Source organism: Salminus brasiliensis, chromosome 11 (assembly GCF_030463535.1).
Source record: "Salminus brasiliensis chromosome 11, fSalBra1.hap2, whole genome shotgun sequence".
NCBI classification, from domain to species: Eukaryota; Metazoa; Chordata; class Actinopteri; order Characiformes; family Bryconidae; genus Salminus; species Salminus brasiliensis.
The window spans coordinates 29,322,091-30,475,523 of NC_132888.1; the positions used below are offsets into that span (position 1 = coordinate 29,322,091).

General features: G+C 40.5%; 1 protein-coding gene across 1 annotated transcript; it reads right to left on the reverse strand.

The window, feature by feature from the left end:
• Window positions 1-104,381: 104,381 nt before the first annotated feature.
• LOC140565093 (uncharacterized) lies at window positions 104,382-580,343 on the reverse strand. The gene is made up of 7 exons (XM_072690905.1): window positions 579,981-580,343; window positions 573,811-573,817; window positions 160,165-160,490; window positions 158,153-158,257; window positions 157,256-157,260; window positions 132,635-132,963; window positions 104,382-104,410 (listed from the first exon to the last, which is right to left on the reverse strand). The coding sequence occupies exons 1-7, from the start codon at window positions 580,341-580,343 to the stop codon at window positions 104,382-104,384; spliced, it is 1,164 nt and encodes a 387-aa protein (XP_072547006.1).
• Between the last annotated feature and the right edge of the window lie 573,090 nt (window positions 580,344-1,153,433).

Here is a 1,153,433-nt window from a genome sequence, read left to right on the forward strand (position 1 = left end):
GGTAAAAAGTTGCATCAGGTGGGTCATGACATCCTGAAAATAAAAAAGACAAAAAATAAAGTCAATATAAGTATAGAAACTGAATGTTCACTTACCTGTAACTCAGTTGCAGATGAAAAGAAAGCCAGTCAGACACCATTCCAGATGCAGGCAACCTCTCACAGTTGGACATGGATAGCACCTTGTTGGCCGGAACCACGTTCAGGTAAAAAGGTGTGTGATGGGATCCTGTGTGACAAGAAAAAAGAAAATCAATATATGTATAAAAACCGAATTAACACGTACCTGTTACACAGTTGCAGATTAATTCCAAGATCCACTTTCAGGTAAAAAGATGCGTCAGGTGGGACATGACATCCTGAAAATGAGAAAGACAAAAAAGAAAGTCAACACAGTTGCAGATTAATTGCAAGCCAGCCAGACACTGATCCAGAAAAAAGAAATCATTATGTATAAAAAAAACGAATTAACACGTATCTTTTACACAGTTGCAGATTAATTGCAAGCCAGCCAGACACCGTTCCAGATGCAGACAACCACTCACAGCTGAAGATGGATTGCCCCTTGTTGGCCAGATCCACTTTCAGGTAAACAGTTGCGTCAGGTGGGTCATGACATACTAAAAATAAGAAAGACAAAAAAGAAAGTAAATATAAGTATAGAAACTGAATGTTCACTTACCTGTAACTCAGTTGCAGATGAAAAGAAAGCCAGTCAGACACCATTCCAGATGCAGGCAACCTCTCACAGCTGGACATGGATAGCACCTTGTTGGCCGGAACCACGTTCAGGTAAAAAGGTGCGTGATGGGATCCTGTGTGACAAGAAAAAAGAAAATCAATATATGTATAAAAACCGAATTAACACGTACCTGTTACGCAGTTGGAGATTAATTGCAAGCCAGCCAGATACCGTTCCAGATGCAGACAACCACTCGTAGGTGAAGATGGATTGCCCCTTGTTGGCCAGGTCCACTTTCAGGTAAAAAGGTGCGTCATGAGATACTGTGTGACAAGAAAAAAGAAAATCAATATATGTATAAAAACCGAATTAACACGTACCTGTTACACAGATGCAGATTAATTGCAAAATCCACTTTCAGGTAAAAAGATGCGTCAGGTGGGTCATGAGATCCTGAAAATAAGAAAGACAAAAAAGAAAGTCAACACAGTTGCAGATTAATTGCAAGCCAGCCAGACAACGTTCCAGATGCAGACAACCACTTGCAGCTGAAGATGGATTGCCCCTTGTTGGCCAAATCCACTTTCAGGCAAAAAGGTGCGTCATGAGATCCTGTGTGACAAGAAAAAAGAAAATCAATATATGTATAAAAACCGAATTAACACATACCTGTTACACAGTTGCAGATTAATTGTAAGCCAGCCAGACACCGTTCCAGATGCAGACAACCACTTGCAGCTGAAGATGGATTGCCCCTTGTTGGCCAGATCCACTTTCAGGTAAAAAGTTGCATCAGGTGGGTCATGACATCCTGAAAATAAAAAAGACAAAAAAGAAAGTCAATATAAGTATAGAAACTGAATGTTCACTTACCTGTAACTCAGTTGCAGATGAAAAGAAAGCCAGTCAGACACCATTCCAGATGCAGGCAACCTCTCACAGCTGGACATGGATAGCACCTTGTTGGCCGGAACCACGTTCAGGTAAAAAGGTGCGTGATGGGATCCTGTGTGACAAGAAAAAAGAAAATCAATATATGTATAAAAACCGAATTAACACGTACCTGTTACGCAGTTGCAGATTAATTGCAAGCCAGCCAGATACCGTTCCAGATGCAGACAACCACTCGCAGCTGAAGATGGATAGCCCTTTGTTGGCCGGATCCACTTTCAGGTAAAACGGTGCGTGATGGGATCCTGTGTGACAAGAAAAAAGAAAATCAATATATGTATAAAAACCGAATTAACACGTACCTGTTACACAGTTGCAGATTAATTGCAAGCCAGCCAGACAACGTTCCAGATGCAGACAACCACTTGCAGCTGAAGATGTATTGCCCCTTGTTGGCCAGATCCACTTTCAGGCAAAAAGGTGCGTCATGAGACCCTGTGTGACAAGAAAAAAGAAAATCAATATATGTATAAAAACCGAATTAACACGTACCTGTTACACAGTTGCAGATTAATTCCAAGATCCACTTTCAGGTAAAAAGATGCGTCAGGTGGGACATGACATCCTGAAAATGAGAAAGACAAAAAAGAAAGTCAACACAGTTGCAGATTAATTGCAAGCCAGCCAGACACTGATCCAGAAAAAAGAAATCATTATGTATAAAAAAAACGAATTAACACGTATCTTTTACACAGTTGCAGATTAATTGCAAGCCAGCCAGACACCGTTCCAGATGCAGACAACCACTCACAGCTGAAGATGGATTGCCCCTTGTTGGCCAGATCCACTTTCAGGTAAACAGTTGCGTCAGGTGGGTCATGACATACTAAAAATAAGAAAGACAAAAAAGAAAGTAAATATAAGTATAGAAACTGAATGTTCACTTACCTGTAACTCAGTTGCAGATGAAAAGAAAGCCAGTCAGACACCATTCCAGATGCAGGCAACCTCTCACAGCTGGACATGGATAGCACCTTGTTGGCCGGAACCACGTTCAGGTAAAAAGGTGCGTGATGGGATCCTGTGTGACAAGAAAAAAGAAAATCAATATATGTATAAAAACCGAATTAATACGTACCTGTTACGCAGTTGCAGATTAATTGCAAGCCAGCCAGATACCGTTCCAGATGCAGAAAACCACTCGCAGCTGAAGTTGGATTGCCCCTTGTTGGCCAGATCTACTTTCAGGTAAAAAGGTGCGTCATGAGATCCTGTGTGACAAGAAAAAAGAAAATCAATATATGTATAAAAAACCGAATTAACACGTACCTGTTACACAGTTGCAGATTAATTGCAAAATCCAATTTCAGGTAAAAAGATGCACCTGGTGGGTCATGTGATCCTGAAAATAAGAAAGACAAAAAAGAAAGTCAACACAGTTGCAGATTAATTGCAAGCCAGCCAGACACTGATCCAAAAAAAAAGAAATCAATATGTATAAAAAACGAATTAACACATATCTTTTACACAGTTGCAGATTAATTGCAAGCCAGCCAGACACTGTTCCAGATGCAGACAACCACTCACAGCTGAAGATGGATTGCCCCTTGTTGGCCAGATCCACTTTCAGGTAAAAAGGTGCGTCATGAGATCCTGTGTGATAAGAAAAAAGAAAATCAATATATGTATAAAAACCGAATTAACACATACCTGTTACACAGTTGCAGATTAATTGCAAGATCCACTTTCAGGTAAAAAGTTGCATCAGGTGGGTCATGACATCCTGAAAATAAGAAAGATAAAAAAGAAAGTCAATATAAGTATAGAAACTGAATGTTCACTTACCTGTAACTCAGTTGCAGATTAATTGCAAGCCAGCCAGACACCATTTCAGATGCAGACAACCACTCGCAGCTGAAGATGGATTGCCCCTTGTTGGCCAGATCCACTTTCAGGTAAAAAGGTGCGTGATGGGATCCTGTGTGACAAAAAAAAAAGAATGTCAACATATGTATAAAAACCGAATTAACACGTATCTTTTACACAGTTGCAGATTAATTGCAAGCCAGCCAGACACCATTCCAGTTGCAGACAACCACTCACAGCTGAAGATGGATTGCCCCTTGTTGGCCAGATCCACTTTCAGGTAAAAAGGTGCATCATGAGATCCTGTGTGACAAGAAAAAAGAAAATCAATATATGTATAAAAACCGATTTAACACGTACCTGTTACACAGTTGCAGATTAATTGCAAGCCAGCCAGACACCGATCCAGATGCAGACAACCACTGACAGCTGAAGACGGATTGCCCCTTGTTGGCCAGATCCACTTTCAGGTAAAAAGGTGCATCTGGTGGGTCATGACATCCTGAAAATAAGAAAGACAAAAAAGAAAGTCAATATAAGTATAGAAACTGAATGTTCACTTACCTGTGACTCAGTTGTAGATGAAAAGAAAGCCAGTCAGACACCATTCCAGATGCAGGCAACCTCTCACAGCTGGACATGGATAGCCCCTTGTTGGCCGGATCCACTTTCAGGTAAAAAGGTGCGTCATGAGATCCTGTGTGACAAGAAAAAAGAAAATCAAAATATGTATAAAAACCTAATTAACACGTACCTGTTATACAGTTGAAGATTAATTGCTAGATCCACTATCAGGTAAAAAGTTGCGTCAGGTGGATCATGACATCCTGAAAATAAGAAAGACAAAAAAGAAAGTCAACACAGTTGCAGATTAATTGCAAGCCAGCCAGACACTGATCCAGAAAAAAGAAATCAATATGTATAAAAAACAAAATAACACGTATCTTTTACAAAGTTGCAGATTAATTGCAAGCCAGCCACACACCGTTTCAGATGCAGACAACCACTCGCAGCTGAAGATGGATTGCCCCTTGTTGGCCAGATCCACTTTCAGGTAAAAAGATGCGTGATGAGATCATGTGTGACAAGAAAAAAGAAACTCAAAATATGTATAAAAACCGAATTAACACGTACCTGTTACACAGTTGCAGATTAATTGCAAGCCAGCCAGACACCGTTCCAGATGCAGACAACCACTCCTAGCTGAAGATGGATTGCCCCTTGTTCGCCAGATCCACTTTCAGGTAAAATGGTGCGTCATGAGATCCTGTGTGACAAGAAAAAAGAAAATCAATATATGTATAAAAACCGAATTAACACGTACCTGTTACACAGATGCAGATTAATTGCAAGATCCACTTTCAGGTAAAAAGATGCGTCAGGTGGGTCATGAGATCCTGAAAATAAGAAAGACAAAAAAGAAAGTCAACACAGTTGCAGATTAATTGCAAGCCAGCCAGACACTGATCCAAAAAAAAGAAATCAATATGTATAAAAAACGAATTAACACGTATCTTTTATACAGTTGCAGATTAATTGCCAGCCAGCCAGACACCTTTTCCAGATGCAGACAACCACTCACAGCTTAAGATGGATTGCCTCTTGTTGGCCAGATCCACTTTCAGGTAAAAAGTTGCATCAGGTGGGTCATGACATCCTGAAAATAAGAAAGACAAAAAAGAAAGTCAATATAAGTATAGAAACTGAATGTTCACTTACCTGTAACTCAGTTGCAGATGAAAAGAAAGCCAGTCAGACACCATTCCAGATGCAGGCAACCTCTCACAGCTGGACATGGATAGCTTCTTTTTGGACGGATCCACTTTCAGGTAAAAAGGTGCGTGATAGAATCCTGTGTGACAAGAAAAAAGAAACTCAATATATGTATAAAAACCGAATTAACACGTACCTGTTACACAGTTGCAGATTAATTGCATGCCAGCCAGACACCGTTCCAGATGCAGACAACCACTCACAACTGAAGATGGATTGCCCCTTGTTGGCCAGATCCACTTTCAAGTAAAATGGTGCGTCATGAGAACCTGTGTGACAAGAAAAAAGAAAATGAATATATGTATAAAAACCTAATTAACACGTACCTGTTACACAGTTGAAGATTAATTGCTAGATCCACTTTCAGGTAAAAAGGTGCGTCAGGTGGGTCATGACATCCTGAAAATAAAAAAGACTAAAAAGAAAGTCAACACAGTTGCAGATTAATTGCAAGCCAGCCAGACACTGATCCAGAAAAAAGAAATCAATATGTATAAAAAACGAATTAACACATATCTTTTACACAGTTGCAGATTTATTGCAATCCAGCCAGACACCGTCCCAGATGCAGACAACCACTCACAGCTGACGATGGATTGCCCCTTGTTGGCCAGATCCACTATCAGGTAAAAAGTTGCATCAGGTGAGTCATGACATCCTGAAAATAAGAAAGACAAAAAAGAAAGTCAATATATGTATAAAAACCGAACTAACACGTACCTGTTAAACAGTTGCAGATTAATTGCAAGATCCACTTTATGTAAAAAGATGCATCAGGTGGGTCATGACATCCTGAAAATAAGAAAGACAAAAAAGAAAGTCAACACAGTTGCAGATTAATTACAAGCCAGCCAGACACCGTTCCAGATGCAGACAACCACTCGTAGCTGAAGATGGATTGCCCCTTGTTGGCCAGGTCCACTTTTAGGTAAAAATGTGCGTCATGAGATCCTGTGTGACAAGAAAAAAGAAAATCAATATATGTATAAAAACCGAATTAACACGAACCTGTTACACAGTTGCAGATTAATTGCAAGATCCACTTTCAGGTAAAAAGATGCGCCTGGTGGGTCATGTGATCCTGAAAATAAGAAAGACAAAAAAGAAAGTCAACACAGTTGCAGATTAATTGTAAAGCCAGCCAGACACTGATCCAAAAAAAGAAATCAATATGTATAAAAAACGAATCAACACATATCTTTTACACAGTTGCAGATTAATTGCAAGCCAGCCAGACACCGTTCCAGATGCAGACAACCACTCACAGCTGAAGATGGATTGCCCCTTGTTGGCCAGATCCACTTTCAGGAAAAAAGGTGCGTCAGGTGGGTCATGACTTCTTGAAAATAAGAAAGACAAAAAAGAAAGTCAATATAAGTATAGAAACTGAATGTTCACTTACCGGTTACTCAGTTGCAGATGAAAATAAAGCCAGTCAGACACCATTCCAGATGCAGTCAACCTCTCACAGCTGGACATGGATAGCCCCTTGTTGGCCAGATCCACTTTCAGGTAAAAAGGTGCGTGATGGGATCCTGTGTGACAAAAAAAAAAGAATATCAACATATGTATAAAAACCGAATTAACACGTATCTTTTACACAGTTGCAGATTAATTGCAAGCCAGCCAGACACCGTTCTAGATGCAGACAACCGCTCGCAGCTGAAGATGGATTGCCCCTTGTTGGCCAGATCCACTTTCAGGTAAAAAAGTGCGTCATGAGATCCTATGTGACAAAAAAAAGAAAATCAATATATCTATAAAAACCCGAATTAACACGTATCTGTTACACAGTTGCAGATTAATTGCAAGCCAGCCAGACACCGATCCAGATGCAGACAACCTCTCACAGCTGGACATTGATAGCCACTTGTTGGCCGGATCCACTTTCAGGTAAAAAGGTCCGTGATGGGATCCTGTGAGACAAAAAAAAGAATCAATATATGTATAAAAACCGAGCTAACGTACCTGTTACACAGTTGCAGATTAATTGCAAGATCCACTTTATGTAAAAAGATGCATCAGGTGGGTCATGAGATCCTGAAAATAAGAAAGACAAAAAAGAAAGTCAACACAGTTGCAGATTAATTACAAGCCAGCCAGACACCATTCCAGATGCAGACAACAACTTGCAGCTGAAGATGGATTGCCCCTTGTCGGCCAGATCTACTTTCAGGTAAAAAGGTGCGTCATGAGATCCTGTGTGGCAAGAAAAAAGAAAATCAATATATGTATAAAAACCGAATTAACACGTACCTGTTACACAGATGCAGATTAATTGCAAGATCCACTTTCAGGTAAAAAGATGCGTTAGGTGGGTCATGAGATCCTGAAAATAAGAAAGACAAAAAAGAAAGTCAACACAGTTGCAGATTAATTGCAAGCCAGCCAGACACTGATCCAAAAAAAAGAATTCAATATGTATAAAAAACGAATTAACACGTATCTTTTACACAGTTGCAGATTAATTGCAAGCCAGCCAGACACCGTTCCAGATGCAGACAACCACTCACAGCTTAAGATGGATTGCCCCTTGTTGGCCAGATCCACTTTCAGGTAAAAAGTTGCATCAGGTGGGTCATGACATCCTGAAAATAAGAAAGACAAAAAAGAAAGTCAATATAAGTATAGAAACTGAATGTTCACTTACCGGTAACTCAGTTGCAGATGAAAAGAAAGCCAGTCAGACACCATTCCAGATGCAGGCAACCTCTCACAGCTGGACATGGATAGCCCCTTGTTGGCCGGATCCACTTTCAGGTAAAAAGGTGCGTCATGAGATCCTGTGTAACAAGAAAAAAGAAAATCAATATATGTATAAAAACCGAATTAACACGTACCTGTTACACAGTTGCAGATTAATTGCAAGCCAGCCACACACCGTTTCAGATGCAGACAACCACTCGTAGCTTAAGATGGATTGCCCCTTGTTTGCCAGATCCACTTTCAGGTAAAAAGATGCGTGATGAGATCCTGTGTGACAAGAAAAAAGAAAGTCAAAATATGTATAAAAACTGAATTAACACGTACCTGTTACACAGTTGCAGATTAATTGCAAGCCAGCCAGACACTGTTCCAGATGCAGACAACATATCACAGCTGAAGATGGATTGCACCTTGTTGGCCAGATCCACTTTCAGGTAAAAAGGTGTGTGATGGGATCCTGTGTGACAAGAAAAAAGAAAATCAATATATGTATTAAAACCGAATTAACACGTACCTGTTACACAGTTGCAGATTAATTTCAAGATCCACTTTCAGGTAAAAAGATGCGTCAGGTGGGTCATGAGACCCTGAAAACAAGAAAGACAAAAAACAAAGTCAATACAGTTGCAGATTAATTGCAAGCCAGCCAGACACTGTTCCAGAAAAAAGAAATCATTATGTATGAAAAACGAATTAACACGTATCTTTTACACAGTTGCAGATTAATTGCAAGCCAGCCAGACACCGTTCCAGATGCAGACAACCACTCACAGCTGAAGATGGATTGCCCCTTGTTGGCCAGATCCACTTTCAGGTAAAAAGGTGCATCAGGTGGGTCATGACATCCTGAAAATAAGAAAGACAAAAAAGAAAGTCAATATAAGTATAGAAACTGAATGTTCACTTACCTGTAACTCAGTTGCAGATGAAAAGAAAGCCAGTCAGACATCATTCCAGATGCAGGCAACCTCTCACAGCTGGACATGGATAGCCCCTTGTTGGCCGGATCCACTTTCAGGTAAAAAGGTGCGTGATGGGATCCTGTGTGACAAGAAAAAAGAAAATCAATATATGTATAAAAACCGAATTAACACGTACCTGTTACGCAGTTGCAGATTAATTGCAAGCCAGCCAGACAACATTCTAGATGCAGACAACCGCTCGCAGCTGAAGATGGATTGCCCCTTGTTGGCCAGATCCACTTTCAGGTAAAAAGGTCCGTGATGGGATCCTGTGAGACAAAAAAAAGAATCAATATATGTATAAAAACCGAACTAACACGTACCTGTTACACAGTTGCAGATTAATTGCAAGATCCACTTTATGTAAAAAGATGCATCAGGTGGGTCATGAGATCCTGAAAATAAGAAAGACAAAAAAGAAAGTCAACACAGTTGCAGATTAATTACAAGCCAGCCAGACACCGTTCCAGATGCAGACAACAACTTGCAGCTGAAGATGGATTGCCCCTTGTCGGCCAGATCCACTTTCAGGTAAAAAGGTGCATCATGAGATCCTGTGTGGCAAGAAAAAAGAAAATCAATATATGTATAAAAACCGAATTAACACGTACCTGTTACACAGTTGCAGATTAACTGCAAGATCCACTTTCAGGTAAAAAGATGCGTTAGGTGGGTCATGAGATCCTGAAAATAAGAAAGACAAAAAAGAAAGTCAACACAGTTGCAGATTAATTGCAAGCCAGCCAGACACTGATCCAAAAAAAAGAATTCAATATGTATAAAAAACGAATTAACACGTATCTTTTACACAGTTGCAGATTAATTGCAAGCCAGCCAGACACCGTTCCAGATGCAGACAACCACTCACAGCTTAAGATGGATTGCCCCTTGTTGGCCAGATCCACTTTCAGGTAAAAAGTTGCATCAGGTGGGTCATGACATCCTGAAAATAAGAAAGACAAAAAAGAAAGTCAATATAAGTATAGAAACTGAATGTTCACTTACCGGTAACTCAGTTGCAGATGAAAAGAAAGCCAGTCAGACACCATTCCAGATGCAGGCAACCTCTCACAGCTGGACATGGATAGCCCCTTGTTGGCCGGATCCACTTTCAGGTAAAAAGGTGCGTCATGAGATCCTGTGTGACAAGAAAAAAGAAAATCAATATATGTATAAAAACCGAATTAACACGTACCTGTTACACAGTTGCAGATTAATTGCAAGCCAGCCATACACCGTTTCAGATGCAGACAACCACTCGCAGCTGAAGATGGATTGCCCCTTGTCGGCCAGATCCACTTTCAGGTAAAAAGGTGCATCATGAGATCCTGTGTGGCAAGAAAAAAGAAAATCAATATATGTATAAAAACCGAATTAACACGTACCTGTTACACAGTTGCAGATTAACTGCAAGATCCACTTTCAGGTAAAAAGATGCGTTAGGTGGGTCATGAGATCCTGAAAATAAGAAAGACAAAAAAGAAAGTCAACACAGTTGCAGATTAATTGCAAGCCAGCCAGACACTGATCCAAAAAAAAGAATTCAATATGTATAAAAAACGAATTAACACGTATCTTTTACACAGTTGCAGATTAATTGCAAGCCAGCCAGACACCGTTCCAGATGCAGACAACCACTCACAGCTTAAGATGGATTGCCCCTTGTTGGCCAGATCCACTTTCAGGTAAAAAGTTGCATCAGGTGGGTCATGACATCCTGAAAATAAGAAAGACAAAAAAGAAAGTCAATATAAGTATAGAAACTGAATGTTCACTTACCGGTAACTCAGTTGCAGATGAAAAGAAAGCCAGTCAGACACCATTCCAGATGCAGGCAACCTCTCACAGCTGGACATGGATAGCCCCTTGTTGGCCGGATCCACTTTCAGGTAAAAAGGTGCGTCATGAGATCCTGTGTGACAAGAAAAAAGAAAATCAATATATGTATAAAAACCGAATTAACACGTACCTGTTACACAGTTGCAGATTAATTGCAAGCCAGCCATACACCGTTTCAGATGCAGACAACCACTCGCAGCTGAAGATGGATTGCCCCTTGTTGGCCAGATCCACATTGAGGTAAAAAGATGCGTGATGAGTTCCTGTGTGACAAGAAAAAAGAAACTCAAAATATGTATAAAAACCGAATTAACACGTACCTGTTACACAGTTGCAGATTAATTGCAAGCCAGCCAGACACCGTTCCAGATGCAGACAACCACTCGTAGCTGAAGATGGATTGCCCCTTGTTGGCCAGGTCCACTTTCAGGTAAAAAGGTGCGTCATGAGATCCTGTGTAACAAGAAAAAAGAAAATCAATATATGTATAAAAACCGAATTAACACGAACCTGTTACACAATTGCAGATTAATTGCAAGATCCACTTTCAGGTAAAAAGATGCGCCTGGTGGGTCATGTGATCCTGAAAATAAGAAAGACAAAAAAGAAAGTCAACACAGTTGCAGATTAATTGTAAGCCAGCCAGACACTGATCCAAAAAAAAGAAATCAATATGTATAAAAAACGAATTAACACATATCTTTTACACAGTTGCAGATTAATTGCAAGCCAGCCAGACACCGTTCCAGATGCAGACAACCACTCACAGCTGAAGATGGATTGCCCCTTGTTGGCCAGATCCACTTTCAGGTAAAAAGGTGCGTCAGGTGGGTCATGACGTCCTGAAAATAAGAAAGACAAAAAAGAAAGTCAATATAAGTATAGAAACTGAATGTTCACTTACCGGTAACTCAGTTGCAGATGAAAAGAAAGCCAGTCAGACACCATTCCAGATGCAGGCAACCTCTCACAGCTGGACATGGATAGCCCCTTGTTGGCCGGATCCACTTTCAGGTAAAAAGGTGCGTCATGAGATCCTGTGTAACAAGAAAAAAGAAAATCAATATATGTATAAAAACCGAATTAACACGTACCTGTTACACAGTTGCAGATTAATTGCAAGCCAGCCACACACCGTTTCAGATGCAGACAACCACTCGTAGCTTAAGATGGATTGCCCCTTGTTTGCCAGATCCACTTTCAGGTAAAAAGATGCGTGATGAGATCCTGTGTGACAAGAAAAAAGAAACTCAAAATATGTATAAAAACTGAATTAACACGTACCTGTTACACAGTTGCAGATTAATTGCAAGCCAGCCAGACACTGTTCCAGATGCAGACAACATATCACAGCTGAAGATGGATTGCACCTTGTTGGCCAGATCCACTTTCAGGTAAAAAGGTGTGTGATGGGATCCTGTGTGACAAGAAAAAAGAAAATCAATATATGTATTAAAACCGAATTAACACGTACCTGTTACACAGTTGCAGATTAATTTCAAGATCCACTTTCAGGTAAAAAGATGCGTCAGGTGGGTCATGAGACCCTGAAAACAAGAAAGACAAAAAACAAAGTCAATACAGTTGCAGATTAATTGCAAGCCAGCCAGACACTGTTCCAGAAAAAAGAAATCATTATGTATGAAAAACGAATTAACACGTATCTTTTACACAGTTGCAGATTAATTGCAAGCCAGCCAGACACCGTTCCAGATGCAGACAACCACTCACAGCTGAAGATGGATTGCCCCTTGTTGGCCAGATCCACTTTCAGGTAAAAAGGTGCATCAGGTGGGTCATGACATCCTGAAAATAAGAAAGACAAAAAAGAAAGTCAATATAAGTATAGAAACTGAATGTTCACTTACCTGTAACTCAGTTGCAGATGAAAAGAAAGCCAGTCAGACATCATTCCAGATGCAGGCAACCTCTCACAGCTGGACATGGATAGCCCCTTGTTGGCCGGATCCACTTTCAGGTAAAAAGGTGCGTGATGGGATCCTGTGTGACAAGAATAAAGAAAATCAATATATGTATAAAAACCGAATTAACACGTACCTGTTACGCAGTTGCAGATTAATTGCAAGCCAGCCACACACCGTTTCAGATGCAGACAACCACTCGTAGCTTAAGATGGATTGCCCCTTGTTTGCCAGATCCACTTTCAGGTAAAAAGATGCGTGATGAGATCCTGTGTGACAAGAAAAAAGAAACTCAAAATATGTATAAAAACTGAATTAACACGTACCTGTTACACAGTTGCAGATTAATTGCAAGCCAGCCAGACACTGTTCCAGATGCAGACAACATATCACAGCTGAAGATGGATTGCACCTTGTTGGCCAGATCCACTTTCAGGTAAAAAGGTGTGTGATGGGATCCTGTGTGACAAGAAAAAAGAAAATCAATATATGTATTAAAACCGAATTAACACGTACCTGTTACACAGTTGCAGATTAATTTCAAGATCCACTTTCAGGTAAAAAGATGCGTCAGGTGGGTCATGAGACCCTGAAAACAAGAAAGACAAAAAACAAAGTCAATACAGTTGCAGATTAATTGCAAGCCAGCCAGACACTGTTCCAGAAAAAAGAAATCATTATGTATGAAAAACGAATTAACACGTATCTTTTACACAGTTGCAGATTAATTGCAAGCCAGCCAGACACCGTTCCAGATGCAGACAACCACTCACAGCTGAAGATGGATTGCCCCTTGTTGGCCAGATCCACTTTCAGGTAAAAAGGTGCATCAGGTGGGTCATGACATCCTGAAAATAAGAAAGACAAAAAAGAAAGTCAATATAAGTATAGAAACTGAATGTTCACTTACCTGTAACTCAGTTGCAGATGAAAAGAAAGCCAGTCAGACATCATTCCAGATGCAGGCAACCTCTCACAGCTGGACATGGATAGCCCCTTGTTGGCCGGATCCACTTTCAGGTAAAAAGGTGCGTGATGGGATCCTGTGTGACAAGAAAAAAGAAAATCAATATATGTATAAAAACCGAATTAACACGTACCTGTTACGCAGTTGCAGATTAATTGCAAGCCAGCCAGACAACATTCTAGATGCAGACAACCGCTCGCAGCTGAAGATGGATTGCCCCTTGTTGGCCAGATCCACTTTCAGGTAAAAAAGTGCGTCATGAGATCCTATGTGAAAAAAAAAAAGAAAATCAATATATGTATAAAAACACGAATTAACACGTACCTGTTACACAGTTGCAGATTAATTGCAAGCCAGCCAGACACCGATCCAGATGCAGACAACCTCTCACAGCTGGACATTGATAGCCACTTGTTGGCCGGATCCACTTTCAGGTAAAAAGGTCCGTGATGGGATCCTGTGAGACAAAAAAAAGAATCAATATATGTATAAAAACCGAACTAACACGTACCTGTTACACAGTTGCAGATTAATTGCAAGATCCACTTTATGTAAAAAGATGTATCAGGTGGGTCATGAGATCCTGAAAATAAGAAAGACAAAAAAGAAAGTCAACACAGTTGCAGATTAATTACAAGCCAGCCAGACACCGTTCCAGATGCAGACAACAACTTGCAGCTGAAGATGGATTGCCCCTTGTCGGCCAGATCCACTTTCAGGTAAAAAGGTGCATCATGAGATCCTGTGTGGCAAGAAAAAAGAAAATCAATATATGTATAAAAACCGAATTAACACGTACCTGTTACACAGTTGCAGATTAACTGCAAGATCCACTTTCAGGTAAAAAGATGCGTTAGGTGGGTCATGAGATCCTGAAAATAAGAAAGACAAAAAAGAAAGTCAACACAGTTGCAGATTAATTGCAAGCCAGCCAGACACTGATCCAAAAAAAAGAATTCAATATGTATAAAAAACGAATTAACACGTATCTTTTACACAGTTGCAGATTAATTGCAAGCCAGCCAGACACCGTTCCAGATGCAGACAACCACTCACAGCTTAAGATGGATTGCCCCTTGTTGGCCAGATCCACTTTCAGGTAAAAAGTTGCATCAGGTGGGTCATGACATCCTGAAAATAAGAAAGACAAAAAAGAAAGTCAATATAAGTATAGAAACTGAATGTTCACTTACCGGTAACTCAGTTGCAGATGAAAAGAAAGCCAGTCAGACACCATTCCAGATGCAGGCAACCTCTCACATCTGGACATGGATAGCCCCTTGTTGGCCGGATCCACTTTCAGGTAAAAAGGTGCGTCATGAGATCCTGTGTGACAAGAAAAAAGAAAATCAATATATGTATAAAAACCGAATTAACACGTACCTGTTACACAGTTGCAGATTAATTGCAAGCCAGCCATACACCGTTTCAGATGCAGACAACCACTCGCAGCTGAAGATGGATTGCCCCTTGTTGGCCAGATCCACTTTGAGGTAAAAAGATGCGTGATGAGTTCCTGTGTGACAAGAAAAAAGAAACTCAAAATATGTATAAAAACCGAATTAACACGTACCTGTTACACAGTTGCAGATTAATTGCAAGCCAGCCAGACACCGTTCCAGATGCAGACAACCACTCGTAGCTGAAGATGGATTGCCCCTTGTTGGCCAGGTCCACTTTCAGGTAAAAAGGTGCGTCATGAGATCCTGTGTAACAAGAAAAAAGAAAATCAATATATGTATAAAAACCGAATTAACACGAACCTGTTACACAATTGCAGATTAATTGCAAGATCCACTTTCAGGTAAAAAGATGCGCCTGGTGGGTCATGTGATCCTGAAAATAAGAAAGACAAAAAAGAAAGTCAACACAGTTGCAGATTAATTGTAAGCCAGCCAGACACTCATCCAAAAAAAAGAAATCAATATGTATAAAAAACGAATTAACACATATCTTTTACACAGTTGCAGATTAATTGCAAGCCAGCCAGACACCGTTCCAGATGCAGACAACCACTCACAGCTGAAGATGGATTGCCCCTTGTTGGCCAGATCCACTTTCAGGTAAAAAGGTGCGTCAGCTGGGTCATGACGTCCTGAAAATAAGAAAGACAAAAAAGAAAGTCAATATAAGTACAGAAACTGAATGTTCACTTAGCGGTTACTCAGTTGCAGATGAAAAGAAAGCCAGTCAGACACCATTCCAGATGCAGTCAACCTCTCACAGCTGAACATGGATAGCCTCTTGTTGGCCGGATCCACTTTCAGGTAAAAAGGTGCGTGATGGGATCCTGTGTGACAAAAAAAAAGAATATCAACATATGTATAAAAACCGAATTAACACGTATCTTTTACACAGTTGCAGATTAATTGCAAGCCAGCCAGACACCATTTCAGAGGCAGACAACCACTCACAGCTGAAGATGGATTGGCCCTTGTTGGCCAGATCCACTTTCAGGTAAAAAGGTGCGTCAGGTGGGTCATGACATTCTGAAAATAAGAAAGACAAAAAAGAAAGTCAATATAAGTATAGAAACTGAATGTTCACTTACCGGTATCTCAGTTGCAGATGAAAAGAAAGCCAGTCAGACACCATTCCAGATGCAGGCAACCTCTCACAGCTGGACATGGATAGCCCCTTGTTGGCCGGATCCACTTTCAGGTAAAAAGGTGCGTCATGAGATCCTGTGTGACAAGAAAAAAGAAAATCAATATATGTATAAAAACCTAATTAACACGTACCTGTTATACAGTTGCAGATTAATTGCTAGATCCACTTTCAGGTAAAAAGTTGCGTCAGGTGGATCATGACATCCTGAAAATAAGAAAGACAAAAAAGAAAGTCAACATAGTTGCAGATTAATTGCAAGCCAGCCAGACACCATTCCAGATGCAGGCAACCTCTCACAGCTGGACATGGATAGCCCCTTGTTGGCCGGATCCACTTTCAGGTAAAAAGGTGCGTCATGAGATCCTGTGTGACAAGAAAAAAGAAAATCAATATATGTATAAAAACCTAATTAACACGTACCTGTTATACAGTTGCAGATTAATTGCTAGATCCACTTTCAGGTAAAAAGTTGCGTCAGGTGGATCATGACATCCTGAAAATAAGAAAGACAAAAAAGAAAGTCAACATAGTTGCAGATTAATTGCAAGCCAGCCAGACACTGATCCAGAAAAAAGAAATCAATATGTATAAAAAACAAATTAACACGTATCTTTTACACAGTTGCAGATTAATTGCAAGTCAGCCACACACCGTTTCAGATGCAGACAACCACTCGCAGCTGAAGATGGATTGCCCATTGTTGGCCAGATCCACTTTCAGGTAAAAAGATGCATGATGAGATCCTGTGTGACAAGAAAAAAGAAACTCAAAATATGTATAAAAAACGAATTAACACGTACCTGTTACACAGTTGCAGATTAATTGCAAGCCAGCCAGACACCGTTCCAGATGCAGACAACCACTCGTAGCTGAAGATGGATTGCCCCTTGTTGGCCAGGTCCACTTTCAGGTAAAAAGGTGCGTCATGAGATCCTGTGTAACAAGAAAAAAGAAAATCAATATATGTATAAAACCCGATTTAACACGTACCTGTTACACAGTTGCAGATTAATTGCAAGTCAGCCAGACAACGTTCCAGATGCAGACAACCACTCGCAGCTGAAGATGGATTGCCCCTTGTTGGCCAGGTCCACTTTCAGGTAAAAAGGTGCGTCATGAGATCCTTTGTGACAAGAAAAAAGAAACTCAAAATATGTATAAAAACCGAATTAACACGTACCTGTTACACAGTTGCAGTTTAATTGCAAGCCAGCCAGACACCGTTTCAGATGCAGACAACCACTCGTAGCTGAAGATGGATTGCCCCTTGTTGGCCAGGTCCACTTTCAGGTAAAAAGGTGCATCATGAGATCCTTTGTAACAAGAAAAAAGAAAAATTAATTAATACGTACCTGTTACACAGTTGCAGATTAATTGCAAGTTCCACTTTCAGGTAAAAACATGCACCTGGTGGGTCATGTGATCCGGAAAATAAGAAAGACAAAAAAGAAAGTCAACACAGTTGCAGATTAATTGCAAGCCAGCCAGACAATGATCCAAAAAAAAGAAATCAATATGTATAAATAACGAATTAACACATATTTTTTACACAGTTGCAGATTAATTGCAAGCCAGCCAGACACCGTTCCAGATGCAGACAACCACTCACAGCTGAAGATGGATTGCCCCTTGTTGGCCAGATCCACTTTCAGGTAAAAAGGTGCGTCAGGTGGGTCATGACATCCTGAAAATAAGAAAGACAAAAAAAGAAAGTCAATATAAGTATAGAAACTGAATGTTCACTTACCGGTTACTCAGTTGCAGATGAAAAGAAAGCCAGTCAGACACCATTCCAGATGCAGGCAACATCTCACAGCTGGACATGGATTGCCCCTTTTTGGCCGGATCCACTTTCAGGTAAAAAGGTGCGTGATGGGATCCTGTGTGAGAAAAAAAAAAGAATGTCAACATATGTATAAAAACCGAATTAACATGTATCTTTTACACAGTTACAGACTAATTGCAAGCCAGCCAGACACCATTCCAGTAGCAGACAACCACTCACAGCTTAAGATGGATTGCCCCTTGTTGGCCAGATCCACTTTCAGGTAAAAAGGTGCATCAGGTGGGTCAAGACATTCTGAAAATAAGAAAGACAAAAAAGAAAGTAAATATAAGTATAGGAACTGAATGTTCATTTACCTGTAACTCAGTTGCAGATGAAAAGAAACCAGTCAGACACCATTCCAGATGCAAGCAACCTCTCACAGCTGGACATGGAGAGCCCCTTGTTGGCCGGATCCACATTCAGGTAAAAAGGTGCGTGATGGGATCCTGTGTGACAATAAAAAAGAAAATCAATAAATGTATAAAAACCGAAATAACACGTACCTGTTACACAGTTGCAGATTAATTGCAAGCCAGCCAGACAATGTTCCAGATGCAGACAACCACTCGCAGCTGAAGATGGATTGCCCCTTGTTGGCCAGATCCACTTTCAGGTAAAAAGGTGCGTGATGGGATCCTGTGTGACAAAAAAAAAAAAGAATGTCAACATATGTATAAAAACCGAATTAACACGTATCTTTTACACAGTTGCAGATTAATGGCAAGCCAGCCAGACACCATTCCAGTTGCAGACAACCACTCACAGCTGAAGATGGATTGCCCCTTGTTGGCCAGATCCACTTTCAGGTGTAAAGTTGCATCATGAGATCCTGTGTGACAAGAAAAAAGAAAATCAATATATGTATAAAACCCGATTTAACACGTACCTGTTACACAGTTGCAGATTAATTCCAAGATCCACTTTCAGGTAAAAAGATGCATCAGGTGGGTCATGACATCCTGAAAATAAGAAAGACAAAAAAGAACGTCAACACAGTTGCAGATTAATTGCAAGCCAGACAGACACTGATCCAGAAAAAAGAAATCAATATGTATAAAAAACGAATTAACACGTATCTTTTACACAGTTGCTGATTAATTGCAAGCCAGCCAGACACCGTTCCAGATGCAGACAACCACTCACAGCTTAAGATGGATTGCCCCTTCTTGGCCAGATCCACTTTCAGGTAAAAAGTTGCATCAGGTGGGTCATGACATCCTGAAAATAAGAAAGACACAAAAGAAAGTCAATATAAGTATAGAAACTGAATGTTCACTTACCTGTAACTCAGTTGCAGATGAAAAGAAAGCCAGTCAGACACCATTTCAGATGCAGGTAACCTCTCACAGCTGGACATGGATAGCCCCTTGTTGGCCGGATCCACTTTCAGGTAAAAAGGTGCGTGATGGGATCCTGTGTGACAAGAAAAAAGAAAATCAATATATGTATAAAAACCGAATTAACACGTACCTGTTACGCAGTTGCAGATTAATTGCAAGCCAGCCAGACAACGTTCCAGATGCAGACAACCACTCGCAGCTGAAGATGGATTGCCCCTTGTTGGCCAGATCCACTTTCAGCAAAAAGGTGTGTCATGAGATCCTGTGTGACAAGAAAAAAGAAAATCAATATATGTATAAAAACCGAATTAACACGTACCTGTTACACAGTTGCAGATTAATTGCAAGATCCACTTTCAGGTAAAAAGATGCACCTGGTGGGTCATGTGATCCTGAAAATAAGAAAGACAAAAAAGAAAGTAAACACAGTTGCAGATTAATTGTAAGCCAGCCAGACACTGATCCAAAAAAAAGAAATCAATATGTATAAAAAATGAATTAACACGTACCTGTTACACAGTTGCAGAGTAATTGCAAGATCCACTTTCAGGTAAAAAGTTGCGTCAGGTGGGTCATGACATCCTGAAAATAAGAAAGACAAAAAAGAAAGTCAATATAAGTATAGAAACTGAATGTTCACTTACTGGTTACTCAGTTGCAGATGAAAAGAAAGCCAGTCAGACACCATTCCAGATGCAGGCAACTTCTCACAGCTGGACATGGATAGCCCCTTGTTGGCCGGATCCACTTTCAGGTAAAAAGGTGCGTGATGGGATCCTGTGTGACAAAAAAAAAGAAAATCAATATATGTATAAAAACCAAATTAACACGTACCTGTTACACAGTTGCAGATTAATTGCAAGCCAGCCAGACACCGTTCCAGATGCAGACAAGCACTCGTAGCTGAAGATGGATTGCCCCTTGTTTGCCAGATCCACTTTCAGGTAAAATGGTGCGTCATGAGATTCTGTGTGACAAGAAAAAAGAAAATCAATATATGTGTAAAAACCGAAATAACACGTCCCTGGTACACAGTTGCAGATTAATTGCAAGATCCACTTTCAGGTAAAAAGGTGCGTCAGGTGGGTCATGAGATCCTGAAAATAAGAAAGACAAAAAAGAAAGTCAACACAGTTGCAGATTAATTGCAAGCCAGCCAGACACTGTTCCAGAAAAAAGAAATCATTATGTATAAAAAACAAATTAACACGTATCTTTTACACAGTTGCAGATTAATTGCAAGCCAGCCAGACAACATTCTAGATGCAGACAACCGCTCGCAGCTGAAGATGGATTGCCCCTTGTTGGCCAGATCCACTTTCAGGTAAAAAAGTGCGTCATGAGATCCTATGTGACAAAAAAAAAGAAAATCAATATTTGTATAAAAAACCGAATTAACACGTACCTGTTACGCAGTTGCAGATTAATTGCAAGCCAGCCAGACAACATTCTAGATGCAGACAACCGCTCACAGCTGAAGATGGATTGACCCTTGTTGGCCAGATCCACTTTCAGGTAAAAAAGTGCGTCATGAGATCCTATGTGACAAAAAAAAAGAAAATCAATATATGTATAAAAACCAAATTAACACGTACCTGTTACACAGTTGCAGATTAATTGCAAGCCAGCCAGACACCGATCCAGATGCAGACAACCACTCGTAGCTGAAGATGGATTGCCCCTTGTTCGCCAAATCCACTTTCAGGTAAAATGGTGCGTCATGAGATCCTGTGTGACAAGTAAAAAGAAAATCAATATATGTATAAAAACCGAATTAACAAGTATCTGTTACACAGTTGCAGATTAATTGCAAGCCAGCCAGACACCGTTCCAGATGCAGACAACCACTCACAGCTTAAGATGGATTGCCCCTTGTTGGCCAGATCCACTTTCAGGTAAAAAGTTGCATCAGGTGGGTCATGACATCCTGAAAATAAGAAAGACACAAAAGAAAGTCAATATAAGTATAGAAACTGAATGTTCACTTACCTGTAACTCAGTTGCAGATGAAAAGAAAGCCAGTCAGACACCATTCCAGATGCAGGCAACCTCTCACAGCTGGACATTGATAGCCACTTGTTGGCCGGATCCACTTTCAGGTAAAAAGGTCCGTGATGGGATCCTGTGAGACAAAAAAAAGAATCAATATATGTATAAAAACCGAACTAACACGTACCTGTTACACAATTGCAGATTAATTGCAAGATCCACTTTATGTAAAAAGATGCATCAGGTGGGTCATGAGACCCTGAAAATAAGAAAGAAAAAAAAGAAAGTCAACACAGTTGCAGATTAATTACAAGCCAGCCAGACACCGTTCCAGATGCAGACAACCACTCGCAGCTGAAGATGGATTGCCACTTGTTGGCCGGATCCACTTTCAGGTAAAAAGGTGCGTGATGGGATCCTGTGTGACAAGAAAAAAGAAATTCAATATATGTATAAAAACCAAATTAACACGTACCTGTTACACAGTTGAAGATTAATTACAAGCCAGCCAGACACCGTTCCAGATGCAGACAACAACTTGCAGCTGAAGATGGATTGCCCCTTGTCGGCCAGATCCACTTTCAGGTAAAAAGGTGCGTCATGAGATCCTGTGTGACATAAAAAAGAAAATCAATATATGCATAAAAACCGAATTAACACGTACCTGTTACACAGTTGCAGATTAACTGCAAGATCCACTTTCAGGTAAAAAGATGCATCAGGTGGGTCATGAGATCCTGAAAATAAGAAAGACAAAAAAGAAAGTCAACACAGTTGCAGATTAATTGCAAGCCAGCCAGAAACTGATCCAAAAAAAAGAAATCAATATGTATAAAAAACGAATTAACACGTATCTTTTACACAGTTGCAGATTAATTGCAAGCCAGCCAGACACCGTTCCAGATGCAGACAACCACTCACAGCTTAAGATGGATATCCCCTTGTTGGCCAGATCCACTTTCAGGTAAAAAGTTGCATCATGTGGGTCATGACATCCTGAAAATAAGAAAGACAAAAAAGAAAGTCAATATAAGTATGAAAACTGAATGGTCACTTACCGGTAACTCAGTTGCAGATGAAAAGAAAGCCAGTCAGACACCATTCCAGATGCAGTCAACCTCTCACAGCTGGACATGGATAGCCCCTTGTTGGCCAGATCCACTTTCAGGTAAAAAGGTGCGTGATGGGATCCTGTGTGACAAGAAAAAAGAAAATCAATATATGTATAAAATCCGAATTAACACGTACCTGTTACACAGTTGCAGATTAATTGCAAGCCAGCCAGACACCGTTCCAGATGCAGACAACCACTCGCAGCTGAAGATGGATTGCCCTTTGTTGGCCAGATCCACTTTCAGGTAAAAAGGTGCGTCATGAGATCCTGTGTGACAAGAAAAAAGAAAATCAATATATGTATAAAAACCTAATTAACACGTACCTGTTACACAGTTGCAGATTAATTGCTAGATCCACTTTCAGGTAAAAAGTTGCGTCAGGTGGATCATGACATCCTGAAAATAAGAAAGCCAAAAAAGAAAGTCAACACAGTTGCAGATTAATTGCAAGCCAGCCACACACCGTTTCAGATGCAGACAACCATTCGCAGCTGAAGATGGATTGCCCCTTGTTGGCCGGATCCACTTTCAGGCAAAAAGGTGCGTGAAGGGATCCTGTGTGACAAGAAAAAAGAAAATCAATATATGTATAAAACCCGATTTAACACGTACCTGTTACACAGTTGCAGATTAATTGCAAGTCAGCCAGACAACGTTCCAGATGCAGACAACCACTCGCAGCTGAAGATGGATTGCCCCTTGTTGGCCAGGTCCACTTTCAGGTAAAAAGGTGCGTCATGAGATCTTGTGTAACAAGAAAAAAGAAAATCAATATATGTATAAAAACCGAATTAACACGTACCTGTTACACAGTTGCAGATTAATTGCAAGCCAGCCACACACCGTTTCAGATGCAGACAACCACTCACATCTTAAGATGGATTGCCCCTTGTTGGCCAGATCCACTTTCAGGTAAAAAGTTGCATCAGGTGGGTCATGACATCCTGAAAATAAGAAAGACAGAAAAGAAAGTCAATATAATTATAGATACTGAATGGTCACTTACCGGTAACTCAGTTGCAGATGAAAAGAAAGCCAGTCAGACACCATTCCAGATGCAGGCAACCTCTCACAGCTGGACATGGATAGCCCCTTGTTGGCCGGATCCACTTTCAGGTAAAAATGTGCATGATGGGATCCTGTGTGACAAGAAAAAAGAAAATCAATATATGTATAAAAACCGAATTAAACACGTACCTGTTACGCAGTTGCAGTTTAATTGCAAGCCAGCCAGACAACATTCTAGATGCAGACAACCACTCGCAGCTGAAGATGGTTTGCCCCTTGTTGGCCAGATCCACTTTCAGGTAAAAAAGTGCGTCATGAGATCCTATGTGACAAAAAAAAAGAAAATCAATATATGTATAAAAACCCGAATTAACACGTACCTGTTACACAGTTGCAGATTAATTGCAAGCCAGCCAGACACCGTTCCAGATGCAGACAACCACTCGTAGCTGAAGATGGATTGCCCCTTGTTCATCAGATCCACTTTCAGGTAAAATGGTGCATCATGAGATCCTGTGTGACAAGAAAAAAGAAAATCAATATATGTATAAAAACCGAATTAACAAGTACCTGTTACACAGTTGCAGATTAATTGCAAGCCAGCCAGACACCGTTCCAAATGCAGGCAACCTCTCACAGCTGGACATTGATAGCCCCTTGTTGGCCGGATCCACTTTCAGTTAAAAAGGTCCGTGATGGGATCCTGTAAGACAAAAAAAAGAATCAATATATGTATAAAAACCGAACTAAAACGTACCTGTTACACAGTTGCAGATTAATTGCAAGATCCACTTTATGTAAAAAGATGCATCAGGTGGGTCATGAGATCCTGAAAATAAGTAAGACAAAAAAGAAAGTCAACACAGTTGCAGATATATTGCAAGCCAGCCAGACACCGTTCCAGATGCAGACAACCACTCGTAGCTGAAGATGGATTGCCCCTTGTTCACCAGATCCACTTTCAGGTAAAATGGTGCGTCATGAGATCCTGTGTGACAAGAAAAAAGAAAATCAATATATGTATAAAAACCGAATTAACAAGTACCTGTTACACAGTTGCAGATTAATTGCAAGCCAGCCAGACACCGTTCCAGATGCAGACAACAACTTGCAGCTGAAGATGGATTGCCCCTTGTTGGCCAGATCCACTTTCAGGTAAAAAGGTGCATCATGAGATCCTGTGTGACAAGAAAAAAGAAAATCAATATATGTATAAAAACCTAATTAACACGTACCTGTTACACAGTTGCAGATTAATTTCTAGATCCACTTTCAGGTAAAAAGTTGCGTCAGGTGGATCATGACATCCTGAAAATAAGAAAGACAAAAAAGAAAGTCAACACAGTTGCAGATTAATTGCAAGCCAGCCAGACACTGATCCAGAAAAAAGAAATCAATATGTATAAAAAACGAATTAACACGTATCTTTCACACAGGTTCATATTAATTGCAAGCCAGCCACACACCGTTTCAGATGCAGACAACTACTCGCAGCTGAAGATGGATTGCCCCTTGTTGGCCGGATCCACTTTCAGGTAAAAAGGTGCGTGATGGGATCCTGTGTGACAAGAAAAAAGAATTTCAATATATGTTTAAAAACCAAATTAACACGTACCTGTTACACAGTTGCAGATTAATTACAAGCCAGTCAGACACCATTCCAGATGCAGTCAACCTCTCACAGCTGGACATGGATAGCCCCTTGTTGGCCAGATCCACTTTCAGGTAAAAAGGTGCGTCATGAGATCCTGTGTGACAAGAAAAAAGAAAATCAATATATGCATAAAAACCGAATTAACACGTACCTGTTACACAGTTGCAGATTAACTGCAAGATCCACTTTCAGGTAAAAAGATGCATCAGGTGGGTCATGAGATCCTGAAAATAAGAAAGACAAAAAAGAAAGTCAACACAGTTGCAGATTAATTGCAAGCCAGCTAGACACTGATCCAAAAAAAAGAAATCAATATGTAAAAAAAACGAATTAACACGTATCTTTTACACAGTTGCAGATTAATTGCAAGCCAGCCAGACACCGTTCCAGATGCAGACAACCACTCACAGCTTAAGATGGATTGCCCCTTGTTGGCCAGATCCACTTTCAGGTAAAAAGTTGCATCAGGTGGGTCATGACATCCTGAAAATAAGAAAGACAAAAAAGAAAGTCAATATAAGTATAAAAACTGAATGGTCACTTACCGGTAACTCAGTTGCAGATGAAAAGAAAGCCAGTCAGACACCATTCCAGATGCAGTCAACCTCTCACAGCTGGACATGGATAGCCCCTTGTTGGCCAGATCCACTTTCAGGTAAAAAGGTGCGTGATGGGATCCTGTGTGACAAGAAAAAAGAAAATCAATATATGTATAAAATCCGAATTAACACGTACCAGTTACACAGATGCAGATTAATTGCAAGATCCACTTTCAGGTAAAAAGATGCATCAGGTGGGTCATGAGATCCTGAAAATAAGAAAGACAAAAAAGAAAGTCAACACAGTTGCAGATTAATTGCAAGCCAGCCAGACACTGATCCAAAAAAAAGAAATCAATATGTATGAAAAACGAATTAACACGTTTCTTTTACACAGTTGCAGATTAATTGCAAGCCAGCCAGACACCGTTCCAGATGCAGACAACCACACACAGCTTAAGATGGATTGCCCCTTGTTGGCCAGATCCACTTTCAGGTCAAAAGTTGCATCAGGTGGGTCATGACATCCTGAAAATAAGAAAGACAAAAAAGAAAGTCAATATAAGTATAAAAACTGAATGGTCACTTACCGGTAACTCAGTTGCAGATGAAAAGAAAGCCAGTCAGACACCATTCCAGATGCAGTCAACCTCTCACAGCTGGACATGGATAGCCCCTTGTTGGCCAGATCCACTTTCAGGTAAAAAGGTGCATGATGGGATCCTGTGTGACAAGAAAAAAGAAAATCAATATATGTATAAAATCCGAATTAACACGTACCTGTTACACAGATGCAGATTAATTGCAAGATCCACTTTCAGGTAAAAAGATGCTTCAGGTGGGTCATGAGATCCTGAAAATAAGAAAGACAAAAAAGAAAGTCAACACAGTTGCAGATTAGTTGCAAGCCAGCCAGATACTGATCCAAAAAAAAGAAATCAATATGTATAAAAAACGAATTAACACGTATCTTTTACACAGTTGCAGATTAATTGCAAGCCAGCCAGACACCGTTCCAGATGCAGTCAACCTCTCACAGCTGGACATGGATAGCCCCTTGTTGGCCAGATCCACTTTCAGGTAAAAAGGTGCGTGATGGGATCCTGTGTGACAAGAAAAAAGAAAATCAATATATGTATAAAATCCGAATTAACACGTACCTGTTACACAGTTGCAGATTAATTACAAGCCAGCCAGACACCGTTCCAGATGCAGACAACAACTTGCAGCTGAAGATGGATTGCCCCTTGTCGGCCAGATCCACTTTCAGGTAAAAAGGTGCGTCATGAGATCCTGTGTGACAAGAAAAAAGAAAATCAATATATGCATAAAAACCGAATTAACACGTACCTGTTACACAGTTGCAGGTTAACTGCAAGATCCACTTTCAGGTAAAAAGATGCATCAGGTGGGTCATGAGATCCTGAAAATAAGAAAGACAAAAAAGAAAGTCAACACAGTTGCAGATTAATTGCAAGCCAGCTAGACACTGATCCAAAAAAAAGAAATCAATATGTATAAAAAACGAATTAACACGTATCTTTTACACAGTTGCAGATTAATTGCAAGCCAGCCAGACACCGTTCCAGATGCAGACAACCACTCACAGCTTAAGATGGATTGCCCCTTGTTGGCCAGATCCACTTTCAGGTAAAAAGTTGCATCAGGTGGGTCATGACATCCTGAAAATAAGAAAGACAAAAAAGAAAGTCAATATAAGTATAAAAACTGAATGGTCACTTACCGGTAACTCAGTTGCAGATGAAAAGAAAGCCAGTCAGACACCATTCCAGATGCAGTCAACCTCTCACAGCTGGACATGGATAGCCCCTTGTTGGCCAGATCCACTTTCAGGTAAAAAGGTGCGTGATGGGATCCTGTGTGACAAGAAAAAAGAAAATCAATATATGTATAAAATCCGAATTAACACGTACCTGTTACACAGATGCAGATTAATTGCAAGATCCACTTTCAGGTAAAAAGATGCTTCAGGTGGGTCATGAGATCCTGAAAATAAGAAAGACAAAAAAGAAAGTCAACACATTTGCAGATTAATTGCAAGCCAGCCAGACACTGATCCAAAAAAAAGAAATCAATATGTATAAAAAACGAATTAACACGTATCTTTTACACAGTTGCAGATTAATTGCAAGCCAGCCAGACACCGTTCCAGATGCAGACAACCACTCGCAGCTGAAGATGGATTGCCCCTTGTTGGCCAGATCCACTTTCAGGTAAAAAGGTGCGTCATGAGATCCTGTGTGACAAGAAAAAAGAAAATCAATATATGTATAAAAACCTAATTAACACGTACCTGTTACACAGTTGCAGATTAATTGCTAGATCCACTTTCAGGTAAAAAGTTGCGTCAGGTGGATCATGACATCCTGAAAATAAGAAAGACAAAAAAGAAAGTCAACACAGTTGCAGATTAATTGCAAGCCAGCCACACACCGTTTCAGATGCAGACAAGCATTCGCAGCTGAAGATGGATTGCCCCTTGTTGGCCGGATCCACTTTCAGGCAAAAAGGTGCGTGAAGGGATCCTGTGTGACAAGAAAAAAGAAAATCAATATATGTATAAAACCCGATTTAACACGTACCTGTTACACAGTTGCAGATTAATTGCAAGTCAGCCAGACAACGTTCCAGATGCAGACAACCACTCGCAGCTGAAGATGGATTGCCCCTTGTTGGCCAGGTCCACTTTCAGGTAAAAAGGTGCGTCATGAGATCTTGTGTAACAAGAAAAAAGAAAATCAATATATGTATAAAAACCGAATTAACACGTACCTGTTATACAGTTGCAGATTAATTGCAAGCCAGCCACACACCGTTTCAGATGCAGACAACCACTCACAGCTTAAGATGGATTGCCCCTTGTTGGCCAGATCCACTTTCAGGTAAAAAGTTGCATCAGGTGGGTCATGACATCCTGAAAATAAGAAAGACAAAAAAGAAAGTCAATATAATTATAGATACTGAATGGTCACTTACCGGTAACTCAGTTGCAGATGAAAAGAAAGCCAGTCAGACACCATTCCAGATGCAGGCAACCTCTCACAGCTGGACATGGATAGCCCCTTGTTGGCCGGATCCACTTTCAGGTAAAAATGTGCATGATGGGATCCTGTGTGACAAGAAAAAAGAAAATCAATATATGTATAAAAACCGAATTAACACGTACCTGTTACGCAGTTGCAGATTAATTGCAAGCCAGCCAGACAACATTCTAGATGCAGACAACCACTCGCAGCTGAAGAAAGAAAAAAAAGAAAGTCAACACAGTTGCAGATTAATTGCAAGCCAGCTAGACACTGATCCAAAAAAAAGAAATCAATATGTATAAAAAACGAATTAACACGTATCTTTTACACAGTTGCAGATTAATTGCAAGCCAGCCAGACACCGTTCCAGATGCAGACAACCACTCACAGCTGAAGATGGATTGCCCCTTGTTGGCCAGATCCACTTTCAGGTAAAAAGTTGCATCAGGTGGGTCATGACATCCTGAAAATAAGAAAGACAAAAAAGAAAGTCAATATAAGTATAAAAACTGAATGGTCACTTACCGGTAACTCAGTTGCAGATGAAAAGAAAGCCAGTCAGACACCATTCCAGATGCAGTCAACCTCTCACAGCTGGACATGGATAGCCCCTTGTTGGCCAGATCCACTTTCAGGTAAAAAGGTGCGTGATGGGATCCTGTGTGACAAGAAAAAAGAAAATCAATATATGTATAAAATCCGAATTAACACGTACCTGTTACACAGATGCAGATTAATTGCAAGATCCACTTTCAGGTAAAAAGATGCTTCAGGTGGGTCATGAGATCCTGAAAATAAGAAAGACAAAAAAGAAAGTCAACACATTTGCAGATTAATTGCAAGCCAGCCAGACACTGATCCAAAAAAAAGAAATCAATATGTATAAAAAACGAATTAACACGTATCTTTTACACAGTTGCAGATTAATTGCAAGCCAGCCAGACACCGTTCCAGATGCAGACAACCACTCACAGCTTAAGATTGATTGCCCCTTGTTGGCCAGATCCACTTTCAGGTAAAAAGGTGTGTCAGGTGGGTCATGACATCCTGAAAATAAAAAAGACAAAAAATAAAGTCAATATAAGTATAGAAACTGAATGTTTACTTACCTGTAACTCAGTTGCAGATGAAAAGAAAGCCAGTCAGACACCATTCCAGATGCAGGCAACCTCTCACAGCTGGACATGGATAGCACCTTGTTGGCCGGAACCACGTTCAGGTAAAAAGGTGTGTGATGGGATCCTGTGTGACAAGAAAAAAGAAAATCAATATATGTATAAAAACCGAATTAACACGTACCTGTTACGCAGTTGCAGATTAATTGCTAGATCCACTTTCAGGTAAAAAGTTGCGTCAGGTGGATCATGACATCCTGAAAATAAGAAAGACAAAAAAGAAAGTCAACACAGTTGCAGATTAATTGCAAGCCAGCCAGACACTGATCCAGAAAAAATAAATCAATATGTATAAAAAACGAATTAACACGTATCTTTTACACAGGTGCATATTAATTGCAAGCCAGCCACACACTGTTTCAGATGCAGACAACCACTCGCAGCTGAAGATGGATTGCCCCTTGTTGGCCGGATCCACTTTCAGGTAAAAAGGTGCGTGATGGGATCCTGTGTGACAAGAAAAAAGAAATTCAGTATATGTATAAAAAACAAATTAACACGTACCTGTTACACAGTTGCAGATTAATTACAAGCCAGCCAGACACCGTTCCAGATGCAGACAACAACTTGCAGCTGAAGATGGATTGCCCCTTGTCGGCCAGATCCACTTTCAGGTAAAAAGGTGCGTCATGAGATCCTGTGTGACAAGAAAAAAGAAAATCAATATATGCACAAAAACCGAATTAACACGTACCTGTTACGCAGTTGCAGATTAATTGCAAGCCAGCCAGACAACGTTCCAGATGCACACAACCACTCGCAGCTGAAGATGGATTGCCCCTTGTTGGCCAGATCCACTTTCAGCAAAAAGGTGTGTCATGAGATCCTGTGTGACAAGAAAAAAGAAAATCAATATATGTATAAAAACCGAATTAACACGTACCTGTTACACAGTTGCAGATTAATTGCAAGATCCACTTTCAGGTAAAAAGATGCGCCTGGTGGGTCATGTGATCCTGAAAATAAGAAAGACAAAAAAGAAAGTAAACACAGTTGCAGATTAATTGCAAGCCAGCCAGACACTGATCCAAAAAAAAGAAATCAATATGTATAAAAAATGAATTAACACGTACCTGTTACACAGTTGCAGAGTAATTGCAAGATCCACTTTCAGGTAAAAAGGTGCGTCAGGTGGGTCATGACATCCTGAAAATAAGAAAGACAAAAAAGAAAGTCAATATAAGTATAGAAACTGAATGTTCACTTACTGGTTACTCAGTTGCAGATGAAAAGAAAGCCAGTCAGACACCATTCCAGATGCAGGCAACTTCTCACAGCTGGACATGGATAGCCCCTTGTTGTCCGGATCCACTTTCAGGTAAAAAGGTGCGTGATGGGATCCTGTGTGACAAGAAAAAAGAAAATCAATATATGTATAAAAACCAAATTAACACGTACCTGTTACACAGTTGCAGATTAATTGCAAGCCAGCCAGACACTGTTCCAGATGCAGACAAGCACTCGTAGCTGAAGATGGATTGCCCCTTGTTCGCCAGATCCACTTTCAGGTAAAATGGTGCGTCATGAGATTCTGTGTGACAAGAAAAAAGAAAATCAATATATGTGTAAAAACCGAATTAACACGTCCCTGGAACACAGTTGCAGATTAATTGCAAGATCCACTTTCAGGTAAAAAGGTGCGTCAGGTGGGTCATGAGATCCTGAAAATAAGAAAGACAAAAAAGAAAGTCCACACAGTTGCAGATTAATTGCAAGCCAGCCAGACACTGTTCCAGATGCAGACAACATATCACAGCTGAAGATGGATTGCACCTTGTTGGCCAGATCCACTTTCAGGTAAAAAGGTGTGTGATGGGATCCTGTGTGACAAGAAAAAAGAAAATCAATATATGTATTAAAACCGAATTAACACGTACCTGTTACACAGTTGCAGATTAATTTCAAGATCCACTTTCAGGTAAAAAGATGCGTCAGGTGGGTCATGAGATTCTGAAAATAAGAAAAACAAAAAAGAAAGTCAATACAGTTGCAGATTAATTGCAAGCCAGCCAGACACTGTTCCAGAAAAAAGAAATCATTATGTATAAAAAACGAATTAACACGTATCTTTTACACAGTTGCAGATTAATTGCAAGCCAGCCAGACAACATTCTAGATGCAGACAACCGCTCGCAGCTGAAGATGGATTGCCCCTTGTTGGCCAGATCCACTTTCAGGTAAAAAAGTGCGTCATGAGTTCCTATGTGACAAAAAAAAAGAAAATCAATATTTATATAAAAAACCGAATTAACACGTACCTGTTACGCAGTTGCAGATTAATTGCAAGCCAGCCAGACAACATTCTAGATGCAGACAACCGCTCACAGCTGAAGATGGATTGCCCCTTGTTGGCCAGATCCACTTTCAGGTAAAAAGGTGCGTGATGGGATCCTGTGTGACAAGAAAAAAGAAATTCAGTATATGTATAAAAAACAAATTAACACGTACCTGTTACACAGTTGCAGATTAATTACAAGCCAGCCAGACACCGTTCCAGATGCAGACAACAACTTGCAGCTGAAGATGGATTGCCCCTTGTCGGCCAGATCCACTTTCAGGTAAAAAGGTGCGTGATGGGATCCTGTGTGACAAGAAAAAAGAAATTCAGTATATGTATAAAAAACAAATTAACACGTACCTGTTACACAGTTGCAGATTAATTACAAGCCAGCCAGACACCGTTCCAGATGCAGACAACAACTTGCAGCTGAAGATGGATTGCCCCTTGTCGGCCAGATCCACTTTCAGGTAAAAAGGTGCGTCATGAGATCCTGTGTGACAAGAAAAAAGAAAATCAATATATGCACAAAAACCGAATTAACACGTACCTGTTACGCAGTTGCAGATTAATTGCAAGCCAGCCAGACAACGTTCCAGATGCACACAACCACTCGCAGCTGAAGATGGATTGCCCCTTGTTGGCCAGATCCACTTTCAGCAAAAAGGTGTGTCATGAGATCCTGTGTGACAAGAAAAAAGAAAATCAATATATGTATAAAAACCGAATTAACACGTACCTGTTACACAGTTGCAGATTAATTGCAAGATCCACTTTCAGGTAAAAAGATGCGCCTGGTGGGTCATGTGATCCTGAAAATAAGAAAGACAAAAAAGAAAGTAAACACAGTTGCAGATTAATTGCAAGCCAGCCAGACACTGATCCAAAAAAAAGAAATCAATATGTATAAAAAATGAATTAACACGTACCTGTTACACAGTTGCAGAGTAATTGCAAGATCCACTTTCAGGTAAAAAGGTGCGTCAGGTGGGTCATGACATCCTGAAAATAAGAAAGACAAAAAAGAAAGTCAATATAAGTATAGAAACTGAATGTTCACTTACTGGTTACTCAGTTGCAGATGAAAAGAAAGCCAGTCAGACACCATTCCAGATGCAGGCAACTTCTCACAGCTGGACATGGATAGCCCCTTGTTGTCCGGATCCACGTTCAGGTAAAAAGGTGCGTGATGGGATCCTGTGTGACAAGAAAAAAGAAAATCAATATATGTATAAAAACCAAATTAACACGTACCTGTTACACAGTTGCAGATTAATTGCAAGCCAGCCAGACACTGTTCCAGATGCAGACAAGCACTCGTAGCTGAAGATGGATTGCCCCTTGTTCGCCAGATCCACTTTCAGGTAAAATGGTGCGTCATGAGATTCTGTGTGACAAGAAAAAAGAAAATCAATATATGTGTAAAAACCGAATTAACACGTCCCTGGAACACAGTTGCAGATTAATTGCAAGATCCACTTTCAGGTAAAAAGGTGCGTCAGGTGGGTCATGAGATCCTGAAAATAAGAAAGACAAAAAAGAAAGTCCACACAGTTGCAGATTAATTGCAAGCCAGCCAGACACTGTTCCAGATGCAGACAACATATCACAGCTGAAGATGGATTGCACCTTGTTGGCCAGATCCACTTTCAGGTAAAAAGGTGTGTGATGGGATCCTGTGTGACAAGAAAAAAGAAAATCAATATATGTATTAAAAACGAATTAACACGTACCTGTTACACAGTTGCAGATTAATTTCAAGATCCACTTTCAGGTAAAAAGATGCGTCAGGTGGGTCATGAGATCCTGAAAATAAGAAAAACAAAAAAGAAAGTCAATACAGTTGCAGATTAATTGCAAGCCAGCCAGACACTGTTCCAGAAAAAAGAAATCATTATGTATAAAAAACGAATTAACACGTATCTTTTACACAGTTGCAGATTAATTGCAAGCCAGCCAGACAACATTCTAGATGCAGACAACCGCTCGCAGCTGAAGATGGATTGCCCCTTGTTGGCCAGATCCACTTTCAGGTAAAAAAGTGCGTCATGAGTTCCTATGTGACAAAAAAAAAGAAAATCAATATTTATATAAAAAACCGAATTAACACGTACCTGTTACGCAGTTGCAGATTAATTGCAAGCCAGCCAGACAACATTCTAGATGCAGACAACCGCTCACAGCTGAAGATGGATTGCCCCTTGTTGGCCAGATCCACTTTCAGGTAAAAAAGTGCGTCATGAGATCCTATGTGACAAAAAAAAAGAAAATCAATATATGTATAAAAACCGGAATTAACACGTACCTGTTACACAGTTGCAGATTAATTGCAAGCCAGCCAGACACCGATCCAGATGCAGACAACCACTCGTAGCTGAAGATGGATTGCCCCTTGTTCGCCAAATCCACTTTCAGGTAAAATGGTGCGTCATGAGATCCTGTGTGACAAGTAAAAAGAAAATCAATATATGTATAAAAACCGAATTAACACGTACCTGTTACGCAGTTGGAGATTAATTGCAAGCCAGCCAGACACCGTTCCAGATGCAGACAACCACTCACAGCTTAAGATGGATTGCCCCTTGTTGGCCAGATCCACTTTCAGGTAAAAAGTTGCATCAGGTGGGTCATGACATCCTGAAAATAAGAAAGACACAAAAGAAAGTCAATATAAGTATAGAAACTGAATGTTCACTTACCTGTAACTCAGTTGCAGATGAAAAGAAAGCCAGTCAGACACCATTCCAGATGCAGGCAACCTCTCACAGCTGGACATTGATAGCCACTTGTTGGCCGGATCCACTTTCAGGTAAAAAGGTCCGTGATGGGATCCTGTGAAACAAAAAAAAGAATCAATATATGTATAAAAACCGAACTAACACGTACCTGTTACACAGTTGCAGATTAATTGCAAGATCCACTTTATGTAAAAAGATGCATCAGGTGGGTCATGAGACCCTGAAAATAAGAAAGAAAAAAAAGAAAGTCAACACAGTTGCAGATTAATTACAAGCCAGCCAGACACCGTTCCAGATGCAGACAACCACTCGCAGCTGAAGATGGATTGCCACTTGTTGGCCGGATCCACTTTCAGGTAAAAAGGTGCGTGATGGGATCCTGTGTGACAAGAAAAAAGAAATTCAATATATGTATAAAAACCAAATTAACACGTACCTGTTACACAGTTGAAGATTAATTACAAGCCAGCCAGACACCGTTCCAGATGCAGACAACAACTTGCAGCTGAAGATGGATTGCCCCTTGTCGGCCAGATCCACTTTCAGGTAAAAAGGTGCGTCATGAGATCCTGTGTGACATAAAAAAGAAAATCAATATATGCATAAAAACCGAATTAACACGTACCTGTTACACAGTTGCAGATTAACTGCAAGATCCACTTTCAGGTAAAAAGATGCATCAGGTGGGTCATGAGATCCTGAAAATAAGAAAGACAAAAAAGAAAGTCAACACAGTTGCAGATTAGTTGCAAGCCAGCCAGATACTGATCCAAAAAAAAGAAATCAATATGTATAAAAAACGAATTAACACGTATCTTTTACATAGTTGCAGATTAATTGCAAGCCAGCCAGACACCGTTCCAGATGCAGACAACCACTCACAGCTTTAGATGGATATCCCCTTGTTGGCCAGATCCACTTTCAGGTAAAAAGTTGCATCATGTGGGTCATGACATCCTGAAAATAAGAAAGACAAAAAAGAAAGTCAATATAAGTATGAAAACTGAATGGTCACTTACCGTTAACTCAGTTGCAGATGAAAAGAAAGCCAGTCAGACACCATTCCAGATGCAGTCAACCTCTCACAGCTGGACATGGATAGCCCCTTGTTGGCCAGATCCACTTTCAGGTAAAAAGGTGCGTGATGGGATCCTGTGTGACAAGAAAAAAGAAAATCAATATATGTATAAAATCCGAATTAACACGTACCTGTTACACAGTTGCAGATTAATTGCAAGCCAGCCAGAAACCGTTCCAGATGCAGACAACCACTCGCAGCTGAAGATGGATTGCCCCTTGTTGGCCAGATCCACTTTCAGGTAAAAATGTGCGTCATGAGATCCTGTGTGACAAGAAAAAAGAAAATCAATATATGTATAAAAACCTAATTAACACGTACCTGTTACACAGTTGCAGATTAATTGCTAGATCCACTTTTAGGTAAAAAGTTGCGTCAGGTGGATCATGACATCCTGAAAATAAGAAAGACAAAAAAGAAAGTCAACACAGTTGCAGATTAATTGCAAGCCAGCCACACACCGTTTCAGATGCAGACAACCATTCGCAGCTGAAGATGGATTGCCCCTTGTTGGCCGGATCCACTTTCAGGCAAAAAGGTGCGTGAAGGGATCCTGTGTGACAAGAAAAAAGAAAATCAATATATGTATAAAACCCGATTTAACACGTACCTGTTACACAGTTGCAGATTAATTGCAAGTCAGCCAGACAACGTTCCAGATGCAGACAACCACTCGCAGCTGAAGATGGATTGCCCCTTGTTGGCCAGGTCCACTTTCAGGTAAAAAGGTGCGTCATGAGATCTTGTGTAACAAGAAAAAAGAAAATCAATATATGTATAAAACCCGATTTAACACGTATCTTTTACACAGTTGCAGATTAATTGCAAGCCAGCCACACACCGTTTCAGATGCAGACAACCACTCACAGCTTAAGATGGATTGCCCCTTGTTGGCCAGATCCACTTTCAGGTAAAAAGTTGCATCAGGTGGGTCATGACATCCTGAAAATAAGAAAGACAAAAAAGAAAGTCAATATAATTATAGATACTGAATGGTCACTTACCGGTAACTCAGTTGCAGATGAAAAGAAAGCCAGTCAGACACCATTCCAGATGCAGGCAACCTCTCACAGCTGGACATGGATAGCCCCTTGTTGGCCGGATCCACTTTCAGGTAAAAATGTGCATGATGGGATCCTGTGTGACAAGAAAAAAGAAAATCAATATATGTATAAAAACCGAATTAACACGTACCTGTTACGCAGTTGCAGTTTAATTGCAAGCCAGCCAGACAACATTCTAGATGCAGACAACCACTCGCAGCTGAAGATGGTTTGCCCCTTGTTGGCCGGATCCACTTTCAGGTAAAAAGGTCCGTGATGGGATCCTGTAAGACAAAAAAAAGAATCAATATATGTATAAAAACCGAACTAAAACGTACCTGTTACACAGTTGCAGATTAATTGCAAGATCCACTTTATGTAAAAAGATGCATCAGGTGGGTCATGAGATCCTGAAAATAAGTAAGACAAAAAAGAAAGTCAACACAGTTGCAGATATATTGCAAGCCAGCCAGACACCGTTCCAGATGCAGACAACCACTCGTAGCTGAAGATGGATTGCCCCTTGTTCACCAGATCCACTTTCAGGTAAAATGGTGCGTCATGAGATCCTGTGTGACAAGAAAAAAGAAAATCAATATATGTATAAAAACCGAATTAACAAGTACCTGTTACACAGTTGCAGATTAATTGCAAGCCAGCCAGACACCGTTCCAGATGCAGACAACAACTTGCAGCTGAAGATGGATTGCCCCTTGTTGGCCAGATCCACTTTCAGGTAAAAAGGTGCATCATGAGATCCTGTGTGACAAGAAAAAAGAAAATCAATATATGTATAAAAACCTAATTAACACGTACCTGTTACACAGTTGCAGATTAATTGCTAGATCCACTTTCAGGTAAAAAGTTGTGTCAGGTGGATCATGACATCCTGAAAATAAGAAAGACAAAAAAGAAAGTCAACACAGTTGCAGATTAATTGCAAGCCAGCCAGACACTGATCCAGAAAAAAGAAATCAATATGTATAAAAAACGAATTAACACGTATCTTTCGCACAGGTGCATATTAATTGCAAGCCAGCCACACACCGTTTCAGATGCAGACAACTACTCGCAGCTGAAGATGGATTGCCCCTTGTTGGCCGGATCCACTTTCAGGTAAAAAGGTGCGTGATGGGATCCTGTGTGACAAGAAAAAAGAATTTCAATATATGTTTAAAAACCAAATTAACACGTACCTGTTACACAGTTGCAGATTAATTACAAGCCAGCCAGACACCGTTCCAGATTCAGACAACATCTTGCAGCTGAAGATGGATTGCCCCTTGTCGGCCAGATCCACTTTCAGGTAAAAAGGTGCGTCATGAGATCCTGTGTGACAAGAAAAAAGAAAATCAATATATGTATAAAAACCGAATTAACACGTACATGTTACGCAGTTGCAGATTAATTGCTAGATCCACTTTCAGGTAAAAAGTTGCGTCAGGTGGATCATGACATCCTGAAAATAAGAAAGACAAAAAAGAAAGTCAACACAGTTGCAGATTAATTGCAAGCCAGCCAGACACTGATCCAGAAAAAAGAAATCAATATGTATAAAAAACGAATTAACACGTATCTTTTACACAGGTGCATATTAATTGCAAGCCAGCCACACACTGTTTCAGATGCAGACAACCACTCGCAGCTGAAGATGGATTGCCCCTTGTTGGCCGGATCCACTTTCAGGTAAAAAGGTGCGTGATGGGATCCTGTGTGACAAGAAAAAAGAAAATCAATATATGCATAAAAACCGAATTAACACGTACCTGTTACACAGTTGCAGATTAACTGCAAGATCCACTTTCAGGTAAAAAGATGCCTCAGGTGGGTCATGAGATCCTGAAAATAAGAAAGACAAAAAAGAAAGTCAAAACAGTTGCAGATTAATTGCAAGCCAGCCAGACACTGATCCAAAAAAAAGAAATCAATATGTATAAAAAACGAATTAACACGTATCTTTTACACAGTTGCAGATTAATTGCAAGACAGCCAGACACCGTTCCAGATGCAGACAACCACACACAGCTTAAGATGGATTGCCCCTTGTTGGCCAGATCCACTTTCAGGTCAAAAGTTGCATCAGGTGGGTCATGACATCCTGAAAATAAGAAAGACAAAAAAGAAAGTCAATATAAGTATAAAAACTGAATGGTCACTTACCGGTAACTCAGTTGCAGATGAAAAGAAAGCCAGTCAGACACCATTCCAGATGCAGTCAACCTCTCACAGCTGGACATGGATAGCCCCTTGTTGGCCAGATCCACTTTCAGGTAAAAAGGTGCGTGATGGGATCCTGTGTGACAAGAAAAAAGAAAATCAATATATGTATAAAATCCGAATTAACACGTACCTGTTACACAGATGCAGATTAATTGCAAGATCCACTTTCAGGTAAAAAGATGCTTCAGGTGGGTCATGAGATCCTGAAAATAAGAAAGACAAAAAAGAAAGTCAACACATTTGCAGATTAATTGCAAGCCAGCCAGACACTGATCCAAAAAAAAGAAATCAATATGTATAAAAAACGAATTAACACGTATCTTTTACACAGTTGCAGATTAATTGCAAGCCAGCCAGACACCGTTCCAGATGCAGACAACCACTCACAGCTTAAGATTGATTGCCCCTTGTTGGCCAGATCCACTTTCAGGTAAAAAGGTGCGTCATGAGATCCTGTGTGACAAGAAAAAAGAAAATCAATATATGTATAAAAACCGAATTAACAAGTACCTGTTACACAGTTGCAGAATAATTGCAAGCCAGCCAGACACCGTTCCAAATGCAGGCAACCTCTAACAGCTGGACATTGATAGCCCCTTGTTGGCCGGATCCACTTTCAGGTAAAAAGGTCCGTGATGGGATCCTGTAAGACAAAAAAAAGAATCAATATATGTATAAAAACCGAACTAAAACGTACCTGTTACACAGTTGCAGATTAATTGCAAGATCCACTTTATGTAAAAAGATGCATCAGGTGGGTCATGAGATCCTGAAAATAAGTAAGACAAAAAAGAAAGTCAACACAGTTGCAGATATATTGCAAGCCAGCCAGACACCGTTCCAGATGCAGACAACCACTATTAGCTGAAGATGGATTGCCCTTGTTCACCAGATCCACTTACAGGTAAAATGGTGCGTCATGAGATCCTGTGTGACAAGAAAAAAGAAAATCAATATATGTATAAAAACCGAATTAACAAGTACCTGTTACACAGTTGCAGATTAATTGCAAGCCAGCCAGACACCGTTCCAGATGCAGACAACAACTTGCAGCTGAAGATGGATTGCCCCTTGTTGGCCAGTTCCACTTTCAGGTAAAAAGGTGCATCATGAGATCCTGTGTGACAAGAAAAAAGAAAGTCAATATAAGTATAAAAACTGAATGGTCACTTACCGGTAACTCAGTTGCAGATGAAAAGAAAGCCAGTCAGACACCATTCCAGATGCAGTCAACCTCTCACAGCTGGACATGGATAGCCCCTTGTTGGCCAGATCCACTTTCAGGTAAAAAGGTGCGTGATGGGATCCTGTGTGACAAGAAAAAAGAAAATCAATATATGTATAAAATCCGAATTAACACGTACCTGTTACACAGATGCAGATTAATTGCAAGATCCACTTTCAGGTAAAAAGATGCTTCAGGTGGGTCATGAGATCCTGAAAATAAGAAAGACAAAAAAGAAAGTCAACACATTTGCAGATTAATTGCAAGCCAGCCAGACACTGATCCGAAAAAAAGAAATCAATATGTATAAAAAACGAATTAACACGTATCTTTTACACAGTTGCAGATTAATTGCAAGCCAGCCAGACACCGTTCCAGATGCAGACAACCACTCACAGCTTAAGATTGATTGCCCCTTGTTGGCCAGATCCACTTTCAGGTAAAAAGGTGTGTCAGGTGGGTCATGACATCCTGAAAATAAGAAAGACAAAAAAGAAAGTCAATATAAGTATAAAAACTGAATGGTCACTTACCGGTAACTCAGTTGCAGATGAAAAGAAAGCCAGTCAAACACCATTCCAGATGCAGTCAACCTCTCACAGCTGGACATGGATAGCCCCTTGTTGGCCAGATCCACTTTCAGGTAAAAAGGTGCGTGATGGGATCCTGTGTGACAAGAAAAAAGAAAATCAATATATGTATAAAATCCGAATTAACACGTACCTGTTACACAGTTGCAGATTAATTGCAAGCCAGCCAGACACCGTTCCAGATGCAGACAACCACTCGCAGCTGAAGATGGATTGCCCCTTGTTGGCCAGATCCACTTTCAGGTCAAAAGTTGCATCAGGTGGGTCATGACATCCTGAAAATAAGAAAGACAAAAAAGAAAGTCAATATAAGTATAAAAACTGAATGGTCACTTACCGGTAACTCAGTTGCAGATGAAAAGAAAGCCAGTCAGACATCATTCCAGATGCAGTCAACCTCTCACAGCTGGACATGGATAGCCCCTTGTTGGCCAGATCCACTTTCAGGTAAAAAGGTGCGTGATGGGATCCTGTGTGACAAGAAAAAAGAAAATCAATATATGTATAAAATCCGAATTAACACGTACCTGTTACACAGATGCAGATTAATTGCAAGATCCACTTTCAGGTAAAAAGATGCTTCAGGTGGGTCATGAGATCCTGAAAATAAGAAAGACAAAAAAGAAAGTCAACACATTTGCAGATTAATTGCAAGCCAGCCAGACACTGATCCAAAAAAAAGAAATCAATATGTATAAAAAACGAATTAACACGTATCTTTTACACAGTTGCAGATTAATTGCAAGCCAGCCAGACACCGTTCCAGATGTAGACAACCACTCACAGCTTAAGATTGATTGCCCCTTGTTGGCCAGATCCACTTTCAGGTAAAAAGGTGTGTCAGGTGGGTCATGACATCCTGAAAATAAAAAAGACAAAAAATACAGTCAATATAAGTATAGAAACTGAATGTTCACTTACCTGTAACTCAGTTGCAGATGAAAAGAAAGCCAGTCAGACACCATTCCAGATGCAGGCAACCTCTCACAGCTGGACATGGATAGCACCTTGTTGGCCGGAACCACGTTCAGGTAAAAAGGTGTGTGATGGGATCCTGTGTGACAAGAAAAAAGAAAATCAATATATGTATAAAAACCGAATTAACACGTACCTGTTACGCAGTTGCAGATTAATTGCTAGATCCACTTTCAGGTAAAAAGTTGCGTCAGGTGGATCATGACATCCTGAAAATAAGAAAGACAAAAAAGAAAGTCAACACAGTTGCAGATTAATTGCAAGCCAGCCAGACACTGATCCAGAAAAAAGAAATCAATATGTATAAAAAACGAATTAACACGTATCTTTTACACAGGTGCATATTAATTGCAAGCCAGCCACACACTGTTTCAGATGCAGACAACCACTCGCAGCTGAAGATGGATTGCCCCTTGTTGGCCGGATCCACTTTCAGGTAAAAAGGTGCGTGATGGGATCCTGTGTGACAAGAAAAAAGAAATTCAGTATATGTATAAAAAACAAATTAACACGTACCTGTTACACAGTTGCAGATTAATTACAAGCCAGCCAGACACCGTTCCAGATGCAGACAACAACTTGCAGCTGAAGATGGATTGCCCCTTGTCGGCCAGATCCACTTTCAGGTAAAAAGGTGCGTCATGAGATCCTGTGTGACAAGAAAAAAGAAAATCAATATATGCACAAAAACCGAATTAACACGTACCTGTTACACAGTTGCAGATTAACTGCAAGATCCACTTTCAGGTAAAAAGATGCATCAGGTGGGTCATGACATCCTGAAAATAAGAAAGACAAAAAAGAAAGTCAACACAGTTGCAGATTAATTGCAAGCCAGCCAGACACTGATCCAAAAAAAAGAAATCAATATGTATAAAAAACGAATTAACACGTATCTTTTACACAGTTGCAGATTAATTGCAAGCCAGCCAGACACCGTTCCAGATGCAGACAACCACTCGCAGCTGAAGATGGATTGCCCCTTGTTGGCCAGATCCACTTTCAGGTAAAAAGTTGCATCAGGTGGGTCATGACATCCTGAAAATAAGAAAGACAAAAAAGAAAATCAATATAAGTATAAAAACTGAATGGTCACTTACCGGTAACTCAGTTGCAGATGAAAAGAAAGCCAGTCAGACACCATTCCAGATGCAGTCAACCTCTCACAGCTGGACATGGATAGCCCCTTGTTGGCCAGATCCACTTTCAGGTAAAAAGGTGCGTGATGGGATCCTGTGTGACAAGAAAAAAGAAAATCAATATATGTATAAAATCCGAATTAACACGTACCAGTTACACAGATGCAGATTAATTGCAAGATCCACTTTCAGGTAAAAAGATGCTTCAGGTGGGTCATGAGATCCTGAAAATAAGAAAGACAAAAAAGAAAGTCAACACATTTGCAGATTAATTGCAAGCCAGCCAGACACTGATCCAAAAAAAAGAAATCAATATGTATAAAAAACGAATTAACACGTATCTTTTACACAGTTGCAGATTAATTGCAAGCCAGCCAGACACCGTTCCAGATGCAGACAACCACTCACAGCTTAAGATTGATTGCCCCTTGTTGGCCAGATCCACTTTCAGGTAAAAAGGTGTGTCAGGTGGGTCATGACATCCTGAAAATAAAAAAGACAAAAAATAAAGTCAATATAAGTATAGAAACTGAATGTTCACTTACCTGTAACTCAGTTGCAGATGAAAAGAAAGCCAGTCAGACACCATTCCAGATGCAGGCAACCTCTCACAGCTGGACATGGATAGCACCTTGTTGGCCGGGACCACGTTCAGGTAAAAAGGTGTGTGATGGGATCCTGTGTGACAAGAAAAAAGAAAATCAATATATGTATAAAAACCGAATTAACACGTACCTGTTACGCAGTTGCAGATTAATTGCTAGATCCACTTTCAGGTAAAAAGTTGCGTCAGGTGGATCATGACATCCTGAAAATAAGAAAGACAAAAAAGAAAGTCAACACAGTTGCAGATTAATTGCAAGCCAGCCAGACACTGATCCAGAAAAAAGAAATCAATATGTATAAAAAACGAATTAACACGTATCTTTTACACAGGTGCATATTAATTGCAAGCCAGCCACACACTGTTTCAGATGCAGACAACCACTCGCAGCTGAAGATGGATTGCCCCTTGTTGGCCGGATCCACTTTCAGGTAAAAAGGTGCTTGATGGGATCCTGTGTGACAAGAAAAAAGAAAATCAATATATGCATAAAAACCGAATTAACACATACCTGTTACACAGTTGCAGATTAACTGCAAGATCCACTTTCAGGTAAAAAGATGCATCAGGTGGGTCATGAGATCCTGAAAATAAGAAAGACAAAAAAGAAAGTCAACACAGTTGCAGATTATTTGCAAGCCAGCCAGACACTGATCCAAAAAAAAGAAATCAATATGTATAAAAAACGAATTAACACGTATCTTTTACACAGTTGCAGATTAATTGCAAGCCAGCCAGACACCGTTCCAGATGCAGACAACCACACACAGCTTAAGATGGATTGCCCCTTGTTGGCCAGATCCACTTTCAGGTCAAAAGTTGCATCAGGTGGGTCATGACATCCTGAAAATAAGAAAGACAAAAAAGAAAGTCAATATAAGTATAAAAACTGAATGGTCACTTACCGGTAACTCAGTTGCAGATGAAAAGAAAGCCAGTCAGACACCATTCCAGATGCAGTCAACCTCTCACAGCTGGACATGGATAGCCCCTTGTTGGCCAGATCCACTTTCAGGTAAAAAGGTGCGTGATGGGATCCTGTGTGACAAGAAAAAAGAAAATCAATATATGTATAAAATCCGAATTAACACGTACCTGTTACGCAGTTGCAGATTAATTGCAAGCCAGCCAGACACCGTTCCAGATGCAGACAACCACTCGCAGCTGAAGATGGATTGCCCCTTGTTGGCCAGATCCACTTTCAGGTAAAAAGTTGCATCAGGTGGGTCATGACATCCTGAAAATAAGAAAGACAAAAAAGAAAGTCAATATAAGTATAAAAACTGAATGGTCACTTACCGGTAACTCAGTTGCAGATGAAAAGAAAGCCAGTCAGACACCATTCCAGATGCAGTCAACCTCTCACAGCTGGACATGGATAGCCCCTTGTTGGCCAGATCCACTTTCAGGTAAAAAGGTGCGTGATGGGATCCTGTGTGACAAGAAAAAAGAAAATCAATATATGTATAAAATCCGAATTAACACGTACCTGTTACACAGATGCAGATTAATTGCAAGATCCACTTTCAGGTAAAAAGATGCTTCAGGTGGGTCATGAGATCCTGAAAATAAGAAAGACAAAAAAGAAAGTCAACACAGTTGCAGATTAATTGCAAGCCAGCCAGACACTGATCCAGAAAAAAGAAATCAATATGTATAAAAAACGAATTAACACGTATCTTTTACACAGGTGCATATTAATTGCAAGCCAGCCACACACTGTTTCAGATGCAGACAACCACTCGCAGCTGAAGATGGATTGCCCCTTGTTGGCCGGATCCACTTTCAGGTAAAAAGGTGCGTGATGGGATCCTGTGTGACAAGAAAAAAGAAATTCAGTATATGTATAAAAAACAAATTAACACGTACCTGTTACACAGTTGCAGATTAATTACAAGCCAGCCAGACACCGTTCCAGATGCAGACAACAACTTGCAGCTGAAGATGGATTGCCCCTTGTCGGCCAGATCCACTTTCAGGTAAAAAGGTGCGTCATGAGATCCTGTGTGACAAGAAAAAAGAAAATCAATATATGCACAAAAACCGAATTAACACGTACCTGTTACACAGTTGCAGATTAACTGCAAGATCCACTTTCAGGTAAAAAGATGCATCAGGTGGGTCATGACATCCTGAAAATAAGAAAGACAAAAAAGAAAGTCAACACAGTTGCAGATTAATTGCAAGCCAGCCAGACACTGATCCAAAAAAAAGAAATCAATATGTATAAAAAACGAATTAACACGTATCTTTTACACAGTTGCAGATTAATTGCAAGAAAGCCAGACACCGTTCCAGATGCAGACAACCACTCGCAGCTTAAGATTGATTGCCCCTTGTTGGCCAGATCCACTTTCAGGTAAAAAGGTGTGTCAGGTGGGTCATGACATCCTGAAAATAAGAAAGACAAAAAAGAAAGTCAATATAAGTATAAAAACGGAATGGTCACTTACCGGTAACTCAGTTGCAGATGAAAAGAAAGCCAGTCAGACACCATTCCAGATGCAGTCAACCTCTCACAGCTGGACATGGATAGCCCCTTGTTGGCCAGATCCACTTTCAGGTAAAAAGGTGCGTGATGGGATCCTGTGTGACAAGAAAAAAGAAAATCAATATATGTATAAAATCCGAATTAACACGTACCTGTTACACAGTTGCAGATTAATTGCAAGCCAGCCAGACACCGTTCCAGATGCAGACAACCACTCGCAGCTGAAGATGGATTGCCCCTTGTTGGCCAGATCCACTTTCAGGTCAAAAGTTGCATCAGGTGGGTCATGACATCCTGAAAATAAGAAAGACAAAAAAGAAAGTCAATATAAGTATAAAAACTGAATGGTCACTTACCGGTAACTCAGTTGCAGATGAAAAGAAAGCCAGTCAGACACCATTCCAGATGCAGTCAACCTCTCACAGCTGGACATGGATAGCCCCTTGTTGGCCAGATCCACTTTCAGGTAAAAAGGTGCGTGATGGGATCCTGTGTGACAAGAAAAAAGAAAATCAATATATGTATAAAATCCGAATTAACACGTACCTGTTACACAGATGCAGATTAATTGCAAGATCCACTTTCAGGTAAAAAGATGCTTCAGGTGGGTCATGAGATCCTGAAAATAAGAAAGACAAAAAAGAAAGTCAACACAGTTGCAGATTAATTGCAAGCCAGCCAGACACTGATCCAGAAAAAAGAAATCAATATGTATAAAAAACGAATTAACACGTATCTTTTACACAGGTGCATATTAATTGCAAGCCAGCCACACACTGTTTCAGATGCAGACAACCACTCGCAGCTGAAGATGGATTGCCCCTTGTTGGCCGGATCCACTTTCAGGTAAAAAGGTGCGTGATGGGATTATGTGTGACAAGAAAAAAGAAATTCAGTATATGTATAAAAAACAAATTAACACGTACCTGTTACACAGTTGCAGATTAATTACAAGCCAGCCAGACACCGTTCCAGATGCAGACAACAACTTGCAGCTGAAGATGGATTGCCCCTTGTCGGCCAGATCCACTTTCAGGTAAAAAGGTGCGTCATGAGATCCTGTGTGACAAGAAAAAAGAAAATCAATATATGCACAAAAACCGAATTAACACGTACCTGTTACACAGTTGCAGATTAACTGCAAGATCCACTTTCAGGTAAAAAGATGCATCAGGTGGGTCATGACATCCTGAAAATAAGAAAGACAAAAAAGAAAGTCAACACAGTTGCAGATTAATTGCAAGCCAGCCAGACACTGATCCAAAAAAAAGAAATCAATATGTATAAAAAACGAATTAACACGTATCTTTTACACAGTTGCAGATTAATTGCAAGCCAGCCAGACACCGTTCCAGATGCAGACAACCACTCACAGCTTAAGATGGATTGCCCCTTGTTGGCCAGATCCACTTTCAGGTCAAAAGTTGCATCAGGTGGGTCATGACATCCTGAAAATAAGAAAGACAAAAAAGAAAGTCAATATAAGTATAAAAACTGAATGGTCACTTACCGGTAACTCAGTTGCAGATGAAAAGAAAGCCAGTCAGACACCATTCCAGATGCAGTCAACCTCTCACAGCTGGACATGGATAGCCCCTTGTTGGCCAGATCCACTTTCAGGTAAAAAGGTGCGTGATGGGATCCTGTGTGACAAGAAAAAAGAAAATCAATATATGTATAAAATCCGAATTAACACGTACCTGTTACACAGTTGCAGATTAATTGCAAGCCAGCCAGACACCGTTCCAGATGCAGACAACCACTCGCAGCTGAAGATGGATTGCCCCTTGTTGGCCAGATCCACTTTCAGGTAAAAAGTTGCATCAGGTGGGTCATGACATCCTGAAAATAAGAAAGACAAAAAAGAAAGTCAATATAAGTATAAAAACTGAATGGTCACTTACCGGTAACTCAGTTGCAGATGAAAAGAAAGCCAGTCAGACACCATTCCAGATGCAGTCAACCTCTCACAGCTGGACATGGATAGCCCCTTGTTGGCCAGATCCACTTTCAGGTAAAAAGGTGCGTGATGGGATCCTGTGTGACAAGAAAAAAGAAAATCAATATATGTATAAAATCCGAATTAACACGTACCTGTTACACAGATGCAGATTAATTGCAAGATCCACTTTCAGGTAAAAAGATGCTTCAGGTGGGTCATGAGATCCTGAAAATAAGAAAGACAAAAAAGAAAGTCAACACAGTTGCAGATTAATTGCAAGCCAGCCAGACACTGATCCAGAAAAAAGAAATCAATATGTATAAAAAACGAATTAACACGTATCTTTTACACAGGTGCATATTAATTGCAAGCCAGCCACACACTGTTTCAGATGCAGACAACCACTCGCAGCTGAAGATGGATTGCCCCTTGTTGGCCGGATCCACTTTCAGGTAAAAAGGTGCGTGATGGGATCCTGTGTGACAAGAAAAAAGAAATTCAGTATATGTATAAAAAACAAATTAACACGTACCTGTTACACAGTTGCAGATTAATTACAAGCCAGCCAGACACCGTTCCAGATGCAGACAACAACTTGCAGCTGAAGATGGATTGCCCCTTGTCGGCCAGATCCACTTTCAGGTAAAAAGGTGCGTCATGAGATCCTGTGTGACAAGAAAAAAGAAAATCAATATATGCACAAAAACCGAATTAACACGTACCTGTTACACAGTTGCAGATTAACTGCAAGATCCACTTTCAGGTAAAAAGATGCATCAGGTGGGTCATGACATCCTGAAAATAAGAAAGACAAAAAAGAAAGTCAACACAGTTGCAGATTAATTGCAAGCCAGCCAGACACTGATTCAAAAAAAAGAAATCAATATGTATAAAAAACGAATTAACACGTATCTTTTACACAGTTGCAGATTAATTGCAAGCCAGCCAGACACCGTTCCAGATGCAGACAACCACTCACAGCTTAAGATTGATTGCCCCTTGTTGGCCAGATCCACTTTCAGGTAAAAAGGTGTGTCAGGTGGGTCATGACATCCTGAAAATAAGAAAGACAAAAAAGAAAGTCAATATAAGTATAAAAACTGAATGGTCACTTACCGGTAACTCAGTTGCAGATGAAAAGAAAGCCAGTCAGACACCATTCCAGATGCAGTCAACCTCTCACAGCTGGACATGGATAGCCCCTTGTTGGCCAGATCCACTTTCAGGTAAAAAGGTGCGTGATGGGATCCTGTGTGACAAGAAAAAAGAAAATCAATATATGTATAAAATCCGAATTAACACGTACCTGTTACACAGTTGCAGATTAATTGCAAGCCAGCCAGACACCGTTCCAGATGCAGACAACCACTCGCAGCTGAAGATGGATTGCCCCTTGTTGGCCAGATCCACTTTCAGGTAAAAAGTTGCATCAGGTGGGTCATGACATCCTGAAAATAAGAAAGACAAAAAAGAAAGTCAATATAAGTATAAAAACTGAATGGTCACTTACCGGTAACTCAGTTGCAGATGAAAAGAAAGCCAGTCAGACACCATTCCAGATGCAGTCAACCTCTCACAGCTGGACATGGATAGCCCCTTGTTGGCCAGATCCACTTTCAGGTAAAAAGGTGCGTGATGGGATCCTGTGTGACAAGAAAAAAGAAAATCAATATATGTATAAAATCCGAATTAACACGTACCTGTTACACAGATGCAGATTAATTGCAAGATCCACTTTCAGGTAAAAAGATGCTTCAGGTGGGTCATGAGATCCTGAAAATAAGAAAGACAAAAAAGAAAGTCAACACAGTTGCAGATTAATTGCAAGCCAGCCAGACACTGATCCAGAAAAAAGAAATCAATATGTATAAAAAACGAATTAACACGTATCTTTTACACAGGTGCATATTAATTGCAAGCCAGCCACACACTGTTTCAGATGCAGACAACCACTCGCAGCTGAAGATGGATTGCCCCTTGTTGGCCGGATCCACTTTCAGGTAAAAAGGTGCGTGATGGGATCCTGTGTGACAAGAAAAAAGAAATTCAGTATATGTATAAAAAACAAATTAACACGTACCTGTTACACAGTTGCAGATTAATTACAAGCCAGCCAGACACCGTTCCAGATGCAGACAACAACTTGCAGCTGAAGATGGATTGCCCCTTGTCGGCCAGATCCACTTTCAGGTAAAAAGGTGCGTCATGAGATCCCGTGTGACAAGAAAAAAGAAAATCAATATATGCACAAAAACCGAATTAACACGTACCTGTTACACAGTTGCAGATTAACTGCAAGATCCACTTTCAGGTAAAAAGATGCATCAGGTGGGTCATGACATCCTGAAAATAAGAAAGACAAAAAAGAAAGTCAACACAGTTGCAGATTAATTGCAAGCCAGCCAGACACTGATCCAAAAAAAAGAAATCAATATGTATAAAAAACAAATTAACACGTATCTTTTACACAGTTGCAGATTAATTGCAAGCCAGCCAGACACCGTTCCAGATGCAGACAACCACTCACAGCTTAAGATGGATTGCCCCTTGTTGGCCAGATCCACTTTCAGGTAAAAAGTTGCATCAGGTGGGTCATGACATCCTGAAAATAAGAAAGACAAAAAAGAAAGTCAATATAAGTATAAAAACTGAATGGTCACTTACCGGTAACTCAGTTGCAGATGAAAAGAAAGCCAGTCAGACACCATTCCAGATGCAGTCAACCTCTCACAGCTGGACATGGATAGCCCCTTGTTGGCCAGATCCACTTTCAGGTAAAAAGGTGCGTGATGGGATCCTGTGTGACAAGAACAAAGAAATTCAATATATGTATAAAAACCAAATTAACACGTACCTGTTACACAGTTGCAGATTAATTGCAAGCCAGCCAGACACCGTTCTAGATGCAGACAACCACTCGCAGCTGAAGATGGATTGCCCCTTGTTGGCCAGATCCACTTTCAGGTAAAAAGGTGCATCATGAGATCCTGTGTGACAAGAAAAAAGAAAATCAATATATGTATAAAACCCGATTTAACACGTACCTGTTACACAGTTGCAGATTAATTGCAAGTCAGCCAGACAACGTTCCAGATGCAGGCAACCTCTCGCAGCTGAAGATGGATTGCCCCTTGTTGGCCAGGTCCACTTTCAGGTAAAAAGGTGCGTGATGGGATCCTGTGTGACAAGAAAAAAGAAAATCAATATATGTATAAAAACCGAATTAACACGTACCTGTTACGCAGTTGCAGATTAATTGCTAGATCCACTTTCAGGTAAAAAGTTGCGTCAGGTGGATCATGACATCCTGAAAATAAGAAAGACAAAAAAGAAAGTCAACACAGTTGCAGATTAATTGCAAGCCAGCCAGACACTGATCCAAAAAAAAGAAATCAATATGTATAAAAAACGAATTAACACGTATCTTTTACACAGGTGCATATTAATTGCAAGCCAGCCACACACTGTTTCAGATGCAGACAACCACTCGCAGCTGAAGATGGATTGCCCCTTGTTCACCAGATCCACTTTCAGGTAAAATGGTGCGTCATGAGATCCTGTGTGACAAGAAAAAAGAAAATCAATATATGTATAAAAACCGAATTAACAAGTACCTGTTACACAGTTGCAGATTAATTGCAAGCCAGCCAGACACCGTTCCAGATGCAGACAACAACTCACAGCTTAAGATTGATTGCCCCTTGTTGGCCAGATCCACTTTCAGGTAAAAAGGTGTGTCAGGTGGGTCATGACATCCTGAAAATAAAAAAGACAAAAAATAAAGTCAATATAAGTATAGAAACTGAATGTTCACTTACCTGTAACTCAGTTGCAGATGAAAAGAAAGCCAGTCAGACACCATTCCAGATGCAGGCAACCTCTCACAGCTGGACATGGATAGCCCCTTGTTGGCCAGATCCACTTTCAGGTAAAAAGGTGCGTGATGGGATCCTGTGTGACAAGAAAAAAGAAAATCAATATATGTATAAAAACCGAATTAACAAGTACCTGTTACACAGTTGCAGATTAATTGCAAGCCAGCCAGACACCGTTCCAGATGCAGACAACCACTCACAGCTTAAGATTGATTGCCCCTTGTTGGCCAGATCCACTTTCAGGTAAAAAGGTGCGTCATGAGATCCTGTGTGACAAGAAAAAAGAAAATCAATATTTGTATAAAAACCGAATTAACAAGTACCTGTTACACAGTTGCAGATTAATTGCAAGCCAGCCAGACACCGTTCCAAATGCAGGCAACCTCTCACAGCCGGACATTGATAGCCCCTTGTTGGCCGGATCCACTTTCAGGTAAAAAGGTCCGTGATGGGATCCTGTAAGACAAAAAAAAGAATCAATATATGTATAAAAACCGAACTAAAACGTACCTGTTACACAGTTGCAGATTAATTGCAAGATCCACTTTATGTAAAAAGATGCATCAGGTGGGTCATGAGATCCTGAAAATAAGAAAGACAAAAAAGAAAGTCAACACAGTTGCAGATATATTGCAAGCCAGCCACACACCGTTCCAGAAGCAGACAACCACTCGTAGCTGAAGATTGATTGCCCCTTGTTCACCAGATCCACTTTCAGGTAAAATGGTGCGTCATGAGATCCTGTGTGACAAGAAAAAAGAAAATCAATATATGTATAAAAACCTAATTAACACGTACCTGTTACACAGTTGCAGATTAATTGCTAGATCCACTTTCAGGTAAAAAGTTGCGTCAGGTGGATCATGACATCCTGAAAATAAGAAAGACAAAAAAGAAAGTCAACACAGTTGCAGATTAATTGCAAGCCAGCCAGACACTGATCCAGAAAAAAGAAATCAATATGTATAAAAAACGAATTAACACGTATCTTTCACACAGGTGCATATTATTTGCAAGCCAGCCACACACCGTTTCAGATGCAGACAACTACTCGCAGCTGAAGATGGATTGCCCCTTGTTGGCCGGATCCACTTTCAGGTAAAAAGGTGCGTGATGGGATCCTGTGTGACAAGAAAAAAGAAATTCAGTATATGTATAAAAAACAAATTAACACGTACCTGTTACACAGTTGCAGATTAATTACAAGCCAGCCAGACACCGTTCCAGATGCAGACAACCACACACAGCTTAAGATGGATTGCCCCTTGTTGGCCAGATCCACTTTCAGGTCAAAAGTTGCATCAGGTGGGTCATGACATCCTGAAAATAAGAAAGACAAAAAAGAAAGTCAATATAAGTATAAAAACTGAATGGTCACTTACCGGTAACTCAGTTGCAGATGAAAAGAAAGCCAGTCAGACACCATTCCAGATGCAGTCAACCTCTCACAGCTGGACATGGATAGCCCCTTGTTGGCCAGATCCACTTTCAGGTAAAAAGGTGCGTGATGGGATCCTGTGTGACAAGAAAAAAGAAAATCAATATATGTATAAAATCCGAATTAACACGTACCTGTTACACAGTTGCAGATTAATTACAAGCCAGCCAGACACCGTTCCAGATGCAGACAACAACTTGCAGCTGAAGATGGATTGCCCCTTGTCGGCCAGATCCACTTTCAGGTAAAAAGGTGCGTGATGGGATCCTGTGTGACAAGAAAAAAGAAAATCAATATATGTATAAAATCCGAATTAACACGTACCTGTTACACAGATGCAGATTAATTGCAAGATCCACTTTCAGGTAAAAAGATGCTTCAGGTGGGTCATGAGATCCTGAAAATAAGAAAGACAAAAAAGAAAGTCAAAACATTTGCAGATTAATTGCAAGCCAGCCAGACACTGATCCAAAAAAAAGAAATCAATATGTATAAAAAACCAATTAACACGTATCTTTTACACAGTTGCAGATTAATTGCAAGCCAGCCAGACACCGTTCCAGATGCAGACAACAACTCACAGCTTAAGATTGATTGCCCCTTGTTGGCCAGATCCACTTTCAGGTAAAAAGGTGTGTCAGGTGGGTCATGACATCCTGAAAATAAAAAAGACAAAAAATAAAGTCAATATAAGTATAGAAACTGAATGTTCACTTACCTGTAACTCAGTTGCAGATGAAAAGAAAGCCAGTCAGACACCATTCCAGATGCAGGCAACCTCTCACAGCTGGACATGGATAGCCCCTTGTTGGCCAGATCCACTTTCAGGTAAAAAGGTGCGTGATGGGATCCTGTGTGACAAGAAAAAAGAAAATCAATATATGTATAAAAACCGAATTAACAAGTACCTGTTACACAGTTGCAGATTAATTGCAAGCCAGCCAGACACCGTTCCAGATGCAGACAACCACTCACAGCTTAAGATTGATTGCCCCTTGTTGGCCAGATCCACTTTCAGGTAAAAAGGTGCGTCATGAGATCCTGTGTGACAAGAAAAAAGAAAATCAATATATGTATAAAAACCGAATTAACAAGTACCTGTTACACAGTTGCAGATTAATTGCAAGCCAGCCAGACACCGTTCCAAATGCAGGCAACCTCTCACAGCTGGACATTGATAGCCCCTTGTTGGCCGGATCCACTTTCAGGTAAAAAGGTCCGTGATGGGATCCTGTAAGACAAAAAAAAGAATCAATATATGTATAAAAACCGAACTAAAACGTACCTGTTACACAGTTGCAGATTAATTGCAAGATCCACTTTATGTAAAAAGATGCATCAGGTGGGTCATGAGATCCTGAAAATAAGAAAGACAAAAAAGAAAGTCAACACAGTTGCAGATATATTGCAAGCCAGCCACACACCGTTCCAGAAGCAGACAACCACTCGTAGCTGAAGATTGATTGCCCCTTGTTCACCAGATCCACTTTCAGGTAAAATGGTGCGTCATGAGATCCTGTGTGACAAGAAAAAAGAAAATCAATATATGTATAAAAACCTAATTAACACGTACCTGTTACACAGTTGCAGATTAATTGCTAGATCCACTTTCAGGTAAAAAGTTGCGTCAGGTGGATCATGACATCCTGAAAATAAGAAAGACAAAAAAGAAAGTCAACACAGTTGCAGATTAATTGCAAGCCAGCCAGACACTGATCCAGAAAAAAGAAATCAATATGTATAAAAAACGAATTAACACGTATCTTTCACACAGGTGCATATTAATTGCAAGCCAGCCACACACCGTTTCAGATGCAGACAACTACTCGCAGCTGAAGATGGATTGCCCCTTGTTGGCCGGATCCACTTTCAGGTAAAAAGGTGCGTGATGGGATCCTGTGTGACAAGAAAAAAGAATTTCAATATATGTTTAAAAACCAAATTAACACGTACCTGTTACACAGTTGCAGATTAATTACAAGCCAGCCAGACACCGTTCCAGATTCAGACAACATCTTGCAGCTGAAGATGGATTGCCCCTTGTCGGCCAGATCCACTTTCAGGTAAAAAGGTGCGTCATGAGATCCTGTGTGACAAGAAAAAAGAAAATCAATATATGTATAAAAACCGAATTAACACGTACCTGTTACACAGTTGCAGATTAACTGCAAGATCCACTTTCAGGTAAAAAGATTCATCAGTTGGGTCATGAGATCCTGAAAATAAGAAAGACAAAAAAGAAAGTCAACACAGTTGCAGATTAATTGCAAGCCAGCCAGACACTGATCCAAAAAAAAGAAATCAATATGTATAAAAACCGAATTAACACGTTTCTTTTACACAGTTGCAGATTAATTGCAAGCCAGCCAGACACCGTTCCAGATGCAGACAACCACACACAGCTTAAGATGGATTGCCCCTTGTTGGCCAGATCCACTTTCAGGTCAAAAGTTGCATCAGGTGGGTCATGACATCCTGAAAATAAGAAAGACAAAAAAGAAAGTCAATATAAGTATAAAAACTGAATGGTCACTTACCGGTAACTCAGTTGCAGATGAAAAGAAAGCCAGTCAGACACCATTCCAGATGCAGTCAACCTCTCACAGCTGGACATGGATAGCCCCTTGTTGGCCAGATCCACTTTCAGGTAAAAAGGTGCGTGATGGGATCCTGTGTGACAAGAAAAAAGAAAATCAATATATGTATAAAATCCGAATTAACACGTACCTGTTACACAGATGCAGATTAATTGGAAGATCCACTTTCAGGTAAAAAGATGCTTCAGGTGGGTCATGAGATCCTGAAAATAAGAAAGACAAAAAAGAAAGTCAACACAGTTGCAGATTAATTGCAAGCCAGCCAGACACTGATCCAGAAAAAAGAAATCAATATGTATAAAAAACGAATTAACACGTATCTTTTACACAGGTGCATATTAATTGCAAGCCAGCCACACACTGTTTCAGATGCAGACAACCACTCGCAGCTGAAGATGGATTGCCCCTTGTTGGCCAGATCCACTTTCAGGTAAAAAGGTGCGTGATGGGATCCTGTGTGACAAGAAAAAAGAAAATCAATATATGCTTAAAAACCGAATTAACACATACCTGTTACACAGTTGCAGATTAACTGCAAGATCCACTTTCAGGTAAAAAGATGCATCAGGTGGGTCATGACATCCTGAAAATAAGAAAGACAAAAAAGAAAGTCAACACAGTTGCAGATTAATTGCAAGCCAGCCAGACACTGATCCAAAAAAAAGAAATCAATATGTATAAAAAACGAATTAACACATATCTTTTACACAGTTGCAGATTAATTGCAAGCCAGCCAGACACCGTTCTAGATGCAGACAACCACACACAGCTTAAGATGGATTGCCCCTTGTTGGCCAGATCCACTTTCAGGTCAAAAGTTGCATCAGGTGGGTCATGACATCCTGAAAATAAGAAAGACAAAAAAGAAAGTCAATATAAGTATAAAAACTGAATGGTCACTTACCGTTAACTCAGTTGCAGATGAAAAGAAAGCCAGTCAGACACCATTCCAGATGCAGTCAACCTCTCACAGCTGGACATGGATAGCCCCTTGTTGGCCAGATCCACTTTCAGGTAAAAAGGTGCGTGATGGGATCCTGTGTGACAAGAAAAAAGAAAATCAATATATGTATAAAATCCGAATTAACACGTACCTGTTACACAGATGCAGATTAATTGCAAGATCCACTTTCAGGTAAAAAGATGCTTCAGGTGGGTCATGAGATCCTGAAAATAAGAAAGACAAAAAAGAAAGTCAACACATTTGCAGATTAATTGCAAGCCAGCCAGACACTGATCCAAAAAAAAAAAATCAATATGTATAAAAAACGAATTAACACGTATCTTTTACACAGTTGCAGATTAATTGCAAGCCAGCCAGACACCGTTCCAGGGACAGACAACCACTCACAGCTTAAGATTGATTGCCCCTTGTTGGCCAGATCCACTTTCAGGTAAAAAGGTGTGTCAGGTGGGTCATGACATCCTGAAAATAAAAAAGACAAAAAATAAAGTCAATATAAGTATAGAAACTGAATGTTCACTTACCTGTAACTCAGTTGCAGATGAAAAGAAAGCCAGTCAGACACCATTCCAGATGCAGGCAACCTCTCACAGCTGGACATGGATAGCACCTTGTTGGCCGGAACCACGTTCAGGTAAAAAGGTGTGTGATGGGATCCTGTGTGACAAGAAAAAAGAAAATCAATATATGTATAAAAACCGAATTAACACGTACCTGTTACGCAGTTGCAGATTAATTGCTAGATCCACTTTCAGGTAAAAAGTTGCGTCAGGTGGATCATGACATCCTGAAAATAAGAAAGACAAAAAAGAAAGTCAACACAGTTGCAGATTAATTGCAAGCCAGCCAGACACTGATCCAGAAAAAAGAAATCAATATGTATAAAAAACGAATTAACACGTATCTTTTACACAGGTGCATATTAATTGCAAGCCAGCCACACACTGTTTCAGATGCAGACAACCACTCGCAGCTGAAGATGGATTGCCCCTTGTTGGCCGGATCCACTTTCAGGTAAAAAGGTGCGTGATGGGATCCTGTGTGACAAGAAAAAAGAAAATCAATATATGCTTAAAAACCGAATTAACACATAACTGTTACACAGTTGCAGATTAACTGCAAGATCCACTTTCAGGTAAAAAGATGCATCAGGTGGGTTATGAGATCCTGAAAATAAGAAAGACAAAAAAGAAAGTCAACACAGTTGCAGATTAATTGCAAGCCAGCCAGACACCGTTCCAGATGCAGACAACCACACACAGCTTAAGATGGATTGCCCCTTGTTGGCCAGATCCACTTTCAGGTCAAAAGTTGCATCAGGTGGGTCATGACATCCTGAAAATAAGAAAGACAAAAAAGAAAGTCAATATAAGTATAAAAACTGAATGGTCACTTACCGGTAACTCAGTTGCAGATGAAAAGAAAGCCAGTCAGACACCATTCCAGATGCAGTCAACCTCTCACAGCTGGACATGGATAGCCCCTTGTTGGCCAGATCCACTTTCAGGTAAAAAGGTGCGTGATGGGATCCTGTGTGACAAGAAAAAAGAAAATCAATATATGTATAAAATCCGAATTAACACGTACCTGTTACACAGATGCAGATTAATTGCAAGATCCACTTTCAGGTAAAAAGATGCTTCAGGTGGGTCATGAGATCCTGAAAATAAGAAAGACAAAAAAGAAAGTCAACACATTTGCAGATTAATTGCAAGCCAGCCAGACACTGATCCAAAAAAAAGAAATCAATATGTATAAAAAACGAATTAACACGTATCTTTTACACAATTGCAGATTAATTGCAAGCCAGCCAGACACCGTTCCAGATGCAGACAACCACTCACAGCTTAAGATTGATTGCCCCTTGTTGGCCAGATCCACTTTCAGGTAAAAAGGTGTGTCAGGTGGGTCATGACATCCTGAAAATAAAAAAGACAAAAAATAAAGTCAATATAAGTATAGAAACTGAATGTTCACTTACCTGTAACTCAGTTGCAGATGAAAAGAAAGCCAGTCAGACACCATTCCAGATGCAGGCAACCTCTCACAGCTGGACATGGATAGCACCTTGTTGGCCGGAACCACGTTCAGGTAAAAAGGTGTGTGATGGGATCCTGTGTGACAAGAAAAAAGAAAATCAATATATGTATAAAAACCTAATTAACACGTTCCTGTTACACAGTTGCAGATTAACTGCATGATCCACTTTCAGGTAAAAAGATGCATCAGGTGGGTCATGAGATCCTGAAAATAAGAAAGACAAAAAAGAAAGTCAACACAGTTGCAGATTAATTGCAAGCCAGCCAGACACTGATCCAAAAAAAAGAAATCAATATGTATAAAAAACGAATTAACACGTTTCTTTTACACAGTTGCAGATTAATTGCAAGCCAGCCAGACACCGTTCCAGATGCAGACAACCACACACAGCTTAAGATGGATTGCCCCTTGTTGGCCAGATCCACTTTCAGGTCAAAAGTTGCATCAGGTGGGTCATGACATCCTGAAAATAAGAAAGACAAAAAAGAAAGTCAATATAAGTATAAAAACTGAATGGTCACTTACCGGTAACTCAGTTGCAGATGAAAAGAAAGCCAGTCAGACACCATTCCAGATGCAGTCAACCTCTCACAGCTGGACATGGATAGCCCCTTGTTGGCCAGATCCACTTTCAGGTAAAAAGGTGCGTGATGGGATCCTGTGTGACAAGAAAAAAGAAAATCAATATATGTATAAAATCCGAATTAACACGTACCTGTTACACAGATGCAGATTAATTGCAAGATCCACTTTCAGGTAAAAAGATGCTTCAGGTGGGTCATGAGATCCTGAAAATAAGAAAGACAAAAAAGAAAGTCAACACATTTGCAGATTAATTGCAAGCCAGCCAGACACTGATCCAAAAAAAAGAAATCAATATGTATAAAAAACGAATTAACACGTATCTTTTACACAGGTGCATATTAATTGCAAGCCAGCCAGACACCGTTCCAGATGCAGACAACCACTCACAGCTTAAGATGGATTGCCCCTTGTTGGCCGGATCCACTTTCAGGTAAAAAGGTGCGTGATGGGATCCTGTGTGACAAGAAAAAAAGAAATTCAGTATATGAATAAAAAACAAATTAACACGTACCTGTTACACAGTTGCAGATTAATTACAAGCCAGCCAGACACCGTTCCAGATGCAGACAACAACTTGCAGCTGAAGATGGATTGCCCCTTGTCGGCCAGATCCACTTTCAGGTAAAAAGGTGTGTCATGAGATCCTGTGTGACAAGAAAAAAGAAAATCAATATATGCACAAAAACCGAATTAACACGTACCTGTTACACAGTTGCAGATTAACTGCAAGATCCACTTTCAGGTAAAAAGATGCATCAGGTGGGTCATGACATCCTGAAAATAAGAAAGACAAAAAAGAAAGTCAACACAGTTGCAGATTAATTGCAAGCCAGCCAGACACTGATCCAAAAAAAAGAAATCAATATGTATAAAAAACGAATTAACACGTATCTTTTACACAGTTGCAGATTAATTGCAAGCCAGCCAGACACCGTTCCAGATGCAGACAACCACTCACAGCTTAAGATGGATTGCCCCTTGTTGGCCAGATCCACTTTCAGGTAAAAAGTTGCATCAGGTGGGTCATGACATCCTGAAAATAAGAAAGACAAAAAAGAAAGTCAATATAAGTATAAAAACTGAATGGTCACTTACCGGTAACTCAGTTGCAGATGAAAAGAAAGCCAGTCAGACACCATTCCAGATGCAGTCAACCTCTCACAGCTGGACATGGATAGCCCCTTGTTGGCCAGATCCACTTTCAGGTAAAAAGGTGCGTGATGGGATCCTGTGTGACAAGAAAAAAGAAAATCAATATATGTATAAAATCCGAATTAACACGTACCTGTTACACAGTTGCAGATTAATTGCAAGCCAGCCAGACACCGTTCCAGATGCAGACAACCACTCGCAGCTGAAGATGGATTGCCCCTTGTTGGCCAGATCCACTTTCAGGTAAAAAGGTGCGTCATGAGATCCTGTGTGACAAGAAAAAAGAAAATCAATATATGTATAAAAACCTAATTAACACGTACCTGTTACACAGTTGCAGATTAATTGCTAGATCCACTTTCAGGTAAAAAGTTGCATCAGGTGGATCATGACATCTTGAAAATAAGAAAGACAAAAAAGAAAGTCAACACAGTTGCAGATTAATTGCAAGCCAGCCACACATCGTTTCAGATGCAGACAACCACTCGCAGCTGAAGATGGATTGCCCCTTGTTGGCCGGATCCACTTTCAGGAAAAAAGGTGCGTGATGGAATCCTGTGTGACAAGAACAAAGAAATTCAATATATGTATAAAAACCAAATTAACACGTACCTGTTACACAGTTGCAGAATAATTGCAAGCCAGCCAGACACCGTTCTAGATGCAGACAACCACTCGCAGCTGAAGATGGATTGCCCCTTGTTGGCCAGATCCACTTTCAGGTAAAAAGGTGCATCATGAGATCCTGTGTGACAAGAAAAAAGAAAATCAATATATGTATAAAACCAGATTTAACACGTACCTGTTACACAGTTGCAGATTAATTGCAAGTCAGCCAGACAACGTTCCAGATGCAGACAACCACTCGCAGCTGAAGATGGATTGCCCCTTGTTGGCCAGGTCCACTTTCAGGTAAAAAGGTGCGTCATGAGATCCTGTGTAACAAGAAAAAAGAAAATCAATATATGTATAAAAACCGAATTAACACGTACCTGTTACACAGTTGCAGATTAATTGCAAGCCAGCCACACACCGTTTCAGATGCAGACAACCACTCACAGCTTAAGATGGATTGCCCCTTGTTGGCCAGATCCACTTTCAGGTAAAAAGTTGCATCAGGTGGGTCATGACATCCTGAAAATAAGAAAGACAAAAAAGAAAGTCAATATAAGTATAGAAACTGAATGGTCACTTACCGGTAACTCAGTTGCAGATGAAAAGAAAGCCAGTCAGACACCATTCCAGATGCAGGCAACCTCTCACAGCTGGACATGGATAGCCCCTTGTTGGCCGGATCCACTTTCAGGTAAAAAGGTGCATGATGGGATCCTGTGTGACAAGAAAAAAGAAAATCAATATATGTATAAAAACCGAATTAACACGTACCTGTTACGCAGTTGCAGATTAATTGCAAGCCAGCCAGACAACATTCTAGATGCAGACAACCACTCGCAGCTGAAGATGGATTGCCCCTTGTTGGCCAGATCCACTTTCAGGTAAAAAAGTGCGTCATGAGATCCTATGTGACAAAAAAAAAGAAAATCAATATATGTATAAAAACTCGAATTAACACGTACCTGTTACACAGTTGCAGATTAATTGCAAGCCAGCCAGACACCGTTCCAGATGCAGACAACCACTCGAAACTGAAGATGGATTGCCCCTTGTTCGCCAGATCCACTTTCAGGTAAAATGGTGCGTCATGAAATCCTGTGTGACAAGAAAAAAGAAAATCAATATATGTATAAAAACTGAATTAACAAGTACCTGTTACACAGTTGCAGATTAATTGCAAGCCGGCCAGACACCGTTCCAGATGCAGGCAACCTCTCACAGCTGGACATTGATAGCCCCTTGTTGGCCGGATCCACTTTCAGGTAAAAAGGTCCGTGATGGGATCCTGTAAGACAAAAAAAAGAATCAATATATGTATAAAAACCAAACTAAAACGTACCTGTTACACAGTTGCAGATTAATTGCAAGATCCACTTTATGTAAAAAGATGCATCAGGTGGGTCATGAGATCCTGAAAATAAGAAAGACAAAAAAGAAAGTCAACACAGTTGCAGATTAATTACAAGCCAGCCAGACACCGTTCCAGATGCAGACTACAACTTGCAGCTGAAGATGGATTGCCCCTTGTCGGCCAGATCCACTTTCAGGTAAAAAGGTGCGTCATGAGATCCTGTGTGACAAGAAAAAAGAAAATCAATATATGTATAAAAACCGAATTAACACGTACCTGTTACACAGATGCAGATTAACTGCAATGTGATATCCGTGATATCAAAAGTACAAAAAAAGACAGACCAACCACACCTTTAGGTTGTCTTTAATTAACCAAGTGCTGGAACTCACAACAACACTGTTCTCTGGGCAGCTACCAGCTTCAACTGGTTTCTTCTTCTAAGACACTCACAGTAGCTCTACTCTAGTGCCCCCTACTGGTTCTCAAAAACATAACCATTTTAAACATTCACATTACTACATGCAAGATCCACTTTCAGGTAAAAAGATGCGTCAGGTGGGTCATGAGATCCTGAAAATAAGAAAGACAAAAAAGAAAGTCAATACAGTTGCAGATTAATTGCAAGCCAGCCAGAAACTGTTCCAGAAAAAAGAAATCATTATGTATAAAAAACGAATTAACACGTATCTTTTACACAGTTGCAGATTAATTGCAAGCCAGCCAGACACTGTTCCAGATGCAGACAACATATCACAGCTGAAGATGGATTGCCCCTTGTTGGCCAGATCCACTTTCAGTTAAAAAGGTGTGTGATGGGATCCTGTGTGACAAGAAAAAAGAAAATCAATATATGTATAAAAATCGAATTAACACGTACCTGTTACACAGTTGCAGATTAATTGCAAGCCAGCCAGACTCCGTTCCAGATGCAGACAACCACTCACAGCTGAAGATGGATTGCCCCTTGTTGGCCAGATCCACTTTCAGGTAAAAAGGTGCATCAGGTGGGTCATGACATCCTGAAAATAAGAAAGATAAAAAGAAAGTCAATATAAGTATAGAAACTGAATGTTCACTTACCAGTAACTCAGTTGCAGATGAAAAGAAAGCCAGTCAGACACCGTTCCAGATGCAGGCAACCTCTCACAGCTGGACATTGACAGCCCCTTGTTGGCCGGATCCACTTTCAGGTAAAAAGGTCCGTGATGGGATCCTGTGAGACAAAAAAAAGAATCAATATATGTATAAAAACCGAACTAACACGTACCTGTTACACAGTTGCAGATTAACTGCAAGATCCACTTTCAGGTAAAAAGATGCGTCAGGTGGGTCATGACATGCTGAAAATAAGAAAGACAAAAAAGAAAGTCAATATAAGTATATAAACTGAATGTTCACTTACCTGTAACTCAGTTGCAGATGAAAAGAAAGCCAGTCAGACACCGTTCCAGATGCAGGCAACCTCTCACAGCTGGACATTGATAGCCCCTTGTTGGCCGGATCCACTTTCAGGTAAAAAGGTCCGTGATGGGATCCTGTGAGACAAAAAAAAGAATCAATATATGTATAAAAACCGAACTAACACGTACCTGTTACACAGTTGCAGATTAACTGCAAGATCCACTTTCAGGTAAAAAGATGCACCTGGTGGGTCATGAGATCCTGAAAATAAGAAAGACAAAAAAGAAAGTCAACACAGTTGCAGATTAATTGCAAGCCAGCCAGATACTGATCCAAAAAAAAGAAATCAATATGTATAAAAAACGAATTAACACCTATCTTTTACACAGTTGCAGATTAATTGCAAGCCAGCCAGACAACCACTCACAGCTTAAGATGGATTGCCCCTTGTTGGCCAGATCCACTTTCAGGTAAAAAGTTGCATCAGGTGGGTCATGACATCCTGAAAATAAGAAAGACAAAAAAGAAAGTCAATATAAGTATAGAAACTGAATGTTCACTTACCAGTAACTCAGTTGCAGATGAAAAGAAAGCCAGTCAGACACCGTTCCAGATGCAGGCAACCTCTCACAGCTGGACATTGACAGCCCCTTGTTGGCCGGATCCACTTTCAGGTAAAAAGGTCCGTGATGGGATCCTGTGAGACAAAAAAAAGAATCAATATATGTATAAAAACCGAACTAACACGTACCTGTTACACAGTTGCAGATTAACTGCAAGATCCACTTTCAGGTAAAAAGATGCGTCAGGTGGGTCATGACATCCTGAAAATAAGAAAGACAAAAAAGAAAGTCAATATAAGTATAGAAACTGAATGTTCACTTACCGGTAACTCAGTTGCAGATGAAAAGAAAGCCAGTCAGACACCATTCCAGATGCAGGCAACCTCTCACAGCTGGACATGGATAGCCCCTTGTTGGCCGGATCCACTTTCAGGTAAAAAGGTGCGTGATGGGATCCTGTGTGACAAGAAAAAAGAAAAATCAATATATGTATAAAAACCGAATTAACACGTACCTGTTACACAGTTGCAGATTAATTGCAAGCCAGCCAGACACCGTTTCAGATGCAGACAAACACTCACAGCTGAAGATGGATTGCCCCTTGTTGGCCAGATCCACTTTCAGGTAAAAAGTTGCATCATGAGATCCTGTGTGACAAGAAAAAAGAAAATCAATATATGTATAAAACCCGATTTAACACATACCTGTTACACAGTTGCAGATTAATTGCAAGCCAGCCAGACAACGTTCCAGATGCAGACAACCACTTGCAGCTGAAGATGGATTGCCCTTTGTTGGCCAGATCCACTTTCAGGCAAAAAGGTGCGTCATGAGATCCTGTGTGACAAGAAAAAAGAAAATCAATATATGTATAAAAAACGAATTAACACGTACCTGTTACACAGTTGCAGATTAATTCCAAGATCCACTTTCAGGTAAAAAGATGCGTCAGGTGGGTCATGACATCCTGAAAATGAGAAAGACAAAAAAGAAAGTCAACACAGTTGCAGATTAATTGCAAGCCAGCCAGACACTGATCCAAAAAAAAAGAAATCAATATGTACAAAAAACGAATTAACACATATCTTTTACACAGTTGCAGATTAATTGCAAGCCAGCCAGACACTGTTCCAGATGCAGACAACCACTCACAGCTGAAGATGGGTTGCCCCTTGTTGGCCAGATCCACTTTCAGGTAAAAAGGTGCATCAGGTGGGTCATGACATCCTGAAAATAAGAAAGACAAAAAAGAAAGTCAATATAAGTATAGAAACTGAATGTTCACTTACCGGTTACTCAGTTGCAGATGAAAAGAAAGCCAGTCAGACACCATTCCAGATGCAGGCAACCTCTCACAGCTGGACATGGATAGCCCCTTGTTGGCCGGATCCACTTTCAGGTAAAAAGGTGCGTGATGGGATCCTGTGTGATAAGAAAAAAGAAAATCAATATATGTATAAAAACCGAATTAACACGTACCTGTTACACAGTTGCAGATTAATTGCAAGCCAGCCAGATACCGTTCCAGATGCAGACAACCACTCGCAGCTGAAGATGGATTGCCCCTTGTCGGCCAGATCTACTTTCAGGTAAACAGTTGCGTCAGGTGGGTCATGACATCCTAAAAATAAGAAAGACAAAAAAGAAAGTAAATATAAGTATAGAAACTGAATGTTCACTTACCTGTAACTCAGTTGCAGATGAAAAGAAAGCCAGTCAGACACCATTCCAGATGCAGTCAACCTCTCACAGCTGGACATGGATAGCACCTTGTTGGCCGGAACCACGTTCAGGTAAAAAGGTGCGTGATGGGATCCTGTGTGACAAGAAAAAAGAAAATCAATATATGTATAAAAACCGAATTAACACGTACCTGTTACGCACTTGCAGATTAATTGCAAGCCAGCCAGATACCGTTCTAGATGCAGAAAACCACTCGCAGCTGAAGATGGATTGCCCCTTGTCGGCCAGAACGACTTTCAGGTAAAAAGGTGCGTCATGAGATCCTGTGTGACAAGAAAAAAGAAAATCAATATATGTATAAAAACCGAATTAACACGTACCTGTTACACAGTTGCAGATTAGTTGCAAAATCCACTTTCAGGTAAAAAGATGCACCTGGTGGGTCATGTGATCCTGAAAATACGAAAGACAAAAAAGAAAGTCAACACAGTTGCAGAATAATTGCAAGCCAGCCAGACACTGATCCAAAAAAAAAGAAATCAATATGTATAAAAAACGAATTAACACGTATCTTTTACACAGTTGCAGATTAATTGCAAGCCAGCCAGACACCATTTCAGATGCAGACAACCACTCGCAGCTGAAGATGGGTTGCCCCTTGTTGGCCAGATCCACTTTCAGGTAAAAAGGTGCATCAGGTGGGTCATGACATCCTGAAAATAAGAAAGACAAAAAAGAAAGTCAATATAAGTATAGAAACTGAATGTTCACTTACCGGTTACTCAGTTGCAGATGAAAAGAAAGCCAGTCAGACACCATTCCAGATGCAGGCAACCTCTCACAGCTGGACATGGATAGCCCCTTGTTGGCCGGATCCACTTTCAGGTAAAAAGGTGCGTGATGGGATCCTGTGTGATAAGAAAAAAGAAAATCAATATATGTATAAAAACCGAATTAACACGTACCTGTTACGCAGTTGCAGATTAATTGCAAGTCAGCCAGACAACGTTCCAGATGCAGACAACCACTCGCAGCTGAAGATGGATTGCCCCTTGTTGGCCAGATCCACTTTCAGGCAAAAAGGTGCATCATGAGATCCTGTGTGACAAGAATAAAGAAAATCAATATATGTATAAAAAACGAATTAACACGTACCTGTTACAAAGTTGCAGATTAATTCCAAGATCCACTTTCAGGTAAGAAGATGCGTCAGGTGGGTCATGACATCCTGAAAATGAGAAAGACAAAAAAGAAAGTCAACACAGTTGAAAATTAATTGCAAGCCAGCCAGACACTGATCCAGAAAAAAGAAATTAATATGTATAAAAAACAAATTAACACGTATCTTTTACACAGTTACAGATTAATTGCAAGCCAGCCAGACACCGTTCCAGATGCAGACAACCACTCGCAGCTGAAGATGGATTGCCCCTTGTCGGCCAGATCCACTTTCAGGTAAAAAGGTGCGTCATGAGATCCTGTGTGCCAAGAATAAAGAAAATCAATAAATATATAAAAACCTAATTAACACGTTCCTGTTACACAGTTGCAGATTAATTGCTAGATCCACTTTCAGGTAAAAAGGTGCATCAGGTGGATCATGACATCCTGAAAATAAGAAAGACAAAAAAGAAAGTCAACACAGTTGCAGATTAATTGCAAGCCAGCCAGACACTGATCCAGAAAAAAGAAATCAATATGAATAAAAAACGAATTAACACGTATCTTTTACACAGTTGCAGATTAATTGCAAGCCAGCCAGACACCGTTTCAGATGCAGATAACCACTCGCAGCTGGAGATGGATTGCCCCTTGTTGGCCAGATCCACATTCAGGTAAAAGATGCGTGATGACATACTGTGTGACAAGAAAAAAGAAACTCAAAATATGTATAAAAACCGAATTAACACGTACCTGTTACGCAGTTGCAGATTAATTGCAAGCCAGCCAGATACCGTTCCAGATGCAGACAACCACTCGCAGCTGAAGATGGATTGCCCCTTGTCGGCCAGATCTACTTTCAGGTAAACAGTTGCGTCAGGTGGGTCATGACATCCTAAAAATAAGAAAGACAAAAAAGAAAGTAAATATAAGTATAGAAACTGAATGTTCACTTACCTGTAACTCAGTTGCAGATGAAAAGAAAGCCAGTCAGACACCATTCCAGATGCAGTCAACCTCTCACAGCTGGACATGGATAGCACCTTGTTGGCCGGAACCACGTTCAGGTAAAAAGGTGCGTGATGGGATCCTGTGTGACAAGAAAAAAGAAAATCAATATATGTATAAAAACCGAATTAACACGTACCTGTTACGCACTTGCAGATTAATTGCAAGCCAGCCAGATACCGTTCTAGATGCAGAAAACCACTCGCAGCTGAAGATGGATTGCCCCTTGTCGGCCAGAACGACTTTCAGGTAAAAAGGTGCGTCATGAGATCCTGTGTGACAAGAAAAAAGAAAATCAATATATGTATAAAAACCGAATTAACACGTACCTGTTACACAGTTGCAGATTAGTTGCAAAATCCACTTTCAGGTAAAAAGATGCACCTGGTGGGTCATGTGATCCTGAAAATACGAAAGACAAAAAAGAAAGTCAACACAGTTGCAGAATAATTGCAAGCCAGCCAGACACTGATCCAAAAAAAAAGAAATCAATATGTATAAAAAACGAATTAACACGTATCTTTTACACAGTTGCAGATTAATTGCAAGCCAGCCAGACACCATTTCAGATGCAGACAACCACTCGCAGCTGAAGATGGGTTGCCCCTTGTTGGCCAGATCCACTTTCAGGTAAAATGGTGCATCAGGTGGGTCATGACATCCTGAAAATAAGAAAGACAAAAAAGAAAGTCAATATAAGTATAGAAACTGAATGTTCACTTACCGGTTACTCAGTTGCAGATGAAAAGAAAGCCAGTCAGACACCATTCCAGATGCAGGCAACCTCTCACAGCTGGACATGGATAGCCCCTTGTTGGCCGGATCCACTTTCAGGTAAAAAGGTGCGTGATGGGATCCTGTGTGATAAGAAAAAAGAAAATCAATATATGTATAAAAACCGAATTAACACGTACCTGTTACGCAGTTGCAGATTAATTGCAAGTCAGCCAGACAACGTTCCAGATGCAGACAACCACTCGCAGCTGAAGATGGATTGCCCCTTGTTGGCCAGATCCACTTTCAGGCAAAAAGGTGCATCATGAGATCCTGTGTGACAAGAATAAAGAAAATCAATATATGTATAAAAAACGAATTAACACGTACCTGTTACAAAGTTGCAGATTAATTCCAAGATCCACTTTCAGGTAAGAAGATGCGTCAGGTGGGTCATGACATCCTGAAAATGAGAAAGACAAAAAAGAAAGTCAACACAGTTGAAAATTAATTGCAAGCCAGCCAGACACTGATCCAGAAAAAAGAAATTAATATGTATAAAAAACAAATTAACACGTATCTTTTACACAGTTACAGATTAATTGCAAGCCAGCCAGACACCGTTTCAGATGCAGAAAACCACTCGCAGCTGGAGATGGATTGCCCCTTGTTGGCCAGATCCACTTTCAGGTAAAAGATGCGTGATGACATACTGTGTGACAAGAAAAAAGAAACTCAAAATATGTATAAAAACCGAATTAACACGTACCTGTTACACAGTTGCAGATTATTTGCAAGCCAGCCAGACACCGTTCCATATGCAGACAACCACTCGCAGCTGAAGATGGATTGCCCCTTGTCGGCCAGATCCACTTTCAGGTAAAAAGTTGCAACAGGTGGGTCATGACATCCTGAAAATAAGAAAGAAAAAAAAGAAAGTCAATATAAGTATAGAAACTGAATGTTCACTTACCGGTTACTCAGGTGCAGATGAAAAGAAAGCCAGTCAGACACCATTCCAGATGCAGGCAACCTCTCACAGCTGGACATGGATAGCCCCTTGTTGGCCGGATCCACTTTCAGGTAAAAAGGTGCGTGATGGTATCCTGTGTGACAAGAAAAAAGAAAATCAATATATGTATAAAAACCTAATTAACACGTTCCTGTTACACAGTTGCAGATTAATTGCTAGATCCACTTTCAGGTAAAAAGGTGCATCAGGTGGATCATGACATCCTGAAAATAAGAAAGACAAAAAAGAAAGTCAACACAGTTGCAGATTAATTGCAAGCCAGCCAGACACCGTTCCAGATGCAGACAACCACTCACAGCTGAAGATGGATTGCCCCTTGTTGGCCAGATCCACTTTCAGGTAAAAAGGTGCGTCAGGTGGGTCATGACATCCTGAAAAAAGGGAAAAACAAAAAAGAAAGTCAATATAAGTATAGAAACTGAATGTTCACTTACTGGTTACTCAGTTGCAGATGAAAAGAAAGCCAGTCAGACACCATTCCAGATGCAGGCAACCTCTCACAGCTGGACATGGATAGCCCCTTGTTGGACGGATCCACTTTCAGGTAAAAAGGTGCGTGATGGGATCCTGTGTGACAAAAAAAAAGAATATCAACATATGTATAAAAACCCAATTAACACGTATCTTTTACACAGTTGCAGATTAATTGCAAGCCAGCCAGACACCATTCCAGATGCAGACAACCACTCGCAGCTGAAGATGGATTGCCCCTTGTTGGCCAGATCCACTTTCAGGTAAAAAGGTGCATCATGAGATCCTGTGTGACAAGAAAAAAGAAAATCAATATATGTATAAAACCCGATTTAACACGTACCTGTTACACAGTTGCAGATTAATTGCAAGCCAGCCAGACAACGTTCCAGATGCAGACAACCACTCGCAGCTGAAGATGGATTGCCCCTTGTTGGCCATGTCCACCTTCAGGTAAAAAGGTGCGTCATGAGATCCTGTGTAACAAAAAAAAGAAAATCAATATATGTATAAAAACCGAATTAACACGTACCTGTTACACAGTTGCAGATTAATTGCAAGCCAGCCACACACCGTTTCAGATGCAGACAACCACTCGCAGCTGAAGATGGATTGCCCCTTGTTGGCCAGATCCACTTTCAGGTAAAAAGATGCGTGATGAGATCCTGTGTGACAAGAAAAAAGAAACTCAAAATATGTATAAAAACCGAATTAACACGTACCTGTTACACAGTTGCAGATTAATTGCAAGCCAGCCAGACACCGTTTCAGATGCAGACAACCACTCGTAGCTGAAGATGGATTGCCCCTTGTTGGCCAGATCCACTTTCAGGTAAAAAAGGTGCGTCATGAGATTCTGTGTAACAAGAAAAAAGAAAATCAATATATGTATAAAAACCGAATTAATACGTACCTGTTACACAGTTGCAGATTAATTGCAAGATCCACTTTCAGGTAAAAAGATGCGCCTGGTGGGTCATGTGATCCTGAAAATAAGAAAGACAAAAAAGAAAGTCAACACAGTTGCAGATTAATTGCAAGCCAGCCAGACACTGATCCAAAAAAGAAATCAATATGTATAAAAAACGAATTAACACATATCTTTTACACAGTTGCAGATTAATTGCAAGCCAGCCAGACACCGTTCCAGATGCAGACAACCACTCACAGCTTAAGATGGATTGCCCCTTGTTGGCCAGATCCACTTTCAGGTTAAAAGTTGCAACAGGTGGGTCATGACATCCTGAAAATAAGAAAGACAAAAAAGAAAGTCAATATAAGTATAGAAACTGAATGTTCACTTATCGGTAACTCAGTTGCAGATGAAAAGAAAGCCAGTCAGACACCATTCCAGATGCAGGCAACCTCTTGCAGCTGAAGATGGATTGCCCCTTGTCGGCCAGATCCACTTTTAGGTAAAAAGGTGCGTCATGAGATCCTGTGTGACAAGAAAAAAGAAAATCAATATATGTATAAAAACCTAATTAACACGTTCCTGTTACACAGTTGCAGATTAATTGCTAGATCCACTTTCAGGTAAAAAGGTGCATCAGGTGGATCATGACATCCTGAAAATAAGAAAGACAAAAAAGAAAGTCAACACAGTTGCAGATTAATTGCAAGCCAGCCAGACACTGATCCAGCAAAAAGAAATCAATATGTATAAAAAACGAATTAACACGTATCTTTTACACAGTTGCAGATTAATTGCAAGCCAGCCAGACACCGTTCCAGATGCAGACAACCACTCACAGCTTAAGATGGATTGCCCCTTGTTGGCCAGATCCACTTTCAGGTAAAAGATGCGTGATGACATTCTGTGTGACAAGAAAAAAGAAACTCAAAATATGTATAAAAACCGAATTAACACGTACCTGTTACACAGTTGCAGATTATTTGCAAGCCAGCCAGACACCGTTCCATATGCAGACAACCACTCGCAGCTGAAGATGGATTGCCCCTTGTCGGCCAGATCCACTTTCAGGTAAAAAGTTGCAACAGGTGGGTCATGACATCCTGAAAATAAGAAAGAAAAAAAAGAAAGTCAATATAAGTATAGAAACTGAATGTTCACTTACCGGTTACTCAGGTGCAGATGAAAAGAAAGCCAGTCAGACACCATTCCAGATGCAGGCAACCTCTCACAGCTGGACATGGATAGCCCCTTGTTGGCCGGATCCACTTTCAGGTAAAAAGGTGCATGATGGTATCCTGTGTGACAAGAAAAAAGAAAATCAATATATGTATAAAAACCTAATTAACACGTTCCTGTTACACAGTTGCAGATTAATTGCTAGATCCACTTTCAGGTAAAAAGGTGCATCAGGTGGATCATGACATCCTGAAAATAAGAAAGACAAAAAAGAAAGTCAACACAGTTGCAGATTAATTGCAAGCCAGCCAGACACCGTTCCAGATGCAGACAACCACTCACAGCTGAAGATGGATTGCCCCTTGTTGGCCAGATCCACTTTCAGGTAAAAAGGTGCGTCAGGTGGGTCATGACATCCTGAAAAAAGGGAAAAACAAAAAAGAAAGTCAATATAAGTATAGAAACTGAATGTTCACTTACTGGTTACTCAGTTGCAGATGAAAAGAAAGCCAGTCAGACACCATTCCAGATGCAGGCAACCTCTCACAGCTGGACATGGATAGCCCCTTGTTGGACGGATCCACTTTCAGGTAAAAAGGTGCGTGATGGGATCCTGTGTGACAAAAAAAAAGAATATCAACATATGTATAAAAACCCAATTAACACGTATCTTTTACACAGTTGCAGATTAATTGCAAGCCAGCCAGACACCATTCCAGATGCAGACAACCACTCGCAGCTGAAGATGGATTGCCCCTTGTTGGCCAGATCCACTTTCAGGTAAAAAGGTGCATCATGAGATCCTGTGTGACAAGAAAAAAGAAAATCAATATATGTATAAAACCCGATTTAACACGTACCTGTTACACAGTTGCAGATTAATTGCAAGCCAGCCAGACAACGTTCCAGATGCAGACAACCACTCGCAGCTGAAGATGGATTGCCCCTTGTTGGCCATGTCCACCTTCAGGTAAAAAGGTGCGTCATGAGATCCTGTGTAACAAAAAAAAGAAAATCAATATATGTATAAAAACCGAATTAACACGTACCTGTTACACAGTTGCAGATTAATTGCAAGCCAGCCACACACCGTTTCAGATGCAGACAACCACTCGCAGCTGAAGATGGATTGCCCCTTGTTGGCCAGATCCACTTTCAGGTAAAAAGATGCGTGATGAGATCCTGTGTGACAAGAAAAAAGAAACTCAAAATATGTATAAAAACCGAATTAACACGTACCTGTTACACAGTTGCAGATTAATTGCAAGCCAGCCAGACACCGTTTCAGATGCAGACAACCACTCGTAGCTGAAGATGGATTGCCCCTTGTTGGCCAGATCCACTTTCAGGTAAAAAAGGTGCGTCATGAGATTCTGTGTAACAAGAAAAAAGAAAATCAATATATGTATAAAAACCGAATTAATACGTACCTGTTACACAGTTGCAGATTAATTGCAAGATCCACTTTCAGGTAAAAAGATGCGCCTGGTGGGTCATGTGATCCTGAAAATAAGAAAGACAAAAAAGAAAGTCAACACAGTTGCAGATTAATTGCAAGCCAGCCAGACACTGATCCAAAAAAGAAATCAATATGTATAAAAAACGAATTAACACATATCTTTTACACAGTTGCAGATTAATTGCAAGCCAGCCAGACACCGTTCCAGATGCAGACAACCACTCACAGCTTAAGATGGATTGCCCCTTGTTGGCCAGATCCACTTTCAGGTTAAAAGTTGCAACAGGTGGGTCATGACATCCTGAAAATAAGAAAGACAAAAAAGAAAGTCAATATAAGTATAGAAACTGAATGTTCACTTATCGGTAACTCAGTTGCAGATGAAAAGAAAGCCAGTCAGACACCATTACAGATGCAGGCAACCTCTTGCAGCTGAAGATGGATTGCCCCTTGTCGGCCAGATCCACTTTTAGGTAAAAAGGTGCGTCATGAGATCCTGTGTGACAAGAAAAAAGAAAATCAATATATGTATAAAAACCTAATTAACACGTTCCTGTTACACAGTTGCAGATTAATTGCTAGATCCACTTTCAGGTAAAAAGGTGCATCAGGTGGATCATGACATCCTGAAAATAAGAAAGACAAAAAAGAAAGTCAACACAGTTGCAGATTAATTGCAAGCCAGCCAGACACTGATCCAGCAAAAAGAAATCAATATGTATAAAAAACGAATTAACACGTATCTTTTACACAGTTGCAGATTAATTGCAAGCCAGCCAGACACCGTTCCAGATGCAGACAACCACTCACAGCTTAAGATGGATTGCCCCTTGTTGGCCAGATCCACTTTCAGGTAAAAAGGTGCATCATGAGATCCTGTGTGACAAGAAAAAAGAAAATCAATATATGTATAAAACCCGATTTAACACGTACCTGTTACACAGTTGCAGATTAATTGCAAGCCAGCCAGACAATGTTCCAGATGCAGACAACCACTCGTAGCTGAAGATGGATTGCCCCTTGTTGGCCATGTCCACTTTCAGGTAAAAAGGTGCGTCATGAGATCCTGTGTAACAAAAAAAAGAAAATCAATATATGTATAAAAACCGAATTAACACGTACCTGTTACACAGTTGCAGGTTAATTGCAAGCCAGCCACACACCGTTTCAGATGCAGACAACCACTCGCAGCTGAAGATGGATTGCCCCTTGTTGGCCAGATCCACTTTCAGGTAAAAAGATGCGTGATGAGATCCTGTGTGACAAGAAAAAAGAAACTCAAAATATGTATAAAAACCGAATTAACACGTACCTGTTACACAGTTGCAGATTAATTGCAAGCCAGCCAGACACCGTTCCAGATGCAGACAACCACTCGCAGCTGAAGATGGATTGCCCCTTGTTGGCCAGATCCACTTTCAGGTAAAAAGATGCGTCATGAGATCCTGTGTGACAAGAAAAAAGAAAATCAATATATGTATAAAAACCTAATTAACACGTTCCTGTTACACAGTTGCAGATTAATTGCTAGATCCACTTTCAGGTAAAAAGGTGCATCAGGTGGATCATGACATCCTGAAAATAAGAAAGACAAAAAAGAAAGTCAACACAGTTGCAGATTAATTGCAAGCCAGCCAGACACTGATCCAGAAAAAAGAAATCAATATGTATAAAAAACGAATTAACACGTATCTTTTACACAGTTGCAGATTAATTGCAAACCAGCCAGACACCGTTTCAGATGCAGACAACCACTCGCAGATGGAGATGGACTGCCCCTTGTTGGCCAGATCCACTTTCAGGTAAAAGATGCGTGATGAGATACTGTGTGACAAGAAAAAAGAAACTCAAAATATGTATAAAAACCGAATTAACACGTACCTGTTACACAGTTGCAGATTAATTGCAAGCCAGCCAGACAACGTTCCAGATGCAGACAACCACTCGTAGCTGAAGATGGATTGCCCCTTGTTGGCCATGTTCACTTTCAGGTAAAAAGGTGCGTCATGAGATTCTGTGTAACAAAAAAAAGAAAATCAATATATGTATAAAAACCGAATTAACACGTACCTGTTACACAGTTGCAGATTAATTGCAAGCCAGCCACACACCGTTTCAGATGGAGACAACCACTCGCAGCTGAAGATGGATTGCCCCTTGTTGGCCAGATCCACTTTCAGGTAAAAAGATGCATGATGAGATCCTGTGTGACAAGAAAAAAGAAACTCAAAATATGTATAAAAACCGAATTAACACGTACCTGTTACACAGTTGCAGATTAATTGCAAGCCAGCCAGACACCGTTCCAGATGCAGACAACCACTCGCAGCTGAAGATGGATTGCCCCTTGTTGGCCATGTCCACTTTCAGGTAAAAAGGTGCGTCATGAGATCCTGTGTAACAAAAAAATGAAAATCAATATATGTATAAAAACCGAATTATCACGTACCTGTTACACAGTTGCAGATTAATTGCAAGCCAGCCACACACCGTTTCAGATGCAGACAACCACTCGCAGCTGAAGATGGATTGCCCCTTGTTGGCCAGATCCACTTTCAGGTAAAAAGATGCGTGATGAGATCCTGTGTGACAAGAAAAAAGAAACTCAAAATATGTATAAAAACCGAATTAACACGTACCTGTTACACAGTTGCAGATTAATTGCAAGCCAGCCAGACACCGTTCCAGATGCAGACAACCACTCGCAGCTGAAGATGGATTGCCCCTTGTTGGCCAGGTCCACTTTCAGGTAAAAAGGTGCGTCATGAGATCCTGTGTGAAAAGAAAAAAGAAAATCAATATATGTATAAAAACCTAATTAACACGTTCCTGTTACACAGTTGCAGATTAAATGCTAGATCCACTTTCAGGTAAAAAGGTGCATCAGGTGGATCATGACATCCTGAAAATAAGAAAGACAAAAAAGAAAGTCAACACAGTTGCAGATTAATTGCAAGCCAGCCAGACACTGATCCAGAAAAAAGAAATCAATATGTATAAAAAACGAATTAACACGTATCTTTTACACAGTTGCAGATTAATTGCAAGCCAGCCAGACACCGTTTCAGATGCAGACAACCACTCGCAGATGGAGATGGATTGCCCCTTGTTGGCCAGATCCACTTTCAGGTAAAAGATGCGTGATGAGATACTGTGTGACAAGAAAAAAGAAACTCAAAATATGTATAAAAACCGAATTAACACGTACCTGTTACACAGTTGCAGATTAATTCCAAGATCCACTTTCAGGTAAAAAGGTGCGTCAGGTGGGTCATGACATCCTGAAAAAAGGGAAAAACAAAAAAGAAAGTCAATATAAGTATAGAAACTGAATGTTCACTTACCTGTGACTCAGTTGCAGATGAAAAGAAAGCCAGTCAGACACCACTCCAGATGCAGGCAACCTCTCACATCTGGACATGGATAGCCCCTTGTTGGCCGGATCCACTTTCAGGTAAAAAGGTGCGTGATGGGATCCTGTGTGACAAAAAAACAAAAAAAACAATATATGTATAAAAACCGAATTAACACGTACCTGTTACACAGTTGCAGATTAATTGCAAGACAGCCAGACACCGTTCTAGATGCAGACAACCACTCGCAGCTGAAGATGGATTGCCTTTTGTTGGCCAGATCCACTTTCAGGTAAAAAGTTGCATCATGAGATCCTGTGTGACAAGAAAAAACAAAATCAATATATGTATAAAAAACGAATTAACACGTACCTGTTACACAGTTGCAGATTAATTCCAAGATCCACTTTCAGGTAAAAAGGTGCATCAGGTGGGTCATGACATCCTGAAAATAAGAAAGACAAAAAAGAAAGTCAATATAAGTATAGAAACTGAATGTTCACTTACCTGTAACTCAGTTGCAAATGAAAAGAAAGCCAGTAAGACACCATTCCAGATGCAGGCAACCTCTCACAGCTGGACATGGATAGCCCCTTGTTGGCCGGATCCACTTTCAGGTAAAAAGGTGCGTGATGGGATCCTGTGTGACAAGAAAAAAGAAAATCAATATATGTATAAAAACCGAATTACCACGTACCTGTTACGCAGTTGCAGATTAATTGCAAGCCAGCCAGATACCGTTCCAGATGCAGACAACCACTCGCAGCTGAAGATGGATTGCCCCTTGTCGGCCAGATCTACTTTCAGGTAAAAAGGTGCGTCATGAGATCCTTTGTGACAAGAAAAAAGAAAATCAATATATGTATAAAAACCGAATTAACACGTACCTGTTACACAGTTGCAGATTAATTGCAAGATCCACTTTCAGGTAAAAAGATGCACCTGATGGGTCATGAGATCCTGAAAATAAGAAAGACAAAAAAGAAAGTCAATGTGAGTATAGAAACTGAATGTTCACTTACCTGTTACACAGTTGTGGATTAGTTGCAAACCAGCCAGACACTGTTCCAGATGCAGACAACCACTCCCAGCTTTTTACCTGAAAGTGGATCTGGCCAACAAGGGGCAATCCATTTTAAGCTGTGTCATGAGATCCTGAAAATAAGAAAGACATAAGAAAGTCAATATATGTATAGAAACCGAATATTCACTTACCTGTTACTCAGTTGCAGATGAGAAGAAAGCCAGTCAGACACTATTCCAGATGCAGACAACCTCTCACAGCTGCAGATGGATAGCTAATTGTTGGCCGGATCCACTTTCAGGTAAAAACATGCGTCATGGGATCCTGTGTGACAAGAAAAAAGAAAATCAATATATGTATAAAAAACGAATGAACACGTACCTGTTCCAAAGTTGCATACTAATTGCAAGCCAGCCAGACCCCGTTCCAGATGCAGACAACCACTCACAGCTGAAGATGGATTGCCCCTTGTTGGCCAGATCTACTTTCAGTTAAAAAGGTGCTTCAGGTGGGTCATGACATCCTGAAAATAAGAAAGACAAAAAAGAAAGTCAATATAAGTATAGAAACTGAATGTTCACTTACCTGTTACTCAGTTGCAGATTAATTGCAAGCCAGCCAGACCCCGTTTCAGATGCAGACAACCACTCACAGCTGAAGATGGATTGCCCCTTGTTGGCCAGATCCACTTTCAGGTAAAAAGGTCCGTGAGGTGGGTCATGACATCCTGAAAAAAAGAAAGACAAAAAAGAAAGTCAACACAGTTGCAGATTAATTGCAAGCCAGCCAGACACTGTTCCAGATGCAGACAACCACTTGCAGCTGAAGATGGATTGCCCCTTGTTGGCCAGATCCACTTTCAGGTAAAAAGGTGCGTCATGAGATCCTGAAAATAAGAAAGACAAATAAGAAAGTCAACATATGTATAGAAACCGAATGTTCACTTACCCATTAAACATCTGCAGATTATTTTAAAGCCAGTCAATCATAACATGCATGTATCACATTTTTAATAATGAATAAATCACTATATTGACACTGTCATAATATATGCCTATTTTAACATTTTTTTATATAAGTCTGCAGAAAGGTCTTGTGGACAGATGAGACTAAGATTAACCTATATGAGACTGAAGGAAAGAAAAAATGTGGACTGCCTCAATAGTGCTTGAAGTGCTTGGTCTGCACTCACCCTCTAATTAACAGTACATACTTTGAGTTCTTAAGAACAATTCAAAACATAGGAGTTGAAAAGCTCTCACAATGGTCTTTGTACTTCGGACATCCTTCTTTCTGAAGACATTTTATAATCCTGATCCATGCCTCAACCATGCACGTCCTTGGTTTGAGTTGCTCAGCAACTCATAAATTGACTCTCAGCAACTAGTATATTTATTGGCTATGCAGATGTTCATAGGCCTAAAGGAATGGTATGGAGTTGAGAAATAATATAGTGAGGCCCATGGGTTACACTTGGGAAAGGAGATTGGGATCTGCTCCCAGACCAAATTTGATAAACTGAACATGAACTGAACGAACATAAAATGTTTAGATTAGACATACTTTCGGATTTACGTGACAGAGATGTTAAAAGGTCCAGCTGTGTCTGCAGCACATAGACCACATAAGTAATTGTGGGGGCTAATGAATATTCCTGGATGAAATGCAGACATCCTGCATATGGGAACAGTACAACAACATATGACGTGTAGTAGAGAATAAAACACAATGTGTTCCTTTGTCTGGGAGTGAGAGCAGAGGGGCACCCTGAATTGGCAGACTCTCTCCACACTGTACTTTTAAATGGAATAAAATGTTTCATTGTTACAACTGAAAGACTGTGGTCACGAGTCTCCTTTCCAAAAGAAGTCCTCCAAAGAAGACCACGACAGTAACCCATGTACAGGTCATTGCAACCAGCTTTAAGGGTCTCCTCAGAAATGCTAGTCATTCAAACTTTAACAGAGTGAATCATGCTGTCTTACTAAGGAGCCAAAAAAAACAACAGTTCTTCGCTTGTATATCGAAGCACATTTTCACTGGAGTTTGGGGAGCTCAGTCAAGTTAGTTTGATGTTGGATCTGCTGATATTTACTTCACCCCTCCTCTCACTCACAATGTCCTAAAATCTCAGACGTGACTTTTTTTTTTAAAACAATAGAGAACCTACAATCACTTAATTTCCTCAACATTTCCAGTTTTAATTTTAACAAGGATATTTAATCAAAATAGACTGAATTCATGCAGCAGGTGCTGTACATGGTAAAAGTGCAGAAGCCTACAACTCTCACAGAGATAAGGAGCTGCTGAGGTTAGTTATAAAGACAATCAAACCTGTATTTGAAACCTCTAACCTGAGATGTAATGAACTTCCTCACTTTAGACAATCTAAACATGCATGTAGGGCATTTTTATAACAAATAAATCACTATTTTGACACAGTTATAATATATGCCTATTTTAACATGTTTTACGTAATATTGTTCCAGTGAAGCATCCATATCAAATCCAAATCTAAATTCAGCTGTAGTATACAGAGAAACATCTGATAAATATATTACTACTCTTAGAATAGACAATTTGCAAACAAGTACTTAAGAGAGCCAGCAGAATTCTGGAGAAAGGTCTTGCAGACAGATGAGACTAAGATTAACCTATATCAGAGTGAAAGAAAGACAGAATAATGTGGACTGACTCACTAGTGCTTGAAGGGGGGTAAAATTTGGTCTGCACTCACCCTCTTATTACCAGTACACAATGCAAACAAAGAAACAAACAAACAAGAAAAAGAGAAGCTTTCTGCAAAAAAATCAGCTCAAAATCTCAAATAAAACACACAAGGCATGGCTGAATATATAAAGAATTAAACTTACAATGAGTATTAGGACCTATAGTTCCACCAATTCATTACAGTGAGGCCTCAAGTTAGCCACATGTAAACCTCTTTGCTACAGCATGGTTCCCTTCTTTTGGCTTGTAACCTGGCGTACTTCCATTATACTGCCACATAGTGGATGGAGTAGAATTAACCATGAAAAAAAAACATGCTATCTATCCCAACACTGGAGTCACATAGGTGTCAGCTATGACTTCAAGTAGGCCTAAGTTGTAGAAATTTTTTTATGCCAATATAGAAAATAGACAATAGGCAAGTGGCTTAAAGTCCAACCACAACAGGCCCAATGAGACATAAACAACCAGCAAAACAGGCCTAATGAGACAAAGAACCAGCAAAACAGGCCCAATGAAAATAGGGATGCATCTTTCAGATATTAGGGTCGGATATTGATCCCGATATTAACAATGCAATGTTTGATCTCACTGAGCATTGTGGATGGATGGAGAGAGAAGAGCTTGCCAATGGAGCTCAATATAGATTAGATAGATTGTCAGTGTTGTTTATGTTGTAATATTTCACATAATATTGACACATTGAAAAAAAAATAGCAGAATCTTAAAAAAACGGTCAATATATCATTGTCAAACACATCAAATACTGTCAATAAAGCACTTCAATATGTAGAATGTAAGGTAAAGCAAAAAATAATAAATGAATAAAAACAATCATTTATTTTTAAAATAATATAACAGCCATTAAAGCAGATAGAAAATTACTTACTGATAAGTAAAGTAAATAAATCGAGCCTAAACAAGCCAATAGCTTGTTGCCAAGGTCTGGTCTGCGTCAGAGTCGGCCAATCAGCGTTCGGGGGGTGTTACCTCAGCTCCTCTGCTAGAGATGTGCTGTGGATCTGAAAAAAAGAGAGAAACGCTGAAGTGAAACAGGATGGAGAGTTTTATTAAGACTTTGTTTGCATAAAATCGCAAGGCTTGGCTTAATATATAAATAATTAAACTTACAATGAGTAAAAGAACCTATAGTTCCACCAATAACAATCTTCATTACAGTGAGGCCTCAAGTTAGCCACATGTAAACCTCTTTGCTACAGAATGGGTTCCTTCTTTTGGCTTGTAACCTGGCGTACTTCCATTATACTGCCACATAGTGGATGGAGTAGGAATAACCATGAAAAAAAAACATGCCATCTATCCCAACACTGGAGTCACATGGGTGTCAGCTATGGCTTCAAGTAGGCCCAAGTTGTAGGAATTTATGCCAATATAGAAAAATAGACAATAGGCAAGTGGCTTAAAGGCACAACCACAACAGGCCCAATGAGACATAAAGAACCAGGCAAAACAGGCCCAATGAGACAAAGAACCAGCAAAACAGGCCCAATGAGACATAAACAACCAGCAAAACAGGCCCAATGAGACTAGGGATGCATCTTTCAGATATTACGATCAGATATTGATCCCGATATTAACAATGCAATGTTTGGTCTCACTGACTTCATATTTCAGAATAAAAGCCAAGCAACACTGATGAACACATGAGTTCCAAATAAATACACACAACCAATCATCAAAATTACTGCATTTTCAGCTAAAAAACACTGTTCTGGAGTAACAAGCAACATGAGAACTAGCAAACACCGAGTAGGCAACTGAAGACCTATCATCCAGGATAGATAAACAGACAGAAAGAGCATTGTGGACGGATGGAGAGAGAAGAGCTTTTTAAAGGAACAGAAAGGAAAGCAACCCACAGAAACTTACTAAACTCCGTTAACATGGCTATGCCTAATCTCACCCTCCATACCCAATCTCACCACTTTCACTGGTGGTACTATTTCCACATATTTTTGTGGAATTTTATAATCCTGAACCGTATCTGAACCTTGGTCCTTGGTTGGAGTTGCTGAGAGTCAATTCAGGAGTGATACCTTTATCCTACCTTTGTCCTCTGTGTGTAGGTATTCAAATATCCATATGAAGAGTAAGTTAGTTGTAGGAAGTGTAAACAAAAGAAATAAACAAATAAGAAAAAAGAGAAGCTTTCTGTCAAAGCAGAACAGGATCTTCATTACAGTGAGGCCTGAAGTTAGCCACATGTAAACCTCTTTGCTGCAGCATGTTCTCTCCTTTTGGCTTGTAACCTGGCCTACTTCCATTTTAGTGCCACATAGTGGATGGAGTAGGAATAACCATGAAAAAAAAACATGCCATCTATCCAAACACTGGAGTCACATGGGTGTCAGCTATGGCTTCAAGTAGGCCCAAGTTGTAGGATTTTTTTTTTATGCCAATATAGAAAAATAGACAATAGGCAAGTGGCTTAAATGCCCAACCACAACAGGCCCAATGAGACATAAAGAACCAGCAAAACAGGCCCAATGAGACATATAGAACCAGGCAAAACAGGCCCAATGAGACAAAGAACCAGCAAAACAGGCCCAATGAGACATAAAGAACCAGCAAAACAGGCCCAATGAGACATAAAGAACCAGCAAAAAAGGCCCAATGAGACATAAAGAACCAGCAAAGCAGGCCCAATGAGACAAAGAACCAACAAAGCAGGCCCAATGAGACATAAAGAACCAACAAAGCAGGCCCAATGAGACATAAAGAACCAGCAAAGCAGGCCCAATGAGACATAAAGAACCATGCAAAACAGGCCCAATGAGACATAAAGAACCAGCAAAGCAGGCCCAATGAGACATAAAGAACCATGCAAAATAGGCCTAATGAGACATAAACAACCAGCAAAACAGGCCCAATGTGTCTAGGGATGCATCTTTCAGATATTACGATCGGATATTGATCCCGATATTAACAATGCAATGTTTGGTCTCACTGACTTCATATTTCAGAATAAAAGCCAGGCAACACTGATGAACACATGAGTTCCAAATAAATACACACAACTAATCATCAAAATTACTGCATTTTCAGCTAAAAAAAAACACTATTCTGGAGTAACAAACAACATGAGAACTAGCAAACAGCGAGTATGCAAATGAAGACCTATCATCCAGGATAGATAAACAGACAGAAAGGGCATTGTGGATGGATGGAGAGAGAAGAGCTTTTTAAAGGAACAGAAAGGAAAGTAACCCACAGAAACTTACTAAACTCTGTTAACATGGCTATGCCTAATCTCACCCCCATACCCAATCTCACCACTTTCACTGGTGTTACTACTTCCACATATTTTTGTGGAATTTTATTATCCTGAACCGTATCTGGACCTTGGTCCTTGGTTGGAGTTGCTGAGAGTAAATTCAGGAGTGATACCTTTATCTTACCTTTGTCCTCTGTGTGTAGGTATTCAAATATCCATATGAAGAGTAAGTTAGTTGTAGGAAGTGTAAACAAAAGAAATAAACAAATAAGAAAAAAGAGAAGCTTTCTGTCAAAGCAGAACAGGATCTTCATTACAGTGAGGCCTGAACATGTAAACCTCTTTGCTGCAGCATGGTCTCTCCTTTTGGCTTGTAACCTGGCCTACATCCATTATAGTGCCACATAGTGGATGGAGTAGGAATAACCATGAAAACAAACTTGCCCTCTATCACAACACTGGAGTCACATAGGTGTCAGCTATGGCCTTAAGGAGGCCTGAGTTGTAGGACTTTTATGCCAATATAGAAAACAGACAATAGGCAAGTGGCTTAAAGCACAATGAGACAAAGAATCAGCACAACAGGCCCAATGAGACTAGGATGCACCTATCAGATATTAGGATCAGTTATTTGTCTCGATATTAACAATGCTCGCTCCCCTTTGGTCTCACTGACTTAATATTTCAGAATAAAAGCCAGAGAACACTGATAATTTCATGAGTAACAAATCAATAAACACAACTAATCATCAAAATTACTGCTTTTTCATCTAAATTCATCTGTTGAGAGTCATATCTCATATGACATATTAGAATAGCCTACTATCTTTTGAAAACAAAATCTGGCATTTGTGGCTGTCTGATAAAATAATATGTAATTGTAGTGCAAACACTGTGCCAAGGTCCTGCACAATTGTTTCTTATTTTAGTGACAAATAAATAGTAATTTAATGCATTTACATCTGTGTGTTAATTTGTTGTATTTTATTTGACAAAGTTAGTGAGGTCAAATTTACATCAATCCTGATGCTTTAAGTCTCCCCCACATGGTGAGGTATACGGTTTATTTATTTAACAATGGTTTCAGATCAGTATTGCGTATCTATCGTTAAGTGTATGCATTGGTCTAGGAACTGAAAAAGGTTGGTGCATCCCTAAATATAACATATAGGAAACAGAAGATCACAGCACTGTTGTGGTGTGTTTTTTTTACTTCACTAGTACCTGTAGTTTTACTGCTGGAAGCACTTTCTAATAAATTAATCTAGTCTATCAGATTATCTTATGTGTAGTTTTACTGCTGGAAGCACTTTCAATTAAATTAATCTAGTCCAGGAGGAGACCAATGAGATGAGGTTGTCAGTGTTGTTTATGTTGTAATATTTCACATAATATTGACACATTGACAAAAATAGCAGAATCTTAAAAAAAAACTTTGTCAATATATTACTGCCAAATACATCAAATACTGTCAATAATGCACTTCAACATGTAGAATATAAGGTAAAAAATACATTATAATATAAGGTAATATAAGGTAAAAAATACAAAAGCAAAAAATAATAAATAAACAAAAACAATCATTTCTTTTAAAAAATAATATAACAGCCATTAAAGCAGATTTAAAGAAAATTACTTACTGATAAGTAAAGTAAATAAATCGGGCCTAAAATGACAGCCAATAGCTTGTTGCCAAGGTCTGGTCTGCGTCAGAGTCGGCCAATCAGCGCTCAGGGGGGGTGTTACCTCAGCTCCTCTGCTAGAGATGTGCTGTGGATCAGAGAAAGAGAGAAACGCCGGAGTGAAACAGGATGGAGAGTTTTATTAAGACTTTTTTTTTTACATAAAATCGCTCATAAAGGTGAACTTTGAGAAGTACGGCTAAAACGACGGTTTGGATTTAGTCTGCATTTGATTTGGTGAGTGTACTGGGTGAATCTTTTGGTGCATATAAATGAAAAAGAGTAAAAAGAAAAGCCGGTAGAGTTGAAGCTGACATGCTGAGCTGCACTGCAGTTTGTTTCAGGGGGTCATGTGCGAGTGGGCAGTGCTAGCCCCCATTTCATGCTGCTGATGAGTGTTTATATTGAAAGGGGGAAGAAAAAAAAGCTTTACTTTGTACATTTATTTGTATTTTGTTAACAGGACAGTTATTTTCTGACTCTTCTGTGACTCTACTCTGCAGTTTGGCTGCACCTGCGTGAACACTTGATGGTGAACCGAGCCCTCGTCTAGAGGAACAGCTTGGAGAGTTCAGAAGCAGTGGACAGACCTTTCTTCTTCTCTGGGGGGACTACACTCAGCAGTGTGGGAGGAAAATAAAGAAAGTTAGACTTTTCAAGTGGATTGAACTCGAAGGAAAGGAAACATAGCCAAAGAAAGGAGAGACTGGTTTTATTATTTAATTTATTTACAACCTACTTACTGTTGAGCGGTTCTGTTGAGCTGCGAGAGTTTCAGCCTTTTCTGGAGTTGGTTGGTCTTCAGGTCGTTGGCTCTCACTCAGGGCTGTTTCTTTACCTCAATGGTGAGTCTCCGTTCTGCTCTTGGGGTCATTTTGACTGGGTGCCCACTTCCTGGCAGAGTAGCCATAGTCCCAGATTGTCACCATTTGTAGGTTGTTTTGTAACCCTTTCCTGATAAAACAGTTTTTGACCGTAGATCCTCTGAAAGCTCTTTTTGGTGAGGCATGGCTCACATATGCATATTCTTCTTGTGTGGAGCGAAACTCAGAAGAGTAGAGAAGACTTCAGGTATGAGAACACCTGACTCCAGTTAGCTTTCTTTGAGATTCAGAATTTTTTTGTTCTTATTTTAGGCACATTATGTCAATACGCTTGACCTGGATTAGATCTCATTTTATGACAAATTAATGCAGAAAACCATAGAATTGCAAAGGGTTCACATACTTTTTCTTTTCACTGTAGAATAGGCTAAGCATGTAAAGCATGTAAAATTGTAAGATGTATGGATTTATGGTCTCTGTGAAACAGTTACTTAGCATAGGCCTCATCCCCTTTTTGGCATATGTCCACCAAACTTGACTTTCGGACTGTGCAGTGCCACTTCCTAGTGCCAGATGCTGATTAGGAACTGAACCCCCTTTCAAAACGTGCCTCAGCTCCTTACCTACTGGATAGGCTTGACTTTGGGCCCAGGTTACTAAACTGAGAAATCCTGCTTTGTGAAATGACCCCCAGGAGTGGCTACATGTTTACATAGGATTCAACTGATTTGTTAGATGAACAGAATTACTGACACATTTGATTCATTTTGTTACTCTTGGCATGCAGGTATCCCACCAATGCAGAGTATGTTCAGGTTGCTGATGCTTTAATTGGGAAGAGCCATTTCCTGAGGGATGTTGAGGAGGACGGTTATGTAAGTTTGTTTTTTTTAGAATAAATTTATTATTGTTTATCACAGAAGAGTAGTTGGTGTAATATTGGTGGAGAGATTTGCGTAATTTCTCTTTTTTGTTTGAGACTGATAACTTTGCTGAAGGAATCATGCATTGTTGGAGAGGATGCTATGTCTGAGGCCCACATTAAGGTGTTGCATGAAAAGTACAGGACGACACAACCTGATTTAATGATCGTGAATGACCACATGAAGAAGACCTTTGCATTGGCAGCATGGAGAACTAGCTGAGGGAATGGCCATTGAAAACCTTCTGCTGGAGGTTAGCCATCAAATGTGTCAATTGTGTCTTTAATAGTCTATTATAAGATATTTATGGCTGTTCTAGGTTTTTTACTCTTTGCTACTGCCTTCATCACTGCACTTTATTACAACATCATAATGAGTGTGTATTTTCTGCTTTTATCTTACAGTTGTATGATGAGGTCGATGCCATCCATTCCCTAATGATGTATGTTTGTCACTGCTTCAGCTGAAACAATGCTGGGAGTTTTCCACTAAAGGACTCCTAGGTACTCTTTAAGAGATGCTCGCCATGTGTAAGCATGCCATTTTTGTCTCTACCAGCAGACCTACAGAATACTCTTAAATTCATTGATACTCTCAGATGTATACAGTTTCAAGAAAATGTGCTTCAGTGTGTATCTAATATTGCACACAATGATGTTTAGTATTCTCTTGTTGTTTGTGTAATGGGCCATCTGCATAGTAAAGTGATTCCATTGTTTTGGAAAATCTTACTTCCTAAACATAGAAATTCTGTGGGTTCTGTGTGGTAAAATGTTGCTTCTGGTGTCTGGTGGGTGCTTTTCTTTTTAATAAGGCTGATCAAAAGGAATAAATGTAACCTTTTGATATGGATTCTTTGAGTATGGCATACATTTGGCCATGTTAGAATAAAAGCTGGTATAATAAATAATTTTTTGCTTTATTTCATTGTTTTGTTTGCTGTTAAAGCCACATTTTAATGCTATTGAGTCAAATAGTTTTTGTTTGTTTTTTTGTTTTTTGTCTTTTATATTTTCACCTCCATAAAAAAGTTCTGTTTCTAAAGCTCTTTCAATTAATGCTAAAGTTGAGTGTATGTTTACCACTAAATAAACAGCGTAGAAAGACATTGTGAACATGTGTGGATATTTCAGGTACAAGGTACAAGAATGGCTATTAGGGCCAAGAATGGCTTGTCACTGGGATAGTGCCTCTTAAAGCACATTTTGGAAAGGGGACACAGTTGTACCATAGTTGGGTACTTATGCTGGCCAAAATCGGTCAAGGCCGGTGTGAAGGGGGTGCACTGGGGACGGAATGTGCCCGAACACTGCTAACAGGTAGCAAAAGAGTAAATGTTATACAGTGATGATTTTGCTTCTAGCTACATAAGGGAATGGACTGATAATTGTAGCATAACCAAGGTGGGGCTGAGGGTATAAAGACTCTGAGAAACTGTTCTGCACTGAGGAAGATTTTATGCATTGCATTGTCTTACTCCAATAAATTTGTTACTCACTTTGATCCTGACTCAGAGACTCAGCTTTTCATTTCTGTCACGGTTTTTCCATCACAATCTGGCATCATGAACAGGATGAGCAACGGAGTGCAGCGGAGGGGAGAGAAGTGAACACACACAGAGGATGCTCTCTGGCAGAGGCTGGACCCAAAAGCAGGGGAAAATCCCACAGAGCAAGGGAGAAGTACCGTGAGGTGAGTGTGACTGATCCCTCCGCTTGCAATCCAAGCCTCATCTACGAACATTGGTGGTGGTGAGTGACAGAATAATTACTTCCGAAAATTTAATTCCCCTCCACCTTTCCTTGAGCATTCCTCCTGAATGAAGTTTAGTTACATGACGGTGTAACAAGTGAAGACTAGCCTGGTCATAGCGAGGCCTCTATTGATAGACATATCACTAGAGCAATAGGTCCAGACCGTGGGAAAGAGTGCTAATAGTTTTGGTACAGGGTACCAAATATAGAATAAGTATGCAAAGGGAGGTGAGACGTGGTTGTTGGGGCTAAATTACTAATTGAGACACTAAATCAAGTGAGAGAACAAGATGGGATCCCAGTTAGCTAAGGAATAACGTTTTAACCCAAAGGTTAACACTGCAGCTCTCTTAAGTAAGATGAGCCAGGATTATGGTACTGATAGTGTAATGTATGTCCCATTGTGGATAAAATATTTCGGATTCCCGACTACTGGGAGCCATATTTCACAGTGTGAAATATCTGCATAAGTTTAAGGATAGAGTGGGACAAGCACCGGTGGGGTGCCCACAAGCAGTGTTTAAACATTGTGCGAAACATAAAGCAAGTATGTTATGGGCGATTGGGTTTTGGATAGAAGAAGCAGAGCGCAGGCAGACAGAGAGAGGAAAAAGGGGCGGGGGTAAAACTAAACCAGTGTCTCAGTGTGTCTCAGTTGCTGCCGATCCTGACCTCGACACTGCCCCGCCAGGAAGACCATCATAGAGGACCATGCCAAGCATCACGGGAACCTTCTCAACGCTCAGTCAAAGAAGAAAGAGAAAAAGCAGACAGACACATTGGATCAAGACATGTTGATGATGGTACAGCAAGTTGCAGCCCTCCCCTCTAACGCTCCATGCGGGGGAGGCCGAGGAAGAGGACAAGGGAGGCAGAGGGGTCGAGGACGAGGCAGGGGCATAGGAAGAGGATTTGCAGGCAATGGGCCAGCTTTCCAGCCAAACCAACCAAATGCGGATCAGGGTGAATCATGGGTGAATCGATGCTATAATTGTGGCCAGTATGGACATTTTACCAGGGTTTCGAGCAGTATGTCCAGGAGGAGGGAAAACCAGCAGCAACGCATCAGGAGCAGTGACGGGTGGTGGAGGGGCAGGACGGTGGAACGGGACTGACACAGCAACTGACACAGCAAAAAGGGAAGTGCCTTCTTCTTCTCCCTATCTTTCATTAGTGCAACAGCTTACAACATGCTCATTAACTATGCCAAAATTTACTTTGATTGTAGAAGGGAGGATAGCGGGGTGGGCCACTCAGTGATTAGGACTAATGAGCTTCATTGTGAAAACCCCAAGCATTAATAGGGGTAGAGGGAGAAGTGGTCAGAGAAAAGATGTCTGTGCCCCTCCAATGCTCCCTAGATGGGAAAACTTTTCCGCATTGTTTCCTGATGTCTTCTGTTTGTCCTGTGAATTTACTGGCCAGAGATTTGATGTGTAAACTAGGGTGTACCCTAATTAGCTCCCCGGGGGGATTAGCTGTAGATTTTTCAGAACAACCATGCATGGTACAGGTAGCGTCAGGGGTTCTGGAGTATGCTTATATGTGGTGCAGTGTTGATGAGCAGGGGGAGATTGTCAGACACTTTCTATCAGAGGCAGAGAGGGTGGTGTCTAATCCTTTGTAGTGGAAGAAGAGTGATTTACATTGCACTTCACATATTAGCCAAGGCTCTGTTAATGATTATGAAACAGAGCCTTTGTAAACCACAGCACTGATATGGAATGGTAAGATGGCAGCTGCTCTAGTCTCACTAACAAAACAGCATGATGCGTTGTTCATAGGAAATTCTTACCCCCACATCTCCCTGGCCAGATTTAAACACACCCTCCCGTGGCGAGATATTGGGCCATGGGCCTTGAGGGTGGCCAGGGCTAATGATTGGGCCAATACCGAGCACCCCAATGTGTATATTCCACAAAAATGTGGAAGTGTCCCTTTCAGTACAGGCTGAGAGCAGAGCAAACAGTGGAGCTGTTTGGCTAACCTCCACTGATTCAGGCTGCCACACTCACAGAAGGGGAGGAACTGGAGCTTGTTTCACTTCCCCCTCAGCTGTGGGATTGATTAAAGATTGTGAACCAGTATCCATTACACCAAAATCCACATATAGGCCCAGACAAGCTCAGTACCCCTTGAAACCTGAAGCAGTTGATGGTATTAGACCCGTGTTTCAAGCTTTGCTTGAGGCAGGGGTCATAGTGCCATGTCCAGATTCACCAGTTAGGACACCAAACCCGGCCTGGATGAGTGGAGGTTTGTTCAGGACCTGCAGGCAGTAAATGCTGCGGCTCAGGCTCGAGCACCTGAAGTACCAAACCCCCATACTATCTTATCTCAAATTCCTACAGACCACACTCATTACACAGTGGTAGATTTAGCGAATGCATCCTTCGGTGTACCTTCTCAGATTGCAGTTGTTAAATGTGCAGCGCACACCTCAGCAGAGTGATCCTGTCATCAAGGGAAACGCCTTTGCAGACCATGTGGCCAAATGCACAGCTCATGCAGCGCCTGTTGCCGCCGCTCAACTTCCTGTAACGGACCAAGAGAAACCCACCCTGCAAGAAATTCAATCTACTGCCACTGCAGCAGAAAAAGCTCAGTAGACCAAATCAGGGTGTGTCAAACAAAACAATGTGTGAATACACATTGCAACAAATAGACCATGTATCCCAAAGGCATACATTAAAGGGTTAATTGCTATTGCTCATGGGAGGAGTCACATGAGCAAAGGGGGGATAATGGATATGATAGCAAGACACTGGTATGCACCCGGACTCTCCACACTCACCCAAAATGTTTGTTCTAACTGTCTCACATGTGCACAAAACACACACAGACACACACAACCTCTGTCACAACAGCCTGTGGGTCACCCCCCAGCGACAGAGCCATTTCAGCACTGGCAGATCGACTTTGTGGAATTAACACCGGCAGAAGGGAAACGGTTTCTCCTGGTCTGTGTATGTATGTTCAGTAAATGGGTTGAAACTTTCCCCACAGGTACTCAGGATGGGAAAGCAGTGGCAAAAAACATTCCTCAAAGAAATAATCCCCAGATGGGGTCTGCCACAACGCATCTCAAGTGACAATGGCACACCATTTGTACACACAGGCCTAACCGGTCTAACCTAGTACTTGGGGATAGACATGAGAAAACATTGCAACTATCACCCCGCGAGCGCTGGGGCAGTCGAAAGGGTTAATGGGACCATTAAAAATGCAGGACTTTATCACCTCACTTACGTTTTCATCTTTCATGGCTTGATGTCACATTTACCATTTTTTCAGTTCATGTACAGGAGAGTCGAGATAGAACTTGTGCAGTGGCATCCCCGAGAGTGAGCTTTGTGTAATGACTCTGTCAAGTTACAAGTAAACCCAGTTTCTTTTCTGGTGTGACAGGACACCTGTGATATCCTATGGTTTTGACCATGCTGTCAAAGCATTGGTCTATTCAAACTGGTTAGTTCTGGTACTGATCTGTTTTTACTCTGGTGTGTAATAAACAGACCAGTAATATTGATCAGACATGTAATATTGATGAGATCTGTAAAAATGATCAGACCTGTAATAATGATGAAACCGGTCCGGCCAGCGCAGGAACAGAAATAGACTGTGATTATAATACAGATCTAACCAACACTTTAAACTTCCATAACACAGAGATCACAACACTGCTCAGTTCTCACTGGTTCTTAAACTGGTTTGTTCTAACACTGAACTGTCACAACAGTCGTCTGTTCTGAAAATAGATTGTTCCAACAATGATCTGGTCTGGTCTGGTCTGTTCTCCTCTGAGTTGACCTCTACAACAACCAGTGCCCAAATCAATTGCAAGCGTAAGGTCCCTGCTTTATTATGGCTGTTGCTGGGCTTTTTGAGTGTATGAAGTGTGGCATGTACAGGCTATATCCTTTGGAAAAAGTAGACCAGTTAGAGGTGTGCATCATGGGTTTACTAAAGGATAGAGAGCAAGAGTCACTGGTAGCAGCCCTGGATGCCTTAGAGGGAGAGCTAGCAAACCCAGCTTACACAGCCTGGAGGTGTGTTTGGGGTCATTGTCCTGTTGAAAAATGATGGTCCAACTAAACGCAAACCAGATGGGATGGCATGTCACTGCAGGATGCTGGGGTAGCCATGCTGGTGCAGTGTGCCTTCAATTTTGAATAAATCCCCAACAGTGTCACCAGCAAAACACCCCCACACCATGACAGCTCCTCCTCCATGCTTCACAGTGGGAACCAGGTATGTGGAATCCATCCGTTCACCTTTTCTGCGTCTCACAAAGACACGGCGGTTGGAACCAAAGATCTCAAATTTGGACTCATCAGACCAAAGCACAGATTTCCACTGGTCTAATGTCCATTCCTTGTGTTTTTTGGCCCAAACAAATCTCTTCTGCTTGTTGCCTCTCCTTAGCAGTGTTTTCCTAGCAGCTATTTGACCATGAAGGCCTGATTTGCGCAGTCTCCTAACAGTTGTTCTAGAGATGGGTCTGCTGCTAGAACTCTGTGTGGCATTCAACTGGTCTGTGATCTGAGCTGCTGTTAACTTGCGATTTCTGAGGCTGGTGACTCGGATGAACTTGTCCTGAGAAGCAGAGGTGACTCTTGGTCTTCCTTTCCTGGGTCGGTCCTCGTGTGTGCTAGTTTCGCTGTAGCGCTTGATGGTTTTTTTGACTCCACTTGGTGACACATTTAAAGTTTTTGCAATTTTCCGGACTGACTGACCTTTATTTCTTAAAGTAATGATGGCCACTCGTTTTTCTTTAGTTAGCTGATTGGTTCTTGCCATAATATGAATTCTAACAGTTGTCCAATAGGGCTGTTGACTTCTGCACAACACAACTGATGGTCCCAACCCCATTGATAAAGCAAGAAATTCCACTAATTAACCCTGATAAGGCACACCTGAAAACCATTTCAGGTGACTACCTCTTGAAGCTCATTGAGAGAATGCCAAGAGTGTGCAAAGCAGTAATCAGAGCAAAGGGTGGCTATTTTGAAGATGTAGTATATTCATTGGCTATGCAGATGTTCATAGGCCTGAAGGAATGGTATGGAGTTGAGGAGTGATATGGTACGCCACACAGGGTAGATGTAGAAAAGAAAGGGGGCCCCATTTCTTGACCAAATATACACAAATTGAACAAACATAAGATGCTGTTTAGATTTGGACATCCCTTTGGGCAGACGTGTCAGTGATTTAAACGCTGTCCAGATGTGGCCGTGGACCATGTATGTAATGGTGGGGCTAATGACGGTTCCTTATGGATGAAATGCAAACATTCCATATATGGCAACAATCCAACAGAATATGACGTGAAGTAGGGTATAAAAACTCAAGGTATTCCTAAGTAGGGGAGAGAGAGACCGAGGGGCACCCAGAATTGGCAGACTCTCTCCACACTGTTCTTTCGATTGAAATAAAATATTTTATTGTTACAACTAAAGACGGTGGTTACGGACTCTCCTTTTTGAATAACAAGTCCATCTCCAGAGGAAGACAAACCGAGACGACAAAGACACTAGAATATAAAACATGTTTTCAGTAATTTCACCTTTTTTTTTGTTAAGTACATAACTCCACATGTGTTCATTCATAGTTTTGATGCCTTCAGTGAGAATCTACAATGTAAATAGTCATGAAAATACACAAAACGCATTGAATAAGAAGGTGTGTCCAAACTTTTGGCCTGTAGTGTAGCTAGATAGCTAGGCCAGAGCAACGGACATTAGCAGCAACCTTAAGTGACTATCAAACGAGATATTCGAGGACAGTTATTCATTTAGTGAATGTAATACTTTATTTATTTACTTAACTAGGCAACTTAGTGAAGCTGTACCCTTTCGAAATATGCTTGTTGAGAGAATTTTGCATGCAAAAATGACACAACAAACAGGCCTGGGATAAGTGGGTTAAGTGCCTCCCCGTGGTTCTCTGGCAAAGCAGAACCAGGCCACAAAAAAGAACTGGTCTCCGTGCCTTTGAGTGTTTGGCAGGCCTCCCAATACGGGATTAGGTCCACCATCACTGGATAACCAGTTACTTGACCACTCTCTCATGATGTATTGCGTCTGTGTCTAAGCAGGTGAAAGCAGTGCTGCCGCAACCAGCTGACCAGCCCTTTGACAACCACAAGCCAGGTGATCGGGTGCTGATACGGGACCTCCGCAGATGAAGGTGGAACCAGCCGAGCTGGTCGTTATAGGGACACTGTATATCCTAACTGCTAAACATGATTCTGATGGCTCTGATGAAGTTTACTTCAGGCACCCAGGGAAGAATGACTTTTGGCAGTATGTTAATTTCACAGTCCATACATCAGGTGTAAATAATATTTTTAATAATACTCTTAATGCCACACGCCTCAGTTGATCCATTTGTTTTTGAAATACATCCAGACTCATATGAGACAGTGAATAGCACTTGGCTTAACCATACCTATGTGAGTGCAACTGAGACCTACCAGTTCCTTAAAGGGAAAGGGGCCACTGCGCCTTGGTGCATCTGAGTGCACATATAACCCTGTATTCCATGCATCCTTATCCTCATACTCGCCGTAATGCACTGAAGACCTTATCTGTACCCAACGAGCACAAATTAACCACTGAAGGAGAACGATTTGCTTAAGGTCTGAGTTGACAGCACTGCGACTAATGACCATCCAAAACTGCATGGCCCTTGATTTGCTCTTAGCCAAGAAAGGGGGAGTCTGTAGCATGCTTGGTAAACACTGCTGTACTTATATTCCCCCAACGATGCTCAGGAGGGTAACATCAGCATGGTTTTGCGCCAAATGCGCACTGTAGCTGCCCAACTCAGAACGAGGGGTTGATTCATGGTCTTGGGGTTGGGGATCTATTCTAGCTGGCTTATGCAGTGTATTCTTCGTGATCTTGCCCATTCTCATGTTATTGGTGCTTCTGCTTTGCTGTGGACCATTACTGTGTAATTGTATCACTGAAACTTTGTTTCACTGAGTTCAGGTGAGATATCAGCTCCTGCAGATTATGAAGGATCCTGAACTTGAAGAATTAGACAAAGAACTGGGGCTGGGACTTTTGTTTGATGAAAGTAATCTGTAAACATGATTGATTAGAATCAAAGGGGGAAGTTGTAATGGAACTTGTTTATTAAAGTGATTCATAATCAGTAAGAGGGCATTATTAATTTCTTTTAATCAGTGATGATCAGGTATGCTTGTGTAACTAGAACTGTTAGTTTTCTAACTCTCTGTACAGGCAGCAGTCTTATGTGGTGTTACTCTTTGGGACCCAAGTGGACTTTGAAGTGTTTTAGAGTAGAATATCCAACAATGAGAACACCGCGCTGAGGAGACATCCGCGGTGCCGGAGCAGGTGACGGCGAAGACGAAGAGCTGAAATATGCGAATCTGCATATTGCGTCCCACACAGAGATCCGATTTTGGAATACAGTCCAGATACAAGTCCCATGAAGTGACCAGGAGTAAAAGGGGTCTAAGTGACTACAGCTGTGGTCAGAATTAGATCCTGGTTGAAGGTGAAATGCTGGGAACATCCCTGCATTCAATAAATGAAGACATAAAAGGGTATAAATTCAGTGTATTCATGTTTAATGTACATGTGAAGATGTACACATCCCTTAAATGTTTCTAATAAAATAAAAAAGCTGTATTAGAATGCAAAATAAACACAAATATAGTAAAAAACAAATCTTTAAGAATAACTGCAAACACAAATACAGTAAAAACATGTATTTTTATTAAATGCAGAATAAACACAAATACAGTAAAAAGAAAAAAAATTGAAAGTATATTGAAAGTTGTGTGTGTGTGTTATAAATCAAACGGCAAATTAAAATGTTTTACACATACAGCAAAGGTTCTAGTAGGTCTCCTGGGCAGTCTCTGCATTGTTCATATTTGAATACAGAACAAAGGATAAATACATTACAAATGCATATACAGTGCCCTCCATAATTATTGGCACCCCTGGTTAAGATGTGTTCTTTAGCTTCTAATAAATTGAGTTTTTTTCTAAATAATATAGGACCATGATGGAAAAAAGAGTAAAATCCAACCTTTAACTCATAAAATCACCTGTTCCACAATTATTGGCACCCCTAACATTTCTTAGGAAATAAATGTAATTAAAGTATTTCTGTCAATTCTACAGTAGTTTACGAAGTTGATCAGAGTATGTAGGAACATTTATTTGTAATTCACAACTTCCTGTTTCCCTGGGGTATAAATATGACGTGACACAGAGGCCATTTCTCTTCAACATGGGAAAGACAAACGAACATACCATTCAAGTAAGGCAGATGTGTGTTGACCTCCACAAGTCAGGCAATGGCTACAAGAAAATAGCCACTCACCTACACCTGTCCATATCTACTGTCAGAGGAATTATTAAGAAGTTTAAAACAACCGGAACAGTGGTAAACAAGCCTGGACGAGGACGCAAGTTTATTTTGCCACCACGCACAGTGAGGAGGATGATAAGAGAAATAAAAAGGTCTCCAAAGCTCACTGTTACAGAATTGCAACAAATGGTAGCTTCTTGGGGTCACAAAGTCTCCAAAACAACCATCAGGCGCTATCTGCATGCCAACAAGCTGTTTGGGAGGCATGCACGGAAAAAACCTTTTCTCACTCACAATCATAAACGCAAATGTTTGGAGTTTGCTAAGCAGTACTGGAACTTCAACTGGGACCGTGTGCTTTGGTCAGATGAAACTAAGATAGAGCCTTTTGGCAACAAATGCTCTAAGTGGGTCTGGCGTAACACAAGAGCTGAGTATGCAGAAAAGCACCTCATGCCCACTGTGAAATATGGGGGAGGATCAGTGATGCTGTGGGCCTGTTTCTCTTCCAAAGGCCCTGGGAACCTTGTTAGGGTGCATGGCATCATGAATGCTTTGAAATACCAGGACATTTTAAAACAAAATCTGGTGGCTTCTGCCCAAAAGCTAAAGATGGGTCGTCACTGGGTTTTTCAGCAAGATAATGACCCAAAACATATGGCCAAATCTACACAGAAATGGTTCACCACACACAGAATCAAGCTCCTCCCATGGCCATCTCAGTCCCCAGACCTCAACCCCATTGAAAACCTGTGGGGTAAGCTGAAGAGGATAGTGCAGAGGAGAGGACCCAGGTCTCTGGATGACTTAGAGAGATTGTGCAAAAAGGAATGGTCAAAGATCCCTCTATCTGTATTCTCCCATCTTGTGAAACATTGGTTGTACAAAATGGGTTGTACAAAGTATAAACATCAGGGGTACCAATAATTGTGGCACACATGATTTGATGTTAAACAATTATTTCTTAATGTGGGATTTTTAAAGGTTGGATTTTACTCTTTTTTCCATTGTGGTCCTATATTATTTAGAAAAAAACTCAATTTATTAGAAGCTAAAGAACACATCTTAACCAGGGGTGCCAATAATTATGGAGGGCACTGTATACATAAAGGACATACCCATAAAAGATATGTCCCAAATTGGTCCTTCTTGGTTAGTAATGGCTGAAGTTACTGCCCTTTCCTAAAGACACCCATCATTTAAAAAAAAAGGTGCACGTATTTGTCACTGTACAGTGTGGACTGTACAGCGAAATGTGTCCTCCGCATTTAACCCATCTGGTAGTGAACACACACTCACACACACACACACACACACACACACACACACACACGTGTTAGGGGCAGTGAGTACACACACACACCCAGAGCGGTGGGCAGCCAACTCCAGCGCCCGGGGAGCAGAGAGGGTAAAGGGCCTTGCTCAAGGGCCCAACAGTGGCAGCTTGCCGAGCCCGGGAATCGAACCCACAACCCTGTTATCGATATCCCGGCGCTCTAACCGCTGAGCCACCACTGCCATCACTGATCCTCCTAACGCAACACAATTACAAAAGTCTCGACTCCATGTTTAAAAATGTTGCAACTCCAGCTAAACATGACGCTCATTTTTAAGGAGGCAACCAATAAAATGAGATGAGAAGGGTGAGACAGATTTACTCATGTTTATGTCTAAATCATTTAAAGCAAACATGACCCAACCTACCTCTGCACCGTCTTCCCCTCCAATTACCTGCCCACTTTGTTCCATCTCTCCCACTCAAATTAAACGAGGTCCTGATACTTTTCTTCAGTCACTGTTCAGAATCACATCTTGGCTTTGTGTTGGAAAAATTACGCATTTTAAGGAACAAATGGCTTCATTTGTTTATTCTAATAATAAATGAATGACATTTGGTAGATATATTTTAAAAAGTAATAAATCTTTTTATTATCAGTGTGATATTTAATATATTAAGGATAGTCAAAGATAGTCATTCATGTAGGGGCCAGTAATATTGGCCTGTGGATATCTAAAGTGACTAAGGATAATATTCAAGAGGAGACTACACTGGCCCAGGCGATGTCGTAATATGCTCTGCTGCTTGCCCTCAGGCTTACAGCAGACTCACAGCTCTAAACCGCTGGATGTCCAAGTGGTGTTCAGAAAATCATGTGGGCTTCATAGACAACTGGATAAAGTATGAGGACAAGCCTGGTTTTATAGGCAGGGATGGTGGAGTCCACCCCACGCGGGAGGGTGCTGCCTTACTTTCATGCAGCATAGCCCACAGTCTTTTAGTTAGTCTGCAGCGTTTGATTTGTTCTGATTGTTCTATCAGATGTATGAAGTGGAGAATTTAGCATTTCCTTTCAGCTCATTTCACCTGTGTGGGGTGAAACTTTTGGTGTTCTCGGTCAGGTACTTTAAACTGCAGGATGTGGGAAAATGAACATTTTATTTTAGGTCTTTTCAACTGTGTGAAATTCTGTTTCAGGTACTTTAACCTAGATACAGTGGGGTATGAAATGTTTGATTTCTGATATTTACAGTATTTTTAGGATTACATTTCAGGGGGGTGAATCATGTTATCTGAAAAATAGGCTACGCTAACCCTCTTATAGAATCCATAGGGGGCGCTACAAGCTCTGTGTTGAATGTGAAGCGCAACACTGTATCCCGTATTCAGAGCTATGCTACTGAATTCTGTATGAAAAGTAGCAGAACTTTCCTACAGACCACAGTAACAGAACACTGTTCTACAAGAATAGAGTAGCGTAACGAGGTGTTACAGAACACAGTAGCCTGAAACTGTTCATTCACAGAGTAGCATAATGCTTTCATACAGAAAACATTAGAATAATTATTTTAATACAGAATACAGTACCAGTACTCTTTCAACCAGAATACGGTAGCATAACACTACACAACCAGCATAGAGGAGCATAACTCATACAGAATACAGTATTCAATTCAAATACATTTTATTTATACAGCGCTTTCACAACAAATGTGGTCACACAGCAGCTTTACAGAGATCGTTTGAGCAAGCCAGTGGCAACAGTGGCAAGGAAAAAGAGGAACCCATCCTCCTCTGGTCGACACCGGATAGCACAATGAAAAGCAAAACAGGAATAAAACACGGAATTAAGGGAGTATGGCCAAGGTGCCGTCAAGCCATAAAAAGATGAACAGGAGTGAAATGTTAAAGTCCATGCAGGTACACTGTCACAAGCACAGCCATGCAGTGAGGGGAGGATGACTCCATTAGAGGCCCCAGAACCGGACAGCGGACAGGAGGGTGGTGGAGAGAGCCAGGTCTGCTGATGGAACAGTTGAAACACATGGGAAAGAGAGAGAAAACACAAAGGGTTAGGAGGGGAAGGGAGGGGGGAATCACAGCAAAAACTTTTTAGAAGGGTTACAGCAGGACAGGGTAAGCAAGAGCAGCCAAACACAAATGCACTCGCACCAGCAGGGGGCAACTCAGCACATGGGGGGGAGAGAGAAAGAAAAGGTTTATATATGAATATGAACAGCACTGTAACACCGCTCAAGCACAACAAAGCAGCAAAACAACAATTTATACAGAACACAGCAGTGTAATTTTCATGCAAAACACAAGCAGGACACAGCAGCCCAACATGGTTCAAGCAGAACACAAGCAAATGGCACAGCAGCGAAATATCGTTCAAGCACAAGACAGCAGCGAAACAATTTTGATGCAGGACACAGCAGCCCCACATGGTAAAAGCAGAACACAGTAGTGAAATGTTGTTCAAGCAAAACACAGCAGTGAAATACCAATCAAGCAGAATACAAGCAAGTGGCACAGCAGTGAAATACAAATCAAGCAGGACACAGCAGCGTAACAATTTTTAGGTAAAACACAAGCAGGACACAGCAGCCCAACACGGTTCAAGCTGAACACAAGCAAGTGGCACAGCTGCAGCCACCTTTAGCACTGTGCTTGCAAGGCAATCTCGAGAAAAATTTGATTTTTACACACAGCAGCATAATTATTATACAGAACACAATTAATTGACATCGTTCAAGCAGAACACAGCAGCGTAACAATTTTAATGAAAAACACAAGCAGGACACAGCAGCAAAATACCAATCAAGCAGAACACAAGCAAGTGGCACAGCAGTGAAATCTCGTTCAAGCAGAACACAGCAGCGTACCAACGATCATACAAAATACAAGCAGGGCATAGCAGCCCAACATGGATCAAGCAGAACACAAGCAAGTGGCACAGCTGCAGCCACATTTAGCACTGTGCTGGCAAAGCAATCTTGTAAAAAATTGGAGACTGTGGGTGCAAAAGTTTTACCTGTTTCTTACGGAGAGTGGGATTGTTGAGGAGTCGGAAAAGTACAATGCGCCACCTTTCTGCACGTCGCTGGGGAAGATGCAGTAAAGGTCTACAACATGTTACAATTCAGTGAGGAAAATAAATAAATAAATAAATAAAAATAATGAAGAAAAGGTTTAGGTTTATATATGAATATGAACAGCACTGTAACACCGTCCAAGCACAACAAAGCAGCAAAACAATTTACATGCAAAACACAAGCAAGACACAGCTGCCCAACACCGTTCAAGCAGGAAATGGTAGAGAAATATTATTCAAGCAGGACACAGCAGCAGAATAATTTTTATGCAAAACACAAGCAGGACACAGCAACGCAACATGGATCAAGCAGAACACAGCAGCAAAATTATTATACACAACACAGTTAATTGACATCGTTCAAGCAGAACACAAGCAAGTGGCACAGCAGTAAAATATCGTTCAAGCAGAACACAGCAGCGTACCAACGATCATGCAAAACACAAGCAGGACACAGCAGCCCAACATGGTTCAAGCAGAACACAAGCAAGTGGCACAGCTGCAGCCACCTTTAGCACTGTGCTGGCAAGGCAATCTCTTGGAAAATTGGAGACTGTGGGTGCAAAAGTTTTACCTGTTTGTCACAGAGTGGGATTGTTAAGGAGTTTGAAAAAGTCCAATGCCCCCACCTTTCCGCACGTCGCTGGGGAAGATGCAGTGAAGGTTTACAACATGTTAAAATTCAGTGAGGAAGAAACTGAAACAAGAAATGTGCTGAAAAACAAGTTCAGCGATTACCGAGAGTCAAGAAAGAACCTACCCCTATGTTCACCATTTGTCCTTCACGAGAGCTCAGGATCCAGGTGAAAGCACTGAGGCGTACAAACGGAATTCAGCAAAGTATTCACATATTCTGGCCACCGCATGTCACTGTTGGGAAAGCTACCACTCACCTGTGAACACAAAATGCTAAATTGAATTTCACATATTGTTGACTGTGATGTACCAGCAATACTAGGACGTGAGACATGGGAGATGTTAGGTGTGGATGAAAGAGTGCATGGAATCACAACGTAAAACGACATTCTGATAGACAGTCATCTGTTCACTATTCTTGGATTCCTACCAGGACATCACCACATTCAGTAGATCCCATGGTCCCACCAGTGATTCATCCACCAAGAAAAGTCCTGATTGCCCTGAAAGACAACAATCATTGATGAGCTACACAAAATTAAGGGGTGTAAATCACTAAACAGCATGAACTGAACGACTGGGTAAGCAGTAGGGTCACAGCGGTGAGGATTTTGGCAGATCCACCTTCAGATCACATCACAAATCCGGTACATGGCCATGTGCTCTCTGCAGAAGGTCTCAATCTAGATCGAGAGAAAGTGAGAGCTGTAACACACATGCCTACACCAAAAAACAAGCAGGCACTCATGAGATTCATGGTCATGATTCATTACCTTTCCAAGTTTATTCCCAGCCCGTCTGAAGTCAGCGCACTGATCCAGAGATGCAGCTACTACACACAAGGACCATGGAAGGATAGCCCAATGAGAAAAATCCAAACATACTGGACATTCAAAGCAGAAAAGCAAAATACAGATTCAAGACATGCTGCAGAGAAGACAACTCACACAGAAAAGTTATGACAGACAGAAAAAGAGCCCACCAAGCATATACATGTGGAACAAGGTGAGAATTCAGAGAGTGCAACCTGCTATCATGATCAGCCACGATTCCTAACAGTCCAGACACCAGATGGAAGAACCTATAGGAGAAACAGAAAACAGAACACACATTCACAGGACACAGTTCAAGTTCCTGTCCTTCTCCAGATATGGTTATGAACAGAAACAGAAACAAATGTCCTGCTTATGAACAAGTGTGTCACTTTACCAAAAATTTGTCTAACAAAACAAATCAAAGCAGAAGGAGAAAAGAAATCATGCAGTTGAACAAAATGCAGAGGTTTACTCATTGGAAAACCTGAAATCAGAAAAACATCAACACTGTCACAACAAAAGTGAACAGAATAACTGGACTGTAAATAAAACTACAAGAACTTTGCATTCAGCACCAGTGTCCAACTTGAAAACAATATCATCGCAGCACAGATCTACAAATCAAAAATGCAAGATTGAATTTTACATTGTTGACAGTGCAATACTAGGACGTGAGACATGCGAGATGTTAGGTGTGGTTTAAAGATGGAAGAACCTAAAGGAGAAACAGAAAACATCCTCAGGACGACTGAAAAAGAGTTTCCATCAGAATCACCTAATGTTGTTGCCGATTCCCGTTTCGAGCCGCAGGTCAGTGAATCCGGTCCACCTGCAGAAACTGGTATTGCAAAACAAACCAGACTTACCTGAGACACATCCGAGAATGGCATTCTTCACAAGGTCAGGAAGACAAGAAAACACAAGGACTGAATCTGGAACACACATACAGTGCACATTTAGAATATTCACAAACACATTCAGAGGACACGGTTCAAGCTCCTGTCCATCTGCTGACTGAATTTAAAGTTACTGTCATTTATTGCATCTTAGATTTGTTTAGGTTATTCTGCAATGTCAAGCTATTCTCATATATGAATAAAAACAAATAAACAAACAAAAAAAAAAAAAGTGGGGATGTCACCTATGTTATGTACCAAAGAGGCAACCAAACACAAAGTATATCACCGAGTCGTCCTTAGTCCATACTTTACACTGAGGAACCGGTAAGAAGAGAGGAAAACAAGCAGAGGGGAAAACCGGCAGTGGTGTTCGAGGAGCCCTCAGCTTTTCTCGGGCCCGTTGAAAGCACTGACGCGTACACCACAGACCTGAAGAAGGCAAAAGACCACAAATTCAGTGAGTTGCATGACTCGTTAATCAGAGACAGGACTGTTTGTGGTATTGGGGAAGACTAATTGTGGGCAAGGTTGCTGAGGAAAACAGATCGGACACGGACAAAGGCCATGAATATCTGCTGTACAAATGAAGGGACATCAAGTGAAGTGAAAAAAAGTGCTCAATGACGTACAAAACAGAACGACAGAAACAAAACAAACAGTTGGGTTTGAACACAAGAGCAAATCCTAAATAGCTAAAAATGAACAAGCAACAGAAGCAAGCTGCTCCAGATGTGGTTATGAACATAAACAGAAACAAAGCATGCAGTTGAACAAAAGGCAGAGCAGGAAGATTTCTTCATTGGAACAGTTGAAATCAGAAAAACAGAATATTAGAGAAACCTCAACACTGTCACAACAAAAGTGAAAAGAGTAACTGGACTGAAAATAAAACAAGAACTTTGCATTCAGCACCAGTGTTTAAACTTAAAGACAAGGTCATCACAGCACAGATCTACAAATCAGATTTGAAACAGAACTCAAATCAAAAATGCATGATTAAATTTCTCATTGTTTACAGTGATGTACAAGCAATACTAGGACGTGAGACATGATGAAAGAACCTGTAGGAGAAACAGAAGACACCTCCTCAGGGCGGCTAAAAGAGTCCCCATCGGCATCACCCAACGTTGTTGCAGATTCCTGTGTCGAGCCGCAGGTCAGGGAATCCGGTCCACCTGTAGAAGCCGGTATTGCAAAACAATCTGACTTACCTAAATCACATCCCAGAGAGGCATAGAGAGGCTTTCTTCCACAGACCTGAAAAAGGCAAAAGACCATGAATTCGGTGAGGTGCATAACTTGTTAATCAGAGACAGGACTGTTTGTGGTATTAGGGAAGACTAATTGTGGGCAAGGTTGCTGAAAGAAACAGATCAGACATAGACAAAGGCCATGAATATCTGCTGTGCAAATAAAGGGACATCAAATGAAGTGAAAAAAAAAAAAAAAAAAGTGTTCAATGAAAAACAAAACAGAACGACAGAAACAAAACAAACAGTTGGGTTTGAACACAAAAGCAAATCAAAACTAGCAGCTCAGCAGCTCAGCACACGGAAAAGAGAGAAGAAATGAAGAAAAAAAAATAATAATAAACAATAATAATGAAGAAGGATTATATTTATATATGAAAATGAACAGCATTGTAACACCGGTCAAGCACAAAGCAGTCAAACAATTTATACAGAACACAGCAGTGTAACCATTCTCATGCAGAACAGAAGCAGGACAGAGCAGCCCAACACAGCAGCGAAATATCGTTCAAGCTCAAGACAGCAGCGTAACATTTTTTATGCAGGACACAGCAGCCCCACATGGTAAAAGCAGAACACAGCAGTGAAATACCAATCAAGCAGGACACAGCAGCGTAACAATTTTAATGCAGAACACAAGCAGGACGGGAGGAATTTGGGGACCAGAAACTGCAGAATTCAGCAAAGTACTCACATATTCCGGCCACCGCATGTCACTGCTGGGAAAGCTACCGCTCACCTGTGAACACAAAAGCCAAAAATGCAAAAATGAATTTCACATATCGTTGATGGTGATGTACCAGCAGTACTAGGGCGTGAGACATGGGAGATGTTACAGCAGGACAGGGTAGTAAAGAGCAGCCAAACACAAATGCACTCGCACAAGCAGACAGCAGGGGCAGCTCAGCACATGGGGGAGAGAGAAGAAATGAAGGAAAAAATGAAAAAAAGGTTTAGGTTTATGCATGAATATGAACAGCACTGTAACACCACTCAAGCACAACAAAGCAACAAAACAAATTATACAGAACACAGCATCATCATTTTCATGCAAAACAAGCAGGACACAGCAGCATAACAATTTTTATGCAGAACACAAGCAGGACACAGCAGCCCAACATGGTTCAAGCAGAACACAGTAGCGAAATATCGTTCAAGCAGGGCACAGCAGCATAACATTGATGAAAAACACGCAGGACAGCAGCGGAATTATTATACAGAACAAGTGACACTGTTCAAGCATAACACAGGAGCGTAACAAATTTGATGCAAAACACAAGCAGGATACAGCAGCCCAACACGGTCGAAGCAGCACACAAGCAAGTGGCACAGCTGCAGCCACCTTTAGCACTGTGCTTGCAAGGCAATCTCATCAAAAATTGGATTTTTAGGTGCAAAAGTTTTACCTGTTTCTTACCGAGAGTGGGATTGTTGAGGAGTCTGAAAAAGTCCAATGCGCCACCTTTCCACACGTCGCAGAGAAAGATGCAGTGATTGTCTACAACGTGTTACAATTCAGAGAGAAAGAAACTGAAACAAGAAATGCGCTGAAAAACAAGTTCAGCGATTACTGTGAGTCAAGAAAGAACCTACCCTATGTTCACCATTTGTTCTTCACGAGAGCTCAGGATCCAGGTGAAAGCATACGGGAAGAATTCGGGGACCAAAAACTGCAGAATTCAGCACAGTACTCTCATATTCTAGCCACCGCATGTCACCGTTGGGAAAGCTACCACTCACCTGTGAACACAAAAGCCAAAAATGCTAAACTGAATTTCACATATTGTTGACGGTGATGTACCAGCAATACTAGGACGTGAGACATGGGAGATGTTAGGTGTGGTTGAAAGAGTGCATGGAATCACAAAGTAAAATGACATTCTGATAGACATTGATCTGTTCACTGTTCTAGGATTCCTACCAGGACATCACCACATTCAAGTAGATCCCATGGTCTCACCAGTGATTCATCCACCAAGAAAAGTCCTGATTGCCCTGAAAGACAACAATCATTGATGAGCTACACAAAATGGAGAAAAGGGGTGTAATCACCAAACAGCATGAGCTGAATAACTGGGTAAACAGCATGGTCACAGTGGTGAGGATTTTGGCAGATCAACCTTCATGATGAAAGTTCCAAGCTCTGCACACTGAACATACCCATTGAAAGATACAGATTCCTTTGACTTTCTTTTGGAGTGTCCTCAGCTTCAGAGGTATTCCAAAGGTCAATTGCAGACTATTAAAGGCCTGGAAGGTGTCGTCAATGTTCCGAACGATATCTTAGTCTGGGGTGAAACGGTTAAGGAAACATGACAGCAGACTCATCCAAGTGCTGAAAAGGGAAAGACAGTGGAACCTGAAACTCAACAAAAACAAGTGCAAGATCAGATCATCACAAATGCGGTACATGGCCATATGCTCGCTGCAGAAGGTCTCAATCCAGATCAAGTGAGAGCTGTAACACACATGCCTGCACCAGAAAACAAACAGGCACTCATGAGATTAATGGGCATGATTCAGTACCTTTCCAAGTTTATTCCCAACCTGTCTCAAGTCAGTGCACCTCTCAGAAAACTGCTTGAGCATGACACTCCGTGGCAAGTCGAGCACAAAGCTATGAAAAACTGAAATCTCTGGTACTGGTACACCATCTGTAGATGCGAGCTCAGAAGGCTTCGGAGCAGCAGTTCTGCAGGAGGGAAAGCCAGTGGCTAAATTACATTACGAAAGGCAACAGCAAATGATTCAGAGATGCAGCTACTACACACAAGGACCATGGAAGGATGGCCCAATGAGGAAAAATCCAAAACATACTGGACATTCAAAAAAGAAAAGCAAAATGCAGATTTAAGACAAGCTGTAGAGAAGACAACTCAAGCAGAACAGCTATTATGACAGACAGACAAAGAACCCACCAAGCATATACATGTGGGACAAGGTGAGAATTCAGAGAGGGCAACCTGCTATCATGATCAGCCACGATTCTTCACAGTCCAGACGCCAGATGGAGAAACCTATAGAAGAAACAGAAAACACATTCACAGAACACAGTTCAAGTTCCTGTTCTTCTCCACATGTGGTTATGAACATTAACAGAAACAATGTCCTGCTTATTGACAAGTGTGCAAATCCTGTAACAGCAAAATCACTTCACCAAAAATGTGTCTAACAAAACAAATCAGAACAGAATGAGGGGGAAAAAATCATGCAGTTGAACAAAAAGGCAGAGCAGGAAGATTTCTTCATTGGAACAGTTGAAATAAGAAACAAAAACAGGAGTATTAGATAAACATCAACACTGTAACAACAAAAGTCAATAGAATAACTGCACTGAAAATAAAACAAGAACATTGTTTTCAAGTTGGACACTGGTGCTGAATGCAAGGTCATCTCAGGAAATGTCTACAAGTCACTTAGATTTGAAACAAAACTCCAGAATTCAGCTTGAAAACCGCTCACATATTCTAGACACTGCAAGTCACCGCTGGGAAAGCTAACGCTCACCTGTGAACACAAAAGCCACAAATGCAAGATTGAATTTCACATTGTTGACAGTGATGTACCAGCAATACTAGGACGTGAGACATGATGGAAGAACCTATAGGAGAAACAGAAAACACGTCCTCAGGATGGCTGAAAGAGTTTCCATCAGCATCACCCAATGTTGTTGCAGATTCCTGTTTCGAGCTGCAGGTCAGTGAATCTGGTCCACCTGCAGAAACTGGTACTGCAAAACAATCTGACTTACCTGAGACATCAGAGAGAGACATTCTTCACAAGGTCAGGAAGACAAGTGAAAACACCAGCAAGATACAAGGACTGCATCTGGAACACACATACAGTACACATTTACAATGCTCACACACACATTCAGAGGACACGGTTCAAGCTCCTGTCCATCTGCTGACTGAATTTAAAGTTACTGTCATTTACTGCATCTTAGATTTGTTTAGGTTATTCTGCAACATCAAGCTATTCTCATAAATATGGTGTCAAATGTACAGTTCATGTAGTTCAGTTCAGAGACTTCATCTCATTTCCCTTGAGTTTTAAAGCATTACGGTTCGACAGTGTTTGTATGAACGTTGTTGAGAGTCCTGCACAGCCCAAATCATCCTCATTTATAGTTCTATTCATATTAAGAGAAACAAAAATATATAAATTCAAGTGTGGAGATTTCACATGTTCTGTAGCTAAGAGGCAGCCCTAGCTAAGAATCACGCAGCTCACCCAAAAGTACTAAAGTGTGAGTGTAGCACAGAGTCGTCCTTCCTCCATACTTTACACTGAGGAACTGAACCGGTTAGCAGAGGGAAAAACGGCCGTGGTGGTCGAGGAGCTCCTCGGCTTTTCCGGGGTCACGCAGACGCCGCCAGTCCCTCTCCGGTGCGGGAGTGGAGACGACGACTCTCGGTGTCCGTCGCGCCGGTAGTGCTGGAGCTCAGACGCCGCGTTGGAGGAGTCACGGGTCAAGCTGGACGACTTCCTTGCAGAGCGGCTGGAAAGCTGGTTTTTCCGCGGTCGCCATGTTTCTCGAGGGTAAAGAGAAAAACGCAAAGGGCGGGTAGTGAGACAGAGGACTGTACAGTAACACAGACAGCACAAGGATTCCAACAAGTGCCTCAGATGAAGAAGACAAAGCTCACATTACGGACTATAAAGTAGGATGGCCGGTCGAAGCTCTGTGTGGAATCACGGCTCGAGCTTTGAAAGCAGGGCCGCATCGAAACAGCAGCTCAGAGTCTCCTGAAAATACCTACGATCACGTGACCGCCGGAAACGAAGCTTCGTTACGTCACTGGAACGCAATCACGGTTCAATGCGCGTGAGTTTCCGGTCCCGCTGTAGACGAGCTGCATATAATCTGAAATATGTACTTAAATAAAACGGAAATACAGAACATGTGTGAATTTGCTTCACTTTCATGATCAAATTATTGACATTCCTCAGCATTCAAGGGTTTTTACTGGAGACGATGTGAAATGACCTGAATAAAAACATTTTACAGCTCTATTTCTGTGTTCAACAGATGTACAGTCTACATGCACATTCAACAGTGGTGTTTTTCCCTTAATCTAATAGTGTCAAACATGCTGTTTTGTTTAGGAGGAGAGTAAAGGAATTACACACTCAGATGAAATTCATTCAGTTAAAGGAAGAAACGCAGTCCGACATCGCTGTATGGAGCAGTTTGGACAAAGCTTATGAACACAAGTGAATCAGGCAGTGGTGGTGTAGTATTGTATTTGTACAACAGGTGGCGCAGTACAGCTTCAAATGAACCACTTCGGCTTCAAATGGTTAAAAAGCCTCGTTCTGCTCATCCCTGATACAAAGATATGACTGGGAGAAACAAGCAGCAGGAGAGCAGCGCTGGACCTGTCAGCCGGAAGTGACGTGTCTGTCCAGTAGAGACAGATTTCTTCTACAGTGTTAAAGTTTTCATTTCACTTCATTTATTTTTTAATAAATTCAATTACATCATGATTTCCAGTACTGAAGTTTACACTTTCTGTCTCTCAGTGTTTTCATCTGCAAGCTTTAAAGACGCTGAGAATTAACCTATTTAATAAAATAAAAATATAATAAAATGTTTAAATCTGTATGATTTACAGTTTTGTACTATAAATATGTATGATGTACTAAATGTGAATTGTTCATCAAATAAACAACATAGAAATACTATAGCAGCATATTCTGGACTTTCTAAATGAAATCAAATATGCTAATTAAACAGTGTGTGTACAATTGCATATGAGTGTACAGTGTTTAAAGCCTTATCTAAATGAGGAGCTTTAGCAGTTTTGAGTTTATGGAAGATTTTCCATCTGCAATCCTCATCGTCGCTCCAGCTTTGCCCAAATGAAGCTGTAGTCCAGTTCTGTTGGGACGAGGCGCAGTCACCGGTATCGCCCCTTCCAGTCTGTCAGTCTACTTCAAGGAGGCACCCAGGACAGACGTTCCCGATAGAGCCAGGTGAGTTCATGTGAACTAGCTGCTTTTAAGCTGATCTTTTACCTTATATGTGACCATAAACGTACAGCGAATATTTGAAAGCTTGGTTTTCTGGTTTCGTGTGTGTTTGTACTTTAGCTGTACGACTGTAGGAGCTAACTTGCTAGCGCTGCTGATGTTCGGCGTTAACTTAGAAACTTCGGGAGCTCTAACCTTTCTAAAAGAGGGGTCTTATTTTCCACGTTGTTGGAAAAGGTCCTGATAAAAACGGACTAACTTTTATATACTGTTTCATCCGACAACACAGGCTTTCTGCCGTTAGCTGTTTTAGCTGATCTTGTTGTTTCCTCCAGTAGGAATATTAGTTAGAGTTAATAGCTGATGCTGAGCTGCATTAGCTCTGTTTCACTCAACTTTACCTCACATATTTCATTAGTTCTTATTTAAGTGGGAATTGAAAACTTCCAGGGTCACATTTTAGCTCTGAAGCGTAATGAAAAAGTACTGATTGCTTTACAGTATCTGAAAGTAGTCCTCCTTCTAAGTAGCAGAATTAAACAGCTCCAGAAGCTGCTGCTTGTCTAGATATTGGGAGGCAGGGGCTAAATCTGCTAGTCCTGCTCATACTTTGGCAACACAAGATAAAATGAATTTGTGGGTTTTATTAGATCCTGAAATGTATTTGCAGAGACTCTGAATTGATGTAGTTAATTAGCATGTTTTCCTCTCTGACTAAAACCATTTGGTTTAACCTTAACCTTACTTCTACCTGTGCTGTAGGAGGTCTCCCACGTGAGACTTCTAAACCTGAGCCATTTCCAGTGTCGACAGCAAGTCTGTTTATTTACTATTTTTATCAGACCTCTGTTTATACCAACCAACCACTTAATGAATTCCCTCTTGTATCTACATGCTTTGTCCATATAATCAGCAGAAGCTTCCAGCCAGCAGTAATAAATCTACATGCTTTTTAGGACATTTCTGGGACTTCAGTCATTCTAAGGACAAGATTGTTGACTGCCAATCATCGCCCTCCTACTTTGAGCTCCACCTTTTCAGTGCTTCCACGCGCCTCTTCTTTGAAGTCCAGTTCCCCTCGCATCTTGGATTAGACCGTTGTCAAGCTCCAGAAGGTTCTCCAAGACCGTAGGGTCTCCTTCACTCACTCTGCTCCCAAGGCTGAATTTTGTAACTCTGTATCTCTCCTCCTTAGGAGGTAAACAACCCGCTTTCTGAGTCGGATTTCCGTCTCAGCTATGCCACTGTGGACCATGCCATCGCCTTGATTAAACTGGCTGGCCGTGGTGCTTGGCTGTCCAAGGCTGATGTCGTCTCAGCCACAACATCCCCATGGATGCCAAAACGTGGTCCAAACAGTACCCCAACCAAGTGACTCTAAAAATATTGCATATGGTGATGAACTCGGATGAGGATTCTGATTTCCTGCCCCGGGAACTTGATATTCTCTAGTAGGGATCCTCTCTCACATCATTCACATCCATGACATTTCAATATCCTCATCAACCAGCCAAAACCGGGTTCTTCCAGCTCCTCAGTGCCACGATCTATCTGCACCAGCAGGACTTTCTCACTCGTGACCACAAAAGTGAAAATGTACTGCTGACTGCTGATGACCAGGTCAAACTTCAGTTTTGGTAATAATACAGAATCAATTATTCCTATAAAACATTGTTATAACTTTAAAACAGATATACACACAGTGAGCTCAAAGTCCTCCATTACTATAATTACAGCATATTAAATATCAAAGATTTTTACTAAACTAAATATTTTTATACATTTCATGTAATGTCCACTTTGTGCTACAGTTGAAAGGGCAGCTAAGGATTATGTTGTAGAACCGAGCCTCCAGGACACTTGGAAGAAAGCTGAAGACGTTTTTCAGGACAAACTCTGTGGTGCACAACACCTTCTCTTTTTCCCAGCAGGATGCTCATCATTCTGCTTCCTCTGCAGAAGTTTCTGCTTCTGCGTGTTCCCAGCAGGCTTGTGAGGATGTGCCCTGTGGGGCAGTGGTGGAGGCAGAAGCTGTACTCACACAGTCCACCATGAAGCAAAGAACCAGGAGGCTAAAGTTTAAGGTATGTGAGCTGAGTGGTGAGTAAATAAATATATTTGTTGTTTAATCTTTTTTTCCCACAGATCCTGTCAAAGTCAACAAGGGTACACCCCTTGTAGCCCTCAAGCATGGATCTAAGTGTTGACCTACTGGCTGGGTTCAATTAGGAAAGTCCTGCTCTGTGGGTCGTTGTTGAGCTAGAACCGTTGCTCCCACAGTGATGCAGGAAACCAGGAGACCGAGGCTTCAACTCCCCTTCAGATTATTATTATTATTATTATTATTATTATTATTAACTAGCATCAAACTCGGAGGTATTTGATGTTATCCACATCACTTGACATGTTCTAGATAATCTGTCATGTTGTCTCTCAAGCAGATCCTGAAGACAAGGAAGACTATACCTCTTGTAGCCAGTTAGAGAAGATGTCCAGTACGATTCCAGGTAACTTTCAGTGTTTGTTTAAACTGTGGTGAACATCATGAACCCTTTTAACCTCTGAAACTCCACAGGAACTCATTCCTCACTCCTCTACCTTTAGAAGGATTTGGGCAGTGTGTGCTGTATTCCATGTCCTTGCTGAATAATAATCCTTAGAATGTCAAAGTCTGGGAGTTTAAGAGGTGAAGGAATAAAGGCCCTGAGAAGGTTCATGTCTTCTACGTGACACAAATGTCTTTCACAACAGGAGAGATGTCTAATACACAACTTTCCATTTTGAACTTCAGTTTCAGGGAGCATCAGGTCCTCTCAAGAACCAATCCAGCTACCAGCCCTCATCAGAGAACAGTCTTCAGAGAAATCCCCCTACTGACATTTATAAGAACTAAATGTGTTGTTGATCAGCTTCACCACCCCAGGAGGATTCATCATTTTAGAATAGAAAATCTTCAAATGTAAAAATCCACTCCCCCTCTCCTGTATCTAGACTAAGATTCATTTTTAAAGTATGTGAGATATTTCCTCTTATTGACCATCAGTGTGACCTTCAGTTTAAAATGCAGTCAGTGCAAAAGCTCTACACTCATGCTGCTCAAACACTCATGATACTTTTTAATATCAGTGCTGCAATATTTTCATTTCTGCCCCATTGTTGTTTTATAGAAACGTGTTAGTGTACAGTGTGTAGAATACACCCTAAATAAACCCTCATAGTTGGAGATGGAAGTGTATGCAGTGTTTAACGTGTGTGTGTGTGTGTGTGTGTGTTTTCCATTGTAGGAAGAGAACGGGCTGAGATCCTCCTTTTCATCACAACTCGTCCACAGAGAAGCACACGACTAATCAGTTTATCATTAATACTTACATCAGTGCTGAGCAGTGTCTTCATTTCTACACTTACTTTAGACTCCTCCTTAATGCTTCATCTTTTCCAAACAGCTGTAAAATTTATATTATTAATATCATGTTCAGGAAAAGAGCCTGAATGAAGAGCTGTTCTGCATTACTGATGTGTTCTGGATGTTTATTTGTTTCTACTCAAAGTAAAATCTAAAACTCCTCTCTTTATTTATTCCAGGTTTAAGTTTAGACCTGCTGCTCTCAGAACTGACCAGAGTCTCTTCAACAAAAGAATTCAGCATTTCTAAGAAAAAAGCTATATGACAAAAGTATTTGGACACCTGCTTATTTGTTATTTCTTTTAAACTCAAGAGTATTAAAAAGGAGTTTAGCCTGCTTTTCTTGAAGTAACTGTTTCTACTGCCATGGAAGACTTTCTGCTAGATTTTGGAGCATTGCTGTGAGGAATGCATTTAGCAAGAAGAGCATTGGTGAGGTCAGAATATTGGATGATCACCCAACCTCATCTCCAACTCAAAGTAAAAAGTTTCCCCAGCTCACCCTAGAAGTAAAGGACATCATGAGCACCATCATTCCAGAGAACACAGTTCCACCTCTCCTCAGCTCAATGCTGGAGGCTTTATACCCCTCTAGGCCACGATTGGCATTAGGCATGGAGCCGATAGGTTCATGTTTATCTGTTCCAGAGAGTCCTATTCTATTGGCAATACTGCATTACAGTGACAGTTTCAGCAATGGGTGCAACTGATTGCTGAATGCATTGATTAAAAAATGGTGTCCAAAAACATTTGGACATATAGTGTGTTACTGTCAGATAATATAAAGAAAATATCTAATAATTACTTAATAAAATAAAGCTCTGCTGAACTGAGGCTTTATAAAAGTCTAAAAACAGGGCAGATCCTTTATCACAAAAATGAGTCTGTAATCAATCAACCCTTTCATGCAGAAATGAGGGAAAAGTGGTTGGATGCTGCTCAGCTTCACAGCTCTACTGCGCCACCTGTTGTACAAATACAATACTACACCACCACTGCCTGATTCACTTGTGTTCATAAGCTTTGTCCAAACTGCTCCATACAGCGATGTCGGACTGCGTTTCTTCCTTTAACTGAATGAATTTCATCTGAGTGTGTAAGTCCTTTACTCTCCTCCTAAACAAAACAGCATGTTTGACACTATTAGATTAAGGGAAAAACACCACTGTTGAATGTGCATGTAGACTGTACATCTGTTGAACACAGAAATAGAGCTGTAAAATGTTTTTATTCAAGGTCATTTCACATCGTCTTCAGTAAAAACCCTTGAATGCTGAGGAATGTCAATAATTTGATCATGAAAGTGAAGCAAATTCACACATGTTCTGTATTTCCGTTTTATTTAAGTACATATTTCAGATTATATGCAGCTCGTCTACAGCGGGACCGGAAACTCACGCGCATTGAACCGTGATTGCGTTCCAGTGACGTAACGAAGCTTCGTTTCCGGCGGTCACGTGATCGTAGGTATTTTCAGGAGACTCGGAGCTGCTGTTTCGATGCGGCCCTGCTTTCAAAGCTCGAGCCGTGATTCCACACAGAGCTTCGACCGGCCATCCTACTTTATAGTCCGTAATGTGAGCTTTGTCTTCTTCATCTGAGGCACTTGTTGGAATCCTTGTGCTGTCTGTGTTACTGTACAGTCCTCTGTCTCACTACCCGCCCTTTGCGTTTTTCTCTTTACCCTCGAGAAACATGGCGACCGCGGAAAAACCAGCTTTCCAGCCGCTCTGCAAGGAAGTCGTCCAGCTTGACCCGTGACTCCTCCAACGCGGCGTCTGAGCTCCAGCACTACCGGCGCGACGGACACCGAGAGTCGTCGTCTCCACTCCCGCACCGGAGAGGGACTGGCGGCGTCTGCGTGACCCCGGAAAAGCCGAGGAGCTCCTCGACCACCACGGCCGTTTTTCCCTCTGCTAACCGGTTCAGTTCCTCAGTGTAAAGTATGGAGGAAGGACGACTCTGTGCTACACTTACACTTTAGTACTTCTGGGTGAGCTGCGTGATTCTTAGCTAGGGCTGCCTCTGAGCTACAGAACATGTGAAATCTCCACACTTGAATTTATATATTTTTGTTTCTCTTAATATGAATAGAACTATAAATGAAGATGATTTGGGCTGTGCAGGACTCTCAACAACGTTCATACAAACACTGTCGAACCGTAATGCTTTAAAACTCAAGGGAAATGAGATGAAGTCTCTGAACTGAACTACATGAACTGTACATTTGACACCATATTTATGAGAATAGCTTGATGTTGCAGAATAACCTAAACAAATCTAAGATGCAGTAAATGACAGTAACTTTAAATTCAGTCAGCAGATGGACAGGAGCTTGAACCGTGTCGTCTGAATGTGTGTGTGAACATTGTAAATGTGTACTGTATGTGTGTTCCAGATTCAGTCCTTGTATCTTGCTGGTGTTTTCACTCGTCTTCCTGACCTTGTGAAGAATGTCTCTCTCCGATGTGTCTCAGGTAAGTCTGATTGTTTTGCAGTACCAGTTTCTGCAGGTGGACCGGATTCACTGACCTGCTGCTCGACACAGGAATCTGCAACAACATTGGGTGATGCTGATGGGAACTGTTTCAGTCGTCCTGAGGTGTTTTCTGTTTCTATAGGTTCTTCCATCTTTAAACCACACCTAACGTCTCACATGTCTCACATCCTAGTATTGCTGGTACATCTCTGTCAACAATGTGAAATTCAGTCTTGCATTTTTGATTTGAGTTTTGTTTCAAACCTGATTTGTAGATCTGTGCTGCGATGACATTGTCTTCAAGTTGGACACTGGTGCTGAATGCAAAGTTTTATTTTCAGGGCAGTTATTCTATTGAGTTTTGTTGTTAGTGTTGATGTTTATCTAATACTCCTGTTTTTGTTTCTTATTCCAACTGTTCCAATGAAGAAATCTTCCTGCTCTGCCTTTTTGTTCAACTGCATGATTTTTTTCCCCCCCGTCATTCTGTTCTGGTTTGTTTTGTTAAACAGAAACTATGTCCTGCTTATGGACAAGTGTGCAAATCCTGTAACAGCAAAATCACTTTACCAAAAATGTGTCTATGTTCATAACCACATCTGGAGAAGGACAGGAACTTGAACCGTGTTCTGTGAATGTGTGTTCTGTTTTCTGTTTCTTCTATAGGTTCTTCCATCTGGCGTCTGGACTGTGAAGAATCGTGGCTGATCATGATAGCAGGTTGCCCTCACTGAATTCTCACCTTGTCCCACATGTATATGCTTGGTGCGCTCTTTGTCTGTCTGTCATAATAGCTGTTCTACTTGAGTTGTCTTCTCTACAGCTTGTCTTAAATCTGCATTTTGCTTTTCTTTTTTGAATGTCCAGTATGTTTGGATTTTTCCTCATTGGGCCATCCTTCCATGGTCCTTGTGTGTAGTAGCTGCATCTCTGGATCATTTGCTGTTGCCTTTCGGAATGTAATTTAGCCACTGGCTTTCCCTCCTGCAGAACTGCTGCTCCGAAGCCTTCTGAGCTCGCATCTACAGATGGTGTACCAGTACCATGGTGTTACCAGTACCAGAGATTTCAGTTTTTCATAGCTTTGTGCTCGACTTGCCACGGAGTGTCATGCTCGAGCAGTTTTCTGAGAGGTGCACTGACTTCAGACAGGTTGGGAATAAACTTGGAAAGGTACTGAATCATGCCCATTAATCTCATGAGTGCCTGTTTGTTTTCTGGTGTAGGCATATGTGTTACAGTTCTCACTTTATCTTGATCTGGATTGAGACCTTCTGCAGCGAGCATATGGCCAGTGTAACTGATTTGGGATGATCTGATCTTGCACTTGTTTTTGCTGAGTTTCAGGTTCCACGGTTTTTCCCTTTTCAGCACTTGGATGAGCCTGCCGTCATGTTTCCTTGACCGTTTCACCCCAGACTAAGATATCGTTCGTAACATTGACGACACCTTCCAGGCCTTTAATAGTCTGCAATTGACCTTTGGAATACATCTGAAGCTGAGGACACTCCAAAAGAAAGTCAAAGGAATCTGTATCTTTCAATGGGTATGTTCAGTGTGCAGAGCTTGGAACTTTCATCATGAAGTTTGATCTGCCAAAATCCTCACCACTGTGACCATGCTGCTTACCCAGTCGTTCGGTTCATGCTGTTTGGTGATTACACCCCTTTTCTCCATTTTGTGTAGCTCATCAATGATTGTTGTCTTTCAGGGCAGTCGGGACTTTTCTTGGTGGATGAATCACTGGTGAGACCATGGGATCTACTTGAATGTGGTGATGTCCTGGTAGGAATCCAAGAACAGTGAACAGATCAATGTCTTTCAGAATGTCATTTTACTTTGTGATTCCATGCACTCTTTCAACCACACCTAACATCTCCCATGTCTCACGTCCTAGTATTGCTGGTACATCACCGTCAACAATATGTGAAATTCAGTTTAGCATTTTTGGCTTTTGTGTTCACAGGTGAGTGGTAGCTTTCCCAACGGTGACATGCAGTGGCCAGAATATGTGAGTACTGTGCTGAATTCTGCAGTTTTTGGTCCCCGAATTCTTCCCGTACGCTTTCAGCTGGATCCTGAGCTCTCGTGAAGAACAAATGGTGAACATAGGGTAGGTTCTTTCTTGACTCTCAGTAATCCCTGAACTTGTTTTTCAGCACATTTCTTGTTTCAGTTTCTTTCTCTCTGAATTGTAACATGTTGTAGACCATCACTGCATCTTTCCCTGCGACGTGCGGAAAGGTGGCGCATTGTACCATTTCAGACTCCTCAACAATCCCACTCTCTGTAAGAAACAGGTAAGACTTTTGCACCTAAAAATCCAATTTTTGATTAGATTGACTTGCAAGCACAGTGCTAAAGGTGGCTGCAGCTGTGCCCCTTGCTTGTGTGCTGCTTCGACCGTGTTGGGCTGCTGTATCCTTTTTGTGTTTTGCATCAAATTTGTTACTCTGCTGTGTTCTGCTTGAACAGTGTCACTTGTTCTGTATAATAATTTCGCTGCTGTCCTGCTTGTGTTTTTCATCAACGTTATGCTGCTGTGCCCTGCTTAAACGATATTTCGCTACTATGTTCTGCTTGAACCGTGTTGGGCTGCTGTGTCCTGCTTGTGTTCTGCATCAAAATTGTTACGCTGCTGTGCCCTGCTTGAATGATATTTCGCTGCTGTGTTCTGCTTTTACCATGTGGGGCTGCTGTGTCCTGCATCAAAGTTGTTTCGCTGCTGTGCCACTTGCTTGTATTCTGCTTGATTGGTATTTCACTGCTGTGTTCTGCTTGAACAACCTTTCACTGCTGTGTTCTGCTTTTACCATGTGGGGATGCTGTGTCCTGCATCAAAATTGTTTCGCTGCTGTCTTGTGCTTGAACAATATTTCGCTGCTGTGGCACTTGCTTGTGTTCTGTTTGAACAGTGTTTTGCTGCTCTCTCCTGCTTGTGTTCTGCATGAGTGGTTACACTGCTGTGTTTTGTATAAATTGTTTGACTGCTTTGTTGTGCTTGAGCGGTGTAACAATGCTGTTCATATTCATATATAAACCTAAACCTTTTCTTCATTATTATTATTATTATTATTATTATTATTATTTTCTTAATTTCTTCTCTCTTCCCCGTGTGCTGAGCTGCCCCCTGCTGTCTGCGGGTGCGTTTGGCTGCTCTTGCCTACCCTGTCCTGCTGTAACCACTCTAAAAAGTTTTTGCTGTGATACCCCCCTCCCTCTCTCCTAACCCTTTGTGTTTTTTCTCTCTTTCCCATGTGTTGAGATGCCCAGTTTCAACTGTTCCGTCGGCAGACCTGGCTCTCTCCACCACCCTCCTGCCTGCTGTCTGGTTCTGGGGCCTCGATTGGAGTCATCCTCACCTCACAGCATGGCTGTGCAGTATGAAGGAAGGTAAACTTACACTTTATTACTTTTGGGTGACCTGCGTGATTCTTAGGTAGGGCTGCCTCTTAGCTACATAACATGTGAAATCCCCACACTTGAATTTATATATTTTTGTTTCTCTTAATATGAATAGAACTATAAATGAGGATGATTTGGGCTGTGCAGGACTCTCAACAACGTTCATACAAACACTGTCGGACCATAATGCTTTAAAACTCAAGGGAAATGAGATGAATTCTCTGAACTGAACTACATGAACTGTACATTTGACACCATATTTATGAGAATAGCTTGACATTGCAGAATAACCTAAACAAATCTAAGATGCAGTAAATGACAGTAACTTTAAATTCAGTCAGCAGATGGACAGGAGCTTGAACCGTGTCCTCTGAATGTGTGTGTGAATATTCTAAGTGTGCACTGTATGTGTGTTCCAGATTCAGTCCTTGTGTTTTCTTGTCTTCCTGACCTTGTGAAGAATGCCTCTCTCGGATGTGTCTCAGGTAAGATTGATTGTTTTGCAGTACCAGTTTCTGCAGGTGGACCAGATTCACTGACCTGCGGCTCGACACAGGAATCTCCTACAACGTTGGGTGATGCTGATGGAAACTTATTCTGCCACCCTGAGGACGTGTTTTCTGTTTCTCCTATAGGTTCTTCCATCATGTCTCACGTCCTAGTGTTGCTGGTACATCACTGTCAACAATGTGAAATTCAATCTTGCATTTTTGGCTTTTGTGTTCACAGGTGAGCGTTAGCTTTTCCAACGGTGACCTGCAGTGTCTAGAATATGTGAGAGATTTAAAACAAAACTCCAGAATTCAGCTTGAAAACCGAAGTGACTTGTAGACATTTCCTGAGATGACCTTGCATTCAGCACCAGTGTCCAACTTGAAAACAATGTTCTTGTTTATTTCAAGATTTCACTTTTCACTTTTGTTGTGACAGTGTTTGTTTGTCTAATATTCTGTTTTTCTGATTTCAACTGTTCCAATGAAGAAATCTTCCTGCTCTGTCCTTCGTTCATCTGCATGATATTTTTTTTTTTCCTCATTCTGCTCTGATTGTTTTGTTTTACACATTTTTGGTAAAGTGATTTTTCTGTTGCAGGATTTACACACTTGGCCATAGGCAGGACATTGTTTCTGTTTATGTTCATAACCACATCTGGAGCAGCTTGCTTCTGTTGCATGTTCATTTTTAGCTAGTTTGGATTTGCTATTCTGTTCAAACCCAACTGTTTCTGTTGTTCTGTTTTGTATTTCATTGAGCACTTTTTTTTTCACTTCATTTGATGTCCCTTCATTTGCACAGCAGATATTCATGGCCTTTGTCTGTCTGATCTGTTTCTTTCAGCAACCTTGCCCACAATTAGTCTTCCCTAATACCACAAACAGTGCTGTCTCTGATTAACGAGTCATGCACCTCACCGAATTCATGGTCTTTTGCCTTTTTCAGGTCTGTGGAAGAAGCCTCTCTCTATGCCTCTCTCTGATATGACTCAGGTAAGTCAGATTGTTTTGCAATACCGGCTTCTACAGGTGGACCGGATTCACTGACCTGCGGCTCGACACAGGAATCTGCAACAACGTTGGGTGATGCTGATGGAGACTCTTTTAGCCGCCCTGAGGAGGTGTCTTCTGTTTCTCCTACAGGTTCTTCCATCATGTCTCACGTCCTAGTATTGCTTGTACATCACTGTCAACAACAAACAGTCCTGTCTCTGATTAACGAGTCATGTAACTCAGTGAATTTGTGGTCTTTTGCCTTCTTCAGGTCTGTGGTCAGTGCTTTCAACGGGCCCGAGAAAAGCTAAGGGCTCCTCGAACACCACTGCCGGTGTTCCTTTTTTCTTACCGGTACCTCAGTGTAAAGTATGGACTAAGGATGACTCTGTGATATACTTTGTGTTTGGTTGCCTCTTTGGTACATAACATAGGTGACATCCCCACAGTTTTTTTTTTTATTCAGATATGAGAATAGCTTGACATTGCAGAATAACCTAAACAAATCTAAGATGCAATAAATGACAGTAACTTTAAATTCAGTCAGCAGATGGACAGGAGCTTGAACCGTATCCTCTGAATGTGTTTGTGAATATTCTAAATGTGTACGGTATGTGTGTTCCAGATTCAGTCCTTGTATCTTGCTGGTGTTTTCACTTGTCTTCCTGACCTTGTGAAGAATGTCTCTCTCTGATGTCTCAGGTAAGTCTGATTGTTTTGCAGTACCAGTTTCTGCAGGTGGACCGGATTCACTGACCTGCGACTCGAAACGGGAATCAGCAACAACATTGGGTGATGCTGATGGGAACTGTTTTTCAGTCGTCCTGAGGTGTTTTCTGTTTCTCCTATAGGTTATTCCATCTTTAAACCACACCTAACGTCTCGCATGTCTCACGTCCTAGTATTGCACTGTCAACAATGTAAAATTCAATCTTGCATTTTTGATTTGTAGATCTGCTGCGATGACATTGCATTCAGCACCAGTGTCCAACTTGAAGACAAAGTTCTTGTTTTATTTACAGTCCAGTTGTCCAGTTTTCCACTTTTGTTGTGACTGTGTCAATGTTTTTCTGATTTCAGCTTTTCCAATGAGTAAACCTCTGCATTTTGTTCAACTACATGATTTCTTTTCTCCTTCTGCTTTGGTTTGTTTTGTTAGACACATTTTTGGTAAAGTGATTTTCTGTTGCAGAATTTGCACACTTGGCCATAGGCAGGACATTTGTTTCTGTTTCTGTTCATTACCACATCTGGAGAGGGACAGGAACTTGAACTGTGTCCTGTGAATGTGTGTTCTGTTTTCTGTTTCTCCTATAGGTTCTTTCATCTGGCGTCTGGACTGTGACGAATCGTGGCTGATCATGATAGCAGGTTGCCCTTCTCTGAATTTTCACCTTGTCTCACATGTATATGCTTGGTGGGCTCTTTGTCTGTCTGTCATAATAGCTGTTCTGCTTGAGTTGTCTTCTCTACAGCTTGTCTTTAATCTGTATTTTGCTTTTCTGCTTTGAATGTCCAGTATGTTTGGATTTTTCTCATTGGGCTATCCTTCCATGGTCCTTGTGTGTAGTAGCTGCATCTCTGGATCAGCCTGTCTGAAGTCAGCGCACTGGGAATAAACTTGGAAAGGTAATGAATCATGACCATGAATCTCATGAGTGCCTGCTTGTTTTCTGGTGTAGGCATGTGTGTTACAGCTCTCACTCGCACTTGCAAGCACCGTGCTAAAGGTGGCTGCAGCTGTGCCATTTGCTTGTGTTCTACTTGAACCGTGTTGGGCTGCTGTGTCCTGCTTGTGTTTTGCATGATCGTTGGTACGCTGCTGTGTTCTGCTTGAACGATATTTTACTGCTGTGCCACTTGCTTGTGTCCTGCTTGAACGATGTCAATGAATTGTGTTGTGTATAATAATTTTGCTGCTCTGTCCTGCTTGAACTGTGTTGGGCTGCTGTGTCCTGCTTGTGTTCTGCATCAAAATTGTTCCACTGCTGTGTTCTGCTTGATTTGGTATTTCGCTGCTGTGTTCTGCTTGATCCATGTTGCGTTGCTGTGTCCTGCTTGTGTTTTGCATCAAAATTGTTCTGCTGCTGTGTCCTGCTTGAATAATATTTCGCTACTCTGTCCTGCTTGAACGGTGTTGGGCTGCTGTGTCTTGCTTGTGTTTTGCATGTAAATTGTTTTGCTGCTTTGTTGTGCTTGAGCGGTGTTACAGTGCTCTTCATATTTATATATAAACCTAAACCTTTTCTTCATTATTTTTATTTATTTATTTATTTTCTCACTGAATTGTAACATGTTGTAGACCTTTATTGCATCTTCCCCAGTGACGTGCAAAAAGGTGGCGCATTGTACTTTTCAGACTCCTCCACAATCTCCCTCTCAGTAAGAAACAGGTAAAACTTTTACACCCACAGTCTCCAATTTTCCACGAGATTGCTTTGCCAGCGCAGTGCTAAAAGTGGCTGCAGCTGTGCCACTTGCTTGTGCTCTGCTTGATCCATGTTGGGCTGCTATGCCCTGCTTGTATTTTGCATGATCGTTGGTATGCTGCTGTGTTCTGCTTGAACGAGATTTTACTGCTGTGCCACTTGCTTGTGTTCTGCTTGATTTGGTATTTCGCTGCTGTGTCCTACTTGTGTTTTTCATTAAAATTGTTACGCTGCTGTGTTCTGCTTGATCGATGTCAATTAACTGTTCTGTGTAATAATTATGCTGCTGTGTCTAAAAATCCAATTTCTCGAGATTGCCTTGCAAGCACAGTGCTAAAGGTGGCTGCAGCTGTGCCACTTGCTTGTGTTCAGTTTGATCCATGTTGGCCTGCTGTGTCCTGCTTGTGTTTTGCATGAAAATTACGCTGCTGTGTTCTGTATAAATTGTTGTGCTTGAGCGGTGTTAGTGTTGTTCATATTCATATATAAACCTAAACCTTTTCTTCATTATTACTTTTTCTTCATTTCATCTCTGGTCTCCATGTGCTAAGCTGCCCCCTGCTGTCTGCGGGTCCGAGTGCATTTGTGTTTGGCTGCTTTTGCCTACAATGTCCTGCTGCAACCATTTCTAAAACGTTTTTGCTGTGATTCCACCCCTCCCATCCTAACCCTTTTGTTTTTTTTTTCTCTCGTTTTCATGTGTTGAGATGCCCAGTTTCAACTGTTCCATCGACAGACCTCTCTCTCTCTCCACCACCCTCCTGCCCGCTGTCCGGTCCTGGGTCCTCGAATTGAGTCCTCCTCCCCTCACTGCATGGCTGTGCTTATGACCGTGTACCTGCATGGACTTCATTTCACTCCTGTTTTCATCTTTTTATGGCTTGACGGCACATTGACCATATTCCCTTATTTCCGTGTTTTATTGCTGTTTTGCTTTTCATTGTGCTATCCGGTGTCGACCAGAGGAGGATGGGTTCCCTTTTTGAGTCTTGGTTCCTCCTTTTTCCTTGCCACTGTTGCCACTGGCTTGCTCAAACGATCTCTGTAAAGCTGCTGTGTGACCACATTTGTTGTGAAAGCGCTGTATAAATAAAATTAATTTGAATTGAATCCTGTATTCTGTGTGAGTTATTCTCCTCTATGCTGGTTGTGTAGTGTTATGCTACCATATTCTGGTTGAAAGAGAACTGGTACTGTATTCTGTATTAAAATAATTATTCTAATGTCTTCTGAATGAAAGCGTTATGCTACTCTGTTGTGAATGAACAGTTTCAGGCTACTGTGTTCTGTAAGACATTACGCTACTCTATTCTGGTAGAACAGTGTTCTGTTACTGTGGTCTGTAGGAAAGTTCTGCTACTTTTTATACAGAATTCAGTAGCATAGCTCTGAATACGGGATACAACAGTGTTGCGCTTCACATTCAACACAGAGCTTGTAGCGCCCCCTATGGACTCTATAAGAGGGTTAGCGTAGCCCATTTTTCAGATAACATGATTCACCCCCCTGAAATGTAATCCTAAAAATACTGTAAATATCAGAAATCAGACATTTCATACCCCACTGTATCTAGGTTAAAGTACCTGAAGCAGAATTTCACACAGTTGAAAAGACCTAAAATAAAATTTTAATTTTCCCACATCCTGTAGTTTAAGTACCTGACCGAGAACGACAAAAGTTTCACCCCACACAGGAGAAATGACCTGAAATGAAATGCTGAATTCTCCACTTCATATGTCTGATAGAACTTGACAAATGCTTCACTCCATAGTTAGGAGCTTGAACTTCAGAGAAACACAGCTAATCAGAACAAAGCTCATTTACATATATCTTAAAGGCACTGTAATAAACAAAAACAGCCAGTTTTAATTGTAAGGGCTAAAGTGTGATTCACAAACACTAAGTAGGACTGAAGAGAAAAGAGGAAAAATGGAGTTTATGGTCCTTTAACATATTTGGACATTTAGGCCCAGCCCTAGGTGTGTCTTAATCTTCACACATCACTGCTATTACATTATCAAAAATGTTAAACAAAAAAATACATTTAAAATAATGACAGGATACAGGGTGGTAAAAGGTGCCTTGCATGCAAAGTTCAGTGGAGTCTCATCAAGTTCATGCACAGAGTGGATTCTGCTGCAGTTCTGTTTGTATATAGATCATGTAGCTGGTAGAGAACTGCTCAAGCACTGCTCCTGGATTTTCTCTTAAAGCAGTTCAAAACTATGCCTGACCATCAAGGTCTATACATGACCTTTTAAGAATAGTGGACACACTTCTTGATTCACTGAATAACTTCTTTGCTCAATACTTTTAAAATCTGCTGGAATTTGTCACTTTTTTAACATAAAGGTGCTCTTTATCAGCTGCTCAGGGTAAATGCTGTGCTAATGCTACTGTTCCTCTCCTTCTTTCCCATTAAGAATAGAGCGTCTATGGCGAGACGTTTAGCTGAGTGTAAATGAGCTGTACTATTGTACAATTTCAGAATGTTCATTTGTCCCCCGCCACTGTCTACCTTAAGACTAGATTACTGTAATGCACTTTTATCAGGTTGTTCCAGCAGGAACCTCAATAAACTTCGACTAGTTCAAAATGCTGCAGCCAGGGTCCTTACTAAAACTAGAACATTTGACCATATCAGTCCAGTTCTATCAGCACTGCACTGGCTCCCAGTTAAATTCTGTACTGATTACTAAATTCTTCTATTAACATACAAAGCCCTACATGGCCTCACTCCTGAGTACCTGCGAGATTTTAGTACATATTATGATCCATCAAGAATACTTAGATCTCAGGCTGCTGACTTCTTAGTAGTTCCCAAAATTCTGAAAACCTCAGTTGGTGGAAGAGCCTTTTCTTATAAAGCCCCCCAACTCTGGAAATAAATAAAGTATAACCTCGGTGATAGTCTTCTCTGCTCATGGCCAAATGTTGATCCTTTAGGTACTGATCTGTGGCCTCGACCAGACTCAAATATTCTCTCAGACTTCTTTGACAGTTACAAACAGGGCGGAAAGGTGTAGCGGGGTAGGAAACGCCATCCACTGCCAAATGTTAAGATTCTACGTCATAGTGATGAAAATGAAAAGGGTTGCGAGTGTAAGAACCGCTAAAGGCCTGGTTATGGACGAATCCCAACGCTATAAATTTAGGCACTTGTTTCAGAAACAAATGATCTTGACTGGATCCGCGGTGACCGGCGGGGACACTGGTCAGTGCAGCGGTCACGCGCTCCAGCGGATACTTGGTGTTTGAGCTCATCAGAGCGGAGGTGTGAGCGAGGTTCACGCCCGTTGACTTTTCTGACGTACAGCAGAGCCGACAGGATGCGTAGTTTATAGCCGGGTTTTGATCAGAAGACATCAAAACTAATTCGTATTTATCACGCAGCAGTTTAACTCTCACGTCCACGGAATTTAAAAATGTCTGTGTCTGTGTCCCAGCAGTTCAAAAACCCGGCTCCGTTCGCTGAGTTCTCTCCTCTATGACAGGCCCTGGTTCTCTCCAGTGGGGTCAGCGTCGTCCATATGTCCCGCAGTATCCCTTCTAAACATGCCGGTGGGAAATTGAGATGCAGGGTCTCCTCAGAATAATTCAGCAAACACTCCATGGCGGCTCGGTAGCCGTAGGTCGAACTGCTCTGGGAAATCAGTTTATCGCCCAGAGAAACTTCCACCTGGCTAAAAAGGCTCGCGATGGGGTAGTTGATCAAACCGACCTTGGCGTCGCGCGCTAAATCAGAACCGTCCGGATTCGTCATTTTGCAGGTCAGGTACAACAGCCAACGACTCAAATCCAGATGCTCGTCTCCCGAACCTGCTACGAAGAAATGTATGGGACCGGTGTCTGTGATGGATGTGATGGGTGGCGTTTCACATATTTGTAAGATTGGATGCTGGTTTGTGTGATAGGCAGAGTAAATAAGCCCAACTCTGATTTCAAACACTCGGTAGAAGCGGCGTGTATCAGAGACATGCTTGTTTTTGTTTTGTTGTTTTTTTCTTCTTCTTCTTCTTTTTAAAATTTATCGGGACTCAGTCAAACTCTTTTCCTCTTCTTTGCGGTTTTGGTCTTTGTTTCTTTCGCTTTTTCTTCAAAGAATGTCCAAAGGTCAGCGCCTCAGTCACTTTCTGCTTTGTAAGGAGATCCTCTGATTTTATGGGGGTCAGACACGCGTTGCCCCGGAGGGCGCATGTGCACGCGACTGAGCGCGGACAGACCTGTGCCCTCTTGACTGTCCGTAAATCTTCGACCCGCTTTCCGAAATATTCCTCTGAAAATGTTTGCCTTTGGTGAACGCCCTGCCTTCTTTGGAAATGTGAACCACGTCGTTCACTTTAAATGTAGATGCCAGATATTTTAACCACCAACCCGTTTACCTTATAAATGATGAACTTGAACTTGATTACGGCGCGACACCTCAACGGGTTTCATTCTGATAGATCTGTGAAACGTACGATTGTATGAATGCACCAGATCTTTCAACACATCTAAATACCTGTAAGTGTTTAACCTGTAAAATACCTAAACATACGACCCGTGAGAGTTGTGTTGAAACGCTCCACCACGAGGCCTTCAGTTCTCTAGCCGTAGTGAAATGTCTAATGTTATATCTTTTCAAAGGGTTTTAAAAAGATTTGTTTAAAAACTCCTTACCTTTGTCGGATTGTAGAGTGATGGGTCGTCTGCCTTCCAAAAATATTTTATAAGCCCTAGTCACGATTCCTGCCCATTTATTTTACCCAGGAGTTTTTAGAAAAAATGTCTATACACGTGAGAATATTTTTTTTCATCATTGTACTGAAAGATTGCTTAAATCCACCAAATCAATTCACCACTGAGCTTCCTTTTCCAAAACTAGAACCACGTTCCTTCTGAAATGAATTAGTCTGGGTTTATGTAAGGAATATGTGTCTAAACTCCCAAGAAAAACATCAGCCTCATTTTATTATTATATTATTGTTTATATTATTATTATTATTATTATTATTATTATTATTATTGAAGGAACCAGAGTACTTTAGACTACGGATAAAACCGCTCAAACTCCCCACCGTCCTAATAAAGTTCTTCTAAACGTTCGTTCGCTGCCATAACGTTTAGAAATAAAGCCCAAAACAAAACAAGCAAATTAACAAACCAAAAAAAACTCAAATGACAGACTGTGTGTGTATTTTTATACCTATATATATATATTTAAAGTCAAGGAAAAAACCCACCTCCAAAAGAACCCGTTCCTCCTCCACCCTTTTATCAACAACAAAAATTTGAATAAAAAGTTGTAGATTGTTTTTGTTTTTTTTTAAATTTGGATGCAATTTTTTATATTTTGTTTTTTTTTTGTTGAAAAATAAAAAAAGAAGTAAAACTGAATAAGTAAAAAAAAGTTGTTAAACATCATACGTAATACTACCTTGTATTAATAATATGAAACATGCTATATATGTTTAATCAGTGTAGTTAAATACATTTAAGGCAAAAACATGATAAATATGGATATGGAGTAATACTATGGGGATTTCTTTTGTCTACATCAGGATATATATGTATAACATGAAATACATGAAAATGAGAAGAGGAACATGTTTAATAAATGAAATGACAGCGTGCAGAAAAACAAAGCGGTAACAGTAGCAGCAGCATTTTTTTCACCAACCTCAGACTTCATTAGAATGTTATACAGGGATGCAGCAGCCTCTTTACACTGATCACTAAACTCCTCATTGTGAAAATAACGAATCAACGCCTCAAAGGGATTTTTGGAAAGATAGTCGGACGTAGATTAGTTGTGTAACACCTTATGATCCAGGTCCAGGTCGCTTCCTCGCCTCCACGGCTGCAGCTCGCTGTGTTTCCTTGCTTTTGTTTTTCCTTATCTGGCAACCCGGGGTGTGGCAGTAGGACTGGGGGTTGGGGGAGTGGGGCAATGGGCGGGATAGGAAGCTACAGCACAACCAGAGATCCGCTCCGTACCTGACCCCTCAAAGACCACCATACAGCTAGAAGCACTGCGGTCAAGAAACGCTGGAGCTGAAACCTGTGTGTTTCTTTAATATCTGGAGACAAATCCTGATCATTAGCTAGCTAACTACCATGTGTTCAGTGAAAGGTCAGCATTTTTATTAATGGGAACACAAATAACTAAAGAAAGAAATCCACAGTAAATAGAAAGTCATTTGCATGAAATCATACAGATATTTCATTATTTTTACTTAGAAAACAAAAGAAGAAGACTCTTGGAAGATTCTCAGGGGTAAGTGGAATAAAGTAATGGGAGGTGAAACAGTATAGCCATCAAATGTAATGTGATGAACCAACTTCATATGAATAATTGTGTCTTTTATAGTCGATTATAAGATATTTAAGATAAGATAAGATACTTTTATTGTCATTGCACAATGTACAACGAAATTGAGCAGCAATCCTTAAGGTGCTTAAGCATACAATAATTAACACGACTAAAAACAAAAATAGACACACAAATTTACACAGTGGATGATGAAAATATATACAATATAATTAACAGATTATTGCACAAGTCCTGAGTAGTTAAGAGATCAAAATAAATATGGAAAAGTGAAAGTGCGCATGGCTGGTGAAAGTGCGGCTATCAGTGTTGTTGTTGTTTTGTTTTTGTTTTTGTTTTAGTTTTTTTTACTTTTCAGTTTTCAGTTCCTTGGTAGTGCTCTGTGAATGTGTGTGTGTTTTGCTGTGTTCAGTTCCCGTACAGCGCTGGGGTAAAAACTGTTTTTCAGTCTGTTTGTCCTGGATGTGATGGACCTGAAGCGTTTTCCAGAAGGCAGCTGTTGGAACAGATGATGTCCAGGGTGGGAGGAGTCCTTCAGGATGTTGGCTGCCCTGCTGAGGCAGCAGGAGCTGAACAGGTCCTCCAGACTGGGCAGTGGACAGCTGGTGATCTTCTGGGCTGAGTTGATCACTCTCTCTAGTGCTCTCCTTCCTGCTGCTGAGCAGCTGACGTACCATATTGAGATGCAGTAGGTCAACACACTCTCAATGGCACAGCGGTAGTAGGACACCAGCAGCTTCTCATGGAGGTTATTTTTCCTGAGAATTCTCAGGAAATAGAGTCTCTGCTGTGCCTTCCTGACCGCAGGTGTGGTGTTGGTGTTCCAGGAGAGATCTTCAGAGATGTGCGTACCCAGAAATCTGAAGGAAGGCACTCTTTCCACACAGTCCCCATTTATGAAGAGTGGTGTGGGATCGATGCGTCTCCTCCGTAAGTCTATAACCAGTTCCTTTGTTTTAGAGGAGTTCAAGTTGTTCTCTGCACACCACTCAGCCAGTCCCTGGACTTCATCCCTGTAGGCGGTCTCGTCTCCACCAGATATGAGTCCCACCACGGTCGTGTCGTCCGCAAACTTGATGATTGTGTTGCTGGAGTGGGTGGGGGTGCAGTCGTGGGTGTAGAGTGCGTAGAGAAGAGGACTCAGCACGCAACCTTGTGGAACTCCAGTGTTGAGTGTTACCCTAGAGGAGTGACGGCGGCCCAATCTAACAGACTGGGTGCGGCCTGTTAAAAAGTCCTTAATCCAGATGCAGGTGGGTTGGGAAAGTCCAAGGTCTGTGAGTTTGGTCACCAGTCTGCTGGGGATGACCGTGTTAAAGGCAGAGCTAAAGTCTATGAACAGCATCCTCACATGACTCCCCTGGTGATCCAGGTGTGTGAGTGCTGTGTGAAGGGCAGTGGCGATGGCATCCTCAGTGGACCTTAAAGGCAACCTGATGTGTGTCAAAGCTGAGTGGGAGACTGATGTGGGGGGCTCTGATGTGCTGTAGAACCAGTCTCTCAAAGCACTTCATTTATGACTGTTCTAGGTTTTTACTCTGCACTACTGCCTTCATCACTACACTTTATTGCAACATCATAATGAAGCTTTTGTGTATTTTCTGCTTTTGTCTTACAGTGTATGATGAGGTTGATGCCGTCCATCCTGTGATGAAACAGGGCTGCAAGTTTACCTCTAAAGGACTCCCAGGTCATCTTCAAGAGATGCTCAGCAAAAGTGTAAGCACACCATTTTCATCTCCACCAGCAGACCTACAGAAGACTCTTAAATTCAGTGATGCTCTCAGAGGGAGAATTATGTATTCCCTTGATGATGTTGGTGTGACGGGCCGTCTGCATACTGAAGTGATTCCATTGTTTTGGAAAGTCACGTATATAAAAAACATAGACACTGTGTGGGTTCTGAGTGGTAAAATGTTGCTTGTGATTTCTGATGGGTGTTTTTCTTTTTAATAAGGCTGATATTCTCTTATATAAGTGAAACCTACATTACGTACATTTTGCCATGTCAGGATGAAATATGATTCTTTTAGCTGGTTTAATAAAACCTTTTTACTTAGTTTCATTGTCTTGTTTGCTGTTAATGCCATATTGTAATGGTATGGAGTGCAATTTCTTTCAATTTAATCTCCATAAACATTGTTAATTTTTTTTCTGTTTCTGTTGCTCTTTCAGTTAATGCTAAAGTTCAATATGTTTTTTTTTATATTAAAATATGAAATAATAAGATAAAGCTAGTTTATTGTTGTGAAAATTGGCAGTAGTTTAGGGTTCTGATGGACTTTAGTTTAGGACACTCTCCCTCTCTATGGAGTTCACTTTTATAAAGCAAAAACACACAACAACGACTTCTGCACTCGAGAGTCTAATACAGTGTCTTTAATATTCAGCCTCCGATCACTCACTATTAAGGACACACAAGCCGTTCACTCGAATAGAAGAGTGCACTTCTATATAGTGAGAAGGAATCCCTTTGGAATTGACCTCATGGATGGAGCTTGGATGTCACCATGTGGTCAAACTGATAAACTACAAGAGTTATAAATAGATGCACATATTGACAAAATCTGAATAAATGTAATACATTAAAAATCTGTTTTAACAGCTTTTAATCTGTTGAGGCTTTTTAACAAAACTACCTGTAAATAAAGTAATCTTTACTGACAAAAATAGCAGAATCTTCTGCAATTTAACAAAAAGACTTTAGTTATGCTGATATATCTCTGCCAAATACATCAAATACTGTCAATAATGCATCTAAAAATTAAGAACTGCTAGAAAATATGTCTTATGTTATAATATCTTATGAGACGGTATAAATGATATTTGAACAGATTTGAACTTTGACTTTATTGATGCATTTGATTCATTTAAAGACTGAATTCTTCAATAAGTGAAATTCATGTTTCTACAAACTGTGTAAAACCAAAGAGTCAAAAGTTATTACCTGTGATTTATTCTTACATTTCTAATATTTAAATCAAGCATAAATGACCCATCCCCACATTCCCCAATACACACATAAAGGTATTACAGTCCAGCTGTGCAACATGTTGGGTGCAGATTCCTACCAGAGCCCCACAGATAGGAAATGATGACCCACCAGTTACAGCAGACATATGACTCTCCCATCATAAAGCTATGAACTGCAGATGTTTGCGGTTCCGGTGGACAGGTCGTACGCTCGCGCACCTGCTGTTTGTTTGCTCTCTTATTACTTGAAAAATGACTTGTTACTCCTAGTCCTCAGTTGATATCCCTTCATCTTTGCTTTTGCTTATTTGCTTCTTATTTCTCTTAGCTGGTTGGTATTGTAATCTTTGTGCCAACTGCGACCTCTTACTTCACGTCACGTCTTACCATCTGTCGATTGTGCTTCTGTGTGTTTGTTTGCCTCAAGGAACATGGCGACCACAGAGGAATGTGCTCTTCGGACGCTCAGCAAGGAGCTTGCTCTGCTGGACCAGAAGATCCAGTGGCTTTTGGAGAAGCAGGCCGAGGAAAATAGTAATTTACCAGTATCACTCTCATATAGCTTATCAGATAAACCCTGCAGTATTGAGACTGTGTCTGTCCCTTATATGGTCCGCAATTGTAGACGTTCAAAAATCAATTTTAACAACCTGATTAGAATCAACGTTAGCGCTTCGTGATTTCCGAGTACTAGCAACTCCCACATTAAGTTTGGGCTGTTAAACATACGTTCTCTAGCATGTAAAGTAGTCATTGTCAATGAAATTATTACTGTAAACCCCCTCAGTTCACTGTGTCTTTGTGAAATGTGGGTTAAACCTAATGAATTATTGCTCTGAATGAATCGACTCCCCCAGGCTTTAACTACTGCAGTTATCCACTAAGGTCCGGTCGTGGCGGCGGCGTAGCCTCAATCTATGATTCAGTTCTAGGCCTAATCCAAAACTCAGGTTATGAAGCTAAATCGCTTGAAGTGCTTAGTCTTAAAGTGGGAGGCTTTTCTCCGGCTTCTAGAAAGCAGCACTGTGTTCTGCTTATTACAGTCTATCGTCCTCCTGGACCGTATACAGATTTTCTTAGTGAAATTGCTGACTTCTTTTCAGAAGTAGCTGTCTCTACTGATGAGGCTTTGATTGTTGGAGATTTCAATATTCACTTTAAAAAAAGACTCAGGACCCCCTTAGAACTGGGTTTAAAATGAATCTTGATGCTTTGGGATTTATTTAAAATGTTATAGGTCCAACTCATAGATATAGGTCCAACCATACACTAGACCTAGTTCTGACCCTGGGTATTGAAACAGAACATTTAGTAAGCACTTCTCAGCCTGACTCCATTTCTGACCATTACCTAATCATGTAGTCTTAAACCAGGATATCCGCCTGCCGCCTCGCTTTATGAGCAAAAACATACCATAACAATGTCTACAGCTAGTGTATTTATTAATATCCTTCCAGATTTAACCATCTCCAGCCCATCTCATCATATAGATCTTGAGCATGAAACAGATGATCTGCTGTCTGTGCTCCGCTCTAATCTTGACAATGTTGTGCCAATTAAGATCAAACTAATTATGGAGAAAAAGCTAGCGCCTTGGTATAATGACCATACACATACTCTCTATGGCTTGAATGGCATCATAGTCATGCAGAATGCAAAATAGCCTTAATTAAAGTGAATGTCTCTGAAGCTTTGGAGAAGAGGTAACTATAGTTTATTACTAAACATGACACAGAGAAAATAGTAGCTGCAGTCCACACCTATGCTGACAGTGTGTAATTCTTTATCATATTGTCTTCAGAATAGGAGAGTCCAAGACAACGAAAACCTGAACATGAATGAACATGAGATCAGTGACCTCAAGAAGTTGTGATTATTGTTTTGAGTAGTAATGTAGAAGTAAATGTACTTGTAGTATGATTCCTAGTATTTACTCATCTCACATTTGACAGTTTTGATTGTGGAACAGATTATCAGGGAGAAAATGGAAAGGTGATGACAGCCCAGATGAGGAATATCTTCCTGGTCTTTGTAAACAGTTTGTTAGAATTTGATTCTTACAGCTGCTGCTTCATGACTGGCGGGGGAAGACCCAGACTGAGGTCGCTTCGCCCTGATGACCCCAGAAGGTTTGGCCTGCTTCTACCCGTCCCGGCACCAACCATAGAGGAACTCAGGCAAACCCAGGCTTGATCGTATGCTCCACAGCTATAAACTATCCTTTCTTTTCTACATCACACTGTGCTGAAGAACTAGCCCACAAAACAATAACTACATTTTTTGTTTAATAACTTCAGTTCTTCTCCACAGTGCAGCGTTCCAGACAGACTAATGAGCAGCAGTTCCCACTGGAGGAAGAGCTGCACATCTCTCAAGTCCCTTTAAAGTCCATTTTACATATTTTTCTGTATTATATTTATTCATATCTGTTGCTATACCTTGTTTTGCATTATTTTTACAATAAGGTCGTTGCACTGATTGGAGTTTGTATACTGATCTGAGCATTTCTGGTTTTATTAATGATTATTAATGATTAATGAAATTTTCACTTTTCAATACTGTAAATCATGTTCATCATAACCATTTTAAACAATATGATTACCATTTTGTTACGTACTTACCCTTATAAACCCTTATTACTCTGTAAATAGATAATGTATAAAACTGTTTAATAAAGTTGTTCATTTTCATCTTGTCTTTTTCATCAACTCATAAGTCATACTTTGTTACAACAGCATTGTTCATTAATAATTAGACTTTATTTTAACAACAAACAACAATGTTAGAAGTGTAAATCAGGGTAAAGACAGTCTGAAATAAACTGATGTGTAACAGTAACTACATGAAATGGAGGGAGCTGGTGATGAATGAAAGCTGAAGAGCTGGAAGCCCTGATGATCTTCCTGCGTCCAGAAGGTTTGTGTGGTGAAGCTCCAGTGAGGGCCCTTCATAACTGAGGTCTACAGCAGCTACTACTCGGAGAAAAGTGTGTATATTATCTGTTAAACTGAGCAGTATGTTGTCAGGATGTGTAAATGAGTAACTCCAGCTCCAGAGTGGATTTTAGGAGCAGTGGGCTTTTGTGTTCAGGAGAAGGAGCTTGGCTCTGGATAAAGCCGGCAGCGCTGCATCCAGCTCGCTAACAGTTGACAGAGTTCTATAAAATCCTCATGAGCTGGTTTATAATGAACAGACAATAAAAACAGATCAAGCGAGTATATTTACTGATCATCTTACAGAATATGACTCCTCGTCGCTTGTCATTGTAAAAGTTATTGAACTCGTCTCGCGCTCGTTCCTGCAGGTTCAGTGTCCTCAACCTGGCAACCCGCTCCAGCTGCGGGTCTGGGGTTGAGGGGGCGGGGCAGACCCCTCTCTCCAGTGTTTGGAAACTGGACTGCGGTAGACATTTTAAACAATTGCTGTCATTTAGTCCTTATTGTTCCTTTTAATGTTTTATTAGAGGACATTTCACATCTTCTCCAGTTAAAACCCTCGAATACGGAGGTTTGTCAAGGACTTTTATCTCTTTTGTCGGTTTGGAAACAACACCTGATGTTCAAATATTTCTCTTAAAATGAAAGTCAACCAAATTCACTGATTTTATACATTTATATTTTATTTAAGTACATATTTCAGTTTATATTCAGCTCCTTGTGCTCGGGTCTACAGCGGGACCGGGGAACTGATGCGCGTTGGCACGTGATTTGTTTCAGTGACGTAACGAAGCTTCGCTTCCAGCGATCACGTGATTTCCGGTATTTTGAGCGAGACTCTGAACCGCTGTTCGAGACGTGAGTCGACTCAGAGCGTCGAGCGACCGACTCTCCTTTATAGTCTTTACTCTCAGCTCTGTCTTACTGATCTTAGGGAGCAGAGAGCTCGAGGATTACAGCAGCTGGCTGTGTTACTGTACAGTCCTCTGTCTCGCTGACCGTCTGTGTTTCTGTCTGTTTACTGTGGAGGAACATGGAGACCGCGGAGGAACGAGCTCTCCAGACGCTCACCTTGGAGCTCGTCCAGCTGGACCGGCAGTCCGAGTTCCACCGACGGAAGACGAGGCCAGAGGCAGCCCGCGACGTCTCCAACGCGGCGGTCTCAGTTCCAGCGCTACCGGAGCGGAAGACCCCGAGGATCGTCACATCCACTCCCGCACCGGAGAGGGTCTGGGGGCGTCGGCGTGGTCGAAAAAGTCGAGGGCTCCTCCACCACCACAGCTCTTCGCCTTCTCCTTCACCTGCTCCGGCTCCGAGTACAGCTCCTCAGGGCGGTGCTCTCATTGCTGGAGACTCTACTGTAAAACTCCTCAGAGTATCGGAGCCCAAAGAGCAGCGCCACGGTCTCCTGTTCTCCAGGTGTTCGTGTTCTGGACGTCGGCAGGCGGCTTCCCTCAGCGGCAGCGTCGCGGCTTCTGGCCCTTCCCAGTCCCACCAGTCAGGTTAGTTTAAGAGGATTTCCTCGATTTTATCAGCATTAATTCTGTGATTTCTCTGCTTGTATTAAAAGTAATATATCAGTGTCACTCATAGTGTTTCAGACAAACCTGCAGTATGGAGACTGTGTCTGTGTCCCCGCATGATTTATAATCGTAACGTCAGAAAATCGTCTTTATCAACTTTATTAGAATTGATCCAGATTCATTCAGCTTTCCGAGTACAAGCAGCTCCTGTATTGAATCTGGGCTGTTAAATATACGATCTCTAGCCCCTAAAGAAATCACGGTCAGTGAAGTTCTGACTGATCAGCTCCTTAGTTCACGATGTCTCTGTGAAACTTGATCAAAACCTAGTGAATACAGAGCTCTGAATCAAGGCCTAGGAGTGGTTTTCACATTGGTGGGGGACATAGAATCAGCCCCTCTGGAAGTTTGTGGAGGCTTTTAGCGTTCATGATGGACTTCTGACCTCAATGTCATGTTATATAGAGCCTTTATGTACAGATACTGTAGCAACACACTCGTAAAGGAGCCAGTCTGTTCCTGAGACAATAAATACACTCCTGTGATCATGATAACCAACAGCATCACAGCTAGCTTACTGTACTTCATGATGAACATCTAACCCTGTGTTCAGGGGTTTGTTGTAGACCCAGTGATCATCTAGCTTCTGTGTAAAGTTATTTTCATCTGGATAATCAGGTAACATGTTACAGGTTCTTCCAGACTGTTTGAGAGCATACAGTGACTTATTTCAGCATACAGCAGACCTTTTCACCTGTATTTTCCTCTGGTTGCTCCATATACATCTCACAATTAATTAAAGCATTGAAGTAGGATGTTGTAGCGTCAACCTGGTGGAGCTGAAGGTCATCTGCATCAACTCAAACTGTGATTTTGTTGAACACCTCTTTGAAGATCTGTGGTACATTACAGACCCTGTAACAGTAGTCAGTATTGGTCAGTATCTGGTCTTTAATATCTGACACACGGTCAGCTGAATACTGAGTCCTGTCTCTCTTTGAATAGTGTGTCTGTCTTTAGCATCAGTTTGAGACTCTTGAACCTCTTCAGGAATCTGATCACCACAGTTAGCTGTTTTCAAGGGGCTACACATCTCTCTCCATGAAAATAATCATCTGCTATTGACTGGTCAGTCTGGGTTTGGTGTTCAGTAACACACTCTGTAAGAAATTTCACCAGTCTGTGTTTATGGACTTTCTCTGTGTCTGGATAGTAGACTAGGTATGATGGACTGTTCTTACCCTACAAAGATTCCCTTTAACACTTTGAGTCTAGGTTAGGCTTTCTCCCTGTCAGCATGTTGTATGGAGGTGGTTTCAAACTGCTGTTTAAGCTCCTGTTGTGAAGAGTTCTTTAGGTAAATTGCTGTGTAAAATGGTTAGTGTGTAACCCATCAGTTGATTCGAGCCTCACTTGCTCTCACACTGTACATGGCATTCCACAGCACAACACTTACCTGTTTACATCCCAAACACAAAGCTCTTAACTAACTCCAGCTTCAGCTTAGTTGCAGGTATTGTCATAACATCTGCCACCATATCTGCTGTGGGACAGGGTTCAGTTATTTTACACTTATGAAGCGCTGATCTAATGAAGTGGTGTCTAATGTGGACGTGTCTTCATCTTTGTCACCATACAGGGTTCATGGAAATAGCAATTGCGTCTTGGTTGTCTTCAGGTATTATCAGAGATGTATCTTGGTGATCACTGTTCACGGCATTTAGTAGCTGTGTGAGGTACAAGCTTTCCTAAGTTGGAACAGCGAGTGCCATATATATTCTCCTTCACATGTAGACCGAGCAGAGTTAGAGGACCGTCTTTAGTGCTGGAGTCTGTTGTGCTTCGCTTGTCTTCTGTATTTGAAGCCAAATCTGCATCACTGTGTGCCTCAAGCTTCAGTTCCTCTCCTCTCTTCTGGTAACACAGTCCATGATCAGTTGAAGGCTATAAGTACCTCCTTTCATGCTTGACTGCAGTCCAGTGTTCTTGTCTGAGCCAAATGAACAGCGACAATTTACTGACGGTCCAACTTGGATCAGGTCTTGTACACGTTGTAACGGTTACGGCTTTGCAAGTCGTCTTGAAATAAAAAATTAAAAAATGCAGAGAGAACCATCCACTAAGTGTTATTTTGTTTACTGCACCACAAACCCACTGAAAACACAACAAAACATACAAACATCCACCAGTTCTTTTAATGGTTCTTTCATACTTTGTCTATTGGAATAATCCAAAAACAGGAGTTAGATAGCTCTCACTGAGGTGTTTACACTTCAGATGTTCTAATGACCTAATACCCCCCCTCCCTTTTGTCTCTTCACATAAGTCAATCTACCTGCTGCTTTGTGAGATCTTGTAGGATCAACAGAATCACTACTTGTTACACTGTGACTTTTACCAAATTGTCCTAGTACTTTTGATGTGTACTTCTTTTGACTCCTCTTTACTGCTCCTTGACTTTGATCCAAATCAGTACCTAGAAAGTGGTTCTGATTTCCTAGATCCTTCATCTTGAATGTTGTTGATCTCTTTTTCACCTCTATGAGTAAGTCATTGTCTCTGGCAGCAATGATGAAATCCTCAACCCAGATTATCAGTATCATCCTCCTGTTTTCAGGGTGTGTGTTGTAGACACGATGGTCAGCTGGGTTCTGTGTAAATGGTCATGTTGTTTCAGGTTTCTCCAGATGGTTTGAGAGCATTCAGTGACTTATTCAGTTTACAGAAAACCTTTTCACCTGTATTTGTGTTTCCTTTAAATTTGTGTTCCCTCTGTTTGCTCCATATACATCTCCATCAATCTGTGCATGCTAGTAGGCTGTTGTAACGTCCATCTGGTGGAGCTCAAGGTCATCTGCTTCAACTCAAACTGTGATTTTGTTGAACACCTCTTTGAAGATCTGTGGTACATTACAGACCCTGCAACAGTAGTCAGTATTGGTCAGTATCTGGTCTTTAATATCTGACCCACAGTAAGCTAAATACTGAGGTGCTGTCCTGTCTCTCTTTGAATAGTGTGTACCATGTCTTTAGCATCAGTTTGAGACTCTTGAACTTCTTCAGGAATCTGATCACCACGGTTAGCTGTTTGCAAGGGGGTACACATCTCTGCCCATGGAAATAATCATTCCCTTTCTCATTTTGAGTCTCGCTTCTATCTGTCATGTTTGTAAGTGTTGTATGCTGATCCAAATACTCTCATCTTTAAAAGGTTTGGCTTTCAGAGTACAAGCAGCTCCCACACTGAATGTGGGCTGTTAAATATATGATCTATAGACTCTAAAGAAGTCACTGGCAAGAGAGCATACAATGATTTATTCAGTTTACAGAAAACCTTTTCACCTCTTGATTTTCCTTCAAATTCCTCTGGTTGCTCCATATGCATTTCACAATCAGTCTGTGCAAGTGGCTGTTGTAATGTCCATCTGGTGGAGCTGAAGGTCATACTGTGCTGTCATCTGCATAAACCCAAAACAGACCTTGTAACAGAAGTCAGTATCTGTGATGATCTGGTCTTTAATATCTGACACAGTCAGCTGAATACTGAGGTGCTTTCCTCTCTCTTTTTAGATGGCGTGCACTATGTCTGTCTCCTTCTATTTAAGCGCCATCCCTGATCATGAGGTTGAAACTCTTGAACCTCTTCTGGGGTGGGTTAACATGGTTAGCTGTTGGCATTACCTCTTCTGGAGTCTGAACACGGTTAGCTGTTGGCATTGGGGTACGCGTCTCTCCCCATGGAAAAAATCAGCTGCTATTACCTGTTCAGTCTGGGTTTGGGGTTCTGTAACACACTCTGTAAAAAAATGTCACAAGCCTGTGTTTGAGGACTTTCCCTGTGTCTGGATAGTAGACTAGGTATGATGGACTGTTCTTGTCCTACCTAACAAAGATTCCCTTTAACATTTTGAGTCTAACTTCTATCTGTCACATTTGTAAGGGTTGTATACTGATCAAATACTGGTGTCTAATGTCTACATACATCTTTCCATCTTTATCAACATACAGGGTTCATGGAAAGAGCGATTGCTTCTTGGTTGTCTTCCAATATTTTCACAGGTGCATATTGGTGATCACATGTTCATGGCATTTAGTAGCTGTGAGGTACAAGCTTTCCTTAGTGGTTGCAGACAGTGCCATATATTCTCCTTCACATGTAGAGAACAGAGAGTAAGAGGACTGTCTTTAGTTGGACTAAAACCGGAGTCTGTTGTGCTTCGTCTGTCTTCTGTATTTGATGCTGAATGCATCACTGTGTGCCTCAAGTGTCAGTTTCTCCCCACCCTCCCTTATACATGCTTGACTGCAGTCCAGTGTTGTTCATTTGGCTCAGACACGTACTGCGACAATTTACTGACGGTCCAACTTGGATCAGATCTTGTACACATTGTAACTGTTGCAGCTTTAAGTCGTCTTTAAATTAAAAAGAAAAGAATCCACCAAGTGTTTGTATTTTTTTTTCTGTACCACAAACCCAGTAAAAACACAAAACACACAAACATCCACCAGTTTTTTTTAACCGTTCTTTCATACTTGGTGTCCATTGGAACAATTGAAAACAGTAGCTCTCACCGAGGTGTTTTTTTACTTCAGATGTCCTTCTCTCTGAAGACAGTTTATAAATCTTGGGTGTTTCCTTATGAAAGGAAAGTCTAAACCAGGGAAGTCCTTGGTTTGAGTTTCTGTGGTTCCATTCAGGAATGCTGCCGTTGTCCCACAGAGTCCTCTGTGTAAAGTTTATCCCAATAGCCATATGGGGAGCAAGTTAATTGTAAGGAGTAAAACCTACACACAACATGAATATATAAAAAATGGAACCATGTAAAAACTTGCAATGAGTATTAGAACCTTATGTTCCTTAAATAAGGGTCTTCAATACAGTGAGGCCTGAATTTGTCCACATTACTAAGCTTCCTTGCTACCTAATGCCCCCCCACACCTTTGGCTCTTCACATACATCAATCTACCTGCTGCTTTGTGAGATCTTGTAGGATCAACAGAATCACTTCTTGTTACACTGTGACTTTTGTCTACATGGGGTTGACCTTAGCAGACATACCAAATTGTTCTAGTACTTTTGATGTGTACTTCTTTTGACTCCTCTTTACTGCTCCTTGACTTTGATCCAAATCAGTACCTAGAAAATAGTTCAGTTTTCCTTCATCTTGAATGTTGTTTGCCTTTTTTTCACCTCCATGAGTAAGTCATTGTTTCTGGCAGCAATGATGAGATCCTCAATGCAGATTATCAGTATCATCCTGCTGTTTTCAGGGTGTTTGTTGAAGACACGATGGTCATCTAGGTTCTGTGTAAAGCCATTTTCATCTTAATAATCATGTTTCAGGTTCTTCCAGATGGTTTGAGAGCATACAGTGCCTTATTCAGTTTACAGAAAACCTTTTCACCTGTATTTGTCTTTCCTTTAAATCCCTCTGGTTGCTCCATACACATCTCACCATCAATCTGTGCATACAAGTAGGATGTTGTAACGTCCACCTGGTGGAGCTCAAGGTCATCTGCATCAACTCAAACTGTGATTTTGTTGAACACCTCTTTGAAGCTCTGTGGTACATTACAGACCCTGTAACAGTAGTCAGTATTGGTCAGTATCTGGTCTTTAATATCTGACACACAGTCAGCTTAAATACTGAGGTGCTTTCCTGTCTCTCTTTGAATAGTGTTTGTTATGTCAACCTTTGTTTAAACGCCATCTTAAGCGTCAGTTTGAAACCCTTTTACCTCTTCTGGAGTCTGAACACGGTTAGCTGTTGGCATGGGGGTACACATCTCTCCCCATGGAAGTCATATGCTATTGCCTGGTCAGTCTTGGTTTGGTGTTCAGTAACACACTCTGTAAGAAATTTCACCAGTCTGCGTTTGAGGACTTTCCCTGTGTCGGTATGATGGACTGTTCTTGTTGTACCCTACAAAGATTCCCTTTCTCATTTTGACTCTAGCTTCTATCTGTCGTGTTTGTAAGTGTTGTATACTGATCCAAATACTCTCCTCTTTAAAAGGTTTGGCTTTTTCATAACCATATCTGCTGTGGGACAGTGTTCAGTTATTTAACACTCATGGAGCACTGATTGAATGAAGTGGTGTCTAATGTGGTCGTGTCTTCATCTTTGTGAGGTACAAGCTTTCCTGAATGGTAACAGCGAGTGCCATATATTCTCCTTCACATGTAGACCGAGCAGAGAGTAAGAGGACCATCTTTAGTTGGACTAAAACCGGAGTCTGTTGTGCTTCGCCTGTCTTCTGTATTTGAAGCCAAATCTGCATCACTGTGTGCCTCAAGCTTCAGTTTCTCTCCTCTCTTCTGGTAACACAGTCCATGATTAGGTACTTTAAGTACCTACTTTAAGTACCTCCTTACATGCTTGACTGCAGTCCAGTGTTCTTGTCTGACCCAAATGAACTGTGACAATTTAGTGACTGTCCAACTTGCATCAGGTCTTGTACATGTTGTAATGGTTGCGGCTTTGTAAGTTGTCTTCAAACTAATAAGAAAAAAATGCAGAGCGAACCATCCACTAAGTGTTTTTCTGCACCACAAACCCACTGAAAACACAACAAAACATACAAACATCCACCAGTTCTTTTAATGGTTCTTTTATACTTTGTCTATTGGAACAACCCAAAAACAGTAGTTGGATAGCTCTCATCAGAGTGTATCTATAACCCTCTTTTGCACACTGGATCTATAGGACCAGCTAGTATTTTGAGCAAGACTCCAAATTGCTGTTTCGATGCGGTCCTGCTTTGAAAGCTTGTGACGTAATTGGACTCCGAGTCGAGCAACTATCCCTACTTTTATAGCCTTAATATTGGCTTTGTCTTATTTATCTTGTAATCCCTGTGCTATCTGCTACCTGTGTTACTGTACAGTACTTTTTCTCACTAACTGACTTTTGCATTTCTGTCTTTGTGTTTACACTCGAGGAACATGGCGACCGCGGAGGAACAGGAGGAACTCTGCATGGAGCTCGTCCTGCTTGAACCGCAGATCTAGTTGCTGTTGTAGAGACAGACCAAACTCCACAGATGGAAGACTAGGCCGGAGGCAGCCTGGGAGAGTCGTCGTGTTCTCTTTATTGGAGATTCCACTGTGAAACACTTACATTTTGGGCCCAAAGAGTAACGCCGCTGTCTCCTGTTTTCTAGGTGCCTGTGTCCTGAACAGGCTTCCATTGGTGCTTCGGCAGTGTGACACCTTCAGCATCATCTTTCTCCACTGTTCTCCACCTGACTCAGCGAGGCCCTGAAGGAGCACTGCCGCACACTTCTGGACACCTTTCCGAAAAAGACAGACTCAAGGATCGAAGAGGCCGCCTGGGGTCCGTCGTTCATTCTTGGTGATTTGGACAGTTGGCAGGTGTGTGTGTGTGTGTGTGTGTGTGTGCGATATTACTTTTTGATACAAGCAGAAAAAATAATATCAGTGTCACTCAATGTTTCAGACAAATCTTGCAGTATCGAGACTGTCTGTCCCTTGCATGATTTGTAATTAGAACGTCAGAAAATCGAACAACCTTATTAGAATTAATCCAGATTCTTCATCCTCAGGGTAGGAAAACTGGTAAATGATCCTTAATCCAGATTATTAGTATTATCCACCTGAGTTTAGTGTGCTTGTTTTGGACACAATGGTCATCTAGGTTCTGTGTAAAGCCATTTTCATCTAGATCATAATGCACCCCCTAGGTTCTTCCAGACTGTTTGAGAGCATACAATGACTTAATCATTTTACAGAAAACCTTTTCACCATGTTTGATTTTCGCTTAAATCTCTCTGGTTGCTTCTTACAGATCTCACAATTAATTAAAGCATTCAAGGAGGCTGTTGTAACGTCAGTCTGCTGGAGCCGAAGGTCGTACTTTGCTGTCATCTGCGTCAAAGTGTGTATTGGTGTAATGACTGTATGTTTGTTTGAATGTTAGGGTTTTTGATTGGGTTTGGGGGTTTGTGGTGTAGTAAACCAAATAACTTTTAGTGGATTGTTCTATTCTCACTCTTTCTCTTTTACCTGAGGATGAGCTACAAAGCCATGGTCTACATATAGGTCTACATGTAAATAAAGGAGTGATTGCAGACAATTTAACCCCCCTCCAAGTGCTAGTGAGCAGCACACAATTTTTCTTATATAGGTTCATCTTAATCTCCTCTGTCCACAAGACCTCTCATGTTGCTTGTTACTCCTAGGCATTTCTTTATTTTCTTTAATATTAGCATTGGCTTGTTTCTTAGCCAGTTTTAATCCTTGTGTTATCTAGTGTGTTACTTTATATCATTTTGCTTTACTAACTTACTAACCCCTGTGTTTACTCAAGGAATACGGTGGCAGTGGAGAGGCCCTGGGAGAGTCAGCGTGACCAGGGAAACCGGTAAAATGTCCTCGGCACTTTGTCTTCAGCGAAGGACAACTACTCAGGGTGGTGTTCTCGTTTTTGGAGACTTCTTCTAAAACACTAATTAATATCTGTCACAAAGGGTAACTCCAAGGTGCCAGTGTCCAGGAGGACCACTACTGCAGGCTCCCAGACAACATATGGAAGAAGACCGCTGCCAGGATCGTCATTTCTAGCCCCATGCCCATCTACTGATGAGGGAGCAAGCCGTTCAGCCAACTCTTCACGCTCCACCACTGGCTGCAGGTTTGACGTCCGGTCCCCTTCTGCAAAGAAAGGCTTCATCTGTGCTCTCTGGGGTTTGTTGATCTCTCCGGGAACATCAAGAAGGTACTATGCTAGGACTGACTTGCCTGACTGGTGTGACTGGGTAGGGCCAGTGATTTACATTTTTCCATTCATTAATTCTGCCATTGCTCTGCTTGTGTTAAAAATTGTCTCTAGCTCATATTTCTGACAAACCCTGCATTATCTAACCTGTGTTGGTCCCACACATTGTAACCAAACATTATCAATGACTTTATTAGGGATAACCACCTTAGTTCACCATGTCTAATGAATACATGGCCCTGAATGAATCCACTCCCCCAGGTTTTAACTATTACAGTTTTCTTTACAGGTCTGGTCGTGGCGGCATATTTATGATAAAAAGCTAAGTCTTTTTATCTATTCCATCTGCAACAGTGTGTGACTGTCTGTATATCTTTATCTCTTTGTCCATCTGTAACTCTGGCTGGTTGTCCATCCATCTGCAACTTTCAGTGTCTGTGTGTCAGTCCAACTTTTAATCTGAGGTAGCTCTCTTTACATATAAGGCATATAATCTCCCTACCGACTCACCGTAAAGATCTGATTCATGTAACAGATGATCTAGCCTGCACATCACTCTCTAACCACAGCTTTTTGTGTTAATAAATGGTGCACCAGCTCCAAAGCAGACCTGCTTCAGTTACTGAAAAGGACTTGTTTAGCATAGTTCCATCACAGTTTTTAAAACTGGTTTTGCCTAGGCTCTGTCTGTCTATTCCTGTGCAACTCTGTGACTGGCTGTCTTCCTGACTGTGCGTCTGTAACTATATTTGGCTGTGTGAATGTCCATCAACACTTTCTGGCTTGTCTGTCCATCAGCACTCTCTGGCTGTCTATGAATCTGCAATTTTGTTGCGTTCTGTTTAAACTCTGATGGCTGGCTGTCAGTCCATGTGCAGTTCAATGGCTTGCTGTCTAACAATGTGCAACTCTATGGCTGGCTGTCTTTCTGACTGTGTGACGGTTTCTGACTGTTTGGCAGTGTGTATTTCGATCCACAACTCTGGCTGTTTGTCCATCTACAACTCTCTGGCTGTTTATAAATCTGCAATTGGTTCTGTTTAGACTCTGGCTACAACTCTGACTGGCTGTATATCCAACTGCAACAGGTTGACTGGGTGGCTGTCCATTTTAAACTGTGTCTGTCTGCAACTGTGTGTGGCGCTGTTTGCATGTCCATGTGCAACTTTGTGGCTGGCTGGCTTTCTTTCCATATGTGATTCTGTGGCTGGACTGGCTGTCTGTGTGCAACTCTGGCTGGCTCGCTGGCTGCTTACCGTTCTGCATCTCTGTCCGTCTCCATCTAAAACTCTGCAATTCATCCTGCTAAGGCTCTGGCAGCAACTCTGGCTGTGTCTATCCATATGAAACTGTCTGACTATCTGCATCTCTGGCTGGTTGTATCCATCTGCAACTGTGTGGCAATTCAGTGGCTAACTTTCTTTCAATGTGCAGTTCTGGTTGGCTGGCTGTTTTTCCGACTATGCATCTGCAACTCTTTGACTGTATGTATGTCCCTCTTCTCAGTCTGCAACTGTCTGTCTATAAATCTGTATCTCTGTATTTGTTCTTCAGTCCATCTGCAACTTGTTCTGTTTTATCTGTCTACAAGACGATAGCTTGCTGTCTGTCCATCTGCAGCTCTGGCTGTCTGTCTCTGTGTTGTGGTAGAGTGTACTTTACCAGAAGTACACAGCTGAATACATCCAGTGATGTTTATTGAATTCGTGTAAAAAAGTCAATGGAAAGTATAGACCAAGTCTAAACGGAACATGAAAGAGACAAGTCGCACACTCTTTACATAAGGCGCTCGTTCTTTGCTTAGCCTGGAGTGAACCAAGTGCTTGCTATAGGGGTGGTCATCACATCCTAAAATGACAATACGACATTATTTACATGTCTTGTTTACATGGCCTTGTTGATGTATACTGGTAAGCTAAGCTAGATGTAAGTAACCCCCCCTTATAGGTTAACTGTGGCTCCTAGAAGACCCACTCACCAGCGCCCTCATTCCTTTAGGATCTGCAACTCTGGCAGGCTGGTTGGCTGTCACTCCATCTGCAACTGTCTATGGCTGTCTGCATGTCCATGTGCAACGCTTGCTGCCTGGCTATTCATGTGTATCTCTGGTTGGCTGCCTGTTCTTTAGCATCTCTAGCTGTCTCTCCATTTAAAACTCTGGTTGCCTTTTCATTTACACCTGTGTGGCTGTCTGCTTGGCCATTTGTTTGCAATTCAGTGTCTGTCTGTCAATGTGCAACTCTGGCAGTCTTTCTGACTATGCATTTGCAACCATGTTTGACTGTATGTTCCCTTGTCCATCTACACCTCTCTCTGGCTGTCTATAAAGCTGCAGTTCATTCTGTTTAGATTCTGGCAGCTACTCTGACTGGCTGTCTATGCATGTGAAACTCCCTGTCCGTCTGCAAATGTATGATAATCCCTCTGCAACTTTGTTTGGCTGGCTGTCAGGTGCAGTGATGGCTTTCTTTCTGACTATGTGTCTGCGTCTCTGTTGTTGTGTGCTGCTTTGACTGTTTATCCATGTGCAACTCTGTGGCTGGCTGTCTTTCTGACTGTGCGTCTGTAACTATATTTAGCTGTGTGAATGTCCATCAACACTCTCTGGCTTGTCTGTCCATCAGCACTCTTTGGCTGTCTATGAATCTGCAATTTTGTTGCGTTCTGTTTAAACTCTGATGGCTGGCTGTCTATCCATGTGCAGTTCAATGGATGGCTGTCTTTCTGACTGTGTGACTGTTTCTGACTGTTTGGCAGTGTGTATTTCGCTGTTTGTCCATCTACAACTGGTTGACTGGGTGGCTGTCCATTTTAAACTGTGTCTGTCTGCAACTGTGTGTGGCGCTGTTTGCATGTCCATGTGCAACTTTGTGGCTGGCTGGCTTTCTTTCCATGTGTGATTCTGTGGCTGGACTGGCTGTCCTTGTGCAACTCTGGCTGGCTCGCTGGCTGCTTACCGTTCTGCATCTCTGTCTGTCTCCATCTAAAACTCTGCAATTCATCCTGCTAAGGCTCTGGCAGCAACTCTGGCTGTGTTTATCCATATGAAACCCTGTATCCATGTGAAACTGTCTGACTATCTGCATCTCTGGCTGGTTGTGTCTATCTGCAACTGTGTGGCAATTTAGTGGCTAATTTTCTTTCAATGTGCAGTTCTGGCTGGCTGGCTGGCTGGCTGTTTTTCCGACTATGCATCTGCAACTCTGTTTGACTGTATGTATGTCCCTTGGCTTTCGGTCCTTCTGCATCTCTGTCTGTCTGTCAATCTATACCTCTCTGGTTATAAATCTGCAGTTCATTCTGTTTAGACTCTGGTTCCAACTCTGACTGTCTGCAACTGTGTTTGTCTTTAAATCTGCAGCTCTGTGGTTGTTTTTCTGTTCATCTGCAGCTCGTTCTATTTTACCATCTACAAATCTGTAGCTCGCTGTCTGTCCACCTGCAACTCTGGCTGGCTGGCTGTGATGTGGTAGTGTGGCTTCAAGCAGATGTGAAGGACGCTTCACCACAAGCACACAGCTGAATACTTCCAGGTAAGTTACAGTGATATTGAATTTATGAAACAAGTCAAAGGAAAATGTATATAAAAAATAAAACAGAACAGAACACAAATGAGCTCACTCAGTCGCGCACTCTATTAAATTTATATAGATTTATAACCTCAAGATTGGATTAATGTAATGCTGCTATGGTAGGAAGTTTATGTAAATCTTTAAATAAGCTCAGGGTCATTAAATAAGTTCAGAATGCAGCGGCTTGACTGCTCACTAGAGCTTGAAATTGTGACCACATGTGTCTATTCTCTCGTCCCTGCACTGGATTCCAGTTAAATTCCATGTTGATTATAAAATACTTCTTCTGAAATGAGTCTCTCGATTGTTTGTCCCCACAGCATCTTGGAGAACTTCTTAAACCCTACAACCAGTAACGTACATTTCTTTTGCAGGATTCTGGACTACTATCAGTTTCCCACTTCAGAAGAAGCAACTCTGGGGGTATTCTAATCATGCTGCTGTAGCCTGTTTTCATACTAACACTGTTCTGTCCTGATCTGATTACAGGTTCTGATTATTATTGTCTTTCTAATCTACGTTTACAGGTTGTACACCAGTCTGCTCATACTCCTAAATCCCTTTCTTAATTTTCTTCTTGAAAATGGCCCAGAACATTGTGCACCCTTGACCTCCTTTCAGGCCCCCAGGAATCTGGTTCCTATCCTTTTTCACACACAAGGACAATGCACCACCTAATGTTTAGTTAGTCAATCATACCGATGTCTCTTGTGAGTTTCTGTGTTCAAAACAAAGTGTTTCATCCAAACTGGCTGAGCTGTTCTCGCGTTTGAGACTCTTACCAACACTACTTTAGGAAATGACCGCATGTGGTTGTCCTATGTAGCTTTTACAGCCACAGTGCTTCAGGACTGAAATAAGGGGGTGAGGACACCAGTCTTACGGGATGATAGAAATCCATGTTTGGTAAATGGAAAATGTTTATGGACTCTGAGCTGATCATATGGATTGCAGTGCTTGTGCTCGAGACTGCTGTATTATCCTGTTCATTCGAGGCCTTTTTCTCGGAGTGGTAGATATGTCTGTTTCTTTGCAAATGTATTTTGGCCACAATTCTGTCTCTACTGTTATGACCTTGATCAATTCTACCCGTGTCATTTGTACAGTAAGTCCTGTGGCAAAAGAGGCCTGAGTTTAGGGAAGGACATTTTTATTGTATCCAATCCTTTGAGTATGTTTATGTAGTTAGGACTTTCCCTGTGAATCAAGGCCTTGTTTTATCTAAGATGTGTTTTAAATGTGCTTGAAACCTTTACTGTTTACTTTACTTTTTGTTTTTTTTTTGTTGTTGTTGTTGATGTTTTAAGCTTGCCGTGATCTGACTCCCACCCTACCCGTTGGATCTCCTAACCCCTTGTTTTCCCCCCTCCTTTCTGTTTTCTCTCTCTCTCTCTCTCTCTATACCATGTATTGAGATGCCCAGTTCCAGCTATTCCATCCTTGTACCACCAGACCTGGCTCTCGACTATCCTACAGCCCACTGTCCTGATCTAGAGCCTCGTGTTTCTTCATCCTCACCTCACTGCATGACCATGCATACCTGCCTGGACTTCAACATTTCACTCACGTTTTCATCTTTTATGGCTTGACGGCGCATTTCCATATTCTCTTAATTCAGTATTGATTTATTGTTTTTATTCCTGGGTTTTATTCTAGGTATTTATACCCAGATCTCTGTTAAATGCTTTGTGATGACATTCGTTGTTTTATAAATAAACTTGAATTGATTTTATAAGGCTTTTTTCCCCTTTTATCTATTTTGTTTTTTTGCCAATGTTTCAATACCATTCCCTTTTCCTATTATTTATTACATGTTGACACTTTGAACATATAGTCGAGTGATGACGCCAACTGCTCGTACTTTCCTGCTTTAGAGAAACTAGGGCTGTCAGCTTGTATATCATATATACTCTATATTCTGAAAGCAGTGTGTGCAGTCTTTAATCCCTTATTTTTCACGAATAATAATAATCATAATACATGTAACATTTGCTGTTACTTTACTTTGTGTGTTATTATAGTAGTCTAGTGGTTATAGATTTAGTCTCTATGTATACCAGGCTATGTAGAAGTCAAAACAGTAAAAGTCAATACAAAAAACAACTGAACTGTTCACTAATGCTGATTAGAGGTTTTTGATTGAATACTCACGACAGGAAGATCTTACTCTGGCCAAAGGCCAGTATATTAATTATGAATTACTTCAGGTGACCATATATATGTAAATTCAGTATGTGAGTAAAAGGGGAACACACATTTACTTTCACTGTTAGGGTAAATTTATCTTTACCCCTTATCTCGTGTACATTACGTCCTCTCTGTAATCTCATCCTGAACTGAATTTAGAGCATCTATTGACCGATACTTGGAAAATACTTGAACATGGACTCCCAGGTGGTAGGTGGGATGAGAAGAATCATATCTTAAAATAAAAAAATATGTGAAAAAACTGGATGTAGTTCAGTTCATGACCGTCATGAAAAGGGAGAGTGACGGTCTGTAAACAGAAGAATTGATAAATCTGTAGAATCCTCACTTGAACTGAATGTTTAAATGCACTGGAACTAAAGAAACAAACTGTAGCTGGTCTCTGTGGCCTAGACCTTGCAAAGGCTTGTGGGAGGGTGCGGGGAGATTGCCTCTCCAAGGCCAAGTGAGGTGAGGGTCCCGGAGAGCAGGAGATAAGAACTAATAAACTGCTGTTATATTTAATATATGCCGGAGTTAATCGTTTAGACACTACAGTCTATTAGACGTCTAAATTAAACAGCCCATAATGTTGCATATTAATGGTTTTCAAATGCTGCCATGGAGTTTCAGTTCATAGTTTCTCAAATGAATCTGGGTCTGGGTTCATGTTGGGAAATAAGGACTGTTTACACTCATTATGGAACTTAAAGGTGAAGGTCACTTTAGGTCAGTCTGAAACCACTTTAAGGTCATTTTTTCCAGGCCTCCTCATACTGTGGTTATTAGCACAACAAAACGGAAACAGTTCAGGGTAAAGAGACATAAGTAGACAATTCAGTCCAGTTTCACAGAGATTACACTGATTCAGGATGAAAAGCGACACAGTAGCGCCACCTACAGGTCAGATATCATCAGCAGCAGCAGCAGCTCCAGTCATAGACTGAGAAGAAGAAGCCAGCGATCATTTCCTCACTTATTAACGAGGCTAATCGTCTCATCTTAAGGCATTTTAGCACATTAAATATGTAAATATTACCATTGTTATTATTGTTAATAAATAATGACAACCACAATAATAATTTTCTTTATGTATTACAGATGTGATGTTTTCATGATACAGTTGTTTTCAATAATAATAATAATAATAATAATAAATAAATAATAATGATAATAAATAATTTATTAGTTACTGTCATACCTGGTCAGACGTGGCAGTGAACACAAGGAAACACTTGCAGGGATGGACGATGCAGGACTTTAATGTAACCTGGGCAAAAGTAAACAGACACAACAAAGCAAAGCACAACCGGGGGAACAGCAATCTAATGCACAGAACCAGAAACAAAATCAAAACCTCACAACTCAAACTGGACACAGTAACACAGCTGGGACTGGGAGGAAGCTGAGCAGTATTCAGGAAAACGAGAAACACATCAAACAAAAGCAGAACACTAGACGGAGCTTGGGCCAGGAGAAAGAACACAAGTGAGGTGTTGAAAAAACATTGAACAGAAACCTGGAAGCAGAAAAACCAACAAACCAAAACAATGAAGGAAAAACAGAGAAGCAAGACTTCAGTGAAACAGGGAGGCATCAGGGCTTAGATTAGCAGAGCAGACAGAGCAACAAGGATAACAGACATAAGACCAAACAGGCAACGACAGGATCGGTCCACTTCCTCTTTGAGCAGAGTGTAGAGCGCAGTGCTACAGAGGTCTGTAACAGAGCTGATTCACGACAACGAGAGAAAACAAAGCCACGGCTTAAGAAGCTCCAGTCCCAGCTGACCTTGATCCGCTTAATGAGGGAAGCCGGCTGCTGAGCGCGTGCCAAGGGCCTGACAGTTACAGGTATTACACTGTATTAATTCATTTATATCATTTATTTTACTATTAATAATAACGGTTATGTTTACAGTTTTAAATATTTGAATATATTTATATTGCCATTATTGTTAATTATAAATGAACAACAACAACAGTAATAATAATGATGTCCTTTATTCATTACTTGAAATTCCTTGCACTGGTCCTTGGCGAATAAAGAATTCTGATGGAGCTTGTTAGCAACGGTAACTAAGGGGCGGGGCAGGTTGACTGTGACATCACTATGTTCCAGTGCTTTTTTCAGCGTGGAGAGCGTGAGAGACAGACATCACCTCTTCAGTTAGACTGGAAATGGAGGAGAAGAAGGAGAAAGACGTGAGTGGAGCTCAGAGCTCATAAACACAACACTACTGATCAACATGGGTAATTAAGATCATCATTAAGCTAATTATAATATACAGTGTTTACCATCTTCATCGTTAACTAGAGAGTGATTGTGGCTCAGTAATGTTGCTGTGTTTGTTGCTAAGGTGTTGCTATGGCATATAGTTGGTACATTAGCTCATTCAAAATGTCTGGCTAATAGATCTCTGTCCACAAACTTTTGTCCACTTGATGCTTGGTCCAGAAGCTCCTCCATGCACAGACAGGACTGGAGAGCAGTGGAGATAAAGGGCACCGCTCCCGTTCTCTCAGCTGTGTGTGGGAGATCTGCCCATTGTGACATCATCTCTGAACATTCCGCCATTCATTCCTTTTTTATGCCCTTAACATTGAGGACATTCAAAGAGATGACTTACCCCATAGAACCTCCCCACAGAACCTCCCCATAGAACCTCCCCTTATAGAACCTCCCCTTATAGAACCTCCCCATAGAACTTACTCCATAGAACCTCCCCATAGAACTTACCCCATAGATCCTCCCCATAAAACCTTTTAGAATCTCACCTTAGAACCTCCCCTTAAAACCTTATAGAACTCACCCCATAGAACCTTATAGAACATCCCCATAGAACCTCCCTGTAGAACCTTTTCCTGCTCTGGTCTCTGTGAGGAGTTTGGTGTGTTCTCCCCATCTCTGTGTGGTTTTCCTCCGGTTGCTCTGGTTTCCTCCCACAATACATGGTAAGTGAATTGGCTATGCTAAATTGGCTATGGTGCCCCCTAGGTGTGAGTGTGTGTATTACAGTGGACACTCGTAATAAACAGATTACTAGTGTCCACTGCCATTCTCTCAGCATTAGTAATACGTAGTGGCCTTAAGGTTAAACTGCTGTCTGTGCCGACTTTAAAAACTCTTATTTTACCCACTTGCTGCTCCTGTTCTCACCCTTCCTTCCTACTGCTTCCTTTCTATAGTGGAGGTGAGAAGGAGAGGACAAGACTGAACAGGGATATTGGAGCTGATTCAGATCAGAACTGATTTTGACTGTTGATGAACTCAGACAATCACAGCAATCACTTGCAGACATGCCCCTAGTTCTCCAGGTAGCCAACTGGAGGGCCAGCTGATTTGTATTTGTGTGGCCTTTCCTTAATGTTTTACACCGAGCATCAACAACATAGCAGCACATGCAAAGCTCAGAAGGGAAACCACAGCCGGCCTCCTCCACACTGTCCCCCCTGTCTGAATGTGTGAGCAGTGACGCTGCCCTAGTTACTCACATCTGTCACTAGAAAGTGTTTCAGCAGGTGCTTGAAGAAGCTTTCCTCACCTCTTCTGGAATTGAGACAGTCAGAGATTTAATAAAGAAAACACATCCAGTTCAGCAGACGGAGAGGGTCAACAGAGGATGGTCAGACTGGTTGGAGCTGACAGAAAGGCTACAGTGACTCAGAGAATCACTCTGTACAGCTGTGGAGAGCAGAACAGTGTCTCAGGTGAGGTGGATGGAGGAGCTACAGCAGAAGATTACGTCAGGTTCCTCTTCTGTCAGCCAAGAACAGAAAGCTGAGGCTGCAGTGGCTCAGCACAGGCTCACCAACACTGCACCACTGGAGTAATGTAGCCTAGTCTGAGGAGTCTGGAATTCTGCTGAAGAACACTACAGATAGGAGGGTCAGAATTTAGCACAAACAGGATGAATCCATAGACCCAACCTACCTTGTGTGAACATTCTAGGCTGGTGGAGGAGGTGTAATGGTGTGGAGAAGGTTTTTTTGGTTGACTTTGGGCCGTTCATACCAATCAATATTCTCTTGAATGTGTTGTTGCATCCCCATGTTGACCATGTGCATCCCTTCATGACCACAGTTTCCCATCTTCTAAAGGCTACCTCCAGCAAGACGTCTCTCAAAGTGGTTTCATGACAATGGGTTCTGTGTTCTTCACTACTGGTTCTTCCCAGTCACAAGACCTGAATCCAGGGGAACACCTTTGGTTGAGATGGTTTTGGGACAGCCAGAAAGATAGCGTCATAAAAGCAGTCTCCAGGAGAGGAGCTGGATGGGTAGGAAGAAGCAGCAACATTCAAGGTTTCTGCACTCAGCCGGAGAGGGACAGGAAGAGGGTCTAATCAACTCTGCTGCTCCTCTGAGCTTAGTGGCTGAATGTGTATGAAGGCCTCCTGACTTTTCTGGTCAAAGTACATCATCACCACTATCTAGTTTACATTAATGTAGTCCTCATCAGAGAACTCTGAATCCTCTGAGTTCTCATAATAATCTTCATCATCCATCTCAATCTCCACATGGGCAGTCGTGTGTGTGTTTGGCATCTACAGGATGATCATATAAGAACACACAAATGAAAAACTGGTTTACGACACAATTTTAGCCACAAAATGTCAATGTTATGTGAACTACAAAGTGGGCAGGAACCTGAAAGATGGGAAAATAAGTCCATTTCCAATATTATAACCAGTACTGACAGCTTACATAAACATTCACCTGCTGCTGATTTTCCAATGCTGGTTTTCCCACATCAGCATCTACATTGATGTAGTCATCATCAGAGTCACCGAATCTTTTTTTCTCTGGAAGAATTGTTTCTCCACTTTCATTATTATCATCTTCGTCTTCACCTCCATCTTCTTCCTCAAACAGGTGATCCTGATCCTGTGTTTTTTCTCCTACAGAATAATTGAGTCACAATACAGTTAAAATATGAGAAATATGAAAAAGCTTAAAACCACCTTATGTAGCAATTCTACCTTAAAACAGCAGCTTCAGCATAATGTTGGGAGAATGGCATCTCCCTATTATTTACATGTTCATGACAGTTTCCACAACCCACTACCACCCCGTCACTTTCCTTTAACTCTGCCACATCTCTCAGTCCTAGCTTCACTTTTCAGAGGAGGGTCTGGTCTTCTCCCACAAAGCAAAAGCCACCAGAATTCCACCCTTCTCTAATTCCAGAGTTCTTTAATTCTCTTACACCTGGTTCAGTACAACCCCAACTCCTCCCAGTACAACCAGAATTCCTTCCAGTACAATCAGAACTCTTCCCAGTACAATTAAAAGTCTTGCGAGTACAAACAAAACCACCACCAGTACAAGCGTAACTCCTCTCCGTACATCCAAAGTCCCTCCCAGTAGAACCAAATCCCCTCCCTTTACTGGGAAAAGAGTGAATTAGCAGATTTCATCCCACTAAGCAATCAGATTCCAGTCTGACGAACCAGAGAGGCATTAGACTACTAAGTGTAACAGGATGCACCAGATTAGAGTCCTCTCTTTGTTTAAGAGCGATTTCTGCTTTTTCATAATCATCATCCTCCTCCCCCTTCAGTCTCCTCATTTTCTGCCGGGGTTCTGGCACCTGAAGAATTGTGTGGAGAGATAAATGAATAAATAAATAAATACATCTTTTCAGTGGTTAACCATCTTTTACAGCAGCACATTTCTCTACACTTTAAACAAGGGTTTTCTTAAAGGCCTCTTTATAAAACCATGACACCATTTTACATGGTTCCTTGCCTGGTTAAATTTATTTATTTATTTATTTATTTATTTTTATAGTTTTTCAGTATATTTTTACCAAAAGGCATTCTACACAGTACCTAGGTACACTATATGGACAAAAGTATTGGGACACCTGCTCATGCTCATTGTTTCTTCTCAATATAGAGATCCACAACAACTCAACAAAGTAGTCTGCAAGAAGAATGTTTCTTTTTGTGATTTCTTATAGATTTTGTAAAATGTCTTCAAAATATAATGGATGATGCTTCATCCATTAGTTTTGGGATGAGTTGGGGAGTTTGGGATGAGGTGGGGTGGTAATCCTCACATCCATGCTCGTTCTGCAGAGAAGAAAATAAGATACTTTTTAATAACCTTGATTTCAGAAGAAATAATGAATGAGCAGGTGTCCACAAACATTTGGACATGTGTATCTACTCTCTGTTTACCTTCTGTGAGTTTCAATGTACCTCAGTAAACTGTCCTCTGAACAGAAAGTACTCACAGTGTCTACGATACGTCTTCTCAGCTTTCTGCAGTTTTTGCTTATTTCTCCCTTTGAGGAAAACAATGATCGGCACTGATACGAGTAACAGTCCTGCTGCTGCTGCTAAAAAAAAAGATGATGGGAACCAACGATACTGAGGGAGAAATTACTGTCAGAACATTTACACTTCAGGAGAACTAGTCCAGAAAAACGATGAGCTCATCTTATTACTGTAACTTTCACAGTGACGGCCAAGAGATCCGTGTTGGAGGATCTAAAAGAGCGTGAAGACACAGTTACTTCATAAACACAGCTGTAGTTTCCCTGGTGGACATAATCAGCCTCAGGGAAGGAGAAGGTGGTTGAGTGGTTAACAGCTGACTGAGTTTTGGTGATGCTGGATTCACCACTGAACTCCAGGTGGAAGGAGCCTCCTGGATACTGCGGTTGAACGGAGCAGATGATGGAGCTGTAGCTCCTGGTCACTTCAGGCCCTTCAAGCCACCAGTGAAGCACTGGTGAAGCACTGAAGGAGATGTTGGGCTGCAGCAAATTCACTGGAAAAGAAGAGGAACTGGTATCAGTAGCTGTAAACTGGTACAACATTCACACAGGCCACATTGTGATTGCAGCAGCTCACCCACAGTGGCTGTTCACACATACAGCAGTTCTCTGTGGAAGCTACTGTTTGTGAGCTGATGACAGACAGACAGATACCAGTTAAGTTGCTCTACTAAAAATAGATAATGGCCAATGACCAAATGTTTGTTGACACACCTTCTAATGACTGAATTCAGCATCTTTAAGGTGCACCCATTTCTGACACAGATGTGCAAACAGCACGCAGCTTGTCTAGTGCTTGTAGAAAAGTACTGCCATTAGAATAGGACACTTTTTATGGAGCAGATAGTAAACATGAACCTTCTTGCGCCATGCCTGATGTCAGGCGTGGGTTAGAGGGGTATAAAACCACCCAGCATTGAGCTGAATTATGGTGGTGCTCCATCTAATAGTTGAGGTGGTGGGGTGGTGATCATCCAACATCCTGACCTCACTAACGCTCTTGTCACTGAATGCAATCAAATCCTCACAGCAATGCTCCTCCAAACTCTAGTAGAAAGCCTTCTTCCCTGAACAGTAGAGACAGTTACTCCAACAAAAGCAGGATAAATACTTTTTTATATCCTTCATTTAGAAGAAACAATGAATGAGCAGGTGTCCAAATACTTTTGTCCATATAGTGTAAATCACAGAATTCTTGATATATATATAATATTCTCTTTAATTTTCATTGGTTCTTATAACTTCATATAGTCCATACCTGTTCTCTAAACAGAGCAGCACATGCTAAGCACAAAACTGGCCGGGTGTGAATCCGGTAGTGGCACACTTTTTTTTTATGGACGTTTTTAGACAGCCAGTAGCAATCCGTGCTGCTCACATATGATTACAGAATGCTGCTACTACTACTGCAGTCAGATGAGCTTATTATAAAGCCATTCTCTGTGCTCTTACCCACAGTGATGCTGATGGAGTTGCTCCTGTGTGATTTGTATAAGATGTTACAGTGGTCACAGCTGTACTGGACTGCTTCCCCAGGTGAGACGAGTTTGAGGTGTTTAGGGTGAGGTTTGGGCTCTCCAGGGCGTCTGTTAAAGGAATGTGATTAGTCTCTGATCATTGATGGTGCCAGTTAGTTTTTGTTATTAAGAAACCTCTGACTTCTGACTTATAAAGACTACATGCACAGTAAAGTTCCCAGTGTTAAATCAGCACTTAAGTAATCAATACAGTTCAGCTCACCCTTCTAACACTATGCAGTGTAATAGTACAGTCTAATAACAGAAGTTAATGGAAGCTCTGTGCGTCTTATTGACCAGGATGCTTCTTGGTCTGCTAGCTTGCATGACATCCAGGTAATCCAAGTACATCCTGGATACATGTGGTTTTTTAATCATGCTGAATATACCAGCTACAGTGTGTGCAAACCTGGTGAAGACAGGAAACGTTTGACCTGTCATTGCCAACAAAGGTTATGTTACAAAGTTTTGAGTTGAACCTTTGTTATTGACCAAATACTTATTTTCCACCAAAATTTACAAATAAATTCTTTACACGTCCTACAATGTGATTTCCTGGATTATAGTTGAAGTGTACCTATGATGAAAATGACAGGCCTCTCTCATCTTTCTTAAATAAATTATTATAAATTAATTATTAAATACAACAAATGAAAATCTAAATAAATAAGCTAAAAAAAAAGAATGACATTCACCTGTTAATGTTATTGTCATGGTGTGTACGGCCAGACCTGAAGGGATGAACACTCGCAGAGATGGAAATCAAAGCATGATACTTTATTAACCAAATACAAAACAAAGAGATATGAACAGCAAAGTGCAGCAACATGGGCAAAACCATGAACAGAACCAAAACACCACAAATCAGATGGCGAACAAAACAAACCCGGGACTGGGAGGAGCAGGGAGCTGAACGAGAGTGAAACGAGGGGGGAACTAAAGGGGAGATAAACACAAAACCACAAGCCTCGCTTGGGCAGAGAGGGGAGAAACAAAACTAAGGACAGAGCTGTGCTCTGTGTACAAACGAAGGTAGCTGGGGAACTAGCCGCTAGACCAGCAAGCAAGGCCGACCTAACCTGAACCTGCAGAGTACTAAAACGTAGGTCGCCTTGGAACCTGAGCAGAAAGCGAATGTAACACGCTTGCCTCTCAAAACAGACTATGATATCGTAAACACACAGGGGTAGCTGGAGAGCCAGCTGCCAGACTAGAAAGCAGGGCAGACCTAACCTGAACCTGCAGAGTACTGCCTAAAATGTAGGTCGCCTTGGAACCTGAGCAGGAAGCGAACGTACCTCGCTTGCCTCCGAGTCAGATGGAGAATCTCTCCTAAACATGGACTGCAAAACTAGAGCTGAGCTGAACACGGCCATAACGCGTGATGACTCCCAGAGCGTCACAGGGATTCCAGTCGAGTCAATTCACGGCAGAGAACAAAGGGAACTACACTCCTTTAGTACACCCAGTCCCAGGTGAAACACATGAACAATGAATCAACACAAATAAACAGACACGATCAGGAAGTCCCTATTTGGGCCTGTGGGCAGCGGCTCGGGATCGCCCCGGGGGAGGGCACGATAACGAGGGCTTGACAGTTATAGCTTTATGGTAACAGTAGGGGGCATTGGCATCTTTCAGAACCAATATTCTGTAGACAATGGTAAACAATTATTTAATACTTAAATATACTTTTGTAATTTGTAATTACACTGATTATTCTTATGTATATGATTATTATTATTTTTTTATTACTATGATTATTTAATATATTTTTAATTATAATAATATTTTTGAACATCCAGTGAACAGTTTAAACTCACCCGGCATATCGAGAGTCTCTACACCCAACTGAATGATGCGTGGAAGAATCGCCATCTAGCGATCATTATATGTCAGTAACAGCTTCCTTGTATAAAGACTCGCTTCCCGGCGCTTCTCGTGACATTCAGGGTGAGATGGTAAATATTTGTTGTCGTTCCTTGTGTAACATTTCCTATATTTAATTTAACATAAAACACGACTCATATGAGGGGTTAGGTTGGGTGGTGTGAGCAGTTTAACTGAACCCTACGCCACTGTTTCCTTCAAATATTTCTTTAACTAGAAGCTGAGTGAATATTTACTGCTGGAAAGTCTAATTTACACTGTAATATCATTTTCCTTTATGCTTTAAAAATGAAATTCTTTAGAAATTTTGATTGTTTTTATTACACACTGTGCTGTAATGGCTCCCGCGAGCTTAAGACTCTCCACAGGGGGCGCCATTAGCGCAGCGATGTACTTGAAGTACTTGAGCAGCTTTGGTGTAGAGATGCTCACTGAGAAGCTTTTCAGAGTATTAACACAGTTCAGTACTGTTGAAGCATTTGACTCCTGACTCCATGCTGCCACCTAGCGTCTAGTTTAATCTCCTACAATGACCGTTTCTGTCGTTTAATACAACTACACCTTTAATACAACGGAAATGTCAATTTGATATTTTCAAAATTAAATTAATAGACCACTGATATAATTCTCATTCTTATTAACCACCGATAAAAATAATAAAATGAACTTTATTTGACCTAAAAATGTCTCTCTCTTCTTTCTGTTTTACACACTTTCACACATTCTGGAAAGTGGGCGTCAGAGGGACTGAGACAAAAGTATTAAGTTATTCAGACAAAATCTAAGATAAAAGTCTTGATTAATGGATCAGTGTATAAATGTAGCCGGTCCTCTTTACATCCGGGATACCCGTCCACGACTCTGCGTTGTGTCCAGCTGCACAGAGAAACAGGCTGGACTCCGTCTGCTGGTTCAGCCTGGTTCTTCTCCTCGACCGTGCTCCAGTCCGTCTAAATGAAATGAAGAGATGCAGTTCACTAAAGAGAAGCAGCCTCTGTCTCCTCAGTCATGCTGCAGCACAGACTAGCTGAGCTACAGGCTAAGCTTAATACACTGCATTCAACCCATATTCACTTCCTAATCAATGCTGAACGAGTCTGTGTGTGTCTGTTGTGAGTGTTGGACCCTCATCTGTTTAGAAGCATACTGTCCTAATTGCTGCTGCTCCAACATTGCATTTAAACCACTCCCATTTGTTCAAAGGTGAAATTTCCAGTAGTGAAATATCTTCAATTAAGCAAAAGGTTACTATTAAATTTCCTAATTGAATTCAAAGGTGATTTACATTTGTTCAAAGAGAGGAAGAAGGGAACTGAACAGTGATCAGTTAAAGGAGTATTGGAGACTAAGTTATTGAAAATATAATCAAAAAGATGCTGCTGCCCTCTAGAAGGAAGATGGTCAACTGAGTCGTCTGGAACTACAATAAAGTCTTCTCCTATAACCACCTGATCTGTCCAGTATTTTACCTCCCATTACTTTATCTTCCTACAAAGGTCTGCTTAAAATAGCCTAAACCTCAACTGAATCTAAAACTGACACTAAGCCTAACTTTAAATCAACTCTAAACCTCAGCTGAACCTAAAACTGACACTAAGCCTAACTTTAAATCCAGCCTAAACCTCAGCTGAACCTAAAACTGATGTCAGGCCTAACTTTTAATCAAGCCTAACCTGAGCTGAACCTAAAACTGACACTAAGCCTAACTTTAAATCCAGCCTAAACCTCAGCTGAACCTAAAACTGATGTCAAGCCTAACTTTAAATCAAGTCTAAATCTGAGCTGAACCTAAAACTGACACTAAGCCATGGTGGACATTTTTTAAATAAGCAGAAATCACTATTAATGCTCCAAAGTAATATATTTATTGAAAAGCTTTCGGCCGGGGAGAAGCTCCTGGCAAATACTCCGAGATCTCTGAAGGTTGACCAAGTTACAAAAGGTCATATATATCTTCCCAAAGGGGTGTTGTCACTTTCCATTGATTCACAGAAGACAAAGAAGTTATTGAAGCGCATTGGTTACACCTAACTGTGATATGAATAAACAAAAGGGCGTTAACATACGTACATAATTAATGAAGTGTATATATGTTTATATATGTTTTTTAGAAGCCCCTCACACCTGGAGATACCCAAACGAGTTGGTATGCAACTTCGAGGTCACTCGAACAATAACTCACTGTGGCCAGCATAGAGAAAACAGATAAGGTCTACACTTGGGATCGGAGGAGTAGCTAGTTTGTTCCACTCCGGCTGAAGGGGAGTAACTGATTTGTGGTCTCCTTCATATGGAGCAGTAAAAGTCCACCCGAAAGTTTTGATTAAGTGCGTAAGTCTAGTAGTATGTTAGCCTGGATATAATTTACTAAGAGAATGATGATGAAATGAAATACATATGGTATATGTGAGAGATAATAGATCACCTGACTATGTACTACTATGATCTCAAAACCACACTTCCTCCCTTTAAACATAAAATGTCAAACAAAGATTCTAACTGTTCAGAACTAGTTAGAACTAGTATGTCCACGATTCCAATGACCTCTACATGTCATAAAATCTAATACAATTGTTCATAAAGATAGGAGAGAGCAAAGTATAAGTAAGAACAAGTGTAACACAAAGATCAAAGTCCTGTCTGTTTCCCTAAAGAAAATTTTAACACACTAGACGGAAAACAGTGGAAACAACAGCAAACTTGTCGACAAGCATCTGCTTCTGGGCCACTACTCCGGGCCAGCGTTGGTTTCCATGGCATGGAAACAACCGTCTTCTGCCTAGTGGAGTTTTGCACTACATAGGAGACGTTGGGCATAACAGGGAGAGGTTACTAGCACGTCACCTGATCACCTGGATCTTCAGTTTTAGACACAAAGCTGTCTGGAACAGTCTCTCTCTTGCAATGTGAGCAGTGGATCCATGAGCCTTCCTTCGATAGGTTTTCACTACCACCCAGTCACCGACTTTCACAGAGTGTAGAGGACCCTCAGCACTCACTGGCAACACCTCTTTCACCTGTGAATGAATAGACTGAAGAGTTTTGCACAGTGCACTCATATAATCAATCATGTGATCATCGACCTGCTGTAGAGAGCATTCAACTGGCCTGTAAAGAGAAAGGTTAGGAAAACCACATAATACTTCCATTGGGCTCAGTCCTGTTTGGCGGTTTGAATTATTTGATGGTCTGGTTTAGACTTTCCCATGCACCAGCCGACTGCGGATGATAAGCGCAATGTGTTTTCAAATCAATTTTCAAAGCACCAGAAAGATGTTGGATCAGTTTGTTCTAAAAGTGCTTGCCATTGTCTGATGAAATTTTTACTGGAACTCCAAAGGAAGTACTAGTAATTAGTACTAGTTCTAGTAATTACTTCCCTTAGCAAGCATTTTGCTACTGCGAGTGTGTCTTGTTTTCCACATGGAAAGCACTCTGGACATTTGCTGAACAATGATTATCAGACAATACCAGTAATTGTGGCATGGTGTTAGCTCAATGAAGTCAATCATAATGTGTTCAAATGGAAAATTTGGAGTAGGATGTGCCGATTGAGCTGTCGTGTCATTTTCCCTATGTTATGTTCATACAAATGACTCAGGATTTGCAAAACTTTTCTGCAAACGTTGAAAAACCTGGCGCCAACCAGTGTTTGTTCGCTGTTGCTACCGTCGGCCCTTTTGATACATGGTCCAATCCGTGTATCAATTTCGCCAAAAAGGGAAAGCAAAAGCTTGGAAGTGCCATGCGGCCCCTTCAGAATCACACCACAATCCTGATTGTGCATCATTCTCGACACATCATATTCATTTATGTAACAATTTCTTCTGCTAATTAAAGATTATTCCTGCCTGAAAGACCAGAAAACAACATTCAAACATTTTAACCACTGAAACCACTGAAGTCCTATAATTGTTGATTAAAAGTGTGTTGAGTTGTTTTCCTCTGTTGCCCGCCAAGTGACGGCATTTCACCACTAGATTACAGTGTATCCTTTTTGATGTGATTTTTTTCAACAAGTGGAATTAAGAAATAGCTACAAATATTGATCCCAAAATGTCCAGGAAAAGAAAAATTGATGCCGATGGAAGACAGTTTCAAGAGAGATGGGAAGGTGAATACATGTTTGTGCTTCAAGGAGAAAAAAAACGGGATGTCTTTTGTGTTATGTGGCGGTGGCAGTTGTCAAGGAGTACAATTTACGTCGGCACTTTGATACCAAACACGGAGCTAAGTATGCCAAAGTTAGCCTTCAAGAAAAGCAACAAATTGTACAAGAATTAAAAGGCAAACTGCGATCGCAGCAGAATATGTTCACAAGAGCTACGGCCCAAAACAACGCAGCTGTGAAAGCTGGCTTTATTGTAGCTGAAGAAATCGCTCGCGCATCTAAGTCTTTTTCAGAGGGTGCATTTTTGAAGCAGTGTATGCTGAAGGTCTGTGAGCAGCTGTGTCCCGACCAGAGAATTAGGGAACTTGCAGGAAACCTGGCAACACAGCTGACCGCAGAGACGCGCAACTACATCACCTTTTCATTAGCGCTTGATGAAAGCACAGACAGCACGGATACAGCGCAGCTATCCATTTTCATTAGAGGCGTGAAGTCGGACCTCTCTGTCACTGAGGAGCTGTTGGATATAGCTGGCATGCATGGGACCACAACAGTACGGGACATTTTTGATGCGGTGGAGAAGTCCTTAAGTAAAAATGCATTGCCCTGAGAAAAATTGGTTGGATTAACCACAGACGCCGCACCTGTAATGTGTGGAGGAAAATCGGGCTTGGTTGGACTAATGAAAGAGAAAATGCAGAAGAGTCAAGTCAAGTCAGATTTATTTGTATTGTGCTTTTTACAACTGTTGTCGTCACAAAGCAGCTTTACATAAATAGTGATTAATAAAAGAGAGACAAAGAAGAAATAACGAATCAAAGACCCCCAATGAGCAAGCCAACGGCAACAGTGGCAAGGAAAAACTCCCTCAGAGCTGGAGGAAGAAACCTTGGGAGGACCCATCTGCTCCACCGTCAACAAACCTGAATGATCGCGTGTAAGCTGCGAGACGACAGCTACAGCATCTCAGTGTACTTCAATTCCCTGGGTCTAATAAATTCTTTATGTGATGTGATTTTCAGAATTTTCAGAATTTTTTTTCTCATTTTGTCTCTCATAGTTGAGGTCTACCTATGATGTCAATTACAGGCGCCTCTCATTTTTTTAAGTGGGAGAACTTGCACAATTGGTGACTGACTAAATACTTTTTTTCCCCACTGTAGGAGAACTTTGTAGTTCTAGAATTACAGATTGTAGTCCTCCTGTTTCTCTGCATACTTTATTATGTAAAGTATCCTGTACGATTAGTGTGAGCTGAAAACATGGAAAATGGTGCAACTAATAACATTCAGTGGCCAGTGAATGGTAAACGGTGCCCATTACTTCTGGGATGAGCTGGGGAAACTTTAATCTTTCAGTTGGGGATGAGGTTGGGTGATGATCATCCAATATTCTGACCGCACCAATGCCCTTGTTGCTAAATGCAATCAAATCTTTACAGTGATGCTCCAAAATTTAAGATTCTGAAATCTCAAATAAAATATATTATAAATATAGATCATAACACATACAGACCTGTTTACAATGTAAGTCTCTTTCAAATATCTGTCCTTATCCCTATATTTCATCTTAATGTTTCACCTCTAGATTTCAAACTGCAATTCATACTTATTTATTTCCACTTTTATTATTATTGTTATTATTAGTAGAAGGAGGAGGAGGATTAACAATGGACTTACAATAATAAACAATAATTCACACAAACTCAAGAGAAGGAGAGAGGTGAAGAGCTAAAAAGTGGAGCTAAAATGAGATGATTAAACAGTGAAGCAGAAAAAAACCCGCTTTAAAAACTACAGAGCTGTAAATCAGAACTTCTACTCCCACTGTCTCCCACTGCTCCCTTTACCTTCACTAAATAAGTCCTGTCTGCTTCAGACCGGAAATTCAGTTCCGCTTGCTGGAGCTTCATCTCCATCTGCTGGAAGCTAATCAGTTCATAGACCTCCTGGAGAAGATCGTTCCAGAAAAATGACTTTAATCTTACGTTTATCTCAGCAGTGTTAATATTACATTTATCTCAGCAGTGTTAATATTAAATATATCTCAGCAGTGTTAATATTAATTTTATCTCAGCAGTGTTAATATTAAAAATATCTCAGCAATATTAATATTAAATTTATCTCAGTAGTGTTAATATTATTTTTTTTCTCAGCAGTATTAATATTACATTTATCTCAGCAGTATTAATATTACATTTATCTCAGCAGTATTACTATTAAACATATCTCAGCAGTATCAATATTACATTTATCTCAGCAGTATTACTATTAAATATATCTCAGCAGTGCTTTGTCAGGTCCACAGGCTTCAAGGTCCAGGACTTTTATGTTGACAGTCATTTATGTAGGACTCCATGTTTTCTGTCTAGTCCAGGTGGGCTTCATTATCCTGTGTAATGTGTTGTGATTAGGGTCACCTGGGAGCTGGGGGGTTTATAGGGAGCTAAAGCGAGCTCCTCCTCTCCGAGAATTATACTCGCTACTTCAAGCTGTCTGGTTGTCTTCATCTTCATCTTCATCTTCATGTTCATGTTCATGTTCATGTTCGTGGTCGTCTATGGTGTTTTCTCTCGAGGACTTTGGATGAGAGTCTGTCCTCGTTCAGGAGTAGATCTCTTCAGGGTCTGCAGGTTGGGGGTCTTGAGGATTCGGCTAATCCGAGCGCGGTGCTCCGTCTGATCTGTCCTTCACTATCTCGCCTGACTCCCTGACTCCCAACCGGCCCTCAGGTGGCTTTCAGGTTCAGCTCATGTTAGTTTGTCTCGTTTGTTTGGTTTATTCATTCTTTCTTGTTATTGCTGCATTCTTGTTTCCCCTGTTTGGTTTAATAAAGTCTTGCATCGCACCGCGAGTGTTCACCCGTCATTGTCCTAACCAGTCCTGACCCAGCAGTGTTAATAATCTTACATTAATCTCAGCAGTTCAAGTAATAAATGTATCTCAATAGTGCTAATCCTAAATTTATGATTATGATTAGCACTATTGAGATACATTTATTATTTGAACTGCTGAGAGAAATTTAGGATTAGCACTGCTGAGAAATTTATCTCAGCAGTGTTGATGTTAAATTTCTCAATAGTGCTAAATATTAAATTATCTCAGCAGTGTTAATATTAAATTTATCCCAGCAGTGCTAATCATAAGTTGATCTCAGCAGTGTTAATATTAAATTTATCTCCGCAGTGTTAATGTTAAATTTCTCAATAGTGCTAAATATTAAATTCTCAGCAGTGCTAATCATAAGTTGATCTCAGCAGTGCTAATCTTAGATTTATCTCCGCAGTGCTAATCATAAGTTGATCTCAGCAGTGCTAATCTTAGATTTATCTCCGCAGTGTTGATCTGAAATTTCTCAGCAGTGCTAATCATACATTTACCACAGCAGTGCTAATCTGATATTTCTCAGCAGTGCTAATCTGAAATTAATCTAATCAGTGTTAATATTAAATTCATCTGAGCAGTGATCATAACTTTCTCAGCAGTGCTAATCTTATATTTACCTCAGCAGTGTTGATCAGAAATTTACCTCAGCAGTGCTAATCCTAAATTTATCTCAGCAGTGTTAATCTGAAATTTCTCAGCCATGTTAATATTAATTTAATTATTAATTTTCTCAGCAATGCTAATCATAATTTTATCTCAATAGTGTTAATAAAAATAAATTCATCTTAGCAGTGCTAATCAGAAATTTACCTCACAAGAGCTTATTTTAATTTTCTCAGCAATGTTAATTTGACATTTATTTAAGCAGTGTTAATATTAAATTTATCCCAGCAGTGCTAATCATAAGTTGATCTCAGCAGTGCTAATCATAAATTTATCTCAGCAGTGTTAATATTAAATTCATCTGAGCAGTGATCATAAATTTACCTTAGCAGTGCTAATCATAAGTTTACCTTAGCAGTGCTAATCATAAATTTATCTCAGCAGTGTTAATATTAAATTCATCTGAGCAGTGATCATAAATTTACCTTAGCAGTGCTAATCATCAGTTTACCTTAGCAGTGCTAATTGTCAGTTTACCTCAGCAGTGCTAATCATAAATTAATCTCAGCAGTGTTAATATTAAACTGATCTGAGCAGTGATCATAACTTTCTCAGCAGTGCTAATCATAAATTTATCTCAGCAATGTTAATATTAAATGCGTCTCACCATCTTAAATGTACCTTAGCGGTATTAATCTTACATTTATTTAAGCAGTGTTAATATTAAATTCACCTCAGCAGTGCTAATCAGAAATTCACTTCAGCAGAGCTAATCTTAATTTTATGTCAGCAATGTTAATATGACATTTATTTAAGCAGTGTTAATATTAAATTAATCTCAGCAGTGCTAATCTTAAATTTACCCCTTTTCCACCCTCCACTCAGCAGTGTTAATCTTAAATTTACCTCAGCAGGATTAATCTTAAATTTATCTCAGCAATGTTAATGTTAAATTTACCTCAGCAGTGTTAATCTTAAATTGATCTCAGCAGTGCTAATCTTAAATTTACCTCAGCAGGATTAATCTTAAATTTATCTCAGCAATGTTAATGTTAAATTTACCTCAGCAGTGTTAATCTTAAATTGATCTCAGCAGTGCTAATCTTAAAGTGATCTCAGCAGTGCTAATCTTAAATTGATCTCAGCAGGGCTAATCCTAAATTGATCTCAGCAGGGCTAATCTTAAATTTACCTCAGCAGTGCTAATCTGACATTTATCTCAGCAATGTTAGAAATAAATTTACCTCAGCAGTGTTAATCCTAAATCTTTCTCAGCAGTGTTAATCTTAAATTTATCTCAGCAATGTTAATATTAAATGTATCTCAGCAGTTCTTACCATAAATTTATCTCAGAAGACTTAATATTACAATTATCTCACCAGTGCTAATCTTAAAAGTACCTTAGCGGTATTAATTTTACATTTATTTAAGCAGTATTAATATGAAATTTATCTCAGCAGTGCTAATCATACATTTACCACAGCAGTGTTCATCTTAAATTTATCTCAGCAGTGCTAATCATAAATTTATCTCAGCAATGCTAATCATAATTTTATCTCAGCAATGTTAATATGACATTTATTTAAGCAGTGTTAATATTTAATCTCAACAGTGTTAATATTACATTTATCTGAGCAGTGATCATAACTTTATCGTAGCAGTGCTAATCATAGGTTTACCTCAGCAGTGTTAATATTAAATTTCTCAAGTGTTAATATTAAATTTATCTCAGCAGTGTTAATATTAAATTAATCTCAGCAGTGTTATTAAATTCATCTGAGCAGTGATCATAACTTTCTCAGCAGCGCTAATCCTAAATTTCTCTCAGCAGTGCTAATCAGAAATTCACCTCAGCAGAACTAATCTTAATTTTATCTCAGCAATGTTAATATGACATTTATTTAAGCAATGTTAATATAAAATTAATCTCAGCAATGTTAATATTAAATTCATCTGAGCAGTGATCATAACTTTCTCAGCAGCGCTAATCCTAAATTTCTCTCAGCAGTGCTAATCAAAAATTCACCTCAGCAGAACTAATCTTAATTTTTTTTTTCAGCAATGTTAATATGACATTTATTTAAGCAGTGTTAATATTAAATTAATCTCTACAGTGTTAATATGACATTTACCTCAACAGTGATCATAAATTTACCTCAGCAGTGTTAATATTAAATTTATCTCAGCAGTGCTACTCATAAATTTCTCAAGAGTGTTAATATTAAATTTCTCAGCAGTGTTAATATTAAATTCATGTCAGCAATGATAATCATACATTTACCACAGCAGTGTTAACCTTACATTTATCTCAGCAGTGTTATTAAATTCATCTCAGCAGTTCAAATAATAAATGTCTCAATAGTGCTAATCATAATCCTAAATTTATCTCAGCAGTGTTAATAATAAATTTATCTCAGCAGTGTTAATATAAAATTAATCTGAGCAGTGATCATAAATTTACCTCAGCAGTGCTAATCATAAGTTTATCTCAGCAGTGTTAATATTAAATTTATCTCAGCAGTTCAAATAATAAATGTATCTCAATAGCGCTAATCATAAATTTCTCAGCAGTGTTAATATTAAATTTATCTTAGCAGTGCTAATCATAAGTTTACCTCAGCAGTGTTAATATTACATTTTTCTCAGCAGTGCCAATCCAAAATGTCTCTCAACAGTGCTAATCTGAAATTTATCTGAGCAGTGTTAATCTTAAATGTATCTCAGCAATGTTAATATTACATTTATTTAAGCAGTGCTATTAAATTTATCTCAGAAGTGATAATCATAACTTTGTCAGCAGTGTTAATATTAAATTTCTCAGCAGTGCTAATCCTAAATTTATCTCAGCAGTGTAAATCATAAATTCTCAGTAGTGTTAATGTTAAATTTGTCAGCAGTGTTAATATTAAATTTATGTCAGCAGTGATAATCCAGAATTTCTCAGCAGTGTAAATCATAAATTCTCAGTAGTGTTAATGTTAAATTTGTCAGCAGTGTTAATATAAAATTTATGTCAGCAGTGATAATCCAGAATTTCTCAGCAGTGTTAATCATAAATTTATCTCAACGATGTTGATCAGAAATTTATCTCAGCAGTGCTAAAATTACATTTATTTAAGCGGTGTTATTAAATTTATCTCAGCAGTGCTAATCATAAATTTATCTCAGAAGAGTTAATATTGCAATTATCTCACCAGCGCTAATCTTAAATGTACCTTAGCGATATTAATCTGAAATTTATCTCAGCAGTGTTATTAAATTTATCTCAGCAGTGTTAAATATTAAATTTATTTCAAAAGTGTTAATATTACATTTATCTCACCAGTGCTAATCTTAAATGTACCTTAGCAGTATTACTCTTAAATTTACCTCAGCAGTGCTAATCATACATTTACCTCAGCAGTGCTAATCTTACATTTACTTCAGCAGTGCTAAAATTAAATGTATCTCAGCAGTGCTAATAATAAATTTATTTCAGCAGTGCCAATCATAAATTTATCTCCGCGGTGCCAATCATAAATTTCTCAGAAGTTAATCTTAAATTTATCTCTGCAATGTTAGTATTACATTTATCTCAGCAGTGATAATCCTAAATTTATCTCAGCAATGCTAATCTGGAATTTATCTCAGCAGTGTTAATCTTAAATTTATCTCAGCAATGTTAATATTACATTTATTTAAGCAGTGTTAGAAATAAATTTACCTCAGCAGTGTTAATCCTAAATCTTTCTCAGCAGTGTAAATGAGAAATGTATCTCAGCAATGTTAATATTAAATGCATCTCAGCAGTGCTAATCTTAAATGTACCTTAGTGGTATTAATCTTACATTTATTTACGCAGTGTTAATATTAAATTAATCTCAGCAGTGCTAATCAGAAATTCACTTAAGCAGAGCTAATCTTAATTTTATTTTAGCAATGTTAATATGACATTTATTTAAGCAGTGTTAATATTAAATTTGTCTCAGCAGGGTTAGTCATAAATGAATCTCAGCAGTGTTAATATTAAATTAATCTCATCAGTGTTAATATTAAATTTATCTGAGCAGTGATCATAACTTTATCTCAGCAGTGCTAATCATAAATGTATCTTAGCAGTGCTAATCCAACATTTTTCTCAGCAGTGCTAATCCTAAATTTATCTCAGCATTGTTAATCTTAAATTTATCTCAGCCATGTTAATATTACATGTATTTAAGCAGTGTTATTACATTTATTTCAGCAATCATAATCATAATTTTCTCAGCAGTGTTATTATTAAATTAATCTCAGCAGTGTTAATCAGAAAATTACATTTTAAAAATCATACATTAACCGCAGCAGTCCTAATCTTAAATTTGTCAGCAGTGTTCGTATTAATTTTCTCAGCAATGCTAATCATAATTTTCTCAATAGTGTTAATAAAAATACATTTATCTTAGCAGTGTTAATTATACATTTCTCAGTAGTGTTAATATTACATTCATCTCATCAGTGCTAATCATAAATTAATCTCAGCAGTGTTAATATTAAATTAATCTCAACAGTGTTAATATTAAATTTCTCAGCAGTGTTAATATTAAGTTCATCTGAGCAGTGCTAATCCAAAATTTTTCTCAGCAGTGTTCATCCTAAATGTATTTCAGCAATGTTATTAAATGCATTTAAGCAGTGCTAATCATAAATTTATCTTAGCAGTGCTAATCTTAAATTTATTTCAGAAGTTAATCTTAAATTTATCTCAGCAATGTTAATATTACATTTATTTAAGCAGTGTTATTATTAAATTAATCTCAGAAGTGTTAATAAATTTCTCAGAAGTGTTAATCCTAAATCTTTCTCAGCAGTACTAATCATAAATTTCTCTCAGCAATGTTAATATTAAATGTATCTCAGCAGTGCTAATCATAAATTTATCTCAGAAGAGTTAATATTACAATTATCTTACCAGTGCTAATCTTAAAAGTACCTTAGCGGTATTAATCTTACATTTATTTAAGCAGTGTTTATATTAAATTTCTTAGCAGTGCCAATCATACATTTACCACAGCAGTGTTAATCATCTTGAATTAACCTCAGCCGTGCTAATCTTAAATTTATCACAGCAGTGTTAATCTTAAATTTCTCAGCAGTGATAATCATAATTTTATCTCAATAGTGTTAATATTAAATGTCTCAGCAGTGTTAATATTAAATTCATCTGAGCAGTGATCATAAATTTACCTCAGCAATGCTAATCATAAATTTACCTCAGCAATGCTAATCATAAATTTATCTTAGCAGTGCTAATCCTAAATTTGTCTCAGCAGTGCTAATCCTAAATTTGTCTCAGTAGTATTAATCATAAATTTCTCAGAAGTTAATCCTAAATTTTTTAGCAATGTTATTAATAAATGTATCTTACCAGTGCTAATCATAAATTTCTCAGCAATGTTAATATTACGTTTATTTAAGCAGTGTTGATTTTAAATTGATCTCAGCAGTGCTTATCTAAAATTTATCTCTGTAGTGTTAATATTAAATTTCTCAGCAGTGATAAACATAGGTTTACCGCAGCAGTCTTATTCTTAAATTTATGTCAGCAGTGATAATCATATCTTTACCTCAGCAGTGTTAATACATTTATGTCAGCAGTATTAATATTACATTTCTCAGCACTGCTAATCATAAGTTTATCTCAATAGTGTTAATAAAAATAAATTTATCTCAGCAGTGCTAATCAGAAAATCACCTCAGGAGGGTTATTCTTAAATTTATCTCAGCAATGTTGTTACATTTATTTCAGCAGCGTTATTCTTAAATTTATCTCAGCAGTGTTAATCCCAAATATTTCTCAGCAGTGTAAATAATAAATTTCTCAGCAGTGTTAATAATAAATTAATCTTAGCAGTGCTAATTATACATTTCTCAGCAATGTTAATATTAAATGTATCTCAGCAGTGCTAATCATAAATTTATCTCAGAAGAGTTAATTTTACAATTATCTCACCATTGCTAATCTTAAATGTACCTTAGCGGTATTAATCTTACATATATTTAAGCAGTGTTAATATTAAATTGATCTCAGCAGTGCTAATCATACATTAACCACAGCAGTGTAAATCTTATTTATCTCAGCAGTGCTAATCATAATTTTCTCAATAGTGTTTATTAAATTTATCTCAGAAATGTTAATATTAAATTCATCTTAAATGTAATAATAACACTGCTGAGATGAATTTAAGATTAACACTGCTGAGATGAATTTATCTCAGCAGTGATAATCATACGTTTACCACAGCAGTCCTAAGCTTAAATTTGTCAGCAGTGATAATCATAACTTTCTCAGCAGTGATAATCATACATTTACCACAGCAGTGTTAATAATAAATTTATTTCAGCAGTGCTAATCCTAAATTTCTCAGCAATGCTAATCATAATTGTATCTCAATAGTGTTAATAAAAATACATTTCTCAGCAGTGTTAATATTAAATTCATCTCAGCAGTGCTAATCAGAAATTCACCTCAGCAGAGCTAATTTTAATTTTATCTCAGCAATGTTAATATGACATTTATTTAAGCAGTGTTAATCTTAAATTTATCTCAGCAGTGTTAATCTTAAATTTATCTCAGCGGTGCTAATCATAAATTTACCTCAGCAGTGCTACTATTAAATTAATCTCAGAGGTGCTAATCATAAATTAATCTCCGCAGTGTTAATCTTAAATTTACCACAGCAGTGTTCATTTTAAATTTACCACAGCAGTGTTAATATAAAATTTTTCATCACTGATAATCATAACATTATCTCAGCAGTGTTAATCCTAAAAAAAATTTCAGCAGTGTAAATAAGAAATGCATCTCAGCAGTGCTAATCATAAATTTACCTCAGCCGTGTTAATATTAAATTTCTCAGCAATGCTAATCATATTTTTATCTCAATAGTGTTAATATTAAATTTACCTCAGCAGTGTTATTATAAAATTTCTCAGCAGTGCCTCGTCCCACCTTCACTGAAACCACAGTCTACCTTTAGGAGAAACCCAGAAGATCCTTAATGCCATTCTGCCACCAAGGTATGACCTTCCTCACCTGCTCACCATGTAGCAGTTTTAGCTGCTACTGAAATTACCAGTGTTACCATCTCCATCTTTTCTTCTATGAACATGTAATACTGATAATGCTACAATGGCTTTCTTTAGTCACTGTTCTGCCAGATAACACCCTGAATACACCTCTCCTCCATGAACAGGTTAAAAAAAGCTTTTACTGATCTAGTTTAAACTGAATGTAAAGAGGCTAAAAGCATGAACCTAATGCAGGAAACATCTTTCTAATGTGAATAACTGTGATTGATCAGTCAGTCAATCAACCTTCATTAAGCTAGACTAACTGAAGTAACTTTAATATATATAAAAAAATATTAAATAATAATAATAATTAAAGTCATACATGTCACTAAAATTATAATAACAATAAAGACCAATAAATAAATGAATATTGTATAATAAAGAACTAAAATTTTTATTAATGAAAATCCCGTAAATCAGATTCAGGCAGAGTGGAGGTGGTTAGAAATGAAAAGGTTAAATGATTGAGTGACTCCAGTGAGCTGAGCTTTAGTGTTTCCTGTAGTGAAGTCCAGCTCACTGCTCACTGAAAGCAGATGTAGTTGATCAATCCACTGGAGTGCAGAAATAAAGAAATGTTGAAATAAGTGGTGAATTCTCCTGGTAAGATACAATATGAGCACACTGCTCACTTACACATTGATTGTCTTTCCCTTGGATGAGCTGATCAGGCAGGTCACTGTCAGCTGTGCTGAGAGGGGGATGCTGCTTCTACGAGTGCGAGATGAGAGTCTGACTGAAGCTGGCTGTCAAACCCTGTATGAGAGCAGTATGACCTTTGGAGTGAGGAAAACTCTGCTGGCTGAGCATCAGAAATTGTTCATGAACAAGAGGGTGAGAACTGCTGTCTGCCTTACAGTTGTCTCTCGATTCCTTTTCAGTGGTCTCTTCTACCTTCCTCTTATTCTTAGTAGCTTAACCTGAGACTCTGAGTCTTCTGTGAACAGAGCTGTAGCTGAGCTGTACTCATACTCAGCTGTACCGTCGAGATTTTGGGAAGCAGTGCAATTTTAAGGGGTCAAAGCACTACTCTTAAACAATTATGCCCAGAACCACGGTTGCAGGTGGGTTTCTCTGGTGCATCTGCCTGGTTCACGGAGCTGTATTGCTCCAGCCTCACTGCCCCGGCCCCTTCCACGGCTCTTCCCACAGTCCCGGCTTCTGTTTCGGTCCTGGCTTGGTTCCTGGCTTCGGCTTGGGTCCCTGCCTGGTTCCTAACTTCATCCTGTGTCAAGGCTTGGTTCCAGGCTTCGGTCTGGGTCCCAGCTTGGTTCCAGGCTTCGGTCTGGGTCCAGGCTTGGTTCCAGACTTCGGCCTGGGTTCCGGCCAGGCAACCACCTAGTGACTCCAGAGCAACACCATTGCAACCACCTAGCAACATCCTATCAACCATCTGGCGACACCATAGCAACCAACCAATGCCAGCGTAGCAACCACCTTGCAATCACTTAGGGACACCATTGCAACCACATGCAACACTGTAGCAACTACAAAAAAAATCCATAGCAACCACCTGGGACACCATAGCAAGCACCTAGCAACAGTATATCAACCACCTAGCAACACTATAGCAACCACCTAGCAACCACTTAGGGACACTATTGCAACCACCTAGTGACATCATAGAAACTGCTTGTGACATCCTAGCAACCGCCTAGCAACATCTTAGAAACCATCTAGCAAAAACATAGCAACCACTTCTGACACCCTAGCAATCACCTGTGACACCATAGCAACCATCTACAAAATCCATGGTAACAACCTGGAACACCATAGCAACTACCTAGCAACTGCATAGGAACAACCTTGAGGCAAAAAGGTGGGTCATGGGATCCTGTGTGACAAAAAAGAAAATCAATATATGTATAAAAACTGAATTAACACGTACCTGTTACACAGTTGCAGATTAATTGCAAGCCAGTCAGACACCATTCCAGATGGAGACAACCACTCACAGCTGAAGATGGATTGCCCCTTGTTGGCCAGAACCGCTTTCAGGTAAAAAGCTGGGTCATGAGATCCTGAAAATAAGAAAGTCAATATATGTATAAAAACCGAATGTTCACTTACCCGTTACTCAGTTGCAGATTAATTGCAAGCCAGCCAGAGACTGTTACAGATGCAGACAACAACTCACAGCTGAAGATGGATTGCCCCTTGTTGGCCAGATTCACTTTCAGGTAAAAAGGTGCGTCAGGTGGGTCATGAGATCCTGAAAATAAGAAAGACAAAAAAGAAAGTCAACACAGTTGCAGATGAAAGAAAGCCAGTCAGACACCGTTCCAGATGCAGACAAACTCACAGCTGGAGCTGGATAGCCCCTTGTTGGCCGGATCCACTTTCAGGTAAAAAGGTGCGTCATGGGATCCTGTGTGACAAGAAAAAAGAAAATCAATATATGTATAAAAACCGAATTAACACATACCTGTTACACGGTTGCAGATTAATTGCAAGCCAGCCAGACACTGTTCCAGATGCAGACAACCAGTCACAGCTGAAGATGGATTGCCCCTTGTTGGCCAGATCCACTTTCAGGTAAAAAGCTGGGTCATGAGATCCTGAAAATAAGAAAGATAAATGAAGTCAATATATGTATAGAAACCGAATGTTCACTTACCTGTTGCAAATAAGAAAGCCAGGCAGACAGACTTCCAGATGCAGACAACCTCTCTCAGTTGGAGATGGTTAGACACTTGTTGGCCAGATCCACTTTCAGGAAAAAGGGTGCATCAATTGGGTCATGACATCCTGAAAATAAGAAAGACAAAAAAGAAAGTCAACACAGTTGCAGATTAATTGCAAGCCAGCCAGACACTGTTCCAGATGCAGACAACCTATCACAGCTGAAGATGGATTGCCCCTTTTTGGCCAGATCCACTTTCAGGTAAAAAGGTGCATCATGGGATCCTGTGTGACAAGAAAAAAGAAAATCAATATATGTATAAAAACCGAATTAACACGTACCTGTTACACAGTTGCAGATTAATTGCAAGCCAGCCAGACACAGTTCCAGATGCAGACAACCAATCACAGCTGAAGATGGATTGCCCCTTGTTTGCATGATCCACTTTCAGGTAAAAAGGTGTGTCATGAGATCCTGTGTGACAAGAAAAAAGAAAATCAATATATGTATAAAAACCGAATTAACACGTACCTGTTACACAGTTGCAGATTAATTGCAAGCCAGCCAGACACCGTTCTAGATGCAGACAACCACTCGCAGCTGAAGATGGATTGCCCCTTGTTGGCCAGATCCACTTTCAGGTAAAAAGGTACGTCATGAGATCCTGTGTGACAAGAAATAAGAAAATCAATATATGTATAAAAACTGAATTAACACATACCTGTTACACAGTTGCAGATTAATTGCAAGCCAGCCAGACACAGTTCCAGATGCAGACACCCACTCGCAGCTGGACATTGATAGCCCCTTGTTGGCCGGATCCACTTTCAGGTAAAAAGGTCCGTGATGGGATCCTGTGAGACAAAAAAAGAATCAATATATGTATAAAAACCGAATTAACACGTACCTGTTACACAGTTGCAGATTAATTGCAAGATCCACTTTCAGGTAAAAAGGTGCGTCAGGTGGGTCATGAGATCCTGAAAATAAGAAAGACAAAAAAGAAAGTCAACACAGTTGCAGATTAATTGCAAGCCAACCAGACACCGTTCCAGATGCAGACAACCACTCGCAGCTGAAGATGGATTGCCCCTTGTTGGCCAGATACACTTTCAGGTAAAAAGGTGCGTCATGAGATCCTGTGTGAGAAGAAAAAAGAAAATCAATATATGTATAAAAACTGAATTAACGCGTACCTGTTACACAGTTGCAGATTAATTGCAAGATCCACTTTCAGGTAAAAAGGTGCATCAGGTGGGTCATGAGATCCTAAAAATAAGAAAGACAAAAAAGAAAGTCAACACAATTGCAGATTAATTGCAAGCCAGCCAGACACTGATCCAGAAAAAAGAAATCAATATGTATAAAAAACGAATTAACACGTATCTTTTACACAGTTGCAGATTAATTGCAAGCCAGCCAGACACCGTTCCAGATGCAGACAACCACTCACAGCCGAAGATGGATTGCCCCTTGTTGGCCAGATCCACTTTCAGGTAAAAAGGTGCGTCATGTGATCCTGTGTGACAAGAAAAAAGAAAATCAATATATCTATAAAAACCCGAATTAACACGTACCTGTTACACAGTTGCAGATTAATTGCAAGCTAGCCAGACACCGTTCCAGATACACACAACCACTCGTAGCTGAAGACAGATTGCCCCTTGTTTACAAGATCCACTTTCAGGTAAAAAGGTGCGTCATGAGATCCTGTGTGACAAGAAAAAAGAAAATCAATATATGTATAAAAACTGAATTAACACGTACCTGTTACACAGTTGCAGATTAATTGCAAGATCCACTTTCAGGTAAAAAGGTGCATCAGGTAGGTCATGAGATCCTGAAAATAAGAAAGACAAAAAAGAAAGTCAACACAGTTGCAGATTAATTGCAAGCCAGCCAGACACCGTTCTAGAAGCAGACAACCACTCGTAGCTGAAGATGGATTGCCCCTTGTTTGCAAGATCCACTTTCAGGTAAAAAGGTGCGTCATGAGATCCTGTGTGACAAGAAAAAAGAAAATCAATATATGTATAAAAACTGAATTAACACGTACCTGTTACACAGTTGCAGATTAATTGCAAGCCAGCCAGACACAGTTCCAGATGCAGACAACCAATCACAGCTGAAGATGGATTGCCCCTTGTTTGCAAGATCCACTTTCAGGTAAAAAGGTGTGTCATGAGATCCTGTGTGACAAGAAAAAAGAAAATCAATATATGTATAAAAAACGAATTAACACGTACCTGTTACACAGTTTCAGATTAATTGCAAGCCAGCCAGACACCGTTCTAGATGCAGACAACCACTCGCAGCTGAAGATGGATTGCCCCTTGTTGGCCAGATCCACTTTCAGGTAAAAAGGTTCGTCATGAGATCCTGTGTGACAAGAAATAAGAAAATCAATATATGTATAAAAACTGAATTAACACATACCTGTTACACAGTTGCAGATTAATTGCAAGCCAGCCAGACACAGTTCCAGATGCAGACACCCACTCGCAGCTGGACATTGATAGCCCCTTGTTGGCCGGATCCACTTTCAGGTAAAAAGGTCCGTGATGGGATCCTGTGAGACAAAAAAAGAATCAATATATGTATAAAAACCGAATTAACACGTACCTGTTACACAGTTGCAGATTAATTGCAAGATCCACTTTCAGGTAAAAAGGTGCGTCAGGTGGGTCATGAGATCCTGAAAATAAGAAAGACAAAAAAGAAAGTCAACACAGTTGCAGATTAATTGCAAGCCAACCAGACACCGTTCCAGATGCAGACAACCACTCGCAGCTGAAGATGGATTGCCCCTTGTTGGCCAGATACACTTTCAGGTAAAAAGGTGCGTCATGAGATCCTGTGTGAGAAGAAAAAAGAAAATCAATATATGTATAAAAACTGAATTAACGCGTACCTGTTACACAGTTGCAGATTAATTGCAAGATCCACTTTCAGGTAAAAAGGTGCATCAGGTGGGTCATGAGATCCTAAAAATAAGAAAGACAAAAAAGAAAGTCAACACAATTGCAGATTAATTGCAAGCCAGCCAGACACTGATCCAGAAAAAAGAAATCAATATGTATAAAAAACGAATTAACACGTATCTTTTACACAGTTGCAGATTAATTGCAAGCCAGCCAGACACCGTTCCAGATGCAGACAACCACTCACAGCCGAAGATGGATTGCCCCTTGTTGGCCAGATCCACTTTCAGGTAAAAAGGTGCGTCATGTGATCCTGTGTGACAAGAAAAAAGAAAATCAATATATCTATAAAAACCCGAATTAACACGTACCTGTTACACAGTTGCAGATTAATTGCAAGCTAGCCAGACACCGTTCCAGATACACACAACCACTCGTAGCTGAAGACAGATTGCCCCTTGTTTACAAGATCCACTTTCAGGTAAAAAGGTGCGTCATGAGATCCTGTGTGACAAGAAAAAAGAAAATCAATATATGTATAAAAACTGAATTAACACGTACCTGTTACACAGTTGCAGATTAATTGCAAGATCCACTTTCAGGTAAAAAGGTGCATCAGGTAGGTCATGAGATCCTGAAAATAAGAAAGACAAAAAAGAAAGTCAACACAGTTGCAGATTAATTGCAAGCCAGCCAGACACCGTTCTAGAAGCAGACAACCACTCGTAGCTGAAGATGGATTGCCCCTTGTTTGCAAGATCCACTTTCAGGTAAAAAGGTGCGTCATGAGATCCTGTGTGACAAGAAAAAAGAAAATCAATATATGTATAAAAACTGAATTAACACGTACCTGTTACACAGTTGCAGATTAGTTGCAAGCTAGCCAGACACCGTTCTAGATGCAGACAACCACTCGCAGCTGAAGATGGATTGCCCCTTGTTGGCCTGATCCACTTTCAGGTAAAAAGGTACGTCATGAGATCCTGTGTGACAAGTAAAAAGAAAATCAATATATGTATAAAAACCCGAATTAACACGTACCTGTTACACAGTTGCAGATTAATTGCAAGCCAGCCAGACACAGTTCCAGATGCAGACAACCACTCGCAGCTGAAGATGGATTGCTCCTTTTTGGCCAGATCCACTTTCAGGTTAAAAGGTGCATCATGGGATCCTGTGTGACAAGAAAAAAGAAAATCAATATATGTATAAAAACTGAATTAAGACGTACCTGTTACACAGTTGCAGATTAATTGCAAGCCAGCCAGACACAGTTCCAGATGCAGACAACCAATCACAGCTGAAGATGGATTGCCCCTTGTTTGCAAGATCCACTTTCAGGTAAAAAGGTGTGTCATGAGATCCTGTGTGACAAGAAAAAAGAAAATCAATATATGTATAAAAACTGAATTAACACGTACCTGTTACACAGTTGCAGATTAATTGCAAGCTAGCCAGACACCGTTCTAGATGCAGACAACCACTCGCAGCTGAAGATGGATTGCTCCTTTTTGGCCAGATACACTTTCAGGTAAAAAGGTGCGTCATGAGATCCTGTGTGACAAGAAAAAAGAAAATCAATATATGTATAAAAACTGAATTAACACATACCTGTTACACAGTTGCAGATTAATTGCAAGATCCACTTTCAGGTAAAAAGATGCGTCAGGTGGGTCTTGAGATCCTGAAAATAAGAAAGACAAAAAAGAAAGTCAACACAATTGCAGATTAATTGCAAGCCAGCCAGACACTGATCCAGAAAAAAGAAATCAATATGTATAAAATATATGTATAAAAACTGAATTAACACGTACCTCTTACACAGTTGCAGATTAATTGCAAGATCCACTTCCAGGTAAAAAGATGCGTCAGGTGGGTCTTGAGATCCTGAAAATAAGAAAGACAAAAAAGAAATTCAACACAATTGCAGATTAATTGCAAGCCAGCCAGACACTGATCCAGAAAAAAAAAATCAATATGTATAAAAAACAAATTAACACTTATCTTTTACACAGTTCCAGATAAATAACAAGCCAACCAGACACTCACAGCTGAAGATGGATTGCCCCTTGTTGGTCAGATCCACTTTCAGGTAAAAAGGTGCCTCAGGTGGGTCATGACATCCTGAAAATAAGAAAGATAAAAAAGAAAGTCAATATGTATAGAAACTGAATGTTCACTTACCTGAAACTCAGTTGCAGATGAAAAGAAAGCCAGTCAGACACCATTCCAGATGCAGGCAACCTCTCACAGCTGGACATTGATAGCCCCTTGTTGGCCGGATCCACTTTCAGGTAAAAAGGTCCGTGATGGGATCCTGTGAGACAAAAAAAGAATCAATATATGTATAAAAACCGAATTAACACGTACCTGTTACACAGTTGAAGATTAATTGCAAGATCCACTTTCAGGTAAAAAGGTGCGTCAGGTGGGTCATGAGATCCTGAAAATAAGAAAGACAAAAAAAGAAAGTCAACACAGTTGCAGATTAATTGCAAGCCAACCAGACACCGTTCCAGATGAAGACAACCACTCGCAGCTGAAGATGGATTGCCCCTTGTTGGCCAGATACACTTTCAGGTAAAAAGTTGCATCATGAGATCCTGTGTGACAAGAATAAAGAAAATCAATATATGTATAAAAACTGAATTAACACGTACCTGTTACACAGTTGCAGATTAATTGCAAGCCAGCCAGACACCGTTCCAGATGCAGAGAACCATTCGTAGCTGAAGATGGATTGCCCCTTGTTTGCAAGATCCACTTTCAGGTAAAAAGGTGCGTCATGAGATCCTGTGTGACAAGAAAAAAGAAAATCAATATATGTATAAAAACTGAATTAACACGTACCTGTTACACAGTTGCAGATTGATTGCAAGATCCACTTTCAGGTAAAAAGGTGAGTCAGGTGGGTCACGAGATCCTGAAAATAAGAAAGACAAAAAAAGAAAGTCAACACAGTTGCAGATTAATTGCAAGCCAGCCAGACACTGATCAAGAAAAAAGAAATCAATATGTATAAAAAACGAATTAACACGTATCTTTTACACAGTTGCAGATTAATTGCAAGCCAGCCAGACACCGTTCCAGATGCAGACAACCACTCACAGCTGAAGATGGATTGCCCCTTGTTGGCCAGATCCACTTTCAGGTAAAAAGGTGCGTCATGTGATCCTGTGTGACAAGAAAAAAGAAAATCAATATATCTATAAAAACCCGAATTAACACGTACCTGTTACACAGTTGCAGATTAATTGCAAGCTAGCCAGACACCGTTCCAGATACACACAACCACTCGTAGCTGAAGACAGATTGCCCCTTGTTTACAAGATCCACTTTCAGGTAAAAAGGTGCGTCATGAGATCCTGTGTGACAAGAAAAAAGAAAATCAATATATGTATAAAAACTGAATTAACACGTACCTGTTACACAGTTGCAGATTAATTGCAAGATCCACTTTCAGGTAAAAAGATGCATCAGGTGGGTCTTGAGATCCTGAAAATAAGAAAGACAAAAAAGAAAGTCAACACAATTGCAGATTAATTGCAAGCCAGCCAGAAACTGATCCAGAAAAAAGAAATCAATATGTATAAAAAACGAATTAACACGTATCTTTTACACAGTTCTAGATAAATAGAAAGCCAGCCATACACTCACAGCTGAAGATGGATTGCCCCTTGTTGGCCAGATCCACTTTCAGGTAAAAAGTTGAATCAGGTGGGTCATGACATCCTGAAAATAAGAAAGACAAAAAAAAAGTAAATATAAGTATAGAAACTGAATGTTCATTTACCTGTAACTCAGTTGCAGATGAAAAGAAACCAGTCAGACACCATTCCAGATGCAGGCAACCTCTCACAGCTGGACATGGAGAGCCCCTTGTTGGCCGGATCCACTTTCAGGTAAAAAGGTGCGTGATGGGATCCTGTGTGACAAGAAAAAAGAAAATCAATATATGTATAAAAACCGAATTGACACGTATCTGTTACACAGTTGCAGATTAATTGCAAGCCAGCCAGAAACCGTTCCAGATGCAGACAACCACTCGCAGCTGAAGATGGATTGCCCCTTGTTGGCCAGATCCACTTTCAGGTAAAAAGGTGCGTCATGAGATCCTGTGTGAGAAGAAAAAAGAAAATCAATATATGTATAAAAACTGAATTAACGCGTACCTGTTACACAGTTGCAGATTAATTGCAAGATCCACTTTCAGGTAAAAAGGTGCATCAGGTGGGTCATGAGATCCTAAAAATAAGAAAGACAAAAAAGAAAGTCAACACAATTGCAGATTAATTGCAAGCCAGCCAGACACTGATCCAGAAAAAAGAAATCAATATGTATAAAAAACGAATTAACACGTATCTTTTACACAGTTGCAGATTAATTGCAAGCCAGCCAGACACCGTTCCAGATGCAGACAACCACTCACAGCCGAAGATGGATTGCCCCTTGTTGGCCAGATCCACTTTCAGGTAAAAAGGTGCGTCATGTGATCCTGTGTGACAAGAAAAAAGAAAATCAATATATCTATAAAAACCCGAATTAACACGTACCTGTTACACAGTTGCAGATTAATTGCAAGCTAGCCAGACACCGTTCCAGATACACACAACCACTCGTAGCTGAAGACAGATTGCCCCTTGTTTACAAGATCCACTTTCAGGTAAAAAGGTGCGTCATGAGATCCTGTGTGACAAGAAAAAAGAAAATCAATATATGTATAAAAACTGAATTAACACGTACCTGTTACACAGTTGCAGATTAATTGCAAGATCCACTTTCAGGTAAAAAGGTGCATCAGGTAGGTCATGAGATCCTGAAAATAAGAAAGACAAAAAAGAAAGTCAACACAGTTGCAGATTAATTGCAAGCCAGCCAGACACCGTTCTAGAAGCAGACAACCACTCGTAGCTGAAGATGGATTGCCCCTTGTTTGCAAGATCCACTTTCAGGTAAAAAGGTGCGTCATGAGATCCTGTGTGACAAGAAAAAAGAAAATCAATATATGTATAAAAACTGAATTAACACGTACCTGTTACACAGTTGCAGATTAATTGCAAGCCAGCCAGACACAGTTCCAGATGCAGACAACCAATCACAGCTGAAGATGGATTGCCCCTTGTTTGCAAGATCCACTTTCAGGTAAAAAGGTGTGTCATGAGATCCTGTGTGACAAGAAAAAAGAAAATCAATATATGTATAAAAACCGAATTAACACGTACCTGTTACACAGTTTCAGATTAATTGCAAGCCAGCCAGACACCGTTCTAGATGCAGACAACCACTCGCAGCTGAAGATGGATTGCCCCTTGTTGGCCAGATCCACTTTCAGGTAAAAAGGTACGTCATGAGATCCTGTGTGACAAGAAATAAGAAAATCAATATATGTATAAAAACTGAATTAACACATACCTGTTACACAGTTGCAGATTAATTGCAAGCCAGCCAGACACAGTTCCAGATGCAGACACCCACTCGCAGCTGGACATTGATAGCCCCTTGTTGGCCGGATCCACTTTCAGGTAAAAAGGTCTGTGATGGGATCCTGTGAGACAAAAAAAGAATCAATATATGTATAAAAACCGAATTAACACGTACCTGTTACACAGTTGCAGATTAATTGCAAGATCCACTTTCAGGTAAAAAGGTGCGTCAGGTGGGTCATGAGATCCTGAAAATAAGAAAGACAAAAAAGAAAGTCAACACAGTTGCAGATTAATTGCAAGCCAACCAGACACCGTTCCAGATGCAGACAACCACTCGCAGCTGAAGATGGATTGCCCCTTGTTGGCCAGATACACTTTCAGGTAAAAAGGTGCGTCATGAGATCCTGTGTGAGAAGAAAAAAGAAAATCAATATATGTATAAAAACTGAATTAACGCGTACCTGTTACACAGTTGCAGATTAATTGCAAGATCCACTTTCAGGTAAAAAGGTGCATCAGGTGGGTCATGAGATTCTAAAAATAAGAAAGACAAAAAAGAAAGTCAACACAATTGCAGATTAATTGCAAGCCAGCCAGACACTGATCCAGAAAAAAGAAATCAATATGTATAAAAAACGAATTAACACGTATCTTTTACACAGTTGCAGATTAATTGCAAGCCAGCCAGACACCGTTCCAGATGCAGACAACCACTCACAGCCGAAGATGGATTGCCCCTTGTTGGCCAGATCCACTTTCAGGTAAAAAGGTGCGTCATGTGATCCTGTGTGACAAGAAAAAAGAAAATCAATATATCTATAAAAACCCGAATTAACACGTACCTGTTACACAGTTGCAGATTAATTGCAAGCTAGCCAGACACCGTTCCAGATACACACAACCACTCGTAGCTGAAGACAGATTGCCCCTTGTTTACAAGATCCACTTTCAGGTAAAAAGGTGCGTCATGAGATCCTGTGTGACAAGAAAAAAGAAAATCAATACATGTATAAAAACTGAATTAACACGTACCTGTTACACAGTTGCAGATTAATTGCAAGATCCACTTTCAGGTAAAAAGGTGCATCAGGTAGGTCATGAGATCCTGAAAATAAGAAAGACAAAAAAGAAAGTCAACACAGTTGCAGATTAATTGCAAGCCAGCCAGACACCGTTCTAGAAGCAGACAACCACTCGTAGCTGAAGATGGATTGCCCCTTGTTTGCAAGATCCACTTTCAGGTAAAAAGGTGCGTCATGAGATCCTGTGTGACAAGAAAAAAGAAAATCAATATATGTATAAAAACTGAATTAACACGTACCTGTTACACAGTTGCAGATTAGTTGCAAGCTAGCCAGACACCGTTCTAGATGCAGACAACCACTCGCAGCTGAAGATGGATTGCCCCTTGTTGGCCTGATCCACTTTCAGGTAAAAAGGTACGTCATGAGATCCTGTGTGACAAGTAAAAAGAAAATCAATATATGTATAAAAACCCGAATTAACACGTACCTGTTACACAGTTGCAGATTAATTGCAAGCCAGCCAGACACAGTTCCAGATGCAGACAACCAATCACAGCTGAAGATGGATTGCCCCTTGTTTGCAAGATCCACTTTCAGGTAAAAAGGTGTGTCATGAGATCCTGTGTGACAAGAAAAAAGAAAATCAATATATGTATAAAAACTGAATTAACACGTACCTGTTACACAGTTGCAGATTAATTGCAAGCCAGCCAGACACAGTTCCAGATGCAGACAACCACTCGCAGCTGAAGATGGATTGCTCCTTTTTGGCCAGATCCACTTTCAGGTTAAAAGGTGCATCATGGGATCCTGTGTGACAAGAAAAAAGAAAATCAATATATGTATAAAAACTGAATTAAGACGTACCTGTTACACAGTTGCAGATTAATTGCAAGCCAGCCAGACACAGTTCCAGATGCAGACAACCAATCACAGCTGAAGATGGATTGCCCCTTGTTTGCAAGATCCACTTTCAGGTAAAAAGGTGTGTCATGAGATCCTGTGTGACAAGAAAAAAGAAAATCAATATATGTATAAAAACTGAATTAACACGTACCTGTTACACAGTTGCAGATTAATTGCAAGCTAGCCAGACACCGTTCTAGATGCAGACAACCACTCGCAGCTGAAGATGGATTGCTCCTTTTTGGCCAGATACACTTTCAGGTAAAAAGGTGCGTCATGAGATCCTGTGTGACAAGAAAAAAGAAAATCAATATATGTATAAAAACTGAATTAACACGTACCTGTTACACAGTTGCAGATTAATTGCAAGATCCACTTTCAGGTAAAAAGATGCGTCAGGTGGGTCTTGAGATCCTGAAAATAAGAAAGACAAAAAAGAAAGTCAACACAATTGCAGATTAATTGCAAGCCAGCCAGACACTGATCCAGAAAAAAGAAATCAATATGTATAAAATATATGTATAAAAACTGAATTAACACGTACCTCTTACACAGTTGCAGATTAATTGCAAGATCCACTTCCAGGTAAAAAGATGCGTCAGGTGGGTCTTGAGATCCTGAAAATAAGAAAGACAAAAAAGAAATTCAACACAATTGCAGATTAATTGCAAGCCAGCCAGACACTGATCCAGAAAAAAAAAATCAATATGTATAAAAAACAAATTAACACTTATCTTTTACACAGTTCCAGATAAATAACAAGCCAACCAGACACTCACAGCTGAAGATGGATTGCCCCTTGTTGGTCAGATCCACTTTCAGGTAAAAAGGTGCCTCAGGTGGGTCATGACATCCTGAAAATAAGAAAGATAAAAAAGAAAGTCAATATGTATAGAAACTGAATGTTCACTTACCTGAAACTCAGTTGCAGATGAAAAGAAAGCCAGTCAGACACCATTCCAGATGCAGGCAACCTCTCACAGCTGGACATTGATAGCCCCTTGTTGGCCGGATCCACTTTCAGGTAAAAAGGTCCGTGATGGGATCCTGTGAGACAAAAAAAAGAATCAATATATGTATAAAAACCGAATTAACACGTACCTGTTACACAGTTGCAGATTAATTGCAAGATCCACTTTCAGGTAAAAAGGTGCGTCAGGTGGGTCATGAGATCCTGAAAATAAGAAAGACAAAAAAAGAAAGTCAACACAGTTGCAGATTAATTGCAAGCCAACCAGACACCGTTCCAGATGAAGACAACCACTCGCAGCTGAAGATGGATTGCCCCTTGTTGGCCAGATACACTTTCAGGTAAAAAGTTGCATCATGAGATCCTGTGTGACAAGAATAAAGAAAATCAATATATGTATAAAAACTGAATTAACACGTACCTGTTACACAGTTGCAGATTAATTGCTAGCCAGCCAGACACCGTTCCACATGCAGAGAACCATTCGTAGCTGAAGATGGATTGCCCCTTGTTTGCAAGATCCACTTTCAGGTAAAAAGGTGCGTCATGAGATCCTGTGTGACAAGAAAAAAGAAAATCAATATATGTATAAAAACTGAATTAACACGTACCTGTTACACAGTTGCAGATTGATTGCAAGATCCACTTTCAGGTAAAAAGGTGCGTCAGGTGGGTCATGAGATCCTGAAAATAAGAAAGACAAAAAAAGAAAGTCAACACAGTTGCAGATTAATTGCAAGCCAGCCAGACACTGATCAAGAAAAAAGAAATCAATATGTATAAAAAACGAATTAACACGTATCTTTTACACAGTTGCAGATTAATTGCAAGCCAGCCAGACACCGTTCCAGATGCAGACAACCACTCACAGCTGAAGATGGATTGCCCCTTGTTGGCCAGATCCACTTTCAGGTAAAAAGGTGCGTCATGTGATCCTGTGTGACAAGAAAAAAGAAAATCAATATATGTATAAAAACTGAATTAACACGTACCTGTTACACAGTTGCAGATTAATTGCAAGATCCACTTTCAGGTAAAAAGATGCATCAGGTGGGTCTTGAGATCCTGAAAATAAGAAAGACAAAAAAGAAAGTCAACACAATTGCAGATTAATTGCAAGCCAGCCAGAAACTGATCCAGAAAAAAGAAATCAATATGTATAAAAAACGAATTAACACGTATCTTTTACACAGTTCTAGATAAATAGAAAGCCAGCCATACACTCACAGCTGAAGATGGATTGCCCCTTGTTGGCCAGATCCACTTTCAGGTAAAAAGTTGAATCAGGTGGGTCATGACATCCTGAAAATAAGAAAGACAAAAAAAAAAGTAAATATAAGTATAGAAACTGAATGTTCATTTACCTGTAACTCAGTTGCAGATGAAAAGAAACCAGTCAGACACCATTCCAGATGCAGGCAACCTCTCACAGCTGGACATGGAGAGCCCCTTGTTGGCCGGATCCACTTTCAGGTAAAAAGGTGCGTGATGGGATCCTGTGTGACAAGAAAAAAGAAAATCAATATATGTATAAAAACCGAATTGACACGTATCTGTTACACAGTTGCAGATTAATTGCAAGCCAGCCAGAAACCGTTCCAGATGCAGACAACCACTCACAGCTGGACATGGATAGCCCCTTGTTGGCCAGATCCACTTTCAGGTACACAGTTGCGTCAGGTGGGTCATGACATCCTAAAAATAAGAAAGATAAAAAAAAAGTAAATATAAGTATAGAAACTGAATGTTCACTTACCTGTAACTCAGTTGCAGATGAAAAGAAACCAGTCAGACACCATTCCAGATGCAGGCAACCTCTCACAGCTGGACATGGAGAGCCCCTTGTTGGCCGGATCCACTTTCTGGTAAAAAGGTGCGTGATGGGATCCTGTGTGACAAGAAAAAAGAAAATCAATATATGTATAAAAACCGAATTAACACGTACCTGTTACACAGTTGCAGATTAATTGCAAGCCAGCCAGACACCGTTCTAGATGCAGACAACCACTCGCAGCTGAAGATGGATTGCCCCTTGTTGGCCAGATCCACTTTCAGGTAAAAAGTTGCATCATGAGATCCTGTGTGACAAGAAAAAAGAAAATCAATATATGTATAAAACCCGATTTAACACGTACCTGTTACACAGTTGCAGATTAATTGCAAGCCAGCCAGACAACGTTCCAGATGCAGACAACCACTCGCAGCTGAAGATGGATTGCCCCTTGTTGGCCAGATCCACTTTCAGGCAAAAAGGTGCGTCATGAGATCCTGTGTGACAAGAAAAAAGAAAATCAATATATGTATAAAAAACGAATTAACACGTACCTGTTACACAGTTGCAGATTAATTCCAAGATCCACTTTCAGGTAAAAAGATGCGTCAGGTGGGTCATGACATCCTGAAAATGAGAAAGACAAAAAACAAAGTCAACACAGTTGCAGATTAATTGCAAGCCAGCCAGACACTGATCCAGAAAAAAGAAATCATTATGTATAAAAAAAACGACTTAACACGTATCTTTTACACAGTTGCAGATTAATTGCAAGCCAGCCAGACACCGTTCCAGATGCAGACAACCACTCACAGCTGAAGATGGATTGCCCCTTGTTGGCCAGATCCACTTTCAGGAAAACAGTTGTGTCAGGTGGGTCGTGACATCCTAAATTAAGAAAGACAAAAAAGAAAGTAAATATAAGTATAGAAACTGAATGTTCACTTACCTGTAACTCAGTTGCAGATGAAAAGAAAGCCAGTCAGACACCATTCCAGATGCAGGCAACCTCTCACAGCTGGACATGGATAGCCCCTTGTTGGCCAGATCCACTTTCAGGTAAAAAGGTGCGTCATGAGATACTGTGTGATAAGAAAAAAGAAAATCAATATATGTATAAAAACCGAATTAACACGTACCTGTTACACAGTTGCAGATTAATTGCAAGCCAGCCAGACAATGTTCCAGATGCAGACAACCACTAGCAGCAGAAGATGGATTGCCCCTTGTTGGCCAGATACACTTTCAGGTAAAAAGGTGCATCAAGTGGGTCATGACGTCCTGAAAATAAGAAAGACAAAAAAGAAAGTCAATATAAGTATAGAAACTGAATGTTCACTTACCTGTGACTCAGTTGCAGATGAAAAGAAAGCCAGTCAGACACCATTCCAGATGCAGGCAATCTCTCACAGCTGGACATGGATAGCACCTTGTTGGCCGGAACGACGTTCAGGTAAAAAGGTGCGTGATGGGATCCTGTGTGACAAGAAAAAAGAAAATCAATATATGTATAAAAAACGAATTAACACGTACCTGTTACGCACTTGCAGATTAATTGCAAGCATGTTAGATACCGTTCCAGATGTAGACAACCACTCGCAGCTGAAGATGGATTGCCCCTTTTCGGCCAGATCTACTTTCAGGTAAAAAGGTGCGTCATGAGATCCTGTGTGACAAGAAAAAAGAAAATCAATATAAGTTTAAAAACCGAAGTAACACGTACCTGTTACACAGTTGCAGATTAATTGCAAGCCAGCCAGACACCATTCCAGTTGCAGACAACCACTCACAGCTGAAGATGGATTACCCCTTGTTGGCCAGATCCACTTTCAGGTAAAAAGGTGCATCAGGTGGGTCATGACATTCTGAAAATAAGAAAGACAAAAAAGAAAGTAAATATAAGTATAGAAACTGAATGTTCATTTACCTGTAACTCAGTTGCAGATGAAAAGAAACCAGTCAGACACCATTCCAGATGCAGGCAACCTCTCACAGCTGGACATGGAGAGCCCCTTGTTGGCCGGATCCACTTTCAGGTAAAAAGGTGCGTGATGGGATCTTGTGTGACAAGAAAAAAGAAAATCAATATATGTATAAAAACCGAATTGACACGTACCTGTTACACAGTTGCAGATTAATTGCAAGCCAGCCAGACAACGTTCCAGATGCAGACAACCACTCGCAGCTGAAGATGGATTGCCCCTTGTTGGCCAGATCCACTTTCAGGTAAAAAGTTGCATCATGAGATCCTGTGTGACAAGAAAAAAGAAAATCAATATATGTATAAAACCCGATTTAACACGTACCTGTTACACAGTTGCAGATTAATTGCAAGCCAGCCAGACAACGTTCCAGATGCAGACAACCACTCGCAGCTGAAGATGGATTGCCCCTTGTTGGCCAGATCCACTTTCAGGTAAAAAGGTGCGTCATGAGATCCTGTGTGACAAGAAAAAAGAAAATCAATATATGTATAAAAAACGAATTAACACATAACTGTTACACAGTTGCAGATTAATTCCAAGATCCACTTTCAGGTAAAAAGATGCGTCAGGTGGGTCATGACATCCTGAAAATGAGAAAGACAAAAAAGAAAGTCAACACAGTTGCAGATTAATTGCAAGCCAGCCAGACACTGATCCAGAAAAAAGAAATCAATATGTATAAAAAAAAACCGAATTAACACGTATCTTTTACACAGTTGCAGATTAATTGCAAGCCAGCCAGACACCGTTCCAGATGCAGACAACCACTCACAGCTTAAGATGGATTGCCCCTTGTTGGCCAGATCCACTTTCAGGTAAAAGGTTGCGTCAGGTGGGTCATGACATCCTAAAAATAAGAAAGACAAGAAAGAAAGTAAATATAAGTATAGAAACTGAATGTTCACTTACCTGTAACTCAGTTGAAGATGAAAAGAAAGCCAGTCAGACACCATTCCAGATGCAGGCAACCTCTCATATCTGGACATGGAAAGCCCCTTGTTGGCCGGATCCACTTTCAGGTAAAAAGGTGCGTGATGGGATCCTGTGTGACAAAAAAAAAGAAAATCAATATATGTATAAAAACCGAATTAACACATACCTGTTACACAGTTGCAGATTAATTGCAAGCCAGCCAGACACCGTTTCAGATGCAGACAACCACTCGCAGCTGAAGATGGATTGCCCCTTGTTGGCCAGATCCACTTTCAGGTAAAAAGGTGCGTGATGGGATCCTGTGTGACAAGAAAAAAGAAAATCAATATATGTATAAAAACCGAATTAACACGTACCTGTTACACAGTTGCAGATTAATTGCAAGCCAGCCAGACCTGTTACACAGTTGCAGATTAATTGCAAGCCAGCCAGACACCGTTCCAAATGCAGACAACCACTCGTAGGTGAAGATGGATTGCCCCTTGATGGCCAGGTCCACTTTCAGGTAAAAAGGTGCGTCATGAGATCCTGTGTAACAAGAAAAAAGAAAATCAATATATGTATAAAAACCGAATTAACAAGTACCTGTTACACAGATGCAGATTAATTGCAAGATCCACTTTCAGGTAAAAAGATGCGTCAGGTGGGTCATGAGATCCTGAAAATAAGAAAGACAAAAAAGAAAGTCAACACAGTTGCAGATTAATTGCAAGCCAGCCAGAAACTGATCCAAAAAAAATAAATCGATATGTATAAAAAACGAATTAACACGTATCTTTTACACAGTTGCAGATTAATTGCAAGCCAGCCAGACACCGTTCCAGATGCAGACAACCACTCACAGCTGACGATGGATTGCCCCTTGTTGGCCAGATCCACTTTCAGGTAAAAAGGTGCGTCAGGTGGGTCATGACATCCTGAAAATAAGAAAGACAAAAAAGAAAGTCAATATAAGTATAGAAACTGAATGTTCACTTACCGGTTACTCAGTTGCAGATGAAAAGAAAGCCAGTCAGACACCATTCCAGATGCAGGCAACCTCTCACAGCTGGACATGGATAGCCCCTTGTTGGCCGGATCCACTTTCAGGTAAAAAGGTGCGTGATGGGATCCTGTGTGACAAAAAAAAGAATGTCAACATTAGTATAAAAACCGAATTAACACGTATCTTTTACACAGTTGCAGATTAATTGCAAGCCAGCCAGACACCATTCCAGTTGCAGACAACCACTCACAGCTGAAGATGGATTGCCCCTTGTTGGCCAGATCCACTTTCAGGTAAAAAGTTGCATCATGAGATCCTGTGCGACAAGAAAAAAGAAAATCAATATATGTATAAAACCCAATTTAACACGTACCTGTTACACAGTTGCAGATTAATTGCAAGCCAGCCAGACAAAGTTCCAGATGCAGAGAACCACTCGTAGGTGAAGATGGATTGCCCCTTGATGGCCAGGTCCACTTTCAGGTAAAAAGGTGCGTCATGAGATCCTGTGTGACAAGAAAAAAGAAAATCAATATATGTATAAAAACCTAATTAACATGTACCTGTTACACAGTTGCAGATTAATTGCTAGATCCACTTTCAGGTAAAAAGGGGCGTCAGGTGGGTAATGACATCCTGAAAATAAGAAAGACAAAAAAGAAAGTCAACACAGTTGCAGATTAATTGCAAGCCAGCCAGACACTGATCCAGAAAAAAGAAATCAATATGTATAAAAAACGAATTAACACGTATCTTTTACACAGTTGCAGATTAATTGCAAGCCAGCCAGACACCGTTCCAGATGCAGACAACAATTGACAGCTGAAGATGGATTGCCCCTTGTTGACCAGATCCACTTACAGGTAAAAAGTTGCATCAGGTGGGTCATGACATCCTGAAAATAAGACAAAAAAGAAAGTCAATATAAGTATAGAAACTGAATGTTCGCTTACCTGTAACTCAGTTGCAGATGAAAAGAAAGCCAGTCAGACACCATTCCAGATGCAGGCAACCTCTCACATCTGGACATGGAAAGCCCCTTGTTGGCCGGATCCACTTTCAGGTAAAAAGGTGCGTGATGGGATCCTGTGTGACAAAAAAAAAAAAAATCAATATATGTATAAAAACCGAATTAACACGTACCTGTTACACAGTTGCAGATTAATTGCAAGCCAGCCAGACACCGTTTCAGATGCAGAAAACAACTCGTAGGTGAAGATGGATTGCCCCTTGTTGGCCAGGTCCACTTTCAGGTAAAAAGGTGCGTCATGAGATCCTGTGTAACAAGAAAAAAGAAAATCAATATATGTATAAAAACCGAATTAACAAGTACCTGTTACACAGATGCAGATTAATTGCAAGATCCACTTTCAGGTAAAAAGATGCGTCAGGTGGGTCATGAGATCCTGAAAATAAGAAAGTCAACACAGTTGCAGATTAATTGCAAGCCAGCCAGAAACTGATCCAAAAAAAAGAAATCGATATGTATAAAAACCAAATTAACACGTACCTGTTACACAGTTGCAGATTAATTGCAAGATCCACTTTCAGGTAAAAAGATGCACGTGGTGGGTCATGACATCCTGAAAATAAGAAAGACAAAAAAGAAAGTCAACACAGTTGCAGATTAATTGCAAGCCAGCCAGAAACTGATCCAAAAAAAAGAAATCGATATGTATAAAAAACGAATTAACACGTATCTTTTACACAGTTGCAGATTAATTGCAAGCCAGCCAGACACCGTTCCAGATGCAGACAACCACTCACAGCTGACGATGGATTGCCCCTTGTTGGCCAGATCCACTTTCAGGTAAAAAGGTGCGTCAGGTGGGTCATGACATCCTGAAAATAAGAAAGACAAAAAAGAAAGTCAATATAAGTATAGAAACTGAATGTTCACTTACCGGTTACTCAGTTGCAGATGAAAAGAAAGCCAGTCAGACACCATTCCAGATGCAGGCAACCTCTCACAGCTGGACATGGATAGCCCCTTGTTGGCCGGATCCACTTTCAGGTAAAAAGGTGCGTGATGGGATCCTGTGTGACAAAAAAAAGAATGTCAACATTAGTATAAAAATTGAATTAACACGTATCTTTTACACAGTTGCAGATTAATTGCAAGCCAGCCAGACACCATTCCAGTTGCAGACAACCACTCACAGCTGAAGATGGATTGCCCCTTGTTGGCCAGATCCACTTTCAGGTAAAAAGTTGCATCATGAGATCCTGTGCGACAAGAAAAAAGAAAATCAATATATGTATAAAACCCAATTTAACACGTACCTGTTACACAGTTGCAGATTAATTGCAAGCCAGCCAGACAAAGTTCCAGATGCAGAGAACCACTCGCAGCTGAAGATGGATTGCCCCTTGTTGGCCAGATCCACTTTCAGGCAAAAAGGTGCGTCATGAGATCCTGTGTGACAAGAAAAAAGAAAATCAATATATGTATAAAAAACGAATTAACACGTACCTGTTACACAGTTGCAGATTAATTCCAAGATCCACTTTCAGGTAAAAAGGTGTGTCAGGTGGGTCATGAGATCCTGAAAATAAGAAAGACAAAAAAGAAAGTCAACACAGTTGCAGATTAATTGCAAGCCAGACAGACACTGATCCAGAAAAAAGAAATCAATATGTATAAAAAACGAATTAACACGTATCTTTTACACAGTTACAGATTAATTGCAAGCCAGCCAGACACCGTTCCAGATGCAGACAACCACTCACAGCTGAAGATGGATTGCCCCTTGTTGGCCAGATCCACTTTCAGGTAAAAAGTTGCGTCAGGTGGGTCATGACATCCTAAAAATAAGAAATACAAAAAAAAAGTAAATATAAGTATAGAAACTGAAAGTTCACTTACCTGTAACTCAGTTGCAGATGAAAAGAAAGCCAGTCAGACACCATTCCAGATGCAGGCAACCTCTCACATCTAGACATGGATAGCCCCTTGTTGGCCGGATCCACTTTCAGGTAAAAAGGTGCGTCATGAGATCCTGTGTGATAAGAAAAAAGAAAATCAATATATGTATAAAAACCGAATTAAAACTTACCTGTTACATAGTTGCAGATTAATTGCAAGCCAGCCAGACACCGTTTCAGATGCAGACAACCACTCGCAGCTGAAGATGGATTGCCCCTTGTTGGCCAGATCTACTTTCAGGTAAAAAGATGCGTGATGAGATCCTGTGTGACAAGAAAAAAGAAATTCAAAATATGTATAAAAACTGAATTATCACGTACCTGTTACACAGTTGCAGATTAATTGCAAGCCAGCCAGACACCGTTCCAAATGCAGACAACCACTCGTAGGTGAAGATGGATTGCCCCTTGATGGCCAGGTCCACTTTCAGGTAAAAAGGTGCGTCATGAGATCCTGTGTAACAAGAAAAAAGAAAATCAATATATGTATAAAAACCGAATTAACACGTACCTGTTACACAGATGCAGATTAATTGCAAGATCCACTTTCAGGTAAAAAGATGCGTCAGGTGGGTCATAAGATCCTGAAAATAAGAAAGACAAAAAAGAAAGTCAACACAGTTGCAGATTAATTGCAAGCCAGCCAGACACTGATCCAAAAAAAAGAAATCAATATGTATAAAAAACGAATTAACACGTATCTTTTACACAGTTGCAGATTAATTGCCAGCCAGCCAGACACCGTTCCAGATGCAGACAACCACTCACAGCTTAAGATGGATTGCCCCTTGTTGGCCAGATCCACTTTCAGGTAAAAAGTTGCATCAGGTGGGTCATGACATCCTGAAAATAAGACAAAAAAGAAAGTCAATATAAGTATAGAAACTGAATGTTCGCTTACCTGTAACTCAGTTGCAGATGAAAAGAAAGCCAGTCAGACACCATTCCAGATGCAGGCAACCTCTCACAGCTGGATATTGATAGCGCCTTGTTGGCCGGTTTCCACTTTCAGGAAAAAAGGTGCGTAATGGGATCCTGTGTGACAAGAAAAAAGAAAATCAATATATGTATAAAAACCGAATTAACACGTACCTGTTACACAGTTGCAGATTAATTGCAAGCCAGCCAGACACCGTTCCAGATGCAGACAACCACTCACAGCGGAAGATGGATTGCCCCTTGTTGGCCAGATCTACTTTCAGGTAAAAAGGTGCGTCAGGTGGGTCATGACATCCTGAAAATAAGAAAGACTAAAAAGAAAGTCAATATAAGTATAGAAACTGAATGTTCACTTACCTGTGACTCAGTTGCAGATAAAAAGAAAGCCAGTCAGACACCATTCCAGATGCAGGCAACCTCTCACATCTTGACATGGATAGCCCCTTGTTGGCCGGATCCACTTTCAGGTAAAAAGGTGCGTGATGTGATCCTGTGTGACAAAAAAAAAATCAATATATGTATAAAAAACGAATTAACACGTACCTGTTACACAGTTGCAGATTAATTGCAAGCCAGCCAGACACCGTTTCAGATGCAGACAACCACTCGCAGCTGAAGATGGATTGCCCCTTGTTGGCCAGATCCACTTTCAGGTAAAAAGATGCGTGATGAGATCCTGTGTGACAAGAAAAAAGAAATTCAAAATATGTATAAAAACTGAATTATCACGTACCTGTTACACAGTTGCAGATTAATTGCAAGCCAGCCAGACACCGTTCCAAATGCAGACAACCACTCGTAGGTGAAGATGGATTGCCCCTTGATGGCCAGGTCCACTTTCAGGTAAAAAGGTGCGTCATGAGATCCTGTGTAACAAGAAAAAAGAAAATCAATATATGTATAAAAACCGAATTAACACGTACCTGTTACACAGATGCAGATTAATTGCAAGATCCACTTTCAGGTAAAAAGATGCGTCAGGTGGGTCATAAGATCCTGAAAATAAGAAAGACAAAAAAGAAAGTCAACACAGTTGCAGATTAATTGCAAGCCAGCCAGAAACTGATCCAAAAAAAAGAAATCGATATGTATAAAAAACGAATTAACACGTATCTTTTACACAGTTGCAGATTAATTGCAAGCCAGCCAGACACCGTTCCAGATGCAGACAACCACTCACAGCTGAAGATGGATTGCCCCTTGTTGGCCAGATCCACTTTCAGGTAAAAAGGTGCATCAGGTGGGTCATGACATCCTGAAAATAAGAAAGACAAAAAAGAAAGTCAATATAAGTATAGAAACTGAATGTTCACTTACCTGTGACTCAGTTGCAGGAGAAAAGAAAGCCAGTCAGACACCATTCCAGATGCAGGCAACCTCTCACATCTAGACATGGATAGCCCCTTGTTGGCCGGATCCACTTTCAGGTAAAAAGGTGCGTGATGGGATCCTGTGAAAAAAAAAAAAATCAATATATGTATAAAAACCGAATTAACACGTACCTGTTACACAGTTGCAGATTAATTGCAAGCCAGCCAGACACCGTTTCAGATGCAGACAACCACTCGCAGCTTAAGATGGATTGCCCCTTGTTGGCCAGATCCACTTTCAGGTAAAAAGGTGCGTCATGAGATCCTGTGTGACAAGAAAAAAGAAAATCAATATATGTATAAAAACCGAATTAACACATACCTGTTACACAGTTGCAGATTAATTGCTATATCCACTTTCAGGTAAAAAGGTGCGTCAAGTGGGTAATGACATCCTGAAAATAAGAAAGACAAAAAAGAAAGTCAACACAGTTGCAGATTAATTGCAAGCCAAACAGACACTGATCCAGAAAAAAGAAATCAATATGTATAAAAAACGAATTAACACGTATCTTTTACACAGTTGCAGATTAATTGCAAGCCAGCCAGACACCGTTCCAGATGCAGGCAACCTCTCACAGCTGGACATGGATAGCCTCTTGTTGGCCGGATCCACTTTCAGGTAAAAAGGTGCGTGATGGGATCCTGTGTGACAAAAAAAAGAATGTCAACATTAGTATAAAAATCGAATTAACACGTATCTTTTACACAGTTGCAGATTAATTGCAAGCCAGCCAGACACCATTCCAGTTGCAGACAACCACTCACAGCTGAAGATGGATTGCCCCTTGTTGGCCAGATCCACTTTCAGGTAAAAAGTTGCATCATGAGATCCTGTGCGACAAGAAAAAAGAAAATCAATATATGTATAAAACCCAATTTAACACGTACCTGTTACACAGTTGCAGATTAATTGCAAGCCAGCCAGACAAAGTTCCAGATGCAGAGAACCACTCGCAGCTGAAGATGGATTGCCCCTTGTTGGCCAGATCCACTTTCAGGCAAAAAGGTGCGTCATGAGATCCTGTGTGACAAGAAAAAAGAAAATCAATATATGTATAAAAAACGAATTAACACGTACCTGTTACACAGTTGCAGATTAATTCCAAGATCCACTTTCAGGTAAAAAGGTGTGTCAGGTGGGTCATGAGATCCTGAAAATAAGAAAGACAAAAAAGAAAGTCAATACAGTTGCAGATTAATTGCAAGCCAGCCAGACACTGTTCCAGAAAAAAGAAATCATTATGTATAAAAAACGAATTAACACGTATCTTTTACACAGTTGCACATTAATTGCAAGCCAGCCAGACACCGTTCCAGATGCAGACAACCACTCGCAGCTGAAGATGGATTGCCCCTTGTTGGCCAGATCCACTTTCAGGTAAAAAGATGCGTGATGAGATCCTGTGTGACAAGAAAAAAAGAAATTCAAAATATGTATAAAAACCGAATTAACACGTACCTGTTACACAGTTGCAGATTAATTGCAAGCCAGCCAGACACCGTTCCAGATGCAGACAACCACTCGTAGGTGAAGATGGATTGCCCCTTGTTGGCCAGGTCCACTTTCAGGTAAAAAGGTGCGTCATGAGATCCTGTGTAACACGAAAAAAGAAAATCAATATATGTATAAAAACTGAATTAACACGTACCTGTTACACAGATGCAGATTAATTGCAAGATCCACTTTCAGGTAAAAAGATGCATCAGGTGGGTCATGAGATCCTGAGAATAAGAAAGACAAAAAAGAAAGTCAACACAGTTGCAGATTAATTGCAAGCCAGCCAGACACTGATCCAAAAAAAAGAAATCAATATGTATAAAAAACGACTTAACACGTATCTTTAACACAGTTGCAGATTAATTGCAAGCCAGCCAGACACCGTTCCAGATGCAGACAACCACTCGCAGCTGAAGATGGATTGCCCCTTGTTGGCCAGGTCCACTTTCAGGTAAAAAGGTGCGTCATGAGATCCTGTGTAACAAGAAAAAAGAAAATCAATATATGTATAAAAACCGAAATAACACGTACCTGTTACACAGATGCAGATTAATTTCAAGATCCACTTTCAGGTAAAAAGATGCATCAGGTGGGTCATGAGATCCTGAAAATAAGAAAGACAAAAAAGAAAGTCAACACAGTTACAGATTAATTGCAAGCCAGCCAGACACTGATCCAAAAAAAACAAATCAATATGTATAAAAAACGAATTAACACATATCTTTTACACAGTTGCAGATTAATTGCAAGCCAGCCAGACACCGTTCCAGATGCAGACAACCACTCACAGCTGAAGATGGATTGCCCCTTGTTGTCTAGATCCACTTTCAGGTAAAAAGGTGCATCAGGTGGGTCATGACATCCTGAAAATAAGAAAGACAAAAAAGAAAGTCAATATAAGTATAGAAACTGAATGTTCACTTACCTGTAACTCAGTTGCAGATGAAAAGAAAGCCAGTCAGACACCATTCCAGATGCAGGCAACCTCTCACATCTGGACATGGATAGCCCCTTGTTGGCCGGATCCACTTTCAGGTAAAAAGGTGCGTGATGGGATCCTGTGTGACAAAAACAAAATCAATATATGTTTAAAAACCAAATTAACACGTACCTGTTACACAGTTGCAGATTAATTGCAAGCCAGACAGACACTGATCCAGAAAAAAGAAATCATAATGTATAAAAAACGAATTAACACATATCTTTTACACAGTTGCAGATTAATTGCAAGCCAGCCAGACACCGTTCCAGATGCAGACAACCACTCACAGCTGAAGATGGATTGCCCCTTGTTGGCCAGATCCACTTTCAGGTACAAAGTTGCATCAGGTGGGTCATGACATCTTGAAAATAAGAAAGACAAAAAAGAAAGTCAATATAAGTATAGAAACTGAATGTTCACTTACCTGTAACTCAGTTGCAGATGAAAAGAAAGCCAGTCAGACACCATTCCAGATGCAGGCAACCTCTCACATCTGGACATGGATAGCCCCTTGTTGGCCGGATCCACTTTCAGGTAAAAAGGTGCGTGATGGGATCCTGTGTAACAAAAAAAAAATCAATATATGTATAAAAACCGAATTAACACGTACCTGTTACACAGTTGCAGATTAATTGCAAGCCAGCCAGACACCGTTCCAGATGCAGACAACCACTCGTAGCTGAAGATGGCTTGCCACTTGTTGGCCAGATCCACTTTCAGGTAAAAAGGTGCGTCATGAGATCCTGTGTGATAAGAAAAAAGAAAATTAATATATGTATAAAAACTGAATTAACACGTACCTGTTACACAGTTGCAGATTAATTGCTAGATCCACTTTCAGGTAAAAAGGTGCGTCAGGTGGGTCATGACATCCTGAAAATAAGAAAGACAAAAAAGAAAGTCAACACAGTTGCAGATTAATTGCAAGCCAGACAGACACTGATCCAGAAAATAGAAATCATAATGTATAAAAAACGAATTAACACATATCTTTTACACAGTTGCAGATTAATTGCAAGCCAGCCAGACACCGTTCCAGATGCAGACAACCACTCACAGCTGAAGATGGATTGCCCCTTGTTGGCCAGATCCACTTTCAGGTAAAAAGTTACATCAGGTGGGTCATGACATCCTGAAAATAAGAAAGATAAAAAAGAAAGTCAATATAAGTATAGAAACTGAATGTTCACTTACCTGTAACTCAGTTGCAGATGAAAAGAAAGCCAGTCAGACACCATTCCAGATGCAGGCAACCTCTCACATCTGGACATGGATAGCCCCTTGTTGGCCGGATCCACTTTCAGGTAAAAAGGTGCGTGATGGGATCCTGTGTAACAAAAAAAAAAATCAATATATGTATAAAAACCGAATTAACACGTACCTGTTACACAGTTGCAGATTAATTTCAAGCCAGCCAGACACCGTTCCAGATGCAGACAACCACTCGTAGCTGAAGATGGCTTGCCACTTGTTGGCCAGATCCACTTTCAGGTAAAAAGGTGCGTCATGAGATCCTGTGTGACAAGAAAAAAGAAAATCAATATATGTATTAAAAAACGAATTAACACGTACCTGTTACACAGTTGCAGATTAATTCCAAGATCCACTTTCAGGTAAAAAGATGCGTCAGGTGGGTCATGACATCCTGAAAATGAGAAAGACAAAAAAGAAAGTCAACACAGTTGCAGATTAATTGCAAGCCAGCCAGACACTGATCCAGAAAAAAGAAATCAATATGTATAAAAAACGAATTAACACGTATCTTTTACACAGTTGCAGATTAATTGCAAGCCAGCCAGACACTGATCCAGATGGAGACAACCACTCACAGCTGAAGATGGATTGCCCCTGGTTGGCCAGATCCACTTTCAGGTAAAAAGTTGCATCAGGTGGGTCATGACATCCTGAAAATAAGAAAGACAAAAAAGAAAGTCAACACAGTTGCAGATTAATTGCAAGCCAGCCAGACACTGATCCAGAAAAAAGAAATCAATATGTATAAAAAACGAATTAACACGTATCTTTAACACAGTTGCAGATTAATTGCAAGCCAGCCAGACACCGTTCCAGATGCAGGCAACCTCTCACATCTGGACATGGATAGCCCCTTGTTGGCCGGATCCACTTTCAGGTAAAAAGGTGCGTGATGGGATCCTGTGTAACAAAAAAAAAATCAATATATGTATAAAAACCGAATTAACACGTACCTGTTACACAGTTGCAGATTAATTGCAAGCCAGCCAGACACCGTTCCAGATGCAGACAACCACTCGTAGCTGAAGATGGCTTGCCACTTGTTGGCCAGATCCACTTTCAGGTAAAAAGGTGCGTCATGAGATCCTGTGTGATAAGAAAAAAGAAAATTAATATATGTATAAAAACTGAATTAACACGTACCTGTTACACAGTTGCAGATTAATTGCTAGATCCACTTTCAGGTAAAAAGGTGCGTCAGGTGGGTCATGACATCCTGAAAATAAGAAAGACAAAAAAGAAAGTCAACACAGTTGCAGATTAATTGCAAGCCAGACAGACACTGATCCAGAAAATAGAAATCATAATGTATAAAAAACGAATTAACACATATCTTTTACACAGTTGCAGATTAATTGCAAGCCAGCCAGACACCGTTCCAGATGCAGACAACCACTCACAGCTGAAGATGGATTGCCCCTTGTTGGCCAGATCCACTTTCAGGTAAAAAGTTACATCAGGTGGGTCATGACATCCTGAAAATAAGAAAGATAAAAAAGAAAGTCAATATAAGTATAGAAACTGAATTTTCACTTACCTGTAACTCAGTTGCAGATGAAAAGAAAGCCAGTCAGACACCATTCCAGATGCAGGCAACCTCTCACATCTGGACATGGATAGCCCCTTGTTGGCCGGATCCACTTTCAGGTAAAAAGGTGCGTGATGGGATCCTGTGTAACAAAAAAAAAATCAATATATGTATAAAAACCGAATTAACACGTACCTGTTACACAGTTGCAGATTAATTTCAAGCCAGCCAGACACCGTTCCAGATGCAGACAACCACTCGTAGCTGAAGATGGCTTGCCACTTGTTGGCCAGATCCACTTTCAGGTAAAAAGGTGCGTCATGAGATCCTGTGTGACAAGAAAAAAGAAAATCAATATATGTATTAAAAAACGAATTAACACGTACCTGTTACACAGTTGCAGATTAATTCCAAGATCCACTTTCAGGTAAAAAGATGCGTCAGGTGGGTCATGACATCCTGAAAATGAGAAAGACAAAAAAGAAAGTCAACACAGTTGCAGATTAATTGCAAGCCAGCCAGACACTGATCCAGAAAAAAGAAATCAATATGTATAAAAAACGAATTAACACGTATCTTTTACACAGTTGCAGATTAATTGCAAGCCAGCCAGACACTGATCCAGATGGAGACAACCACTCACAGCTGAAGATGGATTGCCCCTGGTTGGCCAGATCCACTTTCAGGTAAAAAGTTGCATCAGGTGGGTCATGACATCCTGAAAATAAGAAAGACAAAAAAGAAAGTCAACACAGTTGCAGATTAATTGCAAGCCAGCCAGACACTGATCCAGAAAAAAGAAATCAATATGTATAAAAAACGAATTAACACGTATCTTTAACACAGTTGCAGATTAATTGCAAGCCAGCCAGACACCGTTCCAGATGCAGACAACCACTCACAGCTGAAGATGGATTGCCCCTTGTTGGCCAGATCCACTTTCAGGTAAAAAGGTGCGTCATGAGATCCTGTGTAACAAGAAAAAAGAAAATCAATATATGTATAAAAACCGAATTAACACGTACCTGTTACACAGTTGCAGATTAATTGCAAGCCAGCCAGACACCGTTCCAGATGCAGACAACCACTCACAGCTGAAGATGGATTGCCCCTTGTTGGCCAGATCCACTTTCAGGTAAAAAGGTGCATCAGGTGGGTCATGACATCCTGAAAATAAGAAAGACAAAAAAGAAAGTCAATATAAGTATAGAAACTGAATGTTCACTTACCTGTAACTCAGTTGCAGATGAAAAGAAAGCCAGTCAGACACCATTCCAGATGCAGGCAACCTCTCACATCTGGACATGGATAGCCCTTTGTTGGCCAGATCCACTTTCAGGTAAAAAGGTGCGTCAAGAGATCCTGTGTGATAAGAAAAAAGGAAATCAATATATGTATAAAAACCGAATTAACACGTACCTGTTACACAGTTGCAGATTAATTGCAAGCCAGCCAGACAACGTTCCAGATGCAAACAACCACTCGCAGCTGAAGATGGATTGCCCCTTGTTGGCCAGATCCACTTTCAGGTAAAAAGGTGCGTCATGAGATCTTGTGTGACAAGAAAAAAGAAAATCAATATATGTATTAAAACCGAATTAACACGTACCTGTTACACAATTACAGATTAATTGCAAGATCCACTTTCAGGTAAAAAGGTGTGTCAGGTGGGTCATGAAATCCTGAAAATAAGAAAGACAAAAAAGAAAGTCAACACAGTTGCAGATTTATTGCAAGCCAGCCAGACACCGTTCCAGATGCAGACAACCACTCACAGCTGAAGATGGATTGCCCCTTGTTGGCCAGATCCACTTTCAGGTAAAAAGGTGCATCAGGTGGGTCATGACATCCTGAAAATAAGAAAGACAAAAAAGAAAGTCAATATAAGTATAGAAACTGAATGTTCACTTACCTGTAACTCAGTTGCAGATGAAAAGAAAGCCAGTCAGACACCATTCCAGATGCAGGCAACCTCTCACATCTGGACATGGATAGCCCTTTGTTGGCCAGATCCACTTTCAGGTAAAAAGGTGCGTCAAGAGATCCTGTGTGATAAGAAAAAAGGAAATCAATATATGTATAAAAACCGAATTAACACGTACCTGTTACACAGTTGCAGATTAATTGCAAGCCAGCCAGACAACGTTCCAGATGCAAACAACCACTCGCAGCTGAAGATGGATTGCCCCTTGTTGGCCAGATCCACTTTCAGGTAAAAAGGTGCGTCATGAGATCTTGTGTGACAAGAAAAAAGAAAATCAATATATGTATTAAAACCGAATTAACACGTACCTGTTACACAATTACAGATTAATTGCAAGATCCACTTTCAGGTAAAAAGGTGTGTCAGGTGGGTCATGAAATCCTGAAAATAAGAAAGACAAAAAAGAAAGTCAACACAGTTGCAGATTTATTGCAAGCCAGCCAGACACCGTTCCAGATGCAGACAACCACTCACAGCTTAAGATGGATTGCCCCTTGTTGGCCAGATCCACTTTCAGGTAAAAAGGTGCATCAGGTGGGTCATGACATCCTGAAAATAAGAAAGACAAAAAAGAAAGTCAATATAAGTATAGAAACTGAATGTTCACTTACCTGTAACTCAGTTGCAGATGAAAAGAAAGCCAGTCAGACACCATTCCAGATGCAGGCAACCTCTCACATCTGGACATGGATAGCCCCTTGTTGGCCGGATCCACTTTCAGGTAAAAAGGTGCGTGATGGGATCCTGTGTGATAAAAAAAAATCAATATATGTATAAAAACCGAATTAACACGTACCTGTTACACAGTTGCAGATTAATTGCAAGCCAGCCAGACACCGTTTCAGATGCAGACAACCACTCGCAGCTGGAGATGGATTGCCCCTTGTTGGCCAGATCCACTTTCAGGTAAAAAGATGCGTGAAGGTATCCTGTGTGACAAGAAAAAAGAAATCAATATGTATAAAAAACGAATTAACACGTATCTTTTACACAGTTGCAGATTTATTGCAAGATCCACTTTCAGGTAAAAAGGTGTGTCAGGTGGGTCATGAAATCCTGAAAATAAGAAAGACAAAAAAGAAAGTCAATACAGTTGCAGATTAATTGCAAGCCAGCCCGACACTGTTCCAGAAAAAAGAAATCATTATGTATAAAAAACTAATTAACACATATCTTTTACACAGTTGCAGATTAATTGCAAGCCAGCCAGACACCGTTCCAGATGCAGAGAACCATTCACAGCTGAAGATGGATTGCCCCTTGTTGGCCAGATCCACTTTCAGGTAAAAAGGTGCATCAGGTGGGTCATGACATCCTAAAAATAAGAAAGATAAAAAAGAAAGTAAATATAAGTATAGAAACTGAATGTTCACTTACCTGTAACTCAGTTGCAGATGAAAAGAAAGCCAGTCAGACACCATTCCAGATGCAGGCAACCTCTCACATCTGGACATGGATAGCCCTTTGTTGGCCAGATCCACTTTCAGGTAAAAAGGTGCGTCAAGAGATCCTGTGTGATAAGAAAAAAGGAAATCAATATATGTATAAAAACCGAATTAACACGTACCTGTTACACAGTTGCAGATTAATTGCAAGCCAGCCAGACAACGTTCCAGATGCAAACAACCACTCGCAGCTGAAGATGGATTGCCCCTTGTTGGCCAGATCCACTTTCAGGTAAAAAGGTGCGTCATGAGATCTTGTGTGACAAGAAAAAAGAAAATCAATATATGTATTAAAACCGAATTAACACGTACCTGTTACACAATTACAGATTAATTGCAAGATCCACTTTCAGGTAAAAAGGTGTGTCAGGTGGGTCATGAAATCCTGAAAATAAGAAAGACAAAAAAGAAAGTCAACACAGTTGCAGATTAATTGAAAGCCAGCCAGACACTGATCCAAAAAAAAGAAATCAATATGTATAAAAAACGAATTAACACGTATCTTTTACACAGTTGCAGATTTATTGCAAGCCAGCCAGACACCGTTCCAGATGCAGACAACCACTCACAGCTGAAGATGGATTGCCCCTTGTTGGCCAGATCCACTTTCAGGTAAAAAGGTGCATCAGGTGGGTCATGACATCCTGAAAATAAGAAAGACAAAAAAGAAAGTCAATATAAGTATAGAAACTGAATGTTCACTTACCTGTAACTCAGTTGCAGATGAAAAGAAAGCCAGTCAGACACCATTCCAGATGCAGGCAACCTCTCACATCTGGACATGGATAGCCCCTTGTTGGCCGGATCCACTTTCAGGTAAAAAGGTGCGTGATGGGATCCTGTGTGATAAAAAAAAATCAATATATGTATAAAAACCGAATTAACACGTACCTGTTACACAGTTGCAGATTAATTGCAAGCCAGCCAGACACCGTTTCAGATGCAGACAACCACTCGCAGCTGGAGATGGATTGCCCCTTGTTGGCCAGATCCACTTTCAGGTAAAAAGATGCGTGAAGGTATCCTGTGTGACAAGAAAAAAGAAATCAATATGTATAAAAAACGAATTAACACGTATCTTTTACACAGTTGCAGATTTATTGCAAGATCCACTTTCAGGTAAAAAGGTGTGTCAGGTGGGTCATGAAATCCTGAAAATAAGAAAGACAAAAAAGAAAGTCAATACAGTTGCAGATTAATTGCAAGCCAGCCCGACACTGTTCCAGAAAAAAGAAATCATTATGTATAAAAAACTAATTAACACATATCTTTTACACAGTTGCAGATTAATTGCAAGCCAGCCAGACACCGTTCCAGATGCAGAGAACCATTCACAGCTGAAGATGGATTGCCCCTTGTTGGCCAGATCCACTTTCAGGTAAAAAGGTGCATCAGGTGGGTCATGACATCCTAAAAATAAGAAAGATAAAAAAGAAAGTAAATATAAGTATAGAAACTGAATGTTCACTTACCTGTAACTCAGTTGCAGATGAAAAGAAAGCCAGTCAGACACCATTCCAGATGCAGGCAACCTCTCACATCTGGACATGGATAGCCCCTTGTTGGCCGGATCCACTTTCAGGTAAAAAGGTGCGTGATGGGATCCTGTGTGACAAAAAAAAAATCAATATATGTATAAAAAACTAATTAACACGTACCTGTTACACAGTTGCAGATTAATTGCAAGCCAGCAAGACACCGTTTCAGATGCAGACAACCACTCGCAGCTGGAGATGGATTTCCCCTTGTTGGCCAGATCCACTTTCAGGTAAAAAGATGCGTGATGGGATCCTGTGTGACAAGAAAAAAGAAAATCAATATATGTATAAAAAACGAATTAACACGTACCTGTTACACAGTTGCAGATTAATTGCAAGCCAGCCAGACACCGTTCCAGATGCAGACAACCACTCGCAGCTGAAGATGGATTGCCCCTTGTTGGCCAGATCCACTTTCAGGCAAAAAGGTGCGTCATGAGATCCTGTGTGACAAGAAAAAAGAAAATCAATATATGTATTATAAACGAATTAACACGTACCTGTTACACAGTTGCAGATTAATTCCAAGATCCACTTTCAGGTAAAAAGATGCGTCAGGTGGGTCATGACATCCTGAAAATGAGAAAGACAAAAAAGAAAGTAAAATAAAGTATAGAAAATGAATGTTCACTTACCTGTAACTCAGTTGCAGATGAAAAGAAAGCAAGTTAGACACCATTCCAGATGCAGCCAACCTCTCACATCTGGACATGGATAGCCCCTTGTTGGCTGGATCCACTTTCAGGTAAAAAGGTGCGTCATGAGATCCTGTGTGATAAGAAAAAAGAAAATCAATATATGTATAAAAACCGAATTAACACGTACCTGTTACACAGTTGCAGATTAATTGCAAGCCAGCCAGACAACGTTCCAGATGCAGACAACCACTCGCAGCTGAAGATGGATTGCCCCTTGTTGGCCAGATCCACTTTCAGGTAAAAAGGTGCGTCATGAGATCTTGTGTGACAAGAAAAAAGAAAATCAATATATGTATAAAAACCGAATTAACACGTACCTGTTACACAATTACAGATTAATTGCAAGATCCACTTTCAGGTAAAAAGGTGTGTCAGTTGGGTCATGAAATCCTGAAAATAAGAAAGACAAAAAAGAAAGTCAATACAGTTGCAGATTAATTGCAAGCCAGCCCGACACTGTTCCAGAAAAAAGAAATCATTATGTATAAAAAACTAATTAACACGTATCTTTTACACAGTTGCAGATTAATTGCAAGCCAGCCAGACACCGTTCCAGATGCAGACAACCATTCACAGCTGAAGATGGATTGCCCCTTGTTGGCCAGATCCACTTTCAGGTAAAAAGGTGCATCAGGTGGGTCATGACATCCTGAAAATAAGAAAGACAAAAAAGAAAGTCAATATAAGTATAGAAACTGAATGTTCACTTACCTGTGACTCAGTTGCAGATGAAAAGAAAGCCAGTCAGACACCATTCCAGATTTAGCCAACCTCTCACATCTGGACATGGATAGCCCCTTGTTGGCCGGATCCACTTTCAGGTAAAAAGGTGCGTGATGGGATCCTGTGTGACAAAAAAAAAAATCAATATATGTATAAAAACCGAATTAACACATACCTGTTACACAGTTGCAGATTAATTGCAAGCCAGCCAGACACTGATCCAGAAAAAAGAAATCATTATGTATAAAAAAACGAATTAACACGTATCTTTTACACAGTTGCAGATTAATTGCAAGCCAGCCAGACACCGTTCCAGATGCAGACAACCACTCACAGCTGAAGATGGATTGCCCCTTGTTGGCCAGATCCACTTTCAGGTAAACAGTTGCATCAGGTGGGTCATGACATCCTAAAAACGTTCCAGATGCAGACAACCACTCGTAGGTGAAGATGGATTGCCCCTTGTTGGCCAGATCCACTTTCAGGTAAAAAGGTGCGTCAGGTGGGTCATGACATCCTGAAAATAAGAAAGACAAAAAAGAAAGTCAACACAGTTGCAGATTAATTGCAAGCCAGCCAGACATTGATCCAGAAAAAAGAAATCAATATGTATAAAAAACGAATTAACACGTATCTTTTACACAGTTGCAGATTAATTGCAAGCCAGCCAGACACCGTTCCAGATGCAGACAACCACTCACAGCTTAAGATGGATTGTCCCTTGTTGGCCAGATCCACTTTCAGGTAAAAAGGTGCGTGATGGGATCCTGTGTGACAAAAAAAAAAGAATGTCAACATATGTATAAAAACCGAATTAACACGTATCTTTTACACAGTTGCAGATTAATTGCAAGCCAGCCAGACACCATTCCAGTTGCAGACAACCACTCGCAGCTGAAGATGGATTGCCCCTTGTTGGCCAGATCCACTTTCAGGTAAAAAGTTGCGTCAGGTGGGTCATGACATCCTAAAAACGTTCCAGATGCAGACAACCACTCGTAGGTGAAGATGGATTGCCCCTTGTTGGCCAGGTCCACTTTCAGGTAAAAAGGTGCGTCATGAGATCCTGTGTAACAAGAAAAAAGAAAATCAATATATGTATAAAAACCGAATTAACACGTACCTGTTACACAGATGCAGATTAATTGCAAGATCCACTTTCAGGTAAAAAGATGCGTCAGGTGGGTCATGAGATCCTGAGAATAAGAAAGACAAAAAAGAAAGTCAACACAGTTGCAGATTAATTGCAAGCCAGCCAGACACTGATCCAAAAAAAAGAAATCAATATGTATAAAAAACGAATTAACACGTATCTTTTACACAGTTGCAGATTAATTGCAAGCCAGCCAGACACCGTTCCAGATGCAGACATCCACTCACTGCTTAAGATGGATTGCCCCTTGTTGGCCAGATCCACTTTCAGGTAAAAAGGTGTGTCATGAGATCCTGTGTGATAAGAAAAAAGAAAATCAATATATGTATAAAAACCGAATTAACACATACCTGTTACACAGTTGCAGATTAATTGCAAGCCAGCCAGACACCGTTCCAGATGCAGACAACCACTCACAGCTGAAGATAGATTGCCCCTTGTTGGCCAGATCCACTTTCAGGTAAACAGTTGCGTCAGGTGGGTCATGACATCCTAAAAACGTTCCAGATGCAGACAACCACTCGTAGGTGAAGATGGATTGCCCCTTGTTGGCCAGATCCACTTTCAGGTAAAAAGGTGCGTCAGGTGGGTCATGACATCCTGAAAATAAGAAAGACAAAAAAGAAAGTCAACACAGTTGCAGATTAATTGCAAGCCAGCCAGACATTGATCCAGAAAAAAGAAATCAATATGTATAACAAAACGAATTAACACATATCTTTTACACAGTTGCAGATTAATTGCAAGCCAGCCAGACACCGTTCCAGATGCAGACAACCACTCACAGCTGAAGATGGATTGCCCCTTGTTGGCCAGATCCACTTTCAGGTAAAAAGGTGCGTCAGGTGGGTCATGACATCCTGAAAATAAGAAAGACAAAAAAAGAAAGTCAATATAAGTATAGAAACTGAATGTTCACTTACCGGTTACTCAGTTGCAGATGAAAAGAAAGCCAGTCAGACACCATTCCAGATGCAGGCAACCTCTCACAGCTGGACATGGATAGCCCCTTGTTGGCCGGATCCACTTTCAGGTAAAAAGGTGCGTGATGGGATCCTGTGTGACAAAAAAAAAAATCAATATATGTATAAAAACCGAACTAACACGTACCTGTTACACAGTTGCAGATTAATTGCAAGATCCACTTTATGTAAAAAGATGCATCAGGTGGGTCATGAGATCCTGAAAATAAGAAAGACAAAAAAAAATTCAACACAGTTGCAGATTAATTACAAGCCAGCCAGACACCGTTCCAGATGCAGACAACAACTCGCAGCTCAAGATGGATTGCCCCTTGTCGGCCAGATCCACTTTCAGGTAAAAAGGTGCGTCATGAGATCCTGTGTGACAAGAAAAAAGAAAATCAATATATGTATAAAAACCGAATTAACACGTACCTGTTACACAGTTGCAGATTAACTGCAAGATCCACTTTCAGGTAAAAAGATGCGTCAGGTGGGTCATGAGATCCTGAAAATAAGAAAGACAAAAAAGAAAGTCAACACAGTTGCAGATTAATTGAAGGCCAGCCAGACACTGATCCAAAAAATAGAAATCAATATGTATAAAAAACGAATTAACACGTATCTTTTACACAGTTGCAGATTAATTGCAAGCCAGCCAGACACCGTTCCAGATGCAGACAACCACTCACAGCTTAAGATGGATTGTCCCTTGTTGGCCAGATCCACTTTCAGGTAAAAAGGTGCGTCAGGTGGGTCATGACATCCTGAAAATAAGAAAGACAAAAAAGAAAGTCAATATAAGTATAGAAACTGAATGTTCACTTACCGGTTACTCAGTTGCAGATGAAAAGAAAGCCAGTCAGACACCATTCCAGATGCAGGCAACCTCTCACAGCTGGACATGGATAGCCCCTTGTTGGCCGGATCCACTTTCAGGTAAAAAGGTGCGTGATGGGATCCTGTGTGACAAAAAAAAAATCAATATATGTATAAAAACCGAACTAACACGTACCTGTTACACAGTTGCAGATTAATTGCAAGATCCACTTTATGTAAAAAGATGCATCAGGTGGGTCATGAGATCCTGAAAATAAGAAAGACAAAAAAAAATTCAACACAGTTGCAGATTAATTACAAGCCAGCCAGACACCGTTCCAGATGCAGACAACAACTCGCAGCTCAAGATGGATTGCCCCTTGTCGGCCAGATCCACTTTCAGGTAAAAAGGTGCGTCATGAGATCCTGTGTGACAAGAAAAAAGAAAATCAATATATGTATAAAAACCGAATTAACACGTACCTGTTACACAGTTGCAGATTAACTGCAAGATCCACTTTCAGGTAAAAAGATGCGTCAGGTGGGTCATGAGATCCTGAAAATAAGAAAGACAAAAAAGAAAGTCAACACAGTTGCAGATTAATTGAAGGCCAGCCAGACACTGATCCAAAAAATAGAAATCAATATGTATAAAAAACGAATTAACACGTATCTTTTACACAGTTGCAGATTAATTGCAAGCCAGCCAGACACCGTTCCAGATGCAGACAACCACTCACAGCTTAAGATGGATTGTCCCTTGTTGGCCAGATCCACTTTCAGGTAAAAAGGTGCGTGATGGGATCCTGTGTGACAAAAAAAAAAGAATGTCAACATATGTATAAAAACCGAATTAACACGTATCTTTTACACAGTTGCAGATTAATTGCAAGCCAGCCAGACACCATTCCAGTTGCAGACAACCACTCGCAGCTGAAGATGGATTGCCCCTTGTTGGCCAGATCCACTTTCAGGTAAAAAGTTGCGTCAGGTGGGTCATGACATCCTAAAAACGTTCCAGATGCAGACAACCACTCGTAGGTGAAGATGGATTGCCCCTTGTTGGCCAGGTCCACTTTCAGGTAAAAAGTTGCGTCAGGTGGGTCATGACATCCTAAAAACGTTCCAGATGCAGACAACCACTCGTAGGTGAAGATGGATTGCCCCTTGTTGGCCAGGTCCACTTTCAGGTAAAAAGGTGCGTCATGAGATCCTGTGTAACAAGAAAAAAGAAAATCAATATATGTATAAAAACCGAATTAACACGTACCTGTTACACAGATGCAGATTAATTGCAAGATCCACTTTCAGGTAAAAAGATGCGTCAGGTGGGTCATGAGATCCTGAGAATAAGAAAGACAAAAAAGAAAGTCAACACAGTTGCAGATTAATTGCAAGCCAGCCAGACACTGATCCAAAAAAAAGAAATCAATATGTATAAAAAACGAATTAACACGTATCTTTTACACAGTTGCAGATTAATTGCAAGCCAGCCAGACACCGTTCCAGATGCAGACATCCACTCACTGCTTAAGATGGATTGCCCCTTGTTGGCCAGATCCACTTTCAGGTAAAAAGGTGTGTCATGAGATCCTGTGTGATAAGAAAAAAGAAAATCAATATATGTATAAAAACCGAATTAACACATACCTGTTACACAGTTGCAGATTAATTGCAAGCCAGCCAGACACCGTTCCAGATGCAGACAACCACTCACAGCTGAAGATAGATTGCCCCTTGTTGGCCAGATCCACTTTCAGGTAAACAGTTGCGTCAGGTGGGTCATGACATCCTAAAAACGTTCCAGATGCAGACAACCACTCGTAGGTGAAGATGGATTGCCCCTTGTTGGCCAGATCCACTTTCAGGTAAAAAGGTGCGTCAGGTGGGTCATGACATCCTGAAAATAAGAAAGACAAAAAAGAAAGTCAACACAGTTGCAGATTAATTGCAAGCCAGCCAGACATTGATCCAGAAAAAAGAAATCAATATGTATAACAAAACGAATTAACACATATCTTTTACACAGTTGCAGATTAATTGCAAGCCAGCCAGACACCGTTCCAGATGCAGACAACCACTCACAGCTGAAGATGGATTGCCCCTTGTTGGCCAGATCCACTTTCAGGTAAAAAGGTGCGTCAGGTGGGTCATGACATCCTGAAAATAAGAAAGACAAAAAAAGAAAGTCAATATAAGTATAGAAACTGAATGTTCACTTACCGGTTACTCAGTTGCAGATGAAAAGAAAGCCAGTCAGACACCATTCCAGATGCAGGCAACCTCTCACAGCTGGACATGGATAGCCCCTTGTTGGCCGGATCCACTTTCAGGTAAAAAGGTGCGTGATGGGATCCTGTGTGACAAAAAAAAAAATCAATATATGTATAAAAACCGAACTAACACGTACCTGTTACACAGTTGCAGATTAATTGCAAGATCCACTTTATGTAAAAAGATGCATCAGGTGGGTCATGAGATCCTGAAAATAAGAAAGACAAAAAAAAATTCAACACAGTTGCAGATTAATTACAAGCCAGCCAGACACCGTTCCAGATGCAGACAACAACTCGCAGCTCAAGATGGATTGCCCCTTGTCGGCCAGATCCACTTTCAGGTAAAAAGGTGCGTCATGAGATCCTGTGTGACAAGAAAAAAGAAAATCAATATATGTATAAAAACCGAATTAACACGTACCTGTTACACAGTTGCAGATTAACTGCAAGATCCACTTTCAGGTAAAAAGATGCGTCAGGTGGGTCATGAGATCCTGAAAATAAGAAAGACAAAAAAGAAAGTCAACACAGTTGCAGATTAATTGAAGGCCAGCCAGACACTGATCCAAAAAATAGAAATCAATATGTATAAAAAACGAATTAACACGTATCTTTTACACAGTTGCAGATTAATTGCAAGCCAGCCAGACACCGTTCCAGATGCAGACAACCACTCACAGCTTAAGATGGATTGTCCCTTGTTGGCCAGATCCACTTTCAGGTAAAAAGGTGCGTCAGGTGGGTCATGACATCCTGAAAATAAGAAAGACAAAAAAGAAAGTCAATATAAGTATAGAAACTGAATGTTCACTTACCGGTTACTCAGTTGCAGATGAAAAGAAAGCCAGTCAGACACCATTCCAGATGCAGGCAACCTCTCACAGCTGGACATGGATAGCCCCTTGTTGGCCGGATCCACTTTCAGGTAAAAAGGTGCGTGATGGGATCCTGTGTGACAAAAAAAAAATCAATATATGTATAAAAACCGAACTAACACGTACCTGTTACACAGTTGCAGATTAATTGCAAGATCCACTTTATGTAAAAAGATGCATCAGGTGGGTCATGAGATCCTGAAAATAAGAAAGACAAAAAAAAATTCAACACAGTTGCAGATTAATTACAAGCCAGCCAGACACCGTTCCAGATGCAGACAACAACTCGCAGCTCAAGATGGATTGCCCCTTGTCGGCCAGATCCACTTTCAGGTAAAAAGGTGCGTCATGAGATCCTGTGTGACAAGAAAAAAGAAAATCAATATATGTATAAAAACCGAATTAACACGAACCTGTTACACAGTTGCAGATTAACTGCAAGATCCACTTTCAGGTAAAAAGATGCGTCAGGTGGGTCATGAGATCCTGAAAATAAGAAAGACAAAAAAGAAAGTCAACACAGTTGCAGATTAATTGAAGGCCAGCCAGACACTGATCCAAAAAATAGAAATCAATATGTATAAAAAACGAATTAACACGTATCTTTTACACAGTTGCAGATTAATTGCAAGCCAGCCAGACACCGTTCCAGATGCAGACAACCACTCACAGCTTAAGATGGATTGTCCCTTGTTGGCCAGATCCACTTTCAGGTAAAAAGGTGCGTGATGGGATCCTGTGTGACAAAAAAAAAAGAATGTCAACATATGTATAAAAACCGAATTAACACGTATCTTTTACACAGTTGCAGATTAATTGCAAGCCAGCCAGACACCATTCCAGTTGCAGACAACCACTCGCAGCTGAAGATGGATTGCCCCTTGTTGGCCAGATCCACTTTCAGGTAAAAAGTTGCGTCAGGTGGGTCATGACATCCTAAAAACGTTCCAGATGCAGACAACCACTCGTAGGTGAAGATGGATTGCCCCTTGTTGGCCAGGTCCACTTTCAGGTAAAAAGGTGCGTCATGAGATCCTGTGTAACAAGAAAAAAGAAAATCAATATATGTATAAAAACCGAATTAACACGTACCTGTTACACAGATGCAGATTAATTGCAAGATCCACTTTCAGGTAAAAAGATGCGTCAGGTGGGTCATGAGATCCTGAGAATAAGAAAGACAAAAAAGAAAGTCAACACAGTTGCAGATTAATTGCAAGCCAGCCAGACACTGATCCAAAAAAAAGAAATCAATATGTATAAAAAACGAATTAACACGTATCTTTTACACAGTTGCAGATTAATTGCAAGCCAGCCAGACACCGTTCCAGATGCAGACATCCACTCACTGCTTAAGATGGATTGCCCCTTGTTGGCCAGATCCACTTTCAGGTAAAAAGGTGTGTCATGAGATCCTGTGTGATAAGAAAAAAGAAAATCAATATATGTATAAAAACCGAATTAACACATACCTGTTACACAGTTGCAGATTAATTGCAAGCCAGCCAGACACCGTTCCAGATGCAGACAACCACTCACAGCTGAAGATAGATTGCCCCTTGTTGGCCAGATCCACTTTCAGGTAAACAGTTGCGTCAGGTGGGTCATGACATCCTAAAAACGTTCCAGATGCAGACAACCACTCGTAGGTGAAGATGGATTGCCCCTTGTTGGCCAGATCCACTTTCAGGTAAAAAGGTGCGTCAGGTGGGTCATGACATCCTGAAAATAAGAAAGACAAAAAAGAAAGTCAACACAGTTGCAGATTAATTGCAAGCCAGCCAGACATTGATCCAGAAAAAAGAAATCAATATGTATAACAAAACGAATTAACACATATCTTTTACACAGTTGCAGATTAATTGCAAGCCAGCCAGACACCGTTCCAGATGCAGACAACCACTCACAGCTGAAGATGGATTGCCCCTTGTTGGCCAGATCCACTTTCAGGTAAAAAGGTGCGTCAGGTGGGTCATGACATCCTGAAAATAAGAAAGACAAAAAAAGAAAGTCAATATAAGTATAGAAACTGAATGTTCACTTACCGGTTACTCAGTTGCAGATGAAAAGAAAGCCAGTCAGACACCATTCCAGATGCAGGCAACCTCTCACAGCTGGACATGGATAGCCCCTTGTTGGCCGGATCCACTTTCAGGTAAAAAGGTGCGTGATGGGATCCTGTGTGACAAAAAAAAAAATCAATATATGTATAAAAACCGAACTAACACGTACCTGTTACACAGTTGCAGATTAATTGCAAGATCCACTTTATGTAAAAAGATGCATCAGGTGGGTCATGAGATCCTGAAAATAAGAAAGACAAAAAAAAATTCAACACAGTTGCAGATTAATTACAAGCCAGCCAGACACCGTTCCAGATGCAGACAACAACTCGCAGCTCAAGATGGATTGCCCCTTGTCGGCCAGATCCACTTTCAGGTAAAAAGGTGCGTCATGAGATCCTGTGTGACAAGAAAAAAGAAAATCAATATATGTATAAAAACCGAATTAACACGTACCTGTTACACAGTTGCAGATTAACTGCAAGATCCACTTTCAGGTAAAAAGATGCGTCAGGTGGGTCATGAGATCCTGAAAATAAGAAAGACAAAAAAGAAAGTCAACACAGTTGCAGATTAATTGAAGGCCAGCCAGACACTGATCCAAAAAATAGAAATCAATATGTATAAAAAACGAATTAACACGTATCTTTTACACAGTTGCAGATTAATTGCAAGCCAGCCAGACACCGTTCCAGATGCAGACAACCACTCACAGCTTAAGATGGATTGTCCCTTGTTGGCCAGATCCACTTTCAGGTAAAAAGGTGCGTCAGGTGGGTCATGACATCCTGAAAATAAGAAAGACAAAAAAGAAAGTCAATATAAGTATAGAAACTGAATGTTCACTTACCGGTTACTCAGTTGCAGATGAAAAGAAAGCCAGTCAGACACCATTCCAGATGCAGGCAACCTCTCACAGCTGGACATGGATAGCCCCTTGTTGGCCGGATCCACTTTCAGGTAAAAAGGTGCGTGATGGGATCCTGTGTGACAAAAAAAAAATCAATATATGTATAAAAACCGAACTAACACGTACCTGTTACACAGTTGCAGATTAATTGCAAGATCCACTTTATGTAAAAAGATGCATCAGGTGGGTCATGAGATCCTGAAAATAAGAAAGACAAAAAAAAATTCAACACAGTTGCAGATTAATTACAAGCCAGCCAGACACCGTTCCAGATGCAGACAACAACTCGCAGCTCAAGATGGATTGCCCCTTGTCGGCCAGATCCACTTTCAGGTAAAAAGGTGCGTCATGAGATCCTGTGTGACAAGAAAAAAGAAAATCAATATATGTATAAAAACCGAATTAACACGTACCTGTTACACAGTTGCAGATTAACTGCAAGATCCACTTTCAGGTAAAAAGATGCGTCAGGTGGGTCATGAGATCCTGAAAATAAGAAAGACAAAAAAGAAAGTCAACACAGTTGCAGATTAATTGAAGGCCAGCCAGACACTGATCCAAAAAATAGAAATCAATATGTATAAAAAACGAATTAACACGTATCTTTTACACAGTTGCAGATTAATTGCAAGCCAGCCAGACACCGTTCCAGATGCAGACAACCACTCACAGCTTAAGATGGATTGTCCCTTGTTGGCCAGATCCACTTTCAGGTAAAAAGGTGCGTCAGGTGGGTCATGACATCCTGAAAATAAGAAAGACAAAAAAGAAAGTCAATATAAGTATAGAAACTGAATGTTCACTTACCGGTTACTCAGTTGCAGATGAAAAGAAAGCCAGTCAGACACCATTCCAGATGCAGGCAACCTCTCACAGCTGGACATGGATAGCCCCTTGTTGGCCGGATCCACTTTCAGGTAAAAAGGTGCGTGATGGGATCCTGTGTGACAAAAAAAAAAGAATGTCAACATATGTATAAAAACCGAATTAACACGTATCTTTTACACAGTTGCAGATTAATTGCAAGCCAGCCAGACACCATTCCAGTTGCAGACAACCACTCGCAGCTGAAGATGGATTGCCCCTTGTTGGCCAGATCCACTTTCAGGTAAAAAGTTGCGTCAGGTGGGTCATGACATCCTAAAAACGTTCCAGATGCAGACAACCACTCGTAGGTGAAGATGGATTGCCCCTTGTTGGCCAGGTCCACTTTCAGGTAAAAAGGTGCGTCATGAGATCCTGTGTAACAAGAAAAAAGAAAATCAATATATATATATAAAAACCGAATTAACACGTACCTGTTACACAGATGCAGATTAATTGCAAGATCCACTTTCAGGTAAAAAGATGCGTCAGGTGGGTCATGAGATCCTGAGAATAAGAAAGACAAAAAAGAAAGTCAACACAGTTGCAGATTAATTGCAAGCCAGCCAAACACTGATCCAAAAAAAAGAAATCAATATGTATAAAAAACGAATTAACACGTATCTTTTACACAGTTGCAGATTAATTGCAAGCCAGCCAGACACCGTTCCAGATGCAGATATCCACTCACTGCTTAAGATGGATTGCCCCTTGTTGGCCAGATCCACTTTCAGGTAAAAAGGTGCGTCATGAGATCCTGTGTGATAAGAAAAAAGAAAATCAATATATGTATAAAAACCGAATTAACACATACCTGTTACACAGTTGCAGATTAATTGCAAGCCAGCCAGACACCGTTCCAGATGCAGACAACCACTCGTAGGTGAAGATTGATTGCCCCTTGTTGGCCAGATCCACTTTCAGGTAAACAGTTGCGTCAGGTGGGTCATGACATCCTAAAAACGTTCCAGATGCAGACAACCACTCGTAGGTGAAGATGGATTGCCCCTTGTTGGCCAGATCCACTTTCAGGTAAAAAGGTGCGTCAGGTGGGTCATGACATCCTGAAAATAAGAAAGACAAAAAAGAAAGTCAACACAGTTGCAGATTAATTGCAAGCCAGCCAGACATTGATCCAGAAAAAAGAAATCAATATGTATAAAAAAACGAATTAACACATATCTTTTACACAGTTGCAGATTAATTGCAAGCCAGCCAGACACCGTTCCAGATGCAGACAACCACTCGTAGGTGAAGATGGATTGCCCCTATTTGGCCAGGTCCACTTTCAGGTAAAAAGGTGTGTCATGAGATCCTGTGTAACAAGAAAAAAGAAAATCAATATATGTATAAAAACCGAATTAACACGTACCTGTTACACAGATGCAGATTAATTGCAAGATCCACTTTCAGGTAATAAGGTGCGTCAGGTGGGTCATGAGATCCTGAAAATAAGAAAGACAAAAAAGAAAGTCAACACAGTTGCACATTAATTGCAAGCCAGCCAGACACTGATCCAAAAAAAAGAAATCAATATGTATTAAAAACAAATTAACACATCTTTTACACAGTTGCAGATTAATTGCAAGCCAGCCAGACACCGTTCCAGATGCAGACAACCACTCACAGCTTAAGATGGATTGCCCCTTGTTGGCCAGATCCACTTTCAGGTAAAAAGTTGCATCAGGTGGGTCATGACATCCTGAAAATAAAAAAGACAAAAAAGAAAGTCAATATAAGTATAGAAACTGAATGTTCACTTACCTGTGACTCAGGTGAAGATGAAAAGAAAGCCAGTCAGATACCATTCCAGATGCAGGCAACCTCTCACATCTGGACATGGATAGCCCCTTGTTGGCCGGATCCACTTTCAGGTAAATAGGTGCGTGATGGGATCCTGAGTGACAAAAAAAAAAATCAATATATGTATAAAAACCGAATTAACACGTACCTGTTACACAGTTGCAGATTAATTGCAAGCCAGCCAGACACCGTTTCAGATGCAGGCAACCTCTCACAGCTGGACATGGATAGCCCCTTGTTGGCCGGATCCACTTTCAGGTAAAAAGGTGCGTGATGGGATCCTGTGTGACAAAAAAAAAAAAAGAATGTCAACATATGTATAAAAACCGAATTAACACATATCTTTTACACAGTTGCAGATTAATTGCTAGCCAGCCAGACACCATTCCAGTTGCAGACAACCACTCACAGCTAAAGATGGATTGCCCCTTGTTGGCCAGATCCACTTTCAGGTAAAAAGGTGCATCAGGTGGGTCATGACATTCTGAAATTAAGAAAGACAAAAAAGAAAGTAAATATAAGTATAGGAACTGAATGTTCACTTACCTGTAACTCAGTTGCAGATGAAAAGAAAGCCAGCCAGACACCGTTTCAGATGCAGGCAACCTCTCACAGCTGGACATGGATAGCCCGTTGTTGGCCGGATCCACTTTCAGGTAAAAAGATGCGTGATGAGATCCTGTGTGACAAGAAAAAAGAAAATCAAAATATGTATAAAAACCTAATTAACACGTACCTGTTACACAGTTGCAGATTAATTGCTAGATCCACTTTCAGGTAAAAAGGTGCGTCAGGTGGGTCATGACATCCTGAAAATAAGAAAGACAAAAAAGAAAGTCAACACAGTTGCAGATTAATTGCAAGCCAGACAGACACTGATCCAGAAAAAAGAAATCAATATGTATAAAAAACGAATTAACACATATCTTTTACACAGTTGCAGATTAATTGCAAGCCAGCCAGACACCGTTCCAGATGCAGACAACCACTCACAGCTGAAGATGGATTGCCCCATGTTGGCCAGATCTACTTTCAGGTAAAAGGTGCCTCAGGTGGGTCATGACAACCTGAAAATAAGAAAGACAAAAAAGAAAGTAAATATAAGTATAGAAACTGAATGTTCATTTACCTGTAACTCAGTTACAGATTAAAGGAAACCAGTCAGACACCATTCCAGATGCAGGCAACCTCTCACAGCTGGACATGGAGAGCCCCTTGTTGGCCGGATCCACTTTCAGGTAAAAAGGTGCGTGATGGGATCCTGTGTGACAAGAAAAAAGAAAATCAAAATATGTATAAAACCTGATTTAACACGTACGTGTTACACAGTTGCAGATTAATTGCAAGCCAGCCAGACACCGTTCTAGATGCAGACAACCACTCGCAGCTGAAGATGGATTGCCCCTTGTTGGCCAGATCCACTTTCAGGTAAAAAGGTGCGAAAGGTGGGTCATCAGATCCTGAAAATAAGAAAGACAAAAAAGAAAGTCAATGTGAGTATAGAAACTGAATGTTCGCTTACCTGTAACTCTGTTGCAGATGAAAAGAAAGCCAGTCAGACACCATTCCAGATGCACGCAACCTCTCACAGCTGGATATGGATAGGCCCTTGTTGGCCGGATCCACTTTCAGGTAAAAAGGTGCGAAAGGTGGGTCATCAGATCCTGAAAATAAGAAAGACAAAAAAGAAAGTCAATGTGAGTATAGAAACTGAATGTTCACTTACCTGTTACACAGTTGTGGATTAGTTGCAAACCAGCCAGACACTGTTCCAGATGCAGACAACCACTCCCAGCTTTTTACCTGAAAGTGGATCTGGCCAACAAGGGGCATTCCATTTTAAGCTGTGTCATGAGATCCTGAAAATAAGAAAGACATAAGAAAGTCAATATATGTATAGAAACCGAGTATTCACTTACCTGTTACTCAGTTGCAGATGAGAAGAAAGCCAGTCAGACACTATTCCAGATGCAGACAACCTCTCACAGCTGCAGATGGATAGCTAATTGTTGGCCGGATCCACTTTCAGGTAAAAACATGCGTCATGGGATCCTGTGTGACAAGAAAAAAGAAAATCAATATATGTATAAAAAACGAATTAACACGTACCTGTTCCAAAGTTGCATACTAATTGCAAGCCAGCCAGACCCCGTTCCAGATGCAGACAACCACTCACAGCTTAAGATGGATTGCCCCTTGTTGGCCAGATCCACTTTCAGGTAAAAAGTTGCATCAGGTGGGTCATGACATCCTGAAAATAAGAAAGACAAAAAAGAAAGTCAATATAAGTATAGAAACAGGTAAGTGAACATTCACACTTACCTGTTACTCAGTTGCAGATTAATTGCAAGCCAGCCAGACCCCGTTTCAGATGCAGACAACCACTCGCAGCTGAAGATGGATTGCCCCTTGTTGGCCAGATCCACTTTCAGGTAAAAAGGTCCGTGAGGTGGGTCATGACATCCTGAAAAAAAGAAAGACAAAAAAGAAAGTCAACACAGTTGCAGATTAATTGCAAGCCAGCCAGACACTGTTCCAGATGCAGACAACCACTTGCAGCTGAAGATGGATTGCCCCTTGTTGGCCAGATCCACTTTCAGGTAAAATGGTCCGTCAGGTGGTTCATGACATCCTGAAAATAAGAAAGACAAAAAAGAAAGTCAATATAAGTATAGAAACTGAATGTTCACTTACCTGTTACACAGTTGCAGATTAATTGCAAGCCAGCCAGACACTGTTCTAGATGCAGACAACCACTTGCAGCTGAAGATGGATTGCCCCTTGTTGGCCAGATCCACTTTCAGGTAAAATGGTCCGTCAGGTGGGTCATGAGATCCTGAAAATAAGAAAGACAAATAAGAAAGTCAACATATGTATAGAAACCGAATGTTCACTTACCCATTAAACATCTGCAGATTAACTTAAAGCCAGTCAATCATAACATGCATGTATCACATTTTTAATAATGAATAAATCACTATATTGACACAGTCATAATATATGCCTATTTTAACATTTTTTTATATAAGTCTGCAGAAAGGTCTTGTGGACAGATGAGACTAAGATTAACCTATATGAGACTGAAGGAAAGAAAAAATGTGGACTGCCTCAATAGTGCTTGAAGTGCTTGGTCTGCACTCACCCTCTAATTAACAGTACATACTTTGAGTTCTTAAGAACAATTCAAAACATAGGAGTTGAAAAGCTCTCACAATGGTCTTCGTACTTCGGACATCCTTCTTTCTGAAGACATTTTATAATCCTGATCCATGCCTCAACCATGCACGTCCTTGGTTTGAGTTGCTCAGCAACTCATAAATTGACTCTCAGCAACTAGTATATTTATTGGCTATGCAGATGTTCATAGGCCTAAAGGAATGGTATGGAGTTGAGAAATAATATAGTGAGGCCCATGGGTTACACTTGGGAAAGGAGATTGGGATCTGCTCCCAGACCAAATTTGATAAACTGAACATGAACTGAACGAACATAAAATGTTTAGATTAGACATACTTTCGGATTTACGTGACAGAGATGTTAAAAGGTCCAGCTGTGTCTGCAGCACATAGACCACATAAGTAATTGTGGGGGCTAATGAATATTCCTGGATGAAATGCAGACATCCTGCATATGGGAACAGTACAACAACATATGACGTGTAGTAGAGAATAAAACACAATGTGTTCCTTTGTCTGGGAGTGAGAGCAGAGGGGCACCCTGAATTGGCAGACTCTCTCCACACTGTACTTTTGACTGGAATAAAATGTTTCATTGTTACAACTGAAAGACTGTGGTCACGAGTCTCCTTTCCAAAAGAAGTCCTCCAAAGAAGACCACGACAGTAACCCATGTACAGGTCATTGCAACCAGCTTTAAGGGTCTCCTCAGAAACGCTAGTCATTCAAACTTTAACAGAGTGAATCATGCTGTCTTACTAAGGAGCCAAAAAAAAAAAAAAAAACAGTTCTTCGCTTGTATATCGAAGCACATTTTCACTGGAGTTTGGGGAGCTCAGTCAAGTTAGTTTGATGTTGGATCTGCTGATATTTACTTCACCCCTCCTCTCACTCACAATGTCCTAAAATCTCAGACGTGACTTTTTTTTTTAAAACAATAGAGAAACTACAATCACTTAATTTCCTCAACATTTCCATCAATTACCATATTTAATCAAAATAGACTGAATTCATGCAGCAGGTGCACAAATAAATCACTATTTTGACACAGTCATAATATATGCCTATTTTAACATGTTTTACGTAATATTGTTCCAGTGAAACATCCATATCAAATACAAATACAAATTCAGCTGTAGTATACAGAGAAACATCTGATAAATATATTACTACTCTTAGAATAGACAATTTGCAAACAAGTACTTAAGAGAGCCAGCAGAATTCTGGAGAAAGGTCTTGCAGACAGATGAGACTAAGATTAACCTATATCAGAGTGAAAGAAAGACAGAATAATGTGGACTGACTCACTAGTGCTTGAAGGGGGGTAAAATTTGGTCTGCACTCACCCTCTTATTACCAGTACACAATGCAAACAAAGAAACAAACAAACAAGAAAAAGAAGCTTTCTGCAAAAAAAATCAGCTCAAAATCTCAAATAAAACACACAAGGCATGGCTGAATATATAAAGAATTAAACTTACAATGAGTATTAGGACCTATAGTTCCACCAATTCATTACAGTGAGGCCTGAAATTAGCCACATGTAAACCTCTTTGCTACAGCATGGTTCCCTTCTTTTGGCTTGTAACCTGGCGTACTTCCATTATACTGCCACATAGTGGATGGAGTAGAATTAACCATGAAAAAAAAAACATGCTATCTATCCCAACACTGGAGTCACATAGGTGTCAGCTATGGCTTCCAGTAGGCCTAAGTTGTAGAAATTTTTTTATGCCAATATAGAAAATAGACAATAGGCAAGTGGCTTAAAGTCCAACCACAACAGGCCCAATGAGACATAAACAACCAGCAAAACAGGCCTAATGAGACAAAGAACCAGCAAAACAGGCCCAATGAGAATAGGGATGCATCTTTCAGATATTAGGGTCGGATATTGATCCCGATATTAACAATGCAATGTTTGATCTCACTGACTTCATATTTCAGAATAAAAGCCAGGCAACACTGATGGGCACATGAGTTCCAAATAAATACACACAACTAAACATCAAAATTACTGCATTTTCAGCTAAAACACACTATTCTGGAGTAATTAACAACATGAGAACTAGCAAACAGCGAGTAGGCAACTGAAGACCTATCATCCAGGATAGATAAACAGACAGAAAGAGCATTGTGGATGGATGGAGAGAGAAGAGCTTGCCAATGGAGCTCAATATAGATTAGATAGATTGTCAGTGTTGTTTATGTTGTAATATTTCACATAATATTGACACATTGAAAAAAAAATAGCAGAATCTTAAAAAAACGGTCAATATATCATTGTCAAACACATCAAATACTGTCAATAAAGCACTTCAATATGTAGAATGTAAGGTAAAGCAAAAAATAATAAATGAATAAAAACAATCATTTATTTTTAAAATAATATAACAGCCATTAAAGCAGATAGAAAATTACTTACTGATAAGTAAAGTAAATAAATCGAGCCTAAAATGACAGCCAATAGCTTGTTGCCAAGGTCTGGTCTGCGTCAGAGTCGGCCAATCAGCGTTCGGGGGGTGTTACCTCAGCTCCTCTGCTAGAGATGTGCTGTGGATCAGAAAAAAAGAGAGAAACGCTGAAGTGAAACAGGATGGAGAGTTTTATTAAGACTTTTTTTGCATAAAATCGCAAGGCTTGGCTTAATATATAAATAATTAAACTTACAATGAGTAAAAGAACCTATAGTTCCACCAATAACAATCTTCATTACAGTGAGGCCTCAAGTTAGCCACATGTAAACCTCTTTGCTACAGAATGGGTTCCTTCTTTTGGCTTGTAACCTGGCGTACTTCCATTATACTGCCACATAGTGGATGGAGTAGGAATAACCATGAAAAAAAACATGCCATCTATCCCAACACTGGAGTCACATGGGTGTCAGCTATGGCTTCAAGTAGGCCCAAGTTGTAGGAATTTATGCCAATATAGAAAAATAGACAATAGGCAAGTGGCTTAAAGGCACAACCACAACAGGCCCAATGAGACATAAAGAACCAGGCAAAACAGGCCCAATGAGACAAAGAACCAGCAAAACAGGCCCAATGAGACATAAACAACCAGCAAAACAGGCCCAATGAGACTAGGGATGCATCTTTCAGATATTACGATCGGATATTGATCCCGATATTAACAATGCAATGTTTGGTCTCACTGACTTCATATTTCAGAATAAAAGCCAGGCAACACTGATGAACACATGAGTTCCAAATAAATACACACAACCAATCATCAAAATTACTGCATTTTCAGCTAAAAAACACTGTTCTGGAGTAACAAGCAACATGAGAACTAGCAAACAGCGAGTAGGCAACTGAAGACCTATCATCCAGGATAGATAAACAGACAGAAAGAGCATTGTGGATGGATGGAGAGAGAAGAGCTTTTTAAAGGAACAGAAAGGAAAGCAACCCACAGAAACTTACTAAACTCCGTTAACATGGCTATGCCTAATCTCACCCTCCATACCCAATCTCACCACTTTCACTGGTGGTACTATTTCCACATATTTTTGAGGAATTTTATAATCCTGAACCGTATCTGAACCTTGGTCCTTGGTTGGAGTTGCTGAGAGTCAATTCAGGAGTGATACCTTTATCCTACCGTTGTCCTCTGTGTGTAGGTATTCAAATATCCATATGAAGAGTAAGTTAGTTGTAGGAAGTGTAAACAAAAGAAATAAACAAATAAGAAAAAAGAGAAGCTTTCTGTCAAAGCAGAACAGGATCTTCATTACAGTGAGGCCTGAAGTTAGCCACATGTAAACCTCTTTGCTGCAGCATGGTCTCTCCTTTTGGCTTGTAACCTGGCCTACTTCCATTTTAGTACCACATAGTGGATGGAGTAGGAATAACCATGAAAAAAAAACATGCCATCTATCCAAACACTGGAGTCACATGGGTGTCAGCTATGGCTTCAAGTAGGCCCAAGTTGTAGGATTTTTTTTTTATGCCAATATAGAAAAATAGACAATAGGCAAGTGGCTTGAATGCCCAACCACAACAGGCCCAATGAGACATAAAGAACCAGCAAAACAGGCCCAATGAGACATATAGAACCAGGCAAAACAGGCCCAATGAGACAAAGAACCAGCAAAACAGGCCCAATGAGACATAAAGAACCAGCAAAACAGGCCCAATGAGACATAAAGAACCATGCAAAACAGGCCCAATGAGACATAAAGAACCAGCAAAGCAGGCCCAATGAGACATAAAGAACCATGCAAAACAGGCCTAATGAGACATAAACAACCAGCAAAACAGGCCTAATGAGACATAAACAACCAGCAAAACAGGCCCAATGTGTCTAGGGATGCATCTTTCAGATATTACGATCAGATATTGATCCCGATATTAACAATGCAATGTTTGGTCTCACTGACTTCATATTTCAGAATAAAAGCCAGGCAACACTGATGAACACATGAGTTCCAAATAAATACACACAACTAATCATCAAAATTACTGCATTTTCAGCTAAAAAAACACTATTCTGGAGTAACAAACAACATGAGAACTAGCAAACAGTGAGTATGCAAATGAAGACCTATCATCCAGGATAGATAAACAGACAGAAAGAGCATTGTGGATGGATGGAGAGAGAAGAGCTTTTTAAAGGAACAGAAAGGAAAGCAACCCACAGAAACTTACTAAACTCTGTTAACATGGCTATGCCTAATCTCACCCCATACCCAATCTCACCACTTTCACTGGTGTTACTACTTCCACATATTTTTGTGGAATTTTATTATCCTGAACCGTATCTGGACCTTGGTCCTTGGTTGGAGTTGCTGAGAGTAAATTCAGGAGTGATACCTTTATCCTACCTTTGTCCTCTGTGTGTAGGTATTCAAATATCCATATGAAGAGTAAGTTAGTTGTAGGAAGTGTAAACAAAAGAAATAAACAAATAAGAAAAAAGAGAAGCTTTCTGTCAAAGCAGAACAGGATCTTCATTACAGTGAGGCCTGAACATGTAAACCTCTTTGCTGCAGCATGGTCTCTCCTTTTGGCTTGTAACCTGGCCTACATCCATTATAGTGCCACATAGTGGATGGAGTAGGAATAACCATGAAAACAAACTTGCCCTCTATCACAACACTGGAGTCACATAGGTGTCAGCTATGGCCTTAAGGAGGCCTGAGTTGTAGGACTTTTATGCCAATATAGAAAACAGACAATAGGCAAGTGGCTTAAAGCACAATGAGACAAAGAATCAGCACAACAGGCCCAATGAGACTAGGATGCACCTATCAGATATTAGGATCGGTTATTTGTCTCGATATTAACAATGCTCGCTCCCCTTTGGTCTCACTGACTTAATATTTCAGAATAAAAGCCAGAGAACACTGATAATTTCATGAGTAACAAATCAATAAACACAACTAATCATCAAAATTACTGCTTTTTCATCTAAATTCATCTGTTGAGAGTCATATCTCATATGACATATTAGAATAGCCTACTATCTTTTGAAAACAAAATCTGGCATTTGTGGCTGTCTGATAAAATAATATGTAATTGTAGTGCAAACACTGTGCCAAGGTCCTGCACAATTGTTTCTTATTTTAGTGACAAATAAATAGTAATTTAATGCATTTACATCTGTGTGTTAATTTGTTGTATTTTATTTGACAAAGTTAGTGAGGTCAAATTTACATCAATCCTGATGCTTTAAGTCTCCCCCACATGGTGAGGTATACGGTTTATTTATTTAACAATGGTTTCAGATCAGTATTGCGTATCTATCGTTAAGTGTATGCATTGGTCTAGGAACTGAAAAAGGTTGGTGCATCCCTAAATATAACATATAGGAAACAGAAGATCACAGCACTGTTGTGGTGTGTTTTTTTACTTCACTAGTACCTGTAGTTTTACTGCTGGAAGCACTTTCTAATAAATTAATCTAGTCTATCAGATTATCTTATGTGTAGTTTTACTGCTGGAAGCACTTTCAAATAAATTAATCTAGTCCAGGAGGAGACCAATGAGATGAGGTTGTCAGTGTTGTTTATGTTGTAATATTTCACATAATATTGACACATTGACAAAAATAGCAGAATCTTAAAAAAAAAACTTTGTCAATATATTACTGCCAAATACATCAAATACTGTCAATAATGCACTTCAACATGTAGAATATAAGGTAAAAAATACATTATAATATAAGGTAATATAAGGTAAAAAATACAAAAGCAAAAAATAATAAATAAACAAAAACAATCATTTCTTTTAAAAAATAATATAACAGCCATTAAAGCAGATTTAAAGAAAATTACTTACTGATAAGTAAAGTAAATAAATCGGGCCTAAAATGACAGCCAATAGCTTGTTGCCAAGGTCTGGTCTGCGTCAGAGTCGGCCAATCAGCGCTCAGGGGGGGTGTTACCTCAGCTCCTCTGCTAGAGATGTGCTGTGGATCAGAGAAAGAGAGAAACGCCGGAGTGAAACAGGATGGAGAGTTTTATTAAGACTTTTTTTTTACATAAAATCGCTCATAAAGGTGAACTTTGAGAAGTACGGCTAAAACGACGGTTTGGATTTAGTCTGCATTTGATTTGGTGAGTGTACTGGGTGAATCTTTTGGTGCATATAAATGAAAAAGAGTAAAAAGAAAAGCCGGTAGAGTTGAAGCTGACATGCTGAGCTGCACTGCAGTTTGTTTCAGGGGGTCATGTGCGAGTGGGCAGTGCTAGCCCCCATTTCATGCTGCTGATGAGTGTTTATATTGAAAGGGGGAAGAAAAAAAAGCTTTACTTTGTACATTTATTTGTATTTTGTTAACAGGACAGTTATTTTCTGACTCTTCTGTGACTCTACTCTGCAGTTTGGCTGCACCTGCGTGAACACTTGATGGTGAACCGAGCCCTTGTCTAGAGGAACAGCTTGGAGAGTTCAGAAGCAGTGGACGGACCTTTCTTCTTCTCCGGGGGGACTACACTCAGCAGTGTGGGAGGAAAATAAAGAAAGTTAGACTTTTCAAGTGGATTGAACTCGAAGGAAAGGAAACATAGCCAAAGAAAGGAGAGACTGGTTTTATTATTTAATTTATTTACAACCTACTTACTGTTGAGCGGTTCTGTTGAGCTGCGAGAGTTTCAGCCTTTTCTGGAGTTGGTTGGTCTTCAGGTCGTTGGCTCTCACTCAGGGCTGTTTCTTTACCTCAATGGTGAGTCTCCGTTCTGCTCTTGGGGTCATTTTGACTGGGTGCCCACTTCCTGGCAGAGTAGCCATAGTCCCAGATTGTCACCATTTGTAGGTTGTTTTGTAACCCTTTCCTGATAAAACAGTTTTTGACCGTAGATCCTCTGAAAGCTCTTTTTGGTGAGGCATGGCTCACATATGCATATTCTTCTTGTGTGGAGCGAAACTCAGAAGAGTAGAGAAGACTTCAGGTATGAGAACACCTGACTCCAGTTAGCTTTCTTTGAGATTCAGAATTTTTTTGTTCTTATTTTAGGCACATTATGTCAATACGCTTGACCTGGATTAGATCTCATTTTATGACAAATTAATGCAGAAAACCATAGAATTGCAAAGGGTTCACATACTTTTTCTTTTCACTGTAGAATAGGCTAAGCATGTAAAGCATGTAAAATTGTAAGATGTATGGATTTATGGTCTCTGTGAAACAGTTACTTAGCATAGGCCTCATCCCCTTTTTGGCATATGTCCACCAAACTTGACTTTCGGACGGTGCAGTGCCACTTCCTAGTGCCAGATGCTGATTAGGAACTGAACCCCCTTTCAAAACGTGCCTCAGCTCCTTACCTACTGGATAGGCTTGACTTTGGGCCCAGGTTACTAAACTGAGAAATCCTGCTTTGTGAAATGACCCCCAGGAGTGGCTACATGTTTACATAGGATTCAACTGATTTGTTAGATGAACAGAATTACTGACACATTTGATTCATTTTGTTACTCTTGGCATGCAGGTATCCCACCAATGCAGAGTATGTTCAGGTTGCTGATGCTTTAATTGGGAAGAGCCGTTTCCTGAGGGATGTTGAGGACGACGGTTATGTAAGTTTGTTTTTTTTAGAATAAATTTATTATTGTTGATCACAGAAGAGTAGTTGGTGTAATATTGGTGGAGAGATTTGCGTAATTTCTCTTTTTTGTTTGAGACTGATAACTTTGCTGAAGGAATCATGCATTGTTGGAGAGGATGCTACGTCTGAGGCCCACATTAAGGTGTTGCATGAAAAGTACAGGACGACACAACCTGATTTAATGATTGTGAATGACCACATGAAGAAGACCTTTGCATTGGCAGCATGGAGAACTAGCTGAGGGAATGGCCATTGAAAACCTTCTGCTGGAGGTTAGCCATCAAATGTGTCAATTGTGTCTTTAATAGTCTATTATAAGATATTTATGGCTGTTCTAGGTTTTTTACTCTTTGCTACTGCCTTTATCACTGCACTTTATTACAACATCATAATGAGTGTGTATTTTCTGCTTTTATCTTACAGTTGTATGATGAGGTCGATGCCATCCATTCCCTAATGATGTATGTTTGTCACTGCTTCAGCTGAAACAATGCTGGGAGTTTTCCACTAAAGGACTCCTAGGTACTCTTCAAGAGATGCTCGCCATGTGTAAGCATGCCATTTTTGTCTCTACCAGCAGACCTACAGAATACTCTTAAATTCATTGATACTCTCAGATGTATACAGTTTCAAGAAAAGGTGCTTCAGTGTGTATCTAATATTGCACACAATGATGTTTAGTATTCTCTTGGTGTTTGTGTAATGGGCCATCTGCATAGTAAAGTGATTCCATTGTTTTGGAAAATCTTACTTCCTAAACATAGAAACTCTGTGGGTTCTGTGTGGTAAAATGTTGCTTCTGGTGTCTGGTGGGTGCTTTTCTTTTTAATAAGGCTGATCAAAAGGAATAAATGTAACCTTTTGATATGGATTCTTTGAGTATGGCATACATTTGGCCATGTTAGAATAAAAGCTGGTATTTATTATATATATAATTTTTTGCTTTATTTCATTGTTTTGTTTGCTGTTAAAGCCACATTTTAATGCTATTGAGTCAAATAGTTTTTGTTTGTTTTTTTGTTTTTTGTCTTTTATATTTTCACCTCCATAAAAAAGTTCTGTTTCTAAAGCTCTTTCAATTAATGCTAAAGTTGAGTGTATGTTTACCACTAAATAAACAGCGTAGAAAGACATTGTGAACATGTGTGGATATTTCAGGTACAAGGTACAAGAATGGCTATTAGGGCCAAGAATGGCTTGTCACTGGGATAGTGCCTCTTAAAGCACATTTTGGAAAGGGGACACAGTTGTACCATAGTTGGGTACTTATGCTGGCCAAAATCGGTCAAGGCCGGTGTGAAGGGGGTGCACTGGGGACGGAATGTGCCCGAACACTGCTAACAGGTAGCAAAAGAGTAAATGTTATACAGTGATGATTTTGCTTCTAGCTACATAAGGGAATGGACTGATAATTGTAGCATAACCAAGGTGGGGCTGAGGGTATAAAGACTCTGAGAAACTGTTCTGCACTGAGGAAGATTTTATGCATTGCATTGTCTTACTCCAATAAATTTGTTACTCACTTTGATCCTGACTCAGAGACTCAGCTTTTCATTTCTGTCACGATTTTTCCATCACAATCTGGCATCACGAACAGGATGAGCAACGGAGTGCAGCGGAGGGGAGAGAAGTGAACACACAGAGGATGCTCTCTGGCAGAGGCTGGACCCAAAAGCAGGGGAAAATCCCACAGAGCAAGGGAGAAGTACCGTGAGGTGAGTGTGACTGATCCCTCCGCTTGCAATCCAAGCCTCATCTACGAACATTGGTGGTGGTGAGTGACAGAATAATTACTTCCGAAAATTTAATTCCCCTCCACCTTTCCTTGAGCATTCCTCCTGAATGAAGTTTAGTTACATGACGGTGTAACAAGTGAAGACTAGCCTGGTCATAGCGAGGCCTCTATTGATAGACATATCACTAGAGCAATAGGTCCAGACCGTGGGAAAGAGTGCTAATAGTTTTGGTACAGGGTACCAAATATAGAATAAGTATGCAAAGGGAGGTGAGACGTGGTTGTTGGGGCTAAATTACTAATTGAGTCACTAAATCAAGTGAGAGAACAAGATGGGATCCCAGTTAGCTAAGGAATAACGTTTTAACCCAAAGGTTAACACTGCAGCTCTCTTAAGTCAGATGAGCCAGGATTATGGTACTGATAGTGTAATGTATGTCCCATTGTGGATAAAATATTTCGGATTCCCGACTACTGGGAGCCATATTTCACAGTGTGAAATATCTGCATAAGTTTAAGGATAGAGTGGGACAAGCACCGGTGGGGTGCCCACAAGCAGTGTTTAAACATTGTGCGAAACATAAAGCAAGTATGTTATGGGCGATTGGGTTTTGGATAGAAGAAGCAGAGCGCAGGCAGACAGAGAGAGGAAAGAGGGGCGGGGGTAAAACTAAACCAGTGTCTCAGTGTGTCTCAGTTGCTGCCGATCCTGACCTCGACACTGCCCCGCCAGGAAGACCAGCAGCAGCAGGAACACCAGAACTAGGCTGGAGCAGCACCCGATCAAGCGGCAGTGGAACAACCTCCTCCACCATATGGCCTACCACCAGACCCGGCATCGCAGGTCCCTATGCCGCAGCGCAACAGGCGCTTGAGGAACTGGACGCCAGACACGGGAAGGCCAGCCCACTCTCATCGCCAGTAGCTTCCCATACCCGAAGCCATGACACAGGAAAAGGACTTAACTTCCTGACCAGGGGAAGTCTTCACTGCACTGCAGCTCTTTTCCTATGGTAGAGGTGGCTGGACCAGAGGGTCCCCTCTTAGTACATCGATATTGGATTGAAAAGGACATGATGGAAGCTGCCTCCGGCCTGTCTGACCCCCGACAAGTAGGATGAAGCAAGTTTGGAGGAGAATTCGAGGACTTTGTTATATCATGTCGTCTGACCTCGAATGAGATAAAACGCATTCTGTTCCGAAAATTGGGCTCCAGCTACTGCAAGGTTGATCGAGGCTGGCCGGATGGAGATGTACGCCTGGCTGATCCCACCTACAACCCCGGAGCTAACGTTCATCCGGACCCCAATGCCCCTTATCGAAACATGATAAGAGACTTGAGAACTCGATTGGAAGCTGCCTTTCCCCTACATGTGAACACAGGGAAAATAGCAGCATGCAAGCAAGAAGATGGAGAGACTGTTCAAGATTATCTAGTTCGCTTGACGAGAGTTCACACAGACTTTAGCAGACTGGAAGTACCTGCGGCGAGAGCAAACAATCCAAAAGATGTTACCCCATGGGAAGCACATCTGCGCAACAACTTCCTGATAGGTCTGAGATCTGACCTCTCCAACACTATCAAGCAGCATTGCATGGGGTATACCAGACAGCCCATCGCCATCATAGAGGACCATGCCAAGCATCACGGGAACCTTCTCAACGCTCAGTCAAAGAAGAAAGAGAAAAAGCAGACAGACACATTGGATCAAGCCATGTTGATGATGGTACAGCAAGTTGCAGCCCTCCCCTCTAACGCTCCATGCGGGGGAGGCCGAGGAAGAGGACAAGGGAGGCAGAGGGGTCGAGGACGAGGCAGGGGCATAGGAAGAGGATTTGCAGGCAATGGGCCAGCTTTCCAGCCAAACCAACCAAATGCGGATCAGGGTGAATCATGGGTGAATCGATGCTATAATTGTGGCCAGTATGGACATTTTACCAGGGTTTCGAGCAGTATGTCCAGGAGGAGGGAAAACCAGCAGCAACGCATCAGGAGCAGTGACGGGCGGTGGAGGGGCAGGACGGTGGAACGGGACTGACACAGCAACTGACACAGCAAAAAGGGAAGTGCCTTCTTCTTCTCCCTATCTTTCATTAGTGCAACAGCTTACAACATGCTCATTAAGTATGCCAAAATTTACTTTGATTGTAGAAGGGAGGATAGCGGGGTGGGCCACTCAGTGATTAGGACTAATGAGCTTCATTGTGAAAACCCCAAGCATTAATAGGGGTAGAGGGAGAAGTGGTCAGAGAAAAGATTTCTGTGCCCCTCCAATGCTCCCTAGATGGGAAAACTTTTCCGCATTGTTTCCTGATGTCTTCTGTTTGTCCTGTGAATTTACTGGCCAGAGATTTGATGTGTAAACTAGGGTGTACCCTAATTAGCTCCCCGGGGGGATTAGCTGTAGATTTTTCAGAACAACCATGCATGGTACAGGTAGCGTCAGGGGTTCTGGAGTATGCTTATATGTGGTGCAGTGTTGATGAGCAGGGGGAGATTGTCAGACACTTTCTATCAGAGGCAGAGAGGGTGGTGTCTAATCCTTTGTAGTGGAAGAAGAGTGATTTACATTGCACTTCACTTAGCCAAGGTTCTGATAATGATTATGAAACAGAGCCTTTGTAAACCACAGCACTGATATGGAATGGTAAGATGGCAGCTGCTCTAGTCTCACTAACAAAACAGCATGATGCGTTGTTCATAGGAAATTCTTACCCCCACATCTCCCTGGCCAGATTTAAACACACCCTCCCGTGGTGAGATATTGGGCCATGGGCCTTGAGGGTGGCCAGGGCTAATGATTGGGCCAATACCGAGCACCCCAATGTGTATATTCCACAAAAATGTGAAAGTGTCCCTTTCAGTACAGGCTGAGAGCAGAGCAAACAGTGGAGCTGTTTGGCTAACCTCCACTGATTCAGGCTGCCACACTCACAGAAGGGGAGGAACTGGAGCTTGTTTCACTTCCCCCTCAGCTGTGGGATTGATTAAAGATTGTGAACCAGTATCCATTACACCAAAATCCACATATAGGCCCAGACAAGCTCAGTACCCCTTGAAACCTGAAGCAGTTGATGGTATTAGACCCGTGTTTCAAGCTTTGCTTGAGGCAGGGGTCATAGTGCCATGTCCAGATTCACCAGTTAGGACACCAAACCCGGCCTGGATGAGTGGAGGTTTGTTCAGGACCTGCAGGCAGTAAATGCTGCGGCTCAGGCTCGAGCACCTGAAGTACCAAACCCCCATACTATCTTATCTCAAATTCCTACAGACCACACTCATTACACAGTGGTAGATTTAGCGAATGCATCCTTTGGTGTACCTTCTCAGATTGCAGTTGTTAAATGCGCAGCGCACACCTCAGCAGATGATCCTGTCATCAAGGGAAACGCCTTTGCAGACCATGTGGCCAAATGCACAGCTCATGCAGCGCCTGTTGCCGCCGCTCAACTTCCTGTAACGGACCAAGAGAAACCCACCCTGCAAGAAATTCAATCTACTGCCACTGCAGCAGAAAAAGCTCAGTGGACCAAATCAGGGTGTGTCAAACAAAACAATGTGTGAATACACATTGCAACAAATAGACCATGTATCCCAAAGGCATACATTAAAGGGTTAATTGCTACTGCTCATGGGAGGAGTCACATGAGCAAAGGGGGGATAATGGATATGATAGCAAGACACTGGTATGCACCCGGACTCTCCACACTCACCCAAAATGTTTGTTCTAACTGTCTCACATGTGCACAAAACACACACAGACACACACAACCTCTGTCACAACAGCCTGTGGGTCACCCCCCAGCGACAGAGCCATTTCAGCACTGGCAGATCGACTTTGTGGAATTAACACCGGCAGAAGGGAAACGGTTTCTCCTGGTCTGTGTATGTATGTTCAGTAAATGGGTTGAAACTTTCCCCACAGGTACTCAGGATGGGAAAGCAGTGGCAAAAAACATTCCTCAAAGAAATAATCCCCAGATGGGGTCTGCCACAACGCATCTCAAGTGACAATGGCACACCATTTGTACACACAGGCCTAACCGGTCTAACCTAGTACTTGGGGATAGACATGAGAAAACATTGCAACTATCACCCCGCGAGCGCTGGGGCAGTCGAAAGGGTTAATGGGACCATTAAAAATGCAGGACTTTATCACCTCACTTACGTTTTCATCTTTCATGGCTTGATGTCACATTTACCATTTTTTCAGTTCATGTACAGGAGAGTCGAGATAGAACTTGTGCAGTGGCATCCCCGAGAGTGAGCTTTGTGTAATGACTCTGTCAAGTTACAAGTAAACCCAGTTTCTTTTCTGGTGTGACAGGACACCTGTGATATCCTATGGTTTTGACCATGCTGTCAAAGCATTGGTCTATTCAAACTGGTTAGTTCTGGTACTGATCTGTTTTTACTCTGGTGTGTAATAAACAGACCAGTAATATTGATCAGACATGTAATATTGATGAGATCTGTAAAAATGATCAGACCTGTAATAATGATGAAACCGGTCCGGCCAGCGCAGGAACAGAAATAGACTGTGATTATAATACAGATCTAACCAACACTTTAAACTTCCATAACACAGAGATCACAACACTGCTCAGTTCTCACTGGTTCTTAAACTGGTTTGTTCTAACACTGAACTGTCATAACAGTCGTCTGTTCTGAAAATAGATTGTTCCAACAATGCTCTGGTCTGGTCTGGTCTGTTCTGCTCTGAGTTGACCTCTACAACAACCAGTGCCCAAATCAATTGCAAGCGTAAGGTCCCTGCTTTATTATGGCTGTTGCTGGGCTTTTTGAGTGTATGAAGTGTGGCATGTACAGGCTATATCCTTTGGAAAAAGTAGACCAGTTAGAGGTGTGCATCATGGGTTTACTAAAGGATAGAGAGCAAGAGTCACTGGTAGCAGCCCTGGATGCCTTAGGGAGAGCTAGCAAACCCAGCTTACACAGCCTGGAGGTGTGTTTGGGGTCATTGTCCTGTTGAAAAATGATGGTCCAACTAAACGCAAACCAGATGGGATGGCATGTCACTGCAGGATGCTGGGGTAGCCATGCTGGTGCAGTGTGCCTTCAATTTTGAATAAATCCCCAACAGTGTCACCAGCAAAACACCCCCACACCATGACAGCTCCTCCTCCATGCTTCACAGTGGGAACCAGGTATGTGGAATCCATCCGTTCACCTTTTCTGCGTCTCACAAAGACACGGCGGTTGGAACCAAAGATCTCAAATTTGGACTCATCAGACCAAAGCACAGATTTCCACTGGTCTAATGTCCATTCCTTGTGTTTTTTGGCCCAAACAAATCTCTTCTGCTTGTTGCCTCTCCTTAGCAGTGTTTTCCTAGCAGCTATTTGACCATGAAGGCCTGATTTGCGCAGTCTCCTAACAGTTGTTCTAGAGATGGGTCTGCTGCTAGAACTCTGTGTGGCATTCAACTGGTCTGTGATCTGAGCTGCTGTTAACTTGCGATTTCTGAGGCTGGTGACTCGGATGAACTTGTCCTGAGAAGCAGAGGTGACTCTTGGTCTTCCTTTCCTGGGTCGGTCCTCGTGTGTGCCAGTTTCTGTAGCGCTTGATGGTTTTTTTGACTCCACTTGGTGACACATTTAAAGTTTTTGCAATTTTCCGGACTGACTGACCTTTATTTCTTAAAGTAATGATGGCCACTCGTTTTTCTTTAGTTAGCTGATTGGTTCTTGCCATAATATGAATTCTAACAGTTGTCCAATAGGGCTGTTGACTTCTGCACAACACAACTGATGGTCCCAACCCCATTGATAAAGCAAGAAATTCCACTAATTAACCCTGATAAGGCACACCTGAAAACCATTTCAGGTGACTACCTCTTGAAGCTCATTGAGAGAATGCCAAGAGTGTGCAAAGCAGTAATCAGAGCAAAGGGTGGCTATTTTGAAGATGTAGTATATTCATTGGCTATGCAGATGTTCATAGGCCTGAAGGAATGGTATGGAGTTGAGGAGTGATATGGTACGCCACACAGGGTAGATGTAGAAAAGAAAGGGGGCCCCATTTCTTGACCAAATATACACAAATTGAACAAACATAAGATGCTGTTTAGATTTGGACATCCCTTTGGGCAGACGTGTCAGTGATTTAAACGCTGTCCAGATGTGGCCGTGGACCATGTATGTAATGGTGGGGCTAATGACGGTTCCTTATGGATGAAATGCAAACATTCCATATATGGCAACAATCCAACAGAATATGACGTGAAGTAGGGTATAAAAACTCAAGGTATTCCTAAGTAGGGGAGAGAGAGACCGAGGGGCACCCAGAATTGGCAGACTCTCTCCACACTGTTCTTTCGATTGAAATAAAATATTTTATTGTTACAACTAAAGACGGTGGTTACGGACTCTCCTTTTTGAATAACAAGTCCATCTCCAGAGGAAGACGAACCGAGACGACAAAGACACTAGAATATAAAACATGTTTTCAGTAATTTCACCTTTTTTTTTGTTAAGTACATAACTCCACATGTGTTCATTCATAGTTTTGATGCCTTCAGTGAGAATCTACAATGTAAATAGTCATGAAAATACACAAAACGCATTGAATGAGAAGGTGTGTCCAAACTTTTGGCCTGTAGTGTAGCTAGATAGCTAGGCCAGAGCAACGGACATTAGCAGCAACCTTAAGTGACTATCAAACGAGATATTCGAGGACAGTTATTCATTTAGTGAATGTAATACTTTATTTATTTACTTAACTAGGCAACTTAGTGAAGCTGTACCCTTTCGAAATATGCTTGTTGAGAGAATTTTGCATGCAAAAATGACACAACAAACAGGCCTGGGATAAGTGGGTTAAGTGCCTCCCCGTGGTTCTCTGGCAAAGCAGAACCAGGCCACAAAAAAGAACTGGTCTCCGTGCCTTTGAGATAGTGTTTGGCAGGCCTCCCAATACGGGATTAGGTCCACCATCACTGGATAACCAGTTACTTGACCACTCTCTCATGATGTATTGCGTCTGTGTCTAAGCAGGTGAAAGCAGTGCTGCCGCAACCAGCTGACCAGCCCTTTGACGACCACAAGCCAGGTGATCGGGTGCTGATACGGGACCTCCGCAGATGAAGGTGGAACCAGCCGAGCTGGTCGTTATAGGGACACTGTATATCCTAACTGCTAAACACGATTCTGATGGCTCTGATGAAGTTTACTTCAGGCACCCAGGGAAGAATGACTTTTGGCAGTATGTTAATTTCACAGTCCATACATCAGGTGTAAATAATATTTTTAATAATACTCTTAATGCCACACGCCTCAGTTGATCCATTTGTTTTTGAAATACATCCAGACTCATATGAGACAGTGAATAGCACTTGGCTTAACCATACCTATGTGAGTGCAACTGAGACCTACCAGTTCCTTAAAGGGAAAGGGGCCACTGCGCCTTGGTGCATCTGAGTGCACATATAACCCTGTATTCCATGCATCCTTATCCTCATACTCGCCGTAATGCACTGAAGACCTTATCTGTACCCAACGAGCACAAATTAACCACTGAAGGAGAACGATTTGCTTAAGGTCTGAGTTGACAGCACTGCGACTAATGACCATCCAAAACTGCATGGCCCTTGATTTGCTCTTAGCCAAGAAAGGGGGAGTCTGTAGCATGCTTGGTAAACACTGCTGTACTTATATTCCCCCAACGATGCTCAGGAGGGTAACATCAGCATGGTTTTGCGCCAAATGCGCACTGTAGCTGCCCAACTCAGAACGAGGGGTTGATTCATGGTCTTGGGGTTGGGGATCTATTCTAGCTGGCTTATGCAGTGTATTCTTCGTGATCTTGCCCATTCTCATGTTATTGGTGCTTCTGCTTTGCTGTGGACCATTACTGTGTAATTGTATCACTGAAACTTTGTTTCACTGAGTTCAGGTGAGATATCAGCTCCTGCAGATTATGAAGGATCCTGAACTTGAAGAATTAGACAAAGAACTGGGGCTGGGACTTTTGTTTGATGAAAGTAATCTGTAAACATGATTGATTAGAATCAAAGGGGGAAGTTGTAATGGAACTTGTTTATTAAAGTGATTCATAATCAGTAAGAGGGCATTATTAATTTCTTTTAATCAGTGATGATCAGGTATGCTTGTGTAACTAGAACTGTTAGTTTTCTAACTCTCTGTACAGGCAGCAGTCTTATGTGGTGTTACTCTTTGGGACCCAAGTGGACTTTGAAGTGTTTTAGAGTAGAATATCCAACAATGAGAACACCGCGCTGAGGAGACATCCGCGGTGCCGGAGCAGGTGACGGCGAAGACAAAGAGCTGAAATATGCGAATCTGCATATTGCGTCCCACACAGAGATCCGATTTTGGAATACAGTCCAGATACAAGTCCCATGAAGTGACCAGGAGTAAAAGGGGTCTAAGTGACTACAGCTGTGGTCAGAATTAGATCCTGGTTGAAGGTGAAATGCTGGGAACATCCCTGCATTCAATAAATGAAGACATAAAAGGGTATAAATTCAGTGTATTCATGTTTAATGTACATGTGAAGATGTACACATCCCTTAAATGTTTCTAATAAAATAAAAAAGCTGTATTAGAATGCAAAATAAACACAAATATAGTAAAAAACAAATCTTTAAGAATAACTGCAAACACAAATACAGTAAAAACATGTATTTTTATTAAATGCAGAATAAACACAAATACAGTAAAAAGAAAAAAAATTGAAAGTATATTGAAAGTTGTGTGTGTGTGTTATAAATCAAACGGCAAATTAAAATGTTTTACACATACAGCAAAGGTTCTAGTAGGTCTCCTGGGCAGTCTCTGCATTGTTCATATTTGAATACAGAACAAAGGATAAATACATTACAAATGCATATACAGTGCCCTCCATAATTATTGGCACCCCTGGTTAAGATGTGTTCTTTAGCTTCTAATAAATTGAGTTTTTTTCTAAATAATATAGGACCATGATGGAAAAAAGAGTAAAATCCAACCTTTAACTCATAAAATCACCTGTTCCACAATTATTGGCACCCCTAACATTTCTTAGGAAATAAATGTAATTAAAGTATTTCTGTCAATTCTACAGTAGTTACGAAGTTGATCAGAGTATGTAGGAACATTTATTTGTAATTCACAACTTCCTGTTTCCCTGGGGTATAAATATGACGTGACACAGAGGCCATTTCTCTTCAACATGGGAAAGACAAACGAACATACCATTCAAGTAAGGCAGATGTGTGTTGACCTCCACAAGTCAGGCAATGGCTACAAGAAAATAGCCACTCACCTACACCTGTCCATATCTACTGTCAGAGGAATTATTAAGAAGTTTAAAACAACCGGAACAGTGGTAAACAAGCCTGGACGAGGACGCAAGTTTATTTTGCCACCACGCACAGTGAGGAGGATGATAAGAGAAATAAAAAGGTCTCCAAAGCTCACTGTTACAGAATTGCAACAAATGGTAGCTTCTTGGGGTCACAAAGTCTCCAAAACAACCATCAGGCGCTATCTGCATGCCAACAAGCTGTTTGGGAGGCATGCACGGAAAAAACCTTTTCTCACTCACAATCATAAACGCAAATGTTTGGAGTTTGCTAAGCAGTACTGGAACTTCAACTGGGACCGTGTGCTTTGGTCAGATGAAACTAAGATAGAGCCTTTTGGCAACAAATGCTCTAAGTGGGTCTGGCGTAACACAAGAGCTGAGTATGCAGAAAAGCACCTCATGCCCACTGTGAAATATGGGGGAGGATCAGTGATGCTGTGGGCCTGTTTCTCTTCCAAAGGCCCTGGGAACCTTGTTAGGGTGCATGGCATCATGAATGCTTTGAAATACCAGGACATTTTAAAACAAAATCTGGTGGCTTCTGCCCAAAAGCTGAAGATGGGTCGTCACTGGGTTTTTCAGCAAGATAATGACCCAAAACATATGGCCAAATCTACACAGAAATGGTTCACCACACACAGAATCAAGCTCCTCCCATGGCCATCTCAGTCCCCAGACCTCAACCCCATTGAAAACCTGTGGGGTAAGCTGAAGAGGATAATGCAGAGGAGAGGACCCAGGTCTCTGGATGACTTAGAGAGATTGTGCAAAGAGGAATGGTCAAAGATCCCTCTATCTGTATTCTCCCATCTTGTGAAACATTGGTTGTACAAAATGGGTTGTACAAAGTATAAACATCAGGGGTACCAATAATTGTGGCACACATGATTTGATGTTAAACAATTATTTCTTAATGTGGGATTTTTAAAGGTTGGATTTTACTCTTTTTTCCATTGTGGTCCTATATTATTTAGAAAAAAACTCAATTTATTAGAAGCTAAAGAACACATCTTAACCAGGGGTGCCAATAATTATGGAGGGCACTGTATACATAAAGGACATACCCATAAAAGATATGTCCCAAATTGGTCCTTCTTGGTTAGTAATGGCTGAAGTTACTGCCCTTTCCTAAAGACACCCATCATTTAACGCAACACAATTACAAAAGTCTCGACTCCATGTTTAAAAATGTTGCAACTCCAGCTAAACATGACGCTCATTTTTAAGGAGGCAACCAATAAAATGAGATGAGAAGGGTGAGACAGATTTACTCATGTTTATGTCTAAATCATTTAAAGCAAACATGACCCAACCTACCTCTGCACCGTCTTCCCCTCCAATTACCTGCCCACTTTGTTCCATCTCTCCCACTCAAATTAAACGAGGTCCTGATACTTTTCTTCAGTCACTGTTCAGAATCACATCTTGGCTTTGTGTTGGAAAAATTACGCATTTTAAGGAACAAATGGCTTCATTTGTTTATTCTAATAATAAATGAATGACATTTGGTAGATATATTTTAAAAAGTAATAAATCTTTTTATTATCAGTGTGATATTTAATATATTAAGGATAGTCAAAGATAGTCATTCATGTAGGGGCCAGTAATATTGGCCTGTGGATATCTAAAGTGACTAAGGATAATATTCAAGAGGAGACTACACTGGCCCAGGCGATGTCGTAATATGCTCTGCTGCTTGCCCTCAGGCTTACAGCAGACTCACAGCTCTAAACCGCTGGATGTCCAAGTGGTGTTCAGAAAATCATGTGGGCTTCATAGACAACTGGATAAAGTATGAGGACAAGCCTGGTTTTATAGGCAGGGATGGTGGAGTCCACCCCACGCGGGAGGGTGCTGCCTTACTTTCATGCAGCATAGCCCACAGTCTTTTAGTTAGTCTGCAGCGTTTGATTTGTTCTGATTGTTCTATCAGATGTATGAAGTGGAGAATTTAGCATTTCCTTTCAGCTCATTTCACCTGTGTGGGGTGAAACTTTTGGTGTTCTCGGTCAGGTACTTTAAACTGCAGGATGTGGGAAAATGAACATTTTATTTTAGGTCTTTTCAACTGTGTGAAATTCTGTTTCAGGTACTTTAACCTAGATACAGTGGGGTATGAAATGTTTGATTTCTGATATTTACAGTATTTTTAGGATTACATTTCAGGGGGGTGAATCATGTTATCTGAAAAATAGGCTACGCTAACCCTCTTATAGAATCCATAGGGGGCGCTACAAGCTCTGTGTTGAATGTGAAGCGCAACACTGTATCCCGTATTCAGAGCTATGCTACTGAATTCTGTATGAAAAGTAGCAGAACTTTCCTACAGACCACAGTAACAGAACACTGTTCTACAAGAATAGAGTAGCGTAACGAGGTGTTACAGAACACAGTAGCCTGAAACTGTTCATTCACAGAGTAGCATAATGCTTTCATACAGAAAACATTAGAATAATTATTTTAATACAGAATACAGTACCAGTACTCTTTCAACCAGAATACGGTAGCATAACACTACACAACCAGCATAGAGGAGCATAACTCATACAGAATACAGTATTCAATTCAAATACATTTTATTTATACAGCGCTTTCACAACAAATGTGGTCACACAGCAGCTTTACAGAAATCGTTTGAGCAAGCCAGTGGCAACAGTGGCAAGGAAAAAGAGGAACCCATCCTCCTCTGGTCGACACCGGATAGCACAATGAAAAGCAAAACAGGAATAAAACACGGAATTAAGGGAGTATGGCCAAGGTGCCGTCAAGCCATAAAAAGATGAACAGGAGTGAAATGTTAAAGTCCATGCAGGTACACTGTCACAAGCACAGCCATGCAGTGAGGGGAGGATGACTCCATTAGAGGCCCCAGAACCGGACAGCGGGCAGGAGGGTGGTGGAGAGAGCCAGGTCTGCTGATGGAACAGTTGAAACACATGGGAAAGAGAGAGAAAACACAAAGGGTTAGGAGGGGAAGGGAGGGGGGTATCACAGCAAAAACTTTTTAGAAGGGTTACAGCAGGACAGGGTAAGCAAGAGCAGCCAAACACAAATGCACTCGCACCAGCAGGGGGCAACTCAGCACATGGGGGGGAGAGAGAAAGAAAAGGTTTATATATGAATATGAACAGCACTGTAACACCGCTCAAGCACAACAAAGCAGCAAAACAATTTATACAGAACACAGCAGTGTAATTTTCATGCAAAACACAAGCAGGACACAGCAGCCCAACATGGTTCAAGCAGAACACAAGCAAGTGGCACAGCAGCGAAATATCGTTCAAGCACAAGACAGCAGCGAAACAATTTTGATGCAGGACACAGCAGCCCCACATGGTAAAAGCAGAACACAGTAGTGAAATGTTGTTCAAGCAAAACACAGCAGTGAAATACCAATCAAGCAGAATACAAGCAAGTGGCACAGCAGTGAAATACAAATCAAGCAGGACACAGCAGCGTAACAATTTTTAGGTAAAACACAAGCAGGACACAGCAGCCCAACACGGTTCAAGCTGAACACAAGCAAGTGGCACAGCTGCAGCCACCTTTAGCACTGTGCTTGCAAGGCAATCTCGAGAAAAATTTGATTTTTACACACAGCAGCATAATTATTATACAGAACACAGTTAATTGACATCGTTCAAGCAGAACACAGCAGCGTAACAATTTTAATGAAAAACACAAGCAGGACACAGCAGCAAAATACCAATCAAGCAGAACACAAGCAAGTGGCACAGCAGTGAAATCTCGTTCAAGCAGAACACAGCAGCGTACCAACGATCATACAAAATACAAGCAGGGCATAGCAGCCCAACATGGATCAAGCAGAACACAAGCAAGTGGCACAGCTGCAGCCACATTTAGCACTGTGCTGGCAAAGCAATCTTGTAAAAAATTGGAGACTGTGGGTGCAAAAGTTTTACCTGTTTCTTACGGAGAGTGGGATTGTTGAGGAGTCGGAAAAGTACAATGCGCCACCTTTCTGCACGTCGCTGGGGAAGATGCAGTAAAGGTCTACAACATGTTACAATTCAGTGAGGAAAATAAATAAATAAATAAATAAAAATAATGAAGAAAAGGTTTAGGTTTATATATGAATATGAACAGCACTGTAACACCGTCCAAGCACAACAAAGCAGCAAAACAATTTACATGCAAAACACAAGCAAGACACAGCTGCCCAACACCGTTCAAGCAGGAAATGGTAGAGAAATATTATTCAAGCAGGACACAGCAGCAGAATAATTTTTATGCAAAACACAAGCAGGACACAGCAACGCAACATGGATCAAGCAGAACACAGCAGCAAAATTATTATACACAACACAGTTAATTGACATCGTTCAAGCAGAACACAAGCAAGTGGCACAGCAGTAAAATATCGTTCAAGCAGAACACAGCAGCGTACCAACGATCATGCAAAACACAAGCAGGACACAGCAGCCCAACATGGTTCAAGCAGAACACAAGCAAGTGGCACAGCTGCAGCCACCTTTAGCACTGTGCTGGCAAGGCAATCTCTTGGAAAATTGGAGACTGTGGGTGCAAAAGTTTTACCTGTTTGTCACAGAGTGGGATTGTTAAGGAGTTTGAAAAAGTCCAATGCCCCCACCTTTCCGCACGTCGCTGGGGAAGATGCAGTGAAGGTTTACAACATGTTAAAATTCAGTGAGGAAGAAACTGAAACAAGAAATGTGCTGAAAAACAAGTTCAGCGATTACCGAGAGTCAAGAAAGAACCTACCCCTATGTTCACCATTTGTTCTTCACGAGAGCTCAGGATCCAGGTGAAAGCACTGAGGCGTACGGGAGGAATTCGGGAACCGGAAACTGCAGAATTCAGCAAAGTATTCACATATTCTGGCCACCGCATGTCACTGTTGGGAAAGCTACCACTCACCTGTGAACACAAAATGCTAAATTGAATTTCACATATTGTTGACTGTGATGTACCAGCAATACTAGGACGTGAGACATGGGAGATGTTAGGTGTGGTTGAAAGAGTGCATGGAATCACAACGTAAAATGACATTCTGATAGACATTGATCTGTTCACTATTCTTGGATTCCTACCAGGACATCACCACATTCAGTAGATCCCATGGTCCCACCAGTGATTCATCCACCAAGAAAAGTCCTGATTGCCCTGAAAGACAACAATCATTGATGAGCTACACAAAATTAAGGGGTGTAAATCACTAAACAGCATGAACTGAACGACTGGGTAAGCAGTAGGGTCACAGCGGTGAGGATTTTGGCAGATCCACCTTCAGATCACATCACAAATCCGGTACATGGCCATGTGCTCTCTGCAGAAGGTCTCAATCTAGATCGAGAGAAAGTGAGAGCTGTAACACACATGCCTACACCAAAAAACAAGCAGGCACTCATGAGATTCATGGTCATGATTCATTACCTTTCCAAGTTTATTCCCAGCCCGTCTGAAGTCAGCGCACTGATCCAGAGATGCAGCTACTACACACAAGGACCATGGAAGGATAGCCCAAAGAGAAAAATCCAAACATACTGGACATTCAAAGCAGAAAAGCAAAATACAGATTCAAGACATGCTGCAGAGAAGACAACTCACGCAGAAAAGTTATGACAGACAGAAAAAGAGCCCACCAAGCATATACATGTGGAACAAGGTGAGAATTCAGAGAGTGCAACCTGCTATCATGATCAGCCACGATTCTTAACAGTCCAGACACCAGATGGAAGAACCTATAGGAGAAACAGAAAACAGAACACACATTCACAGGACATAGTTCAAGTTCCTGTCCTTCTCCAGATATGGTTATGAACAGAAACAGAAACAAATGTCCTGCTTATGAACAAGTGTGTCACTTTACCAAAAATTTGTCTAACAAAACAAATCAAAGCAGAAGGAGAAAAGAAATCATGCAGTTGAACAAAATGCAGAGGTTTACTCATTGGAAAACCTGAAATCAGAAAAACATCAACACTGTCACAACAAAAGTGAACAGAATAACTGGACTGTAAATAAAACTACAAGAACTTTGCATTCAGCACCAGTGTCCAACTTGAAAACAATGTCATCGCAGCACAGATCTACAAATCAAAAATGCAAGATTGAATTTTACATTGTTGACAGTGCAATACTAGGACGTGAGACATGCGAGATGTTAGGTGTGGTTTAAAGATGGAAGAACCTAAAGGAGAAACAGAAAACATCCTCAGGACGACTGAAAAAGAGTTTCCATCAGAATCACCTAATGTTGTTGCCGATTCCCGTTTCGAGCCGCAGGTCAGTGAATCCGGTCCACCTGCAGAAACTGGTATTGCAAAACAAACCAGACTTACCTGAGACACATCCGAGAATGGCATTCTTCACAAGGTCAGGAAGACAAGAAAACACAAGGACTGAATCTGGAACACACATACAGTGCACATTTAGAATATTCACAAACACATTCAGAGGACACGGTTCAAGCTCCTGTCCATCTGCTGACTGAATTTAAAGTTACTGTCATTTATTGCATCTTAGATTTGTTTAGGTTATTCTGCAATGTCAAGCTATTCTCATATATGAATAAAAACAAATAAACAAACAAAAAAAAAAAAAGTGGGGATGTCACCTATGTTATGTACCAAAGAGGCAACCAAACACAAAGTATATCACCGAGTCGTCCTTAGTCCATACTTTACACTGAGGAACCGGTAAGAAGAGAGGAAAACAAGCAGAGGGGAAAACCGGCAGTGGTGTTCGAGGAGCCCTCAGCTTTTCTCGGGCCCGTTGAAAGCACTGACGCGTACACCACAGACCTGAAGAAGGCAAAAGACCACAAATTCAGTGAGTTGCATGACTCGTTAATCAGAGACAGGACTGTTTGTGGTATTGGGGAAGACTAATTGTGGGCAAGGTTGCTGAGGAAAACAGATCGGACACGGACAAAGGCCATGAATATCTGCTGTACAAATGAAGGGACATCAAGTGAAGTGAAAAAAAGTGCTCAATGACATACAAAACAGAACGACAGAAACAAAACAAACAGTTGGGTTTGAACACAAGAGCAAATCCTAAATAGCTAAAAATGAACAAGCAACAGAAGCAAGCTGCTCCAGATGTGGTTATGAACATAAACAGAAACAAAGCATACAGTTGAACAAAAGGCAGAGCAGGAAGATTTCTTCATTGGAACAGTTGAAATCAGAAAAACAGAATATTAGAGAAACCTCAACACTGTCACAACAAAAGTGAAAAGAGTAACTGGACTGAAAATAAAACAAGAACTTTGCATTCAGCACCAGTGTTTAAACTTAAAGACAAGGTCATCACAGCACAGATCTACAAATCAGATTTGAAACAGAACTCAAATCAAAAATGCATGATTAAATTTCTCATTGTTTACAGTGATGTACAAGCAATACTAGGACGTGAGACATGATGAAAGAACCTGTAGGAGAAACAGAAGACACCTCCTCAGGGCGGCTAAAAGAGTCCCCATCGGCATCACCCAACGTTGTTGCAGATTCCTGTGTCGAGCCGCAGGTCAGGGAATCCGGTCCACCTGTAGAAGCCGGTATTGCAAAACAATCTGACTTACCTAAATCACATCCGAGAGAGGCATAGAGAGGCTTTCTTCCACAGACCTGAAAAAGGCAAAAGACCATGAATTCGGTGAGGTGCATAACTTGTTAATCAGAGACAGGACTGTTTGTGGTATTAGGGAAGACTAATTGTGGGCAAGGTTGCTGAAAGAAACAGATCAGACATAGACAAAGGCCATGAATATCTGCTGTGCAAATAAAGGGACATCAAATGAAGTGAAAAAAAGTGTTCAATGAAAAACAAAACAGAACGACAGAAACAAAACAAACAGTTGGGTTTGAACACAAAAGCAAATCAAAACTAGCAGCTCAGCAGCTCAGCACACGGAAAAGAGAGAAGAAATGAAGAAAAAATAATAATAATAAACAATAATAATGAAGAAGAAGGTTTATATTTATATATGAAAATGAACAGCATTGTAACACCGCTCAAGCACAAAGCAGTCAAACAATTTATACAGAACACAGCAGTGTAACCATTCTCATGCAGAACAGAAGCAGGACAGAGCAGCCCAACACAGCAGCGAAATATCGTTCAAGCTCAAGACAGCAGCGTAACATTTTTTATGCAGGACACAGCAGCCCCACATGGTAAAAGCAGAACACAGCAGTGAAATACCAATCAAGCAGGACACAGCAGCGTAACAATTTTAATGCAGAACACAAGCAGGACGGGAGGAATTTGGGGACCAGAAACTGCAGAATTCAGCAAAGTACTCACATATTCCGGCCACCGCATGTCACTGCTGGGAAAGCTACCGCTCACCTGTGAACACAAAAGCCAAAAATGCAAAAATGAATTTCACATATTGTTGATGGTGATGTACCAGCAGTACTAGGGCGTGAGACATGGGAGATGTTACAGCAGGACAGGGTAGTAAAGAGCAGCCAAACACAAATGCACTCGCACAAGCAGACAGCAGGGGCAGCTCAGCACATGGGGGAGAGAGAAGAAATGAAGGAAAAAATGAAAAAAAGGTTTAGGTTTATGCATGAATATGAACAGCACTGTAACACCACTCAAGCACAACAAAGCAACAAAACAAATTATACAGAACACAGCATCATCATTTTCATGCAAAACAAGCAGGACACAGCAGCGTAACAATTTTTATGCAGAACACAAGCAGGACACAGCAGCCCAACATGGTTCAAGCAGAACACAGTAGCGAAATATCGTTCAAGCAGGGCACAGCAGCATAACATTGATGAAAAACACGAAGGACAGCAGCGGAATTATTATACAGAACAAGTGACACTGTTCAAGCAGAACACAGGAGCGTAACAAATTTGATGCAAAACACAAGCAGGATACAGCAGCCCAACAGGGTCGAAGCAGCACACAAGCAAGTGGCACAGCTGCAGCCACCTTTAGCACTGTGCTTGCAAGGCAATCTCATCAAAAATTGGATTTTTAGGTGCAAAAGTTTTACCTGTTTCTTACCGAGAGTGGGATTGTTGAGGAGTCTGAAAAAGTCCAATGCGCCACCTTTCCACATGTCGCAGAGAAAGATGCAGTGATTGTCTACAACATGTTACAATTCAGAGAGAAAGAAACTGAAACAAGAAATGCGCTGAAAAACAAGTTCAGCGATTACTGTGAGTCAAGAAAGAACCTACCCTATGTTCACCATTTGTTCTTCACGAGAGCTCAGGATCCAGGTGAAAGCATACGGGAAGAATTCGGGGACCAAAAACTGCAGAATTCAGCACAGTACTCTCATATTCTAGCCACCGCATGTCACCGTTGGGAAAGCTACCACTCACCTGTGAACACAAAAGCCAAAAATGCTAAACTGAATTTCACATATTGTTGACGGTGATGTACCAGCAATACTAGGACGTGAGACATGGGAGATGTTAGGTGTGGTTGAAAGAGTGCATGGAATCACAAAGTAAAATGACATTCTGATAGACATTGATCTGTTCACTGTTCTAGGATTCCTACCAGGACATCACCACATTCAAGTAGATCCCATGGTCTCACCAGTGATTCATCCACCAAGAAAAGTCCTGATTGCCCTGAAAGACAACAATCATTGATGAGCTACACAAAATGGAGAAAAGGGGTGTAATCACCAAACAGCATGAGCTGAATAACTGGGTAAACAGCATGGTCACAGTGGTGAGGATTTTGGCAGATCAACCTTCATGATGAAAGTTCCAAGCTCTGCACACTGAACATACCCATTGAAAGATACAGATTCCTTTGACTTTCTTTTGGAGTGTCCTCAGCTTCAGAGGTATTCCAAAGGTCAATTGCAGACTATTAAAGACCTGGAAGGTGTCGTCAATGTTCCGAACGATATCTTAGTCTGGGGTGAAACGGTTAAGGAAACATGACAGCAGACTCATCCAAGTGCTGAAAAGGGAAAGACAGTGGAACCTGAAACTCAACAAAAACAAGTGCAAGATCAGATCATCACAAATGCGGTACATGGCCATATGCTCGCTGCAGAAGGTCTCAATCCAGATCAAGTGAGAGCTGTAACACACATGCCTGCACCAGAAAACAAACAGGCACTCATGAGATTAATGGGCATGATTCAGTACCTTTCCAAGTTTATTCCCAACCTGTCTCAAGTCAGTGCACCTCTCAGAAAACTGCTTGAGCATGACACTCCGTGGCAAGTCGAGCACAAAGCTATGAAAAACTGAAATCTCTGGTACTGGTACACCATCTGTAGATGCGAGTTCAGAAGGCTTCGGAGCAGCAGTTCTGCAGGAGGGAAAGCCAGTGGCTAAATTACATTACGAAAGGCAACAGCAAATGATTCAGAGATGCAGCTACTACACACAAGGACCATGGAAGGATGGCCCAATGAGGAAAAATCCAAAACATACTGGACATTCAAAAAAGAAAAGCAAAATGCAGATTTAAGACAAGCTGTAGAGAAGACAACTCAAGCAGAACAGCTATTATGACAGACAGACAAAGAACCCACCAAGCATATACATGTGGGACAAGGTGAGAATTCAGAGAGGGCAACCTGCTATCATGATCAGCCACGATTCTTCACAGTCCAGACGCCAGATGGAAGAACCTATAGAAGAAACAGAAAACAGAACACACATTCACAGAACACAGAACACAGTTCAAGTTCCTGTTCTTCTCCACATGTGGTTATGAACATTAACAGAAACAATGTCCTGCTTATTGACAAGTGTGCAAATCCTGTAACAGCAAAATCACTTCACCAAAAATGTGTCTAACAAAACAAATCAGAACAGAATGAGGGGGAAAAAAAATCATGCAGTTGAACAAAAAGGCAGAGCAGGAAGATTTCTTCATTGGAACAGTTGAAATAAGAAACAAAAACAGGAGTATTAGATAAACATCAACACTAACAACAAAAGTCAATAGAATAACTGCACTGAAAATAAAACAAGAACATTGTTTTCAAGTTGGACACTGGTGCTGAATGCAAGGTCATCTCAGGAAATGTCTACAAGTCACTTAGATTTGAAACAAAACTCCAGAATTCAGCTTGAAAACCGCTCACATATTCTAGACACTGCAGGTCACCGCTGGGAAAGCTAACGCTCACCTGTGAACACAAAAGCCACAAATGCAAGATTGAATTTCACATTGTTGACAGTGATGTACCAGCAACACTAGGACGTGAGACATGATGGAAGAACCTATAGGAGAAACAGAAAACACGTCCTCAGGACGACTGAAACAGTTCCCATCAGCATCACCCAATGTTGTTGCAGATTCCTGTGTCGAGCCGCAGGTCAGTGAATCTGGTCCACCTGCAGAAACTGGTACTGCAAAACAATCTGACTTACCTGAGTCACATCAGAGAGAGGCATTCTTCACAAGGTCAGGAAGACAAGTGAAAACACCAGCAAGATACAAGGACTGAATCTGGAACACACATACAGTACACATTTACAATATTCACACACACATTCAGAGGACACGGTTCAAGCTCCTGTCCATCTGCTGACTGAATTTAAAGTTACTGTCATTTACTGCATCTTAGATTTGTTTAGGTTATTCTGCAACATCAAGCTATTCTCAAAAATATGGTGTCAAATGTACAGTTCATGTAGTTCAGTTCAGAGACTTCATCTCATTTCCCTTGAGTTTTAAAGCATTACGGTTCGACAGTGTTTGTATGAACGTTGTTGAGAGTCCTGCACAGCCCAAATCATCCTCATTTATAGTTCTATTCATATTAAGAGAAACAAAAATATATAAACTCAAGTGTGGAGATTTCACATGTTCTGTAGCTAAGAGGCAGCCCTAGCTAAGAATCACGCAGCTCACCCAAAAGTAATAAAGTGTAAGTGTAGCACAGAGTCGTCCTTCCTCCATACTTTACACTGAGGAACTGAACCGGTTAGCAGAGGGAAAAACGGCCGTGGTGGTCGAGGAGCTCCTCGGCTTTTCCGGGGTCACGCAGACGCCGCCAGTCCCTCTCCGGTGCGGGAGTGGAGACGACGACTCTCGGTGTCCGTCGCGCCGGTAGTGCTGGAGCTCAGACGCCGCGTTGGAGGAGTCACGGGTCAAGCTGGACGACTTCCTTGCAGAGCGGCTGGAAAGCTCGTTTTTCCGCGGTCGCCATGTTTCTCGAGGGTAAAGAGAAAAACGCAAAGGGCGGGTAGTGAGACAGAGGACTGTACAGTAACACAGACAGCACAAGGATTCCAACAAGTGCCTCAGATGAAGAAGACAAAGCTCACATTACGGACTATAAAGTAGGATGGCCGGTCGAAGCTCTGTGTGGAATCACGGCTCGAGCTTTGAAAGCAGGGCCGCATCGAAACAGCAGCTCCGAGTCTCCTGAAAATACCTACGATCACGTGACCGCCGGAAACGAAGCTTCCTTACGTCACTGGAACGCAATCACGGTTCAATGCGCGTGAGTTTCCGGTCCCGCTGTAGACGAGCTGCATATAATCTGAAATATGTTCTTAAATAAAACGGAAATACAGAACATGTGTGAATTTGCTTCACTTTCATGATCAAATTATTGACATTCCTCAGCATTCAAGGGTTTTTACTGGAGACGATGTGAAATGACCTTGAATAAAAACATTTTACAGCTCTATTTCTGTGTTCAACAGATGTACAGTCTACATGCACATTCAACAGTGGTGTTTTTCCCTTAATCTAATAGTGTCAAACATGCTGTTTTGTTTAGGAGGAGAGTAAAGGAATTACACACTCAGATGAAATTCATTCAGTTAAAGGAAGAAACGCAGTCCGACATCGCTGTATGGAGCAGTTTGGACAAAGCTTATGAACACAAGTGAATCAGGCAGTGGTGGTGTAGTATTGTATTTATACAACAGGTGGCGCAGTAGAGCTTCAAATGAACCACTTCGGCTTCAACTGGTTAAAAAGCCTCGTTCTGCTCATCCCTGATACAAAGATATGACTGGGAGAAACAAGCAGCAGGAGAGCAGCGCTGGACCTGTCAGCCGGAAGTGACGTGTCTGTCCAGTAGAGACAGATTTCTTCTACAGTGTTAAAGTTTTCATTTCACTTCATTTATTTTTTAATAAATTCAATTACATCATGATTTCCAGTACTGAAGTTTACACTTTCTGTCTCTCAGTGTTTTCATCTGCAAGCTTTAAAGACGCTGAGAATTAACCTATTTAATAAAATAACAAAATATATCAAATGTTTAAATCTGTATGATTTACAGTTTTGTACTATAAATATGTATGATGTACTAAATGTGGATTGTTCATCAAATAAACAACATAGAAATACTATGGCAGCATATTCTGGACTTTCTAAATGAAATCAAATATGCTAATTAAACAGTGTGTGTACAATTGCATATGAGTGTACAGTGTTTAAAGCGTTATCTAAATGAGGAGCTTTAGCAGTTTTGAGTTTATGGAAGATTTTCCATCTGCAATCCTCATCGTCGCTCCAGCTTTGCCCAAATGAAGCTGTAGTCCAGTTGTGTTGGGACGAGGCGCAGTCACCGGTATCGCCCCTTCCAGTCTGTCAGTCTACTTCAAGGAGGCTCCCAGGACAGACGTTCCCGATAGAGCCAGGTGAGTTCATGTGAACTAGCTGCTTTTAAGCTGATCTTTTACCTTATATGTGACCATAAACGTACAGCGAATATTTGAAAGCTTGGTTTTCTGGTTTCGTGTGTGTTTGTACTTTAGCTGTACGACTGGAGGAGCTAACTTGCTAGCGCTGCTGATGTTCGGCGTTAACTTAGAAACTTCGGGAGCTCTAACCTTTCTAAAAGAGGCTCTTATTTTCCACGTTGTTGGAAAAGCTCCTGATAAAAACGGACTAACTTTTATATACTGTTTCATCCGACAACACAGGCTTTCTGCCGTTAGCTGTTTTAGCTGATCTTGTTGTTTCCTCCAGTAGGAATATTAGTTAGAGTTAATAGCTGATGCTGAGCTGCATCAGCTCTGTTTAACTCAACTTTACCTCACATATTTCATTAGTTCTTATTTAAGTGGGAATTGAAAACTTCCAGGGTCACATTTTTGCTCTGAAGCGTAATGAAAAAGTACTGATTGCTTTACAGTATCTGAAAGTAGTCCTCCTTCTAAGTAGCAGAATTAAACAGCTCCAGAAGCTGCTGCTTGTCTAGATATTGGGAGGCAGGGGCTAAATCTGCTAGTCCTGCTCATACTTTGGCAACACAAGGTAAAATGAATTTGTGGGTTTTATTAGATCCTGAAATGTATTTGCAGAGACTCTGAATTGATGTAGTTAATTAGCATGTTTTCCCCTCTGACTAAAACCATTTGGTTTAACCTTAACCTTACTTCTACCTGTGCTGTAGGAGGTCTCCCACGTGAGACTTCTAAACCTGAGCCATTTCCAGTGTCGACAGCAAGTCTGTTTATTTACTATTTTTATCAGACCTCTGTTTATACCAACCAACCACTTAATGAATTCCCTCTTGTATCTACATGCTTTGTCCATATAATCAGCAGAAGCTTCCAGCCAGCAGTAATAAATCTACATGCTTTTTAGGACATTTCTGGGACTTCAGTCATTCTAAGGACAAGATTGTTGACTGCCAATCATCGCCCTCCTACTTTGAGCTCCACCTTTCAGTGGCTACATTTGGTTTAGAAATTTGACGCTTAGTTTGTTCCCACCCTAATAAGTGTACGCAAGCTCCTCTTTCTCAAGTAAAGTATGGGAAGTGATTCTTTCCATGTCTCCCCTCCTTGTAGCAGACATGGATTGATCCAGTTTATGATTGTGTATCAAGTTCATATACCTAAAACCAAAAGTAAAGAAGTAGTACTGAATTCCACTTGTGACAGATGTAAACGGACACTCACAACAACTGGAATGATTCATAGGATCCTTGATGTGGGAGCCTCTCTTGATTTGTACAGTTATTCTGTTCATTTCAACATTTGAAGGACTGGTAAACATTAAGGTTCAGTTGAAGACTCTTCAGTTTTGTCCTGAGAGGTTTGGGCTTCAAGGTCGTGGCCACATCCAAAAGTTACCCCAACTAAGTGGCTGTTAAAATAATAGACAACAGCCCTTATTTCCTGCGCTGGGAAGTGGACGTTCTCAGAATAGTGAACCACCCTCACATTGTTCACGTCCATGAAATCTTGAACGAGACGGGCAGGTGTTCATCGTGATTGAGTCTGCCGCAACGGATCTAATGGGAATGTGATCTCCACAAATGGAGTTATGTAATAACTGAGGTTTGGGAGAAGGACCACGCCCAAACTTCTCCCCTCCATTTCTTCACACTATAAAATCGTTCCTCTCCCTTCTCGTTCTCGTGACGAAAACTTGCACAGACCAAGCTGTACCCGCCTATTCTGTGCGTCACTCACCTTCGCCTTTCCCGACATGGATCTCGACATTACCTCGGATGACCAGCTCTTCTCTCTCGACCGGCGTTGTCTCTCTCCTGCCCCTCCTCATTCCGCTCTGCGGCTCAGGTCGATTCGTTTCTAGCCACTCCTGCTAGTGGGTCTCATCCGGCTCTTCCTGATGCGGCCGCTCTCGTCTCCCTCATTCTGGTTCCCAGCGTTGCCTCGGATCTTCACCGTCCTCCCCAACTGCACGCGGCTGCTCTCTGCGTCCCAGACGTACTGCACCCACGCCGGCTTCTCCCGTGCCTCTGGTGCTTCCACGCGCCTCTTCTTTGAAGTCCAGTTCCCCTCGCATCTTGGATTAGACCGTTGTCAAGCTCCAGAAGGTTCTCCAAGACCGTAGGGTCTCCTTCACTCACTCTGCTCCCAAGGCTGAATTTTGTAACTCTGTATCTCTCCTCCTTAGGAGGTAAACAACCCGCTTTCTGAGTCGGATTTCCGTCTCAGCTATGCCACTGTGGACCACGCCATCGCCTTGATTAAACTGGCTGGCCGTGGTGCTTGGCTGTCCAAGGCTGATGTCGTCTCAGCCACAACATCCCCATGGATGCCAAAACGTGGTCCAAACAGTACCCCAACCAAGTGACTCTAAAAATATTGCATATGGTGATGAACTCGGATGAGGATTCTGATTTCCTGCCCCGGGAACTTGATATTCTCTAGTAGGGATCCTCTCTCACATCATTCACATCCATGACATTTCAATATCCTCATCAACCAGCCAAAACCGGGTTCTTCCAGCTCCTCAGTGCCACAATCTATCTGCACCAGCAGGACTTTCTCACTCGTGACCACAAAAGTGAAAATGTACTGCTGACTGCTGATGACCAGGTCAAACTTCAGTTTTGGTAATAATACAGAATCAATTATTCCTATAAAACATTGTTATAACTTTAAAACAGATATACACACAGTGAGCTCAAAGTCCTCCATTACTATAGTTACAGCATATTAAATATCAAAGATTTTTACTAAACTAAATATTTTTATACATTTCATGTAATGTCCACTTTGTGCTACAGTTGAAAGGGCAGCTAAGGATTATGTTGTAGAACCGAGCCTCCAGGACACTTGGAAGAAAGCTGAAGACGTTTTTCAGGACAAACTCTGTGGTGCACAACACCTTCTCTTTTTCCCAGCAGGATGCTCATCATTCTGCTTCCTCTGCAGAAGTTTCTGCTTCTTCGTGTTCCCAGCAGGCTTGTGAGGATGTGCTCTGTGGGGCAGTGGTAGAGGCAGAAGCTGTACTCACACAGTCCACCATGAAGCAAAGAACCAGGAGGCTAAAGTTTAAGGTATGTGAGCTGAGTGGTGAGTAAATAAATATATTTGTTGTTTAATCTTTTTTTTTTTATTGTGTCCCTCCCACAGATCCTGTCAAAGTCAACAAGGGTACACCCCTTGTAGCCCTCAAGCATGGATCTAAGTGTTGACCTACTGGCTGGGTTCAATTAGGAAAGTCCTGCTCCGTGGGTCGTTGTTGAGCTAGAACCGTTGCTCCCACAGTGATGCAGGAAACCAGGAGACCGAGGCTTCAACTCCCCTTCAGATTATTATTATTATTATTATTATTATTATTAACTAGCATCAAACTCTGAGGTATTTGATGTTATCCACATCACTTGACATGTTCTAGATAATCTGTCATGTTGTCTCTCAAGCAGATCCTGAAGACAAGGAAGACTATACCTCTTGTAGCCAGTTAGAGAAGATGTCCAGTACAATTCCAGGTAACTTTCAGTGTTTGTTTAAACTGTGGTGAACATCATGAACCCTTTTAACCTCTGAAACTCCACAGGAACTCATTCCTCACTCCTCTACCTTTAGAAGGATTTGGGCAGTGTGTGCTGTATTCCATGTCCTTGCTGAATAATAAACCTTAGAATGTCAAAGTCTGGGAGTTTAAGAGGTGAAGGAATAAAGGCCCTAAGAAGGTTCATGTCTTCTACGTGACACAAATGTCTTTCACAACAGGAGAGATGTCTAATACACAACTTTCCATTTTGAACTTCAGTTTCAGGGAGCATCAGGTCCTCTCAAGAACCAATCCAGCTACCAGCCCTCATCAGAGAACAGTCTTCAGAGAAATCCCCCTACTGACATTTATAAGAACTAAATGTGTTGTTGATCAGCTTCACCACCCCAGGAGGATTCATCATTTTAGAATAGAAAATCTTCAAAGGTAAAAATCTGTGCTTGGGTTCGGTACCTACACTGATTCTAACCGTCAGTTCAGTTAGAAAATACGCAGCAACACAACACTGTCTAATCGCTCATTCATTATCATTCAGGTTCTGGCCCGCAAAGATGGTCTCTGGGCCTTTACCTACAACATAGTCCCATACATCCGTTACCACAGGGCAGAGAAGGAGAGGTGGAGGGTAATGAAGGCAAAGGAGATATAAATAGAGAGAGAGAGCGAGAGACCCCCCACATTATGTGGTACAGAAGAAAGAAGACAGCGCAGAGTTAAAAAATCTGGCCACGTCATCGGACCACTCCTCAACTCTCTCCACCACATTCACACACTGTATCTTACCTCACGCAGTACGGCGAAGTCTTAATTCCCTCAGCTCATCAGACATTTCCTGCTTGCTTTTTTAAATAAAACTGATCTGGATTAGCTAGAATATCTTTGGGGAACCCTGACTGTTGAGACATACCTCATTATACTGTATATTTACAGTACAACTACAATATGCTGGAGGAACCAAGCAAAGTACTTTATTAGAAATTAGAAACAGAAAAAAAACTTAAACGAAGTACCAGTCAAAAGTTTAGAGACAGCTGGTTGATTGTGTCCTGCGGTGGGTACCCATTTGTCCCGAGTGTCCTCTTTTTTGAAAAGAAAAATACGGTCATCCTAGCATCAAACGTTTCAGTTAATGATCAGCACACATTCGACCATCCTTTCCAGTACAACCACACAACGTAAACAGCAGTCTTCCCCATAACAGAAACCCGACACCAAACCAGAACACACCACTTCCACCTAACCTAACACTGTCCACCAGAGCCTCTTCTACTTCCGGCTTCAGCCACTAGATGGAGACACTCAACAAGCCTTCTCCTCTGCTCTCCCAGAGGGAGCTGTCCAGTGCTGCTGGAGTCGAGAGATGCCATGCTGCATATTCGTCTCACGTCCTTTCAATCCCCGAGTGTTTCAGGAAGCATATTCTCTCGAGAGCGAGAAGACACAGGACATGAGGCTGTATGACGCCTCGCAGCTCCCCCTAAAGGAGTCTTTGTGCTCTACATTACACCTCTCTAGGCAAAGGAAGAACACAACACCATAGCAGGGTGTGCACAGAACAAGAAGTGGGCTAATAGCCTACTGTCATTGAGAGAGAGGGAGTTTGATCTCTGGGAGGCCACAGCGATCAGAGCCTGAGATCCAAGAAACCTTTTTCACAACAACCCACACGCTAACCTGCTGTTTGAAGTTTCTGAACATGCTGATGCAGCATTTATCCACAACTGACTAAACTCCTCAACATACAGTTTTTAAACCAGGAGACCGAGGTTTCCTCTCCTGTATTTAAACTAAGATTCATTTTTAAAGTATGTGAGATATTTCCTCTTATTGACCATCAGTGTGACCTTCAGTTTAAAATGCAGTCAGTGCAAAAGCTCTACACTCATGCTGCTCAAACACTTGTGGTACTTTTTAATATCAGTGCTGCAATATTTTCATTTCTGCCCCATTGTTGTTTTATAGAAACATATTAGTGTGCAGTGTGTAGAATACACCCTAAATAAACCCTCATAGTTGGAGATGGAAGTGTATGCAGTGTTTAACGTGTGTGTGTGTGTTTTCCATTGTAGGAAGAGAACGGGCTGAGATCCTCCTTTTCATCACAACTCGTCCACAGAGAAGCACACGACTAATCAGTTTATCATTAATACACACATCAGTGCTGAGCAGCGTCTTCATTTCTACACTTTCTTTAGACTCCTCCTTAATGCTTCATCTTTTCCAAACAGCTGTAAAGTTTATATTATTAATATCATGTTCAGGAAAAGAGCCTGAATGAAGAGCTGTTCTGCATTACTGATGTGTTCTGGATGTTTATTTGTTTCTACTCAAAGTAAAATTTAAAACTTCTCTCTGTATTTAGTCCATGTTTAAGTTTAGACCTGCTGCTCTCAGAACTGACCAGAGTCTCTTCAACAAAAGAATTCAGCATTTCTAAGAAAAACACTATATGACAAAAGTATTTGGACACCTGCTTATTTGTTATTTCTTTTAAACTCAAGAGTATTTAAAAAGGAGTTTAGCCTGCTTTTGTTGGAGTAACTGTTTCTACTGCCATGGAAGACTTTCTGCTAGATTTTGGAGCATTGCTGTGAGGAATGCATTTAGCAAGAAGAGCATTGGTGAGGTCAGAATATTGGATAATCACCCAACCTCATCTCCAACTCAAAGTAAAAAGTTTCCCCAGCTCACCCTAGAAGTAAAGGACATCATGAGCACCATCATTCCAGAGAACACAGTTCCACCTCTCCTCAGCTCAATGCTGGAGGCTTTATACCCCTCTAGCCCTTGATTGGCATTAGGCATGGAGCCGATAGGTTCATGTTTATCTGTTCCAGAGAGTCCTATTCTATTGGCAATACTGCATTACAGGGACAGTGTCAGCAATGGGTGCAACTGATTGCTGAATGCATTGATTAAAAAATGGTGTCCAAAAACATTTGGACATATAGTGTGTTACTGTCAGATAATATGAAGAAAATATCTAATAATTACTTAATAAAATAAAGCTCTGCTGAACTGAGGCTTTATAAAAGTCTAAAAACAGGGCAGATCCTTTATCACAAAAATGAGTCTGTAATCAATCAACCCTTTCATGCAGAAATGAGGGAAAAGTGGTTGGATGCTGCTCAGCTTCACAGCTCTACTGCGCCACCTGTTGTACAAATACAATACTACACCACCACTGCCTGATTCACTTGTGTTCATAAGCTTTGTCCAAACTGCTCCATACAGCGATGTCGGACTGCGTTTCTTCCTTTAACTGAATGAATTTCATCTGAGTGTGTAATTCCTTTACTCTCCTCCTAAACAAAACAGCATGTTTGACACTATTAGATTAAGGGAAAAACAGCACTGTTGAATGTGCATGTAGACTGTACATCTGTTGAACTGTAAAAAGAGCTGTAAAATGTTTTTATTCAAGGTCATTTCACATCGTCTCCAGTAAAAACCCTTGAATGCTGAGGAATGTCAATAATTTGATCATGAAAGTGAAGCAAATTCACACATGTTCTGTATTTCCGTTTTATTTAAGTACATATTTCAGATTATATGCAGCTCGTCTACAGCGGGACCGGAAACTCACGCGCATTGAACCGCGATTGCGTTCCAGTGACGTAACGAAGCTTCGTTTCCGGCGGTCACGTGATCGTAGGTATTTTCAGGAGACTCGGAGCTGCTGTTTCGATGCGGCCCTGCTTTCAAAGCTCGAGCCGTGATTCCACACAGAGCTTCGACCGGCCATCCTGCTTTATAGTCCGTAATGTGAGCTTTGTCTTCTTCATCTGAGGCACTTGTTGGAATCCTTGTGCTGTCTGTGTTACAGTACAGTCCTCTGTCTCACTACCCGCCCTTTGCGTTTTTCTCTTTACCCTCGAGAAACATGGCGACCGCGGAAAAACCAGCTTTCCAGCCGCTCTGCAAGGAAGTCGTCCAGCTTGACCCGTGACTCCTCCAACGCGGCGTCTGAGCTCCAGCACTACCGGCGCGACGGACACCGAGAGTCGTCGTCTCCACTCCCGCACCGGAGAGGGACTGGCGGCGTCTGCGTGACCCCGGAAAAGCCGAGGAGCTCCTCGACCACCACGGCCGTTTTTCCCTCTGCTAACCGGTTCAGTTCCTCAGTGTAAAGTATGGAGGAAGGACGACTCTGTGCTACACTTACACTTTATTACTTTTGGGTGAGCTGCGTGATTCTTAGGTAGGGCTGCCTCTTAGCTACAGAACATGTGAAATCTCCACACTTGAATTTATATATTTTTGTTTCTCTTAATATGAATAGAACTATAAATGAGGATGATTTGGGCTGTGCAGGACTCTCAACAACGTTCATACAAACACTGTCGAACCGTAATGCTTTAAAACTCAAGGGAAATGAGATGAAGTCTCTGAACTGAACTACATGAACTGTACATTTGACACCATATTTATGAGAATAGCTTGATGTTGCAGAATAACCTAAACAAATCTAAGATGCAGTAAATGACAGTAACTTTAAATTCAGTCAGCAGATGGACAGGAGCTTGAACCGTGTCCTCTGAATGTGTGTGAATATTGTAAATGTGTACTGTATGTGTGTTCCAGATTCAGTCCTTGTATCTTGCTGGTGTTTTCACTTGTCTTCCTGACCTTGTGAAGAATGCCTCTCTCTGATGTGTCTCAGGTAAGTCAGATTGTTTTGCAGTACCAGTTTCTGCAGGTGGACCAGATTCACTGACCTGCTGCTCGAAACAGGAATCTGCAACAACATTGGGTGATGCTGATGGAAACTCTTTCAGCCGTCCTGAGGACGTGTTTTCTGTTTCTCCTATAGGTTCTTCCATCATGTCTCACGTCCTGGTATTGCTGGTACATCACTGTCAACAATGTGAAATTTAATCTTGCATTTTTGGCTTTTGTGTTCACAGGTGAGCGTTAGCTTTCCCAACGGTGACCTGCAGCGTCTAGAATATGTGAGCGGTTTTCAAGCTGAATTCTGGAGTTTTGTTTTAAATCTGAGTGACTTGTAGACATTTCCTGAGATGACCTTGCATTTAGCACCAGTGTCCAACTTGAAAACAATGTTCTTGTTGTTTAAAGATTTTCAGTCCAGTTATTCTTTTCACTTTTGTTGTGACAGTGTTGATGTTTGTCTAATATTCTGTTTTTCTGATTTCAACTGTTCCAATGAAGAAATCTTCCTGCTCTGCCTTTTTGTTCCTCATTTTGCTTTGATTTGTTTTGTTTTACACATTTTTGGTAAAGTGATTTTTCTGTTGCAGGATTTACACACTTGGCCATAGGCAGGACATTGTTTCTGTTTATGTTCATAACCACATCTGGAGCAGCTTGCTTCTGTTGCTTGTTCAGTTTTAGTTGTTTGGATTTGCTCTTCTGTTCAAACCCAACTGTTTGTTTTGTTTCTGTCGTTCTGTTTTGTATTTCATTGAGCACTTTTTTCACTTCACTTGATGTCCCTTCATTTGCACAGCAGATATTCATGGCCTTTGTCTATGTCCGACCTGTTTCTTTCAGCAACCTTGCCCACAATTAGTCTTCCCTAATACCACAAACACTCCTGTCTCTGATTAACGAGTCATGCAACTCACCAAATTCATGGTCTTTCGCCTTTTTCAGGTCTGTGGAAGAAGCCTCTCTGTATGCCTCTCTCGGATGTGACTCAGGTAAGTCAGATTGTTTTGCAGTACCAGTTTCTGCAGGTGGACCGGAATCACTGACCTGCTGCTCGAAACAGGAATAGGCAACAACATTAGGTGATTCTGATGGAAACTCTTTCAGCCATCCTGAGGAGGTGTTTTCTGTTTCTCCTATAGGTTCTTCCATCATGTCTCACGTCCTAGTGTTGCTTGTACATCACTGTGAGCAATGTGAAATTTAATCTCGCATTTTTGGCTTTTGTGTTCACAGGTGAGCGTTAGCTTTCCCAGCGGTGACCTGCAGTGTCTAGAATATGGGAGCGGTGTTCAAGCTGAATTCTGGAGTTTTGTTTCAAAGCTGATTTGTAGATCTGTGCTGTGATGACATTGTCTTCAGATTGGACACTGGTGCTGAATGCAAAGTTGTTGTTTTTATTTTGATTTTCAGTTCTGTTATTTTCACTTTTGTTGTGACTGTCAGTGTTTTTCTGATGTATTGAGTTTTTCTGATTTCAATTGTTCCAATGAAGAAATCTTCCTGCTCTGTCTTTTGTTCAACTGCATGATTTTTTTTTTTTTCCTCATTCTGCTCTTTTTTTTTCACTTCACTTGATGTCCCTTCATTTGCACAGCAGATATTCTTTGTCTATGTCCAACCTGTTTCTCTCAGCAACCTTGCCCACAATAGGTCTTTCCTAATACCACAAACAGTCCTGTCTCTGATTAACAAGTCACTGAATTCATGGTCTTTCGCCTCTTTCAGGTCTGTGGAAGAAGCCTCTCTGTATGCCTCTCTCGGATGTGACTCAGGTAAGTCCGATTGTCTGACCGGCTTCTGCAGATGGACCGGATTCACTGACCTGCGGCTCAACACAGGAATCTGCAACAACATTGGGTGATGCTGATGGGAACTGTTTTTCAGTCGTCCTGAGGTGTTTTCTGTTTCTCCTATAGGTTCTTCCATCTTTAAACCACACCGAACGTCTCACATGTCTCACATCCTAGTATTGCTGGTACATCTCTGTCAAAAATGTGAAATTCAATCTTGCATTTTTGATTTGAGTTTTGTTTCAAACCTGATTTGTAGATCTGTGCTGCGATGACATTGTCTTCAAGTTGGACACTGGTGCTGAATGCAAAGTTCTTGTTTTATTTTCAGGGCAGTTATTCTATTGACTTTTGTTGTTACAGTGTTGATGTTTATCTAATACTCCTGTTTTTTTTCTTATTTCAACTGTTCCAATGAAGAAATCTTCCTGCTCTGCCTTTTTGTTCAACTGCATGATTTTTTTTCCCCCGTCATTCTGTTCTGATTTGTTTTGTTAAACAGAAACAATGTCCTGCTTATGGACAAGTGTGCAAATCCTGTAACAGCAAAATCACTTTACCAAAAATGTGTCTATGTTCATAACCACATCTGGAGAAGGACAGGAACTTGTGTCCTGTGAATGTATGTTCTGTTTTCTGTTTCTTCTATAGGTTCTTCCATCTGGCGTCTGGACTGTGAAGAATCGTGGCTGATCATGATAGCAGGTTGCCCTCACTGAATTCTCACCTTGTCCCACATGTATATGCTTGGTGTGAGCTCTTTGTCTGTCTGTCATAATAGCTGTTCTGCTTGTTTTCTCTACAGCTTATCTTAAATCTGCATTTTGCCTTTCTTCTTTGAATGTCCAGTATGTTTGGATTTTTCTCATTGGGCCATCCTTCCATGGTCCTTGTGTGTAGTAGCTGCATCTCTGAATCATTTGCTGTTGCCTTTCGTAATGTAATTTAGCCACTGGCTTTCCCTCCTGCAGAACTGCGGCTCCGAAGCCTTCTGAGCTCGCATCTACAGATGGTGTACCAGTACCATGGTGTTACCAGTACCAGAGATTTCAGTTTTTCATAGCTTTTTGCTCGACTTGCCACGGAGTGTCATGCTCGAGCAGTTTTCAGAGAGGTGCACCGACTTCAGACAGGTTGGGAATAAACTTGGAAAGGTACTGAATCATGCCCATTAATCTCTGAAGTGCCTGTTTGTTTTCTGGTGTAGGCATGTGTGTTACAGCTCTCACTTGATCTGGATTGAGACCTTCTGCAGCGAGCATATGGCCAATGTACCACATTTGGGATGATCTGATCTTGCACTTGTTTTTGTTGAGTTTCAGGTTCCACTGTCTTTCCCTTTTCAGCACTTGGATGAGTCTGCCGTCATGTTTCCTTGACCGAATCTGTATCTTTCAATGGGTATGTTCAGTGTGCAGAGCTTGGAACTTTCATCATGAAGGTTGATCTGCCAAAATCCTCACCACTGTGACCATGCTACTTATCCAGTCGTTCGGTTCATGCTGTTTGGTGATTACACCCCTTTTCTCCATTTTGTGTAGCTCATCAATGATTGTTGTCTTTCAGGGCAATCGGGACTTTTCTTGGTGGATGTATCACTGGTGAGACCATGTGATCTACTTGAATGTGGTGATGTCCTGGTAGGAATCCAAGAACAGTGAACAGATCAATGTTTTTCAGAATGTCATATTACCTTGTGATTCCATACACTCTTTCAACCACACCTAACATCTCCCATGTCTCACGTCCTAGTATTGCTGGTACATCACCGTCAACAATATGTGAAATTCAGTTTAGCATTTTTGGCTTTTGTGTTCACAGGTGAGTGGTAGCTTTCCCAACGGTGACATGCAGTGGCCAGAATATGTGAGTACTGTGCTGAATTCTGCAGTTTTTGGTCCCCGAATTCTTCCCGTACGCTTTCAGCTGGATCCTGAGCTCTCGTGAAGAACAAATGGTGAACATAGGGTAGGTTCTTTCTTGACTCTCAGTAATCCCTGAACTTGTTTTTCAGCACATTTCTTGTTTGTTTCTTTCTCTCTGAATTGTAACATGTTGTAGACCATCACTGCATCTTTCCCTGCGACGTGTGGAAAGGTGGCGCATTGTACCATTTCAGACTCCTCAACAATCCCACTCTCTGTAAGAAACAGGTAAAAATTTTTGATGAGATTGCCTTGCAAGCACAGTGCTAAAGGTGGCTGCAGCTGTGCCACTTGCTTGTGTGCTGCTTCGACCGTGTTGGGCTGCTGTATCCTTCTTGTGTTTTGCATCAAATTTGTTACTCTGCTGTGTTCTGCTTGAACAGTGTCACTTGTTCTGTATAATAATTTCGCTGCTGTCCTGCTTGTGTTTTTCATCAACGTTATGCTGCTGTGCCCTGATTGAATGATATTTCACTACTGTGTTCTGCTTGAACCGTGTTGGGCTGCTGTGCCCTGCTTGAATGATATTTCGCTGCTGTGCCACTTGCTTGTATTCTCCTTGATTGGTATTTCACTGCTGTGTTCTGCTTGAACAACCTTTCACTACTGTGTTCTGCTTTTACCATGTGGGGATGCTGTGTCCTGCATCAAAATTGTTTCGCTGCTGTCTTGTGCTTGAACGATATTTCGCTGCTGTGCCACTTGCTTGTGTTCTGCTTGAACGGTGTTTTGCTGCTCTCTCCTGCTTGTGTTCTGCATGAGTGGTTACACTGCTGTGTTTTGTATAAATTGTTTGACTGCTTTGTTGTGCTTGAGCGGTGTAACAATGCTGTTCATATTCATATATAAACCTAAACCTTTTCTTCATTATTATTATTATTATTATTATTTTCTTAATTTCTTCTCTTCCCTGTGTGCTGAGTTGCCCCCTGCTGTCTGCGGGTGCGAGTGCGTTTGGCTGCTCTTGCCTACCCTGTCCTGCTGTAACCCTTCTAAAAAGTTTTTGCTGTGATTTTTTTTTTCCCCCCTCCCCCCTCCTAACCCTTTGTGTTTTCTCTCTCTTTCCCATGTGTTGAGATGCCCAGTTTCAACTGTTCCATTGGCAGACCTGGCTCTCTCCACCACCCTCCTGCCTGCTGTCTGGTTCTGGGGCCTCGAATGGGGTCATCCTCCCCTCACTGCATGGCTGTGCAGTATGGAGGAAGGAGGCCTCTGTGCTACACTTACACTTTATTACTTTTGGGTGACCTGCGTGATTCTTAGCTAGGGCTGCCTCTTAGCTACATAACATGTAAAATCTCCACACTTGAATTTATATATTTTTGTTTCTCTTAATATGAATATAACTATAAATGAGGATGATTTGGGCTGTGCAGGACTCTCAACAACGTTCATACAAACTCTGTCGGACTATAATGCTTTAAAACTCAAGGGAAATGAGATGAAGTCTCTGAACTGAACTACATGAACTGTACATTTGACACCATATTTATTAGAATAGCTTGATGTTGCAGAATAAACTAAACAAATCTAAGATGCAGTAAATAACAGTAACTTTAAATTCAGTCAGCAGATGGACAGGAGCTTGAACCATGTCCTCTGAATGTGTGTGTGAATATTCTAAATGTGTACTGTATGTGTGTTCCAGATTCAGTCCTTGTATCTTGCTGGTGTTTTCACTTGTCTTCCTGACCTTGTGAAGAATGCCTCTCTCGGATGTGTCTCAGGTAAGATTGATTGTTCTGCTACACCAGTTTCTGCAGGTGGACCAGATTCACTGACCTGCGGCTCGACACAGGAATCTCCAACAACGTTGGGTGATGCTGATGGAAACTTATTCTGCCACCCTGAGGACGTGTTTTCTGTTTCTCCTATAGGTTCTTCCATCATGTCTCACGTCCTAGTATTGCTGGTACATCACTGTCAACGATGTGAAATTTAATCTTGCATTTGTGGCTTTTGTGTTCACAGGTGAGCGTTAGCTTTTCCAATGGTGACTTGCAGTGTCTAGAATATGTGAGCGGTTTTCAAGCTGAATTCTGGAGTTTTGTTTTAAATCTAAGTGACTTGTAGACATTTCCTGAGATGACCTTGCATTCAGCACCAGTGTCCAACTTGAAAACAATGTTCTTGTTTATTTCAAGATTTCACTTTTCACTTTTGTTGTGACAGTGTTTATGTTTGTCTAATATTCTGTTTTTCTGATTTCAACTGTTCCAATGAAGAAATCTTCCTGCTCTGTCCTTCGTTCATCTGCATGATGTTTTTTTTTTTTTTTCTCATTCTGCTCTGATTGTTTTGTTTTACACATTTTTGGTGAAGTGATTTTTTTTCTGTTGCAGGATTTACACACTTGGCCATAGGCAGGACATTGTTTCTGTTTATGTTCATAACCACATCTGGAGCAGCTTGCTTCTGTTGCTTGTTCATTTTTAGCTAGTTTGGATTTGCTCTTCTGTCTCAAACCCAACTGTTTTTGTTTCTGTTGGTCTGTTTTGTATTTCATTGAGCACTTTTTTTTTTTCCACTTCATTTGATGTCCCTTCATTTGCACAGCAGATATTCATGGCCTTTGTCTATGTCGGATCTGTTTCTTTCAGCAACCTTGCCCACAATTAGTTTTCCCTAATACCACAAACAGTCCTGTCTCTGATTAACAAGTCATGCACCTCACCGAATTCATGGTCTTTTGCCTTTTTCAGGTCTGTGGAAGAAGCCTCTCTGTATGCCTCTCTCTGATGTGACTCAGGTAAGTCAGATTGTTTTGCAATACCGGCTTCTACAGGTGGACCGGATTCACTGACCTGCGGCTCGACACAGGAATCTGCAACAACATTGGGTGATGCTGATGGAGACTCTTTTAGCCGCCCTGAGGAGGTGTCTTCTGTTTCTCCTACAGGTTCTTCCATCATGTCTCACGTCCTAGTATTGCTTGTACATCACTGTCAACAACAAACAGTCCTGTCTCTGATTAACGAGTCATGTAACTCAGTGAATTTGTGGTCTTTTGCCTTCTTCAGGTCTGTGGTCAGTGCTTTCAACGGGCCCGAGAAAAGCTAAGGGCTCCTCGAACACCACTGCCGGTGTTCCTTTTTTCTTACCGGTACCTCAGTGTAAAGTATGGACTAAGGATGACTCTGTGATATACTTTGTGTTTGGTTGCCTCTTTGGTACATAACATAGGTGACATCCCCACAGTTTTTTTGTTTTTTTTTTATTCATATATCAGAATAGCTTGACATTGCAGAATAACCTAAACAAATCTAAGATGCAGTAAATGACAGTAACTTTAAATTCAGTCAGCAGATGGACAGGAGCTTGAACCGTGTCCTCTGAATGTGTGTGTGAATATTGTAAATGTGTACTGTATGTGTGTTCCAGATTCAGTCCTTGTATCTTGCTGGTGTTTTCACTTGTCTTCCTGACCTTGTGAAGAATGTCTCTCTCTGATGTCTCAGGTAAGTCTGATTGTTTTGCAGTACCAGTTTCTGCAGGTGGACCGGATTCACTGACCTGCGACTCGAAACGGGAATCGGCAACAACATTGGGTGATGCTTATGGGAACTGTTTTTCAGTCGTCCTGAGGTGTTTTCTGTTTCTCCTATAGGTTCTTCCATCTTTAAACCACACCTAACGTCTCGCATGTCTCACGTCCTAGTATTGCACTGTCAACAATGTAAAATTCAATCTTGCATTTTTGATTTGTAGATCTGCTGCGATGACATTGTCTTCAAGTTGGACACTGGTGCTGAATGCAAAGTTCTTGTAGTTTTATTTACAGTCCAGTTGTCCAGTTTTCCACTTTTGTTGTGACTGTTTCAATGTTTTTCTGATTTCAGCTTTTCCAATGAGTAAACCTCTGCATTGTTGTTCAACTACATGATTTCTTTTCTCCTTCTGCTTTGGTTTGTTTTGTTAGACACATTTTTGGTAAAGTGATTTTCTGTTGCAGAATTTGCACACTTGGCCATAGGCAGGACATTTGTTTCTGTTTCTGTTCATTACCACATCTGGAGAAGGACAGGAACTTGAACTGTGTCCTGTGAATGTGTGTTCTGTTTTCTGTTTCTCCTATAGGTTCTTTCATCTGGCGTCTGGACTGTGAAGAATCGTGGCTGATCATGATAGCAGGTTGCCCTTCTCTGAATTTTCACCTTGTCTCACATGTATATGCTTGGTGGGCTCTTTGTCTGTCTGTCATAATAGCTGTTCTGCTTGAGTTGTCTTCTCTACAGCTTGTCTTTAATCTGTATTTTGCTTTTCTGCTTTGAATGTCCAGTATGTTTGGATTTTTCTCATTGGGCCATCCTTCCATGGTCCTTGTGTGTAGTAGCTGCATCTCTGGATCAGTGCGCTGACTTCAGACAGGCTGGGAATAAACTTGGAAAGGTAATGAATCATGACCATGAATCTCATGAGTGCCTGCTTGTTTTCTGGTGTAGGCATGTGTGTTACAGCTCTCACTTTCTCTCAATCTAGATTGAGTTCTGCAGAGAGCACATGGCCATGTACCGGATTTGTGATGTGATCTGAAGTTTGATCTGCCAAAATCCTCACCACTGTGACCCTGCTGCTTACCCAGTCGTTTGGTTCATGCTGTTTGGTGATTTACACCCCTTAATTTTGTGTAGCTCATCAATGATTGTTGTCTTTCAGGGCAATTAGGACTTTTCTTGGTGGATGAATCACTGGTGAGACCATGGGATCTACTTGAATGTGGTGATGCCCTGGTAGGAATCCAAGAACAGTGAACAGATGTTTAAACTCTTTAAACCACACCTAACATCTCCCATGTCTCACGTCCTAGTATTGCTGGTACATCACCGTCAACAATATGTGAAATTCAGTTTAGCATTTTTGGCTTTTGCGTTCACAGGTGAGTGGTAGCTTTCCCATCAGTGACATGCGGTGGCCAGAATATGTGAGTACTTTGCTGAATTCTACAGTTTCCGGTTCCCGAATTCTTCCCGTACGCTTTCAACTGGATCCTGAGCTCTCGTGAAGAACAAATGGCAAACATAGGGTAGGTTCTTTCTTGACTCTCAGTAATCGCTGAACTTGTTTTTCAGCACATTTCTTGTTTCAGTTTCTTCCTCACTGAATTGTAACATGTTGTAGGCCTTCACTGCATCTTCCCCAGCGATGTGCGGAAAGGTGGCGCATTGGACTTTTTCAAACTCCTTAACAATCCCACTCTCTGTAAGAAACAGGTAAAACTTTTGCACCCACAGTCTCAATTTCCGAAGAGATTGCCTTGCCAGCACAGTGCTAAAGGTGGATGCAGCTGTGCCATTTGCTTGTGTTCTACTTGAACCGTGTTGGGCTGCTGTGTCCTGCTTGTGTTTTGCATGATCGCTGGTACGCTGCTGTGTTCTGCTTGAACGATATTTTACTGCTGTGCCACTTGCTTGTGTCCTGCTTGAACAATGTCAATGAATTGTGTTGTGTATAATAATTTTGCTGCTGTGTCCTGCTTGAACTGTGTTGGGCTGCTGTGTCCTGCTTGTGTCCTGCTTGTGTTCTGCATCAAAATTGTTCCACTGCTGTGTTCTGCTTGATTTGGTATTTCGCTGCTGTGTTCTGCTTGAATAATGTTTCTCTACTAAGTTCTGCTTGATCCATGTTGCATTGCTGTGTCCTGCTTGTGTTTTGCATCAAAATTGTTCTGCTACTGTGTCCTGCTTGAATAATATTTCGCTACTCTGTCCTGCTTGAACGGTGTTGGGCTGCTGTGTCTTGCTTGTGTTTTGCATGTAAATTGTTTTGCTGCTTTGTGGTGCTTGAGCGGTGTTACAGTGCTCTTCATATTTATATATAAACCTAAACCTTTTCTTCATTATTTTTATTTATTTATTTATTTTCCTCACTGAATTGTAACATGTTGTAGACCTTTATTGCATCTTCCCCAGCGACGTGCAGAAAGGTGGCGCATTGTACTTTTCAGACTCCTCCACAATCTCCCTCTCAGTAAGAAACAGGTAAAACTTTTACACCCAGTCTCCAATTTTCCACGAGATTGCTTTGCCAGCACAGTGCTAAAAGTGGCTGCAGCTGTGCCACTTGCTTGTGCTCTGCTTGATCCATATTGGGCTGCTATGCCCTGCTTGTATTTTGCATGATCGGTGGTACGCTGCTGTGTTCTGCTTGAACGAGATTTTACTGCTGTGCCACTTGCTTGTGTTCTGCTTGATTTGGTATTTCGCTGCTGTGTCCTACTTGTGTTTTTCATTAAAATTGTTACGCTGCTGTGTTCTGCTTGATCGATGTCAATTAACTGTGTTCTGTGTAATAATTATGCTGCTGTGTCTAAAAATCCAATTTCTCGAGATTGCCTTGCAAGCACAGTGCTAAAGGTGGCTGCAGCTGTGCCACTTGCTTGTGTTCAGTTTGGTCCATGTTGGCCTGCTGTGTCCTGCTTGTGTTTTGCATGAAAATTAGGCTGCTGTTTTCTGTATAAATTGTTGTGCTTGAGCGGTGTTAGTGTTGTTCATATTCATATATAGACCTAAACCTTTTCTTCATTATTACTTTTTCTTCATTTCATCTCTGGTCTCCATGTGCTAAGCTGCCCCCTGCTGTCTGCGGGTCCGAGTGCATTTGTGTTTGGCTGTTTTTGCCTACAATGTCCTGCTGCAACCATTTCTAAAACGTTTTTGCTGTGATTCCACCCCTCCCATCCTAACCCTTTGTGTTTTTTTTTTTCTCTCGTTTCCATGTGTTGAGAAGCCCAGTTTCAACTGTTCCATCGACAGACCTCTCTCTCTCTCCACCACCCTCCTGCCCGCTGTCCGGTCCTGGGTCCTCGAATTGAGTCCTCCTCCCCTCACTGCATGGCTGTGCTTATGACCGTGTACCTGCATGGACTTCATTTCACTCCTGTTTTCATCTTTTTATAGCTTGACGGCACATTGGCCAAATTCCCTTATTTCCGTGTTTTATTGCTGTTTTGCTTTTCATTGTGCTATCCGGTGTCGACCAGAGGAGGATGGGTTCCCTTTTTGAGTCTTGGTTCCTCCTTTTTCCTTGCCACTGGCTTGCTCAAACGATCTCTGTAAAGCTGCTGTGAGACCACATTTGTTGTGAAAGCGCTGTATAAATAAAATTCATTTGAATTGAATCCTGTATTCTGTGTGAGTTATTCTCCTCTATGCTGGTTGTGTAGTGTTATGCTACCATATTCTGGTTGAAAGAGAACTGGTACTGTATTCTGTATTAAAATAATTATTCTAATGTCTTCTGAATGAAAGCGTTATGCTACTCTGTTGTGAATGAACAATTTCAGGCTACTGTGTTCTGTAAGACATCGTTACGCTACTCTATTCTGGTAGAACAGTGTTCTGTTACTGTGGTCTGTAGGAAAGGTCTGCTACTTTTTATACAGAATTCAGTAGCATAGCTCTGAATACGGGATACAGTGTTGCGCTTCACATTCAACACAGAGCTTGTAGCGCCTCCTATGGATTCTATAAGAGGGTTAGTGTAGCCCATTTTTCAGATAACATGATTCACCCCCTGAAATGTAATCCTAAAAATACTGTAAATATCAGAAATCAGACATTTCATACCCCACTGTATCTAGGTTAAAGTACCTGAAGCAGAATTTCACACAGTTGAAAAGACCTAAAATAAAATGTTTATTTTCCCACATCCTGTAGTTTAAAGTACCTGACCGAGAACGGCAAAAGTTTCACCCCACACAGGAGAAATGACCTGAAATGAAATGCTGAATGCTCCACTTCATATGTCTGATAGAACTTGACAAATGCTTCACTCCATAGTTAGGAGCTTGAACTTCAGAGAAACACAGCTAATCAGAACAAAGCTCATTTACATATATCTTAAAGGCACTGTAATAAACAAAAACAGCCAGTTTTAATTGTAAGGGCTAAAGTGTGATTCACAAACACTAAGTAGGACTGAAGAGAAAAGAGGAAAAATGGAGTTTATGGTCCTTAAACATAATATTTGGACATTTAGGCCCAGCCCTAGGTGTGTCTTAATCTTCACACATCACTGCTATTACATTATCAAAAATGTTAAAAAAATACAAAAAAATACATTTAAAATAATGACAGGATACAGGGTGGTAAAAGGTGCCTTGCATGCAAAGTTCAGTGGAGTTTCATCAAGTTCATGCACAGAGTGGATTCTGCTGCAGTTCTGTTTATATATAGATCATGTAGCTGGTAGATAACTGCTCAAGCACTGCTCCTGTATTTTCTCTTAAAGCAGTTCAAAACTATGCCTGACCATCAAGGTCTATACATGACCTTTTAAGAATAGTGGACACACTTCTTGATTCATTGAATAACTTCTTTTCTCAGTACTTTTAAAATCTGCTGGAATTTGTCACTTTTTTAACATAAAGGTTCTCTTTATCAGCTGCTCAGGGTAAATGCTGTGCTAATGCTACTGTTCCTCTCCTTCTTTCCCATTAAGAATAGAGCGTCTATGGCGAGACGTTTAGCTGAGTGTAAATGAGCTGTACTATTGTACAATTTCAGAATGTTCATTTGTCCCCCGCCACTGTCTACCTTAAGACTAGATTATTGTAATGCACTTTTATCAGGTTGTTCCAGCAGGAACCTCAATAAACTTCGACTAGTTCAAAATGCTGCAGCCAGGGTCCTTACTAAAACTAGAACATTTGACCATATCAGTCCAGTTCTATCAGCACTGCACTGGCTCCCAGTTAAATTCTGTACTGATTACTAAATTCTTCTATTAACATACAAAGCCCTACATGGCCTCACTCCTGAGTACCTGCGAGATCTTATTACATATTATGATCCATCAAGAATACTTAGATCTCAGGCTGCTGACTTCTTAGTAGTTCCCAAAATTCTGAAAACCTCAGTTGGTGGAAGAGCCTTTTCTTATAAAGCCCCCCAACTCTGGAAATAAATAAAGTACAACCTCTGTGATAGTCTTCTCTGCTCATGGCCAAATGTTGATCCATTAGGTACTGATCTGTGGCCTCGACCAGACTCAAATATTCTCTCAGACTTCTTTGACAGTTACAAACAGGGCGGAAAGGTGTAGCGGGGTAGGAAACGCCATCCACTGCCAAATGTTAAGATTCTACGTCATAGTGATGAAAATGAAAAGGGTTGCGAGTGTAAGAACCGCTAAAGGCCTGGTTATGGACGAATCCCAACGCTATAAATTTAGGCACTTGTTTCAGAAACAAATGATCTTGACTGGATCCGCGGTGACCGGCGGGGACACTGGTCAGTGCAGCGGTCACGCGCTCCAGCGGATACTTGGTGTTTGAGCTCATCAGAGCGGAGGTGTGAGCGAGGTTCACGCCCGTTGACTTTTCTGACGTACAGCAGAGCCGACAGGATGCGTAGTTTATAGCCGGGTTTTGATCAGAAGACATCAAAACTAATTCGTATTTATCACGCAGCAGTTTAACTCTCACGTCCACGGAATTTAAAAATGTCTGTGTCTGTGTCCCAGCAGTTCAAAAACCCGGCTCCGTTCGCTGAGTTCTCTCCTCTATGACAGGCCCTGGTTCTCTCCAGTGGGGTCAGCGTCGTCCATATGTCCCGCAGTATCCCTTCTAAACATGCCGGTGGGAAATTGAGATGCAGGGTCTCCTCAGAATAATTCAGCAAACACTCCATAGCGGCTCGGTAGCCGTAGGTCGAACTGCTCTGGGAAATCAGTTTATCGCCCAGAGAAACTTCCACCTGGCTAAAAAGGCTCGCGATGGGGTAGTTGATCAAACCGACCTTGGCGTCGCGCGCTAAATCAGAACCGTCCGGATTCGTCATTTTGCAGGTCAGGTACAACAGCCAACGACTCAAATCCAGATGCTCGTCTCCCGAACCTGCTACGAAGAAATGTATGGGACCGGTGTCTGTGATGGATGTGATGGGTGGCGTTTCACATATTTGTAAGATTGGATGCTGGTTTGTGTGATAGGCAGAGTAAATAAGCCCAACTCTGATTTCAAACACTCGGTAGAAGCGGCGTGTATCAGAGACATGCTTGTTTTTGTTTTGTTGTTTTTTTCTTCTTCTTCTTCTTTTTAAAATTTATCGGGACTCAGTCAAACTCTTTTCCTCTTCTTTGCGGTTTTGGTCTTTGTTTCTTTTGCTTTTTCTTCAAAGAATGTCCAAAGGTCAGCGCCTCAGTCACTTTCTGCTTTGTAAGGAGATCCTCTGATTTTATGGGGGTCAGACACGCGTTGCCCCGGAGGGCGCATGTGCACGCGACTGAGCGCGGACAGACCTGTGCCCTCTTGACTGTCCGTAAATCTTCGACCCGCTTTCCGAAATATTCGTCTGAAAATGTTTGCCTTTGGTGAACGCCCTGCCTTCTTTGGAAATGTGAACCACGTCGTTCACTTTAAATGTAGATGCCAGATATTTTAACCACCAACCCGTTTACCTTATAAATGATGAACTTGAACTTGATTACGGCGCGACACCTCAACGGGTTTCATTCTGATAGATCTGTGAAACGTACGATTGTATGAATGCACCAGATCTTTCAACACATCTAAATACCTGTAAGTGTTTAACCCCGTAAAATACCTAAACATACGACCCGTGAGAGTTGTGTTGAAACGCTCCACCACGAGGCCTTCAGTTCTCTAGCCGTAGTGAAATGTCTAATGTTATATCTTTTCAAAGGGTTTTAAAAAGATTTGTTTAAAAACTCCTTACCTTTGTCGGATTGTAGAGTGATGGGTCGTCTGCCTTCCAAAAATATTTTATAAGCCCTAGTCACGATTCCTGCCCATTTATTTTACCCAGGAGTTTTTAGAAAAAATGTCTATACACGTGAGAATATTTTTTTTCATCATTGTACTGAAAGATTGCTTAAATCCACCAAATCAATTCACCACTGAGCTTCCTTTTCCAAAACTAGAACCACGTTCCTTCTGAAATGAATTAGTCTGGGTTTATGTAAGGAATAGGTGTCTAAACTCCCAAGAAAAACATCGGCCTCATTTTATTATTATATTATTGTTTATATTATTATTATTATTATTATTATTATTATTATTATTTATTATTATTATTATTATTATTATTATTATTGAAGGAACCAGAGAACTTAAGACTATGGATAAAACTGTCTACCGCTCAAACTCCCCACCGTCCTAATAAAGTTCTTCTAAACGTTCGTTCGCTGCCATAACGTTTAGAAATAAAGCCCAAAACAAAACAAGCAAATTAACAAACCAAAAAAACCTCAAATGACAGACTGTGTGTGTATTTTTATACCTATATATATATATTTAAAGTCAAGGAAAAAAACACCAACAGAAGAATCCGTTCCTCCTCCACCCTTTTATCAACAACAAAAATTTGAATAAAAAGTTGTAGATTGTTTTTGTTTTTTTTTTATTTGGATGCAATTTTTTATATTTTGTTTTTTTTTTGTTGAAAAATAAAAAAAGAAGTAAAACTGAATAAGTAAAAAAAAGTTGTTAAACATCATACGTAATAATATGTTGTATTAATAATATGAAACATGCTATATATGTTTAATCAGTGTAGTTAAATACATTTAAGGCAAAAACATGATAAATATGGATATGGAGTAATACTATGGGGATTTCTTTTGTCTACATCAGGATTTATATGTATAACATGAAATACATGAAAATGAGAAGAGGAACATGTTTAATAAATGAAATGACAGCGTGCAGAAAAACAAAGCGGTAACAGTAGCAGCAGCATTTTTTTCACCAACCTCAGACTTCATTAGAATGTTATACAGGGATGCAGCAGCCTCTTTACACTGATCACTAAACTCCTCATTGTGAAAATAACGAATCAACGCCTCAAAGGGATTTTTGGAAAGATAGTCGGACGTAGATTAGTTGTGTAACATCTTATGATCCAGGTCCAGGTCGCTTCCTCGCCTCCACGGCTGCAGCTCGCTGTGTTTCCTTGCTGTTGTTTTTCCTTATCTGGCAACCCGGGGTGTGGCAGTAGGACTGGGGGGTGGGGGAGTGGGGCAATGGGCGGGATAGGAAGCTACAGCACAACCAGAGATCCGCTCCGTACCTGACCCCTCAAAGACCACCATACAGCTAGAAGCACTGCGGTCAAGAAACGCTGGAGCTGAAACCTGTGTGTTTCTTTAATATCTGGAGACAAATCCTGATCATTAGCTAGCTAACTACCATGTGTTCAGTGAAAGGTCAGCATTTTTATTAATGGGAACACAAATAACTAAAGAAAGAAATCCACAGTAAATAGAAAGTCATTTGCATGAAATCATACAGATATTTCATTATTTTTACTTAGAAAACAAAAGAAGAAGACTCTTGGAAGATTCTCAGGGGTAAGTGGAATAAAGTAATGGGAGGTGAAACAGTATAGCCATCAAATGTAATGTGATGAACCAACTTCATATGAATAATTGTGTCTTTTATAGTCGATTATAAGATATTTAAGATAAGATAAGATACTTTTATTGTCATTGCACAATGTACAACGAAATTGAGCAGCAATCCTTAAGGTGCTTAAGCATACAATAATTAACACGACTAAAAACAAAAATAGACACACATATTTACACAGTGGATGATGAAAATATATACAATATAATTAACAGATTATTGCACAAGTCCTGAGTAGTTAAGAGATCAAAATAAATATGGAAAAGTGAAAGTGCGCATGGCTGGTGAAAGTGCGGCTATCAGTGTTGTTGTTGTTTTGTTTTTGTTTTTGTTTTTGTTTTTTTTACTTTTCAGTTTTCAGTTCCTTGGTAGTGCTCTGTGAATGTGTGTGTGTTTTGCTGTGTTCAGTTCCCGTACAGCGCTGGGGTAAAAAATGTTGTTCAGTCTGTTTGTCCTGGATGTGATGGACCTGAAGCGTTTTCCAGAAGGCAGCTGTTGGAACAGATGATGTCCAGGGTGGGAGGAGTCCTTCAGGATGTTGGCTGCCCTGCTGAGGCAGCAGGAGCTGAACAGGTCCTCCAGACTGGGCAGTGGACAGCTGGTGATCTTCTGGGCTGAGTTGATCACTCTCTCTAGTGCTCTCCTTCCTGCTGCTGAGCAGCTGACGTACCATATTGAGATGCAGTAGGTCAACACACTCTCAATGGCACAGCGGTAGTAGGACACCAGCAGCTTCTCATGGAGGTTATTTTTCCTGAGAATTCTCAGGAAATAGAGTCTCTGCTGTGCCTTCCTGACCGCAGCTGTGGTGTTGGTGTTCCAGGAGAGATCTTCAGAGATGTGCGTACCCAGAAATCTGAAGGAAGGCACTCTTTCCACACAGTCCCCATTTATGAAGAGTGGTGTGGGATCGATGCGTCTCCTCCGTAAGTCTATAACCAGTTCCTTTGTTTTAGAGGAGTTCAAGTTGTTCTCTGCACACCACTCAGCCAGTCCCTGGACTTCATCCCTGTAGGCGGTCTCGTCTCCACCAGATATGAGTCCCACCACAGTCGTGTCGTCCGCAAACTTGATGATTGTGTTGCTGGAGTGGGTGGGGGTGCAGTCGTGGGTGTAGAGTGCGTAGAGAAGAGGACTCAGCACGCAACCTTGTGGAACTCCAGTGTTGAGTGTTACCCTAGAGGAGTGACGGCGGCCCAATCTAACAGACTGGGTGCGGCCTGTTAAAAAGTCCTTAATCCAGATGCAGGTGGGTTGGGAAAGTCCAAGGTCTGTGAGTTTGGTCACCAGTCTGCTGGGGATGACCGTGTTAAAGGCAGAGCTAAAGTCTATGAACAGCATCCTCACATGACTCCCCTGGTGATCCAGGTGTGTGAGTGCTGTGTGAAGGGCAGTGGCGATGGCATCCTCAGTGGACCTTAAAGGCAACCTGATGTGTGTCAAAGCTGAGTGGGAGACTGATGTGGGGGGCTCTGATGTGCTGTAGAACCAGTCTCTCAAAGCACTTCATTTATGACTGTTCTAGGTTTTTACTCTGCACTACTGCCTTCATCACTACACTTTATTGCAACATCATAATGAAGCTTTTGTGTATTTTCTGCTTTTGTCTTACAGTGTATGATGAGGTTGATGCCGTCCATCCTGTGATGAAACAGGGCTGCAAGTTTACCTCTAAAGGACTCCCAGGTCATCTTCAAGAGATGCTCAGCAAAAGTGTAAGCACACCATTTTCATCTCCACCAGCAGACCTACAGAAGACTCTTAAATTCAGTGATGCTCTCGGAGGGAGAATTATGTATTCCCTTGATGATGTTGGTGTGACGGGCCGTCTGCATACTGAAGTGATTCCATTGTTTTGGAAAGTCACGTATATAAAAAACATAGACACTGTGTGGGTTCTGAGTGGTAAAATGTTGCTTGTGGTTTCTGGTGGGTGTTTTTCTTTTTAATAAGGCTGATATTCTCTTATATAAGTGAAACCTACATTACGTACATTTTGCCATGTCAGGATGAAATATGATTCTTTTAGCTGGTTTAATAAAACCTTTTTACTTAGTTTCATTGTCTTGTTTGCTGTTAATGCCATATTGTAATGGTATGGAGTGCAATTTCTTTCAATTTAATCTCCATAAACATTGTTAATTTTTTTTTCTGTTTCTGTTGCTCTTTCAGTTAATGCTAAAGTTCAATATGTTTTTTTTTATATTAAAATATGAAATAATAAGATAAAGCTAGTTTATTGTTGTGAAAATTGGCAGTAGTTTAGGGTTCTGATGGACTTTAGTTTAGTTCATGAAGTAATGTGAAGGAAAGGACACTCTCCCTCTCTATGGAGTTCACTTTTATAAAGCAAAAACACACAACAACGACTTCTGCACTCGAGAGTCTAATACAGTGTCTTTAATATTCAGCCTCCGATCACTCACTATTAAGGACACAGAAGCCGTTCACTCGAATAGAAGAGTGCACTTCTATATAGTGAGAAGGAATCCCTTTGGAATTGACCTCATGGATGGAGCTTGGATGTCACCATGTGGTCAAACTGATAAACTACAAGAGTTATAAATAGATGCACATATTGACAAAATCTGAATAAATGGAAAACTTTAAAAATCTGTTTTAACAGCTTTTAATCTGTTGAGGCTTTTTAACAAAACTACCTGTAAAATAAAGTAATCTTTACTGACAAAAATAGCAGAATCTTCTGCAATTTAACAAAAAGACTTTAGTTATGCTGATATATCTCTGCCAAATACATCAAATACTGTCAATAATGCATCTAAAAATTAAGAACTGCTAGAAAATATGTCTTATGTTATAATATCTTATGAGACGGTATAAATGATATTTGAACAGATTTGAACTTTGACTTTATTGATGCATTTGATTCATTTAAAGACTGAATTCTTCAATAAGTGAAATTCATGTTTCTACAAACTGTGTAAAACCAAAGAGTCAAAAGTTATTACCTGTGATTTATTCTTACATTTCTAATATTTAAATCAAGCATAAATGACCCATCCCCACATTCCCCAATACACACATAAAGGTATTACAGTCCAGCTGTGCAACATGTTGGGTGCAGATTCCTACCAGAGCCCCACAGATAGAAAATGATGACCCACCAGTTACAGCAGACATATGACTCTCCCATCATAAAGCTATGAACTGCAGATGTTTGCGGTTCCGGTGGACAGGTCGTACGCTCGCGCACCTGCTGTTTGTTTGCTCTCTTATTACTTGAAAAATGACTTGTTACTCCTAGTCCTCAGTTGATATCCCTTCATCTTTGCTTTTGCTTATTTGCTTCTTATTTCTCTTAGCTGGTTGGTATTGTAATCTTTGTGCCAACTGCGACCTCTTACTTCACGTCACGTCTTACCATCTGTCGATTGCGCTTCTGTGTGTTTGTTTACCTCATGGAACATGGCGACCGCAGAGGAATGTGCTCTTCGGACGCTCAGCAAGGAGCTTGCTCTGCTGGACCAGAAGATCCAGTGGCTTTTGGAGAAGCAGGCCGAGGAAAATAGTAATTTACCAGTATCACTCTCATATAGCTTATCAGATAAACCCTGCAGTATTGAGACTGTGTCTGTCCCTTATATGGTCCGCAATTGTAGACGTTCAAAAATCAATTTTAACAACCTGATTAGAATCAACGTTAGCGCTTCGTGATTTCCGAGTACTAGCAACTCCCACATACGTTCTCTAGCATGTAAAGTAGTCATTGTCAATGAAATTATTACTGTAAACCCCCTCAGTTCACTGTGTCTTTGTGAAATGTGGGTTAAACCTAATGAATTATTGCTCTGAATGAATCGACTCCCCCAGGCTTTAACTACTGCAGTTATCCACTAAGGTCCGGTCGTGGCGGCGGCGTAGCCTCAATCTATGATTCAGTTCTAGGCCTAATCCAAAACTCAGGTTATGAAGCTAAATCGCTTGAAGTGCCTAGTCTTAAAGTGGGAGGCTTTTCTCCGGCTTCTAGAAAGCAGCACTGTGTTCTGCTTATTACAGTCTATCGTCCTCCTGGACCGTATACAGATTTTCTTAGTGAAATTGCTGACTTCTTTTCAGAAGTAGCTGTCTCTACTGATGAGGCTTTGATTGTTGGAGATTTCAATATTCACTTTAAAAAAAGACTCAGGACCCCCTTAGAACTGGGTTTAAAATGAATCTTGATGCTTTGGGATTTATTTAAAATGTTATAGGTCCAACTCATAGATATAGGTCCAACCATACACTAGACCTAGTTCTGACCCTGGGTATTGAAACAGAACATTTAGTAAGCACTTCTCAGCCTGACTCCATTTCTGACCATTACCTAATCATGTAGTCTTAAACCAGGATATCCGCCTGCCGCCTCGCTTTATGAGCAAAAACATACCATAACAATGTCTACAGCTAGTGTATTTATTAATATCCTTCCAAATTTAACCATCTCCAGCCCATCTCATCATATAGATCTTGAGCATGAAACAGATGATCTGCTGTCTGTGCTCCGCTCTAATCTTGACAATGTTGTGCCAATTAAGATCAAACTAATTATGGAGAAAAAGCTAGCGCCTTGGTATAATGACCATACACATACTCTCTATGGCTTGAATGGCATCATAGTCATGCAGAATGCAAAATAGCCTTAATTAAAGTGGATGTCTCTGAAGCTTTGGAGAAGAGGTAACTATAGTTTATTACTAAACATGACACAGAGAAAATAGTAGCTGCAGTCCACACCTATGCTGACAGTGTGTAATTCTTTATCATATTGTCTTCAGAATAGGAGAGTCCAAGACAACGAAAACCTGAACATGAATGAACATGAGATCAGTGACCTCAAGAAGTTGTGATTATTGTTTTGAGTAGTAATGTAGAAGTAAATGTACTTGTAGTATGATTCCTAGTATTTACTCATCTCACATTTGACAGTTTTGATTGTGGAACAGATTATCAGGGAGAAAATGGAAAGGTGATGACAGCCCAGATCAGGAATATCTTCCTGGTCTTTGTAAACAGTTTGTTAGAATTTGATTCTTACAGCTGCTGCTTCATGACTGGCAGGGGAAGACCCAGACTGAGGTCGCTTCGCCCTGATGACCCCAGAAGGTTTGGCCTGCTTCTACCCGTCCCGGCACCAACCATAGAGGAACTCAGGCAAACCCAGGCTTGATCGTATGCTCCACAGCTATAAACTATCCTTTCTTTTCTACATCACACTGTGCTGAAGAACTAGCCCACAAAACAATAACTACATTTTTTGTGTAATAACTTCAGTTCTTCTCCACAGTGCAGCGTTCCAGACAGACTAATGAGCAGCAGTTCCCACTGGAGGAAGAGCTGCACATCTCTCAAGTCCCTTTAAAGTCCATTTTACATATTTTTCTGTATTATATTTATTCATATCTGTTGCTATACCTTGTTTTGCATTATTTTTACAATAAGGTCGTTGCACTGATTGGAGTTTGTATACTGATCTGAGCATTTCTGGTTTTATTAATGATTATTAATGATTAATGAAATTTTCACTTTTCAATACTGTAAATCATGTTCATCATAACCATTTTAAACAATATGATTACCATTTTGTTACGTACTTACCCTTATAAACCCTTATTACTCTGTAAATAGATAATGTATAGAACTGTTTAATAAAGTTGTTCATTTTCATCTTGTCTTTTTCATCAACTCATAAGTCATACTTTGTTACAACAGCATTGTTCATTAATAATTAGACTTTATTTTAACAACAAACAACAATGTTAGAAGTGTAAATCAGGGTAAAGACAGTCTGAAATAAACTGATGTGTAACAGTAACTACATGAAATGGAGGGAGCTGGTGATGAATGAAAGCTGAAGAGCTGGAAGCCCTGATGATCTTCCTGCGTCCAGAAGGTTTGTGTGGTGAAGCTCCAGTGAGGGCCCTTCATAACTGAGGTCTACAGCAGCTACTACTCGGAGAAAAGTGTGTATATTATCTGTTAAACTGAGCAGTATGTTGTCAGGATGTGTAAATTAGTAACTCCAGCTCCAGAGTGTATTTTAGGAGCAGTGGGCTTTTGTGTTCAGGAGAAGGAGCTTGGCTCTGGATAAAGCCGGCAGCGCTGCATCCAGCTCGCTAACAGTTGACAGAGTTATATAAAATCCTCATGAGCTGGTTTATAATGAACAGACAATAAAAACAGATCAAGCGAGTATATTTACTGATCATCTTACAGAATATGACTCGTCGTCGCTTGTCATTGTAAAAGTTATTGAACTCGTCTCGCGCTCGTTCCTGCAGGTTCAGTGTTCTCAACCTGGCAACCCGCTCGAGCTGCGGGTCTGGGGTTGAGGGGGCGGGGCAGACCCCTCTCTCCAGTGTTTGGAAATTGGACTGCGGTAGACATTTTAAACGATTGCTGTCATTTAGTCCTTATTGTTCCTTATGATGTTTTATTAGAGGACATTTCACATCTTCTCCAGTTAAAACCCTCGAATACGGAGGTTTGTCAAGGACTTTTATCTCTTTTGTCGGTTTGGAAACAACACCTGATGTTCAAATATTTCTCTTAAAATGAAAGTCAACCAAATTCACTGATTTTATACATTTATATTTTATTTAAGTACATATTTCAGTTTATATTCAGCTCCTTGTGCTCGGGTCTACAGCGGGACCGGGGAACTGATGCGCGTTGGCACGTGATTTGTTTCAGTGACGTAACGAAGCTTCGCTTCCAGCGATCACGTGATTTCCGGTATTTTGAGCGAGACTCTGAACCGCTGTTCGAGACGTGAGTCGACTCAGAGCGTCGAGCGACCGACTCTCCTTTATAGTCTTTACTCTCAGCTCTGTCTTACTGATCTTAGGGAGCAGAGAGCTCGAGGATTACAGCAGCTGGCTGTGTTACTGTACAGTCCTCTGTCTCGCTGACCGTCTGTGTTTCTGTCTGTTTACTGTGGAGGAACATGGAGACCGCGGAGGAACGAGCTCTCCAGACGCTCAGCTTGGAGCTCGTCCAGCTGGACCGGCAGTCCGAGTTCCACCGACGGAAGACGAGGCCAGAGGCAGCCCGCGACGTCTCCAACGCGGCGGTCTCAGTTCCAGCGCTACCGGAGCGGAAGACCCCGAGGATCGTCACATCCACTCCCGCACCGGAGAGGGTCTGGGGGCGTCGGCGTGGTCGAAAAAGTCGAGGGCTCCTCCACCACCACAGCTCTTCGACTTCTCCTTCACCTGCTCCGGCTCCGAGTACAGCTCCTCAGGGCGGTGCTCTCATTGCTGGAGACTCTACTGTAAAACTCCTCAGAGTATCGGAGCCCAAAGAGCAGCGCCACGGTCTCCTGTTCTCCAGGTGTTCGTGTTCTGGACGTCGGCAGGCGGCTTCCCTCAGCGGCAGCGTCGCGGCTTCTGGCCCTTCCCAGTCCCACCAGTCAGGTTAGTTTAAGAGTTTTTCCTCCATTTTATCAGCATTAATTCTGTGATTTCTCTGCTTGTATTAAAAGTAATATATCAGTGTCACTCATAGTGTTTCAGACAAACCCTGCAGTATGGAGACTGTGTCTGTGTCCCCGCATGATTTATAATCGTAACGTCAGAAAATCGTCTTTATCAACTTTATTAGAATTGATCCAGATTCATTCAGCTTTCCGAGTACAAGCAGCTCCTGTATTGAATCTGGACTGTTAAATATACGATCTCTAGCCCCTAAAGAAATCACGGTCAGTGAAGTTCTGACTGATCAGCTCCTTAGTTCACGATGTCTCTGTGAAACTTGATCAAAACCTAGTGAATACAGAGCTCTGAATCAAGGCCTAGGAGTGGTTTTCACATTGGTGGGGGACATAGAATCAGCCCCTCTGGAAGTTTGTGGAGGCTTTTAGCGTTCATGATGGACTTCTGACCTCAATGTCATGTTATATAGAGCCTTTATGTACAGATACTGTAGCAACACACTCGTAAAGGAGCCAGTCTGTTCCTGAGACAATAAATACACTCCTGTGATCATGATAACCAACAGCATCACAGCTAGCTTACTGTACTTCATGATGAACATCTAACCCTGTTTTCAGGGGGTTTGTTGTAGACCCAGTGATCATCTAGCTTCTGTGTAAAGTTATTTTCATCTGGATAATCAGGTAACATGTTGTTACAGGTTCTTCCAGACTGTTTGAGAGCATACAGTGACTTATTCAGTGACTTATTTCAGCATACAGCAGACCTTTTCACCTGTATTTTCCTCTGGTTGCTCCATATACATCTCACAATTAATTAAAGCATTGAAGTAGGATGTTGTAGCGTCAACCTGGTGGAGCTGAAGGTCATCTGCATCAACCCAAAACTGTGATTTTGTTGAACACCTCTTTGAAGATCTGTGGTACATTACAGACCCTGTAACAGTAGTCAGTATTGGTCAGTATCTGGTCTTTAATATCTGACACACGGTCAGCTGAATACTGAGTCCTGTCTCTCTTTGAATAGTGTGTCTGTCTTTAGCATCAGTTTGAGACTCTTGAACCTCTTCAGGAATCTGATCACCACAGTTAGCTGTTTTCAAGGGGCTACACATCTCTCTCCATGAAAATAATCATCTGCTATTGACTGGTCAGTCTGGGTTTGGTGTTCAGTAACACACTCTGTAAGAAATTTCACCAGTCTGTGTTTATGGACTTTCTCTGTGTCTGGATAGTAGACTAGGTATGATGGACTGTTCTTACCCTACAAAGATTCCCTTTAACACTTTGAGTCTAGGTTAGGCTTTCTCCCTGTCAGCATGTTGTATGGAGGTGGTTTCAAACTGCTGTTTAAGCTCCTGTTGTGAAGAGTTCTTTAGGTAAATTGCTGTGTGAAATGGTTAGTGTGTAACCCATCAGTTGATTCGAGCCTCACTTGCTCTCACACTGTACATGGCATTCCACAGCACAACACTTACCTGTTTACATCCCAAACACAAAGCTCTTAACTAACTCCAGCTTCAACTTAGTTGCAGGTATTGTCATAACATCTGCCACCATATCTGCTGTGGGACAGGGTTCAGTTATTTTACACTTATGAAGCGCTGATCTAATGAAGTGGTGTCTAATGTGGACGTGTCTTCATCTTTGTCACCATACAGGGTTCATGGAAATAGCAATTGCGTCTTGGTTGTCTTCAGGTATTATCAGAGATGTATCTTGGTGATCACTGTTCACGGCATTTAGTAGCTGTGTGAGGTACAAGCTTTCCTAAGTTGGAACAGCGAGTGCCATATATTCTCCTTCACATGTAGACCGAGCAGAGAGTTAGAGGACCGTCTTTAGTGCTGGAGTCTGTTGTGCTTCGCCTGTCTTCTGTATTTGAAGCCAAATCTGCATCACTGTGTGTCTCAAGCTTCAGTTCCTCTCCTCTCTTCTGGTAACACAGTCCATGATCAGTTGAAGGCTATAAGTACCTCCTTTCATGCTTGACTGCAGTCCAGTGTTGTTGTTGTCTGAGCCAAAGGAACAGCGACAATTTACTGACGGTCTTGATCAGGTCTTGTACACGTTGTAACGGTTACGGCTTTGTAAGTCGTCTTGAAATCAAAAATAAAAAAATGCAGAGAGAACCATCCACTAAGTGTTATTTTGTTTACTGCACCACAAACCCACTGAAAACACAACAAAACATACAAACATCCACCAGTTCTTTTAATGGTTCTTTCATACTTTGTCTATTGGAATAATCCAAAAACAGGAGTTAGATAGCTCTCACTGAGGTGTTTATACTTCAGATGTCCTAATGACCTAACACCCCCCTTTTGTCTCTTCACATAAGTCAATCTACCTGCTGCTTTGTGAGATAATGTAGGATCAACAGAATCACTACTTGTTACACTGTGACTTTTGTCCACATGGGGTTGACCTTAGCAGACATACCAAATTGTTCTAGTACTTTTGATGTGTACATCTTTTGACTCCTCTTTACTGCTCCTTGACTTTGATCCAAATCAGTACCTAGAAAATGGTTCTGATTTCCTAGATCCTTCATCTTGAATGTTGTTGATCTCTTTTTCACCTCTATGAGTAAGTCATTTTCTCTGGCAGCAATGATGAAATCCTCAACCCAGATTATCAGTATCATCCTCCTGTTTTCAGGGTGTGTGTTATAGACACGATGGTCAGCTGGGTTCTGTGTAAATGGTCATGTTGTTTCAGGTTTCTCCAGATGGTTTGAGAGCATTCAGTGACTTATTCAGTTTACAGAAAACCTTTTCACCTGTATTTGTGTTTCCTTTAAATTTGTGTTCCCTCTGTTTGCTCCATATACATCTCCATCAATCTGTGCATGCTAGTAGGCTGTTGTAATGTCCATCTGGTGGAGCTCAAGGTCATCTGCTTCAACCCAATACTGTGATTTTGTTGAACACCTCTTTGAAGATCTGTGGTACATTACAGACCCTGTAACAGTAGTCAGTATTGGTCAGTATCTGGTCTTTAATATCTGACCCACAGTAAGCTGAATACTGAGGTGCTTTCCTGTCTCTCTTTGAATAGTGTGTACCATGTCTTTAGCATCAGTTTGAGACTCTTGAACTTCTTCAGGAATCTGATCACCACGGTTAGCTGTTTGCAAGGGGGTACACATCTCTCCCCATGGAAATAATCATTCCCTTTCTCATTTTGAGTCTCGCTTCTATCTGTCATGTTTGTAAGTGTTGTATGCTGATCCAAATACTCTCATCTTTAAAAGGTTTGGCTTTCAGAGTACAAGCAGCTCCCACACTGAACGTGGGCTGTTAAATATATGATCTATAGACTCTAAAGAAGTCACTGGCCAGAGAGCATACAATGATTTATTCAGTTTACAGAAAACCTTTTCACCTCTTGATTTTCCTTCAAATTCCTCTGGTTGCTCCATATGCATTTCACAATCAGTCTGTGCAAGTGGCTGTTGTAATGTCCATCTGGTGGAGCTGAAGGTCATACTGTGCTGTCATCTGCATAAACCCAAAACAGACCTTGTAACAGAAGTCAGTATCTGTGATGATCTGGTCTTTAATATCTGACACAGTCAGCTGAATACTGAGGTGCTTTCCTCTCTCTTTTTAGATGGCGTGCACTATGTCTGTCTCCTTCTATTTAAGCGCCATCCCTGAGCATGAGGTTGAAACTCTTGAACCTCTTCTGGGGTGGGTTAACTGTTAGCTGTTGGCATTACCTCTTCTGGAGTCTGAACACGGTTAGCTGTTGGCATTGGGGTACGCATCTCTCCCCATGGAAATAATCAGCTGCTATTACCTGTTCAGTCTGGGTTTGGGGTTCTGTAACACACTCTGTAAAAAAATGTCACAAGCCTGTGTTTGAGGACTTTCCCTGTGTCTGGATAGTAGACTAGGTATGATGGACTGTTCTTGTCCTACCTAACAAAGATTCCCTTTAACATTTTGAGTCTAACTTCTATCTGTCACATTTGTAAGGGTTGTATACTGATCAAATACTGGCGTCTAATGTCTACATACATCTTTCCATCTTTATCAACATACAGGGTTCATGGAAAGAGCGATTGCTTCTTGGTTGTCTTCCAATATTTTCACAGGTGCATATTGGTGATCACATGTTCATGGCATTTAGTAGCTGTGAGGTACAAGCTTTCCTTAGTGGTTGCAGACAGTGCCATATATTCTCCTTCACATGTAGAGAACAGAGAGTAAGAGGACTGTCTTTAGTTGGACTAAAACCGGAGTCTGTTGTGCTTCGTCTGTCTTCTGTATTTGATGCTGAATCTGCATCACTGTGTGCCTCAAGTGTCAGTTTCTCCCCACCCTCCCTTATACATGCTTGACTGCAGTCCAGTGTTGTTCATTTGGCTCAGACACGTACTGCGACAATTTACTGACGGTCCAACTTGGATCAGATCTTGTACACATTGTAACTGTTGCAGCTTTAAGTTGTCTTTAGATTAAAAAGAAAAGAATCCACCAAGTGTTTGTATTTTTTTTTTTTCTATACCACAAACCCAGTAAAAACACAAAACACACAAACATCCACCAGTTTTTTTTAACCGTTCTTTCATACTTGGTGTCCATTGGAACAATTGAAAACGGTAGCTCTCACCGAGGTGTTTTTTACTTCAGATGTCCTTCTCTCTGAAGACAGTTTATAAATCTTGGGTGTTTCCTTATGAAAGGAAAGTCTAAACCAGGGAAGTCCTTGGTTTGAGTTTCTGTGGTTCCATTCAGGAATGCTGCCGTTGTCCCACAGAGTCCTCTGTGTAAAGTTTATCCCAATAGCCATATGGGGAGCAAGTTAATTGTAAGGAGTAAAACCTACACACAACATGAATATATAAAAAATGGAACCATGTAAAAACCTGCAATGAGTATTAGAACCTTATGTTCCTTAAATAAGGTCTTCAATACAGTGAGGCCTGAATTTGTCCACATTACTAAGCTTCCTTGCTACCTAATGCCCCCCCACACCTTTGGCTCTTCACATACATCAATCTACCTGCTGCTTTGTGAGATCTTGTAGGATCAACAGAATCACTTCTTGTTACACTGTGACTTTTGTCTACATGGGGTTGACCTTAGCAGACATACCAAATTGTTCTAGTACTTTTGATGTGTACTTCTTTTGACTCCTCTTTACTGCTCCTTGACTTTGATCCAAATCAGTACCTAGAAAATAGTTCAGTTTTCCTTCATCTTGAATGTTGTTTGCCTTTTTTTCACCTCCATGAGTAAGTCATTGTTTCTGGCAGCAATGATGAGATCCTCAACGCAGATTATCAGTATCATCCTGCTGTTTTCAGGGTGTTTGTTGAAGACACGATGGTCATCTAGGTTCTGTGTAAAGCCATTTTCATCTTAATAATCATGTTTCAGGTTCTTCCAGATGGTTTGAGAGCATACAGTGACTTATTCAGTTTACAGAAAACCTTTTCACCTGTATTTGTCTTTCCTTTAAATCCCTCTGGTTGCTCCATACACATCTCACCATCAATCTGTGCATACAAGTAGGATGTTGTAACGTCCACCTGGTGGAGCTCAAGGTCATCTGCATCAACTCAAACTGTGATTTTGTTGAACACCTCTTTGAAGCTCTGTGGTACATTACAGACCCTGTAACAGTAGTCAGTATTGGTCAGTATCTGGTCTTTAATATCTGACACACAGTCAGCTTAAATACTGAGGTGCTTTCCTGTCTCTCTTTGAATAGTGTTTGTTATGTCAACCTTTGTTTAAACGCCATCTTAAGCGTCAGTTTGAAACCCTTTTACCTCTTCTGGAGTCTGAACACGGTTAGCTGTTGGCATGGGGGTACACATCTCTCCCCATGGAAGTCATCTGCTGTTGACTGGTCAGTCTGGGTTTGGTGTTCAGTAACACACTCTGTAAGAAATTTCACCAGTCTGTGTTTGAGGACTTTCCCTGTGTATGTAAAATAGACTAGGTCTGATGGACTGTTCTTGTTGTACCCTACAAAGATTCCCTTTCTCATTTTGACTCTAGCTTCTATCTGTCGTGTTTGTAAGTGTTGTATACTGATCCAAATACTCTCCTCTTTAAAAGGTTTGGCTTTTTCATAACCATATCTGCTGTGGGACAGTGTTCAGTTATTTAACACTCATGGAGCACTGATCGAATGAAGTGGTGTCTAATGTGGTCGTGTCTTCATCTTTGTGAGGTACAAGCTTTCCTGAATGGTAACAGCGAGTGCCATATATTCTCCTTCACATGTAGACCGAGCAGAGAGTAAGAGGACCATCTTTAGTTGGACTAAAACCGGAGTCTGTTGTGCTTCGCCTGTCTTCTGTATTTGAAGCCAAATCTGCATCACTGTGTGCCTCAAGCTTCAGTTTCTCTCCTCTTATCTGGTAACACAGTCCATGATTAGGTACTTTAAGTACCTACTTTAAGTGCCTCCTTACATGCTTGACTGCAGTCCAGTGTTCTTGTCTGACCCAAATGAACTGTGACAATTTAGTGACTGTCCAACTTGCATCAGGTCTTGTACATGTTGTAATGGTTGCGGCTTTGTAAGTTGTCTTCAAACTAATAAGAAAAAAATGCAGAGCAAACCATCCACTAAGTGTTTTTTTGCTTACTGCACCACAAACCCACTGAAAACACAACAAAACATACAAACATCCACCAGTTCTTTTAATGGTTCTTTTATACTTTGTCTATTGGAACAACCCAAAAACAGTAGTTGGATAGCTCTCATCAGAGTGTATCTATAACCCTCTTTTGCACACTGGATCTATAGGACCAGCTAGTATTTTGAGCAAGACTCCAAATTGCTGTTTCGATGCGGTCCTGCTTTGAAAGCTTGTGACGTAATTGCAACTATCCCTACTTTATAGCCTTAATATTGGCTTTGTCTTATTTATCTTGTAATCCCTGTGCTATCTGCTACCTGTGTTACTGTACAGTACTTTTTCTCACTAACTGACTTTTGCATTTCTGTCTTTGTGTTTACACTCGAGGAACATGGCGACCGCGGAGGAACAGACGCTCTGCATGGAGCTCGTCCTGCTTGAACCGCAGATCTAGTTGCTGTTGTAGAGACAGACCAAACTCCACAGATGGAAGACTAGGCCGGAGGCAGCCTGGGCAAATTGTCGTGTTCTCATTGTTGGAGATTCCACTGTGAAACACTTACATTTTGGGCCCAAAGAGTAACGCCGCTGTCTCCTGTTTTCTAGGTGCCTGTGTCCTGAACAGGCTTCCATTGGTGCTTCGGCAGTGTGACACCTTCAGCATCATCTTTCTCCACTGTTCTCCACCTGACTCAGCGAGGCCCTGAAGGAGCACTGCCGCACACTTCTGGACACCTTTCCGAAAAAGACAGACTCAAGGATCGAAGAGGCCGCCTGGGGTCCGTCGTTCATTCTTGGTGATTTGGACAGTTGGCAGGTGTGTGTGTGTGCGATATTACTTTTTGATACAAGCAGAAAAAATAATATCAGTGTCACTCAATGTTTCAGACAAATCTTGCAGTATCGAGACTGTCTGTCCCTTGCATGATTTGTAATTAGAACGTCAGAAAATCGAACAACCTTATTAGAATTAATCCAGATTCTTCATCCTCAGGGTAGAAAACTGGTAAATGATCCTTAATCCAGATTATTAGTATTATCCACCTGATTTTAGTGTGCTTGTTTTGGACACAATGGTCATCTAGGTTCTGTGTAAAGCCATTTTCATCTAGATCATAATGCACCCCCTAGGTTCTTCCAGACTGTTTGAGAGCATACAATGACTTAATCATTTTACAGAAAACCTTTTCACCATGTTTGATTTTCGCTTAAATCTCTCTGGTTGCTTCTTACAGATCTCACAATTAATTAAAGCATTCAAGGAGGCTGTTGTAACGTCCATCTGCTGGAGCCGAAGGTCGTACTTTGCTGTCATCTGCGTCAAAGTGTGTATTGGTGTAATGACTGTATGTTTGTTTGAATGTTAGGGTTTTTGATTGGGTTTGGGGGTTTGTGGTGTAGTAAACCAAATAACTTTTAGTGGATTGTTCTATTCTCACTCTTTCTCTTTTACCTGAGGATGAGCTACAAAGCCATGGTCTACATATAGGTCTACATGTAAATAAAGGAGTGATTGCAGACAATTTAACCCCCCTCCAAGTGCTAGTGAGCAGCACACAATTTTTCTAATATAGGTTCATCTTAATCTCCTCTGTCCACAAGACCTCTCATGTTGCTTGTTACTCCTAGGCATTTCTTTATTTTCTTTAATATTAGCATTGGCTTGTTTCTTAGCCAGTTTTAATCCTTGTGTTATCTAGTGTGTTACTTTATATTATTTTGCTTTACTAACTTACTAACCCCTGTGTTTACTCAAGGAATACGGTGGCAGTGGAGAGGCCCTGGGAGAGTCAGCGTGACCAGGGAAACCGGTAAAATGTCCTCGGCACTTTGTCTTCAGCGAAGGACAACTACTCAGGGTGGTGTTCTCGTTTTTGGAGACTTCTTCTAAAACACTAATTAATATCTGTCACAAAGGGTAACTCCAAGGTGCCAGTGTCCAGGAGGACCACTACTGCAGGCTCCCAGACAACATATGGAAGAAGACCGCTGCCAGGATCGTCATTTCTAGCCCCATGCCCATCTACTGATGAGGGAGCAAGCCGTTCAGCCAACTCTTCACGCTCCACCACTGGCTGCAGGTTTGACGTCCGGTCCCCTTCTGCAAAGAAAGGCTTCATCTGTGCTCCCTGGGGTTTGTTGATCTCTCCGGGAACATCAAGAAGGTACTATGCTAGGACTGACTTGCCTGACTGGTGTGACTGGGTAGGGCCAGTGATTTACATGATTTACTTTATTCCAATCATTAATTCTGCCATTGCTCTGCTTGTGTTAAAAATGGTCTCTAGCTCATATTTCTGACAAACCCTGCATTATCTAACCTGTGTTGGTCCCACACATTGTAACCAAACATTATCAATGACTTTATTAGGGATAACCACCTTAGTTCACCATGTCTAATGAATACATGGCCCTGAATGAATCCACTCCCCCAGGTTTTAACTATTACAGTTTTCTTTACAGGTCTGGTCGTGGCGGCATATTTATGATAAAAAGCTAAGTCTTTTTATCTATTCCATCTGCAACAGTGTGTGACTGTCTGTATATCTTTATCTCTTTGTCCATCTGTAACTCTGGCTGGTTGTCCATCCATCTGCAACTTTCAGTGTCTGTGTGTCAGTCCAACTTTTAATCTGAGGTAGCTCTCTTTACATATAAGGCATATAATCTCCCTACCGACTCACCGTAAAGATCTGATTCATGTAACAGATGATCTAGCCTGCACATCACTCTCTAACCACAGCTTTTTGTGTTAATAAATGGTGCACCAGCTCCAAAGCAGACCTGCTTCAGTTACTGAAAAGGACTTGTTTAGCATAGTTCCATCACAGTTTTTAAAACTGGTTTTGCCTAGGCTCTGTCTGTCTATTCCTGTGCAACTCTGTGACTGGCTGTCTTCCTGACTGTGCGTCTGTAACTATATTTGGCTGTGTGAATGTCCATCAACACTTTCTGGCTTGTCTGTCCATCAGCACTCTCTGGCTGTCTATGAATCTGCAATTTTGTTGCGTTCTGTTTAAACTCTGATGGCTGGCTGTCAGTCCATGTGCAGTTCAATGGCTTGCTGTCTAACAATGTGCAACTCTATGGCTGGCTGTCTTTCTGACTGTGTGACGGTTTCTGACTTTTTGGCAGTGTGTATTTCGGTCCACAACTCTGGCTGTTTGTCCATCTACAACTCTCTGGCTGTTTATAAATCTGCAATTGGTTCTGTTTAGACTCTGGCTACAACTCTGACTGGCTGTATATCCAACTGCAACAGGTTGACTGGGTGGCTGTCCATTTTAAACTGTGTCTGTCTGCATCTAAAACTCTGCAATTCATCCTGCTAAGGCTCTGGCAGCAACTCTGGCTGTGTCTATCCATATGAAACTGTCTGACTATCTGCATCTCTGGCTGGTTGTATCCATCTGCAACTGTGTGGCAATTCAGTGGCTAACTTTCTTTCAATGTGCAGTTCTGGTTGGCTGGCTGTTTTTCCGACTATGCATCTGCAACTCTGTTTGACTGTATGTATGTCCCTCTTCTCAGTCTGCAACTTTCTGTCTATAAATCTGTAGCTCTGTATTTGTTCTTCAGTCCATCTGCAACTTGTTCTGTTTTATCTGTCTACAAGACGATAGCTTGCTGTCTGTCCATCTGCAGCTCTGGCTGGCTGTCTCTGTGTTGTGGTAGTGTGTACTTTACCAGAAGTACACAGCTGAATACATCCAATGATGTTTATTGAATTCGTGCAAAAAAGTCAATGGAAAGTATAGACCAAGTCTAAACGGAACATGAAAGAGACAAGTCGCACACTCTTTACATAAGGCGCTCGTTCTTTGCTTAGCCTGGAGTGAACCAAGTGCTTGCTATAGGGGTGGTCATCACATCCTAAAATGACAATACGACATTATTTACATGTCTTGTTTACATGGCCTTGTTGATGTATACTGGTAAGCTAAGCTAGATGTAAGTAATTGCTTTATCCTAATGCTATTGGTGTGTTCCCCCCCCCCCTTATAGGTTAACTGTGGCTCCTAGAAGACCCACTCACCAGCGCCCTCATTCCCTTAGGATCTGCAACTCTGGCAGGCTGGTTGGCTGTCACTCCATCTGCAACTGTCTATGGCTGTCTGCATGTCCATGTGCAACGCTTGCTGTCTGGCTATTCATGTGTATCTCTGGTTGGCTGCCTGTTCTTTAGCATCTCTATCTGTCTCTCCATTTAAAACTCTGGTTGCCTTTTCATTTACACCTGTGTGGCTGTCTGCTTGGCCATTTGTTTGCAATTCAGTGTCTGTCTGTCAATGTGCAACTCTGGGAGTCTTTCTGACTATGCATTTGCAACCATGTTTGACTGTATGTTCCTTTGTCCATCTACACCTCTCTCTGGCTGTCTGTAAAGCTGCAGTTCATTCTGTTTAGATTCTGGCAGCTACTCTGACTGGCTGTCTATGCATGTAAAACTCCCTATCCGTCTGCAAATGTATGATAATCCCTCTGCAACTTTGTTTGGCTGGCTGTCAGGTGCAGTGATTGCTTTCTTTCTGACTATGTGTCTGCGTCTCTGTTGTTGTGTGCTGCTTTGACTGTTTATCCATGTGCAACTCTGTGGCTGGCTGTCTATCCATGTGCAGTTCAATGGATGGCTGTCTTTCTGACTGTGTGACTGTTTCTGACTGTTTGGCAGTGTGTATTTCGCTGTTTGTCCATCTACAACTTGTTGACTGGGTGGCTGTCCATTTTAAACTGTGTCTGTCTGCAACTGTGTGTGGCGCTGTTTGCATGTCCATGTGCAACTTTGTGGCTGGCTGGCTTTCTTTCCATGTGTGATTCTGTGGCTGGACTGGCTGTCCTTGTGCAACTCTGGCTGGCTCGCTGGCTGCTTACCGTTCTGCATCTCTGTCTGTCTCCATCTAAAACTCTGCAATTCATCCTGCTAAGGCTCTGGCAGCAACTCTGGCTGTGTTTATCCATATGAAACGCTGTATCCATGTGAAACTGTCTGACTATCTGCATCTCTGGCTGGTTGTGTCTATCTGCAACTGTGTGGCAATTTAGTGGCTAATTTTCTTTCAATGTGCAGTTCTGGCTGGCTGGCTGGCTGGCTGGCTGGCTGTTTTTCCGACTATGCATCTGCAACTCTGTTTGACTGTATGTATGTCCCTTGGCTTTCGGTCCTTCTGCATCTCTGTCTGTCTGTCTGTCAATCTATACCTCTCTGGTGATAAATCTGCAGTTCATTCTGTTTAGACTCTGGTTCCAACTCTGACTGTCTGCAACTGTGTTTGTCTTTAAATCTGCAGCTCTGTGGTTGTTTTTCTGTTCATCTGCAGCTCGTTCTATTTTACCCATCTACAAATCTGTAGCTCGCTGTCTGTCCACCTGCAACTCTGGCTGGCTGGCTGTGATGGGGTAGTGTGGCTTCAAGCAGATGTGAAGGACGCTTCACCACAAGCACACAGCTGAATACTTCCAGGTAAGTTACAGTGATATTGAATTTATGAAACAAGTCAAAGGAAAATGTATATAAAAAATAAAACAGAACAGAACACAAATGAGCTCACTCAGTCGCGCACTCTATTAAATTTATATAGATTTATAACCTCAAGATTGGATTAATGTAATGCTGCTATGGTAGGAAGTTTATGTAAATCTTTAAATAAGCTCAGGGTCATTAAATAAGTTCAGAATGCAGCGGCTTGACTGCTCACCAGAGCTTGAAATTGTGACCACATGTGTCTATTCTCTCGTCCCTGCACTGGATTCCAGTTAAATTCCATGTTGATTATAAAATACTTCTGAAATGAGTCTCTCGATTGTTTGTCCCCACAGCATCTTGGAGAACTTCTTAAACCCTACAACCAGTAACGTACATTTCTTTTGCAGGATTCTGGACTACTATCAGTTTCCCACTTCAGAAGAAGCAACTCTGGGGGTATTCTAATCATGCTGCTGTAGCCTGTTTTCATACTAACACTGTTCTGTCCTGATCTGATTACAGGTTCTGATTATTATTGTCTTTCTAATCTACGTTTACAGGTCGTACACCAGTCTACTCATACTCCTAAATCCCTTTCTTAATTTTCTTCTTGAAAATGGCCCAGAACATTGTGAACCCTTGACCTCCTTTCAGGCCCCCAGGAATCTGGTTCCTATCCTTTTTCACACACAAGGACAATGCACCACCTAATGTTTAGTTAGTCAATCATACCGATGTCTCCTGTGAGTTTCTGTGTTCAAAACAAAGTGTTTCATCCAAACTGGCTGAGCTGTTCTCGCGTTTGAGACTCTTACCAACACTACTTTAGGAAATGACCGCATGTGGTTGTCCTATGTAGCTTTTACAGCCACAGTGCTTCAGGACTGAAATAAGGGGGTGAGGACACCAGTCTTACGGGATGATAGAAATCCATGTTTGGTAAATGGAAAATGTTTATGGACTCTGAGCTGATCATATGGATTGCAGTGCTTGTGCTCGAGACTGCTGTATTATCCTGTTCATTCGAGGCCTTTTTCTCGGAGTGGTAGATATGTCTGTTTCTTTGCAAATGTATTTTGGCCACAATTCTGTCTCTACTGTTATGACCTTGATCAATTCTACCCGTGTCATTTGTACAGTAAGTCCTGTGGCAAAAGAGGCCTGAGTTTAGGGAAGGACATTTTTATTGTATCCAATCCTTTGAGTATGTTTATGTAGTTAGGACTTTCCCTGTGAATCAAGGCCTTGTTTTATCTAAGATGTGCTTGAAACCTTCCCATTGGATCTCCTAACCCCTTGTTTTCCCCCCTCCTTTCTGTTTTCTCTCTCTCTCTCTCTCTCTCTCTCTCTCTCTCTCTCTCTCTCTCTCCCATGTATTGAGATGCCCAGTTCCAGCTATTCCATCCTTGTACCACCAGACCTGGCTCTCGACTATCCTACAGCCCACTGTCCTGATCTAGAGCCTCGTGTTGATTCATCCTCACCTCACTGCATGACCATGCATACCTGCCTGGACTTCAACATTTCACTCACGTTTTCATCTTTTATGGCTTGACGGCGCATTTCCATATTCTCTTAATTCAGTATTGATTTATTGTTTTTATTCCTGGGTTTTATTCTAGGTATTTATACCCAGATCTCTGTTAAATGCTTTGTGATGACATTCATTGTTTTATAAATAAACTTGAATTGATTTTATAAGGCTTTTTTCCCCTTTTATCTATTTTGTTTTTTGCCAATGTTTCAATACCACTCCCTTCTCCTATTATTTATTACTTGTTGACACTTTGAACATATAGTCGAGTGATGACGCCAACTGCTCGTACTTTCCTGCTTTAGAGAAACTAGGGCTGTCAGCTTGTATATCATATATACTCTATATTCTGAAAGCAGTGTGTGCAGTCTTTAATCCCTTATTTTTCACTAATAATAATAATCATAATACATGTAACATTTGCTGTTACTTTACTTTGTGTGTTATTATAGTAGTCTAGTGGTTATAGATTTAGTCTCTATGTATACCAGGCTATGTGGAAGTCAAAACAGTAAAAGTCAATACAAAAAACAACTGAACTGTTCACTAATGCTGATTAGAGGTTTTTGATTGAATACTCACGACAGGAAGATCTTACTCTGGCCAAAGGCCAGTATATTAATTATGAATTACTTCAGGTGACCATATGTATGTAAATTCAGTATGTGAGTAAAAGGGGAACACACATTTACTTTCACTGTTATGGTAAATTTATCTTTACCCCTTATCTCGTGTACATTACTTCCTCTCTGTAATCTTCTCATCCTGAACTGAATATAGAGCATCTATTGACCGATACTTGGAAAATACTTGAACATGGACTCCCAGGTGGTAGGTGGGATGAGAAGAATCATATCTTAAAATAAAAAAATATGTGAAAAAACTGGATGTAGTTCAGTTCATGACCGTCATGAAAAGGGAGAGTGACGGTCTGTAAACAGAAGAATTGATAAATCTGTAGAATCCTCACTTGAACTGAATGTTTAAATGCACTGGAACTAGAGAAACAAACTGTAGCTGGTCTCTGTGGCCTAGACCTTGCAAAGGCTTGTGGAAGGGTGCGGGGAGATTGCCTCTCCAAGGCCAAGTGAGGTGAGGGTCCCGGAGAGCAGGAGATAAGAACTAATAAACTGCTGTTATATTTAATATATGCCGGAGTTAATCGTTTAGACACTACAGTCTATTAGACGTCTAAATTAAACAGCCCATAATGTTGCATATTAATGGTTTTTAAATGCTGCCATGGAGTTTCAGTTCATAGTTTCTAAAATGAATCTGGGTCTGGGTTCATGTTGGGAAATAAGGACTGTTTACACTCATTATGGAACTTAAAGGTGAAGGTCACTTTAGGTCAGTCTGAAACCACGTTAAGGTCATTTTTTCCAGGCCTCCTCATACTGTGGTTATTAGCACAACAAAACGGAGACAGTTCAGGGTAAAGAGACATAAGTAGACAATTCAGTCCAGTTTCACAGAGATTACACTGATTCAGGATGAAAAGCGACACAGTAACGCCACCTACAGGTCAGATATCATATCTGCAGCAGCAGCTCCAGTCCAAACACTGGTGAAGCACTGAAGGAGATGTTGGGCTGCAGCAAATTCACTGGAAAAGAAGAGGAACTGGTATCAGTAGCTGTAAACTGGTACAACATTCACACAGGCCACATTGTGATTGCAGCAGCTCACCCACAGTGGCTGTTCACACATACAGCAGTTCTCTGTGGAAGCTACTGTTTGTGAGCTGATGACAGCCAGACAGATACCAGTTAAGTTGCTCCACTAAAAATAGATAATGGCCAATGACCAAATGTTTGTTGACACACCTTCTAATGACTGAATTCAGCATCTTTAAGGTGCACCCATTTCTGACACAGATGTGCAAACAGCACACAGCTTGTCTAGTGCTTGTAGAAAAGTACTGCCATTAGAATAGGACACTTTTTATGGAGCAGATAGTAAACATGAACCTTCTTGCGCCATGCCTGATGTCAGGCGTGGGTTAGAGGGGTATAAAACCACCCAGCATTGAGCTGAATTATGGTGGTGCTCCATCTAATAGTTGAGGTGGTGGGGTGGTGATCATCCAACATCCTGACCTCACTAACGCTCTTGTCATTGAATGCAATCAAATCCTCACAGCAATGCTCCTCCAAACTCTAGTAGAAAGCCTTCTTCCCTGAACAGTAGAGACAGTTACTCCAACAAAAGCAGGATAAATACTTTTTTATATCCTTCATTTAGAAGAAACAATGAATGAGCAGGTGTCCAAATACTTTCATATAGTGTAAATCACAGAATTCTTGATATATATATAATATTCTCTTTAATTTTCATTGGTTCTTATAACTTCATATAGTCCATACCTGTTCTCTAAACAGAGCAGCACATGCTAAGCACAAAACTGGCCGGGTGTGAATCCGGTAGTGGCACACTTTTTTTTATGGACGTTTTTAGACAGCCAGTAGCAATCCGTGCTGCTCACATATGATTACAGAATGCTGCTACTACTACTGCAGTCAGATGAGCTTATTATAAAGCCATTCTCTGTGCTCTTACCCACAGTGATGCTGATGGAGTTGCTCCTGTGTGATTTGTATAAGATGTTACAGTGGTCACAGCTGTACTGGACTGCTTCCCCAGGTGAGACGAGTTTGAGGTGTTTAGGGTGAGGTTTGGGCTCTCCAGGGCGTCTGTTAAAGGAATGTGATTAGTCTCTGATCATTGATGGTGCCAGTTAGTTTTTGTTATTAAGAAACCTCTGACTTCTGACTTATAAAGACTACATGCACAGTAAAGTTCCCAGTGTTAAATCAGCACTTAAGTAATCAATACAGTTCAGCTCACCCTTCTAACACTATGCAGTGTAATAGTACAGTCTAATAACAGAAGTTAATGGAAGATCTGTGCGTCTTATTGACCAGGATGCTTCTTGGTCTGCTAGCTTGCATGACATCCAGGTAATCCAAGTACATCCTGGATACATGTGGTTTTTTAATCATGCTGAATATACCAGCTACAGTGTGTGCAAACCTGGTGAAGACAGGAAACGTTTGACCTGTCATTGCCAACAAAGGTTATGTTACAAAGTTTTGAGTTGAACCTTTGTTATTGACCAAATACTTATTTTCCACCAAAATTTACAAATAAATTCTTTACACATCCTACAATGTGATTTCCTGGATTATAGTTGAAGTGTACCTATGATGAAAATTACAGGCCTCTCTCATCTTTCTTAAATAAATTATTATAAATTAATTATTAAATACAACAAATGAAAATCTAAATAAATAAGCTAAAAATAAAGAATGACATTCACCTGTTAATGTTATTGTCATGGCGTGTACGGCCAGACCTGAAGGGATGAACACTCGCAGAGATGGAAATCAAAGCATGATACTTTATTAACCAAATACAAAACAAAGAGATATGAACAGCAAAGTGCAGCAACATGGGCAAAACCATGAACAGAACCAAAACACCACAAATCAGATGGCGAACAAAACAAACCCGGGACTGGGAGGAGCAGGGAGCTGAACGAGAGTGAAACGAGGGGAGAACTAAAGGGGAGATAAACACAAAACCACAAGCCTTGCTTGGGCAGAGAGGGGAGAAACAAAACTAAGGACAGAGCTGAGCTCTGTGTACAAACGAAGGTAGCTGGGGAACTAGCCGCTAGACCAGCAAGCAGGGCCGACCTAACCTGAACCTGCAGAGTACTAAAACGTAGGTCGCCTTGGAACCTGAGCAGAAAGCGAATGTAACACGCTTGCCTCTCGAAACAGACTATGATATCGTAAACACACAGGGGTAGCTGGAGAGCCAGCTGCCAGACTAGAAAGCAGGGCAGACCTAACCTGAAGAGTACTAAAACGTAGGTTGCCTTGGAACCTGAGCAGGAAGCGAACGTACCTCGCTTGCCTCCGAGTCAGATGGAGAATCTCTCCTAAACATGGACTGCAAAACTAGAGCTGAGCTGAACACGGCCGTAACGCGTGATGAATCCCAGAGCGTCACAGGGATTCCAGTCGAGTCAATTCACGGCAGAGAACAAAGGGAACTAAACTCCTTTAGTACACCCAGTCCCAGGTGAAACACATGAACAATGAATCAACACAAATTAACAGACACGATCAGGAAGTCCCTATTTGGGCCTGTGGGCAGCGGCTCGGGATCGCCCCGGGGGAGGGCACGATAACGAGGGCTTGACAGTTATAGCTTTATGGTAACAGTAGGGGGCATTGGCATCTTTCAGAACCAATATTCTGTAGACAACGGTAAACAATTATTTAATACTTAAATATACTTTTGTAATTTGTAATTACACTGATTATTCTTATGTATATGATTATTATTATTTTTTTATTACTATGATTATTTCATATATTTTTAATTATAATAATATTTTTGAACATCCAGTGAACAGTTTAAACTCACCCGGCATATCGAGAGTCTCTACACCCAACTGAATGATGCGTGGAAGAATCGCCATCTAGCGATCATTATATGTCAATAACAGCTTCCTTGTATAAAGACTCGCTTCCCGGCGCTTCTCGTGACCTTCAGGGTGAGATGGTAAATATTTGTTGTCGTTCCTTGTGTAACATTTCCTATATTTAATTTAACATAAAACACGACTCATATGAGGGGTTAGGTTGGGTGGTGTACGCCACTGTTTCCTTCAAATATTTCTTTAACTAGAAGCTGAGTGAATATTTACTGCTGGAAAGTCTAATTTACACTGGAGAGTAATATCATTTTCCTTTATGCTTTAAAAATGAAATTCTTTAGAAATTTTGATTGTTTTTATTACACACTGTGCTGTAATGGCTCCCGCGAGCTTAAGACTCTCCACAGGGGGCACCATTAGCGCAGCGATGTACTTGAAGTACTTGAGCAGCTTTGGTGTAGAGATGCTCACTGAGAAGCTTTTCAGAGTATTAACACAGTTCAGTGCTGTTGAAGCATTTGACTCCTGACTCCATGCTGCCACCTAGCGTCTAGTTTAATCTCCTACAATGACCGTTTCTGTCGTTTAATACAACTACACCTTTAATACAACGGAAATGTCAATTTGATATTTTCAAAATTAAATTAATATACCACTGATATAATTCTCCTTCTTATTAACCACCGATAAAAATAATAAAATGAACTTTATTTGACCTAAAAATGAAAAAAACTTTCACACATTCTGGAAAGTGGGCGTCAGAGGGACTGAGACAAAAGTATTAAGTTATTCAGACAAAATCTAAGATAAAAGTCTTGATTAATGGATCAGTGTATAAATGTAGCCGGTCCTCTTTACATCCGGGATACCCGTCCACGACTCTGCGTTGTGTCCAGCTGCACAGAGAAACAGGCTGGACTCCGTCTGCTGGTTCAGCCTGGTTCTTCTCCTTGACCGTGCTCCAGCCCGTCTAAATGAAATGAAGAGATGCAGTTCACTAAAGAGAAGCAGACCCTCATCTGTTTAGAAGCATACTGTCCTAATTGCTGCTGCTCCAACATTGCATTTAAACCACTTCCTTTTGTTCAAAGGTGAAATATCTTCAATTAAGCAAAAGGTTACTATTAAATTTCCTAATTGAATTCAAAGGTGATTTACATTTGTTCAAAGAGAGGAAGAAGGGAACTGAACAGTGATCAGTTAAAGGAGTATTGGAGACTAAGTTATTGAAAATATAATCAAAAAGATGCTGCTGCCCTCTAGAGGGAAGATGGTCAACTGAGTCGTCTGGAACTACAATAAAGTCTTCTCCTATAACCACCTGATCTGTCCAGTATTTTACCTCCCATTACTTTATCTTCCTACAAAGGTCTGCTTAAAATAGCCTAAACCTCAACTGAATCTAAAACTGACACTAAGCCTAACTTTAAATCAACTCTAAACCTCAGCTGAACCTAAAACTGACACTAAGCCTAACTTTAAATCCAGCCTAAAACTGATGTCAGGCCTAACTTTTAATCAAGCCTAACCTGAGCTGAACCTAAAACTGACACTAAGCCTAACTTCAAATCAAGTCTAAATCTGAGCTGAACCTAAAACTGACACTAAGCCATGGTGGACATTTTTTAAATAAGCAGAAATCACTATTAATGCTCCAAAGTAATATATTTATTGAAAAGCTTTCGGCCGGGGAGAAGCTCCTGGCAAATACTCCGAGATCTCTGAAGGTTGACCAAGTTACAAAAGGTCATATATATCTTCCCAAAGGGGTGTTGTCACTTTCCATTGATTCACAGAAGACAAAGAAGTTATTGAAGCGCATTGGTTACACCTAACTGTGATATGAATAAACAAAAGGGCGTTAACATACGTACATAATTAATGAAGAGGAAGGAAGCTCAAATATGTTTTTTAGAAGCCCCTCACACCTGGAGATACCCAAACGAGTTGGTATGCAACTTCGAGGTCACTCGAACAATAACTCACTGTGGCCAGCATAGAGAAAACAGATAAGGTCTACACTTGGGATCGGAGGAGTAGCTAGTTTGTTCCACTCCGGCTGAAGGGGAGTAACTGATTTGTGGTCTCCTTCATATGGAGCAGTAAAAGTCCACCCGAAAGTTTTGATTAAGTGCGTAAGTCTAGTAGTATGTTAGCCTGGATATAATTTACTAAGAGAATGATGATGAAATGAAATACATATGGTATATGTGAGAGATAATAGTTCACCTGACTATGTACTACTATGATCTCAAAACTACATTTCCTCCCTTTAAACATAAAATGTCAAACAAAGATTCTAACTGTTCAGAACTAGTTGATCTGAATTTAGATCTATGTCCACGATTCCAATGACCTCTACATGTCATAAAATCTAATACAATTGTTCATAAAGATAGGAGAGAGCGAAGTATAAGTAAGAACAAGTGTAACACAAAGGTCAAAGTCCTGTCTGTTTCCCTAAAGAAAATTTTAACACACTAGACGGAAAACAGTGGAAACAACAGCAAACTTGTCGACAAGCATCTGCTTCTGGGCCACTACTCCGGGCCAGCGTTGGTTTCCATGGCATGGAAACAACCGTCTTCTGCCTAGTGGAGTTTTGCACTACATAGGAGACGTTGGGCATAACAGGGAGAGGTTACTAGCACGTCACCTGATCACCTGGATCTTCAGTTTTAGACACAAAGCTGTCTGGAACAGTCTCTCTCTTGCAATGTGAGCAGTGGATCCATGAGCCTTCCTTCGATAGGTTTTCACTACCACCCAGTCACCGACTTTCACAGAGTGTAGAGGACCCTCAGCACTCACTGGCAACACCTCTTTCACCTGTGAATGAATAGACTGAAGAGTTTTGCACAGTGCACTCATATAATCAATCATGTGATCATCGACCTGCTGTAGAGAGCATTCAACTGGCCTGTAAAGAGAAAGGTTAGGAAAACCACATAATACTTCCATTGGGCTCAGTCCTGTTTGGCGGTTTGAATTATTTGATGGTCTGGTTTAGACTTTCCCACGCACCAGCCGACTGCGGATGATAAGCGCAATGTCAAAGCACCAGAAAGATGTTGGATCAGTTTGTTCTAAAAGTGCTTGCCATTGTCTGATGAAATTTTTACTGGAACTCCAAAGGAAGTACTCTAGTAATTACTTCCCTTAGCAAGCATTTTGCTACTGCGAGTGTGTCTTGTTTTCTACATGGAAAGCACTCTGGACATTTGCTGAACAATGATTATCAGACAATACCAGTAATTTTGGCATGGTGTTAGCTCAATGAAGTCAATCATAATGTGTTCAAATGGAAAATTTGGAGTAGGATGTGCCGATTGAGCTGTCGTGTCATTTTCCCTATGTTATGTTCATACAAATGACTCAGGATTTGCAAAACTTTGCTGCAAACGTTGAAAAACCTGGCGCCAACCAGTGTTTGTTCGCTGTTGCTACCATCGGCCCTTTTGATACATGGTCCAATCCGTGTATCAATTTCGCCAAAAAGGGAAAGCAAAAGCTTGGAAGTGCCATGTGGCCCCTTCAGAATCACACCACAATCCTGATTGTGCATCATTCTCGACACAATACATCATATTCATTTATGTAACAATTTCTTCTGCTAATTAAAGATTATTCCTGCCTGAAAGACCAGAAAACAACATTCAAACATTTTTAACCACTGAAACCCTATAATTGTTGATTAAAAGTGTGTTGAGTTGTTTTCCTCTGTTGCCCGCCAAGTGACGGCATTTCACCACTAGATTACAGTGTATCCTTTTTGATGTGATTTTTTTCAACAAGTGGAATTAAGAAATAGCTACAAATATTGATCCCAAAATGTCCAGGAAAAGAAAAATTGATGCCGATGAAAGACAGTTTCAAGAGAGATGGGAAGGCGAATACATGTTTGTGCTTCAAGGAGAAAAAAAACGGTATGTCTTTTGTGTTATGAGGCGGTGGCAGTTGTCAAGGAGTACAATTTACGTCGGCACTTTGATACCAAACACGGAGCTAAGTATGCCAAAGTTAGCCTTCAAGAAAAGCAACAAATTGTACAAGAATTAAAAGGCAAACTGCGATCGCAGCAGAATATGTTCACAAGAGCTACGGCCCAAAACAACGCAGCTGTGAAAGCTGGCTTTATTGTAGCTGAAGAAATCGCTCGCGCATCTAAGTCTTTTTCAGAGGGTGCATTTTTGAAGCAGTGTATGCTGAAGGTCTGTGAGCAGCTGTGTCCCGACCAGAGAATTAGGGAACTTGCAGGAAACCTGGCAACACAGCTGACCGCAGAGACGCGCAACTACATCACCTTTTCATTAGCGCTTGATGAAAGCACAGAGAGCACGGATACAGCGCAGCTATCCATTTTCATTAGAGGCGTGAAGTCGGACCTCTCTGTCACTGAGGAGCTGTTGGATATAGCTGGCATGCATGGGACCACAACAGTACGGGACATTTTTGATGCGGTGGAGAAGTCCTTAAGTAAAAATGCATTGCCCTGAGAAAAATTGGTTGGATTAACCACAGACGCCGCACCTGTAATGTGTGGAGGAAAATCGGGCTTGGTTGGACTAATGAAAGAGAAAATGCAGAAGAGTCAAGTCAAGTCAGATTTATTTGTATTGCGCTTTTTACAACTGTTGTCGTCACAAAGCAGCTTTACATAAATAGTGATTAATAAAAGAGAGACAAAGAAGAAATAACGAATCAAAGACCCCCAATGAGCAAGCCAACGGCAACAGTGGCAAGGAAAAACTCCCTCAGAGCTGGAGGAAGAAACCTTGGGAGGACGACAGCTACAGCATCTCAGTGTACTTCAATTCCCTGGGTCTAATAAATTCTTTATGTGATGTGATTTTCAGAATTTTCAGAATTTATTTTCTCATTTTGTCTCTCATAGTTGAGGTCTACCTATGATGTCAATTACAGGCGCCTCTCATTTTTTTAAGTGGGAGAACTTGCACAATTGGTGACTGACTAAATACTTTTTTTCCCCACTGTAGGAGAACTTTGTAGTTCTAGAATTACAGATTGTAGTCCTCCTGTTTCTCTGCATACTTTATTATGTAAAGTATCCTGTACGATTAGTGTGAGCTGAAAACATGGAAAATGGTGCAACTAATAACATTCAGTGGCCAGTGAATGGTAAACGGTGCCCATTACTTCTGGGATGAGCTGGGGAAACTTTAATCTTTCAGTTGGGGATGAGGTTGGGTGATGATCATCCAATATTCTGACCGCACCAATGCCCTTGTTGCTAAATGCAATCAAATCTTTACAGTGATGCTCCAAAATTTAAGATTCTGAAATCTCAAATAAAATATATTATAAATATAGATCATAACACATACAGACCTGTTTACAATGTAAGTCTCTTTCAAATATCTGTCCTTATCCCTGTAAAAATTATAGCAAAAAAGTAGTAGCAGCACTTTATTATATTAAAAATATTATATTATATTTCATCTTAATGTTTCACCTCTAGATTTCAAACTGCAATTCATACTTATTTATTTCCACTTTTATTATTATTGTTATTATTAGTAGAAGGAGGAGGAGGATTAACAATGGACTTACAATAATAAACAATAATTCACACAAACTCAAGAGAAGGAGAGAGGTGAAGAGCTAAAAAGTGGAGCTAAAATGAGATGCTTAAACAGTGAAGCAGAAAAAAACCCGCTTTAAAAACTACAGAGCTGTAAATCAGAACTTCTACTCCCACTGTCTCCCACTGCTCCCTTTACCTTCACTAAATAAGTCCTGTCTGCTTCAGACCGGAAATTCAGTTCCGCTTGCTGGAGCTTCATCTCCATCTGCTGGAAGCTAATCAGTTCATAGACCTCCTGGAGAAGATCGTTCCAGAAAAATGACTTTAATCTTACGTTTATCTCAGCAGTGTTAATATTACATTTATCTCAGCAGTGTTAATATTACATTTATCTCAGCAGTGTTAATATTAATTTTATCTCAGCAGTGTTAATATTAAAAATATCTCAGCAATATTAATATTAAATTTATCTCAGTAGTGTTAATATTATTTTTTTTCTCAGCAGTATTAATATTACATTTATCTCAGCAGTATTAATATTACATTTATCTCAGCAGTATTAATATTAAATATATCTCAGCAGTATTAATATTAAATATATCTCAGCAGTGCTTTGTCAGGTCCACAGGCTTCAAGGTCCAGGACTTTTATGTTGACAGTCATTTATGTAGGACTCCATGTTTTCTGTCTAGTCCAGGTGGGCTTCATTATCCTGTGTAATGTGTTGCGATTAGGGTCACCTGGGAGCTGGGGGGTTTATAGGGAGCTAAAGCGAGCTCCTCCTCTCCGAGAATTATACTCGATTCTTCAAGCTGTCTGGTTGTCTTCATGTTCATGTTCATGGTCGTCTATGGTGTTTTCTCTCGAGGACTTTGGATGAGAGTCTGTCCTCCTTCAGGAGTAGATCTCTTCAGGGTCTGCAGGTTGGGGGTCTTGAGGATTCGGCTAATCCGAGCGCGGTGCTCCGTCTGATCTGTCCTTCACTATCTCGCCTGACTCCCTGACTCCCAACCGGCTCTCAGGTGGCTTTCAGGTTCAGCTCATGTTAGTTTGTCTCGTTTGTTTGGTTTATTCATTCTTTCTTGTTATTGCTGCATTCTTGTTTCCCCTGTTTGGTTTAATAAAGTCTTGCATCGCACCGCGAGTGTTCACCCGTCATTGTCCTAACCAGTCCTGACCCAGCAGTGTTAATAATCTTACATTAATCTCAGCAGTTCAAGTAATAAATGTATCTCAATAGTGCTAATCCTAAATGTATGATTATGATTAGCACCATTGAGATACATTTATTATTTGAACTGCTGAGAGAAATTTAGGATTAGCACTGCTGAGAAATTTATCTCCGCAGTGTTAATGTTAAATTTCTCAATAGTGCTAAATATTAAATTCTCAGCAGTGCTAATCATAAGTTGATCTCAGCAGTGCTAATCTTAGATTTATCTCCGCAGTGTTGATCTGATATTTCTCAGCAGTGCTAATCATACATTTACCACAGCAGTGCTAATCTGAAATTAATCTAATCAGTGTTAATATTAAATTCATCTGAGCAGTGATCATAACTTTCTCAGTAGTGCTAATCCTAAATTTATCTCAGCAGTGTTAATCTGAAATTTCTCAGCCATGTTAATATTAATTTAATTATTAATTTTCTCAGCAATGCTAATCATAATTTTATCTCAATAGTGTTAATAAAAATAAATTCATCTTAGCAGTGCTAATCAGAAATTTACCTCACCAGAGCTTATTTTAATTTTCTCAGCAATGTTAATTTGACATTTATTTAAGCAGTGTTAATATTAAATTTATCCCAGCAGTGCTAATCATAAGTTGATCTCAGCAGTGCTAATCATAAATTTATCTCAGCAGTGTTAATATTAAATTCATCTGAGCAGTGATCATAAATTTACTTTAGCAGTGCTAATCATAAATTTATCTCAGCAATGTTAATATTAAATGCGTCTCACCATCTTAAATGTACCTTAGCGGTATTAATCTTACATTTATTTAAGCAGTGTTAATATTAAATTCACCTCAGCAGTGCTAATCAGAAATTCACCTCAGCAGAGCTAATCTTAATTTTATGTCAGCAATGTTAATATGACATTTATTTAAGCAGTGTTAATATTAAATTAATCTCAGCAGCTAATCTTAAATTTACCCCTTTTCCACCCTCCACTCAGCAGTGTTAATCTTAAATTTACCTCAGCAGGATTAATCTTAAATTTATCTCAGCAATGTTAATGTTAAATTTACCTCAGCAAGGCTAATCTTAAATTGATCTCAGCAGGGCTAATCTTAAATTTACCTCAGCAATGTTAGAAATAAATTTACCTCAGCAGTGTTAATCCTAAATCTTTCTCAGCAGTGTTAATCTTAAATTTATCTCAGCAATGTTAATATTAAATGTATCTCAGCAGTTCTTATCATAAATTTATCTCAGAAGACTTAATATTACAATTATCTCACCAGTGCTAATCTTAAAAGTACCTTAGCGGTATTAATTTTACATTTATTTAAGCAGTATTAATATGAAATTTATCTCAGCAGTGCTAATCATACATTTACCACAGCAGTGTTCATCTTAAATTTATCTCAGCAGTGCTAATCATAAATTTATCTCAGCAATGCTAATCATAATTTTATCTCAGCAATGTTAATATGACATTTATTTAAGCAGTGTTAATATTTGATCTCAACAGTGTTAATATTACATTTAACTGAGCAGTGATCATAACTTTATCTTAGCAGTGCTAATCATAGGTTTACCTCAGCAGTGTTAATATTAAATTTCTCAAGTGTTAATATTAAATTTATCTCAGCAGTGTTAATATTAAATTAATCTCAGCAGTGTTATTAAATTCATCTGAGCAGTGATCATAACTTTCTCAGCAGCGCTAATCCTAAATTTCTCTCAGCAGTGCTAATCAAAAATTCACCTCAGCAGAACTAATCTTAATTTTTTTTTCAGCAATGTTAATATGACATTTATTTAAGCAATGTTAATATTAAATTAATCTCAACAGTGTTAATATGACATTTACCTCAACAGTGATCATAAATTTACCTCAGCAGTGTTAATATTAAATTGATCTCAGCAGTGCTACTCATAAATTTCTCAAGAGTGTTAATATTAAATTTCTCAGCAGTGTTAATATTAAATTCATGTCAGCAGTGATAATCATACATTTACCACAGCAGTGTTAACCTTACATTTATCTCAGCAGTGTTATTAAATTCATCTCAGCAGTTCAAATAATAAATGTCTCAATAGTGCTAATCATAATCCTAAATTTATCTCAGCAGTGTTAATAATAAATTTATCTCAGCAGTGTTAATATAAAATTAATCTGAGCAGTGATCATAAATTTACCTCAGCAGTGCTAATCATAAGTTTATCTCAGCAGTGTTAATATTCAATTTATCTCAGCAGTTCAAATAATAAATGTATCTCAATAGCGCTAATCATAAATTTCTCAGCAGTGTTAATATTAAATTTATCTTAGCAGTGCTAATCATAAGTTTACCTCAGCAGTGTTAATATTACATTTTTCTCAGCGGTGCCAATCCAAAATGTCTCTCAACAGTGCCAATCTGAAATTTATCTGAGCAGTGTTAATCTTAAATGTATCTCAGCAATGTTAATATTACATTTATTTAAGCAGTGCTATTAAATTTATCTCAGAAGTGATAATCATAACTTTGTCAGCAGTGTTAATATTAAATTTCTCAGCAGTGCTAATCCTAAATTTATCTCAGCAGTGTAAATCATAAATTCTCAGTAGTGTTAATGTTAAATTTGTCAGCAGTGTTAATATTAAATTTATGTCAGCAGTGATAATCCAGAATTTCTCAGCAGTGTTAATCATAAATTTATCTCAACGATGTTGATCAGAAATTTATCTCAGCAGTGCTAAAATTACATTTATTTAAGCGGTGTTATTAAATTTATCTCAGCAGTGCTAATCATAAATTTATCTCAGAAGAGTTAATATTGCAATTATCTCACCAGCGCTAATCTTAAATGTACCTTAGCGATATTAATCTGAAATTTATCTCAGCAGTGTTATTAAATTTATCTCAGCAGTGTTAAATATTAAATTTATTTCAAAAGTGTTAATATTACATTTATCTCACCAGTGCTAATCTTAAATGTACCTTAGCAGTGCTAATCATACATTTACCTCAGCAGTGCTAATCATACATTTACCTCAGCAGTGCTAATCTTACATTTACTTCAGCAGTGCTAAAATGAAATGTATCTCAGCAGTGCTAATAATAAATTTATTTCAGCAGTGCCAATCATAAATTTATCTCCGCGGTGCCAATCATAAATTTCTCAGAAGTTAATCTTAAATTTATCTCTGCAATGTTAGTATTACATTTATCTCAGCAGTGATAATCCTAAATTTATCTCAGCAATGCTAATCTGGAATTTATCTCAGCAGTGTTAATCTTAAATTTATCTCAGCAATGTTAATATTACATTTATTTAAGCAGTGTTAGAAATAAATTTACCTCAGCAGTGTTAATCCTAAATCTTTCTCAGCAGTGTAAATGAGAAATGTATCTCAGCAATGTTAATATTAAATGCATCTCAGCAGTGCTAATCTTAAATGTACCTTAGTGGTATTAATCTTACATTTATTTAAGCAGTGTTAATATTAAATTAATCTCAGCAGTCTAATCAGAAATTCACTTAAGCAGAGCTAATCTTAATTTTATTTTAGCAATGTTAATATGACATTTATTTAAGCAGTGTTAATATTAAATTTGTCTCAGCAGGGTTAGTCATAAATGAATCTCAGCAGTGTTAATATTAAATTAATCTCATCAGTGTTAATATTAAATTTATCTGAGCAGTGATCATAACTTTATCTCAGCAGTGCTAATCATAAATGTATCTTAGCAGTGCTAATCCAACATTTTTCTCAGCAGTGCCAATCCTAAATTTATCTCAGCCATGTTAATATTACATGTATTTAAGCAGTGTTATTAAATTTATTTCAGCAATCATAATCATAATTTTCTCAGCAGTGTTATTATTAAATTAATCTCAGCAGTGTTAATCAGAAAATTACATTTTAAAAATCATACATTAACCGCAGCAGTCCTAATCTTAAATTTGTCAGCAGTGTTCATATTAATTTTCTCAGCAATGCTAATCATAATTTTATCTCAATAGTGTTAATAAAAATACATTTATCTTAGCAGTGTTAATTATGCATTTCTCAGTAGTGTTAATATTACATTCATCTCATCAGTGCCAATCATAAATGAATCTCAGCAGTGTTAATATTAAATTAATCTCAACAGTGTCAATATTAAATTTCTCAGCAGTGTTAATATTAAGTTCATCTGAGCAGTGCTAATCCAAAATTTTTCTCAGCAGTGTTCATCCTAAATGTGTTTCAGCAATGTTATTAAATGCATTTAAGCAGTGCTAATCATATATTTATCTTAGCAGTGCTAATCTTAAATTTATTTCAGAAGTTAATCTTAAATTTATCTCAGCAATGTTAATATTACATTTATTTAAGCAGTGTTATTATTAAATTCATCTCAGAAGTGTTAATAAATTTCTCAGAAGTGTTAATCCTAAATCTTGCTCACCAGTGCTAATCATAAATTTCTCTCAGAAGAGTTAATATTACAATTATCTTACCAGTGCTAATCTTAAAAGTACCTTAGCGGTATTAATCTTACATTTATTTAAGCAGTGTTTATATTAAATTTCTTAGCAGTGCCAATCATACATTTACCACAGCAGTGTTCATCTTAAATTTATCTCAGCAGTGCTAATCATAAATTTATCTCAGCAATGCTAATCATAATTTTATCTCAGCAATGTTAATATGACATTTATTTAAGCAGTGTTAATATTTGATCTCAACAGTGTTAATATTACATTTAACTGAGCAGTGATCATAACTTTATCTTAGCAGTGCTAATCATAGGTTTACCTCAGCAGTGTTAATATTAAATTTCTCAAGTGTTAATATTAAATTTATCTCAGCAGTGTTAATATTAAGTTAATCTCAGCAGTGTTATTAAATTCATCTGAGCAGTGATCATAACTTTCTCAGCAGCGCTAATCCTAAATTTCTCTCAGCAGTGCTAATCAAAAATTCACCTCAGCAGAACTAATCTTAATTTTTTTTTCAGCAATGTTAATATGACATTTATTTAAGCAATGTTAATATTAAATTAATCTCAACAGTGTTAATATGACATTTACCTCAACAGTGATCATAAATTTACCTCAGCAGTGTTAATATTAAATTGATCTCAGCAGTGCTACTCATAAATTTCTCAAGAGTGTTAATATTAAATTTCTCAGCAGTGTTAATATTAAATTCATGTCAGCAGTGATAATCATACATTTACCACAGCAGTGTTAACCTTACATTTATCTCAGCAGTGTTATTAAATTCATCTCAGCAGTTCAAATAATAAATGTCTCAATAGTGCTAATCATAATCCTAAATTTATCTCAGCAGTGTTAATAATAAATTTATCTCAGCAGTGTTAATATAAAATTAATCTGAGCAGTGATCATAAATTTACCTCAGCAGTGCTAATCATAAGTTTATCTCAGCAGTGTTAATATTCAATTTATCTCAGCAGTTCAAATAATAAATGTATCTCAATAGCGCTAATCATAAATTTCTCAGCAGTGTTAATATTAAATTTATCTTAGCAGTGCTAATCATAAGTTTACCTCAGCAGTGTTAATATTACATTTTTCTCAGCGGTGCCAATCCAAAATGTCTCTCAACAGTGCCAATCTGAAATTTATCTGAGCAGTGTTAATCTTAAATGTATCTCAGCAATGTTAATATTACATTTATTTAAGCAGTGCTATTAAATTTATCTCAGAAGTGATAATCATAACTTTGTCAGCAGTGTTAATATTAAATTTCTCAGCAGTGCTAATCCTAAATTTATCTCAGCAGTGTAAATCATAAATTCTCAGTAGTGTTAATGTTAAATTTGTCAGCAGTGTTAATATTAAATTTATGTCAGCAGTGATAATCCAGAATTTCTCAGCAGTGTTAATCATAAATTTATCTCAACGATGTTGATCAGAAATTTATCTCAGCAGTGCTAAAATTACATTTATTTAAGCGGTGTTATTAAATTTATCTCAGCAGTGCTAATCATAAATTTATCTCAGAAGAGTTAATATTGCAATTATCTCACCAGCGCTAATCTTAAATGTACCTTAGCGATATTAATCTGAAATTTATCTCAGCAGTGTTATTAAATTTATCTCAGCAGTGTTAAATATTAAATTTATTTCAAAAGTGTTAATATTACATTTATCTCACCAGTGCTAATCTTAAATGTACCTTAGCAGTGCTAATCATACATTTACCTCAGCAGTGCTAATCATACATTTACCTCAGCAGTGCTAATCTTACATTTACTTCAGCAGTGCTAAAATGAAATGTATCTCAGCAGTGCTAATAATAAATTTATTTCAGCAGTGCCAATCATAAATTTATCTCCGCGGTGCCAATCATAAATTTCTCAGAAGTTAATCTTAAATTTATCTCTGCAATGTTAGTATTACATTTATCTCAGCAGTGATAATCCTAAATTTATCTCAGCAATGCTAATCTGGAATTTATCTCAGCAGTGTTAATCTTAAATTTATCTCAGCAATGTTAATATTACATTTATTTAAGCAGTGTTAGAAATAAATTTACCTCAGCAGTGTTAATCCTAAATCTTTCTCAGCAGTGTAAATGAGAAATGTATCTCAGCAATGTTAATATTAAATGCATCTCAGCAGTGCTAATCTTAAATGTACCTTAGTGGTATTAATCTTACATTTATTTAAGCAGTGTTAATATTAAATTAATCTCAGCAGTCTAATCAGAAATTCACTTAAGCAGAGCTAATCTTAATTTTATTTTAGCAATGTTAATATGACATTTATTTAAGCAGTGTTAATATTAAATTTGTCTCAGCAGGGTTAGTCATAAATGAATCTCAGCAGTGTTAATATTAAATTAATCTCATCAGTGTTAATATTAAATTTATCTGAGCAGTGATCATAACTTTATCTCAGCAGTGCTAATCATAAATGTATCTTAGCAGTGCTAATCCAACATTTTTCTCAGCAGTGCCAATCCTAAATTTATCTCAGCCATGTTAATATTACATGTATTTAAGCAGTGTTATTAAATTTATTTCAGCAATCATAATCATAATTTTCTCAGCAGTGTTATTATTAAATTAATCTCAGCAGTGTTAATCAGAAAATTACATTTTAAAAATCATACATTAACCGCAGCAGTCCTAATCTTAAATTTGTCAGCAGTGTTCATATTAATTTTCTCAGCAATGCTAATCATAATTTTATCTCAATAGTGTTAATAAAAATACATTTATCTTAGCAGTGTTAATTATGCATTTCTCAGTAGTGTTAATATTACATTCATCTCATCAGTGCCAATCATAAATGAATCTCAGCAGTGTTAATATTAAATTAATCTCAACAGTGTCAATATTAAATTTCTCAGCAGTGTTAATATTAAGTTCATCTGAGCAGTGCTAATCCAAAATTTTTCTCAGCAGTGTTCATCCTAAATGTGTTTCAGCAATGTTATTAAATGCATTTAAGCAGTGCTAATCATATATTTATCTTAGCAGTGCTAATCTTAAATTTATTTCAGAAGTTAATCTTAAATTTATCTCAGCAATGTTAATATTACATTTATTTAAGCAGTGTTATTATTAAATTCATCTCAGAAGTGTTAATAAATTTCTCAGAAGTGTTAATCCTAAATCTTGCTCACCAGTGCTAATCATAAATTTCTCTCAGAAGAGTTAATATTACAATTATCTTACCAGTGCTAATCTTAAAAGTACCTTAGCGGTATTAATCTTACATTTATTTAAGCAGTGTTTATATTAAATTTCTTAGCAGTGCCAATCATACATTTACCACAGCAGTGTTAATCATCTTGAATTAACCTCAGCCGTGCTAATCTTAAATTTATCTCTGCAGTGTTAATATTAAATTTTTGTCACAGCAGTGTTAATCTTAAATTTCTCAGCAGTGATAATCATAATTTTATCTCAATAGTGTTAATATTAAATGTCTCAGCAGTGTTAATATTAAATTCATCTGAGCAGTGATCATAAATTTACCTCAGCAATGCTAATCATAAATTTACCTCAGCAATGCTAATCATAAATTTATCTCAGCAGTGCTAATCCTAAATTTGTCTCAGTAGTATTAATCATAAATTTCTCAGAAGTTAATCCTAAATTTTTTAGCAATGTTATTATTAAATGTATCTTACCAGTGCTAATCATACATTTCTCAGCAATGTTAATATTACGTTTATTTAAGCAGTGTTGATTTTAAATTGATCTCAGCAGTGCTTATCTAAAATTTATCTCTGTAGCGTTAATATTAAATTTCTCAGCAGTGATAAACATAGGTTTACCGCAGCAGTCTTATTCTTAAATTTATGTCAGCAGTGATAATCATATCTTAACCTCAGCAGTGTTAATACATTTATGTCAGCAGTATTAATATTACATTTCTCAGCACTGCTAATCATAAGTTTCTCAATAGTGTTAATAAAAATAAATTTATCTCAGCAGTGCTAATCAGAAATTCACCTCAGGAGGGTTATTCTTAAATTTATCTCAGCAATGTTGTTACATTTATTTCAGCAGCGTTATTCTTAAATTTATCTCAGCAGTGTTAATCCCAAATATTTCTCAGCAGTGTAAATAATAAATTTCTCAGCAGTGTTAATAATAAATTAATCTTAGCAGTGCTAATTATACATTTCTCAGCAATGTTAATATTAAATGTATCTCAGCAGTGCTAATCATAAATCTATCTCAGAAGAGTTAATTTTACAATTATCTCACCATTGCTAATCTTAAATGTACCTTAGCGGTATTAATCTTACATATATTTAAGCAGTGTTAATATTAAATTTATCTCAGCAGTGCTAATCATACATTAACCACAGCAGTGTAAATCTTATTTATCTCAGCAGTGCTAATCATAATTTTCTCAATAGTGTTTATTAAATTTATCTCAGAAATGTTAATATTAAATTCACCTCAGCAGAGCTAATCTTAAATGTAATAATAACACTGCTGAGATGAATTTAAGATTAACACTGCTGAGATAAATTCATCTCAGCAGTGTTAATCTTAAATTCATCTCAGCAGTGTTATTATTAATTATAATCATACGTTTACCACAGCAGTCCTAAGCTTAAATTTGTCAGCAGTGATAATCATAACTTTCTCAGCAGTGATAATCATACATTTACCACAGCAGTGTTAATAATAAATTTATTTCAGCAGTGCTAATCCTAAATTTCTCAGCAATGCTAATCATAATTGTATCTCAATAGTGTTAATAAAAATACATTTCTCAGCAGTGTTAATATTAAATTCATCTCAGCAGTGCTAATCAGAAATTCACCTCAGCAGAGCTAATTTTAATTTTATCTCAGCAATGTTAATATGACATTTATTTAAGCAGTGTTAATCTTAAATTTATCTCAGCAGTGTTAATCTTACATTTATCTCAGCGGTGCTAATCATAAATTTACCTCAGCAGTGCTACTATTAAATTAATCTCAGAGGTGCTAATCATAAATTAATCTCCGCAGTGTTAATCTTAAATTTACCACAGCAGTGTTCATTTTAAATTTACCACAGCAGTGTTAATATAAAATTTTTCATCACTGATAATCATAACATTATCTCAGCAGTGTTAATATTAAATTTACCTCAGCAGTGCTAATTCTAAATTTTTCTCAGAAGTGTTGGTCTCAAATTTATTTCAGCAATGTTAATATTAAATGCATCTTTGCAGTGCTAATCATAAATTCATCTCATCAATGTTAATATTACATTTATTTAAGCAGTGTTAATTTTAAATTTATCTCATCAGTGATAAATCTAAATTTATCTCCGCAGTGTTAATATTAAATTTCTCAGCAGCGTTAGTATTAAATTTCTCAGCAGTGTTAGTATTAAATTTATCTCAGCAATGTTAATATAACATTTATCTCAGCAGTGCTAATCATGAATGTTAATATTTATAAAATATTACATTTATTTAAGCAGTGTTAATATTAAATTTATCTTAGCAGTGATGTTCATACATGTACCATAGCAGTGCTAATCTTAATTTTATGTCAGCAGTGATAATAACTTTCTCAGCAGTGTTAATCATACATTAACCACAGCAGTGTTAATATCACTTTCATCTCAGCAGTGTTAATATTACATTTATCTCAGCAGTGCTAATCTTAAATGTATCTCAGCAGTGCTAATCATAAATGTATCTCAGAAGTGTTAATATTACAATTCTCACCAGTGCTAATCTTAAATGTACCTTAGCAGTGTTAATCCTAAAAAAAAATTTCAGCAGTGTAAATAAGAAATGCATCTCAGCAGTGCTAATCATAAATTTACCTCAGCCGTGTTAATATTAAATTTCTCAGCAATGCTAATCATAGTTTTATCTCAATAGTGTTAATATTAAATTTACCTCAGCAGTGTTATTATAAAATTTCTCAGCAGTGCCTCGTCCCACCTTCACTGAAACCACAGTCTACCTTTAGGAGAAACCCAGAAGATCCTTAATGCCATTCTGCCACCAAGGTATGACCTTCCTCACCTGCTCACCATGTAGCAGTTTTAGCTGCTACTGAAATTACCAGTGTTACCATCTCCATCTTTTCTTCTATGAACATGTAATACTGATAATGCTACAACAGCTTTCTTTAGTCACTGTTCTGCCAGATAACACCCTGAATACACCTCTCCTCCATGAACAGGTTAAAAAAAGCTTTTACTGATCTAGTTTAAACTGAATGTAAAGAGGCTAAAAGCATGAACCTAATGCAGGAAACATCTTTCTAATGTGAATAACTGTGATTGATCAGTCAGTCAATCAACCTTCATTAAGCTAGACTAACTGAAGTAACTTTAATATATATAAAAAAATATTAAATAATAATAATAATTAAAGTCATACATGTCACTAAAATTATAATGACAATAAAGACCAATAAATAAATGAATATTGTATAATAAAGAACTAAAATTTTTATTAATGAAAATCCTGTAAATCAGATTCAGGCAGAGTGGAGGTGGTTAGAAATGAAAAGGTTAAATGATTGAGTGACTCCAGTGAGCTGAGCTTTAGTGTTTCCTGTAGTGAAGTCCAGCTCACTGCTCACTGAAAGCAGATGTAGTTGATCAATCCACTGGAGTGCAGAAATAAAGAAATGTTGAAATAAGAGGTGAATTCTCCTGGTAAGATACAATGTGAGCACACTGCTCACTTACACATTGATTGTCTTTCCCTTAGATGAGCTGATCAGGCAGGTCACTGTCAGCTGTGCTGAGAGGGGGATGCTGCTTCTACGAGTGCGAGATGAGAGTCTGACTGAAGCTGGCTGTCAGACCCTGTATGAGAGCAGTATGACCTTTGGAGTGAGGAAAACTCTGCTGGCTGAGCATCAGAAATTGTTCATGAACAAGAGGGTGAGAACTGCTGTCTGCCTTACAGTTGTCTCTCGATTCCTTTTCAGTGGTCTCTTCTACCTTCCTCTTATTCTTAGTAGCTTAACCTGAGACTCTGAGTCTTCTGTAAACAGAGCTGTAGCTGAGCTGTACTCATACTCAGCTGTACCGTCGAGATTTTGGGAAGCAGTGCAATTTTAAGGGATCAAAGCACTACTCTTAAACAATTATGCCCAGAACCACGGTTGCAGGTGGGTTTCTCTGGTGCATCTGCCTGGTTCACGGAGCTGTATTGCTCCAGCCTCACTGCCCCGGCCCCTTCCACGGCTCTTCCCACAGTCCCGGCTTCTGTTTCGGTCCTGGCTTGGTTCCTGGCTTCGGCTTGGGTCCCTGCCTGGTTCCTAACTTCATCCTGTGTCAAGGCTTGGTTCCAGGCTTCGGTCTGGGTCCCAGCTTGGTTCCAGGCTTCGGTCTGGGTCCTGGCTTGGTTCCAGACTTCGGCCTGGGTTCCGGCCAGGCAACCACCTAGTGACTCCAGAGCAACACCATTGCAACCACCTAGCAACATCCTATCAACCATCTGGCGACACCATAGCAACCAACCAATGCCAGCGTAGCAACCACCTTACAATCACTTAGGGACACCATTGCAACCACATGCAACACCGTAGCAACTACAAACAAAATCCATAGCAACCACCTGGGACACCATAGCAAGCACCTAGCAACAGTATATCAACCACCTAGCAACCACTTAGGGACACTGTTGCAACCACCTAGTGACATAATAGAAACTGCTTGTGACATCCTAGAAACCGCCTAGCAACATCTTAGAAACCATCTAGCAAAAACATAGCAACCACTTCTGACACCCTAGCAATCACCTGTGACACCATAGCAACCACCTACAAAATCCATGGTAACAACCTGGAACACCATAGCAACTACCTAGCAACTGCATAGGAACAACCTTGAGGCAAAAAGGTGGGTCATGGGATCTTGTGTGACAAAAAAGAAAATCAATATATGTATAAAAACTGAATTAACACGTACCTGTTACACAGTTGCAGATTAATTGCAAGCCAGTCAGACACCATTCCAGATGGAGACAACCACTCACAGCTGAAGATGGATTGCCCCTTGTTGGCCAGATCCACTTTCAGGTAAAAAGCTGGGTCATGAGATCCTGAAAATAAGAAAGTCAATATATGTATAAAAACCGAAAGTTCACTTACCTGTTACTCAGTTGCAGATTAATTGCAAGCCAGCCAGAGACTGTTACAGATGCAGACAAGAACTCACAGCTGAAGATGGATTGCCCCTTGTTGGCCAGATTCACTTTCAGGTAAAAAGTTGCGTCAGGTGGGTCATGAGATCCTGAAAATAAGAAAGACAAAAAAGAAAGTCAACACAGTTGCAAATGAAAAGAAAGCCAGTCAGACACCGTTCCAGATGCAGACAAACTCACAGCTGGAGCTGGATAGCCCCTTGTTGGCCGGATCCACTTTCAGGTAAAAAGGTGCGTCATGGGATCCTGTGTGACAAGAAAAAAGAAAATCAATATATGTATAAAAACCGAATTAACACATACCTGTTACACGGTTGCAGATTAATTGCAAACCAGCCAGACACTGTTCCAGATGCAGACATCCAGTCACAGCTGAAGATGGATTGCCCATTGTTGGCCAGATCCACTTTCAGGTAAAAAGCTGGGTCATGAGATCCTGAAAATAAGAAAGATAAATGAAGTCAATATATGTATAGAAACCGAATGTTCACTTACCTGTTACTCAGTTGCAAATAAGAAAGCCAGGCAGACAGACTTCCAAATGCAGACAACCTCTCTCAGCTGGAGATGGATAGACACTTGTTGGCCAGATCCACTTTCAGGAAAAAGGGTGCGTCAATTGGGTCATGACATCCTGAAAATAAGAAAGACAAAAAAGAAAGTCAACACAGTTGCAGATTAATTGCAAGCCAGCCAGACACTGTTCCAGATGCAGACAACCTATCACAGCTGAAGATGGATTGCCCCTTGTTGGCCAGATCCAATTTCAGGTAAAAAGGTGCATCATGGGATCTTGTGTGACAAGAAAAAAGAAAATCAATATATGTATAAAAACCGAATTAACACGTACCTGTTACACAGTTGCAGATTAATTGCAAGCCAGCCAGACACTGATCCCGAAAAAAGAAATCAATATGTATTAAAAACAAATTAACACGTATCTTTTACACAGTTGCAGATTAATTGCAAGCCAGCCAGACACCGTTCCAGATGCAGACAACCACTCACAGCTGAAGATGGATTGCCCCTTGTTGGCCAGATCCACTTTCAGGTAAAAAGGTGCATCAGGTGGGTCATGACATCCTGAAAATAAGAAAGACAAAAAAGAAAGTCAATATAAGTATAGAAACTGAATGTTCACTTACCTGTAATTCAGTTGCAGATGAAAAGAAAGCCAGTCAGACACCATTCCAGATGCAGACAACCACTTGCAGCTGAAGATGGATTGCCACTTGTTGGCCAGATCCACTTTCAGGTAAAAAGGTGCGTCATGAGATCCTGTGTGACAAGAAAAAAGAAAAAACAATATATGTATAAAAACCGAATTAACACGTACCTGTTACACAGTTGCAGATTAATTGCAAGCCAGCCAGACACCGTTCCAGATGCAGACAACCACTCGTAGCTGAAGATGGATTGCACCTTGTTTGCAAGATCCACTTTCAGGTAAAAAGGTGCGTGATGAGATCCTGTGTGACAAAAAAAAGAAAATCAATATATGTATAAAAACCGAATTAACACGTACCTGTTACACAGTTGCAGATTAATTGCAAGCTAGCCAGACACCATTCTAGATGCAGACAACCACTCGCAGCTGAAGATGGATTGCCCCTTGTTGGCCAGATCCACTTTCAGGTAAAAAGGTGCGTCATGAGATCTTGTGTGACAAGAAAAAAGAAAATCAATATATGTATAAAAACCCGAATTAACACGTACCTTTTACACAGTTGCAGATTAATTGCAAGCCAGCCAGACACCGTTCCAGATGCAGACAACCACTCGTAGCTGAAGATGGATTGCCCCTTGTTTGCAAGATCCACTTTCAGGTAAAAAGGTGCGTGATGAGATCCTGTGTGACAAAAAAAAGAAAATCAATATATGTATAAAAACCGAATTAACACGTACCTGTTACACAGTTGCAGATTAATTGCAAGCTAGCCAGACACCATTCTAGATGCAGACAACCACTCGCAGCTGAAGATGGATTGCCCCTTGTTGGCCAGATCCACTTTCAGGTAAAAAGGTGCGTCATGATATCTTGTGTGACAAGAAAAAAGAAAATTAATATATGTATAAAAAACTAATTAACACGTACCTGTTACACAGTTGCAGATTAATTGCAAAATCCACTTTCAGGTAAAAAGATGCGTCAGGTGGGTCATGAGATCCTGAAAATAAGAAAGACAAAAAAGAAAGTCAATATAAGTATAGAAACTGAATGTTCACTTACCGGTAACTCAGTTGCAGATGAAAAGAAAGCCAGTCAGACACCATTCCAGATGCAGGCAAACTCTCACAGCTGGACATGGATAGCCCCTTGTTGGCCGGATCCACTTTCAGGTAAAAAGGTGCGTGATGGGATCTTGTGTGACAAGAAAAAAGAAAATCAATATATGTATAAAAACCGAATTAACACATACCTGTTGCACAGTTGCAGATTAATTGCAAGCCAGCCAAACACCGTTTCAGATGCAGACAACCACTCACAGCTGAAGATGGATTGCCCCTTGTTGGCCAGATCCACTTTCAGGTAAAAAGTTGCATCATGAGATCCTGTGTGACAAGAAAAAAGAAAATCAATATATGTATAAAACCCGATTTAACACGTACCTGTTACACAGTTGCAGATTAATTGCAAGCCAGCCAGACAACGTTCCAGATGCAGACAACCACTCGCAGCTGAAGATGGATTGCCCCTTGTTGGCCAGATCCACTTTCAGGCAAAAAGGTGCATCATGAGATCCTGTGTGACAAGAAAAAAGAAAATCAATATATGTATAAAAAACGAATTAACACGTACCTGTTACACAGTTGCAGATTAATTCCAAGATCCATTTTCAGGTAAAAAGATGCGTCAGGTGGGTCATGACATCCTGAAAATGAGAAAGACAAAAAAGAAAGTCAACACAGTTGCAGATTAATTGCAAGCCAGCCAGACACTGATCCAAAAAAAAGAAATCAATATGTATAAAAAACGAATTAACACATATCTTTTACACAGTTGCAGATTAATTGCAAGCCAGCCAGACACCGTTCCAGATGCAGACAACCACTCACAGCTGAAGATGGATTGCCCCTTGTTGGCCAGATCCACTTTCAGGTAAAAAGGTGCGTCATGTGGGTCATGACATCCTGAAAATAAGAAAGACAAAAAAGAAAGTCAATATAAGTATAGAAACTGAATGTTCACTTACCGGTTACTCAGTTGCAGATAAAAAGAAAGCCAGTCAGATACCATATCAGATGCAGGCAACCTCTCACAGCTGGACATGGATAGCCCCTTGTTGGCCGGATCCACTTTCAGGTAAAAAGGTGCCTGATGGGATCCTGTGTGACAAAAAAAAAAAGAATGTCAACATATGTATAAAAACCGAATTAACACGTATCTTTTACACAGTTGCAGATTAATTGCAAGCCAGCCAGACACCATTCCAGTTGCAGACAACCACTCACAGCTGAAGATGGATTGCCCCTTGTTGGCCAAATCCACTTTCAGGTAAAAAGGTGCGTGATGGGATCCTGTGTGACAAGAAAAAAGAAAATCAATATATGTATAAAAACCGAAATAACACGTACCTGTTACGCAGTTGCAGATTAATTGCAAGCCAGCCAGACAACGTTCCAGATGCAGACAACCACTCGCAGCTGAAGATGGATTGCCCCTTGTTGGCCAGATCCACTTTCAGGCAAAAAGGTGCGTCATGAGATCCTGTGTGACAAGAAAAATAAAAATCAATATATGTATAAAAAACGAATTAACACGTACCTGTTACACAGTTGCAGATTAATTCCAAGATCCAATTTCAGGTAAAAAGATGCGTCAGGTGGGTCATGACATCCTGAAAATGAGAAAGACAAAAAAGAAAGTCAACACAGTTGCAGATTAATTGCAAGCCAGCCAGACAACGTTCCAGATGCAGACAACCACTCGCAGCTGAAGATGGATTGCCCCTTGTTGGCCAGATCCACTTTCAGGTAAAAAGGTGCATCAGGTGGGTCATGACATCCTGAAAATAAGAAAGACAAAAAAGAAAGTCAACACAGTTGCAGATTAATTGCAAGCCAGCCAGACACTGATCCAAAAAAAAGAAATCAATATGTATAAAAAACGAATTAACACGTATCTTTTACACAGTTGCAGATTAATTGCAAGCCAGCCAGACACCATTCCAGATACAGACAACCACTCACAGCTTAAGATGGATTGCCCCTTGTTGGCCAGATCCACTTTCGGGAAAAAAGGTGCGTGATGGGATCCTGTGTGACAAAAAAAGAATGTCAACATATGTATAAAAACCGAATTAACACGTACCTGTTACACAGTTGCAGATTAATTGCAAGCCAGCCAGACACCATTCCAGTTGCAGACAACCACTCACAGCTGAAGATGGATTGCCCCTTGTTGGCCAGATCCACTTTCAGGTAAAAAGGTGCATCAGGTGGGTCATGACATTCTGAAAATAAGAAAGACAAAAAAGAAAGTAAATATAAGTATAGAAACTGAATGTTCATTTACCTGTCACTCAGTTGCAGATGAAAATAAAGCAGTCAGACACCATTCCAGATGCAGGCAACCTCTCACAGCTGGACATGGAGAGCCCCTTGTTGGCCGGATCCACTTTCAGGTAAAAAGGTGCGTGATGGGATCCTGTGTGACAAGAAAAAAGAAAATCAATATATGTATAAAAACCGAATTAACACGTACCTGTTACACAGTTGCAGATTAATTGCAAGCCAGCCAGACACCGTTCTAGATGCAGACAACCACTCGCAGCTGAAGATGGATTGCCCCTTGTTGGCCAGATCCACTTTCAGGTAAAAAGTTGCATCATGAGATCCTGTGTGACAAGAAAAAAGAAAATCAATATATGTATAAAACCCGATTTAACACTTACCTGTTACACAGTTGCAGATTAATTGCAAGCCAGCCAGACAACGTTTCAGATGCAGACAACCACTCGCAGCTGAAGATGGATTGCCCCTTGTTGGCCAGATCCACTTTCAGGTAAAAAGGTGCGTGATGGGATCCTGTGTGACAAAAAAAAAGAATGTCAACATATGTATAAAAACCGAATTAACACGTATCTTTTACACAGTTGCAGATTAATTGCAAGCCAGCCAGACACCATTCCAGTTGCAGACAACCACTCACAGCTGAAGATGGATTGCCCCTTGTTGGCCAGATCCACTTTCAGGTAAAAAGGTGCATCAGGTGGGTCATGACATTCTGAAAATAAGAAAGACAAAAAAGAAAGTAAATATAAGTATAGAAACTGAATGTTCATTTACCTGTCACTCAGTTGCAGATGAAAATAAAGCAGTCAGACACCATTCCAGATGCAGGCAACCTCTCACAGCTGGACATGGAGAGCCCCTTGTTGGCCGGATCCACTTTCAGGTAAAAAGGTGCGTGATGGGATCCTGTGTGACAAGAAAAAAGAAAATCAATATATGTATAAAAAACGAATTAACACGTACCTGTTACACAGTTGCAGATTAATTGCAAGCCAGCCAGACACCGTTCTAGATGCAGACAACCACTCGCAGCTGAAGATGGATTGCCCCTTGTTGGCCAGATCCACTTTCAGGTAAAAAGATGCGTGATGAGATCCTGTGTGACAAGAAAAAAGAAATTCAAAATATGTATAAATACCGAATTAACACGTACCTGTTACACAGTTGCAGATTACTTGCAAGCCAGCCAAACACCGTTCCAGATGCAGACAACAACTCGTAGGTGAAGATGGATTGCCCCTTGTTGGCCAGGTCCACTTTCAGGTAAAAAGGTGCATCAGGTGGGTCATGACATCCTGAAAATGAGAAAGACAAAAAAGAAAGTCAGCAAAGTTGCAGATTAATTGCAAGCCAGCCAGACACTGATCCAGAAAAAAGAAATCATTATGTATAAAAAAAACGAATTAACACGTATCTTTTACACAGTTGCAGATTAATTGCAAGCCAGCCAGACACCGTTCCAGATGCAGACAACCACTCACAGCTGAAGATGGATTGCCCCTTGTTGGCCAGATCCACTTTCAGGTAAACAGTTGCGTCAGGTAGGTCATGACATCCTAAAAATAAGAAAGACAAAAAAGATAGTAAATATAAGTATAGAAACTGAATGTTCACTTACCTGTAACTCAGTTGCAGATGAAAAGAAAGCCAGCCAGACACCATTCCAGTTGCAGACAACCTCTCACATCTGGACATGGATAGCCCCTTGTTGGCCGGATCCACTTTCAGGTAAAAAGGTGCGTGATGGGATCCTGTGTGACAAAAAAAAAGAATATCAATATATGTAGAAAAAAACGAATTAACACGTACCTGTTACACAATTGCAGATTAATTGCAAAATCCACTTTCAGGTAAAAAGGTGTGTCAGGTGGGTCATGAGATCCTGAAAATAAGAAAGACAAAAAAGAAAGTCAATACAGTTGCAGATTAATTGCAAGCCAGCCAGACACTGTTCCAGAAAAAAGAAATCATTATGTATAAAAAACGAATTAACACGTATCTTTTACACAGTTGCAGATTAATTGCAAGCCAGCCAGACACCGTTCCAGATGCAGACAACCACTCACAGCTGAAGATGGATTGCCCCTTGTTGGCCAGATCCACTTTCAGGTAAAAAGGTGCATCAGGTGGGTCATGACATCCGGAAAATAAGAAAGACAAAAAAGAAAGTCAATATAAGTATAGAAACTGAATGTTCACTTACCTGTGACTCAGTTGCAGATGAAAAGAAAGCCAGTCAGACACCATTCCAGATGCAGGCAACCTCTCACATCTGGACATGGATAGCCCCTTGTTGGCCGGATCCACTTTCAGGTAAAAAGATGCGTGATGGGATCTTGTGTGACAAAAAAAAAAATCAATATATGTATAAAAACCGAATTAACACGTACCTGTTACACAGTTGCAGATTAATTGCAAGCCAGCCAGACACCGTTTCAGATGCAGACAACCACTCGCAGCTGAAGATGGATTGCCCCTTGTTGGCCAGATCCACTTTCAGGTAAAAAGATGCGTGATGAGATCCTGTGTGACAAGAAAAAAGAAATTCAAAATATGTATAAAAACCGAATTAACACGTACCTTTCACACAGTTGCAGATTACTTGCAAGCCAGCCAAACACCGTTCCAGATGCAGACAACAACTCGTAGGTGAAGATGGATTGCCCCTTGTTGGCCAGGTCCACTTTCAGGTAAAAAGGTGCATCAGGTGGGTCATGACATCCTGAAAATAAGAAAGACAAAAAAGAAAGTCAATATAAGTATAGAAACTGAATGTTCACTTACCTGTGACTCAGTTGCAGATGAAAAGAAAGCCAGTCAGACACCATTCCAGATGCAGGCAACCTCTCACATCTGGACATGGATAGCCCCTTGTTGGCCGGATCCACTTTCAGGTAAAAAGATGCGTGATGGGATCCTGTGTGACAAAAAAAAAAATCAATATATGTATAAAAACCGAATTAACACGTACCTGTTACACAGTTGCAGATTAATTGCAAGCCAGCCAGACACCGTTTCAGATGCAGACAACCACTCGCAGCTGAAGATGGATTGCCCCTTGTTGGCCAGATCCACTTTCAGGTAAAAAGATGCGTGATGAGATCCTGTGTGACAAGAAAAAAGAAATTCAAAATATGTATAAATACCGAATTAACACGTACCTGTTACACAGTTGCAGATTACTTGCAAGCCAGCCAAACACCGTTCCAGATGCAGACAACAACTCGTAGGTGAAGATGGATTGCCCCTTGTTGGCCAGGTCCACTTTCAGGTAAAAAGGTGCATCAGGTGGGTCATGACATCCTGAAAATAAGAAAGACAAAAAAGAAAGTCAATATAAGTATAGAAACTGAATGTTCACTTACCTGTGACTCAGTTGCAGATGAAAAGAAAGCCAGTCAGACACCATTCCAGATGCAGGCAACCTCTCACATCTGGACATGGATAGCCACTTGTTGGCCGGATCCACTTTCAGGTAAAAAGGTGCGTGATGGGATCCTGTGTGACAAAAAAAAAAAAATCAATATATGTATAAAAACCGAATTAACACGTACCTGTTACACAGTTGCAGATTAATTGCAAGCCAGCCAGACACCGTTTCAGATGCAGACAACCACTCGCAGCTGAAGATGGATTGCCCCTTGTTGGCCAGATCCACTTTCAGGTAAAAAGATGCGTGATGAGATCCTGTGTGACAAGAAAAAAGAAATTCAAAATATGTATAAAAACCGAATTAACACGTACCTTTCACACAGTTGCAGATTACTTGCAAGCCAGCCAAACACCGTTCCAGATGCAGACAACAACTCGTAGGTGAAGATGGATTGCCCCTTGTTGGCCAGGTCCACTTTCAGGTAAAAAGGTGCATCAGGTGGGTCATGACATCCTGAAAATAAGAAAGACAAAAAAGAAAGTCAATATAAGTATAGAAACTGAATGTTCACTTACCTGTGACTCAGTTGCAGATGAAAAGAAAGCCAGTCAGACACCATTCCAGATGCAGGCAACCTCTCACATCTGGACATGGATAGCCCCTTGTTGGCCGGATCCACTTTCAGGTAAAAAGATGCGTGATGGGATCCTGTGTGACAAAAAAAAAAATCAATATATGTATAAAAACCGAATTAACACGTACCTGTTACACAGTTGCAGATTAATTGCAAGCCAGCCAGACACCGTTTCAGATGCAGACAACCACTCGCAGCTGAAGATGGATTGCCCCTTGTTGGCCAGATCCACTTTCAGGTAAAAAGATGCGTGATGAGATCCTGTGTGACAAGAAAAAAGAAATTCAAAATATGTATAAATACCGAATTAACACGTACCTGTTACACAGTTGCAGATTACTTGCAAGCCAGCCAAACACCGTTCCAGATGCAGACAACAACTCGTAGGTGAAGATGGATTGCCCCTTGTTGGCCAGGTCCACTTTCAGGTAAAAAGGTGCATCAGGTGGGTCATGACATCCTGAAAATAAGAAAGACAAAAAAGAAAGTCAATATAAGTATAGAAACTGAATGTTCACTTACCTGTGACTCAGTTGCAGATGAAAAGAAAGCCAGTCAGACACCATTCCAGATGCAGGCAACCTCTCACATCTGGACATGGATAGCCACTTGTTGGCCGGATCCACTTTCAGGTAAAAAGGTGCGTGATGGGATCCTGTGTGACAAAAAAAAAAAAATCAATATATGTATAAAAACCGAATTAACACGTACCTGTTACACAGTTGCAGATTAATTGCAAGCCAGCCAGACAAAGTTCCAGATGCAGACAACCACTCGCAGCTGAAGATGGATTGCCCCTTGTTGGCCAGATCCACTTTCAGGCAAAAAGGTGCGTCATGAGATCCTGTGTGACAAGAAAAAAGAAAATCAATATATGTATAAAAAACGAATTAACACGTACCTGTTACACAGTTGCAGATTAATTCCAAGATCCACTTTCAGGTAAAAAGATGCGTCAGGTGGGTCATGACATCCTGAAAATGAGAAAGACAAAAAAGAAAGTCAGCAAAGTTGCACATTAATTGCAAGCCAGCCAGACACTGATCCAGAAAAAAGAAATCATTATGTATAAAAAAAACGAATTAACACGTATCTTTTACACAGTTGCAGATTAATTGCAAGCCAGCCAGACACCGTTCCAGATGCAGACAACCACTCACAGCTGAAGATGGATTGCCCCTTGTTGGCCAGATCCACTTTCAGGTAAACAGTTGCGTCAGGTGGGTCACGACATCCTAAAAATAAGAAAGACAAAAAAGATAGTAAATATAAGTATAGAAACTGAATGTTCACTTACCTGTAACTCAGTTGCAGATGAAAAGAAAGCCAGTCAGACACCATTCCAGATGCAGGCAACCTCTCACAGCTGGACATGGATAGCCCCTTGTTGGCCAGATCCACTTTCAGGTAAAAAGGTGCGTCATGAGATCCTGTGTGATAAGAAAAAAGAAAATCAATATATGTATAAAAACCGAATTAACACGTACCTGTTACACAGTTGCAGATTAATTGCAAGCCAGCCAGACAACGTTCCAGATGCAGACAACCACTCGCAGCTGAAGATGGATTGCCCCTTGTTGGCCAGATCCACTTTCAGGTAAAAAGATGCGTGATGAGATCCTGTGTGACAAGAAAAAAGAAAATCAATATATGTATAAAAACCGAATTAACACGTACCTATTACACAGATGCAGATTAATTGCAAGATCCACTTTCAGGTAAAAAGATGCGTCAGGTGGGTCATGAAATCCTGACAATAAGAAAGACAAAAAAGAAAGTCAACACAGTTGCAGATTAATTGCAAGCCAGCCAGACACTGATCCAAAAAAAAGAAATCAATAAGTATAAAAAAAACGAATTAACACGTATCTTTTACACAGTTGCAGATTAATTGCAAGCCAGCCAGACACCGTTCCAGATGCAGACAACCACTCACAGCTGAAGATGGATTGCCCCTTGTTGGCCAGATCCACTTTCAGGTAAAAAGGTGCGTGATGGGATCCTGTGTGACAAAAAAAAAATCAATATATGTATAAAAACCGAATTAACACAAACCTGTTACACAGTTGCAGATTAATTGCAAGCCAGCCAGACACCGTTTCAGATGCAGACAACCACTCGCAGCTGAAGATGGATTGCCCCTTGTTGGCCAGATCCACTTTCAGGTAAAAAGATGCGTGATGAGATCCTGTGTGACAAGAAAAAAGAAATTCAAAATATGTATAAAAACCGAATTAACACGTACCTGTCACACAGTTGCAGATTACTTGCAAGCCAGCCAAACACCGTTCCAGATGCAGACAACAACTCGTAGGTGAAGATGGATTGCCCCTTGTTGGCCAGGTCCACTTTCAGGTAAAAAGGTGCATCAGGTGGGTCATGACATCCTGAAAATAAGAAAGACAAAAAAGAAAGTCAATATAAGTATAGAAACTGAATGTTCACTTACCTGTGACTCAGTTGCAGATGAAAAGAAAGCCAGTCAGACACCATTCCAGATGCAGGCAACCTCTCACATCTGGACATGGATAGCCCCTTGTTGGCCGGATCCACTTTCAGGTAAAAAGATGCGTGATGGGATCCTGTGTGACAAAAAAAAAAATCAATATATGTATAAAAACCGAATTAACACGTACCTGTTACACAGTTGCAGATTAATTGCAAGCCAGCCAGACACCGTTTCAGATGCAGACAACCACTCGCAGCTGAAGATGGATTGCCCCTTGTTGGCCAGATCCACTTTCAGGTAAAAAGATGCGTGATGAGATCCTGTGTGACAAGAAAAAGGAAATTCAAAATATGTATAAATACCGAATTAACACGTACCTGTTACACAGTTGCAGATTACTTGCAAGCCAGCCAAACACCGTTCCAGATGCAGACAACAACTCGTAGGTGAAGATGGATTGCCCCTTGTTGGCCAGATCCACTTTCAGGCAAAAAGGTGCGTCATGAGATCCTGTGTGACAAGAAAAAAGAAAATCAATATATGTATAAAAAACGAATTAACACGTACCTGTTACACAGTTGCAGATTAATTCCAAGATCCACTTTCAGGTAAAAAGATGCATCAGGTGGGTCATGACATCCTGAAAATGAGAAAGACAAAAAAGAAAGTCAACACAGTAGCAGATTAATTGCAAGCCAGCCAGACACTGATCCAGAAATAAGAAATCATTATGTATAAAAAAAAAACGAATTAACACGTATCTGTTACACAGTTGCAGATTAATTGCAAGCCAGCCAGAAACCGTTCCAGATGCAGGAAACCTCTCACAGCTTGACATGGATAGCCCCTTGTTGGCCAGATCCACTTTCAGGTAAAAAGGTGCGTCGTGAGATCCTGTGTGAAAAGAAAAAAGAAAATCAATATATGTATAAAAACCGAATTAACACGTACCTGTTACACAGTTGCAGATTAATTGCAAGCCAGCCAGACAACGTTCCAGATGCAGACAACCACTCGCAGCTGAAGATGGATTGCCCCTTGTTGGCCAGATCCACTTTCAGGTAAAAAGGTGCATCAGGTGGGTCATGACATCCTGAAAATAAGAAAGACAAAAAAGAAAGTCAATATAAGTATAGAAACTGAATGTTCACTTACCTGTGACTCAGTTGCAGATGAAAAGAAAGCCAGTCAGACACCATTCCAGATGCAGGCAACCTCTCACATTTGGACATGGATAGCCCCTTGTTGGCCGGATCCACTTTCAGGTAAAAAGGTGCGTGATGGGATCCTGTGTAACAAGAAAAAAGAAAATCAATATATGTATAAAAACCGAATTAACACGTACCTGTTACGCAGTTGCAGATTAATTGCAAGCCAGCCAGATACCGTTCCAGATGCAGACAACCACTCGCAGCTGAAGATGGATTGCCCCTTGTCGGCCAGATCTACTTTCAGGTAAAAAGGTGCGTCATGAGATCCTGTGTGACAAGAAAAAAGAAATTAAAAATATGTATAAAAACCGAATTAACACGTACCTGTCACACAGTTGCAGATTACTTGCAAGCCAGACAGACACCGTTCCAGATGCAGACAACAACTCGTAGGTGAGGATGGATTGCCCCTTGTTGGCCAGGTCCATTTTCAGGTAAAAAGGTGCGTCATGAGATCCTGTGTAACAAGAAAAAAGAAAATCAATATATGTATAAAAACCGAATTAACACGTACCTGTTACACAGATGCAGATTAATTGCAAGATCCACTTTCAGGTAAAAATATGCGTCAGGTGGGTCATGAGATCCTGAAAATAAGAAAGACAAAAAAGAAAGTCAACACAGTTGCAGATTAATTGCAAGCCAGCCAGAGACTGATCCAAAAAAAAGAAATCAATATGTATAAAAAACGAATTAACACGTATCTTTTACACAGTTGCAGATTAATTGCAAGCCAGCCAGACACCGTTCCAAATGCAGACAACCACTCACAGCTTAAGATGGATTGCCCCTTGTTGGCCAGATCCACTTTCAGGTAAAAAGTTGCATCAGGTGGGTCATGACATCCTGAAAATAAGAAAGACAAAAAAGAAAGTCAATATAAGTATAGAAACTGAATGTTCACTTACCTGTGACTCAGTTGCAGATGAAAAGAAAGCCAGTCAGACACCATTCCAGATGCAGGCAACCTCTCACATCTGGACATGGATAGCCCCTTGTTGGCCGGATCCACTTTCAGGTAAAAAGATGCGTGATGGGATCCTGTGTGACAAAAAAAAAAATCAATATATGTATAAAAACCGAATTAACACGTACCTGTTACACAGTTGCAGATTAATTGCAAGCCAGCCAGACACCGTTTCAGATGCAGACAACCACTCGCAGCTGAAGATGGATTGCCCCTTGTTGGCCAGATCCACTTTCAGGTAAAAAGATGCGTGATGAGATCCTGTGTGACAAGAAAAAAGAAATTCAAAATATGTATAAATACCGAATTAACACGTACCTGTTACACAGTTGCAGATTACTTGCAAGCCAGCCAAACACCGTTCCAGATGCAGACAACAACTCGTAGGTGAAGATGGATTGCCCCTTGTTGGCCAGATCCACTTTCAGGTAAAAAGATGCGTGATGAGATCCTGTGTGACAAGAAAAAAGAAATTCAAAATATGTATAAATACCGAATTAACACGTACCTGTTACACAGTTGCAGATTACTTGCAAGCCAGCCAAACACCGTTCCAGATGCAGACAACAACTCGTAGGTGAAGATGGATTGCCCCTTGTTGGCCAGATCCACTTTCAGGCAAAAAGGTGCGTCATGAGATCCTGTGTGACAAGAAAAAAGAAAATCAATATATGTATAAAAAACGAATTAACACGTACCTGTTACACAGTTGCAGATTAATTCCAAGATCCACTTTCAGGTAAAAAGATGCATCAGGTGGGTCATGACATCCTGAAAATGAGAAAGACAAAAAAGAAAGTCAACACAGTAGCAGATTAATTGCAAGCCAGCCAGACACTGATCCAGAAATAAGAAATCATTATGTAATAAAAAAAAACGAATTAACACGTATCTGTTACACAGTTGCAGATTAATTGCAAGCCAGCCAGAAACCGTTCCAGATGCAGGAAACCTCTCACAGCTTGACATGGATAGCCCCTTGTTGGCCAGATCCACTGTCAGGTAAAAAGGTGCGTCGTGAGATCCTGTGTGAAAAGAAAAAAGAAAATCAATATATGTATAAAAACCGAATTAACACGTACCTGTTACACAGTTGCAGATTAATTGCAAGCCAGCCAGACAACGTTCCAGATGCAGACAACCACTCGCAGCTGAAGATGGATTGCCCCTTGTTGGCCAGATCCACTTTCAGGTAAAAAGGTGCATCAGGTGGGTCATGACATCCTGAAAATAAGAAAGACAAAAAAGAAAGTCAATATAAGTATAGAAACTGAATGTTCACTTACCTGTGACTCAGTTGCAGATGAAAAGAAAGCCAGTCAGACACCATTCCAGATGCAGGCAACCTCTCACATTTGGACATGGATAGCCCCTTGTTGGCCGGATCCACTTTCAGGTAAAAAGGTGCGTGATGGGATCCTGTGTGACAAGAAAAAAGAAAATCAATATATGTATAAAAACCGAATTAACACGTACCTGTTACGCAGTTGCAGATTAATTGCAAGCCAGCCAGATACCGTTCCAGATGCAGACAACCACTCGCAGCTGAAGATGGATTGCCCCTTGTCGGCCAGATCTACTTTCAGGTAAAAAGGTGCGTCATGAGATCCTGTGTGACAAGAAAAAAGAAATTAAAAATATGTATAAAAACCGAATTAACACGTACCTGTCACACAGTTGCAGATTACTTGCAAGCCAGACAGACACCGTTCCAGATGCAGACAACAACTCGTAGGTGAGGATGGATTGCCCCTTGTTGGCCAGGTCCATTTTCAGGTAAAAAGGTGCGTCATGAGATCCTGTGTAACAAGAAAAAAGAAAATCAATATATGTATAAAAACCGAATTAACACGTACCTGTTACACAGATGCAGATTAATTGCAAGATCCACTTTCAGGTAAAAATATGCGTCAGGTGGGTCATGAGATCCTGAAAATAAGAAAGACAAAAAAGAAAGTCAACACAGTTGCAGATTAATTGCAAGCCAGCCAGAGACTGATCCAAAAAAAAGAAATCAATATGTATAAAAAACGAATTAACACGTATCTTTTACACAGTTGCAGATTAATTGCAAGCCAGCCAGACACCGTTTCAGATGCAGACAACCACTCGCAGCTGAAGATGGATTGCCCCTTGTTGGCCAGATCCACTTTCAGGTAAAAAGATGCGTGATGAGATCCTGTGTGACAAGAAAAAAGAAATTCAAAATATGTATAAATACCGAATTAACACGTACCTGTTACACAGTTGCAGATTACTTGCAAGCCAGCCAAACACCGTTCCAGATGCAGACAACAACTCGTAGGTGAAGATGGATTGCCCCTTGTTGGCCAGATCCACTTTCAGGTAAAAAGATGCGTGATGAGATCCTGTGTGACAAGAAAAAAGAAATTCAAAATATGTATAAATACCGAATTAACACGTACCTGTTACACAGTTGCAGATTACTTGCAAGCCAGCCAAACACCGTTCCAGATGCAGACAACAACTCGTAGGTGAAGATGGATTGCCCCTTGTTGGCCAGATCCACTTTCAGGCAAAAAGGTGCGTCATGAGATCCTGTGTGACAAGAAAAAAGAAAATCAATATATGTATAAAAAACGAATTAACACGTACCTGTTACACAGTTGCAGATTAATTCCAAGATCCACTTTCAGGTAAAAAGATGCATCAGGTGGGTCATGACATCCTGAAAATGAGAAAGACAAAAAAGAAAGTCAACACAGTAGCAGATTAATTGCAAGCCAGCCAGACACTGATCCAGAAATAAGAAATCATTATGTAATAAAAAAAAACGAATTAACACGTATCTGTTACACAGTTGCAGATTAATTGCAAGCCAGCCAGAAACCGTTCCAGATGCAGGAAACCTCTCACAGCTTGACATGGATAGCCCCTTGTTGGCCAGATCCACTGTCAGGTAAAAAGGTGCGTCGTGAGATCCTGTGTGAAAAGAAAAAAGAAAATCAATATATGTATAAAAACCGAATTAACACGTACCTGTTACACAGTTGCAGATTAATTGCAAGCCAGCCAGACAACGTTCCAGATGCAGACAACCACTCGCAGCTGAAGATGGATTGCCCCTTGTTGGCCAGATCCACTTTCAGGTAAAAAGGTGCATCAGGTGGGTCATGACATCCTGAAAATAAGAAAGACAAAAAAGAAAGTCAATATAAGTATAGAAACTGAATGTTCACTTACCTGTGACTCAGTTGCAGATGAAAAGAAAGCCAGTCAGACACCATTCCAGATGCAGGCAACCTCTCACATTTGGACATGGATAGCCCCTTGTTGGCCGGATCCACTTTCAGGTAAAAAGGTGCGTGATGGGATCCTGTGTGACAAGAAAAAAGAAAATCAATATATGTATAAAAACCGAATTAACACGTACCTGTTACGCAGTTGCAGATTAATTGCAAGCCAGCCAGATACCGTTCCAGATGCAGACAACCACTCGCAGCTGAAGATGGATTGCCCCTTGTCGGCCAGATCTACTTTCAGGTAAAAAGGTGCGTCATGAGATCCTGTGTGACAAGAAAAAAGAAATTAAAAATATGTATAAAAACCGAATTAACACGTACCTGTCACACAGTTGCAGATTACTTGCAAGCCAGACAGACACCGTTCCAGATGCAGACAACAACTCGTAGGTGAGGATGGATTGCCCCTTGTTGGCCAGGTCCATTTTCAGGTAAAAAGGTGCGTCATGAGATCCTGTGTAACAAGAAATAAGAAAATCAATATATGTATAAAAACCGAATTAACACGTACCTGTTACACAGATGCAGATTAATTGCAAGATCCACTTTCAGGTAAAAATATGCGTCAGGTGGGTCATGAGATCCTGAAAATAAGAAAGACAAAAAAGAAAGTCAACACAGTTGCAGATTAATTGCAAGCCAGCCAGAGACTGATCCAAAAAAAAGAAATCAATATGTATAAAAAACGAATTAACACGTATCTTTTACACAGTTGCAGATTAATTGCAAGCCAGCCAGACACCGTTCCAGATGCAGACAACCACTCACAGCTTAAGATGGATTGCCCCTTGTTGGCCAGATCCACTTTCAGGTAAAAAGTTGCATCAGGTGGGTCATGACATCCTGAAAATAAGAAAGACAAAAAAGAAAGTCAATATAAGTATAGAAACTGAATGTTCACTTACCTGTGACTCAGTTGCAGATGAAAAGAAAGCCAGTCAGACACCATTCCAGATGCAGGCAACCTCTCACATCTGGACATGGATAGCCCCTTGTTGGCCGGATCCACTTTCAGGTAAAAAGATGCGTGATGGGATCCTGTGTGACAAAAAAAAAAATCAATATATGTATAAAAACCGAATTAACACGTACCTGTTACACAGTTGCAGATTAATTGCAAGCCAGCCAGACACCGTTTCAGATGCAGACAACCACTCGCAGCTGAAGATGGATTGCCCCTTGTTGGCCAGATCCACTTTCAGGTAAAAAGATGCGTGATGAGATCCTGTGTGACAAGAAAAAAGAAATTCAAAATATGTATAAATACCGAATTAACACGTACCTGTTACACAGTTGCAGATTACTTGCAAGCCAGCCAAACACCGTTCCAGATGCAGACAACAACTCGTAGGTGAAGATGGATTGCCCCTTGTTGGCCAGATCCACTTTCAGGCAAAAAGGTGCGTCATGAGATCCTGTGTGACAAGAAAAAAGAAAATCAATATATGTATAAAAAACGAATTAACACGTACCTGTTACACAGTTGCAGATTAATTCCAAGATCCACTTTCAGGTAAAAAGATGCATCAGGTGGGTCATGACATCCTGAAAATGAGAAAGACAAAAAAGAAAGTCAACACAGTAGCAGATTAATTGCAAGCCAGCCAGACACTGATCCAGAAATAAGAAATCATTATGTATAAAAAAAAAACGAATTAACACGTATCTGTTACACAGTTGCAGATTAATTGCAAGCCAGCCAGAAACCGTTCCAGATGCAGGAAACCTCTCACAGCTTGACATGGATAGCCCCTTGTTGGCCAGATCCACTGTCAGGTAAAAAGGTGCGTCGTGAGATCCTGTGTGAAAAGAAAAAAGAAAATCAATATATGTATAAAAACCGAATTAACACGTACCTGTTACACAGTTGCAGATTAATTGCAAGCCAGCCAGACAACGTTCCAGATGCAGACAACCACTCGCAGCTGAAGATGGATTGCCCCTTGTTGGCCAGATCCACTTTCAGGTAAAAAGGTGCATCAGGTGGGTCATGACATCCTGAAAATAAGAAAGACAAAAAAGAAAGTCAATATAAGTATAGAAACTGAATGTTCACTTACCTGTGACTCAGTTGCAGATGAAAAGAAAGCCAGTCAGACACCATTCCAGATGCAGGCAACCTCTCACATTTGGACATGGATAGCCCCTTGTTGGCCGGATCCACTTTCAGGTAAAAAGGTGCGTGATGGGATCCTGTGTGACAAGAAAAAAGAAAATCAATATATGTATAAAAACCGAATTAACACGTACCTGTTACGCAGTTGCAGATTAATTGCAAGCCAGCCAGATACCGTTCCAGATGCAGACAACCACTCGCAGCTGAAGATGGATTGCCCCTTGTCGGCCAGATCTACTTTCAGGTAAAAAGGTGCGTCATGAGATCCTGTGTGACAAGAAAAAAGAAATTAAAAATATGTATAAAAACCGAATTAACACGTACCTGTCACACAGTTGCAGATTACTTGCAAGCCAGACAGACACCGTTCCAGATGCAGACAACAACTCGTAGGTGAGGATGGATTGCCCCTTGTTGGCCAGGTCCATTTTCAGGTAAAAAGGTGCGTCATGAGATCCTGTGTAACAAGAAAAAAGAAAATCAATATATGTATAAAAACCGAATTAACACGTACCTGTTACACAGATGCAGATTAATTGCAAGATCCACTTTCAGGTAAAAATATGCGTCAGGTGGGTCATGAGATCCTGAAAATAAGAAAGACAAAAAAGAAAGTCAACACAGTTGCAGATTAATTGCAAGCCAGCCAGAGACTGATCCAAAAAAAAGAAATCAATATGTATAAAAAACGAATTAACACGTATCTTTTACACAGTTGCAGATTAATTGCAAGCCAGCCAGACACCGTTCCAGATGCAGACAACCACTCACAGCTTAAGATGGATTGCCCCTTGTTGGCCAGATCCACTTTCAGGTAAAAAGGTGCATCAGGTGGGTCATGACATCCTGAAAATAAGAAAGACAAAAAAGAAAGTCAATATAAGTATAGAAACTGAATGTTCACTTACCTGTAACTCAGTTCCAGATGAAAAGAAAGCCAGTCAGACACCATTCCAGATGCAGGCAACCTCTCACAGCTGGACATGGATAGCCCCTTGTTGGCCAGATCCACTTTCAGGCAAAAAGGTGCGTCATAAGATCCTGTGTGACAAGAAAAAAGAAAATCAATATATGTATAAAAAACGAATTAACACGTACCTGTTACACAGTTGCAGATTAATTCCAAGATCCACTTTCAGGTAAAAAGATGCGTCAGGTGGGTCATGACATCCTGAAAATGAGAAAGACAAAAAAGAAAGTCAGCAAAGTTGCAGATTAATTGCAAGCCAGCCAGACACTGATCCAGAAAAAAGAAATCATTATGTATAAAAAAAACGAATTAACACGTATCTTTTACACAGTTGCAGATTAATTGCAAGCCAGCCAGACACCGTTTCAGATGCAGACAACCACTCGCAGCTGAAGATGGATTGCCCCTTGTTGGCCAGATCCACTTTCAGGTAAAAAGATGCGTGATGAGATCCTGTGTGACAAGAAAAAAGAAATTCAAAATATGTATAAAAACCGAATTAACACATACCTGTCACACAGTTGCAGATTACTTGCAAGCCAGCCAAACACCGTTCCAGATGCAGACAACAACTCGTAGGTGAAGATGGATTGCCCCTTGTTGGCCAGGTCCACTTTCAGGTAAAAAGGTGCATCAGGTGGGTCATGACATCCTGAAAATAAGAAAGACAAAAAAGAAAGTCAATATAAGTATAGAAACTGAATGTTCACTTACCTGTGACTCAGTTGCAGATGAAAAGAAAGCCAGTCAGACACCATTCCAGATGCAGGCAACCTCTCACATCTGGACATGGATAGCCCCTTGTTGGCCGGATCCACTTTCAGGTAAAAAGATGCGTGATGGGATCCTGTGTGACAAAAAAAAAAATCAATATATGTATAAAAACCGAATTAACACGTACCTGTTACACAGTTGCAGATTAATTGCAAGCCAGCCAGACACCGTTTCAGATGCAGACAACCACTCGCAGCTGAAGATGGATTGCCCCTTGTTGGCCAGATCCACTTTCAGGTAAAAAGATGCGTGATGAGATCCTGTGTGACAAGAAAAAAGAAATTCAAAATATGTATAAATACCGAATTAACACGTACCTGTTACACAGTTGCAGATTACTTGCAAGCCAGCCAAACACCGTTCCAGATGCAGACAACAACTCGTAGGTGAAGATGGATTGCCCCTTGTTGGCCAGATCCACTTTCAGGCAAAAAGGTGCGTCATGAGATCCTGTGTGACAAGAAAAAAGAAAATCAATATATGTATAAAAAACGAATTAACACGTACCTGTTACACAGTTGCAGATTAATTCCAAGATCCACTTTCAGGTAAAAAGATGCATCAGGTGGGTCATGACATCCTGAAAATGAGAAAGACAAAAAAGAAAGTCAACACAGTAGCAGATTAATTGCAAGCCAGCCAGACACTGATCCAGAAATAAGAAATCATTAAGTATAAAAAAAAAACGAATTAACACGTATCTGTTACACAGTTGCAGATTAATTGCAAGCCAGCCAGAAACCGTTCCAGATGCAGGAAACCTCTCACAGCTTGACATGGATAGCCCCTTGTTGGCCAGATCCACTGTCAGGTAAAAAGGTGCGTCGTGAGATCCTGTGTGAAAAGAAAAAAGAAAATCAATATATGTATAAAAACCGAATTAACACGTACCTGTTACACAGTTGCAGATTAATTGCAAGCCAGCCAGACAACGTTCCAGATGCAGACAACCACTCGCAGCTGAAGATGGATTGCCCCTTGTTGGCCAGATCCACTTTCAGGTAAAAAGGTGCATCAGGTGGGTCATGACATCCTGAAAATAAGAAAGACAAAAAAGAAAGTCAATATAAGTATAGAAACTGAATGTTCACTTACCTGTGACTCAGTTGCAGATGAAAAGAAAGCCAGTCAGACACCATTCCAGATGCAGGCAACCTCTCACAGCTGGACATGGATAGCCCCTTGTTGGCCGGATCCACTTTCAGGTAAAAAGGTGCGTGATGGGATCCTGTGTGACAAGAAAAAAGAAAATCAATATATGTATAAAAACCGAATTAACACGTACCTGTTACGCAGTTGCAGATTAATTGCAAGCCAGCCAGATACCGTTCCAGATGCAGACAACCACTCGCAGCTGAAGATGGATTGCCCCTTGTCGGCCAGATCTACTTTCAGGTAAAAAGGTGCGTCATGAGATCCTGTGTGACAAGAAAAAAGAAATTAAAAATATGTATAAAAACCGAATTAACACGTACCTGTCACACAGTTGCAGATTACTTGCAAGCCAGCCAGACACCGTTCCAGATGCAGACAACAACTCGTAGGTGAAGATGGATTGCCCCTTGTTGGCCAGGTCCATTTTCAGGTAAAAAGGTGCGTCATGAGATCCTGTGTAACAAGAAAAAAGAAAATCAATATATGTATAAAAAACGAATTAACACGTACCTGTTACACAGATGCAGATTAATTGCAAGATCCACTTTCAGGTAAAAATATGCGTCAGGTGGGTCATGAGATCCTGAAAATAAGAAAGACAAAAAAGAAAGTCAACACAGTTGCAGATTAATTGCAAGCCAGCATGAGACTGATCCAAAAAAAAGAAATCAATATGTATAAAAAACGAATTAACACGTATCTTTTACACAGTTGCAGATTAATTGCAAGCCAGCCAGACAACGTTCCAGATGCAGACAACCACTCACAGCTTAAGATGGATTGCCCCTTGTTGGCCAGATCCACTTTCAGGTAAAAAGTTGCATCAGGTGAATCATGACATCCTGAAAATAAGAAAGACAAAAAAGAAAGTCAATATAAGTATAGAAACTGAATGTTCACTTACCTGTAACTCAGTTGCAGATGAAAAGAAAGCCAGTCAGACACCATTCCAGATGCAGGCAACCTCTCACAGCTGGACATGGATAGCCCCTTGTTGGCCGGATCCACTTTCAGGTAAAAAGGTGCGTGATGGGTTCCTGTGTGACAAGAAAAAAGAAAATCAATATATGTATAAAAACCGAATTAACACGTACCTGTTACACAGTTGCAGATTAATTGCAAGCCAGCCAGACACCGTTTCAGATACAGACAACCACTCGCAGCTGAAGATGGATTGCCCCTTGTCGGCCAGATCCACTTTCAGGTAAAAAGATGCGTGATGAGATCCTGTGTGACAAGAAAAAAGAAATTCAAAATATGTATAGAAACCGAATTAACACGTACCTGTTACACAGTTGCAGATTAATTGCAAGCCAGCCAGACACCGTTCCAGATGCAGACAACCACTCGTAGGTGAAGATGGATTGCCCCTTGTTGGCCAGGTCCACTTTCAGGTAAAAAGGTGCGTCATGAGATCCTGTGTAACAAGAAAAAAGAAAATCAATATATGTATAAAAACCGAATTAACACGTACCTGTTACACAGATGCAGATTAATTGCAAGATCCACTTTCAGGTAAAAATATGCGTCAGGTGGGTCATGAGATCCTGAAAATAAGAAAGACAAAAAAGAAAGTCAACACAGTTGCAGATTAATTGCAAGCCAGCCAGACACTGATCCAAAAAAAAGAAATCAATATGTTTAAAAAACGAATTAACACGTATCTTTTACACAGTTGCAGATTAATTGCAAGCCAACCAGACACCGTTCCAGATGCAGACAACCACTCACAGCTGAAGATGGATTGCCCCTTGTTGGCCAGATCCACTTTCAGGTAAAAAGTTGCATCAGGTGGGTCATGACATCCTGAAAATAAGAAAGACAAAAAAGAAAGTCTATATAAGTATAGAAACTGAATGTTCACTTACTCAGTTGCAGATGAAAAGAAAGCCAGTCAGACACCATTCCAGATGCAGGCAACCTCTCACAGCTGGACATGGATAGTCCCTTGTTGGCCGGATCCACTTTCAGGTAAAAAGGTGCGTGATGGGATCCTGTGTGACAACAAAAAAGAAAATCAATATATGTATAAAAACTGAAATAACATGTACCTGTTACACAGTTGCAGATTAATTGCAAGCCAGCCGGACAAAGTTCCAGATGCAGACAACCACTCGCAGCTGAAGATGGATTGCCCCTTGTTGGCCAGATCCACTTTCAGGCAAAAAGGTGCGTCATGAGGTCCTGTGTGACAAGAAAAAAGAAAATCAATATATGTATAAAAACCGAATTAACACGTACCTGTTACACAGTTGCAGATTAATTCCAAGATCCACTTTCAGGTAAAAAGATGCGTCAGGTGGGTCATGACATCCTGAAAATGAGAAAGACAAAAAAGAAAGTCAACACAGTAGCAGATTAATTGCAAGCCAGCCAGACACTGATCCAGAAATAAGAAATCATTATGTATAAAAAAACCGAATTAACACGTATCTTTTACACAGTTGCAGATTAATTGCAAGCCAGCCAGACACCGTTCCAGATGCAGACAACCACTCACAGCTGAAGATGGATTGCCCCTTGTTGGCCAGATCCACTTTCAGGTAAACAGTTGCGTCAGGTGGGTCATGACATCCTAAAAATAAGAAAGACAAAAAAGAAAGTACATATAAGTATAGAAACTGAATGTTCACTTACCTGTAACTCAGTTGCAGATGAAAAGAAAGCCAGTCAGACACCATTCCAGATGCAGGCAACCTCTCACAGCTGGACATGGATAGCCCCTTGTTGGCCAGATCCACTTTCAGGTCAAAAGGTGCGTCATGAGATCCTGTGTGATAAGAAAAAAGAAAATCAATAAATGTATAAAAACCGAATTAACACGTACCTGTTACACAGTTGCAGATTAATTGCAAGCCAGCCAGACAACGTTCCAGATGCAGACAACCACTCGCAGCTGAAGATGGATTGCCCCTTGTTGGCCAGATCCACTTTCAGGTAAAAAGGTGCATCAGGTGGGTCATGACATCCTGAAAATAAGAAAGACAAAAAAGAAAGTCAATGTAAGTATAGAAACTGAATGTTCACTTACCTGTGACTCAGTTGCAGATGAAAAGAAAGCCAGTCAGACACCATTCCAGATGCAGGCAACCTCTCACATCTGGACATGTATAGCCACTTGTTGGCCGGATCCACTTTCAGGTAAAAAGGTGCGTGATGGGATCCTGTGTGACAAAAAAAAAAATCAATATATGTATAAAAACCGAATTAACACGTATCTTTTACACAGTTGCAGATTAATTTCAAGCCAGCCAGACACCGTTTCAGATACAGACAACCACTCGCAGCTGAAGATGGATTGCCCCTTGTTGGCCAGATCCACTTTCAGGTAAAAAGATGCGTGATGAGATCCTGTGTGACAAGAAAAAAGAAATTCAAAATATGTATAAAAACCGAATTAACACGTACCTGCTACACAGTTGCAGATTAATTGCAAGCCAGCCAGACACCGTTCCAGATGCAGACAACCACTCGTAGGTGAAGATGGATTGCCCCTTGTTGGCCAGGTCCACTTTCAGGTAAAAAGGTGCGTCATGAGATCCTGTGTAACAAGAAAAAAGAAAATCAATATATGTATAAAAACCGAATTAACACGTACCTGTTACACAGTTGCAGATTAATTCCAAGATCCACTTTCAGGTAAAAAGATGCGTCAGGTGGGTCATGACATCCTGAAAATGAGAAAGACAAAAAAGAAAGTCAACACAGTAGCAGATTAATTGCAAGCCAGCCAGACACTGATCCAGAAATAAGAAATCATTATGTATAAAAAAAACGAATTAACACGTATCTTTTACACAGTTGCAGATTAATTGCAAGCCAGCCAGACACTGATCCAAAAAAAAGAAATCAATATGTTTAAAAAACGAATTAACACGTATCTTTTACACAGTTGCAGATTAATTGCAAGCCAGCCAGACACCGTTCCAGATGCAGACAACCACTCACAGCTGAAGATGGATTGCCCCTTGTTGGCCAGATCCACTTTCAGGCAAAAAGGTGCGTCATGAGGTCCTGTGTGACAAGAAAAAAGAAAATCAATATATGTATAAAAACCGAATTAACACGTACCTGTTACACAGTTGCAGATTAATTCCAAGATCCACTTTCAGGTAAAAAGATGCGTCAGGTGGGTCATGACATCCTGAAAATGAGAAAGACAAAAAAGAAAGTCAACACAGTAGCAGATTAATTGCATGCCAGCCAGACACTGATCCAGAAATAAGAAATCATTATGTATAAAAAAACCGAATTAACACCTATCTTTTACACAGTTGCAGATTAATTGCAAGCCAGCCAGACACCGTTCCAGATGCAGACAACCACTCACAGCTGAAGATGGATTGCCCCTTGTTGGCCAGATCCACTTTCAGGTAAACAGTTGCGTCAGGTGGGTCATGACATCCTAAAAATAAGAAAGACAAAAAAGAAAGTACATATAAGTATAGAAACTGAATGTTCACTTACCTGTAACTCAGTTGCAGATGAAAAGAAAGCCAGTCAGACACCATTCCAGATGCAGGCAACCTCTCACAGCTGGACATGGATAGCCCCTTGTTGGCCAGATCCACTTTCAGGTCAAAAGGTGCGTCATGAGATCCTGTGTGATAAGAAAAAAGAAAATCAATAAATGTATAAAAACCGAATTAACACGTACCTGTTACACAGTTGCAGATTAATTGCAAGCCAGCCAGACAACGTTCCAGATGCAGACAACCACTCGCAGCTGAAGATGGATTGCCCCTTGTTGGCCAGATCCACTTTCAGGTAAAAAGGTGCATCAGGTGGGTCATGACATCCTGAAAATAAGAAAGACAAAAAAGAAAGTCAATGTAAGTATAGAAACTGAATGTTCACTTACCTGTGACTCAGTTGCAGATGAAAAGAAAGCCAGTCAGACACCATTCCAGATGCAGGCAACCTCTCACATCTGGACATGTATAGCCACTTGTTGGCCGGATCCACTTTCAGGTAAAAAGGTGCGTGATGGGATCCTGTGTGACAAAAAAAAAAATCAATATATGTATAAAAACCGAATTAACACGTATCTTTTACACAGTTGCAGATTAATTTCAAGCCAGCCAGACACCGTTTCAGATACAGACAACCACTCGCAGCTGAAGATGGATTGCCCCTTGTTGGCCAGATCCACTTTCAGGTAAAAAGATGCGTGATGAGATCCTGTGTGACAAGAAAAAAGAAATTCAAAATATGTATAAAAACCGAATTAACACGTACCTGTTACACAGTTGCAGATTAATTGCAAGCCAGCCAGACACCGTTCCAGATGCAGACAACCACTCGTAGGTGAAGATGGATTGCCCCTTGTTAGCCAGGTCCACTTTCAGGTAAAAAGGTGCGTCATGAGATCCTGTGTAACAAGAAAAAAGAAAATCAATATATGTATAAAAACCGAATTAACACGTACCTGTTACACAGTTGCAGATTAATTCCAAGATCCACTTTCAGGTAAAAAGATGCGTCAGGTGGGTCATGACATCCTGAAAATGAGAAAGACAAAAAAGAAAGTCAACACAGTAGCAGATTAATTGCAAGCCAGCCAGACACTGATCCAGAAATAAGAAATCATTATGTATAAAAAAAACGAATTAACACGTATCTTTTACACAGTTGCAGATTAATTGCAAGCCAGCCAGACACTGATCCAAAAAAAAGAAATCAATATGTTTAAAAAACGAATTAACACGTATCTTTTACACAGTTGCAGATTAATTGCAAGCCAGCCAGACACCGTTCCAGATGCAGACAACCACTCACAGCTGAAGATGGATTGCCCCTTGTTGGCCAGATCCACTTTCAGGTAAAAAGTTGCATCAGGTGGGTCATGACATCCTGAAAATAAGAAAGACAAAAAAGAAAGTCTATATAAATATAGAAACTGAATGTTCACTTACCTGTTACACAGTTGCAGATGAAAAGAAAGCCAGTCAGACACCATTCCAGATGCAGGGCACCTCTCACAGCTGGACATGGATAGCCCCTTGTTGGCCGGATCCACTTTCAGGTAAAAAGGTGCGTGATGGGATCCTGTGTGACAAGAAAAAAGAAAATCAATATATGTATAAAAACAGAATTAACACTTACCTGTTACGCAGTTGCAGATTAATTGCAAGCCAGCCAGATACCGTTCCAGATGCAGACAACCACTCGCAGCTGAAGATGGATTGCCCCTTGTCGGCCAGATCTACTTTCAGGTAAAAAGGTGCGTCATGAGATCCTGTGTGACAAGAAAAAAGAAATTAAAAATATGTATAAAAACCGAATTAACACGTACCTGTCACACAGTTGCAGATTACTTGCAAGCCAGACAGACACCGTTCCAGATGCAGACAACAACTCGTAGGTGAGGATGGATTGCCCCTTGTTGGCCAGGTCCATTTTCAGGTAAAAAGGTGCGTCATGAGATCCTGTGTAACAAGAAAAAAGAAAATCAATATATGTATAAAAACCGAATTAACACGTACCTGTTACACAGATGCAGATTAATTGCAAGATCCACTTTCAGGTAAAAATATGCGTCAGGTGGGTCATGAGATCCTGAAAATAAGAAAGACAAAAAAGAAAGTCAACACAGTTGCAGATTAATTGCAAGCCAGCCAGAGACTGATCCAAAAAAAAGAAATCAATATGTATAAAAAACTAATTAACACGTATCTTTTACACAGTTGCAGATTAATTGCAAGCCAGCCAGACACCGTTCCAGATGCAGACAACCACTCACAGCTTAAGATGGATTGCCCCTTGTTGGCCAGATCCACTTTCAGGTAAAAAGTTGCATCAGGTGGGTCATGACATCCTGAAAATAAGAAAGACAAAAAAGAAAGTCAATATAAGTATAGAAACTGAATGTTCACTTACCTGTAACTCAGTTCCAGATGAAAAGAAAGCCAGTCAGACACCATTCCAGATGCAGGCAACCTCTCACAGCTGGACATGGATAGCCCCTTGTTGGCCGGATCCACTTTCAGGTAAAAAGGTGCGTGATGGGATCCTGTGTGACAAGAAAAAAGAAAATCAATATATGTATAAAAACCGAATTAACACGTACCTGTTACGCAGTTGCAGATTAATTGCAAGCCAGCCAGATACCGTTCCAGATGCAGACAACCACTCGCAGCTGAAGATGGATTGCCCCTTGTCGGCCAGATCTACTTTCAGGTAAAAAGGTGCGTCATGAGATCCTGTGTGACAAGAAAAAAGAAATTAAAAATATGTATAAAAACCGAATTAACACGTACCTGTCACACAGTTGCAGATTACTTGCAAGCCAGCCAGACACCGTTCCAGATGCAGACAACAACTCGTAGGTGAAGATGGATTGCCCCTTGTTGGCCAGGTCCATTTTCAGGTAAAAAGGTGCGTCATGAGATCCTGTGTAACAAGAAAAAAGAAAATCAATATATGTATAAAAAACGAATTAACACGTACCTGTTACACAGATGCAGATTAATTGCAAGATCCACTTTCAGGTAAAAATATGCGTCAGGTGGGTCATGAGATCCTGAAAATAAGAAAGACAAAAAAGAAAGTCAACACAGTTGCAGATTAATTGCAAGCCAGCCAGAGACTGATCCAAAAAAAAGAAATCAATATGTATAAAAAACGAATTAACACGTATCTTTTACACAGTTGCAGATTAATTGCAAGCCAGCCAGACAACGTTCCAGATGCAGACAACCACTCACAGCTTAAGATGGATTGCCCCTTGTTGGCCAGATCCACTTTCAGGTAAAAAGTTGCATCAGGTGGGTCATGACATCCTGAAAATAAGAAAGACAAAAAAGAAAGTCAATATAAGTATAGAAACTGAATGTTCACTTACCTGTAACTCAGTTGCAGATGAAAAGAAAGCCAGTCAGACACCATTCCAGATGCAGGCAACCTCTCACAGCTGGACATGGATAGCCCCTTGTTGGCCGGATCCACTTTCAGGTAAAAAGGTGCGTGATGGGTTCCTGTGTGACAAGAAAAAAGAAAATCAATATATGTATAAAAACCGAATTAACACGTACCTGTTACACAGTTGCAGATTAATTGCAAGCCAGCCAGACACCGTTTCAGATACAGACAACCACTCGCAGCTGAAGATGGATTGCCCCTTGTCGGCCAGATCCACGTTCAGGTAAAAAGATGCGTGATGAGATCCTGTGTGACAAGAAAAAAGAAATTCAAAATATGTATAGAAACCGAATTAACACGTACCTGTTACACAGTTGCAGATTAATTGCAAGCCAGCCAGACACCGTTCCAGATGCAGACAACCACTCGTAGGTGAAGATGGATTGCCCCTTGTTGGCCAGGTCCACTTTCAGGTAAAAAGGTGCGTCATGAGATCCTGTGTAACAAGAAAAAAGAAAATCAATATATGTATAAAAACCGAATTAACACGTACCTGTTACACAGATGCAGATTAATTGCAAGATCCACTTTCAGGTAAAAATATGCGTCAGGTGGGTCATGAGATCCTGAAAATAAGAAAGACAAAAAAGAAAGTCAACACAGTTGCAGATTAATTGCAAGCCAGCCAGACACTGATCCAAAAAAAAGAAATCAATATGTTTAAAAAACGAATTAACACGTATCTTTTACACAGTTGCAGATTAATTGCAAGCCAACCAGACACCGTTCCAGATGCAGACAACCACTCACAGCTGAAGATGGATTGCCCCTTGTTGGCCAGATCCACTTTCAGGTAAAAAGTTGCATCAGGTGGGTCATGACATCCTGAAAATAAGAAAGACAAAAAAGAAAGTCTATATAAGTATAGAAACTGAATGTTCACTTACTCAGTTGCAGATGAAAAGAAAGCCAGTCAGACACCATTCCAGATGCAGGCAACCTCTCACAGCTGGACATGGATAGTCCCTTGTTGGCCGGATCCACTTTCAGGTAAAAAGGTGCGTGATGGGATCCTGTGTGACAACAAAAAAGAAAATCAATATATGTATAAAAACTGAAATAACATGTACCTGTTACACAGTTGCAGATTAATTGCAAGCCAGCCGGACAAAGTTCCAGATGCAGACAACCACTCGCAGCTGAAGATGGATTGCCCCTTGTTGGCCAGATCCACTTTCAGGCAAAAAGGTGCGTCATGAGGTCCTGTGTGACAAGAAAAAAGAAAATCAATATATGTATAAAAACCGAATTAACACGTACCTGTTACACAGTTGCAGATTAATTCCAAGATCCACTTTCAGGTAAAAAGATGCGTCAGGTGGGTCATGACATCCTGAAAATGAGAAAGACAAAAAAGAAAGTCAACACAGTAGCAGATTAATTGCAAGCCAGCCAGACACTGATCCAGAAATAAGAAATCATTATGTATAAAAAAACCGAATTAACACGTATCTTTTACACAGTTGCAGATTAATTGCAAGCCAGCCAGACACCGTTCCAGATGCAGACAACCACTCACAGCTGAAGATGGATTGCCCCTTGTTGGCCAGATCCACTTTCAGGTAAACAGTTGCGTCAGGTGGGTCATGACATCCTAAAAATAAGAAAGACAAAAAAGAAAGTACATATAAGTATAGAAACTGAATGTTCACTTACCTGTAACTCAGTTGCAGATGAAAAGAAAGCCAGTCAGACACCATTCCAGATGCAGGCAACCTCTCACAGCTGGACATGGATAGCCCCTTGTTGGCCAGATCCACTTTCAGGTCAAAAGGTGCGTCATGAGATCCTGTGTGATAAGAAAAAAGAAAATCAATAAATGTATAAAAACCGAATTAACACGTACCTGTTACACAGTTGCAGATTAATTGCAAGCCAGCCAGACACCGTTTCAGATACAGACAACCACTCGCAGCTGAAGATGGATTGCCCCTTGTTGGCCAGATCCACTTTCAGGTAAAAAGATGCGTGATGAGATCCTGTGTGACAAGAAAAAAGAAATTCAAAATATGTATAAAAACCGAATTAACACGTACCTGCTACACAGTTGCAGATTAATTCCAAGATCCACTTTCAGGTAAAAAGATGCGTCAGGTGGGTCATGACATCCTGAAAATGAGAAAGACAAAAAAGAAAGTCAACACAGTAGCAGATTAATTGCAAGCCAGCCAGACACTGATCCAGAAATAAGAAATCATTATGTATAAAAAAAACGAATTAACACGTATCTTTTACACAGTTGCAGATTAATTGCAAGCCAGCCAGACACTGATCCAAAAAAAAGAAATCAATATGTTTAAAAAACGAATTAACACGTATCTTTTACACAGTTGCAGATTAATTGCAAGCCAGCCAGACACCGTTCCAGATGCAGACAACCACTCACAGCTGAAGATGGATTGCCCCTTGTTGGCCAGATCCACTTTCAGGCAAAAAGGTGCGTCATGAGGTCCTGTGTGACAAGAAAAAAGAAAATCAATATATGTATAAAAACCGAATTAACACGTACCTGTTACACAGTTGCAGATTAATTCCAAGATCCACTTTCAGGTAAAAAGATGCGTCAGGTGGGTCATGACATCCTGAAAATGAGAAAGACAAAAAAGAAAGTCAACACAGTAGCAGATTAATTGCAAGCCAGCCAGACACTGATCCAGAAATAAGAAATCATTATGTATAAAAAAACCGAATTAACACGTATCTTTTACACAGTTGCAGATTAATTGCAAGCCAGCCAGACACCGTTCCAGATGCAGACAACCACTCACAGCTGAAGATGGATTGCCCCTTGTTGGCCAGATCCACTTTCAGGTAAACAGTTGCGTCAGGTGGGTCATGACATCCTAAAAATAAGAAAGACAAAAAAGAAAGTACATATAAGTATAGAAACTGAATGTTCACTTACCTGTAACTCAGTTGCAGATGAAAAGAAAGCCAGTCAGACACCATTCCAGATGCAGGCAACCTCTCACAGCTGGACATGGATAGCCCCTTGTTGGCCAGATCCACTTTCAGGTCAAAAGGTGCGTCATGAGATCCTGTGTGATAAGAAAAAAGAAAATCAATAAATGTATAAAAACCGAATTAACACGTACCTGTTACACAGTTGCAGATTAATTGCAAGCCAGCCAGACAACGTTCCAGATGCAGACAACCACTCGCAGCTGAAGATGGATTGCCCCTTGTTGGCCAGATCCACTTTCAGGTAAAAAGGTGCATCAGGTGGGTCATGACATCCTGAAAATAAGAAAGACAAAAAAGAAAGTCAATGTAAGTATAGAAACTGAATGTTCACTTACCTGTGACTCAGTTGCAGATGAAAAGAAAGCCAGTCAGACACCATTCCAGATGCAGGCAACCTCTCACATCTGGACATGTATAGCCACTTGTTGGCCGGATCCACTTTCAGGTAAAAAGGTGCGTGATGGGATCCTGTGTGACAAAAAAAAAAATCAATATATGTATAAAAACCGAATTAACACGTATCTTTTACACAGTTGCAGATTAATTTCAAGCCAGCCAGACACCGTTTCAGATACAGACAACCACTCGCAGCTGAAGATGGATTGCCCCTTGTTGGCCAGATCCACTTTCAGGTAAAAAGATGCGTGATGAGATCCTGTGTGACAAGAAAAAAGAAATTCAAAATATGTATAAAAACCGAATTAACACGTACCTGTTACACAGTTGCAGATTAATTGCAAGCCAGCCAGACACCGTTCCAGATGCAGACAACCACTCGTAGGTGAAGATGGATTGCCCCTTGTTGGCCAGGTCCACTTTCAGGTAAAAAGGTGCGTCATGAGATCCTGTGTAACAAGAAAAAAGAAAATCAATATATGTATAAAAACCGAATTAACACGTACCTGTTACACAGTTGCAGATTAATTCCAAGATCCACTTTCAGGTAAAAAGATGCGTCAGGTGGGTCATGACATCCTGAAAATGAGAAAGACAAAAAAGAAAGTCAACACAGTAGCAGATTAATTGCAAGCCAGCCAGACACTGATCCAGAAATAAGAAATCATTATGTATAAAAAAAACGAATTAACACGTATCTTTTACACAGTTGCAGATTAATTGCAAGCCAGCCAGACACTGATCCAAAAAAAAGAAATCAATATGTTTAAAAAACGAATTAACACGTATCTTTTACACAGTTGCAGATTAATTGCAAGCCAGCCAGACACCGTTCCAGATGCAGACAACCACTCACAGCTGAAGATGGATTGCCCCTTGTTGGCCAGATCCACTTTCAGGTAAAAAGTTGCATCAGGTGGGTCATGACATCCTGAAAATAAGAAAGACAAAAAAGAAAGTCTATATAAATATAGAAACTGAATGTTCACTTACCTGTTACACAGTTGCAGATGAAAAGAAAGCCAGTCAGACACCATTCCAGATGCAGGGCACCTCTCACAGCTGGACATGGATAGCCCCTTGTTGGCCGGATCCACTTTCAGGTAAAAAGGTGCGTGATGGGATCCTGTGTGACAAGAAAAAAGAAAATCAATATATGTATAAAAACCGAATTAACACGTACCTGTTACACAGTTGCAGATTAATTGCAAGCCAGCCAGACAACGTTCCAGATGCAGACAACCACTCGCAGCTGAAGATGGATTGCCCCTTGTTGGCCAGATCCACTTTCAGGCAAAAAGGTGCGTCATGAGATCCTGTGTGACAAGAAAAAAGAAAATCAATATATGTATAAAAAAAGAATTAACACGTACCTGTTACACAGTTGCAGATTAATTCCAAGATCCACTTTCAGGTAAAAAGATGCGTCAGGTGGGTCATGACATCCTGAAAATGAGAAAGACAAAAAAGAAAGTCAACACAGTAGCAGATTAATTGCAAGCCAGCCAGACACTGATCCAGAAATAAGAAATCATTATGTATAAAAAAACCGAATTAACACGTATCTTTTACACAGTTGCAGATTAATTGCAAGCCAGCCAGACACCGTTCCAGATGCAGACAACCACTCACAGCTGAAGATGGATTGCCCCTTGTTGGCCAGATCCACTTTCAGGTAAAAAGTTGCATCAGGTGGGTCATGACATCCTGAAAATAAGAAAGACAAAAAAGAAAGTCAATATAAGTATAGAAACTGAATGTTCACTTACCTGTAACTCAGTTGCAGATGAAAAGAAAGCCAGTCAGACACCATTCCAGATGCAGGCAACCTCTCACAGCTGGACATGGATAGCCCCTTGTTGGCCGGATCCACTTTCAGGTAAAAAGGTGCGTGATGGGATCCTGTGTGACAAGAAAAAAGAAAATCAATATATGTATAAAAACCGAATTAACACGTACCTGTTACGCAGTTGCAGATTAATTGCAAGCCAGCCAGATACCGTTCCAGATGCAGACAACCACTCGCAGCTGAAGATGGATTGCCCCTTGTCGGCCAGATCTACTTTCAGGTAAAAAGGTGCGTCATGAGATCCTGTGTGACAAGAAAAAAGAAAATCAATATATGTATAAAAACCGAATTAACACATACCTGTTAAACAGTTGCAGATTAATTCCAAGATCCACCTTCAGGTAAAAAGATGCGTCAGGTGGGTCACGACATCCTGAAAATGAGAAAGACAAAAAAGAAAGTCAACACAGTAGCACATTAATTGCAAGCCAGCCAGACACTGATCCAGAAATAAGAAATCATTATGTATAAAAAAACCCGAATTAACACGTATCTTTTACACAGTTGCAGATTAATTGCAAGCCAGCCAGACACCGTTCCAGATGCAGACAACCACTCACAGCTGAAGATGGATTGCCCCTTGTTGGCCAGATCCACTTTCAGGTAAACAGTTGCGTCAGGTGGGTCATGACATCCTAAAAATAAGAAAGACAAAAAAGAAAGTACATATAAGTATAGAAACTGAATGTTCACTTACCTGTAACTCAGTTGCAGATGAAAAGAAAGCCAGTCAGACACCATTCCAGATGCAGGCAACCTCTCACAGCTGGATATGGATAGCCCCTTGTTGGCCAGATCCACTTTCAGGTAAAAAGGTGCGTCATGAGATCCTGTGTGATAAGAAAAAAGAAAATCAATATATGTAAAAAAACCGAATTAACACGTACCTGTTACACAGTTGCAGATTAATTGCAAGCCAGCCAGACAACGTTCCAGATGCAGACAACCACTCGCAGCTGAAGATGGATTGCCCCTTGTTGGCCAGATCCACTTTCAGGTAAAAAGGTGCATCAGGTGGGTCATGACATCCTGAAAATAAGAAAGACAAAAAAGAAAGTCAATATAAGTATAGAAACTGAATTTTCATTTACCTGTAACTCAGTTCCAGATGAAAAGAAAGCCAGTCAGACACCATTCCAGATGCAGGCAACCTCTCACAGCTGGACATGGATAGTCCCTTGTTGGCCGGATCCACTTTCAGGTAAAAAGGTGCGTGATGGGATCCTGTGTGACAAGAAAAAAGAAAATCAATATATGTATAAAAACCGAAATAACATGTACCTGTTATACAGTTGCAGATTAATTGCAAGCCAGCCGGACAAAGTTCCAGATGCAGACAACCACTCGCAGCTGAAGATGGATTGCCCCTTGTTGGCCAGATCAACTTTCAGGCAAAAAGGTGCGTCATGAGATCCTGTGTGACAAGAAAAAAGAAAATCAATATATGTATAAAAACCGAATTAACACGTACCTGTTACACAGTTGCAGATTAATTCCAAGATCCACTTTCAGGTTTAAAGATGCGTCAGGTGGGTCATGACATCCTGAAAATGAGAAAGACAAAAAAGAAAGTCAACACAGTAGCAGATTAATTGCAAGCCAGCCAGACACTGATCCAGAAATAAAAAATCATTATGTATAAAAAAACCGAATTAACACGTATCTTTTACACAGTTGCAGATTAATTGCAAGCCAGCCAGACACCGTTCCAGATGCAGACAACCACTCACAGCTGAAGATGGATTGCCCCTTGTTGGCCAGATCCACTTTCAGGTAAAAAGTTGCATCAGGTGGGTCATGACATCCTGAAAATAAGAAAGACAAAAAAGAAAGTCTATATAAGTATAGAAACTGAATGTTCACTTACCTGTTACACAGTTGCAGATGAAAACAAACCCAGTCAGACACCATTCCAGATGCAGGGCACCTCTCACAGCTGGACATGGATAGCCCCTTGTTGGCCGGATCCACTTTCAGGTAAAAAGGTGCGTGATGGGATCCTGTGTGACAAGAAAAAAGAAAATCAATATATGTATAAAAACCGAATTAACACGTACCTGTTACACAGTTGCAGATTAATTGCAAGATCCACTTTCAGGTAAAAAGATGCACCTGGTGGGTCATGTGATCCTGAAAATAAGAAAGACAAAAGAAAGTCAACACAGTTGCAGATTAATTGCAAGCCAGCCAGACACTGATCCAAAAAAAAGAAATCAATATGTATAAAAAACGAATTAACACATATCTTTTACACAGTTGCAGATTAATTGCAAGCCAGCCAGACACCGTTCCAGATGCAGACAACCACTCACAGCTTAAGATGGATTGCCCCTTGTTGGCCAGATCCACTTTCAGGTAAAAAGTTGCATCAGGTGGGTCATGACATCCTGAAAATAAGAAAGACAAAAAAGAAAGTCAATATAAGTATAGAAACTGAATGTTCACTTACCTGTAACTCAGTTGCAGATGAAAAGAAAGCCAGTCAGACACCATTCCAGATGCAGGCAACCTCTCACATCTGGACATGGATAGCCACTTGTTGGCCGGATCCACTTTCAGGTAAAAAGGTGCGTGATGGGATCCTGTGTGACAAAAAAAATCAATATATGTATAAAAACCGAATTAACACGTACCTGTTACACAGTTGCAGATTAATTGCAAGCCAGCCAGACAACGTTCCAGATGCAGACAACCACTCGCAGCTGAAGATGGATTGCCCCTTGTTGGCCAGATCCACTTTCAGGCAAAAAGGTGCGTCATGAGATCCTGTGTGACAAGAAAATAGAAAATCAATATATGTATAAAAAACGAATTAACACGTACCTGTTACACAGTTGCAGATTAATTCCAAGATCCACTTTCAGGTAAAAAGATGCGTCAGGTCGGTCATGACATTCTGAAAATGAGAAAGACAAAAAAGAAAGTCAACACAGTTGCAGATTAATTGCAAGCCAGCCAGACACTGATCCAGAAAAAAGAAATCAATATGTATAAAAAACGAATTAACACGCATCTTTTACACAGTTGCAGATTAATTGCAAGCCAGCCAGACACCGTTCCAGATGCAGACAACCACTCACAGCTTAAGATGGATTGCCCCTTGTTGGCCAGATCCACTTTCAGGTAAAAAGTTGCATCAGGTGGGTCATGACATCCTGAAAATAAGAAAGACAAAAAAGAAAGTCAATATAAGTATAGAAACTGAATGTTCACTTACCTGTAACTCAGTTGCAGATGAAAAGAAAGCCAGTCAGACACCATTCCAGATGCAGGCAACCTCTCACAGCTGGACATGGATAGCCCCTTGTTGGCCGGATCGACTTTCAGGTAAAAAGGTGCGTGATGGGATCCTGTGTGACAAGAAAAAAGAAAATCAATATATGTATAAAAACCGAATTAACACATACCTGTTACACAGTTGCAGATTAACTGCAAGCCAGCCAGACAACGTTCCAGATGCAGACAACCACTCGCAGCTGAAGATGGATTGCCCCTTGTTGGCCAGATCCACTTTCAGGCAAAAAGGTGTGTCATGAGATCCTGTGTGACAAGAAAAAAGAAAATCAATATATGTATAAAAAACGAATTAACACGTACCTGTTACACAGTTGCAGATTAATTCCAAGATCCACTTTTAGGTAAAAAGATGCGTCAGGTGGGTCATGACATCCTGAAAATGCGAAAGACAAAAAAGAAAGTCAACACAGTTGCAGATTATTTACAAGCCAGCCAGACACTGATCCAGAAAAAAGAAATCATTATGTATAAAAAAAACGAATTAACACGTATCTTTTACACAGTTGCAGATTAATTGCAAGCCAGCCAGACACCGTTCCAGATGCAGACAACCACTCACAGCTGAAGATGGATTGCCCCTTGTTGGCCAGATCCACTTTCAGGTAAACAGTTGCGTCAGGTAGGTCATGACATCCTAAAAATAAGAAAGACAAAAAAGATAGTAAATATAAGTATAGAAACTGAATGTTCACTTACCTGTAACTCAGTTGCAGATGAAAAGAAAGCCAGTCAGACACCATTCCAGATGCAGGCAACCTCTCACAGCTGAAGATGGATTGCCCCTTGTTGGCCAGATCCACTTTCAGGTAAAAAGGTGCGTGATGGGATCCTGTGTGACCAAAAAAAAATTAATATATGTATAAAAACCGAATTAACACAAACCTGTTACACAGTTGCAGATTAATTGCAAGCCAGCCAGACACCGTTTCAGATGCAGACAACCACTCGCAGCTGAAGATGGATTGCCCCTTGTTGGCCAGATCCATTTTCAGGTAAAAAGATGCGTGATGAGATCCTGTGTGACAAGAAAAAAGAAAATCAATATATGTATAAAAACCGAATTAACACGTACCTATTACACAGATGCAGATTAATTGCAAGATCCACTTTCAGGTAAAAAGATGCGTCAGGTGGGTCATGAAATCCTGAAAACAAGAAAGACAAAAAAGAAAGTCAACACAGTTGCAGATTAATTGCAAGCCAGCCAGACACTGATCCAAAAAAAATAAATCAATAAGTATAAAAAACAAATTAACACGTATCTTTTACACAGTTGCAGATTAATTGCAAGCCAGCTAGACACCGTTCCAGATGCAGACAACCACTCACAGCTTAAGATGGATTGCCCCTCTTTGGCCAGATCCACTTTCAGGTAAAAAGTTGCATCAGGTGGGTCATGACATCTTGAAAATAAGAAAGACAAAAAAGAAAGTCAATATAAGTATAGAAACTGAATGTTCACTTACCTGTAACTCAGTTGCAGATGAAAAAAAGCCAGTCAGACACCATTCCAGATGCAGGAAACCTCTCACAGCTTGACATGGATAGCCCCTTGTTGGCCGGATCCACTTTCAGGTAAAAAGGTGCGTGATGGGATCCTGTGTGACAAAAAAAAAGAAAATCAATATATGTATAAAAACCGAATTAACACGTACCTGTTACACAGTTGCAGATTAATTGCAAGCCAGCCAGACAATGTTCCAGATGCAGACAACCACTCGCAGCTGAAGATGGATTGCCCCTTGTTGGCCAGATCCACTTTCAGGCAAAAAGGTGCATCATAAGATCCTGTGTGACAAGAAAAAAGAAAATCAATATATGTATAAAAAACGAATTAACACGTACCTGTTACACAGTTGCAGATTAATTCCAAGATCCACTTTCAGGTAAAAAGATGCGTCAGGTGGGTCATGAAATCCTGAAAAAAAGAAAGACAAAAAAGAAAGTCAACACAGTTGCAGATTAATTGCAAGCCAGCCAGACACTGATCCAAAAAAAATAAATCAATAAGTATAAAAAACAAATTAACACGTATCTTTTACACAGTTGCAGATTAATTGCAAGCCAGCTAGACACCGTTCCAGATGCAGACAACCACTCACAGCTTAAGATGGATTGCCCCTCTTTGGCCAGATCCACTTTCAGGTAAAAAGTTGCATCAGGTGGGTCATGACATCTTGAAAATAAGAAAGACAAAAAAGAAAGTCAATATAAGTATAGAAACTGAATGTTCACTTACCTGTAACTCAGTTGCAGATGAAAAAAAGCCAGTCAGACACCATTCCAGATGCAGGAAACCTCTCACAGCTTGACATGGATAGCCCCTTGTTGGCCGGATCCACTTTCAGGTAAAAAGGTGCGTGATGGGATCCTGTGTGACAAAAAAAAAGAAAATCAATATATGTATAAAAACCGAATTAACACGTACCTGTTACACAGTTGCAGATTAATTGCAAGCCAGCCAGACAATGTTCCAGATGCAGAAAACCACTCGCAGCTGAAGATGGATTGCCCCTTGTTGGCCAGATCCACTTTCAGGCAAAAAGGTGCATCATAAGATCCTGTGTGACAAGAAAAAAGAAAATCAATATATGTATAAAAAACGAATTAACACGTACCTGTTACACAGTTGCAGATTAATTCCAAGATCCACTTTCAGGTAAAAAGATGCGTCAGGTGGGTCATGACATCCTGAAAATGAGAAAGACAAAAAAGAAAGTCAGCAAAGTTGCACATTAATTGCAAGCCAGCCAGACACTGATCCAGAAATAAGAAATCATTATGTATAAAAAAAAAACGAATTAACACGTATCTGTTACACAGTTGCAGATTAATTGCAAGCCAGCCAGAAACCGTTCCAGATGCAGACAACCACTCACAGCTGAAGATGGATTGCCCCTTGTTGGCCAGATCCACTTTCAGGTAAACAGTTGCGTCAGGTGGGTCATGACATCCTAAAAATAAGAAAGACAAAAAAGAAAGTAAACATAAGTATAGAAACTGAATGTTCACTTACCTGTAACTCAGTTGCAGATGAAAAAAAGCCAGTCAGACACCATTCCAGATGCAGGAAACCTCTCACAGCTTGACATGGATAGCCCCTTGTTGGCCGGATCCACTTTCAGGTAAAAAGGTGCGTGATGGGATCCTGTGTGACAAAAAAAAAGAAAATCAATATATGTATAAAAACCGAATTAACACGTACCTGTTACACAGTTGCAGATTAATTGCAAGCCAGCCAGACAATGTTCCAGATGCAGACAACCACTCGCAGCTGAAGATGGATTGCCCCTTGTTGGCCAGATCCACTTTCAGGCAAAAAGGTGCATCATAAGATCCTGTGTGACAAGAAAAAAGAAAATCAATATATGTATAAAAAACGAATTAACACGTACCTGTTACACAGTTGCAGATTAATTCCAAGATCCACTTTCAGGTAAAAAGATGCGTCAGGTCGGTCATGACATTCTGAAAATGAGAAAGACAAAAAAGAAAGTCAACACAGTTGCAGATTAATTGCAAGCCAGCCAGACACTGATCCAGAAAAAAGAAATCAATATGTATAAAAAACGAATTAACACGCATCTTTTACACAGTTGCAGATTAATTGCAAGCCAGCCAGACACCGTTCCAGATGCAGACAACCACTCACAGCTTAAGATGGATTGCCCCTTGTTGGCCAGATCCACTTTCAGGTAAAAAGTTGCATCAGGTGGGTCATGACATCCTGAAAATAAGAAAGACAAAAAAGAAAGTCAATATAAGTATAGAAACTGAATGTTCACTTACCTGTAACTCAGTTGCAGATGAAAAGAAAGCCAGTCAGACACCATTCCAGATGCAGGCAACCTCTCACAGCTGGACATGGATAGCCCCTTGTTGGCCGGATCGACTTTCAGGTAAAAAGGTGCGTGATGGGATCCTGTGTGACAAGAAAAAAGAAAATCAATATATGTATAAAAACCGAATTAACACATACCTGTTACACAGTTGCAGATTAACTGCAAGCCAGCCAGACAACGTTCCAGATGCAGACAACCACTCGCAGCTGAAGATGGATTGCCCCTTGTTGGCCAGATCCACTTTCAGGCAAAAAGGTGTGTCATGAGATCCTGTGTGACAAGAAAAAAGAAAATCAATATATGTATAAAAAACGAATTAACACGTACCTGTTACACAGTTGCAGATTAATTCCAAGATCCACTTTTAGGTAAAAAGATGCGTCAGGTGGGTCATGACATCCTGAAAATGCGAAAGACAAAAAAGAAAGTCAACACAGTTGCAGATTATTTACAAGCCAGCCAGACACTGATCCAGAAAAAAGAAATCATTATGTATAAAAAAAACGAATTAACACGTATCTTTTACACAGTTGCAGATTAATTGCAAGCCAGCCAGACACCGTTCCAGATGCAGACAACCACTCACAGCTGAAGATGGATTGCCCCTTGTTGGCCAGATCCACTTTCAGGTAAACAGTTGCGTCAGGTAGGTCATGACATCCTAAAAATAAGAAAGACAAAAAAGATAGTAAATATAAGTATAGAAACTGAATGTTCACTTACCTGTAACTCAGTTGCAGATGAAAAGAAAGCCAGTCAGACACCATTCCAGATGCAGGCAACCTCTCACAGCTGAAGATGGATTGCCCCTTGTTGGCCAGATCCACTTTCAGGTAAAAAGGTGCGTGATGGGATCCTGTGTGACCAAAAAAAAATTAATATATGTATAAAAACCGAATTAACACAAACCTGTTACACAGTTGCAGATTAATTGCAAGCCAGCCAGACACCGTTTCAGATGCAGACAACCACTCGCAGCTGAAGATGGATTGCCCCTTGTTGGCCAGATCCATTTTCAGGTAAAAAGATGCGTGATGAGATCCTGTGTGACAAGAAAAAAGAAAATCAATATATGTATAAAAACCGAATTAACACGTACCTATTACACAGATGCAGATTAATTGCAAGATCCACTTTCAGGTAAAAAGATGCGTCAGGTGGGTCATGAAATCCTGAAAACAAGAAAGACAAAAAAGAAAGTCAACACAGTTGCAGATTAATTGCAAGCCAGCCAGACACTGATCCAAAAAAAATAAATCAATAAGTATAAAAAACAAATTAACACGTATCTTTTACACAGTTGCAGATTAATTGCAAGCCAGCTAGACACCGTTCCAGATGCAGACAACCACTCACAGCTTAAGATGGATTGCCCCTCTTTGGCCAGATCCACTTTCAGGTAAAAAGTTGCATCAGGTGGGTCATGACATCTTGAAAATAAGAAAGACAAAAAAGAAAGTCAATATAAGTATAGAAACTGAATGTTCACTTACCTGTAACTCAGTTGCAGATGAAAAAAAGCCAGTCAGACACCATTCCAGATGCAGGAAACCTCTCACAGCTTGACATGGATAGCCCCTTGTTGGCCGGATCCACTTTCAGGTAAAAAGGTGCGTGATGGGATCCTGTGTGACAAAAAAAAAGAAAATCAATATATGTATAAAAACCGAATTAACACGTACCTGTTACACAGTTGCAGATTAATTGCAAGCCAGCCAGACAATGTTCCAGATGCAGACAACCACTCGCAGCTGAAGATGGATTGCCCCTTGTTGGCCAGATCCACTTTCAGGCAAAAAGGTGCATCATAAGATCCTGTGTGACAAGAAAAAAGAAAATCAATATATGTATAAAAAACGAATTAACACGTACCTGTTACACAGTTGCAGATTAATTCCAAGATCCACTTTCAGGTAAAAAGATGCGTCAGGTGGGTCATGAAATCCTGAAAACAAGAAAGACAAAAAAGAAAGTCAACACAGTTGCAGATTAATTGCAAGCCAGCCAGACACTGATCCAAAAAAAATAAATCAATAAGTATAAAAAACAAATTAACACGTATCTTTTACACAGTTGCAGATTAATTGCAAGCCAGCTAGACACCGTTCCAGATGCAGACAACCACTCACAGCTTAAGATGGATTGCCCCTCTTTGGCCAGATCCACTTTCAGGTAAAAAGTTGCATCAGGTGGGTCATGACATCTTGAAAATAAGAAAGACAAAAAAGAAAGTCAATATAAGTATAGAAACTGAATGTTCACTTACCTGTAACTCAGTTGCAGATGAAAAAAAGCCAGTCAGACACCATTCCAGATGCAGGAAACCTCTCACAGCTTGACATGGATAGCCCCTTGTTGGCCGGATCCACTTTCAGGTAAAAAGGTGCGTGATGGGATCCTGTGTGACAAAAAAAAAGAAAATCAATATATGTATAAAAACCGAATTAACACGTACCTGTTACACAGTTGCAGATTAATTGCAAGCCAGCCAGACAATGTTCCAGATGCAGACAACCACTCGCAGCTGAAGATGGATTGCCCCTTGTTGGCCAGATCCACTTTCAGGCAAAAAGGTGCATCATAAGATCCTGTGTGACAAGAAAAAAGAAAATCAATATATGTATAAAAAACGAATTAACACGTACCTGTTACACAGTTGCAGATTAATTCCAAGATCCACTTTCAGGTAAAAAGATGCGTCAGGTGGGTCATGACATCCTGAAAATGAGAAAGACAAAAAAGAAAGTCAGCAAAGTTGCACATTAATTGCAAGCCAGCCAGACACTGATCCAGAAATAAGAAATCATTATGTATAAAAAAAAAACGAATTAACACGTATCTGTTACACAGTTGCAGATTAATTGCAAGCCAGCCAGAAACCGTTCCAGATGCAGACAACCACTCACAGCTGAAGATGGATTGCCCCTTGTTGGCCAGATCCACTTTCAGGTAAACAGTTGCGTCAGGTGGGTCATGACATCCTAAAAATAAGAAAGACAAAAAAGAAAGTAAACATAAGTATAGAAACTGAATGTTCACTTACCTGTAACTCAGTTGCAGATGAAAAAAAGCCAGTCAGACACCATTCCAGATGCAGGAAACCTCTCACAGCTTGACATGGATAGCCCCTTGTTGGCCAGATCCACTTTCAGGTAAAAAGGTGCGTCGTGAGATCCTGTGTGAAAAGAAAAAAGAAAATCAATATATGTATAAAAACCGAATTAACACGTACCTGTTACACAGTTGCAGATTAATTGCAAGCCAGCCAGACAACGTTCCAGATGCAGACAACCACTCGCAGCTGAAGATGGATTGCCCCTTGTTGGCCAGATCCACTTTCAGGTAAAAAGGTGCATCAGGTGGGTCATGACATCCTGAAAATAAGAAAGACAAAAAAGAAAGTCAATATAAGTATAGAAACTGAATGTTCACTTACCTGTGACTCAGTTGCAGATGAAAAGAAAGCCAGTCAGACACCATTCCAGATGCAGGCAACCTCTCACATTTGGACATGGATAGCCCCTTGTTGGCCGGATCCACTTTCAGGTAAAAAGGTGCGTGATGGGATCCTGTGTGACAAGAAAAAAGAAAATCAATATATGTATAAAAACCGAATTAACACGTACCTGTTACGCAGTTGCAGATTAATTGCAAGCCAGCCAGATACCGTTCCAGATGCAGACAACCACTCGCAGCTGAAGATGGATTGCCCCTTGTCGGCCAGATCTACTTTCAGGTAAAAAGGTGCGTCATGAGATCCTGTGTGACAAGAAAAAAGAAATTAAAAATATGTATAAAAACCGAATTAACACGTACCTGTCACACAGTTGCAGATTACTTGCAAGCCAGACAGACACCGTTCCAGATGCAGACAACAACTCGTAGGTGAAGATGGATTGCCCCTTGTTGGCCAGGTCCATTTTCAGGTAAAAAGGTGCGTCATGAGATCCTGTGTAACAAGAAAAAAGAAAATCAATATATGTATAAAAACCGAATTAACACGTACCTGTTACACAGATGCAGATTAATTGCAAGATCCACTTTCAGGTAAAAATATGCGTCAGGTGGGTCATGAGATCCTGAAAATAAGAAAGACAAAAAAGAAAGTCAACACAGTTGCAGATTAATTGCAAGCCAGCCAGAGACTGATCCAAAAAAAAGAAATCAATATGTATAAAAAACGAATTAACACGTATCTTTTACACAGTTGCAGATTAATTGCAAGCCAGCCAGACACCGTTCCAGATGCAGACAACCACTCACAGCTTAAGATGGATTGCCCCTTGTTGGCCAGATCCACTTTCAGGTAAAAAGTTGCATCAGGTGGGTCATGACATCCTGAAAATAAGAAAGACAAAAAAGAAAGTCAATATAAGTATAGAAACTGAATGTTCACTTACCTGTAACTCAGTTCCAGATGAAAAGAAAGCCAGTCAGACACCATTCCAGATGCAGGCAACCTCTCACAGCTGGACATGGATAGCCCCTTGTTGGCCGGATCCACTTTCAGGTAAAAAGGTGCGTGATGGGATCCTGTGTGACAAGAAAAAAGAAAATCATAATATGTATAGAAACCGAATTAACACGTACCTGTTACACAGTTGCAGATTAATTGCAAGCCAGCCAGACACCGTTCCAGATGCAGACAACCACTCCTAGGTGAAGATGGATTGCCCCTTGTTGGCCAGGTCCACTTTCAGGTAAAAAGGTGCGTCATGAGATCCTGTGTAACAAGAAAAAAGAAAATCAATATATGTATAAAAACCGAATTAACACGTACCTGTTACACAGATGCAGATTAATTGCAAGATCCACTTTCAGGTAAAAATATGCGTCAGGTGGGTCATGAGATCCTGAAAATAAGAAAGACAAAAAAGAAAGTCAACACAGTTGCAGATTAATTGCAAGCCAGCCAGAGACTGATCCAAAAAAAAGAAATCAATATGTATAAAAAACGAATTAACACGTATCTTTTACACAGTTGCAGATTAATTGCAAGCCAGCCAGACACCGTTCCAGATGCAGACAACCACTCACAGCTTAAGATGGATTGCCCCTTGTTGGCCAGATCCACTTTCAGGTAAAAAGTTGCATCAGGTGGGTCATGACATCCTGAAAATAAGAAAGACAAAAAAGAAAGTCAATATAAGTATAGAAACTGAATGTTCACTTACCTGTAACTCAGTTCCAGATGAAAAGAAAGCCAGTCAGACACCATTCCAGATGCAGGCAACCTCTCACAGCTGGACATGGATAGCCCCTTGTTGGCCGGATCCACTTTCAGGTAAAAAGGTGCGTGATGGGATCCTGTGTGACAAGAAAAAAGAAAATCATAATATGTATAGAAACCGAATTAACACGTACCTGTTACACAGTTGCAGATTAATTGCAAGCCAGCCAGACACCGTTCCAGATGCAGACAACCACTCCTAGGTGAAGATGGATTGCCCCTTGTTGGCCAGGTCCACTTTCAGGTAAAAAGGTGCGTCATGAGATCCTGTGTAACAAGAAAAAAGAAAATCAATATATGTATAAAAACCGAATTAACACGTACCTGTTACACAGATGCAGATTAATTGCAAGATCCACTTTCAGGTAAAAATATGCGTCAGGTGGGTCATGAGATCCTGAAAATAAGAAAGACAAAAAAGAAAGTCAACACAGTTGCAGATTAATTGCAAGCCAGCCAGACACTGATCCAAAAAAAAGAAATCAATATGTTTAAAAAACGAATTAACACGTATCTTTTACACAGTTGCAGATTAATTGCAAGCCAGCCAGACACCGTTCCAGATGCAGACAACCACTCACAGCTGAAGATGGATTGCCCCTTGTTGGCCAGATCCACTTTCAGGTAAAAAGTTGCATCAGGTGGGTCATGACATCCTGAAAATAAGAAAGACAAAAAAGAAAGTCTATATAAGTATAGAAACTGAATGTTCACTTACCTGTAACTCAGTTGCAGATGAAAAGAAAGCCAGTCAGACACCATTCCAGATGCAGGCAACCTCTCACAGCTGGACATGGATAGTCCCTTGTTGGCCGGATCCACTTTCAGGTAAAAAGGTGCGTGATGGGATCCTGTGTGACAACAAAAAAGAAAATCAATATATGTATAAAAACTGAAATAACATGTACCTGTTACACAGTTGCAGATTAATTGCAAGCCAGCCGGACAAAGTTCCAGATGCAGACAACCACTCGCAGCTGAAGATGGATTGCCCCTTGTTGGCCAGATCCACTTTCAGGCAAAAAGGTGCGTCATGAGGTCCTGTGTGACAAGAAAAAAGAAAATCAATATATGTATAAAAACCGAATTAACACGTACCTGTTACACAGTTGCAGATTAATTCCAAGATCCACTTTCAGGTAAAAAGATGCGTCAGGTGGGTCATGACATCCTGAAAATGAGAAAGACAAAAAAGAAAGTCAACACAGTAGCAGATTAATTGCAAGCCAGCCAGACACTGATCCAGAAATAAGAAATCATTATGTATAAAAAAACCGAATTAACACGTATCTTTTACACAGTTGCAGATTAATTGCAAGCCAGCCAGACACCGTTCCAGATGCAGACAACCACTCACAGCTGAAGATGGATTGCCCATTGTTGGCCAGATCCACTTTCAGGTAAACAGTTGCGTCAGGTGGGTCATGACATCCTAAAAATAAGAAAGACAAAAAAGAAAGTACATATAAGTATAGAAACTGAATGTTCACTTACCTGTAACTCAGTTGCAGATGAAAAGAAAGCCAGTCAGACACCATTCCAGATGCAGGCAACCTCTCACAGCTGGACATGGATAGCCCCTTGTTGGCCAGATCCACTTTCAGGTCAAAAGGTGCGTCATGAGATCCTGTGTGATAAGAAAAAAGAAAATCAATAAATGTATAAAAACCGAATTAACACGTACCTGTTACACAGTTGCAGATTAATTGCAAGCCAGCCAGACAACGTTCCAGATGCAGACAACCACTCGCAGCTGAAGATGGATTGCCCCTTGTTGGCCAGATCCACTTTCAGGTAAAAAGGTGCATCAGGTGGGTCATGACATCCTGAAAATAAGAAAGACAAAAAAGAAAGTCAATATAAGTATAGAAACTGAATGTTCACTTACCTGTGACTCAGTTGCAGATGAAAAGAAAGCCAGTCAGACACCATTCCAGATGCAGGCAACCTCTCACATCTGGACATGTATAGCCACTTGTTGGCCGGATCCACTTTCAGGTAAAAAGGTGCGTGATGGGATCCTGTGTGACAAAAAAAAAAATCAATATATGTATAAAAACCGAATTAACACGTACCTCTTACACAGTTGCAGATTAATTCCAAGATCCACTTTCAGGTAAAAAGATGCGTCAGGTGGGTCATGACATCCTGAAAATGAGAAAGACAAAAAAGAAAGTCAACACAGTAGCAGATTAATTGCAAGCCAGCCAGACACTGATCCAGAAATAAGAAATCATTATGTATAAAAAAAACGAATTAACACGTATCTTTTACACAGTTGCAGATTAATTGCAAGCCAGCCAGACACTGATCCAAAAAAAAGAAATCAATATGTTTAAAAAACGAATTAACACGTATCTTTTACACAGTTGCAGATTAATTGCAAGCCAGCCAGACACCGTTCCAGATGCAGACAACCACTCACAGCTGAAGATGGATTGCCCCTTGTTGGCCAGATCCACTTTCAGGTAAAAAGTTGCATCAGGTGGGTCATGACATCCTGAAAATAAGAAAGACAAAAAAGAAAGTCTATATAATTATAGAAACTGAATGTTCACTTACCTGTAACTCAGTTGCAGATGAAAAGAAAGCCAGTCAGACACCATTCCAGATGCAGGCAACCTCTCACAGCTGGACATGGATAGCCCCTTGTTGGCCGGATCCACTTTCAGGTAAAAAGGTGCGTGATGGGATCCTGTGTGACAAGAAAAAAGAAAATCAATATATGTATAAAAACCGAATTAACACGTACCTGTTACACAGTTGCAGATTAATTGCAAGCCAGCCAGACAACGTTCCAGATGCAGACAACCACTCGCAGCTGAAGATGGATTGCCCCTTGTTGGCCAGATCCACTTTCAGGTAAAAAGGTGCATCAGGTGGGTCATGACATCCTGAAAATAAGAAAGACAAAAAAGAAAGTCAATATAAGTATAGAAACTGAATGTTCACTTACCTGTGACTCAGTTGCAGATGAAAAGAAAGCCAGTCAGACACCATTCCAGATGCAGGCAACCTCTCACAGCTGGACATGGATAGCCCCTTGTTGGCCAGATCCACTTTCAGGTAAAAAGGTGCGTCATGAGATCCTGTGTGATAAGAAAAAAGAAAATCAATATATGTAAAAAAACCGAATTAACACAGTTGCAGATTAATTGCAAGCCAGCCAGACAACGTTCCAGATGCAGACAACCACTCGCAGCTGAAGATGGATTGCCCCTTGTTGGCCAGATCCACTTTCAGGTAAAAAGGTGCATCAGGTGGGTCATGACATCCTGAAAATAAGAAAGACAAAAAAGAAAGTCAATATAAGTATAGAAACTGAATTTTCATTTACCTGTAACTCAGTTCCAGATGAAAAGAAAGCCAGTCAGACACCATTCCAGATGCAGGCAACCTCTCACAGCTGGACATGGATAGTCCCTTGTTGGCCGGATCCACTTTCAGGTAAAAAGGTGCGTGATGGGATCCTGTGTGACAAGAAAAAAGAAAATCAATATATGTATAAAAACCGAAATAACATGTACCTGTTACACAGTTGCAGATTAATTGCAAGCCAGCCGGACAAAGTTCCAGATACAGACAACCACTCGCAGCTTAAGATGGATTGCCCCTTGTTGGCCAGATCCACTTTCAGGCAAAAAGGTGCGTCATGAGATCCTGTGTGACAAGAAAAAAGAAAATCAATATATGTATAAAAACCGAATTAACACGTACCTGTTACACAGTTGCAGATTAATTCCAAGATCCACTTTCAGGTAAAAAGATGCGTCAGGTGGGTCATGACATCCTGAAAATGAGAAAGACAAAAAAGAAAGTCAACACAGTAGCAGATTAATTGCAAGCCAGCCAGACACTGATCCAGAAATAAGAAATCATTATGTATAAAAAAACCGAATTAACACGTATCTTTTACACAGTTGCAGATTAATTGCAAGCCAGCCAGACAACGTTCCAGATGCAGACAACCACTCACAGCTGAAGATGGATTGCCCCTTGTTGGCCAGATCCACTTTCAGATAAACAGTTGCGTCAGGTGGGTCATGACATCCTAAAAATAAGAAAGACAAAAAAGAAAGTACATATAAGTATAGAAACTGAATGTTCACTTACCTGTAACTCAGTTGCAGATGAAAAGAAAGCCAGTCAGACACCATTCCAGATGCAGGCAACCTCTCACAGCTGGACATGGATAGCCCCTTGTTGGCCAGATCCACTTTCAGGTCAAAAGGTGCGTCATGAGATCCTGTGTGATAAGAAAAAAGAAAATCAATATATGTATAAAAACCGAATTAACACGTACCTGTTACACAGTTGCAGATTAATTACAAGCCAGCCAGACACCGTTCCAGATGCAGACAACCACTCGTAGGTGAAGATGGATTGCCCCTTGTTGGCCAGGTCCACTTTCAGGTAAAAAGGTGCGTCATGAGATCCTGTGTAACAAGAAAAAAGAAAATCAATATATGTATAAAAACCGAATTAACACGTACCTGTTACACAGATGCAGATTAATTGCAAGATCCACTTTCAGGTAAAAAGATGCGTCAGGTGGGTCATGAGATCCTGAAAATAAGAAAGACAAAAAAGAAAGTCAACACAGTTGCAGATTAATTGCAAGCCAGCCAGACACTGATCCAAAAAAAAGAAATCAATATGTTTAAAAAACGAATTAACACGTATCTTTTACACAGTTGCAGATTAATTGCAAGCCAGCCAGACACCGTTCCAGATGCAGACAACCACTCACAGCTGAAGATGGATTGCCCCTTGTTGGCCAGATCCACTTTCAGGTAAAAAGTTGCATCAGGTGGGTCATGACATCCTGAAAATAAGAAAGACAAAAAAGAAAGTCTATATAAGTATAGAAACTGAATGTTCACTTACCTGTTACACAGTTGCAGATGAAAACAAACCCAGTCAGACACCATTCCAGATGCAGGGCACCTCTCACAGCTGGACATGGATAGCCCCTTGTTGGCCGGATCCACTTTCAGGTAAAAAGGTGCGTGATGGGATCCTGTGTGACAAGAAAAAAGAAAATCAATATATGTATAAAAACCGAATTAACACGTACCTGTTACGCAGTTGCAGATTAATTGCAAGCCAGCCAGATACCGTTCCAGATGCAGACAACCACTCGCAGCTGAAGATGGATTGCCCCTTGTCGGCCAGATCTACTTTCAGGTAAAAAGGTGCGTCATGAGATCCTGTGTGACAAGAAAAAAGAAAATCAATATATGTATAAAAACCGAATTAACACGTACCTGTTACACAGTTGCAGATTAATTGCAAGATCCACTTTCAGGTAAAAAGATGCACCTGGTGGGTCATGTGATCCTGAAAATAAGAAAGACAAAAGAAAGTCAACACAGTTGCAGATTAATTGCAAGCCAGCCAGACACTGATCCAAAAAAAAGAAATCAATATGTATAAAAAACGAATTAACACATATCTTTTACACAGTTGCAGATTAATTGCAAGCCAGCCAGACACCGTTCCAGATGCAGACAACCACTCACAGCTTAAGATGGATTGCCCCTTGTTGGCCAGATCCACTTTCAGGTAAAAAGTTGCATCAGGTGGGTCATGACATCCTGAAAATAAGAAAGACAAAAAAGAAAGTCAATATAAGTATAGAAACTGAATGTTCACTTACCTGTAACTCAGTTGCAGATGAAAAGAAAGCCAGTCAGACACCATTTCAGACGCAGGCAACCTCTCACAGCTGGACATGGATAGCCCCTTGTTGGCCAGATCCACTTTCAGGTAAAAAGGTGCGTCATGAGATCCTGTGTGATAAGAAAAAAGATAATCAATATATGTATAAAAACCGAATTAACACGTACCTGTTACACAGTTGCAGATTAATTGCAAGCCAGCCAGACAACGTTCCAGATGCAGACAACCACTCGCAGCTGAAGATGGATTGCCCCTTGTTGGCCAGATCCACTTTCAGGCAAAAAGGTGCGTCATGAGATCCTGTGTGACAAGAAAAAAGAAAATCAATATATGTATAAAAAACGAATTAACACGTACCTGTTACACAGTTGCAGATTAATTCCAAGATCCACTTTCAGGTAAAAAGATGCGTTAGGTGGGTCATGACATCCTGAAAATGAGAAAGACAAAAAAGAAAGTCAACACAGTTGCAGATTAATTGCAAGCCAGCCAGACACTGATCCAGAAAAAAGAAATCATTATGTATAAAAAAAACGAATTAACACGTATCTTTTACACAGTTGCAGATTAATTGCAAGCCAGCCAGACACCGTTCCAGATGCAGACAACCACTCACAGCTGAAGATGGATTGCCCCTTGTTGGCCAGATCCACTTTCAGGTAAAAAGGTGCGTGATGGGATCCTGTGTGACAAAAAAAATCAATATATGTATAAAAACCGAATTAACACGTACCTGTTACACAGTTGCAGATTAATTGCAAGCCAGCCAGACACCGTTTCAGATGCAGACAACCACTCGCAGCTGAAGATGGATTGCTCCTTGTTGGCCAGATCCACTTTCAGGTAAGAAGATGCGTGATGAGATCCTGTGTGACAAGAAAAAAGAAATTCAAAATATGTATAAAAACCGAATTAACACGTACCTGTTACACAGTTGCAGATTAATTACAAGCCAGCCAGACACCGTTCCAGATGCAGACAACCACTCACAGCTGAAGATGGATTGCCCCTTGTTGGCCAGGTCCACTTTCAGGTAAAAAGTGCGTCATGAGATCCTGTGTAACAAGAAAAAAGAAAATCAATATATGTATAAAAACCGAATTAACACGTACCTGTTACACAGATGCAGATTAATTGCAAGATCCACTTTCAGGTAAAAAGATGCACCTGGTGGGTCATGTGATCCTGAAAATAAGAAAGACAAAAGAAAGTCAACACAGTTGCAGATTAATTGCAAGCCAGCCAGACACTGATCCAAAAAAAAGAAATCAATATGTATAAAAAACGAATTAACACATATCTTTTACACAGTTGCAGATTAATTGCAAGCCAGCCAGACACCGTTCCAGATGCAGACAACCACTCACAGCTTAAGATGGATTGCCCCTTGTTGGCCAGATCCACTTTCAGGTAAAAAGTTGCATCAGGTGGGTCATGACATCCTGAAAATAAGAAAGACAAAAAAGAAAGTCAATATAAGTATAGAAACTGAATGTTCACTTACCTGTAACTCAGTTGCAGATGAAAAGAAAGCCAGTCAGACACCATTCCAGATGCAGGCAACCTCTCACAGCTGGACATGGATAGCCCCTTGTTGGCCAGATCCACTTTCAGGTAAAAAGGTGCGTCATGAGATCCTGTGTGATAAGAAAAAAGAAAATCAATATATGTATAAAAACCGAATTAACACGTACCTGTTACACAGTTGCAGATTAATTGCAAGCCAGCCAGACACCGTTTCAGATGCAGACAACCACTCGCAGCTGAAGATGGATTGCCCCTTGTTGGCCAGATGCACTTTCAGGTAAAAAGATGCGTGATGAGATCCTGTGTGACAAGAAAAAAGAAATTCAAAATATGTATAAAAACCGAATTAACACGTACCTGTTACACAGTTGCAGATTAATTCCAAGATCCACTTTCAGGTAAAAAGATGCGTCAGGTGGGTCATGACATCCTGAAAATGAGAAAGACAAAAAAGAAAGTCAACACAGTAGCAGATTAATTGCAAGCCAGCCAGACACTGATCCAGAAATAAGAAATCATTATATATAAAAAAAACGAATTAACACGTATCTTTTACACAGTTGCAGATTAATTGCAAGCCAGCCAGACACCGTTTCAGATGCAGACAACCACTCGCAGCTGAAGATGGATTGCCCCTTGTTGGCCAGATCCACTTTCAGGTAAAAAGATGCGTGATGAGATCCTGTGTGACAAGAAAAAAGAAATTCAAAATATGTATAAATACCGAATTAACACTTACCTGTTACACAGTTGCAGATTACTTGCAAGCCAGCCAAACACCGTTCCAGATGCAGACAACAACTCGTAGGTGAAGATGGATTGCCCCTTGTTGGCCAGGTCCACTTTCAGGTAAAAAGGTGCGTCATGAGATCCTGTGTGACAAGAAAAAAGAAAATCAATATATGTATAAAAAACGAATTAACACGTACCTGTTACACAGTTGCAGATTAATTCCAAGATCCACTTTCAGGTAAAAAGATGCATCAGGTGGGTCATGACATCCTGAAAATGAGAAAGACAAAAAAGAAAGTCAACACAGTAGCAGATTAATTGCAAGCCAGCCAGACACTGATCCAGAAATAAGAAATCATTATGTATAAAAAAACCGAATTAACACGTATCTTTTACACAGTTGCAGATTAATTGCAAGCCAGCCAGACACCGTTCCAGATGCAGACAACCACTCACAGCTGAAGATGGATTGCCCATTGTTGGCCAGATCCACTTTCAGGTAAACAGTTGCGTCAGGTGGGTCATGACATCCTAAAAATAAGAAAGACAAAAAAGAAAGTACATATAAGTATAGAAACTGAATGTTCACTTACCTGTAACTCAGTTGCAGATGAAAAGAAAGCCAGTCAGACACCATTCCAGATGCAGGCAACCTCTCACAGCTGGACATGGATAGCCCCTTGTTGGCCAGATCCACTTTCAGGTCAAAAGGTGCGTCATGAGATCCTGTTTGATAAGAAAAAAGAAAATCAATAAATGTATAAAAACCGAATTAACACGTACCTGTTACACAGTTGCAGATTAATTGCAAGCCAGCCAGACAACGTTCCAGATGCAGACAACCACTCGCAGCTGAAGATGGATTGCCCCTTGTTGGCCAGATCCACTTTCAGGTAAAAAGGTGCATCAGGTGGGTCATGACATCCTGAAAATAAGAAAGACAAAAAAGAAAGTCAATATAAGTATAGAAACTGAATGTTCACTTACCTGTGACTCAGTTGCAGATGAAAAGAAAGCCAGTCAGACACCATTCCAGATGCAGGCAACCTCTCACATCTGGACATGTATAGCCACTTGTTGGCCGGATCCACTTTCAGGTAAAAAGGTGCGTGATGGGATCCTGTGTGACAAAAAAAAAAATCAATATATGTATAAAAACCGAATTAACACGTACCTCTTACACAGTTGCAGATTAATTCCAAGATCCACTTTCAGGTAAAAAGATGCGTCAGGTGGGTCATGACATCCTGAAAATGAGAAAGACAAAAAAGAAAGTCAACACAGTAGCAGATTAATTGCAAGCCAGCCAGACACTGATTCAGAAATAAGAAATCATTATGTATAAAAAAAACGAATTAACACGTATCTTTTACACAGTTGCAGATTAATTGCAAGCCAGCCAGACACCGTTCCAGATGCAGACAACCACTCACAGCTGAAGATGGATTGCCCCTTGTTGGCCAGATCCACTTTCAGGTAAAAAGTTGCATCAGGTGGGTCATGACATCCTGAAAATAAGAAAGACAAAAAAGAAAGTCAATATAAGTAAAGAAACTGAATGTTCACTTACCTGTAACTCAGTTCCAGATGAAAAGAAAGCCAGTCAGACACCATTCCAGATGCAGGCAACCTCTCACAGCTGGACATGGATAGCCCCTTGTTGGCCGGATCCACTTTCAGGTAAAAAGGTGCGTGATGGGATCCTGTGTGACAAGAAAAAAGAAAATCATAATATGTATAGAAACCGAATTAACACGTACCTGTTACACAGTTGCAGATTAATTGCAAGCCAGCCAGACACCGTTCCAGATGCAGACAACCACTCCTAGGTGAAGATGGATTGCCCCTTGTTGGCCAGGTCCACTTTCAGGTAAAAAGGTGCGTCATGAGATCCTGTGTAACAAGAAAAAAGAAAATCAATATATGTATAAAAACCGAATTAACACGTACCTGTTACACAGATGCAGATTAATTGCAAGATCCACTTTCAGGTAAAAAGATGCGTCAGGTGGGTCATGAGATCCTGAAAATAAGAAAGACAAAAAAGAAAGTCAACACAGTTGCAGATTAATTGCAAGCCAGCCAGACACTGATCCAAAAAAAAGAAATCAATATGTTTAAAAAACGAATTAACACGTATCTTTTACACAGTTGCAGATTAATTGCAAGCCAGCCAGACACCGTTCCAGATGCAGACAACCACTCACAGCTGAAGATGGATTGCCCCTTGTTGGCCAGATCCACTTTCAGGTAAAAAGTTGCATCAGGTGGGTCATGACATCCTGAAAATAAGAAAGACAAAAAAGAAAGTCTATATAAGTATAGAAACTGAATGTTCACTTACCTGTAACTCAGTTGCAGATGAAAAGAAAGCCAGTCAGACACCATTCCAGATGCAGGCAACCTCTCACAGCTGGACATGGATAGTCCCTTGTTGGCCGGATCCACTTTCATGTAAAAAGGTGCGTGATGGGATCCTGTGTGACAACAAAAAAGAAAATTAATATATGTATAAAAACTGAAATAACATGTACCTGTTACACAGTTGCAGATTAATTGCAAGCCAGCCGGACAAAGTTCCAGATGCAGACAACCACTCGCAGCTGAAGATGGATTGCCCCTTGTTGGCCAGATCCACTTTCAGGCAAAAAGGTGCGTCATGAGGTCCTGTGTGACAAGAAAAAAGAAAATCAATATATGTATAAAAACCGAATTAACACGTACCTGTTACACAGTTGCAGATTAATTCCAAGATCCACTTTCAGGTAAAAAGATGCGTCAGGTGGGTCATGACATCCTGAAAATGAGAAAGACAAAAAAGAAAGTCAACACAGTAGCAGATTAATTGCAAGCCAGCCAGACACTGATCCAGAAATAAGAAATCATTATGTATAAAAAAACCGAATTAACACGTATCTTTTACACAGTTGCAGATTAATTGCAAGCCAGCCAGACACCGTTCCAGATGCAGACAACCACTCACAGCTGAAGATGGATTGCCCATTGTTGGCCAGATCCACTTTCAGGTAAACAGTTGCGTCAGGTGGGTCATGACATCCTAAAAATAAGAAAGACAAAAAAGAAAGTACATATAAGTATAGAAACTGAATGTTCACTTACCTGTAACTCAGTTGCAGATGAAAAGAAAGCCAGTCAGACACCATTCCAGATGCAGGCAACCTCTCACAGCTGGACATGGATAGCCCCTTGTTGGCCAGATCCACTTTCAGGTCAAAAGGTGCGTCATGAGATCCTGTGTGATAAGAAAAAAGAAAATCAATAAATGTATAAAAACCGAATTAACACGTACCTGTTACACAGTTGCAGATTAATTGCAAGCCAGCCAGACAACGTTCCAGATGCAGACAACCACTCGCAGCTGAAGATGGATTGCCCCTTGTTGGCCAGATCCACTTTCAGGTAAAAAGGTGCATCAGGTGGGTCATGACATCCTGAAAATAAGAAAGACAAAAAAGAAAGTCAATATAAGTATAGAAACTGAATGTTCACTTACCTGTGACTCAGTTGCAGATGAAAAGAAAGCCAGTCAGACACCATTCCAGATGCAGGCAACCTCTCACATCTGGACATGTATAGCCACTTGTTGGCCGGATCCACTTTCAGGTAAAAAGGTGCGTGATGGGATCCTGTGTGACAAAAAAAAAAATCAATATATGTATAAAAACCGAATTAACACGTACCTCTTACACAGTTGCAGATTAATTCCAAGATCCACTTTCAGGTAAAAAGATGCGTCAGGTGGGTCATGACATCCTGAAAATGAGAAAGACAAAAAAGAAAGTCAACACAGTAGCAGATTAATTGCAAGCCAGCCAGACACTGATCCAGAAATAAGAAATCATTATGTATAAAAAAAACGAATTAACACGTATCTTTTACAAAGTTGCAGATTAATTGCAAGCCAGCCAGACACTGATCCAAAAAAAAGAAATCAATATGTTTAAAAAACGAATTAACACGTATCTTTTACACAGTTGCAGATTAATTGCAAGCCAGCCAGACACCGTTCCAGATGCAGACAACCACTCACAGCTGAAGATGGATTGCCCCTTGTTGGCCAGATCCACTTTCAGGTAAAAAGTTGCATCAGGTGGGTCATGACATCCTGAAAATAAGAAAGACAAAAAAGAAAGTCTATATAATTATAGAAACTGAATGTTCACTTACCTGTAACTCAGTTGCAGATGAAAAGAAAGCCAGTCAGACACCATTCCAGATGCAGGCAACCTCTCACAGCTGGACATGGATAGCCCCTTGTTGGCCGGATCCACTTTCAGGTAAAAAGGTGCGTGATGGGATCCTGTGTGACAAGAAAAAAGAAAATCAATATATGTATAAAAACCGAATTAACACGTACCTGTTACACAGTTGCAGATTAATTGCAAGCCAGCCAGACAACGTTCCAGATGCAGACAACCACTCGCAGCTGAAGATGGATTGCCCCTTGTTGGCCAGATCCACTTTCAGGTAAAAAGGTGCATCAGGTGGGTCATGACATCCTGAAAATAAGAAAGACAAAAAAGAAAGTCAATATAAGTATAGAAACTGAATGTTCACTTACCTGTGACTCAGTTGCAGATGAAAAGAAAGCCAGTCAGACACCATTCCAGATGCAGGCAACCTCTCACAGCTGGACATGGATAGCCCCTTGTTGGCCAGATCCACTTTCAGGTAAAAAGGTGCGTCATGAGATCCTGTGTGATAAGAAAAAAGAAAATCAATATATGTAAAAAAACCGAATTAACACAGTTGCAGATTAATTGCAAGCCAGCCAGACAACGTTCCAGATGCAGACAACCACTCGCAGCTGAAGATGGATTGCCCCTTGTTGGCCAGATCCACTTTCAGGTAAAAAGGTGCATCAGGTGGGTCATGACATCCTGAAAATAAGAAAGACAAAAAAGAAAGTCAATATAAGTATAGAAACTGAATTTTCATTTACCTGTAACTCAGTTCCAGATGAAAAGAAAGCCAGTCAGACACCATTCCAGATGCAGGCAACCTCTCACAGCTGGACATGGATAGTCCCTTGTTGGCCGGATCCACTTTCAGGTAAAAAGGTGCGTGATGGGATCCTGTGTGACAAGAAAAAAGAAAATCAATATATGTATAAAAACCGAAATAACATGTACCTGTTACACAGTTGCAGATTAATTGCAAGCCAGCCGGACAAAGTTCCAGATACAGACAACCACTCGCAGCTTAAGATGGATTGCCCCTTGTTGGCCAGATCCACTTTCAGGCAAAAAGGTGCGTCATGAGATCCTGTGTGACAAGAAAAAAGAAAATCAATATATGTATAAAAACCGAATTAACACGTACCTGTTACACAGTTGCAGATTAATTCCAAGATCCACTTTCAGGTAAAAAGATGCGTCAGGTGGGTCATGACATCCTGAAAATGAGAAAGACAAAAAAGAAAGTCAACACAGTAGCAGATTAATTGCAAGCCAGCCAGACACTGATCCAGAAATAAGAAATCATTATGTATAAAAAAACCGAATTAACACGTATCTTTTACACAGTTGCAGATTAATTGCAAGCCAGCCAGACAACGTTCCAGATGCAGACAACCACTCACAGCTGAAGATGGATTGCCCCTTGTTGGCCAGATCCACTTTCAGATAAACAGTTGCGTCAGGTGGGTCATGACATCCTAAAAATAAGAAAGACAAAAAAGAAAGTACATATAAGTATAGAAACTGAATGTTCACTTACCTGTAACTCAGTTGCAGATGAAAAGAAAGCCAGTCAGACACCATTCCAGATGCAGGCAACCTCTCACAGCTGGACATGGATAGCCCCTTGTTGGCCAGATCCACTTTCAGGTCAAAAGGTGCGTCATGAGATCCTGTGTGATAAGAAAAAAGAAAATCAATATATGTATAAAAACCGAATTAACACGTACCTGTTACACAGTTGCAGATTAATTACAAGCCAGCCAGACACCGTTCCAGATGCAGACAACCACTCGTAGGTGAAGATGGATTGCCCCTTGTTGGCCAGGTCCACTTTCAGGTAAAAAGGTGCGTCATGAGATCCTGTGTAACAAGAAAAAAGAAAATCAATATATGTATAAAAACCGAATTAACACGTACCTGTTACACAGATGCAGATTAATTGCAAGATCCACTTTCAGGTAAAAAGATGCGTCAGGTGGGTCATGAGATCCTGAAAATAAGAAAGACAAAAAAGAAAGTCAACACAGTTGCAGATTAATTGCAAGCCAGCCAGACACTGATCCAAAAAAAAGAAATCAATATGTTTAAAAAACGAATTAACACGTATCTTTTACACAGTTGCAGATTAATTGCAAGCCAGCCAGACACCGTTCCAGATGCAGACAACCACTCACAGCTGAAGATGGATTGCCCCTTGTTGGCCAGATCCACTTTCAGGTAAAAAGTTGCATCAGGTGGGTCATGACATCCTGAAAATAAGAAAGACAAAAAAGAAAGTCTATATAAGTATAGAAACTGAATGTTCACTTACCTGTTACACAGTTGCAGATGAAAACAAACCCAGTCAGACACCATTCCAGATGCAGGGCACCTCTCACAGCTGGACATGGATAGCCCCTTGTTGGCCGGATCCACTTTCAGGTAAAAAGGTGCGTGATGGGATCCTGTGTGACAAGAAAAAAGAAAATCAATATATGTATAAAAACCGAATTAACACGTACCTGTTACGCAGTTGCAGATTAATTGCAAGCCAGCCAGATACCGTTCCAGATGCAGACAACCACTCGCAGCTGAAGATGGATTGCCCCTTGTCGGCCAGATCTACTTTCAGGTAAAAAGGTGCGTCATGAGATCCTGTGTGACAAGAAAAAAGAAAATCAATATATGTATAAAAACCGAATTAACACGTACCTGTTACACAGTTGCAGATTAATTGCAAGATCCACTTTCAGGTAAAAAGATGCACCTGGTGGGTCATGTGATCCTGAAAATAAGAAAGACAAAAGAAAGTCAACACAGTTGCAGATTAATTGCAAGCCAGCCAGACACTGATCCAAAAAAAAGAAATCAATATGTATAAAAAACGAATTAACACATATCTTTTACACAGTTGCAGATTAATTGCAAGCCAGCCAGACACCGTTCCAGATGCAGACAACCACTCACAGCTTAAGATGGATTGCCCCTTGTTGGCCAGATCCACTTTCAGGTAAAAAGTTGCATCAGGTGGGTCATGACATCCTGAAAATAAGAAAGACAAAAAAGAAAGTCAATATAAGTATAGAAACTGAATGTTCACTTACCTGTAACTCAGTTGCAGATGAAAAGAAAGCCAGTCAGACACCATTTCAGATGCAGGCAACCTCTCACAGCTGGACATGGATAGCCCCTTGTTGGCCAGATCCACTTTCAGGTAAAAAGGTGCGTCATGAGATCCTGTGTGATAAGAAAAAAGATAATCAATATATGTATAAAAACCGAATTAACACGTACCTGTTACACAGTTGCAGATTAATTGCAAGCCAGCCAGACAACGTTCCAGATGCAGACAACCACTCGCAGCTGAAGATGGATTGCCCCTTGTTGGCCAGATCCACTTTCAGGCAAAAAGGTGCGTCATGAGATCCTGTGTGACAAGAAAAAAGAAAATCAATATATGTATAAAAAACGAATTAACACGTACCTGTTACACAGTTGCAGATTAATTCCAAGATCCACTTTCAGGTAAAAAGATGCGTTAGGTGGGTCATGACATCCTGAAAATGAGAAAGACAAAAAAGAAAGTCAACACAGTTGCAGATTAATTGCAAGCCAGCCAGACACTGATCCAGAAAAAAGAAATCATTATGTATAAAAAAAACGAATTAACACGTATCTTTTACACAGTTGCAGATTAATTGCAAGCCAGCCAGACACCGTTCCAGATGCAGACAACCACTCACAGCTGAAGATGGATTTCCCCTTGTTGGCCAGATCCACTTTCAGGTAAAAAGGTGCGTGATGGGATCCTGTGTGACAAAAAAAATCAATATATGTATAAAAACCGAATTAACACGTACCTGTTACACAGTTGCAGATTAATTGCAAGCCAGCCAGACACCGTTTCAGATGCAGACAACCACTCGCAGCTGAAGATGGATTGCTCCTTGTTGGCCAGATCCACTTTCAGGTAAAAAGATGCGTGATGAGATCCTGTGTGACAAGAAAAAAGAAATTCAAAATATGTATAAAAACCGAATTAACACGTACCTGTTACACAGTTGCAGATTAATTACAAGCCAGCCAGACACCGTTCCAGATGCAGACAACCACTCACAGCTGAAGATGGATTGCCCCTTGTTGGCCAGGTCCACTTTCAGGTAAAAAGTGCGTCATGAGATCCTGTGTAACAAGAAAAAAGAAAATCAATATATGTATAAAAACCGAATTAACACGTACCTGTTACACAGATGCAGATTAATTGCAAGATCCACTTTCAGGTAAAAAGATGCACCTGGTGGGTCATGTGATCCTGAAAATAAGAAAGACAAAAGAAAGTCAACACAGTTGCAGATTAATTGCAAGCCAGCCAGACACTGATCCAAAAAAAAGAAATCAATATGTATAAAAAACGAATTAACACATATCTTTTACACAGTTGCAGATTAATTGCAAGCCAGCCAGACACCGTTCCAGATGCAGACAACCACTCACAGCTTAAGATGGATTGCCCCTTGTTGGCCAGATCCACTTTCAGGTAAAAAGTTGCATCAGGTGGGTCATGACATCCTGAAAATAAGAAAGACAAAAAAGAAAGTCAATATAAGTATAGAAACTGAATGTTCACTTACCTGTAACTCAGTTGCAGATGAAAAGAAAGCCAGTCAGACACCATTCCAGATGCAGGCAACCTCTCACAGCTGGACATGGATAGCCCCTTGTTGGCCAGATCCACTTTCAGGTAAAAAGGTGCGTCATGAGATCCTGTGTGATAAGAAAAAAGAAAATCAATATATGTAAAAAAACCGAATTAACACAGTTGCAGATTAATTGCAAGCCAGCCAGACAACGTTCCAGATGCAGACAACCACTCGCAGCTGAAGATGGATTGCCCCTTGTTGGCCAGATCCACTTTCAGGTAAAAAGGTGCATCAGGTGGGTCATGACATCCTGAAAATAAGAAAGACAAAAAAGAAAGTCAATATAAGTATAGAAACTGAATTTTCATTTACCTGTAACTCAGTTCCAGATGAAAAGAAAGCCAGTCAGACACCATTCCAGATGCAGGCAACCTCTCACAGCTGGACATGGATAGTCCCTTGTTGGCCGGATCCACTTTCAGGTAAAAAGGTGCGTGATGGGATCCTGTGTGACAAGAAAAAAGAAAATCAATATATGTATAAAAACCGAAATAACATGTACCTGTTACACAGTTGCAGATTAATTGCAAGCCAGCCGGACAAAGTTCCAGATACAGACAACCACTCGCAGCTTAAGATGGATTGCCCCTTGTTGGCCAGATCCACTTTCAGGCAAAAAGGTGCGTCATGAGATCCTGTGTGACAAGAAAAAAGAAAATCAATATATGTATAAAAACCGAATTAACACGTACCTGTTACACAGTTGCAGATTAATTCCAAGATCCACTTTCAGGTAAAAAGATGCGTCAGGTGGGTCATGACATCCTGAAAATGAGAAAGACAAAAAAGAAAGTCAACACAGTAGCAGATTAATTGCAAGCCAGCCAGACACTGATCCAGAAATAAGAAATCATTATGTATAAAAAAACCGAATTAACACGTATCTTTTACACAGTTGCAGATTAATTGCAAGCCAGCCAGACAACGTTCCAGATGCAGACAACCACTCACAGCTGAAGATGGATTGCCCCTTGTTGGCCAGATCCACTTTCAGATAAACAGTTGCGTCAGGTGGGTCATGACATCCTAAAAATAAGAAAGACAAAAAAGAAAGTACATATAAGTATAGAAACTGAATGTTCACTTACCTGTAACTCAGTTGCAGATGAAAAGAAAGCCAGTCAGACACCATTCCAGATGCAGGCAACCTCTCACAGCTGGACATGGATAGCCCCTTGTTGGCCAGATCCACTTTCAGGTCAAAAGGTGCGTCATGAGATCCTGTGTGATAAGAAAAAAGAAAATCAATATATGTATAAAAACCGAATTAACACGTACCTGTTACACAGTTGCAGATTAATTACAAGCCAGCCAGACACCGTTCCAGATGCAGACAACCACTCGTAGGTGAAGATGGATTGCCCCTTGTTGGCCAGGTCCACTTTCAGGTAAAAAGGTGCGTCATGAGATCCTGTGTAACAAGAAAAAAGAAAATCAATATATGTATAAAAACCGAATTAACACGTACCTGTTACACAGATGCAGATTAATTGCAAGATCCACTTTCAGGTAAAAAGATGCGTCAGGTGGGTCATGAGATCCTGAAAATAAGAAAGACAAAAAAGAAAGTCAACACAGTTGCAGATTAATTGCAAGCCAGCCAGACACTGATCCAAAAAAAAGAAATCAATATGTTTAAAAAACGAATTAACACGTATCTTTTACACAGTTGCAGATTAATTGCAAGCCAGCCAGACACCGTTCCAGATGCAGACAACCACTCACAGCTGAAGATGGATTGCCCCTTGTTGGCCAGATCCACTTTCAGGTAAAAAGTTGCATCAGGTGGGTCATGACATCCTGAAAATAAGAAAGACAAAAAAGAAAGTCTATATAAGTATAGAAACTGAATGTTCACTTACCTGTTACACAGTTGCAGATGAAAACAAACCCAGTCAGACACCATTCCAGATGCAGGGCACCTCTCACAGCTGGACATGGATAGCCCCTTGTTGGCCGGATCCACTTTCAGGTAAAAAGGTGCGTGATGGGATCCTGTGTGACAAGAAAAAAGAAAATCAATATATGTATAAAAACCGAATTAACACGTACCTGTTACGCAGTTGCAGATTAATTGCAAGCCAGCCAGATACCGTTCCAGATGCAGACAACCACTCGCAGCTGAAGATGGATTGCCCCTTGTCGGCCAGATCCACTTTCAGGTAAAAAGGTGCGTGATGGGATCCTGTGTGACAAGAAAAAAGAAAATCAATATATGTATAAAAAACGAATTAACACGTACCTGTTACACAGTTGCAGATTAATTCCAAGATCCACTTTCAGGTAAAAAGATGCGTTAGGTGGGTCATGACATCCTGAAAATGAGAAAGACAAAAAAGAAAGTCAACACAGTTGCAGATTAATTGCAAGCCAGCCAGACACTGATCCAGAAAAAAGAAATCATTATGTATAAAAAAAACGAATTAACACGTATCTTTTACACAGTTGCAGATTAATTGCAAGCCAGCCAGACACCGTTCCAGATGCAGACAACCACTCACAGCTGAAGATGGATTGCCCCTTGTTGGCCAGATCCACTTTCAGGTAAAAAGGTGCGTGATGGGATCCTGTGTGACAAAAAAAATCAATATATGTATAAAAACCGAATTAACACGTACCTGTTACACTTTTGCAGATTAATTACAAGCCAGCCAGACACCGTTCCAGATGCAGACAACCACTCACAGCTGAAGATGGATTGCCCCTTGTTGGCCAGGTCCACTTTCAGGTAAAAAGTGCGTCATGAGATCCTGTGTAACAAGAAAAAAGAAATTCAAAATATGTATAAAAACCGAATTAACACGTACCTGTTACACAGTTGCAGATTAATTACAAGCCAGCCAGACACCGTTCCAGATGCAGACAACCACTCACAGCTGAAGATGGATTGCCCCTTGTTGGCCAGGTCCACTTTCAGGTAAAAAGTGCGTCATGAGATCCTGTGTAACAAGAAAAAAGAAAATCAATATATGTATAAAAACCGAATTAACACGTACCTGTTACACAGATGCAGATTAATTGCAAGATCCACTTTCAGGTAAAAAGATGCACCTGGTGGGTCATGTGATCCTGAAAATAAGAAAGACAAAAGAAAGTCAACACAGTTGCAGATTAATTGCAAGCCAGCCGGACAAAGTTCCAGATACAGACAACCACTCGCAGCTGAAGATGGATTGCCCCTTGTTGGCCAGATCCACTTTCAGGCAAAAAGGTGCGTCATGAGATCCTGTGTGACAAGAAAAAAGAAAATCAATATATGTATAAAAACCGAATTAACACGTACCTGTTACACAGTTGCAGATTAATTCCAAGATCCACTTTCAGGTAAAAAGATGCGTCAGGTGGGTCATGACATCCTGAAAATGAGAAAGACAAAAAAGAAAGTCAACACAGTAGCAGATTAATTGCAAGCCAGCCAGACACTGATCCAGAAATAAGAAATCATTATGTATAAAAAAACCGAATTAACACGTATCTTTTACACAGTTGCAGATTAATTGCAAGCCAGCCAGACAACGTTCCAGATGCAGACAACCACTCACAGCTGAAGATGGATTGCCCCTTGTTGGCCAGATCCACTTTCAGATAAACAGTTGCGTCAGGTGGGTCATGACATCCTAAAAATAAGAAAGACAAAAAAGAAAGTACATATAAGTATAGAAACTGAATGTTCACTTACCTGTAACTCAGTTGCAGATGAAAAGAAAGCCAGTCAGACACCATTCCAGATGCAGGCAACCTCTCACAGCTGGACATGGATAGCCCCTTGTTGGCCAGATCCACTTTCAGGTAAAAAGGTGCGTGATGGGATCCTGTGTGACAAGAAAAAAGAAAATCAATACATGTATAAAAACCGAATTAACACGTACCTGTTACGCAGTTGCAGATTAATTGCAAGCCAGCCAGATACCGTTCCAGATGCAGACAACCACTCGCAGCTGAAGATGGATTGCCCCTTGTCGGCCAGATCTACTTTCAGGTAAAAAGGTGCGTCATGAGATCCTGTGTGACAAGAAAAAAGAAAATCAATATATGTATAAAAACCGAATTAACACGTACCTGTTACACAGTTGCAGATTAATTGCAAGATCCACTTTCAGGTAAAAAGATGCACCTGGTGGGTCATGTGATCCTGAAAATAAGAAAGACAAAAGAAAGTCAACACAGTTGCAGATTAATTGCAAGCCAGCCAGACACTGATCCAAAAAAAAGAAATCAATATGTATAAAAAACGAATTAACACATATCTTTTACACAGTTGCAGATTAATTGCAAGCCAGCCAGACACCGTTCCAGATGCAGACAACCACTCACAGCTTAAGATGGATTGCCCCTTGTTGGCCAGATCCACTTTCAGGTAAAAAGTTGCATCAGGTGGGTCATGACATCCTGAAAATAAGAAAGACAAAAAAGAAAGTCAATATAAGTATAGAAACTGAATGTTCACTTACCTGTAACTCAGTTGCAGATGAAAAGAAAGCCAGTCAGACACCATTTCAGATGCAGGCAACCTCTCACAGCTGGACATGGATAGCCCCTTGTTGGCCAGATCCACTTTCAGGTAAAAAGGTGCGTCATGAGATCCTGTGTGATAAGAAAAAAGAAAATCAATATATGTTTAAAAACCGAATTAACACGTACCTGTTACACAGTTGCAGATTAATTGCAAGCCAGCCAGACACCGTTTCAGATGCAGACAACCACTCGCAGCTGAAGATGGATTGCCCCTTGTTGGCCAGATGCACTTTCAGGTAAAAAGATGCGTGATGAGATCCTGTGTGACAAGAAAAAAGAAATTCAAAATATGTATAAAAACCGAATTAACACGTACCTGTTACACAGTTGCAGATTAATTCCAAGATCCACTTTCAGGTAAAAAGATGCGTCAGGTGGGTCATGACATCCTGAAAATGAGAAAGACAAAAAAGAAAGTCAACACAGTAGCAGATTAATTGCAAGCCAGCCAGACACTGATCCAGAAATAAGAAATCATTATGTATAAAAAAAACGAATTAACACGTATCTTTTACACAGTTGCAGATTAATTGCAAGCCAGCCAGACACCGTTCCAGATGCAGACAACCACTCACAGCTTAAGATGGATTTCCCCTTGTTGGCCAGATCCACTTTCAGGTAAAAAGTTGCATCAGGTGGGTCATGACATCCTGAAAATAAGAAAGACAAAAAAGAAAGTCAATATAAGTATAGAAACTGAATGTTCACTTACCTGTAACTCAGTTGCAGATGAAAAGAAAGCCAGTCAGACACCATTCCAGATGCAGGCAACCTCTCACAGCTGGACATGGATAGCCCCTTGTTGGCCGGATCCACTTTCAGGTAAAAAGGTGCGTGATGGGATCCTGTGTGACAAGAAAAAAGAAAATCAATATATGTATAAAAACGGAATTAACACGTACCTGTTACGCAGTTGCAGATTAATTGCAAGCCAGCCAGATACCGTTCCAGATGCAGACAACCACTCGCAGCTGAAGATGGATTGCCCCTTGTCGGCCAGATCTACTTTCAGGTAAAAAGGTGCGTCATGAGATCCTGTGTGACAAGAAAAAAGAAAATCAATATATGTATAAAAACCGAATTAACACGTACCTGTTACACAGATGCAGATTAATTGCAAGATCCACTTTCAGGTAAAAAGATGCACCTGGTGGGTCATGTGATCCTGAAAATAAGAAAGACAAAAGAAAGTCAACACAGTTGCAGATTAATTGCAAGCCAGCCAGACACTGATCCAAAAAAAAGAAATCAATATGTATAAAAAACGAATTAACACATATCTTTTACACAGTTGCAGATTAATTGCAAGCCAGCCAGACACCGTTCCAGATGCAGACAACCACTCACAGCTTAAGATGGATTGCCCCTTGTTGGCCAGATCCACTTTCAGGTAAAAAGTTGCATCAGGTGGGTCATGACATCCTGAAAATAAGAAAGACAAAAAAGAAAGTCAATATAAGTATAGAAACTGAATGTTCACTTACCTGTAACTCAGTTGCAGATGAAAAGAAAGCCAGTCAGACACCATTCCAGATGCAGGCAACCTCTCACAGCTGGACATGGATAGCCCCTTGTTGGCCAGATCCACTTTCAGGTAAAAAGGTGCGTCATGAGATCCTGTGTGATAAGAAAAAAGAAAATCAATATATGTATAAAAACCGAATTAACACGTACCTGTTACGCAGTTGCAGATTAATTGCAAGCCAGCCAGACACCGTTTCAGATGCAGACAACCACTCGCAGCTGAAGATGGATTGCCCCTTGTTGGCCAGATCCACTTTCAGGTAAAAAGATGCGTGATGAGATCCTGTGTGACAAGAAAAAAGAAATTCAAAATATGTATAAAAACCGAATTAACACGTACCTGTTACACAGTTGCAGATTAATTCCAAGATCCACTTTCAGGTAAAAAGATGCGTCAGGTGGGTCATGACATCCTGAAAATGAGAAAGACAAAAAAGAAAGTCAACACAGTAGCAGATTAATTGCAAGCCAGCCAGACACTGATCCAGAAATAAGAAATCATTATGTATAAAAAAAACGAATTAACACGTATCTTTTACACAGTTGCAGATTAATTGCAAGCCAGCCAGACACCGTTCCAGATGCAGACAACCACTCACAGCTTAAGATGGATTGCCCCTTGTTGGCCAGATCCACTTTCAGGTAAAAAGTTGCATCAGGTGGGTCATGACATCCTGAAAATAAGAAAGACAAAAAAGAAAGTCAATATAAGTATAGAAACTGAATGTTCACTTACCTGTAACTCAGTTGCAGATGAAAAGAAAGCCAGTCAGACACCATTCCAGATGCAGGCAACCTCTCACAGCTGGACATGGATAGCCCCTTGTTGGCCGGATCCACTTTCAGGTAAAAAGGTGCGTGATGGGATCCTGTGTGACAAGAAAAAAGAAAATCAATATATGTATAAAAACGGAATTAACACGTACCTGTTACGCAGTTGCAGATTAATTGCAAGCCAGCCAGATACCGTTCCAGATGCAGACAACCACTCGCAGCTGAAGATGGATTGCCCCTTGTCGGCCAGATCTACTTTCAGGTAAAAAGGTGCGTCATGAGATCCTGTGTGACAAGAAAAAAGAAAATCAATATATGTATAAAAACCGAATTAACACATACCTGTTAAACAGTTGCAGATTAATTCCAAGATCCACTTTCATGTAAAAAGATGCGTCAGGTGGGTCATGACATCCTGAAAATGAGAAAGACAAAAAAGAAAGTCAACACAGTAGCAGATTAATTGCAAGCCAGCCAGACACTGATCCAGAAATAAGAAATCATTATGTATAAAAAAACCCGAATTAACACGTACCTTTTACACAGTTGCAGATTAATTGCAAGCCAGCCAGACACCGTTCCAGATGCAGACAACCACTCACAGCTGAAGATGGATTGCCCCTTGTTGGCCAGATCCACTTTCAGGTAAACAGTTGCGTCAGGTGGGTCATGACATCCTAAAAATAAGAAAGACAAAAAAGAAAGTACATATAAGTATAGAAACTGAATGTTCACTTACCTGTAACTCAGTTGCAGATGAAAAGAAAGCCAGTCAGACACCATTCCAGATGCAGGCAACCTCTCACAGCTGGACATGGATAGCCCCTTGTTGGCCAGATCCACTTTCAGGTAAAAAGGTGCGTCATGAGATCCTGTGTGATAAGAAAAAAGAAAATCAATATATGTAAAAAAACCGAATTAACACGTACCTGTTACACAGTTGCAGATTAATTGCAAGCCAGCCAGACAACGTTCCAGATGCAGACAACCACTCGCAGCTGAAGATGGATTGCCCCTTGTTGGCCAGATCCACTTTCAGGTAAAAAGGTGCATCAGGTGGGTCATGACATCCTGAAAATAAGAAAGACAAAAAAGAAAGTCAATATAAGTATAGAAACTGAATTTTCATTTACCTGTAACTCAGTTCCAGATGAAAAGAAAGCCAGTCAGACACCATTCCAGATGCAGGCAACCTCTCACAGCTGGACATGGATAGTCCCTTGTTGGCCGGATCCACTTTCAGGTAAAAAGGTGCGTGATGGGATCCTGTGTGACAAGAAAAAAGAAAATCAATATATGTATAAAAACCGAAATAACATGTACCTGTTACACAGTTGCAGATTAATTGCAAGCCAGCCAGACAAAGTTCCAGATGCAGACAACCACTCGCAGCTGAAGATGGATTGCCCCTTGTTGGACAGATCCACTTTCAGGCAAAAAGGTGCGTCATGAGATCCTGTGTGACAAGAAAAAAGAAAATCAATATATGTATAAAAACCGAATTAACACGTACCTGTTACACAGTTGCAGATTAATTCCAAGATCCACTTTCAGGTAAAAAGATGCGTCAGGTGGGTCATGACATCCTGAAAATGAGAAAGACAAAAAAGAAAGTCAACACAGTAGCAGATTAATTGCAAGCCAGCCAGACACTGATCCAGAAATAAGAAATCATTATGTATAAAAAAACCGAATTAACACGTATCTTTTACACAGTTGCAGATTAATTGCAAGCCAGCCAGACACCGTTCCAGATGCAGACAACCACTCACAGCTGAAGATGGATTGCCCCTTGTTGGCCAGATCCACTTTCAGGTAAAAAGGTGCGTCATGAGATCCTGTGTGATAAGAAAAAAGATAATCAATATATGTATAAAAACCGAATTAACACGTACCTGTTACACAGTTGCAGATTAATTGCAAGCCAGCCAGACAACGTTCCAGATGCAGACAACCACTCGCAGCTGAAGATGGATTGCCCCTTGTTGGCCAGATCCACTTTCAGGCAAAAAGGTGCGTCATGAGATCCTGTGTGACAAGAAAAAAGAAAATCAATATATGTATAAAAAACGAATTAACACGTATCTTTTACACAGTTGCAGATTAATTGCAAGCCAGCCAGACACCGTTCCAGATGCAGACAACCACTCACAGCTGAAGATGGATTGCCCCTTGTTGGCCAGATCCACTTTCAGGTAAAAAGGTGCGTGATGGGATCCTGTGTGACAAGAAAAAAGAAAATCAATATATGTATAAAAACCGAAATAACATGTACCTGTTACACAGTTGCAGATTAATTGCAAGCCAGCCGGACAAAGTTCCAGATACAGACAACCACTCGCAGCTTAAGATGGATTGCCCCTTGTTGGCCAGATCCACTTTCAGGCAAAAAGGTGCGTCATGAGATCCTGTGTGACAAGAAAAAAGAAAATCAATATATGTATAAAAACCGAATTAACACGTACCTGTTACACAGTTGCAGATTAATTCCAAGATCCACTTTCAGGTAAAAAGATGCGTCAGGTGGGTCATGACATCCTGAAAATGAGAAAGACAAAAAAGAAAGTCAACACAGTAGCAGATTAATTGCAAGCCAGCCAGACACTGATCCAGAAATAAGAAATCATTATGTATAAAAAAACCGAATTAACACGTATCTTTTACACAGTTGCAGATTAATTGCAAGCCAGCCAGACAACGTTCCAGATGCAGACAACCACTCACAGCTGAAGATGGATTGCCCCTTGTTGGCCAGATCCACTTTCAGATAAACAGTTGCGTCAGGTGGGTCATGACATCCTAAAAATAAGAAAGACAAAAAAGAAAGTACATATAAGTATAGAAACTGAATGTTCACTTACCTGTAACTCAGTTGCAGATGAAAAGAAAGCCAGTCAGACACCATTCCAGATGCAGGCAACCTCTCACAGCTGGACATGGATAGCCCCTTGTTGGCCAGATCCACTTTCAGGTCAAAAGGTGCGTCATGAGATCCTGTGTGATAAGAAAAAAGAAAATCAATATATGTATAAAAACCGAATTAACACGTACCTGTTACACAGTTGCAGATTAATTACAAGCCAGCCAGACACCGTTCCAGATGCAGACAACCACTCGTAGGTGAAGATGGATTGCCCCTTGTTGGCCAGGTCCACTTTCAGGTAAAAAGGTGCGTCATGAGATCCTGTGTAACAAGAAAAAAGAAAATCAATATATGTATAAAAACCGAATTAACACGTACCTGTTACACAGATGCAGATTAATTGCAAGATCCACTTTCAGGTAAAAAGATGCGTCAGGTGGGTCATGAGATCCTGAAAATAAGAAAGACAAAAAAGAAAGTCAACACAGTTGCAGATTAATTGCAAGCCAGCCAGACACTGATCCAAAAAAAAGAAATCAATATGTTTAAAAAACGAATTAACACGTATCTTTTACACAGTTGCAGATTAATTGCAAGCCAGCCAGACACCGTTCCAGATGCAGACAACCACTCACAGCTGAAGATGGATTGCCCCTTGTTGGCCAGATCCACTTTCAGGTAAAAAGTTGCATCAGGTGGGTCATGACATCCTGAAAATAAGAAAGACAAAAAAGAAAGTCTATATAAGTATAGAAACTGAATGTTCACTTACCTGTTACACAGTTGCAGATGAAAACAAACCCAGTCAGACACCATTCCAGATGCAGGGCACCTCTCACAGCTGGACATGGATAGCCCCTTGTTGGCCGGATCCACTTTCAGGTAAAAAGGTGCGTGATGGGATCCTGTGTGACAAGAAAAAAGAAAATCAATATATGTATAAAAACCGAATTAACACGTACCTGTTACGCAGTTGCAGATTAATTGCAAGCCAGCCAGATACCGTTCCAGATGCAGACAACCACTCGCAGCTGAAGATGGATTGCCCCTTGTCGGCCAGATCTACTTTCAGGTAAAAAGGTGCGTCATGAGATCCTGTGTGACAAGAAAAAAGAAAATCAATATATGTATAAAAACCGAATTAACACGTACCTGTTACACAGTTGCAGATTAATTGCAAGATCCACTTTCAGGTAAAAAGATGCACCTGGTGGGTCATGTGATCCTGAAAATAAGAAAGACAAAAGAAAGTCAACACAGTTGCAGATTAATTGCAAGCCAGCCAGACACTGATCCAAAAAAAAGAAATCAATATGTATAAAAAACGAATTAACACATATCTTTTACACAGTTGCAGATTAATTGCAAGCCAGCCAGACACCGTTCCAGATGCAGACAACCACTCACAGCTTAAGATGGATTGCCCCTTGTTGGCCAGATCCACTTTCAGGTAAAAAGTTGCATCAGGTGGGTCATGACATCCTGAAAATAAGAAAGACAAAAAAGAAAGTCAATATAAGTATAGAAACTGAATGTTCACTTACCTGTAACTCAGTTGCAGATGAAAAGAAAGCCAGTCAGACACCATTTCAGACGCAGGCAACCTCTCACAGCTGGACATGGATAGCCCCTTGTTGGCCAGATCCACTTTCAGGTAAAAAGGTGCGTCATGAGATCCTGTGTGATAAGAAAAAAGATAATCAATATATGTATAAAAACCGAATTAACACGTACCTGTTACACAGTTGCAGATTAATTGCAAGCCAGCCAGACAACGTTCCAGATGCAGACAACCACTCGCAGCTGAAGATGGATTGCCCCTTGTTGGCCAGATCCACTTTCAGGCAAAAAGGTGCGTCATGAGATCCTGTGTGACAAGAAAAAAGAAAATCAATATATGTATAAAAAACGAATTAACACGTACCTGTTACACAGTTGCAGATTAATTCCAAGATCCACTTTCAGGTAAAAAGATGCGTTAGGTGGGTCATGACATCCTGAAAATGAGAAAGACAAAAAAGAAAGTCAACACAGTTGCAGATTAATTGCAAGCCAGCCAGACACTGATCCAGAAAAAAGAAATCATTATGTATAAAAAAAACGAATTAACACGTATCTTTTACACAGTTGCAGATTAATTGCAAGCCAGCCAGACACCGTTCCAGATGCAGACAACCACTCACAGCTGAAGATGGATTGCTCCTTGTTGGCCAGATCCACTTTCAGGTAAGAAGATGCGTGATGAGATCCTGTGTGACAAGAAAAAAGAAATTCAAAATATGTATAAAAACCGAATTAACACGTACCTGTTACACAGTTGCAGATTAATTACAAGCCAGCCAGACACCGTTCCAGATGCAGACAACCACTCACAGCTGAAGATGGATTGCCCCTTGTTGGCCAGGTCCACTTTCAGGTAAAAAGTGCGTCATGAGATCCTGTGTAACAAGAAAAAAGAAAATCAATATATGTATAAAAACCGAATTAACACGTACCTGTTACACAGATGCAGATTAATTGCAAGATCCACTTTCAGGTAAAAAGATGCACCTGGTGGGTCATGTGATCCTGAAAATAAGAAAGACAAAAGAAAGTCAACACAGTTGCAGATTAATTGCAAGCCAGCCAGACACTGATCCAAAAAAAAGAAATCAATATGTATAAAAAACGAATTAACACATATCTTTTACACAGTTGCAGATTAATTGCAAGCCAGCCAGACACCGTTCCAGATGCAGACAACCACTCACAGCTTAAGATGGATTGCCCCTTGTTGGCCAGATCCACTTTCAGGTAAAAAGTTGCATCAGGTGGGTCATGACATCCTGAAAATAAGAAAGACAAAAAAGAAAGTCAATATAAGTATAGAAACTGAATGTTCACTTACCTGTAACTCAGTTGCAGATGAAAAGAAAGCCAGTCAGACACCATTCCAGATGCAGGCAACCTCTCACAGCTGGACATGGATAGCCCCTTGTTGGCCAGATCCACTTTCAGGTAAAAAGGTGCGTCATGAGATCCTGTGTGATAAGAAAAAAGAAAATCAATATATGTATAAAAACCGAATTAACACGTACCTGTTACACAGTTGCAGATTAATTGCAAGCCAGCCAGACACCGTTTCAGATGCAGACAACCACTCGCAGCTGAAGATGGATTGCCCCTTGTTGGCCAGATGCACTTTCAGGTAAAAAGATGCGTGATGAGATCCTGTGTGACAAGAAAAAAGAAATTCAAAATATGTATAAAAACCGAATTAACACGTACCTGTTACACAGTTGCAGATTAATTCCAAGATCCACTTTCAGGTAAAAAGATGCGTCAGGTGGGTCATGACATCCTGAAAATGAGAAAGACAAAAAAGAAAGTCAACACAGTAGCAGATTAATTGCAAGCCAGCCAGACACTGATCCAGAAATAAGAAATCATTATATATAAAAAAAACGAATTAACACGTATCTTTTACACAGTTGCAGATTAATTGCAAGCCAGCCAGACACCGTTTCAGATGCAGACAACCACTCGCAGCTGAAGATGGATTGCCCCTTGTTGGCCAGATCCACTTTCAGGTAAAAAGATGCGTGATGAGATCCTGTGTGACAAGAAAAAAGAAATTCAAAATATGTATAAATACCGAATTAACACTTACCTGTTACACAGTTGCAGATTACTTGCAAGCCAGCCAAACACCGTTCCAGATGCAGACAACAACTCGTAGGTGAAGATGGATTGCCCCTTGTTGGCCAGGTCCACTTTCAGGTAAAAAGGTGCGTCATGAGATCCTGTGTGACAAGAAAAAAGAAAATCAATATATGTATAAAAAACGAATTAACACGTACCTGTTACACAGTTGCAGATTAATTCCAAGATCCACTTTCAGGTAAAAAGATGCATCAGGTGGGTCATGACATCCTGAAAATGAGAAAGACAAAAAAGAAAGTCAACACAGTAGCAGATTAATTGCAAGCCAGCCAGACACTGATCCAGAAATAAGAAATCATTATGTATAAAAAAACCGAATTAACACGTATCTTTTACACAGTTGCAGATTAATTGCAAGCCAGCCAGACACCGTTCCAGATGCAGACAACCACTCACAGCTGAAGATGGATTGCCCATTGTTGGCCAGATCCACTTTCAGGTAAACAGTTGCGTCAGGTGGGTCATGACATCCTAAAAATAAGAAAGACAAAAAAGAAAGTACATATAAGTATAGAAACTGAATGTTCACTTACCTGTAACTCAGTTGCAGATGAAAAGAAAGCCAGTCAGACACCATTCCAGATGCAGGCAACCTCTCACAGCTGGACATGGATAGCCCCTTGTTGGCCAGATCCACTTTCAGGTCAAAAGGTGCGTCATGAGATCCTGTGTGATAAGAAAAAAGAAAATCAATAAATGTATAAAAACCGAATTAACACGTACCTGTTACACAGTTGCAGATTAATTGCAAGCCAGCCAGACAACGTTCCAGATGCAGACAACCACTCGCAGCTGAAGATGGATTGCCCCTTGTTGGCCAGATCCACTTTCAGGTAAAAAGGTGCATCAGGTGGGTCATGACATCCTGAAAATAAGAAAGACAAAAAAGAAAGTCAATATAAGTATAGAAACTGAATGTTCACTTACCTGTGACTCAGTTGCAGATGAAAAGAAAGCCAGTCAGACACCATTCCAGATGCAGGCAACCTCTCACATCTGGACATGTATAGCCACTTGTTGGCCGGATCCACTTTCAGGTAAAAAGGTGCGTGATGGGATCCTGTGTGACAAAAAAAAAAATCAATATATGTATAAAAACCGAATTAACACGTACCTCTTACACAGTTGCAGATTAATTCCAAGATCCACTTTCAGGTAAAAAGATGCGTCAGGTGGGTCATGACATCCTGAAAATGAGAAAGACAAAAAAGAAAGTCAACACAGTAGCAGATTAATTGCAAGCCAGCCAGACACTGATTCAGAAATAAGAAATCATTATGTATAAAAAAAACGAATTAACACGTATCTTTTACACAGTTGCAGATTAATTGCAAGCCAGCCAGACACCGTTCCAGATGCAGACAACCACTCACAGCTGAAGATGGATTGCCCCTTGTTGGCCAGATCCACTTTCAGGTAAAAAGTTGCATCAGGTGGGTCATGACATCCTGAAAATAAGAAAGACAAAAAAGAAAGTCAATATAAGTATAGAAACTGAATGTTCACTTACCTGTAACTCAGTTCCAGATGAAAAGAAAGCCAGTCAGACACCATTCCAGATGCAGGCAACCTCTCACAGCTGGACATGGATAGCCCCTTGTTGGCCGGATCCACTTTCAGGTAAAAAGGTGCGTGATGGGATCCTGTGTGACAAGAAAAAAGAAAATCATAATATGTATAGAAACCGAATTAACACGTACCTGTTACACAGTTGCAGATTAATTGCAAGCCAGCCAGACACCGTTGCAGATGCAGACAACCACTCCTAGGTGAAGATGGATTGCCCCTTGTTGGCCAGGTCCACTTTCAGGTAAAAAGGTGCGTCATGAGATCCTGTGTAACAAGAAAAAAGAAAATCAATATATGTATAAAAACCGAATTAACATGTACCTGTTACACAGATGCAGATTAATTGCAAGATCCACTTTCAGGTAAAAAGATGCGTCAGGTGGGTCATGAGATCCTGAAAATAAGAAAGACAAAAAAGAAAGTCAACACAGTTGCAGATTAATTGCAAGCCAGCCAGACACTGATCCAAAAAAAAGAAATCAATATGTTTAAAAAACGAATTAACACGTATCTTTTACACAGTTGCAGATTAATTGCAAGCCAGCCAGACACCGTTCCAGATGCAGACAACCACTCACAGCTGAAGATGGATTGCCCCTTGTTGGCCAGATCCACTTTCAGGTAAAAAGTTGCATCAGGTGGGTCATGACATCCTGAAAATAAGAAAGACAAAAAAGAAAGTCTATATAAGTATAGAAACTGAATGTTCACTTACCTGTAACTCAGTTGCAGATGAAAAGAAAGCCAGTCAGACACCATTCCAGATGCAGGCAACCTCTCACAGCTGGACATGGATAGTCCCTTGTTGGCCGGATCCACTTTCAGGTAAAAAGGTGCGTGATGGGATCCTGTGTGACAACAAAAAAGAAAATCAATATATGTATAAAAACTGAAATAACATGTACCTGTTACACAGTTGCAGATTAATTGCAAGCCAGCCGGACAAAGTTCCAGATGCAGACAACCACTCGCAGCTGAAGATGGATTGCCCCTTGTTGGCCAGATCCACTTTCAGGCAAAAAGGTGCGTCATGAGGTCCTGTGTGACAAGAAAAAAGAAAATCAATATATGTATAAAAACCGAATTAACACGTACCTGTTACACAGTTGCAGATTAATTCCAAGATCCACTTTCAGGTAAAAAGATGCGTCAGGTGGGTCATGACATCCTGAAAATGAGAAAGACAAAAAAGAAAGTCAACACAGTAGCAGATTAATTGCAAGCCAGCCAGACACTGATCCAGAAATAAGAAATCATTATGTATAAAAAAACCGAATTAACACGTATCTTTTACACAGTTGCAGATTAATTGCAAGCCAGCCAGACACCGTTCCAGATGCAGACAACCACTCACAGCTGAAGATGGATTGCCCATTGTTGGCCAGATCCACTTTCAGGTAAACAGTTGCGTCAGGTGGGTCATGACATCCTAAAAATAAGAAAGACAAAAAAGAAAGTACATATAAGTATAGAAACTGAATGTTCACTTACCTGTAACTCAGTTGCAGATGAAAAGAAAGCCAGTCAGACACCATTCCAGATGCAGGCAACCTCTCACAGCTGGACATGGATAGCCCCTTGTTGGCCAGATCCACTTTCAGGTCAAAAGGTGCGTCATGAGATCCTGTGTGATAAGAAAAAAGAAAATCAATAAATGTATAAAAACCGAATTAACACGTACCTGTTACACAGTTGCAGATTAATTGCAAGCCAGCCAGACAACGTTCCAGATGCAGACAACCACTCGCAGCTGAAGATGGATTGCCCCTTGTTGGCCAGATCCACTTTCAGGTAAAAAGGTGCATCAGGTGGGTCATGACATCCTGAAAATAAGAAAGACAAAAAAGAAAGTCAATATAAGTATAGAAACTGAATGTTCACTTACCTGTGACTCAGTTGCAGATGAAAAGAAAGCCAGTCAGACACCATTCCAGATGCAGGCAACCTCTCACATCTGGACATGTATAGCCACTTGTTGGCCGGATCCACTTTCAGGTAAAAAGGTGCGTGATGGGATCCTGTGTGACAAAAAAAAAAATCAATATATGTATAAAAACCGAATTAACACGTACCTCTTACACAGTTGCAGATTAATTCCAAGATCCACTTTCAGGTAAAAAGATGCGTCAGGTGGGTCATGACATCCTGAAAATGAGAAAGACAAAAAAGAAAGTCAACACAGTAGCAGATTAATTGCAAGCCAGCCAGACACTGATCCAGAAATAAGAAATCATTATGTATAAAAAAAACGAATTAACACGTATCTTTTACACAGTTGCAGATTAATTGCAAGCCAGCCAGACACTGATCCAAAAAAAAGAAATCAATATGTTTAAAAAACGAATTAACACGTATCTTTTACACAGTTGCAGATTAATTGCAAGCCAGCCAGACAACGTTCCAGATGCAGACAACCACTCGCAGCTGAAGATGGATTGCCCCTTGTTGGCCAGATCCACTTTCAGGTAAAAAGTTGCATCAGGTGGGTCATGACATCCTGAAAATAAGAAAGACAAAAAAGAAAGTCTATATAATTATAGAAACTGAATGTTCACTTACCTGTAACTCAGTTGCAGATGAAAAGAAAGCCAGTCAGACACCATTCCAGATGCAGGCAACCTCTCACAGCTGGACATGGATAGCCCCTTGTTGGCCGGATCCACTTTCAGGTAAAAAGGTGCGTGATGGGATCCTGTGTGACAAGAAAAAAGAAAATCAATATATGTATAAAAACCGAATTAACACGTACCTGTTACACAGTTGCAGATTAATTGCAAGCCAGCCAGACAACGTTCCAGATGCAGACAACCACTCGCAGCTGAAGATGGATTGCCCCTTGTTGGCCAGATCCACTTTCAGGTAAAAAGGTGCATCAGGTGGGTCATGACATCCTGAAAATAAGAAAGACAAAAAAGAAAGTCAATATAAGTATAGAAACTGAATGTTCACTTACCTGTGACTCAGTTGCAGATGAAAAGAAAGCCAGTCAGACACCATTCCAGATGCAGGCAACCTCTCACAGCTGGACATGGATAGCCCCTTGTTGGCCAGATCCACTTTCAGGTAAAAAGGTGCGTCATGAGATCCTGTGTGATAAGAAAAAAGAAAATCAATATATGTAAAAAAACCGAATTAACACAGTTGCAGATTAATTGCAAGCCAGCCAGACAACGTTCCAGATGCAGACAACCACTCGCAGCTGAAGATGGATTGCCCCTTGTTGGCCAGATCCACTTTCAGGTAAAAAGGTGCATCAGGTGGGTCATGACATCCTGAAAATAAGAAAGACAAAAAAGAAAGTCAATATAAGTATAGAAACTGAATTTTCATTTACCTGTAACTCAGTTCCAGATGAAAAGAAAGCCAGTCAGACACCATTCCAGATGCAGGCAACCTCTCACAGCTGGACATGGATAGTCCCTTGTTGGCCGGATCCACTTTCAGGTAAAAAGGTGCGTGATGGGATCCTGTGTGACAAGAAAAAAGAAAATCAATATATGTATAAAAACCGAAATAACATGTACCTGTTACACAGTTGCAGATTAATTGCAAGCCAGCCGGACAAAGTTCCAGATACAGACAACCACTCGCAGCTTAAGATGGATTGCCCCTTGTTGGCCAGATCCACTTTCAGGCAAAAAGGTGCGTCATGAGATCCTGTGTGACAAGAAAAAAGAAAATCAATATATGTATAAAAACCGAATTAACACGTACCTGTTACACAGTTGCAGATTAATTCCAAGATCCACTTTCAGGTAAAAAGATGCGTCAGGTGGGTCATGACATCCTGAAAATGAGAAAGACAAAAAAGAAAGTCAACACAGTAGCAGATTAATTGCAAGCCAGCCAGACACTGATCCAGAAATAAGAAATCATTATGTATAAAAAAACCGAATTAACACGTATCTTTTACACAGTTGCAGATTAATTGCAAGCCAGCCAGACAACGTTCCAGATGCAGACAACCACTCACAGCTGAAGATGGATTGCCCCTTGTTGGCCAGATCCACTTTCAGATAAACAGTTGCGTCAGGTGGGTCATGACATCCTAAAAATAAGAAAGACAAAAAAGAAAGTACATATAAGTATAGAAACTGAATGTTCACTTACCTGTAACTCAGTTGCAGATGAAAAGAAAGCCAGTCAGACACCATTCCAGATGCAGGCAACCTCTCACAGCTGGACATGGATAGCCCCTTGTTGGCCAGATCCACTTTCAGGTCAAAAGGTGCGTCATGAGATCCTGTGTGATAAGAAAAAAGAAAATCAATATATGTATAAAAACCGAATTAACACGTACCTGTTACACAGTTGCAGATTAATTACAAGCCAGCCAGACACCGTTCCAGATGCAGACAACCACTCGTAGGTGAAGATGGATTGCCCCTTGTTGGCCAGGTCCACTTTCAGGTAAAAAGGTGCGTCATGAGATCCTGTGTAACAAGAAAAAAGAAAATCAATATATGTATAAAAACCGAATTAACACGTACCTGTTACACAGATGCAGATTAATTGCAAGATCCACTTTCAGGTAAAAAGATGCGTCAGGTGGGTCATGAGATCCTGAAAATAAGAAAGACAAAAAAGAAAGTCAACACAGTTGCAGATTAATTGCAAGCCAGCCAGACACTGATCCAAAAAAAAAGAAATCAATATGTTTAAAAAACGAATTAACACGTATCTTTTACACAGTTGCAGATTAATTGCAAGCCAGCCAGACACCGTTCCAGATGCAGACAACCACTCACAGCTGAAGATGGATTGCCCCTTGTTGGCCAGATCCACTTTCAGGTAAAAAGGTGCGTGATGGGATCCTGTGTGACAAAAAAAATCAATATATGTATAAAAACCGAATTAACACGTACCTGTTACACAGTTGCAGATTAATTGCAAGCCAGCCAGACACCGTTTCAGATGCAGACAACCACTCGCAGCTGAAGATGGATTGCTCCTTGTTGGCCAGATCCACTTTCAGGTAAAAAGATGCGTGATGAGATCCTGTGTGACAAGAAAAAAGAAATTCAAAATATGTATAAAAACCGAATTAACACGTACCTGTTACACAGTTGCAGATTAATTACAAGCCAGCCAGACACCGTTCCAGATGCAGACAACCACTCACAGCTGAAGATGGATTGCCCCTTGTTGGCCAGGTCCACTTTCAGGTAAAAAGTGCGTCATGAGATCCTGTGTAACAAGAAAAAAGAAAATCAATATATGTATAAAAACCGAATTAACACGTACCTGTTACACAGATGCAGATTAATTGCAAGATCCACTTTCAGGTAAAAAGATGCACCTGGTGGGTCATGTGATCCTGAAAATAAGAAAGACAAAAGAAAGTCAACACAGTTGCAGATTAATTGCAAGCCAGCCAGACACTGATCCAAAAAAAAGAAATCAATATGTATAAAAAACGAATTAACACATATCTTTTACACAGTTGCAGATTAATTGCAAGCCAGCCAGACACCGTTCCAGATGCAGACAACCACTCACAGCTTAAGATGGATTGCCCCTTGTTGGCCAGATCCACTTTCAGGTAAAAAGTTGCATCAGGTGGGTCATGACATCCTGAAAATAAGAAAGACAAAAAAGAAAGTCAATATAAGTATAGAAACTGAATGTTCACTTACCTGTAACTCAGTTGCAGATGAAAAGAAAGCCAGTCAGACACCATTCCAGATGCAGGCAACCTCTCACAGCTGGACATGGATAGCCCCTTGTTGGCCAGATCCACTTTCAGGTAAAAAGGTGCGTCATGAGATCCTGTGTGATAAGAAAAAAGAAAATCAATATATGTAAAAAAACCGAATTAACACAGTTGCAGATTAATTGCAAGCCAGCCAGACAACGTTCCAGATGCAGACAACCACTCGCAGCTGAAGATGGATTGCCCCTTGTTGGCCAGATCCACTTTCAGGTAAAAAGGTGCATCAGGTGGGTCATGACATCCTGAAAATAAGAAAGACAAAAAAGAAAGTCAATATAAGTATAGAAACTGAATTTTCATTTACCTGTAACTCAGTTCCAGATGAAAAGAAAGCCAGTCAGACACCATTCCAGATGCAGGCAACCTCTCACAGCTGGACATGGATAGTCCCTTGTTGGCCGGATCCACTTTCAGGTAAAAAGGTGCGTGATGGGATCCTGTGTGACAAGAAAAAAGAAAATCAATATATGTATAAAAACCGAAATAACATGTACCTGTTACACAGTTGCAGATTAATTGCAAGCCAGCCGGACAAAGTTCCAGATACAGACAACCACTCGCAGCTTAAGATGGATTGCCCCTTGTTGGCCAGATCCACTTTCAGGCAAAAAGGTGCGTCATGAGATCCTGTGTGACAAGAAAAAAGAAAATCAATATATGTATAAAAACCGAATTAACACGTACCTGTTACACAGTTGCAGATTAATTCCAAGATCCACTTTCAGGTAAAAAGATGCGTCAGGTGGGTCATGACATCCTGAAAATGAGAAAGACAAAAAAGAAAGTCAACACAGTAGCAGATTAATTGCAAGCCAGCCAGACACTGATCCAGAAATAAGAAATCATTATGTATAAAAAAACCGAATTAACACGTATCTTTTACACAGTTGCAGATTAATTGCAAGCCAGCCAGACAACGTTCCAGATGCAGACAACCACTCACAGCTGAAGATGGATTGCCCCTTGTTGGCCAGATCCACTTTCAGATAAACAGTTGCGTCAGGTGGGTCATGACATCCTAAAAATAAGAAAGACAAAAAAGAAAGTACATATAAGTATAGAAACTGAATGTTCACTTACCTGTAACTCAGTTGCAGATGAAAAGAAAGCCAGTCAGACACCATTCCAGATGCAGGCAACCTCTCACAGCTGGACATGGATAGCCCCTTGTTGGCCAGATCCACTTTCAGGTCAAAAGGTGCGTCATGAGATCCTGTGTGATAAGAAAAAAGAAAATCAATATATGTATAAAAACCGAATTAACACGTACCTGTTACACAGTTGCAGATTAATTACAAGCCAGCCAGACACCGTTCCAGATGCAGACAACCACTCGTAGGTGAAGATGGATTGCCCCTTGTTGGCCAGGTCCACTTTCAGGTAAAAAGGTGCGTCATGAGATCCTGTGTAACAAGAAAAAAGAAAATCAATATATGTATAAAAACCGAATTAACACGTACCTGTTACACAGATGCAGATTAATTGCAAGATCCACTTTCAGGTAAAAAGATGCGTCAGGTGGGTCATGAGATCCTGAAAATAAGAAAGACAAAAAAGAAAGTCAACACAGTTGCAGATTAATTGCAAGCCAGCCAGACACTGATCCAAAAAAAAGAAATCAATATGTTTAAAAAACGAATTAACACGTATCTTTTACACAGTTGCAGATTAATTGCAAGCCAGCCAGACACCGTTCCAGATGCAGACAACCACTCACAGCTGAAGATGGATTGCCCCTTGTTGGCCAGATCCACTTTCAGGTAAAAAGTTGCATCAGGTGGGTCATGACATCCTGAAAATAAGAAAGACAAAAAAGAAAGTCTATATAAGTATAGAAACTGAATGTTCACTTACCTGTTACACAGTTGCAGATGAAAACAAACCCAGTCAGACACCATTCCAGATGCAGGGCACCTCTCACAGCTGGACATGGATAGCCCCTTGTTGGCCGGATCCACTTTCAGGTAAAAAGGTGCGTGATGGGATCCTGTGTGACAAGAAAAAAGAAAATCAATATATGTATAAAAACCGAATTAACACGTACCTGTTACGCAGTTGCAGATTAATTGCAAGCCAGCCAGATACCGTTCCAGATGCAGACAACCACTCGCAGCTGAAGATGGATTGCCCCTTGTCGGCCAGATCTACTTTCAGGTAAAAAGGTGCGTCATGAGATCCTGTGTGACAAGAAAAAAGAAAATCAATATATGTATAAAAACCGAATTAACACGTACCTGTTACACAGTTGCAGATTAATTGCAAGATCCACTTTCAGGTAAAAAGATGCACCTGGTGGGTCATGTGATCCTGAAAATAAGAAAGACAAAAGAAAGTCAACACAGTTGCAGATTAATTGCAAGCCAGCCAGACACTGATCCAAAAAAAAGAAATCAATATGTATAAAAAACGAATTAACACATATCTTTTACACAGTTGCAGATTAATTGCAAGCCAGCCAGACACCGTTCCAGATGCAGACAACCACTCACAGCTTAAGATGGATTGCCCCTTGTTGGCCAGATCCACTTTCAGGTAAAAAGTTGCATCAGGTGGGTCATGACATCCTGAAAATAAGAAAGACAAAAAAGAAAGTCAATATAAGTATAGAAACTGAATGTTCACTTACCTGTAACTCAGTTGCAGATGAAAAGAAAGCCAGTCAGACACCATTTCAGATGCAGGCAACCTCTCACAGCTGGACATGGATAGCCCCTTGTTGGCCAGATCCACTTTCAGGTAAAAAGGTGCGTCATGAGATCCTGTGTGATAAGAAAAAAGATAATCAATATATGTATAAAAACCGAATTAACACGTACCTGTTACACAGTTGCAGATTAATTGCAAGCCAGCCAGACAACGTTCCAGATGCAGACAACCACTCGCAGCTGAAGATGGATTGCCCCTTGTTGGCCAGATCCACTTTCAGGCAAAAAGGTGCGTCATGAGATCCTGTGTGACAAGAAAAAAGAAAATCAATATATGTATAAAAAACGAATTAACACGTACCTGTTACACAGTTGCAGATTAATTCCAAGATCCACTTTCAGGTAAAAAGATGCGTTAGGTGGGTCATGACATCCTGAAAATGAGAAAGACAAAAAAGAAAGTCAACACAGTTGCAGATTAATTGCAAGCCAGCCAGACACTGATCCAGAAAAAAGAAATCATTATGTATAAAAAAAACGAATTAACACGTATCTTTTACACAGTTGCAGATTAATTGCAAGCCAGCCAGACACCGTTCCAGATGCAGACAACCACTCACAGCTGAAGATGGATTGCCCCTTGTTGGCCAGATCCACTTTCAGGTAAAAAGGTGCGTGATGGGATCCTGTGTGACAAAAAAAATCAATATATGTATAAAAACCGAATTAACACGTACCTGTTACACAGTTGCAGATTAATTGCAAGCCAGCCAGACACCGTTTCAGATGCAGACAACCACTCGCAGCTGAAGATGGATTGCTCCTTGTTGGCCAGATCCACTTTCAGGTAAAAAGATGCGTGATGAGATCCTGTGTGACAAGAAAAAAGAAATTCAAAATATGTATAAAAACCGAATTAACACGTACCTGTTACACAGTTGCAGATTAATTACAAGCCAGCCAGACACCGTTCCAGATGCAGACAACCACTCACAGCTGAAGATGGATTGCCCCTTGTTGGCCAGGTCCACTTTCAGGTAAAAAGTGCGTCATGAGATCCTGTGTAACAAGAAAAAAGAAAATCAATATATGTATAAAAACCGAATTAACACGTACCTGTTACACAGATGCAGATTAATTGCAAGATCCACTTTCAGGTAAAAAGATGCACCTGGTGGGTCATGTGATCCTGAAAATAAGAAAGACAAAAGAAAGTCAACACAGTTGCAGATTAATTGCAAGCCAGCCAGACACTGATCCAAAAAAAAGAAATCAATATGTATAAAAAACGAATTAACACATATCTTTTACACAGTTGCAGATTAATTGCAAGCCAGCCAGACACCGTTCCAGATGCAGACAACCACTCACAGCTTAAGATGGATTGCCCCTTGTTGGCCAGATCCACTTTCAGGTAAAAAGTTGCATCAGGTGGGTCATGACATCCTGAAAATAAGAAAGACAAAAAAGAAAGTCAATATAAGTATAGAAACTGAATGTTCACTTACCTGTAACTCAGTTGCAGATGAAAAGAAAGCCAGTCAGACACCATTCCAGATGCAGGCAACCTCTCACAGCTGGACATGGATAGCCCCTTGTTGGCCAGATCCACTTTCAGGTAAAAAGGTGCGTCATGAGATACTGTGTGATAAGAAAAAAGAAAATCAATATATGTAAAAAAACCGAATTAACACGTACCTGTTACACAGTTGCAGATTAATTGCAAGCCAGCCAGACAACGTTCCAGATGCAGACAACCACTCGCAGCTGAAGATGGATTGCCCCTTGTTGGCCAGATCCACTTTCAGGTAAAAAGGTGCATCAGGTGGGTCATGACATCCTGAAAATAAGAAAGACAAAAAAGAAAGTCAATATAAGTATAGAAACTGAATGTTCATTTACCTGTAACTCAGTTCCAGATGAAAAGAAAGCCAGTCAGACACCATTCCAGATGCAGGCAACCTCTCACAGCTGGACATGGATAGTCCCTTGTTGGCCGGATCCACTTTCAGGCAAAAAGGTGCGTGATGGGATCCTGTGTGACAAGAAAAAAGAAAATCAATATATGTATAAAAACCGAAATAACATGTACCTGTTACACAGTTGCAGATTAATTGCAAGCCAGCCGGACAAAGTTCCAGATACAGACAACCACTCGCAGCTGAAGATGGATTGCCCCTTGTTGGCCAGATCCACTTTCAGGCAAAAAGGTGCGTCATGAGATCCTGTGTGACAAGAAAAAAGAAAATCAATATATGTATAAAAACCGAATTAACACGTACCTGTTACACAGTTGCAGATTAATTCCAAGATCCACTTTCAGGTAAAAAGATGCGTCAGGTGGGTCATGACATCCTGAAAATGAGAAAGACAAAAAAGAAAGTCAACACAGTAGCAGATTAATTGCAAGCCAGCCAGACACTGATCCAGAAAAAAGAAATCATTATGTATAAAAAAACCGAATTAACACGTATCTTTTACACAGTTGCAGATTAATTGCAAGCCAGCCAGACAACGTTCCAGATGCAGACAACCACTCACAGCTGAAGATGGATTGCCCCTTGTTGGCCAGATCCACTTTCAGATAAACAGTTGCGTCAGGTGGGTCATGACATCCTAAAAATAAGAAAGACAAAAAAGAAAGTACATATAAGTATAGAAACTGAATGTTCACTTACCTGTAACTCAGTTGCAGATGAAAAGAAAGCCAGTCAGACACCATTCCAGATGCAGGCAACCTCTCACAGCTGTACATGGATAGCCCCTTGTTGGCCAGATCCACTTTCAGGTAAAAAGGTGCGTGATGGGATCCTGTGTGACAAGAAAAAAGAAAATCAATATATGTATAAAAACCGAATTAACACGTACCTGTTACGCAGTTGCAGATTAATTGCAAGCCAGCCAGATACCGTTCCAGATGCAGACAACCACTCGCAGCTGAAGATGGATTGCCCCTTGTCGGCCAGATCTACTTTCAGGTAAAAAGGTGCGTCATGAGATCCTGTGTGACAAGAAAAAAGAAAATCAATATATGTATAAAAACCGAATTAACACGTACCTGTTACACAGTTGCAGATTAATTGCAAGATCCACTTTCAGGTAAAAAGATGCACCTGGTGGGTCATGTGATCCTGAAAATAAGAAAGACAAAAGAAAGTCAACACAGTTGCAGATTAATTGCAAGCCAGCCAGACACTGATCCAAAAAAAAGAAATCAATATGTATAAAAAACGAATTAACACATATCTTTTACACAGTTGCAGATTAATTGCAAGCCAGCCAGACACCGTTCCAGATGCAGACAACCACTCACAGCTTAAGATGGATTGCCCCTTGTTGGCCAGATCCACTTTCAGGTAAAAAGTTGCATCAGGTGGGTCATGACATCCTGAAAATAAGAAAGACAAAAAAGAAAGTCAATATAAGTATAGAAACTGAATGTTCACTTACCTGTAACTCAGTTGCAGATGAAAAGAAAGCCAGTCAGACACCATTTCAGATGCAGGCAACCTCTCACAGCTGGACATGGATAGCCCCTTGTTGGCCAGATCCACTTTCAGGTAAAAAGGTGCGTCATGAGATCCTGTGTGATAAGAAAAAAGATAATCAATATATGTATAAAAACCGAATTAACACGTACCTGTTACACAGTTGCAGATTAATTGCAAGCCAGCCAGACAACGTTCCAGATGCAGACAACCAGTCGCAGCTGAAGATGGATTGCCCCTTGTTGGCCAGATCCACTTTCAGGCAAAAAGGTGCGTCATGAGATCCTGTGTGACAAGAAAAAAGAAAATCAATATATGTATAAAAAACGAATTAACACGTACCTGTTACACAGTTGCAGATTAATTACAAGCCAGCCAGACACCGTTCCAGATGCAGACAACCACTCACAGCTGAAGATGGATTGCCCCTTGTTGGCCAGGTCCACTTTCAGGTAAAAAGTGCGTCATGAGATCCTGTGTAACAAGAAAAAAGAAAATCAATATATGTATAAAAACCGAATTAACACATACCTGTTACACAGATGCAGATTAATTGCAAGATCCACTTTCAGGTAAAAAGATGCACCTGGTGGGTCATGTGATCCTGAAAATAAGAAAGACAAAAGAAAGTCAACACAGTTGCAGATTAATTGCAAGCCAGCCAGACACTGATCCAAAAAAAAGAAATCAATATGTATAAAAAACGAATTAACACATATCTTTTACACAGTTGCAGATTAATTGCAAGCCAGCCAGACACCGTTCCAGATGCAGACAACCACTCACAGCTTAAGATGGATTGCCCCTTGTTGGCCAGATCCACTTTCAGGTAAAAAGTTGCATCAGGTGGGTCATGACATCCTAAAAATAAGAAAGACAAAAAAGAAAGTCAATATAAGTATAGAAACTGAATGTTCACTTACCTGTAACTCAGTTGCAGATGAAAAGAAAGCCAGTCAGACACCATTCCAGATGCAGGCAACCTCTCACAGCTGGACATGGATAGCCCCTTGTTGGCCAGATCCACTTTCAGGTAAAAAGGTGCGTCATGAGATCCTGTGTGATAAGAAAAAAGAAAATCAATATATGTTTAAAAACCGAATTAACACGTACCTGTTACACAGTTGCAGATTAATTGCAAGCCAGCCAGACACCGTTTCAGATGCAGACAACCACTCGCAGCTGAAGATGGATTGCCCCTTGTTGGCCAGATGCACTTTCAGGTAAAAAGATGCGTGATGAGATCCTGTGTGACAAGAAAAAAGAAATTCAAAATATGTATAAAAACCGAATTAACACGTACCTGTTACACAGTTGCAGATTAATTCCAAGATCCACTTTCAGGTAAAAAGATGCGTCAGGTGGGTCATGACATCCTGAAAATGAGAAAGACAAAAAAGAAAGTCAACACAGTAGCAGATTAATTGCAAGCCAGCCAGACACTGATCCAGAAATAAGAAATCATTATGTATAAAAAAAACGAATTAACACGTATCTTTTACACAGTTGCAGATTAATTGCAAGCCAGCCAGACACCGTTCCAGATGCAGACAACCACTCACAGCTTAAGATGGATTTCCCCTTGTTGGCCAGATCCACTTTCAGGTAAAAAGTTGCATCAGGTGGGTCATGACATCCTGAAAATAAGAAAGACAAAAAAGAAAGTCAATATAAGTATAGAAACTGAATGTTCACTTACCTGTAACTCAGTTGCAGATGAAAAGAAAGCCAGTCAGACACCATTCCAGATGCAGGCAACCTCTCACAGCTGGACATGGATAGCCCCTTGTTGGCCGGATCCACTTTCAGGTAAAAAGGTGCGTGATGGGATCCTGTGTGACAAGAAAAAAGAAAATCAATATATGTATAAAAACGGAATTAACACGTACCTGTTACGCAGTTGCAGATTAATTGCAAGCCAGCCAGATACCGTTCCAGATGCAGACAACCACTCGCAGCTGAAGATGGATTGCCCCTTGTCGGCCAGATCTACTTTCAGGTAAAAAGGTGCGTCATGAGATCCTGTGTGACAAGAAAAAAGAAAATCAATATATGTATAAAAACCGAATTAACACGTACCTGTTACACAGATGCAGATTAATTGCAAGATCCACTTTCAGGTAAAAAGATGCACCTGGTGGGTCATGTGATCCTGAAAATAAGAAAGACAAAAGAAAGTCAACACAGTTGCAGATTAATTGCAAGCCAGCCAGACACTGATCCAAAAAAAAGAAATCAATATGTATAAAAAACGAATTAACACATATCTTTTACACAGTTGCAGATTAATTGCAAGCCAGCCAGACACCGTTCCAGATGCAGACAACCACTCACAGCTTAAGATGGATTGCCCCTTGTTGGCCAGATCCACTTTCAGGTAAAAAGTTGCATCAGGTGGGTCATGACATCCTGAAAATAAGAAAGACAAAAAAGAAAGTCAATATAAGTATAGAAACTGAATGTTCACTTACCTGTAACTCAGTTGCAGATGAAAAGAAAGCCAGTCAGACACCATTCCAGATGCAGGCAACCTCTCACAGCTGGACATGGATAGCCCCTTGTTGGCCAGATCCACTTTCAGGTAAAAAGGTGCGTCATGAGATCCTGTGTGATAAGAAAAAAGAAAATCAATATATGTATAAAAACCGAATTAACACGTACCTGTTACGCAGTTGCAGATTAATTGCAAGCCAGCCAGACACCGTTTCAGATGCAGACAACCACTCGCAGCTGAAGATGGATTGCCCCTTGTTGGCCAGATCCACTTTCAGGTAAAAAGATGCGTGATGAGATCCTGTGTGACAAGAAAAAAGAAATTCAAAATATGTATAAAAACCGAATTAACACGTACCTGTTACACAGTTGCAGATTAATTCCAAGATCCACTTTCAGGTAAAAAGATGCGTCAGGTGGGTCATGACATCCTGAAAATGAGAAAGACAAAAAAGAAAGTCAACACAGTAGCAGATTAATTGCAAGCCAGCCAGACACTGATCCAGAAATAAGAAATCATTATGTATAAAAAAAACGAATTAACACGTATCTTTTACACAGTTGCAGATTAATTGCAAGCCAGCCAGACACCGTTCCAGATGCAGACAACCACTCACAGCTTAAGATGGATTGCCCCTTGTTGGCCAGATCCACTTTCAGGTAAAAAGTTGCATCAGGTGGGTCATGACATCCTGAAAATAAGAAAGACAAAAAAGAAAGTCAATATAAGTATAGAAACTGAATGTTCACTTACCTGTAACTCAGTTGCAGATGAAAAGAAAGCCAGTCAGACACCATTCCAGATGCAGGCAACCTCTCACAGCTGGACATGGATAGCCCCTTGTTGGCCAGATCCACTTTCAGGTAAAAAGGTGCGTCATGAGATCCTGTGTGATAAGAAAAAAGAAAATCAATATATGTAAAAAAACCGAATTAACACGTACCTGTTACACAGTTGCAGATTAATTGCAAGCCAGCCAGACAACGTTCCAGATGCAGACAACCACTCGCAGCTGAAGATGGATTGCCCCTTGTTGGCCAGATCCACTTTCAGGTAAAAAGGTGCATCAGGTGGGTCATGACATCCTGAAAATAAGAAAGACAAAAAAGAAAGTCAATATAAGTATAGAAACTGAATTTTCATTTACCTGTAACTCAGTTCCAGATGAAAAGAAAGCCAGTCAGACACCATTCCAGATGCAGGCAACCTCTCACAGCTGGACATGGATAGTCCCTTGTTGGCCGGATCCACTTTCAGGTAAAAAGGTGCGTGATGGGATCCTGTGTGACAAGAAAAAAGAAAATCAATATATGTATAAAAACCGAAATAACATGTACCTGTTACACAGTTGCAGATTAATTGCAAGCCAGCCAGACAAAGTTCCAGATGCAGACAACCACTCGCAGCTGAAGATGGATTGCCCCTTGTTGGACAGATCCACTTTCAGGCAAAAAGGTGCGTCATGAGATCCTGTGTGACAAGAAAAAAGAAAATCAATATATGTATAAAAACCGAATTAACACGTACCTGTTACACAGTTGCAGATTAATTCCAAGATCCACTTTCAGGTAAAAAGATGCGTCAGGTGGGTCATGACATCCTGAAAATGAGAAAGACAAAAAAGAAAGTCAACACAGTAGCAGATTAATTGCAAGCCAGCCAGACACTGATCCAGAAATAAGAAATCATTATGTATAAAAAAACCGAATTAACACGTATCTTTTACACAGTTGCAGATTAATTGCAAGCCAGCCAGACACCGTTCCAGATGCAGACAACCACTCACAGCTGAAGATGGATTGCCCCTTGTTGGCCAGATCCACTTTCAGGTAAAAAGGTGCGTCATGAGATCCTGTGTGATAAGAAAAAAGATAATCAATATATGTATAAAAACCGAATTAACACGTACCTGTTACACAGTTGCAGATTAATTGCAAGCCAGCCAGACAACGTTCCAGATGCAGACAACCACTCGCAGCTGAAGATGGATTGCCCCTTGTTGGCCAGATCCACTTTCAGGCAAAAAGGTGCGTCATGAGATCCTGTGTGACAAGAAAAAAGAAAATCAATATATGTATAAAAAACGAATTAACACGTACCTGTTACACAGTTGCAGATTAATTCCAAGATCCACTTTCAGGTAAAAAGATGCGTCAGGTGGGTCATGACATCCTGAAAATAAGAAAGACAAAAGAAAGTCAACACAGTTGCAGATTAATTGCAAGCCAGCCAGACACTGATCCAAAAAAAAGAAATCAATATGTATAAAAAACGAATTAACACATATCTTTTACACAGTTGCAGATTAATTGCAAGCCAGCCAGACACCGTTCCAGATGCAGACAACCACTCACAGCTTAAGATGGATTGCCCCTTGTTGGCCAGATCCACTTTCAGGTAAAAAGTTGCATCAGGTGGGTCATGACATCCTGAAAATAAGAAAGACAAAAAAGAAAGTCAATATAAGTATAGAAACTGAATGTTCACTTACCTGTAACTCAGTTGCAGATGAAAAGAAAGCCAGTCAGACACCATTCCAGATGCAGGCAACCTCTCACAGCTGGACATGGATAGCCCCTTGTTGGCCAGATCCACTTTCAGGTAAAAAGGTGCGTCATGAGATCCTGTGTGATAAGAAAAAAGAAAATCAATATATGTATAAAAACCGAATTAACACGTACCTGTTACGCAGTTGCAGATTAATTGCAAGCCAGCCAGACACCGTTTCAGATGCAGACAACCACTCGCAGCTGAAGATGGATTGCCCCTTGTTGGCCAGATCCACTTTCAGGTAAAAAGATGCGTGATGAGATCCTGTGTGACAAGAAAAAAGAAATTCAAAATATGTATAAAAACCGAATTAACACGTACCTGTTACACAGTTGCAGATTAATTCCAAGATCCACTTTCAGGTAAAAAGATGCGTCAGGTGGGTCATGACATCCTGAAAATGAGAAAGACAAAAAAGAAAGTCAACACAGTAGCAGATTAATTGCAAGCCAGCCAGACACTGATCCAGAAATAAGAAATCATTATGTATAAAAAAAACGAATTAACACGTATCTTTTACACAGTTGCAGATTAATTGCAAGCCAGCCAGACACCGTTCCAGATGCAGACAACCACTCGCAGCTGAAGATGGATTGCCCCTTGTTGGCCAGATCCACTTTCAGGCAAAAAGGTGCGTCATGAGATCCTGTGTGACAAGAAAAAAGAAAATCAATATATGTATAAAAAACGAATTAACACGTATCTTTTACACAGTTGCAGATTAATTGCAAGCCAGCCAGACACCGTTCCAGATGCAGACAACCACTCACAGCTGAAGATGGATTGCCCCTTGTTGGCCAGATCCACTTTCAGGTAAAAAGGTGCATCAGGAGGGTCATGACATCCTGAAAATAAGAAAGACAAAAAAGAAAGTCAATATAAGTATAGAAACTGAATGTTCACTTACCTGTGACACAGTCGCAGATGAAAAGAAAGCCAGTCAGACACCATTCCAGATGCAGGCAACCTCTCACATCTGGACATGGATAGCCACTTGTTGGCCGGATCCACTTTCAGGTAAAAAGGTGCGTGATGGGATCCTGTGTGACAAAAAAAATCAATATATGTATAAAAACCGAATTAACACGTACCTGTTACACAGTTGCAGATTAATTGCAAGCCAGCCAGACACCGTTTCAGATGCAGACAACCACTCGCAGCTGAAGATGGATTGCTCCTTGTTGGCCAGATCCACTTTCAGGTAAAAAGATGCGTGATGAAATCCTGTGTGACAAGAAAAAAGACATTCAAAATATGTATAAAAACCGAATTAACACGTACCTGTTACACAATTGCAGATTAATTACAAGCCAGCCAGACACCGTTCCAGATGCAGACAACCACTCACAGGGGAAGATGGATTGCCCCTTGTTGGCCAGGTCCACTTTCAGGTAAAAAGGTGCGTCATGAGATCCTGTGTAACAAGAAAAAAGAAAATCAATATATGTATAAAAAACGAATTAACACGTACCTGTTACACAGATGCAGATTAATTGCAAGATCCACTTTCAGGTAAAAAGATGCACCTGGTGGGTCATGTGATCCTGAAAATAAGAAAGACAAAAGAAAGTCAACACAGTTGCAGATTAATTGCAAGCCAGCCAGACACTGATCCAAAAAAAAGAAATCAATATGTATAAAAAACGAATTAACACATATCTTTTACACAGTTGCAGATTAATTGCAAGCCAGCCAGACACCGTTCCAGATGCAGACAACCACTCACAGCTGAAGATGGATTGCCCCTTGTTGGCCATATCCACTTTCAGGTAAAAAGGTGCATCAGGTGGGTCATGACATCCTGAAAATAAGAAAGACAAAAAAGAAAGTCAATATAAGTATAGAAACTGAATGTTCACTTACCTGTGACACAGTTGCAGATGAAAAGAAAGCCAGTCAGACACCATTCCAGATGCAGGCAACCTCTCACATCTGGACATGGATAGCCACTTGTTGGCCGGATCCACTTTCAGGTAAAAAGGTGCGTGATGGGATCCTGTGTGACAAAAAAAATCAATATATGTATAAAAACCGAATTAACACGTACCTGTTACACAGTTGCAGATTAATTGCAAGCCAGCCAGACAACGTTCCAGATGCAGACAACCACTCGCAGCTGAAGATGGATTGCCCCTTGTTGGCCAGATCCACTTTCAGGCAAAAAGGTGCGTCATGAGATCCTGTGTGACAAGAAAAAAGAAAATCAATATATGTATAAAAAACGAATTAACACGTACCTGTTACACAGTTGCAGATTAATTCCAAGATCCACTTTCAGGTAAAAAGATGCGTCAGGTGGGTCATGACATCCTGAAAATGAGAAAGACAAAAAAGAAAGTCAACACAGTTGCAGATTAATTGCAAGCCAGCCAGACACTGATCCAGAAAAAAGAAATCATTATGTATAAAAAAAACGAATTAACACGTATCTTTTACACAGTTGCAGATTAATTGCAAGCCAGCCAGACACCGTTCCAGATGCAGACAACCACTCACAGCTGAAGATGGATTGCCCCTTGTTGGCCATATCCACTTTCAGGTAAAAAGGTGCATCAGGTGGGTCATGACATCCTGAAAATAAGAAAGACAAAAAAGAAAGTCAATATAAGTATAGAAACTGAATGTTCACTTACCTGTGACACAGTTGCAGATGAAAAGAAAGCCAGTCAGACACCATTCCAGATGCAGGCAACCTCTCACATCTGGACATGGATAGCCACTTGTTGGCCGGATCCACTTTCAGGTAAAAAGGTGCGTGATGGGATCCTGTGTGACAAAAAAAATCAATATATGTATAAAAACCGAATTAACACGTACCTGTTACACAGTTGCAGATTAATTGCAAGCCAGCCAGACACCGTTTCAGATGCAGACAACCACTCGCAGCTGAAGATGGATTGCCCCTTGTTGGCCAGATCCACTTTCAGGTAAAAAGATGCGTGATGAGATCCTGTGTGACAAGAAAAAAGAAATTCAAAATATGTATAAAAACCGAATTAACACGTACCTGTTACACAGTTGCAGATTAATTGCAAGATCCACTTTCAGGTAAAAAGATGCACCTGGTGGGTCATGTGATCCTGAAAATAAGAAAGACAAAAGAAAGTCAACACAGTTGCAGATTAATTGCAAGCCAGCCAGACACTGATCCAAAAAAAAGAAATCAATATGTATAAAAAACGAATTAACACATATCTTTTACACAGTTGCAGATTAATTGCAAGCCAGCCAGACACCGTTCCAGATGCAGACAACCACTCACAGCTTAAGATGGATTGCCCCTTGTTGGCCAGATCCACTTTCAGGTAAAAAGTTGCATCAGGTGGGTCATGACATCCTGAAAATAAGAAAGACAAAAAAGAAAGTCAATATAAGTATAGAAACTGAATGTTCACTTACCTGTAACTCAGTTGCAGATGAAAAGAAAGCCAGTCAGACACCATTTCAGATGCAGGCAACCTCTCACAGCTGGACATGGATAGCCCCTTGTTGGCCAGATCCACTTTCAGGTAAAAAGGTGCGTCATGAGATCCTGTGTGATAAGAAAAAAGAAAATCAATATATGTATAAAAACCGAATTAACACGTACCTGTTACACAGTTGCAGATTAATTGCAAGCCAGCCAGACACCGTTTCAGATGCAGACAACCACTCGCAGCTGAAGATGGATTGCCCCTTGTTGGCCAGATCCACTTTCAGGTAAAAAGATGCGTGATGAGATCCTGTGTGACAAGAAAAAAGAAATTCAAAATATGTATAAAAACCGAATTAACACGTACCTGTTACACAGTTGCAGATTAATTGCAAGATCCACTTTCAGGTAAAAAGATGCACCTGGTGGGTCATGTGATCCTGAAAATAAGAAAGACAAAAGAAAGTCAACACAGTTGCAGATTAATTGCAAGCCAGCCAGACACTGATCCAAAAAAAAGAAATCAATATGTATAAAAAACGAATTAACACATATCTTTTACACAGTTGCAGATTAATTGCAAGCCAGCCAGACACCGTTCCAGATGCAGACAACCACTCACAGCTTAAGATGGATTGCCCCTTGTTGGCCAGATCCACTTTCAGGTAAAAAGTTGCATCAGGTGGGTCATGACATCCTGAAAATAAGAAAGACAAAAAAGAAAGTCAATATAAGTATAGAAACTGAATGTTCACTTACCTGTAACTCAGTTGCAGATGAAAAGAAAGCCAGTCAGACACCATTCCAGATGCAGGCAACCTCTCACAGCTGGACATGGATAGCCCCTTGTTGGCCAGATCCACTTTCAGGTAAAAAGGTGCGTCATGAGATCCTGTGTGATAAGAAAAAAGAAAATCAATATATGTATAAAAACCGAATTAACACGTACCTGTTACACAGTTGCAGATTAATTGCAAGCCAGCCAGACACCGTTTCAGATGCAGACAACCACTCGCAGCTGAAGATGGATTGCCCCTTGTTGGCCAGATCCACTTTCAGGTAAAAAGATGCGTGATGAGATCCTGTGTGACAAGAAAAAAGAAATTCAAAATATGTATAAAAACCGAATTAACACGTACCTGTTACACAGTTGCAGATTAATTGCAAGATCCACTTTCAGGTAAAAAGATGCACCTGGTGGGTCATGTGATCCTGAAAATAAGAAAGACAAAAGAAAGTCAACACAGTTGCAGATTAATTGCAAGCCAGCCAGACACTGATCCAAAAAAAAGAAATCAATATGTATAAAAAACGAATTAACACATATCTTTTACACAGTTGCAGATTAATTGCAAGCCAGCCAGACACCGTTCCAGATGCAGACAACCACTCACAGCTTAAGATGGATTGCCCCTTGTTGGCCAGATCCACTTTCAGGTAAAAAGTTGCATCAGGTGGGTCATGACATCCTGAAAATAAGAAAGACAAAAAAGAAAGTCAATATAAGTATAGAAACTGAATGTTCACTTACCTGTAACTCAGTTGCAGATGAAAAGAAAGCCAGTCAGACACCATTTCAGATGCAGGCAACCTCTCACAGCTGGACATGGATAGCCCCTTGTTGGCCAGATCCACTTTCAGGTAAAAAGGTGCGTCATGAGATCCTGTGTGATAAGAAAAAAGAAAATCAATATATGTATAAAAACCGAATTAACACGTACCTGTTACACAGTTGCAGATTAATTGCAAGCCAGCCAGACACCGTTTCAGATGCAGACAACCACTCGCAGCTGAAGATGGATTGCCCCTTGTTGGCCAGATCCACTTTCAGGTAAAAAGATGCGTGATGAGATCCTGTGTGACAAGAAAAAAGAAATTCAAAATATGTATAAAAACCGAATTAACACGTACCTGTTACACAGTTGCAGATTAATTGCAAGATCCACTTTCAGGTAAAAAGATGCACCTGGTGGGTCATGTGATCCTGAAAATAAGAAAGACAAAAGAAAGTCAACACAGTTGCAGATTAATTGCAAGCCAGCCAGACACTGATCCAAAAAAAAGAAATCAATATGTATAAAAAACGAATTAACACATATCTTTTACACAGTTGCAGATTAATTGCAAGCCAGCCAGACACCGTTCCAGATGCAGACAACCACTCACAGCTTAAGATGGATTGCCCCTTGTTGGCCAGATCCACTTTCAGGTAAAAAGTTGCATCAGGTGGGTCATGACATCCTGAAAATAAGAAAGACAAAAAAGAAAGTCAATATAAGTATAGAAACTGAATGTTCACTTACCTGTAACTCAGTTGCAGATGAAAAGAAAGCCAGTCAGACACCATTTCAGATGCAGGCAACCTCTCACAGCTGGACATGGATAGCCCCTTGTTGGCCAGATCCACTTTCAGGTAAAAAGGTGCGTCATGAGATCCTGTGTGATAAGAAAAAAGAAAATCAATATATGTATAAAAACCGAATTAACACGTACCTGTTACACAGTTGCAGATTAATTGCAAGCCAGCCAGACACCGTTTCAGATGCAGACAACCACTCGCAGCTGAAGATGGATTGCCCCTTGTTGGCCAGATCCACTTTCAGGTAAAAAGATGCGTGATGAGATCCTGTGTGACAAGAAAAAAGAAATTCAAAATATGTATAAAAAACGAATTAACACGTACCTGTTACACAGTTGCAGATTAATTGCAAGATCCACTTTCAGGTAAAAAGATGCACCTGGTGGGTCATGTGATCCTGAAAATAAGAAAGACAAAAGAAAGTCAACACAGTTGCAGATTAATTGCAAGCCAGCCAGACACTGATCCAAAAAAAAGAAATCAATATGTATAAAAAACGAATTAAACACATATCTTTTACACAGTTGCAGATTAATTGCAAGCCAGCCAGACACCGTTCCAGATGCAGACAACCACTCACAGCTTAAGATGGATTGCCCCTTGTTGGCCAGATCCACTTTCAGGTAAAAAGTTGCATCAGGTGGGTCATGACATCCTGAAAATAAGAAAGACAAAAAAGAAAGTCAATATAAGTATAGAAACTGAATGTTCACTTACCTGTAACTCAGTTGCAGATGAAAAGAAAGCCAGTCAGACACCATTTCAGATGCAGGCAACCTCTCACAGCTGGACATGGATAGCCCCTTGTTGGCCAGATCCACTTTCAGGTAAAAAGGTGCGTCATGAGATCCTGTGTGATAAGAAAAAAGAAAATCAATATATGTATAAAAACCGAATTAACACGTACCTGTTACACAGTTGCAGATTAATTGCAAGCCAGCCAGACAACGTTCCAGATGCAGACAACCACTCGCAGCTGAAGATGGATTGCCCCTTGTTGGCCAGATCCACTTTCAGGCAAAAAGGTGTGTCATGAGATCCTGTGTGACAAGAAAAAAGAAAATCAATATATGTATAAAAAACGAATTAACACGTACCTGTTACACAGTTGCAGATTAATTCCAAGATCCACTTTCAGGTAAAAAGATGCGTCAGGTGGGTCATGACATCCTGAAAATGAGAAAGACAAAAAAGAAAGTCAACACAGTTGCAGATTAATTGCAAGCCAGCCAGACACTGATCCAGAAAAAAGAAATCATTATGTATAAAAAAAACGAATTAACACGTATCTTTTACACAGTTGCAGATTAATTGCAAGCCAGCCAGACACCGTTCCAGATGCAGACAACCACTCACAGCTGAAGATGGATTGCCCCTTGTTGGCCAGATCCACTTTCAGGTAAAAAGGTGCATCAGGTGGGTCATGACATCCTGAAAATAAGAAAGACAAAAAAGAAAGTCAATATAAGTATAGAAACTGAATGTTCACTTACCTGTGACACAGTTGCAGATGAAAAGAAAGCCAGTCAGACACCATTCCAGATGCAGGCAACCTCTCACATCTGGACATGGATAGCCACTTGTTGGCCGGATCCACTTTCAGGTAAAAAGGTGCGTGATGGGATCCTGTGTGACAAAAAAAATCAATATATGTATAAAAACCGAATTAACACGTACCTGTTACACAGTTGCAGATTAATTGCAAGCCAGCCAGACACCGTTTCAGATGCAGACAACCACTCGCAGCTGAAGATGGATTGCCCCTTGTTGGCCAGATCCACTTTCAGGTAAAAAGATGCGTGATGAGATCCTGTGTGACAAGAAAAAAGAAATTCAAAATATGTATAAAAACCGAATTAACACGTACCTGTTACACAGTTGCAGATTAATTGCAAGATCCACTTTCAGGTAAAAAGATGCACCTGGTGGGTCATGTGATCCTGAAAATAAGAAAGACAAAAGAAAGTCAACACAGTTGCAGATTAATTGCAAGCCAGCCAGACACTGATCCAAAAAAAAGAAATCAATATGTATAAAAAACGAATTAACACATATCTTTTACACAGTTGCAGATTAATTGCAAGCCAGCCAGACACCGTTCCAGATGCAGACAACCACTCACAGCTTAAGATGGATTGCCCCTTGTTGGCCAGATCCACTTTCAGGTAAAAAGTTGCATCAGGTGGGTCATGACATCCTGAAAATAAGAAAGACAAAAAAGAAAGTCAATATAAGTATAGAAACTGAATGTTCACTTACCTGTAACTCAGTTGCAGATGAAAAGAAAGCCAGTCAGACACCATTTCAGATGCAGACAACCACTCGCAGCTGAAGATGGATTGCCCCTTGTTGGCCAGATCCACTTTCAGGCAAAAAGGTGCGTCATGAGATCCTGTGTGACAAGAAAAAAGAAAATCAATATATGTATAAAAAACGAATTAACACGTACCTGTTACACAGTTGCAGATTAATTCCAAGATCCACTTTCAGGTAAAAAGATGCGTCAGGTGGGTCATGACATCCTGAAAATGAGAAAGACAAAAAAGAAAGTCAACACAGTTGCAGATTAATTGCAAGCCAGCCAGACACTGATCCAGAAAAAAGAAATCATTATGTATAAAAAAAACGAATTAACACGTATCTTTTACACAGTTGCAGATTAATTGCAAGCCAGCCAGACACCGTTCCAGATGCAGACAACCACTCACAGCTGAAGATGGATTGCCCCTTGTTGGCCAGATCCACTTTCAGGTAAAAAGGTGCATCAGGTGGGTCATGACATCCTGAAAATAAGAAAGACAAAAAAGAAAGTCAATATAAGTATAGAAACTGAATGTTCACTTACCTGTGACACAGTTGCAGATGAAAAGAAAGCCAGTCAGACACCATTCCAGATGCAGGCAACCTCTCACATCTGGACATGGATAGCCACTTGTTGGCCGGATCCACTTTCAGGTAAAAAGGTGCGTGATGGGATCCTGTGTGACAAAAAAAATCAATATATGTATAAAAACCGAATTAACACGTACCTGTTACACAGTTGCAGATTAATTGCAAGCCAGCCAGACACCGTTTCAGATGCAGCCAACCACTCGCAGCTGAAGATGGATTGCCCCTTGTTGGCCAGATCCACTTTCAGGTAAAAAGATGCGTGATGAGATCCTGTGTGACAAGAAAAAAGAAATTCAAAATATGTATAAAAACCGAATTAACACGTACCTGTTACACAGTTGCAGATTAATTACAAGCCAGCCAGACACCGTTCCAGATGCAGACAACCACTCACAGCTGAAGATGGATTGCCCCTTGTTGGCCAGGTCCACGTTCAGGTAAAAAGGTGCGTCATGAGATCCTGTGTAACAAGAAAAAAGAAAATCAATATATGTATAAAAACCGAATTAACACGTACCTGTTACACAGATGCAGATTAATTGCAAGATCCACTTTCAGGTAAAAAGATGCACCTGGTGGGTCATGTGATCCTGAAAATAAGAAAGACAAAAGAAAGTCAACACAGTTGCAGATTAATTGCAAGCCAGCCAGACACTGATCGAAAAAAAAGAAATCAATATGTATAAAAAACGAATTAACACATATCTTTTACACAGTTGCAGATTAATTGCAAGCCAGCCAGACACCGTTCCAGATGCAGACAACCACTCACAGCTTAAGATGGATTGCCCCTTGTTGGCCAGATCCACTTTCAGGTAAAAAGTTGCATCAGGTGGGTCATGACATCCTGAAAATAAGAAAGACAAAAAAGAAAGTCAATATAAGTATAGAAACTGAATGTTCACTTACCTGTAACTCAGTTGCAGATGAAAAGAAAGCCAGTCAGACACCATTTCAGATGCAGGCAACCTCTCACAGCTGGACATGGATAGCCCCTTGTTGGCCAGATCCACTTTCAGGTAAAAAGGTGCGTCATGAGATCCTGTGTGATAAGAAAAAAGAAAATCAATATATGTATAAAAACCGAATTAACACGTACCTGTTACACAGTTGCAGATTAATTGCAAGCCAGCCAGACACCGTTTCAGATGCAGACAACCACTCGCAGCTGAAGATGGATTGCCCCTTGTTGGCCAGATCCACTTTCAGGTAAAAAGATGCGTGATGAGATCCTGTGTGACAAGAAAAAAGAAATTCAAAATATGTATAAAAACCGAATTAACACGTACCTGTTACACAGTTGCAGATTAATTACAAGCCAGCCAGACACCGTTCCAGATGCAGACAACCACTCACAGCTGAAGATGGATTGCCCCTTGTTGGCCAGGTCCACTTTCAGGTAAAAAGGTGCGTCATGAGATCCTGTGTAACAAGAAAAAAGAAAATCAATATATGTATAAAAACCGAATTAACACGTACCTGTTACACAGATGCAGATTAATTGCAAGATCCACTTTCAGGTAAAAAGATGCACCTGGTGGGTCATGTGATCCTGAAAATAAGAAAGACAAAAGAAAGTCAACACAGTTGCAGATTAATTGCAAGCCAGCCAGACACTGATCGAAAAAAAAGAAATCAATATGTATAAAAAACGAATTAACACATATCTTTTACACAGTTGCAGATTAATTGCAAGCCAGCCAGACACCGTTCCAGATGCAGACAACCACTCACAGCTTAAGATGGATTGCCCCTTGTTGGCCAGATCCACTTTCAGGTAAAACGTTGCATCAGGTGGGTCATGACATCTTGAAAATAAGAAAGACAAAAAAGAAAGTCAATATAAGTATAGAAACTGAATGTTCACTTACCTGTAACTCAGTTGCAGATGAAAAGAAAGCCAGTCAGACACCATTCCAGATGCAGGCAACCTCTCACAGCTGGACATGGATAGCCCCTTGTTGGCCAGATCCACTTTCAGGTAAAAAGGTGCGTCATGAGATCCTGTGTGATAAGAAAAAAGAAAATCAATATATGTATAAAAACCGAATTAACACGTACCTGTTACACAGTTGCAGATTAATTGCAAGCCAGCCAGACAACGTTCCAGATGCAGACAACCACTCGCAGCTGAAGATGGATTGCCCCTTGTTGGCCAGATCCACTTTCAGGGAAAAAGGTGCGTCATGAGATCCTGTGTGACAAGAAAAAAGAAAATCAATATATGTATAAAAAACGAATTAACACGTACCTGTTACACAGTTGCAGATTAATTCCAAGATCCACTTTCAGGTAAAAAGATGCGTCAGGTGGGTCATGACATCCTGAAAATGAGAAAGACAAAAAAGAAAGTCAACACAGTTGCAGATTAATTGCAAGCCAGCCAGACACTGATCCAGAAAAAAGAAATCATTATGTATAAAAAAAACGAATTAATACGTATCTTTTACACAGTTGCAGATTAATTGCAAGCCAGCCAGACACCGTTCCAGATGCAGACAACCACTCACAGCTGAAGATGGATTGCCCCTTGTTGGCCAGATCCACTTTCAGGTAAAAAGGTGCATCAGGTGGGTCATGACATCCTGAAAATAAGAAAGACAAAAAAGAAAGTCAATATAAGTATAGAAACTGAATGTTCACTTACCTGTGACACAGTTGCAGATGAAAAGACAGCCAGTCAGACACCATTCCAGATGCAGGCAACCTCTCACATCTGGACATGGATAGCCACTTGTTGGCCGGATCCACTTTCAGGTAAAAAGGTGCGTGATGGGATCCTGTGTGACAAAAAAAATCAATATATGTATAAAAACCGAATTAACACGTACCTGTTACACAGTTGCAGATTAATTGCAAGCCAGTCAGACACCATTCCAGATGCAGGCAACCTCTCACAGCTGGACATGGATAGCCCCTTGTTGGCCAGATCCACTTTCAGGTAAAAAGGTGCGTCATGAGATCCTGTGTGATAAGAAAAAAGAAAATCAATATATGTATAAAAACCGAATTAACACGTACCTGTTACACAGTTGCAGATTAATTGCAAGCCAGCCAGACACCGTTTCAGATGCAGACAACCACTCGTAGGTGAAGATGGATTGCCTCTTGTTGGCCAGGTCCACTTTCAGGTAAAAAGGTGCATCATGAGATCCTGTGTAACAAGAAAAAAGAAATTCAAAATATGTATAAAAACCGAATTAACGCGTACCTGTTACACAGTTGCAGATTAATTGCAAGATCCACTTTCAGGTAAAAAGATGCACCTGGTGGGTCATGTGATCCTGAAAATAAGAAAGACAAAAGAAAGTCAACACAGTTGCAGATTAATTGCAAGCCAGCCAGACACTGATCCAAAAAAAAGAAATCAATATGTATAAAAAACGAATTAACACATATCTTTTACACAGTTGCAGATTAATTGCAAGCCAGCCAGACACCGTTCCAGATGCAGACAACCACTCACAGCTTAAGATGGATTGCCCCTTGTTGGCCAGATCCACTTTCAGGTAAAAAGTTGCATCAGGTGGGTCATGACATCCTGAAAATAAGAAAGACAAAAAAGAAAGTCAATATAAGTATAGAAACTGAATGTTCACTTACCTGTAACTCAGTTGCAGATGAAAAGAAAGCCAGTCAGACACCATTCCAGATGCAGGCAACCTCTCACAGCTGGACATGGATAGCCCCTTGTTGGCCAGATCCACTTTCAGGTAAAAAGGTGCGTCATGAGATCCTGTGTGATAAGAAAAAAGAAAATCAATATATGTATAAAAACCGAATTAACACGTACCTGTTACACAGTTGCAGATTAATTGCAAGCCAGCCAGACACCGTTTCAGATGCAGACAACCACTCGTAGGTGAAGATGGATTGCCTCTTGTTGGCCAGGTCCACTTTCAGGTAAAAAGGTGCATCATGAGATCCTGTGTAACAAGAAAAAAGAAATTCAAAATATGTATAAAAACCGAATTAACGTGTACCTGTTACACAGTTGCAGATTAATTGCAAGATCCACTTTCAGGTAAAAATATGCGTCAGGTGGGTCATGAGATCCTGAAAATAAGAAAGACAAAAAAGAAAGTAAACACAGTTGCAGATTAATTGCAAGCCAGCCAGACACTGATCCAGAAAAAAGAAATCAATATGTATAAAAAACGAATTAACATGTATCTTTTACACAGTTGCAAATTAATTGCAAGCCAGCCAGACACCATTCCAGATGCAGACAACCACTCACAGCTTAAGATGGATTGCCCCTTGTTGGCCAGATCCACTTTCAGGTAAAAAGTTGCATCAGGTGGGTCATGACATCCTGAAAATAAGAAAGACAAAAAAGAAAGTCAATATAAGTATAGAAACTGAATGTTCACTTACCTGTAACTCAGTTGCAGATGAAAAGAAAGCCAGTCAGACACCATTTCAGATGCAGGCAACCTCTCACAGCTGGACATGGATAGCCACTTGTTGGCCGGATCCACTTTCAGGTAAAAAGGTGCGTGATGGGATCCTGTGTGACAAAAAAAATCAATATATGTATAAAAACCGAATTAACACGTACCTGTTACACAGTTGCAGATTAATTGCAAGCCAGCCAGACACCGTTTCAGATGCAGACAACCACTCGCAGCTGAAGATGGATTGCCCCTTGTTGGCCAGATCCACTTTCAGGTAAAAAGATGCGTGATGAGATCCTGTGTGACAAGAAAAAAGAAATTCAAAATATGTATAAAAACCGAATTAACACGTACCTGTTACACAGTTGCAGATTAATTGCAAGATCCACTTTCAGGTAAAAAGATGCACCTGGTGGGTCATGTGATCCTGAAAATAAGAAAGACAAAAGAAAGTCAACACAGTTGCAGATTAATTGCAAGCCAGCCAGACACTGATCCAAAAAAAAGAAATCAATATGTATAAAAAACGAATTAACACATATCTTTTACACAGTTGCAGATTAATTGCAAGCCAGCCAGACACCGTTCCAGATGCAGACAACCACTCACAGCTTAAGATGGATTGCCCCTTGTTGGCCAGATCCACTTTCAGGTAAAAAGTTGCATCAGGTGGGTCATGACATCCTGAAAATAAGAAAGACAAAAAAGAAAGTCAATATAAGTATAGAAACTGAATGTTCACTTACCTGTAACTCAGTTGCAGATGAAAAGAAAGCCAGTCAGACACCATTTCAGATGCAGGAACCTCTCACAGCTGGACATGGATAGCCCCTTGTTGGCCAGATCCACTTTCAGGTAAAAAGGTGCGTCATGAGATCCTGTGTGATAAGAAAAAAGAAAATCAATATATGTATAAAAACCGAATTAACACGTACCTGTTACACAGTTGCAGATTAATTGCAAGCCAGCCAGACAACGTTCCAGATGCAGACAACCACTCGCAGCTGAAGATGGATTGCCCCTTGTTGGCCAGATCCACTTTCAGGCAAAAAGGTGCGTCATGAGATCCTGTGTGACAAGAAAAAAGAAAATCAATATATGTATAAAAAACGAATTAACACGTACCTGTTACACAGTTGCAGATTAATTCCAAGATCCACTTTCAGGTAAAAAGATGCGTCAGGTGGGTCATGACATCCTGAAAATGAGAAAGACAAAAAAGAAAGTCAACACAGTTGCAGATTAATTGCAAGCCAGCCAGACACTGATCCAGAAAAAAGAAATCATTATGTATAAAAAAAACGAATTAACACGTATCTTTTACACAGTTGCAGATTAATTGCAAGCCAGCCAGACACCGTTCCAGATGCAGACAACCACTCACAGCTGAAGATGGATTGCCCCTTGTTGGCCAGATCCACTTTCAGGTAAAAAGGTGCATCAGGTGGGTCATGACATCCTGAAAATAAGAAAGACAAAAAAGAAAGTCAATATAAGTATAGAAACTGAATGTTCACTTACCTGTGACACAGTTGCAGATGAAAAGAAAGCCAGTCAGACACCATTCCAGATGCAGGCAACCTCTCACATCTGGACATGGATAGCCACTTGTTGGCCGGATCCACTTTCAGGTAAAAAGGTGCGTGATGGGATCCTGTGTGACAAAAAAAATCAATATATGTATAAAAACCGAATTAACACGTACCTGTTACGCAGTTGCAGATTAATTGCAAGCCAGCCAGACACCGTTTCAGATGCAGACAACCACTCGCAGCTGAAGATGGATTGCCCCTTGTTGGCCAGATCCACTTTCAGGTAAAAAGATGCGTGATGAGATCCTGTGTGACAAGAAAAAAGAAATTCAAAATATGTATAAAAACCGAATTAACACGTACCTGTTACACAGTTGCAGATTAATTCCAAGATCCACTTTCAGGTAAAAAGATGCGTCAGGTGGGTCATGACATCCTGAAAATGAGAAAGACAAAAAAGAAAGTCAACATAGTAGCAGATTAATTGCAAGCCAGCCAGACACTGATCCAGAAATAAGAAATCATTATGTATAAAAAAACCGAATTAACACGTATCTTTTACACAGTTGCAGATTAATTGCAAGCCAGCCAGACACCGTTCCAGATGCAGACAACCACTCACAGCTGAAGATGGATTGCCCCTTGTTGGCCAGATCCACTTTCAGGTAAACAGTTGCGTCAGGTGGGTCATGACATCCTAAAAATAAGAAAGACAAAAAAGAAAGTCAATATAAGTATAGAAACTGAATGTTCACTTACCTGTAACTCAGTTGCAGATGAAAAGAAAGCCAGTCAGACACCATTCCAGATGCAGGCAACCTCTCACAGCTGGACATGGATAGCCCCTTGTTGGCCAGATCCACTTTCAGGTAAAAAGGTGCGTCATGAGATCCTGTGTGATAAGAAAAAAGAAAATCAAAATATGTATAAAAACCGAATTAACACGTACCTGTTACGCAGTTGCAGATTAATTGCAAGCCAGCCAGACACCGTTTCAGATGCAGACAACCACTCGTAGGTGAAGATGGATTGCCTCTTGTTGGCCAGGTCCACTTTCAGGTAAAAAGGTGCATCATGAGATCCTGTGTAACAAGAAAAAAGAAATTCAAAATATGTATAAAAACCGAATTAACACGTACCTGTTACACAGTTGCAGATTAATTGCAAGATCCACTTTCAGGTAAAAAGATGCGTCAGGTGGGTCATGAGATCCTGAAAATAAGAAAGACAAAAAAGAAAGTAAACACAGTTGCAGATTAATTGCAAGCCAGCCAGACACTGATCCAAAAAAAAGAAATCAATATGTATAAAAAACGAATTAACACGTATCTTTTACACAGTTGCAAATTAATTGCAAGCCAGCCAGACACCATTCCAGATGCAGACAACCACTCACAGCTTAAGATGGATTGCCCCTTGTTGGCCAGATCCACTTTCAGGTAAAAAGTTGCATCAGGTGGGTCATGACATCCTGAAAATAAGAAAGACAAAAAAGAAAGTCAATATAAGTATAGAAACTGAATGTTCACTTACCTGTAACTCAGTTGCAGATGAAAAGAAAGCCAGTCAGACACCATTTCAGATGCAGGCAACCTCTCACAGCTGGACATGGATAGCCCCTTGTTGGCCAGATCCACTTTCAGGTAAAAAGGTGCGTCATGAGATCCTGTGTGATAAGAAAAAAGAAAATCAATATATGTATAAAAACCGAATTAACACGTACCTGTTACACAGTTGCAGATTAATTGCAAGCCAGCCAGACAACGTTCCAGATGCAGACAACCACTCGCAGCTGAAGATGGATTGCCCCTTGTTGGCCAGATCCACTTTCAGGCAAAAAGGTGCGTCATGAGATCCTGTGTGACAAGAAAAAAGAAAATCAATATATGTATAAAAAACGAATTAACACGTACATGTTACACAGTTGCAGATTAATTCCAAGATCCACTTTCAGGTAAAAAGATGCGTCAGGTGGGTCATGACATCCTGAAAATGAGAAAGACAAAAAAGAAAGTCAACACAGTTGAAGATTAATTGCAAGCCAGCAAGACACTGATCCAGAAAAAAGAAATCATTATGTATAAAAAAAACGAATTAACACGTATCTTTTACACATTTGCAGATTAATTGCAAGCCAGCCAGACACCGTTCCAGATGCAGACAACCACTCACAGCTGAAGATGGATTGCCCCTTGTTGGCCAGATCCACTTTCAGGTAAAAAGTTGCATCAGGTGGGTCATGACATCCTGAAAATAAGAAAGACAAAAAAGAAAGTCAATATAAGTATAGAAACTGAATGTTCACTTACCTGTAACTCAGTTGCAGATGAAAAGAAAGCCAGTCAGACACCATTTCAGATGCAGGCAACCTCTCACAGCTGGACATGGATTGCCCCTTGTTGGCCAGATCCACTTTCAGGTAAAAAGGTGCGTCATGAGATCCTGTGTGATAAGAAAAAAGAAAATCAATATATGTATAAAAACCGAATTAACACGTACCTGTTACACAGTTGCAGATTAATTGCAAGCCAGCCAGACACCGTTTCAGATGCAGACAACCACTCGTAGGTGAAGATGGATTGCCTCTTGTTGGCCAGGTCCACTTTCAGGTAAAAAGGTGCGTCATGAGATCCTGTGTGACAAGAAAAAAGAAAATCAATATATGTATAAAAAACGAATTAACACGTACCTGTTACACAGTTGCAGATTAATTCCAAGATCCACTTTCAGGTAAAAAGATGCGTCAGGTGGGTCATGACATCCTGAAAATGAGAAAGACAAAAAAGAAAGTCAACACAGTTGCAGATTAATTGCAAGCCAGCCAGACACTGATCCAGAAAAAAGAAATCATTATGTATAAAAAAAACGAATTAACACGTATCTTTTACACAGTTGCAGATTAATTGCAAGCCAGCCAGACACCGTTCCAGATGCAGACAACCACTCACAGCTGAAGATGGATTGCCCCTTGTTGGCCAGATCCACTTTCAGGTAAAAAGGTGCATCAGGTGGGTCATGACATCCTGAAAATAAGAAAGAAAAAAAAGAAAGTCAATATAAGTATAGAAACTGAATGTTCACTTACCTGTGACACAGTTGCAGATGAAAAGAAAGCCAGTCAGACACCATTCCAGATGCAGGCAACCTCTCACATCTGGACATGGATAGCCACTTGTTGGCCGGATCCACTTTCAGGTAAAAAGGTGCGTGATGGGATCCTGTGTGACAAAAAAAATCAATATATGTATAAAAACCGAATTAACACGTACCTGTTACACAGTTGCAGATTAATTGCAAGCCAGCCAGACACCGTTTCAGATGCAGACAACCACTCGCAGCTGAAGATGGATTGCCCCTTGTTGGCCAGATCCACTTTCAGGTAAAAAGATGCGTGATGAGATCCTGTGTGACAAGCAAAAAGAAATTCAAAATATGTATAAAAACCGAATTAACACGTACCTGTTACACAGTTGCAGATTAATTGCAAGCCAGCCAGACACCGTTCCAGATGCAGACAACCACTCGTAGGTGAAGATGGATTGCCTCTTGTTGGCCAGGTCCACTTTCAGGTAAAAAGGTGCATCAGGTGGGTCATGACATCCTGAAAATATGAAAGACAAAAAAGAAAGTCAATATAAGTATAGAAACTGAATGTTCACTTACCTGTGACACAGTTGCAGATGAAAAGAAAGCCAGTCAGACACCATTCCAGATGCAGGCAACCTCTCACATCTGGACATGGATAGCCACTTGTTGGCCGGATCCACTTTCAGGTAAAAAGGTGCGTGATGGGATCCTGTGTGACAAAAAAAATCAATATATGTATAAAAACCGAATTAACACGTACCTGTTACACAGTTGCAGATTAATTGCAAGCCAGCCAGACACCGTTTCAGATGCAGACAACCACTCGCAGCTGAAGATGGATTGCTCCTTGTTGGCCAGATCCACTTTCAGGTAAAAAGATGCGTGATGAGATCCTGTGTGACAAGAAAAAAGAAATTCAAAATATGTATAAAAACCGAATTAACACGTACCTGTTACACAGTTGCAGATTAATTACAAGCCAGCCAGACACCGTTCCAGATGCAGACAACCACTCGTAGGTGAAGATGGATTGCCCCTTGTTGGCCAGGTCCACTTTCAGGTAAAAAGGTGCGTCATGAGATCCTGTGTAACAAGAAAAAAGAAAATCAATATATGTATAAAAACCGAATTAAAACGTACCTGTTACACAGATGCAGATTAATTGCAAGATCCACTTTCAGGTAAAAAGATGCGTCAGGTGGGTCATGAGATCCTGAAAATAAGAAAGACAAAAAAGAAAGTCAATATAAGTATAGAAACTGAATGTCCACTTACCTGTAACTCAGTTGCAGATGAAAAGAAAGCCAGTCAGACACCATTTCAGATGCAGGCAACCTCTCACAGCTGGACATGGATAGCCCCTTGTTGGCCAGATCCACTTTCAGGTAAAAAGGTGCGTCATGAGATCCTGTGTGATAAGAAAAAAGAAAATCAATATATGTATAAAAACCGAATTAACACGTACCTGTTACACAGTTGCAGATTAATTACAAGCCAACCAGACAACGTTCCAGATGCAGACAACCACTCGCAGCTGAAGATGGATTGCCCTTTGTTGGCCAGATCCACTTTAATGTAAAAAGGTGCATCAGGTGGGTCATGACATCCTGAAAATAAGAAAGACAAAAAAGAAAGTCAATATAAGTATAGAAACTGAATGTTCACTTACCTGTGACTCAGTTGCATATGAAAAGAAAGCCAGTCAGACACCATTCCAGATGCAGGCAACCTCTCACATCTGGACATGGATAGCCACTTGTTGGCCGGATCCACTTTCAGGTAAAAAGGTGCGTGATGGGATCCTGTGTGACAAAAAAAAAATCAATATATGTATAAAAACCGAATTAACACGTACCTGTTACACAGTTGCAGATTAATTGCAAGCCAGCCAGACACCGTTTCAGATGCAGACAACCACTCGCAGCTGAAGATGGATTGCCCCTTGTTGGCCAGATCCACTTTCAGGTAAAAAGATGCGTGATGAGATCCTGGGTGACAAGAAAAAAGAAATTCAAAATATGTATAAAAACCGAATTAACACGTACCTGTTACACAGTTGCAGATTAATTGCAAGCCAGCCAGACACCGTTCCAAATGCAGACAACCACTCGTAGGTGAAGATGGATTGCCCCTTGTTGGCCAGGTCCACTTTCAGGTAAAAATGTGCGTCATGAGATCCTGTGTAACAAGAAAAAAGATATTCAAAATATGTATAAAAACCAAATTAACACGTACCTGTTACACAGTTGCAGATTAATTGCAAGATCCACTTTCAGGTAAAAATATGCGTCAGGTGGGTCATGAGATCCTGAAAATATGAAAGACAAAAAAGAAAGTAAACACAGTTGCAGATTAATTGCAAGCCAGCCAGACACTGATCCAAAAAAAAGAAATCAATATGTATAAAAAACGAATTAACACGTATCTTTTACACAGTTGCAGATTAATTGCAAGCCAGCCAGACACCGTTCCAGATGCAGACAACCACTCACAGCTTAAGATGGATTGCCCCTTGTTGGCCAGATCCACTTTCAGGTAAAAAGGTGCATCAGGTGGGTCATGACATCCTGAAAATAAGAAAGACAAAAAAGAAAGTCAATATAAGTATAGAAACTGAATGTTCACTTACCTGTAACTCAGTTGCAGATGAAAAGAAAGCCAGTCAGACACCATTTCACATGCAGGCAACCTCTCACAGCTGGACATGGATAGCCCCTTGTTGGCCAGATCCACTTTCAGGTAAAAAGGTGCGTCATGAGATCCTGTGTGATAAGAAAAAAGAAAATCAATATATGTATAAAAACCGAATTAACACGTACCTGTTACACAGTTGCAGATTAATTGCAAGCCAGCCAGACACCGTTCTAGATGCAGACAACCACTTGCAACTGAAGATGGATTGCCCCTTGTTGGCCAGATCCACTTTCAGTTAAAAAGTTGCATCATGAGATCCTGTGTGACAAGAAAAAAGAAAATCAATATATGTATAAAACCTGATTTAACACGTACCTGTTACACAGTTGCAGATTAATTGCAAGCCAGCCAGACAACGATCCAGATGCAGACAACCACTCGCAGCTGAAGATGGATTGCCCCTTGTTGGCCAGATCCACTTTCAGGCAAAAAGGTGCGTCATAAGATCCTGTGTGACAAGAAAAAAGAAAATCAATATATGTATAAAAAACGAATTAACACGTACCTGTTACACAGTTGCAGATTAATTCCAAGATCCACTTTCAGGTAAAAAGATGCGTCAGGTGGGTCATGACATCCTGAAAATGAGAAAGACAAAAAAGAAAGTCAACACAGTAGCAGATTAATTGCAAGCCAGCCAGACACTGATCCAGAAATAAGAAATCATTATGTATAAAAAAAACGAATTAACACGTACCTGTTACACAGTTGCAGATTAATTGCAAGCCAGCCAGACAACGTTCCAGATGCAGACAACCACTCGCAGCTGAAGATGGATTGCCCTTTGTTGGCCAGATCCACTTTCATGTAAAAAGGTCCATCAGGTGGGTCATGACATCCTGAAAATAAGAAAGACAAAAAAGAAAGTCAATATAAGTATAGAAACTGAATGTTCACTTACCTGTGACTCAGTTGCATATGAAAAGAAAGCCAGTCAGACACCATTCCAGATGCAGGCAACCTCTCACATCTGGACATGGATAGCCACTTGTTGGCCGGATCCACTTTCAGGTAAAAAGGTGCGTGATGGGATACTGTGTGACAAAAAAAAATCAATATATGTATAAAAACCGAATTAACACGTACCTGTTACACAGTTGCAGATTAATTGCAAGCCAGCCAGACACCGTTTCAGATGCAGACAACCACTCGCAGCTGAAGATGGATTGCCCCTTGTTGGCCAGATCCACTTTCAGGTAAAAAGATGCGTGATGAGATCCTGGGTGACAAGAAAAAAGAAATTCAAAATATGTATAAAAACCGAATTAACACATACCTGTTACACAGTTGCAGATTAATTGCAAGCCAGCCAGACACCGTTCCAGATGCAGACAACCACTCGTAGGTGAAGATGGATTGCCCCTTGTTGGCCAGGTCCACTTTCAGGTAAAAAGGTGCGTCATGAGATCCTGTGTAACAAGAAAAAAGAAATTCAAAATATGTATAAAAACCGAATTAACACGTACCTGTTACACAGTTGCAGATTAATTGCAAGATCCACTTTCAGGTAAAAATATGCGTCAGGTGGGTCATGAGATCCTGAAAATAAGAAAGACAAAAAAGAAAGTAAACACAGTTGTAGATTAATTGCAAGCCAGCCAGACACTGATCCAAAAAAAAGAAATCAATATGTATAAAAAACGAATTAACACGTATCTTTTACACAGTTGCAGATTAATTGCAAGCCAGCCAGACACCGTTCCAGATGTAGACAACCACTCACAGCTTAAGATGGATTGCCCCTTGTTGGCCAGATCCACTTTCAGGTAAAAAGGTGCATCAGGTGGGTCATGACATCCTGAAAATAAGAAAGACAAAAAAGAAAGTCAATATAAGTATAGAAACTGAATGTCCACTTACCTGTAACTCAGTTGCAGATGAAAAGAAAGCCAGTCAGACACCATTTCAGATGCAGGCAACCTCTCACAGCTGGACATGGATAGCCCCTTGTTGGCCAGATCCACTTTCAGGTAAAAAGGTGCGTCATGAGATCCTGTGTGATAAGAAAAAAGAAAATCAATATATGTATAAAAACCGAATTAACACGTACCTGTTACACAGTTGCAGATTAATTGCAAGCCAGCCAGACACCGTTCTAGATGCAGACAACCACTTGCAGCTGAAGATGGATTGCCCCTTGTTGGCCAGATCCACTTTCAGGTAAAAAGGTGCATCATGAGAACCTGTGTGACAAGAAAAAAGAATATCAATATATGTATAAAACCTGATTTAACACGTACCTGTTACACAGTTGCAGATTAATTGCAAGCCAGCCAGACAACGTTCCAGATGCAGACAACCACTCGCAGCTGAAGATGGATTGCCCCTTGTTGGCCAGATCCACTTTCAGGCAAAAAGGTGCGTCATGAGATCCTGTGTAACAAGAAAAAAGAAAATCAATATATGTATAAAAAGCGAATTAACACGTATCTTTTACACAGTTGCAAATTAATTGCAAGCCAGCCAGACACCGTTCCAGATGCAGACAACCACTTACAGCTGAAGATGGATTGCCCCTTGTTGGCCAGATCCACTTTCAGGTAAAAAGTTGCATCAGGTGGGTCATGACATCCTGAAAATAAGAAAGACAAAAAAGAAAGTCAATATAAGTATAGAAACTGAATGTTCACTTACCTGTAACTCAGTTGCAGATGAAAAGACAGCCAGTCAGACACCATTCCAGATGCAGGCAACATCTCATAGCTGGACATGGATAGCCCCTTGTTGGCCAGATCCACTTTCAGGTAAAAAGGTGCGTCATGAGATCCTGTGTGATAAGAAAAAAGAAAATCAATATATGTATAAAAACCGAATTAACACGTACCTGTTACACAGTTGCAGATTAATTGCAAGCCAGCCAGACAACGTTCCAGATGCAGACAACCACTCGCAGCTGAAGATGGATTGCCCCTTGTTGGCCAGATCCACTTTCAGGCAAAAAGGTGCGTCATGAGGTCCTGTGTGACAAGAAAAAAGAAAATCAATATATGTATAAAAAACGAATTAACACGTACCTGTTACACAGTTGCAGATTAATTCCAAGATCCACTTTCAGGTAAAAAGATGCGTCAGGTGGGTCATGACATCCTGAAAATGAGAAAGACAAAAAAGAAAGTCAACACAGTTGCAGATTAATTGCAAGCCAGCCACTGATCCAGAAAAAAGAAATCATTATGTATAAAAAAAACGAATTAACACGTATCTTTTACACAGTTGCAGATTAATTGCAAGCCAGCCAGACACCGTTCCAGATGCAGAAAACCACTCACAGCTGAAGATGGATTGCCCCTTGTTGGCCAGATCCACTTTCAGGTAAAAAGGTGCATCAGGTGGGTCATGACATCCTGAAAATAAGAAAGACAAAAAAGAAAGTCAATATAAGTATAGAAACTGAATGTTCACTTACCTGTGACTCAGTTGCAGATGAAAAGAAAGCCAGTCAGACACCATTCCAGATGCAGGCAACCTCTCACATCTGGACATGTATAGCCACTTGTTGGCCGGATCCACTTTCAGGTAAAAAGGTGCGTGATGGGATCCTGTGTGACAAAAAAAAATCAATATATGTATAAAAACCGAATTAACACGTACCTGTTACACAGTTGCAGATTAATTGCAAGCCAGCCAGACACCGTTTCAGATGCAGACAACCACTCGCACCTGATGATGGATTGCCCCTTGTTGGCCAGATCCACTTTCAGGTAAAAAGATGCGTGATGAGATCCTGTGTGACAAGAAAAAAGAAATTCAAAATATGTATAAAAACCGAATTAACACGTACCTGTTACACAGTTGCAGATTAATTGCAAGCCAGCCAGACACCGTTCCAGATGCAGACAACCACTCGTAGCTGAAGATGGATTGCCCCTTGTTGGCCAGGTCCACTTTCAGGTAAAAATGTGCGTCATGAGATCCTGTGTAACAAGAAAAAAGATATTCAAAATATGTATAAAAACCAAATTAACACGTACCTGTTACACAGTTGCAGATTAATTGCAAGATCCACTTTCAGGTAAAAATATGCGTCAGGTGGGTCATGAGATCCTGAAAATATGAAAGACAAAAAAGAAAGTAAACACAGTTGCAGATTAATTGCAAGCCAGCCAGACACTGATCCAAAAAAAAGAAATCAATATGTATAAAAAACGAATTAACACGTATCTTTTACACAGTTGCAGATTAATTGCAAGCCAGCCAGACACCGTTCCAGATGCAGACAACCACTCACAGCTTAAGATGGATTGCCCCTTGTTGGCCAGATCCACTTTCAGGTAAAAAGGTGCATCAGGTGGGTCATGACATCCTGAAAATAAGAAAGACAAAAAAGAAAGTCAATATAAGTATAGAAACTGAATGTTCACTTACCTGTAACTCAGTTGCAGATGAAAAGAAAGCCAGTCAGACACCATTTCACATGCAGGCAACCTCTCACAGCTGGACATGGATAGCCCCTTGTTGGCCAGATCCACTTTCAGGTAAAAAGGTGCGTCATGAGATCCTGTGTGATAAGAAAAAAGAAAATCAATATATGTATAAAAACCGAATTAACACGTACCTGTTACACAGTTGCAGATTAATTGCAAGCCAGCCAGACACCGTTCTAGATGCAGACAACCACTTGCAACTGAAGATGGATTGCCCCTTGTTGGCCAGATCCACTTTCAGTTAAAAAGTTGCATCATGAGATCCTGTGTGACAAGAAAAAAGAAAATCAATATATGTATAAAACCTGATTTAACACGTACCTGTTACACAGTTGCAGATTAATTGCAAGCCAGCCAGACAACGATCCAGATGCAGACAACCACTCGCAGCTGAAGATGGATTGCCCCTTGTTGGCCAGATCCACTTTCAGGCAAAAAGGTGCGTCATAAGATCCTGTGTGACAAGAAAAAAGAAAATCAATATATGTATAAAAAACGAATTAACACGTACCTGTTACACAGTTGCAGATTAATTCCAAGATCCACTTTCAGGTAAAAAGATGCGTCAGGTGGGTCATGACATCCTGAAAATGAGAAAGACAAAAAAGAAAGTCAACACAGTAGCAGATTAATTGCAAGCCAGCCAGACACTGATCCAGAAATAAGAAATCATTATGTATAAAAAAAACGAATTAACACGTACCTGTTACACAGTTGCAGATTAATTGCAAGCCAGCCAGACAACGTTCCAGATGCAGACAACCACTCGCAGCTGAAGATGGATTGCCCTTTGTTGGCCAGATCCACTTTCATGTAAAAAGGTCCATCAGGTGGGTCATGACATCCTGAAAATAAGAAAGACAAAAAAGAAAGTCAATATAAGTATAGAAACTGAATGTTCACTTACCTGTGACTCAGTTGCATATGAAAAGAAAGCCAGTCAGACACCATTCCAGATGCAGGCAACCTCTCACATCTGGACATGGATAGCCACTTGTTGGCCGGATCCACTTTCAGGTAAAAAGGTGCGTGATGGGATACTGTGTGACAAAAAAAAATCAATATATGTATAAAAACCGAATTAACACGTACCTGTTACACAGTTGCAGATTAATTGCAAGCCAGCCAGACACCGTTTCAGATGCAGACAACCACTCGCAGCTGAAGATGGATTGCCCCTTGTTGGCCAGATCCACTTTCAGGTAAAAAGATGCGTGATGAGATCCTGGGTGACAAGAAAAAAGAAATTCAAAATATGTATAAAAACCGAATTAACACATACCTGTTACACAGTTGCAGATTAATTGCAAGCCAGCCAGACACCGTTCCAGATGCAGACAACCACTCGTAGGTGAAGATGGATTGCCCCTTGTTGGCCAGGTCCACTTTCAGGTAAAAAGGTGCGTCATGAGATCCTGTGTAACAAGAAAAAAGAAATTCAAAATATGTATAAAAACCGAATTAACACGTACCTGTTACACAGTTGCAGATTAATTGCAAGATCCACTTTCAGGTAAAAATATGCGTCAGGTGGGTCATGAGATCCTGAAAATAAGAAAGACAAAAAAGAAAGTAAACACAGTTGTAGATTAATTGCAAGCCAGCCAGACACTGATCCAAAAAAAAGAAATCAATATGTATAAAAAACGAATTAACACGTATCTTTTACACAGTTGCAGATTAATTGCAAGCCAGCCAGACACCGTTCCAGATGTAGACAACCACTCACAGCTTAAGATGGATTGCCCCTTGTTGGCCAGATCCACTTTCAGGTAAAAAGGTGCATCAGGTGGGTCATGACATCCTGAAAATAAGAAAGACAAAAAAGAAAGTCAATATAAGTATAGAAACTGAATGTCCACTTACCTGTAACTCAGTTGCAGATGAAAAGAAAGCCAGTCAGACACCATTTCAGATGCAGGCAACCTCTCACAGCTGGACATGGATAGCCCCTTGTTGGCCAGATCCACTTTCAGGTAAAAAGGTGCGTCATGAGATCCTGTGTGATAAGAAAAAAGAAAATCAATATATGTATAAAAACCGAATTAACACGTACCTGTTACACAGTTGCAGATTAATTGCAAGCCAGCCAGACACCGTTCTAGATGCAGACAACCACTTGCAGCTGAAGATGGATTGCCCCTTGTTGGCCAGATCCACTTTCAGGTAAAAAGGTGCATCATGAGAACCTGTGTGACAAGAAAAAAGAATATCAATATATGTATAAAACCTGATTTAACACGTACCTGTTACACAGTTGCAGATTAATTGCAAGCCAGCCAGACAACGTTCCAGATGCAGACAACCACTCGCAGCTGAAGATGGATTGCCCCTTGTTGGCCAGATCCACTTTCAGGCAAAAAGGTGCGTCATGAGATCCTGTGTAACAAGAAAAAAGAAAATCAATATATGTATAAAAAGCGAATTAACACGTATCTTTTACACAGTTGCAAATTAATTGCAAGCCAGCCAGACACCGTTCCAGATGCAGACAACCACTTACAGCTGAAGATGGATTGCCCCTTGTTGGCCAGATCCACTTTCAGGTAAAAAGTTGCATCAGGTGGGTCATGACATCCTGAAAATAAGAAAGACAAAAAAGAAAGTCAATATAAGTATAGAAACTGAATGTTCACTTACCTGTAACTCAGTTGCAGATGAAAAGACAGCCAGTCAGACACCATTCCAGATGCAGGCAACATCTCATAGCTGGACATGGATAGCCCCTTGTTGGCCAGATCCACTTTCAGGTAAAAAGGTGCGTCATGAGATCCTGTGTGATAAGAAAAAAGAAAATCAATATATGTATAAAAACCGAATTAACACGTACCTGTTACACAGTTGCAGATTAATTGCAAGCCAGCCAGACAACGTTCCAGATGCAGACAACCACTCGCAGCTGAAGATGGATTGCCCCTTGTTGGCCAGATCCACTTTCAGGCAAAAAGGTGCGTCATGAGGTCCTGTGTGACAAGAAAAAAGAAAATCAATATATGTATAAAAAACGAATTAACACGTACCTGTTACACAGTTGCAGATTAATTCCAAGATCCACTTTCAGGTAAAAAGATGCGTCAGGTGGGTCATGACATCCTGAAAATGAGAAAGACAAAAAAGAAAGTCAACACAGTTGCAGATTAATTGCAAGCCAGCCACTGATCCAGAAAAAAGAAATCATTATGTATAAAAAAAACGAATTAACACGTATCTTTTACACAGTTGCAGATTAATTGCAAGCCAGCCAGACACCGTTCCAGATGCAGAAAACCACTCACAGCTGAAGATGGATTGCCCCTTGTTGGCCAGATCCACTTTCAGGTAAAAAGGTGCATCAGGTGGGTCATGACATCCTGAAAATAAGAAAGACAAAAAAGAAAGTCAATATAAGTATAGAAACTGAATGTTCACTTACCTGTGACTCAGTTGCAGATGAAAAGAAAGCCAGTCAGACACCATTCCAGATGCAGGCAACCTCTCACATCTGGACATGTATAGCCACTTGTTGGCCGGATCCACTTTCAGGTAAAAAGGTGCGTGATGGGATCCTGTGTGACAAAAAAAAATCAATATATGTATAAAAACCGAATTAACACGTACCTGTTACACAGTTGCAGATTAATTGCAAGCCAGCCAGACACCGTTTCAGATGCAGACAACCACTCGCACCTGATGATGGATTGCCCCTTGTTGGCCAGATCCACTTTCAGGTAAAAAGATGCGTGATGAGATCCTGTGTGACAAGAAAAAAGAAATTCAAAATATGTATAAAAACCGAATTAACACGTACCTGTTACACAGTTGCAGATTAATTGCAAGCCAGCCAGACACCGTTCCAGATGCAGACAACCACTCGTAGCTGAAGATGGATTGCCCCTTGTTGGCCTGGTCCACTTTCAGGTAAAAAGGTGCGTCATGAGATCCTGTGTAACAAGAAAAAAGAAATTCAAAATATGTATAAAAACCGAATTAACACGTACCTGTTACACAGTTGCAGATTAATTGCAAGATCCACTTTCAGGTAAAAATATGCGTCAGGTGGGTCATGAGATCCTGAAAATAAGAAAGACAAAAAAAGAAAGTAAACACAGTTGCAGAATAATTGCAAGCCAGCCAGCCAGACACTGATCCAAAAAAAAAAAATCAATATGTATAAAAAACAAATTAACACGTATCTCTTACACAGTTGCAGATTAATTGCAAGCCAGCCAGACACCGTTCCAGATGCAGACAACCACTCACAGCTTAAGATGGATTGCCCCTTGTTGGCCAGATCCACTTTCAGGTAAAAAGTTGCATCAGGTGGGTCATGACATCCTGAAAATAAGAAAGACAAAAAAGAAAGTCAATATAAGTATAGAAACTGAATGTTCACTTACCTGTAACTCAGTTGCAGATTAAAAGAAAGCCAGTCAGACACCATTACAGATGCAGGCAACCTCTCACAGCTGGACATGGATAGCCCCTTGTTGGCCAGATCCACTTTCAGGTAAAAAGGTGCGTCATGAGATCCTGTGTGATAAGAAAAAAGAAAATCAATATATGTATAAAAACCGAATTAACACGTACCTGTTACACAGTTGCAGATTAATTGCAAGCCAGCCAGACAACGTTCCAGATGCAGACAACCACTCGCAGCTGAAGATGGATTGCCCCTTGTTGGCCAGATCCACTTTCAGGCAAAAAGGTGCGTCATGAGATCCTGTGTGATAAGAAAAAAGAAAATCAATATATGTATAAAAACCGAATTAACACGTACCTGTTACACAGTTGCAGATTAATTCCAAGATCCACTTTCAGGTAAAAAGATGCGTCAGGTGGGTCATGACGTCCTGAAAATGAGAAAGACAAAAAAGAAAGTCAACACAGTTGCAGATTAATTGCAAGCCAGCCAGACACTGATCCAGAAAAAAGAAATCATTATGTATAAAAAACGAATTAACACGTATCTTTTACACAGTTGCAGATTAATTGCAAGACAGCCAGACACCGTTCCAGATGCAGACAACCACTCACAGCTGAAGATGGTTTGCCCCTTGTTGGCCAGATCCACTTTCAGGTAAAAAGTTGCATCAGGTGGGTCATGACATCCTGAAAATAAGAAAGACAAAAAAGAAAGTCAATATAAGTATAGAAACTGAATGTTCACTTACCTGTAACTCAGTTGCAGATGAAAAGAAAGCCAGTCAGACACCATTTCAGATGCAGGCAACCTCTCACAGCTGGACATGGATAGCCCCTTGTTGGCCAGATCCACTTTCAGGTAAAAAGGTGCGTCATGAGATCCTGTGTGATAAGAAAAAAGAAAATCAATATATGTATAAAAACCGAATTAACACGTACCTGTTACACAGTTGCAGATTAATTGCAAGCCAGCCAGACAACGTTCCAGATGCAGACAACCACTCGCAGCTGAAGATGGATTGCCCCTTGTTGGCCAGATCCACTTTCAGGCAAAAAGGTGCGTCATGAGATCCTGTGTGACAAGAAAAAAGAAAATCAATATATGTATAAAAAACGAATTAACACGTACATGTTACACAGTTGCAGATTAATTCCAAGATCCACTTTCAGGTAAAAAGATGCGTCAGGTGGGTCATGACATCCTGAAAATGAGAAAGACAAAAAAGAAAGTCAACACAGTTGAAGATTAATTGCAAGCCAGCAAGACACTGATCCAGAAAAAAGAAATCATTATGTATAAAAAAAACGAATTAACACGTATCTTTTACACATTTGCAGATTAATTGCAAGCCAGCCAGACACCGTTCCAGATGCAGACAACCACTCACAGCTGAAGATGGATTGCCCCTTGTTGGCCAGATCCACTTTCAGGTAAAAAGTTGCATCAGGTGGGTCATGACATCCTGAAAATAAGAAAGACAAAAAAGAAAGTCAATATAAGTATAGAAACTGAATGTTCACTTACCTGTAACTCAGTTGCAGATGAAAAGAAAGCCAGTCAGACACCATTTCAGATGCAGGCAACCTCTCACAGCTGGACATGGATTGCCCCTTGTTGGCCAGATCCACTTTCAGGTAAAAAGGTGCGTCATGAGATCCTGTGTGATAAGAAAAAAGAAAATCAATATATGTATAAAAACCGAATTAACACGTACCTGTTACACAGTTGCAGATTAATTGCAAGCCAGCCAGACACCGTTTCAGATGCAGACAACCACTCGTAGGTGAAGATGGATTGCCTCTTGTTGGCCAGGTCCACTTTCAGGTAAAAAGGTGCGTCATGAGATCCTGTGTGACAAGAAAAAAGAAAATCAATATATGTATAAAAAACGAATTAACACGTACCTGTTACACAGTTGCAGATTAATTCCAAGATCCACTTTCAGGTAAAAAGATGCGTCAGGTGGGTCATGACATCCTGAAAATGAGAAAGACAAAAAAGAAAGTCAACACAGTTGCAGATTAATTGCAAGCCAGCCAGACACTGATCCAGAAAAAAGAAATCATTATGTATAAAAAAAACGAATTAACACGTATCTTTTACACAGTTGCAGATTAATTGCAAGCCAGCCAGACACCGTTCCAGATGCAGACAACCACTCACAGCTGAAGATGGATTGCCCCTTGTTGGCCAGATCCACTTTCAGGTAAAAAGGTGCATCAGGTGGGTCATGACATCCTGAAAATAAGAAAGAAAAAAAAGAAAGTCAATATAAGTATAGAAACTGAATGTTCACTTACCTGCGACACAGTTGCAGATGAAAAGAAAGCCAGTCAGACACCATTCCAGATGCAGGCAACCTCTCACATCTGGACATGGATAGCCACTTGTTGGCCGGATCCACTTTCAGGTAAAAAGGTGCGTGATGGGATCCTGTGTGACAAAAAAAATCAATATATGTATAAAAACCGAATTAACACGTACCTGTTACACAGTTGCAGATTAATTGCAAGCCAGCCAGACACCGTTTCAGATGCAGACAACCACTCGCAGCTGAAGATGGATTGCCCCTTGTTGGCCAGATCCACTTTCAGGTAAAAAGATGCGTGATGAGATCCTGTGTGACAAGCAAAAAGAAATTCAAAATATGTATAAAAACCGAATTAACACGTACCTGTTACACAGTTGCAGATTAATTGCAAGCCAGCCAGACACCGTTCCAGATGCAGACAACCACTCGTAGGTGAAGATGGATTGCCTCTTGTTGGCCAGGTCCACTTTCAGGTAAAAAGGTGCATCAGGTGGGTCATGACATCCTGAAAATATGAAAGACAAAAAAGAAAGTCAATATAAGTATAGAAACTGAATGTTCACTTACCTGTGACACAGTTGCAGATGAAAAGAAAGCCAGTCAGACACCATTCCAGATGCAGGCAACCTCTCACATCTGGACATGGATAGCCACTTGTTGGCCGGATCCACTTTCAGGTAAAAAGGTGCGTGATGGGATCCTGTGTGACAAAAAAAATCAATATATGTATAAAAACCGAATTAACACGTACCTGTTACACAGTTGCAGATTAATTGCAAGCCAGCCAGACACCGTTTCAGATGCAGACAACCACTCGCAGCTGAAGATGGATTGCTCCTTGTTGGCCAGATCCACTTTCAGGTAAAAAGATGCGTGATGAGATCCTGTGTGACAAGAAAAAAGAAATTCAAAATATGTATAAAAACCGAATTAACACGTACCTGTTACACAGTTGCAGATTAATTACAAGCCAGCCAGACACCGTTCCAGATGCAGACAACCACTCGTAGGTGAAGATGGATTGCCCCTTGTTGGCCAGGTCCACTTTCAGGTAAAAAGGTGCGTCATGAGATCCTGTGTAACAAGAAAAAAGAAAATCAATATATGTATAAAAACCGAATTAAAACGTACCTGTTACACAGATGCAGATTAATTGCAAGATCCACTTTCAGGTAAAAAGATGCGTCAGGTGGGTCATGAGATCCTGAAAATAAGAAAGACAAAAAAGAAAGTCAATATAAGTATAGAAACTGAATGTCCACTTACCTGTAACTCAGTTGCAGATGAAAAGAAAGCCAGTCAGACACCATTTCAGATGCAGGCAACCTCTCACAGCTGGACATGGATAGCCCCTTGTTGGCCAGATCCACTTTCAGGTAAAAAGGTGCGTCATGAGATCCTGTGTGATAAGAAAAAAGAAAATCAATATATGTATAAAAACCGAATTAACACGTACCTGTTACACAGTTGCAGATTAATTACAAGCCAACCAGACAACGTTCCAGATGCAGACAACCACTCGCAGCTGAAGATGGATTGCCCTTTGTTGGCCAGATCCACTTTAATGTAAAAAGGTGCATCAGGTGGGTCATGACATCCTGAAAATAAGAAAGACAAAAAAGAAAGTCAATATAAGTATAGAAACTGAATGTTCACTTACCTGTGACTCAGTTGCATATGAAAAGAAAGCCAGTCAGACACCATTCCAGATGCAGGCAACCTCTCACATCTGGACATGGATAGCCACTTGTTGGCCGGATCCACTTTCAGGTAAAAAGGTGCGTGATGGGATCCTGTGTGACAAAAAAAAAATCAATATATGTATAAAAACCGAATTAACACGTACCTGTTACACAGTTGCAGATTAATTGCAAGCCAGCCAGACACCGTTTCAGATGCAGACAACCACTCGCAGCTGAAGATGGATTGCCCCTTGTTGGCCAGATCCACTTTCAGGTAAAAAGATGCGTGATGAGATCCTGGGTGACAAGAAAAAAGAAATTCAAAATATGTATAAAAACCGAATTAACACGTACCTGTTACACAGTTGCAGATTAATTGCAAGCCAGCCAGACACCGTTCCAAATGCAGACAACCACTCGTAGGTGAAGATGGATTGCCCCTTGTTGGCCAGGTCCACTTTCAGGTAAAAATGTGCGTCATGAGATCCTGTGTAACAAGAAAAAAGATATTCAAAATATGTATAAAAACCAAATTAACACGTACCTGTTACACAGTTGCAGATTAATTGCAAGATCCACTTTCAGGTAAAAATATGCGTCAGGTGGGTCATGAGATCCTGAAAATATGAAAGACAAAAAAGAAAGTAAACACAGTTGCAGATTAATTGCAAGCCAGCCAGACACTGATCCAAAAAAAAGAAATCAATATGTATAAAAAACGAATTAACACGTATCTTTTACACAGTTGCAGATTAATTGCAAGCCAGCCAGACACCGTTCCAGATGCAGACAACCACTCACAGCTTAAGATGGATTGCCCCTTGTTGGCCAGATCCACTTTCAGGTAAAAAGGTGCATCAGGTGGGTCATGACATCCTGAAAATAAGAAAGACAAAAAAGAAAGTCAATATAAGTATAGAAACTGAATGTTCACTTACCTGTAACTCAGTTGCAGATGAAAAGAAAGCCAGTCAGACACCATTTCACATGCAGGCAACCTCTCACAGCTGGACATGGATAGCCCCTTGTTGGCCAGATCCACTTTCAGGTAAAAAGGTGCGTCATGAGATCCTGTGTGATAAGAAAAAAGAAAATCAATATATGTATAAAAACCGAATTAACACGTACCTGTTACACAGTTGCAGATTAATTGCAAGCCAGCCAGACACCGTTCTAGATGCAGACAACCACTTGCAACTGAAGATGGATTGCCCCTTGTTGGCCAGATCCACTTTCAGTTAAAAAGTTGCATCATGAGATCCTGTGTGACAAGAAAAAAGAAAATCAATATATGTATAAAACCTGATTTAACACGTACCTGTTACACAGTTGCAGATTAATTGCAAGCCAGCCAGACAACGATCCAGATGCAGACAACCACTCGCAGCTGAAGATGGATTGCCCCTTGTTGGCCAGATCCACTTTCAGGCAAAAAGGTGCGTCATAAGATCCTGTGTGACAAGAAAAAAGAAAATCAATATATGTATAAAAAACGAATTAACACGTACCTGTTACACAGTTGCAGATTAATTCCAAGATCCACTTTCAGGTAAAAAGATGCGTCAGGTGGGTCATGACATCCTGAAAATGAGAAAGACAAAAAAGAAAGTCAACACAGTAGCAGATTAATTGCAAGCCAGCCAGACACTGATCCAGAAATAAGAAATCATTATGTATAAAAAAAACGAATTAACACGTACCTGTTACACAGTTGCAGATTAATTGCAAGCCAGCCAGACAACGTTCCAGATGCAGACAACCACTCGCAGCTGAAGATGGATTGCCCTTTGTTGGCCAGATCCACTTTCATGTAAAAAGGTCCATCAGGTGGGTCATGACATCCTGAAAATAAGAAAGACAAAAAAGAAAGTCAATATAAGTATAGAAACTGAATGTTCACTTACCTGTGACTCAGTTGCATATGAAAAGAAAGCCAGTCAGACACCATTCCAGATGCAGGCAACCTCTCACATCTGGACATGGATAGCCACTTGTTGGCCGGATCCACTTTCAGGTAAAAAGGTGCGTGATGGGATACTGTGTGACAAAAAAAAATCAATATATGTATAAAAACCGAATTAACACGTACCTGTTACACAGTTGCAGATTAATTGCAAGCCAGCCAGACACCGTTTCAGATGCAGACAACCACTCGCAGCTGAAGATGGATTGCCCCTTGTTGGCCAGATCCACTTTCAGGTAAAAAGATGCGTGATGAGATCCTGGGTGACAAGAAAAAAGAAATTCAAAATATGTATAAAAACCGAATTAACACATACCTGTTACACAGTTGCAGATTAATTGCAAGCCAGCCAGACACCGTTCCAGATGCAGACAACCACTCGTAGGTGAAGATGGATTGCCCCTTGTTGGCCAGGTCCACTTTCAGGTAAAAAGGTGCGTCATGAGATCCTGTGTAACAAGAAAAAAGAAATTCAAAATATGTATAAAAACCGAATTAACACGTACCTGTTACACAGTTGCAGATTAATTGCAAGATCCACTTTCAGGTAAAAATATGCGTCAGGTGGGTCATGAGATCCTGAAAATAAGAAAGACAAAAAAGAAAGTAAACACAGTTGTAGATTAATTGCAAGCCAGCCAGACACTGATCCAAAAAAAAGAAATCAATATGTATAAAAAACGAATTAACACGTATCTTTTACACAGTTGCAGATTAATTGCAAGCCAGCCAGACACCGTTCCAGATGTAGACAACCACTCACAGCTTAAGATGGATTGCCCCTTGTTGGCCAGATCCACTTTCAGGTAAAAAGGTGCATCAGGTGGGTCATGACATCCTGAAAATAAGAAAGACAAAAAAGAAAGTCAATATAAGTATAGAAACTGAATGTCCACTTACCTGTAACTCAGTTGCAGATGAAAAGAAAGCCAGTCAGACACCATTTCAGATGCAGGCAACCTCTCACAGCTGGACATGGATAGCCCCTTGTTGGCCAGATCCACTTTCAGGTAAAAAGGTGCGTCATGAGATCCTGTGTGATAAGAAAAAAGAAAATCAATATATGTATAAAAACCGAATTAACACGTACCTGTTACACAGTTGCAGATTAATTGCAAGCCAGCCAGACACCGTTCTAGATGCAGACAACCACTTGCAGCTGAAGATGGATTGCCCCTTGTTGGCCAGATCCACTTTCAGGTAAAAAGGTGCATCATGAGAACCTGTGTGACAAGAAAAAAGAATATCAATATATGTATAAAACCTGATTTAACACGTACCTGTTACACAGTTGCAGATTAATTGCAAGCCAGCCAGACAACGTTCCAGATGCAGACAACCACTCGCAGCTGAAGATGGATTGCCCCTTGTTGGCCAGATCCACTTTCAGGCAAAAAGGTGCGTCATGAGATCCTGTGTAACAAGAAAAAAGAAAATCAATATATGTATAAAAAGCGAATTAACACGTATCTTTTACACAGTTGCAAATTAATTGCAAGCCAGCCAGACACCGTTCCAGATGCAGACAACCACTTACAGCTGAAGATGGATTGCCCCTTGTTGGCCAGATCCACTTTCAGGTAAAAAGTTGCATCAGGTGGGTCATGACATCCTGAAAATAAGAAAGACAAAAAAGAAAGTCAATATAAGTATAGAAACTGAATGTTCACTTACCTGTAACTCAGTTGCAGATGAAAAGACAGCCAGTCAGACACCATTCCAGATGCAGGCAACATCTCATAGCTGGACATGGATAGCCCCTTGTTGGCCAGATCCACTTTCAGGTAAAAAGGTGCGTCATGAGATCCTGTGTGATAAGAAAAAAGAAAATCAATATATGTATAAAAACCGAATTAACACGTACCTGTTACACAGTTGCAGATTAATTGCAAGCCAGCCAGACAACGTTCCAGATGCAGACAACCACTCGCAGCTGAAGATGGATTGCCCCTTGTTGGCCAGATCCACTTTCAGGCAAAAAGGTGCGTCATGAGGTCCTGTGTGACAAGAAAAAAGAAAATCAATATATGTATAAAAAACGAATTAACACGTACCTGTTACACAGTTGCAGATTAATTCCAAGATCCACTTTCAGGTAAAAAGATGCGTCAGGTGGGTCATGACATCCTGAAAATGAGAAAGACAAAAAAGAAAGTCAACACAGTTGCAGATTAATTGCAAGCCAGCCACTGATCCAGAAAAAAGAAATCATTATGTATAAAAAAAACGAATTAACACGTATCTTTTACACAGTTGCAGATTAATTGCAAGCCAGCCAGACACCGTTCCAGATGCAGAAAACCACTCACAGCTGAAGATGGATTGCCCCTTGTTGGCCAGATCCACTTTCAGGTAAAAAGGTGCATCAGGTGGGTCATGACATCCTGAAAATAAGAAAGACAAAAAAGAAAGTCAATATAAGTATAGAAACTGAATGTTCACTTACCTGTAACTCAGTTGCAGATGAAAAGAAAGCCAGTCAGACACCATTCCAGATGCAGGCAACCTCTCACATCTGGACATGTATAGCCACTTGTTGGCCGGATCCACTTTCAGGTAAAAAGGTGCGTGATGGGATCCTGTGTGACAAAAAAAAATCAATATATGTATAAAAACCGAATTAACACGTACCTGTTACACAGTTGCAGATTAATTGCAAGCCAGCCAGACACCGTTTCAGATGCAGACAACCACTCGCACCTGATGATGGATTGCCCCTTGTTGGCCAGATCCACTTTCAGGTAAAAAGATGCGTGATGAGATCCTGTGTGACAAGAAAAAAGAAATTCAAAATATGTATAAAAACCGAATTAACACGTACCTGTTACACAGTTGCAGATTAATTGCAAGCCAGCCAGACACCGTTCCAGATGCAGACAACCACTCGTAGCTGAAGATGGATTGCCCCTTGTTGGCCTGGTCCACTTTCAGGTAAAAAGGTGCGTCATGAGATCCTGTGTAACAAGAAAAAAGAAATTCAAAATATGTATAAAAACCGAATTAACACGTACCTGTTACACAGTTGCAGATTAATTGCAAGATCCACTTTCAGGTAAAAATATGCGTCAGGTGGGTCATGAGATCCTGAAAATAAGAAAGACAAAAAAAGAAAGTAAACACAGTTGCAGAATAATTGCAAGCCAGCCAGCCAGACACTGATCCAAAAAAAAAAAATCAATATGTATAAAAAACAAATTAACACGTATCTCTTACACAGTTGCAGATTAATTGCAAGCCAGCCAGACACCGTTCCAGATGCAGACAACCACTCACAGCTTAAGATGGATTGCCCCTTGTTGGCCAGATCCACTTTCAGGTAAAAAGTTGCATCAGGTGGGTCATGACATCCTGAAAATAAGAAAGACAAAAAAGAAAGTCAATATAAGTATAGAAACTGAATGTTCACTTACCTGTAACTCAGTTGCAGATTAAAAGAAAGCCAGTCAGACACCATTACAGATGCAGGCAACCTCTCACAGCTGGACATGGATAGCCCCTTGTTGGCCAGATCCACTTTCAGGTAAAAAGGTGCGTCATGAGATCCTGTGTGATAAGAAAAAAGAAAATCAATATATGTATAAAAACCGAATTAACACGTACCTGTTACACAGTTGCAGATTAATTGCAAGCCAGCCAGACAACGTTCCAGATGCAGACAACCACTCGCAGCTGAAGATGGATTGCCCCTTGTTGGCCAGATCCACTTTCAGGCAAAAAGGTGCGTCATGAGATCCTGTGTGATAAGAAAAAAGAAAATCAATATATGTATAAAAACCGAATTAACACGTACCTGTTACACAGTTGCAGATTAATTCCAAGATCCACTTTCAGGTAAAAAGATGCGTCAGGTGGGTCATGACGTCCTGAAAATGAGAAAGACAAAAAAGAAAGTCAACACAGTTGCAGATTAATTGCAAGCCAGCCAGACACTGATCCAGAAAAAAGAAATCATTATGTATAAAAAACGAATTAACACGTATCTTTTACACAGTTGCAGATTAATTGCAAGACAGCCAGACACCGTTCCAGATGCAGACAACCACTCACAGCTGAAGATGGTTTGCCCCTTGTTGGCCAGATCCACTTTCAGGTAAAAAGTTGCATCAGGTGGGTCATGACATCCTGAAAATAAGAAAGACAAAAAAGAAAGTCAATATAAGTATAGAAACTGAATGTTCACTTACCTGTGACTCAGTTGCAGATGAAAAGAAACCAGTCAGACACCTTTCCAGATGCAGGCAACCTCTCACAGCTGGACATGGAGAGCCCCTTGTTGGCCGGATCCACTTTCAGGTAAAAAGGTGCGTGATGGGATCCTGTGTGACAAGAAAAAAGAAAATCAATATATGTATAAAAAACGAATTAACACGTACCTGTTACACAGTTGCAGATTAATTGCAAGCCAGCCAGACACCGTTCTAGATGCAGACAACCACTCGCAGCTGAAGATGGATTGCATTTTGTTGGCCAGATCCACTTTCAGGTAAACAGTTGCATCATGAGATCCTGTGCGACAAGAAAAAAGAAAATCAATATATGTATAAAACCCGATTTAACACGTACCTGTTACACAGTTGCAGATTAATTGCAAGATCCACTTTCAGGTAAAAAGATGCACCTGGTGGGTCATGTGATCCTGAAAATAAGAAAGACAAAAAAGAAAGTCAATATAAGTATAGAAACTGAATGTTCACTTACTGGTTACTCAGTTGCAGATGAAAAGAAAGCCAGTCAGACACCATTCCAGATGCAGGCAACCTCTCACAGCCGGACATGGATAGCCCCTTGTTGGCCAGATCCACTTTCAGGTAAAAAGTTGCATCATGAGATCCTGTGTGACAAGAAAAAAGAAAATCAATATATGTATAAAACCTGATTTAACACGTACCTGTTACACAGTTGCAGATTAATTGCAAGCCAGCCAGACAACGTTCCAGATGCAGACAACCACTCGCAGCTGAAGATGGATTGCCCCTTGTTGGCCAGATCCACTTTCACGCAAAAAGGTGCGTCATGAGATCCTGTGTGACAAGAAAAAAGAAAATCAATATATGTATAAAAAACGAATTAACATGTACCTGTTACACAGTTGCAGATTAATTCCAAGATCCACTTTCAGGTAAAAAGATGCGTCAGGTGGATCATGACATCCTGAAAATGAGAAAGACAAAAAAGAAAGTCAACACAGTTGCAGATTAATTGCAAGCCAGCCAGACACTGATCCAGAAAAAAGAAATCAATATGTATAAAAAACGAATTAACATGTATCTTTTACACAGTTGCAGATTAATTGCAAGCCAGCCAGACACCGTTCCAGATGCAGACAACCACTCACAGCTGAAGATGGATTGCCCCTTGTTGGCCAGATCCACTTTCAGGTAAAAAGGTGCATCAGGTGGGTCATGACATCCTGAAAATAAGAAAGACAAAAAAGAAAGTCAATATAAGTATAGAAACTGAATGTTCACTTACCTGTGACTCAGTTGCAGATGAAAAGAAATCCAGTCAGACACCATTCCAGATGCAGGCAACCTCTCACATCTGGACATGGATAGCCCCTTGTTGGCCGGATCCACTTTCAGGTAAAAAGGTGCGTGATGGGATCCTGTGTGACAAAAAAAAAAAAATCAATATATGTATAAAAACCGAATTAACACGTACCTGTTACACAGTTGCAGATTAATTGCAAGCCAGCCAGACACCGTTTCAGATGCAGACAACCACTCGCAGCTGAAGATGGATTGCCCCTTGTTGGCCAGATCCACTTTCAGGCAAAAAGATGCATCATGAGATCCTGTGTGACAAGAAAAAAGAAAATCTATATATGTATAAAAACGAATTAACACGTACCTGTTACACAGTTGCAGATTAATTCCAAGATCCACTTTCAGGTAAAAAGATGCGTCAGGTGGGTCATGACATCCTGAAAATGAGAAAGACAAAAAAGAAAGTCAACACAGTTGCAGATGAATTGCAAGCCAGCCAGACACTGATCCAGAAAAAAGAAATCATTATGTATAAAAAAATGAATTAACACGTATCTTTTACACAGTTGCAGATTAATTGCAAGCCAGCCAGACAACGTTCCAGATGCAGACAACCACTCACAACTGAAGATGGATTGCCCCTTGTTGGCCAGATCCACTTTCAGGTAAAAAGATGCGTCAGGTGGGTCATGACATCCTGAAAATGAGAAAGACAAAAAAGAAAGTCTACACAGTTGCAGATTAATTGCAAGCCAGCCAGACACTGATCCAGAAAAAACAAATTATGTATAAAAAAAACAAATTAACACGTATCTTTTACACAGTTGCAGATTAATTGCAAGCCAGTCAGACACCATTCCAGATGCAGGCAACCTCTCACAGCCGGACATGGATAGCCCCTTGTTGGCCAGATCCACTTTCAGGTAAAAAGTTGCATCATGAGATCCTGTGTGACAAGAAAAAAGAAAATCAATATATGTATAAAACCTGATTTAACACGTACCTGTTACACACTTGCAGATTAATTCCAAGATCCACTTTCAGGTAAAAAGATGCGTCAGGTGGGTCATGACATCCTGAAAATGAGAAAGACAAAAAAGAAAGTCTACACAGTTGCAGATTAATTGCAAGCCAGCCAGACACTGATCCAGAAAAAACAAATTATGTATAAAAAAAACAAATTAACACGTATCTTTTACACAGTTGCAGATTAATTGCAAGCCAGTCAGACACCATTCCAGATGCAGGCAACCTCTCACAGCCGGACATGGATAGCCCCTTGTTGGCCAGATCCACTTTCAGGTAAAAAGTTGCATCATGAGATCCTGTGTGACAAGAAAAAAGAAAATCAATATATGTATAAAACCTGATTTAACACGTACCTGTTACACAGTTGCAGATTAATTCCAAGATCCACTTTCAGGTAAAAAGATGCGTCAGGTGGGTCATGACATCCTGAAAATGAGAAAGACAAAAAAGAAAGTCAACACAGTTGCAGATTAATTGCAAGCCAGCCAGACACTGATCCAGAAAAAAGAAATCAATATGTATAAAAAACGAATTAACACGTATCTTTTACACAGTTGCAGATTAATTGCAAGCCAGCCAGACACCGTTCCAGATGCAGACAACCACTCACAGCTTAAGATGGATTGCCCCTTGTTGGCCAGATCCACTTTCAGGTAAAAAGATGCGTGATGAGATCCTGTGTGACAAGAAAAAAGAAATTCAAAATATGTATAAAAACCGAATTAACACGGACCTGTTACACAGTTGCAGATTAATTGCAAGATCCACTTTCAGGTAAAAAGATGCACCTGGTGGGTCATGTGATCCTGAAAATAAGAAAGACAAAAAAGAAAGTCAACACAGTTGCAGATTAATTGCAAGCCAGCCAGACACTGATCCAAAAAAAAGAAATCAATATGTATAAAAAACGAATTAACACATATCTTTTACACAGTTGCAGATTAATTGCAAGTCAGCCAGACACCATTCCAGATGCAGACAACCACTCACAGCTGAAGATGGATTGCCCCTCCACATGGATTGCCTGATCCACTTTCAGGTAAAAAGGTGCGTCAGGTGGGTCATGACATCCTGAAAATAAGACAAAAAAGAAAGTCAATATAAGTATATAAACTGAATGTTCACTTACCTGTAACTCAGTTGCAGATGAAAAGAAAGCCAGTCAGACACCATTCCAGATGCAGGCAACCTCTCACAGCTGGACGTTGATAGCCCCTTGTTGGCCGGATCCACTTTCAGGTAAAAAGGTCCATGATGGGATCCTGTGAGACAAAAAAAGAATCAATATATGTATAAAAACCGAATTAACACATACCTGTTACACAGTTGCAGATTAATTGCAAGATCCACTTTCAGGTAAAAAGATGCATCAGGTGGGTCATGACATCCTGAAAATAAGAAAGACAAAAAAGAAAGTCAACACAGTTGCAGATTAATTGCAAGCCAGCCAGACACCGTTCTAGATGCAGACAACCACTCGCAGCTGAAGATGGATTGCCCCTTGTTGGCCAGATACACGTTCAGGTAAAAAAGTGCGTCATAAGATCCTATGTGTCAAAAAAAAAAGAAAATCAATATATGTATAAAAACCCGAATTAACACGTACCTGTTACACAGTTGCAGATTAATTGCAAGCCAGCCAGACACCGTGCAAGATGCAGAAAACCACTCGTAGCTGAAGATGGATTGCCCCTTGTTTGCCATATACACTTTAAGGTAAAAAGGTGCGTCATGAGATCCTGTGTGACAAGAAAAAAGAAAATCAATATATGTGTAAAAACCGAATTAACATGTACGTGTTACACAGTTGCAGATTAATTGCAAAATCCACTTTCAGGTAAAAAGGTGCGTCAGGTGGGTCATGAGATCCTGGAAATAAGAAAGACAAAAAAGAAAGTCCACACAGTTGCAGATTAATTGCAAGCCAGCCAGACACTGTTCCAGATGCAGACAACCTATCACAGCTGAAGATGGATTGCACCTTGTTGGCCAGATCCACTTTCAGGTAAATAGGTGTGTGATGGGATCCTTTGTGACAAGAAAAAAGAAAATCAATATATGTATTAAAACCGAATTAACACGTACCTGTTACACAGATGCAGATTAATTGCAAGATCCACTTTCAGGTAAAAAGATGCGTCAGGTGGGTCATGACATCCTGAAAATAAGAAAGACAAAAAAGAAAGTCAATATAAGTATATAAACTGAATGTTCACTTACCTGTAACTCAGTTGCAGATGAAAAGAAAGCCAGTAAGACACCATTCCAGATGCAGGCAACCTCTCACATCTGGACATGGATAGCCCCTTGTTGGCCGGATCCACTTTCAGGTAAAAAGGTGCGTGATGGGATCCTGTGTGACAAAAAAAAAAAAATCAATATATGTATAAAAACCGAATTAACACGTACCTGTTACACAGTTGCAGATTAATTGAGAGCCAGCCAGACACCGTTTCAGATGCAGACAACCACTCGCAGCTGAAGATGGATTGCCCCTTGTTGGCCAGATCCACTTTCAGGTAAAAAGGTGCATCAGGTGGGTCATGACATCCTGAAAATAAGAAAGACAAAAAAGAAAGTCAATATAAGTATAGAAACTGAATGTTCACTTACCTGTGACTCAGTTGCAGATGAAAAGAAATCCAGTCAGACACCATTCCAGATGCAGGCAACCTCTCACATCTGGACATGGATAGCCCCTTGTTGGCCGGATCCACTTTCAGGTAAAAAGGTGCGTGATGGGATCCTGTGTGACAAAAAAAAAAAAATCAATATATGTATAAAAACCGAATTAACACGTACCTGTTACACAGTTGCAGATTAATTGCAAGCCAGCCAGACACCGTTTCAGATGCAGACAACCACTCGCAGCTGAAGATGGATTGCCCCTTGTTGGCCAGATCCACTTTCAGGCAAAAAGATGCATCATGAGATCCTGTGTGACAAGAAAAAATAAAATCTATATATGTATAAAAACGAATTAACACGTACCTGTTACACAGTTGCAGATTAATTCCAAGATCCACTTTCAGGTAAAAAGATGCGTCAGGTGGGTCATGACATCCTGAAAATGAGAAAGACAAAAAAGAAAGTCAACACAGTTGCAGATGAATTGCAAGCCAGCCAGACACTGATCCAGAAAAAAGAAATCATTATGTATAAAAAAATGAATTAACACGTATCTTTTACACAGTTGCAGATTAATTGCAAGCCAGCCAGACACCGTTCCAGATGCAGACAACCACTCACAACTGAAGATGGATTGCCCCTTGTTGGCCAGATCCACTTTCAGGTAAAAAGATGCGTCAGGTGGGTCATGACATCCTGAAAATGAGAAAGACAAAAAAGAAAGTCTACACAGTTGCAGATTAATTGCAAGCCAGCCACACACTGATCCAGAAAAAACAAATTATGTATAAAAAAAACGAATTAACACGTATCTTTTACACAGTTGCAGATTAATTGCAAGCCAGTCAGACACCATTCCAGATGCAGGCAACCTCTCACAGCCGGACATGGATAGCCCCTTGTTGGCCAGATCCACTTTCAGGTAAAACGTTGCATCATGAGATCCTGTGTGACAAGAAAAAAGAAAATCAATATATGTATAAAACCTGATTTAACACGTACCTGTTACACAGTTGCAGATTAATTCCAAGATCCACTTTCAGGTAAAAAGATGCGTCAGGTGGGTCATGACATCCTGAAAATGAGAAAGACAAAAAAGAAAGTCAACACAGTTGCAGATTAATTGCAAGCCAGCCAGACACTGATCCAGAAAAAAGAAATCAATATGTATAAAAAACGAATTAACACGTATCTTTTACACAGTTGCAGATTAATTGCAAGCCAGCCAGACACCGTTCCAGATGCAGACAACCACTCACAGCTTAAGATGGATTGCCCCTTGTTGGCCAGATCCACTTTCAGGTAAAAAGATGCGTGATGAGATCCTGTGTGACAAGAAAAAAGAAATTCAAAATATGTATAAAAACCGAATTAACACGGACCTGTTACACAGTTGCAGATTAATTGCAAGATCCACTTTCAGGTAAAAAGATGCACCTGGTGGGTCATGTGATCCTGAAAATAAGAAAGACAAAAAAGAAAGTCAACACAGTTGCAGATTAATTGCAAGCCAGCCAGACACTGATCCAAAAAAAAGAAATCAATATGTTTAAAAAACGAATTAACACGTATCTTTTACACAGTTGCAGATTAATTGCAAGACAGCCAGACACCGTTCCAGATGCAGACAACCACTCACAGCTGAAGATGGTTTGCCCCTTGTTGGCCAGATCCACTTTCAGGTAAAAAGTTGCATCAGGTGGGTCATGACATCCTGAAAATAAGAAAGACAAAAAAGAAAGTCAATATAAGTATAGAAACTGAATGTTCACTTACCTGTGACTCAGTTGCAGATGAAAAGAAACCAGTCAGACACCTTTCCAGATGCAGGCAACCTCTCACAGCTGGACATGGAGAGCCCCTTGTTGGCCGGATCCACTTTCAGGTAAAAAGGTGCGTGATGGGATCCTGTGTGACAAGAAAAAAGAAAATCAATATATGTATAAAAAACGAATTAACACGTACCTGTTACACAGTTGCAGATTAATTGCAAGCCAGCCAGACACCGTTCTAGATGCAGACAACCACTCGCAGCTGAAGATGGATTGCATTTTGTTGGCCAGATCCACTTTCAGGTAAACAGTTGCATCATGAGATCCTGTGCGACAAGAAAAAAGAAAATCAATATATGTATAAAACCCGATTTAACACGTACCTGTTACACAGTTGCAGATTAATTGCAAGATCCACTTTCAGGTAAAAAGATGCACCTGGTGGGTCATGTGATCCTGAAAATAAGAAAGACAAAAAAGAAAGTCAATATAAGTATAGAAACTGAATGTTCACTTACTGGTTACTCAGTTGCAGATGAAAAGAAAGCCAGTCAGACACCATTCCAGATGCAGGCAACCTCTCACAGCCGGACATGGATAGCCCCTTGTTGGCCAGATCCACTTTCAGGTAAAAAGTTGCATCATGAGATCCTGTGTGACAAGAAAAAAGAAAATCAATATATGTATAAAACCTGATTTAACACGTACCTGTTACACAGTTGCAGATTAATTGCAAGCCAGCCAGACAACGTTCCAGATGCAGACAACCACTCGCAGCTGAAGATGGATTGCCCCTTGTTGGCCAGATCCACTTTCACGCAAAAAGGTGCGTCATGAGATCCTGTGTGACAAGAAAAAAGAAAATCAATATATGTATAAAAAACGAATTAACATGTACCTGTTACACAGTTGCAGATTAATTCCAAGATCCACTTTCAGGTAAAAAGATGCGTCAGGTGGATCATGACATCCTGAAAATGAGAAAGACAAAAAAGAAAGTCAACACAGTTGCAGATTAATTGCAAGCCAGCCAGACACTGATCCAGAAAAAAGAAATCAATATGTATAAAAAACGAATTAACATGTATCTTTTACACAGTTGCAGATTAATTGCAAGCCAGCCAGACACCGTTCCAGATGCAGACAACCACTCACAGCTGAAGATGGATTGCCCCTTGTTGGCCAGATCCACTTTCAGGTAAAAAGGTGCATCAGGTGGGTCATGACATCCTGAAAATAAGAAAGACAAAAAAGAAAGTCAATATAAGTATAGAAACTGAATGTTCACTTACCTGTGACTCAGTTGCAGATGAAAAGAAATCCAGTCAGACACCATTCCAGATGCAGGCAACCTCTCACATCTGGACATGGATAGCCCCTTGTTGGCCGGATCCACTTTCAGGTAAAAAGGTGCGTGATGGGATCCTGTGTGACAAAAAAAAAAAAATCAATATATGTATAAAAACCGAATTAACACGTACCTGTTACACAGTTGCAGATTAATTGCAAGCCAGCCAGACACCGTTTCAGATGCAGACAACCACTCGCAGCTGAAGATGGATTGCCCCTTGTTGGCCAGATCCACTTTCAGGCAAAAAGATGCATCATGAGATCCTGTGTGACAAGAAAAAAGAAAATCTATATATGTATAAAAACGAATTAACACGTACCTGTTACACAGTTGCAGATTAATTCCAAGATCCACTTTCAGGTAAAAAGATGCGTCAGGTGGGTCATGACATCCTGAAAATGAGAAAGACAAAAAAGAAAGTCAACACAGTTGCAGATGAATTGCAAGCCAGCCAGACACTGATCCAGAAAAAAGAAATCATTATGTATAAAAAAATGAATTAACACGTATCTTTTACACAGTTGCAGATTAATTGCAAGCCAGCCAGACAACGTTCCAGATGCAGACAACCACTCACAACTGAAGATGGATTGCCCCTTGTTGGCCAGATCCACTTTCAGGTAAAAAGATGCGTCAGGTGGGTCATGACATCCTGAAAATGAGAAAGACAAAAAAGAAAGTCTACACAGTTGCAGATTAATTGCAAGCCAGCCAGACACTGATCCAGAAAAAACAAATTATGTATAAAAAAAACAAATTAACACGTATCTTTTACACAGTTGCAGATTAATTGCAAGCCAGTCAGACACCATTCCAGATGCAGGCAACCTCTCACAGCCGGACATGGATAGCCCCTTGTTGGCCAGATCCACTTTCAGGTAAAAAGTTGCATCATGAGATCCTGTGTGACAAGAAAAAAGAAAATCAATATATGTATAAAACCTGATTTAACACGTACCTGTTACACACTTGCAGATTAATTCCAAGATCCACTTTCAGGTAAAAAGATGCGTCAGGTGGGTCATGACATCCTGAAAATGAGAAAGACAAAAAAGAAAGTCTACACAGTTGCAGATTAATTGCAAGCCAGCCAGACACTGATCCAGAAAAAACAAATTATGTATAAAAAAAACAAATTAACACGTATCTTTTACACAGTTGCAGATTAATTGCAAGCCAGTCAGACACCATTCCAGATGCAGGCAACCTCTCACAGCCGGACATGGATAGCCCCTTGTTGGCCAGATCCACTTTCAGGTAAAAAGTTGCATCATGAGATCCTGTGTGACAAGAAAAAAGAAAATCAATATATGTATAAAACCTGATTTAACACGTACCTGTTACACAGTTGCAGATTAATTCCAAGATCCACTTTCAGGTAAAAAGATGCGTCAGGTGGGTCATGACATCCTGAAAATGAGAAAGACAAAAAAGAAAGTCAACACAGTTGCAGATTAATTGCAAGCCAGCCAGACACTGATCCAGAAAAAAGAAATCAATATGTATAAAAAACGAATTAACACGTATCTTTTACACAGTTGCAGATTAATTGCAAGCCAGCCAGACACCGTTCCAGATGCAGACAACCACTCACAGCTTAAGATGGATTGCCCCTTGTTGGCCAGATCCACTTTCAGGTAAAAAGATGCGTGATGAGATCCTGTGTGACAAGAAAAAAGAAATTCAAAATATGTATAAAAACCGAATTAACACAGACCTGTTACACAGTTGCAGATTAATTGCAAGATCCACTTTCAGGTAAAAAGATGCACCTGGTGGGTCATGTGATCCTGAAAATAAGAAAGACAAAAAAGAAAGTCAACACAGTTGCAGATTAATTGCAAGCCAGCCAGACACTGATCCAAAAAAAAGAAATCAATATGTATAAAAAACGAATTAACACATATCTTTTACACAGTTGCAGATTAATTGCAAGTCAGCCAGACACCATTCCAGATGCAGACAACCACTCACAGCTGAAGATGGATTGCCCCTCCACATGGATTGCCTGATCCACTTTCAGGTAAAAAGGTGCGTCAGGTGGGTCATGACATCCTGAAAATAAGACAAAAAAGAAAGTCAATATAAGTATATAAACTGAATGTTCACTTACCTGTAACTCAGTTGCAGATGAAAAGAAAGCCAGTCAGACACCATTCCAGATGCAGGCAACCTCTCACAGCTGGACGTTGATAGCCCCTTGTTGGCCGGATCCACTTTCAGGTAAAAAGGTCCATGATGGGATCCTGTGAGACAAAAAAAGAATCAATATATGTATAAAAACCGAATTAACACATACCTGTTACACAGTTGCAGATTAATTGCAAGATCCACTTTCAGGTAAAAAGATGCATCAGGTGGGTCATGACATCCTGAAAATAAGAAAGACAAAAAAGAAAGTCAACACAGTTGCAGATTAATTGCAAGCCAGCCAGACACCGTTCTAGATGCAGACAACCACTCGCAGCTGAAGATGGATTGCCCCTTGTTGGCCAGATACACGTTCAGGTAAAAAAGTGCGTCATAAGATCCTATGTGTCAAAAAAAAAAGAAAATCAATATATGTATAAAAACCCGAATTAACACGTACCTGTTACACAGTTGCAGATTAATTGCAAGCCAGCCAGACACCGTGCAAGATGCAGAAAACCACTCGTAGCTGAAGATGGATTGCCCCTTGTTTGCCATATACACTTTAAGGTAAAAAGGTGCGTCATGAGATCCTGTGTGACAAGAAAAAAGAAAATCAATATATGTGTAAAAACCGAATTAACATGTACGTGTTACACAGTTGCAGATTAATTGCAAAATCCACTTTCAGGTAAAAAGGTGCGTCAGGTGGGTCATGAGATCCTGGAAATAAGAAAGACAAAAAAGAAAGTCCACACAGTTGCAGATTAATTGCAAGCCAGCCAGACACTGTTCCAGATGCAGACAACCTATCACAGCTGAAGATGGATTGCACCTTGTTGGCCAGATCCACTTTCAGGTAAATAGGTGTGTGATGGGATCCTTTGTGACAAGAAAAAAGAAAATCAATATATGTATTAAAACCGAATTAACACGTACCTGTTACACAGATGCAGATTAATTGCAAGATCCACTTTCAGGTAAAAAGATGCGTCAGGTGGGTCATGACATCCTGAAAATAAGAAAGACAAAAAAGAAAGTCAATATAAGTATATAAACTGAATGTTCACTTACCTGTAACTCAGTTGCAGATGAAAAGAAAGCCAGTAAGACACCATTCCAGATGCAGGCAACCTCTCACATCTGGACATGGATAGCCCCTTGTTGGCCGGATCCACTTTCAGGTAAAAAGGTGCGTGATGGGATCCTGTGTGACAAAAAAAAAAAAATCAATATATGTATAAAAACCGAATTAACACGTACCTGTTACACAGTTGCAGATTAATTGAGAGCCAGCCAGACACCGTTTCAGATGCAGACAACCACTCGCAGCTGAAGATGGATTGCCCCTTGTTGGCCAGATCCACTTTCAGGTAAAAAGGTGCATCAGGTGGGTCATGACATCCTGAAAATAAGAAAGACAAAAAAGAAAGTCAATATAAGTATAGAAACTGAATGTTCACTTACCTGTGACTCAGTTGCAGATGAAAAGAAATCCAGTCAGACACCATTCCAGATGCAGGCAACCTCTCACATCTGGACATGGATAGCCCCTTGTTGGCCGGATCCACTTTCAGGTAAAAAGGTGCGTGATGGGATCCTGTGTGACAAAAAAAAAAAAATCAATATATGTATAAAAACCGAATTAACACGTACCTGTTACACAGTTGCAGATTAATTGCAAGCCAGCCAGACACCGTTTCAGATGCAGACAACCACTCGCAGCTGAAGATGGATTGCCCCTTGTTGGCCAGATCCACTTTCAGGCAAAAAGATGCATCATGAGATCCTGTGTGACAAGAAAAAATAAAATCTATATATGTATAAAAACGAATTAACACGTACCTGTTACACAGTTGCAGATTAATTCCAAGATCCACTTTCAGGTAAAAAGATGCGTCAGGTGGGTCATGACATCCTGAAAATGAGAAAGACAAAAAAGAAAGTCAACACAGTTGCAGATGAATTGCAAGCCAGCCAGACACTGATCCAGAAAAAAGAAATCATTATGTATAAAAAAATGAATTAACACGTATCTTTTACACAGTTGCAGATTAATTGCAAGCCAGCCAGACACCGTTCCAGATGCAGACAACCACTCACAACTGAAGATGGATTGCCCCTTGTTGGCCAGATCCACTTTCAGGTAAAAAGATGCGTCAGGTGGGTCATGACATCCTGAAAATGAGAAAGACAAAAAAGAAAGTCTACACAGTTGCAGATTAATTGCAAGCCAGCCACACACTGATCCAGAAAAAACAAATTATGTATAAAAAAAACGAATTAACACGTATCTTTTACACAGTTGCAGATTAATTGCAAGCCAGTCAGACACCATTCCAGATGCAGGCAACCTCTCACAGCCGGACATGGATAGCCCCTTGTTGGCCAGATCCACTTTCAGGTAAAACGTTGCATCATGAGATCCTGTGTGACAAGAAAAAAGAAAATCAATATATGTATAAAACCTGATTTAACACGTACCTGTTACACAGTTGCAGATTAATTCCAAGATCCACTTTCAGGTAAAAAGATGCGTCAGGTGGGTCATGACATCCTGAAAATGAGAAAGACAAAAAAGAAAGTCAACACAGTTGCAGATTAATTGCAAGCCAGCCAGACACTGATCCAGAAAAAAGAAATCAATATGTATAAAAAACGAATTAACACGTATCTTTTACACAGTTGCAGATTAATTGCAAGCCAGCCAGACACCGTTCCAGATGCAGACAACCACTCACAGCTTAAGATGGATTGCCCCTTGTTGGCCAGATCCACTTTCAGGTAAAAAGATGCGTGATGAGATCCTGTGTGACAAGAAAAAAGAAATTCAAAATATGTATAAAAACCGAATTAACACGGACCTGTTACACAGTTGCAGATTAATTGCAAGATCCACTTTCAGGTAAAAAGATGCACCTGGTGGGTCATGTGATCCTGAAAATAAGAAAGACAAAAAAGAAAGTCAACACAGTTGCAGATTAATTGCAAGCCAGCCAGACACTGATCCAAAAAAAAGAAATCAATATGTATAAAAAACGAATTAACACATATCTTTTACACAGTTGCAGATTAATTGCAAGTCAGCCAGACACCATTCCAGATGCAGACAACCACTCACAGCTGAAGATGGATTGCCCCTCCACATGGATTGCCTGATCCACTTTCAGGTAAAAAGGTGCGTCAGGTGGGTCATGACATCCTGAAAATAAGACAAAAAAGAAAGTCAATATAAGTATATAAACTGAATGTTCACTTACCTGTAACTCAGTTGCAGATGAAAAGAAAGCCAGTCAGACACCATTCCAGATGCAGGCAACCTCTCACAGCTGGACGTTGATAGCCCCTTGTTGGCCGGATCCACTTTCAGGTAAAAAGGTCCATGATGGGATCCTGTGAGACAAAAAAAGAATCAATATATGTATAAAAACCGAATTAACACAAACCTGTTACACAGTTGCAGATTAATTGCAAGATCCACTTTCAGGTAAAAAGATGCATCAGGTGGGTCATGACATCCTGAAAATAAGAAAGACAAAAAAGAAAGTCAACACAGTTGCAGATTAATTGCAAGCCAGCCAGACAACCACTCGCAGCTGAAGATGGATTGCCCCTTGTTGGCCAGATACACTTTCAGGTAAAAAAGTGCGTCATAAGATCCTATGTGTCAAAAAAAAAAGAAAATCAATATATGTATAAAAACCCGAATTAACACGTACCTGTTACACAGTTGCAGATTAATTGCAAGCCAGCCAGACACCGTGCAAGATGCAGAAAACCACTCGTAGCTGAAGATGGATTGCCCCTTGTTTGCCATATACACTTTAAGGTAAAAAGGTGCGTCATGAGATCCTGTGTGACAAGAAAAAAGAAAATCAATATATGTGTAAAAACCGAATTAACATGTACGTGTTACACAGTTGCAGATTAATTGCAAAATCCACTTTCAGGTAAAAAGGTGCGTCAGGTGGGTCATGAGATCCTGGAAATAAGAAAGACAAAAAAGAAAGTCCACACAGTTGCAGATTAATTGCAAGCCAGCCAGACACTGTTCCAGATGCAGACAACCTATCACAGCTGAAGATGGATTGCACCTTGTTGGCCAGATCCACTTTCAGGTAAATAGGTGTGTGATGGGATCCTTTGTGACAAGAAAAAAGAAAATCAATATATGTATTAAAACCGAATTAACACGTACCTGTTACACAGATGCAGATTAATTGCAAGATCCACTTTCAGGTAAAAAGATGCGTCAGGTGGGTCATGACATCCTGAAAATAAGAAAGACAAAAAAGAAAGTCAATATAAGTATATAAACTGAATGTTCACTTACCTGTAACTCAGTTGCAGATGAAAAGAAAGCCAGTAAGACACCATTCCAGATGCAGGCAACCTCTCACAGCTGGACATGGATAGCCCCTTGTTGGCCGGATCCACTTTCAGGTAAAAAGGTGCGTGATGGGATCCTGTGTGACAAAAAAAAAAAAATCAATATATGTATAAAAACCGAATTAACACGTACCTGTTACACAGTTGCAGATTAATTCCAAGATCCACTTTCAGGTAAAAAGATGCGTCAGGTGGGTCATGACATCCTGAAAATGAGAAAGACAAAAAAGAAAGTCAACACAGTTGCAGATGAATTGCAAGCCAGCCAGACACTGATCCAGAAAAAAGAAATCATTATGTATAAAAAAATGAATTAACACGTATCTTTTACACAGTTGCAGATTAATTGCAAGCCAGCCAGACACCGTTCCAGATGCAGACAACCACTCACAACTGAAGATGGATTGCCCCTTGTTGGCCAGATCCACTTTCAGGTAAAAAGATGCGTCAGGTGGGTCATGACATCCTGAAAATGAGAAAGACAAAAAAGAAAGTCTACACAGTTGCAGATTAATTGCAAGCCAGCCAGACACTGATCCAGAAAAAACAAATTATTTATAAAAAAAACGAATTAACACGTATCTTTTACACAGTTGCAGATTAATTGCAAGCCAGTCAGACACCATTCCAGATGCAGGCAACCTCTCACAGCCGGACATGGATAGCCCCTTGTTGGCCAGATCCACTTTCAGGTAAAAAGTTGCATCATGAGATCCTGTGTGACAAGAAAAAAGAAAATCAATATATGTATAAAACCTGATTTAACACGTACCTGTTACACAGTTGCAGATTAATTCCAAGATCCACTTTCAGGTAAAAAGATGCGTCAGGTGGGTCATGACATCCTGAAAATGAGAAAGACAAAAAAGAAAGTCAACACAGTTGCAGATTAATTGTAAGCCAGCCAGACACTGACCCAGAAAAAAGAAATCAATATGTATAAAAAACGAATTAACACGTATCTTTTACACAGTTGCAGATTAATTGCAAGCCAGCCAGACACCGTTCCAGATGCAGACAACCACTCACAGCTTAAGATGGATTGCCCCTTGTTGGCCAGATCCACTTTCAGGTAAAAAGATGCGTGATGAGATCCTGTGTGACAAGAAAAAAGAAATTCAAAATATGTATAAAAACCGAATTAACACGGACCTGTTACACAGTTGCAGATTAATTGCAAGATCCACTTTCAGGTAAAAAGATGCACCTGGTGGGTCATGTGATCCTGAAAATAAGAAAGACAAAAAAGAAAGTCAACACAGTTGCAGATTAATTGCAAGCCAGCCAGACACTGATCCAAAAAAAAGAAATCAATATGTATAAAAAACGAATTAACACATATCTTTTACACAGTTGCAGATTAATTGCAAGTCAGCCAGACACCATTCCAGATGCAGACAACCACTCACAGCTGAAGATGGATTGCCCCTCCACATGGATTGCCTGATCCACTTTCAGGTAAAAAGGTGCGTCAGGTGGGTCATGACATCCTGAAAATAAGACAAAAAAGAAAGTCAATATAAGTATATAAACTGAATGTTCACTTACCTGTAACTCAGTTGCAGATGAAAAGAAAGCCAGTCAGACACCATTCCAGATGCAGGCAACCTCTCACAGCTGGACGTTGATAGCCCCTTGTTGGCCGGATCCACTTTCAGGTAAAAAGGTCCATGATGGGATCCTGTGAGACAAAAAAAGAATCAATATATGTATAAAAACCGAATTAACACAAACCTGTTACACAGTTGCAGATTAATTGCAAGATCCACTTTCAGGTAAAAAGATGCATCAGGTGGGTCATGACATCCTGAAAATAAGAAAGACAAAAAAGAAAGTCAACACAGTTGCAGATTAATTGCAAGCCAGCCAGACAACCACTCGCAGCTGAAGATGGATTGCCCCTTGTTGGCCAGATACACTTTCAGGTAAAAAAGTGCGTCATAAGATCCTATGTGTCAAAAAAAAAAGAAAATCAATATATGTATAAAAACCCGAATTAACACGTACCTGTTACACAGTTGCAGATTAATTGCAAGCCAGCCAGACACCGTGCAAGATGCAGAAAACCACTCGTAGCTGAAGATGGATTGCCCCTTGTTTGCCATATACACTTTAAGGTAAAAAGGTGCGTCATGAGATCCTGTGTGACAAGAAAAAAGAAAATCAATATATGTGTAAAAACCGAATTAACATGTACGTGTTACACAGTTGCAGATTAATTGCAAAATCCACTTTCAGGTAAAAAGGTGCGTCAGGTGGGTCATGAGATCCTGGAAATAAGAAAGACAAAAAAGAAAGTCCACACAGTTGCAGATTAATTGCAAGCCAGCCAGACACTGTTCCAGATGCAGACAACCTATCACAGCTGAAGATGGATTGCACCTTTTTGGCCAGATCCACTTTCAGGTAAATAGGTGTGTGATGGGATCCTTTGTGACAAGAAAAAAGAAAATCAATATATGTATTAAAACCGAATTAACACGTACCTGTTACACAGATGCAGATTAATTGCAAGATCCACTTTCAGGTAAAAAGATGCGTCAGGTGGGTCATGACATCCTGAAAATAAGAAAGACAAAAAAGAAAGTCAATATAAGTATATAAACTGAATGTTCACTTACCTGTAACTCAGTTGCAGATGAAAAGAAAGCCAGTAAGACACCATTCCAGATGCAGGCAACCTCTCACATCTGGACATGGATAGCCCCTTGTTGGCCGGATCCACTTTCAGGTAAAAAGGTGCGTGATGGGATCCTGTGTGACAAAAAAAAAAAAATCAATATATGTATAAAAACCGAATTAACACGTACCTGTTACACAGTTGCAGATTAATTGAGAGCCAGCCAGACACCGTTTCAGATGCAGACAACCACTCGCAGCTGAAGATGGATTGCCCCTTGTTGGCCAGATCCACTTTCAGGTAAAAAGATGCGTGATGAGATCCTGTGTGACAAGAAAAAAGAAATTCAAAATATGTATAAAAACCGAATTAACACGGACCTGTTACACAGTTGCAGATTAATTGCAAGATCCACTTTCAGGTAAAAAGATGCACCTGGTGGGTCATGTGATCCTGAAAATAAGAAAGACAAAAAAGAAAGTCAACACAGTTGCAGATTAATTGCAAACCAGCCAGACACTGATCCAAAAAAAAGAAATCAATATGTATAAAAAACGAATTAACACGTATCTTTTACACAGTTGCAGATTAATTGCAAGTCAGCCAGACACCATTCCAGATGCAGACAACCACTCACAGCTGAAGATGGATTGCCCCTCCACATGGATTGCCTGATCCACTTTCAGGTAAAAAGGTGTGTCAGGTGGGTCATGACATCCTGAAAATAAGAAAGACAAAAAAGAAAGTCAATATAAGTATATAAACTGAATGTTCACTTACCTGTAACTCAGTTGCAGATGAAAAGAAAGCCAGTCAGACACCATTCCAGATGCAGGCAACCTCTCACAGCTGGACGTTGATAGCCCCTGGTTGGCCGGATCCACTTTCAGGTAAAAAGGTCCATGATGGGATCCTGTGTGACAAAAAAAGAATCAATATATGTATAAAAACCGAATTAACACATACCTGTTACACAGTTGCAGATTAATTGCAAGATCCACTTTCAGGTAAAAAGATGCATCAGGTGGGTCATGACATCCTGAAAATAAGAAAGACAAAAAAGAAAGTCAACACAGTTGCAGATTAATTGCAAGCCAGCCAGACACCGTTCTAGATGCAGACAACCACTCGCAGCTGAAGATGGATTGCCCCTTGTTGGCCAGATACACTTTCAGGTAAAAAAGTGCGTCATAAGATCCTATGTGTCAAAAAAAAAAGAAAATCAATATATGTATAAAAACCCGAATTAACACGTACCTGTTACACAGTTGCAGATTAATTGCAAGCCAGCCAGACACCGTGCCAGATGCAGAAAAACACTCGTAGCTGAAGATGGATTGCCCCTTGTTTGCCAGATACACTTTAAGGTAAAAAGGTGCGTCATGAGATCCTGTGTGACAAGAAAAAAGAAAATCAATATATGTGTAAAAACCGAATTAACATGTACGTGTTACACAGTTGCAGATTAATTGCAAAATCCACTTTCAGGTAAAAAGGTGCGTCAGGTGGGTCATGAGATCCTGGAAATAAGAAAGACAAAAAAGAAAGTCCACACAGTTGCAGATTAATTGCAAGCCAGCCAGACACTGTTCCAGATGCAGACAACCTATCACAGCTGAAGATGGATTGCACCTTGTTGGCCAGATCCACTTTCAGGTAAATAGGTGTGTGATGGGATCCTGTGTGACAAGAAAAAAGAAAATCAATATATGTATTAAAACCGAATTAACACGTACCTGTTACACAGTTGCAGATTAATTGCAAGATCCACTTTCAGGTAAAAAGATGCGTCAGGTGGGTCATGAGATCCTGAAAATAAGAAAGACAAAAAAGAAAGTCAATACAGTTACACATTAATTGCAAGCCAGCCAGACACTGTTCCAGAAAAAAGTAATCATTATGTATAAAAAACGAATTAACACGCATCTTTTACACAGTTGCAGATTAATTGCAAGCAAGCCAGACACAGTTCCAGATGCAGACAACCACTCACAGCTGAAGATGGATTGCCCCTTGTTGGCCAGATCCACTTTCAGGTAAAAAGGTGCATCAGGTGGGTCATGACATCCTGAAAATAAGAAAAATAAAAAAGAAAGTCAATATAAGTATATAAACTGAATGTTCACTTACCTGTAACTCAGTTGCAGATGAAAAGAAAGCCAGTCAGACACTGTTCCAGATGCAGGCAACCTCTCACAGTTGGACATTGATAGCCCCTTGTTGGCCGGATCCACTTTCAGGTAAAAAGGTGCGTGATGGGATCTTGTGTGACAAGAAAAAAGAAAATCAATATATGTATAAAAACCGAATTAACACGTACCTGTTACACAGTTGCAGATTAATTGCAAGCCAGCCAGATACCGTTCCAGATGTAGACAACCACTCGTAGGTGAAGATGGATTGCCCCTTGTTGGCCAGGTCCACTTTCAGGTAAAAAGGTGCGTCATGAGATCCTGTGTAACAAGAAAAAAGAAAATCAATATATGTATAAAAACCGAATTAACACGTACCTGTTACACAGTTGCAGATTAATTGCTAGATCCACTTTCAGGTAAAAAGGTGCGTCAGGTGGGTCATGACATCCTGAAAATAAGAAAGACAAAAAAGAAAGTCAACACAGTTGCAGATTAATTGCAAGCCAGACAGACACTGATCCAGAAAAAAGAAATCAATATGTATAAAAAACAAAATAACACGTATCTTTTACACAGTTGCAGATTAATTGCAAGCCAGCCAGACACCGTTCCAGATGCAGACAACCACTCACAGCTGAAGATGGATTGCCCCTTGTTGGCCAGATCCACTTTCAGGTAAAAAGGTGCATCAGGTGGGTCATGACATCCTGAAAATAAGAAAGACAAACAAGAAAATCAATATAAGTATAGAAACTGAATGTTCACTTACCTGTAACTCAGTTGCAGATGAAAAGAAAGCCAGTCAGACACCATTCCAGATGCAGGCAACCTCTCACATCTGGACATGGATAGCCCCTTGTTGGCCGGATCCACTTTCAGGTAAAAAGGTGCATCAGGTAGGTCATGACATCCTGAAAATAAGAAAGACAAAAAAGAAAGTAAATATAAGTATAGAAACTGAATGTTCATTTACCTGTAACTCAGTTGCAGATGAAAAGAAACCAGTCAGACACCATTCCAGATGCAGGCAACCTCTCACAGCTGAAGATGGATTGCCCCTTGTTGGCCAGATCCACTTTCAGGTAAAAAGGTGCATTAAGGGGGTCATGACATTCTGAAAATAAGAAAGACAAAAAAGAAAGTAAATATAAGTATAGAAACTGAATGTTCATTTACCTGTAACTCAGTTGCAGATGAAAAGAAACCAGTCAGACACCATTCCAGATGCAGGCAACCTCTCACAGCTGGACATGGAGAGCCCCTTGTTGGCCGGATCCACTTTCAGGTAAAAAGGTGCGTGATGGGATCCTGTGTGACAAGAAAAAAGAAAATCAATATATGTATAAAATCCGAATTAACACGTACCTGTTACACAGTTGCAGATTAATTGCAAGCCAGCCAGACACCGTTCTAGATGCAGACAACCAATCGCAGCTGAAGATAGATTGCCCCTTGTTGGCCAGATCCACTTTCAGGTAAAAAGTTGCATCATGAGATCCTGTGTGACAAGAAAAAAGAAATTCAATATATGTATAAAACCCGATTTAACACGTACCTGTTACACAGTTGCAGATTAATTGCAAGCCAGCCAGACAACGTTCCAGATGCAGACAACAACTCGCAGCTGAAGATGGATTGCCCCTTGTTGGCCAGATCCACTTTCAGGCAAAAAGGTGCGTCATGAGATCCTGTGTGACAAGAAAAAAGAAAATCAATATATGTATAAAAAACGAATTAACACGTACCTTTTACACAATTGCATATTAATTGCAAGATCCACTTTCAGGTAAAAAGATGCGTCAGGTGTGTCATGAGATCCTGAAAATAAGAAAGACAAAAAAGAAAGTCAATACAGTTGCAGATTAATTGCAAGCCAGCCAGACACCGTTTCAGATGCAGACAACCACTCGCAGCTGAAGATGGATTGCCCCTTGTTGGCCAGATCCACTTTCAGGTAAAAAGTTGCATCAGGTGGGTCATGACATCCTGAAAATAAGAAAGACAAAAAAGAAAGTCAATATAAGTATAGAAACTGAATGTTCACTTACCTGTGACTCAGTTGCAGATGAAAAGAAACCAGTCAGACACCTTTCCAGATGCAGGCAACCTCTCACAGCTGGACATGGAGAGCCCCTTGTTGGCTAGATCCACTTTCAGGTAAAAAAGTACGTCATGAGATCCAATGTGACAAAAAAAAGAAAATCAATATATGTATAAAACCCGATTTAACACGTACCTGTTACACAGTTGCAGATTAATTGCAAGCCAGCCAGACAACGTTCCAGATGCAGACAACCACTCGCAGCTGAAGATGGATTGCCCCTTGTTGGCCAGATCCACTTTCAGGCAAAAAGGTGCGTCATGAGATCCTGTGTGACAAGAAAAAAGAAAATCAATATATGTATAAAAAAACGAATTAACACGTACCTGTTACACAGTTGCAGATTAATTCCAAGATCCACTGTTAGGTAAAAAGATGCGTCAGGTGGGTCATGACATCCTCAAAAAGAGAAAGACAAAAAAGAAAGTCAACACAGTTGCAGATTAATTGCAAGCCAGCCAGACACCTTTCAAGATGCAGACAACCACTCACAGCTTAAGATGGATTGCCCCTTGTTGGCCAGATCCACTTTCAGGTAAAAAGTTGCATCAGGTGGGTCATGACATCCTGAAAATAAGAAAGACAAAAAAGAAAGTCAATATAAGTATAGAAATTGAATGTTCACTTACCTGTAACTCAGTTGCAGATGAAAAGAAAGCCAGTCAGACACCATTCCAGATGCAGGCAAACTCTCACAGCTGGACATGGATAGCCCCTTGTTGGCTGGATCCACTTTCAGGTAAAAAGGTGCGTGATGGGATCCTGTGTGACAAAAAAAAAGAAAATCAATATATGAATAAAAACCGAATTAACACGTACCTGTTACACAGTTGCAGATTAATTGCAAGCCAGCCAGACACCGTTTCAGATGCAGACAACCACTCGCAGCTGAAGATGGATTGCCCCTTGTTGGCCAGATCCACTTTCAGGTAAAAAGATGCGTGATAAGATCCTGTGTGACAAGAAAAAAGAAATTCAAAATATGTATAAAAACCGAATTAACACGTACCTGTTACACAGTTGCAGATTAACTGCAAGATCCACTTTCAGGTAAAAAGATGCGTCAGGTGGGTCAAGAGATCCTGAAAATAAGAAAGACAAAAAAGAAAGTCAACACAGTTGCAGATTAATTGCAAGCCAGCCAGACACTGATCGAGAAAAAAAATCAATATGTTTAAAAAACGAATTAACACGTATCTTTTACACAGTTGCAGATTAATTGCAAGCCAGCCAGACACTGTTCCAGATGCAGACAACCTATCACAGCTGAAGATGGATTGCACCTTGTTGGCCAGATCCACTTTCAGGTAAAAAGGTGTGTGATGGGATCCTGTGTGGCAAGAAAAAAGAAAATCAATATATGTATAAAAACAGAATTAACACGTACTTGTTACACAGTTGCAGATTAATTGCAAGCCAGCCAGACACCTTTCCAGATGCAGACAACCACTCTCACCTGAAGATGGATTGCCCCTTGTTGGCCAGATCCACTTTCAGGTAAAAAGGTGCGTCAGGTGGGTCATGACATCCTGAAAATAAGAAAGACAAAAAAGAAAGTCATCACAGTTGCAGATTAATTGCAAGCCAGCCAGACACCGTTCTAGATGCAGACAACCACTCACAGCTGAAGATGGATTGCCCCTTGTTGGCCAGATCCACTTTCAGGTAAAAAGGTGCGTCAGGTGGGTCATGACATCCTGAAAATAAGAAAGACAAAAAAGAAAGTCAATATAAGTATGGTAACTGAATGTTCACTTACCTGTTACTCAGTTGCAGATGAAAAGAAAGCCAGTCAGACACCATTCCAGATGCAGGCAACCTCTCACAGCTGGACATGGATAGCCCCTTGTTGGCCGGATCCACTTTCAGGTAAAAAGGTGCGTGATGGGATCCTGTGTGACAAGAAAAAAGAAAATCAACATATGTATAAAAACCGAATTAACACGTACCTGTTACACAGTTGCAGATTAATTGCAAGCCAGCCAGACACCGTTCCAGATGCAGACAACCACTCGTAGGTGAAGATGGATTGCCCCTTGTTGGCCAGGTCCACTTTCAGGTAAAAAGGTGCGTCATGAGATCCTGTGTAACAAGAAAAAAGAAAATCAATATATGTATAAAAACCGAATTAACACGTACCTGTTACACAGATGCAGATTAATTGCAAGACCCACTTTCAGGTAAAAAGATGCGTCAGGTGGGTTATGAGATCCTGAAAATAAAAAAGACAAAAAAGAAAGTCAATACAGTTGCAGATTAATTGCAAGCCAGCCAGACACTGATCCAAAAAAAAGAAATCAATATGTATAAAAAACGAATTAACACGTATCTTTTACACAGTTGCAGATTAATTGCAAGCCAGCCAGACACCGTTCCAGATGCAGACAACCACTCACAGCTTAAGATGGATTGCACCTTGTTGGCCGGATCCACTTTCAGGTAAAAAGGTGCGTGATGGGATCCTGTGTGACAAGAAAAAAGAAAATCAATATATGTATAAAAACCGAATTACCACGTACCTGTTACGCAGTTGCAGATTAATTGCAAGCCAGCCAGATACCGTTCCAGATGCAGACAACAACTCGCAGCTGAAGATGGATTGCCCCTTGTTGGCCAGATCCACTTTCAGGCAAAAAGGTGCGTCATGAGATCCTGTGTGACAAGAAAAAAGAAAATCAATATATGTATAAAAAACGAATTAACACGTACCTTTTACACAATTGCATATTAATTGCAAGATCCACTTTCAGGTAAAAAGATGCGTCAGGTGTGTCATGAGATCCTGAAAATAAGAAAGACAAAAAAGAAAGTCAATACAGTTGCAGATTAATTGCAAGCCAGCCAGACACCGTTTCAGATGCAGACAACCACTCGCAGCTGAAGATGGATTGCCCCTTGTTGGCCAGATCCACTTTCAGGTAAAAAGTTGCATCAGGTGGGTCATGACATCCTGAAAATAAGAAAGACAAAAAAGAAAGTCAATATAAGTATAGAAACTGAATGTTCACTTACCTGTGACTCAGTTGCAGATGAAAAGAAACCAGTCAGACACCTTTCCAGATGCAGGCAACCTCTCACAGCTGGACATGGAGAGCCCCTTGTTGGCTAGATCCACTTTCAGGTAAAAAAGTACGTCATGAGATCCAATGTGACAAAAAAAAGAAAATCAATATATGTATAAAACCCGATTTAACACGTACCTGTTACACAGTTGCAGATTAATTGCAAGCCAGCCAGACAACGTTCCAGATGCAGACAACCACTCGCAGCTGAAGATGGATTGCCCCTTGTTGGCCAGATCCACTTTCAGGCAAAAAGTTGCGTCATGAGATCCTGTGTGACAAGAAAAAAGAAAATCAATATATGTATAAAAAAACGAATTAACACGTACCTGTTACACAGTTGCAGATTAATTCCAAGATCCACTGTTAGGTAAAAAGATGCGTCAGGTGGGTCATGACATCCTCAAAAAGAGAAAGACAAAAAAGAAAGTCAACACAGTTGCAGATTAATTGCAAGCCAGCCAGACACCTTTCAAGATGCAGACAACCACTCACAGCTGAAGATGGATTGCCCCTTGTTGGCCAGATCCACTTTCAGGTAAAAAGTTGCATCAGGTGGGTCATGACATCCTGAAAATAAGAAAGACAAAAAAGAAAGTCAATATAAGTATAGAAATTGAATGTTCACTTACCTGTAACTCAGTTGCAGATGAAAAGAAAGCCAGTCAGACACCATTCCAGATGCAGGCAAACTCTCACAGCTGGACATGGATAGCCCCTTGTTGGCTGGATCCACTTTCAGGTAAAAAGGTGCGTGATGGGATCCTGTGTGACAAAAAAAAAGAAAATCAATATATGAATAAAAACCGAATTAACACGTACCTGTTACACAGTTGCAGATTAATTGCAAGCCAGCCAGACACCGTTTCAGATGCAGACAACCACTCGCAGCTGAAGATGGATTGCCCCTTGTTGGCCAGATCCACTTTCAGGTAAAAAGATGCGTGATAAGATCCTGTGTGACAAGAAAAAAGAAATTCAAAATATGTATAAAAACCGAATTAACACGTACCTGTTACACAGTTGCAGATTAACTGCAAGATCCACTTTCAGGTAAAAAGATGCGTCAGGTGGGTCAAGAGATCCTGAAAATAAGAAAGACAAAAAAGAAAGTCAACACAGTTGCAGATTAATTGCAAGCCAGCCAGACACTGATCGAGAAAAAAAATCAATATGTTTAAAAAACGAATTAACACGTATCTTTTACACAGTTGCAGATTAATTGCAAGCCAGCCAGACACTGTTCCAGATGCAGACAACCTATCACAGCTGAAGATGGATTGCACCTTGTTGGCCAGATCCACTTTCAGGTAAAAAGGTGTGTGATGGGATCCTGTGTGGCAAGAAAAAAGAAAATCAATATATGTATAAAAACAGAATTAACACGTACTTGTTACACAGTTGCAGATTAATTGCAAGCCAGCCAGACACCTTTCCAGATGCAGACAACCACTCTCAGCTGAAGATGGATTGCCCCTTGTTGGCCAGATCCACTTTCAGGTAAAAAGGTGCGTCAGGTGGGTCATGACATCCTGAAAATAAGAAAGACAAAAAAGAAAGTCATCACAGTTGCAGATTAATTGCAAGCCAGCCAGACACCGTTCTAGATGCAGACAACCACTCACAGCTGAAGATGGATTGCCCCTTGTTGGCCAGATCCACTTTCAGGTAAAAAGGTGCGTCAGGTGGGTCATGACATCCTGAAAATAAGAAAGACAAAAAAGAAAGTCAATATAAGTATGGTAACTGAATGTTCACTTACCTGTTACTCAGTTGCAGATGAAAAGAAAGCCAGTCAGACACCATTCCAGATGCAGGCAACCTCTCACAGCTGGACATGGATAGCCCCTTGTTGGCCGGATCCACTTTCAGGTAAAAAGGTGCGTGATGGGATCCTGTGTGACAAGAAAAAAGAAAATCAACATATGTATAAAAACCGAATTAACACGTACCTGTTACACAGTTGCAGATTAATTGCAAGCCAGCCAGACACCGTTCCAGATGCAGACAACCACTCGTAGGTGAAGATGGATTGCCCCTTGTTGGCCAGGTCCACTTTCAGGTAAAAAGGTGCGTCATGAGATCCTGTGTAACAAGAAAAAAGAAAATCAATATATGTATAAAAACCTGATTAACACGTACCTGTTACACAGTTGCAGATTAACTGCAAGCCAGCCAGACACCGTTCCAGATGCAGACAACCACTCGTAGGTGAAGATGGATTGCCGCTTGTTGGCCAGGTCCACTTTCAGGTAAAAAGGTGCGTCATGAGATCCTGTGTAACAAGAAAAAAGAAAATCAATATATGTATAAAAACCGAATTAACACGTACCTGTTACACAGATGCAGATTAATTGCAAGACCCACTTTCAGGTAAAAAGATGCGTCAGGTGGGTCATGACATCCTGAAAATAAGAAAGACAAAAAAGAAAGTCAACACAGTTGCAGATTAATTGCAAGCCAGACAGACACTGATCCAGAAAAAAGAAATCAATATGTATAAAAAACGAATTAACACATATCTTTTACACAGTTGCAGATTAATTGCAAGCCAGCCAGAAACCGTTCCAGATGCAGACAACAACTCACAGCTTAAGATGGATTGCCCCTTGTTGGCCAGATCCACTTTCAGGTAAAAAGTTGCATCAGGTGGGTCATGACATCCTGAAAATAAGAAAGACAAAAAAGAAAGTCAATATAAGTATAGAAACTGAATGTTCACTTACCTGTGACTCAGTTGCAGATGAAAAGAAAGCCAGTCAGACACCATTCCAGATGCAGGCAACCTCTCACAGCTGGACATGGATAGCCCCTTGTTGGCCGGATCCACTTTCAGGTAAAAAGGTGCGTGATGGGATCCTGTGTGACAAGAAAAAAGAAAATCAACATATGTATAAAAACCGAATTAACACGTACCTGTTACACAGATGCAGATTAATTGCAAGACCCACTTTCAGGTAAAAAGATGCGTCAGGTGGGTTATGAGATCCTGAAAATAAAAAAGACAAAAAAGAAAGTCAATACAGTTGCAGATTAATTGCAAGCCAGCCAGACACTGATCCAAAAAAAAGAAATCAATATGTATAAAAAACGAATTAACACGTATCTTTTACACAGTTGCAGATTAATTGCAAGATCCACTTTCAGGTAAAAAGATGCGCCTGGTGGGTCATGTGATCCTGAAAATAAGAAAGACAAAAAAGAAAGTCAACACAGTTGCAGATTAATTGCAAGCCAGCCAGACACCGTTCCAGATGCAGACAACCACTCGCAGCTGAAGATGGATTGCCCCTTGTTGGCCAGATCCACTTTCAGGTAAAAAGGTGCATCATGAGATCCTGTGTGACAAGAAAAAAGAAAATCAATATATGTATAAAAACCTAATTAACACGTACCTGTTACACAGTTGCAGATTAATTGCTAGATCCACTTTCAGGTAAAAAGGTGCGTCAGGTGGGTCATGACATCCTGAAAATAAGAAAGACAAAAAAGAAAGTCAACACAGTTGCAGATTAATTGCAAGCCAGACAGACACTGATCCAGAAAAAAGAAATCAATATGTATAAAAAACGAAATAACACATATCATTTACACAGTTGCAGATTAATTGCAAGCCAGCCTGACATCGTTCCAGATGCAGACAACCACTCACAGCTCAAGATGGATTGCCCCTTGTTGGCCAGATCCACTTTCAGGTAAAAAGGTGCATCAGGTGGGTCATGACATCCTGAAAATAAGAAAGACAAAAAAGAAAGTCAATATAAGTATAGAAACTGAATGTTCACTTACCTGTAACTCAGTTGCAGATGAAAAGAAAGCCAGTCAGACACCATTCCAGATGCAGGCAACCTCTCACATGTGGACATGGATAGCCCCTTGTTGGCCGGATCCACTTTCAGGTAAAAAGGTGCGTGATGGGATCCTGTGTGACAAAAAAAAAAATCAATATATGTATAAAAAACGAATTAACACGTACCTGTTACACAGTTGCAGATTAATTGCAAGCCAGCCAGACACCGTTCTAGATGCAGACAACCAATCGCAGCTGAAGATAGATTGCCCCTTGTTGGCCAGATCCACTTTCAGGTAAAAAGTTGCATCATGAGATCCTGTGTGACAAGAAAAATGAAATTCAATATATGTATAAAACCCGATTTAACACGTACCTGTTACACAGTTGCAGATTAATTGCAAGCCAGCCAGACAACGTTCCAGATGCAGACAACAACTCGCAGCTGAAGATGGATTGCCCCTTGTTGGCCAGATCCACTTTCAGGCAAAAAGGTGCGTCATGAGATCCTGTGTGACAAGAAAAAAGAAAATCAATATATGTATAAAAAACGAATTAACACGTACCTTTTACACAATTGCATATTAATTGCAAGATCCACTTTCAGGTAAAAAGATGCGTCAGGTGTGTCATGAGATCCTGAAAATAAGAAAGACAAAAAAGAAAGTCAATACAGTTGCAGATTAATTGCAAGCCAGCCAGACACCGTTTCAGATGCAGACAACCACTCGCAGCTGAAGATGGATTGCCCCTTGTTGGCCAGATCCACTTTCAGGTAAAAAGTTGCATCAGGTGGGTCATGACATCCTGAAAATAAGAAAGACAAAAAAGAAAGTCAATATAAGTATAGAAACTGAATGTTCACTTACCTGTGACTCAGTTGCAGATGAAAAGAAACCAGTCAGACACCTTTCCAGATGCAGGCAACCTCTCACAGCTGGACATGGAGAGCCCCTTGTTGGCTAGATCCACTTTCAGGTAAAAAAGTACGTCATGAGATCCAATGTGACAAAAAAAAGAAAATCAATATATGTATAAAACCCGATTTAACACGTACCTGTTACACAGTTGCAGATTAATTGCAAGCCAGCCAGACAACGTTCCAGATGCAGACAACCACTCGCAGCTGAAGATGGATTGCCCCTTGTCGGCCAGATCCACTTTCAGGCAAAAAGGTGCGTCATGAGATCCTGTGTGACAAGAAAAAAGAAAATCAATATATGTATAAAAAAACGAATTAACACGTACCTGTTACACAGTTGCAGATTAATTCCATGATCCACTGTTAGGTAAAAAGATGCGTCAGGTGGGTCATGACATCCTCAAAAAGAGAAAGACAAAAAAGAAAGTCAACACAGTTGCAGATTAATTGCAAGCCAGCCAGACACCTTTCAAGATGCAGACAACCACTCACAGCTTAAGATGGATTGCACCTTGTTGGCCGGATCCACTTTCAGGTAAAAAGGTGCGTGATGGGATCCTGTGTGACAAGAAAAAAGAAAATCAATATATGTATAAAAACCGAATTACCACGTACCTGTTACGCAGTTGCAGATTAATTGCAAGCCAGCCAGATACCGTTCCAGATGCAGACAACTACTCGCAGCTGAAGATGGATTGCACCTTGTCGGCCAGATCTACTTTCAGGTAAAAAGGTGCGTCATGAGATCCTTTGTGACAAGAAAAAAGAAAATCAATATATGTATTAAAACCGAATTAACACGTACCTATTACACAGATGCAGATTAATTGCAAGACCCACTTTCAGGTAAAAAGATGCGTCAGGTGGGTTATGAGATCCTGAAAATAAGAAAGACAAAAAAGAAAGTCAACACAGTTGCAGATTAATTGCAAGCCAGCCAGACACTGATCCAAAAAAAAGAAATCAATATGCATAAAAAACGAATTAACACGTATCTTTTACACAGTTGCAGATTAATTGCAAGCCAGCCAGACACCGTTCCAGATGCAGACAACCACTCACAGCTGAAGATGGATTGCCCCTTGTTGGCCAGATCCACTTTCAGGTAAAAAGGTGCATCAGCTGGGTCATGACATCCTGTAAATAAGAAAGACAAAAAAGAAAGTCAATATAAGTATAGAAACTGAATGTTCACTTACCTGTAACTCAGTTGCAGATGAAAAGAAAGCCAGTCAGACACCATTCCAGATGCAGGCAACCTCTCACATCTGGATATGGATAGCCCCTTGTTGGCCGGATCCACTTTCAGGTAAAAAGGTGCATGATGGGATCCTGTGTGACAAAAAAAAAATCAATATATGTATAAAAACCGAATTAACACGTACCTGTTACACAGATGCAGATTAATTGCAAGACCCACTTTCAGGTAAAAAGGTGCGTCAGGTGGGTCATGAGATCCTGAAAATAAAAAAGACAAAAAAGAAAGTCAACACAGTTGCAGATTAATTGCAAGCCAGCCATACACTGATCCAAAAAAAAGAAATCAATATGTATAAAAAACGAATTACCATGTATCTTTTACACAGTTGCAGATTAATTGCAAGCCAGCCAGACACCGTTCCAGATGCAGACAACCACTCACAGCTGAAGATGGATTGCCCCTTGTCGGCCAGATCTACTTTCAGGTAAAAAGGTGCGTCATGAGATCCTTTGTGACAAGAAAAAAGAAAATCAATATATGTATAAAAACGAATTAACACGTACCTATTACACAGTTGCAGATTAATTGCAAGATCCACTTACAGGTAAAAAGATGCGCCTGGTGGGTCATGTGATCCTGAAAATAAGAAAGACAAAAAAGAAAGTCAACACAGTTGCAGATTAATTGCAAGCCAGCCAGACAATGATCCAAAAAAAAGAAATCAATATGTATAAAAAACGAATTAACACATATCTTTTACACAGTTGCAGATTAATTGCAAGCCAGCCAGACACCGTTCCAGATGCAGACAACCACTCACAGCTGAAGATGGATTGCCCCTTGTTGGCCAGATCCACTTTCAGGTAAAAAGGTGCATCAGCTGGGTCATGACATCCTGAAAATAAGAAAGACAAAAAAGAAAGTCAATATAAGTATAGAAACTGAATGTTCACTTACCTGTAACTCAGTTGCAGATGAAAAGAAAGCCAGTCAGACACCATTCCAGACGCAGGCAACCTCTCACATCTGGATATGGATAGCCCCTTGTTGGCCGGATCCACTTTCAGGTAAAAAGGTGCATGATGGGATCCTGTGTGACAAGAAAAAAGAAAATCAATATATATATAAAAACCGAATTACCACGTACCTGTTACACAGTTGCAGATTAATTGCAAGCCAGCCAGACACCGTTCCAGATGCAGACAACCACTCGCAGCTGAAGATGGATTGCCCCTTGTTGGCCAGATCCACTTTCAGGTAAAAAGGTGCATCATGAGATCCTGTGTGACAAGAAAAAAGAAAATCAATATATGTATAAAAACCTGATTAACACGTACCTGTTACACAGTTGCAGATTAATTGCAAGCCAGCCAGACACCGTTCCAGATGCAGACAACCACTCGTAGGTGAAGATGGATTGCCGCTTGTTGGCCAGGTCCACTTTCAGGTAAAAAGGTGCGTCATGAGATCCTGTGTAACAAGAAAAAAGAAAATCAATATATGTATAAAAACCGAATTAACACGTACCTGTTACACAGATGCAGATTAATTGCAAGACCCACTTTCAGGTAAAAAGATGCGTCAGGTGGGTCATGACATCCTGAAAATAAGAAAGACAAAAAAGAAAGTCAACACAGTTGCAGATTAATTGCAAGCCAGACAGACACTGATCCAGAAAAAAGAAATCAATATGTATAAAAAACGAATTAACACATATCTTTTACACAGTTGCAGATTAATTGCAAGCCAGCCAGAAACCGTTCCAGATGCAGACAACAACTCACAGCTTAAGATGGATTGCCCCTTGTTGGCCAGATCCACTTTCAGGTAAAAAGGTGCATCATGAGATCCTGTGTGACAAGAAAAAAGAAAATCAATATATGTATAAAAACCTAATTAACACGTACCTGTTACACAGTTGCAGATTAATTGCTAGATCCACTTTCAGGTAAAAAGGTGCGTCAGGTGGGTCATGACATCCTGAAAATAAGAAAGACAAAAAAGAAAGTCAACACAGTTGCAGATTAATTGCAAGCCAGACAGACACTGATCCAGAAAAAAGAAATCAATATGTATAAAAAACGAAATAACACATATCATTTACACAGTTGCAGATTAATTGCAAGCCAGCCAGACATCGTTCCAGATGCAGACAACCACTCACAGCTGAAGATGGATTGCCCCTTGTTGGCCGGATCCACTTTCAGGTAAAAAGGTGCGTGATGGGATCCTGTGTGACAAAAAAAAAAATCAATATATGTATAAAAAACGAATTAACACGTACCTGTTACACAGTTGCAGATTAATTGCAAGCCAGCCAGACACCATTTCAGATGCAGACAACCACTCGCAGCTGAAGATGGATTGCCCCTTGTTGGCCAGATCCACTTTCAGGTAAAAAGATGCGTGATGAGATCCTGTGTGACAAGAAAAAAGAAATTCAAAATATGTATAAAAACCGAATTAACACGTACCTTTTACACAGTTGCAGATTAATTGCAAGCCAGCCAGACACCGTTCCAGATGCAGACAACCACTCGTAGGCGAAGATGGATTGCCCCTTGTTGGCCAGATCCACTTTCAGGTAAAAAGATGCGTGATGAGATCCTGTGTGACAAGAAAAAAGAAATTCAAAATATGTATAAAAACCGAATTAACACGTACCTGTTACACAGATGCAGATTAATTGCAAGACCCACTTTCAGGTAAAAAGATGCGTCAGGTGGGTTATGAGATCCTGAAAATAAAAAAGACAAAAAAGAAAGTCAATACAGTTGCAGATTAATTGCAAGCCAGCCAGACACTGATCCAAAAAAAAGAAATCAATATGTATAAAAAACGAATTAACACGTATCTTTTACACAGTTGCAGATTAATTGCAAGCCAGCCAGACACCGTTCCAGATGCAGACAACCACTCACAGCTTAAGATGGATTGCACCTTGTTGGCCGGATCCACTTTCAGGTAAAAAGGTGCGTGATGGGATCCTGTGTGACAAGAAAAAAGAAAATCAATATATGTATAAAAACCGAATTACCACGTACCTGTTACACAGTTGCAGATTAATTGCAAGCCAGCCAGATACTGTTCCAGATGCAGACAACCACTCGCAGCTGAAGATGGATTGCCCCTTGTCGGCCAGATCTACTTTCAGGTAAAAAGGTGCGTCATGAGATCCTTTGTGACAAGAAAAAAGAAAATCAATATATGTATTAAAACCGAATTAACACGTACCTATTACACAGATGCAGATTAATTGCAAGACCCACTTTCAGGTAAAAAGATGCGTCAGGTGGGTTATGAGATCCTGAAAATAAGAAAGACAAAAAAAGAAAGTCAACACAGTTGCAGATTAATTGCAAGCCAGCCATACACTGATCCAAAAAAAAAGAAATCAATATGTATAAAAAACGAATTACCACGTATCTTTTACACAGTTGCAGATTAATTGCAAGCCAGCCAGACACCGTTCCAGATGCAGACAACCACTCACAGCTGAAGATGGATTGCCCCTTGTCGGCCAGATCTACTTTCAGGTAAAAAGGTGCGTCATGAGATCCTTTGTGACAAGAAAAAAGAAAATCAATATATGTATAAAAACGAATTAACACGTACCTATTACACAGTTGCAGATTAATTGCAAGATCCACTTTCAGGTAAAAAGATGCGCCTGGTGGGTCATGTGATCCTGAAAATAAGAAAGACAAAAAAGAAAGTCAACACAGTTGCAGATTAATTGCAAGCCAGCCAGACACCGTTCCAGATGCAGTCTACCACTCACTGTTTATGATGGATTGCCCCTTGTTGGCCAGATCCACTTTCAGGTAAAAAGTTGCATCAGGTGGGTCATGACATCCTGAAAATAAGAAAGACAAAAAAGAAAGTCAATATAAGTATAGAAACTGAATGTTCACTTACCTGTAACTCAGTTGCAGATGAAAAGAATGCCAGTCAGACACAATTCCAGATGCAGGCAACCTCTCACAGCTAGACACGGATAGCCCCTTGTTGGCCGGATCCACTTTCAGGTAAAAAGGTGCGTAATTGGATCCTGTGTGACAAGAAAAAAGAAAATCAATATATGTATAAAAACCGAATTACCACGTAACTGTTACACAGTTGCAGATTAATTGCAAGCCAGCCAGACACCGTTCCAGATGCAGACAACCACTCGCAGCTGAAGATGGATTGCCCCTTGTTGGCCAGATCCACTTTCAGGTAAAAAGGTGCATCACGAGATCCTGTGTGACAAGAAAAAAGAAAATCAATATATGTATAAAAAACGAATTAACACGTACCTGTTACACAGTTGCAGATTAATTGCAAGCCAGCCAGACACCGTTCCAGATGCAGACAACCACTCGCAGCTGAAGATGGATTGCCCCTTGTTGGCCAGATCCACTTTCAGGTAAAAAGGTGCATCATGAGATCCTGTGTGACAAGAAAAAAGAAAATCAATATATGTATAAAAACCTAATTAACACGTACCTGTTACACAGTTGCAGATTAATTGCTAGATCCACTTTCAGGTAAAAAGGTGCGTCAGGTGGGTCATGACATCCTGAAAATAAGAAAGACAAAAAAGAAAGTCAACACAGTTGCAGATTAATTGCAAGCCAGACAGACACTGATCCAGAAAAAAGAAATCAATATGTATAAAAAACGAAATAACACATATCATTTACACAGTTGCAGATTAATTGCAAGCCAGCCAGACATCGTTCCAGATGCAGACAACCACTCACAGCTGAAGATGGATTGCCCCTTGTTGGCCAGATCCACTTTCAGGTAAAAAGGTGCATCAGGTGGGTCATGACATCCTGAAAATAAGAAAGACAAAAAAGAAAGTCAATATAAGTATAGAAACTGAATGTTCACTTACCTGTAACTCAGTTGCAGATGAAAAGAAAGCCAGTCAGACACCATTCCAGATGCAGGCAACCTCTCACATGTGGACATGGATAGCCCCTTGTTGGCCGGATCCACTTTCAGGTAAAAAGGTGCGTGATGGGATCCTGTGTGACAAAAAAAAAAATCAATATATGTATAAAAAACGAATTAACACGTACCTGTTACACAGTTGCAGATTAATTGCAAGCCAGCCAGACACCATTTCAGATGCAGACAACCACTCGCAGCTGAAGATGGATTGCCCCTTGTTGGCCAGATCCACTTTCAGGTAAAAAGATGCGTGATGAGATCCTGTGTGACAAGAAAAAAGAAATTCAAAATATGTATAAAAACCGAATTAACACGTACCTTTTACACAGTTGCAGATTAATTGCAAGCCAGCCAGACACCGTTCCAGATGCAGACAACCACTCGTAGGCGAAGATGGATTGCCCCTTGTTGGCCAGATCCACTTTCAGGTAAAAAGATGCGTGATGAGATCCTGTGTGACAAGAAAAAAGAAACTCAATATATGTAAAAAACCTAATTAACACGTACCTGTTACACAGTTGCAGATTAATTGCTAGATCCACTTTCAGGCAAAAAGGTGCGTCAGGTGGGTCATGACATCATGAAAATAAGAAAGACAAAAAAGAAAGTCAACACAGTTGCAGATTAATTGCAAGCCAGACAGACACTGATCCAGAAAAAAGAAATCAATATGTATAAAAAACGAATTAACACATATCTTTTACACAGTTGCAGATTAATTGCAAGCCAGCCAGAAACCGTTCCAGATGCAGACAACAACTCACAGTTTAAGATGGATTGCCCCTTGTTGGCCAGATCCACTTTCAGGTAAAAAGTTGCATCAGGTGGGTCATGACATCCTGAAAATAAGAAAGACAAAAAAGAAAGTCAATATAAGTATGGTAACTGAATGTTCACTTACCTGTTACTCAGTTGCAGATGAAAAGAAAGCCAGTCAGACACCATTCCAGATGCAGGCAACCTCTCACAGCTGGACATGGATAGCCCCTTGTTGGCCGGATCCACTTTCAGGTAAAAAGGTGCGTGATGGGATCCTGTGTGACAAGAAAAAAGAAAATCAACATATGTATAAAAACCGAATTAACACGTACCTGTTACACAGTTGCAGATTAATTGCAAGCCAGCCAGACACCGTTCCAGATGCAGACAACCACTCGTAGGTGAAGATGGATTGCCCCTTGTTGGCCAGGTCCACTTTCAGGTAAAAAGGTGCGTCATGAGATCCTGTGTAACAAGAAAAAAGAAAATCAATATATGTATAAAAACCGAATTAACACGTACCTGTTACACAGATGCAGATTAATTGCAAGATCCACTTTCAGGTAAAAAGATGCGTCAGCTGGGTCATGAGATCCTGAAAATAAGAAAGACAAAAAAGAAAGTCAATACAGTTGCAGATTAATTGCAAGCCAGCCAGACACTGTTCCAGAAAAAAAAAATCATTAAGTATAAAAAACGAATTAACACGTATCTTTTACACAGTTGCAGATTAATTGCAAGCCAGCCAGACACCCTTCCAGATGCAGACAACCACTCAGCTGAAGATGGATTGCCCCTTGTTGGCCAGATCCACTTTCAGGTAAAAAGGTGCATCAGGTGGGTCATGTGATCTTGAAAATAAGAAAGACAAAAAAGAAAGTCAATATAAGTATAGAAACTGAATGTTCACGTACCAGTGACTCAGTTGCAGATGAAAAGAAAGCCAGTCAGACACCATTCCAGATGCAGGCAACCTCTCACATCTGGACATGGATAGCCCCTTGTTGGCCGGATCCAGTTTCAGGTAAAAAGGTGCGTGATGGGATCCTGTGTGACAAAAAAAAAAATCAATACATGTATAAAAACCGAATTAACACGTACCTGTTACACAGTTGCAGATTAATTGCAAGCCAGCCAGACACCATTCCAGATGCAGACAACCACTCACAGCTGAAGATGGATTACCCCTTGTTGGCCAGATCCACTTTCAGGTAAAAAGGTGCGTCATGAGATCCTGTGTAACAAGAAAAAAGAAAATCAATATATGTATAAAAACCGAATTAACACGTACCTGTTACACAGATTAATTGCAAGATCCACTTTCAAGTAAAAAGATGCATCAGGTGGGTCATGAGATCCTGAAAATAAGAAAGACAAAAAAAGAAAGTCAACACAGTTACAGATTAATTGCAAGCCAGCCAGACACTGATCCAGAAAAAAGAAATCAATATGTATAAAAACCGAATTAACACATACCTGTTACACAGTTGCAGATTAATTGCAAGCCAGCCAGACACCATTCCAGATGCAGACAACCACTCACAGCTTAAGATGGATTGCCCCTTGTTGGCCAGATCAACTTTCAGGTAAAAAGTTGCATCAGGTGGGTCATGACATCCTGAAAATAAGAAAGACAAAAAAGAAAGTCAATATAAGTATAGAAACTGAATGTTCACTTACCGGTAACTCAGTTGCAGATGAAAAGAAAGCCAGTCAGACACCATTCCAGATGCAGGCAACCTCTCACAGCTGGACGCTGATAGCCCCTTGTTGGCCGGATCCACTTTCAGGTAAAAAGGTCTGTGATGGGATCCTGTGAGACAAAAAAAAGAATCAATATATGTATAAAAACCGAATTAAGACGTACCTGTTACACAGTTGCAGATTAATTGCAAGATCCACTTTTAGGTAAAAAGATGCATCAGGTGGGTCATGAGATCCTGAAAATAAGAAAGACAAAAAAAGAAAGTCGACACAGTGCAGATTAATTACAAGTTAGCCAGACACCGTTCCAGATGCAGACAACCACTCGCAGCTGAAGATGGATTGCCCCTTGTTGGCCATATCCACTTTCAGGTAAAAAGGTGTGTCATGAGATCCTGTGTGACAAGAAAAAAGAAAATCAATATATGTATAAAAACCGAATTAACACGTACCTGTTACACAGTTGCAGATTAATTGCAAGCCAGCCAGACAACGTTCCAGATGCAGACAACCACTCGCAGCTGAAGATGGATTGCCCATTGTTGGCCAGATCCACTTTCAGGCAAAAAGGTGCGTCATGAGATCCTGTGTGACAAGAAAAAAGAAATCCAAAATATGTGTAAAAACCGAATTAACACGTACCTGTTACACAGTTGCAGATTAATTGCAAGCCAGCCAGACACCGTTCCAGATGCAGACAACCACTCGCAGCTGAAGATGGATTGCCCCTTGTTGGCCAGATCCACTTTCAGGCAAAAAGGTGCGTCATGAGATCCTGTGTGACAAGAAAAAAGAAAATCAATATATGTATAAAAAACGAATTAACACGTACCTTTTACACAGTTGCAGATTAATTCCAAGATCCACTTTCAGGTAAAAAGATGCGTCAGGTGGGTCATGACATCCTGAAAATGAGAAAGACAAAAAAAGAAAGTTAACACAGTTGCAGATTAAATGTAACCCAGCCAGACACTGAACCAGAAAAAAAGAAATCAATATGTATAAAAAAAACGAATTAACACGTATCTTTTACACAGTTGCAGATTAATTGCAAGCCAGCCAGACACCGTTCCAGATGCAGACAACAACTCACAGCTGAAGATGGATTGCCCCTTCTTGGCCAGATCCACTTTCAGGTAAACAGTTGCGTCAGGTGGGTCATGACATCCTAAAAATAAGAAAGACAAAAAAGAAAGTAAATATAAGTATAGAAACTGAATGTTCACTTACCTGTAACTCAGTTGCAGATGAAACGAAAGCCAGTCAGACACCATTCCAGATGCAGGCAACCTCTCACAGCTGGACATGGATAGCCCCTTGTTGGCCAGATCCACTTTCAGGTAAAAAGGTGCGTCATGAGATCCTGTGTGATAAGAAAAAAGAAAATCAATATATGTATAAAAACCGAATTAACACGTACCTGTTACATAGTTGCAGATTAATTGCAAGCCAGCCAGACAACGTTCCAGATGCAGACAACCACTCGCAGCTGAAGATGGATTGCCCCTTGTTGGCCAGATCCACTTTCAGGCAAAAAGGTGCGTCATGAGATCCTGTGTGACAAGAAAAAAGAAAATCAATATATGTATAAAAAACGAATTAACACGTACCTTTTACACAGTTGCAGATTAATTCCAAGATCCACTTTCAGGTAAAAAGATGCGTCAGGTGGGTCATGACATCCTGAAAATGAGAAAGACAAAAAAGAAAGTTAACACAGTTGCAGATTAAATGTAACCCAGCCAGACACTGAACCAGAAAAAAAGAAATCAATACGTATAAAAAAAACGAATTAACACGTATCTTTTACACAGTTGCAGATTAATTGCAAGCCAGCCAGACACCGTTCCAGATGCAGACAACAACTCACAGCTGAAGATGGATTGCCCCTTCTTGGCCAGATCCACTTTCAGGTAAACAGTTGCGTCAGGTGGGTCATGACATCCTAAAAATAAGAAAGACAAAAAGCAAAGTAAATATAAGTATAGAAACTGAATGTTCACTTACCTGTAACTCAGTTGCAGATGAAACTAAAGCCAGTCAGACACCATTCCAGATGCAGGCAACCTCTCACAGCTGGACATGGATAGCCCCTTGTTGGCCAGATCCACTTTCAGGTAAAAAAGTGCATCAGGTGGGTCATGACATCCTGAAAATAAGAAAGACAAAAAAGAAAGTCAATATAAGTATAGAAACTGAATGTTCACTTACCTGTGACACAGTTGCAGATGAAAAGAAAGCCAGTCAGACACCATTCCAGATGCAGGCAACCTCTCACATCTGGACATGGATAGCCCCTTGTTGGCCGGATCCACTTTCAGGTAAAAAGGTGCATGATGGGATCCTGTGTGACAAAAAAAAAATCAATATATGTATAAAAATCGAATTAACACGTACCTGTTACACAGTTGCAGATTAATTGCAAGCCAGCCAGACACCGTTCCAGATGCAGACAACCACTCACTGTTTAAGATGGATTGCCCCTTGTTGGCCAGATCCACTTTCAGGTAAAAAGTTGCATCAGGTGGGTCATGACATCCTGAAAATAAGAAAGACAAAAAAGAAAGTCAATATAAGTATAGAAACTGAATGTTCTCTTACCTGTAACTCAGTTGCAGATGAAAAGAAAGCCAGTCAGACACCTTTCCAGATGCAGGCAACCTCTCACAGCTGGACACGGATAGCCCCTTGTTGGCCGGATCCACTTTCAGGTAAAAAGGTGCGTAATTGGATCCTGTGTGACAAGAAAAAAGAAATTCAATATATGTATAAAAACCGAATTAACACGTACCTGTTACACAGTTGCAGATTAATTGCAACCCAGCCAGACACCGTTCCAGATGCAGACAACCACTCGCAGCTGAAGATGGATTGCCCCTTGTTGGCTAGATCCACTTTCAGGTAAAAAGGTGCGTCATGAGATCCTGTGTGACAAGAAAAAAGAAAATCAATATATGTATAAAAACCGAATTAACACGTACCTGTTACACAGTTGCAGATTAATTGCAAGCCAGCCAGATACAGTTCCAGATGCAGACAACCACTCGCAGCTGAAGATGGATTTCCCCTTGTTGGCCTGGTCCACTTTCAGGTAAAAAGGTGCGTCATGAGATCCTGTGTAACAAGAAAAAAGAAAATCAATATATGTATAAAAACCGAATTAACACGTACCTGTTACACAGTTGCAGATTAATTGCAAGCCAGCCAGATACCGTTTCAGATGCAGACAACCACTCGTAGGTGAAGATGGATTGCCCCTTGTTGGCCAGGTTCACTTTCAGGTAAAAAGGTGCGTCATGAGATCCTGTGTAACAAGAAAAAAGAAAATCAATATATGTATAAAAACCGAATTAACACGTACCTGTTACACAGTTGCAGATTAATTGCAAGATCCACTTTCAGGTAAAAAGATGCGCCTGGTGGGTCATGTGATCCTGAAAATAAGAAAGACAAAAAAGAAAGTCAACACAGTTGCAGATTAATTGCAAGCCAGCCAGACACTTATCCAAAAAAGAAATCAATATGTATAAAAAAGAATTAACACATATCTTTTACACAGTTGTAGATTAATTGCAAGCCAGCCAGACACCATTCCAGATGCAGGCAACCTCTCACAGCTGGACATGGATAGCCCCTTGTTGGCCGGATCCACTTTCAGGGAAAAAGGTACGTGATGGGATCCTGTGTGTCAAAAAAAAATCAATATATGTATAAAAACCGAATTAACACGTACCTGTTATACAGTTGCAGATTAATTGCAAGCCAGCCAGACACCGTTTCAGATGCAGACAACCACTCGCAGCTGGAGATGGATTGCCCCTTGTTGGCCAGATCCACTTTCAGGTAAAAAGATGCGTGATGAGATCCTGTGTGACAAGTAAAAAGAAACTCAAAATATGTATAAAAACCGAATTAACACGTACCTGTTACACAGTTGCAGATTAATTGCAAGCCACCCAGACACCGTTCCAGATGCAGACAACCACTCGTAGCTGAAGATGGATTGCCCCTTGTTGGCCAGATCCACTTTCAGGTAAAAAGATGCGTGATGAGATCCTGTGTGACAAGTAAAAAGAAACTCAAAATATGTATAAAAACCGAATTAACACGTACCTGTTACACAGTTGCAGATTAATTGCAAGCCAGCCAGACAACGTTCCAGATGCAGACAACCACTCACAGCTGAAGATGGATTGCCCCTTGTTGGCCAGATCCACTTTCAGGTAAAAAGGTGCATTAGGGGGGTCATGACATTCTGAAAATAAGAAAGACAAAAAAGAAAGTAAATATAAGTATAGAAACTGAATGTTCATTTACCTGTAACTCAGTTGCAGATGAAAAGTAACCAGTCAGACACCATTCCAGATGCAGGCAACCTCTCACAGCTGGACATGGAGAGCCCCTTGTTGGCCGGATCCACTTTCAGATAAAAAGGTGCGTGATGGGATCCTGTGTGACAAGAAAAAAGAAAATCAGTATTTGTATAAAAACTGAATTAACACGTACCTGTTACACAGTTGCAGATTAATTGCAAGCCAGCCAGACAACGTTCCAGATGCAGACAACCACTCGCAGCTGAAGATGGATAGCCCCTTGTTGGCCAGATCCACTTTCAGGTAAAAAGTTGCATCATGAGATCCTGTGTGACAAGAAAAAAGAAAATCAATATATGTATAAAACCCGATTTAACACGTACCTGTTATATAGTTGCAGATTAATTGCAAGCCAGCCAGACAACGTTCCAGATGCAGACAACCACTCGCAGCTGAAGATGGATTGCCCCTTGTTGGCCAGATCCACTTTCAGGCAAAAAGGTGCGTCATGAGATCCTGTGTGACAAGAAAAAAGAAGATCAATATATGTATAAAAACCGAATTAACACGTACCTGTTACACAGTTGCAGATTAATTGCAAGATCCACTTGCAGGTAAAAAGATGCACCTGGTGGGTCATGTGATCCTGAAAATAAGAAAGACAAAAAAGAAAGTCAACACAGTTGCAGATTAATTGCAAGCCAGCCAGACACTGATCCAGATGCAGAAAATCTATCACAGCTGAAGATGGATTGCCCCTCCACATGGATTGCCTAAACCACTTTCAGGTAAAAAGGTGCGTCAGGTGGGTCATGACATCCTGAAAATAAGAAAAACAAAAAAGAAAGTCAATATAAGTATATAAACTGAATGTTCACTTACCTGTAACTCAGTTGCAGATGAAAAGAAAGCCAGTCAGACACCATTCCAGATGCAGGCAACCTCTCACAGATGGACGTTGATAGCCCCTTGTTGGCTGGATCCACTTTCAGGTAAAAAGGTCTGTAATGGGATCCTGTGAGACAAAAAAAGAATCGATATATGTATAAAAACCAAATTAACACGTACCTGTTACACAGTTGCAGATTAATTGCAAGATCCACTTTCAGGTAAAAAGATGCATCAGGTGGGTCATGAGATCCTGAAAATAAGAAAGATAAAAAAGAAAGTCGACACAGTTGCAGATTAATTACAAGTTAGCCAGACACCGTTCCAGATGCAGACAACCACTCGCAGCTGAAGATGGATTGCCCCTTGTTGGCCAGATCCATTTTTAGGTAAAAAGGTGTGTCATGAGATCCTGTGTGACAAGAAAAAAGAAAATCAATATATGTATAAAAACCGAATTAACACGTACCTGTTACACAGTTGCAGATTAACTGCAAGATCCACTTTCAGGTCAAAAGATGCGTCAGGTGGGTCATGAGATCCTGAAAATAAGAAAGACAAAAAAGAAAGTCAACACAGTTGCAGATTAATTGCAAGCCAGCCAGACACTGATCCAGATGCAGAAAATCTATCACAGCTGAAGATGGATTGCACCTTGTTGGCCAGATCCACTTTCAGGTAAAAAGGTGTGTGATGGGATCCTGTGTGACAAGAAAAAAGAAAAATCAATATATGTATAAAAACTGAATTAACACGTACCTGTTACACAGTTGCAGATTAATTGCAAGCCAGCCAGACACCGTTCCAGATGCAGACAACCACTCCCAGCTGAAGATGGATTGACCCTTGTTGGCCAGATCCACTTTCAGGTAAAAAGGTGCGTCAGGTGGGTCATGACATCCTGAAAATAAGAAAGACCAAAAAGAAAGTCAACACAGTTGCAGATTAATTGCAAGCCAGCCAGACACCGTTCTAGATGCAGACAACCACTCGCAGCTGAAGATGGATTGCCCCTTGTTGGCCAGATCCACTTTCAGGTAAAAAAGTGCTTCATGAGATCCTATGTGACAAAAAAAAGAAAATCAATATATGTATAAAAACCCGAATTAACACGTACCTGTTACACAGTTGCAGATTAATTGCAAGCCAGCCAGACACCGTTCCAGATGCAGACAACCACTCGTAGCTGAAGATGGATTGCCTCTTGTTCGCCAGATCCACTTTCAGGTAAAATGGTGCGTCATGAGATGCTGTGTGACAAGAAAAAAGAAAATCAATATATGTATAAAAACCAAATTAACACGTACCTGTTACACAGTTGCAGATTAAATGCAAGATCCACTTTCAGGTAAAAAGATGCGTCAGGTGGGTCATGAGATCCTGAAAATAAGAAAGACAAAAAAGAAAGTCAATACAATTGCAGGTTAATTGCAAGCCAGCCAGACACTGTTCCAGAAAAAAGAAATCATTATGTATAAAAAACGAATTAAAACGTATCTTTTACACAGTTGCAGATTAATTGCAAGCCAGCCAGACACCGTTCCAGATGCAGACAACCACTCACAGCTGAAGCTGGATTTCCCCTTTTTGGCCAGATCCACTTTCAGGTAAAAAGGTGCATCAGGTAGGTCATGACATCCTGAAAATAAGAAAGACAAAAAAGAAAGTCAATATAAGTATAGAAACTGAATTTTCACTTACCTGTGACTCAGTTGCAGATGAAAAGAAAGCCAGTCAGACACCATTCCAGATGCAGGCAACCTCTCACATCTGGACATGGATAGCCCCTTGTTGGCCGGATCCACTTTCAGGTAAAAAGATGCGTGATGGGATCCTGTGTGACAAAAAAAAAGAAAATCAATATATGTGTAAAAACCGAATTAACACGTACCTGTTAGACAGTTGCAGATTAATTGCAAGCCAGCCAGACACCGTTCCAGATGCAGACAACCACTCGCAGCTGAAGATGGATTGCCCCTTGTTGGCCAGATCCACTTTCAGGTAAAAAGGTGCGTCATGAGATCCTGTGTGACAAGAAAAAAGAAAATCAATATATGTATAAAAACCGAATTAACACGTACCTGTTACACAGTTGCAGATTAATTGCTAGATCCACTTTCAGGTAAAAAGGTGCATCAGGTGGATAATGACATCCTGAAAATAAGAAAGACAAAAAAGAAAGTCAACACAGTTGCAGATTAATTGCAAGCCAGCCAGACACTGATCCAGAAAAAAGAAATCAATATGTATAAAAAACGAATTAACACGTATCTTTTACACAGTTGCAGATTAATTGCAAGTCAGCCAGACACCATTCCAGATGCAGACAACCACTCACAGCTGAAGATGGATTGCCCCTCCACATGGATTGCCTGATCCACTTTCAGGTAAAAAGGTGCGTCATGAGATCCTGTGTGACAAGAAAAAAGAAAATCAATATATGTATAAAAACCGAATTAACACGTACCTGTTACACAGTTGCAGATTAATTGCAAGCCAGCCAGACACCATTTCAGATGCAGACAACCACTCGCAGCTGAAGATGGATTGCCCCTTGTTGGCCAGATCCACTTTCAGGTAAAAAGATGCGTGATGAGATCCTGTGTGACAAGAAAAAAGAAATTCAAAATATGTATAAAAACCGAATTAACACGTACCTTTTACACAGTTGCAGATTAATTGCAAGCCAGCCAAACACCGTTCCAGATGCAGACAACCACTCGTAGGCGAAGATGTATTGCCCCTTGTTGGCCAGATCCACTTTCAGGTAAAAAGGTGCGTGATGAGATCCTGTGTGACAAGAAAAAAGAAACTCAATATATGTATAAAAACCTAATTAACACGTACCTGTTACACAGTTGCAGATTAATTGCTAGATCCACTTTCAGGTAAAAAGGTGCGTCAGGTGGGTTATGACATCCTGAAAATAAGAAAGACAAAAAAGAAAGTCAGTGATACAGTGGGGTATGAAATGTTTGATTTCTGATATTTACAGTATTTTTAGGATTACATTTCAGAGGGTGAATCATGTTATCTGAAAAATGGGCTACGCTAACCCTCTTATAGAATCCATAGGGGGCGCTACAAGCTCTGTGTTGAATGTGAAGCGCAACACTGTATCCCGTATTCAGAGCTATGCTACTGAATTCTGTATGAAAAGTAGCAGGACTTTACTACAGACCACAGTAACAGAACACTGTTCTACAAGAATAGAGTAGCGTAACGAGGTGTTACAGAACACAGTAGCCTGAAACTGTTCATTCACAGAGTAGCATAATGCTTTCATACAGAAAACATTAGAATAATTATTTTAATACAGAATACAGTACCAGTACTCTTTCAACCAGAATACGGTAGCATAACACTACACAACCAGCATAGAGGAGCATAACTCATACAGAATACAGTATTCAATTCAAATACATTTTATTTATACAGCGCTTTCACAACAAATGTGGTCACACAGCAGCTTTACAGAGATTGTTTGAGCAAGCCAGTGGCAACAGTGGCAAGGAAAAAGAGGAACCCATCCTCCTCTGGTCGACACCGGATAGCACAATGAAAAGCAAAACAGGAATAAAACACGGAATTAAGGGAGTATGGCCAAGGTGCCATCAAGCCATAAAAAGATGAACAGGAGTGAAATGTTAAAGTCCATGCAGGTACACTGTCACAAGCACAGCCATGCAGTGAGGGGAGGATGACTCCATTAGAGGCCCCAGAACCAGACAGCGGGCAGGAGGGTGGTGGAGAGAGCCAGGTCTGCTGATGGAACAGTTGAAACTGGGCATCAACACATGGGAAAGAGAGAGAAAACACAAAGGGTTAGGAGGGGAAGGGAGGGGGGGTATCACAGCAAAAACTTTTTAGAAGGGTTACAGCAGGACAGGGTAAGCAAGAGCAGCAGAACACAAATGCACTCGCACCAGCAGGGGGCAACTCAGCACATGGGGGGGAGAGAGAAAGAAAAGGTTTAGGTTTATATATGAATATGAACAGCACTGTAACACCGCTCAAGCACAACAAAGCAGCAAAACAATTTATACAGAACACAGCAGTGTAATTTTTCATGCAAAACACAAGCAGGACACAGCAGCCACACATGGTTCAAGCAGAACACAAGCAAGTGGCACAGCAGCGAAATATCGTTCAAGCACAAGACAGCAGCGAAACAATTTTGATGCAGGACACAGCAGCCCCACATGGTAAAAGCAGAACACAGTAGTGAAATGTTGTTCAAGCAGAACACAGCAGTGAAATACAAATCAAGCAGGACACAGCAGCGTAACAATTTTTAGGTAAAACACATGCAGGACACAGCAGCCCAACATGGTTCAAGCAGAACACAAGCAAGTGGCACAGCAGCGAAATATCGTTCAAGCACAAGACAGCAGCGAAACAATTTTGATGCAGGACACAGCAGCCCCACATGGTAAAAGCAGAACACAGTAGTGAAATGTTGTTCAAGCAGAACACAGCAGTGAAATACAAATCAAGCAGGACACAGCAGCGTAACAATTTTTAGGTAAAACACAAGCAGGACACAGCAGCCCAACATGGTTCAAGCAGAACACAAGCAAGTGGCACAGCAGCGAAATATCGTTCAAGCACAAGACAGCAGCGAAACAATTTTGATGCAGGACACAGCAGCCCCACATGGTAAAAGCAGAACACAGTAGTGAAATGTTGTTCAAGCAGAACACAGCAGTGAAATACAAATCAAGCAGGACACAGCAGCGTAACAATTTTTAGGTAAAACACAAGCAGGACACAGCAGCCCAACACGGTTCAAGCTGAACACAAGCAAGTGGCACAGCTGCAGCCACCTTTAGCACTGTGCTTGCAAGGCAATCTCAAGAAAAATTTGATTTTTAGACACAGCAGCATAATTATTATACAGAACACAGTTAATTGACATCGTTCAAGCAGAACACAGCAGCGTAACAATTTTAATGAAAAACACAAGCAGGACACAGCAGCAAAGTACCAATCAAGCAGAACACAAGCAAGTGGCACAGCTGCAGCCACATTTAGCACTGTGCTGGCAAAGCAATCTTGTAAAAAATTGGAGACTGTGGGTGCAAAAGTTTTACCTGTTTCTTACGGAGAGTGGGATTGTTGAGGAGTCGGAAAAGTACAATGTGCCACCTTTCTGCACGTCGCTGGGGAAGATGCAGTAAAGGTCTACAACATGTTACAATTCAGTGAGGAAAATAAATAAATAAATAAATAAAAATAATGAAGAAAAGGTTTAGGTTTATATATGAATATGAACAGCACTGTAACACCGTCCAAGCACAACAAAGCAGCAAAACAATTTACATGCAAAACACAAGCAAGACACAGCTGCACAACACCGTTCAAGCAAGAAATGGTAGAGAAATATTATTCAAGCAGGACACAGCAGCAGAATAATTTTTATGCAAAACACAAGCAGGACACAGCAACGCAACATGGATCAAGCAGAACACAGCAGCAAAATTATTATACACAACACAGTTAATTGACATCGTTCAAGCAGAACACAAGCAAGTGGCACAGCTGCAGCCACCTTTAGCACTGTGCTGGCAAGGCAATCTCTTGGAAAATTGGAGACTGTGGGTGCAAAAGTTTTACCTGTTTGTCACAGAGTGGGATTGTTAAGGAGTTTGAAAAAGTCCAATGCCCCCACCTTTCCGCACGTCGCTAGGGAAGATGCAGTGAAGGTTTACAACATGTTAAAATTCAGTCAGGAAGAAACTGAAACAAGAAATGTGCTGAAAAACAAGTTCAGCGATTACCGAGAGTCAAGAAAGAACCTACCCCTATGTTCACCATTTGTTCTTCACGAGAGCTCAGGATCCAGGTGAAAGCACAGAGGCGTACGGGAGGAATTCGGGAACCGGGAACTGCAGAATTCAGCAAAGTATTCACATATTCTGGCCACCGCATGTCACTGTTGGGAAAGCTACCACTCACCTGTGAACACAAAATGCTAAATTGAATTTCACATATTGTTGACTGTGATGTACCAGCAATACTAGGACGTGAGACATGGGAGATGTTAGGTGTGGTTTAAAGAGTGCATGGAATCACAACGTAAAATGACATTCTGATAGACAGTCATCTGTTCACTATTCTTGGATTCCTACCAGGACATCACCACATTCAGTAGATCCTATGGTCCCACCAGTGATTCATCCACCAAGAAAAGTCCTGATTGCCCTGAAAGACAACAATCATTGATGAGCTACACAAAATTAAGGGGTGTAAATCACTAAACAGCATGAACTGAACGACTGGGTAAGCAGTATGGTCACAGTGGTGAGGATTTTGGCAGATCCACCTTCAGATCACATCACAAATCCGGTACATGGCCATGTGCTCTCTGCAGAAGGTCTCAATCTAGATAGAGATAAAGTGAGAGCTGTAACACACATGCCTACACCAGAAAACAAGCAGGCACTCATGAGATTCATGGTCATGATTCATTACCTTTCCAAGTTTATTCCCAGCCCGTCTGAAGTCAGCGCACTGATCCAGAGATGCAGCTACTACACACAAGGACCATGGAAGGATAGCCCAAAGAGAAAAATCCAAACATACTGGACATTCAAAGCAGAAAAGCAAAATACAGATTCAAGACAAGCTGCAGAGAAGACAACAAGCAGAAAAGTTATTATGACAGACAGAAAAAGAGCCCACCAAGCATATACATGCGGAACAAGGTGAGAATTCAGAGAGTGCAACCTGCTATCATGATCAGCCACGATTCTTAACAGTCCAGACACCAGATGGAAGAACCTATAGGAGAAACAGAAAACAGAACACACATTCACAGGACACAGTTCAAGTTCCTGTCCCTCTCCAGATATGGTTATGAACAGAAACAGAAACAAATGTCCTGCTTATGAACAAGTGTGTCACTTTACCAAAAATGTGTCTAACAAAACAAATCAAAGCAGAAGGAGAAAAGAAATCATGCAGTTGAACAAAATGCAGAGGTTTACTCATTGAAAAAGCTGAAATCAGAAAAACATCAACACTGTCACAACAAAAGTGAACAGAATAACTGGACTGTAAATAAAACTACAAGAACTTTGCATTCAGCACCAGTGTCCAACTTGAAAACAATGTCATCGCAGCACAGATCTACAAATCAAAAATGCAAGATTGAATTTTACATTGTTGACCGTGCAATACTAGGACGTGAGACATGCGAGATGTTAGGTGTGGTTTAAAGATGGAAGAACCTAAAGGAGAAACAGAAAACACATCCTCAGGACGACTGAAAAAGAGTTTCCATCAGAATCACCTAATGTTGTTGCCGATTCCCGTTTCGAGCCGCAGGTCAGTGAATCCGGTCCACCTGCAGAAACTGGTATTGCAAAACAAACCAGACTTACCTGAGACACATCTGAGAATGGCATTCTTCACAAGGTCAGGAAGACAAGAAAACACAAGGACTGAATCTGGAACACACATACAGTGCACATTTAGAATATTCACAAACACATTCAGAGGACACGGTTCAAGCTCCTGTCCATCTGCCGACTGAATTTAAAGTTACTGTCATTGATTGCATCTTAGATTTGTTTAGGTTATTCTGCAATGTCAAGCTATTCTCATATATGAATAAAAACAAATAAACAAACAAAAAAAAAAAGTGGGGATGTCACCTGTTATGTACCAAAGAGGCAACCAAACAAAGTATATCACCGAGTCGTCCTTAGTCCATACTTTACACTGAGGAACCGGTAAGAAGAGAGGAAAACAAGCAGAGGTGTTCGAGGAGCCCTCAGCTTTTCTGAAATCAGAAAAAAACAGAATATTCGAGAAACCTCAACACTGTCACAACAAAAGTGAAAAGAGTAACTGGACTGAAAATAAAACAAGAACTTTGCATTCAGCACCAGTGTTTAAACTTAAAGACAAGGTCATGACAGCACAGATCTACAAATCAGATTTGAAACAGAACTCAAATCAAAAATGCATGATTAAATTTCTCATTGTTTACAGTGATGTACAAGCAATACTAGGGCATGAGACATGATGAAAGAACCTGTAGGAGAAACAGAAGACACCTCCTCAGGGCGGCTAAAAGAGTCCCCATCGGCATCACCCAATGTTGTTGCAGATTCCTGTGTCGAGCTGCAGGTCAGGGAATCCGGTCCACCTGTAGAAGCCGGTATTGCAAAACAATCTGACTTACCTGAGTCACATCCGAGAGAGGCATAGAGAGGCTTTCTTCCACAGACCTGAAAAAGGCAAAAGACCATGAATTCGGTGAGGTGCATGACTCGTTAATCAGAGACAGGACTGTTTGTGGTATTAGGGAAGACTAATTGTGGGCAAGGTTGCCGAAAGAAACAGATCAGACATAGACAATGGCCATGAATATCTGCTGTGCAAATAAAGGGACATCAAGTGAAGTGAAAAAAAAAAAAAAAAAAGTGTTAAATGAAAAACAAAACAGAACGACAGAAACAAAACAAACAGTTGGGTTTGAACACAAAAGCAAATCCAAACAAGCGAAAAATGAACAAGCAACAGAAGCAAGCTGCTCCAAATGTGGTTATGAACACAAACAGAAACATGTCCTGCCTATGGCCAAGTGTGTAAATCCTGCAACAGAAATCACTTTACCAAAAATGTGAAAAACAAAATCAGAGCAGAAGGAGGGGAGAAAAAAAAAAAAAAAAAAAAAAAAAAAAAATCATGCAGATGAACAAGGCAAAAATCATAGCAAATACTTTTTAGAAGGGTTACAGCAGGACAGGGTAGGCAAGAGCAGCCAAGCGCATTCGCACCCGCAGACAGCAGGGGGCAGCTCAGCACACGGAAAAGAGAGAAGAAATGAAGAAAAAAAAAATAATAAACAATAATAATGAAGAAGAAGGATTATATTTATATATGAAAATGAACAGCATTGTAACACCGCTCAAGCACAAAGCAGTCAAACAATTTATACAGAACACAGCAGTGTAACCATTCTCATGCAGAACAGAAGCAGGACACAGCAGCCCAACACTGTTCAAGCAAGTGGCACAGCAGCGAAATATCGTTCAAGCACAAGACAGCAGCGTAACAATTTTGATGCAGGACACAGCAGCCCCACATGGTAAAAGCAGAACACAGAAGTGAAATACCAATCAAGCAGGACAGAGCAGCGTAACAATTTTGATGCAGAACACAAGCAGGACACAGCAGCCCAACACGGTTCAAGCAGAACACAAGCAAGTTGCACAGCTGCAGCCACCTTTAGCACTGTGCTTGCAAGGCAATCTTGTAAAAAATTCGGGACTGTGGGTGCAAAAGTTTTACCGGTTTCTTACAGAAAGTGGGATTGTTGAGGAGTCTGAAGAAGTCCAATGCGCCACCTTTCCGCACTTCGCTGGGGAAGATGCAGTGAAGGTCTACAACATGTTACAATTCAGTGAGGAAGAAACTGAAACAAGAAATGTGCTGAAAAACAAGTTCAGGGAATACTGAGAGTCAAGAAAGAACCTACCCTATGTTCACCATTTGTTCTTCACGAGAGCTCAGGGTCCAGCTGAAAGCACTGAGGCGTACGGGAGGAATTTGGGGACCAGAAACTGCAGAATTCAGCAAAGTACTCACATATTCTGGCCACCGCATGTCACTGCTGGGAAAGCTACAGCTCACCTGTGAACACAAAAGCCAAAAATGCAAAAATGAATTTCACATATTGTTGATGGTGATGTACCAGCAGTACTAGGGTGTGAGACATGGGAGATGTTACAGCAGGACAGGGTAGTAAAGAGCAGCCAAACACAAATGCACTCGCACAAGCAGACAGCAGGGGCAGCTCAGCACGTGGGGGAGAGAGAAGAAATGAAGGAAAAAATAAAATGAAAAAAAGGTTTAGGTTTATGTATGAATATGAACAGCACTGTAACACCACTCAAGCACAACAAAGCAACAAAACAAATTATACAGAGCACAGCATCATCATTTTCATGCAAAACAAGCAGGACACAGCAGCATAACAATTTTTATGCAGAACACAAGCAGGACACAGCAGCCCAACATGGTTCAAGCAGAACACAGTAGCGAAATATCGTTTAAGCAGGGCACAGCAGCATAACGTTGATGAAAAACACGCAGGACAGCAGCGAAATTATTATACAGAACAAGTGACACTGTTCAAGCAGAACACAGCAGCGTAACAAATTTGATGCAAAACACAAGCAGGATACAGCAGCCCAACACGGTCGAAGCAGCACACAAGCAAGTGGCACAGCTGCAGCCACCTTTAGCACTGTGCTTGCAAGGCAATCTCATCAAAAATTGGATTTTTAGGTGCAAAAGTTTTACCTGTTTCTTACCGAGAGTGGGACTGTTGAGGAGTCTGAAAAAGTCCAATGCGCCACCTTTCCACACGTCGCAGGGAAAGATGCAGTGATTGTCTACAACATGTTACAATTCAGAGAGAAAGAAACTGAAACAAGAAATGCGCTGAAAAACAAGTTCAGCGATTACTGTGAGTCAAGAAAGAACCTACCCTATGTTCACCATTTGTTCTTCACGAGAGCTCAGGATCCAGGTGAAAGCATACGGGAGGAATTCGGGGACCAAAAACTGCAGAATTCAGCACAGTACTCTCATATTCTAGCCACCGCATGTCACCGTTGGGAAAGCTACCACTCACCTGTGAACACAAAAGCCAAAAATGCTAAACTGAATTTCACATATTGTTGACTGTGATGTACCAGCAATACTAGGACGTGAGACATGGGAGATGTTAGGTGTGGTTGAAAGAGTGCATGGAATCACAAAGTAAAATGACATTCTGAAAGACATTGATCTGTTCACTGTTCTTGGATTCCTACCAGGGCATCACCACATTCAGTAGATCCCATGGTCTCACCAGTGATTCATCCACCAAGAAAAGTCCCGATTGCCTGAAATACAACAATCATTGATGAGCTACACAAAATGGAGAAAAGGGGTGTAATCCCCAAACAGCATGAACTGAACGACTGAGTAAGCAGTATGGTCACAGTGGTGAGGATTTTGGCAGATCAAACTTCAGATCACATCACAAATCCGGTACATGGCCATGTGCTCACTGCAGAAGGTCTCAATTTAGATTGAGAGAAAGTGAGAGCTGTAACACATATGCCTACACCAGAAAACAAGCAGGCACTCATGAGATTCATGGTCATGATTCATTACCTTTCCAAGTTTATTCCCAGCCTGTCTGAAGTCAGCGCACTGATCCAGAGATGCAGCTACTACACACAATCACCATGGAAGGATGGCCCAATGAGAAAAATCCAAACATACTGGACATTCAAAGCAGAAAAGCAAAATACAGATTCAAGACAAGCTGTAGAGAAGACAACTCAAGCAGAACAGCTATTATGACAGACAGACAAAGAGCGCACCAAGCATATACATGTGGGACAAGGTGACAATTCAGAGAAAGGCAACCTGCTATCATGATCAGCAACGATTCTTCACAGTCCAGACACCAGATGAAAGAACCTATAGGAGAAACAGAAAACAGAACACACATTCACAGGACACAGTTCAAGTTCCTGTCCCTCTCCAGATGTGGTTATGAACATAAACAGAAACAATATCCTGCTTATGGACAAGTGTGCAAATCCTGTAACAGCAAAATCACTTTACCAAAAATGTGTCTAACAAATCAAATCAAAGCAGAAAGAGAAAAGAAATCAAGTAGTTGAACAAAATGCAGAGGTTTACTCATTGGAAAAGCTGAAATCAGAAAAACATTGACACTGTCACAACAGTGGACAACTGGATTGTAAATAAAACTACAAGAACTTTGCATTCAACACCAGTGTCCAACTTGAAAACAATGTCATCGCAGCACAGATCTACAAATCACAAATGCAAGATTGAATTTTACATTGTTGACAGTGCAATACTAGGACGTGAGACATGCGAGACGTTAGGTGTGGTTTAAAGATGGAAGAACCTATAGGAGAAACAGAAAACACTTCCTCAGGACGACTGAAAAACAGTTCCCATCAGCATCACCCAATGTTGTTGCCGATTCCCATTTCGAGTCGCAGGTCAGTGAATCCGGTCCACCTGCAGAAACTGGTACTGCAAAACAATCAGTCTTACCTGAGGCACATCCGAGAGAGGCATTCTTCACAAGGTCAGGAAGACAAGTGAAAATGCCAGCAAGATAAAAGGACTGAACCTGGAACACACATACAGTACACATTTAGAATATTCACACACACATTCAGAGGACACGGTTCAAGCTCCTGTCCATCTGCTGACTGAATTTAAAGTTACTGTCATTTACTGCATCTTAGATTTGTTTAGGTTATTCTGCAATGTCAAGCTATTCTCATAAATATGGTGTCAAATGTACAATTCATGGAGTTCAGTTCAGAGACTTCATCTCATTTCCCTTGAGTTTTAAAGCATTACGGTCCGACAGTGTTTGTATGAACGTTGTTGAGAGTCCTCCACAGCCCAAATCATCCTCATTTATAGTTATATTCATATTAAGAGAAACAAAAATATATAAATTCAAGTGTGGGGATTTCACATGTTATGTAGCTAAGAGGCAGCCCTACCTAAGAATCACGCAGGTCACCCAAAAGTAATAAAGTGTAAGTGTACCACAGAGTCGTCCTTCCTCCATACTGCACAGCCTTGCAGTGAGGTGAGGATGACTCCATTCGAGGCCCCAGAACCAGACAGCAGGCAGGAGGGTGGTGGAGAGAGCCAAGTCTGCCGATGGAACAGTTGAAACTGGGCATCTCAACACATGGGAAAGAGAGAAAAAACACAAAGGGTTAGGAGGGGGGGGAAATCACAGCAAAAACTTTTTAGAGTGGTTACAGCAGGACAGGGTAGGCAAGAGCAGCCAAACGCACCCGCAGACAGCAGGGGGCAGCTCAGCACACGGGGAAGAGAGAAGAAATTAAGAAAATAATAATAATAATAATAATAATAATGAAGAAAAGGTTTAGGTTTATATATGAATATGAACAGCATTGTTACACCGCTCAAGCACAACAAAGCAGTCAAACAATTTATACAAAACACAGCAGTGTAACCACTCATGCAGAACACAAGCAGGAGAGAGCAGCAAAACACCGTTCAAGCAGAACACAAGCAAGTGCCACAGCAGCGAAATATTGTTCAAGCACAAGACAGCAGCGAAACAATTTTGATGCAGGACACAGCAGCCCCACATGGTAAAAGCAGAACACCGTAGTGAAAGGTTGTTCAAGCAGAACACAGCAGTGAAATACCAATCAAGCAGAATACAAGCAAGTGGCACAGCAGCGAAATATCATTCAAGCAGGGCACAGCAGCGTAACAATTTTGATGCAGAACACAAGCAGGACACAGCAGCCCAACACGGTTCAAGCAGAACACAGTAGTGAAATATCATTCAAGCAGGGCACAGCAGCGTAACAATTTTTATGCAGAACACAAGCAGGACACAGCAGCCCAACATGGTTCAAGCAGAACACAGTAGCGAAATATCGTTTAAGCAGGGCACAGCAGCATAACGTTGATAAACACAAGCAGGACAGTAGCGAAATTATTATACAGAACAAGTGACACTGTTCAAGCAGAACACAGCAGAGTAACAAATTTGATGCAAAACACAAGCAGGATACAGCAGCCCAACACGGTCGAAGCAGCACACAAGCAAGTGGCACAGCTGCAGCCACCTTTAGCACTGTGCTTGCAAGGCAATCTAATCAAAAATTGGATTTTTAGGTGCAAAAGTTTTACCTGTGTCTTACAGAGAGTGGGATTGTTGAGGAGTCTGAAATGGTACAATGCCCCACCTTTCCACACGTCGCAGGGAAAGATGCAGTGATGGTCTACAACATGTTACTATTCAGAGAGAAAGAAACTGAAACAAGAAATGTGCTGAAAAACAAGTTCAGGGATTACTGAGAGTCAAGAAAGAACCTACCCTATGTTCACCATTTGTTCTTCACGAGAGCTCAGGATCCAGCTGAAAGCGTACGGGAAGAATTCGGGGACCAAAAACTGCAGAATTCAGCACAGTACTCACATATCCTGGCCACTGCATGTCACCGTTGGTAAAGCTACCACTCACCTGTGAACACAAAAGCCAAAAATGCTAAACTGAATTTCACATATTGTTGACGGTGATGTACCAGCAATACTAGGAAGTGAGACATGGGAGATGTTAGGTGTGGTTGAAAGAGTGCATGGAATCACAAAGTAAAATTACATTCTGAAAGACATTGATCTGTTCACTGTTCTTGGATTCCTACCAGGACATCACCACATTCAAGTAGATCCCATGGTCTCACCAGTGATACATCCACCAAGAAAAGTCCTGATTGCCCTGAAAGACAACAATCATTGATGAGCTACACAAAATGGAGAAAAGGGGTGTAATCACCAAACAGCATGAACCGAACGACTGGATAAGTAGCATGGTCACAGTGGTGAGGATTTTGGCAGATCAACCTTCATGATGAAAGTTCCAAGCTCTGCACACTGAACATACCCATTGAAAGATACAGATTCCTTTGACTTTCTTTTGGAGTGTCCTCAGCTTCAGATGTATTCCAAAGGTCAATTGCAGACTATTAAAGGCCTGGAAGGTGTCGTCAACGTTACAAACGATATCTTAGTCTGGGGTGAAACGGTCAAGGAAACATGACGGCAGACTCATCCAAGTGCTGAAAAGGGAAAGACAGTGGAACCCGAAACTCAACAAAAACAAGTGCAAGATCAGATCATCCCAAATGTGGTACATTGGCCATATGCTCGCTGCAGAAGGTCTCAATCCAGATCAAGATAAAGTGAGAACTGTAACAAACATGCCTACACCAGAAAACAAACAGGCACTCATGAGATTAATGGGCATGATTCAGTACCTTTCCAAGTTTATTCCCAACCTGTCTGAAGTCGGTGCACCTCTCAGAAAAATGCTCAAGCATGACACTCCGTGGCAAGTCGAGCACAAAGCTATGAAAACCTGAAATCTCTGGTACTGGTACACCATCTGTAGATGCAAGCTCAGAAGGCGTCGGAGACGCAGTTCTGCAGGAGGGAAAGCCAGTGGCTAAATTACATTACGAAAGGCAAATGATTCAGAGATGCAGCTACTACACACAAGGACCATGGAAGGATGGCCCAATGAGGAAAAATCCAAACATACTGGACATTCAAAGAAAAGCAAAATGCAGATTTAAGATAAGCTGTAGAGAAAACAACAAGCAGAACAGCTATTATGACAGACAGACAAAGAGCTCACCAAGCATATACATGTGGGACAAGGTGAGAATTCAGTGAGGGCAACCTGCTATCATGATCAGCCACGATTCTTCACAGTCCAGACGCCAGATGGAAGAACCTATAGAAGAAACAGAAAACACATTCACAGGACACAGTTCAAGTTCCTGTCCTTCTCCAGATGTGGTTATGAACATAGACACATTTTTGGTAAAGTGATTTTGCTGTTACAGGATTTGCACACTTGTCCATAAGCAGGACATTGTTTCTGTTTAACAAAACAAATCAGAACAGAATGACGGGGGGAAAAAAATCATGCAGTTGAACAAAAAGGCAGAGCAGGAAGATTTCTTCATTGGAACAGTTGAAATAAGAAACAAAAACAGGAGTATTAGATAAACATCAACACTAACAACAAAACTCAATAGAATAACTGCACTGAAAATAAAACTTTGTATTCAGCACCAGTGTCCAACTTGAAGACAATGTCAAAGCAGCACAGATCTACAAATCAGGTTTGAAACAAAACTCAAATCAAAAATGCAAGATTGAATTTCACATTGTTGACAGAGATGTACCAGCAATACTAGGATGTGAGACATGTGAGACGTTAGGTGTGGTTTAAAGATGGAAGAACCTATAGGAGAAACAGAAAACACCTCAGGACGACTGAAAAACAGTTCCCATCAGCATCACCCAATGTTGTTGCAGATTCCTGTGTCGAGCCGCAGGTCAGTGAATCCGGTCCATATGCAGAAGCCGGTCAGACAATCAGACTTACCTGAGTCACATCCGAGAGAGGCATACAGAGAGGCTTCTTCCACAGACCTGAAAGAGGCGAAAGACCATGAATTCAGTGACTCTTTAATCAGAAACAGGACTGTTTGTGGTATTAGGAAAGACCTATTGTGGGCAAGGTTGCTGAGAGAAACAGATTGGACATAGACAAAGAATATCTGCTGTGCAAATGAAGGGACATCAAGTGAAGTGAAGTGAAAAAAAGAGCAGAATGAGGAAAAATAAAATCATGCAGTTAAACAAAAGACAGAGCAGGAAGATTTCTTCATTGGAACAATTGAAATCAGAAAAACTCAATACATCAAAAAAACATTGACAGTCACAACAAAAGTGAAAATAACAGAACTGAAAATCAAAATAAAAACAACAACTTTGCATTCAGCACCAGTGTCCAATCTGAAGACAATGTCATCACAGCACAGATCTACAAATCAGCGTTGAAACAAAACTCCAGAATTCAGCTTGAAAACCGCTCCCATATTCTAGACACTGCAGGTCACCGCTGGGAAAGCTAACGCTCACCTGTGAACACAAAAGCCAAAAATGCAAGATTAAATTTCACATTGCTGACAGTGATGTACAAGCAACACTAGGACGTGAGACATGATGGAAGAACCTATAGGAGAAACAGAAAACACCTCCTCAGGATGGCTGAAAGAGTTTCCATCAGAATCACCTAATGTTGTTGCCTATTCCTGTTTCGAGCAGCAGGTCAGTGATTCCGGTCCACCTGCAGAAACTTGTACTGCAAAACAATCTGACTTACCTGAGTCACATCCGAGAGAGGCATACAGAGAGGCTTCATCCACAGACCTGAAAAAGGCGAAAGACCATGAATTCGGTGAGTTACATGACTCGTTAATCAGAGACAGGAGTGTTTGTGGTATTAGGGAAGACTAATTGTGGGCAAGGTTGCTGAGAGAAACAGGTCGGACATAGACAAAGGCCATGAATATCTGCTGTGCAAATGAAGGGACATCAAGTGAAGTGAAAAAAGTGCTCAATGAAATACAAAACAGAACGACAGAAACAAAACAAACAGTTGGGTTTGAACAGAAGAGCAAATCCAAACAACTAAAACTGAACAAGCAACAGAAGCAAGCTGCTCCAGATGTGGTTATGAACATAAACAGAAACAATGTCCTGCCTATGGCCAAGTGTGTAAATCCTGCAACAGAAAAATCACTTTACCAAAAATGTGTAAAACAAAACAAAATCAAAGCAAAATGAGGAACAAAAAGGCAGAGCAGGAAGATTTCTTCATTTGAACAGTTGAAATCAGAAAAACAGAATATTAGACAAACATCAACACTGTCACAACAAAAGTGAAAAGAATAACTGGACTGAAAATCTTTAAACAACAAGAACATTGTTTTCAAGTTGGACACTGGTGCTGAATGCAAGGTCATCTCAGGAAATGTCTACAAGTCACTCAGATTTAAAACAAAAGTCCAGAATTCAGCTTGAAAACCGCTCACATATTCTAGACACTGCATGTCACCATTGGAAAAGCTAACGCTCACCTGTGAACACAAAAGCCAAAAATGCAAGATTAAATTTCACATTGTTGACAGTGATGTACCAGCAATACTAGGACGTGAGACATGCAAGACGTTAGGTGTGGTTTAAAGATGGAAGAACCTATAGAAACAGAAAACACCTCAGGATGACTGAAAGAGTTTCCATCAGAATCACCCAATGTTGTTGCCTATTCCTGTTTCGAGCAGCAGGTCAGTGAATCTGGTCCACCTGCAGAAACTGGTACTGCAAAACAATCAGACTTACCTGAGACACATCAGAGAGAGACATTCTTCACAAGGTCAGGAAGACAAGTGAAAACACCAGCAAGATAAAAGGACTGAATCTGTAACACACATACAGTACACATTTACAATGTTCACACACACATTCAGAGGACACGGTTCAAGCTCCTGTCCATCTGCTGACTGAATTTAAAGTTACTGTCATTTACTGCATCTTAGATTTGTTTAGGTTATTCTGCAACATCAAGCTATTCTCATAAATATGGAGTCAAATGTACAGTTCATGTAGTTCAGTTCAGAGACTTCATCTCATTTCCCTTGAGTTTTAAAGCATTACGGTTCGACAGTGTTTGTATGAACGTTGTTGAGAGTCCTGCACAGCCCAAATCATCCTCATTTATAGTTCTATTCATATTAAGAGAAACAAAAATATATAAATTCAAGTGTGGAGATTTTACATGTTCTGTAGCTAAGAGGCAGCCCTAGCTAAGAATCACGCAGCTCACCCAAAAGTAATAAAGTGTAAGTGTAGCACAGAGTCGTCCTTCCTCCATACTTTACACTGAGGAACTGAACCGGTTAGCAGAGGGAAAAACGGCCGTGGTGGTCGAGGAGCTCCTCGGCTTTTCCGGGGTCACGCAGACGCCGCCAGTTCCTCTCCGGTGCGGGAGTGGAGACGACGACTCTCGGTGTCCGTCGCGCCGGTAGTGCTGGAGCTCAGACGCCGCGTTGGAGGAGTCACGGGTCAAGCTGGACGACTTCCTTGCAGAGCGGCTGGAAAGCTCGTTTTTCCGCGGTCGCCATGTTTCTCGAGGGTAAAGAGAAAAACGCAAAGGGCGGGTAGTGAGACAGAGGACTGTACAGTAACACAGACAGCACAAGGATTCCAACAAGTGCCTCAGATGAAGAAGACAAAGCTCACTTTACGGACTATAAAGTAGGATGGCCGGTCGAAGCTCTGTGTGGAATCACGGCTCGAGCTTTGAAAGCAGGGCCGCATCGAAACAGCAGCTCCGAGTCTCCTGAAAATACCTACGATCACGTGACCGCCGGAAACGAAGCTTCGTTACGTCACTGGAACGCAATCGCGGTTCAATGCGCGTGAGTTTCCGGTCCCGCTGTAGACGAGCTGCATATAATCTGAAATATGTACTTAAATAAAACGGAAATACAGAACATGTGTGAATTTGCTTCACTTTCATGATCAAATTATTGACATTCCTCAGCATTCAAGGGTTTTTACTGGAGACGATGTGAAATGACCTTGAATAAAAACATTTTACAGCTCTATTTCTGTGTTCAACAGATGTACAGTCTACATGCACATTCAACAGTGGTGTTTTTCCCTTAATCTAATAGTGTCAAACATGCTGTTTTGTTTAGGAGGAGAGTAAAGGAATTACACACTCAGATGAAATTCATTCAGTTAAAGGAAGAAACGCAGTCCGACATCGCTGTATGGAGCAGTTTGGACAAAGCTTATGAACACAAGTGAATCAGGCAGTGGTGGTGTAGTATTGTATTTGTACAACAGGTGGCGCAGTACAGCTTCAAATGAACCACTTCGGCTTCAAATGGTTAAAAAGCCTCGTTCTGCTCATCCCTGATACAAAGATATGACTGGGAGAAACAAGCAGCAGGAGAGCAGCGCTGGACCTGTCAGCCGGAAGTGACGTGTCTGTCCAGTAGAGACAGATTTCTTCTACAGTGTTAAAGTTTTCATTTCACTTCATTTATTTTTTAATAAATTCAATTACATCATGATTTCCAGTACTGAAGTTTACACTTTCTGTCTCTCAGTGTTTTCATCTGCAAGCTTTAAAGACGCTGAGAATTAACCTATTTAATAAAATAACAAAATATATCAAATGTTTAAATCTGTATGATTTACAGTTTAGTACTATAAATATGTATGATGTAATAAATGTGAATTGTTCATCAAATAAACAACATAGAAATACTATGGCAGCATATTCTGGACTTTCTAAATGAAATCAAATATGCTAATTAAACAGTGTGTGTACAATTGCATATGAGTGTACAGTGTTTAAAGCGTTATCTAAATGAGGAGCTTTAGCGGTTTTGAGTTTATGGAAGATTTTCCATCTGCAATCCTCATCGTCGCTCCAGCTTTGCCCAAATGAAGCTGTAGTCCAGTTGTGTTGGGACGAGGCGCAGTCACCGGTATCGCCCCTTCCAGTCTGTCAGTCTACTTCAAGGAGGCTCCCAGGACAGACGTTCCCGATAGAGCCAGGTGAGTTCATGTGAACTAGCTGCTTTTAAGCTGATCTTTTACCTTATATGTGACCATAAACGTACAGCGAATATTTGAAAGCTTGGTTTTCTGGTTTCGTGTGTGTTTGTACTTTAGCTGTACGACTGTAGGAGCTAACTTGCTAGCGCTGCTGATGTTCGGCGTTAACTTAGAAACTTCGGGAGCTCTAACCTTTCTAAAAGAGGCTCTTATTTTCCACGTTGTTGGAAAAGGTCCTGATAAAAACGGACTAACTTTTATATACTGTTTCATCCGACAACACAGGCTTTCTGCCGTTAGCTGTTTTAGCTGATCTTGTTGTTTCCTCCAGTAGGAATATTAGTTAGAGTTAATAGCTGATGCTGAGCTGCATTAGCTCTGTTTAACTCAACTTTACCTCACATATTTCATTAGTTCTTATTTAAGTGGGAATTGAAAACTTCCAGGGTCACATTTTTGTTCTGAATCGTAATGAAAAAGTACTGATTGCTTTACAGTATCTGAAAGTAGTCCTCCTTCTAAGTAGCAGAATTAAACAGCTCCAGAAGCTGCTGCTTGTCTAGATATTGGGAGGCAGGGGCTAAATCTGCTAGTCCTGCTCATACTTTGGCAACACAAGGTAAAATGAATTTGTGGGTTTTATTAGATCCTGAAATGTATTTGCAGAGACTCTGAATTGATGTAGTTAATTAGCATGTTTTCCTCTCTGACTAAAACCATTTGGTTTAACCTTAACCTTACTTCTACCTGTGCTGTAGGAGGTCTCCCACGTGAGACTTCTAAACCTGAGCCATTTCCAGTGTCTACAGCAAGTCTGTTTATTTACTATTTTTATCAGACCTCTGTTTATACCAACCAACCACTTAATGAATTCCCTCTTGTATCTACATGCTTTGTCCATATAATCAGCAGAAGCTTCCAGCCAGCAGTAATAAATCTACATGCTTTTTAGGACATTTCTGGGACTTCAGTCATTCTAAGGACAAGATTGTTGACTGCCAATCATCGCCCTCCTACTTTGAGCTCCACCTTTCAGTGGCTACATTTGGTTTAGAAATTTGACGCTTAGTTTGTTCCCACCCTAATAAGTGTACGCAAGCTCCTCTTTCTCAAGTAAAGTATGGAAAGTGATTCTTTCCATGTCTCCCCTCCTTGTAGCAGACATGGATTGATCCAGTTTATGATTGTGTATCAAGTTCATATACCTAAAACCAAAAGTAAAGAAGTAGTACTGAATTCCACTTGTGACAGATGTAAACGGACACTCACAACAACTGGAATGATTCATAGGATCCTTGATGTGGGAGTCTCTCTTGATTTGTACAGTTATTCTGTTCATTTCAACATTTGAAGGACTGGTAAACATTAAGGTTCAGTTGAAGACTCTTCAGTTTTGTCCTGAGAGGTTTGGGCTTCAAGGTCGTGGCCACATCCAAAAGTTACCCCAACTAAGTGGCTGTTAAAATAATAGACAACAGCCCTGATTTCCTGCACCGGGAAGTGGACGTTCTCAGAATAGTGAACCACCCTCACATTGTTCACGTCCATGAAATCTTGAACGAGATGGGCAGGTGTTCATCGTGATTTCACGGATCTAATGGGAATGTGATCTCCACAAATGGAGTTATGTAATAACTGAGGTTTGGGAGAAGGACCACGCCCAAACTTCTCCCAAACTTCTTCACACTATAAAACCGTTCCTCTCTCTTCTCGTTCTCGTGACGAAAACTTGCACAGACCAAGCTGTACCCGCCTATTCTGTGCGTCACTCACCTTCACCTTTCCCGACATGGATCTCGACATTACCTCGGATGACCAGCTCTTCTCTCTCGACCGGCGTTGTCTCTCTCCTGCCCCTCCTCATTCCGCTCTGCGGCTCAGGTCGATTCGTGTCTAGCCACTCCTGCTAGTGGGTCTCATCCGGCTCTTCCTGATGCGGCCGCTCTCGTCTCCCTCATTCTGGTTCCCAGCGTTGCCTCGGATCTTCGCCGTCCTCCCCAACTGCACACGGCTGCTCTCTGCGTCCCAGACGTACTGCACCCACGGCGGCTTCTCCCGTGCCTCTGGTGCTTCCACGCGCCTCTTCTTTGAAGTCCAGTTCCCCTCGCATCTTGGATTAGACCGTTGTCAAGCTCCAGAAGGTTCTCCAAGACCGTAGGGTCTCCTTCACTCACTCTGCTCCCAAGGCTGAATTTTGTAACTCTGTATCTCTCCTCCTTAGGAGGTAAACAACCCGCTTTCTGAGTCGGATTTCCGTCTCAGCTATGCCACTGTGGACCACGCCATCGCCTTGATTAAACTGGCTGGCCGTGGTGCTTGGCTGTCCAAGGCTGATGTCGTCTCAGCCACAACATCCCCATGGATGCCAAAACGTGGTCCAAACAGTACCCCAACCAAGTGACTCTAAAAATATTGCATATGGTGATGAATTCGGATGAGGATTCTGATTTCCTGCCCCGGGAACTTGATATTCTCTAGTAGGGATCCTCTCTCACATCATTCACATCCATGACATTTCAATATCCTCATCAACCAGCCAAAACCGGGTTCTTCCAGCTCCTCAGTGCCACGATCTATCTGCACCAGCAGGACTTTCTCACTCGTGACCACAAAAGTGAAAATGTACTGCTGACTGCTGATGACCAGGTCAAACTTCAGTTTTGGTAATAATACAGAATCAATTATTCCTATAAAACATTGTTATAACTTTAAAACAGATATACACACAGTGAGCTCAAAGTCCTCCATTACTATAATTACAGCATATTAAATATCAAAGATTGTTACTAAACTAAATATTTTTATACATTTCATGTAATGTCCACTTTGTGCTACAGTTGAAAGGGCAGCAAAGGATTATGTTGTAGAACCGAGCCTCCAGGACACTTGGAAGAAAGCTGAAGACGTTTTTCAGGACAAACTCTGTGGTGCACAACACCTTCTCTTTTTCCCAGCAGGATGCTCATCATTCTGCTTCCTCTGCAGAAGTTTCTGCTTCTTCGTGTTCCCAGCAGGCTTGTGAGGATGTGCTCTGTGGGGCAGTGGTGGAGGCAGAAGCTGTACTCACACAGTCCACCATGAAGCAAAGAACCAGGAGGCTAAAGTTTAAGGTATGTGAGCTGAGTGGTGAGTAAATAAATATATTTGTTTTTTAATCTTTTTTTTTTTGTTGTGTCCCTCCCACAGATCCTGTCAAAGTCAACAAGGGTACACCCCTTGTAGCCCTCAAGCATGGATCTAAGTGTTGACCTACTGGCTGGGTTCAATTAGGAAAGTCCTGCTCCGTGGGTCGTTGTTGAGCTAGAACCGTTGCTCCCACAGTGATGCAGGAAACCAGGAGACCGAGGCTTCAACTCCCCTTCAGATTATTATTATTATTATTTTTATTATTAACTAGCATCAAACTCTGAGGTATTTGACGTTATCCACATCACTTGACATGTTCTAGATAATCTGTCATGTTGTCTCTCAAGCAGACCCTGAAGACAAGGAAGACTATACCTCTTGCAGCCAGTTAGAGAAGATGTCCAGTACGATTCCAGGTAACTTTCAGTGTTTGTTTAAACTGTGGTGAACATCATGAACCCTTTTAACCTCTGAAACTCCACAGGAACTCATTCCTCACTCCTCTACCTTTAGAAGGATTTGGGCAGTGTGTGCTGTATTCCATGTCCTTGCTGAATAATAATCCTTAGAATGTCTGGGAGTTTAAGAGGTGAAGGAATAAAGGCCCTAAGAAGGTTCATGTCTTCTACGTGACACAAATGTCTTTCACAACAGGAGAGATGTCTAATACACAACTTTCCATTTTGAACTTCAGTTTCAGGGAGCATCAGGTCCTCTCAAGAACCAATCCAGCTACCAGCCCTCATCAGAGAACAGTCTTCAGAGAAATCCCCCTACTGACATTTATAAGAACTAAATGTGTTGTTGATCAGCTTCACCACCCCAGGAGGATTCATCATTTTAGAATAGAAAATCTTCAAAGGTGAAAATCCACTCCCCCTCTCCTGTATCTAGACTAAGATTCATTTTTAAAGTATGTGAGATATTTCCTCTTATTGACCATCAGTGTGACCTTCAGTTTAAAATGCAGTCAGTGCAAAAGCTCTACACTCATGCTGCTCAAACACTTGTGGTACTTTTTAATATCAGTGCTGCAATATTTTCATTTCTGCCCCATTGTTGTTTTATAGAAACGTGTTAGTGTACAGTGTGTAGAATACACCCTAAATAAACCCTCATAGTTGGAGATGGAAGTGTATGCAGTGTTTAACGTGTGTGTGTGTGTGTGTGTGTGTGTGTGTGTGTGTGTGTTTTCCATTGTAGGAAGAGAACGGGCTGAGATCCTCCTTTTCATCACAACTCGTCCACAGAGAAGCACACGACTAATCAGTTTATCATTAATACTTACATCAGTGCTGAGCAGTGTCTTCATTTCTACACTTTCTTTAGACTCCTCCTTAATGCTTCATCTTTTCCAAACAGCTGTAAAGTTTATATTATTAATATCATGTTCAGGAAAAGAGCCTGAATGAAGAGCTGTTCTGCATTACTGATGTGTTCTGGATGTTTATTTGTTTCTACTCAAAGTAAAATCTAAAACTCCTCTCTTTATTTAGTCCATCTTTAAGTTTAGACCTGCTGCTCTCAGAACTGACCAGAGTCTCTTCAACAAAAGAATTCAGCATTTCTAAGAAATACACTATATGACAAAAGTATTTGGACACCTGCTTATTTGTTATTTCTTTTAAACTCAAGAGTATTAAAAAGGAGTTTAGCCTGCTTTTGTTGGAGTAACTGTTTCTACTACCATGGAAGACTTTCTGCTAGATTTTGGAGCATTGCTGTGAGGAATGCATTTAGCAAGAAGAGAAATATAATATAAAGAAAATATCTAATAATTACTTAATAAAATAAAGCTCTGCTGAACTGAGGCTTTATAAAAGTCTAAAAACAGGGCAGATCCTTTATCACAAAAATGAGTCTGTAATCAATCAACCCTTTCATGCAGAAATGAGGGAAAAGTGGTTGGACGCTGCTCAGCTTCACAGCTCTACTGCGCCACCTGTTGTACAAATACAGTACTACACCACCACTGCCTGATTCACTTGTGTTCATAAGCTTTGTCCAAACTGCTCCATACAGCGATGTCGGACTGCGTTTCTTCCTTTAACTGAATGAATTTCATCTGAGTGTGTAATTCCTTTACTCTCCTCCTAAACAAAACAGCATGTTTGACACTATTAGATTAAGGGAAAAACACCACTGTTGAATGTGCATGTAGACTGTACATCTGTTGAACACAGAAATAGAGCTGTAAAATGTTTTTATTCAAGGTCATTTCACATCGTCTCCAGTAAAAACCCTTGAATGCTGAGGAATGTCAATAATTTGATCATGAAAGTGAAGCAAATTCACACATGTTCTGTATTTCCGTTTTATTTAAGTACATATTTCAGATTATATGCAGCTCGTCTACAGCGGGACCGGAAACTCACGCGCATTGAACCGCGATTGCGTTCCAGTGACGTAACGAAGCTTCGTTTCCGGCGGTCACGTGATCGTAGGTATTTTCAGGAGACTCGGAGCTGCTGTTTCGATGCGGCCCTGCTTTCAAAGCTCGAGCCGTGATTCCACACAGAGCTTCGACCGGCCATCCTACTTTATAGTCCGTAATGTGAGCTTTGTCTTCTTCATCTTAGGCACTTGTTGGAATCCTTGTGCTGTCTTGTGTTACTGTACAGTCCTCTGTCTCACTACCCGCCCTTTGCGTTTTTCTCTTTACCCTCGAGAAACATGGCGACCGCGGAAAAACCAGCTTTCCAGCCGCTCTGCAAGGAAGTCGTCCAGCTTGACCCGTGACTCCTCCAACGCGGCGTCTTAGCTCCAGCACTACCGGCGCGACGGACACCGAGAGTCGTCGTCTCCACTCCCGCACCGGAGAGGGACTGGCGGCGTCTGCGTGACCCCGGAAAAGCCGAGGAGCTCCTCGACCACCACGGCCGTTTTTCCCTCTGCTAACCGGTTCAGTTCCTCAGTGTAAAGTATGGAGGAAGGACGACTCTGTGCTACACTTACACTTTAGTACTTTTGGGTGAGCTGCGTGATTCTTAGCTAGGGCTGCCTCTTAGCTACAGAACATGTGAAATCTCCACACTTGAATTTATATATTTTTGGTCTCTTAATATGAATAGAACTATAAATGAGGATGATTTGGGCTGTGCAGGACTCTCAACAACGTTCATACAAACACTGTCGGACCGTAATGCTTTAAAACTCAAGGGAAATGAGATGAAGTCTCTGAACTGAACTACATGAACTGTACATTTGACACCATATTTATGAGAATAGCTTGATGTTGCAGAATAACCTAAACAAATCTAAGATGCAGTAAATGACAGTAACTTTAAATTCAGTCAGCAGATGGACAGGAGCTTGAACCGTGTCCTCTGAATGTGTGTGTGAATATTGTAAATGTGTACTGTATGTGTGTTCCAGATTCAGTCCTTGTATCTTGCTGGTGTTTTCACTTGTCTTCCTGACCTTGTGAAGAATGTCTCTCTCTGATGTGACTCAGGTAAGTCAGATTGTTTTGCAGTACCAGTTTCTGCAGGTGGACCAGATTCACTGACCTGCTGCTCGAAACAGGAATAGGCAACATTAGGTGATTCTGATGGAAACTCTTTCAGCCATCCTGAGGACGTGTTTTCTGTTTCTCCTATAGGTTCTTCCATCATGTCTCACGTCCTAGTGTTGCTGGTACATCACTGTCAACAATGTGAAATTCAATCTTGCATTTGTGGCTTTTGTGTTCACAGGTGAGCGTTAGCTTTTCCAATGGTGACATGCAGTGTCTAGAATATGTGAGCGGTTTTCAAGCTGAATTCTGGACTTTTGTTTTAAATCTGAGTGACTTGTAGACATTTCCTGAGATGACCTTGCATTTAGCACCAGTGTCCAACTTGAAAACAATGTTCTTGTTGTTTAAAGATTTTCAGTCCAGTTATTCTTTTCACTTTTGTTGTGACAGTGTTGATGTTTGTCTAATATTCTGTTTTTCTGATTTCAACTGTTCCAATGAAGAAATCTTTCTGCTCTGCCTTTTTGTTCCTCATTTTGCTTTGATTTGTTTTGTTTTACACATTTTTGGTAAAGTGATTTTTCTGTTGCAGGATTTACACACTTGGCCATAGGCAGGACATTGTTTCTGTTTATGTTCATAACCACATCTGGAGCAGCTTGCTTCTGTTGCTTGTTCAGTTTTAGTTGTTTGGATTTGCTCTTCTGTTCAAACCCAACTGTTTGTTTTGTTTCTGTCGTTCTGTTTTGTATTTCATTGAGCACTTTTTTCACTTCACTTGATGTCCCTTCATTTGCACAGCAGATATTCATGGCCTTTGTCTATGTCCGACCTGTTTCTTTCAGCAACCTTGCCCACAATTAGTCTTCCCTAATACCACAAACACTCCTGTCTCTGATTAACGAGTCATGCAACTCACCAAATTCATGGTCTTTCGCCTTTTTCAGGTCTGTGGAAGAAGCCTCTCTGTATGCCTCTCTCGGATGTGACTCAGGTAAGTCAGATTGTTTTGCAGTACCAGTTTCTGCAGGTGGACCGGAATCACTGACCTGCTGCTCGAAACAGGAATAGGCAACAACATTAGGTGATTCTGATGGAAACTCTTTCAGCCATCCTGAGGAGGTGTTTTCTGTTTCTCCTATAGGTTCTTTCATCATGTCTCACGTCCTAGTGTTGCTTGTACATCACTGTCAGCAATGTGAAATTTAATCTTGCATTTTTGGCTTTTGTGTTCACAGGTGAGCGTTAGCTTTCCCAGCGGTGACCTGCAGTGTCTAGAATATGGGAGCGGTTTTCAAGCTGAATTCTGGAGTTTTGTTTCAAAGCTGATTTGTAGATCTGTGCTGTGATGACATTGTCTTCAGATTGGACACTGGTGCTGAATGCAAAGTTGTTGTTTTTATTTTGATTTTCAGTTCTGTTATTTTCACTTTTGTTGTGACTGTCAATGTTTTTCTGATGTATTGAGTTTTTCTGATTTCAATTGTTCCAATGAAGAAATCTTCCTGCTCTGTCTTTTGTTCAGCTGCATGATTTTTTTTTTTTTCCTCATTCTGCTCTTTTTTTTTTCACTTCACTTGATGTCCCTTCATTTGCACAGCAGATATTCTTTGTCTATGTCCAACCTGTTTCTCTCAGCAACCTTGCCCACAATAGGTCTTTCCTAATACCACAAACAGTCCTGTCTCTGATTAACAAGTCACTGAATTCATGGTCTTTCGCCTCTTTCAGGTCTGTGGAAGAAGCCTCTCTGTATGCCTCTCTCGGATGTGACTCAGGTAAGTCTGATTGTCTGACCGGCTTCTGCAGATGGACCGGATTCACTGACCTGCGGCTCAACACAGGAATCTGCAACAACATTGGGTGATGCTGATGGGAACTGTTTTTCAGTCGTCCTGAGGTGTTTTCTGTTTCTCCTATAGGTTCTTCCATCTTTAAACCACACCGAACGTCTCACATGTCTCACATCCTAGTATTGCTGGTACATCACTGTCAACAATGTGAAATTCAATCTTGCATTTTTGATTTGAGTTTTGTTTCAAACCTGATTTGTAGATCTGTGCTGCGATGACATTGTCTTCAAGTTGGACACTGGTGCTGAATGCAAAGTTCTTGTTTTTTTTTCAGGGCAGTTATTCTATTGACTTTTGTTGTTACAGTGTTGATGTTTATCTAATACTCCTGTTTTTTTTCTTATTTCAACTGTTCCAATGAAGAAATCTTCCTGCTCTGCCTTTTTGTTCAACTGCATGATTTTTTTTCCCCCGTCATTCTGTTCTGATTTGTTTTGTTAAACAGAAACAATGTCCTGCTTATGGACAAGTGTGCAAATCCTGTAACAGCAAAATCACTTTACCAAAAATGTCTATGTTCATAACCACATCTGGAGAAGGACAGGAACTTGTGTCCTGTGAATGTGTGTTCTGTTTTCTGTTTCTTCTATAGGTTCTTCCATCTGGCGTCTGGACTGTGAAGAATCGTGGCTGATCATGATAGCAGGTTGCCCTCACTGAATTCTCACCTTGTCCCACATGTATATGCTTGGTGTGAGCTCTTTGTCTGTCTGTCATAATAGCTGTTCTGCTTGTTTTCTCTACAGCTTATCTTAAATCTGCATTTTGCCTTTCTTCTTTGAATGTCCAGTATGTTTGGATTTTTCTCATTGGGCCATCCTTCCATGGTCCTTGTGTGTAGTAGCTGCGTCTCTGAATCATTTGCTGTTGCCTTTCGTAATGTAATTTAGCCACTGGCTTTCCCTCCTGCAGAACTGCGGCTCCGAAGCCTTCTGAGCTCGCATCTACAGATGGTGTACCAGTACCATGGTGTTACCAGTACCAGAGATTTCAGTTTTTCATAGCTTTTTGCTCGACTTGCCACGGAGTGTCATGCTCGAGCAGTTTTCTGAGAGGTGCACCGACTTCAGACAGGTTGGGAATAAACTTGGAAAGGTACTGAATCATGCCCATTAATCTCTGAAGTGCCTGTTTGTTTTCTGGTGTAGGCATGTGTGTTACAGCTCTCACTTGATCTGGATTGAGACCTTCTGCAGCGAGCATATGGCCAATGTACCACATTTGGGATGATCTGATCTTGCACTTGTTTTTGTTGAGTTTCAGGTTCCACTGTCTTTCCCTTTTCAGCACTTGGATGAGTCTGCCGTCATGTTTCCTTGACCGAATCTGTATCTTTCAATGGGTATGTTCAGTGTGCAGAGCTTGGAACTTTCATCATGAAGGTTGATCTGCCAAAATCCTCACCACTGTGACCATGCTACTTATCCAGTCGTTCGGTTCATGCTGTTTGGTGATTACACCCCTTTTCTCCATTTTGTGTAGCTCATCAATGATTGTTGTCTTTCAGGGCAATCAGGACTTTTCTTGGTGGATGAATCACTGGTGAGACCATGGGATCTACTTGAATGTGGTGATGTCCTGGTAGGAATCCAAGAACAGTGAACAGATCAGTGTCTATCAGAATGTCATTTTACTTTGTGATTCCATGCACTCTTTCAACCACACCTAACATCTCCCATGTCTCACGTCCTAGTATTGCTGGTACATCACCGTCAACAATATGTGAAATTCAGTTTAGCATTTTTGGCTTTTGTGTTCACAGGTGAGTGGTAGCTTTCCCAACGGTGATATGCAGTGGCCAGAATATGTGAGTACTGTGCTGAATTCTGCAGTTTTTGGTCCCCGAATTCTTCCCGTACGCTTTCAGCTGGATCCTGAGCTCTCGTGAAGAACAAATGGTGAACATAGGGTAGGTTCTTTCTTGACTCTCAGTAATCCCTGAACTTGTTTTTCAGCACATTTCTTGTTTCAGTTTCTTTCTCTCTGAATTGTAACATGTTGTAGACCATCACTGCATCTTTCCCTGCGACGTGTGGAAAGGTGGCGCATTGTACCATTTCAGACTCCTCAACAATCCCACTCTCTGTAAGAAACAGGTAAAAATTTTTGATTAGATTGCCTTGCAAGCACAGTGCTAAAGGTGGCTGCAGCTGTGCCACTTGCTTGTGTGCTGCTTCGACCGTGTTGGGCTGCTGTATCCTTCTTGTGTTTTGCATCAAATTTGTTACTCTGCTGTGTTCTGCTTGAACAGTGTCACTTGTTCTGTATAATAATTTCGCTGCTGTCCTGCTTGTGTTTTTCATCAACGTTATGCTGCTGTGCCCTGCTTGAATGATATTTCACTACTGTGTTCTGCTTGAACCGTGTTGGGCTGCTGTGCCCTGCTTGAATGATATTTCGCTGCTGTGCCACTTGCTTGTATTCTCCTTGATTGGTATTTCACTGCTGTGTTCTGCTTGAACAACCTTTCACTACTGTGTTCTGCTTTTACCATGTGGGGATGCTGTGTCCTGCATCAAAATTGTTTCGCTGCTGTCTTGTGCTTGAACGATATTTCGCTGCTGTGCCACTTGCTTGTGTTCTGCTTGAACGGTGTTTTGCTGCTCTCTCCTGCTTGTGTTCTGCATGAGTGGTTACACTGCTGTGTTTTGTATAAATTGTTTGACTGCTTTGTTGTGCTTGAGCGGTGTAACAATGCTGTTCATATTCATATATAAACCTAAACCTTTTCTTCATTATTATTATTATTATTATTATTTTCTTAATTTCTTCTCTTCCCTGTGTGCTGAGTTGCCCCCTGCTGTCTGCGGGTGCGAGTGCGTTTGGCTGCTCTTGCCTACCCTGTCCTGCTGTAACCCTTCTAAAAAGTTTTTGCTGTGATTTTTTTTTTTTTTTTTTTTCCCCTCCCCCCTCCTAACCCTTTGTGTTTTCTCTCTCTTTCCCATGTGTTGAGATGCCCAGTTTCAACTGTTCCATTGGCAGACCTGGCTCTCTCCACCACCCTCCTGCCTGCTGTCTGGTTCTGGGGCCTCGAATGGGGTCATCCTCCCCTCACTGCATGGCTGTGCAGTATGGAGGAAGGAGGCCTCTGTGCTACACTTACACTTTATTACTTTTGGGTGACCTGCGTGATTCTTAGCTAGGGCTGCCTCTTAGCTACATAACATGTAAAATCTCCACACTTGAATTTATATATTTTTGTTTCTCTTAATATGAATATAACTATAAATGAGGATGATTTGGGCTGTGCAGGACTCTCAACAACGTTCATACAAACTCTGTCGGACTATAATGCTTTAAAACTCAAGGGAAATGAGATGAAGTCTCTGAACTGAACTACATGAACTGTACATTTGACACCATATTTATTAGAATAGCTTGATGTTGCAGAATAAACTAAACAAATCTAAGATGCAGTAAATAACAGTAACTTTAAATTCAGTCAGCAGATGGACAGGAGCTTGAACCGTGTCCTCTGAATGTGTGTGTGAATATTCTAAATGTGTACTGTATGTGTGTTCCAGATTCAGTCCTTGTATCTTGCTGGTGTTTTCACTTGTCTTCCTGACCTTGTGAAGAATGCCTCTCTCGGATGTGTCTCAGGTAAGATTGATTGTTCTGCTACACCAGTTTCTGCAGGTGGACCAGATTCACTGACCTGCGGCTCGACACAGGAATCTCCAACAACGTTGGGTGATGCTGATGGAAACTTATTCTGCCACCCTGAGGACGTGTTTTCTGATTCTCCTATAGGTTCTTCCATCATGTCTCACGTCCTAGTATTGCTGGTACATCACTGTCAACAATGTGAAATTTAATCTTGCATTTGTGGCTTTTGTGTTCACAGGTGAGCGTTAGCTTTTCCAATGGTGACTTGCAGTGTCTAGAATATGTGAGCGGTTTTCAAGCTGAATTCTGGAGTTTTGTTTTAAATCTAAGTGACTTGTAGACATTTCCTGAGATGACCTTGCATTCAGCACCAGTGTCCAACTTGAAAACAATGTTCTTGTTTATTTCAAGATTTCACTTTTCACTTTTGTTGTGACAGTGTTTATGTTTGTCTAATATTCTGTTTTTCTGATTTCAACTGTTCCAATGAAGAAATCTTCCTGCTCTGTCCTTCGTTCATCTGCATGATGTTTTTTTTTTTTTCCTCATTCTGCTCTGATTGTTTTGTTTTACACATTTTTGGTAAAGTGATTTTTTTTCTGTTGCAGGATTTACACACTTGGCCATAGGCAGGACATTGTTTCTGTTTATGTTCATAACCACATCTGGAGCAGCTTGCTTCTGTTGCTTGTTCATTTTTAGCTAGTTTGGATTTGCTATTCTGTCTCAAACCCAACTGTTTTTGTTTCTGTTGTTCTGTTTTGTATTTCATTGAGCACTTTTTTTTTTTTTTTCACTTCATTTGATGTCTCTTCATTTGCACAGCAGATATTCATGGCCTTTGTCTATGTCGGATCTGTTTCTTTCAGCAACCTTGCCCACAATTAGTCTTCCCTAATACCACAAACAGTCCTGTCTCTGATTAACAAGTCATGCACCTCACCGAATTCATGGTCTTTTGCCTTTTTCAGGTCTGTGGAAGAAGCCTCTCTGTATGCCTCTCTCGGATGTGATTTAGGTAAGTCAGATTGTTTTGCAATACCGGCTTCTACAGGTGGACCGGATTCACTGACCTGCGGCTCGACACAGGAATCTGCAACAACATTGGGTGATGCTGATGGAGACTCTTTTAGCCGCCCTGAGGAGGTGTCTTCTGTTTCTCCTACAGGTTCTTCCATCATGTCTCACGTCCTAGTATTGCTCGTACATCACATTCAGGTCTGTGGTCAGTGCTTTCAACGGGCCCGAGAAAAGCTAAGGGCTCCTCGAACACCACTGCCGGTGTTCCTTTTTTCTTACCGGTACCTCAGTGTAAAGTATGGACTAAGGATGACTCTGTGATATACTTTGTGTTTGGTTGCCTCTTTGGTACATAACATAGGTGACATCCCCACAGTTTTTTTGTTTTTTTTTATTCATATATCAGAATAGCTTGACATTGCAGAATAACCTAAACAAATCTAAGATGCAGTAAATGACAGTAACTTTAAATTCAGTCAGCAGATGGACAGGAGCTTGAACCGTGTCCTCTGAATGTGTGTGTGAATATTGTAAATGTGTACTGTATGTGTGTTCCAGATTCAGTCCTTGTATCTTGCTGGTGTTTTCACTTGTCTTCCTGACCTTGTGAAGAATGTCTCTCTCTGATGTCTCAGGTAAGTCTGATTGTTTTGCAGTACCAGTTTCTGCAGGTGGACCGGATTCACTGACCTGCGACTCGAAACGGGAATCGGCAACAACATTGGGTGATGCTTATGGGAACTGTTTTTCAGTCGTCCTGAGGTGTTTTCTGTTTCTCCTATAGGTTCTTCCATCTTTAAACCACACCTAACGTCTCGCATGTCTCACGTCCTAGTATTGCACTGTCAACAATGTAAAATTCAATCTTGCATTTTTGATTTGTAGATCTGCTGCGATGACATTGTCTTCAAGTTGGACACTGGTGCTGAATGCAAAGTTCTTGTAGTTTTATTTACAGTCCAGTTGTCCAGTTTTCCACTTTTGTTGTGACTGTGTCAATGTTTTTCTGATTTCAGCTTTTCCAATGAGTAAACCTCTGCATTGTTGTTCAACTACATGATTTCTTTTCTCCTTCTGCTTTGGTTTGTTTTGTTAGACACATTTTTGGTAAAGTGATTTTCTGTTGCAGAATTTGCACACTTGGCCATAGGCAGGACATTTGTTTCTGTTTCTGTTCATTACCACATCTGGAGAAGGACAGGAACTTGAACTGTGTCCTGTGAATGTGTGTTCTGTTTTCTGTTTCTCCTATAGGTTCTTTCATCTGGCGTCTGGACTGTGAAGAATCGTGGCTGATCATGATAGCAGGTTGCCCTTCTCTGAATTTTCACCTTGTCTCACATGTATATGCTTGGTGGGCTCTTTGTCTGTCTGTCATAATAGCTGTTCTGCTTGAGTTGTCTTCTCTACAGCTTGTCTTTAATCTGTATTTTGCTTTTCTGCTTTGAATGTCCAGTATGTTTGGATTTTTCTCATTGGGCCATCCTTCCATGGTCCTTGTGTGTAGTAGCTGCATCTCTGGATCAGTGCGCTGACTTCAGACAGGCTGGGAATAAACTTGGAAAGGTAATGAATCATGACCATGAATCTCATGAGTGCCTGCTTGTTTTCTGGTGTAGGCATGTGTGTTACAGCTCTCACTTTCTCTCAATCTAGATTGAGTTCTGCAGAGAGCACATGGCCATGTACCGGATTTGTGATGTGATCTGAAGTTTGATCTGCCAAAATCCTCACCACTGTGACCCTGCTGCTTACCCAGTCGTTTGGTTCATGCTGTTTGGTGATTTACACCCCTTAATTTTGTGTAGCTCATCAATGATTGTTGTCTTTCAGGGCAATTAGGACTTTTCTTGGTGGATGAATCACTGGTGAGACCATGGGATCTATTTGAATGTGGTGATGCCCTGGTAGGAATCCAAGAACAGTGAACAGATGTTTAAACTCTTTAAACCACACCTAACATCTCCCATGTCTCACGTCCTAGTATTGCTGGTACATCACCGTCAACAATATGTGAAATTCAGTTTAGCATTTTTGGCTTTTGTGTTCACAGGTGAGTGGTAGCTTTCCCATCAGTGACATGCGGTGGCCAGAATATGTGAGTACTTTGCTGAATTCTACAGTTTCCGGTTCCCGAATTCTTCCCGTACGCTTTCAACTGGATCCTGAGCTCTCGTGAAGAACAAATGGCAAACATAGGGTAGGTTCTTTCTTGACTCTCAGTAATCGCTGAACTTGTTTTTCAGCACATTTCTTGTTTTAGTTTCTTCCTCACTGAATTGTAACATGTTGTAGGCCTTCACTGCATCTTCCCCAGCGATGTGCGGAAAGGTGGCGCATTGGACTTTTTCAAACTCCTTAACAATCCCACTCTCTGTAAGAAACAGGTAAAACTTTTGCACCCACAGTCTCAATTTCCGAAGAGATTGCCTTGCCAGCACAGTGCTAAAGGTGGATGCAGTTGTGCCATTTGCTTGTGTTCTACTTGAACCGTGTTGGGCTGCTGTGTCCTGCTTGTGTTTTGCATGATCGCTGGTACGCTGCTGTGTTCTGCTTGAACGATATTTTACTGCTGTGCCACTTGCTTGTGTCCTGCTTGAACAATGTCAATGAATTGTGTTGTGTATAATAATTTTGCTGCTGTGTCCTGCTTGAACTGTGTTGGGCTGCTGTGTCCTGCTTGTGTTCTGCATCAAAATTGTTCCACTGCTGTGTTCTGCTTGATTTGGTATTTCGCTGCTGTGTTCTGCTTGAATAATGTTTCTCTACTAAGTTCTGCTTGATCCATGTTGCGTTGCTGTGTCCTGCTTGTGTTTTGCATCAAAATTGTTCTGCTACTGTGTCCTGCTTGAATAATATTTCGCTACTCTGTCCTGCTTGAACGGTGTTGGGCTGCTGTGTCTTGCTTGTGTTTTGCATGTAAATTGTTTTGCTGCTTTGTGGTGCTTGAGCGGTGTTACAGTGCTCTTCATATTTATATATAAACCTAAACCTTTTCTTCATTATTTTTATTTATTTATTTATTTTCCTCACTGAATTGTAACATGTTGTAGACCTTTATTGCATCTTCCCCAGCGACGTGCAGAAAGGTGGCGCATTGTACTTTTCAGACTCCTCCACAATCTCCCTCTCAGTAAGAAACAGGTAAAACTTTTACACCCAGTCTCCAATTTTCCACGAGATTGCTTTGCCAGCACAGTGCTAAAAGTGGCTGCAGCTGTGCCACTTGCTTGTGCTCTGCTTGATCCATATTGGGCTGCTATGCCCTGCTTGTATTTTGCATGATCGGTGGTACGCTGCTGTGTTCTGCTTGAACGAGATTTTACTGCTGTGCCACTTGCTTGTGTTCTGCTTGATTTGGTATTTCGCTGCTGTGTCCTACTTGTGTTTTTCATTAAAATTGTTACGCTGCTGTGTTCTGCTTGATCGATGTCAATTAACTGTGTTCTGTGTAATAATTATGCTGCTGTGTCTAAAAATCCAATTTCTCGAGATTGCCTTGCAAGCACAGTGCTAAAGGTGGCTGCAGCTGTGCCACTTGCTTGTGTTCAGTTTGATCCATGTTGGCCTGCTGTGTCCTGCTTGTGTTTTGCATGAAAATTACGCTGCTGTGTTCTGTATAAATTGTTGTGCTTGAGCGGTGTTAGTGTTGTTCATATTCATATATAGACCTAAACCTTTTCTTCATTATTACTTTTTCTTTATTTCATCTCTGGTCTCCATGTGCTAAGCTGCCCCCTGCTGTCTGCGGGTCCGAGTGCATTTGTGTTTGGCTGTTTTTGCCTACAATGTCCTGCTGCAACCATTTCTAAAAAGTTTTTGCTGTGATTCCACCCCTCCCATCCTAACCCTTTGTGTTTTTTTTTTCTCTCGTTTCCATGTGTTGAGATGCCCAGTTTCAACTGTTCCATCGACAGACCTCTCTCTCTCTCCACCACCCTCCTGCCCGCTGTCCGGTCCTGGGTCCTCGAATTGAGTCCTCCTCCCCTCACTGCATGGCTGTGCTTATGACCATGTACCTGCATGGACTTCATTTCACTCCTGTTTTCATCTTTTTATGGCTTGACGGCACATTGGCCATATTCCCTTATTTCCATGTTTTATTGCTGTTTTGCTTTTCATTGTGCTATCCGGTGTCGACCAGAGGAGGATGGGTTCCCTTTTTGAGTCTTGGTTCCTCCTTTTTCCTTGCCACTGTTGCCATTGGCTTGCTCAAACGATCTCTGTAAAGCTGCTGTGTGACCATATTTGTTGTGAAAGCTGTATAAATAAAATTCATTTGAATTGAATCCTGTATTCTGTGTGAGTTATTCTCCTCTATGCTGGTTGTGTAGTGTTATGCTACCATATTCTGGTTGAAAGAGAACTGGTACTGTATTCTGTATTAAAATAATTATTCTAATGTCTTCTGAATGAAAGCGTTATGCTACTCTGTTGTGAATGAACAGTTTCAGGCTACTGTGTTCTGTAACACCTCGTTACGCTACTCTATTCTGGTAGAACGGTGTTCTGTTACTGTGGTCTGTAGGAAAGTTCTGCTACTTTTTATACAGAATTCAGTAGCATAGCTCTGAATACGGGATACAACAGTGTTGCGCTTCACATTCAACACAGAGTTTGTAGCGCCCCCTATGGATTCTATAAGAGGGTTAGCGTAGCCCATTTTTCAGATAACATGATTCACCCCCTGAAATGTAATCCTAAAAATACTGTAAATATCAGAAATGAAACATTTCATACCCCACTGTATCTAGGTCAAAGTACCTGAAGCAGAATTTCACACAGTTGAAAAGACCTAAAATAAAATGTTTATTTTCCCACATCCTGTAGTTTAAGTACCTGATCGAGAACGGCAAAAGTTTCACCCCACACAGGAGAAATGACCTGAAATGAAATGCTGAATTCTCCACTTCATATGTCTGATAGAACTTGACAAATGCTTCACTCCATAGTTAGGAGCTTGAACTTCAGAGAAACACAGCTAATCAGAACAAAGCTCATTTACATATATCTTAAAGGCACTGTAATAAACAAAAACAGCCAGTTTTAATTGTAAGGGCTAAAGTGTGATTCACAAACACTAAGTAGGACTGAAGAGAAAAGAGGAAAAATGGAGTTTATGGTCCTTTAACATATTTGGACATTTAGGCCCAGCCCTAGGTGTGTCTTGATCTTCACACATCACTGCTATTACATTATCAAAAATGTTAAAAAACAAAAAAATACATTTAAAATAATGACAGGATACAGGGTGGTAAAAGGTGCCTTGCATGCAAAGTTCAGTGGAGTCTCATCAAGTTCATGCACAGAGTGGATTCTGCTGCAGTTCTGTTTGTATATAGATCATGTAGCTGGTAGAGAACTGCTCAAGCGCTGCTCCTGCATTTTCTCTTAAAGCAGTTCAAAACTATGCCTGACCATCAAGGTCTATACATGACCTTTTAAGAATAGTGGACACACTTCTTGATTCACTGAATAACTTCTTTTCTCAGTACTTTTAAAATATGCTGGAATTTGTCACTTTTTTAACATAAAGGTGCTCTTTATCAGCTGCTCAGGGTAAATGCTGTGCTAATGCTACTGTTCCTCTCCTTCTTTCCCATTAAGAATAGAGCGTCTATGGCGAGACGTTTAGCTGAGTGTAAATGAGCTGTACTATTGTACAATTTCAGAATGTTCATTTGTCCCCTGCCACTGTCTACCTTAAGACTAGATTACTGTAATGCACTTTTATCAGGTTGTTCCAGCAGGAACCTCAATAAACTTCGACTAGTTCAAAATGCTGCAGCCAGGGTCCTTACTAAAACTAGAACATTTGACCATATCAGTCCAGTTCTATCAGCACTGCACTGGCTCCCAGTTAAATTCTGTACTGATTACTAAATTCTTCTATTAACATACAAAACCCTACATGGCCTCGCTCCTGAGTACCTGCGAGATCTTATTACATATTATGATCCATCAAGAATACTTAGATCTCAGGCTGCTGACTTCTTAGTAGTTCCCAAAATTCTGAAAACCTCAGTTGGTGGAAGAGCCTTTTCTTATAAAGCCCCCCAACTCTGGAAATAAATAAAGTATAACCTCGGTGATAGTCTTCTCTGCTCATGGCCAAATGTTGATCCTTTAGGTACTGATCTGTGGCCTCGACCAGACTCAAATATTCTCTCAGACTTCTTGGACAGTTACAAACAGGGCGGAAAGATGTAGCGGGGTAGGAAACGCCATCCACTGCCAAATGTTAAGATTCTACGTCATAGTGATGAAAATGAAAAGGGTTGCGAGTGTAAGAACCGCTAAAGGTCTGGTTATGGACGAATCCCAACGCTATAAATTTAGGCACTTGTTTCAGAAACAAATGATCTTGACTGGATCCGCGGTGACCGGCGGGGACACTGGTCAGTGCAGCGGTCACGCGCTCCAGCGGATACTTGGTGTTTGAGCTCATCAGAGCGGAGGTGTGAGCGAGGTTCACGCCCGTTGACTTTTCTGACGTACAGCAGAGCCGACAGGATGCGTAGTTTATAGCCGGGTTTTGATCAGAAGACATCAAAACTAATTCGTATTTATCACGCAGCAGTTTAACTCTCACGTCCACGGAATTTAAAAATGTCTGTGTCTGTGTCCCAGCAGTTCAAAAACCCGGCTCCGTTCGCTGAGTTCTCTCCTCTATGACAGGCCCTGGTTCTCTCCAGTGGGGTCAGCGTCGTCCATATGTCCCGCAGTATCCCTTCTAAACATGCCGGTGGGAAATTGAGATGCAGGGTCTCCTCAGAATAATTCAGCAAACACTCCATAGCGGCTCGGTAGTCGTAGGTCGAACTGCTCTGGGAAATCAGTTTATCGCCCAGAGAAACTTCCACCTGGCTAAAAAGGCTCGCGATGGGGTAGTTGATCAAACCGACCTTGGCGTCGCGCGCTAAATCAGAACCGTCCGGATTCGTCATTTTGCAGGTCAGGTACAACAGCCAACGACTCAAATCCAGATGCTCGTCTCCCGAACCTGCTACGAAGAAATGTATGGGACCGGTGTCTGTGATGGATGTGATGGGTGGCGTTTCACATATTTGTAAGATTGGATGCTGGTTTGTGTGATAGGCAGAGTAAATAAGCCCAACTCTGATTTCAAACACTCGGTAGAAGCGGCGTGTATCAGAGACATGCTTGTTTTTGTTTTGTTGTTTTTTTCTTCTTCTTCTTCTTTTTAAAATTGATCGGGACTCAGTCAAACTCTTTTCCTCTTCTTTGCGGTTTTGGTCTTTGTTTCTTTTGCTTTTTCTTCAAAGAATGTCCAAAGGTCAGCGCCTCAGTCACTTTCTGCTTTGTAAGGAGATCCTCTGATTTTATGGGGGTCAGACACGCGTTGCCCCGGAGGGCGCATGTGCACGCGACTGAGCGCGGACAGACCTGTGCCCTCTTGACTGTCCGTAAATCTTCGACCCGCTTTCCGAAATATTCGACTGAAAATGTTTGCCTTTGGTGAACGCCCTGCCTTCTTTGGAAATGTGAACCACGTCGTTCACTTTAAATGTAGATGCCAGATATTTTAACCACCAACCCGTTTACCTTATAAATGATGAACTTGAACTTGATTACGGCGCGACACCTCAACGGGTTTCATTCTGATAGATCTGTGAAACGTACGATTGTATGAATGCACCAGATCTTTCAACACATCTAAATACCTGTAAGTGTTTAACCCCGTAAAATACCTAAACATACGACCCGTGAGAGTTGTGTTGAAACGCTCCACCACGAGGCCTTCAGTTCTCTAGCCGTAGTGAAATGTCTAATGTTATATCTTTTCAAAGGGTTTTAAAAAGATTTGTTTAAAAACTCCTTACCTTTGTCGGATTGTAGAGTGATGGGTCGTCTGCCTTCAAAAAATATTTTATAAGCCCTAGTCAGGATTCGTGCTCATTTATTTTACCCAGGAGTTTTTAGAAAAAATGTCTATACACGTGAGAATATTTTTTTTCATCATTGTACTGAAAGATTGCTTAAATCCACCAAATCAATTCACCACTGAGCTTCCTTTTCCAAAACTAGAACCACGTTCCTTCTGAAATTAATTAGTCTGGGTTTATGTAAGGAATATGTGTCTAAACTCCCAAGAAAAACATCATTTATTATTTATTATTATTATTATTATTATTATTATTGAAGGAACCAGAGTACTTTAGACTACGGATAAAACCGCTCAAACTCCCCACCGTCCTAATAAAGTTCTTCTAAACGTTCGTTCGCTGCCATAACGTTTAGAAATAAAGCCCAAAACAAAACAAGCAAACTAACAAACCAAAAAAAAACTCAAATGACAGACTGTGTGTGTGTATTTTTATACCTATATATATATACATTTAAAGTCAAGGAAAAAAACCACCTCCAGAAGAATCCGTTCCTCCTCCACCCTTTTATCAACAACAAAAATTTGAATAAAAAGTTGTAGATTGTTTTTGGTTTTTTTTTTAATTTGGATGCAATTTTTTATATTTAGTTTTTTGTTGTTGAAAAATAAAAAAAGAAGTAAAACTGAATAAGTAAAAAAAAGTTGTTAAACATCATAAGTAATACTACGTTGTATTAATAATATGAAACATGCTATATATGTTTAATCAGTGTAGTTAAATACATTTAAGGCAAAAACATGATAAATATGGATATGGAGTAATACTATGGGGATTTCTTTTGTCTACATCAGGATATATATGTATAACATGAAATACATGAAAATGAGAAGAGGAACATGTTTAATAAATGAAATGACAGCGTGCAGAAAAACAAAGCGGTAACAGTAGCAGCAGCATTTTTTTCACCATCCTCAGACTTCATTAGAATGTTATACAGGGATTCAGCAGCCTCTTTACACTGATCACTAAACTCCTCATTGTGAAAATAACGAATCAACGCCTCAAAGGGATTTTTGGAAAGATAGTCGGACGTAGATTAGTTGTGTAACATCTTATGATCCAGGTCCAGGTCGCTTTCTCGCCTCCACGGCTGCAGCTCGCTGTGTTTCCTTGCTGTTGTTTTTCCTTATCTGGCAACCCGGGGTGTGGCAGTAGGACTGGGGGGTGGGGGAGTGGGGCAATGGGCGGGATAGGAAGCTACAGCACAACCAGAGATCCGCTCCGTACCTGACCCCTCAAAGACCACCATACAGCTAGAAGCACTGCGGTCAAGAAATGCTGGAGCTGAAACCTGTGTGTTTCTTTAATATCTGGAGACAAATCCTGATCATTAGCTAGCTAATTACCATGTGTTCAGTGAAAGGTCAGCATTTTTATTAATGGGAACACAAATAACTAAAGAAAGTTAGTAAATAGAAAAGTCATTTGCATGAAATCATACAGAATTTTCTCTGTGGAGGATATTTCATTATTTTTACTTAGAAAACAAAAGAAGAAGACTCTTGGAAGATTCTCAGGGGTAAGTGGAATAAAGTAATGGGAGGTGAAACAGTATAGCCATCAAATGTAATGTGATGAACCAACTTCATATGAATAATTGTGTCTTTTATAGTCGATTATAAGATATTTAAGATAAGATAAGATACTTTTATTGTCATTGCACAATGTACAACGAAATTGAGCAGCAATCCTTAAGGTGCTTAAGCATACAATAATTAACACGACTAAAAACAAAAATAGACACACAAATTTACACAGTGGATGATGAAAATATATACAATATAATTAACAGATTATTGCACAAGTCCTGAGTAGTTAAGAGATCAAAATAAATATGGAAAAGTGAAAGTGCGCATGGCTGGTGAAAGTGCGGCTATCAGTGTTGTTGTTGTTTTGTTTTAGTTTTTTTTACTTTTCAGTTTTCAGTTCCTTGGTAGTGCTCTGTGAATGTGTGTGTGTTTTGCTGTGTTCAGTTCCCGTACAGCGCTGGGGTAAAAAATGTTGTTCAGTCTGTTTGTCCTGGATGTGATGGACCTGAAGCGTTTTCCAGAAGGCAGCTGTTGGAACAGATGATGTCCAGGGTGGGAGGAGTCCTTCAGGATGTTGGCTGCCCTGCTGAGGCAGCAGGAGCTGAACAGGTCCTCCAGACTGGGCAGTGGACAGCTGGTGATCTTCTGGGCTGAGTTGATCACTCTCTCTAGTGCTCTCCTTCCTGCTGCTGAGCAGCTGACGTACCATATTGAGATGCAGTAGGTCAACACACTCTCAATGGCACAGCGGTAGTAGGACACCAGCAGCTTCTCATGGAGGTTATTTTTCCTGAGAATTCTCAGGAAATAGAGTCTCTGCTGTGCCTTCCTGACCGCAGCTGTGGTGTTGGTGTTCCAGGAGAGATCTTCAGAGATGTGCGTACCCAGAAATCTGAAGGAAGGCACTCTTTCCACACAGTCCCCATTTATGAAGAGTGGTGTGGGATCGATGCGTCTCCTCCGTAAGTCTATAACCAGTTCCTTTGTTTTAGAGGAGTTCAAGTTGTTCTCTGCACACCACTCAGCCAGTCCCTGGACTTCATCCCTGTAGGCGGTCTCGTCTGCACCAGATATGAGTCCCACCACGGTCGTGTCGTCCGCAAACTTGATGATTGTGTTGCTGGAGTGGGGGGGGGGGGGGGTGCAGTCGTGGGTGTAGAGTGCGTAGAGAAGAGGACTCAGCACGCAACCTTGTGGAACTCCAGTGTTGAGTGTTACCCTAGAGGAGTGACGACGGCCCAATCTAACAGACTGGGTGCGGCCTGTTAAAAAGTCCTTAATCCAGATGCAGGTGGGTTGGGAAAGTCCAAGGTCTGTGAGTTTGGTCACCAGTCTGCTGGGGATGACCGTGTTAAAGGCAGAGCTAAAGTCTATGAACAGCATCCTCACATGACTCCCCTGGTGATCCAGGTATGTGAGTGCTGTGTGAAGGGCAGTGGCGATGGCATCCTCAGTGGACCTTAAAGGCAACCTGATGTGTGTCAAAGCTGAGTGGGAGACTGATGTGGGGGGCTCTGATGTGCTGTAGAACCAGTCTCTCAAAGCACTTCATTTATAACTGTTCTAGGTTTTTACTCTGCACTACTGCCTTCATCACTACACTTTATTGCAACATCATAATGAAGCTTTTGTGTATTTTCTGCTTTTGTCTTACAGTGTATGATGAGGTTGATGCCGTCCATCCTGTGATGAAACAGGGCTGCAAGTTTACCTCTAAAGGACTCCCAGGTCATCTTCAAGAGATGCTCAGCAAAAGTGTAAGCACACCATTTTCATCTCCACCAGCAGACCTACAGAAGACTCTTAAATTCAGTGATGCTCTCAGAGGGAGAATTATGTATTCCCTTGATGATGTTGGTGTGACGGGCCGTCTGCATACTGAAGTGATTCCATTGTTTTGGAAAGTCACGTATATAAAAAACATAGACACTGTGTGGGTTCTGAGTGGTAAAATGTTGCTTGTGGTTTCTGGTGGGTGTTTTTCTTTTTAATAAGGCTGATATTCTCTTATATAAGTGAAACCTACATTACGTACATTTTGCCATGTCAGGATGAAATATGATTCTTTTAGCTGGTTTAATAAAACCTTTTTACTTAGTTTCATTGTCTTGTTTGCTGTTAATGCCATATTGTAATGGTATGGAGTGCAATTTCTTTCAATTTAATCTCCATAAACATTGTTAATTTTTTTTTCTGTTTCTGTTGCTCTTTCAGTTAATGCTAAAGTTCAATATGTTTTTTTTTATATTAAAATATGAAATAATAAGATAAAGCTAGTTTATTGTTGTGAAAATTGGCAGTAGTTTAGGGTTCTGATGGACTTTAGTTTAGGACACTCTCCCTCTCTACGGAGTTCACTTTTATAAAGCAAAAACACACAACAACGACTTCTGCACTCGAGAGTCTAATACAGTGTCTTTAATATTCAGCCTCCGATCACTCACTATTAAGGACACACAAGCCGTTCACTCGAATAGAAGAGTGCAATTCTATATAGTGAGAAGGAATCCCTTTGGAATTGACCTCATGGATGGAGCTTGGATGTCACCATGTGGTCAAACTGATAAACTACAAGAGTTATAAATAGATGCACATATTGACAAAATCTGAATAAATGGAATACATTAAAAATCTGTTTTAACAGCTTTTAATCTGTTGAGGCTTTTTAACAAAACTACCTGTAAAATAAAGTAATCTTTACTGACAAAAATAGCAGAATCTTCTGCAATTTAACAAACTTTAGTTATGCTGATATATCTCTGCCAAATACATCAAATACTGTCAATAATGCATCTAAAAATTAAGAACTGCTAGAAAATATGTCTTATGTTATAATATCTTATGAGACGGTATAAATGATATTTGAACAGATTTGAACTTTGACTTTATTGATGCATTTGATTCATTTAAAGACTGAATTCTTCAATAAGTGAAATTCATGTTTCTACAAACTGTGTAAAACCAAAGAGTCAAAAGTTATTACCTGTGATTTATTCTTACATTTCTAATATTTAAATCAAGCATAAATGACCCATCCCCACATTCCCCAATACACACATAAAGGTATTACAGTCCAGCTGTGCAACATGTTGCGTGCAGATTCCTACCAGAGCCCCACAGATAGAAAATGATGACCCACCAGTTACAGCAGACATATGACTCTCCCATCATAAAGCTATGAACTGCAGATGTTTGCGGTTCCGGTGGACAGGTCGTACGCTCGCGCACCTGCTGTTTGTTTGCTCTCTTATTACTTGAAAAATGACTTGTTACTCCTAGTCCTCAGTTGATATCCCTTCATCTTTGCTTTTGCTTATTTGCTTCTTATTTCTCTTAGCTGGTTGGTATTGTAATCTTTGTGCCAACTGCGACCTCTTACTTCACGTCACGTCTTACCATCTGTCGATTGCGCTTCTGTGTGTTTGTTTGCCTCAAGGAACATGGCGACCACAGAGGAATGTGCTCTTCGGACGCTCAGCAAGGAGCTTGCTCTGCTGGACCAGAAGATCCAGTGGCTTTTGGAGAAGCAGGCCGAGGAAAATAGTAATTTACCAGTATCACTCTCATATAGCTTATCAGATAAACCCTGCAGTATTGAGACTGTGTCTGTCCCTTATATGGTCCGCAATTGTAGACGTTCAAAAATCAATTTTAACAACCTGATTAGAATCAACGTTAGCGCTTCGTGATTTCCGAGTACTAGCAACTCCCACATTAAGTTTGGGCTGTTAAACATACGTTCTCTAGCATGTAAAGTAGTCATTGTCAATTAAATTATTACTGTAAACCCCCTCAGTTCACTGTGTCTTTGTGAAATGTGGGTTAAACCTAATGAATTATTGCTCTGAATGAATCGACTCCCCCAGGCTTTAACTACTGCAGTTATCCACTAAGGTCCGGTCGTGGCGGCGGCGTAGCCTCAATCTATGATTCAGTTCTAGGCATAATCCAAAACTCAGGTTATGAAGCTAAATCGCTTGAAGTGCTTAGTCTTAAAGTGGGAGGCTTTTCTCCAGCTTCTAGAAAGCAGCACTGTGTTCTGCTTATTACAGTCTATCGTCCTCCTGGACCGTATACAGATTTTCTTAGTGAAATTGCTGACTTCTTTTCAGAAGTAGCTGTCTCTACTGATGAGGCTTTGATTGTTGGAGATTTCAATATTCACTTTAAAAAAAGACTCAGGACCCCCTTAGAACTGGGTTTAAAATTAATCTTGATGCTTTGGGATTTATTTAAAATGTTATAGGTCCAACTCATAGATATAGGTCCAACCATACACTAGACCTAGTTCTGACCCTGGGTATTGAAACAGAACATTTAGTAAGCACTTCTCAGCCTGACTCCATTTCTGACCATTACCTAATCATGTAGTCTTAAACCAGGATATCCGCCTGCCGCCTCACTTTATGAGCAAAAACATACCATAACAATGTCTACAGCTAGTGTATTTATTAATATCCTTCCAAATTTAACCATCTCCAGCCCATCTCATCATATAGATCTTGAGCATGAAACAGATGATCTGCTGTCTGTGCTCCGCTCTAATCTTGACAATGTTGTGCCAATTAAGATCAAACTAATTATGGAGAAAAAGCTAGCGCCTTGGTATAATGACCATACACATACTCTCTATGGCTTGAATAGCATCATAGTCATGCAGAATGCAAAATAGCCTTAATTAAAGTGGATGTCTCTGAAGCTTTGGAGAAGAGGTAACTATAGTTTATTACTAAACATGACACAGAGAAAATAGTAGCTGCAGTCCACACCTATGCTGACAGTGTGTAATTCTTTATCATATTGTCTTCAGAATAGGAGAGTCCAAGACAACGAAAACCTGAACATGAATGAACATGAGATCAGTGACCTCAAGAAGTTGTGATTATTGTTTTGAGTAGTAATGTAGAAGTAAATGTACTTGTAGTATGATTCCTAGTATTTACTCATCTCACATTTGACAGTTTTGATTGTGGAACAGATGATCAGGGAGAAAATGGAAAGGTGATGACAGCCCAGATGAGGAATATGTTCCTGGTCTTTGTAAACAGTTTGTTAGAATTTGATTCTTACAGCTGCTGCTTCATGACTGGCAGGGGAAGACCCAGACTGAGGTCGCTTCGCCCTGATGACCCCAGAAGGTTTGGCCTGCTTCTACCCGTCCCGGCACCAACCATAGAGGAACTCAGGCAAACCCAGGCTTGATCGTATGCTCCACAGCTATAAACTATCCTTTCTTTTCTACATCACACTGTGCTGAAGAACTAGCCCACAAAACAATAACTACATTTTTTGTGTAATAACTTCAGTTCTTCTCCACAGTGCAGCGTTCCAGACAGACTAATGAGCAGCAGTTCCCACTGGAGGAAGAGCTGCACATCTCTCAAGTCCCTTTAAAGTCCATTTTACATATTTTTCTGTATTATATTTATTCATATCTGTTGCTATACCTTGTTTTGCATTATTTTTACAATAAGGTCGTTGCACTGATTGGAGTTTGTATACTGATCTGAGCATTTCTGGTTTTATTAATGATATACTATGAAATTTTCACTTTTCAATACTGTAAATCATGTTCATCATAACCATTTTAAACAATATGATTACCATTTTGTTACGTACTTACCCTTATAAACCCTTATTACTCTGTAAATAGATAATGTATAGAACTGTTTAATAAAGTTGTTCATTTTCATCTTGTCTTTTTTATCAACTCATAAGTCATACTTTGTTACAACAGCATTGTTCATTAATAATTAGACTTTATTTTAACAACAAACAACAATGTTAGAAGTGTAAATCAGGGTAAAGACTGATGTGTAACAGTAACTACATGAAATGGAGGGAGCTGGTAATGAATGAAAGCTGAAGAGCTGGAAGCCCTGATGATCTTCCTGCGTCCAGAAGGTTTGTGTGGTGAAGCTCCAGTGAGGGCCCTTCATAACTGAGGTCTACAGCAGCTACTACTCGGAGAAAAGTGTGTATATTATCTGTTAAACTGAGCAGTATGTTGTCAGGATGTGTAAATTAGTAACTCCAGCTCCAGAGTGTATTTTAGGAGCAGTGGGCTTTTGTGTTCAGGAGAAGGAGCTTGGCTCTGGATAAAGCCGGCAGCGCTGCATCCAGCTCGCTAACAGTTGACAGAGTTCTATAAAATCCTCATGAGCTGGTTTATAATGAACAGACAATAAAAACAGATCAAGCGAGTATATTTACTGATCATCTTACAGAATAGGACTCGTCGTCGCTTGTCATTGTAAAAGTTATTGAACTCGTCTCGCGCTCGTTCCTGCAGGTTCAGTGTCCTCAACCTGGCAACCCGCTCGAGCTGCGGGTCTGGGGTTGAGGGGGCGGGGCAGACCCCTCTCTCCAGTGTTTGGAAACTGGACTGCGGTAGACATTTTAAACGATTGCTGTCATTTAGTCCTTATTGTTCCTTTTAATGTTTTATTAGAGGACATTTCACATCGTCTCCAGTTAAAACCCTCGAATACGGAGGTTTGTCAAGGACTTTTATCTCTTTTGTCGGTTTGGAAACAACACCTGACGTTCAAATATTTCTCTTAAAATGAAAGTCAACCAAATTCACTGATTTTATACATTTATATTTTATTTAAGTACATATTTCAGTTTATATTTAGCTCCTTGTGCTCGGGTCTACAGCGGGACCGGGGAACTGATGCGCGTTGGCACGTGATTTGTTTCAGTGACGTAACGAAGCTTCGCTTCCAGCGATCACGTGATTTCCGGTATTTTGAGCGAGACTCTGAACCGCTGTTCGAGACGTGAGTCGACTCAGAGCGTCGAGCGACCGACTCTCCTTTATAGTCTTTACTCTCAGCTCTGTCTTACTGATCTTAGGGAGCAGAGAGCTCGAGGATTACAGCAGCTGGCTGTGTTACTGTACAGTCCTCTGTCTCGCTGACCGTCTGTGTTTCTGTCTGTTTACTGTGGAGGAACATGGAGACCGCGGAGGAACGAGCTCTCCAGACGCTCAGCTTGGAGCTCGTCCAGCTGGACCGGCAGTCCGAGTTCCACCGACGGAAGACGAGGCCAGAGGCAGCCCGCGATGTCTCCAACGCGGCGGTCTCAGTTCCAGCGCTACCGGAGCGGAAGACCCCGAGGATCGTCACATCCACTCCCGCACCGGAGAGGGTCTGGGGGCGTCGGCGTGGTCGAAAAAGTCCAGGGCTCCTCCACCACCACAGCTCTTCGACTTCTCCTTCACCTGCTCCGGCTCCGAGTACAGCTCCTCAGGGCGGTGCTCTCATTGCTGGAGACTCTACTGTAAAACTCCTCAGAGTATCGGAGCCCAAAGAGCAGCGCCACGGTCTCCTGTTCTCCAGGTGTTCGTGTTCTGGACGTCGGCAGGCGGCTTCCCTCAGCGGCAGCGTCGCGGCTTCTGGCCCTTCCCAGTCCCACCAGTCAGGTTAGTTTAAGAGGATTTCCTCGATTTTATCAGCATTAATTCTGTGATTTCTCTGCTTGTATTAAAAGTAATATATCAGTGTCACTCATAGTGTTTCAGACTAACCTGCAGTATGGAGACTGTGTCTGTGTCCCCGCATGATTTATAATCGTAACGTCAGAAAATCGTCTTTATCAACTTTATTAGAATTGATCCAGATTCATTCAGCTTTCCGAGTACAAGCAGCTCCTGTATTGAATCTGGGCTGTTAAATATACGATCTCTAGCCCCTAAAGAAATCACGGTCAGTGAAGTTCTGACTGATCAGCTCCTTAGTTCACGATGTCTCTGTGAAACTTGATCAAAACCTAGTGAATACAGAGCTCTGAATCAAGGCCTAGGAGTGGTTTTCACATTGGTGGGGGACATAGAATCAGCCCCTCTGGAAGTTTGTGGAGGCTTTTAGCGTTCATGATGGACTTCTGACCTCAATGTCATGTTATATAGAGCCTTTATGTACAGATACTGTAGCAACACACTCGTAAAGGAGCCAGTCTGTTCCTGAGACAATAAATACACTCCTGTGATCATGATAACCAACAGCATCACAGCTAGCTTACTGTACTTCATGATGAACATCTAACCCTGTGTTCAGGGGTTTGTTGTAGACCCAGTGATCATCTAGCTTCTGTGTAAAGTTATTTTCATCTGGATAATCAGGTAACATGTTGTTACAGGTTCTTCCAGACTGTTTGAGAGCATACAGTGACTTATTCAGTGACTTATTTCAGCATACAGCAGACCTTTTCACCTGTATTTTCCTCTGGTTGCTCCATATACATCTCACAATTAATTAAAGCATTGAAGTAGGATGTTGTAGCGTCAACCTGGTGGAGCTGAAGGTCATCTGCATCAACCCAAAACTGTGATTTTGTTGAACACCTCTTTAAAGCTCTGTGGTACATTACAGACCCTGTAACAGTAGTCAGTATTGGTCAGTATCTGGTCTTTAATATCTGACACACGGTCAGCTGAATACTGAGTCCTGTCTCTCTTTGAATAGTGTGTGTCTTTAGCATCAGTTTGAGACTCTTGAACCTCTTCAGGAATCTGATCACCACAGTTAGCTGTTTTCAAGGGGCTACACATCTCTCTCCATGAAAATAATCATCTGCTATTGACTGGTCAGTCTGGGTTTGGTGTTCAGTAACACACTCTGTAAGAAATTTCACCAGTCTGTGTTTATGGACTTTCTCTGTGTCTGGATAGTAGACTAGGTATGATGGACTGTTCTTACCCTACAAAGATTCCCTTTAACACTTTGAGTCTAGGTTAGGCTTTCTCCCTGTCAGCATGTTGTATGGAGGTGGTTTCAAACTGCTGTTTAAGCTCCTGTTGTGAAGAGTTCTTTAGGTAAATTGCTGTGTAAAATGGTTAGTGTGTAACCCATCAGTTGATTCGAGCCTCACTTGCTCTCACACTGTACATGGCATTCCACAGCACAACACTTACCTGTTTAACACAAAGCTCTTAACTAACTCCAGCTTCAGCTTAGTTGCAGGTATTGTCATAACATCTGCCACCATATCTGCTGTGGGACAGGGTTCAGTTATTTTACACTTATGAAGCGCTGATCTAATGAAGTGGTGTCTAATGTGGACGTGTCTTCATCTTTGTCACCATACAGGGTTCATGGAAAGAGCAATTGCGTCTTGGTTGTCTTCAGGTATTATCAGAGATGTATCTTGGTGATCACTGTTCACGGCATTTAGTAGCTGTGTGAGGTACAAGCTTTCCTAAGTTGGAACAGCGAGTGCCATATATTCTCCTTCACATGTAGACCGAGCGGAGAGTTAGAGGACCGTCTTTAGTGCTGGAGTCTGTTGTGCTTCGCCTGTCTTCTGTATTTGAAGCCAAATCTGCATCACTGTGTGCCTCAAGCTTCAGTTCCTCTCCTCTCTTCTGGTAACACAGTCCATGATCAGTTGAAGGCTATAAGTACCTCCTTTCATGCTTGACTGCAGTCCAGTGTTGTTGTTGTCTGAGCCAAATGAACAGCGACAATTTACTGACGGTCCAACTTGGATCAGGTCTTGTACACGTTGTAACGGTTACGGCTTTGTAAATCGTCTTGAAATCAAAAATAAAAAAATGCAGAGAGAACCATCCACTAAGTGTTATTTTGTTTACTGCACCACAAACCCACTGAAGACACAACAAAACATACAAACATCCACCAGTTCTTTTAATGGTTCTTTCATACTTTGTCTATTGGAATAATCCAAAAACAGGAGTTAGATAGCTCTCACTGAGGTGTTTATACTTCAGATGTCCTAATGACCTAATACCCCCCCCCCTTTTGTCTCTTCACATAAGTCAATCTACCTGCTGCTTTGTGAGATCTTGTAGGATCAACAGAATCACTACTTGTTACACTGTGACTTTTGTCCACATGGGGTTGACCTTAGCAGACATACCAAATTGTTCTAGTACTTTTGATGTGTACTTCTTTTGACTCCTCTTTACCTCTCCTTGACTTTGATCCAAATCAGTACCTAGAAAATGGTTCTGATTTCCTAGATACTTCATCTTGAATGTTGTTGATCTCTTTTTCACCTCCATGAGTAAGTCATTGTCTCTGGCAGCAATGATGAGATCCTCAACCCAGATTATCAGTATCATCCTCCTGTTTTCAGGGTGTGTGTTATAGACACGATGGTCAGCTGGGTTCTGTGTAAATGGTCATGTTGTTTCAGGTTTCTCCAGATGGTTTGAGAGCATTCAGTGACTTATTCAGTTTACAGAAAACCTTTTCACCTGTATTTGTGTTTCCTTTAAATTTGTGTTCCCTCTGTTTGCTCCATATACATCTCCATCAATCTGTGCATGCTAGTAGGCTGTTGTAACGTCCATCTGGTGGAGCTCAAGGTCATCTGCTTCAACCCAATACTGTGATTTTGTTGAACACCTCTTTGAAGATCTGTGGTACATTACAGACCCTGTAACAGTAGTCAGTATTGGTCAGTATCTGGTCTTTAATATCTGACCCACAGTAAGCTAAATACTGAGGTGCTGTCCTGTCTCTCTTTGAATAGTGTGTACCATGTCCTTAGCATCAGTTTGAGACTCTTGAACTTCTTCAGGAATCTGATCACCACGGTTAGCTGTTTGCAAGGGGGTACACATCTCTCCCCATGGAAATAATCATTCCCTTTCTCATTTTGAGTCTCGCTTCTATCTGTCATGTTTGTAAGTGTTGTATGCTGATCCAAATACTCTCATCTTTAAAAGGTTTGGCTTTCAGAGTACAAGCAGCTCCCACACTGAACGTGGGCTGTTAAATATATGATCTATAGACTCTAAAGAAGTCACTGGCCAGAGAGCATACAATGATTTATTCAGTTTACAGAAAACCTTTTCACCTCTTGATTTTCCTTCAAATTCCTCTGGTTGCTCCATATGCATTTCACAATCAGTCTGTGCAAGTGGCTGTTGTAATGTCCATCTGGTGGAGCTGAAGGTCATACTGTGCTGTCATCTGCATAAACCCAAAACAGACCCTGTAACAGAAGTCAGTATCTGTGATGATCTGGTCTTTAATATCTGACACAGTCAGCTGAATACTGAGGTGCTTTCCTCTCTCTTTTTAGATGGCGTGCACTATGTCTGTCTCCTTCTATTTAAGCGCCATCCCTGAGCATGAGGTTGAAACTCTTGAACCTCTTCTGGGGTGGGTTAACATGGTTAGCTGTTGGCATTACCTCTTCTGGAGTCTGAACACGGTTAGCTGTTGGCATTGGGGTACGCATCTCTCCCCATGGAAATAATCAGCTGCTATTACCTGGTCAGTCTGGGTTTGGGGTTCTGTAACACACTCTGTAAAAAAATGTCATAAGCCTGTGTTTGAGGACTTTCCCTGTGTCTGGATAGTAGACTAGGTATGATGGACTGTTCTTGTCCTACCTAACAAAGATTCCCTTTAACATTTTGAGTCTAACTTCTATCTGACACATTTGTAAGGGTTGTATACTGATCAAATACTGGTGTCTAATGTCTACATACATCTTTCCATCTTTATCAACATACAGGGTTCATGGAAAGAGCGATTGCTTCTTGGTTGTCTTCCAATATTTTCACAGGTGCATATTGGTGATCACATGTTCATGGCATTTAGTAGCTGTGAGGTACAAGCTTTCCTTAGTGGTTGCAGACAGTGCCATATATTCTCCTTCACATGTAGAGAACAGAGAGTAAGAGGACCATCTTTAGTTGGACTAAAACCGGAGTCTGTTGTGCTTCGTCTGTCTTCTGTATTTGATGCTGAATCTGCATCACTGTGTGCCTCAAGTGTCAGTTTCTCCTACTGCGACAATTTACTGACGGTCCAACTTGGATCAGATCTTGTACACATTGTAACTGTTGCAGCTTTAAGTCGTCTTTAGATTAAAAAGAAAAGAATCCACCAAGTGTTTGTATTTTTTTTTCTGTACCACAAACCCAGTAAAAACACACAAACATCCACCAGTTTTTTTTTAACCGTTCTTTCATACTTGGTGTCCATTGGAACAATTGAAAACAGTAGCTCTCACCGAGGTGTTTTTTACTTCAGATGTCCTTCTCTCTGAAGACAGTTTATAAATCCTGGGTGTTTCCTTATGAAAGGAAAGTCTAAACCAGGGAAGTCCTTGGTTTGAGTTTCTGTGATTCTATTCAGGAATGCTGCCGTTGTCCCACAGAGTCCTCCTGTGTAAAGTTTATCCCAATAGCCATATGGGGAGCAAGTTAATTGTAAGGCGTAAAACCTACACACAACATGAATATATAAAAAATGGAACCATGTAAAAACTTGCAATGAGTATTAGAACCTTATGTTCCTTAAATAAGGGTCTTCAATACAGTGAGGCCTGAATTTGTCCACATTACTAAGCTTCCTTGCTACCTAATGCCCCCCACACCTTTGGCTCTTCACATACATCAATCTACCTGCTGCTTTGTGAGATCTTGTAGGATCAAGAGAATCACTACTTGTTACACTGTGACTTTTGTCTACATGGGGTTGACCTTAGCAGACATACCAAATTGTTCTAGTACTTTTGATGTGTACTTCTTTTGACTCCTCTTTACTGCTCCTTGACTTTGAAATCAGTACCTAGAAAATAGTTCAGTTTTTCTTCATCTTGAATGTTGTTTGCCTTTTTTTCACCTCCATGAGTAAGTCATTGTTTCTGGCAGCAATGATGAGATCCTCAACCCAGATTATCAGTATCATCCTGCTGTTTTCAGGGTGTTTGTTGAAGACATGATGGTCATCTAGGTTCTGTGTATAGCCATTTTCATCTTAATAATCATGTTTCAGGTTCTTCCAGATGGTTTGAGAGCATACAGTGACTTATTCAGTTTACAGAAAACCTTTTCACCTGTATTTGTCTTTCCTTTAAATCCCTCTGGTTGCTCCATACACATCTCACCATCAATCTGTGCATACAAGTAGGATGTTGTAACGTCCACCTGGTGGAGCTCAAGGTCATCTGCATCAACTCAAACTGTGATTTTGTTGAACACCTCTTTGAAGCTCTGTGGTACATTACAGACCCTGTAACAGTAGTCAGTATTGGTCAGTATCTGGTCTTTAATATCTGACACACAGTCAGCTTAAATACTGAGGTGCTTTCCTGTCTCTCTTTGAATAGTGTTTGTTATGTCAACCTTTGTTTAAACGCCATCTTAAGCGTCAGTTTGAAACCCTTTTACCTCTTCTGGAGTCTGAACACGGTTAGCTGTTGGCATGGGGGTACACATCTCTCCCCATGGAAGTCATCTGCTGTTGACTGGTCAGTCTGGGTTTGGTGTTCAGTAACACACTCTGTAAGAAATTTCACCAGTCTGTGTTTGAGGACCTGTGTATGTAAAATAGACTAGGTCTGATGGACTGTTCTTGTTGTACCCTACAAAGATTCCCTTTCTCATTTTGACTCTAGCTTCTATCTGTCATGTTTGTAAGTGTTGTATACTGATCCAAATACTCTCCTCTTTAAAAGGTTTGGCTTTTTCATAACCATATCTGCTGTGGGACAGTGTTCAGTTATTTAACACTCATGGAGCACTGATCGAATTAAGTGGTGTCTAATGTGGTCGTGTCTTCATCTTTGTCACCATACAGGGTTCATGGGAAGTGATTTGCTTCTTGATTGTCTTCAGGTATTTTCACAGGTGCATATTGGTGATCACTGTTCATGGCACTTAGTAGCTGTGTGAGGTACAAGCTTTCCTGAATGGTAACAGCGAGTGCCATATATTCTCCTTCACATGTAGACCGAGCAGAGAGTAAGAGGACCATCTTTAGTTGGACTAAAACCGGAGTCTGTTGTGCTTCGCCTGTCTTCTGTATTTGAAGCCAAATCTGCATCACTGTGTGCCTCAAGCTTCAGTTTCTCTCCTCTCTTCTGGTAACACAGTCCATGATTAGTTGGAGCCTTTAAGTACCTCCTTACATGCTTGACTGCAGTCCAGTGTTCTTGTCTGACCCAAATGAACTGTGACAATTTAGTGACTGTCCAACTTGGATCAGGTCTTGTACATGTTGTAATGGTTGCGGCTTTGTAAGTTGTCTTCAAACTAATAAGAAAAAAATGCAGAGCAAACCATCCACTAAGTGTTTTTTTTCTTACTGCACCACAAACCCACTGAAAACACAACAAAACATACAAACATCCACCAGTTCTTTTAATGGTTCTTTTATACTTTGTCTATTGGAACAACCCAAAAACAGTAGTTGGATAGCTCTCATCAGAGTGTATCTATAACCCTCTTTTGCACACTGGATCTATAGGACCAGCTAGTATTTTGAGCAAGACTCCAAATTGCTGTTTCGATGCGGTCCTGCTTTGAAAGCTTGTGACGTAATTGCAACTATCCCTACTTTATAGCCTTAATATTGGCTTTGTCTTATTTATCTTGTAATCCCTGTGCTATCTGCTACCTGTGTTACTGTACAGTACTTTTTCTCACTAACTGACTTTTGCATTTCTGTCTTTGTGTTTACACTCGAGGAACATGGCGACCGCGGAGGAACAGACGCTCTGCATGGAGCTCGTCCTGCTTGAACCGCAGATCTAGTTGCTGTTGTAGAGACAGACCAAACTCCACAGATGGAAGACTAGGCCGGAGGCAGCCTGGGCGAGTTGTCGTGTTCTCATTGTTGGAGATTCCACTGTGAAACACTTACATTTTGGGCCCAAAGAGTAACGCCGCTGTCTCCTGTTTTCTAGGTGCCTGTGTCCTGAACAGGCTTCCATTGGTGCTTCGGCAGTGTGACACCTTCAGCATCATCTTTCTCCACTGTTCTCCACCTGACTCAGCGAGGCCCTGAAGGAGCACTGCCGCACACTTCTGGACACCTTTCCGAAAAAGACAGACTCAAGGATCGAAGAGGCCGCCTGGGGTCCGTCGTTCATTCTTGGTGATTTGGACAGTTGGCAGGTGTGTGTGTGTGTGTGCGATATTACTTTTTGATACAAGCAGAAAAAATAATATCAGTGTCACTCAATGTTTCAGACAAATCTTGCAGTATCGAGACTGTCTGTCCCTTGCATGATTTGTAATTAGAACGTCAGAAAATCGAACAACCTTATTAGAATTAATCCAGATTCTTCATCCTCAGGGTAGGAAAACTGGTAAATGATCCTTAATCCAGATTCTTAGTATTATCCACCTGATTTTAGTGTGCTTGTTTTGGACACAATGGTCATCTAGGTTCTGTGTAAAGCCATTTTCATCTAGATCATAATGCACCCCCTAGGTTCTTCCAGACTGTTTGAGAGCATACAATGACTTAATCATTTTACAGAAAATCTTTTCACCATGTTTTATTTTCGCTTAAATCTCTCTGGTTGCTTCTTACAGATCTCACAATTAATTAAAGCATTCAAGGAGGCTGTTGTAACGTCCATCTGCTGGAGCCGAAGGTCGTACTTTGCTGTCATCTGCGTCAAAGTGTGTATTGGTGTAATGACTGTATGTTTGTTTGAATGTTAGGGTTTTTGATTGGGTTTGGGGGTTTGTGGTGTAGTAAACCAAATAACTTTTAGTGGATTGTTCTATTCTCACTCTTTCTCTTTTACCTGAGGATGAGCTACAAAGCCATGGTTTACATATAGGTCTACATGTAAATAAAGGAGTGATTGCAGACAATTGAACCCCCCTCCAAGTGCTAGTGAGCAGCACACAATTTTTAATCTCCTCTGTCCACAAGACCTCTCATGTTGCTTGTTACTCCTAGGCATTTCTTTATTTTCTTTAATATTAGCATTGGCTTGTTTCTTAGCCAGTTTTAATCCTTGTGTTATCTAGTGTGTTACTTTATATTATTTTGCTTTACTAACTTACTAACCCCTGTGTTTACTCAAGGAATACGGTGGCAGTGGAGAGGCCCTGGGAGAGTCAGCGTGACCAGGGAAACCGGTAAAATGTCCTCGGCACTTTGTCTTCAGCGAAGGACAACTACTCAGGGTGGTGTTCTCGTTTTTGGAGACTTCTTCTAAAACACTAATTAATATCTGTCACAAAGGGTAACTCCAAGGTGCCAGTGTCCTGGAGGACCACTACTGCAGGCTCCCAGACAACATATGGAAGAAGACCGCTGCCAGGATCGTCATTTCTAGCCCCATGCCCATCTACTGATGAGGGAGCAAGCCGTTCAGCCAACTCTTCACGCTCCACCACTGGCTGCAGGTTTGACGTCCGGTCCCCTTCTGCAAAGAAAGGCTTCATCTGTGCTCCCTGGGGTTTGTTGATCTCTCCGGGAACATCAAGAAGGTACTATGCTAGGACTGACTTACCTGACTGGTGTGACTGGGTAGGGCCAGTGATTTACATGATTTACTTTATTCCAATCATTAATTCTGCCATTGCTCTGCTTGTGTTAAAAATTGTCTCTAGCTCATATTTCTGACAAACCCTGCAGTATCTAACCTGTGTTGGTCCCACACATTGTAACCAAACATTATCAATGACTTTATTAGGGATAACCACCTTAGTTCACCATGTCTAATGAATACATGGCCCTGAATGAATCCACTCCCCCAGGTTTTAACTATTACAGTTTTCTTTACAGGTCTGGTCGTGGCGGCATACTTATGATAAAAAGCTAAGTCTTTTTATCTATTCCATCTGCAACAGTGTGTGACTGTCTGTATATGTTTATCTCTTTGTCCATCTGTAACTCTGGCTGGTTGTCCATCCATCTGCAACTTTCAGTGTCTGTGTGTCAGTCCAACTTTTAATCTGAGGTAGCTCTCTTTACATATAAGGCATATAATCTCCCTACCGACTCACCGTAAAGATCTGATTCATGTAACAGATGATCTAGCCTGCACATCACTCTCTAACCACAGCTTTTTGTGTTAATAAATGGTGCACCAGCTCCAAAGCAGACCTGCTTCAGTTACTGAAAAGGACTTGTTTAGCATAGTTCCATCACAGTTTTTAAAACTGGTTTTGCCTAGGCTCTGTCTGTCTATTCCTGTGCAACTCTGTGACTGGCTGTCTTCCTGACTGTGCGTCTGTAACTATATTTGGCTGTGTGAATGTCCATCAACACTTTCTGGCTTGTCTGTCCATCAGCACTCTCTGGCTGTCTATGAATCTGCAATTTTGTTGCGTTCTGTTTAAACTCTGATGGCTGGCTGTCAGTCCATGTGCAGTTCAATGGCTTGCTGTCTAACAATGTGCAACTCTATGGCTGGCTGTCTTTCTGACTGTGTGACTGTTTCTGACTGTTTGGCAGTGTGTATTTCGATCCACAACTCTGGCTGTTTGTCCATCTACAACTCTCTGGCTGTTTATAAATCTGCAGTTGGTTCTGTTTAGACTCTGGCTACAACTCTGACTGGCTGTATATCCAACTGCAACAGATTGACTGGGTGGCTGTCCATTTTAAACTGTGTCTGTCTGCAACTGTGTGTGGCGCTGTTTGCATGTCCATGTGCAACTTTGTGGCTGGCTGGCTTTCTTTCCATATGTGATTCTGTGGCTGGACTGGCTGTCTGTGTGCAACTCTGGCTGGCTCGCTGGCTGCTTACCGTTCTGCATCTCTGTCTGTCTCCATCTAAAACTCTGCAATTCATCCTGCTAAGGCTCTGGCAGCAACTCTGGCTGTGTCTATCCATATGAAACTGTCTGACTATCTGCATCTCTGGCTGGTTGTATCCATCTGCAACTGTGTGGCAATTCAGTGGCTAACTTTCTTTCAATGTGCAGTTCTGGTTGGCTGGCTGTTTTTCCGACTATGCATCTGCAACTCTTTGACTGTATGTATGTCCCTCTTCTCAGTCTGCAACTGTCTGTCTATAAATCTGTAGCTCTGTATTTGTTCTTCAGTCCATCTGCAACTTGTTCTGTTTTATCTGTCTACAAGACGATAGCTTGCTGTCTGTCCATCTGCAGCTCTGGCTGGCTGTCTCTGTGTTGTGGTAGTGTGTACTTTACCAGAAGTACACAGCTGAATACATCCAGTGATGTTTATTGAATTCGTGCAAAAAAGTCAATGGAAAGTATAGACCAAGTCTAAACGGAACATGAAAGAGACAAGTCGCACACTCTTTACATAAGGCGCTCGTTCTTTGCTTAGCCTGGAGTGAACCAAGTGCTTGCTATAGGGGTGGTCATCACATCCTAAAATGACAATACGACATTATTTACATGTCTTGTTTACATGGCCTTGTTGATGTATACTGGTAAGCTAAGCTAGATGTAAGTAATTGCTTTATCCTAATGCTATTGGTGTCCCCCCCCCCCCCCCCCCCTTATAGGTTAACTGTGGCTCCTAGAAGACCCACTCACCAGCGCCCTCATTCCCTTAGGATCTGCAACTCTGGCAGGCTGGTTGGCTGTCACTCCATCTGCAACTGTCTATGGCTGTCTGCATGTCCATGTGCAACGCTTGCTGCCTGGCTATTCATGTGTATCTCTGGTTGGCTGCCTGTTCTTTAGCATCTCTAGCTGTCTCTCCATTTAAAACTCTGGTTGCCTTTTCATTTACACCTGTGTGGCTGTCTGCTTGGCCATTTGTTTGCAATTCAGTGTCTGTCTGTCAATGTGCAACTCTGGCAGTCTTTCTGACTATGCATTTGCAACCATGTTTGACTGTATGTTCCTTTGTCCATCTACACCTGTCTCTGGCTGTCTATAAAGCTGCAGTTCATTCTGTTTAGATTCTGGCAGCTACTCTGACTGGCTGTCTATGCATGTGAAACTCCCTATCCGTCTGCAAATGTATGATAATCCCTCTGCAACTTTGTTTGGCTGGCTGTCAGGTGCAGTGATGGCTTTCTTTCTGACTATGTGTCTGCGTCTCTGTTGTTGTGTGCTGCTTTGACCGTTTATCCATGTGCAACTCTGTGGCTGGCTGTCTTTCTGACTGTGCGTCTGTAACTATATTTGGCTGTGTGAATGTCCATCAACACTCTCTGGCTTGTCTGTCCATCAGCACTCTTTGGCTGTCTATGAATCTGCAATTTTGTTGCGTTCTGTTTAAACTCTGATGGCTGGCTGTCTATCCATGTGCAGTTCAATGGATGGCTGTCTTTCTGACTGTTTGGCAGTGTGTATTTCGCTGTTTGTCCATCTACAACTGGTTGACTGGGTGGCTGTCCATTTTAAACTGTGTCTGTCTGCAACTGTGTGTGGCGCTGTTTGCATGTCCATGTGCAACTTTGTGGCTGGCTGGCTTTCTTTCCATGTGTGATTCTGTGGCTGGACTGGCTGTCCTTGTGCAACTCTGGCTGGCTCGCTGGCTGCTTACCGTTCTGCATCTCTGTCTGTCTCCATCTAAAACTCTGCAATTCATCCTGCTAAGGCTCTGGCAGCAACTCTGGCTGTGTTTATCCATATGAAACGCTGTATCCATGTGAAACTGTCTGACTATCTGCATCTCTGGCTGGTTGTGTCTATCTGCGACTGTGTGGCAATTTAGTGGCTAATTTTCTTTCAATGTGCAGTTCTGGCTGGCTGGCTGGCTGGCTGTTTTTCCGACTATGCATCTGCAACTCTGTTTGACTGTATGTATGTCCCTTGGCTTTCGGTCCTTCTGCATCTCTGTCTGTCTGTCTGTCTGTCTGTCTGTCAATCTATACCTCTCTGGTTATAAATCTGCAGTTCATTCTGTTTAGACTCTGGTTCCAACTCTGACTGTCTGCAACTGTGTTTGTCTTTAAATCTGCAGCTCTGTGGTTGTTTTTCTGTTCATCTGCAGCTCGTTCTATTTTACCATCTACAAATCTGTAGCTCGCTGTCTGTCCACCTGCAACTCTGGCTGGCTGGCTGTGATGTGGTAGTGTGGCTTCAAGCAGATGTGAAGGACGCTTCACCACAAGCACACAGCTGAATACTTCCAGGTAAGTTACAGTGATATTGAATTTATGAAACAAGTCAAAGGAAAATGTATATAAAAAAAAAACAGAACAGAACACAAATGAGCTCACTCAGTCGCGCACTCTATTAAATTTATATAGATTTATAACCTCAAGATTGGATTAATGTAATGCTGCTATGGTAGGAAGTTTATGTAAATCTTTAAATAAGCTCAGGGTCATTAAATAAGTTCAGAATGCAGCGGCTTGACTGCTCACTAGAGCTTGAAATTGTGACCACATGTGTCTATTCTCTCGTCCCTGCACTGGATTCCAGTTAAATTCCATGTTGATTATAAAATACTTCTTCTGAAATGAGTCTCTCGATTGTTTGTCCCCACAGCATCTTGGAGAACTTCTTAAACCCTACAACCAGTAACGTACATTTCTTTTGCAGGATTCTGGACTACTATCAGTTTCCCACTTCAGAAGAAGCAACTCTGGGGGTATTCTAATCATGCTGCTGTAGCCTGTTTTCATACTAACACTGTTCTGTCCTGATCTGATTACAGGTTCTGATTATTATTGTCTTTCTAATCTACGTTTACAGGTTGTACACCAGTCTGCTCATACTCTTAAATCCCTTTCTTAATTTTCTTCTTGAAAATGGCCCAGAACATTGTGCACCCTTGACCTCCTTTCAGGCCCCCAGGAATCTGGTTCCTATCCTTTTTCACACACAAGGACAATGCACCACCTAATGTTTAGTTAGTCAATCATACCGATGTCTCTTGTGAGTTTCTGTGTTCAAAACAAAGTGTTTCATCCAAACTGGCTGAGCTGTTCTGTACGGGATGATAGAAATCCATGTTTGGTAAATGGAAAATGTTTATGGACTGATCATATGGATTGCAGTGCTTGTGCTCGAGACTGCTGTATTATCCTGTTCATTCGAGGCCTTTTTCTCAGAGTGGTAGATATGTCTGTTTCTTTGCAAATGTATTTTGGCCACAATTCTGTCTCTACTGTTATGACCTTGATCAATTCTACCCGTGTCATTTGTACAGTAAGTCCTGTGGCAAAAGAGGCCTGAATTTAGGGAAGGAACATTTTTATTGTATCTAATCCTTTTGAGTATGTTTATGTAGTTAGGACTTTCCCTGTGAATCAAGGCCTTGTTTTATCTAAGATGTGTTTTAAATGTGCTTGAAACCTTTACTGTTTTTTTTTGTTGTTGATGTTTTAAGCTTGCCGTGATCTGACTCCCACCCTACCCATTGGATCTCCTCACCCCTTGTTTTCCCCCCTCCTTTCTGTTCTCTCTCTCTCTCTCTCTCTCTCTCTCTCTCTACCATGTATTGAGATGCCCAGTTCCAGCTATTCCATCCTTGTACCACCAGACCTGGCTCTCGACTATCCTACAGCCCACTGTCCTGATCTAGAGCCTCGTGTTGATTCATCCTCACCTCACTGCATGACCATGCATACCTGCCTGGACTTCAACATTTCACTCACGTTTTCATCTTTTATGGCTTGACGGCGCATTTCCATATTCTCTTAATTCAGTATTGATTTATTGTTTTTATTCCTGGGTTTTATTCTAGGTATTTATACCCAGATCTCTGTTAAATGCTTTGTGATGACATTCGTTGTTTTATAAATAAACTTGAATTGATTTTATAAGGCTTTTTTCCCCTTTTATCTATTTTGTTTTTTGCCAATGTCTCAATACCACTCCCTTTTCCTATTATTTATTACTTGTTGACACTTTGAACATATAGTCGAGTGATGACGCCAACTGCTCGTACTTTCCTGCTTTAGAGAAACTAGGGCTGTCAGCTTGTATATCATATATACTCTTCTATATTCTGAAAGCAGTGTGTGCAGTCTTTAATCCCTTATTTTTCACTAATAATAATAATCATAATACATGTAACATTTGCTGTTACTTTACTTTGTGTGTTATTATAGTAGTCTAGTGGTTATAGATTTAGTCTCTATGTATACCAGGCTATGTAGAAGTCACAACAGTAAAAGTCAATACAAAAAACAACTGAACTGTTCACTAATGCTGATTAGAGGTTTTTGATTGAATACTCACGACAGGAAGATCTTACTCTGGCCAAAGGCCAGTATATTAATTATGAATTACTTCAGGTGACCATATGTATGTAAATTCAGTATGTGAGTAAAAGGGGAACACATTTACTTTCAGAGTTATGGTAAATTTATCTTTACCCCTTATCTCGTTTACATTACGTCCTCTCTGTAATCTTCTCATCCTGAACTGAATTTAGAGCATCTATTGACCGATACTTGGAAAATACTTGAACATGGACTCCCAGGTGGTAGGTGGGATGAGAAGAGTCATATCTTAAAATAAAAAAATATGTGAAAAAACTGGATGTAGTTCAGTTCATGACCGTCATGAAAAGGGAGAGTGACGGTCTGTAAACAGAAGAATTGATAAATCTGTAGCATCCTTACTTGAACTGAATGTTTAAATGCACTGGAACTAGAGAAACAAACTGTAGCTGGTCTCTGTGGCCTAGACCTTGCAAAGGCTTGTGGGAGGGTGCGGGGAGATTGCCTCTCCAAGGCCAAGTGAGGTGAGGGTCCCGGAGAGCAGGAGATAAGAACTAATAAACTGCTGTTATATTTAATATATGCCGGAGTTAATCGTTTAGACACTACAGTCTATTAGACGTCTAAATTAAACAGCCCATAATGTTGCATATTAATGGTTTTCAAATGCTGCCATGGAGTTTCAGTTCATAGTTTCTCAAATGAATCTGGGTCTGGGTTCATGTTGGGAAATAAGGACTGTTTACACTCATTATGGAACTTAAAGGTGAAGGTCACTTTAGGTCAGTCTGAAACCACGTTAAGGTCATTTTTTCCAGGCCTCCTCATACTGTGGTTATTAGCACAACAAAACGGAGACAGTTCAGGGTAAAGAGACATAAGTAGACAATTCAGTCCAGTTTCACACACTGATTCAGGATGAAAAGCGACTCAGCAGCGCCACCTACAGGTCAGACATATCTGCAGCAGCAGCTCCAGTCATAGACTCACTTATTAACGAGGCTAATCGTTTCATCTTAAGGCATTTTAGCACATTAAATATGTAAATATTGCCATTGTTATTATTGTTAATAAATAATGACAACCACAATAATAATTTCCTTTATGTATTACAGATGTGATGTTTTAAATGATACAGTTGTTTTCAATAATAATAATGATAATAAATAATTTATTAGTTACTGTCATACCTGGTCAGACGTGGCAGTGAACACAAGGAAACACTTGCAGGGATGGACGATGCAGGACTTTAATGTAACCTGGGCAAAAGTAAACAGACACAACAAAGCAAAGCACAACCGGGGGAACAGCAATCTAATGCACAGAACCAGAAACAAAATCAAAACCTCACAACTCAAACTGGACACAGTAACACAGCTGGGACTGGGAGGAAGCTGAGCAGTATTCAGGAAAACGAGAAACACATCATACAAAAGCAGAACACTAGACGGAGCTTGGGCCAGGAGAAAGAACACAAGTGAGGTGTTGAAAAAACATTGAACAGAAACCTGGAAGCAGGAAAAACCAACAAACCAAAACAATGAAGGAAAAACAGAGAAGCAAGACTTCAGTGAAACAGGGAGGCATCAGGGCTTAGATTAGCAGAGCAGACAGAGCAACAAGGATAACAGACATAAGACCAAACAGGCAACAACAGGATCGGTCCACTTCCTCTTTGAGCAGAGCGTAGAGCGCAGTGCTACAGAGGTCTGTAACAGAGCTGATTCACGACAACGAGAGAAAACAAAGCCACGGCTTAAGAAGCTCCAGTCCCAGCTGACCTTGATCCGCTTAATGAGGGAAGCCGGCTGCTGAGCGCGTGCCAAGGGCCTGACAGTTACAGGTATTACACTGTATTAATTCATTTATATCATTTATTTTACTATTAATAATAACGGTTATGTTTACAGTTTTAAATATTTGAATATATTTATATCGCCATTATTGTTAATTATAAATGAACAACAACAACAGTAATAATAATGATGTCCTTTATTCATTACTTGAAATTCCTTGCACTGGTCCTTGGCGAATAAAGAATTCTGATGGAGCTGGTTAGCAACGGTAACTAAGGGGCGGGGCAGGTTGACTGTGACATCACTATGTTCCAGTGCTTTTTTCAGCGTGGAGAGCGTGAGAGACAGACGTCACCTCTTCAGTTAGACTGGAAATGGAGGAGAAGAAGGAGAAAGACGTGAGTGGAGCTCAGAGCTCATAAACACAACACTACTGATCAACATGGGTAATTAAGATCATCGTTAAGCTAATTATAATATACAGTGTTTACCATCAATACATTTATTCATCGTTAACTAGAGAGTGATTGTGGCTCAGTAATGTTGCTGTGTTTGTTGCTAAGGTGTTGCTATGGCATATAGTTGGTACATTAGCTCATTCAAAATGTCTGGCTAATAGATCTCTGTCCACAAACTTTTGTCCACTTGATGCTTGGTCCAGAAGCTCCTCCATGCACAGACAGGACTGGAGAGCAGTGGAGATAAAGGGCACCGCTCCCGTTCTCTCAGCTGTGTGTGGGAGAGCTGCCCATTGTGACATCATCTCTGAACATTCCGCCATTCATTCCTTTTTTATGCCCTTAACATTGAGGACATTCAAAGAGATGACTTACCCCATAGAACCTCCCCTTATAGAACCTCCCCTTATAGAACCTCCCCATAGAACTTACCCCATAGATCCTCCCCATAAAACCTTTTAGAATCTCACCTTAGAACCTCCCCTTAAAACCTTATAGAACTCACCCCATAGAACCTTATAGAACATCCCCATAGAACCTCCCTGTAGAACCTTTTCCTGCTCTGGTCTCTGTGAGGAGTTTGGTGTGTTCTCCCCATCTCTATGTGGTTTTCCTCCGGTTGCTCTGGTTTCCTCCCACAATACATGGTAAGTGAATTGGCTATGCTAAATTGGCTATGGTGCCCCCTAGGTGTGAGTGTGTGTATTACAGTGTATTACAGTGGACACTCGTAATAAACAGATTACTAGTGTCCACTGCCATTCTCTCAGCATTAGTAATACGTAGTGGCCTTAAGGTTAAACTGCTGTCTGTGCCGACTTTAAAAACTCTTATTTTACCCACTTGCTGCTCCTGTTCTCACCCTTCCTTCCTACTGCTTCCTTTCTATAGTGGAGGTGAGAAGGAGAGGACAAGACTGAACAGGGATATTGGAGCTGATTCAGATCAGAACTGATTTTGACTGTTGATGAACTCAGACAATCACAGCAATCACTTGCAGACATGCCCCTAGTTCTCCAGGTAGCCAACTGGAGGGCCAGCTGATTTGTATTTGTGTGGCCTTTCCTTAATGTTTTACACCGAGCATCAACAACATAGCAGCACATGCAAAGCTCAGAAGGGAAACCACAGCCGGCCTCCTCCACACTGTCCCCCCTGTCTGAATGTGTGAGCAGTGACGCTGCCCTAGTTACTCACATCTGTCACTAGAAAGTGTTTCAGCAGGTGCTCGAAGAAGCTTTCCTCACCTCTTCTGGAATTGAGACAGTCAGAGATTTAATAAAGAAAACACATCCAGTTCAGCAGACGGAAACACGTTGTTACTAGGAGAGGGTCAACAGAGGATGGTCAGACTGGTTGGAGCTGACAGAAAGGCTACAGTGACTCAGAGAATCACTCTGTACAGCTGTGGAGAGCAGAACAGTGTCTCAGGTGAGGTGGATGGAGGAGCTACAGCAGAAGATCACGTCAGGTTCCTCTTCTGTCAGCCAAGAACAGAAAGCTGAGGCTGCAGTGGCTCAGCACAGGCTCACCAACACTGCACCACTGGAGTAACGTAGCCTAGTCTGAGGAGTCTGGAATTCTGCTGAGGAACACTACAGATAGGAGGGTCAGAATTTAGCACAAACAGGATGAATCCATAGACCCAACCTACCTTGTGTGAACATTCTAGGCTGGTGGAGGAGGTGTAACGGTGTGGAGAAGGTTTTTTTGGTTGACTTTGGGCCGTTCATACCAATCAATATTCTCTTGAATGTGTTGTTGCATCCCCATGTTGACCATGTGCATCCCTTCATGACCACAGTTTCCCATCTTCTAAAGGCTACCTCCAGCAAGACGTCTCTCAAACTGGTTTCATGACAATGGGTTCTGTGTTCTTCACTACTGGTTCTTCCCAGTCACAAGACCTGAATCCAGGGGAACACCTTTGGTTGAGATGGTTTTGGGACAGCCAGAAAGATAGCGTCATAAAAGCAGTCTCCAGGAGAGGAGCTGGATGGGTAGGAAGAAGCAGCAACATTCAAGGTTTCTGCACTCAGCCGGAGAGGGACAGGAAGAGGGTCTAATCAACTCTGCTGCTCCTCTGAGCTTAGTGGCTGAATGTGTATGAAGGCCTCCTGACTTTTCTGGTCAGAGTACGTCATCACCACTATCTAGTTTACATTAATGTAGTCCTCATCAGAGAACTCTGAATCCTCTGAGTTCTCATAATAATCTTCATCATCCATCTCAATCTCCACATGGGCAGTCGTGTGTGTGTTTGGCATCTACAGGATGATCATATAAGAACACACAAATGAAAAACTGGTTTACGACACAATTTTAGCCACAAAATGTCAATGTTTTCCAATATTATACTTCATTTCCAATATTAGAACCAGTACTGACTCAAATGACTATGATCTACACAGCTTACATAAACATTCACCTGCTGCTGATTTTCCAATGCTGGTTTTCCCACATCAGCATCTACATTGATGTAGTCATCATCAGAGTCACCGAATCTTTTTTTCTCTGGAAGAATTGTTTCTCCACTTTCATTATTATCATCTTCATCTTCACCTCCATCTTCTTCCTCAAACAGGTGATCCTGATCCTGTGTTTTTCTCCTACAGAATAATTGAGTCACAATACAGTTAAAATATGAGAAATATGAAAAAGCTTAAAACCACCTTATGTAGCAATTCACTTTCCTTTAACTCTGCCACATCTCTCAGTCCTAGCTTCACTTTTCAGAGGAGGGTCTGGTCTTCTCCCACAAAGCAAAAGCCACCAGAATTCCTCCATCTCTAATTCCAGAGTTCTTTAATTCTCTTACACCTGGTTCAGTACAACCCCAACTCCTCCCAGTACAACCAGAATTCCTCCCAGTACAATCAGAACTCTTCCCAGTACAATTAAAAGTCTTGCGAGTACAAACAAAACCACCACCAGTACAAGCGTAACTCCTCTCCGTACATCCAAAGTCCCTCCCAGTAGAACCAAATCCCCTCCCTTTACTGGGAAAAGAGTGAATTAGCAGATTTCATCCCACTAAGCAATCAGATTCCAGTCGGACAAACCAGAGAGGCATTAGACTATTAAGTGTAACAGGATGCACCAGATTAGAGTCCTCTCTTTGTTTAAGAGCGATTTCTGCTTTTTCATAATCATCATCCTCCTCCCCCTCAGTCTCCTCATTTTCCGCCGGGGCTCTGGCACCTGAAGAATTGTGTGGAGAGATAAATTAATAAATAAATAAATACATCTTTTCAGTGGTTAACCATCTTTTACAGCAGCACATTTCTCTACACTTTAAACAAGGGTTTTCTTAAAGGCCTCTTTATAAAACCATGACACCATTTTACATGGTTCCTTGCCTGGTTAAATTTTTTTATTTATTTATTTATTTTTATAGTTTTTCAGTATATTTTTACCAAAAGGCATTCTACACAGTACCTAGGTACACTATATGGACAAAAGTATTGGGACACCTGCTCATGCTCATTGTTTATTCTCAATATAGAGATCCACAACAACTCAACAAAGTAGTCTGCAAGAAGAATGTTTCTTTTTGTGATTTCTTATAGATTTTGTAAAATGTCTTCAAAATATAATGGATGATGCTTCATCCATTAGTTTTGAGATGAGTTGGGGAGTTTGGGATGAGGTGGGGTGGTAATCCTCACATCCATGCTCGTTCTGCAGAGAAGAAAATAAGATACTTTTTAATACCCTTGATTTCAGAAGAAATAATGAATGAGCAGGTGTCCACAAACATTTGGACACGTGTATCTACTCTCTGTTTACCTTCTGTGAGTTTCAATGTACCTCAGTAAACTGTCCTCTGAACAGAAAGTACTCACAGTGTCTACGATACGTCTTCTCAGCTTTCTGCAGTTTTTGCTTATTTCTCCCTTTGAGGAAAACAATGATCGGCACTGATACGAGTAACAGTCCTGCTGCTGCTGCTGAAAAACTGATGATGGGAACCAACGATACTGAGGGAGAAATTACTGTCAGAACATTTACACTTCAGGAGAACTAGTCCAGAAAAACGATGAGCTCATCTTATTACTGTAACTTTCACAGTGACGGCCAAGAGTTCCGTGTTGGAGGATCTAAAAGAGCGTGAAGACACAGTTACTTCATAAACACAGCTGTGGTTTCCCTGGTGGACATAATCAGCCTCAGGGAAGGAGAAGGTGGTTGAGTGGTTAACAGCTGACTGAGTTTTGGTGATGCTGGATTCACCACTGAACTCCAGGTGGAAGGAGCCTCCTGGATACTGCGGTTGAACGGAGCAGATGATGGAGCTGTAGCTCCTGGTCACTTCAGGCCCTTCAAGCCACCAGTGAAACACTGGTGAAGCACTGAAGGAGATGTTGGGCTGCAGCAAATTCACTGGAAAAGAAGAGGAACTGGTATCAGTAGCTGTAAACTGGTACAACATTCACACAGGCCACATTGTGATTGCAGCAGCTCACCCACAGTGGCTGTTCACACATACAGCAGTTCTCTGTGGAAGCTACTGTTTGTGAGCTGATGACAGCCAGACAGATACCAGTTAAGTTGCTCTACTAAAAATAGATAATGGCCAATGACCAAATGTTTGTTGACACACCTTCTAATGACTGAATTCAGCATCTTTAAGGTGCACCCATTTCTGACACAGATGTGCAAACAGCATGCAGCTTGTCTAGTGCTTGTAGAAAAGTACTGCCATTAGAATAGGACACTTTTTATGGAGCAGATAGTAAACATGAACCTTCTTGCGCCATGCCTGATGTCAGGCGTAGGTTAGAGGGGTATAAAACCACCCAGCATTGAGCTGAATTATGGTGGTGCTCCATCTAATAGTTGAGGTGGTGGGGTGGTGATCGTCCAACATCCTGACCTCACTAACGCTCTTGTCACTGAATGCAATCAAATCCTCACAGCAATGCTCCTCCAAACTCTAGTAGAAAGCCTTCTTCCCTGAACAGTAGAGACAGTTACTCCAACAAAAGCAGGATAAATACTTTTTTATATCCTTCATTTAGAAGAAACAATGAATGAGCAGGTGTCCAAATACTTTTGTCCATATAGTGTAAATCACAGAATTCTTGATATATATATATATATATAATATTCTCTTTAATTTTCATTGGTTCTTATAACTTCATATAGTCCATACCTGTTCTCTAAACAGAGCAGCACATGCTAAGCACAAAACTGGCTGGGTGTGAATCCGGTAGTGGCACACTTTTTTTTATGGACGTTTTTAGACAGCCAGTAGCAATCCGTGCTGCTCACATATGATTACAGAATGCTGCTACTACTACTGCAGTCAGATGAGCTTATTATAAAGCCATTCTCTGTGCTCTTACCCACAGTGATGCTGATGGAGTTGCTCCTGTGTGATTTGTATAAGATGTTACAGTGGTCACAGCTGTACTGGACTGCTTCCCCAGGTGAGACGAGTTTGAGGTGTTTAGGGTGAGGTTTGGGCTCTCCAGGGCGTCTGTTAAAGGAATGTGATTAGTCTCTGATCATTGATGGTGCCAGTTAGTTTTTGTTATTAAGAAACCTCTGACTTCTGACTTATAAAGACTACATGCACAGTAAAGTTCCCAGTGTTAAATCAGCACTTAAGTAATCAATACAGTTCAGCTCACCCTTCTAACACTATGCAGTGTAATAGTACAGTCTAATAACAGAAGTTAATGGAAGCTCTGTGTGTCTTATTGACCAGGATGCTTCTTGGTCTGCTAGCTTGCATGACATCCAGGTAATCCAAGTACATCCTGGATACATGTGGTTTTTTAATCATGCTGAATATACCAGCTACAGTGTGTGCAAACCTGGTGAAGACAGGAAACGTTTGACCTGTCATTGCCAACAAAGGTTATGTTACAAAGTTTTGAGTTGAACCTTTGTTATTGACCAAATACTTATTTTCCACCAAAATTTACAAATAAATTCTTTACACATCCTACAATGTGATTTCCTGGATTATAGTTGAAGTGTACCTATGATGAAAATTACAGGCCTCTCTCATCTTTCTTTAATAAATTATTATAAATTAATTATTAAATACAACAAATGAAAATCTCAATAAATAAGCTAAAAATAAAGAATGACATTCACCTGTTAATGTTATTGTCATGGCGTGTACGGCCAGACCTGAAGGGATGAACACTCGCAGAGATGGAAATCAAAGCATGATACTTTATTAACCAAATACAAAACAAAGAGATATGAACAGCAAAGTGCAGCAACATGGGCAAAACCATGAACAGAACCAAAACACCACAAATCAGATGGCGAACAAAACAAACCCGGGACTGGGAGGAGCAGGGAGCTGAACGAGAGTGAAACGAGGGGAGAACTAAAGGGGCGATAAACACAAAGCCACAAGCCTCGCTTGGGCAGAGAGGGGAGATACAAAACTAAGGACAGAGCTGAGCTCTGTGTACAAACGAAGGTAGCTGGGGAACTAGCCGCTAGACCAGCAAGCAAGGCCGACCTAACCTGAACCTGCAGAGTACTAAAACGTAGGTCGCCTTGGAACCTGAGCAGGAAGCGAATGTAACACGCTTGCCTCTCGAAACAGACTATGATATCGTAAACACACAGGGGTAGCTGGAGAGCCAGCTGCCAGACTAGAAAGCAGGGCAGACCTAACCTGAACCTGCAGAGTACTGCCTAAAATGTAGGTCGCCTTGGAACCTGAGCAGGAAGCGAACGTACCTCGCTTGCCTCCGAGTCAGATGGAGAATCTCTCCTAAACATGGACTGCAAAACTAGAGCTGAGCTGAACACGGCCGTAACGCGTGATGAATCCCAGAGCGTCACAGTCAAGTCAAGTCAAGTCAAATTTATTTGTATAGCGCTTTTTACAACTGTTGTCGTCACAAAGCAGCTTTACATAATTATTACTTAATAAAGAACAGAGACAGAGAAGAAAGAAGAAATAACATGAAGCGTCAAAGACCCCCATGAGCAAGCCAACGGCGACAGTGGCAAGGAAAAACTCCCTCAGAGCTGGAGGAAGAAACCTTGGGAGGAACCAAGACTCACAAGGGGGACCCATCCTCCTCTGGCCAGACTGATTTAAACATTAATGATAAAAATTACCAAACCAGGTACAACAGAAAGTTAATAACTAAAAACTAGAGCTGAGCTGAACACGGCCGTAACGCGTGATGAATCCCAGAGCGTTACAGGGATTCCGGTCGAGTCAATTCACGGCAGAGAACAAAGGGAACTACACTTCTTTAGTACACCCAGTCCCAGGTGAAACACATGAACAATGAATCAACACAAATAAACAGACACGATCAGGAAGTCCCTATTTGGGCCTGTGGGCAGCGGCTCGGGATCGCCCCGGGGGAGGGCACGATAATGAGGGCTTGACAGTTATAGCTTTATGGTAACAGTAGGGGGCATTGGCATCTTTCAGAACCAATATTCTGTAGACAATGGTAAACAATTATTTAATACTTAAATATACTTTTGTAATTTGTAATTACACTGATTATTCTTATGTATATGATTATTATTATTTTTTTATTACTATGATTATTTAATATATTTTTAATTATAATAATATTTTTGAACATCCAGTGAACAGTTTAAACTCACCCGGCATATCGAGAGTCTCTACACCCAACTGAATGATGCGTGGAAGAATCGCCATCTAGCGATCATTATATGTCAGTAACAGCTTCCTTGTATAAAGACTCGCTTCCCGGCGCTTCTCGTGACATTCAGGGTGAGATGGTAAATATTTGTTGTCGTTCCTTGTGTAACATTTCCTATATTTAATTTAACATAAAACACGACTCATATGAGGGGTTAGGTTGGGTGGTGTACGCCACTGTTTCCTTCAAATATTTCTTTAACTAGAAGCTGAGTGAATATTTACTGCTGGAAAGTCTAATTTACACTGGAGAGTAATATCATTTTCCTTTATGCTTTAAAAATCTCCACAGGGGGGCGCCATTAGCGCAGCGATGTACTTGAAGTACTTGAGCAGCTTTGGTGTAGAGATGCTCACTGAGAAGCTTTTCAGAGTATTAACACAGTTCAGTGCTGTTGAAGCATTTGACTCCTGACTCCATGCTGCCACCTAGCGTCTAGTTTAATCTCCTACAATGACCGTTTCTGTCGTTTAATACAACTACACCTTTAATACAACGGAAATGTCAATTTGATATTTTCAAAATTAAATTAATATACCACTGATATAATTCTCATTCTTATTAATTTACTTACTATTTGACCTAAAAATGTCTCTCTCTTCTTTCTGTTTTACACACTTTCACACATTCTGGAAAGTGGGCGTCAGAGGGACTGAGACAAAAGTATTAAGTTATTCAGACAAAATCTAAGATAAAAGTCTTGATGAATGGATCAGTGTATAAATGTAGCCGGTCCTCTTTACACCCGGGATACCCGTCCACGACTCTGCGTTGTGTCCAGCTGCACAGAGAAACAGGCTGGACTCCGTCTGCTGGTTCAGCCTGGTTCTTCTCCTCGACCGTGCTCCAGCCCGTCTAAATGAAATGAAGAGATGCAGTTCACTAAAGAGAAGCAGCCTCTGTCTCCTCAGTCATGCTGCAGCACAGACTAGCTGAGCTACAGGCTAAGCTTAATACACTGCATTCAACCCATATTCACTTCCTAATCAATGCTGAACGAGTCTGTGTGTGTCTGTTGTGAGTGTTGGACCCTCATCTGTTTAGAAGCATACTGTCCTAATTGCTGCTGCTCCAACATTGCATTTAAACCACTCCCATTTGTTCAAAGGTGAAATTTCCAGTAGTGAAATATCTTTTATCAATTAAGCAAAAGGTTACTAGTAAATTTCCTAATTGAATTCAAAGGTGATTTACATTTGTTCAAAGGGAGGAAGAAAGGAAACGGAACAGTGATCAGTTAAAGGAGATGCTGAAATTTCACAACTTTAAATACTATCCGTCATATTGTGAGAGATTAACCAGTAGTGTAGCCTTGAACACTGAGCATTATTGGAAGCATTAAACCAGGTGTACTGTCTGGCATTGGGGTTTCTTGTCCTCCAACAGTTTGTCAGATTAGTATTGGAGACTAAGTTATTGAAAATATAATCAAAAAGATGCTGCTGCCCTCTAGAGGGAAGATGGTCAACTGAGTCGTCTGGAACTACAATAAAGTCTTCTCCTATAACCACTTGATCTGTCCAGTATTTTACCTCCCATTACTTTATCTTCCTACAAAGGTCTGCTTAAAATAGCCTAAACCTCAGCTGAACCTAAAACTGACACTAAGCCTAACTTTAAATCAACTCTAAACCTCAGCTGAACCTAAAACTGACACTAAGCCTAACTTTAAATCCAGCCTAAACCTCAGCTGAACCTAAAACTGATGTCAAGCCTAACTTTAAATCCAGCCTAAACCTCAGCTGAACCTAAAACTGATGTCAGGCCTAACTTTTAATCAAGCCTAACCTGAGCTGAACCTAAAACTGACATTAAGCCATGGTGGACATTTTTTAAATAAGCAGAAATCACTATTAATGCTCCAAAGTAATATATTTATTGAAAAGCTTTCGGCCGGGGAGAAGCTCCTGGCAAATACTCCGAGATCTCTGAAGGTTGACCAAGTTACAAAAGGTCATATATATCTTCCCAAAGGGGTGTTGTCACTTTCCATTGATTCACAGAAGACAAAGAAGTTATTGAAGCGCATTGGTTACACCTAACTGTGATATGAATAAACAAAAGGGCGTTAACATACGTGCATAATTAATGAAGAGGAAGGAAGCTCAAATATGTTTTTTAGAAGCCCCTCACACCTGGAGATACCCAAACGAGTTGGTATGCAACTTCGAGGTCACTCGAACAATAACTCACTGTGGCCAGCATAGAGAAAACAAATAAGGTCTACACTTGGGATCGGAGGAGTAGCTAGTTTGTTCCACTCCGGCTGAAGGGGAGTAACTGATTTGTGGTCTCCTTCATATGGAGCAGTAAAAGTCCACCCGAAAGTTTTGATTAAGTGCGTAAGTCTAGTAGTATGTTAGCCTGGATATAATTTACTAAGAGAATGATGATGAAATGAAATACATATGGTATATGTGAGAGATAATAGATCACCTGACTATGTACTACTATGATCTCAAAACCACATTTCCTCCCTTTAAACATAAAATGTCAAACAAAGATTCTAACTGTTCAGAACTAGTTGATCTGAATTTAGATCTATGTCCACGATTCCAATGACCTCTACATGTCATAAAATCTAATACAATTGTTCATAAAGATAGGAGAGAGCAAAGTATAAGTAAGAACAAGTGTAACACAAAGGTCAAAGTCCTGTCTGTTTCCCTAAAGAAAATTTTAACACACTAGACGGAAAACAGTGGAAACAACAGCAAACTTGTCGACAAGCATCTGCTTCTGGGCCACTACTCCGGGCCAGCGTTGGTTTCCATGGCATGGAAACAACCGTCTTCTGCCTAGTGGAGTTTTGCACTACATAGGCGACGTTGGGCATAACAGGGAGAGGTTACTAGCACGTCACCTGATCACCTGGATCTTCAGTTTTAGACACAAAGCTGTCTGGAACAGTCTCTCTCTTGCAATGTGAGCAGTGGATCCATGAGCCTTCCTTCGATAGGTTTACACTACCACCCAGTCACCGACTTTCACAGAGTGTAGAGGACCCTCAGCACTCACTGGCAACACCTCTTTCACCTGTGAATGAATAGACTGAAGAGTTTTGCACAGTGCACTCATATAATCAATCATGTGATCATCGACCTGCTGTAGAGAGCATTCAACTGGCCTGTAAAGAGAAAGGTTAGGAAAACCACATAATACTTCCATTGGGCTCAGTCCTGTTTGGCGGTTTGAATTATTTGATGGTCTGGTTTAGACTTTCCCATGCACCAGCCGACTGCGGATGATAAGCGCAATGTGTTTTCAAATCAATTTTCAAAGCACCAGAAAGATGTTGGATCAGTTTGTTCTAAAAGTGCTTGCCATTGTCTGATGAAATTTTTACTGGAACTCCAAAGGAAGTACTAGTAATTAGTACTAGTAATTACTTCCCTTAGCAAGCATTTTGCTACTGCGAGTGTGTCTTGTTTTCCACATGGAAAGCACTCTGGACATTTGCTGAACAATGATTATCAGACAATACCAGTAATTGTGGCATGGTGTTAGCTCAATGAAGTCAATCATAATGTGTTCAAATGGAAAATTTGAAGTAGGATGTGCCGATTGAGCTGTCGTGTCATTTTCCCTATGTTATGTTCATACAAATGACTCAGGATTTGCAAAACTTTTCTGCAAACGTTGAAAAACCTGGCGCCAACCAGTGTTTGTTCGCTGTTGCTACCATCGGCCCTTTTGATACATGGTCCAATCCGTGTATCAATTTCGCCAAAAAGGGAAAGCAAAAGCTTGGAAGTGCCATGCGGCCCCTTCAGAATCACACCACAATCCTGATTGTGCATCATTCTCGACACATCATATTCATTTATGTAACAATTTCTTCTGCTAATTAAAGATTATTCCTGCCTGAAAGACCAGAAAACAACATTCAAACATTTTAACCACTGAAGTCCTATAATTGTTGATTAAAAGTGTGTTGAGTTGTTTTCCTCTGTTGCCCGCCAAGTGACGGCATTTCACCACTAGATTACAGTGTATCCTTTTTGATGTGATTTTTTTCAACAAGTGGAATTAAGAAATAGCTACAAATATTGATCCCAAAATGTCCAGGAAAAGAAAAATTGATGCCGATGGAAGACAGTTTCAAGAGAGATGGGAAGGCGAATACATGTTTGTGCTTCAAGGAGAAAAAAAACGGTATGTCTTTTGTGTTATGTGGCGGTGGCAGTTGTCAAGGAGTACAATTTACGTCGGCACTTTGATACCAAACACGGAGCTAAGTATGCCAAAGTTAGCCTTCAAGAAAAGCAACAAATTGTACAAGAATTAAAAGGCAAACTGCGATCGCAGCAGAATATGTTCACAAGAGCTACGGCCCAAAACAACGCAGCTGTGAAAGCTGGCTTTATTGTAGCTGAAGAAAGGCGTGAAGTCGGACCTCTCTGTCACTGAGGAGCTGTTGGATATAGCTGGCATGCATGGGACCACAACAGTACGGGACATTTTTGATGCGGTGGAGAAGTCCTTAAGTAAAAATGCATTGCCCTGAGAAAAATTGGTTGGATTAACCACAGACGCCGCACCTGTAATGTGTGGAGGAAAATCGGGCTTGGTTGGACTAATGAAAGAGAAAATGCAGAAGAGTCAAGTCAAGTCAGATTTATTTGTATTGCGCTTTTTACAACTGTTGTCGTCACAAAGCAGCTTTACATAAATAGTGATTAATAAAAGAGAGACAAAGAAGAAATAACGAATCAAAGACCCCCAATGAGCAAGCCAACGGCAACAGTGGCAAGGAAAAACTCCCTCAGAGCTGGAGGAAGAAACCTTGGGAGGAACCAAGACTCACAAGGGGGACCCATCCTCCTCTGGCCAGAACTATTTAAACATTAATGCTAAAAATTACCAAACCAGATACAACAGATAGTTAAAAATGTTTTTAACATGGTCGCTAAACAGGTAGCAGTGGTAGGTGTGTGAGCCGCTGGTCTGCTATGGGTGGTGGCGGGTCGGGGGCCTGCTGGTTGGACCGGTAGGTGGCAGCTGGTTTGACGAAGGTGGAGGGGACCTTAACGGGCAATCTTCCAGCAGGTCGGGCCGGGTGGCCATTTACTCGGAGAGGGTAAAAAGAGAGGGTTAATTCGGAGAGGAATTTTATGGAGAGCAGAGAATGTTGGTCAGTATCAGATTGTGTCTGACGACTCCGGCAGGTCTGACTATTACAGCCTAATTAAAAGGAGAGAGCCAGAAGGTAACACGGACACGGGAGCACCCATCTGCTCCACTGTCAACAAACCTGAGTGATCGCGTGTAAGCTGCGAGCTCCAGCATCTCAGTGTACTTCAATTCCCTGGGTCTAATAAATTCTTTATGTGATGTGATTTTCAGAATTTTTTTCCTACCTATGATGTCAATTACAGGCACCTCTCATTTTTTTAAGTGGGAGAACTTGCACAATTGGTGACTGACTAAATACTTTTTTTCCCCACTGTAGGAGAACTTTGTAGTTCTAGAATTACAGATTGTAGTCCTCCTGTTTCTCTGCATACTTTATTATGTAAAGTATCCTGTACATTAGTCTGAGCTGAAAACATGGAAAATGGTGCAACTAATAACATTCAGTGGCCAGTGAATGGTAAACGGTGCCCATTACTTCTGGGATGAGCTGGGGAAACTTTAATCTTTCAGTTGGGGATGAGGTTGGGTGATGATCATCCAATATTCTGACCGCACCAATGCCCTTGTTGCTAAATGCAATCAAATCTTTACAGTGATGCTCCAAAATGTAAAATTCTGAAATCTCAAATAAAATATATTATAAATATAGATCATAACACATACAGACCTGTTTACAATGTAAATCTCTTTCAAATATCTGTCCTTATCCCTGTAAAAATTATAGCAAAAAAGTAGTAGCAGCACTTTATTATATTAAAAATATTATATTATATTTCATCTTAATGTTTCACCTCTAGATTTCAAACTGCAATTCATACTTATTTATTTCCACTTTTATTATTATTGTTATTATTAGTAGAAGGAGGAGGAGGATTAACAATGGACTTACAATAATAAACAATAATTCACACAAACTCAAGAGAAGGAGAGAGGTAAAGAGCTAAAAAGTGGAGCTAAAATGAGATGATTAAACAGTGAAGCAGAAAAAAACCCGCTTTAAAAACTACAGAGCTGTAAATCAGAACTTCTACTCCCACTGTCTCCCACTGCTCCCTTTACCTTCACTAAATAAGTCCTGTCTGCTTCAGACCGGAAATTCAGTTCCGCTTGCTGGTGCTTCATCTCCATCTGCTGGAAGCTAATCAGTTCATAGACCTCCTGGAGAAGATCGTTCCAGAATAATGACTTTAATCTTACGTTTATCTCAGCAGTGTTAATATTAAATATATCTCAGCAGTATTAATATTAAATATATCTCAGCAGTGCTTTGTCAGGTCCACAGGCTTCAAGGTCCAGGACTTTTATGTTGACAATCATTTATGTAGGACTCCATGTTTTCTGTCTAGTCCAGGTGGGCTTCATTATCGTGTGTAATGTGTTGTGATTAGGGTCACCTGGGAGCTGGGGGGTTTATAGGGAGCTAAAGCGAGCTCCTCCTCTCCGAGAATTATACTCGCTACTTCAAGCTGTCTGGTTGTCTTCATCTTCATCTTCATCTTCATGTTCATGTTCATGTTCATGTTCATGGTCGTCTATGGTGTTTTCTCTCGAGGACTTTGGATGAGAGTCTGTCCTCGTTCAGGAGTAGATCTCTTCAGGGTCTGCAGGTTGGGGGGTCTTGAGGATTCGGCTAATCCGAGCGCGGTGCTCCGTCTGATCTGTCCTTCACTATCTCGCCTGACTCCCTGACTCCCAACCAGCCCTCAGGTGGCTTTCAGGTTCAGCTCATGTTAGTTTGTCTCGTTTGTTTGGTTTATTTATTCTTTCTTGTTATTGCTGCATTCTTGTTTCCCCTGTTTGGTTTAATAAAGTCTTGCATCGCACCGCGAGTGTTCACCCGTCATTGTCCTAACCAGTCCTGACCCAGCAGTGTTAATAATCTTACATTAATCTCAGCAGTTCCAGTAATAAATGTATCTCAATAGTGCTAATCCTAAATTTATGATTATGATTAGCACTATTGAGATACATTTATTATTTGAACTGCTGAGAGAAATTTAGGATTAGCACTGCTGAGAAATTTATCTCAGCATTGTTAATGTTAAATTTCTCAATAGTGCTAAATATTAAATTATCTCAGCAGTGTTAATATTAAATTTATCCCAGCAGTGCTAATCATAAGTTGATCTCAGCAGTGTTAATATTAAATTTATCTCCGCAGTGTTAATGTTAAATTTCTCAATAGTGCTAAATATTAAATTCTCAGCAGTGCTAATCTTAGATTTATCTCCGCAGTGTTGATCTGAAATTTCTCAGCAGTGCTAATCATACATTTACCACAGCAGTGCTAATCTGATATTTCTCAGCAGTGCTAATCTGAAATTAATCTAATCAGTGTTAATATTAAATTCATCTGAGCAGTGATCATAACTTTCTCAGCAGTGCTAATCTTATATTTACCTCAGCAGTGTTAATCAGAAATTTACCTCAGCAGTGCTAATCCTAAATTTATCTCAGCAGTGTTAATCTGAAATTTCTCAGCCATGTTAATATTAATTTAATTATTAATTTTCTCAGCAATGCTAATCATAATTTTATCTCAATAGTGTTAATAAAAATAAATTCATCTTAGCAGTGCTAATCAGAAATTTACCTCACCAGAGCTTATTTTAATTTTCTCAGCAATGTTAATTTGACATTTATTTAAGCATTGTTAATATTAAATTTATCCCAGCAGTGCTAATCATAAGTTGATCTCAGCAGTGCTAATCATAAATTTATCTCAGCAGTGTTAATATTAAATTCATCTGAGCAGTGATCATAAATTTACCTTAGCAGTGCTAATCATAAGTTTACCTTAGCAGTGCTAATCATCAGTTTACCTTAGCAGTGCTAATCAGAAATTTACCTCACCAGAGCTTATTTTAATTTTCTCAGCAATGTTAATTTGACATTTATTTAAGCAGTGTTAATATTAAATTTATCCCAGCAGTGCTAATCGTCAGTTTACCTCAGCAGTGCTAATCATAAATTAATCTCAGCAGTGTTAATATTAAATTGATCTGAGCAGTGATCATAACTTTCTCAGCAGTGCTAATCATAAATTTATCTCAGTAATGTTAATATTAAATGCGTCTCACCATCTTAAATGTACCTTAGCGGTATTAATCTTACATTTATTTAAGCAGTGTTAATATTAAATTCACCTCAGCAGTGCTAATCAGAAATTCACCTCAGCAGAGCTAATCTTAATTTTATGTCAGCAATGTTAATATGACATTTATTTAAGCAGTGTTAATATTAAATTAATCTCAGCAGTGCTAATCTTAAATTTACCCCTTTTCCACCCTCCACTCAGCAGTGTTAATCTTAAATTTACCTCAGCAGGATTAATCTTAAATTTATCTCAGCAATGTTAATGTTAAATTTACCTCAGCAGTGTTAATCTTAAATTGATCTCAGCAGTGCTAATCTTAAATTTACCTCAGCAGGATTAATCTTAAATTTATCTCAGCAATGTTAATGTTAAATTTACCTCAGCAGTGTTAATCTTAAATTGATCTCAGCAGGGCTAATCTTAAATTGATCTCAGCAGGGCTAATCTTAAATTGATCTCAGCAGGGCTAATCTTAAATTTACCTCAGCAATGTTAGAAATACATTTACCTCAGCAGTGTTAATCCTAAATCTTTCTCAGCAGTGTTAATCTTAAATTTATCTCAGCAATGTTAATCTTAAATGTATCTCAGCAGTTCTTATCATAAATTTATCTCAGAAGACTTAATATTACAATTATCTCACCAGTGCTAATCTTAAAAGTACCTTAGCGGTATTAATTTTACATTTATTTAAGCAGTGTTAATATGAAATTTATCTCAGCAGTGCTAATCATACATTTACCACAGCAGTGTTCATCTTAAATTTATCTCAGCAGTGCTAATCATAAATTTATCTCAGCAATGCTAATCATAATTTTATCTCAGCAATGTTAATATGACATTTATTTAAGCAGTGTTAATATTTAATCTCAACAGTGTTAATATTACATTTATCTGAGCAGTGATCATAACTTTATCGTAGCAGTGCTAATCATAGGTTTACCTCAGCAGTGTTAATATTAAATTTATCTCAGCAGTGTTAATATTAAATTAATCTCAGCAGTGTTATTAAATTCATCTGAGCAGTGATCATAACTTTCTCAGCAGCGCTAATCCTAAATTTCTCTCAGCAGTGCTAATCAAAAATTCACCTCAGCAGAACTAATCTTAATTTTTTTTTTCAGCAATGTTAATATGACATTTATTTAAGCAATGTTAATATTAAATTAATCTCAACAGTGTTAATATGACATTTACCTCAACAGTGATCATAAATTTACCTCAGCAGTGTTAATATTAAATTTATCTCAGCAGTGCTACTCATAAATTTCTCAAGAGTGTTAATATTAAATTTCTCAGCAGTGTTAATATTAAATTCATGTCAGCAGTGATAATCATACATTTACCACAGCAGTGTTAACCTTACATTTATCTCAGCAGTGTTATTAAATTCATCTCAGCAGTTCAAATAATAAATGTCTCAATAGTGCTAATCATAATCCTAAATTTATCTCAGCAGTGTTAATAATAAATTTATCTCAGCAGTGTTAATATAAAATTAATCTGAGCAGTGATCATAAATTTACCTCAGCAGTGCTAATCATAAGTTTATCTCAGCAGTGTTAATATTAAATTTATCTCAGCAGTTCAAATAATAAATGTATCTCAATAGCGCTAATCATAAATTTCTCAGCAGTGTTAATATTAAATTTATCTTAGCAGTGCTAATCATAAGTTTACCTCAGCAGTGTTAATATTACATTTTTCTCAGCAGTGCCAATCCAAAATGTCTCTCAACAGTGCTAATCTGAAATTTATCTGAGCAGTGTTAATCTTAAATGTATCTCAGCAATGTTAATATTACATTTATTTAAGCAGTGCTATTAAATTTATCTCAGAAGTCATAATCATAACTTTGTCAGCAGTGTTAATATTAAATTTCTCAGCAGTGCTAATCCTAAATTTATCTCAGCAGTGTAAATCATAAATTCTCAGTAGTGTTAATGTTAAATTTGTCAGCAGTGTTAATATTAAATTTATGTCAGCAGTGATAATCCAGAATTTCTCAGCAGTGTTAATCATAAATTTATCTCAACGATGTTGATCAGAAATTTATCTCAGCAGTGCTAAAATTACATTTATTTAAGCGGTGTTATTAAATTTATCTCAGCAGTGCTAATCATAAATTTATCTCAGAAGAGTTAATATTGCAATTATCTCACCAGCGCTAATCTTAAATGTACCTTAGTGATATTAATCTGAAATTTATCTCAGCAGTGTTATTAAATTTATCTCAGCAGTGTTAAATATTAAATTTATTTCAAAAGTGTTAATAATACATTTATCTCACCAGTGCTAATCTTAAATGTACCTTAGCAGTATTACTCTTAAATTTACCTCAGCAGTGCTAATCATACATTTACCTCAGCAGTGCTAATCTTACATTTACTTCAGCAGTGCTAAAATTAAATGTATCTCAGCAGTGCTAATAATAAATTTATTTCAGCAGTGCCAATCAAATTTATCTCCGCGGTGCCAATCATAAATTTCTCAGAAGTTAATCTTAAATTTATCTCTGCAATGTTAGTATTACATTTATCTCAGCAGTGATAATCCTAAATTTATCTCAGCAATGCTAATCTGGAATTTATCTCAGCAGTGTTAATCTTAAATTTATCTCAGCAATGTTAATATTACATTTATTTAAGCAGTGTTAGAAATAAATTTACCTCAGCAGTGTTAATCCTAAATCTTTCTCAGCAGTGTAAATGAGAAATGTATCTCAGCAATGTTAATATTAAATGCATCTCAGCAGTGCTAATCTTAAATGTACCTTAGTGGTATTAATCTTACATTTATTTAAGCAGTGTTAATATTAAATTAATCTCAGCAGTGCTAATCAGAAATTCACTTAAGCAGAGCTAATCTTAATTTTATTTTAGCAATGTTAATGACATTTATTTAAGCAGTGTTAATATTAAATTTGTCTCAGCAGGGTTAGTCATAAATGAATCTCAGCAGTGTTAATATTAAATTAATCTCATCAGTGTTAATATTAAATTTATCTGAGCAGTGATCATAACTTTATCTCAGCAGTGCTAATCATAAATATATCTTAGCAGTGCTAATCCAACATTTTTCTCAGCAGTGCTAATCCTAAATTTATCTCAACAATGTTAATCCTAAATTTATCTCAGCATTGTTAATCTGAAATTTATCTCAGCCATGTTAATATTACATGTATTTAAGCAGTGTTATTAAATTTATTTCAGCAATCATAATCATAATTTTCTCAGCAGTGTTATTATTAAATTAATCTCAGCAGTGTTAATCAGAAAATTACATTTTAAAAATCATACATTAACCGCAGCAGTCCTAATCTTAAATTTGTCAGCAGTGTTCATATTAATTTTCTCAGCAATGCTAATCATAATTTTATCTCAATAGTGTTAATAAAAATACATTTATCTTAGCAGTGTTAATTATACATTTCTCAGTAGTGTTAATATTACATTCATCTCATCAGTGCTAATCATAAATTAATCTCAGCAGTGTTAATATTAAATTAATCTCAACAGTGTTAATATTAAGTTCATCTGAGCAGTGCTAATCCAAAATTTTTCTCAGCAGTGTTCATCCTAAATGTATTTCAGCAATGTTATTAAATGCATTTAAGCAGTGCTAATCATAAATTTATCTTAGCAGTGCTAATCTTAAATTTATTTCAGAAGTTAATCTTAAATTTATCTCAGCAATGTTAATATTACATTTATTTAAGCAGTGTTATTATTAAATTCATCTCAGAAGTGTTAATAAATTTCTCAGAAGTGTTAATCCTAAATCTTTCTCAGCAGTGCTAATCATAAATTTCTCTCAGCAATGTTAATATTAAATGTATCTCAGCAGTGCTAATCATAAATTTATCTCAGAAGAGTTAATATTACAATTATCTTACCAGTGCTAATCTTAAAAGTACCTTAGCGGTATTAATCTTACATTTATTTAAGCAGTGTTTATATTAAATTTCTTAGCAGTGCCAATCATACATTTACCACAGCAGTGTTAATCATCTTGAATTAACCTCAGCCGTGCTAATCTTAAATTTATCACAGCAGTGTTAATCTTAAATTTCTCAGCAGTGATAATCATAAATTTATCTCAGCAGTGCTAATCCTAAATTTGTCTCAGTAGTATTAATCATAAATTTCTCAGAAGTTAATCCTAAATTTTTTAGCAATGTTATTAATAAATGTATCTTACCAGTGCTAATCATAAATTTCTCAGCAATGTTAATATTACGTTTATTTAAGCAGTGTTGATTTTAAATTGATCTCAGCAGTGCTTATCTAAAATTTATCTCTGTAGTGTTAATATTAAATTTCTCAGCAGTGATAAACATAGGTTTACCGCAGCAGTCTTATTCTTAAATTTATGTCAGCAGTGATAATCATATCTTTACCTCAGCAGTGTTAATACATTTATGTCAGCAGTATTAATATTACATTTCTCAGCACTGCTAATCATAAGTTTATCTCAATAGTGTTAATAAAAATAAATTTATCTCAGCAGTGCTAATCAGAAATTCACCTCAGGAGGGTTATTCTTAAATTTATCTCAGCAATGTTGTTACATTTATTTCAGCAGCGTTATTCTTAAATTTATCTCAGCAGTGTTAATCCCAAATATTTCTCAGCAGTGTAAATAATAATTTCTCAGCAGTGTTAATAATAAATTAATCTTAGCAGTGCTAATTATACATTTCTCAGCAATGTTAATATTAAATGTATCTCAGCAGTGCTAATCATAAATTTATCTCAGAAGAGTTAATTTTACAATTATCTCACCATTGCTAATCTTAAATGTACCTTAGCGGTATTAATCTTACATATATTTAAGCAGTGTTAATATTAAATTTATCTCAGCAGTGCTAATCATACATTAACCACAGCAGTGTAAATCTTATTTATCTCAGCAGTGCTAATCATAATTTTCTCAATAGTGTTTATTAAATTTATCTCAGAAATGTTAATATTAAATTCACCTCAGCAGAGCTAATCTTAAATGTAATATTAACACTGCTGAGATGAATTTATCTCAGCAGTGATAATCATACGTTTACCACAGCAGTCCTAAGCTTAAATTTGTCAGCAGTGATGATCATAACTTTCTCAGCAGTGATAATCATACATTTACCACAGCAGTGTTAATAATAAATTTATTTCAGCAGTGCTAATCCTAAATTTCTCAGCAATGCTAATCATAATTGTATCTCAATAGTGTTAATAAAAATACATTTCTCAGCAGTGTTAATATTAAATTCATCTCAGCAGTGCTAATCAGAAATTCACCTCAGCAGAGCTAATTTTAATTTTATCTCAGCAATGTTAATATGACATTTATTTAAGCAGTGTTAATCTTAAATTTATCTCAGCGGTGTTAATCATAAATTTACCTCAGCAGTGCTACTATTAAATTAATCTCAGAGGTGCTAATCATAAATTAATCTCCGCAGTGTTAATCTTAAATTTACCACAGCAGTGTTCATTTTAAATTTACCACAGCAGTGTTAATATAAAATTTTTCATCACTGATAATCATAACATTATCTCAGCAGTGTTAATATTAAATTTACCTCAGCAGTGCTAATTCTAAATTTTTCTCAGAAGTGTTGGTCTCAAATTTATTTCAGCAATGTTAATATTAAATGCATCTTTGCAGTGCTAATCATAAATTCATCTCATCAATGTTAATATTACATTTTTTTAAGCAGTGTTCATTTTAAATTTATCTCATCAGTGATAAATCTAAATTTATCTCCGCAGTGTTAATATTAAATTTCTCAGCAGCGTTAGTATTAAATTTCTCAGCAATGTTAATATAACATTTATCTCAGCAGTGCTAATCATGAATGTTAATATTTATAAAATATTACATTTATGTAAGCAGTGTTAATATTAAATTTATCTTAGCAGTGATGTTCATACATGTACCATAGCAGTGCTAATCTTAATTTTATGTCAGCAGTGATAATCATAACTTTCTCAGCAGTGTTAATCATACATTAACCACAGCAGTGTTGATATCACTTTCATCTCAGCAGTGTTAATATTACATTTATCTCAGCAGTGCTAATCTTAAATGTATCTCAGCAGTGCTAATCATAAATGTATCTCAGAAGTGTTAATATTACAATTCTCACCAGTGCTAATCTTAAATGTACCTTAGCAGTGTTAATCCTAAAAAAAATTTCAGCAGTGTAAATAAGAAATGCATCTCAGCAGTGCTAATCATAAATTTACCTCAGCCGTGTTAATATTAAATTTCTCAGCAATGCTAATCATATTTGTATCTCAATAGTGTTAATATTAAATTTACCTCAGCAGTGTTATTATAAAATTTCTCAGCAGTGCCTCGTCCCACCTTCACTGAAACCACAGTCTACCTTTAGGAGAAACCCAGAAGATCCTTAATGCCATTCTGCCACCAAGGTATGACCTTCCTCACCTGCTCACCATGTAGCAGTTTTAGCTGCTACTGAAATTACCAGTGTTACCATCTCCATCTTTTCTTCTATGAACATGTAATACTGATAATGCTACAACGGCTTTCTTTAGTCACTGTTCTGCCAGATAACACCCTGAATACACCTCTCCTCCATGAACAGGTTAAAAAAAGCTTTTACTGATCTAGTTTAAACTGAATGTAAAGAGGCTAAAAGCATGAACCTAATGCAGGAAACATCTTTCTAATGTGAATAACTGTGATTGATCAGTCAGTCAATCAACCTTCATTAAGCTAGACTAACTGAAGTAACTTTAATATATATAAAAAAATATTAAATAATAATAATAATTAAAGTCATACATGTCACTAAAATTATAATAACAATAAAGACCAATAAATAAATGAATATTGTATAATAAAGAACTAAATTTTTTATTAATGAAAATCCTGTAAATCAGATTCAGGCAGAGTGGAGGTGGTTAGAAATGAAAAGGTTAAATGATTGAGTGACTCCAGTGAGCTGAGCTTTAGTGTTTCCTGTAGTGAAGTCCAGCTCACTGTTCACTGAAAGCAGATGTAGTTGATCAATCCACTGGAGTGCAGAAATAAAGAAATGTTGAAATAAGTGGTGAATTCTCCTGGTAAGATACAATATGAGCACACTGCTCACTTACACATTGATTGTCTTTCCCTTAGATGAGCTGATCAGGCAGGTCACTGTCAGCTGTGCTGAGAGGGGGATGCTGCTTCTACGAGTGCGAGATGAGAGTCTGACTGAAGCTGGCTGTCAGACCCTGTATGAGAGCAGTATGACCTTTGGAGTGAGGAAAACTCTGCTGGCTGAGCATCAGAAATTGTTCATGAACAAGAGGGTGAGAACTGCTGTCTGCCTTACAGTTGTCTCTCGATTCCTTTTCAGTGGTCTCTTCTACCTTCCTCTTATTCTTAGTAGCTTAACCTGAGACTCTGAGTCTTCTGTAAACAGAGCTGTAGCTGAGCTGTACTCATACTCAGCTGTACCGTCGAGATTTTGGGAAGCAGTGCAATTTTAAGGGGTCAAAGCACTACTCTTAAACAATTATGCCCAGAACCACGGTTGCAGGTGGGTTTCTCTGGTGCATCTGCCTGGTTCACGGAGCTGTATTGCTCCAGCCTCACTGCCCCGGCCCCTTCCACGGCTCTTCCCACAGTCCCGGCTTCTGTTTCGGTCCTGGCTTGGTTCCTGGCTTCGGCTTGGGTCCCTGCCTGGTTCCTAACTTCATCCTGTGTCAAGGCTTGGTTCCAGGCTTCGGTCTGGGTCCCAGCTTGGTTCCAGGCTTCGGTCTGGGTCCTGGCTTGGTTCCAGACTTCGGCCTGGGTTCCGGCCAGGCAACCACCTAGTGATTCCAGAGCAACACCATTGCAACCACCTAGCAACATCCTATCAACCATCTGGCGACACCATAGCAACCAACCAATGCCAGCGTAGCAACCACCTTGCAATCACTTAGGGACACCATTGCAACCACATGCAACACCGTAGCAACTACAAACAAAATCCATAGCAACCACCTGGGACACCATAGCAAGCACCTAGCAACAGTATATCAACCACCTAGCAACACTATAGCAACCACCTAGCAACCACTTAGGGACACTATTGCAACCACCTAGTGACATCATAGAAACTACTTGTGACATCCTAGCAACCGCCTAGCAACATCTTAAAAACCATCTAGCAAAAACATAGCAACCACTTCTGACACCCTAGCAATCACCTGTGACACCATAGCAACCACCTACAAAATCCATGGTAACAACCTGGAACACCATAGCAACTACCTAGCAACTGCATAGGAACAACCTTGAGGCAAAAAGGTGGGTCATGGGATCTTGTGTGACAAAAAAGAAAATCAATATATGTATAAAAACTGAATTAAAACGTACCTGTTACACAGTTGCAGATTAATTGCAAGCCAGTCAGACACCATTCCAGATGGAGACAACCACTCACAGCTGAAGATGGATTGCCCCTTGTTGGCCAGAACCACTTTCAGGTAAAAAGCTGGGTCATGAGATCCTGAAAATAAGAAAGTCAATATATGTATAAAAACCGAATATTCACATACCCGTTACTCAGTTGCAGATTAATTGCAAGCCAGTCAGACACCATTCCAGATGCAGGCAACCTCTCACAGCTGGACATGGATAGCCCCATGTTGGCCAGATCCACTTTCAGGTAAAAAGGTGCGTCATGAGATCCTGTGTGACAAGAAAAAAGAAAATCAATATATATATAAAAACCGAATTAACACATACCTGTTACACAGTTGCAGATTAATTGCAAGCCAACCAGACACAGTTCCAGATGCAGACAACCACTCACAGCTGAAGATGGATTGCCCCTTGTTGGCCAGATCCACTTTCAGGTAAAAAGGTGCATCAGGTGGGTCATGACATCCTGAAAATAAGAAAGACAAAAAAGAAAGTCAATATAAGTATAGAAACTGAATGTTCACTTACCTGTAACTCAGTTGCAGATGAAAAGAAAGCCAGTCAGACACCATTCCAGATGCAGGCAACCTCTCACAGCTGGACATGGATAGCCCCTTGTTGGCCGGATCCACTTTCAGGTAAAAAGGTGCGTCATGAGATCCTGTGTGACAAGAAAAAAGAAAATCAATATATGTATAAAAACCGAATTAACACGTATCTTTTACACAGTTGCAGATGAATTGCAAGCCAGCCAGACACCGTTCCAGATGCAGACAACCTCTCACAGCTGGACGTTGATAGCCCCTTGTTGGCCGGATCCACTTTCAGGTAAAAAGGTCTGTGATGGGATCCTGTGTGACAAAAAAAAGAAAATCAATACATGTGTGAAAACCGAATTAACACGTACCTGTTACACAGTTGCAGATTAATTGCAAGCCAGCCAGACACTGTTCAAGATGCAGATAACCTCTCACAGCTGGACATGGATAGCACCTTGTTGGCCGGAACCACGTTCAGGTAAAAAGGTGCGTGATGGGATCCTGTGTGACAAGAAAAAAGAAAATCAATATATGTAAAAAAAAACGAATTAACACGTACCTGTTACGCAGTTGCAGATTAATTACAAGCCAGCCAGATACCGGTCCAGATGCAGACAACCACTCGTAGCTGAAGATGGATTGCCCCTTGTCGGCCAGATCTACTTTCACGTAAAAAGGTGCGTCATGAGATCCTGTGTGACAAAAAAAAAGAAAATCAATATATGTATAAAAACTGAATTAACACGTACCTGTTACACAGTTGCAGATTAATTGCAAGATCCACTTTCAGGTAAAAAGGTGCGTCAGGTGGGTCATGAGATCCTGAAAATAAGAAAGACAAAAAAGAAAGTCAACACAGTTGCAGATTAATTGCAAGCCAGCCAGACACTGTTCCAGATGCAGACAACCTATCACAGCTGAAGATGGATTGCACTTTGTTGGCCAGATCCACTTTCAGGTAAAAAGGTGCGTGATGGGATCCTGTATGACAAAAAAAAAGAAAATCAATATATGTATAAAAATCGAATTAACATGTACCTGTTACACAGTTGCAGATTAATTGCAAGCCAGCCAGACACCGTTCCAGATGCAGACAACCACTCGCAGCAGAAGATGGATTGCCCCTTGTTGGCCAGATACACTTTCAGGTAAAAAGGTGCGTCATGAGAACCTGTGTGACAAGAAAAAAGAAAATCAATATATGTATAAAAACTGAATTAACACGTACCTGTTACACAGTTGCAGATTAATTGCAAGATCCACTTTCAGGTAAAAAGATGCGTCAGGTGGGTCTTGAGATCCTGAAAATAAGAAAGACAAAAAAGAAAGTCAGCACAATTGCAGATTAATTGCAAGCCAGCCAGACACTGATCCAGAAAAAAGAAATCAATATGTATAAAAAACGAATTAACACGTATCTTTTACACAGTTCCAGATAAATAGCAAGCCAGCCAGACACTCACAGTTGAAGATGGATTGCCCCCTTGTTGGCCAGATCCACTTTCAGGTAAAAAGGTGCGTCAGGTGGGTCATGACATCCTGAAAATAAGAAAGATAAAAAAGAAAGTCAATATAAGTATAGAAACTGAATGTTCACTTACCTGTGACTCAGTTGCAGATGAAAAGAAAGCCAGTCAGACACCATTCCAGATGCAGGCAACCTCTCACAGCTGGACATGGATAGCCCCTTGTTGGCCAGATCCACTTTCAGGTAAAAAGGTGCGTCATGACATCCTGTGTGACAAGAAAAAAGAAAATCAATATATGTATAAAAACTGAATTAACACGTACCTGTTACACAGTTGCAGATTAATTGCAAGATCCACTTTCAGGTAAAAAGGTGCGTCAGGTGGGTCATGAGATCCTGAAAATAAGAAAGACAAAAAAGAAAGTCAACACAGTTGCAGATTAATTGCAAGCCAGCCAGACACTGTTCCAGATGCAGACAACCTATCACAGCTGAAGATGGATTGCACTTTGTTGGCCAGATCCACTTTCAGGTAAAAAGGTGCGTGATGGGATCCTGTATGACAAAAAAAAAGAAAATCAATATATGTATAAAAATCGAATTAACATGTACCTGTTACACAGTTGCAGATTAATTGCAAGCCAGCCAGACACCGTTCCAGATGCAGACAACCACTCGCAGCAGAAGATGGATTGCCCCTTGTTGGCCAGATACACTTTCAGGTAAAAAGGTGCGTCATGAGAACCTGTGTGACAAGAAAAAAGAAAATCAATATATGTATAAAAACTGAATTAACACGTACCTGTTACACAGTTGCAGATTAATTGCAAGATCCACTTTCAGGTAAAAAGATGCGTCAGGTGGGTCTTGAGATCCTGAAAATAAGAAAGACAAAAAAGAAAGTCAGCACAATTGCAGATTAATTGCAAGCCAGCCAGACACTGATCCAGAAAAAAGAAATCAATATGTATTAAAAACGAATTAACACGTATCTTTTACACAGTTCCAGATAAATAGCAAGCCAGCCAGACACTCACAGTTGAAGATGGATTGCCCCCTTGTTGGCCAGATCCACTTTCAGGTAAAAAGGTGCGTCAGGTGGGTCATGACATCCTGAAAATAAGAAAGATAAAAAAGAAAGTCAATATAAGTATAGAAACTGAATGTTCACTTACCTGTGACTCAGTTGCAGATGAAAAGAAAGCCAGTCAGACACCATTCCAGATGCAGGCAACCTCTCACAGCTGGACATGGATAGCCCCTTGTTGGCCAGATCCACTTTCAGGTAAAAAGGTGCGTCATGACATCCTGTGTGACAAGAAAAATGAAAATCAATATATGCATAAAAACCGAATTAAGACGTACCATTTACACAGTTGCAGATTAATTGCAAGCTAGCCAGACACCGTTCTAGATGCAGACAACCTATCACAGCAAAAGATGGATTGCACCTTGTTGGCCAGATCCACTTTCAGGTAAAAAGGTGCGTCAGTTGGGTCATGAAATCCTGAAAATAAGAAAGACAAAAAAGAAAGTCAACACAGTTGCAGATTACTTGCAAGCCAGCCAGACACCGTTCTAGATGCAGACAACCACTCGCAGCTGAAGATGGAATGCCCCTTGTTGGCCAGATCCACTTTCAGGTAAAAAAGTGCATCATGAGATCCTATGTGACAAAAAAAAAGAAAATCAATATATGTATAAAAACCCGAATTAACACGTACCTGTTACACAGTTGCAGATTAATTGCAAGCCAGCCAGACACTGTTCCAGAAAAAAGAAATCATTATGTATAAAAAACGAATTAACACGTATCTTTTACACAGTTGCAGATTAATTGCAAGCCAGCCAGACACCGTTCCAGATGCAGACAACCACTCACAGCTGAAGATGGATTGCCCCTTGTTGGCCAGATCCACTTTCAGGTAAAAAGGTAAATCAGGTGGGTCATGACATCCTGAAAATAAGAAAGACAAAAAAGAAAGTCAATATAAGTATATAAACTGAATGTTCACTTACCTGTAACTCAGTTGCAGATGAAAAGAAAGCCAGTCAGACACCGTTCCAGATGCAGGAAACCTCTCACAGCTGGACATTGACAGCCCCTTGTTGGCCGGATCCACTTTCAGGTAAAAAGGTCCGTGATGGGATCCTGTGAGACAAAAAAAAGAATCAATATATGTATAAAAACCGAACTAACACGTACCTGTTACACAGTTGCAGATTAACTGCAAGCCAGCCAGACACCGTTTCAGATGCAGACAACCACTCGCAGCTGAAGATGGATTGCCCCTTGTTGGCCAGATCCACTTTCAGGTAAAAAGTTGCATCATGAGATCCTGCTTGACAAGAAAAAAGAAAATCAATATATGTATAAAACCCGATTTAACACGTACCTGTTACACAGTTGCAGATTAATTGCAAGCCAGCCAGACAACGACAAAGATGCAGACAACCACTCGCAGCTGAAGATGGATTGCCCCTTGTTGGCCAGATCCACTTTCAGGTAAACAGTTGCGTCAGGTGGGTCATGACATCCTAAAAATAAGAAAGACAAAAAAGAAAGTCAATATAAGTATAGAAACTGAATGTTCACTTACCTGTAACTCAGTTGCAGATGAAAAGAAAGCCAGTCAGACACCATTCCAGATGCAGGCAACCTCTCACAGCTGGACATGGATAGCCCCTTGTTGGCCAGATCCACTTTCAGGTAAAAAGGTGCGTCATAAGATCCTGTGTGATAAGAAAAAAGAAAATCAATATGTGTATAAAAACCGAATTAACACGTACCTTTTATACAGTTGCAGATTAATTGCAAGCCAGCCAGACAACGTTCCAGATGCAGACAACCACTCGCAGCTGAAGATGGATTGCCCCTTGTTGGCCAGATACACTTTCAGGTAAAAAGGTGCGTTATGAGATCCTGTGTGACAAGAAAAAAGAAAATCAATATATGTATAAAAACCGAATTAACACGTACCTGTTACACAATTGCAGATTAATTGCAAGATCCACTTTCAGGTAAAAAGGTGTGTCAGGTGGGTCATGAGATCCTGAAAATAAGAAAGATAAAAAAGAAAGTCAATACAGTTGCAGATTAATTGCAAGCCAGCCAGACACTGTTCCAGAAAAAAGAAATCATTATGTATAAAAAACAAATTAACACGTATCTTTTACACAGTTGCAGATTAATTGCAAGCCAGCCAGACACCGTTCCAGATGCAGACAACCACTCACAGCTGAAGATGGATTGCCCCTTGTTGGCCAGATCCACTTTCAGGTAAAAAGGTGCATCAGGTGGGTCATGACATCCTGAAAATAAGAAAGACAAAAAAGAAAGTCAATATAAATATAGAAACTGAATGTTCACTTACCTGTGACTCAGTTGCAGATGAAAAGAAAGCCAGTCAGACACCATTCCAGATGCAGGCAACCTCTCACATCTGGACATGGAAAGCCCCTTGTTGGCCGGATCCACTTTCAGGTAAAAAGGTGCGTGATGGGATCCTGTGTGACAAAAAAAAAAAATCAATATATGTATAAAAACCGAATTAACACGTACCTGTTACACAGTTGCAGATTAATTGCAAGCCAGCCAGACACCGTTTCAGATGCAGACAACCACTCGCAGCTGAAGATGGATTGCCCCTTGTTGGCCAGATCCACTTTCAGGTAAAAAGGTGCGTGATGGGATCCTGTGTGACAAAAAAAAAAGAATGTCAACATATGTATAAAAACCGAATTAACACGTCTCTTTTACACAGTTGCAGATTAATTGCAAGCCAGCCAGACACCATTCCAGTTGCAGACAACCACTCACAGGTGAAGATGGATTGCCCCTTGTTGGCCAGATCCACTTTCAGGTAAAAAGGTGCGTCATGAGATCCTGTGTGACAAGAAAATAGAAAATCAATATATGTATAAAAAACGAATTAAGACGTACCTGTTACACAGTTGCAGATTAATTCCAAGATCCACTTTCAGGTAAAAAGATGCATCAGGTGGGTCATGACATCCTGAAAATGAGAAAGACAAAAAAGAAAGTCAACACAGTTGCAGATTAATTGCAAGCCAGCCAGACACTGTTCCAGAAAAAAGAAATCATTATGTATAAAAAACGAATTAACACGTATCTTTTACACAGTTGCAGATTAATTGCAAGCCAGCCAGACACCGTTCCAGATGCAGACAACCACTCACAGCTGAAGATGGATTGCCCCTTGTTGGCCAGATCCACTTTCAGGTAAAAAGGTAAATCAGGTGGGTCATGACATCCTGAAAATAAGAAAGACAAAAAAGAAAGTCAATATAAGTATATAAACTGAATGTTCACTTACCTGTAACTCAGTTGCAGATGAAAAGAAAGCCAGTCAGACACCGTTCCAGATGCAGGAAACCTCTCACAGCTGGACATTGACAGCCCCTTGTTGGCCGGATCCACTTTCAGGTAAAAAGGTCCGTGATGGGATCCTGTGAGACAAAAAAAAGAATCAATATATGTATAAAAACCGAACTAACACGTACCTGTTACACAGTTGCAGATTAACTGCAAGCCAGCCAGACACCGTTTCAGATGCAGACAACCACTCGCAGCTGAAGATGGATTGCCCCTTGTTGGCCAGATCCACTTTCAGGTAAAAAGTTGCATCATGAGATCCTGCGTGACAAGAAAAAAGAAAATCAATATATGTATAAAACCCGATTTAACACGTACCTGTTACACAGTTGCAGATTAATTGCAAGCCAGCCAGACAACGACAAAGATGCAGACAACCACTCGCAGCTGAAGATGGATTGCCCCTTGTTGGCCAGATCCACTTTCAGGTAAACAGTTGCGTCAGGTGGGTCATGACATCCTAAAAATAAGAAAGACAAAAAAGAAAGTCAATATAAGTATAGAAACTGAATGTTCACTTACCTGTAACTCAGTTGCAGATGAAAAGAAAGCCAGTCAGACACCATTCCAGATGCAGGCAACCTCTCACAGCTGGACATGGATAGCCCCTTGTTGGCCAGATCCACTTTCAGGTAAAAAGGTGCGTCATAAGATCCTGTGTGATAAGAAAAAAGAAAATCAATATGTGTATAAAAACCGAATTAACACGTACCTTTTATACAGTTGCAGATTAATTGCAAGCCAGCCAGACAACGTTCCAGATGCAGACAACCACTCGCAGCTGAAGATGGATTGCCCCTTGTTGGCCAGATACACTTTCAGGTAAAAAGGTGCGTTATGAGATCCTGTGTGACAAGAAAAAAGAAAATCAATATATGTATAAAAACCGAATTAACACGTACCTGTTACACAATTGCAGATTAATTGCAAGATCCACTTTCAGGTAAAAAGGTGTGTCAGGTGGGTCATGAGATCCTGAAAATAAGAAAGATAAAAAAGAAAGTCAATACAGTTGCAGATTAATTGCAAGCCAGCCAGACACTGTTCCAGAAAAAAGAAATCATTATGTATAAAAAACAAATTAACACGTATCTTTTACACAGTTGCAGATTAATTGCAAGCCAGCCAGACACCGTTCCAGATGCAGACAACCACTCACAGCTGAAGATGGATTGCCCCTTGTTGGCCAGATCCACTTTCAGGTAAAAAGGTGCATCAGGTGGGTCATGACATCCTGAAAATAAGAAAGACAAAAAAGAAAGTCAATATAAATATAGAAACTGAATGTTCACTTACCTGTGACTCAGTTGCAGATGAAAAGAAAGCCAGTCAGACACCATTCCAGATGCAGGCAACCTCTCACATCTGGACATGGAAAGCCCCTTGTTGGCCGGATCCACTTTCAGGTAAAAAGGTGCGTGATGGGATCCTGTGTGACAAAAAAAAAAAATCAATATATGTATAAAAACCGAATTAACACGTACCTGTTACACAGTTGCAGATTAATTCCAAGATCCACTTTCAGGTAAAAAGATGCGTCAGGTGGGTCATGACATCATGAAAATGAGAAAGACAAAAAAGAAAGTCAGCACAATTGCAGATTAATTGCAAGCCAGCCAGACACTGATCCAGAAAAAAGAAATCAATATGTATAAAAAACGAATTAACACGTATCTTTTACACAGTTCCAGATAAATAGCAAGCCAGCCAGACACTCACAGTTGAAGATGGATTGCCCCCTTGTTGGCCAGATCCACTTTCAGGTAAAAAGGTGCGTCAGGTGGGTCATGACATCCTGAAAATAAGAAAGATAAAAAAGAAAGTCAATATAAGTATAGAAACTGAATGTTCACTTACCTGTGACTCAGTTGCAGATGAAAAGAAAGCCAGTCAGACACCATTCCAGATGCAGGCAACCTCTCACAGCTGGACATGGATAGCCCCTTGTTGGCCAGATCCACTTTCAGGTAAAAAGGTGCGTCATGACATCCTGTGTGACAAGAAAAATGAAAATCAATATATGCATAAAAACCGAATTAAGACGTACCATTTACACAGTTGCAGATTAATTGCAAGCTAGCCAGACACCGTTCTAGATGCAGACAACCTATCACAGCAAAAGATGGATTGCACCTTGTTGGCCAGATCCACTTTCAGGTAAAAAGGTGCGTCAGTTGGGTCATGAAATCCTGAAAATAAGAAAGACAAAAAAGAAAGTCAACACAGTTGCAGATTACTTGCAAGCCAGCCAGACACCGTTCTAGATGCAGACAACCACTCGCAGCTGAAGATGGAATGCCCCTTGTTGGCCAGATCCACTTTCAGGTAAAAAAGTGCATCATGAGATCCTATGTGACAAAAAAAAAGAAAATCAATATATGTATAAAAACCCGAATTAACACGTACCTGTTACACAGTTGCAGATTAATTGCAAGCCAGCCAGACACCGTTCCAGATGCAGACAACCACTCGTAGCTGAAGATGGATTGCCCCTTGTTTGCAAGATCCACTTTCAGTTAAAAAGGTGCGTCATGAGATCCTGTGTGACAAGAAAGAAGAAAATCAATATATGTATAAAAACTGAATTAACATGTACCTGTTACACAGTTGCAGATTAATTGCAAGATCCACTTTCAGGTAAAAAGGTGCGTCAGGTGGGTCATGAGATCATGAAAATAAGAAAGACAAAAAAGAAAATCAACACAGTTGCAGATTAATTGCAAGCCAGCCAGACACTGATCCAGAAAAAAGAAATCAATATGTATAAAAAATGAATGAACACGTATCTTTTACACAGTTGCAGATTAATTGCAAGCCAGCCAGACATCGTTCCAGATGCAGACAACCACATGGATTGCCAGATCCAATTTCAGGTAAAAAGGTGCGTCAGGTGGGTCATGACATACTGAAAATAAGAAAGACAAAAAAGAAAGTCAATATAAGTATATAAACTGAATGTTCACTTACCTGTAACTCAGTTGCAGATGAAAAGAAAGCCAGTCAGACACCATTCCAGATGCAGGCAACCTCTCACAGCTGGACGTTGATAGCCCCTTGTTGGCCGGATCCACTTTCAGGTAAAAAGGTCTGTGATGGGATCCTGTGTGACAAAAAAAAGAAAATCAATACATGTGTGAAAACCGATTTAACACGTACCTGTTACACAGTTGCAGATTAATTGCAAGCCAGCCAGACACTGTTCAAGATGCAGATAACCTCTCACAGCTGGACATGGATAGCACCTTGTTGGCCGGAACCACGTTCAGGTAAAAAGGTGCGTGATGGGATCCTGTGTGACAAGAAAAAAGAAAATCAATATATGTAAAAAAAAACGATTTAACACGTACCTGTTACGCAGTTGCAGATTAATTGCAAGCCAGCCAGATACCGGTCCAGATGCAGACAACCACTCGTAGCTGAAGATGGATTGCCCCTTGTCGGCCAGATCTACTTTCACGTAAAAAGGTGCGTCATGAGATCCTGTGTGACAAGAAAAAAGAAAATCAATATATGTATAAAAACCGAATTAACACGTACCTGTTACACAGTTGCAGATTAATTGCAAAATCCACTTTCAGGTAAAAAGATGCGTCAGGTGGGTCATGAGATCCTGAAAATAAGAAAGACAAAAAAGAAAGTCAATACAGTTGCAGATTAATTGCAAGCCAGCCAGACACTGTTCCAGAAAAAAGAAATCATTATGTATAAAAAACGAATTAACACGTATCTTTTACACAGTTGCAGATTAATTGCAAGCCAGCCAGACACCGTTCCAGATGCAGACAACCACTCACAGCTGAAGATGGATTGCCCCTTGTTGGCCAGATCCACTTTCAGGTAAAAAGGTAAATCAGGTGGGTCATGACATCCTGAAAATAAGAAAGACAAAAAAGAAAGTCAATATAAGTATATAAACTGAATGTTCACTTACCTGTAACTCAGTTGCAGATGAAAAGAAAGCCAGTCAGACACCGTTCCAGATGCAGGAAACCTCTCACAGCTGGACATTGACAGCCCCTTGTTGGCCGGATCCACTTTCAGGTAAAAAGGTCCGTGATGGGATCCTGTGAGACAAAAAAAAGAATCAATATATGTATAAAAACCGAACTAACACGTACCTGTTACACAGTTGCAGATTAACTGCAAGCCAGCCAGACACCGTTTCAGATGCAGACAACCACTCGCAGCTGAAGATGGATTGCCCCTTGTTGGCCAGATCCACTTTCAGGTAAAAAGTTGCATCATGAGATCCTGCGTGACAAGAAAAAAGAAAATCAATATATGTATAAAACCCGATTTAACACGTACCTGTTACACAGTTGCAGATTAATTGCAAGCCAGCCAGACAACGACAAAGATGCAGACAACCACTCGCAGCTGAAGATGGATTGCCCCTTGTTGGCCAGATCCACTTTCAGGTAAACAGTTGCGTCAGGTGGGTCATGACATCCTAAAAATAAGAAAGACAAAAAAGAAAGTCAATATAAGTATAGAAACTGAATGTTCACTTACCTGTAACTCAGTTGCAGATGAAAAGAAAGCCAGTCAGACACCATTCCAGATGCAGGCAACCTCTCACAGCTGGACATGGATAGCCCCTTGTTGGCCAGATCCACTTTCAGGTAAAAAGGTGCGTCATAAGATCCTGTGTGATAAGAAAAAAGAAAATCAATATGTGTAAAAAAACCGAATTAACACGTACCTTTTATACAGTTGCAGATTAATTGCAAGCCAGCCAGACAACGTTCCAGATGCAGACAACCACTCGCAGCTGAAGATGGATTGCCCCTTGTTGGCCAGATACACTTTCAGGTAAAAAGGTGCGTTATGAGATCCTGTGTGACAAGAAAAAAGAAAATCAATATATGTATAAAAACCGAATTAACACGTACCTGTTACACAATTGCAGATTAATTGCAAGATCCACTTTCAGGTAAAAAGGTGTGTCAGGTGGGTCATGAGATCCTGAAAATAAGAAAGATAAAAAAGAAAGTCAATACAGTTGCAGATTAATTGCAAGCCAGCCAGACACTGTTCCAGAAAAAAGAAATCATTATGTATAAAAAACAAATTAACACATATCTTTTACACAGTTGCAGATTAATTGCAAGCCAGCCAGACACCGTTCCAGATGCAGACAACCACTCACAGCTGAAGATGGATTGCCCCTTGTTGGCCAGATCCACTTTCAGGTAAAAAGGTGCATCAGGTGGGTCATGACATCCTGAAAATAAGAAAGACAAAAAAGAAAGTCAATATAAATATAGAAACTGAATGTTCACTTACCTGTGACTCAGTTGCAGATGAAAAGAAAGCCAGTCAGACACCATTCCAGATGCAGGCAACCTCTCACATCTGGACATGGAAAGCCCCTTGTTGGCCGGATCCACTTTCAGGTAAAAAGGTGCGTGATGGGATCCTGTGTGACAAAAAAAAAAAATCAATATATGTATAAAAACCGAATTAACACGTACCTGTTACACAGTTGCAGATTAATTGCAAGCCAGCCAGACACCGTTTCAGATGCAGACAACCACTCGCAGCTGAAGATGGATTGCCCCTTGTTGGCCAGATCCACTTTCAGGTAAAAAGGTGCGTGATGGGATCCTGTGTGACAAAAAAAAAAGAATGTCAACATATGTATAAAAACCGAATTAACACGTCTCTTTTACACAGTTGCAGATTAATTGCAAGCCAGCCAGACACCATTCCAGTTGCAGACAACCACTCACAGGTGAAGATGGATTGCCCCTTGTTGGCCAGATCCACTTTCAGGTAAAAAGGTGCGTCATGAGATCCTGTGTGACAAGAAAATAGAAAATCAATATATGTATAAAAAACGAATTAAGACGTACCTGTTACACAGTTGCAGATTAATTCCAAGATCCACTTTCAGGTAAAAAGATGCATCAGGTGGGTCATGACATCCTGAAAATGAGAAAGACAAAAAAGAAAGTCAACACAGTTGCAGATTAATTGCAAGCCAGCCAGACACTGTTCCAGAAAAAAGAAATCATTATGTATAAAAAACGAATTAACACGTATCTTTTACACAGTTGCAGATTAATTGCAAGCCAGCCAGACACCGTTCCAGATGCAGACAACCACTCACAGCTGAAGATGGATTGCCCCTTGTTGGCCAGATCCACTTTCAGGTAAAAAGGTAAATCAGGTGGGTCATGACATCCTGAAAATAAGAAAGACAAAAAAGAAAGTCAATATAAGTATATAAACTGAATGTTCACTTACCTGTAACTCAGTTGCAGATGAAAAGAAAGCCAGTCAGACACCGTTCCAGATGCAGGAAACCTCTCACAGCTGGACATTGACAGCCCCTTGTTGGCCGGATCCACTTTCAGGTAAAAAGGTCCGTGATGGGATCCTGTGAGACAAAAAAAAGAATCAATATATGTATAAAAACCGAACTAACACGTACCTGTTACACAGTTGCAGATTAACTGCAAGCCAGCCAGACACCGTTTCAGATGCAGACAACCACTCGCAGCTGAAGATGGATTGCCCCTTGTTGGCCAGATCCACTTTCAGGTAAAAAGTTGCATCATGAGATCCTGCGTGACAAGAAAAAAGAAAATCAATATATGTATAAAACCCGATTTAACACGTACCTGTTACACAGTTGCAGATTAATTGCAAGCCAGCCAGACAACGACAAAGATGCAGACAACCACTCGCAGCTGAAGATGGATTGCCCCTTGTTGGCCAGATCCACTTTCAGGTAAACAGTTGCGTCAGGTGGGTCATGACATCCTAAAAATAAGAAAGACAAAAAAGAAAGTCAATATAAGTATAGAAACTGAATGTTCACTTACCTGTAACTCAGTTGCAGATGAAAAGAAAGCCAGTCAGACACCATTCCAGATGCAGGCAACCTCTCACAGCTGGACATGGATAGCCCCTTGTTGGCCAGATCCACTTTCAGGTAAAAAGGTGCGTCATAAGATCCTGTGTGATAAGAAAAAAGAAAATCAATATGTGTATAAAAACCGAATTAACACGTACCTTTTATACAGTTGCAGATTAATTGCAAGCCAGCCAGACAACGTTCCAGATGCAGACAACCACTCGCAGCTGAAGATGGATTGCCCCTTGTTGGCCAGATACACTTTCAGGTAAAAAGGTGCGTTATGAGATCCTGTGTGACAAGAAAAAAGAAAATCAATATATGTATAAAAACCGAATTAACACGTACCTGTTACACAATTGCAGATTAATTGCAAGATCCACTTTCAGGTAAAAAGGTGTGTCAGGTGGGTCATGAGATCCTGAAAATAAGAAAGATAAAAAAGAAAGTCAATACAGTTGCAGATTAATTGCAAGCCAGCCAGACACTGTTCCAGAAAAAAGAAATCATTATGTATAAAAAACAAATTAACACGTATCTTTTACACAGTTGCAGATTAATTGCAAGCCAGCCAGACACCGTTCCAGATGCAGACAACCACTCACAGCTGAAGATGGATTGCCCCTTGTTGGCCAGATCCACTTTCAGGTAAAAAGGTGCATCAGGTGGGTCATGACATCCTGAAAATAAGAAAGACAAAAAAGAAAGTCAATATAAATATAGAAACTGAATGTTCACTTACCTGTGACTCAGTTGCAGATGAAAAGAAAGCCAGTCAGACACCATTCCAGATGCAGGCAACCTCTCACATCTGGACATGGAAAGCCCCTTGTTGGCCGGATCCACTTTCAGGTAAAAAGGTGCGTGATGGGATCCTGTGTGACAAAAAAAAAAAATCAATATATGTATAAAAACCGAATTAACACGTACCTGTTACACAGTTGCAGATTAATTCCAAGATCCACTTTCAGGTAAAAAGATGCGTCAGGTGGGTCATGACATCCTGAAAATGAGAAAGACAAAAAAGAAAGTCAACACAGTTGCAGATTAATTGCAAGCCAGCCAGACACTGATCCAGAAAAAAGAAATCATTATGTATAAAAAAAACGAATTAACACATATCTTTTACACAGTTGCAGATTAATTGCAAGCCAGCCAGACACCGTTCCAGATGCAGACAACCACTCACAGCTGAAGATGGATTGCCCCTTGTTGGCCAGATCCACTTTCAGGTAAACAGTTGCGTCAGGTGGGTCATGACATCCTAAAAATAAGAAAGACAAAAAAGAAAGTAAATATAAGTATAGAAACTGAATGTTCACTTACCTGTAACTCAGTTGCAGATGAAAAGAAAGCCAGTCAGACACCATTCCAGATGCAGGCAACCTCTCCCAGCTGGACATGGATAGCCCCTTGTTGGCCGGATCCACTTTCAGGTAAAAAGGTGCGTGATGGGATCCTGTGTGACAAGAAAAAAGAAACTCAATATATGTATAAAAACCGAACTAACACGTACCTGTTACGCAGTTGCAGATTAATTGCAAGCCAGCCAGACAACATTCCAGATGCAGACAACCACTCGCAGCTCAAGATGGATTGCCCCTTGTTGGCCAGATCCACTTTCAGGCAAAAAGGTGCGTCATGAGATCCTGTGTGACAAGAAAAAAGAAAATCAATATATGTATAAAAAACGAATAAACACGTACCTGTTACACAGTTGCAGATTAATTCCAAGATCCACTTTCAGGTAAAAAGATGCGTCAGGTGGGTCATGACATCCTGAAAATGAGAAAGACAAAAAAGAAAGTCAACACAGTTGCAGATTAATTGCAAGCCAGCCAGACACTGATCCAGAAAAAAGAAATCATTATGTATAAAAAAAACGAATTAACACGTATCTTTTACACAGTTGCAGATTAATTGCAAGCCAGACATACACCAATCCAGATGCAGACAACCACTCACAGCTGAAGATGGATTGCCCCTTGTTGGCCAGATCCACTTTCAGGTAAACAGTTGCGTCAGGTGGGTCATGACATCCTAAAAATAAGAAAGACAAAAAAGAAAGTAAATATAAGTATAGAAACTGAATGTTCACTTACCTGTAACTCAGTTGCAGATGAAAAGAAAGCCAGTCAGACACCATTCCAGATGCAGGCAACCTCTCCCAGCTGGACATGGATAGCCCCTTGTTGGCCGGATCCACTTTCAGGTAAAAAGGTGCGTGATGGGATCCTGTGTGACAAGAAAAAAGAAACTCAATATATGTATAAAAACCGAATTAACACGTACCTGTTACGCAGTTGCAGATTAATTGCAAGCCAGCCAGACAACGTTCCAGATGCAGACAACCACTCGCAGCTCAAGATGGATTGCCCCTTGTTGGCCAGATCCACTTTCAGGCAAAAAGGTGCGTCATGAGATCCTGTGTGACAAGAAAAAAGAAAATCAATATATGTATAAAAAACGAATAAACACGTACCTGTTACACAGTTGCAGATTAATTCCAAGATCCACTTTCAGGTAAAAAGATGCGTCAGGTGGGTCATGACATCCTGAAAATGAGAAAGACAAAAAAGAAAGTCAACACAGTTGCAGATTAATTGCAAGCCAGCCAGACACTGATCCAGAAAAAAGAAATAATTATGTATAAAAAAAACGAATTAACACGTATCTTTTACACAGTTGCAGATTAATTGCAAGCCAGACAGACACCAATCCAGATGCAGACAACCACTCACAGGTGAAGATGGATTGCCCCTTGTTGGCCAGATCCACTTTCAGGTAAAAAGGTGCATCAGGTGGGTCATGACATCCTGAAAATAAGAAAGACAAAAAAGAAAGTCAATATAAGTATAGAAACTGAATGTTCACTTACCTGTGACTCAGTTGCAGATGCAAAGAAAGCCAGTCAGACACCATTCCAGATGCAGGCAACCTCTCACATCTGGACATGGATAGCCTCTTGTTGGCCGGATCCACTTTCAGGTAAAAAGGTGCGTGATGGGATCCTGTGTGACAAAAAAAAAAAATCAATATATGTATAAAAACCGAATTAACACGTACCTGTTACACAGTTGCAGATTAATTCCAAGATCCACTTTCAGGTAAAAAGGTGCGTCATGAGATCCTGTGTGACAAGAAAAAAGAAACTCAATATATGTATAAAAACCGAATTAACACGTACCTGTTACGCAGTTGCAGATTAATTGCAAGCCAGCCAGACAACGTTCCAGATGCAGACAACCACTCGCAGCTCAAGATGGATTGCCCCTTGTTGGCCAGATCCACTTTCAGGCAAAAAGGTGCGTCATGAGATCCTGTGTGACAAGAAAAAAGAAAATCAATATATGTATAAAAAACGAATAAACACGTACCTGTTACACAGTTGCAGATTAATTCCAAGATCCACTTTCAGGTAAAAAGATGCGTCAGGTGGGTCATGACATCCTGAAAATGAGAAAGACAAAAAAGAAAGTCAACACAGTTGCAGATTAATTGCAAGCCAGCCAGACACTGATCCAGAAAAAAGAAATCATTATGTATAAAAAAAACGAATTAACACGTATCTTTTACACAGTTGCAGATTAATTGCAAGCCAGACAGACACCAATCCAGATGCAGACAACCACTCACAGCTGAAGATGGATTGCCCCTTGTTGGCCAGATCCACTTTCAGGTAAACAGTTGCGTCAGGTGGGTCATGACATCCTAAAAATAAGAAAGACAAAAAAGAAAGTAAATATAAGTATAGAAACTGAATGTTCACTTACCTGTAACTCAGTTGCAGATGAAAAGAAAGCCAGTCAGACACCATTCCAGATGCAGGCAACCTCTCCCAGCTGGACATGGATAGCCCCTTGTTGGCCGGATCCACTTTCAGGTAAAAAGGTGCGTGATGGGATCCTGTGTGACAAGAAAAAAGAAACTCAATATATGTATAAAAACCGAATTAACACGTACCTGTTACGCAGTTGCAGATTAATTGCAAGCCAGCCAGACAACGTTCCAGATGCAGACAACCACTCGCAGCTCAAGATGGATTGCCCCTTGTTGGCCAGATCCACTTTCAGGCAAAAAGGTGCGTCATGAGATCCTGTGTGACAAGAAAAAAGAAAATCAATATATGTATAAAAAACGAATAAACACGTACCTGTTACACAGTTGCAGATTAATTCCAAGATCCACTTTCAGGTAAAAAGATGCGTCAGGTGGGTCATGACATCCTGAAAATGAGAAAGACAAAAAAGAAAGTCAACACAGTTGCAGATTAATTGCAAGCCAGCCAGACACTGATCCAGAAAAAAGAAATCATTATGTATAAAAAAAACGAATTAACACGTATCTTTTACACAGTTGCAGATTAATTGCAAGCCAGACAGACACCAATCCAGATGCAGACAACCACTCACAGCTGAAGATGGATTGCCCCTTGTTGGCCAGATCCACTTTCAGGTAAACAGTTGCGTCAGGTGGGTCATGACATCCTAAAAATAAGAAAGACAAAAAAGAAAGTAAATATAAGTATAGAAACTGAATGTTCACTTACCTGTAACTCAGTTGCAGATGAAAAGAAAGCCAGTCAGACACCATTCCAGATGCAGGCAACCTCTCCCAGCTGGACATGGATAGCCCCTTGTTGGCCGGATCCACTTTCAGGTAAAAAGGTGCGTGATGGGATCCTGTGTGACAAGAAAAAAGAAACTCAATATATGTATAAAAACCGAATTAACACGTACCTGTTACGCAGTTGCAGATTAATTGCAAGCCAGCCAGACAACGTTCCAGATGCAGACAACCACTCGCAGCTCAAGATGGATTGCCCCTTGTTGGCCAGATCCACTTTCAGGCAAAAAGGTGCGTCATGAGATCCTGTGTGACAAGAAAAAAGAAAATCAATATATGTATAAAAAACGAATAAACACGTACCTGTTACACAGTTGCAGATTAATTCCAAGATCCACTTTCAGGTAAAAAGATGCGTCAGGTGGGTCATGACATCCTGAAAATGAGAAAGACAAAAAAGAAAGTCAACACAGTTGCAGATTAATTGCAAGCCAGCCAGACACTGATCCAGAAAAAAGAAATCATTATGTATAAAAAAAACGAATTAACACGTATCTTTTACACAGTTGCAGATTAATTGCAAGCCAGACAGACACCAATCCACATGCAGACAACCACTCACAGGTGAAGATGGATTGCCCCTTGTTGGCCAGATCCACTTTCAGGTAAAAAGGTGCATCAGGTGGGTCATGACATCCTGAAAATAAGAAATACAAAAAAGAAAGTCAATATAAGTATAGAAACTGAATGTTCACTTACCTGTGACTCAGTTGCAGATGAAAAGAAAGCCAGTCAGACACCATTCCAGATGCAGGCAACCTCTCACATCTGGACATGGATAGCCTCTTGTTGGCCGGATCCACTTTCAGGTAAAAAGGTGCGTGATGGGATCCTGTGTGACAAAAAAAAAAATCAATATATGTATAAAAACCGAATTAACACGTACCTGTTACACAGTTGCAGATTAATTCCAAGATCCACTTTCAGGTAAAAAGATGCGTCAGGTGGGTCATGACATCCTGAAAATGAGAAAGACAAAAAAGAAAGTCAACACAGTTGCAGATTAATTGCAAGCCAGCCAGACACTGATCCAGAAAAAAGAAATCAATATGTATAAAAAACGAATTAACACGTATCTTTTACACAGTTGCAGATTAATTGCAAGCCAGCCAGGCACCGTTCCAGATGCAGACAACCACTCACAGCTTAAGATGGATTGCCCCTTGTTGGCCAGATCCACTTTCAGGTAAAAATTGCATCAGGTGGGTCATGACATCCTGAAAATAAGAAAGACAAAAAAGAAAGTCAATATAAGTATAGAAACTGAATGTTCACTTACCTGTAACTCAGTTGCAGATGAAAAGAAAGCCAGTCAGACACCATTCCAGATGCAGTCAACCTCTCACAGCTGGACATGGATAGCCCCTTGTTGGCCAGAACCACTTTCAGGTAAAAAGGTGCGTAATGGGATCCTGTGTGACAAGAAAAAAGAAAATCAATATATGTATAAAAACTGAATTAACACGTACCTGTTACACAGTTGCAGATTAATTCCAAGATCCACTTTCAGGTAAAAAGATGCGTCAGGTGGGTCATGACATCCTGAAAATGAGAAAGACAAAAAAGAAAGTCAACACAGTTGCAGATTAATTGCAAGCCAGCCAGACACTGATCCAGAAAAAAGAAATCATTATGTATAAAAAAAACGAATTAACACATATCTTTTACACAGTTGCAGATTAATTGCAAGCCAGCCAGACACCGTTCCAGATGCAGACAACCACTCACAGCTGAAGATGGATTGCCCCTTGTTGGCCAGATCCACTTTCAGGTAAACAGTTGCGTCAGGTGGGTCATGACATCCTAAAAATAAGAAAGACAAAAAAGAAAGTAAATATAAGTATAGAAACTGAATGTTCACTTACCTGTAACTCAGTTGCAGATGAAAAGAAAGCCAGTCAGACACCATTCCAGATGCAGGCAACCTCTCCCAGCTGGACATGGATAGCCCCTTGTTGGCCGGATCCACTTTCAGGTAAAAAGGTGCGTGATGGGATCCTGTGTGACAAGAAAAAAGAAACTCAATATATGTATAAAAACCGAACTAACACGTACCTGTTACGCAGTTGCAGATTAATTGCAAGCCAGCCAGACAACGTTCCAGATGCAGACAACCACTCGCAGCTCAAGATGGATTGCCCCTTGTTGGCCAGATCCACTTTCACGCAAAAAGGTGCGTCATGAGATCCTGTGTGACAAGAAAAAAGAAAATCAATATATGTATAAAAAACGAATAAACACGTACCTGTTACACAGTTGCAGATTAATTCCAAGATCCACTTTCAGGTAAAAAGATGCGTCAGGTGGGTCATGACATCCTGAAAATGAGAAAGACAAAAAAGAAAGTCAACACAGTTGCAGATTAATTGCAAGCCAGCCAGACACTGATCCAGAAAAAAGAAATAATTATGTATAAAAAAAACGAATTAACACGTATCTTTTACACAGTTGCAGATTAATTGCAAGCCAGACAGACACCAATCCAGATGCAGACAACCACTCACAGGTGAAGATGGATTGCCCCTTGTTGGCCAGATCCACTTTCAGGTAAAAAGGTGCATCAGGTGGGTCATGACATCCTGAAAAAAAGAAAGACAAAAAAGAAAGTCAATATAAGTATAGAAACTGAATGTTCACTTACCTGTGACTCAGTTGCAGATGAAAAGAAAGCCAGTCAGACACCATTCCAGATGCAGGCAACCTCTCACATCTGGACATGGATAGCCTCTTGTTGGCCGGATCCACTTTCAGGTAAAAAGGTGCGTGATGGGATCCTGTGTGACAAAAAAAAAAATCAATATATGTATAAAAACCGAATTAACACGTACCTGTTACACAGTTGCAGATTAATTCCAAGATCCACTTTCAGGTAAAAAGATGCGTCAGGTGGGTCATGACATCCTGAAAATGAGAAAGACAAAAAAGAAAGTCAACACAGTTGCAGATTAATTGCAAGCCAGCCAGACACTGATCCAGAAAAAAGAAATCATTATGTATAAAAAAAACGAATTAACACGTATCTTTTACACAGTTGCAGATTAATTGCAAGCCAGACAGACACCAATCCAGATGCAGACAACCACTCACAGCTGAAGATGGATTGCCCCTTGTTGGCCAGATCCACTTTCAGGTAAACAGTTGCGTCAGGTGGGTCATGACATCCTAAAAATAAGAAAGACAAAAAAGAAAGTAAATATAAGTATAGAAACTGAATGTTCACTTACCTGTAACTCAGTTGCAGATGAAAAGAAAGCCAGTCAGACACCATTCCAGATGCAGGCAACCTCTCCCAGCTGGACATGGATAGCCCCTTGTTGGCCGGATCCACTTTCAGGTAAAAAGGTGCGTGATGGGATCCTGTGTGACAAGAAAAAAGAAAATCAATATATGTATAAAAACCGAATTAACACGTACCTGTTACGCAGTTGCAGATTAATTGCAAGCCAGCCAGACAACGTTCCAGATGCAGACAACCACTCGCAGCTCAAGATGGATTGCCCCTTGTTGGCCAGATCCACTTTCAGGCAAAAAGGTGCGTCATGAGATCCTGTGTGACAAGAAAAAAGAAAATCAATATATGTATAAAAAACGAATAAACACGTACCTGTTACACAGTTGCAGATTAATTCCAAGATCCACTTTCAGGTAAAAAGATGCGTCAGGTGGGTCATGACATCCTGAAAATGAGAAAGACAAAAAAGAAAGTCAACACAGTTGCAGATTAATTGCAAGCCAGCCAGACACTGATCCAGAAAAAAGAAATCATTATGTATAAAAAAAACGAATTAACACGTATCTTTTACACAGTTGCAGATTAATTGCAAGCCAGACAGACACCAATCCAGATGCAGACAACCACTCACAGGTGAAGATGGATTGCCCCTTGTTGGCCAGATCCACTTTCAGGTAAAAAGGTGCATCAGGTGGGTCATGACATCCTGAAAATAAGAAATACAAAAAAGAAAGTCAATATAAGTATAGAAACTGAATGTTCACTTACCTGTGACTCAGTTGCAGATGAAAAGAAAGCCAGTCAGACACCATTCCAGATGCAGGCAAACTCTCACATCTGGACATGGATAGCCTCTTGTTGGCCGGATCCACTTTCAGGTAAAAAGGTGCGTGATGGGATCCTGTGTGACAAAAAAAAAAATCAATATATGTATAAAAACCGAATTAACATGTACCTGTTACACAGTTGCAGATTAATTCCAAGATCCACTTTCAGGTAAAAAGATGCGTCAGGTGGGTCATGACATCCTGAAAATGAGAAAGACAAAAAAGAAAGTCAACACAGTTGCAGATTAATTGCAAGCCAGCCAGACACTGATCCAGAAAAAAGAAATCAATATGTATAAAAAACGAATTAACACGTATCTTTTACACAGTTGCAGATTAATTGCAAGCCAGCCAGGCACCGTTCCAGATGCAGACAACCACTCACAGCTTAAGATGGATTGCCCCTTGTTGGCCAGATCCACTTTCAGGTAAAAATTGCATCAGGTGGGTCATGACATCCTGAAAATAAGAAAGACAAAAAAGAAAGTCAATATAAGTATAGAAACTGAATGTTCACTTACCTGTAACTCAGTTGCAGATGAAAAGAAAGCCAGTCAGACACCATTCCAGATGCAGTCAACCTCTCACAGCTGGACATGGATAGCCCCTTGTTGGCCAGAACCACTTTCAGGTAAAAAGGTGCGTAATGGGATCCTGTGTGACAAGAAAAAAGAAAATCAATATATGTATAAAAACTGAATTAACACGTACCTGTTACACAGTTGCAGATTAATTCCAAGATCCACTTTCAGGTAAAAAGATGCGTCAGGTGGGTCATGACATCCTGAAAATGAGAAAGACAAAAAAGAAAGTCAACACAGTTGCAGATTAATTGCAAGCCAGCCAGACACTGATCCAGAAAAAAGAAATCATTATGTATAAAAAAAACGAATTAACACATATCTTTTACACAGTTGCAGATTAATTGCAAGCCAGCCAGACACCGTTCCAGATGCAGACAACCACTCACAGCTGAAGATGGATTGCCCCTTGTTGGCCAGATCCACTTTCAGGTAAACAGTTGCGTCAGGTGGGTCATGACATCCTAAAAATAAGAAAGACAAAAAAGAAAGTAAATATAAGTATAGAAACTGAATGTTCACTTACCTGTAACTCAGTTGCAGATGAAAAGAAAGCCAGTCAGACACCATTCCAGATGCAGGCAACCTCTCCCAGCTGGACATGGATAGCCCCTTGTTGGCCGGATCCACTTTCAGGTAAAAAGGTGCGTGATGGGATCCTGTGTGACAAGAAAAAAGAAACTCAATATATGTATAAAAACCGAACTAACACGTACCTGTTACGCAGTTGCAGATTAATTGCAAGCCAGCCAGACAACGTTCCAGATGCAGACAACCACTCGCAGCTCAAGATGGATTGCCCCTTGTTGGCCAGATCCACTTTCACGCAAAAAGGTGCGTCATGAGATCCTGTGTGACAAGAAAAAAGAAAATCAATATATATATTAAAAATGAATAAACACGTACCTGTTACACAGTTGCAGATTAATTCCAAGATCCACTTTCAGGTAAAAAGATGCGTCAGGTGGGTCATGACATCCTGAAAATGAGAAAGACAAAAAAGAAAGTCAACACAGTTGCAGATTAATTGCAAGCCAGCCAGACACTGATCCAGAAAAAAGAAATCATTATGTATAAAAAAAACGAATTAACACGTATCTTTTACACAGTTGCAGATTAATTGCAAGCCAGACAGACACCAATCCAGATGCAGACAACCACTCACAGCTGAAGATGGATTGCCCCTTGTTGGCCAGATCCACTTTCAGGTAAACAGTTGCGTCAGGTGGGTCATGACATCCTAAAAATAAGAAAGACAAAAAAGAAAGTAAATATAAGTATAGAAACTGAATGTTCACTTACCTGTAACTCAGTTGCAGATGAAAAGAAAGCCAGTCAGACACCATTCCAGATGCAGGCAACCTCTCACAGCTGGACATGGATAGCCCCTTGTTGGCCGGATCCACTTTCAGGTAAAAAGGTGCGTCATGAGATCCTGTGTGACAAGAAAAAAGAAACTCAATATATGTATAAAAACCGAATTAACACGTACCTGTTACGCAGTTGCAGATTAATTGCAAGCCAGCCAGACAACGTTCCAGATGCAGACAACCACTCGCAGCTCAAGATGGATTGCCCCTTGTTGGCCAGATCCACTTTCAGGCAAAAAGGTGCGTCATGAGATCCTGTGTGACAAGAAAAAAGAAAATCAATATATGTATAAAAAACGAATAAACACGTACCTGTTACACAGTTGCAGATTAATTCCAAGATCCACTTTCAGGTAAAAAGATGCGTCAGGTGGGTCATGACATCCTGAAAATGAGAAAGACAAAAAAGAAAGTCAACACAGTTGCAGATTAATTGCAAGCCAGCCAGACACTGATCCAGAAAAAAGAAATAATTATGTATAAAAAAAACGAATTAACACGTATCTTTTACACAGTTGCAGATTAATTGCAAGCCAGACAGACACCAATCCAGATGCAGACAACCACTCACAGGTGAAGATGGATTGCCCCTTGTTGGCCAGATCCACTTTCAGGTAAAAAGGTGCATCAGGTGGGTCATGACATCCTGAAAATAAGAAAGACAAAAAAGAAAGTCAATATAAGTATAGAAACTGAATGTTCACTTACCTGTGACTCAGTTGCAGATGAAAAGAAAGCCAGTCAGACACCATTCCAGATGCAGGCAACCTCTCACATCTGGACATGGATAGCCTCTTGTTGGCCGGATCCACTTTCAGGTAAAAAGGTGCGTGATGGGATCCTGTGTGACAAAAAAAAAAATCAATATATGTATAAAAACCGAATTAACACGTACCTGTTACACAGTTGCAGATTAATTCCAAGATCCACTTTCAGGTAAAAAGATGCGTCAGGTGGGTCATGACATCCTGAAAATGAGAAAGACAAAAAAAGAAAGTCAACACAGTTGCAGATTAATTGCAAGCCAGCCAGACACTGATCCAGAAAAAAGAAATCAATATGTATAAAAAACGAATTAACACGTATCTTTTACACAGTTGCAGATTAATTGCAAGCCAGCCAGGCACCGTTCCAGATGCAGACAACCACTCACAGCTTAAGATGGATTGCCCCTTGTTGGCCAGATCCACTTTCAGGTAAAAATTGCATCAGGTGGGTCATGACATCCTGAAAATAAGAAAGACAAAAAAGAAAGTCAATATAAGTATAGAAACTGAATGTTCACTTACCTGTAACTCAGTTGCAGATGAAAAGAAAGCCAGTCAGACACCATTCCAGATGCAGCCAACCTCTCACAGCTGGACATGGATAGCCCCTTGTTGGCCGGATCCACTTTCAGGTAAAAAGGTGCGTGATGGGATCCTGTGTGACAAGAAAAAAGAAAATCAATATATGTATAAAAACCGAATTAACACGTACCTGTTACGCAGTTGCAGATTAATTGCAAGCCAGTCAGACAACGTTCCAGATGCGGACAACCACTCGCAGCTGAAGATGGATTGCCCCTTGTTGGCCAGATCCACTTTCAGGCAAAAAGGTGCGTCATGAGATCCTGTGTGACAAGAAAAAAGAAATTCAATATATGTATAAAAAACAAATTAACACGTACCTGTTACACAGTTGCAGATTAATTCCAAGATCCACTGTCAGGTAAAAAGATGCGTCAGGTGGGTCATGACATCCTGAAAATGAGAAAGACAAAAAAGAAAGTCAATATAAGTATAGAAACTGAATGTTCACTTACCTGTAACTCAGTTGCAGATGAAAAGAAAGCCAGTCAGACACCATTCCAGATGCAGGCAACCTCTCACAGCTGGACATGGATAGCCCCTTGTTGGCCGGATCCACTTTCAGGTAAAAAGGTGTGTGATGGGATCCTGTGTGACAAGAAAAAAGAAAATCAATATATGTATAAAAACCGAATTAACACGTACCTGTTACGCAGTTGCAGATTAATTGCAAGCCAGCCAGACAACGTTCCAGATGCAGACAACCACTCGCAGCTGAAGATGGATTGCCCCTTGTTGGCCAGATCCACTTTCAGGCAAAAAGGTGCGTCATGAGATCCTGTGTGACAAGAAAAAAAAAATCAATATATGTATAAAAAACGAATTAACACGTACCTGTTAGACAGTTGCAGATTAATTCCAAGATCCACTTTCAGGTAAAAAGATGCGTCAGGTGGGTCATGACATCCTGAAAATGAGAAAGACAAAAAAGAAAGTCAACACAGTTGCAGATTAATTGCAAGCCAGAAAGACACTGATCCAGATGCAGACAACCACTCGCAGCTGAAGATGGATTGCCCCTTGTTGGCCAGATCCAATTTCAGGTAAAAAGGTGCATCAGGTGGGTCATGACATCCTCAAAATAAGAAAGACAAAAAAGAAAGTCAATATAAGTATAGAAACTGAATGTTCACTTACCTGTGACTCAGTTGCAGATGAAAAGAAAGCAAGTGAGACACCATTCCAGATGCAGGCAACCTCTCACATCTGGACATGGATAGCCACTTGTTGGCCGGATCCACTTTCAGGTAAAAAGGTGCGTGATGGGATTCTGTGTGACAAAAAAAAATCAATATATGTATAAAAACCGAATTAACACGTACCTGTTACACAGTTGCAGATTACTTGCAAGCCAGCCAGACACCGTTCCAGATGCAGACAATAACTCGTAGGTGAAGATGGATTGCCCCTCTTTGGCCAGGTCCACTTTCAGGTAAAAAGGTGCGTCATGAGATCCTGTGTAACAAGAAAAAAGAAAATCAATATATGTATAAAAACCGAATTAACACGTACCTGTTACACAGATGCAGATTTATTGCAAAATCCACTTTCAGGTAAAACGTTGCATCATGAGATCCTGTGTGACAAGAAAAAAGAAAATCAATATATGTATAAAAAACGAATTAACACGTACCTGTTACACAGTTGCAGATTAATTCCAAGATCCACTTTCAGGTAAAAAGATGCGTCAGGTGGGTCATGACATCCTGAAAATGAGAAAGACAAAAAAGAAAGTCAACACAGTTGCAGATTAATTGCAAGCCAGCCAGACACTGATCCAGAAAAAAGAAATCAATATGTATAAAAAACGAATTAACACGTATCTTTTACACAGTTGCAGATTAATTGCAAGCCAGCCAGACACCGTTCCAGATGCAGACAACCACTCACAGCTTAAGATGGATTGCCCCTTGTTGGCCAGATCCACTTTCAGGTAAAAAGATGCATGATGAGATCCTGTGTGACAAGAAAAAAGAAATTCAAAATATGTCTAAAAACCAAATTAACACGTACCTGTTACACAGTTGCAGATTACTTGCAAGCCAGCCAGACACCGTTCCAGATGCAGACAACAACTCGTAGGTGAAGATGGATTGCCCCTCTTTGGCCAGGTCCACTTTCAGGTAAAAAGGTGCGTCATGAGATCCTGTGTAACAAGAAAAAAGAAAATCAATATATGTATAAAAACCGAATTAACACGTACCTGTTACACAGATGCAGATTAATTGCAAGATCCACTTTCAGGTAAAAAGATGCGTCAGGTGGGTCATGACATCCTGAAAATGAGAAAGACAAAAAAGAAAGTCAACACAGTTGCAGATTAATTGCAAGCCAGCCAGACACTGATCCAGATGCAGACAACCACTCGCAGCTGAAGATGGATTGCGCCTTGTTGGCCAGATCCAATTTCAGGTAAAAAGGTGCATCAGGTGGGTCATGACATCCTGAAAATAAGAAAGACAAAAAAGAAAGTCAATATAAGTATAGAAACTGAATGTTCACTTACCTGTGACTCAGTTGCAGATGAAAAGAAAGCCAGTCAGACACCATTCCAGATGCAGGCAACCTCTCACATCTGGACATGGATAGCCACTTGTTGGCCGGATCCACTTTCAGGTAAAAAGGTGCGTGATTGGATTCTGTGTGACATAAAAAAAATATATATGTATAAAAACCGAATTAACACGTACCTGTTACACAGTTGCAGATTAATTGCAAGCCAGCCAGACACCGTTTCAGATGCAGACAACCACTCGCAGCTGAAGATGGATTGCCCCATGTTGGCCAGATCCACTTTCAGGTAAAAAGATGCGTGATGAGATCCTGTGTGACAAGAAAAAGAAATTCAAAATATGTATAAAAACCGAATTAACACGTACCTGTTACACAGTTGCAGATTAATTGAAAGCCAGCAAGACACCGTTCCAGATGCAGACAACCACTCGTAGGTGAAGATGGATTGCCCCTTGTTGGCCAGGTCCACTTTCAGGTAAAAAGGTGCGTCATGAGATCCTGTGTAACAAGAAAAAAGAAAATCAATATATGTATAAAAAACGAATTAACACGTACCTGTTACACAGATGCAGATTAATTGCAAAATCCACTTTCAGGTAAAAAGATGCGTCAGGTGGGTCATGACATCCTGAAAATGAGAAAGACAAAAAAGAAAGTCAACACAGTTGCAGATTAATTGCAAGCCAGCCAGACACTGATCCAGAAAAAAGAAATCAATATGTATAAAAAACGAATTAACACGTATCTTTTACACAGTTGCAGATTAATTGCAAGCCAGCCAGACACCGTTCCAGATGCAGACAACCACTCACAGCTAAAGATGGATTGCCCCTTGTTGGCCAGATCCACTTTCAGGTAAAAAGATGCATGATGAGATCCTGTGTGACAAGAAAAAAGAAATTCAAAATATGTCTAAAAACCAAATTAACACGTACCTGTTACACAGTTGCAGATTACTTGCAAGCCAGCCAGACACCGTTCCAGATGCAGACAACAACTCGTAGGTGAAGATGGATTGCCCCTTTTTGGCCAGGTCCACTTTCAGGTAAAAAGGTGCGTCATGAGATCCTGTGTAACAAGAAAAAAGAAAATCAATATATGTATAAAAACCGAATTAACACGTACCTGTTACACAGATGCAGATTAATTGCAAGATCCACTTTCAGGTAAAAAAATGCGTCAGGTGGGTCATGAGATCTTGAAAATAAGAAAGACAAAAAAGAAAGTCAACACAGTTGCAGATTAATTGCAAGCCAGCCAGACACTGATCCAAAAAAAGAAATCAATATGTATAAAAAACGAATTAACACGTATGTTTTACACAGTTGCTGATTACTTGCAAGACAGCCAGACACCGTTCCAGATGCAGACAACCACTCACAGCTTAAGATGGATTGCCCCTTGTTGGCCAGATCCACTTTCAGGTACAAAGATGCGTCATGAGATCCTGTGTGACAAGAAAAAAGAAAATCAATATATGTATAAAAACCGAATTAACACGTACCTGTTACACAGTTGCAGATTAATTGCAAGCCAGCCAGACACCGTTCCAGATGCAGACAACCACTCACAGCTGAAGATGGATTGCCCCTTGTTGGCCAGATCCACTTTCAGGTAAAAAGGTGCATCAGGTGGGTCATGACATCCTGAAAATAAGAAAGACAAAAAAGAAAGTCAATATAAGTATATAAACTGAATGTTCACTTACCTGTAACTCAGTTGCAGATGAAAAGAAAGCCAGTCAGACACCGCTCCAGATGCAGGCAACCTCTCACAGCTGGACATTGACAGCCCCTTGTTGGCCGGATCCACTTTCAGGTAAAAAGGTCCGTGATGGGATCCTGTGAGACAAAAAAAAGAATCAATATATGTATAAAAACCGAATTAACACGTACCTGTTACACAGTTGCAGATTAACTGCAAGCCAGCCAGACACCGTTTCAGATGCAGACAACCACTCGCAGCTGAAGATGGATTGCCCCTTGTTGGCCAGATCCACTTTCAGGTAAAAAGTTGCATCATGAGATCCTGCGTGACAAGAAAAAAGAAAATCAATATATGTATAAAACCCGATTTAACACGTACCTGTTACACAGTTGCAGATTAATTGCAAGCCAGCCAGACAACGTTCCAGATGCAGGCAACCTCTCACAGCTGGACATGGATTGCACCTTGTTGGCCAGATCTACTTTCAGGTAAAAAGGTGCGTCATGAGATCCTGTGTGACAAGAAAAAAGAAAATCAATATATGTATAAAAACCGAATTAACACGTACCTATTACACAGTTGCAGATTAATTGCAAAATCCACTTTCAGGTAAAAAGATGCACCTGGTGGGTCATGTGATCCTGAAAATAAGAAAGACAAAAAAGAAAGTCAACACAGTTGCAGATTAATTGCAAGCCAGCCAGACACTGATCCAAAAAAAAGAAATCAATATGTATAAAAAACGAATTAACACATATCTTTTACACAGTTGCAGATTAATTGCAAGCCAGCCAGACACCGTTCCAGATGCAGACAACCACTCACAGCTGAAGATGGATTGCCCCGTGTTGGCCAGATCCATTTTCAGGTAAAAAGGCGCGTCAAGTGGGTCATGACATCCTGAAAATAAGAAAGACAAAAAAGAAAGTCAATATAAGTATAGAAACTGAATGTTCACTTACCTGTAACTCAGATGCAGATGAAAAGAAAGCAAGACAGACTCCATTCCAGATGCAGGCAACCTCTCACAGCTGGACATGGATAGTACCTTGTTGGCCGGAACCACGTTCAGGTAAAAAGGTGCGTGATGGGATCCTGTGTGATAAGAAAAAAGAAAATCAATATATGTATAAAAACCGAATTAACACGTACCTGTTACACAGTTGCAGATTAATTGCAAGCCAGCCAGACACTGTTCTAGATGCAGACAACCTCTCACATCTGGACATGGATAGCCACTTGTTGGCCGGATCCACTTTCAGGTAAAAAGGTGCGTGATGGGATCCTGTGTGACAAAAAAAAAAATCAATATATGTATAAAAACCGAATTAACACGTACCTGTTACACAGTTGCAGATTAATTGCAAGCCAGCCAAACACCGTTTCAGATACAGACAACCACTCGCAGCTGAAGATGGATTGCCCCTTGTTGGCCAGATCCACTTTCAGGCAAAAAGGTGCGTGATGAGATCCTGTGTGACAAGAAAAAAGAAATTCAAAATATATATGAAAACCGAATTAACACGTACCTGTTACACAGTTGCAGATTAATTGGAAGCCAGCCAGACACCGTTCCAGATGCAGACAACCACTCTTAGGTGAAGATGGATTGCCCCTTGTTGGCCAGGTCCACTTTCAGGTAAAAAGGTGCGTCATGAGATCCTGTGTAAGAAGAAAAAAGAAAATCAATATATGTATAAAAACCGAATTAACACGTACCTGTTACACAGTTGCAGATTAATTGCAAGATCCACTTTCAGGTAAAAAGAAGCGTCAGGTGGGTCATGAGATCCTGAAAATAAGAAAGACAAAAAAGAAAGTCAACACAGTTGCAGATTAATTGCAAGCCAGCCAGACACTGATCCAAAAAAAAGAAATCAATATGTATAAAAAACGAATTAACACGTATCTTTTACACAGTTGCAGATTAATTGCAAGCCAGCCAGAAACCGTTCCAGATGCAGACAACCACTCACAGCTTAAGATGGATTGCCCCTTGTTGGCCAGATCCACTTTCAGGTAAAAAGTTGCATCAGGTGGGTCATGACATCCTGAAAATAAGAAAGACAAAAAAGAAAGTCAATATAAGTATAGAAACTGAATGTTCACTTACCTGTAACTCAGTTGCAGATGAAAAGAAAGCCAGTCAGACACCATTCCAGATGCAGGCAACCTCTCACAGCTTGACATGGATAGCCCCTTGTTGGCCAGATCCACTTTCAGGTAAAAAGGTGCGTAATAAGATCCTGTGTGATAAGAAAAAAGAAAATCAATGTGTGTATAAAAACCGAATTAACACGTACCTTTTATACAGTTGCAGATTAATTGCAAGCCAGCCAGACAACGGTCCAGATGCAGACAACCACTCGCAGCTGAAGATGGATTGCCCCTTGTTGGCCAGATCCACTTTCAGGTAAAAAGGTGCGTTATGAGATCCTGTGTGACAAGAAAAAAGAAAATCAATATATGTATAAAAACCGAATTAACACGTACATGTTACACAATTGCAGATTAATTGCAAGATCCACTTTCAGGTATAAAGATGCATCAGGTGGGTCATGACATCCTGAAAATGAGAAAGACAAAAAAGAAAGTCAATACAGTTGCAGATTAATTGCAAGCCAGCCAGACACTGATCCAGAAAAAAGAAATCATTATGTATAAAAAACTAATTAACACGTATCTTTTACACAGTTGCAGATTAATTGCAAGCCAGCCAGACACCGTTCCAGATGCAGACAACCACTCACAGCTTAAGATGGATTGCCCCTTGTTGGCCAGATCCACTTTCAGGTAAAAAGTTGCATCAGGTGGGTCATGAGATCCTGAAAATAAGAAAGACAAAAAAGAAAGTCAATACAGTTGCAGATTAATTGCAAGCCAGCCAGACACTGTTCCAGAAAAAAGAAATCATTATGTATAAAAAACTAATTAACACGTATCTTTTACACAGTTGCAGATTAATTGCAAGCCAGCCAGACACCGTTCCAGATGCAGACAACCACTCACAGCTGAAGATGGATTGCCCCTTGTTGGCCAGATCCACTTTCAGGTAAAAAGGTGCATCAGGTGGGTCATGACATCCTGAAAATAAGAAAGACAAAAAAGAAAGTCAATATAAGTATAGAAACTGAATGTTCACTTACCTGTGACTCAGTTGCAGATGAAAAGAAAGCCAGTCAGACACCATTCCAGATGCAGGCAACCTCTCCCAGCTGGACATGGATAGCCCCTTGTTGGCCGGATCCACTTTCAGGTAAAAAGGTGCGTGATGGGATCCTGTGTGACAAGAAAAAAGAAACTCAATATATGTATAAAAACCGAACTAACACGTACCTGTTACGCAGTTGCAGATTAATTGCAAGCCAGCCAGACAACGTTCCAGATGCAGACAACCACTCGCAGCTCAAGATGGATTGCCCCTTGTTGGCCAGATCCACTTTCACGCAAAAAGGTGCGTCATGAGATCCTGTGTGACAAGAAAAAAGAAAATCAATATATATATTAAAAATGAATAAACACGTACCTGTTACACAGTTGCAGATTAATTCCAAGATCCACTTTCAGGTAAAAAGATGCGTCAGGTGGGTCATGACATCCTGAAAATGAGAAAGACAAAAAAGAAAGTCAACACAGTTGCAGATTAATTGCAAGCCAGCCAGACACTGATCCAGAAAAAAGAAATCATTATGTATAAAAAAAACGAATTAACACGTATCTTTTACACAGTTGCAGATTAATTGCAAGCCAGACAGACACCAATCCAGATGCAGACAACCACTCACAGCTGAAGATGGATTGCCCCTTGTTGGCCAGATCCACTTTCAGGTAAACAGTTGCGTCAGGTGGGTCATGACATCCTAAAAATAAGAAAGACAAAAAAGAAAGTAAATATAAGTATAGAAACTGAATGTTCACTTACCTGTAACTCAGTTGCAGATGAAAAGAAAGCCAGTCAGACACCATTCCAGATGCAGGCAACCTCTCACAGCTGGACATGGATAGCCCCTTGTTGGCCGGATCCACTTTCAGGTAAAAAGGTGCGTCATGAGATCCTGTGTGACAAGAAAAAAGAAACTCAATATATGTATAAAAACCGAATTAACACGTACCTGTTACGCAGTTGCAGATTAATTGCAAGCCAGCCAGACAACGTTCCAGATGCAGACAACCACTCGCAGCTCAAGATGGATTGCCCCTTGTTGGCCAGATCCACTTTCAGGCAAAAAGGTGCGTCATGAGATCCTGTGTGACAAGAAAAAAGAAAATCAATATATGTATAAAAAACGAATAAACACGTACCTGTTACACAGTTGCAGATTAATTCCAAGATCCACTTTCAGGTAAAAAGATGCGTCAGGTGGGTCATGACATCCTGAAAATGAGAAAGACAAAAAAGAAAGTCAACACAGTTGCAGATTAATTGCAAGCCAGCCAGACACTGATCCAGAAAAAAGAAATAATTATGTATAAAAAAAACGAATTAACACGTATCTTTTACACAGTTGCAGATTAATTGCAAGCCAGACAGACACCAATCCAGATGCAGACAACCACTCACAGGTGAAGATGGATTGCCCCTTGTTGGCCAGATCCACTTTCAGGTAAAAAGGTGCATCAGGTGGGTCATGACATCCTGAAAATAAGAAAGACAAAAAAGAAAGTCAATATAAGTATAGAAACTGAATGTTCACTTACCTGTGACTCAGTTGCAGATGAAAAGAAAGCCAGTCAGACACCATTCCAGATGCAGGCAACCTCTCACATCTGGACATGGATAGCCTCTTGTTGGCCGGATCCACTTTCAGGTAAAAAGGTGCGTGATGGGATCCTGTGTGACAAAAAAAAAAATCAATATATGTATAAAAACCGAATTAACACGTACCTGTTACACAGTTGCAGATTAATTCCAAGATCCACTTTCAGGTAAAAAGATGCGTCAGGTGGGTCATGACATCCTGAAAATGAGAAAGACAAAAAAAGAAAGTCAACACAGTTGCAGATTAATTGCAAGCCAGCCAGACACTGATCCAGAAAAAAGAAATCAATATGTATAAAAAACGAATTAACACGTATCTTTTACACAGTTGCAGATTAATTGCAAGCCAGCCAGGCACCGTTCCAGATGCAGACAACCACTCACAGCTTAAGATGGATTGCCCCTTGTTGGCCAGATCCACTTTCAGGTAAAAATTGCATCAGGTGGGTCATGACATCCTGAAAATAAGAAAGACAAAAAAGAAAGTCAATATAAGTATAGAAACTGAATGTTCACTTACCTGTAACTCAGTTGCAGATGAAAAGAAAGCCAGTCAGACACCATTCCAGATGCAGCCAACCTCTCACAGCTGGACATGGATAGCCCCTTGTTGGCCGGATCCACTTTCAGGTAAAAAGGTGCGTGATGGGATCCTGTGTGACAAGAAAAAAGAAAATCAATATATGTATAAAAACCGAATTAACACGTACCTGTTACGCAGTTGCAGATTAATTGCAAGCCAGTCAGACAACGTTCCAGATGCGGACAACCACTCGCAGCTGAAGATGGATTGCCCCTTGTTGGCCAGATCCACTTTCAGGCAAAAAGGTGCGTCATGAGATCCTGTGTGACAAGAAAAAAGAAATTCAATATATGTATAAAAAACAAATTAACACGTACCTGTTACACAGTTGCAGATTAATTCCAAGATCCACTGTCAGGTAAAAAGATGCGTCAGGTGGGTCATGACATCCTGAAAATGAGAAAGACAAAAAAGAAAGTCAATATAAGTATAGAAACTGAATGTTCACTTACCTGTAACTCAGTTGCAGATGAAAAGAAAGCCAGTCAGACACCATTCCAGATGCAGGCAACCTCTCACAGCTGGACATGGATAGCCCCTTGTTGGCCGGATCCACTTTCAGGTAAAAAGGTGTGTGATGGGATCCTGTGTGACAAGAAAAAAGAAAATCAATATATGTATAAAAACCGAATTAACACGTACCTGTTACGCAGTTGCAGATTAATTGCAAGCCAGCCAGACAACGTTCCAGATGCAGACAACCACTCGCAGCTGAAGATGGATTGCCCCTTGTTGGCCAGATCCACTTTCAGGCAAAAAGGTGCGTCATGAGATCCTGTGTGACAAGAAAAAAAAAATCAATATATGTATAAAAAACGAATTAACACGTACCTGTTAGACAGTTGCAGATTAATTCCAAGATCCACTTTCAGGTAAAAAGATGCGTCAGGTGGGTCATGACATCCTGAAAATGAGAAAGACAAAAAAGAAAGTCAACACAGTTGCAGATTAATTGCAAGCCAGCCAGACACTGATCCAGATGCAGACAACCACTCGCAGCTGAAGATGGATTGCCCCTTGTTGGCCAGATCCAATTTCAGGTAAAAAGGTGCATCAGGTGGGTCATGACATCCTCAAAATAAGAAAGACAAAAAAGAAAGTCAATATAAGTATAGAAACTGAATGTTCACTTACCTGTGACTCAGTTGCAGATGAAAAGAAAGCAAGTGAGACACCATTCCAGATGCAGGCAACCTCTCACATCTGGACATGGATAGCCACTTGTTGGCCGGATCCACTTTCAGGTAAAAAGGTGCGTGATGGGATTCTGTGTGACAAAAAAAAATCAATATATGTATAAAAACCGAATTAACACGTACCTGTTACACAGTTGCAGATTACTTGCAAGCCAGCCAGACACCGTTCCAGATGCAGACAATAACTCGTAGGTGAAGATGGATTGCCCCTCTTTGGCCAGGTCCACTTTCAGGTAAAAAGGTGCGTCATGAGATCCTGTGTAACAAGAAAAAAGAAAATCAATATATGTATAAAAACCGAATTAACACGTACCTGTTACACAGATGCAGATTTATTGCAAAATCCACTTTCAGGTAAAACGTTGCATCATGAGATCCTGTGTGACAAGAAAAAAGAAAATCAATATATGTATAAAAAACGAATTAACACGTACCTGTTACACAGTTGCAGATTAATTCCAAGATCCACTTTCAGGTAAAAAGATGCGTCAGGTGGGTCATGACATCCTGAAAATGAGAAAGACAAAAAAGAAAGTCAACACAGTTGCAGATTAATTGCAAGCCAGCCAGACACTGATCCAGAAAAAAGAAATCAATATGTATAAAAAACGAATTAACACGTATCTTTTACACAGTTGCAGATTAATTGCAAGCCAGCCAGACACCGTTCCAGATGCAGACAACCACTCACAGCTTAAGATGGATTGCCCCTTGTTGGCCAGATCCACTTTCAGGTAAAAAGATGCATGATGAGATCCTGTGTGACAAGAAAAAAGAAATTCAAAATATGTCTAAAAACCAAATTAACACGTACCTGTTACACAGTTGCAGATTACTTGCAAGCCAGCCAGACACCGTTCCAGATGCAGACAACAACTCGTAGGTGAAGATGGATTGCCCCTCTTTGGCCAGGTCCACTTTCAGGTAAAAAGGTGCGTCATGAGATCCTGTGTAACAAGAAAAAAGAAAATCAATGTATGTATAAAAACCGAATTAACACGTACCTGTTACACAGATGCAGATTAATTGCAAGATCCACTTTCAGGTAAAAAGATGCGTCAGGTGGGTCATGACATCCTGAAAATGAGAAAGACAAAAAAGAAAGTCAACACAGTTGCAGATTAATTGCAAGCCAGCCAGACACTGATCCAGATGCAGACAACCACTCGCAGCTGAAGATGGATTGCGCCTTGTTGGCCAGATCCAATTTCAGGTAAAAAGGTGCATCAGGTGGGTCATGACATCCTGAAAATAAGAAAGACAAAAAAGAAAGTCAATATAAGTATAGAAACTGAATGTTCACTTACCTGTGACTCAGTTGCAGATGAAAAGAAAGCCAGTCAGACACCATTCCAGATGCAGGCAACCTCTCACATCTGGACATGGATAGCCACTTGTTGGCCGGATCCACTTTCAGGTAAAAAGGTGCGTGATTGGATTCTGTGTGACATAAAAAAAATATATATGTATAAAAACCGAATTAACACGTACCTGTTACACAGTTGCAGATTAATTGCAAGCCAGCCAGACACCGTTTCAGATGCAGACAACCACTCGCAGCTGAAGATGGATTGCCCCATGTTGGCCAGATCCACTTTCAGGTAAAAAGATGCGTGATGAGATCCTGTGTGACAAGAAAAAGAAATTCAAAATATGTATAAAAACCGAATTAACACGTACCTGTTACACAGTTGCAGATTAATTGAAAGCCAGCAAGACACCGTTCCAGATGCAGACAACCACTCGTAGGTGAAGATGGATTGCCCCTTGTTGGCCAGGTCCACTTTCAGGTAAAAAGGTGCGTCATGAGATCCTGTGTAACAAGAAAAAAGAAAATCAATATATGTATAAAAAACGAATTAACACGTACCTGTTACACAGATGCAGATTAATTGCAAAATCCACTTTCAGGTAAAAAGATGCGTCAGGTGGGTCATGACATCCTGAAAATGAGAAAGACAAAAAAGAAAGTCAACACAGTTGCAGATTAATTGCAAGCCAGCCAGACACTGATCCAGAAAAAAGAAATCAATATGTATAAAAAACGAATTAACACGTATCTTTTACACAGTTGCAGATTAATTGCAAGCCAGCCAGACACCGTTCCAGATGCAGACAACCACTCACAGCTAAAGATGGATTGCCCCTTGTTGGCCAGATCCACTTTCAGGTAAAAAGATGCATGATGAGATCCTGTGTGACAAGAAAAAAGAAATTCAAAATATGTCTAAAAACCAAATTAACACGTACCTGTTACACAGTTGCAGATTACTTGCAAGCCAGCCAGACACCGTTCCAGATGCAGACAACAACTCGTAGGTGAAGATGGATTGCCCCTTTTTGGCCAGGTCCACTTTCAGGTAAAAAGGTGCGTCATGAGATCCTGTGTAACAAGAAAAAAGAAAATCAATATATGTATAAAAACCGAATTAACACGTACCTGTTACACAGATGCAGATTAATTGCAAGATCCACTTTCAGGTAAAAAAATGCGTCAGGTGGGTCATGAGATCTTGAAAATAAGAAAGACAAAAAAGAAAGTCAACACAGTTGCAGATTAATTGCAAGCCAGCCAGACACTGATCCAAAAAAAGAAATCAATATGTATAAAAAACGAATTAACACGTATGTTTTACACAGTTGCTGATTACTTGCAAGACAGCCAGACACCGTTCCAGATGCAGACAACCACTCACAGCTTAAGATGGATTGCCCCTTGTTGGCCAGATCCACTTTCAGGTACAAAGATGCGTCATGAGATCCTGTGTGACAAGAAAAAAGAAAATCAATATATGTATAAAAACCGAATTAACACGTACCTGTTACACAGTTGCAGATTAATTGCAAGCCAGCCAGACACCGTTCCAGATGCAGACAACCACTCACAGCTGAAGATGGATTGCCCCTTGTTGGCCAGATCCACTTTCAGGTAAAAAGGTGCATCAGGTGGGTCATGACATCCTGAAAATAAGAAAGACAAAAAAGAAAGTCAATATAAGTATATAAACTGAATGTTCACTTACCTGTAACTCAGTTGCAGATGAAAAGAAAGCCAGTCAGACACCGCTCCAGATGCAGGCAACCTCTCACAGCTGGACATTGACAGCCCCTTGTTGGCCGGATCCACTTTCAGGTAAAAAGGTCCGTGATGGGATCCTGTGAGACAAAAAAAAGAATCAATATATGTATAAAAACCGAATTAACACGTACCTGTTACACAGTTGCAGATTAACTGCAAGCCAGCCAGACACCGTTTCAGATGCAGACAACCACTCGCAGCTGAAGATGGATTGCCCCTTGTTGGCCAGATCCACTTTCAGGTAAAAAGTTGCATCATGAGATCCTGCGTGACAAGAAAAAAGAAAATCAATATATGTATAAAACCCGATTTAACACGTACCTGTTACACAGTTGCAGATTAATTGCAAGCCAGCCAGACAACGTTCCAGATGCAGGCAACCTCTCACAGCTGGACATGGATTGCACCTTGTTGGCCAGATCTACTTTCAGGTAAAAAGGTGCGTCATGAGATCCTGTGTGACAAGAAAAAAGAAAATCAATATATGTATAAAAACCGAATTAACACGTACCTATTACACAGTTGCAGATTAATTGCAAAATCCACTTTCAGGTAAAAAGATGCACCTGGTGGGTCATGTGATCCTGAAAATAAGAAAGACAAAAAAGAAAGTCAACACAGTTGCAGATTAATTGCAAGCCAGCCAGACACTGATCCAAAAAAAAGAAATCAATATGTATAAAAAACGAATTAACACATATCTTTTACACAGTTGCAGATTAATTGCAAGCCAGCCAGACACCGTTCCAGATGCAGACAACCACTCACAGCTGAAGATGGATTGCCCCGTGTTGGCCAGATCCATTTTCAGGTAAAAAGGCGCGTCAAGTGGGTCATGACATCCTGAAAATAAGAAAGACAAAAAAGAAAGTCAATATAAGTATAGAAACTGAATGTTCACTTACCTGTAACTCAGATGCAGATGAAAAGAAAGCAAGACAGACACCATTCCAGATGCAGGCAACCTCTCACAGCTGGACATGGATAGTACCTTGTTGGCCGGAACCACGTTCAGGTAAAAAGGTGCGTGATGGGATCCTGTGTGATAAGAAAAAAGAAAATCAATATATGTATAAAAACCGAATTAACACGTACCTGTTACACAGTTGCAGATTAATTGCAAGCCAGCCAGACACTGTTCTAGATGCAGACAACCTCTCACATCTGGACATGGATAGCCACTTGTTGGCCGGATCCACTTTCAGGTAAAAAGGTGCGTGATGGGATCCTGTGTGACAAAAAAAAAAATCAATATATGTATAAAAACCGAATTAACACGTACCTGTTACACAGTTGCAGATTAATTGCAAGCCAGCCAAACACCGTTTCAGATACAGACAACCACTCGCAGCTGAAGATGGATTGCCCCTTGTTGGCCAGATCCACTTTCAGGCAAAAAGGTGCGTGATGAGATCCTGTGTGACAAGAAAAAAGAAATTCAAAATATATATGAAAACCGAATTAACACGTACCTGTTACACAGTTGCAGATTAATTGGAAGCCAGCCAGACACCGTTCCAGATGCAGACAACCACTCTTAGGTGAAGATGGATTGCCCCTTGTTGGCCAGGTCCACTTTCAGGTAAAAAGGTGCGTCATGAGATCCTGTGTAAGAAGAAAAAAGAAAATCAATATATGTATAAAAACCGAATTAACACGTACCTGTTACACAGTTGCAGATTAATTGCAAGATCCACTTTCAGGTAAAAAGAAGCGTCAGGTGGGTCATGAGATCCTGAAAATAAGAAAGACAAAAAAGAAAGTCAACACAGTTGCAGATTAATTGCAAGCCAGCCAGACACTGATCCAAAAAAAAGAAATCAATATGTATAAAAAACGAATTAACACGTATCTTTTACACAGTTGCAGATTAATTGCAAGCCAGCCAGAAACCGTTCCAGATGCAGACAACCACTCACAGCTTAAGATGGATTGCCCCTTGTTGGCCAGATCCACTTTCAGGTAAAAAGTTGCATCAGGTGGGTCATGACATCCTGAAAATAAGAAAGACAAAAAAGAAAGTCAATATAAGTATAGAAACTGAATGTTCACTTACCTGTAACTCAGTTGCAGATGAAAAGAAAGCCAGTCAGACACCATTCCAGATGCAGGCAACCTCTCACAGCTTGACATGGATAGCCCCTTGTTGGCCAGATCCACTTTCAGGTAAAAAGGTGCGTAATAAGATCCTGTGTGATAAGAAAAAAGAAAATCAATGTGTGTATAAAAACCGAATTAACACGTACCTTTTATACAGTTGCAGATTAATTGCAAGCCAGCCAGACAACGGTCCAGATGCAGACAACCACTCGCAGCTGAAGATGGATTGCCCCTTGTTGGCCAGATCCACTTTCAGGTAAAAAGGTGCGTTATGAGATCCTGTGTGACAAGAAAAAAGAAAATCAATATATGTATAAAAACCGAATTAACACGTACATGTTACACAATTGCAGATTAATTGCAAGATCCACTTTCAGGTATAAAGATGCATCAGGTGGGTCATGACATCCTGAAAATGAGAAAGACAAAAAAGAAAGTCAATACAGTTGCAGATTAATTGCAAGCCAGCCAGACACTGATCCAGAAAAAAGAAATCATTATGTATAAAAAACTAATTAACACGTATCTTTTACACAGTTGCAGATTAATTGCAAGCCAGCCAGACACCGTTCCAGATGCAGACAACCACTCACAGCTTAAGATGGATTGCCCCTTGTTGGCCAGATCCACTTTCAGGTAAAAAGTTGCATCAGGTGGGTCATGAGATCCTGAAAATAAGAAAGACAAAAAAGAAAGTCAATACAGTTGCAGATTAATTGCAAGCCAGCCAGACACTGTTCCAGAAAAAAGAAATCATTATGTATAAAAAACTAATTAACACGTATCTTTTACACAGTTGCAGATTAATTGCAAGCCAGCCAGACACCGTTCCAGATGCAGACAACCACTCACAGCTGAAGATGGATTGCCCCTTGTTGGCCAGATCCACTTTCAGGTAAAAAGGTGCATCAGGTGGGTCATGACATCCTGAAAATAAGAAAGACAAAAAAGAAAGTCAATATAAGTATAGAAACTGAATGTTCACTTACCTGTGACTCAGTTGCAGATGAAAAGAAAGCCAGTCAGACACCATTCCAGATGCAGGCAACCTCTCACATCTGGACATGGATAGCCCCTTGTTGGCCGGATCCACTTTCAGGTAAAAAGGTGCGTGATGGGATCCTGTGTGACAAAAAAAAAAAATCAATATATGTATAAAAACCGAATTAACACGTACCTGTTACACAGTTGCAGATTAATTGCAAGCCAGCCAGACACCGTTTCAGATGCAGACAACCACTCGCAGCTGAAGATGGATTGCCCCTTGTTGGCCAGATCCACTTTCAGGTAAAAAGGTGCGTGATGGGATCCTGTGTGACAAAAAAAAAAAGAATGTCAACATATGTATAAAAACCGAATTAACACGTCTCTTTTACACAGTTGCAGATTAATTGCAAGCCAGCCAGACACCATTCCAGTTGCAGACAACCACTCACAGCTGAAGATGGATTGCCCCTTGTTGGCCGGATCCACTTTCAGGTAAAAAGGTGTGTCATGAGATCCTGTGTGACAAGAAAAAAGAAAATCAATATATGTATAAAAAACGAATTAACACGTACCTGTTACACAGTTGCAGATTAATTCCAAGATCCACTTTCAGGTAAAAAGATGCGTCAGGTGGGTCATGACATCCTGAAAATGAGAAAGACAAAAAAGAAAGTCAATATAAGTATAGAAACTGAATGTTCACTTACCTGTAACTCAGTTGCAGATGAAAAGAAAGCCAGTCAGACACCATTCCAGATGCAGGCAACCTCTCACAGCTGGACATGGATAGCCCCTTGTTGGCCAGATCCACTTTCAGGTAAAAAGGTGCGTGATGGGATCCTGTGTGACAAAAAAAGAAAATCAATATATGTATAAAAACTGAATTAACACGTACCTTTTACACAGTTGCAGATTAATTCCAAGATCCACTTTCAGGTAAAAAGATGCATCAGGTGGGTCATGACATCCTGAAAATGAGAAAGACAAAAAAGAAAGTCAACACAGTTGCAGATTAATTGCAAGCCAGCCAGACACTGATCCAGAAAAAAGAAATCATTATGTATAAAAAAAATGAATTAACACATATCTTTTACACAGTTGCAGATTAATTGCAAGCCAGCCAGACACTGTTCCAGATGCAGACAACCACTCACAGCTGAAGATGGTCATGAGATCCTGAAAATAAGAAAGACAAAAAAGAAAGTCAACACAGTTGCAGATTAATTGCAAGCCAGCCAGACACTGATCCAAAAAAAAGAAATCAATATGTATAAAAAACGAATTAACACGTATCTTTTACACAGTTGCAGATTAATTGCAAGCCAGCCAGACACCGTTCCAGATGCAGACAACCACTCACAGCTTAAGATGGATTGCCCCTTGTTGGCCAGATCCACTTTCAGGTAAAAAGTTGCATCAGGTGGGTCATGAGATCCTGAAAATAAGAAAGACAAAAAAGAAAGTCAATACAGTTGCAGATTAATTGCAAGCCAGCCAGACACTGTTCCAGAAAAAAGAAATCATTATGTATAAAAAACTAATTAACACGTGTCTTTTACACAGTTGCAGATTAATTGCAAGCCAGCCAGACACCGTTCCAGATGCAGACAACCACTCACAGCTGAAGATGGATTGCCCCTTGTTGGCCAGATCCACTTTCAGGTAAAAAGGTGCATCAGGTGGGTCATGACATCCTGAAAATAAGAAAGACAAAAAAGAAAGTCAATATAAGTATAGAAACTGAATGTTCACTTACCTGTAACTCAGATGCAGATGAAAAGAAAGCAAGACAGACACCATTCCAGATGCAGGCAACCTCTCACAGCTGGACATGGATAGTACCTTGTTGGCCGGAACCACGTTCAGGTAAAAAGGTGCGTGATGGGATCCTGTGTGATAAGAAAAAAGAAAATCAATATATGTATAAAAACCGAATTAACACGTACCTGTTACACAGTTGCAGATTAATTGCAAGCCAGCCAGACACTGTTCTAGATGCAGACAACCTCTCACATCTGGACATGGATAGCCACTTGTTGGCCGGATCCACTTTCAGGTAAAAAGGTGCGTGATGGGATCCTGTGTGACAAAAAAAAAATCAATATATGTATAAAAACCGAATTAACACGTACCTGTTACACAGTTGCAGATTAATTGCAAGCCAGCCAAACACCGTTTCAGATACAGACAACCACTCGCAGCTGAAGATGGATTGCCCCTTGTTGGCCAGATCCACTTTCAGGCAAAAAGGTGCGTGATGAGATCCTGTGTGACAAGAAAAAAGAAATTCAAAATATATATGAAAACCGAATTAACACGTACCTGTTACACAGTTGCAGATTAATTGGAAGCCAGCCAGACACCGTTCCAGATGCAGACAACCACTCTTAGGTGAAGATGGATTGCCCCTTGTTGGCCAGGTCCACTTTCAGGTAAAAAGGTGCGTCATGAGATCCTGTGTAAGAAGAAAAAAGAAAATCAATATATGTATAAAAACCGAATTAACACGTACCTGTTACACAGTTGCAGATTAATTGCAAGATCCACTTTCAGGTAAAAAGAAGCGTCAGGTGGGTCATGAGATCCTGAAAATAAGAAAGACAAAAAAGAAAGTCAAGACAGTTGCAGATTAATTGCAAGCCAGCCAGACACTGATCCAAAAAAAAGAAATCAATATGTATAAAAAACGAATTAACACGTATCTTTTACACAGTTGCAGATTAATTGCAAGCCAGCCAGAAACCGTTCCAGATGCAGACAACCACTCACAGCTTAAGATGGATTGCCCCTTGTTGGCCAGATCCACTTTCAGGTAAAAAGTTGCATCAGGTGGGTCATGACATCCTGAAAATAAGAAAGACAAAAAAGAAAGTCAATATAAGTATAGAAACTGAATGTTCACTTACCTGTAACTCAGTTGCAGATGAAAAGAAAGCCAGTCAGACACCATTCCAGATGCAGGCAACCTCTCACAGCTTGACATGGATAGCCCCTTGTTGGCCAGATCCACTTTCAGGTAAAAAGGTGCGTAATAAGATCCTGTGTGATAAGAAAAAAGAAAATCAATGTGTGTATAAAAACCGAATTAACACGTACCTTTTATACAGTTGCAGATTAATTGCAAGCCAGCCAGACAACGGTCCAGATGCAGACAACCACTCGCAGCTGAAGATGGATTGCCCCTTGTTGGCCAGATCCACTTTCAGGTAAAAAGGTGCGTTATGAGATCCTGTGTGACAAGAAAAAAGAAAATCAATATATGTATAAAAACCGAATTAACACGTACCTGTTACACAATTGCAGATTAATTGCAAGATCCACTTTCAGGTATAAAGATGCATCAGGTGGGTCATGACATCCTGAAAATGAGAAAGACAAAAAAGAAAGTCAATACAGTTGCAGATTAATTGCAAGCCAGCCAGACACTGATCCAGAAAAAAGAAATCATTATGTATAAAAAACTAATTAACACGTATCTTTTACACAGTTGCAGATTAATTGCAAGCCAGCCAGACACCGTTCCAGATGCAGACAACCACTCACAGCTTAAGATGGATTGCCCCTTGTTGGCCAGATCCACTTTCAGGTAAAAAGTTGCATCAGGTGGGTCATGAGATCCTGAAAATAAGAAAGACAAAAAAGAAAGTCAATACAGTTGCAGATTAATTGCAAGCCAGCCAGACACTGTTCCAGAAAAAAGAAATCATTATGTATAAAAAACTAATTAACACGTATCTTTTACACAGTTGCAGATTAATTGCAAGCCAGCCAGACACCGTTCCAGATGCAGACAACCACTCACAGCTGAAGATGGATTGCCCCTTGTTGGCCAGATCCACTTTCAGGTAAAAAGGTGCATCAGGTGGGTCATGACATCCTGAAAATAAGAAAGACAAAAAAGAAAGTCAATATAAGTATAGAAACTGAATGTTCACTTACCTGTGACTCAGTTGCAGATGAAAAGAAAGCCAGTCAGACACCATTCCAGATGCAGGCAACCTCTCACATCTGGACATGGATAGCCCCTTGTTGGCCGGATCCACTTTCAGGTAAAAAGGTGCGTGATGGGATCCTGTGTGACAAAAAAAAAAAATCAATATATGTATAAAAACCGAATTAACACGTACCTGTTACACAGTTGCAGATTAATTGCAAGCCAGCCAGACACCGTTTCAGATGCAGACAACCACTCGCAGCTGAAGATGGATTGCCCCTTGTTGGCCAGATCCACTTTCAGGTAAAAAGGTGCGTGATGGGATCCTGTGTGACAAAAAAAAAAAAGAATGTCAACATATGTATAAAAACCGAATTAACACGTCTCTTTTACACAGTTGCAGATTAATTGCAAGCCAGCCAGACACCATTCCAGTTGCAGACAACCACTCACAGCTGAAGATGGATTGCCCCTTGTTGGCCGGATCCACTTTCAGGTAAAAAGGTGTGTCATGAGATCCTGTGTGACAAGAAAAAAGAAAATCAATATATGTATAAAAAACGAATTAACACGTACCTGTTACACAGTTGCAGATTAATTCCAAGATCCACTTTCAGGTAAAAAGATGCGTCAGGTGGGTCATGACATCCTGAAAATGAGAAAGACAAAAAAGAAAGTCAATATAAGTATAGAAACTGAATGTTCACTTACCTGTAACTCAGTTGCAGATGAAAAGAAAGCCAGTCAGACACCATTCCAGATGCAGGCAACCTCTCACAGCTGGACATGGATAGCCCCTTGTTGGCCAGATCCACTTTCAGGTAAAAAGGTGCGTGATGGGATCCTGTGTGACAAAAAAAGAAAATCAATATATGTATAAAAACTGAATTAACACGTACCTTTTACACAGTTGCAGATTAATTCCAAGATCCACTTTCAGGTAAAAAGATGCATCAGGTGGGTCATGACATCCTGAAAATGAGAAAGACAAAAAAGAAAGTCAACACAGTTGCAGATTAATTGCAAGCCAGCCAGACACTGATCCAGAAAAAAGAAATCATTATGTATAAAAAAAATGAATTAACACATATCTTTTACACAGTTGCAGATTAATTGCAAGCCAGCCAGACACTGTTCCAGATGCAGACAACCACTCACAGCTGAAGATGGTCATGAGATCCTGAAAATAAGAAAGACAAAAAAGAAAGTCAACACAGTTGCAGATTAATTGCAAGCCAGCCAGACACTGATCCAAAAAAAAGAAATCAATATGTATAAAAAACGAATTAACACGTATCTTTTACACAGTTGCAGATTAATTGCAAGCCAGCCAGACACCGTTCCAGATGCAGACAACCACTCACAGCTTAAGATGGATTGCCCCTTGTTGGCCAGATCCACTTTCAGGTAAAAAGTTGCATCAGGTGGGTCATGAGATCCTGAAAATAAGAAAGACAAAAAAGAAAGTCAATACAGTTGCAGATTAATTGCAAGCCAGCCAGACACTGTTCCAGAAAAAAGAAATCATTATGTATAAAAAACTAATTAACACGTGTCTTTTACACAGTTGCAGATTAATTGCAAGCCAGCCAGACACCGTTCCAGATGCAGACAACCACTCACAGCTGAAGATGGATTGCCCCTTGTTGGCCAGATCCACTTTCAGGTAAAAAGGTGCATCAGGTGGGTCATGACATCCTGAAAATAAGAAAGACAAAAAAGAAAGTCAATATAAGTATAGAAACTGAATGTTCACTTACCTGTGACTCAGTTGCAGATGAAAAGAAAGCCAGTCAGACACCATTCCAGATGCAGGCAACCTCTCACATCTGGACATGGATAGCCCCTTGTTGGCCGGATCCACTTTCAGGTAAAAAGGTGCGTGATGGTATCCTGTGTGACAAAAAAAAAAAATCAATATATGTATAAAAACCGAATTAACACGTACCTGTTACACAGTTGCAGATTAATTGCAAGCCAGCCAGACACCGTTTCAGATGCAGACAACCACTCGCAGCTGAAGATGGATTGCCCCTTGTTGGCCAGATCCACTTTCAGGTAAAAAGGTGCGTGATGGGATCCTGTGTGACAAAAAAAAAAAAGAATGTCAACATATGTATAAAAACCGAATTAACACGTCTCTTTTACACAGTTGCAGATTAATTGCAAGCCAGCCAGACACCATTCCAGTTGCAGACAACCACTCACAGCTGAAGATGGATTGCCCCTTGTTGGCCGGATCCACTTTCAGGTAAAAAGGTGTGTCATGAGATCCTGTGTGACAAGAAAAAAGAAAATCAATATATGTATAAAAAACGAATTAACACGTACCTGTTACACAGTTGCAGATTAATTCCAAGATCCACTTTCAGGTAAAAAGATGCGTCAGGTGGGTCATGACATCCTGAAAATGAGAAAGACAAAAAAGAAAGTCAATATAAGTATAGAAACTGAATGTTCACTTACCTGTAACTCAGTTGCAGATGAAAAGAAAGCCAGTCAGACACCATTCCAGATGCAGGCAACCTCTCACAGCTGGACATGGATAGCCCCTTGTTGGCCAGATCCACTTTCAGGTAAAAAGGTGCGTGATGGGATCCTGTGTGACAAAAAAAGAAAATCAATATATGTATAAAAACTGAATTAACACGTACCTGTTACACAGTTGCAGATTAATTCCAAGATCCACTTTCAGGTAAAAAGATGCATCAGGTGGGTCATGACATCCTGAAAATGAGAAAGACAAAAAAGAAAGTCAACACAGTTGCAGATTAATTGCAAGCCAGACAGACACTGATCCAGAAAAAAGAAATCATTATGTATAAAAAAAATGAATTAACACATATCTTTTACACAGTTGCAGATTAATTGCAAGCCAGCCAGACACTGTTCCAGATGCAGACAACCACTCACAGCTGAAGATGGTCATGAGATCCTGAAAATAAGAAAGACAAAAAAGAAAGTCAACACAGTTGCAGATTAATTGCAAGCCAGCCAGACACTGATCCAAAAAAAAGAAATCAATATGTATAAAAAACGAATTAACACGTATCTTTTACACAGTTGCAGATTAATTGCAAGCCAGCCAGACACCGTTCCAGATGCAGACAACCACTCACAGCTTAAGATGGATTGCCCCTTGTTGGCCAGATCCACTTTCAGGTAAAAAGTTGCATCAGGTGGGTCATGAGATCCTGAAAATAAGAAAGACAAAAAAGAAAGTCAATACAGTTGCAGATTAATTGCAAGCCAGCCAGACACTGTTCCAGAAAAAAGAAATCATTATGTATAAAAAACTAATTAACACGTATCTTTTACACAGTTGCAGATTAATTGCAAGCCAGCCAGACACCGTTCCAGATGCAGACAACCACTCACAGCTGAAGATGGATTGCCCCTTGTTGGCCAGATCCACTTTCAGGTAAAAAGGTGCATCAGGTGGGTCATGACATCCTGAAAATAAGAAAGACAAAAAAGAAAGTCAATATAAGTATAGAAACTGAATGTTCACTTACCTGTGACTCAGTTGCAGATGAAAAGAAAGCCAGTCAGACACCATTCCAGATGCAGGCAACCTCTCACATCTGGACATGGATAGCCCCTTGTTGGCCGGATCCACTTTCAGGTAAAAAGGTGCGTGATGGGATCCTGTGTGACAAAAAAAAAAAATCAATATATGTATAAAAACCGAATTAACACATACCTGTTACACAGTTGCAGATTAATTGCAAGCCAGCCAGACACCGTTTCAGATGCAGACAACCACTCGCAGCTGAAGATGGATTGCCCCTTGTTGGCCAGATCCACTTTCAGGTAAAAAGGTGCGTGATGGGATCCTGTGTGACAAAAAAAAAAGAATGTCAACATATGTATAAAAACCGAATTAACACGTCTCTTTTACACAGTTGCAGATTAATTGCAAGCCAGCCAGACACCATTCCAGTTGCAGACAACCACTCACAGCTGAAGATGGATTGCCCCTTGTTGGCCGGATCCACTTTCAGGTAAAAAGGTGTGTCATGAGATCCTGTGTGACAAGAAAAATGAAAATCAATATATGTATAAAAAACGAATTAACACGTACCTGTTACACAGTTGCAGATTAATTCCAAGATCCACTTTCAGGTAAAAAGATGCGTCAGGTGGGTCATGACATCCTGAAAATGAGAAAGACAAAAAAGAAAGTCAATATAAGTATAGAAACTGAATGTTCACTTACCTGTAACTCAGTTGCAGATGAAAAGAAAGCCAGTCAGACACCATTCCAGATGCAGGCAACCTCTCACAGCTGGACATGGATAGCCCCTTGTTGGCCAGATCCACTTTCAGGTAAAAAGTTGCGTGATGGGATCCTGTGTGACAAAAAAAGAAAATCAATATATGTATAAAAACTGAATTAACACGTACCTGTTACACAGCTGCAGATTAATTCCAAGATCCACTTTCAGGTAAAAAGATGCGTCAGGTGGGTCATGACATCCTGAAAATGAGAAAGACAAAAAAGAAAGTCAACACAGTTGCAGATTAATTGCAAGCCAGCCAGACACTGATCCAGAAAAAAGAAATCATTATGTATAAAAAAAATGAATTAACACATATCTTTTACACAGTTGCAGATTATTTGCAAGCCAGCCAGACACTGTTCCAGATGCAGACAACCACTCACAGCTGAAGATGGATTGCCCCTTGTTGGCCAGATCCACTTTCAGGTAAACAGTTGCGTCAGGTGGGTCATGACATCCTAAAAATAAGAAAGACAAAAAAGAAAGTAAATATAAGTATAGAAACTGAATGTTCACTTACCTGTAACTCAGTTGCAGATGAAAAGAAAGCCAGTCAGACACCATTCCAGATGCAGGCAACCTCTCACAGCTGGACATGGATAGCCCCTTGTTGGCCAGATCCACTTTCAGGTAAAAAGTTGCGTCATGAGATCCTGTGTGATAAGAAAAAAGAAAATCAATATATGTATAAAAACCGAATTAACACGTACCTGTTACACAGTTGCAGATTAATTGCAAGCCAGCCAGACAACGTTCCAGATGCAGACAACCACTCGCAGCTGAAGATGGATTGCCCCTTGTTGGCCAGATCCACTTTCAGGTAAAAAGGTGCATCAGGTGGGTCATGACATCCTGAAAATAAGAAAGACAAAAAAGAAAGTCAATGTAAGTATAGAAACTGAATGTTCACTTACCTGTAACTCAGTTGCAGATGAAAAGAAAGCCAGTCAGACACCATTCCAGATGCAGGCAACCTCTCCCAGCTGGACATGGATAGCCCCTTGTTGGCCGGATCCACTTTCAGGTAAAAAGGTGCGTGATGGGATCCTGTGTGACAAGAAAAAAGAAACTCAATATATGTATAAAATCCGAATTAACACGTACCTGTTACGCAGTTGCAGATTAATTGCAAGCCAGCCAGACAACGTTCCAGATGCAGACAACCACTTGCAGCTGAAGATGGATTGCCCCTTGTTGGCCAGATCCACTTTCAGGTAAAAAGGTGCGTCATGAGATCCTGTGTGACAAGAAAAAAGAAAATCAATATATGTATAAAAAACGAATTAACATGTACCTGTTACACAGTTGCAGATTAATTCCAAGATCCACTTTCAGGTAAAAAGATGCGTCAGGTGGGTCATGACATCCTGAAAATTAGAAAGACAAAAAAGAAAGTCAACACAGTTGCAGATTAATTGCAAGCCAGCCAGACACTGATCCAGAAAAAAGAAATCATTATGTATAAAAAAAACGAATTAACACGTATCTTTTACACAGTTGCAGATTAATTGCAAGCCAGCCAGACACCGTTCCAGATGCAGACAACCACTCACAGCTGAAGATGGATTGCCCCTTGTTGGCCAGATCCACTTTCAGGTAAAAAGGTGCGTGATGGGATTCTGTGTGACAAAAAAAAAGAAAATCAATATATGTATAAAAACCGAATTAACACGTACCTGTTACACAGTTGCAGATTAATTCCAAGATCCACTTTCAGGTAAAAAGATGCGTCAGGTGGGTCATGACATCCTGAAAATGAGAAAGACAAAAAAGAAAGTCAACACAGTTGCAGATTAATTGCAAGCCAGCCAGACACTGATCCAGAAAAAAGAAATCATTATGTATAAAAAAAACGAATTAACACGTATCTTTTACACAGTTGCAGATTAATTGCAAGCCAGCCAGACACCGTTCCAGATGCAGACAACCACTCACAGCTGAAGATGGATTGCCCCTTGTTGGCCAGATCCACTTTCAGGTAAAAAGGTGCATCAGGTGGGTCATAACATCCTGAAAATAAGAAAGACAAAAAAGAAAGTCAACATAAGTATAGAAACTGAATGTTCACTTACCTGTGACTCAGTTGCAGATGAAAAGAAAGCCAGTCAGACACCATTCCAGATGCAGGCAACCTCTCACATCTGGACATGGATAGCCCCTTGTTGGCCGGATCCACTTTCAGGTAAAAAGATGCGTGATGGGATCCTGTGTGACAAAAAAAAGAAAATCAATATATGTATAAAAACCGAATTAACACGTACATGTTACACAATTGCAGATTAATTGCAAGATCCACTTTCAGGTAAAAAGGTGTCAGGTGGGTCATGAGATCCTGAAAATAAGAAAGACAAAAAAGAAAGTCAATACAGTTGCAGATTAATTGCAAGCCAGCCAGACACTGTTCCAGAAAAAAGAAATCATTATGTATAAAAACGAATTAACACATATCTTTTACACAGTTGCAGATTAATTGCAAGCCAGCCAGACACCGTTCCAGATGCAGACAACCACTCACAGCTGAAGATGGATTGCCCCTTGTTGGCCAGATCCACTTTCAGGTAAAAAGATGTGTGATGAGATCCTGTGTGACAAGAAAAAAGAAATTCAAAATATGTATAAAAACCGAATTAACACGTACCTGTTACAAAGTTGCAGATTACTTGCAAGCCAGCCAGACACAGTTCCAGATGCAGACAACTTGTAGGTGAAGATGGATTGCCTCTTGTTGGCCAGGTCCACTTTCAGGTAAAAAGGTGCGTCATGAGATCCTGTGTAACAAGAAAAAAGAAAATCAATATATGTATAAAAACCGAATTAACACGTACCTGTTACACAGATGCAGATTAATTGAAAGATCCACTTTCAGGTAAAAAGATGCACCTGGTGGGTCATGTGATCCTGAAAATAAGAAAGACAAAAAAGAAAGTCAACACAGTTGCAGATTAATTGCAAGCCAGCCAGACACTGATCCAGAAAAAAGAAATCAATATGTATAAAAAACGAATTAACACGTATCTTTTACACAGTTGCAGATTAATTGCAAGCCAGCCAGACACCGTTCCAGATGCAGACAACCACTCACAGCTTAAGATGGATTGCCCCTTGTTGGCCAGATCCACTTTCAGGTAAAAAGTTGCATCAGGTGGGTCATGACATCCTGAAAATAAGAAAGACAAAAAAGAAAGTCAATATAAGTATAGAAACTGAATGTTCACTTACCTGTTACTCAGTTGCAGATGAAAAGAAAGCCAGTCAGACACCATTCCAGATGCAGGCAACCTCTCACAGCTGGACATGGATAGCCCCTTGTTGGCCGGATCCACTTTCAGGTAAAAAGGTGCGTGATGGGATCCTGTGTGACAAGAAAAAAGAAAATCAATATATGTATAAAAACCGAATTAACACGTACCTGTTACGCAGTTGCAGATTAATTGCAAGCCAGCCAGACAACGTTCCAGATGCAGACAACCACTCACAGCTGAAGATGGATTGCCCCTTGTTGGCCAGATCCACTTTCAGGCAAAAAGGTGCGTCATGAGATCCTGTGTGACAAGAAAAAAGAAAATCAATATATGTATAAAAAACGAATTAACACGTACCTGTTACACAGTTGCAGATTAATTCCAAGATCCACTTTCAGGTAAAAAGATGCGTCAGGTGGGTCATGACATCCTGAAAATGAGAAAGACAAAAAAGAAAGTCAACACAGTTGCAGATTAATTGCAAGCCAGCCAGACACTGATCCAGAAAAAAGAAATCATTATGTATAAAAAAAACGAATTAACACGTATCTTTTACACAGTTGCAGATTAATTGCAAGCCAGCCAGACATCAATCCAGATGCAGACAACCACTCACAGCTGAAGATGGATTGCCCCTTGTTGGCCAGATCCACTTTCAGGTAAAAAGGTGCATCAGGTGGGTCATGACATCCTGAAAATAAGAAAGACAAAAAAGAAAGTCAATATAAGTATAGAAACTGAATGTTCACTTACCTGTGACTCAGTTGCAGATGAAAAGAAAGCCAGTCAGACACCATTCCAGATGCAGGCAACCTCTCACATCTGGACATGGATAGCCTCTTGTTGGCCGGATCCACTTTCAGGTAAAAAGGTGCGTGATGGGATCCTGTGTGACAAAAAAAAAAAATCAATATATGTATAAAAACCGAATTAACACGTACCTGTTACACAGTTGCAGATTAATTCCAAGATCCACTTTCAGGTAAAAAGATGCGTCAGGTGGGTCATGACATCCCGAAAATGAGAAAGACAAAAAAGAAAGTCAACACAGTTGCAGATTAATTGCAAGCCAGCCAGACACTGATCCAGAAAAAAGAAATCAATATGTATAAAAAACTAATTAACACGTATCTTTTACACAGTTACAGATCAATTGCAAGCCAGCCAGACACCGTTCCAGATGCAGACAACCACTCACAGCTTAAGATGGATTGCCCCTTGTTGGCCAGATCCACTTTCAGGTAAAAAGGTGCATCAGGTGGGTCATGACATCCTGAAAATAAGAAAGACAAAAAAGAAAGTCAATATAAGTATAGAAACTGAATGTTCACTTACCTGTAACTCAGTTGCAGATGAAAAGAAAGCCAGTCAGACACCATTCCAGATGCATGCAACCTCTCACAGCTGGACATGGATAGCCCCTTGTTGGCCGGATCCACTTTCAGGTAAAAAGGTGCGTGATGGGATCCTGTGTGACAAGAAAAAAGAAAATCAATATATGTATAAAAACCGAATTAACACGTACCTGTTACGCAGTTGCAGATTAATTGCAAGCCAGCCAGACAACGTTCCAGATGCGGACAACCACTCGCAGCTGAAGATGGATTGCCCCTTGTTGGCCAGATCCACTTTCAGGCAAAAAGGTGCGTCATGAGATCCTGTGTGACAAGAAAAAAGAAAATCAATATATGTATAAAAAACAAATTAACACGTACCTGTTACACAGTTGCAGATTAATTCCAAGATCCACTTTCAGGTAAAAAGATGCGTCAGGTGGGTCATGACATCCTGAAAATGAGAAAGACAAAAAAGAAAGTCAACACAGTTGCAGATTAATTGCAAGCCAGCCAGACACTGATCCAGAAAAAAGAAATCATTATGTATAAAAAAAAACGAATTAACACATATCTTTTACACAGTTGCAGATTAATTGCAAGCCAGCCACACAACGTTCCAGATGCAGACAACCACTCGCAGCTGAAGATGGATTGCCCCTTGTTGGCCAGATCCACTTTCAGGTAAAAAGGTGCATCAGGTGGGTCATGACATCCTGAAAATAAGAAAGACAAAAAAGAAAGTCAATATAAGTATAGAAACTGAATGTTCACTTACCTGTGACTCAGTTGCAGTTGAAAAGAAAGCCAGTCAGACACCATTCCAGATGCAGGCAACCTCTCACATCTGGACATGGATAGCCCCTTGTTGGCCGGATCCACTTTCAGGTAAAAAGGTGCGTGATGGGATTCTGTGTGACAAAAAAAAATAATCAATATATGTATAAAAAGCGAATTAACACGTACCTGTTACACAGTTGCAGATTAATTCCAAGATCCACTTTCAGGTAAAAAGATGCGTCAGGTGGGTCATGACATCCTGTAAATGATAAAGACAAAAAAGAAAGTCAACACAGTTGCAGATTAATTGCAAGCCAGCCAGACACTGATCCAGAAAAAAGAAATCATTATGTATAAAAAAAACGAATTAACACGTATCTTTTACACAGTTGCAGATTAATTGCAAGCCAGCCAGACACCGTTTCAGATGCAGACAACCACTCACAGCTGAAGATGGATTGCCACTTGTTGGCCAGATCCACTTTCAGGTAAAAAGATGCGTGATGAGATCCTGTGTGACAAGAAAAAAGAAATTCAAAATATGTATAAAAACCGAATTAACACGTACCTGTTACACAGTTGCAGATTACATGCAAGCCAGCCAGACACCGTTCCAGATGCAGACAACAACTCGTAGGTGAAGATGGATTGCCCCTTGTTGGCCAGGTCCACTTTCAGGTAAAAAGGTGCGTCATGAGATCCTGTGTAACAAGAAAAAAGAAAATCAATATATGTATAAAAACCGAATTAACACGTACCTGTTACACAGATGCAGATTAATTGCAAGATCCACTTTTAGGTAAAAAGATGCGTCAGGTGGGTGATGAGATCCTGAAAATAAGAAAGACAAAAAAGAAAGTCAACACAGTTGCAGATTAATTGCAATCCAGCCAGACACTGATCCAAAAAAAGAAATCAATATGTATAAAAAACGAATTAACACGTACCTGTTACACAGTTGCAGATTAATTGCAAGCCAGCCAGACACTGTTCCAGATACAGACAACCACTCACAGCTTAAGATGGATTGCCCCTTGTTGGCCAGATCCACTTTCAGGTAAAAAGTTGCATCAGGTGGGTCATGACATCCTGAAAATAAGAAAGACAAAAAAGAAAGTCAATATAAGTATAGAAACTGAATGTTCACTTACCTGTTACTCAGTTGCAGATGAAAAGAAAGCCAGTCAGACATCATTCCAGATGCAGGCAACCTCTCACAGCTGGACATGGATAGCCCCTTGTTGGCCGGATCCACTCTCAGGTAAAAATGAGCGTGATGGGATCCTGTGTGACAAGAAAAAAGAAAATCAATATATGTATAAAAACCGAATTAACACGTACCTGTTACGCAGTTGCAGATTAATTGCAAGCCAGCCAGACACCGTTCTAGATGCAGACAACCACTCGCACCTGAAGATGGATTGCCCCTTGTTGGCCAGATCCACTTTCAGGTAAAAAGTTGCATCATGAGATCCTGTGTGACAAGAAAAAAGAAAATCAATATATGTATAAAACCCGATTTAACACGTACCTGTTACGCAGTTGCAGATTAATTGCAAGCCAGCCAGACAACGTTCCAGATGCAGACAACCACTCACAGCTGAAGATGGATTGCCCCTTGTTGGCCAGATCTACTTTCAGGTAAAAAGGTGCGTCAGGTGGGTCATGACATCCTGAAAATAAGAAAGAAAAAAAAGAAAGTCAATATAAGTATAGAAACTGAATAGTCACTTACTGGTAACTCAGTTGCAGATGAAAAGAAAGCCAGTCAGACACCATTCTAGATTCAGTCAACCTCTCACAGCTGGACATGGATAGCCCCTTGTTGGCCAGATCCACTTTCAGGTAAAAAGGTGCGTGATGGGATCCTGTGTGACAAAAAAAAGAAAATCAATATATGTATAAAAACTGAATTAACACGTACCTGTTACACAGTTGCAGATTAATTCCAAAATCCACTTTCAAGTAAAAAGATGCGTCAGGTGGGTCATGACATCCTGAAAATGAGAAAGACAAAAAAGAAAGTCAACACAGTTGCAGATTAATTGCAAGCCAGCCAGACACTGATCCAGAAAAAAGAAATCATTATGTATAAAAAAAACGAATTAACACGTATCTTTTACACAGTTGCAGATTAATTGCAAGCCAGCCAGACACCGTTCCAGATGCAGACAACCACTCACAGCTGAAGATGGATTGCCCCTTGTTGGCCAGATCCACTTTCAGGTAAACAGTTGCGTCAGGTGGGTCATGACATCCTAAAAATAAGAAAGACAAAAAATAAAGTCAATATAAGTATAGAAACTGAATGTTCACTTACCTGTAACTCAGTTGCAGATGAAAAGAAAGCCAGTCAGACACCATTCCAGATGCAGGCAACCTCTCCCAGCTGGACATGGATAGCCCCTTCTTGGCCGGATCCACTTTCAGGTAAAAAGGTGCGTGATGGGATCCTGTGTGACAAGAAAAAAGAAACTCAATATATGTAAAAAAACCGAATTAACACGTACCTGTTACGCAGTTGCAGATTAATTGCAAGCCAGCCAGACAACGTTCCAGATGCAGACAACCACTCGCAGCTCAAGATGGATTGCCCCTTGTTGGCCAGATCCACTTTCAGGCAAAAAGGTGCGTCATGAGATCCTGTGTGACAAGAAAAAAGAAATTCAATATATGTATAAAAAACGAATAAACACGTACCTGTTACACAGTTGCAGATTAATTGCAAGATCCACTTTCAGGTAAAAAGGTGTCAGGTGGGTCATGAGATCCTGAAAATAAGAAAGACAAAAAAGAAAGTCAATACAGTTGCAGATTAATTGCAAGCCAGCCAGACACTGTTCCAGAAAAAAGAAATCATTATGTATAAAAACGAATTAACACGTATCTTTTACACAGTTGCAGATTAATTGCAAGCCAGCCAGACACCGTTCCAGATGCAGACAACCACTCACAGCTGAAGATGGATTGCCCCTTGTTGGCCAGATCCACTTTCAGGTAAAAAGGTGCATTAGGTGGGTCATGACATCCTGAAAATAAGAAAGACAAAAAAGAAAGTCAATATAAGTATAGAAACTGAATGTTCACTTACCTGTGACTCAGTTGCAGATGAAAAGAAAGCCAGTCAGACACCATTCCAGATGCAGGCAACCTCTCACATCTGGACATGGATAGCCCCTTGTTGGCCGGATCCACTTTCAGGTAAAAAGGTGCGTGATGGGATCCTGTGTGACAAAAAAAAAATCAATATATGTATAAAAACCGAATTAACACGTACCTGTTACACAGTTGCAGATTAATTGCAAGCCAGCCAGACACCGTTTCAGATGCAGACAACCACTCGCAGCTGAAGATGGATTGCCCCTTGTTGGCCAGATCCACTTTCAGGTAAAAAGATGTGTGATGAGATCCTGTGTGACAAGAAAAAAGAAATTCAAAATATGTATAAAAACCGAATTAACACGTACCTGTTACAAAGTTGCAGATTACTTGCAAGCCAGCCAGACACAGTTCCAGATGCAGACAACTTGTAGGTGAAGATGGATTGCCTCTTGTTGGCCAGGTCCACTTTCAGGTAAAAAGGTGCGTCATGAGATCCTGTGTAACAAGAAAAAAGAAAATCAATATATGTATAAAAACCGAATTAACACGTACCTGTTACACAGATGCAGATTAATTGAAAGATCCACTTTCAGGTAAAAAGATGCACCTGGTGGGTCATGTGATCCTGAAAATAAGAAAGACAAAAAAGAAAGTCAACACAGTTGCAGATTAATTGCAAGCCAGCCAGACACTGATCCAGAAAAAAGAAATCAATATGTATAAAAAACGAATTAACACGTATCTTTTACACAGTTGCAGATTAATTGCAAGCCAGCCAGACACCGTTCCAGATGCAGACAACCACTCACAGCTTAAGATGGATTGCCCCTTGTTGGCCAGATCCACTTTCAGGTAAAAAGTTGCATCAGGTGGGTCATGACATCCTGAAAATAAGAAAGACAAAAAAGAAAGTCAATATAAGTATAGAAACTGAATGTTCACTTACCTGTTACTCAGTTGCAGATGAAAAGAAAGCCAGTCAGACACCATTCCAGATGCGGGCAACCTCTCACAGCTGGACATGGATAGCCCCTTGTTGGCCGGATCCACTTTCAGGTAAAAAGGTGCGTGATGGGATCCTGTGTGACAAGAAAAAAGAAAATCAATATATGTATAAAAACCGAATTAACACGTACCTGTTACGCAGTTGCAGATTAATTGCAAGCCAGCCAGACAACGTTCCAGATGCAGACAACCACTCACAGCTGAAGATGGATTGCCCCTTGTTGGCCAGATCCACTTTCAGGCAAAAAGGTGCGTCATGAGATCCTGTGTGACAAGAAAAAAGAAAATCAATATATGTATAAAAAACGAATTAACACGTACCTGTTACACAGTTGCAGATTAATTCCAAGATCCACTTTCAGGTAAAAAGATGCGTCAGGTGGGTCATGACATCCTGAAAATGAGAAAGACAAAAAAGAAAGTCAACACAGTTGCAGATTAATTGCAAGCCAGCCAGACACTGATCCAGAAAAAAGAAATCATTATGTATAAAAAAAATGAATTAACACGTATCTTTTACACAGTTGCAGATTAATTGCAAGCCAGCCAGACACCGTTCCAGATGCAGACAACCACTCACAGCTGAAGATGGATTGCCCCTTGTTGGCCAGATCCACTTTCAGGTAAAAAGGTGCATTAGGTGGGTCATGACATCCTGAAAATAAGAAAGACAAAAAAGAAAGTCAATATAAGTATAGAAACTGAATGTTCACTTACCTGTGACTCAGTTGCAGATGAAAAGAAAGCCAGTCAGACACCATTCCAGATGCAGGCAACCTCTCACATCTGGACATGGATAGCCCCTTGTTGGCCGGATCCACTTTCAGGTAAAAAGGTGCGTGATGGGATCCTGTGTGACAAAAAAAAAATCAATATATGTATAAAAACCGAATTAACACGTACCTGTTACACAGTTGCAGATTAATTGCAAGCCAGCCAGACACCGTTTCAGATGCAGACAACCACTCGCAGCTGAAGATGGATTGCCCCTTGTTGGCCAGATCCACTTTCAGGTAAAAAGATGTGTGATGAGATCCTGTGTGACAAGAAAAAAGAAATTCAAAATATGTATAAAAACCGAATTAACACGTACCTGTTACAAAGTTGCAGATTACTTGCAAGCCAGCCAGACACAGTTCCAGATGCAGACAACTTGTAGGTGAAGATGGATTGCCTCTTGTTGGCCAGGTCCACTTTCAGGTAAAAAGGTGCGTCATGAGATCCTGTGTAACAAGAAAAAAGAAAATCAATATATGTATAAAAACCGAATTAACACGTACCTGTTACACAGATGCAGATTAATTGAAAGATCCACTTTCAGGTAAAAAGATGCACCTGGTGGGTCATGTGATCCTGAAAATAAGAAAGACAAAAAAGAAAGTCAACACAGTTGCAGATTAATTGCAAGCCAGCCAGACACTGATCCAGAAAAAAGAAATCAATATGTATAAAAAACGAATTAACACGTATCTTTTACACAGTTGCAGATTAATTGCAAGCCAGCCAGACACCGTTCCAGATGCAGACAACCACTCACAGCTTAAGATGGATTGCCCCTTGTTGGCCAGATCCACTTTCAGGTAAAAAGTTGCATCAGGTGGGTCATGACATCCTGAAAATAAGAAAGACAAAAAAGAAAGTCAATATAAGTATAGAAACTGAATGTTCACTTACCTGTTACTCAGTTGCAGATGAAAAGAAAGCCAGTCAGACACCATTCCAGATGCAGGCAACCTCTCACAGCTGGACATGGATAGCCCCTTGTTGGCCGGATCCACTTTCAGGTAAAAAGGTGCGTGATGGGATCCTGTGTGTCAAGAAAAAAGAAAATCAATATATGTATAAAAACCGAATTAACACGTACCTGTTACGCAGTTGCAGATTAATTGCAAGCCAGCCAGACAACGTTCCAGATGCAGACAACCACTCACAGCTGAAGATGGATTGCCCCTTGTTGGCCAGATCCACTTTCAGGCAAAAAGGTGCGTCATGAGATCCTGTGTGACAAGAAAAAAGAAATTCAATATATGTATAAAAAACGAATTAACACGTACCTGTTACACAGTTGCAGATTAATTCCAAGATCCACTTTCAGGTAAAAAGATGCGTCAGGTGGGTCATGACATCCAGAAAAAAAAATGAGAAAGACAAAAAAGAAAGTCAACACAGTTGCAGATTAATTGCAAGCCAGCCAGACACTGATCCAGAAAAAAGAAATCATTATGTATAAAAAAAACGAATTAACACGTATCTTTTACACAGTTGCAGATTAATTGCAAGCCAGCCAGACACCAATCCAGATGCAGACAACCACTCACAGCTGAAGATGGATTGCCCCTTGTTGGCCAGATCCACTTTCAGGTAAAAAGGTGCATCAGGTGGGTCATGACATCCTGAAAATAAGAAAGACAAAAAAGAAAGTCAATATAAGTATAGAAACTGAATGTTCACTTACCTGTGACTCAGTTGCAGATGAAAAGAAAGCCAGTCAGACACCATTCCAGATGCAGGCAACCTCTCACATCTGGACATGGATAGCCTCTTGTTGGCCGGATCCACTTTCAGGTAAAAAGGTGCGTGATGGGATCCTGTGTGACAAAAAAAAAAAATCAATATATGTATAAAAACCGAATTAACACGTACCTGTTACACAGTTGCAGATTAATTCCAAGATCCACTTTCAGGTAAAAAGATGCGTCAGGTGGGTCATGACATCCCGAAAATGAGAAAGACAAAAAAGAAAGTCAACACAGTTGCAGATTAATTGCAAGCCAGCCAGACACTGATCCAGAAAAAAGAAATCAATATGTATAAAAAACGAATTAACACGTATCTTTTACACAGTTACAGATCAATTGCAAGCCAGCCAGACAACGTTCCAGATGCGGACAACCACTCGCAGCTGAAGATGGATTGCCCCTTGTTGGCCAGATCCACTTTCAGGCAAAAAGGTGCGTCATGAGATCCTGTGTGACAAGAAAAAAGAAAATCAATATATGTATAAAAAACAAATTAACACGTACCTGTTACACAGTTGCAGATTAATTCCAAGATCCACTTTCAGGTAAAAAGATGCGTCAGGTGGGTCATGACATCCTGAAAATGAGAAAGACAAAAAAGAAAGTCAACACAGTTGCAGATTAATTGCAAGCCAGCCAGACACTGATCCAGAAAAAAGAAATCATTATGTATAAAAAAAAACGAATTAACACATATCTTTTACACAGTTGCAGATTAATTGCAAGCCAGCCACACAACGTTCCAGATGCAGACAATCACTCGCAGCTGAAGATGGATTGCCCCTTGTTGGCCAGATCCACTTTCAGGTAAAAAGGTGCATCAGGTGGGTCATGACATCCTGAAAATAAGAAAGACAAAAAAGAAAGTCAATATAAGTATAGAAACTGAATTTTCACTTACCTGTGACTCAGTTGCAGTTGCAAAGAAAGCCAGTCAGACACCATTCCAGATGCAGGCAACCTCTCACATCTGGACATGGATAGCCCCTTGTTGGCCGGATCCACTTTCAGGTAAAAAGGTGCGTGATGGGATTCTGTGTGACAAAAAAAAATAATCAATATATGTATAAAAACCGAATTAACACGTACCTGTTACACAGTTGCAGATTAATTCCAAGATCCACTTTCAGGTAAAAAGATGCGTCAGGTGGGTCATGACATCCTGTAAATGATAAAGACAAAAAAGAAAGTCAACACAGTTGCAGATTAATTGCAAGCCAGCCAGACACTGATCCAGAAAAAAGAAATCATTATGTATAAAAAAAACGAATTAACACGTATCTTTTACACAGTTGCAGATTAATTGCAAGCCAGCCAGACACCAATCCAGATGCAGACAACCACTCACAGCTGAAGATGGATTGCCACTTGTTGGCCAGATCCACTTTCAGGTAAAAAGATGCGTGATGAGATCCTGTGTGACAAGAAAAAAGAAATTCAAAATATGTATAAAAACCGAATTAACACGTACCTGTTACACAGTTGCAGATTACATGCAAGCCAGCCAGACACCGTTCCAGATGCAGACAACAACTCGTAGGTGAAGATGGATTGCCCCTTGTTGGCCAGATCCACTTTCAGGTAAAAAGTTGCATCAGGTGGGTCATGACATCCTGAAAATAAAAAAGACAAAAAAGAAAGTCAATATAAGTATAGAAACTGAATGTTCACTTACCTGTTAGTCAGTTGCAGATGAAAAGAAAGCCAGTCAGACATCATTCCAGATGCAGGCAACCTCTCACAGCTGGACATGGATAGCCCCTTGTTGGCCGGATCCACTCTCAGGTAAAAAGGAGCGTGATGGGATCCTGGGTGACAAGAAAAAAATAAAATCAATATATGTATAAAAACCGAATTAACACGTACCTGTTACGCAGTTGCAGATTAATTGCAAGCCAGCCAGACACCGTTCTAGATGCAGACAACCACTCGCACCTGAAGATGGATTGCCCCTTGTTGGCCAGATCCACTTTCAGGTAAAAAGTTGCATCATGAGATCCTGTGTGACAAGAAAAAAGAAAATCAATATATGTATAAAACCCGATTTAACACCTACCTGTTACGCAGTTGCAGATTAATTGCAAGCCAGCCAGAAAACGTTCCAGATGCAGACAACCACTTGCAGCTGAAGATGGATTGCCCCTTGTTGGCCAGATCCACTTTCAGGCAAAAAGGTGCGTCATGAGATCCTGTGTGACAAGAAAAAAGAAAATCAATATATGTATAAAAACCGAATTAACACGTACCTGTTACGCAGTTGCAGATTAATTGCAAGCCAGCCAGACACCGTTCTAGATGCAGACAACCACTCGCACCTGAAGATGGATTGCCCCTTGTTGGCCAGATCCACTTTCAGGTAAAAAGTTGCATCATGAGATCCTGTGTGACAAGAAAAAAGAAAATCAATATATGTATAAAACCCGATTTAACACCTACCTGTTACGCAGTTGCAGATTAATTGCAAGCCAGCCAGACAACGTTCCAGATGCAGACAACCAATTGCAGCTGAAGATGGATTGCCCCTTGTTGGCCAGATCCACTTTCAGGCAAAAAGGTGCGTCATGAGATCCTGTGTGACAAGAAAAAAGAAAATCAATATATGTATAAAAACCGAATTAACACGTACATGTTACACAGTTGCAGATTAATTCCAAGATCCACTTTCAGGTAAAAAGATGCGTCAGGTGGGTCATGACATCCTGAAAATGAGAAAGACAAAAAAGAAAGTCAACACAGTTGCAGATTAATTGCAAGCCAGCCAGACACTGATCCAGAAAAAAGAAATCAATATGTATAAAAAACGAATTAACATGTATCTTTTACACAGTTGCAGATTAATTGCAAGCCAGCCAGACACTGTTTCAGATGCAGACAACCACTCACAGCTGAAGATGGATTGCCCCTTGTTGGCCAGATCTACTTTCAGGTAAAAAGGTGCGTCAGGTGGGTCATGACATCCTAAAAATAAGAAAGACAAAAAATAAAGTCAATATAAGTATAGAAACTGAATGTTCACTTACCTGTAACTCAGTTGCAGATGAAAAGAAAGCCAGTCAGACACCATTCCAGATGCAGGCAACCTCTCCCAGCTGGACATGGATAGCCCCTTCTTGGCCGGATCCACTTTCAGGTAAAAAGGTGCGTGATGGGATCCTGTGTGACAAGAAAAAAGAAACTCAATATATGTAAAAAAACCGAATTAACACGTACCTGTTACGCAGTTGCAGATTAATTGCAAGCCAGCCAGACAACGTTCCAGATGCAGACAACCACTCGCAGCTCAAGATGGATTGCCCCTTGTTGGCCAGATCCACTTTCAGGCAAAAAGGTGCGTCATGAGATCCTGTGTGACAAGAAAAAAGAAAATCAATATATGTATAAAAAACGAATAAACACGTACCTGTTACACAGTTGCAGATTAATTCCAAGATCCACTTTCAGGTAAAAAGATGCGTCAGGTGGGTCATGACATCCTGAAAATGAGAAAGACAAAAAAGAAAGTCAATATAAGTATAGAAACTGAATGTTCACTTACCTGTAACTCAGTTGCAGATGAAAAGAAAGCCAGTCAGACACCATTCCAGATGCAGGCAACCTCTCACAGCTGGACATGGATAGCCCCTTGTTGGCCGGATCCACTTTCAGGTAAAAAGATGCGTGATGAGATCCTGTGTGACAAGAAAAAAGAAATTCAAAATATGTATAAAAACCGAATTAGCACGTACCTGTTACAAAGTTGCAGATTACTTGCAAGCCAGCCAGACACCGTTCCAGATGCAGACAACAACTCGTAGGTGAAGATGGATTGCCCCTTGTTGGCCAGGTCCACTTTCAGGTAAAAAGGTGCGTCATGAGATCCTGTGTAACAAGAAAAAAGAAAATCAATATATGTATAAAAACCGAATTAACACGTACCTGTTACACAGATGCAGATTAATTGTAAGATCCACTTTCAGGTAAAAAGATGCACCTGGTGGGTCATGTGATCCTGAAAATAAGAAAGACAAAAAAGAAAGTCAACACAGTTGCAGATTAATTGTTAGCCAGCCAGACACTGATCCAAAAAAAAGAAATCAATATGTATAAAAAACGAATTAACACGTATCTTTTACACAGTTGCAGATTAATTGCAAGCCAGCCAGACACCGTTTCAGATGCAGACAACCACTCACAGCTTAAGATGGATTGCCCCTTGTTGGCCAGATCCACTTTCAGGTAAAAAGTTGCATCAGGTGGGTCATGACATCCTGAAAATAAGAAAGACAAAAAAGAAAGTCAATATAAGTATAGAAACTGAAAGTTCACTTACCTATAACTCAGTTGCAGATAAAAAAAGAAAGCCAGTCAGACACCATTCCAGATTCAGTCAACCTCTCACAGCTGGACATGGATAGCCCCTTGTTGGCCAGATCCACTTTCAGGTAAAAAGGTGCGTGATGGGATCCTGTGTGACAAAAAAAAGAAAATCAATATATGTATAAAAACTGAATTAACACGTACCTGTTACACAGTTGCAGATTAATTCCAAGATCCACTTTCAGGTAAAAAGATGCGGCAGGTGGGTCATGACATCCTGAAAATGAGAAAGACAAAAAAGAAAGTCAACACAGTTGCAGATTAATTGCAAGCCAGCCAGACACTGATCCAGAAAAAAGAAATCATTATGTATAAAAAAAAACGAATTAACACATATCTTTTACACAGTTGCAGATTAATTGCAAGCCAGCCACACAACGTTCCAGATGCAGACAACCACTCGCAGCTGAAGATGGATTGCCCCTTGTTGGCCAGATCCACTTTCAGGTAAAAAGGTGCATCAGGTGGGTCATGACATCCTGAAAATAAGAAAGACAAAAAAGAAAGTCAATATAAGTATAGAAACTGAATGTTCACTTACCTGTGACTCAGTTGCAGTTGAAAAGAAAGCCAGTCAGACACCATTCCAGATGCAGGCAACCTCTCACATCTGGACATGGATAGCCCCTTGTTGGCCGGATCCACTTTCAGGTAAAAAGATGCGTGATGAGATCCTGTGTGACAAGAAAAAAGAAATTCAAAATATGTATAAAAACCGAATTAACACGTACCTGTTACACAGTTGCAGATTACATGCAAGCCAGCCAGACACCGTTCCAGATGCAGACAACAACTCGTAGGTGAAGATGGATTGCCCCTTGTTGGCCAGGTCCACTTTCAGGTAAAAAGGTGCGTCATGAGATCCTGTGTAACAAGAAAAAAGAAAATCAATATATGTAGAAAAACCGAATTAACACGTACATGTTACACAGTTGCAGATTAATTGCAAGATCCACTTTCAGGTAAAAAGATGCGTCAGGTGGGTCATGACATCCTGAAAATGAGAAAGACAAAAAAGAAAGTCAACACAGTTGCAGATTAATTGCAAGCCAGCCAGACACTGATCCAGAAAAAAGAAATCAATATGTATAAAAAACGAATTAACACGTATCTTTTACACAGTTGCAGATTAATTGCAAGCCAGCCAGACACCGTTCCAGATGCAGACAACCACTCACAGCTTAAGATGGATTGCCCCTTGTTGGCCAGATCCACTTTCAGGTAAAAAGTTGCATCAGGTGGGTCATGACATCCTGAAAATAAGAAAGACAAAAAAGAAAGTCAATATAAGTATAGAAACTGAATGTTCACTTACCTGTAACTCAGTTGCAGATGAAAAGAAAGCCAGTCAGACACCATTCCAGATGCAGGCAACCTCTCACAGCTGGACATGGATAGCCCCTTGTTGGCCGGATCCACTTTCAGGTAAAAAGGTGCGTGATGGGATCCTGTGTGACAAGAAAAAAGAAACTCAATATATGTATAAAAACCGAATTAACACGTACCTGTTACGCAGTTGCAGATTAATTGCAAGCCAGCCAGACAACGTTCCAGATGCGGACAACCACTCGCAGCTGAAGATGGATTGCCCCTTGTTGGCCAGATCCACTTTCAGGCAAAAAGGTGCGTCATGAGATCCTGTGTGACAAGAAAAAAGAAAATCAATATATGTATAAAAAACAAATTAACACGTACCTGTTACACAGTTGCAGATTAATTCCAAGATCCACTTTCATGTAAAAAGATGCGTCAGGTGGGTCATGACATCCTGAAAATGAGAAAGACAAAAAAGAAAGTCAACACAGTTGCAGATTAATTGCAAGCCAGCCAGACACTGATCCAGAAAAAAGAAATCATTATGTATAAAAAAACGAATTAACACGTATCTTTTACACAGTTGCAGATTAATTGCAAGCCAGCCACACAACGTTCCAGATGCAGACAACCACTCGCAGCTGAAGATGGATTGCCCCTTGTTGGCCAGATCCACTTTCAGGTAAAAAGGTGCATCAGGTGGGTCATGACATCCTGAAAATAAGAAAGACAAAAAAGAAAGTCAATATAAGTATAGAAACTGAATGTTCACTTACCTGTAACTCAGTTGCAGATGAAAAGAAAGCCAGTCAGACACCATTCCAGATGCAGGCAACCTCTCACATCTGGACATGGATAGCCCCTTGTTGGCCGGATCCACTTTCAGGTAAAAAGATGCGTGATGAGATCCTGTGTGACAAGAAAAAAGAAATTCAAAATATGTATAAAAACCGAATTAACACGTATCTTTTACACAGTTGCAGATTAATTGCAAGCCAGCCACACAACGTTCCAGATGCAGACAACCACTCGCAGCTGAAGATGGATTGCCCCTTGTTGGCCAGATCCACTTTCAGGTAAAAAGGTGCATCAGGTGGGTCATGACATCCTGAAAATAAGAAAGACAAAAAAGAAAGTCAATATAAGTATAGAAACTGAATGTTCACTTACCTGTAACTCAGTTGCAGATGAAAAGAAAGCCAGTCAGACACCATTCCAGATGCAGGCAACCTCTCACAGCTGGACATGGATAGCCCCTTGTTGGTCGGATCCACTTTCAGGTAAAAAGGTGCGTGATGGGATCCTGTGTGACAAGAAAAAAGAAACTCAATATATGTATAAAAACCGAATTAACACGTACCTGTTACGCAGTTGCAGATTAATTGCAAGCCAGCCAGACAACGTTCCAGATGCGGACAACCACTCGCAGCTGAAGATGGATTGCCCCTTGTTGGCCAGATCCACTTTCAGGCAAAAAGGTGCGTCATGAGATCCTGTGTGACAAGAAAAAAGAAAATCAATATATGTATAAAAAACAAATTAACACGTACCTGTTACACAGTTGCAGATTAATTCCAAGATCCACTTTCATGTAAAAAGATGCGTCAGGTGGGTCATGACATCCTGAAAATGAGAAACACAAAAAAGAAAGTCAACACAGTTGCAGATTAATTGCAAGCCAGCCAGACACTGATCCAGAAAAAAGAAATCATTATGTATAAAAAAACGAATTAACACGTATCTTTTACACAGTTGCAGATTAATTGCAAGCCAGCCACACGACGTTCCAGATGCAGACAACCACTCGCAGCTGAAGATGGATTGCCCCTTGTTGGCCAGATCCACTTTCAGGTAAAAAGGTGCATCAGGTGGGTCATGACATCCTGAAAATAAGAAAGACAAAAAAGAAAGTCAATATAAGTATAGAAACTGAATGTTCACTTACCTGTGACTCAGTTGCAGATGAAAAGAAAGCCAGTCACACACCATTCCAGATGCAGGCAACCTCTCACATCTGGACATGGATAGCCCCTTGTTGGCCGGATCCACTTTCAGGTAAAAAGGTGCGTGATGGGATCCTGTGTGACAAAAAAAAAAATCAATATATGTATAAAAACCGAATTAACACGTACCTGTTACACAGTTGCAGATTAATTCCAAGATCCACTTTCAGGTAAAAAGATGCGTCAGGTGGGTCATGACATCCTGTAAATGATAAAGACAAAAAAGAAAGTCAACACAGTTGCAGATTAATTGCAAGCCAGCCAGACACTGATCCAGAAAAAAGAAATCATTATGTATAAAAAAAACGAATTAACACGTATCTTTTACACAGTTGCAGATTAATTGCAAGCCAGCCAGACACCGTTCCAGATGCAGACAACCACTCACAGCTGAAGATGGATTGCCACTTGTTGGCCAGATCCACTTTCAGGTAAAAAGGTGCATCAGGTGGGTCATGACATCCTGAAAATAAGAAAGACAAAAAAGAAAGTCAATATAAGTATAGAAACTGAATGTTCACTTACCTGTGACTCAGATGCAGATGAAAAGAAAGCCAGTCAGACACCATTCCAGATGCAGGCAACCTCTCACATCTAGACATGGATAGCCCCTTGTTGGCCGGATCCACTTTCAGGTAAAAAGGTGCGTGATGGGATCCTGTGTGACAAAAAAAAAGAAAATCAATATATGTATAAAAACCGAATTAACACGTACCTGTTACACAGTTGCAGATTAATTGCAAGCCAGCCAGACACCGTTTCAGATGCAGACAACCACTCACAGCTGAAGATGGATTGCCACTTGTTGGCCAGATCCACTTTCAGGTAAAAAGATGCGTGATGAGATCCTGTGTGACAAGAAAAAAGAAATTCAAAATATGTATAAAAACCGAATTAACACGTACCTGTTACACAGTTGCAGATTACATGCAAGCCAGCCAGACACCGTTCCAGATGCAGACAACAACTCGTAGGTGAAGATGGATTGCCCCTTGTTGGCCAGATCCACTTTCAGGCAAAAAGGTGCGTCATGAGATCCTGTGTGACAAGAAAAAAGAAAATCAATATATGTATAAAAACCGAATTAACACTTACCTGTTACACAGTTGCAGATTAATTCCAAGATCCACTTTCAGGTAAAAAGATGCGTCAGGTGGGTCATGACATCCTGAAAATGAGAAAGACAAAAAAGAAAGTCAACACAGTTGCAGATTAATTGCAAGCCAGCCAGACACTGATCCAGAAAAAAGAAATCAATATGTATAAAAAACGAATTAACATGTATCTTTTACACAGTTGCAGATTAATTGCAAGCCAGCCAGACACCGTTTCAGATGCAGACAACCACTCACAGCTGAAGATGGATTGCCCCTTGTTGGCCAGATCTACTTTCAGGTAAAAAGGTGCGTCAGGTGGGTCATGACATCCTAAAAATAAGAAAGACAAAAAATAAAGTCAATATAAGTATAGAAACTGAATGTTCACTTACCTGTAACTCAGTTGCAGATGAAAAGAAAGCCAGTCAGACACCATTCCAGATGCAGGCAACCTCTCCCAGCTGGACATGGATAGCCCCTTCTTGGCCGGATCCACTTTCAGGTAAAAAGGTGCGTGATGGGATCCTGTGTGACAAGAAAAAAGAAACTCAATATATGTAAAAAAACCGAATTAACACGTACCTGTTACGCAGTTGCAGATTAATTGCAAGCCAGCCAGACAACGTTCCAGATGCAGACAACCACTCGCAGCTCAAGATGGATTGCCCCTTGTTGGCCAGATCCACTTTCAGGCAAAAAGGTGCGTCATGAGATCCTGTGTGACAAGAAAAAAGAAAATCAATATATGTATAAAAAACGAATAAACACGTACCTGTTACACAGTTGCAGATTAATTCCAAGATCCACTTTCAGGTAAAAAGATGCGTCAGGTGGGTCATGACATCCTGAAAATGAGAAAGACAAAAAAGAAAGTCAATATAAGTATAGAAACTGAATGTTCACTTACCTGTAACTCAGTTGCAGATGAAAAGAAAGCCAGTCAGACACCATTCCAGATGCAGGCAACCTCTCACAGCTGGACATGGATAGCCCCTTGTTGGCCGGATCCACTTTCAGGTAAAAAGATGCGTGATGAGATCCTGTGTGACAAGAAAAAAGAAATTCAAAATATGTATAAAAACCGAATTAGCACGTACCTGTTACAAAGTTGCAGATTACTTGCAAGCCAGCCAGACACCGTTCCAGATGCAGACAACAACTCGTAGGTGAAGATGGATTGCCCCTTGTTGGCCAGGTCCACTTTCAGGTAAAAAGGTGCGTCATGAGATCCTGTGTAACAAGAAAAAAGAAAATCAATATATGTATAAAAACCGAATTAACACGTACCTGTTACACAGATGCAGATTAATTGTAAGATCCACTTTCAGGTAAAAAGATGCACCTGATGGGTCATGTGATCCTGAAAATAAGAAAGACAAAAAAGAAAGTCAACACAGTTGCAGATTAATTGTTAGCCAGCCAGACACTGATCCAAAAAAAAGAAATCAATATGTATAAAAAACGAATTAACACGTATCTTTTACACAGTTGCAGATTAATTGCAAGCCAGCCAGACACCGTTCCAGATGCAGACAACCACTCACAGCTTAAGATGGATTGCCCCTTGTTGGCCAGATCCACTTTCAGGTAAAAAGTTGCATCACGTGGGTCATGACATCCTGAAAATAAGAAAGACAAAAAAGAAAGTCAATATAAGTATAGAAACTGAAAGTTCACTTACCTATAACTCAGTTGCAGATGAAAAGAAAGCCAGTCAGACACCATTCCAGATTCAGTCAACCTCTCACAGCTGGACATGGATAGCCCCTTGTTGGCCAGATCCACTTTCAGGTAAAAAGGTGCGTGATGGGATCCTGTGTGACAAAAAAAAGAAAATCAATATATGTATAAAAACTGAATTAACACGTACCTGTTACACAGTTGCAGATTAATTCCAAGATCCACTTTCAGGTAAAAAGATGCGGCAGGTGGGTCATGACATCCTGAAAATGAGAAAGACAAAAAAGAAAGTCAACACAGTTGCAGATTAATTGCAAGCCAGCCAGACACTGATCCAGAAAAAAGAAATCAATATGTATAAAAAACGAATTAACACGTATCTTTTACACAGTTGCAGATTAATTGCAAGCCAGCCAGACACCGTTCCAGATGCAGACAACCACTCACAGCTTAAGATGGATTGCCCCTTGTTGGCCAGATCCACTTTCAGGTAAAAAGTTGCATCAGGTGGGTCATGACATCCTGAAAATAAGAAAGACAAAAAAGAAAGTCAATATAAGTATAGAAACTGAATGTTCACTTACCTGTTACTCAGTTGCAGATGAAAAGAAAGCCAGTCAGACACCATTCCAGATGCAGGCAACCTCTCACAGCTGGACATGGATAGCCCCTTGTTGGCCGGATCCACTTTCAGGTAAAAAGGTGCGTGATGGGATCCTGTGTGACAAGAAAAAAGAAAATCAATATACGTATAAAAACCGAATTAACACGTACCTGTTACGCAGTTGCAGATTAATTGCAAGCCAGCCAGACAACGTTCCAGATGCAGACAACCACTCGCAGCTGAAGATGGATTGCCCCTTGTTGGCCAGATCCACTTTCAGGCAAAAAGGTGCGTCATGAGATCCTGTGTGACAAGAAAAAAGAAAATCAATATATGTATAAAAAACGAATTAACACGTACCTGTTACACAGTTGCAGATTAATTCCAAGATCCACTTTCAGGTAAAAAGATGCGTCAGGTGGGTCATGACATCCTGAAAATGAGAAAGACAAAAAAGAAAGTCAACACAGTTGCAGATTAATTGCAAGCCAGCCAGACACTGATCCAGAAAAAAGAAATCATTATGTATAAAAAAAAACGAATTAACACGTATCTTTTACACAGTTGCAGATTAATTGCAAGCCAGCCAGACACCAATCCAGATGCAGACAACCACTCACAGCTGAAGATGGATTGCCCCTTGTTGGCCAGATCCACTTTCAGGTAAAAAGGTGCATCAGGTGGGTCATGACATCCTGAAAATAAGAAAGACAAAAAAGAAAGTCAATATAAGTATAGAAACTGAATGTTCACTTACCTGTGACTCAGTTGCAGATGAAAAGAAAGCCAGTCAGACACCATTCCAGATGCAAGCAACCTCTCACATCTGGACATGGATAGCCTCTTGTTCGCCGGATCCACTTTCAGGTAAAAAGGTGCGTGATGGGATCCTGTGTGACAAAAAAAAAAAATCAATATATGTATAAAAACCGAATTAACACGTACCTGTTACGCAGTTGCAGATTAATTGCAAGCCAGTCAGACAACGTTCCAGGTGCAGACAACCACTCGCAGCTGAAGATGGATTGCCCCTTGTTGGCCAGATCCACTTTCAGGCAAAAAGGTGCGTCATTAGATCCTGTGTGACAAGAAAAAAGAAAATCAATATATGTATAAAAACCGAATTAACACGTACCTGTTACACAGTTGCAGATTAATTCCAAGATCCACTTTCAGGTAAAAAGATGCGTCAGGTGGGTCATGACATCCTGAAAATGAGAAAGACAAAAAAGAAAGTCAACACAGTTGCAGATTAATTGCAAGCCAGCCAGACACTGATCCAGAAAAAATAAATCAATATGTATAAAAAACGAATTAACACGTATCTTTTACACAGTTGCAGATTAATTGCAAGCCAGCCACACAACGTTCCAGATGCAGACAACCACTCGCAGCTGAAGATGGATTGCCCCTTGTTGGCCAGATCCACTTTCAGGTAAAAAGGTGCATCAGGTGGGTCATGACATCCTGAAAATAAGAAAGACAAAAAAGAAAGTCAATATAAGTATAGAAACTGAATGTTCACTTACCTGTAACTCAGTTGCAGATGAAAAGAAAGCCAGTCAGACACCATTCCAGATGCAGGCAACCTCTCACAGCTGGACATGGATAGCCCCTTGTTGGTCGGATCCACTTTCAGGTAAAAAGGTGCGTGATGGGATCCTGTGTGACAAGAAAAAAGAAACTCAATATATGTATAAAAACCGAATTAACACGTACCTGTTACGCAGTTGCATATTAATTGCAAGCCAGCCAGACAACGTTCCAGATGCGGACAACCACTCGCAGCTGAAGATGGATTGCCCCTTGTTGGCCAGATCCACTTTCAGGCAAAAAGGTGCGTCATGAGATCCTGTGTGACAAGAAAAAAGAAAATCAATATATGTATAAAAAACAAATTAACACGTACCTGTTACACAGTTGCAGATTAATTCCAAGATCCACTTTCATGTAAAAAGATGCGTCAGGTGGGTCATGACATCCTGAAAATGAGAAACACAAAAAAGAAAGTCAACACAGTTGCAGATTAATTGCAAGCCAGCCAGACACTGATCCAGAAAAAAGAAATCATTATGTATAAAAAAACGAATTAACACGTATCTTTTACACAGTTGCAGATTAATTGCAAGCCAGCCACACGACGTTCCAGATGCAGACAACCACTCGCAGCTGAAGATGGATTGCCCCTTGTTGGCCAGATCCACTTTCAGGTAAAAAGGTGCATCAGGTGGGTCATGACATCCTGAAAATAAGAAAGACAAAAAAGAAAGTCAATATAAGTATAGAAACTGAATGTTCACTTACCTGTGACTCAGTTGCAGATGAAAAGAAAGCCAGTCAGACACCATTCCAGATGCAGGCAACCTCTCACATCTGGACATGGATAGCCCCTTGTTGGCCGGATCCACTTTCAGGTAAAAAGGTGCGTGATGGGATCCTGTGTGACAAAAAAAAAATCAATATATGTATAAAAACCGAATTAACACGTACCTGTTACACAGTTGCAGATTAATTCCAAGATCCACTTTCAGGTAAAAAGATGCGTCAGGTGGGTCATGACATCCTGTAAATGATAAAGACAAAAAAGAAAGTCAACACAGTTGCAGATTAATTGCAAGCCAGCCAGACACTGATCCAGAAAAAAGAAATCATTATGAATAAAAAAAACGAATTAACACGTATCTTTTACACAGTTGCAGATTAATTGCAAGCCAGCCAGACACCGTTCCAGATGCAGACAACCACTCACAGCTGAAGATGGATTGCCACTTGTTGGCCAGATCCACTTTCAGGTAAAAAGGTGCATCAGGTGGGTCATGACATCCTGAAAATAAGAAAGACAAAAAAGAAAGTCAATATAAGTATAGAAACTGAATGTTCACTTACCTGTGACTCAGATGCAGATGAAAAGAAAGCCAGTCAGACACCATTCCAGATGCAGGCAACCTCTCACATCTAGACATGGATAGCCCCTTGTTGGCCGGATCCACTTTCAGGTAAAAAGGTGCGTGATGGGATCCTGTGTGACAAAAAAAAAGAAAATCAGTATATGTATAAAAACCGAATTAACACGTACCTGTTACACAGTTGCAGATTAATTGCAAGCCAGCCAGACACCGTTTCAGATGCAGACAACCACTCGCAGCTGAAGATGGATTGCCCCTTGTTGGCCAGGTCCACTTTCAGGTAAAAAGGTGCGTCATGAGATCCTGTGTAACAAGAAAAAAGAAAATCAATATATGCATAAAAACCGAATTAACACGTACCTGTTACACAGATGCAGATTAATTGCAAGATCCACTTTCAGGTAAAAAGATGCGTCAGGTGGGTCATGAGATCCTGAAAATAAGAAAGACAAAAAAGAAAGTCAACACAGTTGCAGATTAATTGCAATCCAGCCAGACACTGATCCAAAAAAAGAAATCAATATGTATAAAAAACGAATTAACACGTACCTGTTACACAGTTGCAGATTAATTGCAAGCCAGCCAGACACCGTTCCAGATGCAGACAACCACTCACAGCTGAAGATGGATTGCCCCTTGTTGGCCAGATCCACTTTCAGGTAAAAAGGTGCATCAGGTGGGTCATGACATCCTGAAAATAAGAAAGACAAAAAAGAAAGTCAATATAAGTATAGAAACTGAATGTTCACTTACCTGTGACTCAGTTGCAGAGAAAAGAAAGCCAGTCAGACACCATTCCAGATGCAGGCAACCTCTCACATCTGGACATGGACAGCTTCTTGTTGGCCGGATCCACTTTCAGGTAAAAAAGTGCGTGATGGGATCCTGTGTAACAAGAAAAAAGAAAATCAATATATGTATAAAAACCGAATTAACACGTACCTGTTACACAGATGCTGATTAATTGCAAGATCCACTTTCAGGTAAAACGTTGCATCATGAGATTCTGTGTGACAAGAAAAAAGAAAATCAATATATGTATAAAAAACGAATTAACACGTACCTGTTACACAGTTGCAGATTAATTCCAAGATCCACTTTCAGGTAAAAAGATGCGTCAGGTGGGTCATGACATCCTGAAAATGAGAAAGACAAAAAAGAAAGTCAACACAGTTGCAGATTAATTGCAAGCCAGCCAGACACTGATCCAGAAAAAAAAAAAAAATCAATATGTATAAAAAACGAATTAACACGTATCTTTTACACAGTTGCAGATTAATTGCAAGCCAGCCAGACACCGTTCCAGATGCAGACAACCACTCACAGCTTAAGATGGATTGCCCCTTGTTGGCCAGATCCACTTTCAGGTAAAAAGGTGCGTCATGAGATCCTGTGTAATAAGAAAAAAGAAAATCAATATATGTATAAAAACCGAATTAACACGTACCTGTTACACAGTTGCAGATTAATTGCAAGCCAGCCACACCGTTTCAGATGCAGACAACCACTCGCAGCTGAAGATGGATTGCCCCTTGTTTGCCAGATCCACTTTCAGGTAAAAAGATGCGTGATGAGATCCTGTGTGACAAGAAAAAAGAAACTCAAAATATATATAAAAACCGAATTAACACGTACCTGTTACACAGTTGCAGATTAATTGCAAGCCAGCCAGACACCGTTTCAGATGCAGACAACCACTCGTAGCTGAAGATGGATTGCCCCTTGTTGGCCAAGTCCACTTTCAGGTAAAAAGGTGCGTCATGAGATCCTGTGTAACAAGAAAAAAGAAAATCAATATATGTATAAAAACCGAATTAACACGAACCTGTTACACAGTTGCAGATTAATTGCAAGATCCACTTTCAGGTAAAAAGATGCGCCTGGTGGGTCATGTGATCCTAAAAATAAGAAAGACAAAAAAGAAAGTCAATATAAGTATAGAAACTGAATGTTCACTTACCTGTAACTCAGTTGCAGATGAAAAGAAAGCCAGTCAGATACCATTCCAGATGCAGGCAACCTCTCACAGCTGGACATGGATAGCCCCTTGTTGGCCGGATCCACTTTCAGGTAAAAAGGTGCGTGATGGGATCCTGTGTGACAAGAAAAAATAAAATCAATATATGTATAAAAACCGAATTAACATGTACCTGTTACGCAGTTGCAGATTAATTGCAAGCCAGCCAGACAATGTTCCAGATGCAGACAACCACTCGCAGCTGAAGATGGATTGCCCCTTGTTGGCCAGATCCACTTTCAGGCAAAAAGGTGCGTCATGAGATCCTGTGTGACAAGAAAAAAGAAAATCAATATATGTATAAAAAAAAAATTAACATGTACCTGTTACACAGTTGCAGATTAATTCCAAGATCCACTTTCAGGTAAAAAGATGCGTCAGGTGGGTCATGACATCCTGAAAATGAGAAAGACAAAAAAGAAAGTCAACACAGTTGCAGATTAATTGCAAGCCAGCCAGACACTGATCCAGAAAAAAGAAATCATTATGTATAAAAAAAACAAATTAACACGTATCTTTTACACAGTTGCAGATTAATTGCAAGCCAACCAGAGACCGTTCCAGATGCAGACAACCACTCACAGCTGAAGATGGATTGCCCCTTGTTGGCCAGATCCACTTTCAGGTAAAAAGATGCGTGATGAGATCCTGTGTGACAAGAAAAAAGAAATTCAAAATATGTATAAAAACCAAATTAACACGTACCTGTTACACAGTTGCAGATTACTTGCAAGCCAGCCAGACACCGTTCCAGATGCAGACAACAACTCGTAGGTGAAGATGGATTGCCCCTTGTTGGCCAGGTCCACTTTCAGGTAAAAAGGTGCGTCATGAGATCCTGTGTAACAAGAAAAAAGAAAATCAATATATGTATAAAAACCGAATTAACACGTACCTGTTACACAGATGCAGATTAATTGCAAGATCCACTTTCAGGTAAAAAGATGCGTCAGGTGGGTCATGAGATCCTGAAAATAAGAAAGACAAAAAAGAAAGTCAACACAGTTGCAGATTAATTGCAAGCCAGCCAGACACTGATCCAGAAAAAAGAAATCAATATGTATAAAAAACGAATTAACACGTATCTTTTACACAGTTGCAGATTAATTCCAAGATCCACTTTCAGGTAAAAAGATGCCTCAGGTGGGTCATGACATCCTGAAAATGAGAAAGACAAAAAAGATAGTAAATATAAGTATAGAAACTGAATGTTCGCTTACCTGTAACTCAGTTGCAGATGAAAAGAAAGCCAGTCAGACACCATTCCAGATGCAGGCAACCTCTCACAGCTGGATATGGATAGCCCCTTGTTGTCCGGATCCACTTTAAAGTAAAAAGGTGCGTAATGGGATTCTGTGTGATAAGAAAAAAGAAAATCAATATATGTATAAAAACCGAATTAACACGTACCTGTTACACAGTTGCAGATTAATTGCAAGCCAGCCAGACACCGTTTCAGATGCAGACAACCACTCGCAGCTGGAGATGGATTGCCCCTTGTTGGCCAGATCGACTTTCAGGTAAAAAGATGCGTGATGAGATCCTGTGTGATAAGAAAAAAGAAATTCAAAATATGTATAAAAACCGAATTAACACGTACCTGTTACACAGTTGCAGATTAATTGCAAGCCAGCCAGACACCGTTCCAGATGCAGACAACCACTCGTGGCTGAAGATGCATTGCCCCTTGTTGGCCAGGTCCACTTTCAGGTAAAAAGGTGCGTCATGAGATCCTGTGTAACAAGAAAAAAGAAAATCAATATATGTATAAAAATCGAATTAACACGTACCTGTTACACAGTTGCAAATTAATTTCAAGATCCACTTTCAGGTAAAAAGATGCGTCTGGTGGGTCATGTGATCCTGAAAATAAGAAAGACAAAAAAGAAAGTCAACACAGTTGAAGATTAATTGCAAGCCAGCCAGACACTGATCCAAAAAAAAGAAATCAATATGTATAAAAAACGAATTAACACATATCTTATACACAGTTGCAGATTAAATGCAAGCCAGCCAGACACCGTTCCAGATGCAGACAACCACTCACAGCTTAAGATGGATTGCCCCTTGTTGGCCAGATCCACTTTCAGGTAAAAAGTTGCATCAGGTGAGTCATGACATCCTGAAAATAAGAAAGACAAAAAAGAAAGTCAATATAAGTATAGTAACTGAATGTTCACTTACCTGTAACTCAGTTGCAGATGAAAAGAAAGCCAGTCAGACACCATTCCAGATGCAGGCAACCTCTCACAGCTGGACATGGATAGCCCCTTGTTGGCCGGATCCACTTTCAGGTAAAAAGGTGCGTGATGGGATCCTGTGTGACAAGAAAAAAGAAAATCAATATATCTATAAAAACCGAATTAACACGTATCTTTTACAGAGTTGCAGATTAATTGCAAGCCAGCCAGATACCGCTCCAGATGCAGACAACCACTCGCAGCTGAAGATGGATTGCCCCTTGTCGGCCAGAACAACTTTCAGGTTAAAAGGTGCGTCATGAGATCCTGTGTGACAAGAAAAAAGAAAATCAATATATGTACAAAAAACGAATTAACACGTACCTGTTACACAGTTGCAGATTAATTGCAAGATCCACATTCAGGTAAAAAGATGCGCCTGGTGGGTCATGTGATCCTGAAAATAAGAAAGACAAAAAAGAAAGTCAACACAGTTGCAGATTAATTGCAAGCCAGCCAGACACTGATCCAAAAAAAAGAAATCAATATGTATAAAAAACGAATTAACACATATCTTTTACACAGTTGCAGATTAATTGCAAGCCAGCAAGACACCGTTCCAGATGCAGACAACCACTCACAGCTTAAGATGGATTGCCCCTTGTTGGCCAGATCCACTTTCAGGTAAACAGTTGCGTCAGGTGGGTCATGACATCCTGAAAATAAGAAAGACAAAAAAGAAAGTCAATATAAGTATAGTAACTAAATGTTCACTTACCTGTAACTCAGTTGCAGATGAAAAGAAAGCCAGTCAGACACCATTCCAGATGCAGGCAACCTCTCACAGCTGGACAAGGATAGCCCCTTGTTGGCCGGATCCACTTTCAGGTAAAAAGGTGCGTGATGGGATCCTGTGTGACAAGAAAAAAGAAAATCAATATATCTATAAAAACCGAATTAACACGTATCTTTTACAGAGTTGCAGATTAATTGCAAGCCAGCTAGATACCGTTCCAGATGCAGACAACCACTCGTAGCTGAAGATGGATTGCCCCTTGTCGGCCAGAACAACTTTCAGGTTAAAAGGTGCGTCATGAGATCCTGTGTGACAAGAAAAAAGAAAATCAATATATGTACAAAAAACGAATTAACACGTACCTGTTACACAGTTGCAGATTAATTGCAAGATCCACATTCAGGTAAAAAGATGCGCCTGGTGGGTCATGTGATCCTGTAAATAAGAAAGACAAAAAAGAAAGTCAACACAGTTGTAGATTAATTGCAAGCCAGCCAGACACTGATCCAAAAAAAAGAAATCAATATGTATAAAAAACGAATTAACACATATCTTTTACACAGTTGCAGATTAATTGCAAGCCAGCCAGACACCGTTCCAGATGCAGACAACCAATCACAGCTGAAGATGGATTGCCCCTTGTTGGATAGATCCACTTTCAGCTAAAAGGTGCGTCAGGTGGGTCATGACATCCTGACAATAAGAAAGATAAAAAGAAAGTCAATATAAGTATAGAAACTGAATGTTCACTTACCGGTAACTCCGTTGCAGATGAAAAGAAAGCCAGTAAGACACCATTCCAGATGCAGGCAACCTCTCACAGCTGGACATGGATAGCCCCTTGTTGGCCGGATCCACTTTCAGGTAAAAAGGTGCGTGATGGGATCCTGTGTGACAAAAAAAAGAAAATCAATATACGTATAAAAACCGAATTAACATGTACCTGTTACACAGTTGCAGATTAATTGCAAGCCAGCCAGACACCGTTCCAGATGCAGACAACCACTCGCAGCTGAAGATGGATTGCCCCTTGTTTGCCAGATCCACTTTCAGGTAAAAAGGTGCGTCATGAGATCCTGTGTGACAAGAAAAAAGAAAATCAATATATGTATAAAAACCTAATTAACACGTACCTGTTACACAGTTGCAGATTAATTGCTAGATCCACTTTCAGGTAAAAAGGTGCGTCAGGTGGATCATGACATCCTGAAAATAAGAAAGACAAAAAAGAAAGTCAACACAGTTGCAGATTAATTGCAAGCCAGCCAGACACCATTCCAGATGCAGACAACCACTCACAGCTGAAGATGGATTGCCCCTTGTTGGCCAGATCCACTTTCAGGTAAAAAGGTGCATCAGGTGGGTCATGACATTCTGAAAATAAGAAAGACAAAAAAGAAAGTAAATATAAGTATAGAAACTGAATGTTCATTTACCTGTAACTCAGTTACAGATGAAAAGAAACCAGTCAGACACCATTCCAGATGCAGGCAACCTCTCACAGCTGGACATGGAGAGCCCCTTGTTGGCCGGATCCACTTTCAGGTAAAAAGGTGCGTGATGGGATCCTGTGTGACAAGAAAAAAGAAAATCAATATATGTATAAAACCCGATTTAACACGTACGTGTTACATATTTGCAGATTAATTGCAAGCCAGCCAGACACCGTTCTAGATGCAGACAACCACTCGCAGCTGAAGATGGATTGCCCCTTGTTGGCCAGATCCACTTTCAGGTAAAAAGGTCCATCAGGTGGGTCATGACATCCTGAAAATAAGAAAGACAAAAAAGAAAGTCAATATAAGTATAGAAACTGAATGTTCACTTACCTGTTACACAGTTGCAGATTAATTGCAAGCCAGCCAGACACTCACAGCTAAAGATGGATTGCCCCTTGTTGGCCAGATCCACTCTTAGATAAAAAGCTGGGTCATGAGATCCTGAAAATAAGAAAGACAAATAAGAAATTCAACATTTGTATAGAAACCGAATGTTCACTTACCTGTTACTCAGTTGTAGGTGAAAAGAAAGCCAGGCTGACAGACTTCCAGATGGAGACAACCACTAACAGCTGGAGATGGATAGACCCTTGTTGGCCGGATCCACTTCCAGGTAAAAAGGTGCGTCATGGGATCCTGTGTGACAAGAAAAATGAAAATCAATAAATTTATAAAAACCGAATTAACACGTACCTGTTCCACAGTTGCAGACTAATTGCAAGCCAGCCAGACCCCGTTCCAGATGCAGACAACCACTCACAGCTGAAGATGGATTGCCCCTTGTTGGCCAGATTCACTTTCAGATAAAAAGGTGTGTCAGGTGGGTCATGAGATCTTGAAAATAAGAAAGACAAAAAAGAAAGTCAATATGCATATAGAAACCGAATGTTCACTTACCCATTAAACATCTGCAGATTAATTTAAAGCCAGTCAATCATAACATGCATGTATCACATTTTTAATAATGAATAAATCACTATATTGACACTGTCATAATATATGCCTATTTTAACATTTTTTATGTAAGTCTGCAGAAAGGTCTTGTGGACAGATGAGACTAAGATTAACCTATATGAGACTGAAGGAAAGAAGAAATGTGGACTGCCTCAATAGTGCTTGAAGTGCTTGGTCTGCACTCACCCTCTAATTAACAGTACATACTTTGAGTTCTTAAGAACAATTCAAAACATAGGAGTTGAAAAGCTCTCACAATGGTCTTTGTACTTCGGACATCCTTCTTTCTGAAGACATTTTATAATCCTGATCCATGCCTCAACCATGCACGTCCTTGGTTTGAGTTGCTCAGCAACTCATAAATTGACTCTCAGCAACTAGTATATTTATTGGCTATGCAGATGTTCATAGGCCTAAAGGAATGGTATGGAGTTGAGAAATAATATAGTGAGGCCCATGGGTTACACTTGGGAAAGGAGATTGGGATCTGCTCCCAGACCAAATTTGATAAACTGAACATGAACTGAACGAACATAAAATGTTTAGATTAGACATACTTTCGGATTTACGTGACAGAGATGTTAAAAGGTCCAGCTGTGTCTGCAGCACATAGACCACATAAGTAATTGTGGGGGCTAATGAATATTCCTGGATGAAATGCAGACATCCTGCATATGGGAACAGTACAACAACATATGACGTGTAGTAGAGAATAAAACACAATGTGTTCCTTTGTCTGGGAGTGAGAGCAGAGGGGCACCCTGAATTGGCAGACTCTCTCCACACTGTACTTTTGACTGGAATAAAATGTTTCATTGTTACAACTGAAAGACTGTGGTCACGAGTCTCCTTTCCAAAAGAAGTCCTCCAAAGAAGACCACGACAGTAACCCATGTACAGGTCATTGCAACCAGCTTTAAGGGTCTCCTCAGAAACGCTAGTCATTCAAACTTTAACAGAGTGAATCATGCTGTCTTACTAAGGAGCCAAAAAAAAAAAAAAAACAGTTCTTCGCTTGTATATCGAAGCACATTTTCACTGGAGTTTGGGGAGCTCAGTCAAGTTAGTTTGATGTTGGATCTGCTGATATTTACTTCACCCCTCCTCTCACTCACAATGTCCTAAAATCTCAGACGTGACTTTTTTTTTTAAAACAATAGAGAAACTACAATCACTTAATTTCCTCAACATTTCCAGTTTTAATTTTAACAAGGATATTTAATAAAAATAGACTGAATTCATGCAGCAGGTGCTGTACATGGTAAAAGTGCAGAAGCCTACAACTCTCACAGAGATAAGGAGCTGCTGAGGTTAGTTATAAAGACAATCAAACCTGTATTTGAAACCTCTAACCTGAGATGTAATGAACTTCCTCACTTTAGACAATCTAAACATGTATGTAGGGCATTTTTATAACAAATAAATCACTATTTTGACACTATTTTGAGTTATAATATATGCCTATTTTAACATGTTTTACGTAATATTGTTCCAGTGAAGCATCCATATCAAATACAAATCCAAATTCAGCTGTAGTATACAGAGAAACATCTGATAAATATATTACTACTCTTAGAATAGACAATTTGCAAACAAGTACTTAAGAGAGCCAGCAGAATTCTGGAGAAAGGTCTTGCAGACAGATGAGACTAAGATTAATATCAGAGTGGAGGAAAGACAGAATAATGTGGACTGTCTCACTAGTGCTTGAAGGGGGGTAAAATTTGGTCTGCACTCACCCTCTTATTACCAGTACACAATGCAAACAAAGAAACAAACAAACAAGAAAAAGAGAAGCTTTCTGCAAAAAAATCTGCTCAAAATCTCAAATAAAACACACAAGGCTTGGCTGAATATATAAAGAATTAAACTTACAATGAGTATTAGGACCTATAGTTCCACCAATTCATTACAGTGAGGCCTGAAATTAGCCACATGTAAACCTCTTTGCTACAGCATGGTTCCCTTCTTTTGGCTTGTAACCTGGCCTACTTCCATTATACTGCCACATAGTGGATGGAGTAGGAATAACCATGAAAAAAAAAACATGCTATCTATCCCAACACTGGAGTCACATAGGTGTCAGCTATGGCTTCAAGTAGGCCTAAGTTGTAGAATTTTTTTTATGCCAATATAGAAAATAGACAATAGGCAAGTGGCTTAAAGTCCAACCACAACAGGCCCAATGAGACATAAACAACCAGCAAAACAGGCCCAATGAGACAAAGAACCAGCAAAACAGGCCCAATGAGACTAGGGATGCATCTTTCAGATATTAGGGTCGGATATTGATCCCGATATTAACAATGCAATGTTTGATCTCACTGACTTCATATTTCAGGCAACACTGATGGGCACATGAGTTCCAAATAAATACACACAACTAAACATCAAAATTACTGCATTTTCAGCTAAAACACACTATTCTGGAGTAATTAACAACATGAGAACTAGCAAACAGCGAGTAGTTAACTGAAGACCTATCATCCAGGATAGATAAACAGACAGAAAGAGCATTGTGGATGGATGAAGAGAGAAGAGCTTGCCAATGGAGCTCAATATAGATTAGATAGATTGTCAGTGTTGTTTATGTTGTAATATTTCACATAATATTGACACATTGAAAAAAACATAGCAGAATCTTAAAAAAACTGTCAATATATCACTGTCAAACACAACAAATACTGTCAATAAAGCACTTCAATATGTAGAATGTAAGGTAAAGCAAAAAATAATAAATGAATAAAAACAATCATTTATTTTTAAAATAATATAACAGCCATTAAAGCAGATAGAAAATTACTTACTGATAAGTAAAGTCAATAAATCGAGCCTAAAATGACAGCCAATAGCTTGTTGCCAAGGTCTGGTCTGCGTCAGAGTCGGCCAATCAGCATTCGGGGGGTGTTACCTCAGCTCCTCTGCTAGAGATGTGCTGTGGATCAGAAAAAAAGAGAGAAACGCTGAAGTGAAACAGGATGGAGAGTTTTATTAAGACTTTTTTTGCATAAAATCGCAAGGCTTGGCTTAATATATAAATAATTAAACTTACAATGAGTAAAAGAACCTATAGTTCCACCAATAAAAATCTTCATTACAGTGAGGCCTCAAGTTAGCCACATGTAAACCTCTTTGCTACAGCATGGGTTCCTTCTTTTGGCGTTCCTTTGGCGTACTTCCATTATACTGCCACATAGTGGATGGAGTAGGAATAACCATGAAAAAAAAAACATGCCATCTATCCCAACACTGGAGTCACATGGGTGTCAGCTATGGCTTCAAGTAGGCCCAAGCTGTAGGATTTTTTTTTTATGCCAATATAGAAAAATAGACAATAGGCAAGTGGCTTAAATGCCCAACCACAACAGGCCCAATGAGACATAATGAACCAGCAAAACAGGCCCAATGAGACATATAGAACCAGGTAAAACAGGCCCAATGAGACAAAGAACCAGCAAAACAGGCCCAATGAGACATAAAGAACCAGCAAAACAGGCCCAATGAGACATAAAGAACCAACAAAACAGGCCCAATGAGACATAAAGAACCAGCAAAGCAGGCCCAATGAGACATAAAGAACCAGCAAAGCAGGCCCAATGAGACATAAAGAACCATGCAAAACAGGCCTAATGAGACATAAAGAACCAGCAAAACAGGCCTAATGAGACATAAACAACCAGCAAAACAGGCCCAATGTGTCTAGGGATGCATCTTTCAGATATTACGATCGGATATTGATCCCGATATTAACAATGCAATGTTTGGTCTCACTGACTTCATATTTCAGAATAAAAGCCAGGCAACACTGATGAACACATGAGTTCCAAATAAATACACACAACTAATCATCAAAATTACTGCATTTTCAGCTAAAAAAACACTATTCTGGAGTAACAAACAACATGAGAACTAGCAAACAGCGAGTAGGCAAATGAAGACCTATCATCCAGGATAGATAAACAGACAGAAAGAGCATTGTGGATGGATGGAGAGAGAAGAGCTTTTTAAAGGAACAGAAAGGAAAGCAACCCACAGAAACTTACTAAACTCTGTTAACATGGCTATGCCTAATCTCACCCCCATACCCAATCTCACCACTTTCACTGGTGGTACTATTTCCACATATTTTTGTGGAATTTTATAATCCTGAACCGTATCTGAACCTTGGTCCTTGGTTGGAGTTGCTGAGAGTCAATTCAGGAGTGATACCTTTATCCTACCTTTGTCCTCTGTGTGTAGGTATTCAAATATCCATATGAAGAGTAAGTTAGTTGTAGGAAGTGTAAAAAAAGAAATAAACAAATAAGAAAAAAGAGAAGCTTTCTGTCAAAGCAGAACAGGATCTTCATTACAGTGAGGCCTGAAGTTAGCCACATGTAAACCTCTTTGCTACAGCATGCTCTCTCCTTTTGGCTTGTAACCTGGCCTACTTCCATTATAGTGCCACATAGTGGATGGAGTAGGAATAACCATGAAAAAAAAACATGTCATCTATCCAAACACTGGAGTCACATGGGTGTCAGCTATGGCTTCAAGTAGGCCCAAGATGTAGGATTTTTTTTTTAATGCCAATATAGAAAAATAGGCAATAGGCAAGTGGCTTAAATGCCCAACCACAACAGGCCCAATGAGACATAAAGAACCAGCAAAACAGGCCCAATGAGACATAAAGAACCAGCGAAACAGGCCCAATGAGACATAAAGAACCAGCAAAGCAGGCCCAATGAGACATAAAGAACCAGCAAAGCAGGCCCAATGAGACATAAAGAACCAGGCAAAACAGGCCCAATGAGACATAAAGAACCAGGCAAAACAGGCCCAATGAGACATAAAGAACCAGGCAAAACAGGCCCAATGAGACATAAAGAACCAGCAGAACAGATCCAATGAGACATAAAGAACCAGCAGAACAGACCCAATGAGACATAAAGAACCAGCAGAACAGACCCAATGAGACATAAAGAACCAGCAAAACAAACCCAATGAGACATAAAGAACCAGCAAAACAGGCCCAATGAGACATAAAGAACCAGCAAAAAAGGCCCAATGAGACATAAAGAACCAGCAAAGCAGGCCCAATGAGACATAAAGAACCATGCAAAACAGGCCTAATGAGACATAAAGAACCAGCAAAAAAGGCCTAATGAGACATAAACAACCAGCAAAACAGGCCCAATGTGTCTAGGGATGCATCTTTCAGATATTACGATCGGATATTGATCCCGATATTAACAATGCAATGTTTGGTCTCACTGACTTCATATTTCAGAATAAAAGCCAGGCAACACTGATGAACACATGAGTTCCAAATAAATACACACAACTAATCATCAAAATTACTGCATTTTCAGCTAAAAAAACACTATTCTGGAGTAACAAACAACATGAGAACTAGCAAACAGCGAGTAGGCAAATGAAGACCTATCATCCAGGATAGATAAACAGACAGAAAGAGCATTGTGGATGGATGGAGAGAGAAGAGCTTTTTAAAGGAACAGAAAGGAAAGCAACCCACAGAAACTTACTAAACTCTGTTAACATGGCTATGCCTAATCTCACCCCCATACCCAATCTCACCACTTTCACTGGTGTTACTACTTCCACATATTTTTGTGGAATTTTATTATCCTGAACCGTATCTGGACCTTGGTCCTTGGTTGGAGTTGCTGAGAGTAAATTCAGGAGTGATACCTTTATCCTACCTTTGTCCTCTGTGTGTTGGTATTCAAATATCCACATGAAGAGTAAGTTAGTTGTAGGAAGTGTAAACAAAAGAAATAAACAAATAAGAAAAAAGAGAAGCTTTCTGTCAAAGCAGAACAGGATCTTCATTACAGTGAGGCCTGAAGTTAGCCACATGTAAACCTCTTTGCTGCAGCATGGTCTCTCCTTTTGGCTTGTAACCTGGCCTACATCCATTATAGTGCCACATAGTGGATGGAGTAGGAATAACCATGAAAAAAAACTTGCCCTCTATCACAACACTGGAGTCACATAGGTGTCAGCTATGGCCTTAAGGAGGCCTGAGTTGTAGGACTTTTATGCCAATATAGAAAACAGACAATAGGCAAGTGGCTTAAAGCCCAATGAGACAAAGAATCAGCACAACAGGCCCAATGAGACTAGGATGCACCTATCAGATATTAGGATCGGTTATTTGTCCCGATATTAACAATGCTCGCTCCCCTTTGGTCTCACTGACTTAATATTTCAGAATAAAAGCCAGAGAACACTGATAATTTCATGAGTAACAAATCAATAAACACAACTAATCATCAAAATTACTGCTTTTTCATCTAAAATCATCTGTTGAGAGTCATTTCTCATATGACATATTAGAATAGCCTACTATCTTTTGAAAACAAAATCTGGCATTTGTGGCTGTCTGATAAAATAATATGTAATTGTAGTGCAAACACTGTGCCAAGGTCCTGCACAATTGTTTCTTATTTTAGTGACAAATAAATAGTAATTTAATGCATTTACATCTGTGTGTTAATTTGTTGTATTTTATTTGACAAAGTTAGTGAGGTCAAATTTACATCAATCCTGATGCTTTAAGTCTCTCCCACATGGTGAGGTATACGGTTTATTTATTTAACAATGGTTTCAGATCAGTTTTGTGTATCTATCGTTAAGTGTATGCATTGGTCTAGGAACTGAAAAAGGTTGGTGCATCCCTAAATATAACATATAGGAAACAGAAGATCACAGCACTGTTGTGGTGTGTTTTTTTTACTTCACTAGTACCTGTAGTTTTACTGCTGGAAGCACTTTCTAATAAATTTATCTAGTCTATCAGATTATCTTATGTGTAGTTTTACTGCTGGAAGCACTTTCTAATAAATTAATCTAGTCCAGGAGGAGACCAATGAGATGAGGTTGTCAGTGTTGTTTATGTTGTAATATTTCACATAATATTGACACATTGACAAAAATAGCAGAATCTTAAAAAAAAAACTTTGTCAATATATTACTGCCAAATACATCAAATACTGTCAATAATGCACTTCAACATGTAGAATATAAGGTAAAAAATACATTATAATATAAGGTAATATAAGGTAAAAAATACAAAAGCAAAAAATAATAAATAAACAAAAACAATCATTTCTTTTAAAAAATAATATAACAGCCATTAAAGCAGATAGAAAATTACTTACTGATAAGTAAAGTAAATAAATCGAGCCTAAAATGACAGCCAATAGCTTGTTGCCAAGGTCTGGTCTGCGTCAGAGTCGGCCAATCAGCGCTCAGGGGGGGTGTTACCTCAGCTCCTCTGCTAGAGATGTGCTGTGGATCAGAGAAAGAGAGAAACGCCGGAGTGAAACAGGATGGAGAGTTTTATTAAGACTTTTTTACATAAAATCACTCATAAAGGTGAACTTTGAGAAGTACGGCTGAAACGACGGTTTGGATTTAGTCTGCATTTGATTCGGTGAGTGTACTGGGTGAATCTTTTGGTGCATATAAATGAAAAAGAGTAAAAAGAAAAGCTGGTAGAGTTGAAGCTGACATGCTGAGCTGCACTGCAGTTTGTTTCAGGGGGTCATGTGCAAGTGGGCAGTGCTAGCCCCCATTTCATGCTGCTGATGAGTGTTTATATTGAAAGAGGGAAGAAAAAAAAGCTTTACTTTGTACATTTATTTGTATTTTGTTAACAGGACAGTTATTTTCTGACTCTTCTGTGACTCTACTCTGCAGTTTGGCTGCACCTGCGTGAACACTTGATGGTGAACCGAACCCTCGTCTAGAGGAACAGCTTGGAGAGTTCAGAAGCAGTGGACGGACCTTTCTTCTTCTCTGGGGGGACTACACTCAGCAGTGTGGGAGGAAAATAAAGAAAGTTAGACTTTTCAAGTGGATTGAACTCGAAGGAAAGCAAACATAGCCAAAGAAAGGAGAGACTGGTTTTATTATTTAATTTATTTACAACCTACTTACTGTTGAGCGGTTCTGTTGAGCTGCGAGAGTTTCAGCCTTTTCTGAAGTTGGTTGGTCTTCAGGTCGTTGGCTCTCACTCAGGGCTGTTTCTTTACCTCAATGGTGAGTCTCCGTTCTGCTCTTGGGGTCATTTTGACTGGGTGCCCACTTCCTGGCAGAGTAGCCATAGTCCCAGATTGTCTCCATTTGTAGGTTGTTTTGTAACCCTTTCCTGATAAAACAGTTTTTGACCGTAGATCCTCTGAAAGCTCTTTTTGGTGAGGCATGGCTCACATATGCATATTCTTCTTGTGTATAGCGAAACTCAGAAGAGTAGAGAAGACTTCAGGTATGAGAACACCAGTTAGCTTTCTTTGAGATTCAGAATTTTTTTGTTCTTATTTTAGGCACATTATGTCAATACGCTTGACCTGGATTAGATCTCATTTTATGACAAATTAATGCAGAAAACCATAGAATTGCAAAGGGTTCACATACTTTTTCTTTTCACTGTAGAATAGGCTAAGCATGTAAAGCATGTAAAATTGTAGGATGTATGGATTTATGGTCTCTGTGAAACAGTTACTTAGCATAGGCCTCATCCCCTTTTTGGCATATGTCCACCAAACTTGACTTTCGGACGGTGCAGTGCCACTTCCTAGTGCCAGATGCTGATTAAGAACTGAACCCCCTTTCAAAACGTGCCTCAGCTCCTTACCTACTGGATAGGCTTGACTTTGGGCCCAGGTTACTAAACTGAGAAATCCTGCTTTGTGAAATGACCCCCAGGAGTGGCTACATGTTTACATAGGATTCAACTGATTTGTTAGATGAACAGAATTACTGACACATTTGATTCATTTTGTTACTCTTGGCATGCAGGTATCCCACCAATGCAGAGTATGTTCAGGTTGCCGATGCTTTAATTGGGAAGAGCCATTTCCTGAGGGATGTTGAGGAGGACGGTTATGTAAGTTTGTTTTTTTTTAGAATAAATTTATTATTGTTGATCACAGAAGAGTAGTTGGTGTAATATTGGTGGAGAGATTTGCGTAATTTCTCTTTTTTGTTTGAGACTGATAACTTTGCTGAAGGAATCATGCATTGTTGGAGAGGATGCTACGTCTGAGGCCCACATTAAGGTGTTGCATGAAAAGTACAGGACGACACAACCTGATTTAATGATCGTGAATGACCACATGAAGAAGACCTTTGCATTGGCAGCATGGAGAACTAGCTGAGGGAATGGCCATTGAAAACCTTCTGCTGGAGGTTAGCCATCAAATGTGTCAATTGTGTCTTTAATAGTCTATTATAAGATATTTATGGGTTCTAGGTTTTTTACTCTTTGCTACTGCCTTCATCACTGCACTTTATTACAACATCATAATGAGTGTGTATTTTCTGCTTTTATCTTACAGTTGTATGATGAGGTCGATGCCATCCATTCCCTAATGATGTATGTTTGTCACTGCTTCAGCTGAAACAATGCTGGGAGTTTTCCACTAAAGGGCTCCTAGGTACTCTTCAAGAGATGCTCGCCATGTGTAAGCATGCCATTTTTGTCTCTACCAGCAGACCTACAGAATACTCTTAAATTCATTGATACTCTCAGATGTATACAGTTTCAAGAAAATGTGCTTCAGTGTGTATCTAATATTGCACACAATGATGTTTAGTATTCTCTTGGTGTTTGTGTAATGGGCCATCTGCATAGTAAAGTGATTCCATTGTTTTGGAAAATCTTACTTCCTAAACATAGAAACTCTGTGGGTTCTGTGTGGTAAAATGTTGCTTCTGGTGTCTGGTGGGTGCTTTTCTTTTTAATAAGGCTGATCAAAAGGAATAAATGTAACCTTTTGATATGGATTCTTTGAGTATGGCATACATTTGGCCATGTTAGAATAAAAGCTGGTATAATAAATAATTTTTTGCTTTATTTCATTGTTTTGTTTGCTGTTAAAGCCACATTTTAATGCTATTGAGTCAAATAGTTTTTGTTTGTTTTTTTGTTTTTTGTCTTTTATATTTTCACCTCCATAAAAAAGTTCTGTTTCTAAAGCTCTTTCAATTAATGCTAAAGTTGAGTGTATGTTTACCACTAAATAAACAGCGTAGAAAGACATTGTGAACATGTGTGGATATTTCAGGTACAAGGTACAAGAATGGCTATTAGGGCCAAGAATGGCTTGTCACTGGGATAGTGCCTCTTAAAGCACATTTTGGAAAGGGGACACAGTTGTACCATAGTTGGGTACTTATGCTGGCCAAAATCGGTCAAGGCCGGTGTGAAGGGGGTGCACTGGGGACGGAATGTGCCCGAACACTGCTAACAGGTAGCAAAAGAGTAAATGTTATACAGTGATGATTTTGCTTCTAGCTACATAAGGGAATGGACTGATAATTGTAGCATAACCAAGGTGGGGCTGAGGGTATAAAGACTCTGAGAAACTGTTCTGCACTGAGGAAGATTTTATGCATTGCATTGTCTTACTCCAATAAATTTGTTACTCACTTTGATCCTGACTCAGAGACTCAGCTTTTCATTTCTGTCACGGTTTTTCCATCACAATCTGCCATCACGAACAGGATGAGCAACGGAGTGCAGCGGAGGGGAGAGAAGTGAACACACACAGAGGATGCTCTCTGGCAGAGGCTGGACCCAAAAGCAGGGGAAAATCCCACAGAGCAAGGGAGAAGTACCGTGAGGTGAGTGTGACTGATCCCTCCGCTTGCAATCCAAGCCTCATCTACGAACATTGGTGGTGGTGAGTGACAGAATAATTACTTCCGAAAATTTAATTCCCCTCCACCTTTCCTTGAGCATTCCTCCTGAATGAAGTTTAGTTACATGACGGTGTAACAAGTGAAGACTAGCCTGGTCATAGCGAGGCCTCTATTGATAGACATATCACTAGAGCAATAGGTCCAGACCGTGGGAAAGAGTGCTAATAGTTTTGGTACAAGGTACCAAATATAGAATAAGTATGCAAAGGGAGGTGAGACGTGGTTGTTGGGGCTAAATTACTACTTGAGTCACTAAATCAAGTGAGAGAACAAGATGGGATCCCAGTTAGCTAAGGAATAACATTTTAACCCAAAGGTTAACACTGCAGCTCTCTTAAGTCAGATGAGCCAGGATTATGGTACTGATAGTGTAATGTATGTCCCATTGTGGATAAAATATTTCGGATTCCCGACTACTGGGAGCCATATTTCACAGTGTGAAATATCTGCATAAGTTTAAGGATAGAGTGGGACAAGCACCAGTGGGGTGCCCACAAGCAGTGTTTAAACATTGTGCGAAACATAAAGCAAGTATGTTATGGGCGATTGGGTTTTGGATAGAAGAAGCAGAGCGCAGGCAGACAGAGAGAGGAAAGAGGGGCGGGGGTAAAACTAAACCAGTGTCTCAGTGTGTCTCAGTTGCTGCCGATCCTGACCTCGACGCTGCCCCGCCAGGAAGACCAGCAGCAGCAGGAACACCAGAACTAGGCTGGAGCAGCACCCGATCAAGCGGCAGTGGAACAACCTCCTCCACCATATGGCCTACCACCAGACCCGGCATCGCAGGTCCCTATGCCGCAGCGCAACAGGCGCTTGAGGAACTGGACGCCAGACACGGGAAGGCCAGCCCACTCTCATCGCCAGTAGCTTCCCATACCCGAAGCCATGACACAGGAAAAGGACTTAACTTCCTGACCAGGGGAAGTCTTCACTGCACTGCAGCTCTTTTCCTATGGTAGAGGTGGCTGGACCAGAGGGTCCCCTCTTAGTACATCGATATTGGATTGAAAAGGACATGATGGAAGCTGCCTCCGGCCTGTCTGACCCCCGACAAGTAGGATGAAGCAAGTTTGGAGGAGAATTCGAGGACTTTGTTATATCATGTCGTCTGACCTCGAATGAGATAAAACGCATTCTGTTCCGAAAATTGGGCTCCAGCTACTGCAAGGTTGATCGAGGCTGGCCGGATGGAGATGTACGCCTGGCTGATCCCACCTACAACCCCGGAGCTAACGTTCATCCGGACCCCAATGCCCCTTATCGAAACATGATAAGAGACTTGAGAACTCGATTGGAAGCTGCCTTTCCCCTACATGTGAACACAGGGAAAATAGCAGCATGCAAGCAGGAAGATGGAGAGACTGTTCAAGATTATCTAGTTCGCTTGACGAGAGTTCACACAGACTTTAGCAGACTGGAAGTACCTGCGGCGAGAGCAAACAATCCAAAAGATGTTACCCCATGGGAAGCACATCTGCGCAACAACTTCCTGATAGGTCTGAGATCTGACCTCTCCAACGCTATCAAGCAGCATTGCATGGGGTATACCAGACAGCCCATCGCCATCATAGAGGACCATGCCAAGCATCACGGGAACCTTCTCAACGCTCAGTCAAAGAAGAAAGAGAAAAAGCAGACAGACACATTGGATCAAGCCATGTTGATGATGGTACAGCAAGTTGCAGCCCTCCCCTCTAACGCTCCATGCGGGGGAGGCCGAGGAAGAGGACAAGGGAGGCAGAGGGGTCGAGGACGAGGCAGGGGCATAGGAAGAGGATTTGCAGGCAATGGGCCAGCTTTCCAGCCAAACCAACCAAATGCGGATCAGGGTGAATCATGGGTGAATCGATGCTATAATTGTGGCCAGTATGGACATTTTACCAGGGTTTCGAGCAGTATGTCCAGGAGGAGGGAAAACCAGCAGCAACGCATCAGGAGCAGTGACGGGCGGTGGAGGGGCAGGACGGTGGAACGGGACTGACACAGCAACTGACACAGCAAAAAGGGAAGTGCCTTCTTCTTCTCCCTATCTTTCATTAGTGCAACAGCTTACAACATGCTCATTAAGTATGCCAAAATTTACTTTGATTGTAGAAGGGAGGATAGCGGGGTGGGCCACTCAGTGATTAGGACTAATGAGCTTCATTGTGAAAACCCCAAGCATTAATAGGGGTAGAGGGAGAAGTGGTCAGAGAAAAGATGTCTGTGCCCCTCCAATGCTCCCTAGATGGGAAAACTGTTTGTCCTGTGAATTTACTGGCCAGAGATTTGATGTGTAAACTAGGGTGTACCCTAATTAGCTCCCCGGGGGGATTAGCTGTAGATTTTTCAGAACAACCATGCATGGTACAGGTAGCGTCAGGGGTTCTGGAGTATGCTTATATGTGGTGCAGTGTTGATGAGCAGGGGGAGATTGTCAGACACTTTCTATCAGAGGCAGAGAGGGTGGTGTCTAATCCTTTGTAGTGGAAGAAGAGTGATTTACATTGCACTTCACATATTAGCCAAGGCTCTGATAATGATTATGAAACAGAGCCTTTGTAAACCACAGCACTGATATGGAATGGTAAGATGGCAGCTGCTCTAGTCTCACTAACAAAACAGCATGATGCGTTGTTCATAGGAAATTCTTACCCCCACATCTCCCTGGCCAGATTTAAACACACCCTCCCGTGGCGAGATATTGGGCCATGGGCCTTGAGGGTGGCCAGGGCTAATGATTGGGCCAATACCGAGCACCCCAATGTGTATATTCCACAAAAATGTGGAAGTGTCCCTTTCAGTACAGGCTGAGAGCAGAGCAAACAGTGGAGCTGTTTGGCTAACCTCCACTGATTCAGGCTGCCACGCTCACAGAAGGGGAGGAACTGGAGCTTGTTTCACTTCCCCCTCAGCTGTGGGATTGATTAAAGATTGTGAACCAGTATCCATTACACCAAAATCCACATATAGGCCCAGACAAGCTCAGTACCCCTTGAAACCTGAAGCAGTTGATGGTATTAGACCCGTGTTTCAAGCTTTGCTTGAGGCAGGGGTCATAGTGCCATGTCCAGATTCACCAGTTAGGACACCAAACCCGGCCTGGATGAGTGGAGGTTTGTTCAGGACCTGCAGGCAGTAAATGCTGCGGCTCAGGCTCGAGCACCTGAAGTACCAAACCCCCATACTATCTTATCTCAAATTCCTACAGACCACACTCATTACACAGTGGTAGATTTAGCGAATGCATCCTTCGGTGTACCTTCTCAGATTGCAGTTGTTAAATGCGCAGCGCACACCTCAGCAGATGATCCTGTCATCAAGGGAAACGCCTTTGCAGACCATGTGGCCAAATGCACAGCTCATGCAGCGCCTGTTGCCGCCGCTCAACTTCCTGTAACGGACCAAGAGAAACCCACCCTGCAAGAAATTCAATCTACTGCCACTGCAGCAGAAAAAGCTCAGTGGACCAAATCAGGGTGTGTCAAACAAAACAATGTGTGAATACACATTGCAACAAATAGACCATGTATCCCAAAGGCATACATTAAAGGGTTAATTGCTACTGCTCATGGGAGGAGTCACATGAGCAAAGGGGGGATAATGGATATGATAGCAAGATACTGGTATGCACCCGGACTCTCCACACTCACCCAAAATGTTTGTTCTAACTGTCTCACATGTGCACAAAACACACACAGACACACACAACCTCTGTCACAACAGCCTGTGGGTCACCCCCCAGCGACAGAGCCATTTCAGCACTGGCAGATCGACTTTGTGGAATTAACACCGGCAGAAGGGAAACGGTTTCTCCTGGTCTGTGTATGTATGTTCAGTAAATGGGTTGAAACTTTCCCCACAGGTACTCAGGATGGGAAAGCAGTGGCAAAAAACATTCCTCAAAGAAATAATCCCCAGATGGGGTCTGCCACAACGCATCTCAAGTGACAATGGCACACCATTTGTACACACAGGCCTAACCGGTCTAACCTAGTACTTGGGGATAGACATGAGAAAACATTGCAACTATCACCCCGCGAGCGCTGGGGCAGTCGAAAGGGTTAATGGGACCATTAAAAATGCAGGACTTTATCACCTCACTTACGTTTTCATCTTTCATGGCTTGATGTCACATTTACCATTTTTTCAGTTCATGTACAGGAGAGTCGAGATAGAACTTGTGCAGTGGCATCCCCGAGAGTGAGCTTTGTGTAATGACTCTGTCAAGTTACAAGTAAACCCAGTTTCTTTTCTGGTGTGACAGGACACCTGTGATATCCTATGGTTTTGACCATGCTGTCAAAGCATTGGTCTATTCAAACTGGTTAGTTCTGGTACTGATCTGTTTTTACTCTGGTGTGTAATAAACAGACCAGTAATATTGATCAGACATGTAATATTGATGAGATCTGTAAAAATGATCAGACCTGTAATAATGATGAAACCGGTCCGGCCAGCGCAGGAACAGAAATAGACTGTGATTATAATACAGATCTAACCAACACTTTAAACTTCCATAACACAGAGATCACAACACTGCTCAGTTCTCACTGGTTCTTAAACTGGTTTGTTCTAACACTGAACTGTCACAACAGTCGTCTGTTCTGAAAATAGATTGTTCCAACAATGCTCTGGTCTGGTCTGGTCTGTTCTGCTCTGAGTTGACCTCTACAACAACCAGTGCCCAAAGCAATTGCAAGCGTAAGGTCCCTGCTTTATTATGGCTGTTGCTGGGCTTTTTGAGTGTATGAAGTGTGGCATGTACAGGCTATATCCTTTGGAAAAAGTAGACCAGTTAGAGGTGTGCATCATGGGTTTACTAAAGGATAGAGAGCAAGAGTCACTGGTAGCAGCCCTGGATGCCTTAGGGAGAGCTAGCAAACCCAGCTGGGGTGTGTTTGGGGTCATTGTCCTGTTGAAAAATGATGGTCCAACTAAACGCAAACCAGATGGGATGGCATGTCACTGCAGGATGCTGGGGTAGCCATGCTGGTGCAGTGTGCCTTCAATTTTGAATAAATCCCCAACAGTGTCACCAGCAAAACACCCCCACACCATGACAGCTCCTCCTCCATGCTTCACAGTGGGAACCAGGTATGTGGAATCCATCCGTTCACCTTTTCTGCGTCTCACAAAGACACGGCGGTTGGAACCAAAGATCTCAAATTTGGACTCATCAGACCAAAGCACAGATTTCCACTGGTCTAATGTCCATTCCTTGTGTTTTTTGGCCCAAACAAATCTCTTCTGCTTGTTGCCTCTCCTTAGCAGTGTTTTCCTAGCAGCTATTTGACCATGAAGGCCTGATTTGCGCAGTCTCCTAACAGTTGTTCTAGAGATGGGTCTGCTGCTAGAACTCTGTGTGGCATTCAACTGGTCTGTGATCTGAGCTGCTGTTAACTTGCGATTTCTGAGGCTGGTGACTCGGATGAACTTGTCCTGAGAAGCAGAGGTGACTCTTGGTCTTCCTTTCCTGGGTCGGTCCTCGTGTGTGCCAGTTTCGCTGTAGCGCTTGATGGTTTTTTTGACTCCACTTGGTGACACATTTAAAGTTTTTGCAATTTTCCAGACTGACTGACCTTTATTTCTTAAAGTAATGATGGCCACTCGTTTTTCTTTAGTTAGCTGATTGGTTCTTGCCATAATATGAATTCTAACAGTTGTCCAATAGGGCTGTTGACTTCTGCACAACACAACTGATGGTCCCAACCCCATTGATAAAGCAAGAAATTCCACTAATTAACCCTGATAAGGCACACCTGAAAACCATTTCAGGTGACTACCTCTTGAAGCTCATTGAGAGAATGCCAAGAGTGTGCAAAGCAGTAATCAGAGCAAAGGGTGGCTATTTTGAAGATGTAGTATATTCATTGGCTATGCAGATGTTCATAGGCCTGAAGGAATGGTATGGAGTTGAGGAGTGATATGGTACGCCACACAGGGTAGATGTAGAAAAGAAAGGGGGCCCCATTTCTTGACCAAATATACACAAATTGAACAAACATAAGATGCTGTTTAGATTTGGACATCCCTTTGGGCAGACGTGTCAGTGATTTAAAAGCTGTCCAGATGTGGCCGTGGACCATGTATGTAATGGTGGGGCTAATGACGGTTCCTTATGGATGAAATGCAAACATTCCATATATGGTAACAATCCAACAGAATATGACGTGAAGTAGGGTATAAAAACTCAAGGTATTCCTAAGTAGGGGAGAGAGAGACCGAGGGGCACCCAGAATTGGCAGACTCTCTCCACACTGTTCTTTCGATTGAAATAAAATATTTTATTGTTACAACTAAAGACGGTGGTTACGGACTCTCCTTTTTGAATAACAAGTCCATCTCCAGAGGAAGACGAACCGAGACGACAAAGACACTAGAATATAAAACATGTTTTCAGTAATTTCACCTTTTTTTTTGTTAAGTACATAACTCCACATGTGTTCATTCATAGTTTTGATGCCTTCAGTGAGAATCTACAATGAAAATAGTCATGAAAATACACAAAACGCATTGAATGAGAAGGTGTGTCCAAACTTTTGGCCTGTAGTGTAGCTAGATAGCTAGGCCAGAGCAACGGACATTAGCAGCAACCTTAAGTGACTATCAAACGAGATATTCGAGGACAGTTATTCATTTAGTGAATGTAATACTTTATTTATTTACTTAACTAGGCAACTTAGTGAAGCTGTACCCTTTCGAAATATGCTTGTTGAGAGAATTTTGCATGCAAAAATGACACAACAAACAGGCCTGGGATAAGTGGGTTAAGTGCCTCCCCGTGGTTCTCTGGCAAAGCAGAACCAGGCCACAAAAAAGAACTGGTCTCCGTGCCTTTGAGATAGTGTTTGGCAGGCCTCCCAATACGGGATTAGGTCCACCATCACTGGATAACCAGTTACTTGACCACTCTCTCATGATGTATTGCGTCTGTGTCTAAGCAGGTGAAAGCAGTGCTGCCGCAACCAGCTGACCAGCCCTTTGACGACCACAAGCCAGGTGATCGGGTGCTGATACGGGACCTCCGCAGATGAAGGTGGAACCAGCCGAGCTGGTCGTTATAGGGACACTGTATATCCTAACTGCTAAACATGATTCTGATGGCTCTGATGAAGTTTACTTCAGGCACCCAGGGAAGAATGACTTTTGGCAGTATGTTAATTTCACAGTCCATACATCAGGTGTAAATAATATTTTTAATAATACTCTTAATGCCACACGCCTCAGTTGATCCATTTGTTTTTGAAATACATCCAGACTCATATGAGACAGTGAATAGCACTTGGCTTAACCATACCTATGTGAGTGCAACTGAGACCTACCAGTTCCTTAAAGGGAAAGGGGCCACTGCGCCTTGGTGCATCTGAGTGCACATATAACCCTGTATTCCATGCATCCTTATCCTCATACTCGCCGTAATGCACTGAAGACCTTATCTGTACCCAACGAGCACAAATTAACCACTGAAGGAGAACGATTTGCTTAAGGTCTGAGTTGACAGCACTGCGACTAATGACCATCCAAAACTGCATGGCCCTTGATTTGCTCTTAGCCAAGAAAGGGGGAGTCTGTAGCATGCTTGGTAAACACTGCTGTACTTATATTCCCCCAACGATGCTCAGGAGGGTAACATCAGCATGGTTTTGCGCCAAATGCGCACTGTAGCTGCCCAACTCAGAACGAGGGGTTGATTCATGGTCTTGGGGTTGGGGATCTATTCTAGCTGGCTTATGCAGTATATTCTTTGTGATCTTGCCCATTCTCATGTTATTGGTGCTTCTGCTTTGCTGTGGACCATTACTGTGTAATTGTATCACTGAAACTTTGTTTCACTGAGTTCAGGTGAGATATCAGCTCCTGCAGATTATGAAGGATCCTGAACTTGAAGAATTAGACAAAGAACTGGGGCTGGGACTTTTGTTTGATGAAAGTAATCTGTAAACATGATTGATTAGAATCAAAGGGGGAAGTTGTAATGGAACTTGTTTATTAAAGTGATTCATAATCAGTAAGAGGGCATTATTAATTTCTTTTAATCAGTGATGATCAGGTATGCTTGTGTAACTAGAACTGTTAGTTTTCTAACTCTCTGAACAGGCAGCAGTCTTATGTGGTGTTACTCTTTGGGACCCAAGTGGACTTTGAAGTGTTTTAGAGTAGAATATCCAACAATGAGAACACCGCGCTGAGGAGACATCCGCGGTGCCGGAGCAGGTGACGGCGAAGACGAAGAGCTGAAATATGCGAATCTGCATATTGCGTCCCACACAGAGATCCGATTTTGGAATACAGTCCAGATACAAGTCCCATGAAGTGACCAGGAGTAAAAGGGGTCTAAGTGACTACAGCTGTGGTCAGAATTAGATCCTGGTTGAAGATGAAATGCTGGGAACATCCCTGCATTCAATAAATGAAGACATAAAAGGGTATAAATTCAGTGTATTCATGTTTAATGTACATGTGAAGATGTACACATCCCTTAAATGTTTCTAATAAAATAAAAAAGCTGTATTAGAATGCAAAATAAACACAAATATAGTAAAAAACAAATCTTTAAGAATAACTGCAAACACAAATACAGTAAAAACATGTATTTTTATTAAATGCAGAATAAACACAAATACAGTAAAAAGAAAAAAAATTAAAGGTTATTGAAAGTTGTGTGTGTGTGTGTGTGTGTTATAAATCAAACGGCAAATTAAAATGTTTTACACATACAGCAAAGGTTCTAGTAGGTCTCCTGGGCAGTCTCTGCATTGTTCATATTTGAATACAGAACAAAGGATAAATACATTACAAATGCATATACAGTGCCCTCCATAATTATTGGCACCCCTGGTTAAGATGTGTTCTTTAGCTTCTAATAAATTGAGTTTTTTTCTAAATAATATAGGACCACGATGGAAAAAAGAGTAAAATCCAACCTTTAACTCATAAAATCACCTGTTCCACAATTATTGGCACCCCTAACATTTCTTAGGAAATAAATGTAATTAAAGTATTTCTGTCAATTCTACAGTAGTTTACGAAGTTGATCAGAGTATGTAGGAACATTTATTTGTAATTCACAACTTCCTGTTTCCCTGGGGTATAAATATGACGTGACACAGAGGCCATTTCTCTTCAACATGGGAAAGACAAACGAACATACCATTCAAGTAAGGCAGATGTGTGTTGACCTCCACAAGTCAGGCAATGGCTACAAGAAAATAGCCACTCACCTACACCTGTCCATATCTACTGTCAGAGGAATTATTAAGAAGTTTAAAACAACTGGAACAGTGGTAAACAAGCCTGGACGAGGAAGCAAGTTTATTTTGCCACCACGCACAGTGAGGAGGATGATAAGAGAAATAAAAAGGTCTCCAAAGCTCACTGTTACAGAATTGCAACAAATGGTAGCTTCTTGGGGTCACAAAGTCTCCAAAACAACCATCAGGCGCTATCTACATGCCAACAAGCTGTTTGGGAGGCATGCACGGAAAAAACCTTTTCTCACTCACAATCATAAACGCAAATGTTTGGAGTTGGCTAAGCAGTACTGGAACTTCAACTGGGACCGTGTGCTTTGGTCAGATGAAACTAAGATAGAGCTTTTTGGCAACAAATGCTCTAAGTGGGTCTGGCGTAACACAAGAGCTGAGTATGCAGAAAAGCACCTCATGCCCACTGTGAAATATGGGGGAGGATCAGTGATGCTGTGGGCCTGTTTCTCTTCCAAAGGCCCTGGGAACCTTGTTAGGGTGCATGGCATCATGAATGCTTTGAAATACCAGGACATTTTAAAACAAAATCTGGTGGCTTCTGCCCAAAAGCTGAAGATGGGTCGTCACTGGGTTTTTCAGCAAGATAATGACCCAAAACATATGGCCAAATCTACACAGAAATGGTTCACCACACACAGAATCAAGCTCCTCCCATGGCCATCTCAGTCCCCAGACCTCAACCCCATTGAAAACCTGTGGGGTAAGCTGAAGAGGATAGTGCAGAGGAGAGGACCCAGGTCGCTGGATGACTTAGAGAGATTGTGCAAAGAGTGGTCAAAGATCCCTCAATCTGTATTCTCCCATCTTGTGAAACATTGGTTGTACAAAATGGGTTGTACAAAGTATAAACATCAGGGGTACCAATAATTGTGGCACACATGATTTGATGTTAAACAATTATTTCTTAATGTGGGATTTTTAAAGGTTGGATTTTACTCTTTTTTCCATTGTGGTCCTATATTATTTAGAAAAAAACTCAATTTATTAGAAGCTAAAGAACACATCTTAACCAGCGGTGCCAATAATTATGGAAGGCACTGTATACATAAAGGACATACCCATAAAAGATATGTCCCAAATTGGTCCTTCTTGGTTAGCAATGGATGAAGTTACTGCCCTTTCCTAAAGACACCCATCATTCAACGCAACACAATTACAAAAGTCTCCACTCCATGTTTAAAAATGTTGCAACTCCAGCTAAACATGATGCTCATTTTTAAGGAGGCAACCAATAAAATGAGAGTAAGGGTGAGACAGATTTACTCATGTTTATGTCTAAATCATTTAACGCAAACATGACCCAACCTACCTCTGCACCGTCTTCCCCTCCAATTACCTGCCCACTTTGTTCCATCTCTCCCGCTCAAATTAGACGAGGTCCTGATACTTTTCTTCAGTCACTGTTCAGAATCACATCTTGGCTTTGTGTTGGAAAAATTACGCATTTTAAGGAACAAATGGCTTCATTTGTTTATTCTAATAATAAATGAATGACATTTGGTAGATATATTTTAAAAAGTAATAAATCTTTTTATTATCAGTGTGATATTTAATATATTAAGGATAGTCAAAGATAGTCATTCATGTAGGAGCCAGTAATATTGGCCTGTGGATATCTAAAGTGACTAAGGATAATATTCAAGAGGAGACTACACTGGCCCAGGCGATGTCGTAATATGCTCTGCTGCTTGCCCTCAGGCTTACAGCAGACTCACAGCGCTAAACCGCTGGATGTCCAAGTGGTGTTCAGAAAATCATGTGGGCTTCATAGACAACTGGATAAAGTATGAGGACAAGCCTCGCCACGCGGGAGGGTGCTGCCTTACTTTCATGCAGCATAGCCCACAGTCTTTTAGTTAGTCTGCAGCGTTTGATTTGTTCTGATTGTTCTATCAGATGTATGAAGTGGAGAATTTAGCATTTCATTTCAGCTCATTTCACCTGTGTGGGGTGAAACTTTTGGTGTTCTCGGTCAGGTACTTTAAACTGCAGGATGTGGGAAAATGAACATTTTATTTTAGGTCTTTTCAACTGTGTGAAATTCTGTTTCAGGTACTTTAACCTAGATACAGTGGGGTATGAAATGTTTCATTTCTGATATTTACAGTATTTTTAGGATTACATTTCAGGGGGGTGAATCATGTTATCTGAAAAATAGGCTAAGCTAACCCTCTTATAGAATCCATAGGGGGCGCTACAAGCTCTGTGTTGAATGTGAAGCGCAACACTGTATCCCGTATTCAGAGCTATGCTACTGAATTCTGTATGAAAAGTAGCAGAACTTTCCTACAGACCACAGTAACAGAACACTGTTCTACAAGAATAGAGTAGCGTAACGAGGTGTTACAGAACACAGTAGCCTGAAACTGTTCAATCACAGAGTAGCATAATGCTTTCATACAGAAAACATTAGAATAATTATTTTAATACAGAATACAGTACCAGTACTCTTTCAACCAGAATACGGTAGCATAACACTACACAACCAGCATAGAGGAGCATAACTCATAAAGAATACAGTATTCAATTCAAATACATTTTATTTATACAGCGCTTTCACAACAAATGTGGTCACACAGCAGCTTTACAGAGATCGTTTGAGCAAGCCAGTGGCAAGGAAAAAGAGGAACCCATCCTCCTCTGGTTGACACCGGACAGCACAATGAAAAGCAAAACAGGAATAAAACACGGAATTAAGGGAGTATGGCCAAGGTGCCGTCAAGCCATAAAAAGATGAACAGGAGTGAAATGTTAAAGTCCATGCAGGTACACTGTCACAAGCACAGCCATGCAGTGAGGGGAGGATGACTCCATTAGAGGCCCCAGAACCGGACAGCGGGCAGGAGGGTGGTGGAGAGAGCCAGGTCTGCTGATGGAACAGTTGAAACACATGGGAAAGAGAGAGAAAACACAAAGGGTTAGGAGGGGAAGGGAGGGGGGTATCACAGCAAAAACATTTTAGAAGGGTTACAGCAGGACAGGGTAAGCAAGAGCAGCCAAACACAAATGCACTCGCACCAGCAGGGGGCAACTCAGCACATGGGGGGAGAGAGAAAGAAAAGGTTTAGGTTTATATATGAATATGAACAGCACTGTAACACCGCTCAAGCACAACAAAGCAGCAAAACAATTTATACAGAACACAGCAGTGTAATTTTCATGCAAAACACAAGCAGGACACAGCAGCCCAACATGGTTCAAGCAGAACACAAGCAAGTGGCACAGCAGCGAAATATTGTTCAAGCACAAGACAGCAGCGAAACAATTTTGATGCAGGACACAGCAGCCCCACATGGTAAAAGCAGAACACAGTAGTGAAATGTTGTTCAAGCAGAACACAGCAGTGAAATACCAATCAAGCAGAATACAAGCAAGTGGCACAGCAGTGAAATACAAATCAAGCAGGACACAGCAGCGTAACAATTTTTAGGTAAAACACAAGCAGGACACAGCAGCCCAACACGGTTCAAGCTGAACACAAGCAAGTGGCACAGCTGCAGCCACCTTTAGCACTGTGCTTGCAAGGCAATCTCGAGAAAAATTTGATTTTTAGACACAGCAGCATAATTATTATACAGAACACAGTTAATTGACATCGTTCAAGCAGAACACAGCAGCGTAACAATTTTAATGAAAAACACAAGCAGGACACAGCAGCAAAATACCAATCAAGCAGAACACAAGCAAGTGGCACAGCAGTGAAATCTCGTTCAAGCAGAACACAAGCAAGTGGCACAGCTGCAGCCACATTTAGCACTGTGCTGGCAAAGCAATCTTGTAAAAAATTGGAGACTGTGGGTGCAAAAGTTTTACCTGTTTCTTACGGAGAGTGGGATTGTTGAGGAGTCGGAAAAGTACAATGCGCCACCTTTCTGCACGTTGCTGGGGAAGATGCAGTAAAGGTCTACAACATGTTACAATTCAGTGAGGAAAATAAATAAATAAATAAATAAAAATAATGAAGAAAAGGTTTAGGTTTATATATGAATATGAACAGCACTGTAACACCGTCCAAGCACAACAAAGCAGCAAAACAATTTACATGCAAAACACAAGCAAGACACAGCTGCCCAACACCGTTAAAGCAGGAAATGGTAGAGAAATATTATTCAAGCAGGACACAGCAGCAGAATAATTTTTATGCAAAACACAAGCAGGACACAGCAACGCAACATGGATCAAGCAGAACACAGCAGCAAAATTATTATACACAACACAGTTAATTGACATCGTTCAAGCAGAACACAAGCAAGTGGCACAGCAGTAAAATATCGTTCAAGCAGAACACAGCAGCGTACCAACGATCATGCAAAACACAAGCAGGACACAGCAGCCCAACATGGTTCAAGCAGAACACAAGCAAGTGGCACAGCTGCAGCCACCGTTAGCACTGTGCTGGCAAGGCAATCTCTTGGAAAATTGGAGACTGTGGGTGCAAAAGTTTTACCTGTTTGTCACAGAGTGGGATTGTTAAGGAGTTTGAAAAAGTCCAATGCCCCCACCTTTCCGCACGTCGCTGGGGAAGATGCAGTGAAGGTTTACAACATGTTAAAATTCAGTGAGGAAGAAACTGAAACAAGAAATGTGCTGAAAAACAAGTTCAGCGATTACCGAGAGTCAAGAAAGAACCTACCCCTATGTTTGCCATTTGCTCTTCACGAGAGCTCAGGATCCAGGTGAAAGCACTGAGGCGTACGGGAGGAATTCGGGAACCGGAAACTGCAGAATTCAGCAAAGTATTCACATATTCTGGCCACCGCATGTCACTGTTGGGAAAGCTACCACTCACCTGTGAACACAAAATGCTAAATTGAATTTCACATATTGCTGACTGTGATGTACCAGCAATACTAGGACGTGAGACATGGGAGATGTTAGGTGTGGTTGAAAGAGTGCATGGAATCACAACGTAAAATTACATTCTGATAGACAGTCATCTGTTCACTATTCTTGGATTCCTACCAGGACATCACCACATTCAGTAGATCCCATGGTCCCACCAGTGATTCATCCACCAAGAAAAGTCCTGATTGCCCTGAAAGACAACAATCATTGATGAGCTACACAAAATTAAGGGGTGTAAATCACTAAACAGCATGAACTGAACGACTGGGTAAGCAGTAGGGTCACAGCGGTGAGGATTTTGGCAGATCCACCTTCAGATCACATCACAAATCCGGTACATGGCCATGTGCTCTCTGCAGAAGGTCTCAATCTAGATCGAGAGAAAGTGAGAGCTGTAACACACATGCCTACACCAAAAAACAAGCAGGCACTCATGAGATTCATGGTCATGATTCATTACCTTTCCAAGTTTATTCCCAGCCCGTCTGAAGTCAGCGCACTGATCCAGAGATGCAGCTACTACACACAATCACCATGGAAGGATGGCCCAATGAGAAAAATCCAAACATACTGGACATTCAAAGCAGAAAAGCAAAATACAGATTCAAGACATGCTGCAGAGAAGACAACTCAAGCAGAAAAGTTATTATGACAGACAGAAAAAGAGCCCACCAAGCATATACATGTGGAACAAGGTGAAAATTCAGAGAGTGCAACCTGCTATCATGATCAGCCACGATTCTTAACAGTCCAGACGCCAGATGGAAGAACCTATAGGAGAAACAGAAAACAGAACACACATTCACAGGACACAGTTCAAGTTCCTGTCCTTCTCCAGATATGGTTATGAACAGAAACAGAAACAAATGTCCTGCTTATGAACAAGTGTGTCACTTTACCAAAAATGTGTCTAACAAAACAAATCAAAGCAGAAGGAGAAAAGAAATCATGCAGTTGAACAAAATGCAGAGGTTTACTCATTGGAAAAGCTGAAATCAGAAAAACATCAACACTGTCACAACAAAAGTGAACAGAATAACTGGACTGTAAATAAAACTACAAGAACTTTGCATTCAGCACCAGTGTCCAACTTGAAAACAATGTCATCGCAGCACAGATCTACAAATCAAAAATGCAAGATTGAATTTTACATTGTTGACAGTGCAATACTAGGACGTGAGACATGCGAGATGTTAGGTGTGGTTTAAAGATGGAAGAACCTAAAGGAGAAACAGAAAACACATCCTCAGGACGACTGAAAAAGAGTTTCCATCAGAATCACCTAATGTTGTTGCCGATTCCCGTTTCGAGCCGCAGGTCAGTGAATCCGGTCCACCTGCAGAAACTGGTATTGCAAAACAAACCAGACTTACCTAAGACACATCCGAGAATGGCATTCTTCACAAGGTCAGGAAGACAAGAAAACACAAGGACTGAATCTGGAACACACATACAGTGCACATTTAGAATATTCACAAACACATTCAGAGGACACGGTTCAAGCTCCTGTCCATCTGCTGACTGAATTTAAAGTTACTGTCATTTATTGCATCTTAGATTTGTTTAGGTTATTCTGCAATGTCAAGCTATTCTCATATATGAATAAAAACAAAAACAAAAAAAAAAGTGGGGATGTCACCTATGTTATGTACCAAAGAGGCAACCAAACACAAAGTATATCACCGAGTCGTCCTTAGCCCATACTTTACACTGAGGAACCGGTAAGAAGAGAGGAAAACAAGCAGAGGGGAAAACCGGCAGTGGTGTTCGAGGAGCCCTCAGCTTTTCTCGGGCCCGTTGAAAGCACTGACGCGTACACCACAGACCTGAAGAAGGCAAAAGACCACAAATTCAGTGAGTTGCATGACTCATTAATCAGAGACAGGACTGTTTGTGGTATTGGGGAAGACTAATTGTGGGCAAGGTTGCTGAGGAAAACAGATCGGACCCGGACAAAGGCCATGAATATCTGCTGTACAAATGAAGGGACATCAAGTGAAGTGAAAAAAAAGTGCTCAATGACATACAAAACAGAACGACAGAAACAAAACAAACAGTTGGGTTTGAACAGAAGAGCAAATCCAAAATAGCTAAAAATGAACAAGCAACAGAAGCAAGCTGCTCCAGATGTGGTTATGAACATAAACAGAAACAAAGCATACAGTTGAACAAAAGGCAGAGCAGGAAGATTTCTTCATTGGAACAGTTGAAATCAGAAAAACAGAATATTAGAGAAACCTCAACACTGTCACAACAAAAGTGAAAAGAGTAACTGGACTGAAAATAAAACAAGAACTTTGCATTTAGCACCAGTGTTTAAACTTAAAGACAAGGTCATCACAGCACAGATCTACAAATCAGATTTGAAACAGAACTCAAATCAAAAATGCATGATTAAATTTCTCATTGTTTACAGTGATGTACAAGCAATACTAGGACGTGAGACATGATGAAAGAACCTGTAGGAGAAACAGAAGACACCTCCTCAGGGCGGCTAAAAGAGTCCCCATCGGCATCACCCAATGTTGTTGCAGATTCCTGTGTCGAGCCGCAGGTCAGGGAATCCGGTCCACCTGTAGAAGCCGGTATTGCAAAACAATCTGACTTACCTGAATCACATCCGAGAGAGGCATAGAGAGGCTTTCTTCCACAGACCTGAAAAAGGCAAAAGACCATGAATTCGGTGAGGTGCATGACTCGTTAATCAGAGACAGGACTGTTTGTGGTATTAGGGAAGACTAATTGTGGGCAAGGTTGCTGAAAGAAACAGATCAGACATAGACAAAGGCCATGAATATCTGCTGTGCAAATAAAGTGAAAAAAAAAAAAAAAAAAAAAAAAAAAAAAGTGTTCAATGAAAAACGAAACAGAACGACAGAAACAAAACAAACAGTTGGGTTTGAACACAAAAGCAAATCCAAACTAGCAACAGAAACAAGCTGCTCCAGATGTGGTTATGAACACAAACAGAAACATGTCCTGCCTATGGCCAAGTGTGTAAATCCTGCAACAGAAATCACTTTACCAAAAATGTGAAAAACAAAATCAGAGCAGAATGAGGAAAAAAAAAAAAAAAAAAAAAAAAAAAATCATGCAGATGAACAAGGCAAAAATCATAGCAAAAACTTTTTAGAAGGGTTACAGCAGGACAGGGTAGGCAAGAGCAGCCAAACGCATTCGCACCCGCAGACAGCAGGGGGCAGCTCAGCACACGGAAGAGAGAGAAGAAATGAAGAAGAAAAAAATAATAATAAACAATAATAATGAAGAAGAAGGATTATATTTATATATGAAAATGAACAGCATTGTAACACCGCTCAAGCACAAAGCAGTCAAACAATTTATACAGAACACAGCAGTGTAACCATTCTCATGCAGAACAGAAGCAGGACAGAGCAGCCCAACACCGTTCAAGCAAGTGGCACAGCAGCAAAATATCGTTCAAGCACAAGACAGCAGCGTAACAATTTTGATGCAGGACACAGCAGCCCCACATGGTAAAAGCAGAACACAGCAGTGAAATACCAATCAAGCAGGACACAGCAGCCCAACACGGTTCAAGCAGAACACAAGCAAGTTGCACAGCTGCAGCCACCTTTAGCACTGTGCTTGCAAGGCAATCTTGTAAAAAATTGGGGACTGTGGGTGCAAAAGTTTTACCTGTTTCTTACAGAAAGTGGGATTGTTGAGGAGTCTGAAGAAGTCCAATGCGCCACCTTTCCGCACTTCGCTGGGGAAGATGCAGTGAAGGTCTACAACATATTACAATTCAGTGAGGAAGAAACTGAAACAAGAAATGTGCTGAAAAACAAGTTCAGGGATTGCTGAGTCAAGAAAGAACCTACCCTATGTTCACCATTTGTTCTTCACGAGAGCTCAGGGTACAGCTGAAAGCACTGAGGCGTACGGGAGGAATTTGGGGACCAGAAACTGCAGAATTCAGCAAAGTACTCACATATTCTGGCCACCGCATGTCACTGCTGGGAAAGCTACAGCTCACCTGTGAACACAAAAGCCAAAAATGCAAAAATGAATTTCACATATTGTTGATCGTGATGTACCAGCAGTACTAGGGCGTGAGACATGGGAGATGTTACAGCAGGACAGGGTAGTAAAGAGCAGCCAAACACAAATGCACTCGCACAAGCAGACAGCAGGGGCAGCACAGCACATGGGGGAGAGAGAAGAAATGAAGGAAAAAATAAACCTAAACTTTTTTTTCATTTTATGTATGAATATGAACAGCACTGTAACACCACTCAGGACACAGCAGCCCAACATGGTTCAAGCAGAACACAGTAGCGAAATATCGTTTAAGCAGGGCACAGCAGCATAACGTTGATGAAAAACACAAGCAGGACAGCAGCGAAATTATTATACAGAACAAGTGACACTGTTCAAGCAGAACACAGCAGAGTAACAAATTTGATGCAAAACACAAGAAGGATACAGCAGCCCAACACGGTCGAAGCAGCACACAAGCAAGTGGCACAGCTGCAGCCACCTTTAGCACTGTGCTTGCAAGGCAATCCAATTAAAAATTGGATTTTTAGGTGCAAAAGTCTTACCTGTTTCTTACAGAGAGTGGGATTGTTGAGGAGTCTGAACTGGTACAATGCGCCACCTTTCCGCACGTCGCAGGGAAAGATGCATGTTACAACATGCAACATGTTACAATTCAGAGAGAAAGAAACTGAAACAAGAAATGTGCTGAAAAACAAGTTCAGGGATTACTGAGAGTCAAGAAAGAACCTACCCTATGTTCACCATTTGTTCTTCACGAGAGCTCAGGATCCAGCTGAAAGCGTACGGGAAGAATTCGGGGACCAAAAACTGCAGAATTCAGCACAGTACTCACATATTCTGGCCACTGCATGTCACCGTTGGGAAAGCTACCACTCACCTGTGAACACAAAAGCCAAAAATGCTAAACTGAATTTCACATATTGTTGACGGTGATGTACCAGCAATACTAGGACGTGAGACATGGGAGATGTTAGGTGTGGTTGAAAGAGTGCATGGAATCACAAAGTAAAATGACATTCTGAAAGACATTGATCTGTTCACTGTTCTTGGATTCCTACCAGGACATCACCACATTCAAGTAGATCCCATGGTCTCACCAGTGATTCATCCACCAAGAAAAGTCCTGATTGCCCTGAAAGACAACAATCATTGATGAGCTACACAAAATGGAGAAAAGGGGTGTAATCACCAAACAGCATGAGCTGAATAACTGGGTAAACAGCATGGTCACAGTGGTGAGGATTTTGGCAGATCAACCTTCATGATGAAAGTTCCAAGCTCTGCACACTGAACATACCCATTGAAAGATACAGATTCCTTTGACTTTCTTTTGGAGTGTCCTCAGCTTCAGAGGTATTCCAAAGGTCAATTGCAGACTATTAAAGGCCTGGAAGGTGTCGTCAATGTTCCGAACGATATCTTAGTCTGGGGTGAAACGGTTAAGGAAACATGACGGCAGACTCATCCAAGTGCTGAAAAGGGAAAGACAGTGGAACCTGAAACTCAACAAAAACAAGTGCAAGATCAGATCATCACAAATGCGGTACATGGCCATATGCTCGCTGCAGAAGGTCTCAATCCAGATCAAGTGAGAGCTGTAACACACATGCCTGCACCAGAAAACAAACAGGCACTCATGAGATTAATGGGCATGATTCAGTACCTTTCCAAGTTTATTCCCAACCTGTCTCAAGTCAGTGCACCTCTCAGAAAACTGCTTGAGCATGACACTCCGTGGCAAGTCGAGCACAAAGCTATGAAAAACTGAAATCTCTGGTACTGGTAACACCATGATACTGGTACACCATCTGTAGATGCGAGCTCAGAAGGCTTCGGAGCAGCAGTTCTGCAGGAGGGAAAGCCAGTGGCTAAATTACATTACGAAAGGCAACAGCAAATGATTCAGAGATGCAGCTACTACACACAAGGACCATGGAAGGATGGCCCAATGAGGAAAGATCCAAAACATACTGGACATTCAAAAAAGAAAAGCAAAATGCAGATTTAAGACAAGCTGTAGAGAAGACAACTCAAGCAGAACAGCTATTATGACAGACAGACAAAGAGCGCACCAAGCATATACATGTGGGACAAGGTGAGAATTCAGAGAGGGCAACCTGCTATCATGATCAGCCACGATTCTTCACAGTCCAGACGCCAGATGGAGAAACCTATAGAAGAAACAGAAAACAGAACACACATTCACAGGACACAGTTCAAGTTCCTGTTCTTCTCCACATGTGGTTATGAACATTAACAGAAACAATGTCCTGCTTATTGACAAGTGTGCAAATCCTGTAACAGCAAAATCACTTCACCAAAAATGTGTCTAACAAAACAAATCAGAACAGAATGACGGGGGGAAAAAAATCATGCAGTTGAACAAAAAGGCAGAGCAGGAAGATTTCTTCATTGGAACAGTTGAAATAAACAAAAACAGGAGTATTAGATAAACATCAACACTAACAACAAAAGTCAATAGAATAACTGCACTGAAAATAAAACAAGAACATTGTTTTCAAGTTGGACACTGGTGCTGAATGCAAGGTCATCTCAGGAAATGTCTACAAGTCACTCAGATTTAAAACAAAACTCCAGAATTCAGCTTGAAAACCGCTCACATATTCTAGACACTGCAAGTCACCGTTGGGAAAGCTAACGCTCACCTGTGAACACAAAAGCCAAAAATGCAAGATTGAATTTCACATTGTTGACAGTGATGTACCAGCAATACCAGGACGTGAGACATGATGGAAGAACCTATAGGAGAAACAGAAAACACGTCCTCAGGACGACTGAAACAGTTCCCATCAGCATCACCCAATGTTGTTGCAGATTCCTGTGTCGAGCCGCAGGTCAGTGAATCTGGTCCACCTGCAGAAACTGGTACTGCAAAACAATCAGACTTACCTGAGACACATCCGAGAGAGGCATTCTTCACAAGGTCAGGAAGACAAGTGAAAACACCAGCAAGATACAAGGACTGAATCTGGAACACACATACAGTACACATTTACAATGTTCACACACACATTCAGAGGACACGGTTCAAGCTCCTGTCCATCTGCTGACTGAATTTAAAGTTACTGTCATTTACTGCATCTTAGATTTGTTTAGGTTATTCTGCAACATCAAGCTATTCTCATAAATATGGTGTCAAATGTACAGTTCATGTAGTTCAGTTCAGAGACTTCATCTCATTTCCCTTGAGTTTTAAAGCATTACGGTTCGACAGTGTTTGTATGAACGTTGTTGAGAGTCCTGCACAGCCCAAATCATCCTCATTTATAGTTCTATTCATATGAAGAGAAACAAAAATATATAAATTCAAGTGTGGAGATTTCACATGTTCTGTAGCTAAGAGGCAGCCCTAGCTAAGAATCACGCAGCTCACCCAAAAGTACTAAAGTGTAAGTGTAGCACAGAGTCGTCCTTCCTCCATACTTTACACTGAGGAACTGAACCGGTTAGCAGAGGGAAAAACGGCCGTGGTGGTCGAGGAGCTCCTCGGCTTTTCCGGGGTCACGCAGACGCCGCCAGTCCCTCTCCGGTGCGGGAGTGGAGACGACGACTCTCGGTGTCCGTCGCGCCGGTAGTGCTGGAGCTCAGACGCCGCGTTGGAGGAGTCACGGGTCAAGCTGGACGACTTCCTTGCAGAGCGGCTGGAAAGCTCGTTTTTCCGCGGTCGCCATGTTTCTCGAGGGTAAAGAGAAAAACGCAAAGGGCGGGTAGTGAGACAGAGGACTGTACAGTAACACAGACAGCACAAGGATTCCAACAAGTGCCTCAGATGAAGAAGACAAAGCTCACATTACGGACTATAAAGTAGGATGGCCGGTCGAAGCTCTGTGTGGAATCACGGCTCGAGCTTTGAAAGCAGGGCCGCATCGAAACAGCAGCTCCGAGTCTCCTGAAAATACCTACGATCACGTGACCGCCGGAAACGAAGCTTCGTTACGTCACTGGAACGCAATCACGGTTCAATGCGCGTGAGTTTCCGGTCCCGCTGTAGACGAGCTGCATATAATCTGAAATATGTTCTTAAATAAAACGGAAATACAGAACATGTGTGAATTTGCTTCACTTTCATGATCAAATTATTGACATTCCTCAGCATTCAAGGGTTTTTACTGGAGACGATGTGAAATGACCTTGAATAAAAACATTTTACAGCTCTATTTCTGTGTTCAACAGATGTACAGTCTACATGCACATTCAACAGTGGTGTTTTTCCCTTAATCTAATAGTGTCAAACATGCTGTTTTGTTTAGGAGGAGAGTAAAGGAATTACACACTCAGATGAAATTCATTCAGTTAAAGGAAGAAACGCAGTCCGACATCGCTGTATGGAGCAGTTTGGACAAAGCTTATGAACACAAGTGAATCAGGCAGTGGTGGTGTAGTATTGTATTTGTACAACAGGTGGCGCAGTAGAGCTTCAAATGAACCACTTCTGCTTCAAATGGTTAAAAAGCCTCGTTCTGCTCATCCCTGATACAAAGATATGACTGGGAGAAACAAGCAGCAGGAGAGCAGCGCTGGACCTGTCAGCCGGAAGTGACGTGTCTGTCCAGTAGAGACAGATTTCTTCTACAGTGTTAAAGTTTTCATTTCACTTCATTTATTTTTTAATAAATTCAATTACATCATGATTTCCAGTCCTGAAGTTTACACTTTCTGTCTCTCAGTGTTTTCATCTGCAAGCTTTAAAGACGCTGAGAATTAACCTATTTAATAAAATAACAAAATATAATAAAATGTTTAAATCTGTATGATTTACAGTTTAGTACTATAAATATGTATGATGTACTAAATGTGGATTGTTCATCAAATAAACAACATAGAAATACTATGGCAGCATATTCTGGACTTTCTAAATGAAATCAAATATGCTAATTAAACAGTGTGTGTACAATTGCATATGAGTGTACAGTGTTTAAAGCGTTATCTAAATGAGGAGCTTTAGCAGTTTATGGAAGATTTTCCATCTGCAATCCTCATCGTCGCTCCAGCTTTGCCCAAATGAAGCTGTAGTCCAGTTGTGTTGGGACGAGGCGCAGTCACCGGTATCGCCCCTTCCAGTCTGTCAGTCTACTTCAAGGAGGCACCAGGACAGACGTTCCCGATAGAGCCAGGTGAGTTCATGTGAACTAGCTGCTTTTAAGCTGATCTTTTACCTTATATGTGACCATAAACGTACAGCGAATATTTGAAAGCTTGGTTTTCTGGTTTCGTGTGTGTTTGTACTTTAGCTGTACGACTGTAGGAGCTAACCTGCTAGCGCTGCTGATGTTCGGCGTTAACTTAGAAACTTCGGGAGCTCTAACCTTTCTAAAAGAGGCTCTTATTTTCCACGTTGTTGGAAAAGGTCCTGATAAAAACGGACTAACTTTTATATACTGTTTCATCCGACAACACAGGCTTTCTGCCGTTAGCTGTTTTAGCTGATCTTGTTGTTTCCTCCAGTAGGAATATTAGTTAGAGTTAATAGCTGATGCTGAGCTGCATTAGCTCTGTTTAACTCAACTTTACCTCACATATTTCATTAGTTCTTATTTAAGTGGGAATTGAAAACTTCCAGGGTCACGTTTTAGCTCTGAAGCGTAATGAAAAAGTACTGATTGCTTTACAGTATCTGAAAGTAGTCCTCCTTCTAAGTAGCAGAATTAAACAGCTCCAGAAGCTGCTGCTTGTCTAGATATTGGGAGGCAGGGGCTAAATCTGCTAGTCCTGCTCATACTTTGGCAACACAAGGTAAAATGAATTTGTGGGTTTTATTAGATCCTGAAATGTATTTGCAGAGACTCTGAATTGATGTAGTTAATTAGCATGTTTTCCTCTCTGACTAAAACCATTTGGTTTAACCTTAACCTTACTTCTACCTGTGCTGTAGGAGGTCTCCCACGTGAGACTTCTAAACCTGAGCCATTTCCAGTGTCTACAGCAAGTCTGTTTATTTACTATTTTTATCAGACCTCTGTTTATACCAACCAACCACTTAATGAATTCCCTCTTGTATCTACATGCTTTGTCCATATAATCAGCAGAAGCTTCCAGCCAGCAGTAATAAATCTACATGCTTTTTAGGACATTTCTGGGACTTCAGTCATTCTAAGGACAAGATTGTTGACTGCCAATCATCGCCCTCCTACTTTGAGCTCCACCTTTCAGTGGCTACATTTGGTTTAGAAATTTGACACTTAGTTTGTTCCCACCCTAATAAGTGTACGCAAGCTCCTCTTTCTCAAGTAAAGTATGGAAAGTGATTCTTTCCATGTCTCCCCTCCTTGTAGCAGACATGGATCGATCCAGTTTATGATTGTGTATCAAGTTCATATACCTAAAACCAAAAGTAAAGAAGTAGTACTGAATTCCACTTGTGACAGATGTAAACGGACACTCACAACAACTGGAATGATTCATAGGATCCTTGATGTGGGAGTCTCTCTTGATTTGTACAGTTATTCTGTTCATTTCAACATTTGAAGGACTGGTAAACATTAAGGTTCAGTTGAAGACTCTTCAGTTTTGTCCTGAGAGGTTTGGGCTTCAAGGTCGTGGCCACATCCAAAAGTTACCCCAACTAAGTGGCTGTTAAAATAATAGACAACAGCCCTGATTTCCTGCGCCGGGAAGTGGACGTTCTCAGAATAGTGAACCACCCTCACATTGTTCACGTCCATGAAATCTTGAACGAGACGGGCAGGTGTTCATCGTGATTGAGTCTGCCGCAACGGATCTAATGGGAATGTGATCTCCACAAATGGAGTTATGTAATAACTGAAGTTTGGGAGAAGGACCACGCCCAAACTTCTCCCCTCCATTTCTTCACACTATAAAACCGTTCCTCTCCCTTCTCGTTCTCGTGACGAAAACTTGCACAGACCAAGCTGTACCCGCCTATTCTGTGCGTCACTCACCTTCGCCTTTCCCGAAATGGATCTCGACATTACCAGCTCTTCTCTCTCGACCGGCGTTGTCTCTCTCCTGCCCCTCCTCATTCCGCTCTGCGGCTCAGGTCGATTCGTTTCTGTTCTAGCCACTCCTGCTAGTGGGTCTCATCCGGCTCTTCCTGATGCGGCGCTCTCGTCTCCCTCATTCTGGTTCCCAGCGTTGCCTCGGATTTTCGCCGTCCTCCCCAACTGCACGCGGCTGCTCTCTGCGTCCCAGACGTACTGCACCCACGCCGGCTTCTCCCGTGCCTCTGGTGCTTCCATGCGCCTCTTCTTTGAAGTCCAGTTCCCCTCGCATCTTGGATTAGACCGCTGTCAAGCTCCAGAAGGTTCTCCAAGACCGTAGGGTCTCCTTCACTCACTCTGCTCCCAAGGCTGAATTTTGTAACTCTGTATCTCTCCTCCTTAGGAGGTAAAAATTTCCGTCTCAGCTATGCCACTGTGGACCACGCCATCGCCTTGATTAAACTGACTGGCCGTGGTGCTTGGCTGTCCAAGGCTGATGTCGTCTCAGCCACAACATCCCCATGGATGCCAAAACGTGGTCCAAACAGTACCCCAACCAAGTGACTCTAAAAATATTGCATATGGTGATGAACTCGGATGAGGATTCTGATTTCCTGCCCCGGGAACTTGATATTCTCTAGTAGGGATCCTCTCTCACATCATTCACATCCATGACATTTCAATATCCTCATCAACCAGCCAAAACCGGGTTCTTCCAGCTCCTCAGTGCCACGATCTATCTGCACCAGCAGGACTTTCTCACTCGTAACCACAAAAGTGAAAATGTACTGCTGACTGCTGATGACCAGGTCAAACTTCAGTTTTGGTAATAATACAGAATCAATTATTCCTATAAAACATTATAACTTTAAAACAGATATACACACAGTGAGCTCAAAGTCCTCCATTACTATAGTTACAGCATATTAAATATCAAAGATTTTTACTGAACTAAATATTTTTATACATTTCATGTAATGTCCACTTTGTGCTACAGTTGAAAGGGCAGCTAAGGATTATGTTGTAGAACCGAGCCTCCAGGACACTTGGAAGAAGGCTGAAGACGTTTTTCAGGACAAACTCTGTGGTGCACAACACCTTCTCTTTTTCCCAGCAGGATGCTCATCATTCTGCTTCCTCTGCAGAAGTTTCTGCTTCTTCGTGTTCCCAGCAGGCTTGTGAGGATGTGCTCTGTAGGGCAGTGGTGGAGGCAGAAGCTGTACTCACACAGTCCACCATGAAGCAAAGAACCAGGAGGCTAAAGTTTAAGGTATGTGAGCTGAGTGGTGAGTAAATAAATATATTTGTTGTTTAATCTTTTTTTTTTTTATTGTGTCCCTCCCACAGATCCTGTCAAAGTCAACAAGGGTACACCCTTTGTAGCCCTCAAGCATGGATCTAAGTGTTGACCTACTGGCTGGGTTCAATTAGGAAAGTCCTGCTCCGTGGGTCGTTGTTGAGCTAGAACCGTTGCTCCCACAGTGATGCAGGAAACCAGGAGACCGAGGCTTCAACTCCCCTTCAGATTATTATTATTATTATTATTAACTAGCATCAAACTCTGAGGTATTTGATGTTATCCACATCACTTGACATGTTCTAGATAATCTGTCATGTTGTCTCTCAAGCAGATCCTGAAGACAAGGAAGATTATACCTCTTGTAGCCAGTTAGAAAAGATGTCCAGTACGATTCCAGGTAACTTTCAGTGTTTGTTTAAACTGTGGTGAACATCATGAACCCTTTTAACCTCTGAAACTCCACAGGAACTCATTCCTCACTCCTCTATCTTTAGAAGGATTTGGGCAGTGTGTGCTGTATTCCATGTCCTTGCTGAATAATAATCCTTAGAATGTCAAAGTCTGGGAGTTTAAGAGGTGAAGGAATAAAGGCCCTAAGAAGGTTCATGTCTTCTACGTGACACAAATGTCTTTCACAACAGGGGAGATGTCTAATACACAACTTTCCATTTTGAACTTCAGTTTCAGGGAGCATCAGGTCCTCTCAAGAACCAATCCAGCTACCAGCCCTCATCAGAGAACAGTCTTCAGAGAAATCCCCCTACTGACATTTATAAGAACTAAATGTGTTGTTGATCAGCTTCACCACCCCAGGAGGATTCATCATTTTAGAATAGAAAATCTTCAAAGGTAAAAATCTGTGCTTGGGTTCGGTACCTACACTGATTCTAACCGTCAGTTCAGTTAGAAAATACGCAGCAACACAACACTGTCTAATCGCTCATTCATTATCATTCAGGTTCTGGCCCGCAAAGATGGTCTCTGGGCCTTTACCTACAACATAGTCCCATACATCCGTTACCACAGGGCAGAGAAGGAGAGGTGGAGGGTAATGAAGGCAAAGGAGATATAAATAGAGAGAGAGAGAGAGAGACCCCCCACATTATGTGGTACAGAAGAAAGAAGACAGCGCAGAGTTAAAAAATCTGGCCACGTCATCGGACCACTCCTCAACTCTCTCCACCACATTCACACACTGTATCTTACCTCACGCAGTACGGCGAAGTCTTAATTCCCTCAGCTCATCAGACATTTCCTGCTTGCTTTTTTAAATAAAACTGATCTGGATTAGCTAGAATATCTTTGGGGAACCCTGACTGTTGAGACATATTTCATTATACTGTATATTTACAGTACAACTACAATATGCTGGAGGAACCAAGCAAAGTACTTTATTAGAAATTAGAAACAGAAAAAAAAACTTAAACGAAGTACCAGTCAAAAGTTTATAGACAGCTGGTTGATTGCGTCCTGCGGTGGGTACCTATTTGTCCCGAGTGTCCTCTTTTTTGAAAAGAAAAATACGGTCATCCTAGCATCAAACGTTTCAGTTAATGATCAGCACACATTCGACCAGGTGTGTCCAAACTTTTGACTGTTATTGTTGATCATTCATCCTTTCCAGTACAACCACACAACGTAAACAGCAGTCTTCCCCATAACAGAAACCCGACACCAAACCAGAACACACCACTTCCACCTAACCTAACACTGTCCACCAGAGCCTCTTCTACTTCCGGCTTCAGCCACTAGATGGAGACACTCAACAAGCCTTCTCCTCTGCTCTCCCAGAGGGAGCTGTCCAGTGCTGCTGGAGTCGAGAGATGCCATGCTGCATATTCGTCTCACGTCCTTTCAATCCCCGAGTGTTTCAGGAAGCATATTCTCTCGAGAGCGAGAAGACACAGGACATGAGGCTGTATGACGCCTCGCAGCTCCCCCTAAAGGAGTCTTTGTGCTCTACATTACACCTCTCTAGGCAAAGGAAGAACACAACACCATAGCAGGGTGTGCACAGAACAAGAAGTGGGCTAATAGCCTACTGTCATTGAGAGAGAGAGGGAGTTTGATCTCTGGGAGGCCACAGCGATCAGAGCCTGAGATCCAAGAAACCTTTTTCACAACAACCCTCACGCTAACCTGCTGTTTGAAGTTTCTGAACATGCTGATGCAGCATTTATCCACAACTGACTAAACTCCTCAACATACAGTTTTTAAACCAGGAGGCCGAGGTTTCCTCTCCTGTATCTAGACTAAGATTCATTTTTAAAGTATGTGAGATATTTCCTCTTATTGACCATCAGTGTGACCTTCAGTTTAAAATGCAGTCAGTGCAAAAGCTCTACACTCATGCTGCTCAAACACTTGTGGTACTTTTTAATATCAGTGCTGCAATATTTTCATTTCTGCCCCATTGTTGTTTTATAGAAACATGTTAGTGTGCAGTGTGTAGAATACACCCTAAATAAACCCTCATAGTTGGAGATGGAAGTGTATGCAGTGTTTAACGTGTGTGTGTGTGTGTGTGTGTGTATGTTTTCCATTGTAGGAAGAGAACGGGCTGAGATCCTCCTTTTCATCACAACTCGTCCACAGAGAAGCACACGACTAATCAGTTTATCATTAATACTTACATCAGTGCTGAGCAGCATCTTCATTTCTACACTTTCTTTAGACTCCTCCTTAATGCTTCATCTTTTCCAAACTTTATTAATATCATGTTCAGGAAAAGAGCCTGAATGAAGAGCTGTTCTGCATTACTGATGTGTTCTGGATGTTTATTTGTTTCTACTCAAAGTAAAATTTAAAACTTCTCTCTGTATTTAGTCCATGTTTAAGTTTAGACCTGCTGCTCTCAGAACTGACCAGAGTCTCTTCAACAAAAGAATTCAGCATTTCTAAGAAAAACACTATATGACAAAAGTATTTGGACACCTGCTTATTTGTTATTTCTTTTAAACTCAAGAGTATTAAAAAGGAGTTTAGCCTGCTTTTGTTGGAGTAACTGTTTCTACTGCCATGGAAGACTTTCTGCTAGATTTTGGAGCATTGCTGTGAGGAATGCATTTAGCAAGAAGAGCATTGGTGAGGTCAGAATATTGGATAATCACCCAACCTCATCTCCAACTCAAAGCTAAAAGTTTCCCCAGCTCTCCCTAGATGTAAAGGACATCATGAGCACCATCATTCCAGAGAACACAGTTCCACCTCTCCTCAGCTCAATGCTGGAGGCTTTATACCCCTCTAGCCCACGATTGGCATTAGGCATGGAGCCGATAGGTTCATGTTTATCTGTTCCAGAGAGTCCTATTCTATTGGCAATACTGCATTACAGGGACTGTGTCAGCAATGGGTGCAACTGATTGCTGAATGCATTGATTAAAAAATGGTGTCCAAAAACATTTGGACATATAGTGTGTTACTGTCAGATAATATAAAGAAAATATCTAATAATTACTTAATAAAATAAAGCTCTGCTGAACTGAGGCTTTATAAAAGTCTAAAAACAGGGCAGATCCTTTATCACAAAAATGAGTCTGTAATCAATCAACCCTTTCATGCAGAAATGAGGGAAAAGTGGTTGGATGCTGCTCAGCTTCACAGCTCTACTGCGCCACCTGTTGTACAAATACAATACTACACCACCACTGCCTGATTCACTTGTGTTCATAAGCTTTGTCCAAACTGCTCCATACAGCGATGTCGGACTGCGTTTCTTCCTTTAACTGAATGAATTTCATCTGAGTGTGTAATTCCTTTACTCTCCTCCTAAACAAAACAGCATGTTTGACACTATTAGATTAAGGGAAAAACAGCACTGTTGAATGTGCATGTAGACTGTACATCTGTTGAACACAGAAATAGAGCTGTAAAATGTTTTTATTCAGGTCATTTCACATCGTCTCCAGTAAAAACCCTTGAATGCTGAGGAATGTCAATAATTTGATCATGAAAGTGAAGCAAATTCACACATGTTCTGTATTTCCGTTTTATTTAAGAACATATTTCAGATGATATGCAGCTCGTCTACAGCGGGACCGGAAACTCACGCGCATTGAACCGTGATTGCGTTCCAGTGACGTAACGAAGCTTCGTTTCCGGCGGTCACGTGATCGTAGGTATTTTCAGGAGACTCGGAGCTGCTGTTTCGATGCGGCCCTGCTTTCAAAGCTCGAGCCGTGATTCCACACAGAGCTTCGACCGGCCATCCTACTTTATAGTCCGTAATGTGAGCTTTGTCTTCTTCATCTGAGGCACTTGTTGGAATCCTTGTGCTGTCTGTGTTACTGTACAGTCCTCTGTCTCACTACCCGCCCTTTGCGTTTTTCTCTTTACCCTCGAGAAACATGGCGACCGCGGAAAAACGAGCTTTCCAGCCGCTCTGCAAGGAAGTCGTCCAGCTTGACCCGTGACTCCTCCAACGCGGCGTCTGAGCTCCAGCACTACCGGCGCGACGGACACCGAGAGTCGTCGTCTCCACTCCCGCACCGGAGAGGGACTGGCGGCGTCTGCGTGACCCCGGAAAAGCCGAGGAGCTCCTCGACCACCACGGCCGTTTTTCCCTCTGCTAACCGGTTCAGTTCCTCAGTGTATGGAGGAAGGACGACTCTGTGCTACACTCACACTTTAGTACTTTTGGGTGAGCTGCGTGATTCTTAGCTAGGGCTGCCTCTTAGCTACAGAACATGTGAAATCTCCACACTTGAATTTATATATTTTTGTTTCTCTTAATATGAATAGAACTATAAATGAGGATGATTTGGGCTGTGCAGGACTCTCAACAACGTTCATACAAACACTGTCGAACCGTAATGCTTTAAAACTCAAGGGAAATGAGATGAAGTCTCTGAACTGAACTACATGAACTGTACATTTGACTCCATATTTATTAGAATAGCTTGATGTTGCAGAATAACCTAAACAAATCTGAGCTGCAGTAAATGACAGTAACTTTAAATTCAGTCAGCAGATGGACAGGAGCTTGAACCGTGTCCTCTGAATGTGTGTGTGAATATTGTAAATGTGTACTGTATGTCTGTTCCAGATTCAGTCCTTGTATCTTGCTGGTGTTTTCACTTGTCTTCCTGACCTTGTGAAGAATGCCTCTCTTGGATGTGCCTCAGGTAAGACTGATTGTTTTGCAGTACCAGTTTCTGCAGGTGGACCGGATTCACTGACCTGCGACTCGAAATGGGAATCGGCAACAACATTGGGTGATGCTGATGGGAACTGTTTTTCAGTCGTCCTGAGGAAGTGTTTTCTGTTTCTCCTATAGGTTCTTCCATCTTTAAACCACACCTAACGTCTCGCATGTCTCACGTCCTAGTATTGCACTGTCAACAATGTAAAATTCAATCTTGCATTTTTGATTTGTAGATCTGTGCTGCGATGACATTGTCTTCAAGTTGGACACTGGTGTTGAATGCAAAGTTCTTGTAGTTTTATTTACAATCCAGTTGTCCACTGTTGTGACAGTGTCAATGTTTTTCTGATTTCAGCTTTTCCAATGAGTAAACCTCTGCATTTTGTTCAACTACTTGATTTCTTTTCTCTTTCTGCTTTGATTTGTTTTGTTAGACACATTTTTGGTAAAGTGATTTTGCTGTTACAGGATTTGCACACTTGTCCATAAGCAGGATATTGTTTCTGTTTATGTTCATAACCACATCTGGAGAGGGACAGGAACTTGAACTGTGTTCTGTGAATGTGTGTTCTGTTTTCTGTTTCTCCTATAGGTTCTTCCATCTGGTGTCTGGAATGTGAAGAATCGTTGCTGATCATGATAGCAGGTTGCCCTTCTCTGAATTTTCACCTTGTCTCACATGTATATGCTTGGTGGGCTCTTTGTCTGTCTGTCATAATGGCTGTTCTGCTTGAGTTGTCTTCTCTACAGCTTGTCTTGAATCTGTATTTTGCTTTTCTGCTTTGAATGTCCAGTATGTTTGGATTTTTCTCATTGGGCCATCCTTTATGGTGATTGTGTGTAGTAGCTGCATCTCTGGATCAGTGCGCTGACTTCAGACAAGCTGGGAATAAACTTGGAAAGGTAATGAATCATGACGATGAATCTCATGAGTGCCTGCTTGTTTTCTGGTGTAGGCATGTGTGTTACAGCTCTCACTTTCTCTCAATCTAAATTGAGACCTTCTGCAGAAAGCACATGACCATGTACCGGATTTGTGATGTGATCTGAAGTTTGATCTGCCAAAATCCTCACCACTGTGACCATACTGCTTACTCAGTCGTTCAGTTCATGCTGTTTGGGGATTACACCCCTTTTCTCCATTTTGTGTAGCTCATCAATGATTGTTGTCTTTCAGGGCAATCAGGACTTTTCTTGGTGGATGAATCACTGGTGAGACCATGGGATCTACTTGAATGTGGTGATGTCCTGGTAGGAATCCAAGAACAGTGAACAGATCAATGTCTTTCAGAATGTCATTTTACTTTGTGATTCCATGCACTCTTTCAACCACACCTAACATCTCCCATGTCTCACATCCTAGTACTGCTGGTACATCACCGTCAACAATGTGAAATTCAGTTTAGCATTTTTGGCTTTTGTGTTCACAGGTGAGCGTTAGCTTTTCCAACGGTGACCTGCAGTGTCTAGAATATGTGAGAGATTTAAAACAAAACTCCAGAATTCAGCTTGAAAACCGAAGTGACTTGTAGACATTTCCTGAGATGTCCTTGCATTCAGCACCAGTGTCCAACTTGAAAACAATGTTCTTGTTTATTTCAAGATTTCACTTTTCACTTTTGTTGTGACAGTGTTTGTTTGTCTAATATTCTGTTTTTCTGATTTCAACTGTTCCAATGAAGAAATCTTCCTGCTCTGTCCTTCGTTCATCTGCATGATATTTTTTTTTTTCCTCATTCTGCTCTGATTGTTTTGTTTTACACATTTTTGGTAAAGTGATTTTTCTGTTGCAGGATTTACACACTTGGCCATAGGCAGGACATTGTTTCTGTTTATGTTCATAACCACATCTGGAGCAGCTTGCTTCTGTTGCTTGTTCATTTTTAGCTAGTTTGGATTTGCTATTCTGTTCAAACCCAACTGTTTCTGTTGTTCTGTTTTGTATTTCATTGAGCACTTTTTTTTTTTTCACTTCATTTGATGTCCCTTCATTTGCACAGCAGATATTCATGGCCTTTGTCTGTCTGATCTGTTTCTTTCAGCAACCTTGCCCACAATTAGTCTTCCCTAATACCACAAACAGTGCTGTCTCTGATTAACGAGTCATGCACCTCACCGAATTCATGGTCTTTTGCCTTTTTCAGGTCTGTGGAAGAAGCCTCTCTCTATGCCTCTCTCTGATGTGACTCAGGTAAGTCAGATTGTTTTGCAATACCGGCTTCTACAGGTGGACCGGATTCACTGACCTGCGGCTCGACACAGGAATCTGCAACAACGTTGGGTGATGCTGATGGAGACTCTTTTAGCCGCCCTGAGGAGGTGTCTTCTGTTTCTCCTACAGGTTCTTCCATCATGTCTCACGTCCTAGTATTGCTTGTACATCACTGTCAACAACAAACAGTCCTGTCTCTGATTAACGAGTCATGTAACTCAGTGAATTTGTGGTCTTTTGCCTTCTTCAGGTCTGTGGTCAGTGCTTTCAACGGGCCCGAGAAAAGCTAAGGGCTCCTCGAACACCACTGCCGGTGTTCCTTTTTTCTTACCGGTACCTCAGTGTAAAGTATGGACTAAGGATGACTCTGTGATATACTTTGTGTTTGGTTGCCTCTTTGGTACATAACATAGGTGACATCCCCACAATTTTTTTTTTTTTTTATTCATATATGAGAATAGCTTGACATTGCAGAATAACCTAAACAAATCTAAGATGCAATAAATGACAGTAACTTTAAATTCAGTCAGCAGATGGACAGGAGCTTGAACCGTGTCCTCTGAATGTGTTTGTGAATATTCTAAATGTGTACTGTATGTGTGTTCCAGATTCAGTCCTTGTATCTTGCTGGTGTTTTCACTTGTCTTCCTGACCTTGTGAAGAATGTCTCTCTCTGATGTCTCAGGTAAGTCTGATTGTTTTGCAGTACCAGTTTCTGCAGGTGGACCGGATTCACTGACCTGCGACTCGAAACGGGAATCGTCAACAACATTGGGTGATGCTGATGGGAACTGTTTTTTAGTCGTCCTGAGGAAGTGTTTTCTGTTTCTCCTATAGGTTCTTCCATCTTTAAACCACACCTAACGTCTCGCATGTCTCACGTCCTAGTATTGCACTGTCAACAATGTAAAATTCAATCTTGCATTTTTGATTTGTAGATCTGCTGCGATGACATTGCATTCAGCACCAGTGTCCAACTTGAAGACAAAGTTCTTGTAGTTTTATTTACAGTCCAGTTGTCCAGTTTTCCACTTTTGTTGTGACTGTGTCAATGTTTTTCTGATTTCAGCTTTTCCAATGAGTAAACCTCTGCATTTTGTTCAACTACATGATTTCTTTTCTCCTTCTGCTTTGGTTTTTTTGTTAGACACATTTTTGGTAAAGTGATTTTCTGTTGCAGAATTTGCACACTTGGCCATAGGCAGGACATTTGTTTCTGTTTCTGTTCATTACCACATCTGGAGAGGGACAGGAACTTGAACTGTGTCCTGTGAATGTGTGTTCTGTTTTCTGTTTCTCCTATAGGTTCTTTCATCTGGCGTCTGGACTGTGAAGAATCGTGGCTGATCATGATAGCAGGTTGCCCTTCTCTGAATTTTCACCTTGTCTCACATGTATATGCTTGGTGGGCTCTTTGTCTGTCTGTCATAATAGCTGTTCTGCTTGAGTTGTCTTCTCTACAGCTTGTCTTTAATCTGTATTTTGCTTTTCTGCTTTGAATGTCCAGTATGTTTGGATTTTTCTCATTGGGCTATCCTTCCATGGTCCTTGTGTGTAGTAGCTGCATCTCTGGATCAGCCTGTCTGAAGTCAGCGCACTGGGAATAAACTTGGAAAGGTAATGAATCATGACCATGAATCTCATGAGTGCCTGCTTGTTTTCTGGTGTAGGCATGTGTGGTACAGCTCTCACTTTATCTCTATCTAGATTGAGTTCTGCACAGAGCACATGGCCATGTACCGGATTTGTGATGTGATCTGAAGTTTGATCTGCCAAAATCCTCACCACTGTGACCCTGCTGCTTACCCAGTCGTTCGGTTCATGCTGTTTGGTGACTTACACCCCTTAATTTTGTGTAGCTCATCAATGATTGTTGTCTTTCAGGGCAATTAGGACTTTTCTTGGTGGATGAATCACTGGTGAGACCATGGGATCTACTTGAATGTGGTGATGCCCTGGTAGGAATCCAAGAACAGTGAACAGATGTCTTTCAGAATGTCATTTTACTTTGCGATTCCATGCACTCTTTAAACCACACCTAACATCTCCCATGTCTCACGTCCTAGTATTGCTGGTACATCACCGTCAACAATATGTGAAATTCAGTTTAGCATTTTTGGCTTTTGTGTTCACAGGTGAGTGGTAGCTTTCCCAACAGTGACATGCGGTGGCCAGAATATGTGAGTACTTTGCTGAATTCTACAGTTTCCGGTTCCCGAATTCTTCCCGTACGCTTTCAACTGGATCCTGAGCTCTCGTGAAGAACAAATGGCAAACATAGGGTAGGTTCTTTCTTGACTTCTTTCAGCACATTTCTTGTTTCAGTTTCTTCCTCGCTGAATTGTAACATGTTGTAGGCCTTCACTGCATCTTCCCCAGCGATGTGCGGAAAGGTGGCACATTGGACTTTTTCAAACTCCTTAACAATCCTACTCTCTGTAAGAAACAGGTAAAACTTTTGCACCCACAGTCTCAATTTTCGAAGAGATTGCCTTGCCAGCACAGTGCTAAAGGTGGATGCAGCTGTGCCATTTGCTTGTGTTCTACTTGAACCGTGTTGGGCTGCTGTGTCCTGCTTGTGTTTTGCATGATCGTTGGTACGCTGCTGTGTTCTGCTTGAACGATATTTTACTGCTGTGCCACTTGCTTGTGTCCTGCTTGAACGATGTCAATGAATTGTGTTGTGTATAATAATTTTGCTGCTCTGTCCTGCTTGAACTGTGTTGGGCTGCTGTGTCCTGCTTGTGTTCTGCATCAAAATTTTTCCACTGCTGTGTTCTGCTTGATTTGGTATTTCGCTGCTGTGTTCTGCTTGAATAATGTTTCTCTACTAAGTTCTGCTTGATCCATGTTGCGTTGCTGTGTCCTGCTTGTGTTTTGCATCAAAATTGTTCTGCTGCTGTGTCCTGCTTGAATAATATTTTGCTACTCTGTCCTGCTTGAACGGTGTTGGGCTGCTGTGTCTTGCTTGTGTTTTGCATGTAAATTGTTTTGCTGCTTTGTTGTGCTTGAGCGGTGTTACAGTGCTCTTCATATTTATATATAAACCTAAACCTTTTCTTCATTATTTTTATTTATTTATTTATTTTCCTCACTGAATTGTAACATGTTGTAGACCTTTATTGCATCTTCCCCAGCGACGTGCAAAAAGGTGGCGCATTGTACTTTTCAGACTCCTCCACAATCTCCCTCTCAGTAAGAAACAGGTAAAACTTTTATACCCACAGTCTCCAATTTTCCACGAGATTGCTTTGCCAGCGCAGTGCTAAAAGTGGCTGCAGCTGTGCCACTTGCTTGTGCTCTGCTTGATCCATATTGGGCTGCTATGCCCTGCTTGTATTTTGCATGATCGTTGGTACGCTGCTGTGTTCTGCTTGAACGAGATTTTACTGCTGTGCCACTTGCTTGTGTTCTGCTTGATTTGGTATTTCGCTGCTGTGTCCTACTTGTGTTTTTCATTAAAATTGTTGCGCTGCTGTGTTCTGCTTGATCGATGTCAATTAACTGTGTTATGTGTAATAATTATGCTGCTGTGTCTAAAAATCCAATTTCTCGAGATTGCCTTGCAAGCACAGTGCTAAAGGTGGCTGCAGCTGTGCCACTTGCTTGTGTTCAGTTTGATCCATGTTGGCCTGCTGTGTCCTGCTTGTGTTTTGCATGAAAATTACGCTGCTGTGTTCTGTATAAATTGTTGTGCTTGAGCGGTGTTAGTGTTGTTCATATTCATATATAAACCTAAACCTTTTCTTCATTATTACTTTTTCTTCATTTCATCTCTGGTCTCAATGTGCTAAGCTGCCCCCTGCTGTCTGCCGGTCCGAGTGCATTTGTGTTTGGCTGCTTTTGCCTACAATGTCCTGCTGCAACCATTTCTAAAACGTTTATGCTGTGATTCCACCCCTCCTATCCTAACCCTTTGTGTTTTTTTTTCTCTCGTTTCCATGTGTTGAGATGCCCAGTTTCAACTGTTCCATCGACAGACCTCTCTCTCTCTCTCCACCACCCTCCTGCCCGCTGTCCGGTCCTGGGTCCTCGAATTGAGTCATCCTCCCCTCACTGCATGGCTGTGCTTATGACCGTGTACCTGCATGGACTTCATTTCACTCTTGTTTTCATCTTTTTATGGCTTGACGGCACATTGGCCATATTCCCTTATTTCCGTGTTTTATTGCTGTTTTGCTTTTCATTGTGCTATCCGGTGTCGACCAGAGGAGGATGGGTTCCCTTTTTGAGTCTTGGTTCCTCCTTTTTCCTTGCCACTGTTGCCACTGGCTTGCTCAAACGATCTCTGTAAAGCTGCTGTGTGACCACATTTGTTGTGAAAGCGCTGTATAAATAAAATTAATTTGAATTGAATCCTGTATTCTGTGTGAGTTATTCTCCTCTATGCTGGTTGTGTAGTGTTATGCTACCATATTCTGGTTGAAAGAGAACTGGTACTGTATTCTGTATTAAAATAATTATTCTAATGTCTTCTGAATGAAAGCGTTATGCTACTCTGTTGTGAATGAACAGTTTCAGGCTACTGTGTTCTGTAAGACATCGTTACGCTACTCTATTCTGGTAGAACAGTGTTCTGTTACTGTGGTCTGTAGGAAAGTTCTGCTACTTTTCATACAGAATTCAGTAGCATAGCTCTGAATACGGGATACAACAGTGTTGCGCTTCACATTCAACACAGAGCTTGTAACGCCCCCTATGGATTCTATAAGAGGGTTAGCGTAGCCCATTTTTCAGATAACATGGTTCACCCCCTGAAATGTAACCCTAAAAATACTGTAAATATCAGAAATCAAACATTTCATACCCCACTGTATCTAGGTTAAAGTACCTGAGGCAGAATTTCACACAGTTGAAAAGACCTAAAATAAAATGTTTATTTTCCCACATCCTGTAGTTTAAGTACCTGACTGAGAATGGCAAAAGTTTCACCCCACACAGGAGAAATGACCTGAAATGAAATGCTGAATTCTCCACTTCATATGTCTGATAGAACTTGACAAATGCTTCACTCCATAGTTAAGAGCTTGAACTTCAGAGAAACACAGCTAATCAGAACAAAGCTCATTTACATATATCTTAAAGGCACTGTAATAAACAAAAACCGCCAGTTTTAATTGTAAGGGCTAAAGTGTGATTCACAACCACTAAGTAGGACTGAAGAGAAAAGAGGAAAAATGGAGTTTATGGTCCTTTAACATATTTGGACATTTAGGCCCAGCCCTAGGTGTGTCTTAATCTTCACACATCACTGCTATTACATTATCAAAAATGTTAAAAAACAAAAAAATACATTTAAAATAATGACAGGATACAGGGTGGTAAAAGGTGCCTTGCATGCAGAGTTCAGTGGAGTCTCATCAAGTTCATGCACAGAGTGGATTCTGCTGGAGTTCTGTTTGTATATAGATCATGTAGCTGGTAGAGAACTGCTCAAGCACTGCTCCTGTATTTTCTCTTAAAGCAGTTCAAAACTATGCCTGACCATCAAGGTCTATACATGACCTTTTAAGAATAGTGGACACACTTCTTGATTCATTGAATAACTTCTTTGCTAAATACTTTTAAAATCTGCTGGAATTTGTCACTTTTTTAACATAAAGGTGCTCTTTATCAGCTGCTCAGGGTAAATGCTGTGCTAATGCTACTGTTCCTCTCTTTCTTTCCCATTAAGAATAGAGCGTCTATGGCGAGACGTTTAGCTGAGTGTAAATGAGCTGTACTATTGTACAATTTCAGAATGTTCATTTGTCCCCTGCCACTGTCTACCTTAAGACTAGATTATTGTAATGCACTTTTATCAGGTTGTTCCAGCAGGAACCTCAATAAACTTCGACTAGTTCAAAATGCTGCAGCCAGGGTCCTTACTAAAACTAGAACATTTGACCATATCAGTCCAGTTCTATCAGCACTGCACTGGCTCCCAGTTAAATTCTGTACTGATTACTAAATTCTTCTATTAACATACAAAGCCCTACATGGCCTCGCTCCTGAGTACCTGCGAGATCTTATTACATATTATGATCCATCAAGAATACTTAGATCTCAGGCTGCTGACTTCTTAGTAGTTCCCAGAATTCTGAAAACCTCAGTTGGTGGAAGAGCCTTTTCTTATAAAGCCCCCCAACTCTGGAAATAAATAAAGTATAACCTCGGTGATAGTCTTCTCTGCTCATGGCCAAATGTTGATCCTTTAGGTACTGATCTGTGTTCTCGACCAGACTCAAATATTCTCTCAGACTTCTTGGACAGTTACAAACAGGGCGGAAAGGTGTAGCGGGGTAGGAAACGCCATCCACTGCCAAATGTTAAGATTCTACGTCATAGTGATGAAAATGAAAAGGGTTGCGAGTGTAAGAACCGCTAAAGGCCTGGTTATGGACGAATCCCAACGCTATAAATTTAGGCACTTGTTTCAGAAACAAATGATCTTGACTGGATCCGCGGTGACCGGCGGGGACACTGATCAGTGCAGCGGTCACGCGCTCCAGCGGATACTTGGTGTTTGAGCTCATCAGAGCGGAGGTGTGAGCGAGGTTCACGCCCGTTGACTTTTCTGACGTACAGCAGAGCCGACAGGATGCGTAGTTTATAGCCGGGTTTTGATCAGAAGACATCAAAACTAATTCGTATTTATCACGCAGCAGTTTAACTCTCACGTCCACGGAATTTAAAAATGTCTGTGTCTGTGTCCCAGCAGTTCAAAAACCCGGCTCCGTTCGCTGAGTTCTCTCCTCTATGACAGGCCCTGGTTCTCTCCAGTGGGGTCAGCGTCGTCCATATGTCCCGCAGTATCCCTTCTAAACATGCCGGTGGGAAATTGAGATGCAGGGTCTCCTCAGAATAATTCAGCAAACACTCCATGGCGGCTCGGTAGCCGTAGGTCGAACTGCTCTGGGAAATCAGTTTATCGCCCAGAGAAACTTCCACCTGGCTAAAAAGGCTCGCGATGGGGTAGTTGATCAAACCGACCTTGGCGTCGCGCGCTAAATCAGAACCGTCCGGATTCGTCATTTTGCAGGTCAGGTACAACAGCCAACGACTCAAATCCAGATGCTCGTCTCCCGAACCTGCTACGAAGAAATGTATGGGACCGGTGTCTGTGATGGATGTGATGGGTGGCGTTTCACATATTTGTAAGATTGGATGCTGGTTTGTGTGATAGGCAGAGTAAATAAGCCCAACTCTGATTTCAAACACTCGGTAGAAGCGGCGTGTATCAGAGACATGCTTGTTTTTGTTTTGTTGTTTTTTTCTTCTTCTTCTTCTTTTTAAAATTGATCGGGACTCAGTCAAACTCTTTTCCTCTTCTTTGCGGTTTTGGTCTTTGTTTCTTTTGCTTTTTCTTCAAAGAATGTCCAAAGGTCAGCGCCTCAGTCACTTTCTGCTTTGTAAGGAGATCCTCTGATTTTATGGGGGTCAGACACGCGTTGCCCCGGAGGGCGCATGTGCACGCGACTGAGCGCGGACAGACCTGTGCCCTCTTGACTGTCCGTAAATCTTTGACCCGCTTTCCGAAATATTCGTCTGAAAATGTTTGCCTTTGGTGAACGCCCTGCCTTCTTTGGAAATGTGAACCACGTCGTTCACTTTAAATGTAGATGCCAGATATTTTAACCACCAACCCGTTTACCTTATAAATGATGAACTTGAACTTGATTACGGCGCGACACCTCAACGGGTTTCATTCTGATAGATCTGTGAAACGTACGATTGTATGAATGCACCAGATCTTTCAACACATCTAAATACCTGTAAGTGTTTAACCCCGTAAAATACCTAAACATACGACCCGTGAGAGTTGTGTTGAAACGCTCCACCACGAGGCCTTCAGTTCTCTAGCCGTAGTGAAATGTCTAATGTTATATCTTTTCAAAGGGTTTTAAAAAGATTTGTTTAAAAACTCCTTACCTTTGTCGGATTGTAGAGTGATGGGTCGTCTGCCTTCCAAAAATATTTTATAAGCCCTAGTCACGATTCCTGCTCATTTATTTTACCCAGGAGTTTTTAGAAAAAATGTCTATACACGTGAGAATATTTTTTTTCATCATTGTACTGAAAGATTGCTTAAATCCACCAAATCAATTCACCACTGAGCTTCCTTTTCCAAAACTAGAACCACGTTCCTTCTGAAATTAATTAGTCTGGGTTTATGTAAGGAATAGGTGTCTAAACTCCCAAGAAAAACATCGGCCTCATTTTATTATTATTATTATTATGATTATTATGATTATTATTATTATTATTATTATTATTATTATTGAAGGAACCAGAGTACTTTAGACTACGGATAAAACTGTCTACCGCTCAAACTCCCCACCGTCCTAATAAAGTTCTTCTAAACGTTCGTTCGCTGCCATAACGTTTAGAAATAAAGCCCAAAACAAAACAAGCAAACTAACAAACCAAAAAAACCTCAAATGACAGACTGTGTGTGTGTATTTTTATACCTATATATATATATATATATATTTAAAGTCAAGGAAAAACCCACCTCCAGAAGAACCCGTTCCTCCTCCACCCTTTTATCAACAACAAAAATTTGAATAAAAAGTTGTAGATTGTTTTTGTTAAATTTGGATGCAATTTTTTATATTTTGTTTTTTTTGTTGAAAAATAAAAAAAGAAGTAAAACTGAATAAGTAAAAAAAAGTTGTTAAACATCATACGTAATACTACGTTGTATTAATAATATGAAACATGCTATATATGTTTAATCAGTGTAGTTAAATACATTTAAGACAAAAACATGATCAATATGGATATGGAGTAATACTATGGGGATTTCTTTTGTCTACATCAGGATATATATGTATAACATGAAATACATGAGAATGAGAAGAGGAACATGTTTAATAAATGAAATGACAGCGTGCAGAAAAACAAAGCGGTAACAGTAGCAGCAGCATTTTTTTCACCAACCTCAGACTTCATTAGAATGTTATACAGGGATGCAGCAGCCTCTTTACACTGATCACTAAACTCCTCATTGTGAAAATAACGAATCAACGCCTCAAAGGGATTTTTGGAAAGATAGTCGGAAGTAGATTAGTTGTGTAACATCTTATGATCCAGGTCCAGGTCGCTTCCTCGCCTCCACGGCTGCAGCTCGCTGTGTTTCCTTGCTGTTGTTTTTCCTTATCTGGCAACCCGGGGTGTGGCAGTAGGACTGGGGGGTGGGGGAGTGGGGCAATGGGCGGGATAGGAAGCTACAGCACAACCAGAGATCCGCTCCGTACCTGACCCCTCAAAGACCACCATACAGCTAGAAGCACTGCGGTCAAGAAATGCTGGAGCTGAAACCTGTGTGTTTCTTTAATATCTGGAGACAAATCCTGATCATTAGCTAGCTAATTACCATGTGTTCAGTGAAAGGTCAGCATTTTTATTAATGGGAACACAAATAACTAAAGAAAGTTAGTAAATAGAAAAGTCATTTGCATGAAATCATACAGAATTTTCTCTGTGGAGGATATTTCATTATTTTTACTTAGAAAACAAAAGAAGAAGACTCTTGGAAGATTCTCAGGGGTAAGTGGAATAAAGTAATGGGAGGTGAAACAGTATAGCCATCAAATGTAATGTGATGAACCAACTTCATATGAATAATTGTGTCTTTTATAGTCGATTATAAGATATTTAAGATAAGATAAGATACTTTTATTGTCATTGCACAATGTACAACGAAATTGAGCAGCAATCCTTAAGGTGCTTAAGCATACAATAATTAACACGACTAAAAACAAAAATAGACACACAAATTTACACAGTGGATGATGAAAATATATACAATATAATTAACAGATTATTGCACAAGTCCTGAGTAGTTAAGAGATTTTTTCAAAATAAATATGGAAAAGTGAAAGTGCGCATGGCTGGTGAAAGTGCAGCTATCAGTGTTGTTGTTGTTTTGTTTTTTTTTGTTTTTTTTTTACTTTTCAGTTTTCAGTTCCTTGGTAGTGCTCTGTGAATGTGTGTGTGTTTTGCTGTGTTCAGATTCCCGTACAGCGCTGGGGTAAAAACTGTTTTTCAGTCTGTTTGTCCTGGATGTGATGGACCTGAAGCGTTTTCCAGAAGGCAGCTGTTGGAACAGATGATGTCCAGGGTGGGAGGAGTCCTTCAGGATGTTGGCTGCCCTGCTGAGGCAGCAGGAGCTGAACAGGTCCTCCAGACTGGGCAGTGGACAGCTGGTGATCTTCTGGGCTGAGTTGATCACTCTCTGTAGTGCTCTCCTTCCTGCTGCTGAGCAGCTGACGTACCATATTGAGATGCAGTAGGTCAACACACTCTCAATGGCACAGCGGTAGTAGGACACCAGCAGCTTCTCATGGAGGTTATTTTTTATTTATTTATTATTTATTAGTCTCTGCTGTGCCTTCCTGACCGCAGCTGTGGTGTTGGTGTTCCAGGAGAGATCTTCAGAGATGTGCGTACCCAGAAATCTGAAACTCTTTCCATACAGTCCCCATTTATGAAGAGTGGTGTGGGATCGATGCGTCTCCTTCGTAAGTCTATAACCAGTTCCTTTGTTTTAGAGGAGTTCAAGTTGTTCTCTGCACACCACTCAGCCAGTCCCTGGACTACATCCCTGTAGGCGGTCTCGTCTCCACCAGATATGAGTCCCACCACGGTCGTGTCGTCCGCAAACTTGATGATTGTGTTGCTGGAGTGGGTGGGGGTGCAGTCGTGGGTGTAGAGTGCGTAGAGAAGAGGACTCAGCACGCAACCTTGTGGAACTCCAGTGTTGAGTGTTACCCTAGAGGAGTGACGGCGGCCCAATCTAACAGACTGGGTGCGGCCTGTTAAAAAGTCCTTAATCCAGATGCAGGTGGGTTGGGAAAGTCCAAGGTCTGTGAGTTTGGTCACCAGTCTGCTGGGGATGACCGTGTTAAAGGCAGAGCTAAAGTCTATGAACAGCATCCTCACATAACTCCCCTGGTGATCCAGGTGTGTGAGTGCTGTGTGAAGGGCAGTGGTGATGGCATCCTCAGTGGACCTGTTTGCCTTAAAGGCAACTTGATGTGTGTCAAAGCTGAGTGGGAGACTGGCTCTGATGTGCTGTAGAACCAGTCTCTCAAAGCACTTAATTTATGACTGTTCTAGGTTTTTACTCTGCACTACTGCCTTCATCACTACACTTTATTGCAACATCATAATGAAGCTTTTGTGTATTTTCTGCTTTTGTCTTACAGTGTATGATGATGTTGGTACTATCCATCCTGTGATGGGGAACATTTGTCACCGCTTTAGCTGAAACAGGGCTGCAAGTTTTCCTCTAAAGGACTCCCAGGTCATCTTCAAGAGATGCTCAGCAAAAGTGTAAGCACACCATTTTCATCTCCACCAGCAGACCTACAGAAGACTCTTAAATTCAGTGATGCTCTCAGAGGGAGAATTATGTAAGTATTCCCTTGATGATGTTGGTGTGACGGGCCGTCTGCATACTGAAGTGATTCCATTGTTTTGGAAAGTCACATATATAAAAAACATAGACACTGTGTGGGTTCTGTGTGGTAAAATGTTGCTTGTGGTTTCTGGTGGGTGTCTTTTTAATAAGGCTGATATTCTCTTATATAAGTGAAACCTACATTATGTACATTTTGCCATGTCAGGATGAAATATGATTCTTTTAGCTGGTTTAATAAAACCTTTTTACTTAGTTTCATTGTCTGTTTGCTGTTAATGCCATATTGTAATGGTATGGAGTGCAATTTCTTTCAATTTAATCTCCATAAACATTGTTAATTTTTTTTCTATTTCTGTTGCTCTTTCAGTTAATGCTAAAGTTCAATATGTTTTTTAAAAAAATATTAAAATATGAAATAATAAGATAAAGCTAGTTTATTGTTGTGCAAATTGGCAATAGTTTAGGGTTCTGATGGACTTTAGTTTAGTTCATGAAGTAATGTGAAGGAACACTCTCCCTCTCTATGGAGTTCAGTTTTATAAAGCAAAAACACACAACAACGGCTTCTGCACTCGAGAGTCTAATACAGTGTCTTTAATATTCTTTAATATTCACATAATATTAACTCCAATCACTCACTATTAAGGACACAGAAGCCGTTCACTCGAATAGAAGAGTGCACTTCTATATAGTGAGAAGGAATCCCTTTGGAATTGACCTCATGGATGGAGCTTGGATGTCACCATGTGGTCAAACTGATAAACTGCAAGAGTTATAAATAGATGCACATATTGACAAAATCTGAATAAATGGAATACATTAAAAATCTGTTTTAACAGCTTTTAATCTGTTAAGGCTTTTTAACAAAACTACCTGTAAAATAAAGTAATCTTTACTGACAAAAATAGCAGAATCATCTGCAATTTAACAAAAAGACTTTAGTTATGCTGATATATCTCTGCCAAATACATCAAATACTGTCAATAATGCATTTAAAAAATAAGAACTGCTAGAAAATATGTGAGCAAAGATTGTCTACCTTATGAGACGGTATAAATGATATTTGAACAGATTTGAACTTTGAGTTTATTGATGCATTTGATTCATTTAAAGACTGAATTCTTCAGTAAGTGAAATTCATGTTTCTACAAACTGTAAAACCACAGAGTCAAAAGTTATTACCTGTGATTTATTCTTACATTCTAATATTTAAATCAAGCATAAATGACCCATCCCCACATTCCCCAATACACACATAAAGGTATTACAGTCCAGCTGTGCAACATGTTGGGTGCAGATTCCTACCAGAGCCCCACAGATAGAAAATGATGACCCACCAGTTACAGCAGACATATGACTCTCCCATCATAAAGCTATGAACTGCAGATGTTTGCGGTTCCGGTGGACAGGTCGTACGCTCGCTCACCTGCTGTTTGTTTGTTTGCTCTCTTATTACTTGAAAAATGACTTGTTACTCCTAGTCCTCAGTTGATATCCCTTCATCTTTGCTTTTGCTTATTTGCTTCTTATTTCTCTTAGCTGGTTGGAATTGTAATCTTTGTGCCAACTGCGACCTCTTACTTCACGTTACTTTGTCTTACCATCTGTCGATTGCGCTTCTGTGTGTTTGTTTACCTCAAGGAACAAGGCGACCACAGAGGAATGTGCTCTTCGGACGCTCAGCAAGGAGCTTGCTCTGCTGGACCAGAAGATCCAGTGGCTTTTGGAGAAGCAGGCCGAGGGAAATAGTAATTTACCAGTATCACTCTCATATAGCTTACCAGATAAACCCTGCAGTATTGAGACTCTGTCTGTCCCTCATATAGTCCACAATTGTAGACGTTCAAAAATCTATTTTAACAACCTGATTAGAATCAACGTTAGCGCTTCGTGATTTCCGAGTACTAGCAACTCCCACATTAAGTTTGGGCTGTTAAACATAGGTTCTCTAGCATGTAAAGTAGTCATTGTCAATGAAATTATTACTGTAAACCCCCTCAGTTCACTGTGTCTTTGTGAAATGTGGGTTAAACCTACTGAATTATTGCTCTGAATGAATCGATTCCCCCAGGCTTTAACTACTGCAGTTATCCACTACGGTCAGGTCGTGGCGGCGGCGTAGCCTCAATCTATGATTCAGTTCTAGGCATAATCCAAAACTCAGGTTATGAAGCTAAATCGTTTGAAGTGCTTAGTCTTAAAGTGGGAGGCTTTTCTCCGGCTTCTAGAAAGCAGCACTGTTTTCTGCTTATTACAGTCTATCGTCCTCCTGGACCGTATTCTTAGTGAAATTGATGACTTCTTTTCAGAAGTAGCTCTCTCTACTGATGAGGCTTTGATTGTTGGAGATTTCAATCAACTTTAAAAAAAAGACTCAGGACCCCCTTAGAACTGGGTTTAAAATTAATCTTGATGCTTTGGGATTTATTTAAAATGTTATAGGTCCAACTCATAAATATAGGTCCAACCATACACTAGACCTAGTTCTGACCCTGGGTATTGAAACAGAACATTTAGTAAGCATTTCTCAGCCTGACTTCATTTCTGACCATTACCTAATCATATAGTCTTAAACCAGGATATCCGCCTGCCGCCTCACATTATGAGCAAAAACGTACCATAACAATGTCTACAGCTAGTGTATTTATTAATAACCTTCCAGATTTTACCATCTCCAGCCCATCTCATCATATAGATCTTGAGCATGAAACAGATGATCTGCTGTCCGTGCTCCGCTCTAATCTTGACAATGTTGTGCCAATTAAGATCAAACAATTTAGGGAGAAAAAGCTAGCGCTCTGGTATAATGACCATACATGTACTCTCTACGGCTTGAATGGCATCATAGTCATGCAGAATGCAAAATAGCCTTAATTAAAGCCAAATCATCATAAATCGCATCACTAATAGACAATAACAAACACAACCCCAGATTCCTTTTTAATACTGTGATCAAACTTAACAGCAGTCACAGACACACTAACTCAGCCATTCCTGCTGACATTAGCAGGATAAAATGGAAAACATTGGACTAAAAATTCATAGTCAGTCGCTGACCACTGCAGTGAATGTTGATGAATGGTGCACCAGCTTTAATGCACACTCTGAATATTTCCATCCGGTTACTGAAAGGACTTGGTTAGCATTATTAGCTCATTAAAGTCATCCTCATGTGTACTAGATCCTGTTCCAACACAGTTGTTTGAACAGGTTCTGCCTAGGGTTATAGAAGCAGTACTGGCCATAGTTAACTCTTCCCTCAACATTGGCTACATACCTAAATCCCTTAATTCAGCAATTATCAAGCCTATTCTCAAAAAACCTAACCTTGACCCCAATGAGCTTGGTAATTATAGACCAATCTCAAATCTCCCCTTCATAGCCGAGGTCCTAGAAAAAGCAGTGTTTCAGCTGCTGTGCACCTACCTCCACAACAGTAGCATTTACAAGGTCTTTCCGTCTGGATTTAGACCCAACCACAGCACTGAAACAGCGTTACTAAGAGCCACAAATGACCTCCTCGTTTCATTTGATAGGGGCTGCTCTACTATTCTTGTGCTGCTTGACCTTGGTGCTGCATTTGACACCATAGATAATGCAGTTCTGCTTGACAGGCTTGAAAATACTGTAGGAATTAAAGGATCGGCCCTCACTTGGTTTAGATTGTATCTAACAGATCGCCACCAATGTGTTCACTTAAATAATGAAAATTCCTACTACTCAAAAGTAAAATATGGTGTTTCTCAGGGATCAATCTTGGGTCCGCTACTGTTTACTCTTTATATGCTGCCGCTGAACAAAATAATCCGTAAACATGGTATTGACTTTCATTGCTGTGCTGATGACACCCAGCTCTACTTATCAGCCAAAGACTGTCTTAAAGACATGAACTGGATGACTCACAACTTTCTTTTGCTAAATCCAGAAAAAAACAGAGGTCTTACTTATTGATCCAAAAATGCAAATATTGCTGTAGATTTAAATGGATTCTCAGTCATACCCAGTAGCACTGTAAAAACCCTAGGAGTTGTTTTTGACTCTGTCCTCTCATTTGATGCACACATCTGTTACATAATTAAAACAGCCTTCTTCCACCTACGTAATATTGCCAAACTGCGTAAATTGGCAAATCATGTAAATCAATAAAAAAAGCTCCAACTAGTTCAGAGTGCAGCTGCTAGAGTTCTCACTAGGAGCTCGAAAATGTGCCCATATTAGTCCCATTCTCTCGTCCCTGCACTGGTTACCATTTAAATTCTGCATTGATTATAAAACACTCCTTCTGACTAAGAAGTCACTAAATGGTTTGGCCTCACAATATCTTGGGGAACTTTTTAAACCATATAATCCATCACGTACACTTCGTTCACAGGATGCTGCCCTTCTGTCAGTTCCTCGCTTTAGAAGAATCAACGCTGGAGGATGAGCTTTCTCTTGTTTATCTTCTATCTCTTATTAAGGCTCCCCAACTCTGGAATAGACTTCCTATTGGTGTTCGGGACTCAGACACACTCTCTGTGTGCAAATCTAGATTAAAAACCTTTTCACCTGTATTTGTCTTTCCTTTAAATCCCTCTGGTTGCTCCATACACATCTCACCATCAATCTGTGTATACAAGTAGGATGTTGTAACGTCCACCTGGTGGAGCTCAAGGTCATCTGCATCAACTCAAACTGTGATTTTGTTGAACACCTCTTTGAAGCTCTGTGGTACATTACAGACCCTGTAACAGTAGTCAGTATTGGTCAGTATCTGGTCTTTAATATCTGACACACAGTCAGCTTAAATACTGAGGTGCTTTCCTGTCTCTCTTTGAATAGTGTTTGTTATGTCAACCTTTGTTTAAACGCCATCTTAAGCGTCAGTTTGAAACCCTTTTACCTCTTCTGGAGTCTGAACACGGTTAGCTGTTGGCATGGGGGTACACATCTCTCCCCATGGAAGTCATCTGCTATTGCCTGGTCAGTCTGGGTTTGGTGTTCAGTAACACACTCTGTAAGAAATTTCACCAGTCTGCGTTTGAGGACTTTCCCTGTGTCTGTAAAATAGACTAGGTATGATGGACTGTTCTTGTTGTACCCTACAAAGATTCCCTTTCTCATTTTGACTCTAGCTTCTATCTGTCATGTTTGTAAGTGTTGTATACTGATCCAAATACTCTCCTCTTTAAAAGGTTTGGCTTTTTCATAACCATATCTGCTGTGGGACAGTGTTCAGTTATTTAACACTCATGGAGCACTGATCGAATGAAGTGGTGTCTAATGTGGTCGTGTCTTCATCTTTGTCACCATACAGGGTTCATGGAAAGAGTGATTGCTTCTTGATTGTCTTCAGGTATTTTCACAGGTGCATATTGGTGATCACTGTTCATGGCACTTAGTAGCTGTGTGAGGTACAAGCTTTCCTGAATGGTAACAGCGAGTGCCATATATTCTCCTTCACATGTAGACCGAGCAGAGAGTAAGAGGACCATCTTTAGTTGGACTAAAACCGGAGTCTGTTGTGCTTCGCCTGTCTTCTGTATTTGAAGCCAAATCTGCATCACTGTGTGCCTCAAGCTTCAGTTTCTCTCCTCTCTTCTGGTAACACAGTCCATGATTAGTTGGAGCCTTTAAGTACCTCCTTACATGCTTGACTGCAGTCCAGTGTTCTTGTCTGACCCAAATGAACTGTGACAATTTAGTGACTGTCCAACTTGGATCAGGTCTTGTACATGTTGTAATGGTTGCGGCTTTGTAAGTTGTCTTCAAACTAATAAGAAAAAAATGCAGAGCGAACCATCCACTAAGTGTTTTTTTGCTTACTGCACCACAAACCCACTGAAAACACAACAAAACATACAAACATCCACCAGTTCTTTTAATGGTTCTTTTATACTTTGTCTATTGGAACAACCCAAAAACAGTAGTTGGATAGCTCTCATCAGAGTGTATCTATAACCCTCTTTTGCACACTGGATCTATAGGACCAGCTAGTATTTTGAGCAAGACTCCAAATTGCTGTTTCGATGCGGTCCTGCTTTGAAAGCTTGTGACGTAATTGGACTCCGAGTCGAGCAACTATCCCTACTTTATAGCCTTAATATTGGCTTTGTCTTATTTATCTTGTAATCCCTGTGCTATCTGCTACCTGTGTTACTGTACAGTACTTTTTCTCACTAACTGACTTTTGCATTTCTGTCTTTGTGTTTACACTCGAGGAACATGGCGACCGCGGAGGAACAGACGCTCTGCATGGAGCTCGTCCTGCTTGAACCGCAGATCTAGTTGCTGTTGTAGAGACAGACCAAACTCCACAGATGGAAGACTAGGCCGGAGGCAGCCTGGGAGAGTCGTCGTGTTCTCATTGTTGGAGATTCCACTGTGAAACACTTACATTTTGGGCCCAAAGAGTAACGCCGCTGTCTCCTGTTTTCTAGGTGCCTGTGTCCTGAACAGGCTTCCATTGGTGCTTCGGCAGTGTGACACCTTCAGCATCATCTTTCTCCACTGTTCTCCACCTGACTCAGCGAGGCCCTGAAGGAGCACTGCCGCACACTTCTGGACACCTTTCCGAAAAAGACAGACTCAAGGATCGAAGAGGCCGCCTGGGGTCCGTCGTTCATTCTTGGTGATTTGGACAGTTGGCAGGTGTGTGTGTGTGTGTGTGTGTGTGCGATATTACTTTTTGATACAAGCAGAAAAAATAATATCAGTGTCACTCAATGTTTCAGACAAATCTTGCAGTATCAAGACTGTCTGTCCCTTGCATGATTTGTAATTAGAACGTCAGAAAATCGAACAACCTTATTAGAATTAATCCAGATTCTTCATCCTCAGGGTAGGAAAACTGGTAAATGATCCTTAATCCAGATTATTAGTATTATCCACCTGATTTTAGTGTGCTTGTTTTGGACACAATGGTCATCTAGGTTCTGTGTAAAGCCATTTTCATCTAGATCATAATGCACCCCCTAGGTTCTTCCAGACTGTTTGAGAGCATACAATGACTTAATCATTTTACAGAAAACCTTTTCACCATGTTTGATTTTCGCTTAAATCTCTCTGGTTGCTTCTTACAGATCTCACAATTAATTAAAGCATTCAAGGAGGCTGTTGTAACGTCCATCTGCTGGAGCCGAAGGTCGTACTTTGCTGTCATCTGCGTCAAAGTGTGTATTGGTGTAATGACTGTATGTTTGTTTGAATGTTAGGGTTTTTGATTGGGTTTGGGGGTTTGTGGTGTAGTAAACCAAATAACTTTTAGTGGATTGTTCTATTCTCACTCTTTCTCTTTTACCTGAGGATGAGCTACAAAGCCATGGTCTACATATAGGTCTACATGTAAATAAAGGAGTGATTGCAGACAATTTAACCCCCCTCCAAGTGCTAGTGAGCAGCACACAATTTTTCTAATATAGGTTCATCTTAATCTCCTCTGTCCACAAGACCTCTCATGTTGCTTGTTACTCCTAGGCATTTCTTTATTTTCTTTAATATTAGCATTGGCTTGTTTCTTAGCCAGTTTTAATCCTTGTGTTATCTAGTGTGTTACTTTATATTATTTTGCTTTACTAACTTACTAACCCCTGTGTTTACTCAAGGAATACGGTGGCAGTGGAGAGGCCCTGGGAGAGTCAGCGTGACCAGGGAAACCGGTAAAATGTCCTCGGCACTTTGTCTTCAGCGAAGGACAACTACTCAGGGTGGTGTTCTCGTTTTTGGAGACTTCTTCTAAAACACTAATTAATATCTGTCACAAAGGGTAACTCCAAGGTGCCAGTGTCCAGGAGGACCACTACTGCAGGCTCCCAGACAACATATGGAAGAAGACCGCTGCCAGGATCGTCATTTCTAGCCCCATGCCCATCTACTGATGAGGGAGCAAGCCGTTCAGCCAACTCTTCACGCTCCACCACTGGCTGCAGGTTTGACGTCCGGTCCCCTTCTGCAAAGAAAGGCTTCAGCTGTGCTGTTGATCTCTCCGGGAACATCAAGAAGGTACTATGCTAGGACTGACTTGCCTGACTGGTGTGACTGGGTAGGGCCAGTGATTTACATGATTTACTTTATTCCAGTCATTAATTCTGCCATTGCTCTGCTTGTGTTAAAAATTGTCTCTAGCTCATATATCTGACAAACCCTGCAGTATCTAACCTGTGTTGGTCCCACACATTGTAACCAAACATTATCAATGACTTTATTAGGGATAACCACCTTAGTTCACCATGTCTAATGAATACATGGCCCTGAATGAATCCACTCCCCCAGGTTTTAACTATTACAGTTTTCTTTACAGGTCTGGTCGTGGCGGCATATTTATGATAAAAAGCTAAGTCTTTTTATCTATTCCATCTGCAACAGTGTGTGACTGTCTGTATATCTTTATCTCTTTGTCCATCTGTAACTCTGGCTGGTTGTCCATCCATCTGCAACTTTCAGTGTCTGTGTGTCAGTCCAACTTTTAATCTGAGGTAGCTCTCTTTACATATAAGGCATATAATCTCCCTACCGACTCACCGTAAAGATCTGATTCATGTAACAGATGATCTAGCCTGCACATCACTCTCTAACCACAGCTTTTTGTGTTAATAAATGGTGCACCAGCTCCAAAGCAGACCTGCTTCAGTTACTGAAAAGGACTTGTTTAGCATAGTTCCATCACAGTTTTTAAAACTGGTTTTGCCTAGGCTCTGTCTGTCTATTCCTGTGCAACTCTGTGACTGGCTGTCTTCCTGACTGTGCGTCTGTAACTATATTTGGCTGTGTGAATGTCCATCAACACTTTCTGGCTTGTCTGTCCATCAGCACTCTCTGGCTGTCTATGAATCTGCAATTTTGTTGCGTTCTGTTTAAACTCTGATGGCTGGCTGTCAGCCCATGTGCAGTTCAATGGCTTGCTGTCTAACAATGTGCAACTCTATGGCTGGCTGTCTTTCTGACTGTGTGACGGTTTCTGACTGTTTGGCAGTGTGTATTTCGATCCACAACTCTGGCTGTTTGTCCATCTACAACTCTCTGGCTGTTTATAAATCTGCAATTGGTTCTGTTTAGACTCTGGCTACAACTCTGACTGGCTGTATATCCAACTGCAACAGGTTGACTGGGTGGCTGTCCATTTTAAACTGTGTCTGTCTGCAACTGTGTGTGGCGCTGTTTGCATGTCCATGTGCAACTTTGTGGCTGGCTGGCTGGCTTTCTTTCCATATGTGATTCTGTGGCTGGACTGGCTGTCTGTGTGCAACTCTGGCTGGCTCGCTGGCTGCTTACCGTTCTGCATCTCTGTCCGTCTCCATCTAAAACTCTGCAATTCATCCTGCTAAGGCTCTGGCAGCAACTCTGGCTGTGTCTATCCATATGAAACTGTCTGACTATCTGCATCTCTGGCTGGTTGTATCCATCTGCAACTGTGTGGCAATTCAGTGGCTAACTTTCTTTCAATGTGCAGTTCTGGTTGGCTGGCTGTTTTTCCGACTATGCATCTGCAACTCTGTTTGACTGTATGTATGTCCCTCTTCTCAGTCTGCAACTTTCTGTCTATAAATCTGTAGCTCTGTATTTGTTCTTCAGTCCATCTGCAACTTGTTCTGTTTTATCTGTCTACAAGACGATAGCTTGCTGTCTGTCCATCTGCAGCTCTGGCTGGCTGTCTCTGTGTTGTGGTAGTGTGTACTTTACCAGAAGTACACAGCTGAATACATCCAGTGATGTTTATTGAATTCGTGCAAAAAAGTCAATGGAAAGTATAGACCAAGTCTAAACGGAACATGAAAGAGACAAGTCGCACACTCTTTACATAAGGCGCTCGTTCTTTGCTTAGCCTGGAGTGAACCAAGTGCTTGCTATAGGGGTGGTCATCACATCCTAAAATGACAATACGACATTATTTACATGTCTTGTTTACATGGCCTTGTTGATGTATACTGGTAAGCTAAGCTAGATGTAAGTAATTGCTACAACTCTGGCAGGCTGGTTGGCTGTCACTCCATCTGCAACTGTCTATGGCTGTCTGCATGTCCATGTGCAACGCTTGCTGCCTGGCTATTCATGTGTTTCTCTGGTTGGCTGCCTGTTCTTTAGCATCTCTAGCTGTCTCTCCATTTAAAACTCTGGTTGCCTTTTCATTTACACCTGTGTGGCTGTCTGCTTGGCCATTTGTTTGCAATTCAGTGTCTGTCTGTCAATGTGCAACTCTGGCAGTCTTTCTGACTATGCATTTGCAACCATGTTTGACTGTATGTTCCTTTGTCCATCTACACCTCTCTCTGGCTGTCTATAAAGCTGCAGTTCATTCTGTTTAGATTCTGGCAGCTACTCTGACTGGCTGTCTATGCATGTGAAACTCCCTATCCATCTGCAAATGTATGATAATCCCTCTGCAACTTTGTTTGGCTGGCTGTCAGGTGCAGTGATGGCTTTCTTTCTGACTATGTGTCTGCGTCTCTGTTGTTGTGTGCTGCTTTGACTGTTTATCCATGTGCAACTCTGTGGCTGGCTGTCTTTCTGACTGTGCGTCTGTAACTATATTTGGCTGTGTGAATGTCCATCAACACTCTCTGGCTTGTCTGTCCATCAGCACTCTTTGGCTGTCTATGAATCTGCAATTTTGTTGCGTTCTGTTTAAACTCTGATGGCTGGCTGTCTATCCATGTGCAGTTCAATGGATGGCTGTCTTTCTGACTGTGTGACTGTTTGGCAGTGTGTATTTCGCTGTTTGTCCATCTACAACTGGTTGACTGGGGATGCTGTCCATTTTAAACTGTGTCTGTCTGCAACTGTGTGTGGCGCTGTTTGCATGTCCATGTGCAACTTTGTGGCTGGCTGGCTTTCTTTCCATGTGTGATTCTGTGGCTGGACTGGCTGTCCTTGTGCAACTCTGGCTGGCTCGCTGGCTGCTTACCGTTCTGCATCTCTGTCTGTCTCCATCTAAAACTCTGCAATTCATCCTGCTAAGGCTCTGGCAGCAACTCTGGCTGTGTTTATCCATATGAAACGCTGTATCCATGTGAAACTGTCTGACTATCTGCATCTCTGGCTGGTTGTGTCTATCTGCAACTGTGTGGCAATTTAGTGGCTAATTTTCTTTCAATGTGCAGTTTTGGCTGGCTGGCTGGCTGGCTGTTTTTCCGACTATGCATCTGCAACTCTGTTTGACTGTATGTATGTCCCTTGGCTTTCGGTCCTTCTGCATCTCTGTCTGTCTGTCTGTCTGTCTGTCAATCTATACCTCTCTGGTTATAAATCTGCAGTTCATTCTGTTTAGACTCTGGTTCCAACTCTGACTGTCTGCAACTGTGTTTGTCTTTAAATCTGCAGCTCTGTGGTTGTTTTTCTGTTCATCTGCAGCTCGTTCTATTTTACCCATCTACAAATCTGTAGCTCGCTGTCTGTCCACCTGCAACTCTGGCTGGCTGGCTGTGATGTGGTAGTGTGGCTTCAAGCAGATGTGAAGGACGCTTCACCACAAGCACACAGCTGAATACTTCCAGGTAAGTTACAGTGATATTGAATTTATGAAACAAGTCAAAGGAAAATGTATATAAAAAATAAAACAGAACAGAACACAAATGAGCTCACTCAGTCGCGCACTCTATTAAATGTATATAGATTTATAACCTCAAGATTGGATTAATGTAATGCTGCTATGGTAGGAAGTTTATGTAAATCTTTAAATAAGCTCAGGGTCATTAAATAAGTTCAGAATGCAGCGGCTTGACTGCTCACTAGAGCTTAAAATTGTGACCACATGTGTCTATTCTCTCGTCCCTGCACTGGATTCCAGTTAAATTCCATGTTGATTATAAAATACTTCTTCTGAAATGAGTCTCTCGATTGTTTGTCCCCACAGCATCTTGGAGAACTTCTTAAACCCTACAACCAGTAACGTACCTTTCTTTTGCAGGATTCTGGACTACTATCAGTTTCCCACTTCAGAAGAAGCAACTCTGGGGGTATTCTAATCATGCTGCTGTAGCCTGTTTTCATACTAACACTGTTCTGTCCTGATCTGATTACAGGTTCTGATTATTATTGTCTTTCTAATCTACGTTTACAGGTCGTACACCAGTCTACTCATACTCCTAAATCCCTTTCTTAATTTTCTTCTTGAAAATGGCCCAGAACATTGTGCACCCTTGACCTCCTTTCAGGCCCCCAGGAATCTGGTTCCTATCCTTTTTCACACACAAGGACAATGCACCACCTAATGTTTAGTTAGTCAATCATACCGATGTCTCCTGTGAGTTTCTGTGTTCAAAACAAAGTGTTTCATCCAAACTGGCTGAGCTGTTCTCGTGTTTGAGACTCTTACCAACACTACTTTAGGAAATGACCGCATGTGGTTGTCCTATGTAGCTTTTACAGCCACAGTGCTTCAGGACTGAAATAAGGGGGTGAGGACACCAGTCTTACAGGATGATAGAAATCCATGTTTGGTAAATGGAAAATGTTTATGGACTCTGAGCTGATCATATGGATTGCAGTGCTTGTGCTCGAGACTGCTGTATTATCCTGTTCATTCGAGGCCTTTTTCTCAGAGTGGTAGATATGTCTGTTTCTTTGCAAATGTATTTTGGCCACAATTCTGTCTCTACTGTTATGACCTTGATCAATTCTACCCGTGTCATTTGTACAGTAAGTCCTGTGGCAAAAGAGGCCTGAGTTTAGGGAAGGACATTTTTATTGTATCCAATCCTTTGAGTATGTTTATGTAGTTAGGACTTTCCCTGTGAATCAAGGCCTTGTTTTATCTAAGATGTGTTTTAAATGTGCTTGAAACCTTTACTGTTTTTTTTTTTGTTGTTGTTGATGTTTTAAGCTTGCCGTGATCTGACTCCCACCCTACCCATTGGATCTCCTAACCCCTTGTTTTCCCCCCTCCTTTCTGTTTTCTCTCTCTCTCTCTCTCTACCATGTATTGAGATGCCCAGTTCCAGCTATTCCATCCTTGTACCACCAGACCTGGCTCTCGACTATCCTACAGCCCACTGTCCTGATCTAGAGCCTCGTGTTGATTCATCCTCACCTCACTGCATGACCATGCATACCTGCCTGGACTTCAACATTTCACTCACGTTTTCATCTTTTATGGCTTGACGGCGCATTTCCATATTCTCTTAATTCAGTATTGATTTATTGTTTTTATTCCTGGGTTTTATTCTAGGTATTTATACCCAGATCTCTGTTAAATGCTTTGTGATGACATTCGTTGTTTTATAAATAAACTTGAATTGATTTTATAAGGCTTTTTTCCCCTTTTATCTATTTTGTTTTTTGCCAATGTTTCAATACCACTCCCTTCTCCTGTTATTTATTACTTGTTGACACTTTGAACATATAGTCGAGTGATGACGCCAACTGCTCGTACTTTCCTGCTTTAGAGAAACTAGGGCTGTCAGCTTGTATATCATATATACTCTTCTATATTCTGAAAGCAGTGTGTGCAGTCTTTAATCCCTTATTTTTCACTAATAATAATAATCATAATACATGTAACATTTGCTGTTACTTTACTTTGTGTGTTATTATAGTAGTCTAGTGGTTATAGATTTAGTCTCTATGTATACCAGGCTATGTAGAAGTCAAAACAGTAAAAGTCAATACAAAAAACAACTGAACTGTTCACTAATGCTGATTAGAGGTTTTTGATTGAATACTCACGACAGGAAGATCTTACTCTGGCCAAAGGCCAGTATATTAATTATGAATTACTTCAGGTGACCATATGTATGTAAATTCAGTATGTGAGTAAAAGGGGAACACACATTTACTTTCACTGTTATGGTAAATTTATCTTTACCCCTTTTCTCGTGTACATTACGTCCTCTCTGTAATCTTCTCATCCTGAACTGAATTTAGAGCATCTATTGACCGATACTTGGAAAATACTTGAACATGGACTCCCAGGTGGTAGGTGGGATGAGAAGAATCATATCTTAAAATAAAAAAATATGTGAAAAAACTGGATGTAGTTCAGTTCATGACCGTCATGAAAAGGGAGAGTGACGGTCTGTAAACAGAAGAATTGATAAATCTGTAGAATCCTCACTTGAACTGAATGTTTAAATGCACTGGAACTAGAGAAACAAACTGTAGCTGGTCTCTGTGGCCTAGACCTTGCAAAGGCTTGTGGAAGGGTGCGGGGAGATTGCCTCTCCAAGGCCAAGTGAGGTGAGGGTCCCGGAGAGCAGGAGATAAGAACTAATAAACTGCTGTTATATTTAATATATGCCGGAGTTAATCGTTTAGACACTACAGTCTATTAGACGTCTAAATTAAACAGCCCATAATGTTGCATATTAATGGTTTTTAAATGCTGCCATGGAGTTTCAGTTCATAGTTTCTAAAATGAATCTGGGTCTGGGTTCATGTTGGGAAATAAGGACTGTTTACACTCATTATGGAACTTAAAGGTGAAGGTCACTTTAGGTCAGTCTGAAACCACGTTAAGGTCATTTTTTCCAGGCCTCCTCATACTGTGGTTATTAGCACAACAAAACGGAGACAGTTCAGGGTAAAGAGACATAAGTAGACAATTCAGTCCAGTTTCACAGAGATTACACTGATTCAGGATGAAAAGCGACACAGTAGCGCCACCTACAGGTCAGATATCATATCTGCAGCAGCAGCTCCAGTCCAAACACTGGTGAAGCACTGAAGGAGATGTTGGGCTGCAGCAAATTCACTGGAAAAGAAGAGGAACTGGTATCAGTAGCTGTAAACTGGTACAACATTCACACAGGCCACATTGTGATTGCAGCAGCTCACCCACAGTGGCTGTTCACACATACAGCAGTTCTCTGTGGAAGCTACTGTTTGTGAGCTGATGACAGCCAGACAGATACCAGTTAAGTTGCTCCACTAAAAATAGATAATGGCCAATGACCAAATGTTTGTTGACACACCTTCTAATGACTGAATTCAGCATCTTTAAGGTGCACCCATTTCTGACACAGATGTGCAAACAGCACGCAGCTTGTCTAGTGCTTGTAGAAAAGTACTGCCATTAGAATAGGACACTTTTTATGGAGCAGATAGTAAACATGAACCTTCTTGCGCCATGCCTGATGTCAGGCGTGGGTTAGAGGGGTATAAAACCACCCAGCATTGAGCTGAATTATGGTGGTGCTCCATCTAATAGTTGAGGTGGTGGGGTGGTGATCATCCAACATCCTGACCTCACTAACGCTCTTGTCATTGAATGCAATCAAATCCTCACAGCAATGCTCCTCCAAACTCTAGTAGAAAGCCTTCTTCCCTGAACAGTAGAGACAGTTACTCCAACAAAAGCAGGATAAATACTTTTTTATATCCTTCATTTAGAAGAAACAACGAATGAGCAGGTGTCCAAATACTTTTGTCCATATAGTGTAAATCACAGAATTCTTGATATATATATATAATATTCTCTTTAATTTTCATTGGTTCTTATAACTTCATATAGTCCATACCCATGCTAAGCACAAAACTGGCCGGGTGTGAATTTTTTTTTTTTTATGGACGTTTTTAGACAGCCAGTAGCAATCCGTGCTGCTCACATATGATTACAGAATGCTGCTACTACTACTGCAGTCAGATGAGCTTATTATAAAGCCATTCTCTGTGCTCTTACCCACAGTGATGCTGATGGAGTTGCTCCTGTCTGATTTGTATAAGATGTTACAGTGGTCACAGCTGTACTGGACTGCTTCCCCAGGTGAGACGAGTTTGAGGTGTTTAGGGTGAGGTTTGGGCTCTCCAGGGCGTCTGTTAAAGGAATGTGATTAGTCTCTGATCATTGATGGTGCCAGTTAGTTTTTGTTATTAAGAAACCTCTGACTTCTGACTTATAAAGACTACATGTACTACAGTAAAGTTCCCAGTGTTAAATCAGCACTTAAGTAATCAATACAGTTCAGCTCACCCTTCTAACACTATGCAGTGTAATAGTACAGTCTAATAACAGAAGTTAATGGAAGCTCTGTGCGTCTTATTGACCAGGATGCTTCTTGGTCTGCTAGCTTGCATGACATCCAGGTAATCCAAGTACATCCTGGATACATGTGGTTTTTTAATCATGCTGAATATACCAGCTACAGTGTGTGCAAACCTGGTGAAGACAGGAAACGTTTGACCTGTCATTGCCAACAAAGGTTATGTTACAAAGTTTTGAGTTGAACCTTTGTTATTGACCAAATACTTATTTTCCACCAAAATTTACAAATAAATTCTTTACACATCCTACAATGTGATTTCCTGGATTATAGTTGAAGTGTACCTATGATGAAAATTACAGGCCTCTCTCATCTTTCTTTAATAAATTATTATAAATTAATTATTAAATACAACAAATGAAAATCTAAATAAATAAGCTAAAATAAAGAATGACATTCACCTGTTAATGTCATGGCGTGTACGGCCAGACCTGAAGGGATGAACACTCGCAGAGATGGAAATCAAAGCATGATACTTTATTAACCAAATACAAAACAAAGAGATATGAACAGCAAAGTGCAGCAACATGGGCAAAACCATGAACAGAACCAAAACACCACAAATCAGATGGCGAACAAAACAAACCCGGGACTGGGAGGAGCAGGGAGCTGAACGAGAGTGAAACGAGGGGAGAACTAAAGGGGAGATAAACACAAAACCACAAGCCTCGCTTGGGCAGAGAGGGGAGAAACAAAACTAAGGACAGAGCTGAGCTCTGTGTACAAACGAAGGTAGCTGGGGAACTAGCCGCTAGACCAGCAAGCAAGGCCGACCTAACCTGAACCTGCAGAGTACTAAAACGTAGGTCGCCTTGGAACCTGAGCAGGAAGCGAATGTAACACGCTTGCCTCTCGAAACAGACTATGATATCGTAAACACACAGGGGTAGCTGGAGAGCCAGCTGCCAGACTAGAAAGCAGGGCAGACCTAACCTGAAGAGTACTAAAATGTGGGTCGCCTTGGAACCTGAGCAGGAAGCGAACGTACCTCGCTTGCCTCCGAGTCAGATGGAGAATCTCTCCTAAACATGGACTGCAAAACTAGAGCTGAGCTGAACACGGCCGTAACGCGTGATGAATCCCAGAGCGTCACAGGGATTCCAGTCGAGTCAATTCACGGCAGAGAACAAAGGGAACTACACTCCTTTAGTACACCCAGTCCCAGGTGAAACACATGAACAATGAATCAACACAAATAAACAGACACGATCAGGAAGTCCCTATTTGGGCCTGTGGGCAGCGGCTCGGGATCGCCCCGGGGGAGGGCACGATAACGAGGGCTTGACAGTTATAGCTTTATGGTAACAGTAGGGGGCATTGGCATCTTTCAGAACCAATATTCTGTAGACAACGGTAAACAATTATTTAATACTTAAATATACTTTTGTAATTTGTAATTACACTGATTATTCTTACGTACATGATTATTATTATTTTTTTATTACTATGATTATTTCATATATTTTTAATTATAATAATATTTTTGAACATCCAGTGAACAGTTTAAACTCACCCGGCATATCGAGAGTCTCTACACCCAACTGAATGATGCGTGGAAGAATCGCCATCTAGCGATCATTATATGTCAATAACAGCTTCCTTGTATAAAGACTCGCTTCCCGGCGCTTCTCGTGACATTCAGGGTGAGATGGTAAATATTTGTTGTCGTTCCTTGTGTAACATTTCCTATATTTAATTTAACATAAAACACGACTCATATGAGGGGTTTCCTTCAAATATTTCTTTAACTAGAAGCTGAGTGAATATTTACTGCTGGAAAGTCTAATTTACACTGGAGAGTAATATCATTTTCCTTTATGCTTTAAAAATGAAATTCTTTAGAAATTTTGATTGTTTTTATTACACACTGTGCTGTAATGGCTCCCGCGAGCTTAAGACTCTCCACAGGGGGCACCATTAGCGCAGCGATGTACTTGAAGTACTTGAGCAGCTTTGGTGTAGAGATGCTCACTGAGAAGCTTTTCAGAGTATTAACACAGTTCAGTGCTGTTGAAGCATTTGACTCCTGACTCCATGCTGCCACCTAGCGTCTAGTTTAATCTCCTACAATGACCGTTTCTGTCGTTTAATACAACTACACCTTTAATACAACGGAAATGTCAATTTGATATTTTCAAAATTAAATTAATATACCACTGATATAATTCTCCTTCTTATTAACCACCGATAAAAATAATAAAATGAACTTTATTTGACCTAAAAATGAAAAAAACTTTCACACATTCTGGAAAGTGGGCGTCAGAGGGACTGAGACAAAAGTATTAAGTTATTCAGACAAAATCTAAGATAAAAGTCTTGATGAATGGATCAGTGTATAAATGTAGCCGGTCCTCTTTACATCCGGGATACCCGTCCACGACTCTGCGTTGTGTCCAGCTGCACAGAGAAACAGGCTGGACTCCGTCTGCTGGTTCAGCCTGGTTCTTCTCCTCGACCGTGCTCCAGCCCGTCTAAATGAAATGAAGAGATGCAGTTCACTAAAGAGAAGCAGCCTCTGTCTCCTCAGTCATGCTGCAGCACAGACTAGCTGAGCTACAGGCTAAGCTTAATACACTGCATTCAACCCATATTCACTTCCTAATCAATGCTGAACGAGTCTGTGTGTGTCTGTTGTGAGTGTTGGACCCTCATCTGTTTAGAAGCATACTGTCCTAATTGCTGCTGCTCCAACATTGCATTTAAACCACTCCCATTTGTTCAAAGGTGAAATTTCCAGTAGTGAAATATCTTCAATTAAGCAAAAGGTTACTATTAAATTTCCTAATTGAATTCAAAGGTGATTTACATTTGTTCAAAGAGAGGAAGAAGGGAACTGAACAGTGATCAGTTAAAGGAGTATTGGAGACTAAGTTATTGAAAATATAATCAAAAAGATGCTGCTGCCCTCTAGAAGGAAGATGGTCAACTGAGTCGTCTGGAACTACAATAAAGTCTTCTCCTATAACCACCTGATCTGTCCAGTATTTTACCTCCCATTACTTTATCTTCCTACAAAGGTCTGCTTAAAATAGCCTAAACCTCAACTGAATCTAAAACTGACACTAAGCCTAACTTTAAATCAACTCTAAACCTCAGCTGAACCTAAAACTGACACTAAGCCTAACTTTAAATCCAGCCTAAACCCGATGTCAAGCCTAACTTTAAATCCAGCCTAAACCTCAGCTGAACCTAAAACTGATGTCAGGCCTAACTTTTAATCAAGCCTAACCTGAGCTGAACCTAAAACTGATGTCAAGCCTAACTTTAAATCAAGTCTAAATCTGAGCTGAACCTAAAACTGACACTAAGCCATGGTGGACATTTTTTAAATAAGCAGAAATCACTATTAATGCTCCAAAGTAATATATTTATTGAAAAGCTTTCGGCCGGGGAGAAGCTCCTGGCAAATACTCCGAGATCTCTGAAGGTTGACCAAGTTACAAAAGGTCATATATATCTTCCCAAAGGGGTGTTGTCACTTTCCATTGATTCACAGAAGACAAAGAAGTTATTGAAGCGCATTGGTTACACCTAACTGTGATATGAATAAACAAAAGGGCGTTAACATACATGCATATTTAATGAAGAGGAAGGAAGCTCAAATATGTTTTTTAGAAGCCCCTCACACCTGGAGATACCCAAACGAGTTGGTATGCAACTTCGAGGTCACTCGAACAATAACTCACTGTGGCCAGCATAGAGAAAACAGATAAGGTCTACACTTGGGATCGGAGGAGTAGCTAGTTTGTTCCACTCCGGCTGAAGGGGAGTAACTGATTTGTGGTCTCCTTCATATGGAGCAGTAAAAGTCCACCCGAAAGTTTTGATTAAGTGCGTAAGTCTAGTAGTATGTTAGCCTGGATATAATTTACTAAGAGAATGATGATGAAATGAAATACATATGGTATATGTGAGAGATAATAGATCACCTGACTATGTACTACTATGATCTCAAAACCACATTTCCTCCCTTTAAACATAAAATGTCAAACAAAGATTCTAACTGTTCAGAACTAGTTGATCTGAATTTAGATCTATGTCCACGATTCCAATGACCTCTACATGTCATAAAATCTAATACAATTGTTCATAAAGATAGGAGAGAGCAAAGTATAAGTAAGAACAAGTGTAACACAAAGGTCAAAGTCCTGTCTGTTTCCCTAAAGAAAATTTTAACACACTAGACGGAAAACAGTGGAAACAACAGCAAACTTGTCGACAAGCATCTGCTTCTGGGCCACTACTCCGGGCCAGCGTTGGTTTCCATGGCATGGAAACAACCGTCTTCTGCCTAGTGGAGTTTTGCACTACATAGGAGACGTTGGGCATAACAGGGAGAGGTTACTAGCACGTCACCTGATCACCTGGATCTTCAGTTTTAGACACAAAGCTGTCTGGAACAGTCTCTCTCTTGCAATGTGAGCAGTGGATCCATGAGCCTTCCTTCGATAGGTTTTCACTACCACCCAGTCACCGACTTTCACAGAGTGTAGAGGACCCTCAGCACTCACTGGCAACACCTCTTTCACCTGTGAATGAATAGACTGAAGAGTTTTGCACAGTGCACTCATATAATCAATCATGTGATCATCGACCTGCTGTAGAGAGCATTCAACTGGCCTGTAAAGAGAATTATTTGATGGTCTGGTTTAGACTTTCCCATGCACCAGCCGACTGCGGATGATAAGCGCAATGTGTTTTCAAATCAATTTTCAAAGCACCAGAAAGATGTTGGATCAGTTTGTTCTAAAAGTGCTTGCCATTGTCTGATGAAATTTTTACTGGAACTCCAAAGGAAGTACTCTAGTAATTACTTCCCTTAGCAAGCATTTTGCTACTGCGAGTGTGTCTTGTTTTCTACATGGAAAGCACTCTGGACATTTGCTGAACAATGATTATCAGACAATACCAGTAATTTTGGCATGGTGTTAGCTCAATGAAGTCAATCATAATGTGTTCAAATGGAAAATTTGGAGTAGGATGTGCCGATTGAGCTGTCGTGTCATTTTCCCTGTTATGTTCATACAAATGACTCAGGATTTGCAAAACTTTGCTGCAAACGTTGAAAAACCTGGCGCCAACCAGTGTTTGTTCGCTGTTGCTACCATCGGCCCTTTTGATACATGGTCCAATCCGTGTATCAATTTCGCCAAAAAGGGAAAGCAAAAGCTTGGAAGTGCCATGCGGCCCCTTCAGAATCACACCACAATCCTGATTGTGCATCATTCTCGACACAATACATCAAATTCATTTATGTAACAATTTCTTCTGCTAATTAAAGATTATTCCTGCCTGAAAGACCAGAAAACAACATTCAAACATTTTTAACCACTGAAGTCCTATAATTGTTGATTAAAAGTGTGTTGAGTTGTTTTCCTCTGTTGCCCGCCAAGTGACGGCATTTCACCACTAGATTACAGTGTATCCTTTTTGATGTGATTTTTTTCAACAAGTGGAATTAAGAAATAGCTACAAATATTGATCCCAAAATGTCCAGGAAAAGAAAAATTGATGCAGATGGAAGACAGTTTCAAGAGAGATGGGAAGGCGAATACATGTTTGTGCTTCAAGGAGAAAAAAAACGGTATGTCTTTTGTGTTATGAGGCGGTGGCAGTTGTCAAGGAGTACAATTTACGTCGGCACTTTGATACCAAACACGGAGCTAAGTATGCCAAAGTTAGCCTTCAAGAAAAGCAACAAATTGTACAAGAATTAAAAGGCAAACTGCGATCGCAGCAGAATATGTTCACAAGAGCTACGGCCCAAAACAACGCAGCTGTGAAAGCTGGCTTTATTGTAGCTGAAGAAATCGCTCGCGCATCTAAGTCTTTTTCAGAGGGTGCATTTTTGAAGCAGTGTATGCTGAAGGTCTGTGAGCAGCTGTGTCCCGACCAGAGAATTAGGGAACTTGCAGGAAACCTGGCAACACAGCTGGCCGCAGAGACGCGCAACTACATCACCTTTTCATTAGCGCTTGATGAAAGCACAGACAGCACGGATACAGCGCAGCTATCCATTTTCATTAGAGGCGTGAAGTCGGACCTCTCTGTCACTGAGGAGCTGTTGGATATAGCTGGCATGCATGGGACCACAACAGTACGGGACATTTTTGATGCGGTGGAGAAGTCCTTAAGTAAAAATGCATTGCCCTGAGAAAAATTGGTTGGATTAACCACAGACGCCGCACCTGTAATGTGTGGAGGAAAATCGGGCTTGGTTGGACTAATGAAAGAGAAAATGCAGAAGAGTCAAGTCAAGTCAGATTTATTTGTATTGCGCTTTTTACAACTGTTGTCGTCACAAAGCAGCTTTACATAAATAGTGATTAATAAAAGAGAGACAAAGAAGAAATAACGAATCAAAGACCCCCAATGAGCAAGCCAACGGCAACAGTGGCAAGGAAAAACTCCCTCAGAGCTGGAGGAAGAAACCTTGGGAGGACCCATCTGCTCCACCGTCAACAAACCTGAGTGGTCGCGTGTAAGCTGCGAGACGACAGCTACAGCATCTCAGTGTACTTCAATTCCCTGGGTCTAATAAATTCTTTATGTGATGTGATTTTCAGAATTTTTTTTCTCATTTTGTCTCTCATAGTTGAGGTCTACCTATGATGTCAATTACAGGCGCCTCTCATTTTTTTAAGTGGGAGAACTTGCACAATTGGTGACTGACTAAATACTTTTTTTCCCCACTGTAGGAGAACTTTGTAGTTCTAGAATTACAGATTGTAGTCCTCCTGTTTCTCTGCATACTTTATTATGTAAAGTATCCTGTACGATTAGTGTGAGCTGAAAACATGGAAAATGGTGCAACTAATAACATTCAGTGGCCAGTGAATGGTAAACGGTGCCCATTACTTCTGGGATGAGCTGGGGAAACTTTAATCTTTCAGTTGAGGATGAGGTTGGGTGATGATCATCCAATATTCTGACCGCACCAATGCCCTTGTTGCTAAATGCAATCAAATCTTTACAGTGATGCTCCAAAATTTAAGATTCTGAAATCTCAAATAAAATATATTATAAATATAGATCATAACACATACAGACCTGTTTACAATGTAAGTCTCTTTCAAATATCTGTCCTTATCCCTGTAAAAATTATAGCAAAAAAGTAGTAGCAGCACTTTATTATATTAAAAATATTATATTATATTTCATCTTAATGTTTCACCTCTAGATTTCAAACTGCAATTCATACTTATTTATTTCCACTTTTATTATTATTGTTATTATTAGTAGAAGGAGGAGGAGGATTAACAATGGACTTACAATAATAAACAATAATTCACACAAACTCAAGAGAAGGAGAGAGGTGAAGAGCTAAAAAGTGGAGCTAAAATGAGATGATTAAACAGTGAAGCAGAAAAAAACCCGCTTTAAAAACTACAGAGCTGTAAATCAGAACTTCTACTCCCACTGTCTCCCACTGCTCCCTTTACCTTCACTAAATAAGTCCTGTCTGCTTCAGACCGGAAATTCAGTTCCGCTTGCTGGAGCTTCATCTCCATCTGCTGGAAGCTAATCAGTTCATAGACCTCCTGGAGAAGATCGTTCCAGAAAAATGACTTTAATCTTACGTTTATCTCAGCAGTGTTAATATTACATTTATCTCAGCAGTGTTAATATTAAATATATCTCAGCAGTGTTAATATTAATTTTATCTCAGCAGTGTTAATATTAAAAATATCTCAGCAGTATTAATATTACATTTATCTCAGCAGTATTACTATTAAATATATCTCAGCAGTATTAATATTAAATATATCTCAGCAGTGCTTTGTCAGGTCCACAGGCTTCAAGGTCCAGGACTTTTATGTTGACAGTCATTTATGTAGTACTCCATGTTTTCTGTCTAGTCCAGGTGGGCTTCATTATCCTGTGTAATGTGTTGTGATTAGGGTCACCTGGGAGCTGGGGGGTTTATAGGGAGCTAAAGCGAGCTCCTCCTCTCCGAGAATTATACTCGCTACTTCAAGCTGTCTGGTTGTCTTCATGTTCATGTTCATGTTCATGGTCGTCTATGGTGTTTTCTCTCGAGGACTTTGGATGAGAGTCTGTCCTCGTTCAGGAGTAGATCTCTTCAGGGTCTGCAGGTTGGGGGTCTTGAGGATTCGGCTAATCCGAGCGCGGTGCTCCGTCTGATCTGTCCTTCACTATCTCGCCTGACTCCCTGACTCCCAACCGGCCCTCAGGTGGCTTTCAGGTTCAGCTCATGTTAGTTTGTCTCGTTTGTTTGGTTTATTCATTCGTTCTTGTTATTGCTGCATTCTTGTTTCCCCTGTTTGGTTTAATAAAGTCTTGCATCGCACCGCGAGTGTTCACCCGTCATTGTCCTAACCAGTCCTGACCCAGCAGTGTTAATAATCTTACATTAATCTCAGCAGTTCAAGTAATAAATGTATCTCAATAGTGCTAATCCTAAATTTATGATTATGATTAGCACTATTGAGATACATTTATTATTTGAACTGCTGAGAGAAATTTAGGATTAGCACTGCTGAGAAATTTATCTCAGCAGTGTTAATGTTAAATTTCTCAATAGTGCTAAATATAAAATTATCTCAGCAGTGTTAATATTAAATTTATCCCAGCAGTGCTAATCATAAGTTGATCTCAGCAGTGTTAATATTAAATTTATCTCCGCAGTGTTAATGTTAAATTTCTCAATAGTGCTAAATATTAAATTATCTCAGCAGTGTTAATATTAAATTTATCCCAGCAGTGCTAATCATAAGTTGATCTCAGCAGTGCTAATCATAAATTTATCTCAGCAGTGTTAATATTAAATTCATCTGAGCAGTGATCATAAATTTACCTTAGCAGTGCTAATCATCAGTTTACCTTAACAGTGCTAATCATCAGTTTACCTCAGCAGTGTTAATCATAAATTAATCTCAGCAGTGTTAATATTAAATTGATCTCAGCAGTGTTAATATTAAATTGATCTCAGCAGTGTTAATATTAAATTGATCTGAGCAGTGATCATAACTTTCTCAGCAGTGCTAATCATAAATTTATCTCAGCAATGTTAATATTAAATGCGTCTCACCATCTTAAATGTACCTTAGCGGTATTAATCTTACATTTATTTAAGCAGTGTTAATATTAAATTCACCTCAGCAGTGCTAATCAGAAATTCACCTCAGCAGAGCTAATCTTAATTTTATGTCAGCAATGTTAATATGACATTTATTTAAGCAGTGTTAATATTAAATTAATCTCAGCAGTGCTAATCTTAAATTTACCCCTTTTCCACCCTCCACTCAGCAGTGTTAATCTTAAATTTACCTCAGCAGGATTAATCTTAAATTTATCTCAGCAATGTTAATGTTAAATTTACCTCAGCAGTGTTAATCTTAAATTGATCTCAGCAGTGCTAATCTTAAATTGATCTCAGCAGTGCTAATCTTAAATTTACCTCAGCAGGATTAATCTTAAATTTATCTCAGCAATGTTAGAAATAAATTTACCTCAGCAGTGTTAATCCTAAATCTTTCTCAGCAGTGTTAATCTTAAATTTATCTCAGCAATGTTAATATTAAATGTATCTCAGCAGTTCTTATCATAAATTTATCTCAGAAGACTTAATATTACAATTATCTCACCAGTGCTAATCTTAAAAGTACCTTAGCGGTATTAATTTTACATTTATTTAAGCAGTATTAATATGAAATTTATCTCAGCAGTGCTAATCATACATTTACCACAGCAGTGTTCATCTTAAATTTATCTCAGCAGTGCTAATCATAAATTTATCTCAGCAATGCTAATCATAATTTTATCTCAGCAGTGTTAATATGACATTTATTTAAGCAGTGCTGATATTTAATCTCAACAGTGTTAATATTACATTTATCTGAGCAGTGATCATAACTTTATCTTAGCAGTGCTAATCATAGGTTTACCTCAGCAGTGTTAATATTAAATTTCTCAAGTGTTAATATTAAATTTATCTCACCAGAGCTTATTTTAATTTTCTCAGCAATGTTAATTTGACATTTATTTAAGCAGTGTTAATATTAAATTTATCCCAGCAGTGCTAATCATAAGTTGAACTCAGCAGTGCTAATCATAAATTTATCTCAGCAGTGTTAATATTAAATTCATCTGAGCAGTGATCATAAATTTACCTTAGCAGTGCTAATCATAAGTTTACCTTAGCAGTGCTAATCATCAGTTTACCTCAGCAGTGCTAATCATAAATTAATCTCAGCAGTGTTAATATTAAATTGATCTGAGCAGTGATCATAACTTTCTCAGCAGTGCTAATCATAAATTTATCTCAGCAATGTTAATATTAAATGCGTCTCACCATCTTAAATGTACCTTAGCGGTATTAATCTTACATTTATTTAAGCAGTGTTAATATTAAATTCACCTCAGCAGTGCTAATCAGAAATTCACCTCAGCAGAGCTAATCTTAATTTTATGTCAGCAATGTTAATATGACATTTATTTAAGCAGTGTTAATATTAAATTAATCTCAGCAGTGCTAATCTTAAATTTACCCCTTTTCCACCCTCCACTCAGCAGTGTTAATCTTAAATTTACCTCAGCAGGATTAATCTTAAATTTATCTCAACAATGTTAATGTTAAATTTACCTCAGCAGTGTTAATCTTAAATTGACCTCAGCAGGATTAATCTTAAATTTATCTCAGCAATGTTAGAAATAAATTTACCTCAGCAGTGTTAATCCTAAATCTTTCTCAGCAGTGTTAATATTAAATGTATCTCAGCAGTTCTTATCATTAATGTATCTCAGAAGACTTAATATTACAATTATCTCACCAGTGCTAATCTTAAAAGTACCTTAGCGGTATTAATTTTACATTTATTTAAGCAGTATTAATATGAAATTTATCTCAGCAGTGCTAATCATACATTTACCACAGCAGTGTTCATCTTAAATCTATCTCAGCAGTGCTAATCATAAATTTATCTCAGCAATGCTAATCATAATTTTATCTCAGCAATGTTAATATGACATTTATTTAAGCAGTGTTAATATTTAATCTCAACAGTGTTAATATTACATTTATCTGAGCAGTGATCATAACTTTATCTTAGCAGTGCTAATCATAGGTTTACCTCAGCAGTGTTAATATTAAATTTCTCAAGTGTTAATATTAAATTTATCTCAGCAGTGTTAATATTAAATTTATCTCAGCAGTGTTATTAAATTCATCTGAGCAGTGATCATAACTTTCTCAGCAGCGCTAATCCTAAATTTCTCTCAGCAGTGCTAATCAGAAATTCACCTCAGCAGAACTAATCTTAATTTTATCTCAGCAATGTTAATATGACATTTATTTAAGCAATGTTAATATAAAATTAATCTCAGCAATGTTAATATTAAATTCATCTGAGCAGTGATCATAACTTTCTCAGCAGCGCTAATCCTAAATTTCTCTCAGCAGTGCTAATCAAAAATTCACCTCAGCAGAACTAATCTTAATTTTTTTTTCAGCAATGTTAATATGACATTTATTTAAGCAATGTTAATATTAAATTAATCTCAACAGTGTTAATATGACATTTACCTCAACAGTGATCATAAATTTACCTCAGCAGTGTTAATATTAAATTTATCTCAGCAGTGCTACTCATAAATTTCTCAAGAGTGTTAATATTAAATTTCTCAGCAGTGTTATTATTAAATTCATGTCAGCAGTGATAATCATACATTTACCACAGCAGTGTTAACCTTACATTTATCGCAGCAGTGTTATTAAATTCATCTCAGCAGTTCAAATAATAAATGTCTCAATAGTGCTAATCATAATCCTAAATTTATCTCAGCAGTGTTAATAATAAATTTATCTCAGCAGTGTTAATATAAAATTAATCTGAGCAGTGATCATAAATTTACCTCAGCAGTGCTAATCATAAGTTTATCTCAGCAGTGTTAATATTAAATTTATCTCAGCAGTTCAAATAATAAATGTATCTCAATAGCGCTAATCATAAATTTCTCAGCAGTGTTAATATTAAATTTATCTTAGCAGTGCTAATCATAAGTTTACCTCAGCAGTGTTAATATTACATTTTTCTCAGCAGTGCCAATCCAAAATGTCTCTCAACAGTGCTAATCTGAAATTTATCTGAGCAGTGTTAATCTTAAATGTATCTCAGCAATGTTAATATTACATTTATTTAAGCAGTGCTATTAAATTTATCTCAGAAGTGATAATCATAACTTTGTCAGCAGTGTTAATATTAAATTTCTCAGCAGTGCTAATCCTAAATTTATCTCAGCAGTGTAAATCAAAAATTCTCAGTAGTGTTAATGTTAAATTTGTCAGCAGTGTTAATATTAAATTTATGTCAGCAGTGATAATCCAGAATTTCTCAGCAGTGTTAATCATAAATTTATCTCAACGATGTTGATCAGAAATTTATCTCAGCAGTGCTAAAATTACATTTATTTAAGCGGTGTTATTAAATTTATCTCAGCAGTGCTAATCATAAATTTTTCTCAGAAGAGTTAATATTGCAATTATCTCACCAGCGCTAATCTTAAATGTACCTTAGCGATATTAATCTGAAATTTATCTCAGCAGTCTTATTAAATTTATCTCAGCAGTGTTAAATATTAAATTTATTTCAAAAGTGTTAATATTACATTTATCTCACCAGTGCTAATCTTAAATGTACCTTAGCAGTATTACTCTTAAATTTACCTCAGCAGTGCTAATCATACATTTACCTCAGCAGTGCTAATCTTACATTTACTTCAGCAGTGCTAAAATTAAATGCATCTCAGCAGTGCTAATAATAAATTTATTTCAGCAGTGCCAATCATAGATTTATCTCCGCGGTGCCAATCATAAATTTCTCAGAAGTTAATCTTAAATTTATCTCTGCAATGTTAGTATTACATTTATCTCAGCAGTGATAATCCTAAATTTATCTCAGCAATGCTAATCTGGAATTTATCTCAGCAGTGTTAATCTTAAATTTATCTCAGCAATGTTAATATTACATTTATTTAAGCAGTGTTAGAAATAAATTTACCTCAGCAGTGTTAATCCTAAATCTTTCTCAGCAGTGTAAATGAGAAATGTATCTCAGCAATGTTAATATTAAATGCATCTCAGCAGTGCTAATCTTAAATGTACCTTAGTGGTATTAATCTTACATTTATTTAAGCAGTGTTAATATTAAATTAATCTCAGCAGTGCTAATCAGAAATTCACTTAAGCAGAGCTAATCTTAATTTTATTTTAGCAATGTTAATATGACATTTATTTAAGCAGTGTTAATATTAAATTAATCTCAGCAGTGCTAATCTTAAATTTACCCCTTTTCCACCCTCCACTCAGCAGTGTTAATCTTAAATTTACCTCAGCAGGATTAATCTTAAATTTATCTCAGCAATGTTAATGTTAAATTTACCTCAGCAGTGTTAATCTTAAATTGATCTCAGCAGTGCTAATCTTAAATTGATCTCAGCAGTGCTAATCTTAAATTTACCTCAGCAGGATTAATCTTAAATTTATCTCAGCAATGTTAGAAATAAATTTACCTCAGCAGTGTTAATCCTAAATCTTTCTCAGCAGTGTTAATCTTAAATTTATCTCAGCAATGTTAATATTAAATGTATCTCAGCAGTTCTTATCATAAATTTATCTCAGAAGACTTAATATTACAATTATCTCACCAGTGCTAATCTTAAAAGTACCTTAGCGGTATTAATTTTACATTTATTTAAGCAGTATTAATATGAAATTTATCTCAGCAGTGCTAATCATACATTTACCACAGCAGTGTTCATCTTAAATTTACCTCAGCAGTGTTAATCTTAAATTGACCTCAGCAGGATTAATCTTAAATTTATCTCAGCAATGTTAGAAATAAATTTACCTCAGCAGTGTTAATCCTAAATCTTTCTCAGCAGTGTTAATATTAAATGTATCTCAGCAGTTCTTATCATTAATGTATCTCAGAAGACTTAATATTACAATTATCTCACCAGTGCTAATCTTAAAAGTACCTTAGCGGTATTAATTTTACATTTATTTAAGCAGTATTAATATGAAATTTATCTCAGCAGTGCTAATCATACATTTACCACAGCAGTGTTCATCTTAAATCTATCTCAGCAGTGCTAATCATAAATTTATCTCAGCAATGCTAATCATAATTTTATCTCAGCAATGTTAATATGACATTTATTTAAGCAGTGTTAATATTTAATCTCAACAGTGTTAATATTACATTTATCTGAGCAGTGATCATAACTTTATCTTAGCAGTGCTAATCATAGGTTTACCTCAGCAGTGTTAATATTAAATTTCTCAAGTGTTAATATTAAATTTATCTCAGCAGTGTTAATATTAAATTTATCTCAGCAGTGTTATTAAATTCATCTGAGCAGTGATCATAACTTTCTCAGCAGCGCTAATCCTAAATTTCTCTCAGCAGTGCTAATCAGAAATTCACCTCAGCAGAACTAATCTTAATTTTATCTCAGCAATGTTAATATGACATTTATTTAAGCAATGTTAATATAAAATTAATCTCAGCAATGTTAATATTAAATTCATCTGAGCAGTGATCATAACTTTCTCAGCAGCGCTAATCCTAAATTTCTCTCAGCAGTGCTAATCAAAAATTCACCTCAGCAGAACTAATCTTAATTTTTTTTTCAGCAATGTTAATATGACATTTATTTAAGCAATGTTAATATTAAATTAATCTCAACAGTGTTAATATGACATTTACCTCAACAGTGATCATAAATTTACCTCAGCAGTGTTAATATTAAATTTATCTCAGCAGTGCTACTCATAAATTTCTCAAGAGTGTTAATATTAAATTTCTCAGCAGTGTTATTATTAAATTCATGTCAGCAGTGATAATCATACATTTACCACAGCAGTGTTAACCTTACATTTATCGCAGCAGTGTTATTAAATTCATCTCAGCAGTTCAAATAATAAATGTCTCAATAGTGCTAATCATAATCCTAAATTTATCTCAGCAGTGTTAATAATAAATTTATCTCAGCAGTGTTAATATAAAATTAATCTGAGCAGTGATCATAAATTTACCTCAGCAGTGCTAATCATAAGTTTATCTCAGCAGTGTTAATATTAAATTTATCTCAGCAGTTCAAATAATAAATGTATCTCAATAGCGCTAATCATAAATTTCTCAGCAGTGTTAATATTAAATTTATCTTAGCAGTGCTAATCATAAGTTTACCTCAGCAGTGTTAATATTACATTTTTCTCAGCAGTGCCAATCCAAAATGTCTCTCAACAGTGCTAATCTGAAATTTATCTGAGCAGTGTTAATCTTAAATGTATCTCAGCAATGTTAATATTACATTTATTTAAGCAGTGCTATTAAATTTATCTCAGAAGTGATAATCATAACTTTGTCAGCAGTGTTAATATTAAATTTCTCAGCAGTGCTAATCCTAAATTTATCTCAGCAGTGTAAATCAAAAATTCTCAGTAGTGTTAATGTTAAATTTGTCAGCAGTGTTAATATTAAATTTATGTCAGCAGTGATAATCCAGAATTTCTCAGCAGTGTTAATCATAAATTTATCTCAACGATGTTGATCAGAAATTTATCTCAGCAGTGCTAAAATTACATTTATTTAAGCGGTGTTATTAAATTTATCTCAGCAGTGCTAATCATAAATTTTTCTCAGAAGAGTTAATATTGCAATTATCTCACCAGCGCTAATCTTAAATGTACCTTAGCGATATTAATCTGAAATTTATCTCAGCAGTCTTATTAAATTTATCTCAGCAGTGTTAAATATTAAATTTATTTCAAAAGTGTTAATATTACATTTATCTCACCAGTGCTAATCTTAAATGTACCTTAGCAGTATTACTCTTAAATTTACCTCAGCAGTGCTAATCATACATTTACCTCAGCAGTGCTAATCTTACATTTACTTCAGCAGTGCTAAAATTAAATGCATCTCAGCAGTGCTAATAATAAATTTATTTCAGCAGTGCCAATCATAGATTTATCTCCGCGGTGCCAATCATAAATTTCTCAGAAGTTAATCTTAAATTTATCTCTGCAATGTTAGTATTACATTTATCTCAGCAGTGATAATCCTAAATTTATCTCAGCAATGCTAATCTGGAATTTATCTCAGCAGTGTTAATCTTAAATTTATCTCAGCAATGTTAATATTACATTTATTTAAGCAGTGTTAGAAATAAATTTACCTCAGCAGTGTTAATCCTAAATCTTTCTCAGCAGTGTAAATGAGAAATGTATCTCAGCAATGTTAATATTAAATGCATCTCAGCAGTGCTAATCTTAAATGTACCTTAGTGGTATTAATCTTACATTTATTTAAGCAGTGTTAATATTAAATTAATCTCAGCAGTGCTAATCAGAAATTCACTTAAGCAGAGCTAATCTTAATTTTATTTTAGCAATGTTAATATGACATTTATTTAAGCAGTGTTAATATTAAATTAATCTCAGCAGTGCTAATCTTAAATTTACCCCTTTTCCACCCTCCACTCAGCAGTGTTAATCTTAAATTTACCTCAGCAGGATTAATCTTAAATTTATCTCAGCAATGTTAATGTTAAATTTACCTCAGCAGTGTTAATCTTAAATTGACCTCAGCAGGATTAATCTTAAATTTATCTCAGCAATGTTAGAAATAAATTTACCTCAGCAGTGTTAATCCTAAATCTTTCTCAGCAGTGTTAATATTAAATGTATCTCAGCAGTTCTTATCATTAATGTATCTCAGAAGACTTAATATTACAATTATCTCACCAGTGCTAATCTTAAAAGTACCTTAGCGGTATTAATTTTACATTTATTTAAGCAGTATTAATATGAAATTTATCTCAGCAGTGCTAATCATACATTTACCACAGCAGTGTTCATCTTAAATCTATCTCAGCAGTGCTAATCATAAATTTATCTCAGCAATGCTAATCATAATTTTATCTCAGCAATGTTAATATGACATTTATTTAAGCAGTGTTAATATTTAATCTCAACAGTGTTAATATTACATTTATCTGAGCAGTGATCATAACTTTATCTTAGCAGTGCTAATCATAGGTTTACCTCAGCAGTGTTAATATTAAATTTCTCAAGTGTTAATATTAAATTTATCTCAGCAGTGTTAATATTAAATTTATCTCAGCAGTGTTATTAAATTCATCTGAGCAGTGATCATAACTTTCTCAGCAGCGCTAATCCTAAATTTCTCTCAGCAGTGCTAATCAGAAATTCACCTCAGCAGAACTAATCTTAATTTTATCTCAGCAATGTTAATATGACATTTATTTAAGCAATGTTAATATAAAATTAATCTCAGCAATGTTAATATTAAATTCATCTGAGCAGTGATCATAACTTTCTCAGCAGCGCTAATCCTAAATTTCTCTCAGCAGTGCTAATCAAAAATTCACCTCAGCAGAACTAATCTTAATTTTTTTTTCAGCAATGTTAATATGACATTTATTTAAGCAATGTTAATATTAAATTAATCTCAAGTGTTAATATGACATTTACCTCAGCGATCATAAATTTACCTCAGCAGTGTTAATATTAAATTTATCTCAGCAGTGCTACTCATAAATTTCTCAAGAGTGTTAATATTAAATTTCTCAGCAGTGTTATTATTAAATTCATGTCAGCAGTGATAATCATACATTTACCACAGCAGTGTTAACCTTACATTTATCGCAGCAGTGTTATTAAATTCATCTCAGCAGTTCAAATAATAAATGTCTCAATAGTGCTAATCATAATCCTAAATTTATCTCAGCAGTGTTAATAATAAATTTATCTCAGCAGTGTTAATATAAAATTAATCTGAGCAGTGATCATAAATTTACCTCAGCAGTGCTAATCATAAGTTTATCTCAGCAGTGTTAATATTAAATTTATCTCAGCAGTTCAAATAATAAATGTATCTCAATAGCACTAATCATAAATTTCTCAGCAGTGTTAATATTAAATTTATCTTAGCAGTGCTAATCATAAGTTTACCTCAGCAGTGTTAATATTACATTTTTCTCAGCAGTGCCAATCCAAAATGTCTCTCAACAGTGCTAATCTGAAATTTATCTGAGCAGTGTTAATCTTAAATGTATCTCAGCAATGTTAATATTACATTTATTTAAGCAGTGCTATTAAATTTATCTCAGAAGTGATAATCATAACTTTGTCAGCAGTGTTAATATTAAATTTCTCAGCAGTGCTAATCCTAAATTTATCTCAGCAGTGTAAATCAAAAATTCTCAGTAGTGTTAATGTTAAATTTGTCAGCAGTGTTAATATTAAATTTATGTCAGCAGTGATAATCCAGAATTTCTCAGCAGTGTTAATCATAAATTTATCTCAACGATGTTGATCAGAAATTTATCTCAGCAGTGCTAAAATTACATTTATTTAAGCGGTGTTATTAAATTTATCTCAGCAGTGCTAATCATAAATTTTTCTCAGAAGAGTTAATATTGCAATTATCTCACCAGCGCTAATCTTAAATGTACCTTAGCGATATTAATCTGAAATTTATCTCAGCAGTCTTATTAAATTTATCTCAGCAGTGTTAAATATTAAATTTATTTCAAAAGTGTTAATATTACATTTATCTCACCAGTGCTAATCTTAAATGTACCTTAGCAGTATTACTCTTAAATTTACCTCAGCAGTGCTAATCATACATTTACCTCAGCAGTGCTAATCTTACATTTACTTCAGCAGTGCTAAAATTAAATGCATCTCAGCAGTGCTAATAATAAATTTATTTCAGCAGTGCCAATCATAGATTTATCTCCGCGGTGCCAATCATAAATTTCTCAGAAGTTAATCTTAAATTTATCTCTGCAATGTTAGTATTACATTTATCTCAGCAGTGATAATCCTAAATTTATCTCAGCAATGCTAATCTGGAATTTATCTCAGCAGTGTTAATCTTAAATTTATCTCAGCAATGTTAATATTACATTTATTTAAGCAGTGTTAGAAATAAATTTACCTCAGCAGTGTTAATCCTAAATCTTTCTCAGCAGTGTAAATGAGAAATGTATCTCAGCAATGTTAATATTAAATGCATTTCAGCAGTGCTAATCTTAAATGTACCTTAGTGGTATTAATCTTACATTTATTTAAGCAGTGTTAATATTAAATTAATCTCAGCAGTGCTAATCAGAAATTCACTTAAGCAGAGCTAATCTTAATTTTATTTTAGCAATGTTAATATGACATTTATTTAAGCAGTGTTAATATTAAATTTGTCTCAGCAGGGTTAGTCATAAATGAATCTCAGCAGTGTTAATATTAAATTAATCTCATCAGTGTTAATATTAAATTTATCTGAGCAGTGATCATAACTTTATCTCAGCAGTGCTAATCATAAATGTATCTTAGCAGTGCTAATCCAACATTTTTCTCAGCAGTGCTAATCCTAAATTTATCTCAACAATGTTAATCCTAAATTTATCTCAGCATTGTTAATCTGAAATTTATCTCAGCCATGTTAATATTACATGTATTTAAGCAGTGTTATTAAATTTATTTCAGCAATCATAATCATAATTTTCTCAGCAGTGTTATTATTAAATTAATCTCAGCAGTGTTAATCAGAAAATTACATTTTAAAAATCATACATTAACCGCAGCAGTCCTAATCTTAAATTTGTCAGCAGTGTTCATATTAATTTTCTCAGCAATGCTAATCATAATTTTATCTCAATAGTGTTAATAAAAATACATTTATCTTAGCAGTGTTAATTATACATTTCTCAGTAGTGTTAATATTACATTCATCTCATCAGTGCTAATCATAAATGAATCTCAGCAGTGTTAATATTAAATTAATCTCAACAGTGTTAATATTAAATTTCTCAGCAGTGTTAATATTAAGTTCATCTGAGCAGTGCTAATCCAAAATTTTTCTCAGCAGTGTTCATCCTAAATGTATTTCAGCAATGTTATTAAATGCATTTAAGCAGTGCTAATCATAAATTTATCTTAGCAGTGCTAATCTTAAATTTATTTCAGAAGTTAATCTTAAATTTATCTCAGCAATGTTAATATTACATTTATTTAATCAGTGTTATTATTAAATTCATCTCAGAAGTGTTAATAAATTTCTCAGAAGTGTTAATCCTAAATCTTTCTCAGCAGTACTAATCATAAATTTCTCTCAGCAATGTTAATATTAAATGTATCTCAGCAGTGCTAATCATAAATTTTTCTCAGAAGAGTTAATATTACAATTATCTTACCAGTGCTAATCTTAAAAGTACCTTAGCGGTATTAATCTTACATTTATTTAAGCAGTGTTTATATTAAATTTCTTAGCAGTGCCAATCATACATTTACCACAGCAGTGTTAATCATCTTGAATTAACCTCAGCCGTGCTAATCTTAAATTTATCTCTGCAGTGTTAATATTAAATTTATCACAGCAGTGTTAATCTTAAATTTCTCAGCAGTGATAATCATAATTTTATCTCAATAGTGTTAATATTAAATGTCTCAGCAGTGTTAATATTAAATTAATCTGAGCAGTGATCATAAATTTACCTCAGCAATGCTAATCATAAATTTACCTCAGCAATGCTAATCATAAATTTATCTTAGCAGTGCTAATCCTAAATTTGTCTCAGCAGTGCTAATCCTAAATTTGTCTCAGTAGTATTAATCATAAATTTCTCAGAAGTTAATCCTAAATTTTTTAGCAATGTTATTAATAAATGTATCTTACCAGTGCTAATCATAAATTTCTCAGCAATGTTAATATTACGTTTATTTAAGCAGTGTTGATTTTAAATTGATCTCAGCAGTGCTTATCTAAAATTTATCTCTGTAGTGTTAATATTAAATTTCTCAGCAGTGATAAACATAGGTTTACCGCAGCAGTCTTATTCTTAAATTTATGTCAGCAGTGATAATCATATCTTAACCTCAGCAGTGTTAATACATTTATGTCAGCAGTATTAATATTACATTTCTCAGCACTGCTAATCATAAGTTTATCTCAATAGTGTTAATAAAAATAAATTTATCTCAGCAGTGCTAATCAGAAATTCACCTCAGGAGGGTTATTCTTAAATTTATCTCAGCAATGTTGTTACATTTATTTCAGCAGCGTTATTCTTAAATTTATCTCAGCAGTGTTAATCCCAAATATTTCTCAGCAGTGTAAATAATAAATTTCTCAGCAGTGTTAATAATAAATTAATCTTAGCAGTGCTAATTATACATTTCTCAGCAATGTTAATATTAAATGTATCTCAGCAGTGTTAATCATAAATTTATCTCAGAAGAGTTAATTTTACAATTATCTCACCATTGCTAATCTTAAATGTACCTTAGCGGTATTAATCTTACATATATTTAAGCAGTGTTAATATTAAATTTATCTCAGCAGTGCTAATCATACATTAACCACAGCAGTGTAAATCTTATTTATCTCAGCAGTGCTAATCATAATTTTCTCAATAGTGTTTATTAAATTTATCTCAGAAATGTTAATATTAAATTCACCTCAGCAGAGCTAATCTTTAATGTAATAATAACACTGCTGAGATGAATTTAAGATTAACACTGCTGAGATGAATTTATCTCAGCAGTGATAATCATACGTTTACCACAGCAGTCCTAAGCTTAAATTTGTCAGCAGTGATGATCATAACTTTCTCAGCAGTGATAATCATACATTTACCACAGCAGTGTTAATAATACATTTATTTCAGCAGTGCTAATCCTAAATTTCTCAGCAATGCTAATCATAATTGTATCTCAATAGTGTTAATAAAAATACATTTCTCAGCAGTGTTAATATTAAATTCATCTCAGCAGTGCTAATCAGAAATTCACCTCAGCAGAGCTAATTTTAATTTTATCTCAGCAATGTTAATATGACATTTATTTAAGCAGTGTTAATCTTAAATTTATCTCAGCAGTGTTAATCTTAAATTTATCTCAGAGGTGCTAATCATAAATTAATCTCCGCAGTGTTAATCTTAAATTTACCACAGCAGTGTTCATTTTAAATTTACCACAGCAGTGTTAATATAAAATTTTTCAGCACTGATAATCATAACATTATCTCAGCAGTGTTAATATTAAATTTACCTCAGCAGTGCTAATTCTAAATTTTTCTCAGAAGTGTTGGTCTCAAATTTATTTCAGCAATGTTAATATTAAATGCATCTTTGCAGTGCTAATCATAAATTCATCTCATCAATGTTAATATTACATTTATTTAAGCAGTGTTAATTTTAAATTTATCTCATCAGTGATAAATCTAAATTTATCTCCGCAGTGTTAATATTAAATTTCTCAGCAGCTTTAGTATTAAATTTCTCAGCAGTGTTAGTATTAAATTTATCTCAGCAATGTTAATATAACATTTATCTCAGCAGTGCTAATCATGAATGTTAATATTTATAAAATATTACATTTATTTAAGCAGTGTTAATATTAAATTTATCTTAGCAGTGATGTTCATACATGTACCATAGCAGTGCTAATCTTAATTTTATGTCAGCAGTGATAATCATAACTTTCTCAGCAGTGTTAATCATACATTAACCACAGCAGTGTTGATATCACTTTCATCTCAGCAGTGTTAATATTACATTTATCTCAGCAGTGCTAATCTTAAATGTATCTCAGCAGTGCTAATCATAAATGTATCTCAGAAGTGTTAATATTACAATTCTCACCAGTGCTAATCTTAAATGTACCTTAGCAGTGTTAATCCTAAAAAAAATTTCAGCAGTGTAAATAAGAAATGCATCTCAGCAGTGCTAATCATAAATTTACCTCAGCCGTGTTAATATTAAATTTCTCAGCAATGCTAATCATATTTTTATCTCAATAGTGTTAATATTAAATTTACCTCAGCAGTGTTATTATAAAATTTCTCAGCAGTGCTAATCAGAAATTTCTCAAAAGTGTTCATATTAAAATTCTCAGCAGTGCCTCGTCCCACCTTCACTGAAACCACAGTCTACCTTTAGGAGAAACCCAGAAGATCCTTAATGCCATTCTGCTACCAAGGTATGACCTTCCTCACCTGCTACTGAAATTACCAGTGTTACCATCTCCATCTTTTCTTCTATGAACATGTAATACTGATAATGCTACAACGGCTTTCTTTAGTCACTGTTCTGCCAGATAACACCCTGAATACACCTCTCCTCCATGAACAGGTTAAAAAAAGCTTTTACTGATCTAGTTTAAACTGAATGTAAAGAGGCTAAAAGCATGAACCTAATGCAGGAAACATCTTTCTAATGTGAATAACTGTGATTGATCAGTCAGTCAATCAACCTTCATTAAGCTAGACTAACTGAAGTAACTTTAATATATATAAAAAAAATATTAAATAATAATAATAATTAAAGTCATACATGTCACTAAAATTATAATGACAATAAAGACCAATAAATAAATGAATATTGTATAATAAAGAACTAAAATTTTTATTAATGAAAATCCTGTAAATCAGATTCAGGCAGAGTGGAGGTGGTTAGAAATGAAAAGGTTAAATGATTGAGTGACTCCAGTGAGCTGAGCTTTAGTGTTTCCTGTAGTGAAGTCCAGCTCACTGCTCACTGAAAGCAGATGTAGTTGATCAATCCACTGGAGTGCAGAAATAAAGAAATGTTGAAATAAGTGGTGAATTCTCCTGGTAAGATACAATGTGAGCACACTGCTCACTTACACATTGATTGTCTTTCCCTTAGATGAGCTGATCAGGCAGGTCACTGTCAGCTGTGCTGAGAGGGGGATGCTGCTTCTACGAGTGCGAGATGAGAGTCTGACTGAAGCTGGCTGTCAGACCCTGTATGAGAGCAGTATGACCTTTGGAGTGAGGAAAACTCTGCTGGCTGAGCATCAGAAATTGTTCATGAACAAGAGGGTGAGAACTGCTGTCTGCCTTACAGTTGTCTCTCGATTCCTTTTCAGTGGTCTCTTCTACCTTCCTCTTATTCTTAGTAGCTTAACCTGAGACTCTGAGTCTTCTGTAAACAGAGCTGTAGCTGAGCTGTACTCATACTCAGCTGTACCGTCGAGATTTTGGGAAGCAGTGCAATTTTAAGGGGTCAAAGCACTACTCTTAAACAATTATGCCCAGAACCACGGTTGCAGGTGGGTTTCTCTGGTGCATCTGCCTGGTTCACGGAGCTGTATTGCTCCAGCCTCACTGCCCCGGCCCCTTCCACGGCTCTTCCCACAGTCCCGGCTTCTGTTTCGGTCCTGGCTTGGTTCCTGGCTTCGGCTTGGGTCCCTGCCTGGTTCCTAACTTCATCCTGTGTCAAGGCTTGGTTCCAGGCTTCGGTCTGGGTCCCAGATTGGTTCCAGGCTTCGGTCTGGGTCCTGGCTTGGTTCCAGACTTCGGCCTGGGTTCCGGCCAGGCAACCACCTAGTGACTCCAGAGCAACACCATTGCAACCACCTAGCAACATCCTATCAACCATCTGGCGACACCATAGCAACTAACCAATGCCAGCGTAACAACCACCTTGCAATCACTTAGGGACACCATTGCAACCACATGCAACACCGTAGCAACTACAAACAAAATCCATAGCAACCACCTGGGACACCATAGCAAGCACCTAGCAACAGTATATCAACCACCTAGCAACACTATAGCAACCACCTAGCAACCACTTAGGGACACTATTGCAACCACCTAGTGACATCATAGAAACTGCTTGTGACATCCTAGCAACCGCCTAGCAACATCTTAGAAACCATCTAGCAAAAACATAGCAACCACTTCTGACACCATAGCAACCACCTACAAAATCCATGGTAACAACCTGGAACACCATAGCAACTACCTAGCAACTGCATAGGAACAACCTTGAGGCAAAAAGGTGGGTCATGGGATCCTGTGTGGCAAAAAAGAAAATCAATATATGTATAAAAACTGAATTAACACGTACCTGTTACACAGTTGCAGATTAATTGCAAGCCAGTCAGACACCATTCCAGATGGAGACAACCACTCACAGCTGAAGATGGATTGCCCCTTGTTGGCCAGAACCACTTTCAGGTAAAAAGCTGGGTCATGAGATCCTGAAAATAAGAAAGACAATATATGTATAAAAACTGAATGTTCACTTACCCGTTACTCAGTTGCAGATTAATTGCAAGCCAGCCAGAGACTGTTACAGATGCAGACAACTACTCACAGCTGAAGATGGATTGCCCCTTGTTGGCCAGATTCACTTTCAGGTAAAAAGGTGCGTCAGGTGGGTGATGAGATCCTGAAAATAAGAAAGACAAAAAAGAAAGTCAACACAGTTGCAGATGAAAAGAAAGCCAGTCAGACACCGTTCCAGATGCAGACAAACTCACAGCTGGAGATGGATAGCCCCTTGTTGGCCGGATCCACTTTCAGGTAAAAAGGTGCGTCATGGGATCCTGTGTGACAAGAAAAAAGAAAATCAATATATGTATAAAAACCGAATTAACACATACCTGTTACACGGTTGCAGATTAATTGCAAGCCAGCCAGACACTGTTCCAGATGCAGACATCCAGTCACAGCTGAAGATGGATTGCCCATTGTTGGCCAAATCCACTTTCAGGTAAAAAGCTGGGTCATGAGATCCTGAAAATAAGAAAGATGAATGAAGTCAATATATGTATAGAAACCGAATGTTCACTTACCTGTTACTCAGTTGCAAATAAGAAAGTCAGGCAGACAGACTTCCAGATGCAGACAACCTCTCTCAGCTGGAGATGGATAGACACTTGTTGGCCAGATCCACTTTCAGGAAAAAGGGTGCGTCAATTGGGTCATGACATCCTGAAAATAAGAAAGACAAAAAAGAAAGTCAACACAGTTGCAGATTAATTGCAAGCCAGACAGACACTGTTCCAGATGCAGACAACCTATCACAGCTGAAGATGGATTGCCCCTTGTTGGCCAAATCCACTTTCAGGTAAAAAGGTGTGTCATGAGATCCTGTGTTACAAGAAAAAAGAAAATCAATATATGTATAAAAACCGAATTAACACGTACTTGTTACACAGTTGCAGATTAATTGCAAGCCAGCCAGACACCGTTCCAGATGCAGACAACCACTCGCAGCTGAAGATGGATTGCCCCTTGTTGGCCAGATCCACTTTCAGGTAAAAAGGTGCGTCATGAGATCCTGTGTGACAAGAAAAAAGAAAATCAATATATGTATAAAAACCGAATTAACACGTATCTTTTACACAGTTGCAGATGAATTGCAAGCCAGCCAGACACCGTTCCAGATGCAGACAACCACTCACAGCTGAAGATGGATTGCCCCTTGTTGGCCAGATCCACTTTCAGGTAAAAAGGTGCATCAGGTGGGTCATGACATCCTGAAAATAAGAAAGACAAAAAAGAAAGTCAATATAAGTATAGAAACGGAATGTTCACTTACCTGTAATTCAGTTGCAGATGAAAAGAAAGCCAGTCAGACACCATTCCAGATGCAGACAACCACTTGCAGCTGAAGATGGATTGCCACTTGTTGGCCAGATCCACTTTCAGGTAAAAAGGTGCGTCATGAGATCCTGTGTGACAAGAAAAAAGAAAAAACAATATATGTATAAAAAACGAATTAACACGTACCTGTTACACAGTTGCAGATTAATTGCAAGATCCACTTTCAGGTAAAAAGGTGCGTCAGGTGGGTCATGAGATCCTGAAAATAAGAAAGACAAAAAAGAAAGTCAGCACAATTGCAGATTAATTGCAAGCCAGCCAGACACTGATCCAGAAAAAAGAAATCAATATGTTTAAAAAACGAATTAACACGTATCTTTTACACAGTTCCAGATAAATAGCAAGCCAGCCAGACACTCACAGTTGAAGATGGATTGCCCCTTGTTGGCCAGATCCACTTTCAGGTAAAAAGGTGCGTCAGGTGGGTCATGACATCCTGAAAATAAGAAAGATAAAAAAGAAAGTCAATATGTATAGAAACTGAATGTTCACTTACCTGTAACTCAGTTGCAGATGAAAAGAAAGCCAGTCAGACACCATTCCAGATGCAGGCAACCTCTCACAGCTGGACATGGATAGCCCCTTGTTGGCCAGAAACACTTTCAGGTAAAAAGGTGCGTCATGAGATCCTGTGTGAAAAGAAAAAAGAAAATCAATACATGTATAAAAACCGAATTAACACATACCTGTTACACAGTTGCAGATTAATTGCAAGCTAGCCAGACACCGTTCTAGATGCAGACAACAACTCGCAGCTGAAGATGGATTGCCCCTTGTTGGCCAGATCCACTTTCAGGTAAAAAGGTGCGTCATGAGATCCTGTGTGACAAGAAAAAAGAAAATCAATATATGTATAAAAACCCGAATTAACACGTACCTGTTTCACAGTTGCAGATTAATTGCAAGCCAGCCAGACACCGTTCCAGATGCAGACAACCACTCGTAGCTGAAGATGGATTGCCCCTTGTTTGCAAGATCCACTTTCAGGTAAAAAGATGCGTCATGAGATCCTGTGTGACAAGAAAGAAGAAAATCAATATATGTATAAAAACTGAATTAACACGTACCTGTTACACAGTTGCAGATTAATTGCAAGATCCACTTTCAGGTAAAAAGGTGCGTCAGGTGGGTCATGAGATCCTGAAAATAAGAAAGACAAAAAAGAAAGTCAACACAATTGCAGATTAATTGCAAGCCAGCCAGACACTTATCCAGAAAAAAGAAATCAATTTGTATAAAAAACGAATTAACACGTATCTTTTACACAGTTGCAGATTAATTGCAAGCCAGCCAGACACCGTTCCAGATGCAGACAACCACTCACAGCTGAAGATGGATTGCCCCTTGTTGGCCAGATCCACTTTCAGGTAAAAAGGTGCATCAGGTGGGTCATGACATCCTGAAAATAAGAAAGATAAAAAAGAAAGTCAATATGTATAGAAACTGAATGTTCACTTACCTGTAACTAAGTTGCAGATTAAAAGAAAGCCAGTCAGACACCATTCCAGATGCAGGCAAACTCTCACAGCTGGACATGGATAGCCACTTGTTGGCCAGATCCACTTTCAGGTAAAAAGGTGCGTCATGACATCCTGTGTGACAAGAAAAATGAAAATCAATATATGCATAAAAACCGAATTAAGACGTACCATTTACACAGTTGCAGATTAATTGCAAGCTAGCCAGACACCGTTCTAGATGCAGACAACCACTCGCAGCTGAAGATGGATTGCCCCTTGTTGGCCAGATCCACTTTCAGGTAAAAAGGTGCGTCATGAGATCCTGTGTGACAAGAAAAAAGAAAGTCAATATATGTATAAAAAACGAATTAACACGTACCTGTTACACAGTTGCAGATTAATTCCAAGATCCACTTTCAGGTAAAAAGATGCGTCAGGTGGTTCATGACATCCTGAAAATGAGAAAGACAAAAAAGAAAGTCAACACAGTTGCAGATTAATTGCAAGCCAGCCAGACACTGATCCAGAAAAAATAAATCATTCTGTATAAAAAAAACAAATTAACACATATCTTTTACACAGTTGCAGATTAATTGCAAGCCAGCCAGACACCGTTCCAGATGCAGACAACCACTCACAGCTGAAGATGGATTGCCCCTTGTTGGCCAGATCCACTTTCAAGTAAACAGTTGCGTCAGGTGGGTCATGACATCCTAAAAATAAGAAAGACAAAAAAGAAAGTAAATATAAGTATAGAAACTGAATGTTCACTTACCTGTAACTAAGTTGCAGATTAAAAGAAAGCCAGTCAGACACCATTCCAGATGCAGGCAACCTCTCACAGCTGGACATGGATAGTCCCTTTTTGGCCAGATCCACTTTCAGGTAAAAAGGTGCGTGATGGGATCCTGTGTGACAAAAAAAAAGAAAATCAATATATGTATAAAAACCGAATTAACACGTACCTGTTACACAGTTGCAGAATAATCGCAAGCCAGCCAGACACCGTTTCAGATGCAGACAACCACTCGCAGCTGAAGATGGATTGCCCCTTGTTGGCCAGATCCACTTTCAGGTAAAAAGATGCGTGATGAGATCCTGTGTGACAAGAAAAAAGAAATTCAAAATATGTATAAAAACCGAATTAACACGTACCTGTTTCACAGTTGCAGATTACATGCAAGCCAGCCAGACACCGTTCCAGATGCAGACAACAACTCGTAGGTGAAGATGGATTGCCCCTTGTTGGCCAGGTCCACTTTCAGGTAAAAAGGTGCGTCATGAGATCCTGTGTAACAAGAAAAAAGAAAATCAATATATGTATAAAAACCGAATTAACACGTACCTGTTACACAGAAGCAGATTAATTGCAAGATCCACTTTCAGGTAAAAAGATGCGTCAGTTGGGTCATGAGATCCTGAAAATAAGAAAGACAAAAAAGAAAGTCAACACAGTTGCAGATTAATTGCAATCCAGCCAGACACTGATCCAAAAAAAGAAATCAATATGTATAAAAAACGAATTAACACGTATCTTTTACACAGTTGCAGATTAATTGCAAGCCAGCCAGACACCGTTCCAGATGCAGACAGCCACTCACAGCTTAAGATGGATTGCCCCTTGTTGGCCAGATCCACTTTCAGGTAAAAAGTTGCATCAGGTGGGTCATGACATCCTGAAAATAAGAAAGACAAAAAAGAAGGTCAATATAAGTATAGAAACTGAATGTTCACTTACCTGTGACTCAGTTGCAGATGAAAAGAAAGCCAGTCAGACACCATTCCAGATGCAGGCAACCTCTCACATCTGGACATGGATAGCCCCTTGTTGGCCGGATCCACTTTCAGGTAAAAAGGTGCGTGATGGGATCCTGTGTGACAAAAAAAAAGAAAATCAATATATGTATAAAAACCGAATTAACACGTACCTGTTACACAATTGCAGATTAATTGCAAGATCCACTTTCAGGTAAAAAGGTGTGTCAGGTGGGTCATGAGATCCTGAAAATAAGAAAGACAAAAAAGAAAGTCAATACAGTTGCAGATTAATTGCAAGCCAGCCAGACACTGTTCCAGAAAAAAATCATTATGTATAAAAAACGAATTAACACATATCTTTTACACAGTTGCAGATTAATTGCAAACCAGCCAGACACCGTTTCAGATGAAGACAACCACTCGCAGCTGAAGATGGATTGCCCCTTGTTGGCCAGATCCACTTTCAGGTAAAAAGATGTGTGATGAGATCCTGTGTGACAAGAAAAAAGAAATTCAAAATATTTATAAAAACCGAATTAACACGTACCTGTTACACAGTTGCAGATTACTTGCAAGCCAGCCAGACACCGTTCCAGATGCAGACAACAACTCGTAGGTGAAGATGGATTGCCCCTTGTTGGCCAGGTCCACTTTCAGGTAAAAAGGTGCGTCATGAGATGCTGTGCAACAAGAAAAAAGAAAATCAATATATGTATAAAAACCGAATTAACACGTACCTGTTCCACAGATGCAGATTAATTGCAAGATCCACTTTCAGGTAAAAAGATGCATCAGGTGGGTCATGAGATCCTGAAAATAAGAAAGACAAAAAAGAAAGTCAACACAGTTGCAGATTAATTGCAAGGAAGCCAGACACTGATCCAAAAAAAAAGAAATCAATATGTATAAAAAAAGAATTAACACGTACCTGTTCCACAGATGCAGATTAATTGCAAGATCCACTTTCAGGTAAAAAGATGCATCAGGTGGGTCATGAGATCCTGAAAATAAGAAAGACAAAAAAGAAAGTCAATATAAGTATAGAAACTGAATGTTCACTTACCTGTGACTCAGTTGCAGATGAAAAGAAAGCCAGTCAGACACCATTCCAGATGCAGGCAACCTCTCACATCTGGAAATGGATAGCCCCTTGTTGGCCGGATCTACTTTCAGGTAAAACGATGCGTGATGGGATCCTGTGTGACAAAAAAAAAGAAAATCAATATATGTATAAAAACCGAATTAACACGTACCTGTTACACAATTGCAGATTAATTGCAAGATCCACTTTCAGGTAAAAAGATGCGTCAGGTGGGTCATGACATCCTGAAAATGAGAAAGACAAAAAAGAAAGTCAACACAGTTGCAGATTAATTGCAAGCCAGCCAGACACTGATCCAGAAAAAAGAAATCATTATGTATAAAAAAAACGAATTAACACGTATCTTTTACACAGTTGCAGATTAATTGCAAGCCAGCCACACAACGTTCCAGATGCAGACAACCACTTGCAGCTGAAGATGGATTGCCCCTTGTTGGCCAGATCAACTTTCAGGTAAAAAGGTGCATCAGGTGGGTCATGACATCCTAAAAATAAGAAAGACAAAAAAGAAAGTCAATATAAGTATAGAAACTGAATGTTCACTTACCTGTGACTCAGTTGCAGATGAAAAGAAAGCCAGTCAGACACCATTCCAGATGCAGGCAACCTCTCACATCTAGACATGGATAGCCCCTTGTTGGCCGGATCCACTTTCAGGTAAAAAGGTGCGTGATGGGATCCTGTGTGACAAAAAAAAAGAAAATCAATATATGTATAAAAACCGAATTAACACGTACCTGTTACACAGTTGCAGAATAATCGCAAGCCAGCCAGACACCGTTTCAGATGCAGATAACCACTCGCAGCTGAAGATGGATTGCCCCTTGTTGGCCAGATCCACTTTCAGGTAAAAAGATGCGTGATGAGATCCTGTGTGACAAGAAAAAAGAAATTCAAAATATGTATAAAAACCGAATTAACACGTACCTGTTACACAGTTGCAGATTACATGCAAGCCAGCCAGACACCGTTCCAGATGCAGACAACAACTCGTAGGTGAAGATGGATTGCCCCTTGTTGGCCAGGTCCACTTTCAGGTAAAAAGGTGCGTCATGAGATCCTGTGTAACAAGAAAAAAGAAAATCAATATATGTATAAAAACCGAATTAACAAGTACCTGTTACACAGAAGCAGATTAATTGCAAGATCCACTTTCAGGTAAAAAGATGCGTCAGTTGGGTCATGAGATCCTGAAAATAAGAAAGACAAAAAAGAAAGTCAACACAGTTGCAGATTAATTGCAATCCAGCCAGACACTGATCCAAAAAAAGAAATCAATATGTATAAAAAACGAATTAACACGTATCTTTTACACAGTTGCAGATTAATTGCAAGCCAGCCAGACACCGTTCCAGATGCAGACAGCCACTCACAGCTTAAGATGGATTGCCCCTTGTTGGCCAGATCCACTTTCAGGTAAAAAGTTGCATCAGGTGGGTCATGACATCCTGAAAATAAGAAAGACAAAAAAGAAAGTCAATATAAGTATAGAAACTGAATGTTCACTTACCTGTTACTCAGTTGCAGATGAAAAGAAAGCCAGTCAGACACCATTCCAGATGCAGGCAACCTCTCACAGCTGGACATGGATAGCCCCTTTTTGGCCGGATCCACTTTCAGGTAAAAAGGTGCGTGATGGGATCCTGTGTGACAAGAAAAAAGAAAATCAATATATGTATAAAAACCGAATTAACACGTACCTGTTATGCAGTTGCAGATTAATTGCAAGCCAGCCAGACACCGTTCTAGATGCAGACAACCACTCGCACCTGAAGATGGATTGCCCCTTGTTGGCCAGATCCACTTTCAGGTAAAAAGTTGCATCATGAGATCCTGTGTGACAAGAAAAAAGAAAATCAATATATGTATAAAACCCGATTTAACACGTACCTGTTACGCAGTTGCAGATTAATTGCAAGCCAGCCAGACAACGTTCCAGATGCAGACAACCACTTGCAGCTGAAGATGGATTGCCCCTTGTTGGCCAGATCCACTTTCAGGTAAAAAGGTGCGTCAGGTGGGTCATGACATCCTGAAAATAAGAAAGAAAAAAAAGAAAGTCAATATAAGTATAGAAACTGAATGGTCACTTACTGGTAACTCAGTTGCAGATGAAAAGAAAGCCAGTCAGACACCATTCCAGATGCAGTCAACCTCTCACAGCTGGACATGGATAGCCCCTTGTTGGCCAGATCCACTTTCAGGTAAAAAGGTGCGTGATGGGATCCTGTGTGACAAAAAAAAGAAAATCAATATATGTATAAAAACTGAATTAACACGTACCTGTTACACAGTTGCAGATTAATTCCAAGATCCACTTTCAGGTAAAAAGATGCGTCAGGTGGGTCATGACATCCTGAAAATGAGAAAGACAAAAAAGAAAGTCAACACAGTTGCAGATTAATTGCAAGCCAGCCAGACACTGATCCAGAAAAAAGAAATCATTATGTATAAAAAAAACGAATTAACACATATCTTTTACACAGTTGCAGATTAATTGCAAGCCAGCCAGACACCGTTCCAGATGCAGACAACCACTCACAGCTGAAGATGGATTGCCCCTTGTTGGCCAGATCCACTTTCAGGTAAACAGTTGCGTCAGGTGGGTCATGACATCCTAAAAATAAGAAAGACAAAAAAGAAAGTAAATATAAGTATAGAAACTGAATGTTCACTTACCTGTAACTCAGTTGCAGATGAAAAGAAAGCCAGTCAGACACCATTCCAGATGCAGGCAACCTCTCCCAGCTGGACATGGATAGCCCCTTGTTGGCCAGATCCACTTTCAGGTAAAAAGGTGCGTGATGGGATCCTGTGTGACAAGAAAAAAGAAACTCAATATATGTATAAAAACCGAATTAACACGTACCTGTTACGCAGTTGCAGATTAATTGCAAGCCAGCCAGACAACGTTCCAGATGCAGACAACCACTCGCAGCTCAAGATGGATTGCCCCTTGTTGGCCAGATCCACTTTCAGGCAAAAAGGTGCGTCATGAGATCCTGTGTGACAAGAAAAAAGAAAATCAATATATGTATAAAAAACGAATAAACACGTACCTGTTACACAGTTGCAGATTAATTCCAAGATCCACTTTCAGGTAAAAAGATGCGTCAGGTGGGTCATGACATCCTGAAAATGAGAAAGACAAAAAAGAAAGTCAACACAGTTGCAGATTAATTGCAAGCCAGCCAGACACTGATCCAGAAAAAAGAAATCATTATGTATAAAAAAAACGAATTAACACGTATCTTTTACACAGTTGCAGATTAATTGCAAGCCAGCCAGACACCAATCCAGATGCAGACAACCACTCACAGCTGAAGATGGATTGCCCCTTGTTGGCCAGATCCACTTTCAGGTAAAAAGGTGCATCAGGTGGGTCATGAGATCCTGAAAATAAGAAAGACAAAAAAGAAAGTCAACACAGTTGCAGATTAATTGCAATCCAGCCAGACACTGATCCAAAAAAAGAAATCAATATGTATAAAAAACGAATTAACACGTATCTTTTACACAGTTGCAGATTAATTGCAAGCCAGCCAGACACCGTTCCAGATGCAGACAGCCACTCACAGCTTAAGATGGATTGCCCCTTGTTGGCCAGATCCACTTTCAGGTAAAAAGTTGCATCAGGTGGGTCATGACATCCTGAAAATAAGAAAGACAAAAAAGAAAGTCAATATAAGTATAGAAACTGAATGTTCACTTACCTGTTACTCAGTTGCAGATGAAAAGAAAGCCAGTCAGACACCATTCCAGATGCAGGCAACCTCTCACAGCTGGACATGGATAGCCCCTTGTTGGCCGGATCCACTTTCAGGTAAAAAGGTGCGTGATGGGATCCTGTGTGACAAGAAAAAAGAAACTCAATATATGTATAAAAACCGAATTAACACGTACCTGTTACGCAGTTGCAGATTAATTGCAAGCCAGCCAGACAACGTTCCAGATGCAGACAACCACTCGCAGCTCAAGATGGATTGCCCCTTGTTGGCCAGATCCACTTTCAGGCAAAAAGGTGCGTCATGAGATCCTGTGTGACAAGAAAAAAGAAAATCAATATATGTATAAAAACCGAATTAACACGTACCTGTTACACAGTTGCAGATTAATTCCAAGATCCACTTTCAGGTAAAAAGATGCGTCAGGTGGGTCATGACATCCTGAAAATGAGAAAGACAAAAAAGAAAGTCAACACAGTTGCAGATTAATTGCAAGCCAGCCAGACACTGATCCAGAAAAAAGAAATCATTATGTATAAAAAAAACGAATTAACACGTATCTTTTACACAGTTGCAGATTAATTGCAAGCCAGCCAGACACCAATCCAGATGCAGACAACCACTCACAGCTGAAGATGGATTGCCCCTTGTTGGCCAGATCCACTTTCAGGTAAAAAGGTGCATCAGGTGGGTCATGAGATCCTGAAAATAAGAAAGACAAAAAAGAAAGTCAACACAGTTGCAGATTAATTGCAATCCAGCCAGACACTGATCCAAAAAAAGAAATCAATATGTATAAAAAACGAATTAACACGTATCTTTTACACAGTTGCAGATTAATTGCAAGCCAGCCAGACACCGTTCCAGATGCAGACAGCCACTCACAGCTTAAGATGGATTGCCCCTTGTTGGCCAGATCCACTTTCAGGTAAAAAGTTGCATCAGGTGGGTCATGACATCCTGAAAATAAGAAAGACAAAAAAGAAAGTCAATATAAGTATAGAAACTGAATGTTCACTTACCTGTTACTCAGTTGCAGATGAAAAGAAAGCCAGTCAGACACCATTCCAGATGCAGGCAACCTCTCACAGCTGGACATGGATAGCCCCTTTTTGGCCGGATCCACTTTCAGGTAAAAAGGTGCGTGATGGGATCCTGTGTGACAAGAAAAAAGAAAATCAATATATGTATAAAAACCGAATTAACACGTACCTGTTATGCAGTTGCAGATTAATTGCAAGCCAGCCAGACACCGTTCTAGATGCAGACAACCACTCGCACCTGAAGATGGATTGCCCCTTGTTGGCCAGATCCACTTTCAGGTAAAAAGTTGCATCATGAGATCCTGTGTGACAAGAAAAAAGAAAATCAATATATGTATAAAACCCGATTTAACACGTACCTGTTACGCAGTTGCAGATTAATTGCAAGCCAGCCAGACAACGTTCAAGATGCAGACAACCACTTGCAGCTGAAGATGGATTGCCCCTTGTTGGCCAGATCCACTTTCAGGTAAAAAGGTGCGTCAGGTGGGTCATGACATCCTGAAAATAAGAAAGAAAAAAAAGAAAGTCAATATAAGTATAGAAACTGAATGGTCACTTACTGGTAACTCAGTTGCAGATGAAAAGAAAGCCAGTCAGACACCATTCCAGATGCAGTCAACCTCTCACAGCTGGACATGGATAGCCCCTTGTTGGCCAGATCCACTTTCAGGTAAAAAGGTGCGTGATGGGATCCTGTGTGACAAGAAAAAAGAAAATCAATATATGTATAAAAACTGAATTAACACGTACCTTTTACACAGTTGCAGATTAATTCCAAGATCCACTTTCAGGTAAAAAGATGCGTCAGGTGGGTCATGACATCCTGAAAATGAGAAAGACAAAAAAGAAAGTCAACACAGTTGCAGATTAATTGCAAGCCAGCCAGACACTGATCCAGAAAAAAGAAATCATTATGTATAAAAAAAACGAATTAACACATATCTTTTACACAGTTGCAGATTAATTGCAAGCCAGCCAGACACCGTTCCAGATGCAGACAACCACTCACAGCTGAAGATGGATTGCCCCTTGTTGGCCAGATCCACTTTCAGGTAAACAGTTGCGTCAGGTGGGTCATGACATCCTAAAAATAAGAAAGACAAAAAAGAAAGTAAATATAAGTATAGAAACTGAATGTTCACTTACCTGTGACTCAGTTGCAGATGAAAAGAAAGCCAGTCAGAAAACCATTCCAGATGCAGGCAACCTCTCCCAGCTGGACATGGATAGCCCCTTGTTGGCCGGATCCACTTTCAGGTAAAAAGGTGCGTGATGGGATCCTGTGTGACAAGAAAAAAGAAACTCAATATATGTATAAAAACCGAATTAACACGTACCTGTTACGCAGTTGCAGATTAATTGCAAGCCAGCCAGACAACGTTCCAGATGCAGACAACCACTCGCAGCTCAAGATGGATTGCCCCTTGTTGGCCAGATCCACTTTCAGGCAAAAAGGTGCGTCATGAGATCCTGTGTGACAAGAAAAAAGAAAATCAATATATGTATAAAAAACGAATAAACACGTACCTGTTACACAGTTGCAGATTAATTCCAAGATCCACTTTCAGGTAAAAAGATGCGTCAGGTGGGTCATGACATCCTGAAAATGAGAAAGACAAAAAAGAAAGTCAACACAGTTGCAGATTAATTGCAAGCCAGCCAGACACTGATCCAGAAAAAAGAAATCATTATGTATAAAAAAAACGAATTAACACGTATCTTTTACACAGTTGCAGATTAATTGCAAGCCAGCCAGACACCAATCCAGATGCAGACAACCACTCACAGCTGAAGATGGATTGCCCCTTGTTGGCCAGATCCACTTTCAGGTAAAAAGGTGCATCAGGTGGGTCATGAGATCCTGAAAATAAGAAAGACAAAAAAGAAAGTCAACACAGTTGCAGATTAATTGCAATCCAGCCAGACACTGATCCAAAAAAAGAAATCAATATGTATAAAAAACGAATTAACACGTATCTTTTACACAGTTGCAGATTAATTGCAAGCCAGCCAGACACCGTTCCAGATGCAGACAGCCACTCACAGCTTAAGATGGATTGCCCCTTGTTGGCCAGATCCACTTTCAGGTAAAAAGTTGCATCAGGTGGGTCATGACATCCTGAAAATAAGAAAGACAAAAAAGAAAGTCAATATAAGTATAGAAACTGAATGTTCACTTACCTGTTACTCAGTTGCAGATGAAAAGAAAGCCAGTCAGACACCATTCCAGATGCAGGCAACCTCTCACAGCTGGACATGGATAGCCCCTTGTTGGCCGGATCCACTTTCAGGTAAAAAGGTGCGTGATGGGATCCTGTGTGACAAGAAAAAAGAAACTCAATATATGTATAAAAACCGAATTAACACGTACCTGTTACGCAGTTGCAGATTAATTGCAAGCCAGCCAGACAACGTTCCAGATGCAGACAACCACTCGCAGCTCAAGATGGATTGCCCCTTGTTGGCCAGATCCACTTTCAGGCAAAAAGGTGCGTCATGAGATCCTGTGTGACAAGAAAAAAGAAAATCAATATATGTATAAAAACCGAATTAACACGTACCTGTTACACAGTTGCAGATTAATTCCAAGATCCACTTTCAGGTAAAAAGATGCGTCAGGTGGGTCATGACATCCTGAAAATGAGAAAGACAAAAAAGAAAGTCAACACAGTTGCAGATTAATTGCAAGCCAGCCAGACACTGATCCAGAAAAAAGAAATCATTATGTATAAAAAAAACGAATTAACACGTATCTTTTACACAGTTGCAGATTAATTGCAAGCCAGCCAGACACCAATCCAGATGCAGACAACCACTCACAGCTGAAGATGGATTGCCCCTTGTTGGCCAGATCCACTTTCAGGTAAAAAGGTGCATCAGGTGGGTCATGAGATCCTGAAAATAAGAAAGACAAAAAAGAAAGTCAACACAGTTGCAGATTAATTGCAATCCAGCCAGACACTGATCCAAAAAAAGAAATCAATATGTATAAAAAACGAATTAACACGTATCTTTTACACAGTTGCAGATTAATTGCAAGCCAGCCAGACACCGTTCCAGATGCAGACAGCCACTCACAGCTTAAGATGGATTGCCCCTTGTTGGCCAGATCCACTTTCAGGTAAAAAGTTGCATCAGGTGGGTCATGACATCCTGAAAATAAGAAAGACAAAAAAGAAAGTCAATATAAGTATAGAAACTGAATGTTCACTTACCTGTTACTCAGTTGCAGATGAAAAGAAAGCCAGTCAGACACCATTCCAGATGCAGGCAACCTCTCACAGCTGGACATGGATAGCCCCTTTTTGGCCGGATCCACTTTCAGGTAAAAAGGTGCGTGATGGGATCCTGTGTGACAAGAAAAAAGAAAATCAATATATGTATAAAAACCGAATTAACACGTACCTGTTATGCAGTTGCAGATTAATTGCAAGCCAGCCAGACACCGTTCTAGATGCAGACAACCACTCGCACCTGAAGATGGATTGCCCCTTGTTGGCCAGATCCACTTTCAGGTAAAAAGTTGCATCATGAGATCCTGTGTGACAAGAAAAAAGAAAATCAATATATGTATAAAACCCGATTTAACACGTACCTGTTACGCAGTTGCAGATTAATTGCAAGCCAGCCAGACAACGTTCCAGATGCAGACAACCACTTGCAGCTGAAGATGGATTGCCCCTTGTTGGCCAGATCCACTTTCAGGTAAAAAGGTGCGTCAGGTGGGTCATGACATCCTGAAAATAAGAAAGAAAAAAAAGAAAGTCAATATAAGTATAGAAACTGAATGGTCACTTACTGGTAACTCAGTTGCAGATGAAAAGAAAGCCAGTCAGACACCATTCCAGATGCAGTCAACCTCTCACAGCTGGACATGGATAGCCCCTTGTTGGCCAGATCCACTTTCAGGTAAAAAGGTGCGTGATGGGATCCTGTGTGACAAAAAAAAGAAAATCAATATATGTATAAAAACTGAATTAACACGTACCTTTTACACAGTTGCAGATTAATTCCAAGATCCACTTTCAGGTAAAAAGATGCGTCAGGTGGGTCATGACATCCTGAAAATGAGAAAGACAAAAAAGAAAGTCAACACAGTTGCAGATTAATTGCAAGCCAGCCAGACACTGATCCAGAAAAAAGAAATCATTATGTATAAAAAAAACGAATTAACACATATCTTTTACACAGTTGCAGATTAATTGCAAGCCAGCCAGACACCGTTCCAGATGCAGACAACCACTCACAGCTGAAGATGGATTGCCCCTTGTTGGCCAGATCCACTTTCAGGTAAACAGTTGCGTCAGGTGGGTCATGACATCCTAAAAATAAGAAAGACAAAAAAGAAAGTAAATATAAGTATAGAAACTGAATGTTCACTTACCTGTAACTCAGTTGCAGATGAAAAGAAAGCCAGTCAGAAAACCATTCCAGATGCAGGCAACCTCTCCCAGCTGGACATGGATAGCCCCTTGTTGGCCGGATCCACTTTCAGGTAAAAAGGTGCGTGATGGGATCCTGTGTGACAAGAAAAAAGAAACTCAATATATGTATAAAAACCGAATTAACACGTACCTGTTACGCAGTTGCAGATTAATTGCAAGCCAGCCAGACAACGTTCCAGATGCAGACAACCACTCGCAGCTGAAGATGGATTGCCCCTTGTTGGCCAGATCCACTTTCAGGCAAAAAGGTGCGTCATGAGATCCTGTGTGACAAGAAAAAAGAAAATCAATATATGTATAAAAAACGAATAAACACGTACCTGTTACACAGTTGCAGATTAATTCCAAGATCCACTTTCAGGTAAAAAGATGCGTCAGGTGGGTCATGACATCCTGAAAATGAGAAAGACAAAAAAGAAAGTCAACACAGTTGCAGATTAATTGCAAGCCAGCCAGACACTGATCCAGAAAAAAGAAATCATTATGTATAAAAAAAACGAATTAACACGTATCTTTTACACAGTTGCAGATTAATTGCAAGCCAGCCAGACACCAATCCAGATGCAGACAACCACTCACAGCTGAAGATGGATTGCCCCTTGTTGGCCAGATCCACTTTCAGGTAAAAAGGTGCATCAGGTGGGTCATGACATCCTGAAAATAAGAAAGACAAAAAAGAAAGTCAATATAAGTATAGAAACTGAATGTTCACTTACCTGTGACTCAGTTGCAGATGAAAAGAAAGCCAGTCAGACACCATTCCAGATGCAGGCAACCTCTCACATCTGGACATGGATAGCCTCTTGTTGGCCGGATCCACTTTCAGGTAAAAAGGTGCGTGATGGGATCCTGTGTGACAAAAAAAAAAAATCAATATATGTATAAAAACCGAATTAACACGTACCTGTTACACAGTTGCAGATTAATTGCAAGCCAGCCAGACACCGTTTCAGATGCAGACAACCACTCGCAGCTGAAGATGGATTGCCCCTTGTTGGCCGGATCCACTTTCAGGTAAAAAGATGCGTGATGAGATCCTGTGTGACAAGAAAAAAGAAATTCAAAATATGTATAAAAACTGAATTAACACGTACCTGTTACACAGTTGCAGATTACATGCAAGCCAGCCAGACACCGTTCCAGATGCAGACAACAACTCGTAGGTGAAGATGGATTGCCCCTTGTTGGCCAGGTCCACTTTCAGGTAAAAAGGTGCGTCATGAGATCCTGTGTAACAAGAAAAAAGAAAATCAATATATGTATAAAAACCGAATTAACACGTACCTGTTACACAGATGCAGATTAATTGCAAGATCCACTTTCAGGTAAAAAGATGCGTCAGGTGGGTCATGACATCCTGAAAATGAGAAAGACAAAAAAGAAAGTCAATATAAGTATAGAAACTGAATGTTCACTTACCTGTTACTCAGTTGCAGATGAAAAGAAAGCCAGTCAGACACCATTCCAGATGCAGGCAACCTCTCACAGCTGGACATGGATAGCCCCTTGTTGGCCGGATCCACTTTCAGGTAAAAAGGTGCGTGATGGGATCCTGTGTGACAAAAAAAAAGAAAATCAATATATGTATAAAAACCGAATTAACACGTACCTGTTACACAGTTGCAGAATAATTGCAAGCCAGCCAGACACCGTTTCAGATGCAGACAACCACTCGCAGCTGAAGATGGATTGCCCCTTGTTGGCCAGATCCACTTTCAGGTAAAAAGATGCGTGATGAGATCCTGTGTGACAAGAAAAAAGAAATTCAAAATATGTATAAAAACCGAATTAACACATACCTGTTACACAGTTGCAGATTACATGCAAGCCAGCCAGACACCGTTCCAGATGCAGACAACAACTCGTAGGTGAAGATGGATTGCCCCTTGTTGGCCAGGTCCACTTTCAGGTAAAAAGGTGCGTCATGAGATCCTGTGTAACAAGAAAAAAGAAAATCAATATATGTATAAAAACCGAATTAACACGTACCTGTTACACAGATGCAGATTAATTGCAAGATCCACTTTCAGGTAAAAAGATGCGTCAGGTGGGTCATGACATCCTGAAAATGAGAAAGACAAAAAAGAAAGTCAACACAGTTGCAGATTAATTGCAAGCCAGCCAGACACTGATGCAGAAAAAAGAAATCAATATGTATAAAAAACGAATTAACACGTATCTTTTACACAGTTGCAGATTAATTGCAAGCCAGCCAGACACCGTTTCAGATGCAGACAACCACTCACAGCTGAAGATGGATTGCCCCTTGTTGGCCAGATCCACTTTCAGGTAAAAAGGTGCGTCAGGTGGGTCATGACATCCTGAAAATAAGAAAGAAAAAAAAGAAAGTCAATATAAGTATAGAAACTGAATGGTCACTTACTGGTAACTCAGTTGCAGATGAAAAGAAAGCCAGTCAGACACCATTCCAGATGCAGTCAACCTCTCACAGCTGGACATGGATAGCCCCTTGTTGGCCAGATCCACTTTCAGGTAAAAAGGTGCGTGATGGGATCCTGTGTGACAAAAAAAAGAAAATCAATATATGTATAAAAACTGAATTAACACGTACCTGTTACACAGTTGCAGATTAATTCCAAGATCCACTTTCAGGTAAAAAGATGCGTCAGGTGGGTCATGACATCCTGAAAATGAGAAAGACAAAAAAGAAAGTCAACACAGTTGCAGATTAATTGCAAGCCAGCCAGACACTGATCCAGAAAAAAGAAATCATTATGTATAAAAAAAACGAATTAACACATATCTTTTCCACAGTTGCAGATTAATTGCAAGCCAGCCAGACACCGTTCCAGATGCAGACAACCACTCACAGCTGAAGATGGATTGCCCCTTGTTGGCCAGATCCACTTTCAGGTAAACAGTTGCGTCAGGTGGGTCATGACATCCTAAAAATAAGAAAGACAAAAAAGAAAGTAAATATAAGTATAGAAACTGAATGTTCACTTACCTGTAACTTTTTTTTTTTAAATACTTTATTTTAGTTTTTTTTTGTTGTATAAACAGTACAAACAGACAAACAAACAAGCAACAACAAAAAAAGTACATATCAAACAAACCCTACCCCCTCCTGTCGAGCACATTCAAGAAAGAAATAAAATAATAATAATAATAATAGTAATAATAACAACAACAATAATATTGTGATAAAAATAACAGCAACAATGACAGTAACATCTGCAGTAGCAGCATAGAAGGAAAAAATAAATAAATAAATAAACGAGGAAAAAGAAAAAAGAAAAAAAAAAGGGCCAACAAATGATGGTCTTACAGTTACTTACATTTATGGTCTTACATTTACTTGAAATAACTAATTATTGGATTCCAAATCTGGTTAATGTACTTCTGTGCCCTTGGTCCACGGCTACATGCACGCTCCATAGAGGCAAAATTAAGCATCTCAGCTAGCCAATGCTCGAACGATGGAGCGAAAGGCGATTTCCAATTCAAAAGGAGCAGCTTCTTAGCCACAATCATAGCAGCCATCACCACCCGTTGTATCTTGTAAGGAAAGGTAAATAATAATGCAGAACACCCACAAATTATGATTATGGGATCAAAGTCTAATTTTATTTCAAGAGTTTTGGAAAGCCAATCAAAAATTCTTGACCAGAAGGTCTGTAGCACAGGGCAGGTTATAAACAGATGAGTCAAAGAGCCCTCCTCAATTTTGCATCTTTCACAAAGAGGTGAGATGGATTCAAAAATCTTATGTAGTTTAGTCCTGGAGTAATGCAGCCGGTGAAGCACCTTAAACTGAATCAGCCTGTATCGAGAGTTTACAGAGCAGCTTAATACACGAGACAAACTCTCCACCCACACTTCTTCTGTAATTTCGCTATCTATCTCTCTCGCCCAAGCCTCTCTAAATTTAGTTGTGTCTGGAGTAGCTCTCAAAACTGTAATAAAATGTGAAATCAATTGTTTAGATGTGGGGTCTGTGCGTAAGATACGAAATAGTGTGTGATCACTTGGCTTTGATTCAAAATGAGAAATATTTTGTCTCACATAATGTCGAAGCTGTAGATAACGGAAAAAATGTATATGAGAAAGGCTGAATTTATCTTTGAATTGATTGAATGACATAAAGGTCCCATCTACATATAAGTCCTCTATAGTTCTTATAGTTCTTAGTCCTTTGCTTACGAAAACAGAGAATGCTTTATCCATCTTAGCAGGTAGAAAAAAATGATTACACATAATTGGAGTATGAACCGAAGTTAGTGGTGCATTAGTAACGCATTTAATCTGGTTTAAAATCTTTTTAATAATGAAATTATTATTTATTAAGGTATTGCTAGGTGACACCTTAGAAAACAGAAAAACCGGTAAAGATGTCTTAGTAACTGATCCGGCCTCATATTTAACCCACAGTGGTGTAGAATCCAAAATGAGTCCCTCATGTGATCCCAATTGCCAAAAGGAGATTGCTCTGGCGTTCGCAGCCCAATAATAATGTTTAAAGTTGGGCAGACCTAGTCCACCATCGACTGAAGCTTTCTGCAAATGAATTTTGGAGATACGTGGGGTCTTCTGAGCCCAGACAAAGGACGAGACAATTGCATCCAGTTGTTGAAAAAAGGAATTTGGGAGAAAAATAGGAAGATTTTGAAAAATATATAAAATTCTTGGTAGTGTAATCATTTTAACCGCATTTATTCTACCAATCAGAGATAAGGGAAGCAATCTCCACCTTTCTATGTCTGTTCTTATCTTTTCTAACGCAGCTTGAAAGTTTAGCTTAAATATAATTTTTGGATCGCTAGATATCTGAAGCCCAAGATAAGTTAAATGTTCCCTGGCCACCTTAAAGGGAAAGGAGGCCAAAAGATTTGGATCGAAATTTTGAGAAAGTGGCATCAATTCACTTTTATTCCAGTTAATTGTATATCCTGACAGCTGACCAAACAATTTGAGATATTCCAGGAGAGAGGGGATAGAAGATACAGGGTCTGAGATGCACAGGAGCAAATCGTCTGCATAAAGAATGACCAGAGCCTCCAAATCTCCCATTTTAATACCACTAATATCTGGATGTTTCCGTATTCCTACTGCAAGAGGCTCTAATGCAATATTGAAAAGAAGTGGGGAGAGGGGATCTCCTTGTCGAACCCCACGCTGAAGTGTGAAAGGAGTTGAACGGTCAGCATTGGTTAAAACAGAAGATGATGGATGCAAATATATGGCCCTAACCAGATCAATAAAAAAGTCCCCAAATCCAAATTGCCTCAATGTATAAAGCATGTAGGGCCATTCCACTTGGTCAAAGGCTTTTTGTGCATCAAGTGAAACAACAGCCGCAGTAGAATCACTTTTTTGTGCCACATGCATGGCATTAAGAAGCAGACGAACATTACAAAAGGAAAATCTTCCAGGAATAAACCCTGTTTGATCAGGGTGAATGATCTCTGATATGTGTTTAGCTAATCGGTTGGCCATAATCTTAGATATTATTTTTTGATCAGAATTAAGCAGGGCAATAGGTCTGTATGAGGCGGGGTCTGTATCATCCTTACCCTTCTTCAGCAAAAGACAAATGTTAGCATGATATAAAGAATCAGGGAATTGTTTGTTTGCAATAGACTCGTCAAACATTCTTAGCAGAAACGGGCAGAGCTTGGAAGAAAAGAATTTATAAAATTCACAGCCAAAACCATCTGGCCCAGCTGCTTTACCAGAAGGGAAGCTTTTAATGGCCTCAAGGATCTCGAACTGAGTAACAGGGGAATCCAGTGACACTCTAGCTGAGTCAGATAGCCTCGGCAAGGCAAGGTCTTTAAAGAAAGAGTCAAGGTCAGATTCTGAAGCTGAAAATTTGGCAGAGTATAATTCTGTGTAAAAATCTTTAAATCTATTATTGATCTCCTTATGATCTGTAATTAAATCCCCTGATCTTGACTGAATCCTATGAATAACTTGTTTTGCACGAATTGCCCTAAGCTGCCTTGCCAAAAGTCCCTCTGGTTTGTCTCCTAATTCAAATTGTTTCCTCTTAAGTTTAAGTAAAAGGTGTTCAACTCGCTGACTAAGAATAGTATTATATTCATACCTAAATTGTAAAATTTTATTATAATCTGAAATTGAAAGGGAAGACTTATATTTCTGCTCTAATATTTTTAGCATATTCTCAATTTCGACAAGTCTTTGATTCATTTCTTTTTTCTTCGAGGATTCGAAGGCCAAGATATAGCCACGGACCACAACTTTGAGCGTTTCCCAGAGAGTGGAATCAGATACATCTGCTGTATCGTTGAATTCTGCAAATTCTGCAAACTTTACCTTCATGTAATCGACAAAGTCAGGATCTGATAGAAGATTAGGATTAAATTGCCATGCATACGTCGGTTTGGAGGCAATGTTCTGAAGAGTACATGTAATTGGGCTGTGATCAGATATTAATATGTTATGATATGTAACATTGCAAACTTTGGATACTAACTCAGAAGACACAAGGAAATAATCAATCCGTGTATAGGACTTATGTACATGTGAGTAGTATGAATAGTCCCTGCCAGTTGGATGACATAGTCTCCAGATATCCACCATGTTCCCTGCTTTGAGTAGATTATTAAGAGTTTGTACTGTGGCCAACGTGGGTGGAGTCTTAGTAGAGAGTCTATCCAGATATGGATCTAAATAGCAGTTAAAATCACCCCCCATGATAATGTTCTCACTTAAGGCAAGTGGGATCAGACCAAAGATTTTACGAAAAAAATCAGGACAATCAAAATTAGGGCCATAGATATTAATCAATGTGAGAGGAAATGAATTAATATAACCAGATATAATAATGTATCGGCCCTGTGGGTCTGCTATCATCTTCTCAAGATGAAATGGGATATTTTTTTTGAAAAGAATAGCCACACCTCTAGCTTTTGAAGAAAATGAGGCCTGGAATACCTGGGATATCCAATGTGCTCTAAGCATAGATTGCCGGGTGGGGCTGATATGCGTTTCTTGCAAAAAAATTATGTCAGCTTTCAACATTTTCAGATGCGAGAAAACCCGACCCCTTTTGATAGGATGACCCATCCCTCTAACATTCCATGAGGCTAAGGTGATGCCAGAAGTACACGTGTTAGTCCTAGATGACATATGACTCATAGTGCACAGGAGTAACCTTATCTGAAGAGACCAAAGAAACTACAAAAAAAAGAACACTGACAACTACAAAAGAAGACATACAACTAAAGAGAAAAACCCACCCCTCAGTCCCAAACCCACAAATAGACCTATTCCCACCCCGGGAATGTCTAGATAGTCCCATAAGTTTAGGTAGGCCAACAGCTCTGGAGTAACTACCCCTACTACGCAACCCTGCAGCAACGGCTGTCAGGAGCCCCAGAACCAAGCAAATCGCATAACACAAAAAGAGAAGCTAGATCACATATGTCTCTGAGTACTTAAACAAGGAACAAAATAAAATAAAATATTATTCTGTTCAAATACACACAGGCTTATATTCAACAATATCTATGATGAAACTGTACACGTATTTTTACGCAAGAAGGATAAATATTAACAGTAAAGAATCAAATTAAGCAGTATAGTAAAGTAACAAAAAAGACAACGACTGTCGTAAACACGGCAGTGTTGAAAATAGAAATGAGACAATATGACACAGTTCGATCCACAGCCAAGCCGAACGATAACAACTAGTTTTGAACAAATTTTTAGGTAATGTTCAGCTTTTACCTCTTTGTAAGTCAGAAGACTGAATAAACTCACTCACGCAGCCTTGTTAGTTTTCGAAACAGAACTCACAAATGCCTCTGCTTCTGCCAGTTCAGAAAAGATCCGTGAATGACCATCAACCTGAACGTGAAGCCTCGCGGGATACTGAAGAAAGTGAGTTACTTTCAAGTTCCTGAGCTCTCGTAGCACCTCCGTGAATTGCTTCCTTTTTTCCATAACGGAGCTGGTGTAGTCCGGAAAAATTAGTATTTTATGTCCTTGAAATTGAAGAGGACCACGAGATCTTCGGAGCTGCAAGATCTTTTCTTTGACTTGGAATAGATGAATCCGCGCGATGAATGGTCGAGGCCTGGCACCTTCAGCCGGGCGAGGACGGAGTGATCTGTGCGCACGGTCCACCAGTAAGGGCAGTTTGAAATTTTCTTCACCCAAAAGTTTGGGCAGCAAACCAGCCACAAAATCCGTGGGGCGCGATCCCTCCGCTCCCTCTGGAATTCCAATTATTCGTATGTTATTTCGTCTAGATCTGCCTTCTAGATCGTCGATTTTCAACTGCATGGTGGCGTTGGCTCTCTCTAGCCCCTTCAGCGCTGCCTCTAACGCGTCAATTCGTGAATCATGAGCCGAGACAGTTTCGCCGAGCGAGCTCAAGGCTTCTTTGAGATCCTTCAGCTCCGTCCGGACCGCCGTCAGGGTTTGCTCCATGTTACTTAGCCGAGAGGAGATATGATCAAGCCCACCTTGGAGAGATGTTGTCAAGTTTTTAGCCCACGTTGGAGGAGAATCGGCGTCTGGTTCTCCGGATTCCGCCATGTCACATGTGGGAGAAGCAGTTGAGGCCGGTTGACGATTCTCCGCGTCCTTTGAAGTTTTGGCCGATTTCGGAGCCATTTCGAACCAAATTATCGCTGTGTCGATGCCAAGCCGTGCTAGTAAAGTTCAGAGACCAAGAAACACTCAAATTTCCAAACTTAATTGTATAAAAACCGAATTAAATCAGCTTGGCCTGGAGCCCCCAACTAGAACGCGTCTACTCCATTACGTGCTCCCTGGCGCCCCCCCCCACTTACCTGTAACTCAGTTGCAGATGAAAAGAAAGCCAGTCAGACACCATTCCAGATGCAGGCAACCTCTCCCAGCTGGACATGGATAGCCCCTTGTTGGCCGGATCCACTTTCAGGTAAAAAGGTGCGTGATGGGATCCTGTGTGACAAGAAAAAAGAAACTCAATATATGTATAAAAACCGAATTAACACGTACCTGTTACGCAGTTGCAGATTAATTGCAAGCCAGCCAGACAACGTTCCAGATGCAGACAACCACTCGCAGCTCAAGATGGATTGCCCCTTGTTGGCCAGATCCACTTTCAGGCAAAAAGGTGCGTCATGAGATCCTGTGTGACAAGAAAAAAGAAAATCAATATATGTATAAAAAACGAATAAACACGTACCTGTTACACAGTTGCAGATTAATTCCAAGATCCACTTTCAGGTAAAAAGATGCGTCAGGTGGGTCATGACATCCTGAAAATGAGAAAGACAAAAAAGAAAGTCAACACAGTTGCAGATTAATTGCAAGCCAGCCAGACACTGATCCAGAAAAAAGAAATCATTATGTATAAAAAAAAACGAATTAACACGTATCTTTTACACAGTTGCAGATTAATTGCAAGCCAGCCAGACACCAATCCAGATGCAGACAACCACTCACAGCTGAAGATGGATTGCCCCTTGTTGGCCAGATCCACTTTCAGGTAAAAAGGTGCATCAGGTGGGTCATGACATCCTGAAAATAAGAAAGACAAAAAAGAAAGTCAATATAAGTATAGAAACTGAATGTTCACTTACCTGTGACTCAGTTGCAGATGAAAAGAAAGCCAGTCAGACACCATTCCAGATGCAGGCAACCTCTCACATCTGGACATGGATAGCCTCTTGTTGGCCGGATCCACTTTCAGGTAAAAAGGTGCGTGATGGGATCCTGTGTGACAAAAAAAAAAAATCAATATATGTAAAAAAAACGAATTAACACGTACCTGTTACACAGTTGCAGATTAATTGCAAGCCAGCCAGACACCGTTCTAGATGCAGACAACCACTCGCACCTGAAGATGGATTGCCCCTTGTTGGCCAGATCCACTTTCAGGTAAAAAGTTGCATCATGAGATCCTGTGTGACAAGAAAAAAGAAAATCAATATATGTATAAAACCCGATTTAACACGTACCTGTTACGCAGTTGCAGATTAATTGCAAGCCAGCCAGACAACGTTCCAGATGCAGACAACCACTTGCAGCTGAAGATGGATTGCCCCTTGTTGGCCAGATCCACTTTCAGGCAAAAAGGTGCATCATGAGATCCTGTGTGACAAGAAAAAAGAAAATCAATATATGTATAAAAAACGAATTAACACGTACCTGTTACACAGTTGCAGATTAATTCCAAGATCCACTTTCAGGTAAAAAGATGCGTCAGGTGGGTCATGACATCCTGAAAATGAGAAAGACAAAAAAGAAAGTCAACACAGTTGCAGATTAATTGCAAGCCAGCCAGACACTGATCCAGAAAAAAGAAATCAATATGTATAAAAAACGAATTAACACGTATCTTTTACACAGTTGCAGATTAATTGCAAGCCAGCCAGACACCGTTTCAGATGCAGACAACCACTCACAGCTGAAGATGGATTGCCCCTTGTTGGCCAGATCCACTTTCAGGTAAAAAGGTGCGTCAGGTGGGTCATGACATCCTGAAAATAAGAAAGAAAAAAAAGAAAGTCAATATAAGTATAGAAACTGAATGGTCACTTACTGGTAACTCAGTTGCAGATGAAAAGAAAGCCAGTCAGACACCATTCCAGATGCAGTCAACCTCTCACAGCTGGACATGGATAGCCCCTTGTTGGCCAGATCCACTTTCAGGTAAAAAGGTGCGTGATGGGATCCTGTGTGACAAAAAAAAGAAAATCAATATATGTATAAAAACTGAATTAACACGTACCTGTTACACAGTTGCAGATTAATTCCAAGATCCACTTTCAGGTAAAAAGATGCGTCAGGTGGGTCATGACATCCTGAAAATGAGAAAGACAAAAAAGAAAGTCAACACAGTTGCAGATTAATTGCAAGCCAGCCAGACACTGATCCAGAAAAAAGAAATCATTATGTATAAAAAAAACGAATTAACACATATCTTTTACACAGTTGCAGATTAATTGCAAGCCAGCCAGACACCGTTCCAGATGCAGACAACCACTCACAGCTGAAGATGGATTGCCCCTTGTTGGCCAGATCCACTTTCAGGTAAACAGTTGCGTCAGGTGGGTCATGACATCCTAAAAATAAGAAAGACAAAAAAGAAAGTAAATATAAGTATAGAAACTGAATGTTCACTTACCTGTAACTCAGTTGCAGATGAAAAGAAAGCCAGTCAGACACCATTCCAGATGCAGGCAACCTCTCCCAGCTGGACATGGATAGCCCGTTGTTGGCCGGATCCACTTTCAGGTAAAAAGGTGCGTGATGGGATCCTGTGTGACAAGAAAAAAGAAACTCAATATATGTATAAAAACCGAATTAACACGTACCTGTTACGCAGTTGCAGATTAATTGCAAGCCAGCCAGACAACGTTCCAGATGCAGACAACCACTCGCAGCTCAAGATGGATTGCCCCTTGTTGGCCAGATCCACTTTCAGGCAAAAAGGTGCGTCATGAGATCCTGTGTGACAAGAAAAAAGAAAATCAATATATGTATAAAAAACGAATAAACACGTAGCTGTTACACAGTTGCAGATTAATTCCAAGATCCACTTTCAGGTAAAAAGATGCGTCAGGTGGGTCATGACATCCTGAAAATGAGAAAGACAAAAAAGAAAGTCAACACAGTTGCAGATTAATTGCAAGCCAGCCAGACACTGATCCAGAAAAAAGAAATCATTATGTATAAAAAAAACGAATTAACACGTATCTTTTACACAGTTGCAGATTAATTGCAAGCCAGCCAGACACCAATCCAGATGCAGACAACCACTCACAGCTGAAGATGGATTGCCCCTTGTTGGCCAGATCCACTTTCAGGTAAAAAGGTGCATCAGGTGGGTCATGACATCCTGAAAAAAAGAAAGACAAAAAAGAAAGTCAATATAAGTATAGAAACTGAATGTTCACTTACCTGTGACTCAGTTGCAGATGAAAAGAAAGCCAGTCAGACACCATTCCAGATGCAGGCAACCTCTCACATCTGGACATGGATAGCCTCTTGTTGGCCGGATCCACTTTCAGGTAAAAAGGTGCGTGATGGGATCCTGTGTGACAAAAAAAAAAATCAATATATGTATAAAAACCGAATTAACACGTACCTGTTACACAGTTGCAGATTAATTGCAAGCCAGCCAGACACCGTTTCAGATGCAGACAACCACTCGCAGCTGAAGATGGATTGCCCCTTGTTGGCCGGATCCACTTTCAGGTAAAAAGATGCGTGATGAGATCCTGTGTGACAAGAAAAAAGAAATTCAAAATATGTATAAAAACTGAATTAACACGTACCTGTTACACAGTTGCAGATTACATGCAAGCCAGCCAGACACCGTTCCAGATGCAGACAACAACTCGTAGGTGAAGATGGATTGCCCCTTGTTGGCCAGGTCCACTTTCAGGTAAAAAAGTGCGTCATGAGATCCTGTGTAACAAGAAAAAAGAAAATCAATATATGTATAAAAACCGAATTAACACGTACCTGTTACACAGATGCAGATTAATTGCAAGATCCACTTTCAGGTAAAAAGATGCGTCAGGTGGGTCATGACATCCTGAAAATGAGAAAGACAAAAAAGAAAGTCAATATAAGTATAGAAACTGAATGTTCACTTACCTGTTACTCAGTTGCAGATGAAAAGAAAGCCAGTCAGACACCATTCCAGATGCAGGCAACCTCTCACAGCTGGACATGGATAGCCCCTTGTTGGCCGGATCCACTTTCAGGTAAAAAGGTGCGTGATGGGATCCTGTGTGACAAGAAAAAAGAAAATCAATATATGTATAAAAACCGAATTAACACGTACCTGTTACGCAGTTGCAGATTAATTGCAAGCCAGCCAGACACCGTTCTAGATGCAGACAACCACTCGCACCTGAAGATGGATTGCCCCTTGTTGGCCAGATCCACTTTCAGGTAAAAAGTTGCATCATGAGATCCTGTGTGACAAGAAAAAAGAAAATCAATATATGTATAAAAACCGAATTAACACGTACCTGTTACGCAGTTGCAGATTAATTGCAAGCCAGCCAGACACCGTTCTAGATGCAGACAACCACTCGCACCTGAAGATGGATTGCCCCTTGTTGGCCAGATCCACTTTCAGGCAAAAAGGTGCGTCATGAGATCCTGTGTAACAAGAAAAAAGAAAATCAATATATGTATAAAAACCGAATTAACACGTACCTGTTACACAGATGCAGATTAATTGCAAGATCCACTTTCAGGTAAAAAGATGCGTCAGGTGGGTCATGAGATCCTGAAAATAAGAAAGACAAAAAAGAAAGTCAACAAAGTTGCAGATTAATTGCAATCCAGCCAGACACTGATCCAAAAAAAGAAATCAATATGTATAAAAAACGAATTAACACGTATCTTTTACACAGTTGCAGATTAATTGCAAGCCAGCCAGACACCGTTCCAGATGCAGACAACCACTCACAGCTTAAGATGGATTGCCCCTTGTTGGCCAGATCCACTTTCAGGTAAAAAGTTGCATCAGGTGGATCATGACATCCTGAAAATAAGAAAAACAAAAAAGAAAGTCAATATAAGTATAGAAACTGAATGTTCACTTACCTGTTACTCAGTTGCAGATGAAAAGAAAGCCAGTCAGACACCATTCCAGATGCAGGCAACCTCTCACAGCTGGACATGGATAGCCCCTTGTTGGCCGGATCCACTTTCAGGTAAAAAGGTGCGTGATGGGATCCTGTGTGACAAGAAAAAAGAAAATCAATATATGTATAAAAACCGAATTAACACCAACCTGTTACGCAGTTGCAGATTAATTGCAAGCCAGCCAGACACAGTTCTAGATGCAGACAACCACTCGCACCTGAAGATGGATTGCCCCTTGTTGGCCAGATCCACTTTCAGGTAAAAAGTTGCATCATGAGATCCTGTGTAACAAGAAAAAAGAAAATCAATATATGTATAAAAACCGAATTAACACGTACCTGTTACACAGATGCAGATTAATTGCAAGATCCACTTTCAGGTAAAAAGATGCGTCAGGTGGGTCATGAGATCCAGAAAATAAGAAAGACAAAAAAGAAAGTCAACAAAGTTGCAGATTAATTGCAATCCAGCCAGACACTGATCCAAAAAAAGAAATCAATATGTATAAAAAACGAATTAACACGTATCTTTTACACAGTTGCAGATTAATTGCAAGCCAGCCAGACACCGTTCCAGATGCAGACAACCACTCACAGCTTAAGATGGATTGCCCCTTGTTGGCCAGATCCACTTTCAGGTAAAAAGTTGCATCAGGTGGATCATGACATCCTGAAAATAAGAAAAACAAAAAAGAAAGTCAATATAAGTATAGAAACTGAATGTTCACTTACCTGTTACTCAGTTGCAGATGAAAAGAAAGCCAGTCAGACACCATTCCAGATGCAGGCAACCTCTCACAGCTGGACATGGATAGCCCCTTGTTGGCCGGATCCACTTTCAGGTAAAAAGGTGCGTGACGGGATCCTGTGTGACAAGAAAAAAGAAAATCAATATATGTATAAAAACCGAATTAACACCAACCTGTTACGCAGTTGCAGATTAATTGCAAGCCAGCCAGACACCGTTCTAGATGCAGACAACCACTCGCACCTGAAGATGGATTGCCCCTTGTTGGCCAGATCCACTTTCAGGTAAAAAGTTGCATCATGAGATCCTGTGTGACAAGAAAAAAGAAAATCAATATATGTATAAAAACCGAATTAACACGTACCTGTTACGCAGTTGCAGATTAATTGCAAGCCAGCCAGACAACGTTCCAGATGCAGACAACCACTCGCAGCTCAAGATGGATTGCCCCTTGTTGGCCAGATCCACTTTCAGGAAAAAAGGTGCGTCATGAGATCCTGTGTGACAAGAAAAAAGAAAATCAATATATGTATAAAAAACGAATAAACACGTACCTGTTAGACAGTTGCAGATTAATTCCAAGATCCACTTTCAGGTAAAAAGATGCGTCAGGTGGGTCATGACATCCTGAAAATGAGAAAGACAAAAAAGAAAGTCAACACAGTTGCAGATTAATTGCAAGCCAGCCAGACACTGACCCAGATGCAGACAACCACTCGCAGCTGAAGATGGATTGCCCCTTGTTGGCAAGATCCAATTTCAGGTAAAAAGGTGCATCAGGTGGGTCATGACATCCTGAAAATAAGAAAGACAAAAAAGAAAGTCAATATAAGTATAGAAACTGAATGTTCACTTACCTGTGACTCAGTTGCAGATGAAAAGAAAGCCAGTCAGACACCATTCCAGATGCAGGCAACCTCTCACATCTGGACATGGATAGCCACTTGTTGGCCGGATCTACTTTCAGGTAAAAAGGTGCGTGATGGGATCCTGTGTGACAAGAAAAAAGAAAATCAATATATGTATAAAAACCGAATTAACACGTACCTGTTACGCAGTTGCAGATTAATTGCAAGCCAGCCAGACACTGTTTCAGATGCAGACAACCACTCACAGCTGAAGATGGATTGCCCCTTTTTGGCCGGATCTACTTTCAGGTAAAAAGGTGCGTGATGGGATCCTGTGTGACAAAAAAAAGAAAATCAATATATGTATAAAAACTGAATTAACACGTACCTGTTACACAGTTGCAGATTAATTCCAAGATCCACTTTCAGGTAAAAAGATGCACCTGGTGGGTCATGTGATCCTGAAAATAAGAAAGACAAAAAAGAAAGTCAACACAGTTGCAGATTAATTGCAAGCCAGCCAGACACTGATCCAAAAAAAAGAAATCAATATGTATAAAAAACGAATTAACACGTATCTTTTACACAGTTGCAGATTAATTGCAAGCCAGCCAGACACCGTTCCAGATGCAGACAACCACTCACAGCTTAAGATGGATTGCCCCTTGTTGGCCAGATCCACTTTCAGGTAAAAAGTTGCATCAGGTGGGTCATGACATCCTGAAAATAAGAAAGACAAAAAAGAAAGTCAATATAAGTATAGAAACTGAAAGTTCACTTACCTATAACTCAGTTGCAGATGAAAAGAAAGCCAGTCAGACACCATTCCAGATGCAGGCAACCTCTCACAGCTGGACATGGATAGCCCCTTGTTGGCCGGATCTACTTTCAGGTAAAAAGGTGCGTGATGGGATCCTGTGTGACAAGAAAAAAGAAAATCAATATATGTATAAAAACCGAATTAACACGTACCTTTTACGCAGTTGCAGATTAATTGCAAGCCAGCCAGACAACGTTCCAGATGCAGATAACCACTCAAAGCTGAAGATGGATTGCCCCTTGTTGGCCAGATCCACTTTCAGGTAAAAAGGTGCGTCATGAGATCCTCTGTGACAAGAAAAAAGAAAATCAATATATGTATAAAAAACGAATTAACACGTACCTGTTAGACAGTTGCAGATTAATTCCAAGATCCACTTTCAGGTAAAAAGATGCGTCAGGTGGGTCATGACATCCTGAAAATGAGAAAGACAAAAAAGAAAGTCAACACAGTTGCAGATTAATTGCAAGCCAGCCAGACACTGATCCAGAAAAAAGAAATCATTATGTATAAAAAAAACGAATTAACATGTATCTTTTACACAGTTGCAGATTAATTGCAAGCCAGAAAGACACCGTTCCAGATGCAGACAACCACTCACAGCTGAAGATGGATTGCCCCTTGTTGGCCAGATCCACTTTCAGGTAAACAGTTGCGTCAGGTGGGTCATGACATCCTAAAACTAAAAAAGACAAAAAAGAAAGTCAATATAAGTATAGAAACTGAATGTTCACTTACCTGTAACTCAGTTGCAGATGAAAAGAAAGCCAGTCAGACACCATTCCAGATGCAGGCAACCTCTCACAGCTGGACATGGATAGCCCCTTGTTGGCCGGATCCACTTTCAGGTAAAAAGGTGCGTGATGGGATCCTGTGTGACAAGAAAAAAGAAATTCAATATATGTATAAAAACCGAATTAACACGTACCTATTACACAGTTGCAGATTAATTGCAAAATCCACTTTCAGTTAAAAAGATGCACCTGGTGGGTCATGTGATCCTGAAAATGAGAAAGACAAAAAAGAAAGTCAACACAGTTGCAGATTAATTGCAAGCCAGCCAGACACTGATCCAGAAAAAAGAAATCATTATGTATAAAAAAAACGAATTAACACGTATCTTTTACACAGTTGCAGATTAATTGCAAGCCAGAAAGACACCGTTCCAGATGCAGACAACCACTCACAGCTGAAGATGGATTGCCCCTTGTTGGCCAGATCCACTTTCAGGTAAACAGTTGCGTCAGGTGGGTCATGACATCCTAAAAATAAGAAAGACAAAAAAGAAAGTCAATATAAGTATAGAAACTGAATGTTCACTTACCTGTAACTCAGTTGCAGATGAAAAGAAAGCCAGTCAGACACCATTCCAGATGCAGGCAACCTCTCACAGCTGGACATGGATAGCACCTTGTTGGCCGGAACCACGTGCAGTTAAAAAGGTGCGTGATGGGATCCTGTGTGACAAGAAAAAAGAAAATCAATATATGTATAAAAACCGAATTAACATGTACCTGTTACGCAGTTGCAGATTAATTGCAAGCCAGCCAGACACTGTTCTAGATGCAGACAACCTCTCACATCTGGACATGGATAGCCACTTGTTGGCCGGATCCACTTTCAGGTAAAAAAGGTGCGTGATGGGATCCTGTGTGACAAAAAAAAAAATCAATATATGTATAAAAACCGAATTAACACGTACCTGTTACACAGTTGCAGATTAATTGCAAGCCAGCCAGACACCGTTTCCGATTCAGACAACCACTCGCAGCTGAAGATGGATTGCCCCTTGTTGGCAAGATCCACTTTCAGGCAAAAAGGTACGTGATGAGATCCTGTGTGACAAGAAAAAAGAAATTCAAAATATGTATAAAAAACGAATTAACACGTACCTGTTACACAGTTGCAGATTAATTGGAAGCCAGCCAGACACCGTTCCAGATGCAGACAACCACTCGTAGGTGAAGATGGATTGCCCCTTGTTGGCCAGGTCCACTTTCAGGTAAAAAGGTGCGTCATGAGATCCTGTGTGACAAGAAAAAAGAAAATCAATATATGTATAAAAACCGAATCAACACGTACCTGTTACACAGTTGCAGATTAATTGCAAGATCCACTTTCAGGTAAAAGGATTCGTCAGGTGGGTCATGAGATCCTGAAAATAAGAAAGACAAAAAAGAAAGTCAACACAGTTGCAGATTAATTGCAAGCCAGCCAGACACTGATCCAGAAAAAAGAAATCAATATGTATAAAAAACGAATTAACACGTATCTTTTACACAGTTGCAGATTACTTGCAAGCCAGCCAGACACCGTTTCAGATGCAGACAACCACTCACAGCTGAAGATGGATTGCCCCTTGTTGGCCAGATCCACTTTCAGGTAAACAGATGCGTGATGAGATCCTGTGTGACAAGAAAAAAGAAACTCAAAATATGTATAAAAACCGAATTAACACGTACCTGTTACACAGTTGCAGATTAATTGCAAGCCAGCCAGACACCGTTCCAGATGCAGACAACCACTCACAGCTGAAGATGGATTGCCCCTTGTTGGCCAGATCCACTTTCAGGTAAAAAGGTGCGTCAGGTGGGTCATGACATCCTGAAAACAAGAAAGAAAAAAAAGAAAGTCAATATAAGTATAGAAACTGAATGGTCACTTACTGGTAACTCAGTTGCAGATGAAAAGAAAGCCAGTCAGACACCATTCCAGATGCAGTCAACCTCTCACAGCTGGACATGGATAGCCCCTTGTTGGCCAGATCCACTTTCAGGTAAAAAGGTGCGTGATGGGATCCTGTGTGACAAAAAAAAGAAAATCAATATATGTATAAAAACTGAATTAACACGTACCTGTTACACAGTTGCAGATTAATTCCAAGATCCACTTTCAGGTAAAAAGATGCACCTGGTGGGTCATGTGATCCTGAAAATAAGAAAGACAAAAAAGAAAGTCAACACAGTTGCAGATTAATTGCAAGCCAGCCAGACACTGATCCAAAAAAAAGAAATCAATATGTATAAAAAACGAATTAACACGTATCTTTTACACAGTTGCAGATTAATTGCAAGCCAGCCAGACACCGTTCCAGATGCAGACAACCACTCACAGCTTAAGATGGATTGCCCCTTGTTGGCCAGATCCACTTTCAGGTAAAAAGTTGCATCAGGTGGGTCATGACATCCTGAAAATAAGAAAGACAAAAAAGAAAGTCAATATAAGTATAGAAACTGAAAGTTCACTTACCTATAACTCAGTTGCAGATGAAAAGAAAGCCAGTCAGACACCATTCCAGATGCAGGCAACCTCTCACAGCTGGACATGGATAGCCCCTTGTTGGCCGGATCTACTTTCAGGTAAAAAGGTGCGTGATGGGATCCTGTGTGACAAGAAAAAAGAAAATCAATATATGTATAAAAACCGAATTAACACGTACTTGTTACGCAGTTGCAGATTAATTGCAAGCCAGCCAGACCACGTTCCAGATGCAGATAACCACTCACAGCTGAAGATGGATTGCCCCTTGTTGGCCAGATCCACTTTCAGGCAAAAAGGTGCGTCATGAGATCCTCTGTGACAAGAAAAAAGAAAATCAATATATGTATAAAAAACGAATTAACACGTACCTGTTAGACAGTTGCAGATTAATTCCAAGATCCACTTTCAGGTAAAAAGATGCGTCAGGTGGGTCATGACATCCTGAAAATGAGAAAGACAAAAAAGAAAGTCAACACAGTTGCAGATTAATTGCAAGCCAGCCAGACACTGATCCAGATGCAGACAACCACTCGCAGCTGAAGATGGATTGCCCCTTGTTGGCCAGATCCAATTTCAGGTAAAAAGGTGCATCAGGTGGGTCATGACATCCTGAAAATAAGAAAGACAAAAAAGAAAGTCAATATAAGTATAGAAACTGAATGTTCACTTACCTGTGACTCAGTTGCAGATGAAAAGAAAGCCAGTCAGACACCATTCCAGATGCAGGCAACCTCTCACATCTGGACATGGATAGCCACTTGTTGGCCGGATCCACTTTCAGGTAAAAAGGTGCGTGATGGGATCCTGTGTGACAAAAAAAAGAAAATCAATATATGTATAAAAACTGAATTAACACGTACCTGTTACACAGTTGCAGATTAATTCCAAGATCCACTTTCAGGTAAAAAGATGCACCTGGTGGGTCATGTGATCCTGAAAATAAGAAAGACAAAAAAGAAAGTCAACACAGTTGCAGATTAATTGCAAGCCAGCCAGACACTGATCCAAAAAAAAGAAATCAATATGTATAAAAAACGAATTAACACGTATCTTTTACACAGTTGCAGATTAATTGCAAGCCAGCCAGACACCGTTCCAGATGCAGACAACCACTCACAGCTTAAGATGGATTGCCCCTTGTTGGCCAGATCCACTTTCAGGTAAAAAGTTGCATCAGGTGGGTCATGACATCCTGAAAATAAGAAAGACAAAAAAGAAAGTCAATATAAGTATAGAAACTGAAAGTTCACTTACCTATAACTCAGTTGCAGATGAAAAGAAAGCCAGTCAGACACCATTCCAGATGCAGTCAACCTCTCACAGCTGGACATGGATAGCCCCTTGTTGGCCGGATCTACTTTCAGGTAAAAAGGTGCGTGATGGGATCCTGTGTGACAAGAAAAAAGAAAATCAATATATGTATAAAAACCGAATTAACACGTACCTGTTAGACAGTTGCAGATTAATTCCAAGATCCACTTTCAGGTAAAAAGATGCGTCAGGTGGGTCATGACATCCTGAAAATGAGAAAGACAAAAAAGAAAGTCAACACAGTTGCAGATTAATTGCAAGCCAGCCAGACACTGATCCAGAAAAAAGAAATCATTATGTATAAAAAAAACGAATTAACACGTATCTTTTACACAGTTGCAGATTAATTGCAAGCCAGCCAGACACTGATCCAGATGCAGACAACCACTCGCAGCTGAAGATGGATTGCCCCTTGTTGGCCAGATCCAATTTCAGGTAAAAAGGTGCATCAGGTGGGTCATGACATCCTGAAAATAAGAAAGACAAAAAAGAAAGTCAATATAAGTATAGAAACTGAATGTTCACTTACCTGTGACTCAGTTGCAGATGAAAGGAAAGCCAGTCAGACACCATTCCAGATGCAGGCAACCTCTCATATCTGGACATGGATAGCCACTTGTTGGCCGGATCCACTTTCAGGTAAAAAGGTGCGTGATGGGATTCTGTGTGACAAAAAAAAAAATCAATATATGTATAAAAACCGAATTAACACGTACCTGTTACACAGTTGCAGATTAATTCCAAGATCCACTTTCAGGTAAAAAGATGCGTCAGGTGGGTCATGTGATCCTGAAAATGAGAAAGACAAAAAAGAAAGTCAACACAGTTGCAGATTAATTGCAAGCCAGCCAGACACTGATCCAGAAAAAAGAAATCATTATGTATAAAAAAAACGAATTAACACGTATCTTTTACACAGTTGCAGATTAATTGCAAGCCAGCCAGACACCGTTCCAGATGCAGACAACCACTCACAGCTTAAGATGGATTGCCCCTTGTTGGCCAGATCCACTTTCAGGTAAAAAGTTGCATCAGGTGGGTCATGACATCCTGAAAATAAGAAAGACAAAAAAGAAAGTCAATATAAGTATAGAAACTGAAAGTTCACTTACCTATAACTCAGTTGCAGATGAAAAGAAAGCCAGTCAGACACCATTCCAGATGCAGTCAACCTCTCACAGCTGGACATGGATAGCCCCTTGTTGGCCGGATCTACTTTCAGGTAAAAAGGTGCGTGATGGGATCCTGTGTGACAAGAAAAAAGAAAATCAATATATGTATAAAAACCGAATTAACACGTACCTGTTAGACAGTTGCAGATTAATTCCAAGATCCACTTTCAGGTAAAAAGATGCGTCAGGTGGGTCATGACATCCTGAAAATGAGAAAGACAAAAAAGAAAGTCAATATAAGTATAGAAACTGAAAGTTCACTTACCTATAACTCAGTTGCAGATGAAAAGAAAGCCAGTCAGACACCATTCCAGATGCAGGCAACCTCTCACATCTGGACATGGAAAGCCCCTTGTTGGCCGGATCCACTTTCAGGTAAAAAGGTGCGTGATGGGATCCTGTGTGTCAAAAAAAAAAGAATGTCAACATATGTATAAAAACCGAATTAACACGTCTCTTTTACACAGTTGCAGATTAATTGCAAGCCAGCCAGACACCATTCCAGTTGCAGACAACCACTCACAGCTGAAGATGGATTGCCCCTTGTTGGCCAGATCCACTTTCAGGTAAAAAGGTGCATCATGAGATCCTGTGTGACAAGAAAAAAGAAAATCAATATATGTATAAAAAACGAATTAACACGTACCTGTTACACAGTTGCAGATTAATTCCAAGATCCACTTTCAGGTAAAAAGATGCGTCAGGTGGGTCATGACATCCTGAAAATGAGAAAGACAAAAAAGAAAGTCAATATAAGTATAGAAACTGAATGTTCACTTACCTGTAACTCAGTTGCAGATGAAAAGAAAGCCAGTCAGACACCATTCCAGATGCAGGCAACCTCTCACAGCTGGACATGGATAGCCCCTTGTTGGCCGGATGCACTTTCAGGTAAAAAGGTGCGTGATGGGATCCTGTGTGACAAGAAAAAAGAAAATCAATATATGTATAAAAACTGAATTAACACGTACCTATTACACAGTTGCAGATTAATTGCAAAATCCACTTTCAGGTAAAAAGATGCACCTGGTGGGTCATGTGATCCTGAAAATAAGAAAGACAAAAAAGAAAGTCAACACAGTTGCAGATTAATTGCAAGCCAGCCAGACACTGATCCAAAAAAAAGAAATCAATATGTATAAAAAAAAAATTAACACATATCTTTTTCACAGTTGCAGATTAATTGCAAGCCAGCCAGACACCGTTCCAGATGCAGACAACCACTCACAGCTGAAGATGGATTGCCCCGTGTTGGCCAGATCCATTTTCAGGTAAAAAGGTGCGTCAGGTGGGTCATGACACCCTGAAAATAAGAAAGACAAAAAAGAAAGTCAATATAAGTATAGAAACTGAATGTTCACTTACCTGTAACTCAGTTGCAGATGAAAAGAAAGCAAGACAGACACCATTCCAGATGCAGGCAACCTCTCATATCTGGACATGGATAGCCACTTGTTGGCCGGATCCACTTTCAGGTAAAAAGGTGCGTGATGGGATTCTGTGTGACAAAAAAAAAAATCAATATATGTATAAAAACCGAATTAACACGTACCTGTTACACAGTTGCAGATTAATTCCAAGATCCACTTTCAGGTAAAAAGATGCGTCAGGTGGGTCATGTGATCCTGAAAATGAGAAAGACAAAAAAGAAAGTCAACACAGTTGCAGATTAATTGCAAGCCAGCCAGACACTGATCCAGAAAAAAGAAATCATTATGTATAAAAAAAACGAATTAACACGTATCTTTTACACAGTTGCAGATTAATTGCAAGCCAGAAAGACACCGTTCCAGATGCAGACAACCACTCACAGCTGAAGATGGATTGCCCCTTGTTGGCCAGATCCACTTTCAGGTAAACAGTTGCGTCAGGTGGGTCATGACATCCTAAAAATAAGAAAGACAAAAAAGAAAGTCAATATAAGTATAGAAACTGAATGTTCACTTACCTGTAACTCAGTTGCAGATGAAAAGAAACCAGTCAGACACCATTCCAGATGCATGCAACCTCTCACAGCTGGACATGGATAGCCCCTTGTTGGCCGGATCCACTTTCAGGTAAAAAGGTGCGTGATGGGATCCTGTGTGTCAAAAAAAAAAGAATGTCAACATACGTATAAAAACCGAATTAACACGTCTCTTTTACACAGTTGCAGATTAATTGCAAGCCAGCCAGACACCATTCCAGTTGCAGACAACCACTCACAGCTGAAGATGGATTGCCCCTTGTTGGCCGGATCCACTTTCAGGTAAAAAGGTGCGTGATGGGATCCTGTGTGACAAGAAAAAAGAAAATCAATATATGTATAAAAACCGAATTAACACGTACCTGTTACACAGTTGCAGATTAATTGCAAGCCAGCCAGACACCGTTTCAGATGCAGACAACCACTCGCAGCTGAAGATAGATTGCTCCTTGTTGGCCAGATCCACTTTCAGGTAAAAAGGTGCGTGATGGGATCCTGTGTGACAAAAAAAAAAGAATGTCAACATATGTATAAAAACCGAATTAACACGTCTCTTTTACACAGTTGCAGATTAATTGCAAGCCAGCCAGACACCATTCCAGTTGCAGACAACCACTCACAGCTGAAGATGGATTGCCCCTTGTTGGCCAGATCCACTTTCAGGCAAAAAGGTGCGTCATGAGATCCTGTGTGACAAGAAAAAAGAAAATCAATATATGTATAAAAAACGAATTAACACGTACCTGTTACACAGTTGCAGATTAATTCCAAGATCCACTTTCAGGTAAAAAGATGCGTCAGGTGGGTCATGACATCCTGAAAATGAGAAAGACAAAAAAGAAAGTCAACACATTTTCAGATTAATTGCAAGCCAGCCAGACACTGATCCAAAAAAAAGAAATCAATATGTATAAAAAACGAATTAACACGTATCTTTTACACAGTTGCAGATTAATTGCAAGCCAGCCAGACACCGTTCCAGATGCAGACAACCACTCGCAGCTTAAGATGGATTGCCCCATGTTGGCCAGATCCACTTTCAGGTAAAAAGTTGCATCAGGTGGGTCATGACATCCTGAAAATAAGAAAGACAAAAAAGAAAGTCAATATAAGCATAGAAACTGAATGTTCACTTACCTGTGACTCAGTTGCAGATGAAAAGAAAGCCAGTCAGACACCATTCCAGATGCAGGCAACCTCTCACATCTGGACATGGAAAGCCCCTTGTTGGCCGGATCCACTTTCAGGTAAAAAGGTGCGTGATGGGATCCTGTGTGTCAAAAAAAAAAGAATGTCAACATATGTATAAAAACCGAATTAACACGTCTCTTTTACACAGTTGCAGATTAATTGCAAGCCAGCCAGACACCATTCCAGTTGCAGACAACCACTCACAGCTGAAGATGGATTGCCCCTTGTTGGCCAGATCCACTTTCAGGTAAAAAGGTGCATCATGAGATCCTGTGTGACAAGAAAAAAGAAAATCAATATATGTATAAAAAACGAATTAACACGTACCTGTTACACAGTTGCAGATTAATTCCAAGATCCACTTTCAGGTAAAAAGATGCGTCAGGTGGGTCATGACATCCTGAAAATGAGAAAGACAAAAAAGAAAGTCAATATAAGTATAGAAACTGAATGTTCACTTACCTGTAACTCAGTTGCAGATGAAAAGAAAGCCAGTCAGACACCATTCCAGATGCAGGCAACCTCTCACAGCTGGACATGGATAGCCCCTTGTTGGCCGGATGCACTTTCAGGTAAAAAGGTGCGTGATGGGATCCTGTGTGACAAGAAAAAAGAAAATCAATATATGTATAAAAACTGAATTAACACGTACCTATTACACAGTTGCAGATTAATTGCAAAATCCACTTTCAGGTAAAAAGATGCACCTGGTGGGTCATGTGATCCTGAAAATAAGAAAGACAAAAAAGAAAGTCAACACAGTTGCAGATTAATTGCAAGCCAGCCAGACACTGATCCAAAAAAAAGAAATCAATATGTATAAAAAAAAAATTAACACATATCTTTTTCACAGTTGCAGATTAATTGCAAGCCAGCCAGACACCGTTCCAGATGCAGACAACCACTCACAGCTGAAGATGGATTGCCCCGTGTTGGCCAGATCCATTTTCAGGTAAAAAGGTGCGTCAGGTGGGTCATGACACCCTGAAAATAAGAAAGACAAAAAAGAAAGTCAATATAAGTATAGAAACTGAATGTTCACTTACCTGTAACTCAGTTGCAGATGAAAAGAAAGCAAGACAGACACCATTCCAGATGCAGGCAACCTCTCACAGCTGGACATGGATAGCACCTTGTTGGCCGGAACCACGTTCAGGTAAAAAGGTGCGTGATGGGATCCTGTGTGACAAGAAAAAAGAAAATCAATATATGTATAAAAACCGAATTAACATGTACCTGTTACGCAGTTGCAGATTAATTGCAAGCCAGCCAGATACCGTTCCAGATGCAGACAACCACTCGCAGCTGAAGATGGATTGCCCCTTGTCGGCCAGATCTACTTTCAGGTAAAAAGGTGCGTCATGAGATCCTGTGTGACAAGAAAAAAGAAAATCAATATATGTATAAAAACCGATTTAACACGTACCTGTTACACAGTTGCAGATTAATTGGAAGCCAGCCAGACACCGTTCCAGATGCAGACAACCACTCGTAGGTGAAGATGGATTGCCCCTTGTTGGCCAGGTACACTTTTAGGTAAAAAGGTGCGTCATGAGATCCTGTGTAACAAGAAAAAAGAAAATCAATATATGTATAAAAACCGAATTAACACGTACCTGTTACACAGTTGCAGATTAATTGCAAGATCCACTTTCAGGTAAAAAGATGCGTCAGGTGGGTCATGAGATCCTGAAAATAAGAAAGACAAAAAAGAAAGTCAACACAGTTGCAGATTAATTGCAAGCCAGCCAGACACTGATCCAAAAAAAAGAAATCAATATGTATAAAAAACAAAATTAACACGTATCTTTTACACAGTTGCAGATTAATTGCAAGCCAGCCAGACACCGTTCCAGATGCAGACAACCACTCACAGCTTAAGATGGATTGCCCCTTGTTGGCCAGATCCACTTTCAGGTAAAAAGTTGCATCAGGTGGGTCATGAGATCCTGAAAATAAGAAAGACAAAAAAGAAAGTCAATACAGTTGCAGATTAATTGCAAGCCAGCCAGACACTGTTCCAGAAAAAAGAAATCATTATGTATAAAAAACGAATTAACACGTATCTTTTACACAGTTGCAGATTAATTGCAAGCCAGCCAGACACCGTTCCAGATGCAGACAACCACTCGCAGCTGAAGATGGATTGCCCCTTGTTGGCCAGATCCACTTTCAGGTAAAAAGTTGCATCAGGTGGGTCATGAGATCCTGAAAATAAGAAAGACAAAAAAGAAAGTCAATACAGTTGCAGATTAATTGCAAGCCAGCCAGACACTGTTCCAGAAAAAAGAAATCATTATGTATAAAAAAACGAATTAACACGTATCTTTTACACAGTTGCAGATTAATTGCAAGCCAGCCAGACACCGTTCCAGATGCAGACAACCACTCACAGCTGAAGATGGATTGCCCCTTGTTGGCCAGATCCACTTTCAGGTAAAAAGGTGCATCAGGTGGGTCATGACATCCTGAAAATAAGAAAGACAAAAAAGAAAGTCAATATAAGTATAGAAACTGAATGTTCACTTACCTGTGACTCAGTTGCAGATGAAAAGAAAGCCAGTCAGACACCATTCCAGATGCAGGCAACCTCTCACATCTGGACATGGAAAGCCCCTTGTTGGCCGGATCCACTTTCAGGTCAAAAGGTGTGTGATGGGATCCTGTGTGACAAAAAAAAAAAATCAATATATGTATAAAAACCGAATTAACACGTACCTGTTACACAGTTGCAGATTAATTGCAAGCCAGCCAGACACCGTTTCAGATGCAGACAAACACTCGCAGCTGAAGATGGATTGCCCCTTGTTGGCCAGATCCACTTTCAGGTAAAAAGGTGCATCATGAGATCCTGTGTGAAGAGAAAAAAGAAAATCAATATATGTATAAAAAACGAATTAACACGTACCTGTTACACAGTTGCAGATTAATTCCAAGATCCACTTTCAGGTAAAAAGATGCGTCAGGTGGGTCATGACATCCTGAAAATGAGAAAGACAAAAAAGAAAGTCAATATAAGTATAGAAACTGAATGTTCACTTACCTGTAACTCAGTTGCAGATGAAAAGAAAGCCAGTCAGACACCATTCCAGATGCAGTCAACCTCTCACAGCTGGACATGGATAGCCCCTTGTTGGCCGGATGCACTTTCAGGTAAAAAGGTGCGTGATGGGATCCTGTGTGACAAGAAAAAAGAAAATCAATATATGTATAAAAACTGAATTAACACGTACCTATTACACAGTTGCAGATTAATTGCAAAATCCACTTTCAGGTAAAAAGATGCACCTGGTGGGTCATGTGATCCTGAAAATAAGAAAGACAAAAAAGAAAGTCAACACAGTTGCAGATTAATTGCAAGCCAGCCAGACACTGATCCAAAAAAAAGAAATCAATATGTATAAAAAAAAAATTAACACATATCTTTTTCACAGTTGCAGATTAATTGCAAGCCAGCCAGACACCGTTCCAGATGCAGACAACCACTCACAGCTGAAGATGGATTGCCCCGTGTTGGCCAGATCCATTTTCAGGTAAAAAGGTGCGTCAGGTGGGTCATGACATCCTGAAAATAAGAAAGACAAAAAAGAAAGTCAATATAAGTATAGAAACTGAATGTTCACTTACCTGTAACTCAGTTGCAGATGAAAAGAAAGCAAGACAGACACCATTCCAGATGCAGGCAACCTCTCACAGCTGGACATGGATAGCACCTTGTTGGCCGGAACCACGTTCAGGTAAAAAGGTGCGTGATGGGATCCTGTGTGACAAGAAAAAAGAAAATCAATATATGTATAAAAACCGAATTAACATGTACCTGTTACGCAGTTGCAGATTAATTGCAAGCCAGCCAGATACCGTTCCAGATGCAGACAACCACTCGCAGCTGAAGATGGATTGCCCCTTGTCGGCCAGATCTACTTTCAGGTAAAAAGGTGCGTCATGAGATCCTGTGTGACAAGAAAAAAGAAAATCAATATATGTATAAAAACCGATTTAACACGTACCTGTTACACAGTTGCAGATTAATTGGAAGCCAGCCAGACACCGTTCCAGATGCAGACAACCACTCGTAGGTGAAGATGGATTGCCCCTTGTTGGCCAGGTACACTTTTAGGTAAAAAGGTGCGTCATGAGATCCTGTGTAACAAGAAAAAAGAAAATCAATATATGTATAAAAACCGAATTAACACGTACCTGTTACACAGTTGCAGATTAATTGCAAGATCCACTTTCAGGTAAAAAGATGCGTCAGGTGGGTCATGAGATCCTGAAAATAAGAAAGACAAAAAAGAAAGTCAACACAGTTGCAGATTAATTGCAAGCCAGCCAGACACTGATCCAAAAAAAAGAAATCAATATGTATAAAAAACGAATTAACACGTATCTTTTACACAGTTGCAGATTAATTGCAAGCCAGCCAGACACCGTTCCAGATGCAGACAACCACTCACAGCTTAAGATGGATTGCCCCTTGTTGGCCAGATCCACTTTCAGGTAAAAAGTTGCATCAGGTGGGTCATGAGATCCTGAAAATAAGAAAGACAAAAAAGAAAGTCAATACAGTTGCAGATTAATTGCAAGCCAGCCAGACACTGTTCCAGAAAAAAGAAATCATTATGTATAAAAAAACGAATTAACACGTATCTTTTACACAGTTGCAGATTAATTGCAAGCCAGCCAGACACCGTTCCAGATGCAGACAACCACTCACAGCTGAAGATGGATTGCCCCTTGTTGGCCAGATCCACTTTCAGGTAAAAAGGTGCATCAGGTGGGTCATGACATCCTGAAAATAAGAAAGACAAAAAAGAAAGTCAATATAAGTATAGAAACTGAATGTTCACTTACCTGTGACTCAGTTGCAGATGAAAAGAAAGCCAGTCAGACACCATTCCAGATGCAGGCAACCTCTCACATCTGGACATGGAAAGCCCCTTGTTGGCCGGATCCACTTTCAGGTCAAAAGGTGTGTGATGGGATCCTGTGTGACAAAAAAAAAAAATCAATATATGTATAAAAACCGAATTAACACGTACCTGTTACACAGTTGCAGATTAATTGCAAGCCAGCCAGACACCGTTTCAGATGCAGACAAACACTCGCAGCTGAAGATGGATTGCCCCTTGTTGGCCAGATCCACTTTCAGGTAAAAAGGTGCGTGATGGGATCCTGTGTGACAAAAAAAAAAGAATATCAACATATGTATAAAAACCGAATTAACACGTCTCTTTTACACAGTTGCAGATTAATTGCAAGCCAGCCAGACACCATTCCAGTTGCAGACAACCACTCACAGCTGAAGATGGATTGCCCCTTGTTGGCCAGATCCACTTTCAGGTAAAAAGGTGTGTCATGAGATCCTGTGTGACAAGAAAAAAGAAAATCAATATATGTATAAAAAACGAATTAACACGTACCTGTTACACAGTTGCAGATTAATTCCAAGATCCACTTTCAGGTAAAAAGATGCTTCAGGTGGGTCATGACATCCTGAAAATGAGAAAGACAAAAAAGAAAGTCAATATAAGTATAGAAACTGAATGTTCACTTACCTGTAACTCAGTTGCAGATGAAAAGAAAGCCAGTCAGACACCATTCCAGATGCAGGCAACCTCTCACAGCTGGACATGGATAGCCCCTTGTTGGCCAGATCCACTTTCAGGTAAAAAGTTGCGTGATGGGATCCTGTGTGACAAAAAAAAGAAAATCAATATATGTATAAAAACTGAATTAACACGTACCTGTTACACAGTTGCAGATTAATTCCAAGATCCACTTTCAGGTAAAAAGATGCGTCAGGTGGGTCATGACATCCTGAAAATGAGAAAGACAAAAAAGAAAGTCAACACAGTTGCAGATTAATTGCAAGCCAGCCAGACACTGATCCAGAAAAAAGAAATCATTATGTATAAAAAAAACGAATTAACACATATCTTTTACACAGTTGCAGATTAATTGCAAACCAGCCAGACACCGTTCCAGATGCAGACAACCACTCACAGCTGAAGATGGATTGCCCCTTGTTGGCCAGATCCACTTTCAGGTAAACAGTTGCGTCAGGTGGGTCATGACATCCTAAAAATGAGAAAGACAAAAAAGAAAGTAAATATAAGTATAGAAACTGAATGTTCACTTACCTGTAACTCAGTTGCAGATGAAAAGAAAGCCAGTCAGACACCATTCCAGATGCAGGCAACCTCTCACAGCTGGACATGGATAGCCCCTTGTTGGCCAGATCCACTTTCAGGTAAAAAGTTGCGTCATGAGATCCTGTGTGATAAGAAAAAAGAAAATCAATATATGTATAAAAACCGAATTAACACGTACCTGTTACGCAGTTGCAGATTAATTGCAAGCCAGCCAGACAACGTTCCAGATGCAGACAACCACTCGCAGCTGAAGATGGATTGCCCCTTGTTGGCCAGATCCACTTTCAGGTAAAAAGGTGCATCAGGTGGGTCATGACATCCTGAAAATAAGAAAGACAAAAAAGAAAGTCAATGTACGTATAGAAACTGAATGTTCACTTACCTGTAACTCAGTTGCAGATGAAAAGAAAGCCAGTCAGACACCATTCCAGATGCAGGCAACCTCTCCCAGCTGGACATGGATAGCCCCTTGTTGGCCGGATCCACTTTCAGGTAAAAAGGTGCGTGATGGGATCCTGTGTGACAAGAAAAAAGAAACTCAATATATGTATAAAAACCGAATTAACACGTACCTGTTACGCAGTTGCAGATGAAAAGAAAGCCAGTCAGACACCATTCCAGATGCAGGTAACCTCTCCCAGCTGGACATGGATAGCCCCTTGTTGGCCAGATCCACTTTCAGGTATAAAGGTGCGTGATGGGATCCTGTGTGACAAAAAAAAGAAAATCAATATATGTATAAAAACTGAATTAACACGTACCTGTTACACAGTTGCAGATTAATTGCAAGATCCACATTCAGGTAAAAAGATGCGTCAGGTGGTTCATGACATCCTGAAAATTAGAAAGACAAAAAAGAAAGTCAACACAGTTGCAGATTAATTGCAAGCCAGCCAGACACTTATCCAGAAAAAAGAAATCATTATGTATAAAAAAAACGAATTAACACGTATCTTTTACACAGTTGCAGATTAATTGCAAGCCAGCCAGACATCGTTCCAGATGCAGACAACCACTCACAGCTGAAGATGGATTGCCCCTTGTTGGCCAGATCCACTTTCAGGTAAAAAGGTGCGTGATGGGATCCTGTGTGACAAAAAAAAAGAAAATCAATATATGTATAAAAACCGAATTAACACGTACCTGTTACACAATTGCAGATTAATTGCAAGATCCACTTTCAGGTAAAAAGGTGTGTCAGGTGGGTCATGAGATCCTGAAAATAAGAAAGACAAAAAAGAAAGTCAATACAGTTGCAGATTAATTGCAAGCCAGCCAGACACTGTTCCAGAAAAAAGAAATCATTATGTATAAAAAACGAATTAACACGTATCTTTTACACAGTTGCAGATTAATTGCAAGCCAGCCACACAACGTTCCAGATGCAGACAACCACTCGCAGCTGAAGATGGATTGCCCCTTGTTGGCAAGATCCACTTTCAGGTAAAAAGGTGCATCAGGTGGGTCATGACATCCTGAAAATAAGAAAGACAAAAAAGAAAGTCAATATAAGTATAGAAACTGAATGTTCACTTACCTGTGACTCAGTTGCAGATGAAAAGAAAGCCAGTCAGACACCATTCCAGATGCAGGCAACCTCTCACATCTGGACATGGATAGCCCCTTGTTGGCCGGATCCACTTTCAGGTAAAAAGGTGCGTGATGGGATTCTGTGTGACAAAAAAAAAAATCAATATATGTATAAAAACCGAATTAACACGTACCTGTTACACAGTTGCAGATTAATTGCAAGCCAGCCAGACACCGTTTCAGATGCAGACAACCACTCGCAGCTGAAGATGGATTGCCCCTTGTTGGCCAGATCCACTTTCAGGTAAAAAGATGCGTGATGATATCCTGTGTGACAAGAAAAAAGAAATTCAAAATATGTATAAAAACCGAATTAACACGTACCTGTTACACAGTTGCAGATTAATTGCAAGCCAGCCAGACACCGTTCCAGATGCAGACAACCACTCGTAGGTGAAGATGGATTGCCCCTTGTTGGCCAGGTCCACTTTCAGGTAAAAAGGTGCGTCATGAGATCCTGTGTAACAAGAAAAAAGAAAATCAATATATGTATAAAAACCGAATTAACACGTACCTGTTACACAGATGCAGATTAATTGCAAGATCCACTTTCAGGTAAAACGTTGCATCATGAGATCCTGTGTGACAAGAAAAAAGAAAATCAATATATGTATAAAAAACGAATTAACACGTACCTGTTACACAGTTGCAGATTAATTCCAAGATCCACTTTCAGGTAAAAAGATGCGTCAGGTGGGTCATGACATCCTGAAAATGAGAAAGACAAAAAAGAAAGTCAACACATTTGCAGATTAATTGCAAGCCAGCCAGACACTGATCCAGAAAAAAGAAATCATTATGTATAAAAAAAACGAATTAACACGTATCTTTTACACAGTTGCAGATTAATTGCAAGCCAGCCACACAACGTTCCAGATGCAGACAACCACTCACAGCTGAAGATGGATTGCCCCTTGTTGGCCAGATCCACTTTCAGGTAAAAAGGTGCATCAGGTGGGTCATGACATCCTGAAAATAAGAAAGACAAAAAAGAAAGTCAATATAAGTATAGAAACTGAATGTTCACTTACCTGTGACTCAGTTGCAGATGAAAAGAAAGCCAGTCAGACACCATTCCAGATGCAGGCAACCTCTCACATCTGGACATGGAAAGCCCCTTGTTGGCCGGATCCACTTTCAGGTCAAAAGGTGTGTGATGGGATCCTGTGTGACAAAAAAAAAAATCAATATATGTATAAAAACCGAATTAACACGTACCTGTTACACAGTTGCAGATTAATTGCAAGCCAGCCAGACACCGTTTCAGATGCAGACAAACACTCGCAGCTGAAGATGGATTGCCCCTTGTTGGCCAGATCCACTTTCAGGTAAAAAGGTGCGTGATGGGATCCTGTGTGACAAAAAAAAAAGAATATCAACATATGTATAAAAACCGAATTAACACGTCTCTTTTACACAGTTGCAGATTAATTGCAAGCCAGCCAGACACCATTCCAGTTGCAGACAACCACTCACAGCTGAAGATGGATTGCCCCTTGTTGGCCAGATCCACTTTCAGGTAAAAAGGTGTGTCATGAGATCCTGTGTGACAAGAAAAAAGAAAATCAATATATGTATAAAAAACGAATTAACACGTACCTGTTACACAGTTGCAGATTAATTCCAAGATCCACTTTCAGGTAAAAAGATGCTTCAGGTGGGTCATGACATCCTGAAAATGAGAAAGACAAAAAAGAAAGTCAATATAAGTATAGAAACTGAATGTTCACTTACCTGTAACTCAGTTGCAGATGAAAAGAAAGCCAGTCAGACACCATTCCAGATGCAGGCAACCTCTCACAGCTGGACATGGATAGCCCCTTGTTGGCCAGATCCACTTTCAGGTAAAAAGTTGCGTGATGGGATCCTGTGTGACAAAAACAGAAAATCAATATATGTATAAAAACTGAATTAACACGTACCTGTTACACAGTTGCAGATTAATTCCAAGATCCACTTTCAGGTAAAAAGATGCGTCAGGTGGGTCATGACATCCTGAAAATGAGAAAGACAAAAAAGAAAGTCAACACAGTTGCAGATTAATTGCAAGCCAGCCAGACACTGATCCAGAAAAAGAAATCATTATGTATAAAAAAAACGAATTAACACATATCTTTTACACAGTTGCAGATTAATTGCAAACCAGCCAGACACCGTTCCAGATGCAGACAACCACTCACAGCTGAAGATGGATTGCCCCTTGTTGGCCAGATCCACTTTCAGGTAAACAGTTGCGTCAGGTGGGTCATGACATCCTAAAAATGAGAAAGACAAAAAAGAAAGTAAATATAAGTATAGAAACTGAATGTTCACTTACCTGTAACTCAGTTGCAGATGAAAAGAAAGCCAGTCAGACACCATTCCAGATGCAGGCAACCTCTCACAGCTGGACATGGATAGCCCCTTGTTGGCCAGATCCACTTTCAGGTAAAAAGTTGCGTCATGAGATCCTGTGTGATAAGAAAAAAGAAAATCAATATATGTATAAAAACCGAATTAACACGTACCTGTTACGCAGTTGCAGATTAATTGCAAGCCAGCCAGACAACGTTCCAGATGCAGACAACCACTCGCAGCTGAAGATGGATTGCCCCTTGTTGGCCAGATCCACTTTCAGGTAAAAAGGTGCATCAGGTGGGTCATGACATCCTGAAAATAAGAAAGACAAAAAAGAAAGTCAATGTACGTATAGAAACTGAATGTTCACTTACCTGTAACTCAGTTGCAGATGAAAAGAAAGCCAGTCAGACACCATTCCAGATGCAGGCAACCTCTCCCAGCTGGACATGGATAGCCCCTTGTTGGCCGGATCCACTTTCAGGTAAAAAGGTGCGTGATGGGATCCTGTGTGACAAGAAAAAAGAAACTCAATATATGTATAAAAACCGAATTAACACGTACCTGTTACGCAGTTGCAGATGAAAAGAAAGCCAGTCAGACACCATTCCAGATGCAGGTAACCTCTCCCAGCTGGACATGGATAGCCCCTTGTTGGCCAGATCCACTTTCAGGTACAAAGGTGCGTGATGGGATCCTGTGTGACAAAAAAAAGAAAATCAATATATGTATAAAAACTGAATTAACACGTACCTGTTACACAGTTGCAGATTAATTGCAAGATCCACATTCAGGTAAAAAGATGCGTCAGGTGGTTCATGACATCCTGAAAATTAGAAAGACAAAAAAGAAAGTCAACACAGTTGCAGATTAATTGCAAGCCAGCCAGACACTTATCCAGAAAAAAGAAATCATTATGTATAAAAAAAACGAATTAACACGTATCTTTTACACAGTTGCAGATTAATTGCAAGCCAGCCAGACATCGTTCCAGATGCAGACAACCACTCACAGCTGAAGATGGATTGCCCCTTGTTGGCCAGATCCACTTTCAGGTAAAAAGGTGCGTGATGGGATCCTGTGTGACAAAAAAAAAGAAAATCAATATATGTATAAAAACCGAATTAACACGTACCTGTTACACAATTGCAGATTAATTGCAAGATCCACTTTCAGGTAAAAAGGTGTGTCAGGTGGGTCATGAGATCCTGAAAATAAGAAAGACAAAAAAGAAAGTCAATACAGTTGCAGATTAATTGCAAGCCAGCCAGACACTGTTCCAGAAAAAAGAAATCATTATGTATAAAAAACGAATTAACACGTATCTTTTACACAGTTGCAGATTAATTGCAAGCCAGCCACACAACGTTCCAGATGCAGACAACCACTCGCAGCTGAAGATGGATTGCCCCTTGTTGGCAAGATCCACTTTCAGGTAAAAAGGTGCATCAGGTGGGTCATGACATCCTGAAAATAAGAAAGACAAAAAAGAAAGTCAATATAAGTATAGAAACTGAATGTTCACTTACCTGTGACTCAGTTGCAGATGAAAAGAAAGCCAGTCAGACACCATTCCAGATGCAGGCAACCTCTCACATCTGGACATGGATAGCCCCTTGTTGGCCGGATCCACTTTCAGGTAAAAAGGTGCGTGATGGGATTCTGTGTGACAAAAAAAAAAATCAATATATGTATAAAAACCGAATTAACACGTACCTGTTACACAGTTGCAGATTAATTGCAAGCCAGCCAGACACCGTTTCAGATGCAGACAACCACTCGCAGCTGAAGATGGATTGCCCCTTGTTGGCCAGATCCACTTTCAGGTAAAAAGATGCGTGATGAGATCCTGTGTGACAAGAAAAAAGAAATTCAAAATATGTATAAAAACCGAATTAACACGTACCTGTTACACAGTTGCAGATTAATTGCAAGCCAGCCACACAACGTTCCAGATGCAGACAACCACTCGTAGGTGAAGATGGATTGCCCCTTGTTGGCCAGGTCCACTTTCAGGTAAAAAGGTGCGTCATGAGATCCTGTGTAACAAGAAAAAAGAAAATCAATATATGTATAAAAACCGAATTAACACGTACCTGTTACACAGATGCAGATTAATTGCAAGATCCACTTTCAGGTAAAACGTTGCATCATGAGATCCTGTGTGACAAGAAAAAAGAAAATCAATATATGTATAAAAAACGAATTAACACGTACCTGTTACACAGTTGCAGATTAATTCCAAGATCCACTTTCAGGTAAAAAGATGCGTCAGGTGGGTCATGACATCCTGAAAATGAGAAAGACAAAAAAGAAAGTCAACACATTTGCAGATTAATTGCAAGCCAGCCAGACACTGATCCAGAAAAAAGAAATCATTATGTATAAAAAAAACGAATTAACACGTATCTTTTACACAGTTGCAGATTAATTGCAAGCCAGCCACACAACGTTCCAGATGCAGACAACCACTCACAGCTGAAGATGGATTGCCCCTTGTTGGCCAGATCCACTTTCAGGTAAAAAGGTGCATCAGGTGGGTCATGACATCCTGAAAATAAGAAAGACAAAAAAGAAAGTCAATATAAGTATAGAAACTGAATGTTCACTTACCTGTGACTCAGTTGCAGATGAAAAGAAAGCCAGTCAGACACCATTCCAGATGCAGGCAACCTCTCACATCTGGACATGGATAGCCCCTTGTTGGCCGGATCCACTTTCAGGTAAAAAGGTGCGTGATGGGATCCTGTGTGACAAAAAAAAAAAAATCAATATATGTATAAAAACCGAATTAACACGTACCTGTTACACAGTTGCAGATTAATTCCAAGATCCACTTTCAGGTATAAAGATGCGTCAGGTGGGTCATGACATCCTGTAAATGAGAAAGACAAAAAAGAAAGTCAACACAGTTGCAGATTAATTGCAAGCCAGCCAGACACTGATCCAGAAAAAAGAAATCATTATGTATAAAAAAAACGAATTAACACGTATCTATTACACAGTTGCAGATTAATTGCAAGCCAGCCAGACACCGATCCAGATGCAGACAACCACTCACAGCTGAAGACGGATTGCCACTTGTTGGCCAGATCCACTTTCAGGTAAAAAGGTGCATCAGGTGGGTCATGACATCCTGAAAATAAGAAAGACAAAAAAGAAAGTCAATATAAGTATAGAAACTGAATGTTCACTTACCTGTGACTCAGTTGCAGATGAAAAGAAAGCCAGTCAGACACCATTCCAGATGCAGGCAACCTCTCACATCTAGATATGGATAGCCCCTTGTTGGCCGGATCCACTTTCAGGTAAAAAGGTGCGTGATGGGATGCTGTGTGACAAAAAAAAAGAAAATCAATATATGTATAAAAACCGAATTAACACGTACCTGTTACACAGTTGCAGATTAATTGCAAGCCAGCCAGACACCATTTCAGATGCAGACAACCACTCGCAGCTGAAGATGGATTGCCTCTTGTTGGCCAGATCCACTTTCAGGTAAAAAGATGCGTGATGAGATCCTGTGTGACAAGAAAAAAGAACTTCAAAATATGTATAAAAACCGAATTAACACGTACCTGTTACACAGTTGCAGATTACATGCAAGCCAGCCAGACACCGTTCCAGATGCAGACAACAACTCGTAGGTGAAGATGGATTGCCCCTTGTTGGCCAGATCCACTTTCAGGCAAAAAGGTGCGTCATGAGATCCTGTGTGACAAGAAAAAAGAAAATCAATATTTGTATAAAAAACGAATTAACACGTACCTGTTACACAGTTGCAGATTAATTCCAAGATCCACTTTCAGGTAAAAAGATGCGTCAGGTGGGTCATGACATCCTGAAAATTAGAAAGACAAAAAAGAAAGTCAACACAGTTGCAGATTAATTGCAAGCCAGCCAGACACTGATCCAGAAAAAAGAAATCATTATGTATAAAAAAAACGAATTAACACGTATCTTTTACACAGTTGCAGATTAATTGAAAGATCCACTTTCAGGTAAAAAGATGCACCTGGTGGGTCATGTGATCATGAAAATGAGAAAGACAAAAAAGAAAGTCAACACAGTTGCAGATTAATTGCAAGCCAGCCAGACACTGATCCAGATGCAGACAACCACTCGCAGCTGAAGATGGATTGCCCCTTCTTGGCCAGATCCAATTTCAGGTAGAAAGGTGCATCAGGTGGGTCATGACATCTTGAAAATAAGAAAGACAAAAAAGAAAGTCAATATAAGTATAGAAACTGAATGTTCACTTACCTGTGACTCAGTTGCAGATGAAAAGAAAGCCAGTCAGACACCATTCCAGATGCAGGCAACCTCTCACATCTGGACATGGATAGCCACTTGTTGGCCGGATCCACTTTCAGGTAAAAAGATGCGTGATGGGATTCTGTGTGACAAAAAAAAAATCAATATATGTATAAAAACCGAATTAACACGTACCTGTTACACAGTTGCAGATTAATTGCAAGCCAGCCAGACACCGTTTCAGATGCAGACAACCACTCGCAGCTGAAGATGGATTGCCCCTTGTTGGCCAGATCCACTTTCAGGTAAAAAGATGCGTGATGAGATCCTGTGTGACAAGAAAAAAGAAATTCAAAATATGTATAAAAACCGAATTAACACGTACCTGTTACACAGTTGCAGATTAATTGCAAGCCAGCCAGACACCATTCCAGATGCAGACAACCACTCGTAGGTGAAGATGGATTGCCCCTTGTTGGCCAGGTCCACTTTCAGGTAAAAAGGTGCGTCATGAGATCCTGTGTAACAAGAAAAAAGAAAATCAATATATGTATAAAAACCGAATTAACACGTACCTGTTACACAGATGCAGATTAATTGCAAGATCCACTTTCAGGTAAAACGTTGCATCATGAGATCCTGTGTGACAAGAAAAAAGAAAATCAATATATGTATAAAAAACGAATTAACACGTACCTGTTACACAGTTGCAGATTAATTCCAAGATCCACTTTCAGGTAAAAAGATGCGTCAGGTGGGTCATGACATCCTGAAAATGAGAAAGACAAAAAAGAAAGTCAACACATTTGCAGATTAATTGCAAGCCAGCCAGACACTGATCCAGAAAAAAGAAATCATTATGTATAAAAAAAACGAATTAACACGTATCTTTTACACAGTTGCAGATTAATTGCAAGCCAGCCACACAACGTTCCAGATGCAGACAACCACTCACAGCTGAAGATGGATTGCCCCTTGTTGGCCAGATCCACTTTCAGGTAAAAAGGTGCATCAGGTGGGTCATGACATCCTGAAAATAAGAAAGACAAAAAAGAAAGTCAATATAAGTATAGAAACTGAATGTTCACTTACCTGTGACTAAGTTGCAGATGAAAAGAAAGCCAGTCAGACACCATTCCAGATGCAGGCAACCTCTCACATCTGGACATGGAAAGCCCCTTGTTGGCCGGATCCACTTTCAGGTCAAAAGGTGTGTGATGGGATCCTGTGTGACAAAAAAAAAATCAATATATGTATAAAAACCGAATTAACACGTACCTGTTACACAGTTGCAGATTAATTGCAAGCCAGCCAGACACCGTTTCAGATGCAGACAAACACTCGCAGCTGAAGATGGATTGCCCCTTGTTGGCCAGATCCACTTTCAGGTAAAAAGGTGCGTGATGGGATTCTGTGTGACAAAAAAAAAAGAATATCAACATATGTATAAAAACCGAATTAACACGTCTCTTTTACACAGTTGCAGATTAATTGCAAGCCAGCCAGACACCACTCCAGTTGCAGACAACCACTCACAGCTGAAGATGGATTGCCCCTTGTTGGCCAGATCCACTTTCAGGTAAAAAGGTGTGTCATGAGATCCTGTGTGACAAGAAAAAAGAAAATCAATATATGTATAAAAAACGAATTAACACGTACCTGTTACACAGTTGCAGATTAATTCCAAGATCCACTTTCAGGTAAAAAGATGCTTCAGGTGGGTCATGACATCCTGAAAATGAGAAAGACAAAAAAGAAAGTCAATATAAGTATAGAAACTGAATGTTCACTTACCTGTAACTCAGTTGCAGATGAAAAGAAAGCCAGTCAGACACCATTCCAGATGCAGGCAACCTCTCACAGCTGGACATGGATAGCCCCTTGTTGGCCAGATCCACTTTCAGGTAAAAAGTTGCGTGATGGGATCCTGTGTGACAAAAACAGAAAATCAATATATGTATAAAAACTGAATTAACACGTACCTGTTACACAGTTGCAGATTAATTCCAAGATCCACTTTCAGGTAAAAAGATGCGTCAGGTGGGTCATGACATCCTGAAAATGAGAAAGACAAAAAAGAAAGTCAACACAGTTGCAGATTAATTGCAAGCCAGCCAGACACTGATCCAGAAAAAAGAAATCATTATGTATAAAAAAAACGAATTAACACATATCTTTTACACAGTTGCAGATTAATTGCAAACCAGCCAGACACCGTTCCAGATGCAGACAACCACTCACAGCTGAAGATGGATTGCCCCTTGTTGGCCAGATCCACTTTCAGGTAAACAGTTGCGTCAGGTGGGTCATGACATCCTAAAAATGAGAAAGACAAAAAAGAAAGTAAATATAAGTATAGAAACTGAATGTTCACTTACCTGTAACTCAGTTGCAGATGAAAAGAAAGCCAGTCAGACACCATTCCAGATGCAGGCAACCTCTCACAGCTGGACATGGATAGCCCCTTGTTGGCCAGATCCACTTTCAGGTAAAAAGTTGCGTCATGAGATCCTGTGTGATAAGAAAAAAGAAAATCAATATATGTATAAAAACCGAATTAACACGTACCTGTTACGCAGTTGCAGATTAATTGCAAGCCAGCCAGACAACGTTCCAGATGCAGACAACCACTCGCAGCTGAAGATGGATTGCCCCTTGTTGGCCAGATCCACTTTCAGGTAAAAAGGTGCATCAGGTGGGTCATGACATCCTGAAAATAAGAAAGACAAAAAAGAAAGTCAATGTACGTATAGAAACTGAATGTTCACTTACCTGTAACTCAGTTGCAGATGAAAAGAAAGCCAGTCAGACACCATTCCAGATGCAGGCAACCTCTCCCAGCTGGACATGGATAGCCCCTTGTTGGCCGGATCCACTTTCAGGTAAAAAGGTGCGTGATGGGATCCTGTGTGACAAGAAAAAAGAAACTCAATATATGTATAAAAACCGAATTAACACGTACCTGTTACGCAGTTGCAGATGAAAAGAAAGCCAGTCAGACACCATTCCAGATGCAGGTAACCTCTCCCAGCTGGACATGGATAGCCCCTTGTTGGCCAGATCCACTTTCAGGTATAAAGGTGCGTGATGGGATCCTGTGTGACAAAAAAAAGAAAATCAATATATGTATAAAAACTGAATTAACACGTACCTGTTACACAGTTGCAGATTAATTGCAAGATCCACATTCAGGTAAAAAGATGCGTCAGGTGGTTCATGACATCCTGAAAATTAGAAAGACAAAAAAGAAAGTCAACACAGTTGCAGATTAATTGCAAGCCAGCCAGACACTTATCCAGAAAAAAGAAATCATTATGTATAAAAAAAACGAATTAACACGTATCTTTTACACAGTTGCAGATTAATTGCAAGCCAGCCAGACATCGTTCCAGATGCAGACAACCACTCACAGCTGAAGATGGATTGCCCCTTGTTGGCCAGATCCACTTTCAGGTAAAAAGGTGCGTGATGGGATCCTGTGTGACAAAAAAAAAGAAAATCAATATATGTATAAAAACCGAATTAACACGTACCTGTTACACAATTGCAGATTAATTGCAAGATCCACTTTCAGGTAAAAAGGTGTGTCAGGTGGGTCATGAGATCCTGAAAATAAGAAAGACAAAAAAGAAAGTCAATACAGTTGCAGATTAATTGCAAGCCAGCCAGACACTGTTCCAGAAAAAAGAAATCATTATGTATAAAAAACGAATTAACACGTATCTTTTACACAGTTGCAGATTAATTGCAAGCCAGCCACACAACGTTCCAGATGCAGACAACCACTCGCAGCTGAAGATGGATTGCCCCTTGTTGGCAAGATCCACTTTCAGGTAAAAAGGTGCATCAGGTGGGTCATGACATCCTGAAAATAAGAAAGACAAAAAAGAAAGTCAATATAAGTATAGAAACTGAATGTTCACTTACCTGTGACTCAGTTGCAGATGAAAAGAAAGCCAGTCAGACACCATTCCAGATGCAGGCAACCTCTCACATCTGGACATGGATAGCCCCTTGTTGGCCGGATCCACTTTCAGGTAAAAAGGTGCGTGATGGGATTCTGTGTGACAAAAAAAAAAATCAATATATGTATAAAAACCGAATTAACACGTACCTGTTACACAGTTGCAGATTAATTGCAAGCCAGCCAGACACCGTTTCAGATGCAGACAACCACTCGCAGCTGAAGATGGATTGCCCCTTGTTGGCCAGATCCACTTTCAGGTAAAAAGATGCGTGATGATATCCTGTGTGACAAGAAAAAAGAAATTCAAAATATGTATAAAAACCGAATTAACACGTACCTGTTACACAGTTGCAGATTAATTGCAAGCCAGCCAGACACCGTTCCAGATGCAGACAACCACTCGTAGGTGAAGATGGATTGCCACTTGTTGGACAGGTCCACTTTCAGGTAAAAAGGTGCGTCATGAGATCCTGTGTAACAAGAAAAAAGAAAATCAATATATGTATAAAAACCGAATTAACACGTACCTGTTACACAGATGCAGATTAATTGCAAGATCCACTTTCAGGTAAAACGTTGCATCATGAGATCCTGTGTGACAAGAAAAAAGAAAATCAATATATGTATAAAAAACGAATTAACACGTACCTGTTACACAGTTGCAGATTAATTCCAAGATCCACTTTCAGGTAAAAAGATGCGTCAGGTGGGTCATGACATCCTGAAAATGAGAAAGACAAAAAAGAAAGTCAACACATTTGCAGATTAATTGCAAGCCAGCCAGACACTGATCCAGAAAAAAGAAATCATTATGTATAAAAAAAACGAATTAACACGTATCTTTTACACAGTTGCAGATTAATTGCAAGCCAGCCACACAACGTTCCAGATGCAGACAACCACTCACAGCTGAAGATGGATTGCCCCTTGTTGGCCAGATCCACTTTCAGGTAAAAAGGTGCATCAGGTGGGTCATGACATCCTGAAAATAAGAAAGACAAAAAAGAAAGTCAATATAAGTATAGAAACTGAATGTTCACTTACCTGTGACTCAGTTGCAGATGAAAAGAAAGCCAGTCAGACACCATTCCAGATGCAGGCAACCTCTCACATCTGGACATGGATAGCCCCTTGTTGGCCGGATCCATTTTCAGGTAAAAAGGTGCGTGATGGGATCCTGTGTGACAAAAAAAAAAAAATCAATATATGTATAAAAACCGAATTAACACGTACCTGTTACACAGTTGCAGATTAATTCCAAGATCCACTTTCAGGTATAAAGATGCGTCAGGTGGGTCATGACATCCTGTAAATGAGAAAGACAAAAAAGAAAGTCAACACAGTTGCAGATTAATTGCAAGCCAGCCAGACACTGATCCAGAAAAAAGAAATCATTATGTATAAAAAAAACGAATTAACACGTATCTATTACACAGTTGCAGATTAATTGCAAGCCAGCCAGACACCGATCCAGATGCAGACAACCACTCACAGCTGAAGACGGATTGCCACTTGTTGGCCAGATCCACTTTCAGGTAAAAAGGTGCATCAGGTGGGTCATGACATCCTGAAAATAAGAAAGACAAAAAAGAAAGTCAATATAAGTATAGAAACTGAATGTTCACTTACCTGTGACTCAGTTGCAGATGAAAAGAAAGCCAGTCAGACACCATTCCAGATGCAGGCAACCTCTCACATCTAGATATGGATAGCCCCTTGTTGGCCGGATCCACTTTCAGGTAAAAAGGTGCGTGATGGGATGCTGTGTGACAAAAAAAAAGAAAATCAATATATGTATAAAAACCGAATTAACACGTACCTGTTACACAGTTGCAGATTAATTGCAAGCCAGCCAGACACCATTTCAGATGCAGACAACCACTCGCAGCTGAAGATGGATTGCCTCTTGTTGGCCAGATCCACTTTCAGGTAAAAAGATGCGTGATGAGATCCTGTGTGACAAGAAAAAAGAACTTCAAAATATGTATAAAAACCGAATTAACACGTACCTGTTACACAGTTGCAGATTACATGCAAGCCAGCCAGACACCGTTCCAGATGCAGACAACAACTCGTAGGTGAAGATGGATTGCCCCTTGTTGGCCAGGTCCACTTTCAGGTAAAAAGGTGCGTCATGAGATCCTGTGTGACAAGAAAAAAGAAAATCAATATATGTATAAAAAACGAATAAACACGTACCTGTTACACAGTTGCAGATTAATTCCAAGATCCACTTTTAGGTAAAAAGATGCGTCAGGTGGGTCATGACATCCTGAAAATGAGAAAGACAAAAAAGAAAGTCAATGTAAGTATATAAACTGAATGTTCACTTACCTGTAACTCAGTTGCAGATGAAAAGAAAGCCAGTCAGACACCATTCCAGATGCAGGCAACCTCTCACAGCTGGACATGGATAGCCCCTTGTTGGCCGGATCCACTTTCAGGTAAAAAGGTGTGATGGGATCCTGTGTGACAAGAAAAAAGAAAATCAATATATGTATAAAAACCGAATTAACACGTACCTGTTACGCAGTTGCAGATTAATTGCAAGCCAGCCAGACAACGTTCCAGATGCAGACAACCACTCGCAGCTGAAGATGGATTGCCCCTTGTTGGCCAGATCCACTTTCAGGCAAAAAGGTGCGTCATGAGATCCTGTGTGACAAGAAAAAAGAAAATCAATATTTGTATAAAAAACGAATTAACACGTACCTGTTACACAGTTGCAGATTAATTCCAAGATCCACTTTCAGGTAAAAAGATGCGTCAGGTGGGTCATGACATCCTGAAAATTAGAAAGACAAAAAAGAAAGTCAACACAGTTGCAGATTAATTGCAAGCCAGCCAGACACTGATCCAGAAAAAAGAAATCATTATGTATAAAAAAAACGAATTAACACGTATCTTTTACACAGTTGCAGATTAATTGAAAGATCCACTTTCAGGTAAAAAGATGCACCTGGTGGGTCATGTGATCATGAAAATGAGAAAGACAAAAAAGAAAGTCAACACAGTTGCAGATTAATTGCAAGCCAGCCAGACACTGATCCAGATGCAGACAACCACTCGCAGCTGAAGATGGATTGCCCCTTCTTGGCCAGATCCAATTTCAGGTAGAAAGGTGCATCAGGTGGGTCATGACATCTTGAAAATAAGAAAGACAAAAAAGAAAGTCAATATAAGTATAGAAACTGAATGTTCACTTACCTGTGACTCAGTTGCAGATGAAAAGAAAGCCAGTCAGACACCATTCCAGATGCAGGCAACCTCTCACATCTGGACATGGATAGCCACTTGTTGGCCGGATCCACTTTCAGGTAAAAAGATGCGTGATGGGATTCTGTGTGACAAAAAAAAAATCAATATATGTATAAAAACCGAATTAACACGTACCTGTTACACAGTTGCAGATTAATTGCAAGCCAGCCAGACACCGTTTCAGATGCAGACAACCACTCGCAGCTGAAGATGGATTGCCCCTTGTTGGCCAGATCCACTTTCAGGTAAAAAGATGCGTGATGAGATCCTGTGTGACAAGAAAAAAGAAATTCAAAATATGTATAAAAACCGAATTAACACGTACCTGTTACACAGTTGCAGATTAATTGCAAGCCAGCCAGACACCATTCCAGATGCAGACAACCACTCGTAGGTGAAGATGGATTGCCCCTTGTTGGCCAGGTCCACTTTCAGGTAAAAAGGTGCGTCATGAGATCCTGTGTAACAAGAAAAAAGAAAATCAATATATGAATAAAAACCGAATTAACACGTACCTGTTACACAGATGCAGATTAATTGCAAGATCCACTTTCAGGTAAAACGTTGCATCATGAGATCCTATGTGACAAGAAAAAAGAAAATCAATATATGTATAAAAAACGAATTAACACGTACCTGTTACACAGTTGCAGATTAATTCCAAGATCCACTTTCAGGTAAAAAGATGCGTCAGGTGGGTCATGACATCCTGAAAATGAGAAAGACAAAAAAGAAAGTCAACACAGTTGCAGATTAATTGCAAGCCAGCCAGACACTGATCCAGAAAAAAGAAATCAATATGTATAAAAAACGAATTAACACGTATCTTTTACACAGTTGCAGATTAATTGCAAGCCAGCCAGACACCGTTCCAGATGCAGACAACCACTCACAGCTGAAGATGGATTGCCCCTTGTTGGCCAGATCCACTTTCAGGTAAAAAGGTGCGTCAGGTGGGTCATGACATCCTGAAAATAAGAAAGAAAAAAAAGAAAGTCAATATAAGTATAGAAACTTAATGGTCACTTACTGGTAACTTAGTTGCAGATGAAAAGAAAGCCAGTCAGACACCATTCCAGATGCAGTCAACCTCTCACAGCTGGACATGGATAGCCCCTTGTTGGCCAGATCCACTTTCAGGTAAAAAGGTGCGTGATGGGATCCTGTGTGACAAAAAAAAGAAAATCAATATATGTATAAAAACTGAATTAACACGTACCTGTTACACAGTTGCAGATTAATTCCAAGATCCACTTTCAGGTAAAAAGATGCGTCAGGTGGGTCATGACATCCTGAAAATGAGAAAGACAAAAAAGAAAGTCAACACAGTTGCAGATTAATTGCAAGCCAGCCAGACACTGATCCAGAAAAAAGAAATCAATATGTATAAAAAACGAAATAACACGTATCTTTTACACAGTTGCAGATTAATTGCAAGCCAGCCAGACACCGTTCCAGATGCAGACAACCACTCACAGCTTAAGATGGATTGCCCCTTGTTGGCCAGATCCACTTTCAGGTAAAAAGTTGCATCAGGTGGGTCATGACATCCTGAAAATAAGAAAGACAAAAAAGAAAGTCAATATAAGTATAGAAACTGAATGTTCACTTACCTGTAACTCAGTTGCAGATGAAAAGAAAGCCAGTCAGACACCATTCCAGATGCAGGCAACCTCTCACAGATGGACATGGATAGCCCCTTGTTGGCCGGATCCACTTTCAGGTAAAAAGGTGCGTGATGGGATCCTGTGTGACAAGAAAAAAGAAAATCAATATATGTATAAAAACCGAATTAACACGTACCTGTTACGCAGTTGCAGATTAATTGCAAGCCAGCCAGACAACGTTCCAGATGCGGACAACCACTCGCAGCTGAAGATGGATTGCCCCTTGTTGGCCAGATCCACTTTCAGGCAAAAAGGTGCGTCATGAGATCCTGTGTGACAAGAAAAAAGAAAATCAATATATGTATAAAAAAAAAAATTAACACGTACCTGTTACACATTTGCAGATTAATTCCAAGATCCACTTTCAGGTAAAAAGATGCGTCAGGTGGGTCATGACATCCTGAAAATGAGAAAGACAAAAAAGAAAGTCAATATAAGTATAGAAACTGAATGTTCACTTACCTGTAACTCAGTTGCAGATGAAAAGAAAGCCAGTCAGACACCATTCCAGATGCAGGCAACCTCTCACAGCTGGACATGGATAGCCCCTTGTTGGCCAGGTCCACTTTCAGGTAAAAAGGTGCGTCATGAGATCCTGTGTAACAAGAAAAAAGAAAATCAATATATGTATAAAAACCGAATTAACACGTACCTGTTACACAGATGCAGATTAATTGCAAGATCCACTTTCAGGTAAAACGTTGCATCATGAGATCCTGTGTGACAAGAAAAAAGAAAATCAATATATGTATAAAAAACGAATTAACACGTACCTGTTACACAGTTGCAGATTAATTCCAAGATCCACTTTCAGCTAAAAAGATGCGTCCGGTGGGTCATGACATCCTGAAAATGAGAAAGACAAAAAAGAAAGTCAACACAGTTGCAGATTAATTGCAAGCCAGCCAGACACTGATCCAGAAAAAAGAAATCAATATGTATAAAAAACGAATTAACACGTATCTTTTACACAGTTGCAGATTAATTGCAAGCCAGCCAGACACCGTTTCAGATGCAGACAACCACTCACAGCTGAAGATGGATTGCCCCTTGTTGGCCAGATCCACTTTCAGGTAAAAAGATGCGTGATGAGATCCTGTGTGACAAGAAAAAAGAAACTCAAAATATGTATAAAAACCGAATTAACACGTACCTGTTACACAGTTGCAGATTAATTGCAAGCCAGCCAGACACCGTTCCAGATGCAGACAACCACTCACAGCTGAAGATGGATTGCCCCTTGTTGGCCAGATCCACTTTCAGGTAAAAAGGTGCGTCAGGTGGGTCATGACATCCTGAAAATAAGAAAGAAAAAAAAGAAAGTCAATATAAGTATAGAAACTGAATGGTCACTTACTGGTAACTCAGTTGCAGATGAAAAGAAAGCCAGTCAGACACCATTCCAGATGCAGTCAACCTCTCACAGCTGGACATGGATAGCCACTTGTTGGCCAGATCCACTTTCAGGTAAAAAGGTGCGTGATGGGATCCTGTGTGACAAAAAAAAGAAAATCAATATATGTATAAAAACTGAATTAACACGTACCTGTTACACAGTTGCAGATTAATTCCAAGATCCACTTTCAGGTAAAAAGATGCGTCAGGTGGGTCATGACATCCTGAAAATGAGAAAGACAAAAAAGAAAGTCAACACAGTTGCAGATTAATTGCAAGCCAGCCAGACACTGATCCAGAAAAAAGAAATCATTATGTAAAAAAAAAACGAATTAACACGTATCTTTTACACAGTTGCAGATTAATTGCAAGCCAGCCAGACACCGTTTCAGATGCAGACAACCACTCGCAGCTGAAGATGGATTGCCCCTTGTTCGCCAGATCCACTTTCAGGTAAAAAGATGCGTGATGAGATCCTGTGTGACAAGAAAAAAGAAATTCAAAATATGTATAAAAACCGAATTAACACGTACCTGATACACAGTTGCAGATTACATGCAAGCCAGCCAGACACTGTTCCAGATGCAGACAACAACTCGTAGGTGAAGATGGATTGCCCCTTGTTGGCCAGGTCCACTTTCAGGTAAACAGTTGCGTCAGGTGGGTCATGACATCCTAAAAATAAGAAAGACAAAAAAGAAAGTAAATATAAGTATAGAAACTGAATGTTCACTTACCTGTAACTCAGTTGCAGATGAAAAGAAAGCCAGTCAGACACCATTCCAGATGCAGGCAACCTCTCCCAGCTGGACATGGATAGCCCCTTGTTGGCCGGATCCACTTTCAGGTAAAAAGGTACGTGATGGGATCCTGTGTGACAAGAAAAAAGAAACTCAATATATGTATAAAAACCGAATTAACACGTACCTCTTACACAGTTGCAGATTACATGCAAGCCAGCCAGACACCGTTCCAGATGCAGACAACCACTCGCAGCTGAAGATGGATTGCCCCTTGTTGGCCAGATCCACTTTCAGGTAAAAAGATGCGTGATGAGATCCTGTGTGACAAGAAAAAAGAAATTCAAAATATGTATAAAAACCGAATTAACACGTACCTGTTACACAGTTGCAGATTAATTGCAAGCCAGACAGACACCGTTACAGATGCAGACAACCACTCGTAGGTGAAGATGGATTGCCCCTTGTTGGCCAGGTCCACTTTCAGGTAAAAAGGTGCGTCATGAGATCCTGTGTAACAAGAAAAAAGAAAATCAATATATGTATAAAAACCAAATTAACACGTACCTGTTACACAGATGCAGATTAATTGCAAGATCCACTTTCAGGTAAAACGTTGCATCATGAGATCCTGTGTGACAAGAAAAAAGAAAATCAATATATGTATAAAAAACGAATTAACACATACCTGTTACACAGTTGCAGATTAATTCCAAAATCCACTTTCAGGTAAAAAGATGCGTCAGGTGGGTCACGACATCCTGAAAATGAGAAAGACAAAAAAGAAAGTCAACACAGTTGCAGATTAATTGCAAGCCAGCCAGACACCGTTCCAGATGCAGACAACCACTCACAGCTTAAGATGGATTGCCCCTTGTTGGCCAGATCCACTTTCAGGTAAAAAGTTGCATCAGGTGGGTCATGACATCCTGAAAATAAGAAAGACAAAAAAGAAAGTCAATATAAGTATAGAAACTGAATGTTCACTTACCTGTAACTCAGTTGCAGATGAAAAGAAAGCCAGTCAGACACCATTCCAGATGCAGGCAACCTCTCACAGATGGACATGGATAGCCCCTTGTTGGCCGGATCCACTTTCAGGTAAAAAGGTGCGTGATGGGATCCTGTGTGACAAGAAAAAAGAAAATCAATATATGTATAAAAACCGAATTAACACGTACCTCTTACGCAGTTGCAGATTAATTGCAAGCCAGCCAGACAACGTTCCAGATGCGGACAACCACTCGCAGCTGAAGATGGATTGCCCCTTGTTGGCCAGATCCACTTTCAGGCAAAAAGGTGCGTCATGAGATCCTGTGTGACAAGAAAAAAGAAAATCAATATATGTATAAAAAAAAAAATTAACACGTACCTGTTACACATTTGCAGATTAATTCCAAGATCCACTTTCAGGTAAAAAGATGCGTCAGGTGGGTCATGACATCCTGAAAATGAGAAAGACAAAAAAGAAAGTCAATATAAGTATAGAAACTGAATGTTCACTTACCTGTAACTCAGTTGCAGATGAAAAGAAAGCCAGTCTTACACCATTCCAGATGCAGGCAACCTCTCACAGCTGGACATGGATAGCCCCTTGTTGGCCAGGTCCACTTTCAGGTAAAAAGGTGCGTCATGAGATCCTGTGTAACAAGAAAAAAGAAAATCAATATATGTATAAAAACCGAATTAACACGTACCTGTTACACAGATGCAGATTAATTGCAAGATCCACTTTCAGGTAAAACGTTGCATCATGAGATCCTGTGTGACAAGAAAAAATAAAATCAATATATGTATAAAAAACGAATTAACACGTACCTGTTACACAGTTGCAGATTAATTCCAAGATCCACTTTCAGCTAAAAAGAGGCGTCCGGTGGGTCATGACATCCTGAAAATGAGAAAGACAAAAAAGAAAGTCAACACAGTTGCAGATTAATTGCAAGCCAGCCAGACACTGATCCAGAAAAAAGAAATCAATATGTATAAAAAACGAATTAACACGTATCTTTTACACAGTTGCAGATTAATTGCAAGCCAGCCAGACACCGTTTCAGATGCAGACAACCACTCACAGCTGAAGATGGATTGCCCCTTGTTGGCCAGATCCACTTTCAGGTAAAAAGATGCGTGATGAGATCCTGTGTGACAAGAAAAAAGAAACTCAAAATATGTATAAAAACCGAATTAACACGTACCTGTTACACAGTTGCAGATTAATTGCAAGCCAGCCAGACACCGTTCCAGATGCAGACAACCACTCACAGCTGAAGATGGATTGCCCCTTGTTGGCCAGATCCACTTTCAGGTAAAAAGGTGCGTCAGGTGGGTCATGACATCCTGAAAATAAGAAAGAAAAAAAAGAAAGTCAATATAAGTATAGAAACTGAATGGTCACTTACTGGTAACTCAGTTGCAGATGAAAAGAAAGCCAGTCAGACACCATTCCAGATGCAGTCAACCTCTCAGAGCTGGACATGGATAGCCCCTTGTTGGCCAGATCCACTTTCAGGTAAAAAGGTGCGTGATGGGATCCTGTGTGACAAAAAAAAGAAAATCAATATATGTATAAAAACTGAATTAACACGTACCTGTTACACAGTTGCAGATTAATTCCAAGATCCACTTTCAGGTAAAAAGATGCGTCAGGTGGGTCATGACATCCTGAAAATGAGAAAGACAAAACAGAAAGTCAACACAGTTGCAGATTAATTGCAAGCCAGCCAGACACTGATCCAGAAAAAAGAAATCATTATGTATAAAAAAAACGAATTAACACGTATCTTTTACACAGTTGCAGATTAATTGCAAGCCAGCCAGACACCGTTTCAGATGCAGACAACCACTCGCAGCTGAAGATGGATTGCCCCTTGTTCGCCAGATCCACTTTCAGGTAAAAAGATGCGTGATGAGATCCTGTGTGACAAGAAAAAAGAAATTCAAAATAAGTATAAAAACCGAATTAACACGTACCTGATACACAGTTGCAGATTACATGCAAGCCAGCCAGACACCGTTCCAGATGCAGACAACAACTCGTAGGTGAAGATGGATTGCCCCTTGTTGGCCAGGTCCACTTTCAGGTAAACAGTTGCGTCAGGTGGATCATGACATCCTAAAAATAAGAAAGACAAAAAAGAAAGTAAATATAAGTATAGAAACTGAATGAAAAGAAAGCCAGTCAGACACCATTCCAGATGCAGGCAACCTCTCCCAGCTGGACATGGATAGCCCCTTGTTGGCCGGATCCACTTTCAGGTAAAAAGGTACGTGATGGGATCCTGTGTGACAAGAAAAAAGAAACTCAATATATGTATAAAAACCGAATTAACACGTACCTGTTACACAGTTGCAGATTAATTGCAAGCCAGACAGACACCGTTACAGATGCAGACAACCACTCATTGGTGAAGATGGATTGCCCCTTGTTGGCCAGGTCCACTTTCAGGTAAAAAGGTGCGTCATGAGATCCTGTGTAACAAGAAAAAAGAAAATCAATATATGTATAAAAACCAAATTAACACGTACCTGTTACACAGATGCAGATTAATTGCAAGATCCACTTTCAGGTAAAACGTTGCATCATGAGATCCTGTGTGACAAGAAAAAAGAAAATCAATATATGTATAAAAAACGAATTAACACATACCTGTTACACAGTTGCAGATTAATTCCAAAATCCACTTTCAGGTAAAAAGATGCGTCAGGTGGGTCACGACATCCTGAAAATGAGAAAGACAAAAAAGAAAGTCAACACAGTTGCAGATTAATTGCAAGCCAGCAAGACACTGATCCAGAAAAAAGAAATCAATATGTATAAAAAACGAATTAACACGTATCTTTTACACAGTTGCAGATTAATTGCAAGCCAGCCAGACACCGTTCCAGATGCAGACAACCACTCACAGCTTAAGATGGATTGCCCCTTGTTGGCCAGATCCACTTTCAGGTAAAAAGTTGCATCAGGTGGGTCATGACATCCTAAAAATAAGAAAGACAAAAAAGAAAGTCAATATAAGTATAGAAACTGAATGTTCACTTACCTGTAACTCAGTTGCAGATGAAAAGAAAGCCAGTCAGACACCATTCCAGATGCAGGCAACCTCTCACAGCTGGACATGGATAGCCCCTTGTTGGCCGGATCCACTTTCAGGTAAAAAGGTGCGTGATGGGATCCTGTGTGACAAGAAAAAAGAAAATCAATATATGTATAAAAACCGAATTAACACGTACCTGTTACGCAGTTGCAGATTAATTGCAAGCCAGCCAGACAACGTTCCAGATGCAGACAACCACTCGCAGCTGAAGATGAATTGCCCCTTGTTGGCCAGATCCACTTTCAGGCAAAAAGGTGCGTCATGAGATCCTGTGTGACATGAAAAAAGAAAATCAATATATGTATAAAAACCGAATTAACACGTACCTGTTACGCAGTTGCAGATTAATTGCAAGCCAGCCAGACAACGTTCCAGATGCAGACAACCACTCACAGCTGAAGATGGATTGCCCCTTGTTGGCCAGATCCACTTTCAGGTAAAAAGGTGCATCATGTGGGTCATGACATCCTGAAAATAAGAAAGACAAAAAAGAAAGTCAATATAAGTATAGAAACTGAATGTTCACTTACCTGTGACTCAGTTGCAGATGAAAAGAAAGCCAGTCAGACACCATTCCAGATGCAAGCAACCTCTCACATCTGGACATGGATAGCCTCTTGTTGGCCGGATCCACTTTCAGGTAAAAAGGTGCGTGATGGGATCCTGTGTGACAAAAAAAAAAAATCAATATATATATAAAAACCGAATTAACACGTACCTGTTACACAGTTGCAGATTAATTGCAAGCCAGCCAGACACCGTTCCAGATGCAGACAACCACTCACAGCTGAAGATGGATTGCCCCTTGTTGGCCAGATCCACTTTCAGGTAAAAAGGTGCGTCAGGTGGGTCATGACATCCTGAAAATAAGAAAGAAAAAAAAGAAAGTCAATATAAGTATAGAAACTGAATGGTCACTTACTGGTAACTCAGTTGCAGATGAAAAGAAAGCCAGTCAGACACCATTCCAGATTCAGTCAACCTCTCACAGCTGGACATGGATAGCCCCTTGTTGGCCAGATCCACTTTCAGGTAAAAAGGTGCGTGATGGGATCCTGTGTGACAAAAAAAGAAAATCAATATATGTATAAAAACTGAATTAACACGTACCTGTTACACAGTTGCAGATTAATTCCAAGATCCACTTTCAGGTAAAAAGATGCGTCAGGTGGGTCACGACATCCTGAAAATGAGAAAGACAAAAAAGAAAGTCAACACAGTTGCAGATTAATTGCAAGCCAGCCAGACACTGATCCAGAAAAAAGAAATCAATATGTATAAAAAACGAATTAACACGTATCTTTTACACAGTTGCAGATTAATTGCAAGCCAGCCAGACACCGTTCCAGATGCAGACAACCACTCACAGCTTAAGATGGATTGCCCCTTGTTGGCCAGATCCACTTTCAGGTAAAAAGTTGCATCAGGTGGGTCATGACATCCTGAAAATAAGAAAGACAAAAAAGAAAGTCAATATAAGTATAGAAACTGAATGTTCACTTACCTGTAACTCAGTTGCAGATGAAAAGAAAGCCAGTCAGACACCATTCCAGATGCAGGCAACCTCTCACAGATGGACATGGATAGCCCCTTGTTGGCCGGATCCACTTTCAGGTAAAAAGGTGCGTGATGGGATCCTGTGTGACAAGAAAAAAGAAAATCAATATATGTATAAAAACCGAATTAACAAGTACCTGTTACGCAGTTGCAGATTAATTGCAAGCCAGCCAGACAACGTTCCAGATGCGGACAACCACTCGCAGCTGAAGATGGATTGCCCCTTGTTGGCCAGATCCACTTTCAGGCAAAAAGGTGCGTCATGAGATCCTGTGTGACAAGAAAAAAGAAAATCAATATATGTATAAAAAAAAAAATTAACACGTACCTGTTACACATTTGCAGATTAATTCCAAGATCCACTTTCAGGTAAAAAGATGCGTCAGGTGGGTCATGACATCCTGAAAATGAGAAAGACAAAAAAGAAAGTCAATATAAGTATAGAAACTGAATGTTCACTTACCTGTAACTCAGTTGCAGATGAAAAGAAAGCCAGTCTTACACCATTCCAGATGCAGGCAACCTCTCACAGCTGGACATGGATAGCCCCTTGTTGGCCAGGTCCACTTTCAGGTAAAAAGGTGCGTCATGAGATCCTGTGTAACAAGAAAAAAGAAAATCAATAAATGTATAAAAACCGAATTAACACGTACCTGTTACACAGATGCAGATTAATTGCAAGATCCACTTTCAGGTAAAACGTTGCATCATGAGATCCTGTGTGACAAGAAAAAAGAAAATCAATATATGTATAAAAAACGAATTAACACGTACCTGTTACACAGTTGCAGATTAATTCCAAGATCCACTTTCAGCTAAAAAGATGCGTCCGGTGGGTCATGACATCCTTAAAATGAGAAAGACAAAAAAGAAAGTCAACACAGTTGCAGATTAATTGCAAGCCAGCCAGACACTGATCCAGAAAAAAGAAATCAATATGTATAAAAAACGAATTAACACGTATCTTTTACACAGTTGCAGATTAATTGCAAGCCAGCCAGACACCGTTTCAGATGCAGACAACCACTCACAGCTGAAGATGGATTGCCCCTTGTTGGCCAGATCCACTTTTAGGTAAAAAGATGCGTGATGAGATCCTGTGTGACAAGAAAAAAGAAACTCAAAATATGTATAAAAACCGAATTAACACGTACCTGTTACACAGTTGCAGATTAATTGCAAGCCAGCCAGACAACGTTCCAGATGCAGACAACCACTCACAGCTGAAGATGGATTGCCCCTTGTTGGCCAGATCCACTTTCAGGTAAAAAGGTGCGTCAGGTGGGTCATGACATCCTGAAAATAAGAAAGAAAAAAAAGAAAGTCAATATAAGTATAGAAACTGAATGGTCACTTACTGGTAACTCAGTTGCAGATGAAAAGAAAGCCAGTCAGACACCATTCCAGATGCAGTCAACCTCTCACAGCTGGACATGGATAGCCCCTTGTTGGCCAGATCCACTTTCAGGTAAAAAGGTGCGTGATGGGATCCTGTGTGACAAAAAAAAGAAAATCAATATATGTATAAAAACTGAATTAACACGTACCTGTTACACAGTTGCAGATTAATTCCAAGATCCACTTTCAGGTAAAAAGATGCGTCAGGTGGGTCATGACATCCTGAAAATGAGAAAGACAAAAAAGAAAGTCAACACAGTTGCAGATTAATTGCAAGCCAGCCAGACACTGATCCAGAAAAAAGAAATCATTATGTATAAAAAAAACGAATTAACACGTATCTTTTACACAGTTGCAGATTAATTGCAAGCCAGCCAGACACCGTTTCAGATGCAGACAACCACTCGCAGCTGAAGATGGATTGCCCCTTGTTCGCCAGATCCACTTTCAGGTAAAAAGATGCGTGATGAGATCCTGTGTGACAAGAAAAAAGAAATTCAAAATATGTATAAAAACCGAATTAACACGTACCTGATACACAGTTGCAGATTACATGCAAGCCAGCCAGACACCGTTCCAGATGCAGACAACAACTCGTAGGTGAAGATGGATTGCCCCTTGTTGGCCAGGTCCACTTTCAGGTAAACAGTTGCGTCAGGTGGGTCATGACATCCTAAAAATAAGAAAGACAAAAAAGAAAGTAAATATAAGTATAGAAACTGAATGTTCACTTACCTGTAACTCAGTTGCAGATGAAAAGAAAGCCAGTCAGACACCATTCCAGATGCAGGCAACCTCTCCCAGCTGGACATGGATAGCCCCTTGTTGGCCGGATCCACTTTCAGGTAAAAAGGTACGTGATGGGATCCTGTGTGACAAGAAAAAAGAAACTCAATATATGTATAAAAACCGAATTAACACGTACCTCTTACACAGTTGCAGATTACATGCAAGCCAGCCAGACACCGTTCCAGATGCAGACAACCACTCGCAGCTGAAGATGGATTGCCCCTTGTTGGCCAGATCCACTTTCAGGTAAAAAGATGCGTGATGAGATCCTGTGTGACAAGAAAAAAGAAATTCAAAATATGTATAAAAACCGAATTAACACGTACCTGTTACACAGTTGCAGATTAATTGCAAGCCAGACAGACACCGTTACAGATGCAGACAACCACTCGTAGGTGAAGATGGATTGCCCCTTGTTGGCCAGGTCCACTTTCAGGTAAAAAGGTGCGTCATGAGATCCTGTGTAACAAGAAAAAAGAAAATCAATATATGTATAAAAACCAAATTAACACGTACCTGTTACACAGATGCAGATTAATTGCAAGATCCACTTTCAGGTAAAACGTTGCATCATGAGATCCTGTGTGACAAGAAAAAAGAAAATCAATATATGTATAAAAAACGAATTAACACATACCTGTTACACAGTTGCAGATTAATTCCAAAATCCACTTTCAGGTAAAAAGATGCGTCAGGTGGGTCACGACATCCTGAAAATGAGAAAGACAAAAAAGAAAGTCAACACAGTTGCAGATTAATTGCAAGCCAGCAAGACACTGATCCAGAAAAAAGAAATCAATATGTATAAAAAACGAATTAACACGTATCTTTTACACAGTTGCAGATTAATTGCAAGCCAGCCAGACACCGTTCCAGATGCAGACAACCACTCACAGCTTAAGATGGATTGCCCCTTGTTGGCCAGATCCACTTTCAGGTAAAAAGTTGCATCAGGTGGGTCATGACATCCTGAAAATAAGAAAGACAAAAAAGAAAGTCAATATAAGTATAGAAACTGAATGTTCACTTACCTGTAACTCAGTTGCAGATGAAAAGAAAGCCAGTCAGACACCATTCCAGATGCAGGCAACCTCTCACAGCTGGACATGGATAGCCCCTTGTTGGCCGGATCCACTTTCAGGTAAAAAGGTGCGTGATGGGATCCTGTGTGACAAGAAAAAAGAAAATCAATATATGTATAAAAACCGAATTAACACGTACCTGTTACGCAGTTGCAGATTAATTGCAAGCCAGCCAGACAACGTTCCAGATGCAGACAACCACTCGCAGCTGAAGATGAATTGCCCCTTGTTGGCCAGATCCACTTTCAGGCAAAAAGGTGCGTCATGAGATCCTGTGTGACATGAAAAAAGAAAATCAATATATGTATAATAAACAAATTAACACGTACCTGTTACACAGTTGCAGATTAATTCCAAGATCCACTTTCAGGTAAAAAGATGCGTCAGGTGGGTCATGACATCCTGAAAATGAGAAAGACAAAAAAGAAAGTCAACACAGTTGCAGATTAATTGCAAGCCAGCCAGACACTGATCCAGAAAAAAGAAATCATTATGTATAAAAAAAAACGAATTAACACGTATCTTTTACACAGTTGCAGATTAATTGCAAGCCAGCCAGACACCAATCCAGATGCAGACAACCACTCACAGCTGAAGATGGATTGCCCCTTGTTGGCCAGATCCACTTTCAGGTAAAAAGGTGCATCATGTGGGTCATGACATCCTGAAAATAAGAAAGACAAAAAAGAAAGTCAATATAAGTATAGAAACTGAATGTTCACTTACCTGTGACTCAGTTGCAGATGAAAAGAAAGCCAGTCAGACACCATTCCAGATGCAAGCAACCTCTCACATCTGGACATGGATAGCCTCTTGTTGGCCGGATCCACTTTCAGGTAAAAAGGTGCGTGATGGGATCCTGTGTGACAAAAAAAAAAAATCAATATATATATAAAAACCGAATTAACACGTACCTGTTACACAGTTGCAGATTAATTGCAAGCCAGCCAGACACCGTTCCAGATGCAGACAACCACTCACAGCTGAAGATGGATTGCCCCTTGTTGGCCAGATCCACTTTCAGGTAAAAAGGTGCGTCAGGTGGGTCATGACATCCTGAAAATAAGAAAGAAAAAAAAGAAAGTCAATATAAGTATAGAAACTGAATGGTCACTTACTGGTAACTCAGTTGCAGATGAAAAGAAAGCCAGTCAGACACCATTCCAGATTCAGTCAACCTCTCACAGCTGGACATGGATAGCCCCTTGTTGGCCAGATCCACTTTCAGGTAAAAAGGTGCGTGATGGGATCCTGTGTGACAAAAAAAGAAAATCAATATATGTATAAAAACTGAATTAACACGTACCTGTTACACAGTTGCAGATTAATTCCAAGATCCACTTTCAGGTAAAAAGATGCGTCAGGTGGGTCATGACATCCTGAAAATGAGAAAGACAAAAAAGAAAATCAAAACACTTGTGGAAGATTAATTGCAAGCCAGCCAGACACTGATCCAGAAAAAAGAAATCAATATGTATAAAAAACGACTTAACACGTATCTTTTACACAGTTGCAGATTAATTGCAAGCCAGCCAGACACCGTTCCAGATGCAGACAACCACTCACAGCTTAAGATGGATTGCCCCTTGTTGGCCAGATCCACTTTCAGGTAAAAAGTTGCATCAGGTGGGTCATGACATCCTGAAAATAAGAAAGACAAAAAAGAAAGTCAATATAAGTATAGAAACTGAATGTTCACTTACCTGTTACTCAGTTGCAGATGAAAAGAAAGCCAGTCAGACACCATTCCAGATGCAAGCAACCTCTCACATCTGGACATGGATAGCCTCTTGTTGGCCGGATCCACTTTCAGGTAAAAAGGTGCGTGATGGTGTCCTGTGTGACAAAAAAAAAAAATCAATATATATATAAAAACAGAATTAACACGTACCTGTTACACAGTTGCAGATTAATTCCAAGATCCACTTTCAGGTAAAAAGATGCGTCAGGTGGGTCATGACATCCTGAAAATGAGAAAGACAAAAAAGAAAGTCAACACAGTTGCAGATTAATTGCAAGCCAGCCAGACACTGATCCAGAAAAAAGAAATCAATATGTATAAAAAACGAATTAACACGTATCTTTTACACAGTTGCATATTAATTGCAAGCCAGCCAGACACCGTTCCAGATGCAGACAACCACTCACAGCCTAAGATGGATTGCCCCTTGTTAGCCAGATCCACTTTCAGGTAAAAAGTTGCATCAGGTGGGTCATGACATCCTGAAAATAAGAAAGACAAAAAAGAAAGTCAATATAAGTATAGAAACTGAATGTTCACTTACCTGTTACTCAGTTGCAGATGAAAAGAAAGCCAGTCAGACACCATTCCAGATGCAGGCAACCTCTCACAGCTGGACATGGATAGCCCCTTGTTGGCCGGATCCACTTTCAGGTAAAAAGGTGCGTGATGGGATCCTGTGTGACAAGAAAAAAGAAAATCAATATATGTATAAAAACCGAATTAACACGTACCTGTTACGCAGTTGCAGATTAATTGCAAGCCAGCCAGACAATGTTCCAGATGCAGACAACCACTCGCAGCTGAAGATGGATTGCCCCTTGTTGGCCAGATCCATTTTCAGGCAAAAAGGTGCGTCATGAGATCCTGTGTGACAAGAAAAAAGAAAATCAATATATGTATAAAAAACGAATTAACACATACCTGTTACACAGTTGCAGATTAATTCCAAGATCCACTTTCAGGTAAAAAGATGCGTCAGGTGGGTCATGACATCCTGAAAATGAGAAAGACAAAAAAGAAAGTCAACACAGTTGCAGATTAATTGCAAGCCAGCCAGACACTGATCCAGAAAAAAGAAATCATTATGTATAAAAAAAACGAATTAACACGTATCTTTTACACAGTTGCAGATTAATTGCAAGCCAGCCAGACACCGTTTCAGATGCAGACAACCACTCACAGCTGAAGATGGATTGCCACTTGTTGGCCAGATCCACTTTCAGGTAAAAAGATGCGTGATGAGATCCTGTGTGACAAGAAAAAAGAAACTCAAAATATGTATAAAAACCGAATTAACACGTACCTGTTACACAGTTGCAGATTAATTGCAAGCCAGCCAGACACCGTTCCAGATGCAGACAACCACTCACAGCTGAAGATGGATTGCCCCTTGTTGGCCAGATCCACTTTCAGGTAAAAAGGTGCGTCAGGTGGGTCATGACATCCTGAAAATAAGAAAGAAAAAAAAGAAAGTCAATATAAGTATAGAAACTGAATGGTCACTTACTGGTAACTCAGTTGCAGATGAAAAGAAAGCCAGTCAGACACCATTCCAGATTCAGTCAACCTCTCACAGCTGGACATGGATAGCCCCTTGTTGGCCAGATCCACTTTCAGGTAAAAAGGTGCATCAGGTGGGTCATGACATCCTGAAAATAAGAAAGACAAAAAAGAAAATCAATATAAGTATAGAAACTGAATGTTCACTTACCCGTGACTCAGTTGCAGATGAAAAGAAAGCCAGTCAGACACCATTCCAGATTCAGTCAACCTCTCACAGCTGGACATGGATAGCCCCTTGTTGGCCAGATCCACTTTCAGGTAAAAAGGTGCATCAGGTGGGTCATGACATCCTGAAAATAAGAAAGACAAAAAAGAAAGTCAATATAAGTATAGAAACTGAATGTTCACTTACCTGTGACTCAGTTGCAGATGAAAAGAAAGCCAGTCAGACACCATTCCAGATGCAAGCAACCTCTCACATCTGGACATGGATAGCCTCTTGTTGGCCGGATCCACTTTCAGGTAAAAAGGTGCGTGATGGGATCCTGTGTGACAAAAAAAAAAAATCAATATATATATAAAAACCGAATTAACACGTACCTGTTACACAGTTGCAGATTAATTCCAAGATCCACTTTCAGGTAAAAAGATGCGTCAGGTGGGTCATGACATCCTGAAAATGAGAAAGACAAAAAAGAAAGTCAACACAGTTGCAGATTAATTGCAAGCCAGCCAGACACTGATCCAGAAAAAAGAAATCAATATGTATAAAAAACGAATTAACACGTATCTTTTACACAGTTGCATATTAATTGCAAGCCAGCCAGACACCGTTCCAGATGCAGACAACCACTCACAGCTTAAGATGGATTGCCCCTTGTTGGCCAGATCCACTTTCAGGTAAAAAGTTGCATCAGGTGGGTCATGACATCCTGAAAATAAGAAAGACAAAAATGAAAGTCAATATAAGTATAGAAACTGAATGTTCACTTACCTGTTACTCAGTTGCAGATGAAAAGAAAGCCAGTCAGACACCATTCCAGATGCAGGCAACCTCTCACAGCTGGACATGGATAGCCCCTTGTTGGCCGGATCCACTTTCAGGTAAAAAGGTGCGTGATGGGATCCTGTGTGACAAGAAAAAAGAAAATCAATATATGTATAAAAACCGAATTAACACGTACCTGTTACGCAGTTGCAGATTAATTGCAAGCCAGCCAGACAATGTTCCAGATGCAGACAACCACTCGCAGCTGAAGATGGATTGCCCCTTGTTGGCCAGATCCACTTTCAGGCAAAAAGGTGCGTCATGAGATCCTGTGTGACAAGAAAAAAGAAAATCAATATATGTATAAAAAACGAATTAACACGTACCTGTTACACAGTTGCAGATTAATTCCAAGATCCACTTTCAGGTAAAAAGATGCGTCAGGTGGGTCATGACATCCTGAAAATGAGAAAGACAAAAAAGAAAGTCAACACAGTTGCAGATTATTTGCAAGCCAGCCAGACACTGATCCAGAAAAAAGAAATCATTATGTATAAAAAAAACGAATTAACACGTATCTTTTACACAGTTGCAGATTAATTGCAAGCCAGCCAGACACCAATCCAGATGCAGACAACCACTCACAGCTGAAGATGGATTGCCCCTTGTTGGCCAGATCCACTTTCAGGTAAAAAGGTGCATCAGGTGGGTCATGACATCCTGAAAATAAGAAAGACAAAAAAGAAAGTCAATATAAGTATAGAAACTGAATGTTCACTTACCTGTGACTCAGTTGCAGATGAAAAGAAAGCCAGTCAGACACCATTCCAGATGCAGGCAACCTCTCACATCTGGACATGGATAGCCTCTTGTTGGCCGGATCCACTTTCAGGTAAAAAGGTGCGTGATGGGATCCTGTGTGACAAAAAAAAAATCAATATATGTATAAAAACCGAATTAACACGTACCTGTTACACAGTTGCAGATTAATTCCAAGATCCACTTTCAGGTAAAAAGATGCGTCAGGTGGGTCATGACATCCTGAAAATGAGAAAGACAAAAAAGAAAGTCAACACAGTTGCATATTAATTGCAAGCCAGCCAGACACCGTTCCAGATGCAGACAACCACTCACAGCTTAAGATGGATTGCCCCTTGTTGGCCAGATCCACTTTCAGGTAAAAAGTTGCATCAGGTGGGTCATGACATCCTGAAAATAAGAAAGACAAAAAAGAAAGTCAATATAAGTATAGAAACTGAATGTTCACTTACCTGTTACTCAGTTGCAGATGAAAAGAAAGCCAGTCAGACACCATTCCAGATGCAGGCAACCTCTCACAGCTGGACATGGATAGCCCCTTGTTGGCCGGATCCACTTTCAGGTAAAAAGGTGCGTGATGGGATCCTGTGTGACAAGAAAAAAGAAAATCAATATATGTATAAAAACCGAATTAACACGTACCTGTTACGCAGTTGCAGATTAATTGCAAGCCAGCCAGACAACGTTCCAGATGCAGACAACCACTCGCAGCTGAAGATGGATTGCCCCTTGTTGGCCAGATCCACTTTCAGGCAAAAAGGTGCGTCATGAGATCCTGTGTGACAAGAAAAAAGAAAATCAATATATGTATAAAAAACGAATTAACACGTACCTGTTACACAGTTGTAGATTAATTCCAAGATCCACTTTCAGGTAAAAAGATGCGTCAGGTGGGTCATGACATCCTAAAAATGAGAAAGACAAAAAAGAAAGTCAACACAGTTGCAGATTATTTGCAAGCCAGCCAGACACTGATCCAGAAAAAAGAAATCATTATGTATAAAAAAAACGAATTAACACGTATCTTTTACACAGTTGCAGATTAATTGCAAGCCAGCCAGACACCAATCCAGATGCAGACAACCACTCACAGCTGAAGATGGATTGCCCCTTGTTGGCCAGATCCACTTTCAGGTAAAAAGGTGCATCAGGTGGGTCATGACATCCTGAAAATAAGAAAGACAAAAAAGAAAGTCAATATAAGTATAGAAACTGAATGTTCACTTACCTGTGACTCAGTTGCAGATGAAAAGAAAGCCAGTCAGACACCATTCCAGATGCAGGCAACCTCTCACATCTGGACATGGATAGCCACTTGTTGGCCGGATCCACTTTCAGGTAAAAAGGTGCGTGATGGGATTCTGTGTGACAAAAAAAAAATCATTATATGTATAAAAACCGAATTAACACGTACCTGTTACACAGTTGCAGATTAATTGCAAGCCAGCCAGACACCGTTTCAGATGCAGACAACCACTCGCAGCTGAAGATGGATTGCCCCTTGTTGGCCAGATCCACTTTCAGGTAAAAAGATGCGTGATGAGATCCTGTGTGACAAGAAAAAAGAAATTCAAAATATGTATAAAAACCGAATTAACACGTACCTGTTACACAGTTGCAGATTAATTGCAAGCCAGACAAACACCGTTCCAGATGCACACAACCACTCGTAGGTGAAGATGGACTGCCCCTTGTTGGCCAGGTCCACTTTCAGGTAAAAAGGTGCGTCATGAGATCCTGTGTAACAAGAAAAAAGAAAATCAATATATGTATAAAAACCGAATTAACACGTACCTGTTACACAGATGCAGATTAATTGCAAGATCCACTTTCAGGTAAAACGTTGCATCATGAGATCCTGTGTGACAAGAAAAAAGAAAATCAATATATGTATAAAAAACGAATTAACACATACCTGTTACACAGTTGCAGATTAATTGCAAGCCAGCCAGACACCGTTCCAGATGCAGACAACCACTCACAGCTTAAGATGGATTGCCCCTTGTTGGCCAGATCCACTTTCAGGTAAAAAGTTGCATCAGGTGGGTCATGACATCCTGAAAATAAGAAAGACAAAAAAGAAAGTCAATATAAGTATAGAAACTGAATGTTCACTTACCTGTTACTCAGTTGCAGATGAAAAGAAAGCCAGTCAGACACCATTCCAGATGCAGGCAACCTCTCACAGCTGGACATGGATAGCCCCTTGTTGGCCGGATCCACTTTCAGGTAAAAAGGTGCGTGATGGGATCCTCTGTGACAAGAAAAAAGAAAATCAATATATGTATAAAAACCGAATTAACACGTACCTGTTACGCAGTTGCAGATTAATTGCAAGCCAGCCAGACAATGTTCCAGATGCAGACAACCACTCGCAGCTGAAGATGGATTGCCCCTTGTTGGCCAGATCCACTTTCAGGCAAAAAGGTGCGTCATGAGATCCTGTGTGACAAGAAAAAAGAAAATCAATATATGTATAAAAAACGAATTAACACGTACCTGTTACACAGTTGCAGATTAATTCCAAGATCCACTTTCAGGTAAAAAGATGCGTCAGGTGGGTCATGACATCCTTAAAATGAGAAAGACAAAAAAGAAAGTCAACACAGTTGCAGATTAATTGCAAGCCAGCCAGACACTGATCCAGAAAAAAGAAATCATTATGTATAAAAAAAACAAATTAACACGTATCTTTTACACAGTTGCAGATTAATTGCAAGCCAGCCAGACACCGTTTCAGATGCAGACAACCACTCACAGCTGAAGATGGATTGCCCCTTGTTGGCCAGATCCACTTTCAGGTAAAAAGATGCGTGATGAGATCCTGTGTGACAAGAAAAAAGAAATTCAAAATATGTATAAAAACCGAATTAACACGTACCTGTTACACAGTTGCAGATTAATTGCAAGCCAGACAAACACCGTTCCAGATGCACACAACCACTCGTAGGTGAAGATGGACTGCCCCTTGTTGGCCAGGTCCACTTTCAGGTAAAAAGGTGCGTCATGAGATCCTGTGTAACAAGAAAAAAGAAAATCAATATATGTATAAAAACCGAATTAACACGTACCTGTTACACAGATGCAGATTAATTGCAAGATCCACTTTCAGGTAAAACGTTGCATCATGAGATCCTGTGTGACAAGAAAAAAGAAAATCAATATATGTATAAAAAACGAATTAACACATACCTGTTACACAGTTGCAGATTAATTGCAAGCCAGCCAGACACCGTTCCAGATGCAGACAACCACTCACAGCTTAAGATGGATTGCCCCTTGTTGGCCAGATCCACTTTCAGGTAAAAAGTTGCATCAGGTGGGTCATGACATCCTGAAAATAAGAAAGACAAAAAAGAAAGTCAATATAAGTATAGAAACTGAATGTTCACTTACCTGTTACTCAGTTGCAGATGAAAAGAAAGCCAGTCAGACACCATTCCAGATGCAGGCAACCTCTCACAGCTGGACATGGATAGCCCCTTGTTGGCCGGATCCACTTTCAGGTAAAAAGGTGCGTGATGGGATCCTCTGTGACAAGAAAAAAGAAAATCAATATATGTATAAAAACCGAATTAACACGTACCTGTTACGCAGTTGCAGATTAATTGCAAGCCAGCCAGACAATGTTCCAGATGCAGACAACCACTCGCAGCTGAAGATGGATTGCCCCTTGTTGGCCAGATCCACTTTCAGGCAAAAAGGTGCGTCATGAGATCCTGTGTGACAAGAAAAAAGAAAATCAATATATGTATAAAAAACGAATTAACACGTACCTGTTACACAGTTGCAGATTAATTCCAAGATCCACTTTCAGGTAAAAAGATGCGTCAGGTGGGTCATGACATCCTTAAAATGAGAAAGACAAAAAAGAAAGTCAACACAGTTGCAGATTAATTGCAAGCCAGCCAGACACTGATCCAGAAAAAAGAAATCATTATGTATAAAAAAAACAAATTAACACGTATCTTTTACACAGTTGCAGATTAATTGCAAGCCAGCCAGACACCGTTTCAGATGCAGACAACCACTCACAGCTGAAGATGGATTGCCCCTTGTTGGCCAGATCCACTTTCAGGTAAAAAGATGCGTGATGAGATCCTGTGTGACAAGAAAAAAGAAACTCAAAATATGTATAAAAACCGAATTAACACGTACCTGTTACACAGTTGCAGATTAATTGCAAGCCAGCCAGACACCGTTCCAGATGCAGACAACCACTCACAGCTGGACATGGATAGCCCCTTGTTGGCCAGATCCACTTTCAGGTAAAAAGGTGCATCAGGTGGGTCATGACATCCTGAAAATAAGAAAGACAAAAAAGAAAGTCAATATAAGTATAGAAACTGAATGTTCACTTACCTGTGACTCAGTTGCAGATGAAAAGAAAGCCAGTCAGACACCATTCCAGATGCAAGCAACCTCTCACATCTGGACATGGATAGCCTCTTGTTGGCTGGATCCACTTTCAGGTAAAAAGGTGCGTGATGGGATCCTGTGTGACAAAAAAAAAAATCAATATATATATAAAAACTGAATTAACACGTACCTGTTACACAGTTGCAGATTAATTCCAAGATCCACTTTCAGGTAAAAAGATGCGTCAGGTGGGTCATGACATCCTGAAAATGAGAAAGACAAAAAAGAAAGTCAACACAGTTGCAGATTAATTGCAAGCCAGCCAGACACTGATCCAGAAAAAAGAAATCAATATGTATAAAAAACGAATTAACACGTATCTTTTACACAGTTGCATATTAATTGCAAGCCAGCCAGACACCGTTCCAGATGCAGACAACCACTCACAGCTTAAGATGGATTGCCCCTTGTTGGCCAGATCCACTTTCAGGTAAAAAGTTGCATCAGGTGGGTCATGACACCCTGAAAATAAGAAAGACAAAAATGAAAGTCAATATAAGTATAGAAACTGAATGTTCACTTACCTGTTACTCAGTTGCAGATGAAAAGAAAGCCAGTCAGACACCATTCCAGATGCAGGCAACCTCTCACAGCTGGACATGGATAGCCCCTTGTTGGCCGGATCCACTTTCAGGTAAAAAGGTGCGTGATGGGATCCTGTGTGACAAGAAAAAAGAAAATCAATATATGTATAAAAACCGAATTAACACGTACCTGTTACGCAGTTGCAGATTAATTGCAAGCCAGCCAGACAACGTTCCAGATGCAGACAACCACTTGCAGCTGAAGATGGATTGCCCCTTGTTGGCCAGATCCACTTTCAGGCAAAAAGGTGCGTCATGAGATCCTGTGTGACAAGAAAAAAGAAAATCAATATATGTATAAAAAACGAATTAACACGTACCTGTTACACAGTTGTAGATTAATTCCAAGATCCACTTTCAGGTAAAAAGATGCGTCAGGTGGGTCATGACATCCTAAAAATGAGAAAGACAAAAAAGAAAGTCAACACAGTTGCAGATTATTTGCATGCCAGCCAGACACTGATCCAGAAAAAAGAAATCATTATGTATAAAAAAAACGAATTAACACGTATCTTTTACACAGTTGCAGATTAATTGCAAGCCAGCCAGACACCAATCCAGATGCAGACAACCACTCACAACTGAAGATGGATTGCCCCTTGTTGGCCAGATCCACTTTCAGGTAAAAAGGTGCATCAGGTGGGTCATGACATCCTGAAAATAAGAAAGACAAAAAAGAAAGTCAATATAAGTATAGAAACTGAATGTTCACTTACCTGTGACTCAGTTGCAGATGAAAAGAAAGCCAGTCAGACACCATTCCAGATGCAGGCAACCTCTCACATCTGGACATGGATAGCCACTTGTTGGCCGGATCCACTTTCAGGTAAAAAGGTGCGTGATGGGATTCTGTGTGACAAAAAAAAAATCAATATATGTATAAAAACCGAATTAACACGTACCTGTTACACAGTTGCAGATTAATTGCAAGCCAGCCAGACACCGTTTCAGATGCAGACAACCACTCGCAGCTGAAGATGGATTGCCCCTTGTTGGCCAGATCCACTTTCAGGTAAAAAGATGCGTGATGAGATCCTGTGTGACAAGAAAAAAGAAATTCAAAATATGTATAAAAACCGAATTAACACGTACCTGTTACACAGTTGCAGATTAATTGCAAGCCAGACAAACACCGTTCCAGATGCACACAACCACTCGTAGGTGAAGATGGACTGCCCCTTGTTGGCCAGGTCCACTTTCAGGTAAAAGGGTGCGTCATGAGATCCTGTGTAACAAGAAAAAAGAAAATCAATATATGTATAAAAACCGAATTAACACGTACCTGTTACACAGATGCAGATTAATTGCAAGATCCACTTTCAGGTAAAACGTTGCATCATGAGATCCTGTGTGACAAGAAAAAAGAAAATCAATATATGTATAAAAAACGAATTAACACATAACTGTTACACAGTTGCAGATTAATTGCAAGCCAGCCAGACACCGTTCCAGATGCAGACAACCACTCACAGCTTAAGATGGATTGCCCCTTGTTGGCCAGATCCACTTTCAGGTAAAAAGTTGCATCAGGTGGGTCATGACATCCTGAAAATAAGAAAGACAAAAAAGAAAGTCAATATAAGTATAGAAACTGAATGTTCACTTACCTGTTACTCAGTTGCAGATGAAAAGAAAGCCAGTCAGACACCATTCCAGATGCAGGCAACCTCTCACAGCTGGACATGGATAGCCCCTTGTTGGCCGGATCCACTTTCAGGTAAAAAGGTGCGTGATGGGATTCTGTGTGACAAAAAAAAAATCAATATATGTATAAAAACCGAATTAACACGTACCTGTTACACAGTTGCAGATTAATTGCAAGCCAGCCAGACACCGTTTCAGATGCAGACAACCACTCGCAGCTGAAGATGGATTGCCCCTTGTTGGCCAGATCCACTTTCAGGTAAAAAGATGCGTGATGAGATCCTGTGTGACAAGAAAAAAGAAATTCAAAATATGTATAAAAACCGAATTAACACGTACCTGTTACACAGTTGCAGATTAATTGCAAGCCAGACAAACACCGTTCCAGATGCACACAACCACTCGTAGGTGAAGATGGACTGCCCCTTGTTGGCCAGGTCCACTTTCAGGTAAAAAGGTGCGTCATGAGATCCTGTGTAACAAGAAAAAAGAAAATCAATATATGTATAAAAACCGAATTAACACGTACCTGTTACACAGATGCAGATTAATTGCAAGATCCACTTTCAGGTAAAACGTTGCATCATGAGATCCTGTGTGACAAGAAAAAAGAAAATCAATATATGTATAAAAAACGAATTAACACATACCTGTTACACAGTTGCAGATTAATTGCAAGCCAGCCAGACACCGTTCCAGATGCAGACAACCACTCACAGCTTAAGATGGATTGCCCCTTGTTGGCCAGATCCACTTTCAGGTAAAAAGTTGCATCAGGTGGGTCATGACATCCTGAAAATAAGAAAGACAAAAAAGAAAGTCAATATAAGTATAGAAACTGAATGTTCACTTACCTGTTACTCAGTTGCAGATGAAAAGAAAGCCAGTCAGACACCATTCCAGATGCAGGCAACCTCTCACAGCTGGACATGGATAGCCCCTTGTTGGCCGGATCCACTTTCAGGTAAAAAGGTGCGTGATGGGATCCTGTGTGACAAGAAAAAAGAAAATCAATATATGTATAAAAACCGAATTAACACGTACCTGTTACGCAGTTGCAGATTAATTGCAAGCCAGCCAGACAATGTTCCAGATGCAGACAACCACTCGCAGCTGAAGATGGATTGCCCCTTGTTGGCCAGATCCACTTTCAGGCAAAAAGGTGCGTCATGAGATCCTGTGTGACAAGAAAAAAGAAAATCAATATATGTATAAAAAACGAATTAACACGTACCTGTTACACAGTTGTAGATTAATTCCAAGATCCACTTTCAGGTAAAAAGATGCGTCAGGTGGGTCATGACATCCTAAAAATGAGAAAGACAAAAAAGAAAGTCAACACAGTTGCAGATTATTTGCAAGCCAGCCAGACACTGATCCAGAAAAAAGAAATCATTATGTATAAAAAAAACGAATTAACACGTATCTTTTACACAGTTGCAGATTAATTGCAAGCCAGCCAGACACCAATCCAGATGCAGACAACCACTCACAGCTGAAGATGGATTGCCCCTTGTTGGCCAGATCCACTTTCAGGTAAAAAGGTGCATCAGGTGGGTCATGACATCCTGAAAATAAGAAAGACAAAAAAGAAAGTCAATATAAGTATAGAAACTGAATGTTCACTTACCTGTGACTCCGTTGCAGATGAAAAGAAAGCCAGTCAGACACCATTCCAGATGCAGGCAACCTCTCACATCTGGACATGGATAGCCACTTGTTGGCCGGATCCACTTTCAGGTAAAAAGGTGCGTGATGGGATTCTGTGTGACAAAAAAAAAATCAATATATGTATAAAAACCGAATTAACACGTACCTGTTACACAGTTGCAGATTAATTGCAAGCCAGCCAGACACCGTTTCAGATGCAGACAACCACTCGCAGCTGAAGATGGATTGCCCCTTGTTGGCCAGATCCACTTTCAGGTAAAAAGATGCGTGATGAGATCCTGTGTGACAAGAAAAAAGAAATTCAAAATATGTATAAAAACCGAATTAACACGTACCTGTTACACAGTTGCAGATTAATTGCAAGCCAGACAAACACCGTTCCAGATGCACACAACCACTCGTAGGTGAAGATGGACTGCCCCTTGTTGGCCAGGTCCACTTTCAGGTAAAAAGGTGCGTCATGAGATCCTGTGTAACAAGAAAAAAGAAAATCAATATATGTATAAAAACCGAATTAACACGTACCTGTTACACAGATGCAGATTAATTGCAAGATCCACTTTCAGGTAAAACGTTGCATCATGAGATCCTGTGTGACAAGAAAAAAGAAAATCAATATATGTATAAAAAACAAATTAACACATACCTGTTACACAGTTGCAGATTAATTGCAAGCCAGCCAGACACCGTTCCAGATGCAGACAACCACTCACAGCTTAAGATGGATTGCCCCTTGTTGGCCAGATCCACTTTCAGGTAAAAAGTTGCATCAGGTGGGTCATGACATCCTGAAAATAAGAAAGACAAAAAAGAAAGTCAATATAAGTATAGAAACTGAATGTTCACTTACCTGTGACTCCGTTGCAGATGAAAAGAAAGCCAGTCAGACACCATTCCAGATGCAGGCAACCTCTCACATCTGGACATGGATAGCCACTTGTTGGCCGGATCCACTTTCAGGTAAAAAGGTGCGTGATGGGATTCTGTGTGACAAAAAAAAAATCAATATATGTATAAAAACCGAATTAACACGTACCTGTTACACAGTTGCAGATTAATTGCAAGCCAGCCAGACACCGTTTCAGATGCAGACAACCACTCGCAGCTGAAGATGGATTGCCCCTTGTTGGCCAGATCCACTTTCAGGTAAAAAGATGCGTGATGAGATCCTGTGTGACAAGAAAAAAGAAATTCAAAATATGTATAAAAACCGAATTAACACGTACCTGTTACACAGTTGCAGATTAATTGCAAGCCAGACAAACACCGTTCCAGATGCACACAACCACTCGTAGGTGAAGATGGACTGCCCCTTGTTGGCCAGGTCCACTTTCAGGTAAAAAGGTGCGTCATGAGATCCTGTGTAACAAGAAAAAAGAAAATCAATATATGTATAAAAACCGAATTAACACGTACCTGTTACACAGATGCAGATTAATTGCAAGATCCACTTTCAGGTAAAACGTTGCATCATGAGATCCTGTGTGACAAGAAAAAAGAAAATCAATATATGTATAAAAAACGAATTAACACATACCTGTTACACAGTTGCAGATTAATTGCAAGCCAGCCAGACACCGTTCCAGATGCAGACAACCACTCACAGCTTAAGATGGATTGCCCCTTGTTGGCCAGATCCACTTTCAGGTAAAAAGTTGCATCAGGTGGGTCATGACATCCTGAAAATAAGAAAGACAAAAAAGAAAGTCAATATAAGTATAGAAACTGAATGTTCACTTACCTGTTACTCAGTTGCAGATGAAAAGAAAGCCAGTCAGACACCATTCCAGATGCAGGCAACCTCTCACAGCTGGACATGGATAGCCCCTTGTTGGCCGGATCCACTTTCAGGTAAAAAGGTGCGTGATGGGATCCTGTGTGACAAGAAAAAAGAAAATCAATATATGTATAAAAACCGAATTAACACGTACCTGTTACGCAGTTGCAGATTAATTGCAAGCCAGCCAGACAATGTTCCAGATGCAGACAACCACTCGCAGCTGAAGATGGATTGCCCCTTGTTGGCCAGATCCACTTTCAGGCAAAAAGGTGCGTCATGAGATCCTGTGTGACAAGAAAAAAGAAAATCAATATATGTATAAAAAACGAATTAACACGTACCTGTTACACAGTTGCAGATTAATTCCAAGATCCACTTTCAGGTAAAAAGATGCGTCAGGTGGGTCATGACATCCTTAAAATGAGAAAGACAAAAAAGAAAGTCAACACAGTTGCAGATTAATTGCAAGCCAGCCAGACACTGATCCAGAAAAAAGAAATCATTATGTATAAAAAAAACAAATTAACACGTATCTTTTACACAGTTGCAGATTAATTGCAAGCCAGCCACACACCGTTTCAGATGCAGACAACCACTCACAGCTGAAGATGGATTGCCCCTTGTTGGCCAGATCCACTTTCAGGTAAAAAGATGCGTGATGAGATCCTTTGTGACAAGAAAAAAGAAACTCAAAATATGTATAAAAACCGAATTAACACGTACCTGTTACACAGTTGCAGATTAATTGCAAGCCAGCCAGACACCGTTCCAGATGCAGACAACCACTCACAGCTGGACATGGATAGCCCCTTGTTGGCCAGATCCACTTTCAGGTAAAAAGGTGCGTGATGGGATCCTGTGTGACAAAAAAAAAAAATCAATATATGTATAAAAACCGAATTAACACGTACCTGTTACACAGTTGCAGATTAATTGCAAGCCAGCCAGACAACGTTCCAGATGCAGACAACCACTCGCAGCTGAAGATGGATTGCCCCTTGTTGGCCAGATCCACTTTCAGGTAAAAAAAGTGGATCTGGCCAACAAGGGGCATTGCCCCTTATTGGCCAGATCCACTTTCAGGTAAAAAGGTGCGTCATGAGATCCTGTGTGACAAGAAAAAAGAAAATCAATATATGTATAAAAACCGAATTAACACGTACCTGTTACACAGTTGCAGATTAATTGCAAGCCAGCCAGACAACGTTCCAGATGCAGACAACCACTCGCAGCTGAAGATGGATTGCCCCTTGTTGGCCAGATCCACTTTCATGCAAAAAGGTGCGTCATGAGATCCTGTGTGACAAGAAAAAAGAAAATCAATATATGTATAAAAAACGAATTAACACATACCTGTTACACAGTTGCAGATTAATTCCAAGATCCACTTTCAGGTAAAAAGATGCGTCAGGTGGGTCATGACATCCTGAAAATGAGAAGGACAAAAAAGAAAGTCAACACAGTTGCAGATTAAATGCAAGCCAGCCAGACACTGATCCAGAAAAAAGAAATCATTATGTATAAAAAAACGAATTAACACGTATCTTTTACACAGTTGCAGATTAATTGCAAGCCAGCCAGACACCGTTCCAGATGCAGACAACCACTCACAGCTGAAGATGGATTGCCCCTTGTTGGCCAGATCCACTTTCAGGTAAACAGTTGCGTCAGGTGGGTCATGACATCCTGAAAATAAGAAAGACAAAAAAGAAAGTAAATATAAGTATAGAAACTGAACGTTCACTTACCTGTAACTCAGTTGCAGATGAAACGAAAGCCAGTCAGACACCATTCCAGATGCAGGCAACCTCTCACAGCTGGACATGGATAGCCCCTTGTTGGCCAGATCCACTTTCAGATAAAAAGGTGCATCAGGTGGGTCATGACATCCTGAAAATAAAAAAGACAAAAACGAAAGTCAATATAAGTATAGAAACTAAATGTTCACTTACCTGTGACTCAGTTGCAGATGAAAAGAAAGCCAGTCAGACACCATTCCAGATGCAGGCAACCTCTCACATCTGGACATGGATAGCCCCTTGTTGGCTGGATCCACTTTCAGGTAAAAAGGTGCATGATGGGATCCTGTGTGACAAAAAAAAAAAAGAAAATCAATATATGTATAAAAATCCGAATTAACACGTACCTGTTACACAATTGCAGATTAATTGCAAGATCCACTTTCAGGTAAAAAGGTGTGTCAGGTGGGTCATGAGATCCTGAAAATAAGAAAGACAAAAAAAAAGTCAGTACAGTTGCAGATTAATTGCAAGCCAGCCAGACACTGTTCCAGAAAAAAGAAATCATTATGTATAAAAAACGAATTAACATGTATCTTTTACACAGTTGCAGATTAATTGCAAGCCAGCCAGACACCGTTCCAGATGCAGACAACCACTCATTGCTGAAGATGGATTGCCCCTTTTTGGCCAGATCCACTTTCAGGTAAAAAGTTGCATCATGAGATCCTGTGTGACAAGAAAAAAGAAAATCAATATATGTATAAAAACCGAATTAACACGTACCTGTTAAACAGATGCAAATTCATTGCAAGATCCACTTTCAGGTAAAAAGATGCGTCAGGTGGGTCATGAGATCCTGAAAATAAGAAAGACAAAAAAGAAAGTCAACACAGTTGCAGATTAATTGCAAGCCAGCCAGACACTGATCCAAAAAAAAGAAATCAATAAGTATAAAAAACGAATTAACACGTATCTTTTACACAGTTGCAGATTAATTGCAAGCCAGCCAGACACCTTTCAAGATGCAGACAACCACTCACAGCTTAAGATGGATTGCCCCTTGTTGGCCAGATCCACTTTCAGGTAAAAAGTTGCATCAGGTGAGTCATGACATCCTGAAAATAAGAAAGACAAAAAAGAAAGTCAATATAAGTATAGAAACTGAATGTTCATTTACCTGTAACTCAGTTGCAGATGAAAAGAAACCAGTCAGACACCATTCCAGATGCATGCAACCTCTCACAGCTGGACATGGATAGCCCCTTGTTGGCCGGATCCACTTTCAGGTAAAAAGGTGCGTGATGGGATCCTGTGTGACAAGAAAAAAGAAAATCAATATATGTATAAAAACCGAATTAACACGTACCTGTTACACAGTTGCAGATTAAATGCAAGCCAGCCAGACACCGTTCCAGATGCAGACAACCACTCGCAGCTGAAGATGGATTGCCCCTTGTTGGCCAGATCCACTTTCAGGTAAAAAGGTGCGTCATGAGATCCTGTGTGACAAGAAAAAAGAAAATCAATATATGTATAAAAACCGAATTAACACGTACCTGTTACACAGTTGCAGATTAATTGCAAGCCAGCCAGACAACGTTCCAGATGCAGACAACCACTCGCAGCTGAAGATGGATTGCCCCTTGTTGGCCAGATCCACTTTCAGGTAAAAAAAGTGGATCTGGCCAACAAGGGGCATTGCCCCTTATTGGCCAGATCCACTTTCAGGTAAAAAGGTGCGTCATGAGATCCTGTGTGACAAGAAAAAAGAAAATCAATATATGTATAAAAACCGAATTAACACGTACCTGTTACACAGTTGCAGATTAATTGCAAGCCAGCCAGACAACGTTCCAGATGCAGACAACCACTCGCAGCTGAAGATGGATTGCCCCTTGTTGGCCAGATCCACTTTCATGCAAAAAGGTGCGTCATGAGATCCTGTGTGACAAGAAAAAAGAAAATCAATATATGTATAAAAAACGAATTAACACATACCTGTTACACAGTTGCAGATTAATTCCAAGATCCACTTTCAGGTAAAAAGATGCGTCAGGTGGGTCATGACATCCTGAAAATGAGAAGGACAAAAAAGAAAGTCAACACAGTTGCAGATTAAATGCAAGCCAGCCAGACACTGATCCAGAAAAAAGAAATCATTATGTATAAAAAAACGAATTAACACGTATCTTTTACACAGTTGCAGATTAATTGCAAGCCAGCCAGACACCGTTCCAGATGCAGATAACCACTCACAGCTGAAGATGGATTGCCCCTTGTTGGCCAGATCCACTTTCAGGTAAACAGTTGCGTCAGGTGGGTCATGACATCCTGAAAATAAGAATGACAAAAAAGAAAGTAAATATAAGTATAGAAACTGAACGTTCACTTACCTGTAACTCAGTTGCAGATGAAACGAAAGCCAGTCAGACACCATTCCAGATGCAGGCAACCTCTCACAGCTGGACATGGATAGCCCCTTGTTGACCAGATCCACTTTCAGATAAAAAGGTGCATCAGGTGGGTCATGACATCCTGAAAATAAGAAAGACAAAAAAGAAAGTCAATATAAGTATAGAAACTAAATGTTCACTTACCTGTGACTCAGTTGCAGATGAAAAGAAAGCCAGTCAGACACCATTCCAGATGCAGGCAACCTCTCACATCTGGACATGGATAGCCCCTTGTTGGCCGGATCCACTTTCAGGTAAAAAGGTGCATGATGGGATCCTGTGTGACAAAAAAAAAAAAGAAAATCAATATATGTATAAAAACCGAATTAACACGTACCTGTTACACAATTGCAGATTAATTGCAAGATCCACTTTCAGGTAAAAAGGTGTGTCAGGTGGGTCATGAGATCCTGAAAATAAGAAAGACAAAAAAAAAGTCAGTACAATTGCAGATTAATTGCAAGCCAGCCAGACACTGTTCCAGAAAAAAGAAATCATTATGTATAAAAAACGAATTAACATGTATCTTTTACACAGTTGCAGATTAATTGCAAGCCAGCCAGACACCGTTCCAGATGCAGACAACCACTCACAGCTGAAGATGGATTGCCCCTTATTGGCCAGATCCACTTTCAGGTAAAAAGGTGCGTGATGGGATCCTGTGTGACAAGAAAAAAGAAAATCAATATATGTATAAAAAACGAATTAACACGTAACTGATACACAGTTGCAGATTAATTGCAAGCCAGCCTGACACCGTTCTAGATGCAGACAACCACTCGCAGCTGAAGATGGATTGCCTTTTGTTGGCCAGATCGACTTTCAGGTAAAAAGATGCGTGATGAGATCCTGTGTGACAAGAAAAAAGAAATTCAAAATATGTATAAAAACCGAATTAACACATACCTGTTACACAGTTGCAGATTAATTGCAAGCCAGCCAGACACCGTTCCAGATGCAGACAACCACTCACAGCTGAAGATGGATTGCCCCTTGTTGGCCAGATCCACTTTCAGGTAAAAAGGTGCATCAGGTGGGTCATGACATCCTGAAAATAAGAAAGACAAAAAAGAAAGTCAATATAAGTATAGAAACTGAATGTTCACTTACCTGTGACTCAGTTGCAGATGAAAAGAAACCAGTCAGACACCTTTCCAGATGCAGGCAACCTCTCACAGCTGGACATGGAGAGCCCCTTGTTAGCCGGATCCACTTTCAGGTAAGAAGGTGCGTGATGGGATCCTGTGTGACAAGAAAAAAGAAAATCAATATATGTATAAAAAACGAATTAACACGTAACTGTTACACAGTTGCAGATTAATTGCAAGCCAGCCAGACACCGTGTCAGATGCAAACAACCACTCGCAGCTGGAGATGGATTGCCCCTTGTTGGCCAGATCGACTTTCAGGTAAAAAGATGAGTGATGAGATCCTGTGTGACAAGAAAAAAGAAATTCAAAATATGTATAAAAACCGAATTAACACGTACCTGTTACACAGTTGCAGATTAATTTCAAGATCCACTTTCAGGTAAAAAGATTCGTCTGGTGGGTCATGTGATCCTGAAAATAAGAAAGACAAAAAAGAAAGTCAACACAGTTGAAGATTAATTGCAAGCCAGCCAGACACTGATCCAAAAAAAAGAAATCAATATGTATAAAAAAACGAATTAACACATATCTTTTACACAGTTGCAGATTAAATGCAAGCCAGCAAGACACCGTTCCAGATGCAGACAACCACTCACAGCTTAAGATGGATTGCCCCTTGTTGGCCAGATCCACTTTCAGGTAAAAAGTTGCATCAGGTGAGTCATGACATCCTGAAAATAAGAAAGACAAAAAAGAAAGTCAATATAAGTATAGTAACTGAATGTTCACTTACCTGTAACTCAGTTGCAGATGAAAAGAAAGCCAGTCAGACACCATTCCAGATGCAGGCAACCTCTCACAGCTGGACACGGATAGCCCCTTGTTGGCCGGATCCACTTTCAGGTAAAAAGGTGCGTGATGGGATCCTGTGTGACAAGAAAAAAGAAAATCAATATATCTATAAAAACCGAATTAACACGTATCTTTTACAGAGTTGCAGATTAATTGCAAGCCAGCCAGATACCGTTCCAGATGCAGACAACCACTCGCAGCTGAAGATGGATTGCCCCTTGTCGGCCAGAACAACTTTCAGGTTAAAAGGTCCGTCATGAGATCCTGTGTGACAAGAAAAAAGAAAATCAATATATGTACAAAAAACGAATTAACACGTACCTGTTACACAGTTGCAGATTAATTGCAAGATCCACATTCAGGTAAAAAGATGCGCCTGGTGGGTCATGTGATCCTGAAAATAAGAAAGACAAAAAAGAAAGTCAACACAGTTGCAGATTAATTGCAAGCCAGCCAGACACTGATCCAAAAAAAAGAAATCAATATGTATAAAAAACGAATTAACACATATCTTTTACACAGTTGCAGATTAATTGCAAGCCAGCCAGACATCGTTCCAGATGCAGACAACCAATCACAGCTGAAGATGGATTGCCCCTTGTTGGATAGATCCACTTTCAGGTAAAAGGTGCGTCAGGTGGGTCATGACATCCTGACAATAAGAAAGATAAAAAAGAAAGTCAATATAAGTATAGAAACTGAATGTTCACTTACCGGTAACTCCGTTGCAGATGAAAAGAAAGCCAGTCAGACACCATTCCAGATGCAGGCAACCTCTCACAGCTGGACATGGATAGCCCCTTGTTGGCCGGATCCACTTTCAGGTAAAAAGGTGCGTGATGGGATCCTGTGTGACAAAAAAAAGAAAATCAATATATGTATAAAAACCGAATTAACACATACCTGTTACACAGTTGCAGATTAATTGCAAGCCAGCCAGACACCGTTCCAGATGCAGACAACCACTCGCAGCTGAAGATGGATTGCCCCTTGTTTGCCAGATCCACTTTCAGGTAAAAAGTTGCGTCATGAGATCCTGTGTGACAAGAAAAAAGAAAATCAATATATGTATAAAAACCTAATTAACACGTACCTGTTACACAGTTGCAGATTAATTGCTAGATCCACGTTCAGGTAAAAAGGTGCGTCAGGTGGATCATGACATCCTGAAAATAAGAAAGACAAAAAAGAAAGTCAACACAGTTGCAGATTAATTGCAAGCCAGCCAGACACTGATCCAGAAAAAAGAAATCAATATGTATAAAAAACGAATTAACACGTATCTTTTACACAGTTGCAGATTAATTGCAAGTCAGCCAGACACCATTCCAGATGCAGACAACCACTCACAGCTGAAGATGGATTGCCCCTCCACATGGATTGCCTGATCCACTTTCAGGTAAAAAGGTGCGTCAGGTGGTTCATGACATCCTGAAAATAAGAAAGACAAAAAAGAAAGTCGACACAGTTGCAGATTAATTACAAGTTAGCCAGACACCGTTCCAGATGCAGACAACCACTCGCAGCTGAAGATGGATTGCCCCTTGTTGGCCAGATCCACTTTCAGTTAAAAAAGTGCGTCATGAGATCCTATGTGACAAAAAAAAAAGAAAATCAATATATGTATAAAAACCCGAATTAACACGTACCTTTTACACAGTTGCAGATTAATTGCAAGCCAGCCAGACACCGTTCCAGATGCAGACAACCACTCGTAGCTGAAAATGGATTGCCCCTTGTTCGCCAGATCCTCTTTCAGGTAAAATGGTGCGTCATGAGATCCTGTGTGACAAGAAAAAAGAAAATCAATATATGTATAAAAACCGAATTAACACGTACCTGTTACACAGTTGCAGATTAATTGCAAGCCAGCCAGACACCGTTCCAGATGCAGGCAACCTCTCACAGCTGGACATCGATAGCCCCTTGTTGGCCGGATCCACTTTCAGGTAAAAAGGTCCGTGATGGGATCCTGTGAGACAAAAAAAAGAATCAATATATGTATAAAAACCGAACTAACACGTACCGGTTACACAGTTGCAGATTAATTGCAAGATCCACTTCATGTAAAAAGATGCATCAGGTGGGTCATGAGATCCTGAAAATAAGAAAGACAAAAAAGAAAGTCAACACAGTTGCAGATTAATTACAAGCCAGCCAGACACCGTTCCAGATGCAGACAACAACTCGCAGCTGAAGATGGATTGCCCCTTGTCGGCTAGATCCACTTTCAGGTAAAAAGGTGCGTCATGAGATCCTGTGTGACAAGAAAAAAGAAAATCAATATATGTATAAAAACCGAATTAACACGTACCTGATACACAGTTGCAGATTAATTGCTAGATCCTCTTTCAGGTAAAAAGGTGTGTCAGGTGGATCATGACATCCTTAAAATAAGAAAGACAAAAAAGAAAGTCAACACAGTTGCAGATTAATTGCAAGCCAGCCAGACACTGATCCAGAAAAAAGAAATCAATATGTAAAAAAACGAAATAACACGTATCTTTTACACAGTTGCAGATTAATTGCAAGCCAGCCAGACACCGTTTCAGATGCAGACAACCACTCGCAGCTGAAGATGGATTGCCCCTTGTTGGCCAGATCCACTTTTAGGTAAAAAGTTGCGTGATGAGATCCTGCGTGACAAGAAAAAAGAAACTCAAAATATGTATAAAAACCGAATTAACACGTACCTGTTACACAGTTGCAGATTAATTGCAAGCCAGCCAGACACCGTTCCAGATGCAGACAACCACTCGTAGCTGAAGATGGATTGCCCCTTGTTGGCCAGGTCCACTTTCAGGTAAAAAGATGCGTGATGAGATCCTGTGTGACAAGAAAAAAGAAACTCAAAATATGTATAAAAACCGAATTAACACGTACCTGTTACATAGTTGCAGATTAATTGCAAGCCAGCCAGACACCGTTCCAGATGCAGACAACCACTCGTAGCCGAAGATGGATTGCCCCTTGTTGGCCGGATCCACTTTCAGGTAAAAAGGTGCGTGATGGGATCCTGTGTGACAAGAAAAAAGAAAATCAATATATGTATATAAACCAAATTAACACGTACCTGTTACGCAGTTGCAGAGTAATTGCAAGCCAGCCAGACACCGTTCTAGATGCAGACAACCACTCGCAGCTGAAGATGGATTGCCCCTTGTTGGCCAGATCCACTTTCAGGTAAAAAGGTGCATCATGAGATCCTGTGTTACAAGAAAAAAAAAAAATCAATATATGTATAAAACCCGATTTAACACGTACCTGTTACACAGTTGCAGATTAATTGCAAGCCAGCCACACACCGTTTCAGATGCAGACAACCACTCGCAGCTGAAGATGGATTGCCCCTTATTTGCCAGATCCACTTTCAGGTAAAAAGGTGCGTCATGAGATCCTGTGTGACAAGAAAAAAGAAAATCAATATATGTATAAAAACCGAATTAACACGTACCTGTTACACAGTTGCAGATTAATTGCTAGATCCACTTTCAGGTAAAAAGGTGCGTCAGGTGGATCATGACATCCTGAAAATAAGAAAGACAAAAAAGAAAGTCAACACAGTTGCAGATTAATTACAAGCCAGCCAGACACCGTTCCAGATGCAGACAACAACTCGCAGCTGAAGATGGATTGCCCCTTGTCGGCCAGATCCACTTACAGGTAAAAAGGTGCGTCATGAGATCCTGTGTGACAAGAAAAAAGAAAATCAATATATGTATAAAAACCGAATTAACACGTACCTGTTACACAGTTGCAGATTAACTGCAAAATCCACTTTCAGGTAAAAAGATGCGTCAGGTGGGTCATGAGATCCTGAAAATAAGAAAGACAAAAAAGAAAGTCAACACAGTTGCAGATTAATTGCAAGCCAGCCAGACACTGATCCAAAAAAAAGAAATCAATATGTATAAAAAACGAATTAACACGTATCTTTTACACAGTTGCAGATTAATTGCAAGCCAGCCAGACACCGTTCCAGATGCAGACAACCACTCACAGCTTAAGATGGATTGCCCCTTGTTGGCCAGATCCACTTTCATGTAAAAAGTTGCATCAGGTTGGTCATGACATCCTGAAAATAAGAAAGACAAAAAAGAAAGTCAACATAAGTATAGAAACTGAATGGTCACTTACCGGTAACTCAGTTGCAGATGAAAAGAAAGCCAGTCAGACACCATTCCAGATGCAGGCAACCTCTCACAGCTGGACATGGATAGCCCCTTGTTGGCCAGATCTACTTTCAGGTTAAAAGGTGCGTGATGGGATCCTGTGTGACAAGAAAAAAGAAAATCAATATATGTATAAAAACAAAAATAACACGTACCTGTTACACAGTTGCAGATTAATTGCAAGATCCACTTTCAGGTAAAAAGTTGCGCCTGGTGGGTCATGTGATCCTGAAAATAAGAAAGACAAAAAAGAAAGTCAACACAGTTGCAGATTAATTACAAGCCAGCCAGACACCGTTCCAGATGCAGACAACAACTCGCAGCTGAAGATGGATTGCCCCTTGTCGGCCAGATCCACTTTCAGGTAAAAAGGTGCGTCATGAGATCCTGTGTGACAAGAAAAATGAAAATCAATATATGTATAAAAACCGAATTAACACGTACCTGTTACACAGTTGCAGATTAACTGCAAAAACCACTTTCAGGTAAAAAGATGCGTCAGGTGGGTCATGAGATCCTGAAAATATGAAAGACAAAAAAGAAAGTCAATATAAGTATAGAAACTGAATGGTCACTTACCGGTAACTCAGTTGCAGATGAAAAGAAAGCCAGCCAGACACCGTTCCAGATGCAGACAACCACTCACAGCTGGAGATGGATAGCCCCTTGTTGGCCGGATCCACTTTCAGGTAAAAAGGTGTGTGATGGGATCCTGTGTGACAAAAAAAAATCAATATATGTATAAAAACCGAATTAACACGTATCTGTTACACAGTTGCAGATTAATTGCAAGCCAGAAAGACACCGTTCCAGATGCAGACAACCACTCGCAGCTGAAGATGGATTGCCCCTTGTTGGCCAGATCCACTTTCAGGTAAAAAGGTGCGTCATGAGATCCTGTGTGACAAGAAAAAAGAAAATCAATATATGTATAAAAACCTAATTAACACGTACCTGTTACACAGTTGCAGATTAATTGCTAGATCCACTTTCAGGTAAAAAGGTGCGTCAGGTGGATCATGACATCCTGAAAATAAGAAAGACAAAAAAGAAAGTCAACACAGTTGCAGATTAATTGCAAGCCAGCCAGACAATGATCCAGAAAAAAGAAATCAATATGTATAGTTGCAGATTAATTGCAAGCCAGCCACACACCGTTTCAGATGCAGACAAACACTCGCAACTGAAGATGGATTGCCCCTTGTTTTGCCAGATCCACTTTCAGGTAAAAAGATGCGTGATGAGATCCTGTGTGACAAGAAAAAAGAAACTCAAAATATGTATAAAAAACGAATTAACACATATCTTTTACACAGTTGCAGTTTAATTGCAAGCCAGCCAGACACCGTTCCAGATGCAGACAACCACTCACAGCTGAAGATGGATTGCCCCTTGTTGGCCAGATCCACTTTCAGGTAAAAAGGTGTGTCAGGTGGGTCATGACATCCTGAAAATAAGAAAGACAAAAAAGAAAGTCAATATAAGTATAGTAACTGACTGTTCACTTACCTGTTACTGAGTTGCAGATGAAAATTAAGCCAGTCAGCCACCATTCCAGATGCAGGCAACCTCTCACAGCTGGACAAGGATAGCCCCTTGTTGGCCAGATCCACTTTCAGGTAAAAAGATGCGTGATGAGATTCTGTGTGACAAGAAAAAAGAAATTCAAAATATGTATAAAAACCGAATTAACACGTACCTGTTACACAGATGCAGATTAATTGCAAGATCCACTTTCAGGTAAAAAGATACGTCAGGTGGGTCATGAGATCCTGAAAATAAGAAAGACAAAAAAGAAAGTCAACACAGTTGCAGATTAATTGCAAGCCAGCCAGACACTGATTCAAAAAAAAGAAATCAATATGTATAAAAAACGAATTAACACGTATCTTTTACACAGTTGCAGATTAATTGCAAGCCAGCCAGACACCGTTCCAGATGCAGACAACCACTCACAGTTGAAGATGGATTGCCCCTTGTTGGCCAGATCCACTTTCAGTTAAAAACTTGCATCAGGTTGGTCATGACATCCTGAAAATAAGAAAGACAAAAAAGAAAGTCAATATAAGTATAGAAACTGAATGGTCACTTACCGGTAACTCAGTTGCAGATGAAAAGAAAGCCAGTCAGACACCATTCCAGATGCAGGCAACCTCTCACAGCTGGACATGGATAGCCCCTTGTTGGCCGGATCCACTTTCAGGTAAAAAGGTGCGTGATGGGATCCTGTGTGACAAGAAAAAAGAAAATCAATATATGTATAAAAACCGAATTACCACGTACCTGTTACGCAGTTGCAGATGAATTGCAAGCCAGCCAGATACCGTTCCAGATGCAGACAACCACTCGCAGCTGAAGATGGATTGCCCCTTGTCGGCCAGATCTACTTTCAGGTAAAAAGGTGCGTCATGAGATCCTTTGTGACAAGAAAAAAGAAAATCAATATATGTATAAAAACCGAAATAACACGTACCTGTTACACAGTTGCAGATTAATTGCAAGATCCACTTACAGGTAAAAAGATGCGCCTGGTGGGTCATGTGATCCTGAAAATAAGAAAGACAAAAAAGAAAGTCAACACAGTTGCAGATTAATTGCAAGCCAGCCAGACAATGATCCAAAAAAAAGAAATCAATATGTATAAAAAACGAATTAACACGTATCTTTTACACAGTTGCAGATTAATTGCAAGCCAACCAGACACCGTTCCAGATGCAGACAACCACTCACAGTTGAAGATGGATTGCCCCTTGTTGGCCAGATCCACTTTCATGTAAAAAGGTGCATCAGGTGGGTCATGACATCCTGAAAATAAGAAAGACAAAAAAAGAAACTCAATATAAGTATAGAAACTGAATGTTCACTTACCGGTTACTCAGTTGCAGATGAAAAGAAAGCCAGTCAGACACCATTCCAGATGCAGGCAACCTCTCACAGCTGGAGATGGATAGCCCCTTGTTGGCAGGATCCACTTTCAGGTAAAAAGGTGCGTGATGGGATCCTGTGTGACAAGAAAAAAGAAAATCAATATATGTATAAAAAACGAAATAACACGTACCTGTTACACAGTTGCAGATTAATTGCAAGCCAGCCAGACAACGTTCCAGATGCAGACAACCACTCGCAGCTGAAGATGGATTGCCCCTTGTTGGCCAGATCCACTTTCAGGTAAAAAGGTGCGTCATGAGATCCTATGTATAAAAACCGAATTAACACGTACCTGTTACACAGTTGCAGATTAATTGCTAGATCCACTTTCAGGTAAAAAGGTGCATCAGGTGGGTCATGACATCCTGAAAATAAGAAAGACAAAAAAGAAAGTCAACACAGTTGCAGATTAATTGCAAGCCAGCCAGACAATGATCCAAAAAAAAGAAATCAATATGTATAAAAAACGAATTAACACGTATCTTTTACACAGTTGCAGATTTATTGCAATCCAGCCAGACACCGTTCTAGATGCAGACAACCACTCACAGCTGAAGATGGATTGCCCCTTGTTGGCCAGATCCACTTTCAGGTAAAAAGTTGCATCAGGTTGGTCATGACATCCTGAAAATAAGAAAGACAAAAAAGAAAGTCAATATAAGTATAGAAACTGAATGGTCACTTACCGGTAACTTAGTTGGAGATGAAAAGAAAGCCAGTCAGACACCATTCCAGATGCAGGCAACCTCTCACAGCTGGACATGGATAGCCCCTTGTTGGCCAGATCTACTTTCAGGTAAAAAGGTGCGTGATGCGATCCTGTGTGACAAGAAAAAAGAAAATCAATATATGTATAAAAACAAAATTAACACGTACCTGTTACACAGTTGCAGATTAATTGCAAGCCAGCCAGACACCGTTCCAGATGCAGACAACCACTTGCAGCTGAAGATGGATTGCCCCTTGTTGGCCAGATCCACTTTCAGGTAAAAAGGTGCGTCATGAGATCCTGTGTGACAAGAAAAAAGAAAATCAATATATGTATAAAAACCTAATTAACACGTACCTGTTACACAGTTGCAGATTAATTGCTAGATCCACTTTCAGGTAAAAAGGTGCGTCAGGTGGATCATGACATCCTGAAAATAAGAAAGACAAAAAAGAAAGTCAACACAGTTGCAGATTAATTGCAAGCCAGCCAGACAATGATCCAGAAAAAAGAAATCAATATGTATAGTTGCAGATTAATTGCAAGCCAGCCACACACCGTTTCAGATGCAGACAAACACTCGCAACTGAAGATGGATTGCCCCTTGTTTGCCAGATCCACTTTCAGGTAAAAAGATGCGTGATGACATCCTGTGTGACAAGAAAAAAGAAACTCAAAATATGTATAAAAAACGAATTAACACATATCTTTTACACAGTTGCAGATTAATTGCAAGCCAGCCAGACACCGTTCCAGATGCAGACAACCACTCACAGCTGAAGATGGATTGCCCCTTGTTGGCCAGATCCACTTTCAGTTAAAAAGGTGTGTCAGGTGGGTCATGACATCCTGAAAATAAGAAAGACAAAAAAGAAAGTCAATATAAGTATAGTAACTGACTGTTCACTTACCTGTTACTGAGTTGCAGATGAAAAGTAAGCCAGTCAGCCACCATTCCAGATGCAGGCAACCTCTCACAGCTGGACATGGATAGCCCCTTGTTGGCCAGATCCACTTTCAGGTAAAAAGATGCGTGATGAGATTCTGTGTGACAAGAAAAAAGAAATTCAAAATATGTATAAAAACCGAATTAACACGTACCTGTTACACAGATGCAGATTAATTGCAAGATCCACTTTCAGGTAAAAAGATACGTCAAGTGGGTCATGAGATCCTGAAAATAAGAAAGACAAAAAAGAAAGTCAACACAGTTGCAGATTAATTGCAAGCCAGCCAGACACTGATTCAAAAAAAAAGAAATCAATATGTATAAAAAACGAATTAACACGTATCTTTTACACAGTTGCAGATTAATTGCAAGCCAGCCAGACACCGTTCCAGATGCACACAACCACTCACAGCTGAAGATGGATTGCCCCTTGTTGGCCAGATCCACTTTCAGTTAAAAAGTTGCATCAGGTTGGTCATGACATCCTGAAAATAAGAAAGACAAAAAAGAAAGTCAATATAAGTATAGAAACTGAATGTTCACTTATCTGTAACTCAGTTGCAGATGAAAAGAAAGCCAGTAAGACACCATTCCAGATGCAGGCAACCTCTCACAGCTGGACATGGATAGCCCCTTGTTGGCCGGATCCACTTTCAGGTAAAAAGGTGCGTGATGGGATCCTGTGTGACAAGAAAAAAGAAAATCAATATATGTATAAAAACCGAATTACCACGTACCTGTTACGCAGTTGCAGATGAATTGCAAGCCAGCCAGATACCGTTCCAGATGCAGACAACCACTCGCAGCTGAAGATGGATTGCCCCTTGTCGGCCAGATCTACTTTCAGGTAAAAAGGTGCGTCATGAGATCCTTTGTGACAAGAAAAAAGAAAATCAATATATGTATAAAAACCGAATTAACACGTACCTGTTACACAGTTGCAGATTAATTGCAAGATCCACTTACAGGTAAAAAGATGCGCCTGGTGGGTCATGTGATCCTGAAAATAAGAAAGACAAAAAAGAAAGTCAACACAGTTGCAGATTAATTGCAAGCCAGCCAGACAATGATCCAAAAAAAAGAAATCAATATGTATAAAAAACGAATTAACACATATCTTTTACACAGTTGCAGATTAATTGCAAGCCAACCAGACACCGTTCCAGATGCAGACAACCACTCACAGCTGAAGATGGATTGCCCCTTGTTGGCCAGATCCACTTTCATGTAAAAAGGTGCATCAGGTGGGTCATGACATCCTGAAAATAAGAAAGACAAAAAAAGAAACTCAATATAAGTATAGAAACTGAATGTTCACTTACCGGTTACTCAGTTGCAGATGAAAAGAAAGCCAGTCATACACCATTCCAGATGCAGGCAACCTCTCACAGCTGGACATGGATAGCCCCTTGTTGGCAGGATCCACTTTCAGGTAAAAAGGTGCGTGATGGGATCCTGTGTGACAAGAAAAAAGAAAATCAATATATGTATAAAAACCGAAATAACACGTACCTGTTACACAGTTGCAGATTAATTGCAAGCCAGCCAGACAACGTTCCAGATGCAGACAACCACTCGCAGCTGAAGATGGATTGCCCCTTGTTGGCCAGATACACTTTCAGGTAAAAAGGTGCGTCATGAGATCCTATGTATAAAAACCGAATTAACACGTACCTGTTACACAGTTGCAGATTAATTGCTAGATCCACTTTCAGGTAAAAAGGTGCATCAGGTGGGTCATGACATCCTGAAAATAAGAAAGACAAAAAAGAAAGTCAATATAAGTATAGAAACTGAATGTTCACTTATCTGTAACTCAGTTGCAGATGAAAAGAAAGCCAGTAAGACACCATTCCAGATGCAGGCAACCTCTCACAGCTGGACATGGATAGCCCCTTGTTGGCCGGATCCACTTTCAGGTAAAAAGGTGCGTGATGGGATCCTGTGTGACAAGAAAAAAGAAAATCAATATATGTATAAAAACCGAATTACCACGTACCTGTTACGCAGTTGCAGATGAATTGCAAGCCAGCCAGATACCGTTCCAGATGCAGACAACCACTCGCAGCTGAAGATGGATTGCCCCTTGTCGGCCAGATCTACTTTCAGGTAAAAAGGTGCGTCATGAGATCCTTTGTGACAAGAAAAAAGAAAATCAATATATGTATAAAAACCGAATTAACACGTACCTGTTACACAGTTGCAGATTAATTGCAAGATCCACTTACAGGTAAAAAGATGCGCCTGGTGGGTCATGTGATCCTGAAAATAAGAAAGACAAAAAAGAAAGTCAACACAGTTGCAGATTAATTGCAAGCCAGCCAGACAATGATCCAAAAAAAAGAAATCAATATGTATAAAAAACGAATTAACACATATCTTTTACACAGTTGCAGATTAATTGCAAGCCAACCAGACACCGTTCCAGATGCAGACAACCACTCACAGCTGAAGATGGATTGCCCCTTGTTGGCCAGATCCACTTTCATGTAAAAAGGTGCATCAGGTGGGTCATGACATCCTGAAAATAAGAAAGACAAAAAAAGAAACTCAATATAAGTATAGAAACTGAATGTTCACTTACCGGTTACTCAGTTGCAGATGAAAAGAAAGCCAGTCATACACCATTCCAGATGCAGGCAACCTCTCACAGCTGGACATGGATAGCCCCTTGTTGGCAGGATCCACTTTCAGGTAAAAAGGTGCGTGATGGGATCCTGTGTGACAAGAAAAAAGAAAATCAATATATGTATAAAAACCGAAATAACACGTACCTGTTACACAGTTGCAGATTAATTGCAAGCCAGCCAGACAACGTTCCAGATGCAGACAACCACTCGCAGCTGAAGATGGATTGCCCCTTGTTGGCCAGATCCACTTTCAGGTAAAAAGGTGCTTCAGGTGGGTCATGACATCCTGAAAATAAGAAAGACAAAAAAGAAAGTCAATATAAGTATAGAAACTGAATGTTCACTTAGCTGTTACACAGTTGCAGATTAATTGCAAGCCAGCCAGACACTCACAGCTAAAGATGGATTGCCCCTTGTTGGCCAGATCCACTCTTAGATAAAAAGCTGGGTCATGAGATCCTGAAAATAAGAAAGACAAATAAGAAATTCAACATTTGTATAGAAACCGAATGTTCACTTACCTGTTACTCAGTTGTAGGTGAAAAGAAAGCCAGGCTGACAGACTTCCAGATGGAGACAACCACTAACAGCTGGAGATGGATAGACCCTTGTTGGCCGGATCCACTTCCAGGTAAAAAGGTGCGTCATGGGATCCTGTGTGACAAGAAAAATGAAAATTAATAAATTTATAAAAACCGAATTAACACGTACCTGTTCCACAGTTGCAGACTAATTGCAAGCCAGCCAGACCCCGTTCCAGATGCAGACAACCACTCACAGCTGAAGATGGATTGCCCCTTGTTGGCCAGATTCACTTTCAGATAAAAAGGTGTGTCAGGTGGGTCATGAGATCTTGAAAATAAGAAAGACAAAAAAGAAAGTCAATATGCATATAGAAACCGAATGTTCACTTACCCATTAAACATCTGCAGATTAATTTAAAGCCAGTCAATCATAACATGCATGTATCACATTTTTAATAATGAATAAATCACTATATTGACACTGTCATAATATATGCCTATTTTAACATTTTTTATGTAAGTTTGCAGAAAGGTCTTGTGGACAGATGAGACTAAGATTAACCTATATGAGACTGAAGGAAAGAAGAAATGTGGACTGCCTCAATAGTGCTTGAAGTGCTTGGTCTGCACTCACCCTCTAATTAACAGTACATACTTTGAGTTCTTAAGAACAATTCAAAACATAGGAGTTGAAAAGCTCTCACAATGGTCTTTGTACTTCGGACATCCTTCTTTCTGAAGACATTTTATAATCCTGATCCATGCCTCAACCATGCACGTCCTTGGTTTGAGTTGCTCAGCAACTCATAAATTGACTCTCAGCAACTAGTATATTTATTGGCTATGCAGATGTTCATAGGCCTAAAGGAATGGTATGGAGTTGAGAAATAATATAGTGAGGCCCATGGGTTACACTTGGGAAAGGAGATTGGGATCTGCTCCCAGACCAAATTTGATAAACTGAACATGAACTGAACGAACATAAAATGTTTAGATTAGACATACTTTCGGATTTACGTGACAGAGATGTTAAAAGGTCCAGCTGTGTCTGCAGCACATAGACCACATAAGTAATTGTGGGGGCTAATGAATATTCCTGGATGAAATGCAGACATCCTGCATATGGGAACAGTACAACAACATATGACGTGTAGTAGAGAATAAAACACAATGTGTTCCTTTGTCTGGGAGTGAGAGCAGAGGGGCACCCTGAATTGGCAGACTCTCTCCACACTGTACTTTTGACTGGAATAAAATGTTTCATTGTTACAACTGAAAGACTGTGGTCACGAGTCTCCTTTCCAAAAGAAGTCCTCCAAAGAAGACCACGACAGTAACCCATGTACAGGTCATTGCAACCAGCTTTAAGGGTCTCCTCAGAAACGCTAGTCATTCAAACTTTAACAGAGTGAATCATGCTGTCTTACTAAGGAGCCAAAAAAAACAACAGTTCTTCGCTTGTATATCGAAGCACATTTTCACTGGAGTTTGGGGAGCTCAGTCAAGTTAGTTTGATGTTGGATCTGCTGATATTTACTTCACCCCTCCTCTCACTCACAATGTCCTAAAATCTCAGACGTGACTTTTTTTTTAAAAACAATAGAGAAACTACAATCACTTAATTTCCTCAACATTTCATATAGGATATTTAATCAAAATAGACTGAATTCATGCAGCAGGTGCTGTACATGGTAAAAGTGCAGAAGCCTACAACTCTCACAGAGATAAGGAGCTGCTGAGGTTAGTTATAAAGACAATCAAACCTGTATTTGAAACCTCTAACCTGAGATGTAATGAACTTCCTCACTTTAGACAATCTAAACATGTATGTAGGGCATTTTTATAACAAATAAATCACTATTTTGACACAGTTATAATATACGCCTATTTTAACATGTTTTACGTAATATTGTTCCAGTGAAGCATCCATATCAAATACAAATCCAAATTCAGCTGTAGTATACAGAGAAACATCTGATAAATATATTACTACTCTTAGAATAGACAATTTGCAAACAAGTACTTAAGAGAGCCAGCAGAATTCTGGAGAAAGGTCTTGCAGACAGATGAGACTAAGATTAATATCAGAGTGGAGGAAAGACAGAATAATGTGGACTGTCTCACTAGTGCTTGAAGGGGGGTAAAATTTGGTCTGCACTCACCCTCTTATTACCAGTACACAATGCAAACAAAGAAACAAACAAACAAGAAAAAGAGAAGCTTTCTGCAAAAAAATCTGCTCAAAATCTCAAATAAAACACACAAGGCTTGGCTGAATATATAAAGAATTAAACTTACAATGAGTATTAGGACCTATAGTTCCACCAATTCATTACAGTGAGGCCTGAAATTAGCCACATGTAAACCTCTTTGCTACAGCATGGTTCCCTTCTTTTGGCTTGTAACCTGGCCTACTTCCATTATACTGCCACATAGTGGATGGAGTAGGAATAACCATGAAAAAAAAACATGCTATCTATCCCAACACTGGAGTCACATAGGTGTCAGCTATGGCTTCAAGTAGGCCTAAGTTGTAGAAATTTTTTTATGCCAATATAGAAAATAGACAATAGGCAAGTGGCTTAAAGTCCAACCACAACAGGCCCAATGAGACATAAACAACCAGCAAAACAGGCCCAATGAGACTAGGGATGCATCTTTCAGATATTAGGGTCGGATATTGATCCCGATATTAACAATGCAATGTTTGATCTCACTGACTTCATATTTCAGGCAACACTGATGGGCACATGAGTTCCAAATAAATACACACAACTAAACATCAAAATTACTGCATTTTCAGCTAAAACACACTATTCTGGAGTAATTAACAACATGAGAACTAGCAAACAGCGAGTAGTTAACTGAAGACCTATCATCCAGGATAGATAAACAGACAGAAAGAGCATTGTGGATGGATGAAGAGAGAAGAGCTTGCCAATGGAGCTCAATATAGATTAGATAGATTGTCAGTGTTGTTTATGTTGTAATATTTCACATAATATTGACACATTGAAAAAAACATAGCAGAATCTTAAAAAAACTGTCAATATATCACTGTCAAACACATCAAATACTGTCAATAAAGCACTTCAATATGTAGAATGTAAGGTAAAGCAAAAAATAATAAATGAATAAAAACAATCATTTATTTTTAAAATAATATAACAGCCATTAAAGCAGATAGAAAATTACTTACTGATAAGTAAAGTCAATAAATCGAGCCTAAAATGACAGCCAATAGCTTGTTGCCAAGGTCTGGTCTGCGTCAGAGTCGGCCAATCAGCGTTCGGGGGGTGTTACCTCAGCTCCTCTGCTAGAGATGTGCTGTGGATCAGAAAAAAAGAGAGAAACGCTGAAGTGAAACAGGATGGAGAGTTTTATTAAGACTTTTTTTGCATAAAATCGCAAGGCTTGGCTTAATATATAAATAATTAAACTTACAATGAGTAAAAGAACCTATAGTTCCACCAATAACAATCTTCATTACAGTGAGGCCTCAAGTTAGCCACATGTAAACCTCTTTGCTACAGCATGGGTTCCTTCTTTTGGCGTTCCTTTGGCGTACTTCCATTATACTGCCACATAGTGGATGGAGTAGGAATAACCATGAAAAAAAAAACATGCCATCTATCCCAACACTGGAGTCACATGGGTGTCAGCTATGGCTTCAAGTAGGCCCAAGCTGTAGGATTTTTTTTTTTATGCCAATATAGAAAAATAGACAATAGGCAAGTGGCTTAAATGCCCAACCACAACAGGTCCAATGAGACATAATGAACCAGCAAAACAGGCCCAATGAGACATATAGAACCAGGTAAAACAGGCCCAATGAGACAAAGAACCAGCAAAACAGGCCCAATGAGACATAAAGAACCAGCAGAACAGGCCCAATGAGACATAATGAACCAGCAAAACAGGCCCAATGAGACATATAGAACCAGGTAAAACAGGCCCAATGAGACAAAGAACCAGCAAAACAGGCCCAATGAGACATAAAGAACCAGCAAAACAGGCCCAATGAGACATAAAGAACCAACAAAACAGGCCCAATGAGACATAAAGAACCAGCAAAGCAGGCCCAATGAGACATAAAGAACCAGCAAAGCAGGCCCAATGAGACATAAAGAACCATGCAAAACAGGCCTAATGAGACATAAAGAACCAGCAAAACAGGCCTAATGAGACATATAGAACCAGCGAAACAGGCCCAATGAGACATAAAGAACCAGCGAAATAGGCCCAATGAGACATAAAGAACCAGCAAAGCAGGCCCAATGAGACATAAAGAACCAGGCAAAACAGGCCCAATGAGACATAAAGAACCAGGCAAAACAGGCCCAATGAGACATAAAGAACCAGCAGAACAGATCCAATGAGACATAAAGAACCAGCAGAACAGACCCAATGAGACATAAAGAACCAGCAGAACGGACCCAATGAGACATAAAGAACCAGCAAAACAAACCCAATGAGACATAAAGAACCAGCAAAACAGGCCCAATGAGACATAAAGAACCAGCAAAAAAGGCCCAATGAGACATAAAGAACCAGCAAAGCAGGCCCAATGAGACATAAAGAACCATGCAAAACAGGCCTAATGAGACATAAAGAACCAGCAAAAAAGGCCTAATGATACATAAACAACCAGCAAAACAGGCCCAATGTGTCTAGGGATGCATCTTTCAGATATTACGATCGGATATTGATCCCGATATTAACAATGCAATGTTTGGTCTCACTGACTTCATATTTCAGAATAAAAGCCAGGCAACACTGATGAACACATGAGTTCCAAATAAATACACACAACTAATCATCAAAATTACTGCATTTTCAGCTAAAAAAACACTATTCTGGAGTAACAAACAACATGAGAACTAGCAAACAGCGAGTAGGCAAATGAAGACCTATTATCCAGGATAGATAAACAGACAGAAAGAGCATTGTGGATGGATGGAGAGAGAAGAGCTTTTTAAAGGAACAGAAAGGAAAGCAACCCACAGAAACTTACTAAACTCTGTTAACATGGCTATGCCTAATCTCACCCCCATACCCAATCTCACCACTTTCACTGGTGTTACTACTTCCACATATTTTTGTGGAATTTTATTATCCTGAACCTTATCTGGACCTTGGTCCTTGGTTGGAGTTGCTGAGAGTAAATTCAGGAGTGATACCTTTATCCTACCTTTGTCCTCTGTGTGTTGGTATTCAAATATCCACATGAAGAGTAAGTTAGTTGTAGGAAGTGTAAACAAAAGAAATAAACAAATAAGAAAAAAGAGAAGCTTTCTGTCAAAGCAGAACAGGATCTTCATTACAGTGAGGCCTGAAGTTAGCCACATGTAAACCTCTTTGCTGCAGCATGGTCTCTCCTTTTGGCTTGTAATCTGGCCTACATCCATTATAGTGCCACACAGTGGATGGAGTAGGAATAACCATGAAAAAAAACTTGCCCTCTATCACAACACTGGAGTCACATAGGTGTCAGCTATGGCCTTAAGGAGGCCTGAGTTGTAGGACTTTTATGCCAATATAGAAAACAGACAATAGGCAAGTGGCTTAAAGCCCAATGAGACAAAGAATCAGCACAACAGGCCCAATGAGACTAGGATGCACCTATCAGATATTAGGATCGGTTATTTGTCCCGATATTAACAATGCTCGCTCCCCTTTGGTCTCACTGACTTAATATTTCAGAATAAAAGCCAGAGAACACTGAAAATTTCATGAGTAACAAATCAATAAACACAACTAATCATCAAAATTACTGCTTTTTCATCTAAAATCGTCTGTTGAGAGTCATATCTCATATGACATATTAGAATAGCCTACTATCTTTTGAAAACAAAATCTGGCATTTGTGGCTGTCTGATAAAATAATATGTAATTGTAGTGCAAACACTGTGCCAAGGTCCTGCACAATTGTTTCTTATTTTAGTGACAAATAAATAGTAATTTAATGCATTTACATCTGTGTGTTAATTTGTTGTATTTTATTTGACAAAGTTAGTGAGGTCAAATTTACATCAATCCTGATGCTTTAAGTCTCTCCCACATGGTGAGGTATACGGTTTATTTATTTAACAATGGTTTCAGATCAGTTTTGTGTATCTATCGTTAAGTGTATGCATTGGTCTAGGAACTGAAAAAGGTTGGTGCATCCCTAAATATAACATATAGGAAACAGAAGATCACAGCACTGTTGTGGTGTGTTTTTTTTACTTCACTAGTACCTGTAGTTTTACTGCTGGAAGCACTTTCTAATAAATTTATCTAGTCTATCAGATTATCTTATGTGTAGTTTTACTGCTGGAAGCACTTTCTAATAAATTAATATAGTCCAGGAGGAGACCAATGAGATGAGGTTGTCAGTGTTGTTTATGTTGTAATATTTCACATAATATTGACACATTGACAAAAATAGCAGAATCTTAAAAAAAAAACTTTGTCAATATATTACTGCCAAATACATCAAATACTGTCAATAATGCACTTCAACATGTAGAATATAAGGTAAAAAATACATTATAATATAAGGTAATATAAGGTAAAAAATACAAAAGCAAAAAATAATAAATAAACAAAAACAATCATTTCTTTTAAAAAATAATATAACAGCCATTAAAGCAGATAGAAAATTACTTACTGATAAGTAAAGTAAATAAATCGAGCCTAAAATGACAGCCAATAGCTTGTTGCCAAGGTCTGGTCTGCGTCAGAGTCGGCCAATCAGCGCTCAGGGGGGGTGTTACCTCAGCTCCTCTGCTAGAGATGTGCTGTGGATCAGAGAAAGAGAGAAACGCCGGAGTGAAACAGGATGGAGAGTTTTATTAAGACTTTTTTTACATAAAATCGCTCATAAAGGTGAACTTTGAGAAGTACGGCTGAAACGACGGTTTGGATTTAGTCTGCATTTGATTCGGTGAGTGTACTGGGTGAATCTTTTGGTGCATATAAATGAAAAAGAGTAAAAAGAAAAGCCGGTAGAGTTGAAGCTGACATGCTGAGCTACAGCTTGGAGAGTTCAGAAGCAGTGGACGGACCTTTCTTCTTCTCTGGGGGGACTACACTCAGCAGTGTGGGAGGAAAATAAAGAAAGTTAGACTTTTCAAGTGGATTGAACTCGAAGGAAAGCAAACATAGCCAAAGAAAGGAGAGACTGGTTTTATTATTTAATTTGTTTACAACCTACTTACTGTTGAGCGGTTCTGTTGAGCTGCGAGAGTTTCAGCCTTTTCTGAAGTTGGTTGGTCTTCAGGTCGTTGGCTCTCACTCAGGGCTGTTTCTTTACCTCAATGGTGAGTCTCCGTTCTGCTCTTGGGGTCATTTTGACTGGGTGCCCACTTCCTGGCAGAGTAGCCATAGTCCCAGATTGTCTCCATTTGTAGGTTGTTTTGTAACCCTTTCCTGATAAAACAGTTTTTGACCGTAGATCCTCTGAAAGCTCTTTTTGGTGAGGCATGGCTCACATATGCATATTCTTCTTGTGTATAGCGAAACTCAGAAGAGTAGAGAAGACTTCAGGTATGAGAACACCAGTTAGCTTTCTTTGAGATTCAGAATTTTTTTGTTCTTATTTTAGGCACATTATGTCAATACGCTTGACCTGGATTAGATCTCATTTTATGACAAATTAATGCAGAAAACCATAGAATTGCAAAGGGTTCACATACTTTTTCTTTTCACTGTAGAATAGGCTAAGCATGTAAAGCATGTAAAATTGTAGGATGTATGGATTTATGGTCTCTGTGAAACAGTTACTTAGCATAGGCCTCATCCCCTTTTTGGCATATGTCCACCAAACTTGACTTTCGGACGGTGCAGTGCCACTTCCTAGTGCCAGATGCTGATTAAGAACTGAACCCCCTTTCAAAACGTGCCTCAGCTCCTTACCTACTGGATAGGCTTGACTTTGGGCCCAGGTTACTAAACTGAGAAATCCTGCTTTGTGAAATGACCCCCAGGAGTGGCTACATGTTTACATAGGATTCAACTGATTTGTTAGATGAACAGAATTACTGACACATTTGATTCATTTTGTTACTCTTGGCATGCAGGTATCCCACCAATGCAGAGTATGTTCAGGTTGCCGATGCTTTAATTGGGAAGAGCCATTTCCTGAGGGATGTTGAGGAGGACGGTTATGTAAGTTTGTTTTTTTTTAGAATAAATTTATTATTGTTGATCACAGAAGAGTAGTTGGTGTAATATTGGTGGAGAGATTTGTGTAATTTCTCTTTTTTGTTTGAGACTGATAACTTTGCTGAAGGAATCATGCATTGTTGGAGAGGATGCTACGTCTGAGGCCCACATTAAGGTGTTGCATGAAAAGTACAGGACGACACAACCTGATTTAATGACCACATGAAGAAGACCTTTGCATTGGCAGCATGGAGAACTAGCTGAGGGAATGGCCATTGAAAACCTTCTGCTGGAGGTTAGCCATCAAATGTGTCAATTGTGTCTTTAATAGTCTATTATAAGATATTTATGGGTTCTAGGTTTTTTACTCTTTGCTACTGCCTTCATCACTGCACTTTATTACAACATCATAATGAGTGTGTATTTTCTGCTTTTATCTTACAGTTGTATGATGAGGTCGATGCCATCCATTCCCTAATGATGTATGTTTGTCACTGCTTCAGCTGAAACAATGCTGGGAGTTTTCCACTAAAGGACTCCTAGGTACTCTTCAAGAGATGCTCGCCATGTGTAAGCATGCCATTTTTGTCTCTACCAGCAGACCTACAGAATACTCTTAAATTCATTGATACTCTCAGATGTATACAGTTTCAAGAAAATGTGCTTCAGTGTGTATCTAATATTGCACACAATGATGTTTAGTATTCTCTTGGTGTTTGTGTAATGGGCCATCTGCATAGTAAAGTGATTCCATTGTTTTGGAAAATCTTACTTCCTAAACATAGAAACTCTGTGGGTTCTGTGTGGTAAAATGTTGCTTCTGGTGTCTGGTGGGTGCTTTTCTTTTTAATAAGGCTGATCAAAAGGAATAAATGTAACCTTTTGATATGGATTCTTTGAGTATGGCATACATTTGGCCATGTTAGAATAAAAGCTGGTATAATAAATAATTTTTTGCTTTATTTCATTGTTTTGTTTGCTGTTAAAGCCACATTTTAATGCTATTGAGTCAAATAGTTTTTGTTTGTTTTTTTGTTTTTTGTCTTTTATATTTTCACCTCCATAAAAAAGTTCTGTTTCTAAAGCTCTTTCAATTAATGCTAAAGTTGAGTGTATGTTTACCACTAAATAAACAGCGTAGAACGACATTGTGAACATGTGTGGATATTTCAGGTACAAGGTACAAGAATGGCTATTAGGGCCAAGAATGGCTTGTCACTGGGATAGTGCCTCTTAAAGCACATTTTGGAAAGGGGACACAGTTGTACCATAGTTGGGTACTTATGCTGGCCAAAATCAGTCAAGGCCGGTGTGAAGGGGGTGCACTGGGGACGGAATGTGTCCGAACACTGCTAACAGGTAGCAAAAGAGTAAATGTTATACAGTGATGATTTTGCTTCTAGCTACATAAGGGAATGGACTGATAATTGTAGCATAACCAAGGTGGGGCTGAGGGTATAAAGACTCTGAGAAACTGTTCTGCACTGAGGAAGATTTTATGCATTGCATTGTCTTACTCCAATAAATTTGTTACTCACTTTGATCCTGACTCAGAGACTCAGCTTTTCATTTCTGTCACGGTTTTTCCATCACAATCTGGCATCACGAACAGGATGAGCAACGGAGTGCAGCGGAGGGGAGAGAAGTGAACACACACAGAGGATGCTCTCTGGCAGAGGCTGGACCCAAAAGCAGGGGAAAATCCCACAGAGCAAGGGAGAAGTACCGTGAGGTGAGTGTGACTGATCCCTCCGCTTGCAATCCAAGCCTCATCTACGAACATTGGTGGTGGTGAGTGACAGAATAATTACTTCCGAAAATTTAATTCCCCTCCACCTTTCCTTGAGCATTCCTCCTGAATGAAGTTTAGTTACATGACGGTGTAACAAGTGAAGACTAGCCTGGTCATAGCGAGGCCTCTATTGATAGACATATCACTAGAGCAATAGGTCCAGACCGTGGGAAAGAGTGCTAATAGTTTTGGTACAAGGTACCAAATATAGAATAAGTATGCAAAGGGAGGTGAGACGTGGTTGTTGGGGCTAAATTACTACTTGAGTCACTAAATCAAGTGAGAGAACAAGATGGGATCCCAGTTAGCTAAGGAATAACATTTTAACCCAAAGGTTAACACTGCAGCTCTCTTAAGTCAGATGAGCCAGGATTATGGTACTGATAGTGTAATGTATGTCCCATTGTGGATAAAATATTTCGGATTCCCGACTACTGGGAGCCATATTTCACAGTGTGAAATATCTGCATAAGTTTAAGGATAGAGTGGGACAAGCACCAGTGGGGTGCCCACAAGCAGTGTTTAAACATTGTGCGAAACATAAAGCAAGTATGTTATGGGCGATTGGGTTTTGGATAGAAGAAGCAGAGCGCAGGCAGACAGAGAGAGGAAAGAGGGGCGGGGGTAAAACTAAACCAGTGTCTCAGTGTGTCTCAGTTGCTGCCGATCCTGACCTCGACGCTGCCCCGCCAGGAAGACCAGCAGCAGCAGGAACACCAGAACTAGGCTGGAGCAGCACCCGATCAAGCGGCAGTGGAACAACCTCCTCCACCATATGGCCTACCACCAGACCCGGCATCGCAGGTCCCTATGCCGCAGCGCAACAGGCGCTTGAGGAACTGGACGCCAGACACGGGAAGGCCAGCCCACTCTCATCGCCAGTAGCTTCCCATACCCGAAGCCATGACACAGGAAAAGGACTTAACTTCCTGACCAGGGGAAGTCTTCACTGCACTGCAGCTCTTTTCCTATGGTAGAGGTGGCTGGACCAGAGGGTCCCCTCTTAGTACATCGATATTGGATTGAAAAGGACATGATGGAAGCTGCCTCCGGCCTGTCTGACCCCCGACAAGTAGGATGAAGCAAGTTTGGTGGAGAATTCGAGGACTTTGTTATATCATGTCGTCTGACCTCGAATGAGATAAAACGCATTCTGTTCCGAAAATTGGGCTCCAGCTACTGCAAGGTTGATCGAGGCTGGCCGGATGGAGATGTACGCCTGGCTGATCCCACCTACAACCCCGGAGCTAACGTTCATCCGGACCCCAATGCCCCTTATCGAAACATGATAAGAGACTTGAGAACTCGATTGGAAGCTGCCTTTCCCCTACAAGTGAACACAGGGAAAATAGCAGCATGCAAGCAGGAAGATGGAGAGACTGTTCAAGATTATCTAGTTCGCTTGACGAGAGTTCACACAGACTTTAGCAGACTGGAAGTACCTGCGGCGAGAGCAAACAATCCAAAAGATGTTACCCCATGGGAAGCACATCTGCGCAACAACTTCCTGATAGGTCTGAGATCTGACCTCTCCAATGCTATCAAGCAGCATTGCATGGGGTATACCAGACAGCCCATCGCCATCATAGAGGACCATGCCAAGCATCACGGGAACCTTCTCAACGCTCAGTCAAAGAAGAAAGAGAAAAAGCAGACAGACACATTGGATCAAGCCATGTTGATGATGGTACAGCAAGTTGCAGCCCTCCCCTCTAACGCTCCATGCGGGGGAGGCCGAGGAAGAGGACAAGGGAGGCAGAGGGGTCGAGGACGAGGCAGGGGCATAGGAAGAGGATTTGCAGGCAATGGGCCAGCTTTCCAGCCAAACCAACCAAATGCGGAACAGGGTGAATCATGGGTGAATCGATGCTATAATTGTGGCCAGTATGGACATTTTACCAGGGTTTCGAGCAGTATGTCCAGGAGGAGGGAAAACCAGCAGCAACGCATCAGGAGCAGTGACGGGCGGTGGAGGGGCAGGACGGTGGAACGGGACTGACACAGCAACTGACACAGCAAAAAGGGAAGTGCCTTCTTCTTCTCCCTATCTTTCATTAGTGCAACAGCTTACAACATGCTCATTAAGTATCTGCAGCTGCTCTAGTCTCACTAACAAAACAGCATGAAGCGTTGTTCATAGGAAATTCTTACCCCCACATCTCCCTGGCCAGATTTAAACACACCCTCCCGTGGCGAGATATTGGGCCATGGGCCTTGAGGGTGGCCAGGGCTAATGATTGGGCCAATACCGAGCACCCCAATGTGTATATTCCACAAACATGTGGAAGTGTCCCTTTCAGTACAGGCTGAGAGCAGAGCAAACAGTGGAGCTGTTTGGCTAACCTCCACTGATTCAGGCTGCCACACTCACAGAAGGGGAGGAACTGGAGCTGGTTTCACTTCCCCCTCAGCTGTGGGATTGATTAAAGATTGTGAACCAGTATCCATTACACCAAAATCCACATATAGGCCCAGACAAGCTCAGTACCCCTTGAAACCTGAAGCAGTTGATGGTATTAGACCCGTGTTTCAAGCTTTGCTTGAGGCAGGGGTCATAGTGCCATGTCCAGATTCACCAGTTAGGACACCAAACCCGGCCTGGATGAGTGGAGGTTTGTTCAGGACCTGCAGGCAGTAAATGCTGCGGCTCAGGCTCGAGCACCTGAAGTACCAAACCCCCATACTATCTTATCTCAAATTCCTACAGACCACACTCATTACACAGTGGTAGAATTAGCGAATGCATCCTTCGGTGTACCTTCTCAGATTGCAGTTGTTAAATGTGCAGCGCACACCTCAGCAGATGATCCTGTCATCAAGGGAAACGCCTTTGCAGACCATGTGGCCAAATGCACAGCTCATGCAGCGCCTGTTGCCACCGCTCAACTTCCTGTAACGGACCAAGAGAAACCCACCCTGCAAGAAATTCAATCTACTGCCACTGCAGCAGAAAAAGCTCAGTAGACTAAATCAGGGTGTGTCAAACAAAACAATGTGTGAATACACATTGCAACAAATAGACCATGTATCCCAAAGGCATACATTAAAGGGTTAATTGCTATTGCTCATGGGAGGAGTCACATGAGCAAAGGGGGGATAATGGATATGATAGCAAGACACTGGTATGCACCCGGACTCTCCACACTCACCCAAAATGTTTGTTCTAACTGTCTCACATGTGCACAAAACACACACAGACACACACAACCTCTGTCACAACAGCCTGTGGGTCACCCCCCAGCGACAGAGCCATTTCAGCACTGGCAGATCGACTTTGTGGAATTAACACCGGCAGAAGGGAAACGGTTTCTCCTGGTCTGTGTATGTATGTTCAGTAAATGGGTTGAAACTTTCCCCACAGGTACTCAGGATGGGAAAGCAGTGGCAAAAAACATTCCTCAAAGAAATAATCCCCAGATGGGGTCTGCCACAACGCATCTCAAGTGACAATGGCACACCATTTGTACACACAGGCCTAACCGGTCTAACCTAGTACTTGGGGATAGACATGAGAAAACATTGCAACTATCACCCCGCGAGCGCTGGGGCAGTCGAAAGGGTTAATGGGACCATTAAAAATGCAGGACTTTATCACCTCACTTACGTTTTCATCTTTCATGGCTTGATGTCACATTTACCATTTTTTCAGTTCATGTACAGGAGAGTCGAGATAGAACTTGTGCAGTGGCATCCCCGAGAGTGAGCTTTGTGTAATGACTCTGTCAAGTTACAAGTAAACCCAGTTTCTTTTCTGGTGTGACAGGACACCTGTGATATCCTATGGTTTTGACCATGCTGTCAAAGCATTGGTCTATTCAAACTGGTTAGTTCTGGTACTGATCTGTTTTTACTCTGGTGTGTAATAAACAGACCAGTAATATTGATCAGACATGTAATATTGATGAGATCTGTAAAAATGATCAGACCTGTAATAATGATGAAACCGGTCCGGCCAGCGCAGGAACAGAAATAGACTGTGATTATAATACAGATCTAACCAACACTTTAAACTTCCATAACACAGAGATCACAACACTGCTCAGTTCTCACTGGTTCTTAAACTGGTTTGTTCTAACACTGAACTGTCACAACAGTCGTCTGTTCTGAAAATAGATTGTTCCAACAATGATCTGGTCTGGTCTGGTCTGTTCTCCTCTGAGTTGACCTCTACAACAACCAGTGCCCAAATCAATTGCAAGCGTAAGGTCCCTGCTTTATTATGGCTGTTGCTGGGCTTTTTGAGTGTATGAAGTGTGGCATGTACAGGCTATATCCTTTGGAAAAAGTAGACCAGTTAGAGGTGTGCATCATGGGTTTACTAAAGGATAGAGAGCAAGATTCACTGGTAGCAGCCCTGGATGCCTTAGAGGGAGAGCTAGCAAACCCAGCTTACACAGCCTGGAGGTGTGTTTGGGGTCATTGTCCTGTTGAAAAATGATGGTCCAACTAAACGCAAACCAGATGGGATGGCATGTCACTGCAGGATGCTGGGGTAGCCATGCTGGTGCAGTGTGCCTTCAATTTTGAATAAATCCCCAACAGTGTCACCAGCAAAACACCCCCATACCATGACAGCTCCTCCTCCATGCTTCACAGTGGGAACCAGGTATGTGGAATCCATCCGTTCACCTTTTCTGCGTCTCACAAAGACACGGCGGTTGGAACCAAAGATCTCAAATTTGGACTCATCAGACCAAAGCACAGATTTCCACTGGTCTAATGTCCATTCCTTGTGTTTTTTGGCCCAAACAAATCTCTTCTGCTTGTTGCCTCTCCTTAGCAGTGTTTTCCTAGCAGCTATTTGACCATGAAGGCCTGATTTGCGCAGTCTCCTAACAGTTGTTCTAGAGATGGGTCTGCTGCTAGAACTCTGTGTGGCATTCAACTGGTCTGTGATCTGAGCTGCTGTTAACTTGCGATTTCTGAGGCTGGTGACTCGGATGAACTTGTCCTGAGAAGCAGAGGTGACTCTTGGTCTTCCTTTCCTGGGTCGGTCCTCGTGTGTGCCAGTTTCGCTGTAGCGCTTGATGGTTTTTTTGACTCCACTTGGTGACACATTTAAAGTTTTTGCAATTTTCCAGACTGACTGACCTTTATTTCTTAAAGTAATGATGGCCACTCGTTTTTCTTTAGTTAGCTGATTGGTTCTTGCCATAATATGAATTCTAACAGTTGTCCAATAGGGCTGTTGACTTCTGCACAACACAACTGATGGTCCCAACCCCATTGATAAAGCAAGAAATTCCACTAATTAACCCTGATAAGGCACACCTGAAAACCATTTCAGGTGACTACCTCTTGAAGCTCATTGAGAGAATGCCAAGAGTGTGCAAAGCAGTAATCAGAGCAAAGGGTGGCTATTTTGAAGATGTAGTATATTCATTGGCTATGCAGATGTTCATAGGCCTGAAGGAATGGTATGGAGTTGAGGAGTGATATGGTACGCCACACAGGGTAGATGTAGAAAGGAAAGGGGGCCCCATTTCTTGACCAAATATACACAAATTGAACAAACATAAGATGCTGTTTAGATTTGAACATCCCTTTGGGCAGACGTGTCAGTGATTTAAACGCTGTCCAGATGTGGCCGTGGACCATGTATGTAATGGTGGGGCTAATAACGGTTCCTTATGGATGAAATGCAAACATTCCATATATGGCAACAATCCAACAGAATATGACGTGAAGTAGGGTATAAAAACTCAAGGTATTCCTAAGTAGGGGAGAGAGAGACTGAGGGGCACCCAGAATTGGCAGACTCTCTCCACACTGTTCTTTCGATTGAAATAAAATATTTTATTGTTACAACTAAAGACGGTGGTTACGGACTCTCCTTTTTGAATAACAAGTCCATCTCCAGAGGAAGACGAACCGAGACGACAAAGACACTAGAATATAAAACATGTTTTCAGTAATTTCACCTTTTTTTTTGTTAAGTACATAACTCCACATGTGTTCATTCATAGTTTTGATGCCTTCAGTGAGAATCTACAATGTAAATAGTCATGAAAATACACAAAACGCATTGAATGAGAAGGTGTGTCCAAACTTTTGGCCTGTAGTGTAGCTAGATAGCTAGGCCAGAGCAACGGACATTAGCAGCAACTATAAGTGACTATCAAACGAGATATTCGAGGACAGTTATTCATTTAGTGAATGTAATACTTTATTTATTTACTTAACTAGGCAACTTAGTGAAGCTGTACCCTTTCGAAATATGCTTGTTGAGAGAATTTTGCATGCAAAAATGACACAACAAACAGGCCTGGGATAAGTGGGTTAAGTGCCTCCCCGTGGTTCTCTGGCAAAGCAGAACCAGGCCACAAAAAAGAACTGGTCTCCGTGCCTTTGAGATAGTGTTTGGCAGGCCTCCCAATACGGGATTAGGTCCACCATCACTGGATTACCAGTTACTTGACCACTCTCTCATGATGTATTGCGTCTGTGTCTAAGCAGGTGAAAGCAGTGCTGCCGCAACCAGCTGACCAGCCCTTTGACGACCACAAGCCAGGTGATCGGGTGCTGATACGGGACCTCCGCAGATGAAGGTGGAACCAGCCGAGCTGGTCGTTATAGGGACACTGTATATCCTAACTGCTAAACATGATTCTGATGGCTCTGATGAAGTTTACTTCAGGCACCCAGGGAAGAATGACTTTTGGCAGTATGTTAATTTCACAGTCCATACATCAGGTGTAAATAATATTTTTAATAATACTCTTAATGCCACACGCCTCAGTTGATCCATTTGTTTTTGAAATACATCCAGACTCATATGAGACAGTGAATAGCACTTGGCTTAACCATACCTATGTGAGTGCAACTGAGACCTACCAGTTCCTTAAAGGGAAAGGGGCCACTGCGCCTTGGTGCATCTGAGTGCACATATAACCCTGTATTCCATGCATCCTTATCCTCATACTCGCCGTAATGCACTGAAGACCTTATCTGTACCCAACGAGCACAAATTAACCACTGAAGGAGAACGATTTGTTTAAGGTCTGAGTTGACAGCACTGCGACTAATGACCATCCAAAACTGCATGGCCCTTGATTTGCTCTTAGCCAAGAAAGGGGGAGTCTGTAGCATGCTTGGTAAACACTGCTGTACTTATATTCCCCCAACGATGCTCAGGAGGGTAACATCAGCATGGTTTTGCGCCAAATGCGCACTGTAGCTGCCCAACTCAGAACGAGGGGTTGATTCATGGTCTTGGGGTTGGGGATCTATTCTAGCTGGCTTATGCAGTGTATTCTTCGTGATCTTGCCCATTCTCATGTTATTGGTGCTTCTGCTTTGCTGTGGACCATTACTGTGTAATTGTATCACTGAAACTTTGTTTCACTGAGTTCAGGTGAGATATCAGCTCCTGCAGATTATGAAGGATCCTGAACTTGAAGAATTAGACAAAGAACTGGGGCTGGGGCTTTTGTTTGATGAAAGTAATCTGTAAACATGATTGATTAGAATCAAAGGGGGAAGTTGTAATGGAACTTGTTTATTAAAGTGATTCATAATCAGTAAGAGGGCATTATTAATTTCTTTTAATCAGTGATGATCAGGTATGCTTGTGTAACTAGAACTGTTAGTTTTCTAACTCTCTGTACAGGCAGCAGTCTTATGTGGTGTTACTCTTTGGGACCCAAGTGGACTTTGAAGTGTTTTAGAGTAGAATATCCAACAATGAGAACACCGCGCTGAGGAGACATCCGCGGTGCCGGAGCAGGTGACGGCGAAAACGAAGAGCTGAAATATGCGAATCTGCATATTGCGTCCCACACAGAGATCCGATTTTGGAATACAGTCCAGATACAAGTCCCATGAAGTGACCAGGAGTAAAAGGGGTCTAAGTGACTACAGCTGTGGTCAGAATTAGATCCTGGTTGAAGGTGAAATGCTGGGAACATCCCTGCATTCAATAAATGAAGACATAAAAGGGTATAAATTCAGTGTATTCATGTTTAATGTACATGTGAAGATGTACACATCCCTTAAATGTTTCTAATAAAATAAAAAAGCTGTATTAGAATGCAAAATAAACACAAATATAGTAAAAAACAAATCTTTAAGAATAACTGCAAACACAAATACAGTAAAAACATGTATTTTTATTAAATGCAGAATAAACACAAATACAGTAAAAAGAAAAAAAATTGAAAGTATATTGAAAGTTGTGTGTGTGTGTTATAAATCAAACGGCAAATTAAAATGTTTTACACATACAGCAAAGGTTCTAGTAGGTCTCCTGGGCAGTCTCTGCATTGTTCATATTTGAATACAGAACAAAGGATAAATACATTACAAATGCATATACAGTGCCCTCCATAATTATTGGCACCCCTGGTTAAGATGTGTTCTTTAGCTTCTAATAAATTGAGTTTTTTTCTAAATAATATAGGACCACGATGGAAAAAAGAGTAAAATCCAACCTTTAACTCATAAAATCACCTGTTCCACAATTATTGGCACCCCTAACATTTCTTAGGAAATAAATGTAATTAAAGTATTTCTGTCAATTCTACAGTAGTTTACGAAGTTGATCAGAGTATGTAGGAACATTTATTTGTAATTCACAACTTCCTGTTTACCTGGGGTATAAATATGACGTGACACAGAGGCCATTTCTCTTCAACATGGGAAAGACAAACGAACATACCATTCAAGTAAGGCAGATGTGTGTTGACCTCCACAAGTCAGGCAATGGCTACAAGAAAATAGCCACTCACCTACACCTGTCCATATCTACTGTCAGAGGAATTATTAAGAAGTTTAAAACAACTGGAACAGTGGTAAACAAGCCTGGACGAGGACGCAAGTTTATTTTGCCACCACGCACAGTGAGGAGGATGATGAGAGAAATAAAAAGGTCTCCAAAGCTCACTGTTACAGAATTGCAACAAATGGTAGCTTCTTGGGGTCACAAAGTCTCCAAAACAACCATCAGGCGCTATCTGCATGCCAACAAGCTGTTTGGGAGGCATGCACGGAAAAAACCTTTTCTCACTCACAATCATAAACGCAAATGTTTGGAGTTGGCTAAGCAGTACTGGAACTTCAACTGGGACCGTGTGCTTTGGTCAGATGAAACTAAGATAGAGCTTTTTGGCAACAAATGCTCTAAGTGGGTCTGGCGTAACACAAGAGCTGAGTATGCAGAAAAGCACCTCATGCCCACTGTGAAATATGGGGGAGGATCAGTGATGCTGTGGGCCTGTTTCTCTTCCAAAGGCCCTGGGAACCTTGTTAGGGTGCATGGCATCATGAATGCTTTGAAATACCAGGACATTTTAAAACAAAATCTGGTGGCTTCTGCCCAAAAGCTGAAGATGGGTCGTCACTGGGTTTTTCAGCAAGATAATGACCCAAAACATATGGCCAAATCTACACAGAAATGGTTCACCACACACAGAATCAAGCTCCTCCCATGGCCATCTCAGTCCCCAGACCTCAACCCCATTGAAAACCTGTGGGGTAAGCTGAAGAGGATAGTGCAGAGGAGAGGACTTTTACTCTGGATTTTACTCTTTTTTCCATTGTGGTCCTATATTATTTAGAAAAAAACTCAATTTATTAGAAGCTAAAGAACACATCTTAACCAGGGGTGCCAATAATTATGGAAGGCACTGTATACATAAAGGACATATCCATAAAAGATATGTCCCAAATTGGTCCTTCTTGGTTAGCAATGGCTGAAGTTACTGCCCTTTCCTAAAGACACCCATCATTCAACGCAACACAATTACAAAAGTCTCCACTCCATGTTTAAAAATGTTGCAACTCCAGCTAAACATGACGCTCATTTTTAAGGAGGCAACCAATAAAATGAGAGTAAGGGTGAGACAGATTTACTCATGTTTATGTCTAAATCATTTAACGCAAACATGACCCAACCTACCTCTGCACCGTCTTCCCCTCCAATTACCTGCCCACTTTGTTCCATCTCTCCCGCTCAAATTAGACGAGGTCCTGATACTTTTCTTCAGTCACTGTTCAGAATCACATCTTGGCTTTGTGTTGGAAAAATTACGCATTTTAAGGAACAAATGGATTCATTTGTTTATTCTAATAATAAATGAATGACATTTGGTAGATATATTTTAAAAAGTAATAAATCTTTTTATTATCAGTGTGATATTTAATATATTAAGGATAGTCAAAGATAGTCATTCATGTAGGGGCCAGTAATATTGGCCTGTGGATATCTAAAGTGACTAAGGATAATATTCAAGAGGAGACTACACTGGCCCAGGCGATGTCGTAATATGCTCTGCTGCTTGCCCTCAGGCTTACAGCAGACTCACAGCGCTAAACCGCTGGATGTCCAAGTGGTGTTCAGAAAATCATGTGGGCTTCATAGACAACTGGATAAAGTATGAGGACAAGCCTCGCCACGCGGGAGGGTGCTGCCTTACTTTCATGCAGCATAGCCCAAAGTCTTTTAGTTAGTCTGCAGCGTTTGATTTGTTCTGATTGTTCTATCAGATGTATGAAGTGGAGAATTTAGCATTTCATTTCAGCTCATTTCACCTGTGTGGGGTGAAACTTTTGGCGTTCTCGGTCAGGTACTTTAAACTGCAGGATGTGGGAAAATGAACATTTTATTTTAGGTCTTTTCAACTGTGTGAAATTCTGTTTCAGGTACTTTAACCTAGATACAGTGGGGTATGAAATGTTTCATTTCTGATATTTACAGTATTTTTAGGATTACATTTCAGGGGGGTGAATCATGTTATCTGAAAAATAGGCTAAGCTAACCCTCTTATAGAATCCATAGGGGGCGCTACAAGCTCTGTGTTGAATGTGAAGCGCAACACTGTATCCCGTATTCAGAGCTATGCTACTGAATTCTGTATGAAAAGTAGCAGAACTTTCCTACAGACCACAGTAACAGAACACTGTTCTACAAGAATAGAGTAGCGTAACGAGGTGTTACAGAACACAGTAGCCTGAAACTGTTCATTCACAACAGAGTAGCATAATGCTTTCATACAGAAAACATTAGAATAATTATTTTAATACAGAATACAGTACCAGTACTCTTTCAACCAGAATACGGTAGCATAACACTACACAACCAGCATAGAGGAGCATAACTCATACAGAATACAGTATTCAATTCAAATACATTTTATTTATACAGCGCTTTCACAACAAATGTGGTCACACAGCAGCTTTACAGAGATCGTTTGAGCAAGCCAGTGGCAAGGAAAAAGAGGAACCCATCCTCCTCTGGTCGACACCGGATAGCACAATGAAAAGCAAAACAGGAATAAAACACGGAATTAAGGGAGTATGGCCAAGGTGCCGTCAAGCCATAAAAAGATGAACAGGAGTGAAATGTTAAAGTCCATGCAGGTACACCGTCACAAGCACAGCCATGCAGTGAGGGGAGGAGGACTCCATTAGAGGCCCCAGAACCGGACAGCGGGCAGGAGGGTGGTGGAGAGAGCCAGGTCTGCTGATGGAACAGTTGAAACTGGGCATCTCAACACATGGGAAAGAGAGAGAAAACACAAAGGGTTAGGAGGGGAAGGGAGGGGGGTATCACAGCAAAAACTTTTTAGAAGGGTTACAGCAGGACAGGGTAAGCAAGAGCAGCCAAACACAAATGCACTCGCACCAGCAGGGGGCAACTCAGCACATGGGGGGAGAGAGAAAGAAAAGGTTTAGGTTTATATATGAATATGAACAGCACTATAACACCGCTCAAGCACAACAAAGCAGCAAAACAATTTATACAGAATACAGCAGTGTAATTTTCATGCAAAACACAAGCAGGACACAGCAGCCCAACATGGTTCAAGCAGAACACAAGCAAGTGGCACAGCAGCGAAATATTGTTCAAGCACAAGACAGCAGCGAAACAATTTTGATGCAGGACACAGCAGCCCCACATGGTAAAAGCAGAACACAGTAGTGAAATGTTGTTCAAGCAGAACACAGCAGTGAAATACCAATCAAGCAGAATACAAGCAAGTGGCACAGCAGTGAAATACAAATCAAGCAGGACACAGCAGCGTAACAATTTTTAGGTAAAACACAAGCAGGACACAGCAGCCCAACACGGTTCAAGCTGAACACAAGCAAGTGGCACAGCTGCAGCCACCTTTAGCACTGTGCTTGCAAGGCAATCTCAAGAAAAATTTGATTTTTAGACACAGCAGCATAATTATTATACAGAACACAGTTAATTGACATCGTTCAAGCAGAACACAGCAGCGTAACAATTTTAATGAAAAACACAAGCAGGACACAGCAGCAAAATACCAATCAAGCAGAACACAAGCAAGTGGCACAGCAGTGAAATCTCGTTCAAGCAGAACACAAGCAAGTGGCACAGCTGCAGCCACATTTAGCACTGTGCTGGCAAAGCAATCTTGTAAAAAATTGGAGACTGTGGGTGCAAAAGTTTTACCTGTTTCTTACGGAGAGTGGGATTGTTGAGGAGTCGGAAAAGTACAATGCGCCACCTTTCTGCACGTCGCTGGGGAAGATGCAGTAAAGATCTACAACATGTTACAATTCAGTGAGGAAAATAAATAAATAAATAAATAAATAAAAATAATGAAGAAAAGGTTTAGGTTTATATATGAATATGAACAGCACTGTAACACCGTCCAAGCACAACAAAGCAGCAAAACAATTTACATGCAAAACACAAGCAAGACACAGCTGCCCAACACCGTTCAAGCAGGAAATGGTAGAGAAATATTATTCAAGCAGGACACAGCAGCAGAATAATTTTTATGCAAAACACAAGCAGGACAAGCAACGCAACATGGATCAAGCAGAACACAGCAGCAAAATTATTATACACAACACAGTTAATTGACATCGTTCAAGCAGAACACAAGCAAGTGGCACAGCAGTAAAATATCGTTCAAGCAGAACACAGCAGCGTACCAACGATCATGCAAAACACAAGCAGGACACAGCAGCCCAACATGGTTCAAGCAGAACACAAGCAAGTGGCACAGCTGCAGCCACCTTTAGCACAGTGCTGGCAAGGCAATCTCTTGGAAAATTGGAGACTGTGGGTGCAAAAGTTTTACCTGTTTGTCACAGAGTGGGATTGTTAAGGAGTTTGAAAAAGTCCAATGCCCCCCACGTCGCTGGGGAAGATGCAGCGAAGGTTTACAACATGTTAAAATTCAGTGAGGAAGAAACTGAAACAAGAAATGTGCTGAAAAACAAGTTCAGCGATTACCGAGAGTCAAGAAAGAACCTACCCCTATGTTCACCATTTGTTCTTCACGAGAGCTCAGGATCCAGGTGAAAGCACTGAGGCGTACGGGAGGAATTCGGGAACCGGAAACTGCAGAATTCAGCAAAGTATTTACATATTCTGGCCACCGCATGTCACTGTTGGGAAAGCTACCACTCACCTGTGAACACAAAATGCTAAATTGAATTTCACATATTGTTGACTGTGATGTACCAGCAATACTAGGACGTGAGACATGGGAGATGTTAGGTGTGGTTGAAAGAGTGCATGGAATCACAACGTAAAATGACATTCTGATAGACAGTCATCTGTTCACTATTCTTGGATTCCTACCAGGACATCACCACATTCAGTAGATCCCATGGTCCCACCAGTGATTCATCCACCAAGAAAAGTCCTGATTGCCCTGAAAGACAACAATCATTGATGAGCTACACAAAATTAAGGGGTGTAAATCACTAAACAGCATGAACTGAACGACTGGGTAAGCAGTAGGGTCACAGCGGTGAGGATTTTGGCAGATCCACCTTCAGATCACATCACAAATCCGGTACATGGCCATGTGCTCTCTGCAGAAGGTCTCAATCTAGATCGAGAGAAAGTGAGAGCTGTAACACACATGCCTACACCAAAAAACAAGCAGGCACTCATGAGATTCATGGTCATGATTCATTACCTTTCCAAGTTTATTCCCAGCCCGTCTGAAGTCAGCGCACTGATCCAGAGATGCAGCTACTACACACAAGGACCATGGAAGGATAGCCCAAAGAGAAAAATCCAAAACATACTGGACATTCAAAGCAGAAAAGTAAAATACAGATTCAAGACATGCTGCAAGAGAAGACAACTCACGCAGAAAAGTTATTATGACAGACAGAAAAAGAGCCCACCAAGCATATACATGTGGAACAAGGTGAGAATTCAGAGAGTGCAACCTGCTATCATGATCAGCCACGATTCTTAACAGTCCAGACACCAGATGGAAGAACCTATAGGAGAAACAGAAAACAGAACACACATTCACATGACACAGTTCAAGTTCCTGTCCTTCTCCAGATATGGTTATGAACAGAAACAGAAACAAATGTCCTGCTTATGAACAAGTGTGTCACTTTACCAAAAATGTGTCTAACAAAACAAATCAAAGCAGAAGGAGAAAAGAAATCATGCAGTTGAACAAAATGCAGAGGTTTACTCATTGGAAAAGCTGAAATCAGAAAAACATCAACACTGTCACAACAAAAGTGAACAGAATAACTGGACTGTAAATAAAACTACAAGAACTTTGTATTCAGCACCAGTGTCCAACTTGAAAACAATGTCATCGCAGCACAGATCTACAAATCAAAAACGCAAGATTGAATTTTACATTGTTGACAGTGCAATACTAGGACGTGAGACATGCGAGATGTTAGGTGTGGTTTAAAGATGGAAGAACCAAAAGGAGAAACAGAAAACACATCCTCAGGACGACTGAAAAAGAGTTTCCATCAGAATCACCTAATGTTGTTGCCGATTCCCGTTTCGAGCCGCAGGTCAGTGAATCCGGTCCACCTGCAGAAACTGGTATTGCAAAACAAACCAGACTTACCTGAGACACATCCGAGAATGGCATTCTTCACAAGGTCAGGAAGACAAGAAAACACAAGGACTGAATCTGGAACACACATACAGTGCACATTTAGAATATTCACAAACACATTCAGAGGACACGGTTCAAGCTCCTGTCCATCTGCTGACTGAATTTAAAGTTACTGTCATTTATTGCATCTTAGATTTGTTTAGGTTATTCTGCAATGTCAAGCTATTCTCATATATGAATAAAAACAAATAAACAAACAAAAAAAAAAAAAAGTGGGGATGTCACCTATGTTATGTACCAAAGAGGCAACCAAACACAAAGTATATCACCGAGTCGTCCTTAGTCCATACTTTACACTGAGGAACCGGTAAGAAGAGAGGAAAACAAGCAGAGGGGAAAACCGGCAGTGGTGTTCGAGGAGCCCTCAGCTTTTCTCGGGCCCGTTGAAAGCACTGACGCGTACACCACAGACCTGAAGAAGGCAAAAGACCACAAATTCAGTGAGTTGCATGACTCGTTAATCAGAGACAGGACTGTTTGTGGTATTGGGGAAGACTAATTGTGGGCAAGGTTGCTGAGGAAAACAGATCGGACACGGACAAAGGCCATGAATATCTGCTGTACAAATGAAGGGACATCAAGTGAAGTGAAAAAAAAGTGCTCAATGAAATACAAAACAGAACGACAGAAACAAAACAAACAGTTGGGTTTGAACACAAGAGCAAATCCAAAATAGCTAAAAATGAACAAGCAACAGAAGCAAGCTGCTCCAGATGTGGTTATGAACATAAACAGAAACAAAGCATGCAGTTGAACAAAAGGCAGAGCAGGAAGATTTCTTCATTGGAACAGTTGAAATCAGAAAAACAGAATATTAGAGAAACCTCAACACTGTCACAACAAAAGTGAAAAGAGTAACTGGACTGAAAATAAAACAAGAACTTTGCATTCAGCACCAGTGTTTAAACTTAAAGACAAGGTCATCACAGCACAGATCTACAAATCAGATTTGAAACAGAACTCAAATCAAAAATGCATGATTAAATTTCTCATTGTTTACAGTGATGTACAAGCAATACTAGGACGTGAGACATGATGAAAGAACCTGTAGGAGAAACAGAAGACACCTCCTCAGGGCGGCTAAAAGAGTCCCCATCGGCATCACCCAACGTTGTTGCAGATTCCTGTGTCGAGCCGCAGGTCAGGGAATCCGGTCCACCTGTAGAAGCCGGTATTGCAAAACAATCTGACTTACCTAAATCACATCTGAGAGAGGCATAGAGAGGCTTTCTTCCACAGACCTGAAAAAGGCAAAAGACCATGAATTCGGTGAGGTGCATGACTCGTTAATCAGAGACAGGACTGTTTGTGGTATTAGGGAAGACTAATTGTGGGCAAGGTTGCTGAAAGAAACAGATCAGACATAGACAAAGGCCATGAATATCTGCTGTGCAAATAAAGGGACATCAAATGAAGTGAAAAAAAAAAAAAAAAAAAAAGTGTTCAATGAAAAACAAAACAGAACGACAAACAAAACAAACAGTTGGGTTTGAACACAAAAGCAAATCCAAACTAGCAGCTCAGCACACGGAAAAGAGAGAAGAAATGAAGAAAAAAAAAAAATAATAAACAATAATAATGAAGAAGAAGGATTATATTTATATATGAAAATGAACAGCATTGTAACACCGCTCAAGCACAAAGCAGTCAAACAATTTATACAGAACACAGCAGTGTAACCATTCTCATGCAGAACAGAAGCAGGACAGAGCAGCCCAACACCGTTCAAGCAAGTGGCACAGCAGCGAAATATCGTTCAAGCACAAGACAGCAGCGTAACAATTTTGATGCAGGACACAGCAGCCCCACATGGTAAAAGCAGAACACAGCAGTGAAATACCAATCAAGCAGGACACAGCAGCGTAACAATTTTGATGCAGAACACAAGCAGGACACAGCAGCCCAACACGGTTCAAGCAGAACACAAGCAAGTTGCACAGCTGCAGCCACCTTTAGCACTGTGCTTGCAAGGCAATCTTGTAAAAAATTGGGGACTGTGGGTGCAAAAGTTTTACCTGTTTCTTACAGAAAGTGGGATTGTTGAGGAGTCTGAAGAAGTCCAATGCGCCACCTTTCCGCACTTCGCTGGGGAAGATGCAGTGAAGGTCTACAACATATTACAATTCAGTGAGGAAGAAACTGAAACAAGAAATGTGCTGAAAAACAAGTTCAGGGATTGCTGAGTCAAGAAAGAACCTACCCTATGTTCACCATTTGTTCTTCACGAGAGCTCAGGGTCCAGCTGAAAGCACTGAGGCGTACGGGAGGAATTTGGGGACCAGAAACTGCAGAATTCAGCAAAGTACTCACATATTCTGGCCACCGCATGTCACTGCTGGGAAAGCTACAGCTCACCTGTGAACACAAAAGCCAAAAATGCAAAAATGAATTTCACATATTGTTGATGGTGATGTACCAGCAGTACTAGGGCGTGAGACATGGGAGATGTTACAGCAGGACAGGGTAGTAAAGAGCAGCCAAACACAAATGCACTCGCACAAGCAGACAGCAGGGGCAGCTCAGCACATGGGGGAGAGAGAAGAAATGAAGGAAAAAATAAAATGAAAAAAAGGTTTAGGTTTATGTATGAATATGAACAGCACTGTAACACCACTCAAGCACAACAAAGCAACAAAACAAATTATACAGAACACAGCATCATCATTTTCATGCAAAACAAGCAGGACACAGCAGCGTAACAATTTTTATGCAGAACACAAGCAGGACACAGCAGCCCAACATGGTTCAAGCTGAACACAGTAGCGAAATATCGTTCAAGCAGGGCACAGCAGCATAACATTGATGAAAAACACGCAGGACAGCAGCGAAATTATTATACAGAACAAGTGACACTGTTCAAGCAGAACACAGCAGCGTAACAAATTTGATGCAAAACACAAGCAGGATACAGCAGCCCAACACGGTCGAAGCAGCACACAAGTAAGTGGCACAGCTGCAGCCACCTTTATCACTGTGCTTGCAAGGCAATCTCATCAAAAATTGGATTTTTAGGTGCAAAAGTTTTACCTGTTTCTTACCGAGAGTGGGATTGTTGAGGAGTCTGAAAAAGTCCAATGCGCCACCTTTCCACACGTCGCAGGGAAAGATGCAGTGATGGTCTACAACATGTTACAATTCAGAGAGAAAGAAACTGAAACAAGAAATGTGCTGAAAAACAAGTTCAGGGATTACTGAGAGTCAAGAAAGAACCTACCCTATGTTCACCATTTGTTCTTCACGAGAGCTCAGGATCCAGCTGAAAGCGTACGGGAAGAATTCGGGGACCAAAAACTGCAGAATTCAGCACAGTACTCACATATTCTGGCCACTGCATGTCACCGTTGGGAAAGCTACCACTCACCTGTGAACACAAAAGCCAAAAATGCTAAACTGAATTTCACATATTGTTGACGGTGATGTACCAGCAATACTAGGACGTGAGACATGGGAGATGTTAGGTGTGGTTGAAAGAGTGCATGGAATCACAAAGTAAAATGACATTCTGAAAGACATTGATCTGTTCACTGTTCTTGGATTCCTACCAGGACATCACCACATTCAAGTAGATCCCATGGTCTCACCAGTGATTCATCCACCAAGAAAAGTCCTGATTGCCCTGAAAGACAACAATCATTGATGAGCTACACAAAATGGAGAAAAGGGGTGTAATCACCAAACAGCATGAACCGAACGACTGGATAAGTAGCATGGTCACAGTGGTGAGGATTTAGGCAGATCAACCTTCATGATGAAAGTTCCAAGCTCTGCACACTGAACATACCCATTGAAAGATACAGATTCCTTTGACTTTCTTTTGGAGTGTCCTCAGCTTCAGAGGTATTCCAAAGGTCAATTGCAGACTATTAAAGGCCTGGAAGGTGTCGTCAACGTTCCGAACGATATCTTAGTCTGGGGTGAAACGGTTAAGGAAACATGACGGCAGGCTCATCCAAGTGCTGAAAACGGAAAGACAGTGGAACCTGAAACTCAACAAAAACAAGTGCAAGATCAGATCATCACAAATGCGGTACATGGCCATATGCTCGCTGCAGAAGGTCTCAATCCAGATCAAGTGAGAGCTGTAACACACATGCCTGCACCAGAAAACAAACAGGCACTCATGAGATTAATGGGCATGATTCAGTACCTTTCCAAGTTTATTCCCAACCTGTCTGAAGTCAGTGCACCTCTCAGAAAACTGCTCGAGCATGACACTCCGTGGCAAGTCGAGCACAAAGCTATGAAAAACTGAAATCTCTGGTACTGGTAACACCATGGTACTGGTACACCATCTGTAGATGCGAGCTCAGAAGGCTTCGGAGCAGCAGTTCTGCAGGAGGGAAAGCCAGTGGCTAAATTACATTCCGAAAGGCAACAGCAAATGATCCAGAGATGCAGCTACTACACACAAGGACCATGGAAGGATGGCCCAATGAGGAAAAATCCAAAACATACTGGACATTCAAAAAAGAAAAGCAAAATGCAGATTTAAGACAAGCTGTAGAGAAGACAACTCAAGCAGAACAGCTATTATGACAGACAGACAAAGAACCCACCAAGCATATACATGTGGGACAAGGTGAGAATTCAGAGAGGGCAACCTGCTATCATGATCAGCCACGATTCTTCACAGTCCAGACGCCAGATGGAGAAACCTATAGAAGAAACAGAAAACACATTCACAGAACACAGTTCAAGTTCCTGTTCTTCTCCACATGTGGTTATGAACATTAACAGAAACAATGTCCTGCTTATTGACAAGTGTGCAAATCCTGTAACAGCAAAATCACTTCACCAAAAATGTGTCTAACAAAACAAATCAGAACAGAATGACGGGGGGAAAAAAAATCATGCAGTTGAACAAAAAGGCAGAGCAGGAAGATTTCTTCATTGGAACAGTTGAAATAAGAAACAAAAACAGGAGTATTAGATAAACATCAACATTAACAACAAAAGTCAATAGAATAACTGCACTGAAAATAAAACAAGAACATTGTTTTCAAGTTGGACACTGGTGCTGAATGCAAGGTCATCTCAGGAAATGTCTACAAGTCACTTAGATTTGAAACAAAACTCCAGAATTCAGCTTGAAAACCGCTCACATATTCTAGACACTGCAAGTCACCGTTGGGAAAGCTAACGCTCACCTGTGAACACAAAAGCCACAAATGCAAGATTGAATTTCACATTGTTGACAGTGATGTACCAGCAATACTAGGACGTGAGACATGATGGAAGAACATATAGGAGAAACAGAAAACACGTCCTCAGGACGACTGAAACAGTTCCCATCAGCATCACCCAATGTTGTTGCAGATTCCTGTTTCGAGCAGCAGGTCAGTGAATCTGGTCCACCTGCAGAAACTGGTACTGCAAAACAATCTGACTTACCTGAGACACATCCGAGAGAGACATTCTTCACAAGGTCAGGAAGACAAGTGAAAACACCAGCAAGATACAAGGACTGAATCTGGAACACACATACAGTACACATTTACAATGTTCACACACACATTCAGAGGACACGGTTCAAGCTCCTGTCCATCTGCTGACTGAACTTAAAGTTACTGTCATTTACTGCATCTTAGATTTGTTTAGGTTATTCTGCAACATCAAGCTATTCTCATAAATATGGTGTCAAATGTACAGTTCATGTAGTTCAGTTCAGAGACTTCATCTCATTTCCCTTGAGTTTTAAAGCATTACGGTCCGACAGTGTTTGTATGAACGTTGTTGAGAGTCCTGCACAGCCCAAATCATCCTCATTTATAGTTCTATTCATATTAAGAGAAACAAAAATATATAAATTCAAGTGTGGAGATTTCACATGTTCTGTAGCTAAGAGGCAGCCCTAGCTAAGAATCACGCAGCTCACCCAAAAGTACTAAAGTGTAAGTGTAGCACAGAGTCGTCCTTCCTCCATACTTTACACTGAGGAACTGAACCGGTTAGCAGAGGGAAAAACGGCCGTGGTGGTCGAGGAGCTCCTCGGCTTTTCCGGGGTCACGCAGACGCCGCCAGTCCCTCTCCGGTGCGGGAGTGGAGACGACGACTCTCGGTGTCCGTCGCGCCGGTAGTGCTGGAGCTCAGACGCCGCGTTGGAGGAGTCACGGGTCAAGCTGGACGACTTCCTTGCAGAGCGGCTGGAAAGCTCGTTTTTCCGCGGTCGCCATGTTTCTCGAGGGTAAAGAGAAAAACGCAAAGGGCGGGTAGTGAGACAGAGGACTGTACAGTAACACAGACAGCACAAGGATTCCAACAAGTGCCTCAGATGAAGAAGACAAAGCTCACATTACGGACTATAAAGTAGGATGGCCGGTCGAAGCTCTGTGTGGAATCACGGCTCGAGCTTTGAAAGCAGGGCCGCATCGAAACAGCAGCTCCGAGTCTCCTGAAAATACCTACGATCACGTGACCGCCGGAAACGAAGCTTCGTTACGTCACTGGAACGCAATCGCGGTTCAATGCGCGTGAGTTTCCGGTCCCGCTGTAGACGAGCTGCATATAATCTGAAATATGTTCTTAAATAAAACGGAAATACAGAACATGTGTGAATTTGCTTCACTTTCATGATCAAATTATTGACATTCCTCAGCATTCAAGGGTTTTTACTGGAGACGATGTGAAATGACCTTGAATAAAAACATTTTACAGCTCTATTTCTGTGTTCAACAGATGTACAGTCTACATGCACATTCAACAGTGCTGTTTTTCCCTTAATCTAATAGTGTCAAACATGGCTGTTTTGTTTAGGAGGAGAGTAAAGGAATTACACACTCAGATGAAATTCATTCAGTTAAAGGAAGAAACGCAGTCCGACATCGCTGTATGGAGCAGTTTGGACAAAGCTTATGAACACAAGTGAATCAGGCAGTGGTGGTGTAGTATTGTATTTGTACAACAGGTGGCGCAGTACAGCTTCAAATGAACCACTTCGGCTTCAAATGGTTAAAAAGCCTCGTTCTGCTCATCCCTGATACAAAGATATGACTGGGAGAAACAAGCAGCAGGAGAGCAGCGCTGGACCTGTCAGCCGGAAGTGACGTGTCTGTCCAGTAGAGACAGATTTCTTCTACAGTGTTAAAGTTTTCATTTCACTTCATTTATTTTTTAATAAATTCAATTACATCATGATTTCCAGTACTGAAGTTTACACTTTCTGTCTCTCAGTGTTTTCATCTGCAAGCTTTAAAGACGCTGAGAATTAACCTATTTAATAAAATAACAAAATATATCAAATGTTTAAATCTGTATGATTTACGGTTTAGTACTATAAATATGTATGATGTACTAAATGTGGATTGTTCATCAAATAAACAACATAGAAATACTATGGCAGCATATTCTGGACTTTCTAAATGAAATCAAATATGCTAATTAAACAGTGTGTGTACAATTGCATATGAGTGTACAGTGTTTAAAGCGTTATCTAAATGAGGAGCTTTAGCAGTTTTGAGTTTATGGAAGATTTTCCATCTGCAATCCTCATCGTCGCTCCAGCTTTGCCCAAATGAAGCTGTAGTCCAGTTGTGTTGGGACGAGGCGCAGTCACCGGTATCGCCCCTTCCAGTCTGTCAGTCTACTTCAAGGAGGCACCCAGGACAGACGTTCCCGATAGAGCCAGGTGAGTTCATGTGAACTAGCTGCTTTTAAGCTGATCTTTTACCTTATATGTGACCATAAACGTACAGCGAATATTTGAAAGCTTGGTTTTCTGGTTTCGTGTGTGTTTGTACTTTAGCTGTACGACTGGAGGAGCTAACTTGCTAGCGCTGCTGATGTTCGGCGTTAACTTAGAAACTTCGGGAGCTCTAACCTTTCTAAAAGAGGCTCTTATTTTCCACGTTGTTGGAAAAGCTCCTGATAAAAACGGACTAACTTTTATATACTGTTTCATCCGACAACACAGGCTTTCTGCCGTTAGCTGTTTTAGCTGATCTTGTTGTTTCCTCCAGTAGGAATATTAGTTAGAGTTAATAGCTGATGCTGAGCTGCATTAGCTCTGTTTAACTCAACTTTACCTCACATATTTCATTAGTTCTTATTTAAGTGGGAATTGAAAACTTCCAGGGTCACATTTTTGCTCTGAAGCGTAATGAAAAAGTACTGATTGCTTTACAGTATCTGAAAGTAGTCCTCCTTCTAAGTAGCAGAATTAAACAGCTCCAGAAGCTGCTGCTTGTCTAGATATTGGGAGGCAGGGGCTAAATCTGCTAGTCCTGCTCATACTTTGGCAACACAAGGTAAAATGAATTTGTGGGTTTTATTAGATCCTGAAATGTATTTGCAGAGACTCTGAATTGATGTAGTTAATTAGCATGTTTTCCTCTCTGACTAAAACCATTTGGTTTAACCTTAACCTTACTTCTAGCTGTGCTGTAGGAGGTCTCCCACGTGAGACTTCTAAACCTGAGCCATTTCCAGTGTCTACAGCAAGTCTGTTTATTTACTATTTTTATCAGACCTCTGTTTATACCAACCAACCACTTAATGAATTCCCTCTTGTATCTACATGCTTTGTCCATATAATCAGCAGAAGCTTCCAGCCAGCAGTAATAAATCTACATGCTTTTTAGGACATTTCTGGGACTTCAGTCATTCTAAGGACAAGATTGTTGACTGCCAATCATCGCCCTCCTACTTTGAGCTCCACCTTTCAGTGGCTACATTTGGTTTAGAAATTTGACACTTAGTTTGTTCCCACCCTAATAAGTGTACGCAAGCTCCTCTTTCTCAAGTAAAGTATGGAAAGTGATTCTTTCCATGTCTCCCCTCCTTGTAGCAGACATGGATTGATCCAGTTTATGATTGTGTATCAAGTTCATATACCTAAAACCAAAAGTAAAGAAGTAGTACTGAATTCCACTTGTGACAGATGTAAACGGACACTCACAACAACTGGAATGATTCATAGGATCCTTGATGTGGGAGTCTCTCTTGATTTGTACAGTTATTCTGTTCATTTCAACATTTGAAGGACTGGTAAACATTAAGGTTCAGTTGAAGACTCTTCAGTTTTGTCCTGAGAGGTTTGGGCTTCAAGGTCGTGGCCACATCCAAAAGTTACCCCAACTAAGTGGCTGTTAAAATAATAGACAACAGCCCTGATTTCCTGCGCTGGGAAGTGGACGTTCTCAGAATAGTGAACCACCCTCACATTGTTCACGTCCATGAAATCTTGAACGAGACGGGCAGGTGTTCATCGTGATTGAGTCTGCCGCAACGGATCTAATGGGAATGTGATCTCCACAAATGGAGTTATGTAATAACTGAAGTTTGGGAGAAGGACCACGCCCAAACTTCTCCCCTCCATTTCTTCACACTATAAAACCGTTCCTCTCCCTTCTCGTTCTCGTGACGAAAACTTGCACAGACCAAGCTGTACCCGTGTGTCCTCCCCAACTGCACGCGGCTGCTCTCTGCGTCCCAGACGTACTGCACCCACACCGGCTTCTCCCGTGCCTCTGGTGCTTCTACGCGCCTCTTCTTTGAAGTCCAGTTCCCCTCGCATCTTGGATTAGACCGTTGTCAAGCTCCAGAAGGTTCTCCAAGACCGTAGGGTCTCCTTCACTCACTCTGCTCCCAAGGCTGAATTTTGTAACTCTGTATCTCTCCTCCTTAGGAGGTAAACAACCCGCTTTCTGAGTCGGATTTCCGTCTCAGCTATGCCACTGTGGACCACGCCATCGCCTTGATTAAACTGGCTGGCCGTGGTGCTTGGCTGTCCAAGGCTGATGTCGTCTCAGCCACAACATCCCCATGGATGCCAAAACGTGGTCCAAACAGTACCCCAACCAAGTGACTCTAAAAATATTGCATATGGTGATGAACTCGGATGAGGATTCTGATTTCCTGCCCCGGGAACTTGATATTCTCTAGTAGGGATCCTCTCTCACATCATTCACATCCATGACATTTCAATATCCTCATCAACCAGCCAAAACCGGATTCTTCCAGCTCCTCAGTGCCACGATCTATCTGCACCAGCAGGACTTTCTCACTCGTGACCACAAAAGTGAAAATGTACTGCTGACTGCTGATGACCAGGTCAAACTTCAGTTTTGGTAATAATACAGAATCAATTATTCCTATAAAACATTGTTATAACTTTAAAACAGATATACACACAGTGAGCTCAAAGTCCTCCATTACTATAGTTACAGCATATTAAATATCAAAGATTTTTACTAAACTAAATATTTTTATACATTTCATGTAATGTCCACTTTGTGCTACAGTTGAAAGGGCAGCTAAGGATTATGTTGTAGAACCGAGCCTCCAGGACACTTGGAAGAAAGCTGAAGACGTTTTTCAGGACAAACTCTGTGGTGCACAACACCTTCTCTTTTTCCCAGCAGGATGCTCATCATTCTGCTTCCTCTGCAGAAGTTTCTGCTTCTTCGTGAAACTTGTGAGGATGTGCTCTGTGGGGCAGTGGTGGAGGCAGAAGCTGTACTCACACAGTCCACCATGAAGCAAAGAACCAGGAGGCTAAAGTTTAAGGTATGTGAGCTGAGTGGTGAGTAAATAAATATATTTGTTGTTTAATCTTTTTTTTTTTATTGTGTCCCTCCCACAGATCCTGTCAAAGTCAACAAGGGTACACCCCTTGTAGCCCTCAAGCATGGATCTAAGTGTTGACCTACTGGCTGGGTTCAATTAGGAAAGTCCTGCTCCGTGGGTCGTTGTTGAGCTAGAACCGTTGCTCCCACAGTGATGCAGGAAACCAGGAGACCGAGGCTTCAACTCCCCTTCAGATTATTATTATTATTATTATTATTATTATTATTAACTAGCATCAAACTCTGAGGTATTTGATGTTATCCACATCACTTGACATGTTCTAGATAATCTGTCATGTTGTCTCTCAAGCAGATCCTGAAGACAAGGAAGACTATACCTCTTGTAGCCAGTTAGAGAAGATGTCCAGTACGATTCCAGGTAACTTTCAGTGTTTGTTTAAACTGTGGTGAACATCATGAACCCTTTTAACCTCTGAAACTCCACAGGAACTCATTCCTCACTCCTCTACCTTTAGAAGGATTTGGGCAGTGTGTGCTGTATTCCATGTCCTTGCTGAATAATAATCCTTAGAATGTCAAAGTCTGGGAGTTTAAGAGGTGAAGGAATAAAGGCCCTAAGAAGGTTCATGTCTTCTACGTGACACAAATGTCTTTCACAACAGGAGAGATGTCTAATACACAACTTTCCATTTTGAACTTCAGTTTCAGGGAGCATCAGGTCCTCTCAAGAACCAATTCAGCTACCAGCCCTCATCAGAGAACAGTCTTCAGAGAAATCCCCCTACTGACATTTATAAGAACTAAATGTGTTGTTGATCAGCTTCACCACCCCAGGAGGATTCGTCATTTTAGAATAGAAAATCTTCAAAGGTAAAAATCTGTGCTTGGGTTCGGTATCTACACTGATTCTAACCGTCAGTTCAGTTAGAAAATACGCAGCAACACAACACTGTCTAATCGCTCATTCATTATCATTCAGGTTCTGGCCCGCAAAGATGGTCTCTGGGCCTTTACCTACAACATAGTCCCATACATCCGTTACCACAGGGCAGAGAAGGAGAGGTGGAGGGTAATGAAGGCAAAGGAGATATAAATAGAGAGAGAGAGAGAGAGAGAGAGAGACCCCCCCACATTATGTGGTACAGAAGAAAGAAGACAGTGCAGAGTTAAAAAATCTGGCCACGTCATCGGACCACTCCTCAACTCTCTCCACCACATTCACACACTGTATCTTAGCTCAAAAAAATACCGTCATCCTAGCATCAAACGTTTCAGTTAATGATCAGCACACATTCGACCAGGTGTGTCCAAACTTTTGACTGTTATTGTTGATCATTCATCCTTTCCAGTACAACCACACAACGTAAACAGCAGTCTTCCCCATAACAGAAACCCGACACCAAACCAGAACACACCACTTCCACCTAACCTAACACTGTCCACCAGAGCCTCTTCTACTTCCGGCTTCAGCCACTAGATGGAGACACTCAACAAGCCTTCTCCTCTGCTCTCCCAGAGGGAGCTGTCCAGTGCTGCTGGAGTCGAGAGATGCCATGCTGCATATTCGTCTCACGTCCTTTCAATCCCCGAGTGTTTCAGGAAGCATATTCTCTCGAGAGCGAGAAGACACAGGACATGAGGCTGTATGACGCCTCGCAGCTCCCCCTAAAGGAGTCTTTGTGCTCTACATTACACCTCTCTAGGCAAAGGAAGAACACAACACCATAGCAGGGTGTGCACAGAACAAGAAGTGGGCTAATAGCTGTAAAGTTTATATTATTAATATCATGTTCAGGAAAAGAGCCTGAATGAAGAGCTGTTCTGCATTACTGATGTGTTCTGGATGTTTATTTGTTTCTACTCAAAGTAAAATTTAAAACTTCTCTCTGTATTTAGTCCAGGTTTAAGTTTAGACCTGCTGCTCTCAGAACTGACCCAGAGTCTCTTCAACAAAAGAATTCAGCATTTCTAAGAAAAACACTATATGACAAAAGTATTTGGACACCTGCTTATTTGTTATTTCTTTTAAACTCAAGATTATTAAAAAGGAGTTTAGCCTGCTTTTGTTGGAGTAACTGTTTCTACTGCCATGGAAGACTTTCTGCTAGATTTCGGAGCATTGCTGTGAGAAATGCATTTAGCAAGAAGAGCATTGGTGAGGTCAGAATATTGGATAATCACCCAACCTCATCTCCAACTCAAAGTTAAAAGTTTCCCCAGCTCACCCTAGAAGTAAAGGACATCATGAGCACCATCATTCCAGAGAACACAGTTCCACCTCTCCTCAGCTCAATGCTGGAGGCTTTATACCCCTCTAGCCCACGATTGGCATTAGGCATGGAGCCGATAGGTTCATGTTTATCTGTTCCAGAGAGTACTATTCTATTGGCAATACTGCATTACAGGGACAGTGTCAGCAATGGGTGCAACTGATTGCTGAATGCATTGATTAAAAAATAGTGTCCACCAACATTTGGACGTTTAGTGTGTTACTGTCAGATAATATAAAGAAAATATCTAATAATTACTTAATAAAATAAAGCTCTGCTGAACTGAGGCTTTATAAAAGTCTAAAAACAGGGCAGATCCTTTATCACAAAAATGAGTCTGTAATCAATCAACCCTTTCATGCAGAAATGAGGGAAAAGTGGTTGGATGCTGCTCAGCTTCACAGCTCTACTGCGCCACCTGTTGTACAAATACAATACTACACCACCACTGCCTGATTCACTTGTGTTCATAAGCTTTGTCCAAACTGCTCCATACAGCGATGTCGGACTGCGTTTCTTCCTTTAACTGAATGAATTTCATCTGAGTGTGTAAGTCCTTTACTCTCCTCCTAAACAAAACAGCATGTTTGACACTATTAGATTAAGGGAAAAACACCACTGTTGAATGTGCATGTAGACTGTACATCTGTTGAACACAGAAATAGAGCTGTAAAATGTTTTTATTCAAGGTCATTTCACATCGTCTCCAGTAAAAACCCTTGAATGCTGAGGAATGTCAATAATTTGATCATGAAAGTGAAGCAAATTCACACATGTTCTGTATTTCCGTTTTATTTAAGAACATATTTCAGATTATATGCAGCTCGTCTACAGCGGGACCGGAAACTCACGCGCATTGAACCGCGATTGCGTTCCAGTGACGTAACGAAGCTTCGTTTCCGGCGGTCACGTGATCGTAGGTATTTTCAGGAGACTCGGAGCTGCTGTTTCGATGCGGCCCTGCTTTCAAAGCTCGAGCCGTGATTCCACACAGAGCTTCGACCGGCCATCCTACTTTATAGTCCGTAATGTGAGCTTTGTCTTCTTCATCTGAGGCACTTGTTGGAATCCTTGTGCTGTCTGTGTTACTGTACAGTCCTCTGTCTCACTACCCGCCCTTTGCGTTTTTCTCTTTACCCTCGAGAAACATGGCGACCGCGGAAAAACGAGCTTTCCAGCCGCTCTGCAAGGAAGTCGTCCAGCTTGACCCGTGACTCCTCCAACGCGGCGTCTGAGCTCCAGCACTACCGGCGCGACGGACACCGAGAGTCGTCGTCTCCACTCCCGCACCGGAGAGGAACTGGCGGCGTCTGCGTGACCCCGGAAAAGCCGAGGAGCTCCTCGACCACCACGGCCGTTTTTCCCTCTGCTAACCGGTTCAGTTCCTCAGTGTAAAGTATGGAGGAAGGACGACTCTGTGCTACACTTACACTTTAGTACTTTTGGGTGAGCTGCGTGATTCTTAGCTAGGGCTGCCTCTTAGCTACAGAACATGTGAAATCTCCACACTTGAATTTATATATTTTTGTTTCTCTTAATATGAATAGAACTATAAATGAGGATGATTTGGGCTGTGGAGGACTCTCAACAACGTTCATACAAACACTGTCGAACCGTAATGCTTTAAAACTCAAGGGAAATGAGATGAAGTCTCTGAACTGAACTACATGAACTGTACATTTGACACCATATTTATGAGAATAGCTTGATGTTGCAGAATAACCTAAACAAATCTAAGATGCAGTAAATGACAGTAACTTTAAATTCAGTCAGCAGATGGACAGGAGCTTGAACCGTGTCCTCTGAATGTGTGTGTGAATATTGTAAATGTGTACTGTATGTGTGTTCCAGATTCAGTCCTTGTATCTTGCTGGTGTTTTCACTTGTCTTCCTGACCTTGTGAAGAATGTCTCTCTCTGATGTGTCTCAGGTAAGTCTGATTGTTTTGCAGTACCAGTTTCTGCAGGTGGACCAGATTCACTGACCTGCTGCTCGACACAGGAATCTGCAACAACATTGGGTGATGCTGATGGGAACTGTTTCAGTCGTCCTGAGGACGTGTTTTCTGTTTCTCCTATAGGTTCTTCCATCATGTCTCACGTCCTAGTATTGCTGGTACATCACTGTCAACAATGTGAAATTTAATCTTGCATTTGTGGCTTTTGTGTTCACAGGTGAGTGGTAGCTTTCCCAACGGTGACATGCAGTGGCCAGAATATGTGAGTACTGTGCTGAATTCTGCAGTTTTTGGTCCCCGAATTCTTCCCGTACGCTTTCAGCTGGATCCTGAGCTCTCGTGAAGAACAAATGGTGAACATAGGGTAGGTTCTTTCTTGACTCTCAGTAATCCCTGAACTTGTTTTTCAGCACATTTCTTGTTTCAGTTTCTTTCTCTCTGAATTGTAACATGTTGCATGTTGTAACATGCATCTTTCCCTGCGACGTGCGGAAAGGTGGCGCATTGTACCAGTTCAGACTCCTCAACAATCCCACTCTCTGTAAGAAACAGGTAAAACTTTTGCACCTAAAAATCCAATTTTTGATTAGATTGCCTTGCAAGCACAGTGCTAAAGGTGGCTGCAGCTGTGCCACTTGCTTGTGTGCTGCTTCGACCGTGTTGGGCTGCTGTATCCTTCTTGTGTTTTGCATCAAATTTGTTACTCTGCTGTGTTCTGCTTGAACAGTGTCATTTGTTCTGTATAATAATTTCGCTGCTGTCCTGCTTGTGTTTTTCATCAACGTTATGCTGCTGTGCCCTGCTTAAACGATATTTCGCTACTATGTTCTGCTTGAACCATGTTGGGCTGCTGTGTCCTGCTTGTGTTCTGCATCAAAATTGTTACGCTGCTGTGCCCTGCTTGAATGATATTTCGCTGCTGTGTTCTGCTTTTACCATGTGGGGCTGCTGTGTCCTGCATCAAAGTTGTTTCGCTGCTGTGCCACTTGCTTGTATTCTGCTTGATTGGTATTTCACTGCTGTATTCTGCTTGAACAACCTTTCACTACTGTGTTCTGCTTTTACCATGTGGGGATGCTGTGTCCTGCATCAAAATTGTTTCGCTGCTGTCTTGTGCTTGAACAATATTTCGCTGCTGTGGCACTTGCTTGTGTTCTGTTTGAACAGTGTTTTGCTGCTCTCTCCTGCTTGTGTTCTGCATGAGTGGTTACACTGCTGTGTTTTGTATAAATTGTTTGACTGCTTTGTTGTGCTTGAGCGGTGTAACAATGCTGTTCATATTCATATATAAATCTAAACCTTTTCTTCATTATTATTATTATTATTATTATTATTATTTTCTTAATTTCTTCTCTCTTCCCCGTGTGCTGAGCTGCCCCCTGCTGTCTGCGGGTGCGTTTGGCTGCTCTTGCCTACCCTGTCCTGCTGTAACCACTCTAAAAAGTTTTTGCTGTGATTTTCCCCCTCCCTCCCTCCTAACCCTTTGTGTTTTTTCTCTCTTTCCCATGTGTTGAGATGCCCAGTTTCAACTGTTCCGTCGGCAGACCTGGCTCTCTCCACCACCCTCCTGCCTGCTGTCTGGTTCTGGGGCCTCGAATGGAGTCATCCTCACCTCACAGCATGGCTGTGCAGTATGGAGGAAGGTAAACTTACACTTTATTACTTTTGGGTGACCTGCGTGATTCTTAGCTAGGGCTGCCTCTTAGCTACATAACATGTGAAATCCCCACACTTGAATTTATATATTTTTGTTTCTCTTAATATGACTAGAACTATAAATGAGGATGATTTGGGCTGTGGAGGACTCTCAACAACGTTCATACAAACACTGTCGAACCATAATGCTTTAAAACTCAAGGGAAATGAGATGAAGTCTCTGAACTGAACTACATGAACTGTACATTTGACACCATATTTATGAGAATAGCTTGATGTTGCAGAATAACCTAAACAAATCTAAGATGCAGTAAATGACAGTAACTTTAAATTCAGTCAGCAGATGGACAGGAGCTTGAACCGTGTCCTCTGAATGTTTGTGTGAATATTGTAAATGTGTACTGTATGTGTGTTCCAGATTCAGTCCTTTTATCTTGCTGGCGTTTTCACTTGTCTTCCTGACCTTGTGAAGAATGCCTCTCTCGGATGTGTCTCAGGTAAGATTGATTGTTTTGCAGTACCAGTTTCTGCAGGTGGACCAGATTCACTGACCTGCGGCTCGACACAGGAATCTCCTACAACGTTGGGTGATGCTGATGGAAACTTATTCTGCCACCCTGAGGACGTGTTTTCTGTTTCTCCTATAGCTTCTTCCATCATGTCTCACGTCCTAGTGTTGCTGGTACATCACTGTCAACAATGTGAAATTCAATCTTGCATTTTTGGCTTTTGTGTTCACAGGTGAGCGTTAGCTTTTCCAACGGTGACATGCAGTGTCTAGAATATGTGAGAGATTTAAAACAAAACTCCAGAATTCAGCTTGAAAACCGAAGTGACTTGTAGACATTTCCTGAGATGACCTTGCATTCAGCACCAGTGTCCAACTTGAAAACAATGTTCTTGTTTATTTCAAGATTTCACTTTTCACTTTTGTTGTGACAGTGTTTGTTTGTCTAATATTCTGTTTTTCTGATTTCAACTGTTCCAATGAAGAAATCTTCCTGCTCTGTCCTTCGTTCATCTGCATATTTTTTTTTTTCCTCATTCTGCTCTGATTGTTTTGTTTTACACATTTTTGGTAAAGTGATTTTTCTGTTGCAGGATTTACACACTTGGCCATAGGCAGGACATTTGTTTCTGTTTCTGTTCATTACCACATCTGGAGAGGGACAGGAACTTGAACTGTGTCCTGTGAATGTGTGTTCTGTTTTCTGTTTCTCCTATAGGTTCTTTCATCTGGCGTCTGGACTGTGACGAATCGTGGCTGATCATGATAGCAGGTTGCCCTTCTCTGAATTTTCACCATGTCTCACATGTATATGCTTGGTGGGCTCTTTGTCTGTCTGTCATAATAGCTGTTCTACTTGAGTTGTCTTCTCTACAGCTTGTCTTTAATCTGTATTTTGCTTTTCTGCTTTGAATGTCCAGTATGTTTGGATTTTTCTCATTGGGCTATCCTTCCATGGTCCTTGTGTGTAGTAGCTGCATCTCTGGATCAGCCTGTCTGAAGTCAGCGCACTGGGAATAAACTTGGAAAGGTAATGAATCATGACCATGAATCTCATGAGTGCCTGCTTGTTTTCTGGTGTAGGCATGTGTGTTACAGCTCTCACTCGCACTTGCAAGCACCGTGCTAAAGGTGGCTGCAGCTGTGCCATTTGCTTGTGTTCTACTTGAACCGTGTTGGGCTGCTGTGTCCTGCTTGTGTTTTGCATGATCGTTGGTACGCTGCTGTGTTCTGCTTGAACGATATTTTACTGCTGTGCCACTTGCTTGTGTCCTGCTTGAACGATGTCAATGAATTGTGTTGTGTATAATAATTTTGCTGCTCTGTCCTGCTTGAACTGTGTTGGGCTGCTGTGTCCTGCTTGTGTTCTGCATCAAAATTGTTCCACTGCTGTGTTCTGTTTGATTTGGTATTTCGCTGCTGTGTTCTGCTTGAATAATGTTTCTCTACTAAGTTCTGCTTGATCCATGTTGCGTTGCTGTGTCCTGCTTGTGTTTTGCATCAAAATTGTTCTGCTACTGTGTCCTGCTTGAATAATATTTCGCTACTCTGTCCTGCTTGAACGGTGTTGGGCTGCTATGTCTTGCTTGTGTTTTGCATGTAAATTGTTTTGCTGCTTTGTTGTGCTTGAGCGGTGTTACAGTGCTCTTCATATTTATATATAAACCTAAACCTTTTCTTCATTATTTTTATTTATTTATTTATTTTCCTCACTGAATTGTAACATGTTGTAGACCTTTATTGCATCTTCCCCAGTGACGTGCAAAAAGGTGGCGCATTGTACTTTTCAGACTCCTCCACAATCTCCCTCTCAGTAAGAAACAGGTAAAACTTTTACACCCACAGTCTCCAATTTTCCACGAGATTGCTTTGCCAGCGCAGTGCTAAAAGTGGCTGCAGCTGTGCCACTTGCTTGTGCTCTGCTTGATCCATGTTGGGCTGCTATGCCCTGCTTGTATTTTGCATGATCGTTGGTATGCTGCTGTGTTCTGCTTGAACGAGATTTTACTGCTGTGCCACTTGCTTGTGTTCTGCTTGATTTGGTATTTCGCTGCTGTGTCCTACTTGTGTTTTTCATTAAAATTGTTACGCTGCTGTGTTCTGCTTGATCGATGTCAATTAACTGTTCTGTGTAATAATTATGCTGCTGTGTCTAAAAATCCAATTTCTCGAGATTGCCTTGCAAGCACAGTTCTAAAGGTGGCTGCAGCTGTGCCACTTGCTTGTGTTCAGTTTGATCCATGTTGGCCTGCTGTGTCCTGCTTGTGTTTTGCATGAAAATTACGCTGCTGTGTTCTGTATAAATTGTTGTGCTTGAGCGGTGTTAGTGTTGTTCATATTCATATATAAACCTAAACCTTTTCTTCATTATTACTTTTTCTTCATTTCATCTCTGGTCTCCATGTGCTAAGCTGCCCCCTGCTGTCTGCCGGTCCGAGTGCATTTGTGTTTGGCTGCTTTTGCCTACAATGTTCTGCTGCAACCATTTCTAAAAAGTTTTTGCTGTGATTCCACCCCTCCCATCCTAACCCTTTGTTTTTTGTTTTTTTTTCTCTCGTTTCCATGTGTTGAGATGCCCAGTTTCAACTGTTCCATCGACAGACCTCTCTCTCTCTCCACCACCCTCCTGCCCGCTGTCCGGTCCTGGGTCCTCGAATTGAGTCATCCTCCCCTCACTGCATGGCTGTGCTTATGACCGTGTATCTGCATGGACTTCATTTCACTCCTGTTTTCATCTTTTTATGGCTTGACGGCACATTGGCCATATTCCCTTATTTCCGTGTTTTATTGCTGTTTTGCTTTTCATTGTGCTATCCGGTGTCGACCAGAGGAGGATGGGTTCCCTTTTTGAGTCTTGGTTCCTCCTTTTTCCTTGCCACTGTTGCCACTGGCTTGCTCAAACGATCTCTGTAAAGCTGCTGTGTGACCACATTTGTTGTGAAAGCGCTGTATAAATAAAATAATTTGAATTGAATCCTGTATTCTGTGTGAGTTATTCTCCTCTATGCTGGTTGTGTAGTGTTATGCTACCATATTCTGGTTGAACGAGAACTGGTACTGTATTCTGTATTAAAATAATTATTCTAATGTCTTCTGAATGAAAGCGTTATGCTACTCTGTTGTGAATGAACAGTTTCAGGCTACTGTGTTCTGTAAGACATCGTTACGCTACTCTATTCTGGTAGAACAGTGTTCTGTTACTGTGGTCTGTAGGAAAGTTCTGCTACTTTTTATACAGAATTCAGTAGCATAGCTCTGAATACGGGATACAACAGTGTTGCGCTTCACATTCAACACAGAGCTTGTAGCGCCCCCTATGGATTCTATAAAAGGGTTAGCATAGCCCATTTTTCAGATAACATGATTCACCCCCTGAAATGTAATCCTAAAAATACTGTAAATATCAGAAATCAGACATTTCATACCCCACTGTATCTAGGTTAAAGTACCTGAAGCAGAATTTCACACAGTTGAAAAGACCTAAAATAAAATTTTAATTTTCCCTGAAATTAAATGCTAAATTCTCCACTTCATACATCTGATAGAACTTGACAAATGCTTCACTCCATAGTTAAGAGCTTGAACTTCAGAGAAACACAGCTAATCAGAACAAAGCTCATTTACATATATCTTAACGGCACTGTAATAAACAAAAACAGCCAGTTTTAATTGTAAGGGCTAAAGTGTGATTCACAAACACTAAGTAGGACTGAAGAGAAAAGAGGAAAAATGGAGTTTATGGTCCTTTAACATATTTGGACATTTAGGCCCAGCCCTAGGTGTGTCTTGATCTTCACACATCACTGCTATTACATTATCAAAAATGTTAAAAAACAAAAAAATACATTTAAAATAATGACAGGATACAGGGTGGTAAAAGGTGCCTTGCATGCAAAGTTCAGTGGAGTCTCATCAAGTTCATGCACAGAGTGGATTCTGCTGCAGTTCTGTTTGTATATAGATCATGTAGCTGGTAGAGAACTGCTCAAGCGCTGCTCCTGCATTTTCTCTTAAAGCAGTTCAAAACTATGCCTGACCATCAAGGTCTATACATGACCTTTTAAGAATAGTGGACACACTTCTTGATTCATTGAATAACTTCTTTTCTCAGTACTTTTAAAATATGCTGGAATTTGTCACTTTTTTAACATAAAGGTGCTCTTTATCAGCTGCTCAGGGTAAATGCTGTGCTAATGTTACTGTTCCTCTCCTTCTTTCCCATTAAGAATAGAGCGTCTATGGCGAGACGTTTAGCTGAGTGTAAATGAGCTGTACTATTGTACAATTTCAGAATGTTCATTTGTCCCCTGCCACTGTCTACCTTAAGACTAGATTATTGTAATGCACTTTTATCAGGTTGTTCCAGCAGGAACCTCAATAAACTTTGACTAGTTCAAAATGCTGCAGCCAGGGTCCTTACTAAAACTAGAACATTTGACCATATCAGTCCAGTTCTGTCAGCACTGCACTGGCTCCCAGTTAAATTCTGTACTGATTACTAAATTCTTCTATTAACATACAAAGCCCTACATGGCCTCACTCCTGAGTACCTGCGAGATCTTATTACATATTATGATCCATCAAGAATACTTAGATCTCAGGCTGCTGACTTCTTAGTAGTTCCCAAAATTCTGAAAACCTCAGTTGGTGGAAGAGCCTTTTCTTATAAAGCCCCCCAACTCTGGAAATAAATAAAGTATAACCTCGGTGATAGTCTTCTCTGCTCATGGCCAAATGTTGATCCTTTAGGTACTGATCTGTGGCCTCGACCAGACTCAAATATTCTCTCAGACTTCTTTGACAGTTACAAACAGGGCGGAAAGGTGTAGCGGGGTAGGAAACGCCATCCACTGCCAAATGTTAAGATTCTACGTCATAGTGATGAAAATGAAAAGGGTTGCGAGTGTAAGAACCGCTAAAGGCCTGGTTATGGACGAATCCCAACGCTATAAATTTAGGCACTTGTTTCAGAAACAAATGATCTTGACTGGATCCGCGGTGACCGGCGGGGACACTGATCAGTGCAGCGGTCACGCGCTCCAGCGGATACTTGGTGTTTGAGCTCATCAGAGCGGAGGTGTGAGCGAGGTTCACGCCCGTTGACTTTTCTGACGTACAGCAGAGCCGACAGGATGCGTAGTTTATAGCCGGGTTTTGATCAGAAGACATCAAAACTAATTCGTATTTATCACGCAGCAGTTTAACTCTCACGTCCACGGAATTTAAAAATGTCTGTGTCTGTGTCCCAGCAGTTCAAAAACCCGGCTCCGTTCGCTGAGTTCTCTCCTCTATGACAGGCCCTGGTTCTCTCCAGTGGGGTCAGCGTCGTCCATATGTCCCGCAGTATCCCTTCTAAACATGCCGGTGGGAAATTGAGATGCAGGGTCTCCTCAGAATAATTCAGCAAACACTCCATGGCGGCTCGGTAGCCGTAGGTCGAACTGCTCTGGGAAATCAGTTTATCGCCCAGAGAAACTTCCACCTGGCTAAAAAGCCTCGCGATGGGGTAGTTGATCAAACCGACCTTGGCGTCGCGCGCTAAATCAGAACCGTCCGGATTCGTCATTTTGCAGGTCAGGTACAACAGCCAACGACTCAAATCCAGATGCTCGTCTCCCGAACCTGCTACGAAGAAATGTATGGGACCGGTGTCTGTGATGGATGTGATGGGTGGCGTTTCACATATTTGTAAGATTGGATGCTGGTTTGTGTGATAGGCAGAGTAAATAAGCCCAACTCTGATTTCAAACACTCGGTAGAAGCGGCGTGTATCAGAGACATGCTTGTTTTTGTTTTGTTGTTTTTTTCTTCTTCTTCTTCTTTTTAAAATTGATCGGGACTCAGTCAAACTCTTTTCCTCTTCTTTGCGGTTTTGGTCTTTGTTTCTTTCGCTTTTTCTTCAAAGAATGTCCAAAGGTCAGCGCCTCAGTCACTTTCTGCTTTGTAAGGAGATCCTCTGATTTTATGGGGGTCAGACACGCGTTGCCCCGGAGGGCGCATGTGCACGCGACTGAGCGCGGACAGACCTGTGCCCTCTTGACTGTCCGTAAATCTTCGACCCGCTTTCCGAAATATTCGACTGAAAATGTTTGCCTTTGGTGAACGCCCTGCCTTCTTAGGAAATGTGAACCACGTCGTTCACTTTAAATGTAGATGCCAGATATTTTAACCACCAACCCGTTTACCTTATAAATGATGAACTTGAACTTGATTACGGCGCGACACCTCAACGGGTTTCATTCTGATAGATCTGTGAAACGTACGATTGTATGAATGCACCAGATCTTTCAACACATCTAAATACCTGTAAGTGTTTAACCTGTAAAATACCTAAACATACGACCCGTGAGAGTTGTGTTGAAACGCTCCACCACGAGGCCTTCAGTTCTCTAGCCGTAGTGAAATGTCTAATGTTATATCTTTTCAAAGGGTTTTAAAAAGATTTGTTTAAAAACTCCTTACCTTTGTCGGATTGTAGAGTGATGGGTCGTCTGCCTTCCACAAATATTTTATAAGCCCTAGTCACGATTCCTGCTCATTTATTTTACCCAGGAGTTTTTAGAAAAAATGTCTATACACGTGAGAATATTTTTTTTCATCATTGTACTGAAAGATTGCTTAAATCCACCAAATCAATTCACCACTGAGCTTCCTTTTCCAAAACTAGAACCATGTTCCTTCTGAAATTAATTAGTCTGGGTTTATGTAAGGAATAGGTGTCTAAACTCCCAAGAAAAACATCGGCCTCATTTTATTATTATATTATTGTTTATATTATTATTACTATTATTATTATTATTATTATTATTATTATTATTGAAGGAACCAGAGTACTTTAGACTACGGATAAAACCGCTCAAACTCCCCACCGTCCTAATAAAATTCTTCGTTCGCTGCCATAACGTTTAGAAATAAAGCCCAAAACAAAACAAGCAAATTAACAAACCAAAAAAAATTCAAATGACAGACTGTGTGTGTGTATTTTTATACCTATATATATATATACATTTAAAGTCAAGGAAAAACCCACCTCCAGAAGAACCCGTTCCTCCTCCACCCTTTTATCAACAACAAAAATTTGAATAAAAAGTTGTAGATTGTTTTTGGTTTTTTTACATTTGGATGCAATTTTTTATATTTTGTTTTTTTTTGTTGAAAAATAAAAAAAGAAGTAAAACTGAATAAGTAAAAAAAAGTTGTTAAACATCATACGTAATAATATGTTGTATTAATAATATGAAACATGCTATATATGTTTAATCAATGTAGTTAAATACATTTAAGGCAAAAACATGATAAATATGGATATGGAGTAATACTATGGGGATTTCTTTTGTCTACATCAGGATATATATGTATAACATGAAATACATGAAAATGAGAAGAGGAACATGTTTAATAAATGAAATGACAGCGTGCAGAAAAACAAAGCGGTAACAGTAGCAGCAGCATTTTTTTCACCAACCTCAGACTTCATTAGAATGTTATACAGGGATGCAGCAGCCTCTTTACACTGATCACTAAACTCCTCATTGTGAAAATAACGAATCAACGCCTCAAAGGGATTTTTGGAAAGATAGTCGGACGTAGATTAGTTGTGTAACATCTTATGATCCAGGTCCAGGTCGCTTCCTCGCCTCCACGGCTGCAGCTCGCTGTGTTTCCTTGCTGTTGTTTTTCCTTATCTGGCAACCCGGGGTGTGGCAGTAGGACTGGGGGTGGGGGAGTGGGGCAATGGGCGGGATAGGAAGCTACAGCACAACCAGAGATCCGCTCGTACCTGACCCCTCAAAGACCACCATACAGGTAGAAGCACTGCGGTCAAGAAACGCTGGAGCTGAAACCTGTGTGTTTCTTTAATATCTGGAGACAAATCCTGATCATTAGCTAGCTAACTACCATGTGTTCAGTGAAAGGTCAGCATTTTTATTAATGGGAACACAAATAACTAAAGAAAGAAATCCACAGTAAATAGAAAGTCATTTGCATGAAATCATACAGATATTTCATTATTTTTACTTAGAAAACAAAAGAAGAAGACTCTTGGAAGATTCTCAGGGGTAAGTGGAATAAAGTAATGGGAGGTGAAACAGTATAGCCATCAAATGTAATGTGATGAACCAACTTCATATGAATAATTGTGTCTTTTATAGTCGATTATAAGATATTTAAGATAAGATAAGATACTTTTATTGTCATTGCACAATGTACAACGAAATTGAGCAGCAATCCTTAAGGTGCTTAAGCATACAATAATTAACACGACTAAAAACAAAAATAGACACACAAATTTACACAGTGGATGATGAAAATATATACAATATAATTAACAGATTATTGCACAAGTCCTGAGTAGTTAAGAGATCAAAATAAATATGGAAAAGTGAAAGTGCGCATGGCTGGTGAAAGTGCGGCTATCAGTGTTGTTGTTGTTTTGTTTTTGTTTTTGTTTTTGTTTTTTTTACTTTTCAGTTTTCAGTTCCTTAGTGCTCTGTGAATGTGTGTGTGTTTTGCTGTGTTCAGTTCCCGTACAGCGCTGGGGTAAAAAATGTTGTTCAGTCTGTTTGTCCTGGATGTGATGGACCTGAAGCGTTTTCCAGAAGGCAGCTGTTGGAACAGATGATGTCCAGGGTGGGAGGAGTCCTTCAGGATGTTGGCTGCCCTGCTGAGGCAGCAGGAGCTGAACAGGTCCTCCAGACTGGGCAGTGGACAGCTGGTGATCTTCTGGGCTGAGTTGATCACTCTCTCTAGTGCTCTCCTTCCTGCTGCTGAGCAGCTGACGTACCATATTGAGATGCAGTAGGTCAACACACTCTCAATGGCACAGCGGTAGTACCCAGAAATCTGAAGGAAGGCACTCTTTCCACACAGTCCCCATTTATGAAGAGTGGTGTGGGATCGATGCGTCTCCTCCGTAAGTCTATAACCAGTTCCTTTGTTTTAGAGGAGTTCAAGTTGTTCTCTGCACACCACTCAGCCAGTCCCTGGACTTCATCCCTGTAGGCGGTCTCGTCTCCACCAGATATGAGTCCCACCACGGTCGTGTCGTCCGCAAACTTGATGATTGTGTTGCTGGAGTGGGTGGGGGTGCAGTCGTGGGTGTAGAGTGCGTAGAGAAGAGGACTCAGCACGCAACCTTGTGGAACTCCAGTGTTGAGTGTTACCCTAGAGGAGTGACGGCGGCCCAATCTAACAGACTGGGTGCGGCCTGTTAAAAAGTCCTTAATCCAGATGCAGGTGGGTTGGGAAAGTCCAAGGTCTGTGAGTTTGGTCACCAGTCTGCTGGGGATGACCGTGTTAAAGGCAGAGCTAAAGTCTATGAACAGCATCCTCACATGACTCCCCTGGTGATCCAGGTGTGTGAGTGCTGTGTGAAGGGCAGTGGCGATGGCATCCTCAGTGGACCTTAAAGGCAACCTGATGTGTGTCAAAGCTGAGTGGGAGACTGATGTGGGGGGCTCTGATGTGCTGTAGAACCAGTCTTTCAAAGCACTTCATTTATGACTGTTCTAGGTTTTTACTCTGCACTACTGCCTTCATCACTACACTTTATTGCAACATCATAATGAAGCTTTTGTGTATTTTCTGCTTTTGTCTTACAGTGTATGATGAGGTTGATGCCGTCCATCCTGTGATGAAACAGGGCTGCAAGTTTACCTCTAAAGGACTCCCAGGTCATCTTCAAGAGATGCTCAGCAAAAGTGTAAGCACACCATTTTCATCTCCACCAGCAGACCTACAGAAGACTCTTAAATTCAGTGATGCTCTCAGAGGGAGAATTATGTATTCCCTTGATGATGATGGTGTGACGGGCCGTCTGCATACTGAAGTGATTCCATTGTTTTGGAAAGTCACGTATATAAAAAACATAGACACTGTGTGGGTTCTGTGTGGTAAAATGTTGCTTGTGGTTTCTGGTGGGTGTTTTTCTTTTTAATAAGGCTGATATTCTCTTATATAAGTGAAACCTACATTACGTACATTTTGCCATGTCAGGATGAAATATGATTCTTTTAGCTGGTTTAATAAAACCTTTTTACTTAGTTTCATTGTCTTGTTTGCTGTTAATGCCATATTGTAATGGTATGGAGTGCAATTTCTTTCAATTTAATCTCCATAAATATTGTTAATTTTTTTTTCTGTTTCTGTTGCTCTTTCAGTTAATGCTAAAGTTCAATATGTTTTTTTTTTATATTAAAATATGAAATAATAAGATAAAGCTAGTTTATTGTTGTGAAAATTGGCAGTAGTTTAGGGTTCTGATGGACTTTAGTTTAGTTCATGAAGTAATGTGAAGGAAAGGACACTCTCCCTCTCTATGGAGTTCACTTTTATAAAGCAAAAACACACAACAACGACTTCTGCACTCGAGAGTCTAATACAGTGTCTTTAATATTCAGCCTCCGATCACTCACTATTAAGGACACAGAAGCCGTTCACTCGAATAGAAGAGTGCACTTCTATATAGTGAGAAGGAATCCCTTTGGAATTGACCTCATGGATGGAGCTTGGATGTCACCATGTGGTCAAACTGATAAACTACAAGAGTTATAAATAGATGCACATATTGACAAAATCTGAATAAATGGAATACATTAAAAATCTGTTTTAACAGCTTTTAATCTGTTGAGGCTTTTTAACAAAACTACCTGTAAAATAAAGTAATCTTTACTGACAAAAATAGCAGAATCTTCTGCAATTTAACAAAAAGACTTTAGTTATGCTGATATATCTCTGCCAAATACATCAAATACTGTCAATAATGCATCTAAAAATTAAGAACTGCTAGAAAATATGTCTTATGTTATAATATCTTATGAGACGGTATAAATGATATTTGAACAGATTTGAACTTTGACTTTATTGATGCATTTGATTCATTTAAAGACTGAATTCTTCAATAAGTGAAATTCATGTTTCTACAAACTGTGTAAAACCAAAGAGTCAAAAGTTATTACCTGTGATTTATTCTTACATTTCTAATATTTAAATCAAGCATAAATGACCCATCCCCACATTCCCCAATACACACATAAAGGTATTACAGTCCAGCTGTGCAACATGTTGGGTGCAGATTCCTACCAGAGCCCCACAGATAGAAAATGATGACCCACCAGTTACAGCAGACATATGACTCTCCCATCATAAAGCTATGAACTGCAGATGTTTGCGGTTCCGGTGGACAGGTCGTACGCTCGCGCACCTGCTGTTTGTTTGCTCTCTTATTACTTGAAAAATGACTTGTTACTCCTAGTCCTCAGTTGATATCCCTTCATCTTTGCTTTTGCTTATTTGCTTCTTATTTCTCTTAGCTGGTTGGTATTGTAATCTTTGTGCCAACTGCGACCTCTTACTTCACGTCACGTCTTACCATCTGTCGATTGCGCTTCTGTGTGTTTGTTTACCTCAAGGAACATGGCGACCGCAGAGGAATGTGCTCTTCGGACACTCAGCAAGGAGCTTGCTCTGCTGGACCAGAAGATCCAGTGGCTTTTGGAGAAGCAGGCCGAGGAAAATAGCAATTTACCAGTATCACTCTCATATAGCTTATCAGATAAACCCTGCAGTATTGAGACTGTGTCTGTCCCTTATATGGTCCGCAATTGTAGACGTTCAAAAATCAATTTTAACAACCTGATTAGAATCAACGTTAGCGCTTCGTGATTTCCGAGTACTAGCAACTCCCACATTAAGTTTGGGCTGTTAAACATACGTTCTCTAGCATGTAAAGTAGTCATTGTCAATGAAATTATTACTGTAAACCCCCTCAGTTCACTGTGTCTTTGTGAAATGTGGGTTAAACCTAATGAATTATTGCTCTGAATGAATTGACTCCCCCAGGCTTTAACTACTGCAGTTATCCACTAAGGTCTGGTCGTGGCGGCGGCGTAGCCTCAATCTATGATTCAGTTCTAGGCCTAATCCAAAACTCAGGTTATGAAGCTAAATCGCTTGAAGTGCTTAGTCTTAAAGTGGGAGGCTTTTCATCCGGCTTCTAGAAAGCAGCACTGTGTTCTGCTTATTACAGTCTATCGTCCTCCTGGACCGTATACAGATTTTCTTAGTGAAATTCTTTTCAGAAGTAGCTGTCTCTACTGATGAGGCTTTGATTGTTGGAGATTTCAATATTCACTTTAAAAAAAGACTCAGGACCCCCTTAGAACTGGGTTTAAAATGAATCTTGATGCTTTGGGATTTATTTAAAATGTTATAGGTCCAACTCATAGATATAGGTCCAACCATACACTAGACCTAGTTCTGACCCTGGGTATTGAAACAGAACATTTAGTAAGCACTTCTCAGCCTGACTCCATTTCTGACCATTACCTAATCATGTAGTCTTAAACCAGGATATCCGCCTGCCGCCTCGCTTTATGAGCAAAAACATACCATAACAATGTCTACAGCTAGTGTATTTATTAATATCCTTCCAAATTTAACCATCTCCAGCCCATCTCATCATATAGATCTTGAGCATGAAACAGATGATCTGCTGTCTGTGCTCCGCTCTAATCTTGACAATGTTGTGCCAATTAAGATCAAACTAATTATGGAGAAAAAGCTAGCGCCTTGGTATAATGACCATACACATACTCTCTATGGCTTGAATGGCATCATAGTCATGCAGAATGCAAAATAGCCTTAATTAAAGTGGATGTCTCTGAAGCTTTGGAGAAGAGGTAACTATAGTTTATTACTGAACATGACACAGAGAAAATAGTAGCTGCAGTCCACACCTATGCTGACAGTGTGTAATTCTTTATCATATTGTCTTCAGAATAGGAGAGTCCAAGACAACGAAAACCTGAACATGAATGAACATGAGATCAGTGACCTCAAGAAGTTGTGATTATTGTTTTGAGTAGTAATGTAGAAGTAAATGTACTTGTAGTATGATTCCTAGTATTTACTCATCTCACATTTGACAGTTTTGATTGTGGAACAGATTATCAGGGAGAAAATGGAAAGGTGATGACAGCCCAGATCAGGAATATCTTCCTGGTCTTTGTAAACAGTTTGTTAGAATTTGATTCTTACAGCTGCTGCTTCATGACTGGCGGGGGAAGACCCAGACTGAGGTCGCTTCGCCCTGATGACCCCAGAAGGTTTGGCCTGCTTCTACCCGTCCCGGCACCAACCATAGAGGAACTCAGGCAAACCCAGGCTTGATCGTATGCTCCACAGCTATAAACTATCCTTTCTTTTCTACATCACACTGTGCTGAAGAACTAGCCCACAAAACAATAACTACATTTTTTGTGTAATAACTTCAGTTCTTCTCCACAGTGCAGCGTTCCAGACAGACTAATGAGCAGCAGTTCCCACTGGAGGAAGAGCTGCACATCTCTCAAGTCCCTTTAAAGTCCATTCTACATATTTTTCTGTATTATATTTATTCATATCTGTTGCTATACCTTGTTTTGCATTATTTTTACAATAAGGTCGTTGCACTGATTGGAGTTTGTATACTGATCTGAGCATTTCTGATTTTATTAATGATTATTAATGATTAATGAAATTTTCACTTTTCAATACTGTAAATCATGTTCATCATAACCATTTTAAACAATATGATTACCATTTTGTTACGTACTTACCCTTATAAACCCTTATTACTCTGTAAATAGATAATGTATAGAACTGTTTAATAAAGTTGTTCATTTTCATCTTGTCTTTTTCATCAACTCATAAGTCATACTTTGTTACAACAGCATTGTTCATTAATAATTAGACTTTATTTTAACAACAAACAACAATGTTAGAAGTGTAAATCAGGGTAAAGACAGTCTGAAATAAACTGATGTGTAACAGTAACTACATGAAATGGAGGGAGCTGGTGGTGAATGAAAGCTGAAGAGCTGGAAGCCCTGATGATCTTCCTGCGTCCAGAAGGTTTGTGTGGTGAAGCTCCAGTGAGGGCCCTTCATAACTGAGGTCTACAGCAGCTACTACTCGGAGAAAAGTGTGTATATTATCTGTTAAACTGAGCAGTATGTTGTCAGGATGTGTAAATGAGTAACTCCAGCTCCAGAGTGGATTTTAGGAGCAGTGGGCTTTTGTGTTCAGGAGAAGGAGCTTGGCTCTGGATAAAGCCGGCAGCGCTGCATCCAGCTCGCTAACAGTTGACAGAGTTATATAAAATCCTCATGAGCTGGTTTATAATGAACAGACAATAAAAACAGATCAAGCGAGTATATTTACTGATCATCTTACAGAATATGACTCGTCGTCGCTTGTCATTGTAAAAGTTATTGAACTCGTCTCGCGCTCGTTCCTGCAGGTTCAGTGTCCTCAACCTGGCAACCCGCTCGAGCTGCGGGTCTGGGGTTGAGGGGGCGGGGCAGACCCCTCTCTCCAGTGTTTGGAAATTGGACTGCGGTAGACATTTTAAACGATTGCTGTCATTTAGTCCTTATTGTTCCTTTTGATGTTTTATTAGAGGACATTTCACATCTTCTCCAGTTAAAACCCTCGAATACGGAGGTTTGTCAAGGACTTTTATCTCTTTTGTCGGTTTGGAAACAACACCTGATGTTCAAATATTTCTCTTAAAATGAAAGTCAACCAAATTCATTAATTTTATACATTTATATTTTATTTAAGTACATATTTCAGTTTATATTCAGCTCCTTGTGCTCGGGTCTACAGCGGGACCGGGGAACTGATGCGCGTTGGCACGTGATTTGTTTCAGTGACGTAACGAAGCTTCGCTTCCAGCGATCACGTGATTTCCGGTATTTTGAGCGAGACTCTGAACCGCTGTTCGAGACGTGAGTCGACTCAGAGCGTCGAGCGACCGACTCTCCTTTATAGTCTTTACTCTCAGCTCTGTCTCACTGATCTTAGGGAGCAGAGAGCTCGAGGATTACAGCAGCTGGCTGTGTTACTGTACAGTCCTCTGTCTCGCTGACCGTCTGTGTTTCTGTCTGTTTACTGTGGAGGAACATGGAGACCGCGGAGGAACGAGCTCTCCAGACGCTCAGCTTGACGAGGCCAGAGGCAGCCCGCGACGTCTCCAACGCGGCGGTCTCAGTTCCAGCGCTACCGGAGCGGAAGACCCCGAGGATCGTCACATCCACTCCCGCACCGGAGAGGGTCTGGGGGCGTCGGCGTGGTCGAAAAAGTCCAGGGCTCCTCCACCACCACAGCTCTTCGACTTCTCCTTCACCTGCTCCGGCTCCGAGTACAGCTCCTCAGGGCGGTGCTCTCATTGCTGGAGACTCTACTGTAAAACTCCTCAGAGTATCGGAGCCCAAAGAGCAGCGCCACGGTCTCCTGTTCTCCAGGTGTTCGTGTTCTGGACGTCGGCAGGCGGCTTCCCTCAGCGGCAGCGTCGCGGCTTCTGGCCCTTCCCAGTCCCACCAGTCAGGTTAGTTTAAGAGGATTTCCTCGATTTTATCAGCATTAATTCTGTGATTTCTCTGCTTGTATTAAAAGTAATATATCAGTGTCACTCATAGTGTTTCAGACAAACCTGCAGTATGGAGACTGTGTCTGTGTCCCCGCATGATTTATAATCGTAACGTCAGAAAATCGTCTTTATCAACTTTATTAGAATTGATCCAGATTCATTCAGCTTTCCGAGTACAAGCAGCTCCTGTATTGAATCTGGGCTGTTAAAGATACGATCTCTAGCCCCTAAAGAAATCACGGTCAGTGAAGTTCTGACTGATCAGCTCCTTAGTTCACGATGTCTCTGTGAAACTTGATCAAAACCTAGTGAATACAGAGCTCTGAATCAAGGCCTAGGAGTGGGTTTCACATTGGTGGGGGACATAGAATCAGCCCCTCTGGAAGTTTGTGGAGGCTTTTAGCGTTCATGATGGACTTCTGACCTCAATGTCATGTTATATAGAGCCTTTATGTACAGATACTGTAGCAACACACTCGTAAAGGAGCCAGTCTGTTCCTGAGACAATAAATACACTCCTGTGATCATGATAACCAACAGCATCACAGCTAGCTTACTGTACTTCATGATGAACATCTAACCCTGTTTTCAGGGGTTTGTTGTAGACCCAGTGATCATCTAGCTTCTGTGTAAAGTTATTTTCATCTGGATAATCAGGTAACATGTTGTTACAGGTTCTTCCAGACTGTTTGAGAGCATACAGTGATTTATTCAGTGACTTATTTCAGCATACAGCAGACCTTTTCACCTGTATTTTCCTCTGGTTGCTCCATATACATCTCACAATTAATTAAAGCATTGAAGTAGGATGTTGTAGCGTCAACCTGGTGGAGCTGAAGGTCATCTGCATCAACTCAAACTGTGATTTTGTTGAACACCTCTTTGAAGATCTGTGGTACATTACAGACCCTGTAACAGTAGTCAGTATTGGTCAGTATCTGGTCTTTAATATCTGACACACGGTCAGCTGAATACTGAGTCCTGTCTCTCTTTGAATAGTGTGTCTGTCTTTAGCATCAGTTTGAGACTCTTGAACCTCTTCAGGAATCTGATCACCACAGTTAGCTGTTTTCAAGGGGCTACACATCTCTCTCCATGAAAATAATCATCTGCTATTGACTGGTCAGTCTGGGTTTGGTGTTCAGTAACACACTCTGTAAGAAATTTCACCAGTCTGTGTTTATGGACTTTCTCTGTGTCTGGATAGTAGACTAGGTGTGATGGACTGTTCTTACCCTACAAAGATTCCCTTTAACACTTTGAGTCTAGGTTAGGCTTTCTCCCTGTCAGCATGTTGTATGGAGGTGGTTTCAAACTGCTGTTTAAGCTCCTGTTGTGAAGAGTTCTTTAGGTAAATTGCTGTGTAAAATGGTTAGTGTGTAACCCATCAGTTGATTCGAGCCTCACTTGCTCTCACACTGTACATGGCATTCCACAGCACAACACTTACCTGTTTACATCCCAAACACAAAGCTCTTAACTAACTCCAGCTTCAGCTTAGTTGCAGGTATTGTCATAACATCTGCCACCATATCTGCTGTGGGACAGGGTTCAGTTATTTTACACTTATGAAGCGCTGATCTAATGAAGTGGTGTCTAATGTGGACGTGTCTTCATCTTTGTCACCATACAGGGTTCATGGAAAGAGCAATTGCGTCTTGGTTGTCTTCAGGTATTATCAGAGATGTATCTTGGTGATCACTGTTCACGGCATTTAGTAGCTGTGTGAGGTACAAGCTTTCCTAAGTTGGAACAGCGAGTGCCATATATTCTCCTTCACATGTAGACCGAGCAGAGAGTTAGAGGACCGTCTTTAGTGCTGGAGTCTGTTGTGCTTCGCCTGTCTTCTGTATTTGAAGCCAAATCTGCATCACTGTGTGCCTCAAGCTTCAGTTCCTCTCCTCTCTTCTGGTAACACAGTCCATGATCAGTTGAAGGCTATAAGTACCTCCTTTCATGCTTGACTGCAGTCCAGTGTTGTTGTTGTCTGAGCCAAAGGAACAGCGACAATTTACTGACGGTCTTGATCAGGTCTTGTACACGTTGTAACGGTTACGGCTTTGTAAGTCGTCTTGAAATCAAAAATAAAAAAATGCAGAGAGAACCATCCACTAAGTGTTATTTTGTTTACTGCACCACAAACCCACTGAAAACACAACAAAACATACAAACATCCACCAGTTCTTTTAATGGTTCTTTCATACTTTGTCTATTGGAATAATCCAAAAACAGGAGTTAGATAGCTCTCACTGAGGTGTTTATACTTCAGATGTCTTAATGACCTAACACCCCCCCCCCCCTTTTGTCTCTTCACATAAGTCAATCTACCTGCTGCTTTGTGAGATAATGTAGGATCAACAGAATCACTACTTGTTACACTGTGACTTTTGTCCACATGGGGTTGACCTTAGCAGACATACCAAATTGTTCTAGTACTTTTGATGTGTACTTCTTTTGACTCCTCTTTACTGCTCCTTGACTTTGATCCAAATCAGTACCTAGAAAATGGTTCTGATTTCCTAGATCCTTCATCTTGAATGTTGTTGATCTCTTTTTCACCTCTATGAGTAAGTCATTGTCTCTGGCAGCAATGATGAAATCCTCAACCCAGATTATCAGTATCATCCTCCTGTTTTCAGGGTGTGTGTTGTAGACACGATGGTCAGCTGGGTTCTGTGTAAATGGTCATGTTGTTTCAGGTTTCTCCAGATGGTTTGAGAGCATTCAGTGACTTATTCAGTTTACAGAAAACCTTTTCACCTGTATTTGTGTTTCCTTTAAATTTGTGTTCCCTCTGTTTGCTCCATATACATCTCCATCAATCTGTGCATGCTAGTAGGCTGTTGTAACGTCCATCTGGTGGAGCTCAAGGTCATCTGCTTCAACCCAATACTGTGATTTTGTTGAACACCTCTTTGAAGATCTGTGGTACATTACAGACCCTGTAACAGTAGTCAGTATTGGTCAGTATCTGGTCTTTAATATCTGACCCACAGTAAGCTGAATACTGAGGTGCTGTCCTGTCTCTCTTTGAATAGTGTGTGTCTTTAGCATCAGTTTGAGACTCTTGAACTTCTTCAGGAATCTGATCACCACGGTTAGCTGTTTGCAAGGGGGTACACATCTCTCCCCATGGAAATAATCATTCCCTTTCTCATTTTGAGTCTCGCTTCTATCTGTCATGTTTGTAAGTGTTGTATGCTGATCCAAATACTCTCATCTTTAAAAGGTTTGGCTTTCAGAGTACAAGCAGCTCCCACACTGAACGTGGGCTGTTAAATATATGATCTATAGACTCTAAAGAAGTCACTGGCCAGAGAGCATACAATGATTTATTCAGTTTACAGAAAACCTTTTCACCTCTTGATTTTCCTTCAAATTCCTCTGGTTGCTCCATATGCATTTCACAATCAGTCTGTGCAAGTGGCTGTTGTGATGTCCATCTGGTGGAGCTGAAGGTCTTTAATATCTGACACAGTCAGCTGAATACTGAGGTGCTTTCCTCTCTCTTTTTAGATGGCGTGCACTATGTCTGTCTCCTTCTATTTAAGCGCCATCCCTGAGCATGAGGTTGAAACTCTTGAACCTCTTCTGGGGTGGGTTAACATGGTTAGCTGTTGGCATTACCTCTTCTGGAGTCTGAACACGATTAGCTGTTGGCATTGGGGTACGCATCTCTCCCCATGGAAATAATCAGCTGCTATTACCTGGTCAGTCTGGGTTTGGGGTTCTGTAACACACTCTGTAAAAAAATGTCACAAGCCTGTGTTTGAGGACTTTCCCTGTGTCTGGATAGTAGACTAGGTATGATGGACTGTTCTTGTCCTACCTAACAAAGATTCCCTTTAACATTTTGAGTCTAACTTCTATCTGTCACATTTGTAAGGGTTGTATACTGATCAAATACTGGCGTCTAATGTCTACATACATCTTTCCATCTTTATCAACATACAGGGTTCATGGAAAGAGCGATTGCTTCTTGGTTGTCTTCCAATATTTTCACAGGTGCATATTGGTGATCACATGTTCATGGCATTTAGTAGCTGTGAGGTGCAAGCTTTCTTTAGTGGTTGCAGACAGTGCCATATATTCTCCTTCACATGTAGAGAACAGAGAGTAAGAGGACCATCTTTAGTTGGACTAAAACCGGAGTCTGTTGTGCTTTGTCTGTCTTCTGTATTTGATGCTGAATCTGCATCACTGTGTGCCTCAAGTGTCAGTTTCTCCTACTTTGACAATTTACTGACGGTCCAACTTGGATCAGATCTTGTACACATTGTAACTGTTGCAGCTTTAAGTCGTCTTTAGATTAAAAAGAAAAGAATCCACCAAGTGTTTGTATTTTTTTTTTTTTTCTGTACCACAAACCCAGTAAAAACACACAAACATCCACCAGTTTTGTTTTAACCGTTCTTTCATACTTGGTGTCCATTGGAACAATTGAAAACGGTAGCTCTCACCGAGGTGTTTTTTTACTTCAGATGTCCTTCTCTCTGAAGACAGTTTATAAATCCTGGGTGTTTCCTTATGAAAGGAAAGTCTAAACCAGGGAAGTCCTTGGTTTGAGTTTCTGTGATTCTATTCAGGAATGCTGCCGTTGTCCCACAGAGTCCTCCTGTGTAAAGTTTATCCCAATAGCCATATGGGGAGCAAGTTAATTGTAAGGAGTAAAACCTACACACAACATGAATATATAAAAAATGGAACCATGTAAAAACTTGCAATGAGTATTAGAACCTTATGTTCCTTAAATAAGGCTCTTCAATACAGTGAGGCCTGAATTTGTCCACATTACTAAGCTTCCTTGCTACCTAATGCCCCCCACACCTTTGGCTCTTCACATACATCAATCTACCTGCTGCTTTGTGAGATCTTGTAGGATCAAGAGCATCACTACTTGTTACACTGTGACTTTTGTCTACATGGGGTTGACCTTAGCAGACATACCAAAATGTTCTAGTACTTTTGATGTGTACTTCTTTTGACTCCTCTTTACTGCTCCTTGACTTTGAAATCAGTACCTAGAAAATAGTTCAGTTTTTCTTCATCTTGAATGTTGTTTGCCTTTTTTTCACCTCCATGAGTAAGTCATTGTTTCTGGCAGCAATGATGAGATCCTCAACCCAGATTATCAGTATCATCCTGCTGTTTTCAGGGTGTTTGTTGAAGACACGATGGTCATCTAGGTTCTGTGTAAAGCCATTTTCATCTTAATAATCATGTTTCAGGTTCTTCCAGATGGTTTGAGAGCATACAGTGACTTATTCAGTTTACAGAAAACCTTTTCACCTGTATTTGTCTTTCCTTTAAATCCCTCTGGTTGCTCCATACACATCTCACCATCAATCTGTGCATACAAGTAGGATGTTGTAACGTCCACCTGGTGGAGCTCAAGGTCATCTGCATCAACTCAAACTGTGATTTTGTTGAACACCTCTTTGAAGCTCTGTGGTACATTACAGACCCTGTAACAGTAGTCAGTATTGGTCAGTATCTGGTCTTTAATATCTGACACACAGTCAGCTTAAATACTGAGGTGCTTTCCTGTCTCTCTTTGAATAGTGTTTGTTATGTCAACCTTTGTTTAAACGCCATCTTAAGCGTCAGTTTGAAACCCTTTTACCTCTTCTGGAGTCTGAACACGGTTAGCTGTTGGCATGGGGGTACACATCTCTCCCCATGGAAGTCATCTGCTATTGACTGGTCAGTATGGGTTTGGTGTTCAGTAACACACTCTGTAAGAAATTTCACCAGTCTGTGTTTGAGGACTTTCCCTGTGTATGTAAAATAGACTAGGTATGATGGACTGTTCTTGTTGTACCCTACAAAGATTCCCTTTCTCATTTTGACTTTAGCTTCTATCTGTCATGTTTGTAAGTGTTGTATACTGATCCAAATACTCTCCTCTTTAAAAGGTTTGGCTTTTTCATAACCATATCTGCTGTGGGACAGTGTTCAGTTATTTAACACTCATGGAGCACTGATCGAATGAAGTGGTGTCTAATGTGGTCGTGTCTTCATCTTTGTCACCATACAGGGTTCATGGAAAGAGTGATTTGCTTCTTGATTGTCTTCAGGTATTTTCACAGGTGCATATTGGTGATCACTGTTCATGGCACTTAGTAGCTGTGTGAGGTACAAGCTTTCCTGAATGGTAACGAGTGCCATATATTCTCCTTCACATGTAGACCGAGCAGAGAGTAAGAGGACCAGCTTTAGTTGGACTAAAACCGGAGTCTGTTGTGCTTCGCCTGTCTTCTGTATTTGAAGCCAAATCTGCATCACTGTGTGCCTCAAGCTTCAGTTTCTCTCCTCTCTTCTGGTAACACAGTCCATGATTAGTTGGAGCCTTTAAGTACCTCCTTACATGCTTGACTGCAGTCCAGTGTTCTTGTCTGACCCAAATGAACTGTGACAATTTAGTGACTGTCCAACTTGGATCAGGTCTTGTACATGTTGTAATGGTTGCGGCTTTGTAAGTTGTCTTCAAACTAATAAGAAAAAAATGCAGAGCAAACCATCCACTAAGTGTTTTTTTGCTTACTGCACCACAAACCCACTGAAAACACAACAAAACATACAAACATCCACCAGTTCTTTTAATGGTTCTTTTATACTTTGTCTATTGGAACAACCCAAAAACAGTAGTTGGATAGCTCTCATCAGAGTGTATCTATAACCCTCTTTTGCACACTGGATCTATAGGACCAGCTAGTATTTTGAGCGAGACTCCAAATTGCTGTTTCGATGCGGTCCTGCTTTGAAAGCTTGTGACGTAATTGCAACTATCCCTACTTTATAGCCTTAATATTGGCTTTGTCTTATTTATCTTGTAATCCCTGTGCTATCTGCTACCTGTGTTACTGTACAGTACTTTTTCTCACTAACTGACTTTTGCATTTCTGTCTTTGTGTTTACACTCGAGGAACATGGCGACCGCGGAGGAACAGACGCTCTGCATGGAGCTCGTCCTGCTTGAACCGCAGATCTAGTTGCTGTTGTAGAGACAGACCAAACTCCACAGATGGAAGACTAGGCCGGAGGCAGCCTGGGAGAGTCGTCGTGTTCTCTTTATTGGAGATTCCACTGTGAAACACTTACATTTTGGGCCCAAAGAGTAACGCCGCTGTCTCCTGTTTTCTTGGTGCCTGTGTCCTGAACAGGCTTCCATTGGTGCTTCGGCAGTGTGACACCTTCAGCATCATCTTTCTCCACTGTTCTCCACCTGACTCAGCGAGGCCCTGAAGGAGCACTGCCGCACACTTCTGGACACCTTTCCGAAAAAGACAGACTCAAGGATCGAAGAGGCCGCCTGGGGTCCGTCGTTCATTCTTGGTGATTTGGACAGTTGGCAGGTGTGTGTGTGTGTGTGCGATATTACTTTTTGATACAAGCAGAAAAAATAATATCAGTGTCACTCAATGTTTCAGACAAATCTTGCAGTATCGAGACTGTCTGTCCCTTGCGTGATTTGTAATTAGAACGTCAGAAAATCAAACAACCTTATTAGAATTAATCCAGATTCTTCATCCTCAGGGTAGGAAAACTGGTAAATGATCCTTAATCCAGATTCTTAGTATTATCCACCTGATTTTAGTGTGCTTGTTTTGGACACAATGGTCATCTAGGTTCTGTGTAAAGCCATTTTCATCTAGATCATAATGCACCCCCTAGGTTCTTCCAGACTGTTTGAGAGCATACAATGACTTAATCATTTTACAGAAAACCTTTTCACCATGTTTGATTTTCGCTTAAATCTCTCTGGTTGCTTCTTACAGATCTCACAATTAATTAAAGCATTCAAGGAGGCTGTTGTAACGTCCATCTGCTGGAGCCGAAGGTCGTACTTTGCTGTCATCTGCGTCAAAGTGTGTATTGGTGTAATGACTGTATGTTTGTTTGAATGTTAGATTGGGTTTGGGGGTTTGTGGTGTAGTAAACCAAATAACTTTTAGTGGATTGTTCTATTCTCACTCTTTCTCTTTTACCTGAGGATGAGCTACATATAGGTCTACATGTAAATAAAGGAGTGATTGCAGACAATTGAACCCCCCTCCAAGTGCTAGTGAGCAGCACACAATTTTTAATCTCCTCTGTCCACAAGACCTCTCATGTTGCTTGTTACTCCTAGGCATTTCTTTATTTTCTTTAATATTAGCATTGGCTTGTTTCTTAGCCAGTTTTAATCCTTGTGTTATCTAGTGTGTTACTTTATATTATTTTGCTTTACTAACTTACTAACCCCTGTGTTTACTCAAGGAATACGGTGGCAGTGGAGAGGCCCTGGGAGAGTCAGCGTGACCAGGGAAACCGGTAAAATGTCCTCGGCACTTTGTCTTCAGCGAAGGACAACTACTCAGGGTGGTGTTCTCGTTTTTGGAGACTTCTTCTAAAACACTAATTAATATCTGTCACAAAGGGTAACTCCAAGGTGCCAGTGTCCTGGAGGACCACTACTGCAGGCTCCCAGACAACATATGGAAGAAGACCGCTGCCAGGATCGTCATTTCTAGCCCCATGCCCATCTACTGATGAGGGAGCAAGCCGTTCAGCCAACTCTTCACGCTCCACCACTGGCTGCAGGTTTGACGTCCGGTCCCCTTCTGCAAAGAAAGGCTTCATCTGTGCTCCCTGGGGTTTGTTGATCTCTCCGGGAACATCAAGAAGGTACTATGCTAGGACTGACTTACCTGACTGGTGTGACTGGGTAGGGCCAGTGATTTACATGATTTACTTTATTCCAATCATTAATTCTGCCATTGCTCTGCTTGTGTTAAAAATTGTCTCTAGCTCATATTTCTGACAAACCCTGCAGTATCTAACCTGTGTTGGTCCCACACATTGTAACCAAACATTATCAATGACTTTATTAGGGATAACCACCTTAGTTCACCATGTCTAATGAATGGTCCTGAATGAATCCACTCCCCCAGGTTTTAACTATTACAGTTTTCTTTACAGGTCTGGTCGTGGCGGCATATTTATGATAAAAAGCTAAGTCTTTTTATCTATTCCATCTGCAACAGTGTGTGACTGTCTGTATATCTTTATCTCTTTGTCCATCTGCAACTTTCAGTGTCTGTGTGTCAGTCCAACTTTTAATCTGAGGTAGCTCTCTTTACATATAAGGCATATAATCTCCCTACCGACTCACCGTAAAGATCTGATTCATGTAACAGATGATCTAGCCTGCACATCACTCTCTAACCACAGCTTTTTGTGTTAATAAATGGTGCACCAGCTCCAAAGCAGACCTGCTTCAGTTACTGAAAAGGACTTGTTTAGCATAGTTCCATCACAGTTTTTAAAACTGGTTTTGCCTAGGCTCTGTCTGTCTATTCATGTGCAACTCTGTGACTGGCTGTCTTCCTGACTGTGCGTCTGTAACTATATTTGGCTGTGTGAATGTCCATCAACACTTTCTGGCTTGTCTGTCCATCAGCACTCTCTGGCTGTCTATGAATCTGCAATTTTGTTGCGTTCTGTTTAAACTCTGATGGCTGGCTGTCAGTCCATGTGCAGTTCAATGGCTTGCTGTCTAACAATGTGCAACTCTATGGCTGGCTGTCTTTCTGACTGTGTGACGGTTTCTGACTGTTTGGCAGTGTGTATTTCGATCCACAACTCTGGCTGTTTGTCCATCTACAACTCTCTGGCTGTTTATAAATCTGCAGTTGGTTCTGTTTAGACTCTGGCTACAACTCTGACTGGCTGTATATCCAACTGCAACAGGTTGACTGGGTGGCTGTCCATTTTAAACTGTGTCTGTCTGCAACTGTGTGTGGCGCTGTTTGCATGTCCATGTGCAACTTTGTGGCTGGCTGGCTGGCTTTCTTTCCATATGTGATTCTGTGGCTGGACTGGCTGTCTGTGTGCAACTCTGGCTGGCTCGCTGGCTGCTTACCGTTCTGCATCTCTGTCTGTCTCCATCTAAAACTCTGCAATTCATCCTGCTAAGGCTCTGGCAGCAACTCTGGCTGTGTCTATCCATATGAAACTGTCTGACTATCTGCATCTCTGGCTGGTTGTATCCATCTGCAACTGTGTGGCAATTCAGTGGCTAACTTTCTTTCAATGTGCAGTTCTGGTTGGCTGGCTGTTTTTCCGACTATGCATCTGCAACTCTTTGACTGTATGTATGTCCCTCTTCTCAGTCTGCAACTGTCTGTCTATAAATCTGTAGCTCTGTATTTGTTCTTCAGTCCATCTGCAACTTGTTCTGTTTTATCTGTCTACAAGACGATAGCTTGCTGTCTGTCCATCTGCAGCTCTGGCTGGCTGTCTCTGTGTTGTGGTAGTGTGTACTTTACCAGAAGTACACAGCTGAATACATCCAGTGATGTTTATTGAATTCGTGCAAAAAAGTCAATGGAAAGTATAGACAAAGTCTAAACGGAACATGAAAGAGACAAGTCGCTTGCTATAGGGGTGGTCATCACATCCTAAAATGACAATACGACATTATTTACATGTCTTGTTTACATGGCCTTGTTGATGTATACTGGTAAGCTAAGCTAGATGTAAGTAATTGCTTTATCCTAATGCTATTGGTGTGTCCCCCCCCCCCCCCCCCCCCCCTTATAGGTTAACTGTGGCTCCTAGAAGACCCACTCACCAGCGCCCTCATTCCCTTAGGATCTGCAACTCTGGCAGGCTGGTTGGCTGTCACTCCATCTGCAACTGTCTATGGCTGTCTGCATGTCCATGTGCAACGCTTGCTGCCTGGCTATTCATGTGTATCTCTGGTTGGCTGCCTGTTCTTTAGCATCTCTAGCTGTCTCTCCATTTAAAACTCTGGTTGCCTTTTCATTTACACCTGTGTGGCTGTCTGCTTGGCCATTTGTTTGCAATTCAGTGTCTGTCTGTCAATGTGCAACTCTGGCAGTCTTTCTGACTATGCATTTGCAACCATGTTTGACTGTATGTTCCTTTGTCCATCTACACCTCTCTCTGGCTGTCTATAAAGCTGCAGTTCATTCTGTTTAGATTCTGGCAGCTACTCTGACTGGCTGTCTATGCATGTGAAACTCCCTATCCGTCTGCAAATGTATGATAATCCCTCTGCAACTTTGTTTGGCTGGCTGTCAGGTGCAGTGATTGCTTTCTTTCTGACTGTGTCTGCGTCTCTGTTGTTGTGTGCTGCTTTGACTGTTTATCCATGTGCAACTCTGTGGCTGGCTGTCTTTCTGACTGTGCGTCTGTAACTATATTTGGCTGTGTGAATGTCCATCAACACTCTCTGGCTTGTCTGTCCATCAGCACTCTTTGGCTGTCTATGAATCTGCAATTTTGTTGCGTTCTGTTTAAACTCTGATGGCTGGCTGTCTATCCATGTGCAGTTCAATGGATGGCTGTCTTTCTGACTGTGTGACTGTTTCTGACTGTTTGTCAGTGTGTATTTCGCTGTTTGTCCATCTACAACTTGTTGACTGGGTGGCTGTCCATTTTAAACTGTGTCTGTCTGCAACTGTGTGTGGCGCTGTTTGCATGTCCATGTGCAACTTTGTGGCTGGCTGGCTTTCTTTCCATGTGTGATTCTGTGGCTGGACTGGCTGTCCTTGTGCAACTCTGGCTGGCTCGCTGGCTGCTTACCGTTCTGCATCTCTGTCTGTCTCCATCTAAAACTCTGCAATTCATCCTGCTAAGGCTCTGGCAGCAACTCTGGCTGTGTTTATCCATATGAAACGCTGTATCCATGTGAAACTGTCTGACTATCTGCATCTCTGGCTGGTTGTGTCTATCTGCAACTGTGTGGCAATTTAGTGGCTAATTTTCTTTCAATGTGCAGTTCTGGCTGGCTGGCTGGCTGTTTTTCCGACTATGCATCTGCAACTCTGTTTGACTGTATGTATGTCCCTTGGCTTTCGGTCCTTCTGCATCTCTGTCTGTCTGTCTGTCAATCTATACCTCTCTGGTTATAAATCTGCAGTTCATTCTGTTTAGACTCTGGTTCCAACTCTGACTGTCTGCAACTGTGTTTGTCTTTAAATCTGCAGCTCTGTGGTTGTTTTTCTGTTCATCTGCAGCTCTGTGGTTGTTTTTCTGTTCATCTGCAGCTCGTTCTATTTTACCCATCTACAAATCTGTAGCTCGCTGTCTGTCCACCTGCAACTCTGGCTGGCTGGCTGTGATGTGGTAGTGTGGCTTCAAGCAGATGTGAAGGACGCTTCACCACAAGCACACAGCTGAATACTTCCAGGTAAGTTACAGTGATATTGAATTTATGAAACAAGTCAAAGGAAAATGTATATAAAAAATAAAACAGAACAGAACACAAATGAGCTCACTCAGTCGCGCACTCTATTAAATGTATATAGATTTATAACCTCAAGATTGGATTAATGTAATGCTGCTATGGTAGGAAGTTTATGTAAATCTTTAAATAAGCTCAGGGTCATTAAATAAGTTCAGAATGCAGCGGCTTGACTGCTCACTAGAGCTTGAAATTGTGACCACATGTGTCTATTCTCTCGTCCCTGCACTGGATTCCAGTTAAATTCCATGTTGATTATAAAATACTTCTTCTGAAATGAGTCTCTTGATTGTTTGTCCCCACAGCATCTTGGAGAACTTCTTAAACCCTACAACCAGTAACGTACATTTCTTTTGCAGGATTCTGGACTACTATCAGTTTCCCACTTCAGAAGAAGCAACTCTGGGGGTATTCTAATCATGCTGCTGTAGCCTGTTTTCATACTAACACTGTTCTGTCCTGATCTGATTACAGGTTCTGATTATTATTGTCTTTCTAATCTACGTTTACAGGTCGTACACCAGTCTGCTCATACTCCTAAATCCCTTTCTTAATTTTCTTCTTGAAAATGGCCCAGAACATTGTGCACCCTTGACCTCCTTTCAGGCCCCCAGGAATCTGGTTCCTATCCTTTTTCACACACAAGGACAATGCACCACCTAATGTTTAGTTAGTCAATCATACCGATGTCTCTTGTGACTTTCTGTGTTCAAAACAAAGTGTTTCATCCAAACTGGCTGAGCTGTTCTCGCGTTTGAGACTCTTACCAACACTACTTTAGGAAATGACCGCATATGGTTGTCCTATGTAGCTTTTACAGCCACAGTGCTTCAGGACTGAAATAAGGGGGTGAGGACACCAGTCTTACGGGATGATAGAAATCCATGTTTGGTAAATGGAAAATGTTTATGGACTCTGAGCTGATCATATGGATTGCAGTGCTTGTGCTTGAGACTGCTGTATTATCCTGTTCATTCGAGGCCTTTTTCTCAGAGTGGTAGATATGTCTGTTTCTTTGCAAATGTATTTTGGCCACAATTCTGTCTCTACTGTTATGACCTTGATCAATTCTACCCGTGTCATTTGTACAGTAAGTCCTGTGGCAAAAGAGGCCTGAGTTTAGGGAAGGACATTTTTATTGTATCCAATCCTTTGAGTATGTTTATGTAGTTAGGACTTTCCCTGTGAATCAAGGCCTTGTTTTATCTAAGATGTGCTTGAAACCTTTACTGTTTTTTTTTGTTGTTGTTGATGTTTTAAGCTTGCCGTGATCTCACTCCCACCCTACCCATTGGATCTCCTAACCCCTTGTTTTCCCCCCCTCCTTTCTGATTTTTCTCTCTCTCTCTCTCTCTCTCTCTCTCTCTCTCTCTCTCTCTCTCTCTACCATGTATTGAGATGCCCAGTTCCAGCTATTCCATCCTTGTACCACCAGACCTGGCTCTCGACTATCCTACAGCCCACTGTCCTGATCTAGAGCCTCGTGTTGATTCATCCTCACCTCACTGCATGACCATGCATACCTGCCTGGACTTCAACATTTCACTCACGTTTTCATCTTTCATCAAGAATCATATCTTAAAATAAAAAAACTGGATGTAGTTCAGTTCATGACCGTCATGAAAAGGGAGAGTGATGGTCTGTAAACAGAAGAATTGATAAATCTGTAGAATCCTCACTTGAACTGAATGTTTAAATGCACTGGAACTAGAGAAACAAACTGTAGCTGGTCTCTGTGGCCTAGACCTTGCAAAGGCTTGTGGGAGGGTGCGGGGAGATTGCCTCTCCAAGGCCAAGTGAGGTGAGGGTCCCGGAGAGCAGGAGATAAGAACTAATAAACTGCTGTTATATTTAATATATGCCGGAGTTAATCGTTTAGACACTACAGTCTATTAGACGTCTAAATTAAACAGCCCATAATGTTGCATATTAATGGTTTTTAAATGCTGCCATGGAGTTTCAGTTCATAGTTTCTAAAATGAATCTGGGTCTGGGTTCATGTTGGGAAATAAGGACTGTTTACACTCATTATGGAACTTAAAGGTGAAGGTCACTTTAGGTCAGTCTGAAACCACGTTAAGGTCATTTTTTCCAGGCCTCCTCATACTGTGGTTATTAGCACAACAAAACGGAGACAGTTCAGGGTAAAGAGACATAAGTAGACAATTCAGTCCAGTTTCACAGAGATTACACTGATTCAGGATGAAAAGCGACACAGTAGCGCCACCTACAGGTCAGATATCATATCTGCAGCAGCAGCTCCAGTCCAAACACTGGTGAAGCACTGAAGGAGATGTTGGGCTGCAGCAAATTCACTGGAAAAGAAGAGGAACTGGTATCAGTAGCTGTAAACTGGTACAACATTCACACAGGCCACATTGTGATTGCAGCAGCTCACCCACAGTGGCTGTTCACACATACAGCAGTTCTCTGTGGAAGCTACTGTTTGTGAGCTGATGACAGCCAGACAGATACCAGTTAAGTTGCTCTACTAAAAATAGATAATGGCCAATGACCAAATGTTTGTTGACACACCTTCTAATGACTGAATTCAGCATCTTTAAGGTGCACCCATTTCTGACACAGATGTGCAAACAGCACGCAGCTTGTCTAGTGCTTGTAGAAAAGTACTGCCATTAGAATAGGACACTTTTTATGGAGCAGATAGTAAACATGAACCTTCTTGCGCCATGCCTGATGTCAGGCGTGGGTTAGAGGGGTATAAAACCACCCAGCATTGAGCTGAATTATGGTGGTGCTCCATCTAATAGTTGAGGTGGTAGGGTGGTGATCATCCAACATCCTGACCTCACTAACGCTCTTGTCATTGAATGCAATCAAATCCTCACAGCAATGCTCCTCCAAACTCTAGTAGAAAGCCTTCTTCCCTGAACAGTAGAGACAGTTACTCCAACAAAAGCAGGATAAATACTTTTTTATATCCTTCATTTAGAAGAAACAATGAATGAGCAGGTGTCCAAATACTTTTGTCCATATAGTGTAAATCACAGAATTCTTGATATATATATAATATTCTCTTTAATTTTCATTGGTTCTTATAACTTCATATAGTCCATACCTGTTCTCTAAACAGAGCAGCACATGCTAAGCACAAAACTGACTGGGTGTGAATCCGGTAGTGGCACACTTTTTTTTATGGATGTTTTTAGACAGCCAGTAGCAATCCGTGCTGCTCACATATGATTACAGAATGCTGCTACTACTACTGCAGTCAGATGAGCTTATTATAAAGCCATTCTCTGTGCTCTTACCCACAGTGATGCTGATGGAGTTGCTCCTGTGTGATTTGTATAAGATGTTACAGTGGTCACAGCTGTACTGGACTGCTTCCCCAGGTGAGACGAGTTTGAGGTGTTTAGGGTGAGGTTTGGGCTCTCCAGGGCGTCTGTTAAAGGAATGTGATTAGTCTCTGATCATTGATGGTGCCAGTTAGTTTTTGTTATTAAGAAACCTCTGACTTCTGACTTATAAAGACTACATGCACAGTAAAGTTCCCAGTGTTAAATCAGCACTTAAGTAATCAATACAGTTCAGCTCACCCTTCTAACACTATGCAGTGTAATAGTACAGTCTAATAACAGAAGTTAATGGAAGATCTGTGTGTCTTATTGACCAGGATGCTTCTTGGTCTGCTAGCTTGCATGACATCCAGGTAATCCAAGTACATCCTGGATACATGTGGTTTTTTAATCATGCTGAATATACCAGCTACAGTGTGTGCAAACCTGGTGAAGACAGGAAACGTTTGACCTGTCATTGCCAACAAAGGTTATGTTACAAAGTTTTGAGTTGAACCTTTGTTATTGACCTAATACTTATTTTCCACCAAAATTTACAAATAAATTCTTTACACATCCTACAATGTGATTTCCTGGATTATAGTTGAAGTGTACCTATGATGAAAATTACAGGCCTCTCTCATCTTTCTTAAATAAATTATTATAAATTAATTATTAAATACAACAAATGAAAATCTAAATAAATAAGCTAAAAATAAAGAATGACATTCACCTGTTAATGTTATTGTCATGGCGTGTACGGCCAGACCTGAAGGGATGAACACTCGCAGAGATGGAAATCAAAGCATGATACTTTATTAACCAAATACAAAACAAAGAGATATGAACAGCAAAGTGCAGCAACATGGGCAAAACCATGAACAGAACCAAAACACCACAAATCAGATGGCGAACAAAACAAACCCGGGACTGGGAGGAGCAGGGAGCTGAACGAGAGTGAAACGAGGGGAGAACTAAAGGGGAGATAAACACAAAACCACAAGCCTCGCTTGGGCAGAGAGGGGAGATACAAAACTAAGGACAGAGCTGAGCTCTGTGTACAAACGAAGGTAGCTGGGGAACTAGCCGCTAGACCAGCAAGCAAGGCCGACCTAACCTGAACCTGCAGAGTACTAAAACGTAGGTCGCCTTGGAACCTGAGCAGGAAGCAAATGTAACACGCTTGCCTCTCGAAACAGACTATGATATCGTAAACACACAGGGGTAGCTGGAGAGCCAGCTGCCAGACTAGAAAGCAGGGCAGACCTAACCTGAACCTGCAGAGTACTGCCTAAAATGTTGGTCGCTTTGGAACCTGAGCAGGAAGCGAACGTACCTCGCTTGCCTCCGAGTCAGATGGAGAATCTCTCCTAAACATGGACTGCAAAACTAGAGCTGAGCTGAACACGGCCGTAACGCGTGATGAATCCCAGAGTGTCACAGGGATTCCAGTCGAGTCAATTCACGGCAGAGAACAAAGGGAACTACACTCCTTTAGTACACCCAGTCCCAGGTGAAACACATGAACAATGAATCAACACAAATAAACAGACACGATCAGGAAGTCCCTATTTGGGCCTGTGGGCAGCGGCTCGGGATCGCCCCGGGGGAGGGCACGATAACGAGGGCTTGACAGTTATAGCTTTATGGTAACAGTAGGGGGCATTGGCATCTTTCAGAACCAATATTCTGTAGACAACGGTAAACAATTATTTAATACTTAAATATACTTTTGTAATTTGACTGAATGATGCGTGGAAGAATCGCCATCTAGCGATCATTATATGTCAGTAACAGCTTCCTTGTATAAAGACTCGCTTCCCGGCGCTTCTCGTGACATTCAGGGTGAGATGGTAAATATTTGTTGTTGTTCCTTGTGTAACATTTCCTATATTTAATTTTACATAAAACGTGACTCATATGAGGGGTTAGGTTGGGTGGTGTACGCCACTGTTTCCTTTAAATATTTCTTTAACTAGAAGCTGAGTGAATATTTACTGCTGGAAAGTCTAATTTACACTGGAGAGTAATATCATTTTCCTTTATGCTTTAAAAATGAAATTCTTTAGAAATTTTGATTGTTTTTATTACACACTGTGCTGTAATGGCTCCCGCGAGCTTAAGACTCTCCACAGGGGGCGCCATTAGCGCAGCGATGTACTTGAAGTACTTGAGCAGCTTTGGTGTAGAGATGCTCACTGAGAAGCTTTTCAGAGTATTAACACAGTTCAGTGCTGTTGAAGCATTTGACTCCTGACTCCATGCTGCCACCTAGCGTCTAGTTTAATCTCCTACAATGACCGTTTCTGTCGTTTAATACAACTACACCTTTAATACAACGGAAATGTCAATTTGATATTTTCAAAATTAAATTAATATACCACTGATATAATTCTCATTCTTATTAACCACCGATAAAAATAATAAAATGAACTTTATTTGACCTAAAAATGTCTCTCTCTTCTTTCTGTTTTACACACTTTCACACATTCTGGAAAGTGGGCGTCAGAGGGACTGAGACAAAAGTATTAAGTTATTCAGACAAAATCTAAGATAAAAGTCTTGATTAATGGATCAGTGTATAAATGTAGCCGGTCCTCTTTACATCCGGGATACCCGTCCACGACTCTGCGTTGTGTCCAGCTGCACAGAGAAACAGGCTGGTTCTTCTCCTCGACCGTGCTCCAGCCCGTCTAAATGAAATGAAGAGATACAGTTCACTAAAGAGAAGCAGCCTCTGTCTCCTCAGTCATGCTGCAGCACAGACTAGCTGAGCTACAGGCTAAGCTTAATACACTGCATTCAACCCATATTCACTTCCTAATCAATGCTGAACGAGTCTGTGTGTGTCTGTTGTGAGTGTTGGACCCTCATCTGTTTAGAAGCATACTGTTCTAATTGCTGCTGCTCCAACATTGCATTTAAACCACTCCCATTTGTTCAAAGGTGAAATTTCCAGTAGTGAAATATCTTCAATTAAGCAAAAGGTTACTATTAAATTTCCTAATTGAATTCAAAGGTGATTTACATTTGTTCAAAGAGAGAAAGAAGGGAACTGAACAGTGATCAGTTAAAGGAGTATTGGAGACTAAGTTATTGAAAATATAATCAAAAAGATGCTGCTGCCCTCTAGAAGGAAGATGGTCAACTGAGTCGTCTGGAACTACAATAAAGTCTTCTCCTATAACCACCTGATCTGTCCAGTATTTTACCTCCCATTACTTTATCTTCCTACAAAGGTCTGCTTAAAATAGCCTAAACCTCAACTGAATCTAAAACTGACACTAAGCCTAACTTTAAATCCAGCCTAAACCTCAGCTGAACCTAAAACCGATGTCAAGCCTAACTTTAAATCCAGCCTAACCTGAGCTGAACCTAAAACTGACACTAAGCCTAACTTCAAATCAAGCCTAAACCTCAGCTGAACCTAAAACTGATGTCAAGCCTAACTTTAAATCAACTCTAAACCTCAGCTGAACCTAAAACTGACACTAAGCCTAACTTTAAATCCAGCCTAAACCTCAGCTGAACCTAAAACCGATGTCAAGCCTAACTTTAAATCCAGCCTAAACCTCAGCTGAACCTAAAACTGATGTCAGGCCTAACTTTTAATCAAGCCTAACCTGAGCTGAACCTAAAACTGACACTAAGCCTAACTTCAAATCAAGCCTAAACCTCAGCTGAACCTAAAACTGATGTCAAGCCTAACTTTAAATCAAGTCTAAATCTGAGCTGAACCTAAAACTGACACTAAGCCATGGTGGACATTTTTTAAATAAGCAGAAATCACTATTAATGCTCCAAAGTAATATATTTATTGAAAAGCTTTCGGCCGGGGAGAAGCTCCTGGCAAATACTCCGAGATCTCTGAAGGTTGACCAAGTTACAAAAGGTCATATATATCTTCCCAAAGGGGTGTTGTCACTTTCCATTGATTCACAGAAGACAAAGAAGTTATTGAAGCGCATTGGTTACACCTAACTGTGATATGAATAAACAAAAGGGCGTTAACATACATGCATATTTAATGAAGAGGAAGGAAGCTCAAATATGTTTTTTAGAAGCCCCTCACACCTGGAGATACCCAAACGAGTTGGTATGCAACTTCGAGGTCACTCGAACAATAACTCACTGTGGCCAGCATAGAGAAAACAGATAAGGTCTACACTTGGGATCGGAGGAGTAGCTAGTTTGTTCCACTCCGGCTGAAGGGGAGTAACTGATTTGTGGTCTCCTTCATATGGAGCAGTAAAAATCCACCCGAAAGTTTTGATTAAGTGCGTAAGTCTAGTAGTATGTTAGCCTGGATATAATTTACTAAGAGAATGATGATGAAATGAAATACATATGGTATATGTGAGAGATAATAGATCACCTGACTATGTACTACTATGATCTCAAAACCACATTTCCTCCCTTTAAACATAAAATGTCAAACAAAGATTCTAACTGTTCAGAACTAGTTGATCTGAATTTAGATCTATGTCCACGATTCCAATGACCTCTACATGTCATAAAATCTAATACAATTGTTCATAAAGATAGGAGAGAGCAAAGTATAAGTAAGAACAAGTGTAACACAAAGGTCAAAGTCCTGTCTGTTTCCCTAAAGAAAATTTTAACACACTAGACGGAAAACAGTGGAAACAACAGCAAACTTGTCGACAAGCATCTGCTTCTGGGCCACTACTCCGGGCCAGCGTTGGTTTCCATGGCATGGAAACAACCGTCTTCTGCCTAGTGGAGTTTTGCACTACATAGGAGACGTTGGGCATAACAGGGAGAGGTTACTAGCACGTCACCTGATCACCTGGATCTTCAGTTTTAGACACAAAGCTGTCTGGAACAGTCTCTCTCTTGCAATGTGAGCAGTGGATCCATGAGCCTTCCTTCGATAGGTTTTCACTACCACCCAGTCACCGACTTTCACAGAGTGTAGAGGACCCTCAGCACTCACTGGCAACACCTCTTTCACCTGTGAATGAATAGACTGAAGAGTTTTGCACAGTGCACTCATATAATCAATCATGTGATCATCGACCTGCTGTAGAGAGCATTCAACTGGCCTGTAAAGAGAAAGGTTAGGAAAACCACATAATACTTCCATTGGGCTCAGTCCTGTTTGGTGGTTTGAATTATTTGATGGTCTGGTTTAGACTTTCCCATGCACCAGCCGACTGCGGATGATAAGCGCAATGTGTTTTCAAATCAATTTTCAAAGCACCAGAAAGATGTGGGATCAGTTTGTTCTAAAAGTGCTTGCCATTGTCTGATGAAATTTTTACTGGAACTCCAAAGGAAGTACTCTAGTAATTACTTCCCTTAGCAAGCATTTTGCTACTGCGAGTGTGTCTTGTTTTCTACATGGAAAGCACTCTGGACATTTGCTGAACAATGATTATCAGACAATACCAGTAATTTTGGCATGGTGTTAGCTCAATGAAGTCAATCATAATGTGTAGGATGTGCCGATTGAGCTGTCGTGTCATTTTCCCTGTTATGTTCATACAAATGACTCAGGATTTGCAAAACTTTGCTGCAAACGTTGAAAAACCTGGCGCCAACCAGTGTTTGTTCACTGTTGCTACCATCGGCCCTTTTGATACATGGTCCAATCCGTGTATCAATTTCGCCAAAAAGGGAAAGCAAAAGCTTGGAAGTGCCATGCGGCCCCTTCAGAATCACACCACAATCCTGATTGTGCATCATTCTCGACACAATACATCATATTCATTTATGTAACAATTTCTTCTGCTAATTAAAGATTATTCCTGCCTGAAAGACCAGAAAACAACATTCAAACATTTTTAACCACTGAAACCCTATAATTGTTGATTAAAAGTGTGTTGAGTTGTTTTCCTCTGTTGCCCGCCAAGTGACGGCATTTCACCACTAGATTACAGTGTATCCTTTTTGATGTGATTTTTTTCGACAAGTGGAATTAAGAAATAGCTACAAATATTGATCCCAAAATGTCCAGGAAAAGAAAAATTAATGCCGATGGAAGACAGTTTCAAGAGAGATGGGAAGGCGAATACATGTTTGTGCTTCAAGGAGAAAAAAAACGGTATGTCTTTTGTGTTATGAGGCGATGGCAGTTGTCAAGGAGTACAATTTACGTCGGCACTTTGATACCAAACACGGAGCTAAGTATGCCAAAGTTAGCCTTCAAGAAAAGCAACAAATTGTACAAGAATTAAAAGGCAAACTGCGATCGCAGCAGAATATGTTCACAAGAGCTACGGCCCAAAACAACGCAGCTGTGAAAGCTGGCTTTATTGTAGCTGAAGAAATCGCTCGCGCATCTAAGTCTTTTTCAGAGGGTGCATTTTTGAAGCAGTGTATGCTGAAGGTCTGTGAGCAGCTGTGTCTCGACCAGAGAATTAGGGAACTTGCAGGAAACCTGGCAACACAGCTGGCCGCAGAGACGCGCAACTACATCACCTTTTCATTAGCGCTTGATGAAAGCACAGACAGCACGGATACAGCGCAGCTATCCATTTTCATTAGAGGCGTGAAGTCGGACCTCTCTGTCACTGAGGAGCTGTTGGATATAGCTGGCATGCATGGGACCACAACAGTACGGGATATTTTTGATGCGGTGGAGAAGTCCTTAAGTAAAAATGCATTGCCCTGAGAAAAATTGGTTGGATTAACCACAGACGCCGCACCTGTAATGTGTGGAGGAAAATCGGGCTTGGTTGGACTAATGAAAGAGAAAATGCAGAAGAGTCAAGTCAAGTCAGATTTATTTGTATTGCGCTTTTTACAACTGTTGTCGTCACAAAGCAGCTTTACATAAATAGTGATTAATAAAAGAGAGACAAAGAAGAAATAACGAATCAAAGACCCCCAATGAGCAAGCCAACGGCAACAGTGGCAAGGAAAAACTCCCTCAGAGCTGGAGGAAGAAACCTTGGGAGGACCCATCTGCTCCACCGTCAACAAACCTGAGTGATCGCGTGTAAGCTGCGAGACCACAGCTACAGCATCTCAGTGTACTTCAATTCCCTGGGTCTAATAAATTCTTTATGTGATGTGATTTTCAGAATTTTTTTTCTCATTTTGTCTCTCATAGTTGAGGTCTACCTATGATGTCAATTACAGGCGCCTCTCATTTTTTTAAGTGGGAGAACTTGCACAATTGGTGACTGACTAAATACTTTTTTCCCCACTGTAGGAGAACTTTGTAGTTCTAGAATTACAGATTGTAGTCCTCCTGTTTCTCTGCATACTTTATTATGTAAAGTATCCTGTACGATTAGTGTGAGCTGAAAACATGGAAAATGGTGCAACTAATAACATTCAGTGGCCAGTGAATGGTAAACGGTGCCCATTACTTCTGGGATGAGCTGGGGAAACTTTAATCTTTCAGTTGGGGATGAGGTTGGGTGATGATCATCCAATATTCTGACCACACCAATGCCCTTGTTGCTAAATGCAATCAAATCTTTACAGTGATGCTCCAAAATTTAAGATTCTGAAATCTCAAATAAAATATATTATAAATATAGATCATAACACATACAGACCTGTTTACAATGTAAGTCTCTTTCAAATATCTGTCCTTATCCCTGTAAAAATTATAGCAAAAAAGTAGTAGCAGCACTTTATTATATTAAAAATATTATATTATATTTCATCTTAATGTTTCACCTCTAGATTTCAAACTGCAATTCATACTTATCTATTTCCACTTTTATTATTATTGTTATTATTAGTAGAAGGAGGAGGAGGATTAACAATGGACTTACAATAATAAACAATAATTCACACAAACTCAAGAGAAGGAGAGAGGTGAAGAGCTAAAAAGTGGAGCTAAAATGAGATGATTAAACAGTGAAAAAGAAAAAAACCCGCTTTAAAAACTACAGAGCTGTAAATCAGAACTTCTACTCCCACTGTCTCCCACTGCTCCCTTTACCTTCACTAAATAAGTCCTGTCTGCTTCAGACCGGAAATTCAGTTCCGCTTGCTGGAGCTTCATCTCCATCTGCTGGAAGCTAATCAGTTCATAGACCTCCTGGAGAAGATCGTTCCAGAAAAATGACTTTAATCTTACGTTTATCTCAGCAGTGTTAATATTACATTTATCTCAGCAGTGTTACTATTAAATATATCTCAGCAGTGTTAATATTAATTTTATCTCAGCAGTGTTAATATGAAAAATATCTCAGCAGTGTTAATATTAAAAATATCTCAGCAATATTAATATTAAATTTATCTCAGCAGTATTACTATTAAATATATCTCAGCAGTATTACTATTAAATATATCTCAGCAGTATTAATATTAAATATATCTCAGCAGTGCTTTGTCAGGTCCACAGGCTTCAAGGTCCAGGACTTTTATGTTGACAGTCATTTATGTAGGACTCCATGTTTTCTGTCTAGTCCAGGTGGGCTTCATTATCCTGTGTAATGTGTTGTGATTAGGGTCACCTGGGAGCTGGGGGGTTTATAGGGAGCTAAAGCGAGCTCCTCCTCTCCGAGAATTATACTCGCTTCTTCAAGCTGTCTGGGTGTCTTCATGTTCATGTTCATGTTCATGTTCATGGTCGTCTATGGTGTTTTCTCTCGAGGACTTTGGATGAGAGTCTGTCCTCGTTCAGGAGTAGATCTCTTCAGGGTCTGCAGGTTGGGGGTCTTGAGGATTCGGCCAATCCGAGCGCGGTGCTCCGTCTGATCTGTCCTTCACTATCTCGCCTGACTCCCTGACTCCCAACCGGCCCTCAGGTGGCTTTCAGGTTCAGCTCATGTTAGTTTGTCTCGTTTGTTTGGTTTATTCATTCTTTCTTGTTATTGCTGCATTCTTGTTTCCCCTGTTTGGTTTAATAAAGTCTTGCATCGCACCGCGAGTGTTCACCCGTCATTGTCCTAACCAGTCCTGACCCAGCAGTGTTAATAATCTTACATTAATCTCAGCAGTTCCAGTAATAAATGTATCTCAATAGTGCTAATCCTAAATTTATGATTATGATTAGCACTATTGAGATACATTTTATTATTTGAACTGCTGAGAGAAATTTAGGATTAGCACTGCTGAGAAATTTATCTCAGCAGTGTTAATGTTAAATTTCTCAATAGTGCTAAATATTAAATTTTCTCAGCAGTGTTAATATTAAATTTATCCCAGCAGTGCTAATCATAAGTTGATCTCAGCAGTGTTAATATTAAATTTATCTCCGCAGTGTTAATGTTAAATATCTCAATAGTGCTAATTATACATTTACCACAGCAGTGCTAATCTGATATTTCTCAGCAGTGCTAATCTGAAATTAATCTAATCAGTGTTAATATTAAATTCATCTGAGCAGTGATCATAACTTTCTCAGCAGTGCTAATCTTATATTTACCTCAGCAGTGCTAATCCTAAATTTATCTCAGCAGTGTTAATCTGAAATTTCTCAGCCATGTTAATATTAATTTAATTATTAATTTTCTCAGCAATGCTAATCATAATTTTATCTCAATAGTGTTAATAAAAATAAATTCATCTTAGCAGTGCTAATCAGAAATTTACCTCACCAGAGCTTATTTTAATTTTCTCAGCAATGTTAATTTGACATTTATTTAAGCAGTGTTAATATTAAATTAATCTCAGCAGTGCTAATCATAAATTTATCTCAGCAGTGTTAATATTAAATTCATCTGAGCAGTGATCATAAATTTACCTTAGCAGTGCTTATCATCAGTTTACCTTAGCAGTGCTAATCATCAGTTTACCTCAGCAGTGCTAATCATAAATTAATCTCAGCAGTGTTAATATTAAATTCATCTGAGCAGTGATCATAAATTTACCTTAGCAGTGCTTATCATCAGTTTACCTTAGCAGTGCTAATCATCAGTTTACCTCAGCAGTGCTAATCATAAATTAATCTCAGCAGTGTTAATATTAAATTGATCTGAGCAGTGATCATAACTTTCTCAGCAGTGCTAATCATAAATTTATCTCAGCAATGTTAATATTAAATGCGTCTCACCATCTTAAATGTACCTTAGCGGTATTAATCTTACATTTATTTAAGCAGTGTTAATATTAAATTCACCTCAGCAGTGCTAATCAGAAATTCACCTCAGCAGAGCTAATCTTAATTTTATGTCAGCAATGTTAATATGACATTTATTTAAGCAGTGTTAATATTAAATTAATCTCAGCAGTGCTAATCTTAAATTTACCCCTTTTCCACCCTCCACTCAGCAGTGTTAATCTTAAATTTACCTCAGCAGGATTAATCTTAAATTTATCTCAGCAATGTTAATGTTAAATTTACCTCAGCAGTGTTAATCTTAAATTGATCTCAGCAGTGCTAATCTTAAATTGATCTCAGCAGTGCTAATCTTAAATTTACCTCAGCAGGATTAATCTTAAATTTATCTCAGCAATGTTAATGTTAAATTTACCTAAGCAGTGTTAATCTTAAATTGATCTCAGCAGTGCTAATCTTAAATTGATCTCAGCAGTGCTAATCTTAAATTGATCTCAGCAGGGCTAATCTTAAATTGATCTCAGCAGGGCTAATCTGACATTTATCTCAGCAATGTTAGAAATAAATTTACCTCAGCAGTGTTAATCCTAAATCTTTCTCAGCAGTGTTAATCTTAAATTTATCTCAGCAATGTTAATATTAAATGTATCTCAGCAGTTCTTATCATAAATTTATCTCAGAAGACTTAATATTACAATTATCTCACCAGTGCTAATCTTAAAAGTACCTTAGCGGTATTAATTTTACATTTATTTAAGCAGTATTAATATGAAATTTATCTCAGCAGTGCTAATCATACATTTACCACAGCAGTGTTCATCTTAAATTTATCTCAGCAGAGCTAATCATAAATTTATCTCAGCAATGCTAATCATAATTTTATCTCAGCAATGTTAATATGACATTTATTTAAGCAGTGTTAATATTTAATCTCAACAGTGTTAATATTACATTTATCTGAGCAGTGATCATAACTTTATCTTAGCAGTGCTAATCATAGGTTTACCTCAGCAGTGTTAATATTAAATTTCTCAAGTGTTAATAGTAAATTTATCTCAGCAGTGTTAATATTAAATTAATCTCAGCAGTGTTATTAAATTCATCTGAGCAGTGATCATAACTTTCTCAGCAGCGCTAATCCTAAATTTCTCTCAGCAGTGCTAATCAGAAATTCACCTTAGCAGAACTAATCTTAATTTTATCTCAGCAATGTTAATATGACATTTATTTAAGCAATGTTAATATAAAATTAATCTCAGCAATGTTAATATTAAATTCATCTGAGCAGTGATCATAACTTTCTCAGCAGCGCTAATCCTAAATTTCTCTCAGCAGTGCTAATCAAAAATTCACCTCAGCAGAACTAATCTTAATTTTATCTCAGCAATGTTAATGACATTTATTTAAGCAATGTTAATATTAAATTAATCTCAACAGTGTTATGACACTTACCTCAACAGTGATCATAAATTTACCTCAGCAGTGTTAATATTAAATTTATCTCAGCAGTGCTACTCATAAATTTCTCAAGAGTGTTAATATTAAATTTCTCAGCAGTGTTAATATTAAATTCATGTCAGCAGTGATAATCATACATTTACCACAGCAGTGTTAACCTTACATTTATCTCAGCAGTGTTATTAAATTCATCTCAGCAGTTCAAATAATAAATGTCTCAATAGTGCTAATCATAATCCTAAATTTCTCTCAGCAGTGTTAATAATAAATTTATCTCAGCAGTGTTAATATAAAATTAATCTGAGCAGTGATCATAAATTTACCTCAGCAGTGCTAATCATAAGTTTATCTCAGCAGTGTTAATATTAAATTTATCTCAGCAGTTCAAATAATAAATGTATCTCAATAGCGCTAATCATAAATTTCTCAGCAGTGTTAATATTAAATTTATCTTAGCAGTGCTAATCATACATTTACCTCAGCAGTGCTAATCATAATTTACCTCAGCAGTGCTAATCTTACATTTACTCCAGCAGTGCTAAAATTAAATGTATCTCAGCAGTGCTAATAATAAATTTATTTCAGCAGTGCCAATCATAAATTTATCTCCGCGGTGCCAATCATAAATTTCTCAGAAGTTAATCTTAAATTTATCTCTGCAATGTTAGTATTACATTTATCTCAGCAGTGATAATCCTAAATTTATCTCAGCAATGCTAATCTGGAATTTATCTCAGCAGTGTTAATCTTAAATTTATCTCAGCAATGTTAATATTACATTTATTTAAGCAGTGTTAGAAATAAATTTACCTCAGCAGTGTTAATCCTAAATCTTTCTCAGCAGTGTAAATGAGAAATGTATCTCAGCAATGTTAATATTAAATGCATCTCAGCAGTGCTAATCTTAAATGTACCTTAGTGGTATTAATCTTACATTTATTTAAGCAGTGTTAATATTAAATTAATCTCAGCAGTGCTAATCAGAAATTCACTTAAGCAGAGCTAATCTTAATTTTATTTTAGCAATGTTAATGACATTTATTTAAGCAGTGTTAATATTAAATTTGTCTCAGCAGGGTTAGTCATAAATGAATCTCAGCAGTGTTAATATTAAATTAATCTCATCAGTGTTAATATTAAATTTATCTGAGCAGTGATCATAACTTTATCTCAGCAGTGCTAATCATAAATGTATCTTAGCAGTGCTAATCCAACATTTTTCTCAGCAGTGCTAATCCTAAATTTATCTCAACAATGTTAATCCTAAATTTATCTCAGCATTGTTAATCTGAAATTTATCTCAGCCATGTTAATATTACATGTATTTAAGCAGTGTTATTAAATTTATTTCAGCAATCATAATCATAATTTTCTCAGCAGTGTTATTATTAAATTAATCATAAAAATCATACATTAATCGCAGCAGTCCTAATCTTAAATTTGTCAGCAGTGTTCATATTAATTTTCTCAGCAATGCTAATCATAATTTTATCTCAAGTGTTAATACAAAATACATTTATCTTAGCAGTGTTAATTATACATTTCTCAGTAGTGTTAATATTAAGTTCATCTGAGCAGTGCTAATCCAAAATTTTTCTCAGCAGTGTTCATCCTAAATGTATTTCAGCAATGTTATTAAATGCATTTAAGCAGCCCTAATCATAAATTTATCTTAGCAGTGCTAATCTTAAATTTATTTCAGAAGTTAATCTTAAATTTATCTCAGCAATGTTAATATTACATTTATTTAAGCAGTGTTGTTATTAAATTTATCTGAGCAGTGATCATAACTTTATCTCAGCAGTGCTAATCCTAAATTTGTCTCAGCAGTGCTAATCCTAAATTTGTCTCAGTAGTATTAATCATAAATTTCTCAGAAGTTAATCCTAAATTTTTTAGCAATGTTATTAATAAATGTATCTTACCAGTGCTAATCATAAATTTCTCAGCAATGTTAATATTACGTTTATTTAAGCAGTGTTGATTTTAAATTGATCTCAGCAGTGCTTATCTAAAATTTCTCTGTAGTGTTAATATTAAATTTCTCAGCAGTGATAAACATAGGTTTACCGCAGCAGTCTTATTCTTAAATTTATGTCAGCAGTGATAATCATATCTTAACCTCAGCAGTGTTAATACATTTATGTCAGCAGTATTAATATTACATTTCTCAGCACTGCTAATCATAAGTTTATCTCAATAGTGTTAATAAAAATAAATTTATCTCAGCAGTGCTAATCAGAAATTCACCTCAGGAGGGTTATTCTTAAATTTATCTCAGCAATGTTGTTACATTTATTTCAGCAGCGTTATTCTTAAATTTATCTCAGCAGTGTTAATCCCAAATATTTCTCAGCAGAGTAAATAATAAATTTCTCAGCAGTGTTAATAATAAATTAATCTTAGCAGTGCTAATTATACATTTCTCAGCAATGTTAATATTAAATGTATCTCAGCAGTGCTAATCATAAATTTATCTCAGAAGAGTTAATTTTACAATTATCTCACCATTGCTAATCTTAAATGTACCTTAGCGGTATTAATCTTACATATATTTAAGCAGTGTTAATATTCAATTTATCTCAGCAGTGCTAATCATACATTAACCACAGCAGTGTAAATCTTATTTATCTCAGCAGTGCTAATCATAATTTTCTCAATAGTGTTTATTAAATTTATCTCAGAAATGTTAATATTAAATTCACCTCAGCAGAGCTAATCTTAAATGTAATAATGACACTGCTGAGATGAATTTAAGATTAACACTGCTGAGATGAATTTATCTCAGCAGTGATAATCATACGTTTACCACAGCAGTCCTAAGCTTAAATTTGTCAGCAGTGATAATCATAACTTTCTCAGCAGTGATAATCATACATTTACCACAGCAGTGTTAATAATACATTTATTTCAGCAGTGCTAATCCTAAATTTCTCAGCAATGCTAATCATAATTGTATCTCAATAGTGTTAATAAAAATACATTTCTCAGCAGTGTTAATATTAAATTCATCTCAGCAGTGCTAATCAGAAATTCACCTCAGCAGAGCTAATTTTAATTTTATCTCAGCAATGTTAATATGACATTTATTTAAGCAGTGCTAATCATAAATTAATCTCCGCAGTGTTAATCTTAAATTTACCACAGCAGTGTTCATTTTAAATTTACCACAGCAGTGTTAATATAAATTTTTTCATCACTGATAATCATAACATTATCTCAGCAGTGTTAATATTAAATTTACCTCAGCAGTGCTAATTCTAAATTTTTCTCAGAAGTGTTGGTCTCAAATTTATTTCAGCAATGTTAATATTAAATGCATCTTTGCAGTGCTAATCATAAATTCATCTCATCAATGTTAATATTACATTTATTTAAGCAGTGTTAATATTAAATTTCTCAGCAGCGTTAGTATTAAATTTCTCAGCAGTGTTAGTATTAAATTTATCTCAGCAATGTTAATATAACATTTATCTCAGCAGTGCTAATCATGAATGTTAATATTTATAAAATATTACATTTATTTAAGCAGTGTTAATATTAAATTTATCTTAGCAGTGATGTTCATACATGTACCATAGCAGTGCTAATCTTAATTTTATGTCAGCAGTGATAATCATAACTTTCTCAGCAGTGTTAATCATACATTAACCACAGCAGTGTTGATATCACTTTCATCTCAGCAGTGTTAATATTACATTTATCTCAGCAGTGCTAATCTTAAATGTATCTCAGCAGTGCTAATCATAAATGTATCTCAGAAGTGTTAATATTACAATTCTCACCAGTGCTAATCTTAAATGTACCTTAGCAGTGTTAATCCTAAAAAAAATTTCAGCAGTGTAAATAAGAAATGCATCTCAGCAGTGCTAATCATAAATTTACCTCAGCCGTGTTAATATTAAATTTCTCAGCAATGCTAATCATATTTTTATCTCAATAGTGTTAATATTAAATTTACCTCAGCAGTGTTATTATAAAATTTCTCAGCAGTGCTAATCAGAAATTTCTCAAAAGTGTTCATATTAAAATTCTCAGCAGTGCCTCGTCCCACCTTCACTGAAACCACAGTCTACCTTTAGGAGAAACCCAGAAGATCCTTAATGCCATTCTGCCACCAAGGTATGACCTTCCTCACCTGCTCACCATGTAGCAGTTTTAGCTGCTACTGAAATTACCAGTGTTACCATCTCCATCTTTTCTTCTATGAACATGTAATACTGATAATGCTACAACGGCTTTCTTTAGTCACTGTTCTGCCAGATAACACCCTGAATACACCTCTCCTCCATGAACAGGTTAAAAAAAGCTTTTACTGATCTAGTTTAAACTGAATGTAAAGAGGCTAAAAGCATGAACCTAATGCAGGAAACATCTTTCTAATGTGAATAACTGTGATTGATCAGTCAGTCAATCAACCTTCATTAAGCTAGACTAACTGAAGTAACTTTAATATATATTAAAAAATATTAAATAATAATAATAATTAAAGTCATACATGTCACTAAAATTATAATGACAATAAAGACCAATAAATAAATGAATATTGTATAATAAAGTACTAAAATTTTTATTAATGAAAATCCTGTAAATCAGATTCAGGCAGAGTGGAGGTGGTTAGAAATGAAAAGGTTAAATGATTGAGTGACTCCAGTGAGCTGAGCTTTAGTGTTTCCTGTAGTTAAGTCCAGCTCACTGCTCACTGAAAGCAGATGTAGTTGATCAATCCACTGGAGTGCAGAAATAAAGAAATGTTGAAATAAGAGGTGAATTCTCCTGGTAAGATACAATGTGAGCACACTGCTCACTTACACATTGATTGTCTTTCCCTTAGATGAGCTGATCAGGCAGGTCACTGTCAGCTGTGCTGAGAGGGGGATGCTGCTTCTACGAGTGCGAGATGAGAGTCTGACTGAAGCTGGCTGTCAGACCCTGTATGAGAGCAGTATGACCTTTGGAGTGAGGAAAACTCTGCTGGCTGAGCATCAGAAATTGTTCATGAACAAGAGGGTGAGAACTGCTGTCTGCCTTACAGTTGTCTCTCGATTCCTTTTCAGTGGTCTCTTCTACCTTCCTCTTATTCTTAGTAGGTTAACCTGAGACTCTGAGTCTTCTGTAAACAGAGCTGTAGCTGAGCTGTACTCATACTCAGCTGTACCATCGAGATTTTGGGAAGCAGTGCAATTTTAAGGGGTCAAAGCACTACTCTTAAACAATTATGCCCAGAACCACGGTTGCAGGTGGGTTTCTCTGGTGCATCTGCCTGGTTCACGGAGCTGTATTGCTCCAGCCTCACTGCCCCGGCCCCTTCCACGGCTCTTCCCACAGTCCCGGCTTCTGTTTCGGTCCTGGCTTGGTTCCTGGCTTCAGCTTGGGTCCCTGCCTGGTTCCTAACTTCATCCTGTGTCAAGGCTTGGTTCCAGGCTTCGGTCTGGGTCCCAGCTTGGTTCCAGGCTTCGGTCTGGGTCCTGGCTTGGTTCCAGACTTCGGCCTGGGTTCCGGCCAGGCAACCACCTAGTGACTCCAGAGCAACACCATTGCAACCACCTAGCAACATCCTATCAACCATCTGGCGACACCATAGCAACCAACCAATGCCAGCGTAGCAACCACCTTGCAATCACTTAGGGACACCATTGCAACCACATGCAACACCGTAGCAACTACAAACAAAATCCATAGCAACCACCTGGGACACCATAGCAAGCACCTAGCAACAGTATATCAACCACCTAGCAACACTATAGCAACCACCTAGCAACCACTTAGGGACACTGTTGCAACCACCTAGTGACATAATAGAAACTGCTTGTGACATCCTAGCAACCACCTAGCAACATCTTAGAAACCATCTAGCAAAAACATAGCAACCACTTCTGACACCCTAGCAATCACCTGTGACACCATAGCAACCACCTACAAAATCCATGGTAACAACCTGGAACACCATAGCAACTACCTAGCAACTGCATAGGAACAACCTTGAGGCAAAAAGGTGGGTCATGGGATCTTGTGTGACAAAAAAGAAAATCAATATATGTATAAAAACTGAATTAACACGTACCTGTTACACAGTTGCAGATTAATTGCAAGCCAGTCAGACACCATTCCAGATGGAGACAACCACTCACAGCTGAAGATGGATTGCCCCTTGTTGGCCAGATCCACTTTCAGGTAAAAAGCTGGGTCATGAGATCCTGAAAATAAGAAAGACAAAAAAGAAAGTCAACACAGTTGCAGATGAAAAGAAAACCAGTCAGACACCGTTCCAGATGCAGACAAACTCACAGCTGGAGCTGGATAGCCCCTTGTTGGCCGGATCCACTTTCAGGTAAAAAGGTGCGTCATGGGATCCTGTGTGACAAGAAAAAAGAAAATCAATATATGTATAAAAACCGAATTAACACATACCTGTTACACGGTTGCAGATTAATTGCAAACCAGCCAGACACTGTTCCAGATGCAGACATCCAGTCACAGCTGAAGATGGATTGCCCATTGTTGGCCAGATCCACTTTCAGGTAAAAAGCTGGGTCATGAGATCCTGAAAATAAGAAAGATAAATGAAATCAATATATGTATAGAAACCGAATGTTCACTTACCTGTTACTCAGTTGCAAATAAGAAAGCCAGGCAGACAGACTTCCAGATGCAGACAACCTCTCTCAGCTGGAGATGGATAGACACTTGTTGGCCAGATCCACTTTCAGTAAAAAGGGTGCGTCAATTGGGTCATGACATCCTGAAAATAAGAAAGACAAAAAAGAAAGTCAACACAGTTACAGATTAATTGCAAGCCAGCCAGACACTGTTCCAGATGCAGACAACCTATCACAGCTGAAGATGGATTGCCCCTTGTTGGCCAGATCCAATTTCAGGTAAAAAGGTGCATCATGGGATCTTGTGTGACAAGAAAAAAGAAAATCAATATATGTATAAAAACCGAATTAATACGTACCTGTAACACAGTTACAGATTAATTGCAAGCCAGCCAGACACTGTTCCAGATGCAGACAACCAATCACAGCTGAAGATGGATTGCCCCTTGTTGGCCAAATCCACTTTCAGGTAAAAAGGTGCTTTAGGTGAGTCATGACATCCTAAAAATAAGAAAGACAAAAAAGAAAGTCAATATAAGTATAGAAACTGAATGTTCACTTACCTGTACCTCAGTTGCAGATGAAAAGAAAGCCAGTCAGACACCATTCCAGATGCAGGCAACCTCTCACAGCTGGACATGGATAGCCCCTTGTTGGCCGGATCCACTTTCAGGTAAAAAGGTGCGTGATGGGATCCTGTGTGACAAGACAAAAGAAAATCAATATATGTATAAAAACCGAATTAACACGTACCTGTTACACAGTTGCAGATTAATTGCAAGCCAGCCAGACACCGTTCCAGATGCAGACAACCACTCGCAGCTGAAGGTGGATTGCCCCTTGTTGGCCAGATCCACTTTCAGGTAAAAAGGTGCGTCATGAGATCCTGTGTGACAAGAAAAAAGAAAATCAATATATGTATAAAAACCGAATTAACACGTACCTGTTACACAGTTGCAGATTAATTGCAAGCCAGCCAGACACTGATCCCGAAAAAAGAAATGAATATGTATTAAAAACAAATTAACACGTATCTTTTACACAGTTGCAGATTAGTTGCAAGCCAGCCAGACACCGTTCCAGATGCAGACAACCACTCACAGCTGAAGATGGATTGCCCCTTGTTGGTCAGATCCACTTTCAGGTAAAAAGGTGCATCAGGTGGGTCATGACATCCTGAAAATAAGAAAGACAAAAAAGAAAGTCAATATAAGTATAGAAACTGAATGTTCACTTACCTGTAATTCAGTTGCAGATGAAAAGAAAGCCAGTCAGACACCATTCCAGATGCAGACAACCACTTGCAGCTGAAGATGGATTGCCACTTGTTGGCCAGATCCACTTTCAGGTAAAAAGGTGCGTCATGAGATCCTGTGTGACAAGAAAAAAGAAAAAACAATATATGTATAAAAACCGAATTAACACGTACCTGTTACACAGTTGCAGATTAATTGCAAGCCAGCCAGACATTGATCCACAAAAAAGAAATCAATATGTATAAAAAATGAATTAACACGTATCTTTTACACAGTTGCAGATTAATTGCAAGTCAGCCAGACACCATTCCAGATGCAGACAACCACTCACAGCTGAAGATGGATTGCCCCTCCACATGGATTGCCTGATCCACTTTCAGGTAAAAAGGTGCGTCAGGTGGGTCATGACATCCTGAAAATAAGAAAGACAAAAAAGAAAGTCAATATAAGTATATAAACTGAATGTTCACTTACCTGTAACTCAGTTGCAGATGAAAAGAAAGCCAGTCAGACACCATTCGAGATGCAGGCAACCTCTCACAGCTGGACGTTGATAGCCCCTTGTTGGCCGGATCCACTTTCAGGTAAAAAGGTCCGTGATGGGATCCTGTGAGACAAAAAAAGAATCAATATACGTATAAAAACCGAATTAACACGTACCTGTTACACAGATGCAGATTAATTGCAAGACCCACTTTCAGGTAAAAAGACGCGTCAGGTGGGTCATGAGATCCTGAAAATAAGAAAGACAAAAAAGAAAGTCAACACAGTTGCAGATTAATTGCAAGCCAGCAAGACACTGATCCAAAAAAAGAAATCAATATGTATAAAAACGAATTAACACGTATCTTTTACACAGTTGCAGATTAATTGCAAGCCAGCCAGACACCGTTCCAAATGCAGACAACCACTCACAGCTGAAGATGGATTGCCCCTTGTTGGCCAGATCCAGTTTCAGGTAAAACGATGCGTGATGAGATCCTGTGTGACAAGAAAAAAGAAAATCAATATATGTATAAAAACCGAATTAACACGTACCTGTTACACAGTTGCAGATTAATTGCAAGCCAGCCAGACACCATTCCAGTTGCAGACAACCACTCACAGCTGAAGATGGATTGCCCCTTGTTGGCCAGATCCAGTTTCAGGTAAAACGATGCGTGATGAGATCCTGTGTGACAAGAAAAAAGAAAATCAATATATGTATAAAACCCGATTTAACACGTACCTGTTACACAGTTGCAGATTAATTGCAAGATCCACTTTCAGGTATAAAGATGCGTCAGGTGGGTCATGAGATCCTGAAAATAAGAAAGACAAAAAAGAAAGTCAACACAGTTGCAGATTATTTGCAAGCCAGCCAGACACTGATCCAAAAAAAAGAAATCAATAAGTATAAAAAACGAATTAACACGTATCCTTTACACAGTTGCAGATTAATTGCAAGCCAGCCAGACACCGTTCCAGATGCAGACAACCACTCACAGCTTAAGATGGATTGCCCCTTGTTGGCCAGATCCACTTTCAGGTAAAAAGTTGCATCAGGTGGGTCATGACATCCTGAAAATAAAAAAGACAAAAAAGAAAATCAATATAAGTATAGAAACTGAATGTTCACTTACCTTTAACTCAGTTGCAGATGAAAAGAAATCCAGTCAGACACCATTCCAGATGCAGGCAACCTCTCACAGCTGGACATGGATAGCACCTTGTTTGCCGGAACCACGTTCAGGTAAAAAGGTGCGTGATGGGATCCTGAGTGACAAGAAAATAGAAAATCAATATATGTATAAAAACCGAATTAACATGTACCTGTTACACAGTTGCCGATTAATTGCAAGCCAGCCAGACACCATTCCAGTTGCAGACAACCACTCAAAGCTGAAGATGGATTGCCCCTTGTTGGCCAGATCCACTTTCAGGTAAAAAGGTGCATGATGGGATCCTGTGTGACAAAAAAAAGAATGTCAACATATGTATAAAAACCGAATTAACACGTATCTTTTACACAGTTGCAGATTAATTGCAAGCCAGCCAGACACCATTCCAGTTGCAGACAACCACTCACAGCTGAAGATGGATTGCCCCTTGTTGGCCAGATCCACTTTTAGGTAAAAAGGTCCATCAGGTGGGTCATGACATTCTGAAAATAAGAAAGACAAAAAAGAAAGTAAATATAAGTATAGAAACTGAATGTTCATTTACCTGTAACTCAGTTGCAGATGAAAAGAAACCAGTCAGACACCATTCCAGATAAAGGCAACCTCTCACAGCTGGACATGGAGAGCCCCTTGTTGGCCGGATCCACTTTCAGGCAAAAAGGTGCGTTATGGGATCCTGTGTGACAAAAAAAAAAAATCAATATATGTATAAAAACCGAATTAACACGTACCTGTTACACATTTGCAGATTAATTGCAAGCCAGCCAGACACCGTTCCAGATGCAGACAACCACTCGCAGCTGAAGATGGATTGCCCCTTGTTGGCCAGATCCACTTTCAGGTAAAAAAGGTGCGTCATGAGATCCTGTGTGACAAGAGAAAAGAAAAACAATATATGTATAAAAACCTAATTAACACGTACCTGTTACACAGTTGCAGATTAATTGCAAGCCAGCCAGACACCGTTCCAGATGCAGACAACCACTGACAGCTGAAGATGGATTGCCCCTTGTTGGCCAGATCCACTTTCAGGTAAAAAGGTACGTCAGGTGGGTAATGACATCCTGAAAATAAGAAAGACAAAAAAGAAAGTCAACACAGTTTCATATTAATTGCAAGCCAGACAGACACTGATCCAGAAAAAAGAAATCAATATGTATAAAAAACGAATTAACACGTATCTTTTACACAGTTGCAGATTAATTGCAAGCCAGCCAGACACCGTTCCAGATGCAGACAACCACTGACAGCTGAAGATGGATTGCCCCTTCTTGGCCAGATCCACTTTCAGGCAAAAAGGTGCGTCATGACATCCTGTGTGATAAGAAAAAAGAAAATCAATATATGTATAAAAACCTAATTAACACGTACCTGTTACACAGTTGCAGATTAATTGCAAGCCAGCCAGACACCGTTCCAGATGCAGACAACCACTGACAGCTGAAGATGGATTGCCCCTTGTTGGCCAGATCCACTTTCAGGTAAAAAGTTGCATCAGGTGGGTCATGACATCCTGAAAATAAGAAAGACAAAAAAGAAAGTCAATATAAGTATAGAAACTGAATGTTCGCTTACCTGTAACTCAGTTGCAGATGAAAAGAAAGCCAGTCAGACACCATTCCAGATGCAGGCAACCTCTCACAGCTGGATATGGATAGCCCCTTGTTGGCCGGATCCACTTTCAGGAAAAAAGGTGCGTAATGGGATCCTGTGTGACAAGAAAAAAGAAAATCAATATATGTATAAAAACCGAATTAACACGTACCTGTTACACAGTTGCAGATTAATTGCAAGCCAGCCAGACACCGTTCCAAATGCAGACAACCACTCGTAGGTGAAGATGGATTGCCCCTTGATGGCCAGGTCCACTTTCAGGTAAAAAGGTGCGTCATGAGATCCTGTGAAACAAGAAAAAACAAAAAATCAATATATGTATAAAAACCGAATTAACACGTACCTGTTACACAGTTGCAGATTAATTGCAAGCCAGCCAGACACCGTTTCAAATGCAGACAACCACTCGTAGGTGAAGATGGATTGCCCCTTGATGGCCAGGTCCACTTTCAGGTAAAAAGATGCGTCAGGTGGGTCATAAGATCCTGAAAATAAGAAAGACAAAAAAGAAAGTCAACACAGTTGCAGATTAATTGCAAGCCAGCCAGACACTGATCCAAAAAAAAAGAAATCAATATGTATAAAAAACGAATTAACACATATCTTTTACACAGTTGCAGATTAATTGCCAGCCAGCCAGACACCGTTCCAGATGCAGACAACCACTCACAGCTTAAGATGGATTGCCCCTTGTTGTCCAGATCCACTTTCAGGTAAAAAGTTGCATCAGGTGGGTCACGACATCCTGAAAATAAGAAAGATAAAAAAGAAAGTCAATATAAGTATAGAAACTGAATGTTCACTTACCTGTAACTCAGTTGCAGATGAAAAGAAAGCCAGTCAGACACCATTCCAGATGCAGGCAACCTCTCACAGCTGGATATGGATAGCCCCTTGTTGGCTGGATCCACTTTCAGGAAAAAGGTGCGTAATGGGATCCTGTGTGACAAGAAAAAAGAAAATCAATATATGTATAAAAACCGAATTAACCTGTACCTGTTACACAGTTGCAGATTAATTGCAAGCCAGCCAGACACCGTTCCAGATGCAGACAACCACTCGCAGCTGAAGATGGATAGCCCCTTGTTGGCCGGATCCACTTTCAGGTAAAAAGGTGCGTGATGGGATCCTGTGTGACAAAAAAAAAAATCAATATATGTATAAAAACCGAATTAACACGTACCTGTTACACAGTTGAAGATTAATTGCAAGCCAGCCAGACACCGTTCCAGATGCAGACAACCACTCGCAGCTGAAGATTGATTGCCCCTTGTTGGCCAGATCCACTTTCAGGTAAAAAAGGTGCGTCATGAGATCCTGTGTGACAAGAAAAAAGAAAATCAATATATGTATAAAAAACGAATTAACACGTACCTGTTACACAGTTGCAGATTAATTCCAAGATCCACTTTCAGGTAAAAAGGTGTGTCAGGTGGGTCATGAGATCCTGAAAATAAGAAAGACAAAAAAGAAAGTCAATATAAGTATAGAAACTGAATGTTCACTTACCTGTGACTCAGTTGCAGATGAAAAGAAAGCCAGTCAGACACCATTCCAGATGCAGGCAACCTCTCACATCTGGACATGGATTGCCCCTTGTTGGCCAGATCCACTTTCAGGTAAAAAGATGCGTGATGAGATCCTGTGTGACAAGAAAAAAAGAAAATCAATATATGTATAAAAACCGAATTAACACATACCTGTTACACAGTTGCAGATTAATTGCAAGCCAGCCAGACACCGTTCCAAATGCAGACAACCACTCGTAGGTGAAGATGGATTGCCCCTAGATGGCCAGGTCCACTTTCAGGAAAAAAGGTGCGTAATGGGATCCTGTGTGACAAGAAAAAAGAAAATCAATATATGTATAAAAACCGAATTAACACGTACCTGTTACACAGTTGCAGATTAATTGCAAGCCAGCCAGACACCGTTCCAAATGCAGACAACCACTCGTAGGTGAAGATGGATTGCCCCTTGATGGCCAGGTCCACTTTCAGGTAAAAAGGTGCGTCATGAGATCCTGTGTAACAAGAAAAAAAGAAAATCAATATATGTATAAAAACCGAATTAACACGTACCTGTTACACAGATGCAGATTAATTGCAAGATCCACTTTCAGGTAAAAAGATGCGTCAGGTGGGTCATAAGATCCTGAAAATAAGAAAGACAAAAAAGAAAGTCAACACAGTTGCAGATTAATTGCAAGCCAGCCAGACACTGATCCAAAAAAAAGAAATCAATATGTATAAAAAACGAATTAACACATATCTTTTACACAGTTGCAGATTAATTGCCAGCCAGCCAGACACCGTTCCAGATGCAGACAACCACTCACAGCTTAAGATGGATTGCCCCTTGTTGGCCAGATCCACTTTCAGGTAAAAAGTTGCATCAGGTGGGTCCTGACATCCTGAAAATAAGAAAGACAAAAAAGAAAGTCAATATAAGTATAGAAACTGAATGTTCACTTACCTGTAACTCAGTTGCAGATGAAAAGAAAGCCAGTCAGACACCATTCCAGATGCAGACAACCTCTCACAGCTGGATATGGATAGCCCCTTGTTGGCCGGATCCACTTTCAGGAAAAAAGGTGCGTAATGGGATCCTGTGTGACAAGAAAAAAGAAAATCAATATATGTATAAAAACCGAATTAACACGTACCTGTTACACAGTTGCAGATTAATTGCAAGCCAGCCAGACACCGTTCCAGATGCAGACAACCACTCGCAGCTGAAGATGGATAGCCCCTTGTTGGCCGGATCCACTTTCAGGAAAAAAGGTGCGTGATGGGATCCTGTGTGACAAAAAAGAAAATATCAACATGTGTATAAAAACCGAATTAACACGTATCTTTTACACAGTTGCAGATTAATTGCAAGCCAGCCAGACACCATTTCAGATGCAGTCAACCACTCACAGCTTAAGATGGATTGCCCCTTGTTGGCCAGATCCACTTTCAGGTAAAAAGGTGCATCAGGTGGGTCATGACATTCTGAAAATAAGAAAGACAAAAAAGAAAGTAAATATAAGTATAGAAACTGAATGTTCACTTACCTGTAACTGAGTTACAGATGAAAAGAAACCAGTCAGACACCATTCCAGATGCAGGCAACCTCTCACAGCTGGACATGGAGAGCCCCTTGTTGGCCGGATCCACTTTCAGGCAAAAAGGTGCGTGATGGGATCCTGTGTGACAAGAAAAAAGAAAATCAATATATGTATAAAACCCGATTTAACACGAACCTGTTACACAGTTCCAGATTAATTGCAAGCCAGCCAGACACCGTTCTAGATGCAGACAACCACTCGCAGCTGAAGATGGATTGCCACTTTTTGGCCAGATCCACTTTCAGGTAAAAAGTTGCATCATGAGATCCTGTGTGACAAGAAAAAAGAAAATCAATATATGTATAAAACGCAATTTAACACGTACCTGTTACACAGTTGCAGATTAATTGCAAGCCAGCCAGACAAAGTTCCAGATGCAGACAACCACTCGCAGCTGAAAATGGATTGCCCCTTGTTGGCCAGATCCACTTTCAGGCAAAAAGGTGCGTCATGAGATCCTGTGTGACAAGAAAAAAGAAAATCAATAAATGTATAAAAACCTAATTAACACGTACCTGTTACACAGTTGCAGATTAATTGCTAGATCCACTTTCAGGTAAAAAGTTGCGTCAGGTGGGTAATGACATCCTTAAAATAAGAAAGACAAAAAAGAAAGTCAACACAGTTTCATATTAATTGCAAGCCAGACAGACACTGATCCAGAAAAAAGAAATCAATATGTATAAAAAACGAATTAACACGTATCTTTTACACAGTTGCAGATTAATTGCCAGCCAGCCAGACACCGTTCCAGATGCAGACAACCACTCACAGCTTAAGATGGATTGCCCCTTGTTGGCCAGATCCACTTTCAGGTAAAAAGTTGCATCAGGTGGGTCCTGACATCCTCAAAATAAGAAAGACAAAAAAGAAAGTCAATATAAGTATAGAAACTGAATGTTCACTTACCTGTAACTCAGTTGCAGATGAAAAGAAAGCCAGTCAGACACCATTCCAGATGCAGACAACCTCTCACAGCTGGATATGGATAGCCCCTTGTTGGCCGGATCCACTTTCAGGAAAAAAGGTGCGTAATGGGATCCTGTGTGACAAGAAAAAAGAAAATCAATATATGTATAAAAACCGAATTAACACGTACCTGTTACACAGTTGCAGATTAATTGCAAGCCAGCCAGACACCGTTCCAGATGCAGACAACCACTCGCAGCTGAAGATGGATAGCCCCTTGTTGGCCGGATCCACTTTCAGGAAAAAAGGTGCGTGATGGGATCCTGTGTGACAAAAAAGAAAATATCAACATGTGTATAAAAACCGAATTAACACGTATCTTTTACACAGTTGCAGATTAATTGCAAGCCAGCCAGACACCATTTCAGATGCAGTCAACCACTCACAGCTTAAGATGGATTGCCCCTTGTTGGCCAGATCCACTTTCAGGTAAAAAGGTGCATCAGGTGGGTCATGACATTCTGAAAATAAAAAAAGACAAAAAAGAAAGTAAATATAAGTATAGAAACTGAATGTTCACTTACCTGTAACTGAGTTACAGATGAAAAGAAACCAGTCAGACACCATTCCAGATGCAGGCAACCTCTCACAGCTGGACATGGAGAGCCCCTTGTTGGCCGGATCCACTTTCAGGCAAAAAGGTGCGTGATGGGATCCTGTGTGACAAGAAAAAAGAAAATCAATATATGTATAAAACCCGATTTAACACGAACCTGTTACACAGTTCCAGATTAATTGCAAGCCAGCCAGACACCGTTCTAGATGCAGACAACCACTCGCAGCTGAAGATGGATTGCCACTTTTTGGCCAGATCCACTTTCAGGTAAAAAGTTGCATCATGAGATCCTGTGTGACAAGAAAAAAGAAAATCAATATATGTATAAAACGCAATTTAACACGTACCTGTTACACAGTTGCAGATTAATTGCAAGCCAGCCAGACAAAGTTCCAGATGCAGACAACCACTCGCAGCTGAAAATGGATTGCCCCTTGTTGGCCAGATCCACTTTCAGGCAAAAAGGTGCGTCATGAGATCCTGTGTGACAAGAAAAAAGAAAATCAATAAATGTATAAAAACCTAATTAACACGTACCTGTTACACAGTTGCAGATTAATTGCTAGATCCACTTTCAGGTAAAAAGTTGCGTCAGGTGGGTAATGACATCCTTAAAATAAGAAAGACAAAAAAGAAAGTCAACACAGTTTCATATTAATTGCAAGCCAGACAGACACTGATCCAGAAAAAAGAAATCAATATGTATAAAAAAACGAATTAACACGTATCTTTTACACAGTTGCAGATTAATTGCCAGCCAGCCAGACACCGTTCCAGATGCAGACAACCGCTCACAGCTTAAGATGGATTGCCCCTTGTTGGCCAGATCCACTTTCAGGTAAAAAGTTGCATCAGGTGGGTCCTGACATCCTCAAAATAAGAAAGACAAAAAAGAAAGTCAATATAAGTATAGAAACTGAATGTTCACTTACCTGTAACTCAGTTGCAGATGAAAAGAAAGCCAGCCAGACACCGTTCCAGATGCAGACAACCACTCGCAGCTGAAGATGGATAGCCCCTTGTTGGCCGGATCCACTTTCAGGAAAAAAGGTGAGTGATGGGATCCTGTGTGACAAAAAAAAAAAATCAATATGTGTATAAAAACCGAATTAACACGTACCTGTTACACAGTTGAAGATTAATTGCAAGCCAGCCAGACACCGTTCCAGATGCAGACAACCACTCGCAGCTGAAGATGGATTGCCCCTTGTTGGCCAGATCCACTTTCAGGTAAAAAGTTGCATCAGGTGGGTCATGACATCCTGAAAATAAGAAAGACAAAAGAAAAAAGAAAATCAATATATGTATAAAAACCTAATTAACACGTACCTGTTACACAGTTGCAGATTAATTGCTAGATCCACTTTCAGGTAAAAAGGTGCGTCAGGTGGGTAATGACATCCTGAAAATAAGAAAGACAAAAAAGAAAGTCAACACAGTTGCAGATTAATTGCAAGCCAGACAGACACTGATCCAGAAAAAAGAAATCAATATGTATAAAAAACGAATTAACACGTATCTGTTACACAGTTGCAGATTAATTGCAAGCCAGCCAGACAACGTTCCAGATGCAGACAACCACTGACAGCTGAAGATGGATTGCCCCTTGTTGGCCAGATCCACTTTCACGTAAAAAGTTGCAACAGGTGGTTCATGACATCCTGAATATAAGAAAGACAAAAAAGAAAGTCAATATAAGTATAGAAACTGAATGTTCGCTTACCTGTAACTCAGTTGCAGATGAAAAGAAAGCCAGTCAGACACCATTCCAGATGCAGGCAACCTCTCACAGCTGGATATGGATAGGCCCTTGTTGGCCGGATCCACTTTCAGGAAAAAAGGTGCGTAATGGGATCCTGTGTGACAAGAAAAAAGAAAATCAATATATGTATAAAAACCGAATTAACACATACCTGTTACACAGTTGCAGATTAATTGCAAGATCCACTTTCAGGTAAAAAGATGCGTCAGGTGGGTCATAAGATCCTGAGAATAAGAAAGACAAAAAAGAAAGTCAACACAGTTGCAGATTAATTGCAAGCCAGCCAGACACTGATCCAAAAAAAAGAAATCAATATGTATAAAAAACGAATTAACACGTATCTTTTACACAGTTGCAGATTAATTGCAAGCCAGCCAGACAACGTTCCAGATGCAGACAACCACTGACAGCTGAAGATGGATTGCCCCTTGTTGGCCAGATCCACTTTCAGGTAAAAAGTTGCATCAGGTGGGTCATGACATCCTGAAAATAAGAAAGACAAAAAAGAAAGTCAATATAAGTATAGAAACTGAATGTTCCCTTACCTGTAACTCAGTTGCAGATGAAAAGAAAGCCAGTCAGACACCATTCCAGATGCAGACAACCACTCACAGCTGAAGATGGATTGCCCCTCCACATGGATTGCCTGATCCACTTTCAGGTAAAAAGTTGTGTCAGGTGGGTCATGACATCCTGACAATAAGAAAGACAAAAAAGAAAGTCAACACAGTTGCAGATTAATTGCAAGCCAGCCAGACACTGATCCAGAAAAAAAATCAATATCTTTAAAAAATGAATTAACACGTATCTTTTACACAGTTGCAGATTAATTGCAAGATCCACTTTCAGGTAAAAAAATGCATCAGGTTGGTCATGAGATCCTGAAAATAAGAAAGACAAAAAAGAAAGTCAACACAGTTGCAGATTAATTGCAAGCCAGCCAGACACTGATCCAGAAAAAAGAAATCAATATGTATAAAAAACGAATTAACACGTATCTTTTACACAGTTGCAGATTAATTGCAAGCCAGCCAGACACCGTTCCAGATGCAGACAACCACTGACAGCTGAAGATGGATTGCCCCTTGTTGGCCAGATCCACTTTCAGGTAAAAAGGTGCGTCATGAGATCCTGTGTGACAAGAAAAAAGAAAATCAATATATGTATAAAAACCTAATTAACACGTACCTGTTACACAGTTGCAGATTAATTGCTAGATCCACTTTCAGGTAAAAAGGTGCGTCAGGTGGGTAATGACATCCTGAAAATAAGAAAGACAAAAAAGAATGTCAACACAGTTTCATATTAATTGCAAGCCAGACAGACACTGATCCAGAAAAAAGAAATCAATATGTATAAAAAACGAATTAACACGTATCTTTTACACAGTTGCAGATTAATTGCAAGCCAGCCAGACACCGTTCCAGATGCAGACAACCACTGACAGCTGAAGATGGATTGCCCCTTGTTGGCCAGATCCACTTTCAGGTAAAAAGTTGCATCAGGTGGGTCATGACATCCTGAAAATAAGAAAGACAAAAAAGAAAGTCAATATAAGTATAGAAACTGAATGTTCGCTTACCTGTAACTCAGTTGCAGATGAAAAGAAAGCCAGTCAGACACCATTCCAGATGCAGGCAACCTCTCACAGCTGGATATGGATAGCCCCTTGTTGGCCGGATCCACTTTCAGGAAAAAAGGTGCGTAATGGGATCCTGTGTGACAAGAAAAAAGAAAATCAATATATGTATAAAAACCGAATTAACACGTACCTGTTACACAGTTGCAGATTAATTGCAAGCCAGCCAGACACCGTTCCAGATGCAGACAACCACTCGCAGCTGAAGATGGATTGCCCCTTGTTCGCCAGATCCACTTTCAAGTAAAAAAGGTGCGTCATGAGATCCTGTGTGACAAGAAAAAAGAAAACAATATATGTATAAAAACCTAATTAACACGTACCTGTTACACAGTTGCAGATTAATTGCTAGATCCACTTTCAGGTAAAAAGGTGCGTCAGGTGGATACTGACATCCTGAAAATAAGAAAGACAAAAAAGAAAGTCAATATAAGTATAGAAACTGAATGTTCACTTACCGGTTACTCAGTTGCAGATGAAAAGAAAGCCAGTCAGACACCATTCCAGATGCAGGCAACCTCTCACAGCTGGACATGGATAGCCCCTTGTTGGCCGGATCCACTTTCAGGTAAAAAGGTGCGTGATGGGATACTGTGTGACAAAAAAGAAAATATCAACATATGTATAAAAACCTAATTAACACGTATCTTTTACACAGTTGCAGATTAATTGCAAGCCAGCCAGACACCATTTCAGATATAGACAACTACTCACAGCTTAAGATGGATTGCCCCTTGTTGGCCAGATCCACTTTCAGGTAAAAAGGTGCATCAGGTGGGTCATGACATTCTGAAAATAAGAAAGACAAAAAAGAAAGTAAATATAAGTATAGAAACTGAATGTTCACTTACCTGTAACTCAGTTGCAGATGAAAAGAAAGCCAGTCAGACACCGTTCCAGATGCAGACAACCACTCGTAGCTGAACATGCATTGCCCCTTGATGGCCAAGTCCACTTTCAGGTAAAAAGGTGCGTCATGAGATCCTGTGTAACAAGAAAAAAGAAAATCAATATATGTATAAAAACCGAATTAACACGTACCTGTTACACAGATGCAGATTAATTGCAAGATCCACTTTCAGGTAAAAAGATGCGTCAGGTGGGTCATAAGATCCTGAAAATAAGAAAGACAAAAAAGAAAGTCAACACAGTTGCAGATTAATTGCAAGCCAGCCAGACACTGATCCAAAAAAAAGAAATCAATATGTATAAAAAACGAATTAACACATATCTTTTACACAGTTGCAGATTAATTGCAAGCCAGCCAGACACCGTTCCAGATGCAGACAACCACTCACAGCTTAAGATGGATTGCCCCTTGTTGGCCAGATCCACTTTCAGGTAAAAAGTTGCATCAGGTGGGTCATGACATCCTGAAAATAAGAAAGACAAAAGAAAAAAGAAAATCAATATATGTATAAAAACCTAATTAACACGTACCTGTTACACAGTTGCAGATTAATTGCTAGATCCACTTTCAGGTAAAAAGGTGCGTCAGGTGGGTAATGACATCCTGAAAATAAGAAAGACAAAAAAGAAAGTCAACACAGTTGCAGATTAATTGCAAGCCAGACAGACACTGATCCAGAAAAAAGAAATCAATATGTATAAAAAACGAATTAACACGTATCTGTTACACAGTTGCAGATTAATTGCAAGCCAGCCAGACAACGTTCCAGATGCAGACAACCACTGACAGCTGAAGATGGATTGCCCCTTGTTGGCCAGATCCACTTTCATGTAAAAAGTTGCAACAGGTGGTTCATGACATCCTGAATATAAGAAAGACAAAAAAGAAAGTCAATATAAGTATAGAAACTGAATGTTCGCTTACTTGTAACTCAGTTGCAGATGAAAAGAAAGCCAGTCAGACACCATTCCAGATGCAGGCAACCTCTCACAGCTGGATATGGATAGGCCCTTGTTGGCCGGATCCACTTTCAGGAAAAAAGGTGCGTAATGGGATCCTGTGTGACAAGAAAAAAGAAAATCAATATATGTATAAAAACCGAATTAACACATACCTGTTACACAGTTGCAGATTAATTGCAAGATCCACTTTCAGGTAAAAAGATGCGTCAGGTGGGTCATAAGATCCTGAGAATAAGAAAGACAAAAAAGAAAGTCAACACAGTTGCAGATTAATTGCAAGCCAGCCAGACACTGATCCAAAAAAAAGAAATCAATATGTATAAAAAACGAAATAACACGTATCTTTTACACAGTTGCAGATTAATTGCAAGCCAGCCAGACAACGTTCCAGATGCAGACAACCACTGACAGCTGAAGATGGATTGCCCCTTGTTGGCCAGATCCACTTTCAGGTAAAAAGTTGCATCAGGTGGGTCATGACATCCTGAAAATAAGAAAGACAAAAAAGAAAGTCAATATAAGTATAGAAACTGAATGTTCCCTTACCTGTAACTCAGTTGCAGATGAAAAGAAAGCCAGTCAGACACCATTCCAGATGCAGACAACCACTCACAGCTGAAGATGGATTGCCCCTCCACATGGATTGCCTGATCCACTTTCAGGTAAAAAGTTGTGTCAGGTGGGTCATGACATCCTGACAATAAGAAAGACAAAAAAGAAAGTCAACACAGTTGCAGATTAATTGCAAGCCAGCCAGACACTGATCCAGAAAAAAAATCAATATCTTTAAAAAATGAATTAACACGTATCTTTTACACAGTTGCAGATTAATTGCAAGATCCACTTTCAGGTAAAAAGATGCGTCAGGTGGGTCATAAGATCCTGAAAATAAGAAAGACAAAAAAGAAAGTCAACACAGTTGCAGATTAATTGCAAGCCAGCCAGACACTGATCCAAAAAAAAGAAATCAATATGTATAAAAAACGAATTAACACATATCTTTTACACAGTTGCAGATTAATTGCCAGCCAGCCAGACACCGTTCCAGATGCAGACAACCACTCACAGCTTAAGATGGATTGCCCCTTGTTGTCCAGATCCACTTTCAGGTAAAAAGTTGCATCAGGTGGGTCCTGACATCCTGAAAATAAGAAAGACAAAAAAGAAAGTCAATATAAGTATAGAAACTGAATGTTCACTTACCTGTAACTCAGTTGCAGATGAAAAGAAAGCCAGTCAGACACCATTCCAGATGCAGGCAACCTCTCACAGCTGGATATGGATAGCCCCTTGTTGGCCGGATCCACTTTCAGTAAAAAAGGTGCGTAATGGGATCCTGTGTGACAAGAAAAAAGAAAATCAATATATGTATAAAAACCGAATTAACACGTACCTGTTACACAGTTGCAGATTAATTGCAAGCCAGCCAGACACCGTTCCAGATGCAGACAACCACTCGCAGCTGAAGATGAATAGCCCCTTGTTGGCCGGATCCACTTTCAGGAAAAAAGGTGCGTAATGGGATCCTGTGTGACAAAAAAGAAAATATCAACATATGTATAAAAACCGAATTAACACGTACCTGTTACACAGATGCAGATTAATTGCAAGATCCACTTTCAGGTAAAAAGATGCGTCAGGTGGGTCATAAGATCCTGAAAATAAGAAAGACAAAAAAGAAAGTCAACACAGTTGAAGATTAATTGCAAGCCAGCCAGACACCGTTCCAGATGCAGACAACCACTCGCAGCTGAAGATGGATTGCCCCTTGTTGGCCAGATCCACTTTCAGGTAAAAAAGGTGCGTCATGAGATCCTGTGTGACAAGAGAAAAGAAAACAATATATGTATAAAAACCTAATTAACACGTACCTGTTACACAGTTGCAGATTAATTGCTAGATCCACTTTCAGGTAAAAAGGTACGTCAGGTGGGTAATGACATCCTGAAAATAAGAAAGACAAAAAAGAAAGTCAACACAGTTTCATATTAATTGCAAGCCAGACAGACACTGATCCAGAAAAAAGAAATCAATATGTATAAATAACGAATTAACACGTATCTTTTACACAGTTGCAGATTAATTGCAAGCCAGCCAGACACCGTTCCAGATGCAGACAACCACTGAAAGCTGAAGATGGATTGCCCCTTCTTGGCCAGATCCACTTTCAGGCAAAAAGGTGCGTCATGAGATCCTGTGTGATAAGAAAAAAGAAAATCAATATATGTATAAAAACCTAATTAACACGTACCTGTTACACAGTTGCAGATTAATTGCAAGCCAGCCAGACACTGATCCAAAAAAAAGAAATCAATATGTATAAAAAACGAATTAACACATATCTTTTACACAGTTGCAGATTAATTACCAGCCAGCCAGACACCGTTCCAGATGCAGACAACCACTCACAGCTTAAGATGGATTGCCCCTTGTTGGCCAGATCCACTTTCAGGTAAAAAGATGCGTGATGAGATCCTGTGTGACAAGAAAAAAGAAATTCAAAATATGTATAAAAACCGAATTAACACGTACCTGTTACACAGTTGCAGATTAATTGCAAGCCAGCCAGACACCGTTCCAAATGCAGACAACCACTCGTAGGTGAAGATGGATTGCCCCTAGATGGCCAGGTCCACTTTCAGGTAAAAAGGTGCGTCATGAGATCCTGTGTAAAAAGAAAAAAGAAAATCAATATATGTATAAAAACCGAATTAACACGTACCTGTTACACAGATGCAGATTAATTGCAAGATCCACTTTCAGGTAAAAAGATGCGTCAGGTGGGTCATAAGATCCTGAAAATAAGAAAGACAAAAAAGAAAGTCAACACAGTTGCAGATTAATTACAAGCCAGCCAGACACTGATCCAAAAAAAAGAAATCAATATGTATAAAAAACGAATTAACACATATCTTTTACACAGTTGCAGATTAATTGCCAGCCAGCCAGACACCGTTCCAGATGCAGACAACCACTCACAGCTTAAGATGGATTGCCCCTTGTTGTCCAGATCCACTTTCAGGTAAAAAGTTGCATCAGGTGGGTCATGACATCCTGAAAATAAGAAAGACAAAAAAGAAAGTCAATATAAGTATAGAAACTGAATGTTCACTTACCTGTAACTCAGTTGCAGATGAAAAGAAAGCCAGTCAGACACCATTCCAGATGCAGGCAACCTCTCACAGCTGGATATGGATAGCCCCTTGTTGGCCGGATCCACTTTCAGGAAAAAGGTGCGTAATGGGATCCTGTGTGACAAGAAAAAAGAAAATCAATATATGTATAAAAACCGAATTAACACGTACCTGTTACACAGTTGCAGATTAATTGCAAGCCAGCCAGACACCGTTCCAGATGCAGACAACCACTCGCAGCTGAAGATGGATAGCCCCTTGTTGGCCGGATCCACTTTCAGGTAAAAAGGTGCGTGATGGGATCCTGTGTGACAAAAAAAAAATCAATATATGTATAAAAACCGAATTAACACGTACCTGTTACACAGTTGAAGATTAATTGCAAGCCAGCCAGACACCGTTCCAGATGCAGACAACCACTCGCAGCTGAAGATGGATTGCCCCTTGTTGGCCAGATCCACTTTCAGGTAAAAAAGGTGCGTCATGAGATCCTGTGTGACAAGAAAAAAGAAAATCAATATATGTATAAAAAACGAATTAACACGTACCTGTTACACAGTTGCAGATTAATTCCAAGATCCACTTTCAGGTAAAAAGGTGTGTCAGGTGGGTCATGAGATCCTGAAAATAAGAAAGACAAAAAAGAAAGTCAACATAAGTATAGAAACTGAATGTTCACTTACCTGTGACTCAGTTGCAGATGAAAAGAAAGCCAGTCAGACACCATTCCAGATGCAGGCAACCTCTCACATCTGGACATGGATTGCCCCTTGTTGGCCAGATCCACTTTCAGGTAAAAAGATGCGTGATGAGATCCTGTGTGACAAGAAAAAAGAAATAAAAAATATGTATAAAAACCGAATTAACACATACCTGTTACACAGTTGCAGATTAATTGCAAGCCAGCCAGACACCGTTCCAAATGCAGACAACCACTCGTAGGTGAAGATGGATTGCCCCTAGATGGCCAGGTCCACTTTCAGGAAAAAAGGTGCGTAATGGGATCCTGTGTGACAAGAAAAAAGAAAATCAATATATGTATAAAAACCGAATTAACACGTACCTGTTACACAGTTGCAGATTAATTGCAAGCCAGCCAGACACCGTTCCAAATGCAGACAACCACTCGTAGGTGAAGATGGATTGCCCCTTGATGGCCAGGTCCACTTTCAGGTAAAAAGGTGCGTCATGAGATCCTGTGTAACAAGAAAAAAGAAAATCAATATATGTATAAAAACCGAATTAACACGTACCTGTTACACAGATGCAGATTAATTGCAAGATCCACTTTCAGGTAAAAAGATGCATCAGGTGGGTCATAAGATCCTGAAAATAAGAAAGACAAAAAAGAAAGTCAACACAGTTGCAGATTAATTGCAAGCCAGCCAGACACTGATCCAGAAAAAAGAAATCAATATGTATAAAAACCGAATTAACACGTATCTTTTACACAGTTGCAGATTAATTGCAAGCCAGCCAGACACCATTTCAGATGCAGTCAACCACTCACAGCTTAAGATGGATTGCCCCTTGTTGGCCAGATCCACTTTCAGGTAAAAAGGTGCGTCAGGTGGGTAATGACATCCTGAAAATAAGAAAGACAAAAAGAAAGTCAACACAGTTGCAGATTAATTGCAAGCCAGCCAGACACTGATCCAAAAAAAAGAAATCAATATGTATAAAAAAAGAATTAACACATCTTTTACACAGTTGCAGATTAATTGCCAGCCAGCCAGACACCGTTCCAGATGCAGACAACCACTCGCAGCTGAAGATGGATTGCCCCTTGTTGGCCAGATCCACTTTCAGGTAAAAAAGGTGCGTCATGAGATCCTGTGTGACAAGAAAAAAGAAAACAATATATGTATAAAAACCTAATTAACACGTACCTGTTACACAGTTGCAGATTAATTGCTAGATCCACTTTCAGGTAAAAAGGTGCGTCAGGTGGGTAATGACATCCTGAAAATAAGAAAGACAAAAAAGAAAGTCAACACAGTTGCAGATTAATTGCAAGCCAGCCAGACACTGATCCAAAAAAAAGAAATCAATATGTATAAAAACCGAATTAACACGTATCTTTTACACAGTTGCAGATTAATTGCAAGCCAGCCAGACACCGTTCCAGATGCAGACAACCACTCACAGCTTAAGATGGATTGCCCCTTGTTGGCCAGATCCACTTTCAGGTAAAAAGGTGCATCAGGTGAGTCATGACATCCTGAAAATAAGAAAGACAAAAAAGAAAGTAAATATAAGTATAGAAACTGAATGTTCATTTACCTGTAACTCAGTTACAGATGAAAAGAAACCAGTCAGACACCATTCCAGATGCAGGCAACCTCTCACAGCTGGACATGGAGAGCCCCTTGTTGGCCGGATCCACTTTCAGGTAAAAAGGTGCGTGATGGGATCCTGTGTGACAAGAAAAAAGAAAATCAATATATGTATAAAACCCGATTTAACACGAACGTGTTACATAGTTCCAGATTAATTGCAAGCCAGCCAGACACCGTTCTAGATGCAGACAACCACTCGCAGCTGAAGATGGATTGCCACTTGTTGGCCAGATCCACTTTCAGGTAAAAAGGTGCGTCATGAGATCCTGTGTGACAAGAAAAAAGAAAATCAATATATGTATAAAAACCAAATTAACACGTACCTGTTACACAGTTGCAGATTAATTGCTAGATCCACTTTCAGGTAAAAAGGTGCGTCAGGTGGGTAATGACATCCTGAAAATAAGAAAGACAAAAAAGAAAGTCAATACAGTTCAGATTAATTGCAAGCCAGCCAGACACTGTTCCAGAAAAAAGAAATCATTATGTATAAAAAACGAATTAACACGTATCTTTTACACAGTTGCAGATTAATTGCAAGCCAGCCAGACACCGTTCCAGATGCAGACAACCACTCACAGCTGAAGATGGATTGCCCCTTGTTGGCCAGATCAACTTTCAGGTAAAAAGGTGCATCAGGTGGGTCATGACTTCCTGAAAATAAGAAAGACAAAAAACAAAGTCAATATAAGTATATAAACTGAATGTTCACTTAACTGTAACTCAGTTGCAGATGAAAAGAAAGCCAGTCAGACACCATTCCAGATGCAGGCAACCTCTCACAGCTGGATATGGATAGCCCCTTGTTGGCCGGATCCACTTTCAGGAAAAAAGGTGCGTAATGGGATCCTGTGTGACAAGAATAAAGAAAATCAATATATGTATAAAAACCGAATTAACACGTACCTGTTACACAGTTGCAGATTAATTGCAAGCCAGCCAGACACCGTTCCAGATGCAGACAACCACTCGCAGCTGAAGATGGATAGCCCCTTGTTGGCCGGATCCACTTTCAGGTAAAAAGGTGCGTGATGGGATCCTGTGTGACAAAAAAAAAAAATCAATATATGTATAAAAACCGAAATAACACGTACCTGTTACACAGTTGAAGATTAATTGCAAGCCAGCCAGACACCATTCCAGATGCAGACAACCACTCGCAGCTGAAGATGGATTGCCCCTTGTTGGCCAGATCCACTTTCAGGTAAAAAGGTGCGTCATGAGATCCTGTGTGACAAGAAAAAAGAAAACAATATATGTATAAAAACCAAATTAACACGTACCTGTTACACAGTTGCAGATTAATTGCTAGATCCACTTTCAGGTAAAAAGGTGCGTCAGGTGGGTAATGACATCCTGAAAATAAGAAAGACAAAAAAGAAAGTCAACACAGTTGCAGATTAATTGCAAGCCAGCCAGACACTGATCCAGAAAAAAGAAATCAATATGTATAAAAAACGAATTAACACGTATCTTTTACACAGTTGCAGATTAATTGCAAGCCAGCCAGACACCGTTCCAGATGCAGACAACCACTGACAGCTGAAGATGGATTGCCCCTTGTTGGCCAGATCCACTTTCAGGTAAAAAGTTGCATCAGGTGGGTCATGACATCCTGAAAATAAGAAAGACAAAAAAGAAAGTCAATATAAGTATAGAAACTGAATGTTCGCTTACCTGTAACTCAGTTGCAGATGAAAAGAAAGCCAGTCAGATACCATTCCAGATGCAGGCAACCTCTCACAGCTGGATATGGATAGCCCCTTGTTGGCCGGATCCACTTTCAGGAAAAAAGGTGCATAATGGGATCCTGTGTGACAAGAAAAAAGAAAATCAATATATGTATAAAAACCGAATTAACACGTACCTGTTACACAGATGCAGATTAATTGCAAGATCCACTTTCAGGTAAAAAGATGCGTCAGGTGGGTCATAAGATCCTGAAAATAAGAAAGACAAAAAAGAAAGTCAACACAGTTGCAGATTAATTGCAAGCCAGCCAGACACTGATCCAAAAAAAAGAAATCAATATGTATAAAAAACGAATTAACACATATCTTTTACACAGTTGCAGATTAATTGCCAGCCAGCCAGACACCGTTCCAGATGCAGACAACCACTCACAGCTTAAGATGGATTGCCCCTTGTTGGCCAGATCCACTTTCAGGTAAAAAGTTGCATCAGGTGGGTCATGACATCCTGAAAATAAGAAAGACAAAAAAGAAAGTCAATATAAGTATAGAAACTGAATGTTCACTTACCTGTTACACAGTTGCAGATTAATTGCAAGCCAGCCAGACACCGTTCTAGATGCAGACAACCACTCGCAGCTGAAGATGGATTGCCCCTTGTTGGCCAGATCCACTTTCAGGTAAAAAAGTGAGTTATAAGATCCTATGTGACAAAAAAAAAAAGAAAATCAACATATGTATAAAAACCCGAATTAATACGTACCTGTTACACAGTTGCAGATTAATTGCAAGCCAGCCAGACACCGTGCCAGATGCAGACAACCACTCGTAGCTGAAGATGGATTGCCCCTTGTTTGCCAGATACACTTTCAGGTAAAAAGGTGCGTCATGAGATCCTGTGTGACAAGAAAAAAGAAAATCAATATATGTGTAAAAACCGAATTAACATGTACCTGTTACACAGTTGCAGATTAATTGCAAGATCCACTTTCAGGTAAAAAGGTGTGTCAGGTGGGTCATGAGATCCTGAAAATAAGAAAGACAAAAAAGAAAGTCAATATAAGTATAGAAACTGAATGTTCACTTACCTGTGACTCAGATGCAGATGAAAAGAAAGCCAGTCAGACACCATTCCAGATGCAGGCAACCTCTCACATCTGGACATGGATAGCCCCTTGTTGGCCGGATCCACTTTCAGGTAAAAAGGTGCGTTATGGGATCCTGTGTGACAAAAAAAAAAAAATCAATATATGTATAAAAACCGAATTAACACGTACCTGTTACACAGTTGCAGATTAATTGCAAGCCAGCCAGACACCGTTTCAGATGCAGACAACCACTCGCAGCTGAAGATGGATTGCCTCTTGTTGGCCAGATCCACTTTCAGGTAAAAAGATGCGTGATGAGATCCTGTGTGACAAGAAAAAAGAAATTCAAAATATGTATAAAAACCGAATTAACACGTACCTGTTACACAGTTGCAGATTAATTGCAAGCCAGCCAGACACCGTTCCAAATGCAGACAACCACTCGTAGGTGAAGATGGATTGCCCCTTGATGGCCAGGTCCACTTTCAGGTAAAAAGGTGCGTCATGAGATCCTGTGTAAAAAGAAAAAAGAAAATCAATATATGTATAAAAACCGAATTAACACGTACCTGTTACACAGATGCAGATTAATTGCAAGATCCACTTTCAGGTAAAAAGGTGCGTCAGGTGGGTAATGACATCCTGAAAATAAGAAAGACAAAAAAGAAAGTCAACAACAGTTGCAGATTAATTGCAAGCCAGCCAGACACTGATCCAAAAAAAAGAAATCAATATGTATAAAAAACGAATTAACACATATCTTTTACACAGTTGCAGATTAATTGCCAGCCAGCCAGACACCGTTCCAGATGCAGACAACCACTCACAGCTTAAGATGGATTGCCCCTTGTTGGCCAGATCAACTTTCAGGTAAAAAGTTGTATCAGGTGGGTCCTGACATCCTGAAAATAAGAAAGACAAAAAAGAAAGTCAATATAAGTATAGAAACTGAATGTTCACTTACCTGTAACTCAGTTGCAGATGAAAAGAAAGCCAGTCAGACACCATTCCAGATGCAGGCAACCTCTCACAGCTGGATATGGATAGCCCCTTGTTGGCCGGATCCACTTTCAGGAAAAAAGGTGCGTAATGGGATCCTGTGTGACAAGAAAAAAGAAAATCAATATATGTATAAAAACCGAATTAACACGTACCTGTTACACAGTTGCAGATTAATTGCAAGCCAGCCAGACACCGTTCCAGATGCAGACAACCACTCGCAGCTGAAGATGGATAGCCCCTTGTTGGCCGGATCCACTTTCAGGAAAAAAGGTGCGTGATGGGATCCTGTGTGACAAAAAAGAAAATATCAACATATGTATAAAAACCGAATTAACACGTATCTTTTACACAGTTGCAGATTAATTGCAAGCCAGCCAGACACCGTTCCAGATGCAGACAACCACTCACAGCTGAAGATGGATTGCCCCTTGTTGGCCAGATCAACTTTCAGGTAAAAAGGTGCATCAGGTGGGTCATGACATCCTGAAAATAAGAAAGACAAAAAACAAAGTCAATATAAGTATAGAAACTGAATGTTCACTTACCTGTAACTCAGTTGCAGATGAAAAGAAAGCCAGTCAGACACCATTCCAGATGCAGGCAACCTCTCACAGCTGGATATGGATAGCCCCTTGTTGGCCGGATCCACTTTCAGGAAAAAAGGTGCGTAATGGGATCCTGTGTGACAAGAAAAAAGAAAATCAATATATGTATAAAAACCGAATTAACACGTACCTGTTACACAGTTGCAGATTAATTGCAAGCCAGCCAGACACCGTTCCAGATGCAGACAACCACTCGCAGCTGAAGATGGATAGCCCCTTGTTGGCCGGATCCACTTTCAGGTAAAAAGGTGCGTGATGGGATCCTGTGTGACAAAAAAAAAAAATCAATATATGTATAAAAACCGAAATAACACGTACCTGTTACACAGTTGAAGATTAATTGCAAGCCAGCCAGACACCATTCCAGATGCAGACAACCACTCGCAGCTGAAGATGGATTGCCCCTTTTTGGCCAGATCCACTTTCAGGTAAAAAGGTGCGTCATGAGATCCTGTGTGACAAGAAAAAAGAAAACAATATATGTATAAAAACCAAATTAACACGTACCTGTTACACAGTTGCAGATTAATTGCTAGATCCACTTTCAGGTAAAAAGGTGCGTCAGGTGGGTAATGACATCCTGAAAATAAGAAAGACAAAAAAGAAAGTCAACACAGTTGCAGATTAATTGCAAGCCAGCCAGACACTGATCCAGAAAAAAGAAATCAATATGTATAAAAAACGAATTAACACGTATCTTTTACACAGTTGCAGATTAATTGCAAGCCAGCCAGACACCGTTCCAGATGCAGACAACCACTGACAGCTGAAGATGGATTGCCCCTTGTTGGCCAGATCCACTTTCAGGTAAAAAGTTGCATCAGGTGGGTCATGACATCCTGAAAATAAGAAAGACAAAAAAGAAAGTCAATATAAGTATAGAAACTGAATGTTCGCTTACCTGTAACTCAGTTGCAGATGAAAAGAAAGCCAGTCAGATACCATTCCAGATGCAGGCAACCTCTCACAGCTGGATATGGATAGCCCCTTGTTGGCCGGATCCACTTTCAGGAAAAAAGGTGCATAATGGGATCCTGTGTGACAAGAAAAAAGAAAATCAATATATGTATAAAAACCGAATTAACACGTACCTGTTACACAGTTGCAGATTAATTGCAAGATCCACTTTCAGGTAAAAAGATGCGTCAGGTGGGTCATAAGATCCTGAAAATAAGAAAGACAAAAAAGAAAGTCAACACAGTTGCAGATTAATTGCAAGCCAGCCAGACACTGATCCAAAAAAAAGAAATCAATATGTATAAAAAACGAATTAACACATATCTTTTACACAGTTGCAGATTAATTGCCAGCCAGCCAGACACCGTTCCAGATGCAGACAACCACTCACAGCTTAAGATGGATTGCCCCTTGTTGTCCAGATCCACTTTCAGGAAAAAGGTGCGTAATGGGATCCTGTGTGACAAGAAAAAAGAAAATCAATATATGTATAAAAACCGAATTAACACGTACCTGTTACACAGTTGCAGATTAATTGCAAGCCAGCCAGACACCGTTCCAGATGCAGACAACCACTCGCAGCTGAAGATGGATTGCCCCTTGTTGGCCAGATCCACTTTCAGGTAAAAAAGGTGCGTCATGAGATCCTGTGTGACAAGAAAAAAGAAAATCAATATATGTATAAAAACCGAATTAACACGTACCTGTTACACAGATGCAGATTAATTGCAAGATCCACTTTCAGGTAAAAAGATGCGTCAGGTGGGTCATAAGATCCTGAAAATAAGAAAGACAAAAAAGAAAGTCAACACAGTTGCAGATTAATTGCAAGCCAGCCAGACACTGATCCAAAAAAAAGAAATCAATATGTATAAAAAACGAATTAACACATATCTTTTACACAGTTGCAGATTAATTGCCAGCCAGCCAGACACCGTTCCAGATGCAGACAACCACTCACAGCTTAAGATGGATTGCCCCTTGTTGGCCAGATCCACTTTCAGGTAAAAAGTTGCATCAGGTGGGTCATGACATCCTGAAAATAAGAAAGACAAAAAAGAAAGTCAATATAAGTATAGAAACTGAATGTTCACTTACCTGTTACACAGTTGCAGATTAATTGCAAGCCAGCCAGACACCGTTCTAGATGCAGACAACCACTCGCAGCTGAAGATGGATTGCCCCTTGTTGGCCAGATCCACTTTCAGGTAAAAAAGTGAGTTATAAGATCCTATGTGACAAAAAAAAAAAGAAAATCAACATATGTATAAAAACCCGAATTAATACGTACCTGTTACACAGTTGCAGATTAATTGCAAGCCAGCCAGACACCGTGCCAGATGCAGACAACCACTCGTAGCTGAAGATGGATTGCCCCTTGTTTGCCAGATACACTTTCAGGTAAAAAGGTGCGTCATGAGATCCTGTGTGACAAGAAAAAAGAAAATCAATATATGTGTAAAAACCGAATTAACATGTACCTGTTACACAGTTGCAGATTAATTGCAAGATCCACTTTCAGGTAAAAAGGTGTGTCAGGTGGGTCATGAGATCCTGAAAATAAGAAAGACAAAAAAGAAAGTCAATATAAGTATAGAAACTGAATGTTCACTTACCTGTGACTCAGATGCAGATGAAAAGAAAGCCAGTCAGACACCATTCCAGATGCAGGCAACCTCTCACATCTGGACATGGATAGCCCCTTGTTGGCCGGATCCACTTTCAGGTAAAAAGGTGCGTTATGGGATCCTGTGTGACAAAAAAAAAAAAATCAATATATGTATAAAAACCGAATTAACACGTACCTGTTACACAGTTGCAGATTAATTGCAAGCCAGCCAGACACCGTTTCAGATGCAGACAACCACTCGCAGCTGAAGATGGATTGCCTCTTGTTGGCCAGATCCACTTTCAGGTAAAAAGATGCGTGATGAGATCCTGTGTGACAAGAAAAAAGAAATTCAAAATATGTATAAAAACCGAATTAACACGTACCTGTTACACAGTTGCAGATTAATTGCAAGCCAGCCAGACACCGTTCCAAATGCAGACAACCACTCGTAGGTGAAGATGGATTGCCCCTTGATGGCCAGGTCCACTTTCAGGTAAAAAGGTGCGTCATGAGATCCTGTGTAAAAAGAAAAAAGAAAATCAATATATGTATAAAAACCGAATTAACACGTACCTGTTACACAGATGCAGATTAATTGCAAGATCCACTTTCAGGTAAAAAGGTGCGTCAGGTGGGTAATGACATCCTGAAAATAAGAAAGACAAAAAAGAAAGTCAACAACAGTTGCAGATTAATTGCAAGCCAGCCAGACACTGATCCAAAAAAAAGAAATCAATATGTATAAAAAACGAATTAACACATATCTTTTACACAGTTGCAGATTAATTGCCAGCCAGCCAGACACCGTTCCAGATGCAGACAACCACTCACAGCTTAAGATGGATTGCCCCTTGTTGGCCAGATCAACTTTCAGGTAAAAAGTTGTATCAGGTGGGTCCTGACATCCTGAAAATAAGAAAGACAAAAAAGAAAGTCAATATAAGTATAGAAACTGAATGTTCACTTACCTGTAACTCAGTTGCAGATGAAAAGAAAGCCAGTCAGACACCATTCCAGATGCAGGCAACCTCTCACAGCTGGATATGGATAGCCCCTTGTTGGCCGGATCCACTTTCAGGAAAAAAGGTGCGTAATGGGATCCTGTGTGACAAGAAAAAAGAAAATCAATATATGTATAAAAACCGAATTAACACGTACCTGTTACACAGTTGCAGATTAATTGCAAGCCAGCCAGACACCGTTCCAGATGCAGACAACCACTCGCAGCTGAAGATGGATAGCCCCTTGTTGGCCGGATCCACTTTCAGGAAAAAAGGTGCGTGATGGGATCCTGTGTGACAAAAAAGAAAATATCAACATATGTATAAAAACCGAATTAACACGTATCTTTTACACAGTTGCAGATTAATTGCAAGCCAGCCAGACACCGTTCCAGATGCAGACAACCACTCACAGCTGAAGATGGATTGCCCCTTGTTGGCCAGATCAACTTTCAGGTAAAAAGGTGCATCAGGTGGGTCATGACATCCTGAAAATAAGAAAGACAAAAAACAAAGTCAATATAAGTATAGAAACTGAATGTTCACTTACCTGTAACTCAGTTGCAGATGAAAAGAAAGCCAGTCAGACACCATTCCAGATGCAGGCAACCTCTCACAGCTGGATATGGATAGCCCCTTGTTGGCCGGATCCACTTTCAGGAAAAAAGGTGCGTAATGGGATCCTGTGTGACAAGAAAAAAGAAAATCAATATATGTATAAAAACCGAATTAACACGTACCTGTTACACAGTTGCAGATTAATTGCAAGCCAGCCAGACACCGTTCCAGATGCAGACAACCACTCGCAGCTGAAGATGGATAGCCCCTTGTTGGCCGGATCCACTTTCAGGTAAAAAGGTGCGTGATGGGATCCTGTGTGACAAAAAAAAAAAATCAATATATGTATAAAAACCGAAATAACACGTACCTGTTACACAGTTGAAGATTAATTGCAAGCCAGCCAGACACCATTCCAGATGCAGACAACCACTCGCAGCTGAAGATGGATTGCCCCTTTTTGGCCAGATCCACTTTCAGGTAAAAAGGTGCGTCATGAGATCCTGTGTGACAAGAAAAAAGAAAACAATATATGTATAAAAACCAAATTAACACGTACCTGTTACACAGTTGCAGATTAATTGCTAGATCCACTTTCAGGTAAAAAGGTGCGTCAGGTGGGTAATGACATCCTGAAAATAAGAAAGACAAAAAAGAAAGTCAACACAGTTGCAGATTAATTGCAAGCCAGCCAGACACTGATCCAGAAAAAAGAAATCAATATGTATAAAAAACGAATTAACACGTATCTTTTACACAGTTGCAGATTAATTGCAAGCCAGCCAGACACCGTTCCAGATGCAGACAACCACTGACAGCTGAAGATGGATTGCCCCTTGTTGGCCAGATCCACTTTCAGGTAAAAAGTTGCATCAGGTGGGTCATGACATCCTGAAAATAAGAAAGACAAAAAAGAAAGTCAATATAAGTATAGAAACTGAATGTTCGCTTACCTGTAACTCAGTTGCAGATGAAAAGAAAGCCAGTCAGATACCATTCCAGATGCAGGCAACCTCTCACAGCTGGATATGGATAGCCCCTTGTTGGCCGGATCCACTTTCAGGAAAAAAGGTGCATAATGGGATCCTGTGTGACAAGAAAAAAGAAAATCAATATATGTATAAAAACCGAATTAACACGTACCTGTTACACAGTTGCAGATTAATTGCAAGATCCACTTTCAGGTAAAAAGATGCGTCAGGTGGGTCATAAGATCCTGAAAATAAGAAAGACAAAAAAGAAAGTCAACACAGTTGCAGATTAATTGCAAGCCAGCCAGACACTGATCCAAAAAAAAGAAATCAATATGTATAAAAAACGAATTAACACATATCTTTTACACAGTTGCAGATTAATTGCCAGCCAGCCAGACACCGTTCCAGATGCAGACAACCACTCACAGCTTAAGATGGATTGCCCCTTGTTGTCCAGATCCACTTTCAGGAAAAAGGTGCGTAATGGGATCCTGTGTGACAAGAAAAAAGAAAATCAATATATGTATAAAAACCGAATTAACACGTACCTGTTACACAGTTGCAGATTAATTGCAAGCCAGCCAGACACCGTTCCAGATGCAGACAACCACTCGCAGCTGAAGATGGATTGCCCCTTGTTGGCCAGATCCACTTTCAGGTAAAAAAGGTGCGTCATGAGATCCTGTGTGACAAGAAAAAAGAAAATCAATATATGTATAAAAAACGAATTAACACGTACCTGTTACACAGTTGCAGATTAATTCCAAGATCCACTTTCAGGTAAAAAGGTGTGTCAGGTGGGTCATGAGATCCTGAAAATAAGAAAGACAAAAAAGAAAGTCAATATAAGTATAGAAACTGAATGTTCACTTACCTGTGACTCAGTTGCAGATGAAAAGAAAGCCAGTCAGACACCATTCCAGATGCAGGCAACCTCTCACATCTGGACATGGATAGCCCCTTGTTGGCCGGATCCACTTTCAGGTAAAAAGGTGCGTGATGGGATCCTGTGTGACAAAAAAAAAAAAAATCAATATATGTATAAAAACCGAATTAACACGTACCTGTTACACAGTTGCAGATTAATTGCAAGCCAGCCAGACACCGTTTCAGATGCAGACAACCACTCGCAGCTGAAGATGGATTGCCCCTTGTTGGCCAGATCCACTTTCAGGTAAAAAGATGCGTGATGAGATCCTGTGTGACAAGAAAAAAGAAATAAAAAATATGTATAAAAACCGAATTAACACATACCTGTTACACAGTTGCAGATTAATTGCAAGCCAGCCAGACACCGTTCCAAATGCAGACAACCACTCGTAGGTGAAGATGGATTGCCCCTAGATGGCCAGGTCCACTTTCAGGAAAAAAGGTGCGTAATGGGATCCTGTGTGACAAGAAAAAAGAAAATCAATATACGTATAAAAACCGAATTAACACGTACCTGTTACACAGTTGCAGATTAATTGCAAGCCAGCCAGACACCGTTCCAAATGCAGACAACCACTCGTAGGTGAAGATGGATTGCCCCTTGATGGCCAGGTCCACTTTCAGGTAAAAAGGTGCGTCATGAGATCCTGTGTAACAAGAAAAAAGAAAATCAATATATGTATAAAAACCGAATTAACACGTACCTGTTACACAGATGCAGATTAATTGCAAGATCCACTTTCAGGTAAAAAGATGCGTCAGGTGGGTCATAAGATCCTGAAAATAAGAAAGACAAAAAAGAAAGTCAACACAGTTGCAGATTAATTGCAAGCCAGCCACTGATCCAAAAAAAAGAAATCAATATGTATAAAAAACGAATTAACACATATCTTTTACACAGTTGCAGATTAATTGCCAGCCAGCCAGACACCGTTCCAGATGCAGACAACCACTCACAGGTGAAGATGGATTGCCCCTTGTTGGACAGATCCACTTTTAGGTAAAAAGTTGCATCAGGTGGGTCCTAACATCCTGAAAATAAAAAAAGACAAAAAAGAAAGTCAATATAAGTATAGAAACTGAATGTTCACTTACCTGTAACTCAGTTGCAGATGAAAAGAAAGCCAGTCAGACACCATTCCAGATGCAGACAACCTCTCACAGCTGGATATGGATAGCCCCTTGTTGGCCGGATCCACTTTCAGGAAAAAAGGTGCGTAATGGGATCCTGTGTGACAAGAAAAAAGAAAATCAATATATGTATAAAAACCGAATTAACACGTACCTGTTACACAGGTGCAGATTAATTGCAAGCCAGCCAGACACCGTTCCAGATGCAGACAACCACTCGCAGCTGAAGATGGATAGCCCCTTGTTGGCCGGATCCACTTTCAGGTAAAAAGGTGCGTGATGGGATCCTGTGTGACAAAAAAGAAAATATCAACATATGTATAAAAACCGAATTAACACGTATCTTTTACACAGTTGCAGATTAATTGCAAGCCAGCCAGACACCATTTCAGATGCAGTCAACCACTCACAGCTTAAGATGGATTACCACTTTTTGGCCAGATCCACTTTCAGGTAAAAAGTTGCATCATGAGATCCTGTGTGACAAGAAAAAAGAAAATCAATATATGTATAAAACGCAATTTAACACGTACCTGTTACACAGTTGCAGATTAATTGCAAGCCAGCCAGACAAAGTTCCAGATGCAGACAACCACTCGCAGCTGAAGATGGATTGCCCCTTGTTGGCCAGATCCACTTTCAGGCAAAAAGGTGCGTCATGAGATCCTGTGTGACAAGAAAAAAGAAAATCAATAAATGTATAAAAACCTAATTAACACGTACCTGTTACACAGTTGCAGATTAATTGCTAGATCCACTTTCAGGTAAAAAGGTGCGTCAGGTGGGTAATGACATCCTTAAAATAAGAAAGACAAAAAAGAAAGTCAACACAGTTTCATATTAATTGCAAGCCAGACAGACACTGATCCAGAAAAAAGAAATCAATATGTATAAAAAACGAATTAACACGTATCTTTTACACAGTTGCAGATTAATTGCAAGCCAGCCAGACACCGTTCCAGATGCAGACAACCACTGACAGCTGGATATGGATAGCCCCTTGTTGGCCGGATCCACTTTCAGGAAAAAAGGTGCGTAATGGGATCCTGTGTGACAAGAAAAAAAAAAATCAATATATGTATAAAAACTGAATTAACACGTACCTGTTACACAGTTGCAGATTAATTGCAAGCCAGCCAGACACCGTTCCAAATGCAGACAACCACTCGTAGGTGAAGATGGATTGCCCCTTGATGGCCAGGACCACTTTCAGGTAAAAAGGTGCGTCATGAGATCCTGTGTAACAAGAAAAAAGAAAACCAATATATGTATAAAAACCGAATTAACATGTACCTGTTACACAGATGCAGATTAATTGCAAGATCCACTTTCAGGTAAAAAGATGCGTCAGGTGGGTCATAAGATCCTGAAAATAAGAAAGACAAAAAAGAAAGTCAACACAGTTGCAGATTAATTGCAAGCCAGCCAGACACTGATAAAAAAAAAAGAAATCAATATGTATAAAAAACGAATTAACACATATCTTTTACACAGTTGCAGATTAATTGCCAGCCAGCCAGACACCGTTCCAGATGCAGACAACCGCTCACAGCTTAAGATGGATTGCCCCTTGTTGGCCAGATCCACTTTCAGGTAAAAAGTTGCATCAGGTGGGTCCTGACATCCTCAAAATAAGAAAGACAAAAAAGAAAGTCAATATAAATATAGAAATTGAATGTTCACTTACCTGTAACTCAGTTGCAGATGAAAAGAAAGCCAGTCAGACACCATTCCAGATGCAGGCAACCTCTCACAGCTGAACATGGATAGCCCCTTGTTGGCCGGATCCACTTTCAGGTAAAAAGGTGCGTGATGGGATCCTGTGTGACAAAAAAGAAAATATCAACATATGTATAAAAACCGAATTAACACGTATCTTTTACACAGTTGCAGATTAATTGCAAGCCAGCCAGACACCATTTCAGATATAGACAACCACTCACAGCTTAAGATGGATTGCCCCTTGTTGGCCAGATCCACTTTCAGGTAAAAAGGTGCATTAGGTGGGTCATGACATTCTGAAAATAAGAAAGACAAAAAAGAAAGTAAATATAAGTATAGAAACTGAATGTTCATTTACCTGTAACTCAGTTACAGATGAAAAGAAACCAGTCAGACACCATTCCAGATGCAGGCAACCTCTCACAGCTGGACATGGAGAGCCCCTTGTTGGCCGGATCCACTTTTAGGTAAAAAGGTGCGTGATGGGATCCTGTGTGAAAAGAAAAAAGAAAATCAATATATGTATAAAACCCGATTTAACACGAACGTGTTACACAGTTCCAGATTAATTGCAAGCCAGCCAGACACCGTTCTAGATGCAGACAACCACTCGCAGCTGAAGATGGATTGCCACTTTTTGGCCAGATCCACTTTCAGGTAAAAAGTTGCATCATGAGATCCTGTGTGACAAGAAAAAAGAAAATCAATATATGTATAAAACCCAATTTAACACGTACCTGTTACACAGTTGCAGATTAATTGCAAGCCAGCCAGACAAAGTTCCAGATGCAGACAACCACTCGAAGCTGAAGATGGATTGCCCCTTGTTGGCCAGATCCACTTTCAGGCAAAAAGGTGCGTCATGAGATCCTATGTGACAAGAAAAAAGAAAATCAATATATGTATAAAAAACGAATTAACACGTACCTGTTACACAGTTGCAGATTAATTCCAAGATCCACTTTCAGGTAAAAAGGTGTGTCAGGTGGGTCATGAGATCCTGAAAATAAGAAAGACAAAAAAGAAAGTCAATACAGTTGCAGATTAATTGCAAGCCAGCCAGACACTGTTCCAGAAAAAAGAAATCATTATGTATAAAAAACGAATTAACACGTATCTTTTACACAGTTGCAGATTAATTGCAAGCCAGCCAGACATCGTTCCAGATGCAGACAACCACTCACAGCTGAAGATGGATTGCCCCTTGTTGGCCAGATCCACTTTCAGGTAAAAAGGTGCATCAGGTGGGTCATTACATCCTGAAAATAAGAAAGACAAAAAAGAAAGTCAATATAAGTATAGAAACTGAATGTTCACTTACCTGTGACTCAGTTGCAGATGAAAAGAATGCCAGTCAGACACCATTCCAGATGCAGGCAACCTCTCACATCTGGACATGGATAGCCCCTTGTTGGCCGGATCCACTTTCAGGTAGAAAGGTGCGTGATGGGATCCTGTGTGACAAAAAAAAAAAATCAATATATGTATAAAAACCCAATTAACACGTACCTGTTACACAGTTGCAGATTAATTGCAAGCCAGCCAGACACCGTTTCAGATGCAGACAACCACTCGCAGCTGAAGATGGATTGCCCCTTGTTGGCCAGATCCACTTTCAGGTAAAAAGATGCGTGATGAGATCCTGTGTGACAAGAAAAAAGAAATTCAAAATATGTATAAAAACCGAATTAACACGTACCTGTTACACAGTTGCAGATTAATTGCAAGCCAGCCAGACACCGTTCCAAAAGCAGACAACCACTCGTAGGAGAAGATGGATTGCCCCTTGATGGCCAGGTCCACTTTCAGGTAAAAAGGTGCATCATGAGATCCTGTGTAACAGGAAAAAAGAAAATCAATATATGTATAAAAACCGAATTAACACGTACCTGTTACACAGATGCAGATTAATTGCAAGATCCACTTTCAGGTAAAAAGATGCGTCAGGTGGGTCATAAGATACTGAAAATAAGAAAGACAAAAAAGAAAGTCAACACAGTTGCAGATTAATTGCAAGCCAGCCAGACACTGATCCAAAAAAAAGAAATCAATATGTATAAAAAATGAATTAACACATATCTTTTACACAGTTGCAGATTAATTGCCAGCCAGCCAGACACCGTTCCAGATGCAGACAACCACTCACAGCTTAAGATGGATTGCCCCTTGTTGGCCAGGTAAAAAGTTGCATCAGGTGGGTCATGACATCCTGAAAATAAGAAAGACAAAAAAGAAAGTCAATATAAGTATAGAAACTGAATGTTCACTTACCTGTAACTCAGTTGCAGATGAAAAGAAAGCCAGTCAGACACCATTCCAGATGCAGGCAACCTCTCACAGCTGGACATGGATAGCCCCTTGTTGGCCGGATCCACTTTCAGGTAAAAAGGTGCGTAATGGGATCCTGTGTGACAAAAAAAAAAAATCAATATATGTATAAAAACCCAATTAACACGTACCTGTTACACAGTTGCAGATTAATTGCAAGCCAGCCAGACACCGTTTCAGATGCAGACAACCACTCGCAGCTGAAGATGGATTGCCCCTTGTTGGCCAGATCCACTTTCAGGTAAAAAGATGCGTGATGAGATCCTGTGTGACAAGAAAAAAGAAATTCAAAATATGTATAAAAACCGAATTAACACGTACCTGTTACACAGTTGCAGATTAATTGCAAGCCAGCCAGACACCGTTCCAAAAGCAGACAACCACTCGTAGGTGAAGATGGATTGCCCCTTGATGGCCAGGTCCACTTTCAGGTAAAAAGGTGCGTCATGAGATCCTGTGTAACAGGAAAAAAGAAAATCAATATATGTATAAAAACCGAATTAACACGTACCTGTTACACAGATGCAGATTAATTGCAAGATCCACTTTCAGGTAAAAAGATGCGTCAGGTGGGTCATAAGATCCTCAAAATAAGAAAGACAAAAAAGAAAGTCAACACAGTTGCAGATTAATTGCAAGCCAGCCAGACACTGATCCAAAAAAAAGAAATCAATATGTATAAAAAATGAATTAACACATATCTTTTACACAGTTGCAGATTAATTGCCAGCCAGCCAGACACCGTTCTAGATGCAGACAACCACTCGCAGCTGAAGATGGATTGCCCCTTGTTGGCCAGATCCACTTTCAGGTAAAAAGGTGCATCAGGTGGGTCATGACATTCTGAAAATAAGAAAGACAAAAAAGAAAGTAAATATAAGTATAGAAACTGAATGTTCATTTACCTGTAACTCAGTTACAGATGAAAAGAAACCAGTCAGACACCATTCCAGATGCAGGCAACCTCTCACAGCTGGACATGGAGAGCCCCTTGTTGGCCGGATCCACTTTCAGGTAAAAAGGTGCGTGATGGGATCCTGTGTGACAAGAAAAAAGAAAATCAATATATGTATAAAACCCGATTTAACACGTACCTGTTACACAGTTGCAGATTAATTGCAAGCCAGCCAGACACGGTTCAAGATGCAGACAACCACTCGTAGCTGAACATGCATTGCCCCTTGATGGCCAAGTCCACTTTCAGGTAAAAAGGTGCGTCATGAGATCCTGTGTAACAAGAAAAAAGAAAATCAATATATGTATAAAAACCGAATTAACACGTACCTGTTACACAGATGCAGATTAATTGCAAGATCCACTTTCAGGTAAAAAGATGCGTCAGGTGGGTCATAAGATCCTGAAAATAAGAAAGACAAAAAAGAAAGTCAACACAGTTGCAGATTAATTGCAAGCCAGCCAGACACTGATCCAAAAAAAAAATCAATATGTATAAAAAACGAATTAACACATATCTTTTACACAGTTGCAGATTAATTGCAAGCCAGCCAGACACCGTTCCAGATGCAGACAACCACTCGCAGCTGAAGATGGATAGCCCCTTGTTGGCCGGATCCACTTTCAGGAAAAAAGGTGCGTGATGGGATCCTGTGTGACAAAAAAGAAAATATCAACATATGTATAAAAACCGAATTAACACGTATCTTTTACACAGTTGCAGATTAATTGCAAGCCAGCCAGACACCGTTCCAGATGCAGACAACCACTCACAGCTTAAGATGGATTGCCCCTTGTTGGCCAGATCCACTTTCAGGTAAAAAGGTGCATCAGGTGAGTCATGACATCCTGAAAATAAGAAAGATAAAAAAGAAAGTAAATATAAGTATAGAAACTGAATGTTCATTTACCTGTAACTCAGTTACAGATGAAAAGAAACCAGTCAGACACCATTCCAGATGCAGGCAACCTCTCACAGCTGGACATGGAGAGCCCCTTGTTGGCCGGATCCACTTTCAGGTAAAAAGGTGCGTGATGGGATCCTGTGTGACAAGAAAAAAGAAATCAATACATGTATAAAACCCGATTTAACACGTACCTGTTACACAGTTGCAGATTAATTGCAAGCCAGCCAGACATGGTTCAAGATGCAGACAACCACTCGCAGCTGAAGATGGATTGCCCCTTGTTGGCCAGATCCACTTTCAGGTATAAAGGTGCGTCATGAGATCCTGTGTGACAAGAAAAAAGAAAATCAATTTATGTATAAAAAACGAATTAACACGTACCTATTACACAGTTGCAGATTAATTGCAAGATCCACTTTCAGTTAAAAAGATGCGTCAGGTGGGTCATGAGATCCTGAAAATAAGAAAGACAAAAAAGAAAGTCAACACAGTTGCAGATTAATTGCAAGCCAGCCAGACATTGATCCAGAAAAAAGAAATCAATATGTAAAAAAAATGAATTAACACGTATCTTTTACACAGTTGCAGATTAATTGCAAGTCAGCCAGACACCATTCCAGATGCAGACAACCACTCACAGCTGAAGATGGATTGCCCCTCCACATGGATTGCCTGATCCACTTTCAGGTAAAAAGTTGCGTCAGGTGGGTCATGACATCCTGACAATAAGAAAGACAAAAAAGAAAGTCAACACAGTTGCAGATTAATTGCAAGCCAGCCAGACACTGATCCAGAAAAAAAATCAATATCTTTAAAAAATGAATTAACACGTATCTTTTACACAGTTGCAGATTAATTGCAAGATCCACTTTCAGGTAAAAAAATGCATCAGGTTGGTCATGAGATCCTGAAAATAAGAAAGACAAAAAAGAAAGTCAACACAGTTGCAGATTAATTGCAAGCCAGCCAGACACTGATGCAGAAAAAAAATCAATATCTTTAAAAAATGAATTAACACGTATCTTTTACACAGTTGCAGATTAATTGCAAGCCAGCCAGACACCGTTCCAGATGCAGACAACCAGTCGCAGCTGAAGATGGATAGCCCCTTGTTGGCCAGATCCACTTTCAGGTAAAAAGGTGCATCAGGTGGGTCATGACATCCTGAAAATAAGAAAGACAAAAAAGAAAGTCAACACAGTTGCAGATTAATTGCAAGCCAGCCAGACACTGATCCAGAAAAAAAATCAATATGTTTAAAAAATAAATTAACACGTATCTTTTACACAGTTGCAGATTAATTGCAAGCCAGCCAGACACCGTTCCAGATGCAGACAACCACTCACAGCTGAAGATGGATTGCCCCTTGTTGGCCAGATCCACTTTCAGGTAAAAAGATGTGTCAGGTGGGTCATGAGATCCTGATAATAAGAAAGACAAAAAAGAAAGTCAACACAGTTGCAGATTAATTGCAAGCCAGCCAGACACCGTTCTAGATGCAGACAACCACTCGCAGCTGAAGATGGATTGCCCCTTGTTGGCCAGATCCACTTTCAGGTAAAAAAGTGCGTCATAAGATCCTATGTGACAAAAAAAAAAAGAAAATCAATATATGTATAAAAACCCGAATTAATACGTACCTGTTACACAGTTGCAGATTAATTGCAAGCCAGCCAGACACCGTGCCAGATGCAGATAACCACTCGTAGCTGAAGATGGATTGCCCCTTGTTTGCCAGATACACTTTCAGGTAAAAAGGTGCGTCATGAGATCCTGTGTGACAAGAAAAAAGAAAATCAATATATGTGTAAAAACCGAATAAACATGTACCTGTTACACAGTTGCAGATTAATTGCAAGATCCACTTTCAGGTAAAAAGGTGTGTCAGGTGGGTCATGAGATCCTGAAAATAAGAAAGACAAAAAAGAAAGTAAATATAAGTATAGAAACTGAATGTTCACTTACCTGTGACTCAGATGCAGATGAAAAGAAAGCCAGTCAGACACCATTCCAGATGCAGGCAACCTCTCACATCTGGACATGGATAGCCCCTTGTTGGCCGGATCCACTTTCAGGTAAAAAGGTGCGTGATGGGATCCTGTGTGACAAAAAAAAAAAATCAATATATGTATAAAAACCGAATTAACACGTACCTGTTACACAGTTGCAGATTAATTGCAAGCCAGCCAGACACCGTTTCAGATGCAGACAACCACTCGCAGCTGAAGATGGATAGCCCCTTGTTGGCCGGATCCACTTTCAGGTAAAAAGGTGCGTGATGGGATCCTGTGTGACAAAAAAAAAAATCAATATATGTATAAAAACCGAATTAACACGTACCTGTTACACAGTTGAAGATTAATTGCAAGCCAGCCAGACACCGTTCCAGATGCAGACAACCACTCGCAGCTGAAGATGGATTGCCCCTTGTTGGCCAGATCCACTTTCAGGTAAAAAAGGTGCGTCATGAGATCCTGTGTGACAAGAAAAAAGAAAACAATATATGTATAAAAACCTAATTAACACGTACCTGTTACACAGTTGCAGATTAATTGCTAGATCCACTTTCAGGTAAAAAGGTGCGTCAGGTGGGTAATGACATCCTGAAAATAAGAAAGACAAAAAAGAAAGTCAACACAGTTGCAGATTAATTGCAAGCCAGCCAGACACTGATCCAAAAAAAAGAAATCAATATGTATAAAAAACGAATTAACACATATCTTTTACACAGTTGCAGATTAATTGCCAGCCAGCCAGACACCGTTCCAGATGCAGACAACCACTCACAGCTTAAGATGGATTGCCCCTTGTTGGCCAGATCAACTTTCAGGTAAAAAGTTGCATCAGGTGGGTCCTGACATCCTGAAAATAAGAAAGACAAAAAAGAAAGTCAATATAAGTATAGAAACTGAATGTTCACTTACCTGTAACTCAGTTGCAGATGAAAAGAAAGCCAGTCAGACACCATTCCAGATGCAGGCAACCTCTCACAGCTGGATATGGATAGCCCCTTGTTGGCCGGATCCACTTTCAGGAAAAAAGGTGCGTAATGGGATCCTGTGTGACAAGAAAAAAGAAAATCAATATATGTATAAAAACCGAATTAACACGTACCTGTTACACAGTTGCAGATTAATTGCAAGCCAGCCAGACACCGTTCCAGATGCAGACAACCACTCGCAGCTGAAGATGGATAGCCCCTTGTTGGCCGGATCCACTTTCAGGAAAAAAGGTGCGTGATGGGATCCTGAGTGACAAAAAAGAAAATATCAACATATGTATAAAAACCGAATTAACACGTATCTTTTACACAGTTGCAGATTAATTGCAAGCCAGCCAGACACCGTTCCAGATGCAGACAACCACTCACAGCTTAAGATGGATTGCCCCTTGTTGGCCAGATCCACTTTCAGGTAAAAAGGTGCATCAGGTGAGTCATGACATCCTGAAAATAAGAAAGATAAAAAAGAAAGTAAATATAAGTATAGAAACTGAATGTTCATTTACCTGTAACTCAGTTACAGATGAAAAGAAACCAGTCAGACACCATTCCAGATGCAGGCAACCTCTCACAGCTGGACATGGAGAGCCCCTTGTTGGCCGGATCCACTTTCAGGTAAAAAGGTGCGTGATGGGATCCTGTGTGACAAGAAAAAAGAAATCAATACATGTATAAAACCCGATTTAACACGTACCTGTTACACAGTTGCAGATTAATTGCAAGCCAGCCAGACATGGTTCAAGATGCAGACAACCACTCGCAGCTGAAGATGGATTGCCCCTTGTTGGCCAGATCCACTTTCAGGTATAAAGGTGCGTCATGAGATCCTGTGTGACAAGAAAAAAGAAAATCAATTTATGTATAAAAAACGAATTAACACGTACCTATTACACAGTTGCAGATTAATTGCAAGATCCACTTTCAGTTAAAAAGATGCGTCAGGTGGGTCATGAGATCCTGAAAATAAGAAAGACAAAAAAGAAAGTCAACACAGTTGCAGATTAATTGCAAGCCAGCCAGACATTGATCCAGAAAAAAGAAATCAATATGTAAAAAAAATGAATTAACACGTATCTTTTACACAGTTGCAGATTAATTGCAAGTCAGCCAGACACCATTCCAGATGCAGACAACCACTCACAGCTGAAGATGGATTGCCCCTCCACATGGATTGCCTGATCCACTTTCAGGTAAAAAGTTGCGTCAGGTGGGTCATGACATCCTGACAATAAGAAAGACAAAAAAGAAAGTCAACACAGTTGCAGATTAATTGCAAACCAGCCAGACACCGTTCTAGATGCAGACAACCACTCGCAGCTGAAGATGGATTGCCCCTTGTTGGCCAGATCCACTTTCAGGTAAAAAAGTGCGTCATAAGATCCTATGTGACAAAAAAAAAGAAAATCAATATATGTATAAAAACCCGAATTAATACGTACCTGTTACACAGTTGCAGATTAATTGCAAGCCAGCCAGACACCGTGCCAGATGCAGACAACCACTCGTAGCTGAAGATGGATTGCCCCTTGTTTGCCAGATACACTTTAAGGTAAAAAGGTGCGTCATGAGATCCTGTGTGACAAGAAAAAAGAAAATCAATATATGTGTAAAAACCGAATTAACATGTACCTGTTACACAGTTGCAGATTAATTGCAAGATCCACTTTCAGGTAAAAAGGTGTGTCAGCTGGGTCATGACATCCTGAAAATAAGAAAGACAAAAAAGAAAGTCAATATAAGTATAGAAACTGAATGTTCACTTACCTGTAACTCAGTTGCAGATGAAAAGAAAGCCAGTCAGACACCATTCCAGATGCAGGCAACCTCTCACAGCTGGACATGGATAGCCCCTTGTTGGCCGGATCCACTTTCAGGTAAAAAGGTGCGTGATGGGATCCTGTGTGACAAAAAAAAAAAATCAATATATGTATAAAAACCCAATTAACACGTACCTGTTACACAGTTGCAGATTAATTGCAAGCCAGCCAGACACCGTTTCAGATGCAGACAACCACTCGCAGCTGAAGATGGATTGCCCCTTGTTGGCCAGATCCACTTTCAGGTAAAAAGATGCGTGATGAGATCCTGTGTGACAAGAAAAAAGAAATTCAAAATATGTATAAAAACCGAATTAACACGTACCTGTTACACAGTTGCAGATTAATTGCAAGCCAGCCAGACACCGTTCCAAAAGCAGACAACCACTCGTAGGTGAAGATGGATTGCCCCTTGATGGCCAGGTCCACTTTCAGGTAAAAAGGTGCGTCATGAGATCCTGTGTAACAGGAAAAAAGAAAATCAATATATGTATAAAAACCGAATTAACACGTACCTGTTACACAGATGCAGATTAATTGCAAGATCCACTTTCAGGTAAAAAGATGCGTCAGGTGGGTCATAAGATCCTGAAAATAAGAAAGACAAAAAAGAAAGTCAACACAGTTGCAGATTAATTGCAAGCCAGCCAGACACTGATCCAAAAAAAAGAAATCAATATGTATAAAAAATGAATTAACACATATCTTTTACACAGTTGCAGATTAATTGCCAGCCAGCCAGACACCGTTCCAGATGCAGACAACCACTCACAGCTTAAGATGGATTGCCCCTTGTTGGCCAGGTAAAAAGTTGCATCAGGTGGGTCATGACATCCTGAAAATAAGAAAGACAAAAAAGAAAGTCAATATAAGTATAGAAACTGAATGTTCACTTACCTTTAACTCAGTTGCAGATGAAAAGAAAGCCAGTCAGACACCATTCCAGATGCAGGCAACCTCTCACAGCTGGACATGGATAGCCCCTTGTTGGCCGGATTCACTTTCAGGTAAAAAGGTGCGTGATGGAATCCTGTGTGACAAGAAAAAAGAAAATCAATATATGTATAAAAACCGAATTAACACGTACCTGTTACACAGTTGCAGATTAATTGCAAGCCAGCCAGACACCGTTCCAGATGCAGACAACCACTCGCAGCTGAAGATGGATTGCCCCTTGTTGGCCAGATCCACTTTCAGGTAAAAAGGTGCGTCATGAGATCCTGTTTGACAAGAAAAAAGAAAATCAATATATGTATAAAAACCTAATTAACACGTACCTGTTACACAGTTGCAGATATATTGCTAGACCACTTTCAGGTAAAAAGGTGCGTCAGGTGGGTAATGACATCCTGAAAATAAGATAGACAAATAAGAAAGTCAACACAGTTGCAGATTAATTGCAAGCCAGACAGACACTGATCCAGAAAAAAGAAATCAATATGTATAAAAAACGAATTAACACGTATCTTTGACACAGTTGCAGATTAATTGCAAGCCAGCCAGACACCGTTCCAGATGCAGACAACCACTCACAGCTTAAGATGGATTGCCCCTTGTTGGCCAGATCCACTTTCAGGTAAAAAGTTGCATCAGGTGGGTCATGACATCCTGAAAATAAGAAAGACAAAAGAAAAAAGAAAATCAATATATGTATAAAAACCTAATTAACACGTACCTGTTACACAGTTGCAGATTAATTGCTAGATCCACTTTCAGGTAAAAAGGTGCGTCAGGTGGGTAATGACATCCTGAAAATAAGAAAGACAAAAAAGAAAGTCAACACAGTTGCAGATTAATTGCAAGCCAGACAGACACTGATCCAGAAAAAAGAAATCAATATGTATAAAAAACGAATTAACACGTATCTTTTACACAGTTGCAGATTACTTGCAAGCCAGCCAGACAACGTTCCAGATGCAGACAACCACTGACAGCTGAAGATGGATTGCCCCTTGTTGGCCAGATCCACTTTCACGTAAAAAGTTGCAACAGGTGGTTCATGACATCCTGAATATAAGAAAGACAAAAAAGAAAGTCAATATAAGTATAGAAACTGAATGTTCGCTTACCTGTAACTCAGTTGCAGATGAAAAGAAAGCCAGTCAGACACCATTCCAGATGCAGGCAACCTCTCACAGCTGGATATGGATAGGCCCTTGTTGGCCGGATCCACTTTCAGGAAAAAAGGTGCGTAATGGGATCCTGTGTGACAAGAAAAAAGAAAATCAATATATGTATAAAAACCGAATTAACACGTACCTGTTACACAGTTGCAGATTAATTGCAAGCCAGCCAGACACTGTTCCAGATGCAGACAACCACTCGTAGCTGAACATGCATTGCCCCTTGATGGCCAAGTCCACTTTCAGGTAAAAAGGTGCGTCATGAGATCCTGTGTAACAAGAAAAAAGAAAATCAATATATGTATAAAAACCGAATTAACACGTACCTGTTACACAGATGCAGATTAATTGCAAGATCCACTTTCAGGTAAAAAGATGCGTCAGGTGGGTCATAAGATCCTGAAAATAAGAAAGACAAAAAAGAAAGTCAACACAGTTGCAGATTAATTGCAAGCCAGCCAGACACTGATCCAAAAAAAAGAAATCAATATGTATAAAAAACGAATTAACACATATCTTTTACACAGTTGCAGATTAATTGCAAGCCAGCCAGACACCGTTCCAGATGCAGACAACCACTCACAGCTTAAGATGGATTGCCCCTTGTTGGCCAGATCCACTTTCAGGTAAAAAGTTGCATCAGGTGGGTCATGACATCCTGAAAATAAGAAAGACAAAAAAGAAAGTCAATATAAGTATAGAAACTGAATGTTCACTTACCTGTAACTCAGTTGCAGATGAAAAGAAAGCCAGTCAGACACCATTCCAGATGCAGGCAACCTCTCACAGCTGGACATGGATAGCCCCTTGTTGGCCGGATCCACTTTCAGGTAAAAAGGTGCGTGATGGAATCCTGTGTGACAAGAAAAAAGAAAATCAATATATGTATAAAAACCGAATTAACACGTACCTGTTACACAGTTGCAGATTAATTGCAAGCCAGCCAGACACCGTTCCAGATGCAGACAACCACTCGCAGCTGAAGATGGATTGCCCCTTGTTGGCCAGATCCACTTTCAGGTAAAAAGGTGCGTCATGAGATCCTGTGTGACAAGAAAAAAGAAAATCAATATATGTACAAAAACCTAATTAACACGTACCTGTTACACAGTTGCAGATTAATTGCTAGACCACTTTCAGGTAAAAAGGTGCGTCAGGTGGGTAATGACATCCTGAAAATAAGATAGACAAAAAAGAAAGTCAACACAGTTGCAGATTAATTGCAAGCCAGACAGACACTGATCCAGAAAAAAGAAATCAATATGTATAAAAAACGAATTAACACGTATCTTTGACACAGTTGCAGATTAATTGCAAGCCAGCCAGACACCGTTCCAGATGCAGACAACCACTCACAGCTTAAGATGGATTGCCCCTTGTTGGCCAGATCCACTTTCAGGTAAAAAGTTTCATCAGGTGGGTCATGACATCCTGAAAATAAGAAAGACAAAAGAAAAAAGAAAATCAATATATGTATAAAAACCTAATTAACACGTACCTGTTACACAGTTGCAGATTAATTGCTAGATCCACTTTCAGGTAAAAAGGTGCGTCAGGTGGGTAATGACATCCTGAAAATAAGAAAGACAAAAAAGAAAGTCAACACAGTTGCAGATTAATTGCAAGCCAGACAGACACTGATCCAGAAAAAAGAAATCAATATGTATAAAAAACGAATTAACACGTATCTTTTACACAGTTGCAGATTAATTGCAAGCCAGCCAGACACCGTTCCAGATGCAGACAACCACTCACAGCTTAAGATGGATTGCCCCTTGTTGGCCAGATCCACTTTCAGGTAAAAAGTTGCATCAGGTGGGTCATGACATCCTGAAAATAAGAAAGACAAAAAAGAAAGTCAATATAAGTATAGAAACTGAATGTTCACTTACCTGTAACTCAGTTGCAGATGAAAAGAAAGCCAGTCAGACACCATTCCAGATGCAGGCAACCTCTCACAGCTGGACATGGATAGCCCCTTGTTGGCCGGATCCACTTTCAGGTAAAAAGGTGCGTGATGGAATCCTGTGACAAGAAAAAAGAAAATCAATATATGTATAAAAACCGAATTAACACGTACCTGTTACACAGTTGCAGATTAATTGCAAGCCAGCCAGACACCGTTCCAGATGCAGACAACCACTCGCAGCTGAAGATGGATTGCCCCTTGTTGGCCAGATCCACTTTCAGGTAAAAAGGTGCGTCATGAGATCCTGTGTGACAAGAAAAAAGAAAATCAATATATGTATAAAAACCTAATTAACACGTACCTGTTACACAGTTGCAGATTAATTGCTAGATCCACTTTCAGGTAAAAAGGTGCGTCAGGTGGGTAATGACATCCTGAAAATAAGAAAGACAAAAAGGAAAGTCAACACAGTTGCAGATTAATTGCAACCCAGACAGACACTGATCCAGAAAAAAGAAATCAATATGTATAAAAAACGAATTAACACGTATCTTTTACACAGTTGCAGATTAATTGCAAGCCAGCCAGACAACGTTCCAGATGCAGACAACCACTGACAGCTGAAGATGGATTGCCCCTTGTTGGCCAGATCCACTTTCAGGTAAAAAGTTGCATCAGGTGGGTCATGACATCCTGAAAATAAGAAAGACAAAAAAGAAAGTCAATATAAGTATAGAAACTGAATGTTCCCTTACCTGTAACTCAGTTGCAGATGAAAAGAAAGCCAGTCAGACACCATTCCAGATGCAGGCAACCTCTCACAGCTGGATATGGATAGCCCCTTGTTGGCCGGATCCACTTTCAGGAAAAAAGGTGCGTAATGGGATCCTGTGTGACAAGAAAAAAGAAAATCAATATATGTATAAAAACCGAATTAACACGTACCTGTTACACAGTTGCAGATTAATTGCAAGCCAGCCAGACACCGTTCCAAATGCAGACAACCACTCGTAGGTGAAGATGGATTGCCCCTTGATGGCCAGGTCCACTTTCAGGTAAAAAGGTGCGTCATGAGATCCTGTGTAACAAGAAAAAAGAAAATCAATATATGTATAAAACCCGATTTAACACGAACGTGTTACACAGTTCCAGATTAATTGCAAGCCAGCCAGACACCGTTCTAGATGCAGACAACCACTCGCAGCTGAAGATGGATTGCCCCTTGTTGGCCAGATCCACTTTCAGGTAAAAAGGTGCATCAGGTGGGTCATGACATTCTGAAAATAAGAAAGACAAAAAAGAAAGTAAATATAAGTATAGAAACTGAATGTTCATTTACCTGTAACTCAGTTACAGATGAAAAGAAACCAGTCAGACACCATTCCAGATGCAGGCAACCTCTCACAGCTGGACATGGAGAGCCCCTTGTTGGCCGGATCCACTTTCAGGTAAAAAGGTGCGTGATGGGATCCTGTGTGACAAGAAAAAAGAAAATCAATATATGTATAAAACCCGATTTAACACGTACCTGTTACACAGTTGCAGATTAATTGCAAGCCAGCCAGACACGGTTCAAGATGCAGACAACCACTCGTAGCTGAACATGCATTGCCCCTTGATGGCCAAGTCCACTTTCAGGTAAAAAGGTGCGTCATGAGATCCTGTGTAACAAGAAAAAAGAAAATCAATATATGTATAAAAACCGAATTAACACGTACCTGTTACACAGATGCAGATTAATTGCAAGATCCACTTTCAGGTAAAAAGATGCGTCAGGTGGGTCATAAGATCCTGAAAATAAGAAAGACAAAAAAGAAAGTCAACACAGTTGCAGATTAATTGCAAGCCAGCCAGACACTGATCCAAAAAAAAAAATCAATATGTATAAAAAACGAATTAACACATATCTTTTACACAGTGGCAGATTAATTGCAAGCCAGCCAGACACCGTTCCAGATGCAGACAACCACTCACAGCTTAAGATGGATTGCCCCTTGTTGGCCAGATCCACTTTCAGGTAAAAAGTTGCATCAGGTGGGTCATGACATCCTGAAAATAAGAAAGACAAAAAAGAAAGTCAATATAAGTATAGAAACTGAATGTTCACTTACCTGTAACTCAGTTGCAGATGAAAAGAAAGCCAGTCAGACACCATTCCAGATGCAGGCAACCTCTCACAGCTGGACATGGATAGCCCCTTGTTGGCCGGATCCACTTTCAGGTAAAAAGGTGCGTGATGGAATCCTGTGACAAGAAAAAAGAAAATCAATATATGTATAAAAACCGAATTAACACGTACCTGTTACACAGTTGCAGATTAATTGCAAGCCAGCCAGACACCGTTCCAGATGCAGACAACCACTCGCAGCTGAAGATGGATTGCCCCTTGTTGGCCAGATCCACTTTCAGGTAAAAAGGTGCGTCATGAGATCCTGTGTGACAAGAAAAAAGAAAATCAATATATGTATAAAAACCTAATTAACACGTACCTGTTACACAGTTGCAGATTAATTGCTAGATCCACTTTCAGGTAAAAAGGTGCGTCAGGTGGGTAATGACATCCTGAAAATAAGAAAGACAAAAAGGAAAGTCAACACAGTTGCAGATTAATTGCAACCCAGACAGACACTGATCCAGAAAAAAGAAATCAATATGTATAAAAAACGAATTAACACGTATCTTTTACACAGTTGCAGATTAATTGCAAGCCAGCCAGACAACGTTCCAGATGCAGACAACCACTGACAGCTGAAGATGGATTGCCCCTTGTTGGCCAGATCCACTTTCAGGTAAAAAGTTGCATCAGGTGGGTCATGACATCCTGAAAATAAGAAAGACAAAAAAGAAAGTCAATATAAGTATAGAAACTGAATGTTCCCTTACCTGTAACTCAGTTGCAGATGAAAAGAAAGCCAGTCAGACACCATTCCAGATGCAGGCAACCTCTCACAGCTGGATATGGATAGCCCCTTGTTGGCCGGATCCACTTTCAGGAAAAAAGGTGCGTAATGGGATCCTGTGTGACAAGAAAAAAGAAAATCAATATATGTATAAAAACCGAATTAACACGTACCTGTTACACAGTTGCAGATTAATTGCAAGCCAGCCAGACACCGTTCCAAATGCAGACAACCACTCGTAGGTGAAGATGGATTGCCCCTTGATGGCCAGGTCCACTTTCAGGTAAAAAGGTGCGTCATGAGATCCTGTGTAACAAGAAAAAAGAAAATCAATATATGTATAAAACCCGATTTAACACGAACGTGTTACACAGTTCCAGATTAATTGCAAGCCAGCCAGACACCGTTCTAGATGCAGACAACCACTCGCAGCTGAAGATGGATTGCCCCTTGTTGGCCAGATCCACTTTCAGGTAAAAAGGTGCATCAGGTGGGTCATGACATTCTGAAAATAAGAAAGACAAAAAAGAAAGTAAATATGAGTATAGAAACTGAATGTTCATTTACCTGTAACTCAGTTACAGATGAAAAGAAACCAGTCAGACACCATTCCAGATGCAAGCAACCTCTCACAGCTGGACATGGAGAGCCCCTTGTTGGCCGGATCCACTTTCAGGTAAAAAGGTGCGTGATGGGATCCTGTGTGACAAGAAAAAAGAAAATCAATATATGTATAAAACCCGATTTAACACGTACCTGTTACACAGTTGCAGATTAATTGCAAGCCAGCCAGACACGGTTCAAGATGCAGACAACCACTCGCAGCTGAAGATGGATTGCACCTTGTTGGCCAGATCCACTTTCAGGTATAAAGGTGCGTCATGAGATCCTGTGTGACAAGAAAAAAGAAAATCAATTTATGTATAAAAAACGAATTAACACGTACCTGTTACACAGTTGCAGATTAATTGCAAGATCCACTTTCAGTTAAAAAGATGCGTCAGGTGGGTCATGAGATCCTGAAAATAAGAAAGACAAAAAAGAAAGTCAACACAGTTGCAGATTAATTGCAAGCCAGCCAGACATTGATCCAGAAAAAAGAAATCAATATGTAAAAAAAATGAATTAACACGTATCTTTTACACAGTTGCAGATTAATTGCAAGTCAGCCAGACACCATTCCAGATGCAGACAACCACTCACAGCTGAAGATGGATTGCCCCTCCACATGGATTGCCTGATCCACTTTCAGGTAAAAAGTTGCGTCAGGTGGGTCATGACATCCTGACAATAAGAAAGACAAAAAAGAAAGTCAACACAGTTGCAGATTAATTGCAAGCCAGCCAGACACTGATCCAGAAAAAAAATCAATATCTTTAAAAAATGAATTAACACGTATCTTTTACACAGTTGCAGATTAATTGCAAGATCCACTTTCAGGTAAAAAAATGCATCAGGTTGGTCATGAGATCCTGAAAATAAGAAAGACAAAAAAGAAAGTCAACACAGTTGCAGATTAATTGCAAGCCAGCCAGACACTGATCCAGAAAAAAAATCAATATCTTTAAAAAATGAATTAACACGTATCTTTTACACAGTTGCAGATTAATTGCAAGCCAGCCAGACACCGTTCCAGATGCAGACAACCAGTCGCAGCTGAAGATGGATAGCCCCTTGTTGGCCAGATCCACTTTCAGGTAAAAAGGTGCATCAGGTGGGTCATGACATCCTGAAAATAAGAAAGACAAAAAAGAAAGTCAACACAGTTGCAGATTAATTGCAAGCCAGCCAGACACTGATCCAGAAAAAAAATCAATATGTTTAAAAAATAAATTAACACGTATCTTTTACACAGTTGCAGATTAATTGCAAGCCAGCCAGACACCGTTCCAGATGCAGACAACCACTCACAGCTGAAGATGGATTGCCCCTTGTTGGCCAGATCCACTTTCAGGTATAAAGATGTGTCAGGTGGGTCATGAGATCCTGATAATAAGAAAGACAAAAAAGAAAGTCAACACAGTTGCAGATTAATTGCAAGCCAGCCAGACACCGTTCTAGATGCAGACAACCACTCGCAGCTGAAGATGGATTGCCCCTTGTTGGCCAGATCCACTTTCAGGTAAAAAAGTGCGTCATAAGATCCTATGTGACAAAAAAAAAAAGAAAATCAATATATGTATAAAAACCCGAATTAATACGTACCTGTTACACAGTTGCAGATTAATTGCAAGCCAGCCAGACACCGTGCCAGATGCAGATAACCACTCGTAGCTGAAGATGGATTGCCCCTTGTTTGCCAGATACACTTTCAGGTAAAAAGGTGCGTCATGAGATCCTGTGTGACAAGAAAAAAGAAAATCAATATATGTGTAAAAACCGAATTAACATGTACCTGTTACACAGTTGCAGATTAATTGCAAGATCCACTTTCAGGTAAAAAGGTGTGTCAGGTGGGTCATGAGATCCTGAAAATAAGAAAGACAAAAAAGAAAGTAAATATAATTATAGAAACTGAATGTTCACGTACCTGTGACTCAGATGCAGTTGAAAAGAAAGCCAGTCAGACACCATTCCAGATGCAGGCAACCTCTCACATCTGGACATGGATAGCCCCTTGTTGGCCGGATCCACTTTCAGGTAAAAAGGTGCGTGATGGGATCCTGTGTGACAAAAAAAAAAAATCAATATATGTATAAAAACCGAATTAACACGTACCTGTTACACAGTTGCAGATTAATTGCAAGCCAGCCAGACACCGTTTCAGATGCAGACAACCACTCGCAGCTGAAGATGGATAGCCCCTTGTTGGCCGGATCCACTTTCAGGTAAAAAGGTGCGTGATGGGATCCTGTGTGACAAAAAAAAAATCAATATATGTATAAAAACCGAATTAACACGTACCTGTTACACAGTTGAAGATTAATTGCAAGCCAGCCAGACACCGTTCCAGATGCAGACAACCACTCGCAGCTGAAGATGGATTGCCCCTTGTTGGCCAGATCCACTTTCAGGTAAAAAAGGTGCGTCATGAGATCCTGTGTGACAAGAAAAAAGAAAACAATATATGTATAAAAACCTAATTAACACGTACCTGTTACACAGTTGCAGATTAATTGCTAGATCCACTTTCAGGTAAAAAGGTGCGTCAGGTGGGTAATGACATCCTGAAAATAAGAAAGACAAAAAAGAAAGTCAACACAGTTGCAGATTAATTGCAAGCCAGCCAGACACTGATCCAAAAAAAAGAAATCAATATGTATAAAAAACGAATTAACACATATCTTTTACACAGTTGCAGATTAATTGCCAGCCAGCCAGACACCGTTCCAGATGCAGACAACCACTCACAGCTTAAGATGGATTGCCCCTTGTTGGCCAGATCAACTTTCAGGTAAAAAGTTGCATCAGGTGGGTCCTGACATCCTGAAAATAAGAAAGACAAAAAAGAAAGTCAATATAAGTATAGAAACTGAATGTTCACTTACCTGTAACTCAGTTGCAGATGAAAAGAAAGCCAGTCAGACACCATTCCAGATGCAGGCAACCTCTCACAGCTGGATATGGATAGCCCCTTGTTGGCCGGATCCACTTTCAGGAAAAAAGGTGCGTAATGGGATCCTGTGTGACAAGAAAAAAGAAAATCAATATATGTATAAAAACCGAATTAACACGTACCTGTTACACAGTTGCAGATTAATTGCAAGCCAGCCAGACACCGTTCCAGATGCAGACAACCACTCGCAGCTGAAGATGGATAGCCCCTTGTTGGCCGGATCCACTTTCAGGAAAAAAGGTGCGTGATGGGATCCTGTGTGACAAAAAAGAAAATATCAACATATGTATAAAAACCGAATTAACACGTATCTTTTACACAGTTGCAGATTAATTGCAAGCCAGCCAGACACCGTTCCAGATGCAGACAACCACTCACAGCTTAAGATGGATTGCCCCTTGTTGGCCAGATCCACTTTCAGGTAAAAAGGTGCATCAGGTGAGTCATGACATCCTGAAAATAAGAAAGACAAAAAAGAAAGTAAATATAAGTATAGAAACTGAATGTTCATTTACCTGTAACTCAGTTACAGATGAAAAGAAACCAGTCAGACACCATTCCAGATGCAGGCAACCTCTCACAGCTGGACATGGAGAGCCCCTTGTTGGCCAGATCCACTTTCAGGTAAAAAGGTGCATCAGGTGGGTCATGACATCCTGAAAATAAGAAAGACAAAAAAGAAAGTCAACACAGTTGCAGATTAATTGCAAACCAGCCAGACACCGTTCTAGATGCAGACAACCACTCGCAGCTGAAGATGGATTGCCCCTTGTTGGCCAGATCCACTTTCAGGTAAAAAAGTGCGTCATAAGATCCTATGTGACAAAAAAAAAGAAAATCAATATATGTATAAAAACCCGAATTAATACGTACCTGTTACACAGTTGCAGATTAATTGCAAGCCAGCCAGACACCGTGCCAGATGCACACAACCACTCGTAGCTGAAGATGGATTGCCCCTTGTTTGCCAGATACACTTTAAGGTAAAAAGGTGCGTCATGAGATCCTGTGTGACAAGAAAAAAGAAAATCAATATATGTGTAAAAACCGAATTAACATGTACCTGTTACACAGTTGCAGATTAATTGCAAGATCCACTTTCAGGTAAAAAGGTGTGTCAGGTGGGTCATGAGATCCTGAAAATAAGAAAGACAAAAAAGAAAGTCAATATAAGTATAGAAACTGAATGTTCACTTACCTGTGACTCAGATGCAGATGAAAAGAAAGCCAGTCAGACACCATTCCAGATGCAGGCAACCTCTCACATCTGGACATGGATAGCCCCTTGTTGGCCGGATCCACTTTCAGGTAAAAAGGTGCGTGATGGGATCCTGTGTGACAAAAAAAAAAAAAATCAATATATGTATAAAAACCGAATTAACACGTACCTGTTACACAGTTGCAGATTAATTGCAAGCCAGCCAGACACCGTTTCAGATGCAGACAACCACTCGCAGCTGAAGATGGATTGCCCCTTGTTGGCCAGATCCACTTTCAGGTAAAAAGGTGCGTCATGAGATCCTGTGTGACAAGAAAAAAGAAAACAATATATGTATAAAAACCTACTTAACACGTACCTGTTACACAGTTGCAGATTAATTGCTAGATCCACTTTCAGGTAAAAAGGTGCGTCAGGTGGGTAATGACATCCTGAAAATAAGAAAGACAAAAAAGAAAGTCAACACAGTTGCAGATTAATTGCAAGCCAGACAGACACTGATCCAGAAAAAAGAAATCAATATGTATAAAAAACGAATTAAAACGTATCTTTTACACAGTTGCAGATTAATTGCAAGCCAGCCAGACACCGTTACAGATGCAGACAACCACTGACAGCTGAAGATGGATTGCCCCTTGTTGGCCAGATCCACTTTCAGGTAAAAAGTTGCATCAGGTGGGTCATGACATCCTGAAAATAAGAAAGACAAAAAAGAAAGTCAATATAAGTATAGAAACTGAATGTTCGCTTACCTGTAACTCAGTTGCAGATGAAAAGAAAGCCAGTCAGACACCATTCCAGATGCAGGCAACCTCTCACAGCTGGATATGGATAGCCCCTTGTTGGCCGGATCCACTTTCAGGAAAAAAGGTGCATAATGGGATCCTGTGTGACAAGAAAAAAGAAAATCAATATATGTATAAAAACCGAATTAACACGTACCTGTTACACAGATGCAGATTAATTGCAAGATCCACTTTCAGGTAAAAAGATGTGTCAGGTGGGTCATAAGATCCTGAAAATAAGAAAGACAAAAAAGAAAGTCAACACAGTTGCAGATTAATTGCAAGCCAGCCAGACACCGTTCCAAATGCAGACAACCACTCGTAGGTGAAGATGGATTGCCCCTTGATGGCCAGGTACACTTTCAGGTAAAAAGGTGCGTCATGAGATCCTGTGTAACAAGAAAAAAGAAAATCAATATATGTATAAAAACCGAATTAACACGTACCTGTTACACAGATGCAGATTAATTGCAAGATCCACTTTCAGGTAAAAAGATGCGTCAGGTGGGTCATAAGATCCTGAAAATAAGAAAGACAAAAAAGAAAGTCAACACAGTTGCAGATTAATTGCAAGCCAGCCAGACACTGATCCAAAAAAAAGAAATCAATATGTATAAAAAACGAATTAACACATATCTTTTACACAGTTGCAGATTAATTGCCAGCCAGCCAGACACCGTTCCAGATGCAGACAACCACTCACAGCTTAAGATGGATTGCCCCTTGTTGGCCAGATCCACTTTCAGGTAAAAAGTTGCATCAGGTGGGTCATGACATCCTGAAAATAAGAAAGACAAAAAAGAAAGTCAATATAAGTATAGAAACTGAATGTTCCCTTACCTGTAACTCAGTTGCAGATGAAAAGAAAGCCAGTCAGACACCATTCCAGATGCAGGCAACCTCTCACAGCTGGATATGGATAGCCCCTTGTTGGCCGGATCCACTTTCAGGAAAAAAGGTGCGTAATGGGATCCTGTGCGACAAGAAAAAAGAAAATCAATATATGTATAAAAACCGAATTAACACGTACCTGTTACACAGTTGCAGATTAATTGCAAGCCAGCCAGACACCGTTCCAGATGCAGACAACCACTCGCAGCTGAAGATGGATAGCCCCTTGTTAGCCGGATCCACTTTCAGGTAAAAAGGTGCGTGATGGGATCCTGTGTGATTAAAAAAAAAATCAATATATGTATAAAAACCGAATTAACACGTACCTGTTACACAGTTGAAGATTAATTGCAAGCCAGCCAGACACCGTTCCAGATGCAGACAACCACTCACAGCTGATGATGGATTGCCCCTTGTTGGCCAGATCCACTTTTAGGTAAAAAGTTGCATCAGGTGAGTCATGACATCCTGACAATAAGAAAGACAAAAAAGAAAGTCAATATAAGTATAGAAACTGAATGTTCACTTACCGGTTACTCAGTTGCAGATGAAAAGAAAGCCAGTCAGACACCATTCCAGATGCAGGCAACCTCTCACAGCTGGACATGGATAGCCCCTTGTTGGCCGGATCCACTTTCAGGTAAAAAGTTGCGTGATGGGATCCTGTGTGACAAAAAAAAAAAGAATATCAACATATGTATAAAAACCGAATTAACACGTATCTTTTACACAGTTGCGGATTAATTGCAAGCCAGCCAGAGACCATTCCAGATGCAGACAACCACTCACAGCTGAAGATGGATTGCCCCTCCACATGGATTGCCTGATCCACTTTCAGGTAAAAAGTTGCGTCAGGTGGGTCATGACATCCTGACAATAAGAAAGACAAAAAAGAAAGTCAATACTAGTATATAAACTGAATGTTCACTTACCTGTAACTCAGTTGCAGATGAAAAGAAAGCCAGTCAGACACCATTCCAGATGCAGGCAACCTCTCACAGCTGGACGTTGATAGCCCCTTGTTGGCCGGATCCACTTTCAGGTAAAAAGGTCCGTGATGGGATCATGTGAGACAAAAAAAGAATCAATATATGTATAAAAACCGAATTAACACGTACCTGTTACACAGTTGCAGATTAATTGCAAGATCCACTTTCAGGTAAAAAAATGCATCAGGTGGGTCATGAGATCCTGAAAATAAGAAAGACAAAAAAGAAAGTCAACACAGTTGCAGATTAATTGCAAGCCAGCCAGACACTGATCCAGAAAAAAAATCAATATGTTTAAAAAATGAATTAACACGTATCTTTTACACAGTTGCAGATTAATTGCAAGCCAGCCAGACACCGTTCCAGATGCAGACAACCACTCACAGCTGAAGATGGATTGCCCCTTGTTGGCCAGATCCACTTTCAGGTAAAAAGTTGCATCAGGTGAGTCATGACATCCTGACAATAAGAAAGACAAAAAAGAAAGTCAATACAAGTATATAAACTGAATGTTCACTTACCTGTAACTCAGTTGCAGATGAAAAGAAAGCCAGTCAGACACCATTCCACATGCAGGCAACCTCTCACAGCTGGACATGGATAGCCCCTTGTTGGCCGGATCCACTTTCAGGTAAAAAGGTGCGTGATGGGATCCTACGTGACAAGAAAAAAGAAAATCAATATATGTATAAAAACCGAATTAACACGTACCTGTTACACAGTTGCAGATTAATTGCAAGATTCACTTTCAGGTAAAAAAATGCATCAGGGGGGTCATGAGATCCTGAAAATAAGAAAGACAAAAAAGAAAGTCAACACAGTTGCAGATTAATTGCAAGCCAGCCAGACACCGTTCTAGATGCAGACAACCACTCGCAGCTGAAGATGGATTGCCCCTTGTTGGCCAGATCCACTTTCAGGTAAAAAGGTGCGTCATGAGATCCTGTGTGACAAGAAAAAAGAAAATCAATATATGTGTAAAAACCCGAATTAACATGTACCTGTTACACAGTTGCAGATTATTTGCAAGATCCACTTTCAGGTAAAAAGGTGCGTCAGGTGGGTCATGAGACCCTGAAAATAAGAAAGACAAAAAAGAAAGTCCACACAGTTGCAGATTAATTGCAAGCCAGCCAGACACTGTTCCAGATGCAGACAACCTATCACAGCTGAAGATGGATTGCACCTTGTTGGCCAGATCCACTTTCAGGTAAAAAGGTGTGTGATGGGATCCTGTGTGACAAGAAAAAAGAAAATCAATATATGTATAAAAACCGAATTAACACGTACCTGTTACACAGTTGCAGATTAATTGCAAGCCAGCCAGACACCGTTTCAGATGCAGACAACCACTCGCAGCTGAAGATGGATTGCCCCTTGTTGGCCAGATCCACTTTCAGGTAAAAAGGTGCGTCGGGTCAGTCAGGACATCCTGAAAGTAAGAAAGACAAAAAAGAAAGTCAACACAGTTGCAGATTAATTGCAATCCAGCCAGACACCGTTCTAGATGCAGACAACCACTCTCAGCTGAAGATGGATTGCCCCTTGTTGGCCAGATCCACTTTCAGGTAAAAAAGTGCGTCATGAGATCCTATGTGACAAAAAAAAAGAAAATCAATATATGTATAAAAACCCAAATTAACACGTACCTGTTACACAGTTACAGATTAATTGCAAGATCCACTTTATGTAAAAAGATGCATCAGGTGGGTCATGAGATCCTGAAAATAAGAAAGACAAAAAAGAAAGTCAACACAGTTGCAGATTAATTACAAGCCAGCCAGACACCGTTCCAGATGCAGACAACAACTCGCAGCTGAAGATGGATTGCCGCTTGTCGGCCAGATCCACTTTCAGGTAAAAAGGTGCGTCATGAGATCCTGTGTGACAAGAAAAAAGAAAATCAATATATGTATAAAAAATGAATTAACACGTACCTGTTACACAGTTGCAGATTAATTGCAAGATCCACTTTCAGGTAAAAAGGTGTGTGATGGGATCCTGTGTGACAAGAAAAAAGAAAATCAATATATGTATAAAAACCGAATTAACACGTACCTGTTACACAGTTGCAGATTAATTGCAAGCCAGCCAGACACCGTTCCAGATGCAGACAACCACACACAGCTGAAGATGGATTGCCCCTTGTTCGCCAGATCCACTTTCAGGTAAAAAGGTGCATCAGGTGGGTCATGACATCCTGAAAATAAGAAAGACAAAAAACAAAGTCAATATAAGTATATAAACTGAATGTTCACTTACCTGTAACTCAGTTGCAGATGAAAAGAAAGCCAGTCAGACACCGTTCCAGATGCAGGCAACCTCTCACAGCTGGACATTGATAGCCCCTTGTTGGCCGGATCCACTTTCAGGTAAAAAGGTCCGTGATGGGATCCTGTGAGACAAAAAAAAGAATCAATATATGTATAAAAACCGAACTAACACGTACCTGTTACACAGTTGCAGATTAATTGCAAGATCCACTTTATGTAAAAAGATGCATCAGGTGGGTCATGAGATCCTGAAAATAAGAAAGACAAAAAAGAAAGTCAACACAGTTGCAGATTAATTACAAGCCTGCAAGACACCGTTCCAGATGCAGACAACAACTCGCAGCTGAAGATGGATTGCCCCTTGTCGGCCAGATCCACTTTCAGGTAAAAAGGTGCGTCATGAGATCCTGTGTGACAAGAAAAAAGAAAATCAATATATGTATAAAAACCCAAATTAACACGTACCTGTTACACAGTTGCAGATTAATTGCAAGCCAGCCAGACACCGTTCCAGATGCAGACAACCACTCGTAGCTGAAGATGGATTGCCCCTTGTTCGCCAGATCCACTTTCAGGTAAAATGGTGCGTCATGAGATTCTGTGTGACAAGAAAAAAGAAAATCAATATCTGTATAAAAACCGAATTAACAAGTACCTGTTACAAGTTGCAGATTAATTGCAAGCCAGCCAGACACCGTTCCAGATGCAGACAACCACTCGCAGCTGAAGATGGATTGCCCCTTGTTGGCCAGATACACTTTCAGGTAAAAAGGTGCGTCATGAGATCCTGTGTAACAAGAAAAAAGAAAATCAATATATGTATAAAAACCAAATTAACACGTACCTGTTACACAGTTGCAGATTAATTTCAAGATCCACTTTCAGGTAAAAAGATGCGCCTGGTGGGTCATGTGATCCTGAAAATAAGAAAGACAAAAAAGAAAGTCAACACAGTTGCAGATTAATTGCAAGCCAGCCAGACACTGATCCAAAAAAAACAAATCAATATGTATAAAAAACAAATTAACACATACCTTTTACACAGTTGCAGATTAATTGCAAGCCAGACAGACACCGTTCCAGATGCAGACAACCACTCACAGCTGATGATGGATTGCCCCTTGTTGGCCAGATCCACTTTCAGGTAAAAAATTGCATCAGGTGAGTCATGACATCCTGAAAATAAGAAAGACAAAAAAGAAAGTCAATATAAGTATAGTAACTGAATGTTCACTTACCTGTAACTCAGTTGCAGATGAAAAGAAAGCCAGTCAGACACCATTCCAGATGCAGGCAACCTCTCTCAGCTGGACGTTGATAGCCCCTTGTTGGCCGGATCCACTTTCAGGTAAAAAGGTGCGTGATGGGATCCTATGTGACAAGAAAAAAGAAAATCAATATATGTATAAAAACCGAATTAACACGTACCTGTTACACAGTTGCAGATTACTTTCAAGCCAGCCAGATACCGTTCCAGATGTAGACAACCACTCGCAGCTGAAGACGGATTGCCCCTTGTCGGCCAGATCTACTTTCAGGTAAAAAGGTGCGTCATGAGATCCTGTGTGACAAGAAAAAAGAAAATCAATATATGTATAAAAACCGAATTAACACATACCTGTTACACAGTTGCAGATTAATTGCAAGATCCACTTTCAGGTAAAAAGATGCGCATGGTGGGTCATGTGATCCTGAAAATAAGAAAGACAAAAAAGAAAGTCAACACAGTTGCAGATTAATTGCAAGCCAGCCAGACACCGTTCCAGATGCAGACAACCACTCACAGCTGAAGATGGATTGCCCCTTGTTGGCTAGATCCACTTTCAGGTAAAAGGTGCGTCAGGTGGGTCATGACATCCTGACAATAAGAAAGACAAAAAAGAAAGTCAATATAAGTATAGAAACTGAATGTTCACTTACCGGTTACTCAGTTGCAGATGAAAAGAAAGCCAGTCAGACACCATTCCAGATGCAGGCAACCTCTCACAGCTGAAGATGGATTGCCCCTCCACATGGATTGCCTGATCCACTTACAGGTAAAAAGTTGCGTCAGGTGGGTCATGACATCCTGACAATAAGAAAGACAAAAAAGAAAGTCAATATAAGTATATAAACTGAATGTTCACTTACCGGTTACTCAGTTGCAGATGAAAAGAAAGCCAGTCAGACACCATTCCAGATGCAGGCAACCTCTCACAGCTGAAGATGGATTGCCCCTCCACATGGATTGCCTGATCCACTTACAGGTAAAAAGTTGCGTCAGGTGGGTCATGACATCCTGAAAATAAGAAAGACAAAAAAGAAAGTCAACACAGTTGCAGATTAATTGCAAGCCAGCCAGACACTGATCCAGAAAAAAAATCAATATGTTTAAAAAATGAATTAACACGTATCTTTTACACTGTTGCAGATTAATTGCAAGCCAGCCAGACACCGTTCCAGATGCAGACAACCACTCAGAGCTGAAGATGGATTGCCCCTTGTTGGCCAGATCCACTTTCAGGTAAAAAGGTGTGTCAGGTGGGTCATGAGATCCTGAAAATAAGAAAGACAAAAAAGAAAGTCAACACAGTTGCAGATTAATTGCAAGCCAGCCAGACACCGTTCTAGATGCAGACAACCACTCGCAGCTGAAGATGGATTGCCCCTTGTTGGCCAGATTCACTTTCAGGTAAAAAGGTGCGTCATGAGATCCTGTGTGACAAGAAAAAAGAAAATCAATATATGTGTAAAAACCCGAATTAACATGTACCTGTTACACAGTTGCAGATTAATTGCAAGATCCACTTTCAGGTAAAAAAATGCATCAGGTGGGTCATGAGATCCTGAAAATAAGAAAGACAAAAAAGAAAGTCAACACAGTTGCAGATTAATTGCAAGCCAGCCAGACACTGATCCAGAAAAAAAATCAATATGTTTAAAAAATGAATTAACACGTATCTTTTACACAGTTGCAGATTAATTGCAAGCCAGCCAGACACCGTTCCAGATGCAGACAACCACTCGAAGCTGAAGATGGATAGCCCCTTGTTGGCCAGATCCACTTTCAGGTAAAAAGGTGCATCAGGTGGGTCATGACATCCTGAAAATAAGAAAGACAAAAAAGAAAGTCAACACAGTTGCAGATTAATTGCAAGCCAGCCAGACACTGATCCAGAAAAAAAATCAATATGTTTAAAAAATGAATTTACACGTATCTTTTACACAGTTGCAGATTAATTGCAAGCCAGCCAGACACCGTTCCAGATGCAGACAACTACTCACAGCTGAAGATGGATTGCACCTTGTTGGCCAGATCCACTTTCAGGTAAAAAGGTGTGTCAGGTGGGTCATGAGATCCTGAAAATAAGAAAGACAAAAAAGAAAGTCAACACAGTTGCAGATTAATTGCAAGCCAGCCAGACACCGTTCTAGATGCAGACAACCACTCGCAGCTGAAGATGGATTGCCCCTTGTTGGCCAGATCCACTTTCAGGTAAAAAGGTGCGTCATGAGATCCTGTGTGACAAGAAAAAAGAAAATCAATATATGTGTAAAAACCCGAATTAACATGTACCTGTTACACAGTTGCAGATTATTTGCAAGATCCACTTTCAGGTAAAAAGGTGCGTCAGGTGGGTCATGAGACCCTGAAAATAAGAAAGACAAAAAAGAAAGTCCACACAGTTGCAGATTAATTGCAAGCCAGCCAGACACTGTTCCAGATGCAGACAACCTATCACAGCTGAAGATGGATTGCACCTTGTTGGCCAGATCCACTTTCAGGTAAAAAGGTGTGTGATGGGATCCTGTGTGACAAGAAAAAAGAAAATCAATATATGTATAAAAACCGAATTAACACGTACCTGTTACACAGTTGCAGATTAATTGCAAGCCAGCCAGACACCGTTTCAGATGCAGACAACCACTCGCAGCTGAAGATGGATTGCCCCTTGTTGGCCAGATCCACTTTCAGGTAAAAAGGTGCGTCGGGTCAGTCATGACATCCTGAAAGTAAGAAAGACAAAAAAGAAAGTCAACACAGTTGCAGATTAATTGCAAGCCAGCCAGACACCGTGCCAGATGCAGACAACCACTCTCAGCTGAAGATGGATTGCCCCTTGTTGGCCAGATCCACTTTCAGGAAAAAAAGTGCGTCATGAGATCCTATGTGACAAAAAAAAAGAAAATCAATATATGTATAAAAAATGAATTAACACGTACCTGTTACACAGTTGCAGATTAACTGCAAGATCCACTTTCAGGTAAAAAGATGCGTCAGGTGGGTCATGAGATCCTGAAAATAAGAAAGACAAAAAAGAAAGTCAACACAGTTGCAGATTAATTGCAAGCCAGCCAGACACTGATCCAGAAAAAAGAAATCAATATGTATAAAAAACGAATTAACACGTATCTTTTACACAGTTGCAGATTAATTGCAAGCCAGCCAGACACCGTTCCAGATGCAGACAACCACTCACAGCTGAAGATGGATTGCCCCTTGTTCGCCAGATCCACTTTCAGGTAAAATGGTGCGTCATGAGATTCTGTGTGACAAGAAAAAAGAAAATCAATATCTGTATAAAAACCGAATTAACAAGTACCTGTTACACAGTTGCAGATTAATTGCAAGATCCACTTTCAGGTAAAAAGGTGTGTGATGGGATCCTGTGTGACAAGTAAAAAGAAAATCAATATATGTATAAAAACCGAATTAACACGTACCTGTTACACAGTTGCAGATTAATTGCAAGCCAGCCAGACACCGTTCCAGATGCAGACAACCACTCACAGCTGAAGATGGATTGCCCCTTGTTCGCCAGATCCACTTTCAGGTAAAATGGTGCGTCATGAGATTCTGTGTGACAAGAAAAAAGAAAATCAATATCTGTATAAAAACCGAATTAACAAGTACCTGTTACAAGTTGCAGATTAATTGCAAGCCAGCCAGACACCGTTCCAGATGCAGACAACCACTCACAGCTGAAGATGGATTGCCCCTTGTTGGCCAGATCCACTTTCAGGTAAAAAGGTGCGTCATGAGATCCTGTGTGACAAGAAAAAAGAAAATCAATATATGTATAAAAACCTAATTAAGACGTACCTGTTACACAGTTGCAGTTTAATTGCTAGATCCACTTTCAGGTAAAAAGGTGCGTGATGGGATCCTGTGTGACAAAAAAAAAGAATGTCACCATATGTATAAAAACCAAATTAACACGTATCTTTTACACAGTTGCAGATTAATTGCAAGCCAGCCAGACACCATTCCAGTTGCAGACAACCACTCGCAGCTGAAGATGGATTGCCCCTTGTTGGCCAGATCCACTTTCAGGTAAAAAGTTGCGTCATGAGATCCTGTGTGACAAAAATAAGAAAATTAATATATGTATAAAAACCGAATTAACACGTACCTGTTACACAGTTGCAGTTTAATTGCTAGATCCACTTTCAGGTAAAAAGGTGCGTGATGGGATCCTGTGTGACAAAAAAAAAGAATGTCACCATATGTATAAAAACCAAATTAACACGTATCTTTTACACAGTTGCAGATTAATTGCAAGCCAGCCAGACACCATTCCAGTTGCAGACAACCACTCGCAGCTGAAGATGGATTGCCCCTTGTTGGCCAGATCCACTTTTAGGTAAAAAGGTGCATCAGGTGGGTCATGACATCCTGAAAATAACAAAAGACAAAAAAGAAAGTCAATATAAGTATAGAAACTGAATGTTCACTTACCTGTGACTCAGTTGCAGATGAAAAGAAAGCAAGTCAGACACCATTCCAGATGCAGGCAACCTCTCACATCTGGACATGGATAGCCCCTTGTTGGCCGGATCCACTTTCAGGTAAAAAGGTGCGTGATGGGATCCTGTGTGACAAAAATAAGAAAATTAATATATGTATAAAAACCGAATTAACACGTACCTGTTACACAATTGCAGATTAATTGCAAGATCCACTTTCAGGTAAAAAGGTGTGTCAGGTGGGTCATGAGATCCTGAAAATAAGAAAGACAAAAAAGAAAGTCAATACACTAGCAGATTAATTGCAAGCCAGCCAGACACTGTTCCAGAAAAAAGAAATCATTATGTATAAAAAAAGAATTAACACGTATCTTTTACACAGTTGCAGATTAATTGCAAGCCAGCCAGACACCGTTCCAGATGCAGACAACCACTCACAGCTGAAGATGGATTGCCCCTTGTTGGCCAGATCCACTTTCAGGTAAAAAGGTGCATCAGGTGGGTCATGACATCCTGAAAATAAGAAAGACAAAAAAGAAAGTCAATATAAGTATAGAAACTGAATGTTCACTTACCTGTGACTCAGTTGCAGATGAAAAGAAAGCCAGTCAGACACCATTCCAGATGCAGGCAACCTCTCACCATCTGGACATGGATAGCCCCTTGTTGGCCGGATCCACTTTCAGGTAAAAAGGTGCGTGATGGGATCCTGTGTGACAAGAAAAAATAAAATCAATATATGTATAAAAACCGAATTAACACGTACCTGTTACACAGTTGCAGATTAATTCCAAGATCCACTTTCAGGTAAAAAGATGCGTCAGGTGGGCCATGACATCCTGAAAATGAGAAAGACAAAAAAGAAAGTCAATACAGTAGCAGATTAATTGCAAGCCAGCCAGACACTGTTCCAGAAAAAAGAAATCATTATGTATAAAAAAAGAATTAACACGTATCTTTTACACAGTTGCAGATTAATTGCAAGCCAGCCAGACACCGTTCCAGATGCAGACAACCACTCACAGCTGAAGATGGATTGCCCCTTGTTGGCCAGATCCACTTTCAGGTAAAAAGGTGCATCAGGTGGGTCATGACATCCTGAAAATAAGAAAGACAAAAAAGAAAGTCAATATAAGTCTAGAAACTGAATGTTCACTTACCTGTGACTCAGTTGCAGATGAAAAGAAAGCCAGTCAGACACCATTCCAGATGCAGGCAACCTCTCACCATCTGGACATGGATAGCCCCTTGTTGGCCGGATCCACTTTCAGGTAAAAAGGTGCGTGATGGGATCCTGTGTGACAAGAAAAAAGAAAATCAATATATGTATAAAAACCGAATTAACACGTACCTGTTACACAGTTGCAGATTAATTCCAAGATCCACTTTCAGGTAAAAAGATGCGTCAGGTGGGCCATGACATCCTGAAAATGAGAAAGACAAAAAAGAAAGTCAACACAGTTGCAGATTAATTGCAAGCCAGCCAGACACTGATCCAGAAAAAAAGAAATCATTATGTATAAATAACGAATTAACACGTATCTTTTACACAGTTGCAGATTAATTGCAAGCCAGCCAGACACCGTTCCAGATGCAGACAACCACTCGCAGCTGAAGATGGATTGCCCCTTGTCGGCCAGATCCACTTTCAGGTAAAAAGGTGCGTCATGACATCCTGGGTGACAAGAAAAAAGAAAATCAATATATGTATAAAAACCGAATTAACACGTACCTGTTACACAGTTGCAGATTAACTGCAAGATCCACTTTCAGGTAAAAAGATGCGTCAGGTGGGTCTTGAGATCCTGAAAATAAGATAAGATAAGATAAGATAAGATAATCCTTTATTAGTCCCGCAGTGGGGAAATTTACAGTGTAGCAGCAGAAAGGGATAGCAGGACACTCAGTTACAAAAAATTTGGATAAATAATTTACACTATATACACAATATATATACACAATATAAATAAGAATTAAAAAAAAAGCAATAAACAATAAACAATATTATTTACAGTAAAAGACTCTTAATTGCACATGGGGATGGGATATTGCACATAGTATTCCCTGAACATGAACATGTGTGTGTAGTTAAGTGTGTGTGTATGTGGTCCGTTGGGAGCAGTGTTTGTTGTGCAGTCTGACGGCAGCAGGAAGGAAGGACCTGCGATACCGCTCCTTCACACACTTGGGGTGAAGCAGTCTGTCGCTAAAGGAGCTGCCCAGTGCTGCCAGAGTCTCATGCATGGGGTGGGAGCTGTTCTTCCGCATGGATGCCAGCTTGGCTGTCATCCTCCTGTCTCCCACTACCTGCACTGGGTCTAAGAAGCACCCCAGGACAGAGCCGGCCCTCTTAATGAGTTTGTCCAGTCTCTTCTTATCTGCCGTCGAGATGCTACTACCCCAGCAGACCACTCCATAAAAGATGGCAGATGCCACCACTGTGTCGAAGAACGTCCTCAGAAGTGCTCCCTGCACTCCAAAGGACCTCAATCTCCTCAGCAGGTAGAGTCTGCTCTGGCCTTTCTTATAGAGAGCAGCAGTGTTGACTGACCAGTCCAGTTTGTTGTTCAGATGAACACCCAGGTATTTATAAGAGTCCACACTCTCGATGTTCATACCCCGGATGTTCACTGATGGAGGGGGGTGTCTGCACCTGCGGAAATCCACTACCAGTTCTTTGGTTTTTCCAGCGTTTATCTGCAGATGGTTCTGCAGACACCAGTCCACAAAGTCCTGAATAAGTTCTCTGTACTTGCTGTCCTCCTCATTGGATATGAGGCCGACGATCGCTGAGTCATCAGAGAACTTCTGGAGGTGACAGGTTGGTGAGCTGTACATGAAGTCAGCAGTGTACAGGGTGAAGAGGAACGGTGCCAAGACCGTTCCTTGAGGGGCTCCTGTGCTGCTGACCACCAAGTCAGAGACACAGTCCCGTGCCCTCACATACTGTGGTCGGTTGGTGAGGTAGTCCAGTATCCAGTTTGACAGGTGACTGTCCACTCCACAATGTCCCAACTTGTCCTTTAGGAGGCCTGGCTGTATGGTGTTAAAAGCACTGGAGAAATCGAAGAAGGTGATCCTCACAGTGCTGCCGGGCTTCTCCAGGTGAGAAAGAGCTCTGTGTAGAAGATAGATGACAGCATCATCCACCCCGACACCAGGCTGGTAGGCGAACTGAAGAGGGTCCATGGATGGGCTCACCAGAGGGCGGATGTGGTTGAGGACCAGCCTCTCCAGTGACTTCATTAGATGGGAAGTCAGTGCCACCGGCCTGTAGCTGTTTAGGTCCTTTGGGTGCTGTGTTTTGGGCACAGGTACCACACAAGATGTTTTCCACAGCTGTGGTACTCTTCCCAGTTTCAGGCTCATGTTGAACAAATGCTCAACTACCCTGCACAGCTGATCAGCGCAGGACTTGAGGAGCCTGGCGCTGATTCCATCAGGACCTGTAGCTTTCTTAGGCTTGATCTTCCTCAGCTCATTTCTCACCTGGGTTGTTGTGAAGGACAGGTTGGAGCAGGGGGGCTGGGTGCTGGAATGTGTGAATGGTTGGTTGATGCTGCCAGACGATGAGCCATTAGGGGATGATGGTGGTGATGATTGTGAGCCAGAAGTTCTGAGAGAAGAAGAAGGGGGAGGGCAGCATGATGGTAGTGCTGCTGAGTGGGGATACAGCAGGGGTGTCTGTGTGGGGGCAGGGCTAGGTGATTGATCAAATCTGTTGAAAAATAGATTGAGATCATTCACCCACTTCTGGTCCCCCACCACCTGGGAGTTGGACTTTGTGTGGCCAGAGATGGTTTGAAGGCCTTTCCACACTCCCCTGATGTTGTTCTGCTGCAGCTGTACCTCCAGCTTCCTCTTGTAGCTGGTTTTCCCCTCCCTGATCTTCCTTCTCAGTTCCTTCTGCACAGCTTTCAGCTCATCCTTGTCACCAGATCTGAAGGCCCTCTTTTTCGCTTTTAGGAGAGCCTTTATATCTGGATTAATCCATGGCTTGTTGTTGGAAAAACACCGAACAGTCTTGGTGGGCACGGTGTTATCCACACAGAAGTTGACGTAGTCCGTAATGCAGTGAGTGAGATTGTCAATGTCCTCCCCATTAGGATCACACAGTTCTTCCCACACTGTTGTTTCGAAGCAGTCCTTCAGAGCCTCCTCAGACTCCTTAGACCATTTCTTCACTGTACGGGTGACAGCTGGTTCCCTATGTACAATGGGTTTGTACACAGGCAGAAGATGAACCAGACAGTGATCAGATCTTCCAAGGGGAGGGAGAGGTGACGAGTGGTATGCCTCCTTTGTGTTGGCAAAAAGCAGGTCCAGTGTTTTCATGTCTCTGGTGTGGCAGGTTACATACTGGGTGAAGGTGGACAGAGTGGAGGATGGAGAAGCATGGTTGAAGTCTCCGGAGATAAGGAGGAGGGCCTGCGGGTGCTGTGTCTGCAGCCTGCACACAGCTGAGTGCAGGGCATCACAGGCCGAGTCAGCGTTAGCAGAGGGGGGGATGTACGCAGCTATCATGATAACGTGCGAGAATTCCCTCGGCAGATAGTACGGCCTCATGCTAACAGCTAACAGTTCAATGTTCTTACAGCAGATCTGCTCCTTAATAGTGATGTGCCCAGGGTTACACCATCTATCATTCACAAATACTGCCAGTCCGCCTCCCTTCCTCTTACCGCTCTCCTCCGTCCTGTCCGCCCGACTGAGGTGAAATCCTTCCACAGATACGTGCGTGTCTGGAGTCAGCGTGGTCAGCCAGGTCTCTGTGAACACCATGATGCTGCACTCCCGGTACTCCCTCTGATGTCGCGTTAGCGCCGCCAGCTCGTCCATCTTATTGGGGAGCGACCTCACGTTCCCCATGACTACAGAAGGAAGAGCGGGCTTGTAGCGTCTCCTCCGGGCGCGACACAGAGCTCCAGCCCGGCTCCCCCGCCGCCTCCTCCTCAGCTCGCGGGGGATGTCGTGCCTCTCGCGCGGCAGCACAGCAGCGCTGCTGAGCGCTAACAGCTGGTCCCTGGTGTAAACAATAGGCGCGCGACTCCGCACGGGATCTCCAGACACGGTCGTAAACATGGAAAAAAGTAGCGTAGAAGCCAGAAAAATCACCACGCTTTTGTTGTCCATTGTGCCTAGAGTCATAAACAACACTAAACTACCAAAGAAACTTAGCTTAAAAACTTTTAAATTGGAAAAAGTTAGAAAAAGCTCAGAAGTGAGCAGGAGCTGCTGCAACAGGCTGCCACCTCCGCGGCGCCATCTTGGATCAGATCAAAAAAGAAAGTCAATACAGTTGCAGATTAATTGCAAGCCAGCCAGACACTGTTCCAGAAAAAAGAAATCATTATGTATAAAAAATGAATTAACACGTATCTTTTACACAGTTGCAGATTAATTGCAAGCCAGCCAGACACCATTCCAGATGCAGACAACCACTTACACCTGAAGATGGATTGCCCCTTGTTGGCCAGATCCACTTTCAGGTAAAAAGGTGCATCAGGTGGGTCATGACATCCTGAAAATAAGAAAGACAAAAAAGAAAGTAAATATAAGTATAGAAACTGAATGTTCACTTACCTGTGACTCAGTTGCAGATGAAAAGAAACCAGTCAGACACATTTCCAGATGCAGGCAACCTCTCACAGCTGGACATGGAGAGCCCCTGGTTAGCCGGATCCACTTTCAGGTAAAAAGGTGCGTGATGGGATCCTGTGTGACAAGAAAAAAGAAAATCAATATATGTATAAAAACCGAATTAACACGTACCTGTTACACAGTTGCAGATTAATTGGAAGCCAGCCAGACACCGTTCTAGATGCAGACAACCACTCGCAGCTGAAGATGGATTGCCTTTTGTTGGCCAGATCCACCTTTAGGCAAAAAGGTGCGTCATGAGATCCTGTCTGACAAGAAAAAAGAAAATCAATATATGTATAAAAAATGAATTAACACGTACCTGTTACACAGTTGCAGATTAATTGCAAGATCCACTTTCAGGTAAAAAGATGCGTCAGGTGGGTCATGACATCCTGAAAATAAGAAAGACAAAAAAGATAGTCAATGTAAGTATAGAAACTGAATGTTCACTTACCTGTGACTCAGTTGCAGATGAGAAGAAAGCCAGTCAGACACCATTCCAGATGCAGGCAACCTCTCACATCTGGATATGGATAGCCCCTTGTTGGCCGGATCCACTTTCAGGTAAAAAGATGCTTGATGGGATCCTGTGTGACAAAAAAAAAAAAATCAATATATGTATAAAAAACGAATTAACACGTACCTGTTACACAGTTGCAGATTAATTGCAAGCCAGCCAGACACCGTTTCAGATGCAGACAACCACTCGAAACTGAAGATGGATTGCCCCTTGTTGGCCAGATCCACTTTCAGGTAAAAAGATGCGTGATGAGATCCTGTGTGACAAGAAAAAAGAAATTCAAAATATGTATAAAAACCGAATTAACACGTACCTGTTACACAGTTGCAGATTAATTGCAAGCCAGCCAGACACCGTTCCAGATGCAGACAACCACTCGTAGGTGAAGATGGATTGCCCCTTGTTTGCCAGATCCACTTTCAGGTAAAAAGGTGCGTCATGAGATCCTGTGTGACAAGAAAAAAGAAAATCAATATATGTATAAAAACCGAATTAACACGTACCTGTTACACAGTTGCAGATTAATTGCTAGATCCACTTTCAGGTAAAAAGGTGCGTCAGGTGGGTAATGACATCCTGAAAATAAGAAAGACAAAAAAGAAAGTCAACACAGTTGCAGATTAATTGCAAGCCAGACAGACACTGATCCAGAAAAAAGAAATCAATATGTATAAAAAACGAATTAACACGTATCTTTTACACAGTTGCAGATTAATTGCAAGCCAGCCAGACACCGTTCCAGATGCAGACAACCACTGACAGCTGAAGATGGATTGCCCCTTGTTGGCCAGATCCACTTTCAGGTAAAAAGGTGCATCAGGTGGGTCATGACATCCTGAAAATAAGAAAGACAAAAAAGAAAGTCAATATAAGTATAGAAACTGAATGTTCACTTACCTGTGACTCAGTTGCAGATGAGAAGAAAGCCAGTCAGACACCATTCCAGATGCAGGCAACCTCTCACATCTGGACATGGATAGCCCCTTGTTGGCCGGATCCACTTTCAGGTAAAAAGGTGCTTGATGGGATCCTGTGTGACAAAAAAAAGAAAATCAATATATGTATAAAAAACGAATTAACACGTACCTGTTACACAGTTGCAGATTAATTGCAAGCCAGCCAGACACCGTTTCAGATGCAGACAACCACTCGAAACTGAAGATGGATTGCCCCTTGTTGGCCAGATCCACTTTCAGGTAAAAAGATGCGTGATGAGATCCTGTGTGACAAGAAAAAAGAAATTCAAAATATGTATAAAAACCGAATTAACACGTACCTGTTACACAGTTGCAGATTAATTGCAAGCCAGCCAGACACCGTTCCAGATGCAGACAACCACTCGTAGGTGAAGATGGATTGCCCCTTGTTTGCCAGATCCACTTTCAGGTAAAAAGTTGCGTCATGAGATCCTGTGTGACAAGAAAAAAGAAAATCAATATATGTATAAAAACCGAATTAACACGTACCTGTTACACAGTTGCAGATTAATTGCTAGATCCACTTTCAGGTAAAAAGGTGCGTCAGGTGGGTAATGACATCCTGAAAATAAGAAAGACAAAAAAGAAAGTCAACACAGTTGCAGATTAATTGCAAGCCAGACAGACACTGATCCAGAAAAAAGAAATCAATATGTATAAAAAACGAATTAACACGTATCTTTTACACAGTTGCAGATTAATTGCAAGCCAGCCAGACACTGTTCCAGATGCAGACAACCACTCGTAGGTGAAGATGGATTGCCCCTTGTTGGCCAGATCCACTTTCAGGTAAAAAGGTGCGTCATGAGATCCTGTGTGACAAGAAAAAAGAAAATCAATATATGTATAAAAACCGAATTAACACGTACCTGTTACACAGTTGCAGATTAATTGCTAGATCCACTTTCAGGTAAAAAGGTGCGTCAGGTGGATAATGACATCCTGAAAATAAGAAAGACAAAAAAGAAAGTCAACACAGTTGCAGATTAATTGCAAGCCAGACAGACACTGATCCAGAAAAAAGAAATCAATATGTATAAAAAACGAATTAAAACGTATCTTTTACACAGTTGCAGATTAATTGCAAGCCAGCCAGACACCGTTCCAGATAAAGACAATCACTGACAGCTGAAGATGGATTGCCCCTTGTTGGCCAGATCCACTTTCAGGTAAAAAGTTGCATCAGGTGGGTCATGACATCTTGAAAATAAGAAAGACAAAAAAGAAAGTCAATATAAGTATAGAAACTGAATGTTCGCTTACCTTTAACTCTGTTGCAGATGAAAAGAAAGCCAGTCAGACACCATTCCAGATGCAGGCAACCTCTCACAGCTGGATATGGATAGCCCCTTGTTGGCCGGATCCACTTTCAGGTAAAAAGGTGCGTAATGGGATCCTGTGTGACAAGAAAAAAGAAAATCAATATATGTATAAAAACCGAATTAACACGTACCTGTTACACAGTTGCAGATTAATTGCAAGCCAGCCAGACACCGTTCCAGATGCAGACAACCACTCGCAGCTGAAGATGGATTGCCCCTTGTTGGCCAGATCCACTTTCAGGTAAAAAGGTGCGTCATGAGATCCTGTGTGATAAGAAAAAAGAAAATCAATATATGTATAAAAACCTAATTAACACGTACCTGTTACACAGTTGCAGATTAATTGCTAGATCCACTTTCAGGTAAAAAGGTGCGTCAGGTGGGTCATGACATCCTGAAAATAAAAAAGACAAAAAAGAAAGTCAACACAGTTGCAGATTAATTGCAAGCCAGCCAGACACTGATCCAAAAAAAAGAAATCAATATGTATAAAAAACGAATTAACACATATCTTTTACACAGTTGCAGATTAATTGCTAGATCCACTTTCAGGTAAAAAGGTGCGTCAGGTGGGTAATGACATCCTGAAAATAAGAAAGACAAAAAAGAAAGTCAACACAGTTGCAGATTAATTGCAAGCCAGCCAGACACTGATCCAAAAAAAAGAAATCAATATGTATAAAAAACGAATGAACACATATCTTTTACACAGTTGAAGATTAATTGCAAGATCCACTTTCAGGTAAAAAGATGCATCAGGTGCGTCATGAGATCCTGTGTGACAAAAAAAAAAGAATATCAACATATGTATAAAAACCGAATTAACACGTATCTTTTACACAGTTGCAGATTAATTGCAAGCCAGCCAGACACCATTCCAGATGCAGACAACCACTCACAGCTTAAGATGGATTGGCCCTTGTTGGCCAGATCCACTTTCAGGTAAAAATATGCATCAGGTGGGTCATGACATTCTGAAAATAAGAAAGACAAAAAAGACAGTAAATATAAGTATAGAAACTGAATGTTCATTTACCTGTAACTCAGTTACAGATGAAAAGAAACCAGTAAGACACCATTCCAGATGCAGGCAACCTCTCACAGCTGAAGATGGATTGCCCCTCCACATGGATTGCCTGATCCACTTTCAGGTAAAAAGGTGCGTCAGGTAGGTCATGACATCCTGAAAATAAGAAAGACAAAAAAGAAAGTCAATATAAGTATATAAACTGAATGTTCACTTACCTGTAACTCAGTTGCAGATGAAAAGAAAGCCAGTCAGACACCATTCCAGATGCAGGCAACCTCTCACAGCAGGACGTTGATAGCCCCTTGTTGGCCGGATCCACTTTCAGGTAAAAAGGTCCGTGATGGGATCCTGTGAGACAAAAAAAGAATCAATATATGTATAAAAACCGAATTAACACGTACCTGTTACACAGTTGCAGATTAATTGCAAGCCAGCCAGACACCGTTTCAGATGCAGACAACCACTCGCAGCTGGAGATGGATTGCCCCTTGTTGGCCAGATCCACTTTCAGGTAAAAAGATGCGTGATGAGATCCTGTGTGACAAGAAAAAAGAAACTCAAAATATGTGTAAAAACCGAATTAACACGTACCTGTTACACAGTTGCAGATTAATTGCAAGCCAGCCAGACACCGTTCCAGATGCAGACAACCACTCGTAGCTGAAGATGCATTGCCCCTTGTTGGCCAGGTCCACTTTCAGGTAAAAAGGTGCGTGATGGGATCCTCTGTGACAAGAAAAAAGAAAATCAATATATATATAAAAACCGAATTAACACGTACCTGTTACACAGTTGCAGATTAATTGCAAGCCAGCCAGATACCGTTCCAGATGCAGACAACCACTCGCAGCTGAAGATGTTTTGCCCCTTGTCGGCCAGATCTACTTTCAGGTTAAAAGGTGCGTCATGAGATCCTGTGTGACAAGAAAAAAGAAAATCAATATATGTATAAAAACCGAATTAACACGTACCTGTTACACAGTTGCAGATTAATTGCAAGATCCACTTTCAGGTAAAAGGATGCGCCTGGTGGGTCATGTGATCCTGAAAATAAGAAAGACAAAAAAGAAAGTCAACACAGTTGCAGATTAATTGCAAGCCAGCCAGACACTGATCCAAAAAAAAGAAATCAATATGTGGAAAAAACGAATTAACACATATCTTTTACACAGTTGCAGATTAATTGCAAGCCAGCCAGACACCGTTCCAGATGCAGACAACCTCTCACAGCTGGACATGGATAGCCCCTTGTTGGCCAGATCCACTTTCAGGTAAAAAGGTGCGTGATGGGATCCTGTGTGGCAAAAAAAAAAGAATATCAACATATGTATAAAAACCGAATTAACACGTATCTTTTACACAGTTGCAGATTAATTGCAAGCCAGCCAGACACCATTCCAGATGCAGACAACCACTCACAGCTTAAGATGGATTGCCCCTTGTTGGCCAGGTCCACTTTCAGGTATAAATGTGCGTCATGAGATCCTGTGTGACAAGAAAAAAGAAAATCAATATATGTATAAAAAACGAATTAACACGTACCTGTTACACAGTTGCAGATTAATTGCAAGATCCACTTTCAGTTAAAAAGATGCGTCAGGTGGGTCATGAGATCCTGAAAATAAGAAAGACAAACAAGAAAGTCGACACAGTTGCAGATTAATTGCAAGCCAGCCAGACACCATTCCAGATGCAGACAACCACTCACAGCTTAAGATGGATTGCCCCTTGTTGGCCAGGTCCACTTTCAGGTATAAATGTGCGTCATGAGATCCTGTGTGACAAGAAAAAAGAAAATCAATATATGTATAAAAACCGAATTAACACGTACCTGTTACACAGTTGCAGATTAATTGCTAGATCCACTTTCAGGTAAAAAGGTGCGTCAGGTGGGTAATGACATCCTGAAAATAAGAAAGACAAAAAAGAAAGTCAACACAGTTGCAGATTAATTGCAAGCCAGACAGACACTGATCCAGAAAAAAGAAATCAATATGTATAAAAAACGAATTAACACGTATCTTTTACACAGTTGCAGATTAATTGCAAGCCAGCCAGACACCGTTCCAGATGCAGACAACCACTCGTAGGTGAAGATGGATTGCCCCTTGTTGGCCAGATCCACTTTCAGGTAAAAAGGTGCGTCATGAGATCCTGTGTGACAAGAAAAAAGAAAATCAATATATGTATAAAAACCGAATTAACACGTACCTGTTACACAGTTGCAGATTAATTGCTAGATCCACTTTCAGGTAAAAAGGTGCGTCAGGTGGATAATGACATCCTGAAAATAAGAAAGACAAAAAAGAAAGTCAACACAGTTGCAGATTAATTGCAAGCCAGACAGACACTGATCCAGAAAAAAGAAATCAATATGTATAAAAAACGAATTAAAACGTATCTTTTACACAGTTGCAGATTAATTGCAAGCCAGCCAGACACCGTTCCAGATAAAGACAATCACTGACAGCTGAAGATGGATTGCCCCTTGTTGGCCAGATCCACTTTCAGGTAAAAAGTTGCATCAGGTGGGTCATGACATCTTGAAAATAAGAAAGACAAAAAAGAAAGTCAATATAAGTATAGAAACTGAATGTTCGCTTACCTTTAACTCTGTTGCAGATGAAAAGAAAGCCAGTCAGACACCATTCCAGATGCAGGCAACCTCTCACAGCTGGATATGGATAGCCCCTTGTTGGCCGGATCCACTTTCAGGTAAAAAGGTGCGTAATGGGATCCTGTGTGACAAGAAAAAAGAAAATCAATATATGTATAAAAACCGAATTAACACGTACCTGTTACACAGTTGCAGATTAATTGCAAGCCAGCCAGACACCGTTCCAGATGCAGACAACCACTCGCAGCTGAAGATGGATTGCCCCTTGTTGGCCAGATCCACTTTCAGGTAAAAAGGTGCGTCATGAGATCCTGTGTGATAAGAAAAAAGAAAATCAATATATGTATAAAAACCTAATTAACACGTACCTGTTACACAGTTGCAGATTAATTGCTAGATCCACTTTCAGGTAAAAAGGTGCGTCAGGTGGGTCATGACATCCTGAAAATAAAAAAGACAAAAAAGAAAGTCAACACAGTTGCAGATTAATTGCAAGCCAGCCAGACACTGATCCAAAAAAAAGAAATCAATATGTATAAAAAACGAATTAACACATATCTTTTACACAGTTGCAGATTAATTGCTAGATCCACTTTCAGGTAAAAAGGTGCGTCAGGTGGGTAATGACATCCTGAAAATAAGAAAGACAAAAAAGAAAGTCAACACAGTTGCAGATTAATTGCAAGCCAGCCAGACACTGATCCAAAAAAAAGAAATCAATATGTATAAAAAACGAATTAACACATATCTTTTACACAGTTGAAGATTAATTGCAAGATCCACTTTCAGGTAAAAAGATGCATCAGGTGCGTCATGAGATCCTGTGTGACAAAAAAAAAAGAATATCAACATATGTATAAAAACCGAATTAACACGTATCTTTTACACAGTTGCAGATTAATTGCAAGCCAGCCAGACACCATTCCAGATGCAGACAACCACTCACAGCTTAAGATGGATTGGCCCTTGTTGGCCAGATCCACTTTCAGGTAAAAATATGCATCAGGTGGGTCATGACATTCTGAAAATAAGAAAGACAAAAAAGACAGTAAATATAAGTATAGAAACTGAATGTTCATTTACCTGTAACTCAGTTACAGATGAAAAGAAACCAGTAAGACACCATTCCAGATGCAGGCAACCTCTCACAGCTGAAGATGGATTGCCCCTCCACATGGATTGCCTGATCCACTTTCAGGTAAAAAGGTGCGTCAGGTAGGTCATGACATCCTGAAAATAAGAAAGACAAAAAAGAAAGTCAATATAAGTATATAAACTGAATGTTCACTTACCTGTAACTCAGTTACAGATGAAAAGAAAGCCAGTCAGACACCATTCCAGATGCAGGCAACCTCTCACAGCAGGACGTTGATAGCCCCTTGTTGGCCGGATCCACTTTCAGGTAAAAAGGTCCGTGATGGGATCCTGTGAGACAAAAAAAGAATCAATATATGTATAAAAACCGAATTAACACGTACCTGTTACACAGTTGCAGATTAATTGCAAGCCAGCCAGACACCGTTTCAGATGCAGACAACCACTCGCAGCTGGAGATGGATTGCCCCTTGTTGGCCAGATCCACTTTCAGGTAAAAAGATGCGTGATGAGATCCTGTGTGACAAGAAAAAAGAAACTCAAAATATGTGTAAAAACCGAATTAACACGTACCTGTTACACAGTTGCAGATTAATTGCAAGCCAGCCAGACACCGTTCCAGATGCAGACAACCACTCGTAGCTGAAGATGCATTGCCCCTTGTTGGCCAGGTCCACTTTCAGGTAAAAAGGTGCGTGATGGGATCCTCTGTGACAAGAAAAAAGAAAATCAATATATATATAAAAACCGAATTAACACGTACCTGTTACACAGTTGCAGATTAATTGCAAGCCAGCCAGATACCGTTCCAGATGCAGACAACCACTCGCAGCTGAAGATGTTTTGCCCCTTGTCGGCCAGATCTACTTTCAGGTTAAAAGGTGCGTCATGAGATCCTGTGTGACAAGAAAAAAGAAAATCAATATATGTATAAAAACCGAATTAACACGTACCTGTTACACAGTTGCAGATTAATTGCAAGATCCACTTTCAGGTAAAAGGATGCGCCTGGTGGGTCATGTGATCCTGAAAATAAGAAAGACAAAAAAGAAAGTCAACACAGTTGCAGATTAATTGCAAGCCAGCCAGACACTGATCCAAAAAAAAGAAATCAATATGTGTAAAAAACGAATTAACACATATCTTTTACACAGTTGCAGATTAATTGCAAGCCAGCCAGACACCGTTCCAGATGCAGACAACCTCTCACAGCTGGACATGGATAGCCCCTTGTTGGCCAGATCCACTTTCAGGTAAAAAGGTGCGTGATGGGATCCTGTGTGACAAAAAAAAAAGAATATCAACATATGTATAAAAACCGAATTAACACGTATCTTTTACACAGTTGCAGATTAATTGCAAGCCAGCCAGACACCATTCCAGATGCAGACAACCACTCACAGCTTAAGATGGATTGCCCCTTGTTGGCCAGGTCCACTTTCAGGTATAAATGTGCGTCATGAGATCCTGTGTGACAAGAAAAAAGAAAATCAATATATGTATAAAAAACGAATTAACACGTACCTGTTACACAGTTGCAGATTAATTGCAAGATCCACTTTCAGTTAAAAAGATGCGTCAGGTGGGTCATGAGATCCTGAAAATAAGAAAGACAAACAAGAAAGTCGACACAGTTGCAGATTAATTACAAGCCAGCCAGACACCGTTCCAGATGCAGACAACCACTCACAGCTGAAGATGGATTGCCCCTTTTTGGCCAGATCCACTTTCAGGTAAAAAGGTGCATCAGGTGGGTCATGACATCCTGAAAATGAGAAAGACAAAAAATAAAGTCAACACAGTTGCAGATTAATTGCAAGCCAGCCAGACACTGATCCAGAAAAAAGAAATCAATATGTATAAAAAATGAATTAACACGTATCTTTTACACAGTTGCAGATTAATTGCAAGTCAGCCAGACACCGTTCCAGATGCAGACAACCACTCACAGCTGAAGATGGATTGCCCCTCCACATGGATTGCCTGATCCACTTTCAGGTAAAAAGGTGCGTCAGGTAGGTCATGACATCCTGAAAATAAGAAAGACAAAAAAGAAAGTCAATATAAGTATATAAACTGAATGTTCACTTACCTGTAACTCAGTTGCAGATGAAAAGAAAGCCAGTCAGACACCATTCCAGATGCAGGCAACCTCTCACAGCAGGACGTTGATAGCCCCTTGTTGGACGGATCCACTTTCAGGTAAAAAGGTCCGTGATGGGATCCTGTGAGACAAAAAAAGAATCAATATATGTATAAAAAACGAATTAACACGTACCTGTTACACAGTTGCAGATTAATTGCAAGATCCACTTTCAGGTAAAAAGATGCGTCAGGTGGGTCATGAGATCCTGAAAATAAGAAAGACAAACAAGAAAGTCGACACAGTTGCAGATTAATTACAAGCCAGCCAGACACCGTTCCAGATGCAGACAACCACTCACAGCTGAAGATGGATTGCCCCTTTTTGGCCAGATCCACTTTCAGGTAAAAAGGTGCATCAGGTGGGTCATGACATCCTGAAAATGAGAAAGACAAAAAAGAAAGTCAACACAGTTGCAGATGAATTGCAAGCCAGCCAGACACTGATCCAGAAAAAAAATCAATATGTTTAAAAAACGAATTAACACGTACCTGTTACACAGTTGCAGATTAATTGCAAGCCAGCCAGACACCGTTCCAGATGCAGACAACCACTCGCAGCTGAAGATGGATTGCCCCTTGTTGGCCAGATCCACTTTCAGGTAAAAAGGTGCGACTTGAGATCCTGTGTGACAAGAAAAAAGAAAATCAATATATGTATAAAAACCTAATTAACACGTACCTGTTACACAGTTGCAGATTAATTGCAAGCCAGCCAGACACCGTTCCAGATGCAGACAACCACTCGTAGCTGAAGATGGATTGCCCCTTGTTGGCCAGGTCCACTTTCAGGTAAAAAGGTGCGTCATGAGATCCTTTGTAACAAGAAAAAAGAAAATCAATATATGTATAAAAACCGAATCAACACGTACCTGTTACACAGTTGCAGATTAATTGCAAGATCCACTTTCAGGTAAAAAGATGCGCCTGGTGGGTCATGTGATCCTGAAAATAAGAAAGACAAAAAAGAAAGTCAACACAGTTGCAGATTAATTGTAAGCCAGCCAGACACTGATCCAAAAAAAAGAAATCAATATGTATAAAAAAACGAATTAACACGTATCTTTTACACAGTTGCAGATTAATTGCAAGCCAGCCAGACACCGTTCCAGATGCAGACAACCACTCACAGCTTAAGATGGATTGCCCCTTGTTGGCCAGATCCACTTTCAGGTAAAAATATGCATCAGGTGGGTCATGACATTCTGAAAATAAGAAAGACAAAAAAGACAGTAAATATAAGTATAGAAACTGAATGTTCATTTACCTGTAACTCAGTTACAGATGAAAAGAAACCAGTAAGACACCATTCCAGATGCAGGCAACCTCTCACAGCTGAAGATGGATTGCCCCTCCACATGGATTGCCTGATCCACTTTCAGGTAAAAAGGTGCGTCAGGTAGGTCATGACATCCTGAAAATAAGAAAGACAAAAAAGAAAGTCAATATAAGTATATAAACTGAATGTTCACTTACCTGTAACTCAGTTGCAGATGAAAAGAAAGCCAGTCAGACACCATTCCAGATGCAGGCAACCTCTCACAGCAGGACGTTGATAGCCCCTTGTTGGCCGGATCCACTTTCAGGTAAAAAGGTCCGTGATGGGATCCTGTGAGACAAAAAAAGAATCAATATATGTATAAAAACCGAATTAACACGTACCTGTTACACAGTTGCAGATTAATTGCAAGCCAGCCAGACACCGTTCCAGATGCAGACAACCACTCACAGCTTAAGATGGATTGCCCCTTGTTGGCCAGATCCACTTTCAGGTAAAAAGGTGCGTCAGGTGGGTCATGACATTCTGAAAATAAGAAAGACAAAAAAGAAAGTAAATATAAGTATAGAAACTGAATGTTCATTTACCTGTAACTCAGTTGCAAATGAAACGAAACCAGTCAGACACCATTCCAGATGCAGGCAACCTCTCACAGCAGGACATGGAGAGCCCCTTGTTGGCCGGATCCACTTTCAGGTAAAAAGGTGCGTGATGGGATACTGTGTGACAAGAAAAAAGAAAATCAATATATGTATAAAAACCGAATTAACACGTACCTGTTACACAGTTGCAGATTAATTGCAAGCCAGCCAGACACCGTTCTAGATGCAGACAACCACTCGCAGCTGAAGATGGATTGCCCCTTGTTGGCCAGGTCCACTTTCAGGTAAAAAGGTGCGTCATGAGATCCTGTGTAACAAGAAAAAAGAAAATCAATATATGTATAAAAACCGAATTAACACGTACCTGTTACACAGATGCAGATTAATTGCTAGATCCACTTTTAGGTAAAAAGATGCGTCAGGTGGGTCATGAGATCCTGCCCCACATGGTAAAAGCAGAACACAGCAGTGAAATACCAATCAAGCAGAATACAAGCAAGTGGCACAGCAGTGAAATACAAATCAAGCAGGACACAGCAGCGTAACAATTTTTAGGTAAAACACAAGCAGGACACAGCAGCCCAACACGGTTCAAGCTGAACACAAGCAAGTGGCACAGCTGCAACCACCTTTAGCACTGTGCTTGCAAGGCAATCTCGAGAAAAATTTGATTTTTAGACACAGCAGCATAATTATTATACAGAACACAGTTAATTGACATCGTTCAAGCAGAACACAGCAGCGTAACAATTTTAATGAAAAACACAAGCAGGACACAGCAGCAAAATACCAATCAAGCAGAACACAAGCAAGTGGCACAGCAGTGAAATCTCGTTCAAGCAGAACCAACGATCATACAAAATACATCACAGCAGCGTACCAACGATCATACAAAATACAAGCAGGGCATAGCAGCCCAACATGGATCAAGCAGAACACAAGCAAGTGGCACAGCTGCAGCCACATTTAGCACTGTGCTGGCAAAGCAATCTTGTAAAAAATTGGAGACTGTGGGTGCAAAAGTTTTACCTGTTTCTTACGGAGAGTGGGATTGTTGAGGAGTCGGAAAAGTACAATGCGCCACCTTTCTGCACGTCGCTGGGGAAGATGCAGTAAAGGTCTACAACATGTTACAATTCAGTGAGGAAAATAAATAAATAAATAAATAAAAATAATGAAGAAAAGGTTTAGGTTTATATATGAATATGAACAGCACTGTAACACCGTCCAAGCACAACAAAGCAGCAAAACAATTTACATGCAAAACACAAGCAAGACACAGCTGCCCAACACTGTTCAAGCAGGAAATGGTAGAGAAATATTATTCAAGCAGGACACAGCAGCAGAATAATTTTTATGCAAAACACAAGCAGGACACAGCAACGCAACATGGATCAAGCAGAACACAGCAGCAAAATTATTATACACAACACAGTTAATTGACATCGTTCAAGCAGAACACAAGCAAGTGGCACAGCAGTAAAATATTGTTCAAGCAGAACACAGCAGCGTACCAACGATCATGCAAAACACAAGCAGGACACAGCAGCCCAACATGGTTCAAGCAGAACACAAGCAAGTGGCACAGCAGTAAAATATCGTTCAAGCAGAACACAGCAGCGTACCAACGATCATGCAGAACACAAGCAAGTGGCACAGCTGCAGCCACCTTTAGCACTGTGCTGGCAAGGCAATCTCTTGGAAAATTGGAGACTGTGGGTGCAAAAGTTTTACCTGTTTGTCACAGAGTGGGATTGTTAAGGAGTTTGAAAAAGTCCAATGCCCCCACCTTTCCGCACGTCGCTGGGGAAGATGCAGTGAAGGTTTACAACATGTTAAAATTCAGTGAGGAAGAAACTGAAACAAGAAATGTGCTGAAAAACAAGTTCAGCGATTACCGAGAGTCAAGAAAGAACCTACCCCTATGTTCACCATTTGTTCTTCACGAGAGCTCAGGATCCAGGTGAAAGCACTGAGGCGTACGGGAGGAATTCGGGAACCGGGAACCGGAAACTGCAGAATTCAGCAAAGTATTCACATATTCTGGCCACCGCATGTCACTGTTGGGAAAGCTACCACTCACCTGTGAACACAAAATGCTAAATTGAATTTCACATATTGTTGACTGATGTACCAGCAATACTAGGACGTGAGACATGGGAGATGTTAGGTGTGGTTGAAAGAGTGCATGGAATCACAACGTAAAATGACATTCTGATAGACAGTCATCTGTTCACTATTCTTGGATTCCTACCAGGACATCACCACATTCAGTAGATCCCATGGTCCCACCAGTGATTCATCCACCAAGAAACGTCCTGATTGCCCTGAAAGACAACAATCATTGATGAGCTACACAAAATTAAGGGGTGTAAATCACTAAACATCATGAACTGAACGACTGGGTAAGCAGTAGGGTCACAGCGGTGAGGATTTTGGCAGATCCACCTTCAGATCACATCACAAATCCGGTACATGGCCATGTGCTCTCTGCAGAAGGTCTCAATCTAGATCGAGAGAAAGTGAGAGCTGTAACACACATGCCTACACCAAAAAACAAGCAGGCACTCATGAGATTCATGGTCATGATTCATTACCTTTCCAAGTTTATTCCCAGCCCGTCTAAAGTCAGCGCACTGATCCAGAGATGCAGCTACTACACACAAGGACCATGGAAGGATAGCCCAAAGAGAAAAATCCAAACATACTGGACATTCAAAGCAGAAAAGCAAAATACAGATTCAAGACAAGCTGTAGAGAAGACAACTCAAGCAGAACAGCTATTATGACAGACAGACAAAGAACCCACCAAGCATATACATGTGAGACAAGGTGAAAATTCAGAGAAGGGCAACCTGCTATCATGATCAGCCACGATTCTTCACAGTCCAGACACCAGATGGAAGAACCTATAGGAGAAACAGAAAACAGAACACACATTCACAGGACACAGTTCAAGTTCCCGTCCTTCTCCAGATATGGTTATGAACAGAAACAGAAACAAATGTCCTGCTTATGAACAAGTGTGTCACTTTACCAAAAATTTGTCTAACAAAACAAATCAAAGCAGAAGGAGAAAAGAAATCATGCAGTTGAACAAAATGCAGAGGTTTACTCATTGGAAAAGCTGAAATCAGAAAAACATCAACACTGTCACAACAAAAGTGAACAGAATAACTGGACTGTAAATAAAACTACAAGAACTTTGCATTCAGCACCAGTGTCCAACTTGAAAACAATGTCATCGCAGCACAGATCTACAAATCAAAAATGCAAGATTGAATTTTACATTGTTGACTGCAATACTAGGACGTGAGACATGCGAGATGTTAGGTGTGGTTTAAAGATGGAAGAACCTAAAGGAGAAACAGAAAACATCCTCAGGACGACTGAAAAAGAGTTTCCATCAGAATCGCCTAATGTTGTTGCCGATTCCCGTTTCGAGCCGCAGGTCAGTGAATCCGGTCCACCTGCAGAAACTGGTATTGCAAAACAAACCAGACTTACCTGAGACACATCCGAGAATGGCATTCTTCACAAGGTCAGGAAGACAAGAAAACACAAGGACTGAATCTGGAACACACATACAGTGCACATTTAGAATATTCACACACACATTCAGAGGACACGGTTCAAGCTCCTGTCCATCTGCTGACTGAATATAAAGTTACTGTCATTTATTGCATCTTAGATTTGTTTAGGTTATTCTGCAACATCAAGCTATTCTCATATATGAATAAAAACAAATAAACAAAAAAAACAAAAAAAACTGTGGGGATGTCACCTGTTATGTACCAAAGAGGCAACCAAACACAAAGTATATCACCGAGTCGTCCTTAGTCCATACTTTACACTGAGGAACCGGTAAGAAGAGAGGAAAACAAGCAGAGGGGAAAACCGGCAGTGGTGTTCGAGGAGCCCTCAGCTTTTCTCGGGCCCGTTGAAAGCACTGACGCGTACACCACAGACCTGAAGAAGGCAAAAGACCACAAATTCAGTGAGTTGCATGACTCGTTAATCAGAGACAGGACTGTTTGTGGTACTAGGGAAGACTAATTGTGGGCAAGGTTGCTGAAAGAAACAGATCAGACATAGACAAAGGCCATGAATATCTGCTGTGCAAATGAAGGGACATCAAATGAAGTGAAAAAAAGTGCTCAATGAAATACAAAACAGAACAACAGAAACAAAAACAGTTGGGTTTGAGACAGAATAGCAAATCCAAACTAGCTAAAAATGAACAAGCAACAGAAGCAAGCTGCTCCAGATGTGGTTATGAACATAAACAGAAACAATGTCCTGCCTATAGCAAAGTGTGTAAATCCTGCAACAGAAAAAAAATCACTTTACCAAAAATGTGTAAAACAAAACAATCAGAGCAGAATGAGGAAAAAAATATATATATCATGCAGATGAACGAAGGACAGAGCAGGAAGATTTCTTCATTGGAACAGTTGAAATCAGAAAAACAGAATATTAGACAAACAAACACTGTCACAACAAAAGTGAAATCTTGAAATAAACAAGAACATTGTTTTCAAGTTGGACACTGGTGCTGAATGCAAGGTCATCTCAGGAAATGTCTACAAGTCACTTAGATTTAAAACAAAACTCCAGAATTCAGCTTGAAAACCGCTCACATATTCTAGACACTGCAGGTCACCGCTGGGAAAGCTAACGCTCACCTGTGAACACAAAAGCCAAAAATGCAAGATTAAATTTCACATTGTTGACAGTGATGTACCAGCAATACTAGGACGTGAGACATGATGGAAGAACCTATAGGAGAAACAGAAAACACATCCTCAGGACGACTGAAAGAGTTCCCATCGGCATCACCCAACGTTGTTGCAGATTCCTGTGTCGAGCTGCAGGTCAGTGAATCCGGTCCACCTGCAGAAACTGGTACTGCAAAACAATCTGACTTACCTGAGACACATCCGAGAGAGGCATTCTTCACAAGGTCAGGAAGACAAGTGAAAACACCAGCAAGATAAAAGGACTGAATCTGGAACACACATACAGTACACATTTACAATGTTCACACACACATTCAGAGGACACGGTTCAAGCTCCTGTCCATCTGCTGACTGAATTTAAAGTTACTGTCATTTACTGCATCTTAGATTTGTTTAGTTTATTCTGCAACATCAAGCTATTCTCATAAATATGGTTTCAAATGTACAGTTCATGTAGTTCAGTTCAGAGACTTCATCTCATTTCCCTTGAGTTTTAAAGCATTACGGTTCGACAGTGTTTGTATGAACGTTGTTGAGAGTCCTGCACAGCCCAAATCCTCCTCATTTATAGTTCTATTCATATTAAGAGAAACAAAAATATATAAATTCAAGTGTGGAGATTTCACATGTTCTGTAGCTAAGAGGCAGCCCTAGCTAAGAATCACGCAGCTCACCCAAAAGTACTAAAGTGTGAGTGTAGCACAGAGTCGTCCTTCCTCCATACTTTACACTGAGGAACTGAACCGGTTAGCAGAGGGAAAAACGGCCGTGGTGGTCGAGGAGCTCCTCGGCTTTTCCGGGGTCACGCAGACGCCGCCAGTCCCTCTCCGGTGCGGGAGTGGAGACGACGACTCTCGGTGTCCGTCGCGCCGGTAGTGCTGGAGCTCAGACGCCGCGTTGGAGGAGTCACGGGTCAAGCTGGACGACTTCCTTGCAGAGCGGCTGGAAAGCTCGTTTTTCCGCGGTCGCCATGTTTCTCGAGGGTAAAGAGAAAAACGCAAAGGGCGGGTAGTGAGACAGAGGACTGTACAGTAACACAGACAGCACAAGGATTCCAACAAGTGCCTCAGATGAAGAAGACAAAGCTCACATTACGGACTATAAAGCAGGATGGCCGGTCGAAGCTCTGTGTGGAATCACGGCTCGAGCTTTGAAAGCAGGGCCGCATCGAAACAGCAGCTCCGAGTCTCCTGAAAATACCTACGATCACGTGACCGCCGGAAACGAAGCTTCCTTACGTCACTGGAACGCAATCACGGTTCAATGCGCGTGAGTTTCCGGTCCCGCTGTAGACGAGCTGCATATAATCTGAAATATGTTCTTAAATAAAACGGAAATACAGAACATGTGTGAATTTGCTTCACTTTCATGATCAAATTATTGACATTCCTCAGCATTCAAGGGTTTTTACTGGAGACGATGTGAAATGACCTGAATAAAAACATTTTACAGCTCTATTTCTGTGTTCAACAGATGTACAGTCTACATGCACATTCAACAGTGGTGTTTTTCCCTTAATCTAATAGTGTCAAACATGCTGTTTTGTTTAGGAGGAGAGTAAAGGAATTACACACTCAGATGAAATTCATTCAGTTAAAGGAAGAAACGCAGTCCGACATCGCTGTATGGAGCAGTTTGGACAAAGCTTATGAACACAAGTGAATCAGGCAGTGGTGGTGTAGTATTGTATTTGTACAACAGGTGGCGCAGTAGAGCTGTGAAGCTGAGCAGCATCCAACCACTTTTCCCTCATTTCTGCATGAAAGGGTTGATTGATTACAGACTCATTTTTGTGATAAAGGATCTGCCCTGTTTTTAGACTTTTATAAAGCCTCAGTTCAGCAGAGCTTTATTTTATTAAGTAATTATTAGATATTTTCTTTATATTATCTGACAGTAACACTAAATGTCCAAATGTTGGTGGACACTATTTTTTAATCAATGCATTCAGCAATCAGTTGCACCCATTGCTGACACAGTCCCTAAAGAAGTACTGCCAATAGAATAGGACTCTCTGGAACAGATAAACATGAACCTATCGGCTCCATGCCTAATGCCAATCGTGGGCTAGAGGGGTATAAAGCCTCCAGCATTGAGCTGAGGAGAGGTGGAACTGTGTTCTCTGGAATGATGGTGCTCATAATGCCCTTTACTTCTAGGGTGAGCTGGGGAAACTTTTAGCTTTGAGTTGGAGATGAGGTTGGGTGATCATCCAATATTCTGACCTCACCAATGCTCTTCTTGCTAAATGCATTTCTCACAGCAATGCTCCAAAATCTAGCAGAAAGTCTTTCATGGTAGTAGAAACAGTTACTCCAACAAAAGCAGGCTAAACTCCTTTTTAATACTCTTGATTTCAAAAGAAACAACAAATAAGCAGGTGTCCAAATACTTTTGTCATATAGTGTATTTCTTAGAAATGCTGAATTCTTTTGTTGAAGAGACTCTGGTCAGTTCTGAGAGCAGCATGGCCAAAACTTAAACCTGGACTAAATAAAGAGAGGAGTTTTAGATTTTAATTTGAGTAGAAACAAATAAACATCCAGAACACATCAGTAATGCAGAACAGCTCTTCATTCAGGCTCTTTTCCTGAACATGATATTAATAATATAAACTTTACAGCTGTTTGGAAAAGATGAAGCATTAAGGAGGAGTCTAAAGTAAGTGTAGAAATGAAGACGCTGCTCAGCACTGATGTAAGTATTAATGATAAACTGATTAGTCGTGTGCTTCTCTGTGGACGAGTTGTGATGAAAAGGAGGATCTCAGCCCATTCTCTTCCTACAATGGAAAACACACACACACACACACACACACACACACACAGACACAAACACACACACACACGTTAAACACTGCACACACTTCCATCGTCAAATATGAGGGTTTATTTAGGGTGTATTCTACACACTGCACACTAACATGTTTCTATAAAACAACAATGGGGCAGAAATGAAAATATTGCAGCACTGATATTAAAAAGTACCACAAGTGTTTGAGCAGCATGAGTGTAGAGCTTTTGCACTGACTGCATTTTAAACTGAAGGTCACACTGATGGTCAATAAGAGGAAATATCTCACATACTTTAAAAATGAATCTTAGTCTAGATACAGGAGAGGAAACCTCGGTCTCCTGGTTTAAAAACTGTATGTTGAGGAGTTTAGTCAGTTGTGGATAAATGCTGCATCAGCATGTTCAGAAACTTCAAACAGCATGTTAGCGTGAGGGTTGTTGTGAAAAAGGTTTCTTCTTTTTTTGTCAGGATCTGCTTGAGAGACAACATGACAGATTATCTAGAACATGTCAAGTGATTTGGATAACATCAAATACCTCAGAGTTTAATAGTAGTTAATAATAATAATTAATTGAAGGGGAGTTGAAGCCTCGGTCTCCTGGTTTCCTGCATCACTGTGGGAGCAAAGGTTCCAGCTCAACCATGACTCACGAAGCAGGACTTTCCTATCAGAATTAAACCCAGCCAGTAGGTCAAGACTTAGAGCCATGCTTGAGGGCTACAAGGGGTTTACCCTTGTCGACTTCTTTATTCATTTATTCACTCACCACTCAACTCACATACCTTAATCTTGGGAACTTTAGCCTCCTGGTTCTTTGCTTCATGGTGGACTGTGTGAGAACAGCTTCTGCCTCCACCACTGGACCACAGAGCACAACCTCACAAGCCTGCTGGGAACACGAAGAAGCAGAAACTTCTGCAGAGGAAGCAGAATGATGAGCATCCTGCTGGGAAAAAGTTCAAATTCAGTAGGCATAGCTCCATTCAACCTCACAAGTTAGTCAGAAATTTCATTTTTCTAATGACAAATGACAGGTATTGGGTCCTATGCACAAAAACACAAGCACACATTTCACAACACCTAAACACAATAAATGCATGTAGTCTAATGCAAAACTACTGACAAGGTCTTCCAGCTGTAATAAGTGGGCTTTTGTCAAACTGGTGGTTCTCGTGGTGTGCAAACTGACTGACCTCTTTATCTGTTCTCTGCTTCAAAGTCTGGTACATTTTTAAAAAGCTCAAGCAGGTTAATCACATGGACATGTCTGACTTTGTCGGTGTCTCCCTGAAAGATAACACCTTCATTCTGTAGTTCTGTAGTTAATGGCTGAGGCGTGGTCAGGTCCATCACCAACTGTGCTTAAAAGTTCTGCATCTGTGTCTACTCCACATTTTCACAATATCCATAGTCTGTAGACTCTACTAGACGCTACTAGAATTCCAGGTTATGTCTGGAAAATCTAGATTACTACTGGCTCTCGTTTTCACAGTTACAGCCTCATTAACTTCATTTAGCATATGGGCTGTCAGTTCAGTTGCTAAAGCGTTCACTTCAGCCATTCAGCTTCTCCACCCTGGTCCTGGAGGCACCCACCGTACATTTAAACATTAAATTAAACTGAGGTTGCAATAATACCTACTAATGTAATGTTTCTACTGTTTAAGCACTGCCAGTGTGTTGTGGCACAGCAAATCCTGTCCCAAGTCCCGTGAGCTTCTGAACCTAATATTTCTATATATTATTATATCATTAGCTACAGTTAATTCAGTGTCTCTGCAAATACATTTCAGGATCTAATAAAACCCACAAATTCATTTTACCTTGTGTTGCCAAAGTATGAGCAGGACTAGCAGATTTAGCCCCTGCCTCCCAATATCTAGACAAGCAGCAGCTTCTGGAGCTGTTTAATTCTGCTACTTAGAAGGAGGACTACTTTCAGATACTGTAAAGCAATCAGTACTTTTTCATTACGCTTCAGAGCTAAAATGTGACCCTGGAAGTTTTCAATTCACACTTAAATAAGAACTAATGAAATATGTGAGGTAAAGTTGAGTTAAACAGAGCTAATGCAGCTCAGCATCAGCTATTAACTCTAACTAATATTCCTACTGGAGGAAACAACAAGATCAGCTAAAACAGCTAACGGCAGAAAGCCTGTGTTGTCGGATGAAACAGTATATAAAAGTTAGTCCGTGTTTATCAGGACCTTTTCCAACAACGTGGAAAATAAGAGCCTCTTTTAGAAAGGTTAGAGCTCCCGAAGTTTCTAAGTTAACGCCGAACATCAGCAGCGCTAGCAAGTTAGCTCCTCCAGTCGTACAGCTAAAGTACAAACACACACGAAACCAGAAAACCAAGCTTTCAAATATTCACTGTACGTTTATGGTCACATATAAGGTAAAAGATCAGCTTAAAAGCAGCTAGTTCACATGAGCTCACCTGGCTCTATCGGGAACGTCTGTCCTGGGAGCCTCCTTGAAGTAGACTGACAGACTGGAAGGGGCGATACCGGTGACTGCGCCTCGTCCCAACACAACTGGACTACAGCTTCATTTGGGCAAAGCTGGAGCGACGATGAGGATTGCAGATGGAAAATCTTCCATAAACTCAAAACTGCTAAAGCTCCTCATTTAGATAACGCTTTAAACACTGTACACTCATATGCAATTGTACACACACTGTTTAATTAGCATATTTGATTTCATTTAGAAAGTCCAGAATATGCTGCCATAGTATTTCTATGTTGTTTGTTTGATGAACAATCCACATTTAGTACATCATACATATTTATAGTACTAAACTGTAAATCATACAGATTTAAACATTTTATTATATTTTTATTTTATTAAATAGGTTAATTCTCAGCGTCTTTAAAGCTTGCAGATGAAAACACTGAGAGACAGAAAGTGTAAACTTCAGGACTGGAAATCATGATGTAATTGAATGTCATTTACAATGGCTGAACTAGAAAACAGCTTGGTCATCATGGTCGTCCTCTTCTCCTTCGTACTGGTACTATTTGCAGTACTGGTACCGTTATCCTTACTGGTAGAAGTGAAGCTGACTTGGCTGAAGTCAGACGGAGACACTGTGAACCGTGGATTTACAGAAGCCGTGATTTCCTAACTCTCTGACAACTCTTTCAGAAAACAGTGAAAATCAGAGACTTTGTGAGTCAGTACAAGGAGGAAACTCTTCATTTGGAAGAAGTCCCACCAGAAGTTGAACACCTGACTCAGGGAGAGAGGTGAGCGTTTTTTTGTGTGTTTGCACTGCAGTTACCTTGAAGAAGACTAAAAATGTTCAAATAAATAAATGATATTTACAGTGTAAAACTCCAAATAAACCTAAACTATTGATCTTACTTTTAAGAAGAATATGTAATTGTGAGGAAGACTTATTATTTCTTCATATTTAAAACTACACCACTGTATTTTAACTTTCTCCCCCCCCCTAAAATCTGATCTCTGTGTGGGAGGGAATTTGCACATTCGTTCTGGGAGCAGTAATTATAACTGGTGTTTGGGTTGTCCTGGTGTAACCCCGCTGTTTCTGTCCCTCAATAAAGCGACTGTACGCCAAGTTGGTTGTAAGCTTTAACACATCTGTTTAAATATCAGTAGTAATAAGTACCACTTTATGCCAAAAAGATTTAGGACTGTGGGAATGTGATGTCACTTGGTCGGATTGTCCCACGTGACATCATTGAGTAGGTAAATTTGTGCAAATATTTCCCCATTTTTTTCCAATGGTAGAAGTGTGGGAAATGTTTCTAATTCTTTGTCCAGGGTAGGACTTTTTTTTTGCTTCCCATTTTTTCTTCCTACCCTAGGATTATGTAGGATTGTGTGAAATTCGAGATAATTCTTTATTAATCCCACATCAACAAATCTAATATTTTAAGGAATATACAGACAACATAAAATATATATACCATCGTCTGAGACTAGACTCTGTCTGAAGGAGCTCCCCAAGCAACATAAGGCATTCCTGTCCTACTTTAGCTTTTTGTTTTCTCATGTTAGGTATTTTCTACAGGACAGCTGTACTGAAGACCCACAGTGTAGTCAAAAACAAGACCCTAACTTTTTATGCTTTGACGTTTTGCAAGAAACATAATGCAGTATAGATTTCCATAAACCAGCTGTTGCTCTCTGTCACACGTGAATTGTCCCCACTGTAGGAGCTTGGGAATTTTTAATGAAATTTTCCCACAGTTTTCCTGTGTGTGTGTGTGTGTGTGTGTGTGTCACAGCTGCACCAAAGACCCGTAGTCAGAGAGAAGCAAAGTCTTAAATGTTTATGGTTTGGCGTTTGGGTTTGAGAAAAGTAAGGCGTGTGTTTTCATCAAACAGTTCCTCTCTGTAAAACGTGACTAAAACATAATGGTAAATGGTCGGGGTGACGTTACAGAATTGCTTTAAAACCCACCTCTGACCGTAGATCTTCCACACATCACCAGTGAAAGAGCGGGACCCAAACACACACACACACACACACTTTGAGGAAACTCTGTATGGATTCCAGCCAACTTCCCAAGGAGGATCTTGAATCGATCGGACTACTTTCACCAAGGAAACGTAGGAAGAAAGCTTTCGGAAAAACCTGCATTTGCACAGCGTACCGTTTCCCTGTGGCTTAGAAAGTTGCGGGAGCAAATGGTCGTAGAGGATCTCGCACCTACGGCCGAAGATATTGCAACATTCCTCCGGAATACTGGCCGTCTGTCATCAGAGAGGAAATGGTGTCTGAAAATGTCGTTTCGAGGGTAAAACCTCCGGGAGATAAACGTGATAAAAAGGATGATGTGAAACAAAACGTCACGCTGGGGAAAAGAAGACCGAGCGACTTTGTTTTCCGGTGCTCTGATAGACTGTTCAAACAGCGCCAGATTAAAGACTTTGAGGGAAAAGGGTCTCTGGTCATTTCACCGAAAAAGAACAAAAACGGAGAACGTTACGTTGTTTTTCACAAGTCCAGCTTTTCTGAGAAGGAAAAGAACTGTAACCTGACCAATCTGACGCTGACTGAGAGAGAGAGAGAGAGAGAGAGAGAGAGAGAGAGATGTACATGCTCAATCAAACCATCCCGAAAACAGAACAGGTTGGAGAAATCCATTCTATGCTGGTTCAGACACGAAACACGAGACCCACCGTTCACGATTCGGGCTCCTCTGTGTCTGTAAGGAAAGGTGGGCTGATGAGCGTTAAGATGAGATCCGCCTTTCAACAACGACGCATAACTCTGATCATCTCACGCTATACGGAGCACGATAACGCCTGCAGAGTTCAGCTGGAGGTGTGAACGGCTGAGGTCGTACGTGAAGAAAGTTTGTGTGAAAATGAGGAGGAGCAATGATTTACTTTTTCACTGCACTCGAAAATGAGACCGAGGAGATCATTGAAGGTTCGCTGCTGGAATCTGAACTTTTAGACGTCTATGAAACGACCCGTCACATTTTGACAGATAAGTAAAACGTTTTCTTTTGTTTGTTTATTTATTTTATACCTTAATCAGCTTCCATAGTTCATGTGGAAGAGATGCCTTATGTTTGACCATTCAAATCACAGTAATCACGTACGATCCTTTCAACACTTTTCTTTCTCTGTACCAGCGAGAGACAAGTGCACCTGTATCGACTGCGACATTCCTGGGATGAGAGTCCTGCTGACCAGTCAAAACGACCAGGACGACGACGATGACTTTAAAAACAACAAACGGGTGAAGGTTGTCCTCACCTTCGCTAAGCGAGAAGCAAAACGGCATCGAAAGTCGGCCCGGTTCACCTCTTACAGACGAGGAGAGTTCAGAAGAAGATGTGATAAACATAATGATGACAAACCTGCCATCCTCCGGGAGCGAAAACGATGATGATGATGATGATGATGATGATGATGAAACCACGGTGAGCGACGAATCTGAGAACGTAGAAATTGTGGATGTTAAAGAATGGGAGGTTGATGATGATGATGATGATGACGATGATGAGGTGAAGGTATTGGAGAATGGTCGACGTGAAGAAGAAGAAGTGGAAGAAAAGGTGAAACGGGAAACCAAGAAATGATAAAATGACAGAAATGTCAAAGCTTTAGGAAGGGATCTGCACACGAGCTCTCAAAGATATGATCAGAGAATGGAATGAGCAACAGTGTGAGGGGTGTAAAATTGATTGACCATCCATCACAAAATCAACAGACCTGTGTGGAAGGAGTGCCGGTGCGTTTCCTAGATGTGTTCAAACAAAAGTGGTTCAGCGTTCTGGACGAAAGCCAGAGCCTCCTTCACCAAACCATGCGTCTGGAGTTTGGAGTTACCGACCAGCCGGATGGATTTGTAATGAGGATCCTGAAAAAGTATCACGACCAGCTGCAAGATGATTTGAGGGTTGAAGAATCTACGTCCGACTATCTTTCCAAAAATCCCTTTGAGGCGTTGATTCGTTATTTTCACAATGAGGAGTTTAGTGATCAGTGTAAAGAGGCTGCTGCATCCCTGTATAACATTCTAATGAAGTCTGAGGTTGGTGAAAAAAATGCTGCTGCTACTGTTACCGCTTTGTTTTTCTGCACGCTGTCATTTCATTTATTAAACATGTTCCTCTTCTCATTCTCATGTATTTCATGTTATACATATATATCCTGATGTAGACAAAAGAAATCCCCATAGTATTACTCCATATCCATATTGATCATGTTTTTGTCTTAAATGTATTTAACTACATTGATTAAACATATATAGCATGTTTCATATTATTAATACAACATATTATTATGTATGATGTTTAACAACTTTTTTTTTACTTATTCAGTGTTCCTAAACCACCAAAAAAACATAACATATAAAAAAATTGCATCCAATTAAAAAAAAAAAAAAACTATCTACAACTTTTTATTCAAGTTTTTTTGTTGTTGTTGTTGTTGTTGATAAAAGGGTGGAGGAGGAACGGGTTCTTCTGGAGGTGGGTTTTTCCATAATACCTAAATATATATATTGGTATAAAAAAAAACACACATACACACAGTCTGTCATTTGAGTTTTTTTGTTTGTTTGTTTGTTAATTTGCTTGTTTTGTTTTGGGGCTTTATTTCTAAACGTTATGGCAGCGAACGAACGTTTAGAAGAACTTTATTAGGACGGTGGGGAGTTTGAGCGGTAGACAGTTTTATCCGTAGTCTTAAGTTCTCTGGTTCCTTCAAAAATAATATAATAATAATAATAATAATAATAATAATAATAATAATAAAATGAGGCTGATGTTTTTCTTGGGAGTTTAGACACCTATTCCTTACATAAACCCAGACTAATTAATTTCAGAAGGAACGTGGTTCTAGTTTTGGAAAAGGAAGCTCAGTGGTGAATTGATTTGGTGGATTTAAGCAATCTTTCAGTACAATGATGAAAAAAAATATTCTCACGTGTATAGACATTTTTTCTAAAAACTCCTGGGTAAAATAAATGAGCAGGAATCGTGACTAGGGCTTATAAAATATTTTTGGACAGCAGACGACCCGTCACTCTACAATCCGACAAAGGTAAGGAGTTTTTAAACAAATCTTTTTAAAACCCTTTGAAAAGATATAACATTAGACATTTCACTACGGCTAGAGAACTGAAGGCCTCGTGGTGGAGCATTTCAACACAACTCTCACGGGTCGTATGTTTAGGTATTTTACGGGGTTAAACACTTACAGGTATTTAGATGTGTTGAAAGATCTGGTGCATTCATACAATCGTACGTTTCACAGATCTATCAGAATGAAACCCGTTGAGGTGTCGCGCCGTAATCAAGTTCAAGTTTATCATTTATAAGGTAAACGGGTTGGTGGTTAAAATATCTGGCTATCTACATTTAAAGTGAACGACGTGGTTCACATTTCCAAAGAAGGCAGGGCGTTCACCAAAGGCAAACATTTTCAGAGGAATATTTTTTCATAAAGGAGGTGTTAAAAAGAGACCCGCCCATGTATAAACTTAGGGATCTGGAAGGAGAGGTAATAGAGGATTCTTTTTACGAAGAAGAAATGCAGAACATAGTCGTGCTGAAAAACAGAATGTATCCAATTAAAAAAAATATTGGCTAGAATTAAATAAAAGTCAGAAGGAAAGGTTGGGATCTGAAATTTGATTGGTGGATAGATGAAAGGGATGCTCATGACCTCGCTCCCCAGCAGTGGTACTAAGTCATGGAGGAGAACAGCGATTTTTACATCACGCTTCTCAGGAACACATGTCCCAAACTGTATCCGCAAAACGAAATTTCTAGTTATTGCGTAAAGTTGTCTAAAACTGTTTGTCTGAAAGGGTGCTGAGTGGTGGGTCTCTCAGAAATGAACTATCCGACGACGTGGTGCACTCTGCCTAGACCACAGAGGGAAAACAGAAGAGGTTGAAATTTGGTTTAATTTCGGTTTGGAACTGATTCATATAGAAAAGCACACGGTGGTTTTTATGCCACTGTCGAGGAACTTTTGCTCAAAATAAACAAGTTTTTTAGGAAAAAGACCTGTGGTGTAATTTTGTTTTAGACCCACTGACCAGACACCTCCAACTTAACCTTGAAAAAGAAGAAATGAAGCGTTTGGTCTGGGGAAATAAATAGCCCGTTAATGTTAGAACGTCTGGAGCTTTTGCAGATATTCTGGGTTTCACAGAACATCGGTGGGTCGCTGCGCACAGGGGCGAGCACCCGGCCTTTATAAAGGGTGGAGGTTTTATCTGTAAATTCAGACGTGTCGCTGTTTCAAAAAGCTTTCAGTCTAGTCCACCCACACCTCAAGACGGCTGTTCAGAACATTGCTAAATATGTTGTTTCTGCTGTGGCGGACAAAGCGGGTCGAAGATTTACGGACAGTCAAGAGGGCACAGGTCTGTCCGCGCTCAGTCGCGTGCACATGCGCCCTCCGGGGCAACGCGTGTCTGACCCCCATAAAATCAGAGGATCTCCTTACAAAGCAGAAAGTGACTGAGGCGCTGACCTTTGGACATTCTTTGAAGAAAAAGCAAAAGAAACAAAGACCAAAACCGCAAAGAAGAGGAAAAGAGTTTGACTGAGTCCCGATCAATTTTAAAAAGAAGAAGAAGAAGAAAAAAACAACAAAACAAAAACAAGCATGTCTCTGATACACGCCGCTTCTACCGAGTGTTTGAAATCAGAGTTGGGCTTATTTACTCTGCCTATCACACAAACCAGCATCCAATCTTACAAATATGTGAAACGCCACCCATCACATCCATCACAGACACCGGTCCCATACATTTCTTCGTAGCAGGTTCGGGAGACGAGCATCTGGATTTGAGTCGTTGGCTGTTGTACCTGACCTGCAAAATGACGAATCCGGACGGTTCTGATTTAGCGCGCGACGCCAAGGTCGGTTTGATCAACTACCCCATCGCGAGCCTTTTTAGCCAGGTGGAAGTTTCTCTGGGCGATAAACTGATTTCCCAGAGCAGTTCGACCTACGGCTACCGAGCCGCCATGGAGTGTTTGCTGAATTATTCTGAGGAGACCCTGCATCTCAATTTCCCACCGGCATGTTTAGAAGGGATACTGCGGGACATATGGACGACGCTGACCCCACTGGAGAGAACCAGGGCCTGTCATAGAGGAGAGAACTCAGCGAACGGAGCCGGGTTTTTGAACTGCTGGGACACAGACACAGACATTTTTAAATTCCGTGGACGTGAGAGTTAAACTGCTGCGTGATAAATACGAATTAGTTTTGATGTCTTCTGATCAAAACCCGGCTATAAACTACGCATCCTGTCGGCTCTGCTGTACGTCAGAAAAGTCAACGGGCGTGAACCTCGCTCACACCTCCGCTCTGATGAGCTCAAACACCAAGTATCCGCTGGAGCGCGTGACCGCTGCACTGACCAGTGTCCCCGCCGGTCACCGCGGATCCAGTCAAGATCATTTGTTTCTGAAACAAGTGCCTAAATTTATAGGGTTGGGATTCGTCCATAACCAGGCCTTTAGCGGTTCTTACACTCGCAACCCTTTTCATTTTCATCACTATGACGTAGAATCTTAACATTTGGCAGTGGATGGCGTTTCCTACCCCGCTACACCTTTCCGCCCTGTTTGTAACTGTCAAAGAAGTCTGAGAGAATATTTGAGTCTGGTCGAGGCCACAGATCAGTACCTAAAGGATCAACATTTGGCCATGAGCAGAGAAGACTATCACCGAGGTTATACTTTATTTATTTCCAGAGTTGGGGGGCTTTATAAGAAAAGGCTCTTCCCCCTGCTGAGGTTTTCAGAATTTTGGGAACTACTAAGAAGTCAGCAGCCTGAGATCTAAGTATTCTTGATGGATCATAATATGTAATAAGATCTCGCAGGTACTCAGGAGCGAGGCCATGTAGGGCTTTGTATGTTAATAGAAGAATTTAATAATCAGTACAGAATTTAACTGGGAGCCAGTGCAGTGCTGATAGAACTGGACTGATATGGTCAAATGTTCTAGTTTTAGTAAGGACCCTGGCTGCAGCATTTTGAACTAGTCGAAGTTTATTGAGGTTCCTGCTGGAACAACCTGATAAAAGTGCATTACAATAATCTAGTCTTAAGGTAGACAGTGGCAGGGGACAAATGAACATTCTGAAATTGTACAATAGTACAGCTCATTTACACTCAGCTAAACGTCTCGCCATAGACGCTCTATTCTTAATGGGAAAGAAGGAGAGGAACAGTAGCATTAGCACAGCATTTACCCTGAACAGCTGATAAAGAGCACCTTTATGTTAAAAAAGTGACAAATTCCAGCATATTTTAAAAGTATTGAGCAAAGAAGTTATTCAGTGAATCAAGAAGTGTGTCCACTATTCTTAAAAGGTCATGTATAGACCTTGATGGTCAGGCATAGTTTTGAACTGCTTTAAGAGAAAATGCAGGAGCAGCGCTTGAGCAGTTCTCTACCAGCTACATGATCTATATACAAACAGAACTGCAGCAGAATCCACTCTGTGCATGAACTTGATGAGACTCCACTGAACTTTGCATGCAAGGCACCTTTTACCACCCTGTATCCTGTCATTATTTTAAATGTATTTTTTTGTTTTTTAACATTTTTGATAATGTAATAGCAGTGATGTGTGAAGATCAAGACACACCTAGGGCTGGGCCTAAATGTCCAAATATGTTAAAGGACCATAAACTCCATTTTTCCTCTTTTCTCTTCAGTCCTACTTAGTGTTTGTGAATCACACTTTAGCCCTTACAATTAAAACTGGCTGTTTTTGTTTATTACAGTGCCTTTAAGATATATGTAAATGAGCTTTGTTCTGATTAGCTGTGTTTCTCTGAAGTTCAAGCTCCTAACTATGGAGTGAAGCATTTGTCAAGTTCTATCAGACATATGAAGTGGAGAATTTAGCATTTCATTTCAGGTCATTTCTCCTGTGTGGGGTGAAACTTTTGCCGTTCTCGGTCAGGTACTTTAAACTACAGGATGTGGGAAAACAAACATTTTATTTTAGGTCTTTTCAACTGTGTGAAATTCTGCTTCAGGTACTTTGACCTAGATACAGTGGGGTATGAAATGTTTTATTTCTGATATTTACAGTATTTTTAGGATTACATTTCAGGGGGTGAATCATGTTATCTGAAAAATGGGCTACGCTAACCCTCTTATAGAATCCATAGGGGGCGCTACAAACTCTGTGTTGAATGTGAAGCGCAACACTGTTGTATCCCGTATTCAGAGCTATGCTACTGAATTCTGTATAAAAAGTAGCAGAACTTTCCTACAGACCACAGTAACAGAACACTGTTCTACCAGAATAGAGTAGCGTAACGAGGTGTTACAGAACACAGTAGCCTGAAACTGTTCATTCACAACAGAGTAGCATAACGCTTTCATTCAGAAGACATTAGAATAATTATTTTAATACAGAATACAGTACCAGTTCTCTTTCAACCAGAATATGGTAGCATAACACTACACAACCAGCATAGAGGAGAATAACTCACACAGAATACAGGATTCAATTCAAATGAATTTTATTTATACAGCTTTCACAACAAATGTGGTCACACAGCAGCTTTACAGAGATCGTTTGAGCAAGCCAGTGGCAACAGTGGCAAGGAAAAAGGAGGAACCAAGACTCAAAAAGGGAACCCATCCTCCTCTGGTCGACACCGGATAGCACAATGAAAAGCAAAACAGCAATAAAACATGGAAATAAGGGAATATGGCCAATGTGCCGTCAAGCCATAAAAAGATGAAAACAGGAGTGAAATGAAGTCCATGCAGGTACACGGTCATAAGCACAGCCATGCAGTGAGGGGAGGAGGACTCAATTCGAGGACCCAGGACCGGACAGCGGGCAGGAGGGTGGTGGAGAGAGAGAGAGGTCTGTCGATGGAACAGTTGAAACTGGGCATCTCAACACATGGAAACGAGAGAAAAAAAAAAAAAAACACAAAGGGTTAGGATGGGAGGGGTGGAATCACAGCAAAAACTTTTTAGAAATGGTTGCAGCAGGACATTGTAGGCAAAAACAGCCAAACACAAATGCACTCGGACCCGCAGACAGCAGGGGGCAGCTTAGCACATGGAGACCAGAGATGAAATGAAGAAAAAGTAATAATGAAGAAAAGGTTTAGGTCTATATATGAATATGAACAACACTAACACCGCTCAAGCACAACAATTTATACAGAACACAGCAGCGTAATTTTCATGCAAAACACAAGCAGGACACAGCAGGCCAACATGGATCAAACTGAACACAAGCAAGTGGCACAGCTGCAGCCACCTTTAGCACTGTGCTTGCAAGGCAATCTCGAGAAATTGGATTTTTAGACACAGCAGCATAATTATTACACAGAACACAGTTAATTGACATCGATCAAGCAGAACACAGCAGCGTAACAATTTTAATGAAAAACACAAGTAGGACACAGCAGCGAAATACCAAATCAAGCAGAACACAAGCAAGTGGCACAGCAGTAAAATCTCGTTCAAGCAGAACACAGCAGCGTACCACCGATCATGCAAAATACAAGCAGGGCATAGCAGCCCAATATGGATCAAGCAGAGCACAAGCAAGTGGCACAGCTGCAGCCACTTTTAGCACTGTGCTGGCAAAGCAATCTCGTGGAAAATTGGAGACTGGGTGTAAAAGTTTTACCTGTTTCTTACTGAGAGAGAGATTGTGGAGGAGTCTGAAAAGTACAATGCGCCACCTTTCTGCACGTCGCTGGGGAAGATGCAATAAAGGTCTACAACATGTTACAATTCAGTGAGGAAAATAAATAAATAAATAAAAATAATGAAGAAAAGGTTTAGGTTTATATATAAATATGAAGAGCACTGTAACACCGCTCAAGCACCACAAAGCAGCAAAACAATTTACATGCAAAACACAAGCAAGACACAGCAGCCCAACACCGTTCAAGCAGGACAGAGTAGCGAAATATTATTCAAGCAGGACACAGCAGCAGAACAATTTTGATGCAAAACACAAGCAGGACACAGCAACGCAACATGGATCAAGCAGAACTTAGTAGAGAAACATTATTCAAGCAGAACACAGCAGCGAAATACCAAATCAAGCAGAACACAGCAGTGGAACAATTTTGATGCAGAACACAAGCAGGACACAAGCAGGACACAGCAGCCCAACACAGTTCAAGCAGGACACAGCAGCAAAATTATTATACACAACACAATTCATTGACATTGTTCAAGCAGGACACAAGCAAGTGGCACAGCAGTAAAATATCGTTCAAGGAGAACACAGCAGCGTACCAGCGATCATGCAAAACACAAGCAGGACACAGCAGCCCAACACGGTTCAAGTAGAACACAAGCAAATGGCACAGCTGCATCCACCTTTAGCACTGTGCTGGCAAGGCAATCTCTTCGGAAATTGAGACTGTGGGTGCAAAAGTTTTACCTGTTTCTTACAGAGAGTGGGATTGTTAAGGAGTTTGAAAAAGTCCAATGCGCCACCTTTCCGCACATCGCTGGGGAAGATGCAGTGAAGGCCTACAACATGTTACAATTCAGTGAGGAAGAAACTGAAACAAGAAATGTGCTGAAAAACAAGTTTTCGAGCGATTACTGAGAGTCAAGAAAGAACCTACCCTATGTTTGCCATTTGTTCTTCACGAGAGCTCAGGATCCAGTTGAAAGCGTACGGGAAGAATTCGGGAACCGGAAACTGTAGAATTCAGCAAAGTACTCACATATTCTGGCCACCGCATGTCACTGATGGGAAAGCTACCACTCACCTGTGAACACAAAAGCCAAAAATGCTAAACTGAATTTCACATATTGTTGACGGTGATGTACCAGCAATACTAGGACGTGAGACATGGGAGATGTTAGGTGTGGTTTAAAGAGTTTAAACATCTGTTCACTGTTCTTGGATTCCTACCAGGGCATCACCACATTCAAGTAGATCCCATGGTCTCACCAGTGATTCATCCACCAAGAAAAGTCCTAATTGCCCTGAAAGACAACAATCATTGATGAGCTACACAAAATTAAGGGGTGTAAATCACCAAACAGCATGAACCAAACGACTGGGTAAGCAGCAGGGTCACAGTGGTGAGGATTTTGGCAGATCAAACTTCAGATCACATCACAAATCCGGTACATGGCCATGTGCTCTCTGCAGAACTCAATCTAGATTGAGAGAAAGTGAGAGCTGTAACACACATGCCTACACCAGAAAACAAGCAGGCACTCATGAGATTCATGGTCATGATTCATTACCTTTCCAAGTTTATTCCCAGCCTGTCTGAAGTCAGCGCACTGATCCAGAGATGCAGCTACTACACACAAGGACCATGGAAGGATGGCCCAATGAGAAAAATCCAAACATACTGGACATTCAAAGCAGAAAAGCAAAATACAGATTAAAGACAAGCTGTAGAGAAGACAACTCACGCAGAACAGCTATTATGACAGACAGACAAAGAGCCCACCAAGCATATACATGTGAGACAAGGTGAAAATTCAGAGAAGGGCAACCTGCTATCATGATCAGCCACGATTCTTCACAGTCCAGACGCCAGATGAAAGAACCTATAGGAGAAACAGAAAACAGAACACACATTCACAGGACACAGTTCAAGTTCCTGTCCTTCTCCAGATGTGGTAATGAACAGAAACAGAAACAAATGTCCTGCCTATGGCCAAGTGTGCAAATTCTGCAACAAAAAATCACTTTACCAAAAATGTGTCTAACAAAACAAACCAAAGCAGAAGGAGAAAAGAAATCATGTAGTTGAACAACAATGCAGAGGTTTACTCATTGGAAAAGCTGAAATCAGAAAAACATTGAAACAGTCACAACAAAAGTGGAAAACTGGACAACTGGACTGTAAATAAAACTACAAGAACTTTGCATTCAGCACCAGTGTCCAACTTGAAGACAATGTCATCGCAGCAGATCTACAAATCAAAAATGCAAGATTGAATTTTACATTGTTGACAGTGCAATACTAGGACGTGAGACATGCGAGACGTTAGGTGTGGTTTAAAGATGGAAGAACCTATAGGAGAAACAGAAAACACCTCAGGACGACTGAAAAACAGTTCCCATAAGCATCACCCAATGTTGTTGCCGATTCCCGTTTCGAGTCGCAGGTCAGTGAATCCGGTCCACCTGCAGAAACTGGTACTGCAAAACAATCAGACTTACCTGAGACATCAGAGAGAGACATTCTTCACAAGGTCAGGAAGACAAGTGAAAACACCAGCAAGATACAAGGACTGAATCTGGAACACACATACAGTACACATTTACAATATTCACACACACATTCAGAGGACACGGTTCAAGCTCCTGTCCATCTGCTGACTGAATTTAAAGTTACTGTCATTTACTGCATCTTAGATTTGTTTAGGTTATTCTGCAATGTCAAGCTATTCTGATATATGAATAAAAAAAAAAAAAAAAAAAACTGTGGGGATGTCACCTATGTTATGTACCAAAGAGGCAACCAAACACAAAGTATATCACAGAGTCATCCTTAGTCCATACTTTACACTGAGGTACCGGTAAGAAAAAAGGAACACCGGCAGTGGTGTTCGAGGAGCCCTTAGCTTTTCTCGGGCCCGTTGAAAGCACTGACCACAGACCTGAAGAAGGCAAAAGACCACAAATTCACTGAGTTACATGACTCGTTAATCAGAGACAGGACTGTTTGTTGTTGACAGTGATGTACAAGCAATACTAGGACGTGAGACATGATGGAAGAACCTGTAGGAGAAACAGAAGACACCTCCTCAGGGCGGCTAAAAGAGTCTCCATCAGCATCACCCAATGTTGTTGCAGATTCCTGTGTCGAGCCGCAGGTCAGTGAATCCGGTCCACCTGTAGAAGCCGGTATTGCAAAACAATCTGACTTACCTAAATCACATCCGAGAGAGGCATACAGAGAGGCTTCTTCCACAGACCTGAAAAAGGCAAAAGACCATGAATTCGGTGAGGTGCATGACTTGTTAATCAGAGACAGGACTGTTTGTGGTATTAGGGAAGACTAATTGTGGGCAAGGTTGCTGAAAGAAACAGATCCGACATAGACAAAGGCCATGAATATCTGCTGTGCAAATGAAGGGACATCAAATGAAGTGAAAAAAAAAAAAAAGTGCTCAATGAAATACAAAACAGAACAACAGAAACAAAAACAGTTGGGTTTGAGACAGAATAGCAAATCCAAACTAGCTAAAAATGAACAAGCAACAGAAGCAAGCTGCTCCAGATGTGGTTATGAACATAAACAGAAACAATGTCCTGCCTATGGCCAAGTGTGTAAATCCTGCAACAGAAAAAAAATCACTTTACCAAAAATGTGTAAAACAAAACAATCAGAGCAGAATGAGGAAAAAAAAAAAACATCATGCAGATGAACGAAGGACAGAGCAGAAAGATTTCTTCATTGGAACAGTTGAAATCAGAAAAACAGAATATTAGACAAACATAAACACTGTCACAACAAAAGTGAAAAGTGAAATCTTGAAATAAACAAGAACATTGTTTTCAAGTTGGACACTGGTGCTGAATGCAAGGTCATCTCAGGAAATGTCTACAAGTCACTTAGATTTAAAACAAAACTCCAGAATTCAGCTTGAAAACCGCTCACATATTCTAGACACTGCAAGTCACCATTGGAAAAGCTAACGCTCACCTGTGAACACAAAAGCCACAAATGCAAGATTAAATTTCACATTGTTGACAGTGATGTACCAGCAATACTAGGACGTGAGACATGATGGAAGAACCTATAAGAGAAACAGAAAACACGTCCTCAGGGTGGCAGAATAAGTTTCCATCAGCATCACCCAACGTTGTTGGAGATTCCTGTGTCGAGCCGCAGGTCAGTGAATCTGGTCCACCTGCAGAAACTGGTGTAGCAGAACAATCAATCTTACCTGAGACACATCCGAGAGAGGCATTCTTCACAAGGTCAGGAAGACAAGTGAAAACACCAGCAAGATACAAGGACTGAATCTGGAACACACATACAGTACACATTTAGAATATTCACACACACATTCAGAGGACATGGTTCAAGCTCCTGTCCATCTGCTGACTGAATTTAAAGTTACTGTTATTTACTGCATCTTAGATTTGTTTAGTTTATTCTGCAACATCAAGCTATTCTAATAAATATGGTGTCAAATGTACAGTTCATGTAGTTCAGTTCAGAGACTTCATCTCATTTCCCTTGAGTTTTAAAGCATTATAGTCCGACAGAGTTTGTATAAACGCTGTTGAGAGTCCTGCACAGCCCAAATCATCCTCATTTATAGTTATATTCATATTAAGAGAAACAAAAATATATAAATTCAAGTGTGGAGATTTTACATGTTATGTAGCTAAGAGGCAGCCCTAGCTAAGAATCACGCAGGTCACCCAAAAGTAATAAAGTGTAAGTGTAGCACAGAGGCCTCCTTCCTCCATACTGCACAGCCATGCAGTGAGGGGAGGATGACCCCATTCGAGGCCCCAGAACCAGACAGCAGGCAGGAGGGTGGTGGAGAGAGCCAGGTCTGCCAATGGAACAGTTGAAACTGGGCATCTCAACACATGGGAAAGAGAGAGAAAACACAAAGGGTTAGGAGGGGGGAGGGGGAAAAAAAAAAAAAAATCACAGCAAAAACTTTTTAGAAGGGTTACAGCAGGACAGGGTAGGCAAGAGCAGCCAAACGCGCTCGCACCCGCAGACAGCAGGGGGCAACTCAGCACACAGGGAAGAGAAGAAATTAAGAAAATAATAATAATAATAATAATAATAATAATGAAGAAAAGGTTTAGGTTTATATATGAATATGAACAGCATTGTTACACCGCTCAAGCACAACAAAGCAGTCAAACAATTTATACAAAACACAGCAGTGTAACCACTCATGCAGAACACAAGCAGGAGAGAGCAGCAAAACACCGTTCAAGCAGAACACAAGCAAGTGCCACAGCAGCGAAATATTGTTCAAGCACAAGACAGCAGCGAAACAATTTTGATGCAGGACACAGCATCCCCACATGGTAAAAGCAGAACACAGTAGTGAAAGGTTGTTCAAGCAGAACACAGCAGTGAAATACCAATCAAGGAGAATACAAGCAAGTGGCACAGCAGCGAAATATCATTCAAGCAGGGCACAGCAGCCCAACACGGTTCAAGCAGAACACAGTAGTGAAATATCATTCAAGCAGGGCACAGCAGCATAACGTTGATGAAAAACACAAGCAGGACAGCAGCGAAATTATTATACAGAACAAGTGACACTGTTCAAGCAGAACACAGCAGAGTAACAAATTTGATGCAAAACACAAGAAGGATACAGCAGCCCAACACGGTCGAAGCAGCACACAAGCAAGGGGCACAGCTGCAGCCACCTTTAGCACTGTGCTTGCAAGGCAATCTAATCAAAAATTTTTACCTGTTTCTTACAGAGAGTGGGATTGTTGAGGAGTCTGAAATGGTACAATGCGCCACCTTTCCACACGTCGCAGGGAAAGATGCAGTGATGGTCTACAACATGTTACAATTCAGAGAGAAAGAAACTGAAACAAGAAATGTGCTGAAAAACAAGTTCAGGGATTACTGAGAGTCAAGAAAGAACCTACCCTATGTTCACCATTTGTTCTTCACGAGAGCTCAGGATCCAGCTGAAAGCGTACGGGAAGAATTCGGGGACCAAAAACTGCAGAATTCAGCACAGTACTCACATATTCTGGCCACTGCATGTCACCGTTGGGAAAGCTACCACTCACCTGTGAACACAAAAGCCAAAAATGCTAAACTGAATTTCACATATTGTTGACGGTGATGTACCAGCAATACTAGGACGTGAGACATGGGAGATGTTAGGTGTGGTTGAAAGAGTGCATGGAATCACAAAGTAATATGACATTCTGAAAGACATTGATCTGTTCACTGTTCTTGGATTCCTACCAGGACATCACCACATTCAAGTAGATCCCATGGTCTCACCAGTGATACATCCACCAAGAAAAGTCCCGATTGCCCTGAAAGACAACAATCATTGATGAGCTACACAAAATGGAGAAAAGGGGTGTAATCACCAAACAGCATGAACCGAACGACTGGATAAGTAGCATGGTCACAGTGGTGAGGATTTTGGCAGATCAACCTTCATGATGAAAGTTCCAAGCTCTGCACACTGAACATACCCATTGAAAGATACAGATTCGGTCAAGGAAACATGACGGCAGACTCATCCAAGTGCTGAAAAGGGAAAGACAGTGGAACCTGAAACTCAACAAAAACAAGTGCAAGATCAGATCATCCCAAATGTGGTACATTGGCCATATGCTCGCTGCAGAAGGTCTCAATCCAGATCAAGTGAGAGCTGTAACACACATGCCTGCACCAGAAAACAAACAGGCACTTCAGAGATTAATGGGCATGATTCAGTACCTTTCCAAGTTTATTCCCAACCTGTCTGAAGTCGGTGCACCTCTCAGAAAACTGCTCGAGCATGACACTCCGTGGCAAGTCGAGCAAAAAGCTATGAAAAACTGAAATCTCTGGTACTGGTAACACCATGGTACTGGTACACCATCTGTAGATGCGAGCTCAGAAGGCTTCGGAGCCGCAGTTCTGCAGGAGGGAAAGCCAGTGGCTAAATTACATTACGAAAGGCAACAGCAAATGATTCAGAGACGCAGCTACTACACACAAGGACCATGGAAGGATGGCCCAATGAGAAAAATCCAAACATACTGGACATTCAAAGAAGGCAAAATGCAGATTTAAGATAAGCTGTAGAGAAAACAAGCAGAACAGCTATTATGACAGACAGACAAAGAGCTCACACCAAGCATATACATGTGGGACAAGGTGAGAATTCAGTGAGGGCAACCTGCTATCATGATCAGCCACGATTCTTCACAGTCCAGACGCCAGATGGAAGAACCTATAGAAGAAACAGAAAACAGAACACACATTCACAGGACACAAGTTCCTGTCCTTCTCCAGATGTGGTTATGAACATAGACACATTTTTGGTAAAGTGATTTTGCTGTTACAGGATTTGCACACTTGTCCATAAGCAGGACATTGTTTCTGTTTAACAAAACAAATCAGAACAGAATGACGGGGGAAAAAAAATCATGCAGTTGAACAAAAAGGCAGAGCAGGAAGATTTCTTCATTGGAACAGTTGAAATAAGAAAAAAAACAGGAGTATTAGATAAACATCAACACTGTAACAACAAAAGTCAATAGAATAACTGCCCTGAAAATAAAACAAGAACTTTGCATTCAGCACCAGTGTCCAACTTGAAGACAATGTCATCGCAGCACAGATCTACAAATCAGGTTTGAAACAAAACTCAAATCAAAAATGCAAGATTGAATTTCACATTGTTGACAGAGATGTACCAGCAATACTAGGATGTGAGACATGTGAGACGTTCGGTGTGGTTTAAAGATGGAAGAACCTATAGGAGAAACAGAAAACACCTCAGGACGACTGAAAAACAGTTCCCATCAGCATCACCCAATGTTGTTGCAGATTCCTGTGTTGAGCCGCAGGTCAGTGAATCCGGTCCATCTGCAGACGCCGGTCAGACAATCAGACTTACCTGAGTCACATCCGAGAGAGGCATACAGAGAGGCTTCTTCCACAGACCTGAAAGAGGCGAAAGACCATGAATTCAGTGACTTGTTAATCAGAGACAGGACTGTTTGTGGTATTAGGAAAGACCTATTGTGGGCAAGGTTGCTGAGAGAAACAGGTTGGACATAGACAAAGAATATCTGCTGTGCAAATGAAGGGACATCAAGTGAAGTGAAAAAAAAAGAGCAGAATGAGGAATCATGCAGTTGAACAAAAGACAGAGCAGGAAGATTTCTTCATTGGAACAATTGAAATCAGAAAAACTCAATACATCAGAAAAACATTGACAGTCACAACAAAAGTGAAAATAACAGAACTGAAAATCAAAATAAAAACAACAACTTTGCATTCAGCACCAGTGTCCAATCTGAAGACAATGTCATCACAGCACAGATCTACAAATCAGCTTTGAAACAAAACTCCAGAATTCAGCTTGAAAACTGCTCCCATATTCTAGACACTGCAGGTCACCGCTGGGAAAGCTAACGCTCACCTGTGAACACAAAAGCCAAAAATGCGAGATTAAATTTCACATTGCTCACAGTGATGTACAAGCAACACTAGGACGTGAGACATGATGGAAGAACCTATAGGAGAAACAGAAAACACCTCCTCAGGATGGCTGAAAGAGTTTCCATCAGAATCACCTAATGTTGTTGCCTATTCCTGTTTCGAGCAGCAGGTCAGTGATTCCGGTCCACCTGCAGAAACTGGTACTGCAAAACAATCTGACTTACCTGAGTCACATCCGAGAGAGGCATACAGAGAGGCTTCTTCCACAGACCTGAAAAAGGTGAAAGACCATGAATTTGGTGAGTTACATGACTCGTTAATCAGAGACAGGAGTGTTTGTGGTATTAGGGAAGACTAATTGTGGGCAAGGTTGCTGAAAGAAACAGGTCGGACATAGACAAAGGCCATGAATATCTGCTGTGCAAATGAAGGGACATCAAGTGAAGTGAAAAAAGTGCTCAATGAAATACAAAACAGAACGACAGAAACAAAACAAACAGTTGGGTTTGAACAGAAGAGCAAATCCAAACAACTAAAACTGAACAAGCAACAGAAGCAAGCTGCTCCAGATGTGGTTATGAACATAAACAGAAACAATGTCCTGCCTATAGCCAAGTGTGTAAATCCTGCAACAGAAAAATCACTTTACCAAAAATGTGTAAAACAAAACAAATCAAAGCAAAATGAGGAACAAAAAGGCAGAGCAGGAAGATTTCTTCATTGGAACAGTTGAAATCAGAAAAACAGAATATTAGACAAACAAACACTGTCACAACAAAAGTGAAAAGAATAACTGGACTGAAAATCTTTAAACAACAAGAACATTGTTTTCAAGTTGGACACTGGTGCTGAATGCAAGGTCATCTCAGGAAATGTCTACAAGTCACTCAGATTTAAAACAAAACTCCAGAATTCAGCTTGAAAACCGCTCACATATTCTAGACACTGCAGGTCACCATTGGAAAAGCTAACGCTCACCTGTGAACACAAAAGCCAAAAATGCAAGATTGAATTTCACATTGTTGACAGTGATGTACCAGCAATACTAGGACGTGAGACATGATGGAAGAACCTATAGGAGAAACAGAAAACACGTCCTCAGGACGACTGAAACAGTTTCAATCAGCATCACCCAATGTTATTGCAGATTCCTGTGTCGAGCCGCAGGTCAGTGAATCCGGTCCACCTGCAGAAACTGGTACTGCAAAACAATCTGACTTACCTGAGACACATCAGAGAGAGACATTCTTCACAAGGTCAGGAAGACAAGTGAAAACACCAGCAAGATACAAGGACTGAATCTGGAACACACATACAGTACACATTTACAATATTCACACACACATTCAGAGGACACGGTTCAAGCTCCTGTCCATCTGCTGACTGAATTTAAAGTTACTGTCATTTACTGCATCTTAGATTTGTTTAGGTTATTCTGCAACATCAAGCTATTCTAATAAATATGGTGTCAAACGTACAGTTCATGTAGTTCAGTTCAGAGACTTCATCTCATTTCCCTTGAGTTTTAAAGCATTACGGTCCGACAGTGTTTGTATGAACGTTGTTGAGAGTCCTGCACAGCCCAAATCATCCTCATTTATAGTTCTATTCATATTAAGAGAAACAAAAATATATAAATTCAAGTGTGGAGATTTCACATGTTCTGTAGCTAAGAGGCAGCCCTAGCTAAGAATCACGCAGCTCACCCAAAAGTACTAAAGTGTGAGTGTAGCACAGAGTCGTCCTTCCTCCATACTTTACACTGAGGAACTGAACCGATTAGCAGAGGGAAAAACGGCCGTGGTGGTCGAGGAGCTCCTCGGCTTTTCCGGGGTCACGCAGACGCCGCCAGTCCCTCTCCGGTGCGGGAGTGGAGACGACGACTCTCGGTGTCCGTCGCGCCGGTAGTGCTGGAGCTCAGACGCCGCGTTGGAGGAGTCACGGGTCAAGCTGGACGACTTCCTTGCAGAGCGGCTGGAAAGCTCGTTTTTCCGCGGTCGCCATGTTTCTCGAGGGTAAAGAGAAAAACGCAAAGGGCGGGTAGTGAGACAGAGGACTGTACAGTAACACAGACAGCACAAGGATTCCAACAAGTGCCTAAGATGAAGAAGACAAAGCTCACATTACGGACTATAAAGTAGGATGGCCGGTCGAAGCTCTGTGTGGAATCACGGCTCGAGCTTTGAAAGCAGGGCCGCATCGAAACAGCAGCTCCGAGTCTCCTGAAAATACCTACGATCACGTGACCGCCGGAAACGAAGCTTCGTTACGTCACTGGAACGCAATCGCGGTTCAGTGCGCGTGAGTTTCCGGTCCCGCTGTAGACGAGCTGCATATAATCTGAAATATGTTCTTAAATAAAACGGAAATACAGAACATGTGTGAATTTGCTTCACTTTCATGATAAAATTATTGACATTCCTCAGCATTCAAGGGTTTTTACTGGAGACGATGTGAAATGACCTGAATAAAAACATTTTACAGCTCTATTTCTGTGTTCAACAGATGTACAGTCTACATGCACATTCAACAGTGCTGTTTTTCCCTTAATCTAATAGTGTCAAACATGCTGTTTTGTTTAGGAGGAGAGTAAAGGAATTACACACTCAGATGAAATTCATTCAGTTAAAGGAAGAAACGCAGTCCGACATCGCTGTATGGAGCAGTTTGGACAAAGCTTATGAACACAAGTGAATCAGGCAGTGGTGGTGTAGTACTGTATTTGTACAACAGGTGGCGCAGTACAGCTTCAAATGAACCACTTCGGCTTCAAATGGTTAAAAAGCCTCGTTCTGCTCATCCCTGATACAAAGATATGACTGGGAGAAACAAGCAGCAGGAGAGCAGCGCTGGACCTGTCAGCCGGAAGTGACGTGTCTGTCCAGTAGAGACAGATTTCTTCTACAGTGTTAAAGTTTTCATTTCACTTCATTTATTTTTTAATAAATTCAATTACATCATGATTTCCAGTACTGAAGTTTACACTTTCTGTCTCTCAGTGTTTTCATCTGCAAGCTTTAAAGACGCTGAGAATTAACCTATTTAATAAAATAACAAAATATATCAAATGTTTAAATATGTATGATTTACAGTTTAGTACTATAAATATGTATGATGTACTAAATGTGGATTGTTCATCAAATAAACAACATAGAAATACTATGGCAGCATATTCTGGACTTTCTAAATGAAATCAAATATGCTAATTAAACAGTGTGTGTACAATTGCATATGAGTGTACAGTGTTTAAAGCGTTATCTAAATGAGGAGCTTTAGTTTAGAGTTTATGGAAGATTTTCCATCTGCAATCCTCATCGTCGCTCCAGCTTTGCCCAAATGAAGCTGTAGTCCAGTTGTGTTGGGACGAGGCGCAGTCACCGGTATCGCCCCTTCCAGTCTGTCAGTCTACTTCAAGGAGGCACCCAGGACAGACGTTCCCGATAGAGCCAGGTGAGTTCATGTGAACTAGCTGCTTTTAAGCTGATCTTTTACCTTATATGTGACCATAAACGTACAGCGAATATTTGAAAGCTTGGTTTTCTGGTTTCGTGTGTGTTTGTACTTTAGCTGTACGACTGTAGGAGCTAACTTGCTAGCGCTGCTGATGTTCGGCGTTAACTTAGAAACTTCGGGAGCTCTAACCTTTCTAAAAGAGGGGTCTTATTTTCCACGTTGTTGGAAAAGGTCCTGATAAAAACGGACTAACTTTTATATACTGTTTCATCCGACAACACAGGCTTTCTGCCGTTAGCTGTTTTAGCTGGTCTTGTTGTTTCCTCCAGTAGGAATATTAGTTAGAGTTAATAGCTGATGCTGAGCTGCATTAGCTCTGTTTAACTCAACTTTACCTCACATATTTCATTAGTTCTTATTTAAGTGGGAATTGAAAACTTCCAGGGTCACATTTTAGCTCTGAAGCGTAATGAAAAAGTACTGATTGCTTTACAGTATCTGAAAGTAGTCCTCCTTCTAAGTAGCAGAATTAAACAGCTCCAGAAGCTGCTGCTTGTCTAGATATTGGGAGGCAGGGGCTAAATCTGCTAGTCCTGCTCATACTTTGGCAACACAAGGTAAAATGAATTTGTGGGTTTTATTAGATCCTGAAATGTATTTGCAGAGACTCTGAATTGATGTAGTTAATTAGCATGTTTTCCTCTCTGACTAAAACCATTTGGTTTAACCTTAACCTTACTTCTACCTGTGCTGTAGGAGGTCTCCCACGTGAGGCTTCTAAACCTGAGCCATTTCCAGTGTCGACAGCAAGTCTGTTTATTTACTATTTTTATCAGACCTCTGTTTATACCAACCAACCACTTAATGAATTCCCTCTTGTATCTACATGCTTTGTCCATATAATCAGCAGAAGCTTCCAGCCAGCAGTAATAAATCTACATGCTTTTTAGGACATTTCTGGGACTTCAGTCATTCTAAGGACAAGATTGTTGACTGCCAATCATCGCCCTCCTACTTTGAGCTCCACCTTTCAGTGGCTACATTTGGTTTAGAAATTTGACGCTTAGTTTGTTCCCACCCTAATAAGTGTACGCAAGCTCCTCTTTCTCAAGTAAAGTATGGAAAGTGATTCTTTCCATGTCTCCCCTCCTTGTAGCAGACATGGATTGATCCAGTTTATGATTGTGTATCAAGTTCATATACCTAAAACCAAAAGTAAAGAAGTAGTACTGAATTCCACTTGTGACAGATGTAAACGGACACTCACAACAACTGGAATGATTCATAGGATCCTTGATGTGGGAGTCTCTCTTGATTTGTACAGTTATTCTGTTCATTTCAACATTTGAAGGACTGGTAAACATTAAGGTTCAGTTGAAGACTCTTCAGTTTTGTCCTGAGAGGTTTGGGCTTCAAGGTCGTGGCCACATCCAAAAGTTACCCCAACTAAGTGGCTGTTAAAATAATAGACAACAGCCCTGATTTCCTGCGCCGGGAAATGGACGTTCTCAGAATAGTGAACCACCCTCACATTGTTCACGTCCATGAAATCTTGAACGAGACGGGCAGGTGTTCATCGTGATTGAGTCTGCCGCAACGGATCTAATGGGAATGTGATCTCCACAAATGGAGTTATGTAATAACTGAAGTTTGGGAGAAGGACCACGCCCAAACTTCTCCCCTCCATTTCTTCACACTATAAAACCGTTCCTCTCCCTTCTCGTTCTCGTGACGAAAACTTGCACAGACCAAGCTGTACCCGCCTATTCTGTGCGTCACTCACCTTCGCCTTTCCCGACATGGATCTCGACATTACCTCGGATGACCAGCTCTTCTCTCTCGACCGGTGTTGTCTCTCTCCTGCCCCTCCTCATTCCGCTCTGCGGCTCAGGTCGATTAGTTTCTGTTCTAGCCACTCCTGCTAGTGGGTCTCATCCGGCTCTTCCTGATGCGGCGCTCTCGTCTCCCTCATTCTGGTTCCCAGCGTTGCCTCGGATCTTCGCCGTCCTCCCCAACTGCACGCGGCTGCTCTCTGCTTCCCAGACGTACTGCACCCACGCCGGCTTCTCCCGTGCCTCTGGTGCTTCCACGCGCCTCTTCTTTGAAGTCCAGTTCCCCTCGCATCTTGGATTAGACCGTTGTCAAGCTCCAGAAGGTTCTCCAAGACCGTAGGGTCTCCTTCACTCACTCTGCTCCCAAGGCTGAATTTTGTAACTCTGTATCTCTCCTCCTTAGGAGGTAAACAACCCGCTTTCTGAGTCGGATTTCCGTCTCAGCTATGCCACTGTGGACCACGCCATCGCCTTGATTAAACTGGCTGGCCGTGGTGCTTGGCTGTCCAAGGCTGATGTCGTCTCAGCCACAACATCCCCATGGATGCCAAAACGTGGTCCAAACAGTACCCCAACCAAGTGACTCTAAAAATATTGCATATGGTGATGAACTCGGATGAGGATTCTGATTTCCTGCCCCGGGAACTTGATATTCTCTAGTAGGGATCCTCTCACATCATTCACATCCATGACATTTCAATATCCTCATCAACCAGCCAAAACCGGATTCTTCCAGCTCCTCAGTGCCACAATCTATCTGCACCAGCAGGACTTTCTCACTCGTAACCACAAAAGTGAAAATGTACTGCTGACTGCTGATGACCAGGTCAAACTTCAGTTTTGGTAATAATACAGAATCAATTATTCCTATAAAACATTGTTATAACTTTAAAACAGATATACACACAGTGAGCTCAAAGTCCTCCATTACTATAGTTACAGCATATTAAATATCAAAGATTTTTACTAAACTAAATATTTTTATACATTTCATGTAATGTCCACTTTGTGCTACAGTTGAAAGGGCAGCTAAGGATTATGTTGTAGAACCGAGCCTCCAGGACACTTGGAAGAAAGCTGAAGACGTTTTTCAGGACAAACTCTGTGGTGCACAACACCTTCTCTTTTTCCCAGCAGGATGCTCATCATTCTGCTTCCTCTGCAGAAGTTTCTGCTTCTTCGTGTTCCCAGCAGGCTTGTGAGGATGTGCTCTGTGGGGCAGTGGTGGAGGCAGAAGCTGTACTCACACAGTCCACCATGAAGCAAAGAACCAGGAGGCTAAAGTTTAAGGTATGTGAGCTGAGTGGTGAGTAAATAAATATATTTGTTGTTTAATCTTTTTTATTTATTGTGTCCCTCCCACAGATCCTGACAAAGTCAACAAGGGTACACCCCTTGTAGCCCTCAAGCATGGATCTAAGTGTTGACCTACTGGCTGGGTTCAATTAGGAAAGTCCTGCTCCGTGTGTCGTTGTTGAGCTAGAACCGTTGCTCCCACAGTGATGCAGGAAACCAGGAGACCGAGGCTTCAACTCCCCTTCAGATTATTATTATTATTATTATTATTATTATTAACTAGCATCAAACTCTGAGGTATTTGATGTTATCCACATCACTTGACATGTTCTAGATAATCTGTCATGTTGTCTCTCAAGCAGATCCTGAAGACAAGGAAGACTATACCTCTTGTAGCCAGTTAGAGAAGATGTCCAGTACGATTCCAGGTAACTTTCAGTGTTTGTTTAAACTGTGGTGAACATCATGAACCCTTTTAACCTCTGAAACTCCACAGGAACTCATTCCTCACTCCTCTACCTTTAGAAGGATTTGGGCAGTGTGTGCTGTATTCCATGTCCTTGCTGAATAATAATCCTTAGAATGTCAAAGTCTGGGAGTTTAAGAGGTGAAGGAATAAAGGCCCTAAGAAGGTTCATGTCTTCTACGTGACACAAATGTCTTTCACAACAGGAGAGATGTCTAATACACAACTTTCCATTTTGAATTTCAGTTTCAGGGAGCATCAGGTCCTCTCAAGAACCAATTCAGCTACCAGCCCTCATCAGAGAACAGTCTTCAGAGAAATCCCCCTACTGACATTTATAAGAACTAAATGTGTTGTTGATCAGCTTCACCACCCCAGGAGGATTTATCATTTTAGAATAGAAAATCTTCAAAGGTAAAAATCTGTGCTTGGGTTCGGTACCTACACTGATTCTAACCGTCAGTTCAGTTAGAAAATATGCAGCAACACAACACTGTCTAATCGCTCATTCATTATCATTCAGGTTCTGGCCCGCAAAGATGGTCTCTGGGCCTTTACCTACAACATAGTCCCATACATCCGTTACCACAGGGCAGAGAAGGAGAGGTGGAGGGTAATGAAGGCAAAGGAGATATAAATAGAGAGAGAGAGAGAGAGAGAGAGAGAGACCCCCCACATTATGTGGTACAGAAGAAAGAAGACAGCGCAGAGTTAAAAAATCTGGCCACATCATCGGACCACTCCTCAACTCTCTCCACCACATTCACACACTGTATCTTACCTCACGCAGTACGGCGAAGTCTTAATTCCCTCAGCTCATCAGACATTTCCTGCTTGCTTTTTTAAATAAAACTGATCTGGATTAGCTAGAATATCTTTGGGGAACCCTGACTGTTGAGACATACCTCATTATACTGTATATTTACAGTACAACTACAATATGCTGGAGGAACCAAGCAAAGTACTTTATTAGAAATTAGAAACAGAAAAAAAAACTTAAACGAAGTACCAGTCAAAAGTTTAGAGACAGCTGGTTGATTGCGTCCTGCGGTGGGTACCCATTTGTCCCGAGTGTCCTCTTTTTTGAAAAGAAAAATACGGTCATCCTAGCATCAAACGTTTCAGTTAATGATCAGCACACATTCGACCAGGTGTGTCCAAACTTTTGACTGTTATTGTTGATCATTCATCCTTTCCAGTACAACCACACAACGTAAACAGCAGTCTTCCCCATAACAGAAACCCCACACCAAACCAGAACACACCACTTCCACCTAACCTAACACTGTCCACCAGAGCCTCTTCTACTTCCGGCTTCAGCCACTAGATGGAGACACTCAACAAGCCTTCTCCTCTGCTCTCCCAGAGGGAGCTGTCCAGTGCTGCTGGAGTCGAGAGATGCCATGCTGCATATTCGTCTCACGTCCTTTCAATCCCCGAGTGTTTCAGGAAGCATATTCTCTCGAGAGCGAGAAGACACAGGACATGAGGCTGTATGACGCCTCGCAGCTCCCCCTAAAGGAGTCTTTGTGCTCTACATTACACCTCTCTAGGCAAAGGAAGAACACAACACCATAGCAGGGTGTGCACAGAACAAGAAGTGGGCTAATAGCCTACTGTCATTGAGAGAGAGGGAGTTTGATCTCTGGGAGGCCACAGCGATCAGAGCCTGAGATCCAAGAAACCTTTTTCACAACAACCCACACGCTAACCTGCTGTTTGAAGTTTCTGAACATGCTGATGCAGCATTTATCCACAACTGACTAAACTCCTCAACATACAGTTTTTAAACCAGGAGGCCGAGGTTTCCTCTCCTGTATCTAGACTAAGATTCATTTTTAAAGTATGTGAGATATTTCCTCTTATTGACCATCAGTGTGACCTTCAGTTTAAAATGCAGTCAGTGCAAAAGCTCTACACTCATGCTGCTCAAACACTTGTGGTACTTTTTAATATCAGTGCTGCAATATTTTCATTTCTGCCCCATTGTTGTTTTATAGAAACATGTTAGTGTGCAGTGTGTAGAATACACCCTAAATAAACCCTCATATTTGGAGATGGAAGTGTATGCAGTGTTTAACGTGTGTGTGTGTGTGTGTTTTTTCCATTGTAGGAAGAGAATGGGCTGAGATCCTCCTTTTCATCACAACTCGTCCACAGAGAAGCACACGACTAATCAGTTTATCATTAATACACACATCAGTGCTGAGCAGTGTCTTCATTTCTACACTTTCTTTAGACTCCTCCTTAATGCTTTATCTTTTCCAAACAGCTGTAACGTTTATATTATTAATATCATGTTCAGGAAAAGAGCCTGAATGAAGAGCTGTTCTGCATTACTGATGTGTTCTGGATGTTTATTTGTTTCTACTCAAAGTAAAATTTAAAACTTCTCTCTGTATTTAGTCCATGTTTAAGTTTAGACCTGCTGCTCTCAGAGCTGACCAGAGTCTCTTCAACAAAAGAATTCAGCATTTCTAAGAAAAACACTATATGACAAAAGTATTTGGACACTTGCTTATTTGTTATTTCTTTTAAACTCAAGAGTATTAAAAAGGAGTTTAGCCTGCTTTTGTTGGAGTAACTGTTTCTACTGCCATGGAAGACTTTCTGCTAGATTTTGGAGCATTGCTGTGAGGAATGCATTTAGCAAGAAGAGCATTGGTGAGGTCAGAATATTGGATGATCACCCAACCTCATCTCCAACTCAAAGTAAAAAGTTTCCCCAGCTCACCCTAGAAGTAAAGGACATCATGAGCACCATCATTCCAGAGAACACAGTTCCACCTCTCCTCAGCTCAATGCTGGAGGCTTTATACCCCTCTAGCCCACGATTGGCATTAGGCATGGAGCCGATAGGTTCATGTTTATCTGTTCCAGAGAGTCCTATTCTATTGGCAATACTGCATTACAGGGACAGTGTCAGCAATGGGTGCAACTGATTGCTGAATGCATTGATATAAAAATGGTGTCCAAAAACATTTGGACATTTAGTGTGTTACTGTCAGATAATATAAAGAAAATATCTAATAATTACTTAATAAAATAAAGCTCTGCTGAACTGAGGCTTTATAAAAGTCTAAAAACAGGGCAGATCCTTTATCACAAAAATGAGTCTGTAATCAATCAACCCTTTCATGCAGAAATGAGGGAAAAGTGGTTGGATGCTGCTCAGCTTCACAGCTCTACTGCGCCACCTGTTGTACAAATACAATACTACACCACCACTGCCTGATTCACTTGTGTTCATAAGCTTTGTCCAAACTGCTCCATACAGCGATGTCGGACTGCGTTTCTTCCTTTAACTGAATGAATTTCATCTGAGTGTGTAATTCCTTTACTCTCCTCCTAAACAAAACAGCATGTTTGACACTATTAGATTAAGGGAAAAACAGCACTGTTGAATGTGCATGTAGACTGTACATCTGTTGAACACAGAAATAGAGCTGTAAAATGTTTTTATTCAAGGTCATTTCACATCGTCTCCAGTAAAAACCCTTGAATGCTGAGGAATGTCAATAATTTGATCATGAAAGTGAAGCAAATTCACACATGTTCTGTATTTCCGTTTTATTTAAGTACATATTTCAGATTATATGCAGCTCGTCTACAGCGGGACCGGAAACTCACGCGCATTGACCCGCGATTGCGTTCCAGTGACGTAAGGAAGCTTCGTTTCCGGCGGTCACGTGATCGTAGGTATTTTCAGGAGACTCGGAGCTGCTGTTTCGATGCGGCCCTGCTTTCAAAGCTCGAGCCGTGATTCCACACAGAGCTTCGACCGGCCATCCTACTTTATAGTCCGTAATGTGAGCTTTGTCTTCTTCATCTGAGGCACTTGTTGGAATCCTTGTGCTGTCTGTGTTACTGTACAGTCCTCTGTCTCACTACCCGCCCTTTGCGTTTTTCTCTTTACCCTCGAGAAACATGGCGACCGCGGAAAAACGAGCTTTCCAGCCGCTCTGCAAGGAAGTCGTCCAGCTTGACCCGTGACTCCTCCAACGCGGCGTCTGAGCTCCAGCACTACCGGCGCGACGGACACCGAGAGTCGTCGTCTCCACTCCCGCACCGGAGAGGGACTGGCGGCGTCTGCGTGACCCCGGAAAAGCCGAGGAGCTCCTCGACCACCACGGCCGTTTTTCCCTCTGCTAACCGGTTCAGTTCCTCAGTGTAAAGTATGGAGGAAGGACGACTCTGTGCTACACTCACACTTTAGTACTTTTGGGTGAGCTGCGTGATTCTTAGCTAGGGCTGCCTCTTAGCTACAGAACATGTGAAATCTCCACACTTGAATTTATATATTTTTGTTTCTCTTAATATGAATAGAACTATCAATGAGGATGATTTGGGCTGTGCAGGACTCTCAACAACGTTCATACAAACACTGTCGGACCGTAATGCTTTAAAACTCAAGGGAAATGAGATGAAGTCTCTGAACTGAACTACATGAACTGTACATTTGACACCATATTTATTAGAATAGCTTGATGTTGCAGAATAACCTAAACAAATCTAAGATGCAGTAAATGACAGTAACTTTAAATTCAGTCAGCAGATGGACAGGAGCTTGAACCGTGTCCTCTGAATGTGTGTGTGAATATTGTAAATGTGTACTGTATGTGTGTTCCAGATTCAGTCCTTGTATCTTGCTGGCGTTTTCACTCGTCTTCCTGACCTTGTGAAGAATGTCTCTCTCTGATGTCTCAGGTAAGTCTGATTGTTTTGCAGTACCAGTTTCTGCAGGTGGACCGGATTCACTGACCTGCAGCTCGACACAGGAATCTGCAACAACGTTGGGTGATTCTGATGGAAACTCTTTCAGCCATCCTGAGGAGGTGTTTTCTGTTTCTCCTATAGGTTCTTCCATCATGTCTCACGTCCTGGTATTGCTGGTACATCACTGTCAGCAATGTGAAATTTAATCTTGGCTTTTGTGTTCACAGGTGAGCGTTAGCTTTCCCAGCGGTGACCTGCAGTGTCTAGAATATGGGAGCGGTTTTCAAGCTGAATTCTGGAGTTTTGTTTCAAAGCTGATTTGTAGATCTGTGCTGTGATGACATTGTCTTCAGATTGGACACTGGTGCTGAATGCAAAGTTGTTGTTTTTATTTTGATTTTCAGTTCTGTTATTTTCACTTTTGTTGTGACTGTCAATGTTTTTCTGATGTATTGAGTTTTTCTGATTTCAATTGTTCCAATGAAGAAATCTTCCTGCTCTGTTTTTTGTTCAACTGCATGATTTTTTTTTTCCTCATTCTGCTCTTTTTTTTTTCACTTCACTTGATGTCCCTTCATTTGCACAGCAGATATTCTTTGTCTATGTCCAATCTGTTTCTCTCAGCAACCTTGCCCACAATAGGTCTTTCCTAATACCACAAACAGTCCTGTTTCTGATTAAAGAGTCACTGAATTCATGGTCTTTCGCCTCTTTCAGGTCTGTGGAAGAAGCCTCTATGTATGCCTCTCTCGGATGTGACTCAGGTAAGTCTGATTGTCTGACCGGCTTCTGCAGATGGACCGGATTCACTGACCTGCGGCTCAACACAGGAATCTGCAACAACATTGGGTGATGCTGATGGGAACTGTTTCAGTCGTCCTGAGGTGTTTTCTGTTTCTATAGGTTCTTCCATCTTTAAACCACACCTAATGTCTCGCATGTCTCACGTCCTGGTATTGCTGGTACATCTCTGTCAACAATGTGAAATTCAATCTTGCATTTATGATTTGAGTTTTGTTTCAAACCTGATTTGTAGATCTGTGCTGCGATGACATTGTCTTCAAGTTGGACACTGGTGCTGAATTCAAAGTTCTTGTTTTATTTTCAGGGCAGTTATTCTATTGACTTTTGTTGTTACAGTGTTGATGTTTATTTAATACTCCTGTTTTTTTTCTTATTTCAACTGTTCCAATGAAGAAATCTTCCTGCTCTGCCTTTTTGTTCAACTGCATTATTTTTTTTCCCCCCGTCATTCTGTTCTGATTTGTTTTGTTAAACAGGAACAATGTCCTGCTTATGGACAAGTGTGCAAATCCTGTAACAGCAAAATCACTTTACCAAAAATGTGTCTATGTTCATAACCACATCTGGAGAAGGACAGGAACTTGAACTGTGTTCTGTGAATGTGTGTTCTGTTTTCTGTTTCTTCTATAGGTTCTTCCATTTGGCGTCTGGACTGTGAAGAATCGTGGCTGATCATGATAGCAGGTTGCCCTCACTGAATTCTCACCTTGTCCCACATGTATATGCTTGGTGAGCTCTTTGTCTGTCTGTCATAATAGCTGTTCTGCTTGAGTTGTCTTCTCTACAGCTTGTCTTAAATCTGCATTTTGCTTTTCTTCTTTGAATGTCCAGTATGTTTGGATTTTTCTCATTGGGCCATCCTTCCATGGTCCTTGTGTGTAGTAGCTGCATCTCTGGATCATTTGCTGTTGCCTTTCGTAATGTAATTTAGCCACTGGCTTTCCCTCCTGCAGAACTGCGGCTCCGAAGCCTTCTGAGCTCGCATCTACAGATGGTGTACCAGTACCATGGTGTTACCAGTACCAGAGATTTCAGTTTTTCATAGCTTTGTGCTCGACTTGCCACGGAGTGTCATGCTCGAGCAGTTTTCTGAGAGGTGCACCGACTTCAGACAGGTTGGGAATAAACTTGGAAAGGTACTGAATCATGCCCATTAATCTCATGAGTGCCTGTTTGTTTTCTGGTGTAGGCATGTGTGTTACAGCTCTCACTTGATCTGGATTGAGACCTTCTGCAGCGAGCATATGGCCAATGTACCACATTTGGGATGATCTGATCTTGCACTTGTTTTTGTTGAGTTTCAGGTTCCACTGTCTTTCCCTTTTCAGCACTTGGATGAGCCTGCCGTCATGTTTCCGTTTCACCCCAGACTAAGATATCGTTCGTAACGTTGACGACACCTTCCAGGCCTTTAATAGTCTGCAATTGACTTTGGAATACATCTGAAGCTGAGGACACTCCAAAAGAAAGTCAAATGAATCTGTATCTTTCAATGGGTATGTTCAGTGTGCAGAGCTTGGAACTTTCATCATGAAGTTTGATCTGCCAAAATCCTCACCACTGTGACCATGCTACTTATCCAGTCGTTCGGTTCATGCTGTTTGGTGATTACACCCCATTTCTCCATTTTGTGTAGCTCATCAATGATTGTTGTCTTTCAGGGCAATCGGGACTTTTCTTGGTGGATGTATCACTGGTGAGACCATGGGATCTACTTGAATGTGGTGATGTCCTGGTAGGAATCCAAGAACAGTGAACAGATCAATGTCTTTCAGAATGTCATTTTACTTTGTGATTCCATGCACTCTTTCAACCACACCTAACATCTCCCATGTCTCACGTCCTAGTATTGCTGGTACATCACTGTCAACAATATGTGAAATTCAGTTTAGCATTTTTGGCTTTTGTGTTCACAGGTGAGTGGTAGCTTTCCCAACGGTGACATGCAGTGGCCAGAATATGTGAGTACTGTGCTGAATTCTGCAGTTTTTGGTCCCCGAATTCTTCCCATACGCTTTTAGCTGGATCCTGAGCTCTCGTGAAGAACAAATGGTGAACATAGGGTAGGTTCTTTCTTGACTCTCAGTAATCCCTGAACTTGTTTTGCAGGACATTTCTTGTTTCAGTTTCTTTCTCTCTGACTTGTAACATGTTGTAGACCATCACTGCATCTTTCCCTGCGACGTACGGAAAGGTGGCGCATTGTACCATTTCAGACTCCTCAACAATCCCACTCTCTGTAAGAAACAGGTAAAACTTTTGCACCTAAAAATCCAATTTTTGATTAGATTGCCTTGCAAGCACAGTGCTAAAGGTGGCTGCAGCTGTGCCACTTGCTTGTGTGCTGCTTCGACCGTGTTGGGCTGCTGTATCCTTCTTGTGTTTTGCATCAAATTTGTTACTCTGCTGTGTTCTGCTTGAACAGTGTCACTTGTTCTGTATAATAATTTCGCTGCTGTCCTGCTTGTGTTTTTCATCAACGTTATGCTGCTGTGCCCTGCTTAAACGATATTTCGCTACTGTGTTCTGCTTGAACCATGTTGGGCTGCTGTGTCCTGCTTGTGTTCTGCATAAAAATTGTTACGCTGCTGTGCCCTGCTTGAATGATATTTCACTACTGTGTTCTGCTTGAACCGTGTTGGGCTGCTGTGTCCTGCTTGTGTTCTGCATAAAAATTGTTACACTGCTGTGCCCTGCTTGAATGATATTTCACTACTGTGTTCTGCTTGAACCGTGTTGGGCTGCTGTGTCCTGCTTGTGTTCTGCATCAAAATTGTTACGCTGCTGTGTCCTGCATCAAAGTTGTTTCGCTGCTGTGCCACTTGCTTGTATTCTGCTTGATTGGTATTTCACTGCTGTGTTCTGCTTGAACAACCTTTCACTACTGTGTTCTGCTTTTACCATGTGGGGATGCTGTGTCCTGCATCAAAATTGTTTCGCTGCTGTCTTGTGCTTGAACAATATTTTGCTGCTGTGGCACTTGCTTGTGTTCTGCTTGAACGGTGTTTTGCTGCTCTCTCCTGCTTGTGTTCTGCATGAGTGGTTACACTGCTGTGTTTTGTATACATTGTTTGACTGCTTTGTTGTGCTTGAGCGGTGTAACAATGCTGTTCATATTCATATATAAACCTAAACCTTTTCTTCATTATTATTATTATTATTATTATTTTCTTAATTTCTTCTCTCTTCCCCGTGTGGTGAGCTGCCCCCTGCTGTCTGCGGGTGCGAGTGCGTTTGGCTGCTCTTGCCTACCCTGTCCTGCTGTAACCCTTCTAAAAAGTTTTTGCTGTGATTTTTTTTTTTTTTTTTTTTTTTTTCCCCTCCCCCCTCCTAACCCTTTGTGTTTTCTCTCTCTTTCCCATGTGTTGAGATGCCCAGTCCATCGGCAGACCTGGCTCTCTCCACCACCCTCCTGCCTGCTGTCTGGTTCTGGGGCCTCGAATGGAGTCATCCTCCCCTCACTGCATGGCTGTGCAGTATGGAGGAAGGAGGCCTCTGTGCTACACTTACACTTTATTACTTTTGGGTGATCTGCGTGATTCTTAGCTAGGGCTGCCTCTTAGCTACATAACATGTAAAAACTCCACACTTGAATTTATATATTTTTGTTTCTCTTAATATGAATATAACTGCAAATGAGGATGATTTGGGCTGTGCAGGACTCTCAACAACGTTCATACAAACACTGTCGGACCATAATGCTTTAAAACTCAAGGGAAATGAGATGAAGTCTCTGAACTGAACTAAATGAACTGTACATTTGACTCCATATTTATGAGAATAGCTTGATGTTGCAGAATAACCTAAACAAATCTAAGATGCAGTAAATAACAGTAACTTTAAATTCAGTCAGCAGATGGACAGGAGCTTGAACCGTGTCCTCTGAATGTGTGTGTGAATATTCTAAATGTGTACTGTGTGTTCCAGATTCAGTCCTTGTATCTTGCTGGTGTTTTCACTTGTCTTCCTGACCTTGTGAAGAATGCCTCTCTCGGATGTGTCTCAGGTAAGATTGATTGTTCTGCTACACCAGTTTCTGCAGGTGGACCAGATTCACTGACCTGCGGCTCGACACAGGAATCTCCAACAACGTTGGGTGATGCTGATGGAAACTTATTCTGCCACCCTGAGGACGTGTTTTCTGTTTCTCCTATAGGTTCTTCCATCATGTCTCATGTCCTAGTGTTGCTGGTACATCACTGTCAACAATGTGAAATTCAGTCTTGCATTTGTGGCTTTTGTGTTCACAGGTGAGCGTTAGCTTTTCCAATGGTGACTTGCAGTGTCTAGAATATGTGAGCGGTTTTCAAGCTGAATTCTGGAGTTTTGTTTTAAATCTAAGTGACTTGTAGACATTTCCTGAGATGACCTTGCATTCAGCACCAGTGTCCAACTTGAAAACAATGTTCTTGTTTATTTCAAGATTTCACTTTTCACTTTTGTTGTGACAGTGTTTGTTTGTCTAATATTCTGTTTTTCTGATTTCAACTGTTCCAATGAAGAAATCTTCCTGCTCTGTCCTTCGTTCATCTGCATGATGTTTTTTTTTTTTCCTCATTCTGCTCTGATTGTTTTGTTTTACACATTTTTGGTAAAGTGATTTTTTTTCTGTTGCAGGATTTACACACTTGGCCATAGGCAGGACATTGTTTCTGTTTATGTTCATAACCACATCTGGAGCAGCTTGCTTCTGTTGCTTGTTCATTTTTAGCTAGTTTGGATTTGCTATTCTGTCTCAAACCCAACTGTTTTTGTTTCTGTTGTTCTGTTTTGTATTTCATTGAGCACTTTTTTTTTTTCACTTCATTTGATGTCCCTTCATTTGCACAGCAGATATTCATGGCCTTTGTCTATGTCTGATCTGTTTCTTTCAGCAACCTTGCCCACAATTAGTCTTCCCTAATACCACAAACAGTCCTGTCTCTGATTAACGAGTCATGCACCTCACCGAATTCATGGTCTTTTGCCTTTTTCAGGTCTGTGGAAGAAGCCTCTCTCTATGCCTCTCTCTGATGTGACTCAGGTAAGTCAGATTGTTTTGCAATACCGGCTTCTACAGGTGGACCGGATTCACTGACCTGCGGCTCGACACAGGAATCTGCAACAACATTGGGTGATGCTGATGGAGACTCTTTTAGCCGCCCTGAGGAGGTGTCTTCTGTTTCTCCTACAGGTTCTTCCATCATGTCTCACGTCCTAGTATTGCTTGTACATCACTGTCAACAACAAACAGTCCTGTCTCTGATTAACGAGTCATGTAACTCAGTGAATTTGTGGTCTTTTGCCTTCTTCAGGTCTGTGGTCAGTGCTTTCAACGGGCCCGAGAAAAGCTAAGGGCTCCTCGAACACCACTGCCGGTGTTCCTTTTTTCTTACCGGTACCTCAGTGTAAAGTATGGACTAAGGATGACTCTGTGATATACTTTGTGTTTGGTTGCCTCTTTGGTACATAACATAGGTGACATCCCCACAGTTTTTTTGTTTTTTTTTATTCATATATCAGAATAGCTTGACATTGCAGAATAACCTAAACAAATCTAAGATGCAATAAATGACAGTAACTTTAAATTCAGTTAGCAGATGGACAGGAGCTTGAACCGTGTCCTCTGAATGTGTTTGTGAACATTGTAAATGTGTACTGTATGTGTGTTCCAGATTCAGTCCTTGTATCTTGCTGGTGTTTTCACTTGTCTTCCTGACCTTGTGAAGAATGTCTCTCTCTGATGTCTCAGGTAAGTCTGATTGTTTTGCAGTACCAGTTTCTGCAGGTGGACCGGATTCACTGACCTGCGACTCGAAACGGGAATCGGCAACAACATTGGGTGATGCTTATGGGAACTGTTTTTCAGTCGTCCTGAGGTGTTTTCTGTTTCTCCTATAGGTTCTTCCATCTTTAAACCACACCTAATGTCTCGCATGTCTCACGTCCTAGTATTGCACTGTCAACAATGTAAAATTCAATCTTGCATTTTTGATTTGTAGATCTGCTGCGATGACATTGTCTTCAAGTTGGACACTGGTGCTGAATGCAAAGTTCTTGTAGTTTTATTTACAGTCCAGTTGTCCAGTTTTCCACTTTTGTTGTGACTGTTTCAATGTTTTCAGCTTTTCCAATGAGTAAACCTCTGCATTTTTGTTCAACTACATGATTTCTTTTCTCCTTCTGCTTTGGTTTGTTTTGTTAGACACATTTTTGGTAAAGTGATTTTCTGTTGCAGAATTTGCACACTTGGCCATAGGCAGGACATTTGTTTCTGTTTCTGTTCATTACCACATCTGGAGAAGGACAGGAACTTGAACTGTGTCCTGTGAATGTGTGTTCTGTTTTCTGTTTCTCCTATAGGTTCTTTCATCTGGCGTCTGGACTGTGAAGAATCGTGGCTGATCATGATAGCAGGTTGCCCTTCTCTGAATTTTCACCTTGTCTCTCATGTATATGCTTGGTAGGCTCTTTGTCTGTCTGTCATAATAGCTGTTCTGCTTGAGTTGTCTTCACTACAGCTTGTCTTTAATCTGTATTTTGCTTTTCTGCTTTGAATGTCCAGTATGTTTGGATTTTTCTCATTGGGCCATCCTTCCATGGTCCTTGTGTGTAGTAGCTGCATCTCTGGATCAGTGCGCTGACTTCAGACAGGCTGGGAATAAACTTGGAAAGGTAATGAATCATGACCATGAATCTCATGAGTGCCTGCTTGTTTTCTGGTGTAGGCATGTGTGTTACAGCTCTCACTTTATCTCTATCTAGATTGAGTTCTGCAGAGAGCACATGGCCATGTACCGGATTTGTGATGTGATCTGAAGTTTGATCTGCCAAAATCCTCACCACTGTGACCCTGCTGCTTACCCAGTCGTTTGGTTCATGCTGTTTGGTGATTTACACCCCTTAATTTTGTGTAGCTCATCAATGATTGTTGTCTTTCAGGGCAATTAGGACTTTTCTTGGTGGATGTATCACTGGTGAGACCATGGGATCTACTTGAATGTGGTGATGCCCTGGTAGGAATCCAAGAACAGTGAACAGATGTTTAAACTCTTTAAACCACACCTAACATCTCCCATGTCTCACGTCCTAGTATTGCTGGTACATCACCGTCAACAATATGTGAAATTCAGTTTAGCATTTTTGGCTTTTGTGTTCACAGGTGAGTGGTAGCTTTCCCATCAGTGACATGCGGTGGCCAGAATATGTGAGTACTTTGCTGAATTCTACAGTTTCCGGTTCCCGAATTCTTCCCGTACGCTTTCAACTGGATCCTGAGCTCTCGTGAAGAACAAATGGCAAACATAGGGTAGGTTCTTTCTTGACTCTCAGTAATTGCTGAACTTGTTTTTCAGCACATTTCTTGTTTCAGTTTCTTCCTCACTGAATTGTAACATGTTGTAGACCTTCACTGCATCTTCCCCAGCGATGTGCGGAAAGGTGGCGCATTGGACTTTTTCAAACTCCTTAACAATCCCACTCTCTGTAAGAAATAGGTAAAACTTTTGCACCCACAGTCTCAATTTCCGAAGAGATTGCCTTGCCAGCACAGTGCTAAAGGTGGATGCAGCTGTGACATTTGCTTGTGTTCTACTTGAACCGTGTTGGGCTGCTGTCCTGCTTGTGTTTTGCATGTTCGTTGGTACGCTGCTGTGTTCTGCTTGAACGATATTTTACTGCTGTGCCACTTGCTTGTGTCCTGCTTGAACGATGTCAATGAATTGTGTTGTGTATAATAATTTTGCTGCTGTGTCCTGCTTGAACTGTGTTGGGCTGCTGTGTCCTGCTTGTGTCCTGCTTGTGTTCTGCATCAAAATTGTTCCACTGCTGTGTTCTGCTTGATTTGGTATTTCGCTGCTGTGTTCTGCTTCAATAATGTTTCTCTACTAAGTTCTGCTTGATCCATGTTGCGTTGCTGTGTCCTGCTTGTGTTTTGCATCAAAATTGTTCTGCTGCTGTGTCCTGCTTGAATAATATTTCACTACTCTGTCCTGCTTGAACGGTGTTGGGCTGCTGTGTCTTGCTTGTGTTTTGCATGTAAATTGTTTTGCTGCTTTGTGGTGCTTGAGCGGTGTTACAGTGCTCTTCATATTTATATATAAACCTAAACCTTTTCTTCATTATTTTTATTTATTTATTTATTTATTTTCCTCACTGAATTGTAACATGTTGTAGACCTTTATTGCATCTTCCCCAGCGACGTGCAGAAAGGTGGCGCATTGTACTTTTCCGACTCCTCCACAATCTCCCTCTCAGTAAGAAACAGGTAAAACTTTTACACCCAGTCTCCAGTTTTCCACGAGATTGCTTTGCCAGCACAGTGCTAAAAGTGGCTGCAGCTGTGCCACTTGCTTGTGCTCTGCTTGATCCATATTGGGCTGCTATGCCCTGCTTGTATTTTGCATGATCGGTGGTACGCTGCTGTGTTCTGCTTGAACGAGATTTTACTGCTGTGCCACTTGCTTGTGTTCTGCTTGATTTGTTATTTCGCTGCTGTGTCCTACTTGTGTTTTTCATTAAAATTGTTACGCTGCTGTGTTCTGCTTGATCGATGTCAATTAACTGTGTTCTGTGTAATAATTATGCTGCTGTGTCTAAAAATCCAATTTCTCGAGATTGCCTTGCAAGCACAGTGCTAAAGGTGGCTGCAGCTGTGCCACTTGCTTGTGTTCAGTTTGATCCATGTTGGCCTGCTGTGTCCTGCTTTTTTTTTGCATGAAAATTACGCTGCTGTGTTCTGTATAAATTGTTGTGCTTGAGCGGTGTTAGTGTTGTTCATATTCATATATAAATCTTTTCTTCATTATTACTTTTTCTTCATTTCATCTCTGGTCTCCATGTGCTAAGCTGCCCCCTGCTGTCTGCGGGTCCGAGTGCATTTGTGTTTGGCTGTTTTTGCCTACAATGTCCTGCTGCAACCATTTCTAAAAAGTTTTTGCTGTGATTCCACCCCTCCCATCCTAACCCTTTGTGGGTTTTTTTCTCTCGTTTCCATGTGTTGAGATGCCCAGTTTCAACTGTTCCATCGACAGACCTCTCTCTCTCTCCACCACCCTCCTGCCCGCTGTCCGGTCCTGGGTCCTCGAATTGAGTCATCCTCCCCTCACTGCATGGCTGTGCTTATGACCGTGTACCTGCATGGACTTCATTTCACTCTTGTTTTCATCTTTTTATGGCTTGACGGCACATTGGCCATATTCCCTTATTTACGTGTTTTATTGCTGTTTTGTTTTTCATTGTGCTATCCGGTGTCGACCAGAGGAGGATGGGTTCCCTTTTTGAGTCTTGGTTCCTCCTTTTTCCTTGCCACTGTTGCCACTGGCTTGCTGAAACGATCTCTGTAAAGCTGCTGTGTGACCACATTTGTTGTGAAAGCGCTGTATAAATAAAATTCATTTGAATTGAATCCTGTATTCTGTGTGAGTTATTCTCCTCTATGCTGGTTGTGTAGTGTTATGCTACCATATTCTGGTTGAAAGAGAACTGGTACTGTATTCTGTATTAAAATAATTATTCTAATGTCTTCTGAATGAAAGCGTTATGCTACTCTGTTGTGAATGAACAGTTTCAGGCTACTGTGTTCTGTAAGACATCGTTACGCTACTCTATTCTGGTAGAACAGTGTTCTGTTACTGTGGTCTGTAGGAAAGTTCTGCTACTTTTTATACAGAATTCAGTAGCATAGCTCTGAATACGGGATACAACAGTGTTGCGCTTCACATTCAACACAGAGCTTGTAGCGCCCCCTATGGATTCTATAAGAGGGTTAGCATAGCCCATTTTTCAGATAACATGATTCACCCCCTGAAATGTAATCCTAAAAATACTGTAAATATCAGAAATCAGACATTTCATACCCCACTGTATCTAGGTCAAAGTACCTGAAGCAGAATTTCACACAGTTGAAAAGACCTAAAATAAAATGTTTATTTTCCCACATCCTGTAGTTTAAGTACCTGACCGAGAACGGCAAAAGTTTCACCCCACACAGGTGAAATGACCTGAAATGAAATGCTGAATTCTCCACTTCATATGTCTGCTAGAACTTGACAAATGCTTCACTCCATAGTTAAGAGCTTGAACTTCAGAGAAACACAGCTAATCAGAACAAAGCTCATTTACATATATCTTAAAGGCACTGTAATAAACAAAAACAGCCAGTTTTAATTGTAAGGGCTAAAGTGTGATTAACAAACACTAAGTAGGACTGAAGAGAAAAGAGGAAAAATGGAGTTTATGGTCCTTTAACATAATATTTGGACATTTAGGCCCAGCCCTAGGTGTGTCTTAATCTTCACACATCACTGCTATTACATTATCAAAAATGTTAAAATACAAAAAAATACATTTAAAATAATGACAGGATACAGGGTGGTAAAAGGTGCCTTGCATGCAGAGTTCAGTGGAGTCTCATCAAGTTCATGCACAGAGTGGATTCTGCTGCAGTTCTGTTTGTATATAGATCATGTAGCTGGTAGAGAACTGCTCAAGCGCTGCTCCTGGATTTTCTCTTAAAGCAGTTCAAAACTATGCCTGACCATCAAGGTCTATACATGACCTTTTAAGAATAGTGGACACACTTCTTAATTCACTGAATAACTTCTTTTCTCAGTACTTTTAAAATCTGCTGGAATTTGTCACTTTTTTAACATAAAGGTTCTCTTTATCAGCTGCTCAGGGTAAATGCTGTGCTAATGCTACTGTTCCTCTCCTTCTTTCCCATTAAGAATAGAGCGTCTATGGCGAGACGTTTAGCTGAGTGTAAATGAGCTGTACTATTGTACAATTTCAGAATGTTCATTTGTCCCCTGCCACTGTCTACCTTAAGACTAGATTACTGTAATGCACTTTTATCAGGTTGTTCCAGCAGGAACCTCAATAAACTTCGACTAGTTCAAAATGCTGCAGCCAGGGTCCTTACTAAAACTAGAACATTTGACCATATCAGTCCAGTTCTATCAGCACTGCACTGGCTCCCAGTTAAATTCTGTACTGATTACTAAATTCTTCTATTAACATACAAAGCCCTACATGGCCTCGCTCCTGAGTACCTGCGAGATCTTATTACATATTATGATCCATCAAGAATACTTAGATCTCAGGCTGCTGACTTCTTAGTAGTTCCCAAAATTCTGAAAACCTCAGTTGGTGGAAGAGCCTTTTCTTATAAAGCCCCCCAACTCTGGAAATAAATAAAGTATAACCTCGGTGATAGTCTTCTCTGCTCATGGCCAAATGTTGATCCTTTAGGTACTGATCTGTGGCCTCGACCAGACTCAAATATTCTCTCAGACTTCTTGGACAGTTACAAACAGGGCGGAAAGGTGTAGCGGGGTAGGAAACGCCATCCACCGTCAAATGTTAAGATTCTACGTCATAGTGATGAAAATGAAAAGGGTTGCGAGTGTAAGAACCGCTAAAGGCCTGGTTATGGACGAATCCCAACGCTATAAATTTAGGCACTTGTTTCAGAAACAAATGATCTTGACTGGATCCGCGGTGACCGGCGGGGACACTGATCAGTGCAGCGGTCACGCGCTCATCAGAGCGGAGGTGTGAGCGAGGTTCACGCCCGTTGACTTTTCTGACGTACAGCAGAGCCGACAGGATGCGTAGTTTATAGCCGGGTTTTGATCAGAAGACATCAAAACTAATTCGTATTTATCACGCAGCAGTTTAACTCTCACGTCCACGGAATTTAAAAATGTCTGTGTCTGTGTCCCAGCAGTTCAAAAACCCGGCTCCGTTCGCTGAGTTCTCTCCTCTATGACAGGCCCTGGTTCTCTCCAGTGGGGTCAGCGTCGTCCATATGTCCCGCAGTATCCCTTCTAAACATGCCGGTGGGAAATTGAGATGCAGGGTCTCCTCAGAATAATTCAGCAAACACTCCATGGCGGCTCGGTAGCCGTAGGTCGAACTGCTCTGGGAAATCAGTTTATCGCCCAGAGAAACTTCCACCTGGCTAAAAAGGCTCGCGATGGGGTAGTTGATCAAACCGACCTTGGCGTCGCGCGCTAAATCAGAACCGTCCGGATTCGTCATTTTGCAGGTCAGGTACAACAGCCAACGACTCAAATCCAGATGCTCGTCTCCCGAACCTGCTACGAAGAAATGTATGGGACCGGTGTCTGTGATGGATGTGATGGGTGGCGTTTCACATATTTGTAAGATTGGATGCTGGTTTGTGTGATAGGCAGAGTAAATAAGCCCAACTCTGATTTCAAACACTCGGTAGAAGCGGCGTGTATCAGAGACATGCTTGTTTTTGTTTTGTTGTTTTTTTCTTCTTCTTCTTCTTTTTAAAATTGATCGGGACTCAGTCAAACTCTTTTCCTCTTCTTTGCGGTTTTGGTCTTTGTTTCTTTTGCTTTTTCTTCAAAGAATGTCCAAAGGTCAGCGCCTCAGTCACTTTCTGCTTTGTAAGGAGATCCTCTGATTTTATGGGGGTCAGACACGCGTTGCCCCGGAGGGCGCATGTGCACGCGACTGAGCGCGGACAGACCTGTGCCCTCTTGACTGTCCGTAAATCTTCGACCCGCTTTCCGAAATATTCTTCTGAAAATGTTTGCCTTTGGTGAACGCCCTGCCTTCTTAGGAAATGTGAACCACGTCGTTCACTTTAAATGTAGATGCCAGATATTTTAACCACCAACCCGTTTACCTTATAAATGATGAACTTGAACTTGATTACGGCGCGACACCTCAACGGGTTTCATTCTGATAGATCTGTGAAACGTACGATTGTATGAATGCACCAGATCTTTCAACACATCTAAATACCTGTAAGTGTTTAACCCCGTAAAATACCTAAACATATGACCCGTGAGAGTTGTGTTGAAACGCTCCACCACGAGGCCTTCAGTTCTCTAGCCGTAGTGAAATGTCTAATGTTATATCTTTTCAAAGGGTTTTAAAAAGATTTGTTTAAAAACTCCTTACCTTTGTCGGATTGTAGAGTGACGGGTCGTCTGCCTTCCAAAAATATTTTATAAGCCCTAGTCACGATTCGTGCTCATTTATTTTACCCAGGAGTTTTTAGAAAAAATGTCTATACACGTGAGAATATTTTTTTTCATCATTGTACTGAAAGATTGCTTAAATCCACCAAATCAATTCACCACTGAGCTTCCTTTTCCAAAACTAGAACCACGTTCCTTCTGAAATGAATTAGTCTGGGTTTATGTAAGGAATATGTGTCTAAACTCCCAAGAAAAACATCGGCCTCATATTATTATATTATTGTTTATATTATTATTATTATTATTTATTATTATTATTATTATTATTATTATTATTATTATTATTTATTTATTTATTATTATTTATTATTATTATTATTATCATTATTTATTTATTATTATTATTATTATTATTATTTATGATTATTATTATTATTATTTATTATTTATTATTTATTATTTATTATTATTATTGAAGGAACCAGAGTACTTTAGACTACGGATAAAACTGTCTACCATCAAACTCCCCACCGTCCTAATAAAGTTCTTCTAAACGTTCGTTCGCTGCCATAACGTTTAGAAATAAAGCCCAAAACAAAACAAGCAAACTAACAAACCAAAAAAAACTCAAATGACAGACTGTGTGTGTGTATTTTTATACCTATATATATATATTTAAAGTCAAGGAAAAACCCACCTCCAGAAGAACCCGTTCCTCCTCCACCCTTTTATCAACAACAAAAATTTGAATAAAAAGTTGTAGATTGTTTTTGTTTTTTTTTAAATTTGGATGCAATTTTTTATATTTTGTTTTTTTTTTTGAAAAATAAAAAAAGAAGTAAAACTGAATAAGTAAAAAAAAGTTGTTAAACATCATACGTAATAATATGTTGTATTAATAATATGAAACATGCTATATATGTTTAATTAGTGTAGTTAAATACATTTAAGACAAAAACATGATAAATATGGATATGGAGTAATACTATGGGGATTTCTTTTGTCTACATCAGGATATATATGTATAACATGAAATACATGAGAATGAGAAGAGGAACATGTTTAATAAATGAAATGACAGCGTGCAGAAAAACAAAGCGGTAACAGTAGCAGCAGCATTTTTTTCACCAACCTCAGACTTCATTAGAATGTTATACAGGGATGCAGCAGCCTCTTTACACTGATCACTAAACTCCTCATTGTGAAAATAACGAATCAACGCCTCAAAGGGATTTTTGGAAAGATAGTCGGACGTAGATTAGTTGTGTAACATCTTATGATCCAGGTCCAGGTCGCTTCCTCGCCTCCACGGCTGCAGCTCGCTGTGTTTCCTTGCTGTTGTTTTTCCTTATCTGGCAACCCGGGGTGTGGCAGTAGGACTGGGGGGTGGGGGAGTGGGGCAATGGGCGGGATAGGAAGCTACAGCACAACCAGAGATCCGCTCCGTACCTGACCCCTCAAAGACCACCATACAGCTAGAAGCACTGCGGTCAAGAAACGCTGGAGCTGAAACCTGTGTGTTTCTTTAATATCTGGAGACAAATCCTGATCATTAGCTAGCTAATTACCATGTGTTCAGTGAAAGGTCAGCATTTTTATTAATGGGAACACAAATAACTAAAGAAAGAAATCCACAGTAAATAGAAAGTCATTTGCATGAAATCATACAGATATTTCATTATTTTTACTTAGAAAACAAAAGAAGAAGACTAAAGGCAGAGCTAAAGTCTATGAACAGCATCCTCACATGACTCCCCTGGTGAACCAGGTATGTGAGTGCTGTGTGAAGGGCAGTGGCGATGGCATCCTCAGTGGACCTTAAAGGCAACCTGATGTGTGTCAAAGCTGAGTGGGAGACTGATGTGGGGGGCTCTGATGTGCTGTAGAACCAGTCTCTCAAAGCACTTCATTTATGACTGTTCTAGGTTTTTACTCTGCACTACTGCCTTCATCACTACACTTTATTGCAACATCATAATGAAGCTTTTGTGTATTTTCTGCTTTTGTCTTACAGTGTATGATGAGGTTGATGCCGTCCATCCTGTGATGAAACAGGGCTGCAAGTTTACCTCTAAAGGACTCCCAGGTCATCTTCAAGAGATGCTCAGCAAAAGTGTAAGCACACCATTTTCATCTCCACCAGCAGACCTACAGAAGACTCTTAAATTCAGTGATGCTCTCAGAGGGAGAATTATGTATTCCCTTGATGATGTTGGTGTGACGGGCCGTCTGCATACTGAAGTGATTCCATTGTTTTGGAAAGTCACGTATATAAAAAACATAGACACTGTGTGGGTTCTGAGTGGTAAAATGTTGCTTGTGGTTTCTGGTGGGTGTCTTTTTAATAAGGCTGATATTCTCTTATATAAGTGAAACCTACATTACGTACATTTTGCCATGTCAGGATGAAATATGATTCTTTTAGCTGGTTTAATAAAACCTTTTTACTTAGTTTCATTGTCTTGTTTGCTGTTAATGCCATATTGTAATGGTATGGAGTGCAATTTCTTTCAATTTAATCTCCATAAACATTGTTAATTTTTTTTTCTGTTTCTGTTGCTCTTTCAGTTAATGCTAAAGTTCAATATGTTTTTTTTTTATATTAAAATATGAAATAATAAGATAAAGCTAGTTTATTGTTGTGAAAATTGGCAGTAGTTTAGGGTTCTGATGGACTTTAGTTTAGTTCATGAAGTAATGTGAAGGAAAGGACACTCTCCCTCTCTATGGAGTTCACTTTTATAAAGCAAAAACACACAACAACGACTTCTGCACTCGAGAGTCTAATACAGTGTCTTTAATATTCAGCCTCCGATCACTCACTATTAAGGACACAGAAGCCGTTCACTCGAATAGAAGAGTGCACTTCTATATAGTGAGAAGGAATCCCTTTGGAATTGACCTCATGGATGGAGCTTGGATGTCACCATGTGGTCAAACTGATAAACTACAAGAGTTATAAATAGATGCACATATTGACAAAATCTGAATAAATGGAATACATTAAAAATCTGTTTTAACAGCTTTTAATCTGTTGAGGCTTTTTAACAAAACTACCTGTAAAATAAAGTAATCTTTACTGACAAAAATAGCAGAATCTTCTGCAATTTAACAAAAAGACTTTAGTTATGCTGATATATCTCTGCCAAATACATCAAATACTGTCAATAATGCATCTAAAAATTAAGAACTGCTAGAAAATATGTCTTATGTTATAATATCTTATGAGACGGTATAAATGATATTTGAACAGATTTGAACTTTGACTTTATTGATGCATTTGATTCATTTAAAGACTGAATTCTTCAATAAGTGAAATTCATGTTTCTACAAACTGTGTAAAACCAAAGAGTCAAAAGTTATTACCTGTGATTTATTCTTACATTTCTAATATTTAAATCAAGCATAAATGACCCATCCCCACATTCCCCAATACACACATAAAGGTATTACAGTCCAGCTGTGCAACATGTTGGGTGCAGATTCCTACCAGAGCCCCACAGATAGAAAATGATGACCCACCAGTTACAGCAGACATATGACTCTCCCATCATAAAGCTATGAACTGCAGATGTTTGCGGTTCCGGTGGACAGGTCGTACGCTCGCGCACCTGCTGTTTGTTTGCTCTCTTATTACTTGAAAAATGACTTGTTACTCCTAGTCCTCAGTTGATATCCCTTCATCTTTGCTTTTGCTTATTTGCTTCTTATTTCTCTTAGCTGGTTGGTATTGTAATCTTTGTGCCAACTGCGACCTCTTACTTCACGTCACGTCTTACCATCTGTCGATTGCGCTTCTGTGTGTTTGTTTACCTCAAGGAACATGGCGACCGCAGAGGAATGGCTGGCTGGCTGGCTTTCTTTCCATATGTGATTCTGTGGCTGGACTGGCTGTCTGTGTGCAACTCTGGCTGGCTCGCTGGCTGCTTACCGTTCTGCATCTCTGTCCGTCTCCATCTAAAACTCTGCAATTCATCCTGCTAAGGCTCTGGCAGCAACTCTGGCTGTGTCTATCCATATGAAACTGTCTGACTATCTGCATCTCTGGCTGGTTGTATCCATCTGCAACTGTGTGGCAATTCAGTGGCTAACTTTCTTTCAATGTGCAGTTCTGGTTGGCTGGCTGTTTTTCCGACTATGCATCTGCAACTCTTTGACTGTATGTATGTCCCTCTTCTCAGTCTGCAACTGTCTGTCTATAAATCTGTAGCTCTGTATTTGTTCTTCAGTCCATCTGCAACTTGTTCTGTTTTATCTGTCTACAAGACGATAGCTTGCTGTCTGTCCATCTGCAGCTCTGGCTGGCTGTCTCTGTGTTGTGGTAGTGTGTACTTTACCAGAAGTACACAGCTGAATACATCCAGTGATGTTTATTGAATTCGTGCAAAAAAGTCAATGGAAAGTATAGACCAAGTCTAAACGGAACATGAAAGAGACAAGTCGCACACTCTTTACATAAGGCGCTCGTTCTTTGCTTAGCCTGGAGTGAACCAAGTGCTTGCTTTAGGGGTGGTCATCACATCCTAAAATGACAATACGACATTATTTACATGTCTTGTTTACATGGCCTTGTTGATGTATACTGGTAAGCTAAGCTAGATGTAAGTAATTGCTTTATCCTAATGCTATTGGTGTCCCCCCCCCCCTTATAGGTTAACTGTGGCTCCTAGAAGACCCACTGACCAGCGCCCTCATTCCCTTAGGATCTGCAACTCTGGCAGGCTGGTTGGCTGTCACTCCATCTGCAACTGTCTATGGCTGTCTGCATGTCCATGTGCAACGCTTGCTGCCTGGCTATTCATGTGTATCTCTGGTTGGCTGCCTGTTCTTTAGCATCTCTAGCTGTCTCTCCATTTAAAACTCTGGTTGCCTTTTCATTTACACCTGTGTGGCTGTCTGCTTGGCCATTTGTTTGCAATTCAGTGTCTGTCTGTCAATGTGCAACTCTGGCAGTCTTTCTGACTATGCATTTGCAACCATGTTTGACTGTATGTTCCTTTGTCCATCTACACCTCTCTCTGGCTGTCTATAAAGCTGCAGTTCATTCTGTTTAGATTCTGGCAGCTACTCTGACTGGCTGTCTATGCATGTGAAACTCCCTATCCATCTGCAAATGTATGATAATCCCTCTGCAACTTTGTTTGGCTGGCTGTCATGTGCAGTGATGGCTTTCTTTCTGACTATGTGTCTGCGTCTCTGTTGTTGTGTGCTGCTTTGACTGTTTATCCATGTGCAACTCTGTGGCTGGCTGTCTTTCTGACTGTGCGTCTGTAACTATATTTGGCTGTGTGAATGTCCATCAACACTCTCTGGCTTGTCTGTCCATCAGCACTCTTTGGCTGTCTATGAATCTGCAATTTTGTTGCGTTCTGTTTAAACTCTGATGGCTGGCTGTCTATCCATGTGCAGTTCAATGGATGGCTGTCTTTCTGACTGTGTGACTGTTTGGCAGTGTGTATTTCGCTGTTTGTCCATCTACAACTGGTTGACTGGGTGGCTGTCCATTTTAAACTGTGTCTGTCTGCAACTGTGTGTGGCGCTGTTTGCATGTCCATGTGCAACTTTGTGGCTGGCTGGCTTTCTTTCCATGTGTGATTCTGTGGCTGGACTGGCTGTCCTTGTGCAACTCTGGCTGGCTCGCTGGCTGCTTACCGTTCTGCATCTCTGTCTGTCTCCATCTAAAACTCTGCAATTCATCCTGCTAAGGCTCTGGCAGCAACTCTGGCTGTGTTTATCCATATGAAACGCTGTATCCATGTGAAACTGTCTGACTATCTGCATCTCTGGCTGGTTGTGTCTATCTGCAACTGTGTGGCAATTTAGTGGCTAATTTTCTTTCAATGTGCAGTTCTGGCTGGCTGGCTGGCTGGCTGTTTTTCCGACTATGCATCTGCAACTCTGTTTGACTGTATGTATGTCCCTTGGCTTTCGGTCCTTCTGCATCTCTGTCTGTCTGTCTGTCTGTCAATCTATACCTCTCTGGTTATAAATCTGCAGTTTATTCTGTTTAGACTCTGGTTCCAACTCTGACTGTCTGCAACTGTGTTTGTCTTTAAATCTGCAGCTCTGTGGTTGTTTTTCTGTTCATCTGCAGCTCGTTCTATTTTACCCATCTACAAATCTGTAGCTCGCTGTCTGTCCACCTGCAACTCTGGCTGGCTGGCTGTGATGTGGTAGTGTGGCTTCAAGCAGATGTGAAGGACGCTTCACCACAAGCACACAGCTGAATACTTCCAGGTAAGTTACAGTGATATTGAATTTATGAAACAAGTCAAAGGAAAATGTATATAAAAAATAAAACAGAACAGAACACAAATGAGCTCACTCAGTCGCGCACTCTATTAAATTTATATAGATTTATAACCTCAAGATTGGATTAATGTAATGCTGCTATGGTAGGAAGTTTATGTAAATCTTTAAATAAGCTCAGGGTCATTAAATAAGTTCAGAATGCAGCGGCTTGACTGCTCACCAGAGCTTGAAATTGTGACCACATGTGTCTATTCTCTCGTCCCTGCACTGGATTCCAGTTAAATTCCATGTTGATTATAAAATACTTCTTCTGAAATGAGTCTCTCGATTGTTTGTCCCCACAGCATCTTGGAGAACTTCTTAAACCCTACAACCAGTAACGTACATTTCTTTTGCAGGATTCTGGACTACTATCAGTTTCCCACTTCAGAAGAAGCAACTCTGGGGGTATTCTAATCATGCTGCTGTAGCCTGTTTTCATACTAACACTGTTCTGTCCTGATCTGATTACAGGTTCTGATTATTATTGTCTTTCTAATCTACGTTTACAGGTCGTACACCAGTCTACTCATACTCCTAAATCCCTTTCTTAATTTTCTTCTTGAAAATGGCCCAGAACATTGTGCACCCTTGACCTCCTTTCAGGCCCCCAGGAATCTGGTTCCTATCCTTTTTCACACACAAGGACAATGCACCACCTAATGTTTAGTTAGTCAATCATACCGATGTCTCCTGTGAGTTTCTGTGTTCAAAACAAAGTGTTTCATCCAAACTGGCTGAGCTGCTGCTGAAATGACCGCATGTGGTTGTCCTATGTGGTTGTCAAACTCATAAAGAGGGCCGGCTCTGTCCTGGGGTGCTTCTTAGACCCAGTGCAGGTGGTGGGAGACAGGAGGATGACAGCCAAGCTGGCATCCATGCGGAAGAACAGCTCCCACCCCATGCATGAGACTCTGGCAGCACTGGGCAGCTCCTTTAGCGACAGACTGCTTCACCCCAAGTGTGTGAAGGAGCGGTATCGCAGGTCCTTCCTTCCTGCTGCCGTCAGACTGCACAACCAGCACTGCTCCCAACGGACCACATACACACACACTTAACTACACACACATGTTCATGTTCAGGGAATACTATGTGCAATATCCCATCCCCATGTGCAATTAAGAGTCTTTTACTGTAAATAATATTGTTTATTGCTTTTTTAATTCTTATTTATATTGTGTGTATATAGTGTAAATTATTTATCCAAATTTTTTGTAACTGAGTGTCCTGCTATCCCTTTCTGCTGCTACACTGTGAATTTCCCCACTGCGGGACTAATAAAGGATTATCTTATCTTATCTTATCTTATCTTATGTAGCTTTTACAGCCACAGTGCTTCAGGACTGAAATAAGGGGGTGAGGACACCAGTCTTACGGGATGATAGAAATCCATGTTTGGTAAATGGAAAATGTTTATGGACTCTGAGCTGATCATATGGATTGCAGTGCTTGTGCTCGAGACTGCTGTATTATCCTGTTCATTCGAGGCCTTTTTCTCGGAGTGGTAGATATGTCTGTTTCTTTGCAAATGTATTTTGGCCACAATTCTGTCTCTACTGTTATGACCTTGATCAATTCTACCCGTGTCATTTGTACAGTAAGTCCTGTGGCAAAAGAGGCCTGAGTTTAGGGAAGGACATTTTTATTGTATCCAATCCTTTGAGTATGTTTATGTAGTTAGGACTTTCCCTGTGAATCAAGGCCTTGTTTTATCTAAGATGTGTTTTAAATGTGCTTGAAACCTTTACTGTTTTTTTTTTTGTTGTTGTTGTTGTTGTTGATGTTTTAAGCTTGCCGTGATCTGACTCCCACCCTACCCATTGGATCTCCTAACCCCTTGTTTTCCCCCCTCCTTCTCTCTCTCTCTCTCTCTCTCTCTCTCTCTCTCCCATGTATTGAGATGCCCAGTTCCAGCTATTCCATCCTTGTACCACCAGACCTGGCTCTCGACTATCCTACAGCCCACTGTCCTGATCTAGAGCCTCGTGTTGATTCATCCTCACCTCACTGCATGACCATGCATACCTGCCTGGACTTCAACATTTCACTCACGTTTTCATCTTTTATGGCTTGACGGCGCATTTCCATATTCTCTTAATTCAGTATTGATTTATTGTTTTTATTCCTGGGTTTTATTCTAGGTATTTATACCCAGATCTCTGTTAAATGCTTTGTGATGACATTCGTTGTTTTATAAATAAACTTGAATTGATTTTTTAAGGCTTTTTTCCCCTTTTATCTATTTTGTTTTTTGCCAATGTCTCAATACCACTCCCTTTTCCTATTATTTATTACATGTTGACACTTTGAACATATAGTCGAGTGATGACGCCAACTGCTCGTACTTTCCTGCTTTAGAGAAACTAGGGCTGTCAGCTTGTATATCATATATACTCTTCTATATTCTGAAAGCAGTGTGTGCAGTCTTTAATCCCTTATTTTTCACGAATAATAATAATCATAATACATGTAACATTTGCTGTTACTTTACTTTGTGTGTTATTATAGTAGTCTAGTGGTTATAGATTTAGTCTCTATGTATACCAGGCTATGTAGAAGTCAAAACAGTAAAAGTCAATACAAAAAACAACTGAACTGTTCACTAATGCTGATTAGAGGTTTTTGATTGAATACTCACGACAGGAAGATCTTACTCTGGCCAAAGGCCAGTATATTAATTATGAATTACTTCAGGTGACCATATATATGTAAATTCAGTATGTGAGTAAAAGGGGAACACACATTTACTTTCACTGTTATGGTAAATTTATCTTTACCCCTTATCTCGTGTACATTACGTCCTCTCTGTAATCTTCTCATCCTGAACTGAATTCAGAGCATCTATTGACCGATACTTGGAAAATACTTGAACATAGACTCCCAGGTGGTAGGTGGGATGAGAAGAATCATATCTTAAAATAAAATAAAAAAAATGTGAAAAAACTGGATGTAGTTCAGTTCATGACCGTCATGAAAAGGGAGAGTGACGGTCTGTAAACAGAAGAATTGATAAATCTGTAGAATCCTCACTTGAACTGAATGTTTAAATGCACTGGAACTAGAGAAACAAACTGTAGCTGGTCTCTGTGGCCTAGACCTTGCAAAGGCTTGTGGAAGGGTGCGGGGAGATTGCCTCTCCAAGGCCAAGTGAGGTGAGGGTCCCGGAGAGCAGGAGATAAGAACTAATAAACTGCTGTTATATTTAATATATGCCGGAGTTAATCGTTTAGACACTACAGTCTATTAGACGTCTAAATTAAACAGCCCATAATGTTGCATATTAATGGTTTTTAAATGCTGCCATGGAGTTTCAGTTCATAGTTTCTAAAATGAATCTGGGTCTGGGTTCATGTTGGGAAATAAGGACTGTTTACACTCATTATGGAACTTAAAGGTGAAGGTCACTTTAGGTCAGTCTGAAACCACGTTAAGGTCATTTTTTCCAGGCCTCCTCATACTGTGGTTATTAGCACAACAAAACGGAGACAGTTCAGGGTAAAGAGACATAAGTAGACAATTCAGTCCAGTTTCACAGAGATTACACTGATTCAGGATGAAAAGCGACACAGTAGCGCCACCTACAGGTCAGATATCATATCTGCAGCAGCAGCTCCAGTCCAAACACTGGTGAAGCACTGAAGGAGATGTTGGGCTGCAGCAAATTCACTGGAAAAGAAGAGGAACTGGTATCAGTAGCTGTAAACTGGTACAACATTCACACAGGCCACATTGTGATTGCAGCAGCTCACCCACAGTGGCTGTTCACACATACAGCAGTTCTCTGTGGAAGCTACTGTTTGTGAGCTGATGACAGCCAGACAGATACCAGTTAAGTTGCTCCACTAAAAATAGATAATGGCCAATGACCAAATGTTTGTTGACACACCTTCTAATGACTGAATTCAGCATCTTTAAGGTGCACCCATTTCTGACACAGATGTGCAAACAGCACGCAGCTTGTCTAGTGCTTGTAGAAAAGTACTGCCATTAGAATAGGACACTTTTTATGGAGCAGATAGTAAACATGAACCTTCTTGCGCCATGCCTGATGTCAGGCGTGGGTTAGAGGGGTATAAAACCACCCAGCATTGAGCAGAATTATGGTGGTGCTCCATCTAATAGTTGAGGTGGTGGGGTGGTGATCATCCAACATCCTGACCTCACTAACGCTCTTGTCATTGAATGCAATCAAATCCTCAGATCAATGCTCCTCCAAACTCTAGTAGAAAGCCTTCTTCCCTGAACAGTAGAGACAGTTACTCCAACAAAAGCAGGATAAATACTTTTTTATATCCTTCATTTAGAAGAAACAATGAATGAGCAGGTGTCCAAATACTTTTGTCCATATAGTGTAAATCACAGAATTCTTGATATATATATAATATTCTCTTTAATTTTCTTTGGTTCTTATAACTTCATATAGTCCATACCTGTTCTCTAAACAGAGCAGCACATGCTAAGCACAAAACTGGCCGGGTGTGAATCCGGTAGTGGCACACTTTTTTTTATGGACGTTTTTAGACAGCCAGTAGCAATCCGTGCTGCTCACATATGATTACAGAATGCTGCTACTACTACTGCAGTCAGATGAGCTTATTACAAAGCCATTCTCTGTGCTCTTACCCACAGTGATGCTGATGGAGTTGCTCCTGTCTGATTTGTATAAGATGGTTACAGTGGTCACAGCTGTACTGGACTGCTTCCCCAGGTGAGATGAGTTTGAGGTGTTTAGGGTGAGGTTTGGGCTCTCCAGGGCGTCTGTTAAAGGAATGTGATTAGTCTCTGATCATTGATGGTGCCAGTTAGTTTTTGTTTATAAGTCAGAAGTCAGAGGTTTCTTAATAAGACTACATGCACAGTAAAGTTCCCAGTGTTAAATCAGCACTTAAGTAATCAATACAGTTCAGCTCACCCTTCTAACACTATGCAGTGTAATAGTACAGTCTAATAACAGAAGTTAATGGAAGATCTGTGTGTCTTATTGACCAGGATGCTTCTTGGTCTGCTAGCTTGCATGACATCCAGGTAATCCAAGTACATCCTGGATACATGTGGTTTTTTAATCATGCTGAATATACCAGCTACAGTGTGTGCAAACCTGGTGAAGACAGGAAACGTTTGACCTGTCATTGCCAACAAAGGTTATGTTACAAAGTTTTGAGTTGAACCTTTGTTATTGACCAAATACTTATTTTCCACCAAAATTTACAAATAAATTCTTTACACATCCTACAATGTGATTTCCTGGATTATAGTTGAAGTGTACCTATGATGAAAATTACAGGCCTCTCTCATCTTTCTTAAATAAATTATTATAAATTAATTATTAAATACAACAAATGAAAATCTAAATAAATAAGCTAAAATAAAGAATGACATTCACCTGTTAATGTTATTGTCATGGCGTGTACGGCCAGACCTGAAGGGATGAACACTCGCAGAGATGGAAATCAAAGCATGATACTTTATTAACCAAATACAAAACAAAGAGATATGAACAGCAAAGTGCAGCAACATGGGCAAAACCATGAACAGAACCAAAACACCACAAATCAGATGGCGAACAAAACAAACCCGGGACTGGGAGGAGCAGGGAGCTGAACGAAGGTAGCTGGGGAACTAGCCGCTAGACCAGCAAGCAAGGCCGACCTAACCTGAACCTGCAGAGTACTAAAACGTAGGTCGCCTTGGAACCTGAGCAGAAAGCGAATGTAACACGCTTGCCTCTCGAAACAGACTATGATATCGTAAACACACAGGGGTAGCTGGAGAGCCAGCTGCCAGACTAGAAAGCAGGGCAGACCTAACCTGAAGAGTACTAAAATGTGGGTCGCCTTGGAACCTGAGCAGGAAGCGAACGTACCTCGCTTGCCTCCGAGTCAGATGGAGAATCTCTCCTAAACATGGACTGCAAAACTAGAGCTGAGCTGAACACGGCCGTAACGCGTGATGAATCCCAGAGCGTCACAGGGATTCCAGTCGAGTCAATTCACGGCAGAGAACAAAGGGAACTACACTCCTTTAGTACACCCAGTCCCAGGTGAAACACATGAACAATGAATCAACACAAATAAACAGACACGATCAGGAAGTCCCTATTTGGGCCTGTGGGCAGCGGCTCGGGATCGCCCCGGGGGAGGGCACGATAACGAGGGCTTGACAGTTATAGCTTTATGGTAACAGTAGGGGGCATTGGCATCTTTCAGAACCAATATTCTGTAGACAACGGTAAACAATTATTTAATACTTAAATATACTTTTGTTATTTGTAATTACACTGATTATTCTTATGTATATGATTATTTTTTTTTTTTATTACTATGATTATTTAATATATTTTTAATTATAATAATATTTTTGAACATCCAGTGAACAGTTTAAACTCACCCGGCATATCGAGAGTCTCTACACCCAACTGAATGATGCGTGGAAGAATCGCCATCTAGCGATCATTATATGTCAATAACAGCTTCCTTGTATAAAGACTCGCTTCCCGGCGCTTCTTGTGACATTCAGGGTGAGATGGTAAATATTTGTTGTCGTTCCTTGTGTAACATTTCCTATATTCAATTTAACATAAAACACGACTCATATGAGGGGTTTCCTTCAAATATTTCTTTAACTAGAAGCTGAGTGAATATTTACTGCTGGAAAGTCTAATTTACACTGGAGAGTAATATCATTTTCCTTTATGCTTTAAAAATGAAATTCTTTAGAAATTTTGATTGTTTTTATTACACACTGTGCTGTAATGGCTCCCGCGAGTTTAAGACTCTCCACAGGGGGCGCCATTAGCGCAGCGATGTACTTGAAGTACTTGAGCAGCTTTGGTGTAGAGATGCTCACTGAGAAGCTTTTCAGAGTATTAACACAGTTCAGTGCTGTTGAAGCATTTGACTCCTGACTCCATGCTGCCACCTAGCGTCTAGTTTAATCTCCTACAATGACCGTTTCTGTCGTTTAATACAACTACACCTTTAATACAACGGAAATGTCAATTTGATATTTTCAAAATTAAATTAATATACCACTGATATAATTCTCATTCTTATTTACCACCGATAAAAATAATAAAATGAACTTTATTTGACCTAAAAATGTCTCTCTCTTCTTTCTGTTTTACACACTTTCACACATTCTGGAAAGTGGGCGTCAGAGGGACTGAGACAAAAGTATTAAGTTATTCAGACAAAATCTAAGATAAAAGTCTTGATTAATGGATCAGTGTATAAATGTAGCCGGTCCTCTTTACATCCGGGATACCCGTCCACGACTCTGCGTTGTGTCCAGCTGCACAGAGAAACAGGCTGGACTCCGTCTGCTGGTTCAGCCTGGTTCTTCTCCTCGACCGTGCTCCAGCCCGTCTAAATGAAATGAAGAGATGCAGTTCACTAAAGAGAAGCAGCCTCTGTCTCCTCAGTCATGCTGCAGCACAGACTAGCTGAGCTACAGGCTAAGCTTAATACACTGCATTCAACCCATATTCACTTCCTAATCAATGCTGAACGAGTCTGTGTGTGTCTGTTGTGAGTGTTGGACCCTCATCTGTTTAGAAGCATACTGTCCTAATTGCTGCTGCTCCAACATTGCATTTAAACCACTCCCATTTGTTCAAAGGTGAAATTTCCAGTAGTGAAATATCTTCAATTAAGCAAAAGGTTACTATTAAATTTCCTAATTGAATTCAAAGGTGGAGAGGAAGAAGAGGAAGAAGGGAACTGAACAGTGATCAGTTAAAGGAGTATTGGAGACTAAGTTATTGAAAATATAATCAAAAAGATGCTGCTGCCCTCTAGAGGGAAGATGGTCAACTGAGTCGTCTGGAACTACAATAAAGTCTTCTCCTATAACCACCTGATCTGTCCAGTATTTTACCTCCCATTACTTTATCTTCCTACAAAGATCTGCTTAAAATAGCCTAAACCTCAACTGAATCTAAAACTGACACTAAGCCTAACTTTAAATCAACTCTAAACCTCAGCTGAACCTAAAACTGACACTAAGCCTAACTTTAAATCAACTCTAAACCTCAGCTGAACCTAAAACTGACACTAAGCCTAACTTTAAATCCAGCCTAAACCTCAGCTGAACCTAAAACCGATGTCAAGCCTAACTTTAAATCCAGCCTAAACCTCAGCTGAACCTAAAACTGATGTCAGGCCTAACTTTTAATCAAGTCTAAATCTGAGCTGAACCTAAAACTGACACTAAGCCATGGTGGACATTTTTTAAATAAGCAGAAATCACTATTAATGCTCCAAAGTAATATATTTATTGAAAAGCTTTCGGCCGGGGAGAAGCTCCTGGCAAATACTCCGAGATCTCTGAAGGTTGACCAAGTTACAAAAGGTCATATATATCTTCCCAAAGGGGTGTTGTCACTTTCCATTGATTCACAGAAGACAAAGAAGTTATTGAAGCGCATTGGTTACACCTAACTGTGATATGAATAAACAAAAGGGCGTTAACATACATGCATATTTAATGAAGAGGAAGGAAGCTCAAATATGTTTTTTAGAAGCCCCTCACACCTGGAGATACCCAAACGAGTTGGTATGCAACTTCGAGGTCACTCGAACAATAACTCACTGTGGCCAGCATAGAGAAAACAGATAAGGTCTACACTTGGGATCGGAGGAGTAGCTAGTTTGTTCCACTCCGGCTGAAGGGGAGTAACTGATTTGTGGTCTCCTTCATATGGAGCAGTAAAAGTCCACCCGAAAGTTTTGATTAAGTGCGTAAGTCTAGTAGTATGTTAGCCTGGATATAATTTACTAAGAGAATGATGATGAAATGAAATACATATGGTATATGTGAGAGATAATAGATCACCTGACTATGTACTACTATGATCTCAAAACCACATTTCCTCCCTTTAAACATAAAATGTCAAACAAAGATTCTAACTGTTCAGAACTAGTTGATCTGAATTTAGATCTATGTCCACGATTCCAATGACCTCTACATGTCATAAAATCTAATACAATTGTTCATAAAGATAGGAGAGAGCGAAGTATAAGTAAGAACAAGTGTAACACAAAGGTCAAAGTCCTGTCTGTTTCCCTAAAGAAAATTTTAACACACTAGACGGAAAACCGTGGAAACAACAGCAAACTTGTCGACAAGCATCTGCTTCTGGGCCACTACTCCGGGCCAGCGTTGGTTTCCATGGCATGGAAACAACCGTCTTCTGCCTAGTGGAGTTTTGCACTACATAGGAGACGTTGGGCATAACAGGGAGAGGTTACTAGCACGTCACCTGATCACCTGGATCTTCAGTTTTAGACACAAAGCTGTCTGGAACAGTCTCTCTCTTGCAATGTGAGCAGTGGATCCATGAGCCTTCCTTCGATAGGTTTTCACTACCACCCAGTCACCGACTTTCACAGAGTGTAGAGGACCCTCAGCACTCACTGGCAACACCTCTTTCACCTGTGAATGAATAGACTGAAGAGTTTTGCACAGTGCACTCATATAATCAATCATGTGATCATCGACCTGCTGTAGAGAGCATTCAACTGGCCTGTAAAGAGAAAGGTTAGGAAAACCACATAATACTTCCATTGGGCTCAGTCCTGTTTGGCGGTTTGAATTATTTGATGGTCTGGTTTAGACTTTCCCATGCACCAGCCGACTGCGGATGATAAGCGCAATGTGTTTTCAAATCAATTTTCAAAGCACCAGAAAGATGTTGGATCAGTTTGTTCTAAAAGTGCTTGCCATTGTCTGATGAAATTTTTACTGGAACTCCAAAGGAAGTACTCTAGTAATTACTTCCCTTAGCAAGCATTTTGCTACTGCGAGTGTGTCTTGTTTTCTACATGGAAAGCACTCTGGACATTTGCTGAACAATGATTATCAGACAATACCAGTAATTTTGGCATGGTGTTAGCTCAATGAAGTCAATCATAATGTGTTCAAATGGAAAATTTGGAGTAGGATGTGCCGATTGAGCTGTCGTGTCATTTTCCCTATGTTATGTTCATACAAATGACTCAGGATTTGCAAAACTTTGCTGCAAACGTTGAAAAACCTGGTGCCAACCAGTGTTTGTTCGCTGTTGCTACCATTGGCCCTTTTGATACATGGTCCAATCCGTGGATCAATTTCGCCAAAAAGGGAAAGCAAAAGCTTGGAAGTGCCATGCGGCCCCTTCAGAATCACACCACAATCCTGATTGTGCATCATTCTCGACACAATACATCATATTCATTTATGTAACAATTTCTTCTGCTAATTAAAGATTATTCCTGCCTGAAAGACCAGAAAACAACATTCAAATATTTTTAACCACTGAAGTCCTATAATTGTTGATTAAAAGTGTGTTGAGTTGTTTTCCTCTGTTGCCCGCCAAGTGACGGCATTTCACCACTAGATTACAGTGTATACTTTTTGATGTGATTTTTTTCAACAAGTGGAATTAAGAAATAGCTACAAATATTGATCCCAAAATGTCCAGGAAAAGAAAAATTGATGCCAATGAAAGACAGTTTCAAGAGAGATGGGAAGGCGAATACATGTTTGTGCTTCAAGGAGAAAAAAACGGGATGTCTTTTGTGTTATGAGGCGGTGGCAGTTGTCAAGGAGTACAATTTACGGCGGCACTTTGATACCAAACACGGAGCTAAGTATGCCAAAGTTAGCCTTCAAGAAAAGCAACAAATTGTACAAGAATTAAAAGGCAAACTGCGATCGCAGCAGAATATGTTCACAAGAGCTACGGCCCAAAACAACGCAGCTGTGAAAGCTGGCTTTATTGTAGCTGAAGAAATCGCTCGCGCATCTAAGTCTTTTTCAGAGGGTGCATTTTTGAAGCAGTGTATGCTGAAGGTCTGTGAGCAGCTGTGTCCCGACCAGAGAATTAGGGAACTTGCAGGAAACCTGGCAACACAGCTGGCCGCAGAGACGCGCAACTACATCACCTTTTCATTAGCGCTTGATGAAAGCACAGACAGCACGGATACAGCGCAGCTATCCATTTTCATTAGAGGCGTGAAGTCGGACCTCTCTGTCACTGAGGAGCTGTTGGATATAGCTGGCATGCATGGGACCACAACAGTACGGGACATTTTTGATGCGGTGGAGAAGTCCTTAAGTAAAAATGCATTGCCCTGAGAAAAATTGGTTGGATTAACCACAGACGCCGCACCTGTAATGTGTGGAGGAAAATCGGGCTTGGTTGGACTAATGAAAGAGAAAATGCAGAAGAGTCAAGTCAAGTCAGATTTATTTGTATTGCGCTTTTTACAACTGTTGTCGTCACAAAGCAGCTTTACATAAATAGTGATTAATAAAAGAGAGACAAAGAAGAAATAACGAATCAAAGACCCCCAATGAGCAAGCCAACGGCAACAGTGGCAAGGAAAAACTCCCTCAGAGCTGGAGGAAGAAACCTTGGGAGGACCCATCTGCTCCACCGTCAACAAACCTGAGTGATCGCGTGTAAGCTGCGAGACGACAGCTACAGCATCTCAGTGTACTTCAATTCCCTGGGTCTAATAAATTCTTTATGTGATGTGATTTTCAGAATTTTTTTTCTCATTTTGTCTCATAGTTGAGGTCGACCTATGATGTCAATTACAGGCGCCTCTCATTTTTTTAAGTGGGAGAACTTGCACAATTGGTGACTGACTAAATACTTTTTTTCCCCACTGTAGGAGAACTTTGTAGTTCTAGAATTACAGATTGTAGTCCTCCTGTTTCTCTGCATACTTTATTATGTAAAGTATCCTGTACGATTAGTGTAAGCTGAAAACATGGAAAATGGTGCAACTAATAACATTCAGTGGCCAGTGAATGGTAAACGGTGCCCATTACTTCTGGGATGAGCTGGGGAAACTTTAATCTTTCAGTTGGGGATGAGGTTGGGTGATGATCATCCAATATTCTGACCGCACCAATGCCCTTGTTGCTAAATGCAATCAAATCTTTACAGTGATGCTCCAAAATTTAAGATTCTGAAATCTCAAATAAAATATATTATAAATATAGATTATAACACATACAGACCTGTTTACAATGTAAGTCTCTTTCAAATATCTGTCCTTATCCCTGTAAAAATTATAGCAAAAAAAGTAGTAGCAGCACTTTATTATATTAAAAATATTATATTATATTTCATCTTAATGTTTCACCTCTAGATTTCAAACTGCAATTCATACTTATTTATTTCCACTTTTATTATTATTGTTATTATTAGTAGAAGGAGGAGGAGGATTAACAATGGACTTACAATAATAAACAATAATTTACACAAACTCAAGAGAAGGAGAGAGGTGAAGAGCTAAAAAGTGGAGCTAAAATGAGATGATTAAACAGTAAAGCAGAAAAAAACCCGCTTTAAAAACTACAGAGCTGTAAATCAGAACTTCTACTCCCACTGTCTCCCACTGCTCCCTTTACCTTCACTAAATAAGTCCTGTCTGCTTCAGACCGGAAATTCAGTTCCGCTTGCTGGAGCTTCATCTCCATCTGCTGGAAGCTAATCAGTTCATAGACCTACTGGAGAAGATCGTTCCAGAAAAATGACTTTAATCTTACGTTTATCTCAGCAGTGTTAATATTACATTTATCTCAGCAGTGTTAATATTAAATATATCTCAGCAGTGTTAATATTAAATATATCTCAGCAGTGTTAATATTAAAAATATCTCAGCAATATTAATATTAAATTTATCTCAGTAGTGTTAATATTATTTTTTTTCTCAGCAGTATTAATATTTCATTTATCTCAGCAGTATTAATATTACATTTATCTCAGCAGTATTACTATTAAATATATCTCAGCAGTATTAATATTAAATATATCTCAGCAGTGCTTTGTCAGGTCCACAGGCTTCAAGGTCCAGGACTTTTATGTTGACAGTCATTTATGTAGGACTCCATGTTTTCTGTCTAGTCCAGGTGGGCTTCATTATCCTGTGTAATGTGTTGTGATTAGGGTCACCTGGGAGCTGGGGGGTTTATAGGGAGCTAAAGCGAGCTCCTCCTCTCCGAGAATTATACTCGCTACTTCAAGCTGTCTGGTTGTCTTCATGTTCATGTTCATGTTCATGTTCATGTTCATGGTCGTCTATGGTGTTTTCTCTCGAGGACTTTGGATGAGAGTCTGTCCTCGTTCAGGAGTAGATCTCTTCAGGGTCTGCAGGTTGGGGGTCTTGAGGATTCGGCTAATCCGAGCGCGGTGCTCCGTCTGATCTGTCCTTCACTATCTCGCCTGACTCCCTGACTCCCAACCGGCCCTCAGGTGGCTTTCAGGTTCAGCTCATGTTAGTTTGTCTCGTTTGTTTGGTTTATTTATTCTTTCTTGTTATTGCTGCATTCTTGTTTCCCCTGTTTGGTTTAATAAAGTCTTGCATCGCACCGCGAGTGTTCACCCGTCATTGTCCTAACCAGTCCTGACCCAGCAGTGTTAATAATCTTACATTAATCTCAGCAGTTCAAGTAATAAATGTATCTCAATAGTGCTAATCCTAAATTTATGATTATGATTAGCACTATTGAGATACATTTATTATTTGAACTGCTGAGAGAAATTTAGGATTAGCACTGCTGAGAAATTTATCTCAGCAGTGTTGATGTTAAATTTCTCAATAGTGCTAAATATTAAATTATCTCAGCAGTGTTAATATTAAATTTATCCCAGCAGTGCTAATCATAAGTTGATCTCAGCAGTGTTAATATTAAATTTATCTCCGCAGTGTTAATGTTAAATTTCTCAATAGTGCTAAATATTAAATTCTCAGCAGTGCTAATCTTAGATTTATCTCCGCAGTGTTGATCTGAAATTTCTCAGCAGTGCTAATCTGATATTTCTCAGCAGTGCTAATCTGAAATTAATCTAATCAGTGTTAATATTAAATTCATCTGAGCAGTGATCATAAATTTACCTTAGCAGTGCTAATCATAAGTTTACCTTAGCAGTGCTAATCATCAGTTTACCTCAGCAGTGCTAATCATAAATTAATCTCAGCAGTGTTAATATTAAATTGATCTGAGCAGTGATCATAACTTTCTCAGCAGTGCTTATCATACATTTATCTCAGCAATGTTAATATTAAATGCGTCTCACCATCTTAAATGTACCTTAGCGGTATTAATCTTACATTTATTTAAGCAGTGTTAATATTAAATTCACCTCAGCAGTGCTAATCAGAAATTCACCTCAGCAGAGCTAATCTTAATTTTATGTCAGCAATGTTAATATGACATTTATTTAAGCAGTGTTGATATTAAATTAATCTCAGCAGTGTTAATCTTAAATTTACCTCAGCAGGATTAATCTTAAATTTATCTCAGCAATGTTAATGTTAAATTTACCTCAGCAGTGTTAATCTTAAATTGATCTCAGCAGTGCTAATCTTAAATTGATCTCAGCAGTGCTATTCTTAAATTTACCTCAGCAGGATTAATCTTAAATTTATCTCAGCAATGTTAATGTTAAATTTACCTCAGCAGTGTTAATATTAAATTAATCTCAGCAGTGTTAATCTTAAATTTATCTCAGCAATGTTAATGTTAAATTTACCTCAGCAGTGTTAATCTTAAATTGATCTCAGCAGTGCTAATCTTAAATTGATCTCAGCAGGGCTAATCTTAAATTGATCTCAGCAGGGCTAATCTTAAATTTACCTCAGCAGTGCTAATCTGACATTTATCTCAGCAATGTTAGAAATAAATTTACCTCAGCAGTGTTAATCCTAAATCTTTCTCAGCAGTGTTAATCTTAAATTTATCTCAGCAATGTTAATATTAAATGTATCTCAGCAGTTCTTATCATAAATTTATCTCAGAAGACTTAATATTACAATTATCTCACCAGTGCTAATCTTAAAAGTACCTTAGCGGTATTAATTTTACATTTATTTAAGCAGTATTAATATGAAATTTATCTCAGCAGTGCTAATCATACATTTACCACAGCAGTGTTCATCTTACATTTATCTCAGCAGTGCTAATCATAAATTTATCTCAGCAATGCTAATCATAATTTTATCTCAGCAATGTTAATATGACATTTATTTAAGCAGTGTTAATATTTAATCTCAACAGTGTTAATATTACATTTATCTGAGCAGTGATCATAACTTTACCTTAGCAGTGCTAATCATAGGTTTACCTCAGCAGTGTTAATATTAAATTTCTCAAGTGTTAATATTAAATTTATCTCAGCAGTGTTAATATTAAATTAATCTCAGCAGTGTTATTAAATTCATCTGAGCAGTGATCATAACTTTCTCAGCAGCGCTAATCCTAAATTTCTCTCAGCAGTGCTAATCAGAAATTCACCTCAGCAGAACTAATCTTAATTTTATCTCAGCAATGTTAATATGACATTTATTTAAGCAATGTTAATATAAAATTAATCTCAGCAATGTTAATATTAAATTCATCTGAGCAGTGATCATAACTTTCTCAGCAGCGCTAATCCTAAATTTCTCTCAGCAGTGCTAATCAGAAATTCACCTCAGCAGAACTAATCTTAATTTTATCTCAGCAATGTTAATATGACATTTATTTAAGCAATGTTAATATAAAATTAATCTCAGCAATGTTAATATTAAATTCATCTGAGCAGTGATCATAACTTTCTCAGCAGCGCTAATCCTAAATTTCTCTCAGCAGTGCTAATCAAAAATTCACCTCAGCAGAACTAATCTTAATTTTATCTCAGCAATGTTAATATGACATTTATTTAAGCAATGTTAATATTAAATTAATCTCAACAGTGTTAATATGACATTTACCTCAACAGTGATCATAAATTTACCTCAGCAGTGTTAATATTAAATTTATCTCAGCAGTGCTACTCATAAATTTCTCAAGAGTGTTAATATTAAATTTCTCAGCAGTGTTAATATTAAATTCATGTCAGCAGTGATAATCATACATTTACCACAGCAGTGTTAACCTTACATTTATCTCAGCAGTGTTATTAAATTCATCTCAGCAGTTCAAATAATAAATGTCTCAATAGTGCTAATCATAATCCTAAATTTATCTCAGCAGTGTTAATAATAAATTTATCTCAGCAGTGTTAATATAAAATTAATCTGAGCAGTGATCATAAATTTACCTCAGCAGTGCTAATCATAAGTTTATCTCAGCAGTGTTAATATTAAATTTATCTCAGCAGTTCAAATAATAAATGTATCTCAATAGCGCTAATCATAAATTTCTCAGCAGTGTTAATATTAAATTTATCTTAGCAGTGCTAATCATAAGTTTACCTCAGCAGTGTTAATATTACATTTTTCTCAGCAGTGCCAATCCAAAATGTCTCTCAACAGTGCTAATCTGAAATTTATCTGAGCAGTGTTAATCTTAAATGTATCTCAGCAATGTTAATATTACATTTATTTAAGCAGTGCTATTAAATTTATCTCAGAAGTGATAATCATAACTTTGTCAGCAGTGTTAATATTACATTTCTCAGCAGTGCTAATCCTAAATTTATCTCAGCAGTGTAAATCATAAATTCTCAGTAGTGTTAATGTTAAATTTGTCAGCAGTGTTAATATTAAATTTATGTCAGCAGTGATAATCCAGAATTTCTCAGCAGTGTTAATCATAAATTTATCTCAACGATGTTGATCAGAAATTTCTCAGCAGTGCTAAAATTACATTTATTTAAGCGGTGTTATTAAATTTATCTCAGCAGTGCTAATCATAAATTTATCTCAGAAGAGTTAATATTGCAATTATCTCACCAGCGCTAATCTTAAATGTACCTTAGCGATATTAATCTGAAATTTATCTCAGCAGTGTTATTAAATTTATCTCAGCAGTGTTAAATATTAAATTTATTTCAAAAGTGTTAATATTACATTTATCTCACCAGTGCTAATCTTAAATGTACCTTAGCAGTATTACTCTTAAATTTACCTCAGCAGTGCTAATCATACATTTACCTCAGCAGTGCTAATCTTACATTTACTTCAGCAGTGCTAAAATGAAATGTATCTCAGCAGTGCTAATAATAAATTTATTTCAGCAGTGCCAATCATAAATTTATCTCCGCGGTGCCAATCATAAATTTCTCAGAAGTTAATCTTAAATTTATCTCTGCAATGTTAGTATTACATTTATCTCAGCAGTGATAATCCTAAATTTATCTCAGCAATGCTAATCTGGAATTTATCTCAGCAGTGTTAATCTTAAATTTATCTTAGCAATGTTAATATTACATTTATTTAAGCAGTGTTAGAAATAAATTTACCTCAGCAGTGTTAATCCTAAATCTTTCTCAGCAGTGTAAATGAGAAATGTATCTCAGCAATGTTAATATTAAATGCATCTCAGCAGTGCTAATCTTAAATGTACCTTAGTGGTATTAATCTTACATTTATTTAAGCAGTGTTAATATTAAATTTGTCTCAGCAGGGTTAGTCATAAATGAATCTCAGCAGTGTTAATATTAAATTAATCTCATCAGTGTTAATATTAAATTTATCTGAGCAGTGATCATAACTTTATCTCAGCAGTGCTAATCATAAATGTATCTTAGTAGTGCTAATCCAACATTTTTCTCAGCAGTGCTAATCCTAAATTTATCTCAACAATGTTAATCCTAAATTTATCTCAGCCATGTTAATATTACATGTATTTAAGCAGTGTTATTAAATTTATTTCAGCAATCATAATCATAATTTTCTCAGCAGTGTTATTATTAAATTAATCTCAGCAGTGTTAATCAGAAAATTACATTTTAAAAATCATACATTAACCGCAGCAGTCCTAATCTTTAATTTGTCAGCAGTGTTCATATTAATTTTCTCAGCAATGCTAATCATAATTTTATCTCAATAGTGTTAATAAAAATACATTTATCTTAGCCGTGTTAATTATACATTTCTCAGTAGTGTTAATATTACATTCATCTCATCAGTGCTAATCATAAATGAATCTCAGCAGTGTTAATATTAAATTAATCTCAACAGTGTTAATATTAAATTTCTCAGCAGTGTTAATATTAAGTTCATCTGAGCAGTGCTAATCCAAAATTTTTCTCAGCAGTGTTCATCCTAAATGTATTTCAGCAATGTTATTAAATGCATTTAAGCAGTGCTAATCATAAATTTATCTTAGCAGTGCTAATCTTAAATTTATTTCAGAAGTTAATCTTAAATTTATCTCAGCAATGTTAATATTACATTTATTTAAGCAGTGTTATTATTAAATTCATCTCAGAAGTGTTAATAAATTTCTCAGAAGTGTTAATCCTAAATCTTTCTCAGCAGTGCTAATCATAAATTTCTCTCAGCAATGTTAATATTAAATGTATCTCAGCAGTGCTAATCATAAATTTATCTCAGAAGAGTTAATATTACAATTATCTTACCAGTGCTAATCTTAAAAGTACCTTAGCGGTATTAGTCTTACATTTATTTAAGCAGTGTTTATATTAAATTTCTTAGCAGTGCCAATCATACATTTACCACAGCAGCGTTAATCATCTTGAATTAACCTCAGCCATGCTAATCTTAAATTTATCTCTGCAGTGTTAATATTAAATTTATCACAGCAGTGTTAATCTTAAATTTCTCAGCAGTGATAATCATAATTTTATCTCAATAGTGTTAATATTAAATGTCTCAGCAGTGTTAATATTAAATTCATCTGAGCAGTGATCATAAATTTACCTCAGCAATGCTAATCATAAATTTACCTCAGCAATGCTAATCATGAATTTATCTTAGCAGTGCTAATCCTAAATTTGTCTCAGCAGTGCTAATCCTAAATTTGTCTCAATAGTATTAATCATAAATTTCTCAGAAGTTAATCCTAAATTTTTGAAAATAAGAAAGATAAAAAAGAAAGTCAATATGTATAGAAACTGAATGTTCACTTACCTGTAACTCAGTTGCAGATGAAAAGAAAGCCAGTCAGACACCATTCCAGATGCAGGCAACCTCTCACAGCTGGACATGGATAGCCCCTTGTTGGCCAGATCCACTTTCAGGTAAAAAGGTGCGTCAGGTGGGTCATGACATCCTGAAAATAAGAAAGACAAAAAAGAAAGTCAATATAAGTATATTAACTGAATGTTCACTTACCTGTAACTCAGTTGCAGATGAAAACAAAGCCAGTCAGACACCATTTCAGATGCAGGCAACCTCTCACAGCTGGACATGGATAGCCCCTTGTTGGCCAGATCCACTTTCAGGTAAAAAGGTGCGTCATGAGATCCTGTGTGACAAGAAAAATTAAAATCAACATATGTATAAAAACCGAATTAACACGTACCTGTTACACAGTTGCAGATTAATTGCAAGCCAGCCAGACACAGTTCCAGATGCAGACAACCACTCGCAGCTGAAGATGGATTGCCCCTTGTTGGCCAGATCCACTTTCAGGTAAAAAGGTGCGTCATGAGATCCTGTGTGACAAGAAAAAAGAAAATCAATATATTTATAAAAACTGAATTAACACGTACCTGTTACACAGTTGCAGATTAATTGCAAGCCAGCCAGACACCGTTCCAAATGCAGGCAACCATTCGTAGCTGAAGATGGATTGCCCCTTGTTTGCAAGATCCACTTTCAGGTAAAAAGGTGCGTCATGAGATCCTGTGTGACAAGAAATAAGAAAATCAATATATGTATAAAAACTGAATTAACACGTACCTGTTACACAGTTGCAGATTAATTGCTAGATCCACTTTCAGGTAAAAAGGTGCGTCAGGTGGGTCATGAGATCCTGAAAATAAGAAAGACAAAAAAGAAAGTCAACACAGTTGCAGATTAATTGCATGCCAGCCAGACACTGTTCCAGATGCAGACAACCTATCACAGCTGGACATGGATAGCCCCTTGTTGGCCAGATCCACTTTCAGGTAAAAAGGTGCGTCATGAGATCCTGTGTGACAAGAAAAAAGAAAATCAATACATGTATAAAATCCGAATTAACACATACCTGTTACACAGTTGCAGATTAATTGCAAGCTAGCCAGACACTGTTCTAGATGCAGACAACCACTCGCAGCTGAAGATGGATTGCCCCTTGTTGGCCAGATCCACTTTCAGGTAAAAAGGTACGTCATGAGATCCTGTGTGACAAGAAATAAGAAAATCAATATATGTATAAAAACTGAATTAACAAGTACCTGTTACACAGTTGCAGATTAATTGCAAGCCAGCCAGACACAGTTCCAGATGCAGACAACCACTCGCAGCTGAAGATGGATTGCCCCTTGTTGGCCAGATACACTTTCAGGTAAAAAGGTGCGTCATGAGATCCTGTGTGACAAGAAAAAAGGAAATCAATATATGTATAAAAACTGAATTAACACGTACCTGTTACACAGTTGCAGATTAATTGCAAGATCCACTTTCAGGTAAAAAGGTGCGTCAGGTGGGTCATGAGCTCCTGAAAATGAGAAAGACAAAAAAGAAAGTCAATACAGTTGCAGATTAATTGCAAGCCAGCCAGACACCGTTCCAGAAAAAAGAAATCATTATGTATAAAAAACGAATTAACACATATCTTTTACACAGTTCCAGATAAATAGCAAGCCAGCCAGACACTCACAGCTGAAGATGGATTGCCCCTTGTTGGCCAGATCCACTTTCAGGTAAAAAGGTGCGTCATGTGGGTCATGACATCCTGAAAATAAGAAAGACAAAAAAGAAAGTCGATATAAGTATATAAACTGAATGTTCACTTACCTGAAACTCAGTTGCAGATGAAAAGAAAGCCAGTCAGACACCATTCCAGATGCAGGCAACCTCTCACAGCTGGACATTGATAGCCCTTTGTTGGCCAGATCCACTTTCAGGTAAAAAGGTCCGTGATGGGATCCTGTGAGACAAAAAAAGAATCAATATATGTATAAAAACCGAATTAACACGTACCTGTTACACAGTTGCAGATTAATTGCAAGATCCACTTTCAGGTAAAAAGGTGCGTCATGAGATCCTGTGTGACAAGAAATAAGAAAATCAATATATGTATAAAAACTGAATTAACACGTACCTTTTACAGAGTTGCAGATTAATTGCAAGATCCACTTTTAGGTAAAAAGGTGCGTCAGGTGGGTCATGAGATCCTGAAAATAAGAAAGACAAAAAAGAAAGTCAACACAGTTGCAGTTTAATTGCATGCCAGCCAGACACTGTTCCAGATGCAAACAACCACTCGAAGCTGAAGTTGGATTGCCCCTTTTTGGCCAGGTCCACTTTCAGGTAAAAAGGTGCATCATGAGATCCTGTGTAACAAGAAAAAAGAAAATCAATATATGTATAAAAACCGAAAAAACACGTACCTGTTAAGAAAGATAAAAAAGAAAGTCAATATGTATAGAAACTGAATATTCACTTACCTGTAACTCAGTTGCAGATGAAAAGAAAGCCAGTCAGACACCATTCCAGATGCAGGCAACCTCTCACAGCTGGACATGAATAGCCCCTTGTTGGCTAGATCCACTTTCAGGTAAAAAGGTGCGTCATGAGATCCTGTGTGACAAGAAAAAAGAAAATCAATATATATATAAAAACCGAATTAACACATACCTGTTACACAGTTGCAGATTAATTGCAAGCCAACCAGACACCGTTCCAGATGCAGACAACCATTCACAGCTTAAGATGGATTGCCCCTTGTTGGCCAGATCCACTTTCAGGTAAAAAGGTGCGTCAGGTGGGTCATGACATCCTGAAAATAAGAAAGACAAAAAAGAAAGTCGATATAAGTATATAAACTGAATGTTCACTTACCTGAAACTCAGTTGCAGATGAAAAGAAAGCCAGTCAGACACCATTCCAGATGCAGGCAACCTCTCACAGCTGGACATTGATAGCCCCTTGTTGGCCGGATCCACTTTCAGGTAAAAAGGTCCATGATGGGATCCTGTGAGATAAAAAAAGAATCAATATATGTATAAAAACCGAATTAACACGTACCTGTTACATAGTTGCAGATTAATTGCAAGATCCACTTTCAGGTAAAAAGGTGCGTCAGGTGGGTCATGAGATCCTGAAAATAAGAAAGACAAAAAAGAAAGTCAACACAGTTGCAGATTAATTGCAGGCCAGCCAGACACTGTTCCAGATGCAGACAACCTATCACAGCTGAAGATGGATTGCACCTTGTTGGCCAGATCCACTTTCAGGTAAAAAGGTGCGTCAGGTGGGTCATGAGATCCTGAAAATAAGAAAGACAAAAAAGAAAGTCAACACAATTGCAGATTAATTGCAAGCCAGCCAGACACTGATCCAGAAGAAAGAAATCAATATGTATAAAAAACGAATTAACACTTATCTTTTACACAGTTCCAGATAAATAGCAAGCCAGCCAGACACTCACAGCTGAAGATGGATTGCCCCTTGTTGGCCAGATCCACTTTCAGGTAAAAAGGTGCGTCAGGTGGGTCATGACATCCTGAAAATAAGAAAGAGAAAAAAGAAAGTCAATATGTATAGAAAATGAATGTTCACTTACCTGTAACTCAGTTGCAGATGAAAAGAAAGCCAGTCAGACACCATTCCAGATGCAGGCAACCTCTCACAGCTGGACATGGATAGCCCCTTGTTGGCCAGATCCACTTTCAGGTAAAAAGGTGCGTCATGAGATCCTGTGTGACAAGAAAAAAGAAAATCAATACATGTATAAAATCCGAATTAACACATACCTGTTACACAGTTGCAGATTAATTGCAAGCTAGCCAGACACTGTTCTAGATGCAGACAACCACTCGCAGCTGAAGATGGATTGCCCCTTGTTGGCCAGATCCACTTTCAGGTAAAAAGGTATGTAATGAGATCCTGGTTGACAAGAAATAAGAAAATCAATATACGTATAAAAACTGAATTAACAAGTACCTGTTACACAGTTGCAGATTAATTGCAAGCCAGCCAGACACAGTTCCAGATGCAGACAACCACTCGCAGGTGAAGATGGATTGCCCCTTGTTGGCCAGATACACTTTCAGGTAAAAAGGTGCGTCATGAGATCCTGTGTGACAACAAAAAAGAAAATCAATATATGTATAAAAACTGAATTAACACGTACCTGTTACACAGTTTCAGATTAATTGCAAGATCCACTTTCAGGTAAAAAGATGCGTCAGGTGGGTCATGAGCTCCTGAAAATAAGAAAGACAAAAAAGAAAGTCGATATAAGTATATAAACTGAATGTTCACTTACCTGAAACTCAGTTGCAGATGAAAAGAAAGCCAGTCAGACACCATTCCAGATGCAGGCAACCTCTCACAGCTTGACATTGATAGCCCCTTGTTGGCCGGATCCACTTTCAGGTAAAAAGGTCCGTGATGGGATCCTGTGAGACAAAAAAACAATCAATATATGTATAAAAACCGAATTAACACGTACCTGTTACATAGTTGCAGATTAATTGCAAGATCCACTTTCAGGTAAAAAGGTGCGTCACGTGGGTCATGAGATCCTGAAAATAAGAAAGACAAAAAAGAAAGTCAACACAGTTGCAGATTAATTGCAGGCCAGCCAGACACTGTTCCAGATGCAGACAACCTATCACAGCTGAAGATGGATTGCACCTTGTTGGCCAGATCCACTTTCAGGTAAAAAGGTGCGTGATGGGATCTTGTGTGACAAAAAAAAAAGAAAAACAATATATGTATAAAAACCGAATTAACACGTACCTGTTACACAGTTGCAGATTAATTGCAAGCCAGCCAGACACTGTTCCAGATGCAGACAACCACTCGCAGCTGAAGATGGATTGCCCCTTTTTGGCCAGATACACTTTCAGGTGAATAGGTGCGTCATGAGATCCTGTGTGACAAGAAAAAAGAAAATCAATATATGTATAAAAACTGAATTAACACGTACCTGTTACACAGTTGCAGATTAATTGCAAGATCCACTTTCAGGTAAAAAGATGCGTCAGGTGGGTCTTGAGATCCTGAAAATAAGAAAGAAAAAAAAAAAAGTCAACACAATTGCAGATTAATTGCAAGCCAGCCAGACACTGATCCAGAAAAAAGAAATCAATATGTATAAAATATATTTATAAAAACTGAATTAACACGTACCTGTTACACAGTTGCAGATTAATTGCAAGATCAACTTCCAGGTAAAAAGATGCGTCAGGTCGGTCTTGAGATCCTGAAAATAAGAAAGACAAAAAAGAAAGTCAACACAATTGCAGATTAATTGCAAGCCAGCCAGACACTGATCCAGAAGAAAGAAATCAATATGTATAAAAAACGAATTAACACTTATCTTTTACACAGTTCCAGATAAATAGCAAGCCAGCCAGACACTCACAGCTGAAGATGGATTGCCCCTTGTTGGCCAGATCCACTTTCAGGTAAAAAGGTGCGTCAGGTGGGTCATGACATCCTGAAAATAAGAAAGACAAAAAAGAAAGTCAACACAGTTGCAGATTAATTGCAAGCCAGCCAGACACTGTTCCAGATGCAGACAACCTATCACAGCTGAAGATGGATTGCACCTTGTTGGCCAGATCCACTTTCAGGTAAAAAGGTGTGTGATGGGATCCTGTGTGACAAAAAAAAAAATCAATATATGTATAAAAACCGAATTAACACATACCTGTTACACAGTTGCAGATTAATTGCAAGCTAGCCAGACACCGTTCTAGTTGCAGACAACCACTCGCAGCTGAAGATGGATTGCCCCTTGTTGGCCAGATCCACTTTCAGGTAAAGAGGTGTGTCATGAGATCCTGTGTGACAAGAAAAAAGAAAATCAATATATGTATAAAAACCCGAATTAACACGTACCTGTTACACAGTTGCAGATTAATTGCAAGCCAGCCAGACACCGTTGCAGATGCAGACAACCACACGTAGCTGAAGATGGATTGCCCCTTGTTGGCCAGGTCCACTTTCAGGTAAAAAGGTGCGTCATGAGATCCTGTGTGACAAGAAAAAAGAAAATCAATATATGTATAAAAACTGAATTAACACGTACCTGTTACCCAGTTGCAGATTAATTGCAAGATCCACTTTCAGGTAAAAAGATGCGTCAGGTGGGTTATGAGATCCTGAAAATAAGAAAGACAAAAGAAAGTCAACACAGTTGCAGATTAATTGCAAGCCAGCCAGACACCTTTCCAGATGCAGACAACCACTCACAGCTGATGATGGATTGCCCCTTGTTGGCCAGATCCACTTTCAGGTAAAAAGGTGCGTCAGGTGGCTCATGACATCCTGAAAATAAGAAAAACAAAAAAGAAAGTCAATATAAGTATAGAAACTGAATGTTCACTTACCTGTAACTCAGTTGCAAATGGAAAGAAAGCCAGTCAGACACCATTCCAGATGCAAACAACCTCTCACAGCTAGACATGGATAGCCCCTTGGTGGCCGGTTCCACTTTCAGGTTAAAAGGTCCGTGATGGGATCCTGTGAGACAAAAAAAAGAATCAATATATGTATAAATTCCAAATTAACACGCACCTGTTACACAGTTGCAGATTAATTGCAAGATCCACTTTCAGGTAAATAGATGCGTCAGGTGGGTCATGAGATCCTGAAAATAAGAAAGACAAAAGAAAGTCAACACAGTTGCAGATTAATTGCAAGCAAGCCAGACACCGTTCCAGATGCAGACAACCACTCGCAGCTGAAGATGGATTGCACCTTGTTGGCCAGATCCACTTTCAGGTAAAAATGTGCATGAGGTGGGTCATGACATCCTGAAAATAAGAAAGACAAAAAAGAAAGTCAACACAGTTGCAGATTAATTGCAAGCCAAACAGTCACTGTTACAGATGCAGACAACCTATCACAGCTGAAGATGGATTGCACCTTGTTGGCCAGATCCACTTTCAGGTAAGAAGTTGCGTGATGGGATCCTGTGTGACAAGAAAAAAGAAAATCAATATATGTATAAAAACCGAATTAACATGTACCTGTTACACAGTTGCAGATTAACTGCAAGATCCACTTTCAGGTAAATAGATGCGTCAGGTGGGTCATGAGATCCTGAAAATAAGAAAGACAAAAAAGAAAGTCAATATAAGTATATTAACTGAATGTTCACGTACCTGTTACACAGTTGCAGATTAATTGCAAGCCAGCCAGACACCGTTCCAGATGCAGACAACCACTCGCAGCTGAAGATGGATTGCACCTTGTTGGCCAGATCCACTTTCAGGTAAGAAGTTGCGTGATGGGATCCTGTGTGACAAAAAAAAAGAAAATCAAAATATGTATGAAAACCGAATTAACACGTACCTGTTACACAGTTGCAGATTAATTGCAAGCCAGCCAGACACCGTTCCAGATGCAGACAACCACTCACAGCTGAAGATGGATTGCCCCTCCACATGGATTGCCTGATCCACTTTCAGGTAAAAAGGTGCGTCAGGTGGGTCATGACATCCTGAAAATAAGAAAGACAAAAAAGAAAGTCAATATAAGTATATTAACTGAATGTTCACTTACCTGTAACTCAGTTGCAGATGAAAACAAAGCCAGTCAGACACCATTCCAGATGCAGGCAACCTCTCACAGCTGGACATGGATAGCACCTTGTTGGCCAGATCCACTTTCAGGTAAAAAGGTCCGTGATGGGATCCTGTTAGACAAAAAAAGAATCAATATATGTATAAAAACCGAATTAACACCTACCTGTTACACAGTTGCAGATTAATTGCAAGATCCACTTTCAGGTAAAAAGATGCATCAGGTGGGTCATGAGATCCTGAAAATAAGAAAGACAAAAAAGAAATTCAACACAGTTGCAGATTAATTGCAATCCAGCCAGACACCGTTCTAGATGCAGACAACCACTCGCAGCTGAAGATGGATTGCCCCTTGTTGGCCAGATCCACTTTCAGGTAAAAAGGTGCATCATGAGATCCTGTGTGACAAGAAAAAAGAAAATCAATATATGTATAAAACCCAATTTAACACGTACCTGTTACACAGTTGCAGATTAATTGCAAGCCAGCCAGACACCGTTCCAGATGCAGACAACCACTCACAGCTGAAGATGGATTGCCCCTCCACATGGATTGCCTGATCCACTTTCAGGTAAAAAGGTGCGTCAGGTGGGTCATGACATCCTGAAAATAAGAAAGACAAAAAAGAAAGTCAATATAAGTATATTAACTGAATGTTCACTTACCTGTAACTCAGTTGCAGATGAAAACAAAGCCAGTCAGACACCATTCCAGATGCAGGCAACCTCTCACAGCTGGACATGGATAGCACCTTGTTGGCCAGATCCACTTTCAGGTAAAAAGGTCCGTGATGGGATCCTGTTAGACAAAAAAAGAATCAATATATGTATAAAAACCGAATTAACACGTACCTGTTACACAGTTGCAGATTAATTGCAAGATCCACTTTCAGGTAAAAAGATGCATCAGGTGGGTCATGAGATCCTGAAAATAAGAAAGACAAAAAAGAAATTCAACACAGTTGCAGATTAATTGCAAGCCAGCCAGACACCGTTCTAGATGCAGACAACCACTCGCAGCTGAAGATGGATTGCCCCTTGTTGGCCAGATCCACTTTCAGGTAAAAAAGTGCGTCATGAGATCCTATGTGACAAAAAAAAAGAAAATCAATATATGTATAAAAACCCGAATAAACACGTACCTGTTACACAGTTGCAGATTAATTGCAAGCCAGCCAGACACTGTTCCAGATGCAGACAACCACTCGTAGCTGAAGATGGATTGCCCCTTGTTTGCCAGATACACTTTCAGGTAAAATGGTGCGTCATGAGATCCTGTGTGACAAGAAAAAAGAAAATCAATATATGTATAAAAACCTAATTAACACGTACCTGTTACACAGTTGCAGATTAATTGCAAGATCCACTTTCAGGTAAAAAGGTGCGTCAGGTGGGTCATGAGATCCTGAAAATAAGAAAGACAAAAAAGAAAGTCAACACAGTTGCAGATTAATTGCAAGCCAGCCAGACAATGTTCCAGATGCAGACAACCTATCACAGCTGAAGATGGATTGCCCCTTGTTGGCCAGATCCTCTTTCCGGTAAAAAGGTGTGATGGGATCCTGTGTGACAAAAAAAAAAGTAAATCAATATATGTATAAAATCTGAATTAACACGTACCTGTTACACAGTTGCAGATTAATTGCAAGCCAGCCAGACACTGTTCCAGATGCAGACAACCACTCGCAGCTGAAGATGGATTGCCCCTTGTTGGCCAGGTCCACTTTCAGGTAAAAAGGTGCGTCATGAGATCCTGTGCGACAAGAAAATCAATATATGTATAAAAACTGAATTAACACGTACCTGTTACCCAGTTGCAGATTAATTGTAAGATCCACTTTCAGGTAAAAAGATGCGTCAGGTGGGTTATGAGATCCTGAAAATAAGAAAGACAAAAGAAAGTCAACACAGTTGCAGATTAATTGCAAGCCAGCCAGACATCTTTCCAGATGCAGACAACCACTCACAGCTGATGATGGATTGCCCCTTGTTGGCCAGATCCACTTTCAGGTAAAAAGGTGCGTCAGGTGGGTCATGACATCCTGAAAATAAGAAAAACAAAAAAGAAAGTCAATATAAGTATAGAAACTGAATGTTCACTTACCTGTAACTCAGTTGCAAATGAAAAGAAAGCCAGTCAGACACCATTCCAGATGCAAGCAACCTCTCACAGCTGGACATGGATAGCCCCTTGGTGGCCGGTTCCATTTTCAGGTAAAAAGGTCCTTGATGGGATCCTGTGAGACAAAAAAAAGAATCAATATATGTATAAATTCCAAATTAACACGCACCTGTTACACAGTTGCAGATTAATTGCAAGATCCTCTTTCAGGTAAATAGATGCGTCAGGTGGGTCATGAGATCCTGAAAATAAGAAAGACAAAAGAAAGTCAACACAGTTGCAGATTAATTGCAAGCAAGCCAGACACCGTTCCAGATGCAGACAACCACTCGCAGCTGAAGATGGATTGCACCTTGTTGGCCAGATCCACTTTCAGGTAAGAAGTTGCGTGATGGGATCCTGTGTGACAAAAAAAAAGAAAATCAATATATGTATGAAAACCGAATTAACACGTACCTGTTACACAGTTGCAGATTAATTGCAAGCCAGCCAGACACTGTTCCAGATGCAGACAACCACTCGCAGCTGAAGATGGATTGCCCCTTGTTGGCCAGATACACTTTCAGGTAAAAAGGTGTGTCATGAGGTCCTGTGTGACAAGAAAAATGAAAATCAATATATGTATAAAAACCGAATTAACAGGTTGGTTGGTGTGGCGCAACAGATAACACTACCACTACCTGCCAGTGAGCTACTACACCATGTGGGAGACGGGGGTTCGATTCCCGGTCTGGGTGACTATGCTGCGCTACACCAATAAGAGTCCCTGGGCAAGACTCCTAACACTACATTGGCCCAACGCTGTAATACGAGTAACCTTGTAAGTCGCTCTGGATAAGAGCGTCAGCTAAATGTCATAAATGTAAATGTAACCACTCGCAGCTGAAGATGGATTGCACCTTGGTGGCCAGGTCCACTTTCAGGTAAGAAGTTGCGTGAAGGGATCCTGTGTGACAAAAAAAAGAAAATCAATATATGTATGAAAACCAAATTAACACGTACCTGTTACACAGTTGCAGATTAATTGCAAGATCCACTTTCAGGTAAAAAGGTGCGTCAGGTGGGTCATGAGATCCTGAAAATAAGAAAGACAAAAAAGAAAATCAACACAGTTGTAGATTAATTGCAAGCCAGCCAGACACTGATCCAGAAAAAATGGTGCGTCATGAGATCCTGTGTGACAAGAAAAAAGAAAATCAATATATGTGTAAAAACCGAATTAACACGTACCTGTTACACAGTTGCAGATTAATTGCAAGATCCACTTTCAGGTAAAAAGGTGCGTCAGGTGGGTCATGAGATCCTGAAAATAAGAAAGACGAAAAAGAAAATCAACACAGTTGTAGATTAACTGCAAGCCAGCCAGACACTGATCCAGAAAAAAGAAATCAATATGTATAAAAAATGAATTAACACGTATCTTTTACACAGTTGCAGATTAATTGCAAGCCAGCCAGACATCGTTCCAGATGCAGACAACCACTCACAGCTGAAGATGGATTGCCCCTCCACATGGATTGCCAGATCCACTTTCAGGTAAAAACGTGCGTCAGGTGGGTCATGACATCCTGAAAATAAGAAAGACAAAAAAGAAAGTCAATACAAGTATATAAACTGAATGTTCACTTACCTGTAACTCAGTTGCAGATGAAAAGAAAGCCAGTCAGACACCATTCCAGATGCAGGCAACCTCTCACAGCTGGACGTTGATAGCCCCTTGTTGGCCGGATCCACTTTCAGGTAAAAAGGTCTGTGATGGGATCCTGTGTGACAAAAAAAGAAAATCAATACATGTGTGAAAACCGAATTAACACGTACCTGTTACAAAGTTGCAGATTAATTGCAAGCCAGCCAGACACCGTTCCAGATGCAGACAACCACTCGCAGCTGAAGATGGATTGCCCCTTGTTTGCCAGATCCACTTTCAGGTAAAAAGGTGCTTTATGAGATCCTGTGTGACAAGAAAAAAGAAAATCAATATATGTATAAAAACCGAATTAACACGTACCTGTTACACAGATGCAGATTAACTGCAAGATCCACTTTCAGGTAAAAAGATGCGTCAGGTGGGTCATGAGATCCTGAAAATAAGAAAGACAAAAAAGAAAGTCAACACACTTGCAGATTAATTGCAAGCCAGCCAGACACTGTTCCAGAAAAAAGAAATCATTATGTATAAAAAACGAATTAACACGTATCTTTTACACAGTTGCAGATTAATTGCAAGCCAGCCAGACACCGTTCCATATGCAGAGAACCTCTCACAGCTGGACATGGATAGCCCCTTGTTGGCCGGATCCACTTTCAGGTAAAAAGGTCCGTGATGGGATCCTGTGAGACAAAAAAAAGAATCAATATATGTATAAAAACCGAACTAACACGTACCTGTTACACAGTTGCAGATTAATTGCAAGCCAGCCAGACACTGTTCCAGAAAAAAGAAATCATTATGTATAAAAAACGAATTAACACGTATCTTTTACACAGTTGCAGATTAATTGCAAGCCAGCCAGACACCGTTCCAGATGCAGACAACCACTCACAGCTTAAGATGGATTGCCCCTTGTTGGCCAGATCCACTTTCAGGTAAAAAGTTGCATCAGGTGGGTCATGACATCCTGAAAATAAGAAAGATAAAAAAGAAAGTCAATATAAGTATAGAAACTGAATGTTCACTTACCTGTAACTCAGTTGCAGATGAAAAGAAAGCCAGTCAGACACGATTCCAGATGCAGGCAACCTCTCACATCTGGACATGGATAGCCCCTTGTTGGCCGGATCCACTTTCAGGTAAAAAGGTGCGTGATGGGATCCTGTGTGACAAAAAGAAAATCAATATATGTATAAAAACCGAATTAACACGTACCTGTTACACAGTTGCAGATTAATTGCAAGCCAGCCAGACACCGTTTCAGATGCAGACAACCACTCGCAGCTGAAGATAGATTGCCCCTTGTTGGCCAGATCCACTTTCAGGTAAAAAGATGCGTGATGAGATCCTGTGTGACAAGAAAAAAGAAATTCAAAATATGTATAAAAACCGAATTAACACGTACCTGTTACACAGATGCAGATTAATTGCAAGATCCACTTTCAGGTAAAAAGATGCGTCAGGTGGGTCATGAGATCCTGAAAATAAGAAAGACAAAAAAGAAAGTCAACACAGTTGCAGATTAATTGCAAGCCAGCCAGACACTGATCCAAAAAAAAGAAATCAAGAAG

Coding starts and splice junctions, on each gene's coding strand:
- LOC140565093 (XM_072690905.1), bottom strand. CDS start 580,343: ATGTTGTACCAGTTTACAGCTACTGATACCAGTTCCTCTTCTTTTCCA. Junction 158,258..160,164: donor CCGTCACTGTGAAAGTTACA/GTAATAAGATGA, acceptor ATCATCCTGTAG/ATGCCAAACACACACACGAC. Junction 104,411..132,634: donor GCCTTCCTTCAGATTTCTGG/GTACGCACATCT, acceptor TTTCTCCTATAG/GTTCTTCCATCTGGTGTCTG.